The sequence below is a fragment of the Sturnus vulgaris genome, unplaced genomic scaffold, assembly GCF_052056855.1.
Source record: "Sturnus vulgaris isolate bStuVul1 unplaced genomic scaffold, bStuVul1.hap1 Scaffold_194, whole genome shotgun sequence".
Lineage (NCBI taxonomy): Eukaryota > Metazoa > Chordata > Aves > Passeriformes > Sturnidae > Sturnus > Sturnus vulgaris.
In genome coordinates, this window is record NW_028276164.1 from 5514961 (window position 1) to 6661874 (window position 1146914).

Below are 1146914 nucleotides of genomic sequence, written 5' to 3' on the forward strand. Positions count from 1 at the left end.
AGAACAGGCCCGGGAGTTCAGAGAAGGAACAGGAGAGATCCCGCCCCGAGCACCGGCACGGGAACAACAGAGCCAGCCTGGGCACAGCGAGGGAATTTATTACCAACCAAATCACAGCGGCACAAGGAGAAGGGAAAGAAATCTCTCCAAACCCTTCCCCCGACCCAACACGGATCACCAGGGCTCCGCCCAACGGGGGTCACTGGGGATCATCCAACACCGATCCTCCCATGGGGGATGGAGCTGGAGCAGAGCACGAAGCTCTTCCCACACTCGGGGCACTCACAGGGCTTCCCTTAGTGGTGCCTACGTTGATGTTGGGTCAAGTGAGAGCTCTGTGAGAAGCTCTTCCCACACTCAGGACACTCGTAGGGCCTCTCCCCAGTGTGGATGCGCCGGTGGACAGTGAGGGTGGAGTTGCGGTTGAATCTCTTCCCGCAGTCGGGGCAGCGGAAGGGCCTCTCCTCTGTGTGAATCCGCTCATGTAGGAGGAGATTGGAGCTTCTCTGAAACCTCTTCCCGCACTTGGGACACTCATAGGGCCTCTCTCCATTGTGGACGCGCAGGTGCATTCTCAAGCCAGAGCTATGCCCAAAGCTCTTCCCACATTCCAAGCAGGTGTAGGGCCGTTGCCCAGTGTGGATCACCTTGTGCCGCATCAGGCTGGAGCGCTGGCGGAAGCTCTTCCCGCATTCCCCACATTCATAGGGCTTTTCCCCAGTGTGGACCAGCACATGCTGCATCAGATTAAAGATCGTCATGAATCCCTTCTCACATTCCCCACATTTGTAGGGCCGTTCCCCAGTGTGGATCCTCTGGTGCCGGATCAGCTCGGAGCTCCAGCTGAAACCCTTCCCACATTCCAAGCACTTGTGGGGCTTCTCTCCTCCAGGAGACTTCTCCACCAGCTCTGAGCTCCGCCTGCATCTCCAGCCTCCTTCCTGGCTCGAGGAGGGTCTTTGCTCCTCACAGCTCACTAGGCTGGGTTTGCAGCCCCTCGTCCCACGGGATCTCCGGGGCTTTTCTTCCTCCTCCATCTGTTCACACCTTGGGAACGAAAAATTCTGGTTTGGGGAAAAAAACAAGAGGGGAGTGCCTTGAGTTGCAAGTCCCTCCTTGCCCAAGTGGAAACCAGGAAATTATTGGGCATATGATGCCTGCAAGAACCTACAAAATACCAAGATTCAGCCTAAAAATCCTCCAAAACATCATGACACAGATAAAAAACTCCGCATAACAGCAAGATTTACCCAAAACCTCCTCCAAAACATAAGCATTCAGCCACTGCAAAAAAACCAAAGCACCAACATTTAACCCAGTAATGCCCAGAAACACCAAGATGCACCCCTGTGGAAATCGTGCATCCCCCTCCCCGGTCACCTGCTGCATGTGGCGAGGGCAACGCTCCTGGGGCTGGGGGCGAGGCTGCAGATACAGGGAGGGATGGAACATTGTGCTGCTCCCTGTTTCTGCTCCTCCTCCTCTGTCCCTGCTCTTCCTGATGCTCCTCTTCCTCCTACTAATCCTTCCTGGGCTGGATTTGTAGCCCCGCTTCCTGTGGGATCCCTGGGACTTTTCCTCCTCCTCCATCCACCCACGCCTTGGGAATGACAAAACCAGGTTTGGAGGAAAACACAAGAGAGCACCTTGGGCTGACGGTTCCTCCTTCCAAAGTGCAACTCAGGAAGTCATTGGGCATATTGTGTCTATAAGAACCCCCAAAACACAATGATTCAGCACAAAAATTATCCAAACATCAAGACACAGATCAAAAGCTTCTCAAAAAGCAAGTATCAGCCCAAATCCCTTACAAAATATAAAGATTCAGCCCCTGCAAAAAATAAAAGCACCAACATTTAGTCCAATAAAGCTCACAAACGCCAAGATTCACCCCTGTGAAAATCATGGATGGTCCTCTTCAGTCACCTGCTGCATGCGGGGGGACCAACGCTCCTGGGGCTGGGGCAGAGGCTGCCGATACAGGGAGGAGTGGAACATTGTGCTGCTTCCCATTTCTGCTCCTCCTCTGGTGTCCCTACTCTTCCTCACACGCCTCTTCCTCCCATTATTCATCTTTCTCCTGCACAATCCCACCTGCTCCTCCCACAGGCATCGTTTGACCATTTTCTTCTTAAACTCTGCTTCTCCTTCCCTTCTCCTGCTGCCCCCAGGCCCAGCACCCACTGCCGGCTCCCTCTTCCCCCCAAACCCACAGCATCCCAGCGCAGGGGCAGCGATGGAGCTGGGGCAGCTCGGGCTGGGGCAGCGCTGGGCTCTCGGCCGCTCCCGCCCGCACTCGCTCCCCACTGCAGCCGCTGCCGCCACCACAGCGCGGGGGGGCCCGGCCTTGGCGCTCCCCCCCTCCCACCTCCCCAAATTCCCCTGCCGGGGGGCGCTGGGGCCAGGAGACAGACGAGTGACAGATCAGGGGGGCTGGGAAGAGTCGGCAGCCAGAGAGCACTGAAAATCTCAGCAGTGACTACAGTGGGATCTTCGGGGACTAAACATGGCAGGGCACCCGTGGAGGGTAGAAAGGGAAAGCCAGGAAGGGCTCCTGGCCAAAGGGACGATGATCCCAAAATATCTCTGAAGGGTCCCTTGGGAGCATCTGGAGGGAGTTTGCACATTCTCCCAGAGGTAATCACGGACATGGACACCTAGGGAGGCAATAAGGGAAGTCCAGAAGGGATTTAGACAACAAGGGATGGATGCTGTTGGTGTGATGAGAAGTGCAGGGAATATGGTTCAGGCAAGATGCAGCAGGAGCAATCTATGTGGGAAGAAAAAGAATGATGGAAAAGAGGAGGAAGAGAAAAATACTGAGGATGGGGATGTTTTTCAGCAGGCTCTCATCCTCAAAAGTTGCCAGCTGATGCAGATCCTTTGTATCCCCGGTTGCCAGGACAGGCACACAAGGAGGTCAGGATTGCAGGGGGTTTCTCTGTGCTGGGCAGCGGCAGGAGCGGGCGCAGAGGGGCGGCACCGGGAGCACGGGCTGGGGGCCTGTGGGGAGCTGCGGGGCCGGGCCGGGGCTGTGGGGCAGCCGGGGCTCAGCGCCGGGCGCTGCCTGAGCCCAGCACCCCCCGGCAATTGCAGGCCCGGCAGTGGCCCCCGGCCCCCAGGAGGCTGCGGGACGCCCCGGCCGCTGCCCGGCCCCGTGGAGCTGCCGGCCCTGCCCGCCGGGGGGGCCGCGTTTGGACACTGCGGCAGGACAGGCACCGGCTCTGGGATACGGGCTGGCCACGGCAGCCACAGCACAAGGAGCAGCAGCACAAAGGAACAGCTGGGAAATGGGCATTGGTCGTGGAAAGATCGAGATCAGCTTTTAAGCATTTTCCTTGGGTCACTGCAGAAAGGAATGATTTAGCAGAAAGCTCAGCAGCTGTCAGAGGATGAGCACCCCCAGGCACTGAGGGGGCTGCAGGAGGGGCAGAAGAAGCCCCTGGAGCACTTGGTCACAAAGGCAGAGCAGGGGAATGCAAGAAGGGATGAGGAAAAGGCCAAGGGGAAGGCAAAGGCCATGGCAGAGTTTCTACAGCCCCTGAGGGATGAACCCCAGGGCCCAAGGGGGCCCCAGCACCCAGGGGCTCTCACATCCTTACACCATCTTCAACCAGGTGCCCTCCTCACACTGACACCATTCAGTCCTTGATGGCAAAGATGCTTTCTGGGGATGCCCACTTACACAGGATGGTAAACTGGATTTTGCCTTTAAGTGGGAACAAGAGGTAGAAGGGAAAATGGAAAAGACATGGACGGTCCTTCTGCAGGGATGCACGGAAGCACCAGCCTTATTGGGGCAAGCCTTGCAGAAAATATCACACGAATTTACCCCACCCCCAGGGATTGGGTTAATGCAGGATGTGGATGACTTGCTGCAATCAGGAGGACAAGAAGTGGTAGAAGAAGCCTCTGTGAAATGGCTGAATGTTCAGGCTAAAAAACATCTTTGAGTATTTGAAAAGAAAGAGCAAATGCTGGAGAAAATAGTTAGACATATTTTGTCTGAAGGTTTGTGGTTTATTGACCCAGAGAGGGTCTGGAGAATCTCAGAAGTAATCCAGGACTGAAAAGGAGGTGCAAGAATTGTGAGCATTAACAGGAAACTGCAGGACCTGAATTGAGAGTTCTCTGTTCTACCCATAACATTGTATCACTTTCTGAACCCCAATAGCCTCAATGAGGTGGTATGGACAGAAGAAAAGCAACAAATAAAATGAAAATGAAATGTAACAAAATGATTGGTGCCACAGCGATGGCTCTTCCATACTCAGAAAAAAAATTGAATCCTAGGTGTGTTATAAGTATATATTATATTATTGAGTTTTTGCAAATATTACAATGGATGCTATATGTTGGAAAACTTTTCTGTATGAACACAGTTTATTTTAGCTCTGCGATTAACAGAACTTAGAAATAGTAGTGGAAAATATATTTTTTTGAAGTACAACATTTTGTTGTAAAAAGCTTTTGTTCATGTAAATAACTCAGAGAATGGTAAAAAAGATAATCAGGAAATTCTTCACATTCTTGGAATTATGGGACACCAGAACTCCAGGGAAGGCAAAAATAGTGATTTACAGGTTGGGGAGAATGATTGTGAATAATGCATGAAGGTCTATGAATATGCAACATGTTGCTGCATTTAGGAAGTGTTTTCTGAGTCAGTGTGTGCCCTTGGCTGAAGGCCAAGCATCCGGCCATTATAACCTTTGGCCAGAGCCAGGGCAGATATTCAATTATCTCCCTTGGAATTGATCTTTGCAATTCCTTACCCTGGGAATTCTCCACCTAGTGCGGGCTGGAGATAAGGGATGTGTATTTCAAGCAGTCTGTGGCCAGAATCCTGTCTCTTGTGAAATCTCTGCCACAGGAAGCTGGGCTGGCACAGAGCCTGCCTTGGCACTTTGCTGTTCACAGCATCCACCCAGGACTCTGCCTCTCAATTACACTCACACACTGGGCTGCCTGCGATTCCACTGTTGGAAAGTATACCAAATTTAAAATGTTTTACATTCCATTTTACTAGTCAGGCTCGGTTTGCCTTTCTCTCAGGAAAGAAATTTTAAAACGCTTTTTTTAAGGGATGTTGCACCACTCAACAGAGATGAGTTTAACATCTCAACAGACTGGGAATAGCCCAAAAGATACCAACAAAGATAACAACATTCAACAAAACATCAAGGAAACATCAGCAAACATCAAGGAACACCCACCCCAGACACTGCCCCGGCATAGATGGAGACACCTGGTCTGGAAAAGACTGAGAAAGAAATCCAGGAATGTGGATCTAATTAACATCAGAAGAGGAGAAATTCGTCTGCAATAGGAAACCAAACACTAAGAACTACACAACTTTGAAGCAATGAACACTAAACCAATGGATTTCTCCGGGTTCGGACAGTGAAAAGTTTAGGAAAAATCTAGTAAAATTCACATCTCATGGAATGTTTTCTCCGCACACTCGGGCTATGTGTGGATGAAATTATTTCTGTTGCACATCCTGACCACGATCAAGTAATGCCTTGACACTCTAGCATTAAGATATTGTTGGAGAGTTTTTGTTTTTCCTGCAGTTTCAGTGACAAGATTACACCATTAGAAAATTTTTTCATAGTAATCCTACTTTTATATTCTGAGTTGGGTTTCGACCAGGGGTGTGAGAATCAATTTTTACTCCTAGGAGAAGAAGTAGAAAAATCTAGATTGCATTGGAATTTCTTTGTGTGTATTTGTGGGTGGCTCTTAATGATGGCAGAATTTCAGAAAGGGTTTTTCGATGCTCACCTTTTGTTGCATTTTGCAAAACTAGAAGAGTATTAATGGTGAGGCTTTAACACATAAACAGTTAGTATAAAATTGTTTAAAAAAAGATAAAAAGAAAAAAAAACCGGTTGTGGGGGTGCACTTGTGGATAACCTAATGGCTGCTCTGGAATAGAAGCATTGGATCCAGGCACAGCCAAGAGAGGACCTTTAGAAATGCAAATTAACACTGATAGGGCAATGTGTGCACAATGAACCAGGATGATCTTCATGCCTGGGGGAGGAATTTCGGTGATTCCCTCTGTCCCTCACCCCCAGCTCTGCCTGCTTGCACAGATGGAATTTGCACAACTAAAGGCAGAGTCCATAGTGAGGATATCTGACTGCAACAGAAATTGGTTAAGCTGCAAAGGGAAACAACAAACGGAGAATGTTGGGAAAGCTTTACGAAAAAAAGCGGGGGGGAATCATCCCTCTCCCTGCTCCAACCTGTGCTGTCACTGTCCAGGTTATATAGGGTGTATTGGGGCACTGGGGTGTTTTTGGTGCCACGAGTTCAGGGAAATGAGATGGAAATCCAAGTATGTGGTGATTTAATTAGAGAAAAGTGGTCAATTGATGCAGCCCTGGATGGAGGGAGCACCCAAAAACGCAGAAAAGATGAACAGACACCAGAGCCAATCCTACAACACCATGGACCAGCCCCTGGGATCCCTAACGAATTCATATCAGGACACAGAAAATCCATCCATAATTTGATTGGCAGAATTAGGATAAAAAGCTTCCTCGAAATAATAACCAACCAGACAGCTCCACCTCCTGACCTTTCTGACGTCCAATTCACTGAAATAAGGAAGGAGACATTTCCCATGGGATAGGATCAGATTATCTATAAACAGAAAGAGGCGGAGTTTGTGGAAAATAACTCAAACTGCTGTTCGCAAATAGATGAAACTGAAAAGTGATGAAACAGATAAAAAAGGAAATAAGAAAATAGCTCGTATTCCAGAGAAAGGATGGGAATGGGACACGTTTTTCGGGGTTCCCTGCAGATCATGGCTTAAATGAATGCTGGTCTTCCTCTGACGTGCTCAACTTTTTACCATGCACGACACCTTGTTCCAAAGAGGATGCAGGAAAAGACATTGAGTCAATGGAAATTAAAAGTTAGTAAAGGCAATTCTTGAGAAAATAAGAAAAGGAGGGATTGAAAGCAGTAAGATTAATATCGTAGTAGGAGTGCATATTAACGATGACATGCAGTAGGTGGATCGGGAACTCTGAACCTTCCAAGTACCTCAGCCAGTAGGGACAGAGATGGGGGCGGGAAAATGAGGATAAAAAGGAGGCTGCGGTTTAGAGACCGCATGGCAAATGCCGCATGGCGTCTCTCTTTGTTCACCAATAAAGTCACTTCTGCAGGACTCCTCCGTCTCCTGCGGGCACACAAACTTCTGGACACGGGAATTTTCCCGCACAGCCCCGGGCACAGGGCAGACACCTCTGTCCCACCCACAGCAACCGGGACGAGCCAGCGCTGCTCCGGCACCGGCTCCTGCCGAGTCCCCAGCGGGAAGGAGACCGCGGGCAGCCGCTCCCGCAGCGCCCTCAGCCCAGCGCCAACACGGGCCGGCACCGGCACAACCAACCCGCCAGAGCCCCCTGCCGCCCCCTCGGCCCGCAGCGAGCCCCGAGCCCCCGCACAACCGAGCGCGGCTCCCACCTGCGCTGGGGCCGCCTCCGAGCTCCGCCGCCGCCTCCCCGGGCTCCGGCCGCTGCCGCCGCTGCCGGGCCCGCACAGACGCTGCCACAATGGCGCCTTTGCTGCTCTGCCCAATCAGCGCGCGACAACCAGGAGTGACATTGCCACAATCAGCCAATGGCAGCGAGGGCCGGGCTCTGCACACGGCCCAGCCTCGGCCCGCGCTCTCAGGGCCCCCCGGGCTGTGGGAAGGCAAAGGCGGAGATGAGGAACAGCCCTGGAACGGGCCCGGGCCCGAGCCGCCATTGGCCTGGAAACACAAACAAAGTTCCCGCAGCTCCCGGCACGCCTTTCCCAGCCCCGTGTTTTCGATGGCTCCGGCTCAGCGGGAAGCCCTGGAGCCTCACTTCTCCTACCTCCTTATTAGGAGCATCAGTGCATGGCTTTGATTTCCCCCAAAATGGGAAAACTGCCCCAAACCCCAGGGGATGAGTGGACGGGAGAGATTTCTGGCAGAAAACTCTAAAAACTCAGAGGACAATAATGAGAATTAAATGGAGACCCTTCAATCCAGCTTTCCACACGCCTCCCTCCTTCCAGCTGCACCTCCTACCCCAGCAGTGCAGGGTGGGACAAACGACTTCACTGTGTAAAACTTTATGAGGTTTATTAAGTCTTAGTATTAAAACTCAACAACTGACTGAGAAAGGTGAAAAATCAGCACTGGGAGCACTGGACTAAACCCCCACGTGCTCCCCTACAGAGTGGATGTTCTGCCTTTCATGCCCCTGGGCCCTTCCAACGTCTTGTCGCTGTGACAATTGATAAAAGATTCGTGTTAATCACAAAAGCATTGGGCTTTGCATAAACCAGAATGCTAAGCTCTGAAGTGAAGCATGGACACTAGATAAAAGAAATTATATGATTAAATAATTCTGTTTTAAATCACCTTGTTATATTATGTTGTACTATGTTACATTACATTATGTTATATTATGTTATGTTTTTCAAATAAGTTGTATCTGCTGCCAGCTTGCGAAATCGAACTTCCCAAAATGATCTTCCTGCCTTTGTCTAATCAATGCTGCCTATCTCAAGAACCAGACTTCCAGAACTTCTCTGGTGGTTATCTACAAGGACCAGATGGCTATCTGTGACTGATTATCACCCAAAGGCTTTGTAATTTGTGTAAGGATGTTTATTCGACCACCACTGCTTACCTACCAAAATTATGTCAGCAAAAAAAAAACCCAAAAATTATTGATTACAATGAGAACCCACAGTATAAGAAGAGGCTGCAAACCAAGGTTGGGTGGAGCGTGGAGTGGGCGGTGACCCCTCACGTTCCCCAGCGCGCTGCTTGCTCTTTCTATATCAACTAAAGCAATCTAAATTTTGCTGAATATCGAGACTTTTGTCTCTCATTTATAACAATTTGCTGCCGAAACCCGGGACGTCCTTGGAGCCCTGAGAGGCGCTGCGATTTCGGGGAGGCGCCCCACTGCTGTGGCCCCGGTTCGTCAGTGATTCTCGGGACCCATCGACGTCCCGCACCATAGAGACTGAGCAAGGAAAATCTCCCCGGGAGACCGCGGCAAAATCACCTGTAATTCTCGTGCACGAAGAGCCAGACAGGAGCATCGGACTGTGAGTATCTGTGTGGTTTGGTGGGGATGACTGTGTGCTTGCCTGAATGAGACGTGGCCTTTGCTGCAAAGCGAGAGTGGAGTCCTTCTATCCGCGTTTCCAGCATCCCGCGAGGGACCTGGCCGGTGACCGGACGAAGCGAGTGAGCACAAAGGGAGAGACTGCTTTTCTTGTCCTAGCCCAGGTAGAGGCTGGGTCATTCCCACCCTAGTCCAGGTAGAGGCAGGACCCGGAAAGGGGGTGGGGGGGGGGGAAGGGGAAGGGGGAGGAAAAGAAAAGCAGATTGCAACACACCAGTCACGGAGGGAGAAGGGAAAAGCTGCTTTTCCCATCCCAGCCCAGGTAGAGGCGGGTTCCAGTCCATCCTGACCCGAGGAGAGGCAGGGGTTCAAGCAGAACACATCGGGGAGTACAAACACCTCAAGACAGTCCCTTGAGGTAAAAATGGGACAAAGAGGGAGTAAAATTCTGAGTCCCAGGGACCCACGAAGAGGTTCGAGTTCATTTGGTCCACAAGGAGACTGGGAAAATAAAGACAAGACAAGTAGGTTGCCAGAAATAGCACCAGGCAGCCCTTTGGGAGAAATATTAAAATGTTGGGACACAGGGGCGATATACAGAGGAAAAAGTAAAGAAAAATTGATTCAGTCTTGCATGGTGGAATGGACCAAAGAAATGATCCATAAAGATAACCTATACTGGCCCATGTTCCGATCATTTGAGGGTTGGATTTGTCGAGCATTAAACACATATGTGGCTCATAAAGAACCATTTAACAGAGAGGAATGTGAGTATGCTGCCCTGTGGGCAAAACAGTCCGAGCCATCCTTGATATATACTCTAAAAGAAAAAGAGGATGAAAATAAAAAAAAGGTTACCTGGGAACCCCTCGATAATCTCCCACCTCCGTATAATACAGAAAATACAGGAGACCCCCCCCACGCACCCACTTCTCCTCCTGGTACTCCCATAGCTCTAAGAACTCGCTCCAGTCAAAGGAATACCAGGAGAGATGGTATCACCAGAGAGGAGGGAGATAACGACACAAAGGCTCGCCTTTACCCCCTGAGGGAAGTGCCATTAGCAGGACAACAGGCTGGATTAATTGGATTTGTAAATGTTCCCTTGAACACAGGGGAAGTGAGGAACTTTAAAAAAGAAATGGGAAAACTCCTAGAAGATCCTATAGGGGTATCGGAGGACCAGATCAATTCCTCGGACCAAGTATGTATACTTGGATGGAATTACAATCTATATTAAGTATCCTATTCACCACGGAAGAACGGGAAATGATCAGACAGGCTGGAATGAGGGTATGGGACCGGGAGGATCAGATTGGACCTAGGGGAGACCAGAAATGGCCATTAAATAATCCTAACTGGGATAATCAAAATGATGTCCATCGCCAGAATATGATGGACTTAAGATGGATACTCGTTAAAGGTATCCGAGAATCAGTTCCTAAAGGACAAAATATTAAAAACGCCTTTAGTGAACAACAAAAAAAGGACAAATCCCCGACTGACTGGTTGGAGCGGCTGAGGAAAAATCTCCAAATGTACTCCGGGATAGACCCTGACACACAAGTGGGTCAGGCACTCCTCAAAACCCAAATTATTGCTCGATTATGGGGAGATATTAGAAAGAAATTAGAAAAGTTAGACGATTGGCAAGATCGGGGGTTACAAGAATTGCTAAGAGAAGCAGAAAGCAGTAGCTAAAATCTTTATAGCTTAAGTTCGTGAAACACAGAAAGAAACCCAGCAGAAAGGGGGATGGAAACCACGGAAAACCCCCCCGACACAAGGAAATGAAGCAGGAAAGAATTCACCAAGGCGAACCTGATTTTATTGTAACAAGAAAGGTCATATAAAGAAAAATTTAAAAAAATTGATACACGATGAAAAAAAAAAAGAAAGTTCCAGGAAGACGAATAGGGGTGTCAGGGGCTGTATGTACTGGGGACCATACCAGCTAAAGAGCCCTTGATAAAATTAAATATCGGTCCCCAGGGAGAGGAGGTGGAATTTTAGTAGATGCAGGAGCCGAAAAATCCACAATTAAACACCTACCAAAACGCTGTAAAGCGAGTAGAGAAACAGCACTCGTGGTTGGAGCAAAAGGTGAACCATTTCGGGTCCCTATTATTAAAAGTGTGCAAATTGAGACCCAGAACAAAATTGAATTAAAAGATTTGCTGTTACTACTAGAGGCAGAAAATAATTTACCGGGGAGGGATTTAATAATAGCATTGGATTTGAAAATTGAAGTATCCCAAAGGCAGCATAAAATTTTTGCTTTAACCCAAAAGGATGACGAGCAAATATGTCCTGAGGTGTGGTACACCCCTGGAGAAATAGGGAAGTTAAAAATGAAACCCATCAAAGTGAAAATCACTGATCCCGATTTACCTATCCGAGTTCGTCAATATCCAATATCACTGGAAGGGAGACGGGGCCTTAAGCCTCTCATAGAAAACCTTTTGCAACAGGGGGCTTTGGAACCATGGATGTCCCCACATAATACTCCTATTCTGCCTGTCAGAAAGACAGACGGGAATTACAGATTGGTACAGGATTTGAGAGCTATAAATCAGCGAACTGTTACCAAATTTCCTGTAGTAGCAAACCCTTACACACTCTTAAAGGATTTGTCCCCTGACTACACTTGGTATAGTGTAATAGATCTAAAAGATGCCTTCTGGGCATGCCCGTTAGAGGAAAGTAGCAGAGATTGCTTTGCCTTTGAATGGGAATATCCTGATAAGGGCAGGAAACAACAACTGCGTTGGACAGAATTGCCTCAGGGCTTTACAGAATCCCCTAATCTCTTTGGACAAGCCCTAAAATAATTAATGCAGTCTTTTGAGTCATCAAAAAGGATGTAATTGTAGCCCGTTCATTAAAAAAAAAAAAAAGGGTGCCCATACTGTACTGAGTTGTGGTGGTGTCATTCCTATGGTGGGTATCCCCCATTCACATTATGTGTTCAATGTAGAAGAAATGAATGTAAGGAAACTATTAAGGTACTTAATACCCTATCAGCACAAGGAGAAATTAAAATTGATGATCATAACTGGTGGAAGTTATTTGAGAATGGAACGAGATAAAAAAAGCAAGCCAGAGCAGAGGTGTTGACAAAAGAGTGTCAGAAGGGTTGTGTATACCGAGCTGTTACTGCTGTACCTCGTACTGGAATGTTAAAGCTAAAAGCTGGGACAAAATTAAGAAACACTACCAAAAGAGAAAGACAAAGTGGGAGAGCCCAGGACATATTCCCTGCTGCCGAGAAGATGAAACAAACCTCGGCTACTGGCAGCAACCCCGTAGGCCTTGAGGGAGGCGGAGGGATGAAAATGGTCATGGGAGTCATCCTATTGCTAATGATGATAAAAGGAAATAATGCTGATGCTTGTTCCAAGTGTCACCAGACAATTGGGTACGGGGATGCACGGTATCCACCCTTGCCTTCCACACACACATCAATTCGGCCTGCTGTAATAAACACATTATGCACTATTATGGAAAGAAGTGGCCACCAATTTGGGAAAAGGAGGGTGGGCTCCATCGGCATACCAAAGTTGCCCAGTAGGAGAGACACAGCTCTGCTTCACAAAAGAAGGTATGTGGGGATATTCAGATCAGGGAGGAGTGCAAGATCACTACAAGCAGGAATTGATTAAAAAAAAAAAAAAAAACTAAAATGTTCAAGGGAAAAGGACAAACCGTGGGGGAAGTTTTAACTTGTATGAGAGAATAAAACAACAACTCAGTGAACGGGAATTACCGACCTCGGGAAAAAATTTATTTGTAGAATTAATGAAAGAAATTACTACTGAACTTAACTCATTGTTGGATCTGTAGAGGAATGCAGATGACTGAACAATGGCCATGCAGGGCGGGGGAGGATTAGGGCCAGAGCAGTTGTTACAGTGAAATCAAACAGAAATATCGAGGGGGAGTGTGTGGGAAGTTTAATAATTCTGAATGCTGCTTAGAAATTGATGATAATGGTCAAGTAATTACTAAAATTGCAGAAGAAATAAAACGATTAACCCATGTACCTGTACAAAACTGAAACTCTATGCTTAATGATAATTGGTGGAATAAACTGTTGGGGGGGAGCTTGGTGGAAGAAATTAGGGTTTATGTTAACATGTGCATTATTAGGGCTACTGTTCATCCCTTGTCTTGTTCCATGCTTCATTCGACTAATCCAGTCGGTGGTTCAAGGAATGCAAGTTGCTACAATACCAATAGACCCTGAGAAGGCAACAAAATTAATGGCAGTACATGAATTAAATCTAGTACAAGAGGTACTGACAAAATTTGAAACCAGAACACAAATCAATGGGATAAAAAAAGAGAAGTGGGGAAATTGTGACAATTGACAAAAGATTCGTGTTAATCACAAAAGCATTGGGGTTTGCATAAACCAGAATACAAAGCTCTGAAATGAAGCATGGACACTAGATAAAGGAAATTATATGATTAAATAATTCAGTTTAAAATCACATTGTTATGTTATATTATGTTGTATTACCCAACATTATAATATATTATGTTATGTTTTTCAAATAAGTTGTATCGACTACCAGCTTGCAAAATCAGACTTCCCAAAAAGCCCTTCCTGCCTTTGTCTAATCAATACTGCCTATCTCAAGGACCAGACTCCCAGAACTTCTCTGGTGCTTATCTAGAAGGACCGGATGGCTATCTGTGACTGATTATCACCCAAAGGCTTTGTGAATTTGTGTACAACGAGAACCCACAGTATAAGAAGAGGCTGCAAACCAAGGTTCAGTGGAGCGTGGAGTGGGCGGTGACGCCTCACGTTCCCCAGCGCTGCTTGCTCTTTCTATATCAAATAAAGCAATCTAAATTTTGCTGAATATCGAGACTTTTGTCTCTCATTTATAACAGGGTTCACCTTTTCCTCCTCCATGTGTAACGTCGTCTAGAGCACAGAGGTCCCAGGAGCTGCTTCCTCCTGAGCCAGTGGCACTCCTGGCACTGGGCAGCGCAGGGCCCTGTGCCCCGTATATACCCCTGCAGGGCGGGGCTGTGCCATGTCACCAGGACAACAGAATGGCCAACAGCACCCAGGAACCCGATAGAACGGCCCTGTGTCACAAAGGGCCCAGCCCAGCAGCCCTTCAGCAGCCCAAGCCCCTGGAAGTGGCATGGAGCAGGTGCCCAGCAGGTGCTGGCTTTGCAGGCTGGGCTGTGCGGGGCCAGAGGAATTGGCCGGATGGACGCAGGCAGGGAGTTGTGGTCAGCGGCTCCATGGGCGGCTGCAGGCCGGGGATGAGGGGTGTCCCTCAGGGAGGGCTCTGCCTCGGCCCCGGGGGGGCCCAATGCGAGGGCGAGGGGCTGGGGGGGCCATGGGGGCGTTCGATCAATGGGGAGGGCCCGGGGAGTGCTGAGAAGGGGGTGGGGAGTGGGGGGGAGGGAGGGGTCCCATGGATTTGGGGAGAGTCTTGATGAGCGTGGGGGGAGTCCCATGGATTTTGGGGTCCTGGTGACGGGGGGGAGCGGTGAGTGGGGGGGTCCCATGGATGGGGGAGGGGCGGCGAGTGAGGGGGGGGTCCTGGCGCGCTGGGGTGGTCCCAAGTATCCCGGGGGGTCCCAGCGCTTTGGGGCGTTCGGTGAAGGGGGGGCAGTGAATAGGGGGAGCCCCGGTAAATTGGGGGGGTCCCTGGTGATAACCGGAGGAGGAGAGGGGGGAACGGAGCGAGCCCCAAGGGACGCCCCCTGGTGCTGGGGACACCCCGGTGCCCCCCCAGCGCACGCCCCCCCCCATTCCCGCTCCTGTTCCCGGGGGAAGTCAAAGGGGAGGGGCGGAATCCCCGGGATGGGCAGGGGGGGGCACAAAGGGGGGTCCGGGCCCTGTGCACCGGAGGGTGGTCGGTACACGAGGGGGGGGTCCAGTTCCGGTGCCCGAGGGGGCGTCCCGGTGCCCGGTGATTCGTGAGGGGGTGTCCGGTGATTCCTGGCGAGGTCTCCGCTGGTCCTGGTGCATGACGGGGGGGTCCCGGTGACTCATGGAGGGGTCTCCGGTGATCTCGGTGCCCGAGGCTGGCGATGTTTGAGGGGGGTCCGGCGGTCCCGGTGCACGATGAGGGGGTGTCACTGCTCGATGGTGGGGGGAGTCCCGGTGCACGGTGACGGTGCTGATTGATGGGGGAGGTCCTCTGGTGGTGCCGGTGCCCGGTGATTGATGGAGGGGTCTCCGGCGATTCCTCGGGAAAGGGGGGGCGGTCCGGTGATGCCGGTGCACGAGGAGGGGAGAGAGGAAACTCGAGGGTCCTGAGGGGGTCCCGGTGCACGAGGACGGTTAAATTCGGGGGTCCTGGTGCTCGGAGGGGGGGTCGGTTCCTGGTGTGTGACAGAGAGAGAGACTCCGGTGACACAGGGGACCCTGGCACGGGGCTGGTGACACTCAGGGGCTCCGGGTGGCACAGAGACTCTCCCCAAATTCTCTGGCACGAGGTCCTGGTGGCACGAGGGGCTCTCGGTGATACGAGGAGCTGGTGGCACTCCAGGGGCTCCTGATGGCACAAGGAGCTGGGGGCACTTGAGGGGCCCTTGGTGACACAGGGCTCTCGGTGTCACTCGCAGGGCTCTCGGTGACACTAGGATCCCCCAGATTCCTCTGGGTGACACAAAGAGCTCCCCAAACTGGTCTGGGTGACACAAGGAGACGGTGGCACAAGAGGAGCCCTTTGCACGAGGATCCGTCGCACGAGGACCCCCAAAATTCCTCGAGCGAACCCCCCCGAAATCCTCGCGCGGGACCCCCCACTCAGCGCGAGCCCGACCCCCCCCCCCCCTCCTGCTCCTCACCCCGGGGGTCTCCGGGTGATCCCGGCCCAGGTCCTCCCCTTTCCCCCTTTCCCCCCAGGACTGGGAAGGTCGGAGGGACTGAAGGGGGGGTGCAGGTGTGGGGTTTTTTCGGGGGGGTCCCGGCGGCCCCCGGAGCCGGGTCAGTGCTCAGCAGCGGGGCCGCGCCGCTCGCACCCGTTGGCCGAGATCGAAGGCGGCCCGGGGACCCCGCTGGGCCCCCAAATCACACCCGGGTCTGCTGCTTTAGTCCTGTGCTCCCAGCGCTGATTTTTCTCCTAATTCAGTCTTTTGTTGTATTTTTTTTTGCTAAGGTTTAATAAACCTATATAATTTTATAAAGTGAGCGTCGTTTCTCCCACCCTGCACTGCCGAGGTAGGAGGTACAGCTGGAAGGAGGGAGGCGTGTGGAAAGCTGGATTGAAGGGTCTCCATTTACTTCTCATGCTCTGAGTTTTTGGAGTTTTCTGCCAGAAATCTCTCCCCTCTCCCACTCATCCATAGGGTTTTGGGGCAGTTTTCCCTTTTTGTGCGGGAAATCAAAGCCATGCACTGATGCTCCTAATTAGGAGGTAGGAGAAGTGAGACTCCTGGGCTTCCCGCTGAGCCGGAGGCAGCGAACACGCGGGGCTGGGAAAGGCGTGCCGGGAGCTGCGGAGAACTTTGTTTGTGTTTCCAGGCCAATGGCGGCTCGGGCTCGGGCCCGGGCCCGTTCCAGGGCTGTTCCTCATCTCCGCCTTTGCCCTCCCACAGCCCGGGGGGCCCTGAGAGCGCGGGCCGAGGCTGGGCCGTGTGCAGAGCCCGGCCCTCGCTGCCATTGGCTGATTGTGGCAATGTCACTCCTGGTTGTCGCGCGCTGATTGGGCAGAGCAGCAAAGGCGCCATTGTGGCAGCGTCTGTGCGGGCCCGGCAGCGGCGGCAGCGGCCGGAGCCCGGGGAGGCGGCGGCGGCGGCGGAGCTCGGAGGCGGCCCCAGCGCAGGTGGGAGCCGCGCTCGGTTGTGCGGGGGCTCGGGGCTCGCTGCGGGCCGAGGGGGCGGCAGGGGGCTCTGGCGGGTTGGTTGTGCCGGTGCCGGCCCGTGTTGGCGCTGGGCTGAGGGCGCTGCGGGAGCGGCTGCCCGCGGTCTCCTTCCCGCTGGGGCCTCGGCAGGAGCCGGTGCCGGAGCAGCGCTGGCTCGTCCCGGTTGCTGTGGGTGGCACAGAGGTGTCTGCCCTGTGCCCGGGACTGTACGGGAAAATTCCCGTGGACAGAGGTTTGTGTGCCCGCAGGAGACAGAGGAGTCCTGTAAAAGTGACTTTATTGGTGTTATGAATGATGTTCTATTTTTCTCAATTTATCAAGCAACAAGATTAAATTTAATAGTAAGTTTTTAATAGTAACAAAATGAATACAATCAAAGTATTGGAGATGACAATTAAAGTATTGGAGATGAAACAATCAAAGTGCATATATTTAAGAATATACAAAATTTGGCAGTAAGTAATTTAGTATAATTGAGGTTCGTATAAAGCATAAGCAAAACCGACCGGGGAGGGGCCCCCCTCCGACCGGGGATACGGGGAGTGGCTCCCATTCCTCACGTACCAAAGCATCCAGGCTAACAATCCCACTTATATACTGTAGGCTACAGAAGTTTCTGGAAAGCTCCTCCTAGTTTCTATTCCTAAGATCTATGTAACTATACTGCACGGTGCATGCTCTACTAATGGGTTGGGGGGTCTCTTATCCTTTTGAGGGTCTTATTTCCGGTGAAGGCCCATCATCATCATCAGTGACCGAGGTGTGACCTGCAGGTAGCGCAGGCGCCCTGTGTGACTGAGCAGATGTTTTCCATAACATGACTTTAATTAAGTCCCATGCTTGTGATCATTCCATTTTTGACAGCTTCAAGGTTGAAGCTGTATTTCTAGATGCCGCTTATCAGACCTTCGTCCTTCGACTATTCTTATCTGACTTTCTTCTAACCTCCTTCTTCGACTCCCAACCTCTGTAAGATTGTAAGATGTCTTTTATCCTGTCTCACCCATCTCCCCCTTCTCACTCTGTAACAATTGTCTTCTATTGATCTAAATACAATTTTGTTAATATAGTTACAACTTAATTAGCACGAATCACATTTATCACAATTCCCCCATTTCTCTTTTTGATTATATTGATTCGTGCTCTAAAAAGTTGCTACTTCGTATTGTCTGTGTTCCTTTATACTAGCTTTTAATTTTTTTAACATTTTTCATGTGGCATCTAGCTCTTCACACTTCTTCTCAAATTTGGTTAACATTTCTCATGCCAGGGTATTCTCTTTGCATTCAATCACTATTTTCTCGATTTTTTTTCTTCGAGTGCAAGTGGATTGCGCTTTCAGTACCATCAAGGAGTTTATTTTTCCTTTTGTTGTTAATTCTGGATCTATAGGTATGGCTGTAAGTTGCATTCCTTGAATTACTGAGTGTATTAGTCTGATTAGACATGGTATCATGCAAGGCAGAAACAATAGACCTAAAACAGAACACAATAGCATGAATCCTAATTTTTTCCACCACACACCCCCAAAAAGATTATCCCACCAGTCAGCTTTCAGGATAGAATTCCATTTTTGAACTGGTACATGTGCCACTCTTTTAATTTTGTCAGCAAGTCTGGTGATGGCTTCCCCGTGGTCATCTATTTCCACACAACACTCAGATTCATTAAACCTCCCACAAACTCCTCCTTCTTCTGCCAACAGGTAGTCTAGGGCAATTCTGTTTTGATATACAAATGCTCGCATTTGTGAATGCTGTTTGGCCAACAACTTTAAAGCGTCTGCTGTGTGGTTTGAGACGACTTCCACTACAGCCTGGAGCCTTATCAACCGGTTTAATAGGTAAATTGGAGTTCTATATCCCCAAGACCCATCCTGAGTCCAAGTAGCAGGTTCATAGTATGCTATAATTCTTTCTGCAGGCCATTCTTCATCTTTCCATTTTTGGTTTCCTCCTGCCATCGGAAAGTCGAGATTTAATTTTCTTTTTTTTTTCTTTCTAAGGTTTCATAAAGTGGTGTTCCTAGTATATTGCTCTTAGACCTTGGTATGACAAAGAAGGAGGGTCGTATAATTCATAAGGTACAAGTTGTCTCCCATTTTCAGGGTAGTTCACTGTATGCTCGTTGCCCAAAAACCCAATATATTCCATCAGGGGCTTTCCATCTTTCTTTTGTATTTTCTGGTTGTTCCCAATAAGATTTTAAGTCTTTTATGGATTGGTAGGGGTTAGCTCCAGAACTGTTATGCCAGCACAAATTAGTTTGATTATTCCACTTGCAATTCATTTCTTTTGCTATTCCCCAATATCCAGTAGGACTCTTGGGTCGCCAGGTCTTTGTGTTATTGTCTGAATTTACTACTAAAGTAGATAGGCAAGGAGTATATCCTACCACTTCAGTGTATTTTCTCCCTTCCCGAGTTATACAAACTGTTCCAATGACTTGATGACTCAGGACCCAGCCTTCAGGCCGTTTTAGGGTCTTAGAAATTTGTGTATGATTCCATTTTAAAAATTGTTCTGGAGCCAAACCTTCACCTCTCCATGGCCATCTTTTAGCCATTCTAAGTCCTCCACAAACAAAACATTTAGATAATCCCAATTCTGTGGCAATTTCTTGCATCAGATCTACAAACAAATTTTTGTTTGAAGTTGGCAAATCCCAGTCGCTATAGTGCTGTTTTAATTGTTTATACAGCTCATTCAATTTCCTTAACTCTTTCCTTTTGATCTTTTCCTATCTTTTTTTTTGTTTCTTTTTGTTTTTCAACTTCCATTATTATATTTTTCAAAACAAAAGAAAATTTTATATCTAGGACAAAGTTGATTATTGTTAGGATAAGGAGTTCACTCATTGAATCCTAAATTTCTTCTTACTCAATAGAATTTTGGACTTTTCACACAATTTTCTAAAAAGCTGGTACAGTCATAACAGGCAGCAGTAACATGTGAATGTGCCACAAAAACTGATTCCATCTTATCCTTGACCCACAGGGATCAGGAATAGTTTGTTTCTTTACTGCTGGCTCTTGCATTGCTTGTCTTCTTGTAATTTGTTCCTGCATGGTCTGTTCTTTTTTGCTCCATGCTGTCTTATGGTTTTAGCCAGTTGCCAGGGGTATTATAGTAAGCACAATGAAAATAATTCTCAGGAATTTTAACTTTCTACCTGTCTCAAGGCTCCTTGGGTTGCAGCCAAGGGCCGAGATGTCAATCTTCTCGGTAGCAAAGTTTTTATCCTGGAATTTGTTTCTTTTTGATACCCTTGGCCTCATAAGGTTCGTATGAACTATTTTAACTTTTTTGTTGTTGTTGTTGTTTCAAAGATGGCACAAAGTATTCGTAGTTCTGCAGCACTGCCTTATCTTTCTTCTTAGATTGATCAGCTATTTTTCCTAATCCACTAAAGCTCTGGAGATATGCCAACTACAAGATTTGTTTTCACATAACTTGTTCTAATAACATTCAAAAAAAATTACAAAAAATTTTTTTTTTTAAAGTTAGCTGTTTACATACACAACTTAAACAAACCAATTATTATTTTTTTTTCACTCTAGTTACTTTTTACTACAAATTAAAACAATAGGTACAAATAACACAAATTTATGGACAACACTTTAAGCCATGGTTAGTACTTTTCCAATGTGTTAATTATGTTTTTGACCCTCTTAATAACAGGTGTTACCAGTCTTTTTTTCTGGAGTTGTAGTTCTTCAAATAAATCAGTTAATGTTGACTGTTGGAGGCTCTTGGAGAAATTTTTCAATCCTCCTGGGCTGTTTTCATTGATCAACGAGGTGTCTGATTCTTTCCCATCAGCGCTGTTCTGCCTTCAGGTTCAATGAGGTTGCAGCTGGCAGCTAATTCAGGATGTCCAGACTTTGATAATGCACCTTTTAAAACAACTTTAAACTGGTATTTCAAACAGCAGTAAAATAATATAAAAATCACATTCTCCCTTGGTCCCAAAGTACAGTGGTTCTATGCTAACTCTATATGGACTGTAGCTTTTGGCACCCAGTACCCTCCTTAGCTTTATTCGATTTATTACAATTTGAGTAATTTGTTTTTTAATAAAATTTTACAAAATGGTCACAAAGTGCTCTCGTGCCCCAGTGAATCCCCCCATGTGAGCTGTCTGGGATCTGTTGGGCCAAAAGTCCTGGCACCGCTCTTTTACTATTGGGCAGAAAAATTCATCCTTTTTTCAGGGTTACCCCCAGCTTTTTCACAGCCTCCACTTCTGCCAAGGAAAAGCATGTTGCCCCACCCTGTGCTTTTGCTTCCCGAAAAGCCACACTCACACTGCCGTTTTCTCCTAGGGCTCCCCCCCTGCTTTATTATCAGCTAAATTGTTTCTTTTTATTTTATGATGCTTGTATCTTTAAATAGTCTGTTCAGTCGGTGTTGAATATTGAATTCTGCAGCTTTAAGACTGATTCCAGGAGTGAAAGAGGAGAGAAAAAGTGCAGAATTAGTTATCAGAAACTACACTGACTCCCCCGCATTCCTGCTCACAGACCTAGTTGTCTGCAGTGGACAGCGGGAGAGAACTCTCTTTTGCTTTTTGGTTAGGTTTTTTTTTTTCTTCTTAACCAATTAAAGTAAAAAATTCCCTGGAGTCTGTTTTTCTTCTTTTTTTCTTGAATTATTCAATTTTGCTCTGGACTGAAAACCCAAGAAAGCACTGGAAGCTCACACTGTAGCCCACCTAGCCTGGCCTGGGCCAAGGCATTTCCCAGCACTGAAGGAACTGATACCAGACTAAGTAAGTTAAGCTGCAACTTACAAAAAAACCTTCTTTTGAATCTGTCATCTTTTTGAAACAATAAGAAGTTTTGTTGTTTAATATTGTTCATTTTTATACTGAAAAGTGTTTTGCCTGTTAAATAAATAGTTATTTTTCCCACTTCTCTCTGAGGAAATATTTTTTTTTCTCTAACTAATTTAAAAAAAGATTGCTTAAATTTGTTTTCCAGAAAAATTCTATTTAAAAGTTTCTTTTTAAATTTACCTTAAACTAAAACAAAGTGCTTGTGTCTACTAAAAATATGATTTCTTCATTTTGAGAATCTACTTTCAGCTTTATCAAGGGGTCTTCTGGTATTTTGGTTCATATTAAATAAATGAGCTCCTGACCCCCCCTTAGTTTTCTTGAATTAATATTTTTTTCCTGATAAATTCTTTGTGTTTGTGGCTGTTTGTATTTCTTGGATTGCTGTTATTAAAATCCTGGCTTTAATTTTCTTTTCCTCATCTCTCCGAACATACGCTTCTTGTGCTTCCTTTAACAACTCCTGAAGCTCCTATCCTGCTAATCTTCCAATTTTTCTAACTTTTTCCTGATGTCCCCCCTCTAAGACTTAGCTACAAATTGTGTTTTCAAAAGGACCTGACCTGCTGGTGTATCGGGGTCTATGCTTGAGTATAACTGCAAATCCTTTTTTTTTTAGTCTCTTTAACCATTCTGCCAGGCATTCATCTTTCCCTTGGTGCTCACTCAGAGATTTCCCTATATTTTGTCCTCTGGGCATTGCTTCCTGAATACCTTGGATAATCATTTACCTGAAATCTCTCATATTTTGCCTATGTTCTACCTCCTGATTATTACAATTTGGATCTGCCATAGGCCATTTCTGATCTCTTTGGTTTGGCTTCTAATGATCTCTATTCTAAGCCTGTATTCCTGACTATCTAATCATTTCTCTCTTCCACTGTAAACAAGATTTCTAAAATAGACTGCAATTCCACTCAGGTGTAAATATTCAGTCCTAATAACTGATCTAGTTTCTTTGCTACCTCAATATGATCTTCTGGCATCCTGCCCATCTCTTTCTTAAATTTCTTAAAGTTCCTAGTATTCAGGGGAACACTCATGTAACCAATAGGTCCCTGTCCTGGGGCCAGATTTGCCATTGGAACCTCTCTAAGAGGGTATAATCTATCTTCCCTTCCTGCTTCCTCGCCCTCTTTGTCACTTTCTTACTCTTGTTCCCTTCTGCCTCTAGTTCTGTGTGCTACTGGCTCGTCCTGAATAGGGGGTGCATCGGGGACCAAGGGCTGGACAGGCTGGCCAGGCTGTCTGTATGGGGGTGGGAGGTGATCTAACGAGTCCCATGGCTTTAGCCAGCCCCTTCTTGCTGCCCGTCCTTTAGTTTGCAAAGGGTATAACGAATAACCTTCTTTTTCTTGCCTTTGAACTATAAATTTACCCCCCACACACTTTTTGGAAGCCACAAAGCAGCATATTCACTTTTTTTCCTAATTAAAACGTTGTTTTGAACTCATATATAGATTTAAAACCTGACAAATCTAATCTTCAAATGATTTAAACTCTGGCCAGTACAAATTATTTGCACAAATCTTTTCTTTTGTCCACTCAAACATACAGTACTGTATAATTTTCTGCTTACTTTTTCTCTTTGGGATTCCCTTATACTTTAGTATTGTAACACTATCCTCAGGGGGCTGTCCTGAGGAATCTCGCTCCCCTTCTGGGAACCCCCTCTTGGTTCCCAGGCACACTGGGTTCTTGTGAATTTTTCTCACACTTCACAACCCCTGGGTCAGAGATTTTACTTTTCCTCTGACCCATCTCTGGCGGCAACATTTCCCTTGCTCTCTCTCATTCGTTCTGCAGTTCAACTCCTTCGCTTAATATACCAATCTCACTTCTTTTGCCAAACACTTGTTTCCTACCTAATTCCTTCTTTTCCTTTTATTCTCTCCCCAACCTCTCTTTCTGGCCATTCTCCATAATCCTTTCTTAATCACATACTGAAACTTCCATCTATTATCCTCCCAACAGATAGTTGAACCTGGTTCATTTACTCCCTTCTTAAATCACTTCTTTCGAGCATCAGCTCCCTTCTCAAAGACTTTTCTCGTGAGTTCTCGGGCTGGGACTTTCCCTCCCAGTCCCTCCCGGGGTATTCACTCGCTCTCCCCTTTCAGACATTCCTCACTCACACACAAGCACACAGCCGCCCCCTTTACCCAACCCCATGGTACTCACACAGCCCATTTTCGCACAGGGTTCTTGTGCACAAGACGTTTTACGGGCACCTTTCCCTTTCTGCCGGCGTTCTCACGGGAGCCTTCTTCTTCTGGCGCGCCTCCTTGTAGCGAGCTTCTTTTGCTTATGCTTTATTCTAATTTGGAACTCCTTTTCCAAGAGAGCCTGGTCTAGCCTTGGGACCACCGTAACAATTGGTGGGGAGCTCCTTCCCAAAACTAGCCACTCTTCACTTGGACTGGAGCTCCCGGGTTTCGGCACCAAATTGTTATGAATGATGTTCTATTTTTCTCAATTTATCAAGCAACAAGATTAAATTTAATAGTAAGTTTTTAATAGTAACAAAATGAATACAATCAAAGTATTGGAGATGACAATTAAAGTATTGGAGATGAAACAATCAAAGTGCATATATTTAAGAATATACAAAATTTGGCAGTAAGTAATTTAGTATAATTGAGGTTCGTATAAAGCATAAGCAAAACCGACCGGGGAGGGGCCCCCCTCCGACCGGGGATACGGGGAGTGGCTCCCATTCCTCACGTATCAAAGCATCCAGGCCAACAATCCCACTTATATACTGTAGGCTACAGAAGTTTCTAGAAAGCTCCTCCTAGTTTCTATTCCTAAGATCTACGTAACTATACTGCACGGCGCATGCTCTACTAATGGGTTAGGGGGTCTCTCCTCCTTTTAAGGGTCTTATTTCCGGTGAAGGCCCATCATCATCATCAGTGATCGAGGTGTGACCTGCAGGTAGCGCAGGCGCCCTGTGTGACTGAGCAGATGTTTTCCATAACATGACTTTAATTAAGTCCCATGCTTGTGATCATTCCATTTTTGACAGCTTCAAGGTTGAAGCTGTATTTCTAGATGCTGCTTATCAGACCTTCGTCCTTCGGCTATTCTTATCTGACTTTCTTCCAACCTCCTTCTTCGACTCCCAACATCTGGGAGATGTCTTTTATCCTGTCTCACCCATCTCCCCCTTCTCACTCTGTAACAATTGTCTTCTATTGATCTAAATACAATTTTGTTAATATAGTTACAACTTAATTAGCACGAATCACATTTATCACACTTTCCACATTTGACCGGAATATGAGCTACTTTCTCACTTCCTTTGTTATCTGTTTCACCACTTTTCCTTTGTGATCTGTTTGCAAACAGCAGTTTGAGTCATTTAATTTTCCACAAACTCCTCCACTTTCTGTTAATAGATCATCTGATTCCATTCCATCGGGAAACGTTGCATTCCTCATCTGAGTGGATTGGTCAGGAAGAAGGTGAGGAGCTGGAGCTGTCTGGTTGGGTATTATTTCGAGGACATTGTGTAATCTAATTATGCCATCGAAATGATAAATGACTTCTCTGTCTCCTGATATGAATTCGTTAGGGTTCCCAGGAGCTGGTCCATGGTGTTGTAGGATTGGCTCTGGTGTCTGTTCATCTTTTTTGCGTTTTTGGGTGCTCCCTCCATCCAGGGCTGCATCAATTGACCACTTTTCTCTAATTAAATCACCACATACTTGGATTTCCAACTCATTTCCCTGAACTTGTGGCAGCAAAAACACCCCAGTGCCCCAATACACCCTATATAACCTGGACAGTGACAGCACAGGTTGGAGCAGGGAGAGGGATGATTCCTCCCCACTTTTTTTAGTAAAGTTTTCCCAACATTCTCCGTTTGCTGATTCCCTTTGCAGCTTAACCAATTTCTGTTGCAGTCAGATATCCTCACTATGGGCTCTGCCTTTAGTTGTGCAAATTCCATCTGTGCAAGCAGGCAGAGCTGGGGGTGAGGGGCAGAGGGAATCAGCCCAATTCCTCCCCCAGGCATGAAGATCATCCTGGTTCATTGTGCACACATTGCCCTATCAGTGTTAATTTGCATTTCTAAAGCTCCTCTGCTCGCTGCCTGGCAGGGATGCTTTTGTTCCAGAGCAGGCTTTAGGTGATTCACACCTGCTCTCACAATCTGCTTTATTTTTCTTTTTTTTTTTAACGATTTTGTATTAACTATTTATGTGTTAAAGCCTTACGATTAATACTCTTGTACGTTTGCAAAATGCAACTTAAAGGTGAGCATTGAAAAACCCATTACGAAATTCTGCCATCATTAAGAGTCAGCCACAAATATAGAGAAAAATATTCCAGTGCAAGCAAGTCTTTTCTACTTCTTCTCCAAGGAATAAAAATTCCTTGTCACACCCCTGGTCCAAACCTAACTGATAAAATAAAAGTAGGATTAATATGAAAAAATTTTCTAATGGTGTAATCTTATCACTGAAACTGCAGGAAAAACAAAAACTCTTCAATAATGTCTTTAGTGTTAGAGTCAAGGCATTACTTGATTCTGGTCAGGATGAGCAACAGAAATAATTTCATCCACACATAGCCCTGGTGTGCAGAGAAAATCATAAACACATTTTGTCCCTCAGGCCAGGGAATTTCTCCTAAATCTCTCCCAGCCTGGCTCTGGAGCTCTGTCACTTGAATGCAGTCATGGGTTTGTTCCCAGCCCCCTGTCCCGGATGTTCAAACAGGAGCCTGGGTTAAACCCTTGCCCTGTCCTCAATTCTAAATCCTCCTGTGCCACTGAACAAGTTTCATTCTGTAATCACCGAGCACTGCTCATCCATGTAGAGGCTCCTTTGGTTATCAAAGCTTTGACTTGTTGCCAGACTTGAAGAACAGGAGATCCTCCTGCCATCAGTTTTTGGGCCTCAGGTCCCATTAAAGCTGTGGCTGCACAATTCTGCAGACAATGAGGCCACTCTGGCCACTGGGTTAAACATTTTAGCACAAGAATTCCTTTGGAATGGCCCTGTTTAACATCCACATCCAATTCAAATTTCTTTTCTAATTCTGAAGGAGCCATGGCTGTGGCACCAATCATTTTGGTTTTATTTAATTTTCTGAAATTTTGCAGTTTCTCATGTCCACACCACAACATTGAGGCTATCTGGGGTTAAAAAGTCATACAATCTTCAATCCAGGATTGAGGATCCAATTGCAGGTCCTGCAATTATCCATTCATTCTCAGAATTCTCCCAGCCCCATTTAAGTGCTGGGTAACGTTACTTCTGGGATTCCCTAGTCTTTCTCTATGTCAATACACCACAAACCTTCAGTCAAAATATTTAACCTTTTTCTCCACCATTTCCTCTTTTATTTCAAATATTCAAAGATGCTTTTTAGCCTGAACATTCAGCCATTTCACAGAGGCTTCTTCTACCACTTCTTGTCCTCCTGATTGCAGCAAGTCATCCCCATCCTGCATTAACCCAATTCCCTGGGCGTGGGGTAAATTCTTGTGATATTTTCTGCAAGGCTTGCCCCAATAAGGCTGGTGCTTCCCTGCATCCCTGCAGAAGGACCGTCCATGTCTTTCCCATTTTCCCTTCTATCTCTTGTTCCCTCTCGAAGGCAAAATCCAGTTTACCATCCTGTGTGAGTGGGCATCCCCAGAAAGCATCTTTGCCATCAAGGACTGAATGGTGTCAGTGTGAGGAGGGCACCTGGTTGAAGATGGTGTAAGGATGTGAGAGCCCCTGGGTGCTGGGGCCCCCTTGGGCCCTGGGGTTCATCCCTCAGGGGCTGTAGAAACTCTGCCATGGCCTTTGCCTTCCCCTTGGCCTTTTCCTCCTCCCTTCTTGCATTCCCCTGCTGTGCCTTTGTGACCAAGTGCTCCAGGGGCTTCTTCTGCCCCTCCTGCAGCCCCCTCAGTGCCTGGGGGTGCTCATCCTCTGACAGCTGCTGAGCTTTCTGCTAAATCATTCCTTTCTGCAGTGACCCAAGGAAAATGCTGAAAAGCTGATCTCGATCCTTGCCCGTCCAATGCCCATTTCCCAGCTGTTCCTTCGTGCTGCTCCTTGTGCTGTGGCTGCCGTGGCCAGCCCGTATCCCAGAGCCGGTGCCTGTCCTGCCGCAGTGTCCAAACGCGGCCCCCCCGGCGGGCAGGGCCGGCAGCTCCACGGGGCCGGGCAGCGGCCGGGGCGTCCCGCAGCCTCCTGGGGGCCGGGGGCCACTGCCGGGCCTGCAATTGCCGGGGGGTGCTGGGCTCAGGCAGCGCCCGGCGCTGAGCCCCGGCTGCCCCACAGCCCCGGCCCGGCCCCGCAGCTCCCCACAGGCCCCCAGCCCGTGCTCCCGGTGCCGCCCCTCTGCGCCCGCTCCTGCCGCTGCCCAGCACAGAGAAACCCCCTGCAATCCTGACCTCCTTGTGTGCCTGTCCTGGCAACCGGGGATACAAAGGATCTGCATCAGCTGGCAACTTTTGAGGATGAGAGCCTGCTGAAAAACATCCCCATCCTCAGTATTGTTCTTTTTCTTCTCTTTTCCATTATCCATTTTCTTACCACGTAGATCCCTCCTTCTGCTTCTCTCCTGACCCATATTCCTGCACACTCCCCTTCACCCAATCCCTTCCCAGAAAACCAACACCATCCATCCCCTGTTGTCTAAATCCCTTCTGGACTTCCCTTATTGCCTCCCTAGGTGTCCGTGTCCTTGATTACCTCTGGGAGAATGTGCAAACTCGCTCAAGATGCTCCCAAGGGACCCTTCAGAGATATTTTGGGATCATCATCCCTTTTGCCGGGAGCCCTTCCTGACTTTCCCTTTCTACCCTCCATGGGTGCCCTGCCATGTTTAGTCCCCGAAGATGCCACTGTAGTCACTGCTGAGATTTTCAGTGCTCTCTGGCTGCCGACTCTTCCCAGCCCCCCTGCTCTGTCACTCGTCTGTCTCCTGGCCCCAGCGCCCCCCTGGAGGGGAATTTGGGGAGGTGGGAGGGGGGGAGCGCCAAGGCCGGGCCCCCCGCGCTGTGGTGGCGGCAGCGGCTGCAGTGGGGAGCGAGTGCGGGCGGGAGCGGCCGAGAGCCCAGCGCTGCCCCAGCCCGAGCTGCCCCAGCTCCATCGCTGCCCCTGCGCTGGGATGCTGTGGGTTTGGGGGGAAGAGGGAGCCGGCAGTGGGTGCTGGGCCTGGGGGCAGCAGGAGAAGGGAAGGAGAAGCAGGGTTGAAGAACAAAATGATCAAACGCTGCACGTGGGAGGAGCAGGTGGGATTGTGCAGGAGAAAGAGGAATAATGGGAGGAAGAGGAGTGTGAGGAAGAGTAGGGACACCAGAGGAGGAGCAGAAATGGGCAGCAGCACAATGTTCCACTCCTCCCTGTATCTGCAGCCTCCCCCCACATGCAGCAGGTGACTGAAGAGGATGATCCATGATTTTCACAGGGGTGAATCTTGGTGTTTGTGAGCTTTATACGGCTAAATGTTGGTGCTTTCGTTTTTTGCAGCGGCTCAATCTTTATATTTTGGAGGGGATTTGGGGTGAAACTTTGAAGCGTTTTTGATCTATGTCTTGATGTTTGGATAATTTTGGGGCTGAATGGTTGAGTTTTCAAGGTTCTTATAGACACAAGATGCCCAATGACTTCCTGAGATGAACTTTGGAAGGAGGAACCTCCTGCCAAGGTGCTCTCTTGTGTTTTCCCCCAAATCAGGATTTGTCATTCCTAAGGCGTGGGTGGATGGAGGAGGAGGAAGAGACCCAGAGATCCCACAGGAAGAGGGGCTGCAAACCCAGCCCAGGGAGCTGCGAGGAAAAAAGACCCTCCCTGAGACGGGAAGGCTGCTGGAGATCCAGATGGAGCTCAGAGCTGGTGGAGAAGCCTCCTGGAGGGGAGAAGCCCCACAAATGCTCAAAATGTGGGAAGGGTTTCAGCTACAGGTCCCAGCTGATCCTACACCAGAGGATCCACACTGGGGAAAAACCCTATGAGTGTGGGGAATGCAGGAAGAGCTTCAGCACTATTTCTTATCTGATGCAGCACCAGGTGGTCCACACTGGGGAACGGTCCTACACCTGCTTGGAATGTCAGGAGAGCTTTGGGTGGAGCTCTGACCTGAGAAGACACCAGCGAATCCACACCGGGGAGAGGCCCTACGAGTGTCCCAAGTGCGGGAAGAGGTTTCAGACCAGCTCCCATCTCCTCAGACATGAGCGGATTCACACAGAGGAGAGGCCCTTCCGCTGCCCCGACTGCGGGAAGGGATTCAAGCAAAACTCCACCCTCACTGTCCACCGGCGCATCCACACTGGGGAGAGGCCCTACGAGTGTCCTGAGTGTGGGAAGAGCTTCTCCAGGAGCTCTCACTTGACCCAACACCAACGGAGGCACCACTAAGGGAAGCCCTGTGAGTGCCCCGAGTGTGGGAAGAGCTTCGTGCTCTGCTCCAGCTCCATCCCCCATGGGAGGATCGGTGTTGGATGATCCACAGTGACCCCCGTTGGGCAGAGCCCTGGTGATCCGTGGTCCCGGTGATCCCCGTTGGGTGGTGGTAAGGGGTTGGAGAGATTTCTTTCCCTTCTCCTTGTCCCTCTGTGATTTGGTTGGTAATAAATTCCCTCGCTGTGCCCAGGCTGGCTCTGTTGTTCCCGTGCCGGTGCTCGGGGCGGGATCTCTCCTGTTCCTTCTCTCACTCCCGGGCCTCTCCTCAGCCAATCAGAGAATGCGATGGAGAAATTCAGCCAATGAGAGAGAGCAGCTATGATGACTCAGCGGTTGCCGGGCAGACCCGCAGCACCCAGTGTTCCCCACCTGGGCAGGGTCTGCGGCGGCTGCTGGGACAGGAGCTTTGTGGGCAGAGAAAAGGGGGTAACACTGAGCCGGGGGTCCTCAGGGGGAGCACACAGGCTCTGGAGGAGGGGGCACACGACTCGCTAGGACCCGTTCTCACCTTCTTGAACAGGTAGAAGCCGAACTCCAGTGCCAGGAAGATGAAGCCCAGCACGGAGCCCCCAGTCCCCATCAGCACCTTGGTGTCGATGGTGTCTGGCAACATCTCTGGGGGTTCACAAGGGTCAGAACCCCACAAAACCTGTCACAGATACCCCAAACTCCTCTAAGCACCCTCCCAATTGCCTCCAGCCCATGCAGGACCCCTTAAAATCTTCTCCCTGTCACTTTCCAGCACAACCAACCTCATTCCAACCCCTGCTTTTCCCTCCCTGATCTTCTTCCATCCCCTCCAGGCTCACTCAAATCCCTCCCAGTTACACCCAGCATCCCCAAACTCCCTCCCAGTGCCCACCAGGACACCCGGAACCCCATCCCACCCTCCCCAACATCCTTCAGACTCCTTCTTAGCCATTCTAGACCCCCGAGACTTACTCCCAGTTTAAGCCAGGCAATCTCAAACTCTCTCCCAGTTCTTCCCAGCACACCTCAATTCCCCCACCAGCCCCCCAGTACCTCCCACACTCTCCCCCGCTGTGGGGTCCGGGCCGTGCCCCAGTGCCGGCTCAGGGGGTGCTCCAGGCTGACGTGCTCCACCTGGAGCTGGAGCTGAGCCCGTGCCGGGGGGAGTTTCCAGCAGCACCAGGAGCTGGTAGAAGTCCAGTCCCCATTGGGGACCAGGTCGGTGGCTACCACATGCCCTGAGAGCTCCTGCTGGCCCTGGGACCAGCTCAGCTGGATGTGGGCAGGGTAGAAATCCATCAGGGAGTAGAGCAGGCAGCCGGGGCCGGGCTGGGAGCTCGAGGGCCACAGTGAGATGGATACACGGGGGGACACTGGGACAGAGTGAGGACACAATGGGATCAGCTGGGGGAACTGGGAGAGATGGGAGAGGGCTGGTGTGGCACTGAGAGGGACTGGGAGTGAAACTGGAGAGAATGGGGAAACATCGAGAGAGAGTGGAGTGGATTGGGGCAATGGGTGATAGGGTGGTGGTCTGGAATTGGACTGAAAAAGGGCTTGGAAAGGACAGGGAGTGGGCTTGGAATGGAATGACTGTGGACTGAGAGGAATTTGGAGGGACTCTGGTGACACTGTGAGGGACTAGGAGGATACTGGCAGGGCGTGGGGAGGCACTAGGAGAGACTGGGATACACTGGGAGAGACTGGGACGGACTGAAAGAGCCACCATCCCACCACTTCCTGCCCCTCACCCGAGAGCTCCGCGCCCCCAGCCCGGGGGGCTCCCAGTGGCACCAGTAGGGCCCCAGCTGCCCCACACGCCCCATGGCCAGCGCCGGGCAGGGTCTGACACCTCCCCATGTTGGAACCCTGGAAACTGAGGGGTTTGGGCTTTCTGTGCTGACAGGCATTGACCCCCAGGAAAACACTGCTTTTGACCTGAGGATGTGAAGCTTTCCAGAATTGAGTGATAGAACTGGGATCACTGGTGTGTAGTTTGAATAGAAGGGTGCAATGTAACATGGTGGAAAATTTAGAATTTGGGGGTTTAGAATACAGTAATATATATGATAAAAGATGGAGGTTTTAGGGTGCAGTTTTCTTTATTCATCACCTTCTTCATGGGTCTAGGTGATACTTTTGTAATTGGATATGGAATTCCACATTGCAGGTCACGGGTGATTGTCTAGTTATAGGAATGCACCCAGATAGCATCTACAAATCTCTGCCACCTTCTGTCTACTGCCCTGACCTACCAAAACAGGGCTTGAGATTTTTAATTTTTTTATTTTTTTTTAATAAATGCATGTCACAATCCGCTATTAATACAGAGCAGGGGTCGTGATGGTTCTTTTGATCTCAAAGGTGCAAACAGGCAAAATACAGGGGACAAAATCAGTTTATTCAACAGCAGAAAATCAGTTTATTCAACAACAGCAATGCATTTCATCAAATGCCAACAATTCAGTTACGGTAAAGGGAGAGGTATAGGAAACAAAGTATAGGGAAAGGGGAAGGAAAGGAAGGGATGGGAGAATAGCTACCAACAGACGAGACGGGCGTCCTCACGGGTCATCCGATAGACGAGTCTTCGTCCGTGGGGAGATCTCAGGGGTCTTCATCAGTGGAGAGATCTCAAAGGGTCTTTCCCAGAGGGTCGCTCTTTTATAGTCCTTCTCCAAAGCGAGTGGCCTCTGGCCAAGAGGTGGGAAGATTTATGGACCATTGTGTGGTGCTGCAGGAGACAGGTACGGACAAGCAGTCCCCAGTTGGTACAACACAGTCTCTGGTTGGTGCCACAACAGCACAGTCCAGTGAACACAATACACCAGCACACAGTCACGAGCATCCACCTTGGCCAGGCCAGGAAACCATTGTTGGGAGTCAGCCTGGGTGGGGTCCTCGAGGTCTCCTTGCGACGGTCGGGAGGCAAAATCGAGGGGAACTTCGGACCGACCCTTACAGGTGAGGCTGGAGACTGGGGAGTGTTAGGAAAGGGGGAGGAAAAGACAGAGAAGGGTGGAAAAGAGGAACTGGGACCGTGGGAAGAAGGGTCCCATGGTGGCCGTGGGGCACTGGGGGTGCAAGGTCGGGGTTGCCCCGGAGCTCTTGGCTACTGTGGGCTGCTGGGGGGCTGCTGGGGGCGCACCCCCAGACCTGTGTCCTGCACACACAGCGCTGTTCCAGGAGATGGTTTAGTCCGAGTGTCACTTCATTCACGGCACCGACCAGCTGAGGTTCGTGGAGAGGAACATCTCCAACCGGGAGCAGTTCCTGCACTTGGGCAGCGATGTGGGGCTGCACGTGGGGACACCTCCTTTGGGGACAAGGCTGCCAGGCACTGGAACAGCGACCCGCAATGGATGGAGTACAGACGGGCTGCGCTGGACAGGCACTGCCGGCACAACTACGAGTTGTCCAGCCCGTTCCTCGTGGAGCGCAGAGGTGAGCGTGGGGCAGAGCGTGTCCTGGGAATGACCCTGGAGCCCCTCAAAACCTCCCTGGGAATCACCCGAGACACGTCAGCCCTTCTTGTGCCCATCCCCGGGGCTTCCTGCCCCCTCATCCCAAGTGACTCCAGTGGCTCTCCCAATTCCTCTCAGTCCACAGCCATTCCATTCCCAGTCCACTCCCAGTCCTTCTAACTCCACTCCCAAACCTCCATCCTCTCTCCCAGTGCCCTCCCAGTGCCCTTCCAAATCTCTCCCTTCTCCCCCAATGACCCCCCAGTTCCTCCCAGTCCTTTCCAAGTCCTTTTCATTCCAATCCCAAACCTCCACTCTCTCTCCCATTGCCCCAATCCAATCCACTCTCTCCCAGTGTTCCCCCACTCTCTCCAATTTCATTCCCAGTCCCTCTCCACACCAGCCCTCTCGTGTTGGGGACCTGGTCCTGGTGGCCACCACATGCCCTGAGAGCTCCTGCTGGCCCTGGAACCACCTCACCTGGATCTCAGCAGGGTAGAAATCCATGGAGCAGAGCAGGCAGCTGGGGCCGAGCTGGGAGCTCGAGGGCCACAGTGAGATGGACACACTGGGGGGCACTGGGAGAGAGTGGGGACACACTGGGATCAGCTGGGGGGAACAGGGTGGGGTTTGAGTGAACCTGGAGGGGATAGAGAAAGATCTGGATCTGGAAAGCAAGGGTTGGAATAAGGTTGGCTGTGATGGGAAGAGACTGGGAGGAGTCCTGGTGAGTCCTGGTGAGACCGGGCAGGGACCGGGAGAGGGTTTGGGGGTCCTGGGGTGGTGGGGGGAAACTGGGAGGGAGTTATGGGATCGTGAGAGGGACAGGAGGAGCGTTGGTGGGTCCTGGGGAGGCCGGGAAGAGATTGGGAGGAGGATTCAAGGAGTGCTGGGTGGGCTAGAGGTGACTGGGAGAGTGATTGGAGTAGCTTGGGGTGTCTGTGAGAGATTTTGGGAGGTCTTGACTCCTGTGGACGCCCAGAGATGCCGCCAGACACCGCCCGCAGCAAGGTGCTGATGGGGATCGGGGGCTCCGTGTTGGGTTTCGTCTTCCTGGAGCTGGGGCTCGGCTTCTACCTGTGCAAGAAGGGTGAGGGGAGGGTCCCGGGGGTCGCGTTCCGACCCCGGAGCGTGTGCACTCCCCATGGTGCCCCCAGTCAGGTGCTGCCCCCTTTTCTCTGCCCACAGAGCTCCTGACCCAGCAGCTGCTGCAGCCCCTCCCCATGGCCTCGGGTGCGGCCGGGATCCTCCGTTCCGTCCCCGCGCTGATTTTGGGGGGGTCGTGTGTTCCCCCCAGCCCCACTCTCACTCTGCCCCAGCCTGGCTGCTCCCGGTGTTCCCAGTAAAGTGTCCCAGTTCGCCCCGTCCCGTTTAGTGTGGGGCGGGACAGGGGAGAAATTGGGGGGACCCCGCGGGGGGATCGTGACTGGGCGGGGAGGGCGGGTCCAGGTGGGGAACACTGGGTGCTGCGGGTCTGCCCGGCAAGCGGTGAGTCATCACAGCTGCCCTCTCTGATTGGCTGAATCTTCTCCATCGCATTCTCTGATTGGCTGAGAACAGGCCCGGGAGTGAGAGAAGGAACAGGAGAGATCCCGGCCCGAGCACCGGCACGGGAACAACAGAGCCAGCCTGGGCACAGCGAGGGAATTTATTCCCAATCAAATCATAGCAACAGAAGGAAAAGACAGAGAAATCTCTACAATCCCTTCCCCCCACCCAACAGGGATCACCAGGACCACGGATCACCAGGGCTCTGTCCAACGGGGGTCACTGGGGATCATCCAACACCGATCCTCCCATGGGGGATGGAGCTGGAGCAGAACACGAAGCTCTTCCCACACTCGGGGCACTCCCGAGGGCTTCCCTTAGTGGTCCCTATGCTGGTGTTGGGTCAAGGCTGATCTCTGTGTGAAGCTCTTCTCACACTCCCCACACACGTAGGGCCTCTCCCCAGCGTGGATCTTGTGGTCCTTGATGCTGTGGGGGTTCTTGCTGAAGCTCTTCCCCCCTTCCAAGCACCAGCAGGGTTATTTCTTAGTTTGGATCTCCTGGTGCTGTATCAAGTGGGAGCTCTGGGTGGAGCTCATTTCATGTTCTAAGCTCTTGTAGGGTGTCTCAGTTTGAGAGATGGTTTTTAAGAGGACACTCTGGAGTGAGTGTCATCTCCTCTACAGGGTTCCAATAATCCCTTTCCACAAATACGAAATTAATATTAATAGATGAAAGTGGAAAAAACTCCATCACTTTATTAACAAACAGTAAGCCCACAAGGCAAGGAAAAAAATGAAAATAATTGCTAGATATTAAATTGTCCGATCTTATCCCACACAAACACCTGGGACAAAAGACCCAAAATGCCAGAGAAATCCCCGCTCATGACACACGGTACAGCCGCCGGCTTCTTCCCCAGGGGAAAAGCCAACCAGGGGCTGTCCCGAAGGAGATGAAAGCCCGGGGCTCGCCTGCCCTTGAACTCCTCCCCAGCCGGGCTCCGCGGGCACGGTCCCGGCAGGCGAAGCAGCGGGGCTGAAGCCTCGGGCTGTTTTCTCTCCCGGCTCGGCCCGGCTCGCAGCGGCTTTGGGCTGCAGCGGCGCCGCTCCGCTCCTGCCGGCGCGGAGCCCCCGGGCTGCGACACAGCAGCTGCTCAGTTCGCCTCCAGGCACGGCAAGGCTGCCCCTGCAGCCTCTCCGAGCCAAGAAAAGAGAAAAAATCCTGTTTCCTGGGCCAAAACCGCTTCTCAGGCAAACAGAAACCCACGGTGCACAGAGAGAGCCGCGGAAAACCCGAGCAGCGAGGCTTCAAAACGCCCGCGGAATGAACAAGGAGCCTCTCCCCGCCCCGGCCCCGCACACATCCCCTCCCGGGCTGCCGGGGTTTAGATACAATAACCATTCTTTGGGCACCAAGCAGAGGATCATGGAATTACCATCACAGTAACTCACTGCAAGAGAATCGTGTATACAATAATCACATGTATCTATCTATAAAAGCATGTACTGAACTCTGGATCCAGCAAAGTGCTCTAGGACAGGAGCAGAGAGGATGAACGGACACCAGGGGAGATGGGGAATGTACGGACACAGCAAACCCTCCAAGGGCTTCAACCTCATTCCCAGCTTTTCCGTGCTTCCAGGGCTTTGACTGCTGGATTTGAATGAACTGAGATGTCACTGTGAAAAGCAGAGCAGTCTGGAACCAGAACTGGAGTTTGGAACTGCTGCTGGAGTTAAAGTCTGGACTTGTCACATCTCAGATTTGAAAATACATTGAATAAAAAACTCCAGTACCCACAACCTTTCCCAGCACATCCCTCCTCGCACATTACAAAATACAACGGAATTATTTCTATAGGGTAAAAAATAAAGTAAAATGAGCATTGAAAATATTCCCTGATAAAAAGTGACGTTGAGAAAATACAAAATAATGAAGTGTGTTTAGAAAAGCAAGCTGTGATTTCTCAGGTATTGGGCTCAGTGTCAGCTCCGAGCCGGGCTCTGTCTCCCAGGTGCCCAAGTGCCCGGGCCAGCTCTGAGCAGCCTCTCCTGGCTCTCCAGCCCGGCTTTGCCCCGGCTCTGCCCCGGGCAGGCACTCGGTGTTTCCGTGGTGCCCCTGCCCCGCTCAGCTCCCCGTGCCCTGCAAAGGCGCCGAGGCTGCGCTCGGTGCCCCTGGGTGTCACTGAGCGAGGCACTGACGAGCCCCGGTGCCCGGGCACAGCCCTGAGGGACACCCCTCGTCCCCGGCCTCCCGCGGGACACGGAGCCACTGCCCACAAGGCCCTGGCACGTCCGGCCCGGCCAATTCCTCCTGCCCCGGCCAGCCCGGGCTGCAGCCCCAGGGCTCTGCAGGCCGGGGCTGGGGCTGCCGGCTCCTACCGTGGCCAAAGCCTCCCAGGGCTCTGGCCACGCCAGGGGCTACAAGGCCACGAGGCCGGGGCTGCTCCGGGCCGCTTCCAGGCTGTCCCTCTGCTCTTGGGTGCCGGGGGTGGCCCTTTGTGACACGGGCGTGTGTCAGGGCCCTCGGTGATGCGGGACATTGTGGTCCAGGCAACCAAAACAGAAATTAACTGAGAACTCCCTAGGGGAGTGTGGGTGGGTGTGTGCTGTATTTAGGTGCATGGGACAAAAGAGAGTGCGGGCAAGAATTAAAAGGAACATGGACTAAAAACTTAACAACTCTGAGCAGCACTTTAACTTCTACCTTAATTTGTAACTTTAACTTATACTTTAGGCCCAACAATTCAACGGAGGAACAACAGTGAACTTATACCTAACTTAACTTATAACTTAACTTTAGCAATCCAACAGAGCAATAACACACAGCATTTAACCTAACTTATAGCTATATCTTCCAAGTTGTACTTAGCAACTTAACACAAAGACAACACTTAGCTTATAACTTACATTCAACAACTTAGCAAAAGAACAACATCTAGCAGCATATAAATAAGTTCATAACTATAACTAAACCTTGCTTACAGGCCTAACTTAGATATCCAAGGTACTTCCACATCTAGGAAAGCTGTATTTCTCCCAGATTTGCTATAGCATATGTGCAGGGGCACACACACAGACAGGAACAGTCAGTGCAGGCAATTCCCCCGAGAGCTCAGTGAAATCCTCCCTTCAGATGTTTTTGCATCTCCCACTGGCCGAAGGATGGGGCCTTGAGCAGTGAGGGTATGGGCCCAGGACACGTCGTGTTTCAGCGATCCTCCAGGCACAGCAAAGCCGAGGGTTTGCTGGCTCTGAGAGGCCCCTCAGAGGGAGACTGCTGGTCACAGCCCACGGTGGCCCAGGAGAGCTCAAAGGTCTCCTTTTGGATTTCTGCTGACAGGGTCACAAGAGAGTGGGCTCCAGTCATAACCATGTTTCATCCTGGCCTCAGTTTGGGTCAGCACTTTCTCTAGGAGTGGGGGAATGCATCACCACACTGGGGTCTCAGGGGTGCCCATGGCCTGGGTGACGCTGGCCCGATGCCAGGCACCCACCAAAGCCACTCTGACCCTGCCCCTCCACCTGCAACAGTGGGGAGAAAGTTTAACCCAGAGTTCCTGGGATGGTGTAAAAAGGGGAAACATCCCATACCAAACAGCAAAATGTGCATCACAGACCCAGCCTGGGCATGGAGAGGAAATTTATTACCAACCAAATCACAGCAGGACAAGAAGAAGGGAAAGAAATCTCTCCAACCCCTTCCCCCTCACCCAATGGGGGTCACTGGGGATCATCCAACACCGTACCTCCCATGGGGGATGGAGCTGGAGCAGAGCATGAAGCTCTTCCCACACTTGGGGCATTCACAGGGATTCCCTTAGTGGTGGCTCCGTTGGTGTTTGGTCAAGTTAGAGCTCTGTGAGAAGCTCTTCCCACACTCAGGACACTCGTAGGGCCTCTCCCCAGTGTGGATGCGCCGGTGGGCAGTGAGGTGGGAGTTGTGCTTGAATCCCTTCCCGCAGTCGAGGCAGCGGAAGGGCCTCTCCTCTGTGTGAATCCGCTCATGTCGGAGGCAATCGGAGCTGGTGTGAAACCTCTTCCCACACTTGGGACACTGGTAGGGCCTTTCCCCAGTGTGGATACGTCGGTGTTTTCTCAGGTTGGTGCTCCACTGAAAGTTCTTTCCACATTCCAAGCAGGTGTAGGGCCGTTCCCCAGTGTGGATCACCTGGTGCTTCATCAGATAAGAAATAGTGCTGAAGTTTTTCCTGCATTTCCCACACTCGTAGGGCTTCTCCCCAGTATGGACCCTCTGGTGTCGGATCAGCTGGGAGCTGTAGTTGAAACCCTTCCCACATTCCAAGCACTTGTGGGGCTTCTCCCCTCCAGGAGGCTTCTCCACCAGCTCTGAGCTCTGCCTGGATCTCTGGCCGCCTTCCCGGCTCAGGGAGGGTCTTTCCTCCTCGCAGCTCCCTGGGCTGGGTTTGCAGCCCCTCCTCGTGAGGGATCTCCGGGTCTTTTCTGCCTCCTCCATCCCTGCACACCTGGGGAATGAAAATTCCTGGTTTAGGGGGAAATAACAAGAAAAGAGCTCCATAAACTGGGTGTTCCTCCTTGCCCAAGTTCATCTCTGGAAGTCATTGAGCATCTTGTGTCTGTAATAACCTCCCAAACACCAAGATTCCCACCCAAAATCCTCCAGACTTTAAGACACAGATCAAAAAGTCCCCAAATATCAAGATTCAGCCAAAATCCCCCCCAAAATTGTGCTGATTCGAAAGCAAAGCCAGTGAAAGACTCCAAGTCAGAAATACAATTTCATAGGAAAAGAGATAAATTCATGCAATAGTACAAAAGAAAACAACTGACATGATCAGAATACAACCTGAGACCCCGCTAGTTAGGGTGGTGGTAGCAGTCCCGATGAAGTGGTCTTGTTGTAGTAGTGATGCTGTAGAAAGGTCTGGTAGCTCTTGTCCTCTGGAATCCAGTGGGTAAGGGCTGCCTTGGTGTTCCCAATCTCAGATTTTATCTAGGTAGGAAAGGCTTGGCTCCTCCCCCTGGCTGCAGCATCTCCCAATGGGATGATGGAATTTTATCAGTCATGCAGTGGCACTCAATGGCCCATTAACAGAAGATATCTTCCTGCAGGAAGGATGGGTTGTGGGAAAGATAAAGAACACTGCCCCACCTGGTTTTAACAGATGGCCCATTAGCAGAGGTTATCTCTCACAGAGATAAGGATCCCTGCTCCACCTGTTTTTTTCCATCACTCTTTGTTCTTTTGTTTCTGCCCAGGAGCTCTGACTGGTTACTTCATGTTTGCTGCTGATTTCCTCTCCCTTTTGAAGATGAAAATGGTAAAAGTGTCTTTGACCTGCCTTGCTGGATATTGTGAAGAGGAGCAGTCATCTACTGCAAGTGGAGCAGAGTTCTGTGAGTGCTGTATCAAACCAGACCTCATCAGACCTGACAGAACAACTGGTCCATGCTGCCCTTCACTGCTCTGCCTGTTCCCCACTGTTTCATGCCAGAGTAATTTAACTGCTGTTAATTGGGTGTGTGTTTCAGTCGAGCCAGTCCAGCAGGACCAGCAGAAAGCAGCCCCAGAATGAATGGGGCTCTGCAGAGGAGCCCCAGACTATTCATCAGCCTGCCCGCAGAACTGGCTCCAACTCTGAACCCTTATGACCACACTCTGAAGAAGACACACTTCTGATATTTATGAGGCACTTATGACTGAGGCACTGCACGTGCTTGTGCAGGGAAGAATCCCAAAGTTCTTTCTTACTTCAGGAAAAATCCTGCAGCAGTGCATACCCAGCATCTGCTATCAGCACATCCTGGCTACACGTGCAGGAGAAGCAGCAGCAGCATGGGACACGTGGGTTTGTTAAGCTGAACTCCCCTACACTTTGAACAGTGCTCATCACAAACATATTTAATGGCACACCGGTGCCATACATTTCTCCTAAAAGCCTCCCTTGTAACTAAACTTTGCTAGAAATTAATACCGAGGATGAACGAGCAACTTCGGTCTCATTCCGGAGGTGGAGGGGTTCTAAACACTGACTTTCCGAGAGCAGCATCTCTCCTGAAGCGCTCGGGGCCACCCGAGCCGCCGCCGGGATCGCGGTGCAGAAGCCGGCCCGGACTCAGCCGCAGCGCCGGGCACCGCGCATCGCTGCTCTGCAGGGCGGCCCGCACGTCCTCCAGCAGCTGCCGCAGGCTGCCCTTCTCCTGCTGCAGCTCGGCCATGCGCTCCTCGGCCCGCTCCAGCGCCACCATCTCCTCGCAGCGCTCTCGGGAGCAGGGCCCCGGCGGCCGCCGCTCGGGCTCGGCGGGGGCTGCGCGGGCGGATGTGGATCTCGATGTGCTCGCCCTCCCGGCCCAGCGGCAGCCGCGGTGCTGAAGTGGCCGCAGAGCCGCGCGTGGAGCTGGCGGAAGGTGAGCTCGGCCCAGAGCCCGTCCCACAGCCCCGCGCACTCCTCGGGCTCCGCCGCCTCCTCCGGCGCCAGCGCCCGGCACAGCGTGCGGGACTCCTCGCCGGGGATGCGGCTCGGCCCGGCGCAGTCCCGCTGCTGGAAGATCTCCTGCAGGGACTGCTCCGGGCCGCTGGCCAGCACGACCATCTCGTTCTCCACGCCGCGCTCCAGCCCGTAGCGGTGGGCGAGGGCGCTGAGCAGCCACTGCGTGCGCCGGGCCGGCCGCCCGGAGGGGTCCCAGCCCTCAGGCGGCTCCATCGCGCCCGCCCGGCCCGCGGCGCTGCCCGAGCAACCTGAGCGCCGCCCGCCCGAGCGCTCGGCCCCGGCCCCGGCACGGAGCGCCCGGCTCGCCCCGCACGGAGCCGCGTCCGCCTTTGTCCGGCAGGAGCAGGGACTCGGGCAAAGCGGGCAGGTGCCGCCCTGCTCCCTTTGTCTGCCAAGCCCGAGCCCCAAGTGTGGTTCTTATTTCTTAGCTAATTTCTCCCTGCTTTCTCTCTGACACAAGCAAGACAATAGCATCGCACAATCCAGTTTGACAAGTAAGGCTTGTGAACGAGTGAGCGCTTCCACTAAATTAAAAACCCAATGTGTGTAGCCGTGGAATCGGGTTTTAACCCTTTAAGTGCGGCGGAAATAAGATGCACAGCTACATGGTCATCTTTCATGACAGGAAAAAAGAGACAAGTTTATTCAGAAATACACTCGGTTTATAGCATGACTCGTAATTCCCAGAGTAGAGAAAAGGTGATTGGTTCAGAGAGAAGACACCCCATTCCCAGGGCCTGGTCACACATCACAACAGCTGTTCTATCTTTGTTACTAATTCCTTTTTATTTTGACCAAATTTTCAGCCTGGGAGAAATTCTCCCTAGCCTTGAGCTGGACCAGCTTATCAGCTGGGAACAGAGCTGAAAAGCTCCAGCCTGGAATATTATTCAGGCTGTAATTTTCTTACTTTCTCAATATGTGCCCCACAAATGTGCTTGAACGTCGACCTTCTGTTCTCTCAGGCTTCCTCACCTCTGTAGATGAGGTGACTTCCAGGTGTTGGTGTGTGGGTGTTAAGAGGTCTGTGTTAGAGATGAGTAAGTGTTCAACTCGTTCAAACGAGCTGCCCAAAGCAGTGATTTTGGTCTCTCTTTGCCTGGGGAGCAGGACCGGCGTTGTTGAACGCAGGCAGCAGCACGAGCAGGGCTCCTCCAGCAGCAGGGACACGCCAGGAGCCAGAGGGGACCGTGGCACCAGAGGGGACCGTGGCACCAGAGGGGACCGTGGCACCAGCCGTGCCCGAGGCCTGAACAGGCTGCCAAAGTCAGGTGGTGCTGACAGGCTGCGTTAACAGCCCAGGCAAGGCGTGGTGAGGAGCCAGGGCTGGGGACCGCCCAAGGGGTCCTGTCAAGATCAAATCGTTCTAATATTCTCTCTAGGACAAAAAAGGAACAAACCAGTCCAGTTTATATGTGAGGAAAAAGAATTCAAGTTCGTTTAAAACGCTGCTTAATACAGGGTTGGGTTTCTTTTGAGTGAACTGGTGTTAATAAATATTCGGTCCCATATGATGGGGTTTCTCTGCAAATAGGCCTTGATGGGAAATTACTGAATACCTTTTGTTTTGCTCTTTCTTAAGTTGAGCACCTGAGTAGCTTTGTTGAGGAATGGAGAACTATTTGTAGGTCAGTATTTTCTCAGGAGGAGCCTTAAATTTTAGCACAGGAGGAAGGACAGGCAAAGGTTTGAAAGCCTTCCCCTGCTGCAGTGACACACTTTGAGAGGAGTCTGTGAGGAGAAGTCCCCTCAGGCACTGCCAGGGCTGTTTGCCTCCTCTGCAGGCTCAGTATTCTGGGAGTTCCACAAGGCTCAGCTGCCACTGTATTTTCCCCTGAATATTTCTTGTCGTGCAGTACACAGGGAGAATATTTTGTGCTAGATTCTCCTCAGGGCTGAGAGGAATGTTGAATTTGTCTTTACAAATGAGCTCTGGATCTGCCTGTAGATAAGGTTAAGCACTGAGAGATAAAAGTAACAATGGGATGGATTCCACTGATTGATGAATGGAAAAAGATGTTTGCCTTTACAAACAAACTGTAGGGCTGCTGATAAATCAAATTGGATATCAAAAGATGAAAGAAGCAAGGGGGGAGGGGAAACTATGAATTATATAAAAAATAAAAAGGAAAAGGGAGGGTTATACATTAGAGGGGAATTTCAGGTATCAGGCGTTCCGAGAAGTCTGTGCCTCTCAAGTACCTCAGCCAATGGGGAAAGAGAGAGGGAAATGCGGCCGGGAAAATAGGATAAAAAGGAGGCTGCGTCCTCCAAAAATTTGAGAGATGCCAGGGGAATGTCCCATGGCCTCTCCCTTTATTCGAATAAAGCAAAAAGGACTCCTCTGTCTCCTTTTTGGACATAAACCTCTGGTGTTTGTGGATTAATTTTCCTGACAATTTGGGGGCTCTTCCGGGATCTTTCCACCGTCTGGGGCAGCGAGTGGAGCTGAAGGCGCCTCACCCAGTTTGGGTGATCAGCTCCCCTTGGTGCCGGCCGGTACCGGGCGATCCATTGGGTTCCCGAGACTGTCCAGGAGACAGACGAGTGGCGGACCAGGGGGGTCCGTGAAGAGTCCGCAGGGAAGGACCACTGAAAATCTCACCGGTGAGTAAAATGGGATCTTCGGGGAGCAACCCTGGGAGGGCACCCATGGAGGGTAGCACAGGTGAACCTGAGAGGGCACCCATGGAGGGTAGCACAGGTAAAACGGGGCACCCAGAGAGGGTTGGAAAGGTGAAGCCAGGAAGGGCCCCCGGCAAAAGGGATGATGATCCCATAATACCCCTGGAGAGTCCCTTGGGGTGAATGCTGAGGTCTTGGGAAAGATTGTATATTCACCAGAAGTAACTATGGAAATGATGGTAAAATATTGTTATTTTGTGTGGCCAGAGTATAAGTTGGCAAGGAGACTTATATGGCCACTTATGGAACAGATAAAATTCATTTGTGTCGAATTTTGTGGAGGTATTGAGAGAAATTTATATGTTAAGAAAAAAAAGGAGGAAGACGAAAGTGGTGAGGATTGGGATGTTTTTCAGCACCTTCCCCCGTCTTGTCCTCCAGTGTTGCTGGCTGACCCAGGGCCAGCTGCAGGTCGTCTGTATCCTCAACTTCCAGAGCAAGGGGATCAGGGAAATGTTATTCCTACAGCCTCACCTGAGAAGGATAATGGTGTAGGGGAAGGGGAGCAGCATGTTGTATCACCCCCCAGAACTAGAATTTGAACTCAGTTTAGGGCATCAGAAGCCCCCCAAGAGACAGGGGTACACCAGATGCCACTCTGTCAAGTTCCTTTGGGGGGTCAAGGGGGAGGATTTGGGTTTGTAATTGTACCACACACTACCCAGGATATAAGAGGGTTAAAAAAAAAATATTTATATGTTGCCATAGGGGTGGGGGAAAAGATAGAGAAATATTTGGGAAATGCGGATTATACATGGAAGGATTGGGATTTTCTTTTGGGAATTTTGTTTGGGTCATCAGAGAAACGAATGATTTTGCAGAAAGCTCAGCAGCTGTGGGAGGATGAACATCCACAAGCAGCAGGGGGGGCTGGACCCAATGCACCTACGGTGGGTGATGCCATCCCCCAGGCAGACCCCCAGTGGGACCCAAATAACCAGGCCAGTCTGGCTCACCGTGATTGCCGTGCTTATTTGATCAGGGCAATCAAGTCAGCGGCTCCCAGAACTAACAACATAGCTAAGGCTCTGTCGTTAGAACAGGAGAAACAGGAAAGCCCTCATTGGTTGGAGAGGATTAGGGATGCCTTGAGGAAGCACGGGGGGATGGATCCTGAAGGGCCAGCCTTCAACACATTGCTTAAGGTACAATTTGTTACTAAAGCCTGGCCTGATATAAGGAAAGGAGTACAGAAAGAAGAAAAGTGGCAAAATAAGCCTCTAGAGGAATTGGTTAGAAAAACACAGCAGATATATGTAAGAAGGGATGAGGAAAAGGCAGAAGCTAAAGCAAGGATGATGGCAGAGTTTGTGCAGCCCCGGAGGAATAAACCGCAGGGTCCAAGGGGTCCCCAGGGACAGAGGGGACGGGGTCGGCCACAAGGAAGGGGCAGAGGGATTCCCTCCTCGGCAGGGGACAGCCGACCCAAACAGCGGCTGGGGAAGAACCAGTGTGCTGTCTGCAGGGCAGAAGGGCATTGGAAAAACGAGTGTCCGCAGAAACAGCTGGACGCTGAGGAGGAGGAAGTCCAGAGGATAATGGAAATGGATTGTTAGGGGTGTCAGGGGCTCCTATTATACCAAGGACCCACCACTCAGGAGCCCTTGATAACTTTTAAGATGGGTCCAGATCGAGAGGAGGTGTGTTTTCTGGTAGACACAGGGGGCCTCTCCTTCCACCTTAAATTTTATACCTAATGGGGGGAAATTGTCAAGAGATCCTTGGTTATTCAAGGAGTAAGCGGGAAGGATGAGCGAGTGCATTTTATTCAACCGCTGTTAATAAATGTGGGGGACAGATTTGAACTGCATGAATTCTTGTTTGTTCCTAATTGTGATTGTAATTTACTGGGAAGAGATTTGATGGCTAGAATGGGAATGCAAATTAGCATTGTAAAAAAGTGACACGGAGTCCGATATCTTTGTGTAAAATGTCTGAGAAGGCTTATGCTGAAATAAATTAGGAAGTATGGGCAGCCCCAGGGACAAATTGGTTAATGCCCCAGTCTTGGCTCTTCCAGATGCAGAAAAAAAAAATTTCAACTATATGTGGATGTCAAACAGGGTCATGCTAAAGGAATTTTGGTGCAAGAGCATGGGGGAACACGGAGGCCTGTTGCCTGTTTTTCTAAGTTGTTAGACCTGGTGGCCAGAGGCGGCCCCATTGTCTGCAGAACTGTGCAGCCACAGCTCTGATGGTGGCTGAGGCCCGAAAGCTGACAAGGGGAGGGGATCTCATTGTTAAAGTCCCACATCAGATTAAAGCTTTGTTAACTGAGAGAGCCTCTAAGTGGATGACGAGTGCTCGATTATTACAGTATGAATCTTGTTTAATGGAACAGGAGGATTTAGAATTTAAAGGTGGGGAAATTTTTAATCCAGCCTCTTATTTAAATGGCCCTAGAGAAAAGGGGGGCCAGAAGAAATCCATGATTGTATCCAGGTTATAGACCTCCAGACACGGGCTAGGGAAGATCTACGGGATATTCCCTGGCCTGAGGGAGAGAATGTGTTCATTGATGGGTCCTCCAAGGTGGTAGAAGGGAAACGATTTACAGGATACTCTATCGTGAATGGAAAGCAATTAAAGGAAGGGGGGAGGTTACCACACACCTGGTCAGCTCAGACAGCAGAGCTGTACGCGCTTGTGAGAGCCTGTGAATTATAGCAGGACAAGACAGTAAATATATTTACTGATTCTAAATATGCATATGGGGTAATACATGCATTTGGAAAATTATGGGGGAAGAAAGAGGTTTATTAAGCTGCAGAGGAAAGACGTTAGCTCACGAGAACTTAATCTCTTGCCTATTGGAGGCAGTGAATTTACCAAAAAAAAGGTGGCAATAATCCACATTAAGAGACATCAGGCAGGATGGTCGGAGGAGGCAATAGGAAACCGACTGGCTGATGAAGAAGCTCGTAAAGCTGCATTGTTGCCAGAAGTCTCTAAGATCCTGCCTATGCTCCCAGTAACTGCACCGCTGCCAGAGAAACTCTCTTTTCCACCAGAGGAACTTGAGATAATTAAAAAGAGTGGGGCAGAGGAAAGAGAAAATAATTGGTTGACAAGGGATGGTAAGCAGTGGATACCAAAAGCTCTAGCCTTACAATTGTTAAAACAACTTCATGAAGGGAGTCATTGGGGCTCCCGAGGACTGGCAGAAGCCTTCCTCAAAATGAACGCTGCTGTTGGTCTCTTTAGCCTGGCAAAGCGAGCCACTGAAGGCTGTTTGACTTGTGCTAAAACCAACAACAAAGTTACAAAGAAACTGTCCAGGGGAGGGAGGCGTTGGGCAGTACGTCCCTTCCAGAGATGCCAGGTGGATTTTACTGAAATGCCTCGAGTGGCAAGATTTAAATATCTTCTGGTAATAGTATGTCAATTAACCGGGTGGCCAGAAGCATTTCCAACTGTTTCAGCAACTACAGGATCAGTTGTTAAAGTATTTTTGGAACAAATAATTCCAAGATATAGGATGGTGGAAGCAATAGATTCAAATAGGGAAACTCATTTTACAGGAAAAATTCTTCAAGGAGTTATGACTGCTTTAGGGATACAGTGGAACCTCCATACCCCCTTGCACCCACAGAGTTCGGGCCAGGTTGAGAGGACAAATGGAGAAATAAAGAAACATCTCCTGAAGCTGGTGATAGAAACTAAAATGCCGTGGGTACGGCTCCTGCCCCTGGCTTTAGCAAGGATAAGAGCCAGACCCAGGGGAGATATTCAATTATCTCCCTTTGAATTGATGTTTGGAATTCCTTCCCCTTGTAATTCTCAGCCGAGTGGGGGGATAGAGATAAGTGATGTGTATTTGAAACAATATGTGGCTCGGATACTGTCTCTGGTGAAATCTCTTCGACAGGAAGCTCAGCTGGCACAGACCCTGCCTTTGGACTTTGCTGTTCACAACATCCAACCGGGACACTGGGTCCTGGTTAAGGAGTGGGAAGAAGCACCACTGGTGGCCAAGTGGCGTGGACCTTTCCAGGTGTTGCTGAGCACAGACACAGCCGTCAAGACAGCTGAACACGGCTGGACCCATCACACTCGGGCCAAGGTCTCTGCAGCCCCAGAGATTTGGACATCTCAGCTGGAGGAGAAGGACGGGAAGCCGCGACTGACACTCGGCAGGAGGGGACTGGAGCAGCAGCCAGGGCGTCGACATCGGGGGAAGCCTCGTGTGCCCACCCACAGAGTGCCTGCTGAAATAGTCTGTGTGGGCATCCCTCCTCTCAGATCTCCAGGCACTGGGGGCCAACCCTTGCTGTCATTGTTTTCTTTATGTTGAGCTGTTTCTGTGCCTTCACTCGCCACAGGTGGTGTGAAAGACAACGTGAAAGTAAAAATTAAGTTAGGAAATTAGATTACACAATCAGAATGTTTCTCTTAATAATGTTACCTTTATATTATCAGTTAGGTTGGGGCCAAGAATGGGAAAATAATTTTTTGACCTTAGGAGAAGAAGTAGCAAAAACCTTTAACCTTAGCAATTGTTGGGTCTGTGGAGGGCCAGGAGAATCTGAAAACGGGCCATGGGTGGCCAGCCCAGTTGAACCTAAATGGTGGATTAGCACCCTGAGTAAAGTCCAGAATGGAACAGGATTTTGGGATGAAGAAGGAAGTCCATGGCAGCTTCATTCTTCTGAAAGAGGCACTTACTGTCTAAATAGGACAGGAAGCATATATATGGGAAAAAGCGTTTGTGACTGGACTTTATCTTTGGGTTTAGACTGTTGGACCCCCAACTGCCTTCCTTATGATTGTTCCAGATATCAAGGCACATGGAATCAAACACATGTTAAGTTCACAAATGGTAGCTGGGTAAAGTGCTCCTACCATAATTACCAGAAAGATTTAGAAGGCTGTAAAGCAGTGGGGAAGGATAAGTTTTTTGACCCCTTATTTTTAAGCTGCCCCCGAGATAATTCCACAAGTAGCACACATGTTATCCGTGACTACCAGTGGAAATGGCAACATCGAAATGGAACTCGAACCCTTTTTAATAGGTTCTGGTCCAAATCTAACAAAACAGATCTGGGATGAAACTACAGGTGGAAACCTCATGTGGGAGCTTGGAAATGCAACTACTGTGATTCTTATGGTGGGGCGACCATTGTTCGGGACCACTGGGCCCAGGGAGTAAGCTGTATTTTGACTCTTCAATTGACCATGAAAATTGGGAAGGTCCCTTTGCCAATGGGACCTGGGCTTTAAAGGGGCATTACTGGATTTGTCGCCAACATACATTTCCCAGGTTACCCCCAAACTGGTCAGGAATATGTTGTGTGGGGTATATCAGACACTGCTCTTTCTGCTACCACATATTCAGGGAAATCACTTAGGAATCAAGGTACATGATGATCTAATTAGAGAAAAGCGGTCAATTGATGTATCCCTGGCTGGAGGGAGCACCCAAAGATGGGGTGAAGATGAATGGCCACCTGAACGAATCATACAACACTACGGACCAGCCACTTGGAATCCTAATGAATTCATATCAGGTGCCAGAGAACCCATTTATAATCTAAACCGGATAATTAGGTTACAAGCTGTCTTTGAAATAGTAAGTAACCAGACAGCTACAGCTCTTGACCTTCTTGCTGACCAGGCTACTCAGATGAGAACTGCAATATTTCAACACTGGATGGTATTAGACTATTTATTAGCAGAAGAAGGGGGAGTGTGTGGCAAATTTAATGACTCAAACTGCTGTTTGCAAATAGATGACAATGGAAAGGTGGTGAAACAAATAGAAAAAGGAATAAGAAAATTAGCTCATGTGCCAGTCCAAACATGGAAAGGATGGGAATGGGACATGTTTTCTTGGCTACCTGGTGGACTATGGGTTAAACAACTGCTTTTTTTCCTCTTATGTGCTGTAGCAACTCTAATATTTTTACCATGCATGATCCCTTGCTTAGTACAACTTATTCAACATGTGATCAAAGGGATGCAGGTAAGAGCCACGCCCACTGATCCAGAGATGGTTACAAAAGGACAGAAACTGATGTCACTCCAAATAATTACAAAACCAAAAAGGACTCAGGAACAAGAAATTAAGTCAATGATAGCTAAAGTTTGTAAAGACAATTATTAAAAAATAAAACAGGAGGGATTGAGAGGAATGTTGAATTTGTCTTTACAAATGAGCTGTGGATCAGCCTGTAGATAAGGCTAGCACTGAGAGATAAAAGAAACAATGGGATGGATTCCACTGATTGATGAATGGAAAAAGATATTTGCCTTTACAAACAAACTGTAGGGCTGCTGATAAATCAAATTGGATATCAAAAGATGAAAGAAGCAACGGGGGGGGAAAACTACGAATGATATAAAAAATAAAAATGAAAAGGGAGGGTTATACATTAGAGGGGAATTTCAGGTATCAGGCGTTCCGGGAAGTCTGTGCCTCTCAAGTACCTCAGCCAATGGGGAAAGAGAGAGGGAAATGCGGCCGGGAAAATAGGATAAAAAGGAGGCTGCGTCCTCCAAAAATTTGAGAGATGCCAGGGGAATGTCCCATGGCCTCTCCCTTTATTCAAATAAAGCAATAAGGACTCCTCTGTCTCCTTTTTGGACATAAAACTCTGGTGTTTGTCGATTAATTTTCCTGACAGAAAGAACTTTGGGATTCTTACCTGCACAAGCACATGCAGTGCCTCAGTCATAAGTGCCTCAGAAATATCAGAAGTGTGTCTTCTTCAGAGTGTGGTCACAAGGGTTCAGAGTTGGAGCCAGTTCTGCAGGCAGGCTGATGAATAGTCTGGGGTTCCTCTGCAGAGCCCCATTCATTCTGGGGCTGCTTTCTGCTGGTTCTGCTGGACTGGCTCGAGTGAAATACACACCCAATTAACAGCAGGTAAATTACTCTGGCATGAAACAGTGGGGAACAGGCAGAGCAGTGAAGGGCAGCATGGACCAGTTGTTCTGTCAGGTCTGACGAGGTCTGGTTTGATACAGCACTCACAGAACTCTGCTCCACCTGTGACACTTCCACTTGCAGTAGATGACTGTTCCTCTTCACAATATCCAGCAAGGCAGGTCAAAGACACTTTTACCATTTTCATCTTCAAAAGGGAGAAGAAATCAGCAGCAAACATGAAGTAACCAGTCAGAGGTCCTGGGAAGAAACAAAAGAACAAAGAGTAGTGGAAAAAAACAGGTGGAGCAATGATCCTTATCTCTGTGGGAGATATCCTCTGCTAATGGGCCATCTGGTAAAACCAGGTGGGGCAGTGTTCTTTATCTTTTCCACAACCCATCCTTCCTCCAGGAAGATATCTTCTGTTAATGGGCCATTGAGTGCCACTGCATGACTGATAAAATTCCATCATCCCATTGGGAGATGTTCCAGCCAGGGGGACGAGCCAAGCCTTTCCTACCTAGATAAAATCTGAGCTTTGGAGCACCAAGGCAGCCCTTACCCACTGGTTTCCAGAGGGCAAGAGCTACCAGACCTTTCTACAGCATCACTACTACAACAAGACCACTTCATCGGGACTGCTACCACCACCCTAACTAGCGGGGTCTCAGGTTGTATTCTGATTATGTCAGTTGTTTTCTTTTGTACTATTGCATGAATTTATCTCTTTTCCTATGAAATTGTATTTCTGACTTGGAGTCTTTCACTGGCTTTGCTTTCGAATCAGCACAATTTTGGGGGGGATTTTGGCTGAATCTTGATATTTGGGGACTTTTTGATCTGTGTCTTAAAGTCTGGAGGATTTTGGGTGGGAATCTTGTTGTTTGGGAGGTTATTACAGACACAAAATGCTCAATGACTTCCAGAGATGAACTTGGGCAAGGAGGAACACCCAGTTTATGGAGCTCTTTTCTTGTTATTTCCCCCTAAACCGAGAATTTTCATTCCCCAGGTGTGCAGGGATGGAGGAGGCAGAAAAGCCCCGGAGATCTCTCACGAGGAGGGGCTGCAAACCCAGCCCAGGGAGCTGCGAGGAGGAAAGACCCTCCCTGAGCCGGGAAGGCAGCCAGAGATCCAGGCGGAGCTCAGAGCTGGTGGAGAAGCCTCCTGGAGGGGAGAAGCCCCACAAGTGCTTGGAATGTGGGAAGGGTTTCAACTACAGCTCCCAGCTGATCTGACACCAGAGGGTCCATACTGGGGAGAAGCCCTACGAGTGTGGGAAATGCAGGAAAAACTTCAGCACTATTTCTTATCTGATGAAGCACCAGGTGATCCACACTGGGGAACGGCCCTACACCTGCTTGGAATGTGGAAAGAGCTTTCAGTGGAGCTCCAACCTGAGAAAACACCGACGTATCCACACTGGGGAAAGGCCCTACCAGTGTCCCAAGTGTGGGAAGAGGTTTCACACCAGCTCCGATTGCCTCAAACATGAGCGGATTCACACAGAGGAGAGGCCCTTCCGCTGCCCCGACTGCAGGAAGGCATTCAAGCACAACTCCCACCTCACTGCCCACCGGCGCATCCACACTGGGGAGAGGCCCTACGAGTGTCCTGAGTGTGGGAAGAGCTTCTCACAGAGCTCTAACTTGACCAAACACCAACGGAGCCACCACTAAGGGAATCCCTGTGAATGCCCCAAGTGTGGGAAGAGCTTCATGCTCTGCTCCAGCTCCATCCCCCATGGGAGGTACGGTGTTGGATGATCCCCAGTGACCCCCATTGGGTGAGGGGGAAGGGGTTGGAGAGATTTCTTTCCCTTCTTCTTGTCCTGCTGTGATTTGGTTGGTAATAAATTTCCTCTCCATGCCCAGGCTGGGTCTGTGATGCACATTTTGCTGTTTGGTACGGGATGTTTCCCCTTTTTACACCATCCCAGGAACTCTGGGTTAAACTTTCTCCCCACTGTTGCAGGTGGAGGGGCAGGGTCAGAGTGGCTTTGGTGGGTGCCTGGCATTGGGCCAGTGTCACCCAGGCCATGGGCACCCCTGAGATCCCAGTGTGGGGATGCATTCCCCCACTCCTAGAGAAAGTGCTGACCCAAACTGAGGCCAGGATGAAACATGGTTATGACTGGAGCCCACTCTCTTGTGACCCTGTCAGCAGAAATCCAAAAGGAGACCTTTGAGCTCTCCTGGGCCACCGTGGGCTGTGACCAGCAGTCTCCCTCTGAGGGGCCTCTCAGAGCCAGCAAACCCTCGGCTTTGCTGTGCCTGGAGGATCGCTGAAACACGACGTGTCCTGGGCCCATACCCTCACTGCTCAAGGCCCCATCCTTCGGCCAGTGGGAGATGCAAAAACATCTGAAGGGAGGATTTCACTGAGCTCTCGGGGGAATTGCCTGCACTGACTGTTCCTGTCCGTGTGTGTGCCCCTGCACATATGCTATAGCAAATCTGGGAGAAATACAGCTTTCCTAGATGTGGAAGTACCTTGGATATCTAAGTTAGGCCTGTAAGCAAGGTTTAGTTATAGTTATGAACTTATTTATATGCTGCTAGATGTTGTTCTTTTGCTAAGTTGTTGAATGTAAGTTATAAGCTAAGTGTTGTCTTTGTGTTAAGTTGCTAAGTACAACTTGGAAGATATAGCTATAAGTTAGGTTAAATGCTGTGTGTTATTGCTCTGTTGGATTGCTAAAGTTAAGTTATAAGTTAAGTTAGGTATAAGTTCACTGTTGTTCCTCCGTTGAATTGTTGGGCCTAAAGTATAAGTTAAAGTTACAAATTAAGGTAGAAGTTAAAGTGCTGCTCAGAGTTGTTAAGTTTTTAGTCCATGTTCCTTTTAATTCTTGCCCGCACTCTCTTTTGTCCCATGCACCTAAACACAGCACACACCCACCCACACTCCCCTAGGGAGTTCTCAGTTAATTTCTGTTTTGGTTGCCTGGACCACAATGTCCCGCATCACCGAGGGCCCTGACACACGCCCGTGTCACAAAGGGCCACCCCCGGCACCCAAGAGCAGAGGGACAGCCTGGAAGCGGCCCGGAGCAGCCCCGGCCTCGTGGCCTTGTAGCCCCTGGCGTGGCCAGAGCCCTGGGAGGCTTTGGCCACGGTGGGAGCCGGCAGCCCCAGCCCCGGCCTGCAGAGCCCTGGGGCTGCAGCCCGGGCTGGCCGGGGCAGGAGGAATTGGCCGGGCCGGACGTGCCAGGGCCTTGTGGGCAGTGGCTCCGTGTCCCGCGGGAGGCCGGGGACGAGGGGTGTCCCTCAGGGCTGTGCCCGGGCACCGGGGCTCGTCAGTGCCTCGCTCAGTGACACCCAGGGGCACCGAGCGCAGCCTCGGCGCCTTTGCAGGGCACGGGGAGCTGAGCGGGGCAGGGGCACCACGGAAACACCGAGTGCCTGCCCGGGGCAGAGCCGGGGCAAAGCCGGGCTGGAGAGCCGGGAGAGGCTGCTCAGAGCTGGCCCGGGCACTTGGGCACCTGGGACACAGAGCCCGGCTCGGAGCTGACACTGAGCCCAATACCTGAGAAATCACAGCCGGCTTTTCTAGACACACTTCATTATTTTGTATTTTCTCAACGTTACTTTTCATCAGGGAACATTTTCAATGTTCATTTTACTTTATTTTTTACCCTATAGAAATGATTCGGTGTATTTTGTAATGTGCGAGGAGGGATGTGCTGGGAAATGTTGTGGTTAAGGGAGTTTTTTATTCAATATATTTTCAAATCTGAGATGTGACAAGTCCAGGCTTTGACTCCAGCAGCAGTGTCTGGTTCCAGACTGCTCTGCTTTTCACGGTGACATCTCAGTTCATTCAAATCCAGCAGCCAAAGCCCTGGAAACACAGAAAAGCTGGGAATGAGGTTAAAGCCCTTGGAGGGTTTGCTGTGTCCGTACATTCCCCATCTCCCCTGGTGTCCGTTCAGCCTTTCCACTCCTGTCCTAGAGCACATTGCTGGATCCAGAGTTCAGTACATGCTTTTATAGATAGATATTTACATGTGATTATTTTATACACGATTCTCTTGCAGTGAGTTACTGTGATGGTAATTCCATGATCCTCTGCTTGGTGCCCAAAGAATGGTTATTGTATCTAAACCCCGGCAGCCCGGGAGGGGATGTGTGCGGGGCCGGGGCGGGGAGAGGCTCCTTGTTCATTCCGCGGGCGTTTTGAAGCCTCGCTGCTCGGGTTTTCCGCGGCTCTCTCTGTGCACCGTGGGTTTCTGTTTGGCTGAAAAGCGGTTTTGCCCCAAGCAAACAAAGGATTTTTCCCCTTTTCTTGGCTCGGAGAGGATGCAGGGGCAGCCTTGCCGTGCCTGGAGGCGAACTGAGCAGCTGCTGTGTCGCAGCCCGGGGGCTCCGCGCCGGCAGGAGCGGAGTGGCGCCGCTGCAGCCCAAAGCCGCTGCGAGCCGGGCCGAGCCGGGAGAGAAAACAGCCCGAGGCTTCAGCCCCGCTGCTTCGCCTGCCGGGACCGTGCCCGCGGAGCCCGGCTGGGGAGGAGTTCAAGGGCAGGCGAGCCCCGCGCTTTCCTCTCCTTCTCCTTTGGTTCTCCAACCAAACCTGGTTGGTTTTTCCCCTGGGGGAGAAGCCGGTGCCAGCTGTACCGTGTGTTATGAGCAGGGATTTCTCGGGCATTTGGAGTCTTTTGTCCCAGGTGTCTGTGTGGGATAAGATCGGACAATTTAATATCTAGCAGTTATTTACATTTTTTCTTCCTTGCCTTTTGGGATAACTGTTTGTTAATAAACTGTTGGAGTTTTTTCCACTTTCATCTATTAATATTAATTTCGTGTTGGTGGAAAGGGATTATTGGAAGCCTGTAGAGGAGATGACACTCACTCCAGAGTGTCCTCTTAAAAACCATCTCTCAAACTGAGACACCCTACAAGAGCTTAGAACATGAAATGAGCTCCACCCAGAGCTCCCACTTGATACAGCACCAGGAGATCCAAACTAAGAAATATCCCTGCTGGTGCTTGGAAGGGGGGAAGAGCTTCAGCAAGAACCCCCACAGCATCAAGGACCACAAGATCCACGCTGGGGAGAGGCCCTACGTGTGTGGGGAGTGTGGGAAGAGCTTCTCACAGAGATCAGCCTTGACCCAACACCAGCATAGGGACCACTAAGGAAAGCCCTCGGGAGTGCCCCGAGTGTGGGAAGAGCTTCGTGTTCTGCTCCAGCTCCATCCCCCATGGGAGGATCGGTGTTGGATGATCCCCAGTGACCCCCGTTGGGCAGAGCCCTGGTGATCCGTGGTCCTGGTGATCCCTGTTGGGTGGGGGGAAGGTATTGTAGAGATTTCTCTGTCTTTTCCTTCTGTTGCTATGATTTGATTGGGAATAAATTCCCTCGCTGTGCCCAGGCTGGCTCTGTTGTTCCCGTGCCGGTGCTCGGGGCGGGATCTCTCCTGTTCCTTCTCTCACTCCCGGGCCTGTTCTCAGCCAATCAGAGAATGCGATGAAGAAGATTCAGCCAATCAGAGAGAGCAGCTGTGATGACTCACCGCTTGCCGGGCAGACCCGCAGCACCCAGTGTTCCCCACCTGGACCCCACCCTCCCCGCCCAGTCACGATCCCCCCCCGGGGTCCCCCCCAAGTCCTCTCCCAGTCCCGCCCCACAATAAACGGGACGGGGCGAACTGGGACACTTTACTGGGAACACCGGGAGCAGCCAGGCTGGGGCAGAGTGAGAGTGGGGCTGGGGGGAACACACGACCCCCCCAAAATCAGCGTGGGGACGGAGCGGGGGGTCCCGGCCGCACCCGAGGCCATGGGGAGGGGCTGCAGCAGCTGCTGGGTCAGGAGCTCTGTGGGCAGAGAAAAGGGGGCAGCACCTGACTGGGTCCCCATGGGGAGCACACACGCTCTGGGGTCGGAACACGACCCCCGGGACCCTCCCCTCACCCTTCTTGCACAGGTAGAAGCCGAGCCCCAGCTCCAGGAAGACGAAACCCAACACGGAGCCCCCGATCCCCATCAGTACCTTGCTGCGGGCGGTGTCTGGCGGCATCTCTGGGGGTCCACAGGCGTCAAGACCTCCCAAAATCTCTCACAGACACCCCAAGCTACTCCAATCACCCTCCCAGTCACCTCTAGCCCACCCAGGAATCCTTGAATCCTCCTCCCAATCTCTTCCCAGCCTCACCAGGACCCACCAACGCTCCTCCTGTCCCTCTCACGATCCCATAACCCCCTCCCAGTTGTCCCCCACCACCCCAGGACCCCCAAACCCTCTCCCAGTCCCTACCCAGTGTTACCAGGACTCACCAGGACTCCTCCCAGTCTCTTCCCATCACAGCCAACCTTATTCTAACCCTTGCTTTGAAGTTCCTGATCTTTCTCCATCCCTTCCAGGCTCACTCAAATCCCTCCCTGTTCCCCCCAGCTGATCCCAATGTCTCCCCACTCTCTCCCAGTGCCCCCCAGTGTGTCCATCTCACTGTGGCCCTCGAGCTCCCAGCCTGGCCCCCGCTGCCTGCTCTGCTCCATGGATTTCTACTCTGCTGAGATCCAGGTGAGGTGGTTCCAGGGCCAGCAGGAGCTCTCAGGGCATGTGGTGGCATCCAGGAAGAAGTCCCCAACAGGAGATGGCTGGTGTGGCCCTGCGAGGGACTGGGAATGAAATTGGAGAGAGTGGGGGAACAGTGGGAGAGAGTGGATTGGACTGGGGCAATGGGAGAGAGGGTGGAGGTTTGGGATTGGACTGCAAAGGACTTGGAAAGGACTGGGAGGAACTGGGGGGTCATTGGGGGAGAAGGGAGAGATTTGGAAGGGCACTGGGAGGGCACTGGGAGAGAGGATGGAGGTTTGGGAGTAGATTTAGAAGTACTGGGAGTGGGAATGGAATGGCTGGGGACTGAGAGGAATTGAGAGGGACTCTGGTGACACTGGGAGGGACTGTGAGGACACTGGGAGAGACTGGGATGGACTGGGAGAGCAGCCGGAGTCACTTGGGGTGAGGGGCAGGAGGCCCCGGGGATGGGCACAAGAAGGGCTGACGTGTCTCGGGTGATTCCCAGGGAGGTTTTGAGGGGCTCCAGGGTCATTCCCAGGGCAGGGCCCGAGGGGACACGCTCTGCCCCACGCTCACCTCTGCGCTCCACGAGGAACAGGCTGGACAACTCGTAGTTGTGCCGGCAGTGCCTGTCCACCGCAGCCCGTCTGTACTCCATCCATTGCGGGTCGCTGTTCCAGTGCCTGGCAGCCTTGTCCCCAAAGGAGGTGTCCCCACGTGCAGCCCCACATCGCTGCCCTGTAGAGAGCCTGGTGCAGGAATGGCTAGAAGAGAGAGGCCATAGTCAGATCAATTTAGTCAGGCTGACAAAGCAGGCCTCAGCCTCAAGGGCATAGCAAGAGGGAAAGCACGTAGACTTGTGATAAGATGAACAAAGACAGACTGTAAAAGAAGAACTAGAAGAACTCTGCTAGCCATGAAATTGCAAAAGTGTAGCTATAAACTTAGCCGATCAGCATAGTGACGCATATGGCAAGGCAACCAATGATGAGCTTAGCTTTTGCAATATGCATGGGCTAATTAAGCACTGTATTTAATTGCCACTCTAATTATCAATAAACGAGACCTTGCAGATGACCAAATTGGTGTCCGTGTCTCCCTTCGCCGACAAATGGTGACCCCGACGCTGTCCCTCCGTCGCTGAAAAAGAAAACGGGGGAGAACGCGCCACGGTCGGTGAAGTTGAGCTTGGGGCCTGCTGCAACCGGGTCGGTGTCAAACGACGTAGGGAAGACACCCTCAGGAGCTACAAAGGTGGTCCTGGGCCATACGTGCTGCCGAAGCCGGAGAGTTGCAACGGCGCCGACGGTAAAAAATGGACAGGCAAGCAGCATATGATTTATTTATAGCACATATAGATAAGTTAGGGCTAAAAGAGCTTAATCCCAGGAAGGACATACCGGGGTTGTTAGCCTGGGGTTCTGCTAAAGGCTTATTCACTAACCCTCATAGTGTGCATGAGTTAAATGAGTGGCGTAAGTTAGGAGATGTACTGTGGGAGACAGTATTAGGAGATGATAAGACAGCAAAAAAGTTAGGAAAAATTTGGCAAGTAGTTCATAACGCGCTCTTAAAGCAACAGGCAGAGAAAAGAGCTGCACAGCAGGCAGTAGAGGCATATAAAAGAAATGCTCAGTATGGTGATAATGAGCCCCTTGCACCAAGCACAAGAAGGGTTGAAATACTTATTCTTAGAGACGCGGCAGGAATGGCCGATGGGGCTAGTTGCACTTGGCCCTCTGCACCCCCCTCAGAAGAACTGGGGAACAACGCTGCCAAAGCAGCGGAGGCAATTGCAGAGGGCGAAATACCTCAACCTTGCGGCGTAGAATCCCCTTGCCGGCCTGAATCTAGCATCCCTAAACCTGCCAGTGAGCCAAATCCTGTCCCTAGGGCGGAAAGCGACCTGCGGGGGGAAGTGGCAAGGCAGCGGAGGGAGGCATGGAATATGCTAGCTAGACACGGCCTGGAGACTGGGGATGACGCCGCTGTAAGCGCAGTCAAAGTCTGGACCTTTCCTGTCACGTACACACAGGGAGTAAACCAACAAGGACAAGCTGTACAAGTAGGAGAATATGAACCACTTGATTGGAAGTTGCTAGCACAGTTACGACAGACAGTGAGTCAGTTCGGGTTTCGGAGCGAGCCAGCCAAGCAAATGCTAGACTATCTATTTGACACATATTTATTACTGCCAAATGATCTAAAAAGCATAGCAAAATTGATTTTCACACCACATCAGCAAATGCTATTTAATGCTCACTGGCAAGCTCTTGTTGCCGAGGCAGTTGCAGTACAAAGAGGTCAGGGTGATCCCTTAGCCGGAATTACAGCAGATGAGTTAATAGGAGTGGGCGCATTCCGCAGGTCAGAAACTCAGTTACTCCCGGGGGCCGACAGGGTTAGAGAAGCCATGCGTATCGTAAGAACTGCTATAGATCAGGTGAAAGATAGCTCAGGTATACCCATGTATATGGGAATAAAACAAGGAAGGGAGGAATCCTTTGGGGACTTTGTAGATAAGGCTACCGCTGCTATCGACAGGGCAGGAGTCCCAGAGTATATGAGAGGGGCGATGTTAAAGCAATGTGCGTTACAAAATAGCAATGAGGCAACAAAGAGGGTATTGTCAACTCTAGGAGCTAATTGGACGATAGAAGAGGCATTAGAAAGAATGGCGCTGCAGCCATCAGGGTCGCAAGTTTTCTTAATTAATGCACTAAAAGAAATAGGCTTAGGGCTGCAAAAACAAGCTGAATCCACACAGTCACAGGTACTAGCTGCTCTTGCCCCGCTCCGTGCTTCCACAGCAGCACCGGCCACAGCAAACAACCGCCGACCTCCTTCAACGCGATGCTTTAGATGCGAAAACGGAGGCCATTTTCGACGAGACTGCCGAGCCTCAGGAGTGTGGTGCCAGAATTGCCAGAACAACACCCACAACACGTCAGCTTGTCGCCGCCAATCGGGAAACTCCAGGCGGAGCGCGTCCGGCAGCCGCGCCCAGACACAAGTAGCCGCCGTAGCATCAGCGCCATCTCCTGTCTGCAACCAGCCACAACAGGGAGCCTGGGACTTGACTTGGCAGCCGCAATAAAAACATCATTATTAACAACACGCCCCGCTAAAGTCCCAACTGGAGTACAAAGCCCGGTAACTATTAAAGGACAAGCTTTTGGAGGACTAATAGTGGGACGCTCATCGAGCTCCATTTTAGGACTGTTTGTACTACCAGGTGTTATCGATGCAGACTACACTGGGGAAATACAAATAATAGTCTATACTCCTTTTCCTCCTCTAACAATTGAGGCAAATCAACGTATTGCTCAACTTATTCCACTTCCACAGTTGAGCCAGGGTATTCAACCACAAACACAAACCCCGCGCAAGGACCAAGGTTTTGGATCCTCTGGTGTTGCTCTGCTCACAATGGATCTCAATACTAGACCCAAAAAGGAGGAACAGTTTGGGTCCCTGCTAGGTGGGTGAAACCCATCCTAAATGAGCGAGTTGGTGGAAAGATTCCTGAGGACACCATTAGCTCCAGACGACCGAGAGCGGATACAACAGAAGTTGACGGTGACCTTACGGCCCTATTTACAAAAACTAGCACCATATAAACGCGCTGTCCGCAAGGCACTACAACGGCCGCCACCGAACTGGGTGGAGTGGATCGAGTATCACGCCTACCTGGAAGAACAACGCCTTAACGGTCGCCCTTGTTGCGCGTGTGGGAAGGCGTGGTGTGAAGCTTGGGTGGCTTTAAAGTGTGGGGGCTGTGGGGACTGCTCATGGGTAAGACAAAGAGCAGTATATAAATTGTGGTGCCAAGAGTGTCAAAGGGAAGACCAAAGACGCTCAAGCTGGGGTGCAGCATTAGAGGGGGAAGCAGGAGTACCGTTTGTACAAGTCCCGAGTGTATATGAAGCACCAGAACAGCTTATGTTAGCTTAGGCCCGGTGGGAAATAACTAATTGGCTCTGGAGACAGAAAATCACTGCAAAATCTTGCATTGTTGCTACCCGATGCATGACTAAAGTGCCATATCTACCTTTCCCTCGGGTAGGACCAGTTAAGCCAGGTACCAACCCTGAAGAGGTATTAGACCAGTGCATAGAAAAGGTAAAGCAGTGGCACATAGCAGCAGACAATCCAAAGTACAGGAGGAAGAAGTCACGTAAGCAGCAAAAATGATACTCATCATATTGCTTACGCTTACTAACTTTGCTTGCACAAATGCTTTTCCAATGGAGCACACACCTAGAGAAAATGTATGGGTAACATTTGCTAACATAACAAAGCAAGAATCAATCTGCTTGAGCTTGGGGGGAGCGCAGAATCCTTTCAAAACTTGTCTTGTAGGATTGCCAGTTTGGAAACCAAGAGAGTTTGCAGGGTATCTTAATGATAGCAACCTACCTACAAAAGGGGATGACGATTTGTTGCAGGGCTGTACTTTCCCTAGTAGTAATCCCTCACAACACGATGGATGCTGGCAATGTGAATTTGTCCTAGCTTTAGGCAAAACCTTAGTTTCCCCTCCAGAAGAGATTGACCTCTTCGGAAGCACTAACGCATCAATGGGAAGAAACGCAGGAGGATGGTTTAGTTTTGTACCCTTAGAAGACAAAAACTTTGCAACCCTTGATTCAGCCCTTACTAGTTTATCAACAATTCACACTCAACTCTACCCCAAATGTAACGGTAGGTACATCACAAAGGCAAGAGCACTACCCCCAGGAATATTTTTAATTTGTGGGGATCGTGCGTGGAATGGTATTCCAGTGAGACCACAAGGGGGACCCTGCTATCTAGGGAAACTAGCCATGTTTCACCCCAATGTAACTACTCTCATGCAACTTGCAAGCAAGGCAAATAGAACAAAACGCAGTTTACATGATCTTGACTGCACCGGCATAGGGCAACCACATTTTTGGAGTGACTTTAGACAGGTAGCAACTGCTGTACTCCTTCCTCACGCAGCAGCCAGGAAAGCTATGGCCCTAGCCGAACAGTTAGGGTGCTGGGCAAAAGATGAATTTAACACCACCTCTCAGGTGTTAGACATGATGGCCAGGGATGTCTCAAGTGTTAACCATGCAGTACTGCAAAACAGAGCAGCCATCGATTTCCTACTTCTAGCGCAGGGACACGGTTGTGAGGAATTTGAGGGAATGTGCTGCATGAATTTGTCTGACCACTCTAAATCCATTCACAAAAAAATACGAGACATACAAAACAGACTACATAACCTAAAGGAGCAAGATGGTTGGGACATTGATGAATGGCTAAAGAGCCTGGGCCTTGGAGGATGGATTCGGACCATCATTAAGTATGCTATCATGATCTTAGGCGTATTCTTATGCTTAGCTTTGTTGCTTCCTTGCTTGATAACTTGCTTACAGAATTTCATCCAAAAAACTGTTAGCAAGGCTTGGCACACTAATCTTCTCGCTCAAAAAGAAAACGGGGGAAGTGTAGAGAGCCTGGTGCAGGAATGGCTAGAAGAGAGAGGCCATAGTCAGATCAATTTAGTCAGGCTGACAAAGCAGGCCTCAGCCTCAAGGGCATAGCAAGAGGGAAAGCACGTAGACTTGTGATAAGATGAACAAAGACAGACTGTAAAAGAAGAACTAGAAGAACTCTGCTAGCCATGAAATTGCAAAAGTGTAGCTATAAACTTAGCCGATCAGCATAGTGACGCATATGGCAAGGCAACCAATGATGAGCTTAGCTTTTGCAATATGCATGGGCTAATTAAGCACTGTATTTAATTGCCACTCTAATTATCAATAAACGAGACTTTGCAGATGACCAAATTGGTGTCCGTGTCTCCCTTCGCCGACACTGCCCAAGTGCAGGAACTGCTCCCGCTTGGAGATGTTCCTCTCCACGAACCTCAGCCGGTCGGTGCCGTGAATGAAGTGACACTCGGACTAAACCATCTCCTGGAACAGCGCTGTGTGTGCAGGACACAGGTCCGGGGGTGTCCCCCCAGCAGCCCCCCAGCAGCCCACAGTACCCAAGAGCTCCGGGTCCCCGCCACACGCCCCATGGCCAGCGCCGGGCAGGGTCTGACACCTCCCCCTGTTGGAACCCTGGAAACTGAGGGGTTTGGGCTTTCTCTGCTGACAGGCATTGACCTCCAGGAAAACACTGCTTTTGACCTGAGGCTGTGAAGAAGGTTTCCAGAATTGTGATAGAACTGGGATCACTGGTGTGTAGTTTGAATAGAAGTGTGTAATGTCCCATGGTGGAAAATTTAGAATTTGTGGTTTTAGACTATATTAATACATATAAAACAAGATGGAGGTTTTAGGGTGGAGTTTTCTTTCTTTTTCACCTTCTTCACGGGTCTTGGTGGTACTTTTGTAATTGGATAGAAAAATCCACAGTGCAGGTCACAGGTGATTGGTTGTTGGGTTAAAAGTAAAAAGAATTTAGCTGTGTGTTCTTAATTGGACAGATTGGCCCTTAAAAGGCCTTGTAGAGAGAGAGAGAGATACGTGTCCATTTTTAGCCTGTTAGCTAGAAGTGCTGTAGAACTCACTGTAATATAGATAAGAATTAATAACTATCTGAGTCCGAACACGAAATTCCATCTCTCGAGCATTTAATCCTGACTCTGGAACAACAAAAAAGAAGATAAAACGCGATACCCCCCTCCCCAAATTCTCCTGGCGGGGGGCGCTGGGGGCGGGGCGCGGGTGGAGTCCAGGTGAGGAGCTCTGGGCGCTCTGGGACTGCCTGAGGAGTCATCAGCGCCGCGCGCTCTGATTGGCTCAATTATTTTGGTGCCTTCTCTGATTGGCTGAGGAGAGGCCCGGGAGTTGAGAGGAGGACCGGGAGAGATCCTGCCCCAGGCTAGCGGTGGAAGAACATCCAATTAACAAGGCATGCAGATCATTTCCCAGCGGACCCCACACTCCTGTAGGAACTAAATGCAGCGAGGATCTCACGAGGGTCACCAACTCTCTGGCGGCCAAATCCAGCCCTGCGCTCCCTGCGGGTGCGGGCACTCTGGGAAGGGCTCAGCTGCGGGTCAGATGGCCGGAGAGTGGCTTGGTGGTCACCTCGTGTGTGAGGCAGTGATGGGCTGGGGAAATGCGTGGACACCACATGATCAGAGAGCTGACTGGGTAAAGGGACACGGGAACAGTGACACCGCAGTGACAGGCAGCCAATGCGGGCTTGTTTCAGTAAAGTTTGGTTTAAGTTTCTCTTGGGGGTTGTTTTTATTTTCTTTTTTTTCCCTCGCCTAGCTGTCTGGAATTTTTTCCCATTGACATGCTAAGATGACTAGTGATAGGGGGAGACTCCCTGATCCTTTTTGGAGTTTCCCTCGTAGGGCAGGGGGGATGGGGGAGAAGAGGGAGAACATCGCAAGATCAGGGGCAGGTAAAGGAGAGGTGTGGGCAGCTGCTCGCTCTCTCGCTCGTTTGGCTCGGAGAAGGACGGCCACTGGAAAACCTCTCCCTGCCATCCCAACGCCGGGAGCTGCCTTTCCTCGGCTGTGGGACCCTGCACCCTCCTGGTCTGATGCTCTCCCACTTCAGCCTGCCACCTCCACACAACCTATTGGAGCACTGGGACTGACACTGCCTCCAAGGATCCATGAGCAGAGTCTTTCCTCCACCCTTCCCACCCAGGACACAGCCGCCATCACCCCCAGCACTCCTGCAGCCACACGGGATCACCGCATCTGCCCCTGCCCACCGGGAGCCGGCTGGCACTGACTGCCAACTTGGACAGAAACTGCAGCAGAGGGGAAAGGTGTCCACAACCAGAAAAACTGTTACTGGGTTCCCGTCTTCTATTTGTTGTTAATTACTTAGCTGTTGTTGTTTTGTTTGCCTTGTTATATATATGTATATATACTAGTAAAGAACTCTTATTCCTATTCCCATATGTTTGCCTGAAAGCCCCATAATTCCAAAAGTATACTAATTCAGAGGGAGGGATTTATTAGCTCAATTTCGAGGGAAGGCCCTGCTTTTCTCCAGCACACACCTGTCCTTTTTCAAACCAGGACAGATTTTTGGCACCCAACATGGCCCCTTTCCCTATGGGAGTGGCTTTTAATGAGTGTGAGAGAGAGGTTTGTCCACAGAGAGAGAATGCAGGAGCACCATCATAGAATGTGCTGGAAGACCCTTAAGGAAGGGATCCAAGAGCTGAGAGAAGTGGCAGTGCTGGAGGTGCTCTTTGGGAGGGATGGACAGCATGACAATGACCCTGGCAAGGTCAGGTGCACAGAGCAGATGTTGTGGAACCTGGCAAACCTGGGGCCATCTCAATACACCACCTTTATTGCAATGGTTAATGCTGAAAGCAGCCGAGAAACAGTGGGTTCTGTCACCAACAAACTTAGAAATTAGGAGAATATGATCAATGGCTGATGCAGGCTCGTGTCTCTGCTGTGATTAAGGAACACAAAGAGAAGTTTAAAGAGGAGATGAGGGAAGAGATGAGGAAGATCAGTGCAGCACCAGTGCGAGTCACAGGCCCCAAAGTCAGAGCCCAATGTCCCCCAGCTAGGGAGAGGGTACACTCCACCAGCTGACCTGTGTTTCTTTCTGCGTGGCCATGGGGAAGACATGAGAAGGTGGGATGGGAAACCCACTTCTGTCCTGGCAGCACGGGTGCATCAGCTCAGGGGGGGAAACACAAACTGAGGGAGCTCTGATAAAGTGAAGGTAGCCTCAGCCTCCCATGACCGAGGTGCAGGGTATTACAGAAGGGAGGATGATGTGTCAGATCCCCTTGATGGAACCTCCAGCATGTATCCCCAGGAAAGAAAAAATAACCAGGGCTAGAGGGGCCCTGCCTCTAGCCAGAGAGAGGGACGGGAAAACCGGGTCTTTTGGATGGTGTGGATCCAATGTCCTGGCACGTCAGAGCCACAGAAATACAGAGTGTTAGTTGATCCTGATGCACAGAGTACCCTAATGCCATTGGGACATGTGGGGACAGATCCTGAGTCCATTGCTGCGGTGATTGCAGGAATTGACTCTGCTGGAGGCTGAGGTGAGCCTGACTGGGAAGGAGTGGCAGAAACATCCAAATTTGACCGGCCACTTCCCTGGTGGACGTTGCCCATGGTGTCTCTGCTGCAGCTCTTGCTGCTTTGTCCAGTCCATGGCTCTGGGCCCCTTCTCTTTCTTCTCTGGAAAATCACATTCCTGTATCTCCATCTGCTTCGTCTTTTTGTAAGAATCTTCTATTTACAAGGGTCCCCAACAGGTTCTTCTATTTACAAGGTCTGGACCTCCACAGCTCTCGACTGCTGGCAGCTCTTCCCAGTCACCTTCCCCCACTGGGGTTCCAACTCCACCACTATCCCCACAGCCGGGCTATTGCCTATCACATCGGGGTCACCACTCATTGCAGTTGAGACAGAGCAGAGACAAAAAACTCCATGTTTGTGCAACAAAAACCAACTTTTATTGAGGGCTGTTCTCCCTATATAGCCTTTGAAGTCTGCACGGTTAGCTCAGCTTGGCTAAATTAGTTGTCACCTTGCTAAGTGGCCAGTGGCTGCCCATGTCCCAAATGGCCTAGACCTGCTCCCCAACAGCTCAGACTGCTCAAGTTATATCATTACAGTAGTTATATTATTATTTACATTATAAAATTACAATCGGGATTAGTTATAACTGGAAGGCCTCCAGGCCAGCTGTTAGCTACTACAGGTTTAGTGCTGGCCAAATCTTCCACTAGAATTATTTACTCATTTCCTGATGTGAGATAGGATTAGGAGGAAGGCAAAGCCGGCTCAAGCTTTAAAGGGTATAAAGAAAGAACTTTATTAACAGAACTAAAAGAATTACAAGAATCAGAATAAAACCTTCAGAACACTTCTCTGTAAGGCTTTTTCTCGGCCCAAAACAGGGTCTTTCACCCTTCCTCCGGTCTAGCTCAGGTGTTAGGGTGAAATTCCCCTGGGCCCTAGCCACAGAGACATAGATAAGATATCAAAAGAGGCTCTTTCCCCTAATAAAGTTACAGGTTTATTTCTCGTGGGTAGTGAGTGAAAAGGGAAGGGAAAAGAGCGGGGGAAGAGAGAGAAAAGAGGGGGAAGGACAGGGTAAAAGCGTGGGGGGGGAAAAGAGAACAGGGGAAGAGAAAAAGCACGGGGGAAGAGAGTGGGGGGAAAAAGAGAAAGAGCACGGGGGAAGAGAGAGATGCGGGATAAGAGAGCAAGGTCAGTGGGTCCTGACCTTTTCTAGGGTCTGGAAAGGGGGGGCGGGGAGAAATTGGATCCCAGCCAGCTCTGTGTGGCCAGGAGGGGAGAGGGACCAAGATACAGGGCACAGCAGGGGTCATGGAATGTACCATTTACAATGTATCTAGGAAACGCAACATCTCCCCGTTTTTTGTTTAACAAAGTTGAAAGAAGGATATTGGTATCATTCAAATTACGATTTTGCCCACCACTTGTAGCTGGCGGGAGGGTTAGATTGTTTCAAGTCCTTCATTTCTATGTGATTGACTACTGAGGTAGAGGGAATGAGACTATGAATAGCCTTGAAAACCAAGTGACGTAGGATCCCGAATGCCATTATTACAAGGAAAAGAATAACAAAAATTAACATAATTGTTTTGACTATAGATGTCCACCACCCTCTGAGTCCCCAGCCTTTGAACAGTCCATTGAACCAATCTTCAGATTCTTGCTTCACTTGTCCGATCAAGTTGTTCATGTTTCGGAGGGCAGCATGGATGTTAGGAGCTTTCGAGGTCAGGTCCATACAGTAAAGTCCTTCAAATTCCTGGCACTCATGTCTGTGCAGTAGCAAGAGAAAATCTATTTTCTTGTTGGAGCGTCTGTGCCAGGGTCACCCAGGTGTTCTGACGTGGCTGAGGGACAATCCATGCAGCTGCTAGACTGTTCAGTGTTAGCAGGAAGACAGCTTGGATGGGGTTCATCACGGGACTGAGAGAAGAGAAGGTTTTCTCTAGAAGGAAAAACAAACATTATAAAACCTATTAAAAGTCTCTATCTGCCGGAATGCCACCTTCTATGAGGATTTCTTTTCCTTTTTTCCGGCGGCGTCTTCTTTTTGAAGCCACTGCTACCTGCTCTTCGTTCTCCTCAGTCGGAGCAGGATGTCAGGGCCTGAGGGAGTGGATACACATGCATAGCCACGCCCCCAGGTAACAAGCTCATAGGGACCTTTGATTTCCCAGGTTTCTGGGTCCCTAATCAAAACTGGAGGATGTTGGGATAACTTGAATTGTTTACTACTGTTAAAGTGACGTACCACAGGTGGACTCATGTTTTCAAATGAACAATTTAGGAAATTGATAGTAAACATGGCTTTGCAGAGCTTCTGCTGTGGAGACATCCACACAGTTGAACTGCTCTGTTTAGCCAAAACCTGTTTGAGTGTCTGATTGGCTCGCTCCACTATACCTTGGCCTGTGGGGGAGTGGGAGGTGCCAGTTTTATGTTCCACTCCCCACTGCTGGACGAATTCCAGGAACTCCTTGGACTTATACGCTGCGCCCTGATCAGTTTTGATTTCCTTAGGGATCCCCAATACTGAAAAGGCTTGCACTAGGTGTTGTTTAGCATGCATAGCCCTTTCTCCTGCATGGGCAGAGGCATAGACTGCGCCTGAATATGTGTCAATGCTAACATGCACATATTTGAGGCGACCAAAACTAGGAATGTGTGTGATGTCTGTTTGCCATACCTCACAACTGCCAAGACCTCGGGGGTTTACCCCCATGCCTATTGAGGGCATGGTGTGCAGCTGACAGTTGGGACAGGTGGCCACAATGGCTCGAGCCTGACTCCGTGTTAGCTGGAACTGACGCATTAGACCTGGTGTATTCTGGTGATACTGCTAGTGGCTCAGCTTTGCCTGTTGGAAGATGTCAGGAAGGTGTGCTGGTTCTGCTGGGGTTGCTTGTTCTGCTGGGGTTGCAAGGGAGTCTGCCTGACGGTTCCCTTCTGCAATTTCGCCTGGCAAATCTGTGTGTGATCTCACATGCACAACATAGAACGGGTGTTTTCTATGAGAAATCAAATAAATTAGTTTGGAAAGCAACCTGAAAAGCTGCTCATTTTCGATGTCTCTGAGCACTGCCTGCTCTGCCCTGGACACTATCTCCGCTACATAGGCTGAGTCTGTCACCAAGTTTATTGGCTCTGAGAACTTTTCAAAGGCTCTCACGACTGCTGCCAGTTCAGCTACCTGGGGTGACCCTTCCACAAACTCAACATCAGCTTCCCAATGCTGAGTCTGAGGATCTCTCCAAGTCATCACCGACTTGTGGGATGCCCCAGATGCATCCGTGAACACTGTGAGAGCTTTGAGTGGTCTCCAACTCCTCTTCTCACGAGGAATGAGGTGGAATTCCTCATTAAACAGCTTGTGAGATGGGGCATGGACTGATATTTGTCCTCTGTAGCTGTCCAGGGCTAATTGGAGACTGGCATTGCTCTGGAGCAAATGCTCAAACATCTCTTTAGTCAATTTGTCAGGAGAGTTCTTTCCCTCCTCAGACAGTTTAACAGGGAGGTGAATACATGTGAAGTCACAACCAGCTAGTTCATACAGTCTGATCCTTGCTTTCCGAATCAGCTGAGCTATTAACTCTTGTGGCTTAGTGATAGTTTTGGATCTCTGGTGGGAGAGGAAGACCCACTCTATGATTAAGAGTGACTCTCTCTGCTCCTTGATCCATTGGAATATTAACCCGTGTAAGTGTGGCAGTTTTCCTAGGACAATGAATTTGAAGGGCAGCTCGGGCTGGTAACGGTGAGCTTGCCTCTCTCCTAAGGTCTTTTGTACCTTTTCGATTGCAGTCTTTGCCTCTGGGGTCAGTTCCCTGGGAGAAAGCAGCTCTCTCTCCCTTTTCAATAAATTGAAGAGAGGTTCTAGGTCCTCATTAGTGAGGCCTAGCCAGGGCCTAACCCAATTCAATTACCCACACAGGGAATGGAGATCTGCTAAGGTTTTTGGATTACAATTAATTTCCAATTTCTGCGGAACAATGGTCCGTGCAGTAATTTCCAGGCCCAGGTACTTCCAAGGTGGCATCCTTTGGACTTTGTCCTCCTGCAATTCAAATCCAGCAGAGGTTAAAACTTTAACCACTAGGTCAAGTGTGTCCTGGAGTAGAGAGTTATCGGGTGCACACACTAGCACATCATCCATGTAATGAAGGATGATGGCCTCCCCTCTCTGGGCACGCACCTGGGACAGCAATGAAGCCACATACCACTGGCAGATGGAGGGACTACATTTTAATCCCTGGGGCAAAACTCTCCAGTGGTAGCGCTTCATTGGGGCCTCTCGATTGATGGTAGGAACTGAGAAGGCAAACCGTGGGGCATCCTCTGGGTGTAGGGGAATATGGAAGAAGCAGTCCTTGATGTCTAGAACAGCCAATTGCCAATCTCTGGGAAGCATTGTTGGAGAAGGCATTCCAGGTTGGAGAGACCCCATGTCTTCAATTACTTTGTTTATTTCCCGGAGGTCGTGGAGCAGCCTCCACTTGTCTTTCCCTGGTTTCTTTATAACAAAAATCGGGAAATTCCACGCACTTGTGGTCTCTTCTATGTGGCCTTTAGCCAATTGTTCCTCCACAAGCTCCTCAAGCGCCCTGAGCTTCTCCTTACTCATCGGCCACTGTGCTACCCACTTTGGGGTATCATCTAGCCATTTCAACTTTTGGGTAGGGTGCCTCACAGTGGCCGCTTCTAAAAATCCCGAGGAGTTTTAGGAATAATCAATTTCACCCCCCACTGGGACATGGTGTCTCTCCCCCATAGAGGGCATTTATAATCTGTAACAAATGGACGGATGCTAGCCAATTTTCCATCCGGCCCCTCAATTTGTACGATGCTTTTTGATATTTTTGCCAATTTGATTCCTCCTACACCCTGGATTCTGCCTGCCACAGGCTGAAGTTCCCAATGTGATGGCCACATCCTTTCGGGTATGATAGTCACATCAGCACCCGTGTCCAGTACCCCCTCCACATGGAGGTGATCTGATCCACAGGTTAGGTTGCACGCCAGAGAGGGCTTGTCCTCACCCACCACTTCTGCCCAGTAGACTTCAGGTGATTTTCCATCTACTGGGACCTCCTGTGGAACAGGAATGGCCTGGGCAAGGATTTGTCCCTCAGCCAGGTAATATGGTGGTAGAGGACATCGTGCCAAGAGAATGAGGCCAGTTATGCTTCCCTTGATGGTCATGGGAACCACCTCAATCTCTAGGGGTGTGTGTGCTGTGTCACCGACAACAAAGTACTCACTGTCCAGTTTCATGTGGTTTAACGTCACGTCCTGTGTACTGTTAGGTAAGTCCACTGTTATGACTGTCCAATCAGGTGACCTGAAATGAAAACCTCTGGTAGTCACAAGCCTAAAACGGCCTAGTGGCTTCCAAACCTTGTTAACTGAACCTTTGATATTTTCATTGACATACATCCCCACACCCTCTATCCCATCCTCCCCCTTTTTGTTTATTAAGAGAGAGTCTTTTGCGAGTGTGGAGCCCGCAGTATTTATAGCCGAGCGCGCTATGGTGTTAATGGCGGGTACGCGCTGTAAAGTTAGTTTTTTTGTTTGTTGGTTTTCTTCTGTTTCTGGTTGTGTGGACAGTCCCTGGCGAAGTGTCCTGGCTGCTTGCACTGGAAGCAGATGATGTGCTGCAGTTGCTCTGGTGTCATTGGTTGCTTCTTGGCTTCTGGTGTTACAGCTGCCATGGTCCTTGGGTGTGCCAGTCCTGGATTTCTTTCGTGTCCACTGAACAGTTCTGCTTTTCTGGCGCAGGCTTCCATCATCTGTGCTAAGCTAGGTGCTGGCTCCAGGGGAAGGCCAAGGATAACCCTAAGGCAGGTTTCATTAGCATTCCTCTGAGCCATTTCTTTAATTAATTCAGCTTGTAATACTGGATCAGACACTTGTCTTTCTACTTGTGTACGAAGGCGGTCCACAAACTGTAAGAAACTCTCAGAAGTAAACTGTTTAATGTTAATATAACTGCCTTTAGTATCTACTCTTGGTAATTGATTAAAGGCTTTTTCTGCAGCATTGCATATTTTATCTAGGACAGACTTAGATAGTACTCTGGTTTGATTTTCAGGGCAATGCCAATCTTTCTCCCCACATAGGTGTTCATATGTCATATCATTATTATCAGCATCCTTTGCATTATCTGAGCTTTTTAAAAGCTCTTGTAAAAGCACTTTTAAAGATCTTTTCCACAGGCTTTCCCATAGATCATATTCGGAAGGAGTTAACAGACACCGGAAAAGCTCTTTGATATCATATGGAACCAGTTCGTTTGAATTAAAAGTGGCTCTCATCATGCCTTTAAAGATTTCACTATTCCTACCAAATTCTCTTTGTACTTTACAAATTTCTTTTTTATCTTGGTAGGACAAAGGTTGATAACTTCTTTTTCCGTTTCTCTTACCAAGATAAACTACAGGAGCAACTGATGGTACATACTCTTTCTCCTGGTGCTGACTTTCAGGTTTAGGCACCCCCCCCCCACCCGGCCCGGGAGGCCGCCCACCCCCCCCACCACGGGAGCATCATCCATCCCCCAGGGGCTGTGAGCTGATCCCTCCCCACCCCCACCGCCACCGGCACTGAACCCAGCAGGGGCTACATTGCCCTCCCCCACCCCGCAGCAGCTTGGAGGGAAGGAATGTGAAACCGGAGAGGGGGAGGGGTGGTGGAATCCAGGGTTGCAACACCTGTGGGCGGGGTCGCCAGGTACCAGGCAGGACAGGGTCTTGGAGGGGGGAGGGGGCGGTGGAGCCGAGGGCAGGGATGAGTTATGGGAGGGGACAGGCTTAGGGGCTGGGACCAGAGGGTAAAGGGGGTTGCGGGATGAAGGAGGAGACACGTGGCTGCCACCATATCGGCCCCCCCCCACTCCCTGGACCGCATGTCCAATGCTATCTGGGACCCCGATCCTGACCTGTCCAGATACGGCCACGTGTTCGTGGCCTGGAGGGGAAGGGGACAAGGAAGGAGAGCTGATAATTCTAGAAAAATCGTCAGAACCGGGATACTGGGGAGGATTTGGGGGTTCAGAACAGTTACAGCCGTGCTGAGCATGCTGCATTCCCAAGGGAGACCCTGGGGTGCTTTCCAGGTTATGGTTATAGGGATTTTTGGAAAGGGAAGGTGAGTTTGAATCATTTTGCTGCTGCTGTCTGTTGTTTTCTGTCTGAATTAAAACTTTCCGAATTTGTAAGAATATCGGAAGGAATACAGAGGCAGTTTTATCTCCATTTTCTACTTTTAAAGTTAATAAATCCCCTATTTCATCCCAAAATGAAATCGAATTTATATTTTGCAATTCAAGGTCCGATATTTCAACAGACAGCCAGCTGGCAAAACGGGCTAGTTTTTTATTAGATATTAAAACATTTCCTGAACTTAGTATTTCTTTGAGTTGTTTTGTTATACTCTTTTGTAAGGCAGATTGCTGTATTCCCATAGTGTTAGCAATTTGCACTATATCTACCCCACTACAGTTAAAACACAGGAAAGGAGTTAGTTGTTAAGACATGCTAGGTACACTACGGTTTTCAGACTTTACTAGATGCGGAACCGATGTTAATTTCGCCGTTTTTTGTCAGCAAAACCTATGTGTGGCGCCCGCGCCGCTGTAGGGACCGCCCCCGCGCCGCAAACACCCGTAAAAACCGTAAAAACGCAAAAAAACCTCCCTGTGCCGCAGCTTTGAAACCCATCAAAGCTGCCTGCCTGCCGCGCCGCGCCTGGGGTGGCCGCGTCCAGCCCCCCCCCAGCCCCCGCGCCGCACCACGTGGCCGAGGGCTTCCAAGCTGCGCGCACGCTGCAAACACGCCCGCGCCGCCTGTCCTTCCGAGGACGGCTCCGGGCCGGCAAAATGCCACCGGTGAGACCCCCCCGCGGAGCTCCGGGAACTACCCGCCGGAAAGGGACGCTTAACTCACCTTTTCTCTTGCAGGCAGAGACGTCTGTGTACACGGTAGTGGATCCACGTCCTGAACCGACCTGTCTGGGACCGACAGGCTGCTGGTTCGTGCTGAAAAGTCTTCGAACTGCACAAAATGCAGCTTAAAGAAATTTTAGCTAGTTGATCAGCTCCTATGCTGGTCGAATCCCGAAATTAGGGATCACAGCGAAACGTGGGTGCTTTAAAGAAACCACGCACGTGGAGCGCCAACTGTAACGGCTTTTTCCTCGGCCTAATACAGAGTCTTTCACCCTCCTCCGGTCTAGCTCAGGTGTTGGGATGATATTCCTCTGGGCCTTAGCCACAGAGACATAGATAAGATATTAAAAGAGGCTCTTTCCCCTGATAAAGTTATAGGTTTATTTCTCGTGGGTTGTGGGTGAAAAGGGAAGGGAAAAGAGCAGGGGAAGAGAGAGAAAAGAGGGGGAAGGACAGGGTAAAAGCGTGGGGGGGGGGAAAGAGAACAGGGGAAGAGAAAAAGCACGGGGGAAGAGAGTGGGGGGAAAAAGAGAAAGAGCACGGGGGAAGAGAGAGATGCGGGATAAGAGAGCAAGGTCAGTGGGTCCTGACCTTTTCTAGGGTCTGGAAAGGGGGGGCGGGGAGAAATTGGATCCCAGCCAGCTCTGTGTGGCCGGGAGGGGAGAGGGACCAAGATACAGGGCACAGCAGGGGTCACGGAATGTACCATTTACAATGTATCTAGGGAACGCAACAGGAACTGGGGGGAAGTTTGGTCTCCCCCAATCTTTACTAGGACTGGGGACACCCCAGTGACATCTCATGTTCTCTCCACAGCGAGGTGGTGCCATTGCTGTTGGCGATGTGAGTATCCTGAATTCTTCTGCTGAACCAGAGCCTCCCCTCTCATGGCCATGACCCTCCAGGCCATCCCAGTGCACCCCAGTGCGTGCCTGTACACCCCAGAGCTTCCCAAGGCTGCCCCTTCCCCTGGGTCCCCATTGTATTCCCACCCATCTCAGTGCACCCCAGGCACTCCAAAGATCCCCATGCCCAGTCCACTTCCTCTCCTCTTTCCCTCCACTCCCTTCCCTTTCTCATTCTCCATGACAGTATCCCCAAATCCCCCTCCTGGACTCCCAAAGCCCCTCCCAAACCCAACAATTTTGGTCCTCTGCCCCTGCTTTCCCCTGTCCCACCCACCTCCCACTTCAGCCCCCATGTCCCCCCACTGGAATTCCTGCCTCCCCACCTGCATTCCCCCATTCCCATCCCTTCCACTCCCCCAGCCCCATCCCCTGGGTCCCCAAAGTTCCCCCAGTTCAGTGTCTTTGGGGCCCTCACATCCCACTCCATCCCCTCCTCCTTGGAAGCCCCAAGTTCCCCTCGCTCTCCTCGTCTCCATCCCCACCGTGGTCCCTGCAGGAACAGGGATCGGGTGAAACTGCCTGGAGTGGGACTGGGGGGAGCAGAAGGGATTTTCCCCCTCAGACTGGGGACAGCCACAGGGCGTGGGGACACCTGTGACTCTTGAATTCCCACAAGGACCATTCCAGACTAAACCTTTGCTCTCCATCTGCAGGTAGTCATAGGAGGAGCTGCAGGTGGATGCATTGCGGTAAGTCCTGGAATTGGGGCACCAGTGTGGGAACTGGGGGCCAGTTGGGTCCCCCCGTGCCTTGCTGGGACTGGGGACACCCCGGTGACCAGTGACATCTCCCCATCTCTCTGCAGAAGAAGAACGGCGTCCAACGAGTGAAGAGGTCTGAGGTGGGTACCCGCAGTTCTGCTGGGCCCAGAGCTTCCCCTGTCCTCGTCATCACCCCCAGTGCACCCCAGCACACCCCACTGTGCCCCAGTACACCCCAGCCTGCCCCAGTATCTCCCAACCAGCCCCAGTATCCCCCAGTGTGGCTCTAACCCCCCCTTTCTCCCCAGCCCCTCGTGGCTGAGCAGGTGGAGCTTCTGCGGGAGTGATGCCCGGCTGCCCCTCTGGATGCCCTGGTGAGAAATCTTGGGGGATTCCAGCCCCACAAAAGATCCTCGGGGACCAGGGCAGATTCTTGAGCCCTGTGGGGTGGGCAGAGCTTGGGAAAGTCAGAGGGACATGGAGGGGGCTGTCCCTGATCCATGTGCTGGGGTTCGGTGGACAGAGCTGTCCCCAAGGCTTCCCTTGCACTGGGGGGCTCTAGGGATACCCAGTGTCCCTGTGGAGCAGCAAGGGCTCTGGGAGGTTTTGGGATATTCCAGGGTGAGGGGCTCTGGGAGCCACATGGATGTCAGGAGCCAAGTCCAGTCCCAGGTGTATTCGGGGCTCCAAATCCCTTCTCCTGCTGCAGGTCCCTGCAAAGAGAGGGGTGGGAACAAGGTCCCTCTCGTGTCCCAGTGGACACAGGTGTCAGAAAGGGGTTCTTGCCTTTCCTTAGAAAATACCTGTCTTTCAAACCAAGACAAGGTGACACTGGCCCGATGCCAGGCACCCACCAGAGCCACTCTGACCCTACCCCTCGAGCTGCAAGGGAAGAGAAAGTTTAACCAGTAGCTCCAGGAGCAGATTAAGACAGGACGAGCAAACACAGCAAACAGCAAAACGGATGTCACAGACATAGCCTGGGCTCAGCAAGGGAATTTATTACCAACCAAATCATAGCAATAGAAGGAAAAGAGACAGAAATCTCTCAAGCCCCTTCCCCCTCACCCAACGGGGATAACCAGGAACACAGATCACCAGGGCTCTGCCCAACGGGGGTCACTGGGGATCATCCAACACCGATCCTCCCATGGGGGATGGAGCTGGAACAGATCACAAAGCTCTTCCCACACTCGGGCACTCACAGGGCTTCCCTCAGTGGTGACTCCGTTGGTGTTGGGTCAAGTTGCACCTCTGTGAGAAGCTCTTCCCACACTCAGGACACTCGTAGGGCCTCTCCCCAGTGTGGATGCGCCGGTGCCTGATGAGGGTGAAGTTGCGGTTGAATCCCTTCCCGCAGTCGGGGCAGCGGAAGGGCCTCTCCTCTGTGTGAATCCGCTCATGTAGGAGGAGATTGGAGCTGGTCTGAAACCTCTTCCCACACTTGGGACACTCATAGGGCCTCTCCCCGGTGTGGATGCGCTGGTGTTTTCTCAGGTCAGAGCTCCATCCAAAGCTCTTCCCACATTCCGAGCAGCTGTAGGGCCGTTCTCCTGTGTGGATCACCTGGTGCTGGATCAGGTTGGAGCTGTTGCTGAAGCCCTTCCCACATTCCCCACACTCGTAGGGCTTCTCCCCAGTGTGGATCCTCTGGTGTAGGATCAGCTGGGACCTGTAGCTGAAACTCTTCCCACATTCCAAGCACTTGTGGGGCTTCTCCCCTCCAGGAGGCTTCTCCACCAGCTCTGAGCTCTGCCTGGATCTCCGGCCGCCTTCCCGGCTCAGGGAGGGTCTTTCCTCCTCGCAGCTCCCTGGGCTGGGTTTGCAGCCCCTCCTCGTGAGAGATCTCCGGGGCTTTTCTGCCTCCTCCATCCCTGCACACCTGAGGAATGAAAATTCCTGGTTTAGGGGGAAATAACAAGAAGAGAGCTCCATAAACTGGGTGTTCCTCCTTGCCCAAGTTCATCTCTGGAAGTCATTGAGCATCTTGTGTCTGTAATAACCTCCCAAACACCAAGATTCCCACCCAAAATCCTCCAAACTTTAAGACACAGATCAAAACCACCCCAAATATATAGATTCAGCCAAAATCCCCTCCAAAATTGTGCTGGTTTGAAAGCAAAACCAGTGAAAGTCTCCAAGTCAGAAATACAATTTTATAGGAAAAAAGATAAGAGAAAAATAATACATGAAATAGTAGAAAAGAAAACAACTGACAGAATCAGAATACAACCTGACACCCCGCTAGTTTTGATGGTGGTAGCAGTCCAGATGAAGTGGTCTTGTTGTAGTAGTGATGCTGTAGAAAGGTCTGGTAGCTCTTGTCCTCTGGAAACCAGTGGGTAAGGGCTGCCTTGGTGTTCCAAATGTCAGATTTTCTCTAGGTAGGAAAGGCTTGGCTCCTCCCCCTGGCTGGAGCATCTCCCAATGGGATGATGGAATTTTATCAGTCATGCAGTGGCACTCAATGGCCCATTAACAGAAGATATCTTCCTGGAGGAAGGATGGGTTGTGGAAAAGATAAAGAACATTGCCCTACCTGGTTTTACCAGATGGCCCATTAGCAGAGGATATCTCCCACAGAGATAAGGATCATTGCTCCACCTGTTTTTTTCCACCACTCTTTGTTCTTTTGTTTCTTCCTGGGACCTCTGACTGGTTACTTCATGTTTGCTGCTGATTTCTTCTTCCTTTTGAAGATGAAAATGGTAAAAGTGTCTTTGACCTGCCTTGCTGGATATTGTGAAGAGGAACAGTCATCTACTGCAAGTGGAAGTGTCACAGGTGGAGCAGAGTTCTGTGAGTGCTGTATCAAACCAGACCTCGTCAGACCTGCCAGAACAACTGGTCCATGCTGCCCTTCACTGCTCTGCCTGTTCCCCACTGTTTCATGCCACAGTAATTTAACTGCTGTTAATTGGGTGTGTGTTTCACTCGAGCCAGTCCAGCAGAACCAGCAGAAAGCAGCCCCAGAATGAATGGGGCTCTGCAGAGGAGCCCCAGACTATTCATCAGCCTGCCTGCAGAACTGGCTCCAACTCTGAACCCTTGTGACCACACTCTGAAGAAGACACACTTCTGATATTTCTGAGGCACTTATGACTGAGGCACTGCACGTGCTTGTGCAGGTAAGAATCCCAAAGTTCTTTATGTCAGGAAAATTAATCCACAAACACCAGAGGTTTATGTCCAAAAAGGAGACAGAGGAGTCCTTTTTGATTTATTCAAATAAAGGGAGAGGCCATGGGACTCCCTTGGGATCTCTCAAATTTTTGGAGGACGCAGCCTCCTTTTTATCCTATTTTCCCGGCCACATTTCCCTCTCTCTTTCCCCTTTGGCTGAGGTACTTGAGAGGCACAGACTTCCCAGAACGCCTGATACCTGAAGTTCCCCTCTAATGTATAACCCTTCCTTTTAATTTTTAATTCTTATAGAATTCATAGTTTCCCCCCGTTGCTTCTTTCATCTTTCAATATCCAATTTGATTTATCAGCAGCCCTACAGTTTGTTTGTAAAGGCAAATATCTCTTTCCATTCATCAATCAGTGGAATCCATCCCATTGTTTCTTTTATCTCTCAGTGCTAGCCTTATCTACAGGCAGATCCACAGCTCATTTGTAAAGGACAAATTCAACATTCCTCTCAACCCCTCCTCTTTTATTTTTTAATAATTGTCTTTACACACTTTAGCTCTCATTGACTTAATTTCTTGTTCCTGAGTCTTTTTTGGTTTTGTAATTATTTGGAGTGACATCAATTTCTGTCCTTTTGTAACCATCTCTGGATCAGTAGGCGTGGCTATTACCTGCATCCCTTTGATCACATGTTGAATAAGTTGTACTAAGCAAGGGATCATGCATGGTAGAAAGATTAGAGTTGCTACAGCACATAACAGGAAAAAAAGCAGTTGTTTAACTTATAGTCCACCAGGTAGCCAAGAAAACATGTCCCATTCCCATCCTTTTCATCTTTGGACTGGCACATGAGCTAATTTTTTTAATTCATTTTGCAATTTGTTTCACCACTTTTCCATTGTCATCTATTTGCCTTATTTTAGGCAATAAGTGTCTTTTTCAGAAGAATGAAGCAGCCATGGACTTCCTTCCTCATCCCAAAATCCTGTTCCATTACGGACCTCACTCAGGGTGCTAATCTACTATTTAGGTTTTACTGGGCTGGCCACCCATGGCCCGTTTTCAGATTCTCCTGGACCTCCACAGACCCAACAATTGCTAAGGTTAAAGGTTTTTGCTACTTCTTCTCCTAAGGTCAAAAAATTATTTTCCCATTCTTGGCCCTAACCTAACTGATAATATAAAGGGAACATTATTAAGAGAAACATTCTGATTGTGTAATCTAATTTCCTAACTTAATTTTTACTTTCACGTTGTCTTCCACACCACCTGTGGCGAGTGAAGGCACAGAAAGAGCTTAACATAAAGAAAACAATGACAGCAAGGGTTGGCCCCCAGTGCCTGGAGATCTGAGAGGAGGGATGCCCACACAGACTATTTCAGCAGGCACTCTGTGGGTGGGCACACGAGGCTTCCCCCGATGTCGACGCCCTGGCTGCTGCTCCAGTCCCCTCCTGCCGAGTGTCAGTCGCGGCTTCCTGTCCTTCTCCTCCAGCTGAGATGTCCAAATCTCTGGGGCTGCAGAGACCTTGGCCCGAGTGTGATGGGTCCAGCCGTGTTCAGCTGTCTTGACGGCTGTGTCTGTGCTCAGCAACGCCTGGAAAGGTCCACGCCACTTGGCCACCAGTGGTGCTTCTTCCCACTCCTTAACCAGGACCCAGTGTCCCGGTTGGATGTTGTGAACAGCAAAGTCCAAAGGCAAGGTCTGTGCCAGCTGAGCTTCCTTAAAAGTTATCAAGGGCTCCTGAGTGGTGGGTTCTTGGTATAATAGGAGCCCCTGACACCCCTAACAATCCATTTCCATTATCCTCTGGACTTCCTCCTCCTCAGGGTCCAGTTGTTTCTGTGGACACTCGTTTTTCCAATGCCCTTCTGCCCTGCAGACAGCACACTGGTTCTTCCCCAGCCGCTGTTTGGGTCGGCTGTCCCCTGCCGAGGAGGGAATCCCTCTGCCACTTCCTTGTGGCCGACCCTGTCCCCTCTGTCCCTGGGGACCCTTGGACCCTGCGGTTTATTCCTCCGGGGCTACAAAAACTCTGCCATCATCCTTGCTTTAGCTTTTGCCTTTTCCTCATCCCTTCTTACATATATCTGCTGTGTTTTTCTAACCAATTCCTCTAGAGGCTTTTTCTGCCACTCTTCATCCTTCTGTACTCCTTTCCTTATATCAGGCCAGGCCTTAGTAACAAATTGCACCTTAAGCAATGTGTTGAAGGCTGGCCCTTCAGGATCCATCCCCCCGTGCTTCCTCAAGGCATCCCTAATCCTCTCCAACCAATGAGGGCTTTCCTGTTTCTCCTGTTCCAACGACAGAGCCTTAGCTATGTTGTTAGTTCTGGGAGCCGCTGACTTGATTGCCCTGATCAAATAAGCACGGCAATCACGGTGAGCCAGACTGGCCTGGTTATTTGGGTCCCACTGGGGGTCTGCCTGGGGGATGGCATCACCCACCGTAGGTGCATTGGGTTCAGCCCCCTCCTGCTGCTTGTGGATGTTCATCCTCCCACAGCTGCCGAGCTTTCTGCAAAATCATTTGTTTCTCTGATGACCCAAACAAAATTCCCAAGAGAAAATCCCAATCCTTTCACGTATGATCTGCATTTCCCAAATATTTCTCTATCTTTTCCCCCACCTCTATGGGATCATCCAAATCTTTTTTTTTTTTCAACCTTCTTAAATCCTGGGTAGTGAGTGGTACAATTACAAACCCAAATCCTCCCCCTTGACTCCCCAAAGGAACTTGACAGAGTGGCATCTGGTGTACCCCTGTCGCTTGGGGGGCTTCTGATGCCCTAAACTGAGTTCCTCTTCTAGTTCTGGGGGGTGATACAACATGCTGCTCCCCTCCCCCTACACCATTATCCTTCTCAGGTGGGGCTGTAAGAATAACATTCTCCTGATCCCTTTGCTCTGGAAGTTGAGGATACAGACGACCGGGGTCAGCTGGCAACACTGGAGGACAAGACAGGGGAAGGTGCTGAAAAACATCCCAATCCTCACCACTTTCTTCTTCTCCTTTTTTTTTTTTTTTCCTTAACATATAAATTTCCTTAAATACCTCCACAAAATTCGACACAAATGAATTTTATCTGTTCCATAAGGTAGCCATATAAGTCCCCTTGCCAACTTATACTCTGGCCACACAAAATAACAATATTTTACCATCATTTCCATAGTTACTTCTGGGTGAATATACAATCTTTCCCAAGACCTCAGCACTCTCCCCAAGGGACTCTCCGGGGGTACTATGGGATCGTCATCCCTTTTGCCGGGGTCCCTTCGCGGCTTCACCTTTCCAACCCTCTCTGGGTGCCCCGTTTTACCTGTGCTACCCTCCATGGGTGCCCTCCCAGGTTTGCTCCCCGAAGATCCCATTTTACTCACCGGTGAGATTTTCAGTGGTCCTTCCCTGCGGACTCTTCACGGACCCCCCTGGTCCGCCACTCGTCTGTCTCCTGGACAGTCTCGGGAACCCAATGGATCGCCCGGTACCGGCCGGCACCAAGGGGAGCTGATCACCCAAACTGGGTGAGGCGCCTTCAGCTCCACTTGCTGCCCCGGATGGTGGAAAGATCCCGGACGAGCCCCCAAAATTGTCAGGAAAATTAATCCACAAACACCAGAGGTTTATGTCCAAAAAGGAGACAGAGGAGTCCTTTTTGCTTTATTCGAATAAAGGGAGAGGCCATGGGACATTCCCCTGGGATCTCTCAAATTTTTGGAGGACGCAGCCTCCTTTTTATCCTATTTTCCCGGCCGCATTTCCCTCTCTCTTTCCCCTTTGGCTGAGGTACTTGAGAGGCACAGACTTCCCGGAACGCCTGATACCTGAAATTCCTCTCTAATGTATAACCCTTCCTTTTAATTTTTAATTCTTATAGAATTCATAGTTTTCCCCCCCATTGCTTCTTTCATCTTTCGATATCCAATTTCATTTATCAGCAGCCTTACAGTTTGTTTGTAAAGGCAAACATCTTTTTCCATTCATCAATCAGTGGAATCCATCCCATTGTTTCTTTTATCTCTCAGTGCTTAACCTTATCTACAGGCAGATCCAGAGCTCATTTGTAAAGACAAATTCAACATTCCTCTCAGCCCAGAGGAGAATCTAGCACAAAATATTCTCCCTGTTACTGCACGACAAAAAATATTCAGGGGAAAATACAGTGGCAGCTGAGGCTTGTGGAGCTCCCAGAATACTGAGCCTGCAGAGGAGGCAAACAGCCCTGGCAGTGCCTGAGGGGACTTCTCCTCACAGACTCCTCTCAAAGTGTGTCACTTCAGCAGGGGAAGGCTTTCAAACCTTTGCCTTTCCTTCCTCCTGTGATAAAATTTAAGGCTCCTCCTGAGAAAATACTGACCTACAAATAGTTCTCCATTCCTCAACAAAGCTACTCAGGTGTTCAACTTAAGAAAGAGCAAAACAAAAGGTATTCAGAAATTTCCCGTCAAGGCCTATTTGCAGAGAAACTCCATCATATGGGACCGAATATTTATTAACACCAGTTCACTCAATAGAAACCCAACCTAAGCAGCGTTTTAAACGAACTTGAATTCTTTTTCCTCGCATATCAACTGGACTGGTTTGTTCCTTTTTTGCCCTAGAGAGAATATTAGAATGATTTGCTCTTGACAGGACTCCTTGGGTGGCCCCCAGCCCTGGCTCCTCACCACGCCTTACCTGGGCTGTTAACGCAGCCTGTCAGCACCACCTGACTTTGGCAGCCTGTTCAGACCTCGGGCATGGCTGGTGCCACGGTCCCCTCTGGTGCCACGGTCCCCTCTGGCTCCTGGCGTGTCCCTGCTGCTGGAGGAGCCCTGCTCGTGCTGCTGCCTGCGTTCAACAACCCCGGTCCTGCTCCCCAGGCAAAGAGAGACCAAAATCACTGCTTTGGGCAGCTCGTTTGAACGAGTTGAACACTTACTCATCTCTAACACAGACCTCTTAACATCCACACACCAACACCAGGAAGTCACCTCATCTACAGAGGTGAGGAAGCCTGAGCGAACAGAAGGTCGACGTTCAAGCACATTTGTGGGACACATATTGAGAAAGTAAGAAAATTACAGCCTGAAAAATATTCCAGGCTGGAGCTTTTCAGCTCTGTTCCCAGCTGATAAGCTGGTCCAGCTCAAGGCTAGGGAGAATTTCTCCCAGGCTGAAAATTTGGTCAAAATAAAAAGGAATTAGTAACAAAGATAGAACAGCTGTTGTGATGTGTGACCAGGCCCTGGGAATGGGGTGTCTTCTGTCTGAACCAATCACCTTTTCTCTACTCTGGGAATTACGAGTCATGCTATAAAACCAAGTGTATTTCTGAATAAACTTGTCTCTTTTTTCCTGTCATGAAAGATGACCATGTAGCTGTGCATCTTATTTCCGCCGCACTTAAAGGGTTAAAACCCCATTCCACGGCTACACACATTGGGTTTTTAATTTAGTGGAAGCGCTCACTCGTTCACAAGCCTTACTTGTCAAACTGGATTATGCGATGCAATTGTCTTGCTTGTGTTAGAGAGAAACCAGGGAGAAATTAGCTAAGAAATAAGAACCACACTTGGGGCTCGGGCTTGGCAGACAAAGGGAGCAGGGCGGCACCTGCCCGCTTTGCCCAAGTCCCTGCTCCTGCTGGACAAAGGCGGACGCGGCTCCGTGCGGGGCGAGCCGGGCGCTCCGTGCCGGGGCCGGGGCCGAGCGCTCGGGCGGGCGGCGCTCAGGATGCTCGGGCAGCGCCGCGGGCCGGGCGGGCGCGATGGAGCCGCCTGAGGGCTGGGACCCCTCCGGGCGTCCGGCCCGGCGCACGCAGTGGCTGCTCAGCGCCCTCGCCCACCGCTACGGGCTGGAGCGCGGCGTGGAGAACGAGATGGTCGTGCTGGCCAGCGGCCCGGAGCAGTCCCTGCAGGAGATCTTCCAGCAGCGGGACTGCGCCGGGCCGGGCCGGGCCGCATCCCCGGCGAGGAGTCCCGCACGCTGTGCCGGGCGCTGGCGCCGGAGGAGGCGGCGGAGCCCGAGGAGTGCGCGGGGCTGTGGGACGGGCTCTGGGCCGAGCTCACCTTCCGCCAGCTCCACGCGCGGCTCCGCGGCCGCTTCAGCACCCGCGCGGGGCCGCGGCTGCCGCTGGGCCGGGAGGGCGAGCACATCGAGAGCCACATCCGCCCGCGCAGCCCCCGCCGAGCCCGAGCGGCGGCCGCCGGGGCCCTGCTCCCGAGAGCGCTGCGAGGAGATGGTGGCGCTGGAGCGGGCCGAGGAGCGCATGGCCGAGCTGCAGCAGGAGAAGGGCAGCCTGCGGCAGCTGCTGGAGGACGTGCGGGCCGCCCTGCAGAGCAGCGATGCGCGGTGCCCGGCGCTGCGGCTGAGTCCGGGCCGGCTTCTGCACCGCGCTCCCGGCGGCGGCTCGGGTGGCCCTGAGCGCTTCAGGAGAGATGCTGCTCTCGCAAAGTCAGTGTTTAGAACCCCTCCACCTCCGGACTGAGACCGAAGTTGCTCCTTCATCCTCGGTATTAATTTCTAGCAAAGTTTAGTTACAAGGGAGGCTTTTAGGAGAAATGTATGGCACCGGTGTGCCATGAAATATGTTTGTGATGAGCACTGTTCAAAGTGTAGGGGAGTTCAGCTTAACAAACCCACGTGTACAATGCTGCTGCTGCTTCTCCTGCACGTGCAGCCAGGATGTGCTGATAGCAGATGCTGGGTATGCACTGCTGCAGGATTTTTCCTGAAGTATGAAAGAACTTAGGGACTCTTACCTGAACAAGCACATGCAGTGCCTCGGTCATAAGTGCCTCAGAAATATCAGAAGTGTGTCTTCTTCAGAGTGTGGTCACAAGGGTTCAGAGTTGGAGCCAGTTCTGCGGGCAGGCTGATGAATAGTCTGGGGCTCCTCTGCAGAGCCCCATTCATTCTGGGGCTGCTTTCTGCTGGTTCTGCTGGACTGGCTCGAGTGAAACACACACCCAATTAACAGCAGTTAAATTACTCTGGCATGAAACAGTGGGGAACAGGCAGAGCAGTGAAGGGCAGCATGGACCAGTTGTTCTGTCAGGTCTGACGAGGTCTGGTTTGATACAGCACTCACAGAACTCTGCTCCACCTGTGACACTTCCACTTGCAGTAGATGACTGTTCCTCTTCACAATATCCAGCAAGGCAGGTCAAAGACACTTTTACCATTTTCATCCTCAAAAGGAAGAAGAAATCAGCAGCAAACATGAAGTAACCAGTCAGAGATCCCAGGAAGAAACAAAAGAACAAAGAGTGGTGGATAAAACCAGGTGGAGCAGTGATCCTTATCTGTGTGGGAGATATCCTCTGCTAATGGGCCATCTGTTAAAACCAGGTGGGGCAGTGTTCTTTATCTTTTCCACAACCCACCCTTCCTCCAGGAAGATATCTTCTGTTAATGGGCCATTGAGTGCCACTGCATGACTGATAAAATTCCATCATCCCATTGGGAGATGCTCCAGCCAGGGGGAGGAGCCAAGCCTTTCCTACCTAGATAAAATCTGAGATTGGGAACACCAAGGCAGCCCTCACCCACTGGTTTCCAGAGGACAAGAGCTACCAGACCTTTCTACAGCATCACTACTACAACAAGACCACTTCATCGGGACTGCTACCACCACCCTAACTAGCGGGGTGTCAGGTTGTATTCTGATTCTGTCAGTTGTTTTCTTTTGTACTATTGCATGTATTTTTTTTCTCTTATCTTTTTTCCTATAGAATTGTATTTCTGACTGATTCTCTCATTGGTTTTGCATTCAAACCAGCACATGTCTGGAGGGGATTTTGGCTGAAGCTTGATATTTGGGGAGTTTTTGATCCGTGTGTTAAAGTTTGGAGGATTTTGGGCAGGAATCTTGGTGTTTGGGAGGTTATTACAGACACAAGATGATCAATGTCTACCAGAGATGAACTTGGGCAAGGAGGAACACCCAGTTTATGGAGCTCTCTTCTTGTTATTTCCCCCTAAACCAGGAATTTTCATTCCTCAGGTGTGCAGGGATGGAGGAGGCAGAAAAGCCCTGGAGATCTCTCACGAGGAGGGACTGCAAACCCAGCCCAGGGAGCTGTGAGGAGGAAAGACCCTCCCTGAGCTGGGAAGGCGGCCGGAGATCCAGGCAGAGCTCAGAGCTGGTGGAGAAGCCTCCTGGAGGGGAGAAGCCCCACGAGTGCTCGGAATGTGGGAAGGGTTTCAGCTACAAGTGCAGGCTGATCCAGCATCAGATGATCCACACTGGGGAAAAGCCCTACGAGTGTGGGGAATGCAGCAAGAGCTTCAGCAACAGCTCCACCCTGATCCAGCACCAGGTGATCCACACAGGGGAACGGCCCTACACCTGCTTGGAATGTGGGAAGAGTTTTGGGTGGATGTCCTCCCTGAGATACCACCAGCGCATCCACAGTGGGGAGAGGCCCTACGAGTGTCCCAAGTGTGGGAAGAGGTTTCAGAGAAGCTCCAATCTCCTCCTACACGAGCGGATTCACACAGAGGAGAGGCCCTTCCGCTGCCCCGACTGCGGGAAGGGATTCAAGCAGAATGGCAACCTCACTGTCCACCGGCGCATCCACACTGGGGAGAGGCCCTACGAGTGTCCTGAGTGTGGGAAGAGCTTCTCACAGAGCTCTAACTTGACCCGACACCAACGGAGTCACCACTAAGGGAAGCCCTGTGAGTGTCCCGAGTGTGGGAAGAGCTTCGTGCTCTGCTCCAGCTCCATCCCCCATGGGAGGATCGGTGTTGGATGATCCCCAGTGACCCCCGTTGGGCAGAGCCGTGGTGATCCGTGGTCCTGGTGAACCCCATTGGGTGGGGGGAAGTTGTTGGAGAGATTTCTCTCTCTTTTCCTTCTGTTGCTATGATTTGATTGGGAATAAATTCCCTCGCTGTGCCCAGGCTGGGTCTGTTACACCCGTTTTGCTGTTTTGTGTGTTTGCTCTCCCTGTCGTAATCTGATCCTGGAGTTCCTGGTTCAACTTTCTCTTGCCTTGCAGCTGGAGGGGCAGGGTCAGAGTGGCTTTGGTGGGTGCCTGGCATCGGGCCAGCGTCACCCAGGCCATGGGCACCCCTGAGATCCCAGTGTGGGGATGCATTCCCCCACTTCTAGATAAAGTCCCACCCAAACTGCGGCCAGGATGAAACATGGTTATGACTGGAGCCCACTCTCTTGTGACCCTGCCAGCAGAAATCCAAAAGGAGACCTTTGAGCTCTCCTGGGCCACCGTGTGCTGTGACCAGCAGTCTCCCTCTGAGTGGCCTCAGAGCCAGCAAACCCTCGGCTTTGCTGTGCCTGGAGGATCACTGAAACACGACGTGTCCTGGGCCCATACCCTCACTGCTCAAGGCCCCATCCTTCGGCCAGTGGGAGATGCAAAAACATCTGAAGGGAGGATTTCACTGAGCTCTGGGGGGAATTGTTTGCACTGACTGTTCCTGTCTGTGTGTGTGCCCCTGCACATATGCTATAGCAAATCTGGGAGAAATACAGCTTTCCTAGATGTGGAAGTACCTTGGATATCTAAGTTATGCCTGGAAGCAAGGTTCAGTTATAGTTATGAACATACTTAAATGCTGTTAAATGCTAAGTGTTTTGCTAAGTTCTTAAATGTAAGTAATCAGGGTTGTTTTTGTATTAAGTTGCTAAGTACAACTTGGAAGTTATAGCTGTAAGTTAGCTTAAATGCTGTTAAGTGTTATTGCTCTGTGGAATTGTTAATGTTATCAGTTAAGTTAGGTATAAGTTCGGTGTTGTTTGTCTGTTGAATTGCTAGGCCTAAGGTATAAGTTAAGTTACAAATTAAGGTAGAAGTTAAAGAGTTGTTTAAGTTCTTTTTTTAAGTTTTTTTATAAGTTGTTAAGTTTTTAGGCCGTGTTCCTTTTAATCCCTGCATGCACCTAAACACAGCACACACCCACCCACACTCCCCTAGGGAGTTCCCAGTTAATTTCTGTTCTGATTGCATGGATTTTATTTGGTGTTGTTCTTGCCTTGTTGTGCCTCACCTGTCCTGTAGGCAGTGGAGTGAATCTTGCCAACAAACTTATTGTACTTTGTTGCTTAATATTAAATCTGACTTTGTTCATGCATTTGTCACCAATTTTTAAGCGATCTCAAACGCTCTCATTCATGACAGCACCACAATGTCCCGCATCACCGAGGGCCCTGACACACGCCCGTGTCACAAAGGGCCACCCCCGGCACCCAAGAGCAGAGGGACAGCCTGGAAGCGGCCCGGAGCAGCCCCGGCCTCGTGGCCTTGTAGCCCCTGGCGTGGCCAGAGCCCTGGGAGGCTTTGGGGTCCCCACTTTGGTGTCCCAGGGGTTCCCCATCTCCAGGCTCATCCCTTCTCCAGGCTCCCCTCACTCCCGGCTCTCGGGGTCCCCCCTCTCCAGGCCCCCATTTCAGGCTCGGGCACTCCCTGGGCTCTCCCCTTTTCGCTTTCCCCCCCTCAAGGCTGCTCCTCTCGCCCTGCCAGTCCCGGGCGATCGCCACGGGGCTCCGGGGACCTCCATCCCCCACCCACCGCCGGGGCTCTGTCTGCAGCCGCCACACAGACATCCCCAAAAAACCACCCGGGGACCCCACAGGATCCCCCAAAAGGGGATTTCGGGACAGCTTTGGAGCCCTGCAAGATGCAAACACCGCTCTGCCCGCCGCGTCCCGAAAAGAAGAAACAGGGAGAACTAAAGATACTTCGGGTGAGCTCCAAATATCCCTCACCCTTTCAAAAAAACCCTGCCAGGACCGCCCAAGATATTGGGGGCGAGGTCCCCCTCCCGGGTCACCTATGTCAGGAAAATTAATCCACAAACACCAGAGGTTTATGTCCAAAAAGGAGACAGAGGAGTCCTTTTTGCTTTATTCGAATAAAGAGAGAGGCCATGGGACATTCCCCTGGGATCTCTCAAATTTTTGGAGGACGCAGCCTCCTTTTTATCCTATTTTCCCGGCCGCATTTCCCTCTCTCTTTCCCCATTGGCTGAGGTACTTGAGAGGCACAGACTTCCCGGAACGCCTGATACCTGAAATTCCTCTCTAATGTATAAACTTCCCTTTTAATTTTTAATTCTTATAGAATTCATAGTTTCCCCCCCCCGTTGCTTCTTTCATCTTTTGATATCCAATTTCATTTATCAGCAGCCTTACAGTTTATTTGTAAAGGCAAATATCTCTTTCCATTCATCAATCAGTGGAATCCATCCCATTGGTTCTTTTATCTCTCAGTGCTAGCCTTATCTACAGGCTGATCCACAACTCATTTGTAAAGACAAATTCAACATTCCTCTCAATCCTTCCTCTTTTATTTTTTAATAATTGTCTTTACAAACTTTAGGTATCATTGTCTTAATTTCTTGTTCCTGAGTTGTTTTTGGTTTTGTAATTATTTGGAGTGACATCAATTTCTGTCCTTTTGTAACCATCTCTGGATCAGTAGGCGTGGCTCTTACCTGCATCCCTTTGATCACATGTTGAATAAGTTGTACTAAGCAAGGGAACATGCCTGGCAAAAAGATTAGAGTTGCTACAGCACATAAGAGGAAAAAAAGCAGTTGTTTAACTTATAGTCCACCAGGTAGCCAAGAAAACATGTCCCATTCCAATCCTTTTCATCTTTGGACTGGCACATGAGCTAATTTTTTAAATTCATTTTGCAATTTGTTTCACCACTTTTCCATTGTCATCTACTTGTCTCTTTAGGAAATAAGTGTCTTTTTCAGAAGAATGAAGCCGCCATGGACTTCCTTCTTCATCCCAAAATCCTGTTCCATTACGGACCTTACTCAGGGTGCTAATCTACTATTGAGGTTTTACTGGGCTGGCCACCCATGGCCCGTTTTCAGATTCTCCTGGACCTCCACAGACCCAACAATTGCTAAGGTTAAAGGTTTTTGCTACTTTTTCTCCTAAGGTCAAAAAATTATTTTCCCATTCTTGGCCCTAACCTAACTGATAATATAAAGGGAACATTATTAAGAGAAACATTCTGATTGTGTAATCTAATCTCCTAACTTAATTTTTACTTTCACGTTGTCTTCCACACCACCTGTGGCGAGTGAAGGCACAGAAACAGCTTAACATAAAGAAAACAATGACAGCAAGGGTTGGCCCCCAGTGCCTGGAGATCTGAGAGGAGGGATGCCCACACAGACTATTTCAGCAGGCACTCTGTGGGTGGGCACACGAGGCTTCCCCCGATGTCGACGCCCTGGCTGCTGCTCCAGTCCCCTCCTGCCGAGTGTCAGTCGCGGCTTCCCGTCCTTCTCCTCCAGCTGAGATGTCCAAATCTCTGGGGCTGCAGAGACCTTGGCCCGAGTGTGATGGGTCCAGCCGTGTTCAGCTGTCTTGACGGCTGTGTCTGTGCTCAGCAACGCCTGGAAAGGTCCACGCCACTTGGCCACCAGTGGTGCTTCTTCCCACTCCTTAACCAGGACCCAGTGTCCCGGTTGGATGTTGTGAACAGCAAAGTCCAAAAGCAGGGTCTGTGCCAGCTGAGCTTCCTGTCGAAGAGATTTCACAAGAGACAGTTGTTTTAACAATTGTAAGGCTAGAGCTCTTGGTATCCACTGCTTACCATTCCTTGTAAACCAATTATTTTCTTCTTTCCTCTGCCTCACTCTTTTTAATTATCTCAAGTTTCTCTGGTGGAAAAGAGAGTTTCTCTGGCAGCGGTGCAGTTACTGGGAGCAAAGGCAGGATCTTAGAGACTTCTGGCAACAATGCAGCTTTGCGAGCTTCTTCATCAGCCAGTCGGTTTCCTATTGCCTCCTCCGACCATCCTGCCTGATGCCCCTTAATGTGGATTATCGCCACCCTTTTTGGTAAATTCACTGCCTCCAATAGGCGAGAGATTAAGTTCTCGTGAGCTAATGTCTTTCCTTTGCAGCTGAATAAACCTCTTTTTTTTTTTCCATCGTTTTCCAAATGCATGTATCACCCCCTATGCATATTTAGAATCAGTAAAGATATTTACTGTCTTGTCCTGGTGTAATTCACAGGCTCTCACAAGCCCGTACAGCTCTGCTGTCTGAGCTGACCAGGTGTGTGGTAACCTCCCCCCTTCCTTTAATTGCTTCCCATTCACGATAGAGTATCCTGTAAATCGTTTCCCTTCTACCACCTTGGAGGACCCATCAATGAACACATTCTCTCCCTCAGGCCAGGGAATATCTCGTAAATCTTCCCTAGCCCTTGTCTGGAGGTCTATAACCTGGATACAATCATGGATTTCTTCCTGGCCCCCCTTTTCTCTAGGGCCATGTTAATAAGAGGCTGGATTAAAATCTTCTCCACTTTTAAATTCTAAATCCTCCTGTTCCATTAAACAAGATTCATACTGTAATAATCGAGCACTCGTCATCTACTTAGAGGCTCTCTCAGTTAACAAAGCTTTAATCTGATGTGGGACTTTAACAATGAGATGCCCTCCCCTTGTCAGCTTTCGGGCCTCAGCCACCATCAGAGCTGTGGCTGCACAGTTCTGCAGACAATGGGGCCAGCCTCTGGCCACCGGGTCTAACAACTTAGAAAAACAGGCAACAGGCCTCCGTGTTCCCCCATGCTCTTGCACCAAAATTCCTTTAGCATGACCCTGTTTGACATCCACATATAGTTGAAATTCTTTTTCTGCATCTGGAAGAGCTAAGACTGGGGCATTAACCAATTTGCCCCTGGGGCTGCCCATACTTCCTGATTTATTTCAGCATAAGCCTTTTCAGACATTTTACACAAAGATATCACAGTTTCGGACTCCGTGTCACTTTTTTACAATGCTAATTTGCATTCCCATTCTAGCCATCAAATCTCTTCCCAGTAAATTACAATCACAATTAGGAACAAACAAGAATTCATGCAGTTCAAATCTGTCCCCCACATCTATTAACAGTGGTTGAATAAAATGCACTCGCTCATCCTTCCTGCTTAGTCCTTGAATAACCAAGGATCTTTTTGACAATTTCCCCCCCCTTAGGTATAAAACTTAAGGTGGACCGAGAGGCCCCTGTGTCTACCAGAAAACACACCTCCTCTCGATCCGGACCCACCTTAAAAGTTATCAAGGGCTCCTGAGTGGTGGGTCCTTGGTATATTAGGAGCCCCTGACACCCCTAACAATCCATTTCCATTATTCTCTGGACTTCCTCCTCCTCCTCCTCCTCCTCTGTTTCTGCAGACACTCGTTTTTCCAATGCCCTTCTGCCCTGCAGACAGCACACTGGTTCTTCCCCAGCCGCTGTTTGGGTCGGCTGTCCCCTGCCGAGGAGGGAATCCCTCTGCCCCTTCCTTGTGGCCGACCCCGTCCCCTCTGTCCCTGGGGACCCCTTGGACCCTGTGGTTTATTCCTCCGGGGCTGCAAAAACTCTGCCATCATCCTTGCTTTAGCTTCTGCCTTTTCCTCATCCCTTCTTACATATATCTGCTGTGTTTTTCTAACCAATTCCTCTAGAGGCTTATTCTGCCACTCTTCATCTTTCTGGACTCCTTTCCTTATATCAGGCCAGGCCTTAGTAATAAATTGTACCTTAAGCAATGTTTTGAAGGCTGGCCCTTCAGGATCCATCCCCCTGTGCTTCCTCAAGGCATCCCTAATCCTCTCCAACCAATGAGGGCTTTCCTGTTTCTCCCGTTCTAACGACAGAGCCTTAGCTATGTTGTTAGTTCTGGGAGCCGCTGACTTGATTGCCCTGATCAAATAAGCACGGCAATCACGGTGAGCCAGACTGGCCTGGTTATTTGGGTCCCACTGGGGGTCTGCCTGGGGGATGGCATCATCCACCGTAGGTGCATTGGGTCCAGCCCCCCCTGCTGCTTGTGGATGTTCATCCTCCCACAGCTGCCGAGCTTTCTGCAAAATCATTCGTTTCTCTGATGACCCAAACAAAATTCCCAAAAGAAAATCCCAATCCTTTCATGTATAATTCGCATTTCCCAAATATTCCTCTATCTTTTTCCCCCACCCCTATGGGATCATCCAAATATGGGGGTAATTATTTTTTCAACCCTCTTATATCCTGGGTATTGAGTGGTACAATTACAAACCCAAATCCTCCCCCTTGACCCCCCAAAGGAACTTGACAGAGTGGCATCTGGTGTACCCCTGTCTCTTGGGGGGCTTCTGATGCCCTAAACTGAGTTCAAATTCTAGTTCTGGGGGGTGATACAACATGCTGCTCCCCTCCCCCTACACCATCATCCTTCTCAGGTGGGGCTGTAGGAATAACATTTTCCTGATCCCCTTGCTCTGGAAGTTGAGGATACAGACGACCTGCAGCTGGCCCTGGGTCAGCTGGCAACACTGGAGGACAAGACGGGGGAAGGAGCTGAAAAACATCCCAATCCTCACCACTTTCCTCTTCCTCCTCTTTTTTCTTAACACGTAAATTTCTCTTGTTCCTTGTCTGACCCATATTAATCCACATTCCCTTTCAATCCATCCTTTCCAATTCTCCTCTAGATACCTCCACAAAATTCGACACAAATGAATTTTATCTGTTCCATAAAGTGGCCATATAAGTCCCCTTGCCAGCTTATACTCTGGCCACACAAAATAACAATATTTTACCATCATTTCCATAGTTACTTCTGGGTGAATATACAATCTGTCCCAAGACCTCAGCATTCTCCCCAAGGGACTCTCCGGGGGTATTATGGGATCATCATCCCTTTTTCCGGGGCCCCTTCGCGGCTTCACCTTTCCAACCCTCTCTGGGTGCCCCGTTTTACCTGTGCTACCCTCCATGGGTGCCCTCTCAGGTTTACCTGTGCTACCCTCCATGGGTGCCCTCCCAGGTTTGCTCCCCGAAGATCCCATTTTACTCACCGGTGAGATTTTCAGTGGTCCTTCCCTGCGGACTCTTCACGGACCCCCCTGGTCCGCCACTCGTCTGTCTCCTGGACAGTCTCGGGAACCCAATGGATCGCCCGGTACCGGCCGGCACCAAGGGGAGCTGATCACCCAAACTGGGTGAGGCGCCTTCAGCTCCACTCGCTGCACCGGAAGGTGGAAAGATCCCGGACGAGCCCCCAAAATTGTCAGGAAAATTAATCCACAAACACCAGAGGTTTATGTCCAAAAAGGAGACAGAGGAGTCCTTTTTGCTTTATTCGAATAAAGGGAGAGGCCATGAGACATTCCCCTGCGATCTCTCAAATTTTTGGAGGACGCAGCCTCCTTTTTATCCTATTTTCCCGGCCGCATTTCCCTCTCTCTTTCCCCATTGGCTGAGGTACTTGAGAGGCACAGACTTCCCGGAACGCCTGATACCTGAAATTCCCCTCTAATGTATAACCCTCCCGTTCAATTTTTAATTCTTATAGAATTCATATTTTTCCCCCCGTTGCTGCTTTCATCTTTCGATATACAACTTCATTTAGCAGCAGGCTTACAGTTTGTTTGTAAAGGCAAATATCTTTTTCCATTTATCAATCAATGGAATCCATCCCATTGTTTCTTTTATCTCTCAGTGCTAGCCTTATCTACAAGCAGATCCACAGCTCATTTGTAAAGACACATTCAACATTCCTCTCAATGGGGTTCTTTAATAAGGCCATAACTAAATGCTTGCATGGGGATTTTGGCTTCTGGAGCAGTGGGGTAGGGCTGTGGTTGGTTCCTACCCCTCCATCCCATGATGATGTAAGGGGTGAGGGATGCCATGTGTGCTGTGCACTGGCAGTGATCCTCAAGAAATCCTTCTAATCCTCTCCTTCGAGCTCGTCAAGCTCCTGGAAATGACAGGACAGAAAAAAATATTTTAAAAGTGCTCAGTTTTGTGCCCTCCTCCCCTTGTGGGGTGAGGGGCAGGAGGCAGAGGTCCAGCTTGGTCTCTCTTTGACCTTTCCTTTGAGACAACACTGTCTGCTCCCACCACAAAGGCACAGAGGGTGCTCTTTGCCCCCACCAGTGGGAAGTGGCTCTGCTGACCCCACTAAGAGTGCTGGAAGATGAGTCTGTGAACGAAACAGTTGAATATTGCCTAGAGGGGGGTAGCAGGCAGTAGATGTTGCCACCATTCTCTTTCCAGGACCCCACTGGGAGTACTTGAACTATCGACGATGAGAGAGAGAAACAGGGACACTGAATGGTGATCAAAATCCAATTTTTACTGAGCACTACATGTGCTTATATACCATTTACAGGAAGGCTGGTAATATTTTACTGCAATCACATAGACAAACCTTACATAGACAAACTCTCACATAGACAAACTTTACATGTGGACTTAGTAAAATCTTATTTCCCATAACCCAGACTTGATCCAGTCCTCTTGCAGTCAGGTCTCTGTTTGCTCTTGCCAGGCATCCTCGTTGTCAGGCTGCATTTGCTGATTAAATCTGCAGTACTATCAGTCTCATTTGCATTACCCATATCCACACCTCCCCCGTTTCTTTTAACTAAAAATACACTCTTCAGCGATTTGTCAATTAAATTCTTAACACACTGTAAAATACAAGGAATAACTACTACAATGCATAATATGATGCCTAATACATACCAACCTATTTGAACTAAATTCCTAACCCAGCCAGTGAGTCCCCAGTGCCCTAAGAGCCAGTTCAGCCAGTCGTACCCATTATCTACCCGAAGTTTATTCACACCTTCTTTCAGGGCTTGAGTGCTGGCATAGATGGGCTGGGAGTGGTCAGAAAGGTTAAGGCAACACATCCCATCGAATTCCTCAGGCACAGGCGGCGGCGGAGCTCGGAGGCGGCCCCAGCGCAGGTGGGAGCCGCGCTCGGTTGTGCGGGGGCTCGGGGCTCGCTGCGGGCCGAGGGGGCGGCAGGGGGCTCTGGCGGGTTGGTTGTGCCGGTGCCGGCCCGTGTTGGCGCTGGGCTGAGGGCGCTGCGGGAGCGGCTGCCCGCGGTCTCCTTCCCGCTGGGGCCTCGGCAGGAGCCGGTGCCGGAGCAGCGCTGGCTCGTCCCGGTTGCTGTGGGTGGCACAGAGGTGTCTGCCCTGTGCCCGGGGCTGTGCGGGAAAATTCCCGTGGCCAGAGGTTTGTGTGCCCGCAGGAGACAGAGGAGTCCTGTAAAAGTGACTTTATTGATGAACAAAGAGAGAGGCCATGCGGCATTTGCCATGCGGTCAATAAAACGCAGCCTCCTTTTTATCCTCATTTTCCCGTCTGCATCTCCCTCTCCCCTTCCTCTCTGGCTGACGTTTTTTGAAGGTTCAGACTTCCCGATCAGCCTACTGCATGTCCCTCTTAATATGCACCCCTACTACGATATTAATCTTACTTCTTGCAATCCCTCCTTCTTTCATTTTCTCAAGAATTGCCTTTACAAACTTTTAATATCCATAGACTCAATCTCTTTTCCTGCGTCCTCTTTGGAGCAAGGTGTCGTGCATGGTAAAAAGCTGAGAGTTGCTGCAGCACGTCAGAGGAGGAGCAGCATTCATTTAAGCCATGGTCTGCCAGACAACCACTAAAACGTGTCCCATTCCCATCGTTTCTCCGGAATACGAGCTACTTTCTTATTTCCTTTGTTATCTGTTTCACCACTTTTCAGTTATCATCTATTTGCGAACAGCAGTTTGAGTCATGTAATTTTGCGTAAACTCCTCCTCCTTCTGTTAATAGATAATCTGATCCTATCCCATGTGAAATGTCTCCTTCCTTATTTCAGTGGATTGGTCGTCAGGAAGGTCAGGAGCTGGAGCTGTCTGGTTGGTTATTATTTTGAGGACACTTTTTATCCTAATTCTGCCAGTCAAATTATGGATGGATTTTCTGTGTCCTGATATGAATTCTTTAGGGATCCCAGGGGTTGGTCCATGGTGTTGTAGGATTGGCTCTGGTGTCTGTTCATCTTTTTTCCGTTTTTGGGTGCTCCCTCCTGCCACGGCTGCATCAATTGACCACTTTTCTCTAATTAAATCACCACATACTTGGATTTCCAACTCATTTCCCTGAACTTGTGGCTGCAAAAACATCCCAGTGCCCCAATACACCCTATATAACCTGGACAGTGACAGCACAGGTTGGAGCAGGGAGAGGGATGATTCCCCCCCACTATTTTTAGTAAAGCTTTCTCAATATTCTCCGTTTGCTGTTTCCTTTTGCAGCTTAACCAATTTCTGTTGCAGTCAGATATCCTCACTATGGACTCTGCCTTTAGTTGTGCAAATTCCATCTGTGCAAGCAGGCAGAGCTTGGGGTGAGGGGCAGAGGCAGTCACCGAAATTCCTCCCCCAGGCATGAAGATCCTGGTTCATTGTGCACACATTGCCCTAGCAGTGTTAATTTGCATTTCTAAAGCTCCTCTCCTGGCTGTGCCTGGATCCAATGCTTCTATTCCGGAGCAGCCCTTAGGTGATCCACAAGTGCACCCCCACAATCTGTTTTTTTTTTCTTTTCTCTTTTTTTTAACAATTTTGTACTAACTGTTTATGTGTTGAAGCCTCACCATTAATACTCTTGTAGTTTTGCAAAATGCAACATAAAGGTGAGCATCAAAAAACCCATTCTGAAATTCTGCCATCATTAAGAGCCACCCACAAATACACACAAAGAAATTCCAATGCAATCTAGATTTTTCTACTTCTTCTCCTAGGAGTAAAAATTGATTCTCACACCCCTGGTCCAAACCCAACTCAGAATATGAAAGTAGGATTATTTTGAAAATTTTTCTAATGGTGTAATCTTGTCACTGAAACTGCAGGAAAAACAAAAACTCTCCAACAATATCTTAATGTTAGAGAGTCAAGGCATTACTTGATCCTGGTCAGGATGTGCAACAGAAATAATTTCATCCACACATAGCCCGGGTGTGCAGAGAAATTCATTCCATGAGATGTGAATTTTACTAGATTTTTCCTAAACTTTTTACTGTCCGAACCCGGAGAAATCCATTGGTTTAGTGTTCATTGCTTCCAGGTTGTGTAGTTCTTAGTGTTTGGTTTCCTATTGCAGGCGGATTTCTCCTCTTCTGATGTTAATTAGATCCACATTCCTGGATTTCCTTCTCAGCCTTTTCCAGACCAGGTGTCTCCATCTGGGCCAGAAGCAGTGTCTGGGGTGGGTGTTCCTTGATGTTTGCTGATGGACGTTGATGTTTTATTGATGTTTGTTACCTTTGTTGGTATCTTTTGGGCTATTCCCAGTCTGTTGAGATGTTAAACTCATCTCTGTTGAGTGGTCTAACAGTCCATTAAAAATAACCTTTTAAAATTTCTTTCCTGAGAGAAAGGCAAACCGAGCCTGACTAGTAAAATGGAATGTAAAAAAAATTTAAATTTGGTATACTTTCTAACAATGGAATCGCAGGCAGCCCAGTGTGTGAGTGTAATTGAGAGACAGAGTCCTGGGTGGATGCTGTGAACAGCAAAGTGCCAAGGCAGGCTCTGTGCCAGCCCAGCTTCCTGTGGCAGAGATTTCACAAGAGACAGGATTCTGGCCACAGACTGCTTGAAATATCCATCCCTTATCTCCAGCCCGCACTAGGTGGAGAATTCCCAGGGTAAGGAATTGCAAAGATCAATTCCAAGGGAGAGAATTGAATATCTGCCCTGGCTCTGGCCAAAGGTTATAATGGCCGGATGCTTGGCCTTCAGCCAAGGGCACACACTGACTCAGAAAACACTTCCTAAATGCAGCAACATGTTGCATATTCATAGACCTTCATGCATTATTCAGAATCATTCTCCCCAACCTGTAAATCATTATTTTTGCCTTCCTGGTGTTCTGGTGTCCCAGAGTCCAAGAATGTGAAGAATTTCCTGATCATCTTTTTTACCATTCTTCGAGTTAGTTACATGAAGAAAAGCTTTTTACATCAAAATGATGTAGTCCAGAAAAACATGTTTATCTCTACTATTTCTAAGTTCTGTTAATCGCAGAGCTAAAATAAACTATATTCATACAGCAAAGTTTTCCAACATATAGCATTCATTGTAATATTTGAAAATGCCAATAATATAATATGTACACTTACAACACACCTAGGATTCAAATTTATTTTCTGAGTCGGGAAGAGCCATAGCTGGGGCACCAATCATTTTGTTATTGTTCATTTTCTCAGGTTTTCTTCCTTTCGTCCTGCCATACCACAGCCTTGAGGCTATTGCGGTTTAGAAAGTGATACAATGTTATGGGTAGAAGAAAGAATCCTCAGTCCAGGTCCTGCAATTTCCTATTAATGCTCAGAATTCTTGCACTCCCTTTTCAGTCCTGTTTGACTTCTGAGCTTCTCCAGACCCTCTCTGGGTCAATACACCACAAATATTCAGTCAAAATATGTCCCAAATATTTTACCGTTTTCTCAAGCATTTGTGCTTTTTTTTCAAATACTCAAAGATGCTTTTTAGCCTGAACATTCATCCATTTCACAGAGGCTTCTTCTACCACTTCTTGTCCTCCTGATTGCAGCAAATCATCCACATCCTGCATTAACCCAATCCCTGGGTGTGGGGTAAATTCTTGTGATATTTTCTGCAAGGCTTGCCCCAATAAGGCCGGTGCTTCCATGCATCCCTGCAGAAGGACCGTCCATGTCTTTCTCATTTTCCCTTCTACCTCTTGTTCCCACTCAAGGGCAAAATCCAGTTTACCATTCTGTGTGAGTGGGCATCCCCAGAAAGCATCTTTGCCATCAATGACAGAATGGTGTCAGTGTGAGGAGGGCACCTGGTTCAAGATGGTGTAAGGATGTGAGAGCCCCTGGGTGCTGGGGCCCCCTTGGGCCCTGGGGTTCATCCCTCAGGGGCTGTAGAAACTCTGCCATGGCCTTTGCCTTCCCCTTGGCCTTTTCCTCATCCCTTCTTGCATTCCCCTGCTGTGCCTTTGTGACCAAGTGCTCCAGGGGCTTCTTCTGCCCCTCCTGCAGCCCCCTCAGTGCCTGGGGGTGCTCATCCTCTGACAGCTGCTGAGCTTTCTGCTAAATCATTCCTTTCTGCACTGACCCAAGGAAAATGCTTAAAAGCTAATCTGGATGCTTGCACGTCCAATCCCCATTTCCCAGCTCTTCCTTTGTCCTGCTGCTCCTTGTGCTGTGGCTGCCGTGGCCAGCCCGTATCCCAGAGCCGGTGCCTGTCCTGCCGCAGTGTCCAAACGCGGCCCCCCCGGCGGGCAGGGCCGGCAGCTCCACGGGGCCGGGCAGCGGCCGGGGCGTCCCGCAGCCTCCTGGGGGCCGGGGGCCACTGCCGGGCCTGCAATTGCCGGGGGGTGCTGGGCTCAGGCAGCGCCCGGCGCTGAGCCCCGGCTGCCCCACAGCCCCGGCCCGGCCCCGCAGCTCCCCACAGGCCCCCAGCCCGTGCTCCCGGTGCCGCCCCTCTGCGCCCGCTCCTGCCGCTGCCCAGCACAGAGAAACCCCCTGCAATCCTGACCTCCTTGTGTGCGGAGGATACAAAGGATCTGCATCAGCTGGCAACTTTGGAGGATAAGAGCCTGCTGAAAAACATCCCCATCCTCAGTATTTTTCTCTACCCCCCCTTTACCATCCTTCATTTTTTTTCCCAGATAGATTGCTCCTGCTGCATCTTGTCTGAACCATATTCCTGCATACTCCTCTTCACCCAATGCCTTCCCAGAAAACCAACAGCATCCATCCCTTTTTGTATCAATCTCTTCTGGACTTGCCTGATTGCCCCCATGAGTGTCCCTGTCCTTGATTACCTCTGGGAGAATGTGCAAACTCCCTCAACATGCTCCCAAGGGACCCTTCAGAGATATTTTGGGATCATCATCCCTTTGGCCAGGAGCCCTTCCTGGCTTTCCCTTTCTACCCTGCATGGGTGCCCTGCCGTGTTTAGTCCCCGAAGATGCCACTGTAGTCCCTGATGAGATTTTCAGTGCTCTCTGGCTGCCGACTGTTCCCAGCCCCCCTGATCTGTCACTCGTCTGTCTCCTGGCCCCAGCGCCCCCCGGCAGGGGAATTTGGGGAGGTGGGAGGGGGGGAGCGCCAAGGCCGGGCCCCCCCGCGCTGTGGTGGCGGCAGCGGCTGCAGTGGGGAGCGAGTGCGGGCGGGAGCGGCCGAGAGCCCAGCGCTGCCCCAGCCCGAGCTGCCCCAGCTCCATCGCTGCCCCTGCGCTGGGATGCTGTGGGTTTGGGGGGAAGAGGGAGCCGGCAGTGGGTGCTGGGCCTGGGGGCAGCAGGAGAAGGGAAGGAGAAGCAAGGTTGAAGAACAAAATGGTCAACTAATGCATATGGGAGGAGCAGGTGGGATTGTGCAGGAAGTAGAGGTATAGTATGTGGAAGAGGAATGTGAGGAAGAGAAGGGACACAGGAGGAGGAGTAGAAACGGGAAGCACCACAAGATTCCAGACCACCCTATATCTACAGCGTCCCTCCAGTCCCAGGGCTTTGGTTCCCCCCCCAACTTTCAGCAGGTGACCAGAGAGGAGGATCCACGATTTTCAGAGGGGTGAATCTTGGTGTTTCTGAGCTTTTTTTGGCTAAAAGTTGGTTCTTTGTTTTCTTGTTGGCCTGAATCCTTATATTTTGCAGGGGTTTTGGATGACTCTTGATGTTTGGAGAGTTTTTGATCTTTGTCTTGATGTTTGGAGGACTTTTGGGCTGAATCTTGATGTTTTGGAGGTTCTTACAGACACAAGATGCGCAGTGACTTCGTGAGTTGCAATTGGGCAAGGAGGAACTCCCAATCCAAGGTGCTCTCTTCTCTTGTTCTTTCCCCAGACTAGGATTTTTCATTCCCAAGGCATTGGCAGATGGAGGAGAAAAAGCCCCAGAGATCCCTCTCGAGGAGGGGCTGCAAACCCAGCCCAGGGAGCTGCGAGGAGGAAAGACCCTCCCTGAGCCAGGAAGGCGGCCGGAGATCCAGGCAGAGCTCAGAACTGATGGAGAAGCCTCCTGGAGGGGAGAAGCCTCACGAGTGCTTGGAATGTGGGAAGGGTTTCAGCTACAGGTCCCAGCTCATCCGGCACGAGTGGATCCACACTGGGGAAAAGCCCTACGAATGTGGGAAATGTGGGACGAGGTTCAGCAAGATCTCCGACCTGATGCGGCACCAGGTGGTCCACACTGGAGAACGGCCCTACAGCTGCTTGCAATGTGGGAAGAGCTTTGGATGGATGCCCTACCTGAAAGCCCACCAGCGCATCCACACTGGGGAGAGGCCCTATGAGTGTCCTGAGTGTGGGAAGAGGTTTCAGACCAGCTCCAATCTCCTTGTCCATGAGCGGATTCACAGAGAGGAGAGGCCCTTCCACTGCCCCGACTGCGGGAAGGGATTCAAGCAAAAGGGACACCTTACTGTCCACCAGCGCATCCACACCAGCTACAGGCCCTACAAGTGTCCCAGGTGTGGGAAGAGGTTTCAGACCAACTCCAATCTCCTCGTCCATGAGCGGATTCACACAGAAGAGACGCCCTTCCACTGCCCCGACTGCGGGAAGGGATTCAAGCACAACTCCAACCTCACTGTCCACCAGCGCATCCACACCAGCTACAGGCCCTACAAGTGTCCCAGGTGTGGGAAGAGGTTTCAGACCAACTCCAATCTCCTCGTCCATGAGCGGATTCACACAGAAGAGACGCCCTTCCACTGCCCCGACTGCGGGAAGGGATTCAAGCACAACTCCAACCTCACTGCCCACCGGCGCATCCACACTGGGGAGAGGCCCTACGAGTGTCCTGAGTGTGGGAAGAGCTTCGCCAGGAGCTCTCACTTGACCCGACACCAACAGAGGCTCCACTAAGGGAAGCCCTGTGAGTGTCCCGAGTGTGGGAAGAGCTTCGTGCTCTGCTCCAGCTCCATCTCCCATGGGAGGATCGGTGTTGGATGATCCCCAGTGACCCCCGTTGGGCAGAGCCCTGGTGATCCGTGGTCCTGGTGATCTCCGTGGGGTGGGGGAAAGGTGTTGGAGAGATTTCTCTCTCTTCTCCTTGTCCCGCTGTGATTTGGTTGGTAATAAATTCCCTCGCTGTGCCCAGGCTGGCTCTGTTGTTCCCGGGCCGGTGCTCGGGGCGGGATCTCTCCTGTTCCTTCTCTCAACTCCCGGGCCTCTCCTCATCCAATCAGAGTATGCGATGAAGAAGATTCAGCCAATCAGAGAGAGCAGCTGTGATGACTCACCGGTTGCCGGGCAGACCCGCAGCACCCAGTGTTCCCCACCTGGACCCCACCCTCCCCGCCCACTCACGATCCCCCCCGCGGGGTCCCCCCAAGTCCCTCCCCAGTCCCGCCCCACAATAAACGGGACGGGGCGAACTGGGAAACTTTACTGGGAACACTGGGAGCAGCCAGGCTGGGGCAGAGTGACAGCAGGGCTGGGGAGAACACACGATCCCCCCAAAATCAGCGTGGGGACGGAGCGGGGGGGTCCCGGCCGCACCCGAGGCCATGGGGAGGGGCTGCAGCAGCTGCTGGGTCAGGAGCTCTGTGGGCAGAGAAAAGGGGGTAGCACCTGACTGGGGGCCCCATGGGGAGCGCACACGCTCCGGGGTCGGAACACGACCCCCGGGACCCTCCCCTCACCCTTCTTGCACAGGTAGAAGCCGAGCCCCAGCTCCAGGAAGACGAAACCCAACACGGAGCCCCCGATCCCCATCAGCACCTTGCTGCGGGCGGTGTCTGGCGGCATCTCTGGGGGTCCACAGGCGTTAAGACCTCCCAAAATCTCTCACAGACACCCCAAGCTACTCCAATCACCCTCCCAGTCACCTCTAGCCCCCCCAGGACTTCTTGAATCCTCCTCCCAATCTCTTCCCGGTCTCCCCAGGACCCACCAACGCTCCTCCTGTCCCTCTCACGATCCCATAAACCCCTCCCAGTTGCCCCCCACCTCCCCAGGCCCCCCAACCCTTTCCCAGTCCCTGCCCGGTCTCACCAGGACTCACCAGCACTCCTCCCAGTCTCTTCCCATCACAGCCAATCTCATTCCAACCTTTGCTTTCCAGCTCCACATCTTTCTCCAACCCCTCCAGGCTGACTCAAATCCCTCCCTGTTCCCCCCAGCTGATCCCAGTCTGTCCCTACTCTCTCCCACTGCCCCTCAGTGTGTCCATCTCACGGTGGCCCTCGAGGTCCCAGCCCGGCCCCAGCTGCCTGCTCTGCTCCATGGATTTCTACCCTGCTGAGATCCAAGTGAGGTGGTTCCAGGGCCAGCAGGAGTTCTCAGGGCATGTGGTGCCCACCAGGACCAGGTCCCCAGCAGGAGAGGGCTGGTGTGGCACTGAGAGGGACTGGGAATGAAATTGGAGAGAGTGGGGGAACACTGGGAGAGAGTTGATTGGACTGAGGCAATGGGAGAGAGGGTGGACGTTTGGGAGTGGAGTTAGAAGGACTGGGAGTGGGAATGGAATGGCTGTGGACTGAGAGGAATTCGGAGGGACTCTGGTGACAATGAGAGGGACCATGAGGACGCCGAGACAGACTGGGATGGACTGGGAGAGCCACCCGAGTCACTTGGGGTGAGGGGCAGGAGGCCCCGGGAATGAGCACAAGAAGGGCTGACGTGTCTCGGGTGATTCCCAGGGAGGTTTTGAGGGGCTCCAGGGTCATTCCCAGGGCAGGGCCGGAGGGGACACGCTCTGCCCCACGCTCACCTCTGCGCTCCACGAGGAACGGGCTGGACAACTCGTAGTTGTGCCGGCAGTGCCTGTCCACCGCAGCCCGTCTGTACTCCATCCATTGCGGGTCGCTGTTCCAGTGCCTGGCAGCCTTGTCCCCAAAGGAGGTGTCCCCACGTGCAGCCCCACATCGCTGCCCAAGTGCAGGAACTGCTCCCGCTTGGAGATGTTCCTCTCCACGAACCTCAGCCGGTCGGTGCCGTGAATGAAGTGACACTCGGACTAAACCATCTCCTGGAACAGCGCTGTGTGTGCAGGACACAGGTCCGGGGGTGTCCCCCCAGCAGCCCCCAGCAGCCCACAGTAGCCAACAGCTCCGGGTCCCTGCCACACGCCCCATGGCCAGCGCAGGGCAGGGTCTGACACCTCCCCCTGTTGGAACTCTGGAAACTGAGGGGTTTGGGCTTTCTGTGCTGACAGGCATTGACCCCCAGGAAAACACTGCTTTTTACTAGAGGCCATGAAGAAGCTTTCCAGAATTGTGATAGAACGGGGATCACTGGTGTGTAGTTTGAATAGAAGTGTGTAATGTTCCATGGTGGAAAATTTAGAATTTGTGGTTTTAGACTATATTAATACATATAAAACAAGATGGAGGTTTTAGGGTGGAGTTTTCTTTCTTTTTTACCTTCTTCACGGGTCTTGGTGGTACTTTTGTAATTGGATAGAAAATTCCACATTGCAGGTCAGAGGTGATTGGTTGTTGGGTTAAAAGTAAAAAGAATTTAGCTGTCTGTTCTTAATTGGACAGATTGGTCCTTAAAAGGCCTTGTAGAGAGAGAGAGATACGTGTCCATTTTTAGCCTGTTAGCTAGAAGTGCTGTAGAACTCACTGTAATATAGATAAGAATTAATAAATATTTGAGTCAAAACACGAAATTCCGTCTCTCGAGCATTTAATCCTCACTCTGGAAGAAAAAAAAGAAGATAAAACGTGATACTCCTCTCCCCAAATTCTCCTGGCGGGGGGCGCTGGGGGCGGGGCGCGGGTGGAGTCCAGGTGAGGAGCTCTGGGCGCTCTGGGACTGCCTGAGGAGTCATCAGCGCCGCGCGCTCTGATTGGCTCAATTATTTTGGTGCCTTCTCTCATTGGCTGAGGAAAGTCCAGGGACTTTATGAGAGATCTTGTCCCAGGCTAGCGGTGGAAGAACATCCAATTAACAAGGCATGCAGATCATTTCCCAGCGGTGCCCACACTCCTGTAGGAACTAAATGCACCGAGGATCTCACGAGGGTCACCAACTCTCTGGCGGCCAAATCCAGCCCTGCGCTCCCTGCGGGTGCGGGCACTCTGGGAAGGGCTCAGCTGCGGGTCAGATGGCCGGAGAGTGGCTTGGTGGTCACCTCGTGTGTGAGGCAGTGATGGGCTGGGGAGATGCGTGGACACTGCATATAATCACTTCCAAGCAAAAATCATTCCAGGAAGGAGTAACAGCTTCTGACAGAGACCAAGTGTTGCCACCAGGTGCTCCTGCCAACAGCCGCCTGCAGAAAGGAGCACACACACCAATGCACGTGGGCTTTGGCTGTCCTCTGGCAGAGAAGTCCCCAGGGGACACAGGTCTCTGTGGCAGGAGCAGGCACCAGCATTGGCAGGCCTTGGGGGCGGCAGGTCTCCTTTGGCAGGGACTCTGCCACACCTGCTGATTTCACTGCTCCCAGGACTCAGAGCAGCATTCGTGCCCTGGGCCATACGTCCCGCGTCTGTGTCACACTCCTGTGTGTGTGACGGCCACCCAGCACCGGGTCTTGTCCCAGAGAGGCCCTGGCAGCTGCTGTGGAAGGCCCCGATGCCCTTCCTGCTGCAGCTGCATCGGCAACCGTGGGGGCTCCTTCTGCTGCCCTGAGCAGGCAGAGCAGAGGAGCATCTGCTTGTTGTTTGAGCCATTCCTAAAATTCCTGTTGGGCTGTCCTCGAACCTTGGGGGAACGTCTTCCTTGCAAGCTGGGCCACTTTGGGGGGGGTGGGGGTGTCCCCAGGGCACGTGGAGGTGTCCCCAGGGCACGTGGAGGTGTGTCCTAGGGCTCTTTGTGACACAGTGCACCATGGTCACCGTGCAATAGGAAAGGGACAGAGCGTACAAGGGTGACCCTTTGTGACACGTCGTGACATAGGTGCTGGCGATGACACGGCCACACCACAGTGCTCGGTGCACTCGTCGGGACAGGACGGAGAGAGCGGTGCTGTGAGGAGCCCCCACACAGCCAGCTTGTTCCCTACTGACCCGGAGCTTTTCCAAAGCGTTTCCTCTGCAGGTGACCTCGAGGACAGACTGCAGGACACGGTGTCCTGTAGCCTTCCCAAGGCTTCTCTGTTGCAGCTGCCTACTAGGCACAACTGCAGCACTTGCCCATCTGGAGCTTTTCCGAGACATCTCTCCTGCAAGCAGTCCCAACTCCAAACAGTGACATGGAGCAGACACCACCCAGAGTGCCCAAGCTGGCCTGGGTGAAGGAGGAGGAGGAGGCTGCAGCTCCCTCAGCACAGCAGACTGAAGAGCTGGAGCAGATCCAGCTGCTGCAGGAGGGTGAGTAGCAGAGCTGGGCCACAGAGCTGGTGCCTGCAGCCAGCTTAGCCCCATCCCATCCCATCCCATCCCATCCCATCCCATCCCATCCCATCCCATCCCATCCCATCCCATCCCATCCCATCCCATCCCATCCCATCCCATCCCATCCAACATGCCCATGGATAGGACAGAAGAGGAGCTGGGGCTGAACCCCCAGGCAGCCACACCCCATCCCTGGAGCATCCCAGGGCTGTCCCTGCCTGGGAATGCAGGGCTGGCCTGTGTTCTCCGGCCTCTCCCACAGCCCCTCAGCCCTGGCTGCGCTCGCTCTTTGCCAGGTGCCGCCATGGACCCAACACAAGAGCAGGACCCTGCCCGTGGCCGCTTCCGCAGAACAGCGCAGGTACTGCAGCCATCCCCACCTGGGCTGGGCCTGCTGTCACTGCTCAGCCCAGCACCGTGCTTGGAGCACTCCATGGATTCTCCCTCTCTTCCTGCCCTTCTCCTGCAGATGATCTATGAATTCATCATGTGCATTTGGCAGGAAGAGACCACCGGTGTGGGCACTGGGCTCTTGGCAAACTTTCCCCTCTTCACTGCTGAGACCGGGGCTGCCATGCTGGATTTGCTTGTGGAGAAGGGTGTCTCCAATCCAAAGCAAGTAAGCAGCCTGTGGCCAGGAATTGTGTGGCGCCTCAAGCCAGCTCTGCTGGGTTCCTTCAGTCTTTGAGGCCCAGCCCAATAGGCTGGGAAGGGCAGCACTTCTCAGGGGAAGCTGGGGAACCTGCTGCTCAGGCAGGTGTCCAAGTCTCCCTGGGCCTTCTGCAGGTGCCAGCCATGGTGAGGTACATCCACAAGTGGCTCACGGCCAACGAGTCTGCTGGGCACAGGCTGGACAAGGCCCTTCTGGAGCTGACCAGGGAATACCCCTGTGATGTGCTGATGACTCTCTTGCGCTGGGCCCCATCGGGTGACAGGTACGGCAGCCCCACCTGCCTTGAGGGTTTAGGGTTCCCTGGCCCGTTACCCTGTAGAGCCTGTCCCTGGTGACTGCCAGACAGGGGGACAGTTCCAGGAGCCTCTGGCTCCTCCGTTTGCCAGTGCTGCCATGTCAGCCCCTGAGCGTGCTGCCACGCTCCCTCCCTGCCCCTCAAGATGCCTGCACCCCCGTGGGCTGGCTGGGTGCTGCCAGCGAGGGCCGGTGGGCAGAGGCAGGGCTGACGGCCAGCGCGGGCCCCTGCAGCAGCCCAGGCCACAGTGCTGTGGCCCAGACCCCCCTGACACAGAGCTCTGACCCCACAGAGCTGCTACGGCCATGTGGGGAGTGATCATGTCCTCCACTGGGACTGCGGAGCCGGCGCTGCAGATACTCCTCAATGTGCTGAACGCCTGGCCAGTGGACAGTGTGTACACCTCCGATGGGGACAGCACAGGAGTCTTTGCCCTGGTTGTGAGTTCCTGCAACTGACCTTGGCTTGCCCCTAGGCCACCTCTCCAGCAGCTAGCTCTCTGTCCTCCCCCCAGCTGCATCTCTCTGCCTCAGGCACTGCGCTGAAACCTGCCTTAGGGGCAAGGTTCAGGGGCACCAGGCTGGGTGACCCCGAGGTGTCTCCCCCGGCCTCTCCCTGGCATGCTCGGGCCCTGCCACACGGATGTCTTGGCACTGAGTGTTGTCTCTGGGTGGTTCATTTTTTGCAGGCAACCGTGACACTGTGGAGGGTCTTCAACCTGACCTGGTGCCCACCTATAGTGTTGGAGTATTTTCCCCGTCTCTTTCTGTGTCTGCTCTTCCAAGTTTACATCAGCGCACTGGATACGCCAGAGGAGGTTGATACCTTCTGGAAGGGGTGCCAGGAGCAACTGGGCCTTGCCACCAACCCCCAAAGGTGCTCCATCCCAGTCCTCCCAGTCTCCCCATCCCTTCCAAGGCAGGAGCCAGGGCTGCCAGCATCACCTGGGCTTTGCTCTGCACACAGGTTTGCAGTGCAGACCCTGAAGGTCCTGCTCTGCCGAGTGCAGTGTGAGCGTGTTGTGGTAGCCATGGAAGGCAAGGCTGGCTGGGACACGCTGCTCTGTACTGACACCCACCACTATGCAGTGGGACTCCTGGCCAGGTGAGACCCCCTTCTCCCTGCTGCCCCCGGCACTTGTGCCCAGGGTGCCCCACACAGTTCCCATGGGCAGGGGTGAGAGGGCTTTGTCACAAAGAGACGGACGAGCAGACTGGAAAAGGCTGGCACAGGAGGGTGCCCGGGAACAGCCGCCTCCCAAAGCGCCCACGGGGGGCTTGGGAAAAGACCAGAGCTCCGTGGGTCACTCCTGGGAGAGCTTTGCCCTCCCGGCTCGGGGCAATGATGCCTTTTCCCCCCACCAGGGAGATGCACTGTGTCTCCATGATCTGGTGTTGCAGCTTCATCTCCTGCCTCTTGGAGCTCCTCAGCCAAGACATTTCAGACTGGCAGCTGCCTGCCATGGCGTTCCTTGTGGAGGTGAGCCCCATGGGCAGCACAGCTGAGCTGCCTCCCACCTCTCTGCCCTCTCACAGCCGCAGCTGCCTGGGACGGTGCCCGTGCCCTGTGCTGCTGCCTTGGCTCAGCCCTGTGCAGTTCTGAGCTCCTGCCAGCTGGGCACCCCGGTCACTGCTTTGTGCCTTTCAGGTCCTGGACCTCCTGGACATCAAAGAATGGGGTGACAGCCTCCTGGAGATCATGGCAAGGCGCCTGCAGAGCACGTCCAGGGAGATGCGTCGCCTGGTGCTCAGAGGCCTCGTGCAGCTCAGCAAGGACCCCTCGATGGTGAGAAGACAGCAGCGGCTGAAGCTGTGCTGGCAGCGTGGGGCTGGGGAAAGCAGCCCCTTGGGCTTGGCTGGGCTTTGGGAGCTGTGGCAGCTGCTCCCAGCTCTCCTGCGTTGCTGTTCAGCTGCCCGAGTGCTTCAGGACAGCCCTTCGGCCCCTGGGCTCCTCGGCAGCAGCAGCAGCAGCGTGGGCTTGCCCTGCCTTGTCTTCCGTGCAGAACATTAGAATGTACAGCCTGACAGAAAGCCTTGTGGACCTGTTGCGGGATGCAGATGAAGACATCGTTGAGATGACCGTCGCGGTGCTCAGCTTTCTGCTCTCGCACAGACACCTCGCAATACCCAGCCCCATCGCCCTGCGGCTGGCTGGCGCGCTCTGGCCACTGCTGGACAACGTAAGGCTCTGTGCCCCCAGCCACGGCCACTGGGTGCTGTCCCCAAGTGTGGTGCCCCGTGGATTTTTGGGCCTGTGCACAGAGGGGCCTGGAGCAGCTGATGAGGAGGGCTTTTGCTTCCTTTCCAACAGGACAACCGCCATGTGCAGCTGCTCTCCATTCGCCTCTTCCAAGAGGTGATGAGGTTGGTAGCGGCCAAGGGTAAAAAGCCCCTCAAGATGCTTGTGAGCAAGAGCCTGCTGCCACTCTTCTTCAACTGCCACGATGAGAACATGCGTGTGGCAGAGGTGAGGACTCCTGGGCGCTGCTGTCCTCCTGGCAGGGGGCTCAGCTGTCTCCCTGCACCCGGGCACCTCATGGGCTCCAGCCTCCTCCTGGCCTTGGCACAGGGAGGCAGCTCCTGTGCCCTGGGCTGCGGTGCCATCTCTGGGTCTCTGCTGCTCTGCAGGCCTCTTGTGAAACGCTGCTTTCTGCACTAAGCTTCCTGAAGAGGAGAGATCTTGAGCACCTGCTGATGGCGGATCAGATGTGGAGGTTTGGCGAGTGCTTGGTAAGAACGCTGCTCCCTTCCCTGGGCTGCCCACGCGGGCTCTTCTCCAGGCTCCTCTGGCCCCAGGGCCGGAGCTGATGGAGCCCCGAGCTCCATCAAGCCCGCGCCTTGCCGGGCCCTCTGCCCCGCTCAGGGCTGTGCGGGCAGGGCAGGCCGGGGCCAAGGGACAGAGCCCGCGCCAACCCTTCCCTCCGTGCCCTGCCGCTCTCTCCAGCTGGCACAGGACAGGAGCCGAGCGGCCGAGCTGCTGCGCCAGGCGCTGCCGTACCTGCGGAGCCCACAGGAGCCCCTGCGAGAGGCGGCCCTCAGGTTTCTTGGTGAGCCACAAGCCCGGCTCCCTCCCCGCCCCGCCGCAGCTCGGCCCCAGCCCCGCCTGCTGCCCCGGCAGCGCCATCCGGGCCGGGGCTCTGGAGCCCCGCCTGCCCTCGGCGCCGCTGCCGCCCTCTCGCAGCCGTGTCCTTGGGCGTCAGGATGCGGCGAGGGCCGGGCCTGAGCCCTGCAGGGGAAGGCGCTGCTGTGGCCGCAGGGCTGGCAGCGCCGCTGCGGGGCAGCTGTGCGGCTGGGGCCGTGACAGGCTCTGTGTTGGCAGGGATGGCCGGGCGGTTCCTGAGAGAGCAGCAGCGAGAGTTGCAGCTCATGTGCAGGGGTGAGTGAGGCCAGCGGGCTGTCAGCGGGGGCTGGCGCTGGCAGCTGCGTTCCCTGCCCCGGCTGGGAGGGCTCTGCTCCCTGCGCGCACGAGGGGCGGCGTGGGCAGAGCACAGAGACCTTCCAGGGGCCTGCGGGAGGGACATTCGTGGCCAGCGCCTTCCAGCTGATCCTCGCTGTCTCCTGCTTCCTCCAGGCCATGGCAAGAGCTGCCGTGTGGGAGGGATGGGGCAGGAGGGTCTCCCCAGGTCCCTGCAGATGCAGGCTCTGACTGTGGCTCTGTTCCTCTCTCTTCCAGCCCTTCAGGACATGACAGATGACACCAGCCCTGCCATCTCATGCCTGGCTCTTCAGACTCTGTACATCAACAGAGTTGTACAGAGCATTCCCTCCTCCCGACTCCAGCAGGTGCGAGATGGATTCCGCCGGCTCTGGAAGTCACGGCCTTCCCTGTGTCGCGGGGGCTGGTTGTCCTGTGTGAGCACCGTGGAGAACTGATCCGGGAGGCTGCGTCTGCTGGGGCCACCTGAGCCTGCAGGGAACACCTCTGCACTTCAAGGACTTTATTTCACCCCACTGTAGGATTAGTAAATTGCTGTTGTCATACACAGAGGTCCAGGAGCTTTCTTTTGGTGCCCAGAGTCTTCAGGCCAATGGGGAAGAGGGCAAAAAGGGTGCTTGTGCTTGGCAAGTGGGCCAAGCGTGCGGAGTGGAAGGGAAAGTGGCCAAAAGGCCCTTGGCCTTTGGTGGTTCTGTGGAAGCCTTAAGGCTTCTGACAGAGCGGGCGGGCAGAGGCCGGAGCTGTGGCGGGGATCCCTGAGAGACCGGTCCCTGGAGATGGCCAGCACCCCTCTGGCAGCCTGGAAGCGCCATCTGTGTCCTGCCCGTGTGTTGCTGACTGGATTGCTGAGGGCTCTGAGGTGCCTCTTGATGCGGCTCCTCTGGAGCTCCTTCAGCAGCCAGGCAGGCCTGGGGGAGGCGTGGAGGGCACGGGACAGTGGGAGGCCATGAAGGGCTGCGGTGCTGCCAAGGCCTGCCCGGAGAAGGCAGTGGGAAGGCGTGAGGGGGATGCGTGTGGCGCTGGGTGGCGGGAGGCTGTGATGGGCCAGGAGGACTTGTGTGGATGGGTTGGTGGGAAGCCCTGAGGAACTGGGTGGCAGAGGCCACAAGCAGCCCCCAGACAGCCACCTTCTTCCTGCCAGCCGGCTGCTCTGGCACTTCCCCGACGCGTCTCTGGTGCCTGTGGCAGAAGCCCTCGAGGCCTGGCCTCAGCAGGACGGTGGGGCCAGCCCCGAGGTGCCCAGGCTGCTTTGGCCAGGGACAAGGAGGGGCAGGGAGGGACAAGGAGGCCCTGCTGGAGCACGGCCACTGGCTGCTGCAGGCGAGGAGCAGTGGGAAGTGGCAGCGCTGGCGATCAGCCCAGGTCCCCAGAGCTGTCCAGGCCACTGTGCTGTGTGGCCAAGACTCGCCTGACACTGAGCTCGGGACCCACAGAGCTGCTGCCACCATGGCAAGAACGATGTCTCCTGGAGCTGGCCTGTGGAGCTCCTGCTGTCAGCGTGGCTCTGGACACCAGAGAAAAATGACCAGAGTGTGCACAGGAACAGCAGCACCCAGAAGGCTTGTACCTCCTCAGGAAGACATGCACACCAGACAGGATGCCAAAAGAGGGGATGCTGTGTGCACAATTTTTCGTGGCTTGGCAAAGGGTGTCAGGGAAAGTGGTCACCATGGTTTTCTCTTGCCTTGCCAGAATCACAGCAACGCTTGGCAGCTTCAGCTGCAGCCTGTCCCCCTGACTGACCTCAGCGGCTCTGCTCAAGGGCACACTCGCCTTCCAGAGTCGGCTGTTGCAAGGCAGCAGCGTTGGTGCCATCGTTAGAGACTCTGATGGGACACGAGCCCTTAGCTGCAGCTGCTGACACTCTCCTCCATTGTTATAGTTTTGCCAATTTAAATATACTAATTTTTCTGCTGTGAGACAGAACCAGGAGCAAAAGAGCAAGGCAGGCCTAAAACTTAAAAAGGGTATAAAAAACTTTATTAACTACACAAAGAAAGAGAAAGAAAAGCAAATTCAGAATAAGATCTCTAGAGCACTCCTTCCTTCCCTCTCCCAACCTTCATAACAACAAAACAAACATACAAAAAACTACTTCAGCCAGTTCCCAAGGTAAATAGTCCTTTTCAGTTCACTTTGGAGAGAGAAGTTTCCTCTTGTCAGGCCATAGTGACTTCACCACAAGAAGGGTAAAAACCAGTCCTCTCATGGCTTCACTTTCACGATTTACATCTGCCTGGGAAAAAACTTGCAAAGTCGTGAAGTTCCTCCCATCTTCACAGCTTTCCCAAAGCTGTGCTTATGGGCCATACTCACGGGGTATTTACTTTTAAGAATTAACTGTTCCAAACCAAACATTTTCTTCATCACTCTTTCTCTCTGTTCATGCTCCATCTCCAGAAAAAGAGATCCCCTTTTCTCCTCGGGGCGAAGGATTCTCAACACAGATGCCTTTGATTAACAATCTACCAAATGGAACATCTGCAACCTCCCCGTGTCTTTCTGCATGGTTTATAGGAATATTCAGTACATCAGTTCATCCCTACAATCTTACAAAAGGATTTTCAGCCATCTTCACAGCATCTCCTCATTCTCCTTTCATCTAAAGAAACTTAGCTCTTGCTTCACTGATTTTGGAGCATCTCCCGTTTCCCCTCTCATATTCAAAGGAAAGCCGGAGGTCTGCACAATCTTACCTGAGCACTAAAGAGTTAAAGTTTCACACAGAAGTCTCGGCGCTGGGTGTGGGGGCGGCTGAGATGTTAATCAGCTTTTCTGGAGCTTGCTGCAGCCCCGCACTGCCCATGGCCACCCCTGCTTGCAGACAGGGCCCGGCTGCCTCCCCCAGGCCGTGCGGGGGCTGGGCGGGCTCGGCCCCTCCAAAGCTGCTCCGAGCCAGCAGCAGGAGCCGGGCCCCCCCAGAGCCGCGGGCTCGTAGGGGAGGAAGCCGGGCTAAGGTCTCATCAATGAGCCTTTCCTCCCCCGGCCATCGGGTTCCCTGGTTTGCAAACGGGGCCCAGCGGCCTCCCGAGCTCCCCCCACATGGGAGGGAGCCCGGGCTGGGCCGTTGTTACCTGCTCAGCCACCGGAAATAAAAGAGAGTTTTTTCCCGGGTTACCGCCTTCAAAATGTGTGCTCACCGAGCGAACTAACTTTCTGCAATTGGTTGTTCAGGCTGTCAATAACCAAACCAGCCTCCAATTGGTCCCATCAACTCCCAGAGGGAGTTCTCACACAGAGAATTTCTCTCTTGAGTTTCTTCTCCCCAGGTGTAACTAGCACAGAAGTTGATATTAGGGAAGATCCTGGTGCTTTCTACCAGTTTTAGAGGGTCATAAACGCTTTGGGGGATTTCCCGGTTAGTTTAGTGGCAGATGTGACCCCTTTTTTGGGAGAATCCTGATGGTTTCCGCCAATTTTGGGGGTTCTAAACGCCTTGTGGTGGACTCAGTTCCGTGGGTTCTGGTGCCGCCCGCCCACGCTTCCAACTGGTCCGGACTGGTGCTCCCAGTGCCGCGTGGGGCGGGGCCGTGGGGACCCCCCCAGGGCACAGCGCGGCTGCTTTGGGGCTGGCGGCACCGCCCGGCGCTGGGCATGGGGCGTGTCGGGGGAGCTGGGGCCCTACTGGTGCTACTGGTGCTGCTGGGAGCTCACCTGTCTGGGGCCAGCGGGACTCGGGTGAACGTGTGTGCTCCCCCCGGGGACCCCCAGCCCGGTGTCACTCTACCCCCGAACAGCTGCTCCCAGTATTCCCAATAAAGCTTCCCAGTTTGCCTGGTCCTGTTTATTGCGGGCCAGTGGGGAAGGACTTGGAGGGACCCCGCAGGGGGAGCCATGATGGGGGGGGTCGCAGAACTGGCCCCAGCATGGATCAGGAATGGGGACCCCCAGGAATGGTGGTGTCCCCCCATTCTCACCCTACTCTGGGGGACCTTGGGGGGACCCTGAACCCCAACACGACACCGTGCCAAACCCAAAGGTGCCAGGACCCCAATAAACAAACAGGGGAATTTGGGGAGGGGGTGCATGGGGGGGTGCCCAGGCTGGCCCAAGAGCCCAGCGCTGCCCCAGCCCGACCTGCCCTGGCTCCATCCCAGCTCCTACCACAGGATATGATGGTGTTGGGAAAACAGGGGGGGTGAAGGGTGGGTGCTGGGCCCAGGGGGAGCAAGAAAAGGGATGGAGGGGGGCTGAGGAAGGACTGGGAGAAGGACTGGAGAGGAGGCAGGACTAGAAAGGAAGGTGGTGTGGGACATCTCTCAGTGCAATTTGGTGGTCCCAGGGCCCTGACCAATTCTTTAGGGGTACCAGCCACCTCTTTTCCCATGCTCTTCCAGCCCTTTTCCACTGTCCCCCACTCATCCACCCCGACCTCATGCTTCTTTTTGAGGTTTCCAGGCCCCTCCTGCTATCTCTGGGAGTCCCATTCCCCTTTCCTTCAATTCAGGCACGTCTTGAAATCTTCTTTCTGGTGGAATCCCAAAGTATTGCAATTTATAGTGTGCAGTTTTGGAGGAGGACAGCTCTGTCTGGCTTTCCTCTCCCTGTTGTGGCCTCTCACCTGCCCCTGACACCCTGGGGGTGCTGGGATTTCCCTGCTGGGGACAAGGACGTTCATTCCCTTCCAGGAGCCCAATGCCCGGCTGGGGCTCCAGGGCAGGGGGTCCTTGAGCAGCTGCCCCAGAACCTCCGCCAGGGTCTCCCAGCGCAGCCGGAGCCGCTCGGCCTGGGGTCCCCAAAGGCCTCAGCGAGCCCCAAGTCCCTGCCAGGAACCCTCAACTCCCTCCAAGCCAGCATCCCCCACAGCCCCTGCAAGTTCCCCCCATGGCACCGGCCGTGGCCGTGTCCCCACATGTCACTGGCCATGTCCCACCATGTCCTCACCCATGGCTGTGTCCCCACCATGTTTCCATCCCTGTCACTGTCCCCCACATCTCCATCCACGCCCGTGTCCCCCCATGTCCCCAGGAATGGCCACGTCCCTCTCCATGTCCATGTGTCCCCATGTCACTCTCCATGTCTGTGTACTACCATGTCTTTCTCCCTACCCAAGTCTCAGTTCAGTGTCTTTATTTTTATCCCAAGATTGGATGTTTTAAAGAGATGAAGAGAAATGAAAAGCAAATCCAGCCCAAAATAAAAGGATTTCTGTGTCCATGCTGGCTGAGAATCCAGCAGGGAAGGAGTGAGGGAAGAATACTTTTGGAGGTGTTTCCACCCCACTGTCTCCAAAATCTTGGTCTTTGCCCCAGTTCATCACCATTTTGCTGTGGAAAACACCCTTGGACAATCAAAAAAATCAAAAATCAAAATCCTGGAATCTCTGAGGATGGAAAAGACCACCAAGACCATTCAGTATTCCTTGAAGCCACCAGAAGATAGGACTGAAAACAGAAGATTTTCTGGGGTTGAACATCAACAAATTCACTCTCCCCAAGGAATTCCCAATGTTGGTTTCCATCCCAATGGACGTTCCTGTCCCTGCATTCATCCAGGGAGACAGGATGATGCAGAGCTCCCCCAGCCAGGTGTCTTCCCAACACGGATCACCAGGACCACGGATCACCAAGGCTCTGCCCAACGGGGGTCACTGGGGATCATCCAACACCGATCCTCCCATGGGGGATGGAGCTGGAGCAGAGCACGAAGCTCTTCCCACACTCGGGACACTCACAGGGCTTCCCTTAGTGGAGCCTCCGTTGGTGTCGGGTCAAGTCGGAGCTCCTGGAGAAGCTCTTCCCACACTCAGGACACTCGTAGGGCCTCTCCCCAGTGTGGATGCGCCGGTGCCTGATGAGGTTGGAGTTCTGCTGGAAGCCCTTCCCACAGTCGGGGCAGCGGAAGGGCCTCTCCTCTGTGTGAATCCGCTCATGTACAAGGAGATTGGAGCTTCTCTGAAACCTCTTCCCACACTTGGGACACTCGTAGGGCCTCTCCCCGGTGTGGATGCGCTGGTGGTATCTCAGGTTGGAGATCTGTCCAAAGCTCTTCCCACATTCCAAGCAGGTGTAGGGCCGTTCCCCTGTGTGAACCACCTGGTGCTGCATTAGACCAGAGATGTCTCTGAAGCTCTTCCCACATTTCCCACACTCGTAGGGCTTTTCCCCAGTGTGGATCATCTGGTGCCGGATCAGATGGGAGCTGTCTCTGAATCCCTTCCCACATTCCTCACACTCATAGGGCTTCTCCCCAGTGTGGATCACCCGGTGCCGGATCAGATGGGAGCTCCACCTGAAACCCTTCCCACATTCCAAGCACTTGTGGGGCTTCTGCCTTCCAGGAGACTTCTCCACCAGCTCTGAGCTCTGCCTGGATCTCCGGCCGCCTTCCCGGCTCAGGGAGGGTCTTTCCTCCTCACAGCTCACTGGGCTGGGTTTCCAGCCCCTCCTCCTGAGGGATCCCAGGAAATTTTCCTCCTCCGCCATCTGCCCACCCCATGGGAATGAAGAATCCTGGTTTGGGGAAAAAACAAGAGGGGACTGCCTTGAGCTAGAGGTTCTTCCAACCGATGTGCAGCTGAGGAAGACACTGGGCATCCTGTGTTTGTAAGGACCTCCCAAACACCCAGACTGATCACAAAAATCCTCCAAATATCAAGACGCAGATCAAAAACTCCCAAAAAACCAAGATTCAGCCAAAACCCCCTGCAAAATATAAAGATTCAGGCCCAGCAAAAAAACAAAGCACCACGTCTTAGCCCAATAAAGCTCAGAAACAACAAGGTTCACCCCTCTGAAAATGGTGGATCCCCCTCTCCAGTCACCTGCTGAATGTGGAGGGGGGGGCCAACACGCTGGGACTGGAGGGACGCTGTAGGTTTGGAATCTTGTGCTGCTTCCCATTTCTGCTCCTCCTGTGTCTCTGCTTTTCCTCACATTCCTCTTCCTCCTACTATTCCTCCTTCTCATGCACAATCCCACCTGCTCCTCCCATATGCATTAGTTGACCATTTTGTTCTTCAACCTTGCTTCCCCTTCCCTTCTCCTGCTGCCCCCAGGCCCAGCACCCACTGCCGGCTCCCTCTTCCCCCCAAACCCACAGCATCCCAGCGCAGGGGCAGCGATGGAGCTGGGGCAGCTCGGGCTGGGGCAGCGCTGGGCTCTCGGCCGCTCCCGCCCGCACTCGCTCCCCACTGCAGCCGCTGCCGCCACCACAGCGCGGGGGGGCCCGGCCTTGGCGCTCCCCCCTCCCACCTCCCCAAATTCCCATCCAGGGGGGCGCTGGGGCCAGGAGACAGACAAGTGACAGATCAGGGGGGCTGGGAAGAGTCGGCAGCCAGAGAGCACTGAAAATCTCAGCAGTGACTACAGTGGCATCTTCGGGGACTGAACATGGCAGGGCACCCGTGGAGGGTACAAAGGAAAAGCCAGGAAGGGCTCCTGGCCAGAGGGATGAGGATCCCAAAATATCTCTGAAGGGTCCCTTGGGAGCATGTTGAGGGAGTTTGCACATTCTACCAGAGGTAATCAAGGACATAGAAACCCAGCAGCACAATAAGGGAAGTCCAGAAGGGATTTAGACAACAGGGGATGGAGGTTGTTGGTGTGCTGGGAAGGGATTGGGTGAAGGGGAGTGTGCAGGAATATGGTTCAGGCAAGAAGAAGCAGGAAGAATCTTATGGTAAGAAAATGGAAGATGGAAAAGAGGAGGAAAGGAAAACACTGAGGATGGGGTTGTTTTTCAGCAGGGTTTGATTCTCAGAATTTCCCAGCTGCTGCAGATCCTTTGTATCCCCGGTTGCCAGGACAGGCACACAAGGAGGTCAGGATTGCAGGGGGTTTCTCTGTGCTGGGCAGCGGCAGGAGCGGGCGCAGAGGGGCGGCACCGGGAGCACGGGCTGGGGGCCTGTGGGGAGCTGCGGGGCCGGGCCGGGGCTGTGGGGCAGCCGGGGCTCAGCGCCGGGCGCTGCCTGAGCCCAGCACCCCCCGGCAATTGCAGGCCCGGCAGTGGCCCCCGGCCCCCAGGAGGCTGCGGGACGCCCCGGCCGCTGCCCGGCCCCGTGGAGCTGCCGGCCCTGCCCGCCGGGGGGGCCGCGTTTGGACACTGCGGCAGGACAGGCACCGGCTCTGGGATACGGGCTGGCCACGGCAGCCACAGCACAAGGAGCAGCACGAAGGAACAGCTGGGAAATGGGGATTGGACGGGCAAGCATCCAGATTCGCTTTTAAACATTTTCCTTGGGTCACTGCAGAAAGGAATGATTTAGCAGAAAGCTCAGCAGCTGTCAGAGGATGAGCACCCCCAGGCACTGAGGGGGCTGCAGGAGGGGCAGAAGAAGCCCCTGGAGCACTTGGTCACAAAGGCACAGCAGGGGAATGCAAGAAGGGAGGAGGAAAAGGCCAAGGGGAAGGCAAAGGCCATGGCAGAGTTTCTACAGTCCCTGAGGGATGAACCCCAGGGCCCAAGGGGGCCCCAGCACCCAGGGGCTCTCACATCCTTACACCATCTTCAACCAGGTGCCCTCCTCACACTGACACCATTCAGTCCTTGATGGCAAAGATGCTTTCTGGGGATGCCCACTTACACAGGATGGTAAACTGGATTTTGCCTTTGAGTGGGAACAAGAGGTAGAAGGGAAAATGGAAAAGACATGGACGGTCCTTCTGCAGGGATGCACGGAAGCACCAGCCTTATTGGGGCAAATCTTGCAGATAATATCACACGAATTTACCCCACCCCAGGGATTGGGTTAATGCAGGATGTGGATGACTTGCTGCAATCAGGAGGACAAGAAGCAGCAGAAGAAGCCTCTGTGAAATGGCTGAATGTTCAGGCTAAAAAATATTTTTGATTATTTGAAAAAACAGCGCAAATGGTGGAGAAAAAAGTAAAATATTTCGGACATATTTTGACTCAAGGTTTGTGGTGTATTAACCCAGAGAGGGACTAGGGAATCTCAGAAGCAATATTACCCAGCACTAAAAAACAGCTGGGACAATTCTGAGGATTAACAGGGATTTGCAGAACCTGCATTGAGGATTCTCTGTTCCAGCCAGAATATTGTACGACTTTTTAACCCCAGACAGCCCTAGTATTATGGTATGGACATAAGAAAAAGAACAAAACTTGAGAAAATGAAAAAACAAAGTGATTGACGCCACAGCCATGGCTCTACCAGAGTCAGAAAAGAAATTGGAATGGGATGTGGATATTAAATAGGGCCATGCCAAAGGAATTTGGACTTCCCGGCTGCAGGAGCAGCATGGGAGGGCACCACCGACCCTGCACTGAAGGCAACGCAGCAGCAGCCAGGGCTCCACATCGGGCCAAGCCCCTGGGCCTGCCCACAGATCCTCTGCTGAAATCCTCTGCCTGGGCACCCTCCTTTGGCATCTCCACACACTGGGGCCAATCCTTGCTGCCACTGCTGGAGCTTCGCTGCTTTCTGTGCCTGCACTGCCACAGCTGCTGGGGAAGACAACGGCACAATTCCACTCTGCCCCTCAGTTACACTCACACACTGGGCTGCCCGGGATTCCATGGTCGGAAAATATACCGAGTGTAATTTTAAAAATCTATTTCTCTACTCAGGCTTCATGTGCTTTGCATTGGGGAAACGAATTTTAAAGAGATTTCTAAGGAATGTTCCTCCACTCAACAGAGAGGAGTTTAACATCTCAATAGACTGGGAATAGCCCAAAAGATACTCACAAAGATAACGACCATTAAGGCCATCAGCAAACATCAAGGAACACCCACCCCAGACACTGCCCCTGGCATAGTTGGAGATGCCTGGTCTGGAAAAGGCTGAGAAGGAAATCCAGGAGTGCGGACCTAATTAATATAGAGGGGAAGAAATTCGGGTCCGATAGGAAATTAAATAGTAACAACTACACAACTTGGAAGCAATGAACATTAAACCAATGGATTTCTATGGGTTCAAACTGTAAAAAGTTAAGGGAAAATCTAGTAAAACTCACGTGTCATGGAATGATTTTCTCTGCACACCCGGGCTATTTGTGGATGAAATGATTTCTGCTACACATCCTGGCCAGAATCAAGCAATTCCTTGATTCTCTAACAGTAGAAATGCTGTTGAAGAGTTTTAGTTCTTCCCGCAGTTTTGGTGACAAGACTACACCATTAGAAGGTTTTTTCTTAATAATCCTACTTTTATAAGATTCATTCCAGGCAGAGTCAGGAGAGCAGCTTTAGAAATGCAAATTAACTCTGCTGAAGAAATGTATGGACAATTTACCAAACTATTCTTGCCTGGGGGAGGAATTTTGCAGATTTCCTCTGTCCCCCACTCCAAGCTCTGCCTGCTTGCACAGATGGAATTTGCACAACTAAAGGCAGAGCCCATAGTGAGGATATCTGACTGCAACAGAAACTGGTTAAGCTGCAAAGGGAAACAGCAAACGCAGAATTTTGTGCAACCTTCATGAAAAATAGGGGGGGGGGGGGAGTATCATCCCTCTCTCCAGAGCACTGGGGTGTTTTTGCTAATCCAGAGAAACAAGTTGGGGATCCAAGTATTTGATGATTTCATAAGATTAACGTGGTCAATGGATGCAGCCCTGGCTGCAGGGAGCACCCCAAAACTGGAAAAAAGATGAACAGACACCAGAACAAATCCTACAACACCATGGACCAGCCCCAGGTAGCCCTAACGAATTCATATCAGGAGACAGAGAAGTCATTTATCATTTCAATGGCATAATTAGATTACACAATGTCCTCAAAATAACACCCAACCAGACAGCTCCAGCTCCTCACCTTCTTCCCGACCAATCCACTCAGATGAGGAATGCAACGTTTCCCGATGGAATGGAATCAGATGATCTATTAACAGAAAGTGGAGAAGTTTGTGGAAAATTAAATGACTCAAACTGCTGTTTGCAAACAGATCACAAAGGAAAAGTGGTGAAACAGATAACAAAGGAAGTGAGAAAGTAGCTCATATTCCGGTCAAATGTGGAAAGGAAGGGAATGGGACACGTTTTCGTGGTTTCCTGGCAGACCATGGCTTAAACGAATGCTGCTCCTCCTTTGACGTGCTGCAGAAACTCTCAGCTTTTTACCATGCACGACACCTTGCGTCAAACAGGATGCAGGAAAAGAGATTGAGTCGATGGAAATTAAAAGTTCGTAAAGGCAATTCTTGAGAAAATGAGAGAAGGAGGGATTGAAAGCAGTAAGATTAATATCGTAGTAGGAGTGCATATTAGGAGGGACATGCAGTAGGTGGATCGGGAAGTCTGAACCCTCCAAGTACCTCAGCCAGTAGGGAAGTGGAGAGGGAGGTGCAGAAGGGAAAATGAGGATAAAAAGGAGGCGGCGCTTTAGAGACCGCATGGCAAATGCCGCATGGCGTCTCCCTTTGTTCATCAATAAAGTCACTTTTACAGGACTCCTCTGTCTCCTGCGGGCACACAAACCTCTGGCCACGGGAATTTTCCCGCACAGCCCCGGGCACAGGGCAGACACCTCTGTGCCACCCACAGCAACCGGGACGAGCCAGCGCTGCTCCGGCACCGGCTCCTGCCGAGGCCCCAGCGGGAAGGAGACCGCGGGCAGCCGCTCCCGCAGCGCCCTCAGCCCAGCGCCAACACGGGCCGGCACCGGCACAACCAACCCGCCAGAGCCCCCTGCCGCCCCCTCGGCCCGCAGCGAGCCCCGAGCCCCCGCACAACCGAGCGCGGCTCCCACCTGCGCTGGGGCCGCCTCCGAGCTCCGCCGCCGCCTCCCCGGGCTCCGGCCGCTGCCGCCGCTGCCGGGCCCGCACAGACGCTGCCACAATGGCGCCTTTGCTGCTCTGCCCAATCAGCGCGCGACAACCAGGAGTGACATTGGCACAATCAGCCAATGGCAGCGAGGGCCGGGCTCTGCACACGGCCCAGCCTCGGCCCGCGCTCTCAGGGCCCCCCGGGCTGTGGGAGGGCAAAGGCGGAGATGAGGAACAGCCCTGGAACGGGCCCGGGCCCGAGCCGCCATTGGCCTGAGAACACAAACAAAGTTCTCCGCAGCTCCCGGCACGCCTTTCCCAGCCCTGCGTGTTCGCTGGCTCCGGCTCAGCGCGCAGCCTTGGAGCCTCAGTGCCGCTACCCCTAATTAGGAGCGTCTGTGCATGGCTTTAATTTTCCCCAAAAAGGGAAAACTGCCCCACAAGCCCTGTGGATGAGTGGGAGAGGGGAGAGATTTCTGTCAGAAAACTCCAAAAACTCAGAGCAGGATAATAATGAGAGGTAAATGAAGACCCTTCAAACCAGCTTTCCACACGTCTTCCTCCTTCCAACTGCACCTCCTACCCCGGCAGTGCAGGGTTGGATAAACGACTCTGACTTTGTAAAATTTTAAAGGTTTATTAAATCTTACCAAAAAAAATACACCAAAAGACTAAATAAAGAGAAAAATCAGCGCTGGTAGCACAGGACTAAAGCAGCAGACCCGGGTGTGATTTGGGGGCCCGGGGGCTCCCCGAGCCGCCCCCGCTCCCCCCGATCTCGGCCAACGGGTGCGAGCGGCGCGGCCCCGCTGCTGAGCACTGACCCCGCCCCGGGGGCTGCCGAGACCCCCCCGGAAAAAAACCCACACCTGCACCCCCCCTTCAGTCCCTCCGACCTTCCCAGTCCTGGGGCAAAAGGGGGAAAGGGGAGGACCTGGGGCGGGATCACCCGGAGACCCCCGGGGTGAGGAGCAGGAGGGGGGGGGGGGATTGGGCTCGCTCTGAGTGGGGGGTCCCGCGCGAGGATTTGGGGGGGGTTCGCTCGAGGAATTTTGGGGGTCCTCGTGCGACGGATCCTCGTGCATAGGGCTCCTCTCGTGCCACCGTATCCTCGTGTCACCCAGACCAGTTTGGGGGGCTCTTTGTGTCATCCAGAGGAATCTGGGGGATCCTAGTGTCACTGAGAGCCCCACGAGTGTCACCAAGAGCTCCTCGAGTGTCACCAGGAGGAACGGGGGGTTCCTCGTGTCACCGAGAGCTCCGCGAGTGACACTGAGAGCCCTGTGTCACCAAGAGCCCCTCAAGTGCCCCCAACTCCTTGTGCCATCAGGAGTCCCTGGAGTGCCACCAGTTCCTCGTATCACCGAGAGCCCCTCCTGCCACCAGGACCTCGTGCCAGAGAATTTGGGGAGAGTCTCTGTGCTCCCGGAGCCCCTGAGTGTCACCAGCCCCGTGCCAGGGTCCCCAGTGTCACCGGGGTCTTTCTCTGTGTCACACACCAGGAACCGACCCCCCCTCCGAGCATCAGGACCCCCGAATTTAACCGTCCTCGTGCACCGGGACCCCCTCAGGACCCTCGAGTTTCCTCTCTCCCCTCCTCGTGCACCGGCATCACCGGACCGCCCCCCCTTTCCCGAGGAATCGCCGGAGACCCCCTCCATCAATCACCGGGCACCGGCACCACCAGAGGACCTCCCCCATCAATCAGCACCGTCACCGTGCACCGGGACTCCCCCCCACCATCAAGCAGTGACACCCCCTCATCGTGCACCGGGACCGCCGGACCCCCCCTCAAACATCGCCAGCCTCGGGCACCGAGATCACCGGAGACCCCTCCATGAGTCACCGGGACCCCCCCGTCATGCACCAGGACCAGCGGAGACCTCCCCAGGAATCACCGGACACCCCCTCACGAATCACCGGGCACCGGGACGCCCCCTCGGGCACCGGGACTGGACCCCCCCTCGTGTACCGACCACCCTCCGGTGCACAGGGCTCAGACCCCCCTTTGTGCCCCCCCAGCCCCTCGCCCTCGCATTGGGCCCCCCCGGGGCCGAGGCAGAGCCCTCCCTGAGGGACACCCCTCATCCCCGGCCTGCAGCCGCCCATGGAGCCGCTGACCACAACTCCCTGCCTGCGTCCATCCGGCCAATTCCTCTGGCCCCGCACAGCCCAGCCTGCAAAGCCAGGCCTGGCACTGTGGGGCTCGGGGGGGTCTGTCCTGGGCCACTGGGCCTCACAGGGCTCTGGGCACAGCAGCGGTGTCACACACTGAAATGTTATGGGGAATGGCTTAAACGCTGCCAGGAAGGAGATTTGCACATTATGGCTAAACTGAATAAAGAGGCTGAGACCACCCCAGCCCAGCCCTCCTTCACCTGACTGCAGCTTTGGCCTGGGACTTGAGCGGCCTAACAGCACCTGAGGTACCATCAAGGTGACACCATTGATCAATTGTCTCTGGTCTAGGGACAAGGACACGAGACTGAGGCAGGAGAATGTATCCAAAGCAAGGCAAAGCCAGCAGCTGTCCTGAAAATCAGCTTGGGCCAGGCTGGGGCTGGGGGAGGCCGTAGCCCACAGGCTCATCTGCTGAGGCCACGTTTGCACACACTGCCCACAGCCAGCCAGGGAGGAGGAGAGTTCTGGGGCTGTGGGGGAACCTCTGCCCACAGGCACTGAACACCCATCCTCCCTCACACAAACTGGCTCTGCTGGAAAATCCCCAGCCCGGGAAGGCCACATCCACGGCACATTGCCGTGAGGGGCAGCTGAGGAGGTGCCAGAATCCATCCAAGAGCCCCAAAGCGCTGCCCAGACTCACTGCTGAGGCCTTGCAGCAGAGCACTGCTCCTGATGCAAAGGGATGCAGCAGAGCCAGAGGCTGCTGCCAGAGCCTGTGTCAGACTTGTCCCTGCCAGGGGAGGAACCTGGGCCTTCCCACCTGCCCCCAGTGTGTATGGACCCCCTGAACTCAGTGTTTGTGGGGAACCCTGAGCACAAAGGAAATGGAGATGTAGAGCATCCACAGGAAGCCACTGGGATCCACAGAGCTGTGAGGTTGTCTACTTAGTCTGTCTCTGTCACTCTTTCTCTCCTCCTACCTCTATTCCATTTCTATTATTCTCTCTTTGTCATTCTCTCTGTCTCTCATTTGCTTTTCAATAAAATCCATACTATTGACTTTGGCACATGCTTTCGTTTGCACCCTGAGGCAGAGCCATTTCTGATCATTTCCATCAGTGGATCAGAACAAGGGGCTAGAAGCCCTCCAGTCTGGCTGCTGCTCCATGCCACTTCCAGGGGCTTGGGCTGCTGAAGGGGTGCTGGGCTGGGCCCTTTGTGACACAGGGCCGTTCTATCGGGTTCCTGGGTGCTGTTGGCCATTCTGTTGTCCTGGTGACATGGCACAGCCCCACCCTGCAGGGGTATATACGGGGCACAGGGCCCTGCGCTGCCCAGTGCCAGGAGTGCCACTGGCTCAGGAGGAAGCAGCTCCTGGGACCTCTGTGCTCTAGACGACGTTACACATGGAGGAGGAAAAGGTGAACCCTGTTATAAATGAGAGACAAAAGTCTCGATATTCAGCAAAATTTAGATTGCTTTATTTGATATAGAAAGAGCAAGCAGCACTGGGGAACGTGAGGGGTCACCGCCCACTCCACGCTCCACCGAACCTCGGTTTGCAGCCTCTTCTTATACTGTGGGTTCTCGTTGTACACAAATTCACAAAGCCTTTGGGTGATAATCAGTCACAGATAGCCATCCGGTCCTTCGAGATAACCAGCAGAGAAGTTCTGGGAGTCTGGTCCTTGAGATAGGCAGTATTGATTAGACAAAGGCAGGAAGGGCTTTTTGGGAAGTCTGAGTTTGCAAGCTGGTAGTCGATACAACTTATTTGAAAAACATAACATAACATAACATAACATAACATATTATAATGTAAGATAATACAACATAATATAACATAACAAGGTGATTTTAAACAGAATGATTTTATCATATAATTTCCTTTATCTAGTGCCCATGCTTCATTTCAGAGCTTAGTATTCTGGTTTATACAAACCCCAATGCTTTTGTGATTAACACGAATCTTTTATTAATTGTCACAATTTCCCCACTTCTCTTTTTTTATCCCATTGATTCGTGTTCTGGTTTCAAATTTTGTCAGTACTTCTTGTACTAGATTTAATACATCTACTGCCATTAATTTCGTTGCCTTCTCAGGGTCTATTGATATTGTTGCCACTTGCATTCCTTGAACCACCGACTGGATTAGTCGAATGAAGCATGGAACAAGACAAGGGATGAACAGTAGTTCCAATAATGCACATGTTAACACAAACCTTAATTTTTTTCCACTAAGCTCCCCCCAACAGGTTATTCCACTAATTATCATTAAGCATAGAGTTCCAGGTTTGTACAGGTACATGGGCTATTCGTTTTAGTTTTTTCTGCAATTTTAGTAATTACTTGACCATTATCATCAATTTCTAATCAGCATTCAGAATTATTAAACATTCCACACATTCCTCGATATTTCTGTTTGATTTCACTGTAACAACTGTTCTGGCCCTAATCCCTCCCCCCCTCCATGGCCATTGTTCAGTCATCTGCATTCCTCTACAGATCCAACAGTGAGTTAAGTTCACTAGTAATTTCTTTCATTAATTCTACAAATAATTTTTTTCCCAAGGTGGGTAAGTCCCGTTCTCTGAGTTGTTTTATTTTCTCCTACAAGTTAAAACTTCCTCCACGGTTTGTCCTTGTTCCTTTGAACATTTTAGTTATAATTTTTTTTATGAATTCCTGCTTGTAGTGATCTTGCACTCCTCCCTGATCTGAATATCACCATATACCTTCTTTTGGGAAGCAGAGGTGTGTCTCTCCTACTGGGCAACTTTGGTATGAGATGGAGCTCACCCTCCTTTTCCCCAATTGGTGGCTACCCAATTTTTTCCATAATAGTGCATAATGTGTTTATTACAGCAGGCCGAATTGATGTGTGTGTGGAAGGCAAGGGTGGATACCGTGCATCCCCGTACCCAATTGTCTGGTGACACTTGGAACAAGCATCAGCATTATTTCCTTTTATCATCATTAGCAATAGGATGACTCCCATGACCATTTTCATCCCTCTGCCTCCCTCAAGGCCTACGGGGTTGCTGCCAGTAGCCGAGGTTTGTTTCATCTTCTCGGCAGCAGGGAATATGTCCTGGGCTCTCCCACTTTGTCTTTCTCATTTGGTAGTGTTTCTTAATTTTGTCCCAAATTTAGCTTTAACATTCCAGTACGAGGTACAGCAGTAACAGCTCGGTATACACAACCCTTCTGACACTCTATTGCCAATACCTCTGCTCTGGCTTTCTTTTTTTACCTCGTTCCATTCTTGAATAACTCCCACCAGTTATGATTATCAATTTCGATTTCTCCTTGTGCTGATAGGGTATTAAGTACCTTAATAGTTTCCTTACATTCATTTCTTCTACACTGGATACATAATGGGAATGGGGGATACCCACCATAGGAATGACACCACCACAACTCAGTACAATATGGACTCCCTTTTTGTTTTTTTTTGTTTTTTTTTAAGGAACAGGCTACAATTGCACTCCTTTTGGTGACTCAAAAGATTGCATTAATTCTTCTAGGGCTTGTCCAAAGAGATTGGGAGATTCTGTAAAGCCCTGAGGCAATAGTGTCCAATGTAGTTGTTGTTTCCTGCCCTTATGAGGATTTTTTCATTCAAAGGCAATCTCTGCTACTTTCCTCTAACGGGCATGCCCAGAAGGCATCTTTTAGATCTATTACACTATACCAAGTGTAGTCAGGGGACAACTGTTTTAAGAGAGTGTAAGGGTTTGCTACTACAGGAAATTTGGTAACAGTTCGCTGATTTATAGCTCTCAAATCCTGTACCAATCTGTAATTCCCGTCTGTCTTTCTGACAGGCGGAATAGGAGTATTATGTGGGGACATACATGGTTCCAAAGCCCCCTGTTGAAAAAGGTTTTCTATGAGAGGCTTAAGGCCCCGTCTCCCTTCCAGAGATATTGGATATTGATGAACTCGGATAGGTAAATCGGGATCAGTGATTTTCACTTTGATAGGTTTCATTTTTAACTTCCCTATTTCTCCAGGGGTGTACCACACCTCAGGACATATTTGCTCCTCATCCTTTTGGGTTAAAGCAAAAATTTTAAACTGCCCTTGTGATACTTCAATTTTCAAATCCAATGCTATTATTAAATCCCTCCCCAATAAATTATTTTCTGCCTCTGGCAGTAACAGCAGATCTTTTAATTCAATTTTGTTCCGGGTCTCAATTTGCACACTTTTAATAATAGGGACCTGTAACGGTTCACCTTTTGCTCCAGCCACGAGTGCCGTTTCTCTACTCGGTTTACACCCTTTTGGTAGGTCTTTAATTGTGGATTTTTCAGCTCCTGTATCTACTAAAAATTCCACCTCCTCTCCCTGGGGACCAATCTTTAAATTTATCAAGGGCTCTTTGGATGGTATGGCCCTTAATACATACAGCCCTTGCCACCCCTATTTATCTTCCTGGAACATTTTTTTTTTTTTCATCCTGTATCGACTCTTTACAATTTTTCTCTATATGACCTTTTTTGTTACAATAAAATCAGGTTTGCCTTGGTGAATTATTTCCTGCTTCATTTCCTTGTTTTGGTGGGGGTTTTCGTGGTTTCCCTCCCCCTTTCTGCTGGGTTTCTTTCTGTGTTTCACGAACTGCAGCTATAAAGATTTTGCTTTTGCTTTCTGCTTCTCTTAGCAATTCTTGTAACCCCCGATCTTGCCAATCATCTAACTTTTCTAATTTCTTTCTAATATCTCCCCATGATCGAGCAACAAATTGGGTTTTGAGGAGTGCCTGACCCACTTGTGTGTCAGGGTCTATCCCGGAGTACATTTGGAGATTTTTCCTCAGCCGCTCCAACCAGTCAGTCGGGGATTCGTCCTTTTTTTGTTGTTGTTCACTAAAGGCTTTATTAATATTTTGTCCTTTAGGAACTGATTCTCAGATACCTTTAACGAGTGTCCATCTTAAGTCCATCATATTCTGGCGATGGACATCATTCTGATTATCCCAGTTAGGATTATTTAATGGCCATTTCTGGTCTCCCCTAGGTCCAATCTGATGCTCCCGGTCCCATACCCTCATTCCAGCCTGTCTGATCCTTTCCCGTTCTTCCGTGGTGAATAGGATACTTAATATAGATTGTAATTCCATCCAAGTATACATACTTGGTCCGAGGAATTGATCTGGTCCTCCGATACCCCTATAGGATCTTCTAGGAGTTTTCCCATTTCTTTTTTAAAGTTCCTCACTTCCCCTGTGTTCAAGGGAACATTTACAAATCCAATTAATCCAGCCTGTTGTCCTGCTAATGGCACTTCCCTCAGGGGGTAAAGGCGAGCCTTTGTGTCGTTATCTCCCTCCTCTCTGGTGATACCATCTCTGCTGGTATTCCTTTGACTGGAGCGAGTTCTTAGAGCTATGGGAGTACCAGGAGGAGAAGTGGGTGCGTGGGGGGGTCTCCTGTATTTTCTGTATTATACGGAGGTGGGAGATTATCGAGGGGTTCCCAGGTAACCTTTAATTTATCTTCATCCTCTTTTTCTTTTAAAGTATATATCAAGGATGGCTTGGACTGTTTTGCCCACAGGGCAGCATACTCACATTCCTCTCTGTTAAATGGTTCTTTATGAGCCACATATGTGTTTAATGCCTGACAAATCCACCCCTCAAATGATCCGAACATGGGCCAGTATAGGTTATCTTTATGGATCATTTCTCTGGTCTATTCCACCATGCAATATTGAATCAATTTTTCTTTACTTTTTCCTCTGTATACCGCCCCTGTGTCCCAACATCTTAATATTACTCCCAAAGGGCTGCCTGGTGGTATTTCTGGCAACCTACTTGTCTTGTCTTTATTTTCCCGGTCCCCTTGTGGACCAAATGAACTTGAACCTCTTCGTGGGTCCCTGGGACTCAGAATCTTACTCTCTCTTTGTCCCATTTTTACCTCAAGGGACTGTCTTGAGGTGTTTGCACTCCACGATGTGTTCTGCCCGAGCCCCTGCCTCTCCTTGGGTCAGGATGGACTGGAACCCGCCTCTACCTGGGCTGGGATGGGAAAAGCAGCTTTTCCCTTCTCCCTCCGTGACTGGTGTGTTGCCATCTGCTTTTCTTTTCCTCCCCCTTCCCACCACTTTTCCTGGGTCCTGCCTTTGCCTGGGCTAGGATGGGAAGGACCCAGCCTCTACCTGGGCTAGGACAAGAAAAGCAGTCTCTCCCTTTGTGCTCACTCGCTTCGTTTCGGCACCAAATTGTTATAAATGAGAGACAAAAGTCTCGATATTCAGTAAAATTTAGATTGCTTTATTTGATATAGAAAGAGCAAGCAGCGCTGGGGAACGTGAGGGGTCACCGCCCACTCCACGCTCCACCCAACCTTGGTTTGCAGCCTCTCCTTATACTGTGGGTTCTCATTGTAGTCAACAATTTTTTTGATTTTTGTTGTCATAAGCAGTGGTGGTTGAATAAACATCCTTACACAAAGCCTTCGGGTGATAATCAGTCACAGATAGCCATCTGGTCCTTGTAGATAACCACCAGGGAAGTTCTGGGAGTCTGGTTTTTGAGATAAGCAGTATTGATTAGACAAAGGCAGGAAGGGCTTTTTGGGAAGTCTGGTTTGGCAAGGTGGTAGCTGATACAACTCATTTGGAAAACATAACATATTATATAATGTAAGATAATACAACATAATATAACATAAGAAGGTGATTTTAAACAGAATTATTTTATCATATAATTTCCATTATCTAGTGTCAATGCCTCACTTCAGAGCTTAGTATACTGGTTTATACAAACCCCAATGCTTTTGTAATTAACACGAATCTTTTATCAATTATCACACCAGTCAAATCCAAAACAGTGGGAACATTCTGACAAGTCTCCGAGAAAATCCTAATGTATTTAACACTAATGCTCCGAAGAAGATCAGATCTTAATCTGTAAACACATTCCTGGTAGTCAGAGGCCATCTCAGTAGTAGAGGGGAGAAGCTTCCTGCAGATGCAAGAGCCTCCTTGGTTTCATGTGAATCTTTCCCGCTGCAAAGCGTGGGGGGTTCCCCACTGGAACAGGGACAGCGTTCTGGGAACTGACTGTAGGCTGAACACAAGTGGCTCCAGGACACTTCCTGCTGGGACACTTGCCTCTGGGAACAGCTTCTTGGAGATGGCTGGGCTCCCCTTTTTACTTCCAGGCATTTTCGGCCCATCTGCATCCTCAGGGATGAGGCTGTTTGTCTCATAGCCGTGGCTCTGAGGGAGCAGGGACGCCTGTCCAAAGGGCTGCCTCCCTCTGCACTCTGGCTGCTCTCACCCAGGCTCTGGCAGGGGTGAAGGCTCTTGCAGAAATATCCCAAGGCTGGAGATCTTCCTCACCCTGCTCCTCCACTGCTGATACCACAGAGTTCCCTGCACGTAGGAACATCACCTTTTCTTCTGCAGGAACCTGTTCCAGCACAACACCAAGGGTCTTCTCCCGTGGAACCACCACAGCATCCTTAAAGCTGTGGACTAGCAAGTGACAGCTCCTGGAAACTGCTGCTGTGTGTCTGGCTGCAGGAAACCCCTTCTGGAATGCCCTTGGTCTCCAGTTTTGCTTTCTGGATTTTCCTGGCCAATCTGCATTGATTGCCAGCGAAAATCGCGAGGGTGCGGCGTGAGCAGCGGCCGAAAGCGCTGAGCGGGGCCATCAAACCCAGCCCAGCAACTCCCGGCGTTCGCCAGCCCAGAGGTGGCGCGAACAGCGCGGCCGAGGGTGGAGAACCAGCCCGGCTGTGCGGGAGGGCTCTCACGTGGGAATGTGGTTCTCTAAGAAGGCCATAACTAAATGCTTGCATGGGGATTTTGGCTTCTGGAGCAGTGGGGTAGGGCTGTTGTTGGTCCCTACCCCTCCATCCCAGGATGATGCAAGGGGTGAGGGATGCCATGTGTGCTTTGCACTGGCAGTGATCCTCAAGAAATCCTATGAATCCTCTCTTTCAAACTAGTCAAGCTCAAGGGAAAGATGGGTCCAAAAAAAAGTGTTCAGTTTTGTGCCCTCCTGCCCTTATGGGGTGAGGGACAGGAGGCAGAGGTCCAGCTTGGTCTCTCTCTGACCTTTCCTTTGAGACAACACTGTCTGCTCCCACCACAAAGGCACAGAGGGTGCTCTTTGCCCCCACCAGTGGGAAGTGGCTCTGCTGACCCCACTAAGAGTGCTAGAAGATGAGTCTGTGAACTAAACAGTTGAATATTGCCTAGAGGGGGGTAGCAGGCAGTAGATGTGCCACCATTCTCTTTCCAGGAACCCACTGGGAGTACTTGAACTATCGACGATGAGAGAGAGACGGAGACACTGAATGGTGATCAAAATCCAATTTTTACTGAGCACTACATGTGCTTATATACCATTTACAGGAAGGCTGGTAATATTTTACTGCAATCACATAGACAAACCTTACATAGACAAACTCTCACATAGACAAACTTTACATTTGGACTTAGTAAAATCTTATTTCCCATAACCCAGACTTGATCAAGTCCTCTTGCAGTCAGATCTCTGTTTGCTCTTGCCAGGCATCCTCGTTGTCAGGCTGCATTTGCTGATTAAATCTGCAGTATTATCAGTCTCATTTGCATTACCTATATCCACATCTCTCCCGTTTCTTTTAACTAAAAATACACTCTTCAGCGATTTGTCTATTAAATTCTTAACACACTGTAAAATACAAGGAATAACTACTACAATGCATAATATGATGCCTAATACATACAAACCTATTTGAACTAAATTCCTAACCCAGCCAGTGAGTCCCCAGTGCCCTAAGAGCCAGTTCAGCCAGTCGTACCCATTATCTACCCGAAGTTTATTCACACCTTCTTTCAGGGCTTGAATGCTGGCATAGATGGGCTGGGAGTGGTCAGAAAGGTTAAGGCAACACATCCCATCGAATTCCTCAGCCACAGGCGGCGGCGGAGCTCGGAGGCGGCCCCAGCGCAGGTGGGAGCCGCGCTCGGTTGTGCGGGGGCTCGGGGCTCGCTGCGGGCCGAGGGGGCGGCAGGGGGCTCTGGCGGGTTGGTTGTGCCGGTGCCGGCCCGTGTTGGCGCTGGGCCGAGGGCGCTGCGGGAGCGGCTGCCCGCGGTCTCCTTCCCGCTGGGGCCTCGGCAGGAGCCGGTGCCGGAGCAGCGCTGGCTCGTCCCGGTTGCTGTGGGTGGCACAGAGGTGTCTGCCCTGTGCCCGGGGCTGTGCGGGAAAATTCCCGTGGCCAGAGGTTTGTGTGCCCGCAGGAGACAGAGGAGTCCTGTAAAAGTGACTTTATTGATGAACAAGGGGAGAGGCCATGCGGCATTTGCCATGCGGTCTCTAAAGCGCCGCCTCCTTTTTATCCTCATTTTCCCGTCTGCATCTCCCTCTCCCATTCCCCTCTGGCTGACGTTTTTGGAAGGTTCAGACTTCCCGATCCGCCTACTGCATGTCCTCGTTAATATTCACCCCTACTACGATATTAATCTTACTGCTTGCAATCCCTCCTTCTCTCATTTTCTCAAGAATTGCCTTTACAAACTTTTAATTTCTATTGACTCAATCTCTTTTCCTGCATCCTCCTTGGCGCAAGGTGTCGTGCATGGTAAAAAGTTGAGAGTTGCTGCAGCACATCAGAGGAGGAGCAGCATTCGTTTAAGCCACGGTCTGCCAGGGAACCACGGAAACGTGTCCCATTCCCATCCTTTCTCCGGAATACGAGATATTTTCATATTTCCTTTGCTATCTGTTTAACCACTTTTCGGTTATCATCTGTTTGCAAACAGCCGTTTGCGTCACTTAATTTTCCACAAACTCCTCCTTCTTCTGTAAGTAGATAATCTGATCCCATCCCATGGTGAAATGTCTCGTTCATCATTTCAGCGGCTTGGTCAGCAGGAAGGTCAGGAGCTGGAGCTGTGTGGTTGGTTATTATTTCGAGGAAGCTTTTTATCCTAATTCTGCCAGTCAAATTATGGATGGATTTTCTGTGTCCTGATATGAATTCGTTAGGGATCCCAGGGCCTGGTCCATGGTGTTGTAGGATTGGGTCTGGTGTCTGTTCCTCTTTTTTGCGTTTTTGGGTGCTCCCTCAAGCCAGGGCTGCATCAATTGACCACTTTTCTCTAATTAAATCACCACATACTTGGATTTCCAACTCATTTCCCTGAACTTGTGGCAGCAAAACCACCCCAGTGCCCCAATACACCCTATATAACCTGGACAGTGACAGCACAGGTTGGAGCAGGGAGAGGGATGATTCCCCCCCACTTTTTTTAGTAAAGCTTTCTCAACATTCTCCGTTTGCTGTTTCCTTTTGCAGCTTAACCAATTTCTGTTGCAGTCAGATATCCTCACTATGGGCTCTACCTTTAGTTGTGCAAATTCCATCTGTGCAAGCAGGCAGAGCTTGGGGTGAGGGGCAGAGGGAATCAGCCACATTCCTCCCCCAGGCATGAAGAGTTTGGTAAATTGTCTGCGCTTTGTCTTAGCAGAGTTAGTTTGCATTTCTAAAGTTCCTCTCCTGGCTCTGCCTGGAATGAATCTTCTTTTCATCACAGCCCATCAGGTGACTCACATATTCTCTCCTTCCTCTCTCCCCTCCCCCCTCCCGCTGCTTTTCTTCTTTGGTCTCTTTTTAAAACAATATTCTATTAAATATTACAGGTCTTCTGGTTTTGCCATATGCAGCCTAAAGGTGAACAGTGAACATTACAAATTCCATACCAAAATTTTGCCATCACTAACAGCCCTCATAAACATACACAAAAAATCCCCAAAGGAATAAAGATTTTTTTCTGCTTATTCCCCTAACACTAAAATGTGGTTCTCACACCCTTGGCCCAATCTTAACTGAAAATATAAAAGTAGGATTATTAAGAAAAAACATTCTAATGGTATAATCTTGTCACCAAAACTGCGGGAGGACCCAAAACTCTTCAACACCATTTCTACTGTTAGAGAATCAAGGCATTACTTGATTCCGGCCAGGATGTGCAGCAGAAATAATTTCAGCCATACATAGCCCGGGTGTGCAGAGAAAATCATTCCATGATACGTGAGTTTTACTAGATTTTCCCTTAACTTTTTACAGTCCAAAACCTATAGAAATCCATTGGTTTCATGTTTATTGCTTCCAAGTTGTACAATTTTAAGTATTCAATTTCCTATCGGCCCCGGATTTCTTCCCCTCTATATTAATTAGGTCCGCACTCCTGGATTTCCTTCTCAGCCTTTTGCAGACCAGGCATCTCCAACTATGCCAGGGGCAGTGTCTGGGGTGGGTGTTCCTTGATGTTTGCTGATGGGCCTTAATGGTCGTTATCTTTGTGAGTATCTTTTGGGCTATTCCCAGTCTATTGAGATGTTAAACTCATCTCTGTTGAGTGCAGGAATATTCCTTAGAAATCTCTTTAAAATTCGTTTCCCCAATGCAAAGGCACATGAAGCCTGAGTAGAGAAAAGAGATTTTTAAATAATTTTAACTTGCTATATTTTCTGACCATGGAATCCCCGTCAGCCCAGTGTGTGAGTGTAACTGAGGGGCAGAGTGGAATTGTGCCGTTGTCTTCCCCAGCAGCTGTGGCAGTGCAGGCACAGAAAGCAGCGAAGCTCCAGCAGTGGCAGCAAGGATTGGCCCCAGTGTGTGGAGATGCCAAAGGAGGGTGCCCAGGCAGAGGATTTCAGCAGAGGATCTGTGGGCAGGCCCAGGGGCTTGGCCCGATGTGGAGCCCTGGCTGCTGCTGCGTTGCCTTCAGTGCAGGGTCAGTGGTGCCCTCCCATGCTGCTCCTGCAGCCGGGAAGTCCAAATTCCTTTGGCATGGCCCTATGTAACATCCACATCCCATTCCAATTTCTTTTCTGAGTCTGGTAGAGCCATGGCAGGGATTCAATCACTTTGGATTTTTTCATTTTCTCAAGTTTTGTACTTTTTCTTATGTCCATACCATAATATTAAGGCTATCTGGGGTTAAAAAGTCATACAACATTCAGGCTGGAACAGAGAATCCTCAATGCAGGTCCTGCAATTCACTCTTAATCCCCTGAATTGTCCCAGCTCCATTTTAGTGCTGGGTAGTGTTAGTTCTGAGGTTGCCTGGTCCCTCCCTGGGTCAATGCACCACAAAGCTTCAGTTAAAATATGTCCCAAATATTTAACCTTTTTCTCCACCATTTGCACTTTTTTTTTCAAATAATCAAAGATGCTATTTAGCCTGAACATTCAGCCATTTGACACAGGCTTCTTCTACCACTTCTTGTCCTCCTGATTGCAGCAAGTCATCCACATCCTGCATTAACCCAATCCCTGGGGGTGGGTGGGGTAAATTCTTGTGATATTTTCTGCAAGGCTTGCCCCAATAAGGCTGGTGCTTCCATGCATCCCTGCTGAAGGACCGTCCATGTCTTTTCCATTTTCCCTGGAAAAACAGTGACCCCATGGGCACAGGAGCTGTAGGAATTCTGCCATGGCCTTTGCCTTCCCCTTGGCCTTTTCCTCATCCCTTCTTGCATTCCCCTGCTGTGCCTTTGTGACCAAGTGCTCCAGGGGCTTCTTCTGCCCCTCCTGCAGCCCCCTCAGTGCCTGGGGGTGTTCATCCTCTGACAGCTGCTGAGCTTTCTGCTAAATCATTCCTTTCTGCAGTGACCCAAGGAAAATGCTTAAAAGCGAATCTGGATGCTTGCACGTCCAATCCCCATTTCCCAGCTGTTCCTTTGTCCTGCTGCTCCTTGTGCTGTGGCTGCCGTGGCCAGCCCGTATCCCAGAGCCGGTGCCTGTCCTGCCGCAGTGTCCAAACGCGGCCCCCCCGGCGGGCAGGGCCGGCAGCTCCACGGGGCCGGGCAGCGGCCGGGGCGTCCCGCAGCCTCCTGGGGGCCGGGGGCCACTGCCGGGCCTGCAATTGCCGGGGGGTGCTGGGCTCAGGCAGCGCCTGGCGCTGTGTGGAACAGGCAGAGCAGTGAAGGGCAGCATGGACCAGTTGTTCTGGCAGGTCTGACGAGGTCTGGTTTGATACAGCACTCACAGAACTCTGCTCCACCTGTGACACTTCCACTTGCAGTAGATGACTGTTCCTCTTCACAATATCCAGCAAGGCAGGTCAAAGACACTTTTACCATTTTCATCTTCAAAAGGGAGAGGAAATCAGTAGCAAAATGAATTCAGCAGTCAGAGGTCCAGGGAAGAAACAAAAGAATAAAGAGTGGTGGAAAAAAACAGGTGGAGCAGTGATCCTTATCTCTGTGGGAGATATCCTCTGCTAATGGGCCATCTGGTAAAACCAGGTGGGGCAGTGTTCTTTATCTTTTCCACAACCCATCCTTCCTCCAGGAAGATATCTTCTGTTAATGGGCCATTGAGTGCCACTGCATGACTGATAAAATTCCATCATCCCATTGGGAGATGCTCCAGCCAGGGGGAGGAGCCAAGCCTTTCCTACCTAGATAAAATCTGAGATTTGGAACACCAAGACAGCCCTTACCCACTGGTTTCCAGAGGACAAGAGCTACCAGACCTTTCTACAGCATCACTACTACAACAAGACCACTTCATCTGGACTGCTACCACCATCCTAACTAGCGGGGTGTCAGGTTGCATTCTGATTCTGTCAGTTGTTTTCTTTTGTACTATTGCATGGATTTTTTTCTCTTATATTTTTCTTATGAAATTCTATTTCTGACTTGGAGTCTCTCACTGGTTTTGCTTTCAAACCAGCACAATTTTGGAGGGGATTTTGGCTGAATTTTGATATTTGGGGAGTTTTTGATCCGTGTCTTAAAGTTTGGAGGATTTTGGGTGGGAATTTTTGTGTTTGGGAGGTTATTACAGACACAAGATGCTCAATGACTTCCAGAGATGAACTTGGGCAAGGAGGAACACCCAGTTTATGGAGCTCTCTTCTTGTTATTTCCCCCTAAACCAGGAATTTTCATTCCCCAGGTGTGCGGGGATGGAGGAGGCAGAAAAGCCCCGGAGATCCCTCATGAGGAGGAGCTGCAAACCCAGCCCAGGGAGCTGCGAGGAGGAAAGACCCTCCCTGAGCCGGGAAGGCGGCCGGAGATCCAGGCAGAGCTCAGAGCTGGTGGAGAAGCCTCCTGGAGGGGAGAAGCCCCACAAGTGCTTGGAATGTGGGAAAGGTTTCAGCTACAGGTGCAGGCTGATCTGGCACCAGAGGATCCACACTGGGGAGAAGCCCTATGAGTGTGGGAAATGCAGGAAGGGTTTTAGCAACAGCTCCAGCCTGCTCAGGCACCAGGTGGTCCACACAGGGGAACGGCCCTACACCTGCTTGGAATGTGGGAAGAGCTTTGGATGGAGCTCTGACCTGAGAAAACACCAGCGCATCCACACTGGGGAGAGGCCCTACGAGTGTCCTAAGTGTGGGAAGAGGTTTCAGACCAGCTCCAATCTCCTCCTACATGAGCGGATTCACACAGAGGAGAGGCCCTTCCGCTGCCCCGACTGTGGGAAGGGATTCAGGCACAACTCCACCCTCACTGCCCACCGGCGCATCCACACTGGGGAGAGGCCCTACGAGTGTCCTGAGTGTGGGAAGAGCTTCTCCAGGAGCTCTCACTTGACCCAACACCAACGGAGGCACCACTAAGGGAAGCCCTGTGAGTGCCCCGAGTGTGGGAAGAGCTTCGTGCTCTGCTCCAGCTCCATCCCCCATGGGAGGATCGGTGTTGGATGATCCCCAGTGACCCCCGTTGGGCAGAGCCCTGGTGATCCGTGGTCCTGGTGATCCGTGTTGGGTGCGTGGGAATGGGTTGGAGAGATTTCTTTCCCTTCTGCTTGTACTGCTGTAATTTAGTTGGTAATAAATTCCCTCGCTCTGCCCAGGCTGGCTCTGTTGTTCCCGTGCCGGTGCTCGGGCCGGGATCTCTCCTGTTCCTTCTCTCAACTCCCGGGCCTCTCCTCAGCCAATCAGAGAATGCGATGAAGAAGATCCAGCCAATCAGAGAGAGCAGCTCTGATGACTCACCGGTTGCCGGGCAGACCCGCAGCACCCAGTGTTCCCCACCTGGGCCCCACCCTCCCCGCCCAATCACGATCCCCCCGCGGGGTTCCCTCGAGTCCCTCCCCAGTCCCACCCCACAATAAACGGGAACAGCCGCGTGTGGGCAGAGTGACAACGGGGCTGGAGAGGACACAAGATCTCCCCCAAAATCAGCACGGGGACGAAGCAGGGGGTCCTGGCTGGGCCTGAGGCCACGGGGAGGGGCTGCAGCCACTGCTGGTTCAGGAGCTCTGTGGGCCGAGAAAAGGGGGTAGCACCTGACTGGGGGCCCGAGGGGGTGCACACGCGCTCCAAGGGACCCCCTCTCACCTTCTTGCACAGGTAGAAGCCGAGTCCCAGTGCCAGGAAAACAAAGCCCAGCATGAAGCCCCTGATCCCCATCAGCATTTTGCGGCGGGCAGTGTCTGGCAGCATCTCTGGGGGTCCACAAGGGTTAGGATCTCACAAAACCTCTCACAGACACCCCAAGCCCCTCCAAGCACCCTCTCAATTGTCCCGAGCCCACCCAGGACCCCTTAAAACCTCCTCCCCATCTCTTCCCAACCTCCCCAGCACTCACCAAAGCCCCTCCTATCCCTCTCAGGATCCCATAACCTCCTCTCACTTTCTCCCCACTGCCCCCGGACCCTTTCCCAGTCCCACCAGGACTCACAAAGACCTGTCCCAGTCTCTTCCCAGCACAACCAACCTCATTCCAACCCCTGCTTTCCAATCCCTGATCTTTTTCCAACCCCTCCAGACTCACTCAAACCCCTCCTAGTTACACCCAGCACCCCCAAACTCCCTCCCAGTTACTCCCAGCACACCCCAATCCCCCTCCCATCTCCCCCAGTGCCTCCCATACTACCCCTGCACTGTGGGGTTCGGGCCGTGCCCCAGTGCCGGCTCAGGGGGTGCTGCACCTGGAGCTGGAGCTGGCCCCATATCGGGGGGGTCCAGCAGCACCAGGAGCTGGTAGAAATCCAGTCCCCATTGGGGACCAGGTTGGTGGCCACCACGTGGCCCGAGAGCTCCTGCTGGCCCTGGAACCAGCTCAGCTGGATGTCGGCAGGGTAGAAATCCATCATGGAGGAGAGCAGGCAGCTGGGTCTGGGTTGTGAGCTCAAGGGCAAGAGTGAGATGGGCACTGGGAGAGAGTGGGGACACACTGGGATCAGCTGGGAGGACCTGGGAGAGAGGGGAGAGGGCTGGTGTGGAACTGAGAGGGACTGAGAATGAAATTGGAGAGAGTGGAGGAACACTGGGACAGAGTGGAGTGGATTGGGGCAATGGGAGAAAGAGTGGAGTTTTCAGATTGTACTGAAAAGCTTTTGGAAAGGACTGGGAGGGCACTGGGAGAGAGCAGAGAGATTTGGGGGAGCACTGGGATGCACTGGGAGAGAGGGTGGAGGTCTGGGAGTGGACTGGGAATGCAATGGCTGTGGATTCAGAGGAATTGGGAGGGACTGTGAGGACACTGGAAGAGATGGGGTGGACTGGGAGAGCCATCAGATTCACTTGGGGTGTGGGGGCAGGAGACCACAGGGATGGGTATCTTAGTTTGAGAGACAGTTTTAAAGAGGACATTAGTTTTGTCTCCTCTATAGGGTTCCAATAATACCTTTCCACCAATAGGTAATAATTAGTAGATGAAAGTGGAAAAAAACCTCCAACAGTTACTAACAAACAGTAAGTCCACAAGGCAAAGGGGTAAAAAAGTAAATGATTTCTAAATATTAAATTGTCAGACCTTACCCCACGCACATACCTGGGACAAAAGACCCAAAATTCCCCGCTCACCACACTCGGTACAGGTGGCGCCGACTTCTTCCCCAGGGGAAAAACCAACCAGGGGCTGTCCCGAAGGAGAAGAAAGCCCGGGGCTCGCCTGCCCTTGAACTCCTCCCCAGCCGGGCTCCGCGGGCACGGTCCCGGCAGGCGAAGCAGCGGGGCTGAAGCCTCGGGCTGTTTTCTCTCCCGGCTCGGCCCGGCTCGCAGCGGCTTTGGGCTGCAGCGGCGCCGCTCCGCTCCTGCCGGCGCGGAGCCCCCGGGCTGCGACACAGCAGCTGCTCAGTTCGCCTCCAGGCACGGCAAGGCTGCCCCTGCAGCCTCTCCGAGCCAAGAAAAGGGGAAAAATCCTTTGTTTGCTTGGGGCAAAACCGCTTCTCAGGCAAACAGAAACCCACGGTGCACAGAGAGAGCCGCGGAAAACCCGAGCAGCGAGGCTTCAAAACGCCCGCGGAATGAACAAGGAGCCTCTCCCCGCCCCGGCCCCGCACACATCCCCTCCCGGGCTGCCGGGGTTTAGATACAATAACCATTCTTTGGGCACCAAGCAGAGCATCATGGAATTACCATCACCGTAACTCACTGCAAGAGAATCGTGTATAAAATAATCACATGTAAATATCTATCTGTAAAAGCACGTACTGCACTCTGGATCCAGCAATGTGCTCTAGGACAGGAGCAGAGAGGCTGAACGGACACCAGGGGAGATGGGGAATGTACGGACAGAGCAAACCCTCCAAGGGCTTCAACCTCATTCCCAGCTTTTTCGTGTTTCAAGGGCTTTGACTGCTGGAATTGAATGAACTGAGATGTCACCGTGAAAAGCAGAGCAGTCTGGAACCAGACACTGCTGCTGGAGTCAAAGTCTGGACTTGTCACATCTCAGATTTGAAAATATATTGAATAAAAAACTCCCTTAACCACAACATTTCCCAGCACATCCCTCCTCGCACATTACAAAATACACGGAATCATTTCTATAGGGTAAAAAATAAAGTAAAATATACATTGAAATGTTCCCTGATGAAAAGTAACGTTGAGAAAATACAGAATAATGAAGAGTGTCTAGAAAAGCCGGCTGTGATTTCTCAGGTATTGGGCTCAGTGTCAGCCCAGAGCCGGGCTCTGTCTCCCAGGTGCCCAAGTGCCCGGGCCAGCTCTGAGCAGCCTCTCCCGGCTCTCCAGCCCGGCTTTGCCCCGGCTCTGCCCCGGGCAGGCACTCGGTGTTTCCGTGGTGCCCCTGCCCCGCTCAGCTCCCCGTGCCCTGCAAAGGCGCCGAGGCTGCGCTCGGTGCCCCTGGGTGTCACTGAGCGAGGCACTGACGAGCCCCGGTGCCCGGGCACAGCCCTGAGGGACACCCCTCGTCCCCGGCCTCCCGCGGGACACGGAGCCACTGCCCACAAGGCCCTGGCACGTCCGGCCCGGCCAATTCCTCCTGCCCCGGCCAGCCCGGGCTGCAGCCCCAGGGCTCTGCAGGCCGGGGCTGGGGCTGCCGGCTCCCACCGTGGCCAAAGCCTCCCAGGGCTCTGGCCACGCCAGGGGCTACAAGGCCACGGGGCCGGGGCTGCTCCGGGCCGTTTCCAGGCTGTCCCTCTGCTCTTGGGTGCCGGGGGTGGCCCTTTGTGACACGGGCGTGTGTCAGGGCCCTCGGTGATGCGGGACATTGTGGTGCTGTCCTGAATGAGATTGAAATCCATTGAAATCCATTTATCCACTCATCATCAATGAGAGTATTTAAGATCGCTTAAAAATTGGTGACAAGGGCATGAACAAAAGTCAGATTTAATATTGAGCGACAAAATACAACAAGTTTGATGGCAAGATTGACTCTACTGCCTACAGAACAGCTAAGGCACAACAAGGGAAAACAAGCAACAACAAAACCAAGCAAAATCCAGGCAACCAAAACAGAAATGAACTGAGAACTCCCTAGGGGAGTGTGGGTGGGTGTGTGCTGTGTTTATGCGCATGGGACAAAAGACAGTGCAGGGAAGGATTAAAAGGAGCATGGCCTAAAAATTTTACAACTCTAAAGAACACTTTAACTTCTCCCTTAATTTGTCACTTAACTTATACCTTAGTCCCTGCAATGCAACAGAGGTACAACACTGAACTAATACCTAACTTAACTTATAACTTAACGTTAAGAATTCCACGGAGGAATAACACTTAACAGCATTTAACCTAACTTATAGCTATAACTTGCAAGTTGTACTTAGCAACTTAATACAAAAACACCACTTAGCTTATGACTTACATTTAACAATCTAGCAATAGAATAATAGAAGTATTTAAGAAAGTTCATAACTATAACTAAACCTTGCATACAGACCTTAGGTATCCAAGGTACTTTCACATCTAGGAAAGTAAGATTTCTCCCAGATTTGCTGTAGCATATGTGCAGGGGCACACACACAGACAGTACACTCAGTGCAAGCAAGGTACCTGGGAAAAATTCCCCTCAGAGCTCAGTGAAATCCTCCCTTCAGATGTTTTTGCATCTCCCACTGGCCGAAGGATGGGCCTTGAGCAGTGAGGGTATGGGCCCAGGACACGTCGTGTTTCAGTGATCCTCCAGGCACAGCAAAGCCGAGGGTTTGCTGGCTCTGAGAGGCCCCTCAGAGGGAGACTGCTGGTCACAGCCCACGGTGGCCCAGGAGAGCTCAAAGGTCTCCTTTTGGATTTCTGCTGACAGGGTCACAAGAGAGTGGGCTCCAGTCATAACCATGTTTCATCCTGGCCTCAGTTTGGGTTGGCACTTTCTCTAGGAGTGGGGGAATGCATCACCACACTGGGATCTCAGGGGTGCCCATGGCCTGGATGACGCTGGCCCAATGCCAGGCACCCATCAAAGCCAATATGACCCTGCCCCTCCAGCTGCACAGGGGACAGAAAATTTAATAGAGAATTTCTGGGTCAGATTAAGACAGGGAGAGATCGTCCAAAAACAGCAGAACAGGCATCACAGACCCAGCCTGGGAACAGGGAGGAAATTTATTACCAACCAAATAGCTCAAAGACAAGGAGAGTGAAAAGTTCTCTCCAACTCCTTCCCCCCACCCAACACGGATCACCAGGGCTCTGCCCAACGGGGGTCACTGGGGATCATCCAACACCGATCCTCCCATGGGGGATGGAGCTGGAGCAGAGCACGAAGCTCTTCCCACACTTGGGGCACTCACAGGGCTTCCCTTAGTGGAGCCTCCGTTGGTGTTCGGTCAAGTGAGAGCTCTGTGAGAAGCTCTTCCCACACTCAGGACACTCGTAGGGCCTCTCCCCAGTGTGGATGCGCCGGTGCCTGATGAGGGTGGAGTTGCGGTTGAATCCCTTCCCGCAGTCGGGGCAGCGGAAGGGCCTCTCCTCTGTGTGAATCCGCTCATGTCGTAGGACATGGGAGCTGGTGTGAAACCTCTTCCCACACTGGGGACACTCGTAGGGCCTCTCCCCAGCGTGGATGCGTCGGTGTTTCTTCAGGTAGGACATCCACCCAAAGCTCTTCCCACATTCCAAGCAGGTGTAGGGCCGTTCCCCTGTGTGGATCACCTGGTGCTTCATCAGATCAGAAATCGTCCTGAAGCTTTTCCCACATTTCCCACACTCGTAGGGCTGTTCCCCATTGTGGATCATCTGGTGCTGGATCAGGTGGGAGCTCCTGCTGAAACCCTTCCCACATTCCAAGCACTTGTGGGGCTTCTCCCCTCCAGGAGGCTTCTCCACCAGCTCTGAGCTCTGCCTGGATCTCCGGCCGCCTTCCCGGCTCAGGGAGGGTCCTTCCTTCCCGCAGCTCCCTGGGCTGGGTTTGCAGCTCCTCCTCCTGAGGGATCTATGGGGCTTTTCCTCCTCCTCCATCTGCCCACACCTTCGGAATGACAAGTCCTAGTTTGAGGAAAAGAACAAGATAAGAGGTACTTGGGCTGGGGGCTTCTCCTTTCCCAAGATCATCTCAGGAAGTCACTGAGCATCTTGTGTCTGTGTGTAAGAACCTTCAAAACACCAAGATTCAGCCCAAAAATCCTCCAAAGATCAAGATACACCTCAAACCCCACCCCCCCAAACAACAAGACTGGGCCAAAATCCTCTCCAAAATAGAAAGATTAAGGCCCTGCAAATAAACTAAAGCACCAACAGCCCAATAAAGCTCAGAAACACTAAGATTCATCCCTGTGAAAATCGTGGAACCCTCTCCGTTGTCACCCGCTGCAGGTGGGAGGAACAACACTCCTAGGGCTGGAGGGGAGGCTGCACATACAGGGAAGGGTGGAACCTTGTGCTGTTTCCCGTTTCTGCTCATCCTCCTCCTCTGTTTTCGCCAAATGTCCTCACACTTGTCTTCCTCCTACTATTCCTGCTCCTCCTGCACAATCCCACCTTCTTTTCCCACGTGCAGTATCTGACCATTTTGTGCTTCAACCCTGCTTTTCCTTCCCTTCTTTTGCTGCCCCCAGGCCCAGCACCCACTGCCGGCTCCCTCTTCCCCCCAAACCCACAGCATCCCAGCGCAGGGGCAGCGATGGAGCTGGGGCAGCTCGGGCTGGGGCAGCGCTGGGCTCTCGGACGCTCCCGCCCGCACTCGCTCCCCACTGCAGCCGCTGCCGCCACCACAGCGCGGGGGGGCCCGGCCTTGGCGCTCCCCCCCTCCCACCTCCCCAAATTCCCCTGCCGGGGGGCGCTGGGGCCAGGAGACAGACGAGTGACAGATCAGGGGGGCTGGGAAGAGTCGGCAGCCAGAGAGCACTGAAAATCTCAGCAGTGACTACAGTGGGATCTTCGGGGACTAAACACGGCAGGGCACCCATGCAGGGTGGAAAGGGAAAGCCAGGAAGGGCTCCTGGCCAAAGGGATGATGATCCCAAAATATCTCTGAAGGGTCCCTTCGGAACACGTTGAGGGAGTTTGCACATTCTCCCAGAGGTAATCAAGGACATGGACACACAGGGAGGCATTAAGGAAAGTCGAGAAGGGATGGAAGGTGTCGGTGTGCTGGGAAGGGATTGGGTGAAGGGGAGTGTGCAGGAATATGGTTCAGGAAAGAGGCAGCAGGAAAAATCTATGTGGGGAAGAAAAAGGATGAAGGGAAAGAGGAGGAAGAAAAAAATACTAAGAATGGGAATGTTTTCCAGCAGGCTCTTAGCCTTAAGAGCTGCCAGCTGCTGCAGATCCTTTGTATCCCCGGTTGCCAGGACAGGCACACAAGGAGGTCAGGATTGCAGGGGGTTTCTCTGTGCTGGGCAGCGGCAGGAGCGGGCGCAGAGGGGCGGCACCGGGAGCACGGGCTGGGGGCCTGTGGGGAGCTGCGGGGCCGGGCCGGGGCTGTGGGGCAGCCGGGGCTCAGCGCCGGGCGCTGCCTGAGCCCAGCACCCCCCGGCAATTGCAGGCCCGGCAGTGGCCCCCGGCCCCCAGGAGGCTGCGGGACGCCCCGGCCGCTGCCCGGCCCCGTGGAGCTGCCGGCCCTGCCCGCCGGGGGGGCCGCGTTTGGACACTGCGGCAGGACAGGCACCGGCTCTGGGATACGGGCTGGCCACGGCAGCCACAGCACAAGGAGCAGCGGGACAAAGGAACAGCTGGGAAATGGGCATTGGACGTGCAAGGATGTAGATCAGCTTTTAAGGACTTTCTCTGGGTCAGTGCAGAAAGGAATGATTTAGCAGAAAGCTCAGCAGCTGTCAGAGGATGAGCACCCCCAGGCACTGAGGGGGCTGCAGGAGGGGCTGAAGAAGCCCCTGGAGCACTTGGTCACAAAGGCACAGCAGGGGAATGCAAGAAGGGATGAGGAAAAGGCCAAGGGGAAGGCAAAGGCCATGGCAGAGTTTCTACAGCCCCTGAGGGATGAACCCCAGGGCCAAAGGGGCTGTGTTTTTCCAGGGAAAATGGAAAAGACATGGACGGTCCTTCGACAGGGATGCAGGGAAGCACCAGCCTTATTGGGGCAAGCCTTGCAGAAAATATCACAAGAATTTACCCCACCCACCCCCAGGGATTGGGTTAATGCAGGATGTGGATGACTTGCTGCAGTCAGGAGGACAAGAAGTGGTAGAAGAAGCCTCTGTGAAATGGCTGAATGCTCAGGCTAAAAAGCATCTTTGAGTATTTGAAATAAAAGAGGAAATGGTGGAGAAAAGGGTTAAATATTTGGGACATATTTTGACTGAGGGTTTGTGGTGTATTGACCCGAAGAGGGACCAGGGAATCTCAGAAGTGATCCAGGACTAAAAAGCAGGTGCAAGAATTCTGACGATTAATAGGAAACTGCAGGACCTGGATTGAAGATTCTCTGCATATGCAACATGTTGCTGCATTTAGGAAGTGTTTTCTGAGTCAGTGTGTGCCCTTGGCTGAAGGCCAAGCATCCGGCCATTATAACCTTTGGCCAGAGCCAGGGCAGATATTCAATTATCTCCCTGGGAATTGATCTTTGCAATTCCTTACCCTGGGAATTCTCCACCTAGTGCGGGCTGGAGATAAGGGATGTATATTTCAAGCAGTCTGTGGCCAGAATCCTGTCTCTTGTGAAATCTCTGCCACAGGAAGCTGGGCTGGCACAGAGCCTGCCTTGGCACTTTGCTGTTCACAGCATCCACCCAGGACTCTGCCTCTCAATTGCACTCACACACTGGGCTGCCTGCGATTCCATTGTTGGAAAGTATACCAAATTTTAAAAGGTTTTTTTTACCTTTCATTTTACTAGTCAGGCTCGGTTTGCCTTTCTCTCAGGAAAGAAATTTTAAAAGGTTTTTTTTAATGGATGTTGCACCACTCAACAGAGATGAGTTTAACATCTCAACAGACTGGGAATAGCCCAAAAGATTCCCACAAAGATAACAACATTCAACAAAACATCAATGAAACATCAGCAAACATCAGGGAACACCCACCCCAGACACTGCCCCTGGCCGAGACGGAGACACCTGGTCTGGAAAAGACTGAGAAGGAAATCCAGGAATGTGGATCTAATTAACATCAAAAGAGGAGAAATCCGTGTGCAATAGGAAACCAAATACTAAGAACTACACAACCTGGAAGCAATAAACACTATTTCATAGGGTTCGGACAGTAAAACGTTTAGGAAAAATCTAGTAAAATTCACATCTCATGGAATGATTTTCTCTGGGCTATGCGTGGATGAAATTATTTCTGTTGCTCATCCTGACCAGGATCAAGTAATGCCTTGACTCTCTGACATTAAGATATTGCTGAAGAGTTTTTGTTTTTCCTGCAGTTTCAGTGACAAGATTACACCATTAGAAAATTTTTTCATATTAATCCAACTTTTATTTTATCATTTAGATTCAGACCAGGGGTGTGACAAGCAATTTTTACTCCTAGGAGAAGATGTAGAAAAGACTTGCTTGCACTGGAATATTTTTCTCTATATTTGTGGCTGACTCTTAATGATGGGAGAATTTCGGAATGGGTTTTTCAATGCTCACCTTTAAGTTGCATTTTGCAAACTTAGAAGAGTATTAATCGTAAGGCTTTAACACATAAATAGTTAATACAAAATCGTTAAAATAAAAAAAAAAGAAAAATAAAGCAGATTGTGAGGGTGGACGTATGAATCACCTAAAGGCTGCTCTGGAAGAAAATCCTAGTTCCAGGCAGCCAGGAGAGGAGTTTTAGAAATGCAAATTAACATTGCTCTGGAGAAGTGTGGACAATGCCCAAGGGCCTTCTTGCCAGGGGGAGGAATTTCCCTGAGTCCATCTGCCCCTCACCCCCAGCTCTGCCTGCTTGCACAGATGGAATTTGCACAACTAAAGGCAGAGCCCATAGTGAGGATATCTGACTGCAACAGAAACTGGTTAAGCTGCAAAGGGAAACAGCAAACGGAGAATATTGAGCAAATTTCATGAAAAAAAAAGTGTGTGTGCGGGGATCATCCCTCTCCCCAAAGCAATGAGGTGTTTTTGCTAGTCCAGAGAAATCCGTTGGGAATCCAAACATTTTGTAATTTCATAAGATAAAAGTGGTCAATTGATGCAGCCGTGGCAGGAGGAGCACCCCAAAAAGGGAAAAAGATGAACGGCCACCAGAACAAATCCTACAACACCATGGACCAGCCCCTGGGATCCCTAACGAATTCATATCAGGACACAGAAAACCCATCCATAATTTGAGTGGCATAATTAGGTTAAAAAGTATCCTGGAAATAATAACCAACCAGACAACTCCAGCTCCTGACCTTCCTGCTGACCAAGCCGCTGAAATGAGGAACGAGACATTTCACCATGGGATGGGATCAGATTATCTACTTACAGAAGAAGGAGGAGTTGGTGGAAAATTAAATGATGCAAACGTCTGTTTGCAAACAAATGATAACCGAAAAGTGGTTCAACAGATAGCAAAGGAAATATGAAAATATCTCGTATTCCGGAGAAAGGATGGGAATGGGACACGTTTCCGTGGTTCCCTGGCAGACCGTGGCATAAATGAATGCTGCTGCTCCTCTGATGTGCTGCAGTAACTCTCAGCTTATTACCATGCAAGACACCTTGCGGCAAAAAGGATGCAGGAAAAGAGATTGAGTCAATGGAAATTAAAAGTTAGTAAAGGCAATTCTTGAGAAAATAAGAAAATGAGGGATTGAAAGCAGTAAGATTAATATCGTAGTAGGAGTGCATATTAACGAGGACATGCAGTAGGCGGATACGGAAGTCTGAACCTTCCAAGTACCTCAGCCAGTGGGCAAAGGGAGAGGGAGATGCAGACGGGAAAATGAGGATAAAAAGGAGGCGGCGTTTTAGAGACCGCATGGCAAATGCCGCATGGCCTCTCTCTTTGTTCATCAATAAAGTCACTTCTACAGGACTCCTCTGTCTCCTGCGGGCACACAAACCTCTGGCCACGGGAATTTTCCCGCACAGTCCCGGCCACAGGGCAGACACCTCTGTGCCACCCACAGCAACCGGGACGAGCCAGCGCTGCTCCGGCACCGGCTCCTGCCGAGGCCCCAGCGGGAAGGAGACCGCGGGCAGCCGCTCCCGCAGCGCCCTCAGCCCAGCGCCAACACGGGCCGGCACCGGCACAACCAACCCGCCAGAGCCCCCTGCCGCCCCCGAGGCCCGCAGCGAGCCCCGAGCCCCCGCACAACCCAGCGCGGCTCCCACCTGCGCTGGGGCCGCCTCCGAGCTCCGCCGCCGCCTCCCCGGGCTCCGGCCGCTGCCGCCGCTGCCGGGCCCGCACAGACGCTGCCACAATGGCGCCTTTGCTGCTCTGCCCAATCAGCGCGCGACAACCAGGAGTGACATTGGCACAATCAGCCAATGGCAGCGAGGGCCGGGCTCTGCACACGGCCCAGCCTCGGCCCGCGCTCTCAGGGCCCCCCGGGCTGTGGGAGGGCAAAGGCGGAGATGAGGAACAGCCCTGGAACGGGCCCGGGCCCGAGCCGCCATTGGCCTGGAAACACAAACAAAGTTCTCCGCAGCTCCCGGCACGCCTTTCCCAGCCCTGCGTGTTCCCTGGCTCCGGCTCAGCGGGAAGCCCTGGAACCTCATTTGTCCTACCCCCTAATTAGGAGCATCAGTGCATGGCTTTGATTTCCCGCACAAAAAGGGAAAACTGCTCCAAAGGCCTGTGGATGAGTGGGAGAGGGGAGAGATTTCTGGCAGAAAACTCCAAAAACTCAGAGCAGGATAATGAGAAGTAAATGAAGACCCTTCAAACCAGCTTTCCACACGCCTCCCTCCTTCCAGCTGCACCTCCTACCTCGGCAGTGCAGGGTGGGAGAAACGACGCTCACTTTGTAAAATTATAAAGGTTTATTAAACCTTAGCAAAAAAAAATACAACAAAAGACTGAATTAGGAGAAAAATCAGCGCTGGGAGCACAGGACTAAAGCAGCAGACCCGGGTGTGATTTGGGGGCCCAGGGGGGTCCCCGGGCCGCCCCCCCCCCGATCTCGGCCAACGGGTGCGAGCGGCGCGGCCCCGCTGCTGAGCACTGACCCCGCCCCGGGGGCCGCCGGGACCCCCCCGAAAAAACCCGCACCTGCACCCCCCCTTCAGTCCCTCCAACCTTCCCAGTCCTGGGCGAAAAGTGGGAAAGGGGAGGATCTGGGGCGGGATCACCCGGAGACCCCCGGGGTGAGGAGCAGGAGGGGAGGGGGGGGGGATTGGGCTCGCTCTGAGGGGGGCGGTTCCCGCGCGAGGATTTCGGGGGGGTTCGCTCGAGGAATTTTGGGGGTCCTCGTGCGACGGATCCTCCTGCAAAGGGCTCCTCTCGTGCCACCGTCTCCTCCTGTCACCCAGACCAGTTTGGGGAGCTCTTTGTGTCACCCAGAGGAATCTGGGGGATCCTAGTGTCACAGAGAGCCACGCGAGTGTCACCAAGAGCTCCTCGATTGCCACCAGGAGGAACGGGGGGATTCCTCGTGTCACCGAGAGCCCTGCGAGTGACACTGAGAGCCCTGTGTCACCAAGAGCCCCTCAAGTGCCCCCAGCTCTTTGTGCCACCAGGAGCCCCTGGAGTGCCACCAGCTCCTCGTATCACCGAGAGCCCCCCGTGCCACCAGGACCTCGTGCCAGAGAATTTGGGGAGAGTCTCTGTGCCACCCAGAGCCCCTGAGTGTCACCAGCCTCATGCCAGGGTCCCCAGTGTCATCGGGGTCTCTCTCTGTGTCACACACCAGAACCCCCCTCCGAGCACCAGGACCCCCGAATTTAACCGTCCTCGTGCACCGGGACCCCCTCAGGACCCTCGAGTTTCCTCTCTCCCCTCCTCGTGCACCGGCATCACCGGACCGCTCCCCCCTCTTTCCCGAGGAATCGCCGGAGATCCCCTCCATCAATCACCGGGCACCGGGACCACCAGAGGACCTCCCCCATCAATCAGCACCGTCACCGTGCACCGGGACTCCCCCCTCATCGAGCAGTGACACCCCCTCATCGTGCACCGGGACCGCCGGACCCCCCCTCAAACATCGCCAGCCTCGGGCACCGAGATCACCGGAGACCCCTCCATGAGTCACCGGGACCCCCCCGTCATGCACCAGGACCAGCGGAGACCTCCCCAGGAATCACCGGACACCCCCTCACGAATCACCGGGCACCGGGACGCCCCCTCGGGCACCGGGACTGGACCCCCCCTCGTGTACCGACCACCCTCCGGTGCACAGGGCCCGGACCCCCCTTTGTGCCCCCCCTGCCCATCCCGGGGATTCCGCCCCTCCCCTTTGACTTCTCCCGGGAACAGGAGCGGGAATGGGGGGGGGGCGTGCGCTGGGGGGGCACCGGGGTGTCCCCAGCACCGGGGGGAGTCCCTTGGGGCTCGCTCCTTTCCCCCCACTCTCCTCCTCCGGTTATCACCAGGGACCCCCCCAATTTACCGGGGCTCCCCCTATTCACTGCCCCCCTGTTCACCGACCCCCCCAAAGTGCTGGGCCCCCCCCTTACTCACCGCCCCTCCCCCATCCATGGGACCCCCCCACTCACCGCTCCCCCCCCATCACCAGGACCCCAAAATCCATGGGACTCCCCCCACACTCATCAAGACTCCCCCCAAATCCATGGGACCCCTCCCTCCCCCCCACTCACCACCCCCTTCTCAGCACTCCCCGGGCCCTCCCCATTGATCGAACGCCCCCATGGCCCCCCCAGCCCCTCGCCCTCGCATTGGGCCCCCCCGGGGCCGAGGCAGAGCCCTCCCTGAGGGACACCCCTCATCCCCGGCCTGCAGCCGCCCATGGAGCCGCTGACCACAACTCCCTGCCTGCGTCCATCCGGCCAATTCCTCTGGCCCCGCACAGCCCAGCCTGCAAAGCCAGCACCTGCTGGGCACCTGCTCCATGACACTTCCAGGGGCTTGGGCTGCTGAAGGGCTGCTGGGCTGGGCCCTTTGTGACACAGGGCCGTTCTATCGGGTTCCTGGGTGCTGTTGGACATTCTGTTGTCCTGGTGACATGGCACAGCCCCGCCCTGCAGGGGTATATACGGGGCACAGGGCCCTGCGCTGCCCAGGGCCAGGAGTGCCACTGGCTCAGGAGGAAGCAGCTCCCGGGATCTCTGTGCTCCAGGCAGTTGCACATGGAGGAGGAAAAGGTGAACCCTGTTATAAATGAGAGACAAAAGTCTCGATTTTCAGCAAAATTTAGATTGCTTTATTTGATATAGAAAGAGCAAGCAGCGCTGGGGAACGTGAGGGGTCACCGCCCACTCCACGCTCCACCCAACCTTGGTTTGCAGCCTCTTCTTATACTGTGGTTTCTCGTTGTAATCAATAATTTTTGGTTTTTTGTTGTCATAAGCAGTGGTGGTTGAATAAACATCCTTACACAAATTCACAAAGCCTTTGGGTGATAATCAGTCACAGATAGCCATCTGGTCCTCATAGATAAGCACCAGAGAAGTTCTGGAATTCTGGTCCTTGAGATAAGCAGCATTGATCAGACAAAGGCAGGAAGGGCTATTGGGAAGGCTGATTTTGCAAGCTGGTAGCCGATACAACTTATTTGGAAAACATAACATAATATAATGTAACATAATACAACATACCATAACAAGGTGATTTTAAACAGTGATTTTATCATATAATTTCCTTTATCTAGTGTCCATGCTTCACTTCAGAGTTTAGTATTCTGGTTTATACAAACCCCAATGCTTTTGTGATTAACACGAATCTTTTATCAGTTGTCACACTGGGAACTCCAAAACTCCTCCTGGACCCTCACCTGGGAAACCCCAAATCCTTGAGAATTTTCACTTGGAGCCACCCAAACCCCACCCAAACCCTCCCCAGAACTCCCCAACCCCTCCCCCACCCCCTAACCACCCTTTCCTGTCCCCAGCTGTCCCCCCCTGCCCTGCCCCCGAGCTGGGCCAGGCAGATACCATGTGGCACCGAGTCCTGGTGGCCCTGCTGGCCCTGGTGGCACTGGTGGCCCTGGTGGCCCTGGCCAAGGCCTTGAGGACACCAAGCACCGTCCCTGCAGCACTGGCTGAAGCCAAGGTCACGCTGTATCAGGCCCAAGTGGCCCTGGAAGAGCTAAAGGACTCCAGAAAGGCCGAGGTGGCCCCGGCAGTGGCCCAGGGGACCCTGGGGGACGAGGACGAGCAGGAGCTGCGGCACCAAGGGGTCCTGGCTGAGGCAGCAGTGATGATGATGCTGGAGCGGGAGGAGGAAGGGGCACAGCAGTGCCAGAGCTGGCTATGGGCTGGGCACAGGCTGGCCGTGGGGCTGATGGTGCTGTGCACTGCTGTGTGTGAGTAAAAACCAGTATGGACCAGTATAAACCAGTATAAACCAGTATGGACCAGTATAAACCAGTTTGGGTGAACTGGGCTCTGGGCTGGGCACAGGCTGGCCATAGGGCTGATGACACTGTGTGTCAGTAAAAACCACTATAAACCAGTATGGACCAGTATAAACCAGTATAGAGCAGTACAGACCAGTACAGACCAGTTTGGGTGAGCTGAGCTCCAGGCTGGGCATGGGCTGGCCGTGGGGCTGATGGTGCTGTGTGTGAGTAAAACCCTGTATAAACCAGTATAGAGCAGTATGGACCAGTATAGAGCAGTATGGGCCAGTACAGACCTGTACAGACCAGTATGGACCAGTAGAGACCTTCCCCTGTCCCAGGATGGGGACACTGGGCTGGCACTGGGAGCACTGGGAGGGAACTGGTTTGGTGACATTGAGATGGTGACATTGTTTTGGGGACAATGAGTTGGTGACACTGGGATGGGACTGGGATGGAACTGGTGACACTGGGACACAACTGGGAACACTGGGACAGGGACACTGGGACAGGATGGAGGATACTGGGATGGGACAGGGACACTGGAATGGAACTGGGAGCAGTGGCCTGGTTACACTGGGACAGGACTGAGGACACTGAGACTGAACTGGGGACACGGGGGTGGTGCCATGGGTGGCACTGGTGACGCTGAGATGGCACTGGGGACACTGGGATGGAACTGGGAACACTGAAAGGGGACGTTGGGATGGGGACATTAGGAAGGGACTGGTGACACTGAGGTGGTGACACTGGGACAGAACTGGTGGCACTGGGATGGAACTGGGAACACTGGGATGGTGACACTGAGCTGGCACTGGGAGCACTGGGCTGGCACTGGGAGCACTGGTCTAGTGACACTGGGACAGGACTGGTGGCACTGGGCTGGTGACACTGGTACGGGTCAATGACGGGGTGGCATTGGGCTGGCACAGGGACACAACTGGGACAACTGGGACAAGAACATTGGGACAGGATGGGGGACACTGGGATGGCACTGGGGACACTGGGCTGGTGATGACATTGGTATGGGGACACTGGGGATGTGGTACTGGGACAGGACTGGTGGCACTGGGATAGGACTGGGGACACTGGGCTGGAACTGGGTTAGTGACACCAGGCTGGTGGCACTTGGGTGGTGACAGAACTGGTGGCACTGGGTTGGTGACACTGGTATGGTGACAATGGGGGGGTAGCACTGGGATGGGACTGGGAGCACTGGGATGGTGACACTGAGAGGGAACTGGTGGCACTGGGACACAACTGGGAGCACTGGGACAAGAGCACTGGGACAGGATGGGGGACACTGGGATGGCACTGGGAGCACTGGGAGGGAACTGGTTTGGTGACATTGAGATGGTGACTTTGGTATGGGGACAATAGGGTGGTGGCACTGGGAGGGAACTGGAGACACAGATTGAACTGGGAGCACTGGGATGGTGACACTGGGACACAACTGGTGGCATTGGGATGGAACTGGTGACACTGGGACACAACTAGGAGCACTGGGACAGGGACACTGGGACAGGATGGGGGACACTGGGATGGACTGGAGACACTGGACACTGGGATGGACTGGAGACACTGGGAGGGAACTGGGAGCACTGGGATGGTGAAATTGGTATGGTGGCAATGGGGCAGTGACACTGGGCTGGGAAGGAACTGGGAACACTGAGCTGGTGACACTGGGACAGGACTGGGGACACTGGGGCAGCTCTGGTGGCGCTGGGGTTGAACTGGGGACACTGGGATTGAACTGGGGACACTGGGCTGGTGACACTGAGACTGAACGGGTGGCACTGGGATGGTGACACTGGGGCAGCCCTGGGCTGGTGGCTCTAGGGTGTTCTTGGTGCCACTGCTCAGGTGCCACTGTGCTGGTTGCCCTGCTGCCGTGTCTCCGGTGCCACCTGTGCAGTGTCCCCATGTCCCCGCAGTGTCCCTGGACTCGGCGCGCGCTGTGCTGGGGGTGACCGAGGACAGTCACCTGCTGCTGGCCCTGGGCACGGTGGCCGTGTCCTGCCAGGTGACCCTGCAGGCCTCGGTGACATCGCGGTGACACCTGGCCACCATTGCCCGTGAGCACCGGGCCATGCCCCAGCATCTGCGGGGCCATGCCCAGGGCGTGGCAACTGCCAGGGCCAGCGCTGAGGCCCCCGCGGCCACCAGCAAGGTCACCACAATGTCCAGGGGCAGCTGGACACGGTGACATGGCACCTGGGGACCTTAGTGGACGCTGTTAACCAGGACATGGTGGTGACACATGGGGGACATGGCGACAGGGGTTCCCCAGAGCTGCCCAGGCCCTCGGGGACATCATGGTGGCCTTGGGGACATCGGTGGAGGGACACAAGGAAGTGATGCAAAAGCTGGAGGCAGCCCGGGATGCAGGGACAGGGTGGGGACATGGGGGCGGCACTGTCACCCCAAGGGACACTGGGGACCTTGGTGCCTTGCCTTGGGGACATCAGGGCCACCCTGAGGTCGCCTGTCCTGTTTTGGGTCACTACGATGTCCCTGCAGTGTCCCCATGTGACCGCAGTTTGTCCCCCTGAATCGTTAAAAACCGGAATAATCACGGACAAAGGCGCTGTAACTAATTAAAGTGACAAAGTGGTGTGTTTATTCACCGGCACGGGAGTCACCTCCCAAAGGCGTGACCGCCCCGAACAAGGTTCTTTGCCCTCTATTTATTGCCCAAGGTCTTACATACAATACATGTGCATAACCCCAGCACCTCCCATCCCCATCCCATATTAAAATGAGCCCATTCGTCCTTCATGTGTGCGCAGTTCTTCTCTTGAATTGGGTCGGTCTCGAAATGGGTCAGTGGTCTCGATGGATGAAGTCAGGAGAGTCTTCATCAGGTCTCTGTGATCCTCTGGCACGATCCAAGGCCTCGTGCTTCATAAATAACGGTTTATTATTTTATGTTCTTCTATACCTAAGTTCATAATAGCAGATAATTATACCAATTAGCTCTTGCCTAAGCATCAAGTAATTACCTACTTAACTCACATCTTGGTCATGGAAGCTCCTTCTACCCTTAGCAAAAATCTTAACTCTTTAAAACCATGATTCAACTCTCCATGTCTGTGCCCCACCATGTCTTTGTCCCTCCGTATCCACACCCATGTCTCAGTTCAGTGTCTTTATTTTCAACTGTGTTACTTGTTTTAAAAGGATGAAGAGAAATGAAAAGCAAATCGAGGCTAAAAGAAAAGGATTGCCTTGTCTGTGTGACCTGAGGACCTATGTGCTTGAGTGGGAGGGAAAAATATTTTTTGGAGGACTTTCCACCCCACTGTCTCCAAAATCTTGATTTTTTTGCCTCAGTTCATCACCATTTGGCTGCGGAAGACAACCTTGGGCAATAGGAAATGAAAATCCTGGAATCAGTGAGGTTGGAAAAGATCTCCAAGATTGTTCAGCATTCCTGGATGCCACCAGAAGATAGGATTGAACAAAGAAGATTTTCTGGGGATCAAAGTCAACAAATCTGCTCTCCTCAAGGAATTCCCAATGTCAGTTTGAGCCCTGATGGACGTTCCTGATCCTACATTCATCCAGGTGCCCACAGGGAGACAGGATGAGGCAGAGTCCCCCCAGCCAGATGACTTCCCAACAGGGATCACCAGGACCACGGATCACCAGGGCTCTGCCCAACGGGGGTCACTGGGGATCATGCAACACCGATCCTCCCATGGGGGATGGAGCTGGAGCAGAGCACGAAGCTCTTCCCACACTCGGGGCACTCACAGGGCTTCCATTAGTGGAGCCTCCGTTGGTGTCGGGTCAAGTGAGAGCTCTTGGAGAAGCTCTTCCCACACTCAGGACACTCGTAGGGCCTCTCCCCAGTGTGGATGCGCCGGTGGACAGTGAGGATGTCGTTGCGGTTGAATCCCTTCCCGCAGTCGGGGCAGCGGAAGGGCCTCTCCTCTGTGTGAATCCGCTCATGTAGGAGGACATGGGAGCTGGTCTGAAACCTCTTCCCACACTTGGGACACTCGTAGGGCCTCTCCCCAGTGTGGATGCGGTGGTGCCTTCTCAGGTGAGAACTATGCCCAAAGCTCTTCCCACATTCCAAGCAGGTGTAGGGCCGTTCCCCTGTGTGGATCACCTGGTGCTGCATCAGATGAAAAATGGTCCTGAAACTCTTCCCACATTTCCCACACTCATAGGGCTTCTCCCCAGTGTGGATCCTCTGGTGCCGGATCAGCTGGGACCTGTAGCTGAAACTCTTCCCACATTCCAAGCACTTGTGGGGCTTCTCCCCTCCAGGAGGCTCCTCCACCAGCTCTGAGCTCTGCCTGGATCTCCGGCCGCCTCCCCGGCTCAGGGAGGGTCTTTCCTCCTCGCAGCTCCCTGGGATGGGTTTGCAGCCCCTCCTCGAGAGAGATCTCCGGGGCTTTTCTACCTCCTCCATCCCTGCACACCTGGGGAATGAAAAATCCTGGTTTAGGGGGAAATAACAAGAAGAGAGCTCCATAAACTGGGTGTTCCTCCTTGCCCAAGTTCATCTCTGGAAGTCATTGAGCATCTTGTGTCTCTAATAACCTCCCAAACACCAAGACTCCCACCCAAAATCCTCCAGACTTTAAGACACAGATCAAATCTCCCCAAATAAAAGGCTTCAGCCAAAATCCACTCCAAAATTGTGCTGGTTTGAAAGCAAAACCAGTGAGAGACTCCAAGTCAGAAATACAATTTGATATGAAAAATGGTAAGAGAAAAAAAATACATGCAATAGTACAAAAGAAAACAACTGACAGAATCAGAATACAACCTGACACCCCGCTAGTTAGGGTGGTGGTGGCAGTTCAGATGAAGTGGTCTTGTTGTAGTAGTGATGCTGTAGAAAGGTCTGGTAGCTCTTGTCCTCTGGAAACCAGTGGGTAAGGGCTGCCTTGGTGTTCCAAGTCTCAGATTTTCTCTAGGTAGGAAAGGCTTGGCTCCTCCCCCTGGCTGGAGCATCTCCCAATGGGATGATGGAATTTTATCAGTCATGCAGTGGCACTCAATGGCCCATTAACAGAAGATATCTTCCTGGAGGAAGGATGGGTTGTGGAAAAGATAAAGAACACTGCCCCACCTGGTTTTAACAGATGGCCCATTAGCAGAGGATATCTCCCACAGAGATAAGGACCACTGCCCCACAGATGGTGATAGAATTTGTACTTTTGGTCACGTCCTGTGACCTAAAACACATCCCCTGCTCGCCAGGGCCTTGAGGGGCAGCTGTCCAGCTGGGCCAAGGTGTGCCAGCACCTCCAGCCGTGCTGGGGAGCCTTGCCAGCTCTGGGCCCTGCTGTGCAGGAGGGTCCCTGTGTGAGCTGGGGCCTCAGCCACTCCTCTCTCCACACTCGCCCTGCTGCAGCTCCCTACTCTTCCTCCTATTATTCCTCCTTCTCCTGCACAATCCCACCTGCTCCTCCCACGTGCATCCATGGCTGCTTTAGGAATACAATGGGACCTCCACAAGCCCTTGCACCCCCACAGCTCAGGTCAGGTTGAAAGAACAAACGGGAAATAAATAAACACCTTTGGAAGCTGGTGATAGAAGCCAAGATGCCATGGCTACGGCTTTTGCCATTGGCTTTGGCCAGAAAAAGTGCCAGATCCAGGGCAGATATTCCATTATCTCCCTTGCAAATGGTGTGTGAAATTTTTTACCCCAGTAATTCTTCATCTAGTGGAGAATAATTCTACTTTTGTGTTATCAGTTAGGTTTGGGCCAAGGATGTGTCAAGCAATTTTTGCTCCTTGGAGAAGAAGTAGAAAAATCTTGATTGCATTGGAAATTTTTTGTGTATATTTTTGAGTGGCTCTTAATGATGGCAACATTTCCATATGGGTTTTACCATGTTCACGTTTAGGGTGGATTTTGCAACACCAGAAAAGCTTTAAAGGTGATGCTTTAATGCATAAACATTTAAGAAAATATTGTTAAAAAGAAAAAAAAATGGCAAAAAATAATGCAAATTGTGGGGGGTGCACTTGTGGATCACCCAATGACTGCTCTGGAATAGAAGCATTGGATCCAGGCACAGCCAGGAGAGGAGCTTTAGAAATGCAAATTAACACAGCTAGGGCAAAGTGTGCACCATGTACCAGGGTCTTGTTCCCTGGGGGAGGAATTTCGCTGCTTTCCTCTGTCCTTCACCCCAAGCTCTGCCTGCTTGCACAGATGGAATTTGCACAACTAAAGGCAGAGCCCATAGTGAGGATATCTGACTGCAACAGAAATTGGTTAAGCTGCAAAGAGAAACAGCAAAGGAAAACGTTGTGAAAACTTCATGAAAAATGTGGGAGGGGGGAATAATCCCTCTCCCCAGTCCAACATGTGCTGTCACTGTTCAGAGAAATCAGTTGGGAATCCAAGTATTTGATGATTATTTAGAGAAAAGTGGTCAATTGATGCAGCCCTGGCTGGAGGGAGCACCCAAAAATGGGAAAAAGATGAACGGCCACCAGAACAAATCCTACAACACCACGGACCAGCCCCTGGAAGCCCTAATGATTTCGTATCAGGAGACAAAAAAAATCCATCCATAATTTGAGTGGCATAATTAGGTTAAAAACTGTCCTCGAAATAATAACTAAACAGACAGCTCCAGCTCCTGACTTTACTGCCCACCAATCCAAGGAAATGAAGAATGAGACATGTCACCATGGGATAGAATCAGATTATCTATTAAAAGAAGGAGAGGAGTTTGTGGAAAATTAAATGATTGAAACTGCTATTTGCAAACAGATGATAACCAAAAAGTGGTGAAACAGATAACAAAGGAAAGAAGAAAACAGCTCATATTCCAATCCAAATGTAGAAAGGATGAGAATGGGACACGTTTCTGTGGTTCCCTGGCACACCATGGGTTAAACGAATGCTGTTCCTCCTCTGACGTGCTGCAGCAACTCTCATCTTTTTACCATGCACTGAGTGCAGCTCATTCAGCAGGTGAGCAAGGGGATGCAGGTGGCAGCCAGGCCTCCTGATCCAGAAACGGCTACAAAAGGACAGGGAATGAGGTCACTGAGAATAATCCCAAAATCAAAGAGGATCCAGGAAAAGATACTAAGTCAATAGTAATAAAGTTAGTAAAGATAATTATTGAGAAAATGAGAAGAGGGTTTGAACAGAGTAAGATGAATGTGCCCGGAGACAGGGCCAGGAATTTGTACAAAAGGAAGTAACAAGACAAACCATCAGTTTCAGAAAACTAATTGGCACGGACAACTGCTCAGCCAAGATCCTTCTCAATTCCTGAACTTCGAGAAGGAGAAACACTTAACAGAGCCGGGAATATCGGATGTTATACAAAAGGAGGGGTGCATATTAACGAGGGCATGAAGTAGGCGGATCGCGAAGTCTGAACCTTCCAAGTACCTCAGGCAGTGGGGAAAGGGAGAGGGAGATCCGGCCGGGAAAATGAGGATAAAAAGGCGGCTGCGTTTTAGAGACCGCATGGCAAATGCCGCATGGCCTCTCTCTTTGTTCATGAATAAAGTGACTTTTACAGGACTCCTCTGTCTCTTTTGTGCACACAAACCTCTCGCCACGTGAATTATCCCGTAGAGCCCCAGAGACAAGGGCAGCTACCTCTGTGCTACCCACAGCAACCGGGACGAGCCAGCGCTGCTCCGGCACCGGCTCCTGCCGAGGCTGCAGGTGGGTCTGGGCTCCATCCCGGACTCACCCCCAGCTCCCAGTGCCCTCAGCTCCCGCTCACCCCGAGCTCCCGGCGGTTCAGGGCAGCAGCGGTTCCTTGGCCTCCTGCCCGCTCCTCAGGCGAGGTTTCCGAGAAATGGCGGAGCTCGGGCAAAGGGAGCAGAGTCCGTGCCGCGTGCAGAGCCCGCCCCTCGCGGCGATTGGCTGATTCCGCTGTCACTCCTCGAATTCGCGCGCTGATTGGGCAGAGCCGGGGAGAGCCCGGCCCCGGGGCCACCGCCACCAGGAGACAAAGAGCGAGCGAGGGGGACGGGGCTTGTATGACTTAGAGCAAAGGATAAATCCATCTCAAACAAAAGATGTTCTTAACAAGCAAAAAGATTTTCACAGACAAACAAGAAAGCTGGTGTGGCAAGTAGAGAAAAGATCTCAGAATTTTCCAATGCAAGAAAACTGAAAAAGTACTTCGAGCTTAAAGTGTGTCATACTAACCTTTGGTGATTGGACAATAGTATCATGAATATGGTAATGTTAGTAGTAAGGATAGGCTATAGGTAACAGTAAAGGATGCTCTGTAATGGAAAGTATAGAATGCACTGTAACCAGAACTAGAGAAGCTTCAGACGAACCTACAGCTGTGGCTGAAAAGGCTCCACGACCTGTGAATTGCGGTATCATCTGGATACAAAAAACAGCATTTTAAAGAGCCGTCTGGAGCCCCACATAGCTCGTTTTGGCTCTTACAGACGGGCACACACAGACACACAGACACACAGACACACAGACACACACACACAGACACACACAGACACACACACACACACACACAGACACCCCCCAGCACATCCGTGCTACACACACACCCACCTAGGCACAGTCTCCACTAATGCTCACCTGCCCACAAGCACAAGACCTGTTGTCCTTAGAGAGCTCGTGCACACGAATACGTGCAGTGTCATTGACACACGGATGTCCCACACAGAGCCGTGCTCACCCTTGCGGAGCTGTGCACACCTACAAGCACAGAGCTGTGCACAGACTCCACACACGTGTACACAGCAGTGCACAGATGTGAACAGTGCTGTGCACACCCGCACACATGGACACTGTGCAAAGCGGGACGGGCACTCTTACATCTGGACACGCTAGAAAATATCCGTGTGTGCAGCTGTGCACACTGACACACGTGTGCACTTCGGTGTCTGTGTGTGCACACAGAGCTCTGCACACTGGCACAGGTGTGCACTGCACTTTTCTAGAGCCCTCCTGGCCCCGACCCCCCTGTGGGTCTCTCTGTGGGATCATGACACGGTGGGGATGGGGACAGGAGAGTGGAATATGGGTGGCACATTGTGGCACCGTTGATGCTTACAATTAGTTAAAATATGTCCCTAGAACTTCTGCTTACTTCCCCAACCCTCCCGCACACACATACTCGAAGACAGGTCCTGCATGCATTCCTGCAGGTAACACAAGGCTGCACAAAACCCTGTGTTTGGGGACAATTTCTTGGTTATTTCCCTCTGGCGAGGCTCAGCGGGGGACAAGGGGACTGTTCCTCTCCTCTCATGGTCTTAGGGGCAACCAACCCTGTTCCTTTCTTCATCTCACTCTCTGCAGAGCTCTGCCCACCATCATTCGCCTTTAATGAAGAAACAAAAGACAACCTAGAAATCTCCCTCCCATTGCAAACAACACACAGAGAATCTGTGCTGGAAAGAGAACACCCGTGGTGAACAGTGAGCTTGTTCTGCACAAACAGGAAAGGCCAGGCCAGTGCCCACATGAGTCGAGTCACATCCAGTGCTTGCCACCCTCCCAGGCAATATTCAACCTCTCAGCCTCACAGATCTCTGTTCTAGTACTCCCAGTGTGGTCCTGGAAAGAGAATGGTGGCAACATCTACTGCCTGCTACCCCCCTCTAGGCAATATTCAACTGTTTCGTTCACAGACTAATCTTCCAGCACTCTTAGTGGGGTCAGCAGAGCCACTTCCCACTGGTGGGGGCAAAGAGCACCCTCTGTGCCTTTGTGGTGGGAGCAGACAGTGTTGTCTCAAAGGAAAGGTCAAAGAGAAACCAAGCTGGACCTCTGCCTCCTGCCCCTCACCCCACAAGGGCAGGAGGGCACAAAACTGAACACTTTTTTTTTGGACCCATCTTTTCCAGGAGCTTGACTAGCTCGAAGGAGAGGATTAGAAGGATTTCTTGAGGATCAGTGCCAGTGCACAGCACACATGGCATCCCTCACCCCTTACATCATCATGGGATGGAGGGGTAGGAACCAACCACAGCACTACCCCACTGCTCCAGAAGCCAAAATCCCCATGCAAGCATTTAGTTATGGCCTTCTTAGAGAACCACGTTGAGAGGAATGTTGAATTAGTCTTTACAAATGAGCTGTGGATCTGCTTGTAGATAAGGCTAGCACTGAGAGATAAAAGAAACAATGGGATGGATTCCATTGATTGATGAATGGAAAAAGATATTTGCCTTTACAAACAAACTGTAGGGCTGCTGATAAATGAAATTGGATATTGAAAGATGAAAGAAGCAACGGGGGAAAACTATGAATTCTGTAAGAATTAAAAATTAAAAGGAAGGGTTATACATTAGAGGGGAATTTGAGGTATCAGGCGTTCCGGGAAGTCTGTGCCTCTCAAGTACCTCAGCCAATGGGGAAAGAGAGAGGGAAATGTGGCTGGGAAAACAGGATAAAAAGGAGGCTGCGTCCTCCAAAAATTTGAGAGATCCCAGGGGAATGTCCCATGGTCTCTCCCTTTATTCGAATAAAGCAAAAAGGACTCCTCTGTCTCCATTTTGGACATAAACCTGTGGTGTTGGTGGATTAATTTTCCTGACAGAAAGAACTTGGGGATTCTTACCTGCACAAGCACGTGCAGTGCCTCAGTCATAAGTGCCTCAGAAATATCAGAAGTCTGTCTTCTTCAGAGCGTGGTCACAAGGGTTCAGAGTTGGAGCCAGTTCTGCGGGCAGGCTGATGAATAGTCTGGGGCTCCTCTGCAGAGCCCCATTCATTCTGGGGCTGCTTTCTGCTGGTTCTGCTGGACTGGCTCGAGTGAAACACACACCCAGTTAACAGCAGTTAAATTACTCTGGCATGAAACAGTGGGGAACAGGCAGAGCAGTGAAGGGCAGCATGGACCAGTTGTTCTGGCACGTCTGACGAGGTCTGGTTTGATACAGCACTTACAGAACTCTGCTCCACCTGTGACACTTCCACTTGCAGCAGATGACTGTTCCTCCTCACAATATCCAGCAAGGCAGGTCAAAGACACTTTTACCATTTTCATCTTCAAAAGGGAGAAGAAATCAGCAGCAAACATGAAGTAACCAGTCAGAGGTCCCAGGAAGAAACAAAAGAACAAAGAGTGGTGGAAAAAAACAGGTAGAGCAGTGATCCTTATCTCTGAGAGATATCCTCTGCTAATGGGCCATCTGTTAAAACCAGGTAGGGCAGTGTTCTTTATCTTTTCCACATCCCATCCTTCCTCCAGGAAGATATCTTCTGTTAATGGGCCATTGAGTGCCACTGCATGACTGATAAAATTCCATCATCCCATTGGGAGATGCTCCAGCCAGGGGGAGGAGCCAAGCCTTTCCTACCTAGAGAAAATCTGAGACTTGGAACACCAAGGCAGCCCTTACCCACTGGATTCCAGAGGACAAGAGCTACCAGACCTTTCTACAGCATCACTACTACAACAAGACCACTTCATCGGGACTGCTACCACCACCCTAACTAGCGGGGAGTCAGGTTGTATTCTGATTCTGTCAGTTGTTTTCTTTTCTACTATTGCATGTATTTTATTTCTCTTCTCTTTTTTCCTATCAAATTGTATTTCTGACTTGGAGTCTTTCACTGGTTTTGCTTTCAACCCAGCACAATTTTGGGGGGGATTTTTGCTGAATCTATATATTTGGGGTGGTTTTGATCTGTGTCTTAAAGTCTGGAGGATTTTGAGTGGGAATCTTGGTGTTTGGGAGGTTATTACAGACACAAGATGACAAATGACTTCCAGAGATGAACTTGGGCAAGGAGGAACACCCAGTTTATGGAGCTCTCTTCTTGTTATTTCCCCCTAAACCCGTAATTTTCATTCCTCAGGTGTGCGGGGATGGAGGAGGCAGAAAAGCCCCGGAGATCTCTCAGGAGGAGGGGCTGCAAACCCAGCCCAGGGAGCTGCGAGGAGGAAAGACCCTCCCTGAGCCGGGAAGGCGGCCGGAGATCCAGGCAGAGCTCAGAGCTGGTGGAGAAGCCTCCTGGAGGGGAGAAGCCCCACAAGTGCTTGGAATGTGGGAAGGGTTTCAGGTGGAGCTCCCATCTGATCCGGCACCAGGTGGTCCACACTGGGGGGAAGCCCTATGAGTGTGGAAAATGTGGGAAGGGCTTCACAAGGATTTCTCACCTGATGTGGCACCAGGTGATCCACACAGGAGAACGGCCCTACACCTGCTTGGAATGTGGGAAGAGCTTTGGGTGGAGCTCTGCTCTGAGACAACACCAGCGCATCCACACTGGGGAGAGGCCCTACGAGTGTCCCAAGTGTGGGAAGAGGTTTCAAACCAGCTCTGATTGCCTCAAACATGAGCGGATTCACACAGAGGAGAGGCCCTTCCGCTGCCCCGACTGCAGGAAGGGATTCAACCGCAACTCCACTCTCATCAGGCACCGGCGCATCCACACTGGGGAGAGGCCCTACGAGTGTCCTGAGTGTGGGAAGAGCTTCTCACAGAGCTCTCACTTGACCCAACACCAACGGAGTCACCACTAAGGGAAGCCTGTGAGTGCCCCGAGTGTGGGAAGAGCTTCGTGCTTTGCTCCAGCTCCATCCCCCATGGGAGGATCGGTGTTGGATGATCCCCAGTGACCCCCGTTGGGCAGAGCCCTGGTGATCCGTGGTCCTGGTGATCCCCGTTGGGTGAGGGGGAAGGGGTTGGAGAGATTTCTCTCACTTTTCCTTCTGTTGCTATGATTTGATTGGTAATAAATTCCCTCGCTGTGCCCAGGCTGGGTCTGTGTCACCCGTTTTGCTGTTTCCTGTGTTTGCTCGTCCTGTCTTAATCTGCTCCTGGAGCTGCTGGTTAAACTTTCTCTTCCCTTGCAGCTGGAGAGGCAGGGTCAGAGTGGCTTTGGTGGGTGCCTGGCATCGGGCCAGCGTCACCCAGGCCATGGGCACCCCTGAGATCCCAGTGTGGGGATGCATTCAGAGAGAGATCAGAGTGCAGGGATTGAATTAAAGTCTTGAGATGGATTGAAATATGTTAAACCTCTCACACATAAAGCAGAGGTGAAGGTTTAGGTTGTAGCACGAGGGATCAATAAGTAAGTAAATGGAAAAAGTTTTAAGTGCTTTTAGTGAGTAAAAGGTCTTAGACGCCAGAGAAGTAGTACATGCTCTAGTGAAGGTTGAAAGACATGCTAGTGTTTCCCTCGAGGCTCCAAGAACCTCGCTTCAGACATAATAGAGTTAGAGTTAAGAATATTGCTTACATTTTCCAGTTACAAGAAGATAGGCCATGTACATAGTTTATATGTAGCCTGGCGTGCTAAGAAACTAGAATTCTAATAGGTTAAGAAGCAGTGGTCCGAGTTTGTGTCTTAGCAAGCTGGAAAGTCTCTATAAAAGAACATGCTTTAGGGAGAGCTGGTGCTCTATGCCATGGCTTTATGCCATTGCATTTTGCCACTTGCATTTTGCCATTGCCACTTGCTTTATGCCATTGCTTTTGCCATTGCTTTTAATGCCATGTGCTTTTTGCCATTGCTTTGCTTTGTTTTTGCCTTTGAGACTGATGTGCTTCTGCAATAAACAACTTGATAGTAACGATTAGCTGCTTGGCACATGAAAGAAAATAACCCGACAGTTGGGTGCCTGAGAGCACCTGGAGGTTCAAAACCTCACAGTCCTCGAGTTCTGTGAGGACAAAGAAGAGAGAGAGCGCAGATGGGCAGGTCTGTCAGCAGGCGTGTTCCCCTTGGCTGCCCCTCGCCAGGCCTGGGTTGAGCCGGGAGCAGCTGAGCCGAGCTCCCCAGGCCCGTGCTGTGCCTGCCCTGCCCGTGTGGAAGCGCCTGCAGCCATCAATAACCATCGATCCCGGCTGCGGCGGGCACTGCGGGCGCTGCGCCGCCTCTGCCGCTGCCCCTGCCTGGCTCCACTGCCCCAGCAGGAGGGCTGGAAAAGGAGTGACAACAAGAAAAAAATAAAATGAAAGAAAAAGAATAATAAGAAGAATTAGAATAAGAATAGGAAAAATAATAGGAATTAAGAATAAGGAAAAATACCCAAAAAGTAATAAAAATAAGACTATAAGAGCAAGAACAAGACTATAAGAATATAAGAATAAGAAATAGATGTAGAAATAGGAGAACAAGTAGAAGAAGCCCATAAGAAGAAATAGTTATAGTAAAAATTATAATAGGAAGAAGAATGATAAAAATCCTAAGTTGAAGAAGAAATAGTGGTAGCAATAAATGTAATAATCATTATAAGTATAGACAGTAGAAAAAGAAGAAAAAGAGGAGGAATGGGAAGAAGAAGAAAGAGAAGAGGAAGAGGAGGAGGAGGAGGAAGTAATAGATGTAGTATTAAATAATAGAAGTTGTAGTAAATAGTTATAATAAAGTTATGATGATAATAATGATTTGTATTAATGTTATCAAGTTAAAATACACATCCACACATCTTCTAGAGTCAAACCATAGTTTGGGTGGTGAAGGATCTCAGAAATCCTCTACTGAATAAAGAGGCTGAGACCACCCCAGCCCAGCCCTCCTTCACCTGACTGCAGCTTTGGCCTGGGACTTGAGCGGCCTAACAGCACCTGAGGTACCATCAAGGTGACACCATTGATCAATTGCCTCTGGTCTAGGGACAAGGACACGAGACTGGGGCAGGAGAATGTATCCAAAGCAAGGCAAAGCCAGCAGCTGTCCTGAAAATCAGCTTGGGCCAGGCTGGGGCTGGGGGAGGCCGTAGCCCACAGGCTCATCTGCTGAGGCCACGTTTGCACACACTGCCCACAGCCAGCCAGGGAGGAGGAGAGTTCTGGGGCTGTGGGGGAACCTCTGCCCACAGGCACTGAACACCCATCCTCCCTCACACAAACTGGCTCCGCTGGAAAATCCCCAGCCCGGGAAGGCCACATCCACGGCACATTGCCGTGAGGGGCAGCTGAGGAGGTGCCAGAATCCATCCAAGAGCCCCAAAGCGCTGCCCAGACTCACTGCTGAGGCCTTGCAGCAGAGCACTGCTCCTGATGCAAAGGGATGCAGCAGAGCCAGAGGCTGCTGCCAGAGCCTGTGTCAGACTTGTCCCTGCCAGGGGAGGAACCTGGGCCTTCCCACCTGCCCCAAGTGTGTATGGACCCCCTGAACTCAGTGTTTGTGGGGGACCCTGAGCACCAAGAAGACAGAGATGTAGAGCATCCACAGGACGCCATTGGGATCCACAGAGTGGTGAGGTTTTCTACTTAATCTGTCTCTGTCACTCTCTTTCTCATCCCCCACCTCTATTCCATTTCTATTTTTCTCTCTTTGTCATTGTCTCTGCCTCTCATTTACTCTTCTTTAAACCCAGACTATTGACTTTGGCACATGGTCTCATTTGCGATAGAAACAGATTCTGCCCCCACTTGCCTTGATGGAATTAATGTGCACTGTGAACCAGGGTTGACCAAGGCCTCATATTTTCGTGGTTCTGAGGTGCCAGGCCAATGAATCCACACAGTTCAAAAAACCTGGATTTCCCCAGCCTCTACCTGGCTAGAGGCAAGGCCCCTCTAAGCCTGGTTATTCTTCTTTCCTGAGTTATGTCTTGGAGGTTCCTTCAAGGGGATTGGACGTGTCATCAGCATCATCATCATACCTGGTAGTTTGACTACGGGCAACTGGAGCTGCTTCCTTTTTGGTGAAGTTTGGTGAAGTTCCACCTTTTTTTGTGGAAATCCCTCTCTGCATCTCACTGTCCTGCAATTCAAGCACCAGTTTAACCAGAGCAACAGTAGATTTTCCATCCCTCTTCTTCATGTTTTCTCCAGAATCACGCAGCAAAGACCACAGCTCAGCTCGTGAGAAGGGTCTTCTCTCCCCATCTGGGGAATGTTTACGTTTGGGGCCAGAACTTTTGATCTGTACAGCCAAGATTTGGAGAAATCCCTCTTTCATCTCCTCCCTGAGTTTCCTGTGGTTCTCCTCTATCTTCTCCTCTCATTTCTATAGAAGTGTTTCCACAGCTGAGATTCTGGCATGTGTTGGGCCATGCATGGCATCTGCATATGCTCGGAGCTTCTTCTCCATATCGAGCACGGTCTCCTCCCTTTCCTCCAGCTTCATTGTTGCTAAAGCAGAAGCGTATTCTTGTGGCCCAAGTCGTACAAATTTTCGCCACATCACAGATGTACCTGGTACCAAGTCTGGATTCCTAGTTGTTAGGTCATCTGAAAAAACAATCTCTGCCACTGCCATTTCTCTCAAGCGTTGAACCCCTTGTTCTATGGTCTCCCACTGGGTTTGCTGCATACAGAGATCATCTGCACACAGATATCTTTATGCCACACTTCCCAGGACCCGTGCCCAGAGACTCTGAGGATTAGCCCCCCTCACCATTCCTTGGTCAATAACGGGATCATGTGACAGGGATCCCAAATGCCTGGCTTCAGTGCCATCCAGAATTGTGGCCTCGCCTGCAGCATCCCAAAGACGGACCAGCCAGCTAATTATAGATTCATCAGGTCATCAGGTGTGATCCTTTCTCAGGCCACGAAGGTCTTTCAGGGATAAGGACTCAATATTGGCTTCTGATCCTGTGTCAGTTGTTCTGACTTCTGATTTTGTACCAGGAGCTCACTTTGAGGATCCTTCCCCTGGATCATCATCGTCCACTGGCTGATCAGTTTTGCTGCTGTGCTTCCTCCCCACAGCAACTGCCAGTGGCTTAGGCTCACTGTCTGGTTTAGCTACAGCCTGAGTGACTGGGGTATTGGCTGATTTATCTCCCTGCCCCCCTGCCTCTCTCTGCTGCCCTACAGTATCTAGCAGTGTGCAATAAGCATATGCTAGGGCCCAGCTTACTGCAATGATCTTTTCTCGTTAGAATCATCATGGCACATTGCTTCCTGATCTTTCTCCACCTCATTTGGATTCTGAATTTGTTCACGTGAAAATTCCCAGGCTGGGAGATCAGAAAATTTCTTCAGGGTTCTGCCCATTCTCTCCCATTCCACATCCCACTTGGAATTTTCCACACCTGGGCCTACTCCTGGGTCAGGGATCCCATCAGCTCCTCTGGACATCTCAGCCCTCATTCTAGAGAGGCTGCAGACTGTGTAGAGGAAGCTTACCAGATGAAATACCAGGACAGTGGTATCCTTGACATTCAGGGGAAAGTGAACATTCTCAAAAAATGACTTAACAGATTCAAAGGAGAAGGAGGAAAGGCCAAAAAGCCTCATCCCCTGCTCCTCCTCTAACAAACTGGATGCAATTACTAATGAACCCCCCAAAACATGCTGTTGGAACTGGGATGCAGGGTAGGATGAAGAAACCATAAACCAGAAATACTTGGAACAAACTCCAGTAGCTTTATAAACTTTCTATAAATCATTATCACCAAGCCCAGCACAACAGCTATTCTAATTCGTGCTCCTCTACTGAAAAAGTTGCATGTTAATGACACTACTGGAGCCATCTCCAGATAAGAAAATAAGCCTAGCAACCAGAAAAGTATTAAAACCTCAAAAAAGCCTGGGGACCTGAGACACATAAAGGCCTCCACCCCTCCAACCAAAATGCAATCAGAACAGGTTTTCTTTTCCACTTTCTCGCCATGTGTTGGGTGCCAAAAATGTATTTGTCCTGGTTTAGGGCAAACTTGGGAGGAAACCTCTGAATGGGGTCCCTCTAGCAAAGAGATTCAAGCCGTCCCTCCCCCAGCTGGCTTGGGAAAAAATATTCCCTCGGAGAGAAGTGGAAAAAGAAAAAACTGTTTATTCAACAGGCAATACACCTCTCAGCACAAAACTGAACAATACCAAACAGCAAAACCCCTCGCTGTTCCCAAGAGATGACAGATTTAGAAGATTTCTTTCCCTGGGCTGCCCGGCTCACTCAGTCTGTTCTCAGTCCCTCCTGTGCTGGGAAATGCCACGGCCCAGGCCAGGCCTGGTGGGACACAGGTGTGAGCTCCCGGTGCTCCCCTGGATTTTCAGTCCAGAGCAGGTTCAATCAATTCCAGGAAAAAGGAAAAAAAACCAAAAAACCATAAAAAAAACAGTCTAGGGAGCTTCTATGCCTCAGCTAGCCAGAAAAACTAACCAAAGGCAAAAACAGAGAGCTCTCTCTCACTGTCCACTGCAGACAACACAGTCTGTGAGCAGGAATGTGGGGGAGCTTGTGCAGTCTCTGATAACAAACTCTGCATTTCTTCTTTCCCCCCTTCACTCCTGGAACGAGGCTTAAAGTTTCAGAATTTAATATTCAACACCAACAGAACAGACGATTTGGGGATGCAGGCATCATACAGTCACCCCAAGACACCTGCCCATCTGCGCTCTCTCTCTGCCTGGTCTTCACACAGCTCGAGGAGGCTGACTCCATCTCCTTCATCCTCATCTGGTGGTGAGAGCTCCTGCCCAGTGCACGCTTCCTCATGGGCACTCTTCTTGGTACAGGCTGGTTTCAGTGGGAGACAGCTCCTGCCCAGTGCAGGCTTCCCCTTGGGATGCTTCCTGGTCATTGCTGGTTTCTTCAGGGGACAGCTCCTTCTCAATGAAGGCTTCCCCTTGTGATTCCTCATGGTTGCTGGTGGTTTCTTGTGGGGACAGCTCCTGCTCAATGCAGGCTTCCCCTTGGGATCCCTCATGGCAGCTGTTGCTAAGGTTGCTGCATGGTTGCAGGCCTGAGCTGTCGCCTGTCCCCAGCCACTGCCTGCTGAGGGTCTGCTCTTCCATCCTGCTGGGCATGGGGCTGGCTGCTTTGGAGTTGGGATTCACCTTTTCCTTCTCCATGTGCAACTGGAGCACAGAGATCCCGGGAGCTGCTTCCTCCTGAGCCAGTGGCACTCCTGGCACTGGGCAGCGCAGGGCCCTGTGCCCCGTATATACCCCTGCAGGGCGGGGCTGTGCCATGTCACCAGGACAACAGAATGGCCAACAGCACCCAGGAACCCGATAGAACGGCCCTGTGTCACAAAGGGCCCAGCCCAGCACCCCTTCAGCAGCCCAAGCCCCTGGAAGTGGCATGGAGCAGCAGCCAGACTGGAGGGCTTCGAGCCCCTTGTTCTGATCCACTGATGAAAATGATCAGAAATGGCTCTGCCTCAATTAGGGTGCAAATGAGGCCATGTGCCAAAGTCAATAGTATGGGTTTTATTGTAAACAAGTGGCAGAGAGAATGAAAAAAAGAGAAAAATATAAATGGAATAGTGGTGGGGGAGAGAAAGAGAGTGAAAGAGACTGATTAAATAGAAAACCTCACCACTCTGTGGATCCCAATGGAATTCTGCTCTCTGATGGAGAGCATCCACAGATGTCTTGGAGATGGATCCCAGTGGCATACTGTGGATATTGTACATCTCCATTTTCTTGGTGCTGAGAGTCCCCCAAAAACTCGGAGTTTAGGGGGTCGATACACACTAATACATGATAAATGTATATTATAGTTAAAACTTTCACAAAATATTTAAGTAGAGGCTTTGTATTGTGCATTATAATACTAATATTTGCAGAAATAAATGTAGTTGTGAAATAATAAATAATACTTTTATTTTTATAACTAACTGACGATATTTAGAATAACTCAAATATATTTGTGAAATGGCTATGTTGATTCCAAGTACTTATAATAAACTCACAGTAGTGGAATTAGCTGAAACCGTCTGCATGTTCAGACATCATTGAAAGAACCATGCAGATAACATTGAGAGAACAGATGTAAGGAGGACTCTGCTGCTGGCTGTCAATAACTGTCACTGAAATTACCAAACAGGGGACCCTTGTGAGCAAGTGACACAGGACCCTCTAAACTGCACAGAAGGGGGGACAGGGGTCTGTGATAAATGTGATTCGTGCTAATTAAATTGTAACTATATTAACAAAATTGTATTTAGATCAATAAAAGACTATTGTTACCGAGTGAAAGGGGGGGAGATGGGTGAGACAGGATAAAAGACATCTCCCAGATGTTGGGAGTCGAAGAAGGAGGTTAGAAGAAAGTCAGATAAGAATAGTAGAAGGACGGAGGTCTGATAAGCAGCATCTAGAAATACAGCTTCAACCTTGAAATGGGCAAAAATGGAATGATTCCAAGCATGGGACTTAATTAAAGTCTTGTTATGGAAAACATCTGCTCAGTCACACAGGGCGCCTGCGCTACCTGCAGGTCACACCTCGGTCACTGATGAAGATGATGAGCCTTCACCGGAAATAAGACCCTTAAAAGGATAAGAGACCCCCTAACCCATTAGTAGAGCATGCGCTGTGCAGTATAGTTACGTAGATTTTAGGAATAGAAACTAGGAGGAGCTTCCTAGAAACTTTTGTAGCCTATAGTATATAAGTGGGATTGTTAGCCCAAATGCTTTGGTACGAGAGGAAGGGCAGGCCCCTCCCCGTACCCCCGGTCGGTTTTGCTTATGCTTTATACGAACCTCAATTATACTAAAACACTTACTCTCAAATTTTATCCATCCCAAATTATACAATTGTAATACTTTACTTGGATGGTATTTAGTTTCAATAATTTTTGTAATCATCTTTAATATTTCTGATTGTATTCATTTATAATTGTTACTATTAAAAATTTGTTGTTACTTTTAATCTTTGTTGTTTGTTTAATTGGAAAAATAGAAAACCATTCCTAACAATTTGGTGCCGAAACCCGGGAACTCCAGTCCAAGTGAAGAGTGGCTAGTTTTGGGAAGGAGCTCCCCACCAGTTGTTACGGTGGTCCCAAGGCTAGACCAGGCTCTCCTGGAGAAGGAGTTCCAAATTAAAATAAAGCATAAGCAAAAGAAGCTCGCTACAAAGAGGCGCGCCAGAAGAAGAAGGCTCCCGTGGGAACGCCGGCAGAAAGGGAAAGGTGCCCGTAAAACGTCTTGTGCACAAGAACCCTGTGCGAAAACGGGGCTGTGTGAGTATCACAGGGTTGGGTAAAGGGGGCGGCTGTGTGCTTGTGTGTGAGTGAGGAATGTCTGAGACGGCTGCCTAGCTGAAGTGATCGGGACCTCCTCGTACCGCGGTTCCGTCTCTCCGCGAGGAGAACGGCCGGGAGCGGAGGGAAGCGACTGGGGAGAGCGAGTGAATACCCCGGGAGGGACCGGAAGGGAAAGTCCCAGTCTGAGAATTCCCAGGAGAGAAGGGAATGAATGAGTTAGGTTCAACTATTTGTTGGGAGGATAAAAGGTGGAAGTTTTAGTAAGTGACCAAGAAGGACTGTGAAGAGTAGCCAGAAAGAGAAGCTAAGGAGGAAAGGATAGAAAAAAGAAGGAATTAGGTGGGAAACAAGTGTTTGGCAAAAAAAGTGAGATAGTGCATATTAAAGGAAGGAGTTGAACCGCAGAACAAGTGAGGGAGAGCCAGGAAGCTGTTGCCGCCAGAGATGGGCCAGAAAAAAAGTAAAATCTCTGACCCAGGGGTTGTGAATTATGAGAATAGTTCACGAGAACCTGGTGTGTCTGGGAACCGAGAGGGGGTTTCCCAGAAGGGGAGCGAGATTCCTCAGGACAGCCCCCTGGGAATCATGTTACAATACTGGGATCCATGTGAATCCCGGAGAGGAAAAAGTAAGCAGAAAATGATACAGTACTGTATGTTTGAGTGGACAAAAGAAAAGATTTGTGCAAATAATTTGTACTGGCCAGAGTTTAAATCATTTGAGTATTAGATTTGTCAGGTTTTAAATCTATATATGAGTTCAAAACAACGTTTTAATTAGGAAGAAAGTGAATATGCTGCTTTGTGGCTTCCAAAAAGTGTGTGGGGGGTAAATTTATAGTTCAAAGGCAAGAAAAAGAAGGTTATTCGTTATACCCTTTGCAAACTAAAGGACGGGCAACAAGAAGGGACTGGCTAAAGCCATGGGACTCGTTAGATCACCTCCCACCCCCATACAGACAGCCTGTCCAGCCTGTCCAGCCCCTGGTCCCCGATACACCCCCTATTCAGGACGAGCCAGTAGCACACAGAACTAGAGGCAGAAGGGAACAAGAGGAAGGAAGTGACAAAGAGGGCGAGGAAGCAGGAAGGGAAGATAGATTATACCCTCTTAGAGAGGTTCCAATGGCAAATCTGGCCCCAGGACAGGGACCTATTGGTTACGTGAGTGTTCCCCTGAATACTAGGAACTTTAGGAAATTTAAGAAAGAAATGAGCAGGATGCCAGAAGATCATATTGAGGTAGCAAAGAAACTAGATCAGTTATTAGGACTGAATATTTACACCTGAGTGGAATTGCAGTCTATTTTAGAAATCTTGTTTACAGTGGAAGAGAGAAATGATTAGATAGTCAGGAATACAGGCTTAGAATAGAGATCATTAGAAGCCAAACCAAAGAGATCAGAAATGGCCTATGGCAGATCCAAATTGTAATAATCAGGAGGTAGAACATAGGCAAAATATGAGAGATTTCAGGTAAATGATTATCCAAGGTATTCAGGAAGCAATGCCCAGAGGACAAAATATAGGGAAATCTCTGAGTGAGCACCAAGAGAAAGATGAATGCCTGGCAGAATGGTTAAAGAGACTAAAAAAAAAAAAGGATTTGCAGTTATACTCAAGCATAGACCCCGATACACCAGCAGGGCAGGTCCTTTTGAAAACACAATTTGTAGCTAAGTCTTAGGGGGGGACATCAGGAAAAAGTTAGAAAAATTGGAAGATTAGCAGGATAGGAGCTTCAGGAGTTGTTAAAGGAAGCACATGAAGCGTATGTTCGGAGAGATGAGGAAAAGAAAATTAAAGCCAGGATTCTAATGACAGCAATCCAAGAAATACAAGCAGCCACAAACACAAAGAATTTATCAGGAAAAAAATATTAATTCAAGAAAACTAAGGGGGGGTCAGGAGCTCATTTATTTAATATGAACCAAAATACCAGAAGACCCCTTGATAAAGCTGAAAGTAGATTCTCAAAATGAAGAAATCATATTTTTAGTAGACACAAGGACTTTGTTTTAGTTTAAGGTAAATTTAGAAAGAAACTTTTGAATAGAATTTTTCTGAGAAACAAATTTAAGCAATCTTTTTTTAATTAGTTAGAGAAAAAAAAAATTTCCTCAGAGAGAAGTGGGAAAAATATTTATTTAACAGGCAAAACACTTTCCAGTATAAAAATGAACAATATTAAACAACAAAACTTCTTATTGTTTCAAAAAGATGACAGATTCAAAAGAAGGTTTTTTTGTAAGTTGCAGCTTAACTTACTTAGTCTGGTATCAGTTCCTTCAGTGCTGGGAAATGCCTTGGCCCAGGCCAGGCTAGGTGGGCTACGGTGTGAGCTTCCAGTGCTTTCTTGGGTTTTCAGTCCAGAGCAAAATTAAATAATTCAAGAAAAAAAAAGAAGAAAAAAAACACTCCAGGGAATTTTTTTACTTTAATTGGTTAAGAAGAAGAAAAAAAAAAACCTAACCAAAAAGCAAAAGAGAGTTCTCTCCCGCTGTCCACTGCAGACAACTAGGTCTGTGAGCAGGAATGCGGGGGAGTCAGTGTAGTTTCTGATAACTAATTCTGCACTTTTTCTCTCCTCTTTCACTCCTGGAATCAGTCTTAAAGCTGCAGAATTCAATATTCAACACCAACTGAACAGACTATTTAAAGATACAAGCATCATAAAATAAAAAGAAACAATTTGGCTGATAATAAAGCAGGGGGGGAGCCCTAGGAGAAAACGGCAGTGTGAGTGTGGCTTTTCAGGAAGCAAAAGCACAGGGTGGGGCACCATGCTTTTCCTTGGCAGGAGTGGAGGCTGTGAAAAAGCTGGGGGTAACCCTGAAAAAAGGATGAATTTTTCTGCCCAATAGTAAAAGAGCGGTGCCAGGACTTTTGGCCCAACAGATCCCAGACAGCTCACATGGGGGGATTCACTTGGGCACAAGAGCACTTTGTGACCATTTTTGTAAAATTTTATTAAAAAAAAACCAACCAAATTACTCAAAAAAAATTGTAATAAATCAAATGAAACTAAGGAGAGTACTGGGTGCCAAAAGCTACAGTCCATATAGAGTTAGCATAGAACCACTGTACTTTGGGACCAAGGGAGAATGTGATTTTTGTATGTGCAGTGAAAAAAAAAAATATTTTACTGCTGTTTGAAATACCAGTTTAAAGTTGTTTTAAAAGGTGCATTATCAAAGTCTGGACATCCTGAATTAGCTGCCAGCTGCAACCTCATTGAACCTGAAGGCAGAACAGCGCTGATGAGAAAGAATCAGACACCTCGTTGATCAATGAAAACAGCCCAGGAGGATTGAAAAATTTCTCCAAGAGCCTCCAACAGTCAACATTAACTGATTTATTTGAAGAACTACAACTCCAGAAAAAAAGACTGGTAACACCTGTTATTAAGAGGGTCAAAAACATAATTAACACACTGGGAAAGTACTAACCATGGCTTAAAGTGTTGTCCATAAATTTGTGTTATTTGTACCTATTGTTTTAATTTGTAGTAAAAAGTAACTAGAGTGAAAAAAAAATAATAATTGGTTTGTTTAAGTTGTGTATGTAAACAGCTAACTTAAAAAAAAAAAAAAAATTTTTAGTAATTTTTTTGGAATGCTATTGGGACAAGTTATGTGAAAACAAATCTTGTAGTTGGCATATCTCCGGAGCTTTAGTGGATTAGGAAAAATAGCTGATCAATCTAAGGAGAAAGATAAGGCAGTGCTGCAGAACTACGAATACTTTGTGCCATCTTTGGAACAAAAAAAAAAAAAGTTAAAATAGTTCATACGAACCTTATGAGGCCAAGGGTATCAAAAAGAAACAAATTCCAGGATAAAAACTTTGCTACCGAGAAGATGGACATCTCGGCCCTTGGCTGCAACCCAAGGGGCCTTGAGAAAGTTAAAATTCCTGAGAATTATTTTCATTGTGCTTACTATAATACCCCTGGCAACTGGCTAAAACCATAAGACAGCATGGAGCAAAAAAGAACAGACCATACAGGAACAAATTACAAGAAGACAAGCAATGCAAGAGCCAGCAGTAAAGAAACAAACTATTCCTGATCCCTGTGGGTCAAGGATAAGATGGAATCAGTTTTTGTGGCACATTCACATGTTACTGCTGCCTGTTATGACTGTACCAGCTTTTTAGAAAATTGTGTGAAAAGTCCAAAATTCTATTGAGTAAGAAGCAATTTAGGATTCAATGGGTGAACTCCTTATCCTAACAATAATCAACTTTGTCCTAGATATAAAATTTTCTTTTGTTTTTGTCTTGGTTTGAAAGACAGGTATGGTCTAAGGAAAGGCAAGAGCCCCTTTTCTGCGATGCAGAGTGCAACCCCCCTCCCTTTTAATTATTCTAGGTCCAATTCAGACACCTTCAGGCAGGAGATATGGGGATAAGAATAACAGTTCTTTACTGGTATCTAACAAAGCAGAAAAAACAACAACAGCTATAAAAATTGGCAACAGAAACAGTCTAGCTCCGCTCCAGTCCCTTCTGGCCGCAGGCCGTCTCCCTGTGCTGTTACCGGTGCTGTGGGGGCAGGGCAGGTCCCGCGCAGTTGAAGAGGGCTGGGTGATGGCGGCCGCGGCCCAGGGGTGAGAGGGGATGGGGAAAGTGACTCCCCCCTCACGGTGTCGGTCGTGGTGCTCAGCAGAGTGTCCGGAGGTAGCAGGGTGAGCTAGGAGAGCAGCAGAGCGATGTCCAAAGGCAGGGAGCGTGGATCTCAGTGCTGGGATGGCAGGGGAAGATGCCAGAGCAGAGCCCAGGTTGTCTTCCCACTCCAGGAGCCAAGCGAGAGAGAGCCCAGCTCCAGACCCCCCCCGTCCCACCTTTCCTTTTCCGGTTCCCCCCCCCTCCCCCTCCAGCCACCCCCCTACGAGAGAACATTATCTGTCGTTTTAAGGTGTAGCCACAATTACTTAGCATAACAATGGGAGAAATTCCACAGAAAGAAAAGCGAAACATTCAACCCCCAACATTATCCACCCCTGAATTTCTCCCATACTAATATGCTATATCAAATTAAACTGTTACTTTATATATACATACATGCAGTTAGAGACATAGGCACAGTACTATAGGTATTTCACCCTAAAACAAGGTCTCCTTGGGGTATGCATCTGGTCTCTCCATTCTTTTGCATCACCCACCAGGTGCAACCTGGTCCTTGAGCGAATACAACTCCATGGATGGGATTGTCTTTGCTGGAGGCAGGATTCACCCAAACAGTTTTTCCTAGCATACCTCTCATGTGTACCACTGGAACCTTATCTCCATTCGATATTCCCAAGGGCTCAGATTGGGCAGGGCCTGCTCGGTTAGTGGAACCTCGGGTGTTCACTAACCAGGTGGCCTTTGGTAGATTAATCTCCCAGTTCTTGAAAGTTCCCCCACCCAGTGCCTTCAAGGTGGTTTTAAGCAGGCCATTGCACCGTTCAACTTTCCCTGCAGCTGGTGCATGGTAGGGGATATGGTACACCCACTCAATGCCGTGTTCTCTAGCCCAGGTGTTTATAAGGCTGTTCTTGAAATGAGTCCCATTGTCTGACTCAATTCTCTCAGGGGTACCATGCCTCCAAAGAACTTGTTTTTCCAGGCCCAGGATGGTGTTCCGAGCAGTGGCATGAGGCACAGGGTAGGTCTCCAACCATCCAGTGGTGGCTTCCACCATGGTCAGTACATAGCGCTTGCCCTGGCGGGTTTGAGGCAGTGTGATGTAGTCAATCTGCCAGGCCTCTCCATACTTATATTTGGACCATCGCCCCCCATACCAGAGGGGCTTCACCCGCTTGGCTTGCTTGATGGCAGCGCATGTCTCACAGTCATGGATAACTTGAGAAATACTGTCCATGGTTAGATCCACCCCTCGGTCTCGTGCCCACTTATATGTGGCATCTCTGCCCTGATGACCTGAGGCATCATGGGCCCATCGAGCCAGGAACAACTCTCCCTTGTGCTGCCAGTCTAAATCTATCTGCGACACCTCTATCTGTGCAGCCTGATCTACCTGCTCATTGTGTCGGTGTTCCTCATTAGCCCGACTCTTGGGGACATGGGCATCTACGTGACGGACTTTCACAGGCAACTTCTCTACCCGGGTGGCAATGTCTTTCCATTCATTGGCAGCCCAGATTGGTTTTCCCCTACGTTGCCAGTTAGCCTTTTTCCACCTTTCCAGCCATCCCCACAGAGCATTGGCTACCATCCATGAATCAGTGTAAAGGTAGAGTTTTGGCCACTTCTCTCTTTCAGCAATGTCCAGGGCCAGCTGAACAGCTTTGAGTTCAGCAAGTTGACTCGATCCACCTTCTCCTTCGGTAGCTTGTGCGACCTGTCGTGTGGGGCTCCATACGGCTGCTTTCCACTTCCGGTTCATCCCCACGATGCGGCAGGAACCATCAGTGAAAAGAGCATAGCATGTTTCATCTGCTGGCAGTTGGTTATATGGTGGGGCTTCTTCGGCCCGGGTCACCTGTTCCTGTTCCTCTTCGTCGGCAAGGCCAAAGTCTTCCCCTTCCGGCCAGTTGGTAATTATCTCCAAAATCGCAGGGCGATTCGGGTTTCCAATACGGGCACGTTGTGTGATGAGGGCAATCCATTTACTCCATGTGGCGTCAGTGGCATGGTGGGTTGAGGGAACCTTTCCTTTAAACATCCACCCCAGCACTGGCAGTCGGGGTGCCAGGAGGAGTTGTGTTTCTGTGCCAACCACCTCTGAGGCTGCTTGGACCCCTTCATAGGCGGCCAAGATCTCCCTCTCCGTCGGAGTGTAGTTGGCCTCGGACCCTCTGTAGCTTCGGCTCCAGAACCCCAGTGGTCGGCCTCGCGTCTCACCAGGCACCTTCTGCCAAAGGCTCCAGGACAGACCATGGTTCCCGGCTGCAGAGTAGAGCACGTTCTTCACATCTGGTCCCGTCCTGACTGGGCCAAGGGCTACTGCATGAGCAATCTCCTGCTTGATCTGGGCAAAGGCTTGCTGCTGCTCAGGGCCCCAGTGGAAATCGTTCTTCTTGCGGGTGACCAGGTAAAGAGGGCTCACAATCTGGCTGTACTCAGGAATGTGCATTCTCCAAAAGCCTATGGCACCTAGGAAGGCTTGTGTTTCCTTCTTGCTGGTTGGTGGAGACATTGCAGTGATCTTATTGATGACCTCACTGGGGATCTGGCGCCGTCCATCTTGCCACTTTACTCCCAGGAACTGGATCTCTTGGGCAGGCCCTTTGACTTTGCTCTTTTTAATGGCGAAGCCGGCTCCCAGCAGAATCTCAATGATCTTTTCTCCTTTCTGAAATACTTCCATTGCCGTATCCCCCCACACAATGATGTCATCAATGTACTGCAGATGTTCTGGAGCTCCACCCTTCTCCAGTGTAGCCTGGATCAGCCCATGACAGATGGTGGGGCTGTGTTTCCACCCCTGGGGCAGTCGGTTCCACATGTATTGCACACCCCTCCAGGTGAAAGCGAACTGAGGCCTGCACTCTGCTGCCAGAGGAATGGAGAAGAATGCATTGGCGATGTCAATGGTGGCGTACCACTTTGCTGCCTTGGACTCCAGCTCGTACTGCAGTTTCAGCATGTCCGGCACGGCAGCGCTCAGTGGTGGAGTCACCTCATTCAGTGCACGATAGTCCACTGTCAATCTCCATTCTCCTTCCGATTTACTCACAGGCCAGATGGGGCTGTTGAAGGGTGAGTGGGTTTTGCTGACCACCCCTTGGCTCTCCAGCTCACGGATCATCTTGTGGATGGGGATCATGGCATCTCGATTCGTCCGGTACTGCCGGCGGTGCACTGTTGAGGTAGCAATTGGCACCTGTTGCTCTTTCACCCTGAGGAGTCCCACTGCAAATGGGTTTTCTGATAGCCCAGGCAGGGTGTTCAACTGCTTAATGCCCTCTGCTGCCACAGCAGCTATTCCAAAAGCCCACCTGAGTCCCTTTGGGTCTTTGTAATAGCCATTCCTGAGGAAGTCTATGCCTAGGATACATGGTGCCTCTGGGCCAGTCACAATTGGATGTTTCTGCCACTCTTTCCCAGTCAGGCTCACCTCAGCCTCCAGCAGAGTCAATTCCTGAGATCCCCCTGTAACCCCAGCAATTAAAACAGGTTCCTTTCCGACATGTCCTGATGGTATTAATGTACATTGTGAACCAGTGTCAACCAATGCTCTGTGTTCCTGTGGCTCTGATGTGCCAGGCCATCGGATCCACACCGTCCAAAAGATCCGGTTTTCCCGTGCCTCTCCCTGGCTAGAGGCAGGGCCCCTCTAGCCCTGGTTATTATTTCTCTCCTGGGCATACATACTGGAGGTTCCTTCAAGGGGATCTGACAGATCATCCTCCCTTCTGTAATACCCTGCACCTCCATGGGAGGCTGAGGCTACCCTCACTTTAGTGGAGTTCCCTCTGTTGGTGTTCCCCTCCCTGATTTGGCGCACCCGTGCTGCCAGGACAGAAGTGGGTTTCCCATCCCACCTTCTCATGTCTTCCCCGTGGTCACGTAGAAAAAACCACAGGTCAGCACGTGGGGTGTACCCTCTCTCCCTAGCTGGGGGGCGTTGGGCTCTACTTTTGGGGTCCATGACTCTCACTGGTGCTGCACTGATCTTCCTCACCTCTTCCCTTATCTCCTTCATCTCCTCCTTAAACTCCTCTCTGAGGTCCTTAGCCACAGCAGAGACATGAGCCTGCACTGGGCCAGCCATCATACTCTGATAATTCCTGAGCCTGTTGGCAACAGAACCCACTGTCACTTGGTTGGTATCAGCATCAATCATTGCAATAAAGGGGGTATATTGAGATGGGCCCAGGTTTGCCAGATTCCACAACATCTGCCCTGTGCACCTGACCTTGTCAGGGTCATTGTCATGCTGTCCATCCCTCCCAAAGAGCACCTCCAGTACTGCCACTTCTCTCAGCTTTTGGATCCCTTCCTCAAGGGTATTCCAACGTGTTCTCTGGTGGTACTCCTGCATTCTTTCCCTGTGGACAAATCTCTCTCTCACACTCATTAAAAGTCGCTCCCAGAGGGAAAGGAGACCTGTCTCCCTTACAAATACCTGGTCCACACCTGAGTCCTGGGTCAAGGCTCCCAAATTCCTTGCCTCAGTACCATCCAGTTGCACACCTGTACCCATAAGGTCCCAGACCCGCAGTAACCAGGTTGTAAAAGCCTCACGGCCCCGTCGTACAATGTCTTTTCGCAGGTTACGGAGACTCTCGTATGACAGGGACTCGGTGATGATCTCAACTTCTGGCTCCCCTGCTGGTTGTGAGGGGCCCCCTTCCTGACCCTTATTATCTAGGTGCCTTGTTTTCATCTTAGACTTCCTAGTTTCCACAGGGGCAACTGCTGCTGGCTGTGAGTGCCCTTGCAGTTCAGCTGGAACCTGGACAGACGTAACATCTGTGGGTCCCACTGCTGCACCATCAGAGTCTCCCTCTTTAAGGCAGGGGGAGGGTTTCTCACCAGCTGGGGAGAGGTACTCCTTCAGCATCTGGCCCATCTCACGTATCTCCTTTGCTAGCACCCCCACCCATTCTGGGTGGTTCCTTTCCGAGGTGGGCTGTGGAGCAGGGTCAAACTCTGGGGTAATATCCCTAGTCTCTGGGATAGGATCAGGCTCTGGGGTAACCTCCCTAGTCTCTGGGACAAGATCAGGCTCTGGGGTAACATCACTAATCCCTGGGGTAGGTATCAGGGTTGTTATCCAAGTCAATCTCCCCTTATCTCTGAATGTTACATAGAACAGGTTTAACAGGGATATAAGCAACACTAGCCACAATATAATGTCATTAGCATTTAAAGTGGATTGGAACCCCTTGAAGACTGGTGGGGTGAACTTCAAAAACCCTGTGATGGGTTGAGAAAAAATTTCACCTGCTGCCACTTCCTCACAGTAAGTACCATTATTGAAGTAGCCCCAGAAACACACACTTAGAGTGTGATAGCTCTGAATCCATGTGGCCATCTTCCAGAGAAAATTAAAAATCCATGAATTCCTCAACTGATCAACCCACATAATAAACTGGATAATAGCCACAGTAACCTTGGTTATGAAACTCATGTTTAAAAAAGGGCTTGCAAATGGGAGAGATATAGCAGTGACCACATGGAGGCCAATCCAGGGTAAGCTGGACAGCATGGTGTCACCTACCACAAGCTTGGGTAATTTAAGAACTGTTATCCCCTTTTCTACCCCTCTCTCAATGCCCTCAGGCAATGCCCCACGTTCCGGGCGCCAAAATCTGTCTTGGTTTGAAAGACAGGTATGGTCTAAGGAAAGGCAGGAGCCCCTTTTCTGCGATGCAGAGTGCAACCCCCCTCCCTTTTAATTATTTTAGGTCCAATTCAGACACCTTCAGGCAGGAGATATGGGGATAAGAATAACAGTTCTTTACTGGTATCTAACAAAGCAGAAAAAACAACAACAGCTATAAAAATTGGCAACAGAAACAGTCTAGCTCCGCTCCAGTCCCTTCTGGCCGCAGGCCGTCTCCCTGTGCTCAGTTACCGGTGCTGTGGGGGCAGGGCAGGTCCCGCGCAGTTGAAGAGGGCTGGGTGATGGCGGCCGCGGCCCAGGGGAGAGAGGGGATGGGGAAAGTGACTCCCCCCTCACGGTGTCGGTCGTGGTGCTCAGCAGAGTGTCCGGAGGTAGTAGGGTGAGCTGGGAGAGCCGCGGAGCGATGTCCAAAGGCAGGGAGCGTGGATCTCAGCGCTGGGATGGCAGGGGAAGATGCCAGAGCAGAGCCCAGGTTGTCTTCCCACTCCAGGAGCCAAGCGAGAGAGAGCCCAGCTCCAGACCCCCCCCGTCCCACCTTTCCTTTTCCGGTTCCCCCCCCCTCCCCCTCCAGCCACCCCCCTACGAGAGAACATTATCTGTCGTTTTAAGGTGTAGCCACAATTACTTAGCATAACAATGGGAGAAATTCCACAGAAAGAAAAGCGAAACATTCAACCCCCAACACAACAAAAACCCAAAAATTATTGATTACAACGAGAACCCACAGTATAAGAAGAGGTTGCAAACCAAGGTTGGGTGGAGCGTGGAGTGGGCGGTGACCCCTCACGTTCCCCAGCGCGCTGCTTGCTCTTTCTATATCAAATAAAGCAATCTAAATTTTGCTGAATATTGAGACTTTTGTCTCTCATTTATAACAATTTGGTGCCGAAACCCGGGACGTCCTTGGAGCCCTGAGAGGCGCTGCGATTTCGGGGAGGCGCCCACTGCTGTGGCCCCGGTTCGTCAGTGATTCTCGGGACCCATCGACGTCCCGCACCATAGAGACTGAGCAAGGAAAATCTCCCCGGAAGACCGCGGCAAAATCACCTGGAATTCTCGTGCACGAAGAGCCAGACAGGAGCATCGGACTGTGAGTATCTGTGTGGTTTGGTGGGGATGACTGTGTGCTTGCCTGAATGAGACGTGGCCTTTGCTGCGAAGCGAGAGTGGAGTCCTTCTATCCGCGTTTCCAGCATCCCGCGAGGGACCTGGCCGGTGACCGGACGAAGCGAGTGAGCACAAAGGGAGAGACTGCTTTTCTTGTCCTAGCGCAGGTAGAGGCTGGGTCCTTCCCATCCTAGCCCAGGAAAAGGCAGGACCCGGGGAGAGGGGGAAGGGGGAGGAAAAGAAAAGCAGATGGCAACACACCAGTCACGGAGGGAGAAGGGAAAAGCTGCTTTTCCCATCCCAGCCCAGGTAGAGGCGGGTTCCAGTCCATCCTGACCCAAGGAGGGGCAGGGGCTCGGGCGGAACACATCGGGGAGTGCAAACACCTCAAGACAGTCCCTTGAGGTAAAAATGGGACAAAGAGGGAGTAAGATTCTGAGTCCCAGGGACCCACGAAGAGGTTCAAGTTCATTTGGTCCACAAGGAGACTGGGAAAATAAAGACAAGACAAGTAGGTTGCCAGAAATACCTCCAGGCAGCCCTTTGGGAGTAATATTAAGATGTTGGGACACAGGGGCGGTATACAGAGGAAGAAGTAAAGAAAAATTGATACAATATTGCATGGTGGAATGGACCAAAGAAATTATCCATAAAGATAACCTATACTGGCCCATGTTCGGATGATTTGAGGGTTGGATTTGTCGGGCATTAAACACATATGTGGCTTGTAAAGAACCATTTAACAGAGAGGAATATGAGTATGCTGCCCTGTGGGCAAAACAGTCCAAGCCATCCTTGATATGTACTTTAAAAGAAAAAGAGGATGAGGATAAAAAAAAGGTTACCTGGGAACCCCTCGATAATCTCCCACCTCCGTATAATACAGAAAATACAGGAGACCCCCCCACGCACCCACTTCTCCTCCTGGTACTCCCATAGCTCTAAGAACTCGCTCCAGTCAAAGGAATACCAGGAGAGATGGTATCACCAGAGAGGAGGGAGATAACGACACAAAGGCTCGCCTTTACCCCCTGAGGGAAGTGCCATTAGCAGGACAACAGGCTGGATTAATTGAATTTGTAAATGTTCCCTTGAACACAGGGGAAGTGAGAAACTTTAAAAAAGAAATGGGAAAACTATTAGAAGATCCTATAGGGGTATCAGAGAGACTAGATCAATTCCTCGGACCAAGTATGTATACTTGGATGGAATTACAATCTATATTAAGTATCCTATTCACCACGGAAGAACGGGAAATGATCAGACAGGCTGGAATGAGGGTATGGGACCGGGAGCATCAGATTGGACCTAGGGGAGACCAGAAATGGCCATTAAATAATCCTAACTGGGATAATCAAAATGATGTCCATCGCCAGAATATGATGGACTTAAGATGGACACTCGCTAAAGGTATCCGAGAATCAGTTCCTAAAGGACAAAATATTAATAAAGCCTTTAGTGAACAACAAAAAAAGGACGAATCCCCGACTGACTGGTTGGAGCGGCTGAGGAAAGATCTCCAAATGTACTCCGGGATAGACCCTGACACACAAGTGGGTCAGGCACTCCTCAAAACCCAATTTGTTGCTCGAATATGGGGAGATATTAGAAAGAAATTAGAAAAGTTAGACGATTGGCAAGATCGAGGGTTACAAGAATTGCTAAGAGAAGCAGAAAGCAAAAGCAAAATCTTTATAGCTGCAGTTCGTGAAACACAGAAAGAAACCCAGCAGAAAGGGGGAGGGAAACCACGAAAACCCCCACCAAAACAAGGAAATGAAGCAGGAAATAATTCACCAAGGCAAACCTGATTTTATTGTAACAAAAAAGGTCATATAGAGAAAAATTGTAAAGAGTCGATACAGGATGAAAAAAAAAAATGTTCCAGGAAGATGAATAGGGGTGTCAGGGGCTGTATGTATTAAGGGCCATACCATCCAAAGCGCCCTTGATAAATTTAAAGATTGGTCCCCAGGGAGAGGAGGTGGAATTTTTAGTAGATACAGGAGCTGAAAAATCCACAATTAAAGACCTACCAAAAGGGTGTAAACCGAGTAGAGAAACGGCACTCGTGGCTGGAGCAAAAGTTGAACCATTACAGGTCCCTATTATTAAAAATGTGCAAATTGAGACCCGGAACAAAATTGAATTAAAAGATCTGCTGTTACTGCCAGAGGCAGAAAATAATTTATTGGGGAGGGATTTAATAATAGCATTGGATTTGAAAATTGAAGTATCACAAGGGCAGTTTAAAATTTTTGCTTTAACCCAAAAGGATGAGGAGCAAATATGTTCTGAGGTGTGGTACACCCCTGGGGAAATAGGGAAGTTAAAAATGAAACCTATCAAAGTGAAAATCACTGATCCCGATTTACCTATCCGAGTTCATCAATATCCAATATCTCTGGAAGGGAGACGGGGCCTTAAGCCTCTCATAGAAAACCTTTTGCAACAGGGGGCTTTGGAACCATGTATGTCCCCACATAATACTCCTATTCCGCCTGTCAGAAAGACAGACGGGAATTACAGATTGGTACAGGATTTGAGAGCTATAAATCAGCGAACTGTTACCAAATTTCCTGTAGTAGCAAACCCTTACACTCTCTTAAAACAGTTGTCCCCTGACTACACTTGGTATAGTGTAATAGATCTAAAAGATGCCTTCTGGGCATGCCCGTTAGAGGAAAGTAGCAGAGATTGCTTTGCCTTTGAATGGGAAGATCCTGATAAGGGCAGGAAACAACAACTGAGTTGGACAGTATTGCCTCAGGGCTTTACAGAATCCCCCAATCTCTTTGGGCAGCCCTAGAAGAATTAATGCAGTCTTTTGAGCTACCAGAAGGGCTGTGATTGTAGCCCGTTCATTATATAAAAAAAGGTATCCATATTGTACTGAGTTGTGGTGGTGTCATTCCTATGGTGGGTATCCCCCATTCTCATTATGTGTCCATTGTAGAAGAAATGAATGTAAGGAAGCTATTAAGGTACTTAATACCCTATCAGCACAAGGAGAAATCGAAATTGATGATCATAACTGGTGGGAGTTATTCGAGAATGGAACGAGGAAAATAAAGCAAGCCAGAGCAGAGGTGTTGGCAAAAGAGTGTCAGAAGGGTTGTGTATACCGAGCTGTTACTGCTGTACCTCGTACTGGAATGTTAAAGCTAAAAGCTGGGACAAAATTAAGAAACACTACCAAAAGAGAAAGACAAAGTGGGAGAGCCCAGGACATATTCCCTGCTGCTGAGAAGATCAAACAAACCTCGGCTACTGGCAGCAACCCCGTAGGCCTTGAGGGAGGCAGAGGGATGAAAATGGTCATGGGAGTCATCCTATTGCTAATGATGATAAAAGGAAATAATGCTGATGCTTGTTCCAAGTGTCACCAGACAATTGGGTACGGGGATGCACGGTATCCACCCTTGCCTTCCACACACACATCAATTCGGCCTGCTGTAATAAACACAACTTAGAAACTTGCACAATTATGGGAAGAAGTTGCTGGGTAGCCACCAATTTGGGAGAAGGAAGGTGGGCTCCATCAGCATACCAAAGTTGCCCAGTAGGAGAGACACACCTCTGCTTCACAAAAGAAGGTATGTGGGAATATTCAGATCAGGGAGGAGTGCAAGATCACTACAAGGAGGAATTGATCGAAAAAAAATTATAACTAAAATATTCAAAGGAAAAAGGACAAACCGTGGGGGACGTTTTAACTTGTATGAGAAAATAAAACAACAACTCAGCGAATGGGACTTACCCACCTTGGGAAAGAATTTATTTGTAGAATTAATGAAAGAAATTACTACTGAACTTAACTGTTTGTTGGATCTGTAGAGGAATGCAGATGACTGAACAATGGCCATGGAGGGGGGGAGGGATTAGGGCCAGAACAGTTGCTACAGTGAAATCAAACAGAAATATGGAGGGGTAGTGTGTGGGAAGTTTAATAAATCTAAATGCTGATTAGAAATTGATGATAATGGTGAAGTAATTACTAAAATTGCAGAAGAAATAAAACAAAGAGCCCATGTACCTCTACAAACCTGGAACTCTATACTTAATGATAGTTGGTGGAATAATCTGTTGGGGGGGAGCTTGGTGGAAAAATTTAAGGTTTATGTTAACATGTGCATTATTAGGACTACTGTTCATCCCTTGTCTTGTTCCACGCTTCATTCGACTAATCCAGTCGGTGGTTCAAGGAATGCAAGTTGCTGCAATACCAATAGACCCTGAGAAGGCAACAAAATTAATGGCAGTAGATGTATTAAATCTAGTACAAGAAGTACTGACAAAATTTGAAACCAGAACACGAATCAATGGGATAAAAAAAGAGAAGTGGGGAAATTGTGACAATTGATAAAAGATTCGTGTTAATCACAAAAGCATTAGGGGTTTGTATAAACCAGAATACTAAGCTCTGAAGTGAAGCATGGACACTAGATAAAGGAAATTATATGATAAAATCATGCTGTTTAAAATCACCTTGTTATGGTTTATTATTTTATGTAATGTTATATTATGTTCTGTTTTCCAAATAAGTTGTATTGGCTACCAGCTTGCAAAATCAGACTTCCCAATAGCCCTTCCTCCCTTTGTCTGATCAATACTGCCTATCTCAAGGACCAGACTTCCAGAACTTCTCTGCTGGTTATCTACAAGGACCGGATGGCTATCTGTGACTGATTATCACCCAAAGGCTTTGTGTAAGGATGTTTATTCAACCACCACTGCTTATGACAACAAAAATCCAAAAATTATTGATTACAACGAGAAACCACAGTATAAGAAGAGGCTGCAAACCAAGGTTCAGTGGAGCGTGGAGTGGGCGGTGACCCCTCACGTTCCCCAGCGCGCTGCTTGCTCTTTCTATATTAAATAAAGCAATCTAAATTTTGCTGAATATCGAGACTTTTGTCTCTCATTTATAACAGGGTTCACCTTTTCCTCCTCCATGTGTAACGTCGTCTAGAGCACAGAGGTCCCAGGAGCTGCTTCCTCCTGAGCCAGTGGCACTCCTGGCCCTGGGCAGCGCAGGGCCCTGTGCCCCGTATATACCCCTGCAGGGCGGGGCTGTGCCATGTCACCAGGACAACAGAATGGCCAACAGCACCCAGGAACCCGATAGAACGGCCCTGTGTCACAAAAGGCCCAGCCCAGCAGCCCTTCAGCAGCCCAAGCCGCTGGAAGTGTCATGGAGCAGGTGCCCAGCAGGTGCTGGCTTTGCAGGCTGGGCTGTGCGGGGCCAGAGGAATTGGCCGGATGGACGCAGGCAGGGAGTTGTGGTCAGCGGCTCCATGGGCGGCTGCAGGCCGGGGATGAGGGGTGTCCCTCAGGGAGGGCTCTGCCTCGGCCCCGGGGGGGCCCAATGCGAGGGCGAGGGGCTGGGGGGGCCATGGGGGCGTTCGATCAATGGGGAGGGCCCGGGGAGTGCTGAGAAGGGGGTGGTGAGTGGGGGGGAGGGAGGGGTCCCATGGATTTGGGGGGAGTCTTGATGAGCGTGGGGGGAGTCCCATGGATTTTGGGGTCCTGGTGATGGGGGGGGGAGCGGTGAGTGGGGGGGTCCCATGGATGGGGGAGGGGCGGTGAGTGAGGGGGGGTCCCAGAGCTTTGGGGCGGTCGGTGAACGGGGGGGGCAGTGAATAGGGGGAGCCCCGGTAAATTGGGTGGGTCCCTAGGAGCTAATTCCCCCTTCCTTGTTTTAAAAACAGCATGCATGACTCTTGCCATGAACATGAAGGGAAGTTCAAAACAAAACCATACATGTAGTAAAACCAAAACTTACAGTAATCGGGAATAATTCTGATACAACAATCCAAAACATTTCCGAGAACAGATATAATTAAAAACACTTCTGAAATTAGATTATTACCAAACATTAAAATATTGTACCATCATCCCAGTGTCTGCAACAGCTGATAAATCTCAAATCAGTGAAGAACTGGATAAGCGTCTGTTGGGGGTTGTTTTTTCCTTTCCTCTCTGCCTGTGGAATTTTTTCCCATTGACATGCTAAGAAGCACTGATGGTTGGGTCCCAGCACCAGGGAGGGTATCCCTGGTTTTTTGGGAATTTCTCTCGGAGGGTGGGGGGAGGGAAAGGGGGAACACGGTGAGATTGGAAGCAGGTAAAGGAGGGTGGGGGGCAGTTGCTGGCTCTCGCTCGCTTTTGGCTCTCGGAGCAGAAAGGTCATTGCTACCCCCCCACCATCCCAACGCCGGGAGCTGCCTCTCTGTTTTGGACCCCGCAGCCCTGCTTGGACGCCCTCCTGCTTCAGCTTGCTGTTTTCCCAGCATCCTGCCTCTCCTCCATCCCTTCCCATCTGGGACACAGCTGCCATCACCCCCAGCCCCTGCAGCCGCACGGGGATCGTCGCACCTGCCCATCAGGAGCCTGCCAGAGCTCACTGCCAGCTGTGACAGCAACTGCACCAAAGGGGAAAGTGCCCGTGGCCCAGAGACTGGAACTGGGCTCCTGTTCTGTTTGTTGTTAATTTCATAGTTGTTGTTATTCCTATTTCCATATCATTGCCTGAGAGTCCCTTAATTTCAAAATTATACAGAGTGTTTATGACCCTCTAAAACTGGTGGAAAGCAGCAGGATCTTCCCTAATATCGACTTCTGTGCTAGTTTCACCTGGGGAGAAGAAACTCAAGAGAGAAATTCTCTGTGTGAGAACTCCCTCTGGGAGTTGATGGGACCTATTGGAGGCTGGTTTGGTTACTGACAGCCTGAACAACCAATTGCAGAAAGTTAGTTCGCTCGGTGAGCACACATTTTGAAGGCGGTAACCCGGGAAAAAACTCCCTTTTATTTCCGATAGCTGAGCAGGTAACAACGGCCCAGCCCGGGCTCCCTCCCATGTGGGGGGAGCTCGGGAGGCCGCTGGGCCCCGTTTGCAAACCAGGGAACCCGATGGCCGGGGGGAGGAAAGGCTCATTGATGAGACCTTAGCCCGGCTTCCTCCCCTACGAGCCCGCGGCTCTGGGGGGGCCCGGCTCCTGCTGCTGGCTCGGAGCAGCTTTGGAGGGGCCGAGCCCGCCCAGCCCCCGCACGGCCTGGGGGAGGCAGCCGGGCCCTGTCTGGAAGCAGGGGTGGCCATGGGCAGTGCGGGGCTGCAGCAAGCTCCAGAAAAGCTGATTAACATCTCAGCCGCCCCCCACACCCAGCGCCGTGACTTCTGTGGGAAACTTTAACTCTTTAGTGCTCAGGTAAGATTTTGCAGACCTCCGGCTTTCCTTTGAATATGAGAGGGGAAAAAGGAGATGCTCCAAAGTCAGTGAAGCAAGAGCTAAGTTTCTTTCGATGGAAGGAGAATGAGGAGATGCTGTGAAGATGGCTGAAAATCCTTTTGTAAGATTGTAGGTATGAACTGATGTACTGAATATTCCTATAAACCGTGGGGAAAGACACGGGGAGGTTGGAGATGTTCCATTTGATAGATTGTTAATCAAAGGCATCTGTGTTGAGAATCCTTCACCCCGAGGAGAAAAGGGGATCTCTTTTTCTGGTGATGGAGCATGAACAGAGAGAAAGAGAGATGAAGAAAATGTTTGGTTTGGAACAGTTAATTCTTAAAAGTAAATACCCCATGAGTATGGCCCATAAGCACAGCTTTGGGAAAGCTGTGAAGATGGGAGGAACTTCACGACTTTGCAAGTTTTTTCCTGGGCAGATGCAAATCGTGAAAGTGAAGCCACGAGAGGACTGGTTTTTTCCCTTCTTGTGGTGAAGTCCCTATGGCCTGACAAGAGGAAACTTCTCTCTCCAAAGTGAGCTGAAAAGGGCTATTTAACTTGGGAACTGGCTGAAGTAGTTTTTTGTATGTTTGTTTTGTTGTTATGAAGGTTGGGAGAGGGAAGGAAGGAGTGGTCTGAAGATATTATTCTGAATTTGCTTTTCTTTCTCTTTCTTTGTGTAGTTAATAAAGTCTTTTATACCTTTTTTAAGTTTTAGTCCTGCCTTGCTCTTTTGCTCCTGGTTCTGTCTCACAACAGAAAAATTAGTATATTTAAATCGGCAAGTCAAAACTATAACAATGGAGGAGAGTGTCAGCAGCTGCAGCTAAGGGCTCGTGTCCCATCAGAGTCTCTAACGATGGCACCAACGCTGCTGCCTTGCAACAGCCGACTCTGGAAGGCGAGTGTGCCCTCGAGCAGAGCCGCTGAGGTCAGTCAGGGGGACAGGCTGCAGCTGAAGCTGCCAAGCGTTGCTGTGATTCTGGCAAGTCAAGAGAAAACCATGGTGACCACTTTCCCTTACACCCTTTGCCAAGCCACAAAAAATTGTGCCCATAGCATCCCCTCTTTTGGCATCCTGTCTGGTGTGCATGTCTTCCTGAGGAGGTACAAGCCTTCTGGGTGCTGCTGTTCCTGTGCACACTCTGGTCATTTTTCTCTGGTGTCCAGAGCCATGCTGACAGCAGGAGCTCCACAGGCCAGCTCCAGGAGACATCGTTCTTGCCATGGTGGCAGCAGCTCTGTGGGTCCCGAGCTCAGTGTCAGGGGAGTCTTGGCCATGCAGCACAGTGGCCTGGACAGCTCTGGGGACCCGGGCTGATCGCCAGCGCTGCCACTTCCCACTGCTCCTCGCCTGCAGCAGCCAGTGGCCGTGCTCCAGCAGGGCCTCCTTGTACCTCCTTGTCCCTCCTTGTCCCTCCTTGTCCCTCCTTGTCCCTGGCCAAGCAGCTTGGGCACCTCGGGGCTGTCCCCACCGTCCTGCTGAGGCCAGGCCTCGAGGGCTTCTGCCACAGGCACCAGAGACGCGTCGGGGAAGCGCCAGAGCAGCCGGCTGGCAGGAAGAAGGTGGCTGTCTGGGGGCTGCTTATGGCCTCTGCCACCCAGTTCCTCAGGGCTTCCCACCAACCCATCCACACAAGTCCTCCTGGCCCATCACAGCCTCCCGCCACCCAGCGCCACACGCATCCCCCTCACGCCTTCCCACTGCCTTCTCCGGGCAGGCCTTGGCAGCACCGCAGCCCTTCATGGCCTCCCACTGTCCCGTGCCCTCCACGCCTCCCCCAGGCCTGCCTGGCTGCTGAAGGAGCTCCAGAGGAGCCGCATCAAGAGGCACCTCAGAGCCCTCAGCAATCCAGTCAGCAACACACGGGCAGGACACAGATGGCGCTTCCAGGCTGGCAGAGGGGTGCTGGCCATCTCCAGGGACCGGTCTCTCAGGGATCCCCACCGCAGCTCCGGCCTCTGCCCGCCCGCTCTGTCGGAAGCCTTAAGGCTTCCACAGAACCACCAAAGGCCAAGGGCCTTTTGGCCACTTTCCCTTCCACTCCGCACGCTTGGCCAACTTGCTGAGCACAAGCACCCTTTTTGCCCTCTTCCCCATTGGCCTGAAGACTCTGGGCACCAAAAGAAAGCTCCTGGACCTCTGTGTATGACAACAGCAATTTACTAATCCTACAGTGGGAAGAAAGAAAGTGCTTGCAGAGCAGAGGTGTTCCCTGCAGGCTCACGTGGCCCCAGCAGACGCAGCCTCCCGGATCAGTTCTCCACACTGCTCACGCAGGACAACCAGCCCCTGCGACACAGGGAAGGCCGTGACTTCCAGAGCCGGCGGAATCCATCTCGCATCTGCTGGAGTCGGGAGGAGGGAATGCTCTGTACAGCTCTGTTGATGTACAGAGTCTGAAGAGCCAGGCATGAGATGGCAGGGCTGGTGTCATCTGTCATGTCCTGAAGGGCTGGAAGAGAGAGGAACAGAGCCACAGTCAGAGCCTGCATCTGCAGGGACCTGAGGGGACCCTCCTGCCCCATCCCTCCCACACGGCAGCTCTTGCCATGGCCTGGAGGAAGCAGGAGACAGCAAGGATCAGCTGGAAGGCGCTGGCCACGAATGTCCCTCCCGCAGGCCCCTGGAAGGTCTCTGTGCTCTGCCCACGCCGCCCCTCGTGCGCGCAGGGAGCAGAGCCCTCCCAGCCGGGGCAGGGAACGCAGCTGCCAGCGCCAGCCCCCGCTGACAGCCCGCTGGCCTCACTCACCCCTGCACATGAGCTGCAACTCTCGCTGCTGCTCTCTCAGGAACCGCCCGGCCATCCCTGCCAACACAGAGCCTGTCACGGCCCCAGCCGCACAGCTGCCCCGCAGCGGCGCTGCCAGCCCTGCGGCCACAGCAGCGCCTTCCCCTGCAGGGCTCAGGCCCGGCCCTCGCCGCATCCTGACGCCCAAGGACACGGCTGCGAGAGGGCGGCAGCGGCGCCGAGGGCAGGCGGGGCTCCAGAGCCCCGGCCCGGATGGCGCTGCCGGGGCAGCAGGCGGGGCTGGGGCCGAGCTGCGGCGGGGCGGGGAGGGAGCCGGGCTTGTGGCTCACCAAGAAACCTGACGGCCGCCTCTCGCAGGGGCTCCTGTGGGCTCCGCAGGTACGGCAGCGCCTGGCGCAGCAGCTCGGCCGCTCGGCTCCTGTCCTGTGCCAGCTGGAGAGAGCGGCAGGGCACGGAGGGAAGGGTTGGCGCGGGCTCTGTCCCTTGGCCCCGGCCTGCCCTGCCCGCACAGCCCTGAGCGGGGCAGAGGGCCCGACAAGGCGCGGGCTTGATGGAGCTCGGGGCTCCATCAGCTGCGGCCCTGGGGCCAGAGGAGCCTGGAGAAGAGCCCGCGTGGGCAGCCCAGGGAAGGGAGCAGCGTTCTTACCAAGCACTCGCCAAACCTCCACATCTGATCCGCCATCAGCAGGTGCTCAAGATCTCTCCTCTTCAGGAAGCTTAGTGCAGAAAGCAGCGTTTCACAAGAGGCCTGCAGAGCAGCAGAGACCCAGAGATGGCACTGCAGCCCAGGGCACAGGACCTGCCTCCCTGTGCCAAGGCCAGGAGTAGGCTGGAGCCCATGAGGTGCCCGGGTGCAGGGAGACAGCTGAGCCCCCTGCCAGGAGGACAGCAGCGCCCAGGAGTCCTCACCTCTGCCACACGCATGTTCTCATCGTGGCAGTTGAAGAAGAGTGGCAGCAGGCTCTTGCTCACAAGCATCTTGAGGGGCTTTTTACCCTTGGCCGCTACCAACCTCATCACCTCTTGGAAGAGGCGAGTGGAGAGCAGCTGCACATGGCGGTTGTCCTGTTGGAAAGGAAGCAAAAGCCCTCCACATCAGCTGCTCCAGGCCCCTCTGTGCACAGGCCCAAAAATCCACGGGGCCCCACACTTGGTTACAGCACCCAGTGGCCGTGGCTGGGGGCACAGAGCCTTACGTTGTCCAGCAGTGGCCAGAGCGCGCCAGCCAGCCGCAGGGCGATGGGGCTGGGTATTGCGAGGTGTCTGTGCGAGAGCAGAAAGCTGAGCACCGCGACGGTCATCTCAACGATGTCTTCATCTGCATCCCGCAACAGGTCCACAAGGCTTTCTGTCAGGCTGTACATTCTACTGTTCTGCACGGAAGACAAGGCAGGGCAAGCCCACGCTGCTGCTGCTGCTGCCGTGGAGCCCAGGGGCCGAAGGCCTGTCCTGAAGCACTCGGGCAGCTGAACAGCAACGCAGGAGAGCTGGGAGCAGCTGCCACAGCTCCCAAAGCCCAGCCAAGCCCAAGGGGCTGCTTTCCCCAGCCCCACGCTGCCAGCACAGCTTCAGCCGCTGCTGTCTTCTCACCATCGAGGGGTCCTTGCTGAGCTGCACGAGGCCTCTGAGCACCAGGCGACGCATCTCCCTGGACGTGCTCTGCAGGCGCCTTGCCATGATCTCCAGGACGCTGTCACCCCATTCTTTGATGTCCAGGAGGTCCAGGACCTGAAAGGCACAAAGCAGTGACCGGGGTGCCCAGCTGGCAGGAGCTCAGAACTGCACAGGGCTGAGCCAAGGCAGCAGCACAGGGCACGGGCACCGTCCCAGGCAGCTGCGGCTGTGAGAGGGCAGAGAGGTGGGAGGCAGCTCAGCTGTGCTGCCCATGGGGCTCACCTCCACAAGGAACGCCATGGCAGGCAGCTGCCAGTCTGAAATGTCTTGGCTGAGGAGCTCCAAGAGGCAGGAGATGAAGCTGCAACACCAGATCATGGAGACACAGCGCATCTCCCTGGTGGGGGGGAAAAGGCATCATTGCCCCTGAGCCGAGAGGACAAAGCTCTCCCAGGAGTGACCCACGGAGCTCTGGTCTTTTCCCAAGCCCCCCGTGGGCACTTTGGGAGGCGGCTGTTCCCGGGCACCCTCCTGTGCCAGCCTTTTCCAGTCTGCTCGTCCGTCTCTTTGTGACAAAGCCCTCTCACCCCTGCCCATGGGAACTGTGTGGGGCACCCTGGGCACAAGTGCCGGGGGCAGCAGGGAGAAGGGGGTCTCACCTGGCCAGGAGTCCCACTGCATAGTGGTGGGTGCCAGTACAGAGCAGCGTGTCCCAGCCAGCCTTGCCTTCCATGGCTACCACAACACGCTCACACTGCACTCGGCAGAGCAGGACCTTCAGGGTCTGCACCGCAAACCTGTGTGCAGAGCAAAGCCCAGGTGATGCTGGCAGCCCTGGCTCCTGCCTTGAAAGGGATGGGGACACTGGGAGGACTGGGATGGAGCACCTTTGGGGGTTGGTGGCAAGGCCCAGTTGCTCCTGGCACCCCTTCCAGAAGGTATCAACCTCCTCTGGCGTATCCAGTGCGCTGATGTAAACTTGGAAGAGCAGACACAGAAAGAGACGGGGAAAATACTCCAACACTATAGGTGGGCACCAGGTCAGGTTGAAGACCCTCCACAGTGTCACGGTTGCCTGGAAAGAATGAACCACCCAGAGACAACACTCAGTGCCAAGACATCCGTGTGGCAGGGTCCGAGCATGCCAGGGAGAGGCCGGGGGAGACACCTCGGGGTCACCCAGCCTGGTGCCCCTGAACCTTGCCCCTAAGGCAGGTTTCAGCGCAGTGCCTGAGGCAGAGAGATGCAGCTGGGGGGAGGACAGAGAGCTAGCTGCTGGAGAGGTGGCCTAGGGGCAAGCCAAGGTCAGTTGCAGGAACTCACAGCCAGGGCAAAGACTCCTGTGCTGTCCCCATCGGAGGTGTACACACTGTCCACTGGCCAGGCGTTCAGCACATTGAGGAGTATCTGCAGCGCCGGCTCCGCAGTCCCAGTGGAGGACATGATCACTCCCCACATGGCCGTAGCAGCTCTGTGGGGTCAGAGCTCTGTGTCAGGGGGGTCTGGGCCACAGCACTGTGGCCTGGGCTGCTGCAGGGGCCCGCGCTGGCCGTCAGCCCTGCCTCTGCCCACCGGCCCTCGCTGGCAGCACCCAGCCAGCCCACGGGGGTGCAGGCATCTTGAGGGGCAGGGAGGGAGCGTGGCAGCACGCTCAGGGGCTGACATGGCAGCACTGGCAAACGGAGGAGCCAGAGGCTCCTGGAACTGTCCCCCTGTCTGGCAGTCACCAGGGACAGGCTCTACAGGGTAACGGGCCGGGGAACCCTAAACCCTCAAGGCAGGTGGGGCTGCCGTACCTGTCACCCGATGGGGCCCAGCGCAAGAGAGTCATCAGCACATCGCAGGGGTATTCCCTGGTCAGCTCCAGAAGGGCCTTGTCCAGCCTGTGCCCAGCAGACTCATTGGCCGTGAGCCACTTGTGGATGTACCTCACCATGGCTGGCACCTGCAGAAGGCCCGGGGAGACTTGGACACCTGCCCGAGCAGCAGGTTCCCCAGCTTCCCCTGAGAAGTGCTACCCTTCCCACCCTATTGGGCTGGGCCTCAAAGACTGAAGGAACCCAGCAGAGCTGGCTTGAGGCGCCAGACAATTCCTGGCCACAGGCTGCTTACTTGCTTTGGATTGGAGACACCCTTCTCCACAAGCAAATCCAGCATGGCAGCCCCGGTCTCAGCAGTGAAGAGGGGAAAGTTTGCCAAGAGCCCAGTGCCCACACCGGTGGTCTCTTCCCGCCAAATGCACATGATGAATTCATAGATCATCTGCAGGAGAAGGGCAGGAAGAGAGGGAGAATCCATGGAGTGCTCCAAGCACGGTGCTGGGCTGAGCAGTGACAGCAGGCCCAGCCCAGGTGGGGATGGCTGCAGTACCTGCGCTGTTCTGCGGAAGCGGCCACGGGCAGGGTCCTGCTCTTGTGTCGGGTCCATGGCGGCACCTGGCAAAGAGCGAGCGCAGCCAGGGCTGAGGGGCTGTGGGAGAGGCCGGAGAACACAGGCCAGCCCTGCATTCCCAGGCAGGGACAGCCCTGGGATGCTCCAGGGATGGGGAGTGGCTGCCAGGGGGTTCAGCCCCAGCCCCTCTTCTGTCCTATCCATGGGCATGTTGGGATGGGATGGGATGGGATGGGATGGGATGGGATGGGATGGGATGGGATGGGATGGGATGGGGCTAAGCTGGCTGCAGGCACCAGCTCTGTGGCCCAGCTCTGCTACTCACCCTCTTGCAGCAGCTGGATCTGCTCCAGCTCTTCAGGCTGCTGTGCTGAGGGAGCTGCAGCCTCCTCCTCCTCCTTCACCCAGGCCAGCTTGGGCACTCTGGGTGGTGTCTGCTCCATGTCAGTGTATGGAGTTGGGACTGCTTGCAGGAGAGATGTCTTGGAAAAGCTCCAGATGAGCAAGTGCTGCAGTTGTGCCTTGTAGGCACCTGCAAGAGAGAAGCATTGGGAAGGCTACAGGACACCGTGTCCTGCAGTCTGTCCTCGAGGTCACCTGCAGAGGAAAAGCTTTGGAAAAGCTCCGGGTCAGTAGGGAACAAGCTGGCTGTGTGGGGGCTCCTCACAGCACCGCTCTCTCCGTCCTGTCCCGACGAGTTCACCGAGCACTGTGGTGTGGCCGTGTCACCGCCAGCACCTATGTCACGACGTGTCACAAAGGGTCACCCTTGTACGCTCTGTCCCTTTCCTATTGCACGGTGACCACGGTGCACTGTGTCACAAAGAGCCCTAGGACACACCTCCACGTGCCCTGAGGACACCCCCACCCCACCCCCCCCCCCCCCCCCAAAGTGGCCCAGCTTGCAAGGAAGACGTTCCCCCAAGGTTCGAGGAGAGCCCAACAGGAATTTTAGGAATGGCTCAAACAACAAGCAGATGCTCCTCTGCTCTGCCTGCTCAGGGCAGCAGAAGGAGCCCCCACGGTTGCCGATGCAGCTGCAGCAGGAAGGGCATCGGGGCCTTCCACAGCAGCTGCCAGGGCCTCTCTGGGACAAGACCCGGTGCTGGGTGGCCGTCACACACACAGGAGTGTGACACAGACACGGGACGTATGGCCCAGGGCACGAATGCTGCTCTGAGTCCTGGGAGCAGTGAAATCAGCAGGTGTGGCAGAGTCCCTGCCAAAGGAGACCTGCCGCCCCCAAGGCCTGCCAATGCTGGTGCCTGCTCCTGCCACAGAGACCTGTGTCCCCTGGGGACTTCTCTGCCAGAGGACAGCCAAAGCCCACGTGCATTGGTGTGTGTGCTCCTTTCTGCAGGCGGCTGTTGGCAGGAGCACCTGGTGGCAACACTTGGTCTCTGTCAGAAGCTGTTACTCCTTCCTGGAATGATTTTTGCTTGGAAGTGATGATCTGCAGTGTCCACGCATCTCCCCAGCCCATCACTGCCTCACACACGAGGTGACCACCAGGCCACTCTCCGGCCATCTGACCCGCAGCTGAGCCCTTCCCAGAGTGCCCGCACCCGCAGGGAGCGCAGGGCTGGATTTGGCCGCCAGAGAGTTGGTGACCCTCGTGAGATCCTCGGTGCATTTAGTTCCTACAGGAGTGTGGGGACCGCTGGGAAATGATCTGCATGCCTTGTTAATTGGATGTTCTTCCACCGCTAGCCTGGGGCAGGATCTCTCCCGGTGCTCCTCTCAACTCCCGGTTCTCTCCTCAGCCAATCAGAGAAGGCACTAAAATAATTGAGCCAATCAGAGCGCGCGGCGCTGATGACTCCTCAGGCAGTCCCAGAGCGCCCAGAGCTCCTCACCTGGACTCCACCCGCGCCCCGCCCCCAGCGCCCCCGGCCAGGAGAATTTGGGGAGGGGGGTATCGCGTTTAATCTTCTTTTGTGTTTTTCTAGAGTCAGGATTAAATGCTCTAGAGACGGAATTTCGTGTTTGGACTCAGATATTTTATTCTTATCTATATTACAGTGAGTTCTACAGCACTTCTAGCTAACAGGTCAAAAATGGACACGTATCTCTCTCTACAAGGCCTTTTAAGGGCCAATCTGTCCACTTAAGAACACACAGCTAAATTCTTTTTACTTTTAACCCAACAACCAATCACCTGTGACCTGCACGGTGGAATTTTCTATCCAATTACAAAAGTACCAGCAAGACCCGTGAAGAAGGTGAAAAAGAAAGAAAACTCCACCCTAAAACCTCCATCTTGTTTTATATATATATATATATATATATATATTAATATAGTCTAAAACCACAAATTCTAAATTTTCCACCATGGGACATTACACACGTCTATTCAAACTACACACCAGTGATTCCAGTTCTATCACAATTCTGGAAAGCTTCTTCACAGCCTCAGGTCAAAAGCAGTGTTTTCCTGGGGGTCAATGCCTGTCAGCAGAGAAAGCCCAAACCCCTCAGTTTCCAGGGTTCCAGCAGGGGGGAGGTGTCAGACCCTGCCCGGCGCTGGCCATGGGGCGTGTGGCGGGGGCCCGGAGCTCTTGGCTACTGTGGGCTGCTGGGGGGCTGCTGGGGGGACACCCCCGGACCTGTGTCCTGCACACACAGCGCTGTTCCAGGAGATGGTTTAGTCCGAGTGTCACTTCATTCACGGCACCGACCGGCTGAGGTTCGTGGAGAGGAACATCTCCAACCGGGAGCAGTTCCTGCACTTGGGCAGCGATGTGGGGCTGCACGTGGGGACACCTCCTTTGGGGACAAGGCTGCCAGGCACTGGAACAGCGACCCGCAATGGATGGAGTACAGATGGGCTGCGGTGGACAGGCACTGCCGGCACAACTACGAGTTGTCCAGCCCGTTCCTCGTGGAGCGCAGAGGTGAGCGTGGGGCAGAGCGTGTCCCCTCGGGCCCTGCCCTGGGAATGACCCTGGAGCCCCTCAAAACCTCCTTGGGAATCACCTGAGACACATCAGCCCTTCTTGTTCCCACCCTCGGGCCTCCTGCCCCTCACCCCAAGTGACTCCGGTTGCTCTCCCAGTTCATCCCAGTCTCTCCTGCTGTCCTTACAGTCCGTGTCACCAGAGTATCTCCCATTTCCTCTCAGTCCACAGCCATTCCATTCCCTGTCCACTCCCCGAGCAGAAAAATCTCTCCAACCCCTTCCTCCCACCCAATGGGGATCACCAGGACCACGGATCACCAGGACTCTGGCCAACGAGGGTCACTGGGGATCATCCAACACCGATCCTCCCATGGGGGATGGAGCTGGAGCAGAGCACGAAGCTCTTCCCACACTCGGGGCACTCACAGGGCTTCCCTTAGTGGAGCCTCCGTTGGTGATGGGTCAAGTTAGAGCTCTGTGAGAAGCTCTTCCCACACTCAGGACACTCGTAGGGCCTCTCCCCAGTGTGGATGCGCCGGTGGTCAGTGAGATGGGAGTTGCGGTTGAATCCCTTCCCGCAGTCGGGGCAGCGGAAGGGCCTCTCCTCTGTGTGAATCCGCTCATGTAGGAGGAGATTGGAGCTTCTCTGAAACCTTTTCCCACACTTGGGACACTCGTAGGGCCTCTCCCCAGTGTGGATGTGCTGGTGTTGTCTCAAGTCGCACCTCCACCCAAAACTCTTCCCACATTCCAAGCAGGTGTAGGGCCGTTCCCCAGTGTGGCTCACCTTGTGCCGCATCAGGCTGGAGCGCTGGCGGAAGCTCTTCCCGCATTCCCCACATTCATAGGGCTTTTCCCCAGCGTGGACCAGCACATGCTGCATCAGATTAGAGATCGTCATGAATCCCTTCTCACATTCCCCACATTTGTAGGGCCGTTCCCCAGTGTGGATCCTCTGGTGCCGGATCAGCGCGGAGCTCCAGCTGAAACCCTTCCCACATTCCAAGCACTTGTGGGGCTTCTCTCCTCCAGGAGACTTCTCCACCAGCTCTGAGCTCCGCCTGCATCTCCAGCCTCCTTCCTGGCTCGAGGAGGGTCTTTGCTCCTCACAGCTCACTAGGCTGGGTTTGCAGCCCCTCGTCCCACGGGATCTCCGGGGCTTTTCTTCCTCCTTCATCTGTTCACACCTTGGGAACGTAAAATTCTGGTTTGGGGAAAAAAACAAGAGGGGAGTGCCTTGAGTTGCGGGTCCCTCCTTGCCCAAATGTAAACCAGGAAATTATTGGGCATATGATGCCTGCAAGAACCTACAAAATACCAAGATTCAGCCTAAAAATCCTCCAAAACATCATGACACAGATAAGAAACTCCGCATAACAGCAAGATTTACCCAAAACCTCCTCCAAAATATAAGCATTCAGCCCCTGCAAAAAATCCAAAGCACCAACATTTAACCCAGTAATGCCCAGAAACACCAAGATGCACCCCTGTGGAAATCGTGGATCCCCCTCCCCGGTCGCTTGCTGAATGTGGCGAGGGCAATGCTCCTGGGGCTGGGGGTTCCTCCTTTCAAAGTGCAACTCAGGAAGTCATTGGGCATCTTGTGTCTGTAAGAACCTCCAAAACACAACGATTCAGCACAAAAATTATCCAAACATCAAGACACAGATCAAAAACTCCCCAAAAAGCAAGTTTCAGCCCAAATCCCTTCCAAAATATAAAGATTCAGCCCCTGCAAAAAATCAAAGCACCAGCATTTAGCCCAATAAAGCTCACAAACACCAAGATTCAGCCCTGTGAAAATCATGGATGGTCCTCTTCAGTCACCTGCTGCATGTGGGGGGAGCAACGCTCCTGGGGCTGGGGCAGAGGCTGCAGATTCAGGGAGGAGTGGAACATTGTGCTGCTTCCCGTTTCTGCTCCTCCTCTGGTATCCCTACTCTTCCTCACAGGCCTCTTCCTCCCATTATTCATCTTTCTCCTGCACAATCCCACCTGCTCCTTCCACAGGCATCCTTTGACCATTTTGTTCTTCAACCCTGCTTCTCCCTCCCTTCTCCTGCTGCCCCCAGGCCCAGCACCCACTGCCGGCTCCCTCTTCCCCCCAAACCCACAGCATCCCAGCGCAGGGGCAGCGATGGAGCTGGGGCAGCTCGGGCTGGGGCAGCGCTGGGCTCTCGGCCGCTCCCGCCCGCACTCGCTCCCCACTGCAGCCGCTGCCGCCACCACAGCGCGGGGGGGCCCGGCCTTGGCGCTCCCCCCCTCCCACCTCCCCAAATTCCCCTGCCGGGGGGCGCTGGGGCCAGGAGACAGACGAGTGACAGATCAGGGGGGGCTGGGAAGAGTCGGCAGCCAGAGAGCACTGAAAATCTCAGCAGTGACTACAGTGGGATCTTCGGGGACTAAACATGGCAGGGCACCCATGGAGGGTAGAAAGGGAAAGCCAGGAAAGGCTCCTGGCCAAAGGGATGATGATCCCAAAATATCTCTGAAGGGTCCCTTGGGAGCATGTTGAGGGAGTTTGCACATTCTCCCAGAGGTAATCAAGGACATGGACACCCAGGGGCGCAATAAGGGAAGTCCAGAAGGGATTTAGACAACAAGGGATGGAGGTGTTGGTGTGCTGGGAAGGGACTGGGTGAAGGGGAGTGTGCAGGAATATGGTTCAGGCAAGAAGAAGCAGCAGGAATCTATGTGGGAAGAAAAAGGATGATGACAAAGACAAAGAAGAGAAAAATACTGAGGATGGGGATGTTTTTCAGCAGGATTTTATCCTCTAAAGGTGGCAGCTGCTGCAGATCCTTTGTATCCCCGGTTGCCAGGACAGGCACACAAGGAGGTCAGGATTGCAGGGGGTTTCTCTGTGCTGGGCAGCGGCAGGAGCGGGCGCAGAGGGGCGGCACCGGGAGCACGGGCTGGGGGCCTGTGGGGAGCTGCGGGGCCGGGCCGGGGCTGTGGGGCAGCCGGGGCTCAGCGCCGGGCGCTGCCTGAGCCCAGCACCCCCCGGCAATTGCAGGCCCGGCAGTGGCCCCCGGCCCCCAGGAGGCTGCGGGACGCCCCGGCCGCTGCCCGGCCCCGTGGAGCTGCCGGCCCTGCCCGCCGGGGGGGCCGCGTTTGGACACTGCGGCAGGACAGGCACCGGCTCTGGGATACGGGCTGGCCACGGCAGCCACAGCACAAGGAGCAGCAGCACAAAGGAACAGCTGGGAAATGGGGATTGGACGTGCAAGCATCCAGATTAGCTTTTAAACATTTTTCTTGGGTCACTGCAGAAAGGAATGATTGAGCAGAAAGCTCAGCAGCTGTCAGAGGATGAGCACCCCCAGGCACTGAGGGGGCTGCAGGAGGGGCAGAAGAAGCCCCTGGAGCACTTGGTCACAAAAGCACAGCAGGGGAATGCAAGAAGGGATGAGGAAAAGGCCAAGGGGAAGGCAAAGGCCATGGCAGAGTTTCTACAGCCCCTGAGGGATGAACCCCAGGGCCCAAGGGGGCCCCAGCACCCAGGGGCTCTCACATCCTTACACCATCTTCAACCAGGTGCCCTCCTCACACTGACACCATTCAGTCCTTGATGGCAAAGATGCTTTCTGGGGATGCCCACTTACACAGGATGGTAAACTGGATTTTGCCTTTGAGTGGGAACAAGAGGTAGAAGGGAAAATGGAAACGACATGGACGGTCCTTCTGCAGGGATGCACGGAAGCACCAGCCTTATTGGGGCAAGCCTTGCAGAAAATATCACAAGAATTTACCCCATGCCCAGGGATTGGGTTAATGCAGGATGTGGATGACTTGCTGCAGTCAGGAGGACAAGAAGTGGTAGAAGAAGCCTCTGTGAAATCGCTGAATGTTCAGGCTAAAAAACGTCTTTGAGTATATGAAAAAAAGGAGCAAATGTTGGAGTAAAAGGTAAAATATTTGGGACATATTTTGACTAAAGATTTGTGGTGTATTGACCCGGAGAGGGTCCGGAGACGCTCAGAAGTCATCCAGGACTGAAAAGGAGGTGTAAGAATTCTGAGCATTATTAGGAAATTGCAGGACCTGGATTGAGGATTCTTTCTTCTACCCATAACATTGTATCACTTTCTAAACCCCAATAGCCTCAAGGCTGTGGTATGGCAGGACGAAAGGAAGAAAACCTGAAAAAATGAACGATAACAAAATGATTGGTGCCCCACCTATGGCTCTTCCCGACTCAGAAAATAAATTTGAATCCTAGGTGTCTTATGAGTACATATTAAATTATTGGCTTTTTGAAAATATTAAAATGAATGCTCTATGTTGAAAAACTTTCCTGTATGAACATAGTTTCTTTTAGCTTTGCTATTAACAGAACTTATAAACAATAGTGATAAATATATTTTTTTGGACTACAACATTTTGATGTAAAAAGCTTTTGTTCATTTAACTAACTCAGAGAATGGTAAAAAAGATAATCAGGAAATTCTTCACATTCTTGGACTCTGGGACACCAGAGCCCTAGGGAGGGAAAAATTAATGATTTACAGGTTGGGGAGAATGATTGTGAATAATGCATGAAGGTCTATGAATATGCAACATGTTGCTGCATTTAGGAAGTGTTTTCTGAGTCAGTGTGTGCCCTTGGCTGAAGGCCAAGCATCCGGCCATTATAACCTTTGGCCAGAGCCAGGGCAGATATTCAATTATCTCCCTTGGAATTGATCTTTGCAATTCCTTACCCTGGGAATTCTCCACCTAGTGCGGGCTGGAGATAAGGGATGGATATTTCAAGCAGTCTGTGGCCAGAATCCTGTCTCTTGTGAAATCTCTGCCACAGGAAGCTGGGCTGGCACCGAGCCTGCCTTGGCACTTTGCTGTTCACAGCATCCACCCAGGACTCTGCCTCTCAATTACACTCACACACTGGGCTGCCTGCGATTCCACTGTTGGAAAATATACCAAATTTAAATTTTTTTACATTCCATTTTACTAGTCAGGCTCGGTTTGCCTTTCTCTCAGGAAAGAAATTCTAAAAGGTATTTTTTATGGACTGTTAGACCACTCAACAGAGATGAGTTTAACATCTCATCAGACTGGGAATAGCCCAAAAGATATCCACAAACATAACAAACATCAACAAAACATCAATGAAACATCAGCAAATATCAAGGAACACCCACCCCAGACAGTGCCCCGGCATAGATGGAGACACCTGGTCTGGAAAAGACTGAGAAGGAAATCCAGGAGTGGGACCTCATTAACATCACAGGAGGAGAAATCCAGGTCCAATAGGAAACTAAACACTAAGAACTACACAACCTGGAAGCAATAAACACTAAACCAATGGATTTCAATGGGTTCAGACTGTAAAATTTCAGGAAAAATCTAGCAAAATTCACATCTCATGGAATGATTTTCTCTGCACGCCCGGTCTATGTGTGGATGAAATTATTTCTGTTGCACATCCTGACCAGAATAAAGTAATGCCTTAACTCTCTAACACTAAAGATATTGCTGGAGAGCTTTTTATTGTCCCTGCAGTTTCAGTGACAAGATTACACCATGAGAAAAATTTTCACATTAATCCTACTTTTAGATTGTCAGTTAGGTTTGGGCCAGGGGTGTGACAACCAATTTTTACTCCTAGGAGAAGAGGCAGAAAAGACTTGATTGCATTGGAATATTTTTCTATATATTTGTGGTGGCTCTTAATGACGGCAGAATTTCGGAATGGATCTTTAGAAGCTCACCTTTAAGTTGCATTTTGCAAACCTAGAAGATTATTAATGGTGAGGCTTTAACGCATAAACTGTTAATAAAAAATCGTTAAAAAAATAGAAAAGAAAAATAAAGCAGATTGTGAGCTTGCACGTGTGAATCCCCTAATAGCTGCTCTGAAAGAAAATCCTAGTTCCAGGCAGCCAGGAGAGGAGTTTTAGAAATGCAAATTAACATTGCTCTGGAGAAGTGTGGACAATGCCCAAGGGCCTTCTTACCTGGGGGAGGAATTTCCCTGAGTCCATCTGCCCCTCACCCCCAGCTCTGCCTGCTTGCACAGATGGAATTTGCACAACTAAAGGCAGAGCCCATAGTGAGGATATCTGACTGCAACAGAAACTGGTTAAGCTGCAAAGGGAAACAGCAAACGGAGAATATTGAGCAAATTTCATGAAAAAAAAAGTGTGTGTGCGGGGATCATCCCTCTCCCCAAAGCAATGAGGTGTTTTTGCTAGTCCAGAGAAATCACTTGGGAATCCAAACATTTTATCATTTCATAAGATAAAAGTGTTCAATTGATGCAGACCTGGCTGGAGGGAGCACCCCAAAAAGGGAAAAAGATGAACGGCCACCAGAACAAATGCTACAACACCATGGACCAGCCCCTGGGATCCCTAACGAATTCATATCAGGACACAGAAAATCCATCCATAATTTGAGTGGCAGAATTAGGTTTAAAAGTATCCTTGAAATAATAACCAAGGAGACAGCTCCAGCTCCTGACCTTCCTGCTGACCAAGCCGCTGAAATGAGGAACGAGACATTTCACCATGGGATGGAATCAGATTATCTACTTACAGAAGAAGGAGGAGTTTGTGGAAAATTAAGTGACACAAACGGCTGTTTGCAAACAGATGATAACCGAAAAGTGGTGAAACAGATAACAAAGGAAATAAGAAAGTAGCTCGTATTCCGGAGAAATGATGGGAATGGGACAAATTTTCGTGTTTCTCTGTCTGACCACGGCTTAAACGAATGCTGCTGCTCCTCTGACGTGCTGCAGCAACTCTCAGCTTTTTACCATGCACGACACCTTGCACCAAAGAGGATGCAGGAAAAGAAATTGAGTCAATGGAAATTAAAAGTTAGTAAAGGCAATTCTTGAGAATATGAGAAAAGGAAGGATTGAAAGCAGTAAGATTAATATCGTAGTAGGGGTGAATATTAAGAGGGACATGCAGTAGGTGGATCGCGAAGTCTGAACCTTCCAAGTATCTCAGCCAGAGGGGAATGGGAGAGGGAGATGCAGACGGGAAAATGAGGATAAAAAAGGAGGCTGCGTTTTAGAGACCGCATGGCAAATGCCGCATGGCCTCTCTCTTTGTTCATCAATAAAGTCACTTTTACAGGACTCCTCTGTCTCCTGCGGGCACACAAACCTCTGGCCACGGGAATTTTCCCGCACAGCCCCGGGCACAGGGCAGACACCTCTGTGCCACCCACAGCAACCGGGACGAGCCAGCGCTGCTCCGGCACCGGCTCCTGCCGAGGCCCCAGCGGGAAGGAGACCGCGGGCAGCCGCTCCCGCAGCGCCCTCGGCCCAGCGCCAACACGGGCCGGCACCGGCACAACCAACCCGCCAGAGCCCCCTGCCGCCCCCTCGGCCCGCAGCGAGCCCCGAGCCCCCGCACAACCGAGCGCGGCTCCCACCTGCGCTGGGGCCGCCTCCGAGCTCCGCCGCCGCCTGTGGCTGAGGAATTCGATGGGATGTGTTGCCTTAACCTTTCTGACCACTCCCAGCCCATCTATGCCAGCATTCAAGCCCTGAAAGAAGGTGTGAATAAACTTCGGGTAGATAATGGGTACGACTGGCTGAACTGGCTCTTAGGGCACTGGGGACTCACTGGCTGGGTCAGGAATTTAGTTAAAATAGGTTTGTATGTATTAGGCATCATATTATGCATTGAAGTAGTTATTCCTTGTATTTTACAGTGTGTTAAGAATTTAATCGACAAATCGCTTAAGAGTGTATTTTTAGTTAAAAGAAAGGGGGGAGGTGTGGATATGGGTAATGCAAATGAGACTGATAGTACTGCAGATTGAATCAGCAAATGCAGCCTGACAACGAGGATGCCTGGCAAGAGGAAACCGAGACCTGACTGCAAGAGGACTGGATCAAGTCTGGGTTATGGGAAATAAGATTTTACTAAGTCCAAATGTAAAGTTTGTCTATGTGAGAGTTTGTCTATGTAAGGTTTGTCTAAGTGATTGCAGTAAAATATTACCAGCCTTCCTGTAAATGGTATATAAGCACATGTAGTGCTCAGTAAAAACTGGATTTTGATCACCATTCAGTGTCCCCATCTCTCTCTCATCGTCGATAGTTCAAGTACTCCCAGTGGGGTCCTGGAAAGAGAATGGTGGCACATCTACTGCCTGCTACCCCCCTCTAGGCAATATTCAACTGTTTAGTTCACAGACTCATCTTCCAGCACTCTTAGTGGGGTCAGCAGAGCCACTTCCCACTGGTGGGGGCAAAGAGCACCCTCTGTGCCTTTGTGGTGGGAGCAGACAGTGTTGTCTCAAAGGAAAGGTCAAAGAGAGACCAAGCTGGACCTCTGCCTCCTGCCTCTCACCCCACAAGGGCAGGAGGGCACAAAACTGAACACATTTTTTTTTGGACACATCTTTCCCTTGAGCTTGACTAGTTTGAAAGAGAGGATTCATAAGATTTCTTGAGGATCACTGCCAGTGCACAGCACACATGGCATCCCTCACCCCTTGCATCATCATGGGATGGAGAGGTAGGAACCAACCACAGCCCTACCCCACTGCTCCAGAAGCCAAAACCCCCATGCAAGCATTTAGTTATGGCCTTCTTAGAGAACCACATTCCCACGTGAGAGCCCTCCCGCACAGCCGGGCTGGTTCTCCACCCTCGGCCGCGCTGTCCGCGCCACCTCTGGGCTGGCGAACGCCGGGAGTTGCTGGGCTGGGTTTGATGGCCCCGCTCAGCGCTTTCGGCCGCTGCTCACGCGGCACCCTCGCGATTTTCGCTGGCAATCAATGCAGATTGGCCAGGAAAATCCAGAAAGCAAAAAATAGACCAAGGGCATTCCAGAAGGGGTTTCCTGCAGCCAGACACACAGCAGCAGTTTCCAGGAGCTGTCACTTGCTAGTCCACGGCTTTAAGGATGCTGTGGTGGTGCTACAGGAGAAGACCCTTGGGTGTTGTGCTGAACAGGTTCCTGCAGAAGAAAAGGTGATGTTCCTATGTGCAGGGAACTCTGTGGTATCAGCAGTGGAGGAGCAGGGTGAGGAAGATCTCCAGCCTTGGGGTATTTCTGCAAGAGCCTTCACCCCTGCCAGAGCCTGGGTGAGAGCAGCCAGAGTGCAGAGGGAGGCAGCCCTTTGGACAGGCGTCCCTGCTCCCTCAGAGCCACGGCTATGAGACAAACAGCCTCATCCCTGAGGATGCAGATGGGCAGGAAATGCCTGGAAGTAAAAAGGGGAGCCCAGACTTCTCCAAGAAGCTGATCCCAGAGGCAAGTGTCCCGGCAGGAAGTGTCCTGGAGCCACTTGTGTTCAGCCTACAGTCAGTTCCCAGAACGCTGTCCCTGTTCCAGTGGGGAACCCCCCACACTTTGCAGCAGGAAAGATTCACATGAAACCAAGGAGGCTCTTGCATCTGCAGGAAGCTTCTCCCCTCTACTAGTGAGATGGCCTCTGACTACCAGGAATGTGTTACAGATTAAGATCTGATCTTCTTCGGAGCATTAGTGTTAAATACATTAGGATTTTCTCGGAGGAGACTTGTCAGAATGTTCCCACTGTTTTGGATTTGACTGGTGTGATAATTGATAAAAGATTCGTGTTAATTACAAAAGCATTGAGGTTTGTATAAACCAATACTAAGCTCTGAAGTGAGGCATGGACACTAGATAATGGAAATTATATGATAAAATAATTCTGTTTAAAATCACCTTGTTATGTTATATTATGTTGTATTATGTTACATTATATAATATGTTATGTTTTCCAAATGAGTTGTATCAGCTACCACCTTGCAAAATCAGACTTCCCAATAGCCCTTCCTGCCTTTGTCTAATCAATACTGCCTATCCCAAAAACCAGACTTCCAGAACTTCCCTGGTGATTATCTACAAGGACCAGATGGCTATCTGTGACTGATTATCACCCGAACGCTTTGTGTAAGGATGTTTATTCAACCACCACTGCTTATGACAACAAAAATCCAAAAAATTGTTGACTACAATGAGAAACCACAGTATAAGAAGAGGCTGCAAACCAAGGTTGGGTGGAGCGTGGAGTGGGCGGTGACCCCTCGCGTTCCCCAGCGCGCTGCTTGCTCTTTCTATATGAAATAAAGCAATCTAAATTTTGCTGAATATCGAGACTTTTGTCTCTCATTTATAACAATTTGGTGCCGATACCCGGGACGTCCTTGGAGCCCTGAGAGGCACTGCGATTTCGGGGAGGCGCCCCACTGCTGTGGCCCCGGTTCGTCAGTGATTCTCGGGACCCATCGACGTCCCGCACCATAGAGACTGAGCAAGGAAAATCTCCCCGGGAGACCGCGGCAAAATCACCTGTAATTCTCGTGCACGAAGAGCCAGACAGGAGCATCGGACTGTGAGTATCTGTGTGGTTTGGTGGGGATGACTGTGTGCTTGCCTGAATGGGACGTGGCCTTTGCTGCGAAGGGAGAGTGGAGTCCTTCTATCCGCGTTTCCAGCATCCCGCGAGGGACCTGGCCGGGGACCGGACAAGGCGAGTGAGCACAAAGGGAGAGACTGCTTTTCTTGTCCTAGCCCAGGTAGAGGCTGGGTCCTTCCCATCCTAGCCCAGGTAGAGGCGGGACCCGGGGAGGGGGGGAAGGGGGAGGAAAAGAAAAGCAGATGGCAACACACCAGTCACGGAGGGAGAAGGGAAAAGCTGCTTTTCCCATCCCAGCCCAGGTAGAGGCGGGTTCCAGTCCCTCCTGACCCAAGGAGAGGCAGGGGTTCGGGCGGAACACATGAGCCTGCATCAGGCCATTGATCGTACTCTCCTAATGTCTAAGTTTGTTGATGACAGAACCCACTGTTTCTGTGCTGCTGTCAGCACTAACCATTGCAGTACAGGTGGTGTATTGAGATGGCCCCAGGTTTGCCATCTGCCCTGTGCACCTGACCTTGTCAGGGTCATTGTCATGCTGTCCATCCCTCCCAAAGAGCACCTCCAGCACTGCCACTTCTCTCAGCTGTTGGATCCCTTCCTCAAGGGTCTTCCAGCACATTCTATGATGGTGCTCCTGCATTCTCTCTCTGTGGAGAAACTTCTCTATTACACTCATTAAAACCATTCCCAGAGGGAGAGGGGCCATGTTGGGCACCAAAAATCTGTCCTGGTTTTAAAAAGGACAGGTTGTGCTGGAGAAGAGCAGGGCCTTCCCTGGAAATGGAGCTAATAAATCCCTCCCTCTGAATTAGTATACTTTTGGAATTATGGGGATTTCAGGCAAAAATACGGGGATAGGAATAACAGTTCTTTACTAGTATGTGTATATATATATAACAAGGCAAACAAAACAACAACAGCTAAGTAATTAACAGCAAATAGAAGACGGGAACCCAGTAACAGTTTTTCTGGTTGTGGACACCTTTCCCCTCTGCTGCAGTTACCGTCCCAGTTTGGCAGTCAGTGCCAGCCGGCTCCCGGTGGGCAGGGGCAGATGCGGTGATCCCGTGTGGCTGCAGGAGTGCTGGGGGTGATGGCAGCTGTGTCCTGGGTGGGAAGGGCGGAGGAGAGACTCTGCTCATGGATCCTTGGAGGCAGTGTCAGTCCCAGTGCTCCAATAGGTTGTGTGTATGTGGCAGGCTGAAGTGGGAGAGCGTCCAAGCAGGAGGGTGCAGGGCCCCACAGCCGAGGAAAGGCAGGTCCCGGCGTTGGGATGGCAGGGCGAGGTTTTCCAGTGGCCGTCCTTCTCCGAGCCAAACGAGCGAGAGAGCGAGCAGCTGCACACACCTCTCCATTACCTGCCCCTGATCTCGCGGTGTTCTCCCACTTCACCCCCATCCCCCCTGCCCTGCGAGAGAAACTCGAAAAAGGGTCAGGGAGTCTCCCCTATCACTAGCCATCTTAGCATGTCAATGGGAAAAAATTCCAGACAGCAAGGCGAGGGAAAAAAGAAAAAAAACAACCCCAACAGAAACTGAACCCAAACTTTACTGAAACAAGCCCGCATTGGCTGCCTGTCACTGCGGTGTCGCTGTTGCCGTGTCCCCTGACCCAGTCAGCTCTCTGATCATGTGGTGTCCACGCATCTCCCCAGCCCATCACTGCCTCACACACGAGGTGACCACCAAGCCACTCTCCGGCCATCTGACCCGCAGCTGAGCCCTTCCCAGAGTGCCCGCACCCGCAGGGAGCGCAGGGCTGGATTTGGCCGCCAGAGAGTTGGTGACCCTCGTGAGATCCTCGGTGCATTTAGTTCCTACAGGAGTGTGGGCACCGCTGGGAAATGATCTGCATGCCTTGTTAATTGGATGTTCTTCCACCGCTAGCCTGGGGCAGGATCTCTCCCGGTCCTCCTCTCAACTCCCGGGCCTCTCCTCAGCCAATCAGAGAAGGCACCAAAATAATTGAGCCAATCAGAGCGCGCGGCGCTGATGACTCCTCAGGCAGTCCCAGAGCGCCCAGAGCTCCTCACCTGGACTCCACCCGCGCCCCGCCCCCAGCGCCCCCCGCCAGGAGAATTTGGGGTGGGGGAAATTGCGTTTTATCTTCTTTTTTGTTCTTCCAGAGTCAGGATTAAATGCTCGAGAGACGGAATTTCGTGTTCGGACTCAGATATTTATTAATTCTTCTCGATATTACAGTGAATTCTACAGCACTTCTACCTAACAGGCCAAAAATGGACACCTATCTCTCTCTCTCTACAAGGCCTTTTAAGGGTCAATCTCTCTAATTAAGAACAGACAGCTAAATTCTTTTTACTTTTAACCCAACAACCAATCACCTGTGACCTGCAATGTGGAATTTTCTATCCAATGACAAAAGTAACACCTAGACCCGTGAAGAAGGTGAAAAAGAAAGAAAACTCCACCTTAAAATCTCCATCTTGTTTTATATATATTAATATATTCAAAACCCACAAATTCTAAATTTTCCACCATGGGACATTGCACACTCCTATTCAAACTACACACCAGTGATCCCAGTTCTATCACTCAATTCTGGAAAGCTTCTTCACGGCCTCTGGAAAAAAGCAGTGTTTTCCTGGAGGTCAATGCCTGTCAGCACAGAAAGCCCAAACCCCTCAGTTTCCAGAGTTCCAACAGGGGGAGGTGTCAGACCCTGCCCGGCGCTGGCCATGGGGCGTGTGGCGGGGGCCCGGAGCTCTTGGCTACTGTGGGCTGCTGGGGGGCTGCTGGGGGGACACCCCCGGACCTGTGTCCTGCACACACAGCGCTGTTCCAGGAGATGGTTTAGTCCGAGTGTCACTTCATTCACGGCACCGACCGGCTGAGGTTCGTGGAGAGGAACATCTCCAACCGGGAGCAGTTCCTGCACTTGGGCAGCGATGTGGGGCTGCACGTGGGGACACCTCCTTTGGGGACAAGGCTGCCAGGCACTGGAACAGCGACCCGCAATGGATGGAGTAGAGACGGGCTGCGGTGGACAGGCACTGCCGGCACAACTACGAGTTGTCCAGCCCGTTCCTCGTGGAGCGCAGAGGTGAGCGTGGGGCAGAGCGTGTCCCCTCGGGCCCTGCCCTGGGAATGACCCTGGAGCCCCTCAGAACCTCCCTGGGAATCACCCGAGACACGTCAGCCCTTCTTGTGCCCATCCCCGGGGCCTCCTGCCCCTCACCCCAAGGGACTCCAGTGTCTCTCCCAGTCCATCCCAGTCTCTCCCAGTGTCCTCACAGTCCCTCCCAGTGTCACCAGAGTCCTTCCCAATTCCTCTCAGTCCACAGACATTCCACCCACAGTCCACTCCCAGTCCTTCTAACTCCACTCCCAAACCTCCATCCTCTCTCCCAGTGCCCTCCCAGGGCCCCTTCAAATCTCTCCCTTCTCCCCCAATGACCCCCCAGTTCCTCCCAGTCCTTTCCAAGTCCTTTTCAGTTCAATCCCAAACCTCCACCCTCTCTCCCATTGCCCCAATCCAATCCACTCTCTCCCAGTGTTCCCCCACTCTCTCCAATTTCATTCCCAGTCCCTCTCAGTGCCACACCAGCCCTCTCCTGTTGGAGTCCTGGTCCTGGTGGCCACCACATGCCCTGAGAGCTCCTGCTGGCCCTGGAACCACCTCACCCGGATCTCAGCAGGGTAGAAATCCTTGGAGCAGAGCAGGCATCTTGGGCCGGGCTGGGAGCTCAAGGGCCACAGTGAGATGGACACACTGGGGGGCACTGGGAGAGAGTGGGGACACACTGGAGTCAGCTGGGGGGAACAGGGAGGGATTCGAGTGAGCCTGGAGGGGATGGAAAAGGACCAGGAACTGGAAAGCAACGGTTGGAATAAGGTTGGCTGTGATGGGAAGAGACTTGGAGCAGTTGTGGTGAGTCCTGGTGAGACTGGGTAGGCACTGGGAGAGGGTTTGGGAGTCCTGAGGTGGTGGGGGGCAACTGGGAGGGGGTTATGGGATCGTGAGAGGGACAGGAGGAGCGTTGGTGGGTCCTGGGGAGGCCGGGAAGAGATTGGGAGGAGGATTCAAGGAGTCCTGGGTGGGCTAGAGGTGACTGGGAGGGTGATTGGAGTAGCTTGGGGTGTCTGTGAGAGATTTTGGGAGGTCTTGACGCCTGTGGACCCCCAGAGATGCCGCCAGACACCGCCCGCAGCAAGGTGCTGATGGGGATCGGGGGTTCCCTGTTGGGTTTCGTCTTCCTGGAGCTGGGGCTCGGCTTCTACCTGTGCGAGAAGGGTGAGGGGAGGGTCCCGGGGGTCGTGTTCCGACCTCGGAGCGTGTGCGCTCCCCATGGGGCCCCCAGTCAGGTGCTGCCCCCTTTTCTCTGCCCACAGAGCTCCTGACCCAGCAGCGGCTGCAGCCCCTCCCCATGGCCTCGGGTGCGGCCGGGACCCCCCGCTCCGTCCCCGCGCTGATTTTGGGGGGGTCGTGTGTTCCCCCCAGCCCTGCTGTCACTCTGCCCCAGTTTGGCTGCTCCCAGTGTTCCCAGTAAAGTTTCCCAGCTCGCTCCGGTGCCGTTTAGTGTGGGGAGGGACAGGAGAGAAATTGGGGGGACCCCGCGGGGGGATCGTGACTGGGCGGGGAGGGCGGGTCCAGGTGGGGAACACTGGGTGCTGCGGGTCTGCCCGGCAACCGGTGAGTCATCACAGCTGCTCTCTCTGATTGGCTGAATCTTCTTCATCGCATTCTCTGATTGGCTGAGGGGAGGCCCGGGAGTGAGAGAAGGAACAGGAGAGATCCCACCCCGAGCACCGGCACGGGAACAACAGAGCCAGCCTGGGCACAGCGAGGGAATTTATTACCAACCAAATCACAGCGGCACAAGGAGAAGGGAAAGAAATCTCTCCAGCCCCTTCCCCCCACCCAACGGGGATAACCAGGACCACGGATCACCAGGGCTCTGCCCAACGGGGGTCACTGGGGATCATCCAACACCGATCCTCCCATGGGGGATGGAGCTGGAGCAGAGCATGAAGGTCTTCCCACGCTCGGGGCATTCCTAGGGCCTCTCCCCAGCGTGAATCTTGAGGTTCTTCATGCTGTGGGGGCTCTTGCTGAATCTCTTCCCTCCTTCCATGCACCAGCAGGGATATTTCTTAGTTTGGATCTCCTGGTGCTGGATCAAGTGGGAGCTCAGGGTGGAGCTCATTCCATGTTCTAAGCTCTTGTAGGGTGTCAAAGTTTGAGTTGTGATTTTTAAGAGGACACTCTGGAGTGAGTATCATCTCCTCTACAGGGTTTCAATAACCCTTTCCACAAATACGAAATTAATATTAATAGATGAAAGTGGAAAAAACTCCAACACTTTATTAACAAGCAGTAAGCCCACAAGGCAAGGAAAAAAATGTAAATAATTGCTAGATATTAAATTGTCAGATCTTATCCCACACAAACACCTGGGACAAAAGACCCAAAATGCCAGAGAAATCCCCGCTCACAACACACGGTACAGCCGCCGACTTCTCCCCCAGGGGAAAAACCAACCAGGGGCTGTCCCGAAGGAGAGGAAAGCCCGGGGCTCGCCTGCCCTTGAACTCCTCCCCAGCCGGGCTCCGCGGGCACGGTCCCGGCAGGCGAAGCAGCGGGGCTGAAGCCTCGGGCTGTTTTCTCTCCCGGCTCGGCCCGGCTCGCAGCGGCTTTGGGCTGCAGCGGCGCCGCTCCGCTCCTGCCGGCGCGGAGCCCCCGGGCTGCGACACAGCAGCTGCTCAGTTCGCCTCCAGGCACGGCAAGGCTGCCCCTGCAGCCTCTCCGAGCCAAGAAAAGGGGAAAAAATCCTTTGTTTGCTTGGGGCAAAACCGCTTTTCAGCCAAACAGAAACCCACGGTGCACAGAGAGAGCCGCGGAAAACCCGAGCAGCGAACAAGGAGCCTCTCCCCGCCCCGGCCCCGCACACATCCCCTCCCGGGCTGCCGGGGTTTAGATACAATAACCATTCTTTGGGCACAAAGCAGAGCATCATGGAATTACCATCACAGTAACTCACTGCAAGAGAATCGTGTACACAATAATCACATGTATCTATCTGTAAAAGCATGTACTGCACTCTGGATACAGCAATGTGCTCTAGGACAGGAGTGGAGAGGATGAACGGACACCAGGGGAGATGGGGAATGTACGGACAGAGCAAACCCTCCAAGGTCTTTAACCTCATTCCCAGCTTTTCCGTGTTTCAAGGGCCTTGAATGCTGGATTTCAATGAACTGAGATGTCATTGTGAAAAGCAGAGCAGTCTGGAACCAGACACTGCTGCTGGAGTCAAAGTCTGGACTTGTCACATCTCAGAGTTCAAAATATATTGAATAAACAGCTCCCACAACATTTCCCAGCCCATCCGTCCTCACACATAACAAAATACAATGGAATTCTTTCTAAAGGGTAAAAAATAAAGTAAAATGAACATTGGAAAAGATAGAAAGTCACATTGAGAAAATACAGAATAATGAAGAGTGTCTAGAAAAGCCGGCTGTGATTTCTCAGGTATTGGGCTCGGTGTCAGCTCCGAGCCGGGCTCTGTCTCCCAGGTGCCCAAGTGCCCGGGCCAGCTCTGAGCAGCCTCTCCCGGCTCTCCAGCCCGGCTTTGCCCCGGCTCTGCCCCGGGCAGGCACTCGGTGTTTCCGTGGTGCCCCTGCCCCGCTCAGCTCCCCGTGCCCTGCAAAGGCGCCGAGGCTGCGCTCGGTGCCCCTGGGTGTCACTGAGCGAGGCACTGACGAGCCCCGGTGCCCGGGCACAGCCCTGAGGGACACCCCTCGTCCCCGGCCTCCCGCGGGACACGGAGCCACTGCCCGCAAGGCCCTGGCACGTCCGGCCCGGCCAATTCCTCCTGCCCCGGCCAGCCCGGGCTGCAGCCCCAGGGCTCTGCAGGCCGGGGCTGGGGCTGCCGGCTCCCACCGTGGCCAAAGCCTCCCAGGGCTCTGGCCACGCCAGGGGCTACAAGGCCACGAGGCCGGGGCTGCTCCGGGCCGCTTCCAGGCTGTCCCTCTGCTCTTGGGTGCCGGGGGTGGCCCTTTGTGACACGGGCGTGTGTCAGGGCCCTCGGTGATGCGGGACATTGTGGTGCTGTCATGAATGAGAGCGTTTGAGATCGCTTAAAAATCGGTGACAAGGGCATGAACAAAAGTCAGATTTAATATTGAGCGACAAAATACAACAAGTTTGTTGGCAAGATTTACTCTACTGCCTACAGGACAGGTGAGGCACAACAAGGGAAAACAAGCAACAACAAAACCAAACAAAATCCAGGCAACCAAAACTGAAATGAACTGAGAACTCTCTAGGGGAGTGTGGGTGGGTGTGTGCTGTGTTTAGGTGCATGGAACAAAAGAGAGTGCAGGCAAGGATTAAAAGGAGCAGCCTAAAAACTAATCTACACTAAGCAGCACTTTAACTTCTCTCTTAATTTGTCACTTAACTTATACCTTAGCCCCAGCAATCCAACAGAGGTACAACAATGAACTAATACCTGACTTAGCTTATAACTTAACATTAACAATTCAACAAAGCACTAACACTTAACAGCATTTAACCTAACTTATAGCTATAACTTCCATGTTGTACTTAGTAATTTAATGGAAGAACAACACTTAGCTTATGATTACATTTAAAAACTTAGCAAAACATTTAACACTTACAGCATTAAAGTAAGTTCATAACTATAACTAAACCTTGCTTACAGGCCTAACTTAGATATCCACAGTACTTCCACATCTAGGAAAGCTGTATTTCTCCCAGATTTGCTATAGCAAATGTGCAGGGGCACACACACAGACAGGAACAGTCAGTGCAGGCAATTCCCCCGAGAGCTCAGTGAAATCCTCCTTTCAGATGTTTTTGCATCTCTCACTGGCCGAAGGATGGGCCTTGAGCAGTGAGGGTATGGGCCCAGGACACGTCGTATTTCAGCGATCCTCCAGGCACAGCAAAGCCGAGGGTTTGCTGGCTCTGAGAGGCCCCTCAGAGGGAGACTGCTGGTCACAGCCCACGGTGGCCCAGGAGAGCTCAAAGGTCTCCTTTTGGATTTCTGTTGAGAGGGTCACAAGAGAGTGGGCTCCAGTCATAACCATGTTTCATCCTGGCCTCAGTTTGGGTTGGCACTTTCTCTAGGAGTGGGGGAATGCATCACCACACTGGGATCTCAGGGGTGCCCATGGCCTGGATGACGCTGGCCCAATGCCAGGCACCCATCAAAGCCAATATGACCCTGCCCCTCCAGCTGCACAGGGGACAGAAAATTTAATAGAGAATTTCTGGGTCAGATTAAGACAGGGAGAGATCGTCCAAAAACAGCAGAACAGGCATCACAGACCCAGCCTGGGAACAGGGAGGAAATTTATTACCAACCAAATAGCTCAAAGACAAGGAGAGTGAAAAGTTCTCTCCAACTCCTTCCCCCCACCCAACACGGATCACCAGGGCTCTGCCCAACGAGGGTCACTGGGGATCATCCAACACCGATCCTCCCATGGGGGATGGAGCTGGAGCAGAGCACGAAGCTCTTCCCACACTTGGGGCACTCACAGGGCTTCCCTTAGTGGAGCCTCCGTTGGTGTTCGGTCAAGTGAGAGCTCTGTGAGAAGCTCTTCCCACACTCAGGACACTCGTAGGGCCTCTCCCCAGTGTGGATGCGCCGGTGCCTGATGAGGGTGGAGTTGCGGTTGAATCCCTTCCCGCAGTCGGGGCAGCGGAAGGGCCTCTCCTCTGTGTGAATCCGCTCATGTCGTAGGACATGGGAGCTGGTGTGAAACCTCTTCCCACACTGGGGACACTCGTAGGGCCTCTCTCCAGTGTGGATGCGTCGGTGTTTCTTCAGGTAGGACATCCACCCAAAGCTCTTCCCACATTCCAAGCAGGTGTAGGGCCGTTCCCCTGTGTGGATCACCTGGTGCTTCATCAGATCAGAAATCGTCCTGAAGCTTTTCCCACATTTCCCACACTCGTAGGGCTGTTCCCCATTGTGGATCATCTGGTGCTGGATCAGCTGGGAGCTGCAGCTGAAACCCTTCCCACATTCCAAGCACTTGTGGGGCTTCTCCCCTCCAGGAGGCTTCTCCACCAGCTCTGAGCTCTGCCTGGATCTCCGGTCACCTTCCCGGCTCAGGGAGGGTCCTTCCTTCCCGCAGCTCCCTGGGCTGGGTTTGCAGCTCCTCCTCCTGAGGGATCTATGGGGCTTTTCCTCCTCCTCCATCTGCCCACACCTTCGGAATGACAAGTCCTAGTTTGAGGAAAAGAACAAGATAAGAGGTACTTGGGCTGGGGGCTTCTCCTTTCCCAAGATCATCTCAGGAAGTCACTGAGCATCTTGTGTCTGTGTGTAAGAACCTTCAAAACACCAAGATTCAGCCCAAAAATCCTCCAAAGATCAAGATACACCTCAAACCCCACCCCCCCAAACAACAAGACTGGGCCAAAATCCTCTCCAAAATAGAAAGATTAAGGCCCTGCAAATAAACTAAAGCACCAACAGCCCAATAAAGCTCAGAAACACTAAGATTCATCCCTGTGAAAATCGTGGAACCCTCTCCCTTGTCACCCGCTGCAGGTGGGAGGAACAACACTCCTAGGGCTGGAGGGGAGGCTGCACATACAGGGAAGGGTGGAACCTTGTGCTGTTTCCCGTTTCTGCTCATCCTCCTCCTCTGTTTTCGCCAAATGTCCTCACACTCGTCTTCCTCCTACTATTCCTGCTCCTCCTGCACAATCCCACCTTCTTTTCCCACGTGCAGTATTTGACCATTTTGTGCTTCAACCCTGCTTTTCCTTCCCTTCTTTTGCTGCCCCCAGGCCCAGCACCCACTGCCGGCTCCCTCTTCCCCCCAAACCCACAGCATCCCAGCGCAGGGGCAGCGATGGAGCTGGGGCAGCTCGGGCTGGGGCAGCGCTGGGCTCTCGGCCGCTCCCGCCCGCACTCGCTCCCCACTGCAGCCGCTGCCGCCACCACAGCGCGGGGGGGCCCGGCCTTGGCGCTCCCCGCCTCCCACCTTCCCAAATTCCCCTGCCGGGGGGCGCTGGGGCCAGGACACAGACGAGTGACAGATCAGGGGGGCTGGGAAGAGTCGGCAGCCAGAGAGCACTGAAAATCTCAGCAGGGACTACAGTGGGATCTGCGGGGACTGAACATGGCAGGGCACCCGTGGAGGGTAGAAAGGGAAAGCCAGGAAGGGATCCCGGAAAAAGGGATGATGATCCCAAAATATCTCTGAAGGGTCCCTTCGGAATATGTTGAGGGAGTTTGCACATTCTCCCAGAGGTAATCAAGGACATGGACACCCTGGGAGGCAATAAGGAAAGTCGAGAAGGGATGGAAGGTGTCGGTGTGCTGGGAAGGGATTGGGTGAAGGAGACCGTGCAGGAATATGGTTCAGGCAAGAAGCAGAAGGAGGAATATATGTGGGAAGAAAAAGGGTGATGGAAAAGAGGAGGAAGAGAAAAATACTGAGGATGGGGATGTTTCTCAGCAGGCTCTTATCCTCACAAGTTGCCAGCTGCTGCAGATCCTTTGTATCCCCGGTTGCCAGGACAGGCACACAAGGAGGTCAGGATTGCAGGGGGTTTCTCTGTGCTGGGCAGCGGCAGGAGCGGGCGCAGAGGGGCGGCACCGGGAGCACGGGCTGGGGGCCTGTGGGGAGCTGCGGGGCCGGGCCGGGGCTGTGGGGCAGCCGGGGCTCAGCGCCGGGCGCTGCCTGAGCCCAGCACCCCCCGGCAATTGCAGGCCCGGCAGTGGCCCCCGGCCCCCAGGAGGCTGCGGGACGCCCCGGCCGCTGCCCGGCCCCGTGGAGCTGCCGGCCCTGCCCGCCGGGGGGGCCGCGTTTGGACACTGCGGCAGGACAGGCACCGGCTCTGGGATACGGGCTGGCCACGGCAGCCACAGCACAAGGAGCAGCAGGACAAAGGAACAGCTGGGAAATGGGCATTGGACGTGCAAACATCCGGATTAGCTTTTAAGCATTTTCCTTGGGTCACTGCAGAAAGGAATGATTTAGCAGAAAGCTCAGCAGCTGTCAGAGGATGAGCACCCCCAGGCACTGAGGGGGCTGCAGGAGGGGCAGAAGAAGCCCCTGGAGCACTTGGTCACAAAGGCACAGCAGGGGAATGCAAGAAGGGATGAGGAAAAGGCCAAGGGGAAGGCAAAGGCCATGGCAGAATTCCTACAGCTCCTGTGCCCATGGGGTCACTGTTTTTCCAGGGAAAATGGAAAAGACATGGACGGTCCTTCTGCAGGGATGCACCACGGAAGCACCAGCCTTATTGGGGCAAGCCTTGCAGAAAATATCACAAGAATTTACCCCACCCCCAGGGACTGGGTTAATGCAGGATGTGGATGACTTTCTGCAATCAGGAGGACAAGAAGTGGTAGAAGAAGCCTGTGTCAAATGGCTGAATGTTCAGGCTAAAAACCATCTTTGATTATTTGAAAAGAAGTGCAAATGGTGGAGAAAAGGGTTAAATATTTGGGACATATTTTGACTGAAATTTTCTAGTGTATTGACCCACAGAAGTACCATACAATTTCAGAACTAACATTATCCACCACTAAAATGGAGCTGGGATAATTCTGAGGATTAGCAGGCAATTGCAACACCTGCACTGAGGATTCTCTGTTCCAGCCCGAATATTGTACGACTTTTTAAACCCAGACAGCCTTAATATTATGGTATGGACATAAGAAAAAGAACAGAACTAGAGAAAATGAAAAAAACCAAAGTGATTGAACCCCTGCCATGGCTCTACCAGACTCAGAAAAGAAATTGGAATGGGATGTGGATGTTGAATAGGGCCATGCCAAAGGAATTTGGAATTCCCGGCTGCAGGAGCAGCATGGGAGGGCACCACTGACCCTGCACTGAAGGCAACGCAGCAGCAGCCAGGGCTCCACATCGGGCCAAGCCCCTGGGCCTGCCCACAGATCCTCTGCTGAAATCCTCTGCCTGGGCACCCTCCTTTGGCATCTCCACACACTGGGGCCAATCCTTGCTGCCACTGCTGGAGCTTCGCTGCTTTCTGTGCCTGCACTGCCACAGCTGCTGGGGAAGACAACGGCACAATTCCACTCTGCCCCTCAGTTACACTCACACACTGGGCTGACGGGGATTCCATGGTCGGAAAATATAGCAAGTCTAATTTTAAAAATCTATTTCTATACTCAGGCTTCATGTGCCTTTGCATTGGGGAAACGAATTTTAAAGAGATTTCTAAGGAATGTTCCTCCACTCCACAGAGGGGAGTTTAACATCTCAATAGACTGGGAATAGCCCAAATGATACTCACAAAGATAACGACCATTAAGGCCATCAGCAAACATCAAGGAACACCCACCCCAGACACTGCCCCTGGCATAGTTGGAGATGCCTGGTCTGCAAAAGGCTGAGAAGGAAATCCAGGAGTGCGGACCTAATTAATATAGAGGGGAAGAAATACGGGGCGATAGGAAATTAAATACTTAGAATTATATAAATTGGAAGCAATGAACATAAAACCAATGGATTTCTATAAGTTTTGGACTGTAAAAAGTTAAGGGAAAATCTAGTAAAACTCACATCTCATGGAATGATTTTCTCTGCACACCCGGCCTATGTATGGCCGAAATTATTTCTGTTGCACATCCTGGCCGGAATCAAGTAATGCCTTGATTCTCTAACAGTAGAAATGGTGTTGAAGAGTTTTGGGTCCTCCCGCAGTTTTGGTGACAAGATTACATCATTAGAATGTTTTTTCTTAATAATCCTACTTTCATATTTTCCATTAAGATTGGGCCAAGGGTGTGAGAACCACATTTCAGTGTTAGGGGAATAAGCAGAAAAAATCTTTATTCCTTTTGGGATTTTTTGGGTATGTTTATGAGTGGCTGTTAGTGATGGCAAAATTTTGGTATGGAATTTGTAATGTTCACTGTTCACCTTTAGGCTGCATTTGGCAAAACCAAAAGCCCAGTATAATTTAATAGAATATTGTTTTAAAAAGAGAATAAAAAAGAAAAGCAGCGGGAGGGGGGAGGAGAGAGAGGAGGGAGAGAATATGTGAGTCACCTGATGGGCTTTCAAGAGGTGCTTGAATTGGGGAAAAGGGGGTTGGATCCCCAGAGGTAGCAGGAGGGACCTGGAGCTGTCCTCTTTGAAACTACACCCCAAAAATACTGAAAATCAGGGATTCCTCCCAGGAAAAAGCTGCCAGGAGCTGTCCAAAAGGAGTGAAAGCGGGGGTTGGGAACCCGAGATTGAGCAGGAGAGGCCTGGAACCCCCAAAAGCAAGCACGGGGCAGGGAGTTTGATGTTGGAATGATGATTGGGAATGGGCCAAAGAATGGGGGAAAAGAGGGAGCTGGGACGCCCAAAGATTGGGGGAGGGGGCTGGGAAACCCACATTGAGTCGTGAGGGGTCAGTAGATTTGGGGAATGATGAGAAAGGGGGGGAGAGGGGAGGGAAAGGTGGAGTTGGGATGGAAGAAAGGTGGTTCCCTGTCCCTTAGCACTCGATCCCTGGAGCGATTATCTGCGGCTTGGATGGGGGGGCAGATCCGCACTGGAGGGGCCCCCTGCCCATCCCAGTGTGTCCATCTCGCTGCTTCCCTCGAGCTCCCAGCCCGGCCCCGGCTGCCTGCTCTGCTCCCTGATGGATTTCTACCCTGCCCACATCCAGCTGAGCTGGTTCCAGGGCCAGCAGGAGCTCTCGGGACACGTGGTGGCCACCGACCTGGTCCCCAATGGGGACTGGATTTCTACCAGCTCCTGGTGCTGCTGGAAACCCCCCCGGCACGGGGTCAGCTCCAGCTCCAGGTGGAGCACGTCAGCCTGGAGCACCCCCTGAGCCGGCACTGGGGCACGGCCCGGACCCCACAGCGCCGGGAGGGGCTGGCAGGACACGGAGGGGATTGGGGGTCCTGGGCTTAACGTGGACACCCTCCCTGGGAACCCTCTTCCCCCTGTCCCATCTCCCTTTATACCCCCTCTCCCACCTCTTTCCCACCAGTCCCTTTCCCGCCCCGCTCACCCGAGAGAGCTCCTCGCCGGCAGCCGAGAGATGGAGGAGAAGGAGCAGGAGAGGGAGGAGGAGGAGCAGGAGGAAGAGGAGGGGTAGAGGAGGAGCAAGAAGAGGAGGAGGAGCAGCGAGAGGCGGCAGCCCGTGCGTCCATCGCTCTCTGGATGTGCAGCCCCTTCGCGCCCGCAGTATCGGCCCCCCCGTATTGTGTAGGTGACCGGGGAGAGGGACCTCGCCCCCAATATCTTGGGCGGTCCTGGCAGGGATTTTTTGAGAGGGGGAGGGATATTTGGAGCTCACCCGAAGTATCTTTGGGTCTCCCTGTTTCTTTTTTTCGGGAGGCGGCGGGCGGAGCGATGTTTGTATCTTGCAGGGCTCCAAAGCTGTCCCGAAATCCCCTTTTGGGTCCCCGGGTGGTTTTTTTGGGGATGTCTGGGTGGCGGCTGCAGACAGAGCCCCGGCGGTGGGTGGGGGATGGAGGTCCCCGGAGCCCCGTGGCGATCGCCCGGGACTGGCAGGGCGAGGGGAGCAGCCTTGAGGGGGGGAAAGCGAAAAGGGGAGAGCCCCGGGAGTGCCGGAGCCTGAAATGGGGGCCTGGAGAGGGGGGACCCCGAGAGCCGGGAGTGAGGGGAGCCTGGAGAAGGGGCAGCCCGGAGAAGGGATGAGCCTGGAGACGGGGAGCCCCTAGGACACCAAAGTGGGGACCCCAGAGAGGGGGACCCCTGTGAGCCCTGGCAGGCCGGAGCAGGGAGTCAGGTGAGGAGGCACCCCTGGGAGCCCAGAACGCTCGGCATCCCTTAGTGCCACCCAGAGAGGGGCACCCATGGGACCCTCAGCAGCCCAGAGAAGAGGGAACCCCAGAATCCCAAAGTGGGGAGACCAAAGAGGGGGGATCCCTGGGATTCCCGGGAAGCCTGGAGCATCGGGACACCCTGCAGAGGAGGGACCACAACATATATGCAGGATCCAGGGCATCCAGGACAAGGGGATCCCCAGAACGTCATAGTGGAGACCCCTGTCTTGGGGTGACTGTATGATGCCTGTATCCCCAAATCGTCTGTTCTGCTGGTGTTGGATATTGAATTCTGCAGTTTTAAGACTGGTTCCAGGAGTGAAGGGTGGGAAAGAAGAAGTGCAGAGTTTGTTATCAGAGACTGCACAGGCTCCCCCACATTCCTGCTCACAGACTGTGTTGTCTGCAGTGGACAGCCAGAGAGAGCGCTCTTTTTTTTGCTTTTGGTTAATTTTTCTGCCTAGCTGAGGCAGAGAATCTCCCTGGACTGTGTGTTTTGGGTTTTTTTCCTTTTTCCTGGAACTGTTTGAACCTGCTCTGGACTGAAAACCCAGAAGGGCACCGGGAGCTCACACCTGTGGCCCACCAGGCCTGGCCTGGGCCGTGGCATTTCCCAGCACAGGAGGGACTGAGAACAGACTGAGTGAGCCGGGCAGCCCAGGGAAAGAAATCTTCTAAATCTGTCATCTCTTGGGAACAGCGAGGGGTTTTGCTGTTTGGTTTTGTTCATTTTTGTGCTGGGAGGTGTATTGCCTGTTGAATAAACAGTTTTTTCCTTTTCTACTTCTCTCCGAGGGAGTATTTATTCCCGAGACAATTGGGGGAGGGACGGCTTGAATCTCTTTCCCAGAGGGACTCCATTTAGAGGTTTCCTCCCAAGTTTGCCCTAAACCAGGACAAATACTTCTTTGGCGCCCAACGCGTTGCAAGAAAGTGGAAAAGAAAACCTGATCTGATTGCATTTTGGTTGTACTTACTCTGTATTGGGGTAAAGCAGTCAGTAACCATGTTTTTTGAATTCATAATGTCTGTCAGGGTGAAGGCCTTTATGTGTCTCGGGTCCCTAGACTTTTTTGAGGTTTTAATACCTTTTTGGTCCCTAGGCTTATTTTCTTATCTGGAGATGTCTCCAGTAGTGTCCCTCATATGCAGTTTTTTCAGTAGAGGAGCACAAATTAGAATAGCTGTTGTGCTGGGCTCAGTGATAATGATTTATAGAAAGTTTATAAAGCTACTGAAGTTTGTTCCAGATATTTATGGTTCATGGTTTCTTCATCCAACCCTGCATCCCATTTCCAATAGCCTGTTTTGGGAGTTCATTAGTAATTGCATCTAGTTTGTTAGAGGAGGAGCAGGGGATGAGGCTTTTTGGCCTTTCCTTCTTCTCCTTTGAATCTGTTAAGTCATTTTTTGAGGATGTTCACTTTCCCCTGAATGTCAAGGATACCACTGTCCTGGTATTTCATCTGGTAAGCTTCCTCTGCACAGTCTGCAGCCTCTCTAGAATGAGGGCTGAGGTGTCCAGAGGAGCTGATGGGACCCCTGACCCAGGAGTAGGCCCGGGCATGGAAAATTCTGAGTGGGATGGGGAATGGGAGAGAATGGGCAGAACCCTGAAGAAATTTTCTGATCCCCCAGCCTGGGAATTTTCACGTGAACAAATTCAGAACCCAGATGAAGTGGGGAAATATCTGGAATAGAAGGTCCATGATGATTCTAATGAGAAAAAGATCATTGCAGTAAGCTGGGCCCTAGCATATGCTTATTGCACACTGCTAGATACTGTAGGGCAGCAGAGAGAGGCAGGGGGGCAGGGAGATAAATCAGCCAATACCCCAGTCACTCAGGCTGTAGCTAAACCAGACAGTGAGCCTAAGCCACTGGCAGTTGCTGTGGGGAGGAAGCACAGCAGCAAAACTGATCGGCCAGTGGGTGATGATGATCCAGGGGAAGGATCCTCAAAGTGAGCTCCTGGTACAAAATCAGAAGTCAGAGCAACTGAGACAGGATCAGAAGCCAATATTGAGTCCTTATCCCTGAAAGACCTTCCTGGCCTGAGAAAGGATCACACCTGATGACCTGATGAATCTATAATTAGCTGGCTGGTCCGTCTTTGGGATGCTGCAGGCGAGGCTACAATTCTGGATGGCACTGAAGCCAGGAATTTGGGATCCCTGTCACATGATCCCGTTATTGACCAAGGAATGATGAGGGGGGCTAATCCTCAGAGTCTCTGGGCACGGGTCCTGGGAAGTGTGGCATAAAGATATCTGTGTGCAGATGATCTCTGTATGCAGCAAACCCAGTGGGAGACCATAGAACAAGGGGTTCAACGCTTGAGAGAAATGGCAGTGGCAGAGATTGTTTTTTCAGATGACCTAACAACTAGGAATCCGGACTTGGTACCATGTACATCTGTGATGTGGCGAAAACTTGTACGACTTGGGCCACAAGAATACGCTTCTGCTTTAGCAACAATGAAGCTGGAGGAAAGGGAGGAGACCGTGCTCGATATGGAGAAGAAGCTCCGAGCATATGCAGATGCCGTGCATGGCCCAACACATGCCAGAATCTCAGCTGTGGAAACACTTCTACAGAAATGAGAAGATAAGATAGAGGAGAACCACAGGAAACTCAGGGAGGAGATGAAAGAGGGATTTCTCCAAATCTTGGCTGTACAGATCAAAAGTTCTGGCCCCAAACGTAAACGTTCCCCAGATGGGGAGAGAAGACCCTTCTCACGAGCTGAGCTGGATTCTGGAGAAAACATGAAGAAGAGGGATGGAAAATCTACTGTTGCTCTGGTAAAACTGGTGCTTGAATTGCAGGACAGTGAGATGCAGAGAGGGATTTCCACAAAAAAAGGTGGAACTTCACCAAACTTCACCAAAAAGGAAGCAGCTCCAGTTGCCGGTAGTCAAACTGCCAGGTATGATGATGATGACGACACGTCCAATCCCCTTGAAGGAACTTCCAAGACATAGCTCAGGAAAGAAGAATAACCAGGCTTAGAGGGGCCCTGCCTCTAGCCAGGTAGAGGCTGGGGAAATCCAGGTTTTTTGGACTGTGTGGATTCGTTGGCCTGGCACATCAGAACCACGAAAATATGAGGCCTTGGTCAACCCTGGCTCACAGTGCACATTGATTCCATCAAGGCAAGTGGGGGCAGAATCTGTTTCTATCACAAATGAGAGCATGTGCCAAAGTCAATAGTCTGGGTTTAAAGAAGAGTAAATGAGAGGCAGAGAGAATGACAAAGAGAGAAAAATAGAAATGGAATAGAGGTGGGGGATGAGAAAGAGAGTGACAGAGACAGATTAAGTAGAAAACCTCACCACTCTGTGGATCCCAATGGCGTCCTGTGGATGCTCTATATCTCTGTCTTCTTGGTGCTCAGGGTCCCCCACAAACACGGAGTTCAGGGGGTCCATACACACTTGGGGCAGGTGGGAAGGCCCAGGTTCCTCCCCTGGCAGGGACAAGTCTGACACAGGCTCTGGCAGCAGCCTCTGGCTCTGCTGCATCCCTTTGCATCAGGAGCAGTGCTCTGCTCAAGGCCTCAGCAGTGAGTCTGGGCAGCGCTTTGGGGCTCTTGGATGGATTCTGGCACCTCCTCAGCTGCCCCTCACGGCAATGTGCCGTGGATGTGGCCCCGGGGTGGGGATTTTCCAGCAGAGCCAGTTTGTGTGAGGGACGATGGGTGTTCAGTGCCTGTGGGCAGAGGTTCCCCCACAGCCCCAGAACTCTCCTCCTCCCTGGCTGGCTGTGGGCAGTGTGTGCAAACGTGGCCTCAGCAGATGAGCCTGTGGGCTACGGCCTCCCCCAGCCCCAGCCTGGCCCAAGCTGATTTTCAGGACAGCTGCTGGCTTTGGCTTTCTTTGGATACATTCTCCTGCCTCAGTTTTGTGTCCTTGTCCCTAGACCAGAGGCAATTGATCAATGGTGTCACCTTGATGGTACCTCAGGTGCTGTTAGGCCGCTCAAGTCCCAGGCCAAAGCTGCAGTCAGGTGAAGGAGGGCTGGGCTGGGGTGGTCTCAGCCTCTTTATTCAGTTCAGCCATAATGTGCAAATCTCCTTCCTGGCAGCGTTTAAGCCATTCCCCATAACATTTCAGTGTGTGACAGCGCTGTTGTGCCCAGAGCCCTGTGAGGCCCAGTGGCCCAGGACAGACCCCCCTGAGCCCCACAGTGCCAGGCCTGGCTTTGCAGGCTGGGCTGTGCGGGGCCAGAGGAATTGGCCGGATGGACGCAGGCAGGGAGTTGTGGTCAGCGGCTCCATGGGCGGCTGCAGGCCGGGGATGAGGGGTGTCCCTCAGGGAGGGCTCTGCCTCGGCCCCGGGGGGCCCAATGCGAGGGCGAGGGGCTGGGGGGGCCATGGGGGCGTTCGATCAATGGGGAGGGCCCGGGGAGTGCTGAGAAGGGGGTGGGGAGTGGGGGGGAGGGAGGGGTCCCATGGATTTGGGGGGAGTCTTGATGAGTGTGGGGGGAGTCCCATGGATTTTGGGGTCCTGGTGACGGGGAGGGAGCGGTGAGTGGGGGGGTCCCATGGATGGGGGAGGGGCGGTGAGTGAGGGGGGGGTCCTGGCGCCCTGGGGTGGTCCCAAGTATTCGGGGGGGTCCCAGCGCTTTGGGGCGGTCGGTGAACGGGGGGGGCAGTGAATAGGGGGAGCCCCGGTAAATTGGGGGGGTCCCTGATGATAACCAGAGGAGGAGAGGGGGGAAAGGAGCGAGCCCCAAGGGACGCCCCCCGGTGCTGGGGACACCCCGGTGCCCCCCCAGCGCACGCCCCCCCCCCCCCATTCCCGCTCCTGTTCCCGGGGGAAGTCAAAGGGGAGGGGCGGAATCCCCGGGATGGGCAGGGGGGGCACAAAGGGGGGTCCGGGCCCTGTGCACCGGAGGGTGGTCGGTACACGAGGGGGGGGTCCAGTCCCGGTGCCCGAGGGGGCGTCCCGGTGCCCGGTGATTCGTGAGGGGGTGTCCGGTGATTCCTGGGGAGGTCTCCGGTGGTCCTGGTGCATGACGGGGGGTCCCGGTGACTCATGGAGGGGTCTCCGGTGATCTCGGTGCCTGAGGCTGGCGATGTTTGAGGGGGGGTCCGGCGGTCCCGGTGCACGATGAGGGGGTGTCACTGCTCAATGGTGAGGGGAGTCCCGGTGCACGGTGACGGTGCTGATTGATGGGCGAGGTCCTCTGGTGGTCCCGGTGCCCGGTGATTGATGGAGGGGGTCTCCGGCGATTCCTCGGGAAAGGGGGGGCGGTCCGGTGATGCCGGTGAATGAGGAGGGGAGAGAGGAAACTCGAGGGTCCTGAGGGGGTCCCGGTGCACGAGGACGGTTAAATTCGGGAGTCCTGGTGCTCGGAGGGGGGGTCGGTTCCTGGTGTGTGACACAGAGAGAGACCGCGGTGACAATGGGGACCCTGGCACGGGGCTGGTGACACTCAGGGGCTCCGGGTGGCACAGAGACTCTCCCCAAATTCTCTGGCACGAGGTCCTGGTGGCACGAGGGGCTCTCGGTGACACGAGGAGCTGGTGGCACTCCAGGGGCTCCTGGTGGCACAAAGAGCTGGGGGCACTTGAGGGGCTCTTGGTGACACAGGGCTCTCAATGTCACTCGCAGGCCTCTCGGTGACACGAGGAATCCCCCCGTTCCTCCTGGTGGCACTCGAGGAGCTCTTGGTGACACTCGCGGGGCTCTCAGTGACACGAGGAGCCCCAAAATTCCTCTGGGTGACACAAAGAGCCCCCCAAACTGGTCTGGGTGACACAAGGAGACGGTGGCACGAGTGGAGCCCTTTGCAGGAGGATCTGTGGCACGAGGACCCCCAAAATTCCTCGAGCGAACCCCCCCGAAATCCTCGCGCGGGAACCGCCCCCCTCAGAGCGAGCCCAACCCCCTCCCCTCCTGCTCCTCACCCCGGGGGTCTCCGGGTGATCCCGCCCCAGGTCCTCCCCTTTCCCCCTTTTCCCCCAGGACTGGGAAGGTTGGAGGGACTGAAGGGGGGGTGCAGGTGCGGGTTTTTTCGGGGGGGTCCCGGCCGCCCCCGGGGCGGGGTCAGTGCTCAGCAGCGGGGCCGCGCCGCTCGCACCCGTTGGCCGAGATCGGGGGGGGCGGGGGCGGCCCGGGGACCCCTCTGGGCCCCTGTGTTGGTTTGAAAGTAAAACCAGTGCGAGACTCCAAGTCAGTAATACAATTTAATAGGAGAAAAGAGAAAAAAAAAAATAAAAAAATACATGCAATAATATAAAAGAAACAACCACCAACACAGTCAGAAATACAACCTGACACCCTGTCAGTCAGGGTGTTGGTAGCAGTCCGTATAAATGGTGGCTGCAGTCCTCCTGGATGACAGATGTGGTTCTGTTGAAGCAGTGCTCCTGTAGAAGGTGCAGTTTTCCTCCGAAGATCCAGCAATGATGTGGAAAAAGGTCCGACTTTCCTCTGGGATCCAGTAGAAAGGTCTGCCCTCGGGTCCCAAACCCCAGTTTTTTATCTAGGTAGGAAAGGCTTGGCTCCTGCCCCTGGTTGGGGCATCTCCCAATGGGGTGATGTAATCTTATCAGTCACACAATAGGACTTAATGGCCCATTAACAGAATATATCTTCTGGAGGAGGGATGGGTTGTGAATAGATAACGATGATCATCCCCCCATCTTATCAGATGGCACATCAGCAGAGGATATCTCCCACAGAGATAAGGATCACCACCCCTCCCACATTTTAACAGATGGTGATAGAATACACATTTTTGCATTGTACCCCAGGACATAATCCACCCCTTATTCTATTACCATCTACATCACACCCAAACCAATACCCTCTTACAGATATATAATACAAAATGAAACCTTACATACAGTTCTCACTAAAAATTAGGTCTCTTTGTGGTACACAACGGGTTTCCCCATCTTTCTGCATTACCCACCAGGTGCAACCAGGTCCTTGAGCAAAAACAATCCCACGGATTGGTTTGCCTTTGCCTGTGGTGGGATTAATCCAAACAGTCTTTCCTAAAATACCTTTCATGTGTACCACTGGGACCTTGTCCCCATCCACTGTGTGCAGGGGTTCAGAGTGGGCAGGACCGGCTCGATTGATGGACCCTCGGGTGTTAACCATCCAGGTGGCTTTGGCCAAGTTCATTTCCCAATTTCTGAAGGTTCCACCACCAAGTGCTTTCAAAGTAGTCTTAAGGAGTCCATTACACCGTTCAACTTTCCCGGCAGCTGGCGCATGGTAAGGAATATGATATATCCATTCAATGCCATGTTCTTTGGCCCACGTGTTGATAAGGCCGTTCTTGAAATGGGTTCCATTGTCTGATTCAATTCTCTCAGGGGTACCATGCCTCCAAAGAACTTGTTTTTCTAGGCCCAAGATGGTGTTCCGGGCAGTGGCATGAGGCACAGGGTAGGTCTCTAACCATCCTGTGGTTGCTTCCACCATGGTCAGTACGTAGTGTTTGCCCTGGCGGGTTTGGGGAAGGGTGATGTAGTCAATTTGCCAGGCTTCCCCATACCTGTACTTTGACCATCGTCCACCGTACCACAGAGGCTTCACCCGCTTGGCTTGTTTGATTGCGGCGCAGGTCTCGCAGTCGTGGATGACCTGTGAGATACTGTCCATGGTAAGGTCCACCCCTCGGTCACGGGCCCATCGGTACGTCGCATCTCTCCCCTGATGACCAGAGGCATCATGGGCCCAACGAGCTAGGAATGATTCTCCCTTGTGCTGCCAGTCTAGATCCACCTGTGATACTTTCACTTTGGCAGCTCGGTCCACCTGCTCGTTGTTGTGATGTTCTTCATTAGCCCGGCTTTTGGGTACATGTGCATCCACGTGTCGAACCTTTATGGTCAGTTTCTCTATTCGGGCAGCAATGTCCTGCCAAATCTCAGCTGCCCAGATGGGTTTCCCTCTGCGTTGCCAGTTGGCCTTTTTCCAGCGATCCAGCCAACCCCACAGAGCATTAGCTACCATCCATGAGTCAGTGTAGAGATAGAGCCTTGGCCACTTCTCTCGTTCAGCAATATCCAAAGCCAACTGGACGGCTTTTAGCTCTGCGACCTGACTTGATCCACCTTGTCCCTCGGTAGCTTGTGCAACTTGTCGTGTGGGGCTCCATACTGCAGCTTTCCATTTCCGGTTAGTGCCTACAATTCGGCAGGAACCATCAGTGAAGAGGGCATATCGTCTTTCAGTCTCTGGTAGCTCATTATATGGTGGGGCTTCCTCAGCACGTGCCACTTGCTCCTCTTCTTCTTCAGAAGACAATCCAAAAGTCTCACCTTCAGGCCAGTTTGTAATTATTTCCAGAATCCCAGGGCGATTTGGATTCCCAATACGGGCGCGCTGAGTGATGAGGGCAATCCACTTGCTCCATGTGGTGTCAGTGGCGTGATGTGTGGAAGGCACCTTTCCCTTGAACATCCAGCCCAGCACTGGTAGTCGGGGTGCCAGGAGGAGTTGTGTTTCTGTGCCAATCACCTCTGAGGCAGCTTGAACTCCTTCATAGGCGGCCAAGATCTCCTTCTCTGTGGGAGTGTAGTTGGCTTCAGATCCTTTGTAGCTTCTGCTCCAGAATCCCAGTGGTCGACCCCGAGTCTCACCAGGCACCTTCTGCCACAGGCTCCAAGACAAACCATGGTTCCCGGCTGCAGAGTAGAGCACGTTCTTCACATCTGGTCCCGTCCTGACTGGGCCAAGGGCTACTGCATGAGCAATCTCTTGCTTGATCTGGGCGAAGGCTTGCTGCTGCTCAGGGCCCCAGTGGAAATCGTTCTTCTTGCGGGTAACCAGGTAGAGAGGGCTCACAATCTGACTGTACTCAGGAATGTGCATTCTCCAAAAGCCTATGGCACCTAGGAAGGCTTGTGTTTCCTTCTTGTTGGTAGGTGGAGACATAGCAGTGATCTTATTAATTACCTCTGTTGGGATCTGACGACGTCCATCTTGCCACTTGACTCCTAGAAACTGAATTTCCTGAGCTGGTCCCTTAACTTTACTTCGCTTAATGGCAAAACCAGCTTTCAGCAGAATCTGGATAATCTTCTCTCCTTTCTCGAAGACTTCCCCTGCTGTGCTGCCCCATACAATGATGTCATCGATATACTGTAGATGTTCGGGGGCCTCACCCTTCTCCAGTGCAGCCTGGATCAGTCCATGACAGATGGTGGGACTGTGCTTCCACCCCTGGGGCAGACGATTCCAGGTGTACTGCACGCCCCTCCAGGTGAAAGCAAACTGAGGCCTGCATTCTGCTGCCAGAGGAATGGAGAAAAATGCATTGGCGATATCGATAGTGGCGTACCACTTTGCTGCCTTGGACTCCAGCTCGTACTGGAGTTCCAGCATGTCTGGCACAGCAGCGCTCAGCGGTGGAGTCACCTCATTCAATGCACGATAGTCTACGGTCAATCTCCATTCTCCTTCAGATTTACGCACAGGCCAGATGGGGCTGTTGAAGGGTGAGTGGGTTTTGCTGACCACCCCTTGGCCCTCCAGTTTACGGATCATTTCATGGATGGGAATCACTGAGTCTCTGTCAGTACGGTATTGCCGGCGGTGTACTGTTGTTCTGGCGATTGGTACCTGTTGCCCTTCAACTCTCAGTAGTCCCACAGCAGAGGGGTCATCTGCAAGACCAGGCAAGGTGCTCAGTTTTCTAATGCCATCTGTCTCTACAGCAGCTATCCCGAAAGCCCAGCGATATCCTTTTGGGTCTTTGAAGTATCCATTTCTAAGATAGTCTATGCCAAGGATGCATCGGGCCTCTGGGCCAGTCACGATGGGGTGTTTCTGCCACCTGTTCCCAGTTAAACTCACTTCGGCCTCCACTACAGTCAGCTGCTGGGATCCTCCTGTTACCCCAGAAATAGAGATGGATTCTTCTCCTACATACTTTGATGGCATCAGAGTACACTGGGCGCCGGTGTCAACCAAAGCCTTATGTTTTTGTGGGTCGGATGTGCCAGGCCATCGGATCCACACAGTCCAATAGATCCGATTATCCCTCTCCTCTACCTGGCTAGAGGCAGGGCTCCTCTATTCCTGATCCTGGTACACGTTGCTCTCTCCCTGTAAATAGGTTCTTGAGGTTCCTTCAAGAGGATCAGTCATATCATCATTCTGATACTGTCTGGAGTTCTGTACACGAGAGACTGGAGCAGCATTGACTCTAGATGAGCTTCTTGTGGTAGGTGTCCCTCTTTTCAGCTCACGTACCCGGGCTGCTAAGGAGGAGGTGGGTTTTCCATCCCACTTCCTCATGTCTTCTCCATGCTCCTGAAGGAAAAACCAGAGGTTACCTCGTGGAGTGTGTCCTCTCTCCCTGCCTGAGGAACGCCGGCTCCTAATGGCAGAAACTCTTGTTGGTTCAGGAGAGATCTGGTAGTTGTTTTCCTTAAGTTCTTTTTTTAGTTTCTGATGGCCCTCTTCAATCAGGCTTCGGACTTGCTCCACCAGCCGTGTTTCCATGGATGAGACATGGGTACGAAATGGGGCTGTGACAGTGTCCTCATAAATTCTTAGTTTATTGGCCAAGACGCCTACCATGTCCTCACCTTCCCTCCACTGCAGCGTTGCCAGGTAACGGGAATACATCTCTGGTCCAAGTCGTGCAAATCTCAACCACATCTGTGACGTGCACCGGACACAGTCTGGGCTCTTAGGAAATCTCTCATCTTCTGAGAAAATGATCTCCAGCACGGCCAATTCCCTCAGGCATCGGATACCTTGTTCTATTGTGCTCCATTTTCCTTGGTGCACCTGAAGATCTTCTTTACAAAGGTATCTGTCCTTCACACTTGTCAGCAGTCGCCGCCAGAGGCTGAGAGTTTCTTGGGTTCTCCCAATCCCCTGGTCAATGACTACATCCCGGGACAGAGATCCCAGTTGCCTGGCCTCACTTCCATCCAGAATGGTGTCATTGGCTGCAGCGTCCCAGATGCGGAGCAGCCAGGTCAAGATGGACTCATTTGTCTGGCGGGTGAATTCCCTCCGCAGGTCACGCAGCTCACCCAGGGATAGAGAGCGAGTGATGATCTCTGGCTCTGTCACTTCTGCTGGGTGCGAAGGTCCTGCCACGTCCTCGTCAGTCACTATGCGAACTGATTTGCTCTTTGATTTCTTCTTCTGAACGGGCGCAACTGCTACTGGTCTAGGCTGTTCTGGCTCAGTGATGGTTTGTGTGGAGATGCTGATGGTGCTTCTGTCTTTTTTCTCCTCTGTGGCAGACTGCATAGACACGGACACTGTTGCTTTGCTTTTGGCTTTTTCCTCCTCTGTGGCAGTCTGCGTAGACACGGACACTGTTGCTTTGCTTTTGGCTTTTTCCTCCTTTGTGGCAGTCTGCATAGACACGGGCACTGTTGCTTTTTGTTTGGTTCTTCTCCTCTTTGTGACATTCTGTGCAGTCGTGGACGAAGTTGATTTGTTTCTTTTTTCCTCTTCCTCAAGAATACGCATCAATACGCCATGTAGTGTTCTGTTTCTAAGCATGTTGTAGGCTGTAAAGGCTGTGCAGAGGAGACAAAGCAGAACTAACAACAATATTATGCTGTCCTTAGCATCCAGCGGGAACTCAACATTTCCAAAAACTACTGTATCAGGCCGGAAAGATTGGAAAAAATCATCCTTTACCCCTCCCCCCAAGGGCTGGGTGTGATTGTTAAAACCCCGGATGTAGCAACCTAGACTAGGACAAGCAAACAAAGTCGAGTATATATTCCGGATTATGTTCATTGCCTCAGAGGTTATCATGCAGTAGACATAATAGGCCAGTAAAGCAATTTTTATACCATATCCTGGTCTACACAGGAGCATTACAGCTGGCAGATAGTTCCCCATGTGTGGAAAAATATAGAGAGCAAGATATAAAACCCATGTAAGCATGTTGAGAATCATGGTGAAAACAAAATTGTAATACTGACTTTCCTCAGTACCCTTCGTGCCCCACGTTGGGCGCCAATTAATGTGTTGGTTTGAAAGTAAAACCAGTGCGAGACTCCAAGTCAGTAATACAATTTAATAGGAGAAAAGAGAAAAAAAAAATAAAAAAATACATGCAATAATATAAAAGAAACAACCACCAACACAGTCAGAAATACAACCTGACACCCTGTCAGTCAGGGTGTTGGTAGCAGTCCGTATAAATGGTGGCTGCAGTCCTCCTGGATGACAGATGTGGTTCTGTTGAAGCAGTGCTCCTGTAGAAGGTGCAGTTTTCCTCCGAAGATCCAGCAATGATGTGGAAAAAGGTCCGACTTTCCTCTGGGATCCAGTAGAAAGGTCTGCCCTCGGGTCCCAAACCCCAGTTTTTTATCTAGGTAGGAAAGGCTTGGCTCCTGCCCCTGGTTGGGGCATCTCCCAATGGGGTGATGTAATCTTATCAGTCACACAATAGGACTTAATGGCCCATTAACAGAATATATCTTCTGGAGGAGGGATGGGTTGTGAATAGATAACGATGATCATCCCCCCATCTTATCAGATGGCACATCAGCAGAGGATATCTCCCACAGAGATAAGGATCACCACCCCTCCCACATTTTAACAGATGGTGATAGAATACACATTTTTGCATTGTACCCCAGGACAGCCGCCAAATCACACCCGGGTCTGCTGGTTTAGTCCTGTGCTCCCAGCGCTGATTTTTCTCCTAATTCAGTCTTTTGGTGTATTTTTTTTTTGCTAAGGTTTAATAAACCTTTATAATTTTACAAAGTGAGCGTCGTTTCTCCCACCCTGCACTGCCGGGGTAGGAGGTGCAGCTGGAAGGAGGGAGGCGAGTGGAAAACTGGTTTGAAGGGTCTTCATTTACTTCTCATTATGCAGCTCTGAGTTTTTGGAGATTTCTGCCAGAAATCTCTCCCCTCTCCCACTCATCCACAGGGGTTTGGGGCAGTTTTCCCTTTTTGTGGGGGAAATCAAAGCTATGCACTGATGCTCCTAATTAGGGGGTAGCAGCAGTGAGGCTCCAGGGCTTCCCGCAGAGCCGGAGCCAGCGAACACGCAGGGCTGGGAAAGGCGTGCCGGGAGCTGCCGAGAACTTTGTTTGTGTTTCCAGGCCAATGGCGGCTCGGGCCCGGGCCCGTTCCAGGGCTGTTCCTCATCTCCGCCTTTGCCCTCCCACAGCCCGGGGGGCCCTGAGAGCGCGGGCCGAGGCTGGGCCGTGTGCAGAGCCCGGCCCTCGCTGCCATTGGCTGATTGTGCCAATGTCACTCCTGGTTGTCGCGCGCTGATTGGGCAGAGCAGCAAAGGCGCCATTGTGGCAGCGTCTGTGCGGGCCCGGCAGCGGCGGCAGCGGCCGGAGCCCGGGGAGGCGGCGGCGGAGCTCGGAGGCGGCCCCAGCGCCGGTGGGAGCCGCGCTCGGTTGTGCGGGGGCTCGGGGCTCGCTGCGGGCCTCGGGGGCGGCAGAGGGCTCTGGCGGGTTGGTTGTGCCGGTGCCGGCCCGTGTTGGCGCTGGGCTGAGGGCGCTGCGGGAGCGGCTGCCCGCGGTCTCCTTCCCGCTGGGGCCTCGGCAGGAGCCGGTGCCGGAGCAGCGCTGGCTCGTCCCGGTTGCTGTGGGTGGCACAGAGGTGTCTGCCCTGTGCCCGGGGCTGTGCGGGAAAATTCCCGTGGCCAGAGGTTTGTGTGCCCAAAGGAGACGGAGGAGTCCTGTAAAAGTGACTTTATTGATGAACAAAGAGAGAGGCCATGCGGCATTTGCCATGCGGTCTCCCCCATTGTTGTAGTACGCAGCCTCCTTTTTATTCTCATTTTCACGGCTGCATTCCCCCTCTCCCTTTCCCCTCTGGCTGACGTTTTTGGAAGGTTCAGACTTCCGGATCCGCCTACTGCATGTCCTCGTTAATATGCACGCCTCTTTTTGTATAACATGCGATATTCATGGCTTTGTTAAGTGTTTCTCCTTCTCGAAGGTCAGGCACTGAGCAGGATCTTGGCTGAGCAGCTGTCTCTGGAAATTAGTAACTTTTTCTGAAGATGATGGTTTCTCCCGTTACTTCCTTTTATACAAATCCCTGGCCCTATCTCCAGGCATATTCATCTTACTCCTCTCAAATCCCGTTCTCATTTTCTCAGTAATTATCTTTACGAAATTTAATTACCACTGGTTCACTCTCATTTCCTGGATCCTCTTTGATTTGGGATTATTCTCAGTGACCTCATTCCCTGTCCTTTTGTAGCCGTTTCAGGATCAGGAGGCCTGGCTGCCACCTGCATCCCCTTGCTCACCTGCTGAATGAGCTGCACTCAGCAAGGTGTCGTGCATGGTAAAAAGATGAGAGTTGCTGCAGCTCATCAGAGGAGGAATTGCATTCGTTTAACCCATGGAACCCCAAAAACTTGTCTAATTCTCATCCTTTCTGCTTTTCTACCAGAATATGAGCTACTTTCTACTTTCCTTTGTTATCTGTTTCACCAGTTTTCGATTATCATCTGTTTGCAAATAGCAGTTTGAATAATCTAATTTTCCACAAATGTCGCCTTCATCTTTGGCGTGGTTTGGCTGTCATGAAGGTCAGGAGCTGGATCTGTCTGCTTCATTATTATTTCGAGGACATCTTGTCATCTAGTCCTGTAGTTCGAATGATAAATGGGTATTTTCCCCAGCAGTGTTAATCTGCGTTTCTAAAGCTCTTCTGACTGCCTGGAACCAAAGGTTCTCTTCCAGAGCAGGCATTGCGTGACTCACATGTGGCCCCCCCACAATCTGCTTTTTACTTGATATCTTTAGTGTTAGAGAGTCAAGGCATTATTTGATTCTGGGCAGGATGTGCAACAGAAATCATTTCATCCACACATAAGTGCCCGCCTGTGCAGAGAAAATCATTCCATGACATGTGAGTTTTACTAGATTTTTCCTGAACTTTATACGGTCTTAAACCCTTTGGAATCCATTGGTTTAGTGTTCGTTGCTTCTAAGTTGGGTAGTTCTTAATATTTGGTCCTTGATTACCTCTGGGAGAATGTGCAAACTCCCTCAACATGCTCTCAAGGGACCCTTCAGAGATATTTTGGAATCATCATCCCTTTTGCTGGGAGCCCTTCGTGGCTTTCCCTTTCTACCCTCCATGGGTACCCTGCCATGTTTAGTCCCCGAAGATGCCACTGTAGTCACTGCTGAGATTTTCAGTGCTCTCTGGCTGCCGACTCTTCCCAGCCCCCCTGATCTGTCACTCGTCTGTCTCCTGGCCCCAGCGCCCCCCGGCAGGGGAATTTGGGGAGGTGGGAGGGGGGGAGCGCCAAGGCCGGGCCCCCCCGCGCTGTGGTGGCGGCAGCGGCTGCAGTGGGGAGCGAGTGCGGGCGGGAGCGGCCGAGAGCCCAGCGCTGCCCCAGCCCGAGCTGCCCCAGCTCCATCGCTGCCCCTGCGCTGGGATGCTGTGGGTTTGGGGGGAAGAGGGAGCCGGCAGTGGGTGCTGGGCCTGGGGGCAGCAGGAGGAGGGAAGGAGAAGCAGAATTGAAGAACAAAATGGTCAAAGCATGACCTTGGGAGGAGCAGGTGGGATTGTGCAGGAGAAAGAGGAATAATGGGAGGAAGAGGAGTGTGAGGAAGAGTAGGGACACCAGAGGAGGAGCAGAAATGGGAAGCAGCACAATGTTCAACTCCTCCCTGTATGTGCAGCCTCTGCCCCAGCCCCAGGAGCGTTGGTCCCCCCGCATGCAGCAGGTGACTGAAGAGGACCATCCATGATTTTCACAGGGGTGAATCTTGGTGTTTGTGCGGTTTATTGGATTAAATGTTGGTGCTTTGATTTTTTGCAGAGGCTCAATCTTTATATTTTGTAAGGGATTTGGGCTGAAACTTGCTTTTTGGGGAGTTTTTTATCTGTGTCATGATGTTTTGGAGGATTTTTAGGCTGATTCTTGGTATTTTGTAGGTTCTTCCAGGCATCATATGCTCAATAACTTCCTGGTTTCCATTTGGGCAAGGAGGGACCCGCAATTTAAGGCACTCCCCTCTTGTTTTTTTCCCCAAACCAGAATTTTACGTTCCCAAGGTGTGAACAGATGGAGGAGGAAGAAAAGCCCCGGAGATCCCGTGGGACGAGGGGCTGCAAACCCAGCCTAGTGAGCTGTGAGGAGCAAAGACCCTCCTCGAGCCAGGAAGGAGGCTGGAGATGCAGGCGGAGCTCAGAGTTGTTGGAGAAGTCTCCTGGAGGAGAGAAGCCCCACAAGTGCTTGGAATGTGGGAAGGGTTTCAGCCGGAGCTCTGGGCTGATCCAGCACCAGATGATCCACACTGGGGAACGGCCCTACAAATGTGGGGAATGTGAGAAGGGATTCATGACGATCTTTAATCTGATGCAGCATGTGCTGGTCCACACTGGGGAAAAGCCCTATGAACGTGGGGAATGCGGGAAGAGCTTCCGCCAGCGCTCCAACCTGATCCGGCACCAGGTGATCCACACAGGGGAACGGCCCTACACCTGCTTGGAATGTGGGAAGAGCTTTGGGCATAACTCTGCCCTGAGAAGACACCAGCGCGTCCACACTGGGGAGAGGCCCTACGAGTGTCCCAAGTGTGGGAAGAGGTTTCAGACCAGCTCCAATCTCCTCCTACATGAGCGGATTCACACAGAGGAGAGGCCCTTCCGCTGCCCCGACTGCGGGAAGGGATTCAAACAAAACTCCACCCTCACTGTCCACCGGCGCATCCACACTGGGGAGAGGTCCTACGAGTGTCCTGAGTGTGGGAAGAGCTTCTCACAGAGCTCAGCCTTGACCCGACACCAAAGGAGGCAGCACTAAGGGAAGCCCTGTGAGTGCCCCGAGTGTGGGAAGAGCTTCGTGCTCTGCTCCGGCTCCATCCCCCATGGGAGGATCGGTGTTGGATGATCCCCAGTGACCCCCGTTGGGCAGAGCCCTGGTGATCCGTGGTCCTGGTTATCCCCGTTGGGTGGGGGGAAGGGGTTGGAGAGATTTCTTTCCCTTCTCCTTGTCCCGCTGTGATTTGGTTATAATAAATTCCCTCGCTGTGCCCGGGCTGGCTCTGTTGTTCCCGTGCCGGTGCTCGGGGCGGGATCTCTCCTGTTCCTTCTCTCAACTCCCGGACCTCTCCTCAGCCAATCAGAGAATGCGATGGAGAAGATTCAGCCAATCAGAGAGAGCAGCTGTGATGACTCACCGGTTACCGGGCAGACCCGCAGCACCCAGTGTTCCCCACCTGGACCCCACCCTCCCCGCCCAGTCACGATCCCCCCGCGGGGTCCTCCCGAGTCCCTCCCCAGTCTCACCCCACAATAAAGGGGACTGCGGAAACTGGGAAACTTTACTGGGAGCACTGGGCGCAGCCGGGCTCCCAGCGGGGCTGAGGAGAACACACGACACCCCCAAAATCAGTGTGGGATCGGAGCAGGGGGTCCTGGCTGCGTCGGAGGCCACAGGGCGGGGCTGAAGCCTCTGCTGGCTCAGTAGAGCAGAGAAAAGGGGGTGACACCCGGTTGGGGGCCTCAGGGGGAGCACATACGCTCCGGGACACCTCCCCCCCATCTTCTTTCACAGGTCGAAGCCGAGCCCCATCACCAGGAAGACGAAGCCAAACACGGAGCCCCCGATCCCCATCAGCACCTTGCTGCGGGCGGTGTCTGGTGGCATCTCTGGGGGTCTACAGGGGTCAGGAACCCCCAAAACCTCTCATGGACACCCCGAGACCCTCCAAGCATCCTCCCAATCCCCCCTAGCCCACCCAGGGCCCCCTTTAACCTCCTCCTAATCTCTTTCCAGCCTCTCCAGGACCCACCAAAGCCCCTCCTGTCCCTCTCAGGGTCTCACAGCCCCCTCCTACTTTCCCCCCACTACTCCGGGACCCCCAAAACCTTTTCCAGTCCCTTCCCAGCCCCTCCGGGACTCACCAAGCACCCTTCCACTCTCTTTCCAGTACAACTAACGTCATTCCAACTCCTGCTTTTCCATCCCCAGTCTCCTTTCATCCCCTCCAGACTCACTCAAGCACTCTCCCAGTTACACTCAGCATCCCCACACTCCTTCCCAGTTACATCCAGCACCTCCAAACTCCCTCCCAGTGCCCACCAGCACCTCCGGAACCCCATAACTCCCTCCTCAGCATCCTTCAAATCCCTTCCCAGCCCTTCCAGACCCCGAGGCCCTCTCCCCATTTAGACCAGGCTCTCTCCAACTCCCTCCCAGTTACTCCCAGCACATCCCAGTGCCTCCCCCGTACCGAAGTGCTGTCTCAGCGGCTGCTCCAGGTTGACGTGCTCCACCTGGCGGGTGTAGTTGACCCCAAGCCAGGGGTGGTTTCCAGAAGCACCAGGAGCTGGTGGGTCCATTCGCCGTTGGCGACCACGTCGGTGGCAACCACGTGCTCCGGGAGCTCCTGCTGGCCCTGGAACCATCTCATGGATGTGGGCAGAGTAGAAGTACATCACGGAGCAGAACAGGCGGCCTGGGCCGGGCTGGGAGTTCGAGGGCACCAGCGAGATGGAGACACTGGGGGGCACTGGGAGAGAGTGGGGACGCACTGGGATCAGCTTGAGGGAACTGGCAGAGAGAGGGGAGGGGTGGTGTGGAACTGAGGAGGACTGGGAATGGGCTAGGAGAGACTGGAAATAGACTGGGAGGGACTAGGAATGGACTGGGAATACACTGGGGGTGGACTGGGAGAGACAGGAATGGATTGAGAGGGAACTGGGAGAGTGGGTAGAGGTCTGAGTTTGAAATGAGAATGAACTGAGATCAGACTCGGAATGGACTGGGAATGGGCTGAGAAGGAGCGGGAGGGACTGGGGCCTCACTGGGGGGTACTGGGGCAGCACTGGGAGGATCTGGGGGAAAAGCGCCCGGCCCTGGGAGGCCGAGTCCAGCGCGGGGCACTCGGCGCTGCGGATCTGCCTGGCAACTGATGAGTCATCAGAGAGCCGCGCTCTGATTGGCTGAGAGGCGTCAGATCCAACCATGCATGAGACAGACGCACGGGGGGGCACCGGGATGGACTGGGAGAGCCACGGGGGCCACTGGGAGGGATGGGAGGCCCCAGGAATCGGCACATGTACGCCAGGGGCTCTGGGGTGATTCCCAGAGAGGTTTTGAGGGGCTCCAGGGTCATTGCCAGGGCAGGGCCTGTGGGGACACGCTCTGCCCCACGCTCACGTCTGCGCTCCACGAGGAACGGGGCGTACAAGTCGTAGTTGTACCTGCAGGACGTGTCCACCCGAGCCCGATAATACTCCAGTAATTCCGGGTCGCTGTTTCGGTACTGGGCCAGTTGTTGCCCATGCGGGGTGTCCCCTACGTAAAGCCCCATATCGCTGTCGAAGTGTGCGAGCTGCTCCCGGTTGTAAATGTGCCTCAGCACGAACCTCACCTTCTCCGTGCCGTTAATGAAGTGACACTCGCACTTTCCCATCCTCTGGAACACCGCTGTGTGTGCAGGACACAGCTCAGGGGGTGCCTCCTCGCCACCCCCCCAGAGGTCCGGGGGCCACCCCGGATCCCCACCCCGCACCCCCTGTGCCCCACGGCCGCCATGGGACCCTCCTGCCCGCGCTCCCACTTCTTCTTTTCCACACTTCCCCCAATTTCCTCTCCCCTCCCACCTCCAGCCGCTTCCCAAATCACTTTTGGGGTCCCATTCCTTCCCCTTTCCCACCCATTTCTTCCAATCCCCAACCCTCTCTCCCTCGATTTTGAGGTCCCACCCTCCCCTTTTCCCCACTTTCCGACCCTCTCCCACCCCTTCCTCACCTTCCCCAATCCTCAGCCCCTCTCGCTCTTCCTTTGGGGGTCCCCTCCTCCTCCTCCTCCCCCTTCCATTTCGGGCTCCCACTGCCCCCTTTTCCCCTTCTCCCCTCCCGGTCACCCGAGAGCTCCGCGCCCGCACCAGGGGGGGCTCCCAGCACCACCAGTAGGGCCCAGCTGACGTCACTCGCCCCGTGGCCAGCGCCCAGCAGGTGCCGCCAGCCCCACAGCAGCCGCCGGGGCGCACTGGGAGCACTAGGCCGGAGCAGGGCCGGGCTCAGCAGCGCCGCGCGCTCTGATTGGCTGAGAGCACTTTTGGGGACCCGTTTTTCTGAGGCTCCCCCTGGCAACTGAGGAGTCATCAACTCTTCGCACTTTGATTTGCCGCAGCGCGCTCCGGCTGCTTTTGGATCGCAGCCCCGGGTGGGGTTTCTTTGCGGAGGGGGAACCTTGGGGCGCTGGGCAGGTGGGAGCTCAGGTGTGCCCAGAAATGTGTGCCCAGGTGGGTGCGGGATCTCAGGGTGCCCATGGCGAGGGCTGGCCCGATGCCAGGCACCCCCCAAAGCCGCTCTGTCCCTGCCCGCGGCAGCCGCACAGGGGACAAAAAATGGAACCGAGGGTTCCTGGGTGGGGATAAGGACCGGGAGAGATCCCTCAGCAAACACCGGCTCGGGAAAAACAGACCCAGCCTGGGCACAGCGAGAGAATTTATTACCGACCAAATCACAGCAACATAAAGAGGAGGGAAAGAAATCTCTCCAATAGCTTCCTCCCACCCAACGGGGATCACCAGGACCACGGATCACCAGGGCTCTGCTCAACGGGGTCACTGGGGATCATCCAACACCGATCCTCCCATGGGGGATGGAGCTGGAGCAGAGCACGAAGCTCTTCCCACACTCGGGGCACTCACAGGGCTTCCCTTAGTGGTGACTCCGTTGGTGTTGGGTCAAGTGAGAGCTCTGGGTCCCTTCGTGTCTCCATCACTCGATCGGGCCTCTCCTTGGAGTGGACGTGCTGATGGGTGATGAGTTCAGAATTCCACATTCCAGGCCGTTCCCTGGTGTGGATCTTGTGGTGCTTGGTGAGGTTGGAGCTCCAGCTGAAACTCTTCCCACATTTCCCACACCCATAGGGCCATTCCCCAGTGTGGATGTTCTGGTGTTCCCTCAGCTGGGAGCTGTAGTGGAAGCTCTTCTCAGATTCCAAGCACTTGTGGAGCTTTTCTTCCTCCTCCTCTCACATTCCAAGCACTTGTGAGGCTTTTCTTCCTCGTCCATCCAGCCGTAGCTTGGGAATGACAAATCCTGGTTTGGGGAGAAAAACAAGGTGGGGGCTCCTCGGGCTGGGGGCTCCTCCTGCCCAAATCCATCTCTAGAATGTAGGAGGTGTCTTGCGTCCATGAAATTCTCCAAAATATCAAGATTCAGCCAAAAAAAGCTCCCAAGGTGTTCCCCATCTCTGATCTCTCCACTTTGGGGTTCCAGAGGTTTCTCTTCCCTGGGATGATGGAGTCCAATGGCTCCAGGGGTTCCCTCTTCTCCAGGGTCCTGCTTGGGGATGATCCAGGGGCTTTTGGGTGTCCATGGGGTCCCTTCTTCACTGATGCCTCACTTTGAGATCCCTGGGATCCCAGGGGTCCCTCCTCTCCAGACTCCCCCCCTTTCCAGGCTGCCGGAGATCACCCCTCTCTGCTGTCCCTACTCTGGAGGTCCCAGGGGTTCCTCTCCTCTGCTCTCCCGGGGTCCCCAGGACCAATGTCCTCCCCCCTGCCGACACTGGGCAATGGCCACATGGACCCCCAAAAGATTCCCCTAAGGGGCTCAGCTTTGGGGTCCTGCAAGATCCAAACATACACACAGAAAAAAACCTCCCAGGGATGCCAGGCGATATTTGGGGTTCAATTCCTCAATCTGCGAGCTCCAAACACACCCCAATAAAAAAAAACCCTCTCAGGGACCCCCCGATAGATTTGGGACCAGCTTTCCCTCCCCGCTCACCTGCAGGATACCGTGGGGGCGACGGGGGGCACAGGAACCTCCTGTTTCTCCTTCTCTGCCTGCTCCTGCTCCTCCTCTTACTGCTCCTCCTTTTCCTATCTTCCTCTTCCTACTCCTCCTCCTTCCTAATCCCACCTCCTCCCCAGTTTCTCCGTTCTGTAAATTGAGAGTGGAGAACTTTGCTTGTTTTTAGAACTAGAATAAAGATCCCAGATGGAACAAGCCTTGCTGGTTTTAGTCAGAAGCATCAGTGACTAAAGGTCACGTTTCCTTTGGTTTTGTCCCTTCCTTGTTCCCACTCAGTGTTCAGGCTGGACTATGGGGTGTCCTTGTTTGCTGCATTTTCAGAGTTCCTCTTGGATCCTTCGGGCAGTAGGCTGTGCCCTGGAGGATTCTTTGTGCTCCTTTGGGACACAGAGAACCTTCCAAGCGTTCTTTCCGTGAGCTGCTGCTGTGATGTCACAGGAGCGTTGCCACATCCCAGTGCTGCTCCCGTTGCTGTGGGACACAGAGGCCTCAGTGCCCAGAGGCTCTGGGTGCTTGCTGACTGCCGGAGGATCCTCCTGCCCGAGGCATTCTCGGCAGCCAGCCCAGCCCTGACCCGTGTCCGTGTGTGCCTGCAGGGGTGCAGCCTGCAGACGTGTGCAGCGCGGCCACAATGATCCAGCAAGTGGTTGCTGCAGTTTGCACTCTGTACTCTGTGGCTTATTCGGGGTATTTTTTAACCCACTTGGCAAGTAAGTCGAGGTTTTATCTCGGTGCAGCATCTGTGGCTTTGGGCTTGCTGTGTGCTTTCTGTTCTTCCTCTGGACCTTTGAGTTGACTTTGTAACCAAATTGCCATGAAGACACCGTTGGTTTGGGAGAGTTCCTGCCAGCAGCTGCAGCTGGAAAAGGGGGTGTCTGCAGCCAGCGAGGCGTTTGCAATGAGGCCTGGGGGGTTCTGTTCCCTCGAGCAGGGCGTCTGTGGCAGTGGAGCCTGGAACTCCCTTTGTTTGCTGACACAGCCCAGGATTTTGTGCTGTTCTCTTGCTTGCTCTGTGAAGGGACTGTGGCTCCTGGAGGGATGCTGTGAAAGCAAAATGTTCTCTTGGGGTTACCTTGCTCCATGGCATTTCCCACCACAGGCAATTTTTTTCCTACCAGCATCTGGTTCATGTTCCCTCTCCCATTGCAGGGCACCTCATGCGTGGATCCCAAGCAGCTCCTCCTTCGGTGAGTGGGAAGAAACCTCTGGTGCTCAGAATTGTGCAGCAAGTTGTGAGCTCTGTGTGTGGCAGCCGAGTGCCATCCTGGGAGGCTGAAGGAAAGTTCCTGTCAGGGTCTTTGCAGCAGCAGCAGCAAAGGGATCCCTGTCAGTTTTCTCCTTTTCTGCTGAAGAGTTTTAGAAGAACTGCAGGTCTGGTTTTGCAGGCAGAGGATTGGCCTTAGCCATGGTGAAATATCGAATTCCCAACAATAAGTGGCAATGTCACTTTTAGCCCATTGTTAGTTTGTACAACTCTGTTTGTGCTCCGTGCAGCTGGATGTGTAGCTGAGGATAAATAAGGTGACAACTGAGACAGAACTTCCTGTCCCTCACGCTGCTGTCTGTCCTCAGGGCACCAAAGCTGCATCAGCACCTCCTCTGGCTCCCTCTGCTTCCAAAGAGGAAGAAGACAGCAGTGAGCTTCCCGCTGTTCTGGGGGACGAGGGCGAACACGCCATGGTTTGGGAATACAACAGCAAGCCTCCCGCAGTGTGGGACAAGGACAGTGGACATCTCCCGGCATGGGAGGAGGATGGTGGATGTCCCCTGGCATGGGACAAGGATAGAAAAGCTCCCATGGCGTTGGATGAGGGCGATGGACATCTCCCGGTGTGGGATGAGGACAGAGGACATCCTGTGGCTCGGGAAGAGGAGGGTGAACATATCCCAGCACGGGATGTGGATGGTGAACGTCTCGTGGCTTGGAAAGATGATGGAGAACCTGCAGCATCTCGGGAAGAGGATGGAGAACCTGCAGCATTTTGGGAAGCGGACGAGGAACCTCCCTCTGCTTGGGAAGAGGACACTGAACCTCCCTCCGCTGCGGGATCCTGGGCTGAACATTCTGACAGCAGCACAGCCCTGCAGCCAGAGGGGACAGGGGAGCGGTGCCTGATGCAGCTGAGTACGTCTGTTCTGTTCCTGTGTGCCAGAGCAGGGTGCTGTGTGTGTGTCTCAGCATGAGCTGCACCCAGTGCTGCTCTGCAGCTGAATGTCACCGAGTCATTCATTGTCCTTCCCCAGCTGACACCAAGGGGCTCATGGCCCCAGGGAGTGGGGCTGCATTCTGGCTCTGCTGCAAGGCGGGGTCTCCATCTGGGAGGGAGCATCTTCCACGTGGTTTCTTTCAGGGAACATCGTGAGCGTGGGGGAGCCTGCTGAGAAATACCTGGGACTGGAGCAGATTGGCCAAGGGTAAGTGCATGGCAGGTCCTTCTGCACAAGCAGGGCCCAGGTATTTTGCTGGAATCAGGAGAGCTCCAAACACCTTCAGACACTGGGGTATGATCCTGCTGTCTCTCAGTCCTGGTCAGAATTGATAACTGTGGTCAGAAGGCACAGTCAAAGGCCCCTGAGGCTGGCAGTGTCCTGCCTGCAGCAAGGAGCAGGACCTGCAAGATCTTCTGTGTCTGGAATTTGATTGCCCTAAAGAGCAACTCACCATCTGGTGACTCTCAGAAAACAGTTCTCAAGAAGAACTAATAAGTGCTTTTTTCAGCACAGGTAATAAACTCCATGCATTCAGTAACAGACACAGAGCTGCTGCACTCGAGGGGAAAATGCATCACCTGCCTGATGGCAGGGCCCTTGTGGATCCTGCAAGTCTTAGGCAGGAAATGCAAAAGGATGAAATACATTCTTTTCCAGTTCTTTAGACACCAACTCCCACCTCAGGTTTTGAACTAAAGGGATTCAGTGTGGACATTCACTCCAGCCCTTTTCCTTCGTGTTGGGCTCAGTTTTCTCTTGCACACCTTGCCTGGCAGACGGCTGGTGGCTGCTGCACTGCTGTTTGAAGGGTCGATGCACGCAGGTGTTTTGTGAATGCTGCAGGCAGCAGAGATCTCCTGTCTGGGCTGCCTTTCACTCCCAGGGCCTAAAGCTCTGATTCTTTCTTCTCTGCTGTTTTGTCTCCAGGGCTTTTGGAACTGTTTATAAAGGACTCGACAGGGCCACTGGAGGAGAGGTCAGTGCCACCACGTCCAGCACGTCTGGCAGCTCTCGAGGGCTTTCCCCTCTGCTGGGAGCTGTGGCTGCAGCTTTGGGGGCCCAGCAGAGCTTTCCTGCACAGGCTGCTCCTCTGAAGGCAGAGCAGTGTCAGCCTTCAGAACACAGCTGGGACAGACTTGGTGCTTCTGAAGTGCCCAGAGGAATGCAAGGAGGGCAGTGGTGTCTGTCAGAGCCGGACACCATGGCTTGGTCTTCATATCTAAAACCATGAATGCATCAGCAGGTGGAATTGAGGCTCAATTTATCTTAATCCCAGCCTTGGACAGGAACGCTATTTAGCAGTTTTTCTATCCTGCTTTTCATCTTCAAAGGATACCTCACGGCCTATCTAGGGGGAGATCCTGTTTGGGCTCAGTTTGGGGTTTTAGTCCTACTGCAGCTGTTCACAGAGAGAGAGGGAGAGAAATGAGAAGATGGATGTCCAGAGCAAAGCTCTCTCCTCAACGCTGCAGTTGAAACACAACTGGGTCTGGTGTTAGTGACACCCTGTGACAGTGGATGTCTGTGTTTGCTTTGTTGTGCAATCCCAAACAGAGCAGTGGCATTTGAAATCATGACCAAATCCCACAGAATTGCTAAAGGGTTCTGGGCTGTTTTGCTCTGTTTCACAGCACCAGAATTACCTCCTGCTTGCAAAATGTGTTTAAATCATAATAATGATGATTATGATGATCATCATCATCAGAGTGGTGATAAACTAAGGCCATTTGAGAAGATGCAGATTCTGTAGGTGCAGAAAATGTTGTTAAGAGCTTTGAGGCTGACAGCTGAGGGACCATTTCTGCAGAGCTTACAAGGCCAAATGTCTCTGGCCACGTGTCCTGTAAGCAGCCCCCAGCCAGCAGAGGAATGCGCTGTGGGAATGGCACTTGCTGAGCTCTGGTGTCCCATGCCAAGGCAGTTTGGCACAGCCTGGCTCTGTCGCTCCAAAAAGATTTGTTCTGTGTTTGCTGTGGTCTCCTGCCACAGACCCCTCCAGCTAAAGGTCTGCAATGTCACTTCAGGTGGCCATAAAGAAAATGAGTCTCAGAGAACAGAACAGGGAACGAGCTGTGAATGAGATCCTGGTCCTGAAAGGCAAGAACCACCCCAACATTGTCAACTCTTTGGACAGGTGAGTGCTTCAGGTCTTATCCTGTGCAAGGGCCCTGTGTTAATCTTTCATCCCTAGTCAGTAACCTGTTTTGAAAAAGCCTGACCTGGACATATCTTCAACAACAGCCTGGCAGTTCACTCCCATGCTTCATGCTTTTGTTTGTTTTTTTCTTCATTCTGGAACCCTGTGCTGTGCCTTATGATAAGTGCTGATAAACCATGGCAGAAATTATTTCCCTTGGCTTCTTCTTCCCAACTCTTTTCCATTGCTGCAGATGCCAGGAAGTCCAGGTTTCCAGAAATGCCTCATTTGCCCATTTTTCAATGGCCTTGCCTGTTTCTGAAGGGACTTTGTGCAAGGTTTTCCAAACAGTTGATAACTTTTGTCCCAACTTTTGACCTCCTTGCCTGGATAACTCTGGAAGTTGCATTGCCTTGTTCTGGAGGGAATGGTGGAACTGATGAGTTCAGATGCTGAACCAGCTGGGGGCAAGTGTTGTGGTTCCACACTGATCTGGGCTGTTGCTAAACTGCGTTTTTCACTTGCTTGCCATCTAAGGCATCTCCTTTCTCACAGGTGTCTCCTTCTCCTTCAGACTGTGCAGATTCCAAGGCCTGTGCAGGAATGTCTCTCCATCTGATCGTGTTCTCATGGACAAGTGACCTGGAAACAAAACTCCACTCGAGGCTTTTCCATGGGGGAATTGAGCAGTGCACATTCATCTCCATGATGTTGTTTTCCTCTTCCAGCTTCCTTGTTGACGAAGATCTCTGGCTGGTGATGGAATACATGGATGGAGGAACTTTGCAGGACGTTGTCAGACAGACACACATGGCTGAAGGAGAGATGGCAGCTGTCAGTCGGGAGGTGAGGGATCCTGCTTGTGCTTCCCATGGCTTGGACACGATGGTCCTTCCAAACAGGCTGTGAGAGCAGGAGGGGCTCCATGCTCAGGGCTTTGTTTCTGTGTGGTTTTTAGGAATTGGAGAAGGAAGAGCCTCTGAAGTCAGTGGCCTGCCAGTATCACTACACTTCTACTCTGTTCTTGTCCTCTTTCCTGCTGCTGTGGTACTCTCTCTGTCTTTCTTTGATTTGATTTGATTTGATTTGCTGTTCTCAGCTTTGCCTTGAACCATTTTCCTGGAGCTTGTCTGCACTGTCTCCTGGCCTGTCACAGCAAAGTTGCTGCTGGGAGAATTCCAAACTGTCCTTTCTTGTGTGATGCGTTCTGGCCACTGATTTTTACCCTTGTGTTTCTTGTTGTCTCTCAGTGTCTGCAGGGCCTGGATTTCCTCCATTCCAACCGGGTGATCCACAGAGATCTGAAGAGCTCCAACATCCTTCTGGGAATGGCTGGCTCTGTCAAGCTGGGTGGGTTCGTGGCCAGGCACGGTGCCCCCGGGGTGTGAGTGTGAGGCTGTTTCCAGTGATGGTCAGAGCCCCACAAGTGCTGCTGCTGGCACTGCCCGGCCCCTGCTGCCAGCTGAGAGCGGCTGCCCCGTGCAGAGAGCTCAGGAGAGGAGCAGAGTGTCAGGAGTGGCTTTGCTCTGGGTATGGCCCTTCCAGAGGGACGGGAGTTGGAATCTAAACTTCAAGGGAATCAGTAAAAGCCACTGCATGAACGCTGAGGGTTTATTGAAGGGTCCAGTTCCATCATTCCTTGGCCACACCCCTGAGGACTTTTCCAGCTGACTTCACTACTGCATTCTCACACTGAGAGAGGGGAATCTTTGTGCTTGGTTTCCTCATTGCAGCTGTCTTTGACAGTGTTTGTTTCTGTCCTCAGCTGATTTTGGCCTCTGTGCTCAGCTCAGCCCTGAGCAGGACCAGTGCAGCTCCATGGTGGGCACTGCTCACTGGATGGCCCCAGAAGTTGTGACCAGGTCTCCTTATGGCCCCAAGGTGGACATTTGGTCCTTCGGCATTGTGGCCATCGAGATGGTGGAAGGAGAACCTCCTTACTTCAAGGAAACAGGGGCTGTGGTAAGAGGCAAATTCTCCAGGGTTTGCAGAGGCCTGTGAGCACAGGCTGACCCTGCACTGGGAGGAGCTGCTGGAGGTTTCTGCATATTGGGAAGGGAATTCCCAGAAGACTCGAGGCTGAACACAGATGAATATTCTGCAGTCTCCAGCAACAATTTGCTTTGGGTTTCAAATTGTTGCAGCTCTTCTGTCTATGAGGATGACCTGAAAATGTGAAGCCAGTGTATCAGCTCTAATGTTATCTTGCAAAAAAACCACAAACCAACCCCAAAACCCAACAAGCTTTCTGAAGGAGTTTCTAAAAGAGGTTTTTAAGAGAGGTTTAAGTTGAACTCCCCCCTGATTTTTCTCACTGGGAAGCTTGTCTAAAACATGAAGATGATTGCTTAACATCCCTGTAGTCCAACATATTTCCTTCCTAGTCCAAGCTACTTTCTCTGTCATCAAGCCTGAGCTTTCAGCAACCCCAACCTCCTGTTCCTTGCCTGGAAATTTCTGGGATGGGGCATCAGGAATTCATTTACTTCAGTGTCAGTGGCACTGCAGACATGTGTTTGATGCAATTTAAAATAACACACGCAGACCACACTGACTCTTGAAAATGGCCTGTAAAGCTGGTGTCCGTATTTGGAGGAGCAAAATGTGCTGTTTCTGATGGAGGTTCCTACTAACAAAGTCAGACAACGAAATTGCCTCTCAAGGCAAGATCATTTGGATATTGCAATGGCTGTGGCTGCATCAGGGTTTGGGGTTATTGGTTGGCATAGAAAAATGAGCTGTGAGCAGCATCTCTGCCAGGGAGGAAACTGCCCCCGGAGCTGGGGCTGAGTTACCGGGGTCGATGTGAGCAGCTGTGGGTGTGAAGGAAGCTGGCACAGCGCTGCCTTTGCTTTTCCTGCAGGCTCGGGCTCTGATCCGGCAGAACGGGACCCCGCAGCTGCAGGAGCCGCGGCGCCTGTCGGCTCTGCTGCGGGACTTCCTCGAGTGCAGCCTGGACTCGGACGACGAGCGGCGCTTCTCTGCCCAGGAGCTGCTGCAGGTGAGCGCGAAGCGGCTGCAGGGGAAACAGCAGCGCCAGGGAGGGCTTTTCTTGGGGGGGGACCTCCGATAATCTCCAGCCTCGCTGCTTTTCACACGCAAAGCAAGCAGAATCCTCGCCTGGTTGGGGTTGGCTGGGTCCATTCGAGGTCATCTGGACCTGGTGACCCACAACGAGCAGGGACATCTTCAAGTGGGTCAGAGCCCTGCCTGACCTGAGCTTGGATGCTTCCAGGGAGGAGGCACCTCCCACATCTCCGGGCTCCCTCTGTCAGTGTTTCCTCTGGTAAAAAAAAATTCTTCCTTAGACCTAATCTGAGCTCGCTTCCGTCTCTTGAGTTTCAAACCATTCCCCTTCGTCCAGGAACTTGACTCTGGAAAGTAATGGTTCATTTCTTTCTTTTTTATCCTTTGGGCAGCACCCATTTTTATCATCAGCCAAGCCTCTCTCCAGCCTGACCCCTCTGATCGCTGCAGCAAAGCAACCACGGGTGCAGCAGAGGAGACGAAGCACTTGAGAACAGCTTTTTGTTACAGTAGTTAGGACAGTTAGTTATGGTAGTTAGCACTGCTAGTTAGTTAGGGTCGTTAGGACTGTTTGTTATGGCAGTTTTTTGAATAAAAACTCTCTTAAAACCTCAACACCCTTGTGTCCCTGCCTTCTCCCCCTGTGACTCAGCTGCCCCGAGCAATGCGAGGGGAGAGCGGGCCCAGCCTCGCCCAGAGCTGAGCCCCGGCAGAGCCCAGAGCAGCCTCGGCATCTGCAGAGTCAGCCTGGAAGGAGGCGCTTGGAGCCTCCTCGGCTGCAGCCGCCCCTTGGTTACAAACTGTGCGTGGTGGGAAATGCCACTGGTTCTGCAAGAGGGCAGAAGGGGCCCGGGGAAGGCCCAAGTGCTCCATGCAAGGGAAAAACCCACCCAGTGTTGGAGAGAAAGCACGCTTTTATCCCCTCCAAAAATGTAATCCTAAACCAAGTGGAACAGGGGAAAGGGAGGAACCCCGGACCTTCGGGCCCTGCGAACCAAAGCGTCCCGCGGGTGTTGGTTTCTGCCGGGCTCGCTGCCCCCAGCCCAGTCCAGCCCGGCCCAGCTCAGCCCAGCCCAGCCCAGCCCGGCTCAGCCCAGCTCAGCTCAGCCCAGCCCGCGGGCAGGGACACGCGTTTGGAGGAACCTGCGAGGGCGAGCAGGTGAAGGGGCTCCGGCAGTGACGGGTGAAAGGAACAGGGTGAATGTGACTTAAACAAACCCTGGGAATCTGCTTGGAAACAGGGCCAGGGACTTGTAGGTAAGAAGGAACAAAAGAGATTGTCACTTCTAGAAAATGGTGCTAATTGGCATGGACTGTTGTTCAGCCAAGGCTGTGTTAAATTCTTGAACTAGAGAAGAACAGACAAAAGAATTATGAATATTGTTTTACTAAAAAAAAAAAAAAAAAAAAAAAAAAAAAAAAAAAAAAGCAGGTGTGTGTGGTGCACATTGGAGGGGGAGATGGAGTGGACAGATCGAGAAGTCTGAACCTTCCAAGGTACAGTCCCGGGGACAGGGCAGCCACCTCTGTACTGCAGACAGGAACCCGGAACAGTGACACGATCTGACTGTGACCCCCATCCCCTGTGTGGGGACAGGGGAGGGAATGGAGAATAACAGGAAACCCGGGAAGGAGGGAAGGGTGAGGGGAAGAGGTTTTCCTAGGAATTATTTTCTCATTCTCTTGCTCTGAGTTGTTTGATAATGTTATGAATGACGTTCTATTTTTCCAGTTTATCAAGCAACAAGACTAAATGTAGCAGCAAATTTTTAATAGTAACAATTATAAATGGATACAATTAAAGTATTGGAGAAGAATACAATCAAAATGCATATATTTGAGAATATAATTTAGTATAATTGAGGTTCGTATAAAGCATAAGCAAAACTGACCGGGGATACGGGGAGTGGCTCCCATTCCTCACGTACCAAAGCATCAAGGCCAAAAATCCTATTTATATACTATATGCTACAGAAGTTTCTAGAGAACTCCTCCTAGTTTCTATTCCTAAAATCTACATCACTATGTTGTACGGCGCATGCTCTACTAATGGGTTAGGGGGTCTCTCATCCTTTTGAGGGTCTTATTTCCGATGAAGGCTCATCATCTTCATCAGTGTCCGCTGTGTGACCTGCAGGTAGTGCATGCCCACTGTGTGACTGAGCAGATGTTTTCCATAACAAGACTTGAATTAAATCCCATGCTTGGAATCGTCCCATTTTGGCCCATTTCCAGGTCAAAATTCTATTTCTAGATGCTACTTATCAGACCTATGTCCTTCTACTATTCGCTTCCAACATCCTCCTTCGACTCCCAACATTTGGAAGATGTCCTTTGTCCTGTCTCACCCATCTCCCCCCTCACTCTGTAACAATTATCTTCTATTGATCTAAATACAATTTTGCTAATATAACGACAATTAGCACGAATCACATTTATCACAATAATAAATTCAATTAATTTCCCCAAGTCAGGTGTATTGACCAGTGATTAAACTCTCCCCGCCCTTATCCAGACCCTCGAGCCTTTCCTAATGTGTTCTGTTCCCTGCGCAGTGTGAGGAGGGAAGAGACAGAGAGGTTTTGGCCTCTCAGTCATCCCGTGCTCCGGCCCGGGCTCCTACAGAGGCTGCAGGTGGGTCCCGTCTCCATCCTGGACTCACCCCGACCTCCCGGCGGTTCAGGGCAGCAGCGCTTCCTTGGCCTCCTGCCCGGGCCAGGCCCAGCGCCAGGGCCCCGCCTCAGGCGAGGTTTCCAAGAAATGGCGGAGTTCGGGGAAAGGGAGGAGGAGTCCGTGCCGTGTGCAGAGCCCGCCCCTCGCTGCGATTAGCTGAATATGCCGTCACTCCTCGTTCTCGCGCTCTGATTGGGCAGAGGGGGACAAGCCCCGCCCCAGTGCTGCAGGCGAGGCGCCCCTGGCGCAGCAAAGGCGCCATTACCGCAGCGTCTGTGGTGGCCCAGGAGGGGCCGCGGCGGAACTCGGAGGCGGCCCCAGCGCTGCGTCCCGAGGACGGGGCAGCCACCGCTGTGCTACCCCCAGGACCCGGGACGAACCAGCGCTGTTCCGGCACCGGCTCCTGCCGAGGCCCCAGCGGGAAGGAGACCGCGGGCAGCCGCTCCCGCAGCGCCCTCAGCCCAGCGCCAACACGGGCCGGCACCGGCACAACCAACCCGCCAGAGCCCCCTGCCGCCCCCTCGGCCCGCAGCGAGCCCCGAGCCCCCGCACAACCGAGCGCGGCTCCCACCTGCGCTGGGGCCGCCTCCCCGGTGGTTCCCAGTCTCCCCCTGTATGATCCTGGGCATTCCCAGTATGATCCCAGTCGCCCCCAGTCATTCCCAGTATGGTTCCTTTCACTCTCAGTCCCTCTCAATAAGAGTTCAGTGTCGCCCCAGTTCCAGTATGAACCCAGTCACACCTTCTATGAAGCCATTTCCCCCCCCCGATGGTCTCAGTTGCTCCCAGTATAAGTCTAGTCGCCCCAGTATGATCCCAGTATCTCCCAGACACTTCCACTATGAGTCCGGTTTGATCCCTGCCACCTCCAGTATGATCCCAGTTACTCCCAGATACTTCCAGTGTTATTCCAGCCACTCCAAGTTGGACGCCGTCAGTCCCAGTATGACCCCAGCCTGGGCCAGCTGCTCCCAGTATGATCCCAGTTACAACTGCATTATTCCAGTTTCTCTTAATCACCCCTGCTACAGATCTGATCACTCCCAGTATGATTCCAGTCAATCCTAGGATGATCCATGCCATTGCCAGTCTCTGCCAGTATATATCAGTTGTCCCCTGCGTGCTCCCAGTAGCCCTCAGTGTGGTCCCAGCATGATCCTGGTGCCCCAGTTCTGCTCCCAGTGGGTTCTCGTCCCAGTCCTGGTGTACCTCGGCGTCCCAGTCTGTCCCAGTACCTTCCCAGCAGCCGTCGTCGTTTCCCAGATCCTGCCCTGCCCTATTCCCGGGCACTGAGACCCCCCCCTGCACCCCCTTTCCCGGGAATCCTCCTCTGCCAGTCCCTGGCTCCCCTGTTTCCGTGACCCCGGGGACCCCCAGACCCCCATTCCCGGCCAGCCCGGGGCACCTCACCCCCAGGCCTCCTTTTCCTGGGAAACCCGAACAGGCACGGGGCTCTCCAGCCGCTCTGGGATGTATGATCACCCAAAAGAAAAGGAGAGAACAGGAGAGGGATAGAGAGAAGGAGACTGGGAATCAGGGATCGGGGTCACAGCGCCCAGTCCTGCTCCGCCAGGGGTGGGACCAGCACCCGCAGGAAAAATTGGATCGCGGTGCTCCCCCCGCTCCGGGCCGAACCCGGCGGGTTCCGGGCAGAGTTCGAGCGCAGGGTCCGGGAGCCCAGCACAGCCCGGCCCGGGGGTCCCGCAGTGCGGGGCTGTGCAGGGTCTCAGGTGGATCCCTGAGGGATCCAGAGGTGTCCCAGGTGTGGATCCGGGTGAATTTCCTGGAATTCCCCCTTTCTCCCTCCCCCCCGCGCTCCCTCGGGCACTTTCACTTTCGCATCTCTCGAGCTGCGCCACAGCTGCGACCGCCGACGGCAGCGATGGCTCCAGCGCTGGGTCTGGGGCTGCTCTTGGGGCTTCTGGGGCTCCTGGGGGGCCCGGGGGGCGCGACAAAAGGTGAGTGAGACCCTCCGAAACCGGGACCTCCCTGAACCGCAATTCCTGGGCACCAGGATCCCCCTAAATTTCCATTTCCGAACACCGGGAACCCCCCTAAAACTCCGTTCCCGGGCACGACATCCCCCGGAATCCCCATTTTAGGTCGTGTGACCCCCCCAAATCCCCTTCCCCAGCACTGGGACCCACCTGTACCTCCTTCCCCAGGACAGGGACCCTCCTGTACCCTCTCTTCTGGAGAAGATCTGGAGATCCCCTTGAACCCCAATTTCTGGTCACCGGCACCCCTTGAACCTCCATTTTGGGTAACCAGAACCTCCTTGAGCCCTGAATTCCGAGAAGGAAACTCCCCCTTAACACGCATTCCCCAGCACTGGAACCCCTGAACCCTCGGTTTTGGGTACGGGGACTCCCCCGTACTCCCTTCCCCAGCACCGGGACCCCCCTGCACCCCTATACCCGGGACTGGGATCCCCCCGCACCCCCTGCAGTGCCCTGGGAGCCCCCTGCACTCCCATTCCCAGATCCGCCCTTTTCCTCGGCTTTTGGACCCCCAGATCTCCCAAATTTCTGCGTCACCCCATTTCTCCATTCCCGGCGTTTCCTGGAACGGGGTTCCAGGGGGTCCCCCGGGGTCCTGGTCTCAGCGGAGATCCAGATGAATTCCCTGGAATTCCCCTTTACTCCCGTCTCGTTTTCGCGTCTCCCAAACTGCGTCCCCGGAATCCGCCCGCCTCTCCCTGCCGCAGCTCCCCCTTTCCCGTGACCCAGGAAACCCCTGGACCCCCATTCCTGCCTTTCCCAGATCCCAAAACCCACTTGTCTCAACTCCAGGGACCCCTGGACCCTCTTTCTTGTGCACTGGGACCCCCTGGGTACCCCATCCCGCCTCTTCCAGGTCGTGGAGGGTCCCAGGGGGGATTCTGGGCTCTGGGACCCCCTGAATTTCCAGTTCCCGGGCACTGGGACCTCCTTGCACTCCCTTATCCAGTACCAATCCCCCCCTGCACCCCCTTTCCCATCCATCCCACCTTTCCCATTTCCAGACCTCCCTTTTCCTGACCCCATGGACCCCCATTCCTGCTTTTCTCAGCCCCCCTTTTCCTCTGCATCAAGGGCCCCCGAGCCCCTCATTCCAGTTATCCCGGGTCTCCCCACCTTGTGACCTCTCTTTCCTGGGCACCTTTCCTGGAACCCCCATCCCACCTCTCCCAGTCCTTGTATCCCCCTTTCCTTGGCACTGGGAGTCCCCTGAGCCCCCATTGCTGGACACTGGGACCCCATGCACCCCCTTTCCATCTCTCCCAGTTCCCCTTTCATTGATCCATAACTCTCTCAACGCCCCCAAATCTCCGTGTCCCCCCAGTTCTCTACTCCCTGCATTTCCTGCACGTGGCCGTGTCGGAGCCCAGCCCAGGGATCCCCCAGTACATGGTCACGGGGTTTGTGGATGGGATCCCCTTCGAGCGCTACGACAGCGAGCGGGGCCGGGCGGTGCCACTGACACAGTGGATGGAGGATGGAGCCGAGCCGGGATATTGGGATAGGAAGACCCAGAACTATGTGAAGGACCAGGATGTGGATGCCTGGAACCTGGATACACTACGGGACCGGTACAACCAGAGCAGGGGTGAGTGGGGGGGATCCATGGGGCTGGAATAGGATCGCTGGGGCTTGATTGTGGATTCACAGGGCGCCAAGGGGATGAGATGGGGATCCATTAGGCTGGTATGGATATCTTGTGATCCATGGGTTGGGATGTGGATCCATGGGGCTGGGATGAGGCTCTGTGGGTCTCCATCAGATTCTGGGGCTCCATCGAGCTGGAATGGGGCTCTGGGACTGGGACATAATTCCATGGGTCTCTGTGGGTACAATCCTCTCAGGTCTCCACACCGTACAGTGGCTTTATGGCTGTGAACTTGTATCTGATGGGAGTGTCCGTGGATCCTACCGGCTTGGCTATGACGGGGGGGAATTTGTCTCCTTTGACCTGGGATCCAGGAGATTCGTGGCGGCCGACAGCGCTGCTGAGATCACCAGGAGGCGCTGGGAACGTGAAGAGAACGAGGCTGAGGAGTGGACAAATTACCTGGGGCAAGAATGCCCAGAATGGCTCCAGAAATACGTCAGATACGGGCAGAAGGAGCTGGACCACAAAGGTGGGAGCAGAATTCCTGTGGGAATGTGGGATTTGGGAACGGAGGACTTGGGAATGCAGTAATTCCAGTGGGAATTCCATGGGCAGATCTCACCCCTGTCCCATTCAAGTGGGAATTCCATGGGCAGATCTCACCCCCATTCCATTCCCATGGAATTCCATGGACAGATCTCACACTGATCCCATTCCCATGGAATTCCATGGATGTCTCTCACCATTATCCCATTCCAGAGCCCCCTGATGTCCATGTGTCTGGAAAAGAGGAACAGGGGATGCTGATCTTGTCCTGCCACGCGTACGGATTCTACCCCAGCTCCATCGCAGTCAACTGGATGAAGGGGGATGAAATCTGGGATCAGGAGACGGAGTGGGGTGGGATCGTTCCCAACAGCGACGGCACCTTCCACACCTGGGCCAGGATCGAGGCGCGGCCGGAGGAGCGGGAGCAGTACCGGTGCCGGGTGGAGCATCCCGGAATGTCGGGGCCCGGGATCTACGCTTGGGGTGAGGCTGGGAATGTGGAATGTGGGAATTGGGAATTTGGAATGCCCAAATGGGGATTCCCCTCCCCCTCCTCACCATCCCTCGTTTCCCAGAGCCGACAGCTGGCGGGAATCTCACTGTGGTGGTCGCTGTGTCCATCATCGCTGCCATCATCATCCTCATTGTCCTCATTGGATTCATTGTCTGGAAGCGCCAATCCGGTAACACACGGGATGGGGGCTGGGAAGGGGCATGGATCCACCTGGCACTGTTCTGGGAATCCTGTGCCACCAACGCTGATCCCACTGTTTTTCCACAGGGAGGAGGGACAGGAATGAATACAGCATGGCAGCCAGTGAGTACCAGTGGTGGATCCAGCTCTGGATCCCCTCTGTGCAGATCCCAGGATGGATCCTGGGGTTAATCCTGGTGTGTGATCCGTGCTAGAATCTCATGGATCTCCTCTTTCTGCAGGAAATGATGTGGGAACAACGGCTTGACCACAGGTACGGAGTGGGATCAGGGTGGGATTCTAGAGAGGGATCGGGGCAGGATTGGACTGATTGGGATCAGGGAGGGATTCTGGATCAGAGCAGGGGTCCAGAGCAGGATCAGATGGAATTGTGGAGTGGGATTGGGGCTGGATTCTGGAGCGGGATCAGGTGGGATGGATGGGGCAGGATTGGTGCAGGGTGGATGGGGCAGGATTTGTGTGAGATGGATGGGGCAGGATTGGTTGGAATTCCAGAGAGGGATTGGGACAGGATGGGTGGGGCGGGATTACGTGGAATGGATGGAACAGGATTGGTGTGGGATGGATGAAGTGGGATCAGGGAGGTGTTCCTGAGCAGGATCAGTTGGATGGATGGAGCAAGTTTGGGACAGGATCAGGTGGAATTCTGGAGCAGCTCTCACTCTCCATGGGCTCCAGCCAGGTCCATCCTGCAGGATGGGGACAGGGACAGGGTGACACCATGACCCTCTCTCATCCTGGCAGGAATCACTGCCTGAGCAATCCCCAGAGCTGGATCCAGTCCCTTCCTGTGGTAGTCGATTTGGCTGAGATGGACTGGGATTTAGCCCAAATTCCCTATAAAGAAAGCACAAATTTAAGACCTTGGGAGGCAGGCTGTTAAAAAGCAAGGCCTTAGACATTAGGTTTGGCCCCTGCCCTGCAGATGCAGAGGCTTTAGCCTAAAACCATGGGATTTGTAAGGACATGTCAGGCATGCCTAGACACGTCCCTAATTCTCATTTGTCTTTGGACCTTTGCCCTCGGGTATCCCTGTGTATCTCCCCCCCCCTGGTCTTTGGATGCAGCCTCTCAGATCACATGTTCAAAGATGGATGAAAAGGATATCACAGGCACACCATCATTCCCATCCCGCTTATTATTATTATCATTATTATTATTACTATTATTATTATTAGCCACGCTGTAACCCGGTCAGGCTGGTGAAGTTGCCACAAAGGGAAGAACCCCCATTGCATTACAACAGGCAGCCATATCAGATTCCACCTGTTCCAGGTTAAATTCACGTGAAGGGGAAACTGGATTTACAGAGATATCTAATGGCTTTAGGTTCCACGTTGCAGAAGCTCCAGAATTACATCCTGCTATCCAGACCCATAGGACTGGACACACCTGCACATCCCTTCCAGCCTGGACACTGGGTCTATGTGAAGTGGTGGGACAGTGATCCTCTACAAGCCAAGTGGAGAGGACCATTCCAAGTCCTGCCAACCACCCTCACCTCAGTCAAAGTTGCTGGCAAAGGACCCTGGATTCACTGCTCCAGAGTTAAGGGTTCTGCTCCTGAAACAACTGAAAATACAGAGACTGATGCAGATAAAAATATGTTTTAAATTATTCCTTTTTTGTGCCTAAAGAACTGTTTGTAATAATCAGGATTCGTCTTTGCATGATAGCCAACTGTGCAAGACATTACTACTGTTAGATATTTACTGTTAGATATTTATATATTATTAGATATTTATCTGTTGTTAGATGTTTACTGTTGTTTGATATTTATCTATTAGATATTTATTTACTGTTAGATATTTACTGTTGTTACATATTTATCTATTTATTGGGGGTTAGGTTTCTTTTCTTTTGTTCCTTCTTACCTATAGAATTTTTCCCATGAATTGCTAGAAAATTCTAACTGCAGCTACTGGTTAGTGCTTTAGAAAACAAAAGGTTGGCCTGGCCCAGGTAAAAAGGAGGGCGGGGGTGGGCAGCTACTCAAGGCTTTGGGTTTTGGAAGACACGTTTGGAGCTGCTCTTGCTCAAGGAGAGGAAGTCCCCATGACCCAGCACAGAGCTGCTGCTCCTTCTCCTCTGGGGTGAGCCTCTGCTCGTAAGAGCAGCCACTGACCTAAGGCCTTATTAACCCCTTCCTCACTAAAAGAGGCACCGATCACCCTCTGCTCACACCCAGCTGCCGCTGCCCGCTGCTCCTTCAGCGCTGCTCTGAGTTTCTCTGCGCTGAAGCCCCGCCCTGCCCTGCCCTGCTGGGACGTCCTGAGGTTCCAACTCCTGCCGAAAAATTGCCTGATACATCTCGTCCACCAGCCCAAGATCTTTTGTTCATTCCTGCTGTTCTAGCTTAGTGCTTTTCAGTCCTGCAGGGGCACTGGGATTGACTGCCCCAGAGCTTTGAGAAGCAAATCCTCTCCTCCATCCTTTCCCATCTCGGCCACAAATGCTGTCACAGGCTCCCTGGTTCTGTTTGTTATTAATTCCATAGTTGTTGTTTTCTTGCCTTGTTATACATACCAGTAAGAAACTGTTATTCCTATCTCATATCTTCGATTAAAACCCCCTTAATTTCAAAATTATAATAATTCAGAGGGAGGGGGTTTACATTCTCTAGTCCGAGGGAGAGTCCTGCCTTCCCTAGCAAACACATGTCTTTCAAACTGAAAGAAATTTTGGTGCCCAACATTCTCTGCGGAGAACTTTGTTTGTGTTTCCAGGCCAATGGCGGCTCGGGCCCGGGCCCGTTCCAGGGCTGTTCCTCATCTCCGCCTTTGCCCTCCCACAGCCCGGGGGGCCCTGAGAGCGCGGGCCGAGGCTGGGCCGTGTGCAGAGCCCGGCCCTCGCTGCCATTGGCTGATTGTGCCAATGTCACTCCTGGTTGTCGCGCGCTGATTGGGCAGAGCGGGGACAAGCCCCGCCCATGAGGCGGGGTGCAGCAAAGGCGCCATTGTCGGACAGTTTGTGTGGGCCCGGCAGCGGCGGCAGCTGCCCGAGTCCGGTGAAGCCGCGGTGGAGCTCGGAGGCGGCCCCAGCGCAGGTGGGAGCCGCGCTCGGTTGTGCGGGGGCTCGGGGCTCGCTGCGGGCCGAGGGGGCGGCAGGGGGCTCTGGCGGGTTGGTTGTGCCGGTGCCGGCCCGTGTTGGCGCTGGGCTGAGGGCGCTGCGGGAGCGGCTGCCCGCGGTCTCCTTCCCGCTGGGGCCTCGGCAGGAGCCGGTGCCGGAGCAGCGCTGGCTCGTCCCGGTTGCTGTGGGTGGCACAGAGGTGTCTGCCCTGTGCCCGGGGCTGTGCGGGAAAATTCCCGTGGCCAGAGGTTTGTGTGCATAAAGGAGACAGAGGAGTCCTGTAAAAGTGACTTCGTTCATGAACAAAGGGAGACGCCATGCGGCATTTGCCATGCGGTCTCTCCAGTTGTTGTAGTACGCAGCCTCCATTTTATTCTCATTTTCCCGGCTGCATTCCCCCTCTTCCTTTCGCCACCGACTGAGGTACTTTGAAGGCTCAGACTTCCCGATCCGACTACTGCATGTCCTCGTTAATATGTACCTCTCCTTTTGTATAACATCCGATATTCATGGCTTTGTTAAGTGTTTCTCCTTCTCGAAGGTCAGGCACTGAGCAGGATCTTGGCTGAGCAGCTGTCTCTGGAAATTAGTAACAGTTTCTGAAAACGATGGTTTCTCCCATTACTTCCTTTTATACAAATCCCTGGCCCTATCTCCAGGCATATTCATCTTACTCCTCTCAAATCCTCTTCTTATTTTCTCAGTAATTATCTTTACTGACTTTAATGTCCATTGGCTTAGTCTCTTTTCCTGGATCCTCATTGGTTTGGGATTATTCTCAGTGACCTCATTCCCTGTCCTTTTGTAGCCGTTTCTGGATCAGGAGGCCTGGCTGCCACCTGCATCCCCTTGCTCACCTGCTGAATGAGCTGCACTCAGCAAGGTGTCGTGCATGGTAAAAAGATGAGAGTTGCTGCAGCACATCAGAGGAGGAACTGCATTCGTTTAACCCATGGCGCCCCAAAAACTTGTCTAATTCTCATCCTTTCTACATTTCTACCAGAATATGAGCTACTTTCTACTTTCATTTGTTATCTATTTCACCAGTTTTCCGTTATTATCTGTTTGCAAATAGCAGTTTGAATAATCTAATTTTCCACAAATGTCGCCTTCATCTTTGGCGTGGTTTGGTTGTCATGAAGGTCAGGAGCTGGGTCTGTCTGCTTCATTATTATTTCGAGGACATCTTGTCATCTAGTCCTGTAGTTCGAATGATAAATGGGTATTTTCCCCAGCAGTGTTAATCTGCGTTTCTAAAGCTCTTCTGACTGCCTGGAACCAAAGGTTCTCTTCCAGAGCAGGAGTTGCGTGACTCACATGTGACCCCCCCACAATCTGCTTTTTACTTGATATCTTTAGTGTTAGAGAGTCAAGGCATTACTTGATTCTGGGCAGGATGTGCAACAGAAATAATTTCATCCACACATAAGTGCCCGGGTGTGCAGAGAAAATCATTCCATGACACGTGAGTTTTACTGGATTTTTCCTGAACTTTATACAGTCTTAAACCCTTTGGAATCCGTTGGTTTAGTGTTCATTGCTTCTACGTTGGATAGTTCTTAATATCTGGTATCCTATTGGCCCCGTATTACTTTTCCTCTGATGTTAATTAGGTCCACATTTCTGGATTTCCTTCTCAGCCTTTTCCAGACCAGGTGCCTCCATGTATGCCGGGGGCAGTGTCTGGGGTGGGTGTTCCTTGATGTTTGCTGGTGTTTCCTTGATGTTTGTTAGCCTTGTGGGTATCTTTTGGGCTATTCCCAGCCTGTTGAGATGTTAAACTCACGTTCATTTAGTGTAACATCCCTTTAAAAACACACTTAATAATTCCTTTCTCCAAGACAAATGCAAATCAAGCCTGCCTAGAGAAATAATTCTGAAAACATTTTTCAACTTGGTGTATTTTCTGACCATGGGATCCCGGGCAGCCCAGTGTGTGAGTGTAACTGAGGGGCAGAGTGGAATTGTGCCGTTGTCTTCCCCAGCAGCTGTGGCAGTGCAGGCACAGAAAGCAGCGAAGCTCCAGCAGTGGCAGCAAGGATTGGCCCCAGTGTGTGGAGATGCCAAAGGAGGGTGCCCAGGCAGAGGATTTCAGCAGAGGATCTGTGGGCAGGCCCAGGGGCTTGGCCCGATGTGGAGCCCTGGCTGCTGCTGCGTTGCCTTCAGTGCAGGGTCAGTGGTGCCCTCCCATGCTGCTCCTGCAGCCGGGAATTCCAAATCTCCGGGGCTTGAGAGCCCCTGAGCCCAGGGTGAGGGGTCCCCCCGTGTTGAGCTGTGCTGGCGGCTGTTTCTGTGCTCAGGGACTCTTGGAATGGGCACTTGGCCACCAGTGGTGCTTCTTTGCACTCCTTAGGCAGGACCCGATGTCCTGGGTGGATGTTGTGAACAGCAAAGTGCCAAGGCAGGCTCTGTGCCAGCCCAGCTTCCTGTGGCAGAGATTTCACAAGAGACAGGATTCTGGCCACAGACTGCTTGAAATATACATCCCTTATCTCCAGCCCGCACTAGGTGGAGAATTACCAGGGCAATGAATTGCAAAGATCACTTCCAAGGGAGATAATTGAATATCTGCCCTGGGTCTGGCTCTTATTCTTGCCCAAGCCAATGGCAAAAGCTGTATCCATTGCATCTTGGTTTCTATCACCAGCTTCCAAAGGAGTTTGTTTATTTCCCCATTCCTTTTTTCTACCTGCCCAGAGCTCTGGAGGTGCAAGGGCTTGTGGAGGTCCCATTGTATTCCTAAAGCAGCCATAACCCCCTGAAGGATCTTTGCTGTAAAAAGAGTTCCCCATCTGAGAGTCTGTTTTTTCCACAATCCTTTATCTTGGAGTTGTTTTAGAAATACCTTAATAAACTATCCAGTGATTGCTGAAGAGTGTCACAGTGTTAGCTGGCTTACACTGGGCAGTGAATTTGGCCTCTGCTAAGAGAAGTGGCCTGGCATAATAGACAGGCCTCCAGAGAGCAGAGATAGGCTGGAACTCATTGGGTTACATCCTTGTCTGTCTTCAATTCTGTCCTAAGCTGAGGGGCTATTGCTCAGAGGGCTGAGCAGCCTAAACTTGGAACCAATCACAGGCGCTTACCTGGGAACATTAAGAAAGGTGTTTAAGAAGAAGTCAGAAAAATAAAGAGGACTTTTTCACATGGATCAGAGAGTGCTGTGTTTTCTGTCTCAAGTACAGCAGCAGTCGACTCAACAGAAGAAGTCAGAATAGCTTTTTTCACCCTGTTAGCTGCCATGCTGTCACCAGAAGATATTTGAGCCTTCCTGCTCAGGGCATTTCAGTGCCAGGCTCTTCCAAGCACACCCAGCTCTGCCGGTTGAGCTGACCATGCAGGTGGAAAACTTAGCTTGGTTTAATTCCCTTTCCTTCATCAGAGCGTGTCTTGGAGCTCTTTTCCCTTCTCCTGCCCTTGCAGACCCATCCATAAACACATTTTGTCCCTCAGGCCAGGGAATTTCTCCTAAATCCCTCCCAGCCTGACTCTGGAGCTCTGTCACTTGAATGCAGTCATGGGTTTCTTCTCAGCCCCCTGTGCATGCTGTTCAAACAGGAGCCTGGGTTAAACCCTTCCCCTGTCCTCAATTCTAAATCCTCCTGTGCCACTGAACAAGTTTCATTCTGTAATCACCGAGCACTGCTCATCCATGTAGAGGCTCCTTTGGTTATCAAAGCTTTCACTTGGTGCCAGACTTGAACAACAGGAGATCTCCTGCCATCAGTTTTTGGGCCTCAGGTCCCATTAAAGCTGTGGCTGCACAATTCTGCAGACAATGAGGCCACTCTGGCCACTGGGCTAAACATTTTAGCACAAGAATTCCTTTGGCATGGCCCTGTTTAACATCCATATACAATTCAAATTTTTTTTTCTGAGTCTGATAGAGCCATGGCTGCAGCATCAATCATTTGTTTATTTCGTTTTCTTAAGTTTTGTTCCATTTCTTGTATCCATACCACAGCATTGAGGCTATCTGGTGTTAAAAAGTCACAAAGTGTTCTGGCTAGAACAGAGAATCCTCAATCCAGACCCTGTAATTTCCGATTAATCGTCATACTTCTTGCAACTCCTTTTTAATCCTGGGTTATTTCTGAGCTTCCCTGGTCTCTCTCTGAGTCAATACACCAGAAGCCTGCAGTCAAAATATGTCCCAAATATTTAACCTTTTTTTCCACCATTTGCGCTTTTTTTTTTTTTTTCAAATACTCAAAGATGCTGTTTAGCCTGAACATTCAGCCATTTCACAGAGGCTTCTTCTACCACTCCTTGTCTTCCTGATTCGATCAAGTCATCCACATCCTGCATTAACCCAATCCCTGGGGTGGGGTAAATTCTTGTGATATTTTCTGCAAGTCTTGCCTGAATAAGGCCGGTGCTTCCGTGCATCCCTGCAGAAGGACCGTCCGTGTCTTTTCCATTTTCCCTTCTACCTCTTGTTCCCACCCAAAAGGAAAATCCAGTTTACCATCCTGTGTAAGTGGGCATCCCCAGAAAGCATCTTTGCCATCAAATACTGAATGATGGCGATGTGAGGAGGGCACCTGGTTGAAGATGGTGTAAGGATGTGAGAGCCCCTGGGTGCTTGGGCCTTAATATGCACCCCACTTTTGTATAGCTAGTGATATTCATGGCTCTGTTAAGTGTTTGTTCTTCTTCTGGGAGTTCCTGAATTGAGCAGGACCTTGGCTGAGCAGCAGTCTGTGTGGTCAATTAATAACATTTTCTGACCCTGATGGCTTCTGCTGTCACTTCCTTATGTCCACGTCCCCGGCCCTGTGTCCAAGCGGATTCGCAGCATGTGTTTGTAGAGACCCTTTGCTGTTGTTCCTTGCATGGGGGTCCCCCGTTTTGGGGCATCCCCCCTGGAGCAGGGTGTCCCGGCTTGGTGCAGCCCCGCCCCTCGGGGCGCGCGGCGGTGATGACGCAGCAGTGTCCAGGCAGAGCCGCAGCTCCCAGCGTTGCCCACCTGGAGCCACCTGCGCCCGGCCCGGGCCCCAGCGCCCCCCTGGATGGGAATTTGGGGAGGTGGGAGGGGGGGGGCGCCAAGGCCGGGCCCCCCCGCGCTGTGGTGGCGGCAGCGGCTGCAGTGGGGAGCGAGTGCGGGCGGGAGCGGCCGAGAGCCCAGCGCTGCCCCAGCCCGAGCTGCCCCAGCTCCATCGCTGCCCCTGCGCTGGGATGCTGTGGGTTTGGGGGGAAGAGGGAGCCAGCAGTGGGTGCTGGGCCTGGGGGAAGCAGGAGAAGGGAAGGAGACGCAGGGTTGAAGAACAACATGATCAAATGATGCATGTGGGAGGAGGAGGTGGGATTGTGCAGGAGAAGGAGGAATAGTAGGAGGAAGAGGAGTGTGAGGGGCAGTAGGGACACAGGATGAGGACGAGGAGTAGCAGAAACAGGAAACATCACAAGGTTCCACCCCTCCCTGTATCTGCAGGCCCTCCCAGCCCCAGGAGTGTTGCACCTCCTGACGTGCCACAGGTGATGAGGGAGAAGGATCCATGATTTGCACAGGGGTAAATCTTGGTGTTTCTGAGCTTTATTGGGTTAAATGTTGGGGCTGAGGTTTTTCTGTGGGTGCTGAATCTTTATATTTTTTTCCTCGATTACAATGTAAAATGTGCCCAAAAGTATGTATTCTATCACCATCTGTTGAAGCCAGCTGGGGTAGGGATCCTTATCTCCGAGGGAGATATCCTCTGTCAAAGGGCCATATGCTAGAAAACAGGTGGGGGAGTGTTCTTTATCTTTCCTTCCATCCATCCATCCTTCCTGCAGGAAGATATCAGATATCTTCTGTTAATGGGCCACTGAGTTCAATACATAACTGATAAAATGTCATCATCCCATTTTGAGATTGTGCACCCAGGGGGAGGAGCCAAACATTTCGTACCTAGATTCAAACTGAGATTTGGAACACCAAATCATCCCTTACCCACTGGTTTCCAGAGGACAAGAGCTACCAGACCTTTCTACAGCATCACTACTACAACAAGACCACGTCATCTGGACTGCTACCACCACCTTAACTAGAGGGGCGTAAGGTTGTATTCTGACTCTGTCAGTTGTTTTCTTTTGTATTGCATGTATTATATTTTTTTCTCTTGTTTTTTTCTATAAAATTCTATTTCTGACTTGGAGTCTCTCACAGGTTTTGCTTTCAAACCAGCCCAATTTTCGAGGGGATTTTGGCTGAATCTTGGTGTTTGGGAGGTTATTACAGACACAAGATGCTCAATGACTTCCACAGATGAACTTGGGCAAGGAGGAACTCCCAGTTTATGGAGCTCTCTTGTTTTTTCCCCAAACCAGGATTTTTCATTCCCACGGCGTGAGGAGATGGAGGAGGCAGAAAAGCCCCGGAGATCCCATAGGAGGAGGGGCTGCAAACCCAGCCCAGGGAGCTGTGAGGAGGAAAGACCCTCCCTGAGCCGGGAAGGCGGCCGGAGATCCAGGCAGAGCTCAGAGCTGGTGGAGAAGCCTCCTGGAGGGGAGAAGCCCCACAAGTGTTTGGAATGTGGGAAGGGTTTCAGCTACCGCTCCAGCATGATCCGGCACCAGCAGATCCACACTGGAGAGAAGCCCTATGAGTGTAGGGAATGTGGGAAGGGATTCAGAGTCAGCTTCCATCTCATCCGGCACCAGCTGATCCACACTGGGGAAAAGCCCTATGAGTGCGGAGAATGTGGGAAGAGCTTCAGCAACAGCTCCAACCTGATCCGGCACAAGATGATCCATACTGGGGAAAAGCCCTACGAGTGTGGGGAATGTGGGAAGAACTTCAGCTACAGCTCCAATTTGATCCGGCACCAGGTGATCCACACTGGACAAAAGCCCTACGAGTGTGGGAAATGTGGTAAGGGTTTCAGCAACAGTTCATACCTGTTGCAGCATCAGTTGAGCCATACAGGGGACAGGCCCTACACATGCTTGGAATGTAGAAAGAGCTTTGCGTGGATGTCCAGCTTAAAAAAACACGAGCACATCCACACCGGGGAGAGGTCCTACGAGTGTCCCAAGTGTGGGAAGAGGTTTCAGACCAGCTCCAATCTCCTCATGCATGAGCGGATTCATACAGAGGAGAGGCCCTTCCGCTGCCCTGACTGCGGGAAAGGCTTCAATCTCAACTCCACCCTCACTGTCCACCGGCGCATCCACACTGGGGAGAGGCCCTACGAGTGTCCTGAGTGTGGGAAGAGCTTCTCAAAGAGCTCAACCTTGAACCGACACCAACGGAGGCACCACTAAGGGAAGCCCTGTGAGTGTCCCGAGTGTGGGAAGAGCTTCATGCTCTGCTCCAGCTCCATCCCCCATGGGAGGATCAGTGTTGGATGATCCCCAGTGACCCCCATTGGGCAGAGCCCTGGTGATCCGTGGTCCTGGTTATCCTCGTTGGGTCGGGGGAAGGGGTTGGAGAGATTTCTTTCCCTTCTTATTCTCCTGTGATTTGGTTGGTAATAAATTCCCTCGCTGTGCCCAGGCTCAGTCTGTTGTTCCCCTTCAGGTGCTCAGGGTGGGATCTCTCCTGTTCATTCTCTCAACTCCTGGGCCTTTCCTCAGCCAATCAAATAATGTAATTTAGATTCAGCCAATCAGAGAGAGCAGCTCTGTTGACTCAGCAGTGTCCAGGCAGATCCACAGCACCCAGTGTTCCCCACCTGGACCCCACCCAGTCACTAACCCCCTGTGGCACTTACACAGGTCCTTCCCCAGTCCCTCCACACAATAAACGTGACTGGGTCGAACTGCTAAGCTTTATTGGGAACACTGGGAGCAGCTGGGGAGGGGCAGAGTGGCAGCAGGGCTGGGGGTAACACATGATCCCCCTAAAATTAGTGTGGGGACAAAGCAGGGGTCCTGCCCAAGCCTGATACCACGGGGCAGGGCTGCAGCTGCTGCCAGCTCAGCAGCTCTGTGGGAACAGAAAAGGAAGTGACACCCGAGTGGGGGCCCCATGGGGAGCACACACACTCCAGGAGAGGTGGCACATGACCCGCCAGGACCCCTGGTCTTAGGCTGCAATACAGGATGGGACAAAAAGTATGTATTCTATCACCATCTGTTGAAATCAGCTGGGGCAGTGATCCTTATCTCTGTGGGAGATATCCTCTGCTAATGGGCCATCTGTTAAAATCAGGTGCAGCAGTCATCTTTATCTTTTCCACAGCCCATCCTGCCTCCAGGAAGATATCATCTGTTAATGGGCTATTGAGTTATACTGTATGACTGATAAAATTACATCATTGCTTCTGTTCCCAATGAATGAATGATAAAATTCCATCATCGCATTGGGAGATGCTCCAGCCAGGTAGAGGAGCCAAGCCTTTCCTAGCTAGATAAAAACTGAGATTTGAAACACCAAGGCAGTCTTTCTCCACTGGATTGCAGTGGAAAATTGGATCTTTCAACATCAATACTGGACCTTCAGAGGAGAACTGCACGTTTCTACAGGAGCACTGCTTCAACTGAACCATATCTGTCATCCAGGAGGACTGCAGCCACCATTCAATCAGACTGCTACCAGCACCCTGACTGACACGGTGTCAGGTGTATTCTGACTGTCAGTGGGTTATTTTTGGGTTTTTACTCTCTGATACTGTATTTCTATTTTAATTTTCCTAGTAAAGAACTGTTATGCCTATTCCCATATCTTTGCCAGAGAGCCTCTTAATTTCAAAATTATAATAATTTGGAGGGTGGGAGTTTACATTCTCCATTTTAAAAAGAGGCTTCTGCCTTTCTTGGCAGACACCTTCTTTCAAACCAAGATAGATTTTGGTGCCCAACATGGGGTCTGAGGGCACTGGGAGAAAGAAGGAATAACAGCTCCTGGGTAACCTGTTTTTTTGTGTGCTGGATATAGAAACCTCATTGGGTGGCACCATGTGGTCTAGCTTACTGTGGTTCAGGTGGCACGTGGTCGTGGCTGTATTCCTCCCATTTGCAGGCCCTATAACTAAAGCTACTGTGGCTGTTATCCAGTTTGCTTTATGGGTTAATAAGGTGAGAAATTAATGGATTTTTAACTTCTTTGGAAGGCGGGTACATGGATTCAGGACTATCACACTCTAAATGTGTTATTTGGATTACTTTAACAATGGTATCTACTATGAGGGAATGACACCAGGGAAGACTTTTCTCCCAACCCTTTACCCAGTTTTTTGGGTCTACCCCACCATTTTCTGAAGGGATAAAATGTCCTCTAAATGCTAATGATATCATACAGTGGCTGGTGTTGCTGATATGCCTGTTCTATTTAGCAGTCAGAGATAAGGGAATATTGGCTTGGATAACCACTCTGGTACCTACCCCAGGAAATAGAGATGCTGCTGCAGAGACTGACCCTGCCCTACAGCCTGCCTCAGAAAGGAACCACCCAGACTGGGTGGGCGTTACAGTGAAGGAGATGTGTGAGATGCTGAAGGAGTACCTTTCCCCAGCTGGTGAGAAACCCTCCCCCTGCCTTAGAGGGAGAGTCTGATGGTGCAGCAGTGGAACCCACAGACATTACATCTGTCCAGGTTCCAGCTGAACTGCAAGGGCACTCACAGCCAGCAATAGTCAGCCCTGTGGAAACAAAGAAGTCTAAGATGAAAACAAAGCACCTTGATAATAAGAAAGGAGGGCCTTCACAACCAGCAGGGGAGCCAGAGGCTGAGATCATCACCGAGTCCCTGTCATATGAAAGTCTCTCTAGTCTGTGAAAAGACATTGTATGATGGGGCAGCGAGGCTTTTACAACCTGGTTACTTTGGGTCTGGGACCTTACGGGTACAGGCGTCCAACTGGATGGTCCTGAGGCAAGGAATTTGGGACCTGTGACCCAGGACTCAGGTGTGGACCAGGTATTTGTAAGGGAGCCAGGGCCCTTTTCCCTCTGGAAGTGGCTTTTAATGAGTGTGAGAAAGAGGTCTGTCCACAGAGAGAGAATGCAGGAGCACCACCATAGAATGTGCTGGAAGACCCTTGAGGAAGGGATCCAAGAGCTGAGAGAAGTGGCAGTGCTGGAGGTGCTCTTTGGGAGGGATGGACAGCATGACAATGACCCTGACAAGGTCAGGTGCACAGGGCAGATGTTGTGCAATCTGGCAAACCTGGGGCCATCTCAATACACCTTTATTGCAACAATTAATGCTGATAACAACCAAGAAACAGTGGGTTCTGTTGCCAACAAGCAACAAACAAGCTTAGAAATTTTGAGAGTATGATCAATGGCCCGATGCAGGCTCATGTCTCTGCTGTAACTGTGAGCCTCCAAGAGGAGAAGAGGGAGATGAGGGAGGAGGGGAGGAGGAACAGTTCCCAAGCAGCACCAGTGCGAGTCACAGACCTGTCATGATCCGCTATTAATGCAGAGCGGGGGTCGTGATGGTTCTTTTGATCTCAAAGGTGCAAACAGGCAAAATGCAGGGGACAAAATCAGTTTATTCAACAACAGAAAATCAGTTTAATCAACAACAGCAATGCATTTCATCAAATGCCAACAATTCAGTTACGGTAAAGGGGAGAGGTATAGGAAACAAAGTATAGGGAAAGGGGAAGGAAAGGAAGGGATGGGAGAATAGCTACCAACAGACGAGACGGGCGTCCTCACGGGTCATCCGATAGACGAGTCTTCGTCCGTGGGGAGATCTCAGGGGTCTTCTCCAGGGGGTAGACGGGTCTTCATCAGTGGAGAGATCTCAAAGGGTTCTTTCCAGAGGGTCGCTCTTTTATAGTCCTTCTCCAAAGCGAGTGGCCTCTGGCCAAGAGGTGGGAAGTTTTATGGACCATTGTGTGGTGCTGCAGGAGACAGGTACGGACAAGCAGTCCTCAGTTGGTACAACACAGTCTCTGGTTGGTGCCACAACAGCACGGTCCAGTGAACACAATACACCAGCACACAGTCACGAGCATCCACCTGGCCCGGCCAGTAAACCATTGTCCAGAGTCAGCCTGGGTGGGGTCCTCAAGGTCTCCTTGCGACGGTCGGGAGGCAAAATCGAGGGGAACTTGGGACCGACCCTTACACCACCCCGTGACTCACAATCGTCGTCAAGAGCGCCCTTTTGTAGAGTCGTAGTGAAGTCTTCAGTTGTGGTGTCTTCAGGACTCGTCCAAGTTGGTAGCATATCCCGGAAAACAGAGACAGGAAAGTAGGAAAAAGATAAGGGACAGGATAAGGAAAAGGAGAAAATTCGGAAAACAAAACAGATTAATTATGTTCAATTTTGTTGATTGCTAACGACTTCAAACAATTTGTTCAATTCTTTAATTTTTTTTCAATTTTGATTAGAAATAAATCAATTTTTAAAGAAAGTTTTTGATTAAACAATTCTAATTGAAATTAGAAGATAAAAAAGAAAAAAAAGAAAATATTCATTTTTTATTTTATCTGAAACCTTGTGTCAATAACCCTGGGGATGTCAACAGTAGCCGATCTGGGTATATCTGTCACAGATGCCAATTGTGTTAATCGTTTCGTTATTCTCCAAGTCATGATGTATAGAATTGCTGACAAAACAAAACCAATTAAAACTAAAATCAAGAGAACAATGGTGGGATGACACAATTTGTTCAGGACACCTGTAACAGTAGGTGACCACCCAAATAGAGTATCCCACCACCTGTGTTCAGCATCTGCCTTTACTCTTTCTAAAACACGATGTATTTTTTCCACATTGTGATGAACAGCTATTAGAGTTTTCTGTCCGTTTTTCTTGATCTTCTTCAAAATTTCGATCAGATCTTGGTGGAGCAACAATTGCTTAACCAGAGAGAGGTTCATTCCAATTGGAGTGGGCAATAGATGGTGGATCAGTGTGTAATTTGACTGCAAAAGATGGTGAGAAGTAACTGGGGCTACATAGGAAAAATCACATCCTGAAATCCTAGTAAAGTTGCAGACACAAAAGTTTGAATGATTTTTAGTATTCAGTACCAAATTTTCTATAAAAACACTATCACAAGCAGTTCTAAAGCATGCACATCCATTGCCTATATATACTAATACAGTTTCAGGAATCTCATTTGGATGGATTTCAAAGTTACAAACATTCTGTTCTGTGTCCAAGCAGATATCTTGAGCTCTGATTGCATTACTTTCACAGATAAACCCTTGTTGTTCCCGGACAATGCAAGTTTCCAAATTGACAGTTTGCCACCTCCCACCGATTTGACGGGCCCATTCCCTATGCTCAAAAGGATAGAGAATGGCTCCATCATGGTTCAACCCTAATGCAATGATGGGGAATATTGAATGCACTGAAGCATTACGAATCGTCAGTACAAAGGCTGTGGCAATGCTTGTGCTGGGATCATAGGTAAAATTTACTAAGTTCCACCAGGACTGGAATTCTTTTTCAAAATCAGTGGCACTGTCCCAGACTATTTTTCGGATTTCAGTGGGAAAAGTGCCTTCCTCACCTTCTCTTATAATTAAAGCAGCAACTGACTGCATCCACAACTGGGCCTGGATACAACTGAGAGCCAAAGAGATGTTATTTTGAGTAGCACCAAGTGCATCGATTATCAATTTGTGGTCATTTATGTTTACCTTTTCCCAACTTGGTAATATGTTTGATAACAACCATTGTTGGGCTCCCAAAGCTGTTAAGGCTGTTTGTAGGGGCCGTTGTAATTTGGTTACATCTCCAGCTGTGGTAGCCAATTTATTCATTAGTACTTCCGAATCGATGCTATTCAAAATTCCCAATCCTGTTCCCACAACACCGGTTATGTCTCTTGCCATTCGTTTTTTAGCAGGATTTCGTTTCCACAGCCAGGTTGTCCATCCCTCAAAAGAAGTCTGTAGAAAGGGTGAACAAACTGGTTGGACTTCTGAGACATTATTTTGCATCAATAATTTGATTTGTTTGAGAGACCATGCCGGATTAAACAATATTTGTTGTTGGCCAGTTTTTCTAATTACATAAGGTCCAAATTGAAAAATTGTAGGGCTTAGCACAACCGGTGGTTGGGTAGTAGGTGTTACAACATTAACATCAAGTTCTCCCCAGTATTTTGTATCATTTTTTCCACACATGATTTTATAGGAAAATTGTACAGCAGTTAGGTTTAGCCAACAGTCTTGATTTTGGGGCTTGCAATATAAAGTCCGGCCATGAGATCCTATGCCATAACTGTATGCAGGTTCAGTGAGGGATCCAGTTGCTAATTTACAAGTTATTGCGACATTATCACCTTGTGTCACCATGAAAGGAGGGAAAACCTTGGTTTGTCATCCAACACTAAGGGGGGTGCTTCTTCATGTCCCTCGGTGTTCTTCTGTGAAAAGTAAACACAAACAGAGTCTGCCTCCAGGAGGCAGGAGATTAAAATGATGGAACTATCCAGTGTGTAGCGTGGACTGGAATTCTGTTAACTTCCCAATCATTTTGCTGCTGAAAAGGAAGCCACTCTGTACCTCCTTTAAACACAGCATAGGAGTCAGTGTAGATGTAAACAAGAGAGATATTCTGTACCTCAAGTCGGAAAACACTCCAAACAACTGTCAGCTCACCGGTCTGAGAGCTGCCTTCTCCCTCAGTAAAAATTTGTTCACCAGCAGAAGTGGGGAGGGCTACTGCCCTGTATTTCCCCACCTTTCCCTCTCGTTTGGCAGAAGCATCAGTGAACCAAGAATTTGCTGATTGTTCAGGGGAGAAAGGAGTGGCTACTTTACTTACCAAGGCAGGTTTGTCATGGCTATTTGCCAAGCTCTCAGTTTCTTGTATTGCCAGATTTTTTACAGCTCTTTCTATCACTAAGAAGATGTTACAGTAATGTTTGATCTGGGCATACCACTTCCCAACTGAGGATCTCTGGGCCACCCCGTCAGGGGGAGAGGTCTCAATAGTGACTGTGATGTGTTTTCTCCAGAACACTAATAATTCTAGATCCTGTTGGATATCTTTCCTGGATTCAGGCAATTTAATTTGATCCAGGGAGGTTAGAATATCAGGTGGAATACATGTCATACCTCCTTTCCACCAAATTCCCAAAAACTTCACCTCCTGAGAAGGTTTTTGAATTTTCTCTGAGGAAATTTGCAAATCAGGGTTTTCCAAATGAGAGATTATTTTTTGTTGGGTATCCCCCACTACTTTTATTTCATCCCCTCCCACCAGAATATCATCAATGTATTGATAGACAGCTGTATTGTCAGGTTTGGGTATCTTTTCTAATTCCTGGGCTAAAGTGTGGTGGGCCGAAGTGGGGGAATGTTCAGACCCTTGGGAAAGCCCAGTCCAGGTGAACTGCTTTGGCTCAACTCCCAGAGCCTGTGCAGGAGATTGATTTGGTGCATTGTTCAGAACTTGTGGAGAAGTTTGCTCTGGTACACTGCCCAGAACCTGTGGAGAAGGTTGCTCGGGGGGTGCATCACTGATATAATCATATTCTATTTTAATCACAGGTTTCAAGTTGGAGCAGCAGTGTTCCCCACAATTTTTCATCAAAATTGGGTCTTTTGGAGAGTACATTGGATTAATGTGAATAGCTTCCTTCTCCTGTGTTCCTTTTGGTGAATCAGCACGCTTTGAATTTTCGTCCCATTCTTCTCTTAAGGCAGCTTTTAACAAATTATTTTCATCTCGCAACAAATGGTTCTCATTCCTTTCTTGATCTAATTGTTTTTGCAAAATTGGAACAAGATTTTGTAGAGAGTCTATAATTGTTCTTTCCTCATTTCTGCACTCAGAGCGAGTTTCTATGGCTGCCGTAAGACAAGCTCCTAAAACCGAGCAGAGTATGGTTTTATCTTTGCCCAGTTTGAACTTTGACTCATGTTGCAGAGAATATATTCTATCAATCACATTCTCCAGATTAAACCAATTATTGTTCGCCCATTCCTCCCCACCTTGGGACGGTCTGGCGCTATACTTAGCTAATAGAGCATAAAATGCAGCTTTATCTGTTACAGTGGAATTCTCAGTCATTTTGTGAAGGGATAAGTAAAAACCACAACAGGGAGGTCTATTGCTTAAGTTACCACACACAACGAAACAGCTTCGCTGTGTGCCCCCCTTCGCTTCCCTGTGTGGGTGAAGAGACCAAACTACTTGGGAGGTACTCCTTAGTTACAAAACACCAGGTTGTCTCTTCACTGCACCAAGTAGTCAAACATCATAAAAAACAACAACAACAACAACAACAACAACAACAGTGTCCCGCCTTTTGCACCAGTAAATCTTTTGTGAAATTCTGACGACAGAACCCTCAAGCGAGTCTGGGGATGCTCCACACCAAGGTGTCTGCAGTCTGCGGGAAATCAGAAAAACCCCCCTTACTTTCTAGACAGGCTCACCCATCCAAGGTGGCCAGCTAGGTGCCGCTGGAGTAAGACTTCCTTCCCCTGATACAGACTACAGACAACCTTGCATCCCTTCTGTCAGCCAGAAAATCCTGTCCGTGACGCCAATTTAATGTCACGATCCGCTATTAATGCAGAACAGGGGTCGTGATGGTTCTTTTGATCTCAAAGGTGCAAACAGGCAAAATGCAGGGGACAAAATCAGTTTATTCAACAACAGAAAATCAGTTTAATCAACAACAGCAATGCATTTCATCAAATGCCAACAATTCAGTTACGGTAAAGGGGAGAGGTATAGGAAACAAAGTATAGGGAAAGGGGAAGGAAAGGAAGGGATGGGAGAATAGCTACCAACAGACGAGACGGGCGTCCTCACGGGTCATCCGATAGACGAGTCCTCGTCCGTGGGGAGATCTCAGGGGTCTTCTCCAGGGGGTCTTCATCAGTGGAGAGATCTCAAAGGGTCTTTTCCAGAGGGTCGCTCTTTTATAGTCCTTCTCCAAAGCGAGTGGCCTCTAGCCAAAAGGTGGGAAGATTTATGGACCATTGTGTGGTGCTGCAGGAGACAGGTACGGACAATCAGTCCTCAGTTGATGCAACACAGTCTCTGGTTGGTGCCACGACAGCACGGTCCAGTGAACACAATACACCAGCACACAGTCATGAGCATCCACCTTGGCCCGGCCAGTAAACCATTGTTCGGAGTCAGTCTGGGTGGGGTCCTCGAGGTCTCCTTGCGACGGTCGGGAGGCAAAATCGAGGGGAACTTGGGACCGACCCTTACACCACCCCGTGACTCACGATCGTCGTCAAGAGCGCCCTTTTGTAGAGTTGTAGTGAAGTCTTCAGTTGTGGTGTCTTCAGGACTCGTCCCCGTTGGTAGCATACCCCAGAAAAAACAGAGACAGGAGAGTAGGAAAAAGATAAGGGACAGGATAAGGAAAAGGAGAAAAGGGAAAACAAAACAGATCAATTATGTTCAATTTTGTTGATTGCTAACGTCTTCAAACAATTTGTTCAATTTTTGATTAGAAATAAATCAATTTTTAAAGCAAGTTTTTGATCTCAATTCTTTAAATTTTTTCAGTATTGATTAGAAATAAAGCAAGTTTTTGATTAAACAATTCTTTGTTCAATTTTTGATTAGAAATAAATCAATTTTTAAAGCAAGTTTTTGATTAAACAATTCTTATTAAAGAAAAAAAGGAAAATATTCATTTTTCATTTTATCTGAAACCTTGTGTCAATAACCCTGGGGATGTCAACAGTAGCCGATCTGGGTATATCTGTCACAGATGCCAATTGTGTTAATCGTTTCGTTATCCTCCAAGTCATGATGTATAGAATTGCTGACAAAACAAAACCAATTAAAACTAAAATCAAGAGAACAATGGTGGGATGACACAATTTGTTCAGGATACCTGTAGCAGTAGGTGACCACCCAAATAGAGTATCCCACCACCTGTGTTCAGCATCTGCCTTTACTCTTTCTAAAACACGATGTATTTTTTCCACATTGTGATGAACAGCTATTAGAGTTTTCTGTCCGTTTTTCTTGATCCTCTCCAAAATTTCGATCAGATCTTGGTGGAGCAACAATTGCTTAACCAGAGAGAGGTTCATTCCAATTGGAGTGGGCAATAGATGGTGGATCAGTGTGTAATTTGACTGCAAAAGATGGTGAGAAGTAACTGGGGCTACATAGGAAAAATCACATCCTGAAATCCTAGTAAAGTTGCAGACACAAAAGTTTGAATGATTTTTAGTATTCAGTACCAAATTTTCTATAAAAACACTATCACAAGCGGTTCTAAAGCATGCACATCCATTGCCTATATATACTAATACAGTTTCAGGAATCTCATTTGGATGGATTTCAAAGTTACAAACATTCTGTTCTGTGTCCAAGCAGATATCTTGAGCTCTGATTGCATTACTTTCACAGATAAACCCTTGTTGTTCCCGGACAATGCAAGTTTCCAAATTGACAGTTTGCCACCTCCCACCGATTTGACGGGCCCATTCCCTATGCTCAAAAGGATAGAGAATGGCTCCATCATGGTTCAACCCTAATGCAATGATGGGGAATATTGAATGCACTGAAGCATTACGAATCGTCAGTACAAAGGCTGTGGCAATGCTTGTGCTGGGATCATAGGTAAAATTTACTAAGTTCCACCAGGACTGGAATTCTTTTTCAAAATCAGTGGCACTGTCCCAGACTATTTTTCGGATTTCAGTGGGAAAAGTGCCTTCCTCACCTTCTCATAATTAAAGCAGCAACTGACTGCATCCACAACTGGGCCTGGATACAACTGAGAGCCAAAGAGATGTTATTTTGAGTAGCACCAAGTGCATCGATTATCAATTTGTGGTCATTTACGTTTACCTTTTCCCAACTTGGTAATATGTTTGATAACAACCATTGTTGGGCTCCCAAAGCTGTTAAGGCTGTTTGTAGGGGCCGTTGTAATTTGGTTACATCTCCAGCTGTGGTAGCCAATTTATTCATTAGTACTTCCGAATCGATGCTATTCAAAATTCCCAATCCTGTTCCCACAACACCGGTTATGTCTCTTGCCATTCGTTTTTTAGCAGGATTTCGTTTCCACAGCCAGGTTGTCCATCCCTCAAAAGAAGTCTGTAGAAAGGGTGAACAAACTGGTTGGACTTCTGAGACATTATTTTGCATCAATAATTTGATTTGTTTGAGAGACCATGCCGGATTAAACAATATTTGTTGTTGGCCAGTTTTTCTAATTACATAAGGTCCAAATTGAAAAATTGTAGGGCTTAGCACAACCGGTGGTTGGGTAGTAGGTGTTACAACATTAACATCAAGTTCTCCCCAGTATTTTGTATCATTTTTTCCACACATGATTTTATAGGAAAATTGTACAGCAGTTAGGTTTAGCCAACAGTCTTGATTTTGGGGCTTGCAATATAAAGTCCGGCCATGAGATCCTATGCCATAACTGTATGCAGGTTCAGTGAGGGATCCAGTTGCTAATTTACAAGTTATTGCGACATTATCACCTTGTGTCACCATGAAAGGAGGGAAAACCTTGGTTTGTCATCCAACACTAAGGGGGGTGCTTCTTCATGTCCCTCGGTGTTCTTCTGTGAAAAGTAAACACAAACAGAGTCTGCCTCCAGGAGGCAGGAGATTAAAATGATGGAACTATCCAGTGTGTAGCGTGGACTGGAATTCTGTTAACTTCCCAATCATTTTGCTGCTGAAAAGGAAGCCACTCTGTACCTCCTTTAAACACAGCATAGGAGTCAGTGTAGATGTAAACAAGAGAGATATTCTGTACCTCAAGTCGGAAAACACTCCAAACAACTGTCAGCTCACCGGTCTGAGAGCTGCCTTCTCCCTCAGTAAAAATTTGTTCACCAGCAGAAGTGGGGAGGGCTACTGCCCTGTATTTCCCCACCTTTCCCTCTCGTTTGGCAGAAGCATCAGTGAACCAAGAATTTGCTGATTGTTCAGGGGAGAAAGGAGTGGCTACTTTACTTACCAAGGCAGGTTTGTCATGGCTATTTGCCAAGCTCTCAGTTTCTTGTATTGCCAGATTTTTTACAGCTCTTTCTATCACTAAGAAGATGTTACAGTAATGTTTGATCTGGGCATACCACTTCCCAACTGAGGATCTCTGGGCCACCCCGTCAGGGGGAGGGGTCTCAATAGTGACTGTGATGTGTTTTCTCCAGAACACTAATAATTCTAGATCCTGTTGGATATCTTTCCTGGATTCAGGCAATTTAATTTGATCCAGGGAGGTTAGAATATCAGGTGGAATACATGTCATACTTCCTTTCCACCAAATTCCCAAAAACTTCACCTCCTGAGAAGGTTTTTGAATTTTCTCTGAGGAAATTTGCAAATCAGGGTTTTCCAAATGAGAGATTATTTTTTGTTGGGTATCCCCCACTACTTTTATTTCATCCCCTCCCACCAGAATATCATCAATGTATTGATAGACAGCTGTATTGTCAGGTTTGGGTATCTTTTCTAATTCCTGGGCTAAAGTGTGGTGGGCCGAAGTGGGGGAATGTTCAGACCCTTGGGAAAGCCCAGTCCAGGTGAACTGCTTTGGCTCAACTCCCAGAGCCTGTGCAGCAGATTGATTTGGTGCATTGTTCAGAACTTGTGGAGAAGTTTGCTCTGGTACACTGCCCAGAACCTGTGGAGAAGGTTGCTCGGGGGGTGCATCACTGATATAATCATATTCTATTTTAATCACAGGTTTCAAGTTGGAGCAGCAGTGTTCCCCACAATTTTTCATCAAAATTGGGTCTTTTGGAGAGTACATTGGATTAATGTGAATAGCTTCCTTCTCCTGTGTTCCTTTTGGTGAATCAGCATGCTTTGAATTTTCGTCCCATTCTTCTCTTAAGGCAGCTTTTAACAAATTATTTTCATCTCGCAACAAATGGTTCTCATTCCTTTCTTGATCTAATTGTTTTTGCAAAATTTGAACAAGATTTTGTAGAGAGTCTATAATTGTTCTTTCCTCATTTCTGCGCTCAGAGCGAGTTTCTATAGCTGCCGTAAGACAAGCTCCTAAAACCGAGCAGAGTATGGTTTTATCTTTGCCCAGTTTGAACTTTGACTCATGTTGCAGAGAATATATTCTATCAATCACATTCTCCAGATTAAACCAATTATTGTTCGCCCATTCCTCCCCACCTTGGGACGGTCTGGCGCTATACTTAGCTAATAGAGCATAGAATGCAGCTTTATCTGTTACAGTGGAATTCTCAGTCATTTTGTGAAGGGATAAGTAAAAACCACAACAGGGAGGTCTATTGCTTAAGTTACCACACACAACGAAACAGCTTCGCTGTGTGCCCCCCTTCGCTTCCCTGTGTGGGTGAAGAGACCAAACTACTTGGGAGGCACTCCTTAGTTACAAAACACCAGGTTGTCTCTTCACTGCACCAAGTAGTCAAACATCATAAAACAACAACAACAACAACAGTGTCCCGCCTTTTGCACCAGTAAATCTTTTGTGAAATTCTGACGACAGAACCCTCAAGCGAGTCTGGGGATGCTCCACACCAAGGTGTCTGCAGTCTGTGGGAAATCAGAAAAACCCCCCTTGCTTTCTAGACAGGCTCACCCATCCAAGGTGGCCAGCTAGGTGCGGCTGGAGTAAGTCTTCCTTCCCCTGATACAGACTACAGACAACCTTGCATCCCTTCTGTCAGCCAGAAAATCCTGTCCGTGACGCCAATTTAATGTCACGATCCGCTATTAATGCAGAGCGGGGGTCGTGATGGTTCTTTTGATCTCAAAGGTGCAAACAGGCAAAATGCAGTTTATTCAACTGCAGAAAATCAGTTTAATCAACAACAGCAATGCATTTCATCAAATGCCAACAATTCAGTTACGGTAAAGGGGAGAGGTACAGGATAGGGAAAGGGGAAGGAAAGGAAGGGATGGGAGAATAGCTACCAACAGATGAGACGGGCGTCCTCACGGGTCATCCGATAGACGAGTCCTCGTCCGTGGGGAGATCTCACGGGTCTTCATCAGTGGAGAGATCTCAAAGGGTCTTCTCCAGAGGGTCGCTCTTTTATAGTCCTTCTCCAAAGCGAGTGGCTTCTGGCCAAAAGGTGGGAAGATTTATGGACCATTGTGTGGTGCTGCAGGAGACAGGTACGGACAAGCAGTCCTCAGTTGATACAACACAGTCTCTGGTTGGTGCCACAGCAGCACAGTCCAGTGAACACAATACACCAGCACACAGTCACGAGCATCCACCTGGCCCGGCCAGTAAACCATTGTCCAGAGTCAGCCTGGGTGGGGTCCTCGAGGTCTCCTTGCGACGGTCGGGAGGCAAAATCGAGGGGAACTTCGGACCAACCCTTACACACAGACACAGGACGTATGGCCCAGGGCACGAATGCTGCTCTGAGTCCTGGGAGCAGTGAAATCGGCAGGTGTGGCAGAGTCCCTGCCAAAGGAGACCTGCCGCCCCCAAGGCCTGCCAATGCTGGTGCCTGCTCCTGCCACAGAGACCTGTGTCCCCTGGGGACTTCTCTGCCAGAGGACAGCCAAAGCCCACGTGCATTGGTGTGTGTGCTCCTTTCTGCAGGCGGCTGTTGGCAGGAGCACCTGGGCGCAACACTTGGTCTCTGTCAGAAGCTGTTACTCCTTCCTGGAATGATTTTTGCTTGGAAGTGATTATGTGCAGTGTCCACGCATCTCCCCAGCCCATCAGTGCCTCACACACGAGGTGACCACCAAGCCACTCTCCGGCCATCTGACCCGCAGCTGAGCCCTTCCCAGAGTGCCCGCACCCGCAGGGAGCGCAGGGCTGGATTTGGCCGCCAGAGAGTTGGTGACCCTCGTGAGATCCTCAGTGCATTTAGTTCCTACAGGAGTGTGGGCACCGCTGGGAAATGATCTGCATGCCTTGTTAATTGGATGTTCTTCCACCGCTAGCCTGGGGCAGGATCTCTCCCGGTCCTCCTCTCAACTCCCGGGCCTCTCCTCAGCCAATCAGAGAAGGCACCAAAATAATTGAGCCAATCAGAGCGCGCGGCGCTGATGACTCCTCAGGCAGTCCCAGAGCGCCCAGAGCTCCTCACCTGGACTCCACCCGCGCCCCGCCCCCAGCGCCCCCAGCCAGGAGAATTTGGGGAGGGGAGTATCACGTTTTATCTTCTTTTTTATTCTTCCAGAGTCGAGATTAAATGCTCTAGAGACGGAATTTTGTGTTTGGACTCAGATATTTATTAATTCTTATCTATATTACAGTGAGTTCTACAGCACTTCTAGCTAACAGGCTAAAAATGGACACGTATCTCTCTCTCTACCAGGCGTTTTAAGGGCCAATTTGTCCAATTAAGAACAGCCAGCTAAATTCTTTTTACTTTTAATCCAACAACCAATCACCTGTGACCTGCAATGTGGAATTTTCTATCCAATTGCAAAAGTACCACCTAGACCCATGAAGAAGGTGAAAAAGAAAGAAAACTCTACCCTAAAACCTCCATCTTGCTTTATATATATTAATATATTCTAAAACCCCAAATTCTAAGTTTTCCACCATGGGACATTACACACTTCTATTCAAACTACACACCAGTGATCCCAGTTCTATCACACAATTCTGGAAAGCTTTTTCATAGCGTCAGGTCAAAAGCAGTGTTTTCCTGGAGGTCAATGCCTGTCAGCAGAGAAAGCCCAAACCCCTCAGTTTCCAGGGTTTCAACAGGGGGAGGTGTCAGACCCTGCCCGGCGCTGGCCATGGGGCGAGTGGCGGGGGCCCAGAGCCCTTGGCTACTGTGGGCTGCTGGGGGGCTGCTGGGGGGACACCCCCGGACCTGTGTCCTGCACACACAGCGCTGTTCCAGGAGATGGTTTAGTCCGAGTGTCACTTCATTCACGGCACCGACCGGCTGAGGTTCGTGGAGAGAAACATCTCCAACCGGGAGCAGTTCCTGCACTTGGGCAGCGATGTGGGGCTGCACGTGGGGACACCTCCTTTGGGGACAAGGCTGCCAGGCACTGGAACAGCGACCCGCAATGGATGGAGTACAGACGGGCTGCGGTGGACAGGCACTGCCGGCACAACTACGAGTTGTCCAGCCCGTTCCTCGTGGAGCGCAGAGGTGAGCGTGGGGCAGAGCGTGTCCCCTCGGGCCCTGCCCTGGGAATGACCCTGGAGCCCCTCAAAACCTCCCTGGGAATCACCCGAGACACGTCAGCCCTTCTTGTGCCCATCCCCGAGGCCTCCTGCCCCTCACCCCAAGTGACTCCGGTTGCTCTCCCAGTCCATCCCAGTCCCTCCCAGTGTCCTCACGGTCCCTCCCAGTGTCACCAGAGTCCCTCCCAATTCCTCTCAGTCCACAGGTATTCCATTCCCTGTCCACTCCCAGTATTTCTAATTCCAATCACAGACCTCCACCCTCTCTCCCAGTGCCTTCCCAGTCCCTTCCAGTCTGTTCCAAGTCCTTTTCAGTCTAATTCCACACTGCTACCCTCTCTCCCATTATCCCAATCAACTCCACTCTCTCTCCGTGTTCCGCCACTCTCTCCAATTTCATTCCCAGTCCTTCAAAGTGCCACACCAGCCCTCCTTCACCTCTCCCAGTTCCCAGCAGCTTATCCCATTGTGTCCTCACTCTCTCCCAGCGCCACCCAGTGTGTCCATCTCGCTGCTTCCCTCGAGCTCCCAGCCCGGCCCCGGCTGCCTGCTCTGCTCCCTGATGGATTTCTACCCTGCCGACATCCAGCTGAGCTGGTTCCAGGTTCAGCAGGAGCTCTCGGGCCACGTGGTGGCCACCGACCTGGTCCCCAATGGGGACTGGATTTCTACCAGCTCCTGGTGCTGCTGGAAACCCCCACGGCACGGGGTCAGCTCCAGCTCCAGGTGGAGCACGTCAGCCTGGAGCACCCCCTGAGCCGGCACTGGGGCACGGCCCGGACCCCACAGTGTGGGGGGAGTGGGGGAGGAACCGGGAGAGCTGGAAGAAGGATTAGGGTGTGCTAGGAGTAACTGGGAGAGAGTTTCAGACTGTCTACTTGAAACTGGGAGTACGGATCAGGGGTTTAGAAGGTCTGAGAAGGAGTTTGAAGAATGCTGGGGAGGGTGGAATGGGGTTGTAGGGGTCCTGGTGGGCACTGGGAGGGAGTTTGGGGATGCTGGGTGTAACTGGGAGGAATTTGAGTGAGTCTGGAGGGGCTGGAAAATGATCAGGGATTGGAAAGCAGTTGGAATGAGGTTGGTTGTGATGGGAAGAGACTGGGAGAGTGTAGGTGAATCCTGGTGGGACTTGGAAGGGACTGGGAGAGGGTTTGGGGGTTCTTGGGCAGTGGGGGGCAATGGGGAGGGGGCTGTGGGATCCTGAGAGGGACAGGAGGTGCTTTGGTGGGTCCTGGGGAGGCTGGGAAGAGATTAGGAGGAGGTTTCAGGGGGTCCTGGGTGGGCAGGGGGATATTGAGAAGGTGCTTGTAGGGGCTTGGGGTGTCTGAGAGGTTTTGGGGGGTCCTGACCCCTCTGGACACTCAGAGATGTCGCCAGACGCCACCCGCAGCAAGGTGCCAATGGGGATCGAGGGCTCCGTGTTTGGCTTCGGCTTCCTGGCCCTGGGGCTCGGCTTCTGCCTGAGAAAGAAGGTGAGGGAGGGTCCTAGGGAGTCATATGCCCCCTATCCTGGAGCGTGTGCTCCCCCTGGGGCCCCCACCCAGTGTCACCCACTTTGCCCACAGAGCAAGAGCCCGCAGCCCCTCCCTGTGGCCTTCACCCAGCTGGGACCCCCAGATACATCCACCCGCTGATTTTGGGGGGGCCATGTGACCCCCAACACAGCTGCTCCCAGTGTGCCCAATAAAGTTTCCCAGTTCGCCCCGTCCCGTTTATTGTGAGGCGGGACAGGGGAGAAACTGGGGGGACCCCGGGGGGGGATCGTGACTGGGCGGGGAGGGTGGGGTCCAGGTGGGGAACACTGGGTGCTGCGGGTCTGCCCGGCAACCGGTGAGTCATCACAGCTGCTCTCTCTGATTGGCTGAATCTTCTTCATCGCATTCTGATTGGCTGAGGACAGGCCCGGGAGTTGAGAGAGGGAACAGGAGAGATCCCGCCCCGAGCACCGGCACGGGAACAACAGAGCCAGCCTGGGCACAACGAGGGAATTTATTACCAACCAAATCACAGCAGCACATGGAGAAGGGAAAGAAATCTCTCCAAACCCTTCCCATGAACCAACAGGGATCACCAGGACCATGGATCACCAGGGCTCTGCCCAACGGGGGTCACTGGGGATCATCCAACACCGATCCTCCCATAGGGGATGGAGCCGGAGCAGAGCACGAAGCTCTTCCCACACTTGGGGCACTCACAGGGCTTCCCTTAGTGGAGCCTCCGTTGGTGTTTGGACAAGTGAGAGCTCTGTGAGAAGCTCTTCCCACACTCAGGACACTCGTAGGGGCTCTCCCCAGTGTGGATGCGCCGGTGGACAGTGAGGGTGGAGTTGCGGTTGAATCCCTTCCCGCAGTCGGGGCAGCGGAAGGGCCTCTCTTCTGTGTGAATCCGCTCATGTCTGAGGCGATCGGAGCTGGTCTGAAACCTCTTCCCACACTTGGGACACTCGTAGGGCCTCTCCCCAGTGTGGATGCGCTGGTGGTATTTCGGGGCAGAGATCCACCCAAAGATCTTCCCACATTCCAAGCAGCTGTAGGGCCGTTCCCCAGTGTGGATCACCTGGTGATGCATCAGATAAGAAATAGTCGTGAAGCTCTTCCTGCACTTCCCACACTCGTAGGGCTTTTCCCCAGTGTGGATCATCTGGTGTTGGATTAGCTCGGAGCTCCACTTGAAACCCTTCCCACATTCCAAGCACTTGTGGGGCTTCTCCCCTCCAGGAGGCTTCTCCACCAGCTCTGAGCTCTGCCTGGATCTCCGGCCGCCTTCCCGGCTCAGGGAGGGTCTTTCCTCCTCGCAGCTCCCTGGGCTCAGTTTGCAGCCCCTCCTTGTGAGAGATCTCCGGGGCTTTTCCTCCTCCTCCATCTGCCAACGCCTTGGGAATGAAAAATCCTGGTTTGGGGAAAAAACAAGAGGGGAGTGCGTTGAGCTGGCGGTTCCCCCTTGCCCAAGTTCATCCCAGAAAATTATTGGCCATATTGTGTCTGTAAAAACCTCTGAAACAGCAAGATTCAGCCCCAAAATCCTCCAAACCTCAAGATACACATTAAAAACGCCCCACAAAGCAAGGTTCAGCCAAAATCCCCTTGAAAAACAAAGATTCAGTCCCCGCAAAAGAAATAAAGCACCAACTTTTACCCCAATAAAGCTTTCAAACACCAAGATTGACCCTTCAGAAAATCATAGATCCCCCTCTCTGGTCACCTGCTGCATTTGGAGGGCGGCAATGAACTTGGGGCTGCAGGGGTGAGGCTGTAGATAGAGGGAGGGATGGAAACTTGTCTTGCTTCTCTTTTCTGCTCCTCCTTCTCCTGTGTCCCTGCTTTTCCTCACATTTCTCTTCCTCCTACTACTCCTCCTTATCATGCACAATCCCACCTGCTCCTCCCATATGCATTATTTGACCGTTTTGTTCTTCAACCCTGCTCTTCCTTCCCTCCTCCTGCTGCCCCCAGGCCCAGCACCCACTGCCGGCTCCCTCTTCCCCCCAAACCCACAGCATCCCAGCGCAGGGGCAGCGATGGAGCTGGGGCAGCTCGGGCTGGGGCAGCGCTGGGCTCTCGGCCGCTCCCGCCCGCACTCGCTCCCCACTGCAGCCGCTGCCGCCACCACAGCGCGGGGGGGCCCGGCCTTGGCGCTCCCCCCCTCCCACCTCCCCAAATTCCCCTGCCGGGGGGCGCTGGGGCCAGGAGACAGACGAGTGACAGATCAGGGGGGCTGGGAAGAGTCGGCAGCCAGAGAGCACTGAAAATCTCAGCAGGGACTACAGTGGGATCTTCGGGGACTAAACATGGCAGGGCACCCATGCAGGGTAGAAAGGGAAAGCCAGGAAGGGCTCCTGGCCAAAGAGATGATGATCCCAGAATATCTCTGAAGCGGCCCTTGGGAGCATGTTGAGGAAGTTTGCCCATTCTCCCAGAGGTAATCAAGGACAGGGAGACACTGGGGAGCAATAAGGGAAGTCCAGAAGGGATTTAGACAACAGGGGATGGATGGTGTTGGTGTGATGAGAAGTGCAGGGAATATGGTTCAGGCAAGAAGCAGCAGAAAGAATCTATGTGGGAAGACAAAGAATGATGGAAAAGAGGAGGAAGAGAAAAATACTGAGGATGGGGATGTTTTTCAGCAGGCTCTTCTCGTCAAAAGTTGCCAGCTGCTGCAGATCCTTTGTATCCCCGGTTGCCAGGACAGGCACACAAGGAGGTCAGGATTGCAGGGGGTTTCTCTGTGCTGGGCAGCGGCAGGAGCGGGCGCAGAGGGGCGGCACCGGGAGCACGGGCTGGGGGCCTGTGGGGAGCTGCGGGGCCGGGCCGGGGCTGTGGGGCAGCCGGGGCTCAGCGCCGGGCGCTGCCTGAGCCCAGCACCCCCCGGCAATTGCAGGCCCGGCAGTGGCCCCCGGCCCCCAGGAGGCTGCGGGACGCCCCGGCCGCTGCCCGGCCCCGTGGAGCTGCCGGCCCTGCCCGCCGGGGGGGCCGCGTTTGGACACTGCGGCAGGACAGGCACCGGCTCTGGGATACGGGCTGGCCACGGCAGCCACAGCACAAGGAGCAGCAGCACAAAGGAACAGCTGGGAAATGGGGATTGGACGTGCAAGCATCCAGATTAACTTTTAAGCGTTTTCCTTGGGTCAGTGCAGAAAGGAATGATTTTGCAGAAAGCTCAGCAGCTGTCAGAAGATGAGCACCCCCAGGCACTGAGGGGGCTGCAGGAGGGGCAGAAGAAGCCCCTGGAGCACTTGGTCACAAAGGCACAGCAGGGGAATGCAAGAAGGGAGGAGGAAAAGACCAAGGGGAAGGCAAAGGCCATGGCAGAGTTTCTACAGCCCCTGAGGGATGAACCCCAGGGCCCAAGGGGGCCCCAGCACCCAGGGGCTCTCACATCCTTACACCATCTTCAACCAGGTGCCCTCCTCACACTGACACCATTCAGTCCTTGATGGCAAAGATGCTTTCTGGGGATGCCCACTTACACAGGATGGTAAACTGGATTTTGCCTTGGAGTGGGAGCAAGAGGTAGAAGGGAAAATGGAAAAGACATGGACGGTCCTTCTGCAGGGATGCAGGGAAGCACCAGCCTTATTGGGAAAAGCCTTGCAGAAAATATCACAAGAATTTACCCCACCCCAGGGATTGGGTTAATGCAGGATGTGGATGACTTGCTGCAATCAGGAGGACAAGAAGTGGTAGAAGAAGCCTCTGTGAATTGGCTGAATGTTCAGGCTAAAAAACATCTTTGATTATTTGAAAAAACAGCGCAAATGGTGGAGAAAAAAGTAAAATATTTCGGACATATTTTGACTCAAGGTTTGTGGTGTATTAACCCAGGGAGGGACCAGGGAATCTCAGAAGCAATATTACCCAGCACTAAAAAGCAGCTGGGACAATTCTGAGGATTAACAGGGATTTGCAGAACCTGCATTGAGGATTCTCTGTTCCAGCCCGAATATTGTACGACTTTTTAACCCCAGTCAGCCCTAGTATTATGGTATGGACATAAGAAAAAGAACAAAACTTGACAAAATGAAAAAACAAAGTGATTGACGCCCCTGCCATGGCTCTACCAGAGTCAGAAAAGAAATTGGAATTGGATGTGGATGTTGAATAGGGCCATGCCAAAGGAATTTGGAATTCCCGGCTGCAGGAGCAGCATGGGAGGGCACCACTGACCCTGCACTGAAGGCAACGCAGCAGCAGCCAGGGCTCCACATCGGGCCAAGCCCCTGGGCCTGCCCACAGATCCTCTGCTGAAATCCTCTGCCTGGGCACCCTCCTTTGGCATCTCCACACACTGGGGCCAATCCTTGCTGCCACTGCTGGAGCTTCGCTGCTTTCTGTGCCTGCACTGCCACAGCTGCTGGGGAAGACAACGGCACAATTCCACTCTGCCCCTCAGTTACACTCACACACTGGGCTGCCGGGGATTCCATGGTCGGAAAATATACCAAGCTAAAATTATTAAAAATCTATTTCTCTACTCAGGCTTCATGTGCCTTTGCATTGGGGAAACGAATTTGAAAGAGATTTCTAAGGAATGTTCCTCCACTCAACAGAGAGGAGTTTAACATCTCAATAGACTGGGAATAGCCCAAAAGATACTCACAAAGATAACGACCATTAAGGCCATCAGCAAACATCAAGGAACACCCACCCCAGACACTGCCCCTGGCATAGTTGGAGATGCCTGGTCTGCAAAAGGCTGAGAAGGAAATCCAGGAGTGCGGACTTAATTAATATAGAGGGGAAGTAACCCGGGTCCGATAGGAAGTTAAATACTTAGAATTGTACAACTTGGAAGCAATGAACATAAAACCAATGGATTTCTATAGGTTTTGAATGTAAAAAGTTAAGGGAAAATCTAGTAAAACTCACATCTCATGGAATGATTTTCTCTGCACACCCGGGCTATGTATGGCTGAAATTATTTCTTTTGCATATCCTGGCCAGAATCAAGTAATGCCTTGATTCTCTAACAGTAGAAATGGTGTTGAAGAGTTTTGGGTCCTCCCGCAGTTTTGGTGACAAGATTACACCATTAGAATGTTTTTTCTTAATACTCCTACTTTTGTATTTTCAGTTAAGATTGGGCCAAGGGTGTGAGAACCACTTTTTAGTGTTAGGGTAATAAGCAGAAAAAATATTTATTCCTTTGGGGATTTTTGGTGTATGTTTATGAGTGGCTGTTAGTGATGGCAAAATTTTGGTATGGAATTTGTAATGTTCACTGTTCTCCTTTAGGCTGCATTTGGCAAAACCAGAAGCCCTGTAATATTTAATAGAATATTGTTTTAAAAAGAGACCAAAAAAGAAAAGCAGCGGGAGGGGGGACGGGAGAGAGGAAGGAGAGAATATGTGAGTCACCTGATGGGCTTTCGAGAGGTGCTTGAATTGGGGAAAAGGGGGTTGGATCCCCAGAGGTAGCAGGAGGGACCTGGAGCTGTCCGCTTTGAAACTACACCCCAAAAATACTGAAAATCAGGGATTCCTCCCAGAAAAAAGCTGTCAGGAGTTGTCCAAAAAGAGTGAAAGAGGGGATTGGGAACCCGAGATTGAGCAGGAGAGGCCTGGAACCCCCAAAAGCAAGAACGGGGCAGGGGGTTTGATGTTGGAATGATGATTGGGAATGGGCCAAAGAATGGGGGAAAAGAGGGAGCTGGGACGCCCAAAGATTGGGGGAGGGGGCTGGGAAACCCACATTGAGTCGTGAGGGGTCAGTAGATTTGGGGAATGATGAGAAAGGGGGGGAGAGGGGAGGGAAAGGTGGATTTGGGATGGAAGAAAGGTGGTTCCCTGTCCCTTAGCACTCGATCCCTGGAGCGATTATCTGCGGCTTGGATGGGGGGGCAGATCCGCACTGGAGGGGCCCCCTGCCCATCCCAGTGTGTCCATCTCGCTGCTTCCCTCGAGCTCCCAGCCCGGCCCCGGCTGCCTGCTCTGCTCCCTCATGGATTTCTACCCTGCCGACATCCAGCTGAGCTGGTTCCAGGGCCACCAGGAGCTCTCGGGACACGTGGTGGCCACCGACCTGGTCCCCAATGGGGACTGGATTTCTACCAGCTCCTGGTGCTGCTGGAAACCCCCCCGGCACGGGGTCAGCTCCAGCTCCAGGTGGAGCACGTCAGCCTGGAGCACCCCCTGAGCCGGCACTGGGGCACGGCCCGGACCCCACAGCGCCGGGAGGGGCTGGCAGGACACGGAGGGGATTGGGGGTCCTGGGCTTAACGTGGACACCCTCCCTGGGAACCCTCTTCCCCCTGTCCCATCTCCCTTTATACCCCCTCTCCCACCCCTTTCCCACCAGTCCCTTTCCCGCCCCGCTCACCCGAGAGAGCTCCTCGCCGGCAGCCGAGAGATGGAGGAGAAGGAGCAGGAGAGGGAGGATCAGGAGGAAGAGGAGGGGTAGAGGAGGAGCAAGAAGAGGAGGAGGAGCAGCGAGAGGCGGCAGCCCGTGCGTCCATCGCTCTCTGGATGTGCAGCCCCTTCGCGCCCGCAGTATCGGCCCCCCCGTATTGTGTAGGTGACCGGGGAGAGGGACCTCGCCCCCAATATCTTGGGCGGTCCTGGCAGGGTTTTTTTTGAACAGGAGAGGGATATTTGGAGCTCACCCGAAGTATCTTTGGGTCTCCCTGTTTGTGTATTTCGGGAGGCGACAGGCGGAGCGATGTTTGTATCTTGCAGGGCTCCAAAGCTGTCCCGAAATCCCCTTTTGGGTCCCCGGGTGGTTTTTTGGGGATGTCTGGGTGGCGGCTGCAGACAGAGCCCCGGCGGTGGGTGGGGGATGGAGGTCCCCGGAGCCCCGTGGCGATCGCCCGGGACTGGCAGGGCGAGGGGAGCAGCCTTGAGGGGGGGAAAGCGAAAAGGGGAGAGCCCCGGGAGTGCCGGAGCCTGAAATGGGGGCCTGGAGAGGGGGGACCCCGAGAGCCGGGAGTGAGGGGAGTCTGGAGAAGGGGCAGCCCGGAGAAGGGATGAGCCTGGAGACGGGGAGCCCCTAGGACACCAAAGTGGGGACCCCAGAGAGGGGGACCCCTGTGAGCCCTGGCAGGCCGGAGCAGGGAGTCAGGGGAGGAGGCGCCCCTGGGAGCCCAGAACTCTCAGCATCCCTTAGTGCCACCCAGAGAGGGGCACCCATGGGACCCTCAGCAGCCCAGAGAAGGGGGAACCCCAGAATCCCAAAGTGGGGAGATCAAAGAGGGGGGATCCCTGGGATTCCCAGGAAGCCTGGAGCAGGGGGACACCCTGCAGAGGGGGGAACTCCAAATATATGCAGGATCCAGGGCATTCAGGACAAGGGGGACCCCCAGAACGTCATAGTGGGGACCCCTGTCTTGGGGTGACTGTATGATGCCTGTACCCACAAATCGTCTGTTCTGCTGGTGTTGGATATTGAATTGTGCAGTTTTAAGACTGGTTCCAGGAGTGAAGGGTGGGAAAGAAGAAATGCAGAGTTTGTTATCAGAGACTGCACAGGCTCCCCCACATTCCTGCTCACAGACTGTGTTGTCTGCAGTGGACAGCCAGAGAGAGCTCTCTTTTTTTGCTTTTGGTTAATTTTTCTGCCTAGCTGAGGCAGAGAATCTCCCTGGACTGTGTGTTTTGGGTTTTTTTCCTTTTTCCTGGAACTGTTTGAACCTGCTCTGGACTGAAAACCCAGAAGGGCACCGGGAGCTCACACCTGTGGCCCACCAGGCCTGGCCTGGGCCATGGCATTTCCCAGCACAGGAGGGACTGAGAACAGACTGAGTGAGCCGGGCAGCCCAGGGAAAGAAATCTTCTAAATCTGTCATCTCTTGGGAACAGCGAGGGGTTTTGCTGTTTGGTTTTGTTCATTTTTGTGCTGGGAGGTGTATTGCCTGTTGAATAAACAGTATTTTCTCTTTCCACTTCTCTCCGAGGGAATATTTTTTTCCTGAGCCGGCTGGGGGAGGGACGGCTTGAATCTGTTTCATAGAGGGACCCCATTCAGAGGTTTCCTACCAAATTTGCCCTAAATGAGCACAAATACTTTTTTGGCACCCAATGCGTTGCAAGAAAGTGGAAAAGAAAACCTGTTCTGATTGCATTTTGGTTGGAGGGGTGGAGGCCTTTATGTGTCTCGGGTCCCCAGGCTTTTTTGAGGTTTTAATACCTTTCTGGTCCCTAGGCTTATTTTCTTATCTGGAGATGGCTCCAGTAGTGTCATTAACATGCAACTTTTTCAGTAGAGGAGCACGAATTAGAATAGCTGTTGTGCTGGGCTTAGTGATTATGATTTATAGAAAGTTTATAAAGCTACTGGAGTTTGTTCCAAGTATTTATGGTTTATGGTTTCTTCGTCCTACCCTGCATCCTATTTCCAATAGCATGTTTTGGGAGTTCATTAGTAATTGCATCCAGTTTGTTAGAGGAGGAGCACGGGATGAGGCTTTTTAGCCTTTCCTTCTCCCTTGAATATGTTTAGACATTTGTTGAGAATGTTCAGTTTCCCCTGAATGTCAAGGATACTACTGTCCTGGTATTTCATCTGGTAAGCTTCCTCTGCACAGTCTGCAGCCTCTCTAGAATGAGGGCTGAGGTGTCCAGAGGAGCTGATGGGACCCCTGATCCAGGAGTAGGCCCAGGCGTGGAAAATTCTGAGTGGGATGGGGAATGGGAGAGAATGGGCAGAACCCTGAATAAATTTTCTGATCGCCCAGCCTGGGAATTTTCACGTGAACAAATTCAGAACCCAGATGAGGGGGGGAAATATCTGGAAGAGAAGTGCCATGATGATTCTAATGAGAAAAAGATCATTGCAATAAGCTGGGCCCTAGCATATGCTTATTGCACACTGCTAGATACTGTAGGGCAGCAGAGAGAGGCAGGGGGGCAGGGAGATAAATCAGCCAATACCCCAGTCACTCAGGCTGTAGCTAAACCAGACAGTGAGCCTAAGCCACGGGCAGTTGCTGTGGGGAGGAAGCACAGCAGCAAAACTGATCGGCCAGTGGGTGATGATGATCCAGGGGAAGGATCCTCAAAGTGAGCTCCTGGTACAAAATCAGAAGTCAGAGCAACTGAGACAGGATCAGAAGCCAATATTGAGTCCTTATCCCTTAAAGACCTTCATGGCCTGAGAAAGGATCACACCCGATGACCTGATGAATCTATAATTAGCTGGCTGGTCCGTCTTTGGGATGCTGCAGGCGAGGCCACAATTCTGGATGGCACTGAAGCCAGGCATTTGGGATCCCTGTCACATGTTCCCGTTATTGACCAAGGAATGGTGAGGGGGGCTAATCCTCAGAGTCTCTGGGCACGGGTCCTGGGAAGTGTGGCATAAAGATATCTGTGTGCAGATGATCTCTGTATGCAGCAAACCCAGTGGGAGACCATAGAACAAGGGGTTCAACGCTTGAGAGAAATGGCAGTGGCAGAGATTGTTTTTTCAGATGACCTAACAACTAAGAATTCAGACTTGGTACCATGTACATCTGTATGTATGCTCGATATGGAGAAGAAGCTCTGAGCATATGCAGATGCTGTGCATGGCCCAACACATGCCAGAATCTCAGCTGTGGAAACACTTCTACAGAAATGAGAAGATAAGATAGAGGAGAACCACAGGAAACTCAGGGAGGAGATGAAAGAGGGATTTTTCCAAATCTTGGCTGTACAGATCAAAAGTTCTGGCCCCAAACGTAAACATTCCCCAGATGGGGAGAGAAGACCCTTCTCACGAGCTGAGCTGTGGTCTTTGCTGCGTGATTCTGGAGAAAACATGAAGAAGTGGGATGGAAAATCCACTGTTGCTCTGGTAAAACTGGTGCTTGAATTGCAGGACAGTGAGATGCAGAGAGGGATTTCCACAAAAAAAGGTGTAACTTCACCAAACTTCACCAAAAAGGAAGCAGCTCCAGTTGCCCGTAGTCAAACTGCCAGGTATGATGATGATGCTGATGACACGTCCAATCCCCTTGAAGGAACCTCCAAGACATAACTCAGGAAAGAAGAATAACCAGGCTTAGAGGGGCCCTGCCTCTAGCCAGGTAGAGGCTGGGGAAATCCAGGTTTTTTGGACTGTGCGAATTCATTGGTCTGGCACATCAGAAACACGAAAATATGAGGCCTTGGTCAACCCTGGCTCACAGTGCACATTAATTCCATCAAGGCATGTGGGGGCAGAATCTGTTTCTATCGCAAATGAGAGCATGTGCCAAAGTCAATAGTGTGGGTTTAAAGAAGAGTAAATGAGAGGCAGAGAGAATGACAAAGAGAGAAAAATAGAAATGGAATAGAGGTGGGGGATGAGAAAGAGAGTGACAGAGACAGATTAAGTAGAAAACCTCACCACTCTGTGGATCCCAATGGCGTCCTGTGGATGCTCTACATCTCTTCTTGGTGCTCAGGGTCCCCCACAAACACGGAGTTCAGGGTGTCCATACACACTTGGGGCAGGTGGGAAGGCCCAGGTTCCTCCCCTGGCAGGGACAAGTCTGACACAGGCTCTGGCAGCAGCCTCTGGCTCTGCTGCATCCCTTTGCATCAGGAGCAGTGCTCTGCTGCAAGGCCTCAGCAGTGAGTCTGGGCAGCGCTTTGGGGCTCTTGGATGGATTCTGGCACCTCCTCAGCTGCCCCTCACGGCAATGTGCCGTGGATGTGGCCTTCCCGGGGTGGGGATTTTCCAGCGGAGCCAGTTTGTGTGAGGGAGGATGGGTGTTCAGTGCCTGTGAGCAGAGGTTCCCCCACAGCCCCAGAACTCTCCTCCTCCCTGGCTGGCTGTGGGCAGTGTGTGCAAACGTGGCCTCAGCAGATGAGCCTGTGGGCTACGGCCTCCCCCAGCCCCAGCCTGGCCCAAGCTGATTTTCAGGACAGCTGCTGGCTTTGCCTTGCTTTGGATACATTCTCCTGCCCCAGTCTCGTGTCCTTGTCCCTAGACCAGAGGCAATTGATCAATGGTGTCACCTTGATGGTACCTCAGGTGCTGTTAGGCCGCTCAAGTCCCAGGCCAAAGCTGCAGTCAGGTGAAGGAGGGCTGGGCTGGGGTGGTCTCAGCCTCTTTATTCAGTAGAGGATTTCTGAGATCCTTCACCACCCAAACTATGGTTTGACTCTAGAAGATGTGTGGATGTGTATTTTAACTTGATAACATTAATACAAATCATTATTATCATCATAACTTTATTATAACTATTTACTACAACTTCTATTATTTAATACTACATCTATTACTTCCTCCTCCTCCTCCTCTTCCTCTTCTCTTTCTTCTTCTTCCCATTCCTCCTCTTTTTCTTCTTTTTCTACTGTCTATACTTATAATGATTATTACATTTATTGCTACCACTATTTCTTCTTCAACTTAGGATTTTTATCATTCTTCTTCCTATTATAATTTTTACTATAACTATTTCTTCTTATGGGCTTCTTCTACTTGTTCTCCTATTTCTACATCTATTTCTTATTCTTATATTCTTATAGTCTTGTTCTTGCTCTTATAGTCTTATTTTTATTACTTTTTGGGTATTTTTCCTTATTCTTAATTCCTATTATTTTTCCTATTCTTATTCTAATTCTTCTTATTATTCTTTTTCTTTCATTTTCTTTTTTTCTTGTTCTCACTCCTTTTCCAGCCCTCCTGCTGGGGCAGTGGAGCCAGGCAGGGGCAGCGGCAGAGGCGGCGCAGCGCCCGCAGTGCCCGCCGCAGCCGGGATCGATGGTTATTGATGGCTGCAGGCGCTTCCACACGGGCAGGGCAGGCACAGCACGGGCCTGGGGAGCTCGGCTCAGCTGCTCCCGGCTCAACCCAGGCCTGGCGAGGGGCAGCCAAGGGGAACCCGCCTGCTGACAGACCTGCCCATCTGCGCTCTCTCTCTTCTTTGTCCTCACAGAACTCGAGGACTGTGAGGTTTTGAACCTCCAGGTGCTCTCAGGCACCCAACTGTCGGGTTATTTTCTTTCATGTGCCAAGCAGCTAATCGTTACTATCAAGTTGTTTATTGCAGAAGCACATCAGTCTCAAAGGCAAAAACAAAGCAAAGCAATGGCAAAAAGCACATGGCATTAAAAGCAATGGCAAAAGCAATGGCATAAAGCAAGTGGCAATGGCAAAATGCAAGTGGCAAAATGCAATGGCATAAAGCCATGGCACAGAGCACCAGCTCTCCCTAAAGCATGTTCTTTTATAGAGACTTTCCAGCTTGCTAAGACACAAACTCGGACCACTGCTTCTTAACCTATTAGAATTCTAGTTTCTTAGCACGCCAGGCTACATATAAACTATGTACATGGCCTATCTTCTTGTAACTGGAAAATGTAAGCAATATTCTTAACTCTAACTCTATTATGTCTGAAGCGAGGTTCTTGGAGCCTCGAGGGAAACACTAGCATGTCTTTCAACCTTCACTAGAACATGTACTACTTCTCTGGCGTCTAAGACCTTTTACTCACTAAAAGCACTTAAAACTTTTTCCATTTACTTACTTATTGATCCCTCGTGCTACAACCTAAACCTTCACCTCTGCTTTATGTGTGAGAGGTTTAACATATTTCAATCCATCTCAAGACTTTAATTCAATCCCTGCACTCTGATCTCTCTCTGAATGCATCCCCACACTGGGATCTCAGGGGTGCCCATGGCCTGGGTGACGCTGGCCCGATGCCAGGCACCCACCAAAGCCACTCTGACCCTGCCTCTCCAGCTGCAAGGGAAGAGAAAGTTTAACCAGCAGCTCCAGGAGCAGATTAAGACAGGACGAGCAAACACAGGAAACAGCAAAACGGGTGACACAGACCCAGCCTGGGCACAGCGAGGGAATTTATTACCAATCAAATCATAGCAACAGAAGGAAAAGTGAGAGAAATCTCTCCAACCCCTTCCCCCTCACCCAACGGGGATCACCAGGACCACGGATCACCAGGGCTCTGCCCAACGGGGGTCACTGGGGATCATCCAACACCGATTCTCCCATGGGGGATGGAGCTGGAGCAAAGCACGAAGCTCTTCCCACACTCGGGGCACTCACAGGCTTCCCTTAGTGGTGACTCCGTTGGTGTCGGGTCAAGTGAGAGCTCTGTGAGAAGCTCTTCCCACACTCAGGACACTCGTAGGGCCTCTCCCCAGTGTGGATGCGCCGGTGCCTGATGAGAGTGGAGTTGCGGTTGAATCCCTTCCTGCAGTCGGGGCAGCGGAAGGGCCTCTCCTCTGTGTGAATCCGCTCATGTTTGAGGCAATCAGAGCTGGTTTGAAACCTCTTCCCACACTTGGGACACTCGTAGGGCCTCTCCCCAGTGTGGATGCGCTGGTGTTGTCTCAGAGCAGAGCTCCACCCAAAGCTCTTCCCACATTCCAAGCAGGTGTAGGGCCGTTCTCCTGTGTGGATCACCTGGTGCCACATCAGGTGAGAAATCCTTGTGAAGCCCTTCCCACATTTTCCACACTCATAGGGCTTCCCCCCAGTGTGGACCACCTGGTGCCGGATCAGATGGGAGCTCCACCTGAAACCCTTCCCACATTCCAAGCACTTGTGGGGCTTCTCCCCTCCAGGAGGCTTCTCCACCAGCTCTGAGCTCTGCCTGGATCTCCGGCCGCCTTCCCGGCTCAGGGAGGGTCTTTCCTCCTCGCAGCTCCCTGGGCTGGGTTTGCAGCCCCTCCTCCTGAGAGATCTCCGGGGCTTTTCTGCCTCCTCCATCCCCGCACACCTGAGGAATGAAAATTCCTGGTTTAGGGGGAAATAACAAGAAGAGAGCTCCATAAACTGGGTGTTCCTCCTTGCCCAAGTTCATCTCTGGAAGTCATTTGTCATCTTGTGTCTGTAATAACCTCCCAAACACCAAGATTCCCACTCAAAATCCTCCAGACTTTAAGACACAGATCAAAACCACCCCAAATATATAGATTCAGCAAAAATCCCCCCCAAAATTGTGCTGGGTTGAAAGCAAAACCAGTGAAAGACTCCAAGTCAGAAATACAATTTGATAGGAAAAAAGAGAAGAGAAATAAAATACATGCAATAGTAGAAAAGAAAACAACTGACAGAATCAGAATACAACCTGACTCCCCGCTAGTTAGGGTGGTGGTAGCAGTCCCGATGAAGTGGTCTTGTTGTAGTAGTGATGCTGTAGAAAGGTCTGGTAGCTCTTGTCCTCTGGAATCCAGTGGGTAAGGGCTGCCTTGGTGTTCCAAGTCTCAGATTTTATCTAGGTAGGAAAGGCTTGGCTCCTCCCCCTGGCTGGAGCATCTCCCAATGGGATGATGGAATTTTATCAGTCATGCAGTGGCACTCAATGGCCCATTAACAGAAGATATCTTCCTGGAGGAAGGATGGGATGTGGAAAAGATAAAGAACACTGCCCCACCTGGTTTTAACAGATGGCCCATTAGCAGAGGATATCTCTCAGAGATAAGGATCACTGCTCTACCTGTTTTTTTCCACCAGTCTTTGTTCTTTTGTTTCTTCCCAGGACCTCTGACTGGTTACTTCATGTTTGCTGCTGATTTCCTCTCCCTTTTGAAGATGAAAATGGTAAAAGTGTCTTTGACCTGCCTTGCTGGATATTGTGAAGAGGAACAGTCATCTGCTGCAAGTGGAAGTGTCACAGGTGGAGCAGAGTTCTGTAAGTGCTGTATCAAACCAGACCTCGTCAGACGTGCCAGAACAACTGGTCCATGCTGCCCTTCACTGCTCTGCCTGTTCCCCACTGTTTCATGCCAGAGTAATTTAACTGCTGTTAACTGGGTGTGTGTTTCACTCGAGGCAGTCCAGCAGAACCAGCAGAAAGCAGCCCCAGAATGAATGGGGCTCTGCAGAGGAGCCCCAGACTATTCATCAGCCTGCCCGCAGAACTGGCTCCAACTCTGAACCCTTGTGACCACGCTCTGAAGAAGACACACTTCTGATATTTCTGAGGCACTTATGACTGAGGCACTGCATGTGCTTGTGCAGGTAAGAATCCCCAAGTTCTTTCTGTCAGGAAAATTAATCCACCAACACCACAGGTTTATGTCCAAAAAGGAGACAGAGGAGTCCTTTTTGCTTTATTCGAATAAAGGGAGAGACCATGGGACATTCCCCTGGGATCTCTCAAATTTTTTGAGGACGCAGCCTCCTTTTTATCCTGTTTTCCCAGCCACATTTCCCTCTCTCTTTCCCCATTGGCTGAGGTACTTGAGAGGCACAGACTTCCCGGAACGCCTGATACCTCAAATTCCCCTCTAATGTATAACCCTTCCTTTTAATTTTTAATTCTTACAGAATTCATAGTTTTCCCCCGTTGCTTCTTTCATCTTTCAATATCCAATTTCATTTATCAGCAGCCCTACAGTTTGTTTGTAAAGGCAAATATCTTTTTCCATTCATCAATCAATGGAATCCATCCCATTGTTTCTTTTATCTCTCAGTGCTAGCCTTATCTACAAGCAGATCCACAGCTCATTTGTAAAGACTAATTCAACATTCCTCTCAACGTGGTTCTCTAAGAAGGCCATAACTAAATGCTTGCATGGGGATTTTGGCTTCTGGAGCAGTGGGGTAGGGCTGTGGTTGGTTCCTACCCCTCCATCCCATGATGATGTAAGGGGTGAGGGATGCCATGTGTGCTGTGCACTGGCACTGATCCTCAAGAAATCCTTCTAATCCTCTCCTTCGAGCTAGTCAAGCTCCTGGAAAAGATGGGTCCAAAAAAAAAGTGTTCAGTTTTGTGCCCTCCTGCCCTTGTGTGGTGAGGGACAGGAGGCAGAGGTCCAGCTTGGTTTCTCTTTGACCTTTCCTTTGAGACAACACTGTCTGCTCCCACCACAAAGGCACAGAGGGTGCTCTTTGCCCCCACCAGTGGGAAGTGGCTCTGCTGACCCCACTAAGAGTGCTGGAAGATTAGTCTGTGAACGAAACAGTTGAATATTGCCTAGAGGGGGGTAGCAGGCAGTAGATGTTGCCACCATTCTCTTTCCAGGACCACACTGGGAGTACTAGAACAGAGATCTGTGAGGCTGAGAGGTTGAATATTGCCTGGGAGGGTGGCAAGCACTGGATGTGACTCGACTCATGTGGGCACTGGCCTGGCCTTTCCTGTTTGTGCAGAACAAGCTCACTGTTCACCACGGGTGTTCTCTTTCCAGCACAGATTCTCTGTGTGTTGTTTGCAATGGGAGGGAGATTTCTAGGTTGTCTTTTGTTTCTTCATTAAAGGCGAATGATGGTGGGCAGAGCTCTGCAGAGAGTGAGATGAAGAAAGGAACAGGGTTGGTTGCCCCTAAGACCATGAGAGGAGAGGAACAGTCCCCTTGTCCCCCGCTGAGCCTCGCCAGAGGGAAATAACCAAGAAATTGTCCCCAAACACAGGGTTTTGTGCAGCCTTGTGTTACCTGCAGGAATGCATGCAGGACCTGTCTTCGAGTATGTGTGTGCGGGAGGGTTGGGGAAGTAAGCAGAAGTTCTAGGGACATATTTTAACTAATTGTAAGCATCAACGGTGCCACAATGTGCCACCCATATTCCACTCTCCTGTCCCCATCCCCACCGTGTCATGATCCCACAGAGAGACCCACAGGGGGCTCGGGGCCAGGAGGGCTCTAGAAAAGTGCAGTGCACACGTGTGCCAGTGTGCAGAGCTCTGTGTGCACACACAGACACCGAAGTGCACACGTGTGTCAGTGTGCACAGCTGCACACACGGATATTTTCTAGCGTGTCCAGATGTAAGAGTGCCCGTCCTGCTTTGCACAGTGTCCATGTGTGCGGGTGTGCACAGCACTGTTCACATCTGTGCACTGCTGTGTACACGTGTGTGGAGTCTGTGCACAGCTCTGTGCTTGTAGGTGTGCACAGCTCCGCAAGGGTGAGCACGGCTCTGTGTGGGACATCCGTGTGTCAATGACACTGCACGTATTCGTGTGCACGAGCTCTCTAAGGACAACAGGTCTTGTGCTTGTGGGCAGGTGAGCATTAGTGGAGACTGTGCCTAGGTGGGTGTGTGTGTAGCACGGATGTGCTGGGGTGTGTGTGTGTGTGTGTGTGTCTGTGTGTCTGTGTCTGTCTGTCTGTGTCTGTGTGTCTGTGTGTGTCTATGTGTGTCTGTGTGTCTGTGTGTCACTGCTGGGCTCTGCTGGCTGCAGTGTCCCCTGGCTCTCTGTGTACACTCTGTTCTTGTAGGGAGAGGAATTCACCTCTACATATAAATTTGCCAATAATGTTTATAAGGTTGTGTACAGTGATTTCCATCAAATTTAGTAGTGTTTAAGGTTCCATTGAATCCCTGTAAGATGTGCCTGCTTTGCACGGGTGTCTTTGGGAGGGGTGCGTGTTCTCTAAATAGATTTCATAGTCATATCCAGAGCTTTGATTTATACTGACCTTTTAAATTTAACATGTCAAACAAGAGTTTTTCAAATACACCAAGGAACAAGTGGCATCATTATGTGCATCCACTGCTGCTCTCGCCCAGGTCCCCTAGAAACTGCTGCCATCAAGATGAGAGGCCATGCCAGGCACATAACCTCTCTACAATTTAATGCTCCTCAAGCCAGTTCCCTTGTGTCAGCAGTGGTGAGCAACTGCCTTAGGGTGAAGCATGTGGGGCAGTACTGGGGTGGAAATAGCCATGAAGAATAGAACTGCCTGCTAATATGTATTTGTTCAACAATGATTCCTGAGTCTGTGCTCTCCAGCCCTGGCTGAGTCTCAGACACATTAAGCATTTCAGTTCCTTGTCCAACACTCAACAGAAGCTGCTCTGTAGAAAAATGCTACCTTATGTACATTGTCTTTAGTGTCTGTCTTTTAGAGAAAGACCAGCTTTTAACCCCTCAGTGGGAAGGTCCCTTTCAGGTTCTGTTCACCACTGAATCGGCTGTGCCAACTGCAGAGTGGGAGTGGACTCATGGCAATGGAATTAAAGGCCCAGTAAAAGAACCCAAAGAATAAACTATAACATCCAGACAAGGAGAGATAGAATTGACTCTCAAGCTGAGACTGAGAGATAACCAAAGAAGTATGAAGACGTCCAAAATGTGGGGTCAAGCTTCCACTGGCCAGTTCGAAGATTATTTTATCAAACACTTTGGGGGGAGTTGAACCATATCAGCTATTAATGTAATTGTCCTGTTTTAATGGATGGAAATTACAAGCATCTGTAAAAAAAGTACACAGGGAACCATAGGGGGTGCTGGGGTGGTTTCCTTGGGAACCAACAAGTGGAGTCACACAAGAAATTCAGGGCAAGACCGGGTTGGCCCCTGTGTTCCCCACCGAGAAGATTGTATAGCCCTGCTGTGTGCAGCAACCCTGTAGGCATGGTAAGGTGGGGGCAAAAAGGCCATACCAGACCTCCATCATTCCTCAATTGGTGTTTAACAGGTGAGATACACCTGCTATGGGCAGTAATGCCATCAGCATGGTAGGGGGCCATGCCAGACCCCTGTGATTCCCAATTGTTCATTGCGAATAAGTGGGCCTAAGGAAAACCTGAGATTTTCCTGTTTCCACTGTCCTCACACACCTCAACAGATGCTAGTATGAAAAAACTCAGTTTTGAAAAGTAAGAGCGAATCATCAGAATCAAAAATAAGAGTCCATTGTTTAAGTCAAATAACTTATGAAAAAGAAAAAGGAGATTTGTTATAGATGAGAAACGTGATGGTTGGCTGTCACAATTGAAGGATAAATATTGTGCCTAAGTAAAGATAAGTTTTATGGATGTATAATGACGTTATTGTAATATATCCTCCCATAGTGCTCTTTCCCCTCCCCCTTGTATTGTTGTCATGACACGGCTTAGGTAGTCGGGGCATTTGGGGAGGGCCATTGTCCTGGATTGGAAAGACAGGTGTGCTAGGGAAAGCAGGGCCTTCCCTTGAAATGAAGAAAATAAATCCTTCCCTCTGAATTAGTATAATTTTGAAATTAAGGGGCTCTCAGGCAAAGATATGGGGATAGGAAATAACAGTTCTTTACTAGTGTATATAACAAGGCAAACAAAACAACAACTATGGAATTAACAACAAACAGAACAGGCACCCAGTAACAGTTCTTTTGGATGTGGACACCTTTTCCCTGTGGTGCAGATGCCGTCCCAGTTGGCAGTCAGTGCCAGCCGGCTCCCGGTGGGCAGGGGCAGACGCGGTGATCCCACGTGGCTGCAGGAGTGCTGGGGGCGATGGCAGCTGTGTCCCAGATGGGAAGGGATGGAGGAGAGACTCTGCTGACGAATCCTTGGAGCAGTGTCAGTCCCGGTGCTCCAACAGGATGCTGGAGATCCAGACTGAAGCAGGGGAGCGTCTGAGCAGGGGTGAGGGATCCAACACCAGAAGAGGCATTGGGATGGTGGGGCGAGGTTTTCCAGGGGCCTTCCTGCTCCCAGAGCCATAAGCGAGTGAATTCCAGGAATGGCTCCCCCCATCTTTACCTGCCTCCAATCTCGTGGTTTTCCCCCCCCTTTCCCCTACCTCACTCCCGCTCCACCGACGCCCTCCTCCAAAAGAAAGGGCCAAAAATCCAGGGAAGCTGTCCCTCCCCCATCTCAAGGTCTCAAGGATCTAGCCATCAGTGCTCCTTAGCATGTCAATGGGAAAAAATTCCACAGGCAGAGAGGAAAGGAAAAAACCAACCCCCAACACCCGGCTTGTTCCTACACCTGACCTCCAGTGCAGATGTAAGAAAGGAGTCTCCAGCAATGGACGGCAGAGAAGGAGTTCAGCGACAAGACTTTGGGAGGGCCCAGGGCCATAAAAGGCAGAACATCCATTCTGTAGGTGAGCACGTGGGGGTTTAGTCCAGTGGTCCCAGCGCTGATTTTTCACTTTTCTCAGTCTGTTGTTGTATTTTTATGCTAAGACTTAATAAACCTCAAAAAGTTTAAAAAAGTGAGTGTCATTTGTCCCACCCTGCACTGCCGGGGTAGCAGGTGTAGCTGGAAGGAAGGAGCAGTGAGGGAAAGCTGGTCTGAAGGGTCTTCATTTACTTCTCATTGTCCTGCTTTGAGTTTCTGGAGTTTCTGCCAGAAATCTCTCCCCTCCCCCACTCATCCCCTGGGGTTTGGGGCAGTTTTCCCTTTTTGGGGGAAATCAAAGCCATGCACTGATGCTCCTAATTAGGGGATAGGAGAAGTGAGGCTCCAGGGCTTCCCGCTGAGCCAGAAAACACGCAGGGCTGGGAAAGGCGTGCCGGGAGCTGCGGAGAACCTTGTTTGTGTTTCCAGGCCAATGGCGGCTCGGGCCCGGGCCCGTTCCAGGGCTGTTCCTCATCTCCGCCTTTGCCCTCCCACAGCCCGGGGGACCCTGAGAGCGCGGGCCGAGGCTGGGCCGTGTGCAGAGCCCGGCCCTCGCTGCCATTGGCTGATTGTGCCAATGTCACTCCTGGTTGTCGCGCGCTGATTGGGCAGAGCAGCAAAGGCGCCATTGTGGCAGCGTCTGTGCGGGCCCGGCAGCGGCGGCAGCGGCCGGAGCCCGGGGAGGCGGCGGCGGAGCTCGGAGGCGGCCCCAGAGCAGGTGGGAGCCGCGCTCGGTTGTGCGGGGGCTCGGGGCTCGCTGCGGGCCTCGGGGGCGGCAGGGGGCTCTGGCGGGTTGGTTGTGCCGGTGCCGGCCCGTGTTGGCGCTGGGCTGAGGGCGCTGCGGGAGCGGCTGCCCGCGGTCTCCTTCCCGCTGGGGCCTCGGCAGGAGCCGGTGCCGGAGCAGCGCTGGCTCGTCCCGGTTGCTGTGGGTGGCACAGAGGTGTCTGCCCTGTGCCCGGGGCTGTGCGGGAAAATTCCCGTGGCCAGAGGTTTGTGTGCCCGCAGGAGACAGAGGAGTCCTGTAAAAGTGACTTTATTGATGAACAAAGAGAGAGGCCATGCGGCATTTGCCATGCGGTCTCTAAAGCGCCGCCTCCTTTTTATCCTCATTTTCCCGTCTGCATCTCCCTCTCCCATTCCCCTCTGGCTGACGTTTTTGGAAGGTTCAGAATTCCCGATCCACCTACTGCATGTCCCTCTTAATATGCACTCCTACTACGATATTAATCTTACTGCTTTCAATCCCTCCTTTTCTCATTTTGTCAAGAATAGCGCTTACAAACTTTTAATTTCCATTGACTCAATCTCTTTTCCTGCTTCCTGTTTGGCACAAAGTGTCTTGCATGGTAAAAAGCTGAGAATTGGTGCAGCACGTCTGAGGAGGAGCAGCATTCGTTTAAGCCATGGTCTGCCAGGGAACCACGAAAACGTGTCCCATACCCATCCTTTCCCTGTTTGGGCTGGTACATGAGCTACTTTCTTATTTCCTTTGTTATCTGTTACACCACTTTTCAGTTATCATCTGTTTGCAAACAGCAATTTGAATGATTTAATTTTCCACAAACTGCTCCTCTTTCTGTTAATAGATAATCTGATCCCCTCCCATGGTGAAATGTCTCGTTCCTCATTTCAGTGGATTGTTTGTCAGGAAGTTCAGGAGCTGGAGCTGTCTGCTTGGTTATTATTTCAAGGACACTTTTTAACCTAATAATGACACTCAAATCATGGATGGATTTTCTGTGTCCTGATATGAATTCGTTAGGGATCCCAGGAGGTGGTCCATGGTGTTGTAGCATTTCTTCTGGTGTCTGTTCATCTTTTTTGCGTTTTTGGGTGCTCCCTCCATCCAGGGCTGCATCAATTGACTACTTTTTCTTATTAAATCATCAAATACTTGGATTCCAATGTGATTTCTCTGGACTAGCAAAAACACCCCAGTGCTTTGGGGAGAGGGATGATTCCCCCCCTACACTGTTTTCTATTAACCTTCCACAACATTCTGTGTTTGCTGTTTCCCTTTGCAGCTTAACCAATTTCTGTTGCAGTCAGATATCCTCACTATGGGCTCTGCCTTTAGTTGTGCAAATTCCATCTGTGCAAGCAGGCAGAGCTTGGAGTGAGGGGCAGAGGGAATCAGCCCAATTCCTCCCCAAGGTAAAAAGGCACTTGGGCATTGTCTGCTCTTTTCCTGAGCAATGTTAATTTGCATTTCTAAAGCTCCTCTGCTGGCTTCCTAGAAGGAATGCTTTTTTTGCAGAGCAGCCTTTAGGTGATTCACACCTGAACCCCAAAATCTGCTTTATTTTTCTTTTTTTTTAACGATTTCGTATTAACTATTTATGTGTTAAAGCCTTACTAGTAATACTCTTCTACGTTTGCAAAATGCAACTTAAAGATGAGCATCGAAAAACCCATTCCGAAATTCTGCCATCATTAAGAGTCAGCCACAAATATAGAGAAAAATATTCCAGTGCAAGCAAGTCTTTTCTACATCTTCTCCTAGGAGTAAAAATTGCTTGTCACACCCCTGGTCCAAATCTAAATGATAAAATAAAAGTTGGATTAATATGAAAAAAATTTCTAATGGTGTAATCTTGTCACTGAAACTGCAGGAAAAACAAAAACTCTTCAATAATGTCTTTAGTGTTAGAGTCAAGGCATTACTTGATTCTGGTCAGGATGAGCAACAGAAATAATTTCATCCACGCATAGCCCGGGTGTGCAGAGAAAATCATTCCATGAGATGTGAATTTTACGGGATTTTTCCTTAACGTTTTACAGTCTGAACCCATTGAAATCCATTGGTTTAGTGTTCATTGCTTCCAGGTTGTGTAGTTCTTAGTGTTTGGTTTCCTATTGCACTCAGATTTCTCCTCTTCTGATGTTAATTAGATCCACATTCCTGGATTTCCTTCTCAGTCTTCTCCAGACCAGGTGTCTCCATCTCGGCCAGGGGCAGTGTCTGGGTGTTCCTTGATGGTTGCTGATGTTTCATTGATGTTCCTTGATGTTTATTATCTTTGTGGATATCTTTTGGGCTATTCCCAGTCTGTTGAGATGTTAAACTCATCTCTGTTGAGTGGTCTGACAGTCCATAAAAAATACCTTTTAAAATTTCTTTCCTAAGACAAAGGCAAACCGAACCTGACTAGTAAAATGAAATATAAAAAAAAATTAAATTTGGTATACTTTCCAGCAATGGAATCGCAGGCAGCCCAGTGTGTGAGTGTAATTGAGAGGCAGAGTCCTGGGTGGATGCTGTGAACAGCAAAGTGCCAAGGCAGGCTCTGTGCCAGCCCAGCTTCCTGTGGCAGAGATTTCACAAGAGACAGGATTCTGGCCACAGACTGCTTGAAATATCCATCCCTTATCTCCAGCCCGCACTAGGTGGAGAATTCCCAGGGTAAGGAATTGCAAAGATCAATTCCAAGGGAGATAATTGAATATCTGCCCTGGCTCTGGCCAAAGGTTATAATGGCCGGATGCTTGGCCTTCAGCCAAGGGCACACACTGACTCAGAAAACACTTCCTAAATGCAGCAACATGTTGCATATTCATAGACCTTCATGCATTATTCAGAATCATTCTCCCCAACCTGTAAATCATTATTTTTTCCCTCCCTGGGGTTCTGCTGTCCCAGAGTCCAAGAATGTGAAGAATTTCCTGATTATCTTTTTTACCATTCTCTGAGTTAGTAACATGAAGAAAACCTTTTTACATCAAAATTTTGTAGTCCAAAAAAATATATTTATCACTATTATTTATAAGTTCTGTTAATAGCAAAGGTAAAAGAAACTGTGTTCATGCAGCAAAGTTTTCCAACATAGAGCATTCATTTTAATATTTTCAAACAGACAATAATATAATATGTACTTATAATGCACTTTGGATTCAGATTTCTGAGTATGGAAGAGCCATAGCTGGTGCACCAATCATTTTATTCTTTTTAATTTTCTCAGGCTTTTTTTCCTTTTCTTCTGTCCATACCACAGCCTTGAGGTTTTTGGGGTTTAGTAAGTAATAAAATGTTATGGGTAGAACAGAGAATCCTCAATCCAGGTCCTCAAATTTCCTATTAATGCTCAGAATTCTTGCACTCCCTTTTCAGTCCTGTTTGACTTCTGAGCTTCTCCAGACCCTCTCTGGGTCAATACACCACAAATCTTCAGTCAAAATATGTCTCAAATATTTTACCTTTTTCTCCAGCATTTGTGCTTTTTTTTTTTTCCAAATACTCAAAAATGCTTTTTAGCCTGAACATTCAGCCATTTCACAGAGGCTTCTTCTGCCACTTCTTGTCCTCCTGATTGCAGCAAGTCATCCACATCCTGCATTAACCCAATCCCTGGGGGTGGGGTAAATTCTTGTGACATTTTCTGCAAGGCTTGCCCCAATAAGGCTGGTGCTTCCCTGCATCCCTGCAGAAGGACCGTCCAGGTCTTTTCCATTTTCCCTTCTACCTCTTGTTCCCACTCAAGGGCAAAATCCAGTTTACCATCCTGTGTAAGTGGGCATCCCCAGAAAGCATCTTTGCCATCAAGGACTGAATGGTGTCAGTGTGAGGAGGGCACCTGGTTGAAGATGGTGTAAGGATGTGAGAGCCCCTGGGTGCTGGGGCCCCCTTGGGCCCTGGGGTTCATCCCTCAGGGGCTGTAGAAACTCTGCCATGGCCTTTGCCTTCCCCTTGGCCTTTTCCTCCTCCCTTCTTGCATTCCCCTGCTGTGCCTTTGTGACCAAGTGCTCCAGGGGCTTCTTCTGCCCCTCCTGCAGCCCCCTCAGTGCCTGGGGGTGCTCATCCTCTGACAGCTGCTGAGCTTTCTGCTAAATCATTCCTTTCTGCAGTGACCCAAAGAAAATGCTTAAAAGCTAATCTGGATGCTTGCACGTCCAATGCCCATTTCCCAGCTGTTCCTTTGTCCTGCTGCTGCTCCTTGTGCTGTGGCTGCCGTGGCCAGCCCGTATCCCAGAGCCGGTGCCTGTCCTGCCGCAGTGTCCAAACGCGGCCCCCCCGGCGGGCAGGGCCGGCAGCTCCACGGGGCCGGGCAGCGGCCGGGGCGTCCCGCAGCCTCCTGGGGGCCGGGGGCCACTGCCGGGCCTGCAATTGCCGGGGGGTGCTGGGCTCAGGCAGCGCCCGGCGCTGAGCCCCGGCTGCCCCACAGCCCCGGCCCGGCCCCGCAGCTCCCCACAGGCCCCCAGCCCGTGCTCCCGGTGCCGCCCCTCTGCGCCCGCTCCTGCCGCTGCCCAGCACAGAGAAACCCCCTGCAATCCTGACCTCCTTGTGTGCCTGTCCTGGCAACCGGGGATACAAAGGATCTGCAGCAGCTGGAAACTTTTGAGGATGAGAGCCTGCTGAAAAACATCCCCATCCTCAGCATTTTTCTCTTCCTCCTCTTTTCCATCACCCTTTTTCTTCCCACATAGATTGCTCCTGCTTCTTCTTGCCTGAACCATATTCCTGCACACTCCCCTTCACCCAGTCCCTTCCCAGCACACCAACACCATCCATCCCCCTGTTGTCTAAATCCCTTCTGGACTTCCCTGATTGCCCCCCTGAGTGTCCCTGTCCTTGATTACCTTTGGGAGAATGTGAAAACTCCCTCAAGATGCTCCCAAGGGACCCTTCAGAGATATTTTGGGATCATCAGCCCTTTTCCCGGGTGCCCTTCCTGGCTTTCCCTTTCTACCCTCCATGGGTGCCCTGCCATGTTTAGTCCCCGAAGATCCCACTGTAGTCACTGCTGAGATTTTCAGTGCTCTCTGGCTGCCGACTCTTCCCAGCCCCCCTGATCTGTCACTCGTCTGTCTCCTGGCCCCAGCGCCCCCCGGCAGGGGAATTTGGGGAGGTGGGAGGGGGGGAGCGCCAAGGCCGGGCCCCCCCGCGCTGTGGTGGCGGCAGCGGCTGCAGTGGGGAGCGAGTGCGGGCGGGAGCGGCCGAGAGCCCAGCGCTGCCCCAGCCCGAGCTGCCCCAGCTCCATCGCTGCCCCTGCGCTGGGATGCTGTGGGTTTGGGGGGAAGAGGGAGCCTGCAGTGGGTGCTGGGCCTGGGGGCAGCAGGAGAAGGGAAGGAGGAACAGGGTTGAAGAACAAAAGGATCAAACGATGTATGTGGGAGGAGCAGGTGGGATTGTGCAGGCGAAAGAGGAATAATGGGAGGAAGAGGAGTGTGAGGAAGAGCAGGGACCCCAGAGGAGGGTCAGAAATGGGAAGCAGCACAATGTTCCACTCCTCCCTGTATCTGTAGCCTCTACCCCAGCCCCAGGAGCCTTGCTCCCACCACGTGCAGCAGGTGACTGAAGAGGGGGATCCATGATTTTCACAGGGGTGAATCTTGGTGTTTGTGAGCGTTATTGGGATAAATGTTGGTGCTTTGATTTTTGCTGGGCCTGAATCTTTATATTTTGGAAGGGATTTGGGCTGAAACTTGCTTTTTGGGGAGATTTTGATCTGTGTCTTGATGTTTGGATAATTTTTGTGCTGAATTATTGTGTTTTGGAGGTTCTTATAGACACAAGATGCCCAATGACTTCCTGAGTTGCACTTTGGCAGGAGAAACCCTCAGCCCATGGTGCTCTCTTGTGTTTTCCTCCAAACCAGGATTTGTCATTCCCAAGTCCTGGATGGATGGAGGAGGAGGACAAGTCCCAGGGATCCCACAGGAAGAGGGGCTGCAAATCCAGCCCAGGGAGCTGCGAGGAGGAAAGACCCTCCCTGAGCCGGGAAGGCGGCCGGAGGTCCAGGGAGAGCTCAGAGCTGATGGAGAAGCCTCATGGAGGGGAGAAGCCCCACAAGTGCTTGGAATGTGGGAAGGGTTTCAGCTACAGGTGCAGGCTGATCGAACACCAGAGGATCCACACAGGGGAGAAGCCCTACGAGTGTGGGAAATGCAGGAAGAGCTTCAGGACTATTTCAAGTCTGATGCAGCACCAGGTTATCCACACAGGGGAACGGCCCTACACCTGCTTGCAATGTGGGAAGAGCTTTGGCTGGAGCTCTGACCTGAAGAAACACCAGCGCATCCACACTGGGGAGAGGCCCTATGAGTGTCCCAAGTGTGGGAAGAGGTTTCAGAGCAGCTCCGATTGCCTCAAACATGAGCGGATTCACACAGAGGAGAGGCCCTTCCGCTGCCCCGACTGCGGGAAGGGATTCAAGCACAACTCCAACCTCATTGTCCACCGGCGCATCCACACTGGGGAGAGGCCCTACGAGTGTCCTGAGTGTGGGAAGAGCTTCTCACAGAGCTCTCACTTGACCCAACACCAACGTAGGCACCACTAAGGGAAGCCCTGTGAGTGCCCCGAGTGTGGGAAGAGCTTCTTGCTCTGCTCCAGCTCCGTCCTCCATGGGAGGATTGGTGTTGGATGATCCCCAGTGACCCCCGTTGGGCAGAGCCCTGGTGATCCGTGGTCCTGGTGATCCGTGTTGGGAAGACACCTGGCTGGGGGGGCTCCACATCTTCCTGTCTCCCTGTGTGCACCTGGATGAATGCAGGGACAGGAACGTCCATCAGGATGCAAACCAACCTTGGCAATTCCTTGGGGAGAGTGGATTTGTTGCCATTCAGAAAATCTTCTGTGTTCAATCCTATCTTCTGGTGGTGCCCTGCTGGGCAGGGTGGAGGAAGAACCCCCGGCCCGTGGCTGGAATTGAGTGCAGCGGGCGCCGGAGAACAGCCATGAAACCAGAAACTCATCACGGCTCCTCTGACTAAACCCTACAGTCCTCACCCAGCCCCCAGCCTGGCCTTGAAAGACTCTTTATCCTAAATAACTCTGACTGCCCCACCTGGGAAAAACCACAAAAACCTCTGCTGCCCCCTGGGCAAAGTATTAACTCTTTCAATGCCCAGAATGAAGCTTCACAGATGCTTTATTCTGTCTCTCCTTAAAAAAAAAACAAACAAAAACCACACAGAAACAATATAAAAACATCAAAATCAAACAAAAAGAAATGTCAAATCCCAAAGAACTATAATTTCTCTTTTTTTATGATATGGCGAAAAACCTCTTGTTTCCTCTATAACACATAAAAATATTACGAACTGAATATGACTATTCTAACTGTAAATATAATCAAAGGCTGTAATATTAAACTAAACACGTTAAAATTGCTGTAATCTCCTAAGTTTAAATAATGAAAATCTCCCTGGTGTTCCACAGAAAAAAAAAAAAAAAAGAAAAAAAACCCTCTGTTCTCAAAAATAAAGTAAGTTTTTGTTTAATCTGTTATAATCCTTAAAGACTGCGTCATAAATTAATATAGTCCGTAATAAAAGTTGTGAGAAAAACTGTTAGTCTGAAAAAAGGGTTTTTAGATAGTAATCAGATTTCCATTACCTTAATCACTGTAACATCCAAACAACAAGAAAACTGTTTGTTATGAAGAAACCTCCATAGACTGAAAAAAAGTTTCCTCTTTGAATTAAATTAGTAAAAAACTATTTTAAAGATGGTAAACTACCTGAATAGCTTTTGTATGTTTTCAGTATTAAAAAAAAAAACTGTGTGGAAGAAAAAAAAGTTGTCTCAAGTTTTATTCTAAGTTTATATTTCTTATAGTTTCTAGTAATAAATTTTCTCTTTATACCATTTAATGTTAAACCTGTTTTTCGTCTACTTCTTAATCCTCTCTCACCACAAAAAAAGTTTCAAATGAATAAACCAAAACCACTACATCAAACCTCAGTGATTCCAGGATTTTGATTTCCTATTACCCAAGGGTGTCTTCTGCAGCCAAATGGTGATGGACTGGGACAAAGACCAAGATTTTGGAGACAGTGGGGTGGAAACACCTCCAGAAAAGGTTCTTCCCTCCCACCCAAGCACATGGATCCTCAGCCAGCATGGACACAGAAATAATTTTCTTTTGGCCTTGATTTGCTTTTCATTTCTCTTCATCCCTTTAAAACATCCAACACTGGCTAAAAATAAAGACACTGAACTGAGACATGGGTGGGGACAGGGGGACAATGACATGGTGGGGACACAGACATGGAGAGTGACATGGGGACACATGGACATGGAGGGGGACGTGGCCATACGTGGTGACATGGGGGGACACAGGCGTGGATGGAGATGTGGGGGACAGTGACAGGGATGGAAACATGGTGGGGACACAGCCATGGGTGAGGACATGGTGGGACATGGCCAGTGACATGTGGGGACACGGCCACGGCCGGTGCCATGGGGGGAACTTGCAGGGGCTGTGGGGGATGCTGGCTTGGAGGGAGTTGAGGGTTCCTGGCAGGGACTTGGGGCTCGCTGAGGCCTTTGGGGACCCCAGGCCGAGCGGCTCCGGCTGCGCTGGGAGACCCTGGCGGAGGTTCTGGGGCAGCTGCTCAAGGACCCCCTGCCCTGGAGCCCCAGCCGGGCATTGGGCTCCTGGAAGGGAATGAACGTCCTTGGCCCCAGCAGGGAAATCCCAGCACCCCCAGGTTGTCAGGGGCAGGTGAGAGGCCACAACCGGGAGGGGAAAGCCAGACAGAACTGTCCCCTTCCAGAACTGCGCACCAAAAATCCCAAAACTGGGATTCCACTAGAAAGAATCTTTGAGGAGCTGCCCGTATTGAGGAAAAGAGGGATAGGACCCCGAGAGTGAGCAGCAGGGACCTGGAAACCTCTTTCAAAAAGAAGCATGAGGTCAGGGGTGGTTGACTGGGGGACAGTGGAAAAGGGCTGGAAGAGCATGGGAAAAGAGGCGGCTGGTACCCCTAAAGAATTGGCCCTGGGACTGCCAAATTGCGTTGAGAGAGGTCCCACTCCTCCTCCTTTCTAGTCCTGCCTCCTCTCCAGTCCTTCTCCCAGTCCTTCCTCAGCCCTCCTCTGCCTCCATCCCTTTTCCTGCTCTCCCTGGGCCCAGCACCCACCCTTCATCCCCCGGTTTTCCCAACACCATCACATCCTGTGGTAGGAGCTGGGATGGAGCCAGGGCAGGTCGGGCTGGGGCAGCGCTGGGCTCTTGGGACAGCCTGGGCACCCCCCCATGCACCCCCTCCCCTAATTCCCCTGTTTGTTTATTGGGGTCCTGGCACCTTTGGGGTTGGGGCGGTGCCGTGTTGGGGTTCAGGATCTTCCCAAGGCCCCCTAGAGCAGGGTGAGAAGAGGGGGACACGACCATTCCTGGGGGCCCCCATTCCTGATGCATGCTGGGGCCAGTTCTGCGACCCCCCCCAATCATGGCTCCCCCTGAGGGGTCCCTCCAAGTCCTTCCCCACTGTTCCCCAATAAACAGGACCAGGCAAACTGGGAAGCTTTATTGGGAATACTGGGAGCAGCTGTTCGGGGGCAGAGTGACACCGGGCTGGGGGTCCCCGGGGGGAGCACACACGTTCACCCGAGTCCCGCTGGCCCCAGACAGGTGAGCTCCCAGCAGCACCAGTAGCACCAGTAGGGCCCCAGCTCCCCCGACACGCCCCATGCCCAGCGCCGGGCGGTGCCGCCAGCCCCAAAGCAGCCGCGCTGTGCCCTGGGGGGGTCCCCGCGGCCCCGCCCCACGCGGCACTGGGAGCACCAGTCCGGACCAGTTGGAAGCGTGGGCGGGCGGCACCAGAACCCACGGAAGTGAGTCCACCACAAGGCGTTTAGAACCCCCAAAATTGGCGGAAAGCATCAGGATTCTCCCAAAAAAGGGGTCACATCTGCCCCTAAACTAACCGGGAAATCCCCCAAAGCGTTTATGACCCTCTAAAACTGGTGGAAAGCACCAGGATCTTCCCTAATATCAACTTCTGTGCTAGTTACACCTGGGGAGAAGAAACTCAAGAGAGAAATTCTCTGTGTGAGAACTCCCTCTGGGAGTTGATGGGACCAATTGGAGGCTGGTTTGGTTATTGACCGCCTGAACAACCAACTGGAGAAAGTTAGTTCGCTCCGTGAGCACACATTTTGAAGACGGTAACCCGGGAAAAAACTCTCATTTATTTCCGGTGGCTGAGCAGGTAACAACGGCCCAGCCCGGGCTCCCTCCCATGTGGGGGGAGCTCGGGAAGCCGCTGGGCCCCGTTTGCAAACCAGGGAACCCGATGGCCGGGGGGAGGAAAGGCTCATTGATGAGACCTTAGCCCGGCTTCCTCCCCTACGAGCCCGCGGCTCTGGGGGGGCCCGGCTCCTGCTGCTGGCTCGGAGCAGCTTTGGAGGGGCCGAGCCCGCCCAGCCCCCGCACGGCCTGGGGGAGGCAGCCGGGCCCTGTCTGGAAGCAGGGGTGGCCATGGGCAGTGCGGGGCTGCAGCAAGCTCCAGAAAAGCTGATTAACATCTCAGCCGCCCCCACACCCAGCGCCGTGACTTCTGTGGGAAACTTTAACTCTTTAGTGCTCAGGTAAGATTTTGCAGACCTCCGGCTTTCCTTTGAATATGAGAGGGGGAAAAGGAGATGCTCCAAAGTCAGTGAAGCAAGAGCTAAGTTTCTTTAGACGGAAGGAGAATGAGGAGATGCTGTGAAGATGGCTGAAAATTACTTTTGTAAGATTTTAGGGATGAACTGATGAATATTCCTATAAACCATGGAGAAAGACACGGGGAGGTTGGAGATGTTCTATTTGATAGATTGTTAATCAAAAGCATCTGTGGTGAGAATCCTTCGTCCCGAGGAGAAAAGGGGATCTCTTTTTCAGGAGATGAAACACGAACAGAGAGAAAGAGTGATAAAGAGAATTTTAGTTTGGAACAGTTAATTCTTAAAACTAAATACCTCATGGGTTTAACATGGCCCATAAGCACAGCTTTGGGAAAGCTGTGAAGATGGGAGGAACTTCACTACTTTGCAAGTTGTTTCCCGGGCAGATGTAAATCGTGAAAGTGAAGCCATGAGAGGACTGGTTTTTTCCCTTCCTGTGGTGAAGTCACTATGGCCTGACAAGAGGAAAGTTCTCTCTCCAAAGTGAACTGAAAAGGACTATTTAAGTTGGGAACTGACTGAAGTAGTTTTTTGTATGTTTGTTTTGTTGTTATGAAGGTTGGGAGAGGGAAGGAAGGAGTGCTCTAGAGATCTTATTCTGAATTTGCTTTTCTTTCTCTTTCTTTGTGTAGTTAATAAAGTTTTTTATACCCTTTCTAAGTTTTAGGCCTGCCTTGCTCTTTTGCTCCTGGTTCTGTCTCACAACGGAAAAATTAGTATATTTAAATTGGCAAAACTATAACAATGGAGGAGAGTGTCAGCAGCTGCAGCTAAGGGCTCGTGTCCCATCAGAGTCTCTAACGATGGCACCAACGCTGCTGCCTTGCAACAGCCGACTCTGGAAGGCGAGTGTGCCCTCGAGCAGAGCCGCTGAGGTCAGTCAGGGGGACAGGCTGCAGCTGAAGCTGCCAAGCATTGTTGTGATTCTGGCAAGTCAAGAGAAAACCATGGTGACCACTTTCCCTGACACCCTTTGCCAAGCCACAAAAAATTGTGCCCATAGCATCCCCTCTTTTGGCATCCTGTCTGGTGTGCATGTCTTCCTGAGGAGGTACAAGCCTTCTGGGTGCTGCTGTTCCTGTGCACACTCTGGTCATTTTTCTCTGGTGTCCAGAGCCACGTTGACAGCAGGAGCTCTGCAGGCCAGCTCCAGGAGACATCGTTCTTGCCATGGTGGCAGCAGCTCTGTGGGTCCCGAGCTCAGTGTCAGGGGAGTCTTGGCCACACAGCACAGTGGCCTGGACAGCTCTGGGGACCCGGGCTGATCGCCAGCGCTGCCACTTCCCACTGCTCCTCGCCTGCAGCAGCCAGTGGCCGTGCTCCAGCAGGACCTCCTTGTCCCTCCCTGCCCCTCCTTGTCCCTGGCCAAAGCAGCCTGGGCACCTCGGGGCTGTCCCCACCGTCCTGCTGAGGCCAGGCCTCGAGGGCTTCTGCCACGGGCACCAGAGACGCGTCGGGGAAGCGCCAGAGCAGCCGGCTGGCAGGAAGAAGGTGGCTGTCTGGGGGCTGCTTATGGCCTCTGCCACCCAGTTCCTCAGGGCTTCCCACCAACCCATCCACACAAGTCCTCCTGGCCCATCACAGCCTCCCGCCACCCAGCGCCACACGCATCCCCCTCACGCCTTCCCACTGCCTTCTCCGGGCAGGCCTTGGCAGCACCACAGCCCTTCATGGCCTCCCACTGTCCCGTGCCCTCCACGCCTCCCCCAGGCCTGCCTGGCTGCTGAAGGAGCTCCAGAGGAGCCGCATCAAGAGGCACCTCAGAGCCCTCAGCAATCCAGCCAGCAACACACGGGCAGGACACAGATGGCGCTTCCAGGCTGGCAGAGGGGTGCTGGCCATCTCCAGGGACCGGTCTCTCAGGGATCCCCGCCGCAGCTCCGGCCTCTGCCCGCCCGCTCTGTCAGAAGCCTTAAGGCTTCCACAGAACCACCAAAGGCCAAGGGCCTTTTGGCCACTTTCCCTTCCACTCCGCACGCTTGGCCAACTTGCCGAGCACAAGCACCCTTTTTGCCCTCTTCCCCATTAGCCTGAAGACTCTGGGCACCAAAAGAAAGCTCCTGGACCTCTGTGTATGACAACAGCAATTTACTAACCCTACAGTGGGGTGAAAGAACGTCCTTGAAGTGCAGATGTGTTCCCTGCAGGCTCAGGTGGTCCCAGCAGACGCAGCCTCCCAGATCAGTTCTCCATGGTGCTCACACAGGACAACCAGCCCCCGCGACACAGGGAAGGTCGTGACTTCCAGAGCCGGCGGAATCCATCTCGCATCTGCTGGAGTCGGGAGGAGGGAATGCTCTGTACAGCTCTGTTGATGTACAGAGTCTGAAGAGCCAGGCATGAGATGGCAGGGCTGGTGTCATCTGTCATGTCCTGAAGGGCTGGAAGAGAGAGGAACAGAGCCACAGTCAGAGCCTGCATCTGCAGGGACCTGGGGAGACCCTCCTGCCCCATCCCTCCCACACGGCAGCTCTTGCCATGGCCTGGAGGAAGCAGGAGACAGCAAGGATCAGCTGGAAGGCGCTGGCCACGAATGTCCCTCCCGCAGGCCCCTGGAAGGTCTCTGTGCTCTGCCCACGCCGCCCCTCGTGCGCGCAGGGAGCAGAGCCCTCCCAGCCGGGGCAGGGAACGCAGCTGCCAGCGCCAGCCCCCGCTGACAGCCCGCTGGCCTCACTCACCCCTGCACATGAGCTGCAACTCTCGCTGCTGCTCTCTCAGGAACCGCCCGGCCATCCCTGCCAACACAGAGCCTGTCACGGCCCCAGCCGCACAGCTGCCCCGCAGCGGCGCTGCCAGCCCTGCGGCCACAGCAGCGCCTTCCCCTGCAGGGCTCAGGCCCGGCCCTCGCCGCATCCTGACGCCCAAGGACACGGCTGCGAGAGGGCGGCAGCGGCGCCGAGGGCAGGCGGGGCTCCAGAGCCCCGGCCCGGATGGCGCTGCCGGGGCAGCAGGCGGGGCTGGGGCCGAGCTGCGGCGGGGCGGGGAGGGAGCCGGGCTTGTGGCTCACCAAGAAACCTGACGGCCGCCTCTCGCAGGGGCTCCTGTGGGCTCCGCAGGTACGGCAGCGCCTGGCGCAGCAGCTCGGCCGCTCGGCTCCTGTCCTGTGCCAGCTGGAGAGAGCGGCAGGGGACGGAGGGAAGGGTTGGCGCGGGCTCTGTCCCTTGGCCCCGGCCTGCCCTGCCCGCACAGCCCTGAGCGGGGCAGAGGGCCCGGCAAGGCGCGGGCTTGATGGAGCTCGGGGCTCCATCAGCTCCGGCCCTGGGGCCAGAGGAGCCTGGAGAAGAGCCCGCGTGGGCAGCCCAGGGAAGGGAGCAGCGTTCTTACCAAGCACTCGCCAAACCTCCACATCTGATCCGCCATCAGCAGGTGCTCAAGATCTCTCCTCTTCAGGAAGCTTAGTGCAGAAAGCAGCGTTTCACAAGAGGCCTGCAGAGCAGCAGAGACCCAGAGATGGCACCGCAGCCCAGGGCACAGGAGCTGCCTCCCTGTGCCAAGGCCAGGAGGAGGCTGGAGCCCATGAGGTGCCCGGGTGCAGGGAGACAGCTGAGCCCCCTGCCAGGAGGACAGCAGCGCCCAGGAGTCCTCACCTGTGCCACACACATGTTCTCATCGTGGCAGTTGAAGAAGAGTGGCAGCAGGCTCTTGCTCACAAGCATCTTGAGGGGCTTTTTACCCTTGGCCGCTACCAACCTCATCACCTCTTGGAAGAGGCGAATGGAGAGCAGCTGCACATGGCGGTTGTCCTGTTGGAAAGGAAGCAAAAGCCCTCCACATCAGCTGCTCCAGGCCCCTCTGTGCACAGGCCCAAAAATCCATGGGGCCCCACACTTGGGGGCAGCACCCAGTGGCCGTGGCTGGGGGCACAGAGCCTTACGTTGTCCAGCAGTGGCCAGAGCGCGCCAGCCAGCCGCAGGGCGATGGGGCTGGGTATTGCGAGGTGTCTGTGCGAGAGCAGAAAGCTGAGCACCGCGACGGTCATCTCAACGATGTCTTCATCTGCGTCCCGCAACAGGTCCACAAGGCTTTCTGTCAGGCTGCACATTCTAATGTTCTGCATGGAAGACAAGGCAGGGCAAGCCCACGCTGCTGCTGCTGCTGCTGTGGAGCCCAGGGGCCGAAGGCCTGTCCTGAAGCACTCGGGCAGCTGAACAGCAAGGCAGGAGAGCTGGGAGCAGCTGCCACAGCTCCCAAAGCCCAGCCAAGCCCAAGGGGCTGCTTTCCCCAGCCCCACGCTGCCAGCACAGCTTCAGCCGCTGCTGTCTTCTCACCATCGAGGGGTCCTTGCTGAGCTGCACGAGGCCTCTGAGCACCAGGCGACGCATCTCCCTGGACGTGCTCTGCAGGCGCCTTGCCATGATCTCCAGGAGGCTGTCACCCCATTCTTTGATGTCCAGGAGGTCCAGGACCTGAAAGGCACAAAGCAGTGACCGGGGTGCCCAGCTGGCAGGAGCTCAGAACTGCACAGGGCTGAGCCAAGGCAGCAGCACAGGGCACGGGCACCGTCCCAGGCAGCTGCGGCTGTGAGAGGGCAGAGAGGTGGGAGGCAGCTCAGCTGTGCTGCCCATGGGGCTCACCTCCACAAGGAACGCCATGGCGGGCAGCTGCCAGTCTGAAATGTCTTGGCTGAGGAGCTCCAAGAGGCAGGAGATGAAGCTGCAACACCAGATCATGGAGACACAGCGCATCTCCCTGGTGGGGGGGAAAAGGCATCATTGCCCCTGAGCCGGGAGGGCAAAGCTCTCCCAGGAGTGACCCACGGAGCTCTGGTCTTTTCCCAAGCACCCCGTGGGAGCTTTGGGAGGCGGCTGTTCCCGGGCACCCTCCTGTGCCAGCCTTTTCCAGTCTGCTCGTCCGTCTCTTTGTGACAAAGCCCTCTCACCCGTGCCCATGGGAACTGTGTGGGGCACCCTGGGCACAAGTGCCGGGGGCAGCAGGGAGAAGGGGGTCTCACCTGGCCAGGAGTCCCACTGCATAGTGGTGGGTGTCAGTACAGAGCAGCGTGTCCCAGCCAGCCTTGCCTTCCATGGCTACCACAACACGCTCACACTGCACTCGGCAGAGCAGGACCTTCAGGGTCTGCACTGCAAACCTGTGTGCAGAGCAAAGCCCAGGTCATGCTGGCAGCCCTGGCTCCTGCCTTGGAAGGGATGGGGAGACTGGGAGGACTGGGATGGAGCACCTTTGGGGGTTGGTGGCAAGGCCCAGTTGCTCCTGGCACCCCTTCCAGAAGGTATCAACCTCCTCTGGCGTATCCAGTGCGCTGATGTAAACTTGGAAGAGCAGACACAGAAAGAGACGGGGAAAATACTCCAACACTATAGGTGGGCACCAGGTCAGGTTGAAGACCCTCCACAGTGTCACGGTTGCCTGCAAAAAATGAACCACCCAGAGACAACACTCAGTGCCAAGACATCCGTGTGGCAGGGCCCGAGCATGCCAGGGAGAGGCTGGGGGAGACACCGCAGGGTCACCCAGCCTGGTGCCCCTGAACCTTGCCTCTAAGGCAGGTTTCAGCGCAGTGCCTGAGGCAGAGAGATGCAGCTGGGGGGAGGACAGAGAGCTAGCTGCTGGAGAGGTGGCCTAGGGGCAAGCCAAGGTCAGTTGCAGGAACTCACAGCCAGGGCAAAGACTCCTGTGCTGTCCCCATCGGAGGTGTACACACTGTCCACTGGCCAGGCGTTCAGCACATTGAGGAGTATCTGCAGCGCTGGCTCCGCAGTCCCAGTGGAGGACATGATCACTCCCCACATGGCCGTAGCAGCTCTGTGGGGTCAGAGCTCTGTGTCAGGGGGGTCTGGGCCACAGCACTGTGGCCTGGGCTGCTGCAGGGGCCCGCGCTGGCCGTCAGCCCTGCCTCTGCCCACCGGCCCTCGCTGGCAGCACCCAGCCAGCCCACGGGGGTGCAGGCATCTTGAGGGGCAGGGAGGGAGCGTGGCAGCACGCTCAGGGGCTGACATGGCAGCACTGGCAAACGGAGGAGCCAGAGGCTCCTGGAACTGTCCCCCTGTCTGGCAGTCACCAGGGACAGGCTCTAGAGGGTAACGGGCCGGGGAACCCTAAACCCTCAAGGCAGGTGGGGCTGCCGTACCTGTCACCCGATGGGGCCCAGCGCAAGAGAGTCATCAGCACATCGCAGGGGTATTCCCTGGTCAGCTCCAGAAGGGCCTTGTCCAGCCTGTGCCCAGCAGACTCATTGGCCGTGAGCCACTTGTGGATGTACCTCACCATGGCTGGCACCTGCAGAAGGCCCGGGGAGACTTGGACACCTGCCCGAGCAGCAGGTTCCCCAGCTTCCCCTGAGAAGTGCTGCCCTTCCTACCCTATTGGGCTGGGCCTCAAAGACTGAAGGAACCCAGCAGAGCTGGCTTGAGGCGCCACACAATTCCTGGGGTGATCAAGCCCTGGCTACAGGCTGCTTACTTGCTTTGGATTGGAGACACCCTTCTCCACAAGCAAATCCAGCATGGCAGCCCCGGTCTCAGCAGTGAAGAGGGGAAAGTTTGCCAAGAGCCCAGTGCCCACACCGGTGGTCTCTTCCCGCCAAATGCACATGATGAATTCATAGATCATCTGCAGGAGAAGGGCAGGAAGAGAGGGAGAATCCATGGAGTGCTCCAAGCACGGTGCTGGGCTGAGCAGTGACAGCAGGCCCAGCCCAGGTGGGGATGGCTGCAGTACCTGCGCTGTTCTGCGGAAGCGGCCACGGGCAGGGTCCTGCTCTTGTGTCGGGTCCATGGCGGCACCTGGCAAAGAGCGAGCGCAGCCAGGGCTGAGGGGCTGTGGGAGAGGCCGGAGAACACAGGCCAGCCCTGCATTCCCAGGCAGGGACAGCCCTGGGATGCTCCAGGGATGGGGTGTGGCTGCCTGGGCGTTCAGCCCCAGCCCCTCTTCTGTCCTATCCATGGGGATGGGATGGGATGGGATGGCATGGGATGGGATGGGATGGGATGGGATGGGATGGGATGGGATGGGATGGGATGGGATGGGATGGGATGGGATGGGGCTAAGCTGGCTGCAAGCACCAGCCCTGTGGCCCAGCTCTGCTACTCACCCTCCTGCAGCAGCTGGATCTGCTCCAGCTCTTCAGGCTGCTGTGCTGAGGGAGCTGCAGCCTCCTCCTCCTCCTTCACCCAGGCCAGCTTGGGCACTCTGGGTGGTGTCTGCTCCATGTCACTGTTTGGAGTTGGGACTGCTTGCAGGAGAGATGTCTTGGAAAAGCTCCAGATGGGCAAGTGCTGCAGTTGTGCCTTGTAGGCAGCTGCAACAGAGAAGCCTTGGGAAGGCTACAGGACACCGTGTCCTGCAGTCTGTCCTCGAGGCCACCTGCAGAGGAAACGCTTTGGAAAAGCTCCGGGTCAGTAGGGAACAAGCTGGCTGTGTGGGGGCTCCTCACAGCACCGCTCTCTCCGTCCTGTCCCGACGAGTGCACCGAGCACTGTGGTGTGGCCGTGTCACCGCCAGCACCTATGTCACGACGTGTCACAAAGGGTCACCCTTGTACGCTCTGTCCCTTTCCTATTGCACGGTGACCACGGTGCACTGTGTCACAAAGAGCCCTAGGACACACCTCCACGTGCCCTGGGGAAACCCACACCCCCCCCCAAGTGGCCCAGCTTGCAAGGAAGACGTTCCCCCAAGGTTCGAGGAGAGCCCAACAGGAATTTTAGGAATGGCTCAAACAACAAGCAGATGCTCCTCTGCTCTGCCTGCTCAGGGCAGCAGAAGGAGCCCCCACGGTTGCCGATGCAGCTGCAGCAGGAAGGGCATCGGGGCCTTCCAGAGCAGCTGCCAGGGCCTCTCTGGGACAAGACCCGGTGCTGGGTGGCCGTCACACACACAGGAGTGTGACACAGACACGGGACGTATGGCCCAGGGCACGAATGCTGCTCTGAGTCCTGGGAGCAGTGAAATCAGCAGGTGTGGCAGAGTCCCTGCCAAAGGAGACCTGCCGCCCCCAAGGCCTGCCAATGCTGGTGCCTGCTCCTGCCACAGAGACCTGTGTCCCCTGGGGACTTCTCTGCCAGAGGACAGCCAAAGCCCACGTGCATTGGTGTGTGTGCTCCTTTCTGCAGGCGGCTGTTGGCAGGAGCACCTGGGCGCAACACTTGGTCTCTGTCAGAAGCTGTTACTCCTTCCTGGAATGATTTTTGCTTGGAAGTGATTGTGTGCAGTGTCCACGCATCTCCCCAGCCCATCACTGCCTCACACACGAGGTGACCACCAAGCCACTCTCCGGCCATCTGACCCGCAGCTGAGCCCTTCCCAGAGTGCCCGCACCCGCAGGGAGCGCAGGGCTGGATTTGGCCGCCAGAGAGTTGGTGACCCTCGTGAGATCCTCGGTGCATTTAGTTCCTACAGGAGTGTGGGCACCGCTGGGAAATGATCTGCATGCCTTGTTAATTGGATGTTCTTCCACCGCTAGCCTGGGGCAGGATCTCTCCCGGTCCTCCTCTCAACTCCCGGGCCTCTCCTCAGCCAATCAGAGAAGGCACCAAAATAATTGAGCCAATCAGAGCGCGCGGCGCTGATGACTCCTCAGGCAGTCCCAGAGCGCCCAGAGCTCCTCACCTGGACTCCACCCGCGCCCCGCCCCCAGCGCCCCCCGCCAGGAGAATTTGGGGAGGGGGGTATCGCGTTTTATCTTATTTTTTGTTGTTCCAGAGTCAGGATTAAATGTGCGAGAGACGGAATTTCGTGTTCGGACTCAGATATTTATTAATTCTTATCTATATTACAGTGAGTTCTACAGCACTTCTAGCTAACAGGCTAAAAATGGACACGTATCTCTCTCTCACTACAAGGCCTTTTAAGGGCCAATCTGTCCAATTAAGAACAGACAGCTAAATTCTTTTTACTTTTAACCCAACAACCAATCACCTGTGACCTGCAATGTGGAATTTTCTATCCAATTACAAAAGTACCACCAAGACCCGTGAAGAAGTTAAAAAAGAAAGAAAACTCCACCCTAAAACCTCCATCTTGTTTTATATGTATTAATATAGTCTAAAACCACAAATTCTAAATTTTCCACCATGGAACATTACACACTTCTATTCAAACTACACACCAGTGATCCCCGTTCTATCACAATTCTGGAAGCCTTCTTCATGGCCTCTGGTAAACAGCACTGTTTTCCTGGGGGTCAGTGCCTGTCAGCAGAGAAAGCCCAAACCCCTCAGTTTCCAGGGTTCCAACAGGGGGAGGTGTCAGACCCTGCCCGGCGCTGGCCATGGGGCGTGTGGCGGGGACCCGGAGCTCTTGGCTACTGTGGGCTGCTGGGGGCTCCTGGCGGGACACCCCCGGACCTGTGTCCTGCACACACAGCGCTGTTCCAGGAGATGGTTTAGTCCGAGTGTCACTTCATTCACGGCACCGACCGGCTGAGGTTCGTGGAGAGGAACATCTCCAACCGGGAGCAGCTCCTGCACTTGGGCAGCGATGTGGGGCTGCACGTGGGGACACCTCCTTTGGGGACAAGGCTGCCAGGCACTGGAACAGCGACCCGCAATGGATGGAGTACAGACGGGCTGCGGTGGACAGGCACTGCCGGCACAACTACGAGTTGTCCAGCCCGTTCCTCGTGGAGCGCAGAGGTGAGCGTGGGGCAGAGCGTGTCCCCTCGGGCCCTGCCCTGGGAATGACCCTGGAGCCCCTCAAAACCTCCCTGAGAATCACCCGAGACACGTCAGCCCTTCTTGTGCCCATCCCCGGGGCCTCCTGCCCCTCACCCCAAGTGACTCGGGTGGCTCTCCCAGTCCATCCCAGTCTGTCTCGGCGTCCTCATGGTCCCTCTCATTGTCACCAGAGTCCCTCCCAATTCCTCTCAGTCCACAGCCATTCCATTCCCACTCCCAGTCCTTCTAACTCCACTCCCAAACCTCCACCCTCTCTCCCATTGCCTCAGTCCAATCAACTCTCTCCCAGTGTTCCCCCACTCTCTCCAGTTTCATTCCCAGTCCCTCTCAGTGCCACACCAGCCCTCTCCTGCTGGGGACCTGGTCCTGGTGGGCACCACATGCCCTGAGAACTCCTGCTGGCCCTGGAACCACCTCACCTGGATCTCAGCAGGGTAGAAATCCATGGAGCAAAGCAGGGAGGTGGGGCCGGGCTGGGAGCTCGAGGGCCACAGTGAGATGGACACACTGGGGGACACTGGGAGAGAGTGGGGACACACTGGGATCAGCTGGGGGGAACAGGGAGGGATTTGAGTGAGCCTGGAGGGGTTGGAGAAAGATGTGGAGCTGGAAAGCAAAGGTTGGAATGAGATTGGCTGTGATGGGAAGAGACTGGGAGGAGTCCTGGTGAGTCCTGGTGAAACCGGGCAGGGACTGGGAAAGGGTTGGGGGGCCTGGGGAGGTGGGGGGCAACTGGGAGGGGTTTATGGGATCGTGAGAGGGACAGGAGGAGCGTTGGTGGGTCCTGGGGAGACCGGGAAGAGATTGGGAGGACGATTCAAGAAGTCCTGGGGGGGCTAGAGGTGACTGGGAGGGTGATTGGAGTAGCTTGGGGTGTCAGTGAGAGATTTTGGGAGGTCTTAACGCCTGTGGACCCCCAGAGATGCCGCCAGACACCGCCCGCAGCAAGGTGCTGATGGGGATCAGGGGCTCCGTGTTGGGTTTCGTCTTCCTGGACCTGGGGCTCGGCTTCTACCTGTGCGAGAAGGGTGGGGGGAGGGTCCCGGGGGTCGTGTTCCGACCCCGGAGCGTGTGCGCTCCCCATGGGGCCCCCAGTCAGGTGCTACCCCCTTTTCTCTGCCCACAGAGCTCCTGACCCAGCAGCTGCTGCAGCCCCTCCCCATGGCCTCGAGTGCGGCCGGGACCCCCCGCTCCGTCCCCACGCTGATTTTGGGGGGGTCGTGTGTTCCCCCCAGACCTACTGTCACTCTGCCCCAGCCTGGCTGCTCCCAGTGTTCCCAGTAAAGTTTCCCAGTTCGCCCCGTCCCGTTTATTGTGGGGCGGGACTGGGAAAGGACTTGGGGGACCCCGCGGGGGGATCGTGACTGGGCGGGGAGGGTGGGGTCCAGGTGGGGAACACTGGGTGCTGCGGGTCTGCCCGGCAAGCGGTGAGTCATCACAGCTCCTCTCTCTGATTGGCTGAATCTTCTTCACCGCATTCTCTGATTGGCTGAGAACAGGCCCGGGAGTGAGAGAAGGAACAGGAGAGATCCCGCCCCGAGCACCGGCAGGGGAACAACAGAGCCAGCCTGGGCACAGCGAGGGAATTTATTACCAACCAAATCACAGCGGGACAAGGAGAAGAGAGAGAAATCTCTCCAACACCTTTCCCCCACCCCACGGAGATCACCAGGACCACGGATCACCAGGGCTCTGCCCAACGGGGGTCACTGGGGATCATCCAACACCGATCCTCCCATGGGAGATGGAGCTGGAGCAGAGCACGAAGCTCTTCCCACACTCGGGGCACTCACAGGGCTTCCCTTAGTGGAGCCTCCGTTGGTGTCGGGTCAAGTGAGAGCTCCTGGCGAAGCTCTTCCCACACTCAGGACACTCGTAGGGCCTCTCCCCAGTGTGGATGCGCCGGTGGACAGTGAGGTTGGAGTTGTGCTTGAATCCCTTCCCGCAGTCGGGACAGTGGAAGGGCGTCTCTTCTGTGTGAATCCGCTCATGGACGAGGAGATTGGAGTTGGTCTGAAACCTCTTCCCACACCTGGGACACTTGTAGGGCCTGTAGCTGGTGTGGATGCGCTGGTGGACAGTAAGGTGTCCCTTTTGCTTGAATCCCTTCCCACAGTCGGGGCAGTGGAAGGGCCTCTCCTCTCTGTGAATCCGCTCATGGACGAGGAGATTTGAGCTGGTCTGAAACCTCTTCCCACACTCAGGACACTCATAGGGCCTCTCCCCAGTGTGGATGCGCTGGTGGGCTTTCAGGTAGGGCATCCATCCAAAGCTCTTCCCACATTGCAAGCAGGTGTAGGGCCGTTCTCCAGTGTGGACCACCTGGTGCCGCATCAGGTCGGAGATCTTGCTGAACCTCGTCCCACATTTCCCACATTCGTAGGGCTTTTCCCCAGTGTGGATCCACTCGTGCCGGATGAGCTGGGACCTGTAGTTGAAAACCTTCCCACATTCCAAGCACTCGTGAGGCTTCTCCCCTCCAGGAGGCTTCTCCATCAGTTCTGAGCTCTGCCTGGATCTCCGGCCGCCTTCCTGGCTCAGGGAGGGTCTTTCCTCCTCGCAGCTCCCTGGGCTGGGTTTGCAGCCCCTCCTCGAGAGGGACCTCTGGTGCTTTTCCTCTGCCTCCATCCACTGACGCCTTAGGAATGAAAAATCCTGTTTTGGGGAAAAAACAAGAGGATAGAGTCTTGGACTGGGAGTTCCTCCTTCCCCAAGTGCCAGTCAGGAAGACATTGAGCATCTTGTGTCTGTAAGAATCTCCAAAATACCAAGATACAGCCTAAAAATGCTACAAACATCATGACACAGATGAAAACCCCCCCAAACAGCAAGATTTAAACAAGACCCTCTCCAAAATACTAAGGTTCAGCCCCTGAAAAAAACAAATCCCCAACATTTAGCCAGTTAAAGCTCAGAAACACCAATATGCACCCTCTAATAATTGTGGAAGCCCACAGCTCGCCACCCCTCATTTGGTGCATGTGGGGGGGGCAACGCACCTGGGACTGGGGGAGAGGCTGCAGATACAGGGAGGAGTGGAACATTGTGGTGTTTCCAGTTTCTGCCCTCCTCCTCCTCCTGTATCCCTGCTCTTCTTCACAGTTCTCTTCTACATACTACTCCTCCTTCTCCTGCACAATCCCACCTGCTCCTCCCACGTGCATCCTTTGACCATTTTGTTCTTCAACCCTGCTTCTCCTTCCCTTCTCCTGCTGCCCCCAGGCCCAGCACCCACTGCCGGCTCCCTCTTCCCCCCAAACCCACAGCATCCCAGCGCAGGGGCAGCGATGGAGCTGGGGCAGCTCGGGCTGGGGCAGCGCTGGGCTCTCGGCCGCTCCCGCCCGCACTCGCTCCCCACTGCAGCCGCTGCCGCCACCACAGCGCGGGGGGGCCCGGCCTTGGCGCTCCCCCCCTCCCACCTCCCCAAATTCCCCTGCCGGGGGGCGCTGGGGCCAGGAGACAGACGAGTGACAGATCAGGGAGTGCTGGGAAGAGTCGGCAGCCAGAGAGCACTGAAAATCTCAGCAGTGACTACAGGGCACCCATGGAGGGAAGAAAGGGAAGGCCAGGAAGGGATCCCGGCAAAAGGGATGATGATCCCAAAATATCTCTGAAGGGTCCCTGGGGAGCATTTTGAGGGAGTTTGCACATTCTCCCAGAGGTAATCAAGGACATGGACACACAGAGGGGCAATAAGGGAAGTCCAGAAGGGATTTAGACAACAGGGGATGGATGGTGTTGGTGTGCTGGGAAGGGACTGGGTGAAGGGGAGTGTGCAGGAATATGGTTCAGGCAAGATGCAGCAGGAGCAATCTATGTGGGAAGAAAAAGGGTGATGGAAAAGAGGAGGAAGAGAAAAATACTGAGGATGGGGATGTTTTTCAGCAGGCTCTTATCCTCAGAAGTCACCAGCTGATGCAGATCCTTTCCATCCCCGGTTGCCAGGACAGGCACACAAGGAGGTCAGGATTGCAGGGGGTTTCTCTGTGCTGGGCAGCGGCAGGAGCGGGCGCAGAGGGGCGGCACCGGGAGCACGGGCTGGGGGCCTGTGGGGAGCTGCGGGGCCGGGCCGGGGCTGTGGGGCAGCCGGGGCTCAGCGCCGGGCGCTGCCTGAGCCCAGCACCCCCCGGCAATTGCAGGCCCGGCAGTGGCCCCCGGCCCCCAGGAGGCTGCGGGACGCCCCGGCCGCTGCCCGGCCCCGTGGAGCTGCCGGCCCTGCCCGCCGGGGGGGCCGCGTTTGGACACTGCGGCAGGACAGGCACCGGCTCTGGGATACGGGCTGGCCACGGCAGCCACAGCACAAGCAGCAGCAGCACAAAGGAACAGCTGGGAAATGGGAATTGGACGGGCAAGCATCCAGATTAGCTTTTAAGCATTTTCCTTGGGTCACTGCAGAAAGGAATGATTTAGCAGAAAGCTCAGCAGCTGTCAGAGGATGAGCACCCCCAGGCACTGAGGGGGCTGCAGGAGGGGCAGAAGAAGCCCCTGGAGCACTTGGTCACAAAGGCACAGCAGGGGAATGCAAGAAGGGAGGAGGAAAAGGCCAAGGGGAAGGCAAAGGCCATGGCAGAGTTTCTACAGCCCCTGAGGGATGAACCCCAGGGCCCAAGGGGGCCCCAGCACCCAGGGGCTCTCACATCCTTACACCATCTTCAACCAGGTGCCCTCCTCACACTGACACCATTCAGTCCTTGATGGCAAAGATGCTTTCTGGGGATGCCCACTGACACAGGATGGTAAACTGGATTTTGCCCTTGAGTGGGAACAAGAGGTAGAAGGGAAAATGGGAAAGACATGGACGGTCCTTCTGCAGGGATGCAGGGAAGCACCAGCCTTATTGGGGCAAGCCTTGCAGAAAATATCACAAGAATTTACCCCACACGCAGGGATTGGGTTAATGTAGGATGTGGATGACTTGCTGCAATCAGGAGGACAGGAAGTGGTAGAAGAAGCCTCTGTGAAATGGCTGAATGTTCAGGCTAAAAAGCATCTTTGAGTATTTGAAATATAAGAGCAAATGCTGGAGAAAATAGTTAGACATATTTTGTCTGAAGGTTTGTGGTGTATTGACCCAGAGAGGGTCTGGATAATCTCAGAAGTAATCCAGGACTGAAAAGGAGGTGTAAGAATTGTGAGCATTAAAAGGAAATTGCAGGACCTGAATTGAGAATTCTCTGTTCTACCCATAACATTGTATCACTTTCTGAACCCCAATAGCCTCAATGTGGTGGTATGGACAGAAGAAAAGCAACAAATAAAATGAAAATGAAATGTAACAAAATGATTGGTGCCACAGCTATGGCTCTTCCATACTCAGAAAAAAAATTGAATCCTAGGTGTGTTATAAGTATATATTATATTATTGAGTTTTTGCAAATATTACAATGGATGCTATATGTTGGAAAACTTTTCTGTATGAACACAGTTTATTTTAGCTCTGCGATTAACAGAACTTAGAAATAGTAGTGGAAAATATATTTTTTTGAAGTACAACATTTTGTTGTAAAAAGCTTTTGTTCATATAAATAACTCAGAGAATGGTAAAAAAGATAATCAGGAAATTCTTCACATTCTTGGATTATGGGACACCAGAAGCCCAGGGAAGGCAAAAATAGTGATTTACAGGTTGGGGAGAATGATTCAGAATAATGCATGAAGGTCTATGAATATGCAACATGTTGCTGCATTTAGGAAGTGTTTTCTGAGTCAGTGTGTGCCCTTGGCTGAAGGCCAAGCATCCGGCCATTATAACCTTTGGCCAGAGCCAGGGCAGATATTCAATTATCTCCCTTGGAATTGATCTTTGCAATTCCTTACCCTGGGAATTCTCCACCTAGTGCGGGCTGGAGATAAGGGATGGATATTTCAAGCAGTCTGTGGCCAGAATCCTGTCTCTTGTGAAATCTCTGCCACAGGAAGCTGGGCTGGCACAGAGCCTGCCTTGGCACTTTGCTGTTCACAGCATCCACCCAGGACTCTGCCTCTCAATTACACTCACACACTGGGCTGCCTGCGATTCCACTGTTGGAAAGTATACCAAATTTAAATTTTTTTCACATTTCATTTTACTAGTCAGGCTCTGTTTGCCTTTCTCTCAGGAAAGAAATTTTAAAAGGTTTTTTTTAAGGGATGTTGCACCACTTAACAGAGACGAGTTTAACATCTCAACAGACTGGGAATAGCCCAAAAGATTCCCACAAAGAGAACAACATTCAACAAAACATCAAGGAAACATCAGCAAACATCAAGGAACACCCACCCCAGACACTGCCCCGGCATAGATGGAGACACCTGGTCTGGAAAAGGCTGAGAAGGAAATCCAGGAATGTGGATCTAATTAACATCAGAAGAGGAGAAATCTGAGTGCAATAGGAAACCAAACACTAAAAACGACACAACCGGGAAGCAATAAACACTAAACCAATGGATTTCAATGGGTTCAGACTGTAAAATTACAGGAAAAATCTAATAAAATTTACATCTCATGGAATGATTTTCTCTGCACACCCGGGCTATGTGTGGATGAAATTATTTCTGTTGCACATCCTGACCAGAATCAAGAAATGCCTTAACTCTCTAACTCTGAAGATATTGCTGGAGAGTTTTTTATTGTCCCTGCAGTTTCAGTGACAAGATTACACCATGAGAAAAACTTTTCACATTAATCCTACTTTTAGATTGTCAGTTAGGTTTGGGCCAGGGGTGTGACAAGCAATTTTTACTCCTAGGAGAAGAGGCAGAAAAGACTTGCTTGCACTGGAATATTTTTCTATATATTTGTGGTGGCTCTTAATGACGGCAGAATTTCAGAATGGATCTTTAGAAGCTCACCTTTAAGTTGCATTTTGCAAACCTAGAAGAATATTAATGGTGAGGCTTTAATGCATAAACTGTTAATAAAAATTCGTTAAAAAAAATAAAAAAGAAAAATAAAGCAGATTGTGAGGGTGGACGTGTGAATCACCTAAAGGCTGCTCTGCAAGAAAATCCTAGTTCCAGGCAGCCAGGAGAGGAGTTTTAGAAATGCAAATTACCATGGCTCACGAAAAGTGCAGACAATGCCCAAGGGCCTTCTTGCCAGGGGGAGGAATTTCCCTGAGTCCATCTGCCCCTCACCCCCAGCTCTGCCTGCTTGCACAGATGGAATTGGCACAACTAAAGGCAGAGCCCATAGTGAGGATATCTGACTGCAACAGAAATTGGTTAAGCTGCAAAGGGAAACAGCAAACGGAGAATATTGAGCAAATTTCATGAAAAAAAGTGTGGGGGGGATCATCCCTCTCCCCAAAGCAATGAGGTGTTTTTGCTAGTCCAGAGAAATCACTTGAGAATCCAAACATTTTATCATTTCATAAGATAAAAGTGGTCAATTGATGCAGCCCTGGATGGAGGGAGCACCCAAAAAAGGGAAAAAGATGAACGGCCACCAGAACAAATGCTACAACACCATGGACCAGCCCCTGGGATCCCTAACGAATTCATATCAGGACACAGAAAATCCATCCATAATTTGAGTGGCATAATTAGGTTAAAAAGTATCCTTGAAATAATAACCAAGCAGACAGCTCCAGCTCCTGACCTTCCTGCTGACCAAGCCGCTGAAATGAGGAACGAGACATTTCACCATGGGATGGAATCAGATTATCTACTTACAGAAGAAGGAGGAGTTTGTGGAAAATTAAATGACGCAAACGGCTGTTTGCAAACAAATGATAACCGAAAAGTGGTGAAACAGATAGCAAAGGAAATATGAAAATATCTCGTATTCCGGAGAAATAATGGGAATGGGACACGTTTCCCTGGTTCCCTGGCAGACCGTGGCATAAATGAATGCTGCTCCTCTTCTGATGTGCTGCAGTAACTCTCAGCTTTTTACCATGCAAGACACCTTGCGTCAAAAAGGATGCACGAAAAGAGATTGAGTCAATGGAAATTAAAAGTTTGTAAAGGCAATTCTTGAGAAAATAAGAAAATGAGGGATTGAAAGCAGTAAGATTAATATCGTAGTGTGGGTGCATATTAACGAGGACATGCAGTAGGCGGATCGGGAAGTCTGAACCTTCCAAGTACCTCAGCCAGTGGGCAAAGGGAGAGGGAGATGCAGACGGGAAAATGAGGATAAAAAGGAGGCTGCGTTTTAGAGACCGCATGGCAAATGCCGCATGGCCTGTCCCTTTGTTCAGGAATAAAGTCACTTTTACAGGACTCCTCTGTCTCCTGCGGGCACACAAACCTCTGTCCACGGGAATTTTCCCGCACAGCCCCGGGCACAGGGCAGACACCTCTGTGCCACCCACAGCAACCGGGACGAGCCAGCGCTGCTCCGGCACCGGCTCCTGCCGAGGCCCCAGCGGGAAGGAGACCGCGGGCAGCCGCTCCCGCAGCGCCCTCAGCCCAGCGCCAACACGGGCCGGCACCGGCACAACCAACCCGCCAGAGCCCCCTGCCGCCCCCTCGGCCCGCAGCGAGCCCCGAGCCCCCGCACAACCGAGCGCGGCTCCCACCTGCGCTGGGGCCGCCTCCGAGCTCCGCCGCCGCCCGTGGCTGAGGAATTCGATGGGATGTGTTGCCTTAACCTTTCTGACCACTCCCAGCCCATCTATGCCAGCATTCAAGCCCTGAAAGAAGGTGGGAATAAACTTCGGGTAGATCATGGGTACGACTGGCTGAACTGGCTCTTAGGGCACTGGGGACTCACTGGCTGGGTCAGGAATTTAGTTCAAATAGGTTTGTATGTATTAGGCATCATATTATGCATTGTAGTAGTTATTCCTTGTATTTTACAGTGTGTTAAGAATTTAATCGACAAATCGCTTAAGAGTGTATTTTTAGTTAAAAGAAACGGGGGAGGTGTGGATATGGGTAATGCAAATGAGACTGAGAGTACTGCAGATTTAATCAGCAAATGCAGCCTGACAACGAGGATGCCTGACAAGAGCAAACAGAGACCTGAGTGCAAGAGGACTGGATCAAGTCTGGGTTATGGGAAATAAGATTTTACTAAGTCCAAATGTAAAGTTTGTCTATGTGAGAGTTTGTCTGTGTAAGGTTTGTCTATGTGATTGCAGGAAAATATTACCAGCCTTCCTGTAAATGGTATATAAGCACATATAGTGCTCATTAAAAATTGGATTTTGATCACCATTCAGTGTCCCCGTCTCTCTCTCATCGTCGATAGTTCAAGTACTCCCAGTGGGGTCCTGGAAAGAGAATGGTGGCACATCTACTGCCTGCTACCCCCTCTAGGCAATATTCAAGTGTTTCGTTCACAGACTCATCTTCCAGCACTCTTAGTGGGGTCAGCAGAGCCACTTCCCACTGGTGGGGGCAAAGAGCACCCTCTGTGCCTTTGTGGTGGGAGCAGACAGTGTTGTCTCAAAGGAAAGGTCAAAGAGAGACCAAGCTGGACCTCTGCCTCCTGCCCCTCACCCCACAAGGGCAGGAGGACACAAAACTGAGCACTTTTTTTTTGGACCCATCTTTTCCAGAAGCTTGACTAGTTTGAAAGAGAGGATTCATAAGATTTCTTGAGGATCACTGCCAGTGCACAGCACACATGGCATCCCTCACCCCTTACATCATCATGGGATGGAGGGGTAGGGACCAAAAACAGCCCTATCCCACTGCTCCAGAAGCCAAAATCCCCATGCAAGCATTTAGTTATGGCCTTCTTAGAGAACCACATTCCCACGTGAGAGCCCTCCCGCACAGCCGGGCTGGTTCTCCACCCTCGGCCGCGCTGTCCGCGCCACCTCTGGGCTGGCGAACGCCGGGAGTTGCTGGGCTGGGTTTGATGGCCCCGCTCAGCGCTTTCGGCCGCTGCTCACGCCGCACCCTCGCGATTTTCGCTGGCAATCAATGCAGATTGGCCAGGAAAGTCCAGAAAGCAAAACTGGAGACCAAGGGCATTCCAGAAGGGGTTTCCTGCAGCCAGACACACAGCAGCAGTTTCCAGGAGCTGTCACTTGCTAGTCCACAGCTTTAAGGATGCTGTGGCAGTGCCACAGGAGAAGACCCTTGGTGTTGTGCTGGAACAGGTTCCTCCAGAAGAAAAGGTGATGTTCCGATGTGCAGGGAACTCTGTGGTATCAGCAGTGGAGGAGCAGGGTGAGGAAGATCTCCAGCCTTGGGATATTTCTGAAAGAGCCTTCACCCCTGCCAGAGCCTGGGTGAGAGCTGCCAGAGTGCAGAGGGAGGCAGCCCTTTGGACAGGCGTCCCTGCTCCCTCAGAGCCACGGCTATGAGACAAACAGCCTCATCCCTGAGGATGCAGATGGGCAGGAAAGCCTGGAAATAAAAAGTGGAGCCCAGCCATCTCCAAGAAGCTGTTCCCAGAGGCAAGTGTCCCAGCAGGAAGTGTCCTGGAGCCACTTGTGTTCAGCCTACAGTCAGTTCCCAGAACGCTGTCCCTGTTCCAGTGGGGAACCCCCCACGCTTTGCAGCGGGAAAGATTCACATGAAACCAAGGAGGTTTTTCCACCTGCAGGAAGCTCCCCCACTCTACTGGTCAGATGGCCTCCGAGTACCAGGAATGTGTTTACAGATCAAGATCTGATCTTCTTCGGAGCATTAGTGTTAAATACATTAGGATTTTCTCGGAGACTTGTCAGAATGTTCCCACTGTTTTGGATTTGACTGGACTTCATTTCTTCACAGAAAGTGGCACAGGGATGGGATTGGATGCAGGATGGGAATGCTGTGTATGACAGGGAGAGAATTTGGTTGTGGCTAAGCAAGGCTTGCCCTCCTCAAGGACTCTGCAGGGTCCTAGAAGCCACTCAATATCCCATGCTCTGCCATCGAGGAGGTGACAAAGAGCCTGGAGGGAGCCTGTCCAGGACAGCCAAAGGGACTGGACAGAGGGATATTCTCGGAGCTGGGAGCACCTGGATGTTGGACCAGCCAGCTCCTGCTGCCTTTTGGTGGTGCCTGAGCAGGGCTGTGACGATGCCAGGGACATCCTGCAGTGACATCTCCCCTGTCCGTCTGGGCGTGCGCTCGGTCCCAAAGCTCACCCTGATCCTGATCTCAATCTCACTCCATGTTGAGACACACTCACTCTCCTGGATTTAATCTCATCCCAGTGCCAGACTCGTGCAGCCCCAGAGCCAATCTCAAGGCCAGGCCTGAGGCAAATGGCACATTTAGCCTTAACCCCAATTCCAGCTCTAATCTAAAACCCAGTTCTAACTGCAAAGCCCAGCCACAATTCCAGCCCCTTTCCAAATGCTCAGCCCTAAACCAAATGCCACGTTTAGCCCTATGCCCAAAGCCAGCCCCAATTGCAACTCTAAGCCCAATCCCAATGGCAGTCTCAAGCCCTAAGTGCAGCTTTGAGTGCCAGCCCACACTCCAATGCCAGCTTTAGCTTGAATTCCCAAGCTCAGCCCCAGTTCCTGCCCTAAGGCCAACACCGTTCTTAGTCCTAAGCCAAATGGCAGCCCCAGTCACACTCCCTTAGCCCAAGCCCGGCTCTGAACTCAAGATCACTGTGATAAATATATTACACTGTCGGCTTTAGCAATTGTTAGAGTGAATACTACGTGTTTCATAAGGTTGACTTCTGTAAAAGAAGTTTTCCTAAAGTTTAGAGATCTTTTAATGCGAATGTTGTGTTGTGAATGTTGGTGAAGAGTTGTTGTAATGTTAACATTTAACCAGTGAAGGAATTCACACCTGTTGAATGTATTGAAAAGTAACAAATGATGAGGACTGGAAAAACTGCACATGCTTGAAAAAGGTAGGACAGGGGACAAACTCTGTTTAAGTGCTTGAATATGTATAGCCTTTTGTAAATATGTATTGGGCTGATGCAATACCCAGGTGGGCAGGGGGTAGTCTCTGCCCTCACCGATTCGGGTGGACTGGCACTGGCTCCATCCCCCTCTGATCTAGGGGGGCCAGTGCAGTCGCTGTTGTTACAGATGAGCAATGTGGTGGTTGGCTCTCACACTTAAAGGATGAACAGTGTGTGTATGTTAAGATAAGTTTTGTGGATGTATAATGGTGTTATTGTAATATATCCTCCCATAGTCCTCTTTCCCCTCCCCCTTGCATTGCTGTCACAACATGGCTCAGGCAGTCGGGGCATTTGGGGAGGGCCGGCTTGTTCCTACACCTGACCTCCAGTGCAGATGTAAGAAAGGAGTCTCCAGCAATGGACGGCAGGGAAGGAGTTCAGCGACAAGACTTTGGGAGGGCCCAGGGGCATAAAAGGCAGAACATCCATTCTGTAGGGGAGCACGTGGGGGTTTAGTCCTGTGCTCCCAGTGCTGATTTTTCTCCTAATTCAGTCTTTTGCTGTATTTTTCTAAGGTTTAAGAAATTGCTGAAAGTTTTAAAAGAGCAAGCGCCGTTTCTCCCACCCTGCACTGCCGAGGCAGGAGGTGCAGCTGGAAGGAGGGAGGCGTGTGGAAAGCTGGTTTGAAGGGTCTCCATTTACTTCTCATTATGCTGCTCTGAGTTTTTGGAGTTTTCTGCCAGAAATCTCTCCCGTCCAGTCATCCCCTGGGGTTTGGGGCAGTTTTCCCATTTTGGGGGAAATCAAGGCTGAGAGGAATGTTGAATTTGTCTTTACAAATGAGCTGTGGATCTGCTTGTAGATAAGGCTAGCACTGAGAGATAAAAGAAACAATGGGATGGATTCCACTGATTGATGAATGGAAAAAGATATTTGCCTTTACAAACAAACTGTAGGGCTGCTGATAAATGAAATTGGATATCGAAAGATGAAAGAAGCAACGGGGGGGAAAACTATGAATTCTGTAAGAATTAAAAATTAAAAGGGAGGGTTATACATTAGAGGAGAATTTCATGTATCAGGCGTTCTGGGAAGTCTGTGCCTCTCAAGTACCTCAGCCAATGGGGAAAGAGAGAGGGAAATGCGGCCGGGAAAATAGGATAAAAAGGAGGCTGCGTCCTCCAAAAATTTGAGAGATCCCAGGGGAATGTCCCATGGCCTCTCCCTTTATTCGAATAAAGCAAAAAGGACTCCTCTGTCTCCTTTTTGGACATAAACCTCTGGTGTTTGTGGATTAATTTTCCTGACAATTTTGGGGGCTCGTCCGGGATCTTTCCACCGTCCGGGGCGGCGAACAGCGAGTAGAGCTGAAGGCGCCTCACCCAGTTTGGGTGATCAGCTCCCCTCGGTGCCGGCCGGTACCGGGCGATCCATTGGGTTCCCGAGACTGTCCAGGAGACAGACGAGTGGCGGACCAGGGGGGTCCGTGCAGAGTCCGCAGGGAAGGACCACTGAAAATCTCACCGGTGAGTAAAATGGGATCTTCGGGGAGCAACCCTGGGAGGGCACCCATGGAGGGTAGCACAGGTAAAACGGGGCACCCAGAGAGGGTTGGAAAGGTGAAGCCGGGAAGGGGCCCCGGAAAAAGGGATGACGATCCCATAATACCCCCGGAGAGTCCCTTGGGGAGAATGCTGAGGTCTTGGGACAGATTGTATATTCACCCAGAAGTAACTATGGAAATGATGGTAAAATATTGTTATTTTGTGTGGCCAGAGTATAAGTTGGCAAGGGAACTTATATGGCCACCTTATGGAACAGATAAAATTCATTTGTGTTGAATTTTGTGAAGGTATCTAGAGGAGAATTGGAAAGGATGGATTGAAAGGGAATGTGGATTAATATGGGTCAGACAAGAAACAAGAGAAATGTATATGTTAAGAAAAAAGAGGAGGAAGAGGAAAGTGGTGAGGATTGGGATGTTTTTCAGCTCCTTCCCCCGTCTTGTCCTCCAGTGTTGCCAGCTGACCCAGGGCCAGCTGCAGGTCGTCTGTATCCTCAACTTTCAGAGCAAGGGGATCAGGGAAATGTTATTCCCACAGCCCCACCTGAGAAGGGTGATGGTGTAGGGGGAGGGGAGCAGCATGTTGTATCCCCCCCCAGAACTAGAATTTGAACTCAGTTTAGGGCATCAGAAGCCCCCCAAGAGACAGGGGTACACCAGATGCCACTCTGTCAAGTTCCTTTGGGGGGTCAAGGGGGAGGATTTGGGTTTGTAATTGTACCACTCACTACCCAGAATATAAGAGGGTTAAAAAAAAAATATTTATATGTTGCCATAGGGGTGGGGGAAAAGATAGAGAAATATTTGGGAAATGCGGATTATACATGGAAGGATTGGGATTTTCTTTTGGGAATTTTGTTTGGGTCATCAGAGAAACGAATGATTTTGCAGAAAGCTCGGCAGCTGTGGGAGGATGAACACCCACAAGCAGCAGGAGGGGGCTGAACCCAATGCACCTACGGTGGGTGATGCCATCCCCCAGGCAGACCCCCAGTGGGACCCAAATAACCAGGCCAGTCTGGCTCACCGTGATTGCCGTGCTTATTTGATCAGGGCAATCAAGTCAGCGGCTCCCAGGACTAACAACATAGCTAAGGCTCTGTCGTTGGAACAGGAGAAACAGGAAAGCCCTCATTGGTTGGAGAGGATTAGGGATGCCTTGAGGAAGCACGGGGGGATGGATCCTGAAGGGCCAGCCTTCAACACATTGCTTAAAGTACAATTTGTTACTAAGGCCTGGCCTGATATAAGGAAAGGGGTACAAAAAGATGAAGAGTGACAAAATAAGCCTCTAGAGGAATTGGTTAGAAAACCACAGCAGATATATGTAAGAAGGGATGAGGAAAAGGCAGAAGCTAAAGCAAGGATGATGGCAGAGTTTGTGCAGCCCTGGAGGAATAAACCGCAGGGTCCAAGGGGTCCCCAGGGACAGAGGGGACGGGGTTGGCCACAAGGAAGTGGCAGAGGGATTCCCTCCTCGGCAGGGGACAGCCGACCCAAACAGCGGCTGGGGAAGAACCAGTGTGCTGTCTGCAGGGCAGAAGGGCATTGGAAAAACGAGTGTCCGCAGAAACAACTGGACGCTGAGGAGGAGGAAGTCCAGAGGATAATGGAAATGGATTGTTAGGGGTGTCAGGGACTCCTGTTATACCAAAGACCCACCACTCAGGAGCCCTTGATAACTTTTAAGGTGGGTCCGGATCGAGAGGAGGTGTGTTTTCTGGTAGACACGGGGGGGGCCTCTCGGTCCACCTTAAATTTTATACCTAAGGGGGGGAAATTGTCAAAAAGATCCTTGGTTATTCAAGGAGTAAGCGGGAAGGATGAGCGAGTGCATTTTATTCAACCGCTGTTAATAGATGTGGGGGACAGATTTGAAGTGCATGAATTCTTGTTTGTTCCTAATTGTGATTGTAATTTACTGGGAAGAGATTTGATGGCTAGAATGGGAATGTAAATTAGCATTGTAAAAAAGTGACACGGAGTCCGAAACTGTGATATCTTTGTGTAAAATGTCTGAGAAGGCTTATGCTGAAATAAATTAGGAAGTATGGGCAGCCCCAGGGACAAATTGGTTAATGCCCTAGTCTTAGCTCTTCCAGATGCAAGAAAAAAAGAAAAAATTTTCAACTATATGTGGATGTCAAACAGGGTCATGCTAAAGGAATTTTGGTACAAGAGCATGGGGGAACACGGAGGCCTGTTGCCTGTTTTTCTAAGTTGTTAGACCCGGTGGCCAGAGGCGGCCCCATTGTCTGCAGAACTGTGCAGCCACAGCTCTGATGGTGGCTGAGGCCCGAAAGCTGACAAGGGGAGGGCATCTCATTGTTAAAGTCCCACATGAGATTAAAGCTTTGTTAACTGAGAGAGCCTCTAAGTGGATGACGAGTGCTCGATTATTACAGTAGGAATCTTGTTTAATGGAACAGGAGGATTTAGAATTTAAAGGTGGGGAAATTTTTAATCCAGCCTCTTATTTAAATGGCCCTAGAGAAAAGGGGGGCCAGGAAGAAATCCATGATTTTGTCCAGGTTATAGAACTCCAGACACGGGCTAGGGAAGATTTACGGGATATTCCCTGGGCTGAGGGAGAGAATGTGTTCATTGATGGGTCCTCCAAGGTGGTAGAAGATAAACGATTTACAGGATACTCTATCGTGAATGGAAAGCAATTAAGGGAAGGGGGGAGGTTACCACACACCTGGTCAGCTCAGACAGCAGAGCTGTACGGGCTTGTGAGAGCCTGTGAATTATACCAGGACAAGACAGTAAATATATTTACTGATTCTAAATATGCATATAGGGTATTACATGCATTTGGAAAACTATGGGGAAAAAAAGAGGTTTATTAAGCTGCAGAGGAAAGAAGAAAATAATTGGTTTACAAGGGATGGTAAGCAGTGCATACCAAAAGCTCTAGCCTTACAATTGTTAAAACAACTTCATGAAGGGAGTCATTGGGGCTCCCGAGGACTGGCAGAAGCCTTCCTCGAAATGAACACTGCTGTTGGTCTCTTTAGCCTGGCAAAGCGAGCTATTGAAGGCTGTTTGACTTGTGCTAAAACCAACAACAAAGTTGTTCTGGCCAGGGGAGGGAGGCGTTGGGCAGTACGTCCCTTCCAGAGATGCCAGGTGGATTTTACTGAAATGCCTCGAGTGGCAAGATGTAAATATATTCTGGTAATAGTATGTCAATTAACCGGGTGGCCAGAAGCATTTCCAACTGTTTCAGCAACTACAGGATCAGTTGTTAAAGTATTTTTGGAACAAATAATTCCAAGATATGGGATAGTGGAAGCAATAGATTCAGATAGGGGAACTCATTTTACAGGAAAAATTCTTCAAGGAGTTATGACTGCTTTAGGGATACAGTGGAACCTCCATACCCCCTGGCATCCACAGAGTTCGGGTCAGGTTGAGAGGATGAATGGAGAAATAAAGAAACATCTCCTGAAGCTGGTGATAGAAACTAAAATGCCGTGGGTACGGCTCCTACCCCTGGCTTTAGCAAGGATAAGAGCCAGACCCAGGGGAGATATTCAATTATCTCCCTTTGAATTGATGTTTGGAATTCCTTACCCTTGTAATTCTCAGCCTAGTGGGGGGATAGAGATAAGTGATGTGTATTTAAAACAATATATGGCTCGGATACTGTCTCTTGTGAAATCTCTTCGACAGGAAGCTCAGCTGGCACAGACCCTGCCTTTAGACTTTGCTGTTCACAACATCCAACCGGGACACTGGGTCCTGGTTAAGGAGTGGGAAGAAGCACCACTGGTGGCCAAGTGGCGTGGACCTTTCCAGGCGTTGCTGAGCACAGACACAGCCGTCAAGACAGCTGAACACGGCTGGACCCATCACACTCGGGTCAAGGTCTCTGCAGCCCCAGAGATTTGGACATCTCAGCTGGAGGAGAAGGACGGGAAGCCGCGACTGACACTCGGCAGGAGGGGACTGGAGCAGCAGCCAGGGCGTCGACATCGGGGGAAGCCTCGTGTGCCCACCCACAGAGTGCCTGCTGAAATAGTCTGTGTGGGCATCCCTCCTCTCAGATCTCCAGGCACTGGGGGCCAACCCTTGCTGTCATTGTTTTCTTTATGTTAAGCTCTTTCTGTGCCTTCACTCGCCACAGGTGGTGTGAAAGACAACGTGAAAGTAAAAATTAAGTTAGGAGATTAGATTACACAATCAGAATGTTTCTCTTAATAATGTTCCCTTTATATTATCAGTTAGGTTGGAGCCAAGAATGGGAAAATAATTGTTTTGACCTTAGGAGAAAAAGTAGCAAAAACCTTTATGGGAATGGGACATGTTTTCTTGGCTACCTGGTGGACTATGGGTTAAACAACTACTTTTTTTCCTCTTATGTGCTGTAGCAACTCTAATATTTTTACCATGCATGATCCCTTGCTTAGTACAACTTATTCAACATGTGATCAAAGGGATGCAGGTAATAGCCACGCCTACTGATCCAGAGATGGTTACAAAAGGAAAGAAATTGATGTCACTCCAAATAATTACAAAACCAAAAAGAACTCAGGAACAAGAAATTAAGTCAATGATAGATAAAGTTTGTAAAGACAATTATTAAAAAATAAAAGAGGAGGGATTGAGAGGAATGTTAAATTTGTCTTTACAAATGAGTTGTGGATCAGCCTGTAGATAAGGCTAGCACTGAGAGATAAAAGAAACAATGAGATGGATTCCACTGATTGATGAATGGAAAGAGATATTTGCCTTTACAAACAAACTGTAGGGCTGCTGATAAATGAAATTGGATATCAAAAGATGAAAGAAGCAACGGGGGGGGAAACTATGAATTCTATAAGAATTAAAAATGAAAAGGGAGGGTTATACATTAGAGGGGAATTTCAGGTATCAGGCGTTCCGGGAATTCTGTGCCTCTCAAGTACCTCAGCCAATGGGGAAAGAGAGAGGGAAATGCGGCCGGGAAAACAGGATAAAAAGGAGGCTGCGTCCTCCAAAAATTGTAGAGATCCCAGGGGAATGTCCCATGGCCTCTCCCTTTATTCGAATAAAGCAAAAAGGACTCATCTGTCTCCTTTTTGGACATAAACCTCTGGTGTTTGTGGATTAATTGTCGTGACAACAGTATAAGAAGAGGCTGCAAACCAAGGTTCGGTGGAGCGTGGAGTGGGCGGTGACCCCTCACATTCCCCAGTGAGCTGCTTGCTCTGTCGATATCAAATAAAGCAATCTAAATTTTGCTGAATATCGAGACTTTTGTCTCTCATTCATAACATTTCCAACACCTGTCGCTTCTAACAAGTCCAAATTTTTTTAAGATTTCATAAACCTTTAAAATTTTAAAAGTGAGCGTCGTTTCTTACACCCTGCACTGCCGGGGTAGGAGGTGCAGCTGGAAGGAGGGAGGGGTGAGGGAAAGCTGGTTTGAAGGGTCTCCATTTACTTCTAATTATCCTGCTCGGAGTTTTTGGAGTTTTCTGCAGAAATCTCTCCCCTCCCCCATTCATTCCCATGTTTTCTGGTTTGGGGGAAATCAAAGCCATGCACTGACACTCCTGATTAGGGGGTAGCAGCAGTGAGGCTCCAGGGCTTCCCGCTGAGCCGGAGGCAGCGAACACGCAGGGCTGGGAAAGGCCTGCCGGGAGCTGCGGAGAACTTTGTTTGTGTTTCCAGGCCAATGGCTGCTCGGGCCCGGGCCCGTTCCAGGGCTGTTCCTCATCTCCGCCTTTGCCCTCGCACAGCCCGGGGGGCCCTGAGAGCGCGGGCCGAGGCTGGGCCGTGTGCAGAGCCCGGCCCTCGCTGCCATTGGCTGATTGTGCCAATGTCACTCCTGGTTGTCGCGCGCTGATTGGGCAGAGCAGCAAAGGCGTCATTGTGGCAGCGTCTGTGCGGGCCCGGCAGCGGCGGCAGCGGCCGGAGCCCGGGGAGGCGGCGGCGGAGCTCGGAGGCGGCCCCAGCGCAGGTGGGAGCCGCGCTCGGTTGTGCGGGGGCTCGGGGCTCGCTGCGGGCCTCGGGGGCGGCAGGGGGCTCTGGCGGGTTGGTTGTGCCGGTGCCGGCCCGTGTTGGCGCTGGGCTGAGGGCGCTGCGGGAGCGGCTGCCCGCGGTCTCCTTCCCGCTGGGGCCTCGGCAGGAGCCGGTGCCGGAGCGGCGCTGGCTCGTCCCGGTTGCTGTGGGTGGCACAGAGGTGTCTGCCCTGTGCCCGGGGCTGTGCGGGAAAATTCCCGTGGCCAGAGGTTTGTGTGCCCGCAGGAGACAGAGGAGTCCTGTAAAAGTGACTTTATTGATGAACAAAGGGAGAGGCCATGCGGCATTTGCCATGCGGTCTCTAAAACGCCGCCTCCTTTTTATCCTCATTTTCCCGGCTGCATCTCCCTCTCCCTTTCCCCACTGGCTGAGGTACTTGAAAGGTTCAGACTTCCCGATCCGCCTACTGCATGTCCCTCTTAATATTAACTCCTACTACGATATTAATCTTAATGCTTTCAATCCCTCCTTTTCTCATTTTCTCAAGAATTGCCTTTAGAAACTTTTAATTTGCATTGACTCAATCTCTTTTCCTGCATCCTCTTTGGCGCAAGGTGTCGTGCATGGTAAAAAGCTGAGAATTGCTGCAGCACATCACAGGAAGAGCAGCATTCGTTTAAGCCGTGGTCTGCCAGGGAACCACGAAAACGTGTCCCATTCCCATCGTTTCTCCAGAATATGAGCTATTTTCTTATTTCCTTTGTTATCTGTTTCATCGCTTTTCGGTTATCATCTATTCGCGAACAGCAGTTTGAGTCTTGTAATTTTCCGTAAACACCTCCTCTTTCTGTTAATAGATAATCTGATCCTATCCCATGTGAAATGTCTCCTTCCTTATTTCAGTGGATTGGTCGTCAGGAAGGTCAGGAGCTGGAGCTGTCTGGTTGGTTATTATTTCGAGGATGCTTTTTATCCTAATTATGCCACTCAAAGTATGGATGGATTTTGTGTGTCCTGATCTGAATTCGTTAGGGTTCCCAGGGGCTGGTCCATGGTGTTGTAGGATTGGCTCTGGTGTCTGTTCATCTTTTTTGCGTTTTTGGGTGCTCCCTCCATCCAGGGGTGCATCAATTGACCACTTTTCTCTAATTAAATCACCACATACTTGGATTTCCAACTCATTTCCCTGAACTTGTGGCACCAAAAACACCCCAGTGCCCCAATACACCCTATATAACCTGGACAGTGACAGCACAGGCATGAAGATCCTGGTTCATTGTGCACACATTGCCCTATCAGTGTTAATTTGCATTTCTAAAGCCCCAACCTGGCTGTGCCTGGATCCAATGCTTTTATTCCTGAGCAGACATTAGGTGATCCACAAGTGCACCCCCACAATCTGTTTTCTTTTTCTTTTCTCTTTTTTTTTTTAACAATTTTCTACTAACTGTTTATGTGTTAAAGCCTCACCATTAATACTCTTCTAGTTTTGCAAAATGCAACATAAAGGTGAGCATCAAGAAACCCTTTCTGAAATTCTGCCATCATTAAGAGCCACCCACAAATACACACAAAGAAATTCTAATGCAATCAAGATTTTTCTACTTCTTCTCCTAGGAGTAAAAAGTGATTCTCACACCCCTGGTCCAAACCCAACTGAGAATATAAAAGTAGGATTGCTATGCAGAATTTTTCTAATGGTGTAATCTTGTCACTGAAACTGCAGGAAAAACAAAAACTCTCCAACAATATCTTAATGTTAGAGAGTCAAGGCATTACTTGATCCTGGTCAGGATGTGCAACAGAAATAATTTCATCCACACATAGCCCGGGTATGCAGAGAAAATCATTCCATGAGATGTGAATTTTACTAGATTTTTCCTAAATGTTTTAAAGTCTGAACCCAGTGAAATCCATTGGTTTAGTGTTCATTGCTTCCAGGTTGTGTAGTTCTTAGTATTTGGTTTCCTATTGCACTCAGATTTCTCCTCTTCTGATGTTAATTAGATCCACATTCCTGGATTTCCTTCTCAGTCTTTTCCAGACCAGGTGTCTCCATCTGGGCCAGGGGCAGTGTCTGGGGTGGGTGTTCCTTGATGTTTGCTGATGTTTCCTTGATGTTTTGTTAAATGTCGTTTTGTTTGTTGGTATCTTTTGGGCTATTCCCAGTCTGTTGAGGTGTTAAACTCATCTCTGTTGAGTGGTCTAACAGTCCATAAAAATACCTTTTAAAATTTCTTTCCTGGGACAAGGCAGACCGAGCCTGACTAGTAAAATAGAATGTAATAGAAGTTTAGAGTTGGTATATTTTCCAGCAATGGAATCGCAGGCAGCCCAGTGTGTGAGTGTAATTGAGAGGCAGAGTCCTGGGTGGATGCTGTGAACAGCAAAGTGCCAAGGCAGGCTCTGTGCCAGCCCAGCTTCCTGTGGCAGAGATTTCACAAGAGACAGGATTCTGGCCACAGACTGCTTGAAATATACATCCCTTATCTCCAGCCCGCACTAGGTGGAGAATTCCCAGGGTAAGGAATTGCAAAGATCAATTCCAAGGGAGAGAATTGAATATCTGCCCTGGCTCTGGCCAAAGGTTATAATGGCCGGATGCTTGGCCTTCAGCCAAGGGCACATACTGACTCAGAAAACACTTCCTAAATGCAGCAACATGTTGCATATTCATAGACCTTCCTGCATTATTCAGAATCATTCTCCCTCAACCTGTAAATCATTATTTTTTCCTTCCCTGGGGTTCTGGTGTCCCCTAATCCAAGAATGTGAAGAATTTCCTGATTATTTTTTCTACCATTCTCTGAGTTAGTTACATGAAGAAAAGCTTTTTACGTCAAAATGTTGTACTTCAAAAAAATATATTTATCGCAACTAAGTTCTGTTAATCGCGGAGCTAAAATAAACTATGTTCATACAGCAAAGTTTTCCACCATATAGCACTCATTGTAATATTTGAAAAAAGTAAATAATATAACATGTACTTATAACACACCTAGGATTCAATTTTTTTTTCTGAGTATGGAAGAGCCATAGCTGTGGCACCAATCATTTTGTTATATTTCATTTTATTTGTTGCTTTTCTTCTGTCCATACCCCAACCTTGAGGCTATTGGGGTTTAGAAAGTGATGCAATGTTATGGGTAGAACAGAGAACTCTCAGTCCAGGTCCTGCAATTTCCTATTAATGCTCAGAATTCTTGCACCTCCTTTTCAGTCCTGGATTACTTCTGAGATTCTCCAGACCCTCTCTGGGTCAATACGCCACAAACCTTCAGACAAAATATGTCTAACTATTTTCTCCACCATTTCCTCTTTTATTTCAAATACTCAAAGATGCTTTTTAGCCTGAACATTGAGTCATTTCACAGAGGCTTCTTCTGCCACTTCTTGTCCTCCTGATTGCAGCAAGTCATCCACATCCTGCATTAACCCAATCCCTGGGTGTGGGGTAAATTCTTGTGATATTTTCTGCAAGGCTTGCCCCAATAAGGCTGGTGCTTCCGTGCATCCCTGCAGAAGGACCGTCCATGTCTTTTCCATTTTCCCTTCTACCTCTTACTCCCACTAAAAGGCAAATTCTAGTTTGCCATCCTGTATAAGTGGGCATCCCCAGAAAGCATCTTTGCCATCAAGGACTGAATGGTGTCAGTGTGAGGAGGGCACCTGGTTGAAGATGGTGTAAGGATGTGAGAGCCCTTGGGTGCTGGGGCCCCCTTGGGCCCTGGGGTTCATCCCTCAGGGGCTGTAGAAACTCTGCCATGGCCTTTGCCTTCCCCTTGGCCTTTTCCTCCTCCCTTCTTGCATTCCCCTGCTGTGCCTTTGTGACCAAGTGCTCCAGGGGCTTCTTCTGCCCCTCCTGCAGCCCCCTCAGTGCCTGGGGGTGCTCATCCTCTGACAGCTGCTGAGCTTTCTGCTAAATCATTCCTTTCTGCACTGACCCAAGGAAAATGCTTAAAAGCTGATCTCGATGTTTGCACGTCCAATGCCCATTTCCCAGCTGTTCCTTTGTGCTGCTGCTCCTTGTGCTGTGGCTGCCGTGGCCAGCCCGTATCCCAGAGCCGGTGCCTGTCCTGCCGCAGTGTCCAAACGCGGCCCCCCCGGCGGGCAGGGCCGGCAGCTCCACGGGGCCGGGCAGCGGCCGGGGCGTCCCGCAGCCTCCTGGGGGCCGGGGGCCACTGCCGGGCCTGCAATTGCCGGGGGGTGCTGGGCTCAGGCAGCGCCCGGCGCTGAGCCCCGGCTGCCCCACAGCCCCGGCCCGGCCCCGCAGCTCCCCACAGGCCCCCAGCCCGTGCTCCCGGTGCCGCCCCTCTGCGCCCGCTCCTGCCGCTGCCCAGCACAGAGAAACCCCCTGCAATCCTGACCTCCTTGTGTGCCTGTCCTGGCAACCGGGGATACAAAGGATCTGCATCAGCTGGCAACTCTTGAGGATGAGAGCCTGCTGAAAAACATCCCCATCCTCAGTATTTTTCTCTTCCTCCTCTTTTCCATCATCCATTTTCTTCCCACATAGATTTTTCCTGCTGCCTCTTTCCTGAACCATATTCCTGCACACTCCCCTTCACCCAATCCCTTCCCAGCACACCAACACCATCCATTCCCTGTTGTCTAAATCCCTTCTGGACTTCCGTTATTGACTCCCTAGGTGTCCATGTCCGTGATTACCTCTGGGAGAATGTGCAAACTCCCTCACCATGCTCGCAAGGGACCCTTCAGAGATATTTTGGAATCATCATCCCTTTTGCCGGGATCCCTTCGTGGCTTTCCCTTTCTACCCTCCATGGGTGCCCTTCCATGTTTAGTCCCCGAAGATCCCACTGTAGTCACTGCTGAGATTTTCAGTGCTGTCTGGCTGCCGACTCTTCCCAGCCCCCCTGATCTGTCACTCGTCTGTCTCCTGGTCACTCTCGGGTACCCAATCCATGCCCGGCGCCGCAGCCACACAAGGGAGCCGATCACCCAAACTGAGTGAGGCACCTTCAGCTCCATTCACTGCTCCCGCCCCGGACGGGGGAAGGAATTCCGGTCGAGTCCCAAGGTGTGTGGGAAAATTCACATCACCAGAGGATTCTGTGCACAAAGAAGACAGAGGAGTCCTGTAAAAGTAATTTCATTCAAAAAAAAAGGGAGAGTCCATGGGCCATTTCCCAAGGGGTCTCTGCAATTGTTAGTAGACAGAGCATCCTTTTCATCCTAATTTTCCCAGCTGCATCTCCCTCTCTCTTTTCCCATTGGCTGAACTTCTTGAGAGGTACAGACTTTCCAATGCACCTGCTGTATTCCCCCCCCCCCGTTAATATGCACCCCACTTTTGAATAGCTAACGATATTCATGGCTCTGTTAAGTGTTTGTTCTTCCTCTGGGAGTTCATGAATTGAGCAGGACCTTGGCTGAGCAGCAGTCTGTGTGGTCAATTAATAACATTTTCTGACCCTGATGGCTTCTGCTGTCACTTCCTTATGTCCACGTCCCCGGCCCTGTGTCCAAGCGGATTCGCAGCCTGTGTTTGTAGAGACCCTTTGCTGTTGTTCCTTGCATGGGGGTCCCCCGTTTTGGGGCCATCCCCCCTGGAGCAGGGTGTCCCGGCTTGGTGCAGCCCCGCCCCTCGGGCAGCGCTGAGCCAATGAGAGCGCGCGGCGGTGATGACGCAACAGTGTCCAGGCAGAGCCGCAGCTCCCAGCGTTGCCCACCTGGAGCCACCTGCGCCCGGCCCGGGCCCCAGCGCCCCCCGGCAGGGGAATTTGGGGAGGTGGGAGGGGGGGAGCGCCAAGGCCGGGCCCCCCCGCGCTGTGGTGGCGGCAGCGGCTGCAGTGGGGAGCGAGTGCGGGCGGGAGCGGCCGAGAGCCCAGCGCTGCCCCAGCCCGAGCTGCCCCAGCTCCATCGCTGCCCCTGCGCTGGGATGCTGTGGGTTTGGGGGGAAGAGGGAGCCGGCAGTGGGTGCTGGGCCTGGGGGCAGCAGGAGGAGGGAGGGACAAGCAGAGTTGAAGAACAAAATGATCAAACGATGCATATAGGAGGAGAAGGTGGGATTGTGCAAGAGAAGGAGGAATAGTAGGAGGAAGAGGAATGTGAGGAAAAGCAGAGACACAGGAGTAGCAGAAATGGGAAGCAGCACAAGATTCCAAACCTACAGTGTCCCTCCAGTCCCAGCGCATTGCCCCCCCCCCACACACATTCAGCAGGTGACTGGAGAGGGGGATCCACCATTTTCAGAGGGGTGAACCTTGTTGTTTCTGAGCTTTATTGGGCTAAGACGTGGTGCTTTGTTTTTTTGCTGGGCCTGAATCTTTGTATTTTGCAGGGGGTTTGGCTGAGTCTTGCTTTTTTGGGAGTTTTTGATCTGTGTCTTGATATTTGGAGGATTTTTGGGATCAGTCTGGGTGTTTGGGAGGTCCTTACAAACACAGGATGCCCAGTGTCTTCCTCAGCTGCACATCGGTTGGAAGAACAAGGCAGCTTGCTCTTGTTTTTTTCTTGTCTCAAGGCAGTCCCCTCTTGTTTTTTCCCCAAACCAGGATTCTTCATTCCCATGGGGTGGGCAGATGGCGGAGGAGGAAAATTTCCTGGGATCCCTCAGGAGGAGGGGCTGGAAACCCAGCCCAGGGAGCTGTGAGGAGGAAAGACCCTCCCTGAGCCGGGAATGCAGCCGGAGATCCAGGCAGAGCTCAGAGCTGGTGGAGAAGCCTCCTGGAGGGGAGAAGCCCCACAAGTGCTTGGAATGTGGGAAGGGTTTCAGCTACAGCTCCCATCTGATCCAGCACCAGATGATCCACACTGGGGAAAAGCCCTATGAGTGTGAGGAATGTGGGAAGGGATTCAGAGACAGCTCCCATCTGATCCGGCACCAGATGATCCACACTGGGGAAAAGCCCTATGAGTGTGGGGAATGTGGGAAGAGCTTCAGAGACATCTCTGGTCTAATGCAGCACAGGAGAACGGCCCTACACCTGCTTGGAATGTAGGAAGAGCTTTGGACACATCTCCAACCTGAGAAAACACCAGCGCATCCACACCGGGGAGAGGCCCTACGAGTGTCCCGAGTGTGGGAAGAGGTTTCAGAGAAGCTCCAATCTCCTCCTACATGAGCGGATTCACACAGAGGAGAGGCCCTTCCGCTGCCCCGACTGCCGGAAGGGCTTCAGGCAGAACACCCATCTCATGAGGCACCGGCGCATCCACACTGGGGAGAGGCCCTACGAGTGTCCTGAGTGTGGGAAGAGCTTCTCCAGGAGCTCCGACTTGACCCGACACCAACGGAGGCTCCACTAAGGGAAGCCTTGTGAGTGCCCCGAGTGTGGGAAGAGCTTCGTGCTCTGCTCCAGCTCCATCCCCCATGGGAGGATCGGTGTTGGATGATCCCCAGTGACCCCCGTTGGGCAGAGCCCTGGTGATCCGTGGTCCTGGTGATCTGTGTTGGGAAGACACGTGGCTGGGGGGGCTCTGCATCATCCTGTCTCCCTGGATGAATGCAGGGACAGGAACGTCCATCGGGATGGAAACCAACATTGGGAATTCCTTGGGGAGAGTGAATTTGTTGATGTTCAACCCCAGAAAATCTTCTGTTTTCAGTCCTATCTTGGTGGTCTTTTCCATCCTCAGAGATTCCAGGATTTTGATTTTGATTTTTGATTTTTTGATTGTCCAAGGGTGTTTTCCACAGAAAAATGGTGATGAACTGGGGCAAAGACCAACATTTTGGAGACAGTGGGGTGGAAACACCTCCAAAAGTATTCTTCCCTCACTCCTTCCCTCCTGGATTCTCAGCCAGCATGGACACAGAAATCCTTTTTTTTTGGGCTGGATTTGCTTTTCATTTCTCTTCATCTCTTTAAAACATCCAATCTTGGGATAAAAATAAAGACACAGAACTGAGACTTGGGTAGGGAGAAAGACATGGTAGTACACAGACATGGAGAGTGACATGGGGACACATGGACATGGACGGTGATGTGGCCGTTCCTGGGGACATGGGGGGACACAGGCATGGATGGAGATGTGGGGGACAGTGACAGGGATGGAAACATGGTGGGGACACAGCCATGGGTGAGGACATGGTGGGACATGGCCAGTGACATGTGGGGACATGGCCACGGCCGGTGCCATGGGGGGAACTTGCAGGGGCTGTGGGGGATGCTGGCTTGGAGGGAGTTGAGGGTTCCTGGCAGGGACTTGGGGCTCGCTGAGGCCTTTGGGGACCCCAGGCCGAGCGGCTCTGGCTGCGCTGGGAGACCCTGGCGGAGGTTCTGGGGCAGCTGCTCAAGGACCCCCTGCCCTGGAGCCCCAGCCGGGCATTGGGCTCCTGGAAGGGAATGAACGTCCTTGTCCCCAGCAGGGAAATCCCAGCCCCCCCAGGGTGTCAGGGGCAGGTGAGAGGCCACAACAGGGAGGGGAAAGCTAGACAGAGCTGTCCCAAAACTGAGCACCGAAAATCCCAAAACTGGGATTTCACTAGAAAGAATCTTTGAGGAGCTGCCCGTATTGAGGAAAGGAGGGATAGGACCCCGAGAGTGAGCAGGAGGGACCTGGAAACCTCTTTCAAAAAGAAGCATGAGGTCAGGGGTGGTTGACTGGGGGACAGTGGAAAAGGGCTGGAAGAGCATGGGAAAAGAGGTGGCTGGTACCCCTAAAGAATTGGTCAGGGCCCTGGGACCGCCAAATTGCATTGAGAGATGTCCCACTCCTCCTCCTTTCTAGTCCTGCCTCCTCTCCAGTCCTTCTCCCAGTCCTTTCTCAGCCCTCCTCTGCCTCCATCCCTTTTCCTGCTCTCCCTGGGCCCAGCACCCACCCTTCATCCCCCGGTTTTCCCAACACCGTCACATCCTGTGGTAGGAGCTGGGATGGAGCCAGGGCAGGTCGGGCTGGGGCAGCGCTGGGCTCTTGGGCCAGCCTGGACACCTCCCCATGCACCCCCTCCCCAAATTCCCCTGTTTGTTTATTGGGGTCCTGGCACCTTTGGGGTTGGGGCGGTGCCGTGTTGGGGTTCAGGGTCTTCCCAAGGCCCCCTAGAGCAGGGTGAGAAGGGGGGGACACGACCATTCCTGGGGGTCCCCATTCCTGATGCATGCTGGGGCCAGTTCTGCGACCCCCCCCCCCCTCAATCATGGCTCCCCCTGCGGGGTCCCTCCAAGTCCTTCCCACTGGCTCCCAATAAACAGGACCAGGCAAACTGGGAAGCTTTATTTGGAATACTTGAACCAGCCATTTAGGGGCAGAGTGACACCGGGCTGGGGGTCCCCGGGGGGAGCACACACGTTCACCCGAGTCCCGCTGGCCCCAGACAGGTGAGCTCCCAGCAGCACCAGTAGCACCAGTAGGGCCCCAGCTCCCCCGACACGCCCCATGCCCAGCGCCGGGCGGTGCCGCCAGCCCCAAAGCAGCCGCGCTGTGCCCTGGGGGGGTCCCCGCGGCCCCGCCCCACGCGGCACTGGGAGCACCAGTCCGGACCAGTTGGAAGCGTGGGCGGGCGGCACCAGAACCCACGGAAGTGAGTCCACCACAAGGCGTTTAGAACCCCCAAAATTGGTGGAAATCATCAGGATTCTCCCAAAAAGGAGGTCACATCTGCCCATAAACTAACCGGGAAATCCCCCAAAGCTGTTCATAACCCTCTAAAACTGGTGGAAAGCAGCAGGATCTTCCCTAATATCGACTTCTGTGCTAGTTACACCAGGGGAGAAGAAACTCAAGTGAGAAATTCTCTGTGTGAGAACTCCCTCTGGGAGTTGATGGGACCAATTGGAGGCTGGTTTGGTTATTGACAGCCTGAACAACCAATTGGAGAAAGTTAGTTCGCTCGGTGAGCACACATTTTGAAGGCGGTAACCCGGGAAAAAACTCTCATTTATTTCCGGTGGCTGAGCAGGTAACAACGGCCCAGCCCGGGCTCCCTCCCATGTGGGGGGAGCTCGGGAGGCCGCTGGGCCCAGTTTGCAAACCAGGGAACCCGATGGCCGGGGGGAGGAAAGGCTCATTGATGAGACCTTAGCCCGGCTTCCTCCCCTACGAGCCCGCGGCTCTGGGGGGGCCCGGCTCCTGCTGCTGGCTCGGAGCAGCTTTGGAGGGGCCGAGCCCGCCCAGCCCCCGCACGGCCTGGGGGAGGCAGCCGGGCCCTGTCTGGAAGCAGGGGTGGCCATGGGCAGTGCGGGGCTGCAGCAAGCTCCAGAAAAGCTGATTAACATCTCAGCCGCCCCCGCACCCAGCGCCGTGACTTCTGTGTGAAACTTTAACTCTTTAGTGCTCAGGTAAGATTTTGCAGACCTCCGGCTTTCCTTTGAATATGAGAGGGGAAAAAGGAGATGCTCCAAAGTCAGTGAAGCAAGAGCTAAGTTTCTTTAGATGGAAGGAGAATGAGGAGATGCTGTGAAGATGGCTGAAAAATCCTTTTGTAAGATTGTAGGGATGAACTGATGTACTGAATATTCCTATAAACCATGGAGAAAGACATGGGGAGGTTGGAGATGTTCCATTTGATCGATTGTTAATCAAAATGCATCTGTGTTGACAATCCTTCACCCCGAGGAGAAAAGGGGATCTCTTTTTCTGGAGATAGAGCATGAACAGAGAGAAAGAGAGATAAAGAAAATGTTTGGTTTGGAACAGTTAATTCTTAAAACTAAATACCCCATGAGTTTAATGGCCCATAAGCACAGCTTTGGGAAACGACTTTGCAAGTTTTTTCCAGGGCAGATGCAAATCATGAAAGTGAAGCGATGAGAGGACTTTTTTTTTTCCTTCTTTTGGTGAAGTCCCTATGGCCTGACAAGAGGAAACTTCTCTCTCCAAAGTGAACTGAAAAGGACTATTTAAGTTGGGAACTGACTGAAGTAGTTTTTTGTATGTTTGTTTTGTTGTTATGAAGGTTGGGAGAGGGAAGGAAGGAGTGCTCTAGAGATCTTATTCTGAATTTGCTTTTCTTTCTCTTTCTTTGTGTAGTTAATAAAGTTTTTTATACCCTTTCTAAGTTTTAGGCCTGCCTTGCTCTTTTGCTCCTGGTTCTGTCTCACAACGGAAAAATTAGTATATTTAAATTGGCAAAACTATAACAATGGAGGAGAGTGTCAGCAGCTGCAGCTAAGGGCTCGTGTCCCATCAGAGTCTCTAACGATGGCACCAACGCTGCTGCCTTGGGACAGTCGACTCTGGAAGGCGAGTGTGCCCTCGAGCAGAGCCGCTGAGGTCAGTCAGGGGGACAGGCTGCAGCTGAAACTGCCAAGCGTTGCTGTGATTCTGGCAAGGCAAGAGAAAATCATGGTGACCACTTTGCCTTACACCCTTTGCCAAGCCACGAAAAATTGTGCACACAGCATCCCCTCTTTTGGCATCTTGTCTGGTGTGCATGTCTTCCTGAGGAGGTACAAGCCTTCTGGGTGCTGCTGTTCCTGTGCACACTCTGGTCATTTTTCTCTGGTGTCCAGAACCACGTTGACCCGGGCTGATCGCCATCGCTGCCACTTCCCACTGCTCCTCGCCTGCAGCAGCCAGTGGCCGTGCTCCAGCAGAGCCTCCTTGTCCCTCCTTGTCCCTCCTTCTCCCTGGCAAAAGCAGACTGGGCACCTCGGGGCTGTCCCCACCGTCCTGCTGAGGCCAGGCCTCGAGGGCTTCTGCCACAGGCACCAGAGACGCGTCGGGGAAGCGCCAGAGCAGCCGGCTGGCAGGAAGAAGGTGGCTGTCTGGGGGCTGCTTATGGCCTCTGCCACCCAGTTCCTCAGGGCTTCCCACCAACCCATCCACACAAGTCCTCCTGGCCCATCACAGCCTCCCGCCACCCAGCGCCACACGCATCCCCCTCACGCCTTCCCACTGCCTTCTCCGGGCAGGCCTTGGCAGCACCGCAGCCCTTCATGGCCTCCCACTGTCCCGTGCCCTCCACGCCTCCCCCAGGCCTGCCTGGCTGCTGAAGGAGCTCCAGAGGAGCCGCATCAAGAGGCCTCAGCAATCCAGCCAGCAACACACGGGCAGGACACAGATGGCGCTTCCAGGCTGGCAGAGGGTTGCTGGCCATCTCCAGGGACCGGTCTCTCAGGGATCCCCGCCGCAGCTCCGGCCTCTGCCCGCCCGCTCTGTCAGAAGCCTTAAGGCTTCCACAGAACCACCAAAGGCCAAGGGCCTTTTGGCCACTTTCCCTTCCACTCCGCACGCTTGGCCCACTTGCCGAGCACAAGCACCCTTTTTGCCCTCTTCCCCATTGCCCTGAAGACTCTGGGCACCAAAAGAAAGCTCCTGGACCTCTGTGTATGAAAACAGCAATTTACTAATCCTACAATGGGGTGAAAGAACGTCCTTGAAGTGCAGAGGTGTTCCCTGCAGGCTCAGGTGGCCCCAGCAGACGCAGCCTCCCGGATCAGTTCTCCATGGTGCTCATGCAGGACAACCAGCCCCTGCGACACAGGGAAGGCCGTGACTTCCAGAGCCGGCGGAATCCATCTCGCATCTGCTGGAGTCGGGAGGAGGGAATGCTCTGTACAGCTCTGTTGATGTACAGAGTCTGAAGAGCCAGGCATGAGATGGCAGGGCTGGTGTCATCTGTCATGTCCTGAAGGGCTGGAAGAGAGAGGAACAGAGCCACAGTCAGAGCCTGCATCTGCAGGGACCTGGGGAGACCCTCCTGCCCCATCCATCCCACACGGCAGCTCTTGCAATAGCCAGAAGGAAGCAGGAGACAGCAAGGATCAGCTGGAAGGCGCTGGCCACGAATGTCCCTCCCGCAGGCCCCTGGAAGGTCTCTGTGCTCTGCCCACGCCGCCCCTCGTGCGCGCAGGGAGCAGAGCCCTCCCAGCCGGGGCAGGGAACGCAGCTGCCAGCGCCAGCCCCCGCTGACAGCCCGCTGGCCTCACTCACCCCTGCACATGAGCTGCAACTCTCGCTGCTGCTCTCTCAGGAACCGCCCGGCCATCCCTGCCAACACAGAGCCTGTCACGGCCCCAGCCGCACAGCTGCCCCGCAGCGGCGCTGCCAGCCCTGCGGCCACAGCAGCGCCTTCCCCTGCAGGGCTCAGGCCCGGCCCTCGCCGCATCCTGACGCCCAAGGACACGGCTGCGAGAGGGCGGCAGCGGCGCCGAGGGCAGGCGGGGCTCCAGAGCCCCGGCCCGGATGGCGCTGCCGGGGCAGCAGGCGGGGCTGGGGCCGAGCTGCGGCGGGGCGGGGAGGGAGCCGGGCTTGTGGCTCACCAAGAAACCTGAGGGCCGCCTCTCGCAGGGGCTCCTGTGGGCTCCGCAGGTACGGCAGCGCCTGGCGCAGCAGCTCGGCCGCTCGGCTCCTGTCCTGTGCCAGCTGGAGAGAGCGGCAGGGCACGGAGGGAAGGGTTGGCGCGGGCTCTGTCCCTTGGCCCCGGCCTGCCCTGCCCGCACAGCCCTGAGCGGGGCAGAGGGCCCGGCAAGGCGCGGGCTTGATGGAGCTCGGGGCTCCATCAGCTCCGGCCCTGGGGCCAGAGGAGCCTGGAGAAGAGCCCGCGTGGGCAGTCCAGGGAAGGGAGCAGCGTTCTTACCAAGCACTCGCCAAACCTCCACATCTGATCCGCCATCAGCAGCCGCCTAAGATCTCTCCTCTTCAGGAAGCTTAGTGCAGAAAGCAGCGTTTCACAAGAGGCCTGCAGAGCAGCAGAGACCCAGAGATGGCACCGCAGCCCAGGGCACAGGAGCTGCCTCCCTGTGCCAAGGCCAGGAGGAGGCTGGAGCCCATGAGGTGCCCGGGTGCAGGGAGACAGCTGAGCCCCCTGCCAGGAGGACAGCAGCGCCCAGGAGTCCTCACCTCTGCCACACGCATGTTCTCATCATGGCAGTTGAAGAAGAGTGGCAGCAGGCTCTTGCTCACAAGCATCTTGAGGGGCTTTTTACCCTTGGCCGCTACCAACCTCATCACCTCTTGGAAGAGGCGAATGGAGAGCAGCTGCACATGGCGGTTGTCCTGTTGGAAAGGAAGCAAAAGCCCTCCACATCAGCTGCTCCAGGCCACTCTGTGCACAGGCCCAAAAATCCACGGGGCACCACACTTGTGGGCAGCACCCAGTGGCCGTGGCTGGGGGCACAGAGCCTTACGTTGTCCAGCAGTGGCCAGAGCGCGCCAGCCAGCCGCAGGGCGATGGGGCTGGGTATTGCGAGGTGTCTGTGCGAGAGCAGAAAGCTGAGCACCGCGACGGTCATCTCAACGATGTCTTCATCTGCATCCCGCAACAGGTCCACAAGGCTTTCTGTCAGGCTGTACATTCTAATGCGCTGCATGGAAGACAAGGCAGGGCAAGCCCATGCTGCTGCTGCTGCTGCCGTGGAGCCCAGGGGCCGAAGGGCTGTCCTGAAGCACTCGGGCAGCTGAACAGCAACGCAGGAGAGCTGGGAGCAGCTGCCACAGCTCCCAAAGCCCAGCCAAGCCCAAGGGGCTGCTTTCCCCAGCCCCACGCTGCCAGCACAGCTTCAGCCGCTGCTGTCTTCTCACCATCGAGGGGTCCTTGCTGAGCTGCACGAGGCCTCTGAGCACCAGGCGACGCATCTCCCTGGACGTGCTCTGCAGGCGCCTTGCCATGATCTCCAGGACGCTGTCACCCCATTCTTTGATGTCCAGGAGGTCCAGGACCTGAAAGGCACAAAGCAGTGACCGGGGTGCCCAGCTGGCAGGAGCTCAGAACTGCACAGGGCTGAGCCAAGGCAGCAGCACAGGGCACGGGCACCGTCCCAGGCAGCTGCGGCTGTGAGAGGGCAGAGAGGTGGGAGGCAGCTCAGCTGTGCTGCCCATGGGGCTCACCTCCACAAGGAACGCCATGGCAGGCAGCTGCCAGTCTGAAATGTCTTGGCTGAGGAGCTCCAAGAGGCAGGAGATGAAGCTGCAACACCAGATCATGGAGACACAGCGCATCTCCCTGGTGGGGGGAAAAGGCATCATTGCCCCTGAGCCGGGAGGGCAAAGCTCTCCCAGGAGTGACCCACGGAGCTCTGGTCTTTTCCCAAGCCCCCCGTGGGCGCTTTGGGAGGCGGCTGTTCCCGGGCACCCTCCTGTGCCAGCCTTTTCCAGTCTGCTCGTCCGTCTCTTTGTGACAAAGCCCTCTCACCCATGCCCATGGGAACTGTGTGGGGCACCCTGGGCACATGTGCCGGGGGCAGCAGGGAGAAGGGGGTCTCACCTGGCCAGGAGTCCCACTGCATAGTGGTGGGTGTCAGTACAGAGCAGCGTGTCCCAGCCAGCCTTGCCTTCCATGGCTACCACAACACGCTCACACTGCACTCGGCAGAGCAGGACCTTCAGGGTCTGCACCGCAAACCTGTGTGCAGAGCAAAGCCCAGGTCATGCTGTCAGCCCTGGCTCCTGCCTTGGAAGGGATGGGAAGACTGGGAGGACTGGGTTGGAGCACCTTTGGGGGTTGGTGGCAAGGCCCAGTTGCTCCTGGCACCCCTTCCAGAAGGTATCAACCTCCTCTGGCGTATCCAGTGCGCTGATGTAAACTTGGAAGAGCAGACACAGAAAGAGACGGGGAAAATACTCCAACACTATAGGTGGGCACCAGGTCAGGTTGAAGACTCTCCACAGTGTCACGGTTGCCTGCAAAAAATGAACCACCCAGAGACAACACTCAGTGCCAAGACATCCGTGTGGCAGGGCCCGAGCATGCCAGGGAGAGGCCGGGGGAGACACCTCGGGGTCACCCAGCCTGGTGCCCCTGAACCTTGCCCCTAAGGCAGGTTTCAGCGCAGTGCCTGAGGCAGAGAGATGCAGCTGGGGGGAGGACAGAGAGCTAGCTGCTGGAGAGGTGGCCTAGGGGCAAGCCAAGGTCAGTTGCAGGAACTCACAGCCAGGGCAAAGACTCCTGTGCTGTCCCCATCGGAGGTGTACACACTGTCCACTGGCCAGGCGTTCAGCACATTGAGGAGTATCTGCAGCGCCGGCTCCGCAGTCCCAGTGGAGGACATGATCACTCCCCACATGGCCGTAGCAGCTCTGTGGGGTCAGAGCTCTGTGTCAGGGGGGTCTGGGCCACAGCACTGTGGCCTGGGCTGCTGCAGGGGCCCGCGCTGGCCGTCAGCCCTGCCTCTGCCCACCGGCCCTCGCTGGCAGCACCCAGCCAGCCCACGGGGGTGCAGGCATCTTGAGGGGCAGGGAGGGAGCGTGGCAGCACGCTCAGGGGCTGACATGGCAGCACTGGCAAACGGAGGAGCCAGAGGCTCCTGGAACTGTCCCCCTGTCTGGCAGTCACCAGGGACAGGCTCTACAGGGTAACGGGCCGGGGAACCCTAAACCCTCAAGGCAGGTGGGGCTGCCGTACCTGTCACCCGATGGGGCCCAGCGCAAGAGAGTCATCAGCACATCGCAGGGGTATTCCCTGGTCAGCTCCAGAAGGGCCTTGTCCAGCCTGTGCCCAGCAGACTCGTTGGCCGTGAGCCACTTGTGGATGTACCTCACCATGGCTGGCACCTGCAGAAGGCCCGGGGAGACTTGGACACCTGCCCGAGCAGCAGGTTCCCCAGCTTCCCTTGAGAAGTGCTGCCCTTCCCACCCTATTGGGCTGGGCCTCAAAGACTGAAGGAACCCAGCAGAGCTGGCTTGAGGCGCCACACAATTCCTGGGGTGATCAAGCCCTGGCTACAGGCTGCTTACTTGCTTTGGATTGGAGACACCCTTCTCCACAAGCAAATCCAGCATGGCAGCCCCGGTCTCAGCAGTGAAGAGGGGAAAGTTTGCCAAGAGCCCAGTGCCCACACCGGTGGTCTCTTCCCGCCAAATGCACATGATGAATTCATAGATCATCTGCAGGAGAAGGGCAGGAAGAGAGGGAGAATCCATGGAGTGCTCCAAGCACGGTGCTGGGCTGAGCAGTGACAGCAGGCCCAGCCCAGGTGGGGATGGCTGCAGTACCTGCGCTGTTCTGCGGAAGCGGCCACGGGCAGGGTCCTGCTCTTGTGTCGGGTCCATGGCGGCACCTGGCAAAGAGCGAGCGCAGCCAGGGCTGAGGGGCTGTGGGAGAGGCTGGAGAACACAGGCCAGCCCTGCATTCCCAGGCAGGGACAGCCCTGGGATGCTCCAGGGATGGGGTGTGGCTGCCAGGGCGTTCAGCCCCAGCCCCTCTTCTGTCCTATCCATGGGCATGTTGGGATGGGATGGGATGGGATGGGACGGGACGGGACGGGACGGGACGGGACGGGACGGGACGGGACGGGATGGGATGGGATGGGATGGGATGGGATGGGGCTAAGCTGGCTGCAGGCACCAGCTCTGTGGCCCAGCTCTGCTACTCACCCTCCTGCAGCAGCTGGATCTGCTCCAGCTCTTCAGGCTGCTGTGCTGAGGGAGCTGCAGCCTCCTCCTCCTCCTTCACCCAGGCCAGCTTGGGCACTCTGGGTGGTGTCTGCTCCATGTCAGTGTATGGAGTTGGGACTGCTTGCAGGAGAGATGTCTTGGAAAAGCTCCAGATGAGCAAGTGCTGCAGTTGTGCCTTGTAGGCACCTGCAAGAGAGAAGCTTTGGGAAGGCTACAGGACACCGTGTCCTGCAGTCTGTCCTCGAGGTCACCTGCAGAGGAAAAGCTTTGGAAAAGCTCCGGGTCAGTAGGGAACAAGCTGGCTGTGTGGGGGCTCCTCACAGCACCGCTCTCTCCGTCCTGTCCCGACGAGTGCACCGAGCACTGTGGTGTGGCCGTGTCACCGCCAGCACCTATGTCACGACGTGTCACAAAGGGTCACCCTTGTACGCTCTGTCCCTTTCCTATTGCACGGTGACCACGGTGCACTGTGTCACAAAGAGCCCTAGGACACACCTCCACGTGCCCTGAGGACACCCCCACCCCACCCCCCCCCCCGAAAAGTGGCCCAGCTTGCAAGGAAGACGTTCCCCCAAGGTTCGAGGAGAGCCCAACAGGAATTTTAGGAATGGCTCAAACAACAAGCAGATGCTCCTCTGCTCTGCCTGCTCAGGGCAGCAGAAGGAGCCCCCACGGTTGCCGATGCAGCTGCAGCAGGAAGGGCATCGGGGCCTTCCACAGCAGCTGCCAGGGCCTCTTTGGGACAAGACCCGGTGCTGGGTGGCCGTCACACACACAGGAGTGTGACACAGACACGGGACATATGGCCCAGGGCACGAATGCTGCTCTGAGCCCTGGGAGCAGTGAAATCAGCAGGTGTGGCAGAGTCCCTGCCAAAGGAGACCTGCCGCCCCCAAGGCCTGCCAATGCTGGTGCCTGCTCCTGCCACAGAGACCTGTGTCCCCTGGGGACTTCTCTGCCAGAGGACAGCCAAAGCCCACGTGCATTGGTGTGTGTGCTCCTTTCTGCAGGCGGCTGTTGGCAGGAGCACCTGGGCGCAACACTTGGTCTCTGTCAGAAGCTGTTACTCCTTCCTGGAATGATTTTTGCTTGGAAGTGATTATGTGCAGTGTCCACGCATCTCCCCAGCCCATCACTGCCTCACACACGAGGTGACCACCAAGCCACTCTCCGGCCATCTGACCCGCAGCTGAGCCCTTCCCAGAGTGCCCGCACCCGCAGGGAGCGCAGGGCTGGATTTGGCCGCCAGAGAGTTGGTGACCCTCGTGAGATCCTCGGTGCATTTAGTTCCTACAGGAGTGTGGGCACCACTGGGAAATGATCTGCATGCCTTGTTAATTGGATGTTCTTCCACCGCTAGCCTGGGACAGGATCTCTCCTGCTCCTCCTCTCAACTCCCGGGCCTCTCCTCAGCCAATCAGAGAAGGCACCAAAATAATTGAGCCAATCAGAGCGCGCGGCGCTGATGACTCCTCAGGCAGTCCCAGAGCGCCCAGAGCTCCTCACCTGGACTCCACCCGCGCCCCGCCCCCAGCGCCCCCCGCCAGGAGAATTTGGGGAGGGGGGTATCGCGTTTTATCTTCTTTTTTGTTGTTCCAGAGTCAGGATTAAATGCTCGAGAGACGGAATTTCGTGTTTGGACTCAGATATTTTATTCTTATCTATATTACAGTGAGTTCTACAGCACTTCTAGCTAACAGGTCAAAAATGGACACGTATCTCTCTCTACAAGGCCTTTTAAGGGCCAATCTGTCCACTTAAGAACACACAGCTAAATTCTTTTTACTTTTAACCCAACAACCAATCACCTGTGACCTGCACGGTGGAATTTTCTATCCAATTACAAAAGTACCAGCAAGACCCGTGAAGAAGGTAAAAAAGAAAGAAAACTCCACCCTAAAACCTCCATCTTGTTTTATATATATATATATATATATATATATATATATATATATTAATATAGTCTAAAACCACAAATTCTAAATTTTCCACCATGGGACATTACACACTTCTATTCAAACTACACACCAGTGATCCCAGTTCTATCACAATTCTGGAAAGCTTCTTCACGGCCTCAGGTCAAAAGCAGAGTTTTCCTGGGGGTCAGTGCCTGTCAGCAGAGAAAGCCCAAACCCCTCAGTTTCCAGGGTTCCAACAGGGGGGAGGTGTCAGACCCTATCCAGTGCTGGCCATGGGGCGTGTGGCGGGGACCCGGAGCTCTTGGCTACTGTGGGCTGCTGGGGGGCTGCTGGGGGGACACCCCCGGACCTGTGTCCTGCACACACAGCGCTGTTCCAGGAGATGGTTTAGTCCGAGTGTCACTTCATTCACGGCACCGACCGGCTGAGGTTCGTGGAGAGGAACATCTCCAAGCGGGAGCAGTTCCTGCACTTGGGCAGCGATGTGGGGCTGCACGTGGGGACACCTCCTTTGGGGACAAGGCTGCCAGGCACTGGAACAGCGACCCGCAATGGATGGAGTACAGACGGGCTGCGGTGGACAGGCACTGCCGGCACAACTACGAGTTGTCCAGCCCGTTCCTCGTGGAGCGCAGAGGTGAGCGTGGGGCAGAGCGTGTCCCCTCGGGCCCTGCCCTGGGAATGACCCTGGAGCCCCTCAAAACCTCCCTGGGAATCACCCGAGACACGTCAGCCCTTCTTGTGCCCATCCCCGGGGCCTCCTGCCCCTCAACCCAAGTGACTCGGGATGGACCCAGTCCATCCCAGTCCCTCCCAGTGTCCTCACAGTCCCTCCCAGTTTCACCAGAGTCCCTCTCAATTCCTCTCGGTCCCCAACCATTCCATTCCCAGTGCACTCCCAGACCTCCACCCTCTCTCCCAGTGCACTCCCAATCCCTCTAAATCTGTTCAAAGTCCTTTTCAGTCCAATCCCAAACCTCCACTCTTTCTCCCGTTCCCTAATCCACTCCACTCTCTCCCAGTGTTCCCCCACTTTCTCCAGTTTCATCCCCAGTCCCTCTCACTTCCTCAACAGCCCTCTTCCATTTCTCCTAGTCTCCCCCCAGCTGATCCCAGTGTGTCCCCGCTCTTTCCCAGCGCTCCCCAGTGCCCATCTCACTGTGGCCCTCGAGCTCCTAGCCCGGACCCGGCTGACTGCTCTGCTCTGTGATGGATTTCTGCCTTGCCGAGATCCAGCTGAGATGGTTCCAGGGCCAGCAGAAGCTCCGGGGCATGTGGTCGCCACCAATCTGGTCCCCAATGGGGACTGGATTTCTACCAGCTCCTGGTGCTGCTGGAAACCCCCCTGGCACAGGGTCAGCTCCAGCTACCAGGTGGAGCACATCAGCCTGGAGCACGGCCCGGACCTCACAATGGGAGGGGCGTGGGGGAGGCACTGGGGGAGCTGGGAGAGGGATTGGCGTGTGCTGGGAGTAACTGGGAGGGAGTTTGAGATAGCCTGGATTAAAATAGGAGAATGGATCGGCGGTCTAGAATGGCTGAGAATGAGTTTGAAGGATGTTGGGGAGGGTGGGATGGGGTTCTAGGGGTCCTGGAGAGCACTGGGAGGGAGTCTGGGGGTGCTGGGTATAACTGGGAAGGTTTTGAGTGAACGTGGAGGAGCTGGAAAAAGATCAGGGATTGGAAAGCAGGGTTTGGAATGAGGTTGGTTGTGCTGCAAAGAGACTGGGAGGATCTTCGTGAGTTCTACTGTAGCTGGGAAGGGATTGGGAGATGGTGTGGGGGTCCTGGGGCAGTGGGGGGCAAATGAGAGGGAGTTATGGCATTTTGAAAGGGACAGGAGGGGCTTTGGTGGGTCCCAAGGAAGCCAGGAAGAGATTAGAAGAATTAGAAGTTTTAGGGAGCCCTAGGTGGGCTGGGGGAGATTGGGAGGATTCTTGGAGAGGCTTGAAATGTCCGTGAGAGGTTTTGGGTGGCCCTGACACCTGTGGTCCCCCAGAGATGCCGCCAGACGCCGCTCACAGCAATGTGCTGACGGAGATTGGTGGCTCCGTGTTGGGCTTCGTCTTCCTGGCGCTGGGGCTCGGCTTCTACCTGTGCAAGAAGGTGAGGGGAGGACCCCGGGTTCATACTCCCCCACCTCCAGAGTAGGTGTGCTCCTCCTGGGGACCTCCAGCCGGGTGTCACCCCCTTTTCTCTGCCCACAGAGTTCCTGAGCCGGCAGCGGCCGCAGCCCCTCCCCATGAACTCACGGAAGGCCAGGACCCCCTGCTCCATCCCCACACTGATTTTGGGAGGGTAGTGGGTCTCCCCCAGCCCTGCTGGAACTCTGCCTAAGCCCAGCTGCTCCCAGTGTTCCCAGTAAAGCTTCCCAGTTACACCCAGTTCATTTAGTGGGGGGTACTAGGAAAGGACTTGAGGGGACCCCGGGGTGGGGATCGTGACTGGGCGGGGAGGGCGGGTCCAGGTGGGGAACACTGGGTGCTGCGGGTCTGCCCGGCAACCGGTGAGTCATCACAGCTGCTCTCTCTCATTGGCTGAATCTTCTCCATCGCATTCTCTGATTGGCTGAGGAGAGGCCCGGGAGTTGAGAGAAGGAACAGGAGAGATCCCGCCCCGAGCACCGGCACGGGAACAACAGAGCCAGCCTGGGCACAGCGAGGGAATTCATTACCAACCAAATCACAGCGGGACAAGGAAAAGGGAGAGAAATCTCTCCAACCCCTTCCTTCCACCCAACAGGGATCACCAGGACCACGGATCACCAGGGCTCTGCCCAACGGGGGTCACTGGGGATCATCCAACACCGATCCTCCCATGGGGGATGGAGCTGGAGCAGAGCACGAAGATCTTCCCACTCTTGGGGTACTCACAGGGATTCCCTTAGTGGAGCCTCCGTTGGTGTCGGGTCCAAGTTGAGCTCTGTGAGAAGCTCTTCCCACACTCAGGACGCTCGTGGGGCCTCTCCCCAGTGTGGATGCGCCGGTGGACAGTGAGATGGGAGTTGCGGTTGAATCCCTTCCCGCAGTCGGGGCAGCGGAAGGGCCTCTCCTCTGTGTGAATCCGCTCATGGATGAGGCAATCTGAGCTGGTCTGAAACCTCTTCCCACACTTGGGACACTCGTAGGGCCTCTCCCCAGTGTGGATGCGCTGGTGCCTTCTCAGGTCAGAGCTCCACCCAAAGCTCTTCCCACATTCCAAGCAGGTGTAGGGCCGTTCCCCTGTGTGGATCACTTGGTGCTCCATCAGATGAGAAATAGTCCTGAAGCTCTTCCCACATTTCCCACAATCATAGGGCCGTTCTCCAGTGTGGATCACCTGGTGCCGGATCATGTCGGAGGTCCATCTGAAACCCTTCCCACATTCCAAGCACTTGTGGGGCTTCTCCCCTCCAGGAGGCTTCTCCACCAGCTCTGAGCTCTGCCTGGATCTCCGGCCGCCTTCCCGGCTCAGGGAGGGTCTTTCCTCCTCGCAGCTCCCTGGGCTGGGTTTGCAGCCCCTCCTCAAGAGAGATCTCCGGGGCTTTTCCTCCTCCTCCATCTGCCAATGCCTTGGGAATGAAAAATCCTGGTTTGGGGAAAAAACAAGAGGGGAGTGCCTTGAGCTGGCGGTTCCCCTTTGCCCAAGTTCATCCCAGAAAATTATTGGCCATATTGTGTCTGTAAGAACCTCTGAAACACCAAGATTCAGCCCCAAAATCCTCCAAACCTCAAGATACACATCAAAAGCGCCCCACAAAGCAAGATTCAGCCAAAATCCCCTTGAAATACAAAGATTCAGTACCCGTAAAAGAAATAAAACACCAACTTTTACCCCAATAAAGCTTTCAAACACCAAGATTCATCCTTCAGAAAATCACAGATCCCCCTTTCTGGTCACCCGCTGCATTTGGAGGGGGGCAATGAACTTGGGGCTGCAGGGGTGAGGCTGTAGATAGAGGGAGGGATGGAAACTTGTGTTGCTTCTCTTTTCTGCTCCTCCTTCTCCTGTGTCCCTGCTTTTCCTCACATTTCTCTTCCTCCTACTATTCCTCCTTCTCATGCACAATCCCACCTGCTCCTCCCATATGCATTATTTGACCATTTTGTTCTTCAACCTTGCTTCTCCTTCCCTTCTGCTGCTGCCCCCAGGCCCAGCACCCACTGCCGGCTCCCTCTTCCCCCCAAACCCACAGCATCCCAGCGCAGGGGCAGCGATGGAGCTGGGGCAGCTCGGGCTGGGGCAGCGCTGGGCTCTCGGCCGCTCCCGCCCGCACTCGCTCCCCACTGCAGCCGCTGCCGCCACCACAGCGCGGGGGGGCCCGGCCTTGGCGCTCCCCCCCTCCCACCTCCCCAAATTCCCATCCAGGGGGGCGCTGGGGCCAGGAGACAGACGAGTGACAGATCAGGGGGGCTGGGAAGAGTCGGCAGCCAGAGAGCACTGAAAATCTCACCAGGGACTACAGTGGGATCTTCGGGGACTAAACATGGCAGGGCACCCATGCAGGGTAGAAAGGGAAAGCCAGGAAGGGCTCCTGGCCAAAGAGATGATGATCCCAGAATATCTCTGAAGCGGCCCTTGGGAGCATGTTGAGGAAGTTTGCCCATTCTCCCAGAGGTAATCAAGGACAGGGAGACACAGGGGAGCAATAAGGGAAGTCCAGAAGGGATTTAGACAACAGGGGATGGATGGTGTTGATGTGATGAGAAGTGCTGGGAATATGGTTCAGGCAAGAAGCAGCAGAAAGAATCTATGTGGGAAGACAAAGAATGATGGAAAAGAGGAGGAAGAGAAAAATACTGAGGATGGGGATGTTTTTCAGCAGGCTCTCATCCTCAAAAGTTGCCAGCTGCTGCAGATCCTTTGTATCCCCGGTTGCCAGGACAGGCACACAAGGAGGTCAGGATTGCAGGGGGTTTCTCTGTGCTGGGCAGCGGCAGGAGCGGGCGCAGAGGGGCGGCACCGGGAGCACGGGCTGGGGGCCTGTGGGGAGCTGCGGGGCCGGGCCGGGGCTGTGGGGCAGCCGGGGCTCAGCGCCGGGCGCTGCCTGAGCCCAGCACCCCCCGGCAATTGCAGGCCCGGCAGTGGCCCCCGGCCCCCAGGAGGCTGCGGGACGCCCCGGCCGCTGCCCGGCCCCGTGGAGCTGCCGGCCCTGCCCGCCGGGGGGGCCGCGTTTGGACACTGCGGCAGGACAGGCACCGGCTCTGGGATACGGGCTGGCCACGGCAGCCACAGCACAAGGAGCAGCACGAAGGAACAGCTGGGAAATGGGAATTGGACGGGCAAGCATCCAGATTAGCTTTTAAGCATTTTCCTTGGGTCAGTGCAGAAAGGAATGATTTAGCAGAAAGCTCAGCAGCTGTCAGAGGATGAGCACCCCCAGGCACTGAGGGGGCTGCAGGAGGGGCAGAAGAAGCCCCTGGAGCACTTGGTCACAAAGGCACAGCACGGGAACGCAAGAAGGGAGGAGGAAAAGGCCAAGGGGAGGGCAAAGGCCATGGCAGAGTTTCTACAGCCCCTGAGGGATGGACCCCAGGGCCCAAGGGGGCCCCAGCACCCAGGGGCTCTCACATCCTTACACCATCTTCAACCAGGTGCCCTCCTCACACTGACACCATTCAGGACTTGATGGCAAAGATGCTTTCTGGGGATGCCCACTCACACAGGATGGTAAACTGGATTTTGCCTTTGAGTGGGAACAAGAGGTAGAAGGGAAAATGGAAAAGACATGGACGGTCCTTCTGCAGGGATGCAGGGAAGCACCAGCCTTATTGGGGCAAGCCTTGCAGAAAATATCACAAGAATTTACCCCACCCGCAGGGATTGGGTTAATGCAGGATGTGGACTACTTGCTCCAATCAGGAAGAAAAGAAGCCTCTAGAAATAATATTTGAGTATTTGAAAAAAAAGAGCAAATGCCAGAGAAAATTTAGGACATATTTTGACTGAAGTTTGGTGGTGTCTTGACCTAGAGAGGGTCTGGGGAATGTCAGAAGTCAAACAGGACTGAAAAGGAGGTACAAGAATTCTGAGCATTAATAGGAATTTGCAGGACCTGGATTGAGGATTCTCTGTTCTACCCATAACATTGTATCACTTTTTAAACCCCAATCACCTCAATGTTCTGGTATGGACATAAGAAAAGGAATAAAATCTGAGAAAATGAAAAATAACAAAATGATTGGTGCCCCACCTATGGCTCTTCAAGACTCAGGAAAGAAATCTGAATCCTACGTGTGTTATAAGTACATATTATATTATTGGCGTTTAGCAAGTATTAAAATGAGTGTTATATGTTGGAAAACATTGCTGCATGAACATAGTTTCTTTTATTACTGCGATTAAAAGAACTTAGTAGTGATAAATATATTTTTTTGGACTACAACATTTTGATGTAAAAAGCTTTTTTTCATGTAACTAACTCAGAGAATGGTAAAAATGATAATCAGGAAATTCTTCACATTCGTGGATTATGGGACACTAAAACCCCAGGGAAGGCAAAAATAATGATTTACAGGTTGGAGGGGAATGATTCAGAATAATGCATGAAGGTCTATGAATATGCAACATGTTGCTGCATTTAGGAAGTGTTTTCTGAGTCAGTATGTGCCCTTGGCTGAAGGCCAAGCATCCGGCCATTATAACCTTTGGCCAGAGCCAGGGCAGATATTCAATTCTCTCCCTTGGAATTGATCTTTGCAATTCCTTACCCTGGGAATTCTCCACCTAGTGCGGGCTGGAGATAAGGGATGTATATTTCAAGCAGTCTGTGGCCAGAATCCTGTCTCTTGTGAAATCTCTGCCACAGGAAGCTGGGCTGGCACAGAGCCTGCCTTGGCACTTTGCTGTTCACAGCATCCACCCAGGACTCTGCCTCTCAATTACACTCACACACTGGGCTGCCTGCGATTCCACTGTTGGAAAATATACCAAATTTTAAAAGGTTTCTTTTACCTTCCATTTGTCTAGTCAGGCTCGGTTTGCCCTTGTCCCGGGAAAGAAATTTTAAAAGTTTTTTTCTAAGGAATGTTAGACCACTCAACAGAGATGAGTTTAACATCTCAACAGACTGGGAATAGCCCGAAAGATTCCCACAAAGATAACAACATTCAACAAAACATCAAGGAAACATCAGCAAACATCAAGGAACACCCACCCCAGACACTGCCCCTGGCCAAGATGGAGACACCTGGTCTGGAAAAGACTGAGAAGGAAATCCAGGAATGTGGATCTAATTAACATCAAAAGAGGAGAAATCCGTGTGCAATAGGAAACCAAATACTAAGAACTACACAACCTGGAAGCAATGAACACTATTTCATAGGGTTCGGACAGTAAAACGTTTAGGAAAAATCTAGTAAAATTCACATCTCATGGAATGATTTTCTCTGGGCTATGCGTGGATGAAATTATTTCTGTTGCTCATCCTGACCAGGATCAAGTAATGCCTTGACTCTCTGACATTAAGATATTGCTGAAGAGTTTTTGTTTTTCCTGCAGTTTCAGTGACAAGATTACACCATTAGAAAATTTTTTCATATTAATCCAACTTTTATTTTATCATTTAGATTCAGACCAGGGGTGTGACAAGCAATTTTTACTCCTAGGAGAAGATGTAGAAAAGACTTCCTTGCACTGGAATATTTTTCTCTATATTTGTGGCTGACTCTTAATGATGGCAGAATTTCGGAATGGGTTTTTCAATGCTCACCTTTAAGCTGCATTTTGCAAACTTAGAAGAGTATTAATCGTAAGGCTTTAACACATAAATAGTTAATAAAAAATAGTTAAAATAAAAAAAAAAAGAAAAATAAAGCAGATTGTGAGGGTGGACGTATGAATCACCTAAAGGCTGCTCTGGAAGAAAATCCTAGTTCCAGGCAGCCAGGAGAGGAGTTTTAGAAATGCAAATTAACATTGCTCTGGAGAAGTGTGGACAATGCCCAAGGGCCTTCTTGCCAGGGGGAGGAATTTCCCTGAGTCCATCTGCCCCTCACCCCCAGCTCTGCCTGCTTGCACAGATGGAATTTGCACAACTAAAGGCAGAGCCCAGAGTGAGGATATCTGACTGCAACAGAAATTGGTTAAGCTGCAAAGGGAAACAGCAAACGGAGAATATTGAGCAAATTTCATGAAAAAAAGTGTGGGGGGGATCATCCCTCTCCCCAAAGCAATGAGGTGTTTTTGCTAGTCCAGAGAAATCAGTTGGGAATCCAAACATTTTGTAATTTCATAAGATAAAAGTGGTCAATTGATGCAGCCGTGGCAGGAGGAGCACCCCAAAAAGGGAAAAAGATGAACGGCCACCAGAACAAATGCTACAACACCATGGACCAGCCCCTGGGATCCCTAACGAATTCATATCAGGACACAGAAAACCCATCCATAATTTGAGTGGCATAATTAGGTTAAAAAGTATCCTTGAAATAATAACCAAGGAGACAGCTCCAGCTCCTGACCTTCCTGCTGACCAAGCCGCTGAAATGAGGAACGAGACATTTCACCATGGGATGGGATCAGATTATCTACTTACAGAAGAAGGAGGAGTTTGTGGAAAATTAAATGACGCAAACGGCTGTTTGCAAACAGATGATAACCGAAAAGTGGTGAAACAGATAGCAAAGGAAATATGAAAATATCTCGTATTCCGGAGAAATAATGGGAATGGGACAAATTTTCGTGGTTCCCTGGCAGACCACGGCTTAAACGAATGCTGCTCCTCCTCTGATGTGCTGCAGCAACTCTCATCTTTTTACCATGCACGACACCTTGCGCCAAAGAGGATGCGGGAAAAGAAATTGAGTCAATGGAAATTAAAAGTTTGTAAAGGCAATTCTTGAGAATATGAGAGAAGGAAGGATTGAAAGCAGTAAGATTAATATCGTAGTAGGGGTGCATATTAACGAGGACATGCAGTAGGCGGATCGGGAAGTCTGGACCTTCCAAGTACCTCAGCCAGTGGGGAATGGGAGAGGGAGATGCAGACGGGAAAATGAGGATAAAAAGGAGGCTGCATTTTAGACACCGCATGGCAAATGCCGCATGGCCTCTCTCTTTGTTCAGGAATAAAGTCACTTTTACAGGACTCCTCTGTCTCCTGCGGGCACACAAACCTCTGGCCACGGGAATTTTCCCGCACAGCCCCGGGCACAGGGCAGACACCTCTGTGCCACCCACAGCAACCGGGACGAGCCAGCGCTGCTCCGGCACCGGCTCCTGCCGAGGCCCCAGCGGGAAGGAGACCGCGGGCAGCCGCTCCCGCAGCGCCCTCAGCCCAGCGCCAACACGGGCCGGCACCGGCACAACCAACCCGCCAGAGCCCCCTGCCGCCCCCTCGGCCCGCAGCGAGCCCCGAGCCCCCGCACAACCGAGCGCGGCTCCCACCTGCGCTGGGGCCGCCTCCGAGCTCCGCCGCCGCCTGTGGCTGAGGAATTCGATGGGATGTGTTGCCTTAACCTTTCTGACCACTCCCAGCCCATCTATGCCAGCATTCAAGCCCTGAAAGAAGGTGTGAATAAACTTCGGGTAGATAATGGGTACGACTGGCTGAACTGGCTCTTAGGGCACTGGGGACTCACTGGCTGGGTCAGGAATTTAGTTCAAATAGGTTTGTATGTATTAGGCATCATATTATGCATTGTAGTAGTTATTCCTTGTATTTTACAGTGTGTTAAGAATTTAATAGACAAATCGCTTAAGAGTGTATTTTTAGTTAAAAGAAACGGGGGAGGTGTGGATATGGGTAATGCAAATGAGACTGAGAGTACTGCAGATTTAATCAGCAAATGCAGCCTGACAACGAGGATGCCTGGCAAGAGCAAACAGAGACCTGACTGCAAGAGGACTGGATCAAGTCTGGCTTATGGGAAATAAGATTTTACTGAGTCCAAATGTAAAGTTTGTCTGTGTGAGAGTTTGTATATGTAAGGTTTGTCTATGTGATTGCAGTAAAATATTACCAGCCTTCCTGTAAATGGTATATAAGCACATGTAGTGCTCAGTAAAAATTGGATTTTGATCACCATTCAGTGTCCCCGTCTCTCTCTCATCGTCGATAGTTCAAGTACTCCCAGTGGGGTCCTGGAAAGAGAATGGTGGCACATCTACTGCCTGCTACCCCCCTCTAGGCAATATTCAAGTGTTTCGTTCACAGACTCATCTTCCAGCACTCTTAGTGGGGTCAGCAGAGCCACTTCCCACTGGTGGGGACAAAGAGCACCCTCTGTGCCTTTGTGGTGGGAGCAGACAGTGTTGTCTCAAAGGAAAGGTTAAAGAGAGACCAAGCTGGACCTCTGCCTCCTGCCCCTCACCCCACAAGGGCAGGAGGGCACAAAACTGAGCACTTTTAAATTTTTTTTTTCTGTCCTGTCATTTCCAGGAACTTGACTAGCTCGAAGGAGAGGATTAGAAGGATTTCTTGAGGATCACTGCCAGTGCACAGCACACATGGCATCCCTCACCCCTTACATCATCATGGGATGGAGGGGTAGGAACCAACCACAGCCCTACCCCACTGCTCCAGAAGCCAAAACCCCCATGCAAGCATTTAGTTATGGCCTTCTTAGAGAACCACATTCCCACCCAAATCTTCCCCTCTGCAGCAGCTCATTCCCACAGGAACTGGCAGAGCAGATGGGCTTTGGACATTGGCTGGCTTCCATTGCACTCCTTGCCCTGGAGCTGGCACGGCAGGAGAAGGGCTCTGGTGAACCTTCTCCTCCTCCCATGTAGGCTCTAACCCAGCTGCCAGAACTTCAAGTTCTCAGAGCACTTCTGGGCTCTGAGCAGTGGCCACGGGAGGAGGAGATGCAATTCCAAAGGCAGCAGTTCCCAGGCCCAGCTCCTGCCATCTCAATCTCAATGCCAGGCCTAAGGCAAATGGCACATTTAGCCTTAACCCCAATTCCAGCTCTAATATAAACCCAAGACCTAACCACAAAGCCCAGCCCCAATTCCAGCCCCTACCAAATGCTCAGCCCTAAACCAAATGCCACGTTTAGCCCTAAGCCCAAAGCCAGCCCCAATTGCAACTCTAAGCCCAACCCCAATGGCAGTCTCAAGCCCTAAGTGCAGCTTTGAGTGCCAGCCCACACTCCAATGCCAGCTTTAGCTTGAACTCCCGAACTCAACTCCAATTCCTGCCCTAAGGCCAACACCGTTCTTAGTCCTAAACCCAATGGCAGCCCCAGTCACACTCCCTAGCCCAAGCCTGGCTCTAAACTCAAGACCACTGTGATAAATATATTACACTGCTGGCTTTAGCAATTGTTAGAGTGAATACTATGTGTTTTCTAAGGTTGACTTTTGTAAAAGAAGTTTTCCTAAAGTTTAGAGATCTTTTAATGCGAATGTTGTGTTGTGAATGTTGCTGAAGAGTTGTTGCAATGTTAACATTTAACCAGTGAAGGAATTCACACCTGTTGAATGTATTGAAAAGTAACAAACGATGAGGACTGGGAAAACTGCACATGCTTGAAAAAGGTAGGACAGGGGAGAAACTCTGTTTAAGTGTTTGAATATGTATAGCCTTTTGTAAATATGTATTAGGCTGATGCAATACCCAGGTGGGCAGGGGGTAGTCTCTGCCCTCACCGATTCGGGTGGACTGGCACTGGCTCCATCCCCCTCTGATCTAGGGGGGCCAGTGCAGTCGCTGTTGTTACAGATGAGCAATGTGGTGGTTGGCTCTCACAATTAAAGGATGAACAGTGTGTGTATGTTAAGATAAGTTTTGTGGATGTATAATGATGTTATTGTAATATATCCTCCCATAGTCCTCTTTCCCCTCCCCCTTGCATTGTTGTCACAACATGGCTCAGGCAGTCGGGGCATTTGGGGAGGGCCGGCTTGTTCCTACACCTGACCTCCAGTGCAGATGTAAGAAAGGAGACTCCAGCAATGGACGGCAGAGAAGGAGTTCAGCGACAAGACTTTGGGAGGGCCCAGGGCCATAAAAGGCAGAACATCCATTCTGTAGGGGAGCACGTGGGGGTTTAGTCCAGTGCTCCCAGCGCTGATATTTCTCCTAATTCAGTCTTTTGCTGTATTTTTCTAAGGTTTAAGAAGTTGCTGAAAGTTTTAAAAGAGCAAGCGCCGTTTCTCACACCCTGCACTGCCGGGGAAGGAGGTGCAGCTGGTAGGAGGGAGGCGTGTGGAAAGCTGGTTTGAAGGGTCTCCATTTACTTCTCATTATCCTGCTCTGAGTTTTTGGAGTTTTCTGCAGAATCTCACCCGTCCACTCATCCCCTGGGGTTTGGGGCAGTTTTCCCATTTTGGGGGAAATCAAAAGCCATGCACTGACGCTCCTAATTAGGGGGTAGGAGAAGTGAGGCTCCAGCGCTTCCCGCTGAGCCAGAGCCACGGAAAACACGGGGCTGGGAAAGGCGTGCCGGGAGCTGCGGAGAACTTTGTTTGTGCTTCCAGGCCAATGGCGGCTCGGGCCCGGGCCCGTTCCAGGGCTGTTCCTCATCTCCGCCTTTGCCTTCCCACAGCCCGGGGGGCCCTGAGAGCGCGGGCCGAGGCTGGGCCGTGTGCAGAGCCCGGCCCTCGCTGCCATTGGCTGATTGTGCCAATGTCACTCCTGGTTGTCGCGCGCTGATTGGGCAGAGCAGCAAAGGCGCCATTGTGGCAGCGTCTGTGCGGGCCCGGCAGCGGCGGCAGCGGCCGGAGCCCGGGGAGGCGGCGGCGGAGCTCGGAGGCGGCCCCAGCGCAGGTGGGAGCCGCGCTCGGTTGTGCGGGGGCTCGGGGCTCGCTGCGGGCCGAGGGGGCGGCAGGGGGCTCTGGCGGGTTGGTTGTGCTGGTGCCGGCCCGTGTTGGCGCTGGGCTGAGGGCGCTGCGGGAGCGGCTGCCCGCGGTCTCCTTCCCGCTGGGGCCTCGGCAGGAGCCGGTGCCGGAGCGGCGCTGGCTCGTCCCGGTTGCTGTGGGTGGCACAGAGGTGTCTGCCCTGTGCCCGGGGCTGTGCGGGAAAATTCCCGTGGCCAGAGGTTTGTGTGCCCGCAGGAGACAGAGGAGTCCTGTAAAAGTGACTTTATTGATGAACAAAGAGAGAGGCCATGCGGCATTTGCCATGCGGTCTCTAAAGCGCCGCCTCCTCTTTTATCCTCATTTTCCCGCCCCCATCTCCGTCCCCACTGGCTGAGGTACTTGGAAGGTTCAGACTTCCCGATCCGCCTACTGCATGTCCTCGTTAATATGCACCCCCAGTACGATATTAATCTTACTGCTTTCAATCCCTCCTTTTCTTATTTTCTCAAGAATTGCCTTTACAAACTTTTAATTTCCATTGACTCAATCTCTTTTCCTGTGTCATCTTTGGCGCAAGGTGTCGTGCATGGTAAAAAGCTGAGAGTTGCTGCAGCACGTCAGAAGAGGAGCAGCATTCGTTTAAGCCATGGTCTGCCAGGGAACCACGAAAACGTGTCCCATCCTTTCTCTGGAATACGAGCTATTTTCTTATTTCCTTTGTTATCTGTTTCACCACTTTTCAGTTATCATCTATTTGCAAACAGCAGTTTGAGTCATGTAATTTTCCCTAAACTCCTCCTCCTTCTGTTAAGAGATAATCTGACCGTATCCCATGGTGAAATGTCTCCTTCTTTATTTCAGTGGATTGGTCGTCAGGATGTTCAGGAGCAGGAGCTGTTTGCTTGGTTATTATTTAGAGGATGCTTTTTATCCTAATTCTGCCAATCAAATTATGGATGGATTTTCTGTGTCCTGATATGAATTCGTTAGGGTTCCCAGGGGCTGGTCCATGGTGTTGTAGGATTGGCTCTGGTGTCTGTTCATCTTTTTTGCGTTTTTGGGTGCTCCCTCCATCCAGGGCTGCATCAATTGACCACTTTTCTCGAATTAAATCACCACATACTTGGATTTCCAACTCATTTCCCTGAACTTGTGGCTGCAAAAACACCCCAGTGCCCCAATACACCCTATATAACCTGGACAGTGACAGCACAGGTTGGAGCAGGGAGAGGGATGATTCCCCCCCACTGTTTTTAGTAAAGCTTTCCCAACATTCTGCGTTTGCTGTTTCCCTTTGCAGCTTAACCAATTTCTGTTGCAGTCAGATATCCTCACTGTGGGCTCTGCCTTTAGTTGTGCAAATTCCATCTGTGCAAGCAGGCAGAGCTTGGGGTGAGGGACAGAAGCAATCACCGAAATTCCTCCCCCAGGCATGAAGATCCTGGTTCATTGTGCACACATTGCCCTATCAGTGTTAATTTGCATTTCTAAAGCTCCTCTCCAGGCTGTGCCTGGATCCAGTGCTTCTATTCCAGAGCAGCCATTAGGTGATCCACAAGTGCACCGCCAGAATCTGGTTTTTTTGTTCTTTTCTTTCTTTTTAACAAATTTGTACTAACTGTTTATGTGTTAAAGCCTCACCATTAATACTCTTCTAGTTTTGCAAAATACAACATAAAGGTGAGCATCGAAAAACCCATTCTGAATTTTTGCCATCATTAAGAGCCACCCACAAATACACACAATGAAATTCCAATGCAATCTAGATTTTTCTACTTCTTCTCCTAGGAGTAAAAATTGATTCTCACACCCCTTGTCCAAACCCAACTCAGAATACCTTTTAAAATTTCTTTCCTGAGAGAAAGGCAAACCGAACCTGACTAATAAAATGGAATGTAAAACAAATTTAAATTTGGTGACTTTCCAACAATGGAATCGCAGTCAGCCCAGTGTGTGAGTGTAATTGAGAGGCAGAGTCCTGGGTGGATGCTGTGAACAGCAAAGTGCCAAGGCAGGCTCTGTGCCAGCCCAGCTTCCTGTGGCAGAGATTTCACAAGAGACAGGATTCTGGCCACAGACTGCTTGAAATATACATCCCTTATCTCCAGCCCGCACTAGGTGGAGAATTCCCAGGGTAAGGAATTGCAAAGATCAATTCCAAGGGAGATAATTGAATATCTGCCCTGGCTCTGGCCAAAGGTTATAATGGCCGGATGCTTGGCCTTCAGCCAAGGGCACACACTGACTCAGAAAACACTTCCTAAATGCAGCAACATGTTGCATATTCATACACCTTCATGCATTATTCAGAATTATACTCGTCTGACCTGTAAATCATTCTTTTCCCTTCCCTGGGGTTTTAGTGTCCCATAATCCAAGAATGTGAAGAATTTCCTGATTATCTTTTTTAGGATTCTCTGAGTTATTTACATGAACAAAAGCTTTTTACATCAAAATGTTATAGTCCAAAAAATTATATTTATCACTACTGCTTATAAGTTCTGTTAATCGCAGAACTAAAACTATATTCATGCAGCAAAGTTTTTCAACATAGAACATTCATTTTAATATTTACAAAAAGCCAGTGATGTAATATAATACGTACTTAAAACACACATACAATTCAAATTTCTTTTCTGAGCCTTGAAGAGCCATAGCTAGGTTGCCAGTGGTTTTGTTATTTTTCATTTTCTCAGCTTTTGTTTCTTTTTTCTTGTCCATACCACAACATTGAAGCTATTGGGGTTTAAAAAGTCATACAATATTCTGGCTAGAACAGGGAATCCTCAATCCAGGTCCTGCAATTCCCTATTAATCCTCAAAATTCTTGCACCTCCTTTTCAGTCCTGGATTACTTCTGAGATTCCCCAGATCCTATCTAGGTCAATACACCACAAACCTTCAGTCAAAATACCTCCCGAATATTTAACACTTTTCTCCACCATTTCCTCTTATATTTCAAATACTGAAAGATTATTTTCAACCTGAACTTTTAGCCAATTCACAGAGGCTTCTTCTACCGCTTCTTGTCCTCCTGATTGCAGCAAGTCATCCACATCCTGCATTAACCCAATCCCTGGGCGTGGGGTAAATTCTTGTGATATTTTCTGCAAGGCTTGCCCTAATAAGGCTGGTGCTTCCCTGCATCCCTGCAGAAGGACCGTCCATGTCTTTTCCATTTTCCCTTCTACCTCTTGTTCCCACTCAAAGGCAAAATCCAGTTTACCATCCTGTGTGAGTGGGCATCCCCAGAAAGCATCTTTGCCATCAAGGACTGAATGGTGTCAGTGTGAGGAGGGCACCTGGTTGAAGATGGTGTAAGGATGTGAGAGCCCCTGGGTGCTGGGGCCCCCTTGGGCCCTGGGGTTCATCCCTCAGGGGCTGTAGAAACTCTGCCATGGCCTTTGCCTTCCCCTTGGCCTTCTCCTCATCCCTTCTTGCATTCCCCTGCTGTGCCTTTGTGACCAAGTGCTCCAGGGGCTTCTTCTGCCCCTCCTGCAGCCCCCTCAGTGCCTGGGGGTGCTCATCCTCTGACAGCTGCTGAGCTTTCTGCTAAATCATTCCTTTCTGCAGTGACCCAAGGAAAATGCTTAAAAGCTGATCTGGATGCTTGCACGTCCAATCCCCATTTCCCAGCTGTTCCTTCGTGCTGCTCCTTGTGCTGTGGCTGCCGTGGCCAGCCCGTATCCCAGAGCCGGTGCCTGTCCTGCCGCAGTGTCCAAACGCGGCCCCCCCGGCGGGCAGGGCCGGCAGCTCCACGGGGCCGGGCAGCGGCCGGGGCGTCCCGCAGCCTCCTGGGGGCCGGGGGCCACTGCCGGGCCTGCAATTGCCGGGGGGTGCTGGGTTCAGGCAGCGCCCGGCGCTGAGCCCCGGCTGCCCCACAGCCCCGGCCCGGCCCCGCAGCTCCCCACAGGCCCCCAGCCCGTGCTCCCGGTGCCGCCCCTCTGCGCCCGCTCCTGCCGCTGCCCAGCACAGAGAAACCCCCTGCAATCCTGACCTCCTTGTGTGCCTGTCCTGGCAACCGGGGATACAAAGGATTTGCAGCAGCTGGCAACTTCTGAGGATAAGAGCCTGCTGGAAAACATCCCCATCCTCAGTATTTTTCTCTTTCTCCTCTGTTCCATTATCCTTTTTCTTCCCACATAGATTCCTCCTTTTGCTTCTTGCCTGAACCATATTCCTTCCTGCACACTCTCCCCTTCACCCAGTCCCTTCCCAGCACACCAACACCATTTATCCACTGTTGTCTAAATCCCTTCTGGACTTCCCTTATTGCCCCCCTGGGTGTCCATGTCCTTGATTACCTCTGGGGAATGTGCAAACTCCCTCCACATGCTCCCAAGGGACTCTTCAGAGATATTTTGGGATCATCATCCCTTTTGCCGGGATCCCTTCCTGGCTTTCCCTTTCTACCCTCCATGGGTGCCCTGCCATGTTTAGTCCCCGAAGATCCCACTGTAGTCCCTGCTGAGATTTTCAGTGCTCTCTGGCTGCCAACTCTTCCCAGCCCCCCTGATCTGTCACTCGTCTGTCTCCTGGCCCCAGCGCCCCCCGGCAGGGGAATTTGGGGAGGTGGGAGGGGGGGAGCGCCAAGGCCGGGCCCCCCCGCGCTGTGGTGGCGGCAGCGGCTGCAGTGGGGAGCGAGTGCGGGCGGGAGCGGCCGAGAGCCCAGCGCTGCCCCAGCCCGAGCTGCCCCAGCTCCATCGCTGCCCCTGCGCTGGGATGCTGTGGGTTTGGGGGGAAGAGGGAGCCGGCAGTGGGTGCTGGGCCTGGGGGCTGCAGGAGAAGGGAAGGAGAAGCAGAGTTGGAGAATCAAATGGTCAAATAATGCACGTGGGAGGAGAAGGTGGGATTGTGCAGCAAGTAGAGGAATAGTAGGAGGAAGAGGAGTGTGAGGAAGAGCAGGGACACAGGAGGAGGAGGAGGAGGAGGAGTAGAAACGGGAAGCAGCACAAGATTCCAAACCTCCCTATTTCTACAGCGTCCCTCCAGTCCCAGGGCGTTGGTCCCCCCCCCCCAACATTCAGCAGGTGACCAGAGAGGAGGATCCACGATTTTCAGAGGGGTGAATCTTGGTGTTTCTGAGCTTTTTTGGGCTAAAAGTTGGTTCTTTGTTTTTTTGCTGGGCCTGAATCCATATATTTTGCAGGGAGTTTGTTGTGTTCCCTAGATACATTGTAAATGGTACATCCCGTGACCCCTGCTGTGCCCTGTATCTTGGTCCCTCTCCCCTCCTGGCCACACAGAGCTGGCTGGGATCCAATTTCTCCCCGCCCCCCCTTTCCAGACCCTAGAAAAGGTCAGGACCCGCTGACCTCGCTCTCTTTCCCGCATTTTTTCCCCCCCACTCTTTTCCCGCATCTCCTTTTTCCCCAGATCTCTTATCCCGCTCTTTCTTTTTTCCCCTTTTTTCTCTTCCCCCGTTCTCTTTTCCCCCCCCACGCTTTTACCCTGTTCTTCCCCCTCTTTTCTCTCTCTTCCCCCGCTCTTTTCTCTTCCCTTTTCACTCACTACCCACAAGAAATAAACCTGTAACTTTATCAGGGGAAAGAGCCTCTTTTGATATCTTATCTACGTCTTTGTGGCTAAGGCCCAGAGGAATATCACCCCAACACCTGAGCTAGACCGGTGGAAGGTGAAAGACTCTGTATAGGCCGGGAAGAAGCCGTAACAGTTGGCGCCCCACGTGCGTGTTTCTTTAAAGCACCCACGTTTCGCTGTGATCCCTAATTTCGGGATTCGACCAGCATAGGAGCTGATCAACTAGCTAAAATTTCTTTAAGCTGCATTTTGTGCAGTTCGAAGACTTTTCAGCACGAACCGGCAGCCTGTCAATCCCAGACAGGTCGGTTCACGACGTGGATCCACTACCGTGTACACAGACGTGTCTGCCTGCAAGAGAAAAGGTGAGTTAAGCGTCCCTTTCCGGCTGGGGGTTCCCGGAGCTCCGCGGGGGACGTTTCACCGGTGGCATTTTGCTGGCCCGGAGCCGTCCTCGGAAGGACAGGCGGCACGGGTGTGTTTGCAGCGTGCGTGGCTTGGAAGCCCTCGGCCACGTGGTGCGGCGCGGGGGCTGGGGGGGGGCTGGACGCGGCCACCCCAGGCGCGGCGCGGCAGGCAGACAGCTTTGATCGGTTTCAAAGCTGCGGCACAGGGGTTTTTTTTTCCGTTTTTGCGGTTTTTACGGGTGTTTGCGGCGCGGGGGCGGTCCCTACAGCGGCGCGGGCGCCACACATAGGTTTTGCTGACAAAAAACGGCGAAATTAACATCGGTTCCGCATCTAGTAAAGCCTGAAAACTGTAGTGTACCTAGCACGTCTTAACAACTAACTCCTTTCCTGTGTTTTAACTGTAGTGGGGTAGATATAGTGCAAATTGCTAACACTATGGGGATACAGCAATCTGCCTTACAAAAGAGTATAACAAAACAACTCAAAGAAATACTAAGTTCAGGAAATGTTTTAATATCTAATAAAAAACTAGCCCGTTTTGCCAGCTGGCTGTCTGTTGAAATATCGGACCTTGAATTGCAAAATATAAATTCGATTTCATTTTGGGATGAAATAGGGGATTTATTAACTTTAAAAGTAGAAAATGGAGATAAAACTGCCTCTGTATTCCTTCCGATATTCTTACAAATTCGGAAAGTTTTAATTCAGACAGAAAACAACAGACAGCAGCAGCAAAATGATTCAAACTCACCTTCCCTTTCCAAAAATCCCTATAACCATAACCTGGAAAGCACCCCAGGGTCTCCCTTGGGAATGCAGCATGCTCAGCACGGCTGTAACTGTGCTGAAACCCCAAATCCTCCCCAGTATCCCGGTTCCGACGATTTTTCTAAAATTATCAGCTCTCCTTCCTTGTCCCCTTCCCCTCCAGGCCACGAACACGTGGCCGTATCTGGACAGGTCAGGATCGGGGTCCCAGATAGCATTGGACATGCGGTCCAGGGAGTGGGGGGGGGCCGATATGGTGTCAGCCACGTGTCTCCTCCTTCATCCCGCAACCCCCTTTACCCTCTGGTCCCAGCCCCTAAGCCTGTCCCCTCCCATAACTCCTCCCTGCCCTCGGCTCCACCGCCCCCTCCCCCCTCCAAGACCCTGTCCTGCCTGGTACCTGGTGACCCCGCCCACAGGTGTTGCAACCCTGGATTCCACCACCCCTCCCCCTCTCCGGTTTCACATTCCTTCCCTCCAAGCTGCTGCGGGGTGGGGGAGGGCAATGTAGCCCCTGCTGGGTTCAGTGCCGGTGGGGGTGGGGGTGGGGAGGGATCAGCTCACAGCCCCTGGGGGATGGATGATGCTCCCGTGGTGGGGGGGGTGGGCGGCCTCCCGGACCGGGTGGGGGGGGGGTGCCTAAACCTGAAAGTCAGCACCAGGAGAAAGAGTATGTACCATCAGTTGCTCCTGTAGTTTATCTTGGTAAGAGAAACGGAAAAAGAAGTTATCAACCTTTGTCCTACCAAGATAAAAAAGAAATTTGTAAAGTACAAAGAGAATTTGGTAGGAATAGTGAAATCTTTAAAGGCATGATGAGAGCCACTTTTAATTCAAACGAACTGGTTCCATATGATATCAAAGAGCTTTTCCGGTGTCTGTTAACTCCTTCCGAATATGATCTATGGGAAAGCCTGTGGAAAAGATCTTTAAAAGTGCTTTTACAAGAGCTTTTAAAAAGCTCAGATAATGCAAAGGATGCTGATAATAATGATATCACATATGAACACCTATGTGGGGAGAAAGATTGGCATTGCCCTGAAAATCAAACCAGAGTACTATCTAAGTCTGTCCTAGATAAAATATGCAATGCTGCAGAAAAAGTCTTTAATCAATTACCAAGAGTAGATACTAAAGGCAGTTATATTAACATTAAACAGTTTACTTCTGAGAGTTTCTTACAGTTTGTGGACCGCCTTCGTATGCAAGTAGAAAGACAAGTGTCTGATCCAGTATTACAAGCTGAATTAATTAAAGAAATGGCTCAGAGGAATGCTAATGAAACCTGCCGTAGGGTTATCCTTGGCCTTCCCCTGGAGCCAGCACCTAGCTTAGCACAGATGATTGAAGCCTGCGCCAGAAAAGCAGAACTGTTCAGTGGACACGAAAGAAATCCAGGACTGGCACACCCAAGGACCATGGCAGCTGTAACACCAGAAGCCAAGAAGCAACCAATGACACCAGAGCAACTGCAGCACATCATCTGCTTCCAGTGCAAGCAGCCAGGACACTTCGCCAGGGACTGTCCACACAACCAGAAACAGAAGAAAACCAACAAACAAAAAAACTAACTTTACAGCGCGTACCCGCCATTAACACCATAGCGCGCTCGGCTATAAATACTGCGGGCTCCACACTTGCAAAAGACTCTCTCTTAATAAACAAAAAGGGGGAGGATGGGATAGAGGGTGTGGGGATGTATGTCAATGAAAATATCAAAGGTTCAGTTAACAAGGTTTGGAAGCCACTAGGCCGTTTTAGGCTTGTGACTACCAGAGGTTTTCATTTCAGGTCACCTGATTGGACAGTCATAACAGTGGACTTACCTAACAGTACACAGGACGTGATGTTAAACCACATGAAACTGGACAGTGAGTACTTTGTGGTCGGTGACACAGCACACACACCCCTAGAGATTGAGGTGGTTCCCATGACCATCAAGGGAAGCATAACTAGCCTCATTCTCTTGGCACGATGTCCTCTACCACCATATTACCTGGCTGAGGGACAAATCCTTGCCCAGGCCATTCCTGTTCCACAGGAGGTCCCAGTAGATGGAAAATCACCTGAAGTCTACTGGGCAGAAGTGGTGGGTGAGGACAAGCCCTCTCTGGCGTGCAACCTAACCTGTGGATCAGATCACCTCCATGTGGAGGGGGTACTGGACACGGGTGCTGATGTGACTATCATACCCGAAAGGATGTGGCCGTCACATTGGGAACTTCAGCCCGTGGCAGGCAGAATCCAGGGTGTAGGAGGAGTCAAATTGGCAAAAACATCAAAAAGCATCGTACAAATTGAGGGGCCGGATGGAAAATTGGCTAACATCCGTCCATTTGTTACAGATTATAAATGCCCTCTATGGGGGAGAGACTCCATGTCCCAGTGGGGGGTGAAATTGATTATTCCTAAAACTCCTCGGGATTTTTAGAAGCGGCCACTGTGAGGCACCCTACCCAAAAGTTGAAATGGCTAGATGATACCCCAAAGTGGGTAGCACAGTGGCCGATGAGTAAGGAGAAGCTCAGGGCGCTTGAGGAGCTTGTGGAGGAACAATTGGCTAAAGGCCACATAGAAGAGACCACAAGTGCGTGGAATTTCCCGATTTTTGTGATAAAGAAACCAGGGAAAGACAAGTGGAGGCTGCTCCACGACCTCCGGGAAATAAACAAAGTAATTGAAGACATGGGGTCTCTCCAACCTGGAATGCCTTCTCCAACAATGCTTCCCAGAGATTGGCAATTGGCTGTTCTAGACATCAAGGACTGCTTCTTCCATATTCCCCTACACCCAGAGGATGCCCCACGGTTTGCCTTCTCGGTTCCTACCATCAATCGAGAGGCCCCAATGAAGCGCTACCACTGGAGAGTTTTGCCCCAGGGATTAAAATGTAGTCCCTCCATCTGCCAGTGGTATGTGGCCTCATTGCTGTCCCAGGTGCGTGCCCAGAGAGGGGAGGCCATCATCCTTCATTACATGGATGATGTGCTAGTGTGTGCACCCGATAACTCTCTACTCCAGGACACACTTGACTTAGTGGTTAAAGTTTTAACCTCTGCTGGATTTGAATTGCAGGAGGACAAAGTCCAAAGGATGCCACCTTGGAAGTACCTGGGCCTGGAAATTACTGCACGGATCATTGTTCCGCAGAAATTGGAAATTAATTGTAATCCAAAAACCTTAGCAGATCTCCATTCCCTGTGTGGGTCATTGAATTGGGTTAGGCCCTGGCTAGGCCTCACTAATGAGGACCTAGAACCTCTCTTCAATTTATTGAAAGGGGAGAGAGAGCTGCTTTCTCCCAGGGAACTGACCCCAGAGGCAAAGACTGCAATCGAAAAGGTACAAAAGACCTTAGGAGAGAGGCAAGCTCACCGTTACCAGCCCGAGCTGCCCTTCAAATTCATTGTCCTAGGAAAACTGCCACACTTACATGGGTTAATATTCCAATGGATCAAGGAGCAGAGAGAGTCACTCTTAATCATAGAGTGGGTCTTCCTCTCCCACCAGAGATCCAAAACTATCACTAAGCCACAAGAGTTAATAGCACAGCTGATTCGGAAAGCAAGGATCAGACTGTATGAACTGGCTGGTTGTGACTTCACATGTATTCACCTCCCTGTTAAACTGTCTGAGGAGGGAAAGAACTCTCCTGACAAATTGACTAAAGAGATGTTTGAGCATTTGCTCCAGAGCAATGCCAGTCTCCAATTAGCCCTGGACAGCTACAGAGGACAAATATCAGTCCATGCCCCATCTCACAAGCTGTTTAATGAGGAATTCCACCTCATTCCTCGTGAGAAGAGGAGTCGGAGACCACTCAAAGCTCTCACAGTGTTCACGGATGCATCTGGGGCATCCCACAAGTCGGTGATGACTTGGAGAGATCCTCAGACTCAGCATTGGGAAGCTGATGTTGAGTTTGTGGAAGGGTCACCCCAGGTAGCTGAACTGGCAGCAGTCGTGAGAGCCTTTGAAAAGTTCTCAGAGCCAATAAACTTGGTGACAGACTCAGCCTATGTAGCGGGGATAGTGTCCAGGGCAGAGCAGGCAGTGCTCAGAGACATCGAAAATGAGCAGCTTTTCAGGTTGCTTTCCAAACTAATTTATTTGATTTCTCATAGAGAACATCCGTTCTATGTTGTGCATGTGAGATCACACACAGATTTGCCAGGCGAAATTGCAGAAGGGAACCGTCAGGCAGACTCCCTTGCAACCCCAGCAGAACAAGCAACCCCAGCAGAACCAGCACGCCTTCCTGACATCTTCCAACGGGCAAAGCTGAGCCACCAGCAGTATCACCAGAATACACCAGGTGTAATGCGTCAGTTCCAGCTAACACGGAGTCAGGCTCGAGCCATTGTGGCCACCTGTCCCAACTGTCAGCTGCACACCATGCCCTCAATGGGCATGGGGGTAAACCCCCGAGGTCTTGGCAGTTGTGAGGTATGGCAAACAGACATCACACACATTCCTAGTTTTGGTCGCCTCAAATATGTGCATGTAAGCATTGACACATATTCAGGCGCAGTCTATGCCTCTGCCCATGCAGGAGAAAGGGCTATGCATGCTAAACAACAACTAGTGCAAGCCTTTTCAGTGTTGGGGATCCCTAAGGAAATCAAAACTGATCAGGGCGCAGCGTATAAGTCCAAGGAGTTCCTGGAATTCGTCCAGCAGTGGGGAGTGGAACATAAAACTGGCACCTCCCACTCCCCCACAGGCCAAGGTATAGTGGAGCGAGCCAATCAGACACTCAAACAGGTTTTGGCTAAACAGAGCAGTTCAACTGTGTGGATGTCTCCACAGCAGAAGCTCTGCAAAGCCATGTTTACTATCAATTTCCTAAATTGTTCATTTGAAAACATGAGTCCACCTGTGGTACGTCACTTTAACAGTAGTAAACAATTCAAGTTATCCCAACATCCTCCAGTTTTGATTAGGGACCCAGAAACCTGGGAAATCAAAGGTCCCTATGAGCTTGTTACCTGGGGGCGTGGCTATGCATGTGTATCCACTCCCTCAGGCCCTGACATCCTGCTCCAACTGAGGAGAACGAGGAGCAGGTAGCAGTGGCTTCAAAAAGAAGACGCCGCCGGAAAAAAGGAAAAGAAATCCTCATAGAAGGTGGCATTCCGGCAGATAGAGACTTTTAATAGGTTTTATAATGTTTGTTTTTCCTTCTAGAGAAAACCTTCTCTTCTCTCAGTCCCGTGATGAACCCCATCCAAGCTGTCTTCCTGCTAACACTGAACAGTCTAGCAGCTGCATGGATCGTCCCTCAGCCACGTCAGAACATCTGGCTGACCCTGGCACAGACGCTCCAACAAGAAAATAGATTTTCTCTTGCTACTGCACGGACATGAGTGCCAGGAATTTGAAGGACTTTACTGTATGGGCCTGACCTCGAGAGCTCCTAACATCCATGCCGCCCTCCGAAACATGAACAACTTAATCGGACAAGTAAAGCAAGAATCTGAAGATTGGTTCAATGGACTGTTCAAAGGCTGGGGACTCACAGGGTGGTGGACATCTATAGTCAAAACAATTATGTTAATTTTTGTTATTCTTTTCCTTGTAATAATGGCATTCGGGATCCTACGTCACTTGGTTTTCAAGGCTATTCATAGTCTCATTCCCTCTACCTCAGTAGTCAATCACATAGAAATGAAGGACTTGAAACAATCTAACCCTCCCACCAGCTACAAGTGGTGGGCAAAATCGTAATTTGAATGATACCAATATCCTTCTTTCAACTTTGTTAAACAAAAAACGGGGAGATGTTGCGTTTCCTAGATACATTGTAAATGGTACATCCCGTGACCCCTGCTGTGCCCTGTATCTTGGTCCCTCTCCCCTCCTGGCCACACAGAGCTGGCTGGGATCCAATTTCTCCCCGCCCCCCCTTTCCAGACCCTAGAAAAGGTCAGGACCCACTGACCTTGCTCTCTTATCCCGCAACTCTCTCTTCCCCCGTGCTCTTTCTCTTTTTCCCCCCACTCTCTTCCCCCGTGCTTTTTCTCTTCCCCTGTTCTCTTTTCCCCCCCCACGCTTTTACCCTGTCCTTCCCCCTCTTTTCTCTCTCTTCCCCCGCTCTTTTCCCTTCCCTTTTCACTCACTACCCACGAGAAATAAACCTGTAACTTTATTAGGGGAAAGAGCCTCTTTTGATATCTTAACTACGTCTCTGTGGCTAGGGCCCAGGGGAATTTCACCCTAACACCTGAGCTAGACCGGAGGAAGGGTGAAAGACCCTGTTTTGGGCCGAGAAAAAGCCTTACAGAGAAGTGTTCTGAAGGTTTTATTCTGATTCTTGTAATTCTTTTAGTTCTGTTAATAAAGTTCTTTCTTTATACCCTTTAAAGCTTGAGCCGGCTTTGCCTTCCTCCTAATCCTATCTCACATCAGGAAATGAGTAAATAATTCTAGTGGAAGATTTGGCCAGCACTAAACCTGTAGTAGCTAACAGCTGGCCTGGAGGCCTTCCAGTTATAACTAATCCCAATTGTAATTTTATAATGGAAATAATAATATAACTACTGTAATGATATAACTTGAGCAGTCTGAGCTGTTGGGGAGCAGGTCTAGGCCATTTGGGACATGGGCAGCCACTGGCCACTTAGCAAGGTGACAACTAATTTAGCCAAGCTGAGCTAACCGTGCAGACTTCAAAGGCTATATAGGGAGAACAGCCCTCAATAAAAGTTGGTTTTTGTTGCACAAACATGGAGTTTTTTGTCTTTGCTCTGTCTCAACTGCAATGAGTGGTGACCCCGATGTGATAGGCAATAGCCCGGCTGTGGGGGTAGTGGTGGAGTTGGAACACCAGTGGGGGAAGGTGACTGGGAAGAGCTGCCAGCAGTCGAGAGCTGTGGAGGTCCAGACCTTGTAAATAGAAGAACCTGCTGGGGACCTTTGTAAATAGAAGATTCTTACAAAAAGAAGAAGCAGATGGAGATACAGGAATGTGATTTTCCAGAGAAGAAAGAGAAGGGGCCCAGAGCCATGGACTGGACAAAGCAGCAAGAGCTGCAGCAGAGACACCATGGGCAACGTCCACCAGGGAAGTGGCTGGTCAAATTTGGATGTTTCTGCCACTCCTTCCCAGTCAGGCTCACCTCAGCCTCCAGCAGAGTCAATTCCTGCAATCACCGCAGCAATGGAAACAGGATCTGTCCCCACATGTCCCAATGGCATTAGGGTACTCTGTGCATCAGGATCAACTAACACTCTGTATTTCTGTGGCTCTGACGTGCCAGGACATTGGATCCACACCATCCAAAAGACCCGGTTTTCCCGTCCCTCTCTCTGGCTAGAGGCAGGGCCCCTCTAGCCCTGGTTATTTTTTCTTTCCTGGGGATACATGCTGGAGGTTCCTTCAAGGGGATCTGACACATCATCCTCCCTTCTGTAATACCCTGCACCTCGGTCATGGGAGGCTGAGGCTACCTTCACTTTATCAGAGCTCCCTCAGTTTGTGTTTCCCCCCCTGAGCTGACGCACCCGTGCTGCCAGGACAGAAGTGGGTTTCCCATCCCACCTTCTCATGTCTTCCCCATGGCCACGCAGAAAGAAACACAGGTCAGCTCGTGGAGTGTACCCTCTCCCTAGCTGGGGGACATTGGGCTCTGACTTTGGGGCCTGTGACTCGCACTGGTGCTGCACTGATCTTCCTCATCTCTTCCCTCATCTCCTCTTTAAACTTCTCTTTGTGTTCCTTAATCACAGCAGAGACACGAGCCTGCATCGGGCCATTGATCATATTCTCCTAATTTCTAAGTTTGTTGGTGACAGAACCCACTGTTTCTCGGCTGCTTTCAGCACTAACCATTGCAATAAAGGTGTATTGAGATGGGCCCAGGTTTGCCAGGTTCCACAACATCTGCTCTGTGCACCTGACCTTGTCAGGGTCATTGTCATGCTGTCCATCCCTCCCAAAGAGCACCTCCAGCACTGCCACTTCTCTCAGCTCTTGGATCCCTTCCTTAAGGGTCTTCCAGCACATTCTATGATGGTGCTCCTGCATTCTCTCTCTGTGGACAAACCTCTCTCTCACACTCATTAAAAACCACTCCCATAGGGAAAGGGGCCATGTTGGGTGCCAAAAATCTGTCCTGGTTTGAAAAAGGACAGGTGTGTGCTGGAGAAAAGCAGGGCCTTCCCTCGAAATGGAGCTAATAAATCCCTCCCTCTGAATTAGTATACTTTTGGAATTATGGGGCTTTCAGGCAAACATATGGGGATAGGAATAAGAGTTCTTTACTAGTATATATACATATATATAACAAGGCAAACAAAACAACAACAACTAAGTAATTAACAACAAATAGAAGACGGGAACCCAGTAACAGTTTTTCTGGTTGTGGACACCTTTCCCCTCTGCTGCAGTTTCTGTCCGAGTTGGCACTCAGTGCCAGCCGGCTCCCGGTGGGCAGGGGCAGATGCGGTGATCCCGGTTGGCTGCAGGAGTGCTGGGGGTGATGGCGGCTGTGTCCTGGGTGGGAAGGGTGGAGGAAAGACTCTGCTCATGGATCCTTGGAGGCAGTGTCAGTCCCAGTGCTCCAATAGGTTGTGTGGAGGTGGCAGGCTGAAGTGGGAGAGTGTCCGACCAGGAGAGTGCGGGGTCCCACAGCCAAGCTCCCGGCGTTGGGATGGCAGGGCGAGGTTTTCCAGTGGCCATCCATCTCCGAGCCAAACGAGCGAGAGAGCGAGCAGCTGCACACACCTCTCCTTTACCTGCCCCTGATTTTGCAGTGTTCTCCCTCTTCCCTCCCCATCCCCCCTGCCCTACGAGAGAAACTCCAAAAAGGGTCAGGGAGTCTCCCCCTATCACTAGTCATCTTAGCATGTCAATGGGAAAAAATTCCAGAGAACTAGGCGGGGGAAAAAAAAGAAAATAAAAACAACCCCCAACAGAAACTTAACCCAAACTTTACTGAAATAAGCCCGCATTGGCTGCCTGTCACTGCGGTGTCGCTGTTGATGTGTCCCTTTACCCAGTCAGCTCTCTGATCATGTGGTGTCCACACATCTCCCCAGCCCATCACTGCCTCACACATGAGGTGACCACCAAGCCACTCTCTGGCCATCTGACCCGCAGCTGAGCCCTTCCCAGAGTGCCCGCACCCGCAGGGAGCGCAGGGCTGGATTTGGCCGCCAGAGAGTTGGTGACCCTCGTGAGATCCTCGGTGCATTTAGTTCCTACAGGAGTGTGGGCACCGCTGGGAAATGATCTGCATGCCTTGTTAATTGGATGTTCTTCCACCGCTAGCCTGGGGCAGGATCTCTCCCGGTCCTCCTCTCAACTCCCGGGCCTCTCCTCAGCCAATCAGAGAAGGCACCAAAATAATTGAGCCAATCAGAGCGCGCGGCGCTGATGACTCCTCAGGCAGTCCCAGAGCGCCCAGAGCTCCTCACCTGGACTCCACCCGCGCCCCGCCCCCAGCGCCCCCCACCAGGAGAATTTGAGGTGGGGGCTATCACGTTTTATCTTCTTTTTTGTTTTTCTAGAGTCGAGATTAAATGCTCTAGACATGGAATTTCGTGTTCGGACTCAGATGTTTATTAATTCTTACCTATATTACAGTGAGTTCAATAGCACTTCTAGCCAACAGGCTAAAAATGGCGACGTACCTCTCTCTACAAGGCCTTTTAAGGGCCAATGAGACCAATTAAAAAAAGAGACCATAATAGCCCAAGAACCAATCACCCATGACCTGCAATGGGGAATTTTCTATCTAATTACAAAAGTACCACCTATACCCGTGAAGAAAGTGAAGAAGAAAGAAACCTCCACCCTAAAATCTCCATCTTGTTTAATATATATTACTACATTCTAAAATCACAAATTTTAATTTTCCACTATGTGACACTGCACATTTCTATTCCAACAACACACCAGTGATCCCAGTTCTATCACTCAGTTCAGGAAACCTTCTTCACAGCCTCAGGTCAAAAGCAGCATTTTCCTGGGGGTCAGTGCCTGTCAGCACAGAAAGCCCAAACCCCTCAGTTTCCAGGGTTCCAGCAGGGGGGAGGTGTCAGACCCTGCCCGGCGCTGGCCATGGGGCGTGTGGGGCAGCTGGGGCCCTACTGGTGCCACTGGGAGCCCGCCGGGCTGGGGGCACGGAGCTCTCGGGTGAGCGGGAGGGGCGGGAAGTGGTGGGATGGTGGGAACAGTGGGGAGAGAAAAAGAAATGGGGAGGTGGGATCCCCAAACAGATGTTGGGGGGGGCTGGTGACTGGGGAGTGCTGGGAAAGGGGGAGGAAAATACAGAAAAGGGTGGAAAAGAGGAACTGGAACTGCAGGATGAAGGGTCCCATGGCAGCCGTGGGGCACTGGGGGTGCGGAGTCCGGGTTGCCCCGAAGCTCTTGGCTACTGTGGGCTGCTGGGGGCTGCTGGGGGGACACCCCCGGACCTGTGTCCTGCACACACAGCGCTGTTCCAGGAGATGGTTTAGTCCGAGTGTCACTTCATTCACGGCACCGACCGGCTGAGGTTTGTGGAGAGGAACATCTCCAAGCGGGAGCAGTTCCTGCACTTGGGCAGCGATGTGGGGCTGCACGTGGGGACACCTCCTTTGGGGACAAGGCTGCCAGGCACTGGAACAGCGACCCGCAATGGATGGAGTACAGACGGGCTGCGGTGGACAGGCACTGCCGGCACAACTACGAGTTGTCCAGCCCGTTCCTCGTGGAGCGCAGAGGTGAGCGTGGGGCAGAGCGTGTCCCCTCGGGCCCTGCCCTGGGAATGACCCTGGAGCCCCTCAAAACCTCCCTGGGAATCACCCGAGACACGTCAGCCCTTCTTGTGCCCATCCCCGGGGCCTCCTGCCCCCTCACCCCAAGTGACTCCAGTGGCTCTCCCACTCCATCCCAGTCTCTTCCAGTGTCCTCACGGTCCCTCCCAGTGTCACCAGCGTCCCTCCCAATTCCTCTCAGTCCCCAGCCATTCCATTCCCAGTCCACTCCCAGACCTCCACCCTCTCTCCCATTGCCCCAATCCAATCCACTCTCTCCCAGTGTTCCTCCACTCTCTCCAATTTCATTCCCAGTCCCTCTCAGTGCCACACCAGCCATCTCCTGTTGGGGACCTGGTCCTGGTGGCCACCACATGCCCTGAGAGCTCCTGCTGGCCCTGGAACCACCTCACCTGGATCTCAGCAGGGTAGAAATCCATGGAGCAGAGCAGGCAGCTGGGGCCGGGCTGGGAGCTCGAGGGCCACAGTGAGATGGACACACTGGACGGCACTGGGAGAGAGTGGGGACACACTGGGATCAGCTGGGGGGAACAGGGAGGGATTTGAGTGAGCCTGGAGGGGATGGAGAAAGATCTGGAGCTGGAAATCAAGGGTTGGAATTAGGTTGGCTGTGATGGGAAGAGACTGGGAGGAGTTCTGGTGAGTCCTGGTGAGACCGGGTAGGGACTGGGAGAGGGTTTGGCGGTCCTGAGGTGGTGGGGGGCAACTGAGAGGGGGTTATGGGATGCTGAGATGGAAAGCAGGAGCGTTGGTGGGTCCTGGAGAGGCTGGGAAGATATTGGGAGGAGGATTTAAGGAGTCCTGGGTGGGTTAGAGGTGACTGGGAGGGTGATTGGAGTAGCTTGGGGTGTCTGTGAGAGATTTTGGGAGGTCTTGACGCCTGTGGACCCCCAGAGATGCCGCCGGACACCGCCAGCAGCAAGGTGCTGATGGGGATCGGGGGCTCCGTGTTGGGTTTTGTCTTCCTGGAGCTGGGGCTCGGCTTCTACCTGTGCAAGAAGGGTGGGGGGAGGGTCCCGGGGGTCGTGTTCCGACCCCGGAGCGTGTGCGCTCCCCATGGGGCCCCCAGTCAGGTGCTGCCCCCTTTTCTCTGCCCACAGAACTCCTGACCCAGCAGTGGCGGCAGACCCTGCCCATGGCCTCGGGTGAGGCAGGGACCCCCCGCTCGGTCCCCACGCTGATTTAGGGGGGATCGTGTGTTCCCCCCAGCCCTGCTGTCACTCTGTCCCAGCCTGGCTGCTCCCAGTGTTCCCAGTAAAGTTTCCCAGTTCGCCCCGTCCCGTTTATTGTGGGGCGGGACTGGGAAAGGACTTGGGGGACGCCGCGGGGGGATGGTGACTGGGGGGGAGGGTGGGTCCAGATGGGGAACACTGGGTGCTGCGGGTCTGCCCGGCAACCGGTGAGTCATCACAGCTCCTCTCTCTGATTGGCTGAATCTTCTCCATTGCATTCTCTGATTGGCTGAGAACAGGCCCGGGAGTTGAGAGAAGGAACAGGAGAGATCCCGCCCCGAGCACCGGCACAGGAACAACAGAGCCAGCCTGGGCACAGCGAGGGAATTTTTTACCAACCAAATCACAGCGGCACAAAGAAAAAAAATCTCTCCAACCCCTTCCCCTTATCCAACGGGGATAACCAGAACCACGGATCACCAGGGCTCTGCCCAACGGGGGTCATTGGGGATCATCCAACACCGATCCTCCCATGGGGGATGGAGCTGGAGCAGAGCACGAAGCTCTTCCCACACTCGGGACACTCACAGGGCTTCCCTTAGTGGAGACTCCGTTGGTGTTGGGTCAAGTTACACCTCTGTGAGAAGCTCTTCCCACACTCAGGACACTCGTAGGGCCTCTCCCCAGTGTGGATGCGCCGGTGGACAGTGAGGTTGCCATTTTGCTTGAAGCCCTTCCCGCAGTCGGGGCAGCGGAAGGGCCTCTCCTCTGTGTGAATCCGCTCATGTAGGAGGAGATTGGAACTGGTCTGAAACCTCTTCCCACACTTGGGACACTCGTAGGGCCTCTCCCCACTGTGGATGCGCTGGTGTTGTCTCAGGTTGGAGCTGTTGCCAAAGCTCTTTCCACATTCCGAGCAGGTGTAGGGCCGTTCCCCTGTGTGGATCATCTGGTGCCAGAGCAGGCTGGAGCTGTCTCTGAAGCTCTTCCCACATTTCCCACACTCATAGGGCTTTTCCCCAGTGTGGATCATCTGGTGCCGGATCAGGTTGGAGTTCCAGCTGAAACCCTTCCCACATTCCAAGCACTTGTGGGGCTTCTCCCCTCCAGGAGGCTTCTCCACCAGCTCTGAGCTCTGCCTGGATCTCCGGCCGCCTTCCCGGCTCAGGGAGGGTCTTTGCTCCTCACAGCTCACTGGGCTGGGTTTGCAGCCCCGCCTCGTGAGAGATCTCCGGGGCTTTTCTGCCTCCTCCATCCCCGCACACCTGAGGAATGACAAATCCTGGTTTAGGGGGAAATAACAAGAAGAGAGCTCGATAAACTGGGTGTTTCTCCTTGCCCAAGTTCATCTCTGGAAGTCATTGAGCATCTTGTGTCTGTAATAACCTCCCAAACACCAAGATTCCTACCCAGAATCCTCCAGACTTTAAGACACGGATCAAAAACACCCCAAATATCAAGCTTCAGCCAAAATCCCCTCCAAAATTGTGCTGATTCGAAAGCAAAACCAGTGAAAGACTCCAAGTCAGAAATACAATTTTATAGGAAAAGAGATAAATTCATGCAATAGTCGAAAAGAAAACAACTGACAGAATCAGAATACAACCTGACACCCCGCTAGTTAGGGTGGTGGTAGCAGTCCCAATGAAGTGGTCTTGTTGTAGTAGTGATGCTGTAGAAAGGTCTGGTAGCTCTTGTCCTCTGGAATCCAGTGGGTAAGGGCTGCCTTGGTGTTCCAAAGCTCAGATTTTATCTCGGTAGGAAAGGCTTGGCTCCTCCCCCTGGCTGGAGCATCTCCCAATGGGATGATGGAATTTTATCAGTCATGCAGTGGCACTCAATGGCCCATTAACAGAAGATATCTTCCTGGAGGAAGGATGGGTTGTGGAAAAGATAAAGAACACTGCCCCACCTGGTTTTAACAGATGGCCCATTAGCAGAGGATATCTCCCACACAGATAAGGATCACTGCTCCACCTGGTTTTTTGCACCACTCTTTGTTCTTTTGTTTCTTCCTGGGACCTCTGACTGGTTACTTCATGTTTGCTGCTGATTTCCTCTCCCTTTTGAAGATGAAAATGGTAAAAGTGTCTTTGACCTGCCTTGCTGGATATTGTGAAGAGGAACAGTCATCTACTGCAAGTGGAAGTGTCACAGGTGGAGCAGAGTTCTGTGAGTGCTGTATCAAACCAGACCTCGTCAGAGCTGCCAGAACAACTGGTCCATGCTGCCCTTCACTGCTCTGCCTGTTCCACACAGCGCCGGGCGCTGCCTGAGCCCAACACCCCCCGGCAATTGCAGGCCCGGCAGTGGCCCCCGGCCCCCAGGAGGCTGCGGGACGCCCCGGCCGCTGCCCGGCCCCGTGGAGCTGCCGGCCCTGCCCGCCGGGGGGGCCGCGTTTGGACACTGCGGCAGGACAGGCACCGGCTCTGGGATACGGGCTGGCCACGGCAGCCACAGCACAAGGAGCAGCAGCACAAAAGAACAGCTGGGAAATGGGCATTGGACGTGCAAGGATCGAGACCAGCTTATAAGGAATTTGTTCGGGTCTCTGCAGAAAGGAATGATTTAGCAGAAAGCTCAGCAGCTGTCAGAGGATGAGCACCCCCAGGCACTGAGGGGGCTGCAGGAGGGGCAGAAGAAGCCCCTGGAGCACTTGGTCACAAAGGCACAGCAGGGGAATGCAAGAAGGGATGAGGAAAAGGCCAAGGGGAAGGCAAAGGCCATGGCAGAGTTTCTACAGCCCCTCAGGGATGAACCCCAGGGCCCAAGGGAGCCCCAGCACCCAGGGGCTCTCACATCCTTACACCATCTTCAACCAGGTGCCCTCCTCACACTGACACCATTCTGTCATTGATGGCAAAGATGCTTTCTGGGGATGCCCACTCACACAGGATGGTAAACTGGATTTTGCCTTTGAGTGAGAACCATAAGTAGAAGGGAAAATGGAAAAGACATGGACGGTCCTTCTGCAGGGATGCACGGAAGCACCAGCCTTATTGGGGCAAGCCTTGCAGAAAATATCACAAGAATTTACCCCACCCCAGGGATTGGGTTAATGCAGGATGGGGATGACTTGCTGCAGTCAGAAGGACAAGAAGTTGTAGAAGAAGCCTCTGTGAAATGGCTGAATGTTCAGGCTGAAAAGCATCTTTGAGTATTTGAAAAAAAATGCAAATGCTGGAGAAAAAGGTTAAATATTTGGGACATACTTTGACTGAAGGTTTGTGGTGTATTGCCCCAGAGAGGGACCAGGCAATCTCAGAACTAACACTACCCAGCACTAAAATGGAGCTGGGACAAATCTGAAAATTAACAGGGAATTGCAGGACCTGCACTGAGGATTCTCTGTTCCAGACAGAACATTGTAATACGTTTTAATCCCAGAGAGCCTTAATATTATGGTATGGACATAAGAAAAAGCACAAAACTTGAGAAAATGAAAAAACAAAGTTATTGACGCCCCTGCCATGGCTCTACCCGAGTCAGAAAAGAAATTGGAATGGGATGTGGATGTTACATAGGGCCATGCCAAAGGAATTTGGAATTCCCGGCTGCAGGAGCAGCATGGGAGGGCACCACTGACCCTGCACTGAAGGCAACGCAGCAGCAGCCAGGGCTCCACATCGGGCCAAGCCCCTGGGCCTGCCCACAGATCCTCTGCTGGAATCCTCTGCCTGGGCACCCTCCTTTGGCATCTCCACACACTGGGGCCAATCCTTGCTGCCACTGCTGGAGCTTCGCTGCTTTCTGTGCCTGCACTGCCACAGCTGCTGGGGAAGACAACGGCACAATTCCACTCTGCCCCTCAGTTACACTCACACACTGGGCTGACTGGGATTCCATGGTCGGAAAATATAACGAGTGTAATTTAAAAAATCTATTTCTATACTCAGGCTCCATGTGCCTTTGCATTGGGGAAACGAATTTGAAAGAGATTTCTAAGGAATGTTCCTCCACTCAACAGAGGGGAGTTTAACATCTCAATAGACTGGGAATAGCCCAAAAGATACTCACAAAGATAACGACCATTAAGGCCCATCAGCAAACATCAAGGAACACCCACCCCAGACACTGCCCCTGGCATAGTTGGAGATGCCTGGTCTGCAAAAGGCTGAGAAGGAAATCCAGGAGTGCAGACCTAATTAATATAGAAGGGAAGAAATCCGGGTCCGATAGGAAATTATATAGTAACAACTACACAACTTGGAAGCAATGAACATTAAACCAATGGAATTCTATGGGTTCCGACTGTAAAAAGGGAAAATCTAGTAAAACTCACGTGTCATGGAATGATTTTCTCTGCACACCCGGGCTATTTGTGGATGAAATGATTTCTGCTACACATCCTGGCCGGAATCAAGCAATTCCTTGATTCTCTAACAGTAGAAATGGTGTTGAAGATTTTTAGTTCTTCCCGCAGTTTTGGTGACAAGACTACACCATTAGAAGGTTTTTTCTTAATAATCCTACTTTTATAAGATTCATTCCAGGCAGAGTCAGGAGAGCAGCTTTAAAAATGCAAAATAATTCTGCTGAAGAAATGTATGGACAATTTACCAAACTATTCTTGCCTGGGGGAGGAATTTTGCAGATTTCCTCTGTCCCCCACTCCAAGCTCTGCCTCCCTGCACAGATGGAATTTGCACAACTAAAGGCAGAGCCCATAGTGAGGATATCTGACTGCAACAGAAATTGGTTAAGCTGCAAAGGGAAACAGCAAACGCAGAATGTTGGGAAAACTTCATGAAAAACAGCGGGGGGGAAATCATCCCTCTCTTCACTCCAACCTGTGCTGTCACTGTCCAGGTTATATAGGGTGTATTGGGGCACTGGGGTGTTTTTGCAGCCACAAGTTCAGGGAAATGAGTTGGAAATTCGAGTATGGGGCGATTTAATTAGAAATGCAAACTAACACTGCTAGGGCAATGTGTGCAAGATGTACCAAACTCTTCTAGCCTGGGGGAGGAATTGGGCTGATTCCATCTGCCCCTCACCCCAAGCTCTGCCTGCTTGCACAGATGGAATTTGCACAGCTAAAGGCAGAGCCCATAGTGAGGATATCTGACTGCAACAGAAATTGGTTAAGCTGCAAAGGGAAACAGCAAACGCAGAATTTTGTGCAACCTTCATGAAAAATAGTGTGTGTGGGGGGAATCATCCCTCTCTCCAGAGCACTGGGGTGTTTTTGCTAATCCAGAGAAACCAGTTGGGGATCCAAGTATTTGATGATTTCATAAGATTAACGTGGTCAATGGATGCAGCCCTGGCTGCAGGGAGCACCCCAAAACTGGAAAAAAGATGAACAGACACCAGAACAAATCCTACACCACCATGGACCAGCCCCTGGGATCCCTAACGAATTCATATCAGGAGACAGAGAAGTCATTTATCATTTCAATGGCATAATTAGATTGCACAATGGCCTCAAAATAACACCCAACCAGACAGCTCCAGCTCCTCACCTTCTTCCCGACCAATCCACTCAGATGAGGAATGCAACGTTTCCCGATGGAATGGAATCAGATGATCTATTAACAGAAAGTGGAGGAGTTTGTGAAAAATTAAATGACTCAAACTGCTGTTTGCAAACAGATCACAAAGGAAAAGTGGTGAAACAGATAACAAAGGAAGTGAGAAAGTAGCTCATATTCCGGTCAAAAGTGGAAAGGAAGGGAATGGGACACGTTTTCGTGGTTCCCTGGCAGACCATGGCTTAAACGAATGCTGCTCCTCCTCTGACGTGCTGCAGCAACTCTCAGCTTTTTACCATGCACGACACCTTGCGTCAAACAGGATGCAGGAAAAGAGATTGAGTCGATGGAAATTAAAAGTTTGTAAGCGCTATTCTTGAGAAAATGAAAGAAGGAGGGATTGAAAGCAGTAAGATTAATATCGTAGTAGGAGTGGATATTAAGGGGGACATGCAGTAGGTGGATCGGGAAGTCTGAACCCTCCAAGTACCTCAGCCAGTAGGGAAGGGGAGAGGGAGATGCAGACGGGAAAATGAGGATTAAAAGGAGGCGGCGCTTTAGAGACCGCATGGCAAATGCCTCATGGCCTCTCTCTTTGTTCACCAATAAAGTCACTTTTACAGGACTCCTCTGTCTCCTGCGGGCACACAAACCTCTGGCCATGGGAATTTTCCCGCACAGCCCCGGGCACAGGGCAGACACCGCTGTCCCACCCACAGCAACCGGGACGAGCCAGCGCTGCTCCGGCACCGGCTCCTGCCGAGGCCCCAGCGGGAAGGAGACCGCGGGCAGCCGCTCCCGCAGCGCCCTCAGCCCAGCGCCAACACGGGCCGGCACCGGCACAACCAACCCGCCAGAGCCCCCTGCCGCCCCCTCGGCCCGCAGCGAGCCCCGAGCCCCCGCACAACCGAGCGCGGCTCCCACCTGCGCTGGGGCCGCCTCCGAGCTCCGCCGCCGCCTCCCCGGGCTCCGGCCGCTGCCGCCGCTGCCGGGCCCGCACAGACGCTGCCACAATGGCGCCTTTGCTGCTCTGCCCAATCAGCGCGCGACAACCAGGAGTGACATTGGCACAATCAGCCAATGGCAACGAGGGCCGGGCTCTGCACACGGCCCAGCCTCGGCCCGCGCTCTCAGGGCCCCCCGGGCTGTGGGAGGGCAAAGGCGGAGATGAGGAACAGCCCTGGAACGGGCCCGGGCCCGAGCCGCCATTGGCCTGGAAACACAAACAAAGTTCTCCGCAGCTCCCGGCACGCCTTTCCCAGCCCTGCGTGTTCGCTGGCTCCGGCTCAGCGCGCAGCCCTGGAGCCTCACTGCCGCTACCCCTAATTAGGAGCGTCTGTGCATGGCTTTAATTTTCCCCCAAAAGGGAAAACTGCCCCACAACCCCTGTGGATGAGTGGGAGAGGGGAGAGATTTCTGGCAGAAAACTCCAAAACCTCAGAGCAGGATAATGAGAAGTAAATGGAGACCCTTCAAACCAGCTTTCCACACGCCTCCCTCTTCCAGCTGCACCTCCTACCCCGGCAGTGCAGGGTGGGAGAAACGACGCTCACTTTGTAAAATTTTAAAGGTTTATTAAATCTTAGCAAAAAAAATACACCAAAGACTGAATAAAGTGAAAAATCAGCGCTGGGAGCACAGGACTAAAGCAGCAGACCCGGGTCTGATTTGGGGGCCCAGCGGGGTCCCCGGGCCGCCCCCCGCCCCCCCCCCCCCGATCTCGGCCAACGGGTGCGAGCGGCGCGGCCCCGCTGCTGAGCACTGACCCCGCCCCGGGAGCCGCCGAGACCCCCCCGAAAAAACCCGCACCTGCACCTCCCCTTCAGTCCCTTCGACCTTCCCAGTCCTGAGGGAAAAGGGGGAAAGGGGAGGACCTGGGGCGGGATCACCCGGAGACCCCCGGGGTGAGGAGCAGGAGGAGGGGGGGTGTGGGCTCCCGCTGAGTGGGGGGTCCCGCGCGAGGATTTTGGGGGCGTTCGCTCGAGGAATTTTGGGGGTCCTCGTGCGACAGATCCTCGTGCAAAGGGCTCCTCTCGTGCCACCGTATCCTCGTGTCACCCAGACCAGTTTGGGGAGCTTTTTATGTCACCCAGAGGAATTTGGGGGCTCCTCGTATCACCGAGAGCCCTGCGAGTGACATTGAGAGCCCTGTGTCACCAAGGGCCCCTCAAGTACCCCCAGCTCCTTGTGCCACCAGGAGCCCCTGGAGTGCCACCAGCTCCTCGTGTCACCCAGACCCCTCGTGCCACCAGGACCTCGTGGCAGAGAATTTGGGGAGAGTCTCTGTGCCACCCGGAGCCCCTGAGTGTCACCAGCCCCGTGCCAGGGTCCCCTGTGTCACCGGGGTCTCTCTCTGTGTCACACACCAGGAACCGACCCCCCCTACGAGCACCAGGACCCCCGAATTTAACCGTCCTCATGCACCGGGACCCCCTCAGGACCCTCGAGTTTCCTCTCTCCCCTCCTCGTGCACCGGCATCACCGGACCGCCCCCCCCCTTTCCCGAGGAATCGCCGGAGACCCCCTCCATCAATCACCGGGCACCGGCACCACCAGAGGACCTCCCCCATCAATCAGCACCGTCACCGTGCACCGGGACTCCCCCCCCATCGAGCAGTGACACCCCCTCATCGTGCACCGGCACCGCCGGACCCCCCCTCAAACATCGCCAGCCTCGGGCACCGAGATCACCGGAGACCCCTCCATGAGTCACCGGGACCCCCCCGTCATGCACCAGGACCACCGGAGACCTCCCCAGGAATCACCGGACACCCCCTCACGAATCACCGGGCACCGGGACGCCCCCTCGGGCACCGGGACTGGACCCCCGCCGTGTACCGACCACCCTCCGGTGCACAGGGCCCGGACCCCCCTTTGTGCCCCCCCTGCCCATCCCGGGGATTCCGCCCCTCCCCTTTGACTTCTCCCGGGAACAGGAGCGGGAATGGGGGGGGGAGGGGGGGAGGCGTGCGCTGGGGGGGCACCGGGGTGTCCCCAGCACCGGGGGGCGTCCCTTGGGGCTCGCTCCTTTCCCCCCCGTCCTCCGGTTGTCACCAGGGACCCCCCCCAATTTACCGGGGCTCCCCCTATTCACTGCCCCCCCGTTCACCGACCCCCCCAAAGCGCTAGGACCCCTCCCTCACTCAACGCCCCTCCCCCATCCATGGGACCCCCCCCCACTCACCGCTCCCCCCCCGTCACCAGGACCCCAAAATCCATGGGACTCCCCCCACACTCATCAAGACTCCCCCCAAATCCATGGGACCCCTCCCTCCCCCCCACTCACCACCCCCTTCTCAGCACTCCCCGGGCCCTCCCCATTGATCGAACGCCCCCATGGCCCCCCCAGCCCCTCGCCCTCGCATTGGGCCCCCCCGGGGCCGAGGCAGAGCCCTCCCTGAGGGACACCCCTCATCCCCGGCCTGCAGCCGCCCATGGAGCCGCTGACCACAACTCCCTGCCTGCGTCCATCCGGCCAATTCCTCTGGCCCCGCACAGCCCAGCCTGCAAAGCCAGCACCTGCTGGGCACCTGCTCCATGACACTTCCAGGGGCTTGGGCTGCTGAAGGGCTGCTGGGCTGGGCCCTTTGTGACACAGGGCCGTTCTATCGGGTTCCTGGGTGCTGTTGGCCATTCTGTTGTCCTGGTGACATGGCACAGCCCCGCCCTGCAGGGGTATATACGGGGCACAGGGCCCTGCGCTGCCCAGTGCCAGGAGTGCCACTGGCTCAGGAGGAAGCAGCTCCCGGGATCTCTGTGCTCTAGACGACGTTACACATGGAGGAGGAAAAGGTGAACCCTGTTATAAATGAGAGACAAAAGTCTCGATTTTCAGCAAAATTTAGATTGCTTTATTTGATATAGAAAGAGCAAGCAGCGCTGGGGAACGTGAGGGGTCACCGCCCACTCCACGCTCCACCCAACCTTGGTTTGCAGCCTCTTCTTATACTGTGGGTCCTCGTTGTACGCAAATTCACAAAGCCTTTGGGTGATAATCAGTCACAGACAGCCATCCGGTCCTTCTAGATAACCACCAGAGAAGTTCTGGGAGTCTGGTCCTTGAGATAGGCAGTATTGATCAGACAAAGGCAGGAAGGGCTATTGGGAAGTCCGATTTTGCAAGCTGGTAGTCGATACAACTTATTTGAAAAACATAACATAACATATTATAATGTAAGATAATACAACATAATATAACAGGGTGATTTTAAACAGAATTATTTTATCATATAATTTCCTTTATCTAGTGTCCATGCTTCATTTCAGAGCTTAGTATTCTGGTTTATACAAACCCCAATGCTTTTGTGATTAACACGAATCTTTTATCAATTGTCACAATATCCCCACTTCTCTTTTTTTATCCCATTGATTCGCGTTCTGGTTTCAAATTTTGTCAGTACTTCTTGTACTAGATTTAATACATCTACTGCCATTAATTTTGTTGCCTTCTCAGGGTCTCTTGGTATTGTAGCAACTTGCATTCCTTGAACCACCGGCTGGATTAGTCGAATGAAGCATGGAACAAGACAAGGGATGAACAGTAGTCCTAATAATGCACATGTTAACATAAACCTTAATTTTTTCCACCAAGCTCCCCCCAACAGGTTATTTCACCAATTATCATTAATCATATTGTTTCAGGTTTGTACAGTACATGGGCTAATCGTTTTATTTCTTCTGCAATTTTAGTAATTACTTCACTATTATCATAAATTTCTAATCAGTATTCAGAATTATTAAATTTCCCACACACTCCCCCTCGATATTTCTGTTTGATTTCACTGTAGCAACTGCTCTGGCCCTAATCCCTCCCCCCCTCCATGGCCATTGTTCAGTCATCTGCATTCCTCTACAGATCCAACAGTGAGTTAAGATCAGTAGTAATTTCTTTCATTAATTCTACAAATAAATTTTTTCCCAAGGTAGGTAATTCCCGTTCGCTGAGTTGTTGTTTTATTCTCTCATAGAAGTTAAAACTTCCCCCACGGTTTGTCCTTTTTCCCTTGAACATTTTAGTTTGTTTTTTTTTTAATCAATTCCTCCTTGTAGTGATCTTGCACTCCTCCCTGATCTGAATATCCCCACATACCTTCTTTTGTGCAGCAGAGGTGTGTCTCTCCTACTGGGCAACTTTGGTATGCTGATGGAGCCCACCCTCCTTTTCCCAAATTGGTGGCCACTTCTTTCCATAATAGTGCATAATGTGTCTATTACAGCAGGCCGAATTGATGTGTGTGGAAGGCAAGGGTGGATACCGTGCATCCCCGTACCCAATTGTCTGGTGACACTTGGAACAAGCATCAGCATTATTTCCTTTTATCATCATTAGCAATAGGATGACTCCCATGACCATTTTCATCCCTCTGCCTCCCTCAAGGCCTACGGGGTTGCTGCCAGTAGCCGAGGTTTGTTTGATCTTCTCGGCAGCAGGGAATATGTCCTGGGGTCTCCCACTTTGTCTTTCTCTTTTGGTAGTGTTTCTTAATTTTGTCCCAGCTTTTAGCTTTAACATTCCAGTACGAGGTACAGCAGTAACAGCTCGGTATACACAACCCTTCTGACACTTTCTTGCCAATACCTCTGTTCTGGTTTTCCTTCTTTTTTTTTGTTTTTCCTTATTATAGGGTATTAATACTGTAATAGTTTCCTTATATTCTTTTTTTATACACTGGACACATAATGGGAATGGGGGATACCCACCATAGGAATAACACCACAACAACTCAGTACAATATGGACACCTTTTCTTGATGAACAGGCTACACCTGGGTTTGGGGCAGGTGACTTTCAGTCCTGATTAGGAGACCTTTGAGACGAATTGATCCGATATTGACATCAAGTCTTCCCAATTCGCCCTTTGAGGTCTCCAGGCTCAGATGTCACTGCCCAACCTGCAGTAGGAGGGGTTACAGGACCCTGGACTCTACTCACATGTGTCCATCCCTTTTCAGCTGTCCTCAGAGCTGTTTCAGTCGTTAACAGAACTAAATACGGTCCTTCCCATTTTGGAACTAGATTTTCTTCTTTCCATACTTTAATTAACACATGTTGTCCTGGCTTAATTTTATGTATGGCAAATCCTAGAGCGACAGTTTGAGCTAAAATCCCCTTCTCTCTTAATTCTTCCAAGTTTTTGCTGATTGTTATTATGTAATTCTGAAGAGAAGGGTCCTGAACTAAGGTCGGATCAAGGTGTACTCCTTTAGGGTCAGGCATACCATACAGCATTTCATATGGTGAAATCCCTGTTTTCCAATTTGGCATTGTTCGTATATTAGACAGGGCTAGTGGGAGGCACTTTGTCCATGGCATTTTAGTCTCAATCATTAATTTTGACAGCTGTTGTTTTAATGTTTGATTCATCCTTTCAACCCTGCCAGAACTCTGAGGGTGCCAAGGTGTGTGATACTCCCAGCTGATGCCCAGTGCCGGGGTCAGTGACTGCAGCACCTTTGATGTAAAGTGCGTCCCCTGCTCTGAGTCTATTGCTCGAACCAGGCCATACCTTGGGATTATGTGTTCCATCAATATTTTGGCTACCACTTGTGATGTGGCTCTAGCTGCAGGGTATGCCTCTACCCAGTGGGTTAATTGGTCTACTATCACTAGTAAGTATTTCCACCTTCCTATTTTTGGTAATTCTGTAAAATCTACTTGTATTCTTTCAAAGGGTGTGTAAGCAGTTTTCCGTCCTCCTGACAGACCTTGTCACATACCTTTTTTATTAATTTTCTGACAAGTTAAACAACCCTGTACGCTCTTCTTTGCAATATCAAAAATGCCGATGCATCCAAAAAATTTTAAAAATTGGTCTGCTAGTGCTCTGGTTCCCCAATGTGTTTGTTGGTGTAATTGTTCAATAATTTGTCTGGCCTGGGTCTTAGGTAAAATTTCCCTGCCATCTGGTAAAACCCATTTGTTCTCATGCTGTTCTGCCTTTAATTTTTTTATCGCTTCTTTTTCCTGAGGAGTAAATAGCTTCTGTAATTCCTGGTTGGGGCTGAGATCTTTAACTGTAGTACTTAATACAGAAACCGGTTTTTGCTTCAATGCTGCTTTTTTTGCTTCTTTGTCAGCCAGATTATTCCCCCTTGTATCGTAGCTTGTTCCTTTTTGGTGCCCTCTTATATGGACCACAGCAATTTCAGTGGGGCCCCTAAGAGCCTCTAGTATTCTAACAATTAATTCTTGATGTATCAACCCCGTCCTTGAGTGTTAATTAACCCCCTTTCTTCCCAAATTTTACCAAATGTGTGGACTATGCCATAGGCATACTTAGAATCCGTATATATCGTTCCTTTTTTACCTTCTAAATAAGACAATGCCCTATAAAGAGCAAATAGTTCACAAGCCTGAGCGGACCATGCTGCGTTTAAGGGTCCGGATTCTACTAATTTCAATTCTTCTCCTCCTGCTATGGCATATCCTGATTTTCGTTTTCCTTCCACCACTCGAGAAGATCCATCTATAAACAATTTTACTCCATCCTTAAATTCAACTTCTCCCAAGTCAGGTCTCATTTTTGTTTGTAATTCTATAACATCCAAACAATCATGTTCTAAATTTTCTCCTGGTTCCCCATATAGGAATTGTGCAGGACTTTGAGCAGTTGTTGATTTTAGCTCTAAGTCTGGGAAAGTGATTAGAATAGCTTCATATTTTAATATTCGGGTATCAGTTAACCATTTCTCAGCTTTTTGATTCAGAATTCCCCTCACATTATGGGGGTGTGGACCACTAGGGCTGCCCCAAAGGTAATTTTTCGGGCTTCTTCAATTAAAAGTGCTGTGGCCACTGGGGCCTGGAGGCATGTGGGCCAACCCCGACTGACAGGGTCGAGCAGTTTAGAATAAAATCCCACTGGCTTTCGACTGCCTGCCCATTCCTGGGTGAGTACCCCATATGCTGTTTGATCAGAGGTGTTTACAAATAACTGAAATGGTCTCTCCAAGTCTGGGAGACTGAGTACAGGGGCTTGAATTAAAGCATGTTTGACCTTTTCAAAACTTTTATCATCCTCTTCTGTCCATTTTAGGCGATTAGTGGTAAGTTTTTCATATAGAAATTTTACTTTCTCACTAAATCCCTCTATCCATTGGCAACAATATTCCAGCAATCCCAAAATTTTCCTCACTTGTTTTTTGGTTTTTGGAGGTCCCAGACTTAATATTCCAGAGATTCTATTAGGATACAATTTCTTTTTCCCTTTACTTAGCCAATGTCGCAAATATTTTACTTCTGGTTCTGTGAACTGTAATTTGGCTTTGGATACCTTCAATCCCTGTTGTCCCAAAAAGTTTAAAAGTTTTATAGTCCAATTTCTTGTAGATTTCTCGTCCTTTCCTGCTATCAATAGATCATCTACATATTGTAACAATTTCACCCCGTCTGGTGGCTCAAAAGATTGAATTAATTCTTTTAGGGCTTGTCCTAAGAGATTGGGGGATTCTGTAAAGCCCTGAGGCAATACTGTCCAATGCAGTTGTTGTTTCCTGCCCTTCTCAGGATCTTCCCATTCAAAGGCAAAGCAATCTCTGCTACTTTCCTCTAACGGGCATGCCCAGAAGGCATCTTTTAGATCTATTACACTATACCAAGTGTAGTCAGGGGACAACTCTTTTAAGAGAGTGTAAGGGTTTGCTACTACGGGAAATTTGGTAACAGTTCGCTGATTTATAGCCCTCAAATCCTGTACCAATCTGTAATTCCCGTCTGTCTTTCTGACAGGCAGAATAGGAGTATTATGTGGGGACATACATGGTTCCAAAGCCCCCTGTTGCAAAAGGTTTTCTATGAGAGGCTTAAGGCCCCGTCTCCCTTCCAGAGATATTGGATATTGATGAACTCGGATTGGTAAATCGGGATCAGTGATTTGCACTTTGATAGGTTTCATTTTTAACTTCCCTATTTCCCCAGGGGTGTACCACACCTCAGGACATATTTGCTCCTCATCCTTTTGAGTTAAAGCAAAAATTTTAAGCTGACCTTGGGATACTTCCATTTTCAAATCCAATGCTGTTATTAAATCCCTCCCCAATAAATTATTTTCTGCCTCTGGCAGTAACAGCAGATCTTTTAATTCAATTTTGTTCCGGGTCTCAATTTGCACATTTTTAATAATAGGGACCCGAAATGGTTCACCTTTTGCTCCAACCACGAGTGCCGTTTCTCTACTCGGTTTACAGCCTTTTGGTAGGTGTTTAATTGTGGATTTTTCGGCTCCTGTATCTACTAAAAATTCCACCTCCTCCCCCTGGGGACCAATCTTTAAATTTATCAAGGGCTCTTTGGATGGTATGGTCCCTAATACATACAGCCCCTGACACCCCTATTCATCTTCCTGGAACATTTTTTCATCCCGTATCCGTTCTTTACCGTTTTTCTTTATATGACCTTTCTTGTTACAGTAAAAGCAGGTTCGCCTTGGTGAATTACTTCCTGCTTCATTTCCTTGTTTCGGTGGGGGTTTCCGTGGTTTCCCTCCCCCTTTCTGCTGGGTTTCTTTCTGTGTTTCACGAACTGCAGCTATAAAGATTTTAGCTTTTGCTTTTTGCTTCTCTTAGTAATTCTTGTAACCCCCGATCTTGCCAATCGTCTAACTTTTCTAATTTCTTTCTAATATCTCCCCATGATCGAGCAACAAATTGGGTTTTGAGGAGTGCCTGACCCACTTGTGTGTCAGGGTCTATCCCGGAGTACATTTGGAGATCTTTCCTCAGCTGCTCCAACCAGTCAGTCGGGGATTCGTCCTTTTTTTTTTTGTTTTTGTTCACTAAAGGCTTTATTAATATTTTGTCCTTTAGGAACTGATTCTCGGACACCTTTAACGAGTATCCATCTTAAGTCCATCATATTCTGGCGATGGACATCATTTTGGTTATCCCAGTTAGGATTATTTAATGGCCATTTCTGGTCTCCCCCAGGTCCAATCTGATGCTCCCGGTCCCATACCCTCATTCCAGCCTGTCTGATCATTTCCCGTTCCTCCGTGGTGAATAGGATACTTAATATAGATTGTAATTCCATCCAAGTATACATACTTGGTCCGAGGAATTGATCTAGTCTCTCTGATACCCCTATAGGATCCTCCAATAGTTTTCCCATTTCTTTTTTAAAGTTTCTCACTTCCCCTGTGTTCAAGGGAACATTTACAAATCCAATTAATCCAGCCTGTTGTCCTGCTAATGGCACTTCCCTCAGGGGGTAAAGGCGAGCCTTTGTGTCGTTATCTCCCTCCTCTCTGGTGATACCATCTCTCCTGGTATTCCTTTGACTGGAGCGAGTTCTTAGAGCTATGGGAGTACCAGGAGGAGAAGTGGGTGCGTGGGGGGGTCTCCTGTATTTTCTGTATTATACGGAGGTGGGAGATTATCGAGGGGTTCCCAGGTAACCTTTTTTTTATCCTCATCCTCTTTTTCTTTTAAAGTATATATCAAGGATGGCTTGGACTGTTTTGCCCACAGGGCAGCATACTCACATTCCTCTCTGTTAAATGGTTCTTTATGAGCCACATATGTGTTTAATGCTCGACAAATCGAACCCTCAAATGATCCGAACATGGGCCAGTATAGGTTATCTTTATGGATAATTTCTTTGGTCCATTCCACCATGCAATATTGAATTAATTTTTCTTTACTTCTTCCTCTGTATACCTCCCCTGTGTCCCAACATTTTAATATTACTCCCAAAGGGCTGCCTGGTGCTATTTCTGGCAACCTACTTGTCTTGTCTTTATTTTCCCGGTCTCCTTGTGGACTAAATGAACTTGAACCTCTTCGTGGGTCCTTGGGACTCAGAATCTTACTCCCTCTTTGTCTCATTTTTACCTCAAGGGACTGTCTTGAGGTGTTTGTACTCCCCGATGTGTTCTGCTTGAACCCCTGTCTCTCCTTGGGTCAGGATGGACTGGAACCCACCTCTACCTGGGCTGGGATGGGAAAAGCAGCTTTTCCCTTCTCCCTCCGTGACTGGTGTGTTGCCATCTGCTTTTCTTTTCCTCCCCCTTCCCCCATCCCCGGGTCCTGCCTTTGCCTGGACTAGGATGGGAAGGACCCAGCCTCTACCTGGGCTAGGACAAGAAAAGCAGTCTCTCCCTTTGTGCTCACTCGCTTCGTCCGGTCACCGGCCAGGTCCCTCGCGGGATGCTGGAAACGCGGATAGAAGGACTCCACTCTCGCTTCGCAGCAAAGGCCACGTCTCATTCAGGCAAGCACACAGTCATCCCCACCAAACCACACAGATACTCACAGTCCGATGCTCCTGTCTGGCTCTTCGTGCACGAGAATTCCAGGTGATTTTGCCGCGGTCTTCCGGGGAGATTTTCCTTGCTCAGTCTCTATGGTGCGGGACGTCGATGGGTCCCGAGAATCACTGACGAACCGGGGCCACAGCAGTGGGGCGCCTCCCCGAAATCGCAGTGCCTCTCAGGGCTCCAAGGACGTCCCGGGTATCGGCACCAAATTGTTATAAATGAGAGACAAAAGTCTCGATATTCAGCAAAATTTAGATTGCTTTATTTGATATAGAAAGAGCAAGCAGCGCGCTGGGGAACGTGAGGGGTCACTGCCCACTCCACGCTCCACCCAACCTTGGTTTGCAGCCTCTTCTTATACTGTGGTTTCTCATTGTAGTCAATTTTTTGGATTTTTTGTTGTCATAAGCAGTGGTGGTTGAATAAACATCCTTACACAAAGCCTTTGGGTGATAATCAGTCACAGATAGCCATCTGGTCCTTGCAGATAACCACAAGAGATGTTCTGGGAGTCTGGTTCTTGAGATAAGCAGTATTGATAAGACAAAGGCAGGAAGGGCTTTTTGGGAAGTCTGATTTTGTAAGGTGGTAGCTGATACAACTCACTTGGAAAACATAACATAACATAGTATATAATGTAACATAATACAACATAATATGACATAACAAGGTGATTTTAAACAGAATGATTTTATCATATAATTTCCATTATCTAGTGTCCATGCTTCACTTCAGAGCTTAGTATACTGGTTTATACAAACCCCAATCCTTTTGTGATTAACACGAATCTTTTATCAATTACCACACTGAGAACCCCAAAACTCCCCCTGGACCCTCACCTGGGTAACCCTAAATCCTTGGAAATTGTCACCTGGGAAATCCCAAATCCTTGGGAATTCTCACCTGGGATCCCCCCCAAAAATCTCATTTGGGTACCTGAGAACTCCAAAACCCCCTGGAGCCTCATCTGGGAAACACCAAATCCTTGAGAATTCTCACTTGGAACCACCCACACCCCACCCAAACCCTCCCCAGAACTCCCCAACCCCTCCCCCACCCCCTAACCCCCCTTTCCTGTCCCCAGCTGTCCCCCCTGCCCTCCCCCCCCAGCTGGCCCAGTTTTTCACACCACGTGGCGTCGAGCCCTGGTGGCCCTGGTGGCCCTGGCCGAGGCCTTGAGGACACCAAGCACCGTCCCCGCGGCACTGGCTGAAGCCAAGGTCACGCTGTATCAGGCCCAAGTGGCCCTGGAAGAGATGAAGGACCCAGAAAGGCCGAGGTGGCCCCAGCGGTGGCCGGGGGGACCCTGGGGGACGAGGACGAGCAGGAGCTGCGGCACCAAGGGGTCCTGGCTGAGGCAGCAGTGATGATGATGCTGGAGCGGGAGGAGGAAGGGGCACAGCAGTGCCAGAGCTGGCTATGGGCTGGGCACAGGCTGGCCGTGGGGCTGATGGTGCTGTGCAGGATTGTGTGTGAGTAAAAATCAATATGGACCAGTATAAACCAGTATGGACCAGTATAAACCAGTATAGAGCAGTATAAATCAGTATGGAACAGTATAGACCAGTTTTGGTGAACTGGGCTCTGGGCCAGGCACAGGCTGGCCATAGGGCTGATGATACTGTGTGTCAGTAAAAACCAATATAAACCAGTACAGACCAGTAAAATCCAGTATAGACCACTATAAACCAGTATGGACCAGTATAGAGCATACAGACCAGTACAGACCAGTTTGGGTGAGCTGAGCTCCAGGCTGGGCATGGGCTGGCCGTGGGGCTGGTGGTGCTGTGTGTGAGTATAAACCAGTATAGACCAGTATAAACCAGTATAGACCAGTATGGACCAGTACAGACCAGTATGGACCAGTAGAGACCTGTACAGACCAATATGGACCAGTAGAGACCTTCCCCTGTCCCAAGATGGGGACACTGGGCTGGCACTGGGAGCACTGGGAGGGAACTGGTTTGGTGACATTGAGATGGTGACATTGGTATGGGGACAATGAGTTGGTGACACTGGGATGGGACTGGGATGGAACTGGTGGCACTGGGACACAACTGGGAGCACTGGGACAGGGACACTGGGACAGGATGGGGGATACTGGGATGGGACAGGGACACTGGAATGGAACTGGGAGCACTGGGCTGGTGACACTGGGACAGGACTGAGGACACTGAGACTGAACTGGGGACACTGGGGTGGTGCCATGGGTGGCACTGGTGACACTGAGATGACACTGGGGACATTGGGACAGGACCAGTGACACTGGATTGGTGACACTGGGACAGAACTGGTGGCACTGGGATGGAACTGGGAACACTGGGATGGTGACACTGAGCTGGCACTGGGAGCACTGGGCTGGCACTGGGAGCACTGGGCTAGTGGCACTGGGACAGGACTGGTGGCACTGGGCTGGTGACACTGGTACGGGTCAATGAGGGGGTGGCACTGGGCTGGCATGGGGACACAACTGGGAGAACTGGGACAAGAACACTGGGACAGGCTGGGGGACACTGGGATGGCACTGGGGACACTGGGCTGGTGATGACATTGGTATGGGGACACTGGGGATGTGGTACTGGGACAGGACTGGTGGCACTGGGATAGGACTGGGGACACTGGGCTGGAACTGGGTTAGTGACACCAGGCTGGTGGCACTGGGTTGGTGACACTGGTATGGTGACAATGCGGGGGTGGCACTGGGACACAACTGGGAGCACTGGGAGGGAATTGGATTGGTGACATTGGTCTGGTGGCACTGGGCTGGCACGGGGGACACTGGGATGGTGACATTGGTATGGTGGCAATGGGATGGTGACACTGGGCTAGCACTGGGAGCACTGGGAGGGAACTGGTTTGGTGACATTGAGATGGTGACATTGGTATGGGGACAATGGGGTGGTGGCACTGGGAGAGAACTGGAGACAGATTGAACTGGGAGCACTGAATGGTGACACTGGGACACAACTGGTGGCATTGGGATGGAACTGGTGAAACTGGGACACAACTAGGAGCACTGGGACAGGACGGGGGACACTGGGATGGGACTGGAGACACTGGGAGGGACTGGAAGCACTGGGATGGTGACATTGGTATGGTGGCAATGGGGCAGTGACACTGGGCTGGCACTGGAAGCACTGTGAAGGAACTGGGAACACTGAGCTGGTGACACTGGGACAGGACTGGGGACACTGGGATGGGAATGGCTTGGTGGCACTGGGTTGGTGACACTGGGCTGGTGACACTGGGACAGGATGGGGGACACTGGGGCAGCTCTGGTGGCGCTGGGGTTGAACTGGGGACAATGGGATTGAACTGGGGACACTGGGCTGGTGACACTGAGACTGAACGGATGGCACTGGGATAGTGACACTGGGGCAGCCCTGGGGACACTGGCTGGTGGCTCTGGGGTGTCCTCAGTGCCACTGCTCAGGTGCCACTGTGCTGGTTGCCCTGCTGCCGTGTCCCCGGTGCCACCTGTGCGGTGTCCCCATGTCCCCGCAGTGTCCCTGGACTCGGCCCGCGCTGCACTGGGGGTGGCCAAGGACGGTCACCTGCTGCTGGCCCTGGGCACGGTGTCCGTGTCCTGCCAGGTGACCCTGCAGGCCTCAGTGACATCGTGGTGACACCTGGCCAGCAGTCCCCGTGAGCACTGGGCCATGGCCCAGCACCTGCGTGACTGTGCCCAGGGGGTGGCGACCGCCAGGGCCAGTGCCGAGGCCACCGCGGCCACCAGCAAAGTCACTGCGGATGTCCAGGGGCGGCTGGAGACAGTGACATGGCACCTGGGGACCTTGGTGGATGCTGTTAACTGGGACATGGTGGTGAAACATGGGGGACATGGCGACAGGAGATTCCCAGAGCTGCCCAGGCCCTCGGGGACATCATGGTGGCCTTGGGGACATTGGTGGAGGGACACAAGAAGGTGACACGAAAGCTGGAGGTGGCCCAGGATGTGGTGGTGGGGCAGGGGTAGGGACAGGGTGGGGACATGGAAGTGGCACTGTCACGCCGAGGGATACTGGGGACCTTGGTGTCCTTGCCTTGGGGACATCAGGGCCACCCTGCTGTTGCCTGTCCTGTTTTGGGTCACTACGATGTCCCTGCAGTGTCCCCACGTGACCGCAGTTTGTCCCCCTGAATCGTTAAAAACCGGAATAATCACGGACAAAGGCGCTGTAACTAATTAAAGTTACAAAGTGGTGTGTTTATTCACCGGCACGGGAGTCACCTCCCAAAGGCGTGACCGCCCCGAACAAGGTTCTTTGCCCTCTATTTATTGCCCAAGACCTTACATACAATACATGTGCATAACCCCAGCACCTCCATCCCCATCCCATATTAAAATGAGCCCATTCGTCCTTCACGCGTGCGCAGTTCTTCTCTTGAATTGGGTCGGTGGTCTCGAAATGGGTCAGTGGTCTCGATGGATGAAGTCAGGAGAGTCTTCATCAGGTCTCTGTGATCCTCTGGCACGATCCAAGGCCTTGTGCTTCATAAATAACGGTTTATTATTTTATGTTCTTCTATACCTAAGTTCATAATAGCAGATAATTATACCAATTAGCTCTTGCCTAAGCATCAAGTAATTACCTACCTAACTCACATCTTGGCCATGGAAACTCCTTCTACCCTTAGCAAAAATCTTAACTCTTTAAAACCATGATTCAACTCTCCATGCCTGTGCCCCACCATGTTTTTGTCCCTCCGTATCCACACCCATGTCTCAGTTCAGTGTCTTTATTTTCACCCGTGTTGGTTGTTTTAAAAGGATGAAGAGAAATGAAAAGCAAATCGAGGCCAAAAGAAAAGGATTTCCGTGTCTGTGTGAGCTGAGGACCAATGTGCTTGAGTGGGAGGGAATAATATTTTTTGGAGGACTTTCCACCCCACTGTCTCCAAAAGCTTGGTCTTTATCTCAGTTCATCACCATTTGGCAGCGGAAGACAACCTTGGGCAATAGGAAATGAAAATCCTGGAATCAGTGAGGTTGGAAAAGATCTCCAAGACTGTTCAGTATTCCTGGATGCCAGCAGGAGATAGGATTGAACACAGAAGATTTTCTGGGGATCAAATCTGCTCTCCGCAAGGAATTCCCAATGTCAGTTTGAGCCCTGATGGACGTTCCTGCCCCTGTATTCATCCAGGTGCCCACAGGGAGACAGGATGATGCAGAGACCCCCCCCCAGCCAGGTGTCTTCCCAACACGGATCACCAGGACCACGGATCACCAGGGCTCTGCTCAACGGGGGTCACTGGGGATCATCCAACACCGATCCTGCCATGGGGGATGGAGCTGGAGCAGAGCACGAAGCTCTTCCCACACTCGGGACACTCACAGGGCTTCCCTTAGTGGTGACTCCGTTGGTGTCGGGTCAAGACTGAGTTGTCTGAGAAGCTCTTCCCACACTCAGGACACTCGTAGGGCCTCTCCCCAGTGTGGATGCGCCGGTGGACAGTGAGGGTGGAGTTGTGCTTGAATCCCTTCCCGCAGTCGGGGCAGCGGAAGGGCCTCTCCTCTGTGTGAATCCGCTCATGTCTGATGAGAGTGGAGCTTCTCTGAAACCTCTTCCCACACTTGGGACACTCATAGGGCCTCTCCCCAGTGTGGATGCGCTGGTGGTATTTCAGGGCAGAGATCCACCCAAAGCTCATCCTACATTCCAAGCAGGTGTAGGGCCGTTCCCCAGTGTGGATCACCTGGTGCTGCATCAGATATGAAATAGTGCTGAAGCTCTTCCTGCATTTCCCACACTGATAGGGCTTTTCCCCAGTGTGGATCATCTGGTGTTGCATCAGCTCAGAGCTCCACCTGAAACCCTTCCCACATTCCAAGCACTTGTGGGGCTTCTCCCCTCCAGGAGGCTTCTCCACCAGCTCTGAGCTCTGCCTGGATCTCCGGCCGCCTTCCCGGCTCAGGGAGGGTCTTTCCTCCTCGCAGCTCCCTGGGCTGGGTTTGCAGCCCCTCCTTGTGAGAGATCTCTGGGGCTTTTCCCCCTCCTCCATCCACCCACAGCATGGGAAGGACAAATCCTGGTTTGAGGGGAAAAAAAAGAGAGCACATTGGGCTGGGGGTTCCTCCTTCCAAAGTTCATCTCACGAAGTCATTTGGCATCTTGTGTCTTTAAGAACCTTGAAAACACAACGATTCAGCCCCAAAATTATCCAAACATCAAGACATAGATCAAAAACTCCCCAAAAAGCAAGTTTCAGCCCAAATCCCCTCCAAAATATAAAGATTCAGCCCCTGCAAAAAACCAAAGCACCAACATTTAGCCCAATAAAGCTCACAAACACCAAGATTCACCCCTGTGAAAATCATGGATCATCCTCTTCGGACACTTGCTGCATGTGGGGGGAGCAACGCTCCTGGGGCTGTGGGAGAGGCTACAGATACAGGGAGGAGTGGAACATTGTGCTGCTTCTCATTTCTGACCCTCCTGCGGTGTCCCTACTCTTCCTCACACTCCCGCCCATTATTCTTCTTTCTCCTGCACAATCCCACCTGCTCCTCCCACGTGCAGCGTTTGACCATTTTCTTCTTCAACCCTGCTTGTCCTTCCCTTCTCCTGCTGCCCCCAGGCCCAGCACCCACTGCCGGCTCCCTCTTCCCCCCAAACCCACAGCATCCCAGCGCAGGGGCAGCGATGGAGCTGGGGCAGCTCGGGCTGGGGCAGCGCTGGGCTCTCGGCCGCTCCCGCCCGCACTCGCTCCCCACTGCAGCCGCTGCCGCCACCACAGCGCGGGGGGGCCCGGCCTTGGCGCTCCCCCCCTCCCACCTCCCCAAATTCCCCTGCCGGGGGGCGCTGGGGCCAGGAGACAGACGAGTGACAGATCAGGGGGGCTGGGAAGAGTCGGCAGCCAGAGAGCACTGAAAATCTCAGCAGTGACTACAGTGGGATCTTCGGGGACTAAACATGGCAGGGCACCCGTGGAGGGTAGAAAGGGAAAGCCAGGAAGGGCTCCGGGCCAAAGGGATGATGATCCCAAAATATCTCTGTAGGGTCCCTTGGGAGCATGTTGAGGGAGTTTGCACATTCTCCCAGAGGTAATCAAGGATAGGGACACTCAGGGGGGCAATCAGGGAAGTCCAGAACAGATTCATACAACAGGGGGATGGATACTTGTTGGTGTGCTGGGAAGGGATTAGGTGAAGGGGAGTATGCAGGAATATGGTTCAGGAAAGAAGCAGCAGGAGCGATCTATGTGGCAAAAAAACATGAAGGATTGTAAAGAGGAGGAAGGGAAAACATTGAGAATGGGGTTGTTTTTCAGCAGGATTTGACCTCCAAAGTTGCCAGCTGCTGCAGATCCTTTGTATCCCCGGTTGCCAGGACAGGCACACAAGGAGGTCAGGATTGCAGGGGGTTTCTCTGTGCTGGGCAGCGGCAGGAGCGGGCGCAGAGGGGCGGCACCGGGAGCACGGGCTGGGGGCCTGTGGGGAGCTGCGGGGCCGGGCCGGGGCTGTGGGGCAGCCGGGGCTCAGCGCCGGGCGCTGCCTGAGCCCAGCACCCCCCGGCAATTGCAGGCCCGGCAGTGGCCCCCGGCCCCCAGGAGGCTGCGGGACGCCCCGGCCGCTGCCCGGCCCCGTGGAGCTGCCGGCCCTGCCCGCCGGGGGGGCCGCGTTTGGACACTGCGGCAGGACAGGCACCGGCTCTGGGATACGGGCTGGCCACGGCAGCCACAGCACAAGGAGCAGCAGCACAAAGGAACAGCTGGGAAATGGGCATTGGACGGGCAAGCATCCAGATTACCTTTTAAGCATTTTCCTTGGGTCAGTGCAGAAAGGAATGATTTAGCAGAAAGCTCAGCAGCTGTCAGAGGATGAGCACCCCCAGGCACTGAGGGGGCTGCAGGAGGGGCAGAAGAAGCCCCTGGAGCACTTGGTCACAAAGGCACAGCAAGGGAATGCAAGAAGGGAGGAGGAAAAGGCCAAGGGGAAGGCAAAGGCCATGGCAGAGTTTCTACAGCCCCTGAGGGATGAACCCCAGGGCCCAAGGGGGCCCCAGCACCCAGGGGCTCTCACATCCTTACACCATCTTCAACCAGGTGCCCTCCTCACACTGACACCATTCAGTTCTTGATGGCAAAGATGCTTTATGGGGATGCCCACTCACACAGGATGGTAAACTGGATTTTGCCTTTGAGGGGGAACAAGAGGTAGAAGGGAAAATGGAAAAGACATGGACGGTCCTTCTGCAGGGATGCACGGAAGCACCAGCCTTATTGGGGCAAGCCTTGCAGAAAATATCACAAGAATTTACCCCACCCCCAGGGATTGGGTTAATGCAGGATGTGGATGACTTGCTGCAGTCAGGAGGACAAGAAGTGGCAGAAGAAGCCTCTGTGAAATGGCTGAATGTTCAGGCTAAAAAGTATCTTTCAGTATTTGAAATATAAGAGCAAATGCTAGAGAAAAGAGTTAGACATATTTTGTCTGAAGGTTGGTGTTGTATTGACCCAGAGAGGGTCTGGAGAATCTCAGAAGCAATCCAGGACTGAAAAGGAGGTGTAAGAATTGTGAGCATTAATAGGAAATTGCAGGACCTGAATTGAGAGTTCTCTGTTCTTCCCATAACATTGTATCACTTTCTAAACCCCAATCACCTCAATGTTGTGGTATGGACAGAAGAAAAGCAACAAATAAAATGAAAATGAAATGTAACAAAATGATTGGTGCCACAGCTATGGCTCTTCCATACTCAGAAAAAAAATTGAATCCTAGGTGTGTTATAAGTACATATTATATTATTGACTTTTTGCAAATATTACAATGGATGCTCTCTGTTGGAAAACTTTTCTGTATGAACACAGTTTATTTTAGCTCTGCGATTAACAGAACTTAGAAATAGTAGTGGAAAATATTTTTTTTTGAAGTACAGCATTTTGTTGTAAAAAGCTTTTGTTCATATAAATAACTCAGAGAATGGTAAAAAAGATAATCAGGAAATTCTTCACATTCTTGGATTATGGGACACCAGAAGCCCAGGGAAGGCAAAAATAGTGATTTACAGGTTGGGGAGAATGATTCAGAATAATGCATGAAGGTCTATGAATATGCAACATGTTGCTGCATTTAGGAAGTGTTTTCTGAGTCAGTGTGTGCCCTTGGCTGAAGGCCAAGCATCCGGCCATTATAACCTTTGGCCAGAGCCAGGGCAGATATTCAATTCTCTCCCTTGGAATTGATCTTTGCAATTCCTTACCCTGGGAATTCTCCACCTAGTGCGGGCTGGAGATAAGGGATGGATATTTCAAGCAGTCTGTGGCCAGAATCCTGTCTCTTGTGAAATCTCTGCCACAGGAAGCTGGGCTGGCACAGAGCCTGCCTTGGCACTTTGCTGTTCACAGCATCCACCCAGGACTCTGCCTCTCAATTACACTCACACACTGGGCTGCCTGCGATTCCATTGTTGGAAAGTATACCAAATTCAATTTTTTTTACATTCCATTTTACTAGTCAGGCTGGGTTTGCCTTTCTCTCAGGAAAGAAATTTTAAAAGGTTTTTTTAAGGGATGTTGCACCACTCAACAGAGATGAGTTTAACATCTCAACAGACTGGGAATAGCCCAAAACATATCCACAAAGAGAACAACATTCAACAAAACATCAAGGAAACATCAGCAAACATCAAGGAACACCCACCCCAGACACTGCCCCTGGCCCAGATGGAGACACCTGGTCTGGAAAAGACTGAGAAGGAAATCCAGGAATGTGGATCTAATTAACATCAGAAGAGGAGAAATCCGTGTGCAATAGGAAACCAAACACTAAGAAATACACAACTTTAAAGCAATGAACACTAAACCAATGGAATTCTATGGGTTAGGCCAGTAAAAAGTTAAGGGAAAATCTAGTAAAACTCACATGTCATGGAATTATTTTCTCTGCACACCCGGGCTATGTGTGGATGAAATTATTTCTGCTGCACATCCTGACCAGAATCAACTACTGCCTTAACTCTCTAACACTAAAGATATTGTTGGAGAGATTTTTATTGTCCCTGCAGTTTCAGTGACAAGATTACACCATGAGAAAAATTTTTCATAATAATCCTACTTTTATATTGTTAGTTAGGTTTGGGCCAGGGGTGTGACAAGCAATTTTTACTCTAGGAGAAGAGGCAGAAAAGACTTGATTGCATTGGAATATTTTTCTATATATTTGTGGTGGCTCTTAATGACGGCAGAATTTTGGAATGGATCTTTAGAAGCTCACCTTTAAGTTGCATTTTGCAAACCTAGAAGAGTATTAATGGTGAGGCTTTAACGCATAAACTGTTAATAAAAAATCGTTAAAAAATATAATAAAGAAAAATAAAGCAGGTTGTGAGGGTGGACATGTGAATCACCTAAAGGCTGCTCTGGAAGAAAATCCTAGTTCCAGGCAGCCAGGAGAGGAGTTTCAGAAATGCAAATTAACATTGCTCTGGAGAAGTGTGGACAATGCCCAAGGGCCTTCTTGCCAGGGGGAGGAATTTCCCTGAGTCCATCTGCCCCTCACCCCCAGCTCTGCCTGCTTGCACAGATGGAATTTGCACAACTAAAGGCAGAGCCCAGAGTGAGGATATCTGACTGCAACAGAAATTGGTTAAGCTGCAAAGGGAAACAGCAAACGGAGAATATTGAGCAAATTTCATGAAAAAAAAGTATGTGGAGGGGGATCATCCCTCTCCCCAAAGCAATGAGGTGTTTTTGCTAGTCCAGAGAAATGAGTTGGGAATCCAAACATTTTATCATTTCATAAGATAAAAGTGGTCAATTGATGCAGCCGTGGCAGGAGGGAGCACCCAAAAAAGGGAAAAAGATGAACGGCCACCAGAACAAATGCTACAACACCATGGACCAGCCCCTGGGATCCCTAACGAATTCGTATCAGGACACAGAAAACCCATTCATAATTTGAGTGGCATAATTAGGTTAAAAAGTATCCTTGAAATAATAACCAAGGAGACAGCTCCAGCTCCTGACCTTCCTGCTGACCAATCCACTGAAATGAGGAACGAGACATTTCACCATGGGATGGAATCAGATTATCTACTTACAGAAGAAGGAGGAGTTTGTGGAAAATTAAGTGACACAAACGGCTGTTTGCAAACAGATGATAACCGAAAAGTGGTGAAACAGATAGCAAAGGAAATATGAAAATATCTCGTATTCCGGAGAAAGGATGGGAATGGGAGACGTTTTCGTGGTTCTCTGGCAGACCACGGCTTAAACGAATGCTGCTCCTCCTCTGACGTGCTGCAGCAACTCTCAGCTTTTTACCATGCACGACACCTTGCGCCAAAGAGGACACAGGAAAAGAAATTGAGTCAATGGAAATTAAAAGTTAGTAAAGGCAATTCTTGAGAATATGAGAAAAGGAAGGACTGAAAGCAGTAAGATTAATATCGTAGTGGGGGTGCATATTAACGAAGACATGCAGTAGGCGGATCGGGAAGTCTGAACCTTCCAAGTATCTCAGGCAGTGGGGAAAGGGAGAGGGAGACGCAGCCGGGAAAATGAGGATAAAAAGGAGGCTGCGTCTTAGAGACCGCATGGCAAATGCCGCATGGCCTCTCTCTTTGTTCATCAATAAAGTCACTTTTACAGGACTCCTCTGTCTCCTTCGGGCACACAAACCTCCGGCCACGGGAATTTTCCCGCACAGCCCCGGGCACAGGGCAGACACCTCTGTGCCACCCACAGCAACCGGGACGAGCCAGCGCTGCTCCGGCACCGGCTCCTGCCGAGGCCCCAGCGGGAAGGAGACCGCGGGCAGCCGCTCCCGCAGCGCCCTCAGCCCAGCGCCAACACGGGCCGGCACCGGCACAACCAACCCGCCAGAGCCCCCTGCCGCCCCCTCGGCCCGCAGCGAGCCCCGAGCCCCCGCACAACCGAGCGCGGCTCCCACCTGCGCTGGGGCCGCCTCCGAGCCGGAGGAAAAAGAATTCAAGTTCGTTTAAAACGCTGCTTAATACAGGGTTGGGTTTCTTTTGAGTGAACTGGTGTTAATAAATATTCGGTCCCATATGATGGGGTTTCCCTGCAAATAGGCCTTGATGGGAAATTACTGAATACCTTTTTTTTTGCTCTTTCTTAAGTTGAGCACCTGAGTAGCTTTGTTGAGGAATGGAGAACTATTTGTAGGTCAGTATTTTCTCAGGAGGAGCCTTAAATTTTATCACAGGAGGAAGGAAAGGCAAAGGTTTGAAAGCCTTCCCGTGCTGAAGTGACACACTTTGAGAGGAGTCTGTGAGGAGAAGTCACCTCAGGCACTGCCAGGGCTGTTTGCCTCCTCTGCAGGATCAGTATTCTGGGAGTTCCACAAGTCTCAGCTGCCACTGTATTTTCCCCTGAATATTTTTTGTCGTGCAGTACACAGGGAGAATATTTTGTGCTATATTCTCCTCTGGGCTGAGAGGAATGTTGAATTTGTCTTTACAAATGAGCTCTGGATCTGCCTGTAGATAAGGCTAGCACTGAGAGATAAAAGAAACAATGGGATGGATTCCACTGATTGATGAATGGAAAGAGATATTTGCCTTTACAAACAAACTGTAGGGCTGCTGATAAATGAAATTGGATATTGAAAGATGAAAGAAGCAACGGGGGGGGGGAAACTATGAATGATATAAAAAATAAAAATTAAAAGGGAGGGTTATACATTAGAGGGGAATTTCAGGTATCAGGCGTTCCGGGAAGTCTGTGCCTCTCAAGTATCTCAGCCAATGGGGAAAGAGAGAGGGAAATGCGGCCGGGAAAATAGGATAAAAAGGAGGCTGCGTCCTCCAAATATTTGAGAGATCCCAGGGGAATGTCCCATGGCCTCTCCCTTTATTCGAATAAAGCAAAAAGGACTCCTCTGTCTCCTTTTTGGACATAAACCTCTGGTGTTTGTGGATTAATTTTCCTGACAATTTTGGGGACTCGTCCGGGATCTTTCCACCGTCCGGGGCAGCGAGTGGAGCTGAAGGCGCCTCACCCAGTTTGGGTGATCAGCTCCCCTTGGTGCCGGCCGGTACCGGGCGATCCATTGGGTTCCCGAGACTGTCCAGGAGACAGACGAGTGGCGGACCAGGGGGGTCCGTGAAGAGTCCGCAGGGAAGGACCACTGAAAATCTCACCGGTGAGTAAAATGGGATCTTCGGGGAGCAACCCTGGGAGGGCACCCATGGAGGGTAGCACAGGTAAAACGGGGCACCCAGAGAGGGTTGGAAAAGTGAAGCCGCGAAGGGGCCCCGGCAAAAGGGATGACGATCCCATAATACCCCCGGAGAGTCCCTTGGGGAGAATGCTGAGGTCTTGGGAGAGATTGTATATTCACCCAGAAGTAACTATGGAAATGATGGTAAAATATTGTTATTTTGTGTGGCCAGAGTATAAGCTGGCAAGGGGACTTATATGGCCACCTTATGGAACAGATAAAATTCATTTGTGTCGAATTTTGTGGAGGTATCTAGAGGAGAATTGGAAAGGATGGATTGAAAGGGAATGTGGATTAATATGGGTCAGACAAGAAACAAGAGAAATTTATGTGTTAAGAAAAAAAAGGAGAAGAGGAAAAAGAGGAGGAAGAGGAAAGTGGTGAGGATTGGGATGTTTTTCAGCACCTTCCCCCGTCTTGTCCTCCAGTGTTGCCAGCTGACCCAGGTCTTCTGTATCCTCAACTTTCAGAGCAAGGGGATCAGGAAAATGTTATTCCTACAGCCCCACCTGAGAAGGATAATGGTGTAGGGGGAGGGGAGCAGCATGTTGTATCACCCCCCAGAACTGGAAGAGGAACTCAGTTTAGGGCATCAGAAGCCCCCCAAGAGACAGGGGTACACCAGATGCCACTCTGTCAAGTTCCTTTGGGGGGTCAAGGGGGAGGATTTGGGTTTGTAATTGTACCACTCACTACCCAGGATATAAGAGGGTTGAAAAAAGAATTACCCCCATATTTGGATGATCCCATAGGGGTGGGGGAAAAGATAGAGGAATATTTGGGAAATACGGATTATACATGGAAGGATTGGGATTTTCTTTTGGGAATTTTGTTTGGGTCATCAGAGAAACAAATGATTTTGCAGAAAGCTCGGCAGCTGTGGGAGGATGAACACCCACAAGCAGCAGGGGGGGCTGGACCCAATGCACCTACGGTGGGTGATGCCATCCCCCAGGCAGACCCCCAGTGGGACCCAAATAACCAGGCCAGTCTGGCTCACCGTGATTGCCGTGCTTATTTGATCAGGGCAATCAAGTCAGCGGCTCCCAGAACGAACAACATAGCTAAGGCTCTGTCGTTAGAACAGGAGAAACAGGAAAGCCCTCATTGGTTGGAGAGGATTAGGGATGCCTTGAGGAAGCACGGGGGGATGGATCCTGAAGGGCCAGCCTTCAACACATTGCTTAAGGTACAATTTGTTACTAAGGCCTGGCCTGATATACAGGAAAGAGTACAGAAAGATGAAGAGTGGCAAAATAAGTCTCTAGAGGAATTGGTTAGAAAAACACAGCAGATATGTGTAAGAAGGGATGAGTAAAAGGCAGAAGCTAAAGCAAGGATGATGGCAGAGTTTTTGCAGCCCCGAAGGAATAAACCACAGGGTCCAAGGGGTCCCCAGGGACAGAGGGGACGGGGTCGGCCACAAGGAAGGGGCAGAGGGATTCCCTCCTCGGCAGGGGACAGCCGACCCAAACAGCGGCTGGGGAAGAACCAGTGTGCTGTCTGCAGGGCAGAAGGGCATTGGAAAAACGAGTGTCCGCAAAAACAACTGGACCCTCAGGAGGAGGAAGTCCAGAGAATAATAGAAATGGATTGTTAGGGGTGTCAGGGGCTCCTATTATACCAAAGACCCACCACTCAGGAGCCCTTGATAACTTTTAAGATGGGTCCGGATCGAGAGGAGGTGTGTTTTTTTGGTAGACACGGGGGCGTCTCGGTCCACCTTAAATTTTATACCTAAGGGGGGGAAATTGTCAAAAAGATCCTTGGTTATTCAAGGAGTAAGCGGGAAGGATGAGCGAGTGCATTTTATTCAACCGCTGTTAATAGATGTGGGGGACAGATTTGAACTGCATGAATTCTTGTTTGTTCCTAATTGTGATTGTAATTTACTGGGAAGAGATTTGATGGCTAGAATGGGAATGCAAATTAGTATTGTACGAAGTGACAGGGAGTCCGAAACTGTGATATCTTTGTGTAAAATGTCTGAAAAGGCTTATGCTAAAATAAATCCGGAAGTATGGGCAGCTCCAGGGAAATATGGGAAGCTGGACATAGAGCCTCTCCAAATTACTTTGAAGCAACCAGGACAAGTGGTGTCTAAAAAGCAATACCCTCTTTCAAGGGAGGGAAAGAAGGGGTTACAGCCTGTTATTGAGTCCCTGCTAAAAGCAGGTCTTTTAGAGCCGTGTATGTCTCCCTATAACACTCCTATCCTGCCGGTTAAGAAACCAGATGGAACCTACAGAATGGTGCAGGATTTAAGAATAATAAATGAGATTGTCAAACCAAGGCATCCCACGGTTCCAGATCCATACACAATCCTAAATCAAATCCCTTCTTCACATCAGTATTATTCTGTACTGGATTTGAAGGATGCTTTCTGGGGGTGTCCAATCACAGAAGATAGTAAACAGTATTTTGCTTTTGAGTGGGAACAGGAGGAAGGAGGGAAAATGATAAAACAACAATTGACATGGACAGTACTCCCTCAAGGATATACAGAGTCACCAGTTCTGTTTGGGCAAGCTTTGCAGAAAATATTAAGAGAGTTTACTCCACCCTTAGGAGTCAAGTTGTTGCAGTATGTAGATGATTTGCTCTTATCAGGGGAACAGGAAAAGGTGGTTGAAGAGGCTACTGTAAAGCTGCTTAATTTTCTTGCAAAAAAGGGACTTAGAGTATCCAAAAAGAAAGCACAGTTAGTAGAAAAGAAGGTCAAATATTTGGGACACATTCTGTCTGAAGGGTTACGGTGTATTGATCCAGAAAGGATACAAGGGATTTTACAGGTACCATTACCCCAGACTGAAAAGGAGTTACAGCGGTTTTTAGGGTTGGTGGGGTACTGCAGAGCATGGATCGAGGATTTTTCTGTGGTGGCCAGACCTTTATATAACTTTTTAACTCAAAACAGTCCTAATGTTGTAGTATGGACACCAGAAGGAGAAAAAAAGCTTTAAGAAATTAAAAGACAAATTGGTTAAGGCCCCAGTCTTGGCTCTTCCAGACGCAGAAAAAGAATTTCAGCTATATGTGGATGTCAAACAGGGACATGCTAAAGGAATTTTGGTCCAAGAGCATGGGGGAACACGGAGGCCTGGTGCCTGTTTTTCTAAGCTGTTAGACCCGGTGCCAGAGGCGGCCCCATTGTCTGCAGAACTGTGCAGCCACAGCTCTGATGGTGGCTGAGGCCCGAAAGCTGACAAGGGGAGGGCATCTCATTGTTAAAGTCCCACATCAGATTAAAGCTTTGTTAACTGAGAGAGCCTCTAAGTGGATGACGAGTGCTCGATTATTACAGTATGGATCTTGTTTAATGGAACAGGAGGATTTAGAATTTAAAGGTGGGGAAATTTTTAATCCAGCCTCTTATTTAAATGGCCCTGGAGAAAAGGGGGGCCAGAAAGAAATCCATGATTGTATCCAGGTTATAGACCTCCAGACACGGGCTAGGGAAGATCTACGGGATATTCCCTGGCCTGAGGGAGAGAATGTGTTCATTGATGGGTCCTCCAAGGTGGTAGAAGGGAAACGATTTACAGGATACTCTATCGTGAATGGGAAGCAATTAAGGGAAGGGGGGAGGTTACCACACACCTGGTCAGCTCAGACAGCAGAGCTGTACACGCTTGTGAGAGCCTGTGAATTATACCAGGACAAGACAGTAAATATATTTACTGATTCTAAATATGCATATGGGGTAATACATGCATTTAGAAAACTATGGGAAGAAAGAGGTTTATTAAGCTGCAGAGGAAAGACATTAGCTCACGAGAACTTAATCTCTCGCCTATTGGAGGCAGTGAATTTACCCAAAAAAGGTGGCGATAATCCACATTAAGGGGCATCAGGCAGGATGGTCAGAGAAGGCAATAGGAAACCGACTGGCTGATGAAGAAGCTCTCAAAGCTGCATTGTTGCCAGAAGTCTCTAAGATCCTGCCTTTGCTCCCAGTAACTGCACCGCTGCCAGAGAAACTCTCTTTTCCACCAGAGGAACTTGAGATAATTAAAAAAAGTGGGGCAGAGAAAAGAGAAAATAATTGGTTTACAAGGGATGGTAAGCAGTGGATACCAAAAGCTCTAGCCTTACAATTGTTAAAACAACTTCATGAAGGGAGTCATTTGGGCTCCCGAGGACTGGCAGAAGCCTTCCTCAAAATGAACGCTGCTGTTGGTCTCTTTAGCCTGGCAAAGCGAGCCACTGAAGGCTGTTTGACTTGTGCTAAAACCAACAACAAAGTTACAAAGAAACTGGCCAGGGGAGGGAGGCGTTGGGCAGTACGTCCCTTCCAGAGATGCCGGGTGGATTTTACTGAAATGCCTCGAGTGGCAAGATTTAAATATCTTCTGGTAATAGTATGTCAATTAACCGGGTGGCCAGAAGCATTTCCAACTGTGTCAGCAACTACAGGATCAGTTGTTAAAATATTTTTGGGACAAAAAAAATTCCAAGATAAGGGATGGTGGAAGCGATAGATTCAGATAGGGAAACTCATTTTACAGGAAAAATTCTTCAAGGAGTTATGACTGCTTTAGGAATACGGTGGAACCTCCATACCCCCTGGCACCCACAAAGTTCGGGCCAGGTTAAGAGGATGAATGGAGAAATAAAGAAACATCTCCTGAAGCTGGTAATAGAAACTAAGATGCCGTAGGTACGGCTCCTGCCCCCGGCTTTAGCAAGGATAAGAGCCAGACCCAGGGAAGATATTCAATTATCTCCCTTTGAATTGATCTTTGGAATTCCTTACCCTTGTAATTCTCAGCCGAGTGGGGGGATAAAGATAAGTGATGTGTATTTAAAACAATATATGGCTCGGATACTGTCTCTTGTGAAATCTCTTTGACAGGAAGCTCAGCTGGCACAGACCCTACCTTTGGACTTTGCTGTTCACAACATCCAACCGGGAGACTGGGTCCTAGTTAAGGAGTGGGAAGAAGCACCACTGGTGGCGAAGTGGCGTGGACCTTTCCAGGTGTTACTGACCACAGGAATAGCCGTCAAGACAGCTAAACACGGCTGGACCCATCACACTCGGGTCAAAGTCTCTGCAGCCCCAGAGATTTGGACATCTCAGCTGGAGGAGAAGGACGGGAAGCCGCGACTGACACTCGGCAGGAGGGGACTGGAGCAGCAGCCAGTGCGTCGACATCGGGGGAAGCCTCGTGTGCCCACCCACAGAGTGCCTGCTGAAATAGTCTGTGTGGGCATCCCTCCTCTCAGATCTCCAGGCACTGGGGGCCAACCCTTGCTGTCATTGTTTTCTTTATGTTAAGCTGTTTCTGTGCCTTCACTCGCCACAAGTGGTGTGAAAGACAACGTGAAACTAAAAATTAAGTTAGGAAATTAGATTACACAATCAGAATGTTTCTCTTAATAATGTTACCTTTATATTATCAGTTAGGTTGGAGCCAAAAATGGGAAAATAATTGTTTTGACCTTAGGAAAAAAAGTAGCAAAAACCTTTATGGGAATGGGACATGTTTTCTTGGCTACCTGGTGGACTATAGGTTAAACAATTACTTTTTTCCTCTTATGTGCTGTAGCAACTCTAATCTTTTTACCATGCACGATCCCTTGCTTAGTACAACTTATTCAACATGTGATCAAAGGGATGCAGGTAATAGCCACGCCTACTAATCCAGAAATGGTTACAAAAGGATAGAAATTGATGTCACTCCAAATAATTACAAAACCAAAAAGAACTCAGGAACAAGAAATTAAGTCAATGATAGCTAAAGTTTGTAAAGACAATTATTAAACAAATAAAAGAGGAGGGATTGAGAGGAATGTTAAATTTGTCTTTACAAATGAGTTGTGGATCAGCCTATAGATAAGGCTAGCACCGAGAGATAAAAGAAACAATGGGATGGATTCCACTGATTGATGAATGGAAAGAGATATTTGCCTTTACAAACAAACTGTAGGGCTGCTGATAAATGAAATTGGATATCGAAAGATGAAAGAAGCAACGGGGGGAAAACTATGAATTCTATAAGAATTAAAAATTAAAAGGGAGGGTTATACATTAGAGGGGAATTTCAGGTATCAGGCGTTCCGGGAAGTCTGTGCCTCTCAAGTACCTAAGCCAATGGGGAAAGAGAGAGGGAAATGCGGCCGGGAAAATAGGATAAAAAGGAGGCTGCGTCCTCCGAAAATTTGAGAGATCCCAGGGGAATGTCCCATGGCCTCTCCCTTTATTCGAATAAAGCAAAAAGGACTCCTCTGTCTCCTTTTTGGACATAAACCTCTGGTGTTTGTGGATTAATTTTCCTGACAATGCACTTCAAATCTGTCCCCCACATCTATTAACAGCGGTTGAATAAAATGCACTCGCTCATCCTTCCCGCTTACTCCTTGAATAACCAAGGATCTTTCTGACAATTTCCCCCCCTTAGGTATAAAATTTAAGGTGGATGGAGAGGCCCCCGTGTCTACCAGAAAACACACCTCCTCTCGATCCGGACCCATCTTAAAAGTTATCAAGGGCTCCTGAGTGGTGGGTCTTTGGTATAATAGGAGCCCCTGACACCCCTAACAATCCATTTCCATTATCCTCTGGACTTCCTCCTCCTGAGGGTCCAGTTGTTTTTGCGGACACTCATTTTTCCAATGCCCTTCTGCCCTGCAGACAGCACACTGGTTCTTCCCCAGCCGCTGTTTGGGTCGGCTGTCCCCTGCCGAGGAGGGAATCCCTCTGCCCCTTCCTTGTGGCCGACCCCGTCCCCTCTGTCCCTGGGGACCCCTTGGACCCTGCGGTTTATTCCTCTGGGGCTGCACAAACTCTGCCATCATCCTTGCTTTAGCTTCTGCCTTTTCCTCATCCCTTCTTACATATATCTGCTGTGTTTTTCTAACCAATTCCTCTAGAGGCTTATTTTGCACTTTTCATCTTTTTGTACTCCTTTCCTTATATCAGGCCAGGCTTTAGTAACAAATTGCACCTTAAGCAATGTGTTGAAGGCTGGCCCTTCAGGATCCATCCCCCCGTGCTTCCTCAAGGCATCCCTAATCCTCTCCAACCAATGAGGGCTTTCCTGTTTCTCCTGTTCCAACGACAGAGCCTTAGCTATGTTGTTAGTTCTGGGAGCCGCTGACTTGATTGCCCTGATCAAATAAGCACGGCAATCACGGTGAGCCAGACTGGCCTGGTTATTTGGGTCCCACTGGGGGTCTGCCTGGGGGATGGCATCACCCACCGTAGGTGCATTGGGTCCAGCCCCCCCCTGCTGCTTGTGGGTGTTCATCTTCCCACAGCTGCCGAGCTTTCTGCAAAATCATTCGTTTCTCTGATGACCCAAACAAAATTCCCAAAAGAAAATCCCAATCCTTTCACGATAATCCGCATTTCCCAAATATTTCTCTATCTTTTCCCCCACCCCTATGGGATCATCCAAATATGGGGGTAATTCTTTTTTCAACCCTCTTATATCCTGGGTAGTGAGTGGTACAATTACAAACCCAAATCCTCCCCCTTGACCCCCCAAAGGAACTTGACAGAGTGGCATCTGGTGTACCCCTGTCTCTTGGGGGGCTTCTGATGCCCTAAACTGAGTTCCTCTTCTAGTTCTGGGGGGTGATACGACATGCTGCTCCCCTCCCCCTTATCCTTCTCAGGTGGGGCTGTAGGAATAACATTCTCCTGATCCCTTTGCTCTGGAAGTTGAGGATACAGACGACCTGCAGCTGGCCCTGGATAAGCTGGCAACACTGGAGGACAAGACGGGGGAAGGTGCTGAAAAACATCCCAATCCTCACCACTTTCCTCTTCTCCTTTTTCTTTTTTTTTTCCTTAACATATAAATTTCCTTAAATGCCTGCACAAAATTAGACACAAATTAATTTTATCTGTTCCATAAGGTGGCCATATAAGTCCCCTTGCCAACTTATACTCTGGCCACACAAAATAAAAATATTTTACCATCATTTCCATAGTTATGTCTGGGTGAATATACAATCTCTCCCAAGACCTCAGCATTCTCCCCAAGGGACTCTCCGGGGGTATTATGGGATCGTCATCCCTTTTGCCGGGGCCCCTTCGCGGCTTCACCTTTCCAACCCTCTCTGGGTGCCCCGTTTTACCTGTGCTACCCTCCATGGGTGCCCTCCCAGGGTTGCTCCCCAAAGATCCCATTTTACTCACCGGTGAGATTTTCAGTGGTCCTTCCCTGCGGACTCTTCACGGACCCCCCTGGTCCGCCACTCGTCTGTCTCCTGGACAGTCTCGGGAACCCAATCAGTCGCCCGGTACCGGCCGGCACCGAGGGGAGCTGATCACCCGAACTGGGTGAGGTGCCTTCAGCTCCACTCGCTGCCCCGGACGGTGGAAAGATCCCGGACGAGCCCCCAAAATTGTCAGGAAAATTAATCCACAAACACCAGAGGTTTATGTCCAAAAAGGAGACAGAGGAGTCCTTTTTGCTTTATTCGAATAAAGGGAGAGGCCATGGGACATTCCCCTGGGATCTCTCCAATTTTTGGAGGACGCAGCCTCCTTTTTATCCTATATTCCCGGCCGCATTTCCCTCTCTCTTTCCCCATTGGCTGAGGTACTTGAGAGGCACAGACTTCCCGGAACGCCTGATACCTGAAATTCCCCTTTAATGTATAACCCTCCCTTTTAATTTTTAATTCTTATAGAATTCATAGTTTGCCCCCCCCCCCCGTTGCTTCTTTCATCTTTCAATATCCAATTTGATTTATCAGCAGCCCTACAGTTTGTTTGTAAAGGCAAATATCTCTTTCCATTCATCAATCAGTGGAATCCATCCCATAATTTCTTTTATCTCTCAGTGCTAGCCTTATCTACAGGCAGATCCAGAGCTCATTTGTAAAGACAAATTCAACATTCCTCTCCAAGGGGTCCTGGCTGAGGCAGCAGTGATGACGCTGGAGTGGGAGGAGGAACAGGCACGGCAGTGCCAGAGATGGCTACAGGCTGGGCACAGGCTGGCCATGGGTCTGATGGTGCTGTGCAGTGCCGTGTGTGAGTAAAAACCAGTATGGACCAGTATAAACCAGTATAAACCAGTAAAATCCTGTATAGACCACTATAAACCAGTATGGACCAGAATAAACCAGTATAGAGCAGTACAAACCAGTGCAGACCAGTTTAGGTGAGCTGGGCTCCAGGCTGGGCATGGGCTGGCCGTGGGGCTGATGGTGCTCTGTGTGAGTATAAACCAGTAGAGACCAGTATGGACCAGTACAGACCTGTACAGACCAGTATGGACCAGTAGAGACCTTCCTCTGTCCCAGGATGGGGACACTGGGCTGGCACTGGGAGCACTGGGAAGGAACTGGTTTGGTGACATTGAGATGGTGACATTGTTTTGGGGACAATGAGTTGGTGACACTGGGATGGAACTGGGATGGAACTGGGGGCACTGGGATACAACTGGGAGCACTGGGCTGGTGACACTGGGACAGGACTGAGGACACTGAGACTGAACTGGGGACACTGGGGTGGTGCCATGGGTGGCACTGGTGATGCTGAGATGGCACTGGGGACACTGGGACAGGACCAGTGACACTGGATTAGTGACACTGGGACAGAACTGGTGGCACTGGGATGGAACTGGCCACACTGGGTTGGTGACCCTGAGCTGGCACTGGGAGCACTGGGCTGGCACTGGGACCACTGGGCTAGTGGCACTGGGACAGGACCGGTGGCACTGGGCTGGGGACACTGGTATGGGTCAATGACGGGGTGGCACTGGGCTGGGGACACTGGTACGGGTCAGTGATGGGGTGGCACTGGGCTGGCACGGGGACACAACTGGGACAACTGGGACAAGAACACTGGGACAGGCTGGGGGACACTGGGATGGCACTGGGGACACTGGGCTGGTGATGACATTGGTATGGGGACACTGGGGATGTGGTACTGGGACAGGACTAGTGGCACTGCGATAGGACTGGGGACACTGGGCTGGAACTGGGTTAGTGATACCAGGCTGGTGGCACTTGGGTGGTGACAGACAGAACTGGTAGCACTGGGTTGGTGACACTGGTATGGTGACAATGGGGGGGTAGCACTGGGATGGGACTGGGAGCACTGGGATGGTGATACTGAGAGGGAGCTGGTGGCACTGGGACACAACTGGGAGCACTGGGACAAGAACACTGGAACAGGATGGGGGACACTGGAACAGGACTGGGAGCACTGGGAGGGAACTGGATTGGTGACATTGGTCTGGTGGCACTGGGCTGGCATGGAGGACACTAGGATGGTGAAATTGGTATGGTGGCAATGGGGCAGTGACACTGGGCTGGCACTGGAAGCACTGGGAAGGAACTGGGAACACTGAGCTGGTGACACTGGGACAGGCCTGGGGACACTGGGATGGGAGTGGCTTGGTGGCACTGGCTTGGTGACACTGGGCTGGTGACACTGGAACAGGACTGGGGACACTGGGGCAGCTCTGGTGGTGCTGGGGTTGAACTGGGGACAATGGGATTGAACTGGGGACACTGGGCTGGTGACACTGAGACTGAATGGGTGGCACTGGGATGGTGACACTGGGGCAGCCCTGGGGACATTGGGCTGGTGGCTCTAGGGTGTCCTCGGTGCCACTGCTCAAGTGCCACTGTGCTGGTTGCCCTGCTGCTGTGTCCCCGGTGCCACCTGTGCGGTGTCCCCATGTCCCCGCAGTGTCCGGGGACTCGGTGCGCGCTGCGCTGGGGTTGGCCGAGGACGGTCACCTGCTGCTGGCCCTGGGCACGGTGTCCGTGTCCTGCCAGGTGACCCTGCAGGCCTCAGTGACATCGTGGTGACACCTGGCCAGCAGTGCCCGTGAGCACCGGGCCATGGCCCAGTGCCTGCGGGACTGTGCCCAGGGGGTGGCGACCGCCAGGGCCAGTGCCGAGGCCACCGCGGCCACCAGCAAAGTCACTGCGGATGTCCAGGGGCGGCTGGACACGGTGACATGGCACCTGGGGACCTTGGTGGATGCTGTTAACTGAGACATGGTGGTGAAACATGGGGGACATGGCGACAGGAGATTCCCAGAGCTGCCCAGGCCCTCGGGGACATCATGGTGGCCTTGGGGACAATGCTGGAGGGACACAAGAAGGTGACATGAAAGCTGGAGGCGGCCCAGGACGTGGCAGTGGGGCAGGGGTAGGGACAGGGTGGGGACATAGAAGTGCCACTGTCACCCCGAGGGACACTGGGAACCTTGGTGTCCTTGCCTTGGGGACATCAGGGCCACCCTGAGGTTGCCTGTCCTGTTTTGGGTCACTACGATGTCCCTGCAGTGTCCCCACGTGACCGCAGTTTGTCCCCCTGAATCGTTAAAAACCGGAATAATCACGGACAAAGGCGCTGTAACTAATTAAAGTTACAAAGTGGTGTGTTTATTCACCGGCACGGGAGTCACCTCCCAAAGGCGTGACCGCCCCGAACAAGGTTCTTTGCCCTCTATTTATTGCCCAAGATCTTACATACAATACATGTGCATAACCCCAGCACCTCCCATCCCCATCCCATATTAAAATGAGCCCATTCGTCCTTCACGCGTGCGCAGTTCTTCTCTTGAATTGGGTCGGTGCTCTCGAAATGGGTCAGTGGTCTTGATGGATGAACTCAGGAAAGTCTTCATCAGGTCTCTGTGACCTCCTGGAACAATCCAAGGCCTTGTCCTTTGTGACTAACGGTTTATTATTTTACCTTTTTCAATACATAAATTCATAATAGCAGATAATTATACCAATTAGCTCTAGCCTAAGCATCTAGTAATTATTAACTTAGCATTTACCTACCTAACTTACATCTTGGTCATGGAAACCACTTTTACCCTTAGCAAAAATCTTAACTTTTTAAAACCATGATTCACCCCTTTCTGTCTCTCTCTCTTTAACTCTCATTCTATCACAAAACTGAGTAGTTCGCCCTCAATAAAGTGCAATTTTTTTAGAGCAACCTGATTTGTCCTTCTGTTCTTGTCTTTTGTACCTCTGAGATCAAAATGAAGCATCACGACTCCCCCCTCTACTAACAGTGGATCGGGACACCTTCCCGCCCCTCCCGCTCACCCGAGAGCTCCGTGCCCCCAGCCCGGGGGGCTCCCAGTGGCACCAGTAGGGCCCCAGCTGCCCCACACGCCCCATGGCCAGCGCCGGGCAGGGTCTGACACCTCCCCCTCCCCAAATTCTCCTGGCGGGGGGCGCTGGGGGCGGGGCGCGGGTGGAGTCCAGGTGAGGAGCTCTGGGCGCTCTGGGACTGCCTGAGGAGTCATCAGCGCCGCGCGCTCTGATTGGCTCAATTATTTTGGCGCTTTCTCTGATTGGCTGATGAGAAGCCTGGGAGTTGAGAGAAGCAATGGGAGAGATCCCACCCCGAGCACCTGCATGGGAACAACAGACCCAGCCTGGGCACAGCAACGGAATTTATTACAATCAAATCACAGCAGCACAAGGAGAAGGGAAAGGAATATCTCCAACCTCTTCCCCCACCCAATGGGGATCACCAGGACCACGGATCACCAGGGTTCTGCCCAACGGGGGTCACTGGGGATCATCCAACACCGATCCTCCCATGGGGGATGGAGCTGGAGCAGAGCACGAAGCTCTTCCCACATTCGGGGCACTCACAGGGCTTCCATTAGTGGTGACTCCGTTGGTGTCGGGTCAAGTTAGAGCTCTGTGAGAAGCTCTTCCCACACTCAGGACACTCGTAGGGCCTCTCCCCAGTGTGGATGCGCCGGTGCTTGATGAGGGTGGAGTTGAGATTGAATCCCTTCCCGCAGTCGGGGCAGTGGAAGGGCCTCTCCTCTGTGTGAATCCGCTCGTGTAGGAGGAGATTGGAGCTGGTCTGAAACCTCTTCCCACACTTGGGACACTCGTAGGGCCTCTCCCCGGTGTGGATGCGCTGGTGTTTTCTCAGGGCAGAGCTCCAGCCAAAGCTCATCCCACATTCCAAGCAGGTGTAGGGCCGTTCCCCTGTGTGGATCACCTGGTGCCACATCAGGTGAGAGATCCTTGTGAAGCCCTTCCCACATTTCCCACACTCGTAGGGCTTTTCCCCAGTGTGGATCCTCTGGTGCCGGATAAGACGGGACCTGTCTCTGAAGCTCTTCCCACATTCCCCACACTCGTACGGCTTCGCCACAGTGTGCATCCTCTGGTGCTGGATCAGATCAGAGCTCCACCTGAAACTCTTCTCACATTGCAAGCACTTGTGGGGCTTCTCCCCTCCAGGAGGCTTCTCCACCAGCTCTGAGCTCTGCCTGGATCTCCGGCCGCCTTCCCGGCTCAGGGAGGGTCTTTCCTCCTCGCAGCTCCCTGGGCTGGGTTTGCAGCCCCTCCTCAAGAGAGATCTCTGGGGCTTTTCTGCCTCCTCCATCCCCGCACACCTGAGGAATGAAAAATCCTGGTTTCGGGGGAAATAACAAGAAGAGAGCTCCATAAACTGGGTGTTCCTCCTTGCCCAAGTTCATCTCTGGAAGTCACTGAGCATCTTGTGTCTGTAATAACCTCCCAAACACCAAGACTCCCACCCAAAATCCTCCAAACTTTAACACACGGATCAAAAACTCCCCAAATATCAAGCTTCAGCCAAAATCCCCTCCAAAACTGTTCTGGTTTGAAAGCAAAACCAGTGAGAGACTCCAAATCTGAAATACAATTTTAGAGGGAAAAAGAGAAGAGAAATAAAATACATGCAATAGTACAAAAGAAAACAACTGACAGAATCAGAATACAACCTGACACCCCGCTAGTTAGGGTGGTGGTAGCAGTCCCGATGAAGTGGTCTTGTTGTAGTAGTGATGCTGTAGAAAGGTCTGGTAGCTCTTGTCCTCTGGAATCCAGTGGGTAAGGGATGCCTTGGTGCTCCAAATCTCAGATTTTATCTAGGTAGGAAAGGCTTGGCTCCTCCCCCTGGCTGGAGCATCTCCCAATGGGATGATGGAATTTTATCAGTCATGCAGTGGCACTCAATGGCCCATTAACAGAAGATATCTTCCTGGAGGAAGGATGGGTTGTGGAAAAGATAAAGAACACTGCCCCACCTGGTTTTAACAGATGGCCCATTAGCAGAGGATATCTCCCACAGAGATAAGGATCACTGTTCCACCTGTTTTTTTCCACTACTCTTTGTTCTTTTGTTTATTCCCTGGACCTCTGACCGGTTACTTCATGTTTGCTGCTGATTTCCTCTCCCTTTTGAAGATGAAAATGGTAAAAGTGTCTTTGACCTGCCTTGCTGGATATTGTGAAGAGGAACAGTCATCTACTGCAAGTGGAAGTGTCACAGGTGGAGCAGAGTTCTGTGAGTGCTGTATCAAACCAGACCTCGTCAGACCTGCCAGAACAACTGGTCCATGCTGCCCTTCACTGCTCTGCCTGTTCCCCACTGTTTCATGCCAGAGTAATTTAACTGCTGTTAATTGGGTGTGTGTTTCACTCGAGCCAGTCCAGCAGAACCAGCAGAAAGCAGCCCCAGAATGAATGGGGCTCTGCAGAGGAGCCCCAGACTATTCATCAGCCTGCCCACAGAACTGGCTCCAACTCTGAGCCCTTGTGACCACACTCTGAAGAAGACACACTTCTGATATTTCTGAGGCACTTATGACTGAGGCACTGCATGTGCTTGTGCAGGGAAGAATCCCAAAGGTCTTTCTTACTTCAGGAAAAAACCTGCAGCAGTGCATACCCAGCATCTGCTATCAGCACATCCTGGCTGCACGTGCAGGAGAAGCAGCAGCAGCATTGTACACGTGGGTTTGTTAAGCTGAATTCCCCGACACTTTGAACAGTGCTCATCACAAACATATTTAATGGCACACCGATGCCATACATTTCTCCTAAAAGCCTCCCTTGTAACTAAACTTTGCGGGAAAGTTAATGCCGAGGATGAACGAGCAACTTCGGTCTCAGTCCGGAGGTGGAGGGGTTCTAAACACTGATTTTCCGAGAGCAGCATCTCTCCTGAAGCGCTCGGGGCCACCCGAGCCGCCGCCGGGAGCGCGGTGCAGAAGGCGGCCCGGACTCAGCCGCAGCGCCGGGCACCGCGCATCGCTGCTCTGCAGGGCGGCCCGCACGTCCTCCAGCAGCTGCCGCAGGCTGCCCTTCTCCTGCTGCAGCTCGGCCATGCGCTCCTCGGCCCGCTCCAGCGCCACCATCTCCTCGCAGCGCTCTCGGGAGCAGGGCCCCGGCGGCCGCCGCTCGGGCTCGGCGGGGGCTGCGCGGGCGGATGTGGCTCTCGATGTGCTCGCCCTCCCGGCCCAGCGGCAGCCGCGGCCCCGCGCGGGTGCTGAAGCGGCCGCAGAGCCGCGCGTGGAGCTGGCGGAAGGTGAGCTCGGCCCAGAGCCCGTCCCACAGCCCCGCGCACTCCTCGGGCTCCGCCGCCTCCTCCGGCGCCAGCGCCCGGCACAGCGTGCGGGACTCCTCGCCGGGGATGCGGCCCGGCCCGGCGCAGTCCCGCTGCTGGAAGATCTCCTGCAGGGACTGCTCCGGGCCGCTGGCCAGCACGACCATCTCGTTCTCCACGCCGCGCTCCAGCCCGTAGCGGTGGGCGAGGGCGCTGAGCAGCCACTGCGTGCGCCGGGCCGGCCGCCCGGAGGGGTCCCAGCCCTCAGGCGGCTCCATCGCGCCCGCCCGGCCCGCGGCGCTGCCCGAGCATCCTGAGCGCCGCCCGCCCGAGCGCTCGGCCCCGGCCCCGGCACGGAGCGCCCGGCTCGCCCCGCAAGGAGCCGCGTCCGCCTTTGTCCGGCAGGAGCAGGGACTCGGGCAAAGCGGGCAGGTGCCGCCCTGCTCCCTTTGTCTGCCAAGCCCGAGCCCCAAGTGTGGTTCTTATTTCTTAGCTAATTTCTCCCTGGTTTCTCTCTAACACAAGCAAGACAATTGCATCGCATAATCCAGTTTGACAAGTAAGGCTTGTGAACGAGTGAGCGCTTCCACTAAATTAAAAACCCAATGTGTGTAGCCGTGGAATCGGGTTTTAACCCTTTAAGTGCGGCGGAAATAAGATGCACAGCTACATGGTCATCTTTCATGACAGGAAAAAAGAGACAAGTTTATTCAGAAATACACTTGGTTTATAGCATGACTCGTAATTCCCAGAGTAGAGAAAAGGTGATTGGTTCAGAGAGAAGACACCCCATTGCCAGGGCCTGGTCACACATCACAACAGCTGTTCTATCTTTGTTACTAATTCCTTTTTATTTTGACCAAATTATCAGCCTGGGAGAAATTCTCCCTAGCCTTGAGCTGGACCAGCTTATCGGCTGGGAACAGAGCTGAAAAGCTCCAGCCTGGAATATTATTCACGCTGTAATTTTCTTACATTCTCAATATGTGTCCCACAAATGTGCTTGAACGTCGACCTTCTGTTCGCTCAGGCTTCCTCACCTCTGTAGATGAGGTGACTTCCAGGTGTTGGTGTGTGGGTGTTAAGAGGTCTGTGTTAGAGATGAGTAAGTGTTCAACTCGTTCAAACGAGCTGCCCAAAGCACTGATTTTGGTCTCTCTTTGCCTGGGGAGCAGGACCGGGGTTATTGAACGCAGGCACGGCACGAGCAGGGCTCCTCCAGCAGCAGGGACACGCCAGGAGCCAGAGGGGACCGTGGCACCAGAGGGGACCGTGGCACCAGCCGTGCCCGAGGCCTGAACAGGCTGCCAAAGTCAGGTGGTGCTGACAGGCTGCGTTAACAGCCCAGGTAAGACGTGGTGAGGAGCCAGGCCTGGGGGCCACCCAAGGAGTCCTGTCAAGAGCAAATCGTTCTAATATTCTCTCTAGGACAAAAAAGGAACAAACCAGTCCAGTTGATATGTGAGGAAAAAGAATTCAAGTTCGTTTAAAACGCTGCTTAATACAGAGTTGGGTTTCTTTTGAGTGAACTGGTGTTAATAAATATTCGGTCCCATATGATGGGGTTTCTCTGCAAATAGGCCTTGATGGGAAATTACTGAATACCTTTTGTTTTGCTCTTTCTTAAGTTGAGCACCTGAGTAGCTTTGTTGAGGAATGGAGAACTATTTGTAGGTCAGTATTTTCTCAGGAGGAGCCTTAAATTTTATCACAGGAGGAAGGAAAGGCAAAGGTTTGAAAGCCTTCCCGTGCTGAAGTGACACACTTTGAGAGGAGTCTGTGAGGAGAAGTCCCCTCAGGCACTGCCAGGGCTGTTTGCCTCCTGTGCAGGCTCAGTATTCTGGGAGTTCCACAAGTCTCAGCTGCCACAGTATTTTCCCCTGAATATTTTTTGTCGTGCAGTACACAGGGAGAATATTTTGTGCTAGATTCTCCTCTGGGCTGAGAGGAATGTTGAATTTGTCTTTACAAATGAGCTCTGGATCTGCCTGTAGATAAGGCTAGCACTGAGAGATAAAAGAAACAATGGGATGGATTCCACTGATTGATGAATGGAAAAAGATATTTGCCTTTACAAACACACTGTAGGGCTGCTGATAAATGAAATTGGATATCAAAAGATGAAAGAAGCAACGGGGGGGGGAAACTATGAATGATATAAAAAATAAAAATGAAAAGGGAGGGTTATACATTAGAGGGGAATTTCAGGTATCAGGCGTTCCGGGAAGTCTGTGCCTCTCAAGTACCTCAGCCAATGGGGAAAGAGAGAGGGAAATGCGGCCGGGAAAATAGGATAAAAAGGAGGCTGCGTCCTCCAAAAATTTTAGAGATCCCAGGGGAATGTCCCATGGCCTCTCCCTTTATTCGAATAAAGCAAAAAGGACTCCTCTGTCTCCTTTTTGGACATAAACCTCTGGTGTTTGTGGATTAATTTTCCTGACAATTTTGGGGGCTCGTCCAGGATCTTTCCACCGTCCGGGGCGGCGAGTGGAGCTGAAGGCGCCTCACCCAGTTTGGGTGATCAGCTCCCCTTGGTGCCGGCCGGTACCGGGCGATCCATTGGGTTCCCGAGACTGTCCAGGAGACAGACGAGTGGCGGACCAGGGGGGTCCGTGAAGAGTCCGCAGGAAAGGACCACTGAAAATCTCACCGGTGAGTAAAATGGGATCTTCGGGGAGCAAACCTGGGAGGGCACCCATGGAGGGTAGCACAGGTAAAACGGGGCACCCAGAGAGGGTTGGAAAAGTGAAGCCGTGAAGGGGCCCCGGCAAAAGGGATGACGATCCCATAATACCCCCGGAGAGTCCCTTGGGGTGAATGCTGAGGTCTTGGGAGAGATTGTATATTCACCCAGACATAACTATGGAAATGATGGTAAAATATTGTTATTTTGTGTGGCCAGAGTATAAGTTGGCAAGGGGACTTATATGGCTACATTATGGAACAGAGAAAATTCATTTGTGTAGAATTTTGTGGAGGTATCTAGAGGAGAATTGGTAAGGATGGATTGAAAGGGAATGTGGATTAATATGGGTCAGACAAGGAACAAGAGAAATTTATGTGTTAAGAAAAAAAAGGAGAAGAGGAAAAAGAGGAGGAAGAGGAAAGTGGTGAGGATTGGGATGTTTTTCAGCTCCTTCCCCCGTCTTGTCCTCCAGTGTTGCTAGCTGACCCAGGGCCAGCTGCAGGTCTTCTGTATCCTCAACTTCCAGAGCAAAGGGATCAGGGAAATGTTATTCCTGCAGCCCCACCTGAGAAGGATAATGGTGTAGGGGGAGGGGAGCAGCATGTTGTATCACCCCCCAGAACTGGAAGAGGAACTCAGTTTAGGGCATCAGAAGCCCCCCAAGAGACAGGGGTACACCAGATGCCACTCTGTCAAGTTCCTTTGGGGGGTCAAGGGGGAGGATTTGGGTTTGTAATTGTACCACTCACTACCCAGGATATAAGAGGGTTGGAAAAAGAATTACCCCCATATTTGGATGATCCCATAGGGGTGGGGAAAAAGATAGAGGAATATTTGGGAAATGGGGATTATACATGGAAGGATTGGGATTTTCTTTTAGGAATTTTGTTTGGGTCATCAGAGAAATGAATGATTTTGCAGAAAGCTCGGCAGCTGTGGGAAGATGAACACCCACAAGCAGCAGGGGGGGCTGGACCCAATGCACCTACGGTGGGTGATGCCATCCCCCAGGCAGACCCCCAGTGGGACCCAAATAACCAGGCCAGTCTGGCTCACCGTGATTGCCGTGCTTATTTGATCAGGGCAATCAAGTCTGCGGCTCCCAGAACGAACAACATAGCTAAGGCTCTGTCGTTGGAACAGGAGAAACAGGAAAGCCCTCATTGGTTGGAGAGGATTAGGGATGCCTTGAGGAAGCACGGGGGGATGGATCCTGAAGGGCCAGCCTTCAACACATTGCTTAAGGTAAAATTTATTACTAAGGCCTGACCTGATATAAGGAAAGGAGTTGTCCTGGTTTTGGGAAAATTTGGGGGAAAACCTCCAGAAGGAGCCCCCAGACAGCAAACCCCACGACTCCTCCCCCCCCCACCCCACCGGGTTCGGGAAGAATTTCCTCGGAGAAGAGTGGGAGAAAAAACCTGTTTATTTAACAAGCAAGACACTCCCCAGCACAGGGAAGAAAGACAACACCAGCTGACAAAAAAACTCTTTCACCGTTCTGAAGGGATGACAAACTCAGTCTCTCTGGCGAGTGGTCGCTCAGGTATCAGTCTCTGGCGCTGGGGATGACTGCTGCAGGTGACAAAGTGTAGCCTCCCGGTGTTTCTTGGGGTTCCCAGGTCCCCGTCCGTTCAGATGGTATCCAGGAGAGGGAGGGGACGGGGTGGAAGAGAAAACAGTCCAGGGAAAAAGTTGGACTGCCTAGCTGAACTAACTAATAAGCAGAAAGCAAGGGCAAAGCGAAGGAAAGAAAAAGGCAGAAGCGAGCAAGCAGGCAAGCAAGCAAGCAAGCAAGCAAGCAAGCAAGCCGAGCTAAAACCTCTCCTAAACATAGACCATGGGGGAGGTGAGCCGGCTGATAACAAGACAAAACAAAGCTTCACTCTCAGACTCAGTCCTGGAAGCACAGGACATAATACCAAACATAATCAGGACACACGATTGGAGATACAAACACCATAACATCACCCTAGGACATTCCACCCCTTATCTCCATATCGTGAACATACTAAACAGCATGTAAAAACTTCAGCAAGTAGAAATTTCCATATTTCACTTATTCGGACACATTTCCTTCTGTCTCATGCTGCCTCACCCCACAATCAGATCTCCCTGAGGCACACATCGTGTTGTTCCATCTCTCTGCATTACCCACCATGTACAACCTGGTCCTTGAGCAAAGACAATCCCACGAATGGGTTTGTCTGTACTCGGGGCAGAATTGATCCAAACTGCCTTCCCCAACAAACCTCTGATATGTGCCACTGGGACTTTGTCTCCATCTACTATATTCAGGGACTCAGACTGGGCAGGGCCCGCTCGGTTGGTGGAACCCCGGGTGTTAACTAACCAAGTGGCCTTTGCTAAATGCTGCTCCCAGTTTTTGAATGATCCCCCACCCAATGCTCTCAAGGTGGTTTTTAACAGTCCATTGTACCTTTCCACCTTCCCTGCAGCTGGTGCATGGTAGGGGATATGGTACACCCACTCAATGCCATGTTCCCTAGCCCAAGTGTTGATAAGGCTATTCTTGAAATGAGTCCCATTGTCTGACTCAATCCTCTCAGGGGTACCATGCCTCCAAAGGACCTGCTTTTCCAGGCCCAGGATGGTGTTACGGGCTGTAGCGTGAGACACAGGGTAGGTCTCCAACCATCCAGTGGTGGCTTCCACCATGGTCAGTACATAGCGCTTGCCCTGGCGGGTTTGAGGCAGTGTGATGTAATCAATCTGCCAGGCCTCTCCATACTTGTACTTGGACCACCGCCCCCCATACCAGAGGGGCTTCACCCGCTTGGCCTGCTTGATGGCAGCGCATGTCTCACAGTCATGGATAACTTGCGAAATACTGTCCATGGTTAGATCCACCCCTCGGTCTCGTGCCCACTTATATGTGGCATCTCTGCCCTGATGACCTGAGGCATCATGGGCCCATCGAGCCAGGAACAACTCTCCCTTGTGTTCCCAATCAAGGTCTATCTTCGACACCCCTATCTTTGCAGCCTGATCTACCTGCTGATTGTTTTTCTGCTCTTCATTAGCCCTACTTCTGGGAACATGGGCATCTACATGGCGAACCTTCACAGGTAATTTCTCTAACCGGGTAGCGATATCTTTCCACTCTTCGGCAGCCCAAATTGGTTTTCCTCTACGCTGCCAGTTAGCCTCTTTCCATCTCTCCAACCATCCCCAGAGAGCATTGGCTACCATCCATGAATCGGTATAAAGGTAAAGCTTTGGCCACTTCTCTCTTTCAGCAATGTCTAAGGCCAGTTGAACCGCTTTGAGTTCAGCAAGTTGACTGGATCCACCCTCTCCTTCAGTGGCCTCTGCTACCCGTCGCGTGGGGCTCCATACGGCTGCTTTCCACCTCCGATTCATCCCCACAATGCGACAGGAACCGTCGGTGAATAGAGCATAGCGTGTTTCCTCTGCTGGCAGTTGGTTATATGGTGGAGCTTCTTCAGCCCGTGTCACTGGTTCCTGTTCCTCATCTGTGACACCAAAACTTTCACCTTCAGGCCAATTTGTAATTACTTCCAAAATCCCAGGGCGATTCAGTTTTCCAATCCGGGTGCGCTGTGTAATGAGGGCAATCCACTTGCTCCATGTAGCACTGGTGGCATGGTGGGTTGAGGGAACCTTTCCTCTGAACATCCACCCCAGCACTGGCAGTCGGGGTGCCAGGAGGAGTTGTGCTTCTGTGCCAACCACCTCTGAGGCTGCTTGGACCCCTTCGTAGGCAGCCAGGATCTCCTTCTCGGTTGGGGTGTAGTTGGCCTCGGACCCTCTGTAGCTCCGACTCCAAAATCCTAATGGTCGGCCTCGAGTCTCACCAGGCACCTTCTGCCACAGGCTCCAGGACAGACCATGGTTCCCGGCTGCAGAGTAGAGCACGTTCTTCACATCTGGTCCCGTCCTGACTGGGCCAAGGGCTACTGCATGAGCAATTTCCTGCTTTATCTGGGCAAAAGCTTGTTGCTGCTCAGGGCCCCAATGGAAATCGTTCTTCTTGCGGGTGACCAGGTAAAGAGGGCTCACAATCTGACTGTACTCAGGAATGTGCATCCTCCAAAAACCTATGGCGCCTAAGAAAGCTTGTGTCTCCTTCTTGTTAGTTGGTGGGGACATAGCTGTGATTTTGTTGATGACATCAGTAGGAATCTGACGCCGTCCATCTTGCCACTTCACTCCCAGGAACTGGATCTCTCGAGCAGGTCCCTTAACTTTACTCTTCTTGATGGCGAAGCCGGCTTCCAGGAGGATTTGGATGATTCTCTCTCCTTTCTTGAACACTTCTGCTGCTGTGTTCCCCCACACAATGATATCATCAATATATTGTAAATGTTCTGGAGCCTCACCTTTTTCTAGTGTAGTCTGGATCAGTCCATGGCAGATAGTAGGACTGTGCTTCCACCCCTGGGGCAGTCGATTCCAGGTGTACTGCACTCCCCTCCATGTGAAAGCGAACTGAGGCCTGCACTCTGCTGCCAGAGGAATGGAGAAAAATGCATTGGCGATATCGATAGTGGCGTACCACTTTGCTGCCTTGGACTCCAGCTCGTACTGCAGTTCCAGCATGTCCGGCACGGCAGCGCTCAGTGGTGGAGTCACCTCATTCAGTGCACGATAGTCTACGGTCAGTCTCCATTCTCCTTCAGATTTACGTACAGGCCAGATGGGGCTGTTGAAGGGTGAGTGGGTTTTGCTGACCACCCCTTGGCTCTCCAGCTCACGGATCATTTTATGGATGGGAACCACGGCATCTCGAGTTGTTCTGTATTGTCGGCGATGCACTATGGAAGTGGCAATTGGTACCTTTTGCTCTTCTCCTTTCAGAAGTCCTACAGTACTTGGATTCTCAGACAGTCCAGACAAGGTGTTCAATTGCTGGATGCCCTCTGTCACCACAGCTGCTATCCCAAATGCCCACCTGAATCCTTTTGGATCTTTAAAATACCCCCTTCGGAGGTAATCTATGCCCAAAATGCATGGGGCCTCTGGGCCAGTCACAATAGGATGTTTTTTCCATTCATGTCCAGTCAAGCTCACATCAGCTTCCACCAAGGTAAAGTCCTGTGATCCACCTGTCACACCAGCAATAGAAACAGATTCTGCCCCCACATATCTTGATGGGACTAATGTGCATTGGGCACCAGTATCAACCAAAGCTTTATACTTTTGTGGTTCCGATGTGCCAGGCCAACGAATCCACACAGTCCAGAAGACACGATTTTCCCTCGCCTCTCCCTGGCTAGAGGCAGGGCCCCTCTAAGCCTGTTTATCCTTCTTTCCTTGGGCATATGTCTTAGAGGTTCCTTCAAGGGGATCAGATATATCATCATCATCATACTTGGCAGCTTGGCTACGGGCAACTGGAGCTGCTCTCCTTTTGGTGGAACTTCCTCTTTGGGTCTTGCCTTCCTTCAATTCACGCACCCGTTGTGCCAGAGCAGCAGTAGATTTTCCATCCCATCTCCTCATGTTTTCTCCGCAATCACGTAGGAAGAACCACAGCTCAGCTCGTGGGGTGTACCTCCTCTCCCCATCAGGGGAACGTCTGCGTTGGATACCAGGGCCTCTAATTTGTACTGCTGAGATTTGGAGAAGGTCCTCTTTAATCTCCTCCCTGAGTCTTTTATGATTCTCCTCTATCTTGTCTTCTAATTTCTGCAGACGTGTTTCCACAGCTGCAATTCTGGCATGTGTTGGGCCATGCACAGCATCTGCATATGCTCGGAGCTTCTTTGCCATATCAAGCACGGTCTCATCCCTCTCGTCCCGCTTCATTATTGCTAAAGCAGAAGCGTATTCATGGGGCCCAAGTCGTACAAGTTTTCGCCACATCACAGATGTACATGGTACCAAGTCCGGATTCCTAGTTGTTAGGTCATCTGAGAAGATAATCTCTGCCACTGCCATTTCTCTCAGGCGTTGGATCCCTTGTTCTATCGTCTTCCAGTGGGTCTGCTGCATATAAAGATCATCTGCACACAGGTATCTTTGTGCTACACTGTCCAGGACCCGTGCCCAGAGGCTGTGAGGGTTAGGCCCTCTCATCATTCCTTGGTCGATGACAGGGTCATGTGACAGGGATCCCAAATGCCTGGCTTCAGTGCCATCCAGAATTGTAGCCTCGCCTGCAGCATCCCAAAGACGGACCAACCAACTAATTATAGACTCATCAGGTCGCCGGGTGTAATCCTTTCTTAGGCCACGGAGGTCCTTTAGGGAAAAAGACTCAATATTGGCCTCTGATCTTGTACCAGTTGCTTTGACTCCTGGTTTTATGTCAGGAGGCGTCGAGGGTCCTTCTCCTGCATCATCATCATCATCATCCACTGGTCTATCAGTCTTGTCTGTGCACTTTCCACTTCTCGTGCTGGTAGCAACAGCCATTGGTTGAGGCTTACTGACAGGTTTAGCTGCTGGCTTAGGCTCACTGTCTGGTGTAGTTGTTGGCCTCGAGCCTGGGGTGTTGGCTGCAGCCTGAGTGACTGGGATAGTGGCTGATTTATCTGCCTGTCCCCCTTCCTCTGTCTGCTGCCCTACAGTATCTAGCAGGGTACGGTAAGCATATGCCAGGGCCCAGCTCACTGCAATGATCTTCTTCTCCTTAGAATTACCATGGCACTTCTCTTTCAAGCACTTTGCCACCCCAGCTGGGCTCTGAATTTGTTCACATGGAAAATCCCAGGATGTAGGGTCAGAAAATTCCCCCAAGATTTGGCCCATATCCTCCCATTTCCCACACCATTCAGGATTCCTCACGCCTGGCTCTACTCTGGGGTCAGGGGTCTCAGCCCCTCTAGAAATCTCAGCTCTCATTCTAGAGAAACTGCAGACTGTATAGAGAAAGCTTACTATATTAAACACCAGAAAGATGGTCTCTTTAACACTCAGGGGGAACTGAACATTCTCTAATAAGGATGTAACAAATTCAGAGGAGAAGAAGGAGAACAAAGGCTGAAAAGCCTCATCCCCTGCTTCTCCTCTAACAAACTGAGTGCACAACCACAACCAAGAACCATACATTCCTGGAACAGATTCCAGCACCTTTATAAATCTCCTGCAGGCCATTAAAACCAAGCCCAGCCCGATGGATATTTTGGTCAATGCCCCTCTGCTACAGAAACTACGCATTAGGGACAATACCGGAGCTATTTCTGGATAAGCAAATAAACCCAGGGACCACAAAGGTATTAGGACTTCAAAAAACCCTAGGGACCAAAATCCCATGCAGGCCTCCACCCCAAAAGACATGAATTCCAACAACATAGCCAATAATTGCTCTATACCAACACAAAAGAATTTGAACCAAATTATTATTATTAGAACAGGGTTTTTTCCCACTTTCTCGAGCCTCGAGTTGGGCGCCAATTTATTTGTCCTGGTTTTGGGCAAATTTGGGGGAAAACCTCCAGAAGGAGCCCCCAGACAGCAAACCCCACGACTCCTCCCCCCCCCCACCCCACCGGGTTCGGGAAGAATTTCCTCGGAGAAGAGTGGGAGAAAAAACCTGTTTATTTAACAAGCAAGACACTCCCCAGCACAGGGAAAAAAGACAACACCAGCTGACAAAAAAACTCTTTCACCGTTCTGAAGGGATGACAAACTCAGTCTCTCTGGCGAGTGGTCGCTCAGTTATCAGTCTCTGGCGCTGGGGATGACTGCTGCAGGTGACAAAGTGTAGCCTCCCGGTGTTTCTTGGGGTTCCCAGGTCCCCGTCCGTTCAGATGGTATCCAGGAGAGGGAGGGGACGGGGTGGAAGAGAAAACAGTCCAGGGAAAAAGTTGGACTGCCTAGCTGAACTAACTAATAAGCAGAAAGCAAGGGCAAAGCGAAGGAAAGAAAAAGGCAGAAGCGAGCAAGCAGGCAAGCAAGCAGGCAAGCAAGCAAGCCAGCAAGCAAGCAAGCCGAGCTAAAACCTCTCCTAAACATAGACCATGGGGGAGGTGAGCCGGCTGATAACAAGACAAAACAAAGCTTCACTCTCAGACTCAGTCCTGGAAGCACAGGACATAATACCAAACATAATCAGGACACACGATTGGAGATAGAAACACCATAACATCACCCTAGGACAGCCTGATACCTGAAATTCCCCTCTAATGTATAACCCTCCCTTTTAATTTTTAATTCTTACAGAATTCATAGTTTTCTCCCCCGTTGCTTCTTTCATCTTTCAATATCCAATTTCATTTATCAGCAGCCCTACAGTTTGTTTGTAAAGGCAAATATCTTTTTCCATTCATCAATCAGTGGAATCCATCCCATTGTTTCTTTTATCTCTCAGTGCTAGCCTTATCTACAAGCAGATCCACAGCTCATTTGTAAAGAAAAAATTCAACATTCCTCTCAATCTGGTTCTGTAAGAAGGCCATAACTAAATGCTTGCATGGGGATTTTGGCTTCTGGAGCAGTGGGGTAGGGCTATTGTTGGTTCCTACCCCTCCATCCCATGATGATGTAAGGGGTGAGGGAGGCCATGTGTGGTGTGCACTGGCAGTGATCCTCATGAAATCCTTCTAATCCTCTCCTTCGACCTAGTCAAGCTCCTGGAAATGACAGGACAGAAAAAAAATTTTAAAAGTGCTCAGTTTTGTGCCCTCCTGCCCTTGTGGGGTGAGGGGCAGGAGGCAGAGGTCCAGCTTGGTCTCTCTCTGACCTTTCCTTTGAGACAACACTGTCTGCTCCCACCACAAAGGCACAGAGGGTGCTCTTTGCCCCCACCAGTGGGAAGTGGCTCTGCTGACCCCACTAAGAGTGCTGGAAGATGAGTCTGTGAACTAAACAGTTGAATATTGCCTAGAGGGGGGTAGCAGGCAGTAGATGTGCCACCATTCTCTTTCCAGGATCCCACTGGGAGTACTTGAACTATCGACGATGAGAGAGAGACGGGGACACTGAATGGTGATCAAAATCCAATTTTTACTGAGCACTACATGTGCTTATATACCATTTACAGGAAGGCTGGTAATATTTTACTGCAATCACATAGACAAACCTTACATAGACAAACTCTCACATAGACAAACTTTACATTTGGACTTAGTAAAATCTTATTTCCCATAAGCCAGACTTGATCCAGTCCTCTTGCAGTCAGGTCTCGGTTTGCTCTTGCCAGGCTTCCTCGTTGTCAGGCTGCATTTGCTGATTAAATCTGCAGTACTCTCAGTCTCATTTGCATTACCCATATCCACATCTCCCCCGTTTCTTTTAACTAAAAATACACTCTTCAGCGATTTGTCTATTAAATTCTTAACACACTGTAAAATACAAGGAATAACTACTACAAGGCATAATATGATGCCTAATACATACAAACCTATTTTAACTAAATTCCTGACCCAGCCAGTGAGTCCCCAGTGCCCTAAGAGCCAGTTCAGCCAGTCGTACCCATGATCTACACGAAGTTTATTCCCACCTTCTTTCAGGGCTTGAATGCTGGCATAGATGGGCTGGGAGTGGTCAGAAAGGTTAAGGCAACACATCCCATCGAATTCCTCAGCCACAGGCGGCGGCGGAGCTCGGAGGCGGCCCCAGCGCAGGTGGGAGCCGCGCTCGGTTGTGCGGGGGCTCGGGGCTCGCTGCGGGCCTCGGGGGCGGCAGGGGGCTCTGGCGGGTTGGTTGTGCCGGTGCCGGCCCGTGTTGGCGCTGGGCTGAGGGCGCTGCGGGAGCGGCTGCCCGCGGTCTCCTTGCCGCTGGGGCCTCGGCAGGAGCCGGTGCCGGAGCAGCGCTGGCTCGTCCCGGTTGCTGTGGGTGGCACAGAGGTGTCTGCCCTGTGCCCGGGGCTGTGCGGGAAAATTCCTGTGGCCAGAGGTTTGTGTGCCCGCAGGAGACAGAGGAGTCCTGTAAAAGTGACTTTATTGATGAACAAAGAGAGAGGCCATGCGGCATTTGCCATGCGGTCTCTAAAGCGCCGCCTCCTTTTTATCCTCATTTTCCCGTCTGCATCTCCCTGTCCCTTTCCCCTCTGGCTGACGTTTTTGGAAGGTTCAGACTTCCCGATCCGCCTACTGCATGTCCCTCTTAATATGCACCCCTACTACGGTATTAATCTTACTGCTTTCAATCCTTCCTTTTCTCATATTCTCAAGAATTGCCTTTACTAACTTTTAATTTCCATTGACTCAATTTCTTTTCCTGTGTCCTCTTTGGCGCAAGGTGTCGTGCATGGTAAAAAGCTGAGAGTTGCTGCAGCACATCAGAGGAGCAGCAGCATTCGTTTAAGCCATGGTCTGCCAGGGAACCACGAAAACGTGTCCCATTCCCATCGTTTCTCCGGAATACGAGCTACTTTCTTATTTCCTTTGTTATCTGTTTCACCACTTTTCAGTTATCATCTATTTGTGAACAGCAGTTTGAGTCATGTAATTTTCCGTAAACTCCTCCTCCTTCTGTTAATAGATAATCTGATCCTATCCCATGTGAAATGTCTCCTTCCTTATTTCAGTGGATTGGTCGTCAGGAAGGTCAGGATTTGGAGCTGTCTGGTTGGTTATTATTTTGAGGACACCTTTTATCCTAATTCTGCCACTTAAATTATGGATGGATTTTCTGTGTCCTGATATGAATTCGTTAGGGTTCCCAGGGGCTGGTCCATGGTGTTGTAGGATTGGCTCTGGTGTCTGTTCATCTTTTTTCCGTTTTTGGGTGCTCCCTCCATCCAGGGCTGCATCAATTGACCACTTTTCTCTAATTAAATCACCACATACTTGGATTTCCAACTCATTTCCCTGAACTCGTGGCACCAAAAACACCCCAGTGCCCCAATACACCCTATATAACCTGGACAGTGACAGCACAGGTTGGAGCAGGGAGAGGGATGATTCCCCCCCACTTTTTTTAGTAAAGCTTTCCCAACATTCTCCGTTTGCTGATTCCCTTTGCAGCTTAACCAATTTCTGTTGCAGTCAGATATCCTCACTGTGGGCTCTGCCTTTAGTTGTGCAAATTCCATCTGTGCAAGCAGGCAGCGCTTGGCATGTGAGACAGAGGCAATCACCGAAATTCCTCCCCCAGGCATGAAGATCCTGGTTCATTGTGCACACATTGCCCTAGCAGTGTTAATTTGCATTTCTAAAGATCCTCTCCTGGCTGTGCCTGGATCCAATGCTTTTATTCCAGAGCAGCCATTAGGTTATCCACAAGTGCACCCCCACAATCTGTTTTTTTTTTTCTTTTCTCTTTTTTTTTAACAATTTTGTACTAACTGTTTATGTGTTGAAGCCTCACCATTAATACTCTTCTAGTTTTGCAAAATGCAACATAAAGGTGAGCATCGAAAAACCCATTCTGAAATTTTGCCATCATTAAGAGCCACCCACAAATACACACAAAGAAATTCCAATGCAATCTAGATTTTTCTACTTCTTCTCCTAGGAGTAAAAATTGATTCTCACACGACTGGTCCAAACCCAACTCAGAATATAAAAGTAGGATTACTATGAAAAATTTTTCTAATGGTGTAATCTTGTCACTGAAACTGCAGAAAAACAAAAACTCTCCAACAATATCTTAATATTAGAGAGTCAAGGCATTACTTGATCCTGGTCAGGATGTGCAACAGAAAAAATTTCATCCACACATAGCCCGGGTATGCAGAGAAAATAATTCCATGAGATGTGCATTTTACTAGATTTTTCCTAAACTTTTTATTGTCCGAACCCATTGAAATCCATTGGTTTAGTGTTCATTGCTTCTAAGTTGTGTAGTTCTTAGTATTTGGTTTCCTATTGCAAATGGATTTCTCCTCTTCTGATGTTAATTAGATCCACATTCCTGGATTTCCTTTTCAGTCTTTTCCAGACCAGGTGTCTCCATCTATGCCGGGGCAGTGTCTGGGGTGGGTGTTCCTTGATGTTTGCTGTGTTTCGTTGATGTTTTGTTGAATGTCGTTCTCTTTGTTGGTATCATTTGGGCTATTCCCAGTCTGTTGAGATGTTAAACTCATCTCTGTTGAGTGGTGCAACATCCCTTAAAAAAAAACCTTTTAAAATTTCTTTCCTGAGAGAAAGGCAAACCGAGCCTGACTAGTGAAATGAAATGTGAAAAAAATTTAAATTTGGTATACTTTCCAGCAATGGAATCGCAGGCAGCCCAGTGTGTGAGTGTAATTGAGAGGCAGAGTCCTGGGTGGATGCTGTGAACAGCAAAGTGCCAAGGCAGGCTCTGTGCCAGCCCAGCTTCCTGTGGCAGAGATTTCACAAGAGACAGGATTCTGGCCACAGACTGCTTGAAATATCCATCCCTTATCTCCAGCCCGCACTAGGTGGAGAATTCCCAGGGTAAGGAATTGCAAAGATCAATTCCAAGGGAGATAATTGAATATCTGCCCTGGCTCTGGCCAAAGGTTATAATGGCCGGATGCTTGGCCTTCAGCCAAGGGCACACACTGACTCAGAAAACACTTCCTAAATGCAGCAACATGTTGCATATTCATAGACCTTCATGCATTATTCTGAATCATTGTCCTCTGACCTGTAAATCATTTTTTCCTTCCCTGGGGTTTTGCTGTCCCATAATCCAAGAATCTGAATAATTTTCTGATTATCTTTTTTACAATTCTCTGAGTTATTTACATGAACAAAAGATTTTTACATTATACTCCAAGAAAAATATATTTATAACACAAGTATTTCTAAGTTTTTTTAATTGCAGAAGTAAAAGAAACTATATTCATACAGCAATGTTTTCCAGCATATAGCATTCATTTTAATATTTGCAAAAACTCAATAATATAATGTACACTTATAACACACATAGAATTCAAATTTCTTTTTTGCAGTCTGGAGGAGACATAGCTGGTGGTCCAATCATTTTGTTATTTTTCATTTTCTCAGGTTTTTTTCCTTTTCTCCTGTCCATACCTCAACACTGAGGATATTTGGGTTTAAAAAGTCATACAATGTTGTGGCTAGAGCAGAGAATCTTCAATCCAGGTCCTGCAATTTCCTATTAATCCTGAGAATTCTTACAGCTGCTTTTTCGTCCTGGATTACTTCTGAGATTCCCTGGTCCCTCTCTGGGTCAATACACCACAAACCCTAAATCAAAATATGTCCCAAATATTTAACCCTTTTCTCCACCATTTCCTCTTTTATTTCAAATACTCAAAGATGCTTTTTAGCCTGAACATTCAGCCATTTCACAGAGGCTTCTTCTGCCACTTCTTGTCCTCCTGATTGCAGCAAGTCATCCACATCCTGCATTAACCCAATCCCTGGGGGTGGGGTAAATTCTTGTGATATTTTCTGCAAGGCTTGCCCCAATAAGGCTGGTGCTTCCGTGCATCCCTGCAGAAGGACCGTCCATGTCTTTTCCGTTTTCTTTTCTACCTCTTGTTCCCACTCAAAGGCAAAATCCAGTTTACCATCCTGTGTAAGTGGGCATCCCCAGAAAGCATCTTTGCCATCAAGGACTGAATGGTGGCCGTGTGAGGAGGGCACCTGGTTGAAGATGGTGTAAGGATGTGAGAGCCCCTGGGTGCTGGGGCCCCCTTGGGCCCTGGGGTTCATCCCTCAGGGGCTGTAGAAACTCTGCCATGGCCTTTGCCTTCCCCTTGGCCTTTTCCTCCTCCCTTCTTGCATTCCCCTGCTGTGCCTTTGTGACCAAGTGCTCCAGGGGCTTCTTCTGCCCCTCCTGCAGCCCCCTCAGTGCCTGGGGGTGCTCATCCTCTGACAGCTGCTGAGCTTTCTGCTAAATCATTCCTTTCTGCACTGACCCAAGGAAAATTCTTAAAAGCTAATCTGGATGCTTGCCCGTCCAATGCCCATTTCCCAGCTGTTCCTTCGTGCTGCTCCTTGTGCTGTGGCTGCCGTGGCCAGCCCGTATCCCAGAGCCGGTGCCTGTCCTGCCGCAGTGTCCAAACGCGGCCCCCCCGGCGGGCAGGGCCGGCAGCTCCACGGGGCCGGGCAGCGGCCGGGGCGTCCCGCAGCCTCCTGGGGGCCGGGGGCCACTGCCGGGCCTGCAATTGCCGGGGGGTGCTGGGCTCAGGCAGCGCCCGGCGCTGAGCCCCGGCTGCCCCACAGCCCCGGCCCGGCCCCGCAGCTCCCCACAGGCCCCCAGCCCGTGCTCCCGGTGCCGCCTCTCTGCGCCCGCTCCTGCCGCTGCCCAGCACAGAGAAACCCCCTGCAATCCTGACCTCCTTGTGTGCCTGTCCTGGCAACCGGGTATACAAAGGATCTGCATCAGCTGGCAACATTTGAGGACAAGAGCCTGCTGAAAAACATCCCCATCCTCAGAATTTTTCTCTTCCTCCTCTTTAGCATCCTTCATTTTTCTTCCCGCATAGATTGCTCCTGCTTCTTCTTTCCTGAACCATATTCCTGCACACTCCCCTTCACACAGTCCCTTCCCAGCACACCGGCAGCATCCATGCCCTGTTGTCTAAATCTCTTCTGGACTTCCCTTATTGCCCCTCTGTGTGTCCATGTCCTTGATTACCTCTGGGAGAATGTGCAAACTCCCTCAACATGTTCCCAAGGGACCCTTCAGACATATTTTGGGATCATCCTCCCTTTTGCCAGGAGCTCTTCCTGGCTTTCCCTTTCTACCCTCCCTTTTCACCCTGCCATGTTTAGTCCCCGAAGATCCCACTGTAGTCACTGCTGAGATTTTCAGTGCTCTCTGGCTGCCGACTCTTCCCAGCCCCCCTGATCTGTCACTCGTCTGTCTCCTGGTCACTCTCGGGTACCCAATCCATGCCCGGTGCCGCCGCCACCCAAGGGAGCCGATCACCCAAACTCGGTGAGGCACCTTCAGCTCCACTCACTGCAGCCGCCCCGGACGGGGGAAGGAATTCTGACCGAGCCCAAGGTGTTTGAAAAAATTCACATCACCAGAGGTTTCTGTCTCTTCGGAAGACAGAGGAGTCTTGTAAACGTAATTTAATTCATAAAAAAAGGAAGAGAGCACTGGCCATTTCCCATGGGGCTTCTGCAATTCTTGGAGTACACAGCCTCCTTTTCATCCTAATTTTCCCAGCCTCATCTCCCTCTCCCTTTCCATATTGCCTGAAGTACTTGAGTGGTACAGACATCCCAATGCACCTGCTGAATTCCCCCCCCCGTTAATATGCATTCCACTTTTGAAAAGCTAACGATATTCATGGCTCTGTTAAGTGTTTGTTCTTCTTCTGGGAGTTCATGAATTGAGCAGGACCTTGGCTGAGCAGCAGTCTGTGTGGTCAATTAATAACATTTTCTGACCCTGATGGCTTCTGCTGCCACATCCTTATGTCCACGTCCCCGGCCCTGTGTCCAAGCGGATTCGCAGCCTGTGTTTGTAGAGACCCTTTGCTGTTGTTCCTTGCATGGGGGTCCCCCGTTTTGGGGCCATCCCCCCTGGAGCAGGGTGTCCCGGCTTGGTGCAGCCCCGCCCCTCGGGCAGCGCTGAGCCAATGAGAGCGCGCGGCGGTGATGACGCAGCAGTGTCCAGGCAGAGCCGCAGCTCCCAGCGTTGCCCACCTGGAGCCACCTGCGCCCGGCCCGGGCCCCAGCGCCCCCCGGCAGGGGAATTTGGGGAGGTGGGAGAGGGGGAGCGCCAAGGCCGGCCCCCCCCGCGCTGTGGTGGCGTTTTGGAGGTTTTTCCAGGCACGAGATGCCCAGTGACTTCCTGAGATGAACCTGGGCAAGGAGAAACCCCCAGCCTAAGGCCCTCTTCTCTTTTGTTTTCCTCCAAACTAGGATTTTTCATTCCAAAGACCTGGGCAGATGGAGCAGGAGGAAAAACCCCAGAGATCCCTCTCGAGGAGCGGCTGCAAACCCAGCCCAGGGAGCTGCGAGGAGGAAAGACCCTCCCTGAGCTGGGAAGGCGGCCGGAGATCCAGGCAGAGCTCAGAGCTGGTGGAGAAGCCTCCTGGAGGGGAGAAGCCCCACGAGTGCTTGGAATGTGGGAAGGGTTTCAGGTGGAGCTCCCATCTGATCCTGCACCAGGTGATCCACACTGGGGAAAAGCCCTATGAGTGTGGGAAATGTGGGAAAAGCTTCAGGGATAGCAACTACCTTATGCAGCACCAAGTGATCCACACAGGGGAACGGCCCTACACCTGCTTGGAATGTGGGAAGAGCTTTGGGTGGAGCAGTGGCCTGAGAAAACACCAGCGCATCCACAGTGGGGAGAGGCCCTACGAGTGTCCCAAGTGTGGGAAGACGTTTCAGAGAAGCTCCAGTCTCCTGGAACATGAGCGGATTCACACCGAGGAGAGGCCCTTCCGCTGCCCCGACTGCGGGAAGGGATTCAGGCACAATTCCACCCTCACTGCCCACCGGCGCATCCACACTGGGGAGAGGCCCTACGAGTGTCCTGAGTGTGGGAAGAGCTTCTCACACAGCTCAACCATGACCGAACACCAACGGAGGCTCCACTAAGGGAAGCCCTGCGAGTGTCCCGAGTGTGGAAAGAGCTTCGTGCTCTGCTCCAGCTCCATTTCCCATGGGAGGATCGGTGTTGGATGATCCCCAGCGACCCCCGTTGGGCAGAGCCCTGGTGATCCGTGGTCCTGGTTATCCCTGTTGGGTGGAAGGAAGGGGTTGGAGAGATTTCTCTCTCTTTTCCTTGTCCCGCTGTGATTTGGTTGGTAATAAATTCCCTCGCTGTGCCCAGGCTGGCTCTGTTGTTCCCGTGCCGGTGCTCGGGGCGGGATCTCTCCTGTTCCTTCTCTCAACTCCCGGGCCTGTCCTCAGCCAATCAGAGAATGCGATGAAGAAGATTCAGCCAATCAGAGAGAGCAGCTGTGATGACTCACCGGTTGCCGGGCAGACCCGCAGCACCCAGTGTTCCCCACCTGGGCCCCACCCTCCCCCCAATCACGATCCCCCCGCGGGGTCCCCCCAAATCCTTTCCCAGTCCCGCCCCACAATAAACGGGAACAGCCGCGTGTGGGCAGAGTGACAACGGGGCTGGTGAGGACACAAGATCTCCCCCAAAATCAGCACGGGGACGAAGCAGGGGGTCCTGGCTGGGCCTGAGGCCACGGGGTGGGGCTGCAGCCACTGCTGGTTCAGGAGCTCTGTGGGCCGAGAAAAGGGCGTAGCACCTGACTGGGGGCCCGAGGGGGAGCACACACGCTCCAAGGGAGGGGGCACACGACCCGTGGGACCCCCTCTCACCTTCTTGCACAGGTAGAAGCCGAGTCCCAGCGCCAGGAAGACAAAGCCCAACATGAAGCCCCTGATCCCCATCAGCTTTTTGCGGCGGGCAGTGTCTGGCAGCATCTCTGGGGGTCCACAAGGGTTAGGATCTCACAAAACCTCTCACAGACACCCCAAGCCCCTCCAAGCACCCTGTCAATTGTCCCGAGCCCACCCAGGACCCCTTAAAACCTCCTCCCCATCTCTTCCCAACCTCCCCAGCACTCACCAAAGCCCCTCCTATCCCTCTCAGGATCCCATAACCCCCCTCTCACTTTCTCCCCACTGCCCCCGGACCCCCAGACCCTTTCCCAGTCCCACCAGGACTCACAAAGACCTGTCCCAGTCTCTTCCCAGCACAACCAACCTCATTCCAACCCCTGCTTTCCAATCCCTGATCTTTTTCCAACCCCTCCAGACTCACTCAAATCCCTCCTAGTTACACCCAGCACCCCCAAACTCCCTCCCAGTTACTCCCAGCACACCCCAATCCCCCTCGCATCTCCCCCAGTGCCTCCCCTACTACCCCTGCACTGTGGGGTCCGGGCCGTGCCCCAGTGCCGGCTCAGGGGGTGCTGCACCTGGAGCTGGAGCTGACCCCGTGCCGGGGGGGTTTCCAGCAGCACCAGGAGCTGGTAGAAATCCAGTCCCCACTGGGGACCAGGTCGGTGGCCAGCACGTGGCCCGAGAGCTCCTGGTGGCCCTGGAACCAGCTCAGCTGGATGTCGGCAGGGTAGAAATCCATCATGGAGGAGAGCAGGCAGCTGGGTCTGGGCTGTGAGCTCAAGGGCAAGAGTGAGATGGGCACTGGGAGAGAGTGGGGACACACTGGGATCAGCTGGGGGGACCTGGGAGAGAGGGGAGAGGGCTGGTGTGGAACTGAGAGGGATTGAGAATGAAATTGGAGAGAGTGGAGGAAAACTGGGACAGAGTGGAGTGGATTTGGGCAATGGGAGAAAGAGTGGAGGTTTGGGATTTGACTGAAAAGCTTTTGGAAAGGACAGGGAGGGCACTGGGAGAGAGCAGAGAGATTTGGGGGAGCACTGGGATACACTGGGAGAGAGGGTGGAGGTCTGGGAGTGGACTGGGAATGCAATGGCTGTGGACTCAGAGGAATTGGGAGGGACTGTGAGGACACTGGAAGAGATGGGGTGGACCGGGAGAGCCATCAGATTCACTTGGGGTGTGGGGGCAGGAGACCACAGGGATGGGTATCTTAGTTTGAGAGACAGTTTTAAAGAGGACATTAGTTTTGTCTCCTCTATAGGGTTCCAATAATACCTTTCCACCAATAGGTAATAATTAGTAGATGAAAGTGAAAAAAAAACTCCAACAGTTATTAACAAACAGTAAGTCCACAAGGCAAAGGGGGAAAAAAAGTAGATGATTTCTAAATATTAAATTGTCAGACCTTACTCCATGCACATACCTGGTACAAAAGACCCAAAATTCCCCGCTCACCACACTCGGTACAGGTGGCGCCGACTTCTTCCCCAGGGGAAAAACCAACCAGGGGCTGTCCCGAAGGAGAGGAAAGCCCGGGGCTCGCCTGCCCTTGAACTCCTCCCCAGCCGGGCTCCGCGGGCACGGTCCCGGCAGGCGAAGCAGCGGGGCTGAAGCCTCGGGCTGTTTTCTCTCCCGGCTCGGCCCGGCTCGCAGCGGCTTTGGGCTGCAGCGGCGCCGCTCCGCTCCTGCCGGCGCGGAGCCCCCGGGCTGCGACACAGCAGCTGCTCAGTTCGCCTCCAGGCACGGCAAGGCTGCCCCTGCAGCCTCTCCGAGCCAAGAAAAGGGGAAAAATCCTTTGTTTGCTTGGGGCAAAACCGCTTCTCAGGCAAACAGAAACCCACGGTGCACAGAGAGAGCCGCGGAAAACCCGAGCAGCGAGGCTTCAAAACGCCCGCGGAATGAACAAGGAGCCTCTCCCCGCCCCGGCCCCGCACACATCCCCTCCCGGGCTGCCGGGGTTTAGATACAATAACCATTCTTTGGGCACAAAGCAGAGGATCATGGAATTACCATCACCGTAACTCACTGCAAGAGAATCGTGTATAAAATAATCACATGTAAATATCTATCTGTAAAAGCACGTACTGCACTCTGGATCCAGCAATGTGCTCTAGGACAGGAGCAGAGAGGCTGAACGGACACCAGGGGAGATGGGGAATGTACGGACACAGCAAAGCCTCCAAGGGCTTCAACCTCATTCCCAGCTTTTTCGTGTTTCAAGGGCTTTGACTGCTGGAATTGAATGAACTGAGATGTCACCGTGAAAAGCAGAGCAGTCTGGAACCAGACACTGCTGCTGGAGTCAAAGTCTGGACTTGTCACATCTCAGATTTGAAAATATATTGAATAAAAAACTCCCTTAACCACAACATTTCCCAGCACATCCCTCCTCGCACATTACAAAATACACGGAATCATTTCTATAGGGTAAAAAATAAAGTAAAATATACATTGAAATGTTCCCTGATGAAAAGTAACGTTGAGAAAATACAGAATAATGAAGTGTGTTTAGAAAAGCCGGCTGTAATTTCTCAGGTATTTGGCTCAGTGTCAGCTCCGAGCCGGGCTCTGTCTCCCAGGTGCCCAAGTGCCCGGGCCAGCTCTGAGCAGCCTCTCCCGGCTCTCCAGCCCGGCTTTGCCCCGGCTCTGCCCCGGGCAGGCACTCGGTGTTTCCGTGGTGCCCCTGCCCCGCTCAGCTCCCCGTGCCCTGCAAAGGCGCCGAGGCTGCGCTCGGTGCCCCTGGGTGTCACTGAGCGAGGCACTGACGAGCCCCGGTGCCCGGGCACAGCCCCGAGGGACACCCCTCGTCCCCGGCCTCCCGCGGGACACGGAGCCACTGCCCACAAGGCCCTGGCACGTCCGGCCCGGCCAATTCCTCCTGCCCCGGCCAGCCCGGGCTGCAGCCCCAGGGCTCTGCAGGCCGGGGCTGGGGCTGCCGGCTCCCACCGTGGCCAAAGCCTCCCAGGGCTCTGGCCACGCCAGGGGCTACAAGGCCACGAGGCCGGGGCTGCTCCGGGCCGCTTCCAGGCTGTCCCTCTGCTCTTGGGTGCCGGGGGTGGCCCTTTGTGACACGGGCGTGTGTCAGGGCCCTCGGTGATGCGGGACATTGTGGTGCTGTCCTGAATGAGATTGAAATCCATTGAAATCCATTTATCCACTCATCATCAATGAGAGTATTTAAGATCGCTTAAAAATTGGTGACAAGGGCATGAACAAAAGTCAGATTTAATATTGAGCGACAAAATACAACAAGTTTGATGGCAAGATTGACTCTACTGCCTACAGAACAGCTAAGGCACAACAAGGGAAAACAAGCAACAACAAAACCAAACAAAATCCAGGCAACCAAAACAGAAATGAACTGAGAACTCCCTAGGGGAGTGTGGGTGGGTGTGTGCTGTGTTTATGCGCATGGGACAAAAGACAGTGCAGGGAAGGATTAAAAGGAGCATGGCCTAAAAATTTTACAACTCTAAAGAACACTTTAACTTCTCCCTTAATTTGTCACTTAACTTATACCTTAGTCCCTGCAATGCAACAGAGGTACAACACTGAACTAATACCTAACTTAACTTATAACTTAACGTTAACAATTCCACGGAGGAATAACACTTAACAGCATTTAACCTAACTTATAGCTATAACTTCCAAGTTGTACTTAGCAACTTAATAGAAAAACACCACTTAGCTTATGACTTACATTTAACAATCTAGCAATAGAATAATAGAAGTATTTAAGAAAGTTCATAACTATAACTAAACCTTGCATACAGACCTTAGGTATCCAAGGTACTTTCACATCTAGGAAAGTAAGATTTCTCCCAGATTTGCTGTAGCATATGTGCAGGGGCACACACACAGACAGTACACTCAGTGCAAGCAAGGTACCTGGGAAAAATTCCCCTCAGAGCTCAGTGAAATCCTCCCTTCAGATGTTTTTGCATCTCCCACTGGCCGAAGGATGGGGCCTTGAGCAGTGAGGGTATGGGCCCAGGACACGTCGTGTTTCAGCGATCCTCCAGGCACAGCAAAGCCGAGGGTTTGCTGGCTCTGAGAGGCCCCTCAGAGGGAGACTGCTGGTCACAGCCCACGGTGGCCCAGGAGAGCTCAAAGGTCTCCTTTTGGATTTCTGTTGAGAGGGTCACAAGAGAGTGGGCTCCAGTCATAACCATGTTTCATCCTGGCCTCAGTTTGGGTTGGCACTTTCTCTAGAAGTGGGGGAATGCATCCCCACACTGGGATCTCAGGGGTGCCCATGGCCTGGATGACGCTGGCCCAATACCATGCACCCACCAAAGCCACTGACCCTGCCTCTCCAGCTGCACAGGGGACAGAAAATTTAATAGAGAATTTCTGGGTCAGATTAAGACAGGGAGAGATCGTCCAAAAACAGCAGAACAGGCATCACAGACCCAGCCTGGGAACAGGGAGGAAATTTATTACCAACCAAATAGCTCAAAGACAAGGAGAGTGAAAAGTTCTCTCCAACTCCTTCCCCCCACCCAACACGGATCACCAGGGCTCTGCCCAACGGGGGTCACTGGGGATCATCCAACACCGATCCTCCCATGGGGGATGGAGCTGGAGCAGAGCACGAAGCTCTTCCCACACTTGGGGCACTCACAGGGCTTCCCTTAGTGGAGCCTCCGTTGGTGTTCGGTCAAGTGAGAGCTCTGTGAGAAGCTCTTCCCACACTCAGGACACTCGTAGGGCCTCTCCCCAGTGTGGATGCGCCGGTGCCTGATGAGGGTGGAGTTGCGGTTGAATCCCTTCCCACAGTCGGGGCAGCGGAAGGGCCTCTCCTCTGTGTGAATCCGCTCATGTCGTAGGACATGGGAGCTGGTGTGAAACCTCTTCCCACACTGGGGACACTCGTAGGGCCTCTCCCCAGTGTGGATGCGCTGGTGTTTCTTCAGGTAGGACATCCACCCAAAGCTCTTCCCACATTCCAAGCAGGTGTAGGGCCGTTCCCCTGTGTGGATCACCTGGTGCTTCATCAGATCAGAAATCGTCCTGAAGCTTTTCCCACATTTCCCACACTCGTAGGGCTGTTCCCCATTGTGGATCATCTGGTGCTGGATCAGGTGGGAGCTGCAGCTGAAACCCTTCCCACATTCCAAGCACTTGTGGGGCTTCTCCCCTCCAGGAGGCTTCTCCACCAGCTCTGAGCTCTGCCTGGATCTCCGGCCGCCTTCCCGGCTCAGGGAGGGTCCTTCCTTCCCGCAGCTCCCTGGGCTGGGTTTGCAGCTCCTCCTCCTGAGGGATCTATGGGGCTTTTCCTCCTCCTCCATCTGCCCACACCTTCGGAATGACAAGTCCTAGTTTGAGGAAAAGAACAAGATAAGAGGTACTTGGGCTGGGGGCTTCTCCTTTCCCAAGATCATCTCAGGAAGTCACTGAGCATCTTGTGTCTGTGTGTAAGAACCTTCAAAACACCAAGATTCAGCCCAAAAATCCTCCAAAGATCAAGATACACCTCAAACCCCACCCCCCCAAACAACAAGACTGGGCCAAAATCCTCTCCAAAATAGAAAGATTAAGGCCCTGCAAATAAACTAAAGCACCAACAGCCCAATAAAGCTCAGAAACACTAAGATTGATCCCTGTGAAAATCGTGGAACCCTCTCCCTTGTCACCCGCTGCAGGTGGGAGGAACAACACTCCTAGGGCTGGAGGGGAGGCTGCACATACAGGGAAGGGTGGAACCTTGTGCTGTTTCCCGTTTCTGCTCATCCTCCTCCTCTGTTTTCGCCAAATGTCCTCACACTTGTCTTCCTCCTACTATTCCTGCTCCTCCTGCACAATCCCACCTTCTTTTCCCACGTGCAGTATTTGACCATTTTGTGCTTCAACCCTGCTTTTCCTTCCCTTCTTTTGCTGCCCCCAGGCCCAGCACCCACTGCCGGCTCCCTCTTCCCCCCAAACCCACAGCATCCCAGCGCAGGGGCAGCGATGGAGCTGGGGCAGCTCGGGCTGGGGCAGCGCTGGGCTCTCGGCCGCTCCCGCCCGCACTCGCTCCCCACTGCAGCCGCTGCCGCCACCACAGCGCGGGGGGGCCCGGCCTTGGCGCTCCCCCCCTCCCACCTCCCCAAATTCCCCTGCCGGGGGGCGCTGGGGCCAGGACACAGACGAGTGACAGATCAGGGGGGCTGGGAAGAGTCGGCAGCCAGAGAGCACTGAAAATCTCAGCAGGGACTACAGTGGGATCTTCGGGGACTGAATATGGCAGGGCACCCGTGGAGGGTAGAAAGGGAAAGCCAGGAAGGGATCCCAGCAAAAGGGATGATGATCCCAAAATATCTCTGAAGGGTCCCTTCGGAATATGTTGAGGGAGTTTGCACATTCTCCCAGAGGTAATCAAGGACATGGACACCCTGGGAGGCAATAAGGAAAGTCGAGAAGGGATGGAAGGTGTCGGTGTGCTGGGAAGGGATTGGGTGAAGGAGACCGTGCAGGAATATGGTTCAGGCAAGAAGCAGAAGGAGGAATATATGTGGGAAGAAAAAGGGTGATGGAAAAGAGGAGGAAGAGAAAAATACTGAGGATGGGGATGTTTCTCAGCAGGCTCTTATCCTCACAAGTTGCCAGCTGCTGCAGATCCTTTGTATCCCCGGTTGCCAGGACAGGCACACAAGGAGGTCAGGATTGCAGGGGGTTTCTCTGTGCTGGGCAGCGGCAGGAGCGGGCGCAGAGGGGCGGCACCGGGAGCACGGGCTGGGGGCCTGTGGGGAGCTGCGGGGCCGGGCCGGGGCTGTGGGGCAGCCGGGGCTCAGCGCCGGGCGCTGCCTGAGCCCAGCACCCCCCGGCAATTGCAGGCCCGGCAGTGGCCCCCGGCCCCCAGGAGGCTGCGGGACGCCCCGGCCGCTGCCCGGCCCCGTGGAGCTGCCGGCCCTGCCCGCCGGGGGGGCCGCGTTTGGACACTGCGGCAGGACAGGCACCGGCTCTGGGATACGGGCTGGCCACGGCAGCCACAGCACAAGGAGCAGCAGCACAAAGGAACAGCTGGGAAATGGGCATTGGACGTGCAAACATCCGGATTAGCTTTTAAGCATTTTCCTTGAGTCAGTGCAGAAAGGAATGATTTAGCAGAAAGCTCAGCAGCTGTCAGAGGATGAGCACCCCCAGGCACTGAGGGGGCTGCAGGAGGGGCAGAAGAAGCCCCTGGAGCACTTGGTCACAAAGGCACAGCAGGGGAATGCAAGAAGGGATGAGGAAAAGGCCAAGGGGAAGGCAAAGGCCATGGCAGAATTCCTACAGCTCCTGTGCCCATGGGGTCACTGTTTTTCCAGGGAAAATGGAAAAGACATGGACGGTCCTTCTGCAGGGATGCACCACGGAAGCACCGGCCTTATTGGGGCAAGCCTTGCAGAAAATATCACAAGAATTTACCCCACCCCCAGGGACTGGGTTAATGCAGGATGTGGATGACTTTCTGCAATCAGGAGGACAAGAAGTGGTAGAAGAAGCCTGTGTCAAATGGCTGAATGTTCAGGCTAAAAACCATCTTTGATTATTTGAAAAGAAGTGCAAATGCTGGAGAAAAGGGTTAAATATTTGGGACATATTTTGACTGAAATTTTCTATTGTATTGACCCACAGAAGTACCATACAATTTCAGAACTAACATTATCCAGCACTAAAATGGAGCTGGGATAATTCTGAGGATTAGCAGGCAATTGCAACACCTGCACTGAGGATTCTCTGTTCCAGCCCGAATATTGTACGACTTTTTAAACCCAGACAGCCTTAATATTATGGTATGGACATAAGAAAAAGAACAGAACTAGAGAAAATGAAAAAAACCAAAGTGATTGAACCCCTGCCATGGCTCTACCAGACTGAGAAAAGAAATTGGAATGGGATGTGGATGTTAAACAGGGCCATGCCAAAGGAATTTGGAATTCCCGGCTGCAGGAGCAGCATGGGAGGGCACCACTGACCCTGCACTGAAGGCAACGCAGCAGCAGCCAGGGCTCCACATCGGGCCAAGCCCCTGGGCCTGCCCACAGATCCTCTGCTGAAATCCTCTGCCTGGGCACCCTCCTTTGGCATCTCCACACACTGGGGCCAATCCTTGCTGCCACTGCTGGAGCTTCGCTGCTTTCTGTGCCTGCACTGCCACAGCTGCTGGGGAAGACAACGGCACAATTCCACTCTGCCCCTCAGTTACACTCACACACTGGGCTGCCGGGGATTCCATGGTCGGAAAATATAGCAAGTCTAATTTTAAAAATCTATTTCTATACTCAGGCTTCATGTGCCTTTGCATTGGGGAAACGAATTTTAAAGAGATTTCTAAGGAATGTTCCTCCACTCCACAGAGGGGAGTTTAACATCTCAATAGACTGGGAATAGCCCAAAAGATACTCACAAAGATAACGACCATTAAGGCCATCAGCAAACATCAAGGAACACCCACCCCAGACACTGCCCCTGGCATAGTTGGAGATGCCTGGTCTGCAAAAGGCTGAGAAGGAAATCCAGGAGTGCGGACCTAATTAATATAGAGGGGAAGAAATACGGGGCGATAGGAAATTAAATACTTAGAATTATATAAATTGGAAGCAATGAACATAAAACCAATGGATTTCTAAAGGTTTTGGACTGTAAAAAGTTAAGGGAAAATCTAGTAAAACTCACATCTCATGGAATGATTTTCTCTGCACACCCGGCCTATGTATGGCCGAAATTATTTCTGTTGCACATCCTGGCCAGAATCAAGTAATGCCTTGATTCTCTAACAGTAGAAATGGTGTTGAAGAGTTTTGGGTCCTCCCGCAGTTTTGGTGACAAGATTACATCATTAGAACGTTTTTTCTTAATAATCCTACTTTTATATTTTCCATTAAGATTGGGCCAAGGGTGTGAGAACCACATTTCAGTGTTAGGGGAATAAGCAGAAAAAATCTTTATTCCTTTTGGGATTTTTTGGGTATGTTTATGAGTGGCTGTTAGTGATGGCAAAATTTTGGTATGGAATTTGTAATGTTCACTGTTCACCTTTAGGCTGCATTTGGCAAAACCAAAAGCCCTGTATAATTTAATAGAATATTGTTTTAAAAAGAGAATAAAAAAGAAAAGCAGCGGGAGGGGGGAGGAGAGAGAGGAGGGAGAGAATATGTGAGTCACCTGATGGGCTTTCAAGAGGTGCTTGAATTGGGGAAAAGGGGGTTGGATCCCCAGAGGTAGCAGGAGGGACCTGGAGCTGTCCTCTTTGAAACTACACCCCAAAAATACTGAAAATCAGGGATTCCTCCCAGGAAAAAGCTGCCAGGAGCTGTCCAAAAGGAGTGAAAGCGGGGGTTGGGAACCCGAGATTGAGCAGGAGAGGCCTGGAACCCCCAAAAGCAAGCACGGGGCAGGGAGTTTGATGTTGGAATGATGATTGGGAATGGGCCAAAGGATGGGGGAAAAGAGGGAGCTGGGATGCCCAAAGATTGGGGGAGGGGGCTGGGAAACCCACATTGAGTCGCGAGGGGTCAGTAGATTTGGGGAATGATGAGAAAGAGGGGGAGAGGGGAGGGAAAGGTGGAGTTGGGATGGAAGAAAGGTGGTTCCCTGTCCCTTAGCACTCGATCCCTGGAGCGATTATCTGCGGCTTGGATGGGGGGGCAGATCCGCACTGCCCATCCCAGTGTGTCCATCTCGCTGCTTCCCTCGAGCTCCCAGCCCGGCCCCGCCTGCCTGCTCTGCTCCCTGATGGATTTCTACCCTGCCCACATCCAGCTGAGCTGGTTCCAGGGCCAGCAGGAGCTCTCGGGACACGTGGTGGCCACCGACCTGGTCCCCAATGGGGACTGGATTTCTACCAGCTCCTGGTGCTGCTGGAAACCCCCCCGGCACGGGGTCAGCTCCAGCTCCAGGTGGAGCACGTCAGCCTGGAGCACCCCCTGAGCCGGCACTGGGGCACGGCCCGGACCCCACAGCGCCGGGAGGGGCTGGCAGGACACGGAGGGGATTGGGGGTCCTGGGCTTAACGTGGACACCCTCCCTGGGAACCCTCTTCCCCCTGTCCCATCTCCCTTTATACCCCCTCTCCCACCCCTTTCCCACCAGTCCCTTTCCCGCCCCGCTCACCCGAGAGAGCTCCTCGCCGGCAGCCGAGAGATGGAGGAGAAGGAGCAGGAGAAGGAGGAGGAGGAGCAGGAGGAAGAGGAGGGGTAGAGGAGGAGCAAGAAGAGGAGGAGGAGCAGCGAGAGGCGGCAGCCCGTGCGTCCATCGCTCTCTGGATGTGCAGCCCCTTCGCGCCCGCAGTATCGGCCCCCCCGTATTGTGTAGGTGACCGGGGAGGGGGACCTCGCCCCGAATATCTTGGGCGGTCCTGGCAGGGGTTTTTTGAGAGGGGGAGGGATATTTGGAGCTCACCCGAAGTATCTTTGGGTCTCCCTGTTTCTTTTTTTCGGGAGGCGGCGGGCGGAGCGATGTTTGTATCTTGCAGGACTCCAAAGCTGTCCCGAAATCCCCTTTTGGGTCCCCGGGTGGTTTTTTGCGGATGTCTGGGTGGCGGCTGCAGACAGAGCCCCGGCGGTGGGTGGGGGATGGAGGTCCCCGGAGCCCCGTGGCGATCGCCCGGGACTGGCAGGGCGAGGGGAGCAGCCTTGAGGGGGGGAAAGCGAAAAGGGGAGAGCCCCGGGAGTGCCGGAGCCTGAAATGGGGGCCTGGAGAGGGGGGACCCCGAGAGCCGGGAGTGAGGGGAGTCTGGAGAAGGGGCAGCCCGGAGAAGGGATGAGCCTGGAGACGGGGAGCCCCTAGGACACCAAAGTGGGGACCCCAGAGAGGGGGGACCCCTGTGAGCCCTGGCAGGCCGGAGCAGGGAGTCAGGGGAGGAGGCGCCCCTGGGAGCCCAGAACGCTCGGCATCCCTTAGTGCCACCCAGAGAGGGGCACCCATGGGACCCTCAGCAGCCCAGAGAAGAGGGAACCCCAGAATCCCAAAGTGGGGAGATCAAAGAGGGGGGATCCCTGGGATTCCCGGGAAGCCTGGAGCAGGTGGACACCCTGCAGAGGGGGGAACTCCAAATATATGCAGGATCCACGGCATTCAGGACAAGGGGGACCCCCAGAACCTCATAGTGGGGACCCCTGTCTTGGGGTGACTGTATGATGCCTGTACCCACAAATCGTCTGTTCTTTTGGTGTTGGATATTGAATTCAGTTTTAAGACTGGTTCCAGGAGTTTAGGGTGGGAAAGAAGAAGTGCAGAGTTTGTTATCAGAGACTGCACAGGCTCCCCCACATTCCTGCTCACAGACTGTGTTGTCTGCAGTGGACAGCCAGAGAGAGCTCTCTTTCTTTGCTTTTGGTTAATTTTTCTGCCTAGCTGAGGCAGAGAATCTCCCTGGACTGTGTGTTTTGGGTTTTTTTCCTTTTTCCTGGAACTGTTTGAACCTGCTCTGGACTGAAAACCCAGAAGGGCACCGGGAGCTCACACCTGTGGCCCACCAGGCCTGGCCTGGGCCGTGGCATTTCCCAGCACAGGAGGGACTGAGAACAGACTGAGTGAGCCGGGCAGCCCAGGGAAAGAAATCTTCTAAATCTGTCATCTCTTGGGAACAGCGAGGGGTTTTGCTGTTTGGTTTTGTTCATTTTTGTGCTGGGAGGTGTACTGCCTGTTGAATAAACAGTTTTTTCCTTTTCTACTTCTCTCCGAGGGAGTATTTATTCCCGAGACAATTGGGGGAGGGACGGCTTGAATCTCTTTCCCAGAGGGACTCCATTTAGAGGTTTCCTCCCAAGTTTGCCCTAAACCAGGACAAATACTTCTTTGGCGCCCAACGCGTTGCAAGAAAGTGGAAAAGAAAACCTGATCTGATTGCATTTTGGTTGTACTTACTCTGTATTGGGGTAAAGCAGTCAGTAACCATGTTTTTTGAATTCATAATGTCTGTCAGGGTGAAGGCCTTTATGTGTCTCGGGTCCCTAGACTTTTTTGAGGTTTTAATACCTTTTTGGTCCCTAGGCTTATTTTCTTATCTGGAGATGTCTCCAGTAGTGTCCCTCATATGCAGTTTTTTCAGTAGAGGAGCACAAATTAGAATAGCTGTTGTGCTGGGCTCAGTGATAATGATTTATAGAAAGTTTATAAAGCTACTGAAGTTTGTTCCAGATATTTATGGTTCATGGTTTCTTCATCCAACCCTGCATCCCATTTCCAATAGCCTGTTTTGGGAGTTCATTAGTAATTGCATCTAGTTTGTTAGAGGAGGAGCAGGGGATGAGGCTTTTTGGCCTTTCCTTCTTCTCCTTTGAATCTGTTAAGTCATTTTTTGAGGATGTTCACTTTCCCCTGAATGTCAAGGATACCACTGTCCTGGTATTTCATCTGGTAAGCTTCCTCTGCACAGTCTGCAGCCTCTCTAGAATGGGGGCTGAGGTGTCCAGAGGAGCTGATGGGACCCCTGACCCAGGAGTAGGCCCGGGCATGGAAAATTCTGAGTGGGATGGGGAATGGGAGAGAATGGGCAGAACCCTGAAGAAATTTTCTGATCCCCCAGCCTGGGAATTTTCACGTGAACAAATTCAGAACCCAGATGAAGTGGGGAAATATCTGGAATAGAAGGTCCATGATGATTCTAACGAGAAAAAGATCATTGCAGTAAGCTGGGCCCTAGCATATGCTTATTGCACACTGCTAGATACTGTAGGGCAGCAGAGAGAGGCAGGGGGGCAGGGAGATAAATCAGCCAATACCCCAGTCACTCAGGCTGTAGCTAAACCAGACAGTGAGCCTAAGCCACTGGCAGTTGCTGTGGGGAGGAAGCACAGCAGCAAAACTGATCGGCCAGTGGACGATGATGATCCAGGGGAAGGATCCTCAAAGTGAGCTCCTGGTACAAAATCAGAAGTCAGAGCAACTGAGACAGGATCAGAAGCCAATATTGAGTCCTTATCCCTGAAAGACCTTCGTGGCCTGAGAAAGGATCACACCTGATGACCTGATGAATCTATAATTAGCTGGCTGGTCTGTCTTTGGGATGCTGCAGGCGAGGCCACAATTCTGGATGGCACTGAAGCCAGGAATTTGGGGTCCCTGTCACATGATCCCGTTATTGACCAAGGAATGGTGAGGGGGGCTAATCCTCAGAGTCTCTGGGCACGGGTCCTGGGAAGTGTGGCATAAAGATATCTGTGTGCAGATGATCTCTGTATGCAGCAAACCCAGTGGGAGACCATAGAACAAGGGGTTCAACGCTTGAGAGAAATGGCAGTGGCAGAGATTGTTTTTTCAGATGACCTAACAACTAGGAATCCGGACTTGGTACCATGTACATCTGTGATGTGGCGAAAACTTGTACGACTTGGGCCACAAGAATACGCTTCTGCTTTAGCAATAATGAAGCTGGAGGAAAGGGAGGAGACCGTGCTCGATATGGAGAAGAAGCTCCGAGCATATGCAGATGCCGTGCATGGCCCAACACATGCCAGAATCTCAGCTGTGGAAACACTTCTACAGAAATGAGAAGATAAGATAGAGGAGAACCACAGGAAACTCAGGGAGGAGATGAAAGAGGGATTTCTCCAAATCTTGGCTGTACAGATCAAAAGTTCTGGCCCCAAACGTAAACGTTCCCCAGATGGGGAGAGAAGACCCTTCTCACGAGCTGAGCTGGATTCTGGAGAAAACATGAAGAAGAGGGATGGAAAATCTACTGTTGCTCTGGTAAAACTGGTGCTTGAATTGCAGGACAGTGAGATGCAGAGAGGGATTTCCACAAAAAAAGGTGGAACTTCACCAAACTTCACCAAAAAGGAAGCAGCTCCAGTTGCCGGTAGTCAAACTGCCAGGTATGATGATGATGATGACGACACGTCCAATCCCCTTGAAGGAACTTCCAAGACATAGCTCAGGAAAGAAGAATAACCAGGCTTAGAGGGGCCCTGCCTCTAGCCAGGTAGAGGCTGGGGAAATCCAGGTTTTTTGGACTGTGTGGATTCGTTGGCCTGGCACATCAGAACCACGAAAATATGAGGCCTTGGTCAACCCTGGCTCACAGTGCACATTAATTCCATCAAGGCAAGTGGGGGCAGAATCTGTTTCTATCACAAATGAGAGCATGTGCCAAAGTCAATAGTCTGGGTTTAAAGAAGAGTAAATGAGAGGCAGAGAGAATGACAAAGAGAGAAAAATAGAAATGGAATAGAGGTGGGGGATGAGAAAGAGAGTGACAGAGACAGATTAAGTAGAAAACCTCACCACTCTGTGGATCCCAATGGCGTCCTGTGGATGCTCTATATCTCTGTCTTCTTGGTGCTCAGGGTCCCCCACAAACACGGAGTTCAGGGGGTCCATACACACTGGGGGCAGGTGGGAAGGCCCAGGTTCCTCCCCTGGCAGGGACAAGTCTGACACAGGCTCTGGCAGCAGCCTCTGGCTCTGCTGCATCCCTTTGCATCAGGAGCAGTGCTGTGCTGCAAGGCCTCAGCAGTGAGTCTGGGCAGCGCTTTGGGGCTCTTGGATGGATTCTGGCACCTCCTCAGCTGCCCCTCACGGCAATGTGCCGTGGATGTGGCCTTCCCGGGCTGGGGATTTTCCAGCGAAGCCAGTTTGTGTGAGGGAGGATGGGTGTTCAGTGCCTGTGGGCAGAGGTTCCCCCACAGCCCCAGAACTCTCCTCCTCCCTGGCTGGCTGTGGGCAGTGTGTGCAAACGTGGCCTCAGCAGATGAGCCTGTGGGCTACGGCCTCCCCCAGCCCCAGCCTGGCCCAAGCTGATTTTCAGGACAGCTGCTGGCTTTGCCTTGCTTTGGATACATTCTCCTGCCTCAGTCTCGTGTCCTTGTCCCTAGACCAGAGGCAATTGATCAATGGTGTCACCTTGATGGTACCTCAGGTGCTGTTAGGCCGCTCAAGTCCCAGGCCAAAGCTGCAGTCAGGTGAAGGAGGGCTGGGCTGGGGTGGTCTCAGCCTCTTTATTCAGTTTAGCCATAATGTGCAAATCTCCTTCCTGGCAGCGTTTAAGCCATTCCCCATAACATTTCAGTGTGTGACAGCGCTGCTGTGCCCAGAGCCCTGTGAGGCCCAGTGGCCCAGGAGAGACCCCCCCGAGCCCCACAGTGCCAGGCCTGGCTTTGCAGGCTGGGCTGTGCGGGGCCAGAGGAATTGGCCGGATGGACGCAGGCAGGGAGTTGTGGTCAGCGGCTCCATGGGCGGCTGCAGGCCGGGGATGAGGGGTGTCCCTCAGGGAGGGCTCTGCCTCGGCCCCGGGGGGGCCCAATGCGAGGGCGAGGGGCTGGGGGGGCATGGGGGCGTTCGATCAATGGGGAGGGCCCGGGGAGTGCTGAGAAGGGGGTGGGGAGTGGGAGGGAGGGAGGGGTCCCATGGATTTGGGGGGAGTCTTGATGAGTGTGGGGGGAGTCCCATGGATTTTGGGGTCCTGGTGACGGGGAGGGAGCGGTGAGTGGGGGGGTCCCATGGATGGGGGAGGGGCGGTGAGTGAGGGGGGGGTCCTGGCGCCCTGGGGTGGTCCCAAGTATTCGGGGGGGTCCCAGCGCTTTGGGGCGGTCGGTGAACGGGGGGGCAGTGAATAGGGGGAGCCCCGGTAAATTGGGGGGGTCCCTGATGATAACCAGAGGAGGAGAGGGGGGAAAGGAGCGAGCCCCAAGGGACGCCCCCCGATGCTGGGGACACCCCAGTGCCCCCCCAGCGCACGGCCCCCCCATTCCCGCTCCTGTTCCCGGGGGAAGTCAAAGGGGAGGGGCGGAATCCCCGGGATGGGCAGGGGGGGCACAAAGGGGGGTCCGGGCCCTGTGCACCGGAGGGTGGTCGGTACACGAGGGGGGTTCCAGTCCCGGTGCCCGAGGGGGCGTCCCGGTGCCCGGTGATTCGTGAGGGGGTGTCCGGTGATTCCTGGGGAGGTCTCCGGTGGTCCTGGTGCATGACGGGGAGGTCCCGGTGACTCATGGAGGGGTCTCCGGTGATCTCGGTGCCCGAGGCTGGCGATGTTTGAGGGGGGGTCCGGCGGTCCCGGTGCACGATGAGGGGGTGTCACTGCTCGATGGTGGGGGGGAGTCCCGGTGCACGGTGACGGTGCTGATTGATGGGGGAGGTCCTCTGGTGGTCCCGGTGCCCGGTGATTGATGGAGGGGGTCTCCGGCGATTCCTCGGGAAAGGGGGGGCGGTCCGGTGATGCCGGTGCACGAGGAGGGGAGAGAGGAAACTCGAGGGTCCTAAGGGGGTCCCGGTGCACGAGGACGGTTAAATTCGGGGGTCCTGGTGCTCGGAGGGGGGGTCTGGTGTGTGACACAGAGAAAGACCCCGGTGACACTGGGGACCCTGGCACGGGGCTGGTGACACTCAGGGGCTCCGGGTGGCACAGAGACTCTGCCCAAATTCTCTGGCACGAGGTCCTGGTGGCACGAGGGGCTCTCGGTGATACGAGGAGCTGGTGGCACTCCAGGGGCTCCTGGTGGCACAAAGAGCTGAGGGCACTTGAGGAGCTCTTGGTGACACAGGGCTCTCGGTGTCACTCGCAGGGCTCTCGGTGATACGAAGATCCCCCAGATTCCTCTGGGTGACACAAAGAGCTCCCCAAACTGGTCTGGGTGACAGGAGGAGACGGTGGCACGAGAAGAGCCCTATGCACGAGGATCCGTCGCACGAGGACCCCCAAAATTCCTCGAGCGAATCTCCCCGAAATCCTCGCGCGGGACCCCCCACTCAGCGCGAGCCCAACCACCCCCCCCCCCTCCTGCTCCTCACCCCGGGGGTCTCCGGGTGATCCCGCCCCAGGTCCTCCCCTTTCCCCCTTTTGCCCCAGGACTGGGAAGGTCGGAGGGACTGAAGGGGGGGTGCAGGTGCGGGTTTTTTCGGGGGGCTCCCGGCGGCCCCCGGGGCGGGATCAGTGCTCAGCAGCGGGGCCGCGCCGCTCGCACCCGTTGGCCGAGATCGGGGGGGGCGGGGGCGGCCCGGGGACCCCCCTGAACCCCCAAATCACACCCGGTCTGCTGCTTTAGTCCTGTGCTCCCAGTGCTGATTTTTCTCCTTATTCAGTCTTTTGGTGTATTTTTATACTAAAGTTTAATAACCTATGAGACCTTAAAAAACCCCAAAAACAAAAGCGTCGTTTGTCATAAAACCTTTATTATATCTTGTTAAGGTTTCAGAAACCACTAACATTTTAAAAAGTGAGAGTCGTTTCTGCACTGCCGGGGTAGGAGGTGCAGCTGGAAGGAGGGAGGGGTGGCGGAAAGCTGGTTTAAAGGGTCTTCATTTATTCTTATTATACTGCTCTGAGTTTATCGAGTTTTCTGCCAGAAATCTCTCCCCTCTCCCACTCCTCCATAGGGGTTTGGGGCACTTTTCTATTTTTGTGGGGGAAAGCAAAGCCATGCACCGACGCTCCTAATTAGGGGTAAGGAGAAATGAGGTTCCAGGGCTTCCCGCTGAGGCGGAGCCAGTGAACACGCAGGGCTGGGAAAGGCGTGCCGGGAGCTGCGGAGAACTTTGTTTGTGTTTCCAGGCCAATGGCGGCTCGGGCCAGGGCCCGTTCCAGGGCTGTTCCTCATCTCCGCCTTTGCCCTCCCACAGCCCGGGGGGCCCTGAGAGCGCGGGCCGAGGCTGGGCCGTGTGCAGAGCCCGGCCCTCGCTGCCATTGGCTGATTGTGCCAATGTCACTCCTGGTTGTCGCGCGCTGATTGGGCAGAGCAGCAAAGGCGCCATTGTGGCAGCGTCAGTGCGGGCCCGGCAGCGGCGGCAGCGGCCGGAGCCCGGGGAGGCGGCGGCGGAGCTCGGAGGCGGCCCCAGCGCAGGTGGGAGCCGCGCTCGGTTGTGCGGGGGCTCGGGGCTCGCTGCGGGCCTCGGGGGCGGCAGGGGGCTCTGGCGGGTTGGTTGTGCCGGTGCCGGCCCGTGTTGGCGCTGGGCTGAGGGCGCTGCGGGAGCGGCTGCCCGCGGTCTCCTTCCCGCTGGGGCCTCGGCAGGAGCCGGTGCCGGAGCAGCGCTGGCTCGTCCCGGTTGCTGTGGGTGGCACAGAGGTGTCTGCCCTGTGCCCGGGGCTGTGCGGGAAAATTCCCGTGGCCAGAGGTTTGTGTGCCCGCAGGAGACAGAGGAGTCGTGTAAAAGTAACTTTATTGATGAACAAAGAGAGAGGCCATGCGGCATTTGCCATGCGGTCTCTAAAACGCCGCCTCCTTTTTATCCTCATTTTCCCGCCCCCATCTCCGTCCCCACTGGCTGAGGTACTTGGAAGGTTCAGACTTCCCAATCCACCTACTGCATGTCCTCGTTAATATGCACCCCTACTACGATATTAATCTTACTGCTTTCAATCCCTCCTTTTCTCATTTTCTCAAGAATTGCCTTTACAAACTTTTAATTTCCAGTGACTCAGTCTCTTTTCCTGCATCCTGTTTCGTACAAGGTGTCGTGCATGGTAAAAAGCTGAGAGTTGCTGCAGCACGTCAGAGGAGGAGCAGCATTCGTTTAAGCCATGGTCTGCCAGGGAACCACGAAAACGTGTCCCATTCCCATCCTTTCCCTGTTTGCACTGGTACATGAGCTACTTTCTTATTTCCTTTGTTATCTGTTTTACCACTTTTCGGTTATTATCTATTTGCAAACAGCAATTTGAATGATTTAATTTTCCACAAACTCCGCCTCTTTCTGTTAATAGACAATCTGATCCCATCCCATGGTGAAATGTCTCTTTCCTCATCTGAGTGGATTGTTTGGCAGGAAGGTCAGGAGCTGGAGCTGTGTGGTTGGTTATTATTTAGAGGAAGCTTTTTATTCTAATTCTGCCAATCAAATTATGGATGGATTTTCTGTGTCCTGATATGAATTCTTTAGGGATCCCAGGGGTTGGTCCATGGTGTTGTAGGATTGGCTCTGGTGGCCATTCATCTTTTTTGGGTGCTCCCTCCATCCAGGGGTGCATCAATTGACCGTTTTTATCTTATTAAATCATCAAATGTTTGGATTCCCAACTGATTTCTCTGGACTAGCAAAAACACCCCAGTGCACTAATACACCCTATATAACCTAGACAGTGACAGCACGTGTTGGAAAAGTTTAGTAAAGTTTTCCCAACATTCTCCGTTTGCTGTTTCCCTTTGCAGCTTAACCAATTTCTGTTGCAGTCAGATATCCTCACTATGGGCTCTGCCTTTAGTTGTGCAAATTCCATCTGTGCAAGCAGGCAGAGCTTGGGGTGAGGGGCAGAGACAATCAGCCCAATTCCTTCCCCAGGCAAGAAGATCATCCTGGTTCATTGTGCACACATTGCCCTATCAGTGTTAATTTGCATTTCTAAAGCTCCTCTCCTGGCTGCCTGGATCCAATGCTTCTTTTCCAGAGCAGCCCTTAGGTGATTCACACGTGCACCCCTATAGTCTGCTTTTTTTTCTTTTCTTGTTTCTGTTAACAATTTTGTATTAACTGTTTATGTGTTTAAGCCCTCACCATTACTACTGTTCTAGTTTTGCAAAATGCATCCGAAACTTGAGCATAGAAAAACCCATTCTGAAATTCTGCCATCATTAATAGCCACTCACAAATATGTACAAAAATATTCCAGTGAAATGAAGCTTTTTCAGCTTCTTCTCCTAAGAGTAAAAATTGTTTGTCACACCCCTGGCCCAAACCTAACTGACAATATTAAAGTAGGATTATTATGAAAAATTTTTCTCATGGTGTAATCTTGTCACTGAAACTGCAGGGACAATAAAAATCTCTCCAACAATATCTTTAGTTTTAAAGAGAGTTAAGGCATTACTTGATTCTGGTCAGGATGTGCAACAGAAATCATTTCACCCACACATAGCCCGAGTGTGCGGAGAAAATCATTCCATGAGATGTGAATTTTACGGGATTTTTCCTGAAATTTTACAGTCTGAACACATGGAAATCCATTGTTTTAGTGTTTATTGCTTCCAGGTTGTGTAGTTCTTAGTTTTTGGTTTCCTATTGGACCTGGATTTCTCCTCCTGTGATGTTAATGACGTCCCACTCCTGGATTTCCTTCTCAGTCTTTTCCAGACCAGGTGTCTCCATCTGGGCCAGGGGCAGTGTCTGGGGTGGGTGTTCCTTGATGTTTGCTGATGTTTCCTTGATGTTTTGTTGAATGTTGTTATCTTTGTGGGAATTTTTTGGGCTATTCCCAGTGTTGAGATGTTAAACTCATCTCTCTTGAGTGGTCTAACATTCCTTAGAAAAAACCTTTTAAAATTTCTTTCCTGAGAGAAAGCCTCACTAGTAAAATGGAATGTAAAAAAAATTTAAATTTGGTATACTTTTCAACAATGGAATCGCAGGCAGCCCAGTGTGTGAGTGTAATTGAGAGGCAGAGTCCTGGGTGGATGCTGTGAACAGCAAAGTGCCAAGGCAGGCTCTGTGCCAGCCCAGCTTCCTGTGGCAGAGATTTCACCAGAGACAGGATTCTGGCCACAGACTGCTTGAAATATACATCCCTTATCTCCAGCCCGCACTAGGTGGAGAATTCCCAGGGAAAGGAATTGCAAAGATCAATTCCAAGGGAGATAATTGAATATCTGCCCTGGCTCTGGCCAAAGGTTATAATGGCCGGATGCTTGGCCTTCAGCCAAGGGCACACACTGACTCAGAAAACACTTCCTAAATGCAGCAACATGTTGCATATTCATAGACCTTCATGCATTAGTCAGAATCACTCTCCTCTGACCTGTACATCATTCTTTTTCCTTCCCTGGGCTTCTGGTGTCCCATAATCCAAGAATGTGAAGAATTTCCTGATTATCTTTTTTACCATTCTCTGAGTTACTTACATGAACAAAAGCTTTTTACATCAAAATGTTATAGTCCAAAAAAATATATTTATTACTACTACTTATAAGTTCTGTGAATCGCAGAACTAAAACTATATTCATACAGCAAAGTTTTCCAACATAGAACATTCATTTTAATATTTACAAAAAGCCAATAACATAATATAATACGTACTTAAAACACAATAAAATTCAGATTTCTTTTCTGAGGCTTGAAGAGCCATAGCTAGGTCACCAGTTGTTTTGTTATTTTTCATTTTCTCGGCTTTTGTTTCTTTTCTCTTGTCCATACCACAACATTGAAGCTATTGGGATTTAAAAAGTCATACAATATTCTGGCTAGAACAGGGAATCTTCAATCCAGGTCCTGCAGTTTCCTATTAATGCTCAGGATTCTTGCACCTCCTTTTCAGTCGTGGATTACTTCTGAGATTCCCCAGATCCTCTCTGGGTCGATACACCACAAACCTTCATTCAAAATACATCCCGAATATTTAACACTTTTCTCCACCATTTCCTCTTTTATTTCAAATACTCCAAGATGCTTTTTAGCCTGAACATTCAGCCATTTCACAGAGGCTTCTTCTACGACTTCTTGTCCTCCTGATTGCAGCAAGTCATCCACATCCTGCATTAACCCAATCCCTGGGGGTTGGGTAAATTCTTGTGATATTTTCTACAAGGCTTGCCCCAATAAGGCTGGTGCTTCCGTGCATCCCTGCAGAAGGACCGTCCATGTCTTTTCCATTTTCTTCTACCTCTTGTTCCCACTCAAAGGCAAAATCCAGTTTACCATCCTGTGTGAGTGGGCATCCCCAGAAAGCATCTTTGCCATCAAGGACTGAATGGTGTCAGTGTGAGGAGGGCACCTGGTTGAAGATGGTGTAAGGATGTGAGAGCCCCTGGGTGCTGGGGCCCCCTTGGGCCCTGGGGTTCATCCCTCAGGGGCTGTAGAAACTCTGCCATGGCCTTTGCCTTCCCCTTGGCCTTTTCCTCATCCCTTCTTGCATTCCCCTGCTGTGCCTTTGTGACCAAGTGCTCCAGGGGCTTCTTCTGCCCCTCCTGCAGCCCCCTCAGTGCCTGGGGGTGCTCATCCTCTGACAGCTGCTGAGCTTTCTGCTAAATCATTCCTTTCTGCAGTGACCCAAGGAAAATGCTTAAAAGCGAATCTCGATCCTTGCACGTCCAATGCCCATTTCCCAGCTGTTCCTTTGTGCTGCTGCTGCTCCTTGTGCTGTGGCTGCCGTGGCCAGCCCGTATCCCAGAGCCGGTGCCTGTCCTGCCGCAGTGTCCAAACGCGGCCCCCCCGGCGGGCAGGGCCGGCAGCTCCACGGGGCCGGGCAGCGGCCGGGGCGTCCCGCAGCCTCCTGGGGGCCGGGGGCCACTGCCGGGCCTGCAATTGCCGGGGGGTGCTGGGCTCAGGCAGCGCCCGGCGCTGAGCCCCGGCTGCCCCACAGCCCCGGCCCGGCCCCGCAGCTCCCCACAGGCCCCCAGCCCGTGCTCCCGGTGCCGCCCCTCTGCGCCCGCTCCTGCCGCTGCCCAGCACAGAGAAACCCTCTGCAATCCTGACCTCCTTGTGTGCCTGTCCTGGCAACCGGGGATACAAAGGATCTGCATCAGCTGGCAACTTCTGAGGATAAGAGCCTGCTGGAAAACATCCCCATCCTCAGTATTTTTCTCCTCTGTTCCATTATCCTTTTTCTTCCCACATAGATTCCTCCTTTTGCTTCTTGCCTGAACCATATTCCTTCCTGCACACTCTCCCCTTCACCCAGTCCCTTCCCAGCACACCAACACCATTTATCCCCTGTTGTCTAAATCCCTTATGGACTTCCCTTATTGCCCCTCTGGGTGTCCATGTCCTTGATTACCTCTGGGGAATGTGCAAACTCCCTCCACATGCTCCCAAGGGACCCTTCAGAGATATTTTGGGATCATCATCCCTTTTTCCGGGAACCCTTCCTGGCTTTCCCTTCCTACCTTCCATGGGTGCTCTGCCATGTTTAGTCCCCGAAGATCCCACTGTAGTCCCTGCTGAGATTTTCAGTGCTCTCTGGCTGCCGACTCTTCCCAGCCCCCCTGATCTGTCACTCGTCTGTCTCCTGGCCCCAGCGCCCCCCGGCAGGGGAATTTGGGGAGGTGGGAGGGGGGGAGCGCCAAGGCCGGGCCCCCCCGCGCTGTGGTGGCGGCAGCGGCTGCAGTGGGGAGCGAGTGCGGGCGGGAGCGGCCGAGAGCCCAGCGCTGCCCCAGCCCGAGCTGCCCCAGCTCCATCGCTGCCCCTGCGCTGGGATGCTGTGGGTTTGGGGGGAAGAGGGAGCCGGCAGTGGGTGCTGGGCCTGGGGGCAGCAGGAGAAGGGAAGGAGAAGCAGGGTTGAAGAACCAAATGGTCAAACGATGCCCGAGGGAGGAGCAGGTGGGATTGTGCAGGAGGTCGAAGAAGAATAGGAGGGAGAGGAATGTGAGGAAGAGCAGGTTTACAGGAGGAGAAGGAGAAGTTGAAACGGGAAGTAGCACAAGATTCCAAACCTCCCTGTATCTACAGCGTCCCTCCAGTCACAGGGCATTGCCCCCCACCCCACACACGCATTCAGCAGGTGACTGGAGTGGAGGATCCACGATTTTCAGAGGGGTGAACCTTGGTGTTTCTGAGCTTTTTTAGCCTAAAAGTTGATTCTTTGTTTTTTTTGCTGGGCCTGAATCCTTATATTTTGCAGGGAGTTTTGGCTGAGTCTTGATGTTTGGAGAGTTTTTGATCTTTGTCATGATGTTTGGAGATTTTGTGCTGAATCTTGATGTTTTGGAGGTTCTTACAGACACAAGATGCACAGTGACTTCGTGATTTGCACTTTGGCAAGGAGGAACTCCCAGTCCTAAGAGCTGTCTTCTCTTGTTCTTTCCTCAAACCAGGATTTTTCATTCCCAAGGCATTGGCAGATGGAGGACGAGGAAAAGCCCCGGAGATCCCTCTCGAGGAGGGACTGCAAACCCAGCCCCGGGAGCTGCAAGGAGCAAAGACCCTCCCTGAGCCGGGAAGGCGGCTGGAGATCCAGGCAGAGCTCAGAGCTGGTGGAGAAGCCTCATGGAGTGGAGAAGCCCCACGAGTGCTCGGAATGTGGGAAGGGTTTCAGGTGGAGCTCCCACCTGATCCGGCACCAGAGGATCCACACTGGAGAACGGCCCTATGAGTGTGGGAAATGCAGGAAGAGCTTCAGGACTATTTCTCATCTGATGCAGCACCAGGTGATCCACACAGGAGAACGGCCCTACACCTGCTTGGAATGTGGGAAGAGCTTTGGGTGGATGTCCTACCTGAAGGAACACCGGCGCATCCACGCTGGGGAGAGGCCCTACGAGTGTCCCCAGTGTGGGAAGAGGTTTCAGACCAGCTCCAATCTCCTCCGACATGAGCGGATTCACACAGAGGAGAGGCCCTTCCGCTGCCCCGACTGCGGGAAGGGCTTCAAGCAAAATGGCAACCTCACTGTCCACCAGCGCATCCACACTGGGGAGAGGCCCTACGAGTGTCCTGAGTGTGGGAAGAGCTTCTCACAGAGCTCTAACTTGACCCAACACCAACGGAGTCTCCACTAAGGGAAGCCCTGTGAGTGCCCCGAGTGTGGGAAGAGCTTCGTGCTCTGCTCCAGCTCCATCCCCCATGGGAGGATCGGTGTTGGATGATCCCCAGTGACCCCCGTTGGGCAGAGCCCTGGTGATCCGTGGTCCTGGTGATTCGTGTTGGGAAGACACGTGGCTGGGGGGGCTCTGCATCATCCTGTCTCCCTGTGGGCACCTGGAGGAACACAGGGGCAGGAACGTCCATCAGGATCCAAACTGAGATTGGGAATTTCTTGGGGAGAGTGAACTTGTTGACTTTCAACCCTAGGAAATCTTCTTTGTTCAATCCTATCTTCTTGTGGCATTCAGGAATACTGAATGGTCTTGGTGGTCCTTTCCAACCTAAATGATCTTGCAATTTTGATTTTTTATTACTAAAGCGTGTCTTCTGCAGCCAAATCATGATGAACTGGGGCAAAGACCAAGATTTTGGAGACAGTGCAGTGGAAACACCTCCAGAAAATGTTGTTCCCTCCCACCCAAGCACATGGATCCTCAGCCAGCATGGACACAGAAATAATTTTCTTTTGGCCTTGATTTGCTTTTCATTTCTCTTCATCCCTTTAAAACATCCAACACTGGCTTGAAAATAAAGACACTGAACTGAGACATGGGTGGGGACAGGGGGACAATGACATGGTGGGGACACAGACATGGAGAGTGACATGGGGACACATGGACATGGAGGGGGATGTGGCCATTCGTGGGGACATGGGGGGACACGGGCATGGATGGAGATGTGGGGGACAGTGACAGGGATGGAAACATGGTGGGGACACAGCCATGGGTGAGGACATGGTGGGACATGGCCAGTGACATGTGGGGACACGGCCACGGCCGGTGCCATGGGGGGAACTTGCAGGGGCTGTGGGGGATGCTGGCTTGGAGGGAGTTGAGGGTTCCTGGTGTTACCGTATGGACTAGAAATCCTGAATATTAGAATATAAAGTGTATAAACCATAATAGTAGTAGTAATGCTAAGGCTTGAAGACTGCAGTCCCCAGAGTAGGCCCTGGGAAACTAACTTAAGAATGTGCTGTGCTGAGAGCATGCAGAACCGTTAGTGATAAGGTTAAAGTCTAAACATAAATAAAGTACTGGTGGTGGGCAGTGGCGCCAGAGAGAGATTGAGGGGGAGAACACTATAGTCCTAAGATAAGCAACCATGTAGGATTTATGACGCCAAAATGCTATCTTCAAGGTGAATGTATCTACAGAAGAATGTGTACTTCTGCACATAAACCATTTGTAAAAAGGGTATAAAAAACCCTCTAAAAAGGGAACCAGTGGGATCCTGACTTAGGACGCGAGTCCGCAGGTCCCCGGGCCCTGAATAAAGCACCGCATAAACTGACACTCTGTTAGTTTGTGTTTTACTTGGGGTTTCGGGCAGCACTGGCAGGGACTTGGGGCTCGCTGAGGCCTTTGGGGACCCCAGGCCGAGCGGCTCCGGCTGCGCTGGGAGACCCTGGCGGAGGTTCTGGGGCAGCTGCTCAAGGACCCCCTGCCCTGGAGCCCCAGCCGGGCATTGGGCTCCTGGAAGGGAATGAACGTCCTTGTCCCCAGCAGGACAGATTTCTTATTTCTTGCAAGTGCAAATGGTTCTCTTACCAGAATAGCTTGTTGTGTTAATTGTTTTCATGCTTAAGATTGTTTTCACCTGGGAACAAGCAAGTAACTTAGCTGCACATAGAAGTGAGAGGCTAGCTATTAATTTAGCAGAGAGTAAGACCTGATTTTATGAAGCCTTTCTTTTATAATTTATCTACCTGACTGCACCATCTCATCCTTTTTTTTAATTCAAAAAAGGCTCATATGTTCTGATGATAAAATAGCTCTCTCTTGTGAGGGTGTTATCTCATTAAGGTTATCACTGGTTATCTCCTAGATATGGGATAAGATACATAAAAGACAGATTACAATCAACAAAACTTAGCAAATTCTATCATGTCATTGACACAGGGTTTCACAGCATGATAAATAAAAGAATAATGTCCAGTGTGTCCTAGGCAAATGGGAATAAATGACCATTGTTTTAAAGTCCAAATAGTCCATTAGCTGGAAATGTTGATCTTTGACATCACTGAATGTGCTCTTGGATCCTGGAACAGGGAATAACTGAAGAAGGTTAGTAGGAACACTATTCCATGATGATGACACAGGGCTTTTGTTGGCAATTTGCCTGTAAATTTCCAGACACAGCCATGTCTTGGCACTCCTACTTCTGATTTTGCTCTGGCCACGAAGGCTGCATGGTGATTAGGTTCTTTTTCTTCTCACTGGGCTTAATTTTCTTGGAGGCAATTGATGTTTGGCTGAATGAACAGGTGACTACTTTGAAGTTGTTGATGATAAAAACACATGCATACCTTCTCCTTAAGTTAATGAATTAATTAGACTTTGTCATTGTACCTTCAATTGAAGAGCCTTACATAAAAATATTTTACCTTTTTTTGGTGTAAATATTGCAAAAAAAATTTATAAATATATAAATATTTAGGAGCGAATTCCCCCTTCCTTGTTTTAAAAACAGCATGCATGACTCTTGCCGTGAACATGAAGGGAAGTTCAAAACAAAACAATACATGTAGTAAAAGCAAAACTTACAGTAATCGGGAATAATTCTGATACAACAAACCAAAACATTTCCGATAACAGATATAATTAATTACACTTGTGAAATTAGGTGATTACCAAACATTAAAACATTGCACCATCACCCCAGTGTCTGCAACAGCTCATAAACCTCAAATCAGTGAAGAATTGGATAAGCGTCTGTTGGGGGTTCTTTTTTCCTTTCCTCTCTGCCTGTGGAATTTTTTCCCATTGACATGCTAAGAAGCACTGATGGTTAGGTCCCAGCACCAGGGAGAGGTTCCCTGGTTTTTTTGGGAGTTTCTGTCGGAGGGTGGGGGAGGGAAAGGGGGAACACGGTGAGATTGGAAGCAGGTAAAGGAGGGTGGGGGGCAGTTGCTGGCTCTCGCTCGCTTTTGGCTCTCGGAGCAGAAAGGTCATTGCTACCCCCCCACCATCCCAACGCCGGGAGCTGCCTCTCTGTTTTGGACCCCGCAGCCCTGCTTGGACGCCCTCCTGCTTCAGCTTGCTGTTTTCCCAGCATCCTGCCTCTCCTCCATCCCTTCCCATCTGGGACACAGCTGCCATCACCCCCAGCCCCTGCAGGTGCCGGGATCGTCACATCTGCCCCGTCCACCGGGAATCTGCCAGCGCTCACTGCCAGCGGTGACGGTGACTGCAGCACAGGGGAAAAGTGCCTGAGGCCCAGAAGGACTGGAACTGGGTTCCTGTTCTGCTTCTTGTTAATTCCTGAGTTGTTGTTCTGTTTGCCTTCTTAGATATACTAGTAAAGAACTGTCATTCCTATCCCCATATCTTGGCCTGAGAGCCCCTTAATTTCAAAATTATGCTGATTCAGAGGGAGGGATTTACTTCCTCCATTTCAAGGGAAGGCCCTGCTTTCCCTAGCACACACCTGTCTTTTATTCAAACCAGGAATGATTTTGGCACCCAACGCTGGAACCTGTGGGCATTGAGTGGAAAGGCTGGTAAAGCAATAACAGTTCTTGAGTGACCTGATTTTGTGTTTTAGGTGGCACCATGTTGTCCAGCTTACCCTGGTTTGGGCTGCACGTGGTCACAGCTACATCTCTGCCATTTGCAGGCCCTTATTTGAGCATGGGTCCTATCACTAAGGCTACTGTGACTATTATCCAGTTCATTTTGTGGGTTGATAAGGTGAGGAATTCATGGGTTTTTAACTTCCTCTGGAAGATGGCAACGTGGATTCAGAGCTATTGCACTCTAACTGTGTGTTTTTGGAATTTACTTCAATAATGGTACTTACTGTGAGGAAGTGACAGAAGGGGAAATTTTCTCCCAACCCTTCATTCAGTCCACAGTTTAGCCGTTTTCAAAGGCTTCAAATCTTCTCTAAATGCTAATGCTATACTACAGTGGCTGGTGTTGCTGATATGCCTGTTAAACCTGTTCTATTTAACATTCAGAGATAAGGGGAGATTTATTTGGATAACAACCCTGATACCTACCCCAGGAAATTGGGATGCTGCTGCAGAGACTGACCCTGCCCCACGGCCCACTTCAGAAATGAAACACCCGGAATGGGTGGGTGTTTTAGTGAAGGAGATGTTTGAGATGAGCCAGATGCTGAAGGAGTACCTTTCCCCAGCTGGTGAGAAACCCTCCCCCTGCCTTAAAGAGGGAGAGTCTGATGGTGCAGCAGTGGAACCCACAGACATTACATCTGTCCAGGTTCCAGCTGAACTGCAAGGGCAATCACAGACAGCAGCAGTCACCCCTGTGGAAACAAAGAAGTCTAAGATGGAAACAAGGCACCTAGATAATAAGGATAAGAAAGGAGGGCCCTCACAACCAGCAGGGGAGCCAGAGGCTGAGATCATCAATGAGGCCCTGTGGTATGAGAGTCTCCGTAATCTGTGAAAAGACCTTGTGTGACAGTGCCGTGAGACTTTTACAACCTGGTTACTGCGGATCTGGGACATTATGGGAACAGGTGTGTGACTGGATGGTCCTGAGGCAAGGAATTTGGGATCCTTGACCCAGGACTCAGGTCTGAATCTGGTATTTGTAAGGGAGCCAGGGCCCCTTTCCCTCTGGGAGTGGCTTTTAATGAGTGTAAGAGAGAGGTTTGTCCACAGAGAGAGAATGCAGGAGCACCACCATAGAATGTGCTGGAAGACCCTTGAGGAAGGGATCCAACAGCTGAGGGAAGTGGCAGTGCTGGAGGTGCTCTTTGGGAGGGATGGACAGCATGACAATGACCCTGACAAGGTCAGGTGCACAGGGCAGATGTTGTGGAATCTGGCAAACCTGGGGCCATCTCAATACACCACCTTCATTGCAACAATTAATGCTGATAATAACAGAGACAGTGGGTTCTGTTGCCAACAAGCAACAAGCTTAGAAATTTTGAGAGTATAATCAAGGCCCAATGCAGGCTCATGTCTCTGCTGTAATTGTGAGCCTCCAAGAGGAGATGAGGGAGATGAGGGAGGAGGTGAGGAAGAACAGTTCCCAAGCAGCACCAGTGCTGTCATATCACGAGTTCCTGGAACACATTTTCAAGCCCTTCCAGCTGTTTCTGTCTTGCATCACAAAATTTGACATGTGTTTTGACCTTTTAAAGGACTTGTTGCATGCATTAACATCCAAGGGGTTGCTTTCATCGTTCCCCATCCATCCCACACGGCAGCTCTTGCCATGGCCTGGAGGAAGTAGGAGACAGCAAGGATCAGCTGGAAGGCGCTGGCCACGAATGTCCCTCCCGCAGGCCCCTGGAAGGTCTCTGTGCTCTGCCCACGCCGCCCCTCGTGCGCGCAGGGAGCAGAGCCCTCCCAGCCGGGGCAGGATTCCTAATGGTTGCTGGTGCTTTTTTCTAGGGAGACTTCCTGCCCAATGCAGGCTTCCCCTCAGGATGCCTGATGGTCTCTGGTGGTTTCAGTGGGGACAGCTCCTGCTCAATGCAGGCTTCCCCTTGGGATCCCTCATGGCAGCTGTTGCTGAGGTTGCTGCATGGTTGCAGGCCTGAGCTGTCGCCTGTCCCCAGCCCCTGCCCGCTGAGGGCCTGCTCTTCCAGCCTGCTGGGCATGGGGCTGGCTGCTTTGGCGTTGGGCTTCACCTTTTTCTCCTCCATGTGCAACTGGAGCACAGAGATCCCAGGAGCTGCTTCCTCCTGAGCCAGTGGCACTCCTGGCACTGGGCAGCGCAGGGCCCTGTGCCCCGTATATACCCCTGCAGGGCGGGGCTGTGCCATGTCACCAGGACAACAGAATGTCCCCATCCCCACCGTGTCATGATCCCACAGAGAGACCCACAGGGGGGTCGGGGCCAGGAGGGCTCTAGAAAAGTGCAGTGCACACGTGTGCCAGTGTGCAGAGCTCTGTGTGCACACACAGACACCGAAGTGCACACGTGTGTCAGTGTGCACAGCTGCACACACGGATATTTTCTAGCGTGTCCAGATGTAAGAGTGCCCGTCCTGCTTTGCACAGTGTCCATGTGTGCGGGTGTGCACAGCACTGTTCACATCTGTGCACTGCTGTGTACACGTGTGTGGAGTCTGTGCACAGCTCTGTGCTTGGAGTTTAGGGGGTCAATACACACTAATACATGATAAATGTATATTATAGTTAAAACTTTCACAAAATATTTAAGTAGAGGCTTTGTATTGTGCACTATAATATTAATATTTGCAGAAATAAATGTAGTTGTGAAATAATAAATAATACTTTTATTTTTATAACTAACTGACAATATTTAGAATAACTCAAATATATTTGTGAAATGGCTATGTTGATTCCAAGTACTTATAATAAACTTACAGTAGTGGAAATAGCTGAAACCGTCTGCATGTTCAGACATCACTGAAAGAACCACGCAGATAACATTGAGAGAACAGATGTAAGGAGGACTCTGCTGCTGACTGTCAATAACTGTCACTGAAATTACCAAACAGGGGACCCTTGTGAGCAAGTGACACAGGACCCTCTAAACTGCACAGAAAGGGGGACAGGGGTCGAACCAAGCTAAAGAATTGCCAGATGTAAACTAATTCAAAGCAATGTTTGAATATGTATAGTTCTTATAAATATGTATTTGACCAATGCAATGAAAAAGTTATTATGGTTAACCAGTGTGCCTCTGGTTGTGGCTATGCACCCAGCACTGTTATTGTCCCTTTTATCTCATATTAAACTTTTAAAAATTTTAAAGAGTGAGGCTGGTTCCTCACAAAACCCAAGGTGCTCACCACTTTCTTTCCCCCCCAAGCCAGGATCTGTCAATCCCAAACTTTGTTCAGATGTTGGAGGAGGAGGCTGCGAGGAAAAGGAAGATGCCCTGGGTAGGAGGCAGGTGAAGGGGCAGGTGCCCCTTTCCTCCTCTCCTCTGCTCCATCTCCCAGCCCAGCATCACCCCCGGCTGCAGGACAACCCCGCTGCCGACACCTCCTGCCAGGGACGGATTGGGGGGGATCTCCTTCCCCTTCCATCTGCAATGGCGGCAAATCCCATCCTCTCCTTGTCCACCTTCCTCCCTCTCCTCTTTCTGTCCTTCATCCATCCACGTTCCTTTCCCTTCTCCTTCTTCCCTTGCTCCTTCTTGTTCTTTCCTCTCCTGCCTTTTCCTTTTCCCTTCTTGCTGTCCCTTCCTCTCCTTGTCCTTCCTCCCCCAGACATTGAGCTGCAGACAGAGACCAGGGACAACAAATCCCTGGCACAGAACCTTGTGGAAGAGGCCGTTTTGAGTGGCTCCGTGGCACTGAAATGCAACGGGAAGGAAAAGTCCCAGAGATCCCACACAAGGAGGGGCTGCAAACTGAGCCCAGGGAGCTGTGAGGAGGAAAGACCCTCCCTGTGCCAGGAAGGCAATGGGAGATCCGGCCAGATCTTGGAACTGGTGGAGAAGCCTCAGGCCATGGAGAAGCCCCACGGGTGCTTGGAATGTGGGAAGGCTTCAGGTGGAGCTACAAGCTGAGGAAACATCAGAACATCCACACTGGGGATTGGCCCTACGAGTGTGGGGACTGTGAGAAGAGCTTCAGGCGGAGCTCAGCCTATTCCTGCTGCCTCCAAACACAGCAGTTCCAGATGCAGAGATCCCCCTGCAGCCTCTGGAGATCCATGGGAATGCAGAGATCCCCCCACAGCCCCTGGAGGAGCCACGCAGGAGCGCGGGGATCCCTGAGAGGAGGCTGTGACCCCGCAGACAGAGGGGCCCCCGCTGGAGCAGCCTGTCCTTGAAGGACTGAGCCCGTGGCAGAGTGACCCACGCTGCAGCAGAGTGAAGGGGGCTGGTACCCATGGGATGGACTCAGGTTGGAGAAGTCCAGGAGAAGTCTCCTGTGGGAGAGACCCCAAGGTGCAGCAGGGGAACGACTCCTGTCCCTGAGCAGAGGGAGAAGCCACTGGGGATGAACTGACCATGGCCCCATTGAAGCGTGGAAAAACACTCAATAACCCACAAAATGAGTTATAAGAGTAGGTGTGTATTTATTCAGCGCTGAGGTGCATGGTGGATAGCTCTTCCAAAAACATGCACACCTTTGGCGACCTGGCCTCTCTTTTATTCTCTACAAACTAGGACTACACAATAGACCTAATACATATTCATTGCCTATCCCAGCTTCACATTGAAATTAGTTTCACACCTCTTTGCGACTGAGCATTTGTAGCCGTGGAAAGGGGTTTTAACCCTTTAAGTGTGGTGTGTGATAACTGAGAAAAGATTCATGTTAATCACAAAAGCATTGGGGTTTGTATAAACCAGAATACTAAGCTCTGAAGTGAAGCATGGACACTAGATAAAGGAAATTATATGATAAAATCATTCTGTTTAAAATCACATTGTTATGTTATATTATACAGTATTATGTTACATTATAATATGTTATGTTATATTTTGTAAATAAGTTGTATCAGCTACCAGCTTGCAAAATCAGACTCCCCAATAGCCCTTCCCTACCTTTGTCTGATCAATACTGCCTATCTCAAGAACCAGACTCCCAGAACTTCTCTGGTGGTTATCTACAAGGACCAGATGGCTATCTGTGACTGATTATCACCCAAAGGCTTTGTGTAAGGATGTTTATTCAACCACCACAGCTTATGACAACAAAAAACCAAAAATTATTGATTTCAATGAGAAACCACAGTATAAGAAGAGGCTGCAAACCAAGGTTGGGTGGAGCGTGGAGTGGGCGGTGACCCCTCACGTTCCCCAGCGCTGCTTGCTCTTTCTATATCAAATAAAGCAATCTAAATTTTGCTGAAAATCGAGACTTTTGTCTCTCATTTATAACAATTTGGTGCCGATACCCGGGATGTCCTTGGAGCCCTGAGAGGCACTGCGATTTCGGGGAGGCGCCCCACTGCTGTGGCCCCGGTTCGTCAGTGATTCTCGGGACCCATCGACGTCCCGCACCATAGAGACTGAGCAAGGAAAATCTCCCCGGAAGACCGCGGCAAAATCACCTGGAATTCTCGTGCACGAAGAGCCAGACAGGAGCATCGGACTGTGAGTATCTGTCTGGTTTGGTGGGGATGACTGTGTGCTTGCCTGAATGAGACGTGGCCTTTGCTGCGAAGCGAGAGTGGAGTCCTTCTATCCGCGTTTCCAGCATCCCGCGAGGGACTTGGCCGGTGACCGGACGAAGCGAGTGAGCACAAAGGGAGAGACTGCTTTTCTTGTCCTAGCCCAGGTAGAGGCTGGGTCCTTCCCATCCTAGTCCTGGAAGAGGCGGGACCCGGGAAGGGGGCGGGGGGAAGGGGGAGGAAAAGAAAAGCCGATGGCAACACACCAGTCACGGAGGGAGAAGGGAAAAGCTGCTTTTCCCATCCCAGCCCAGGTAGAGGCGGGTTCCAGTCCATCCTGACCCAAGGAGAGGCAGGGGTTCGGGCAGAACACATCGGGGAGCACAAACACCTCAAGACAGTCCCTTGAGGTAAAAACGGGACAAAGAGAGAGTAAGATTCTGAGTCCCAGGGACCCACGAAGAGGTTCAAGTTCATTTGGTCCACAAGGAGACTGGGAAAATAAAGACAAGACAAGTAGGTTGCCAGAAATACCACCGGGCAGCCCTTTGGGAGTAATATTAAAATGTTGGGACACAGGGGCGGTATACAGAGGAAAAAGTAAAGAAAAATTGATTCAATATTGCATGGTGGAATGGACCAGAGAAATGATCCGTAAAGATAACCTATACTGGCCCATGTTCCGATCATTTGAGGGTTGGATTTGTCAGGCATTAAACACATATGTGGCTCATAAAGAACCATTTAACAGAGAGGAATGTGAGTATGCTGCCCTGTGGGCAAAACAGTCCAAGCCATCCTTGATATATACTCTAAAAGAAAAAGAGGATGAGGATAAAAATAAGGTTACCTGGGAACCCCTTGATAATCTCCCACCTCCATATAATACAGAAAATACAGGAGACCCCCCCACGCACCCACTTCTCCTCCTGGTACTCCCATAGCTCTGAGAACTCGCTCCAGTCAAAGGAATACCAGGAGAGATGGTATCACCAGAGAGGAGGGAGATAACGACACAAAGGCTCGCCTTTACCCCCTGAGGGAAGTGCCATTAGCAGGACAACAGGCTGGATTAATTGGATTTGTACATGTTCCCTTGAACACAGGGGAAGTGAGGAACTTTAAAAAAGAAATGGGAAAACTCCTAGAAGATCCTATAGGGGTATCAGAGAGACTAGATCAATTCCTCGGACCAAGTATGTATACTTGGATGGAATTACAATCTATATTAAGTATCCTATTCACCACGGAAGAACGGGAAATGATCAGACAGGCGGGAATGAGGGTATGGGACCGGGAGCATCAGATTGGACCTAGGGGAGACCAGAAATGGCCATTAAATAATCCTAACTGTGATAATCAAAATGATGTCCATCGCCAGAATATGATGGACTTAAGATGGATACTCGTTAAAGGTATCCGAGCATCAGTTCCTAAAGGACAAAATATTAATAAAGCCTTTAGTGAACAACAAAAAAAGGACGAATCCCCGACTGACTGGTTGGAGTGGCTGAGGAAAAATCTCCAAATGTACTCCGGGATAGACCCTGACACACAAGTGGGTCAGGCAGTCCTCAAAACCCAATTTGTTGCTCGATCATGGAGAGATATTAGAAAGAAATTAGAAAAGTTAGATGATTGGCAAGATCGGGGGTTACAAGAATTGCTAAGAGAAGCAAAAAGCAAAAGCTAAAATCTTTATAGCTGCAGTTCGTGAAACACAGAAAGAAACCCAGCAGAAAGGGGGAGGGAAACCACGAAAACCCCCACCAAAACAAGGAAATGAAGCAGGAAATAATTCACCAAGGCAAACCTGATTTTATTGTAACAAAAAAGGTCATATAGAGAAAAATTGTAAAGAGTCGATACAGGATGAAAAAAAAAATGTTCCAGGAAGACAAATAGGGGTGGCAAGGGCTGTATGTATTAAGGGCCATACCATCCAAAGAGCCCTTGATAAATTTAAAGATTGGTCCCCAGGGAGAGGAGGTGGAATTTTTAGTAGATACAGGAGCTGAAAAATCCACAATTAAAGACCTACCAAAAGGGTGTAAACCGAGTAGAGAAACGGCACTCGTGGCTGGAGCAAAAGTTGAACCATTTCGGGTCCCTATTATTAAAAATGTGCAAATTGAGACCCGGAACAAAATTGAATTAAAAGATCTGCTGTTACTGCCAGAGGCAGAAAATAATTTATTGGGGAGGGATTTCATAATAGCATAGGATTTGAAAATTGAAGTATCCCAAGGTCAGCTTAAAATTTTTGCTTTAACCCAAAAGGATGAGGAGCAAATATGTTCTGAGGTGTGGTACACCCCTGGGGAAATAGGGAAGTTAAAAATGAAACCTATCAAAGTGAAAATCACTGATCCCGATTTACCTATCCGAGTTCATCAATATCCAATATCTCTGGAAGGGAGACGGGGCCTTAAGCCTCTCATAGAAAACCTTTTTCAACAGGGGGCTTTGGAACCATGTATGTCCCCACATAATACTCCTATTCCGCCTGTCAGAAAGACAGACGGGAATTACAGATTGGTACAGGATTTGAGAGCTATAAATCAGCGAACTGTTACCAAATTTCCTGTAGTAGCAAACCCTTACACTCTCTTAAAACAGTTGTCCCCTGACTACACTTGGTATAGTGTAATAGATCCAAAAGATGCCTTCTGGGCATGCCCATTAGAGGAAAGTAGCAGAGATTGCTTTGCCTTTGAATGAAAAAATCCTCATAAGGGCAGGAAACAACAACTACATTGGACACTATTGCCTCAGGGCTTTACAGAATCTCCCAATCTCTTTGGACAAGCCCTAGAAGAATTAATGCAATCTTTTGAGTCACCAAAAGGAGTGCAATTGTAGCCTGTTCCTTAAAAAAAAACAAAAAATACCAAAAAGGGAGTCCATATTGTACTGAGTTGTGGTGGTGTCATTCCTATGGTGGGTATCCCCCATTCCCATTATGTATCCAGTGTAGAAGAAATGAATGTAAGGAAACTATTAAGGTACTTAATACCCTATCAGCACAAGGAGAAATCGAAATTGATAATCATAACTGGTGGGAGTTATTCAAGAATGGAACGAGGTAAAAAAAGAAAGCCAGAGCAGAGGTATTGGCAATAGAGTGTCAGAAGGGTTGTGTATACCGAGCTGTTACTGCTGTACCTCATACTGGAATGTTAAAGCTAAATTTGGGACAAAATTAAGAAACACTACCAAAAGAGAAAGACAAAGTGGGAGAGCCCAGGACATATTCCCTGCTGCCGAGAAGATGAAACAAACCTCGGCTACTGGCAGCAACCCCGTAGGCCTTGAGGGAGGCAGAGGGATGAAAATGGTCATGGGAGTCATCCTATTGCTAATGATGATAAAAGGAAATAATGCTGATGCTTGTTCCAAGTGTCACCAGACAATTGGGTACGGGGATGCACGGTATCCACCCTTGCCTTCCACACACACATCAATTCGGCCTGCTGTAATAAACACATTATGCACTATTATGGAAAGAAGTGGCCACCAATTTGGGAAAAGGAGGGTGGGCTCCATCTCATACCAAAGTTGCCCAGTAGGAGAGACACACCTCTGCTTCCCAAAAGAAGGTATATGGTGATATTCAGATCAGGGAGGAGTGCAAGATCACTACAAGCAGGAATTCATTAAAAAAATTATAACTAAAATGTTCAAAGGAACAAGGACAAACCGTGGAGGAAGTTTTAACTTGTAGGAGAAAATAAAACAACTCAGAGAACGGGACTTACCCACCTTGGGAAAAAAATTATTTGTAGAATTAATGAAAGAAATTACTAGTGAACTTAACTCACTGTTGGATCTGTAGAGGAATGCAGATGACTGAACAACGGCCATGCAGGGCGGGGGAGGGATTAGGGCCAGAACAGTTGCTACAGTGAAATCAAACAGAAATATCGAGGGGGAGTGTGTGGGAAGTTTAGTAATTCTGAATGCTGCTTAGAAATTGATGATAATGGTCAAGTAATTACTAAAATTGCAGAAGAAATAAAACGAATAGCCCATGTACCTGTACAAACCTGGAACTCTATGCTTAATGATAATTGGTGGAATAACCTGTTGGGGGGGAGCTTGGTGGAAGAAATTAGGGTTTATGTTAACATGTGCATTATTAGAACTACTGTTCATCCCTTGTCTTGTTCCACGCTTCATTCGACTAATCCAGTCGGTGGTTCAAGGAATGCAAGTTGCTACAATACCAATAGACCCTGAGAAGGCAACAAAATTAATGGCAGTAGATGTATTAAATCTAGTACAAGAGGTACTGACAAAATTTGAAACCAGAACACGAATCAATGGGATAAAAAAAGAGAAGTGGGGAAATTGTGACAATTGATAAAAGATTCGTGTTAATCACAAAAGCATTGGGGTTTGTATAAACCAGAATACTAAGCTCTGAAATGAAGCATGGACACTAGATAAAGGAAATTATATGATAAAATAATTCTGTTTAAAATCACCTTGTTATGTTATATTATGTTGTATTATCTTACATTATAATATATTATGTTATGTTTTTCAAATAAGTTGTATCGACTACCAGCTTGCAAAATCGGACTTCCCAAAAAGCCCTTCCTGCCTTTGTCTAATCAATACTGCCTATCTCAAGGACCAGACTCCCAGAATTTCTCTGGTGGTTATCTACAAGGACCGGATGGCTATCTGTGACTGATTATCACCCAAAGGCTTTGTGAATTTGTGAACAACGAGAACCCACAGTATAAGAAGAGGCTGCAAACCAAGGTTGGGTGGAGCGTGGAGTGGGCGGTGACCCCTCACGTTCCCCAGCGCTGCTTGCTCTTTCTATATCAAATAAAGCAATCTAAATTTTGCTGAATATCGAGACTTTTGTCTCTCATTTATAACAGGGTTCACCTTTTCCTCCTCCATGTGTAACGTCGTCTGGAGCACAGAGGTCCCAGGAGCTGCTTCCTCCTGAGCCAGTGGCACTCCTGGCCCTGGGCAGCGCAGGGCCCTGTGCCCCGTATATACCCCTGCAGGGCGGGGCTGTGCCATGTCACCAGGACAACAGAATGGCCAACAGCACCCAGGAACCCGATAGAACGGCCCTGTGTCACAAAGGGCCCAGCCCAGCACCCCTTCAGCAGCCCAAGCCCCTGGAAGTGTCATGGAGCAGGTGCCCAGCAGGTGCTGGCTTTGCAGGCTGGGCTGTGCGGGGCCAGAGGAATTGGCCGGATGGACGCAGGCAGGGAGTTGTGGTCAGCGGCTCCATGGGCGGCTGCAGGCCGGGGATGAGGGGTGTCCCTCAGGGAGGGCTCTGCCTCGGCCCCGGGGGGGCCCAATGCGAGGGCGAGGGGCTGGGGGGGCCATGGGGGCGTTCGATCAATGGGGAGGGCCCGGGGAGTGCTGAGAAGGGGGTGGTGAGTGGGGGGGAGGGAGGGGTCCCATGGATTTGGGGGGAGTCTTGATGAGTGTGGGGGGAGTCCCATGGATTTTGGGGTCCTGGTGACGGGGGGGAGCGGTGAGTGGGGGGTCCCATGGATGGGGGAGGGTCGGTGAGTGAGGGGGGGTCCCAGCGCTTTGGGGCGGTCGGTGAACGGGGGGGGGTAGTGAATAGGGGGAGCCCCGGTAAATTGGGTGGGTCCCTAGGAGCTAATTCCCCCTTCCTTGTTTTAAAAACAGCATGCATGACTCTTGCCATGAACATGAAGGGAAGTTCAAAACAAAACCATACATGTAGTAAAACCAAAACTTACAGTAATCGGGAATAATTCTGATACAACAATCCAAAACATTTCCGAGAACAGATATAATTAAAAACACTTGTGAAATTAGATTATTACCAAACATTAAAATATTGTACCATCATCCCAGTGTCTGCAACAGCTGATAAACCTCAAATCAGTGAAGAACTGGATAAGCGTCTGTTGGGGGTTGTTTTTTCCTTTCCTCTCTGCCTGTGGAGTTTTTTTCCCATTGACATGCTAAGAAGCACTGATGGTTGGGTCCCAGCACCAGGGAGAGCCTCCCTGTTTTTTTGGGAGTTTCTCTCGGAGGGTGGGGGGAGGGAAAGGGGGAACACGGTGAGATTGGAAGCAGGTAAAGGAGGGTGGGGGGCAGTTGCTGGCTCTCGCTCGCTTTTGGCTCTCGGAGCAGAAAGGTCATTGCTACCCCCCCACCATCCCAACGCCGGGAGCTGCCTCTCTGTTTTGGACCCCGCAGCCCTGCTTGGACGCCCTCCTGCTTCAGCTTGCTGTTTTCCCAGCATCCTGCCTCTCCTCCATCCCTTCCCATCTGGGACACAGCTGCCATCACCCCCAGCCCCTGCAGGTGCCGGGATCGTCACATCTGCCCCGTCCACCGGGAATCTGCCAGCGCTCACTGCCAGCGGTGACGGTGACTGCAGCACAGGGGAGAAGAGCCTGAGGGCGAGAAGGACTGGAACTGGGTTCCTGTTCTGCTTCTTGTTAATTCCAGAGTTGTTGTTCTGTTTGCCTTCTTAGATATACTAGTAAAGAACTGTCATTCCTATCCCCATATCTTGGCCTGAGAGCCCCTTAATTTCAAAATTATACTCATTCAGAGGGAGGGATTTGCTTTCTCCATTTCAAGGGAAGGCCCTGCTTTCCCTAGCACACACCTGTCTTTTATTCAAACCAGGACAGATTTTGGCACCCATGGTGCCACCTGTGGGCATTGAATGGAAAGGCTGGAAAAGCAATAACAGTTCTTGAGTGACCTGATTTTGTGTTTTAGGTGGCACCATGTTGTCCAGCTTACCCTGGTTTGGGCTGCACGTGGTCACAGCTACATCTCTCCCATTTGCAGGCCCTTATCTAAACACGGGTGCTATCACCAAGGGTACTGTGACTATTATAGAATTCATTTTGTGGGTTGATAAGGTGAGGAATTCATGGATTTTTATCTCTCTCTGGAAGGCAGGTACATGGATTCAGAGCTCTTGCACTCTGTGTGTTTTTGGGGTTACTTGAATAATGGTACTTAATGTGAGGAAGTGACAGCAGGGGAAATTTTCTCCCAACCCATCACCCAGTTGTTTAGGTCCACCCCACCAGTTTCCAAGGTCTTCAAATCCACTCTAAATGCTAATGATATCATACATTGGCTGGTGTTGCTAATCTGCCTGTTCTGTTTAACATTCAGAGACAAGGGGACATTGATTTGGATAACAACCCCAGGAAATTGGGATGCTGCTGCAGAGCCTGACCCTGTTCCAGAGACTAGGGATGTTACCCAAAGCCTAACCCTGCCCCAGAGCCTGACCTTGCCACATAGCCCACTTCAGAAAGAAACCACCCAGAGTGGGTAGGAGTTACAGTGAATGAGATGTGTGAGATGAGCCAGATGCTGAAGGAGTACCTTTCCCCAGCTGGTGAGAAACCCTCCCCCTGCCTTAAAGAGGGAGAGTCTGATGGTGCAGCAGTGGAACCCACAGACATTACATCTGTCCAGGTTCCAGCTGAACTGCAAGGGCACTCACAGCCAGCAGCATTCACCCCTGTGGAAACAAAGAAATCTAAGATGAAAACAAGGCACCTAGTTAATAAGGATAAGAAAGGAGGGCCCTCACAACCAGCAGGGGAGACAGAGGTTGAGATCATCACCGAGTCCCTGTCATATGAAAGTCTCTGTAATCAGTGAAAAGACATGGTATGATGGGGCTGTGAGGCTTCTAAAACTTGGTTACTTTGGGTCTGGGACCTTATGGGTACAGGCGTCCAACTGCATGGTACTGAGGCAAGGAATTTGGGACACTTGACCCAGGACTCAGGTGTGGACCAGGTATTTGTAAGGGAGCCAGGGCCCCTTTCCCTCTGGAAGTGGCTTTTAATGAGTGTAAGAGAGAGGTTTGTCCACAGAGAGAGAATGCAGGAGCACCACCATAGAATGTGCTGGAAGACCCTTGAGGAAGGGATCCAACAGCTGAGAGAAGTGGCAGTGCTGGAGGTGCTCTTCGGGAGGGATGGACAGCATGACAATGACCCTGACAAGGTCAGGTGCACAGGGCAGATGTTGTGGAATCTGGCAAACCCGGGGCCATCTCAATACACCACCTTTATTGCAATGGTTAGTGCTGACAGCTGCCCAGAGACAGTGGGTTCTGTCACCAACAAACTTAGAAATTAGGAGTGTATGATCAATGGCCCAATGCAGGCTTTTGTCTCTGCTGTGATTAAGGAACACAAAGAGGAGTTTAAAGAGGAGATGAGGGAGGAGATGAGGAAGATCAGTGCAGCACCAGTGCGAGTCACAGGCACCAAAGTCAGAGCCCAATGTCCCCCAGCTAGGGAGAGAGGGCACACCCCATGAGCTGACCTCTGGTTCTTTCTGCGTGGCCATGGGGAAGACATGAGAAGGTGGGATGGGAAACCCACTTCTGTCCTGGCAGCTCGGATGCATCAAGTGGGGGGGGGGGGAAACACAAACCAAGGGAGCTCCACTAAAGTGAAGGTAGCCTCAGCCTCCCATGACTGAGGTGTTGGGTATTACAGAAGGGAGGATGATCTGTCAGATCCCCTTGAAGGAACCTCCAGCATGTATCCCCAGGAAAGAAATAATAACCAGGGCTAGAGGGGCCCTGCTTCTAGCCAGGTAGAGGCACAGGAAAATTGGGGTTTTTGGATGGTGTGGATCCGATGTCATGGCACATCAGAGCCACAGAAATATAGAGTGTTAGTTGATCCTGGTTCAAAATGTACCCTAATGCCACTGGGACATGTGGGGGCAGATCCTGTTTCCATTGCTGGGGTGATGGGAGGATTGCAGGAATTGACTCTGCTGGAGGCTGAGGTGAGCCTGACTGGGAAGGAGTGGCAGAAACATCCAATTTTGACCGGCCACTTCCCTGGTGGACGTTGCCCATGGTGTCTCTGCTGCAGCTCTTGCAGCTGTGTCCAGTCCATGGCTCTGAGCCCCTTCTCTTTCTTCTCTGGAAAATCACATTCCTGTATCTCCATCTGCTTCTTCTTTTTGGAAGAATCTTCTATTTACAAGGGTCTCAAGCAGGTTCTTCTATTTACAAGGTCTGGACCTCCACAGCTCTCGACTGCTGGCAGCTCTTCCCAGTCACCTTCCCCCACTGGGGTTCCAACTCCACCACTATCCCCACAGCCGGGCTATTGCCTATCACATCGGGGTCACCACTCATTGCAGTTGAGACAGAAGCGATGACAAAAAACTCCGTGTTCATGCAACAAAAACCAACTTTTATTGAGGGCTGTTCTCCCTATATAGCCTTTGAAGTCTGCACAGTTAGCTCTGCTTGGCTAAATTAGTTGTCACCTGGCTAACTGGCCAATGGCTGCCCGTGTCCCAGATGGCCTAGACCTGCTCCCCAACAGCCCAGACTGCTCAAGTTATATCATTACGGTAGTTAGAGAATTATTTACATTATAAAATTACAATTGGGATTAGTTATAACTGGAAGGCCTCCAGGCCAGCTGTTAGCTACTGCAGGTTTAGTGCTGGCCAAATCTTCCACTAGAAATATTTACTCATTTCCTGCTGTGAGATAGGATTAGGAGGAAGGCAAAGCCGGCTCAAACCTTAAAGGGTATAAAGAAAGGACTTGTACTAACAGAACTAAAAGAATTATAAGAATCAGAATAAAACCTTCAGAACACTTCTCCCTCCACACCTTCTTTTCTTTCCCACTGGCAATGTGCAGGAACAATTCAGCCAGTTTACCATCTCTAAAATAGTCTTTTTCCAGTTCACTTAGGGAGAGGAGTCTCTCTTGTCATGCTATGGAGACTTCTCCACGAGAGACAATTCTCTCGTGGCTTCAAAGTCACAGTGCATCAGCTGCCCAGGAGAATGGAAATCTCATCACTTTGTAAAAGTCCCTCCCCTCGACCTACAGCTTTCCCCACAATTGTTTTTGAGGGCTCAATCTTTGGCTAATGGGACACACTTTTAAGGATGAACTGTTCAGAAGCAAAGGTTCTCTTCATCTGTCTCTGAGATCATCTTCATCCCTGGGAACAGAGGTTCTCTTCTTCTTCCCTGGGGTAAAGGGTCTTCATCACTCTCATCTCTCTCTGTTCAAGCTACTTCAATATCTGCTTGTTCAGCATGGATGCTTTTGCTCATGCCTACAATTTGAACACTTCATCCTCCACGTGCTTTTCAAAAAGTTACAGGGAAATGGAGTCTGACGTATCTTCCCATAGACTTACAAGAGGATTTCAGCCCAAGAGTCAGGCATCTCCTCAATCCCTCCCATCTGGGACCTGAATTCTACTTCTCTAACCTTGGGATCCACATGTTGTTCCTCCAGGTGTCTTCACTCTGTCCTGTTCTCTCACTCAAGAGAGAATTGAAGGTCTGCAAGTCTCATCTGTACAGTGAAAGAGATAATATCTTGTTCCAAGGCCTGCAGATAATCATATGATCCCTGCTAGGTGGTGGCCAGAGCTGTTTACAGTGGAGAATTCTGAGGGGCTGTGCCAGGATTTTTAAGGGGCCCAGCCAGGACAGTGTGGTCGCTCTGGCTGCACAGCTTTTTCAGTTGTTTTAGAGGCTGTCAGTTGTCAAAACTAATCACTGATTAGATTTTGTCAGACATGGAGGAAGCTCTTAGCAGCTCCTGTCAAAAAAAATAATTTCTGGGGGTGACTTCTTCCCTCCTCACAAAATGTCAAATGTGCAAAACCAGTACAGAGGGTCCCTCCTTTCTGTTGTGAGGTCTTGTGTTGTCACCTTTGGCTCCATGCGACCCTGAAAAGTCAAAATGGATCCCTCATTCCAGGAGCCCCCACAATGTCATAATGATCTCTGGACACCATAAGGCCCTGAGGCATCACAATGACCCCTTGGTTCCAAAAATCCCCGCAGAATCATAGGGGCCTCTGGATTCCACAAGACTCCAAAGTGTCACAGAGTCACTTTATTTCCCCAAACCTCGAAAGCGTCACAATGACTTCTTGGATTCAAGAGACCCCACAGTGTCACAGTGTCCCCTCAGTTCCATGAAGTTGTGGAGAACTACAAGGCCTTGTGGGATCACAATGGATCCTTGGTTCCATGAGGCCCCGCAGAATCACAGGGGCCTCTGGATTCCACAAGACACTGCAGTGTCACCGTGACCCCACAGTTCCATGGGACCCCTGAGTGTCACAATGGCCCCACAGTCCCACGTGTCCCCTCAATGTCACAATGTCCACACGGTTCCAGGAGGCCCTGCAGTGTCACAATTGCTCCATTGTTCCATGTGTCCCCTCAGTGGCACAATAGTGCCAGTGTGCCATGTGACCTCTCAGTGTCACCATGGTCCCACAGCTCCAAGAGGCCCTGAGGTGCCACAACGTCTCACCGTTCCATGTGTACCCTGAATGTCACAATGGCCCCATGGTTCCATGTGTCTCCTCAGCATCACAATGTCCGCAGTTCCATGTGTCCACTCAGTGTCACAATGGCCCCACGATTCCATTCCCCTCAAAGTTACAATATCCCCAAAGTTCCACGTGTCCCATTGGTGTTACGATGGCCCAGGGTTCCATGTGTCCCTTCCTGTCACAATGGCCTCGTTGTTCCATTTGTTTCCTCAGCATGACAGTGGCCTCAGGATTCCATGTTTCTCCTCAGTGACACAATGGCCCCAGGCTTTCATGTGCCCACCAGTGTCACAATGGCCCCACAGATCTGGGAGATCCTGCAGTTTCTCAATGGCCCCACGGTTCCATGTGTCCCCTCAGTGTCAGAATGGCATCAGGGTTCCATATGTCCCCTCAATGTAACCATGGACTGAAAGTGTCATGTGTATCTCAGTGTCACAAGGGACTCAGAGTTCCATGTGTCCCCTTAGTGTAACAATGGCCCTACAATTCCAGGAGGCCCTGCAGTGTCACAATGTCCTCACAGTTCCACCTGTCCCCTCATTGTCACAGACGAGCAGCACTGGAGTGGGAGCAGCACCACTGGAGGGGTTGCAGATGCACTGGAACAGGAGCAGTGGCTGTGGAACAACAGGGGAGAAGCTGTGGAACACAAGTCCTGTGAGGAGCAGCTGAGGGAGCTGGGAATGTTTATCCTGGGGAAGAGGAGGCTCAGGGGAGACCTCATCACTCTCTACAACTCCCTGATAGGAGGGTGCAGCCTGGTGGGGGTCGAGCTCTTCTCTTAGGGAACAGAGACAGGACAAGAGGACACAGCCTTAACTACACCAAAGGAAGGTCCTCCCATGTCTCAGTTCAGTGTCTTTATTTTTACCCCAGTGTTGGATGTTTTAAAGGGATGAAGAGAAATGAAAAGCAAATCAAGGCCAAATGAAAAGGATTTCCAAGTCTGTGTGAGCTGAGGATCCACGTGCTTGGGTGGAAGAAACTTTTTTGGAGGGGTTTCCACCCCACTGTCTCCAAATCTTGGTCTTTGCCCCAGTCCATCAGCATTTGGCTGCAGAAGACACCCTTGGGCAATAGGAAATTAAAATCCTGGAATCACCGAGGTTGGATGTAGTGGTTTTGGTTTATTAATTTGAAACTTTTTTGTTGTGAGAGAGGATTAGGAAGTAGACAAAAACAGGTTTAACTTTAAATGGTATAAAGAGGATTATTACTAGAAACTATAAGAAATAGAATAAAACTTTAGAATATTTTTTTCTACCACACACTTTCTTTTTTTTAATACTGAAAATGTACAAAACCAAACCAACTCAGTTAGTTTAACATCTTGAAAATAGTTTTTTACTAATTTACTTGAAAGAGGAGACTTTTTTCAGTCTATGGAGACTTCTTCACAAAAACCTGTTTTCTTGTGGTTTTGATGTTACAGTGATTAGCCTCCCAGGAGAATGGAAATCTGATTACTTTCTAAAAACCCTTTATTCAGACTAACCGTTTTTCCCATAACTTTTATTGAGGACTATATTAACTTATGAGGCACACTTTAAGGATTGTAACAGTTTAAACAAAACCTTACATTATTTTTTATAAAAGAGGGGTTTGTTCTTTCTCTTTTTTTTTCTGGGGAACACCAGGGTTTTTTTTTATTATTTAAACATAGGAGATTACAGCAATTTTAACATTTGTTTACTTCAATAACAATGCTTTTATTTATATTTACAGTTAGAACAATCATATTCAGTTCAGGGAAACAAGAGTTTTTCACCATAGTTTAAAAAAAGAGAAATTTTAGTTCACGAATTTTCTCCTTTATTTAGGACTTCACATTTCTTTTTGTTTGATTTTGGTCTTTTTATATTGTTTCTCTGTGTAATTTTTTTTTTTTTAATTCAGGACCGAGAATAAAGTATCTGTAAAGTTTTATTCTGGGCATTGAAAGACTCAATACCTTGCCCAGAGGGCAGCAGAGGGTTTTGTGATTTTTTCCAGGTGGGGCAGTCCGAGTTATTTACAATAAAGAGTCTTTCAAGGCCACGCTGGGGGCTGGGTGAGGACTGTAGGGTTCAGTCAGAGGAGCCGTGATGAGTTTCTGGTTTCATGGCTGTTCTCCGGCACCTGCTGCACTCAATTCCAGCCAAGGGCCGGGGGTTCTTCCTCCACCCTGCCCAGCAGAGCACCACCAGAAGATAGGATTGAACACAGAAGATTTTCCAGGGATGAAAGTAAATAAATTCACTCTCCCCGAGGAATTCCCAATGTCAGTTTGGGTCCCGATGGACGTTCCTGCCCCAGCATTCATCCAGGTGCCCAGAGGGAGACAGGATGATGCAGAGCCCCCCAGCCAGGTGTCTTCCCAACACGGATCACCAGGACCACGGATCACCAGGGCTCTGCCCAACGGGGGTCACTGGGGATCATCCAACACCGATCCTCCCATGGGGGATGGAGCTGGAGCAGAGCACGAAGCTCTTCCCACACTCGGGGCACTCACAGGGCTTCCCTTAGTGGTGACTCCGTTGGTGTTTGGTCAAGTGAGAGCTCTGTGAGAAGCTCTTCCCACACTCAGGACACTCATAGGGCCTCTCCCCAGTGTGGATGTGCCGGTGCCTGATGAGGTGGGAGTTGCGTCTAAATCCCTTCCCGCAGTCGGGGCAGCGGAAGGGCCTCTCCTCTGTGTGAATCCGCTCATGTACGAGGACATGGGAGCTTATCTGAAACCTCTTCCCACACTTGGGACACTCGTAGGGCCTCTCCCCAGTGTGGATGCGCTGGTGCCTTCTCAGGTGAGAACTCCATCCAAAGCTCTTCCCACATTCCAAGCAGGTGTAGGGCCGTTCCCCTGTGTGGATCACCTGGTGCTCCATCAGATGAGAAATAGTCCTGAAGCTCTTCCCACATTTCCCACACTCATAGGGCCGTTCTCCAGTGTGGATCACCTGGTGCCGGATCATGTCGGAGGTCCATGTGAAACCCTTCCCACATTCCAAGCACTCGTGGGGCTTCTCCCCTCCATGAAGCTTCTCCACCAGCTCTGAGCTCTGCCTGGATCTCCGGCCGCCTTCCCGGCTCAGGGAGGGGCTTTCCTCCTCGCAGCTCCCTGGGCTGGGTTTACAGCCCCTCCTCGAGAGGGATCTACAGGGCTTTTTCTCCTCCATCTGCCAATGCCTTGGGAACAAAAAATCCTAGTCTGGGGAAAGAACAAGAGAAGAGAGCACCTTGGATTGGGAGTTCCTCCTTGCCCAATTGCAACTCACGAAGTCACTGCGCATCTTGTGTCTGTAAGAACCTCCAAAACATCAAGATTCAGCCCAAAAGTCCTCCAAACATCAAGACAAAGATCAAAAACTCTCCAAACATCAAGACTCAGCCAAAACCCCTGCAAAATATAAGGATTCAGGCCTACAAGAAAACAAAGAACCAACTTTTAGCCAAAAAAAGCTCAGAAACACCAAGATTCACCCCTCTGAAAATCGTGGATCCTCCTCTCTGGTCACCTGCTGAATGTTGGGGGGGGAACCAAAGCCCTGGGACTGGAGGGACGCTGTAGATATAGGGTGGTCTGGAATCTTGTGGTGCTTCCCGTTTCTACTCCTCCTCCTGTGTCCCTGCTCTTCCTCACATTCCTCTTCCACATACTATACCTCTACTTCCTGCACAATCCCACCTGCTCCTCCCACGTGCATCATTTGACCATTTGGTTCTTCAACCCTGCTTCTCCTTCCCTTCTCCTGCTGCCCCCAGGCCCAGCACCCACTGCCGGCTCCCTCTTCCCCCCAAACCCACAGCATCCCAGCGCAGGGGCAGCGATGGAGCTGGGGCAGCTCGGGCTGGGGCAGCGCTGGGCTCTCGGCCGCTCCCGCCCGCACTCGCTCCCCACTGCAGCCGCTGCCGCCACCACAGCGCGGGGGGGCCCGGCCTTGGCGCTCCCCCCCTCCCACCTCCCCAAATTCCCATCCAGGGGGGCGCTGGGGCCAGGAGACAGACGAGTGACAGATCGGGGGGGCTGGGAAGAGTCGGCAGCCAGAGACCACTGAAAATCTCAGCAGTGACTACAGTGGGATCTTCGGGGACTAAACATGGCAGGGCACCCATGGTGGGTAGAAAGGGAAAGCCAAGAAGGGCTCCTGGCCAAGGGGATGATGATCCCAAAATATCTCTGAAGGGTCCCTTGGGAGCATCTTGAGGGAGTTTGCACATTCTCACAGAGCTAATCACGGACATGGACACTCATGGGGGCAATCGTCCAGAAGAGATTGATACAAAAAGGGATGGATGCTGTTGGTGTGCTGGGAAGGGATTGGGTGAAGGGGAGTGTGCAGGAATATGGTTCAGACAAGATGCAGCAGGAGCAATCTATCTGGGAAAAAAAATGAAGGATGGTAAAGAGGGGGTAGAGAAAAATACTGAGGATGGGGATGTTTTTCAGCAGGCTCTTATACTCCAAAGCTGCCAGCTGATGCAGATCCTTTGTATCCCCGGTTGCCAGGACAGGCACACAAGGAGGTCAGGATTGCAGGGGGTTTCTCTGTGCTGGGCAGCGGCAGGAGCGGGCGCAGAGGGGCGGCACCGGGAGCACGGGCTGGGGGCCTGTGGGGAGCTGCGGGGCCGGGCCGGGGCTGTGGGGCAGCCGGGGCTCAGCGCCGGGCGCTGCCTGAGCCCAGCACCCCCCGGCAATTGCAGGCCCGGCAGTGGCCCCCGGCCCCCAGGAGGCTGCGGGACGCCCCGGCCGCTGCCCGGCCCCGTGGAGCTGCCGGCCCTGCCCGCCGGGGGGGCCGCGTTTGGACACTGCGGCAGGACAGGCACCGGCTCTGGGATACGGGCTGGCCACGGCAGCCACAGCACAAGGAGCAGCACGAAGGAACAGCTGGGAAATGGGCATTGGACGTGCAAGCATCGAGATCAGCTTTTAAGCGTTTTCCTTGGGTCACTGCAGAAAGGAATGATTTAGCAGAAAGCTCAGCAGCTGTCAGAGGATGAGCACCCCCAGGCACTGAGGGGGCTGCAGGAGGGGCAGAAGAAGCCCCTGGAGCACTTGGTCACAAAGACACAGCAGGGGAATGCAAGAAGGGAGGAGGAAAAGGCCAAGGGGAAGGCAAAGGCCATGGCAGAGTTTCTACAGCCCCTGAGGGATGAACCCCAGGGCCCAAGGGGGCCCCAGCACCCAGGGGCTCTCACATCCTTACACCATCTTCAACCAGGTGCCCTCCTCACACTGACACCATTCAGGAATTGATGGCAAAGATGCTTTCTGGGGATGCCCACTTACACAGGATGGTAAACTGGATTTTGCCTTTGAGGGGGAACAAGAGATAGAAGGGAAAATGGAAAAGACATGGACGGTCCTTCTGCAGGGATGCACGGAAGCACCAGCCTTATTGGGGCAAGCCTTGCAGAAAATATCACAAGAATTTACCCCACCCCAGGGATTGGGTTAATGCAGGATGGGGATGACTTGCTGCAGTCAGGAGGACAAGAAGTGACAGAAGAAGCCTCTGTGAAATGGCTGAATGTTCAGGCTAAAAAGCATCTTTGAGTATTTGAAATAAAAGAGGAAATGGTGGAGAAAAGGGTTAAAGATTTGGGACATATTTTTGACTGAAGGTTTGTGGTGTATTGACCCAGAGAGGGACCAGGGAATCTCAGAAGTAATCCAGGACGAAAAAGCAGCTGTAAGAATTCTCAGGATTAATAGGAAATTGCAGGACCTGGATTGAAGATTCTCTGCTCTAGCCACAACATTGTATGACTTTTTAAACTCAAATATCCTCAATGTTGAGGTATGGACAGGAGAAAAGGAAAAAAAAAAACCTGAGAAAATGAAAAATAACAAAATTATTGGACCACCAGCTATGTCTCCTCCAGACTCAGAAAAAGAAATTTGAATTCTGTGTGTGTTATAAGTGTACATTATATTATTGAGTTTTTGCAAATATTAAAATGAATGCTATATGCTGGAAAACATTGCCGTGTGAATATAGTTTCTTTTAGTTCTGCAATTAACAAAACTCATAAATACTTGTGTGATAAATATATTTTTCTTGGAGTATAATGTAAAAATCTTTTGTTCATGTAACAAACTTGGAGAATGGTAAAAAAGATAATCAGGAAATTCTTCACATTCCTGGATTATGGGAAACCAGAACCCCAGGGAAGGAAAAAATGATTTACAGGTTGGAGGGGAATGATTCTGAATAATGCATGAAGGTCTATGAAGATGCAACATGTTGCTGCATTTAGGAAGTGTTTTCTGAGTCAGTGTGTGCCCTTGGCTGAAGGCCAAGCATCCGGCCATTATAACCTTTGGCCAGAGCCAGGGCAGATATTCAATTATCTCCCTTGGAATTGATCTTTGCAATTCCTTACCCTGGGAATTCTCCACCTAGTGCGGGCTGGAGATAAGGGATGGATATTTCAAGCAGTCTGTGGCCAGAATCCTGTCTCTTGTGAAATCTCTGCCACAGGAAGCTGGGCTGGCACAGAGCCTGCCTTGGCACTTTGCTGTTCACAGCATCCACCCAGGACTCTGCCTCTCAATTACACTCACACACTGGGCTGCCTGCGATTCCACTGTTGGAAAGTATACCAAATTTAAATTTTTTTCACATTTCATTTCACTAGTCAGGCTCGGTTTGCCTTTCTCTCAGGAAAGAAATTTTAAAAGGTTTTTTTTTAAGGGATGTTGCACCACTCAACAGACATGAGTTTAACATCTCAACAGACTGGGAATAGCCCAAAAGATACCAACAAAGAGAACGACATTCAACAAAACATCAACGAAACACAGCAAACATCAAGGAACACCCACCCCAGACACTGCCCCTGGCCCAGATGGAGACACCTGGTCTGGAAAAGACTGAAAAGGAAATCCAGGAATGTGGATCTAATTAAGATCAGAAGAGGAGAAATCCATTTGCAATAGGAAACCAAATACTAAGAACTACACAACTTAGAAGCAATGAACACTAAACCAATGGATTTCAATGGGTTCGGACAATAAAAAGTTTAGGAAAAATCTAGTAAAATGCACATCTCATGGAATTATTTTCTCTGCATACCCGGGCTATGTGTGGATGAAATTTTTTCTGTTGCACATCCTGACCAGGATCAAGTAATGCCTTGACTCTCTAACATTAAGATATTGTTGGAGAGTTTTTGTTTTTCTGCAGTTTCAGTGACAAGATTACACCATTAGAAAAATTTTTCATAGTAATCCTACTTTTATATTCTGAGTTGGGTTTGGACCAGTCGTGTGAGAATCAATTTTTACTCCTAGGAGAAGAAGTAGAAAAATCTAGATTGCATTGGAATTTCTTTGTGTGTATTTGTGGGTGGCTCTTAATGATGGCAAAATTTCAGAATGGGTTTTTCTATGCTCACCTTTAGGATGCATTTTGGAAAACTACAAGAGTATTAAGGGTGAGGCTTTAACACATAAACAGTTAGTACAAAATTGTTAAAAAAAAAGAGAAAAGAAAAAAAAAAACAGATTGTGGGGGTGCACTTGTGGATAACCTAATGGCTGCTCTGGAATAAAAGCATTGGATCCAGGCACAGCCAGGAGAGGATCTTTAGAAATGCAAATTAACACTGCTAGGGCAATGTGTGCACAATGAACCAGGATCTTCATGCCTGGGGGAGGAATTTCGGTGATTGCCTCTGTCTCACATGCCAAGCTCTGCCTGCTTGCACAGATGGAATTTGCACAACTAAAGGCAGAGCCCACAGTGAGGATATCTGACTGCAACAGAAATTGGTTAAGCTGCAAAGGGAATCAGCAAACGGAGAATGTTGGGAAAGCTTTACTAAAAAAAGTGGGGGGGAATCATCCCTCTCCCTGCTCCAACCTGCGCTGTCACTGTCCAGGTTATATAGGGTGTATTGGGGCACTGGGGTGTTTTTGGTGCCACGAGTTCAGGGAACTGAGTTGGAAATCCAAGTATGAGCTGATTTAATTAGATGAAAGTGGTCAATTGATGCAGCCCTGGATGGAGGGGGCACCCAAAAACGCAAAAAAGATGAACAGACACCAGAGCCAATCCTACAACACCATGGACCAGCCCCTGGGATCCCTAACGAATTCATATCAGGACACAGAAAATCCATCCATAATTTGATTGGCAGAATTAGGATAAAAAGCATCCTCTAAATAATAACCAACCACAGAGCTCCAGCTCCTGACCTTCCTGACGACCAATCCATTGAAATAAGGAAGGAGACATTTCACATGGGATAGGATCAGATTATCTATTAACAGAAGGAGGAGGAGTTTACGCAAAATTACATGACTCAAACTGCTGTTCGCAAATAGATGATAACTGAAAAGTGGTGAAACAGATAACAAAGGAAATAAGAAAATAACTCGTATTCCAGAGAATGGATGGGAATGGGACACGTTTTCGGGGTTCCCTGGCAGACCACAGCTTAAACGAATGCTGCTGCTCCTCTGACGTGCTGCAGCAACTCTCAGCTTTTTACCATGCACGACACCTTGCGCCAAAGAGGATGCAGGAAAAGAGATTGAGTCAATGGAAATCAAAAGTTAGTAAAGGCAATTCTTGAGAAAATGAGAAAAGGAAGGATTGAAAGCAGTAAGATTAATATCGTAGGAGGAGTGAATATTAAGAGGGACATGCAGTAGGCGGATCGGGAAGTCTGAACCTTCCAAAAACATCAGCCAGAGGGGAAAGGGACAGGGAGACGCAGACGGGAAAATGAGGATAAAAAGGAGGCTGCGTTTTAGAGACCGCATGGCAAATGCCGCATGGCCTCTCTCTTTGTTCATCAATAAAGTCACTTTTACAGGACTCCTCTGTCTCCTGAGGGCACACAAACCTCTGGCCACGGGAATTTTCCCGCACAGTCCCGGGCACAGGGCAGACACCTCTGTGCCACCCACAGCAACCGGGACGAGCCAGCGCTGCTCCGGCACCGGCTCCTGCCGAGGCCCCAGCGGGAAGGAGACCGCGGGCAGCCGCTCCCGCAGCGCCCTCAGCCCAGCGCCAACACGGGCCGGCACCGGCACAACCAACCCGCCAGAGCCCCCTGCCGCCCCCGAGGCCCGCAGCGAGCCCCGAGCCCCCGCACAACCGAGCGCGGCTCCCACCTGCGCTGGGGCCGCCTCCGAGCTCCGCCGCCGCCTGTGGCTGAGGAATTCGATGGGATGTGTTGCCTTAACCTTTCTGACCACTCCCAGCCCATCTATGCCAGCATTCAAGCCCTCAAAGAAAGTGTCAATAAACTTCGGGTAGATAATGGGTACGACTGGCTGAACTGGCTCTTAGGGCACTGGGGACTCACTGGCTGGGTTAGGAATTTAGTTCAAATAGGTTTGTATGTATTAGGCATCATATTATGCATTGTAGTAGTTATTCCTTGTATTTTACAGTGTGTTAAGAATTTAATCGACAAATCGCTTAAGAGTGTATTTTTAGTTAAAAGAAATGGGGGAGGTGTGGATATGGGTAATGCAAATGAGACTGATAGTACTGCAGATTGAATCAGCAAATGCAGCCTGACAACGAGGATGCCTGGCAAGAGCAAACAGAGATCTGAGTGCAAGAGGACTGGATCAAGTCTGCGTTATGGGAAATAAGATTTTACTAAGTCCAAATGTAAAGTTTGTCTATGTGAGAGTTTGTCTATGTAAGGTTTGTCTATGTGATTGCAGTAAAATATTACCAGCCTTCCTGTAAATGGTATATAAGCACATGTAGTGCTCTGTAAAAATTGGATTTTGATCACCATTCAGTGTCCCTGTTTCTCTCTTACCGTCGAGTACTCCCCGTGTGCTCCTGGAAAGAGAATGGTGGCACATCTACTGCCTGCTACCCCCCTCTAGGCAATATTCAACTGTTTAGTTCACAGACTCATCTTCCAGCACTCTTAGTGGGGTCAGCAGAGCCACTTCCCACTGGTGGGGGCAAAGAGCACCCTCTGTGCCTTTGTGGTGGGAGCAGACAGTGTTGTCTCAAAGGAAAGGTCAAAGAGAGACCAAGCTGGACCTCTGCCTCCTGTCCCTCACCCCACAAGGGAAGAAGGGCACAAAACAGAGCACTTTTTTTTTTCAGTCCTATCTTTCCCATGGTCTTGACTAGGAGAGGGAAGGATCTTGAAGGAGAGGATTCATAGGATTTCTTGAGGATCACTGCCAGTGCACAGCACACATGGCATCCCTCACCCCTTACATCATCATGGGATGGAGGGGTAGGAACCAACAACAGCCCTACCCCACTGCTCCAGAAGCCAAAATCCCCATGCAAGCATTTAGTTATGGCCTTCTTAGAGAACCACATTCCCACCCAAATCTTCCCCTCTGCAGCAGCTCATTCCCACAGGAACTGGCAGAGCAGATGGGGTTTGGACATTGGCTGGCTTCCATTGCACTCCTTGCCCTGGAGCTGGCACGGCAGGAGAAGGGCTCTGGTGAACCTTCTCCTCCTCCCATGTAGGCTCTAACCCAGCTGCCACAACTTCAAGTTCTCAGAGCACTTCTGGGCTCTGAGCAGCGGCCACGGGAGGAGGAGATGCAACTCCAAAGGCAGCAGTTCCCAGGCCCAGCTCCTGCCATCCCAGTGGGGCTGCTTGGTGGTTCAGGAGAGGAAGGGAAGGGCAAGTGCAGGTGGCAGTAGCTCATTTCCGACTGAAAGAGAGAAAGGTAATTTATTCACTTTGAAGTCACTGCATTCAAGCTCTGATCTTAACCTGAAAGAGAAGTAGCACCTGCTCGTGTTAAATTTGGGTGAAGAACAACTGTTACACTTGATATGGTAAGCAGTTCAATTATCTGAGGGAAAATGTACAGCAAAAATTAGCATTCACAGAGAGACAGGAAACAGCAAGAGTTGGCAAAAGGGAGGAGGAAAAGAAAGCACACCCTAAGCCAGTGTTTCACCCAAATCCAGGATTTTCTGTTTGTAAGGAGTGGGGTCCCCCCAGATCCTTCCCCAGTCCCGCCCCCCAATAAATGGGACCAGGGTGAACTGGGAAGCTTTATTGGGAACACTGGAGCAGCTGTGCTTGGGCAGAATGACAGCGGGGCTGGGTGTGGGACACACGACTCCTCTAAAATCAGTGCGGGGATGTGTTGGAGTCAGTAAGTCAAGAGTTTCTCTGAATCCTTCAGAGAGAGATCAGAGTGCAGGGATTGAATTAAAGTCTTGAGATGGATTGAAATATGTTAAGCCTCTCACACATAAAGCAGAGGTGAAGGTTTAGGTTGTAGCACGAGGGAGCAATAAGTAAGTAAATGGAATAAGTTTTAAGTGCTTTTAGTGAGTAAAAGGTCTTAGACGCCAGAGAAGTAGTACATGTTCTAGTGAAGGTTGAAAGACATGCTAGTGTTTCCTTCGAGGCTCCAAGAACCTCGCTTCAGACATAATAGAGTTAGAGTTAAGAATATTGCTTACATTTTTCAGTTAGAACAAGATAGGCCATGAGAGGAATGTTGAATTTGTCTTTACAAATGAGCTCTGGATCTGCCTGTAGATAAGGCTAGCACTGAGAGATAAAAGAAACAATGGGATGGATTCCACTGATTGATGAATGGAAAGAGATATTTGCCTTTACAAACAAACTGTAGGGCTGCTGATAAATGAAATTGGATATCGAAAGATGAAAGAAGCAACGGGGGGGAAAACTATGAATTCTATAAGAATTAAAAATGAAAAGGGAGGGTTCTACATTAGAGGGGAATTTCAGGTATCAGGCGTTCCGGGAAGTCTGTGCCTCTCAAGTATCTCAGCCAATGGGGAAAGAGAGAGGGAAATGCGGCCGGGAAAATAGGATAAAAAGGAGGCTGCGTCCTCCAAAAATTTGAGAGATCGCAGGGGAATGTCCCATGGCCTCTCCCTTTATTCGAATAAAGCAAAAAGGACTCCTCTGTCTCCTTTTTGGACATAAACCTCTGGTGTTTGTGGATTAATTTTCCTGACATAGGTGACCCGGGAGAGGGACCTCGCCCCCAATATCTTGGGCCGTCCTGGCAGGGTTTTTTTGAAAGGGGGAGGAATATTTGGAGCTCACCCGAAGTATCTTTGGGTCTCCCTGTTTCTTTTTTTCGGGAGGAGGCGGGCGGAGCGATGTTTGCATCTTGCAGGGCTCCAGAGCTGTCCCGAAATCCCCTTTTGGGGGATCCTGCGGGGTCCCCGGGTGGTTTTTTGGGGATGTCTGGGTGGCGGCTGCAGACAGAGCCCCGGCGGTGGGTGGGGGATGGAGGTCCCCGGAGCCCCGTGGCGATCGCCCGGGACTGGCAGGGCGAGGGGAGCAGCCTTGAGGGGGGGAAAGCGAAAAGGGGAGAGCCCCGGGAGTGCCGGAGCCTGAAATGGGGGCCTGGAGAGGGGGGACCCCGAGAGCCGGGAGTGAGGGGAGCCTGGAGAAGGGATGAGCCTGGAGACGGGGAACCCCTGGGACACCAACGTGGGGACCCCAAAGCCTCCCAGGGCTCTGGCCACGCCAGGGGCTACAGGGACACGAGGCCGGGGCTGCTCCGGGCCGCTTCCAGGCTGTCCCTCTGCTCTTGGGTGCCGGGGGTGGCCCTTTGTGACACGGGCGTGTGTCAGGGCCCTCGGTGATGCGGGACATTGTGGTGCTGTCATGAATGAGAGCGTTTGAGATCGCTTAAAAATCGGTGACAAGGGCATGAGCAAAAGTGAGATTTAATATTAAGCAACAAAGTACAATAAGTTTGTTGGCAAGACTCACTCTACTGCCTACAGGACAGGTGAGGCACAACAAGGCAAGAACAACACCAAATAAAATCCATGCAATCAGAACAGAAATTAAATGGGAACTCTCTAAGGAGTGTGGGTGGGTGTGTGCTGTGTTTAGGTGCATGCAGGGATTAAAAGGAACACGGCCTAAAAACATTTGAACTTCTACCTTAATTTGTAACTTAAGTTATACCTTAGGCCTAGCAAATCAACAGACGAACAACACCAAACTTATACCTAACTTAACTTAGAACTTAACATTAACAATTCCACAGAGCAATAACACTTAACAGCATTTAACCTAACTTACAGCTGTAACTTCCAAGTTGTATTTAGCAACTTAATACAATAACAACACTTATGACTTACATTTAAGAACTTAGCAAAACACTTAGCATTTAACAGCATTTAAGTATGTTCATAACTATAACTGAACCTTGCTTACAGGCATAACTTAGATATTCAAGGTACTTGAATCAAAGGTCTCCTTTTGGATTTCTGTTGAGAGGGTCACAAGAGAGTGGGCTCCAGTCATAACAATGTTTCTTCTTGACCTCAGTCTGGGTGGGCACTTTCTCTAGGAGTGGGGGAATGCATCCCCACACTGGGATCTCAGGGGTGCCCATGGCCTGGGTGACGCTGGCCCGATGCCAGGCACCCATCAAAGCCAATATGACCCTGCCCCTCCAGCTGCACAGGGGACAGAAAATTTAATAGAGAATTTCTGGGTCAGATTAAGACAGGGAGAGATCGTCCAAAAACAGCAGAACAGGCATCACAGACCCAGCCTGGGAACAGGGAGGAAATTTATTACCAACCAAATAGCTCAAAGACAAGAAGAGTGAAAAGTTCTCTCCAACTCCTTCCCCCCACCCAACACGGATCACCAGGGCTCTGCCCAACGGGGGTGTCGTGGTTTGAAAGACAAGTATGGTCTAAGGAAAGGCAAGAGCCCCTTTTCTGCGATGCAGAGTGCAACCCCCTTCCCTTTTAATTATTTTAGGTCCAATTCAGACACCTTCAGGCAGGAGATATGGGGATAAGAATAACAGTTCTTTATTGGTATCTAACAAAGCAGAAAAAACAACAACAGCTATAAAAATTGGCAACAGAAACAGTCTAGCTCCGCTCCAGTCCCTTCTGGCCGCAGGCCGTCTCCCTGTGCTGTTACCGGTGCTGTGGGGGCAGGGCAGGTCCCGCGCAGTTGAAGAGGGCTGGGTGATGGCGGCCGCGGCCCAGGGGAGAGAGAGGATGGGGAAAGTTACTCCCCCCTCACGGTGTCGGTCGTGGTGCTCAGCAGAGTGTCCGGAGGTAGTAGGGTGAGCTGGGAGAGCAGCAGAGCGATGTCCAAAGGCAGGGAGCGTGGATCTCAGCGCTGGGATGGCAGGGGAAGATGCCAGAGCAGAGCCCAGGTTGTCTTCCCACTCCAGGAGCCAAGCGAGAGAGAGAGCCCAGCTCCAGACCCCCCTATCCCACCTTTCCTTTTCCGGTTCCCCCCCCCTCCCCCTCCAGCCACCCCCCTACGAGAGAACATTATCTGTCGTTTTAAGGTGTAGCCACAATTACTTAGCATAACAATGGGAGAAATTCCACAGAAAGAAAAGCAAAGCATTCAACCCCCAACATTATCCACCCCTGAATTTCTCCCATACTAATATGCTATATCAAATTAAACTGTTACATTATATATACATACATGCAGTTAGAGACATAGGCACAGTACTATAGGTATTTCACCCTAAAACAAGGTCTCCTTGGGGTATGCATCTGGTCTCTCCATTCTTTTGCATCACCCACCAGGTGCAACCTGGTCCTTGAGCGAATACAACTCCATGGATGGGATTGTCTTTGCTGGAGGCAGGATTCACCCAAACAGTTTTTCCTAGCATACCTCTCATGTGTACCACTGGAACCTTATCTCCATTCGATATTCCCAAGGGCTCAGATTGGGCAGGGCCTGCTCGGTTAGTGGAACCTCGGGTGTTCACTAACCAGGTGGCCTTTGGTAGATTAATCTCCCAGTTCTTGAAAGTTCCCCCATCCAGTGCCTTCAAGGTGGTTTTAAGCAGGCCATTGCACCGTTCAACTTTCTCTGCAGCTGGTGCATGGTAGGGGATATGGTACACCCACTCAATGCTGTGTTCTCTAGCCCAGGTGTTTATAAGGCTGTTCTTGAAATGAGTCCCATTGTCTGACTCAATTCTTTCAGGGGTACCATGCCTCCAAAGAACTTGTTTTTCCAGGCCCAGGATGGTGTTCCGAGCAGTGGCATGAGGCACAGGGTAGGTCTCCAACCATCCAGTGGTGGCTTCCACCATGGTCAGTACATAGTGCTTGCCCTGGCGGGTTTGAGGTAGTGTGATGTAGTCAATCTGCCAGGCCTCTCCATACTTATATTTGGACCATCGCCCCCCATACCAGAGGGGCTTCACCCGCTTGGCTTGCTTGATGGCAGCGCATGTCTCACAGTCATGGATAACTTGAGAAATACTGTCCATGGTTAGATCCACCCCTCGGTCTCGTGCCCACTTATATGTGGCATCTCTGCCCTGATGACCTGAGGCATCATGGGCCCATCGAGCCAGGAACAACTCTCCCTTGTGCTGCCAGTCTAAATCTATCTGCAACACCTCTATTTGTGCAGCCTGATCTACCTGCTCATTGTGTCGGTGTTCCTCATTAGCCCGACTCTTGGGGACATGGGCATCTACGTGATGGACTTTCACAGGCAACTTCTCTACCTGGGTGGCAATGTCTTTCCATTCATTGGCAGCCCAGATTGGTTTTCCCCCACGTTGCCAGTTAGCCTTTTTCCACCTTTCCAGCCATCCCCACAGAGCATTGGCTACCATCCATGAATCAGTGTAAAGGTAGAGTTTTGGCCACTTCTCTCTTTCAGCAATGTCCAGGGCCAGCTGAACAGCTTTGAGTTCAGCAAGTTGACTCGATCCACCTTCTCCTTCGGTAGCTTGTGCAACCTGTCGTGTGGGGCTCCATACGGCTGCTTTCCACTTCCGGTTCATCCCCACGATGCGGCAGGAACCATCAGTGAAAAGAGCATAGCATGTTTCATCTGCTGGCAGTTGGTTATATGGTGGGGCTTCTTCGGCCCGGGTCACCTGTTCCTGTTCCTCTTCGTCGGCAAGGCCAAAGTCTTCCCCTTCCGGCCAGTTGGTAATTATCTCCAAAATCCCAGGGCGATTCGGGTTTCCAATACGGGCACGTTGTGTGATGAGGGCAATCCATTTACTCCATGTGGCGTCAGTGGCATGGTGGGTTGAGGGAACCTTTCCTTTAAACATCCACCCCAGCACTGGCAGTCGGGGTGCCAGGAGGAGTTGTGTTTCTGTGCCAACCACCTCTGAGGCTGCTTGGACCCCTTCATAGGCGGCCAAGATCTCCCTCTCCGTCGGAGTGTAGTTGGCCTCGGACCCTCTGTAGCTTCGGCTCCAGAACCCCAGTGGTCGGCCTCGCGTCTCACCAGGCACCTTCTGCCAAAGGCTCCAGGACAGACCATGGTTCCCGGCTGCAGAGTAGAGCACGTTCTTCACATCTGGTCCCGTCCTGACTGGGCCAAGGGCTACTGCATGAGCAATCTCCTGCTTGATCTGGGCAAAGGCTTGCTGCTGCTCAGGGCCCCAGTGGAAATCGTTCTTCTTGCGGGTGACCAGGTAAAGAGGGCTCACAATCTGGCTGTACTCAGGAATGTGCATTCTCCAAAAGCCTATGGCACCTAGGAAGGCTTGTGTTTCCTTCTTGCTGGTTGGTGGAGACATTGCAGTGATCTTATTGATGACCTCACTGGGGATCTGGCGCCGTCCATCTTGCCACTTTACTCCCAGGAACTGGATCTCTTGGGCAGGCCCTTTGACTTTGCTCTTTTTAATGGCGAAGCCGGCTCCCAGCAGAATCTCAATGATCTTTTCTCCTTTCTGAAATACTTCCATTGCTGTATCCCCCCACACAATGATGTCATCAATGTACTGCAGATGTTCTGGAGCTCCACCCTTCTCCAGTGTAGCCTGGATCAGCCCATGACAGATGGTGGGGCTGTGTTTCCACCCCTGGGGCAGTCGGTTCCACATGTATTGCACACCCCTCCAGGTGAAAGCGAACTGAGGCCTGCACTCTGCTGCCAGAGGAATGGAGTAGAATGCATTGGCGATGTCAATGGTGGCGTACCACTTTGCTGCCTTGGACTCCAGCTCGTACTGCAGTTCCAGCATGTCCAGCACGGCAGCGCTCAGCGGTGGAGTCACCTCATTCAGTGCACGATAGTCCACTGTCAATCTCCATTCTCCTTCCGATTTACGCACAGGCCAGATGGGGCTGTTGAAGGGTGAGTGGGTTTTGCTGACCACCCCTTGGCTCTCCAGCTCACGGATCATCTTGTGGATGGGGATCACGGCATCTCGATTCGTCCGGTACTGCCGGCGATGCACTGTTGAGGTAGCAATTGGCACCTGTTGCTCTTTCACTCTGAGGAGTCCCACTGCAAATGGGTTTTCTGATAGCCCAGGCAGGGTGTTCAACTGCTTAATGCCCTCTGCCGCCACAGCAGCTATTCCAAAAGCCCACCTGAGTCCCTTTGGGTCTTTGTAATAGCCATTCCTGAGGAAGTCTATGCCTAGGATACATGGTGCCTCTGGGCCAGTCACAATTGGATGTTTCTGCCACTCTTTCCCAGTCAGGCTCACCTCAGCCTCCAGCAGAGTCAATTCCTGAGATCCCCCTGTAACCCCAGCAATTGAAACAGGTTCCTTTCCGACATGTCCTGATGGTATTAATGTACATTGTGAACCAGTGTCAACCAATGCTCTGTGTTCCTGTGGCTCTGATGTGCCAGGCCATCGGATCCACACCGTCCAAAAGATCCGGTTTTCCCGTGCCTCTCCCTGGCTAGAGGCAGGGCCCCTCTAGCCCTGGTTATTATTTCTCTCCTGGGCATACATACTGGAGGTTCCTTCAAGGGGATCTGACAGATCATCCTCCCTTCTGTAATACCCTGCACCTCCATGGGAGGCTGAGGCTACCCTCACTTTAGTGGAGTTCCCTCTGTTGGTGTTCCCCTCCCTGATTTGGCGCACCCGTGCTGCCAGGACAGAAGTGGGTTTCCCATCCCACCTTCTCATGTCTTCCCCGTGGTCACGTAGAAAAAACCACAGGTCAGCACGTGGGGTGTACCCTCTCTCCCTAGCTGGGGGGCGTTGGGCTCTACTTTTGGGGTCGATGACTCTCACTGGTGCTGCACTGATCTTCCTCACCTCTTCCCTTATCTCCTTCATCTCCTCCTTAAACTCCTCTCTGAGGTCCTTAGCCACAGCAGAGACATGAGCCTGCACTGGGCCAGCCATCATACTCTGATAATTCCTGAGCCTGTTGGCAACAGAACCCACTGTCACTTGGTTGGTGTCAGCATCAATCATTGCAATAAAGGGGGTATATTGAGATGGGCCCAGGTTTGCCAGATTCCACAACATCTGCCCTGTGCACCTGACCTTGTCAGGGTCATTGTCATGCTGTCCATCCCTCCCAAAGAGCACCTCCAGTACTGGCTCTTCTCTCAGCTTTTGGATCCCTTCCTCAAGGGTATTCCAACGTGTTCTCTGGTGGTACTCCTGCATTCTTTCCCTGTGGACAAATCTCTCTCTCACACTCATTAAAAGTCGCTCCCAGAGGGAAAGGAGACCTGTCTCCCTTACAAATACCTGGTCCACACCTGAGTCCTGGGTCAAGGCTCCCAAATTCCTTGCCTCAGTACCATCCAGTTGCACACCTGTACCCATAAGGTCCCAGACCCGCAGTAACCAGGTTGTAAAAGGCTCACGGCCCCGTCGTACAATGTCTTTTCGCAGGTTACGGAGACTCTCGTATGACAGGGACTCGGTGATGATCTCAACTTCTGGCTCCCCTGCTGGTTGTGAGGGGCCCCCTTCCTGACCCTTATTATCTAGGTGCCTTGTTTTCATCTTAGACTTCCTAGTTTCCACAGGGGCAACTGCTGCTGGCTGTGAGTGCCCTTGCAGTTCAGCTGGAACCTGGACAGATGTAACATCTGTGGGTCCCACTGCTGCACCATCAGAGTCTCCCTCTTTAAGGCAGGGGAGGGTTTCTCACCAGCTGGGGAGAGGTACTCCTTCAGCATCTGGCCCATCTCACGTATCTCCTTTGCTAGCACCCCCACCCATTCTGGGTGGTTCCTTTCCGAGGTGGGCTGTGGAGCAGGGTCAAACTCTGGGGTAATATCCCTAGTCTCTGGGATAGGATCAGGCTCTGGGGTAACCTCCCTAGTCTCTGGGACAGGATCAGGCTCTGGGGTAACATCACTAATCCCTGGGGTAGGTATCAGGGTTGTTATCCAAGTCAATCTCCCCTTATCTCTGAATGTTAGATAGAACAGGTTTAACAGGGATATAAGCAACACTAGCCACAATATAATGTCATTAGCATTTAAAGTGGATTGGAACCCCTTGAAGACTGGTGGGGTGAACTTCAAAAACCCTGTGATGGGTTGAGAAAAAATTTCACCTGCTGCCACTTCCTCACAGTAAGTACCATTATTGAAGTAGCCCCAGAAACACACATTAGAGTGTGATAGCTCTGAATCCATGTGGCCATCTTCCAGAGAAAATTAAAAATCCATGAATTCCTCAACTGATCAACCCACATAATAAACTGGATAATAGCCACAGTAACCTTGGTTATGAAACTCATGTTTAAAAAAGGGCTTGCAAATGGGAGAGATATAGCAGTGACCACATGGAGGCCAATCCAGGGTAAGCTGGACAGCATGGTGTCACCTACCACAAGCTTGGGTAATTTAAGAACTGTTATCCCCTTTTCTACCCCTCTCTCAATGCCCTCAGGCAATGCCCCACGTTGGGCGCCAAAATCTGTCTTGGTTTGAAAGACAAGTATGGTCTAAGGAAAGGCAAGAGCCCCTTTTCTGCGATGCAGAGTGCAACCCCCTTCCCTTTTAATTATTTTAGGTCCAATTCAGACACCTTCAGGCAGGAGATATGGGGATAAGAATAACAGTTCTTTATTGGTATTTAACAAAGCAGAAAAACAACAACAGCTATAAAAATTGGCAACAGAAACAGTCTAGCTCCACTCCAGTCCCTTCTGGCCGCAGGCCGTCTCCCTGTGCTGTTACCGGTGCTGTGGGGGCAGGGCAGGTCCCGCGCAGTTGAAGAGGGCTGGGTGATGGCGGCCGCGGCCCAGGGGTGAGCGGGGATGGGGAAAGTTACTCCCCCCTCACGGTGTCGGTCGTGGTGCTCAGCAGAGTGTCCGGAGGTAGTAGGGTGAGCTAGGAGAGCCGCGGAGCGATGTCCAAAGGCAGGGAGCGTGGATCTCAGCGCTGGGATGGCAGGGGAAGATGCCAGAGCAGAGCCCAGGTTGTCTTCCCACTCCAGGAGCCAAGCGAGAGAGCGTCCCCCACTCCAGACCCCCCTATCCCACCTTTCCTTTTCCGGTTCCCCCCCCCCCCCTCCCCCTCCAGCCACCCCCCTACGAGAGAACATTATCTGTCGTTTTAAGGTGTAGCCACAATTAATTAGCATAACAATGGGAGAAATTCCACAGAAAGAAAAGCGAAGCATTCAACCCCCAACAACAGTTCTCACCCTTCTGAATACAAAATGAACAGAAAATAAATGATGATGATTGTGAAATGGGACTCTGAATGTTTAGCTTTAATATATCAATTGTGTGTAAGTTCTGTTTGCCTTGTTAAGTCACATCCTCTGGCAAGGAAGTTTTTCTGTTCAAAGAACACTGCAGTGGAAGAGGAGGCCAGCTTGGAAAATATTATAATCAAGAGCTAAAAATAAAGTACTTGTTTTTAATATGTTGTTTGGTTGGTTGCTGTTTGTTCATGGGGTTTTTGTCGGCCTTTGAAAGCGACCCCTTGGATAATAATGTATGCAACAAGTCCTTTTTAAAGGGCAAAACACCTGCCAATTTTGTGATGCAAGACAGAAACAGCTGGAAGGGCTTGAAAATGTGTTCCAGGAACTCGTGATATGACAGCACTGGTGTTGCTTGGGAACTGTTCTTCCTCACCTCCTCCCTCATCTCCCTCATCTCCTCTTGGAGGCTCACAATTACAGCAGAGACATGAGCCTGCATTGGGCCATTGATTATACTCTCAAAATTTCTAAGCTTGTTGGTTGTTGGCAACAGAACCCACTGTCTCTGTTATTATCAGCATTAATTGTTGCAATGAAGGTGGTCTATTGAGATGGCCCCAGGTCTGCCAGATTGCACAACATCTGCCCTGTGCACCTGACCTTGTCAGGGTCATTGTCATGCTGTCCATCCCTCCCAAAGAGCACCTCCAGCACTGCCACTTCTCTCAGCTCTTGGATCCCTTCCTCAAGGGTCTTCCAGCACCTTCTATGGTGGTGCTCCTGCATTCTCTCTCTGTGGACAGACCTCTCTCTCACACTCATTAAAAGCCACTACCAGAGGGAAAGGATGCCTGTCTCCCTTACAAATACCTGGTCCACACCTGAGTCCTGGGTCAAGGATCCCAAATTCCTTGCCTCAGGACCATCCAGTCACACACCTGTACCCATAAGGCCTCACACCTGCAGTAACCAGGTGGTAAAAGCCTCACGGCCTTGTCACTCACTGTCTTTTTGCAGAGTATGGAGACTTTTGTATGACAGGGACTTGGTGATGATCTCAACCTCTGGCTCCCCTGCTGGTTGTGCAGGCCCTCCTTTCTTATCCTTATTTTCTAGGTGTCTTGTTTTCATCTTAGACTTCTTTGTTTCCACAGGGGTGACTATTGCTCTCTGTGAGTGTCCTTGCAGTTCAGCTGGAACCTGGACAGATGTAATGTCTCTGGGTTCCACTGCTGCACCATCAGACTCTCCCTCTTGAAGGCAGGGGGAGTTTCTCACCAGCTGGGGAAAGGTACTCCTTCAGCATCTGGCTCATCTCACACATCTCCTTCACTAAAACACCCACCCAATCCGGGTGTTTCATTTCTGAAGTGGGCTGTGGGGCAGGGTCAGGCTCTGCAGCAGCATCCCAATTTCCTGGGGTAGGTATCAGGGTTGTTATCCAAATCAATCTCCCCTTATCTCTGAATGTTAAATAGAACAGGTTTAACAGGCATATCAGCAACACCAGCCACTGTAAAGGCATTAGTATTTAGAGAAGATTTGAAGCCTTTGAAACCTTTGAAAACTGGTGGGGTGGACCTAAATGGTGAACTGGATGAAGGGAAGGGAGAAAATTTCCCCTGCTGTCACTTCCTCACAGTAAGTACCATTATTGAAGTAAGCCCAAAAACACACAGTTAGAGTTCAATAGCTCTGAATCCATGTACTTACCTTCCAGAGAGACTTAAAACTCCATGAATTCCTCATCATATCAACCCACAAAATGAACTGGATAATGGCCACAGTAGCCTTTGTTATAGGACCCATTTTTAGATAAAGGGCTGCAAATGGGAGAGATGTAGCAGTGACCACGTGCAGCACAAACCATATGGTGCCACCTAAAACACAAAATCAGGTCACTCAAGAACTGTTATTGCTTTTCCAGCCTTTCCACTCAATGCCCACAGGTTCCACTGTTGGGTGCCAAAATCTGTCCTGGTTTGAATAAAAGACAGGTGTGTGCTAGGGAAAGCAGGGCCTTCCCTTGAAATGGAGAAAGCAAATCCCTCCCTCTGAATTAGTGCCATTTTGAAATTAAGGGACTCTCAGGCCAAGATATGGAATGACAGTTCTTTACTAGTATATCTAAGAAGGCAAACAGAACAACAACTCTGGAATTAACAAGAAGCAGAACAGGAACCCAGTTCCAGTCCTTCTGGGCCTCAGGCACTTTTCCCCTGTGCTGCAGTCACCGTCACCGCTGGCAGTGAGCGCTGGCAGATTCCCGGTGGACGGGGCAGATGTGACGATCCCGGCACCTGCAGGGGCTGGGGGTGATGGCAGCTGTGTCCCAGATGGGAAGGGATGGAGGAGAGGCAGGATGCTGGGAAAACAGCAAGCTGAAGCAGGAGGGCGTCCAAGCAGGGCTGCGGGGTCCAAAACAGAGAGGCAGCTCCCGGCGTTGGGATGGTGGGGGGGTAGCAATGACCTTTCTGCTCCGAGAGCCAAAAGCGAGCGAGAGCCAGCAACTGCCCCCCACCCTCCTTTACCTGCTTCCAATCTCACCGTGTTCCCCCTTTCCCTCCCCCCACCCTCCGAGAGAAACTCCCAAAAAAACAGGGATGCCCTCCCTGGTGCTGGGACCCAACCATCAGTGCTTCTTAGCATGTCAATGGGAAAAAAATTCCACAGGCAGAGAGGAAAGGAAAAAAGAACCCCCAACAGACGCTTATCCAGTTCTTCACTGATTTGAGGTTTATCAGCTGTTGCAGACACTGGGATGATGGTACAATGTTTTAATGTTTCGTAATCACCTAATTTCACAAGTGTAATTAATTATATCTGTTATCGGAAATGTTTTGGTTTGTTGTAGCAGAATTATTCCCAATTACTGTAAGTTTTGCTTTTACTACATGTGTGGTTTTGTTTTGAACTTCCCTTCATGTTCACGGCAAGAGTCATGCATGCTGTTTTTAAAACAAGGAAGGGGGAATTAGCTCCTAAATTTATATATTTATAAAATTTTTTTTTGCAATATTTGCACCAAAAAAAAGTAAAATATTTTTATGTAAGGCTCTTCAATTGAATGTACAATGACAAAGTCTAATTAATTAATTAACTTAAGGAGAAGGTATGCATGTGTTTTTATCATCAACAAGTTCAAATAGTCACCTGTTCATTCAGCCAAACATCAATTGCCTCCAAGAAAATGAAGCCCAGTGAGAAGAAAAAGAACCTAATCACCATGCAGCCTTCGTGGCCAGAACAAAACCAGAAGCAGGACTGCCAAGACACGGCTGTGTCTGGAAATTTACAGGCAAATTGCCAACAAAAGCCCTGTGTCATCATCATGGTATAGTGTTCCTACTAACCTTCTTCAGTTATTCCCTGTTCCAGGATCCAAGAGCACATTCAGTGATGTCAAAGATCAACATTTCCAGCTAATGGACTATTTGGACTTTAAAACAATGGTCATTTATTCCCATTTGCCTAGGAGACATTGGACATTATTCTTTTGTTTTCTCATGCTGTGAAACCCTGTGTCAATGACATGATAGAATTTGCTAAGTTTTGTTGATTGTAATCTGTCTTTTTATGTATCTTATCCCATTTCTAACAGATAACCAGTGATAATCTTAATGAGATAACACCCTCACAAGAGAGAGCTATTTTAACATCAGAACATATGAACCTTCTTTGAATTAATGAAAAAGGGTGAGATGTTGCAGTCAGGTAGACAAATTATAAAAGGCTTCATAAAATCAGGTCTTGCTCTCTGCTAAATTAATAGCTAGCCTGTCACTTCTTCTATGTGCAGCTAAGTTACTTGCTTGTTCCCAGGTGAAAACAATCTTAAGCATGAAAACAATTAACACAACAAGCTATTCTGGTAAGAGAACCATTTGCACCTGCAAGAAATAAGAAATCTGTCGTGCTGGGGACAAGGACGTTCATTCCCTTCCAGGAGCCCAATGCCCGGCTGGGGCTCCAGGGCAGGGGGTCCTTGAGCAGCTGCCCCAGAACCTCCGCCAGGGTCTCCCAGCGCAGCCGGAGCCGCTCGGCCTGGGGTCCCCAAAGGCCTCAGCGAGCCCCAAGTCCCTGCCAGGAACCCTCAACTCCCTCCAAGCCAGCATCCCCCACAGCCCCTGCAAGTTCCCCCCATGGCACCGGCCGTGGCCGTGTCCCCACATGTCACTGGCCATGTCCCACCATGTCCTCACCCATGGCTGTGTCCCCACCATGTTTCCATCCCTGTCACTGTCCCCCACATCTCCATCCATGCCTGTGTCCCCCCATGTCCCCACGAATGGCCACGTCCCCCTCCATGTCCCTGTGTCCCCATGTCACTCTCCATGTCTGTGTCCCACCCTGTCAATGTCCCCCCGTGTCCCCACCCATGTCTCAGTTCAGTGTCTTTATTTTTACCCCGTGTTGGATGTTTTAAAGGGATGAAGAGAAATGAAAAGCAAATCAAGGCCAAAATAAAAGAATTTCTGTGTCTGTGCGAGCTGAGGATCCACGTGCTTGGGAGGGAGGGAGGGAAGAACATTTTTGGAGGAGTTTCCACCCCACTGTCTCCAAAATCTTGGTCTTTGCCCCAGTCCATCACCATTTGGCTGCAGAAGACACCCTAGAGTAATAGGAAATCAAAATCCTGGAATCACTGAGGTTAAATGTAGTAGTTTTGGTTTCTTAATTTGAATTTTTTTGTTGTGAGAGAGGATTAAGAAGTAGACAAAAACCAGCTTTTACTTTAAATGGTATAAAGATAAATTTTATTACTAGAAACTATATGAAAAAAAAACTTAGAAGAAAACTTTAGTCTACTGCTTTTTCTTCCATACATTTTTTTTAATACTAAAAACGTACAAAAACAACTCAGTCTACCATCTCTAAAATAGTTTTTTACTCATTTACTTGAAAGAGGAGACTTTTTTTCAGTCTATGGAGATTCCTCCACAAGAAAACGGATTCTTTTTGTTTTGATGTTACAGTGATTAGCTTCCCAGGAGAATGAAAATCTGATTACTATCTAAAAATCCTTTATACAGACTAACAGTTTTTCTCATAACTTTTATTGAGGACTATATTAACTTCTGATGCACAGTTTAAGGATTATAACAGTTGAAAAAAAACTTACTTTATTTTTTAAAATAGAGTTTTTCCTTTTTCTTTTTTTTGGGGGGAGAGCAGGGGTTTTCTATTACTAAAACCTAGGAGATTACTGCAATTTTTACATTTGTTTACTTTAATATTAATGCTTTTCTTTATATGTACAGTTAGAACAGTCATATTCACTTCAAAATATTTTTACATGTTTTAGAGGAAACAAGAGTTTTTTCTCCATAGTTTAAAAAAAAGAGAAATGTTAGTTCACGACTTTTCTCCTTTCTTTATTTCGAATTTAACGTTTCTTTTTGTTTGATTTCGGTGTTTTTATATTGTTTCTGTGTGTATCACTATTAGGGTGGTTTTTTTTGTTTGTTTGTTTCGTTGGTTTTTTTGTTTGTTTGTTTTCTTTTGATTTGTTGGGTTTATTTTTGTTTGTTTTTTGGGTTTTTCTGTTTGTTTCGGTTTTGTGTTTTTGGGTTTTTTTCGATCATCCAACACCGATCCTCCCATGGGGGATGGAGCTGGAGCAGAGCACGAAGCTCTTCCCACACTCGGGGCACTCACAGGGCTTCCCTTAGTGGAGCCTCCGCTGGTGTCGGGTCAAGTGAGAGGTCCTGGAGAAGCTCTTCCCACACTCAGGACACTCGTAGGGCCTCTCCCCAGTGTGGATGCGCCGGTGGACAGTGAGTTTGTCGTTGCGTTTGAATCCCTTCCCGCAGTCGGGGCAGCGGAAGGGCCTCTCCACTGTGTGAATCCGCTCATGTCTGAGGACATGGGAGCTGGTCTGAAACCTCTTCCCACACTCAGGACACTCGTAGAGCCTCTCCCCGGTGTGGATGCGCTGGTGGCTTCTCAGGGCAGAGCTCCACCCAAAGCTCTTCCCACATTCCAAGCAGGTGTAGGGCCGTTCCCCTGTGTGGATCACCTGGTGCTTCATCAGAGTTGAAATAGTCCTGAAGCTCTTCCTGCATTTCCCACACTCATAGGGCTTTTCCCCTGTGTGGATCTTCTGGTGCTGCATCAGACCAGAGATGATGCTGAAGCTCTTCCCACATTCCCCACACTCGTAGGGCTTCTCCCCAGTGTGGATCATCTGGTGTCGGATCAGCCTGCACCTGTAGTTGAAACCCTTCCCACATTCCAAGCACTTGTGGGGCTTCTCCCCTCCAGGAGGCTTCTCCACCAGCTCTGAGCTCTGCCTGGATCTCCGTCCGCCTTCCCGGCTCAGGGAGGGTCTTTCCTCCTCGCAGCTCCCTGGGCTGGGTTTGCAGCCCCTCTTCCTGTGGGATCCCTGGGACTTTTCCTCCTCCTCCATCCACCCACGCCTTGGGAATGACAAATCCTGGTTTGGAGGAAAACACAAGAGAGCACCTTGGGCTATCAAAGTGCAACACAGGAAGACATTGGGCATCTTGTGTCTATAAGAACCTCTAAAACACAACGATTCAGCACAAAAACTATCCAAACATCAAGACACAGATAAAAAACTCCCCAGAAAATAAGTTTCAGGCAAAATTCCTTCCAAAAGATAAGGATTGAGCCCCTGCAAAAAAATAAAGCACCAACATTTAGGCCAATAAAGCTGACAAACACCAAGATTCACTGGTGAAAATCATGGATGGTCCTCTTCTGTCACCTGCTACATGCTGGGGGAGGAACGCTGCTGGGGTTGGGGCAGAGGCTGCAGATACAGGGAGGAGTGGAACATTGTGCTGCTTCCCATTTCTGCTCCGCCTCTGGTGTCCCTATTCTTCCGCACACTCCTCTTCCTCCCATTATTCCTCTTTCTCATGCACAATCCCACCTGCTCCTCCCACAGGCATCGTTTGACCATTTTGTTCTTCAACCCTGCTTCTCCTTCCCTTCTCCTGCTGCCCCCAGGCCCAGCACCCACTGCCGGCTCCCTCTTCCCCCCAAACCCACAGCATCCCAGCGCAGGGGCAGCGATGGAGCTGGGGCAGCTCGGGCTGGGGCAGCGCTGGGCTCTCGGCCGCTCCCGCCCGCACTCGCTCCCCACTGCAGCCGCTGCCGCCACCACAGCGCGGGGGGGCCCGGCCTTGGCGCTCCCCCCTCCCACCTCCCCAAATTCCCCTGCCGGGGGGCGCTGGAGCCAGGAGACAGACGAGTGACAGATCAGGGGGACTGGGAAGAGTCGGCAGCCAGAGAGCACTGAAAATCTCAGCAGTGACTACAGTGGCATCTTCGGGGACTAAACATGGCAGGGTACCCATGGAGGGTAGAAAGGGAAAGCCAAGAAGGGATCCTGGCCAAAGGGATGATGATCCCAAAATATCTCTGAAGGGTCCCTTGGGAGCATCTTGAGGAATTTTGCACATTCTCCCAGAGGTAATCAAGGACAGGGACACTCACGGGGGCAAGCAGGGAAGTCCAGAAGAGATTTAGACAACAAGGGATGGATGCTGTTTGTTTTCTGGGAAGGGATTGGGTGAAAGGGGAGTGTGCAGGAATATGGTTCAGTCAAGATGCAGCAGGAGCAATCTATGGGGGAAGAAAAAGAATGATGGAAAAGAGGAGGAAGAGAAAAATACTGAGGATGGGGATGTTTTTCAGCAGGCTCTTATCCTCAGAAGTTGCCAGCTGATGCAGATCCTTTGTATCCCCGGTTGCCAGGACAGGCACACAAGGAGGTCAGGATTGCAGGGGGTTTCTCTGTGCTGGGCAGCGGCAGGAGCGGGCGCAGAGGGGCGGCACCGGGAGCACGGGCTGGGGGCCTGTGGGGAGCTGCGGGGCCGGGCCGGGGCTGTGGGGCAGCCGGGGCTCAGCGCCGGGCGCTGCCTGAGCCCAGCACCCCCCGGCAATTGCAGGCCCGGCAGTGGCCCCCGGCCCCCAGGAGGCTGCGGGACGCCCCGGCCGCTGCCCGGCCCCGTGGAGCTGCCGGCCCTGCCCGCCGGGGGGGCCGCGTTTGGACACTGCGGCAGGACAGGCACCGGCTCTGGGATACGGGCTGGCCACGGCAGCCACAGCACAAGGAGCAGCAGGACAAAGGAACAGCTGGGAAATGGGCATTGGACGTGCAAGCATCGAGATCAGCTTTTAAGCGTTTTCCTTGGGTCACTGCAGAAAGGAATGATTTAGCAGAAAGCTCAGCAGCTGTCAGAGGATGAGCACCCCCAGGCACTGAGGGGGCTGCAGGAGGGGCAGAAGAAGCCCCTGGAGCACTTGGTCACAAAGACACAGCAGGGGAATGCAAGAAGGGAGGAGGAAAAGGCCAAGGGGAAGGCAAAGGCCATGGCAGAGTTTCTACAGCCCCTGAGGGATGAACCCCAGGGCCCAAGGGGGCCCCAGCACCCAGGGGCTCTCACATCCTTACACCATCTTCAACCAGGTGCCCTCCTCACACTGACACCATTCAGGAATTGATGGCAAAGATGCTTTCTGGGGATGCCCACTCACACAGGATGGTAAACTGAATTTTGACTTTGAGTGGGAAGAAGAGGTAGAAGGGAAAATGGGAAAGACATGGACGGTCCTTCTGCAGGGATGCACGGAAGCACCAGCCTTATTGGGGCAAGCCTTGCAGAAAATATCACAAGAATTTACCCCACCCCCAGGGATTGGGTTAATGCAGGATGTGGATGACTTGCTGCAATCAGGAGGACAAGAAGTGGCAGAAGAAGCCTCTGTGAAATGGCTGAATGTTCAGGCTAAAAAGCATTTTTGTCTATTTGAAATAAAAGAGGAAATGATGGAGAAAAGGGTTAAATATTTGGGACATATTTTGACTGAGTGTTTGTGGTGTATTGACCCAGAGAGGGACCAGGGAATCTCAGAAGTAATCCAGGACTAAAAAGGAGCTGTAAGAATTCTGAGGATTAATAGGAAATTGCAGGACCTGGATTGAAGATTCTCTGCTCTAGCCACAACATTGTATGACTTTTTAAACTCAAATATCCTCAGTGTTGTGGTATGGACAGGAGAAAAGGAAAAAAACCTGAGAAAATGAAAAATAACAAAATGATTGGACCACCAGCTACGTCTCCTCCAGACTGAGAAAAAGAAATTTGAATTCTATGTGTGTTATAAGTGTACATTATATTATTGAGTTTTTGCAAATATTAAAATGAATGCCATATGCTGGAAAATACTGTTGTATGAACATAGTTTCTCTTAGTTCTGCAATTAACAAAACTTATAAATACAAATAAATATACATAAATAAACAAAAGTTAAAATTAGTTGTGTGATAAATATATTTTTGTTGCAGTATAATGTCATAATCTTATGTTCATGTAACAAACTTGGAGAATGGCAATAAAGATAATCAGGAAATTCTTCACATTCTTGGAATTATGGGACACCAAAACCCCAGGAAAGGAAAAAATAATGATTTACAGGTTGGAGGGGAATGATTCTGAATAATGCATGAAGGTCTATGAATATGCAACATGTTGCTGCATTTAGGAAGTGTTTTCTGAGTCAGTGTGTGCCCTTGGCTGAAGGCCAAGCATCTGGCCATTATAACCTTTGGCCAGAGCCAGGGCAGATATTCAATTCTCTCCCTTGGAATTGATCTTTGCAATTCCTTACCCTGGGAATTCTCCACCTAGTGCGGGCTGGAGATAAGGGATGGATATTTCAAGCAGTCTGTGGCCAGAATCCTGTCTCTTGTGAAATCTCTGCCACAGGAAGCTGGGCTGGCACAGAGCCTGCCTTGGCACTTTGCTGTTCACAGCATCCACCCAGGACTCTGCCTCTCAATTACACTCACACACTGGGCTGCCTGCGATTCCACTGTTGGAAAGTATACCACATTTAAATTTTTTTTTATATTCCATTTTACTAGCCAGGCTCGGTTTGCCTTTCTCTCAGGAAAGAAATTTTAAAAGGTTTTTTTTAAGAGATGTTGCACCACTCAACAGAGATGAGTTTAACATCTCAACAGACTGGGAATAGCCCAAAAGATTCCCACAAAGATAACAACATTCAACAAAACATCAAGGAAACATCAGCAAACATCAAGGAACACCCAACCCAGACACTGCCCCGGCATAGATGGAGACACCTGGTCTGGAAAAGACTGAGAAGGAAATCCAGGAATGTGGATCTAATTAACATCAGAAGAGGAGAAATCTGAGTGCAATAGGAAACCAAATACTAAGAACTACACAACCTGGAAGCAATAAACACTAAACCAATGGACTACAATGGGTTCAGACTGTAAAAAGTTAAGGAAAAATCTAGTAAAACTCACATCTCATGCAATGATTTTTTCCGCACACTCGGGCTATGTGTGGATGAAATTATTTCTGCTGCACATCCTGACCACAATCAAGTAATGCCTTGACTCTCTAACACTAAAGGTATTTTTGGAGAGTTTTTGATTTTCCCTGCATTTTCAGTAACAAGATTGCACCATTAGAAAAATTCTGCATAACAATCCTTCTCTTATATTGTCAGTTAGGTTTGGACTAGAGTTGTGACAATTTTTACTCTTAGGAGTAGAACTAGAAAAAACTTGATTGCATTGGAATATTTTGTACATATCTCTGGGTGGCTCTTAATGATGGCAGAATTTCAGAATGGGTTTTTCGATGCTCACATTTAGGTTGCATTTTGAAAAACTAGAAGAGTATTAATGGTGGGGCTTTAAGGCATAAACAGCTCATACAAAATCGTTAAAAAAAAAGAGAAAGAAAAAAAGCAGATTGTGGGGGTGCACCTGTGCATCACCTAAGGGCTGCTCTGTAACAGAAGCATCGGTTCCAGGCAGAGCCAGGACAGGAACTTTAGAAATGCAAATTAACACTGATAGGGCAATGTGTGCACAATGAACCAGGATGATCTTCATGCCTGGGGGAGGAATTGGGCTGATTCCCTCTGCCCCTCACCCTTGCACAGATGGAATTTGCACAACTAAAGGCAGAGCCCATAGTGAGGATATCTGACTGCAACAGAAATTGGTTAAGCTGCAAAGGGAAACAGCAAACGGAGAATGTTGGGAAAAATTCATGAAAAAAAGCGGGGGGGAAATGATCCCTCTCCTCACTCCAACACGTGCTGCCACTGTCCAGGTTATATAGGGTACATCAGAACAGTGTTTACTTGCCCAGAGAAATCAGTTTGGAATTCAAGTATTTGATGATTTAATTAGAAAAAAGTGGTCAATTGATTCTTCTCCGGCTAGAGGGAGCACCCAAAAATAGGAAAAAGATGAAGAGACACCAGAACAAATCCTACAACACCATGGAGTAGCCCTTGGAAACCCTAACGAATTCATATCAAGATATAGAGAATCCATCCATAATTTGAGTGGCATAATTAGGTTAAAAACTGTCCTTGAAATAATAACCAAGCAGACAGCTCCAGCTCCTGACCTTCCTGCCGACCAAACCACTGACATGAGGAATGAGACATTTCACCATGGGATGGGATCAGATTATCTATTAAAAGAGGGAGCCGGACTTTGTGGGAAATTAATTACTCAAATTGCTGTTAGCGACTAGATGATAACCGAAAAGTGGTTAAACAGATAACAAAGGAAATAAGAAATTAGCTCATGTACCAGTCCAAACAGGGAAAGGATGGGAATGGGACACGTTTTCGTGGTTCCCTGGCAGACCGTGGCTTAAAGAAATGCTGCTCCTCCTCTGACGTGCTGCAGCAACTCTCAGCTTTTTACCATGCACGACACCTTGCGTCAAACAGGACGCAGGAAAAGAGATTGAGACAATGGAAATTAAAAGTTCGTAAGCGCTATGCTTGAGAAAATGAGAGAAGGAGGGATTGAAAGCAGTAAGATTAATATCGTAGTAGGGGTGCATATTAACGAGGACATGGAGTAGGTGGATCGGGAACTCTGAACCTTCCAAGTTCCTCACCCAGAGGGGAATGGGAGAGGGAGATGCAGACGGGAAAATGAGGATAAAAAGGAGGCTGCGCTTTAGAGACCGCATGGCAAATGCCGCATGGCCTCTCTCTTTGTTCATCAATAAAGTCACTTTTACAGGACTCCTCTGTCTCCTGCGGGCACACAAACCTCTGGCCACGGGAATTTTCCCGCACAGCCCCGGGCACAGGGCAGACACCTCTGTCCCACCCACAGCAACCGGGACGAGCCAGCGCTGCTCCGGCACCGGCTCCTGCCGAGGCCCCAGCGGGAAGGAGACCGCGGGCAGCCGCTCCCGCAGCGCCCTCAGCCCAGCGCCAACACGGGCCGGCACCGGCACAACCAACCCGCCAGAGCCCCCTGCCGCCCCCTCGGCCCGCAGCGAGCCCCGAGCCCCCGCACAACCGAGCGCGGCTCCCACCTGCGCTGGGGCCGCCTCCGAGCTCCGCCGCCGCCTGTGGCTGAGGAATTCGATGGGATGTGTTGCCTTAACCTTTCTGACCACTCCCAGCCCATCTATGCCAGCATTCAAGCCCTCAAAGAAAGTGTCAATAAACTTCGGGTAGATAATGGGTACGACTGGCTGAACTGGCTCTTAGGGCACTGGGGACTCACTGGCTGGGTTAGGAATTTAGTTCAAATAGGTTTGTATGTATTAGGCATCATATTATGCATTGTAGTAGTTATTCCTTGTATTTTACAGTGTGTTAAGAATTTAATCGACAAATCGCTTAAGAGTGTATTTTTAGTTAAAAGAAATGGGGGAGGTGTGGATATGGGTAATGCAAATGAGACTGATAGTACTGCAGATTGAATCAGCAAATGCAGCCTGACAACGAGGATGCCTGGCAAGAGCAAACAGAGATCTGAGTGCAAGAGGACTGGATCAAGTCTGCGTTATGGGAAATAAGATTTTACTAAGTCCAAATGTAAAGTTTGTCTATGTGAGAGTTTGTCTATGTAAGGTTTGTCTATGTGATTGCAGTAAAATATTACCAGCCTTCCTGTAAATGGTATATAAGCACATGTAGTGCTCTGTAAAAATTGGATTTTGATCACCATTCAGTGTCCCTGTTTCTCTCTTACCGTCGAGTACTCCCCGTGTGCTCCTGGAAAGAGAATGGTGGCACATCTACTGCCTGCTACCCCCCTCTAGGCAATATTCAACTGTTTAGTTCACAGACTCATCTTCCAGCACTCTTAGTGGGGTCAGCAGAGCCACTTCCCACTGGTGGGGGCAAAGAGCACCCTCTGTGCCTTTGTGGTGGGAGCAGACAGTGTTGTCTCAAAGGAAAGGTCAAAGAGAGACCAAGCTGGACCTCTGCCTCCTGTCCCTCACCCCACAAGGGAAGAAGGGCACAAAACAGAGCACTTTTTTTTTTCAGTCCTATCTTTCCCATGGTCTTGACTAGGAGAGGGAAGGATCTTGAAGGAGAGGATTCATAGGATTTCTTGAGGATCACTGCCAGTGCACAGCACACATGGCATCCCTCACCCCTTACATCATCATGGGATGGAGGGGTAGGAACCAACAACAGCCCTACCCCACTGCTCCAGAAGCCAAAATCCCCATGCAAGCATTTAGTTATGGCCTTCTTAGAGAACCACATTCCCACCCAAATCTTCCCCTCTGCAGCAGCTCATTCCCACAGGAACTGGCAGAGCAGATGGGGTTTGGACATTGGCTGGCTTCCATTGCACTCCTTGCCCTGGAGCTGGCACGGCAGGAGAAGGGCTCTGGTGAACCTTCTCCTCCTCCCATGTAGGCTCTAACCCAGCTGCCACAACTTCAAGTTCTCAGAGCACTTCTGGGCTCTGAGCAGCGGCCACGGGAGGAGGAGATGCAACTCCAAAGGCAGCAGTTCCCAGGCCCAGCTCCTGCCATCCCAGTGGGGCTGCTTGGTGGTTCAGGAGAGGAAGGGAAGGGCAAGTGCAGGTGGCAGTAGCTCATTTCCGACTGAAAGAGAGAAAGGTAATTTATTCACTTTGAAGTCACTGCATTCAAGCTCTGATCTTAACCTGAAAGAGAAGTAGCACCTGCTCGTGTTAAATTTGGGTGAAGAACAACTGTTACACTTGATATGGTAAGCAGTTCAATTATCTGAGGGAAAATGTACAGCAAAAATTAGCATTCACAGAGAGACAGGAAACAGCAAGAGTTGGCAAAAGGGAGGAGGAAAAGAAAGCACACCCTAAGCCAGTGTTTCACCCAAATCCAGGATTTTCTGTTTGTAAGGAGTGGGGTCCCCCCAGATCCTTCCCCAGTCCCGCCCCCCAATAAATGGGACCAGGGTGAACTGGGAAGCTTTATTGGGAACACTGGAGCAGCTGTGCTTGGGCAGAATGACAGCGGGGCTGGGTGTGGGACACACGACTCCTCTAAAATCAGTGCGGGGATGTGTTGGAGTCAGTAAGTCAAGAGTTTCTCTGAATCCTTCAGAGAGAGATCAGAGTGCAGGGATTGAATTAAAGTCTTGAGATGGATTGAAATATGTTAAGCCTCTCACACATAAAGCAGAGGTGAAGGTTTAGGTTGTAGCACGAGGGAGCAATAAGTAAGTAAATGGAATAAGTTTTAAGTGCTTTTAGTGAGTAAAAGGTCTTAGACGCCAGAGAAGTAGTACATGTTCTAGTGAAGGTTGAAAGACATGCTAGTGTTTCCTTCGAGGCTCCAAGAACCTCGCTTCAGACATAATAGAGTTAGAGTTAAGAATATTGCTTACATTTTTCAGTTAGAACAAGATAGGCCATGAGAGGAATGTTGAATTTGTCTTTACAAATGAGCTCTGGATCTGCCTGTAGATAAGGCTAGCACTGAGAGATAAAAGAAACAATGGGATGGATTCCACTGATTGATGAATGGAAAGAGATATTTGCCTTTACAAACAAACTGTAGGGCTGCTGATAAATGAAATTGGATATCGAAAGATGAAAGAAGCAACGGGGGGGAAAACTATGAATTCTATAAGAATTAAAAATGAAAAGGGAGGGTTCTACATTAGAGGGGAATTTCAGGTATCAGGCGTTCCGGGAAGTCTGTGCCTCTCAAGTATCTCAGCCAATGGGGAAAGAGAGAGGGAAATGCGGCCGGGAAAATAGGATAAAAAGGAGGCTGCGTCCTCCAAAAATTTGAGAGATCGCAGGGGAATGTCCCATGGCCTCTCCCTTTATTCGAATAAAGCAAAAAGGACTCCTCTGTCTCCTTTTTGGACATAAACCTCTGGTGTTTGTGGATTAATTTTCCTGACATAGGTGACCCGGGAGAGGGACCTCGCCCCCAATATCTTGGGCCGTCCTGGCAGGGTTTTTTTGAAAGGGGGAGGAATATTTGGAGCTCACCCGAAGTATCTTTGGGTCTCCCTGTTTCTTTTTTTCGGGAGGAGGCGGGCGGAGCGATGTTTGCATCTTGCAGGGCTCCAGAGCTGTCCCGAAATCCCCTTTTGGGGGATCCTGCGGGGTCCCCGGGTGGTTTTTTGGGGATGTCTGGGTGGCGGCTGCAGACAGAGCCCCGGCGGTGGGTGGGGGATGGAGGTCCCCGGAGCCCCGTGGCGATCGCCCGGGACTGGCAGGGCGAGGGGAGCAGCCTTGAGGGGGGGAAAGCGAAAAGGGGAGAGCCCCGGGAGTGCCGGAGCCTGAAATGGGGGCCTGGAGAGGGGGGACCCCGAGAGCCGGGAGTGAGGGGAGCCTGGAGAAGGGATGAGCCTGGAGACGGGGAACCCCTGGGACACCAACGTGGGGACCCCAAAGCCTCCCAGGGCTCTGGCCACGCCAGGGGCTACAGGGACACGAGGCCGGGGCTGCTCCGGGCCGCTTCCAGGCTGTCCCTCTGCTCTTGGGTGCCGGGGGTGGCCCTTTGTGACACGGGCGTGTGTCAGGGCCCTCGGTGATGCGGGACATTGTGGTGCTGTCATGAATGAGAGCGTTTGAGATCGCTTAAAAATCGGTGACAAGGGCATGAGCAAAAGTGAGATTTAATATTAAGCAACAAAGTACAATAAGTTTGTTGGCAAGACTCACTCTACTGCCTACAGGACAGGTGAGGCACAACAAGGCAAGAACAACACCAAATAAAATCCATGCAATCAGAACAGAAATTAAATGGGAACTCTCTAAGGAGTGTGGGTGGGTGTGTGCTGTGTTTAGGTGCATGCAGGGATTAAAAGGAACACGGCCTAAAAACATTTGAACTTCTACCTTAATTTGTAACTTAAGTTATACCTTAGGCCTAGCAAATCAACAGACGAACAACACCAAACTTATACCTAACTTAACTTAGAACTTAACATTAACAATTCCACAGAGCAATAACACTTAACAGCATTTAACCTAACTTACAGCTGTAACTTCCAAGTTGTATTTAGCAACTTAATACAATAACAACACTTATGACTTACATTTAAGAACTTAGCAAAACACTTAGCATTTAACAGCATTTAAGTATGTTCATAACTATAACTGAACCTTGCTTACAGGCATAACTTAGATATTCAAGGTACTTGAATCAAAGGTCTCCTTTTGGATTTCTGTTGAGAGGGTCACAAGAGAGTGGGCTCCAGTCATAACAATGTTTCTTCTTGACCTCAGTCTGGGTGGGCACTTTCTCTAGGAGTGGGGGAATGCATCCCCACACTGGGATCTCAGGGGTGCCCATGGCCTGGGTGACGCTGGCCCGATGCCAGGCACCCATCAAAGCCAATATGACCCTGCCCCTCCAGCTGCACAGGGGACAGAAAATTTAATAGAGAATTTCTGGGTCAGATTAAGACAGGGAGAGATCGTCCAAAAACAGCAGAACAGGCATCACAGACCCAGCCTGGGAACAGGGAGGAAATTTATTACCAACCAAATAGCTCAAAGACAAGAAGAGTGAAAAGTTCTCTCCAACTCCTTCCCCCCACCCAACACGGATCACCAGGGCTCTGCCCAACGGGGGTGTCGTGGTTTGAAAGACAAGTATGGTCTAAGGAAAGGCAAGAGCCCCTTTTCTGCGATGCAGAGTGCAACCCCCTTCCCTTTTAATTATTTTAGGTCCAATTCAGACACCTTCAGGCAGGAGATATGGGGATAAGAATAACAGTTCTTTATTGGTATCTAACAAAGCAGAAAAAACAACAACAGCTATAAAAATTGGCAACAGAAACAGTCTAGCTCCGCTCCAGTCCCTTCTGGCCGCAGGCCGTCTCCCTGTGCTGTTACCGGTGCTGTGGGGGCAGGGCAGGTCCCGCGCAGTTGAAGAGGGCTGGGTGATGGCGGCCGCGGCCCAGGGGAGAGAGAGGATGGGGAAAGTTACTCCCCCCTCACGGTGTCGGTCGTGGTGCTCAGCAGAGTGTCCGGAGGTAGTAGGGTGAGCTGGGAGAGCAGCAGAGCGATGTCCAAAGGCAGGGAGCGTGGATCTCAGCGCTGGGATGGCAGGGGAAGATGCCAGAGCAGAGCCCAGGTTGTCTTCCCACTCCAGGAGCCAAGCGAGAGAGAGAGCCCAGCTCCAGACCCCCCTATCCCACCTTTCCTTTTCCGGTTCCCCCCCCCTCCCCCTCCAGCCACCCCCCTACGAGAGAACATTATCTGTCGTTTTAAGGTGTAGCCACAATTACTTAGCATAACAATGGGAGAAATTCCACAGAAAGAAAAGCAAAGCATTCAACCCCCAACATTATCCACCCCTGAATTTCTCCCATACTAATATGCTATATCAAATTAAACTGTTACATTATATATACATACATGCAGTTAGAGACATAGGCACAGTACTATAGGTATTTCACCCTAAAACAAGGTCTCCTTGGGGTATGCATCTGGTCTCTCCATTCTTTTGCATCACCCACCAGGTGCAACCTGGTCCTTGAGCGAATACAACTCCATGGATGGGATTGTCTTTGCTGGAGGCAGGATTCACCCAAACAGTTTTTCCTAGCATACCTCTCATGTGTACCACTGGAACCTTATCTCCATTCGATATTCCCAAGGGCTCAGATTGGGCAGGGCCTGCTCGGTTAGTGGAACCTCGGGTGTTCACTAACCAGGTGGCCTTTGGTAGATTAATCTCCCAGTTCTTGAAAGTTCCCCCATCCAGTGCCTTCAAGGTGGTTTTAAGCAGGCCATTGCACCGTTCAACTTTCTCTGCAGCTGGTGCATGGTAGGGGATATGGTACACCCACTCAATGCTGTGTTCTCTAGCCCAGGTGTTTATAAGGCTGTTCTTGAAATGAGTCCCATTGTCTGACTCAATTCTTTCAGGGGTACCATGCCTCCAAAGAACTTGTTTTTCCAGGCCCAGGATGGTGTTCCGAGCAGTGGCATGAGGCACAGGGTAGGTCTCCAACCATCCAGTGGTGGCTTCCACCATGGTCAGTACATAGTGCTTGCCCTGGCGGGTTTGAGGTAGTGTGATGTAGTCAATCTGCCAGGCCTCTCCATACTTATATTTGGACCATCGCCCCCCATACCAGAGGGGCTTCACCCGCTTGGCTTGCTTGATGGCAGCGCATGTCTCACAGTCATGGATAACTTGAGAAATACTGTCCATGGTTAGATCCACCCCTCGGTCTCGTGCCCACTTATATGTGGCATCTCTGCCCTGATGACCTGAGGCATCATGGGCCCATCGAGCCAGGAACAACTCTCCCTTGTGCTGCCAGTCTAAATCTATCTGCAACACCTCTATTTGTGCAGCCTGATCTACCTGCTCATTGTGTCGGTGTTCCTCATTAGCCCGACTCTTGGGGACATGGGCATCTACGTGATGGACTTTCACAGGCAACTTCTCTACCTGGGTGGCAATGTCTTTCCATTCATTGGCAGCCCAGATTGGTTTTCCCCCACGTTGCCAGTTAGCCTTTTTCCACCTTTCCAGCCATCCCCACAGAGCATTGGCTACCATCCATGAATCAGTGTAAAGGTAGAGTTTTGGCCACTTCTCTCTTTCAGCAATGTCCAGGGCCAGCTGAACAGCTTTGAGTTCAGCAAGTTGACTCGATCCACCTTCTCCTTCGGTAGCTTGTGCAACCTGTCGTGTGGGGCTCCATACGGCTGCTTTCCACTTCCGGTTCATCCCCACGATGCGGCAGGAACCATCAGTGAAAAGAGCATAGCATGTTTCATCTGCTGGCAGTTGGTTATATGGTGGGGCTTCTTCGGCCCGGGTCACCTGTTCCTGTTCCTCTTCGTCGGCAAGGCCAAAGTCTTCCCCTTCCGGCCAGTTGGTAATTATCTCCAAAATCCCAGGGCGATTCGGGTTTCCAATACGGGCACGTTGTGTGATGAGGGCAATCCATTTACTCCATGTGGCGTCAGTGGCATGGTGGGTTGAGGGAACCTTTCCTTTAAACATCCACCCCAGCACTGGCAGTCGGGGTGCCAGGAGGAGTTGTGTTTCTGTGCCAACCACCTCTGAGGCTGCTTGGACCCCTTCATAGGCGGCCAAGATCTCCCTCTCCGTCGGAGTGTAGTTGGCCTCGGACCCTCTGTAGCTTCGGCTCCAGAACCCCAGTGGTCGGCCTCGCGTCTCACCAGGCACCTTCTGCCAAAGGCTCCAGGACAGACCATGGTTCCCGGCTGCAGAGTAGAGCACGTTCTTCACATCTGGTCCCGTCCTGACTGGGCCAAGGGCTACTGCATGAGCAATCTCCTGCTTGATCTGGGCAAAGGCTTGCTGCTGCTCAGGGCCCCAGTGGAAATCGTTCTTCTTGCGGGTGACCAGGTAAAGAGGGCTCACAATCTGGCTGTACTCAGGAATGTGCATTCTCCAAAAGCCTATGGCACCTAGGAAGGCTTGTGTTTCCTTCTTGCTGGTTGGTGGAGACATTGCAGTGATCTTATTGATGACCTCACTGGGGATCTGGCGCCGTCCATCTTGCCACTTTACTCCCAGGAACTGGATCTCTTGGGCAGGCCCTTTGACTTTGCTCTTTTTAATGGCGAAGCCGGCTCCCAGCAGAATCTCAATGATCTTTTCTCCTTTCTGAAATACTTCCATTGCTGTATCCCCCCACACAATGATGTCATCAATGTACTGCAGATGTTCTGGAGCTCCACCCTTCTCCAGTGTAGCCTGGATCAGCCCATGACAGATGGTGGGGCTGTGTTTCCACCCCTGGGGCAGTCGGTTCCACATGTATTGCACACCCCTCCAGGTGAAAGCGAACTGAGGCCTGCACTCTGCTGCCAGAGGAATGGAGTAGAATGCATTGGCGATGTCAATGGTGGCGTACCACTTTGCTGCCTTGGACTCCAGCTCGTACTGCAGTTCCAGCATGTCCAGCACGGCAGCGCTCAGCGGTGGAGTCACCTCATTCAGTGCACGATAGTCCACTGTCAATCTCCATTCTCCTTCCGATTTACGCACAGGCCAGATGGGGCTGTTGAAGGGTGAGTGGGTTTTGCTGACCACCCCTTGGCTCTCCAGCTCACGGATCATCTTGTGGATGGGGATCACGGCATCTCGATTCGTCCGGTACTGCCGGCGATGCACTGTTGAGGTAGCAATTGGCACCTGTTGCTCTTTCACTCTGAGGAGTCCCACTGCAAATGGGTTTTCTGATAGCCCAGGCAGGGTGTTCAACTGCTTAATGCCCTCTGCCGCCACAGCAGCTATTCCAAAAGCCCACCTGAGTCCCTTTGGGTCTTTGTAATAGCCATTCCTGAGGAAGTCTATGCCTAGGATACATGGTGCCTCTGGGCCAGTCACAATTGGATGTTTCTGCCACTCTTTCCCAGTCAGGCTCACCTCAGCCTCCAGCAGAGTCAATTCCTGAGATCCCCCTGTAACCCCAGCAATTGAAACAGGTTCCTTTCCGACATGTCCTGATGGTATTAATGTACATTGTGAACCAGTGTCAACCAATGCTCTGTGTTCCTGTGGCTCTGATGTGCCAGGCCATCGGATCCACACCGTCCAAAAGATCCGGTTTTCCCGTGCCTCTCCCTGGCTAGAGGCAGGGCCCCTCTAGCCCTGGTTATTATTTCTCTCCTGGGCATACATACTGGAGGTTCCTTCAAGGGGATCTGACAGATCATCCTCCCTTCTGTAATACCCTGCACCTCCATGGGAGGCTGAGGCTACCCTCACTTTAGTGGAGTTCCCTCTGTTGGTGTTCCCCTCCCTGATTTGGCGCACCCGTGCTGCCAGGACAGAAGTGGGTTTCCCATCCCACCTTCTCATGTCTTCCCCGTGGTCACGTAGAAAAAACCACAGGTCAGCACGTGGGGTGTACCCTCTCTCCCTAGCTGGGGGGCGTTGGGCTCTACTTTTGGGGTCGATGACTCTCACTGGTGCTGCACTGATCTTCCTCACCTCTTCCCTTATCTCCTTCATCTCCTCCTTAAACTCCTCTCTGAGGTCCTTAGCCACAGCAGAGACATGAGCCTGCACTGGGCCAGCCATCATACTCTGATAATTCCTGAGCCTGTTGGCAACAGAACCCACTGTCACTTGGTTGGTGTCAGCATCAATCATTGCAATAAAGGGGGTATATTGAGATGGGCCCAGGTTTGCCAGATTCCACAACATCTGCCCTGTGCACCTGACCTTGTCAGGGTCATTGTCATGCTGTCCATCCCTCCCAAAGAGCACCTCCAGTACTGGCTCTTCTCTCAGCTTTTGGATCCCTTCCTCAAGGGTATTCCAACGTGTTCTCTGGTGGTACTCCTGCATTCTTTCCCTGTGGACAAATCTCTCTCTCACACTCATTAAAAGTCGCTCCCAGAGGGAAAGGAGACCTGTCTCCCTTACAAATACCTGGTCCACACCTGAGTCCTGGGTCAAGGCTCCCAAATTCCTTGCCTCAGTACCATCCAGTTGCACACCTGTACCCATAAGGTCCCAGACCCGCAGTAACCAGGTTGTAAAAGGCTCACGGCCCCGTCGTACAATGTCTTTTCGCAGGTTACGGAGACTCTCGTATGACAGGGACTCGGTGATGATCTCAACTTCTGGCTCCCCTGCTGGTTGTGAGGGGCCCCCTTCCTGACCCTTATTATCTAGGTGCCTTGTTTTCATCTTAGACTTCCTAGTTTCCACAGGGGCAACTGCTGCTGGCTGTGAGTGCCCTTGCAGTTCAGCTGGAACCTGGACAGATGTAACATCTGTGGGTCCCACTGCTGCACCATCAGAGTCTCCCTCTTTAAGGCAGGGGAGGGTTTCTCACCAGCTGGGGAGAGGTACTCCTTCAGCATCTGGCCCATCTCACGTATCTCCTTTGCTAGCACCCCCACCCATTCTGGGTGGTTCCTTTCCGAGGTGGGCTGTGGAGCAGGGTCAAACTCTGGGGTAATATCCCTAGTCTCTGGGATAGGATCAGGCTCTGGGGTAACCTCCCTAGTCTCTGGGACAGGATCAGGCTCTGGGGTAACATCACTAATCCCTGGGGTAGGTATCAGGGTTGTTATCCAAGTCAATCTCCCCTTATCTCTGAATGTTAGATAGAACAGGTTTAACAGGGATATAAGCAACACTAGCCACAATATAATGTCATTAGCATTTAAAGTGGATTGGAACCCCTTGAAGACTGGTGGGGTGAACTTCAAAAACCCTGTGATGGGTTGAGAAAAAATTTCACCTGCTGCCACTTCCTCACAGTAAGTACCATTATTGAAGTAGCCCCAGAAACACACATTAGAGTGTGATAGCTCTGAATCCATGTGGCCATCTTCCAGAGAAAATTAAAAATCCATGAATTCCTCAACTGATCAACCCACATAATAAACTGGATAATAGCCACAGTAACCTTGGTTATGAAACTCATGTTTAAAAAAGGGCTTGCAAATGGGAGAGATATAGCAGTGACCACATGGAGGCCAATCCAGGGTAAGCTGGACAGCATGGTGTCACCTACCACAAGCTTGGGTAATTTAAGAACTGTTATCCCCTTTTCTACCCCTCTCTCAATGCCCTCAGGCAATGCCCCACGTTGGGCGCCAAAATCTGTCTTGGTTTGAAAGACAAGTATGGTCTAAGGAAAGGCAAGAGCCCCTTTTCTGCGATGCAGAGTGCAACCCCCTTCCCTTTTAATTATTTTAGGTCCAATTCAGACACCTTCAGGCAGGAGATATGGGGATAAGAATAACAGTTCTTTATTGGTATTTAACAAAGCAGAAAAACAACAACAGCTATAAAAATTGGCAACAGAAACAGTCTAGCTCCACTCCAGTCCCTTCTGGCCGCAGGCCGTCTCCCTGTGCTGTTACCGGTGCTGTGGGGGCAGGGCAGGTCCCGCGCAGTTGAAGAGGGCTGGGTGATGGCGGCCGCGGCCCAGGGGTGAGCGGGGATGGGGAAAGTTACTCCCCCCTCACGGTGTCGGTCGTGGTGCTCAGCAGAGTGTCCGGAGGTAGTAGGGTGAGCTAGGAGAGCCGCGGAGCGATGTCCAAAGGCAGGGAGCGTGGATCTCAGCGCTGGGATGGCAGGGGAAGATGCCAGAGCAGAGCCCAGGTTGTCTTCCCACTCCAGGAGCCAAGCGAGAGAGCGTCCCCCACTCCAGACCCCCCTATCCCACCTTTCCTTTTCCGGTTCCCCCCCCCCCCCTCCCCCTCCAGCCACCCCCCTACGAGAGAACATTATCTGTCGTTTTAAGGTGTAGCCACAATTAATTAGCATAACAATGGGAGAAATTCCACAGAAAGAAAAGCGAAGCATTCAACCCCCAACAACAGTTCTCACCCTTCTGAATACAAAATGAACAGAAAATAAATGATGATGATTGTGAAATGGGACTCTGAATGTTTAGCTTTAATATATCAATTGTGTGTAAGTTCTGTTTGCCTTGTTAAGTCACATCCTCTGGCAAGGAAGTTTTTCTGTTCAAAGAACACTGCAGTGGAAGAGGAGGCCAGCTTGGAAAATATTATAATCAAGAGCTAAAAATAAAGTACTTGTTTTTAATATGTTGTTTGGTTGGTTGCTGTTTGTTCATGGGGTTTTTGTCGGCCTTTGAAAGCGACCCCTTGGATAATAATGTATGCAACAAGTCCTTTTTAAAGGGCAAAACACCTGCCAATTTTGTGATGCAAGACAGAAACAGCTGGAAGGGCTTGAAAATGTGTTCCAGGAACTCGTGATATGACAGCACTGGTGTTGCTTGGGAACTGTTCTTCCTCACCTCCTCCCTCATCTCCCTCATCTCCTCTTGGAGGCTCACAATTACAGCAGAGACATGAGCCTGCATTGGGCCATTGATTATACTCTCAAAATTTCTAAGCTTGTTGGTTGTTGGCAACAGAACCCACTGTCTCTGTTATTATCAGCATTAATTGTTGCAATGAAGGTGGTCTATTGAGATGGCCCCAGGTCTGCCAGATTGCACAACATCTGCCCTGTGCACCTGACCTTGTCAGGGTCATTGTCATGCTGTCCATCCCTCCCAAAGAGCACCTCCAGCACTGCCACTTCTCTCAGCTCTTGGATCCCTTCCTCAAGGGTCTTCCAGCACCTTCTATGGTGGTGCTCCTGCATTCTCTCTCTGTGGACAGACCTCTCTCTCACACTCATTAAAAGCCACTACCAGAGGGAAAGGATGCCTGTCTCCCTTACAAATACCTGGTCCACACCTGAGTCCTGGGTCAAGGATCCCAAATTCCTTGCCTCAGGACCATCCAGTCACACACCTGTACCCATAAGGCCTCACACCTGCAGTAACCAGGTGGTAAAAGCCTCACGGCCTTGTCACTCACTGTCTTTTTGCAGAGTATGGAGACTTTTGTATGACAGGGACTTGGTGATGATCTCAACCTCTGGCTCCCCTGCTGGTTGTGCAGGCCCTCCTTTCTTATCCTTATTTTCTAGGTGTCTTGTTTTCATCTTAGACTTCTTTGTTTCCACAGGGGTGACTATTGCTCTCTGTGAGTGTCCTTGCAGTTCAGCTGGAACCTGGACAGATGTAATGTCTCTGGGTTCCACTGCTGCACCATCAGACTCTCCCTCTTGAAGGCAGGGGGAGTTTCTCACCAGCTGGGGAAAGGTACTCCTTCAGCATCTGGCTCATCTCACACATCTCCTTCACTAAAACACCCACCCAATCCGGGTGTTTCATTTCTGAAGTGGGCTGTGGGGCAGGGTCAGGCTCTGCAGCAGCATCCCAATTTCCTGGGGTAGGTATCAGGGTTGTTATCCAAATCAATCTCCCCTTATCTCTGAATGTTAAATAGAACAGGTTTAACAGGCATATCAGCAACACCAGCCACTGTAAAGGCATTAGTATTTAGAGAAGATTTGAAGCCTTTGAAACCTTTGAAAACTGGTGGGGTGGACCTAAATGGTGAACTGGATGAAGGGAAGGGAGAAAATTTCCCCTGCTGTCACTTCCTCACAGTAAGTACCATTATTGAAGTAAGCCCAAAAACACACAGTTAGAGTTCAATAGCTCTGAATCCATGTACTTACCTTCCAGAGAGACTTAAAACTCCATGAATTCCTCATCATATCAACCCACAAAATGAACTGGATAATGGCCACAGTAGCCTTTGTTATAGGACCCATTTTTAGATAAAGGGCTGCAAATGGGAGAGATGTAGCAGTGACCACGTGCAGCACAAACCATATGGTGCCACCTAAAACACAAAATCAGGTCACTCAAGAACTGTTATTGCTTTTCCAGCCTTTCCACTCAATGCCCACAGGTTCCACTGTTGGGTGCCAAAATCTGTCCTGGTTTGAATAAAAGACAGGTGTGTGCTAGGGAAAGCAGGGCCTTCCCTTGAAATGGAGAAAGCAAATCCCTCCCTCTGAATTAGTGCCATTTTGAAATTAAGGGACTCTCAGGCCAAGATATGGAATGACAGTTCTTTACTAGTATATCTAAGAAGGCAAACAGAACAACAACTCTGGAATTAACAAGAAGCAGAACAGGAACCCAGTTCCAGTCCTTCTGGGCCTCAGGCACTTTTCCCCTGTGCTGCAGTCACCGTCACCGCTGGCAGTGAGCGCTGGCAGATTCCCGGTGGACGGGGCAGATGTGACGATCCCGGCACCTGCAGGGGCTGGGGGTGATGGCAGCTGTGTCCCAGATGGGAAGGGATGGAGGAGAGGCAGGATGCTGGGAAAACAGCAAGCTGAAGCAGGAGGGCGTCCAAGCAGGGCTGCGGGGTCCAAAACAGAGAGGCAGCTCCCGGCGTTGGGATGGTGGGGGGGTAGCAATGACCTTTCTGCTCCGAGAGCCAAAAGCGAGCGAGAGCCAGCAACTGCCCCCCACCCTCCTTTACCTGCTTCCAATCTCACCGTGTTCCCCCTTTCCCTCCCCCCACCCTCCGAGAGAAACTCCCAAAAAAACAGGGATGCCCTCCCTGGTGCTGGGACCCAACCATCAGTGCTTCTTAGCATGTCAATGGGAAAAAAATTCCACAGGCAGAGAGGAAAGGAAAAAAGAACCCCCAACAGACGCTTATCCAGTTCTTCACTGATTTGAGGTTTATCAGCTGTTGCAGACACTGGGATGATGGTACAATGTTTTAATGTTTCGTAATCACCTAATTTCACAAGTGTAATTAATTATATCTGTTATCGGAAATGTTTTGGTTTGTTGTAGCAGAATTATTCCCAATTACTGTAAGTTTTGCTTTTACTACATGTGTGGTTTTGTTTTGAACTTCCCTTCATGTTCACGGCAAGAGTCATGCATGCTGTTTTTAAAACAAGGAAGGGGGAATTAGCTCCTAAATTTATATATTTATAAAATTTTTTTTTGCAATATTTGCACCAAAAAAAAGTAAAATATTTTTATGTAAGGCTCTTCAATTGAATGTACAATGACAAAGTCTAATTAATTAATTAACTTAAGGAGAAGGTATGCATGTGTTTTTATCATCAACAAGTTCAAATAGTCACCTGTTCATTCAGCCAAACATCAATTGCCTCCAAGAAAATGAAGCCCAGTGAGAAGAAAAAGAACCTAATCACCATGCAGCCTTCGTGGCCAGAACAAAACCAGAAGCAGGACTGCCAAGACACGGCTGTGTCTGGAAATTTACAGGCAAATTGCCAACAAAAGCCCTGTGTCATCATCATGGTATAGTGTTCCTACTAACCTTCTTCAGTTATTCCCTGTTCCAGGATCCAAGAGCACATTCAGTGATGTCAAAGATCAACATTTCCAGCTAATGGACTATTTGGACTTTAAAACAATGGTCATTTATTCCCATTTGCCTAGGAGACATTGGACATTATTCTTTTGTTTTCTCATGCTGTGAAACCCTGTGTCAATGACATGATAGAATTTGCTAAGTTTTGTTGATTGTAATCTGTCTTTTTATGTATCTTATCCCATTTCTAACAGATAACCAGTGATAACCTTAATGAGATAACACCCTCACAAGAGAGAGCTATTTTAACATCAGAACATATGAACCTTCTTTGAATTAATGAAAAAGGGTGAGATGTTGCAGTCAGGTAGACAAATTATAAAAGGCTTCATAAAATCAGGTCTTGCTCTCTGCTAAATTAATAGCTAGCCTGTCACTTCTTCTATGTGCAGCTAAGTTACTTGCTTGTTCCCAGGTGAAAACAATCTTAAGCATGAAAACAATTAACACAACAAGCTATTCTGGTAAGAGAACCATTTGCACCTGCAAGAAATAAGAAATCTGTCGTGCTGGGGACAAGGACGTTCATTCCCTTCCAGGAGCCCAATGCCCGGCTGGGGCTCCAGGGCAGGGGGTCCTTGAGCAGCTGCCCCAGAACCTCCGCCAGGGTCTCCCAGCGCAGCCGGAGCCGCTCGGCCTGGGGTCCCCAAAGGCCTCAGCGAGCCCCAAGTCCCTGCCAGGAACCCTCAACTCCCTCCAAGCCAGCATCCCCCACAGCCCCTGCAAGTTCCCCCCATGGCACCGGCCGTGGCCGTGTCCCCACATGTCACTGGCCATGTCCCACCATGTCCTCACCCATGGCTGTGTCCCCACCATGTTTCCATCCCTGTCACTGTCCCCCACATCTCCATCCATGCCTGTGTCCCCCCATGTCCCCACGAATGGCCACGTCCCCCTCCATGTCCCTGTGTCCCCATGTCACTCTCCATGTCTGTGTCCCACCCTGTCAATGTCCCCCCGTGTCCCCACCCATGTCTCAGTTCAGTGTCTTTATTTTTACCCCGTGTTGGATGTTTTAAAGGGATGAAGAGAAATGAAAAGCAAATCAAGGCCAAAATAAAAGAATTTCTGTGTCTGTGCGAGCTGAGGATCCACGTGCTTGGGAGGGAGGGAGGGAAGAACATTTTTGGAGGAGTTTCCACCCCACTGTCTCCAAAATCTTGGTCTTTGCCCCAGTCCATCACCATTTGGCTGCAGAAGACACCCTAGAGTAATAGGAAATCAAAATCCTGGAATCACTGAGGTTAAATGTAGTAGTTTTGGTTTCTTAATTTGAATTTTTTTGTTGTGAGAGAGGATTAAGAAGTAGACAAAAACCAGCTTTTACTTTAAATGGTATAAAGATAAATTTTATTACTAGAAACTATATGAAAAAAAAACTTAGAAGAAAACTTTAGTCTACTGCTTTTTCTTCCATACATTTTTTTTAATACTAAAAACGTACAAAAACAACTCAGTCTACCATCTCTAAAATAGTTTTTTACTCATTTACTTGAAAGAGGAGACTTTTTTTCAGTCTATGGAGATTCCTCCACAAGAAAACGGATTCTTTTTGTTTTGATGTTACAGTGATTAGCTTCCCAGGAGAATGAAAATCTGATTACTATCTAAAAATCCTTTATACAGACTAACAGTTTTTCTCATAACTTTTATTGAGGACTATATTAACTTCTGATGCACAGTTTAAGGATTATAACAGTTGAAAAAAAACTTACTTTATTTTTTAAAATAGAGTTTTTCCTTTTTCTTTTTTTTGGGGGGAGAGCAGGGGTTTTCTATTACTAAAACCTAGGAGATTACTGCAATTTTTACATTTGTTTACTTTAATATTAATGCTTTTCTTTATATGTACAGTTAGAACAGTCATATTCACTTCAAAATATTTTTACATGTTTTAGAGGAAACAAGAGTTTTTTCTCCATAGTTTAAAAAAAAGAGAAATGTTAGTTCACGACTTTTCTCCTTTCTTTATTTCGAATTTAACGTTTCTTTTTGTTTGATTTCGGTGTTTTTATATTGTTTCTGTGTGTATCACTATTAGGGTGGTTTTTTTTGTTTGTTTGTTTCGTTGGTTTTTTTGTTTGTTTGTTTTCTTTTGATTTGTTGGGTTTATTTTTGTTTGTTTTTTGGGTTTTTCTGTTTGTTTCGGTTTTGTGTTTTTGGGTTTTTTTCGATCATCCAACACCGATCCTCCCATGGGGGATGGAGCTGGAGCAGAGCACGAAGCTCTTCCCACACTCGGGGCACTCACAGGGCTTCCCTTAGTGGAGCCTCCGCTGGTGTCGGGTCAAGTGAGAGGTCCTGGAGAAGCTCTTCCCACACTCAGGACACTCGTAGGGCCTCTCCCCAGTGTGGATGCGCCGGTGGACAGTGAGTTTGTCGTTGCGTTTGAATCCCTTCCCGCAGTCGGGGCAGCGGAAGGGCCTCTCCACTGTGTGAATCCGCTCATGTCTGAGGACATGGGAGCTGGTCTGAAACCTCTTCCCACACTCAGGACACTCGTAGAGCCTCTCCCCGGTGTGGATGCGCTGGTGGCTTCTCAGGGCAGAGCTCCACCCAAAGCTCTTCCCACATTCCAAGCAGGTGTAGGGCCGTTCCCCTGTGTGGATCACCTGGTGCTTCATCAGAGTTGAAATAGTCCTGAAGCTCTTCCTGCATTTCCCACACTCATAGGGCTTTTCCCCTGTGTGGATCTTCTGGTGCTGCATCAGACCAGAGATGATGCTGAAGCTCTTCCCACATTCCCCACACTCGTAGGGCTTCTCCCCAGTGTGGATCATCTGGTGTCGGATCAGCCTGCACCTGTAGTTGAAACCCTTCCCACATTCCAAGCACTTGTGGGGCTTCTCCCCTCCAGGAGGCTTCTCCACCAGCTCTGAGCTCTGCCTGGATCTCCGTCCGCCTTCCCGGCTCAGGGAGGGTCTTTCCTCCTCGCAGCTCCCTGGGCTGGGTTTGCAGCCCCTCTTCCTGTGGGATCCCTGGGACTTTTCCTCCTCCTCCATCCACCCACGCCTTGGGAATGACAAATCCTGGTTTGGAGGAAAACACAAGAGAGCACCTTGGGCTATCAAAGTGCAACACAGGAAGACATTGGGCATCTTGTGTCTATAAGAACCTCTAAAACACAACGATTCAGCACAAAAACTATCCAAACATCAAGACACAGATAAAAAACTCCCCAGAAAATAAGTTTCAGGCAAAATTCCTTCCAAAAGATAAGGATTGAGCCCCTGCAAAAAAATAAAGCACCAACATTTAGGCCAATAAAGCTGACAAACACCAAGATTCACTGGTGAAAATCATGGATGGTCCTCTTCTGTCACCTGCTACATGCTGGGGGAGGAACGCTGCTGGGGTTGGGGCAGAGGCTGCAGATACAGGGAGGAGTGGAACATTGTGCTGCTTCCCATTTCTGCTCCGCCTCTGGTGTCCCTATTCTTCCGCACACTCCTCTTCCTCCCATTATTCCTCTTTCTCATGCACAATCCCACCTGCTCCTCCCACAGGCATCGTTTGACCATTTTGTTCTTCAACCCTGCTTCTCCTTCCCTTCTCCTGCTGCCCCCAGGCCCAGCACCCACTGCCGGCTCCCTCTTCCCCCCAAACCCACAGCATCCCAGCGCAGGGGCAGCGATGGAGCTGGGGCAGCTCGGGCTGGGGCAGCGCTGGGCTCTCGGCCGCTCCCGCCCGCACTCGCTCCCCACTGCAGCCGCTGCCGCCACCACAGCGCGGGGGGGCCCGGCCTTGGCGCTCCCCCCTCCCACCTCCCCAAATTCCCCTGCCGGGGGGCGCTGGAGCCAGGAGACAGACGAGTGACAGATCAGGGGGACTGGGAAGAGTCGGCAGCCAGAGAGCACTGAAAATCTCAGCAGTGACTACAGTGGCATCTTCGGGGACTAAACATGGCAGGGTACCCATGGAGGGTAGAAAGGGAAAGCCAAGAAGGGATCCTGGCCAAAGGGATGATGATCCCAAAATATCTCTGAAGGGTCCCTTGGGAGCATCTTGAGGAATTTTGCACATTCTCCCAGAGGTAATCAAGGACAGGGACACTCACGGGGGCAAGCAGGGAAGTCCAGAAGAGATTTAGACAACAAGGGATGGATGCTGTTTGTTTTCTGGGAAGGGATTGGGTGAAAGGGGAGTGTGCAGGAATATGGTTCAGTCAAGATGCAGCAGGAGCAATCTATGGGGGAAGAAAAAGAATGATGGAAAAGAGGAGGAAGAGAAAAATACTGAGGATGGGGATGTTTTTCAGCAGGCTCTTATCCTCAGAAGTTGCCAGCTGATGCAGATCCTTTGTATCCCCGGTTGCCAGGACAGGCACACAAGGAGGTCAGGATTGCAGGGGGTTTCTCTGTGCTGGGCAGCGGCAGGAGCGGGCGCAGAGGGGCGGCACCGGGAGCACGGGCTGGGGGCCTGTGGGGAGCTGCGGGGCCGGGCCGGGGCTGTGGGGCAGCCGGGGCTCAGCGCCGGGCGCTGCCTGAGCCCAGCACCCCCCGGCAATTGCAGGCCCGGCAGTGGCCCCCGGCCCCCAGGAGGCTGCGGGACGCCCCGGCCGCTGCCCGGCCCCGTGGAGCTGCCGGCCCTGCCCGCCGGGGGGGCCGCGTTTGGACACTGCGGCAGGACAGGCACCGGCTCTGGGATACGGGCTGGCCACGGCAGCCACAGCACAAGGAGCAGCAGCACAAAGGAACAGCTGGGAAATGGGCATTGGACGTGCAAGCATCGAGATCAGCTTTTAAGCGTTTTCCTTGGGTCACTGCAGAAAGGAATGATTTAGCAGAAAGCTCAGCAGCTGTCAGAGGATGAGCACCCCCAGGCACTGAGGGGGCTGCAGGAGGGGCAGAAGAAGCCCCTGGAGCACTTGGTCACAAAGACACAGCAGGGGAATGCAAGAAGGGAGGAGGAAAAGGCCAAGGGGAAGGCAAAGGCCATGGCAGAGTTTCTACAGCCCCTGAGGGATGAACCCCAGGGCCCAAGGGGGCCCCAGCACCCAGGGGCTCTCACATCCTTACACCATCTTCAACCAGGTGCCCTCCTCACACTGACACCATTCAGGAATTGATGGCAAAGATGCTTTCTGGGGATGCCCACTCACACAGGATGGTAAACTGAATTTTGACTTTGAGTGGGAAGAAGAGGTAGAAGGGAAAATGGGAAAGACATGGACGGTCCTTCTGCAGGGATGCACGGAAGCACCAGCCTTATTGGGGCAAGCCTTGCAGAAAATATCACAAGAATTTACCCCACCCCCAGGGATTGGGTTAATGCAGGATGTGGATGACTTGCTGCAATCAGGAGGACAAGAAGTGGCAGAAGAAGCCTCTGTGAAATGGCTGAATGTTCAGGCTAAAAAGCATTTTTGTCTATTTGAAATAAAAGAGGAAATGATGGAGAAAAGGGTTAAATATTTGGGACATATTTTGACTGAGTGTTTGTGGTGTATTGACCCAGAGAGGGACCAGGGAATCTCAGAAGTAATCCAGGACTAAAAAGGAGCTGTAAGAATTCTGAGGATTAATAGGAAATTGCAGGACCTGGATTGAAGATTCTCTGCTCTAGCCACAACATTGTATGACTTTTTAAACTCAAATATCCTCAGTGTTGTGGTATGGACAGGAGAAAAGGAAAAAAACCTGAGAAAATGAAAAATAACAAAATGATTGGACCACCAGCTACGTCTCCTCCAGACTGAGAAAAAGAAATTTGAATTCTATGTGTGTTATAAGTGTACATTATATTATTGAGTTTTTGCAAATATTAAAATGAATGCCATATGCTGGAAAATACTGTTGTATGAACATAGTTTCTCTTAGTTCTGCAATTAACAAAACTTATAAATACAAATAAATATACATAAATAAACAAAAGTTAAAATTAGTTGTGTGATAAATATATTTTTGTTGCAGTATAATGTCATAATCTTATGTTCATGTAACAAACTTGGAGAATGGCAATAAAGATAATCAGGAAATTCTTCACATTCTTGGAATTATGGGACACCAAAACCCCAGGAAAGGAAAAAATAATGATTTACAGGTTGGAGGGGAATGATTCTGAATAATGCATGAAGGTCTATGAATATGCAACATGTTGCTGCATTTAGGAAGTGTTTTCTGAGTCAGTGTGTGCCCTTGGCTGAAGGCCAAGCATCTGGCCATTATAACCTTTGGCCAGAGCCAGGGCAGATATTCAATTCTCTCCCTTGGAATTGATCTTTGCAATTCCTTACCCTGGGAATTCTCCACCTAGTGCGGGCTGGAGATAAGGGATGGATATTTCAAGCAGTCTGTGGCCAGAATCCTGTCTCTTGTGAAATCTCTGCCACAGGAAGCTGGGCTGGCACAGAGCCTGCCTTGGCACTTTGCTGTTCACAGCATCCACCCAGGACTCTGCCTCTCAATTACACTCACACACTGGGCTGCCTGCGATTCCACTGTTGGAAAGTATACCACATTTAAATTTTTTTTTATATTCCATTTTACTAGCCAGGCTCGGTTTGCCTTTCTCTCAGGAAAGAAATTTTAAAAGGTTTTTTTTAAGAGATGTTGCACCACTCAACAGAGATGAGTTTAACATCTCAACAGACTGGGAATAGCCCAAAAGATTCCCACAAAGATAACAACATTCAACAAAACATCAAGGAAACATCAGCAAACATCAAGGAACACCCAACCCAGACACTGCCCCGGCATAGATGGAGACACCTGGTCTGGAAAAGACTGAGAAGGAAATCCAGGAATGTGGATCTAATTAACATCAGAAGAGGAGAAATCTGAGTGCAATAGGAAACCAAATACTAAGAACTACACAACCTGGAAGCAATAAACACTAAACCAATGGACTACAATGGGTTCAGACTGTAAAAAGTTAAGGAAAAATCTAGTAAAACTCACATCTCATGCAATGATTTTTTCCGCACACTCGGGCTATGTGTGGATGAAATTATTTCTGCTGCACATCCTGACCACAATCAAGTAATGCCTTGACTCTCTAACACTAAAGGTATTTTTGGAGAGTTTTTGATTTTCCCTGCATTTTCAGTAACAAGATTGCACCATTAGAAAAATTCTGCATAACAATCCTTCTCTTATATTGTCAGTTAGGTTTGGACTAGAGTTGTGACAATTTTTACTCTTAGGAGTAGAACTAGAAAAAACTTGATTGCATTGGAATATTTTGTACATATCTCTGGGTGGCTCTTAATGATGGCAGAATTTCAGAATGGGTTTTTCGATGCTCACATTTAGGTTGCATTTTGAAAAACTAGAAGAGTATTAATGGTGGGGCTTTAAGGCATAAACAGCTCATACAAAATCGTTAAAAAAAAAGAGAAAGAAAAAAAGCAGATTGTGGGGGTGCACCTGTGCATCACCTAAGGGCTGCTCTGTAACAGAAGCATCGGTTCCAGGCAGAGCCAGGACAGGAACTTTAGAAATGCAAATTAACACTGATAGGGCAATGTGTGCACAATGAACCAGGATGATCTTCATGCCTGGGGGAGGAATTGGGCTGATTCCCTCTGCCCCTCACCCTTGCACAGATGGAATTTGCACAACTAAAGGCAGAGCCCATAGTGAGGATATCTGACTGCAACAGAAATTGGTTAAGCTGCAAAGGGAAACAGCAAACGGAGAATGTTGGGAAAAATTCATGAAAAAAAGCGGGGGGGAAATGATCCCTCTCCTCACTCCAACACGTGCTGCCACTGTCCAGGTTATATAGGGTACATCAGAACAGTGTTTACTTGCCCAGAGAAATCAGTTTGGAATTCAAGTATTTGATGATTTAATTAGAAAAAAGTGGTCAATTGATTCTTCTCCGGCTAGAGGGAGCACCCAAAAATAGGAAAAAGATGAAGAGACACCAGAACAAATCCTACAACACCATGGAGTAGCCCTTGGAAACCCTAACGAATTCATATCAAGATATAGAGAATCCATCCATAATTTGAGTGGCATAATTAGGTTAAAAACTGTCCTTGAAATAATAACCAAGCAGACAGCTCCAGCTCCTGACCTTCCTGCCGACCAAACCACTGACATGAGGAATGAGACATTTCACCATGGGATGGGATCAGATTATCTATTAAAAGAGGGAGCCGGACTTTGTGGGAAATTAATTACTCAAATTGCTGTTAGCGACTAGATGATAACCGAAAAGTGGTTAAACAGATAACAAAGGAAATAAGAAATTAGCTCATGTACCAGTCCAAACAGGGAAAGGATGGGAATGGGACACGTTTTCGTGGTTCCCTGGCAGACCGTGGCTTAAAGAAATGCTGCTCCTCCTCTGACGTGCTGCAGCAACTCTCAGCTTTTTACCATGCACGACACCTTGCGTCAAACAGGACGCAGGAAAAGAGATTGAGACAATGGAAATTAAAAGTTCGTAAGCGCTATGCTTGAGAAAATGAGAGAAGGAGGGATTGAAAGCAGTAAGATTAATATCGTAGTAGGGGTGCATATTAACGAGGACATGGAGTAGGTGGATCGGGAACTCTGAACCTTCCAAGTTCCTCACCCAGAGGGGAATGGGAGAGGGAGATGCAGACGGGAAAATGAGGATAAAAAGGAGGCTGCGCTTTAGAGACCGCATGGCAAATGCCGCATGGCCTCTCTCTTTGTTCATCAATAAAGTCACTTTTACAGGACTCCTCTGTCTCCTGCGGGCACACAAACCTCTGGCCACGGGAATTTTCCCGCACAGCCCCGGGCACAGGGCAGACACCTCTGTCCCACCCACAGCAACCGGGACGAGCCAGCGCTGCTCCGGCACCGGCTCCTGCCGAGGCCCCAGCGGGAAGGAGACCGCGGGCAGCCGCTCCCGCAGCGCCCTCAGCCCAGCGCCAACACGGGCCGGCACCGGCACAACCAACCCGCCAGAGCCCCCTGCCGCCCCCTCGGCCCGCAGCGAGCCCCGAGCCCCCGCACAACCGAGCGCGGCTCCCACCTGCGCTGGGGCCGCCTCCGAGCTCCGCCGCCGCCTCCCCGGGCTCCGGCCGCTGCCGCCGCTGCCGGGCCCGCACAGACGCTGCCACAATGGCGCCTTTGCTGCTCTGCCCAATCAGCGCGCGACAACCAGGAGTGACATTGGCACAATCAGCCAATGGCAGCGAGGGCCGGGCTCTGCACACGGCCCAGCCTCGGCCCGCGCTCTCAGGGCCCCCCGGGCTGTGGGAGGGCAAAGGCGGAGATGAGGAACAGCCCTGGAACGGGCCCGGGCCCGAGCCGCCATTGGCCTGGAAACACAAACAAAGTTCTCCGCAGCTCCCGGCACGCCTTTCCCAGCCCTGCGTGTTCGCTGGCTCCGGCTCAGCGGGCAGCCCTGGAGTCTCACTTCTCCTACCCCTAATTAGGAGCGTCAGTGCATGGCTTTGATTTCCCCACAATGGGAAAACTGCTCCAAACCCCTGTGGATGAGTGGAGGGGAGAGATTGCTGGCAAAAACTCCAGAAACTCAAAGCAGGACAATGAGAAGTAAATGAAGACCCTTCAAACCAGCTTTCCCTCACCCCTCCCTCCTTCCAGCTGCACCTCTTACCTCGGCAGTGCAGGGTGGGACAAACAACGCTCACTTTTTAACATTTTATGAGGTTTATTAAATCTTAGCATGAAAATACAACAAGAGACTGAGAAAGGAGAAAAATCAGCACTGGAAGTACAGGACTAAACCCCCACGTGCTCACCTACAGAATGGATGTTCTGCCTTTTATGGCCCTGGGCCCTCCCAAAGTCTTGTCGCCGAATTCCTTCTCTGCCATCCATTGCTGGAGACTCCTTTCTTACATCTGCACTGGAGGTCAGGTGTAGGAACAAGCCGGCCCTCCCCAAATGCCCCCAGTACCTGAGCCATGTTGTGACAACAATGCAAGGGGGAGGGGAAAGAGGACTATGGGAGGATATATTACAATAACATCACTATACATCCACAAAACTTATCTTAACATACACACACTGTTCATCCTTTAATTGTGAGAGCCAACCACCACATTGCTCATCTGTAACAACAGCGACTGCACTGGCCCCCCTAGATCAGAGGGGGATGGAGCCAGAGCCAGTCCACCCGAATCGGTGAGGGCAGAGACTACCCCCTGCCCACCTGGGTATTGCATCAGCCCAATACATATTTACAAAAGGCTATACATATTCCAACACTTAAACTGAGTTTCTCCCCTATCCTACCTTTTTCAAGCATGTGCAGTTTTCCCAGTCCTCATCATTTGTTACTTTTCAATACATTCAACAGGTGTGAATTCCTTCATTGGTTAAATGTTAACATTACAACAACTCCTCAGCAACATTCACAACACAACATTTGCATTAAAAGATCTCTAAACTTTAGGAAAACTTCTTTTACGGAAGTCAACCTTATGAAACACATAGTATTCCCTCTAACAATTGCTAAAGCCGACAGTATAATATATTTATCACAGTGATCTTGAGTTCAGAGCCAGGATTGGGCTAGGGAGTGTGACTGGGGCTGCCATTGGGCTTAGGACTAAGAACAGTGTTGGCCTTAGGGCAGGAATTGGGGCTGAGCTTGGGAATTCAAGCTAAAGCTGGCATTGGAGTGTGGGCTGGCACTCAAAGCTGCACTTAGGGCTTGAGACTGCCATTGGGATTGGGCTTAGAGTTGCAATTGGGGCTGGCTTTGGGCATAGGGCTAAACGTGGCATTTGGTTTAGGGCTGAGCATGTGGTAGGGTCTGGAATTGGGGCTGGGCTTTGCAGTTAGAGATGGGTTTTAGATTAGAGCTGGAATTGGGGTTAAGGCTAAATGTGCCATTTGCCTTAGGCCTGGCCTTGAGATTGGCTCTGGGGCTGCACGAGTCTGGCACTGGGATGAGATTAAATCCAGGAGAGTGAGTGTGTCTCAACATGGAGTGAGACTGAGATCAGGATCAGGATGAGCTTTGGGACCGAGTGCACGCCCAGACGGACAGGGGAGATGTCACTGCAGGATGTCCCTGGCATCGTCACAGCCCTGCTCAGGCACCACCAAAAGGCAGCAGGAGCTGGCTGGTCCAACATCCAGGTGCTCCCAGCACCGAGAATATCCCTCTGTCCAGTCCCTTGGGCTGTCCTGGACAGGCTCCCTCCGGGCTCTTTGTCACCTCCTCGATGGCAGAGCATGGGATATTGAGTGGCTTCTAGGACCCTGCAGAGTCCTTGAGGAGGGCAAGCCTTGCTTAGCAACAACCAAATTCTCTCCCTGTCATACACAGCATTCCCATCCTGCATCCAATCCCATCCCTGTGCCACTTTCTGGGAAGAAATGAAGCCCAGTCAAATCCAGAACAGTGGGAACTTTCAGACAGTTCTTGAGAAAATCCTCATTTATTTAACACTAATGTTCCTAAGAAATCAGATCTTGATCTGTAAAAACATTCCTGGTAGTCCAGCTTTGCTTTCAAGGACCTGTAATTGTCTGTCGGGAAGGCAGCTTTTGTTGTGAGAACCGGTGATTGGCGGGAAGAATGGGACTAAGAGCAAGGAAGGAATTCACTAGGGGAAAAAGAAATGGAAATATGTCAACAGATAGACCCTTAAATAGCCCCCCGGGAAGAAAACTAGCCGGGTGGAAATATGACTCCAACACCAAAGAACTTAAGATGATATAGAGTTGTGTAATAGAATAGACTAAGAGAGTAATTAAGTCCAAATATGTTTACTGGTCGAGGGATGAGTCGCATGAGCAAAGGATATGTCAGGTTTTAAACATCCATGTAAAAGCTAAAGAACAGCTCTTGTACAGATGTGGGAGAGGGGATTTCTCACTGAAAAACCTTTCTAGCTCTGGCCTCTCAGTCCTGAATCTCAAGGGAAAGCTACTCTGCACCCCATTCCCTACAAACAGAAAATCCTGGATTTGGGAAAAACACTGGCTTGGGGTGTGCTTTCTTTTCCTCTTCTCTTTTGCTACCTCCTGACTTTTCTCTCTCTCTGTGAACATTAATTTTGCTGTACACTTTCCCTCTGATAATTGAACTGCTTACCACATCAAATGTAACAGTTGTTCTTCACCCAAATTAAACACAAGAAGGTGCTACTTCTCTTTCATGTTGAAATCAGAGCTTGAATGCAGTGATTTCAAAGTGAATAAATTACCTTTCCCTCTTTCAGTCTGAAATGAGCTACTGCCACCTGCACTTGCCCTTCCCTTCCTCTCCTGAACCACCGAGCAGCCCCACTGGGATGGCAGGAGCTGGGCCTGGGAACTGCTGCCTTTGGAGTTGCATCTCCTCCTCCCGTGGCCGCTGCTCAGAGCCCAGAAGTGCTCTGAGAACTTGAAGTTGTGGCAGCTGGGTTAGAGCCTACATGGGAGGAGGAGAAGGTTCACCAGAGCCCTTCTCCTGCCGTGCCAGGTCCAGGGCAAGGAGTGCAATGGAAGCCAGCCAATGTCCAAAGCCCATCTGCTCTGCCAGTTCCTGTGGGAATGAGCTGCTGCAGAGGGGAAGATTTGGGTGGGAATGTGGTTCTCTAAGAAGGCCATAACTAAATGCTTGCATGGGGGTTTTGGCTTCTGGAGCAGTGGGGCAGGGCTGTGGTTGGTTCCTACCCCTCCATCCCATGATGATGTAAGGGGTGAGGGATGCCATGTGTGCTGTGCACTGGCAGTGATCCTCAAGAAATCCTTCTAATCCTCTCCTTCAAACTAGTCAAGCTCCTGGAAATGACAGGACAGAAAAAAAAAATAAATAAAAAGGTGCTCAGTTTTGTGCCCTCCTGCCCTTGTGGGGTGAGGGGCAGGAGGCAGAGGTCCAGCTTGGTCTCTGTTTGACCTTTCCTTTGAGACAACACTGTCTGCTCCCACCACAAAGGCTCAGAGGGTGCTCTTTGCCCCCACCAGTGGGAAGTGGCTCTGCTGACCCCACTAAGAGTGCTGGAAGATGAGTCTGTGAACTAAACAGTTGAATATTGCCTAGAGGGGGGTAGCAGGCAGTAGATGTGCCACCATTCTCTTTCCAGGAACCCACTGGGAGTACTTGAACTATCGACGATGAGAGAGAGACGGGGACACTGAATGGTGATCAAAATCCAATTTTTACTGAGCACTACATGTGCTTATATACCATTTACAGGAAGGCTGGTAATATTTTACTGCAATCATATAGACAAACCTTACATAGACAAACTCTCACATAGACAAACTTTACATTTGGACTTAGTAAAATCTTATTTCCCATAACCCAGACTTGATCCAGTCCTCTTGCATTCAGGTCTCTGTTTGCTCTTGCCAGGCATCCTCGTTGTCAGGCTGCATTTGCTGATTGAATCTGCAGTACTATCAGTCTCATTTGCATTACCCATATCCACACCTCCCCCGTTTCTTTTAACTAAAAATACACTCTTAAGCGATTTGTCTATTAAATTCTTAACACACTGTAAAATACAAGGAATAACTACTACAATGCATAATATGATGCCTAATACATACAAACCTATTTGAACTAAATTCCTGACCCAGCCAGTGAGTCCCCAGTGCCCTAAGAGCCAGTTCAGCCAGTCGTACCCATGATCTACCCGAAGTTTATTGACACCTTCTTTCAGGGCTTGAATGCTGGCATAGATGGGCTGGGAGTGGTCAGAAAGGTTAAGGCAACACATCCCATCGAATTCCTCAGCCACAGGCGGCGGCGGAGCTCGGAGGCGGCCCCAGCGCAGGTGGGAGCCGCGCTCGGTTGTGCGGGGGCTCGGGGCTCGCTGCGGGCCGAGGGGGCGGCAGGGGGCTCTGGCGGGTTGGTTGTGCCGGTGCCGGCCCGTGTTGGCGCTGGGCTGAGGGCGCTGCGGGAGCGGCTGCCCGCGGTCTCCTTCCCGCTGGGGCCTCGGCAGGAGCCGGTGCCGGAGCAGCGCTGGCTCGTCCCGGTTGCTGTGGGTGGCACAGAGGTGTCTGCCCTGTGCCCGGGGCTGTGCGGGAAAATTCCCGTGGCCAGAGGTTTGTGTGCCCAAAGGAGACAGAGGAGTCCTGTAAAAGTGACTTTATTGATGGACAAAGAGAGAGGCCATGCGGCATTTGCCATGCGGTCTCTAAAGCGCCGCCTCCTTTTTATCCTCATTTTCCCTTGGCATCTCCCTCTCCCTTTCCCCACTGAGGCTGAGGTACTTGGCAGGTTCAGAGTTCCCGATCGCCTACTGCATGTCCCTCTTAATATGCACCCACACTACGATATTAATCTTACTGCTTTCAATCCCTCCTTTTCTCATATTCTCAAGAATTGCCTTTACAAACTTTTAATTTCCATTGACTCAATCTCTTTTCCTGCATCCTCTTTGGCGCAAGGTGTCTTCCATGGTAAAAAGCTGAGAGTTGCTGCAGCACGTCAGAGGAGGAGCAGCATTCGTTTAAGCCATGGTCTGCCAGGGAACCACGAAAATTTGTCCCATTCCCATCCTTTCTCCGGAATACGAGATATTTTCATATTTCCTTTGCTATCTGTTTCACCACTTTTCGGTTATCATCTGTTTGCAAACAGCCGTTTGCGTCATTTAATTTTCCACAAACTCCTCCTTCTTCTGTAAGTAGATAATCTGATCCCATCCCATGGTGAAATGTCTCGTTCCTCATTTCAGCGGCTTGGTCAGCAGGAAGGTCAGGAGCTGGAGCTGTCTGGTTGGTTATTATTTCAAGGATACTTTTAAACCTAATTATGCCACTCAAATTACGGATTGATTTTCTGTGTCCTGATATGAATTCGTTAGGGATCCCAGGGGCTGGTCCATGGTGTTGTAGCATTTGTTCTGGTGGCCGTTCATCTTTTTCCCTTTTTTGGGTGCTCCCTCCTGCCACGGCTGCATCAATTGACCACTTCTATCTTATGAAATTACAAAATGTTTGGATTCCCAACTGATTTCTCTGGACTAGCAAAAACACCTCATTGCTTTGGGGAGAGGGATGATCCCCCCACACACACTTTTTTTTCATGAAATTTGCTCAATATTCTCCGTTTGCTGTTTCCCTTTGCAGCTTAACCAATTTCTGTTGCAGTCAGATATCCTCACTCTGGGCTCTGCCTTTAGTTGTGCAAATTCCATCTGTGCAAGCAGGCAGAGCTGGGGGTGAGGGGCAGATGGACTCAGGGAAATTCCTCCCCCTGGCAAGAAGGCCCTTGGGCATTGTCCACACTTTTCCAGAGCAATGTTAATTTGCATTTCTAAAACTCCTCTCCTGGCTGCCTGGAACTAGGATTTTCTTCCAGAGCAGCCTTTAGGTGATTCACACGTCCACCCTCACAACCTGCTTTATTTTTCGTTATTTTTTTTAACGATTTTTTATTAAGAGTTTATGCGTTAAAGCCTCACCATTAATACTCTTCTAGGTTTGCAAAATGCAACTTAAAGGTGAGCTTCTAAAGATCCATTCCAAAATTCTGCCGTCATTAAGAGCCACCACAAATATATAGAAAAATATTCCAATGCAATCAAGTCTTTTCTGCCTCTTCTCCTAGGAGTAAAATTGCTTGTCACACCCCTGGCCCAAACCTAACTGACAATCTAAAAGTAGGATTAATGTGAAAAATTTTTCTCACGGTGTAATCTTGTCACTGAAACTGCAGGGACAATAAAAAACTCTTCAGTAATATCTTTAGTGTTAGAGAGTTAAGGCATTGCTTGATTCTGGTCAGGATGTGCAACAGAAATAATTTCATCCACACATAGCCCGGGTGTGCAGAGAAAATCATTCCATGAGATGTAAATTTTATTAGATTTTTCCTGAAATTTTACAGTCTGAACCCATTGAAATCCATTGGTTTAGTGTTTATTGCTTCCAGGTTGTGTAGTTTTTAGTGTTTGGTTTCCTATTGCACTCAGATTTCTCCTCTTCTGATGTTAATTAGATCCACATTCCTGGATTTCCTTCTCAGCCTTTTCCAGACCAGGTGTCTCCATCTATGTTGGGGCAGTGTCTGGGGTGGGTGTTCCTTGATGTTTGCTGATGTTTCCTTGATGTTTTGTTGAATGTCGTTCTCTTTGTTGGTATCTTTTGGGCTATTCCCAGTCAGTTGAGATGTTAAACTCATCTCTGTTGAGTGGTGCAACATCCCTTAAAAAAAACCTTTTAAAATTTCTTTCCTGAGAGAAAGCCTCACTAGTAAAATGGAATGTTAAAAAAATTTAAATTTGGTATACTTTTCAACAATGGAATCGCAGGCAGCCCAGTGTGTGAGTGTAATTGAGAGGCAGAGTCCTGGGTGGATGCTGTGAACAGCAAAGTGCCAAGGCAGGCTCTGTGCCAGCCCAGCTTCCTGTGGCAGAGATTTCACAAGAGACAGGATTCTGGCCACAGACTGCTTGAAATATCCATCCCTTATCTCCAGCCCGCACTAGGTGGGGAATTCCCAGGGTAAGGAATTGCAAAGATCAATTCCAAGGGAGATAATTGAATATCTGCCCTGGCTCTGGCCAAAGGTTACAATGGCCGGATGCTTGGCCTTCAGCCAAGGGCACACACTGACTCATAAAACACTTCCTAAATGCAGCAACATGTTGCATATTCATAGACCTTCATGCATTATTCAGAATCATTCTCCCCAACCTGTAAATCACTATTTTTGCCTTCCCTGGAGTTCTGGTGTCCCATAATCCAGGAATGTTCCCACTCAAAGGCAAAATCCAGTTTACCATCCTGTGTAAGTGGGCATCCCCAGAAAGCATCTTTGCCATCAAGGACTGAATGGTGTCAGTGTGAGGAGGGCACCTGGTTGAAGATGGTGTAAGGATGTGAGAGCCCCTGGGTGCTGGGGCCCCCTTGGGCCCTGGGGTTCATCCCTCAGGGGCTGTAGAAACTCTGCCATGGCCTTTGCCTTCCCCTTGGCCTTTTCCTCCTCCCTTCTTGTATTCCCCTGCTGTGCCTTTGTGACCAAGTGCTCCAGGGGCTTCTTCTGCCCCTCCTGCAGCCCCCTCAGTGCCTGGGGGTGCTCATCCTCTGACAGCTGCTGAGCTTTCTGCTAAATCATTCCTTTCTGCAGTGACCCAGAGAAAGTCCTTATAAGCTGGTCTCGATCCTTGCACGTCCAATCGCCATTTCCCAGCTGTTCCTTTGTCCTGCTGCTCCTTGTGCTGTGGCTGCCGTGGCCAGCCCGTATCCCAGAGCCGGTGCCTGTCCTGCCGCAGTGTCCAAACGCGGCCCCCCCGGCGGGCAGGGCCGGCAGCTCCACGGGGCCGGGCAGCGGCCGGGGCGTCCCGCAGCCTCCTGGGGGCCGGGGGCCACTGCCGGGCCTGCAATTGCCGGGGGGTGCTGGGCTCAGGCAGCGCCCGGCGCTGAGCCCCGGCTGCCCCACAGCCCCGGCCCGGCCCCGCAGCTCCCCACAGGCCCCCAGCCCGTGCTCCCGGTGCCGCCCCTCTGCGCCCGCTCCTGCCGCTGCCCAGCACAGAGAAACCCCCTGCAATCCTGACCTCCTTGTGTGCCTGTCCTGGCAACCGGGGATACAAAGGATCTGCAGTAGCTGGCAACTTCTGAGGATCAAATCCTGCTGAAAAACATCCCCATTCTCAGTATTTTTCTCTTTCTCCTCTTTTCCATCATTCTTTGTCTTCCCACATAGATTCTTTCTGCTGCTTCTTGCCTGAACCATATTCCCTGCACTTCTCATCACACCAACAGCATCCATCCCCTGTTGTCTAAATCCCTTCTCGAATTCCCTTATTGCTCCCCTGTGTCTCCCTCTCCTTGATTACCTCTGGAAGAATGGGCAAACTTCCTCAACATGCTTCCAAGGGATCATTCAGAGATATTTTGGGATCATCATCCCTTTGGCCCGGAGCCCTTCCTGGCTTTCCCTTTCTACCCTCCATGGGTGCCCTGCCATGTTTAGTCCCCGAAGATCCCACTGCAGTCCCTGCTGAGATTTTCAGTGCTCTCTGGCTGCCGACTCTTCCCAGCCCCCCTGATCTGTCACTCGTCTGTCTCCTGGCCCCAGCGCCCCCCTGGATGGGAATTTGGGGAGGTGGGAGGGGGGGAGCGCCAAGGCCGGGCCCCCCCGCGCTGTGGTGGCGGCAGCGGCTGCAGTGGGGAGCGAGTGCGGGCGGGAGCGGCCGAGAGCCCAGCGCTGCCCCAGCCCGAGCTGCCCCAGCTCCATCGCTGCCCCTGCGCTGGGATGCTGTGGGTTTGGGGGGAAGAGGGAGCCGGCAGTGGGTGCTGGGCCTGGAGGCAGCAGGAGAAGGGAAGGAGAAGCAATGTTGAAGAACAAAATGGTCAAAGGATGCATGTGGGAGTAGCAGGTGGGATTGTGCATGAGAAGGAGGAATACTAGGAGGAAGAGAAATGTGAGGAAAAGCAGGGACACAGGAGAAGGAGGAGCAGAAAAGAGAAGCAACAGAAGTTTCCATCCCTCCCTCTATCTACAGCCTCACCCCTGCAGCCCCAAGTTCATTGCCCCCCTCCAAATGCAGCAGGTGACCAGAGAGGGGGATCTGTGTTTTTCTGAAGGATGAATCTTGGTGTTTGAAAGCTTTATTGGGGTAAAAGTTGGTGCTTTATTTCTTTTGCGGGGACTGAATCTTTGTATTTCAAGGGGATTTTGGCTGAATCTTGCTTTGTGGGGCGTTTTTGATGTGTATCTTGAGGTTTGGAGGATTTTGGAGCTGAATCTTGGTGTTTGGGAGGTTATTACAGACACAATATGGCCAATAATTTTCTGGGATGAACTTGGGCAAGGGGGAACCGCCAGCTCAAGGCACTCCCCTCTTGTTTTTTCCCCAAACCAGGATTTTTCATTCCCAAGGCGTTGGCAGATGGAGGAGGAGGAAAAGCCCCAGAGATCTCTCTTGAGGAGGGGCTGCAAACCCAGCCCAGAGAGCTGCGAGGAGGAAAGACCCTCCCTGAGCCGGGAAGGCGGCCGGAGATCCAGGCAGAGCTCAGAGCTGGTGGAGAAGCCTCCTGGAGGGGAGAAGCCCCAGAAGTGCTTGGAATGTGGGAAGGGTTTCAAGTGGAGCTCCGAGCTAATCCGACACCAGATGATCCACACTGGGGAAAAGCCCTACGAGTGTGGGAAATGCAGGAAGAGCTTCAGGAGTATTTCTTATCTGATGCATCACCAGGTGATCCACACAGGGGAACGGCCCTACACCTGCTTGGAATGTGGGAAGAGCTTTGGGTGGATCTCTGCCCTGAAATACCACCAGCGCATCCACACTGGTGAGAGGCCCTACGAGTGTCCCCAGTGTGGGAAGAAGTTTCACACCAGCTCCGATCGCCTCAGACATGAGCGGATTCACACAGAGGAGAGGCCCTTCCGCTGCCCCGACTGCGGGAAGGGATTCAACCGCAACTCCACCCTCACTGTCCACCGGCGCATCCACACTGGGGAGAGGCCCTACGAGTGTCCTGAGTGTGAGATGGGCTTTTCTGACAGATCAACCTTTACCAGACACCAATGGAGTCACCACTAAGGGAAGCCTTGCGAGTGCCCCGAGGGTGGGAAGAGCTTCGTGCTCTGCTCCAGCTCCATCCCCCATGGGAGGATCGGTGTTGGATGATCCCCAGTGACCCCCGTTGGGCAGAGCCCTGGTGATCCGTGGTCCTGATGATTCCTGTTGGGTGGAAGGAAGGGGTTGGACAGATTTCTCTCCCTTTTCCTTCTCCCGCTGTGATTTGATTGTTAATAAATTCCCTCGCTGTGCCCAGGCTGGCTCTGTTGTTCCCGTGCCTGTGCTCGGGGCGGGATCTCTCCTGTTCCTTCTCTCACTCCCGGCCCTGTTCTCAGCCAATGAGAGAATGCGATGAAGAAGATTCAGCCAATCAGAGAGAGCAGCTGTGATGACTCACCGGTTGCCGGGCAGACCCGCAGCACCCAGTGTTCCCCACCTGGACCCCACCCTCCCCCCCAGTCACGATCCCCACCCCGGGGTCCCCTCAAGTCCTTTCCTAGTACCCCCCACTAAATGAACTGGGTGTAACTGGGAAGCTTTACTGGGAACACTGGGAGCAGCTGGGCTTAGGCAGAGTTCCAGCAGGGCTGGGGGAGACACACTACCCTCCCAAAATCAGTGTGGGGATGGAGCAGGGGGTCCTGGCCTTCCGTAAGTTCATGGGGAGGGGCTGCGGCCGCTGCCGGCTCAGGAACTCTGTGGGCAGAGAAAAGGGGGTGACACCCGGCTGGAGGTCCCCAGGAGGAGCACACACACTCTGGGGGCGGGGGAATATGAACCCCGGGTCCCTCCCTCACCTTCTTGCACAGGTAGAAGCCGAGCCCCAGTGCCAGGAAGACGAAGCCCAACACGGAGCCACCAATCTCCGTCAGCACATTGCTGTGAGCGGCGTCTGGCGGCATCTCTGGGCGACCACAGGGGTCAGGGCCACCCAAAACCTCTCACGGATATTTCAAGCCTCTCCAAGAATCCTCCCAATCTCCCCCAGACCACCTAGGGCTCCCTGAAACATTCTTCTAATCTCTTCCTGACTTCCTTGGGACCCACCAAAGCCCCTCCTGTCCCTTTCAAAATGCCATAACTCCCTCCCATTTGCCCCCCACTGCCCCAGGACCCCCAAACCAACTCCCAATCCCTTCCCAGCCACACTAGAACTCACGAAGATCCTCCCAGTCTCTTTGCAGCACAACCAACCTCATTCCAACCCCTGCTTTCCAATCCCTGATCTTTTTCCAACTCCTCCAGGCTCACTCAAATCCTTCCCAGTTATACCCAGCACCCCCAGACTCCCTCCCAGTGCTCTCCAGGACCCCTAGAACCCCATCTCACCCTCCCCAGCATCCTTCAAACTCCTTCTCAGCCATTCTAGACCGCCGATCCATTCTCCGATTTTAATCCAGGCTATCTCAAACTCCCTCCCAGTTACTCCCAGCACACGTCAATCCCTCTCCCAGCTCCCCTAGTGCCTCCCCCACGCCGCTCACACTGTGAGATCCGGGCCGTGCTCCAGGCTGATGTGCTCCACCTGGTAGCTGGAGCTGACCCTGTGCCAGGGGGGTTTCCAGAAGCACTAAGAGCTGGTAGAAATCCAGTCCCCATTAGGGACCAGATTGGTGGCCACCACATGCCCCGAGAGCTCCTACTGGCCCTGGAACCATCTCAGCTGGATCTCTGCAAGGCAGAAATCCATCACGGAGCAGAGCAGGCAGCCGGGGCCGGGCTGGGAGCTCGAGGGCCACAGTGAGATGGACACTGGGGAGCGCTGGGAGAGAGCGGGGACACACTGGGATCAGCTGGGGTGGGGACTAGGAGAAATGGAAGAGGGCTGTTGTGGAAGTGAGAGGGACTGGGGATGAAAGTGGAGAAAGTGGGGGAACACTGGGAGAGAGTGGAGTGGATTGGGGAACGGGAGAAAGAGTGGAGGTTTGGGATTGGACTGAAAAGGACTTTGAACAGATTTAGAGGGATTGGGAGTGCACTGGGAGAGAGGGTGGAGGTCTGGGAGTGCACTGGGAATGGAATGGCTGGGGAGCGAGAGGAATTGGGAGGGACTCCAGTGGCACTGGGAATGACCGTGAGGACACTGGGAGAGACTGGGATGGACTGGGAGAGCAACTGGAGTCACTTGGGTTGAGGGGACAGGAGACCCCGGGGATGGGCACAAGAAGGGCTGACGTGTCTCGGGTGATTCCCAGGGAGGTTTTGAGGGACTCCAGGGTCATTCCCAGGGCAGGGCCCGAGGGGACACGCTCTGCCCCACGCTCACCTCTGCGCTCCACGAGGAACGGGCTGGACAACTCGTAGTTGTGCCGGCAGTGCCTGTCCACCGCAGCCCGTCTGTACTCCATCCATTGCGGGTCGCTGTTCCAGTGCCTGGCAGCCTTGTCCCCAAAGGAGGTGTCCCCACGTGCAGCCCCACATCGCTGCCCAAGTGCAGGAACTGCTCCCGCTTGGAGATGTTCCCCTCCACGAACCTCAGCCGGTCGGTGCCGTGAATGAAGTGACACTCGGACTAAACCATCTCCTGGAACAGCGCTGTGTGTGCAGGACACAGGTCCGGGGGTGTCCCCCCAGCAGCCCCCCAGCAGCCCACAGTAGCCAAGAGCTCCGGGGCAACCGCGACTCCGCACCCCCAGTGCCCCACGGCTGCCATGGGACCCTTCATCCTGCAGTCCCAGTTCCTCTTTTCCACCCTTCTCTGTATTTTCCTCCCCCTTTCCCAACACTCCCCAGTCTCCAGCCCCCCCCCCCCCCCAACATCTGTTTGGGGGTCCCACCTCCCCATTTCCCTTTCTCTCCCCACCGTTCCCACCACTTCCCTTCCCGCCCCTCCCGCTCACCCGAGAGCTCCGCGCCCCCAGCCCGGGGGGCTCCCAGTGGCACCAGTAGGGCCCCAGCTGCCCCACACGCCCCATGGCCAGCGCCGGGCAGGCTCTGACACCTCCCCCCTGTTGGAACCCTGGAAACTGAGGGGTTTGGGCTTTCTGTGCTGACAGGCATTGATCCCCCGGCAAACACTGCTTTTGACCTGACGCTGGGAAGAAGGTTTCCAGAATTCAGTGATAGATCTGGGATCACTGGTGTGCGGTTTGAATAGAAATGTGCAGTGTCACATAGTGGAAAATTTAGAATTTGTGATTTTAGAATATAGTAATATATATTAAACCAGATGGAGATTTTAGGGCGGAGGTTTCTTTCTACTTCAATTTCTTCGCGGGTCTAGGTGGTACTTTTGTAATTAGATAGATAATTCCACATTGCAGGTCATGGGTGATTGGTTCTTGGGCTATTATGGTGTCTGTTTTTAATTGGACTCATTGGCCCTTAAAAACCTTTGTAGAGAGAGATCCGTCGCCATTTTTAGCCTGTTAGCTGTAAGTGCTGTTGAACTCACTGTAATATAGATAAGAATTAATAAACATCTGAGTCCGAACACGAAATTCCGTCTCTCGAGCATTTAATCTCGACTCTAGAAAAACAAAAAAGAAGATAAAACGCGATACCCCCCTCCCCAAATTCTCCTGGCGGGGGGCGCTGGGGGCAGGGCGCGGGTGGAGTCCAGGTGAGGAGCTCTGGGCGCTCTGGGACTGCCTGAGGAGTCATCAGCGCCGCGCGCTCTGATTGGCTCAATTATTTTGGTGCCTTCTCTGATTGGCTGAGGAGAGGCCCGGGAGTTGAGAGGAGGACCGGGAGAGATCCTGCCCCAGGCTAGCGGTGGAAGAACATCCAATTAACAAGGCATGCAGATCATTTCCCAGCGGTGCCCACACTCCTGTAGGAATTAAATGCACCGAGGATCTCACGAGGGTCACCAACTCTCTGGCGGCCAAATCCAGCCCTGCGCTCCCTGCGGGTGCGGGCACTCTGGGAAGGGCTCAGCTGCGGGTCAGATGGCCGGAGAGTGGCTTGGTGGTCACCTCGTGTGTGAGGCAGTGATGGGCTGGGGAGATGCGTGGACACTGCACACAATCACTTCCAAGCAAAAATCATTCCAGGAAGGAGCAACAGCTTCTGACAGAGACCAAGTGTTGCCACCAGGTGCTCCTGCCAACAGCCGCCTGCAGAAAGGAGCACACACACCAATGCACGGGGGCTTTGGCTGTCCTCTGGCAGAGAAGTCCCCAGGGGACACAGGTCTCTGTGGCAGGAGCAGGCACCAGCATTGGCAGGCCTTGGGGGCGGCAGGTCTCCTTTGGCAGGGACTCTGCCACACCTGCTGATTTCACTGCTCCCAGGGCTCAGAGCAGCATTCGTGCCCTGGGCCATACGTCCCGTGTCTGTGTCACACTCCTGTGTGTGTGACGGCCACCCAGCACCGGGTCTTGTCCCAGAGAGGCCCTGGCAGCTGCTGTGGAAGGCCCCGATGCCCTTCCTGCTGCAGCTGCATCGGCAACCGTGGGGGCTCCTTCTGCTGCCCTGAGCAGGCAGAGCAGAGGAGCATCTGCTTGTTGTTTGAGCCATTCCTAAAATCCCTGTTGGGCTGTCCTCGAACCTTGGGGGAACGTCTTCCTTGCAAGCTGGGCCACTTTGGGGGGGTGTGGGTGTCCCCAGGGCACGTGGAGGTGTGTCCTAGGGCTCTTTGTGACACAGTGCACCGTGGTCACCGTGCAATAGGAAAGGGACAGAGCGTACAAGGGTGACCCTTTGTGACACATCGTGACATAGGTGCTGGCGGTGACACGGCCACACCACAGTGCTCGGTGCACTCGTTGGGACAGGACGGAGAGAGCGGTGCTGTGAGGAGCCCCCACACAGCCAGCTTGTTCCCTACTGACCCGGAGCTTTTCCAAAGCGTTTCCTCTGCAGGTGGCCTCGAGGACAGACTGCAGGACACGGTGTCCTGTAGCCTTCCCAAGGCTTCTCTGTTGCAGCTGCCTACAAGGCACAAGTGCAGCACTTGCTCATCTGGAGCTTTTCCAAGACATCTCTCCTGCAAGCAGTCCCAACTCCAAACAGTGACATGGAGCAGACACCACCCAGAGTGCCCAAGCTGGCCTGGGTGAAGGAGGAGGAGGAGGCTGCAGCTCCCTCAGCACAGCAGCCTGAAGAGCTGGAGCAGATCCAGCTGCTGCAGGAGGGTGAGTAGCAGAGCTGGGTCACAGGGCTGGTGCCTGCAGCCAGCTTAGCCCCATCCCATCCCATCCCATCCCATCCCATCCCATCCCATCCCATCCCATCCCATCCCATCCCATCCCATCCCATCCAACATGCCCATGGATAGGACAGAAGAGGAGCTGGGGCTGAACCCCCTGGCAGCCACACCCCATCCCTGGAGCATCCCAGGGCTGTCCCTGCCTGGGAATGCAGGGCTGGCCTGTGTTCTCCGGCCTCTCCCACAGCCCCTCAGGCCTGGCTGCGCTCGCTCTTTGCCAGGTGCCGCCATGGACCCGACACAAGAGCAGGACCCTGCCCGTGGCCGCTTCCGCAGAACAGCGCAGGTACTGCAGCCATCCCCACCTGGGCTGGGCCTGCTGTCACTGCTCAGCCCAGCACCGTGCTTGGAGCACTCCATGGATTCTCCCTCTCTTCCTGCCCTTCTCCTGCAGATGATCTATGAATTCATCATGTGCATTTGGCGGGAAGAGACCACTGGTGTGGGCACTGGGCTCTTGGCAAACTTTCCCCTCTTCACTGCTGAGACCGGGGCTGCCATGCTGGATTTGCTTGTGGAGAAGGGTGTCTCCAATCCAAAGCAAGTAAGCAGCCTGTAGCCAGGAATAGTGTGGCACCTCAAGCCAGCTCTGCTGGGTTCCTTCAGTCTTTGAGGCCCAGACCAATAGGGTGGGAAGGGCAGCACTTCTCAGGGGGAGCTGGGGAACCTGCTGCTCGGGCAGGTATTCAAGTCTCCCCGGGCCTTCTGCAGGTGCCAGCCATGGTGAGGTACATCCACAAGTGGCTCACGGCCAATGAGTCTGCTGGGCACAGGCTGGACAAGGCCCTTCTGGAGCTGACCAGGGAATACCCCTGCGATGTGCTGATGACTCTCTTGCGCTGGGCCCCATCGGGTGACAGGTACGGCAGCCCCACCTGCCTTGAGGGTTTAGGGTTCCCCGGCCCGTTACCCTGTAGAGCCTGTCCCTGGTGACTGCCACACAGGGGGACAGTTCCAGGAGCCTCTGGCTTCTCCATTTGCCAGTGCTGCCATGTCAGCCCCTGAGCGTGCTGCCACGCTCCCTCCCTGCCCCTCAAGATGCCTGCACCCCCGTGGGCTGGCTGGGTGCTGCCAGCGAGGGACAGTGGGCAGAGGCAGGGCTGACGGCCAGCGCGGGCCCCTGCAGCAGCCCAGGCCACAGTGCTGTGGCCCAGACCCCCCTGACACAGAGCTCTGACCCCACAGAGCTGCTACGGCCATGTGGGGAGTGATCATGTCCTCCACTGGGACTGCGGAGCCAGCGCTGCAGATACTCCTCAATGTGCTGAACGCCTGGCCAGTGGACAGTGTGTACACCTCCGATGGGGACAGCACAGGAGTCTTTGCCCTGGCTGTGAGTTCCTGCAACTGACCTTTGCTTGCCCCTAGGCCACCTCTCCAGCAGCTAGCTCTCTGTCCTCCCCCCAGCTGCATCTCTCTGCCTCAGGCACTGCGCTGAAACCTGCCTTAGGGGCAAGGTTCAGGGGCACCAGGCTGGGCGCCCCCGAGGTGTCTCCCCCGGCCTCTCCCTGGCATGCTCGGGCCCTGCCACACGGATGTCTTGGCACTGAGTGTTGTCTCTGGGTGGTTCATATTTTGCAGGCAACCGTGACACTGTGGAGGGTCTTCAACCTGACCTGGTGCCCTCCTATAGTGTTGGAGTATTTTCCCCGTCTCTTTCTGTGTCTGCTCTTCCAAGTTTACATCAGCGCACTGGATACGCCAGAGGAGGTTGATACCTTCTGGAAGGGGTGCCAGGAGCAACTGGGCCTTGCCACCAACCCCCAAAGGTGCTCCATCCCAGTCCTCCCAGTCTCCCCATCCCTTCCAAGGCAGGAGCCAGGGCTGCCAGCATGACCTGGGCTTTGCTCTGCACACAGGTTTGCAGTGCAGACCCTGAAGGTCCTGCTCTGCCGAGTGCAGTGTGAGCGTGTTGTGGTAGCCATGGAAGGCAAGGCTGGCTGGGACACGCTGCTCTGTACTGACACCCACCACTATGCAGTGGGACTCCTGGCCAGGTGAGACCCCCTTCTCCCTGCTGCCCCCGGCACTTGTGCCCAGGGTGCCCCACACAGTTCCCATGGGCAGGGGTGAGAGGGCTTTGTCACAAAGAGACGGACGAGCAGACTGGAAAAGGCTGGCACAGGAGGGTGCCCGGGAACAGCCGCCTCCCAAAGTGCCCACGGGGTGCTTGGGAAAAGACCAGAGCTCCGTGGGTCACTCCTGGGAGAGCTTTGCCCTCTCGGCTCAGGGGCAATGATGCCTTTTCCCCTCCACCAGGGAGATGCGCTGTGTCTCCATGATCTGGTGTTGCAGCTTCATCTCCTGCCTCTTGGAGCTCCTCAGCCAAGACATTTCAGACTGGCAGCTGCCTGCCATGGCGTTCCTTGTGGAGGTGAGCCCCATGGGCAGCACAGCTGAGCTGCCTCCCACCTCTCTGCCCTCTCACAGCCGCAGCTGCCTGGGACGGTGCCCGTGCCCTGTGCTGCTGCCTTGGCTCAGCCCTGTGCAGTTCTGAGCTCCTGCCAGCTGGGCACCCCGGTCACTGCTTTGTGCCTTTCAGGTCCTGGACTTCCTGGACATCAATGAATGGGGTGACAGCCTCCTGGAGATCATGGCAAGGCGCCTGCAGAGCACGTCCAGGGAGATGCGTCGCCTGGTGCTCAGAGGCCTCGTGCAGCTCAGCAAGGACCCCTCGATGGTGAGAAGACAGCAGCGGCTGAAGCTGTGCTGGCAGCGTGGGGCTGGGGAAAGCAGCCCCTTGGGCTTGGCTGGGCTTTGGGAGCTGTGGCAGCTGCTCCCAGCTCTCCTGCGTTGCTGTTCAGCTGCCCGAGTGCTTCAGGACAGCCCTTCGGCCCCTGGGCTCCACGGCAGCAGCAGCAGCAGCAGCGTGGGCTTGCCCTGCCTTGTCTTCCGTGCAGAACATTAGAATGTACAGCCTGACAGAAAGCCTTGTGGACCTGTTGCGGGATGCAGATGAAGACATCGTTGAGATGACCGTCGCGGTGCTCAGCTTTCTGCTCTCGCACAGACACCTCGCAATACCCAGCCCCATCGCCCTGCGGCTGGCTGGCGTGCTCTGGCCACTGCTGGACAACGTAAGGCTCTGTGCCCCCAGCCACGGCCACTGGGTGCTGTCCCCAAGTGTGGTGCCCCGTGGATTTTTGGGCCTGTGCACAGAGGGGCCTGGAGCAGCTGATGAGGAGGGCTTTTGCTTCCTTTCCAACAGGACAACCGCCATGTACAGCTGCTCTCCATTCGCCTCTTCCAAGAGGTGATGAGGTTGGTAGCGGCCAAGGGTAAAAAGCCCCTCAAGATGCTTGTGAGCAAGAGCCTGCTGCCACTCTTCTTCAACTGCCACAATGAGAACATGCGTGTGGCAGAGGTGAGGACTCCTGGGCGCTGCTGTCCTCCTGGCAGGGGGCTCAGCTGTCTCCCTGCACCCGGGCACCTCAAGGGCTCCAGCCTCCTCCTGGCCTTGGCACAGGGAGGCAGGTCCTGTGCCCTGGGCTGCGGTGCCATCTCTGGGTCTCTGCTGCTCTGCAGGCCTCTTGTGAAACGCTGCTTTCAGCACTAAGCTTCCTGAAGAGGAGGGATCTTGAGCACCTGCTGATGGCGGATCACATGTGGAGGTTTGGCGAGTGCTTGGTAAGAACGCTGCTCCCCCTTCCCTGGGCTGCCCACGCGGGCTCTTCTCCAGGCTCCTCTGGCCCCAGGGCCGGAGCTGATGGAGCCCCGAGCTCCATCAAGCCCGCGGCTTGCCGGGCCCTCTGCCCCGCTCAGGGCTGTGCGGGCAGGGCAGGCCGGGGCCAAGGGACAGAGCCCGCGCCAACCCTTCCCTCCGTGCCCTGCCGCTCTCTCCAGCTGGCACAGGACAGGAGCCGAGCGGCCGAGCTGCTGCGCCAGGCGCTGCCGTACCTGCGGAGCCCACAGGAGCCCCTGCGAGAGGCGGCCCTCAGGTTTCTTGGTGAGCCACAAGCCCGGCTCCCTCCCCGCCCCGCCGCAGCTCGGCCCCAGCCCCGCCTGCTGCCCCGGCAGCGCCATCCGGGCCGGGGCTCTGGAGCCCCGCCTGCCCTCGGCGCCGCTGCCGCCCTCTCGCAGCCGTGTCCTTGGGCGTCAGGATGCGGCGAGGGCCCGGCCTGAGCCCTGCAGGGGAAGGCGCTGCTGTGGCCGCAGGGCTGGCAGCGCCGCTGCGGGGCAGCTGTGCGGCTGGGGCCGTGACAGGCTCTGTGTTGGCAGGGATGGCCGGGCGGTTCCTGAGAGAGCAGCAGCGAGAGTTGCAGCTCATGTGCAGGGGTGAGTGAGGCCAGCGGGCTGTCAGCGGGGGCTGGCGCTGGCAGCTGCGTTCCCTGCCCCGGCTGGGAGGGCTCTGCTCCCTGCGCGCACGAGGGGCGGCGTGGGCAGAGCACAGAGACCTTCCAGGGGCCTGCGGGAGGGACATTCGTGGCCAGCGCCTTCCAGCTGATCCTTGCTGTCTCCTGCTTCCTCCAGGCCATGGCAAGAGCTGCCGTGTGGGATGGATGGGGCAGGAGGGTCTCCCCAGGTCCCTGCAGATGCAGGCTCTGACTGTGGCTCTGTTCCTCTCTCTTCCAGCCCTTCAGGACATGACAGATGACACCAGCCCTGCCATCTCATGCCTGGCTCTTCAGACTCTGTACATCACCAGAGTTGTACAGAGCATTCCCTCCTCCCGACTCCAGCAGATGCGAGATGGATTCCGCCGCCTCTGGAAGTCACGGCCTTTCCTGTGTCGCCGGGGCTGGTTGTCCTGCGTGAGCACTGTGGAGAACTGATCTGGGAGGCTGCGTCTGCTGGGACCACCTGAGCCTGCAGGGAACACCTCTGCTCTGCAAGCACTTTGTTTCACGCCACTGTAGGATTAGTAAATTGCTGTTGTCATACACAGAGGTCCAGGAGCTTTCTTTTGGTGCCCAGAGTCTTCAGGCCAATGGGGAAGAGGGCAAAAAGGGTGCTTGTGCTCGCCAAGTTGGCCAAGCGTGCGGTGTGGAAGGGAAAGTGGCCAAAAGGCCCTTGGCCTTTGGTGGTTCTGTGGAAGCCTTAAGGCTTCTGACAGAGCGGGCGGGCAGAGGCCGGAGCTGCGGCGGGGATCCCTGAGAGACCGGTCCCTGGAGATGGCCAGCACCCCTCTGCCAGCCTGGAAGCGCCATCTGTGTCCTGCCCGTGTGTTGCTGGCTGGATTGCTGAGGGCTCTGAGGTGCCTCTTGATGCGGCTCCTCTGGAGCTCCTTCAGCAGCCAGGCAGGCCTGGGGGAGGCGTGGAGGGCACGGGACAGTGGGAGGCCATGAAGGGCTGCGGTGCTGCCAAGGCCTGCCCGGAGAAGGCAGTGGGAAGGCGTGACGGGGATGCGTGTGGCGCTGGGTGGCGGGAGGCTGTGATGGGCCAGGAGGACTTGTGTGGATGGGTTGGTGGGAAGCCCTGAGGAACTGGGTGGCAGAGGCCATAAGCAGCCCCCAGACAGCCACCTTCTTCCTGCCAGCCGGCTGCTCTGGCGCTTCCCCGACGCGTCTCTGGTGCCTGTGGCAGAAGCCCTCGAGGCCTGGCCTCAGCAGGACGGTGGGGACAGCCCCGAGGTGCCCAGGCTGCTTTGGCCAGGGACAAGGAGGGGCAGGGAGGGACAAGGAGGTCCTGCTGGAGCACGGCCACTGGCTGCTGCAGGCGAGGAGCAGTGGGAAGTGGCAGCGCTGGCGATCAGCCCGGGTCCCCAGAGCTGTCCAGGCCACTGTGCTGTGTGGCCAAGACTCCCCTGACACTGAGGTCGGGACCCACAGAGCTGCTGCCACCATGGCAAGAACGATGTCTCCTGGAGCTGGCCTGCAGAGCTCCTGCTGTCAACGTGGCTCTGGACACCAGAGAAAAATGACCAGAGTGTGCACAGGAACAGCAGCATCCAGAAGGCTTGTACCTCCTCAGGAAGACATGCACACCAGACAGGATGCCAAAAGAGGGGATGCTATGGGCACAATTTTTTGTGGCTTGGCAAAGGGTGTCAGGGAAAGTGGTCACCATGGTTTTCTCTTGACTTGCCAGAATCACAACAATGCTTGGCAGCTTCAGCTGCAGCCTGTCCCCCTGACTGACCTCAGCGGCTCTGCTCGAGGGCACACTCGCCTTCCAGAGTCGGCTGTTGCAAGGCAGCAGCGTTGGTGCCATCGTTAGAGACTCTGATGGGACACGAGCCCTTAGCTGCAGCTGCTGACACTCTCCTCCATTGTTATAGTTTTGCCAATTTAAATATACTAATTTTTCTGTTGTGAGACAGAACCAGGAGCAAAAGAGCAAGGCAGGCCTAAAACTTAGAAAGGGTATAAAAAACTTTATTAACTACACAAAGAAAGAGAAAGAAAAGCAAATTCAGAATAAGATCTCTAGAGCACTCCTTCCTTCCCTCTCCCAACCTTCATAACAACAAAACAAACATACAAAAAACTACTTCAGTCAGTTCCCAACTTAAATAGTCCTTTTCAGTTCACTTTGGAGAGAGAAGTTTCCTCTTGTCAGGCCATAGGGACTTCACCACAAGAAGGGAAAAAAACAGTCCTCTCATGGCTTCACTTTCACCATTTGCATCTGCCCGGGAAAAAACTTGCAAAGTAGTGAAGTTCCTCCCATCTTCACAGCTTTCCCAAAGCTGTGCTTATGGGCCATACTCATGGGGTATTTACTTTTAAGAATTAACTGTTCCAAACCAAACATTTTCTTCATCTCTCTTTCTCTCTGTTCATGCTCCATCTCCAGAAAAAGAGATCCCCTTTTCTCCTCGGGGCGAAGGATTCTCAACACAGATGCCTTTGATTAACAATCTATCAAATGGAACATCTCCAACCTCCCCGTGTCTTTCTCCATGGTTTATAGGAATATTCATCAGTTCATCCCTAAAATCTTACAAAAGTAATTTTCAGCCATCTTCACAGCATCTCCTCATTCTCCTTCCGTCTAAAGAAACTTAGCTCTTGCTTCACTGACTTTGGAGCATCTCCTTTTCCCCCTCTCATATTCAAAGGAAAGCCGGAGGTCTGCAAAATCTTACCTGAGCACTAAAGAGTTAAAGTTTCCCACAGAAGTCACGGCGCTGGGTGTGGGGGCGGCTGAGATGTTAATCAGCTTTTCTGGAGCTTGCTGCAGCCCCGCACTGCCCATGGCCACCCCTGCTTCCAGACAGGGCCCGGCTGCCTCCCCCAGGCCGTGCGGGGGCTGGGCGGGCTCGGCCCCTCCAAAGCTGCTCCGAGCCAGCAGCAGGAGCCGGGCCCCCCCAGAGCCGCGGGCTCGTAGGGGAGGAAGCCGGGCTAAGGTCTCATCAATGAGCCTTTCCTCCCCCCGGCCATCGGGTTCCCTGGTTTGCAAACGGGGCCCAGCGGCCTCCCGAGCTCCCCCCACATGGGAGGGAGCCCGGGCTGGGCCGTTGTTACCTGCTCAGCCACCGGAAATGAATGAGAGTTTTTTCCCGGGTTACCGCCTTCAAAATGTGTGCTCACCGAGCGAACTAACTTTCTGCAATTGGTTGTTCAGGCTGTCAATAACCAAACCAGCCTCCAATTGGTCCCATCAACTCCCAGAGGGAGTTCTCACACAGAGAATTTCTCTCTTGAGCTTCTTCTCCCCAGGTGTAACTAGCACAGAAGCCGATATTAGGGAAGATCCTGGTGCTTTCCACCAGTTTTAGAGGGTCATAAACGCTTTGGGGGATTTCCCGGTTAGTTTAGGGGCAGATGTGACCCCTTTTTTGGGAGAATCCTGATGCTTTCCGCCAATTTTGGGGGTTCTAAACGCCTTGTGGTGGACTCACTTCCGTGGGTTCTGGTGCCGCCCGCCCACGCTTCCAACTGGTCCGGACTGGTGCTCCCAGTGCCGCGTGGGGCGGGGCCGCGGGGACCCCCCCAGGGCACAGCGCGGCTGCTTTGGGGCTGGCGGCACCGCCCGGCGCTGGGCATGGGGCGTGTCGGGGGAGCTGGGGCCCTACTGGTGCTACTGGTGGTGCTGGGAGCTCACCTGTCTGGGGCCAGCGGGACTCGGGTGAACGTGTGTGCTCCCCCCGGGGACCCCCAGCCCGGTGTCACTCTGCCCCCGAACGGCTGCTCCCAGTATTCCCAATAAAGCTTCCCAGTTTGCCTGGTCCTGTTTATTGGGGAAGGACTTGGAGGGACCTCACAGGGGGAGTCATGGTTGGGGAGGGGGCAGAACAGGCCCTGGCATGGATTGGGAATGGGGACTTCCAGGAATGGTCGTGTCCCCCCCTTGTCACCCCGCTCTGGGGGACCTTGGGAGGACCCTGAAACACAACACAGCACCGACCCAACCCTAAAGGTGCCAGGACCCCAATAAACAAACAGGGGAATTTGGGGAGGGGGCACATGGGGGGCGCCCAGGCTGAGCCAAGAGCCCAGCGCTGCCCCAGCCCGACCTGCCCTGGCTCCATCCCAGCTCCTACCATGGGATAGGATGATGTTGGGAAAACGGGGGGGCAAGGATGAGCACTAGGCTCCGGGCGAGCATGAAACAGATGGAGGCGGAGGAGGAGGGCTCAGGAAGGACTGGGAGAAGGGATGGAGAGGAAGCAGGACTAGAAAGGACAAGGACTGGGACCCCTCCCAATGCAATTTGTGGGTCCCATCCCCCTGCCCAACTATATAAGGGTTCCCCTTCTTTTCCCCTGCTCACCCACCCCTTCCCCACTGCCCCCCAGTCAAACACTCCCATCGTCCATGCTTGTTTTTAATGCCTTCAGGCCCCTCCTGCTACATTTGGGGTCCCATTCCCCTTTCCCTCAATTCAGGCACCTCTTGAAAGCTTCTTTCTGGAAGGAATCCCTGAATTTTGGGATTTTTGGGGTGTAGTTTTGGAGAACAGCTCTGTCTGGCTTTCCTCTCCCTGTTGTGGCCTCTCAGCTGCCCCCGACACCCTGGGGGTGCTGGGATTTCCCTGCTGCGGACAAGGACGTTCATTCCCTTCCAGGAGCCCAATGCCCGGCTGGGGCTCCAGGGCAGGGGGTCCTTGAGCAGCTGCCCCAGAACCTCCGCCAGGGTCTCCCAGCGCAGCCGGAGCCGCTCGGCCTGGGGTCCCCAAAGGCCTCAGCGAGCCCCAAGTCCCTGCCAGGAACCCTCAACTCCCTCCAAGCCAGCATCCCCCACAGCCCCTGCAAGTTCCCCCCATGGCACCGGCCGTGGCCGTGTCCCCACATGTCACTGGCCATGTCCCACCATGTCCTCACCCATGGCTGTGTCCCCACCATGTTTCCATCCCTGTCACTGTCCCCCACATCTCCATCCATGCCTGTGTCCCCCCATGTCCCCAGGAATGGCCACATCACCGTCCATGTCCATGTGTCCCCATGTCACTCTCCATGTCTGTGTACTACCGTGTCTTTCTCCCTACCCAAGTCTCAGTTCTGTGTCTTTATTTTTATCCCAAGATTGGATGTTTTAAAGAGATGAAGAGAAATGAAAAGCAAATCCAGCCCAAAATAAAAGGATTTCTGTGTCCATGCTGGCTGAGAATCCAGCAGGGAAGGAGTGAGGGAAGAATGCTTTTGGAGGTGTTTCCACCCCACTGTCTCCAAAATCTTGGTCTTTGCCCCAGTTCATCACCATTTTTCTGTGGAAAACATCCTTGGACAATCAAAAAATCAAAAATCAAAATCAAAATCCTGGAATCTCTGGGGATGGAAAAGACCACCAAGACAGGACTGAAAACAGAAGATTTTCTGGGGTTGAACATCAACAAATTCACTCTCCCCAAGGAATTCCCAATGTTGGTTTCCATCCCGATGGACGTTCCTGTCCCTGCATTCATCCAGGTGCCCAGAGGGAGACAGGATGATGCACAGCCCCCCCAGCCAGGTGTCTTCCCAACACGGATCACCAGGACCATGGATCACCAGGGCCCTGCCCAACGGGGGTCACTGGGGATCATCCAACACCGATCCTCCCATGGGGGATGGAGCTGGAGCAGAGCACGAAGCTCTTCCCACACTCAGGGCACTCACAGGGCTTCCCTTAGTGGTGACTCCGTTGGTGTTTGGTCAAGTGAGAGCTCTGTGAGAAGCTCTTCCCACACTCAGGACACTCGTAGGGCCTCTCCCCAGTGTGGATGCGCCGGTGCCTCATGAGATGGGAGTTGTGCCTGAAGCCCTTCCCGCAGTCGGGGCAGCGGAAGGGCCTCTCCTTTGTGTGAATCCGCTCATGTACAAGGAGATTGGAGCTTCTCTGAAACCTCTTCCCACACTTGGGACACTTGTAGAGCCTCTCCCCGGTGTGGATGCGCTGGTGTTTTCTCAGGTTGGAGATGTGTCCAAAGCTCTTCCCACATTCCAAGCAGGTGTAGGGCCGTTCTCCTGTGTGGATCACCTGGTGCTGCATTAGACCAGAGATGTCTCTGAAGCTCTTCCCACATTTCCCACACTCGTAGGGCTTTTCCCCAGTGTGGATCATCTGGTGCCGGATCAGATGGAAGCTGTCTCTGAATCCCTTCCCACATTCCTCACACTCATAGGGCTTTTCCCCAGTGTGGATCATCTGGTGCTGGATCAGATGGGAGCTGTAGCTGAAACCCTTCCCACATTCCAAGCACTTGTGGGGCTTCTGCCTTCCATGAGGCTTCTCCACCAGCTCTGAGCTCTGCCTGGATCTCCGGCCGCCTTCCCGGCTCAGGGAAGGTCTTTCCTCCTCACAGCTCGCTAGGCTAGGTTTGCAGCCCCTCCTCCTGAGGGATCCCAGGAAATTTTCCTCCTCCGCCATCTGCCCACCCCATGCGAATGAAGAATCCTGGTTTGGGGAAAAAACAAGAGGGGACTGCCTTGAGCTAGCGGTTCTTCCAACTGATGTGCAGCTGAGGAAGACACTGGGCATCCTGTGTTTGTAAGGACCTCCCAAACACCCAGACTGATCACAAAAATCCTCCAAATATCAAGACATAGATCAAAAACTCCCAAAAAAGCAAGACTCAGCCAAACCCCCTGCAAAATACAAAGATTCAGGCCCAGCAAAAAAACAAAGCACCACGTCTTAGCCCAATAAAGCTCAGAAACAACAAGGTTCACCCCTCTGAAAATGGTGGATCCCCCTCTCCAGTCACCTGCTGAATGTGGAGGGGGGGGCCAACACGCTGGGACTGGAGGGACGCTGTAGGTTTGGAATCTTGTGCTGCTTCCCATTTCTGCTCTTCCTGTGTCTCTGCTTTTCCTCACATTCCTGTTCCTCCTACTATTCCTCCTTCTCCTGCACAATCCCACCTTCTCCTCCCATATGCATCGTTTGATCATTTTGTTCTTCAACTCTGCTTGTCCCTCCCTCCTCCTGCTGCCCCCAGGCCCAGCACCCACTGCCGGCTCCCTCTTCCCCCCAAACCCACAGCATCCCAGCGCAGGGGCAGCGATGGAGCTGGGGCAGCTCGGGCTGGGGCAGCGCTGGGCTCTCGGCCGCTCCCGCCCGCACTCGCTCCCCACTGCAGCCGCTGCCGCCACCACAGCGCGGGGGGGCCCGGCCTTGGCGCTCCCCCCCTCCCACCTCCCCAAATTGCCCTGCCGGGGGGCGCTGGGGCCAGGAGACAGACGAGTGACAGATCAGGGGGGCTGGGAAGAGTCGGCAGCCAGAGAGCACTGAAAATCTCAGCAGTGACTACAGGGCACCCATGGAGGGAAGAAAGGGAAGGCCAGGAAGGGATGCCGGCAAAAGGGATGATGATCCCAAAATATCTCTGAAGGGTCCCTGGGGAGCATTTTAAGGGAGTTTGCACATTCTCCCAGAGGTAATCAAGGACATGGACACACAGAGGGGCAATAAGGGAAGTCCAGAAGGGATTTAGACAACAGGGGATGGATGGTGTTGGTGTGCTGGGAAGGGACTGGGTGAAGGGGAGTGTGCAGGAATATGGTTCAGGCAAGATGCAGCAGGAGCAATCTATGTGGGAAGAAAAAGGGTGATGGAAAAGAGGAGGAAGAGAAAAATACTGAGGATGGGGATGTTTTTCAGCAGGCTCTTATCCTCCAAAGTTGCCAGCTGATGCAGATCCTTTGTATCCCCGGTTGCCAGGACAGGCACACAAGGAGGTCAGGATTGCAGGGGGTTTCTCTGTGCTGGGCAGCGGCAGGAGCGGGCGCAGAGGGGCGGCACCGGGAGCACGGGCTGGGGGCCTGTGGGGAGCTGCGGGGCCGGGCCGGGGCTGTGGGGCAGCCGGGGCTCAGCGCCGGGCGCTGCCTGAGCCCAGCACCCCCCGGCAATTGCAGGCCCGGCAGTGGCCCCCGGCCCCCAGGAGGCTGCGGGACGCCCCGGCCGCTGCCCGGCCCCGTGGAGCTGCCGGCCCTGCCCGCCGGGGGGGCCGCGTTTGGACACTGCGGCAGGACAGGCACCGGCTCTGGGATACGGGCTGGCCACGGCAGCCACAGCACAAGGAGCAGCACGAAGGAACAGCTGGGAAATGGGCATTGGACGGGCAAGCATCCAGATTAGCTTTTAAGCATTTTCCTTGGGTCAGTGCAGAAAGGAATGATTTAGCAGAAAGCTCAGCAGCTGTCAGAGGATGAGCACCCCCAGGCACTGAGGGGGCTGCAGGAGGGGCAGAAGAAGCCCCTGGAGCACTTGGTCACAAAGGCACAGCAGGGGAATGCAAGAAGGGATGAGGAAAAGGCCAAGGGGAAGGCAAAGGCCATGGCAGAGTTTCTACAGCCCCTGAGGGATGAACCCCAGGGCCCAAGGGGGCCCCAGCACCCAGGGGACGGGGTCGGCCACAAGGTCCTGGCAGAGGCATTGCCCTCCTCGGCAGGGGAGAGCCAACCCAAACAGTCCCTGGGAAGGAATCAGGGTTCCATCTGCAGGGCAGAAGGACACTGGAAGCAGATACAGGAGCACCCTCAGGAGGAGCAAGTGCAGCCCTTGATGGACATACATTGTCAGGGGTGTCACAGCTCCCATTACACCAGGGACACAGAGCATTGGGGCCCTTGAGAACATTCAGGGTGGATCTGGATCGAGAGGAGGCCTTTCCTGATGGACACAGAGACCTCTCCATCCACTCCCAATCTTAGATTTAAGGCGACAAAACGCCAAAAATTATTCAGGGGATAAATGGGAAAGGTGAGCTGGTGTGTTTTATTCAACCGCTGTTAGCAGATGTGGGGGATGGGTTTGTAATTTAGGATTTTTTATTTCCTCCTAATTGTGACTGTAATTTGCTGGGAAGGGATTGATGGCTAAATTGGGAATGCAAATTGATATTGTAAAAGGTGATACAGAGGCCAGTTCTGTTTTGCCTTTGTGTCAAATGTCTGGCAAGGCCTATGCTGAAGTGAAACCAGAAGTGTGGGCAGCTCCAGGAAAATAGGGAAATTAGATATGGAGCCTCTCCAAAGTACTTTGAAGTAACCAGGACAAGTGGCGTCTGAAAGCAATACCCTATTCCAAGGGAGGGAAGGAAGGGCTTAGAGCCTCCTATTGAGTCCCTGCTAAAGGCAGGGCTTTTGGAGCCAGGGATTTCTTCCTAAGACATTCCTATCTTGCCAGTCAAGAAACTGGAGGGATGGACACCAGGAGGAAAGCAGAATTTTCAAGTGTTAAAAAGCAGATTAACTGAGCCTCCTGCCCTGGCCCTACCACAAAGGGAAAAATAATTTGAATTGTATGAGAATGCTAAACAGGGCCATGCCCAAGGAATTCTCATGCTAAAATGTTTAACCCAGTGGCCAGAGTGGCCTCATTGTCTACAGAATTGTGCAGCCACAGCTTTAATGGGACCTGAGGCCCAAAAACTGCTGGAAGGAGGATCTCCTGTTGGTCAAGTCTTGCATCAAATTAAAGTTTTGATAACCAAAGGAGTGCCTGCACTCCCACAGCTGCTGGGGAAGACAATGGCAGAATTCCACTCTGCCTCTCAGTTACACTCACACTGGCCTGCCCGGGATTCCACTGTTGGAAAATATACCTTGTTTAAATTTTTAAAAGTTATTTCTCAACTCAGGCTTGATTTGCCTTTGCACTGGGGAAAGAAATTTTAAAGAACTTTTTAAGGGGTGTTACACCAGTCAATAGGGATGAGTTTAACATGTCAACAGACTGGGAAGAGCCCAAAAGACACCCACAAAGAGAATGCCCATCAACAAAACCTCAACGAAACATCAGCAAATATCAAAGAACACCCACCCAGACACTGCCCCCGGCATCGAGCATAGATGGAGACACCTGGTCTGGAAAAGGCTGAGAAGGAAATCCAGGAGTTCGGACCTAATTAACATCACAAGAGGAGAAATCCGGGTCTGCTAAGAAACAAAATACTAAGAACCACACAACTTTGATGTAATGAGGAATAGACGAGTGGATTTCTATGGGTTCAGGCTGTAAAACCTTTATGAAAATCTAGTAAAACTCACGTGTCATGGTATCATTTTCTTGGCACATCCGGGCTATGTGTGGATGAAATGATTTCTGTTGCACACCCCGACCAGAATCAAGTAAAACCTTGACTCTCTAACACTAAAGATATTATTGGAGAGTTTTGTTTTTCCTGCAGTTTAACTGACAAGATTACTCCATTAGAAAAAAATTCCATAATAATCCCACATTTATATTATCAGTTACGATTGGTCCAGGGTTGTGACAATTTTTACTCCCAGGAAAAGCAGAAAAAACTTGATTGCATTGGAATATTTTCGTACATATTTGCAGGAGGCTCTTAATGATGGCAGAATGTCAGAATGGATTTTTGGATGCACATCTTTAGGTTGCATTTGGCAAAACTAGAACAGTATTAATGGTGAGACTTTAATGCATAACCAGTTAATACAAAATCGTTTAGAAAAAAAGCAAAGCAAAACAAAACAAGCAGGTTGTGGGGGTGCACATGTGAATCACCAAACGGCAGCTCTGGAAGAGAAGAATCGGTTCCAGGCAGCCGTGAGGGGGAGCTTTAGAAATGCAAATTACCTGAAGCAAAGTGTGGACAATGCCCCAGGATCTTCTTGCCTGGGGGAGGAATTGGGCTGATTCCCTCTGCCCCTCACCCCAAGCTCTGCCTGCTTGCACAGATGGAATTTGCACAACTAAAGGCAGAGCCCATAGTGAGGATATCTGACTGCAACAGAAATTGGTTAAGCTGCAAAGGGAAACAGCAAACGCAGAATGTTGGGAAAACTTCATGAAAAAAAGTGGGGGGAAAATCATCCCTCTCCTCACTCCAACCTGTGCTGTCACTGTCCAGGCTATATAGGGCATATCAGAACTGTATTTTCTTGCCCAGAGAAATCAGTTTGGTATCCAAGTATTTGATGATTTAATTAGAAAAAAGTGGTCAATTGATTCTTCCCCGGCTGGAGGGAGCACCCAAAAATAGGAAAAAGATGAAGAGACACCAGAACAAATCCTACAATATCATGGAGCAGCCCTTGGAAACCCTAACGAATTCATATCACGATATAGAGAATCCATCCATAATTTGAGTGGCATAATTAGGTTAAAAACTGTCCTTGAAATAATAACCAACCAGACAACTCCAGCTCCTGACCTTCCTGCCAAACAATCCACTGAAATGAGGAACGAGACATTTCACCACGTGATGGGATCAGATGATCTATTAAAAGAAGGAGGGGGAGTTTGTGGAAAATTTATTACTCAAATTGCTGTTAGCGACTAGATGATAACCGAAAAGTGGTGAAACAGATAACAAAGGAAGTAAGAAATTAGTTCATGTACCAGTCCAAACAGGGAAAGGATGGGAATGGGACACGTTTTCGTGGTTTCCTGGCAGACCATGTCTTAAACGAATGCTGCTCCTCCTCTGACGTGCTGCAGCAACTCTCAGCTTTTTACCATGCACGACACCTTGCGCCAAAGAGGACGCAGGAAAAGAGATTGAGTCAATGGAAATTAAAAGTTTGTAAAGGCAATTCTTAAGAAAATAAGAAAAGGAGGGATTGAAAGCAGTAATATTAATATCGTAGTAGGAGTGAATATTAAGAGGGACATGTAGTAGGGGGATCGGGAAGTCTGAACCTTCCAAAAACGTCAGCAAGAGGGGAAAGGGAGAGGGAGACGCAGCCGGGAAAATGAGGATAAAAAGGAGGCTGCGTTTTAGAGACCGCATGGCAAATGCCGCATGGCCTCTCCCTTTGTTCATCAATAAAGTCACTTTTACAGGACTCCTCTGTCTCCTTCGGGCACACAAACCTCTGGCCACGGGAATTTTCCCGCACAGCCCCGGCCACAGGGCAGACACCTCTGTGCCACCCACAGCAACCGGGACGAGCCAGCGCTGCTCCGGCACCGGCTCCTGCCGAGGCCCCAGCGGGAAGGAGACCGCGGGCAGCCGCTCCCGCAGCGCCCTCAGCCCAGCGCCAACACGGGCCGGCACCGGCACAACCAACCCGCCAGAGCCCCCTGCCGCCCCCGAGGCCCGCAGCGAGCCCCGAGCCCCCGCACAACCGAGCGCGGCTCCCACCTGCGCTGGGGCCGCCTCCGAGCTCCGCCGCCGCCTGTGGCTGAGGAATTCGATGGGATGTGTTGCCTTAACCTTTCTGACCACTCCCAGCCCATCTATGCCAGCATTCAAGCCCTGAAAGAAGGTGTCAATAAATTTCGGGCAGATCATGGGTACGACTGGCTGAACTGGCTCTTAGGGCACTGGGGACTCACTGGCTGGGTTAGGAATTTAGTTCAAATAGGTTTGTATGTATTAGGCATCATATTATGCATTGTAGTAGTTATTCCTTGTATTTTACAGTGTGTTAAGAATTTAATCGACAAATCGCTTAAGAGTGTATTTTTAGTTAAAAGAAATGGGGGAGGTGTGGATATGGGTAATGCAAATGAGACTGATAGTACTGCAGATTGAATCAGCAAATGCAGCCTGACAACGAGGATGCCTGGCAAGAGCAAAGAGAGACCTGACTGCAAGAGGACTGGATCAAGTGTGGGTTATGGGAAATAAGATTTTACTAAGTCCACATGTAAAGTTTGTCTATGTGAGAGTTTGTCTGTGTAAGGTTTCTCTATGTGATTGCAGTAAAATATTACCAGCCTTCCTGTAATTGGTATATAAGCACATGTAGTGCTCAGTAAAAATTGGATTTTGATTGAGAGGAATGTTGAATTTGTCTTTACAAATGAGCTGTGGATCAGCCTGTAGATAAGGCTAGCACTGAGAGATAAAAGAAACAATGGGATGGATTCCACTGATTGATGAATGGGAAGAGATATTTGCCTTTACAAACAAACTGTAAGGCTGCTGATAAATGAAATTGGATACTGAAAGATGAAAGAAGCAAGGGGGGAAAACTATGAATTCTGTAAGAATTAAAAATTAAAAGGGAGGGTTATACATTAGAGGGGAATTTCAGGTATCAGGCGTTCCGGGAAGTCTGTGCCTCTCAAGTACCTCAGCCAACGGGGAAAGAGAAGAGGGAAATGCGGCCGGGAAAACAGGATAAAAAGGAGGCTGTGTCCTCCAAAAATTGGAGAGATCCCAGGGGAATATCCCATGGCCTCTCCCTTTATTTAAATGAAGCAAAAAGGATTCCTCTGTCTCCTGTTTGGACATAAACCTCTGGTGTTTGTGGATTAATTTTCCTGGCAGAAAGAACTTTGGGATGCTTACCTGCACAAGCACGTGCAGTGCCTCAGTCATAAGTGCCTCAGAAATATCAGAAGTGTGTCTTCTTCAGAGTGTGGTCACAAGGGTTCAGAGTTGGAGCCAGTTCTGCGGGCAGGCTGATGAATAGTCTGGGGCTCCTCTGCAGAGCCCCATTCATTCTGGGGCTGCTTTCTGCTGGTTCTGCTGGACTGGCTCGAGTGAAACACACACCCAATTAACAGCAGTTAAATTACTCTGGCATGAAACAGTGGGGAACAGGCAGAGCAGTGAAGGGCAGCATGGACCAGTTGTTCTGGCAGGTCTGACGAGGTCTGGTTTGATACAGCACTCACAGAACTCTGCTCCACCTGTGACACTTCCACTTGCAGTAGATGACTGTTCCTCTTCACAATATCCAGCAAGGCAGGTCAAAGACACTTTTACAATTTTCATCTTCAAAAGGGAGAAGAAATCAGCAGCAAACATGAAGTAACCAGTCAGAGCTCCTGGGCAGAAACAAAAGAACAAAGAGTGGTGGAAAAAAACAGGTGGAGCAGTGATCCTTATCTGTGTGGGAGATATCCTCTGCTAATGGGCCATCTGTTAAAACCAGGTGGGGCAGTGTTCTTTATCTTTTCCACAACCCATTCTTCCTCCAGGAAGATATCTTCTGTTAATGGGCCATTGAGTGCCACTGCATGACTGATAAAATTCCATCATCCCATTGGGAGATGCTCCAGCCAGGGGGAGGAGCCAAGCCTTTCCTACCTAGATAAAATCTGAGATTTGGAACACCAAGGCAGCCCTTACCCACTGGTTTCCAGAGGACAGAGCTACCAGACCTTTCTACAGCATCACTACTACAACAAGACCCCTTCATCGGGACTGCTACCACCACCCTAACTAGCGGGGTGTCAGGTTGTATTCTGATTCTGTCAGTTGTTTTCATTTGTACTATTGCATGGATTTTATTTCTCTTATGTTTTTCTTATGAAATTCTATTTCTGACTTGGAGTCTCTCACTGGTTTTGCTTTCAAGCGAGCACAATTTTGGAGTGGATTTTGGCTGAATCTTGATATTTGGGGAGGTTTTGATCCGTGTCTTAAATTTGGGGGATTTTGGGTGGGAATCTTGGTGTTTGGGAGGTTATTACAGACACAAGATGCTCAATGACTTCCAGAGATGAACTTGGGCGAGGAGGAACACCCAGTTTATGAAGCTCTCTTCTTGTTATTTCCCCCTAAACCAGGAATTTTCATTCCCCTGGTGTGTGGGGATGGAGGAGGCAGAAAAGCCCCGGAGATCTCTCACGAGGAGGGGCTGCAAACCCAGCCTAGTGAGCTGTGAGGAGGAAAGACTCTCCCTGAGCTGGGAAGGCGGCCGGAGATCCAGGCAGAGCTCAGAGCTGGTGGAGAAGCCTCCTGGAGGGGAGAAGCCCCACAAGTGCTTGGAATGTGGGAAGGGTTACAGCTACAGGTGCAGGCTGATTGAACACCAGAGGATCCACACTGGGGAACGGCCCTACAAATGTGGGGAATGTGGGAAGGGTTTCAGTCGGAGCTCCAAGCTGATCCAACACCAGAGGATCCACACTGGGGAGAAGCCCTATGACTGTGGGATATGCGGGAAGGGCTTCAGTGAGATCTCTGACCTGCTCCGGCACCAGGTGGTCCACAGTGGGGAACGGCCCTACTCCTGCTTGGAATGTGGGAAGAGCTTTGGATGGAGCTCTGACCTGAAAAAACACCAGCGCATCCACACTGGGGAGAGGCCCTACGAGTGTCCCAAGTGTGGGAAGAGGTTTCAGACCAGCTCCAATCTTCTCCTACATGAGCAGATTCACACAGAGGAGAGGCCCTTCCGCTGCCCTGACTGCGGGAAGGGATTCAAGCAAAATGGCAACCTCACTGCCCACCGGCACATCCACACTGGGGAGAGGCCCTACGAGTGTCCTGAGTGTGGGAAGAGCTTCTCACAGAGCTCTCATTTGACCCGACACCAACGGAGGCTCCACTAAGGGAAGCCCTGTGAGTGTCCCGAGTGTGGGAAGAGCTTCGTGCTCTGCTCCAGCTCCATCCCCCATGGGAGGATCGGTGTTGGATGATCCCCAATGACCCCCGTTGGGCAGAGCCCTGGTGATCTGTGTTCCTGGTGATCCCCATTGGGTGGGGTAAAGTGGTTGGAGAGATATCTCTCTGTTTTCCTTCTGTTACTATGATTTGGTTGGTAATAAATTCCCTCACTGTGCCCAGGCTATGTCTGTGACATCCATTTTGCTGTTTGGTGTGTTTGCTCGTCCTGTCTTAATCTGCTCCTGGAGCTACTGGTTAAACTTTCTCTTCTCTTGCAGCTGGAGGGGCAGGGACAGAGTGGCTCTGGTGGGTGCCTGGCATCAGGCCAGTGTCACCTTGTCTTGGTTTGAAAGACAGGTATTTTTCTAAGGAAAGGCGAGAACCCCTTTCCTGAGATGCAGAGTGCAACCCCCTCCCTTCTAATTATTTTAGTTTCAAATCAGAGCCTGCCAGGCAGAAGATATGGGGATAGAAATAACAGTTCTTTACTGATATCTAACAAGGCAAAATAGCTGAAACAACAACAGCTATAAAAATTGACAGCAGAACAGAACAGTATAACTCAGTTCCAGTCCCTTTGGCCAAAGCCCTCTCTCCCTGTGCTGTTACCGGTGCTGGGGGCAGCGCAGGTCCCGCGCAGTTGAAGAGGGGCTGGAGTGATGGCGGCAGCAGCGGCCCAGGGTGAGAGGGATGGGGGAGTGACTCCCCCCTCACGGTGTCGGTCGTGGTGCTCAGCAGAGTGTCCGGAGGTAGCAGGGTGAGGTGGGAGAGCAGCAGAGCGATGTCCAACGGCAGGGAGCGTGGATCTCAGTGCTGGGATGGCAGGGGAGATGCCAGATCCGAGCACGGGGCATCCTCCTCTCACTCCACAGGCGAAGTGAGAGAGCAGAGTCCCCCCCCAGACCCCTCTCCCACCTTTTCCTTTTCCGGTCTCCCCCCATCCCCCCACCCCCGCAAGAGAAAACTATTGCTACGAAGGTGTAGCCACAAATACTCAGCATAACATTGGGAAAAATTCCACAGAAAGAAAAGGGAACAATTCAACCCCCAACAGGAGGAAAGAGTGGTCTGAAGATCTTATTCTGAATTTGCTTTTCTTTCTTTGTGTAGTTAATAAAGTTTTTTATACCCTTTTAAGTTTTAGGCCTGACTTGCTCTTTTGCTCCTGGTTCTGTCTCACAGCAGAAAATGAGTATATTTAAATTGGCAAGTCAAAACTATAACATTATTTGGTGCGTTGGCCAGAAAATTCAAAAATTCAAATTAAACCAAGACATTAGATTATCCTATCTGGATGAAGATAACCAGAACTCCAGGAAATGAATTTATTTATTTATTTATTTTATTTATTTATAAGACAGGATGGCTACAAAAAAAGTTGATTTGCAGGTTGGGGGGGGGTGATTTTGAATAATGCATGAAGGTCTGTAAATATGCACCATGTCGATGCATTTAAGGAAGTGTTTTCTGAGTGTGTGCCCTTGGCTGAATGCCCAGCACCCAGCCACATTAACCCTTTGCTTCATTGTCTTAGTCTCTTATTTGTTTTATTAAACCTTGTAAAATTTACCAGGAAAGTGAACCTCGTTTTTCACATCACTATGGGCAGGGAGCTGCTGCTCCTGAAGCTCACCTTTCCTCGTTCCTTCCAGGAGGAAAGCTGGGTGTGGGAGCGCTGCATGCGCTCCTTCAGAGGCTGCTGAGGGCAGGGCTGGGGAAGGGGAAGAAGTGGATGAAGAACTGCGTGCAGTGTCCTGGCCCTGCTCATCCTCCCCATGAATGACGAGGCCCCCAGGGTGGGCCAGGCACTGCTGCCAAGGCTGAGCACTGACACGGAGAGGGGTGGCTGACCCCCCCTGGGGCTCCAGGCCTTGGGCAGCATTCCCCAAGCACAGCCCAGGGAAGGGTCCCTGCAGAGCCAAGTTGGCATTGCCAGCACCTGCCCTGCCCACTCCAGCAGGGCTCAGCACCAGGCCAGGACACCGAGGTGTGGACAGGTGTGTCCCCAAAGGTGTTGGAGAGCAGGGATTTGGGCCTCAATCCCTGTACCTGGGGGCCATTCCCGGATGTTTTGGCAGCTCCCTAAAGGCAGAGTCACCCCAGGTCAACTTTCCCAGGCCCTGGAGCCATCTCCCAGTTCCTGCTGTTCCACAGGCCTCCAGGAATGCCGTCCTTGCTATCACAGAGCTCCTCAAGTGGAAGGAGCTGAAGCACGTGGTGAAGACAGGGCAGAGCTGGAGGATGGCTGACTGCTTGGTGAGGATGTGCCCCAGGGACTGTGCTGGGCCGTGGGCTCTGCAGCTGGGCCTGGAGAAGAGACCCCACAGCCTGGAGCTGCATCCTTGTTCCTGGCTCAAGAACAGAGCCCCAGGGGCTCTCCTCCAGTCCCATCTCCCCTTCCTGCACCCAGTGGGAGGGAGGAGGGCTCTTGGTAATGGGGCTGCTGCCAGGAGGGGCTGCTCCACCCACCTGGAAGATGTGTGACAATGCCACATCTTTGTGGTCCCTCCAGATGGAAAAGGACAGCAGCAGGGCTGAGCAGCACCTTCATCAGAGCCTGCAGTGCCTGAGGGACCCTCAGCAATGTGTGCAAGACTGGACCATCAGGTTCATGAGCCCCAGCCCGGGGTCCCTCTTTGGGCAGCCCCTGTCCCCCCCAGCCCCTGCCCAGTGCCACATCCAGGCTGCTGGTGGTCCCTGGTTGTTTGGGATCGTGCTGGGGAACAGCAGGGGCTGACAGAGCTCTGTGCCCAGGGACCATCGTGTGACATCCCCAGGACCAGAGCGAGGAGCTGCCTGCTCTGGATTTCAGTGGGGAGTGGGGAGTGAGGGCTGGGAGAGTGGGGGGTCTCTACAAACACGGGAACTCATCTCGGCTCTGTTTTGGTCACAGAACTTCAGGCCTTGCAGAAAGATGGGTGTGAACTCACGCGTTGTCTGGCAGCTCAGAGCAGCTCGATCCTGAGGAGCCAAAGGAGCAGCGGACACCGGGACAGTCCCTGCGAGCTCTGTGGTGCTGGCACTGCTGAGCTGGGGGCCTGTTGTGCCCAGAGTGGGACATTCAGGCTCGACTGATCAGGGACACCCTCCTGCTGATTCACAAGGTGCAGAAAGGACTCCTTGACTTCCCAGGGTTCTTCTCAGAGAAGGCTCTGGGTGTGGCTGGATCCAACCCCAGCCCCAGACTGGGGCAGCACTTTAAGTCTGAAGGGTCACACAGGCGTCCTTGAGCCTGGAGATCACTTTGTCCTAAGGATTATGGCTGGCAAGCCAACTATAGCTTTGTAAATAAAGATAGCTTTTTAAGTTTTAAATAATTGCTTTTCAAATTTCTTTTAAGACATCCCAAAGGTACCTGTGGGCAGGTGGGCACACAGGTGTGATGGGGTGGGTTGGGATCAAGCCAGGAATTAGACCCTGATTTTGTGATTTACAGCAGGACTTCTTCTCTGATCCTAATTCCCAGTGTTATGGTGCTGCCAGGTGTGCTGCTGGTGGGTCTGGGACCCTCACATTGAGATCTGATACCCCTAAACTGGGGTTTGGGTCCCTCAGATTGGGGGTTTAGGTCCTGGACTCCTAAACTGGGGTCAGGGACCCTCAAACTGTAATCTGGGTTCTTTAAACTGGGTCTGGGAGTCTTAAACTGAGATCTGGTACCCCCAAACTGGGGTCTGCAGCCCTCCAGCGTGATCTGGGATCCTCACACTGAGGTCTCAGCTCTCCACCCTGGGACCTGGGCCTCTCAAACTGGGGTCTGGAATCTTCAAACTGGGTCTGGACCCTCCCCCCACCTGGAATTTGGACCCCTGAAAAAACTGGGGGGGACAAGTGGGGGAGGTGAGGTAGGGGTTTATTTGGGGGTACAAAGATTAAAGGGGGATGGGGAGACCTCAGGGTGGAATTTTGGGTCCACCTTAGAGGGGGGAGGTGAGTGGGAGTAGTCCAGGATGGAGATTTGGGATCCTCAGGGTGGGCTTTGTGGGGTCTCAGGGGGGATTTGGGGGTCCCAGGGTGGGTTCTGGAGGGTCTCAGGGTGGAATTTTGGAGTCCCAGAGTTGATTTAGGCAGTTCCAAGATAGATTTTGTGGTGCAAGATGGATTTTGTGGGTCCCAGCGCCAGATTTCACAGATCCCTTAGTGGGGGGCCTTTGGGGTTTGAGGATTCCCAGGGTGGATTTTGGAGTTTCACAGTGAGTTTCACCCTCCCCAGGATGGATTTGGGCATCTCAGGTTGGGTTTTGGGGTTCCAGAGTAGGTTTTTAGGGTCCTAGGATGGATTTTTGGAGTCCTAGGCTGGGTTTTCAGGGTCAGGGGGATGGATTTTAGGGTTCCAGCACCCGCAGGGCAAAGTCCAGGGCGGGGGCACTGTGGGTCAGACACCCCATGGACACCACGTCGATGTGGGGCCCCAAAAACTGGGGGAGGGTCTCCAAAACGATGCCCCCGCTGGCCTCCACCGTCACTCCGGGATGTGCAGCCTTGACCTGCGCCGCAGCCGAGTGCAGCTCCTGGGGGGACACCCTGTTAGCAGGGAGCACCCCCTCCCCAAAATTTGGGGGTACACTGGACATATGGATGTATACTGGATGCTACATAGTGCAGAATCCCCCCCAAATTGGCCCAAATCTGCCCAATTTGGGCCTCCCCCACAGGAAACCCCCAATTCAGGGATTATTCCACCCACTGAGCTCCAAAATTGGGGTGTCCACCCCAACCCCTCCAAATCAAGGGTTATCCTGATTAAACCAAATAAAAACTCAATAAAAATAGATTCCCACCCAACATCTGCCCAACTGGGGGCACCACCCACCACTGACCTCCAGAACAACCCCAAATTTGGGTTCTCCAATCCAAATGGCTGTCCCCCAAACCAGAACCCCCCAAAATTGTGGACTCCTATCTAACGCCTCCAATACAGGCATTTGCCCACCCACTGACCCCCAAATTACAGTCCCCCCACCTGAACCCCCCAAGTCAAGAGTCCCTTCACCCAAAACCCCCCAAATTGGGATTACCCAACCCTCTGACTCCCCCGAAATTGTGATTCCACCTCGTATCTTTGGGGCTGCCCTACATTTACAGCAGATCCCCATTTTACTGGTGTAGCCTCACCCTGGGATGTCCCCCATTTTTGCCATTCCCCTCGATTTTGGGGGCTCAGCTGGGGATAGCAGAGCCTGGATCTATGTGGTTAATCCCCACTTTTTTGGGTTCAACCCATTTCACTGCTCTGCCTCTCATTTTAAAGGGTCTTGACCCACCTTTTTTTTGGGAGATCTGTGCCCATTTGTGGGGTTTATCCCCATTTTTGGAATCCAAACCCCCATTTTTGGGGTCCAGCCCACACTTGGGGTCCCACTACTATTGGCCCCCTCCGATTTTGGGGCTCACCTGGGGGCTCAGGTTGTCCAGCAGGACGATGTCAGCCCCAGCCCCAGCAGCCGCCAGCGCCTCGTCCGCACTCGAGCACTCGACCCCCAACCGGCGGGTGAAGCCCCCGGCCCGGCGCACCCCCAAAATCATCTGGGGAAGAGGGGGGTCAGGGAGAACCCCAGACTGACGCCCCAGTATGGGGCAGGGTAAAATGGGGGCTCCCCCACAGTCATTCACTTAAAATTGGGCCCCCCCCACTGCCTTCCCCACATTGATCCCCAAAACTTGGGGTTCTCTCCCCAGAGTTCCCCAATTCAAGGTTGTCTGCTACCCCCAAAGTTGGGCTTCTCCCAACTACAAACACCAAAATTTAGAGTTACTCAACGCATGATCTTCCCCCAATTCAGGGGTGACCCCCCAATTTCCCTCCCAAATTGGGACCCCTGCACCCATCCCCCTCAATTCAGGGGTCCTCCCACATCACTCCACACCCACAATACCCCAATCCAAGATTGGTACCCCCTTTAAATATTGGTGCTTCCCCACCACCCTCGAAATTCGGGGTACCCCAAGCCATCACTCCCCCAAAATCGAGCCCCCTCCACCAAAACCCCCCATTACCTCCAGACCTCATATTCCCCACACCCCCAAAATTGGGGATGTCACACCGACCACCCAGAACCCACCAATTCAAGGATCTCCCCTCCAATTTCCCCCCCAAACTGGGGTGCTGCTCCTCCAGTCTCCGGGTTTCCCCAAAATCCAGGGATCCTTCCGCCATTACCGCCCAAATTCTGGAGTCCCCCCACACCCAGAAACCCTCAATTCAAGCCCCCCCAGTTGTCCCCACAAAGTTTGGCGTCCCCACCTGCTCGAGCCCCCCCGCTGCCGCCGCCAGCGCTCGGTGATTGTCCTTGAGGAGGAGGAGTCCCCCCAAACCTGCCCGGTGGGGGTCAGCGCCCCCCACCCCCAGCGCGTATTTCTCCGCCAAGCGGAACCCGGGCGTGGTTTTTCGGGTGCCCCCCACGACCCCCGCCCAGCCCTGGGCCCGGGCCACCCCCACAGCCCTCGCGGCCATCGAGGCCACCCCGCTGCAGCGCCCCAAAATATTGAGGGCGACCCTCTCCGCTGCCAGCACCCCCGCGGCCGGACCCTCCACCTCGGCCACCAACACCCGCCCGGGGGGCAGCGCCGCCCCCTCGGGCACCCTCCAGGTGACCCGGCACCCCGACACCCCGAAAACGGCCTCGGCGAAGGGGGCCCCGGCCAGGACACCCCCCGAGTGCCCCCCGGCCTTGCTGAGCAGCTGCGCTCGGGTCGCGCTGTCCCCCACGGTCGCCACCGCCGCGTCCGGCCAGGGCGCGTCCTCGTCCAGCCGGGAGCGCGCCAGGGAGCGCAGGCGGTGCGGGGGGGCGGGGGGCGGCGAGCGGGCCGGGGGCGAGCGGGACATGGTCCGGGGGAGCCTGGGCAGAGAGACAGAGGCGCTGCTTGGGGGCTGCGGGAGTGGGATTTGGGGTCGTGGGGAGGGATTTAGGATCTTGGGGAGGGATTTGGGGTCATGGAGAGGGATTTGGGGTCGTGGGGAAGGATTTGGGGTCTTGGGGATGGGTTGTTGGCGTCCTAGGAAGGTCCGTGAGAGGGTATTGGGATCCAGGAAGGATTTTCAGGGAGATATTTGGGCGTTGAGGGTGTTTGGAGGGGTTTTGAGGCGTTGAGGGGGAAATTTGGGTTCGTCTTTGCAGGATTTGGGGAATTTTGAGGGGTTGCTGCAGGGGTTGAGGGTCCCAGGAGGGTCCTTGAAGAGATATTGGGGTCCTGGGAAGGGCTTGTCGGGAGGTTATTGCGTCCTGGGAAGGGGATTTTGGGCGGCTCCTGGGGGGAGGTTGAGGGTCCTAGGAGGGTCTTGGAGGGGATATTGGGGTCCTAAGGGGATTTTGGAAAATATTTTTGGGTGCAGGGGGTATGTTGGGAGTTATTGGGGTCCTGGGATGGATCTGGGAGTTGAGGAAGGAGATCAAATGTGGGTCCCGCCCCTCCATGGGCACCCAAAATGTGGGTCCCTCTCCCCGCTCCTGCCCCTTCCCCCCAGCTCAGGGGGGTCCAAAGTCCGGTCCGGAGTGGCCACATCACCCACCCCTCCCCCCTCCCCTTCCCGAGACTCCCAGGTGGGGGAGGGGCGCCCCACTGACCTGTCCAGGGTTGGAGGCGACTGAAGCCCGAATTGGGGCTTGGGGGTTCTTACCTGGGGGGGCGTGGCCCGCCTCGCCCCAATGCCCGACCCTGGGCTGTGATTGGCTGCCCTGGGGGTTCCCACCCCCCCAAAAAACCCGCAGGCGGTTTGGGATGGGGGAGGGGAAATTCCCTTTATTGACAGCAAATGAGCGTGGCGAGGGCATTGGGGACACTTGGGTGGCGCCCCATGGACGGGGGGGACACTTGGGGTGACACCAGATGACATCAGGTGATTCCTCCAACCTGCCCCCCCTAATTCAGACCCTGCCGCAACCCGTCAGTGTCACGTGGGGGGGTTACAGAGGCATCGGGGGTGACGGACACATGGGGGTGACAGGAGGTGACAGTGACAGGGGTGTTCCCGCAGTAGCTGTGATAGGAACACTGGGATATGAAAGGGAAAACAAGGCGGGGGCGGGGGAGTGGCGTGGTGACAGTGCCAGGGGCGTGGTGACAGTGCCCGCGGTGTGATGGTGGCAGTACCATGGGTGTGGTGCTGGCAGTGCCAGGTGTGTGGTGGTGTCAATGCCAAGGGTGCGGTGACAGTGCCAGAGGTGTGGTGGCACTGCCAGGGATGTGGTGGTGACTGTGTCACGGGTACGGTGACACTGCCAGTGGTGTGGTGACAGTGCCAGGGGTGTGGTGGTGACAGTACCAGGGGTGTGGTGACAGTGCCAGGGGTGTGGTGACAGTGCCAGGGGTGTTCCTCTGGGCGGGGCTGTGGCCGAGGGGTTGGACAAGGTTGGGCTGAGGGCAGAAGATGGAGATGGGGGAAGAGGGGAACAGAGGGACATGGCAGGTGGGAGACAGGGAGGAGATCGAGGTGGCCGAGCTATGGTGGAGGGGACAGCAGAGGGGACATGGAGATGACAGTGGGGGTAGAGACAAGAGAGGACCCAGACATGGAGTTGGGGACATGGAGAGGACATGGACATGGTGGTGGGGTCATGGGGATGGGGATAGTCAGCAGGAGGAGGTGGAGGTCAAGGAGACCTGGAGATCATGGAGGTGACCTGGACATGGTGGTGGCACATGTGGAGAGGACAGGGAGGAGCTGGAGGAGACAGGAAGATGGAACTGGGGATGGAGATGAGCAGTGAAATGTGAAGAGGTGGTGGGGACATGGGGAGGACATGAGGGGGGATATGGAGATGTTCAAGGTGAACAGGATGTGGTGGTGGGACATGAGGAGGGGACAGGGAGATGGTAGTGGGGGCATGGAGATGGTCAAGAGCACCTGGAGATGGTCGAAGGGACACAGGAAGTGAGAGGGTGGGGACAGGGAAGAGCTGGAGGTGACCTTGGACCGTGAAGGTGACCATGGAGGTGACCCATGAGCAGAGGGCAGGGTTCAGGTGGGACATGGGCCCATGGGAACAGGGGGATTGGGAATGCTGGGACAGGGGGCTGTGGGGACATGGTGTGAGCAGTGTCAGGGTGATGGTATCAAGGGTGTGGGTGGTGAAGATGAAGGTGATGATGAAGATGGAGCTGTTGGTGTTGTGGTGATGATGATGGAGGTTGATGGTATTGGAAGATGATGATGGCGGTGTGGGTGATGAAGATGAAGATGATGATGTTGCAGAGGATAAGGCTGATGATGTGGGTGGTTGTGGTGATGAAGATGATGGTGATGATGAAGGCCACCCCTGCTCCTTATTGAGGGCATTTCACATCTCGATGGGGACCAGCACTGGCAGCGCCATCGGCTCTGGAGCCTCAAAGATGTCACAGTCCAGAGCCTCAAAGACCTCGCTGTGCTCTGGGAGCTGCATGAAGTGGGGCTGGAGGGGGTCACCAGGGGGTCACTGGGCTGGAACACTTAGGGGACACCTTGGGGACACCCAGGCAGGATTCCTGGGGGCTGGGGAGGCTCCACTGGTGTTGGGACTAAGGAGCAGCAGTTGCCCATCCCAAACACTGTCCCCACTGGGGGATTTTGCCAAGAGACAAGCACAGAATGGAGCACCCTAAGGTAAGATCAAGGTGGGACAATTGTCCTCAGGCCATCTTGGACCTTGGGGGAGGTAAACAAAGCTGGGGGATCAGAATGGACCCTGGTGGTGGACAAGGAAATCCAACCCAGCACTGGTGCTGGAATCAGCTGTGACTGGGTCAAAGGGAATTCCAGAGGGGCAGATGGTGACCACTGATCCATGGCCACCACCAAGCCCAGAAACCTCCAGCTGAACAGAAGAGTCAGCCTGAGCCTGGAATAATCAGCACCCAAGGCCAGGGAATCGTTAAACCAATGGCATTAGAGAGGGGTGTAGCCCATGAGCACTGATTCCTGAGTTTGCTAAAATGGATAAACAGGGAGAAGCTCAGAATGACCTCAGGACCCCCCACCACCCAGAAGCTCCAGGGGAAGAAGGACCAACAGGACACTGCTGGATCCATGGGTGGTGCTGACCTTCTGATTGATCTCTCACCCTCCCTTCTCCCTCTCTTCCTGCCCTTCCTCCTTTCTCTCCCTGGCATTTTATTGTTCAGTAAATTCCATACTATTGACTTTGGTCCCATTTGCCCCTGGATTTGGGCAGAGGCACCTCAAGGATGGGATCTGAACAGCCCAAGATTCTTCAGGTGACCTTAACCCCCTCATTGCCAAGAGCCATGAAGCCACGAGTGCTGATCCTTGGCCAGGGAAGCTCTGTCACTCCCAGACGGAGCAGAGGAGCCAGGGCTCCAGGCTCCTGGCCATGATCCTCTCCTGCCCCGAGCCCAGCCTGTGCTCCCTGGGGATGGGGCTCCCAGAGCCCTGGGCAGAACCTGTTTCCCTCTGTGCCCCAAACCCTGGGGGCTCCAGAGGCTGCTCTGGGTGCCCCTCGTCCCTCCCAGCTCCAGGGGGACATTCCAGGGTGTCCCAGCCTGCCCTGCCCAGGGCACACAGTGGTGGGGGAGAGACAGAGACCCCTGGGAGCCCCTGGAGTCACTCTGGTCATGGGTGGGGGAGGGACTGGAGACTCGCAGGGTTGAACAAGGGCCACAGAACACACAGGGACACGGAACACGGACATGGGAACACACATGGAGATAAGAACACACAAAGACACAGGAACACACAGGGATGTGGAAACACACAGGGACACGGAGCACACATGGATACACATAGACATGGAACACACAGGGATGTGGGAACACACACATGGACAGGGGAACACACACACAGACATGAGAACAGGCACACGTGCATACACAGAGTTGTTTTGCTGAAGGGGTTTATTGATTATTCCAGGGAAATTCCCAGGGCTCCCAGGGGATCAGGGGGATTATCCAGAGATGATCATCTCCTCATGCTGCTGGAGGGGGCCAGGCCCTGGGTGTCATCACCAGTTCCAGACCTGAAAGGCAAAGCCCAAATTGTGACACCCGTGTCCACTGGGACACGAGAGGGACCTTGTTCCCACCCCTCTCTTTGCAGGGACCTGCAGCAGGAGAAGGGATTTGGAGCCCCGGATACACCTGGGACTGGACTTGGCTCCTGACATCCATGGGGCTCCCAGAGCCTCTCACCCTGGAATATCCCAAAACCTCCCAGAGCCCTTGCTGCTCCACAGGGACACTGGGTGTCCCTAGAACCTCCCAGTGCAAGGAAAGCCTTGGGGACAGCTCTGTCCACCGAACCCCAGCACATGGATCAGGGACGGCCCCCTCCATGTCCCTCTGACTTTCCCAAGCTCTGCCCACCCCAGAGAGCTCAGGGATCTGCCCTGGTCCCCGAGGATCTTTTGTGGGGCTGGAGAACCCCCAAGATTTCTCACCAGGGCATCCAGAGGGGCAGCCGGGCATCACTCCCGCAGAAGCTCCACCTGCTCAGCCACGAGGGGCTGGGGAGAAAGGGGGGGTTAGAGCCACACTGGGGGATACTGGGGCTGGTTGGGAGATACTGGGGCAGGCTGGGGTGTACTGGGGCACAGTGGGGTGTGCCGGGGTGCACTGGGGGGTGATGACCAGGAGATGGGAAGCTCTGGGCCCAGCAGGACTGCGGGTACCCACCTCAGACCTCTTCACTCGTTGGACGCCGTTCTTCTTCTGCAGAGAGATGGGGAGATGTCACTGGTCACTGGGGTGTCCCCAGTCCCAGCAAGGCACGGGGGGACCCAACTGGCCCCCAGTTCCCACACTGGTGCCCCAATTCCAGGACTTACCACAATGCATCCACCTGCAGCTCCTCCTATGACTACCTGCAGATGGAGAGCAAAGGTTTAGTCTGGAATGGCCCCTGTGGGACTCAGGGGTCACAGGTGTCCCCACGCCCTGTGGCTGTCCCCAGTCTGAGGGAGAAAATCCCTTCTGCTCCTCCAGTCCCACTCCAGGCAGTTTCACCCGATCCCTGTTCCTGCAGGGACCACGGTGGGGATGGAGACGAGGAGAGCAAAGGGAACTTGGGGCCTCCAAGGAGGAGGGGATGGAGTGGGATGTGAGGGCCCCAAAGACACTGAACTGGGGGGAGTTTGGGGCCCCTCGGGATGGGGCTGGGGGAATGCAGGTGGGGAGGCAGGAATTCCAATGGGGGGATATGGGGGCTGAAGTGGGAGGTGGGTGGGGACAGGGGAAAGCTGGGGCAGAGGACCAAAATTGTTGGGTTTGGGAGGGGCTTTGGGAGTCCAGGAGGGGGATTTGGGGATACTGTCATGGAGAATGAGAAAGGGAAGGGAGTGGAGGGAAAGAGGAGAGGAAGTGGACTGGGCATGGGGCTCTTTGGGGTGACTGGGGTGCACTGAGATGGGTGGGAATACAATGGGGACCCAGGGGAAGGGGCAGCCTTGGGAAGCTCTGGGATGTACAGGCACGCACTGGGGTGTACTGGGATGGCCTGGAGGGTCATGGCCATGAGAGGGGAGGGCCTGGTTCAGCAGAAAAATTCAGGATACTCACATCGCCAACAGCAATGGCACCACCTCGCTGTGGAGAGAGCATGAGATGTCACTGGGGTGTCCCCAGTCCTAGTAAAGACTGGGGGAGACCAAACTTCCCCCCAATTCCCACCCTGGTGCCCCCAGCTCCAGGACTTACCCCAGCACATAGAGCTCCACCACTGCCATCAAAGGTGGCCTGGGCAAGGAGAGCAAAAGGTTGGTCAGGATTGGCTCTTGAGGGGCTGGGGGGACACAGGAGTCCCCAGCCCCCCACCTCCCACCCATGGCTGTCCTCTGCTCTGAGCAGGGGGTGCCAGGGGATTTGGGAACATCACTGCAGGGTGGAAGGCAATGAACTGAGGGCAAAGATTCCCCCTGGGAATCATCTGGGGGCTTGAGGGGAGCAGGGGGGGAAGGGGAGGGGAGGCATTTCCCAGTTTGTGCCAGCTCAGCCTGGCTTGGGACTGGAACAGTTCATCCCAGTTTGGCCGAGTTCAGCCTAGTCTGTACTTAAATGAGTTTGGACCTCTTGGTCCCACTTCAGCCTAGTTTGGGACTGGCCTTTGTTCTTGTGTGGGCAACAGAGGAGATGCTGGGGAGATGCCCGAGGGGATCAAGAGGATGGGATGGGATGGGATGGGATGGGATGGGATGGGATGGGATGGGATGGGATGGGATGGGATGGGATGGGATGGAGAGGCCCAAAAGGACAGAATTTGGGGATAGCAGCACAGGAAAGCTCTGGGGCCCTCGCAGGGAGGAGCCGGGTCCGAGCATCCGTGGGGAAGCCGGGCTCTGGCAGCGGGAGTTGAATTGCGGCAAGGGGAAGGACAGAGGCAATGGTGGCGAGGAGAAAGCGGCACGGCCCGGGGCCGGGGAGCCCGGCGGAGCCCCTGCATTGGGAAGAGCCCTCAGACCTGAGCCCAGCCCGTGGCTTTGGAGCCTCACCTCGCTCTGTGCCGGGAGGCACAGCAGGATGGAGAAGAGCAGGGCCACGCTGAGCACAGCCACCTTCATCTTCCTCTCGCCCTGGGCAGCGCTGGCTGAGGCTGCAGCAGGGCAGGAGCACCTTTATCCCTGCCGGGACTCCTCCCTGCGCCCTCCCTGACAGCCCCCAGGCCAAAGCCCGGCTTGGCACAGCCCCCAGCCCTGGCCACAAGCCCAGCCCTGGCACAGAGTCCATCCCGGCTGTGGCACGGATCCAGCCCCGCTCCCCGCATCCCTGCAGCTTCCTGCACGGGGCAGCTGCCCCTGGAGGGGACCGGGCACCCGGGGGGCCGAGGGGGGCAGGCAGGGATCCAAAGGCAGCTGGGGACCCTGTGGGGACACCCCCACTCCAACACAATCCATCCTCCAACAGCCCCCAGCCCCACACCCCCATCTCCCGGTACCCCTCCCCTCCCAGAGCGTTCCTTGCAGGACACCCCGGAGCTGAGCCCGGCCCCAAACCTGGAGTGTCAGAGCAGGATTGTCCCTGTTCCCACTGCAGCCCCTGGGCTCATTGGGGTGCACTGACCCCTCTTCCTGGGGCAGCAGCACCCCGGGATCAGGGAGAAGGGGCAGGGGGAGCACAGCGGGGTCAGGGGCCATGGCAGCAGCTGGGGGACCGGGATCTCCAGTCCCTGCAGGTGCCCTGGGGAGCACCGGGCAATGGTGGCACTGGGACACCGGGGCTGGCCTTGTGGCAGTGCTGGGGTGGTGGCAGTGCCCGGCTCCAGCCCATTCCTGTCCCTGCAGCCCCAGACTGCTCCAGGCCCCCAGGGGAAGATCCCCGGGCAGAGCCCCTGGCACAGCCACGGCCACCGTGTCCTGCTGGATCAGCCCAAGCCCGCTGTGCTGAGCTGGCCCAGCCATCGGCTCCCAGGGGCTCTGTGCCCAGCAGGGCTGTGGCTCCAGACCGGGCTGGCACTGGGACACAGCTCCCGCAGCTCCCCTGGCCCCAGGGATGGCCCTGCCCTGTCCTGCCCTGCTCCCAGCGCTGGCCCTGAGCTGGGGCTGACCTTCCCAGCCCAGGGTCCTGCGCTGCTGTCCCAGCTCAGAGGCCCCTGTCAGGGTCACCCCCGAGGACACAGATCAGTGACAGTCCCTGCCAGGGCTGCCACGAGCTGCCAGTGCCTCCATTCTCCACTGATATTCCGTGACATTTCCAGGACATGTTCCCTCCTCACGGGACACTGACCTCACAGAAGGGACCTGTTGTGGCACAGGTCAGAAAATCCTTCAGGCACCTGACTTGACTGTTTGCATTGGATTTTCCTGCAGAGCCAGCAGTGACCTGGAAGATTTTCCTTTTGCCTCTTGGTGCTTTGTGCCTTCTTTGTTGGAGAATTGAGGAGTGTTGATCCTGGAGGGGCACAATGGAGGTGAAGCTGCTCAGGAGATGAATTTCCAGCCCCTGGACACCTAAGGGGCCATTCCAGATGACCCCACCACGGGGTTGATGGGCTCCTTTTTCCAGATCAGCACTTCAGGGCTCAGGGCTGACTGTGTCTCCCAGTACCAAATTCATGGAAAACACCAAGCTGTGTGGCACTGTGGATCTGCTGCTGGGCAGGAAGACTCTGCAGAAGGATCTGGGCAGGCTGGATCGATGGGCTGAGGCCAAAAGTGTGAGGGTCAGTAAGGCCAAGTGTGGGGTCCCACACTGGGGTCACAACAACCCCATGGAATTCTCCAGGCTGGGGTAGACAGGCTGGAAAACTGGAAAAGGTCCTGGGAGTGCTGGTGGCAGTGTGTGAGCATGAGCACAGGTGTGCCCAGGTGGGCAGAGGCAAAGGGCACCTGCGCTGTCCCAGCCATGGGGCAGCAGCAGGACCAGGGCAGTGACAATCCCTGTGCTGGCACTGCTGGGGCCCCTTGAGGGCTGGGTCCAGGGCTGGCTCCTCATGGCCACAGAGACATTGAGGGGCTGGAGCGTGTCCAGGGGAGGGAATGGAGCTGTGGAAGGTGCTGGAGCACCAGAAGTGTCTGATGGAGCCGGGGGGGCTCAGCCTGGAGAAAAGGAGGCTCAGAGGGAACCTTCTCACTCTGCACAACTCCCTGACAGGAGGGGACTGCCAGGTGAGGGTCGGGCTCTGCTCCCAGGGAACAGGGACAGGGTGGGAGGAAACAGCCTGCAGCTGTGCCAGCTGGACATCAGGAGGAATTCCTTCATGGAAAGGGTGGTCAGGCCTTGAAAGGGGCTGCCAGGGGAGGTGATGGAGTCCCCATCCCAGAGGTGTCCAAGGAAAGCCTGCAAGTGGCACTCAGGGCTCTGGTGGGGATTGGTCACAGGGTGGCTTTGGTGGTCTTGGAGGGCTCTTCCAGCCACAGTGATCCTAGGATTCTGGGATTGTCCTGGAGAAATGCTTTTTGGCTTTTTTTCCCATTCCAAGTTCTGTACTCGAGCTTCCAGTCTCCAGGGAGGTTCCCCATCTCACTTCCTCGTGTCCAACCCCCTGATCCACAGACAGAACCATGGGGTGACCCACGGGCTGTGGCACCAGCACCACTCCCTTGAGCAGAAATTCTTCATAGCTGAGACAGTAGGAGCAGGAAAAACATCCTTCCTTAAAAGCTGGAATAAATGTTGGGACATTTTCTCCACAGCTGAGACACATCCCAAGGGAGGCAGGGCCATGCCCAGTTCCTGGAGCTGGGTGGCCTGTCCAGCTCATTGTCCCCACGCTCTTGGTGAACAACATCAGTCAGTTCACTTTGCACAAACTCTCTCTGCATGGACAGCACGTACAGGATTCCATCCAGGTGTTGGGATGGCTGCTTGTTCTCCAGGTTCCTGTAAATTGCCTCCCCCACAGGTGATTCCCTCAGATCCTGGGTACCTCCCTCATCAGGGGCTCACAAGATCTTGCTCAAAGAGATTCCTGTCCTTCCCAGTGAGCAGGAGCTGCTTCTGGAGGCTGAGGACTGCTGCCCCATTCCCAACCCCACTGTCAATGCCCATATCCCCAGCAAGGAATCCCCTCGAATTCCTAACTCTTGGCCCTGGTATCTGGCATTGGAGTAACCAGCTCATGGTTTGCTCTCCCAGAGAGTGGCTGAAATAATTTTGCATCTCTCCCAAGTCAGCCTCTGTTTCCATGGATCCTTCCTGGCTCCAAGGGCAGCCAGGGCAGCCAAGGGCCATGGTCTGGTGTTTGTGTGTCTGGAGATCCAGAGCTGCCCTGTTCCCCCCCTGGATGTGGAGCAGGGGCAGGATGGGCCCAGCTGTGTCACACAGAGCTGGTGCTGGGGTTCCTTCCCTTGGCTTGAACCTCAGGACACTCCCTCCCTCCTGAACTCGCTCAGGCTGAAGTCTCAGACTGTTGGAGGTGACAACCTTCAGAGGGACCTGCCTGTGTTTGCCCACCTTGTCAGCCACGACTGCACTGCTTTGGGATGGGGCAAATCCCTGGGATCTCCCTAAAGAGTCGGTGAACCTTAGGAAAACCTGGGAAGCTCTTCTTGGGAAGCACCACCAGGAGGATTGTAGCTTCACAAGGATGTTCAGGACACTGAGGAATTGTTGGAATCAGGGAGAGCACACCTATGACAGAGGCACAGGTGGGGCAGGTGCTATTCTTGTGTGTCCTCTGCTGAAAACATCTTGGAGGACAAAAGGCAAAAAAAGTGAAATTGGGAATTGTCTCCATCCCCAAAGCAGAGGGATGACCCAGCACAGAGCTCCAATGGCTGACAAAGATCAAGGCCAGGATTTTACAGCACTACCCAGAAAGCCCCCACAGAGCACAGTGACTGCAGCCCAAACCCACCTGTCAGGATTCCAGCAGGGACAGGAGCATGGCACAGCTGGGAAACTGATGGGGAGACCTGGAAAGGCATTGCTATGGCCAGCAACTGCTCACCAGCCAGTTATCCCAGCCAAACCAGAACAACAGCACTGAGACCCCCTGTTCCTGTCCTGTGTCCCCGCCTCTCCCCCACACCACAGCTACTGAGGGAGTCTGGCAAGTGGAGGGCTCTGGGAAATTTGGAAGGGAGATGTAAATATGGGGAGAACAGGCTCCTCTTTTATCCCCTGTGACCACCACAACACCTCCCTGTGGTCCCAGCCTGGGGAGAATGGCCAGGCCAGAAACTGATTTGAAACCTGAGTATGGAAAAAATCCCAAGGAAAGGATGACAGGAAAATCACAAATTTCCAAGGTTGCTCACAGTCCTGCCCAGGGAGAGGAAGGAACCACTCGAGGACAGATCAACTAAACCTCAGACCCCCCTGATCACTTCTCTAACCCATCTCTCCATCATACACCAAACTGGGAATTTGGGAATTTTCCATGTTCTAGTGAGCTGCTGATCTGGAAACAGGAACACGTAGGTGCAGAGTTCATGAACCCACAGCTGGGAACATCTGGAATGGCCCCTTAGGTGTGCAGGGGCTGGAAATGTCCCTGGGCCCCTCCAGGATCAATGCTCCTCAATTCTCCAACAAAGGAGGCACAAAGCATCAACAGGCAAAAGGAAAATCTTCCAGGTCACTGCTGGCTCTGCAGGAAAATCCAATGCAAACAGTCAAGTCAGGTGCCTGAAGGATTTTCTGACCTGTGCCACAACAGGTCCCTTCTGTGAGGTCAGTGTTCCGTGAGGAGGGAACATGTCCTGGAAATGTCACGGAATGTCAGTGGAGAATGGAGGCACTGGCAGCTCGTGGCAGCCCTGGCAGGGACTGTCACTGATCTGTGTCCTCGGGGTGACCCTGACAGGGGCCTCTGAGCTGGGACAGCAGCGCAGGACCCTGGGCTGGGAAGGTCAGCCCCAGCTCAGGGCCAGCGCTGGGAGCAGGGCAGGACAGGGCAGGGCCATCCCTGGGGCCAGGGGAGCTGCGGGAGCTGTGTCCCAGTGCCAGCCCGGTCTGGAGCCACAGCCCTGCTGGGCACAGAGCCCCTGGGAGCCGATGGCTGGGCCAGCTCAGCACAGCGGGCTTGGGCTGATCCAGCAGGACACGGTGGCCGTGGCTGTGCCAGGGGCTCTGCCCGGGGATCTTCCCCTGGGGGCCTGGAGCAGTCTGGGGCTGCAGGGACAGGAATGGGCTGGAGCCGGGCACTGCCACCACCCCAGCACTGCCACAAGGCCAGCCCCGGTGTCCCAGTGCCACCATTGCCCGGTGCTCCCCAGGGCACCTGCAGGGACTGGAGATCCCGGTCCCCCAGCTGCTGCCATGGCCCCTGACCCCGCTGTGCTCCCCCTGCCCCTTCTCCCTGATCCCGGGGTGCTGCTGCCCCAGGAAGAGGGGTCAGTGCAGCCCCAATGAGCCCAGGGGCTACAGTGGGAACAGGGACAATCCTGCTCTGACACTCCAGGTTTGGGGCCGGGCTCAGCTCCGGGGTGTCCTGCAAGGAACGCTCTGGGAGGGGAGGGGTACCGGGAGATGGGGGGTGTGGGGCTGGGGGCTGTTGGAGGATGGATTGTGTTGGAGTGGGGGTGTCCCCACAGGGTCCCCAGCTGCCTTTGGATCCCTGCCTGCCCCCCTCGGCCCCCCGGGTGCCCGGTCCCCTCCAGGGGCAGCTGCCCCGTGCAGGAAGCTGCAGGGATGCGGGGAGCGGGGCTGGATCCGTGCCACAGCCGGGATGGACTCTGTGCCAGGGCTGGGCTTGTGGCCAGGGCTGGGGGCTGTGCCAAGCCGGGCTTTGGCCTGGGGGCTGTCAGGGAGGGCGCAGGGAGGAGTCCCGGCAGGGATAAAGGTGCTCCTGCCCTGCTGCAGCCTCAACCAGCGCTGCCCAGTGCGAGAGGAAGATGAAGGTGGCTGTGCTCAGCGTGGCCCTGCTCTTCTCCATCCTGCTGTGCCCCCGGGCAGACGCTTGGCCTGGCAGACGATGCTCTCTGTATGTCGGACGGAGTTTGATTTGTCAGCACGACCCCGGCTCCGGGGCAGGATTCCCTCCTCTTGGTGAGCAGGAGATCCTTTGGGTTTGGATCTCTGGGATTTTCCTCCTTGGCTCGGGGGCAGCGGTGGGCTGGGGGATTTGGGGACCCCCTCGTCTCCCTCCTGCCCCATAAGGCCCAGTCCTGAGCTCCCCTTGCACGGCCCCCCGGGACGTGGACACAGGGGGTGGTTCCATCATCGTGGTGAGTTCTGGAAATGGAAGGGCACTCACTGGGGAAACTGGGAACCAGTTTGTGCACCCTAATCCTTAGTGGGTTGGGGACACCTCACTGGGATTGGGGACATCTCACTGGGTTCTGGGGACACCTCAGTGTGGGAACTGGGAACCAGTTTGTGCACACCATCCCTTACTGGGGCTGGGCACACCCCGCTGATGTGTCCCTGTCTCTCCGCAGGGGGAAGCCACAGCCAGGAGGAGCAAGGTGAGTACTGGGAATTCTGGGCCCAGACCTCCTCCCTCAGGGCTCCCTCCATTGCCCCCCAGTGCTCCCCAGTAAATCCCAGTGCTTCCCTGAGAGGCACCCCATGGTATTCCCACCCACCCCAGTGCACCCCAGTTGTTCCCAGAGAGGTCCCCATTGCAATCCCAGTTATCCCAGTTACCCCAGTAACCCCACAGTGCCTCATTCCCCGTCCATTTCCCACCCTCTTTTCCCCTTGCCCTTTCCAATTCCCATGTATGGGATATCCCCAAATCCCCTTCTCATCCCCTCACTCCCAATGCCCCGCCCAAATCCCTCAGGTTTTGTTCCTGTCCCATTTTCTCCTGCCACGTCCCACCCCATGCTTGAGGCTCCATGTCCCTCTCATTGGAATTCCTTCTTCTTTCTTCCTCCTCCTCCTTCCCCCCCACCCCCCACCTCCAGCCTTTCCCCACTCTTGTTCTAATCCCGTGGGGTCCCCAATTCCCCCTTTTCACCATCACTGAGAGCCCCATTTCACCCCAACCCTCCCATCCCTGACTGGGACAGGGGACACCTCACTGGCACTAGGGACACCTCACTGGGATTGAGGACATTTCACTGTGGGAACGGGGAACCAGTTTGTGCACACCATCCCTTACTGGGGCTGGGCACACCCCGCTGATGTGTCCCTGTCTCTCCGCAGGGGGAAGCCACAGCCAGGAGGAGCAAGGTGAGTACTGGGAATTCTGGGCCCAGACCTCCTCCCTCAGGGCTCCCTCCATTGCCCCCCAGTGCTCCCCAGTAAATCCCAGTGCTTCCCAGAGAGGCACCCAATTTTATTCCCACCCACCCCAGTGCACCCCAGTGCATTCCAGTTGTTCCCAGAGAGGTCCCCATTGCAATCCCACTGCACCCCAGTAGAACCCAAAGAGGGCCCCATTGCAATCCCCGTTATCCCAGTTACCCCACAGTGTCTCATTCCCTGTCCATTTCCCACCCTCTTTCCCCCTTGCCCTTTCCCATTCCCACGTATGGGATGTCCCCAAATCCCCTTCTTGTCCTCTCGCTCCCAAAGCCCCGCCCAAATCCCTCAGGTTTTGTCCCTGTCCCACTTTCTCCTGCCACCCCCCCCCACCCCATGCTTGAGGCTCCGTGTCCCTCTCATTGGAATTCCTTCTTCTTTCTTCTTCCTCTTCCTCCTCCTTCCCCCCACACCCCCCAACAGCTCCGGCCTTTCCCCACCCCTGTCCCAATCCCGTGGGGTCCCCAGTTCCCCCATTTCACCATCACTGAGGGCCCCATTTCACCCCAACCATCCCATCCCTGACTGGGACTGGGGACACCTCACTGGCACTGGGGACATCTCACTGGGTTCTGGGAACAGGTCACTGGAATTGCAGACACCGCACTGGGATTGGGGACACCTGACTGAGACACCTCACGGGCACTGAGGACACCTCACTGAGTTCTGGGGACACCTCACTGTGATTGAGGACACTTCAATGGGTTCTGGGGACACAGCACTGGGACTGGGGACACCTCACTGTGGGAACGGGGAACCAGTTTGTGCACACCATCCCTTACTGGGGCTGGGCACACCCCACTGATGTGTCCCTGTCTCTCCACAGGGGGAAGCCACAGCCAGGAAGAGCAAGGTGAGTACTGGGAATTCTGGGCCCAGACCTCCTCCCTCAGGGCTCCCTCCATTGCCCCCCAGTGCTCCCCAGTAAATCCCAGTGCTTCCCAGAGAGGCACCCAATTGTATTCCCACCCACCCCAGTGCACCCCAGTGCACCCCAGTTGTTCCCAGAGAGGGAACCATTGCAATCCCACTGCACCCCAGTAGAACCCAAAGAGGGCCCCATTGCAATCCCCGTTATCCCAGTTACCCCAGTAACCCCACAGTGTCTCATTCCCCGTCCATTTCCCACCCTCTTTCCCCCTTGCCCTTTCCAATTCCCACGTATGGGGTGTCCCCAAATCACTTTCTCATCCCTTCTCTCCCAATGCCCCGCCCAAATCCCTCAGGTTTTGTCCCCTGTCCCATTTTCCCCTGCCACTCCCCCACCCCATGTTTCAGGCTGTGTCCCTCCCATTTAAATTCCTTCTTCTTTCTTCTTCCTCCTCCTCCTCCTTCTCCCCCACCCCCCAACACCTCCAGCCCCAGCCCAGCCTCTGTCCCAATCCCATGGGGTTCCCAATTCCCCCATTTCACCATCACTGTGGGCCCCCCTTCACCCCGACTCTCCCATCCCTGACTGGAATTGAGGACACCTCACTGGGACTGGGAACACCTCACTGGGATTGGGAACACCTCACTGGGATTGGGGACACCTCACTGGGGTGGGGACACCTCACTGGCACTGGGAACACCTCAATGGGACTGGGAACACCTCACTGGGACTGGGGCCACCTCACTGGGATTGGGGACACCTCGCTGGGTTTGGGGACAGCTCACTGTCATTGGGGACACCTCACTGGCTCAGGTGACACCCCAATGACGTCCCTTGGGCTCTCTGCAGGGAACAGTGAGAGCCTTTCCAGTGAAGAGGTCTGAGGTGAGGACCCGGAGCTCTGTGGGGCCCAGACCCTCCCCTGGCACGGCCACGGCCCTTGGGGTCACCCCAGGGTGCCCCAGTGCCTCCCAGTGTCCCCCAGCACCGCCCTAACCCCACCTTTGTCCCCAGCCCGTGGTGGCTGCCCCTCGGGATGCTGTGGTGAGCAATCTCAGGGGGTCTGCAGCCCCCCAAAGGCTCCTGGGGGGCTTTGGGGGGACCCTGCAGCCCCCTGGGGTGGGCAGAGCCCGGGGCCAGCAGAGGGACACCGAGGGGGCTGTCCCTGCTCCGTGTGCGGGGGACAATGGCCAGAGATGTCCCCAGGGCTGTCTTTGTGCCTGGGGGGCTCTGGGGGGCCGGGAGGGACTCGGGGAGGGTTTGGGGCATCCCGGGGGGAGGAGATCTGGGGCTCACCTGGATCTGAGGAGCCGAGTCCTGTCCCAGGTGAGCCAGGCCCCAATTCCCTGCTCCTGCCGGGGAGGGGAGGGGACAAGGCCCCTATGCTGTCCCCGGGGGCACGGGGGGGTCACGCTTTGGCCTCTGGCTTTTAGGATGGAGCCGATGGTGACCCCGAGTGCTGCCCCCTCCAGCGGCATGAGGAGATCCCATCCCTGGAGGAACCCCGAGCCCTGGGAGCCCCGGGAATGTCCCTGCAATGATCAATAAACCCTGAGCAGAGTGAGGGGTCCAGGCTTGGGTTCATTTGTGCCACTGCTTCCCGGGGAGAGATTCCCTTGGCATGGGGTCAGGAACTGCAGGAATGGCTCTGGGAGATTCCGTGGGGTCAGGAATGTTCCAGGAGCTTCCATGGGGTCAGGAAGCATTCCAGGAAATCCCATGGGGTCAGGAATGTTCCAGTTGCTTCCATGGGGTCAGGAACTGCTCCAGGAGCTCCCATGGGGTCAGCAATGTTCCAGATCCTTCCATGGAGTCAGGAACTGCTCCGGGAGCTTCCATGGGGTCAGGAGCTGCTCTGGGAGCTTCCATGGGGTAAGGAAGGTTCTTGGAGCTCCCATGGGGTCAGCAAATGCTCCAAGACCTTCCATGGGGTCAAGAACTGTTTCAGGAGCTTCCATGGGATCAGGAATGTTCCAGATCCTTCCATGGGGTACGGACCTGCTCCAGGTCCTTCCATGGGGTCAGGAGCTGCTCCGGGAGCTTCCATGGGGTCAGGAATGTTCCAGATCTGTTGGTCACAGAAACCTGGGAGTTTTGGACTTTCTGTGCTTTCTGGCACTGACCCCAGGAGAACCCTGCTTTTGACTGGAGGCCTTGGAGAAGGCTTCCAAATTTGAGTGATGGAGTTAAGGTCACAGGTGTGCAATTGGAATAGAAGTGTGTGATTTCACATGGTGAAGGGTTTGGAATGTGAAGGTTTTATAATATAGTAATAGATATGAGACAAGATGGAGGATTTGGGGTGTTGTCTCCTTTCTGTCTTCCTTCTTCTTCATGGTTTCAGGTAGTTGTTTCTGGTTAGACGGTTAGTGCTGCACTCTGAGTCAGAGGAGGTTGGTTATTGAGTCAAAAGTATAAATAATATAGGTTTTAGTTCTTAATTGAACTGTTTAGCTTTGGAAGACCTTGTACCTAGCTCAACTCGCCTCCATTTTGCTCACTTTTAGCTGTTAGCGAGAAGTGTTGCCAAACTCTCTGTACTTTAGATAAGATTTTTTTAAACGACCAAACCCAAACTCGAGGAAATTCAACTCCTTCGTGGTTTTAATCCTGACTTTGACTAAAAACAAAAGAAAATGAAGACAAACCACCAATTAGGTGGTGCAGTTACCCAATTACAAGTGACTCCATCACTTCCCTGGGCAGCCCATTCCAATGCCCAATCACCTTTTCTGTGAATAAATTTTTTCAAATGTTCAGGATAAACCTTCCTTTGGTGCAGTTAAGGCTGTTTCCTCTTGTCCTGTCCCTGTTCCCTAAGAGAAGAGCCTGACCCCCACCAGGCTGCACCCTCCTGTCAGGGAGTTGTAGAGAGTGATGAGGTCTCCCCTGAGCCTCCTCTTCCCCAGGATAAACATTCCCAGCTCCCTCAGCTGCTCCTCACAAGACTTGTGTTCCACAGCTTCTCCCCTGTTGTTCCACAGCCACTGCTCCTGTTCCAGTGCAGCTGCAACCCCTCCAGTGGTGCTGCTCCCACTCCAGTGCTGCTCGTCTGTGACAATGAGGGGACAGGTGGAACTGTGGGGCCATTGTGACACTGAGGTCACACATGACACTTTGGGGCTATTGTGACATTGAGGCGACATATGGAACCCTGAGGCCATTGTCTCACTGAGGGGACACATGGAACACTGGGGCCATTGTGCCACTGCAGAGCCTCCTGGAAGTGTGGGGCCATTGCAACACTGAGGGGACACGTGGAACTGTGCGGATATTGTGTCACTGTGGGTACACATGAAAGCCTGGGGCCATTGTGACACTGAGGGGAAACATGGAACCATGATGCCATTTTGACACATGAAAACCTGAGGCCATTGTGACATGAGGGGAAACATGGAACCATTGGGCCATTGTGACATGGCAGGGTCTCTTGGAGCCATGGGACCATGGTGACACTGAGAGGACACATGGAACTGTGGGGACACTGTAATTCTGAGGGGATTCATGGAACCCTGGGGCCATTGTGACATTGAGGAGATACATGGAACTGTAGGGACATTGTGACATTGGGGGGACACAGGGAACTCTGGGGCCATTGTGACACAGAGGGGACATATGGAACCGTGGGGTCACTGCGACACCTCAGGGCCTCCTGGAACCATGGGGCCATTGTGACACTGCAGAGACTCTTGGAACTGTGGGGCCATTGGGACACTCAGGAGACACATGGAACCGTGGGGCTATTGTGACATTGAGGGCACACATGGAACCCTGGGGCCAATTTGACACTCAGGGGACACATGAAACCGTGCGGATATTGTGACACTGAGGGGACACATGAAAGCCTGGGGCCATTGTGTCACTGAGGGGAAACATGGAACCCTGAGGCCATTGTGACATGAGGGGACACATACAGCCATTTGACCATTGTGATACAGGAGGGGCTCTTGGAACTGTTGGACCATGATGACACTGAGGGGACACATGGAACCGTGGGACCATTGAGAAACTGCAGGACCTCCCAGATCTGTGGGGCCATTGTGACACTGGTGGACACATGAAAGCCTGGGACCATTGTGTCACTGAGGGGGAACATGGAATCCTGAGGCCACTGTCATACTGAGAAAACAAATGGAACCCTGAGGCCATTGTGACAGGAAGGGACACATGGAACCATTGGGCCATTGTGACATGGCAGGGTCTCTTTGAACCGTGGGACCATGGTGATACTGAGCGGATACATGGAACCCTGGGCCATTGTGACACTAATGGGACACGTGGAACTGTGGGGCCCTTGTGACGCTGAGGGGAGACATGGAACCATGGGGCCATTATGATATACAGGGTACACATGGAACTGTGAGATATTGTGATACCTCAGGGCCTTTTGGAAGTGTGGGACCATTGTGCCACTGAGGAGACACATGGGACAATGAGGCAATTGTGACATTGAGGGGACTTATGGATCCCTGAGGCCACTGTGACACTTAAGGGACACATGGAACCGTGTGGACATTGTGACATTGAGGGGACACATGGAACCCTCGAGCCATTGTGACACTCAGGAGACACATGGAACTGTGTGGACACTGTGACACTCAAGTGTCTTGTGGAATCCAGAGGCCCCTGTGATTCTGCGGGTCCTCATGGAACCAAGGATCCATTGTGATCCCACAAGGCCTTGTCATTCTCTGTGACTTCATGGAACTGAGGGGACACTGTGACACTGTGGAGTCTCTTGAATCCAAGAATCCATTGTGACACTTTCAGGATTTGGAGAAATAAAGTGACTGTGACACTTTGGAGTCTTGTGGAATCCAGAGGCCCTTATAGTTCTGTGGGGCCTCATGGGACCAAGAATCCTTTGTGATATTTTGGGGCTTCAGGGAATGAAAGGGATTCTGTGACACTGTGGGGTTTCATGGAATCCAGAGGTCCCTATGGTTCTGTGGGGATTTTTGGAACCAAGGAGCCATTGTGATGCCTCAGGGCCTTATGGTGTCCACAGATCATCGTGACATTTTGGGGTCTCCTGGAATGAAGGATCCATTTTGACTTTACAGGGCCTCATGGAGCCAAGGGTGACAACATGAGACCCCACAACAGAAAGGGGGGACCCTCTGTGCTGGTTTTGCACATTTGACATTTTGTGAGGAGTGAAGAAGCCACCCCCGGAAATGATTTTTTTTCACAGGAGCTGCTAAGAGCTTCCTCCATATCTGACAAGATCTAATCAGTGATTAGTTTTGAGAACTGACAACCTGTTAAACCACTGAAAAAGCTGTGCAGCCAGAGCAGCCACACTGTCCTGGCTGGGCCCCTTGAAAATCCTGGCACAGCCCCCCAGAATTCTCCACTATAAACAGCTCTGGCCACCACCAGCAGGGATCATATGATTATCTGCAGGCCTTGGAACAAGATATTATCTCTTTCACTGTACAGATGAGACTTGCAGACCTTCAATTCTCTCTCGAGTGAGACAACAGGACAGAGTGAAGACACGTAGAGGAACAACATGTGGACCCCAAGGTTAGAGAAGCAGAATTCAAGTCCCAGATGGGAGGGATTGAGGAGATGCCTGACTCTTGGGCTGAAATCCTCTTGTAAGTCTATGGGAAAGAAAAAGTTGATATGTCAGACTCTATTTCCCTGTAACTTGTTGAAAAGCACGTGGAGGATGAAGTATTCAAATTGTAGACGTGAGCAAAAGCATCCATGCTGAACAAGCAGATATTGAAGTAGCTTGAACAGAGAGAGATGAGAGTGATGAAGACCCTTTACCCCAGGGAAGAAGAAGAGAACCTCTGTTCCCAGAGACGAAGATGATCTCAGAGACAGATGAAGAGAACCTTTGCTTCTGAACAGCTCATCCTTAAAAGTGTACCCCATTAACCAAAGATTGAACCCTCAAAAACAATTGTGGGGAAAGCTGTGGGTCCAGGGGAGTGACTTTTACACAGTGATGAGATTTCCATTCTCCTGGGCAGCTGATGCACTGTGACTTTGAAGCCACGAGAGAATTGTCTCTTGTGGAGAAGTCTCCATAGCATGACAAGAGAGACTCCTCTCCCTAAGTGAACTGGAAAAAGACTATTTTAGAGGTGGTAAACTGGCTGAATTGTTCCTGCATGTTGTCAGTGTAAAGAAAAGAGGGTGTGGGGGGAGGAGAAGTGTTCTGAAGGTTTTATTCTGATTCTTATAATTCTTTTAGTTCTGTTAATAAAGTTCTTTTATTATACCCTTTAAGGTTTGAGCCTGCTTTGCCTTCTTCCTAAACTTATCTCACAGCAGGAAATGAGTAAATAATTCTAGTGGAAGATTTGGCCAGCACTAAACCTGTAGTAGCCAACAGCTGGCCTGGAGGCCTTACAGTTATAACTAATCCAAATTGTAATTTTATAATGTAAATAATTCTATAACTACCGTAAGGATATAACTTGAGCAGTCTGGGCTGTTGGGGAGCAGGTCTAGGCCATCTGGGACACGGGCAGACATTGGCCAGTTAGCCAGGTGGCAACTAATTTAGCCAAGCAGAGCTAACCATGCAGACTTCAAAGGCTATATAGGGAGAACAGCCCTCAATAAAAGTTGGTTTTTGTTGCACAAGCACAGAGGTTTTTGTCATTGCTTCTGTCTCAACTGCAATGAGTGGTGACCCCGATGTGATAGGCAATAGCCCGGCTGTGGGGATAGTGGTGGAGTTGGAACCCCAGTGGGGGAAGGTGACTGGGAAGAGCTGCCAGCAGTCGAGAGCTGTGGAGGTCCAGACCTTGTAAATAGAAGAACCTGCTGGGGACCCTTGTAAATAGAAGATTCTTACAAAAACAAGAAGCAGATGGAGATACAGGAATGTGATTTTCCAGAGAAGAAAGAGAAGGGGCTCAGAGCCATGGACTGGACACAGCTGCAAGAGCTGCAACAGAGACACCATGGGCAACATCCACCAGGGAAGTGGCCGGTCAAAATTGGATGTTTCTGCCATTCCTTCCCAGTCAGGCTCACCTCAGCCTCCAGCAGAGTCAATTCCTGCAATCCTCCCATCACCCCAGCAATGGAAACAGGATCTGCCCCCACATGTCCCAATGGCATTAGGGTACATTTTGAACCAGGATCAAGTAACACTCTATATTTCTGTGGCTCTGATGTGCCAGGACATTGGATCCACACCATCCAAATGATCCAGTTTTCCTGTGCCTCTCCCTGGCTAGAGGCAAGGCCCCTCTAGCCCTGGTTATTATTTCCTTCCTGGGCATACATACCAGAGGTTCCTTCAAGGGGATCTGACAGATCATCCTCCCTTCTGTAATACCCAACAGCTCGGTCATGGGAGGTTGAAGCATCCTTCACTTTAGTGGAGCTCCCTCAGTTAGTGTTTTCCTCCTTGAGTTGACACACCCGTGCTGCCAGGACAGAAGTGGGTTTCCCATCCCACCTTCTCATGTCTTCCCCATGGCCACGCAGAAAGAACCACAGGCAGCTTGTGGGGTGTACCCTCTCTCTAGCTGGGGGATGTTGGGTTCTGACTTTGGGGTCTGTGACTTACACAAGTGCCATATGGGAAACTGTTCCTCCTCACCTCTTCCCTCATCTCCTCTTGGAGGCTCTTAATCACAGCAGAGACATGAGCCTGCATCAGGCCATTGATCATACTCTTGTAGTTCCTAAGCTTGTTGGTGACAGAACCCACTGTTTCTCGGCTGTTACCAGCATTAATTGTTGCAATGAAGGTGCTATATTGAAATGGCTCTAGGTTTGCCAGATTCCACAGCATCTGCCCTGTGCACCTGGCCTTGTCAGGGTCATTGTCATGCTGTCCATCCCTCCCAAAGAGCATCTCCAGCACTGCCACTTCTCTCAGCTGTTGGATCCCTTCCTCAAGGGTGCTCCTGCATTCTCTCTCTGTGGAAAAACATCTCTCTTACGCTCATTAAAAGTCACTCCCAGAGGGAAAGAGATCTGAGTCCTGGGTCAAAGGTCCCAAATTCCTTGCCTCAGTACCATCCAGTTGCACACCTGCACCCATAGGGCCTCAGACCCAAAGTAACCAGGTTGTATAAGCCTCCCAACCTTCCCCTGTTCAGTTGTGTAGACTGTTAGTAGCAAGTTCTCAGATCTCGTTGTTCCTATTGCTTACTTTTCGCTGCAGGAATTATAGTATTGTTAATTGCTCTTTCCCATTGGATCTCTCCCTCAGACCCTGCCTTAATCCCTCCCTGCACCCCAGTGTATAAATATCCCTACCCTACCCTGGACCCTGCTTTTTTCCAGTTCATTCCCAGTACAGTGCACGCCTTCCTGTTTGTTGTTTTCACCTCATTAAAATTCTTTTTCCAAACAATTGGATCAAAACTGTCTCTCTCCATAAAAGTCGTTAGATCCATTTCCCGGGGAAACCACCGGTCAGACTGTACGGGCTTGGACCGGGGGGTTTCGAGCCGAGCAAAAACCCACGGTGCACAGAGAGAGCCGCGGAAAACCCGAGCAGCGAGGCTTCAAAACGCCCGCGGAATGAACAAGGAGCCTCTCCCCGCCCCGGCCCCGCACACATCCCCTCCCGGGCTGCCGGGGTTTAGATACAATAACCATTCTTTGGGCACAAAGCAGAGCATCATGGAATTACCATCACAATAACTCACTGCAAGAGAATCGTGTACGCACTAATCACATGTAAATATCTGTGGACACACTGCTAGAGATCTATGAAAAATACATATTGGAAAATCATTCTCGGGATAGATTAGATTTTCTCCTGTTCTCTTACAGATGTGTTCCCAAGCTGATAATGTATTCAGCTCCGGTAGGGAGAATTTCTCCCAGGATGATAATCTGGTCAAAACAGAATGGAATTCATAATAGAGATTAGCACCTACTGTGGACTGTGGGACTCAGTCTGAAGTACTGTCCCACGGGCGTTTTCTCAATTATCCAATGAGCTACTGTCTTGTCTTAGCTCTTCGGAACATGCTTTAAATACAGATCTGCTCAGTAAAGATGATCCTCATTTCCCTAAGGAGGCCCGTGTGTGTTGCTGTCCTTGCTTTCTCTTTCTTTCTCTCTCTAGCGCAGTAACCACATCTGTCAATCTATAAAAGCAAATACTGAACTCTGGATGTGCTCTAGGACAGGAGTGGAGAGGCTGAACGAACACCAGGGGAGATGTGAAATATATGGACAGAGCAAAATCTCCAAGGGCTTTAACCTGATTCCCAGCTTTTTCCTGTTTCCAGAGCTTTGACTGCCGGATTTGAATGAACTGAGATGTCACCGTGAAAAGCAGAGCAGTCTGGAACCAGACACTGCTGCTGGAGTCAAAGTCTGGACTTGTCACATCTCAGATTTGAAAATATATTGAATAAAAAACTCCATTACCACAACCTTTCCCAGCACATCCCTCCTCACACATAACAAAATACAATGGAATTCTTTCTAAAGGGTAAAAAATAAAGTAAAATGAACATTGAAAAAGATAGAAAGTCACGTTGAGAAAATACAAAATAATGAAGTGTGTCTAGAAAAGCTGGCTGTAATTTCTCAGATATTGGGCTCAGTGTCAGCTCCGAGCCGGGCTCTGTCTCCCAGGTGCCCAAGTGCCCGGGCCAGCTCTGAGCAGCCTCTCCCGGCTCTCCAGCCCGGCTTTGCCCCGGCTCTGCCCCGGGCAGGCACTCGGTGTTTCCGTGGTGCCCCTGCCCCGCTCAGCTCCCCGTGCCCTGCAAAGGCGCCGAGGCTGCGCTCGGTGCCCCTGGGTGTCACTGAGCGAGGCACTGACGAGCCCCGGTGCCCGGGCACAGCCCTGAGGGACACGCCTCGTCCCCGGCCTCCCGCGGGACACGGAGCCACTGCCCACAAGGCCCTGGCACGTCCGGCCCGGCCAATTCCTCCTGCCCCGGCCAGCCCGGGCTGCAGCCCCAGGGCTCTGCAGGCCGGGGCTGGGGCTGCCGGCTCCCACCGTGGCCAAAGCCTCCCAGGGCTCTGGCCACGCCAGGGGCTACAAGGCCACGAGGCCGGGGCTGCTCCGGGCCGCTTCCAGGCTGTCCCTCTGCTCTTGGGTGCCGGGGGTGGCCCTTTGTGACACGGGCGTGTGTCAGGGCCCTCGGTGATGCGGGACATTGTGGTGCTGTCATGAATGAGATTGAAATCCATTGAAATCCATTTATCCACTCATCATCAATGAGAGTATTTAAGATCGCTTAAAAATTGGTGACAAGGGCATGAACAAAAGTCAGATTTAATATTGAGCGACAAAGCACAAGTTTGGTGGCAAAATTCACTCTACTGCCTACAGGACAGCTAAGGCACAACAAGGGAAAGCAAGCAACAACAAAACCAAACAAAATCCAGGCAACCAAACCAGAAATGAACTGAGAACTCCCTAGGGGAGTGTGGGTGGGTGTAAGTTCATAACTATAACTAAACCTTGCTTACCGGCCTAACTTAGATATCCAAGGTACTTCCACATCTAGGAAAGCTGTATTTCTCCCAGATTTGCTGTAGCATATGTTCAGGGGCACACACACAGACAGAACAGTCAGTACAGGCAATTCCCCCCAGAGCTCAGTGAAATCCTCCCTTCAGATGTTTTTGCATCTCCCACTGGCCGAAGGATGGGGCCTTGAGCAGTGAGGGTATGGGCCCAGGACACATCGTGTTTCAGCGATCCTCCAGGCACAGCAAAGCCGAGGGTTTGCTGGCTCTGAGAGGCCCCTCAGAGGGAGACTGCTGGTCACAGCCCACGGTGGCCCAGGAGAGCTCAAAGGTCTCCTTTTGGATTTCTGTTGAGAGGGTCACAAGAGAGTGGGCTCCAGTCATAACCATGTTTCATCTTGACCTCAGTCTGGGTGGGCACTTTCTCTAGGAGTGGGGGAATGCATCACCACACTGGGATCTCAGGGGTGCCCATGGCCTGGATGACGCTGGCCCGATGCCAGGCACCCACCAAAGCCACTCTGACCCTGCCCCTCCAGGTGCACAGAGGAGAGAAAATTTAAAAGAGAATTTCTGGGTCAGATTAAGACAGGGAGAGATCGTCCATAAACAGCAGAACAGGCATCACAGACCCAGCCTGGGAACAGGGAGGAAATTTATTACCAACCAAATAGCTCAAAAACAAGGAGAGTGAAAAGATCTCTCCAATTCCTTCCCCCCACCCAACACGGATCACCAGGAACACAGATCACCAGGGCTCTGCCCAACGGGGGTCACTGGGGATCATCCAACACCGATCCTCCCATGGGGGATGGAGCTGGAGCAGAGCACGAAGCTCTTCCCACACTTGGGCACTCACAGGGCTTCCCTTAGTGGTGCCTCCGTTGGTGTTGGGTCAAGTGAGAGTTCTGTGAGAAGCTCTTCCCACACTCAGGACACTCGTAAGGCCTCTCCCCAGTGTGGATGCGCCGGTGCCTGATGAGGTTGGAGTTGTGCTTGAAGCCCTTCCTGCAGTCGGGGCAGCGGAAGGGCCTCTCCACTGTGTGAATCTGCTCATGTACAAGGAGATTGGAGCTGGTCTGAAACCTCTTCCCACACTTAGTACACTCATAGGGCCTCTCCCCAGTGTGGATGCGCTGGTGGCTTCTCAGGTTGGAGCTCCGCCCAAAGCTCTTCCCACATTCCAAGCAGGTGTAGGGCCGTTCCCCTGTGTGGATCACCTGGTGTTGTATCAGGCTGGAGCTGTCGCTGAAGCCCTTCCCACATTTCCCACACTCATAGGGCTTCTCCCCGGTGTGGATCCTCTGGTGCCGGATCAGCTCAGAGATGTAGCTGAAACCCTTCCCACATTCCAAGCACTTGTGGGGCTTCTCCCCTCCAGGAGGCTTCTCCACCAGCTCTGAGCTCTGCCTGGATCTCCGGCCGCCTTCCTGGCTCAGGGAGGGTCTTTCCTCCTCGCAGCTCCCTGGGCTGGGTTTGCAGCCCCTCCTCGTGAGGGATCTCTGGGGCTTTTCCTCCTCCTCCATTTGCCCACACCTTCGGAATGACAAGTCCTGGTTTGAGGAAAAGAACAAGATAAGAGGTACTTGAGCTGGGGGCTTCTCCTTTCCCAAGATCATCTCAGGAAGTCACTGAGCATCTTGTGTCTGTGTGTAAAACCTCCAAAACACCAAGATTCATCCCTGTGAAAATCGTGGAACCCTCTCCCCTGTCACCTGCTGCATGTGGGGGGAACAACACTCCTGGGGCTGGAGGGGAGGCTGCACATACAGGGAATGGTGGAACCTTGTGCTGCTTCCCGTTTCTGCTCATCCTCCTCCTCTGTTTTCGCCAAATTTCCTCACAGTCCTCTTCCTCCTACTATTCCTCCTTCGGAACAATCCCACCTTCTCCTCCCACGTGCAGTATTTGACCATTTTGTTGTTCAACTCTGCTTTTCCTTCCCTTCTCCTGCTGCCCCCAGGCCTAGCACCCACTGCCGGCTCCCTCTTCCCCCCAAACCCACAGCATCCCAGCGCAGGGGCAGCGATGGAGCTGGGGCAGCTCGGGCTGGGGCAGCGCTGGGCTCTCGGCCGCTCCCGCCCGCACTCGCTCCCCACTGCAGCCGCTGCCGCCACCACAGCGCGGGGGGGCCCGGCCTTGGCGCTCCCCCCCTCCCACCTCCCCAAATTCCCCTGCCGGGGGGCGCTGGGGCCCGGGCCGGGCGCAGGTGGCTCCAGGTGGGCAACGCTGGGAGCTGCGGCTCTGCCTGGACACTGCTGCGTCATCACCGCCGCGCGCTCTCATTGGCTCAGCGCTGCCCGAGGGGCGGGGCTGCACCAAGCCGGGACACCCTGCTCCAGGGGGGATGGCCCCAAAACGGGGGACCCCCATGCAAGGAACAGCAGCAAAGGGTCTCTACAAACACATGATGAGAATCCGCTTGGACACAGGACCGGGGACGCGGACATAAGGAAGTGACAGCAGAAGCCATCAGGGTCAGAAAATGTTATTAATTGACCACACAGACTGCTGCTCAGCCAAGCTCCTGCTCAATTCGTGAACTCCCAGAAGAAGAACAAACACCTAACAGAGCCGTGAATATCGTTAGATATACAATAGTGGGGTGCATATTAACGGGGGGGGGGGAATTCAGCAGGTGCATTGGAAAGTCTGTACCTCTCAAGTACTTCAGCCAGTGGGAAAAGGGAGAGGGAGATGCAGCCGGGAAAATTAGGATGAAAAGGAGGCTGTGTCTACTAACAACTGCAGAGACCCCATGGGAAATGGCCCACGGCCTCTTCCTTTTTTTATGAATTAAATCACTTTTACAGGACTCCTCTGTCATCCTAGCAGACAGAAACATCTGGTGATGTGAATTTTTCCACACACCTTGGGACTCGGCCAGAATTCGTTCCCCCGTCCGGGGCGGGGGCAGTCAGTGGAGCTGAAGGTGCCTCACCGAGTTTGGGTGATCGGTTCCCTTGGGTGGCTGCGGCACCGGGCATGGATTGGGTACCCGAGAGTGACCAGGAGACAGACGAGTGACAGATCGGGGGGACTGGGAAGAGTCGGCAGCCAGAGAGCACTGAAAATCTCAGCAGTGACTACAGTGGGATCTTCGGAGACTAAACATGGCAGGGCACGCATGGAGGGTAGAAAGGAAAAGCCAGGGAGGGATCCTGGCAAAAGGAACGATGATCCCAAAATATATCTGAAGGGTCCCTGGGAAGCATGGTGAGGGAGTCTGCACATTCTCGCAGAGGTAATCAAGGACATGGACGCCAAGGGGAGCTATCAGGGAAGTCGAGAAGGGATTTAGACAACAGGGGATGGATGCTGTTGCTGTGCTGGGAAGGGATTGGGTGAAGGGCAGTGTGCAGGAATATGGTTCAGGAAAGAAGCAGCAGGAAAAATCTATGTGGGAAGAAAAAGGATGATGGAAAAGAGGAGAAAGAGAAAAATACTGAGGATGGGGATGTTTTTCAGCAGGCTCTTATCCTCAAAAGTTGCCAGCTGATGCAGATCCTTTGTATCCCCGGTTGCCAGGACAGGCACACAAGGAGGTCAGGATTGCAGGGGGTTTCTCTGTGCTGGGCAGCGGCAGGAGCGGGCGCAGAGGGGCGGCACCGGGAGCACGGGCTGGGGGCCTGTGGGGAGCTGCGGGGCCGGGCCGGGGCTGTGGGGCAGCCGGGGCTCAGCGCCGGGCGCTGCCTGAGCCCAGCACCCCCCGGCAATTGCAGGCCCGGCAGTGGCCCCCGGCCCCCAGGAGGCTGCGGGACGCCCCGGCCGCTGCCCGGCCCCGTGGAGCTGCCGGCCCTGCCCGCCGGGGGGGCCGCGTTTGGACACTGCGGCAGGACAGGCACCGGCTCTGGGATACGGGCTGGCCACGGCAGCCACAGCACAAGGAGCAGCAGCACGAAGGAACAGCTGGAAAATGGGAATTGGACGGGCAAGCATCCAGATCAGCTTTTAAGCATTTTCCTTGGGTCACTGCAGAAAGGAATGATTTAGCAGAAAGCTCAGCAGCTGTCAGAGGATGAGCACCCCCAGGCACTGAGGGGGCTGCAGGAGGGGCAGAAGAAGCCCCTGGAGCACTTGGTCACAAAGGCACAGCAGGGGAATGCAAGAAGGGAGGAGCAAAAGGCCAAGGGGAAGGCAAAGGCCATGGCAGAGTTTCTGCAGCCCCTCAGGAATGAACCCCAGGGCCCAAGGGGTCACTGTTTTCCCAGGGAAAATGGAAAAGACATGGACGGTCCTTCTGCAGGGATGCACGGAAGCACCAGCCTTATTGGGACAAGCCTTGCAGAAAATATCACAAGAATTTACCCCACCCCCAGGGATTGGGTTAATGCAGGATGTGGATGACTTGCTGCAATCAGGAGGACAAGAAGTGGCAGAAGAAGCCTCTGTGAAATGGCTGAATGTTCAGGCTAAAAAGCATTTTTGAGTATTTGAAATAAAAGAGGAAATGGTGGAGAAAAGGGTTAAAGATTTTGGGACATATTTTGACTGAGTGTTTGTGGTGTATTGGCCCAGAGAGGGACCAGGGAATCTCAGAAGTAATCCAGGACTAAAAAGCAGCTGTAAGAATTCTGAGGATTAATAGGAAATTGCAGGACCTGGATTGAAGATTCTCTGCTCTAGCCACAACATTGTATGACTTTTTAAACTCAAATATCCTCAGTGTTGTGGTATGGACAGGAGAAAAGGAAAAAAACCTGAGAAAATGAAAAATAACAAAATGATTGGACCACTAGCTATGTCTCCTCCAGACTGAGAAAAAGAAATTTGAATTCTATGTGTGTTATAAGTGTACATTATATTATTGAGTTTTTGCAAATATTAAAATGAATGCCATATGCTGGAAAATACTGTTGTATGAACATAGTTTCTCTTAGTTCTGCAATTAACAAAACTTATAAATACAAATAAATATACATAAATAAACAAAAGTTAAAATTAGTTGTGTGATAAATATATTTTTGTTGCAGTATAATGTCATAATCTTATGTTCATGTAACAAACTTGGAGAATGGCAATAAAGATAATCAGGAAATTCTTCACATTCTTGGAATTATGGGACACCAAAACCCCAGGAAAGGAAAAAATAATGATTTACAGGTTGGAGGGGAATGATTCAGAATAATGCAGGAAGGTCTATGAATATGCAACATGTTGCTGCATTTAGGAAGTGTTTTCTGAGTCAGTGTGTGCCCTTGGCTGAAGGCCAAGCATCCGGCCATTATAACCTTTGGCCAGAGCCAGGGCAGATATTCAATTCTCTCCCTTGGAATTGATCTTTGCAATTCCTTACCCTGGGAATTCTCCACCTAGTGCGGGCTGGAGATAAGGGATGTATATTTCAAGCAGTCTGTGGCCAGAATCCTGTCTCTTGTGAAATCTCTGCCACAGGAAGCTGGGCTGGCACAGAGCCTGCCTTGGCACTTTGCTGTTCACAGCATCCACCCAGGACTCTGCCTCTCAATTACACTCACACACTGGGCTGCCTGCGATTCCATTGTTGAAAAGTATACCAACTCTAAAATTTTTTTTACATTCCATTGTACTAGTCAGGCTGGGTTTGCCTTTCTCTCAGGAAAGAAATTTTAAAACGCTTTTTTTAAGGGATGTTGCACCACTCAACAGAGATGAGTTTAACATCTCAACAGACTGGGAATAGCCCAAAAGATACCAACAAAGATAACAACATTCAACAAAACATCAACGAAACATCAGCAAACATCAAGGAACACCCACCCCAGACACTGCCCCGGGAATAGCAGGAGGCAACTGGTCTGGAAAAGACTGAGAAGGAAATCCAGGAATGTGGATCTAATTAACATCAGAAGAGGAGAAATCTGAGTGCATTAGGAAACCAAACACTAAGAACTACACAACCTGGAAGCAATAAACACTAAACCAATGGATTACAATGGGTTCAGACTGTAAAAAGTTAAGGAAAAATCTAGTAAAACTCACATCTCATGCAATGATTTTCTCCGCACACCCGGGCTATGTGTGGATGAAATTATTTCTGTTGCACACCCTGATCACAGTCAAGTAATGCCTTGACTCTCTAACACTAAAGGTATTTTTGGAGAGTTTTTGATTTTCCCTGCATTTTCAGTAACAAGATTGCACCATTAGAAAAATTCTGCATAACAATCCTTCTCTTATATTGTCAGTTAGGTTTGGACTAGAGGTGTGACAATCAATTTTTACTCTTAGGAGAACTAGAAAAAACTTGATTGCATTGGAATATTTTGTACATATCTCTGGGTGGCTCTTAATGATGGCAGAATTTCGGAATGGGTTTTTCTATGCTCACCTTTAGGTTGCATTTTGAAAAACTAGAAGAGTATTAATGGTGAGGCTTTAACGCATAAACAGCTAATACAAAATCGTTAAAAAAAAAGAGAAAAATAAAAGCAGATTGTGGGGGTGCACCTGTGCATCACCTAAGGGCTGCTCTGTAACAGAAGCATCGGTTCCAGGCAGAGCCGGGACAGGAGCTTTAGAAATGCAAATTAACACTGCTAGGGCAAGGTGTGCACAATGAACCAGGATGATCTTCATGCCTGGGGGAGGAATTGGGCTGATTCCCTCTGTCCCTCACCCCAAGCTCTGCCTGCTTGCATAGATGGAATTTGCACAACTAAAGGCAGAGCCCATAGTGAGGATATCTGACTGCAACAGAAATTGGTTAAGCTGCAAAGGGAAACAGCAAACGCAGAATGTTGGGAAAAATTCATGAAAAAAAGCGGGGGGAAATCATCCCTCTCCTCACTCCAACATGTGCTGTCACTGTCTAGGTTATATAGGGTACATCAGAACTGTGTTTGCTTGCCCAGAGAAATCAGTTTGGAATCCAAGTATTTCATGATTTAATTAGAAAAAAGTGGTCAATGGATTGTTCCCCGGCTGGAGGGAGCAACCAAAAAATAGGAAAGAGATGAAGAGACACCAGAACACATCCTACAACATCATAGAGTAGCCCTTGGAAACCCTAACGAATTCATATCAAGATATAGAGAATCCATCCATAATTTGAGTGCCATAATTAGCTTAAAAACTGTCCTTGAAATAATAACCAACCAGACAGCTCCAGCTCCTGAACTTCCTGACGACCAATCCACTGACATTAGGAACGAGACATTTCACCACGGGATGGGATCAGATTATCTATTAAAAGAAGGAGCCGGACTTTGTGGAAAATTAAATTACTCAAACTGCTGTTTGCAAATAGATGACAACCGAAAAGTGGTGAAACAGATAACAAAAGAAATATGAAAGTAGCTCATGTACCAGTCCAAAGAGGGAAAGGATGGGAATGGGACACGTTTTCGGGGTTCCCTGGCAGACCATGGCTTAAACGAATGCTGCTGCTCCTCTGACGTGCTGCAGCAACTCTCAGCTTTTTACCATGCACGACACCTTGCGTCAAACAGGATGCAGGAAAAGAGATTGAGTCGATGGAAATTAAAAGTTAGTAAAGGCAATTCTTGAGAAAATGAGAGAAGGAGGGATTGAAAACAGTAAGGTTAATATCGTAGTAGGGGTGCATATTAAGGGGGACATGCAGCAGGCGGATCGGGAAGTCTGAACCCTCCAAGTACCTCAGCCAGTAGGGAAGGGGAGAGGGAGGTGCAGACGGGAAAATGAGGATAAAAAGGAGGCGGCGCTTTAGAGACCGCATGGCAAATGCCGCATGGCTTTTCCTTTTGTTCATCAATAAAGTCACTTTTACAGGACTCCTCTGTCTCCTGCGGGCACACAAACCTCTGGCCACGGGAATTTTCCCGCACAGCCCCGGGCACAGGGCAGACACCTCTGTGCCACCCACAGCAACCGGGACGAGCCAGCGCTGCTCCGGCACCGGCTCCTGCCGAGGCCCCAGCGGGAAGGAGACCGCGGGCAGCCGCTCCCGCAGCGCCCTCAGCCCAGCGCCAACACGGGCCGGCACCGGCACAACCAACCCGCCAGAGCCCCCTGCCGCCCCCGAGGCCCGCAGCGAGCCCCGAGCCCCCGCACAACCGAGCGCGGCTCCCACCTGCGCTGGGGCCGCCTCCGAGCTCCGCCGCCGCCTCCCCGGGCTCCGGCCGCTGCCGCCACTGCCGGGCCAGCACTGACGCTGCCACAATGGCGCCTTTGCTGCTCTGCCCAATCAGCGCGCGACAACCAGGAGTGACATTGGCACAATCAGCCAATGGCAGCGAGGGCCGGGCTCTGCACACGGCCCAGCCTCGGCCCGCGCTCTCAGGGCCCCCCGGGCTGTGGGAGGGCAAAGGCGGAGATGAGGAACAGCCCTGGAACGGGCCCGGGCCCGAGCCGCCATTGGCCTGGAAACACAAACAAAGTTCTCCGCAGCTCCCGGCACGCCTTTCCCAGCCCTGTGTTTTCGGTGGCTCTGGCTCAGCGGGAATCCCTGGAGCCTCACTTCTCCTACCCCCTAATTAAGATCATCATTGCATGGCTTTGATTTTCCCCAGAATGGGAAAACTGCCCCAAACCCCATGGGATGAGTGGACAAGAGAGATTTCTGGCAGAAAACTCCAAAAACTCAGAGCAGGATAATGAGAAGTAAATGAAGACCCTTCAAACCAGCTTTCCCCCACTCCTCTCTCCTTCCAGCTGCACCTCCTACCCCGGTATTGCAGGGTGTGAGAAACGACGCTCACTTTTAACATTTTAAAGGTTTATGAAATCTTTAAAAAATGTAATAGTTGACTTGTGAGAAGCGACAGGTGTTGGAAAGGATAAGGATTTGACAGGAAGGTCTCACAGTTATGTATGTATAACAGAAAGGTCTTTGAATGTAGAATCTGAAGAAGGAATACAAATCATAGCAAATTTTGATGTAGAAGGGAAGAATTGCTGAACCAGTCTGACTGGGTAACTAGAAGGCAAAGAGCAAGTGAGTTGGAAGGGGCTTTTATGATTTAGAGCAAAGGATAAACCACCTCAAACAAAAGATTTTGGAAAAAAGTTTTTACCAAGCAAAAAGATTTTCACAGACAAACAAGAAAGCCAATGTTTCAAGTAGAGAAAATATCTCAGAATTTTCCACTGCAAGAAAACTGAAAAAGAACTTCTAGCTTAAACTGTAACATAGTAACCTTTTGTGATTGGACAATAGTAACATGAATATGGTTATGTCAGTACTAAGGACAGGCTATAGGTAAGAGTAAAGGTATCGATTGGGTGTCATGTATTGAGATGCTCTGTAATGAAAGGTATAGAAGGCATTGTAACCAGAACTAGAGATGCTTCAGACAAACCTACAGCTGTGGCTGAAAAGGCTCCATGACCCGTGAATTGCTGCATCATCTGGATACAATAAACAGCATTTGAAAGAGCCACCTGGAGCCCCACATCCCTCATTTCTGGCTCTTACACAAATGCAGAGCTGAGTCCTTTGTTTGAACTGCTAAAAGGAGACTCAGACCTTTTATCACCTAGAAGACTCAATTCACAAACTCATCAAGCCCTGCAGGGCAGAGCTTAGCAAAACGGCAAGCTGCACTATGTGCACTTCTTTTCATAATTCTGGCACAGCTAAACAGCCTCATGCTTTGATACTTCAATGGGACTCAGATGAACCAGACCCTTTGTTTATCATTGAATGGATTTTTTGGCCACACCAAGCAACCAAAGCCATCAGTACCCAACATGGAATGATGGCACAGCTGATTGTTAAAGGCCTACAGAGACTAACTTTCCTGGCAGGAGTGGATTTTTCCACTATTTACACGCCTATTACCACCTTTAATTTGGATTGGATATTTCAGGAATCTGAGGCTATCCAGATGGCCTTTGCTGAATTCAGCGGGCAAATTTCAGTACACCCACCAAAACATAAGCTTTTAACCCCTTTATTCCAACTGATAGAAAAACCAAAGAGAAGTGAAGTCCCACTTAAAGCTTTAACAGTATTTACAGATGGTTCTGGTGCTCTCATAAATCAGTGGTGGTATGGAAGAGATCCCTCACCTGGTGCTCGGAAATCAGATGTGTCCACAGTTGAGGGGTCTCCCCAAATTGTTGAACTAGCTGCTCTTGTTAGAGTTTTAAAAAAATTTTCTGATCCCTTTAATTTGGTAGCAGATTCAGCTTATGTTGCAGGAATTGTGATGACAGCTGAAGCATCAGTTTTGAAAGAGGTTGAATTTTCACAACTCTTTTATTGGTTACAGCTTCTTGGTTTTTCTTTAGAAAATAGAACATCTTATTTTGTTATGAATATTCAATCATACACAGACCTTCCTGGATTTTTGGCTGAAGGGAACAGGCAGGCTGATCTTTTAGCAATGCATGTACTAAATTCTGTACAGAAGATGGACCAAGCTAAACTGAGTCATTCATTTTTTCTCCAGAATGCTGCTGCTTTGCTTCAGAACTTTGGCATTACTAAAGCCCAAGCTTCAGTAATTATCACTGTTTGTCCTGACTGTCAAAGGTGTTATTTTCCTTCTATTGCAGGAGGTGTTAATCCCCGAGGGCTTTAAAGCCTTCAAATCTGGCAAAGAGATGTTACCCATTTTGCTGAGTTTGGCCGTTTAAAATACATTCATTCCTCCATTGACGCCTTTTCTGGCGCTCTTTTTCCATCAGTCCATTCAGGGGAAACAGCTAAAGATGTCTGCAGACACTTTACTGCTGCTTTTGCAACTCTGGGTGCACCTTCTGAGGTGAAGACCGACAACGGCCCAGCTGATACTTCCCATCGAGCTGCTGCCTTTTTTGCTCTATGGGGAATTAGTCACAAAGCAGGTATCCCTCATTCCCCAACAGGCCAATCTAGCATTGAATGAGCTCATGGCTCTCTCTTATACTACAGAAAGTGGGAACTGGAGATGGCACCCCTGCCGAGAGACTGCAGAAAGCTCTTTATGTTTTTAACTTTTTGAATTGCTCTTTTATGGACCCCAATCCACCAACTGTTTGACATTTTAATTGTAATTCACAATTGCAACATAAGGAAAGGCCCCCTGTTTTAATAAAAGATCCAGAATCCGGTAAAATATTGGGGCCTTATCCTTTGATCACCTGGGGTCGAGGTTTTTCATGTATCCTTACAGAGAATGGTTCCAAGTGGATCCCTGCAAATAATGTGAAGCCATTTCGAGAACCCCTGAATGCAGCACTGGAGGATTCGCCTTTAACTGCAGCACCTGAAGACCCACCTGTAATACCACCATGGAAGGAGGACACCCAGGAACAGGACTTTGAACTGAGGTTGACTGTGTTAGACATGCTACTCTGCAAAATAGAGCAGCAATAGACTTTTTGCTTTTAGCACAGGGACCTGTGGCTGAGGAATTCGATGGGATGTGTTGCCTTAACCTTTCTGACCACTCCCAGCCCATCTATGCCAGCATTCAAGCCCTGAAAGAAGGTGTGAATAAACTTCGGGTAGATAATGGGTACGACTGGCTGAACTGGCTCTTAGGGCACTGGGGACTCACTGGCTGGGTTAGCAATTTAGTTCAAATAGGTTTGTATGTATTAGGCATCATATTATGCATTGTAGTAGTTATTCCTTGTATTTTACAGTGTGATAAGAATTTAATAGAAAAATCGCTTAAGAGTGTATTTTTAGTTAAAAGAAACGGGGGAGGTGTGGATATGGGTAATGCAAATGAGACTGAGAGTACTGCAGATTGAATCAGCAAATGCAGCCTGACAACGAGGATGCCTGGCAAGAGCAAACAGAGACCTGACTGCAGGAGGACTGGATCAAGTCTGGGTTATGGGAAATAAGATTTTACTAAGTCCAAATGTAAAGTTTGTCTATGTGAGAGTTTGTCTATGTAAGGTTTCTCTATGTGATTGCAGGAAAATATTACAGCCTTCCTGTAATTGGTATATAAGCACATGTAGTGCTCAGTAAAAATTGGATTTTGATTGAGAGGAATGTTGAATTTGTCTTTACAAATGAGCTCTGGATCTGCCTGTAGATAAGGCTAGCACTGAGAGATAAAAGAAACAATGGGATGGATTCCACTGACTGATGAATGGAAAGAGATATTTGCCTTTACAAACAAACTGTAGGGCTGCTGATAAATGAAATTGGATATTGAAAGATGAAAGAAGCAACGGAGGGAAAACTATGAATTCTGTAAGAATTAAAAATTAAAAGGGAGGGTTATACATTAGAGGGGAATTTCAGGTATCAGGCGTTCTGGGAAGTCTGTGCCTCTCAAGTACCTTCGCCAATGGGGAAAAGAGAGACGGAAATGCAGCTGGGAAAATAGGATAAAAAGGAGGCTGCGTCCTCCAAAAGTTTGAGAGATCCCAAGGGAGACCCATGGCCTCTCCCTTTATTCGAATAAAGCAAAAAGGACTCCTCTGTCTCCTTTTTGGACATAAAACTCTGGTGTTTGTCGATTAATTTTCCTGACAGAAAGAACTTTGGGATTATTACCTGAACAAGCACGTGCAGTGCCTCGGTCATAAGTGCCTCAGAAATATCAGAAGTGTGTCTTCTTCAGAGTGTGCTCACAAGGGTTCAGGGTTGGAGCCAGTTCTGCGGGCAGGCTGATGAATAGTCTGGGGCTCCTCTGCAGAGCCCCATTCATTCTGGGGCTGCTTTCTGCTGGTTCTGCTGGACTGGCTGGAGTGAAACACACACCCAATTAACAGCAGTTAAATTACTCTGGCATGAAACAGTGGGAAACAGGCAGAGCAGTGAAGGGCAGCATGGACCAGTTGTTCTGGCAGGTCTGATGAGGTCTGGTTTGATACAGCACTCACAGAACTCTGCTCCACCTGTGACACTTCCACTTGCAGTAGATGACTGTTCCTCTTCACAATATCCAGCAAGGCAGGTCCAAGACACTTTTACCATTTTCATCTTCAAAAGGGAGAGGAAATCAGCAGCAAACATGAAGTCACCAATCAGAGGAAGAAACAAAAGAACAAAGAGTGGTGGAAAAAAACAGGTGGAGCAGTGATCCTTATCTCTGTGGGAGATATCCTCTGCTAATGGGCCATCTGATAAAACCAGGTGGGGCAGTGTTCTTTATCTTTTCCACAACCCATCCTTCCTCCAGGAAGATATCTTCTGTTAATGGGCCATTGAGTGCCACTGCATGACTGATAAAATTCCATCATCCCATTGGGAGATGCTCCAGCCAGGGGGAGGAGCCAAGCCTTTCCTACCTAGATAAAATCTGAGATTTGGAACACCAAGGCAGCCCTTACCCACTGGTTTCCAGAGGACAAGAGCTACCAGACCTTTCTACAGCATCACTACTACAAGACCCCTTCATCTGGACTGCTACCACCATCAAAACTAGCGGGGTGTCAGGTTGTATTCTGATTCTGTCAGTTGTTTTCTTTTCTACTATTGCATGTATTTTATTTCTCTTCTCTTTTTTCCTATCAAATTGTATTTCTGCCTTGGAGTCTTTCACTGGTTTTGCTTTCAAACCAGCACAAGTCTGGAGGGATTTTGGCTGAATCTTGATATTTGGGGAGTTTTTGATCCGTGTCTTAAAGTTTGGAGGATTTTGGGCAGGAATCTTGGTGTTTGGGAGGTTCTTACAGACACAAGATGCTCAATGACTTCCAGAGATGAACTTGGGCGAGGAGGAACATCTAATTTATGGAGCTCTTTTCTTGTTATTTCCCCCTAAACCAGGAATTTTCATTCCCCAGGTGTGTGGGAATGGAAGAGGCAGAAAAGCCCCAGAGATCTCTCACGAGGAGGGGCTGCAAACCCAGCCCAGGGAGCTGCGAGGAGGAAAGACCCTCCCTGAGCCGGGAAGGCGGCCGGAGATCCAGGCAGAGCTCAGAGCTGGTGGAGAAGCCTCGTGGAGGGGAGAAGCCCCACAAGTGCTTGGAATGTGGGAAGGGTTTCAGCTACAGGTCCCAGCTGATCCTACACCAGAGGATCCACACTGGGGAGAAGCCCTACAAGTGTGGGGAATGTGGGAAGTGTTTCAACTACAGCTCCAGCCTGATCCAGCACCAGGTGGTCCACACAGGGGAACGGCCCTACGCCTGCTTGGAATGTGGGAAGAGCTTTGGGTGGAGCTCTGCCCTGAGAAGGCACCAGCGCATCCACACTGGGGAGAGGCCCTATGAGTGTCCCAAGTGTGGGAAGAGGTTTCACACCAGCTCCAATCTCCTTGTACATGAGCAGATTCACACCGAGGAGAGGCCCTTCCGCTGCCCCGACTGCAGGAAGGGCTTCAAGCACAACTCCAACCTCATCAGGCACCGGCGCATCCACACTGGGGAGAGGCCCTACGAGTGTCCTGAGTGTGGGAAGAGCTTCTCACAGAACTCTCACTTGACCCAACACCAACGGAGGCGCCACTAAGGGAAGCCCTGTGACTGCCCCGAGTGTGGGAAGAGCTTCGTGCTCTGCTCCAGCTCCATCCCCCATGGGAGGATTGGTGTTGGATGATCCAAAAAAACCCCAAAAACACAAAAACCAAAGAAAAACAAACGAACAAAAACAACCACAACAAAAAACCCCAAAAAAACAAAAAAAAACAAAAAACCCACACACACACACACACAAAAAAACAAAACCAAAAAACCCAAACCCACCAAAATAGTGATACACATAGAAACAATATAAAAGCACCGAAATCAAACAAAAAGAAAAGTCAAATCCGAAATAAAGAAACGAGAAAAGTCATGCGCTAACATTTCTCTCTTTTTAAACTATGGGGGAAAAGCTCTTGTTTCCTTTAAAAGATGTAAAAATATTTTAATATTTTGAAGTGAGTATGACTCTTCTACCTGTACATATAAACAAAAGCAATAACATTAAAGCAAACAAATGTTAAAATTGCAGTAGTCTCCTAGGTTTAAATAATAAGAAAACCCCTGGTGTTCCCGCCAACAAAAAGAAAAAGGAAAAAACTTCTTTTCGCAAAAGTAAATAAGCTTTTGTTTAAAGTGTTATAATCCTTAAACTGTGCCGCATAAGTTAATATGGTCCTCAATAAAAGTTATGAGAAAAACTGTTAGTCTGAATAAAGTCTTTTTAGATAGTAATCAGATTTCCATTCTCCTGGGAAGCTAATCACTGTAACATCAAAACAAGAAGAATCCGTTTTCTTGTGAAAAATCTCCATAGACTGAATAAAAGTCTCCTCTTTCATGTAAATGAGTAAAAAACTATTTTAAAGATGTTAAACTAACTGAGTTGTTTTTGTACGTGTTTAGTGTTAAAAAAATGTATGGAAGAAAAAAGTAGTCTCAAGTTTTATTCTAAGGGATTTTTCTTATGGTTTCTAGTAATAAAATTTATCGTTATACCATTTAAAGTAAAGCCTGCTTTTTGTCTTCCTCCTAATCCTACCTCACAAAAAAAAATTCAAATTAATAAACCAAAACTACTACATTTAACCTCAGTGATTCCAGGATTTTGATTTCCTATTGTCCAAGGGTGTCCTCCGCAGCCAAATGGTGATGGACTGGGGCAAAGACCAAGATTTTGGAGACAGTTGGGGGGAAACTCCTCCAAAAAATGTTCTTCCCTCCCTCCCAAGCACGTTAATCCTCAGCTCGCAGAGACATGGAAATAGTTTTCTTTTGGCCTGGATTTGCTTTTCATTTCTCTTCATCTCTTTAAAACATCCAACACTGGGGTGAAAATAAAGACACTGAAATGAGACATGGGTGGGGACATGGGGGGACAAAGACATGGTGGGACACAGACCTGGAGAGTGACATGGGGACACATGGACATGGAGGGGGACGTGGCCATTCGTGGGGACATGGGGGGACACAGGCATGGATGGAGATGTGGGGGACAGTGACAGGGATGGAAACATGGTGGGGACACAGCCATGGGTGAGGACATGGTGGGACATGGCCAGTGACATGTGGGGACACAGCCACGGCCGGTGCCATGGGGGGAACTTGCAGGGGCTGTGGGGGATGCTGGCTTGGAGGGAGTTGAGGGTTCCTGGCAGGGACTTGGGGCTCGCTGAGGCCTTTGGGGACCCCAGGCCGAGCGGCTCCGGCTGCGCTGGGAGACCCTGGCGGAGGTTCTGGGGCAGCTGCTCAAGGACCCCCTGCCCTGGAGCCCCAGCCGGGCATTGGGCTCCTGGAAGGGAATGAACGTCCTTGTCCCCAGCAGGACAGATTTCTTATTTCTTGCAGGTGCAAATGGTTCTCTTACCAGAATAGCTCTTTGTGTTAATTGTTTTCAGGTTTAAGATTGTTTTCACATGGGAACAAGCAAGTTACTTAGCTGCACATAGAAGAAGTGACAGGCTAGCTATTAATTAGCAGAGAGCAAGACCTGATTTTATGAAGCCTTCCTTTTATAATTTGTCTACCAGACTGCAACCTCTCACCCTTTTTCATTGTTCAAAGAAGGCTCATATGTTCTGATGATAAAATAGCTCTCTCTTGTGAGGGTGTTATCTCATTAAGGTTATCACTGGTTATCTGTTAGATATGGGATAAGATACATAAAAGACAGATTACAATCAACAAAACTTAGCAAATTCTATCATGTCATTGACACAGGGTTTCACAGCATGAGAAAACAAAAGAATTATGTCCAATGTCTCCTAGGCAAATGGGAATAAATGACCATTGTTTTAAAGTCCAAATAGTCCATTAGCTGGAAATGTTGATCTTTGACATCACTGAATGTGCTCTTGGATCCTGGAACAGGGAATAACTGAAGAAGGTTAGTAGGAACACTATACCATGATGATGACACAAGGCTTTTGTTGGCAATTTGCCTGTAAATTTCCAGACACAGCCATGTCTTGGCAGTCCTGCTTCTGGTTTTGTTCTGGCCACGAAGGCTGCATGGTGATTAGGTTCTTTTTCTTCTCACTGGGCCTCATTTTCTTGGAGGCAACTGATGTTTGGCTGAATAAACAGGTGATAAAAACACATGCATACCTTCTCCTTAAGTTAATGAATTGATTTGACTTTGTCATTGTACATTCAATTGAAGAGCCTTACAAAAAAAATTTTACTTTTTTTTGGCATAAATATTGCAAAAAAAATTTTATAATTATATAAATTTAGGAGCTAATTCCCCCTTCCGTGTTTTAAAAACAGCATTCATGACTCTTGCCATGAACATGAGGGGAAGTTCAAAACAAAACAATACATGTACTAAATCAAAAATTTACAGTAACTGGGAATAATTCTGATACAACAAACCAAAACATTTCCGATAACAGATATAATTAAAAACACTTGTGAAATTAGATTATTACCAAACATTAAAACATTGTACCATCATCCCAGTGTCTGCAACAGCTGATAAAACTCAAATCAGTGAAGAACTGGATAAGCGTCTGTTGGGGGTTGTTTTTTCCTTTCCTCTCTGCCTGTGGAATTTTTTTCCCATTGACATGCTAAGAAGCACTGATGGTTGGGTCCTGGCACCAGGGAGGGCATCCCTGGTTTTTGGGGAGTTTCTCTCGGAGGGCGGGGGGAGGGAAAGGGGGAACACGGTGAGATTGGAAGCAGGTAAAGGAGGGTGGGGGCAGTTGCTGGCTCTCGCTCGCTTTTGGCTCTCGGAGCAGAAAGGTCATTGCTACCCCCCCCCACCATCCCAACGCCGGGAGCTGCCTCTCTGTTTTGGACCCCGCAGCCCTGCTTGGACGCCCTCCTGCTTCAGCTTGCTGTTTTCCCAGCATCCTGCCTCTCCTCCATCCCTTCCCATCTGGGACACAGCTGCCATCACCCCCAGCCCCTGCAGGTGCCGGGATCGTCACATCTGCCCCGTCCACCGGGAATCTGCCAGCGCTCACTGCCAGCGGTGACGGTGACTGCAGCACAGGGGAAAAGAGCCTGAGGCCCAGAAGGACTGGAACTGGGTTCCTGTTCTGCTTCTTGTTAATTCCAGAGTTGTTGTTCTGTTTGCCTTTCTAGATACACTAGTAAAGAACTGTCATTCCTATCCCCATATCTTGGCCTGAGAGCCCCTTAATTTCAAAATTGTACTAATTCAGAGGGAGGGATTTGCTTTCTCCATTTCAAGGGAAGGCCCTGCTTTCCCTAGCACACACCTGTCTTTTATTCAAACCAGGACAGATTTTGGCACCCAACAGTGGAAACTGTGGGCATTGAGTGGAAAGGCTGGAAAAGCAATAACAGTTCTTGAGTGACCTGATTTTGTGTTTTAGGTGGCACCATGTTGTCCAGCTTACCCTGGTTTGGGCTGCACGTGGTCACAGCTACATCTCTCCCATTTGCAGGCCCTTATTTGAACATGGGTCCTATCAGTAAGGCTGTGACTATTATCCAGTTCATTTTGTGGGTTGATAAGGTGAGGAATTCATGGGTTTTTAACTTCCTCTGGAAGATGGCAACGTGGATTCAGAGCTATTGCACTCTAACTGTGAGTTTTTGGGGTTACTTCAATAATGGTACTTACTGTGAGGAAAATAGCATGGGAAATTTTCTCCCTTCCCTTCATCCAGTTCACTGTTTAGGTCCACCCCAGCAGTTTTCAAAGGCTTCAAAGGGTTCAAATCTTCTTTAAATGCTAATGCATTTACAGTGGCTGGCGTTGCTGATATGCCTGTTAAACCTGTTCTATTTAACATTCAGAGATAAGGGGAGATTGATTTGGATAACAACCCTGATACCTACCCCAGGAAATTGGGATGCTGCTGCAGAGACTGACCCTGCCCCACAGCCCACTTCAGAAATGAAACACCCGGATTGGGTGGGTGTTTTAGTGAAGGAGATGTGTGAGATGGGCCAGATGCTGAAGGAGTACCTTTCCCCAGCTGGTGAGAAACTCCCCCTGCCTTAAAGAGGGAGACTCTGATGGTGCAGCAGTGGAACCCACAGACATTACATCTGTCCAGGCTCCAGCTGAACTGCAAGGGCACTCACAGAGAGCAATAGTCGCCCCTGTGGAAACAAAGAAGTCTAAGATGAAAACAAAGCACCTAGAAAATAAGGATAAGAAAGGAGGGCCCTCACAACCAGCAGGGGAGCCAGAGGTTGAGATCATCACCACGTCCCTGTCGTACAAAAGTCTCCGTACTCTGCAAAAAGACATTGAGTGACGAGGCCGTGAGGCTTTTACCACCTGGTTACTGCAGGTGTGAGACCTTATGGGTACAGGTGTGCAACTGGATGGTCCTGAGGCAAGGAATTTGGGACTCTTGACCCAGGACTCAGGTGTGGACCAGGTATTTGTAAGGGAGCCAGGTGTCATTTCCTTCTGGGAGTGCCTTTAATGAGTGTGAGAGAGAGGTTTGTCCACAGAGAGAGAATGCAGGAGCACCACCATAGAATGTGCTGGAAGACCCTTGAGGAAGGGATCCCACCGCTGAGGGAAGTGGCAGTGCTGGAGGTGCTCTTTGGGAGGGATGGACAGCATGACAATGACCCTGACAAGGTCAGGTGCACAGGGCAGATGTTGTGGAATCTGGCAAACCTGGGGCCATCTCAATACACCACCTTCATTGCAACAATTAATGCTGATAATAACAGAGACAGTGGGTTCTGTTGCTAACAAGCAACAATCTTCGAAATTTTGAGAGTATAATCAATGGCCCAGTGCAGGCTCATGTCTCTGCTGTAATTGTGAGCCTCCAAGAGGAGATGAGGGAGATGAGGGAGGAGGGGAGGAGGAACAGTTCCCAAGCAGCACCAGTGCGAGTCACAGACCCCAAAGTTAGAGTACACTCTGAGTATTTTATTGATAACTTACATCTCGCACTTCATGACAGTAAATTGTGTTAATCAGACTCTGTCATATCACGAGTTCCTGGAACACATTTTCAAGCCCTTCCAGCTGTTTCTGTCTTGCATCTCAAAATTTGCAAGTGTTTTGCAAAGACAGCCCGTTAAAAAGGACTTGTTACGTGCATTATCATCCAAGGGTCTGCTTTCAAAGACAGACAAAAAACCCATGATCAAACAGCAACCAACATATTAAAAACAAGTACTTTATTGTTAGCTCTTGCTTTTAATATTTTCCAGGCTTGCCTCCTCTTCCACTGCAGTGTTTTTCTTTGGACAGAAAAACACCTTTGCCAGAGGATGTGACTTAACAAGGCAAACAGAACTTACACACAATGGATATATTAAAGCTAAACATGCAGAGTCCCATTTCACAATCATCATCATTTATTTTCTGTTTATTTTGTATTCAGAAGGGTGGGAACTGTATCTCAGATCCCCCTGGCTAGTTTGGTGCCATAGCCACTGATTACCTGTCATTTGTAATTATCTGTCCTTTCTGTAGTTCCTCTGGCCATTTGTTGCTCTTTGATCGTTGCCTCCTTCACCTGATTTTTATATTTTTCTGGATTTATGGGGGTTTTTATATGGGTTTTGATTTTTTTCTTGCTGGTTGTTTTGTTTGCCTGTTTTGTTGGGTCACACTTTCCATTTTGTTATTTGGTTGGGGTTTTTTCCAGTTACCAGTAGGAATCAGCTTGTGATTTGGTTGTAAAGTTTTGAAGACAGGTGTTGCACATAAAGGTTGTTTTTGTTTTTAAAGTCATCTCACACACAGCTCTGCAAGGCCCTGTGACTTTGAGGACTGTGGGCTCTCAGACAGCAAATTGTGCATGAATAGGAAACTTCTAGTTCCGATCTGCATTACACACAGCAAAATGTAAACTGTTTGGAATGGAATCAATTCTAACCTTTTTTTTTTTGCTGCCATGCCATAAATTGTGTCAGATTCATCAATGAACTCGGTTCTTCCAGGATGGAGTGTGCAAGGATAATCCCTTAGCTCCTGTGTGGAGCTGGTGTGCACCAGGCCAGACACAGCACTGTCACCCATAGCCAGCCTCTGTCTGCACAGAGAGCAGGGAGCTGCAGCTCTGAGGAACTCAGGGCTTGGTGAGCAAACACACCAAACCCCTCATGTAGATCAGTTACTTTACTGGACTATTTGTTGCTATGTATTTAGTATATATTTATTTATAGTATATGCTGCTGGTATATTTTTATATCCCCACCCAAAGCTGAAAAAAAAGAACCCTGGCAGTTTGCTTTAGCTGTGAAGTCAAGAGACTCATTTCAACAGGTTCCAGCTTTGCTCGTTGTTTGAATTCAAAGCAAGCAAAAACCTCTTCTGTTGGTCACATCAAACCAGCATAAGTCTGTGAAAGACAGAAGAGTGTAAAAATTAGTTCATTTTCTAGTACTTACAGTCTTCTAATTCAACCTTGGGATAATTATGCCATAATTCACTAGATCAAATAACTGGTAAAAGCAATAGAAAAGAAATTTTTTTAAAGCTAGGTTTAAAAAAAGTGGATTAATTTCATAAACAAAACCATGTAGTAAAAATACAGTAATTTAAACTTCTCAAAGCCCTTTGATAATGGAGCCCTGCACCCCAGTCATGTGCAGTGCAGCCTCAGCTGTCCCTTTGAGCCCAGAGCTGCCAAGGATCAGGGCTGGGATGAGCCTTCACCCAAAAGTGAATCCAAAATCAGTCGAGAACAGGGCTCACACACAGAGCAAAGTCTCAAGACCAAAGCCAAACCTCCATCGGGTTGGATTTGTTTAAACACTGAATTGTAGAAAATTTGCTCATCCTGTAATATCATTATTACCATGAAACTTTACATGAGCTGCTAAATAACCACATTCCCATCCTGAAATGCATTCCCAAATATTGTTGTGAACTTGCTCTGCCTCTGCCGCTGCTCCTGGGGCTGCTCTTGGCCACGCAGCCTCAGTGGGAGCCAGCACTGGCTGCAGCCCCAGCGGGCTCCCCAGGACAAGGCCCAGCAATTAAGAGGCCAATTAAAGCACTGGGCAGCAGCAGAACCCTTATCAGAGTTATTTGGACAACAGGGACTTGCCACAGCTCCACAGCAGCATGACCATGAGCCAGGCTACCAATGCAATGAGCAGAGTTTTAATAAAACTGCAGAGAAAAATCAGCAACTTACCGTCCTATCTGATAGAGCTTCCGAATGCCAAAATAGCAGCAGAGCAGGACAAGTGGCACAGTGAACATTGTCACTACTGTGCCGATCATGCAGGACCAGCGCACATCCTGGGAGCAGACAATTCTTGGAAGGCGCGCTGGATCCTGAGCATCTATTCCTGTTTCAGGGATAACATCTGTGGGAGCAATGGGGAGCGTGAGCCCGTGCTGTGCTCCACTGCTGAGCTGGCAGCTCGCTGCATACGGCCAGGACGTTCTCTGTTTGCCCCAGAGCTGGGGCCTGCAGGCACCTTGGCACCCCTTGGCACAGGCTGTGCCACCCAACAAAGCCCAGGAGGCCGGGAGGAGAGCCCGGGGCCAGCGCAGCTGCTTGGGCAGTCGCTGCTTCCAGGGAGCCGCGCCCAACCCATCCCTGAGCAGCCACTGCCAGCCCCGACCCTCCCTGCCCCGTGACAGCTCCCCCAGCCCAAGGGGACAGAGCCAGGCCCTGTCAGGACACACTGGAGCCCTGCTCTCCCCCTCTGCCCTTTCCCCACCATGGTCACCCCTTGCAGCCCCTCCCAGGTTTTGGGCGGTGTCTCCCACGGAGGGATCCCAGCAGGATTGCTCAGCCTGGCTGAGCCTGGCACAGCAATCACCTTCTGTGGCTCTGCCTGGCATCTCCTCCCTTTGTGTACCAGGGGCTGGCACGGAGCCATTGCTTCCTCCAGGAAGCGCTGCCTTCACCAAGGCCTTTTGGTCCACCTCTGGAGAAAGGAAGAGGCGCAGCTGGATCAGATGGAACCATTCCCCATTGGGGAGGGGGCATCTTCAGTAAGTAATATTTGTCCTAGACATAGATAAGGATCAGGAAAAGGCCCAGGCTCTTGGGGTTGCCACGTGGCCCTCCCTCCTCCAAACAGCCACCCCTCCTGATCTACCCTGAGACCAGGAAATTTCAGGGATCTCAGGATGTGCATGGCCTGTGGGGCACTTTGGGCTCCCTGTCAGATGATGCCAAAAGCCTTCCTGCAGAGGCTGGGGAGAAGCTGCAGCCAGGCCAGGCTGGGAAACAGCCCTGCAGGCTGTGACAGCAGCACTGGGACAGCGAGGCTGCCATGGATCCCTTCCTGCTGTGCCGGGCACGGCGTGTCCAGATGTGCAGAGAAAGCCCCCGGCTGCTGAGTGTCAGGAGAAGGCTGAGGGAAATGCACCCACCACGGCGTCTCTGCAGATCACTCAGCATCTGGTCCAGCAGTTTGCCTGCCTCGAGGGATTTCTTGTTTCCTGTTTCTTGGGCCTTGCCTGTTGGTAGATCTTAGAGCAAAGTAATTCAACATCATGTGGATGGATTCCACAAAAGCAGTGCTCAGCTTGTGGGGTCAGCAGGTACACACTACTCACTCCTGCTATGGGAATTGGATTTGGACACAGCATCCAGCCCTGGAGCTGCCAAAGTGCTCCCTGCAGACACACCTGTAACTCAACAGCCACACAAGCTTCTGTCACCTGGTTCCTGCCAGGTTGCTAACGATTTTGCTGTGAGGGGAAGTTAAGAACTTACCTGCAGAAGCTCCCAAGAGTTCCAAATCATCTTCCACCCAACTTCCTTGAGAAGCCTTCCCAGGAACCTCACCTAGAAGGGAGCACAGATCAGAAGCATTTCCATGGTGTGCTGGGATCCCCTTCTGCCTTAGGGAACTGGGCAGTGCAAGGAAAGGAAATGCACCCACCACGGTGTCTCTCCAGATCACTTAGCATCTGGTCCAGATGTTTGGCTGCCTCCAGAGATTTCTGGTCTCCTGTGTCTTGGCTCTTGGCTTTTGGACGACCTTAGAGCAAAACAGTTGCACTTCATGTGTATGCATAGGGTGAGGCTGTGGGAACCAGATGTGAATGGACATGGCCAAAGCTGCAGAGGGGCCTGGGGAGCTCTGGGCTGGCTCTGGTCACTCTGCACACTCTCTCCATGCCCTGTTCAACATCTCTGGAGGGAAAACCGGGCCAGCCCAGGGCCCGTGTGGGCTCTCTGCCTCCCACTGAGGAAAGCCTCCCTAAAGCCCTATGGAAAACCATCCCCAACGCTTCCTGGGGAGAAGGGAGCGCTGTCCCAGAAAAGGGGAGCCAAGCCCCCAGCTCACCTGCTCCCTGTGCTCTCCACGGAGCTGCCTGGGCAGCCCTGGCAGGCAGGGCCAGTGCCAGGAGGAGCAGGAGGAAGAGGCGCAGAGCCAGGGCCATGGTGCCTTGCCCTGTGCCAGTCCCGCAGCTCTTGCTGCCCCCGCTGTCCTGACACCGCTGTCCCAATGTCAGCACCACTGCCGCCGCCGCCGCTGCTGCCGCAGCAGTTGTGCTCAAGGCCTGACTGCTCGGTGCCTGTGGTGCTGTGCAACCACGGGGCTCTGGCACCTCTGCGACCTCAGAGCCTGCTGTGACCTCAGCCTGCTGTGACCCCAGAGCCTGCTGTGACCTCATGTCCAGCGTGGAATTTTGTGGGGAGTGGGATCTATGTTCTTTGGGAGGGAGCTCATCCTGCCCAGCAGCTCTGTCCAAGGGCTGTGACACAGTCCCAGCCCAGCTGATCTCACAGCCTGGGGGATGAAGGGATGGAGAGCAGCTCTGCCGGGAAGGGCTTGTGGGTGCTGCTAGATGAGAGGGTGGACATGAGCCAGCAATGACACATCCAAAGGAGTGAATGTTGAAGGAGGTGATTCCACCCCTCTGGTCTGATGAGACCCCACCTGGAGTACTGCATCCAGCTCTGGGTCCCAACACAGGAAGGACATGGTCCTGTTGGAGCTAGTCCAGAGGAGGGACAAAATGAACTGAGGGCTGGAGCCTCTCTGCTTTGGAAACAGGCTGGGAAGCTGGGGATGTTCATCATGAAAGAGAGAAGGCTCCAGGGAGACCTGATTGCTGCCTTTCAGCACCTTAAGGGGACTTGTAAAAAAGATGGGACAGAATTTTTAGTGGGGTCTGCCTTCTCCGGGCAGGCCTTGGCAGCACCGCAGCCCTTCATGGCCTCCCACTCTCCCGTGCCCTCCACGCCTCCCCCAGGCCTGCCTGGCTGCTGAAGGAGCTCCAGAGGAGCCGCATCAAGAGGCACCTCAGAGCCCTCAGCAATCCAGCCAGCAACACACGGGCAGGACACAGATGGCGCTTCCAGGCTGGCAGAGGGGTGCTGGCCATCTCCAGGGACCGGTCTCTCAGGGATCCCCGCCGCAGCTCCGGCCTCTGCCCGCCCGCTCTGTCAGAAGCCTTAAGGCTTCCACAGAACCACCAAAGGCCAAGGGCCTTTTGGCCACTTTCCCTTCCACACCGCACGCTTGGCCAACTTGGCGAGCACAAGCACCCTTTTTGCCCTCTTCCCCATTGGCCTGAAGACTCTGGGCACCAAAAGAAAGCTCCTGGACCTCTGTGTATGACAACAGCAATTTACTAATCCTACAGTGGCGTGAAACAAAGTGCTTGCAGAGCAGAGGTGTTCCCTGCAGGCTCAGGTGGCCCCAGCAGACGCAGCCTCCCGGATCAGTTCTCCATGGTGCTCATGCAGGACAACCAGCCCCCACGACACAGGGAAGGCCGTGACTTCCAGAGGCGGCGGAATCCATCTCGCATCTGCTGGAGTCGGGAGGAGGGAATGCTCTGTACAGCTCTGTTGATGTACAGAGTCTGAAGAGCCAGGCATGAGATGGCAGGGCTGGTGTCATCTGTCATGTCCTGAAGGGCTGGAAGAGAGAGGAACAGAGCCACAGTCAGAGCCTGCATCTGCAGGGACCTGGGGAGACCCTCCTGCCCCATCCCTCCCACACGGCAGCTCTTGCCATGGCCTGGAGGAAGCAGGAGACAGCAAGGATCAGCTGGAAGGCGCTGGCCACGAATGTCCCTCCCGCAGGCCCCTGGAAGGTCTCTGTGCTCTGCCCACGCCGCCCCTCGTGCGCGCAGGGAGCAGAGCCCTCCCAGCCGGGGCAGGGAACGCAGCTGCCAGCGCCAGCCCCCGCTGACAGCCCGCTGGCCTCACTCACCCCTGCACATGAGCTGCAACTCTCGCTGCTGCTCTCTCAGGAACCGCCCGGCCATCCCTGCCAACACAGAGCCTGTCACGGCCCCAGCCGCACAGCTGCCCCGCAGCGGCGCTGCCAGCCCTGCGGCCACAGCAGCGCCTTCCCCTGCAGGGCTCAGGCCCGGCCCTCGCCGCATCCTGACGCCCAAGGACACGGCTGCGAGAGGGCGGCAGCGGCGCCGAGGGCAGGCGGGGCTCCAGAGCCCCGGCCCGGATGGCGCTGCCGGGGCAGCAGGCGGGGCTGGGGCCGAGCTGCGGCGGGGCGGGGAGGGAGCCGGGCTTGTGGCTCACCAAGAAACCTGACGGCCGCCTCTCGCAGGGGCTCCTGTGGGCTCCGCAGGTACGGCAGCGCCTGGCGCAGCAGCTCGGCCGCTCGGCTCCTGTCCTGTGCCAGCTGGAGAGAGCGGCAGGGCACGGAGGGAAGGGTTGGCGCGGGCTCTGTCCCTTGGCCCCGGCCTGCCCTGCCCGCACAGCCCTGAGCGGGGCAGAGGGCCCGGCAAGGCGCGGGCTTGATGGAGCTCGGGGCTCCATCAGCTCCGGCCCTGGGGCCAGAGGAGCCTGGAGAAGAGCCCGCGTGGGCAGCCCAGGGAAGGGAGCAGCGTTCTTACCAAGCACTCGCCAAACCTCCACATCTGATCCGCCATCAGCAGGTGCTCAAGATCTCTCCTCTTCAGGAAGCTTAGTGCAGAAAGCAGCGTTTCACAAGAGGCCTGCAGAGCAGCAGAGACCCAGAGATGGCACCGCAGCCCAGGGCACAGGAGCTGCCTCCCTGTGCCAAGGCCAGGAGGAGGCTGGAGCCCATGAGGTGCCCGGGTGCAGGGAGACAGCTGAGCCCCCTGCCAGGAGGACAGCAGCGCCCAGGAGTCCTCACCTCTGCCACACGCATGTTCTCATGGTGGCAGTTGAAGAAGAGTGGCAGCAGGCTCTTGCTCACAAGCATCTTGAGGGGCTTTTTACCCTTGGCCGCTACCAACCTCATCACCTCTTGGAAGAGGCGAATGGAGAGCAGCTGCACATGGCGGTTGTCCTGTTGGAAAGGAAGCAAAAGCCCTCCTCATCAGCTGCTCCAGACCCCTCTGTGCACAGGCCCAAAAATCCACGGGGCCCCACACTTGGGGACAGCACCCAGTGGCCGTGGCTGGGGGCACAGAGCCTTACGTTGTCCAGCAGTGGCCAGAGCGCGCCAGCCAGCCGCAGGGCGATGGGGCTGGGTATTGCGAGGTGTCTGTGCGAGAGCAGAAAGCTGAGCACCGCGACGGTCATCTCAACGATGTCTTCATCTGCATCCCGCAACAGGTCCACAAGGCTTTCTGTCCGGCTGTACATTCTAATGTTCTGCACAGAAGACAAGGCAGGGCAAGCCCACGCTGCTGCTGCTGCTGCCGTGGAGCCCAGGGGCCGAAGGCCTGTCCTGAAGCACTCGGGCAGCTGAACAGCAACGCAGGAGAGCTGGGAGCAGCTGCCACAGCTCCCAAAGCCCAGCCAAGCCCAAGGGGCTGCTTTCCCCAGCCCCACGCTGCCAGCACAGCTTCAGCCGCTGCTGTCTTCTCACCATCGAGGGGTCCTTGCTGAGCTGCACGAGGCCTCTGAGCACCAGGCGACGCATCTCCCTGGACGTGCTCTGCAGGCGCCTTGCCATGATCTCCAGGAGGCTGTCACCCCATTCTTTGATGTCCAGGAGGTCCAGGACCTGAAAGGCACAAAGCAGTGACCGGGGTGCCCAGCTGGCAGGAGCTCAGAACTGCACAGGCCTGAGCCAAGGCAGCAGCACAGGGCACGGGCACCGTCCCAGGCAGCTGCGGCTGTGAGAGGGCAGAGAGGTGGGAGGCAGCTCAGCTGTGCTGCCCATGGGTCTCACCTCCACAAGGAACGCCATGGCGGGCAGCTGCCAGTCTGAAATGTCTTGGCTGAGGAGCTCCAAGAGTCAGGAGATGATGCTGCAACACCAGATCATGGAGACACAGCGCATCTCCCTGGTGGGGGGAAAAGGCATCATTGCCCCTGAGCCGGGTGGGCAAAGCTCTCCCAGGAGTGACCCACGGAGCTCTGGTCTTTTCCCAAGCACCCCGTGGGCGCTTTGGGAGGCGGCTGTTCCCGGGCACCCTCCTCTGCCAGCCTTTTCCAGTCTGCTCGTCCGTCTCTTTGTGACAAAGCCCTCTCACCCCTGCCCATGGGAACTGTGTGGGGCACCCTGGGCACAAGTGCCGGGGGCAGCAGGGAGAAGGGGGTCTCACCTGGCCAGGAGTCCCACTGCATAGTGGTGGGTGTCAGTACAGAGCAGCGTGTCCCAGCCAGCCTTGCCTTCCATGGCTACCACAACACGCTCACACTGCACTCGGCAGAGCAGGACCTTCAGGGTCTGCACTGCAAACCTGTAAACCTGTGTGCAGAGCAAAGCCCAGGTCATGCTGGCAGCCCTGGCTCCTGCCTTGGAAGGGATGGGGACACTGGGAGGACTGGGATGGAGCACCTTTGGGGGTTGGTGGCAAGGCCCAGTTGCTCCTGGCACCCCTTCCAGAAGGTATCAACCTCCTCTGGCGTATCCAGTGCGCTGATGTAAACTTGGAAGAGCAGACACAGAAAGAGACGGGGAAAATACTCCAACACTATAGGTGGGCACCAGGTCAGGTTGAAGACCCTCCACAGTGTCACGGTTGCCTGCAAAAAATGAAACAGCCAGAGACAACACTTAGTGCCAAGACATCCGTGTGGCAGGGCCCGAGCATGCCAGGGAGAGGCCGGGGGAGACACCGCAGGGTCACCCAGCCTGGTGCCCCTGAACCTTGCCCCTAAGGCAGGTTTCATTGCAGTGCCTGAGGCAGAGAGATGCAGCTGGGGGGAGGACAGAGAGCTAGCTGCTGGAGAGGTGGCCTAGGGGCAAGCAAAGGTCAGTTGCAGGAACTCACAGCCAGGGCAAAGACTCCTGTGCTGTCCCCATCGGAGGTGTACACACTGTCCACTGGCCAGGCGTTCAGCACATTGAGGAGTATCTGCAGCGCCGGCTCCGCAGTCCCAGTGGAGGACATGATCACTCCCCACATGGCCGTAGCAGCTCTGTGGGGTCAGAGCTCTGTGTCAGGGGGGTCTGGGCCCCCAGGCTGTGGCCTGGGCTGCTGCAGGGGCCCGCGCTGGCCGTCAGCCCTGCCTCTGCCCACCGGCCCTCGCTGGCAGCACCCAGCCAGCCCACGGGGGTGCAGGCATCTTGAGGGGCAGGGAGGGAGCGTGGCAGCACGCTCAGGGGCTGACATGGCAGCACTGGCAAACGGAGGAGCCAGAGGCTCCTGGAACTGTCCCCCTGTCAGGCAGTCACCAGGGACAGGCTCTACAGGGTAACGGGCCGGGGAACCCTAAACCCTCAAGGCAGGTGGGGCTGCCGTACCTGTCACCCGATGGGGCCCAGCACAAGAGAGTCATCAGCACATCGCAGGGGTATTCCCTGGTCAGCTCCAGAAGGGCCTTGTCCAGCCTGTGCCCAGCAGACTCATTGGCCGTGAGCCACTTGTGGATGTACCTCACCATGGCTGGCACCTGCAGAAGGCCCGGGGAGACTTGGACACCTGCCCGAGCAGCAGGTTCCCCAGCTTCCCCTGAGAAGTGCTGCCCTTCCCAGCCTATTGGGCTGGGCCTCAAAGACTGAAGGAACCCAGCAGAGCTGGCTTGAGGCACCACACAATTCCTGGGGTGATCAAGCCCTGGCCACAGGCTGCTTACTTGCTTTGGATTGGAGACACCCTTCTCCACAAGCAAATCCAGCATGGCAGCCCCGGTCTCAGCAGTGAAGAGGTGAAAGTTTGCCAAGAGCCCAGTGCCCACACCAGTGGTCTCTTCCCGCCAAATGCACATGATGAATTCATAGATCATCTGCAGGAGAAGGGAAGGAAGAGAGGGAGAATCCATGGAGTGCTCCAAGCACGGTGCTGGGCTGAGCAGTGACAGCAGGCCCAGCCCAGGTGGGGATGGCTGCAGTACCTGCGCTGTTCTGCGGAAGCGGCCACGGGCAGGGTCCTGCTCTTGTGTCGGGTCCATGGCGGCACCTGGCAAAGAGCGAGCGCAGCCAGGGCTGAGGAGCTGTGGGAGAGACCGGAGAACACAGGCCAGCCCTGCATTCCCAGGCAGGGACAGCCCTGGGATGCTCCAGGGATGGGGTGTGGCTGCCAGGGCGTTCAGCCCCAGCGCCTCTTCTGTCCTATCCATGGGCATGTGGGATGGGATGGGATGGGATGGGATGGGATGGGATGGGATGGGATGGGATGGGATGGGATGGGATGGGATGGGATGGGATGGGATGGGATGGGATGGGATGGGGCTAAGCTGGCTCCAGGCACCAGCCCTGTGACCCAGCTCTGCTACTCACCCTCCTGCAGCAGCTGGATCTGCTCCAGCTCTTCAGGCTGCTGTGCTGAGGGAGCTGCAGCCTCCTCCTCCTCCTCCTTCACCCAGGCCAGCTTGGGCACTCTGGGTGGTGTCTGCTCCATGTCACTGTATGGAGTTGGGACTGCTTGCAGGAGAGATGTCTCAGAAAAGCTCCAGATGAGCAAGTGCTGCAGTTGAGCCTTGTAGGCACCTTCAGCAGAGAAGCCTTGGGAAGGCTACAGGACACCGTGTCCTGCAGTCTGTCCTCGAGGTCACCTGCAGAGGAAACGCTTTGGAAAAGCTCCGGGTCAGTAAGGAACAAGCTGGCTGTGTGGGGGTTCCTCACAGCACCGCTCTCTCCGTCCTGTCCCGACGAGTGCACCGAGCACTGTGGTGTGGCCGTGTCACCGCCAGCACCTATGTCACGACGTGTCACAAAGGGTCACCCTTGTACGCTCTGTCCCTTTCCTATTGCACGGTGACCACGGTGCACTGTGTCACAAAGAGCCCTAGGACACACCTCCACGTGCCCTGGGGACATCCCCACCCCCCCTCAAAGTGGCCCAGCTTGCAAGGAAGACGTTCCCCCAAGGTTCGAGGACAGCCCAACAGGAATTTTAGGAATGGCTCAAACAACAAGCAGATGCTCCTCTGCTCTGCCTGCTCAGGGCAGCAGAAGGAGCCCCCACGGTTGCCGATGCAGCTGCAGCAGGAAGGGCATCGGGGCCTTCCACAGCAGCTGCCAGGGCCTCTTTGGGACAAGACCCGGTGCTGGGTGGCCGTCACACACACAGGAGTGTGACACAGACACGGGACATAAGGCCCAGGGCACGAATGCTGCTCTGAGTCCTGGGAGCAGTGAAATCAGCAGGTGTGGCAGAGTCCCTGCCAAAGGAGACCTGCCGCCCCCAAGGCCTGCCAATGCTGGTGCCTGCTCCTGCCACAGAGACCTGTGTCCCCTGGGGACTTCTCTGCCAGAGGACAGCCAAAGCCCACGTGCATTGGTGTGTGTGCTCCTTTCTGCAGGCGGCTGTTGGCAGGAGCACCTGGTGGCAACACTTGGTCTCTGTCAGAAGCTGTTACTCCTTCCTGGAATGATTTTTGCATGGAAGTGATTATGTGCAGTGTGCACGCATCTCCCCAGCCCATCACTGCCTCACACACGAGGTGACCACCAAGCCACTCTCCGGCCATCTGACCCGCAGCTGAGCCCTTCCCAGAGTGCCCGCACCCGCAGGGAGCGCAGGGCTGGATTTGGCCGCCAGAGAGTTGGTGACCCTCGTGAGATCCTCGGTGCATTTAGTTCCTACAGGAGTGTGGGGACCGCTGGGAAATGATCTGCATGCCTTGTTAATTGGATGTTCTTCCACCGCTAGCCTGGGGCAGGATCTCTCCCGGTCCTCCCCTCAACTCCCGGGCCTCTCCTCAGCCAATCAGAGAAGGCACCAAAATAATTGAGCCAATCAGAGCGCGCGGCGCTGATGACTCCTCAGGCAGTCCCAGAGCGCCCAGAGCTCCTCACCTGGACTCCACCCGCGCCCCGCCCCCAGCGCCCCCCGCCAGGAGAATTTGGGGAGGGGGGTATCGCGTTTTATCTTCTTTTGTGTTTTTCTAGAGTCGAGATTAAATGCTCTAGACATGGAATTTCGTGTTCGGACTCAGATGTTTATTAATTCTTATCTATATTACAGTGAGTTCAACAGCACTTACAGCTAACAGGCTAAAAATGGCGACGTACCTGTCTCTACAAGCCCTTTTAAGGGCCAATGAGTCCAATTAAAAAAAGACACCATAATAGCCCAAGAACCAATCACTCGTGACCTGCAATGTGGAATTTTCTATCTAATTACAAAAGTACCACCTATACCCGTGAAGAAGGTGAAAAAGAAAGGAAACTCCAACCTAAAACCTCCATCTTGTTTTATATGTATTAATATAGTTTAAACCAAGAAATTCTAAATTTTCCACCATGGGACATAACACACTTCTATTCAAACTACACACCAGTGATCCCAGTTCTATCACTCAGTTCTGGAAAGCTTCTTCACGGCCTCAGATCAAAAGCAGTGTTTTCCTGGGGGTCAATGCCTGTCAGCACAGAAAGCCCAAACCCCTCAGTTTCTAGGGTTCCAACAGGGGGAGGTGTCAGACCCTGCCCGGCGCTGGCCATGGGGCGTGTGGCGGGGACCCGGAGCTCTTGGCTACTGTGGGCTGCTGGGGGGCTGCTGGGGGGACACCCCTGGACCTGTGTCCCGCACACACAGCGCTGTTCCAGGAGATGGTTTAGGCCGAGTGTCACTTCATTCACGGCACCGACCGGCTGAGGTTCGTGGAGAGGAACATCTCCAAGCGGGAGCAGTTCCTGCACTTGGGCAGCGATGTGGGGCTGCACGTGGGGACACCTCCTTTGGGGACAAGGCTGCCAGGCACTGGAACAGCGACCCGCAATGGATGGAGTACAGACGGGCTGCGCTGGACAGGCACTGCCGGCACAACTACGAGTTGTCCAGCCCGTTCCTCGTGGAGCGCAGAGGTGAGCGTGGGGCAGAGCGTGTCCCCTCGGGCCCTGCCCTGGGAATGACCCTGGAGCCCCTCAAAACCTCCCTGGGAATCACCCGAGACACGTCAGCCCTTCTGTGCCCATCCCCGGGGCCTCCTGCCCCCTCATCCCAAGTGACTCCAGTGGCTCTCCCAATTCCTCTCAGTCCACAGCCATTCCATTCCCAGTCCACTCCCAGTCCTTCTAACTCCACTCCCAAACCTCCATCCTCTCTCCCAGTGCCCTCCCAGTGCCCTTCGAAATCTCTCCCTTCTTCCCCAATGACCCCCCAGTTCCTCCCAGTCCTTTCCAAGTCCTTTTCATTCCAATCCCAAACCTCCACTCTCTCTCCCATTGCCCCAGTCCAATCCACTCTCTCCCACTGTTCCCCCACTCTCTCCAATTTCATTCCCAGTCCCTCTCCACACCAGCCCTCTCCTGTTGGGGACCTGTTCCTGGTGGCCACCACATGCCCTGAGAGCTCCTGCTGGCCCTAGAACCACCTCACCTGGATCTCAGCAGGGTAGAAATCCATGGAGCAGAGCAGGCAGCTGGGGCCGGGCTGGGAGCTCGAGGGCCACAGTGAGATGGACACACTGGGGGGCACTGGGACAGAGTAGGGACACACTGGGATCAGCTGGGGGGAACAGGGTGGGGTTTGAGTGAACCTGGAGGGGATAGAGAAAGATCTGGATCTGGAAAGCAAGGGTTGGAATAAGGTTGGCTGTGATGGGAAGAGACTGGGAGGAGTCCTGGTGAGTCCTGGTGAGACTGGGTAGGGACTGGGAGAGGGTTTGGGGGTCCTGGGCTGGTGGGGGGCAACTGAGAGGGGGTTATGGGATCCTGAGAGGGACAGGAGGAGCGTTGGTGGGTCCTGGGGAGGTCGGGAAGAGATTGGGAGGAGGATTCAAGGAGTCCTGGGTGGGCTAGAGGTGACTGGGAGAGTGATTGGAGTAGCTTGGGGTGTCTGTGAGAGATTTTGGGAGGTCTTGACTCCTGTGGACGCCCAGAGATGCCGCCAGACACCGCCCGCAGCAAGGTGCTGATGGGGATCGGGGGCCCCGTGTTGGGTTTCATCTTCCTGGCGTTGGGGCTCGGCTTCTACCTGTGCAAGAAGGTGGTGGGGGGGGGGGGTCCCGGGGTGCATATCCCCCCTCCCCAATAAAGCTTCCCAGTTAGACCCAGTTTCGTTTATTGTGGGGCGGGACTGGGGAGGGACATGGGGGGACCCCGGGGGGGGATCGTGACTGGGGGCGAGGGTGGGGTCCAGGTGGGGAACACTGGGTGCTGCGGGTCTGCCCGGCAACCGGTGAGTCATCACAGCTGCTCTCTCTGATTGGCTGAATCTTCTTCATCGCATTCTCTGATTGGCTGAGAACAGGCCCGGCAGTTGAGAGAAGGAACAGGAGAGATCCCGCCCCGAGCACCGGCACGGGAACAACAGAGGCAGCCTGGGCACAGCGAGGGAATTTATTACCAACCAAATCACAGCGGCACAAGGAGAAGGGAAAGAAATCTCTCCAACCCCTTCCCCCCACCCAACAGGGATCACCGGGACCACGGATCACCAGGGCTCTGCCCAACGGGGGTCACTGGGGATCATCCAACACTGATCCTCCCATTGGGGATGGAGCTGGAGCAGAGCACGAAGCTCTTCCCACACTCGGGGCACTCAAAGGGCTTCCCTTAGTGGTGACTCCGTTGGTGTCGGGTCAAGGTACAGCTCTGTGAGAAGCTCTTCCCACACTCAGGACACTCGTAGGGCCTCTCCCCAGTGTGGATGCGCCGGTGGACAGTGAGGTTGCCATTCTGCTTGAAGCCCTTCCCGCAGTCGGGGCAGCGGAATGGCCTTTCTTCTGCGTGTATCTTCTCATGCAGGAGGAGACTGGATCTGGTCTGAAACCTCTTCCCACACTCAGGACACTCGTACGGCCTCTCCCCAGTGTGGATGCGCTGGTGGTCCTTCAGGGAGGAGCTCCACCGAAAGCTCTTCCCACATTCCCCACACTCATAGGGCCGTTCCCCAGTGTGGATCACCCGATGCCGGATCAGGCCAGAGCTGTCGCTGAAACTCTTCCCACATATCCCACACTCATAGGGCTTTTCCCCAGTGTGGATTCTCTGGTGTTGGATCAGTTTGGAGCTATCTCTGAATCCCTTCCCGCACTCCCCACACTCGTAGGGCTTTTCCCCAGTGTGGATCACCTGGTGCCGGATCAGTTTGGAGCTGTAGCTGAAACCCTTCCCACATTCCAAGCACTTGTGGGGCTTCTCCGCTCCATGAGGCTTCTCCACCAGCTCTGAGCTCTGCCTGGATCTCCGGCCGCCTTCCCGGCTCAGGGAGGGTCTTTCCTCCTCGCGGCTCCCTGGGCTGGGTTTGCAGCCCCTCCTCATGAGGGATCTCTGGGACTTGTTCTCCTCCTCCATGCGCCCACGCCTTTGGAATGAAAAATCGTGGTTTGAGAGGAAAAAAAAGAGGAGAGTGCTTTAGGTTGGGGGTTCCTCCTTACCCAAGTTCATCTCTGAAAGGTATTGGGCATCTTGTATGTGTAAGAACCTCCAGAACATCCAGCTTCAACCCAAAACTCCTTTAAACACCAAAACCCAGTTAAATAATCCCCCAAACATCAAGGTTCTGCAAACACCCCCTCCAAAGATAAAGATTCAGTCCCTGTAAAAAACCAAAACAGTAATTTTTAGCCAAATACAGATCAGCAACACCAAGATTCACCCCTGTGAAAATCGTGGATCCCCTCCCCAGTCACCGGCTGCATGTGGGGAGACAACGCGCCGGGGGCTGGGGGAGGCTGCAGATAAAGGAAGGGCTGGAACCTTGTGGTGTTTACTGATTCTGCTCCTCCTCCTCCTGTGTCCCTACTCTTTCTCACATCCCTGTTCCTCCTACTATTCCTCTTCTTCCCGCAGAATCCCACCTTCTCCTCCCACGTATATCTTTTGACCATTTGGTTCTTCAACCCTGCTTCTCCTTCCCTTCTCCTGCTGCCACCAGGCCCAGCACCCACTGCCGGCTCCCTCTTCCCCCCAAACCCACAGCATCCCAGCGCAGGGGCAGCGATGGAGCTGGGGCAGCTCGGGCTGGGGCAGCGCTGGGCTCTCGGCCGCTCCCGCCCGCACTCGCTCCCCACTGCAGCCGCTGCCGCCACCACAGCGCGGGGGGGCCCGGCCTTGGCGCTCCCCCCCTCCCACCTCCCCAAATTCCCATCCAGGGGGGCGCTGGGGCCAGGAGACAGACGAGTGACAGATCAGGGGGGCTGGGAAGAGTCGGCAGCCAGAGAGCACTGAAAATCTCAGCAGTGACTACAGTGGGATCTTCGGGGACTAAACATGGCAGGGCACCCATGGAAGGTAGGAAGGGAAAGCCAGGAAGGGATCCCAGCAAAAGGGATGATGATCCCAAAATATCTCTGAAGCGTCCCTTCGGAATATGTTGAGGGAGTTTGCACATTCTCCCAGAGGTAATCAAAGACATGGACACCCTGGGAGGCATTAAGGAAAGTCGAGAAGGGATGGAAGGTGTCGCTGTGCTGGGAAGGGATTGGGTGAAGGAGACCGTGCAGGAATATGGTTCAGTCAAGATGCAGCAGGAGCAATCTACGTGGGAAAAAAAAAGGGTGATGGAAAAGAGGAGGAAGAGAAAAATTCTGAGGATGGGGATGTTTTTCAGCAGGCTCTTATCCTCAGAAGTTGCCAGCTGCTGCAGATCCTTTGTATCCCCGGTTGCCAGGACAGGCACACAAGGAGGTCAGGATTGCAGGGGGTTTCTCTGTGCTGGGCAGCGGCAGGAGCGGGCGCAGAGGGGCGGCACCGGGAGCACGGGCTGGGGGCCTGTGGGGAGCTGCGGGGCCGGGCCGGGGCTGTGGGGCAGCCGGGGCTCAGCGCCGGGCGCTGCCTGAGCCCAGCACCCCCCGGCAATTGCAGGCCCGGCAGTGGCCCCCGGCCCCCAGGAGGCTGCGGGACGCCCCGGCCGCTGCCCGGCCCCGTGGAGCTGCCGGCCCTGCCCGCCGGGGGGGCCGCGTTTGGACACTGCGGCAGGACAGGCACCGGCTCTGGGATACGGGCTGGCCACGGCAGCCACAGCACAAGGAGCAGCACGAAGGAACAGCTGGGAAATGGGCATTGGACGTGCAAGGATCGAGATTCGCTTTTAAGCATTTTCCTTGGGTCACTGCAGAAAGGAATGATTTAGCAGAAAGCTCAGCAGCTGTCAGAGGATGAGCACCCCCAGGCACTGAGGGGGCTGCAGGAGGGGCAGAAGAAGCCCCTGGAGCACTTGGTCACAAAGGCACAGCAGGGGAATGCAAGAAGTGATGAGGAAAAGGCCAAGGGGAAGGCAAAGGCCGTGGCAGAATTCCTACAGCTCCTGTGCCCATGGGGTCACTGTTTTTCCAGGGAAAATGGAAAAGACATGGACGGTCCTTCTGCAGGGATGCACAGAAGGAACAGCCTTATTGGGGCAAGCCTTGCAGAAAATATCACAAGAATTTACCCCACCCCCAGGGAATTGGGTTAATGCAGGATGTGGATGACTTGCTGCAATCAGGAAGACAAGAAGTGGTAGAAGAAGCCTCTGTGAAATGGCTGAATATTCAGGCTAAAAAGCATCTTTGAGTATTTGAAAAGAAGTGCAAATGGTGGAGATAAGGGTTAAATATTTGGGACATATTTTGACTGAAATTTTGTAGTGTATTGACCCACAGAAGTACCATACAATTTCAGAACTAACATTATCCAGCACTAAAATGGAGCTGGGATAATTCTGAGGATTAGCAGGCAATTGCAACACCTGCACGGAGGATTCTCTGTTCCAGCCAGAATATTGTACGACTTTTTAACCCCAGAGAGCCTTAATATTATGGTATGGACATAAGAAAAAGAACAAAACTTGAGAAAATGAAAAAACCAAAGTGATTGAACCCCTGCCATGGCTCTACCAGAGTCAGGAAAGAAATTGGAATGGGATGTGGATGTTAAACAGGGCCATGCCAAAGGAATTTGGAATTCCCGGCTGCAGGAGCAGCATGGGAGGGCACCACTGACCCTGCACTGAAGGCAACGCAGCAGCAGCCAGGGCTCCACATCGGGCCAAGCCCCTGGGCCTGCCCACAGATCCTCTGCTGAAATCCTCTGCCTGGGCACCCTCCTTTGGCATCTCCACACACTGGGGCCAATCCTTGCTGCCACTGCTGGAGCTTCGCTGCTTTCTGTGCCTGCACTGCCACAGCTGCTGGGGAAGACAACGGCACAATTCCACTCTGCCCCTCAGTTACACTCACACACTGGGCTGACGGGGATTCCATGGTCAGAAAATATACCGAGTGTAATTTTAAAAATCTATTTTTCTACTGAGGCTTCATGTGCCTTTGCTTTGGGGAAACGAATTTTAAGGATATTTCTAAGGAATTTTCCTCCAGTCAACAGAGATGAGTTTAACATCTCAATAGACTGGGAATAGCCCAAAAGATACTCACAAAGATAACGACCATTAAGGCCATCAGCAAACATCAAGGAACACCCACCCCAGACACTGCCCCTGGCATAGTTGGAGATGCCTGGTCTGCAGAAGGATGAGAAGGAAATCCAGGAGTGCGGACCTAATTAATATAGAGGGGAAGAAATCCGGGTCCGATAGGAAATTAAATACTTAGAACTACACAACTTGGAAGCAATGAACATAAAACCAATGGATTTCTATAGGTTTTGGACTGTAAAAAGTTAAGGGAAAATCTAGTAAAACTCACATATCATGGAATGATTTTCTCTGCACACCCGGGCTATGTATGGCTGAAATTATTTCTGTTGCACATCCTGGCTGGAATCAAGTAATGCCTTGATTCTCTAACAGTAGAAATGGTGTTGAAGAGTTTTGGGTCCTCCCACAGTTTTGGTGACAAGATTACACCGTTAGAATGTTTTTTTTTAATAATCCTACTTTTATATTTTGAGTTAAGATTGGGCCAAGGGTGTGAGAACCACATTTTAGTGTTAGGGTAATAAGCAGAAAAAATCTTTATTCCTTTGGGGATTTTTTTTGTGTATGTTTATGAGTGGCTGTTAGTGATGACAAAATTTTGGTATGGAATTTGTAATGTTCACTGTTCACCTTTAGGCTGCATTTGGCAAAACCAAAAGCCCTGTATAATTTAATAGAATATTGTTTTAAAAAGAAAAAAAGAAAAGCAGTGGGAGGGGGGAGGGGAGAGAGGAAGGAGAGAATATGTGAGTCCCCTGATGGGCTGTGATGAAAAGAAGATTCATTCCAGGCAGAGCCAGGAGAGGAACTTTAGAAATGCAAACTAACTCTGCTGAGACAAAGCGCAGACAATTTACCAAACTCTTCATGCCTGGGGGAGGAATTTGGCTGATTCCCTCTGCCCCTCACCCCAAGCTCTGCCTGCTTGCACAGATGGAATTTGCACAACTAAAGGCAGAGCCCATAGTGAGGATATCTGACTGCAACAGAAATTGGTTAAGCTGAAAAGGGAAATAGCAAACGCAGAATGTTGGGAAAACTTAATGAAAAACACCGGGGGGAAATCATCCCTCTCCTCACTCCAACCTGTGCTGTCACTGTCCAGGTTATATAGGGTGTATTGGGGCACTGGGGTGGTTTTGCTGCCACAAGTTCAAGCAAATGAGTTGGAAATCCAGGTATGCGGTGATTTAATTAATGTGCTCAATTGGTGCAGCCCTGGCTTCAGGGAGCACACCAAATATGGGGAAAAGATGAACAGACACCAGAACAAATCCTACACCACCATGGACCAGCCCCTGGGAGCCGTAACGAATTCATATCAGGAGACAGAGAAGTCATTTATCATTTCAATGGCATAATTAGATTACACAATGGCCTCAAATAACACCCAACCAGACAGCTCCAGCTCCTGATCTTCTTACAGACCAATCTATTCAGATGAGGAATGCAACGTTTCCCCATGGGATGGAATCAGATTATCCACTAACAGAAAGAGGAGGAATTTGTGGAAAATTAAATTACTCAAACTGCTGTTCCCAAACAGATCACAAATGAAAAGTGGTGAAACACAAAACAAAGAAAGTGAGAAAGTAGCTCATATTCCGGTCCAAATGGGCAAAGGATGGGAAGGGGATACGTTTCTGTGGTTCCCTGGCAGATCATGGCTTAAACGAATGTTGTTTGTCCTTGTATGAGCTACAGCGACTCTCATCTTTTTACCATGGGCCGTGGGGGGACACAGGCATGGACGGAGATGTGGGGGACAGTGACAGGAATGGAAACAGGAAGGGGTGCCCAGCACCCAGGGGACTGGGTTTGAAATGCAGGAATTCCTATGTGTTCCTAAATGTGATTGTAATTTACTGGGAAGGTTTTTGATGTCTTAATTTGGAATGCCAATTAATATTGGAAAAGGTGATACAGAGGCTAGTTCTGTTACACCTTTGTGTCAAATGTCTGGCAAGGCCTATGCTGAAGTGAGCCCAGAAGTGTGGGCAGCTCCAGAAAAATAGAGAAAATTAGATATGGAGCCTCTCCAAAGAACTTTGAAGCAAATGGGACAAGTGGTGTCTAAAAGCAATACCCTGTTCCAAGGGAGGGAAGGAAGGGCTTTCAGCCTCTTATTGAGTCCCTGCTAAAGGCAGGGCTTTTGAAGCCAAGGATCTCTCCCTATAATGTTCCTATCCTGCCAGTCAAAAAATCAGATGGAATCGATAGAATGGTGCAGGACATAAGAATAATAAATGGGATTATTAAACCCAGGCACCCCACAGTCTCAGATCCTTACACCATCTTGAACCAGGTGCCCTCCTCACACTGCCACCATTCAGGACTTGATGGCAAAGATGCTTTCTGGGGATGCCCACTCACACAGGATGGTAAACTGGATTTTGCCTTTGAGTGGGAACAAGAGGTAGAAAAGAAAATGGGAAAGACATGGACGGTCCTTCTGCAGGGATGCACAGAAGCACCAGCCTTATTGGGGCAAGCCTTGCAGAAAATATCACAAGAATTTACCCCACCCCCAGGGATTGGGTTAATGCAGGATGTGGATGACTTGCTGCAATCAGGAGGACAAGAAGTGGTAGAAGAAGCCTCTGTGAAATGGCTGAATGTTCAGGCTAAAAAGCATCTTTGAGTATTTGAAATAAAAGAGGAAATCGTGGAGAAAAGGGTTAAATATTTGGGACATATTTTGACTGAGTGTTTGTGTTGTATTGACCCAGAGAGGGACCAGGGAATCTCAGAAGTAATCCAGGACTAAAACGCAGGTGAAAGAATTCTGAGAATTAATTGGAAATTGCAGGACCTGGATTGAAGATTCTCTGCTCTAGTCACAACATTGTATGACTTTTTAAACCCAAATATCCTCAGTATTGTGGTATGGACAGGAGAAAAGGAAAAAAACCTGAGAAAATGAAAAATAACAAAGTGATTGGACCACCAGCTATGTGTCCTCCAGTCTGAGAAAAAGAAATTTGAATTCTATGTGTGTTATAAGTGTACATTGTATTATTGAGTTTTTGCAAATATTAAAATGAATGCTATATGTTGGAAAATTTTGCTGTACGAATATAGTTTCTTTTATTTCTGCAATTGACAAAACTTATAAATAGTTGTGTGATAAATATATTTTTCTTAGAGTAAAAAGTAAAAACCTTTTGTTCATGTCACAAACTTGGGAGAATGGTAAAAAAGATAATCAGGAAATTCTTCACATTCCCGGATTATGGGACACCAGAACCCCAGGGAAGGCAAAAATAATGATTTACAGGTTGGGGAGAATGATTCAGAATAATGCATGAAGGTCTATGAATATGCAACATGTTGCTGCATTTAGGAAGTGTTTTCTGAGTCAGTGTGTGCCCTTGGCTGAAGGCCAAGCATCCGGCCATTATAACCTTTGGCCAGAGCCAGGGCAGATATTCAATTCTCTCCCTTGGAATTGATCTTTGCAATTCCTTACCCTGGGAATTCTCCACCTAGTGCGGGCTGGAGATAAGGGATGTATATTTCAAGCAGTCTGTGGCCAGAATCCTGTCTCTTGAGAAATCTCTGCCACAGGAAGCTGGGCTGGCACAGAGCCTGCCTTGGCACTTTGCTGTTCACAGCATCCACCCAGGACTCTGCCTCTCAATTACACTCACACACTGGGCTGCCTGCGATTCCACTGCTGGAAAATATACGAGCTTTAAATTTTTTTACATTTCATTTTACTAGTCAGGCTCGGTTTGCCTTTCTCTCAGGAAAGAAATTTTAAAAGGTTTTTTTTAAGAGATGTTGCACCACTCAACAGAGATGAGTTTAACATCTCAACAGACTGGGAATAGCCCAAAAGATTCCCACAAAGATAACAACATTCAACAAAACTTCAAGGAAACATCAGCAAACATCAAGGAACATCCACCCCAGACACTGCCCCTGGCATAGATGGAGACACCTGGTCTGGAAAAGACTGAGAAGGAAATCCAGGATTGGGACCTCATTAACATCACAGGAGGAGCAATCCAGGTCCAATAGGAAACCAAACACTAAGAACTACACAACTTTAAAGCAATGAACATTAAACCAATGGATTTCAATGTGTTCAGACTGTAAAATTTCAGGAAAAATCTAGTAAAATTCACATCTCATGGAATGAATTTCTCTGCACACCCGGGCTATGTGTGGATGAAATTATTTCTGTTGCACATCCTGACCAGGATCAAGTAATGCCTTAACTCTCTAACACTAAAGATATTGTTGGAGAGTTTTTTATTGTCCCTGCAGTTTCAGTGACAAGATTACACCATGAGAAAAAATTTTCACATTAATCCTACTTTTAGATTGTCAGTTAGGTTTGGGCCAGGGGTGTGACAAGCAATTTTTACTCCTAGGAGAAGAGGCAGAAAAGACTTGATTGCATTGGAATATTTTTCTATATATTTGTGGTGGCTCTTAATGACGGCAGAATTTCGGAATGGATCTTTAGAAGCTCACCTTTAAGTTGCATTTTGCAAACCTAGAAGAGTATTAATGGTGAGGCTTTAACGCATAAACTCTTAATAAAAAATCGTTAAAAAAATAAAAAAGAAAAATAAAGCAGGTTGTGAGGGTGGACGTGTGAATCACCTAAAGGCTGCTCTGGAAGAAAATCCTAGTTCCAGGCAGCCAGGAGAGGAGTTTTAGAAATGCAAATTAACATTGCTCTGGAGAAGTGTGGACAATGCCCAAGGGCCTTCTTGCCAGGGGGAGGAATTTCCCTGAGTCCATCTGCCCCTCACCCCCAGCTCTGCCTGCTTGCACAGATGGAATTTGCACAACTAAAGGCAGAGCCCATAGTGAGGATATCTGACTGCAACAGAAACTGGTTAAGCTGCAAAGGGAAACAGCAAACGGAGAATATTGAGCAAATTTCATGAAAAAAAGTGTGTGTGGGGGGGGATCATCCCTGTCCCCAAAGCAATGAGGTGTTTTTGCTAGTCCAGAGAAATCACTTGAGAATCCAAACATTTTATCATTTCATAAGATAAAAGTGTTCAATTGATGCAGTCCTGGCAGGAGGGAGCACCCAAAAAAGGGAAAAAGATGAACGGCCACCAGAACAAATCCTACAAAACCATGGACCAGCCCCTGGGATCCCTAACGAATTCATATCAGGACACAGAAAACCCATCCATAATTTGAGTGGCATAATTAGGTTTAAAAGTATCCTTGAAATAATAACCAAACAGACAGCTCCAGCTCCTGACCTTCCTGCTGACCAAGCCGCTGAAATGAGGAACGAGACATTTCACCATGGGATGGAATCAGATTATCTATTTACAGAAGAAGGAGGAGTTTGTGGAAAATTAAGTGACGCAAACGGCTGTTTGCAAACAGATGATAACCGAAAAGTGGTTAAACAGATAGCAAAGGAAATATGAAAATATCTCGTATTCCGGAGAAAGGATGGGAATGGGACACGTTTCCGTGGTTCTCTGGCAGACCATGGCTTAAACGAATGCTCCTCCTCCTCTGACGTGCTGCAGCAACTCTCAGCTTTTTACCATGCACGACACCTTGCGCCAAAGAGGACACAGGAAAAGAAATTGAGTCAATGGAAATTAAAAGTTTGTAAAGGCAATTCTTGAGAAAATGAGAGAAGGAGGGATTGCAAGCAGTAAGATTAATATCGTAGTAGGGGTGCATATTAAGAGGGACATGCAGTAGGCGATCGGGAAGTCTGAACCTTCCAAGTATCTCAGCCAGAGGGGAATGGGAGAGGGAGATGCAGCCGGGAAAATGAGGATAAAAAGGAGGCTGCGTTTTAGAGACCGCATGGCAAATGCCGCATGGCCTCTCTCTTTGTTCATCAATAAAGTCACTTTTACAGGACTCCTCTGTCTCCTTTGGTCACACAAACCTCTGGCCACGGGAATTTTCCCGCACAGCCCCGGGCACAGGGCAGACACCTCTGTGCCACCCACAGCAACCGGGACGAGCCAGCGCTGCTCCGGCACCGGCTCCTGCCGAGGCCCCAGCGGGAAGGAGACCGCGGGCAGCCGCTCCCGCAGCGCCCTCAGCCCAGCGCCAACACGGGCCGGCACCGGCACAACCAACCCGCCAGAGCCCCCTGCCGCCCCCTCGGCCCGCAGCGAGCCCCGAGCCCCCGCACAACCGAGCGCGGCTCCCACCTGCGCTGGGGCCGCCTCCGAGCTCCGCCGCCGCCTCCCCGGGCTCCGGCCGCTGCCGCCGCTGCCGGGCCCGCACTGACGCTGCCACAATGGCGCCTTTGCTGCTCTGCCCAATCAGCGCGCGACAACCAGGAGTGACATTGGCACAATCAGCCAATGGCAGCGAGGGCCGGGCTCTGCACACGGCCCAGCCTCGGCCCGCGCTCTCAGGGCCCCCCGGGCTGTGGGAGGGCAAAGGCGGAGATGAGGAACAGCCCTGGAACGGGCCCGGGCCCGAGCCGCCATTGGCCTGGAAACACAAACAAAGTTCTCCGCAGCTCCCGGCACGCCTTTCCCAGCCTCGCGTGTTCGCTGGCTCCGGCTCAGCGGGAAGCCCTGGAGCCTCACTACCACTACCCCTAATTAGGACCGTCTGTGCATGGCTTTAATTTCCCCCAAAATGGGAAAACTGCCCCAAACCCCAGGGGATGACTGGAGGGAGAGATTTCTGGCAGAAAACTCCAAAACCTCAGAGCAGGATAATGAGAGGTAAATGGAGACCCTTCAAACCAGCTTTCCACACGCCTCCCTCCTTCCAGTGCACCTCCTACCTCGGCAGTGCAGGGTGGGAGAAACATCGCAGGAGAAACATCGCTTGCTCTTTTAAAACTTTCGGCAATTTCTTAAACCTTAGAAAAATACAGAAAAAGACTGAATTAGGAGAAAAATCAGCGCTGGGAGCACAGGACTAAACCCCCACGTGCTCCCCTACAGAATGGATGTTCTGCCTTTTATGGCCCTGGGCCCTCCCAAAGTCTTGTCGCCGAACTCCTTCTCTGCCGTCCATTGCTGGAGACTCCTTTCTTACATCTGCACTGGAGGTCAGGTGTAGGAACAAGCCGGCCCTCCCCAAATGCCCCGACTGCCTGAGCCATGTCGTGACAACAATGCAAGGGGGAGGGGAAAGAGGACTATGGGAGGATATATTACAATAACATCATTATACATCCACAAAACTTATCTTAACATACACACACTGTTCATCCTTTAATTGTGAGAGCCAACCACCACATTGCTCATCTGTAACAACAGCGACTGCACTGGCCCCCCTAGATCAGAGGGGGATGGAGCCAGTGCCAGTCCACCCGAATCGGTGAGGGCAGAGACTACCCCCTGCCCACCTGGGTATTGCATCAGCCCAATACATATTTACAAAAGGCTATACATATTCAAACACTTAAACAGAGTTGCTCCCCTGTCCTACCTTTTTCAAGCATGTGCAGTTTTCCCAGTCCTCATCATTTGTTACTTTTCAATACATTCAACAGGTGTGAATTCCTTCACTGGTTAAATCTTAACATTACAACAACTCTTCACCAACATTCACAACACAACATTTGCATTAAAAGATCTCTAAACTTTAGGAAAACTTCTTTTACAAAAGTCAACCTTAGAAAACACATAGTATTCCCTCTAACAATTCCTAAAGCCCACAGTGTAATATATTTATCACAGTGGCCTTGAGATTAGAGCCAGGCTTGAGCTAGGGAGTGTGACTGGGGCTGCCATTGGGTTTAGGACTAAGAACGGTCTTGGCCTTAGGGCAGGAATTGGGGCTGAGTTTGGGAATTCAAGATGAAGCTGGCATTGGAGTGTGGGCTGGCACTCAAAGCTGCACTTAGGGTTTGAGACTGCCATTGGGGTTGGGCTTAGAGTTGCAATTGGGGCTGGCTTTCGGCTTAGGGCTAAACGTGGCATTTGGTTTAGGGCCGAGCATTTGATAGGGGCTGGAATTGGGGCTGGGCTTTGTGGTTAGGTCTTGGGTTTATATTAGAGCTGGAATTGGGGTTAAGGCTAAATGTACCATTTGCCTTAGGCCTGGCCTTGAGATTGAGATGGCAGGAGCTGGGCCTGGGAACTGCTGCCTTTGGAGTTGCATCTCCTCCTCCCGTGGCCGCTGCTCAGAGCCCAGAAGTGCTCTGAGAACTTGAAGTTCTGGCAGCTGGGTTAGAGCCTACATGGGAGGAGGAGAAGGTTCACCAGAGCCCTTCTCCTGCCGTGCCAGCTCCAGGGCAAGGAGTGCAATGGAAGCCAGCCAATGTCCAAACCCCATCTGCTCTGCCAGTTCCTGTGGGAATGAGCTGCTGCAGAGGGGAAGATTTGGGTGGGAATGTGGTTCTCTAAGAAGGCCATAACTAAATGCTTGCATGGGGGTTTTGGCTTCTGGAGCAGTGGGGTAGGGCTGTGGTTGGTTCCTACTCCTCCATCCCATGATGATGTAAGGGGTGAGGGATGCCATGTGTGCTGTGCACTGGCAGTGATCCTCAAGAAATCCTTCTAATCCTCTCCTTCGAGCTCGTCAAGTTCCTGGAAATGACAGGACAGAAAAAAAAAATTTAAAGGTGCTCAGTTTTGTGCCCTCCTGCCCTTGTGGGGTGAGGGGCAGGAGGCAGAGGTCCAGCTTGGTCTCTCTTTGACCATTCCTTTGAGACAACACTGTCTGCTCCCACCACAAAGGCACAGAGGGTGCTCTTTGCCCCCACCAGTGGGAAGTGGCTCTGCTGACCCCACTAAGAGTCCTGGAAGATGAGTCTGTGAACGAAACAGTTGAATATTGCCTAGAGGGGGGTAGCAGGCAGTAGATGTGCCACCATTCTCTTTCCAGGATCCCACTGGGAGTACTTGAACTATCGACCATGAGAGAGAGACGGGGACACTGAATGGTGATCAAAATCCAATTTTTACTGAGCACTACATGTGCTTATATACCATTTACAGGAAGGCTGGTAATATTTTACTGCAATCACATAGACAAACCTTACATAGACAAACTCTCACACAGACAAACTTTACATTTGGACTCAGTAAAATCTTATTTCCCATAACCCAGACTTGATCCAGTCCTCTTGCAGTCAGATCTCTGTTTGCTCTTGCCAGGCATCCTCGTTGTCAGGCTGCATTTGCTGATTGAATCTGCAGTACTATCAGTCTCATTTGCATTACCCATATCCACATCTCCCCCGTTTCTTTTAACTAAAAATACACTCTTAAGCGATTTGTCAATTAAATTCTTAACACACTGTAAAATACAAGGAATAACTACTACAATGCATAATATGATGCCTAATACATACAAACCTATTTGAACTAAATTCCTGACCCAGCCAGTGAGTCCCCAGTGCCCTAAGAGCCACTTCAGCCAGTCGTACCCATTATCTACCCGAAGTTTATTCCCACCTTCTTTCAGGGCTTGAATGCTGGCATAGATGGGCTGGGAGTGGTCAGAAAGGTTAAGGCAACACATCCCATCGAATTCCTCAGCCACAGGCGGCGGCGGAGCTCGGAGGCGGCCCCAGCGCAGGTGGGAGCCGCGCTCGGTTGTGCGGGGGCTCGGGGCTCGCTGCGGGCCGAGGGGGCGGCAGGGGGCTCTGGCGGGTTGGTTGTGCCGGTGCCGGCCCGTGTTGGCGCTGGGCTGAGGGCGCTGCGGGAGCGGCTGCCCGCGGTCTCCTTCCCGCTGGGGCCTCGGCAGGAGCCGGTGCCGGAGCAGCGCTGGCTCGTCCCGGTTGCTGTGGGTGGCACAGAGGTGTCTGCCCTGTGCCCGGGGCTGTGCGGGAAAATTCCCGTGGCCAGAGGTTTGTGTACCCAAAGGAGACGGAGGAGTCCTGTAAAAGTGACTTTATTCCTGAACAAAGAGAGAGGCCATGCGGCATTTGCCATGCGGTCTCTAAAACGCAGCCTCCTTTTTATCCTCATTTTCCCGTCTGCATCTCCCTCTCCCTTTCCCCACTGGCTGAGGTACTTGGAAGGTTCAGACTTCCCGATCCACCTACTGCATGTCCCTCTTAATATGCACCCCTACTACGATATTAATCTTACTGCTTTCAATCCCTCCTTTTCTCATTTTGTCAAGAATAGCGCTTACAAACTTTTAATTTCCATTGACTCAATCTCTTTTCCTGCGTCCTCTTTGGCGCAAGGTGTCGTGCATGGTAAAAAGCTGAGAGTTACTGCAGCACGTCAGAGGAGGAGCAGCATTCGTTTAAGCCATGGTCTGCCAGGGAACCACGAAAATTTGTCCCATTCCCATCCTCTCCCTCTTTGCACTGGTACATGAGCTACTTTCTTATTTCCTTTGTTCTCTGTTTCACCACTTTTCGGTTATCATCTGTTTGCAAACAGCAATTTGAATGATTTAATTTTCCACAAACTCCTCCTTCTTCTCTAAGTAGATAATCTGATTCCATCCCATGGTGAAATGTCTCGTTGCTCATTTCACGGCTTGGTCAGCAGGAAGGTCAGGAGCTGGAGCTGTCTGCTTGGTTATTATTTCAAGGATACTTTTTAACCTAATTATGCCACTCAAATTATGGATGGGTTTTCTGTGTCCTGATATGAATTCGTTAGGGATCCCAGGGGCTGGTCCATGGTGTTGTAGCATTTGTTCTGGTGGCCGTTCATCTTTTTCCCTTTTTTGGGTGCTCCCTCCATCCAGGGCTGCATCAATTGACCACTTTTATCTTATGAAATGATAAAATGTTTGGATTCCTAACTGATTTCTCTGGACTAGCAAAAACACCTCATTGCTTTGGGGAGAGGGATGATCCCCCCCCCCCCCCCATCTTTTTTTCATGAAATTTGCTCAATATTCTCCGTTTGCTGTTTCCCTTTGCAGCTTAACCAGTTTCTGTTGCAGTCAGATATCCTCACTATGGGCTCTGCCTTTAGTTGTGCAAATTCCATCTGTGCAAGCAGGCAGAGCTGGGGGTGAGGGGCAGATGGACTCAGGGAAATTCCTCCCCCAGGTAAGAAGGCCCTTGGGCATTGTCTGCACTTTTCCAGAGCAATGTTAATTTGCATTTCTAAAACTCCTCTCCTGGCTGCCTGGAACTAGGATTTTCTTCCAGAGCAGACTTTAGGTGATTCACACGTCCACCCTCACAATCTGCTTTATTTTTCTTTTTTTTTTTAAACGATTTTGTATTAACTATTTATGTGTTAAAGCCTTACGATTAATACTCTTCTAGGTTTGCAAAATGCAACTTAAAGGTGAGCATTGAAAAACCCATTCCGAAATTCTGCCATCATTAAGAGTCAGCCACAAATATAGAGAAAAATATTCCAGTGCAAGCAAGTATTTTCTACATCTTCTCCTAGGAGTAAAAATTGCTTGTCACACCCCTGGTCCAAATCCAAATGATAAAATAAAAGTTGGATTAATATGAAAAAATTTTCTAATTGTGTAATCTTGTCACTGAAACTGCAGGAAAAACAAAAACTCTTCAATAATGTCTTTAGTGTTAGAGTCAAGGCATTACTTGATCCTGGTCAGGATGTGCAACAGAAATAATTTCATCCACACATAGCCCGGGTGTGCAGAGAAAATCATTCCATGAGATGTGAATTTTACTAGATTTTTCCTAAACGTTTTAGAGTCTGAACCCATTGAAATCCATTGGTTTAGTGTTCATTGCTTCCAGGTTGTGTAGTTCTTAGTGTTTGGTTTCCTATTGCACTCAGATTTCTCCTCTCCTGATGTTAATTAGATCCACATTCCTGGATTTCCTTTTCTGTCTTTTCCAGACCAGGTGTCTCCATCTATGCCGGGGGCAGTGTCTGGGGTGGGTGTTCCTTGATGTTTGCTGATATTTCCTTGATGTTTTGTTGAATGTCGTTCTCTTTGTGGGTATCTTTTGGGCTATTCAAAGTCTGTTTAGATGTTAAACTCATCTCTGTTGAGTGGTGCAACATCCCTTAAAAAAAACCTTTTAAAATTTCTTTCCTGAGAGAAAGGCAAACCGAGCCTGACTAGTAAAATGGAATGTAAAAAAAATTAAATTTGGTAGGCTTTCCAACAGTGGAATCGCAGGCAGCCCAGTGTGTGAGTGTAATTGAGAGGCAGAGTCCTGGGTGGATGCTGTGAACAGCAAAGTGCCAAGGCAGGCTCTGTGCCAGCCCAGCTTCCTGTGGCAGAGATTTCACAAGAGACAGGATTCTGGCCACAGACTGCTTGAAATATCCATCCCTTATCTCCAGCCCGCACTAGGTGGAGAATTCCCAGGGTAAGGAATTGCAAAGATCAATTCCAAGGGAGAGAATTGAATATCTGCCCTGGCTCTGGCCAAAGGTTATAATGGCCGGATGCTTGGCCTTCAGCCAAGGGCACACACTGACACAGAAAACACTTCCTAAATGCAGCAACATGTTGCATATTCATAGACCTTCATCCATTATTCACAATCATTCCCCTCCAACCTGTAAATCACTATTTTTGCCTTCCCTGGGGTTTTTGTGTCCCATAATCCGGGAATGTGAAGAATTTCCTGATTATCTTTTTTACCATTCTCCCAAGTTAGTTACATGAACAAAAGCTTTTTACGTCAAAATGCTGTACTTCAAAAAATATATTTACTGCAACTATTTCTAAGTTCTGTTAATCACAGAGCTAAAATAAACTATATTCATACAGCGAAGTTTTCCAACATATAGCATTCATTGTAATATTTGCAAAATTCAATAATATAATATATACTTATAACACATCTAGGATTCAATTTTTTTTCTGAGTATGGAAGAGCCATAGCTGGGGCACCAATCATTTTGTTGTATTTCATTTTCATTTTATTTGTTGCTTTTCTTCTGTCCATACCACAACATTGAGGCTATTGGGGTTTAGAAAATGATACAATGTTATGGGTAGAACAGAGAATTCTCAATTCAGGTCCTGCAGTTTCCTATTAATGCTCAGAATTCTTGCACCTCCTTTTCAGTCCTGGAATACTTCTGAGATTCTCCAGACCCTCTCTGGGTCAATAAACCACAAACCTTCAGACAAAATATGTCTAACTATTTTCTCCAGCATTTGCTCTTTCTTTTCAAATACTCAAAGATGCTTTTTAGCCTGAATATTCAGCCATTTCACAGAGGCTTCTTCTGCCACTTCTTGTCCTCCTGATTACAGCAAGTCATCCACATCCTGCATTAACCCAATCCCTGGGGGTGGGGTAAATTCTTGTGATATTTTCTGCAAGGCTTGCCCCAATAAGGCTGGTGCTTCCCTGCATCCCTGCAGAGGGACCGTCCATGTCTTTTCCATTTTCCCTGGAAAAACAGTGACCCCATGGGCACAGGAGCTGTAGGAATTCTGCCACGGCCTTTGCCTTCCCCTTGGCCTTTTCCTCCTCCCTTCTTGCATTCCCCTGCTGTGCCTTTGTGACCAACTGCTCCAGGGGCTTCTTCTGCCCCTCCTGCAGCCCCCTCAGTGCCTGGGGGTGCTCATCCTCTGACAGCTGCTGAGCTTTCTGCTAAATCATTCCTTTCTGCAGTGACCCAAGGAAAATGCTTAAAAGCTGATCTCGATGCTTGCACGTCCAATGCCCATTTCCCAGCTGTTCCTTTGTGCTGCTGCTCCTTGTGCTGTGGCTGCCGTGGCCAGCCCGTATCCCAGAGCCGGTGCCTGTCCTGCCGCAGTGTCCAAACGCGGCCCCCCCGGCGGGCAGGGCCGGCAGCTCCACGGGGCCGGGCAGCGGCCGGGGCGTCCCGCAGCCTCCTGGGGGCCGGGGGCCACTGCCGGGCCTGCAATTGCCGGGGGGTGCTGGGCTCAGGCAGCGCCCGGCGCTGAGCCCCGGCTGCCCCACAGCCCCGGCCCGGCCCCGCAGCTCCCCACAGGCCCCCAGCCCGTGCTCCCGGTGCCGCCCCTCTGCGCCCGCTCCTGCCGCTGCCCAGCACAGAGAAACCCCCTGCAATCCTGACCTCCTTGTGTGCCTGTCCTGGCAACCGGGGATACAAAGGATCTGCATCAGCTGGCAACTCTTAAGGCTAAGAGCCTGCTGGAAAACATCCCCATCCTTAGTATTTTTTTCTTCCTCCTCTTTCCCTTCATCCTTTTTCTCCCCCACATAGATTCCTCCTGCTGCTTCTTGCCTGAACCATATTCCCGCACACTCCCCTTCACACAATCCTTTCCCAGCACACCAACAGCATCCATCCCCCTGTTGTATGAATCTCTTCTGGACTTCCCTGATTGCCCCCCTGAGTGTCCATGTTCGTGATTACCTTTGGGAGAATGTGAAAACTCCCTCAACATGCTCCCAAGGGACCCTTCAGAGATATTTTGGGATCATCATCCCTTTTTCCGGGATCCCTTCCTCTCTTTCCCTTTCTACCCTCCATGGGTGCCCTGCCATGTTTAGTCCCCGAAGATCCCAGTGTAGTCACTGCTGAGATTTTCAGTGCTCTCTGGCTGCCGACTCTTCCCAGCCCCCCTGATCTGTCACTCGTCTGTCTCCTGGCCCCAGCGCCCCCCGGCAGGGGAATTTTGGGAGGTGGGAGGGGGGGAGCGCCAAGGCCGGGCCCCCCCGCGCTGTGGTGGCGGCAGCGGCTGCAGTGGGGAGCGAGTGCGGGCGGGAGCGGCCGAGAGCCCAGCGCTGCCCCAGCCCGAGCTGCCCCAGCTCCATGGCTGCCCCTGCGCTGGGATGCTGTGGGTTTGGGGGGAAGAGGGAGCCGGCAGTGGGTGCTGGGCCTGGGGGCAGCAGGAGAAGGGAAGGAGAAGCAGAGTTGAAGAACAAAATGATCAAAGGATGCACGTGGGAGGAGCAGGTGGGATTGTGCAGGAGAAAGAGGAATAATGGGAGGAAGAGGAGTGTGAGGAAGAGTAGGGATACCAGAGGAGGAGCAGAAACGGGAAGCAGCACAATGTTCCACTCCTCCCTGTATCTGCAGCCTCTGCCCCAGCCCCAGGAGCGTTGCTCCCGCCACATGCAGCAGGTGACTGAAGAGGACCATCCATGATTTTCACATGAGTGAATCTTGGTGTTTGTGAGCTTTATTGGGATAAATGTTGGTGCTTTGATTTTTTTGCTGGGGCTGAATCTTTATATTTTGGAAGGGATTTGGGCTGAAACTTGCTTTTTGGGGAGATTTTCATCTGTGTCTTGATGTTTGGATAATTTTTGTGCTGAATCGTTGTGTTTTGGAGGTTCTTATAGACACAAGATACCCAATGACTTCCTGAGTTGCACTTTGGAAGGAGGAACCCTCAGCCCAAGGTGCTCTCTTGTGTTTTCCTCCAAACCAGGATTTTTCATTCCCAAGGCATTGGCAGATGGAGGACGAGGAAACTCCTGAGAGGTCCCTCTCGAGAAGGAGCTGCAAACCCAGCCCAGGGAGCTGCGAGGAGGAAAGACCCTCCCTGAGCCGGGAAGGCGGCCGGAGATCCAGGCAGAGCTCAGAGCTGGTGGAGAAGCCTCCTGGAGGGGAGAAGCCCCACAAGTGCTTGGAATGTGGGAAGGGTTTCAGCTACAGCTCCCACCTGATCCAACACCAGAGGATCCACACAGGGGAGAAGCCCTATGAGTGTGGGAAATGCAGGAAGAGCTTCAGGAGTATTTCTTATCTGATGCAGCACCAGGTGATCCACACAGGGGAACGGCCCTACACCTGCTTGGAATGTCGGGAGAGCTTTGGATGGAGCTCTGCCCTGAGACAACACCAGCGCATCCACACTGGGGAGAGGCCCTACGAGTGTCCCAAGTGTGGGAAGAGGTTTCTGACCAGCTCCAGTCTCCTCAAACATGAGCGGATTCACACAGAGGAGAGGCCCTTCCGCTGCCCCGACTGCGGGAAGGGATTCAAGGATAACTCCCACCTCATCAGGCACCGGCACATCCACACTGGGGAGAGGCCCTACGAGTGTCCTGAGTGTGGGAAGAGCTTCTCCAGGAGCTCTCACTTGACCAAACACCAACGGAGGCTCCACTAAGGGAAGCCCTGTGAGTGCCCCGAGTGTGGGAAGAGCTTCGTGCTCTGCTCCAGCTCCATTTCCCATGGGAGGATCGGTGTTGGATGATCTCAGTGACCCCCGTTGGGCAGAGCCCTGGTGATCCGTGGTCCTGGTGATCTCCGTGGGGTGGGGGAAAGGTGTTGGAGAGATTTCTCTCCTTTCTCCTTGTGCTGCTGTGATTTGGTTGGTAATAAATTCCCTCGCTGTGCCCAGGCTGGCTCTGTTGTTCCCGTGCAGGTGCTCCTGTTCCTTCTCTCAACGCCCGGGCCTGTTCTCAGCCAATCAGAGAATGCGATGAAGAAGATTCAGCCAATGAGAGAGAGCAGCTGTGATGACTCACCGGTTGCCGGGCAGACCCGCAGCACCCAGTGTTCCCCACCTGGACCCCACCCTCCCCGCCCAGTCACGATCCCCCCGCGGGGTCCCCCCAAGTCCCTCCCCAGTCCCGCCCCCAAGTCAATGGAACTGGGTAAAACTTGGAAGCTTTATTGGGAGCGCTGGGAGCAGCTTGGCTTGGACAGAGTAACACAGGGTTGGAGGGGACGCACTGCACTCCCAAAATCAGCGAGGGGACAGAGCGTGGTATCCTGGCTGGGTCCGAGGCCACGGGGAGGGGCTGTAGACACTGCTGGCTCAGGAGTTCTGTGGGCAGAGAAAAGGTGGTGACCCCCGGCTGGCGGTCCCTAGGAGGAGCACACACACTGGGGGAGGGGGAACACGACCCCCGGGACCCCCCCTCTCCTTGCACAGTTAGTAGCTGAGCCCCAGTGCCAGGAAGACGAAGCCCAACACAGAGCCCCCATCCCCATCAGCACTTTACTGTGGGCAGCGTCGGGCGACATCTCTAGGGGACCACAGGGGTCAGGACCAACCAAAACCTCTCATGGACATTCCAAGCCACTCGAAGAATCCTCCCAGTCTCCCCCAGCCCACCTAGAGCTCCCTAAAACATTCTCCTGTCTTCCCAGCTTCCTTGGGATGCACCAAAGCCCTTCCTGTCCCTCTCAAAATGGCATAACTCCCTCCCATTTGCTCCCCTCTGCCCCAGGACCCCCAAACCTTCTACCAGTCCCTTCACAGCCCCACCAGGATTCACCAAGACCCCTCCCAGTCTCTTCCCAGCACAACCAACCTCATTCCATCCCCTGCTTTCCAATTCCTGATCTTTTTCCAGCTCCTCCAGGTTCACTCAAATCCCTCCCAGTTACACCCAGCACCCCCAGACTCCCTTCCAGTGCCCTCCAGGATCCCCGGAACCCCATCCCACCCTCCTAACATCCTTCAAACTCCTCAGCCATTCTAGACACCCAATCCATTCTCCCAGTTTAAACCAGGCTATCTCAAATTCTCTCCCAGTTACCCCAGCACAGCCCAATCCCTCTCCCAGCTCCCCCAGCGCCTCCCCCACTCCCCCCACACTGTGGGGTCCGGGCCGTGCCCCAGTGCCGGCTCAGGGGGTGCTCCAGGCTGACGTGCTCCACCTGGAGCTGGAGCTGACCCCGTGCCGGGGGGAGTTTCCAGCAGCACCAGGAGCTGGTAGAAATCCAGTCCCCATTGGGGACCAGGTCGGTGGCCACCACGTGGCCCGAGAGCTCCTGCTGGCCCTGGAACCAGCTCAGCTGGATGTCGGCAGGGTAGAAATCCATCAGGGAGCAGAGCAGGCAGCCGGAGCTGGGAGCTCGAGGGAACCAGCGAGATGGACACACTGGGAGAGAGTGGGGACACACTGGGATCAGCTGGGGGGGGACTGGGAGAGATGGGAGAGGGCTGGTGTGGCACTGAGAGTGACTGGGAATGAAATTGGAGAGAGTAGGGAAACACTGGGAGAGAGTGGAGTGGATTGGGGCAATGGGAGAAAGACTGGAGGTTTGGGATTTGACTGAAAAGGATTTGAGAGGGCACTTGGATAGAGGGGAGAGATTTGGGGAGGCACTGGGATGGCAGTGGGAGAGAGGCTGGAGGTCTGGGAGTGGACTGGGAATGGAATGTCTGTGGTCTAAAAGGAATTGGGAAGGACTCTGGTGACACTGGGAGGGACTGTGAGGACACTGGGAGAGACTGGGATGGACTGGGAGAGCCACCGGCGTCCCTTGGGGTGAGTGGACAGGAGGCCACAGGGCTGGGTATCTTAGTTTGAGAGACGATTTTAAAAAGCACACTGGAGTGAGTGCTGTCTTCTCTGCAGGGTTCCAATAATCCCTTTCCACCAATGGGAAATAAATATTAATAGATGAAAGAGGAAAAAACTCCAACAGTTTATTAACAAACAATAAGCCCACAAAGCAAAAAAAAAACCACCCAGACTTCTGGATATTAAATTATCAGACCTTTCCCCACACTCACCAGGGAAAATGACCCAAAATGCCAGAGAAATCCCTGCTCACAACACATTGTACAGGTGGCGCCGCTTCTTCCCCAGGGGAAAAACCAACGAGGGGCTGTCCCGAAGGAGATGAAAGCCCGGGGCTCGCCTGCCCTTGAACTCCTCCCCAGCCGGGCTCCGCGGGCACGGTCCCGGCAGGCGAAGCAGCGGGGCTGAAGCCTCGGGCTGTTTTCTCTCCCGGCTCGGCCCGGCTCGCAGCGGCTTTGGGCTGCAGCGGCGCCGCTCCGCTCCTGCCGGCGCGGAGCCCCCGGGCTGCGACACAGCAGCTGCTCAGTTCGCCTCCAGGCACGGCAAGGCTGCCCCTGCATCCTCTCCGAGCCAAGAAAAGGGGAAAAATCCTTTGTTTGCTTGGGGCAAAACCGCTTCTCAGGCAAACAGAAACCCACGGTGCACAGCGAGAGCCGCGGAAAACCCGAGCAGCGAGGCTTCAAAACGCCCGCGGAATGAACAAGGAGCCTCTCCCCGCCCCGGCCCCGCACACATCCCCTCCCGGGCTGCCGGGGTTTAGATACAATAACCATTCTTTGGGCACAAAGCAGAGGATCATGGAATTACCATCACAGTAACTCACTGCAAGAGAATCGTGTATAAAATAATCACATGTAAATATCTATCTGTAAAAGCACGTACTGAACTCTGGATACAGCAATGTGCTCTAGGACAGGAGTGGAGAGGCTGAACGGACACCAGGGGAGATGGGGAATGTACGGACACAGCAAACCCTCCAAGGTCTTCAACCTCATTCCCAGCTTTTCCGTGTTTCAAGGGCTTTGACTGCTGGAATTGAATGAACGGAGATGTCACCGTGAAAAGCAGAGCAGTCTGGAACCAGATACTGCTGCTGGAGTCAAAGTCTGGACTTGTCACATCTCAGATTTGAAAATATATTGAATAAAAAACGCCATTACCTGCAACCTTTCCCAGACCATCCATCCTCACACATAATGAAATACAATAGAATTCTTTCTAAAGAGTAAAAAAAAAAGGTAAAATGAACATTGAAAATGTTTCCGGATAAAAAGTCAAATTGAGAAAATACAAAATAATGAAGGGTGTCTAGAAAAGCCGGCTGTAATTTCTCAGGTATTGGGCTCAGTGTCAGCCCAGAGCCGGGCTCTGTCTCCCAGGTGCCCAAGTGCCCGGGCCAGCTCTGAGCAGCCTCTCCCGGCTCTCCAGCCCGGCTTTGCCCCGGCTCTGCCCCGGGCAGGCACTCGGTGTTTCCGTGGTGCCCCTGCCCCGCTCAGCTCCCCGTGCCCTGCAAAGGCGCCGAGGCTGCGCTCGGTGCCCCTGGGTGTCACTGAGCGAGGCACTGACGAGCCCCGGTGCCCGGGCACAGCCCTGAGGGACACCCCTCGTCCCCGGCCTCCCGCGGGACACGGAGCCACTGCCCACAAGGCCCTGGCACGTCCGGCCCGGCCAATTCCTCCTGCCCCGGCCAGCCCGGGCTGCAGCCCCAGGGCTCTGCAGGCCGGGGCTGGGGCTGCCGGCTCCCACCGTGGCCAAAGCCTCCCAGGGCTCTGGCCACGCCAGGGGCTACAAGGCCACGAGGCCGGGGCTGCTCCGGGCCGCTTCCAGGCTGTCCCTCTGCTCTTGGGTGCCGGGGGTGGCCCTTTGTGACACGGGCGTGTGTCAGGGCCCTCGGTGATGCGGGACATTGTGGTGCTGTCATGAATGAGATTGAAATCCATTGAAATCCATTTATCCATTCATCATTAATGAGAGTATTTAAGATCGCTTAAAAATTGGTGACAAGGGCATGAACAAAAGTCAGATTTAATATTAAATGACAAAGCACATGTTTGTTGGCAAGATTCACTCTACTGCCTACAGGACAGCTGAGGCACAACAAGGGAAAACAAGCAACAACAAAACCAAAAAATTCCAGGCAACCAAAACAGAAATGAACTGAGAACTCTCTAGGGGAGTGTGGGTGGGTGTGTGCTGTGTTTAGGTGCATGGGACAAAAGAGAGTGCAGGCAAGGATTAAAACGAACACGGCCTAATAACTAATCAATGCTAAGCAATACTTTAACTTCTCCCTTAACTTATACCTTAGCCCCAGCAATTCAACAGAGGTACAACAACGAAATAATACCTAACTTAACTTATAACTTAACGTTAACAATTCAACAGAGCAGTAACACTTAACAGCATTTAACCTAACTTATAGCTATAACTTCCATGTTGTACTTAGTAATTTAATGGAAAAACAACAATTAGCTTATGACTTACATTTTAAAACTTATCAAAACATTTAACACTTACAGCATTTAAGTAAGTTCATAACTATAACTGAACCTTGCTAAGAGGCCTAACTTAGATATCCAAGGTATTTCCACATCTAGGAAAGCTGTATTTCTCCCAGATTTGCTATAGTATATGTGCAGGGGCACACACACAGACAGAACAGTCAGTGGAAACAAGGTACCTGTGAAAAATTCCCCTCAGAGCTCAGTGAAATCCTCCCTTCAGATGTTTTTGCATCTCCCACTGACCAAAGGATGGGGCCTTGAGCAGTGAGGGTATGGGCCCAGGACACGTCGTGTTTCAGCGATCCTCCAGGCACAGCAAAGCCGAGGGTTTGCTGGCTCTGAGAGGCCCCTCAGAGGGAGACTGCTGGTCACAGCCCACGGTGGCCCAGGAGAGCTCAAAGGTCTCCTTTTGGATTTCTGCTGACAGGGTCACAAGAGAGTGGGCTCCAGTCATAACCATGTTTCATCCTGGCCTCAGTTTGGGTGGGCACTTTCTCTAGGAGTGGGGGAATGCATCACCACACTGGGATCTCAGGGGTGCCCATGGCCTGGGTGACGCTGGCCCGATGCCAGGCACCCACCAAAGCCACTCTGATCCTGCTCCTCCAGCTGCAAGGGAAGAGAAAGTTTAACCAGGAACTCCAGGATCAGATTAAGATGGGACGAGCAAACACAACAAACAGCAAAACGGGTGTCACAGACCCAGCCTGGGCACAGCGAGGAAATTTATTCCCAATCAAATCATAGCAACAGAAGGAAAAGAGAGAGAAATCTCTCCAAGCACTTCCCCCACCCAGTGGGGTCACCAGGAACACAGATCACCAGGGCTCTGCCCAACGGGGGTCACTGGGGATCATCCAACACCGATCCTCCCATGGGGGATGGAGCTGGAGCAGAGCACAAAGCTCTTCCCACACTCGGGGCACTCACAGGGCTTCCCTTAGTGGTGACTCCGTTGGTGTCGGGTCAAGTTAGAGCTCTGTGAGAAGCTCTTCCCACACTCAGGACACTCGTAGGGCCTCTCCCCAGTGTGGATGAGACGGTGCCTGATGAGGGTGGAGTTGTGCTTGAATCCCTTCCCGCAGTCGGGGCAGCGGAAGGGCCTCTCATCTGTGTGAATCCGCTCATGTTGGAGGAGAGTGGAGCTTCTCTGAAACCTCTTCCCACACTTGGGACACTCGTAGGGCCTCTCTCCAGTGTGGATGCGCTGGTGGCTTCTCAGGTGAGAACTCAAGCCAAAGCTCTTCCCACATTCCAAGCAGGTGTAGGGCCGTTCCCCTGTGTGAACCACCTGGTGTCGGATCAGTGTGGAGCTGTCGCTGAATCTCTTCCCACATTCCCCACACTCGTAGGGCTTCTCCCCAGTGTGGGTCCTCTGGTGCCAGATCAGCTTGCAGCTCCACCTGAAACCCTTCCCACATTCCAAGCACTTGTGGGGCTTCTCCCCTTCAGGAGGCTTCTCCACCAGCTCTGAGCTCTGCCTGGATCTCCGGCCGCCTTCCCGGCTCAGGGAGGGTCTTTCCTCCTCGCAGCTCCCTGGGCTGGGTTTGCAGCCACTCCTAGTGAGGGATCTCCCAGGCTTTTCCTCCTCCTCCATTAGCCCACACCTTCGGAATGACAGTTCCTGGTTTAAGGAAAAGAACAAGATAAGAGGTACTTGGGCTGGGGGCTTCTCCTTTCCCAAGATCATCTCAGGAAGTCACTGAGCATCTTGTGTCTGTGTGTAAGAACCTCCAAAACACCAAGATTCATCCCTGTGAAAATCGTGGAACCCTCTCCCCTGTCACCTGCTGCATGTGGGGGGAACAACTCTCCTGGGGCTGGAGGGGAGGCTGCACATACAGGGAATGGTGGAACCTTGTGCTGCTTCCCGTTTCTTCTCATCCTCCTCCTCTGTTTTGACCAAATTTCCTCACAATCCTCTTCCTCCTACTATTCCTCCTCCTGAACAATCCCACCTTCTTCTCCCACGTGCAGTATTTGACCATTTTGTTGTTCAACCCTGCTTCTCCTTTCCTTCTCCTGCTGCCCCCAGGCCCAGCACCCACTGCCGGCTCCCTCTTCCCCCCAAACCCACAGCATCCCAGCGCAGGGGCAGCCATGGAGCTGGGGCAGCTCGGGCTGGGGCAGCGCTGGGCTCTCGGCCGCTCCCGCCCGCACTCGCTCCCCACTGCAGCCGCTGCCGCCACCACAGCGCGGGGGGGCCCGGCCTTGGCGCTCCCCCCCTCCCACCTCCCAAAATTCCCCTGCCGGGGGGCGCTGGGGCCAGGAGACAGACGAGTGACAGATCAGGGGGGGCTGGGAAGAGTCGGCAGCCAGAGAGCACTGAAAATCTCAGCAGTGACTGCAGTGGGATCTTCGGGGACTAAACACGGCAGGGCACCCATGGAGGGTAGAAAGGGAAAGCCAGGAAGGGATCCCGGGAAAAGGGCTGATGATTCCAAAATATCTCTGAAGCGTCCCTTGGGAACATGTTGAGGGAATTTGCCCATTCTCCCAGAGGTAAACAAGGACATGGACACACAGGGAGGCATTAAGGAAAGTCGAGAAGGGATATAGGCAATAGGGGATGGAAGGTGTCGGTGTGCTAGGAAGGGATTGGGTGAAGGGGAGTGTGCGGGAATATGGTTCAGGCAAGAAGCAGCAGGAGCAATCTATGTGGGAAGAAAAAGGGTGATGGAAAAGAGAAGGAAGAGAAAAATACTGAGGATGGGGATGTTTTTCAGCAGGCTCTTATCCTCAGAAGTCACCAGCTGATGCAGATCCTTTCCATCCCCGGTTGCCAGGACAGGCACACAAGGAGGTCAGGATTGCAGGGGGTTTCTCTGTGCTGGGCAGCGGCAGGAGCGGGCGCAGAGGGGCGGCACCGGGAGCACGGGCTGGGGGCCTGTGGGGAGCTGCGGGGCCGGGCCGGGGCTGTGGGGCAGCCGGGGCTCAGCGCCGGGCGCTGCCTGAGCCCAGCACCCCCCGGCAATTGCAGGCCCGGCAGTGGCCCCCGGCCCCCAGGAGGCTGCGGGACGCCCCGGCCGCTGCCCGGCCCCGTGGAGCTGCCGGCCCTGCCCGCCGGGGGGGCCGCGTTTGGGCACTGCGGCAGGACAGGCACCGGCTCTGGGATACGGGCTGGCCACGGCAGCCACAGCACAAGGAGCAGCAGCACAAAGGAACAGCTGGGAAATGGGCATTGGACCTGCAAGCATCCAGATTAGCTTTTAAGCATTTTCCTTGGGTCACTGCAGAAAGGAATGATTTAGCAGAAAGCTCAGCAGCTGTCAGAGGATGAGCACCCCCAGGCACTGAGGGGGCTGCAGGAGGGGCAGAAGAAGCCCCTGGAGCACTTGGTCACAAAGGCACAGCAGGGGAATGCAAGAAGGGAGGAGGAAAAGGCCAAGGGGAAGGCAAAGGCCATGGCAGAGTTTCTACAGCCCCTGAGGGATGAACCCCAGGGCCCAAGGGGGCCCCAGCACCCAGGGGCTCTCACATCCTTACACCATCTTCAACCAGGTGCCCTCCTCACACTGCCACCATTCAGTCCTTGATGGCAAAGATGCTTTCTGGGGATGCCCACTTACACAGGATGGTAAACTGGATTTTGCCCTTGAGTGGGAACAAGAGGTAGAAGGGAAAATGGGAAAGACATGGACAGTCCATCTGCAGGGATGCAGGGAAGGAACAGCCTTATTCGAGCAAGCTTTGCAGAAAATATCACAAGAATTTACCCCACCCCCAGGGATTGGGTTAATGCAGGATGTGGATGACTTGCTGCAGAGGACAAGAAGTGGTAGAAGAAGCCTCTGTGAAATGGCTGAATGTTCAGGCTAAAAAGCATTTTTGTCTATTTGAAATAAAAGAGGAGATGATGGAGAAAAGGGTTAAATATTTGGGACATATTTTGACTGAGGGTTTGTGGTGTATTGGCCCAGAGAGGGACCAGGGAATCTCAGAAGTAATCCAGGACTAAAAAGCAAGTGCAAGAATTCTGAGGATTAATAGGGAATTGGAGAACCTGGATTGAAGATTCTCTGCTCTAGCCACAACATTGTATGACTTTTTAAACCCAAATATCCTCAGTGTTGTGCTATGGACAGGAGAAAAGGAAAAAAACCTGAGAAAATGAAAAATAACAAAATGATTGGATCACCAGCTATGTCTCCTCCAGACTGAGAAAAAGAAATTTGAATTCTATGTGTGTTATAAGTGTACATTATATTATTGAGTTTTTGCAAATATTAAAATGAATGCCATATGCTGGAAAATACTGTTGTATGAACATAGTTTCTCTTAATTCTGCAATTAACAAAACTTATAAATACAAATAAATATACATAAATAAAGAAAAGTTAAAATTAGTTGTGTGATAAATATATTTTTGTTGCAGTATAATGTCATAATCTTATGTTCATGTAACAAACTTGGAGAATGGCAATAAAGATAATCAGGAAATTCTTCACATTCTTGGAATTATGGGACACCAGAACCCCAGGGAGGGAAAAAATAATGATTTACAGGTTGGAGGGGAATGATTCTGAATAATGCATGAAGGTCTATGAATATGCAACATGTTGCTGCATTTAGGAAGTGTTTTCTGAGTCAGTGTGTGACCTTGGCTGAAGGCCAAGCATCCGGCCATTATAACCTTTGGCCAGAGCCAGGGCAGATATTCAATTATCTCCCTTGGAATTGATCTTTGCAATTCCTTACCCTGGGAATTCTCCACCTAGTGCGGGCTGGAGATAAGGGATGGATATTTCAAGCAGTCTGTGGCCAGAATCCTGTCTCTTGTGAAATCTCTGCCACAGGAAGCTGGGCTGGCACAGAGCCTGCCTTGGCACTTTGCTGTTCACAGCATCCACCCAGGACTCTGCCTCTCAATTACACTCACACACTGGGCTGCCTGAGATTCCATTGCTGGAAAGTATACCAAATTTAAAATTTTTTTACCTTCCATTTGTCTAGTCAGGTTCGGTTTGCCCTTGTCCCGGGAAAGAAATTTTAAAAGTTTTTTTCTAAGCAATGTTAGACCACTCAACAGAGATGAGTTTAACATCTCAACAGACTGGGAATAGCCCAAAGATACCAACAAAGATAACAACATTCAACAAAACATCAAGGAAACATCAGCAAACATCAAGGAACACCCACCCCAGACACTGCCCCTGGCCGAGATGGAGGCACCTGGTCTGGAAAAGACTGAGAAGGAAATCCAGGAATGCGGATCTAATTAACATCAGAAGAGGAGAAATCCGTGTGCAATCAGAAATCAAACACTAAGAACTACACAACCTGGAACGAATAAACACTAAACCAATTTCAATGGGTTCAGACTCTAAAACGTTTAGGAAAAATCTAGTAAAACTCACGTGTAATCGAATGATTTTCTCTGCACACCCGGGCTATGTGCGGATGAAATTGTTTCTGTTGCTCATCCTGACCAGAATCAAGTAATGCCTTGACTCTAACTCTAAAGACATTATTGAAGATTTTGTTTTTCCTGCAGTTTCAGTGACAAGATTACACCATTATAAAATTTTTTCATATTAATCCTACTTTTATTTTGTCAGTTAGGTTTGGACCAGGAGTGTGACAAGCAATTTTTACTCCTAGGAGAAGAAGCAGAAAAGACTTGATTGCACTAGAATAATCTTCTATATATTTGTGGCTGGCTCTTAATGATGGCAGAATTTCGGAATGGATTTTTCAAAGCTCACCTTTAAGTTGCATTTTGCAAACCTAGAAGAGTATTAATGGTGAGGCTTTAACACATAAACAGTTAGTACAAAACCGTGTAAAAAAAAAAAAAAAAAGGAAAAGAAAAAATAAGCAGATTGTGAGGGCGCACATATGAATCATCTAATGGCTGCTCTGGGAGAAAATCATAGGTTCCAGGCAGCCAGGAGAGGAGCTTTAGAAATGCAAATTAACACTGCTAGGGCAATGTGTGCACAATGTACAAAACTCTTCTAGCTTGGGGGAGGAATTGGGCTGATTCCCTCTGTCTCTCACCCCAAGCTCTGTCTCCCTGCACAGATGGAATCTGCACAACTAAAGGCAGAGCCCATAGTGAGGATATCTGACTGCAACAGAAATTGGTTAAGCTGCAAAGGGAAACAGCAAACAGAGGATTTTGAGCAACCTTCATGAAAAATAGTGTGTGTGTGGGGGAATCATCCAGAGAAACCAGTTGGGGATCCAAGTATTTGATGATTTAATAAGATAAAAGTGGTCAATTGATGCAGCCCTGCCTGGAGGGAGCACCCAAATATGGGAAAAAGGCAAATGGCCACCAGAACAAATCCTACAACACCATGGACCAGCCCCTGGGAACCATAATGAATTCATATCACGAGACAGAAAATCCATCCATAATTTGATTGGCATAATAACGTTAAAAAGTGTCCTTGAAATAATAACCAACCAGACAGCTCCAACTCCTGACCTTCCTGCTGACCAAGCCGCTGAAATGAGGAACGAGACATTTCACCATGGGATGGAATCAGATTATCTACTTACAGAAGAAGGAGGAGTTTGTGGAAAATTAAATGACGCAAACGGCTGTTTGCAAACAGATGATAACCGAAAAGTGGTTAAACAGATAGCAAAGGAAATATGAAAATATCTCGTATTCTGGAGAAAGGATGGGAATGGGAGACGTTTTCGTGGTTCCCTGGAATACCATGGCTAAACGAATGATCTTCTTCCTCTGTCGTCCTGCAGTAACTCTCATCTTTTTACCATGCACGACACCTTCCGGCAAAGAGGATGCAGGAAAAGAAATTGAGTCAATGGAAATTAAAAGTTAGTAAAGGCAATTCTTGAGAAAATGAGAAAAGGAGGGATTGAAAGCAGTAAGATTAATAATGTAGGAGGGGTGCATATTAAGGGGGACATGCCGTAGGCGGATTGGGAATTCTGAACCTTCCAAGTACCTCAGCCAGTGGGGAAAGGGAGAGGGAGATGCAGACGGGAAAATGAGGATAAGAAGGAGGCTGCGCTTTAGAAACCGCATGGCAAATGACGCAAGGCCTCTCTGTTCATGAATAAAGTCACTTTTAGAGGACTCTTCGGTCCCCTTTGGGCACACAAACCTCTGACCACAAGAATTTCCCCGCACAGCCCCGGGCGGGCACAGGGCAGACACCTCTGTGCCACCCACAGCAACCGGGACGAGCCAGCGCTGCTCCGGCACCGGCTCCTGCCGAGGCCCCAGCGGGAAGGAGACCGCGGGCAGCCGCTCCCGCAGCGCCCTCAGCCCAGCGCCAACACGGGCCGGCACCGGCACAACCAACCCGCCAGAGCCCCCTGCCGCCCCCTCGGCCCGCAGCGAGCCCCGAGCCCCCGCACAACCGAGCGCGGCTCCCACCTGCGCTGGGGCCGCCTCCGAGCTCCGCCGCCGCCTCCCCGGGCTCCGGCCGCTGCCGCCGCTGCCGGGCCCGCACAGACGCTGCCACAATGGCGCCTTTGCTGCTCTGCCCAATCAGCGCGCGACAACCAGGAGTGACATTGGCACAATCAGCCAATGGCAGCGAGGGCCGGGCTCTGCACACGGCCCAGCCTCGGCCCGCGCTCTCAGGGCCCCCCGGGCTGTGGGAGGGCAAAGGCGGAGATGAGGAACAGCCCTGGAACGGGCCCGGGCCCGAGCCGCCATTGGCCTGGAAACACAAACAAAGTTCTCCGCAGTTCCCGGCACGCCTTTCCCAGCCCTGCGTGTTCGCTGGCTCCGGCTCAGCGCGCAGCCCTGGAACCTCACTTCTCCTACCCCTAATTAGGAGCATCAGTGCATGGCTTTGATTTCCCCCAGAATGAGAAAACTGCCCCAAACCCCTGTGGATGAGTGGGAGAGGGGAGAGATTTCTGCCAGAAACTGCAGAAACTCAAAGCAGGACAATGAGAAGTAAATGAAGACCCTTCAAACCAGCTTTCCCTCACCCCTCCTTCCTTCCAGCTGCACCTTCTACCCCGGCAGTGCAGGGTGGGACAAACGACGCTCATTTTTTTAAACTTTATGAGGTTTACTAATCTTAGCATAAAAATACAACAACAGACTGATAAAGGTGAAAAATCACCACTGGGAGCACTGGACTAAACCCCCACGTGCTCACCTACAGAATGGATGTTCTGCCTTTCATGCCCCTGGGCCCTCCCAAAGTCTTGTCGCTGAACTCCTTCTCTGCCGTCCATTGCTGGAGACTCCTTTCTTACATCTGCACTGGAGGTCAGGTGTAGGAACAAGCCGGGTGTTGGGGGTTGGTTTTTTCCTTTCCTCTCTGCCTGTGGAATTTTTTCCCATTGACATGCTAAGGAGCACTGATGGCTAGATCCCTGAGACCTTGAGATGGGGGAGGGACAGCTTCCCTGGATTTTGGGGAGTTTCTCTTGCAGGAGGGAGTCAGTGGAGCAGGAGTGAGGTAGGGGGAAGGGGGGGAAGACCGCGAGATTGGAGGCAGGTAAAGATGGGGGGGAGCAGTTCCTGGCATTCGCTCGCTTATGGCTCTGGGAGCAGGAAGGCCCCTGGAAAACCTCGCCCCACCATCCCAACGCCTCTTCTGGTGTTGGATCCCTCACCCCTGCTTGGACACTCTCCTGCTTCAGTCTGGATCTCCAGCATCCTGTTGGAGCAGCGGGACCGACACTGCTCCAAGGATTCGCCAGCAGAGTCTCTCCTCCATCCCTTCCCATCTGGGACACAGCTGCCATCGCCCCCAGCACTCCTGCAGCCACGTGGGATCACCGCGTCTGCCCCTGCCCACCGGGAGCCGGCTGGCACTGACTGCCAACTGGGACGGCATCTGCACCACAGGGAAAAGGTGTCCACAACCAAAAGAACTGTTACTGGGTGCCTGTTCTGTTTGTTGTTAATTCCATAGATGTTGTTTTGTTTGCCTTGTTATATACACTAGTAAAGAACTGTTATTTCCTATCCCCATATCTTTGCCTGAGACACCCTTAATTTCAAAATTACACTAATTCAGAGGGAAGGATTTATTTTCTTCATTTCAAGGGAAGGCTCTGCTTTCCCTAGCACACCTGTCTTTCCAATCCAGGACAACGGCCCTGCCCAAATGCCCCGACTACCTAAGCCGTGTCACGACAACAATACAAGGGGGAGGGGAAAGAGCACTATGGGAGGATATATTACAATAACATCATTATACAGCCATAAAACTTAACTTAGGCACAATATTCATCTTTTAATTCTGAGAGCCAACCATCACGTTTCTCATCTATAACAAACCTCCTTTTTCCTTTTCATAAGTCATTTGGCTCAAACAATTGACTCTTATTTTCGATTCCAATGATTCTCTCTCACTTCTCAAAATTGAGTTTTATCATACAAGCATGTGTTGAGGTGGGTGAGGACAGAGGGAACAGAAAAATCTCAGGTTTTCCTTAGGCCCACTTATTTGCAATGAACAATAGGGAATCACAGGGGCCTGGCATGGCCCCCTACCATGCTGATGGCATTACTGCCCATAGCAGGTGTATCTCACCTGTTACACACCAATTGAGGAATTATGGAGGTCTGGTATGGCCTTTTTGCCCCCACCTTACCATGCCTACAGGGTTGCTGCCCACAGCAGGGCTATACAATCTTCTCGGTGGTGAACACAGGGGCCAACCCGGTCTTGCCCTGAATTTCTTGTGTGACTCCACTTGTTGGTTCCTAAGGAAACCACCCCAGCACCTCTTACGGTTCCCTGTGTACTTCCCATCAACAGATGCTTGTAATTTCCATCCATTAAAACAGGACAATTACATTAATAGCTGACATGGTTCAAATTCCCCCTTAAAGTGTTAGTTAAAGCAGTCTTGGAGCTGTCTGGTGGAAGCTTGACCTCACTTTTCTGATGTCTTCCTGCTTCTTTGGTTATCTCTCGGTCTCAGCTTGAGAATCAGTTCAATCTCACCTGTTCTGGATGTTATAGTTTATTCTTTGGGTTCTTTTACTGGGCCTTTAATTCTGTTGCCATGAGTCCACTCCCACTCTGCAGTTGGCACAGCCAATTCAGTGGTGAGCAGGACCTGAAAGGGAACTCCCCACTGAGGGGTTAAAAGCTGGTCTTTCTCTAAAAGACAGACGCTGAAGAAAATGTACATAAGGTAGCATTTTTCTACATAGCAGCTTCTGTTGAGTGTTGGACAAGGAACTGAAATGCTTAATGTGTCTGACACTCAGCCAGGGCCGGAGAGCACAGACTCAGGAAGCATTGTTGAACAAATACATATTAGCAGGCAGTTCTATTCTTCATGGCTATTTCCACCCCAGTACTGCCCCACATGCTTCACCCTAAGGCAGTTGCTCACCACTGCTGACACAAGGGAACTGGCTTGGGGAGCATTAAATTATAGAGAGGTTATGTGCCTGGCATGGCCTCTCGTCTTGATGGCAGCAGTTTCTAGGGGACCTGGGCGAGAGCAGCAGTGGATGCACATAATGATGCCACTTGTTCCTTGGTGTATTAGAAAAACTCTTGTTTGACATGTTATATATAAAAGGTCAGTATAAATCAAAGCTCTGGATATGACTATGAAATCTATTTAGAGAACACGCACCCCTCCCAAAGACACCCGTGCAAAGCATGCACATCTTACAGGGATTCAATGGAACCTTAAACACTACTAAATTTGATGGAAATCACTGTACACAACCTTATAAACATTATTGGCAAATTTATATGTAGAGGTGAATTCCTCTCCCTACAAGAACAGAGTGTACACAGAGAGCCAGGGGACACTGCAGCCAGCAGAGCCCAGCAGTGACACACAGACACACAGACACACATAGACACACACAGACACACAGACACAGACAGACAGACACAGACACACAGACACACACACACACACACACACACCCCAGCACATCCGTGCTACACACACACCCACCTAGGCACAGTCTCCACTAATGCTCACCTGCCCACAAGCACAAGACCTGTTGTCCTTAGAGAGCTCGTGCACACGAATACGTGCAGTGTCATTGACACACGGATGTCCCACACAGAGCCGTGCTCACCCTTGCGGAGCTGTGCACACCTACAAGCACAGAGCTGTGCACAGACTCCACACACGTGTACACAGCAGTGCACAGATGTGAACAGTGCTGTGCACACCCGCACACATGGACACTGTGCAAAGCAGGACGGGCACTCTTACATCTGGACACGCTAGAAAATATCCGTGTGTGCAGCTGTGCACACTGACACACGTGTGCACTTCGGTGTCTGTGTGTGCACACAGAGCTCTGCACACTGGCACACGTGTGCACTGCACTTTTCTAGAGCCCTCCTGGCCCCGAGCCCCCTGTGGGTCTCTCTGTGGGATCATGACACGGTGGGGATGGGGACAGGAGAGTGGAATATGGGTGGCACATTGTGGCACCGTTGATGCTTACAATTAGTTAAAATATGTCCCTAGAACTTCTGCTTACTTCCCCAACCCTCCCGCACACACATACTCGAAGACAGGTCCTGCATGCATTCCTGCAGGTAACACAAGGCTGCACAAAACCCTGTGTTTGGGGACAATTTCTTGGTTATTTCCCTCTGGCGAGGCTCAGCGGGGGACAAGGGGACTGTTCCTCTCCTCTCATGGTCTTAGGGGCAACCAACCCTGTTCCTTTCTTCATCTCACTCTCTGCAGAGCTCTGCCCACCATCATTCGCCTTTAATGAAGAAACAAAAGACAACCTAGAAATCTCCCTCCCATTGCAAACAACACACAGAGAATCTGTGCTGGAAAGAGAACACCCGCGGTGAACAGTGAGCTTGTTCTGCACAAACAGGAAAGGCCAGGCCAGTGCCCACATGAGTCGAGTCACATCCAGTGCTTGCCACCCTCCCAGGCAATATTCAACCTCTCAGCCTCACAGATCTCTGTTCTAGTACTCCCAGTGTGGTCCTGGAAAGAGAATGGTGGCAACATCTACTGCCTGCTACCCCCCTCTAGGCAATATTCAACTGTTTCGTTCACAGACTAATCTTCCAGCACTCTTAGTGGGGTCAGCAGAGCCACTTCCCACTGGTGGGGGCAAAGAGCACCCTCTGTGCCTTTGTGGTGGGAGCAGACAGTGTTGTCTCAAAGGAAAGGTCAAAGAGAAACCAAGCTGGACCTCTGCCTCCTGCCCCTCACCCCACAAGGGCAGGAGGGCACAAAACTGAACACTTTTTTTTTGGACCCATCTTTTCCAGGAGCTTGACTAGCTCGAAGGAGAGGATTAGAAGGATTTCTTGAGGATCAGTGCCAGTGCACAGCACACATGGCATCCCTCACCCCTTACATCATCATGGGATGGAGGAGTAGGAACCAACCACAGCCCTACCCCACTGCTCCAGAAGCCAAAATCCCCATGCAAGCATTTAGTTATGGCCTTCTTAGAGAACCACGTTGAGAGGAATGTTGAATTAGTCTTTACAAATGAGCTGTGGATCTGCTTGTAGATAAGGCTAGCACTGAGAGATAAAAGAAACAATGGGATGGATTCCATTGATTGATGAATGGAAAAAGATATTTGCCTTTACAAACAAACTGTAGGGCTGCTGATAAATGAAATTGGATATTGAAAGATGAAAGAAGCAACGGGGGAAAACTATGAATTCTCTAAGAATTAAAAATTAAAAGGAAGGGTTATACATTAGAGGGGAATTTGAGGTATCAGGCGTTCCGGGAAGTCTGTGCCTCTCAAGTACCTCAGCCAATGGGGAAAGAGAGAGGGAAATGTGGCTGGGAAAACAGGATAAAAAGGAGGCTGCGTCCTCAAAAAATTTGAGAGATCCCAGGGGAATGTCCCATGGTCTCTCCCTTTATTCGAATAAAGCAAAAAGGACTCCTCTGTCTCCTTTTTGGACATAAACCTGTGGTGTTGGTGGATTAATTTTCCTGACAGAAAGAACTTGGGGATTCTTACCTGCACAAGCACATGCAGTGCCTCAGTCATAAGTGCCTCAGAAATATCAGAAGTGTGTCTTCTTCAGAGCGTGGTCACAAGGGTTCAGAGTTGGAGCCAGTTCTGCGGGCAGGCTGATGAATAGTCTGGGGCTCCTCTGCAGAGCCCCATTCATTCTGGGGCTGCTTTCTGCTGGTTCTGCTGGACTGGCTCGAGTGAAACACACACCCAGTTAACAGCAGTTAAATTACTCTGGCATGAAACAGTGGGGAACAGGCAGAGCAGTGAAGGGCAGCATGGACCAGTTGTTCTGGCACGTCTGACGAGGTCTGGTTTGATACAGCACTCACAGAACTCTGCTCCACCTGTGACACTTCCACTTGCAGCAGATGACTGTTCCTCTTCACAATATCCAGCAAGGCAGGTCAAAGACACTTTTACCATTTTCATCTTCAAAAGGGAGAGGAAATCAGCAGCAAACATGAAGTAACCAGTCAGAGGTCCTGGGAAGAAACAAAAGAACAAAGACTGGTGGAAAAAAACAGGTAGAGCAGTGATCCTTATCTCTGAGAGATATCCTCTGCTAATGGGCCATCTGTTAAAACCAGGTGGGGCAGTGTTCTTTATCTTTTCCACATCCCATCCTTCCTCCAGGAAGATATCTTCTGTTAATGGGCCATTGAGTGCCACTGCATGACTGATAAAATTCCATCATCCCATTGGGAGATGCTCCAGCCAGGGGGAGGAGCCAAGCCTTTCCTACCTAGAGAAAATCTGAGACTTGGAACACCAAGGCAGCCCTTACCCACTGGTTTCCAGAGGACAAGAGCTACCAGACCTTTCTACAGCATCACTACTACAACAAGACCCCTTCATCGGGACTGCTACCACCACCCTAACTAGCGGGGAGTCAGGTTGTATTCTGATTCTGTCAGTTGTTTTCTTTTCTACTATTGCATGTATTTTATTTCTCTTCTCTTTTTTCCTATCAAATTGTATTTCTGACTTGGAGTCTTTCACTGGTTTTGCTTTCAACCCAGCACAATTTTGGGGGGGATTTTTGCTGAATCTATATATTTGGGGTGGTTTTGATCTGTGTCTTAAAGTCTGGAGGATTTTGAGTGGGAATCTTGGTGTTTGGGAGGTTATTACAGACACAAGATGACAAATGACTTCCAGAGATGAACTTGGGCAAGGAGGAACACCCAGTTTATGGAGCTCTCTTCTTGTTATTTCCCCCTAAACCCGTAATTTTCATTCCTCAGGTGTGCGGGGATGGAGGAGGCAGAAAAGCCCCGGAGATCTCTCAGGAGGAGGGGCTGCAAACCCAGCCCAGGGAGCTGCGAGGAGGAAAGACCCTCCCTGAGCCGGGAAGGCGGCCGGAGATCCAGGCAGAGCTCAGAGCTGGTGGAGAAGCCTCCTGGAGGGGAGAAGCCCCACAAGTGCTTGGAATGTGGGAAGGGTTTCAGGTGGAGCTCCCATCTGATCCGGCACCAGGTGGTCCACACTGGGGGGAAGCCCTATGAGTGTGGAAAATGTGGGAAGGGCTTCACAAGGATTTCTCACCTGATGTGGCACCAGGTGATCCACACAGGAGAACGGCCCTACACCTGCTTGGAATGTGGGAAGAGCTTTGGGTGGAGCTCTGCTCTGAGACAACACCAGCGCATCCACACTGGGGAGAGGCCCTACGAGTGTCCCAAGTGTGGGAAGAGGTTTCAAACCAGCTCTGATTGCCTCAAACATGAGCGGATTCACACAGAGGAGAGGCCCTTCCGCTGCCCCGACTGCAGGAAGGGATTCAACCGCAACTCCACTCTCATCAGGCACCGGCGCATCCACACTGGGGAGAGGCCCTACGAGTGTCCTGAGTGTGGGAAGAGCTTCTCACAGAGCTCTCACTTGACCCGACACCAACGGAGTCACCACTAAGGGAAGCCCTGTGAGTGCCCCGAGTGTGGGAAGAGCTTCGTGCTTTGCTCCAGCTCCATCCCCCATGGGAGAATCGGTGTTGGATGATCCCCAGTGACCCCCGTTGGGCAGAGCCCTGGTGATCCGTGGTCCTGGTGATCCCCGTTGGGTGAGGGGGAAGGGGTTGGAGAGATTTCTCTCACTTTTCCTTCTGTTGCTATGATTTGATTGGTAATAAATTCCCTCGCTGTGCCCAGGCTGGGTCTGTGTCACCCGTTTTGCTGTTTCCTGTGTTTGCTCGTCCTGTCTTAATCTGCTCCTGGAGCTGCTGGTTAAACTTTCTCTTCCCTTGCAGCTGGAGAGGCAGGGTCAGAGTGGCTTTGGTGGGTGCCTGGCATCGGGCCAGCGTCACCCAGGCCATGGGCACCCCTGAGATCCCAGTGTGGGGATGCATTCAGAGAGAGATCAGAGTGCAGGGATTGAATTAAAGTCTTGAGATGGATTGAAATATGTTAAACCTCTCACACATAAAGCAGAGGTGAAGGTTTAGGTTGTAGCACGAGGGATCAATAAGTAAGTAAATGGAAAAAGTTTTAAGTGCTTTTAGTGAGTAAAAGGTCTTAGACGCCAGAGAAGTAGTACATGTTCTAGTGAAGGTTGAAAGACATGCTAGTGTTTCCCTCGAGGCTCCAAGAACCTGGCTTCAGACATAATAGAGTTAGAGTTAAGAATATTGCTTACATTTTCCAGTTACAAGAAGATAGGCCATGTACATAGTTTATATGTAGCCTGGCGTGCTAAGAAACTAGAATTCTAATAGGTTAAGAAGCAGTGGTCCGAGTTTGTGTCTTAGCAAGCTGGAAAGTCTCTATAAAAGAACATGCTTTAGGGAGAGCTGGTGCTCTGTGCCATGGCTTTATGCCATTGCATTTTGCCACTTGCATTTTGCCATTGCCACTTGCTTTATGCCATTGCTTTTGCCATTGCTTTTAATGCCATGTGCTTTTTGCCATTGCTTTGCTTTGTTTTTGCCTTTGAGACTGATGTGCTTCTGCAATAAACAACTTGATAGTAACGATTAGCTGCTTGGCACATGAAATAAAATAACCCGACAGTTGGGTGCCTGAGAGCACCTGGAGGTTCAAAACCTCACAGTCCTCGAGTTCTGTGAGGACAGAGAAGAGAGAGAGCGCAGATGGGCAGGTCTGTCAGCAGGCGGGTTCCCCTTGGCTGCCCCTCGCCAGGCCTGGGTTGAGCCGGGACCAGCTGAGCCGAGCTCCCCAGGCCCGTGCTGTGCCTGCCCTGCCCGTGTGGAAGCGCCTGCAGCCATCAATAACCATCGATCCCGGCTGCGGCGGGCACTGCGGGCGCTGCGCCGCCTCTGCCGCTGCCCCTGCCTGGCTCCACTGCCCCAGCAGGAGGACTGGAAAAGGAGTGACAACAAGAAAAAAAGAAAATGAAAGAAAAAGAATAATAAGAAGAATTAGAATAAGAATAGGAAAAATACTAGGAATTAAGAATAAGGAAAAATACCCAAAAAGTAATAAAAATAAGACTATAAGAGCAAGAACAAGACTGTAAGAATATAAGAATAAGAAATAGATGTAGAAATAGGAGAACAAGTAGAAGAAGCCCATAAGAAGAAATAGTTATAGTAAAAATTATAATAGGAAGAAGAATGATAAAAATCCTAAGTTGAAGAAGAAATAGTGGTAGCAATAAATGTAATAATCATTATAAGTATAGACAGTAGAAAAAGAAGAAAAAGAGGAGGAATGGGAAGAAGAAGAAAGAGAAGAGGAAGAGGAGGAGGAGGAGGAAGTAATAGATGTAGTATTAAATAATAGAAGTTGTAGTAAATAGTTATAATAAAGTTATGATGATAATAATGATTTGTATTAATGTTATCAAGTTAAAATACACATCCACACATCTTCTAGAGTCAAACCATAGTTTGGGTGGTGAAGGATCTCAGAAATCCTCTACTGAATAAAGAGGCTGAGACCACCCCAGCCCAGCCCTCCTTCACCTGACTGCAGCTTTGGCCTGGGACTTGAGCGGCCTAACAGCACCTGAGGTACCATCAAGGTGACACCATTGATCAATTGCCTCTGGTCTAGGGACAAGGACACGAGACTGAGGCATGAGAATGTATCCAAAGCAAGGCAAAGCCAGCAGCTGTCCTGAAAATCAGCTTGGGCCAGGCTGGGGCTGGGGGAGGCCGTAGCCCACAGGCTCATCTGCTGAGGCCACGTTTGCACACACTGCCCACAGCCAGCCAGGGAGGAGGAGAGTTCTGGGGCTGTGGGGGAACCTCTGCTCACAGGCACTGAACACCCATCCTCCCTCACACAAACTGGCTCTGCTGGAAAATCCCCAGCCCGGGAAGGCCACATCCACGGCACATTGCCGTGAGGGGCAGCTGAGGAGGTGCCAGAATCCATCCAAGAGCCCCAAAGCGCTGCCCAGACTCACTGCTGAGGCCTTGCAGCAGAGCACTGCTCCTGATGCAAAGGGATGCAGCAGAGCCAGAGGCTGCTGCCAGAGCCTGTGTCAGACTTGTCCCTGCCAGGGGAGGAACCTGGGCCTTCCCACCTGCCCCCAGTGTGTATGGACCCCCTGAACTCCGTGTTTGTGGGGGACCCTGAGCACCAAGAAGAGATGTAGAGCATCCACAGGAAGCCACTGGGATCCACAGAGTGGTGAGGTTTTCTACTTAATCTGTCTCTGTCACTCTCTTTCTCATCCCCCACCTCTATTCCATTTCTATTTTTCTCTCTTTGTCATTCTCTCTGCCTCTCATTTACTCTTCTTTAAACCCAGACTATTGACTTTGGCACATGGCCTCATTTGCGATAGAAACAGATTCTGCCCCCACATGCCTTGATGGAATTAATGTGCACTGTGAGCCAGGGTTGACCAAGGCCTCATATTTTCGTGGTTCTGATGTGCCAGACCAATGAATTCGCACAGTCCAAAAAACCTGGATTTCCCCAGCCTCTACCTGGCTAGAGGCAGGGCCCCTCTAAGCCTGGTTATTCTTCTTTCCTGAGTTATGTCTTGGAGGTTCCTTCAAGGGGATTGGACGTGTCATCATCATCATCATCATCATCATACCTGGCAGTTTGACTACGGGCAACTGGAGCTGCTTCCTTTTTGGTGAAGTTTGGTGAAGTTACACCTTTTTTTGTGGAAATCCCTCTCTGCATCTCACTGTCCTGCAATTCAAGCACCAGTTTTACCAGAGCAACAGTAGATTTTCCATCCCACTTCTTCATGTTTTCTCCAGAATCACGCAGCAAAGACCACAGCTCAGCTCGTGAGAAGGGTCTTCTCTCCCCATCTGGGGAATGTTTACGTTTGGGGCCAGAACTTTTGATCTGTACAGCCAAGATTTGGAAAAATCCCTCTTTCATCTCCTCCCTGAGTTTCCTGTGGTTCTCCTCTATCTTATCTTCTCATTTCTGTAGAAGTGTTTCCACAGCTGAGATTCTGGCATGTGTTGGGCCATGCACAGCATCTGCATATGCTCAGAGCTTCTTCTCCATATCGAGCATACATACAGATGTACATGGTACCAAGTCTGAATTCTTAGTTGTTAGGTCATCTGAAAAAACAATCTCTGCCACTGCCATTTCTCTCAAGCGTTGAACCCCTTGTTCTATGGTCTCCCACTGGGTTTGCTGCATACAGAGATCATCTGCACACAGATATCTTTATGCCACACTTCCCAGGACCCGTGCCCAGAGACTCTGAGGATTAGCCCCCCTCACCATTCCTTGGTCAATAACGGGAACATGTGACAGGGATCCCAAATGCCTGGCTTCAGTGCCATCCAGAATTGTGGCCTCGCCTGCAGCATCCCAAAGACGGACCAGCCAGCTAATTATAGATTCATCAGGTCATCGGGTGTGATCCTTTCTCAGGCCATGAAGGTCTTTCAGGGATAAGGACTCAATATTGGCTTCTGATCCTGTCTCAGTTGCTCTGACTTCTGATTTTGTACCAGGAGCTCACTTTGAGGATCCTTCCCCTGGATCATCATCGTCCACTGGCCGATCAGTTTTGCTGGTGTGCTTCCTTCCCACAGCAACTGCCAGTGGCTTAGGCTCACTGTCTGGTTTAGCTACAGCCTGAGTGACTGGGGTATTGGCTGATTTATCTCCCTGCCCCCCTGCCTCTCTCTGCTGCCCTACAGTATCTAGCAGTGTGCAATAAGCATATGCTAGGGCCCAGCTTATTGCAATGATCTTTTTCTCATTAGAATCATCATGGCACTTCTCTTCCAGATATTTCCCCACCTCATCTGGGTTCTGAATTTGTTCACGTGAAAATTCCCAGGCTGGGCGATCAGAAAATTTATTCAGGGTTCTGCCCATTCTCTCCCATTCCCCATCCCACTCAGAATTTTCCACGCCTGGGCCTACTCCTGGATCAGGGGTCCCATCAGCTCCTCTGGACATCTCAGCCCTCATTCTAGAGAGGCTGCAGACTGTGCAGAGGAAGCTTACCAGATGAAATACCAGGACAGTAGTATCCTTGACATTCAGGGGAAACTGAACATTGTCAACAAATGTCTAAACATATTCAAGGGAGAAGGAAAGGCTAAAAAGCCTCATCCCGTGCTCCTCCTCTAACAAACTGGATGCAATTACTAATGAACTCCCAAAACATGCTATTGGAAATAGGATGCAGGGTAGGACGAAGAAACCATAAACCATAAATACTTGGAACAAACTCCAGTAGCTTTATAAACTTTCTATAAATCATAATCACTAAGCCCAGCACAACAGCTATTCTAATTCGTGCTCCTCTACTGAAAAAGTTGCATGTTAATGACACTACTGGAGCCATCTCCAGATAAGAAAATAAGCCTAGGGACCAGAAAGGTATTAAAACCTCAAAAAAGCCTGGGGACCCGAGACACATAAAGGCCTCCACCCCTCCAACCAAAATGCAATCAGAACAGGTTTTCTTTTCCACTTTCTTGCAACGCATTGGGTGCCAAAAAAGTATTTGTGCTCATTTAGGGCAAATTTGGTAGGAAACCTCTGAATGGGGTCCCTCTATGAAACAGATTCAAGCCGTCCCTCCCCCAGCCGGCTCAGGAAAAAAATATTCCCTCGGAGAGAAGTGGAAAGAGAAAATACTGTTTATTCAACAGGCAGTACACCTCCCAGCACAAAAATGAACAAAACCAAACAGCAAAACCCCTCGCTGTTCCCAAGAGATGACAGATTTAGAAGATTTCTTTCCCTGGGCTGCCCGGCTCACTCAGTCTGTTCTCAGTCCCTCCTGTGCTGGGAAATGCCACGGCCCAGGCCAGGCCTGGTGGGCCACAGGTGTGAGCTCCCGGTGCCCTTCTGGGTTTTCAGTCCAGAGCAGGTTCAAACAGTTCCAGGAAAAAGGAAAAAAACCCAAAACACACAGTCCAGGGAGATTCTCTGCCTCAGCTAGGCAGAAAAATTAACCAAAAGCAAAAAAAGAGAGCTCTCTCTGGCTGTCCACTGCAGACAACACAGTCTGTGAGCAGGAATGTGGGGGAGCCTGTGCAGTCTCTGATAACAAACTCTGCACTTCTTCTTTCCCACCCTTCACTCCTGGAACCAGTCTTAAAACTGCACAATTCAATATCCAACACCAAAAGAACAGACGATTTGTGGGTACAGGCATCATACAGTCACCCCAAGACAGGGGTCCCCACTATGAGGTTCTGGGGGTCCCCTTGTCCTGAATGCCCTGGATCCTGCATATATTTGGAGTTCCCCCCTCTGCAGGGTGTCCCCCTGCTCCAGGCTTCCCGGGAATCCCAGGGATCCCCCCTCTTTGGTCTCCCCACTTTGGGATTCTGGGGTTCCCTCTTCTCTGGGCTGCTGAGGGTCCCATGGGTGCCCCTCTCTGGGTGGCACTAAGGGATGCCGAGCTTTCTGGGCTCCCAGGGGCGCCTCCTCCCCTGACTCCCTGCTCCGGCCTGCCAGGGCTCACAGGGGTCCCCCTCTCTGGGGTCCCCACTTTGGTGTCCTAGGGGCTCCCCGTCTCCAGGCTCATCCCTTCTCCGGGCTGCCCCTTCTCCAGGCTCCCCTCACTCCCGGCTCTCGGGGTCCCCCCTCTCCAGGCCCCCATTTCAGGCTCCGGCACTCCCGGGGCTCTCCCCTTTTCGCTTTCCCCCCCTCAAGGCTGCTCCCCTCGCCCTGCCAGTCCCGGGCGATCGCCACGGGGCTCCGGGGACCTCCATCCCCCACCCACCGCCGGGGCTATGTCTGCAGCCGCCACCCAGACATCCCCAAAAAAACCACCCGGGGACCCAAAAGGGGATTTCGGGACAGCTTTGGAGCCCTGCAAGATACAAACATCGCTCCGCCCGCCGCCTCCCGAAAAAAAGAAACAGGGAGACCCAAAGATACTTCGGGTGAGCTCCAAATATCCCTCTCCTGTTCAAAAAAAATCCTGCCAGGACCGCCCAAGATATTGGGGTCGAGGTCCTCCTCCCCGGTCACCTACACAATACGGGGGGGCCGATACTGCGGGCGCGAAGGGGCTGCACATCCAGAGAGCGATGGACGCACGGGCTGCCGCCTCTCGCTGCTCCTCCTCCTCTTCTTGCTCCTCCTCTACCCCTCCTCTTCCTCCTGCTCCTCCTCCTCCCTCTCCTGCTCCTTCTCCTCCATCCCTCGGCTGCCGGCGAGGAGCTCTCTCGGGTGAGCGGGGCTGGAACGGGAGCGGTGGGAAAGGGGTGGGAGAGGGGGTATAAAGGGAGATGGGACAGCGGGAAGAGGGTTCCCAGGGAGGGTGTCCACGTTAAGCCCAGGACCCCCAATCCCCTCCGTGTCCTGCCAGCCCCTCCCGGCGCTCTGGGGTCCGGGCCGTGCCCCAGTGCCGGCTCAGGGGGTGCTCCAGGCTGACGTGCTCCACCTGGAGCTGGAGCTGACCCCGTGCCGGGGGAGTTTCCAGCAGCACCAGGAGCTGGTAGAAATCCAGTCCCCATTGGGGACCAGGTTGGTGGCCACCACCCGAGAGCTCCTGCTGGCCCTGGAACCAGCTCAGCTGGATGTCGGCAGGGTAGAAATCCATCAGGGAGCAGAGCAGGCAGCAGGGGCCGGGCTGGGAGCTCGAGGGAAGCAGCGAGATGGACACACTGGGATGGGCAGGGGGCCCCTCCAGTGCAGATCTGCCCCCCCATCCAAGCCGCAGATAATCGCTCCAGGGATCGAGTGCTAAGGGACAGGGAACCACCTTTCTTCCATCCCAACTCCACCTTTCCCTCCCCTCTCCCCCCCTTTCTCATCATTCCCCAAATCTACTGACCCCTCACGACTCAATGTGGGTTTCCCAGCCCCCTCCCCCAATCTTTGGGCATCCCAGCTCCCTCTTTTCCCCCATTCTTTGGCCCATTCCCAATCATCACTCCAACATCAAAGCCCCTAACCCGTGCATGCTTTTGGGGGTTCCAGGCCTCTCCTGCTCAATCTCGGGTTCCCAACCCCCACTTTCACTCCTTTTTGGACAGCTCCTGGCAGCTTTTTTCTGGGAGGAATCCCTGATTTTCAGTATTTTTGGGGTGTAGTTTCAAAGCGGACAGCTCCAGGTCGCTCCTGCTACCTCTGGGGATCCAACCCCCTTTTCCCCAATTCAAGCACCTCTCGAAAGCCCATCAGGGGACTCACATATTCTCTCCCTCCTCTCTCTCCTCCCCCCTCCCGCTGCTTTTCTTTTTTATTCTCTTTTTAAAACAATATTCTATTAAATTATACAGGGCTTTTGGTTTTGCCAAATGCAGCCTAAAGGTGAACAGTGAACATTACAAATTCCATACCAAAATTTTGCCATCACTAACAGCCACTCATAAACATACACAAAAAATCCCCAAAGGAATAAAGATTTTTTCTGCTTATTCCCCTAACACTAAAATGTGGTTCTCACACCTTTGGCTCAATCTTAACGGAAAATATAAAAGTAGGATTATTAAGAAAAAGCATTCTAATGGTGTAATCTTGTCACCAAAACTGCGGGAGGACCCAAAACTCTTCAACACCATTTCTACTGTTAGAGAATCAAGGCATTACTTGATTCTGGCCAGGATGTGCAACAGAAATAATTTCAGCCATACATAGCCCGGGTGTGCAGAGAAAATCATTCCATGATATGTGAGTTTTACTCGATTTTTCCTTAACTTTTTACAGTCCAAAACCTATAGAAATCCATTGGTTTCATGTTCATTGCTTCCAAGTTGTACAATTCCAAGTATTTAATTTGCTATCGGCCCCGGATTTCTTCCCCTCTATATTAATTAAAGTCCGCACTCCTGGATTTCCTTCTCAGCCTTTTGCAGACCAGGCATCTCCAACTATGCCAGGGGCAGTGTCTGGGGTGGGTGTTCCTTGATGTTTGCTGATGGGCCTTAATGGTCGTTATCTTTGTGAGTATCTTTTGGGCTATTTCGAGTCTATTGAGATGTTAAACTCCTCTCTGTTGAGTGCAGGAATATTCCTTAGAAATCTCTTTCAAATTCCTTTCCCCAATGCAAAGGCACATGAAGCCTGTGTAGAGAAATGAGATATTTAAAAAATTTAAACATGGTATATTTTGCAACAATGCAATCCCCGGCAGCCCAGTGTGTGAGTGTAACTGAGGGGCAGAGTGGAATTGTGCCGTTGTCTTCCCCAGCAGCTGTGGCAGTGCAGGCACAGAAAGCAGCGAAGCTCCAGCAGTGGCAGCAAGGATTGGCCCCAGTGTGTGGAGATGCCAAAGGAGGGTGCCCAGGCAGAGGATTTCAGCAGAGGATCTGTGGGCAGGCCCAGGGGCTTGGCCCGATGTGGAGCCCTGGCTGCTGCTGCGTTGCCTTCAGTGCAGGGTCAGTGGTGCCCTCCCATGCTGCTCCTGCAGCCGGGAATTCCAAATTCCTTTGGCATGGCCCTGTTTAACATCCACATCCCATTCCAATTTCTCTTCTGACTCTGGTAGAGCCATGGCTGTGGCGTCCATCACTTTCTTTTTTCATTTTCTCAAATTTTGTTGTTTTTCTTATGTCCATACAATAATATTAAGGCTGTCTGGGGTTAAAAAGTCATACAATATTCTTGCTGGAACAGAGAATCCTCAGTGCAGGTGCTGCAATTGCCTATTAATCTTCAGAGTTGTCCCAGTTCCATTTTAGTGCTGGTTAATGTTAGTTCTGAGATTGCCTGGTCCCTCTCTGGGTCAATACACCACAAACCCTCAGTCAAAATATGTCCCAAATATTTAACCGTTTTCTCCAGCATTTCCTCTTTTATTTCAAATACTCAAAGATGCTTTTTCGCCTGAACATTCAGCCATTTCCCAGAGGCTTCTTCTGCCACTTCTTGTCGTCCTGATTGCAGCAAGTCATCCACATCCTGCATTAACCCAATCCCTGGGGGTGGGGTAAATTCTTGTGATATTTTCTGCAAGGCTTGCCCCAATAAGGCTGGTGCTTCCGTGCATCCCTTTAGAAGGACCGGCCATGTCTTTCCCATTTTCCCTTCTACCTCTTGTTCCCACTCAAAGGCAAAATCCAGTTTACCATCCTGTGTGAGTGGGCATCCCCAGAAAGCATCTTTGCCATCAATGACAGAATGGTGTCAGCGTGAGGAGGGCACCTGGTTGAAGATGGTGTAAGGATGTGAGAGCCCCTGGGTGCTGGGGCTCCCTTGGGCCCTGGGGTTCATCCCTCAGGGGCTGTAGAAACTCTGCCATGGCCTTTGCCTTCCCCTTGGCCTTTTCCTCCTCCCTTCTTGCATTCCCCTGCTGTGCCTTTGTGACCAAGTGCTCCAGGGGCTTCTTCTGCCCCTCCTGCAGCCCCCTCAGTGCCTGTGGGTGCTCATCCTCTGACAGCTGCTGAGCTTTCTGCTAAATCATTCCTTTCTGCACTGACCCAAAGAAAGTCCAGGACACTCCCCTTCACCCATTCCCTTCCCAGCACACCATCACCATCCATCCCCTGTTGTCTAAATTCCTTCTGGACTTCCCTTATTGCTCCCCTGTGTCTCCCTGTCCTTGATTACCTCTGGAAGAATGTGCAAACTTCCTCAACATGCTCCCAAGGGCCCCTTCAGAGATATTTTGGGATCATCATCCCTTTGGCCAGGAGCCCTTCCTGGCTTTCCCTTTCTACCCTGCATGGTTGCCCTGCCATGTTTAGTCCCCGAAGATGCCACTGTAGTCCCTGCTGAGATTTTCAGTGCTCTCTGGCTGCCGACTCTTCCCAGCACTCCCTGATCTGTCACTCGTCTGTCTCCTGGCCCCAGCGCCCCCCGGCAGGGGAATTTGGGGTGGTGGGAGGGGGGGAGCGCCAAGGCCGGGCCCCCCCGCGCTGTGGTGGCGGCAGCGGCTGCAGTGGGGAGCGAGTGCGGGCGGGAGCGGCCGAGAGCCCAGCGCTGCCCCAGCCCGAGCTGCCCCAGCTCCATCGCTGCCCCTGCGCTGGGATGCTGTGGGTTTGGGGGGAAGAGGGAGCCGGCAGTGGGTGCTGGGCCTGGGGGCAGCAGGAGAAGGGAAGGAGAAGCAGGGTTGAAGAACAAAATGGTCAAAGGATGCACGTGGGAGGAGCAGGTGGGATTGTGCAGGAGAAGGAGGAGTAGTATGTAGAAGAGAACTGTGAAGAAGAGCAGGGATACAGGAGGAGGAGGAGGGCAGAAACTGGAAACACCACAATGTTCCACTCCTCCCTGTATCTGCAGCCTCTCCCCCAGTCCCAGGTGCGTTGCCCCCCCCACATGCACCAAATGAGGGGTGGCGAGCTGTGGGCTTCCACAATTATTAGAGGGTGCATATTGGTGTTTCTGAGCTTTAACTGGCTAAATGTTGGGGATTTGTTTTTTTCAGGGGCTGAACCTTAGTATTTTGGAGAGGGTCTTGTTTAAATCTTGCTGTTTGGGGGGGTTTTCATCTGTGTCATGATGTTTGTAGCATTTTTAGGCTGTATCTTGGTATTTTGGAGATTCTTACAGACACAAGATGCTCAATGTCTTCCTGACTGGCACTTGGGGAAGGAGGAACTCCCAGCCCAAGATTCTATCCTCTTGTTTTTTCCCCAAAACAGGATTTTTCATTCCTAAGGCGTCAGTGGATGGAGGCAGAGGAAAAGCACCAGAGGTCCCTCTCGAGGAGGGGCTGCAAACCCAGCCCAGGGAGCTGCGAGGAGGAAAGACCCTCCCTGAGCCAGGAAGGCGGCCGGAGATCCAGGCAGAGCTCAGAACTGATGGAGAAGCCTCCTGGAGGGGAGAAGCCTCACGAGTGCTTGGAATGTGGGAAGGTTTTCAACTACAGGTCCCAGCTCATCCGGCACGAGTGGATCCACACTGGGGAAAAGCCCTACGAATGTGGGAAATGTGGGACGAGGTTCAGCAAGATCTCCGACCTGATGCGGCACCAGGTGGTCCACACTGGAGAACGGCCCTACACCTGCTTGGAATGTGGGAAGAGCTTTGGATGGATGCCCTACCTGAAAGCCCACCAGCGCATCCACACTGGGGAGAGGCCCTATGAGTGTCCTGAGTGTGGGAAGAGGTTTCAGACCAGCTCAAATCTCCTCGTCCATGAGCGGATTCACAGAGAGGAGAGGCCCTTCCACTGCCCCGACTGTGGGAAGGGATTCAAGCAAAAGGGTCACCTTACTGTCCACCAGCGCATCCACACCAGCTACAGGCCCTACAAGTGTCCCAGGTGTGGGAAGAGGTTTCAGACCAACTCCAATCTCCTCGTCCATGAGCGGATTCACACAGAAGAGACGCCCTTCCACTGTCCCGACTGCGGGAAGGGATTCAAGCACAACTCCAACCTCACTGCCCACCGGCGCATCCACACTGGGGAGAGGCCCCACGAGTGTCCTGAGTGTGGGAAGAGCTTCGCCAGGAGCTCTCACTTGACCCGACACCAACGGAGGCTCCACTAAGGGAAGCCCTGTGAGTGTCCCGAGTGTGGGAAGAGCTTCGTGCTCTGCTCCAGCTCCATCTCCCATGGGAGGATCGGTGTTGGATGATCCCCAGTGACCCCCGTTGGGCAGAGCCCTGGTGATCCGTGGTCCTGGTGATCTCCGTGGGGTGGGGGAAAGGTGTTGGAGAGATTTCTCTCTCTTCTCCTTGTCCCTCTGTGATTTGGTTGGTAATAAATTCCCTCGCTGTGCCCAGGCTGGCTCTGTTGTTCCCGTGCCGGTGCTCGGGGCGGGATCTCTCCTGTTCCTTCTCTCAACTCCCGGGCCTGTTCTCAGCCAATCAGAGAATGCGGTGAAGAAGATTCAGCCAATCAGAGAGAGGAGCTGTGATGACTCACCGGTTGCCGGGCAGACCCGCAGCACCCAGTGTTCCCCACCTGGACCCCACCCTCCCCGCGCAGTCACGATCCCCCCGCGGGGTCCCCCAAGTCCTTTCCCAGTCCCGCCCCACAATAAACGGGACGGGGCGAACTGGGAAACTTTACTGGGAACACTGGGAGCAGCCAGTCTGGGGCAGAGTGACAGTAGGTCTGGGGGGAACACACGACCCCCCCAAAATCAGCGTGGGGACGGAGCGGGGGGGTCCCGGCCGCACTCGAGGCCATGGGGAGGGGCTGCAGCAGCTGCTGGGTCAGGAGCTCTGTGGGCCGAGAAAAGGGGGTAGCACCTGACTGGGGGCCCCATGGGGAGTGCACACGCTCCGGGGTCGGAACACGACCCCCGGGACCCTCCCCCCACCCTTCTCGCACAGGTAGAAGCCGAGCCCCAGCTCCAGGAAGACGAAACCCAACACGGAGCCCCTGATCCCCATCAGCACCTTGCTGCGGGCGGTGTCTGGCGGCATCTCTGGGGGTCCACAGGCGTTAAGACCTCCCAAAATCTCTCACTGACACCCCAAGCTACTCCAATCACCCTCCCAGTCACCTCTAGCCCCCCCAGGACTTCTTGAATCGTCCTCCCAATCTCTTCCCGGTCTCCCCAGGACCCACCAACGCTCCTCCTGTCCCTCTCACGATCCCATAAACCCCTCCCAGTTGCCCCCCACCTCCCCAGGCCCCCCAACCCTTTCCCAGTCCCTGCCCGGTTTCACCAGGACTCACCAGGACTCCTCCCAGTCTCTTCCCATCACAGCCAATCTCATTCCAAACTTTGCTTTCCAGCTCCACATCTTTCTCCAACCCCTCCAGGCTGACTCAAATCCCTCCCTGTTCCCCCCAGCTGATCCCAGTGTGTCCCCACTCTCTCCCAGTGTCCCCCAGTGTGTCCATCTCACTGTGGCCCTCGAGCTCCCAGCCCGGCCCCACCTCCCTGCTCTGCTCCATGGATTTCTACCCTGCTGAGATCCAAGTGAGATGGTTCCAGGGCCAGCAGGAGTTCTCAGGGCATGTGGTGCCCACCAGGACCAGGTCCCCAGCAGGAGAGGGCTGGTGTGGCACTGAGAGGGACTGGGAATGAAATTGGAGAGAGTGGGGGAACACTGGGAGAGAGTTGATTGGACTGAGGCAATGGGAGAGAGGGTGGAGGTTTGGGAGTGGAGTTAGAAGGACTGGGAGTGGGAATGGAATGGCTGTGGACTGAGAGGAATTCGGAGGGACTCTGGTGACAATGAGAGGGACCATGAGGACGCCGAGACAGACTGGGATGGACTGGGAGAGCCACCCGAGTCACTTGGGGTGAGGGGCAGGAGGCCCCGGGGATGGGCACAAGAAGGGCTGATGTGTCTCGGGTGATTCCCAGGGAGGTTTTGAGGGGCTCCAGGGTCATTCCCAGGGCAGGGCCCGAGGGGACACGCTCTGCCCCACGCTCACCTCTGCGCTCCACGAGGAACGGGCTGGACAACTCGTAGTTGTGCCGGCAGTGCCTGTCCACCGCAGCCCGTCTGTACTCCATCCATTGCGGGTCGCTGTTCCAGTGCCTGGCAGCCTTGTCCCCAAAGGAGGTGTCCCCACGTGCAGCCCCATATCGCTGCCCAAGTGCAGGAGCTGCTCCCGGTTGGAGATGTTCCTCTCCACGAACCTCAGCCGGTCGGTGCCGTGAATGAAGTGACACTCGGACTAAACCATCTCCTGGAACAGCGCTGTGTGTGCAGGACACAGGTCCGGGGGTGTCCCCCCAGCAGCCCCCCAGCAGCCCACAGTAGCCAAGAGCTCCGGGCCCCCGCCACACGCCCCATGGCCAGCGCCGGGCAGGGTCTGACACCTCCCCCTGTTGGAACCCTGGAAACTGAGGGGTTTGGGCTTTCTCTGCTGACAGGCACTGACCCCCAGGAAAACAGTGCTGTTTACCAGAGGCCATGAAGAAGGCTTCCAGAATTGTGATAGAACGGGGATCACTGGTGTGTAGTTTGAATAGAAGTGTGTAATGTTCCATGGTGGAAAATTTAGAATTTGTGGTTTTAGACTATATTAATACATATAAAACAAGATGGAGGTTTTAGGGTGGAGTTTTCTTTCTTTTTTACCTTCTTCACGGGTCTTGGTGGTACTTTTGTAATTGGATAGAAAATTCCACATTGCAGGTCACAGGTGATTGGTTGTTGGGTTAAAAGTAAAAAGAATTTAGCTGTCTGTTCTTAATTGGACAGATTGGCCCTTAAAAGGCCTTGTAGTGAGAGAGAGATACGTGTCCATTTTTAGCCTGTTAGCTAGAAGTGCTGTAGAACTCACTGTAATATTGATAAGAATTAATAAATATCTGAGTCCAAACACGAAATTCCGTCTCTAGAGCATTTAATCTCGACTCTGGAACAACAAAAAAGAAGATAAAACGCGATACCCCCTCCCCAAATTCTCCTGGCGGGGGGCGCTGGGGGCGGGGCGCGGGTGGAGTCCAGGTGAGGTGCTCTGGGCGCTCTGGGACTGCCTGAGGAGTCATCAGCGCCGCGCGCTCTGATTGGCTCAATTATTTTGGTGCCTTCTCTGATTGGCTGAGGAGAGGCCCGGGAGTTGAGAGGAGGACCGGGAGAGATCCTGCCCCAGGCTAGCGGTGGAAGAACATCCAATTAACAAGGCATGCAGATCATTTCCCAGCGGTCCCCACACTCCTGTAGGAACTAAATGCACCGAGGATCTCACGAGGGTCACCAACTCTCTGGCGGCCAAATCCAGCCCTGCGCTCCCTGCGGGTGCGGGCACTCTGGGAAGGGCTCAGCTGCGGGTCAGATGGCCGGAGAGTGGCTTGGTGGTCACCTCGTGTGTGAGGCACTGATGGGCTGGGGAGATGCGTGGACACTGCACATAATCACTTCCAAGCAAAAATCATTCCAGGAAGGAGTAACAGCTTCTGACAGAGACCAAGTGTTGCCACCAGGTGCTCCTGCCAACAGCCGCCTGCAGAAAGGAGCACACACACCAATGCACGTGGGCTTTGGCTGTCCTCTGGCAGAGAAGTCCCCAGGGGACACAGGTCTCTGTGGCAGGAGCAGGCACCAGCATTGGCAGGCCTTGGGGGCGGCAGGTCTCCTTTGGCAGGGACTCTGCCACACCTGCTGATTTCACTGCTCCCAGGACTCAGAGCAGCATTCGTGCCCTGGGCCATACGTCCCGTGTCTGTGTCACACTCCTGTGTGTGTGACGGCCACCCAGCACCGGGTCTTGTCCCAGAGAGGCCCTGGCAGCTGCTGTGGAAGGCCCCGATGCCCTTCCTGCTGCAGCTGCATCGGCAACCGTGCGGGCTCCTTCTGCTGCCCTGAGCAGGCAGAGCAGAGGAGCATCTGCTTGTTGTTGGAGCCATTCCTAAAATTCCTGTTGGGCTGTCCTCGAACCTTGGGGGAACGTCTTCCTTGCAAGCTGGGCCACTTGGGGGGGGGGGTGTGGGTTTCCCCAGGGCACGTGGAGGTGTGTCCTAGGGCTCTTTGTGACACAGTGCACCGTGGTCACCGTGCAATAGGAAAGGGACAGAGCGTACAAGGGTGACCCTTTGTGACACGTCGTGACATAGGTGCTGGCGGTGACACGGTCACACCACAGTGCTCGGTGCACTCGTCGGGACAGGACGGAGAGAGCGGTGCTGTGAGGAGCCCCCACACAGCCAGCTTGTTCCCTACTGACCCGGAGCTTTTCCAAAGCGTTTCCTCTGCAGGTGGCCTCGAGGACAGACTGCAGGACACGGTGTCCTGTAGCCTTCCCAAAGCTTCTCTCTTGCAGGTGCCTACAAGGCACAACTGCAGCACTTGCTCATCTGGAGCTTTTCTGAGACATCTCTCCTGCAAGCAGTCCCAACTCCAAACAGTGACATGGAGCAGACACCACCCAGAGTGCCCAAGCTGGCCTGGGTGAAGGAGGACGAGGAGGCTGCAGCTCCCTCAGCACAGCAGCCTGAAGAGCTGGAGCAGATCCAGCTGCTGCAGGAGGGTGAGTAGCAGATCTGGGCCACAGAGATGGTGCCTGCAGCCAGCTTAGCCCCATCCCATCCCATCCCATCCCATCCCATCCCATCCCATCCCATCCCATCCCATCCAACATGCCCATGGATAGGACAGAAGAGGAGCTGGGGCTGAACCCCCAGGCAGCCACACCCCATCCCTGGAGCATCCCAGGGCTGTCCCTGCCTGGGAATGCAGGGCTGGCCTGTGTTCTCTGGCCTCTCCCACAGCCCCTCAGCCCTGGCTGCGCTCGCTCTTTGCCAGGTGCCGCCATGGACCCGACACAAGAGCAGGACCCTGCCCGTGGCCGCTTCCGCAGAACAGCGCAGGTACTGCAGCCATCCCCACCTGGGCTGGGCCTGCTGTCACTGCTCAGCCCAGCACCGTGCTTGGAACACTCCATGGATTCTCCCTCTCTTCCTGCCCTTCTCCTGCAGATGATCTATGAATTCATCATGTGCATTTGGCGGGAAGAGACCACCGGTGTGGGCACTGGGCTCTTGGCAAACTTTCCCCTCTTCACTGCTGAGACCGGGGCAGCCATGCTGGATTTGCTTGTGGAGAAGGGTGTCTCCAATCCAAAGCAAGTAAGCAGCCTCTGGCCAGGGCTTGATCACCCCAGGAATTGTGTGGCAACTCAAGCCAGCTCTGCTGGGTTCCTTCAGTCTTTGAGGCCCAGCCCAATAGGGTGGGAAGGGCAGCACTTCTCAAGGGAAGCTGGGGAACCTGCTGCTCAGGCAGGTGTCCAAGTCTCCCCGGGCCTTCTGCAGGTGCCAGCCATGGTGAGGTACATCCACAAGTGGCTCACGGCCAATGAGTCTGCTGGGCACAGGCTGGACAAGGCCCTTCTGGAGCTGACCAGGGAATACCCCTGCGATGTGCTGATGACTCTCTTGCGCTGGGCCCCATCGGGTGACAGGTACGGCAGCCCCACCTGCCTTGAGGGTTTAGGATTCCCCGGCCCGTTACCCTGTAGAGCCTGTCCCTGGTGACTGCCAGACAGGGGGACAGTTCCAGGAGCCTCTGGCTCCTCCGTTTGCCAGTGCTGCCATGTCAGCCCCTGAGCGTGCTGCCACGCTCCCTCCCTGCCCCTCAAGATGCCTGCACCCCCGTGGGCTGGCTGGGTGCTGCCAGCAGAGGCAGAGGCAGGGCTGACGGCCAGCGCGGGCCCCTGCAGCAGCCCAGGCCACAGTGCTGTGGCCCAGACCCCCCTGACACAGAGCTCTGACCCCACAGAGCTGCTACGGCCATGTGGGGAGTGATCATGTCCTCCACTGGGACTGCGGAGCCGGCGCTGCAGATACTCCTCAATGTGCTGAACGCCTGGCCAGTGGACAGTGTGTACACCTCCGATGGGGACAGCACAGGAGTCTTTGCCCTGGCTGTGAGTTCCTGCAACTGACCTTTGCTTGCCCCTAGGCCACCTCTCCAGCAGCTAGCTCTCTGTCCTCCCCCCAGCTGCATCTCTCTGCCTCAGGCACTGCGCTGAAACCTGCCTTAGGGGCAAGGTTCAGGGGCACCAGGCTGGGTGACCCCGAGGTGTCTCCCCCGGCCTCTCCCTGGCATGCTCGGGCCCTGCCACACGGATGTCTTGGCACTGAGTGTTGTCTCTGGGTGGTTCATTTTTTGCAGGCAACCGTGACACTGTGGAGGATCTTCAACCTGACCTGGTGCCCACCTATAGTGTTGGAGTATTTTCCCCGTCTCTTTCTGTGTCTGCTCTTCCAAGTTTACATCAGCGCACTGGATACGCCAGAGGAGGTTGATACCTTCTGGAAGGGGTGCCAGGAGCAACTGGGCCTTGCCACCAACCCCCAAAGGTGCTCCAACCCAGTCCTCCCAGTCTTCCCATCCCTTCCAAGGCAGGAGCCAGGGCTGCCAGCATGACCTGGGCTTTGCTCTGCACACAGGTTTGCGGTGCAGACCCTGAAGGTCCTGCTCTGCCGAGTGCAGTGTGAGCGTGTTGTGGTAGCCATGGAAGGCAAGGCTGGCTGGGACACGCTGCTCTGTACTGACACCCACCACTATGCAGTGGGACTCCTGGCCAGGTGAGACCCCCTTCTCCCTGCTGCCCCCGGCACATGTGCCCAGGGTGCCCCACACAGTTCCCATGGGCAGGGGTGAGAGGGCTTTGTCACAAAGAGACGGACGAGCAGACTGGAAAAGGCTGGCACAGGAGGGTGCCCGGGAACAGCTGCCTCCCAAAGCGCCCACGGGGGGCTTGGGAAAAGACCAGAGCTCCGTGGGTCACTCCTGGGAGAGCTTTGCCCTCCCGGCTCAGGGGCAATGATGCCTTTTCCCCCCACCAGGGAGATGCGCTGTGTCTCCATGATCTGGTGTTGCAGCTTCATCTCCTGCCTCTTGGAGCTCCTCAGCCAAGACATTTCAGACTGGCAGCTGCCCGCCATGGCGTTCCTTGTGGAGGTGAGCCCCATGGGCAGCACAGCTGAGCTGCCTCCCACCTCTCTGCCTTCTCACAGCCGCAGCTGCCTGGGACGGTGCCCGTGCCCTGTGCTGCTGCCTTGGCTCAGCCCTGTGCAGTTCTGAGCTCCTGCCAGCTGGGCACCCCGGTCACTGCTTTGTGCCTTTCAGGTCCTGGACCTCCTGGACATCAAAGAATGGGGTGACAGCGTCCTGGAGATCATGGCAAGGCGCCTGCAGAGCACGTCCAGGGAGATGCGTCGCCTGGTGCTCAGAGGCCTCGTGCAGCTCAGCAAGGACCCCTCGATGGTGAGAAGACAGCAGCGGCTGAAGCTGTGCTGGCAGCGTGGGGCTGGGGAAAGCAGCCCCTTGGGCTTGGCTGGGCTTTGGGAGCTGTGGCAGCTGCTCCCAGCTCTCCTGCGTTGCTGTTCAGCTGCCCGAGTGCTTCAGGACAGCCCTTCGGCCCCTGGGCTCCACGGCAGCAGCAGCAGCAGCGTGGGCTTGCCCTGCCTTGTCTTCCATGCAGCGCATTAGAATGTACAGCCTGACAGAAAGCCTTGTGGACCTGTTGCGGGATGCAGATGAAGACATCGTTGAGATGACCGTCGCGGTGCTCAGCTTTCTGCTCTCGCACAGACACCTCGCAATACCCAGCCCCATCGCCCTGCGGCTGGCTGGCGCGCTCTGGCCACTGCTGGACAACGTAAGGCTCTGTGCCCCCAGCCACGGCCACTGGGTGCTGCCCACAAGTGTGGTGCCCCGTGGATTTTTGGGCCTGTGCACAGAGGGGTCTGGAGCAGCTGATGTGGAGGGCTTTTGCTTCCTTTCCAACAGGACAACCGCCATGTGCAGCTGCTCTCCATTCGCCTCTTCCAAGAGGTGATGAGGTTGGGAGCGGCCAAGGGTAAAAAGCCCCTCAAGATGCTTGTGAGCAAGAGCCTGCTGCCACTCTTCTTCAACTGCCACGATGAGAACATGCGTGTGGCAGAGGTGAGGACTCCTGGGCGCTGCTGTCCTCCTGGCAGGGGGCTCAGCTGTCTCCCTGCACCCGGGCACCTCATGGGCTCCAGCCTCCTCCTGGCCTTGGCACAGGGAGCCAGGTCCTGTGCCCTGGGCTGCGGTGCCATCTCTGGGTCTCTGCTGCTCTGCAGGCCTCTTGTGAAACGCTGCTTTCAGCACTAAGCTTCCTGAAGAGGAGAGATCTTGAGCACCTGCTGATGGCGGATCAGATGTGGAGGTTTGGCGAGTGCTTGGTAAGAACGCTGCTCCCTTCCCTGGGCTGCCCACGCGGGCTCTTCTCCAGGCTCCTCTGGCCCCAGGGCCGGAGCTGATGGAGCCCCGAGCTCCATCAAGCCCGCGCCTTGCCGGGCCCTCTGCCCCGCTCAGGGCTGTGCGGGCAGGGCAGGCCGGGGCCAAGGGACAGAGCCCGCGCCAACCCTTCCCTCCGTGCCCTGCCGCTCTCTCCAGCTGGCACAGGACAGGAGCCGAGCGGCCGAGCTGCTGCGCCAGGCGCTGCCGTACCTGCGGAGCCCACAGGAGCCCCTGCGAGAGGCGGCCGTCAGGTTTCTTGGTGAGCCACAAGCCCGGCTCCCTCCCCGCCCCGCCGCAGCTCGGCCCCAGCCCCGCCTGCTGCCCCGGCAGCGCCATCCGGGCCGGGGCTCTGGAGCCCCGCCTGCCCTCGGCGCCGCTGCCGCCCTCTCGCAGCCGTGTCCTTGGGCGTCAGGATGCGGCGAGGGCCGGGCCTGAGCCCTGCAGGGGAAGGCGCTGCTGTGGCCGCAGGGCTGGCAGCGCCGCTGCGGGGCAGCTGTGCGGCTGGGGCCGTGACAGGCTCTGTGTTGGCAGGGATGGCCGGGCGGTTCCTGAGAGAGCAGCAGCGAGAGTTGCAGCTCATGTGCAGGGGTGAGTGAGGCCAGCGGGCTGTCAGCGGGGGCTGGCGCTGGCAGCTGCGTTCCCTGCCCCGGCTGGGAGGGCTCTGCTCCCTGCGCGCACGAGGGGCGGCGTGGGCAGAGCACAGAGACCTTCCAGGGGCCTGCGGGAGGGACATTCGTGGCCAGCGCCTTCCAGCTGATCCTCGCTGTCTCCTGCTTCCTTCTGGCTATTGCAAGAGCTGCCGTGTGGGATGGATGGGGCAGGAGGGTCTCCCCAGGTCCCTGCAGATGCAGGCTCTGACTGTGGCTCTGTTCCTCTCTCTTCCAGCCCTTCAGGACATGACAGATGACACCAGCCCTGCCATCTCATGCCTGGCTCTTCAGACTCTGTACATCAACAGAGTTGTACAGAGCATTCCCTCCTCCCGACTCCAGCAGATGCGAGATGGATTCCGCCGCCTCTGGAAGTCACGGCCTTCCCTGTGTCGCAGGGGCTGGTTGTCCTGCATGAGCACCATGGAGAACTGATCCGGGAGGCTGCGTCTGCTGGGGCCACCTGAGCCTGCAGGGAACACCTCTGCACTTCAAGGACGTTCTTTCACCCCATTGTAGGATTAGTAAATTGCTGTTGTCATACACAGAGGTCCAGGAGCTTTCTTTTGGTGCCCAGAGTCTTCAGGGCAATGGGGAAGAGGGCAAAAAGGGTGCTTGTGCTCGCCAAGTTGGCCAAGCGTGCGGAGTGGAAGGGAAAGTGGCCAAAAGGCCCTTGGCCTTTGGTGGTTCTGTGGAAGCCTTAAGGCTTCTGACAGAGCGGGCGGGCAGAGGCCGGAGCTGCAGCGGGGATCCCTGAGAGACCGGTCCCTGGAGATGGCCAGCACCCCTCTGCCAGCCTGGAAGCGCCATCTGTGTCCTGCCCGTGTGTTGCTGGCTGGATTGCTGAGGCCTCTTGATGCGGCTCCTCTGGAGCTCCTTCAGCAGCCAGGCAGGCCTGGGGGAGGCGTGGAGGGCACGGGACAGTGGGAGGCCATGAAGGGCTGCGGTGCTGCCAAGGCCTGCCCGGAGAAGGCAGTGGGAAGGCGTGAGGGGGATGCGTGTGGCGCTGGGTGGCGGGAGGCTGTGATGGGCCAGGAGGACTTGTGTGGATGGGTTGGTGGGAAGCCCTGAGGAACTGGGTGGCAGAGGCCATAAGCAGCCCCCAGACAGCCACCTTCTTCCTGCCAGCCGGCTGCTCTGGCGCTTTCCCGACGCGTCTCTGGTGCCTGTGGCAGAAGCCCTCGAGGCCTGGCCTCAGCAGGACGGTGGGGACAGCCCCGAGGTGCCCAAGCTGCTTTTGCCAGGGAGAAGGAGGGACAAGGAGGGACAAGGAGGCTCTGCTGGAGCACGGCCACTGGCTGCTGCAGGCGAGGAGCAGTGGGAAGTGGCAGCGATGGCGATCAGCCCGGGTCAACGTGGTTCTGGACACCAGAGAAAAATGACCAGAGTGTGCACAGGAACAGCAGCACCCAGAAGGCTTGTACCTCCTCAGGAAGACATGCACACCAGACAAGATGCCAAAAGAGGGGATGCTGTGTGCACAATTTTTCGTGGCTTGGCAAAGGGTGTAAGGGAAAGTGGTCACCATGATTTTCTCTTGACGTGCCAGAATCACAGCAACGCTTGGCAGCTTCAGCTGCAGCCTGTCCCCCTGACTGACCTCAGCGGCTCTGCTCGAGGGCACACTCGCCTTCCAGAGTCGGCTGTCCCAAGGCAGCAGCGTTGGTGCCATCGTTAGAGACTCTGATGGGACACGAGCCCTTAGCTGCAGCTGCTGACACTCTCCTCCATTGTTATAGTTTTGACTTGCCAATTTAAATATACTCATTTTTCGGTTGTGAGACACAACCAGGAGCAAAAGAGCAAGGCAGGACTGAAACTTAAAAAGGGTATAAAAACCTTTATTAACTACACAAAGAAAGAGAATGAAAAGCAAATTCATAATAAGATCTCTAGAGCACTCCTTCCTTCCCTCTCCCAACCTTCATAACAACAAAACAAACATACAAAAAACTACTTCAGTCAGTTCCCAGCTTAAATAGTCCTTTTCAGTTCACTTTGGAGAGAGAAGTTTCCTCTTGTCAGGCCATAGGGACTTCACCAAAAGAAGGGAAAAAAAAATTCCTGTCATTGCTTCACTTTCATGATTTGCATCTGCCCTGGAAAAAACTTGCAAAGTCGTTTCCCAAAGCTGTGCTTATGGGCCATTAAACTCATGGGGTATTTAGTTTTAAGAATTAACTGTTCCAAACCAAACATTTTCTTTATCTCTCTTTCTCTCTGTTCATGCTCTATCTCCAGAAAAAGAGATCCCCTTTTCTCCTCGGGGTGAAGGATTGTCAACACAGATGCATTTTGATTAACAATCGATCAAATGGAACATCTCCAACCTCCCCATGTCTTTCTCCATGGTTTATAGGAATATTCAGTACATCAGTTCATCCCTACAATCTTACAAAAGGATTTTTCAGCCATCTTCACAGCATCTCCTCATTCTCCTTCCATCTAAAGAAACTTAGCTCTTGCTTCACTGACTTTGGAGCATCTCCTTTTTCCCCTCTCATATTCAAAGGAAAGCCGGAGGTCTGCAAAATCTTACCTGAGCACTGAAGAGTTAAAGTTTCACACAGAAGTCACGGCGCTGGGTGCGGGGGCGGCTGAGATGTTAATCAGCTTTTCTGGAGCTTGCTGCAGCCCCACACTGCCCATGGCCACCCCTGCTTCCAGACAGGGCCCGGCTGCCTCCCCCAGGCCGTGCGGGGGCTGGGCGGGCTCGGCCCCTCCAAAGCTGCTCCGAGCCAGCAGCAGGAGCCGGGCCCCCCCAGAGCCGCGGGCTCGTAGGGGAGGAAGCCGGGCTAAGGTCTCATCAATGAGCCTTTCCTCCCCCCGGCCATCGGGTTCCCTGGTTTGCAAACGGGGCCCAGCGGCCTCCCGAGCTCCCCCCACATGGGAGGGAGCCCGGGCTGGGCCGTTGTTACCTGCTCAGCCACCGGAAATAAATGAGAGTTTTTTCCCGGGTTACCGCCTTCAAAATGTGTGCTCACCGAGCGAACTAACTTTCTGCAATTGGTTGTTCAGGCTGTCAATAACCAAACCAGCCTCCAATTGGTCCCATCAACTCCCAGAGGGAGTTCTCACAGAGAATTTCTCTCTTGAGTTTCTTCTCCCCTGGTGTAACTAGCACAGAAGTCGATATTAGGGAAGATCCTGCTGCTTTCCACCAGTTTTAGAGGGTTATGAACAGCTTTGGGGGATTTCCCGGTTAGTTTATGGGCAGATGTGACCTCCTTTTTGGGAGAATCCTGATGATTTCCACCAATTTCGGGGGTTCTAAACGCCTTGTGGTGGACTCACTTCCGTGGGTTCTGGTGCCGCCCGCCCACGCTTCCAACTGGTCCGGACTGGTGCTCCCAGTGCCGCGTGGGGCGGGGCCGCGGGGACCCCCCCAGGGCACAGCGCGGCTGCTTTGGGGCTGGCGGCACCGCCCGGCGCTGGGCATGGGGCGTGTCGGGGGAGCTGGGGCCCTACTGGTGCTACTGGTGCTGCTGGGAGCTCACCTGTCTGGGGCCAGCGGGACTCGGGTGAACGTGTGTGCTCCCCCCGGGGACCCCCAGCCCGGTGTCACTCTGCCCCCGAACGGCTGCTCCCAGTATTCCCAATAAAGCTTCCCAGTTTGCCTGGTCCTGTTTATTGGGGAAGGACTTGGAGGGACCTCACAGGGGGAGTCATGGTTGGGGAGGGGGCAGAACAGGCCCTGGCATGGATTGGGAATGGTCGTGTCCCCCCCTTGTCACCCCGCTCTGGGGGGCCTTGGGTGGACCCTGAACCCCAACACGGCACCGCCCCAACCCTAAAGGTGCCAGGACCCCAATAAACAAACAGGGGAATTTGGGGAGGGGGCACATGGGGGGCGCCCAGGCTGAGCCAAGAGCCCAGCGCTGCCCCAGCCCGACCTGCCCTGGCTCCATCCCAGCTCCTACCATGGGATAGGATGATGTTGGGAAAACGGGGGGGCAAGGATGAGCACTAGGCTCCGGGCGAGCATGAAACAGATGGAGGCGGAGGAGGAGGGCTCAGGAAGGACTGGGAGAAGGGATGGAGAGGAAGCAGGACTAGAAAGGACAAGGACTGGGACCCCTCCCAATGCAATTTGTGGGTCCCATCCCCCTGCCCAACTATATAAGGGTTCCGCTTCTTTTCCCCTGCTCACCCACCCCTTCCCCACTGCCCCCCCAGTCAAACACTCCCATCCTCCATGCTTGTTTTTAATGCCTTCAGGCCCCTCCTGCTACATTTGGGGTCCCATTCCCCTTTCCCTCAATTCAGGCACCTCTTGAAAGCTTCTTTCTGGAAGGAATCCCTGAATTTTGGGATTTTTGGGGTGTAGTTTTGGAGAACAGCTCTGTCTGGCTTTCCTCTCCCTGTTGTGGCCTCTCAGCTGCCCCCGACACCCTGGGGGTGCTGGGATTTCCCTGCTGGGGACAAGGACGTTCATTCCCTTCCAGGAGCCCAATGCCCGGCTGGGGCTCCAGGGCAGGGGGTCCTTGAGCAGCTGCCCCAGAACCTCCGCCAGGGTCTCCCAGCGCAGCCGGAGCCGCTCGGCCTGGGGTCCCCAAAGGCCTCAGCGAGCCCCAAGTCCCTGCCAGGAACCCTCAACTCCCTCCAAGCCAGCATCCCCCACAGCCCCTGCAAGTTCCCCCCATGGCACCGGCCGTGGCCGTGTCCCCACATGTCACTGGCCATGTCCCACCATGTCCTCACCCATGGCTGTGTCCCCACCATGTTTCCATCCCTGTCACTGTCCCCCACATCTCCATCCATGCCTGTGTCCCCCCATGTCCCCAGGAATGGCCACATCACCGTCCATGTCCATGTGTCCCCATGTCACTCTCCATGTCTGTGTACTACCGTGTCTTTCTCCCTACCCAAGTCTCAGTTCTGTGTCTTTATTTTTATCCCAAGATTGGATGTTTTAAAGAGATGAAGAGAAATGAAAAGCAAATCCAGCCCAAAATAAAAGGATTTCTGTGTCCATGCTGGCTGAGAATCCAGCAGGGAAGGAGTGAGGGAAGAATGCTTTTGGAGGTGTTTCCACCCCACTGTCTCCAAAATCTTGGTCTTTGCCCCAGTTCATCACCATTTTTCTGTGGAAAACACCCTTGGACAATCAAAAAATCAAAAATCAAAATCAAAATCCTGGAATCTCTGGGGATGGAAAAGACCACCAAGACAGGACTGAAAACAGAAGATTTTCTGGGGTTGAACATCAACAAATTCACTCTCCCCATGGAATTCCCAATGTTGGTTTCCATCCCGATGGACGTTCCTGTCCCTGCATTCATCCAGGTGCCCAGAGGGAGACAGGATGATGCACAGCCCCCCCAGCCAGGTGTCTTCCCAACACGGATCACCAGGACCATGGATCACCAGGGCCCTGCCCAACGGGGGTCACTGGGGATCATCCAACACCGATCCTCCCATGGGGGATGGAGCTGGAGCAGAGCACGAAGCTCTTCCCACACTCAGGGCACTCACAGGGCTTCCCTTAGTGGTGACTCCGTTGGTGTTTGGTCAAGTGAGAGCTCCTGGAGAAGCTCTTCCCACACTCAGGACACTCATAGGGCCTCTCCCCAGTGTGGATGCGCCGGTGCCTCATGAGATGGGAGTTGTGCCTGAAGCCCTTCCCGCAGTCGGGGCAGCGGAAGGGCCTCTCCTCTGTGTGAATCCGCTCATGTACAAGGAGATTGGAGCTTCTCTGAAACCTCTTCCCACACGTGGGACACTCGTAGAGCCTCTCCCCAGTGTGGATGCGCTGGTGTTTTCTCAGGTTGGAGATGTGTCCAAAGCTCTTCCCACATTCCAAGCAGGTGTAGGGCCGTTCTCCTGTGTGGATCACCTGGTGCTGCATTAGACCAGAGATGTCTCTGAAGCCCTTCCCACATTTCCCACACTCGTAGGGCTTTTCCCCAGTGTGGATCATCTGGTGCCGGATCAGATGGAAGCTGTCTCTGAATCCCTTCCCACATTTCCCACACTCGTAGGGCTTTTCCCCAGTGTGGATCATCTGGTGCTGGATCAGATGGGAGCTGTAGCTGAAACCCTTCCCACATTGCAAGCACTTGTGGGGCTTCTGCCTTCCATGAGGCTTCTCCACCAGCTCTGAGCTCTGCCTGGATCTCCGGCCGCCTTCCCGGCTCAGGGAGGGTCTTTCCTCCTCACAGCTCGCTAGGCTGGGTTTGCAGCCCCTCCTCCTGAGGGATCCCAGGAAATTTTCCTCCTCCGCCATCTGCCCACCCCATGGGAATGAAGAATCCTGGTTTGGGGAAAAAACAAGAGGGGACTGCCTTGAGCTAGCAGTTCTTCCAACTGATGTGCAGCTGAGGAAGACACTGGGCATCCTGTGTTTGTAAGGACTTCCCAAACACCCAGACTGATCACAAAAATCCTCCAAATATCAAGACATAGATCAAAAACTCCCAAAAAAGCAAGACTCAGCCAAACCCCCTGCAAAATACAAAGATTCAGGCCCAGCAAAAAAACAAAGCACCACGTCTTAGCCCAATAAAGCTCAGAAACAACAAGGTTCACCCCTCTGAAAATGGTGGATCCCCCTCTCCAGTCACCTGCTGAATGTGGAGGGGGGGGCCAACACGCTGGGACTGGAGGGACGCTGTAGGTTTGGAATCTTGTGCTGCTTCCCATTTCTGCTCTTCCTGTGTCTCTGCTTTTCCTCACATTCCTCTTCCTCCTACTATTCCTCCTTCTCCTGCACAATCCCACCTTCTCCTCCCATATGCATCGTTTGATCATTTTGTTCTTCAACTCTGCTTGTCCCTCCCTCCTCCTGCTGCCCCCAGGCCCAGCACCCACTGCCGGCTCCCTCTTCCCCCCAAACCCACAGCATCCCAGCGCAGGGGCAGCGATGGAGCTGGGGCAGCTCGGGCTGGGGCAGCGCTGGGCTCTCGGCCGCTCCCGCCCGCACTCGCTCCCCACTGCAGCCGCTGCCGCCACCACAGCGCGGGGGGACCCGGCCTTGGCACTCCCCCCCTCCCACCTCCCCAAATTCCCCTGCCGGGGGGCGCTGGGGCCAGGAGACAGACGAGTGACAGATCAGGGAGTGCTGGGAAGAGTCGGCAGCCAGAGAGCACTGAAAATCTCAGCAGTGACTACAGGACACCCATGGAGGGAAGAAAGGGAAGGCCAGGAAGGGATCCCGGCAAAAGGGATGATGATCCCAAAATATCTGTGAAGGGTCCCTGGGGAGCATTTTGAGGGAGTTTGCACATTCTCCCAGAGGTAATCAAGGACATGGACACACAGAGGGGCAATAAGGGAAGTCCAGAAGGGATTTAGACAACAGGGGATGGATGGTGTTGGTGTGCTGGGAAGGGACTGGGTGAAGGGGAGTGTGCAGGAATATGGTTCAGGCAAGATGCAGCAGGAGCAATCTATGTGGGAAGAAAAAGGGTGATGGAAAAGAGAAGGAAGAGAAAAATACTGAGGATGGGGATGTTTTTCAGCAGGCTCTTATCCTCAGAAGTCACCAGCTGATGCAGATCCTTTCCATCCCCGGTTGCCAGGACAGGCACACAAGGAGGTCAGGATTGCAGGGGGTTTCTCTGTGCTGGGCAGCGGCAGGAGCGGGCGCAGAGGGGCGGCACCGGGAGCACGGGCTGGGGGCCTGTGGGGAGCTGCGGGGCCGGGCCGGGGCTGTGGGGCAGCCGGGGCTCAGCGCCGGGCGCTGCCTGAGCCCAGCACCCCCCGGCAATTGCAGGCCCGGCAGTGGCCCCCGGCCCCCAGGAGGCTGCGGGACGCCCCGGCCGCTGCCCGGCCCCGTGGAGCTGCCGGCCCTGCCCGCCGGGGGGGCCGCGTTTGGACACTGCGGCAGGACAGGCACCGGCTATGGGATACGGGCTGGCCACGGCAGCCACAGCACAAGGAGCAGCAGCACAAAGGAACAGCTGGGAAATGGGCATTGGACGTGCAAGGATCCAGATTAGCTTTTAAGCATTTTCCTTGGGTCACTGCAGAAAGGAATGATTTAGCAGAAAGCTCAGCAGCTGTCAGAGGATGAGCACCCCCAGGCACTGAGGGGGCTGCAGGAGGGGCAGAAGAAGCCCCTGGAGCACTTGGTCACAAAGGCACAGCAGGGGAATGCAAGAAGGGATGAGGAGAAGGCCAAGGGGAAGGCAAAGGCCATGGCAGAGTTTCTACAGCCCCTGAGGGATGAACCCCAGGGCCCAAGGGGGCCCCAGCACCCAGGGGCTCTCACATCCTTACACCATCTTCAACCAGGTGCCCTCCTCACACTGACACCATTCAGTCATTGATGGCAAAGATGCTTTCTGGGGATGCCCACTCACACAGGATGGTAAACTGGATTTTGCCTTTGAGTGGGAACAAGAGGTAGAAGGGAAAATGGAAAAGACATGGACGGTCCTTCTGCAGGGATGCAGGGAAGCACCAGCCTTATTGGGGCAAGCCTTGCAGAAAATATCACAAGAATTTACCCCATGCCCAGGGATTGGGTTAATGCAGGATGTGGATGACTTGCTGCAGTCAGGAAGACAAGAAGTGGTAGAAGAAGCCTCTGTGAAATGGCTGAATGTTCAGGCTAAAAAGCATCTTTGAGTATTTGAAAAAAAAAGAGGAAATGGTGGAGAAAAAGGTTAAATATTTGGTACATATTTTTGACTGAATATTTGTGGTGTATTGACCCAGAGAGGGTCTGGAGAAGCTCAGAAGTCATCCAGGATTGAAAAGGAAGTGCAAGAATTCTGAGCATTAATAGGAAATTTCAAGACCTGGATTGAGGATTCTTTCTTCTACCCATAACATTGTATCACTTTCTAAACCCCAACAGCCTCAAGGCTGTGGTATGGCAGGACGAAAGGAAGAAAACCTGAGAAAATGAAAAATAACAAAATGATTGGTGCCCCACCTATGGCTCTTCCCGACTCAGAAAATAAATTTGAATCCTAGGTGTGTTGTAAGTACATATTATATTATTGGCTTTTTCAAATATTAAAATGAATGCTATATGTTGGAAAACTTTGCTGCATGAACACAGTTTCTTTTAGCTTTGCTATTAACAGAACTTATAAATAATAGTGATAAATACAGTTTTTGGACTACAAAATTTTGATGTAAAAAGCTTTTCTTCATGTAACTAACTCAGAGAATGGTAAAAAAGATAATCAGGAAATTCTTCACATTCTTGGACTCTGGGACACCAGAACCCTAGGGAGGGAAAAATTAATGATTTACAGGTTGGGGAGAATGATTCTGAATAATGCATGAAGGTCTATGAATATGCAACATGTTGCTGCATTTAGGAAGTGTTTTCTGAGTCAGTGTGTGCCCTTGGCTGAAGGCCAAGCATCCGGCCATTATAACCTTTGGCCAGAGCCAGGGCAGATATTCAATTCTCTCCCTTGGAATTGATCTTTGCAATTCCTTACCCTGGGAATTCTCCACCTAGTGCGGGCTGGAGATAAGGGATGTATATTTCAAGCAGTCTGTGGCCAGAATCCTGTCTCTTGTGAAATCTCTGCCACAGGAAGCTGGGCTGGCACAGAGCCTGCCTTGGCACTTTGCTGTTCACAGCATCCACCCAGGACTCTGCCTCTCAATTACACTCACACACTGGGCTGCCTGCGATTCCATTGCTGGAAAATATACCAAATTTAAATTTTTTTTACATTTCATTTTACTAGTCAGGCTCGGTTTGCCTTTCTCTCAGGAAAGAAATTTTTAAAGGTTTTTTTTAAGAGATGTTGCACCACTCAACAGAGATGAGTTGAACATCTCAACAGACTGGGAATAGCCAAAAAGATTCCCACAAAGAGAACGACATTCAACAAAACATCAACGAAACATCAGCAAACATCAAGGAACACCCACCCCAGACACTGCCCCTGGCCCAGATGGAGACACCTGGTCTGGAAAAGACTGAGAAGGAAATCCAGGAATGCGGACCTCATTAACATCAGAAGAGGAGAAATCCATTTGCAATAGGAAACCAAATACTAAGAACTACACAACCTGGAAGCAATAAACACTAAGCCAATGGATTTCAATGGGTTCAGACTCTAAAACGTTTAGGAAAAATCTACTAAAATTCACGTGTAATCGAATGATTTCTCTGCACACCCGGGCTATGTGTGGATGAAATTATTTCTGTTGCTCATCCTGACCAGAATCAAGTAATGCCTTGACTCTAACACTAAAGACATTATTGAAGTTTTTGTTTTTCCTGCAGTTTCAGTGACAAGATTACATCATTAGAAAATTTTTTCACATTAATCCTACTTTTATTTTATCAGTTAGGTTTGGAGCAGGAGTGTGACAACCAATTTTTACTCCTAGGAGAAGAAGCAGAAAAGACTTGATTGCACTAGAATAATCTTCTATATATTTGTGGCTGGCTCTTAATGATGGCAGAATTTCGGAATGGATTTTTCAAAGCTCACCTTTAAGTTGCATTTTGCAAACCTAGAAGAGTATTAATGGTGAGGCTTTAACACATAAACAGTTAGTACAAAACCGTTAAAAAAAAAAAAAAAAGGAAAAGAAAAAATAAGCAGATTGTGAGGGCGCACATATGAATCATCTAATGGCTGCTCTGGGAGAAAATCATAGGTTCCAGGCAGCCAGGAGAGGAGCTTTAGAAATGCAAATTAACACTGCTAGGGCAATGTGTGCACAACGTACCAAACTCTTCTAGCCTGGGGGAGGAATTGGGCGGATTCCCTCTGCCCCTCACCCCAAGCTCTGCCTGCTTGCACAGATGGAATTTGCACAACTAAAGGCAGAGCCCAGAGTGAGGATATCTGACTGCAACAGAAATTGGTTAAGCTGCAAAGGGAATCAGCAAACGGAGAATGTTGGGAAAACTTCATGAAAAATAGTGTGTGTGGGGGGGAATCATCCAGAGAAACCAGTTGGGGATCCAAGTATTTGATGATTTAATAAGATAAAAGTGGTCAATTGATGCAGCCCTGCCTGGAGGGAGCACCCAAATATGGGAAAAAGGCAAACGGCCACCAGAACAAATACTAAACACCATGGACCAGCCCCTGGGAACCATAATGAGTTCATATCACGAGACAGAAAATCCATCCATAATTTGAGTGGCATAATTAGGTTAAAAACTGTCCTCAAAATAATAACCAACCAGACAGCTCCAGCTCCTGACCTTCCTGCAAACAATCCACTGAGATGAGGAACGAGACATTTCACCATGGGATGGGATCAGATTATCTATTAACAGAAAGAGGCGGAGTTTGTGGAAAATTAAATCATTCAAATTGCTGTTCGCAAACAGATGATAACCGAAAAGTGGTGAAATAGATAACAAAGGAAATAAGAAAGTAGCTCATGTACCAGTCCAAACAGGGAAAGGATGGGAATGGGACACGTTTTCGTGGTTCCCTGGCAGACCATGGCTTAAACGAATGCTGCTCCTCCTCTGACGTGCTGCAGCAACTCTCAGCTTTTTACCATGCAAGACACCTTGCGCCAAAGACGACACAGGAAAAGAGACTGAGTCAATGGAAATTAAAAGTTTGTAAGCGCTATTCTTGAGAAAATGAGAGAAGGAGGGATTGAAAGCAGTAAGATTAATATCGTAGTAGGGGTGCATATTAAGAGGGACATGCAGTAGGTGGATCGGGAAATCTCAACCTTCCAAAAACGTCAGCCAGAGGGGAAGGGGAGAGGGAGATGCAGACGGGAAAATGAGGATAAAAAGGAGGCGGCGCTTTAGAGACCGCATGGCAAATGCCGCATGGCCTCTCTCTTTGTTCATCAATAAAGTCACTTTTACAGGACTCCTCTGTCTCCTGCGGGCACACAAACCTCTGGCCACGGGAATTTTCCCGCACAGCCCCGGGCACAGGGCAGACACCTCTGTGCCACCCACAGCAACCGGGACGAGCCAGCGCTGCTCCGGCACCGGCTCCTGCCGAGGCCCCAGCGGGAAGGAGACCGCGGGCAGCCGCTCCCGCAGCGCCCTCAGCCCAGCGCCAACACGGGCCGGCACCGGCACAACCAACCCGCCAGAGCCCCCTGCCGCCCCCGAGGCCCGCAGCGAGCCCCGAGCCCCCGCACAACCGAGCGCGGCTCCCACCTGCGCTGGGGCCGCCTCCGAGCTCCGCCGCCGCCTCCCCGGGCTCCGGCCGCTGCCGCCGCTGCCGGGCCCGCACTGACGCTGCCACAATGGCGCCTTTGCTGCTCTGCCCAATCAGCGCGCGACAACCAGGAGTGACATTGGCACAATCAGCCAATGGCAGCGAGGGCCGGGCTCTGCACACGGCCCAGCCTCGGCCCGCGCTCTCAGGGCCCCCCGGGCTGTGGGAGGGCAAAGGCGGAGATGAGGAACAGCCCTGGAACGGGCCCGGGCCCGAGCCGCCATTGGCCTGGAAACACAAACAAAGTTCTCCGCAGTTCCCGGCACGCCTTTCCCAGCCCCGCGTGTTCGCTGCCTCCGGCTCAGCGGGAAGCCCAGGAGTCTCACTTCTCCTACCTCCTAATTAGGAGCATCAGTGCATGGCTTTGATTTCCCGCACAAAAAGGGAAAACTGCCCCAAACCCCTATGGATGAGTGGGAGAGGGGAGAGATTTCTGGCAGAAAACTCCAAAAACTCAGAGCATGAGAATTAAATGGAGACCCTTCAAACCAGCTTTCCACACGCCTCCCTCCTTCCAGCTGTACCTCCTACCTCGGCAGTGCAGGGTGGGAGAAACGACGCTCACTTTATAAAATTATATAGGTTTATTAAACCTTAGCAAAAAAAATACAACAAAAGACTGAATTAGGAGAAAAATCAGCGCTGGGAGCACAGGACTAAAGCAGCAGACCCGGGTGTGATTTGGGGGCCCAGCGGGGTCCCCGGGCCGCCCCGCCCCCCCCCCCGCCTTCGATCTCGGCCAAGGGGTGCGAGCGGCGCGGCCCCGCTGCTGAGCACTGACCCGGCTCCGGGGGCCGCCGGGACCCCCCCGAAAAAACCCCACACCTGCACCCCCCCTTCAGTCCCTCCGACCTTCCCAGTCCTGGGGGGAAAGGGGGAAAGGGGAGGACCTGGGCCGGGATCACCCGGAGACCCCCGGGGTGAGGAGCAGGGGGGGGGGGGGGGGGTCGGGCTCGCGCTGAGTGGGGGGTCCCGCGCGAGGATTTGGGGGGGGTTCGCTCGAGGAATTTTGGGGATCCTCGTGCGACGGATCCTCGTGCAAAGGGCTCCTCTTGTGCCACCGTCTCCTTGTGTCACCCAGACCAGTTTGGGGAGCTCTTTGTGTCACCCAGAGGAATCTGGGGGATCCTAGTGTCACCGAGAGCTCCGCGAGTGACACTGAGAGCCCTGTGTCACCAAGGGCCCCTCAAGTGCCCCCAGCTCCTTGTGCCATCAGGAGTCCCTGGAGTGCCACCAGCTCCTCGTATCACCGAGAGCCCCTCGTGCCACCAGGACCTCGTGCCAGAGAATTTGGGGAGAGTCTCTGTGCCACCGGGAGCCCCTGAGTGTCACCAGCCCCGTCCCAGGGTCCCCAGTGTCACCGGGGTCTCTCTCTGTGTCACACACCAGACCCCCCCTCCGAGCACCAGGACCCCCGAATTTAACCGTCCTCGTGCACCGGGACCCCCTCAGGACCCTCGAGTTTCCTCTCTCCCCTCCTCGTGCACCGGCATCACCGGACCGCCCCCCCTTTCCCGAGGAATCGCCGGAGACCCCCTCCATCAATCACCGGGCACCGGGACCACCAGAGGACCTCCCCCATCAATCAGCACCGTCACCGTGCACCGGGACCGCTGGATCCCCCCTCAAACATCGCAAGCCTCAGGCATCGAGATCACCGGAGACCCCTCCATGAGTCACCGGGACCCCCCCGTCATGCACCAGGACCACCGGAGACCTCCCCAGGAATCACCGGACACCCCCTCACGAATCACCGGGCACCGGGACGCCCCCTCGGGCACCGGGACTGGACCCCCCCCCCCCCCCCCGTGTACCGACCACCCTCCGGTGCACAGGGCCCGGACCCCCCTTTGTGCCCCCCTGCCCATCCCGGGGATTCCGCCCCTCCCCTTTGACTTCCCCCGGGAACAGGAGCGGGAATGGGGGGGGGCCGTGCGCTGGGGGGGCACCGGGGTGTCCCCAGCACCGGGGGGAGTCCCTTGGGGCTCGCTCCTTTCCCCCCACTTCCTCCTCCGGTTATCACCAGGGACCCCCCCAATTTACCGGGGCTCCCCCTATTCACTGCCCCCCCCGTTCAGCGACCCCCCCAAAGCGCTGGGACCCCCCCGGATACTTGGGACCACCCCAGGGCGCCAGGACCCCCCCTCACTCACCGCCCCTCCCCCATCCATGGGACCCCCCCCCCACTCACCGCTCCCCCCCCGTCACCAGGACCCCAAAATCCATGGGACTCCCCCCACACTCATCAAGACTCCCCCCAAATTCATGGGACCCCTCCCTCCCCCCCACTCACCACCCCCTTCTCAGCACTCCCCGGGCCCTCCCCATTGATCGAACGCCCCCATGGCCCCCCCAGCCCCTCGCCCTCGCATTGGGCCCCCCCGGGGCCGAGGCAGAGCCCTCCCTGAGGGACACCCCTCATCCCCGGCCTGCAGCCGCCCATGGAGCCGCTGACCACAACTCCCTGCCTGCGTCCATCCGGCCAATTCCTCTGGCCCCGCACAGCCCAGCCTGCAAAGCCAGCACCTGCTGGGCACCTGCTCCATGCCACTTCCAGGGGCTTGGGCTGCTGAAGGGCTGCTGGGCTGGGCCCTTTGTGACACAGGGCCGTTCTATCGGGTTCCTGGGTGCTGTTGGCCATTCTGTTGTCCTGGTGACATGGCACAGCCCCGCCCTGCAGGGGTATATACGGGGCACAGGGCCCTGCGCTGCCCAGTGCCAGGAGTGCCACTGGCTCAGGAGGAAGCAGCTCCCGGGATCTCTGTGCTCTAGACGACGTTACACATGGAGGAGGAAAAGGTGAACCCTGTTATAAATGAGAGACAAAAGTCTCGATATTCAGCAAAATTTAGATTGCTTTATTTGATATAGAAAGAGCAAGCAGCGCTGGGGAACGTGAGGGGTCACCGCCCACTCCACGCTCCACCCAACCTTGGTTTGCAGCCTCTTCTTATACTGTGGGTTCTCGTTGTACACAAATTCACAAAGCCTTTGGGTGATAATCAGTCACAGATAGCCATCCGGTCCTTCTAGATAAGCACCAGAGAAGTTCTGGAAGTCTGGTCCTTGAGATAAGCAGCATTGATCAGACAAAGGCAGGAAGGGCTATTGGGAAGTCTGATTTTGCAAGCTGGTAGCCAATACAACTTATTTGGAAAACATAACATAATGTATCATAATATAACATAACAGGGTGATTTTAAACAGAATCATTTTATCATATAATTTCCTTTATCTAGTGTCCATGCTTCACTTCAGAGCTTAGTATTCTGGTTTATACAAACCCCAATGCTTTTGTGATTAACATTAATCTTATAGCAATTATCACACTCCCAAAGTCTTGTCACTGAACTTCTTCTCTGCCGTCCATTGCTGGAGACTCCTTTCTTACATCTGCACTGGAGGTCAGGTGTAGGAACAAGCCGGCCCTCCCCAAATGCCCCGACTGCCTGAGCCATGTCGTGACAACAAGGCAAGGGAGAGGGGAAAGAGGACTATGGGAGGATATATTACAATAACATCATTATACATCCACAAAACTTATCTTAACATACACACACTGTTCATCCTTTAATTGTGAGAGCCAACCACCACATTGCTCATCTGTAACAACAGCGACTGCACTGGCCCCCCTAGATCAGAGGGGGATGGAGCCAGAGCCAGTCCACCCGAATCGGTGAGGGCAGAGACTACCCCCTGCCCACCTGGGTATTGCATCAGCCCAATACATATTTACAAAAGGCTATACATATTCAAACACTTCAACAGAGTTTCTCCTCTGTCCTACCTTTTTCAAGCATGTGCAGTTTTCCCAGTCCTCATCATTTGTTACTTTTCAATACATTCAACAGGTGTGAATTCCTTCACTGGTTAAATGTTAACATTATAACAACTCTTCACCAACATTCACAACACAACATTCGCATTAAAAGATCTCTAAACTTTAGGAAAACTTCTTTTACAAAAGTCAACCCTAGAAAGCACATAGTATTCACTCTAACAGTTGCTAAAGCCGACAGTGTAATATATTTAACACAGTAGCCTTGAGTTCAGAGCCAGGCTTGGGCTAGGGAGTGTGACTGGGGCTGCCATTGGGCTTAGGACTAAGAATGGTGTTGGCCTTAGGGCAGGAACTGGGGCTGAGTTTGGGAGTTCAAGCTAAAGCTGGCATTGGAGTGTGGGCTGGCACTCAAAGCTGCACTTAGGGCTTGAGACTATCATTGGAGTTGGGTTTAGAGTTGCAATTGGGGCTGGCTTTGGGCTTAGGGCTAAACGTGGCATTTGGTTTAGGGCTGAGCATTTGGTAGAGGCTGGAATTGGGGCTCGGCTTTTCAGTTAGAGCTGGGTTTTAGATTAGAGCTGGAATTGGGGTTAAGGCTAAATGTGCCATTTGCATTAGGCCTGGCCTTGAGATTGGCTCTAGGGCTGCACGAGTCTGGCACTGGGATGAGATTGAATCCAGGAGAGTGAGTGTGTCTCAACATGGAGTGAGATTGAGATCAGGATCAGGGTGAGCTTTGGGACCGAGCGCACGCCCAGACGGACAGGGGAGATGTCACTGCAGGATGTCCCTGGCATCGTCACAGCCCTGCTCAGGCACCACCAAAAGGCAGCAGGAGCTGGCTGGTCCAACATCCAGGTGCTCCCAGCACCGAGAATATCCCTCTGTCCAGTCCCTTGGGCTGTCCTGGACAGGCTCCCTCCGGGCTCTTTGTCACCTCCTCGATGGCAGAGCATGGGATATTGAGTGGCTTCTAGGACCCTGCAGAGTCCTTGAGGAGGGCAAGCCTTGCTTAGCCACAACCAAATTCTCTCCCTGTCATACACAGCATTCCCATCCTGCATCCAATCCCATCCCTGTGCCACTTTCTGGGAAGAAATGAAGCCCAGTCAAATCCAAAACAGTGGGAACATTCTGACAGGTCTCCGAGAAAATCCTAATGTATTTAACACTAATGCTCCTAAGATCTTGATCTGAAAACACATTCCTGGTACTCGGAGGCCATCTGACCAGTAGAGTGGGGGAGCTTCCTGCAGGTGGAAAAACCTCCTTGGTTTCATGTGAATCTTTCCCGTTGCAAAGCGTGGGGGGTTCCCCACTGGAACAGGGACAGCGTTCTGGGAACTGACTGTAGGCTGAACACAAGTGGCTCCAGGACACTTCCTGCTGGGACACTTGCCTCTGGGAACAGCTTCTTGGAGATGGCTGGGCTCCCCTTTTTACTTCCAGGCATTTCCTGCCCATCTGCATCCTCAGGGATGAGGCTGTTTGTCTCATAGCCGTGGCTCTGAGGGAGCAGGGACGCCTGTCCAAAGGGCTGCCTCCCTCTGCACTCTGGCAGCTCTCACCCAGGCTCTGGCAGGGGTGAAGGCTCTTGCAGAAATATCCCAAGGCTGGAGATCTTCCTCACCCTGCTCCTCCACTGCTGATGCCACAGAGTTCCCTGCACATAGGAACATCACCTTTTCTTCTGCAGGAACCTGTTCCAGCACAACACCAAGGGTCTTCTCCTGTGGCACTGCCACAGCATCCTTAAAGCCGTGGACTAGCAAGTGACAGCTCCTGGAAACTGCTGCTGTGTGTCTGGCTGCAGGAAACCCCTTCTGGAATGCCCTTGGTCTCTATTTTTTGCTTTCTGGACTTTGATGGCCAATCTGCATTGATTGCCAGAGAAAATCGCGAGGGTGCGGCGTGAGCAGCGGCCGAAAGCGCTGAGCGGGGCCATCAAACCCAGCCCAGCAACTCCCGGCGTTCGCCAGCCCAGAGGTGGCGCGGACAGCGCGGCCGAGGGTGGAGAACCAGCCCGGCTGTGCGGGAGGGCTCTCACGTGGGAATGTGCTTCTCTAAGAAGGCCATAACTAAATGCTTGCATGGGGGTTTTGGCTTCTGGAGCAGTGGGGTAGGGCTGTTGTTGGTCCCTACCCCTCCATCCCAGGATGATGTAAGGGGTGTGGGATGCCATGTGTGCTGTGCACTGGCAGTGATCCTCAAGAAATCCTATGAAACCTCTCCTTCGAGCTAGTCAAGCTCCTGGAAATGACAGGACAGAAAAAAAAAATAAAAACGTGCTCAGTTTTGTGCCCTCCTGCCCTTGTGGGGTGAGGGGCAGGAGGCAGAGGTCCATCTTGGTCTCTCTTTGACCTTTTCTTTGAGACAACACTGTCTGCTCCCACCACAAAGGCACAGAGGGTGCTCTTTGCCCCCACCAGTGGGAAGTGGCTCTGCTGACCCCACTAAGAGTGCTGGAAGATGAGTCTGTGAACTAAACAGTTGAATATTGCCTAGAGGGGGGTAGCAGGCAGTAGATGTGCCACCATTCTCTTTCCAGGACCCCACGGGGAGTACTAGAACAGAGGTCTGTGAGGCTGAGAGGTTGAATATTGCCTGGGAGAGTTGCAGGCACTGGATGTGACTCGACTCATGTGGGCACTGGCCTGGCCTTTCCTGTTTGTGCAGAACAAGCTCACTGTTCACCGCGGGTGTTCTCTTTCCAGCACAGATTCTCTGTGTGTTGTTTGCACTGGGAGGGAGATTTCTAGGTTGTCTTTTGTTTCTTCATTAAAGGCGAATGATGGTGGGCAGAGCTCTGCATAGAGTGAGATGAAGAAAGGAACAGGGTTGGTTGCCCCTAAAACATGAGAGGAGAGGAACAGTCCCATTGTCCCGCCCCGAGCCTCGCCAGAGGGAAATAACCAAGAAATTGTCCCCAAACACAGGGTTTTGTGCAGCCTTGTGTTACCTGCAGGAATGCGGGACCTGTCTTCGAGTATGTGCGTAGGGGAGTGTTGGGGAAGTAAGCAGAAGTTCTAGGGACATATTTTAACTAATTATAAGAGTGAACATTGCCACAATGTCCCACCCCTATTCCACTCTCCTGTCCCCATCCCCACCGTGTCATGATCCCACAGAGAGACCCACAGGGGGGTCGGGGCCAGGAGGGCTCTAGAAAAGTGCAGTGCACACGTGTGCCAGTGTGCAGAGCTCTGTGTGCACACACAGACACCGAAGTGCACACGTGTGTCAGTGTGCACAGCTGCACACACGGATATTTTCTAGCGTGTCCAGATGTAAGAGTGCCCGTCCTGCTTTGCACAGTGTCCATGTGTGCGGGTGTGCACAGCACTGTTCACATCTGTGCACTGCTGTGTACACGTGTGTGGAGTCTGTGCACAGCTCTGTGCTTGTAGGTGTGCACAGCTCCGCAAGGGTGAGCACGGCTCTGTGTGGGACATCCGTGTGTCAGTGACACTGCACGTATTCGTGTGCACGAGCTCTCTAAGGACAACAGGTCTTGTGCTTGTGGGCAGGTGAGCATTAGTGGAGACTGTGCCTAGGTGGGTGTGTGTGTAGCACGGATGTGCTGGGGTGGGTGTGTGTGTCTGTCTGTCTGTGTGTCACTGCTGGGCTCTGCTGGCTGCAGTGTCCCCTGGCTCTCTGTGTAAGCTCTGTTCTTGTAGGGAGAGGAACTCAGTCTTACGTATAAGATTGCCAAAAACGTATATAAGGTTGTGTAAAGTGATTTCCACCAAATTTAGTAGTGTTTAAGGTTCCATTGAATCCCTGTAAGATGTGCCTGCTTTGCACGGGTGTCTTTGGGAGGGGTGTGTGTTCTCTAAATAGATTTCATAGTCATATCCAGAGCTTTGATTTATACTGACCTTTTAAATCTAACATGTCAAACAACAGTTTTTTCAAATACACCAAGGAACAAGTGGCATCATTATGTGCATCCACTGCTGCTCTCGCCCAGGTCCCCTAGAAACTGCTGCCATCAAGACGAGAGGCCATGCCAGGTGCATAACCTCTCTATAATTTAATGCTCCCCAAGCCAGTTCCCTTGTGTCAGCAGTGGTGAGCAACTGCCTTAGGGTGAAGCATGTGGGGCAGTACTGGGGTGGAAATAGCCATGAAGAATAGAACTGCCTGCTAATATGTATTTGTTCAACAATGCTTCCTGAGTCTGTGCTCTCCAGCCTCTGACTGAGTCTCAGACACATTAAGCATTTCAGTTCCTTGTCCAACACTCAACAGGAAGCTGCTCTGTAGAAAAATGCTACCTTATGTACATTTTCTTCAGTGTCTGTCTTTTAGAGAAAGACCAGCTTTTAACCCCTCAGTGGGGAGTTCCCTTTCAGGTTCTGCTCACCACTGAATTGGCTGTGCCAACTGCAGAGTGGGAGTGGACTCGTGGCAACAGAATTAAAGATCCAGTAAAAGAACCCAAAGTATAATTCATAACATGCAGACAGGATGAGATAGAACTGATTCTCAAGCTGAGACCAAGGGAAAACCAAAGAAGCAGGAAGACATCAGAAAAGTGAGGTCAAGCTTCCACCAGACAGCTCCAAGACTGCTTTAACAAACACTTCAAGGGGGAGTTTGAACCATATCAGCTATTAATGTAATTGTCCTGTTTTAATGGATGGAAATTACAAGCATCTGTTGACGGGAAGTACACAGGGAACTGTAAGAGGTGCTGGGGTGGTTTCCTTAGGAACCAACAAGTGGAGTAAGACAAGAAATTCAGGGCAAGACCGGGTTGGCCCCTGTGTTCCCCACCGAGAAGATTGTACAGCCCTGCTGTGGGCAGCAACCCTGTAGGCATGGTAAGGTGGGGGCAAAAAGGCCATACCAGACCTCTATCATTCCTCAATTGGCGTTTAACAGGTGAGATACACCTGCTATGGGCAGTAATGCCATCAGCATGGTAGGGGGCCATGCCAGGCCCCTGTGATTCCCAATTGTTCATTGCGAATAAGTGGGCCTAAGGAAAACCTGAGATTTTTCTGTTCCCACTGTCCTCACCCGCCTCAACACATGTTTGTATGATAAAACTCAATTTTGAGAAGTAAGAGAGAATCATTGGAATCGAAAATAAGAGTCAATTGTTTGAGCCAAATGACTTATGAAAAGGAAAAAGGTTTGTTATAGATGAGAAACGTGATGGTTGCCTCTCAGAATTAAAAGATGAATATTGTGCTTAAGTTAAGATAAGTTTTATGGATGTATAATGATGTTATTGTAATATATCCTCCCATAGTGCTCTTTCCCCTACCCCTTGTATTGTTGTGACATGGCTTAGGTAGTCGGGGCATTTGGGGAGGGCCTTTGTCCTGGTTTGGAAAGACAGGTGTGCTGGGGAAAGCAGGGCCTTCCCCTGAAATGAAGAAAATAAATCCTTCCCTCTGAATTAGTGTAATTTTGAAATTAAGGGGCTCTCAGGCAAAGATATGGGGATAGGAAATAACAGGTCTTTACTAGTGTATATAACAAGGCAAACAAAACAACAATGATGGAATTAACAACAAACAGAACAGGCACCCAGTAACAGTTCTTTTGGATGTGGACACCTTTTCCCTGTGGTGCAGATGCCGTCCCAGTTGGCAGTCAGTGCCAGCCGGCTCCCGGTGGGCAGGGGCAGACGCGGTGATCCCACGTGGCTGCAGGAGTGCTGGGGGCGATGGCAGCTGTGTCCCAGATGGGAAGGGATGGAGGAGAGACTCTGATGACGAATCCTTGGAGCAGTGTCGGTCCCGGTGTCCCAACAGGATGCTGGAGATCCAGACTGAAGCAGGAGAGTGTCCAAGCAGGGGTGAGGGATCCAACACCAGAAGAGGCGTTGGGATGGTGGGGCGAGGTTTTCCAGGGGCCTTCCTGCTCCCAGAGCCATAAGCGAGCAAATGCCAGGAACTGCTCCCCCCATCTTTACCTGCCTCCAATCTCGCGGTCTTCCCCCCCTTCCCCCTATCTCACCCCCGCTCCACTGACTCCCTCCTGCAAGAGAAACTCCCAAAAATCCAGGGAAGCTGTCCCTCCCCCATCTCAAGGTCTCAAGGATCTAGCCATCAGTGCTCCTTAGAATGTCAATGGGAAAAAATTCCACAGGCAGAGAGGAAAGGAAAAAACCAACCCCCAACACCCGGCTTGTTCCTACACCTGACCTCCAGTGCAGATGTAAGAAAGGAGTCTCCAGCAATGGACGGCAGTGAAGGAGTTCAGCGACAAGACTTTGGGAGGGCCCAGGGGCATAAAAGGCAGAACATCCATTCTGTAGGGGAGCACGTGGGGGTTTAGTCCAGTGGTCCCAGTGCTGATTTTTCACTTTTCTCAGTCTGTTGTATTTTTATGCTAAGATTTAATAAACCTCATAAAGTTTAAAAAAGTGAGTGTCGTTTGTCCCACCCTGCACTGCCGGGGTAGGAGGTGCAGCTAGAAGGAAGGAGGGGTGAGGGAAAGCTGGTTTGAAGGGTCTTCATTTACTTCTCATTATCCTGCTCTGAGTTTTTGGAGTTTCTGCCAGAAATCTCTCCCCTCCCCCACTTCTCCCCTGGGGTTTGGGGCAGTTTTCCCATTTTGGGGGAAATCAAAGCCATGCACTGACGCTCCTAATTAGGGGGTAGGAGAAGTGAGGCTCCAGGGCTTCCCGCTGAGCAGGAGCCAGCGAACACGCAGGGCTGGGAAAGGCGTGCCGGGAGCTGCGGAGAACTTTGTTTGTGTTTCCAGGCCAATGGCGGCTCGGGCCCGGCCCCTTCCAGGGCTGTTCCTCATCTCCGCCTTTGCCCTCCCACAGCCCGGGGGGCCCTGAGAGCGCGGGCCGAGGCTGGGCCGTGTGCAGAGCCCGGCCCTCGCTGCCATTGGCTGATTGTGCCAATGTCACTCCTGGTTGTCGCGCGCTGATTGGGCAGAGCAGCAAAGGCGCCATTGTGGCAGCGTCTGTGCGGGCCCGGCAGCGGCGGCAGCGGCCGGAGCCCGGGGAGGCGGCGGCGGAGCTCGGAGGCGGCCCCAGCGCAGGTGGGAGCCGCGCTCGGTTGTGCGGGGGCTCGGGGCTCGCTGCGGGCCGAGGGGGCGGCAGGGGGCTCTGGCGGTTGGTTGTGCCGGTGCCGGCCCGTGTTGGTGCTGGGCTGAGGGCGCTGCGGGAGCGGCTGCCCGCGGTCTCCTTCCCGCTGGGGCCTCGGCAGGAGCCGGTGCCGGAGCAGCGCTGGCTCGTCCCGGTTACTGTGGGTGGCACAGAGGTGTCTGCCCTGTGCCCGGGGCTGTGCGGGAAAATTCCCGTGGACAGAGGTTTGTGTGCCCAGAGGAGACAGAGGAGTCCTGTAAAAGTGACTTTATTGATGAACAAAGAGAGAGGCCATGCGGCATTTGCCATGCGGTCTCTAAAACGCCGCCTCCTTTTTATCCTCATTTTCCCGTCTGCATCTCCCTCTCCCTTTCCCCACTGGCTGAAGAACTTGGAAGGTTCAGACTTCCCAATCCTCCTACTGCATGTCCCTCTTAATATGCACCCAAACTACGATATTAATCTTGCTGCTTTCAATCCCTCCTTTTCTCATTTTCTCAAGAATTGCCTTTACGAACTTTTAATTTCTATTGACTCAATCTCTTTTCCTGCATCCTCTTTGGCGCAAGGTGTCTTGCATGGTAAAAAGCTGAGAGTTTCTGCAGCACGTCAGAGGAGGAGCAGCATTCGTTTAAGCCATGGTCTGCCAGGGAACCACGAAAACGTGTCCCATTCCCATCCTTTCCCTGTTTGCACTGGTACATGAGCTACTTTCTTATTTCCTTTGTTATCTGTTTCACCACTTTTCGGTTATCATCTATTTGCAAACAGCAATTTGAATTATTTAATTTTCCACAAACTCCGCCTCTTTCTGTGAATAGATAATCTGATCCCATCCCATGGTGAAATGTCTCGTTCCTCATTTCAGTGGATTGTTTGGCAGGAAGTTCAGGAGCTGGAGATGTCTGGTTGATTATTATTTCAAGGACACTTTTTAACGTAATAATGACACTGAAATTACGGATGGATTTTCTGTCTCCTGATATAAACTCGTTAGGGATATCGGGGTTGGTTCATGGTGTTGTAGCATTTGTTCTGGTGGCCGTTCATCTTTTTTGCATTTTTGGGGGGTCCCTCCATCCAGGGCTGCATCAATTGACCACTTTTATCTTATGAAATGATAAAATGATTCCCATCTCATTTCTCTGGACTAGCAAAAACACCTCATTGCTCTGGGGAGAGGGATGATTCCCCCCCACACACTGTTTTTCATTAACCTTCCACAGCATTCTGTGTTTGCTGTTTCCCTTTGCAGCTTAACCAATTTCTGTTGCAGTCAGATATCCTCACTATGGGCTCTGCCTTTAGTTGTGCAAATTCCATCTGTGCAAGCAGGCAGAGTTGGGGGTGAGGGGCAGATGGAATCAGCCCAATTCTTCCCCCAGGTAAGAAGGCCCTTGGGCATTGTCTGCACTTTTCCTGAGCAATGTTAATTTGCATTTCTAAAGGTCCTCTGCTGGCTGCCTGGAACTAGGATTTTCTTCCAGAACAGCCTTTAGGTGATTCACACGTCCACCCTCACAATCTGCTTTATTTTTCTTTTTTTTTTTTTTAACGATTTTGTATTAACTATTTATGTGTTAAAGCCTTACGATTAATACTCTTCTACGTTTGCAAAATGCAACTTAAAGGTGAGCATTGAAAAACCCATTTGGAAATTCTGCCATCATTAAGAGTCAGCCACAAATATATAGAAAAATATTCCAGTGCAATCAAGTCTTTTCTACATCTTCTAGGAATAAAAATTCCTTGTCTCACCCCTGGTCCAAACCTAAATGATAAAATAAAAGTAGGATTAATATAAAAAAATTTTCTAATTGTGTAATCTTGTCACTGAAACTGCAGGAAAAACAAAAACTCTTCAATAATGTCTTTAGTGTTAGAGTCAAGGCATTACTTGATTCTGGTCAGGATGAGCAACAGAAATAATTTCATCCACACATAGCCCTGGTGTGCAGAGAAAATCATTCGATTACACGTGAGTTTTACTAGATTTTTCCTAAACGTTTTAGAGTCTGAACCCATTGAAATCCATTGGTTTAGTGTTCATTGCTTCCAGATTGTGTAGTTCTTAGTATTTGGTTTCCTCTTGCAGGCGGATTTCTCCTCTTCTGATGTTAATGAGATCCACATTCCTGGATTTCCTTCTCAGCCTTTTCCAGACCAGGTGTCTCCATCTGGGCCAGGGGCAGTGTCTGGGGTGGGTGTTCCTTGGTGTTTGCTGATGTTTCGTTGATGTTTTGTTGAATGTTGTTATCTTTGTGGGAATCTTTTGGGCTATTCCCAGTCTGTTGAGATGTTAAACTCATCTCTGTTGAGTGGTCTAACATTGCTTAGAAAAAAACTTTTAAAATTTCTTTCCCGGGACAAGGGCAAACCGAGCCTGACTAGACAAATGGAAGGTAAAAAAATTTTAAATTTGGTATACTTTCCAGCAATGGAATCGCAGGCAGCCCAGTGTGTGAGTGTAATTGAGAGGCAGAGTCCTGGGTGGATGTTGTGAACAGCAAAGTGCCAAGGCAGGCTCTGTGCCAGCCCAGCTTCCTGTGGCAGAGATTTCACAAGAGACAGGATTCTGGCCACAGACTGCTTGAAATATACATCCCTTATCTCCAGCCCGCACTAGGTGGAGAATTCCCAGGGTAAGGAATTCTGAAGATCAATTCCAAGGGAGATAATTCAATATCTGCCCTGGGACTGGCTTTTATTCTTGCCAAAGTCAATGGCAAAAGCTGCTACCATGGCATCTTGGTTTCTATCACCAGTTTTCAAAGGAGTTTCTTTATTTCCCTTTTGTTCTTTCTACCTGACCTGAGCTCAGGGAGTGCCAGGACTTGTGGAGTTCCCATTGTATTCCTAAAGCAGCCATAACCCCCTGAAGGATCTTTGCTGTAAAATGAATTCTCAATCTCAGTCTGTTGCTTCCACAATCTGTTCTCTTGGAATTATTTCTTTAAGAAATACCTTCATAAGCGATTTGGTTATTGCTGAAGAAGTCAGATTTGCTTTTGCCACCCTGTTAGCTGCCATGCTGTCACCAGAAGATATTTGAGCCTTCCTGCTCAGGGCATTTCAGTGCCAGGCTCTTCCAAGCACACCCAGCTCTGCCGGTTGAGCTGACCATGCAGGCGGTAACCTGAGCTTGGTCTAATTCCCTTTCCTTCATCAGAGCGTGTCTTGGAGCTCTTTTCCCTTCTCCCGCCTTTGAAGAGCCATCCATAAACACATTTTGTCCCTCAGGCCAGGGAATGTCTCCTAAATCTCTCCCAGCCTGGCTCTGGAGCTCTGTCACTTGAATGCAGTCATGGGTTTGTTCCCAGCCCCCTGTGCAGGCTGTTCAATCAGGAGCCTGGGTTAAACCCTTCCCCTGTCCTCAATTCTAAATCCTCCTGTGCCACTGAACAAGTTTCATTCTGTAATCACCGAGCACTGCTCATCCATGTAGAGGCTCCTTTGGTTATCAAAGCTTTCACTTGGTGCCAGACTTGAACAACAGGAGATCTGCTGCCATCAGTTTTTGGGCCTCAGGTCCCATTAAAGCTGTGGCTGCACAATTCTGCAGACAATGAGGCCACTCTGGCCACTGGGTTAAACATTTTAGCACAAGAATTCCTTTGGAATGGCCCTGTTTAACATCCACATCCAATTCAAATTTCTTTTCTAATTCTGAAGGAGCCATGGCTGTGGCACCAATCATTTTGGTTTTATTTCATTTTCTGAAATTTTGTGGTTTCTCATGTCCATACCACAACATTGAGGCTATTTGGGGTTAAAAAGTCATACAATCTTCTAGCTAGAACAGACAACCTTCAAACCAGGAATGAGGATCCAATTGCAGGTCCTGCAATTATCCATTCATTCTCAGAATTCTCCCAGCCCCATTTTAGTGCTGGGTAACGTTACTTCTGAGATTCCGTAGTCTTTCTCTGGGTCAGTACACCACAAACCTTCAGTCAAAATATTTAACCTTTTTCTCCACCATTTCCTCTTTTATTTCAAATATGCAAAGATGCTTTTTAGGCTGAACATTCAGCCATTTCACAGAGGCTTCTTCTACCACTTCTTGTCCTCCTGATTACAGCAAGTCATCCACATCCTGCATTAACCCAATTCCCTGGGCGTGGGGTAAATTCTTGTGATATTTCTGCAAGATTTGCCCCAATAAGGCTGGTGCTTCCGTGCATCCCTGCAGAAGGACCGTCCAGGTCTTTCCCATTTTCTCTTCTACCTCTTGTTCCCTCTCGAAGGCAAAATCCAGTTTACCATCCTGTGTGAGTGGGCATCCCCAGAAAGCATCTTTGCCATCAAGGACTGAATGGTGTCAGTGTGAGGAGGGCACCTGGTTGAAGATGGTGTAAGGATGTGAGAGCCCCTGGGTGCTGGGGCCCCCTTGGGCCCTGGGGTTCATCCCTCAGGGGCTGTAGAAACTCTGCCATGGCCTTTGCCTTCCCCTTGGCCTTTTCCTCCTCCCTTCTTGCATTCCCCTGCTGTGCCTTTGTGACCAAGTGCTCCAGGGGCTTCTTCTGCCCCTCCTGCAGCCCCCTCAGTGCCTGGGGGTGCTCATCCTCTGACAGCTGCTGAGCTTTCTGCTAAATCATTCCTTTCTGCACTGACCCAAGGAAAATGCTTAAAAGCTGATCTCGATCCTTGCACGTCCAATGCCCATTTCCCAGCTGTTCCTTTGTGCTGCTGCTCCTTGTGCTGTGGCTGCCGTGGCCAGCCCGTATCCCAGAGCCGGTGCCTGTCCTGCCGCAGTGTCCAAACGCGGCCCCCCCGGCGGGCAGGGCCGGCAGCTCCACGGGGCCGGGCAGCGGCCGGGGCGTCCCGCAGCCTCCTGGGGGCCGGGGGTCACTCTGCACAAAGAAGACAGAGGAGTCCTGTAAAAGTAATTTCGTGCAAAAAAACCGGGAGAGGCAGTGGCAGTTTCCCATGGGGTCTCTGGAATTGTGGGAGGACACAGCCTTCCTTTCATCCTAATTTTCCCGGCCGACTCTCCCTCTCCTTTTCCGCTTTGGCTGAAGTACTTGAGAGGTACAGACTTCCCAATGCACCCACTGCATTCCCCTCTTAATATGCATCCCATTTTTGTATAGCTAACGATGTTAATGTTAAGTCTTTGATCTTCTTCTGGGAGTTCATGAACTGAGCAGGACCTTGGCTGAGCAGCAGTCTGTGTGGTCAATTAATAACATTTTCTGACCCTGATGGCTTCTGGTGTCACTTCCTTATGTCCACGTCCCCGGCCCTGTGTCCAAGCGGATTCGCAGCATGTGTTTGTAGAGACCCTTTGCTGTTGTTCCTTGCATGGGGGTCCCCCGTTTTGGGGCCATCCCCCCTGGAGCAGGGTGTCCCGGCTTGGTGCAGCCCCGCCCCTCGGGCAGCGCTGAGCCAATGAGAGCGCGCGGCGGTGATGACGCAGCAGTGTCCAGGCAGAGCCGCAGCTCCCAGCGTTGCCCACCTGGAGCCACCTGCGCCCGGCCCGGGCCCCAGCGCCCCCCGGCAGGGGAATTTGGGGAGGTGGGAGGGGGGGAGCGCCAAGGCCGGGCCCCCCGGGCTGTGGTGGCGTTTTGGAGATTTTTCCAGGCACAAGATGCCCAGTGACTTCCTGAGATGAACCTGGACAAGGAGAAACCCCCAGCCTAAGGCCCTCTTCTCTTTTGTGTTTCTCCAAACCAGGATTTTTCATTCCAAAGACCTGGGCAGATGGAGGAGGAGGAAAAGCCCCAGAGATCCCTCTCGAGGACTGGCTGCAAACCCATCCCAGAGACCTGCGAGGGGAAAAGACCCTCCCTGAGCCGGGAAGGCATCTGGAGATCCAGGCAGAGCTCAGAGCTGGTGGAGAAGCCTCCTGGAGGGCAGAAGCCCCACAAGTGCTTGGAATGTGGGAAGGGTTTCAGCCGGAGCTCTGATGTGATCCGGCATCAGAGGATCCACACTGGGGAGAAGCCCTACGAGTGTGGGAAATGTGGGAAGGGTTTCAGCAACAGCTCGGACCTGCTCCGGCACCAGGTGATCCACACAGGGGAACGGCCCTACACCTGCTTGGAATGTGGGAAGAGCTTTCAGTGGAGCACCAACCTGAGAAGCCACCAGCGCACCCACACTGGGGAGAGGCCCTACGAGTGTCCCAAGTGTGGGAAGAGGTTTCAGACAAGCTCCCATGTCCTCAGACATGAGCGGATTCACACAGAGGAGAGGCCCTTCCGCTGCCCCGACTGCAGGAAGGGATTCAAACGCAACGACAAACTCACTCTCCACCGGCGCATCCACACTGGGGAGAGGCCCTACGAGTGTCCTGAGTGTGGGAAGAGCTTCTCCAGGAGCTCTCACTTGACCCGACACCAACGGAGGCCCCACTAAGGGAAGCCCTGTGAGTGCCCCGAGTGTGGGAAGAGCTTTGTGCTCTGCTCCAGCTCCATCCCCAGTGACCCCCGTTGGGCAGAGCCCTGGTGATCCGTGGTCCTGGTGATCCCCGTTGGGTGGAGGGAAGGGGTTGGAGAGATTTCTCTCTCTTCTCCTTGTGCTGCTGTGATTTGGTTGGTAATAAATTCCCTCGCTGTGCCCAGGCTGGCTCTGTTGTTCCCGTGCCGGTGCTCGGGGCGGGATCTCTCCTGTTCCTTCTCTCAACTCCCTGGCCTGTTCTCAGCCAATCAGAGAATGCAATGGAGAAGATTCAGCCAATCAGAGAGAGCAGCTGTGATGACTCACCAGTTGCCGGGCAGACCCGCAGCACCCAGTGTTCCCCACCTGGACCCGCCCTCCCCGCCCAGTCACGATCCCCCCGCGGGGTCCCCCAAGTCCTCTCCCAGTCCCGCCCCACAATAAACGGGACGGGGCGAACTGGGAAACTTTACTGGGAACACTGGGAGCAGCCGAGCTGGGGCAGAGTGACAGCAGGGCGGGGGGAACACACGACCCCCCCAAAATCAGCGCGGGGACGGAGCGGGGGGTCCCGGCCGCACCCGAGGCCATGGGGAGGGGCTGCAGCCGCTGCTGGGTCAGGAGCTCTGTGGGCCGAGAAAAGGGGGCAGCACCTGACTGGGGGCCCCATGGGGAGCGCACACGCTGCGGGGTCGGAACGCGACCCCCGGGACCCTCCCCCCACCCTTCTCGCACAGGTAGAAGCCGAGCCCCCGCTCCAGGAAGACGAAACTCAACACGGAGCCCCCGATCCCCATCAGCACCTTGCTGCGGGCGGTGTCCGGCGGCATCTCTGGGGATCCACAGGCGTCAAGACCTCCCAAAATCTCTCACAGACACCCCAAGCTACTCCAATCACCCTCCCAGTCACCTCTAGCCCACCCAGGACTCCTTGAATCCTCCTCCCAATCTCTTCCCAGCCTCACCAGGACCCACCAACGCTCCTCCTGTCCCTCTCAGGATCCCATAACCCCCTCCCAGTTGCCCCCCACCACCCCAGGACCCCCAAACCCTCTCCCACTCCCTACCCGGACTCACCAGGACTCACTAGAACTCCTCCCAGTCTCTTCTCATCACAACCAACCTTATTCCCACCCTTGCTTTCCAGCTCCACATCTTTCTCCATCCCTTCCAGGCTCACTCACTGTTCCCCCCAGCTGACTCCAATGTCTCCCCACTCTCTCCCAGTGCCCCCCAGTGTGTCCATCTCACTATGACCCTCGAGCTCCCAGCCAGGGACTGGGAAAGAAACTGGAGAGAGTGGGGAAACACTGGGAGAGAGTGGATTGGACTGGGGCAATGGGAGAGAGGGTGGAGGTTTGGGATTGGACTGCAAAGGACTTGGAAAGGACTGGGAGGAACTGGGGGGTCACTGGGGGAGAAGGGAGAGATTTGGAAGGGCACTGGGAGAGAGGATGGAGGTCTGGGAGTGGAATGAGAATGGAATGGCTGGGGACTGAGAAGAATTCGGAGGGACTCTGGTGACACTGGGAGGGACTGTAAGGACACTGGGAGAGACTCGGATGGACTGGGAGAACCACTGGAGTCACTTGGGGTGAGGGGGCAGGAGGCACCGGGGATGGGCACAAGAAGGGCTGACGTGTCTCGGGTGATTCCCAGGGAGGTTTGAGGGGCTCCAGGGTCATTCCCAGGGCAGGGCCCGAGGGGACACGCTCTGCCCCACGCTCACCTCTGCACTCCACGAGGAACGGGCTGGACAACTCGTAGTCGTGCCGGCAGTGCCTGTCCACCGCAGCCCGTCTGTACTCCACCCATTGCGGGTCGCTGTTCCAGTGCCTGGCAGCCTTGTCCCCAAAGGAGGTGTCCCCACGTGCAGCCCCACATCGCTGCCCAAGTGCAGGAACTGCTCCCGCTTGGAGATGTTCCTCTCCACGAACCTCAGCCGGTCGGTGCCGTGAATGAAGTGACACTCGGACTAAACCATCTCCTGGAACAGCGCTGTGTGTGCAGGACACAGGTCCGGGGGTGTCCCCCCAGCAGCCCCCCAGCAGCCCACAGTAGCCAAGAGCTCCGCGCCCCCGCCACACGCCCCATGGCCAGCGCCGGGCAGGGTCTGACACCTCCCCCCTGCTGGAACCCTGGAAACTGAGGGGTTTGGGCTTTCTCTGCTGACAGGCATTGACCTCCAGGAAAACACTGCTTTTGACCTGAGGCCATGAAGAAGCTTTCCAGAATTGTGTGATAGAACTGAAATCACTGGTGTGCGGTTTGAATAGAAATGTGCAGTGTCACATAGTGGAAAATTTAGAATTTGTGATTTTAGAATATAGGAATATATATTAAACAAGATGGAGATTTTAGGGTGGAGGTTTCTTTCTTCTTCACTTTCTTCATGGGTCTAGGTGGTACTTTTGTAATTGGATACAAAATTCCACAGTGCAAGTCACGGGTGATTGGTTCTTGGGCTATTATGGTGTCTTTTTTTAATTGGTCTCATTGGCCCTTAAAAGGCCTTGTAGAGACAGGTACGTCGCCATTTTTAGCCTGTTAGCTGTAAGTGCTGTAGAACTCACTGTAATATAGATAAGAATTAATAAATATCTGAGTCCGAACACGAAATTCCGTGTCTAGAGCATTTAATCCTCACTCTAGAAAAAGAAAAAAGAAGATAAAACTCGATAACCTCCACCCCAAATTCTCCTGTCGGGGGGCGCTGGGGGCGGGGCGCGGGTGGAGTCCAGGTGAGGAGCTCTGGGCGCTCTGGGACTGCCTGAGGAGTCATCAGCGCCGCGCGCTCTGATTGGCTCAATTATTTTGGTGCCTTCTCTCATTGGCTGAGGAGGGGCCCGGGAGTTGAGAGGAGGACCGGGAGAGATCCTGCCCCAGGCTAGCGGTGGAAGAACATCCAATTAACAAGGCATGCAGATCATTTCCCAGCGGTGCCCACACTCCTGTAGGAACTAAATGCACCGAGGATCTCACGAGGGTCACCAACTCTCTGGCGGCCAAATCCAGCCCTGCGCTCCCTGCGGGTGCGGGCACTCTGGGAAGGGCTCAGCTGCGGGTCAGATGGCCGGAGAGTGGCTTGGTGGTCACCTCGTGTGTGAGGCTCTGATGGGCTGGGGAGATGCGTGGACACTGCAGATAATCACTTCCAAGCAAAAATAATTTCAGGAAGGAGTAACAGCTTCTGACAGAGACCAAGTGTTGCCACCAGGTGCTCCTGCCAACAGCCGCCTGCAGAAAGGAGCACACACACCAATGCACGGGGGCTTTGGGCTGTCCTCTGGCAGAGAAGTCCCCAGGGGACACAGGTCTCTGTGGCAGGAGCAGGCACCAGCATTGGCAGGCCTTGGGGGCGGCAGGTCTCCTTTGGCAGGGACTCTGCCACACCTGCTGATTTCACTGCTCCCAGGGCTCAGAGCAGCATTCGTGCCCTGGGCCATACGCCCCGTGTCTGTGTCACACTCCTGTGTGTGTGACGGCCACCCAGCACCGGGTCTTGTCCCAGAGAGGCCCTGGCAGCTGCTGTGGAAGGCCCCGATGCCCTTCCTGCTGCAGCTGCTTCGGCAACCGTGGGGGCTCCTTCTGCTGCCCTGAGCAGGCAGAGCAGAGGAGCATCTGCTTGTTGTTTGAGCCATTCCTAAAATTCCTGTTGGGCTGTCCTCGAACCTTGGGGGAACGTCTTCCTTGCAAGCTGGGCCACTTTGGGAGGGGGGGTGGGGTGGGGGTGTCCCCAGGGCACGTGGAGGTGTGTCCTAGGGCTCTTTGTGACACAGTGCACCGTGGTCACTGTGCAATAGGAAAGGGACAGAGCGTACAAGGGTGACCTTTTGTGACACATCGTGACATAGGTGCTGGCGGTGACACGGCCACACCACAGTGCTCGGTGCACTCGTCGGGAGAGGACGGAGAGATCGGTGCTGTGAGGAGACCCCACACAGCCAGCTTGTTCCTTACTGACCCGGAGCTTTTTCAAAGCGTTTCCTCTGCAGGTGGCCTCGAGGACAGACTGCAGGACACGGTGTCCTGTAGCCTTCCCAAGGCTTCTCTGTTGCAGGTGCCCACAAGGCACAACTGCAGCACTTGCTCATCTGGAGCTTTTCCGAGACATCTCTCCTGCAAGCAGTCCCAACTCCAAACAGTGACATGGAGCAGACACCACCCAGAGTGCCCAAGCTGGCCTGGGTGAAGGAGGAGGAGGAGGCTGCAGCTCCCTCAGCACAGCAGCCTGAAGAGCTGGAGCAGATCCAGCTGCTGCAGGAGGGTGAGTAGCAGAGCTGGGCCACAGGGGCTGGTGCCTGCAGCCAGCTTAGCCCCATCCCATCCCATCCCATCCCATCCCATCCCATCCCATCCCATCCCATCCCATCCCATCCCATCCCATCCCATCCCATCCCATCCCATCCCATCCCATCCCATCCCACATGCCCATGGATAGGACAGAAGAGGAGCTGGGGCTGAACCCCAGGCAGCCACACCCCATCCCTGGAGCATCCCAGGGCTGTCCCTGCCTGGGAATGCAGGGCTGGCCTGTGTTCTCCAGCCTCTCCCACAGCCCCTCAGCCCTGGCTGCGCTCGCTCTTTGCCAGGTGCCGCCATGGACCCGACACAAGAGCAGGACCCTGCCCGTGGCCGCTTCCGCAGAACAGCGCAGGTACTGCAGCCATCCCCACCTGGGCTGGGCCTGCTGTCACTGCTCAGCCCAGCACCCTGCTTGGAGCACTCCATGGATTCTCCCTCTCTTCCTGCCCTTCTCCTGCAGATGATCTATGAATTCATCATGTGCATTTGGCAGGAAGAGACCACCGGTGTGGGCACTGGGCTCTTGGCAAACTTTCCCCTCTTCACTGCTGAGACCGGGGCTGCCATGCTGGATTTGCTTGTGGAGAAGGGTGTCTCCAATCCAAAGCAAGTAAGCAGCCTGTGGCCAGGGCTTGATCACCCCAGGAATTGTGTGGCAACTCAAGCCAGCTCTGCTGGGTTCCTTCAGTCTTTGAGGCCCAGCCCAATAGGGTAGGAAGGGCAGCACTTCTCAGGGGAAGCTGGGGAACCTGCTGCTCGGGCAGGTGTCCAAGTCTCCCCGGGCCTTCTGCAGGTGCCAGCCATGGTGAGGTACATCCACAAGTGGCTCACGGCCAATGAGTCTGCTGGGCACAGGCTGGACAAGGCCCTTCTGGAGCTGACCAGGGAATACCCCTGCGATGTGCTGATGACTCTCTTGCGCTGGGCCCCATCGGGTGACAGGTACGGCAGCCCCACCTGCCTTGAGGGTTTAGGGTTCCCCGGCCCGTTACCCTGTAGAGCCTGTCCCTGGTGACTGCCAGACAGGGGGACAGTTCCAGGAGCCTCAGGCTCCTCCGTTTGCCAGTGCTGCCATGTCAGCCCCTGAGCGTGCTGCCACGCTCCCTCCCTGCCCCTCAAGATGCCTGCACCCCCGTGGGCTGGCTGGGTGCTGCCAGCGAGGGCCGGTGGGCAGAGGCAGGGCTGACGGCCAGCGCGGGCCCCTGCAGCAGCCCAGGCCACAGCCTGGGGGCCCAGACCCCCCTGACACAGAGCTCTGACCCCACAGAGCTGCTACGGCCATGTGGGGAGTGATCATGTCCTCCACTGGGACTGCGGAGCCGGCGCTGCAGATACTCCTCAATGTGCTGAACGCCTGGCCAGTGGACAGTGTGTACACCTCCGATGGGGACAGCACAGGAGTCTTTGCCCTGGCTGTGAGTTCCTGCAACTGACCTTGGCTTGCCCCTAGGCCACCTCTCCAGCAGCTAGCTCTCTGTCCTCCCCCCAGCTGCATCTCTCTGCCTCAGGCACTGCGCTGAAACCTGCCTTAGGGGCAAAGTTCAGGGGCACCAGGCTGGGTGACCCCACGGTGTCTCCCCCGGCCTCTCCCTGGCATGCTCGGGCCCTGCCACACGGATGTCTTGGCACTGAGTGTTGTCTCTGGGTGGTTCATTTTTTGCAGGCAACCGTGACACTGTGGAGGGTCTTCAACCTGACCTGGTGCCCACCTATAGTGTTGGAGTATTTTCCCCGTCTCTTTCTGTGTCTGCTCTTCCAAGTTTACATCAGCGCACTGGATACGCCAGAGGAGGTTGATACCTTCTGGAAGGGGTGCCAGGAGCAACTGGGCCTTGCCACCAACCCCCAAAGGTGCTCCATCCCAGTCCTCCCAGTGTCCCCATCCCTTCCAAGGCAGGAGCCAGGGCTGCCAGCATGACCTGGGCTTTGCTCTGCACACAGGTTTGCAGTGCAGACCCTGAAGGTCCTGCTCTGCCGAGTGCACTGTGAGTGTGTTGTGGTAGCCATGGAAGGCAAGGCTGGCTGGGACACGCTGCTCTGTACTGACACCCACCACTATGCAGTGGGACTCCTGGCCAGGTGAGACCCCCTTCTCCCTGCTGCCCCCGGCACTTGTGCCCAGGGTGCCCCACACAGTTCCCATGGGCATGGGTGAGAGGGCTTTGTCACAAAGAGACGGACGAGCAGACTGGAAAAGGCTGGCACAGGAGGGTGCCCGGGAACAGCCGCCTCCCAAAGCGCCCACGGGGTGCTTGGGAAAAGATCAGAGCTCCGTGGGTCAGTCCTGGGAGAGCTTTGCCCTCTCGGCTCAGGGGCAATGACGCCTTTTCCCCCCACCAGGGAGATGCGCTGTGTCTCCATGATCTGGTGTTGCAGCTTCATCTCCTGCCTCTTGGAGCTCCTCAGCCAAGACATTTCAGACTGGCAGCTGCCTGCCATGGCGTTCCTTGTGGAGGTGAGCCCCATGGGCAGCACAGCTGAGCTGCCTCCCACCTCTCTGCCCTCTCACAGCCGCAGCTGCCTGGGACAGTGCCCGTGACCTGTGCTGCTGCCTTGGCTCAGCCCTGTGCAGTTCTGAGCTCCTGCCAGCTGGGCACCCCGGTCACTGCTTTGTGCCTTTCAGGTCCTGGACCTCCTGGACATCAAAGAATGGGGTGACAGCCTCCTGGAGATCATGGCAAGGCGCCTGCAGAGCACGTCCAGGGAGATGCGTCGCCTGGTGCTCAGAGGCCTCGTGCAGCTCAGCAAGGACCCCTCGATGGTGAGAAGACAGCAGCGGCTGAAGCTGTGCGGGCAGCGTGGGGCTGGGGAAAGCAGCCCCTTGGGCTTGGCTGGGCTTTGGGAGCTGTGGCAGCTGCTCCCAGCTCTCCTGCGTTGCTGTTCAGCTGCCCGAGTGCTTCAGGACAGCCCTTCGGCCCCTGGGCTCCACGGCAGCAGCAGCAGCAGCGTGGGCTTGCCCTGCCTTGTCTTCCGTGCAGAACATTAGAATGTACAGCCTGACAGAAAGCCTTGTGGACCTGTTGCGGGATGCAGATGAAGACATCGTTGAGATGACCGTCGCGGTGCTCAGCTTTCTGCTCTCGCACAGACACCTCGCAATACCCAGCCCCATCGCCCTGCGGCTGGCTGGCGCGCTCTGGCCACTGCTGGACAACGTAAGGCTCTGTGCCCCCAGCCACGGCCACTGGGTGCTGCCCCCAAGTGTGGGGCCCCATGGATTTTTGGGCCTGTGCACAGAGGGGCCTGGAGCAGCTGATGTGGAGGGCTTTTGCTTCCTTTCCAACAGGACAACCGCCATGTGCAGCTGCTCTCCATTCGCCTCTTCCAAGAGGTGATGAGGTTGGTAGCGGCCAAGGGTAAAAAGCCCCTCAAGATGCTTGTGAGCAAGAGCCTGCTGCCACTCTTCTTCAACTGCCACGATGAGAACATGCGTGTGGCAGAGGTGAGGACTCCTGGGCGCTGCTGTCTTCCTGGCAGGTGGCTCAGCTGTCTCCCTGCACCCGGGCACCTCATGGGCTCCAGCCTCCTCCTGGCCTTGGCACAGGGAGGCAGCTCCTGTGCCCTGGGCTGCGGCGCCATCTCTGGGTCTCTGCTGCTCTGCAGGCCTCTTGTGAAACGCTGCTTTCAGCACTAAGCTTCCTGAAGAGGAGAGATCTTGAGCACCTGCTGATGGCGGATCAGATGTGGAGGTTTGGCGAGTGCTTGGTAAGAACGCTGCTCCCTTCCCTGGGCTGCCCACGCGGGCTCTTCTCCAGGCTCCTCTGGCCCCAGGGCCGGAGCTGATGGAGCCCCGAGCTCCATCAAGCCCGCGCCTTGCCGGGCCCTCTGCCCCGCTCAGGGCTGTGCGGGCAGGGCAGGCCGGGGCCAAGGGACAGAGCCCGCGCCAACCCTTCCCTCCGTGCCCTGCCGCTCTCTCCAGCTGGCACAGGAGCCGAGCGGCCGAGCTGCTGCGCCAGGCGCTGCCGTACCTGCGGAGCCCACAGGAGCCCCTGCGAGAGGCGGCCGTCAGGTTTCTTGGTGAGCCACAAGCCCGGCTCCCTCCCCGCCCCGCCGCAGCTCGGCCCCAGCCCCGCCTGCTGCCCCGGCAGCGCCATCCGGGCCGGGGCTCTGGAGCCCCGCCTGCCCTCGGCGCCGCTGCCGCCCTCTCGCAGCCGTGTCCTTGGGCGTCAGGATGCGGCGAGGGCCGGGCCTGAGCCCTGCAGGGGAAGGCGCTGCTGTGGCCGCAGGGCTGGCAGCGCCGCTGCGGGGCAGCTGTGCGGCCGGGGCCGTGACAGGCTCTGTGTTGGCAGGGATGGCCGGGCGGTTCCTGAGAGAGCAGCAGCGAGAGTTGCAGCTCATGTGCAGGGGTGAGTGAGGCCAGCGGGCTGTCAGCGGGGGCTGGCGCTGGCAGCTGCGTTCCCTGCCCCGGCTGGGAGGGCTCTGCTCCCTGCGCGCACGAGGGGCGGCGTGGGCAGAGCACAGAGACCTTCCAGGGGCCTGCGGGAGGGACATTCGTGGCCAGCGCCTTCCAGCTGATCCTTGCTGTCTCCTGCTTCCTTCAGGCCATGGCAAGAGCTGCCGTGTGGGAGGGATGGGGCAGGAGGGTCTCCCCAGGTCCCTGCAGATGCAGGCTCTGACTGTGGCTCTGTTCGTCTCTCTTCCAGCCCTTCAGGACATGACAGATGACACCAGCCCTGCCATCTCATGCCTGGCTCTTCAGACTCTGTACATCAACAGAGTTGTACAGAGCATTCCCTCCTCCCAACTCCAGCAGATGCGAGATGGATTCCGCCGCCTCTGGAAGTCACGGCCTTCCCTGTGTCGCAGGGGCTGGTTGTCCTGTGTAAGCACCATGGAGAACTGATCCGGGAGGCTGCGTCTGCTGGGGCCACCTGAGCCTGCAGGAAACACCTCTGCTCTGCAAGGACTTTCTTTCACCCCACCGTAGGATTAGTAAATTGCTGTTGTCATACACAGAGGTCCAGGAGCTTTCTTCTGGTGCCCAGAGTCTTCAGGCCAATGGGGAAGAGGGCAAAAAGGGTGCTTGTGCTCGCCAAGTTGGCCAAGCGTGCGGAGTGGAAGGGAAAGTGGCCAAAAGGCCCTTGGCCTTTGGTGGTTCTGTGGAAGCCTTAAGGCTTCTGACAGAGCGGGCGCGCAGAGGCCGGAGCTGCGGCGGGGATCCCTGAGAGACCGGTCCCTGGAGATGGCCAGCACCCCTCTCCCAGCCTGGAAGCGCCATCTGTGTCCTGCCCGTGTGTTGCTGGCTGGATTGCTGAGGGCTCTGAGGTGCCTCTTGATGCGGCTCCTCTGGAGCTCCTTCAGCAGCCAGGCAGGCCTGGGGGAGGCGTGGAGGGCACGGGACAGTGGGAGGCCATGAAGGGCTGCGGTGCTGCCAAGGCCTGCCCGGAGAAGGCAGACCCCACTAAAAATTCTGTCCCATCTTTTTTACAAGTCCCCTTAAGGTACTGAAAGGCAGCCATCAGAACTCCCTGGAGCCTTCTCTCTTCCAGGATGAACACCTCCATCTTCCCAGCCTGTTTCCAAAGCAGAGAGGCTCCAGCCCTCAGATCATTTTGTCCCTCCTCTGGACTAGCTCCAACAGGACCATGTCCTTCCTGTGTTGGGACCCAGAGCTGGATGCAGTACTCCAGGTGGGGTCTCATCAGACCAGAGGGGTGAAATCACCTCCTTCAACATTCACTCCTTTGGATGTGTCATTGCTGGCTCATGTCCAGCCTCTCATCTAGCAGTACCCGCAAGCCCTTCCCGGCAGAGCTGCTCTCCATCCCTTCATCCCCCAGGCTGTGAGATCAGCTGGGCTGGGACTGTGTCACAGGCCTTGGACAGAGCTGCTGGGCAGGATGAGCTCCCTCCCAAAGAACATAGATCCCACTCCCCACAAAATTCCACCCTGGCCATGAGGTCACAGCAGGCTCTGGGGTCCCAGAGGTGCCAGAGCCCCGTGGTTGCACAGCACCACAGGCACCGAGCAGTCAGGCCTTGAGCACAACTGCTGCGGCAGCAGCGGCGGCGGCGGCAGTGGTGCTGACATTGGGACAGCGGTGTCAGGACAGCGGGGGCAGCAAGAGCTGCGGGACTGGCACAGGGCAAGGCACCATGGCCCTTGCTCTGCGCCTCTTCCTCCTGCTCCTCCTGGCACTGGCCCTGCCTGCCAGGGCTGCCCAGGCAGCTCCGTGGAGAGCACAGGGAGCAGGTGAGCTGGGGGCCTGGCTCCCCTTTCCTGGGACAGCGCTCCCTTCTCCCCAGGGAGCGTTGGGGATGGTTTTCCATAGGGCTTTAGGGAGGTTTTCCTCTGTGGGAGGGAGAGAGCCTGCAGGGGCCCTGGGCTGGCCTGGTTTCCCCTCCAGGGATGTTGAACAGGGCATGGAAAGAGTGTGCAGAGTGACCAGAGCCAGCCCAGAGCTCCCCAGGCCCCTCTGCAGCTTTGGCCATGTCCATTCACATCTGGCTCCCACAGCCTTACCCGATCCCCTTGCAGTGCCCAGTTCCCTAAGGCAGAAGGGGATCCCAGAACACCATGGAAATGGTTCTCATCTGTGCTTCCTTCTAGGCTGGGATCCTGAGATGGATTATTTTGAAAAACTGGCGAATGACAGGATGAAGGTTCTAGAGCATGGTGGAGGCAAGTTCTCAGTGTGCCTTTCCTGACAAAATAATCTCTGTCACTGTGGCAAGAGCTCATTCCTGTCATGTTTCCCTTTCCATAATCTCAGGGTGGAGGCATTGTGGAAACCTTGCCCTGCTCCCTTCCGGAGCCCTGACTGATCCCACAGGATCGCTGCCAGTGGGAGGAAGGAGCTGTCAATCCTCTTCCCATGTGCAATGCCAGTGTCTCCTTCCGTGTGCTCTGTGCAGCCACGGAGAAGAGCAGAGAGGGAAGGGAAGGCCCCAGGGCTGTGCCCCGGGGCTGTGCCTTGTGTGGCTCCTTTGCCGGCCCCAGGCAGTCTGAGCTGCTCCCGCTGCCCTGGCCAAGTCCTGGCCCTGGCCGGGGCTGGGTTCAGAGCTGCTGGCAGCTCCAGGGAGTCCTTTCTCCCCTGACTGCCCCACAAGGGGCTCCTTCCATCCCAGTGTGGGGCCACTGCAGGCATGTGATCCCTCTGCCCCTGCTCCTGAGTGGAAGGCACAGCTGGGGGAGTGCCTTGGAGCACTCTCTGCACTCACTGCCACTGCAGCCTGAAGAGAAATGGAACTACTTTCCCTTCAGGTCCTCCTAGATGGAAGAACCAAGGCGTAGGAGAAAAGAAATCCGTAGAAGCATCCAAACTGCTGGACCAGATGCTGAGTGATCTGCAGAGACGCCGTGGTGGGTGCATTTCCCTCAGCCTTCTCCTGACACTCAGCAGCCGGGGGCTTTCTCTGCACATCTGGACACGCCGTGCCCGGCACAGCGGGAAGGGATTCATGGCAGCCTCGCTGTCCCACTGCTGCTGTCACAGCCTGCAGGGCTGTTTCCCAGCCTGGCCTGGCTGCAGCTTCTCCCCAGCCTCTGCAGGAAGGCAAGGGAGCACAAAGTGTCCCACAGGCCATGCACACCCTGAGATCCCTGAAATTTCCTGGCCTCAGGCTAGATCAGGAGGGGTGGCTGTTTGGAGGAGGGAGGGCCCAGTGGCAACCCCAAGAGCCTGGGCCTTTTCCAGATCCTTATCCATGTCTTGGACAAATATTACTTACTGAAGATGCCCCCTCCCCAATGGGGAATGGTTCCATCTGATCCAGCTGTGCCTCTTCCTTTCTCCAGAGGTGGACCAAAAGGCCTTGGTGAAGGCAGCGCTTCCTGGAGGAAGCAATGGCTCCGTGCCAGCCCCTGCTACACAAAGGGAGGAGATGCCAGGCAGAGCCACAGAAGGTGATTGCTGTGCCAGGCTCAGCCAGGCTGAGCAATCCTGCTGGGATCCCTCCGTGGGAGACACCGCCCGAAACCTGGGAGGGGCTGCAAGGGGTGACCATGGTGGGGAAAGGGCAGAGGGGGAGAGCAGGGCTCCAGTGTGTCCTGACAGGGCCTGGCTCTGTCCCCTTGGGCTGGGGGAGCTGTCACGGGGCAGGGAGGGTCGGGGCTGGCAGTGGCTGCTCAGGGATGGGTTGGGCGCGGCTCCCTGGAAGCAGCGACTGCCCAAGCAGCTGCGCTGGCCCCGGGCTCTCCTCCCGGCCTCCTGGGCTTTGTTGGGTGGCACAGCCTGTGCCAAGGGGTGCCAAGGTGCCTGCAGGCCCCAGCTCTGGGGCAAACAGAGAACGTCCTGGCCGTATGCAGCGAGCTGCCAGCTCAGCAGTGGAGCACAGCACGGGCTCACGCTCCCCATTGCTCCCACAGATGTTATCCCTGAAACAGGAATAGATGCTCAGGATCCAGCGCGCCTTCCAAGAATTGTCTGCTCCCAGGATGTGCGCTGGTCCTGCATGATCGGCACAGTAGTGACAATGTTCACTGTGCCACTTGTCCTGCTCTGCTGCTATTTTGGCATTCGGAAGCTCTATCAGATAGGACGGTAAGTTGCTGATTTTTCTCTGCAGTTTTATTAAAACTCTGCTCATTGCATTGGTAGCCTGGCTCATGGTCATGCTGCTGTGGAGCTGTGGCAAGTCCCTGTTGTCCAAATAACTCTGATAAGGGTTCTGCTGCTGCCCAGTGCTTTAATTGGCCTCTTAATTGCTGGGCCTTGTCCTGGGGAGCCCGCTGGGGCTGCAGCCAGTGCTGGCTCCCACTGAGGCTGCGTGGCCAAGAGCAGCCCCAGGAGCAGCGGCAGAGGCAGAGCAAGTTCACAACAATATTTGGGAATGCATTTCAGGATGGGAATGTGGTTATTTAGCAGCTCATGTAAAGTTTCATGGTAATAATGATGTTACAGGATGAGCAAATTTTCTACAATTCAGTGTTTAAACAAATCCAACCCGATGGAGGTTTGGCTTTGGTCTTGAGACTTTGCTCTGTGTGTGAGCCCTGTTCTGGACTGATCTTGGATTCACTTTTGGGTGAAGGCTCATCCCAGCCCTGATCCTTGGCAGCTCTGGGCTCATAGGGACAGCTGAGGCTGCACTGCACATGACTGGGGTGCAGGGCTCCATTATCAAAGGGCTTTGAGAAATTTAAATTACTGTATTTTTACTACATGGTTTTGTTTATGAAATTAATCCACTTTTTTTAAACCTAGCTTTAAAAAAAATTCTTTTCTATTGCTTTTACCAGTTATTTGATATAGTGAATTATGGCATAATTATCCCATGGCTGAATTAGAAGACTGTAAGTACTAGAAAATGAACTAATTTTTACCCTCTTCTGTCTTTCACAGACTTATGCTGGTTTGATGTGACCAACAGAAGAGGTTTTTGCTTGCTTTGAATTCAAACAAGGAGCAAAGCTGGAACCTGTTGAAATGAGTCTCTTCACAGCTAAAGCAAACTGCCAGGGTTCTTTTTTTCAGCTTTGGGTGGGGATATAAAAATATACCAGCAGCATATACTATAAATAAATATATACTAAATACATAGCAACAAATAGTCCAGTAAAGGAACTGATCTAAATGAGGGATTTGGTGTGTTTGCTCACCAAGCCCTGAGTTCCTCAGAGCTGCAGCTCCCTGCTCTCTGTGCAGACAGAGGCTGGCTATGGGTGACAGTGCTGTGTCTGGCCTGGTGCACACCAGCTCCCCACAGGAGCTAAGGGATTATCCTTGCACACTCCATCCTGGAAGAACCGTGATAATTGATGAATCTGATACAATTTCATGGCATGGCAGCAAAAAAAAAAAAAAAAAAAAAAAAAAAAAAAAGATTAGAATTGATTCCATTCCAAACACTTTACATTTTGCTGTGTGTAATGCAGATCGGAACTACAAGTTTCCTATTCATGCACAATTTGTTAGAGCTCACAGTCCTCAAAGTCACAGGGCCTTGCAGAGCTGTGTGTGAGATGACTTTAAAAACAAAAACAACCTTTATGTGCAACACCTGTCTTCAAAACTTTACAATCCAAATCACAAGCTGATTCCTACTGGTAACTGGAAAAAACCCCAACCAAATAACAAAACCAAAACTGTGACCCAACAAAACAGGCAAACAAAACAACCACCAAGAAAAAATCAAAACCCATACAAAACAGGGCCTTCCCTTGAAATGGAGAAAACAAATCCCTCCCTCTGAATCAGTATAATTTTGAAATTAAGGGGCTCTCCGGCAAAGTTTTGGGGACAGGAATGACAGTTCTTTACTAGTATATCTAAGAAGGCAAACAGAACAACTCTGGAATTAACAAGAAGCAGAACAGGAACCCAGTTCCAGTCCTTCTGGGCCTCAGGCACTTTTCCCCTGTGCTGCAGTCACCGTCACCGCTGGCAGTGAGCGCTGGCAGATTCCCGGTGGACGGGGCAGATGTGACGATCCCGGCACCTGCAGGGGCTGGGGGTGATGGCAGCTGTGTCCCAGATGGGAAGGGATGGAGGAGAGGCAGGATGCTGGGAAAACAGCAAGCTGAAGCAGGAGGGCGTCCAAGCAGGGCTGCGGGGTCCAAAACAGAGAGGCAGCTCCCGGCGTTGGGATGGTGGGGGGGTAGCAATGACCTTTCTGCTCCGAGAGCCAAAAGCGAGCGAGAGCCAGCAACTGCCCCCCACCCTCCTTTACCTGCTTCCAATCTCACCGTGTTCCCCCTTTCCCTCCCCCCGCCCTCCGAGAGAAACTCCCAAAAAAACAGGGAGGCTCTCCCTGGTGCTGGGACCCAACCATCAGTGCTTCTTAGCATGTCAATGGGAAAAAAATTCCACAGGCAGAGAGGAAAGGAAAAAACAACCCCCAATAGACGCTTATCCAGTTCTTCACTGATTTGAGGTTTATCAGCTGTTGCAGACACTGGGATGATGGTACAATGTTTTAATGTTTGGTAATAATCTAATTTCACAAGTGTTTTTAATTATATCTCTTATCGGAAATGTTTTGGATTGTTGTATCAGAATTATTCCCAATTACTGTAAGTTTTTGGTTTTACTACATGTATGGTTTTGAACTTCCCTTCATGTTCATGGCAAGAGTAATGCATGCTGTTTTTAAAACAAGGAAGGGGGAATTAGCTCCTAAATATTTACATATTTATAAAAATTTTTTTCAATATTTATTCCAAAAAAAGTAAAATATTTTTATGTAAGGCTCTTCAATTGAATGTACAATGAAAAAGCCTAATTAATTCATTAACTTAAGGAAAAGGTATGCATATGTTTTTATCATCAACAAGTTCAAAGTAGTCACCTGTTCATTCAGCGAAACATCAGTTGCCTCCAAGAAAATGAAGCCCAGTGAGAAGAAAAAGAACCTAATCACCATGCAGCCTCCGTGGCCAGAACAAAACCAGAAGCAGGACTGCCAAGACATGGCTGTGTCTGGAAATTTACAGGCAAATCGCAAAAAAAAGCCTTGTGTCATCATCATGGTATAGTGTTCCTACTAACCTTCTTCAGTTATTCCCTGTTCCAGGATCCAAGAGCACATTCAGTGATGTCAAAGATCAACATTTCCAGCTAATGGACTATTTGGACTTTAAAACAATGGTCATTTATTTCCATTTCCCTAGGACACACTGGACATTATGCTTTTTTTTCTTCATGCTGTGAAACCTTGTGTCAATGACATGATAGAATTTGCTAAGTTTTGTTGATTGCAATCTGTCTTTTGTGTATCTTATCCCATATCTAACAGATAACCAGTGATAACCTTAATGAGATAACACCCTCACAAGAGAGAGCTATTTTATCATCAGAACATATGAGCCTTCTTTGAACTAATGAAAAAGGGTGAGATGTTGCAGTCAGGTAGACAAATTATAAAAGGTCTCATAAAATCAGGCCTTGCTCTCTGCTAAATTAATAGCTAGCCTGTCACTTCTTCTATGTGCAGCTAAGTAACTTGCTTGTTCCCAGGTGAAAACAATCTTAAGCATGAAAACAATTAACACAACAAGCTATTCTGGTAAGAGAACCATTTGCACCTGCAAGAAATAAGAAATCTGTCCTGCTGGGGACAAGGACGTTCATTCCCTTCCAGGAGCCCAATGCCCGGCTGGGGCTCCAGGGCAGGGGGTCCTTGAGCAGCTGCCCCAGAACCTCCGCCAGGGTCTCCCAGCGCAGCCGGAGCCGCTCGGCCTGGGGTCCCCAAAGGCCTCAGCGAGCCCCAAGTCCCTGCCAGGAACCCTCAACTCCCTCCAAGCCAGCATCCCCCACAGCCCCTGCAAGTTCCCCCCATGGCACCGGCCGTGGCCGTGTCCCCCCATGGCACTGGCCATGTCCCACCATGTCCTCACCCATGGCTGTGTCCCCACCATGTTTCCATCCCTGTCACTGTCCCCCACATCTCCATCCATGCCTGTGTCCCCCCATGTCCCCACGAATGGCCACATCCCCCTCCATGTCCATGTGTCCCCATGTCACTCTCTATGTCTGTGTACTACCATGTCTTTGTCCCCCCATGTCTCAGTTCAGTGTCTTTATTTTTATCCCAAGGTTTGATGTTTTAAAGGGATGAAGAGAAATGAAAAGCAAATCCAGCCCAAAATTAAAGGACTTCTGTGTCCATGGTGGCTGAGAATCCAGCAGGGAAGGAGTGAGGGAAGAATATTTTTGGAGGGGTTTCCACCCCACTGTCTCCAAAATCTTGGTCTTTGCCCCAGTTCATCACCATTTTGCTGTGGAAGACACCCTCGGACAATCAAAAAATCAAAAATCAAAATCAAAATCCTGGAATCTCTGAGGATGGAAAAGACCACCAAGACCATTCAGTATTCCTTGAAGCCACCAGAAGATAGGACTGAAAACAGAAGATTTTCTGGGGTTGAACGTCAACAAATTCACTCTCCCCAAGGAATTCCCAATGTTGGTTTCCATCCTGATGGACATTCCTGTCCCTGCATTCATCCAGGGAGACAGGATGATGCAGAGGTCCCCCAGCCAGGTGTCTTCCCAACACGGATCACCAGGACCAAAGATCACCAGGGCTCTGCCCAACGGGGGTCACTGGGGATCATCCAACACCGATCCTCCCATGGGGGATGGAGCTGGAGCAGAGCACGAAGCTCTTCCCACACTCAGGGCACTCACAGGGCTTCCCTTAGTGGTGACTCCGTTGGTGTTTGGTCAAGTGAGAGCTCCTGGAGAAGCTCTTCCCACACTCAGGACACTCGTAGGGCCTCTCCCCAGTGTGGATGCGCCGGAGCCTGATGAGGGTGGAGTTGTGCCTGAATCTCTTCCCGCAGCTGGGGCAGCGGAAGGGCCTCTCATCTGTGTGAATCCGCTCATGCAGGAGGAGACTGGAGCTTCTCTGAAACCTCTTCCCACACTTGGGACACTTGTAGAGCCTCTCCCCGGTGTGGATGCGCTGGTGTTTTCTCAGGTTGGAGATGTGTCCAAAGCTCTTCCCACATTCCAAGCAGGTGTAGGGCCGTTCCCCTGTGTGGATCACCTGGTGCTGCATTAGACCAGAGATGCCTCTGAAGCTCTTCCCACATTTCCCACACTCATAGGGCTTTTCCCCAGTGTGGATCATCTGGTGCTGGATCAGATGGGAGCTCCACCTGAAATCCTTCCCACATTCCAAGCACTTGTGGGGCTTCTCCCCTCCAGGAGGCTTCTCCACCAGCTCTGAGCTCTGCCTGGATCTCCGGCCGCCTTCCCGGCTCAGGGAGGGTCTTTCCTCCTCGCAGCTCCCTGGGCTGGGTTTGCAGCCCCTCCTCCTGAGGGATCCCAGGAAATTTTCCTCCTCCGCCATCTGCCCACCCCATGGGAATGAAGAATCCTGGTTTGGGGAAAAAACAAGAGGGGACTGCCTTGAGACAAGAGAAAAACAAGAGCAAGCTGCCTTGTTCTTCCAACCGATGTGCAGCTGAGGAAGACACTGGGCATCCTGTGTTTGTAAGGACCTCCCAAACACCAAGATGCATCCCAAAAATCCCCCAAATATCAAGACACAGATCAAAAACTCCCAAAAATGCAAGATTCAGCCAAAACCCCCTGCAAAATATAAAGATTCAGGCCCTGCAAAAAAACAAACACCACGTCTTAGCCCAATAAAGCTCAGAAACAACAAGGTTCACCCCTCTGAAAATGGTGGATCCCCCTCTCCAGTCACCTGCTGAATGTGGAGGGGGGGGCCAATGCGCTGGGACTGGAGGGACGCTGTAGGTTTGGAATCTTGTGCTGCTTCCCATTTCTGCTCCTCCTGTGTCTCTGCTTTTCCTCACATTCCTCTTCCGCTTACTTTTCCACCTTCTCCCGCACAATACCAACTTATCCTCCCATGTGCAGTGTTTGACCATTTTCTTCTTCAACCCTGCTTCTCCTTCCCTTCTGCTGCTGCCCCCAGGCCCAGCACCCACTGCCGGCTCCCTCTTCCCCCCAAACCCACAGCATCCCAGCGCAGGGGCAGCGATGGAGCTGGGGCAGCTCGGGCTGGGGCAGCGCTGGGCTCTCGGCCGCTCCCGCCCGCACTCGCTCCCCACTGCAGCCGCTGCCGCCACCACAGCGCGGGGGGGCCCGGCCTTGGCGCTCCCCCCCTCCCACCTCCCCAAATTCCCCTGCCGGGGGGCGCTGGGGCCAGGAGACAGACGAGTCACAGATCAGGGGGGCTGGGAAGAGTCGGCAGCCAGAGAGCACTGAAAATCTCAGCAGGGACTACAGTGGGATCTTCGGGGACTAAACATGGCAGGGCACCCATGCAGGGTAGAAAGGGAAAGCCAGGAAGGGATCCGGGCCAAAGGGATGATGATCCCAAAATATCTCTGAAGGGTCCCTTGGCAGCATGTGGAGGGAGTTTGCACATTCTCCCAGAGGTAATCACGGACATGGACACCCAGGGGGGCAATAAGGGAAGTCCAGAAGGGATTTAGACAACAGGGGATGGATGCTGTTGGTTTTCTGAGAAGTGCAGGGAATATGGTTCAGGCAAGAAGCAGCAGAAATAATCTATGTGGGAAGACAAAGAATGATGGAAAAGAGGAGGAAGAGAAAAATACTGAGGATGGGGATGTTTTCCAGCAGGCTCTTATCCTCAGAAGTTGCCAGCTGCTGCAGATCCTTTGTATCCCCGGTTGCCAGGACAGGCACACAAGGAGGTCAGGATTGCAGGGGGTTTCTCTGTGCTGGGCAGCGGCAGGAGCGGGCGCAGAGGGGCGGCACCGGGAGCACGGGCTGGGGGCCTGTGGGGAGCTGCGGGGCCGGGCCGGGGCTGTGGGGCAGCCGGGGCTCAGCGCCGGGCGCTGCCTGAGCCCAGCACCCCCCGGCAATTGCAGGCCCGGCAGTGGCCCCCGGCCCCCAGGAGGCTGCGGGACGCCCCGGCCGCTGCCCGGCCCCGTGGAGCTGCCGGCCCTGCCCGCCGGGGGGGCCGCGTTTGGACACTGCGGCAGGACAGGCACCGGCTCTGGGATACGGGCTGGCCACGGCAGCCACAGCACAAGGAGCAGCAGGACAAAGGAACAGCTGGGAAATGGGCATTGGACGGGCAAACATCGAGATCAGCTTTTAAGCATTTTCCTTGGGTCACTGCAGAAAGGAATGATTTAGCAGAAAGCTCAGCAGCTGTCAGAGGATGAGCACCCCCAGGCACTGAGGGGGCTGCAGGAGGGGCAGAAGAAGCCCCTGGAGCACTTGGTCACAAAGGCACAGCAGGGGAATGCAAGAAGGGAGGAGGAAAAGGCCAAGGGGAAGGCAAAGGCCATGGCAGAGTTTCTACAGCCCCTGAGGGATGAACCCCAGGGCCAAAGGGGCTGTGTTTTTCCAGGGAAAATGGAAAAGACATGGACGGTCCTTCTGCAGGGATGCACGGAAGCACCAGCCTTATTGGGGCAAGCCTTGCAGAAAATATCACAAGAATTTACCCCACCCCCAGGGATTGGGTTAATGCAGGATGTGGATTACTTGCTCCAATCAGGAAGAAAAGAAGCCTCTAGAAATAATATTTGAGTATTTGAAAAAAAAAGAGCAAATGCCAGAGAAAATTTGGGACATATTTTGACTGAAGTTTGGTGGTGTCTTGACCTAGAGAGGGTCTGGGGAATGTCAGAAGTAATCCTGGACTGAAAAGGAGGTACAAGAATTCTGAGCATTAATAGGAATTTGCAGGACCTGGACTGAGGATTCTCTGTTCTACCCATAACATTGTATCACTTTTTAAACCCCAATCACTTCAATGTTGTGGTATGGACATAAGAAAAGGAATAAAATCTGAGAAAATGAAAAATAACAAAATGATTGGTGCCCCACCTATGGCTCTTCAAGACTCAGGAAAGAAATCTGAATCCTACGTGTGTTATAAGTACATATTATATTATTTGCGTTTAGCAAGTATTAAAATGAGTGTTATATGTTGGAAAACATTGCTGCATGAACACAGTTTCTTTTAGTACTGCGATTAAAAGAACTTAGAAATAGTAGTGATAAATATATTTTTTTGGACTATAACATTTTGATGTAAAAAGCTTTTGTTCATGTAACTAACTCAGAGAATGGTAAAAATGATAATCAGGAAATTCTTCACATTCCTGGATTATGGGACACTAAAACCCCAGGGAAGGCAAAAATAATGATTTACAGGTTGGAGGGGAATGATTCTGAATAATGCATGAAGGTCTATGAATATGCAACATGTTGCTGCATTTAGGAAGTGTTTTCTGAGTCAGTGTGTGCCCTTGGCTGAAGGCCAAGCATCCGGCCATTATAACCTTTGGCCAGAGCCAGGGCAGATATTCAATTATCTCCCTTGGAATTGATCTTTGCAATTCCTTACCCTGGGAATTCTCCACCTAGTGCGGGCTGGAGATAAGGGATGTATATTTCAAGCAGTCCGTGGCCAGAATCCTGTCTCTTGTGAAATCTCTGCCACAGGAAGCTGGGCTGGCACAGAGCCTGCCTTGGCACTTTGCTGTTCACAGCATCCACCCAGGACTCTGCCTCTCAATTACACTCACACACTGGGCTGCCTGCGATTCCATTGCTGGAAAGTATACCAAATTTAAATTTATTTAATATTCCATTTTAATAGTCAGGCTCGGTTTGCCCTTGTTCCGGGAAAGAAATTTTAAAAGGTTTTTTTTAAGAGATGTTGCACCACTCAACAGAGATGAGTTGAACATCTCAACAGACTGGGAATAGCCCAAAAGATTCCCACAAAGAGAACAACATTCAACAAAACATCAAGGAAACATCAGCAAACATCAAGGAACACCCACCCCAGACACTGCCCCAGCATAGATGGAGACACCTGGTCTGGAAAAGACTGAGAAGGAAATCCAGGACTGGGACCTCATTAACATCACAGAAGGAGAAATCCAGGTCCAATAGGAAACCAAACACTAAGAACTACACAACTTTAAAGCAATGAACATTAAACCAATGGATTTCAATGGGTTCAGACTGTAAAATTTCAGGAAAAATCTAGGAAAATTCACATCTCATGGAATGAATTTCTCTGCACACCCGGGCTATGTGTGGATGAAATTTTTTCTGTTGCACATCCTGACCAGGATCAAGTAATGCCTTAACTCTCTAACACTAAAGATATTGCTGGAGAGTTTTTTATTGTCCCTGCAGTTTCAGTGACAAGATTACACCATTAGAAAATTTTTTCACATTAATCCTACTTTTAGATTGTCAGTTAGGTTTGGGCCAGGGGTGTGACAAGCAATTTTTACTCCTAGGAGAAGAGGCAGAAAAGACTTGATTGCATTGGAATATTTTTCTATATATTTGTGGTGGCTCTTAATGATGGCAGAATTTCAGAATGAATCTTTAGAAGATCACTTTTAAGTTGCATTTTGCAAACCTAGAAGAGTACAAATGGTGAGGCTTTAACGCATCAACTGTTAATAAAAAATCGTTAAAAAAATTAAAAAGAAAAATAAAGCAGATTGTGAGGGTGGACGTGTGAATCACCTAAAGTCTGCTCTGGAAGAAAATCCTAGTTCCAGGCAGCCAGGAGAGGAGTTTTAGAAATGCAAATTAACATTGCTCTGGAGAAGTGTGGACAATGCCCAAGGGCCTTCTTGCCAGGGGGAGGAATTTCCCTGAGTCCATCTGCCCCTCACCCCCAGCTCTGCCTGCTTGCACAGATGGAATTTGCACAACTAAAGGCAGAGCCCATAGTGAGGATATCTGACTGCAACAGAAATTGGTTAAGCTGCAAAGGGAAACAGCAAACGGAGAATATTGAGCAAATTTCATGAAAAAAAAAGTGGGGGGGGGGGGATCATCCCTCTCCCCAAAGCAATGAGGTGTTTTTGCTAGTCCAGAGAAATCAGTTGAGAATCCAAACATTTTATCATTTCATAAGATAAAAGTGTTCAATTGATGCAGCCGTGGCAGGAGGGAGCACCCAAAAAAGGGAAAAAGATGAACGGCCACCAGAACAAATCCTACAACACCATGGACCAGCCCCTGGGATCCCTAACGAATTCATATCAGGACACAGAAAATCCATCCGTAATTTGAGTGGCATAATTAGGTTTAAAAGTATCCTTGAAATAATAACCAAGGAGACAGCTCCAGCTCCTGACCTTCCTGCTGACCAAGCCGCTGAAATGAGGAACGAGACATTTCACCATGGGATGGAATCAGATTATCTACTTACAGAAGAAGGAGGAGTTTGTGGAAAATTAAGTGACGGAAACGCCTGTTTGCAAACAGATGATAACCGAAAAGTGGTTAAACAGATAGCAAAGGAAATATGAAAATATCTCGTATTCCGGAGAAAGGATGGGAATGGGACAAATTTTCGTGGTTCCCTGGCAGACCATGGCTTAAACGAATGCTGCTCCTCCTCTGACGTGCTGCAGCAACTCTCAGCTTTTACCATGCACGACACCTTGCGCCAAAGAGGATGCGGGAAAAGAGATTGAGTCAATGGAAATTAAAAGTTTGTAAAGGCAATTCTTGAGAATATGAGAAAAGGAAGGATTGAAAGCAGTAAGATTAATACCGTAGTAGGGGTGAATATTAAGAGGGACATGCAGTAGGCGGATCGGGAATTCTGAACCTTCCAAGTATCTCAGCCAGTGGGTAAAGGGAGAGGGAGATGCAGCAGGGAAAATGAGGATAAAAAGGAGGCGGCGTTTTAGAGACCGCATGGCAAATGCCGCATGGCCTCTCTCTTTGTTCACCAATAAAGTCACTTTTACAGGACTCCTCTGTCTCCTGCGGGCACACAAACCTCTGGCCACGGGAATTTTCCCGCACAGTCCCGGGCACAGGGCAGACACCTCTGTGCCACCCACAGCAACCGGGACGAGCCAGCGCTGCTCCGGCACCGGCTCCTGCCGAGGCCCCAGCGGGAAGGAGACCGCGGGCAGCCGCTCCCGCAGCGCCCTCAGCCCAGCGCCAACACGGGCCGGCACCGGCACAACCAACCCGCCAGAGCCCCCTGCCGCCCCCGAGGCCCGCAGCGAGCCCCGAGCCCCCGCACAACCGAGCGCGGCTCCCACCTGCGCTGGGGCCGCCTCCGAGCTCCGCCGCCGCCTCCCCGGGCTCCGGCCGCTGCCGCCGCTGCCGGGCCCGCACAGACGCTGCCACAATGGCGCCTTTGCTGCTCTGCCCAATCAGCGCGCGAGAACCAGGAGTGACATTGCCACAATCAGCCAATGGCAGCGAGGGCCGGGCTCTGCACACGGCCCAGCCTCGGCCCGCGCTCTCAGGGCCCCCCGGGCTGTGGGAGGGCAAAGGCGGAGATGAGGAACAGCCCTGGAACGGGCCCGGGCCCGAGCCGCCATTGGCCTGGAAACACAAACAAAGTTCTCCGCAGCTCCCGGCACGCCTTTCCCAGCCCTGCGTGTTCGCTGGCTCCGGCTCAGCGGGAAGCCCTGGAGCCTCAGTGCCGCTACCCCTAATTAGAAGCATCAGTGTATGGCTTTGTTTTCCCCCAAAAAGGGAAAACTGCCCCAAACCCCAGTGGATGAGTGGGAGAGGGGAGAGATTTCTGGCAGAAAACTCCAAAAACTCAGAGCAGTGTAATGAGAATAAATGAAGACCCTTTAAACCAGCTTTCCTCTACCCATCCCTCCTTCCAGCTTCATCTCCTACCCCGGCAGTGCAGAAACGACGCTCACTTTTTAAAATATTAATGGTTTCTGAAACCTTAACAAAATATAATAAAGGTCTTATGACAAACGACGCTGTTGTTTTTGGGGTTTTTAAAAGTCTCATAGGTTTATTAAACTTTAGCATAATAATACACTAAAAGACTGAATTAGGAGAAAAATCAGCGCTGGGAGCACAGAACTAAAGCAGCAGACCCGGGTGTGATTTGGGGACCCAGGGGTGTTCCCTGTCGCCCCCCGCCCCCCCCCCCCCCCCCCCCCGATCTCGGCCAACGGGTGCGAGCGGCGCGGCCCCGCTGCTGAGCACTGACCCCGCCCCGGGGGCCGCCGGGACCCCCCCTTCAGTCCCTTCGACCTTCCCAGTCCTGGGGGAAAAGTGGGAAAGGGGAGGACCTGGGACGGGATCACCCGAAGACCCCCGGGGTGACGAGCGGGGGAGGGAGGGTTGGGCTCGCGCTGAGTGGGGGGTCCCGCGTGAGGATTTCGGGGGGGTTCGCTCAAGGAATTTTGGGGGTCCCCTTGCGCCGGATCCTCGTGCATAGGGCTCCTCTCGTGCCACCGTCTCCTCGTGTCACCCAGACCAGTTTGGGGAGCTCTTTGTGTCACCCAGAGGAATCTGGGGGCTCCTCGTGTCACTGAGAGCCCCGCGAGTGTCACCAAGAGCTCCTCGAGTGCCACCAGGAGGAACGGGGGGATTCCTCGTGTCACCGAGAGGCCTGCGAGTGACACTGAGAGCCCTGTGTCACCAAGAGCCCTTCAAGTGCCCCCAGCTCCTTGTGCCACCAGGAGCTCCTGGAGTGCCACCAGCTCCTCGTGTCACCGAGAGCCCCTCGTGCCACCAGGACCTCGTGCCAGAGAATTTGGGGAGAGTCTCTGTGCCACCCGGAGCCCCTGAGTGTCACCAGCCCCATGCCAGGGTCCCCAGTGTCACCGGGGTCTTTCTCTGTGTCACACACCAGGAACCGACCCCCCCTCCGAGCACCAGGACCCCCGAATTTAACCGTCCTCGTGCACCGGGACCCCCTCAGGACCCTCGAGTTTCCTCTCTCCCCTCCTCGTGCACCGGCATCACCGGACCGCCCCCCCTTTCCCGAGGAATCGCCGGAGACCCCCTCCATCAATCACCGGGCACCGGGACCACCAGAGGACCTCCCCCATCAATCAGCACCGTCACCGTGCACCGGGACTCCCCCCCACCATCGAGCAGTGACACCCCCTCATCGTGCACCGGGACCGCCGGACCCCCCTCAAACATCGCCAGCCTCGGGCACCGAGATCACCGGAGACCCCTCCATGAGTCACCGGGACCCCCCCGTCATGCACCAGGACCACCGGAGACCTCCCCAGGAATCACCGGACACCCCCTCACGAATCACCGGGCACCGGGAAGCCCCTTCGGGCACCGGGACTGGACCCCCCCCTCGTGTACCGACCACCCTCCGGTGCACAGGGCCCGGACCCCCCTTTGTGCCCCCCCTGCCCATCTCGGGGATTCCGCCCCTCCCCTTTGACTTCCCCCGGGAACAGGAGCGGGAATGGGGGGGGGACGCCGTCCGCTGGGGGGGCACCGGGGTGTCCCCAGCACCGGGGTGAGTCCCTTGGGGCTCGCTCCGTTCCCCCCCCCCCCCCCCTCCTCTGGTTATCACCAGGGACCCCCCCCAATTTACCGGGGCTCCTCCTATTCACTGCCCCCCCGTTCACCGACCGCCCCAAAGCGCTGGGACCCCCCCGGATACTTGGGACCACCCCAGGGCGCCAGGACCCTCCCCCCCCTCCACTCATCAAGACTCCTCCCCCCAAATGCATGGGACCCCTCCCTCCCCCCCACTCACCACCCCCTTCTCAGCACTCCCCGGGCCCTCCCCATTGATCGAACGCTCCCATGGCTCCCCCGGGGCCTGACTGGCTCCGCCCCCCGGGGCCGCCACTGCGCGGAGCCTTTCAGTAAACGCCCACCGGTCTTTTAGCCACGCCCAGTGAGGGGCAGGGCCGAGCGTGGCGGCCAATGGGAAGCGGCGGGAGCGTAGCGGGGATGGAGAGGGCGCAGGAAATAATGGTGTGTGGAGCAGTGGGCCGGGCCCTGGGAGAGACGGCCAATGGGGAGGGGGGGGCGGGGCCTGGGTGTGGCGGGAAGGGGAGCGCGGGAAGGAGCGGGCAAGAAATGGGGCGGGGGAGAGGGGGTGGGGCCATCAATGGGGCGTGGTAAGGGGCGGAGCGATCAATGGGGGCTAAAATGGGACCCCTTGGGGACATGGCGGGGGGGATTAGGGACACCTGGGGTCCCAAATGATCCCAAATCCTGCTGGATCCCAAGGAATAATCCCAAATGATCTCAAATCTGGGATCCGATCCAGTTCTAAAATTACCCCAAATTATTCCAAATCTTGCTGGATCCAGGAAATGATCCCAAATGATCTCAAATCCCGAATCCTGGATCCCAAAAAATCCTGCATCCCAAAAAATCCCAGATCTCAAATGCTATTGGATCCCCAAAATCCAATTCTAAATGATCTCAAATCCCAGATCCCCCCAAAATCCCAAATCCCAGACCCCAAATCCTGCTGGATCCCCAAAAGCAATCCTAAATTCGATTCCAAATCAGGGTCCTGGCAGGGTAAAGAGATCCCTGGTTGGGGAAAATGGGCTCCAAGGGGGTGCTGTCAGGGTAAATCAGAGCCCTCAGGGGAGGATCTGGGCCCCGGGGGGTTAAACTCCACTCCGAAAGTGTCACCCAGGTCCTGGCAGGGTAAACAAAGCCCTCGGGGGAGGATCAGGGCCCTCCCTCCTCCGAGCCTCAACACCCTCGTCCCACACAGCTCCAGGCAGAGCCTCCGTATGGAGACCGGGATGGAGCCACAGGTGGGAACCCCAAAATCCCGCGGGGTTACTATCCTGGGAGACGGAGTCGGGGGGGATTTCTGGGGGGATTTTGGGGCGTTTGGGGCAAGTCTGGGACCCCCCAGCGCCGAGGGAGGGAAAAGGGGAAGTGGAAAGTTCCAGAGTCTGTGGAGTTCAGAGGGGCCAGGGAAAGGGAAAAGGGGGGGGACCCCCTAGATTCCTGGGGAGATTCAGGTGGGACCCCCAAAATCTCACCTGGGCACCTAGGAACCCCAAACTCCCCCTGGACCCTCACCTGGGAAACTCCAAACCCTTGGGGGGACCCTGGGGGACGAGGACGAGCAGGAGCTGTGGCTCCAAGGGGTCCTGGCTGAGGCAGCAGTGATGATGATGCTGGAGCGGGAGGAGGAAGGGGCCCAGCAGTGCCAGAGCTGGCTATGGGCTGGGCACAGGCTGGCCATGGGGCTGATGGTGCTGTGCACTGCTGTGTGTGAGTAAAAACCAGTATGGACCAGTATAAACCAGTATGGACCAGTATAGAGCAGTTTGGGTGAACTGGGCTCTGGGCCAGGCACAGGCTGGCCATAGGGCTGATGACTGTGTGTCAGTAAAAACCAGTATAAACCAGTACAGACCACTATAGACCAGTAAAATCCAGTATAGACCACTATAAACCAGTATGGACCAGTATAGAGCAGTACAGACCAGTAGAGACCAGTTTGCGTGAGCTGAGCTCCAGGCTGGGCATGGGCTGGCCATAGGGCTGATGGTGCTGTGTGTGAGTAAAACCCTGTATAAACCAGTATAGACCAGTATAAACCAGTATAGAGCAGTATGGACCAGTATAGAGCAGTATGGGCCAGTACAGACCTGTACAGACCAGTATGGACCAGTACAGACCTTCCCCTGTCCCAGGATGGGGACACTGGGCTGGCACTGGGAGCACTGGGAGGGAACTGGTTTGGTGACATTGAGATGGTGACATTGGTATGGGGACAATGAGTTGGTGACACTGGGATGGGACTGGGATGGAACTGGTGGGACACAACTGGGTGCACTGGGACAGGATGGGGGATATTGGGATGGGACAGGGACACTGGAATGGAACTGGGAGCACTGGGATGGTGATACTGAGAGGGAACTGGTGGCACTGGGACACAACTGGGAGCACTGGGACAAGAACACTGGAACAGGATGGGGGACACTGGGATGGCACTGGGAGCACTGGGAGGGAACTGGATTGGTGACATTGGTCTGGTGGCACTGGGCTGGCACGGGGACACTGGGATGGTGACATTGGGATGGTGACACTGGGCTGGCACTGGGAGCACTGGGAGGGAACTGGTTTGGTGACATTGAGATGGTGACATTGGTACGGGGACAACGGGGTGGTGGCACTGGGAGGGAACTGGAGACAGATTGAACTGGGAGCACTGAATGGTGACACTGGGACACAACTGGTGGCATTGGGATGGAACTGGTGACACTGGGACACAACTAGGAGCACTGGGACAGGGACACTGGGACAGGATGGGGGACACTGGGATGGGACTGGAGACACTGGGAGGGACTGGAAGCACTGGGATGGTGAAATTGGTATGGTGGCAATGGGGCAGTGACACTGGGCTGGCACTGGGACCACTGGGAAAGAACTGGGAACACTGAGCTGGTGACACTGGGACAGGCCTGGGGACACTGGAATGGGAGTGGCTTGGTGGCACTAGGTTGGTGACACTGGGCTGGTGACAGTGGGATAGAACTGGTGGCACTGGGATGGAACTAGGGACACTGGGTTGGTGATACATGGGTAGCCCTGGTGCCACTGGGCGGATGACACTGGGACAGGGCTGAGGACACTGGGATGGCCCTGGGTTGGTGACATTGGGCTGCTGACACTGAGACTGAACGGGTGACACTGGGGCAGCCCTGGGGACACTGGGCTGGTGGCTCTGGGGTGTCTCTGGTGCCACTGCTCAGGTGCCACTGTGCTGGTTGCCCTGCTGCCGTGTCCCCAGTGCCACCTGTGCGGTGTCCCCATGTCCCCACAGTGTCCCTGGACTTGGCGTGCGCTGCCCTGGGGGTGGCCGAGGACAGTCACCTGCTGCTGGCCCTGGGCACGGTGACTGTGTCCTGCCAGGTGACCCTGCAGGCCTCGGTGACATCGCGGTGACACCTGGCCACCACCGCCTGTGAGCACCGGGCCATGGCCCAGCATCTGCGAGACCGCACCCAGCAGGTGGTGACCACCAGGGCCAGTGCCGAGGCCACCGTGGCCACCAGCAAGGTCACCACAATGTCCAGGGGCAGCTGGACACGATGACATGGCACCTGGGGTACTTGGTAGACGCTGTTAACAGGGACATGATGGTGACACATGTGGGACATGGCAACAGGGGTTCCCCAGAGCTGCCCAGGCCCTCAGGGACATCATGGTGGCCTTGGGGACATCGGTGGAGGGACACAAGGAGGTGATGCGAAAGCTGGAGGCGGCCCGGGATGCAGGGACAGGGTGGGGACATGGGGGCGGCACTGTCACCCCAAGGGACACTGGGGACCTTGGTGCCTTGCCTTGGGGACATCAGGGCCACCCTGAGGTCGCCTGTCCTGTTTTGGGTCACTACGATGTCCCTGCAGTGTCCCCACGTGACCACAGTTTGTCTCCCTGAATCGTTAAAAACCGGAATAATCACGGACAAAGGCGCTGTAACTAATTAAAGTTACAAAGTGGTGTGTTTATTCACCGGCACGGGAGTCACCTCCCAAAGGCGTGACCGCCCCGAACAAGGTTCTTTGCCCTCTATTTATTGCCCAAGATCTTACATACAATACATGTGCATAACCCCAGCACCTCCCATCCCCACCCCATATTAAAATGAGCCCATTCGTCCTGCACGTGTGCACAGTTCTTCTCTTGAACTGGGTCGGTCTCGAAATGGGTCAGTGGTCTCAAAGGATGAAGTCAGGAGAGTCTTCATCAGGTCTCTGTGATCCTCTGGCACGATCCAAGGCCTCGTGCTTCATGATTAACGCATTATTATTTTATTTATTATTTAGGTTCTTCTATACCTAAGTTCATAATAGCAGATAATTATACCAATTAGCTCTTGCCTAAGCATCAAGTAATTACCTACCTAACTCACATCTTGGCCATGGAAACTCCTTCTACCCTTAGCAAAAATCTTAACTCTTTCAAACCATGATTCAACTCTCCATGTCTGTGCCCCACCATGTCTTTGTCCCTCCATATCCCCACCCATGTCTCAGTTCAGTGTCTTTATTTTCACCCGTGTTGGTTGTTTTAAAAGGATGAAGAGAAATAAAAAGCAAATCGAGGCTAAAAGAAAAGTATTTCCTTGTCTGTGTGAGCTGAGGATCTATGTGCTTGAGTGGGAGGGAAAAATATTTTTTGGAGGACTTTCTACCCCACTGTCTCCAAAAGCTTGGTCTTTGCCTCAGTTCATCAACATTTGGCTGCCGAAGACAACCTTAGGCAATAGGAAATGAAAATCCTGGAATCAGTGAGGTTGGAAAAGATCTCCAAGACTGTTCCTGGATATTCCTGGATACCACCAGGAGATAGGATTGAACACAGAAGATTTTGTGGGGATCAAAGTCAACAAATCTGCTGTCCTCAAAGAATTCCCAATGTCAGTTTGGGCCGTGATGGACGTTCCTGCCCCAGCATTCATCCAGGTGCCCACAGGGAGACAGGATGAGGCAGAACCCCCTCAGCCAGGTGTCTTCCCAACACGGATCACCAGGACCAAAGATCACCAGGGCTCTGCCCAACGGGGGTCACTGGGGATCATCCAACACCGATCCTCCCATGGGGGATGGAGCTGGAGCAGAGCACGAAGCTCTTCCCACACTCGGGGCACTCACAGGGCTTCCCTTAGTGGTGACTCCGTTGGTGTCGGGTCAAGTGAGAGCTCTGTGAGAAGCTCTTCCCACACTCAGGACACTCGTAGGGCCTCTCCCCAGTGTGGATGCGCCGGTGGGCAGTGAGGGTGGAGTTGCGGTTGAATCCCTTCCCGCAGTCAGGGCAGCGGAAGGGCCTCTCCTCTGTGTGAATCCGCTCATGTAGGAGGAGATTGGAGCTGGTCTGAAACCTCTTCCCACACTTGGGACACTCGTAGGGCCGCTCCCCAGTGTGGATGCGCTGGTGTTTTCTCAGGTCAGAGCTCCATGCAAAGCTCTTCCCACATTGCGAGCAGGTGTAGGGCCGTTCCCCTGTGTGGATCACCTGGTGCTGGATCAGGTTGGAGCTGTTGCTGAAGCCCTTCCCACATTCCCCACACTGGTAGGGCTTCTCCCCAGTGTGGATCCTCTGGTGTAGGATCAGCTGGGACCTGTAGCTGAAACTCTTCCCACATTCCAAGCACTTGTGAGGCTTCTCCCCTCCAGGAGGCTTCTCCACCAGCTCTGAGCTCTGCCTGGATCTCCGGCCGCCTTCCCGGCTCAGGGAGGGTCTTTCCTCCCCGCAGCTCCCTGGGCTGCGTTTGCAGCCCCTCCTCGTGAGAGATCTCCGGGGATTTTCTGCCTCCTCCATCCCTGCACACCTGAGGAATGAAAATTCCTGGATTAGGGGGAAATAACAAGAAGAGAGCTCCATAAACTGGGTGCTCCTCCTTCCCCAATTCATCTCTGGTAGTCATTGAGCATCTTGTGTCTGTAATAACCTCCCAAACAACAAGATTCCTGCCCAAAATCCTCCAAACTTTAACACACGGATCAAAAACTCCCCAAATATCAAGCTTCAGCCAAAATCCCCTCCAGACATGTGCTGGTTTGAAAGCAAAACCAATGAGAGAATCAGTCAGAAATACAATTGGATAGGAAAAAGATAAGAGAAAAAAAATACATGCAATAGTACAAAAGAAAACACCTGACAGAATCAGAATACAACCTGACACCCCGCTAGTTAGGGTGGTGGTAGCAGTCCTGATGAAGTGGTCTTGTTGTAGTAGTGATGCTGTAGAAAGGTCTGGTAGCTCTTGTCCTCTGGAAACCAGTGGGTAAGGGCTGCCTTGGTGCTCCAAATCTCAGATTTTATCTAGGTAGGAAAGGCTTGGCTCCTCCCCCTGGCTGGAGCATCTCCCAATGGGATGATGGAATTTTATCAGTCATGCAGTGGGACTCAATGGCCCATTAACAGAAGATATCTTCCTGGAGGAAGGATGGAAGTTGTGGAAAAGATAAAGAACACTGCCCCACCTGCTTTGAACAGATGGCCCATTAGCAGAGGATATCTCCCACAGAGATAAGGATCACTGCTCCACCTGTTTTTTTCCACCACTCTTTGTTCTTTTGTTTCTTCCTGGGACCTCTGACTGGTTACTTCATGTTTGCTGCTGATTTCTTCTCCCTTTTGAAGATGAAAATGGTAAAAGTGTCTTTGACCTGCCTTGCTGGATATTGTGAAGAGGAACAGTCATCTACTGCATGTGGAAGTGTCACAGGTGGAGCAGAGTTCTGTGAGTGCTGTATCAAACCAGACCTCGTCAGACCTGCCAGAACAACTGGTCCATGCTGCCCTTCACTGCTCTGCCTGTTCCCCACTGTTTCATGCCAGAGTAATTTAACTGCTGTTAATTGGGTGTGTGTTTCACTCGAGCCAGTCCAGCAGAACCAGCAGAAAGCAGCCCCAGAATGAATGGGGCTCTGCAGAGGAGCCCCAGACTATTCATCAGCCTGCCCGCAGAACTGGCTCCAACTCTGAACCCTTGTGACCACACTCTGAAGAAGACACACTTCTGATATTTCTGAGGCACTTATGACTGAGGCACTGCACGTGCTTGTGCAGGTAAGAATCCCAAAGTACTTTCTGTCAGGAAAATTAATCCACAAATACCAGAGGTTTATGTCCAAAAAGGAGACAGAGGAGTCCTTTTTGCTTTATTTGAATAAAGGGAGAGGCCATGGGACATTCCCCTGGGATCTCTCAAATTTTTGGAGGACGCAGCCTCCTTTTTATCCTGTTTTCCCGGCCGCATTTCCCTCTCTCTTTCCCCATTGGCTGAGGTACTTGAGAGGCACAGACTTCCCGGAACGCCTGATACCTGAAATTCCCCTCTAATGTATAACCCTCCCTTTTAATTTTTAATTCTTATAGATTTCATAGTTTTTCCCCCGTTGCTTCTTTCATCTTTCGATATCCAATTTCATTTATCAGCAGCCTTACAGTTTGTTTGTAAAGGCAAATATCTTTTTCCATTCATCAATCAGTGGAATCCATCCCATTGTTTTTTTTATCTCTCAGTGCTAGCCTTATCTACAGTCTGATCCACAGCTCATTTGTAAAGACAAATTCAACATTCCTCTCAGCTTTAATTTCCCCCAAAATGGGAAAACTGCCCCACACCCCAGGGGATGAGTGGAGGGAGAGATTTCTGGCAGAAAACTCCAAAAACTCAGAGCAGGATGATGAGAAGTAAATGGAGACCCTTCAAACCAGCTTTCCACACGCCTCCCTCCTTCCAGCTGCACCCGGCAGTGCAGGGTGGGAGAAACGGCGCTTGCTCTTTTAAAACTTTCAGCAATTTCTTAAACCTTAGAAAAATACAGAAAAAGACTGAATTAGGAGAAAAATCAGCACTGGGAGCACAGGACTAAATCCCCACGTGCTCCCCTACAGAATGGATGTTCTGCCTTTTATGCCCCTGGGCCCTCCCAAAGTCTTGTCGCTGAACTCCTTCCCTGCCGTCCATTGCTGGAGACTCCTTTCTTACATCTGCACTGGAGGTCAGGTGTAGGAACAAGCCGGCCCTCCCCAAATGCCCCGACTACCTGAGCCATGTCGTGACAACAATGCAAGGGGGAGGGGAAAGAGGACTACGGGAGGATATATTACAATAACATCGTTATACATCCACAAAACTTATCTTAACATACACACACTGTTCATCCTTTAATTGTGAGAGCCAACCACCACATTGCTCATCTGTAACAACAGCGACTGCACTGGCCCCCCTAGATCAGAGGGGGATGGAGCCAGTGCCAGTCCATCCGAATCGGTGAGGGCAGAGACTACCCCCTGCCCACCTGGGTATTGCATCAGCCCAATACATATTTACAAAAGGCTATACATATTCAAACACTTAAACAGAGTTTCTCCCCTGTCCTACCTTTTTCAAGCATGTGCAGTTTTCCCAGTCCTCATCATTTGTTACTTTTCAATACATTCAACAGGTGTGAATTCCTTCACTGGTTAAATGTTAACATTACAACAACTCTTCACCAACATTCACAAAACACCATTCGCATTAAAAGATCTCTAAACTTTAGGAAAACTTCTTTTACAGAAGTCAACCTTATGAAACACGTAGTATTCACTCTAACAATTGCTAAAGCCGACAGTGTAATATATTTATCACAGTGATCTTGAGTTCAGAGCCGGGCTTGGGCTAGGGAGTGTGACTGGGGCTGCCATTTGGCTTAGGACTAAGAATGGTGTTGGCCTTAGGGCAGGAATTGGGGCTGAGCTTGGGAATTCAAGCTAAAGCTGGCATTGGAGTGTGGGCTGGCACTCAAAGCTGCACTTAGGGCTTGAGACTGCCATTGGGATTGGGCTTAGAGTTGCAATTGGGGCTGGCTTTGGGCATAGGGCTAAACGTGGCATTTGGTTTAGGGCTGAGCATTTGGTAGGGTCTGGAATTGTGGCTGGGCTTTGCAGTTAGAACTGGGTTTTAGATTAGAGCTGGAATTGGGGTTAAGGCTAAATGTGCCATTTGCCTTAGGCCTGGCCTTGAGATTGGCTCTGGGGCTGCACGAGTCTGGCACTGGGATGAGATTAAATCCAGGAGAGTGAGTGTGTCTCAACATGGAGTGAGATTGAGATCAGGATCAGGGTGAGCTTTGGGACCGAGCACACGCCCAGACGGACAGGGGAGATGTCACTGCAGGATGTCCCTGGCATTGTCACAGCCCTGCTCAGGCACCACCAAAAGGCAGCAGGAGCTGGCTGGTCCCACATCCAGGTGCTCCCAGCTCCGAGAATATCCCTCTGTCCAGTACCTTCGGCTGTCCTGGACAGGCTCCCTCCGGGCTCTTTGTCACCTCCTCGATGGCAGAGCATGGGATATTGAGTGGCTTCTAGGACCCTGCAGAGTCCTTGAGGAGGGCGAGCCTTGCTGAGCAACAACCAAATTCTCTCCCTGTCATACACAGCATTCCCATCCTGCATCCAATCCCATCCCTGTGCCACTTTCTGGGAAGAAAGGAAGCCCAGTCAAATCCAGAACAGTGGGAACATTCAGACAGTTCTTGAGAAAATCCTCATTTATTTAACACTAATGCTCCTAAGAAATCAGATCTTGATCTGTAAAAACATTCCTGGTAGTCCAGCTTTGCTTTCAAGGACCTGTAATTGTCTGTCGGGAAGGCAGCTTTTGTTGTGAGAACCAGTGATTGGCGGGAAGAATGGGACTAAGAGCAAGGAAGGAATTCACCAGGGGAAAAAGAAATGGAAATATGACAACAGATAGACCCTTAAATACTCCCCTGGGAAGAAAACTAGCCCGGTGGAAATATGACTCCATCACCAAAGAACTTAAGATGATACAGAGTTGTGTAATAGAATAGACTGAGAGAGTAATTAAGTCCAACTATGTTTACTGGTCATGGGACGAGTCACATGAGCAAAGGATATGTCAGGTTTTAAACATCCATGTAAAAGCTAAAGAACAGCTCTTGTACAGATGTGGGAGAGGGGATTTCTCACTGAACAACCTTTCTAGCTCTGGCCTCTCAGTCCTGAATCTCAAGGGAAAGCTACTCTGCACCCCATTCCCTACAAACAGAAAATCCTGGGTTTGGGAAAAACACTGGCTTGGGGTGTGCTTTCTTTTCCTCCTCTCTTTTGCTACCTCCTGACTTTTCTCTCTCTCTGTGAACACTAATTTTGCTGTACACTTTCCCGCAGATAATTGAACTGCTTACCACATCAAATGTAACAGTTGTTCTTCACCCAAATTAAACACGAACAGGTGCTACTTCTCTTTCAGGTTAAGATCAGAGCTTGAATGCAGTGATTTCCAAGTAAATAAATTACCTTTCCCTCTTTCAGTCGGAAATGAGCTACTGCCACCTGCACTCGCCCTTCCCTTCCTCTCCTGAACCACCGAACAGCCCCACTGGGATGGCAGGAGCTGGGCCTGGGAACTGCTGCCTTTGGAGTTGCATCTCCTCCTCCCGTGGCCGCTGCTCAGAGCCCAGAAGTGCTCTGAGAACTTGAAGTTGTGGCAGCTGGGTTAGAGCCTACATGGGAGGAGGAGAAGGTTCACCAGAGCCCTTCTCCTGCCGTGCCAGCTCCAGGGCAAGGAGTGCAATGGAAGCCAGCCAATGTCCAAACCCCATCTGCTCTGCCAGTTCCTGTGGGAATGAGCTGCTGCAGAGGGGAAGATTTGGGTGGGAATGTGGTTCTCTAAGAAGGCCATAACTAAATGCTTGCATGGGATTTTGGCTTCTGGAGCAGTGGGGTAGGGCTGTTGTTGGTTCCTACCCCTCCATGCCATGATGATGTAAGGGGTGAGGGATGCCATGTGTGCTGTGCACTGGCAGCGATCCTCAAGAAATCCTTCTAATCCTCTCCTTCGAGCTAGTCAAGCTCCTGGAAATGACAGGACAGAAAAAAAAATAAAAAGGGGCTCAGTTTTGTGCCCTTCTTCCCTTGTGGGGTGAGGGGCAGGAGGCAGAGGTCCAGCTTGGTCTCTCTCTGACCTTTCCTTTGAGACAACACTGTCTGCTCCCACCACAAAGGCACAGAGGGTGCTCTTTGCCCCCAGCAGTGGGGAGTGGCTCTGCTGACCCCACTAAGAGTGCTAGAAGATGAGTCTGTGAACTAAACAGTTGAATATTGCCTAGAGGGGGTAGCAGGCAGTAGATGTGCCACCATTCTCTTTCCCGGTGAAAGAGAGAAGGGGACACTGAATGGTGATCAAAATCCAATTTTTACTGAGCACTACATGTGCTTATATACCATTTACAGGAAGGCTGGTAATATTTTCCTGCAATCACATAGACAAACCTTACACAGACAAACTCTCACATAGACAAACTTTACATTTGGACTCAGTAAAATCTTATTTCCCATAACCCAGACTTGATCCAGTCCTCTTGCAGTCAGGTCTCTGTTTGCTCTTGCCAGGCATCCTCGTTGTCAGGCTGCATTTGCTGATTAAATCTGCAGTACTATCAGTCTCATTTGCATTACCCATATCCACACCTCCCCCGTTTCTTTTAACTAAAAATACACTCTTAAGCGATTTGTCGATTAAATTCTTAACACACTGTAAAATACAAGGAATACCTACTGCAATGCATAATATGATGCCTAACACATACAAACCTATTTTCACTAAATTCCCGACCCAGCCAGTGAGTCCCCAGTGCCCTAAGAGCCAGTTCAGCCAGTCGTACCCATTATCTACCCGAAGTTTATTGACACCTTCTTTCAGGGCTTGAATGCTGGCATAGATGGGCTGGGAGTGGTCAGAAAGGTTAAGGCAACACATCCCATCGAATTCCTCAGCCACAGGCGGCGGCGGAGCTCGGAGGCGGCCCCAGCGCAGGTGGGAGCCGCGCTCGGTTGTGCGGGGGCTCGGGGCTCGCTGCGGGCCTCGGGGGCGGCAGGGGGCTCTGGCGGGTTGGTTGTGCCGGTGCCGGCCCGTGTTGGCGCTGGGCTGAGGGCGCTGCGGGAGCGGCTGCCCGCGGTCTCCTTCCCGCTGGGGCCTCGGCAGGAGCCGGTGCCGGAGCAGCGCTGGCTCGTCCCGGTTGCTGTGGGTGGCACAGAGGTGTCTGCCCTGTGCCCGGGGCTGTGCGGGAAAATTCCCGTGGCCAGAGGTTTGTGTGCCCGCAGGAGACAGAGGAGTCCTGTAAAAGTGACGTTATTGATGAACAAAGAGAGAGGCCATGCGGCATTTGCCATGCGGTCTCTAAAGCGCCGCCTCCTTTTTATCCTCATTTTACCGGCTGCAATGTTTGGATTCCCAACTCATTTCTCTGGACTAGCAAAAACACCTCATTGCTTTGGGGAGAGGGATGATCCCCCCCCACTTTTTTTCATGAAATTTGCTCAATATTCTCCGTTTGCTGTTTCCCTTTGCAGCTTAACCAGTTTCTGTTGCAGTCAGATATCCTCACTATGGGCTCTGCCTTTATCTGTGCAAATTCCATCTGTGCAAGCAGGCAGAGCTGGGGGTGAGGGGCAGAGGGAATCAGGGAAATTCCTCCCCCTGGCAAGAAGGCCCTTGGGCATTGTCCACACTTCTCCAGAGCAATGTTAATTTGCATTTCTAAAACTCCTCTCCTGGCTGCCTGGAACTAGGATTTTCTTCCAGAGCAGCCTTTAGGTGATTCACACCTGCACCCTCACAATCTGCTTTATTTTTCTTTTTATTTTTTTTTAACGATTTTTTATTAACAGTTTATGTGTTAAAGCCTCACCATTAATACTCTTCTAGGTTTGCAAAATGCAACTTAAAGGTGAGCTTCTAAAGATCCATTCCGAAATTCTGCCGTCATTAAGAGCCACCACAAATATATAGAAAAATATTCCAATGCAATCAAGTCTTTTCTGCCTCTTCTCCTAGGAGTAAAAATTGCTTGTCACACCCCTGGCCCAAACCTAACTGACAATCTAAAAGTAGGATTATTATGAAAAATTTTTCTCATGGTGTAATCTTGTCACTGAAACTGCAGGGACAATAAAAATCTCTCCAACAATATCTTTAGTGTTAGAGAGTTAAGGCAGTAGTTAATTCTGGTCAGGATGTGCAACAGAAGTAACCTCATCCACACATAGCCCGGGTGTGCAGAGAAAATCATTCCATGAGATGTGAGTTTTACTAGATTTTCCCTTAACTTTTTACTGTCCGAACCCAATGAAATCCATTGGTTTAGTGTTCATTGCTTTAAAGTTGTGTAGTTCTTAGTGTTTGGTTTCCTATTGCACACGGATTTCTCATCTTCTGATGTTAATTAGATCCACATTCCTGGATTTCCTTCTCAGTCTTTTCCAGACCAGGTGTCTCCATCTATGCCGGGGCAGTGTCTGGGGTGGGTGTTCCTTGATGTTTGCTGATGTTTCCTTGATGTTTTGTTGAATGTCGTTCTCTTTGTTGGTATCTTTTGGGCTATTCCCAGTCTGTTGAGATGTTAAACTCATCTCTCTTGAGTGGTGACACATCCCTTAAAAAAAACCTTTTAAAATTTCTTTCCTGAGAGAAAGTCAAACCGAGCCTGACTAGTAAAATGAAATGTAAAAAAAAATTAAATTTGGTATCTTTTCCAGCAATGGAATCGCAGGCAGCCCAGTGTGTGAGTGTAATTGAGAGGCAGAGTCCTGGGTGGATGCTGTGAACAGCAAAGTGCCAAGGCAGGCTCTGTGCCAGCCCAGCTTCCTGTGGCAGAGATTTCACAAGAGACAGGATTCTGGCCACAGACTGCTTGAAATATCCATCCCTTATCTCCAGCCCGCACTAGGTGGAGAATTCCCAGGGTAAGGAATTGCAAAGATCAATTCCAAGGGAGAGAATTGAATATCTGCCCTGGCTCTGGCCAAAGGTTATAATGGCCGGATGCTTGGCCTTCAGCCAAGGGCACACACTGACTCAGAAAACACTTCCTAACTGCAGCAACATGTTGCATATTCATAGACCTTCATGCATTATTCAGAATCATTCTCCTCCGACCTGTAAATCATTATTTTTTCCTTCCTGGGATTCTGGTGTCCCATAATCCAGGAATGTGAAGAATTTCCTGATTATCTTTTTTACCATTCTCTGATTTAGTTACATGAACAAAAGCTTTTTACATCAAAATGTTGTAATTACAAAAAATATATTTACCACAACTATTTCTAAGTTCTGTTAATCGCAGAGCTAAAATAAACTATGTTCATACAGCAAAGTTTTCCAAGAGATAGCATTCATTTTAATATTTGCAAAAAGACAATAATATAATATGTACTTATAACACACGTAGAATCCCAATTTCTTTCCTGAGTCTGGAATAGTCATAGCTGTGGCACCAATCATTTTGTTAGTTTTCATTTTCTCAGCTTTTGTTCCCTTTTTTTTGTCCATACCCCAACCTTGAGGCTATTGGGGTTTAGAAAGCGATACAATGTTATGGGTAGAACAGAGAACTCTCAATTCAGGTCCTGCAGTTTCCTGTTAATGCTCACAATTCTTGCACCTCCTTTTCAGTCCTGGATTACTTCTGAGACTCCCCTGACCCCCTCTAGGTCAAGATACCACAAACTTTCAGACAAAATATCTCACAAATATTTAACTCTTTTCTCTAGCATTTGCTCTTTTTTTTTTTTTTTAAATACTGAAAGATTATTTTTAGCCTGAACATTCAGCCATTTCACAGAGGCTTCTTCTACCACTTCTTGTCCTCCTGATTACAGCAAGTCATCCACATCCTGCATTAACCCAATCCCTGGGGTGGGGTAAATTCTTGTGATATTTTCTGCAAGGCTTGCCCCAATAAGGCTGGTGCTTCCCTGCATCCCTGCAGAAGGACCGTCCATGTATTTTCCATTTTCCCTTCTACCTCTTGTTCCCACTCAAAGGCAAAATCCAGTTTACCATCCTGTGTCAGTGGGCATCCCCAGAAAGCATCTTTGCCATCAAGGACTGAGTGGTGTCAGTGTGAGGAGGGCACCTGGTTGAAGATGGTGTAAGGATGTGAGAGCCCCTGGGTGCTGGGGCCCCCTTGGGCCCTGGGGTTCATCCCTCAGGGGCTGTAGAAACTCTGCCATGGCCTTTGCCTTCCCCTTGGCCTTTTCCTCCTCCCTTCTTGCATTCCCCTGCTGTGCCTTTGTGACCAAGTGCTCCAGGGGCTTCTTCTGCCCCTCCTGCAGCCCCCTCAGTGCCTGGGGGTGCTCATCCTCTGACAGCTGCTGAGCTTTCTGCTAAATCATTCCTTTCTGCAGTGACCCAAGGAAAATGTTTAAAAGCAAATCTGGATCCTTGCATGTCCAATCCCCATTTCCCAGCTGTTCCTTCGTGCTGCTCCTTGTGCTGTGGCTGCCGTGGCCAGCCCGTATCCCAGAGCCGGTGCCTGTCCTGCCGCAGTGTCCAAACGCGGCCCCCCCGGCGGGCAGGGCCGGCAGCTCCACGGGGCCGGGCAGCGGCCGGGGCGTCCCGCAGCCTCCTGGGGGCCGGGGGCCACTGCCGGGCCTGCAATTGCCGGGGGGTGCTGGGCTCAGGCAGCGCCCGGCGCTGAGCCCCGGCTGCCCCACAGCCCCGGCCCGGCCCCGCAGCTCCCCACAGGCCCCCAGCCCGTGCTCCCGGTGCCGCCCCTCTGCGCCCGCTCCTGCCGCTGCCCAGCACAGAGAAACCCCCTGCAATCCTGACCTCCTTGTGTGCCTGTCCTGGCAACCGGGGATACAATGGATCTGCATCAGCTGGCAACTTTTGACGAGAAGAGCCTGCTGAAAAACATCCCCATCCTCAGTATTCTTCTCTTCTTCGTCTTTGTCATCATCCTTTTTCTTCCCACATAGATTGCTCCTGCTTCTTCTTGCCTGAACCATATTCCTGCACACTCCCCTTCACCCAATCCCTTCCCAGCACACCAACACCATCCATCCCCTGTTGTCTAAATCCCTTCTGGACTTCTCTTATTGACTCCCTAGGTGTCCATGTCCTTGATTACCTCTGGTAGAATGTGCAAACTCCCTCCACATGCTCCCAAGGAGGCCTTCAGAGATATTTTGGCATCATTATCCCTTCTTCCGGGATTCCTTCGTGGCTTTCCCTTTCTACCCTCCATGGGTGCTCTGCCATGTTTAGTCCCCGAAGATCTCACTGTAGTCCCTGATGAGATTTTCAGTGCTCTCTGGCTGCCGACTCTTCCCAGTCCCCCCGATCTGTCACTCGTCTGTCTCCTGGTCACTCTCGGGTACCCAATCCATACCCGGTGCCACAGCCACTCAAGGGGGCCGATCACCCAAACTGAGTGAGGCACCTTCAGCTCCACTCACTGCTCCCGCCCCCGACGGGGGAAGGAATTCGTGCCGAGCCCCAAGGTGTGTGGAAAAATTCACATCACCAGAGGTTTCTGTCTGCTAGGAAGACAGAGGAGTCTTGTAAAAGTAATTTAATTCATAAAAAATGGAAGAGAGCACTGGCCATTTCCCATGGGGCTTCTGAAATTGTTGGAGGACACAGCCTCCTTTTCATCCTTATTTTACCAGCCTCATCTCCCTCTCCCTTTCCATATTGGCTGAAGTACTTAAGGGGTAGAGACTTCCCAAGGCACTCACTGCATCTACCTCTTTATATGCACCACACATAGCTAACGATGGCCAGGACTCTATTAAGTGTTTGTTCTTCCTCTGGGAGTTCATGAATTGAGCAGGACCTTGGCTGAGCAGCAGTCTGTGTGGTCAATTAATAACATTTTCTGACCCCGATGGCTTCTGCTGTCATTTCCTTATGTCCACGTCCCCGGCCCTGTGTCCAAGCGGATTCGCAGCATGTGTTTGTAGAGACCCTTTGCTGTTGTTCCTTGCATGGGGGTCCCCCGTTTTGGGGCCATCCCCCCTGGAGCAGGGTGTCCCGGCTTGGTGCAGCCCCGCCCCTCGGGCAGCGCTGAGCCAATGAGAGCGCGCGGCGGTGATGACGCAGCAGTGTCCAGGCAGAGCCGCAGCTCCCAGCGTTGCCCACCTGGAGCCACCTGCGCCCGGCCCGGGCCCCAGCGCCCCCCTGGATGGGAATTTGGGGAGGTGGGAGGGGGGGAGCGCCAAGGCCGGGCCCCCCCGCGCTGTGGTGGCGGCAGCGGCTGCAGTGGGGAGCGAGTGCGGGCGGGAGCGGCCGAGAGCCCAGCGCTGCCCCAGCTCCATCGCTGCCCCTGCGCTGGGATGCTGTGGGTTTGGGGGGAAGAGGGAGCCGGCAGTGGGTGCTGGGCCTGGGGGCAGCAGGAGAAGGGAATGACAAGCAGGTTGAACAACAAAATGGTCAAACGATGCACGTGGGAGGAGAAGGTGGGATTGTTCCGAAGGAGGAATAGTAGGAGGAAGAGGACTGTGAGGAAATTTGGCGAAAACAGAGGAGGAGGATGAGCAGAAACGGGAAGCAGCACAAGGTTCCACCATTCCCTATATGTGCAGCCTCCCCTCCAGCCCCAGGAGTGTTGTTCCCCCCACATGCAGCAGGTGACAGGGGAGAGGGTTCCACGATTTTCACAGGGATGAATCTTGGTGTTTTGGAGGTTCTTACACACAGACACAAGATGCTCAGTGACTTCCTGAGATGATCTTGGGAAAGGAGAAGCCCCCAGCTCAAGTACCTCTTATCTTGTTCTTTTCCTCAAACCAGGATTTGTCATTCCGAAGGTGTGGGCAAATGGAGGAGGAGGAAAAGCCCCAGAGATCCCTCACGAGGAGGGGCTGCAAACCCAGCCCAGGGAGCTGCGATGAGGAAAGACCCTCCCTGAGCCAGGAAGGCGGCCGGAGATCCAGGCAGAGCTCAGAGCTGGTGGAGAAGCCTCCTGGAGGGGAGAAGCCCCACAAGTGCTTGGAATGTGGGAAGGGTTTCAGCTACATCTCTGAGCTGATCCGGCACCAGAGGATCCACACCGGGGAGAAGCCCTACGAGTGTGGGAAATGTGGGAAGGGCTTCAGCGACAGCTCCAACCTGATACAACACCAGGTGATCCACACAGGGGAACGGCCCTACACCTGCTTGGAATGTGGGAAGAGCTTTGGGCGGAGCTCCAACCTGAGAAGCCACCAGCGCATCCACACTGGGGAGAGGCCCTATGAGTATACTAAGTGTGGGAAGAGGTTTCAGACCAGCTCCAATCTCCTTGTACATGAGCAGATTCACACCGAGGAGAGGCCCTTCCGCTGCCCCGACTGCAGGAAGGGCTTCAAGCACAACTCCAACCTCATCAGGCACCGGCGCATCCACACTGGGGAGAGGCCCTACGAGTGTCCTGAGTGTGGGAAGAGCTTCTCACAGAACTCTCACTTGACCCAACACCAACGGAGGCACCACTAAGGGAAGCCCTGTGAGTGCCCCGAGTGTGGGAAGAGCTTCGTGCTCTGCTCCAGCTCCATCCCCCATGGGAGGATCGGTGTTGGATGATCCCCAGTGACCCCGGTTGGGCTGGGCCCTGGTGATCCGTGTTGGGTGGGGGGAAGGAATTGGAGAGATCTTTTCACTCTCCTTGTTTTTGAGCTATTTGGTTGGTAATAAATTTCCTCCCTGTTCCCAGGCTGGGTCTGTGATGCCTGTTCTGCTGTTTATGGACGATCTCTCCCTGTCTTAATCTGACCCAGAAATTCTCTTTTAAATTTTCTCTCCTCTGTGCACCTGGAGGGGCAGGGTCAGAGTGGCTTTGGTGGGTGCCTGGCATCAAGCCAGCGTCACTCAGGCCATGGGCACCCCTGGGATCCCAGTGTGGTGATGCATTCCCCCACTCCTAGAGAAAGTGCCCACCCAGACTGAGGTCAAGATGAAACATGGTTATGACTGGAGCCCACTCTCTTGTGACCCTGCCAGCAGAAATCCAAAAGGAGACCTTTGAGCTCTCCTGGGCCACCGTGGGCTGTGACCAGCAGTCTCCCTCTGAGGGGCCTCTCAGAGCCAGCAAACCCTCGGCTTTGCTGTGCCTGGAGGATCGCTGAAACACGACGTGTCCTGGGCCCATACCCTCACTGCTCAAGGCCCCATCCTTCGGCCAGTGGGAGATGCAAAAACATCTGAAGGGAGGATTTCACTGAGCTCTGGGGGGAATTGCCTGCACTGACTGTTCTGTCTGTGTGTGTGCCCCTGAACATATGCTACAGCAAATCTGGGAGAAATACAGCTTTCCTAGATGTGGAAGTACCTTGGATATCTAAGTTAGGCCGGTAAACAAGGTTTAGTTATAGTTATGAACTTACACCCACTCATGCTCCCCTAGGGAGTTCTCAGTTCATTTCTGTTTTGGTTGCCTGGATTTTGTTTGGTTTTGTTGTTGCTTGTTTTCCCTTGTTGTGCCTTAGCTGTCCTGTAGGCAGTAGAGTGAATTTTGCCACCAAACTTGTGCTTTGTCGCTTAATATTAAATCTGACTTTTGCTCATGCCCTTGTCACCGATTTTTAAGCGATCTCAAACGCTCTCATTCATGACAGCACCACAATGTCCCGCATCACCGAGGGCCCTGACACACGCCCGTGTCACAAAGGGCCACCCCCGGCACCCAAGAGCAGAGGGACAGCCTGGAAGCGGCCCGGAGCAGCCCCGGCCTCGTGGCCTTGTAGCCCCTGGTGTGGCCAGAGCCCTGGGAGGCTTTGGCCACGGTGGGAGCCGGCAGCCCCAGCCCCGGCCTGCAGAGCCCTGGGGCTGCAGCCCGGGCTGGCCGGGGCAGGAGGAATTGGCCGGGCCGGACGTGCCAGGGCCTTGTGGGCAGTGGCTCCGTGTCCCGCGGGAGGCCGGGGACGAGGGGTGTCCCTCAGGGCTGTGCCCGGGCACCGGGGCTCGTCAGTGCCTCGCTCAGTGACACCCAGGGGCACCGAGCGCAGCCTCGGCGCCTTTGCAGGGCACGGGGAGCTGAGCGGGGCAGGGGCACCACGGAAACACCGAGTGCCTGCCCGGGGCAGAGCCGGGGCAAAGCCGGGCTGGAGAGCCGGGAGAGGCTGCTCAGAGCTGGCCCGGGCACTTGGGCACCTGGGAGACAGAGCCCGGCTCTGGGCTGACACTGAGCCCAATACCTGAGAAATCACAGCCGGCTTTTCTAGACACACTTCATATTGTATTTCTCAACGTGACTTTCTATCTTTTTCAATGTTCATTTTACTTTATTTTTTACCCTTTAGAAAGAATTCCATTGTATTTTGTTATGTGTGAGGGGGGATGTGCTGGAAAGGTTGTGGTAATGGAGTTTTTTATTCAATATATTTTCAAATCTGAGATGTGACAAGTCCAGACTTTGACTCCAGCAGCAGTGTCTGGTTCCAGACTGCTCTGCTTTTCACAGTGACATCTCAGTTCATTCAATTCCAGCAGTCAAAGCCCTGGAAACACGAAAAAGCTGGGAATGAGGTTAAAGACCTTGGAGGCTTTTCTGTGTCCGTACATTCCCCATCTCTCCTGGGGTCCGTTCAGCCTCTCCACTCCTGTCCTAGAGCACATTGCTGTATCCAGAGTTCAGTACGTGCTTTTACAGATAGATATTTACATGTGATTATTTTATACACGATTCTCTTGCAGTGAGTTACTGTGATGGTAATTCCATGATCCTCTGCTTTGTGCCCAAAGAATGGTTATTGTATCTAAACCCCGGCAGCCCGGGAGGGGATGTGTGCGGGGCCGGGGCGGGGAGAGGCTCCTTGTTCATTCCGCGGGCGTTTTGAAGCCTCGCTGCTCGGGTTTTCCGCGGCTCTCTCTGTGCACCGTGGGTTTCTGTTTGCCTGAGAAGCGGTTTTGCCCCAAGCAAACAAAGGATTTTTCCCCTTTTCTTGGCTGGGAGAGGCTGCAGGGGCAGCCTTGCCGTGCCTGGAGGCGAACTGAGCAGCTGCTGTGTCGCAGCCCGGGGGCTCCGCGCCGGCAGGAGCGGAGCGGCGCCGCTGCAGCCCAAAGCCGCTGCGAGCCGGGCCGAGCCGGGAGAGAAAACAGCCCGAGGCTTCAGCCCCGCTGCTTCGCCTGCCGGGACCGTGCCCGCGGAGCCCGGCTGGGGAGGAGTTCAAGGGCAGGCGAGCCCCGGGCTTTCATCTCCTTCGGGACAGCCCCTGGTTGGTTTTTCCCCTGGGGAAGAAGTCGGCGCAACCTGTACCGAGTGTGGTGAGCGGGGAATTTTGGGTCTTTTGTCCCAGGTATGTGCGTGGGGTAAGGTCTGACAATTTAATATTTAGAAATCATTTACTTTTTTACCCCTTTGCCTTGTGGACTTACTGTTTGTTAGTAACTGTTGGAGGTTTTTTTCCACTTTCATCTACTAATTATTACCTATTGGTGGAAAGGTATTATTGGAACCCTATAGAGGAGACAAAACTAATGTCCTCTTTAAAACTGTCTCTGAAACTAAGATACCCATCCCTGTGGTCTCCTGCCCCCACACCCCAAGTGAATCTGATGGCTCTCCCGGTCCACCCCATCTCTTCCAGTGTCCTCACAGTCCCTCCCAATTCCTCTGAGTCCACAGCCATTGCATTCCCAGTCCACTCCCAGACCTCCACCCTCTCTCCCAGTGTATCCCAGTGCTCCCCCAAATCTCTCTGCTCTCTCCCAGTGCCCTCCCAGTCCTTTCCAAAAGCTTTTCAGTCAAATCCCAAACCTCTACTCTTTCTCCCATTGCCCAAATCCACTCCACTCTGTCCCAGTTTTCCTCCACTCTCTCCAATTTCATTCTCAATCCCTCTCAGTTCCACACCAGCCCTCTCCCATCTCTCCCAGGTCCCCCCAGCTGATCCCAGTGTGTCCCCACTCTCTCCCAGTGCCCATCTCACTCTTGCCCTTGAGCTCACAGCCCAGACCAAGCTGCCTGCTCTCCTCCATGATGGATTTCTACCCTGCCGACATCCAGCTGAGCTGGTTCCAGGGCCACCAGGAGCTCTCGGGCCACGTGCTGGCCACCGACCTGGTCCCCAATAGGGACTGGATTTCTACCAGCTCCTGGTGCTGCTGGAAACCCCCCCGGCACGGGGTCAGCTCCAGCTCCAGGTGCAGCACGTCAGCCTGGAGCACCCCCTGAGCCGGCACTGGGGCACGGCCCGGACCCCACAGTGCAGGGGTAGTAGGGGAGGCACTGGGGGAGATGCGAGGGGGATTGGGGTGTGCTGGGAGTAACTGGGAGGGAGTTTGGGGGTGCTGGGTGTAACTAGGAGGGATTTGAGTGAGTCTGGAGGGGTTGGAAAAAGATCAGGGATTGGAAAGCAGGGGTTGGAATGAGGTTGGTTGTGCTGGGAAGAGACTGGGACAGGTCTTTGTGAGTCCTGGTGGGACTGGGAAAGGGTCTGGGGGTCCGGGGGCAGTGGGGAGAAAGTGAGAGGAGGTTATGGGATCCTGAGAGGGATAGGAGGGGCTTTGGTGAGTGCTGGGGAGGTTGGGAAGAGATGGGGAGGAGGTTTTAAGGGGTCCTGGGTGGGCTCGGGACAATTGACAGGGTGCTTGGAGGGGCTTGGGGTGTCTGTGAGAGGTTTTGTGAGATCCTAACCCTTGTGGACCCCCAGAGATGCTGCCAGACACTGCCCGCCGCAAAAAGCTGATGGGGATCAGGGGCTTCATGTTGGGCTTTGTCTTCCTGGCGCTGGGACTCGGCTTCTACCTGTGCAAGAAGGTGAGAGGGGGTCCCACGGGTCGTGTGCCCCCTCCCTTGGAGCGTGTGTGCTCCCCCTCGGGCCCCCAGTCAGGTGCTACGCCCTTTTCTCGGCCCACAGAGCTCCTGAACCAGCAGTGGCTGCAGCCCCACCCCGTGGCCTCAGGCCCAGCCAGGACCCCCTGCTTCGTCCCCGTGCTGATTTTGGGGGAGATCTTGTGTCTTCACCAGCCCCGTTGTCACTCTGCCCACACGCGGCTGTTCCCGTTTATTGTGGGGCGGGACTGGGAAAGGATTTGGGGGGACCCCGCGGGGGGATCGTGATTGGGGGGAGGGCGGGTCCAGGTGGGGAACACTGGGTGCTGCGGGTCTGCCCGGCAACCGGTGAGTCATCACAGCTGCTCTCTCTCATTGGCTGAATCTTCTTCATCGCATTCTCTGATTGGCTGAGGAGAGGCCCGGGAGTTGAGAGAAGGAACAGGAGAGATCCCGCCCCGAGCACCGGCACGGGAACAACAGAGCCAGCCTGGGCACAGCGAGGGAATTTATTACCAACCAAATCACAGCGGGACAAGGAAAAGAGAGAGAAATCTCTCCAACCCCTTCCTTCCACCCAACAGGGATAACCAGGACCACGGATCACCAGGGCTCTGCCCAACGGGGGTCGCTGGGGATCATCCAACACGGATCCTCCCATGGGGGATGGAGCTGGAGCAGAGCACGAAGCTCTTTCCACACTCGGGACACTCACAGGGCTTCCCTTAGTGGAGCCTCCGTTGGTGTTCGGTCATGGTTGAGCTGTGTGAGAAGCTCTTCCCACACTCAGGACACTCGTAGGGCCTCTCCCCAGTGTGGATGCGCCGGTGGGCAGTGAGGGTGGAGTTGTGCCTGAATCCCTTCCCGCAGTCGGGGCAGCGGAAGGGCCTCTCCTCGGTGTGAATCCGCTCATGTTCCAGGAGACTGGAGCTTCTCTGAAACGTCTTCCCACACTTGGGACACTCGTAGGGCCTCTCTCCAGTGTGGATGCGCTGGTGTTTTCTCAGGCCAGTGCTCCACCCAAAGCTCTTCCCACATTCCAAGCAGGTGTAGGGCCGTTCCCCTGTGTGGATCACTTGGTGCTGCATAAGGTAGTTGCTATCCCTGAAGCTTTTCCCACATTTCCCACACTCATAGGGCTTTTCCCCAGTGTGGATCACCTGGTGCAGGATCAGATGGGAGCTCCACCTGAAACCCTTCCCACATTCCAAGCACTTGTGGGGCTTCTCCCCTCCAGGAGGCTTCTCCACCAGCTCTGAGCTCTGCCTGGATCTCCGGCCGCCTTCCCGGCTCAGGGAGGGTCTTTCCTCCTCGCAGCTCCCTGGGCTGGGTTTGCAGACCCTCCTCGAGAGGGATCTCCGGGGCTTTTCTACCTCCTCCATCCACCCACGCCTTGGGAATGACAAATCCTGATTTGGAGGAAAACACAAGAGAGCACATTGGGCTGAGGGTTCCTCCTTCCAAAGTGCAATTCAGGAAGTCATTGAGCATCTTCTGTCTCTAAGAACCTCCAAAATACAACAATGCAGTCCAAAAATTATCCAAACATAAAGACACAAATCAAAAACTCTCCCAAAATCAAGATTTAGCCAAAAATACCTCCAAAATAAAAAGATTCAGGCCCCGCAAAGAAACCAAGGCATCAACATCTAGCCCACTAAAGCTGAGAAACACCAAAATTCGCCCCTCTGAAAATCATGGATCCCCCTCTTCGGTCACCTGCTGAATGTGGGGGGAGCAATGCTCCTGGGACTGGGGGAGAGGCTCCAGACACAGGGAGGGGTGGAAACTTGTGGTGCTTCCTGTTTCTGTTCCTCCTCTTCCTGTATCCTTGCTCTTCCTCACACTCCTCTTCCTCCCATTATTCCTCTCTCCCCTCCACAATCCCAACTTCTCCTCCCACGTGCAGCGTTTGATCATCTTGTTCTTCAACTCTGCTTCTCCTTCCCTTCTCCTGCTGCCCCCAGGCCCAGCACCCACTGCCGGCTCCCTCTTCCCCCCAAACCCACAGCATCCCAGCGCAGGGGCAGCGATGGAGCTGGGGCAGCTCGGGCTGGGGCAGCGCTGGGCTCTCGGCCGCTCCCGCCCGCACTCGCTCCCCACTGCAGCCGCTGCCGCCACCACAGCGCGGGGGGGCCCGGCCTTGGCGCTCCCCCCCTCCCACCTCCCCAAATTCCCCTGCCGGGGGGCGCTGGGGCCAGGAGACAGACGAGTGACAGATCAGGGGGGCTGGGAAGAGTCGGCAGCCAGAGAGCACTGAAAATCTCAGCAGTGACTACAGTGGCATCTTCGGGGACTAAACATGGCAGGGCACCCATGCAGGGTAGAAAGGGAAAGCCAGGAAGGGCTCCTGGCCAAAGGGACGATGATCCCAAAATATCTCTGAAGGGTCCCTTGGGAGCATCTGGAGGGAGTTTACACATTCTCCCAGAGGTAATCAAGGACAGGGACACTCAGGGGGGCAATCAAGGAAGTCCAGAAGAGATTCAAACAACAGGGGGATGGATGGTGTTGGTTTCCTAGGAAGGGACTGTGTGAAGGGGAGTGTGCAGGAATATGGTTCAGGAAAGAAGCAGCAGGAGCAATCTATGTGGGAAGAAAAAAGGTGATGGAAAAGAGGAGGAAAAGAAAAATTCTGAGGATGGGGATGTTTTTCAGCAGGCTCTTATCCTCAGAAGTTGCCAGCTGCTGCAGATCCTTTGTATCCCCGGTTGCCAGGACAGGCACACAAGGAGGTCAGGATTGCAGGGGGTTTCTCTGTGCTGGGCAGCGGCAGGAGCGGGCGCAGAGGGGCGGCACCGGGAGCACGGGCTGGGGGCCTGTGGGGAGCTGCGGGGCCGGGCCGGGGCTGTGGGGCAGCCGGGGCTCAGCGCCGGGCGCTGCCTGAGCCCAGCACCCCCCAGCAATTGCAGGCCCGGCAGTGGCCCCCGGCCCCCAGGAGGCTGCGGGACGCCCCGGCCGCTGCCCGGCCCCGTGGAGCTGCCGGCCCTGCCCGCCGGGGGGGCCGCGTTTGGACACTGCGGCAGGACAGGCACCGGCTCTGGGATACGGGCTGGCCACGGCAGCCACAGCACAAGGAGCAGCAGCACAAAGGAACAGCTGGGAAATGGGGATTGGACGTGCAAGGATCCAGATTAGCTTTTAAGCATTTTCCTTGGGTCACTGCAGAAAGGAATGATTGAGCAGAAAGCTCAGCAGCTGTCAGAGGATGAGCACCCCCAGGCACTGAGGGGGCTGCAGGAGGGGCAGAAGAAGCCCCTGGAGCAGTTGGTCACAAAGGCACAGCAGGGGAATGCAAGAAGGGATGAGGAAAAGGCCAAGGGGAAGGCAAAGGCCATGGCAGAGTTTCTACAGCCCCTGAGGGATGAACCCCAGGGCCCAAGGGGGCCCCAGCACCCAGGGGCTCTCACATCCTTACACCATCTTCAACCAGGTGCCCTCCTCACACTGACACCATTCAGTCCTTGATGGCAAAGATGCTTTCTGGGGATGCCCACTCACACAGGATGGTAAACTGGATTTTGCCTTTGAGTGGGAACAAGAGGTAGAAGGGAAAATCAGGAAGACACGGACGGTCCTTCTGCAGGGATGCACGGAAGCACCAGCCTTATTGGGGCAAGCCTTGCAGAAAATATCACAAGAATTTGCCCCACGCCCAGGGATTGGGTTAATGCAGGATGTGGATGACTTGCTGCAATCAGGAGGACAAGAAGTGGCAGAAGAAGCCTCTGTGAAATGGCTGAATGTTCAGGCTAAAAAGCATCTTTGAGTATTTGAAATAAAAGACCAAATGATGGAGAAAATAGTTAGACATATTTTGTCTGAAGGTTTGTGGTTTATTGACCCAGAAAGGGTCTGGAGAAGCTCAGAAGTAATCCAGGACTGAAAAGGAGCTGCAAGTATTCTGAGCATTAATAGGAAAAATGCAGGACCTGAATTGAGAGTTCTCTGTTCTTCCCATAACATTGTATAACTTTCTAAACCCCAATAGCCTCAATGTTGTGGTATGGACAGAAGAAAAGCAACAAATAAAATGAAAATGAAATATAACAAAATGATTGGTGCCACAGCTATGGCTCTTCCATACTCAGAAAAAAAACTGAATCCTAGTTGTGTTATAAGTACATATTATATTATTGACTTTTTGCAAATATTACAATGAGTGCTATATGTTGGAAAACTTTGCTGTATGAATATAGTTTATTTTAGCTCTGTGATTAACAGAACTTAGAAATAGTTGCGGTAAATATATTTTTTTGAACTACAACATTTTGATGTAAAAAGCTTTTGTTCATGTAACTAACTCAGAGAATGGTAAAAAAGATAATCAGGAAATTCTTCACATTCTTGGAATTATGGGACACCAAAACCCCAGGGAAGGCAAAAATAGTGATTTACAGTTTGGGGAGAATGATTCTGAATAATGCATGAAGGTCTATGAATATGCAAAATGTTGCTGCATTTAGGAAGTGTTTTCTGAGTCAGTGCGTGCCCTTGGCTGAAGGCCAAGCATCCGGCCATTATAACCTTAGGCCAGAGCCAGGGCAGATATTCAATTATCTCCCTTGGAATTGATCTTTGCAATTCCTTACCCTGGGAATTCTCCACCTAGTGCGGGCTGGAGATAAGGGATGTATATTTCAAGCAGTCTGTGGCCAGAATCCTGTCTCTTGTGAAATCTCTGCCACAGGAAGCTGGGCTGGCACAGAGCCTGCCTTGGCACTTTGCTGTTCACAGCATCCACCCAGGACTCTGCCTCTCAATTACACTCACACACTGGGCTGCCTGCGATTCCATTGCTGGAAAATATACAAGCTTTAAATTTTTTTTACCTTTCATTTTACTAGTCAGGCTCGGTTTGCCTTTCTCTCAGGAAAGAAATTTTAAAAGGTTTTTTTTTTAAGGGATGTTGCACCACTCAACAGAGATGAGTTTAACATCTCAACAGACTGCGAATAGCCCAAAAGATTCCCACAAAGATAACAACATTCAACAAAACATCAAGGAAACATCAGCAAACATCAAGGAACACCCACCCCAGACACTGCCCCCGGCATAGATGGAGACACCTGGTCTGGAAAAGACTGAGAAGGAAATCCAGGAGTGGGACCTCATTAACATCACAGGAGGAGAAATCCAGGTCCAATAGGAAACCAAACACTAAGAACTACATAACTTTAAAGCAATGAACATTAAACCAATGGATTTCAATGGGTTCAGACTGTAAAATTTCAGGAAAAATCTAGTAAAATTCACATCTCATGGAATGATTTTCTCTGCACACCCGGGCTATGTGTGGATGAAATTTTTTCTGTTGCACATCCTGACCAGGATCAAGTAATGCCTTAACTCTCTAACACTAAAGATATTGCTGGAGAGTTTTTTATTGTCCCTGCAGTTTCAGTGACAAGATTACACCATGAGAAAAATTGTTCACATTAATCCTACTTTTAGATTGTCAGTTAGGTTTGGGCCAGGGGTGTGACAAGCAATTTTTACTCCTAGGAGAAGAGGCAGAAAAGACTTGATTGCATTGGAATATTTTTCTATATATTTGTGGTGGCTCTTAATGATGGGAGAATTTCGGAATGGATCTTTAGAAGCTCACCTTTAAGTTGCATTTTGAAAACCTAGAAGAGTATTAATGGTGAGGCTTTAATGCATAAAATGTTAAGAAAAAATCGATAGAAAAAAAATAAAAAAGAAAAATAAAGCAGAATGTGAGGGTGGACGTGTGAATCACCTAAAGGCTGCTCTGGAAGAAAATCCTAGTTCCAGGCAGCCAGGAGAGGAGTTTTAGAAATGCAAATTAACATTGCTCTGGAAAAGTGTGGACAATGCCCAAGGGCCTTCTTGCCAGGGGGAGGAATTTCCCTGAGTCCATCTGCCCCTCACCCCCAGCTCTGCCTGCTTGCACAGATGGAATTTGCACAACTAAAGGCAGAGCCCATAGTGAGGATATCTGACTGCAACAGAAATTGGTTAAGCTGCAAAGGGAAACAGCAAACGGAGAATATTGAGCAAATTTTATGAAAAAAAGTGTGGGGGGGGGGATCATCCCTCTCCCCAAAGCAATGAGGTGTTTTTGCTAGTCCAGAGAAATGAGTTGGGAATCCAAACATTTTATCATTTCATAAGATAAAAGTGTTCAATTGATGCAGCCGTGGCAGGAGGGAGCACCCAAAAAAGGGAAAAAGATGAACGGCCACCAGAACAAATGCTACAACACCATGGACCAGTCCCTGGGATCCCCAACGAATTCCTATCAGGACACAGAAAACCCATCCATAATTTGAGTGGCATAATTAGGTTTAAAAGTATCCTTGAAATAATAACCAAGCAGACAGCTCCAGCTCCTGACCTTCCTGCTGACCAAGCCGCTGAAATGAGGAACGAGACATTTCACCATGGGATGGAAAGACATTATCTACTTACAGAAGGAGGAGTTTGTGGAAAATTAAATGACGCAAACGGCTGTTTGCAAACAGATGATAACCGAAAAGTGGTGAAACAGATAACAAAGGAAATAAGAAAATATCTCGTATTCTGGAGAAAGGATGGGAATGGGACAAATTTTCGTGGTTCCCTGGCAGACCATGGCTTAAACGAATGCTGCTCCTCCTCTGACGTGCTGCAGCAACTCTCAGCTTTTTACCATGCACGACACCTTGGGCCAAAGAGGATGCAGGAAAAGAGATTGAATCAATGGAAATTAAAAGTTTGAAAAGGGAATTCTTGAGAAAATAAGAAAATGAGGAATTGAAAGCAGTAAGATTAATACCGTGGTAGGAGTGCATATTAAGAGGGACATGCAGTAGGTGGATCGGGAAGTCTGAACCCTCCAAGTACCTCAGCAAGAGGGGAATGGGAGAGGGAGACGCAGCCGGGAAAATGAGGATAAAAAGGAGGCTGCATTTTAGACACCGCATGGCAAATGCCGCATGGCCTCTCTCTTTGTTCATCAATAAAGTCACTTTTACAGGACTCCTCTGTCTCCTTTGGGCACACAAACCTCTGGCCACGGGAATTTTCCCGCACAGCCCCGGGCACAGGGCAGACACCTCTGTGCCACCCACAGCAACCGGGACGAGCCAGCGCTGCTCCGGCACCGGCTCCTGCCGAGGCCCCAGCGGGAAGGAGACCGCGGGCAGCCGCTCCCGCAGCGCCCTCAGCCCAGCGCCAACACGGGCCGGCACCGGCACAACCAACCCGCCAGAGCCCCCTGCCGCCCCCGAGGCCCGCAGCGAGCCCCGAGCCCCCGCACAACCGAGCGCGGCTCCCACCTGCGCTGGGGCCGCCTCCGAGCTCCGCCGCCGCCTGTGGCTGAGGAATTCGATGGGATGTGTTGCCTTAACCTTTCTGACCACTCCCAGCCCATCTATGCCAGCATTCAAGCCCTCAAAGAAGGTGTGAATAATCTTCGGGTAGATCATGGGTACGACTGGCTGAACTGGCTCTTAGGGCACTGGGGACTCACTGGCTGGGCTAGGAATTTAGTTCAAATAGGTTTGTATGTATTAGGCATCATATTCTGCATTGTAGTAGTTATTCCTTGTACTTTATAGTGTGTTAAGAATTTAATCGACAAATCGCTTAAGAGTGTATTTTTACCTAAAGGAAGCGGGGGAGATGTGGATATGGGTAATGCAAATGAGACTGATAGTACTGCAGATTTAATCAGCAAATGCAGCCTGACAACGAGGATGCCTGGCAAGAGCAAACAGAGACCTGACTGCAAGAGGACTGGATCAAGTCTGGGTTATGGGAAATAAGATTTTACTAAGTCCAAATGTAAAGTTTGTCTATGTGAGAGTTTGTCTATGTAAGGTTTGTCTATGTGATTGCAGGAAAATATTACCAGCCTTCCTGTAAATGGTATATAAGCACATGTAGTGCTCAGTAAAAATTGGATTTTGATCACCATTCAGTGTCCCCGTCTCTCTCTCATCGCCGATAGTTCAAGTACTCCCAGTGGGTTCCTGGAAAGAGAATGGTGGCACATCTACTGCCTGCTACCCCCCTCTAGGCAATATTCAACTGTTTCGTTCACAGACTCATCTTCCAGCACTCTTAGTGGGGTCAGCAGAGCCACTTCCCACTGGTGGGGGCAAAGAGCACCCTCTGTGCCTTTGTGGTGGGAGCAGACAGTGTTGTCTCAAAGGAAAGGTCAAAGAGAGACCAAGCTGGACCTCTGCCTCCTGCCCCTCACCCCACAAGGGCAGGAGGGCACAAAACTGAACACTTTTTTTTTGGACACATCTTTCCCTTGAGCTTGACTAGTTTGAAAGAGAGGATTCATAGGATTTCTTGAGGATCACTGCCAGTGCACAGCACACATGGCATCCCTCACCCCTTGCATCATCCTAGGATGGAGAGGTAGGAACCAACAACAGCCCTACCCCACTGCTCCAGAAGCCAAAATCCCCATGCAAGCATTTAGTTATGGCCTTCTTAGAGAACCACATTCCCACGTGAGAGCCCTCCCGCACAGCCGGGCTGGTTCTCCACCCTCGGCCGCGCTGTCCGCGCCACCTCTGGGCTGGCGAACGCCGGGAGTTGCTGGGCTGGGTTTGATGGCCCCGCTCAGCGCTTTCGGCCGCTGCTCACGCCGCACCCTCGCGATTTTCGCTGGCAATCAATGCAGATTGGCCATGAAAGTCCAGAAAGCAAAAAATAGAGACCAAGGGCATTCCAGAAGGGGTTTCCTGCAGCCAGACACACAGCAGCAGTTTCCAGGAGCTGTCACTTGCTAGTCCACAGCTTTAAGGATGCTGTGGCGGTGCTACAGGAGAAGACCCTTGGTGTTGTGCTGGAACAGGTTCCTGCAGAAGAAAAGGTGATGTTCCTATGTGCAGGGAACTCTGTGGTATCAGCAGTGGAGGAGCAGGGTGAGGAAGATCTCCAGCCTTGGGATATTTCTGCAAGAGCCTTCACCCCTGCCAGAGCCTGGGTGAGAGCTGCCAGAGTGCAGAGGGAGGCAGCCCTTTGGACAGGCGTCCCTGCTCCCTCAGAGCCACGGCTATGAGACAAACAGCCTCATCCCTGAGGATGCAGATGGGCAGGAAAGGCCTGGAAGTAAAAAAGGGAGCCCAGACTTCTCCAAGAAGCTGATCCCAGAGGCAAGTGTCCCAGCAGGAAGTGTCCTGGAGCCACTTGTGTTCAGCCTACAGTCAGTTCCCAGAACGCTGTCCCTGTTCCAGTGGGGAACCCCCCACGCTTTGCAGCAGGAAAGATTCACTTGAAACCAAGGAGGTTTTTCCACCTGCAGGAAGCTCCCCCACTCTACTGGTCAGATGGCCTCCGAGTACCAGGAATGTGTTTACAGATTAAGATCTGATCTTCTTCGGAGCATTAGTGTTAAATACGTTAGGATTTCTCGGAGACTTGTCAGAATGTTCCCACTGTTTTGGATTTCACTGGTGTGATAATTGATAAAAGATTCGTGTTAATCACAAAAGCATTGGGGTTTGTATAAACCAGTATACTAAGCTCTGAAGTGCAGCATGGACACTAGATAATGGAAATTATATGATAAAATAATTCTGTTTAAAATCACCTTGTTATGTTATATTATGTTGTATTATCTTACATTATATAATATGTTATGTTATGTTATGTTATGTTTTTCAAATAAGTTGTATCAGCTACCGGCTTGTAAAATCGGACTTCCCAAAAAGCCCTTCCTGCCTTTGTCTAATCAATACTGCCTATCTCAAGGACCAGACTCCCAGAACTTCTCTGGTGGTTATCTACAAGGACCAGATGGCTATCTGTGACTGATTATCACCCAGAGGCTTTGTGTAAGAATGTTTATTCAACCACCACTGCTTATGACATTAAAAAATCCAAAAAATTGACTACAACGAGAAACCACAGTATAAGAAGAGGCTGCAAACCAAGGTTCGGTGGAGCGTGGAGTGGGCGGTGACCCCTCACGTTCCCCAGCGCTGCTTGCTCTTTCTATATCAAATAAAGCAATCTAAATTTTGCTGAATATCGAGACTTTTGTCTCTCATTTATCACAGGGTTCACCTTTTCCTCCTCCATGTGTAACGTCGTCTAGAGCACAGAGGTCCCAGGAGCTGCTTCCTCCTGAGCCAGTGGCACTCCTGGCCCTGGGCAGCGCAGGGCCCTGTGCCCCGTATATACCCCTGCAGGGCGGGGCTGTGCCATGTCACCAGGACAACAGAATGGCCAACAGCACCCAGGAACCCGATAGAACGGCCCTGTGTCACAAAGGGCCCAGCCCAGCAGCCCTTCAGCAGCCCAAGCCCCTGGAAGTGGCATGGAGCAGGTGCCCAGCAGGTGCTGGCTTTGCAGGCTGGGCTGTGCGGGGCCAGAGGAATTGGCCGGATGGACGCAGGCAGGGAGTTGTGGTCAGCGGCTCCATGGGCGGCTGCAGGCCGGGGATGAGGGGTGTCCCTCAGGGAGGGCTCTGCCTCGGCCCCGGGGGGGCCCAATGCGAGGGCGAGGGGCTGGGGGGGCCATGGGGGCGTTCGATCAATGGGGAGGGCCCGGGGAGTGCTGAGAAGGGGGTGGTGAGTGGGGGGGAGGGAGGGGTCCCATGGATTTGGGGGGAGTCTTGATGAGTGTAGGGGGAGTCCCATGGATTTTGGGGTCCTGGTGACGGGGGGGGGAGCGGTGAGTGGGGGGGGTCCCATGGATGGGGGAGGGGCAGTGAGTGAGGGGGGGGTCCTGGCGCGCTGGGGGGGTCCCAAGTATCCGGGGGGTCCCAGCGCTTTGGGGCGGTCGGTGAACGGGGGGGCAGTGAATAGGGGGAGCCCCGGTAAATTGGGGGGGTCCCTGGTGATAACCGGAGGAGGGGGGGGAAAGGAGCGAGCCCCAAGGGCCTCCCCCCGGTGCTGGGGACACCCCGGTGCCCCCCCAGCGCACGGCCCCCCCCATTCCCGCTCCTGTTCCCGGGGGAAGTCAAAGGGGAGGGGCGGAATCCCCGGGATGGGCAGGGGGGGCACAAAGGCGGGTCCGGGCCCTGTGCACCGGAGGGTGGTCGGTACACGAGGGGGGGGTCCAGTCCCGGTGCCCGAGGGGGCGTCCCGGTGCCCGGTGATTCGTGAGGGGGTGTCCGGTGATTCCTGGGGAGGTCTCCGGTGGTCCTGGTGCATGACGGGGGGGTCCCGGTGACTCATGGAGGGGTCTCCGGTGATCTCGGTGCCCGAGGCTGGCGATGTTTGAGGGGGGGTCCGGCGGTCCCGGTGCACGATGAGGGGGTGTCACTGCTCGATGGGGGGGGAGTCCCGGTGCACGGTGACGGTGCTGATTGATGGGGGAGGTCCTCTGGTGGTCCCGGTGCCCGGTGATTGATGGAGGGGGTCTCCGGCGATTCCTCGGGAAAGGGGGGGGCGGTCCGGTGATGCCGGTGCACGAGGAGGGGAGAGAGGAAACTCGAGGGTCCTGAGGGGTCCCGGTGCACGAGGACGGTTAAATTCGGGGGTCCTGGTGCTCGGAGGGGGGGTCTGGTGTGTGACACAGAGAGAGACCGCGGTGACACTGGGGACCCTGGCACGGGGCCGGTGACACTCAGGGGTTCCGGGTGGCACAGACACTCTGCCCAAATTCTCTGGCACGAGGTCCTGGTGGCACGAGGGGCTCTTGGTGACACTCGCGGGGCTCTCAGTGACACTAGGATCCCCCAGATTCCTCTGGGTGACAGAAAAAGCTCCCCAAACTGGTCTGGGTGACATGAGGAGACGGTGGCACGAGAGGAGTCCTTTGCACGAGGATCCCTCGCAGGAGGACCCCCAAAATTCCTCGAGCGAACCCCCCCGAAATCCTCGCGCGGTAACCGCCCCCCTCAGCGCGAGCCCAACCGCCCCCCGCCCTCCCCCGCTCCTCACCCCGGGGGTCTCCGGGTGATCCCGCCCCAGGTCCTCCCCTTTCCCCCTTTTCCCCCAGGACTGGGAAGGTCGGAGGGACTGAAGGGGGGGTGCAGGTGCGGGTTTTTTCCGGGGAGCTCCCGGCGGCCCCCGGGGCGGGGTCAGTGCTCAGCAGCGGGGCCGCGCCGCTCGCACCCGTTGGCCGAGATCGGGGGGGGCGGGGGCGGCTCGGGGACCACCCCGGGCCCCCAAATCACACCCGGGTCTGCTGCTTTAGTCCTGTGCTACCAGCGCTGATTTTTCTCCTAATTCAGTCTTTTGGTGTATTTTTTTTTGCTAAGGTTTAATAAACCTTTATAATTTTACAAAGTGAGCGTCGTTTCTCCCACCCTGCACTGCCGAGGTAGGAGGTGCAGTTGGAAAGAGGGAGGCGTGTGGAAAACTGGTTTGAAGGGTCTTCATTTACTTCTCATTATCCTGCTCTGAGTTTCTGGAGTTTTCTGCCAGAAATCTCTCCCCTCTCCCACTCATCCACAGGGGTTTGGAGCAGTTTTCCCTTTTTGTGCGGGAAATCAAAGCCATGCACTGATGATCTTAATTAGGGGGTAGAACAAATGAGGTTCCAGGGCTTCCCGCAGAGCCGGAGGCAGCGAGCACGCAGGGCTGGGAAAGGCGTGCCGGGAGCTGCGGAGAACTTTGTTTGTGTTTCCAGGCCAATGGCGGCTCGGGCCCGGGCCCGTTCCAGGGCTGTTCCTCATCTCCGCCTTTGCCCTCCCACAGCCCGGGGGGCCCTGAGAGCGCGGACCGAGGCTGGGCCGTGTGCAGAGCCCGGCCCTCGCTGCCATTGGCTGATTGTGGCAATGTCACTCCTGGTTCTCGCGCGCTGATTGGGCAGAGCAGCAAAGGCGCCATTGTGGCAGCGTCTGTGCGGGCCCGGCAGCGGCGGCAGCGGCCGGAGCCCGGGGAGGCGGCGGCGGAGCTCGGAGGCGGCCCCAGCGCAGGTGGGAGCCGCGCTCGGTTGTGCGGGGGCTCGGGGCTCGCTGCGGGCCTCGGGGGCGGCAGGGGGCTCTGGCGGGTTGGTTGTGCCGGTGCCGGCCCGTGTTGGCGCTGGGCTGAGGGCGCTGCGGGAGCGGCTGCCCGCGGTCTCCTTCCCGCTGGGGCCTCGGCAGGAGCCGGTGCCGGAGCAGCGCTGGCTCGTCCCGGTTGCTGTGGGTGGGACAGAGGTGTCTGCCCTGTGCCCGGGGCTGTGCGGGAAAATTCCCGTGGCCAGAGGTTTGTGTGCCCGCAGGAGACAGAGGAGTCCTGTAAAAGTGACTTTATTGGTGAACAAAGAGAGAGGCCATGCGGCATTTGCCATGCGGTCTCTAAAACGCAGCCTCCTTTTTATCCTCATTTTACCGGCTGCATCTCCCTCTCCCTTTCCCCACTGGCTGAGGTACTTGAAAGGTTCAGACTCCCGATCCACCTACTGCATGTCCTCGTTAATATGCTCCCCTACTACGATATTAATCTTAATGCTTTCAATCCCTCCTTTTCTCATTTTCTCAAGAATTGCCTTTACAAACTTTTAATTTCCATTGACTCAATCTCTTTTCCTGCATCCTCTTTGGCGCAAGGTGTCGTGCATGGTAAAAAGCTGAGAATTGCTGCAGCACATCACAGGAAGAGCAGCATTCGTTTAAGCCGTGGTCTGCCAGGGAACCACGAAAACGTGTCCCATTCCCATCGTTTCTCCAGAATATGAGCTATTTTCTTATTTCCTTTGTTATCTGTTTCATCGCTTTTCGGTTATCATCTATTTGCGAACAGCAGTTTGAGTCTTGTAATTTTCCGTAAACACCTCCTCCTTCTGTTAATAGATAATCTGATCCTATCCCATGGTGAAATGTCTCCTTCCTTATTTCAGTGGATTGGTCGTCAGGAAGGTCAGGAGCTGGAGCTGTCTGGTTGGTTATTATTTCGAGGATGCTTTTTATCCTAATTATGCCACTCAAATTATGGATGGATTTTGTGTGTCCTGATCTGAATTCGTTAGGGTTCCCAGGGGCTGGTCCATGGGTGTTGTAGGATTGGCTCTGGTGTCTGTTCATCTTTTTTGCGTTTTTGGGTGCTCCCTCCATCCAGGGGTGCATCAATTGACCACTTTTCTCTAATTAAATCACCGCATACTTGGATTTCCAACTCATTTCCCTGAACTTGTGGCACCAAAAACACCCCAGTGCCCCAATACACCCTATATAACCTGGACAGTGACAGCACAGGCATGAAGATCCTGGTTCATTGTGCACACATTGCCCTATCAGTGTTAATTTGCATTTCTAAAGCCCCAACCTGGCTGTGCCTGGATCCAGTGCTTTTATTCCTGAGCAGACATTAGGTGATCCACAAGTGCACCCCCACAATCTGTTTTCTTTTTCTTTTCTCTTTTTTTTTTTAACAATTTTCTACTAACTGTTTATGTGTTAAAGCTTCACCATTAATACTCTTCTAGTTTTGCAAAATGCAACATAAAGGTGAGCATCAAGAAACCCTTTCTGAAATTCTGCCATCATTAAGAGCCACCCACAAATACACACAAAGAAATTCTAATGCAATCAAGATTTTTCTACTTCTTCTCCTAGGAGTAAAAAGTGTTTCTCACACCCCTGGTCCAAACCCAACTGAGAATATAAAAGTAGGATTGCTATGCAGAATTTTTCTAATGGTGTAATCTTGTCACTGAAACTGCAGGAAAAACAAAAACTCTCCAACAATATCTTAATGTTAGAGAGTCAAGGCATTACTTGATCCTGGTCAGGATGTGCAACAGAAATAATTTCATCCACACATAGCCCGGGTATGCAGAGAAAATCATTCCATGAGATGTGAATTTTACTAGATTTTTCCTAAACGTTTTAGAGTCTGAACCCATTGAAATCCATTGGTTTAGTGTTCATTGCTTCCAGGTTGTGTATTTCTTAGTATTTGGTTTCCTATTGCACTCAGATTTCTCCTCTTCTGATGTTAATTAGATCCACATTCCTGGATTTCCTTCTCAGTCTTTTCCAGACCAGGTGTCTCCATCTGGGCCAGGGGCAGTGTCTGGGGTGGGTGTTCCTTGATGTTTGCTGATGTTTCCTTGATGTTTTGTTAAATGTCGTTCTGTTTGTTGGTATCTTTTGGGCTATTCCCAGTCTGTTGAGGTGTTAAACTCATCTCTGTTGAGTGGTCTAACAGTCCATAAAAATACCTTTTAAAATTTCTTTCCTGGGACAAGGCAGACCGAGCCTGACTAGTAAAATAGAATGTAATAGAAGTTTAGAGTTGGTCTATTTTCCAGCAATGGAATCGCAGGCAGCCCAGTGTGTGAGTGAAATTGAGAGGCAGAGTCCTGGGTGGATGCTGTGAACAGCAAAGTGCCAAGGCAGGCTCTGTGCCAGCCCAGCTTCCTGTGGCAGAGATTTCACAAGAGACAGGATTCTGGCCACAGACTGCTTGAAATATACATCCCTTATCTCCAGCCCGCACTAGGTGGAGAATTCCCAGGGTAAGGAATTGCAAAGATCAATTCCAAGGGAGAGAATTGAATATCTGCCCTGGCTCTGGCCAAAGGTTATAATGGCCGGATGCTTGGCCTTCAGCCAAGGGCACACACTGACTCAGAAAACACTTCCTAAATGCAGCAACATGTTGCATATTCATAGACCTTCATGCATTATTCAGAATCATTCTCCCTCAACCTGTAAATCATTATTTTTGCCTTCCCTGGGGTTCTGGTGTCCCATAATTCCAAGAATGTGAAGAATTTCCTGATTATTTTTTCTACCATTCTCTGAGTTAGTTACATGAAGAAAAGCTTTTTACGTCAAAATGTTGTACTTCAAAAAAATATATTTATCGCAACTAAGTTCTGTTAATCGCGGAGCTAAAATAAACTGTGTTCATACAGCAAAGTTTTCCACCATATAGCACTCATTGTAATATTTGCAAAAAGTCAATAATATAACATGTACTTATAACACACCTAGGATTCAATTTTTTTTTCTGAGTATGGAAGAGCCATAGCTGTGGCACCAATCATTTTGTTATATTTCATTTTATTTGTTGCTTTTCTTCTGTCCATACCATGGCATTGAAGCTATTGGGTTTTAGAAAGTGATACAATGTTATGGGTAGAACAGAGAACTCTCAATTCAGGTCCTGCAGTTTCCTGTTAATGCTCAGAATTCTTGCACCTCCTTTTCAGTCCTGTTTGACTTCTGAGCTTCTCCAGACCCTCTCTGGGTCAATACGCCACAAACCTTCAGTCAAAATATGTCTAACTATTTTCTCCACCATTTCCTCTTTTATTTCAAATACTCAAAGATGCTTTTTAGCCTGAACATTCAGCCATTTCACAGAGGCTTCTTCTGCCACTTCTTGTCCTCCTGATTGCAGCAAGTCATCCACATCCTGCATTAACCCAATCCCTGGGCGTGGGGTAAATTCTTGTGATATTTTCTGCAAGGCTTGCCCCAATAAGGCTGGTGCTTCCGTGCATCCCTGCAGAAGGACCGTCCATGTCTTTTCCATTTTCCCTTCTACCTCTTGTTCCCACTCAAAGGCAAAATCCAGTTTACCATCCTGTGTGAGTGGGCATCCCCAGAAAGCATCTTTGCCATCAAGGACTGAATGGTGTCAGTGTGAGGAGGGCACCTGGTTGAAGATGGTGTAAGGATGTGAGAGCCCCTGGGTGCTGGGGCCCCCTTGGGCCCTGGGGTTCATCCCTCAGGGGCTGTAGAAACTCTGCCATGGCCTTTGCCTTCCCCTTGGCCTTTTCCTCCTCCCTTCTTGCATTCCCCTGCTGTGCCTTTGTGACCAAGTGCTCCAGGGGCTTCTTCTGCCCCTCCTGCAGCCCCCTCAGTGCCTGGGGGTGCTCATCCTCTGACAGCTGCTGAGCTTTCTGCTAAATCATTCCTTTCTGCAGTGACCCAAGGAAAATGCTTAAAAGCTGATCTCGATCCTTGCAGGTCCAATGCCCATTTCCCAGCTGTTCCTTCGTGCTGCTCCTTGTGCTGTGGCTGCCGTGGCCAGCCCGTATCCCAGAGCCGGTGCCTGTCCTGCCGCAGTGTCCAAACGCGGCCCCCCCGGCGGGCAGGGCCGGCAGCTCCACGGGGCCGGGCAGCGGCCGGGGCGTCCCGCAGCCTCCTGGGGGCCGGGGGCCACTGCCGGGCCTGCAATTGCCGGGGGGTGCTGGGCTCAGGCAGCGCCCGGCGCTGAGCCCCGGCTGCCCCACAGCCCCGGCCCGGCCCCGCAGCTCCCCACAGGCCCCCAGCCCGTGCTCCCGGTGCCGCCCCTCTGCGCCCGCTCCTGCCGCTGCCCAGCACAGAGAAACCCCCTGCAATCCTGACCTCCTTGTGTGCCTGTCCTGGCAACCGGGGATACAAAGGATCTGCATCAGCTGGCAACTTGTGAGGATAAGAGCCTGCTGAAAAACATCCCCATCCTCACTATATTTCTCTTCCTCCTCTTTTCCATCATTCTTTTTCTTCCCACATAGATTCCTCCTGTTTCTTCTTTCCTGAACCATATTCCTCCCCTTCACCCAATCCCTTCCCAGCACACCAACAGCATCCATCCCCTGTTGTCTAAATCCCTTCTAGACTTCCCTTATTGCCCCCCGTGGGTGTCCATGTCCTTGATTACCTCTGGGAGAATGTGCAAACTTCCTCAACATGCTCCCAAGGGACCCTTCAGAGATATTTTGGAATCATCATCCCTTTTCCCGGGTGCCCTTCGTGGCTTTTCCTTTCTACCTTCCACGGGTGCCCTGCCATGTTTAGTCCCCGAAGATCCAACTGTAGTCCCTGCTGAGATTTTCAGTGCTCTCTGGCTGCCGACTCTTCCCAGCCCCCTGATCTGTCACTCGTCTGTCTCCTGGCCCCAGCGCCCCCCGGCAGGGGAATTTGGGGAGGTGGGAGGGGGGGAGCGCCAAGGCCGGGCCCCCCGCGCTGTGGTGGCGGCAGCGGCTGCAGTGGGGAGCGAGTGCGGGCGGGAGCGGCCGAGAGCCCAGCGCTGCCCCAGCCCGAGCTGCCCCAGCTCCATCGCTGCCCCTGCGCTGGGATGCTGTGGGTTTGGGGGGAAGAGGGAGCCGGCAGTGGGTGCTGGGCCTGGGGGCAGCAGGAGAAGGGAAGGAGAAGCAGAGTTGAAGAACCAAGTGGTCAAATACTGCACGTGGGAGGAGAAGGTGGCATTGTGCGGGAGGAGGACGAATAGTAGGACGAACAGGAGCGTGAGAAGGAGTAGGGACACAGGAGGAGGAGAAGCAGAATCAGTAAACACCACAAGGTTCCACCTCTTCCTTTATCTGCTGCCTCTGCCCCAGCCCCAGGAGCGTTGTCTCCCCACCTGCAGCAGGTGACTGAAGAGGACCATCCATGATTTTCACAGGGGTGAATCTTGGTGTTTGTGAGCTTTATTGGATTAAATGTTGGTGCTTTGATTTTTTGCAGGGGCTGAATCTTTATATTTTGCAGGGGAATTGGGCTGAAACTTGCTTTTTGGGGAGTTTTTTATCTGTGTCTTCATGTTTCAATAATTTTTGTGCTGAATCATTGTGTTTTGGGGGTTCTTATAGACACAATATGCCCAATGACTTCCTGAGTTGCACTTTGGAAGGAGGAACCCTCAGCCCAACGTGCTCTCTTGTGTTTCCCTCCAAACCAGGATTTGTCATTCCCAAGGCGTGGATGGATGGAGGAGGAGGAAAAGTCCCAGGGATCCCACAGGAAGCTAGGCGGCAAATCCAGCCCAGGGAGCTGCGAGGGAAAAAGACCCTCCCTGAGACGGGAAGGCTGCTGGAGATCCAGATGGAGCTCAGAGCTGGTGGAGAAGCCTCCTGGAGGGGAGAAGCCCCACAAATGCTTGGAATGTGGGAAGGGTTTCAGCTACAGGTCCCAGCTGATCCTACACCAGAGGATCCACACTGGGGAGAAGCCCTATGAGTGTGGGGAATGCAGGAAGAGCTTCAGCACTTTTTCTTATCTGATGCAGCACCAGGTTATCCACACAGGGGAACGGCCCTACACCTGCTTGGAATGTCGGGAGAGCTTTGGATGGAGCTCTGACCTGAGAAGACACCAGCGCATCCACACCGGGGAGAGGCCCTACGAGTGTCCCAAGTGTGGGAAGAGGTTTCAGACCAGCTCCCATCTCCTCAGACATGAGCGGATTCACACAGAGGAGAGGCCCTTCTGCTGCCCCGACTGCGGGAAGGGATTCAAGCAAATCTCCCATCTCACTGCCCACCGGCGCATCCACACTGGGGAGAGGCCCTACGAGTGTCCTGAGTGTGGGAAGAGCTTCTCCAGGAGTTCAGCCTTGACCCAACACCAACGGAGGCACCACTAAGGGAAGCCCTGTGAGTGCCCCGAGTGTGGGTCTGGGCTCTGCTCCAGCTCCATCCCCCATGGGAGGATCCGTGTTGGATGATCCCCAGTGACTCCCACTGGGCAGAGCCCTGGTGATCCGTGGTCCCGGTGATCCCTGTTGGGTGGGGTGAAGGAGTTGAAGAGATTTCTCTCTCTTTTCCTTGTGCTGCTGTGATTTGGTTGGTAATAAATTCCCTCGCTGTGCCCAGGCTGGCTCTGTTGTTCCCGTGCCGGTGCTCGGGGCGGGATCTCTCCTGTTCTTCTCTCAACTCCCGGGCCTCTCCTCAGCCAATCAGAGAATGCGATGAAGAAGATTCACCCAATCAGAGGGAGCAGCTGTGATGACTCACCGCTTTCCGGGCAGACCCGCAGCACCCAGTGTTCCCCACCTGGGCAGGGTCTGCAGCGGCTGCTGGGACAGGAGCTTTGTGGGCAGAGAAAAGGGGGTAACACTGAGCCGGGGGTCCCCAGGGGGAGCACACAGGCTCTGGAGGAGGGGGCACACGACTCGTTAGGACCCCCTCTCACCTTCTTGCACAGGTAGAAGCCGAACTCCAATGCCAGGAAGATGAAGCCCAGCACGGAGTCCCCAATCCCCATCAGCACCTTGGTGTCGATGGTGTCTGGCAACATCTCTGGGGGTTCACAAGTGTCAGAACCCCCCCAGACCTGTCACAGATACCCGAAACCCCTCTAAGCACCCTCCCAATTGCCTCCAGCCCACGTAGGACCCCTTAAAATCTCCTCCCAGTCTCTTTCCAGCTCGACCAACCTCATTCCAACCCCTGCTTTTCCATCCCTGATCTTCCATCCCCTCCAGACAAACTCAAATCCCTCCCAGTTACACCCAGCATCCCCAGACTCCCTCCCAGTGCCCACCAGGATCCCCGGAACCCCATCCCACCCTCCTCAACATCCTTCAGACTCCTCGGCCATTCTAGAACCCCCAGCCTTACTCCCAGTTTAAACCAGGCTATCTCAAACTCTCTCCCTGTTACTCCCAGCACACCTCAATCCCCTCCCAGACCCCCCAATGCCTCCCCACTCCCCCCACACTGTGGAGTCCGGGCCGTGCCCCAGTGCCGGCTCAGGGGGTGCTCCAGGCTGACGTGCTCCACCTGGAGCTGGAGCTGACCCCGTGCCGGGCAGGGTTTCCAGCAGCACCAGGAGCTGGTAGAAATCCAGTCCTCATTGGGGACCAGGTTGGTGGCCAGCACGTGTCCCGAGAGCTCCTGGTGGCCCTGGAACCAGCTCAGCTGGATGTGGGCAGGGTAGAAATCCATCAGGGAGCAGAGCAGGCAGCCGGGGCCGGGCTGGGAGCTCGAGCGCCGCAGTGAGATGGACACACTGGGTGGCGCTGGGAGAGAGTGGGAACACTGGGATAAGCTGGTGGGAACTGGGAGAGGTGAAGGAGGGCTGGTGTGGCACTATGAAGGACTGGGAATGAAATTGGAGAGAGTGGGGGAACACTGGGAGAGAGTGGAGTGGATTGGGATAATGGGAGAGAGGGTAGCGGTCTGGAATTGGACTGAAAAGGACTTGGAACAGACTGGAAGGGACTGGGAAGGCACTGGGAGAGAGGGTGGAGGTCCCGGATTGGAATTAGAAATACTGGGAGTGGACAGGGAATGGAATACCTGTGGACTGAGAGGAATTGGGAGGGACTCTGGTGACACTGGGAGGGACTGTGAGGACACTGGGAGAGACTGGGATGGACTGGAAGAGCCACTGGAGTCACTTGGGCTGAGGGGGCAGGAGGCCCCGGGGATGGGCACAAGAAGGGCTGACCTGTCTCGGGTGATTCCCAGGGAGGTTCTGAGGGGCTCCAGGGTCATTCCCAGGGCAGGGCCCGAGGGGACACGCTCTGCCCCGCGCTCACCTCTGCGCTCCACGAGGAACGGGCTGGACAACTCGTAGTTGTGCCGGCAGTGCCTGTCCAGCGCAGCCCGTCTGTACTCCATCCATTGCGGGTCGCTGTTCCAGTGCCTGGCAGCCTTGTCCCCAAAGGAGGTGTCCCCACGTGCAGCCCCACATCGCTGCCCAAGTGCAGGAGCTGCTCCCGGTTGGAGATGTTCCTCTCCACGAACCTCAGCCGGTCGGTGCCGTGAATGAAGTGACACTCGGACTAAACCATCTCCTGGAACAGCGCTGTGTGTGCAGGACACAGGTCCGGGGGTGTCCCCCCAGGAGCCCCCCAGCAGCCCACAGTAGCCAAGAGCACCGGGGCAACCCCGACTCTGCACCCCCAGTGCCCCACGGCTGCCATGGGACCCTTCTTCCCGCTGTCCCATTTCAACTTTTCCACGCTTCTCCGTATTTTCCTCCCCCTTTCCCAACACTCCCCAGTCTCCAGCCCCCCCCCATCATCTGTTTGGGGGTCCCACCTCCCCATTTCCCTTTCTCTCCCCACCATCCCACCACTTCCCTTCCCGCCCCTCCCGCTCACCCGAGAGCTCCGCGCCCCCAGCCCGGGGGGCTCCCAGTGGCACCAGTAGGGCCCCAGCTGCCCCACACGCCCCATGGCCAGCGCCGGGCAGGGTCTGACACCTCCCCCGTGTTGGAACCCTGGAAACTGAGGGGTTTGGGCTTTCTGTGCTGACAGGCATGGAACCCCAGGAAAACACTGCTTTTGACCTGACGCTGGGAAGAAGGTTTCCAGAATTCAGTGATAGATCTGGGATCACTGGTGTGTTGTTGGAATAGAAATGTGCAGTGTCACATAGTGGAAAATTTAGAATTTGTGATTTTAGAATATAGTAATATATATTAAACAAGATGGAGATTTTAGGGCGGAGGTTTCTTTCTACTTCAATTTCTTCGCGGGTCTAGGTGGTACTTTTGTAATTAGATAGAAAATTCCACATTGCAGGTCATGGCTGATTGGTTCTTGGGCTATTATGGTGTCTTTTTTAAATTGGACTCATTGGCCCTTAAAAACCCTTGTAGAGAGAGGTACGTCGCCATTTTTCGCCTGTTAGCTAGAAGTGCTGTAGAACTCACTGTAATATTGATAAGAATTAATAAACATCTGAGTCCGAACACGAAATTCCGTCTCTAGAGCATTTAATCTCGAGTCTAGAAAAACAAAAAAGAAGATAAAACGCGATACCCCCCTCCCCAAATTCTCCTGGCGGGGGGCGCTGGGGGCGGGGCGCGGGTGGAGTCCAGGTGAGGAGCTCTGGGCGCTCTGGGACTGCCTGAGGAGTCATCAGCGCCGCGCGCTCTGATTGGCTCAATTATTTTGGTGCCTTCTCTGATTGGCTGAGGAGAGGCCCGGGAGTTGAGAGGAGGACCGGGAGAGATCCTGCCCCAGGCTAGCGGTGGAAGAACATCCAATTAACAAGGCATGCAGATCATTTCCCAGCGGTGCCCACACTCCTGTAGGAACTAAATGCACCGAGGATCTCACGAGGGTCACCAACTCTCTGGCGGCCAAATCCAGCCCTGCGCTCCCTGCGGGTGCGGGCACTCTGGGAAGGGCTCAGCTGCGGGTCAGATGGCCGGAGAGTGGCTTGGTGGTCACCTCGTGTGTGAGGCACTGATGGGCTGGGGAGATGCGTGGACACCACATGATCAGAGAGCTGACTGGGTAAAGGGACACGGGAACAGTGACACCGCAGTGACAGGCAGCCAATGCGGGCTTGTTTCAGTAAAGTTTGGGTTAAGTTTCGAGTATAAAAAGGCTCGGTTGGTTACAATAAACGATCTTCTTCAGAACAAGCAATCAAATCCATGTGTCTTTGTTCCTCATTGCTACACATGACCATGAAATGGCCGTGACGATGACTCAGCTGTGATCCTGACATGACCATCATATGATTGTGGCCATGAGTTGACCACAAGACGAGCATGAGATGAGAACGACCATGAGATCACCATGACTTTTGGGGGTTGGTTTTTTCCTTTCCTCTCTGCCTATGGAATTTTTTTCCCATATACATGCCAACAAGCACTGATGACTAGGTCTTAGCACTGACACCTAGGGACAGGGGCAGGCGAAGCCTCCTTGGTATTTTGGGAGTTTCTCTTGGAGGGCTGGGGGAGGCAGGTGGGAGGGAAAGGGGGAACACTGTGGAATTAGAAGCAGGTAAAGGAGGGTGGGGGGCAGTTGCTGGCTCTCGCTCGCTTTTGGCTCTCGGAGCAGAAAGGTCATTGCTACCCCCCCACCATCCCATCGCCGGGAGCTGCCTCTCTGTTTTGGACCCCACAGCCCTGCTTGGACGCCCTCCTGCTTCAGCTTGCTGTTTTCCCAGCATCCTGCCTCTCCTCCATCCCTTCCCATCTGGGACACAGCTGCCATCACCCCAGTGCCCCTGCAGCCGCACGGGGATCGTCGCACCTGCCCATCAGGAGCCTGCCAGAGCTCACTGCCAGCTGTGACAGCAACTGCACCAAAGGGGAAAGTGCCCGTGGCCCAGAGACTGGAACTGGGCTCCTGTTCTCTTTGTTGTTAATTTCATAGTTGTTGTTATTCCTATCTCCATATCATTGCCTGAGAGCCCCTTAATTTCAAAATTATACTAATTCAAAGGGAATGGATTTATTTTCTCCATTTCAAGAGAGGGCCCTGCTTTCCCTAGCAGACTTTCAAACCAAGACACACTTCCTGACCAGCAAGGGAGAGTTCTCCCTGCAGCTGATCACCCCAATACGGTATATTTTTGTCAGCTCTGAATTTCCCTTCTCCACCTTCAGGAGAAGAAAAAAGTCTGACTTTGTCTCTCGGGTTTCCTGATCATTCATAACTGAAAGCTGTTGAGGTCCTGAACTTGCTCCCATGGTGTTGGGCCCATTGTGCTGCCCCAAATATCTTCCTTTACCCTATAAACAACTGACATAGATGGAAAGCACAGTAACAGGTCGAGTTGCAGGAATGCACCAGCTACAAATCTGTGCCACCTTCTGTCTACTGCCCTGACCTACCAAAATAGGGCTTGGAGAAAGTATTTTTTATAAATGCACATGCTCTTTATTTTTTCTTTTCTTTTATGAGAGCTGCCAACCCTTTTGTACCCTGAATGTCTCTCCAAGTCTCTACCCAAAGGCCTGACCCAAGCTGTGATCCTTCCAGCCAGGACCCCACCGTGAGGGGGTGGCAAGAGCTCTGTGTGTCAGCCCGGCTCTGGAGGCTGAGCTGGGAGTGATAATTATCCCTTTTCTAATGTCCTGTGAGCGGTGACTGCCAATTCTCCAAGGGCTGTGACACATTTTCACCAGGAGTGTGATGTCCATTGTTAAAAGTTTCCATTTTTACAAAGAAAACATTTTCAGTTTCGTTTTCTCCCTGTAGTGGAAGAAGAAAAATCACGGCTACTATTGTAAATAAACCAAAAGCGTTTCAGGCAGCGTTTCAGAAGTTGAAACATCGACTCCTCAGGGCACAGCCTCACCCTTTTTACAAGGCTTCCTTTGAATGCAATGTGGAATTTCCTTAAATAGGAACTGCTGGTTGATGCTTCCTGAGATGGATTTTTTCTCTTGGATGCAACTGTCTCCAAACTGGAGGATATTTAACAAACTAATAAGTAAATCAGTTTTGTCTCATTTAGGGTGTGGAATGCCAGAGCGATGCAAAGAACTGGTAGAAGCAGGATATGATGTTCGACTGCCAGACAAAGAAAATGTGACTCTTCTTCACTGGGGAGCGATAACAGAGAGGAGCTGGTGAAGTGAGCTGGGAGTCCCTGTGACAGTAACAGCGACAGCATATTCTGCCACTGTTACCTACAACGACTTTGTTGCTTTTGTACTTAAAGACAGAGGAATGCCCTGCTTGAGAAGAAAAGGGTAGAATTCAAATCTTAATGAACTTAGCTTTGTGAAAATGTCACCGAAATGGAAAGGTAGCCCATTCTCTGCATTCCCGAGCAGCAGGGAGGCAGGGAAAGCAGGCACATTGGATCCCATTGCCGAATTGCAGCGTAGCAAAGTCCCGAAGCCGAATGCACAAAAGCTCCCACAGCGACCATGCAACCGACTGCCCTGATCCACTGATGGAAGGGAAGCAGCCAGGGTTACACCCCTGTCACTGAACTCCAGGATTAAACCAAGATTCTTTTGCTCTAGGTAGATTTTCTAGGAGAAAATCCCAACCAGATATTCTCAAGAGGTAAAATGCACACAGTTTACTAGCAAACTGGCAAAAAAGTTTTACAGGCAAACCAGAGAAAATTAAGGAACATTGTCAAAAGAGTAAACACAACACCACTTATCACAGCATAGACTTAGCCCACAGAACACAGAAAACCTTTACACTCATTTGATGTTACCGTCCGTGAGAGAGAAGAAAGAGGAAACCATAAAGACAGGAAAGATACAGAAAAACAGACATCTGTCTATGGAGTCCTGGGTTCCAGTGATGTAAAACTCCAAGATGAAGGTAGGGCTAAAGGATCATGTGCTTGCCTTATGGTGATCCTTCTTCCTTATGGTGTCCCCAAACCTTTTCAGCCCATCCTGGGCCTTCCTCCCCAGAGGGATTTCTGGTCTTTTGGCCACTTGGGTGCCTCCAGTGTGCCATGACTGACAGACATCGTGGAGCAGAGCACTACCTTCCCAGAGATCTGATCTACTCCTAGCACACATTCCCAGCCCCTCAGGATGTCTCAAAAAAGATTACCTTTTCCAGACTCTGACAGGCAGGACCCACCCCCCACAAAATCTTGGGCAGAGCGTACACCTTTAGCACAATGTGAAACTGCCTAGGCAGCCTTTAAAAACTCGTGTCTGAGAGCAAACCCCTCTGTCCTCCTCAAGGTTTCCTGGCAGTCAAATCCTAAAGACACAGTGACCATCTTTTTGGCACAAAGGGTCATGGGACAGATACTTTATCACTAGGAATCCCTCCTAAGCCAGCATCCTTCCAGAGAGTTGGAGAGAAAGAGAGAAGGTCCTCCCTGAGCCTCCTTTCCTGCAGGCTGAGCCCCCATCTCCCTCAGCCGCTTCTCATCTGACTTGTGCTCCAGAGCCCGCCCCAGCTCAATTCTCTGCACACACTCGAGCACCTCAAAGTCTTTCTTGTAATGAGGAACCCAAAACTGACCCCAGGATTAAGGTGAGACCTCAGCGGTGCCCAGAACAGGGGGACAGTCACTGTCCTGGTCATGCTGGCCACACTATTGCTGACACTGGCCAGGATGCCATTGTCCTTCTTGGCCACCTGGGCACACCTGGGCTCGTGTTGGCCAGGTCTCGGTCAGCACCTCGAGGTCTTTTTCTGTGGGATGATTGGAAACTGCAGGGAACGATCAGTGGAATGCGGACAGTTTAGTAACAACTCCAGGGGGCCCAGTCTGATTTCGGGACTCTTTGGCCGCTTTGGTAACAAGTCAAGTCAGCCCAGTTCCCCTTACGGGCTCTGTGGCCGCCTGAAGTCACCAGCCCGTAGCCCTGCAGGGGGATGTTGTAACCCAAGTGCAGGTGTAAGCTATTTCTTTGGACACCCGTTCCCACTCTTGCAGAACGTTGGGGTTTATTTATGGATCCCTCGTGCCCGCTGGCCGAAGCGCCTCCTGCCCCCGCTGTTGTTGCTGTCGGAGCTCGCAGCGCAGCCCTGCAGGAACGGCCGCTGCGCGCGGGCCCCGCTCCGCCGCTGCCCCGGTGACGGCCGAACCCTGGGCGCGAGCACCGCCACGGGGGCGGGGCCTGCGCCCCTCGCGCTGCTCGGCCACCAATGGGGAGCCGTGGGACGGGCGGGGCGGGCGGGGATTGGCTGGGGCCGGTGGGCGGGGGCGGGGCCCGGAGGGGCCGGGCCCGGCTGAGGGGCCGTTGGTGCGGCAGAGTGGGAGCGGCGGCGGCCGGGGCGGCGTGGGGGAGCGGAGTGCGGTGGGGAAGGGACCGACCCCCGGTGGGAGAGAAACCGACCCCCGGCGAGGGAGGAACCGGCCCCGGGCGAGAGAGGGACTGGCACCTGTCGAGAGAGGGATCGGCCCCAGCGAAGGAGTGAGCCCCGGTGAGTGGCCCCTAACGACTGCCTCTCGCGTCGTGGTCTCGGGCCCGTGGATGCTGCGTTCCTTCCTGTGTGCGACCGGGCCTGGGAGGGAGCCAGCCGTGTCGGCAAAGAGGAACGACGAGCCACCTTCTCCTCTCATCACTTCTGAAAAGAAGCTTACATGGCTACGAGAGGAAGTGGCCGTAAGATGAGATAGTGGACATTCGGATTACATATTAAAGTTTGATTTTTGCTGTTAGGGTGCTCAGGCGTTGGAACAGGTTGCCAGTGGAGGTGGTGGATGCAGAAGGTATGGCCAGGCTCAGTCATTGTCCTGGTGATGGATCAGGTTTGTGGTAATGAGGCACATCAAACAGGGAAATCAGTCCATAGTTTCCAATTATAGGATGATGATCTTTACCATAAGAAGTGTTTGATCAGATTGAAAGAAAGGTACAGAGCATGTTCCACATGGGGAATTAGGTGTTGCTGAGAAAGTAATTCTCCATTCCCATTGGTTTTTCACTTAGGTAGGATTATAAAATATTTTCTATGGTGTAGATTACATATATGGAGCAAGGATTCTGCTGCAAAAGCATCCAATTGACAAGGTCCAGTACAGGTTATGTTACTGCAGTAGCAATTTCTTGAATTCAGCGAGGCAGTTAAGTTATAGAAATTTATTTTCAAAGGTTTATGAGAACGTGGCGGAGCTTTTTTTCCCGTTTGCCTTTAAGTGTAAATAATAAGCCATATATTGACTATACATCCTCAAAGAAACTTCCAGTTAGCAAGAAGTTTAATGGATTACTATAATATCAGTGTTTTGTTTATGTTTTACTGAATGTAAGTTCATAGAAAATTGATAAACCATTTTTGCTTCCTCTCCTCCACCCCCAAATTTCACGTGGTCTGAAGGCTATACAATTGATTTTAGTAACTTTTATTCATGATTCTCTTGTAGAGGCATAAGAATTACCAAGAACCAGCTGGAGTAATAGGATTCATGTTTTCTTTCCTAAAGGACATCATGGCAGCCCATCAGGAGAAAAACTTGCTGAAGAAAAAAACACTGAAACACCGAAGCCTCGGTGAGAGCTGCTGGACTGGAGAAGGAAGAAGCCCTTTGGACAGGACTGCCTGCACCCTCAGATCCATGGGCATCTGTAAGGTAAGAAGGATTCACAGTGCCCAGCCTTAATAGAACTGGAAGCCTTTCTTCCAAATATACATAGATTTTTTTAATATTTTGGCTATCAGGTTAGAATAGCTTGAGCCTGGACAGCCAATAGTAGAAACGTTAAACTGTCTGCTAGGCAATAATATACATGATGGATTCCCTAGTAGCAACATTAGCTTTCATTTCCTATCACAATTGCTTGTAGAATAATTTCTTCTCCATATCATCTTATTTGTGCTATTTATTCCATTTTGGAAACTTGTTTGCATCTCTCCTGCCTTGACTGAGTAGTGTTCTTTGTTCTCTTACTCCAAATCTTCTTGGTTTTCTTTCCCCCAGGTATTGGTAGAACCTGCTCCTCCTTGAGCAAGCAGATCGGCCAGGAAAATGCAGAAAGCAGGAGTGGAGGCCAAGGCCATTGCCGAAGGGGTTTCTGGCAGGCAGCCACAGAGCAGCAATTTGCAGGAGCTGTGGCTTGCTAAATCACAGCTTTAAGGATGCTGTGGTGGTGCCAGAGGAGAAGACCCTTGGTGTTGTGCAGGAACAAGTTCCTCCAGAAGAAAAGGTGGCGTTCCTTTGTGCGGGGAACTCTGTGGTATCATCAGTGGAGGAACAGGGTGAGGAAGATCTCCAGCCTTGGGATATTTCTGCAAGAGCCTTCACCCCTGCCAGAGCCTGGGTGAGAGCTGCCAGAGTGCAGAGGGAGGCAGCCCTTTGGACAGGCGTCCCTGCTCCCTCAGGGCCACGGCTATGAGACAAACAGCCTCATCCCTGAGGATGCAGATGGGCAGGAGAAGCCTGAAAGCAAAGCTGTGAAAACCTTTGAATCACTCGTCCATCTTGTGTCCATCTTGGGTAGAGCCATGGCCGGGCTCTTGTACTGCCCAAGGTGTATCCTTTGAAGGGCTTCTAGTAAACACCTCCTTGGTTCCTTTAAAACTCTTCAGCTCCCTCTGTTCCAGGCAGCCTCTCCTAGGCATCACACCGAGCAACACTGCAAAGTCCTTGAAGAGGGCAAGCCCTGCTCAGCAGAAAGCAAAGCACCCGCCGTGTTTGATCCACAGCATTCCCATGCAAACACAACACGTGCCAGCCACTGGCAAGAAAGAAACCATATGGCAATCAAAACCAGAGCAGTGGGAGCACCATGAGCGCTCCTTGGCAAATCCTGATTTATTTAGAGCACAGGCACTGCAGAAGTCAGTGAACTGCTAACAAAATCCTCTTTCTGCCTTCGACAGCCAGTTCAGGAGAGCTCCCCAGAGGCAGAGGAACTTCAAGTCTCCTTTGTCTCTGGAGGATCTGCTCAGGTACAGAATGATCGGTGTTTCCAGTTGGGAATACTGCAGTGTCCTGGGAACTGTGGGCTTGACACTGCTGGCACTAGCACTCCTCCTCACATGCCATTGGCTCCAGGGAACGATTCATTGCAACGGACTCAGCTCCCGTTCTTACTTCCTGCCTTCTTACTTCCAGGCTTTCTCTGGCCACGTGCATCTTCAGCCATGATCTGCTCTGCTGATCCCTGAGGTGTGCTGGGCTGTGATGGCACAAAGGGGCTGAGTGCTGGGTGAGGCTGGGCTGTGATGTGCTGGCCACAGCGCTGTGACATCACTGTGCTGGCGCTATATAAGAGGGGCCAGCAGCCGCCACTGCCACTGCAGTCGCGACGGGATGCACTAGAGCCATGAGTGACAGTGACATGCCAGTGATTGTGCTTGTCCTGCTGCTGGCCACTGTGGCTGTCTGCTGGGCCATTGGCCACTGTTCCTTGGTGTGATCCTAGGAGAGGCTGCCTGGGAGAGCCTCAACCCTTGCAAGGATGGCACACCAGCGTACACCTGCCATCCTTGCAGGGACCTCAGGCTGTCAGAGAGCCTCCATCCTGGCAGGAGCCTCTGCAATCTCTGACAGCCTCCATCCCTTGCAGAGGCGCAGTGAGACCTGTCTGCCTGCGGACGGTGCAGAGCCCGTGGACAGGTCTCCCAGCTCCCTGGGCGTCAAGAACCTGGGCACAACCCTGACCGTTGACGTGGCCAGGAAAGCCCAGAAGTCCAAGTGGGAGCCCAGCCCGAGCCAGGGGAGCCTTCACAGGAGCAGCTGGCGGAGCAGCGAGCGTCCTGGAGCCAGCAGTTGCAGGCCCACAGCTGCCAGGATGCTGTGCCGGTTGTGCCAGCCGGCAACAGCCCCAGCCTCGTGGTGGAGACAACCCTCGAGACACCAAGGGGGTTCCTCCATCTCCAGGAAGCTGCCCCAAGAGAGACTTCAACCACCACGAAGGCCTCTCTAATAGCAGGTGAGATGTGCCTAGGAGCTGTCTGAGGTTTCCCCGGGGCTCTTGAGGGGCATCCCCAGGCCGGGCCAGGGCCCCTGAAGACACCACGGCTACTTCCAGTGGCTGTGACGTCAAGGGCTTTAGAGGTTTCAAAAAGCCCTGTCTGCTTTGCAGCTGCTCCTGGGACCCCCCTGTGTGACGCCTCGGGCTGTAGCCCCGGCTGTTCTCAACATCACAGTGCAGCCCGTGACGCCGGGGACAACGACGGTGCCGCCCTGCCCCGCTGGCACCGCGGCTCCTGCAGCCGCCTCCGTGCCCTGCCCTGCCCCAGCTGTGCCGCTCGCCAGCCCAACGGCTACCCCGCAGTGGCCGCAGCCCGGCGCGCAGCAGGAAGCAGGTGAGAGCAGCGTGGCCCGCGCTGGCCCGGCGCGCCTGACTGGTGGACATTTGAACAGGGGGCCCTGGGCTCGAGGCTGATGGCTCGCTCTTGGCCATAGGGCAAAAGAAGCAGCTGCAGGAGCTGTACCAGCTGGACCCGTAGCTGGGGACCGGTGGCTTTGGCACCATTTTCTCGGGTATCCGCCTCTCGGACGGGAGCCCGGTGAGTGGCCGCAACGGCCGGCGTGGGAGGAGGGGCAGGGCTTGAGCTCAGCCCCCCTCTCTCGATGGCTTGCAGGTGGCCATCAGACGCGTGGCCCGGGAGAGCGTACTGCAGTGGGACGAGCTGGTGCGTGAGCGCGGCCAGCGGGACAGAGCAAGGCAGAGCGGGGCGGGGTGGGCAGGGATAAGCCCGGGTCCCCGGCAGTGACAGGCAGGGGATGGCGGGGGGGAGCGGGGCGGGCGTGGGCTCAGCGTGCGAACCGGAGCATCGCGGGCCTGGGGATGCCAGAGACCGGTGCTGGGGCTGGGGCCACCTCGCAAGCATCCTCTGGGGCTTGGCAGGAAGCCCAAGCACCAGGGAGACTGCGGGGCATCCCAGGCAGGGGACAGCGCAGCTACAGGGCGGCATCAGGCCTGCTGCAGGCATTGTCTCCTCCTCACAGCCCGACAGCACCCGTGCTCCCATGGAGATCGTGCTGATGGAGAAGGTGGGCTCTGGCTGCCACTCCATCATCCAGCTGCTCGACTGGTTTGAGCTGCCTGACAGCTTCCTCCTGGTGATGGAGTGTCCGAAGCCATCGTAGGATCTCCTGCAGTTCCTGTGAGAGCAGGGCTTCCTGAGCGAGGAGGTGGCGCGCTGGCTTTTCCGCCAGGTGCTGGAGGCCGTGTGCACCGCCTGCAGCGTCCTGCGCCGCAACATCAAGCCGGAGAACCTCCTCGTGGTCCTGGAGAGCAGCGACCTGAAGCTCATTGACTTCGGTTGCGGCACCTTCCTCCAGGAGCGGGCCTACACACGGTTTGCCGGTGACCCCCCAGCCCGGGCCCCGCTGCCAGGGCCAGGCACTGCACGGCGCCATTCCCTGCTGGGCCGCGGCCTTCAGCCGGCTGCTGGCTGCCCTTTGGCACGGGGCAGATGCCGTGTCCCAGGAGCCGGCTGCCGGCCTTGCCCACAGAGAGGGGGCTGCAGAAGCCGGGGCCCGGCCCCTCGGCCTGCCTGGCCCGCAAGGGCATGGGCTGCTCCGCTGGCCTTCTTCGCCTTGCAGAATCGTTTCTTGGCTTTGGCCAGGTGGTTGGGGGACGTGCGGTGGCCTCCGGGGGAAGTCGGGGCCGCCGGCGCAGCCCCTGCCTCAGCCGGGAGGCCGGCGCCAGGCTCTGGAAGGCAGCGGCCTGCGCCTGCACAGCGCCGCCTGTCTCCCCTAGGAACACGCGCGTACAGCCCGCCCGAGGGGATCGGCCTTGGCTGCTACCAGGGCCCGTTCAGCCACCGTCTGGTCCCTGGGCGTGCTGCTGTACGAAATGGTGTGCGGGAGCCTCCCCTTCTGGGACGACCGCGACATCGTGTCAGGGCAACTCTTCTTCGGGCTCCAGCTCTCTCCAGGTTGGTATCCGGCCTCAAGAAGGCAGGCTTTGGCAGATGGCGGCACTCAGCCCGGCGGGGCCCTCGCACAGCTGGGCAGGATGTCGCTGTGCCCTCAAGGGCCGGCCGCGGGAGGCGGCCCGTGCCCACGGGCTCCGTGTGGCACGCGTGGCTGAAGGCGGTGGCCGTGTCCCGCCGTGCCGCTCTCCCGCACGGGGCAGAGTCGGTCGGGTCCTGCGGGCGCCGGGGGCAGCTGGGCAGGAGCCTTCTGCAAATGACCAGCGCTTTCTGCCTTCTCTGCCCAGAGTGCGAACATCTGATCCGCTGGTGTTTGTCCAAGCACCCCGCGGACAGGCCAGAGCTGGAGCAGATCTTCTGGCACCCTTGGGTGTGGGCCGGGCATTTCTGATGCTTTTCAGGAGCTTCTGCAGCACCCAGTTCCCACGTCTCACACAGGACTCAAAAAATAAAACAACGACAAACAAACCCATTGAGGGGTGTCAAGTCTGCTCCTTGTCAGCAGCCGAAGCTTAAGAAACCTCCTGGCAAAAGGTGTAGTCCCGTAGGTGCTCCCTTCAGCCTTCTTCAAGCTTTCCATGCCTTTCCTTCTGCATGGGAACTTTGTGCCTTCCAGCACAGGCTGGAGCACAGGTAGGAGGGCCTTTAACAAGCCACGAAATGCAACACTGAAACAACAGCTGTCCTTTCAAGCTGAGGCCACCACTTGGGTGTCTCCTGAAGTGAAAGAGGGGAGGGCTCTGTGTGCATTCCAAGGGCCTGCGGGTGGCAGGGGCAGAGACATTGCTCTGCTACCAAAGCTGGGAGAAGAGCCAGAAGCACCAAAACCTCATTTCACCCTGAGCCCTGATGAACTCTTTCTCTTTCTTTCCCTCCAACCACTGGCAGGCAAATGCAGGCCAGGCCTTGTGGCTCGTGGCAGAGCCTTCTTCCTCCCAGGGAGATTCCTCACAGCCGCACACCATGGCCTTGGCCAGGTGTGGACCCTGAGAGAGGACAGAGGCTCTGTTTGTTCCTGCAAGGTGAGATCCAGCTGGAAACACGTACCACTCTGTGCCTGAGCAGACCCTCCAGAGACAAAGGGAGTTGAAGTTCCTCTGCCTCTGGGGAGCTCTCCTGAACTGGCTGTCGAAGGCAGAAAGAGGATTTTGTTAGCAGTTCATTGGCTTCTGCAGTGCCTCTGCTCTAAATAAATCAGGATTTGCCAAGGAGCGCTCATGGTGCTCCCACTGCTCTGGTTTTGATTGCCATATGGTTTCTTTCTTGCCAGTGGCTGGCACGTGTTGTGTTTGCATGGGAATGCTGTGGATCAAACACAGTGGGTGCTTTGCTTTCTGCTGAGCAGGGTGTGATAAATGTGATTCGTGCTAATTAAGTTGTAACTATATTAACAAAGTTGTATTTAGATAAATAGAAGACAATTGTTACAGAGTGAGAAGGGGGAGATGGGTGAGACAGGATAAAAGACATCTTACAGATGTTGGGAGTCGAAGAAGGAGGTTAGAAGAAAGTCAGATAAGAATAGTAGAAGGACGTAGGTCTGATAAGCAGCATCTAGAAATACAGCTTCAACCTTGAAGCTGTCAAAAATGGAATGATTCCAAGCATGGGACTTAATTAAAGTCATGTTATGGAAAACATCTGCTCAGTCACACAGGGCGCCTGCGCTACCTGCAGGTCACACCTCGGTCACTGATGATGATGATGGGCCTTCACCGGAAATAAGACCCTCAAAAGGATGAGAGACCCCCTAACCCATTAGTAGAGCATGCGCCGTGCAGTATAGTTACGTAAATTTTAGGAATAGAAACTAGGAGGAGCTTTCTAGAAACTTCTGTAGCCTACAGTATATAAGTGGGATTGTTAGCCTGGATGCTTTGATACGTGAGGAATGGGAGCCACTCCCCGTATCCCCGGTCGGAGGGGGGCCCCTCCCCGGTCGGTTTTGCTTATGCTTTATACGAACCTCAATTATACTAAATTACTTACTGCCAAATTTTGTATATTCTTAAATATATGCACTTTGATTGTTTCATCTCCAATACTTTAATTGTCATCTCCAATACTTTGATTGCATTCATTTTGTTACTATTAAAATCTTACTATTAAATTTAATCTTGTTGCTTGATAAATTGAGAAAAATAGAACATCATTCATAACAAGGGCTTGCCCTCTTCAAGGACTTTGCAGTGTTCCCTGGTGTGATGCCTAGGAGAGGCTGCCTGGAACAGAGGCAGCTGGACAGTGTAAAAGGAATCCAGGAGAGGTTTATAAAAAGGCTTTCAAAGGATACACCTTGGGTAGTACAAGAGCACAGCGATGGATCTACCCAAGATGGATGCAAGATGGATGACCACTCAAAGGTTTTCACAGCTTTGCTTTCAGGCTTTTCCTACACATCTGCATCCTCAGGGATCAGGCTGTTTGTCTCATAGCCGTGGCTCTGAGGGAGCAGGGACGCCTGTCCAAAGGGCTGCCTCCCTCTGCACTCTGGCAGCTCTCACCCAGGCTCTGGCAGGGGTGAAGGCTGTCACAGTACAATCCGAAGGCTGCAGGCCTTCCTCACCCTGTTCCTCCACTGATGATACCAACGAGTTCCCTGCACAAAGGAACGCCACCTTTTCTTCTGGAGGAACTTGTTCCTGCACAACACCAAGGGTCTTCTCCTCTGGCACCACCACAGCATCCTTAAAGCTGTGATTTAGCAAGCCACAGCTCCTGCAAATTGCTGCTCTGTGGCTGCCTGCCAGAAACCCCTTCGGCAATGGCCTTGGCCTCCACTCCTGCTTTCTGCATTTTCCTGGCCAATCTGCTTGCTCAAGGAGCAGCAGGTTCTGCCGATGCCTGGAGGGAAAGAAAACCAAGAGGATTTGGAATAAGAGAACAAAGAACACTACTCAGTCAAGGCAGGAGAGATGTAACAAAGTTTCCAAAATGGAGTAAGTAGCAGAAATAAGGTGGTATGGAGAAGAAATTATTCTGCAAGCAATTGTGATAGGAAATGAAAGCTGATGTTGCTACTAGGGAATCCATCATGTATATTATTGCTTAGCAGACAGTGGAACTTTTCTACTATTGGCTGTCCAGGCTCAAGCTATTCTAACCTGATAGCCAAAATATTAAAAAATCTATGTGCACTGTGAGGAAAGCTTTCCACTTCTACTAAGGCTGAGGACCATGAATCCTTCCTACCTTACAGATGCCCATGGATGTGAGGGTGCAGGCAGTCCTGTCCAAAGGGCTGCCTCCCTCTCCAGTCTGGCAGCTCTCACCAAGGCTCTTAAAGCTATGGAGTCTCTTGCAACAAGTATCCCAGTTTTGGAGGTCTTACTTATCCTGCTCTTGTACTGCTGATGGCAGGGACTTCACTGGAGATGCAATCACCTGCCTTTGCTCCTGGACCATCTTCTCCAGCACCATTCTGAGCATCTTTTCCTATGGCATTCTCACAGCATTGAGGCAGCCATGGACTGGTGACTGACAGTGCAGGACAGGTGGTTTTGGGACACACCTCTGGGAACAGCTTCTGTGAAAGGACCAGGCTCCTCTTTTTTCTTCTGGGCCTTTTGTGGCCATCTGCATCCTCAGGGTTGTGTCCTTGTTGGTCCTCTGGCCTCTTGTCCTGCATTTTTGGAGGCCTACTTTTTACATTCTCCTTCAAGATTAAAGGTTTCATACCTTGATTCTCTTCTTCTAGCTTTGAATACATCATCTCTTCTCTAACTCTTTACAGTGTACAAAAAGTTTAAGATCTTTCTCAAAACCTTTATAGTGACTATGCTTCATAACTGTTGCAAGTCTTATTATTTCATATCCTAGATTATACACCATCTTTGTCCAGATTAGTATTTCACAATTATACAATTATTAATTTCCTCTATGTACATGATATAATTACACATATTTGTCAGATTTTTTTTTTGCAAAAAACAAGGGCTATTTTTTCTCTGTGTTATATTCTTGTGAACTCATCTGTTTCCTGTTTTCACTTCCTCTATTTAGAAGACATTTCCTATTACTTATTCTTGCAATGATTCTCCAATCCTTCCATACTACTTTATAGCTGTTGCAACATGTACTTATTAGATATTTTTTGTTGTTTTGATTTTTACTTTGGTATGATGATAAAACATGTATTTCACACTTCCGTGGACTGCACGAATTTTTTACATTTTTAAGGGAAAGTATATTTTTAAAAGTTTGCATGTCATAATTTTAAAAATTAGTTTTGTTACCTGTTAGGCAGCCATAAAGTAGATCTGTATCTATCATCTAAAAACAAAGCAAGCTTTTGATTTGACACACACATTTACACTTTTTCATCCTGCATGAAATAAAATAGAAAAAATATGCTATTATAATTTTATCTTCAACTGCACATCACTTTTAACGTTGAGTGAAGACTCTGCATTACTGAAGAGATCCAATTTAGGCAGTGCAGCCCTAGACACACAATCAGAACCTTAGACTGGTAATTAAAAGCAGAAAAGAGTTTGGCTGTCATCGTGAGGCAACAGCACATTCTCCTGTTGTCATTCCCACTGTCAGAGTAAAACTGGAACTGAGCAATCCCATTCCATCACAAATTACACTGCAAAGGTGGAGCCCTGGTCTCAGAAATGCCAGAGGTGGCAGAGGTTTTCCACGTGTGAAGGCAGTCTCCCCTCCCAGAGGTATTGCAGGTTCCCCTCTCCCCACTCCATTTCACCCATAAATCGAACACTGACAATCCATAAAGGTGGTACACTACAACACTGGGGTGTATTTTGTTCCTTTGGTAGATCTAAAACAATCTGGAAGATTCTCATCCTCTTACGCCCCCTTCAAGTGAGAATTTGTAACTTTTCTTCCTACAATAACCCAACCAAACTACTTTGTTAACTGCTCCAAGTAATTACCAGATTACCAGATCATTTGGCTGTGTTTTCCCACTATGTTTTATTTAACCCAAGTTTTAAAATGTCCCATTTTGCAAATATCGACACTTTTATATTTGAAATTCCCAGCATACTACAGAGATTGAATGGGTGATTTTCAAACTTCATAGGTGATATTGACCACAGAGTATCAATTAATAGGAAATATCATGACAGAAGTTAATTCAATATACACCCCCAAATATACTCCACTTTTTTATTTTTCTTTTGGTATTCTGGAATAAACGAATTTAACAGCACTGCCATGCACACAACAAAGTGATCCAGGCATGAAGATGAGCAAGCTGATGGTGCTTCAGATTCCAGTTTTCAAGGGTGACATTAGTGGGACGCTGCTTGGAGCACTGCTTACACAGTGCTTATGTTAGGATGAAGCTCACAGAACAGACTAAAATGGGATTTTTATTACTCTTGAAGGGACAATTTCTTCCATAAAACATCCAACAGTTCTCAGGGAACAGAAGGGACCACACTGTGCTGTGCAAGGCTACCCTGATTTAGGAGTCCAGATTATCTTGCAATATTTAAATCACCTTGGCTTTAACAGCAAAGGGGCAGTGCAATTTCCAAGGCTACATAAGAAAATGATGTGTGTAGATCCAGCTGCCAAACAAAGCTCAGCTCCAATATACACTTGTTTTCTAGGTTTGCAGAGAGCCTTTTTCTCCTGCCCAGACCATCCTCTCCAGGATGACTGCAACAAAACCAAAACACACACTCACCACCACAACTCATCCAATCCTGCCACGAAGAGCAGTGCATTCAGCTGCTTCTACAAAAACACTTTTCAACTTACACACTTTTCTACTTCCTCTAAAAACTAACAATATATTTATGTGCCATAATAAAAAAAAAAGTCTTTTTGCTTGAACATAACTACCAAACTTGTTATAAGCTGCATACTTCATACTATGATCCCTCTTTCTTTTTATTTGTTTCACCTTGGAAAACAGAATTCTAAGGAGCTCTTGAAATTAACCTTTCTCAAGAGGTCCTTTTATATCCCTTAGTCACTCTGAAAGATAACCATGTAACAGGAAAAGAAATAGCTGAAGGGAAATTAGCAGTATTTTATTTGTCCTGAAACTAAGAATTTATAACCGTAAATTTTTGCAAACATGATTTTACACAAGTGATAGAGAATGAAGTTTTCCATTCTCCACGCTAAAGAAGTGGATGTGGCCTTCCCCACAGCTGCAGCACCTCCAAGGCTGTAACTGCTCTGCCAGGGGTTTATCCATGGCCATGGCTCTGAGGGGCTCCAGCACGACCCCATGCACAGGCACTGATGTTCCATGGGGCACCTGCTGAGCATGGCCCTATCCACAGCCACAGGGGCTTCAGGTTTATCCTTGGGCCACAATTCCTTCTTGGGCACGGACACGACCACAGCCACTGATGCTCTGAGAGGTTCCTGCTCTGCCATGGGCTTACTCCCAGCCACTGATCCCTGAGGGTGTCCTGGTCCCACGTGGGCTCACCCACAGGTCACAGTTCCCTCAACTGGAGCTCACACTGGAGTTCCAGCAGCACAGAAACAGCAGCGATGCCCTGGCCACCTGCCAGCCCGAGTGTGTCACCATGGCTGTCATCCAAGTGTCCCCAGGCACAGCACAGGAAGAGGAGAAGCACTAGAGCCAGCAGTGAAATCAAAATGGAACCCCTAAAGAGCCCCATGGCAAGCACAGGAGTCAGACAACTCAACAGCACCAACAGCTATAAATCCAATCCAGCACATTCCAGCCAAAGCTGCTGTTAACTCAAACCCTTTGAGCTCCATGTCAGGCACCAAAAAGGACTGTCATGGTTTAACCCCAGCTGGCAACTCAGCCCCACACAGCTGCTTGCTCACTCCCCCAGTGGGATGGGGGAGGGAATCAGGAAAAGGATAAAACTCACAGGTTGAGACAAACACAGTTTAACAAGTACAAGCACACAAACAAAGCAAAATAAGGAATCTATTCCCCACCTGTCACCTGCAGGCAGATGTTCAGCCATCTCCAGGAAAGCAGGGCTCCATCACAGGTAATGGTGACTTGGAATGACAAATACCATCACTCCTGACATCCTCCACTTCCTTTTTCCTCAAGCCTGATGTGCTGAGCATGATGCCATAGGGCCTGGAATATTCCTTGGCTCACCTGGGGTAAGCAGTGTCCCCTCCCAACTCCTTGTGCTCACCCAGCCACTCCCTGGAGGGTGGGGTGAGATGCAGAGAAGCCCTTGATGCTGTGTAAACACTGCTCAGCAACAGTGAAAACATCCCTGTGTTATCAACACTGTCTCAGCTCCAATCCAAAACAATGCCCATACCAGCTACTACCCCAGGCCAACCTGCTCAGCTCAGTAGCTCCATAAAGTCTGGTTTCAGTATCAAAATAAAACTCAGTTGGTCATGTTCCATATTGTCAAGTGCTGAAAACGACACGAATTTATAACAGTTTTCACAAACTTTTGTTTAAGATCAGGTTCTGCAGTTCAGCATTTCCACCGTTCATCCCTTGACAAGCAACCAACAATCAAACCTCCTTTGTGGGAGGACCTGTGACACTGAGGCTGCAGCATGAGACACAGGGGATGGTGCTATTGAAGCAAAGAACCACTGCCATGCACTGGCCTAGCTCCCTGTGCCTCTGTCATTCCATTTATATACTCGAATTTTAGTTAGCAGTTTTAATCTCTGATACCAGTATTCTCTCATTACTAAAACTTACATACCAGTCTTTGGCACTGGCAGGGAAAAAGTAGCCTTTCATCATTGCAAACACGGCCACTGCAAATCCCAAGATATTGGCACACCACAGGAGAGGAATCCAGTTGGCAAAAATGATGGTAGGTGAGAACAAGTGGCAGCAAGAAGCATTTCCAAACCAAAGCACACGGGCAGTGATCCAGGCCTGAAGTCAACTGATTTCAGATTTACTCATGACACCTGAAATATGAAGAAAAAACGGAGTGTTAGTGACCCTGCATTAATACAGCTTTTAATTAATATGGGGATGCACAGAACACACAGAAGCTCCATCAAGTGCTCATGAAATGACTTCTCTCTCCGTATCCTCACAATTATATACCCTGAGGCACTTTTCTGAATCTTCCTTTAGACTCTGCCAAACCCATCAGGCTTTGTTAGGCTGAGCTTTTCTCATCACAAAACTGAAATTAGACTCTCTCCCAAACCCTAGGAATTATAGGAACAAGTTAGTAACAACTGTAGTACTCTTTCTAACAGTTCACATCACACATTTTGTTCAAGTCCCTTGGGTTCATGGAGCTTGAGCAGGTAAAACTATCTTGTCAAATACCAGCAATAGTCCACTGACAATTTTAAGTTCCAAAATTATCAACCAGTACTTTTCCATTGATGATGTGGTGCCTACCAGATCAACAGTGTTACTAATTATAAGAAATACAAATGCTATAACTTATTCTAAAAGATGACATAGATTGCTTTCTGGTTTTGTTTGAACTGAACACGTGAGGAAGGTGAGAGCCTTTATGTCCACGTTTGCTCTGGCTACACAATGGTTATTAAATACTCTAAGAACAGACATAGTATAACTTCAGAGGATTCCATGGTGTGCATGTATTCCAAGGAAGACCTTCCCAGCAGGGCTGACAGCACCTTCTTGTACACCTCCCACACAGCCAGGGAGAAATTTATGGCAGAAGTCAGGCATGGACACATACAAAACCACCGAGAAAAGAGAGAATGTACTCACAGTAAATGCATATAAGACAAAACCCCTCAAAACACTATCCCTTACATACATATACCAAATATTACTATTAAGTTTCTGTTAAGTATTGGGTAAGCCAATTCGGCAGTATACAGATGTAGTGATTCTAGACTACTAATACATCTAACCTGTTACACAGCTCTAAAAATGGATTGCATGTAAGGTTGTCACCCTTTTTTGGTGGGGAGGCAGGACAGTTGGCAATTAGATTCGGCTCCTTGTCCTTTTATTTTGATCTTGTGTATTAATTTAAAACAAATGGGTACAGTTCTATATAGTTGCTTTTTCTAAAAGAACTCATTAAGGAATACGTCACACAAGCAATATTTGACTACATTCCCTACATATTTAATTTCTAAGTACATAAGCTTCATTTGGATTCCAAAATGCCTTGGAAAGTGTGAAACACCAAAGAGTAAATGCCAGTGCATCATCCAGCACCTTTTGTGCAAAAGGATTCATTCAACAGCTGTGTGAGAAACCAGACACTGCATCCGGATCAAAACTCAATAATGTACCTGGAAAGTGACACAAAGGGAATAAATATATGCCAGCAGCCATGGAGGTCAGCATGGGAGTCCTGTTCCAGATGTCAAACAGATGCAAGTACAGATGTGGATCAGTCAGAGAGCGCTGGTACTGGGCACAGGACGCGAGACCACGCCGCGAGGGGCACTCGTTATGGGCCACTCACCGGGGCTCACTCCTTCGCCAGAGGCCACTCAGTTCCTCGCCGGGAGCCGATCCCTCTCTCGCCGGGGGTCGGTTTCTCTCCCACCGGGGGTCGGTCCCTTCCCCACCGCACTCCGCTCCCCCACGCCGCCCCGGCCGCCGCCGCTCCCACTCTGCCGCACCAACGGCCCCTCAGCCGGGCCCGGCCCCTCCGGGCCCCGCCCCCGCCCACCGGCCCCAGCCAATCCCCGCCCGCCCCGCCCGTCCCACGGCTCCCCATTGGTGGCCGAGCAGCGCGAGGGGCGCAGGCCCCGCCCCCGTGGCGGTGCTCGCGCCCAGGGTTCGGCCGTCACCGGGGCAGCGGCGGAGCGGGGCCCGCGCGCAGCGGCCGTTCCTGCAGGGCTGCGCTGCGAGCTCCGACAGCAACAACAGCGGGGGCAGGAGGCGCTTCGGCCAGCGGGCACGAGGGACCGATAAATAAACCCCAACGTTCTGCAAGAGTGGGAACGGGTGTCCAAAGAAATAGCTTACACCTGCACTTGGGTTACAACATCCCCCTGCAGGGCTACGGGCTGGTTACTTCAGGCGGCCACAGAGCCCTTAAGGGGAACTGGGCTGACTTGACTTGTTACCAAAGCGGCCAAAGAGTCCCGAAATCAGACTGGGCCCCTTGGAGTTGTTACTGAACTGTCCACATTCCAGTGATAGTTCCCTGCAGTTTCCAATCATCCCACAGAAAAAGACCTCGAGGTGCTGGCCCAGAGCTGCCGAACACGAGCCCAGGTGTGCCCAGGTGGCAAAAAAGGACAATGGCATCCTGGCCAGTGTCAGCAATAGTGTGGCCAGCATGAGCAGGACAGTGACTGCCCCCCTGTTCTGGGCACTGCTGAGGTCTCACCTTAATCCTGGGGTCAGTTTTGGGTTCCTCATTACAAGAAAGACTTTGAGGTGCTCGAGTGTGTGCAGAGAATTGAGCTGGGGCGGGCTCTGGAGCACAAGTCAGATGAGAAGCGGCTGAGGGAGATGGGGGCTCAGCCTGCAGGAAAGGAGGCTCAGGGAGGACCTTCTCTCTTTCTCTCCAACTCTCTGGAAGGATGCTGGCTTAGGAGGGATTCCTAGTGATAAAGTATCTGTCCCATGACCCTTTGTGCCAAAAAGATGGTCGCTGTGTCTTTAGGATTTGACAGCCAGGAAACCTTGAGGAGGACAGAGGGGTTTGCTTTAGGGCACGAGTTTTTAAAGGCTGCCTAGGCAGTTTCACATTGTGCTAAAGGTGTACGCTCTGCACGAGACTTTGTCGGGGTTGGGTCCTGCCTGTCAGAGTCTGGAAAAGGTAATCTTTTGTGAGACATCCTGAGGGGCTGGGAATGTGTGCTAGGAGTAGATCAGATCTCTGGGAAGGTAGTGCTCTGCTCCACGATGTCTGTCAGTCATGGCACGCTGGAGGCACCCAAGTGGCCAAGAGACCAGAAATCCCTCCTGGGAGGAAGGCCCAGGATGGGCTGAAAAGGTTTGGGGCCACCATAGGAAAGAAGGATCCCCATAAGGCAAGCACATGATCCTTTAGCCCTACCTTCATCTTGGAGTTTTACATCACTGGAACCCAGGACTCCATAGACAGATGTCTGGTTTTCTATATCTTTCCTGTCTTTCTGGTTCCTTCTTTCTTCTCTCTCACGGAAGGTAACATCAAATGAGTGTAAAGATTTTCTATGTTTGGTGAGCTAAGTCTATGCTGTGATAAGTGGTGTTGTGTTTACTCTTTTGACAATGTTCCTTAATTTTCTCTGGTTTGCCTGTAAACGTTTTTGCCAGTTTGCTAGTAAACTGTGTGCTTTTTACCTCCTGAGAATATCTGGTTGGGATTTTCTCCTTTGCGCCTACCTAGAGCAAAAGAATCTTGGTTTAATGTTGGAATTCAGTGACTGGGGTGCAACCCTGGCTGCTTCCCTTCCATCAGTGGATCAGGGCAGTCGGTTGCATGGTTGCTGCGGGAGCTTTTGTGCATTCGGCTTCGGGACTTTGCTACGCTGCAATTCGGCAATGGGATCCAATGTGCCTGCTTTCCCTGCCTCCCTGCTGCTCGGGAATGCAGAGCCGGAGCGCGGTGCGCCGCCTGGAGCCGGGGCAGTGTCCGCCGTCACCCGAGTGCCCGGGGGAATCGCTGCCTTCGCTGCCTTTTGTCCGAGCGGCCGCTGCCCCTCCGTGAGGGCCCGAGCGAGCACCGGAGCGCCCCCTGCTGGCCCTGACTGACTGACCCTGGCCCCGCCCCCTGCTGGCCGTGACTGACCCTGGCCCCGCCCCCTGCTGGCCGTGACTGATCCTGGCCCCGCCCCCTGCTGGCCCTGACTGACTGACCCTGGCCCCGCCCCCTGCTGGCCGTGACTGACCCTGGCCACGCCCCCTGCTGGCCGTGACTGACCCTGGCCCCGCCCCCTGCTGGCCGTGACTGACCCTGGCCCCGCCCCTGCCCCGCAGCCTCTCCCAGCGCCCCCTGCCGGGTTTGGTCATAACTGCACCAAAGGGCAAACAGCGCTCAGCAGGGGCAAACTCCTGTGTTTGTGCTGTTTGTTCTGTTCTGATCTGTACATGTTTAATACTAAAGAATTGTTGCTCCTTTTCCTGCATTTTTGCTTGGAAGCTCCATAATTTCGAAAGTTATAAGGATTTGGAGGGATGGGTCTTCTTTCCATTCCGGGAAGGACCCCACCTTCCGTAGCAGACATCTTTCCTTGTAAAACAAGAGAATTTGCTAAAACCAGGGAAAATTTCATGATTTCATGTACTACATGATTTCACATATGAGGAAACCGGGCTATCTTTCCATTTCAGGGACATTTTCACAAAGGTAAGTGCATTAAGATTTGAATTCTACCCTTTTCTTCTCAAGCAGTGCATTCCTTTGCCTTCAACTTCAAAAGCAACAAAGTCATTATAGGTAACAGTGGCAGAATATGCTATTGCTGTTACTGTCACAGGGACTCCCAGCTCACTTCACCAGCTCCTCTCTGTTACCGCTGCCCAGTGAAGAAGAGTCACATTTTCTTTGTCTGGCAGTCGAACATCATATCCTGCTTCTACCAGTTCTTTGCATCGCTCTGGCATTCCACACCTTAAATGAGACAAAACTGATTTATTTATCATTTTGTTCTATATCCTCCAGTTTGGAGACAGTTGCATCCAACAGAAAAAATCCATCTCAGTATGCACCACCCAGCATTTCCTACTTAAGGAAATTCCACGTTGCATTCAAAGGAAGCCTTGTAAAAAGGGTGAGGCTGTGCCCTGAGGAGTAGATGTTTCAACTTAACAAATCTGCCTGAAACGCTTTTGGTTTATTTACAGTAGTGGCCGTGATTTTTCTTCTTCCACTACAGGGAAAAAAAACGAAACTGAAAATGTTTTCTTTGTAAAAATGGAAGCTTTGTAACAATGGACATCACACTCCTGGTGAAAATGTGTCACTGCCCTTGGAGAATTGGCAGTCACAGCTCACAGGACATTAGAAAAGGGATAATTATCACTCCCAGCTCCGCCTCCAGACCCGGGCTGACACACAGAGCTCTTGCCACCCCCTCACGGTGGGGTCCTGGCTGTAAGGATCACAGCTCGGGTCAGGCCTTTGGGTAGAGACCTGGAGAGCCATTCAGGATACAAAAGGGTTGGCAGCTCTCAGGAAAGAAAAGAAAAATTAAAGAGCATGTGCATTTATTTTAAAAAATAAAAAATCCCAAGCCCTGTTTTGGCAGGTCAGGGAAGTAGACAGAAGGTGGCACAGATTTGTAGCTGGTGCATTCCTGCAACTCGACCTGTTACTGTGCTTTCCATCTCTGTCAGTTGTTTATAGGGTAAAGGAAGATATTTGGGGCAGCACAATGGGCCCAACACCATGGGAGCAAGTTCAGGATCTCAACAATGTTCAGTTATGAATGATCAGGAAACCCGAGAGACAAAGTCAGGGTTTTTTCTTATCCTGAACGTGGAGAAGGGGAAATTCAGAGCTGACAAAAATAGACCAAATTGGGGTGATCAAGTGCAGGGAGAACTCTCCCTTGCTGGTCAGGAGGTGTGTCTTGGTTTGAAAGTCTGCTAGGGAAAGCAGGGCCCTCTCTTGAAATGGAGAAAATAAATCCATTCCCTTTGAATTAGTATAATTTTGAAATTAAGGGGCTCTCAGGCAAAGATATGGAGATAGGAATAACAACAACTATGAAATTAACAACAAAGAGAACACGAGCCCAGTTCCAGTCTCTGGGCCACGGGCACTTTCCCCTTTGGTGCAGTTGCTGTCACAGCTGGCAGTGAGCTCTGGCAGGCTCCTGATGGGCAGGTGCGACGATCCCCGTGCGGCTGCAGGGGCACTGGGGTGATGGCAGCTGTGTCCCAGATGGGAAGGGATGGAGGAGAGGCAGGATGCTGGGAAAACAGCAAGCTGAAGCAGGAGGGCGTCCAAGCAGGGCTGCGGGGTCCAAAACAGAAAGGCAGCTCCCGGCGTTGGGATGGTGGGGGGGTAGCAATGACCTTTCTGCTCCGAGAGCCAAAAGCGAGCGAGAGCCAGCAACTGCCCCCCACCCTCCTTTACCTGCTTCCAATCTCACCGTGTTCCCCCTTTCCCTCCCCCCGCCCTCCGAGAGAAACTCCCAAAAAACCAGGGACGCTCTCCCTGGTGCTGGGACCCAACCATCAGTGCTTCTTAGCATGTCAATGGGAAAAATATTCCACAGGCAGAGAGGAAAGGAAAAAACAACCCCCAATAGACGCTCATCCAGTTCTTCACTGATTTGAGGTTTATCAGGTGTTGCAGACACTGGGATGATGGTACAATGTTTTAATGCTTGTTAATCATCTATTTTCACAAGTGTTATTAATTATATCTGTTATAGGAAATGTTTTGTATTGTTGTATCAGAATTATTCCCAATTACTGTAAGTTTTTGGTTTTATTACATGTATTGCTTTGTTTTGAACTTCCTTTCATGGCAAGAATCATGCATGCTGTTTTTAAAAGAAAGAAGGGGGAATTAGTTCTAAATATTTATATATTTATAATTTTTTTTTTGCAGTATTTATACCAGAAAAAAGTAAAATATTTCTATGTAAGGCTCCTAGGTTGAATGTACAATGACAAATCATCAACAAGTTCAAAGCAGTCACCTGTTTATTCAGCCAAACATCAATTGCCTCCAAGAAAATGAAGCCCAGGGAGAAGAAAAAGAACCTAATCACCATGCAGCCTTCGTGGCCAGAACAAAACCAGAAGCAGGACTGCCAAGACATGGCTGTGTCTGGAAATTTACAGGCAAACTGCCAACAAAAGCCTTGTGTCATCATCATGGTATGGAGTTCCTACTAACCTTCTTCAGTTATTCCCTGTTCCAGGATCCAAGAGCACATTCAGTGATGTCAAAGATCAACATTTCCAGCTAATGGACTATTTGGACTTTAAAACAATGGTCATTTATTCCCATTTCCCTAGGACACACTGGACATTATTCTTTTGTTTTCTCATGCTGTGAAACCCTGTGTCAATGACATGATAGAATTTGCTAAGTTTTGTTGATTGTAATCGGTCTTTTATGTATCTTATCCCATATCTAACAGATAACCAGTGATAACCTTAATGAGATAACACCCTCACAAGAGAGAGCTATTTTATCATCAGAACATATGAGCCTTCTTTGAATTAATGAAAAAGGGTGAGATGTTGCAGTCAGGTAGACAAGTTATAAAAGAAAGGTCTCATAAAATCAGGTCTTGCTCTCTGCTAAATTAATAGCTAGCCTGTCACTTCTTCTATGTGCAGCTAAGTTACTTGCTTGTTCCCAGGTGAAAACAATCTTAAGCATGAAAAGAATTAACACAACAAGCTATTCTGGTAAGAGAACCATTTGCACCTGCAAGAAATAAGAAATCTGTCCTGCTGGGGACAAGGACGTTCATTCCCTTCCAGGAGCCCAATGCCCGGCTGGGGCTCCAGGGCAGGGGGTCCTTGAGCAGCTGCCCCAGAACCTCCGCCAGGGTCTCCCAGCGCAGCCGGAGCCGCTCGGCCTGGGGTCCCCAAAGGCCTCAGCGAGCCCCAAGTCCCTGCCAGGAACCCTCAACTCCCTCCAAGCCAGCATCCCCCACAGCCCCTGCAAGTTCCCCCCATGGCACCGGCCGTGGCCGTGTCCCCACATGTCACTGGCCATGTCCCACCATGTCCTCACCCATGGCTGTGTCCCCACCATGTTTCCATCCCTGTCACTGTCCCCCACATCTCCATCCACGCCCGTGTCCCCCCATGTCCCCACAAATGGCCACGTCCCCCTCCATGTCCATGTGTCCCCATGTCACTCTCCAGGTCTGTGTCCCCCATGTCATTGTCCCCCCATGTCCCCACCCATGTCTCAGTTCAGTGTCTTTATTTTTACCCCAGTGTTGGATGTTTTAAAGGGATGAAGAGAAATGAAAATCAAATCCAGTCCAAAAGAAAACTATTTCCATGTCTCTGCGAGCTGAGGATTAACGTGCTTGGGAGGGAGGGAAGAACATTTTTTGGAGGAGTTTCCCCCCAACTGTCTGCAAAATCTTGGTCTTTGCCCCAGTCCATCACCATTTGGCTGCGGAGGACACCCTTGGACAAGAGGAAATCAAAATCCTGGAATCACTGAGGTTAAATGTAGTAGTTTTGGTTTATTAATTTGAATTTTTTTTTGTGAGATAGGATTAGGAGGAAGACAAAAAGCAGGCTTTACTTTAAATGGTATAACGATAAATTTTATTACTAGAAATGATAAGAAAAATCCCTTAGAATAAAACTTGAGACTACTTTTTTTTCTTCCATACATTTTTTTTAACACTAAAAACGTACAAAAACAACTCAGTTAGTTTACCATCTTTAAAATAGTTTTTTACTAATTTACGTGAAAGTGGAGACTTTTATTCAGTCTATGGAGATTTTTCACAAGAAAACGGATTCTTCTTGTTTTGATGTTACAGTGATTAGCTTCCCAGGAGAATGGAAATCTGATTACTATCTAAAAAGCCTTTATTCAGGCTAATAGTTTTTCTCATAACTTTTATTAAGGACTATATTAATTTATGAGGCACACTTTAAGGATTATAGCATTTTAAACAAAAGCTTAATTTATTTTTGAGAATAGAGTTTTTTCCTTTTTGTTTTATTGGGGGGGACAGCAGGGGTTTTCTTATTATTTAAACCTAGGAGATTACTGCAATTTTAACATTTGTTTGCTTTAATATTAATGCTTTTGTTTATAAGTACAGTTAGAACAGTCATATTCACTTCAAAATATCTTTACATGTTTTAGAGGAAACAAGAGTTTTATCTCCATAGTTTAAAAAGAGAGAAATGTTAGTTCATGACTTTTCTCCTTTCTTTATTTCGCATTTGACTTTTCTTTTTGTTTGATTTCGGTGCTTTTATATTGTTTCTATGTGTAACACTATTTTGGTGGGTTTGGTTTTTTTTGGTTTTGTTTTTTTTTTGTGTGTGTGTGTGGATTATTTGCTTTTTGTTTGTTTTTTTTTTTGTTTTTTTGGGTTTTTTGGTTTTGTTTTGTTTTGTTTGGTTGGTTTTTTTTGGTTTTTGTGTTTTTGGGTTTCTTTGGATCATCCAACACCGATCCTCCCATGGGGGATGGAGCTGGAGCAGAGCACAAAGCTCTTCCCACACTCGGGACACTCACAGGGCTTCCCTTAGTGGAGACTCCGTTGGTGTTGGGTCAAGTGAGAGCTCTGTGAGAAGCTCTTCCCACACTCAGGACACTCGTAGGGCCTCTCCCCAGTGTGGATGCGCCGGTGCCTGATGAGGGTGGAGTTGTGCTTGAATCCCTTCCTGCAGTCGGGGCAGCGGAAGGGCCTCTCCTCTGTGTGAATCCGCTCATGTAGGAGGAGATTGGAGCTGGTCTGAAACCTCTTCCCACACTTGGGACACTCGTAGGGCCTCTCTCCAGTGTGGATGCGCTGGTGCCTTCTAAGGGCAGAGCTCCATCCAAAGCTCTTCCCACATTCCAAGCAGGTGTAGGGCCGTTCCCCTGTGTGGATCACCTGGTGCCAGATCAGGCTGGTGCTGTAGTTGAAACTCTTCCCACATTCCCCACACTCGTAGGGCTTCTCCCCAGTGTGGATCCTCCGGTGCTGGATCAGCTGGGACCTGTAGCTGAAACCCTTCCCACATTCCAAGCACCTGTGGGGCTTCTCCCCTCCAGGAGGCTTCTCCACCAGCTCTGAGCTCGGCCTGGATCTCCGGCCGCCTTCCTGGCTCAGGGAGGGTCTTTCCTCCTCGCAGCTCCCTGGGCTGGGTTTGCAGCCCCTCCTCCTGAGAGATCTCTGGGGCTTTTCTGCCTCCTCCATCTGCGCACACCTGAGGAATGAAAAATCCGGGTTTAGGGGGAAATAACAAGAAGAGAGCTCCATAAACTGGGTGTTCCTCCTCGCCCAAGTTCATCTCTGGAAGTTATTGAGCATCTTGTGTCTGTAATAACCTCCCAAACGCCAAGATTCCCACCCAAAATCCTCCAGACTTTAAGACACGGATCAAAAACACCCCAAATATCAAGCTTCAGCCAAAATCCCCTCCAAAATTCTGCTGGGTTGAAAGCAAAACCAGTGAGAGCCTCCAAGTCGGAAATACAATTTCATAGGAAAAAAGAGAAGAGAAATAAAATCCATGCAATAGTACAAAAGAAAACAACTGACAGAATCAGAATACAACCTGACACCCCGCTAGTTAGGGCGGTGGTAGCAGTCCCGATGAAGTGGTCTTGTTGTAGTAGTGATGCTGTAGAAAGGTCTGGTAGCTCTTGTCCTCTGGAAACCAGTGGGTAAGGGCTGCCTTGGTGTTCCAAAGCTCAGATTTTATCTAGGTAGGAAAGGCTTGGCTCCTCCCCCTGGCTGGAGCATCTCCCAATGGGATGATGGAATTTTATCAGTCATGCAGTGGCACTCAATGGCCCATTAACAGAAGATATCTTCCTGGAGGAAGGATGGGTTGTGGAAATGATAAAGAACACTGCCCCACCTGGTTTTACCAGATGGCCCATTAGCAGAGGATATCTCCCACACAGATAAGGATCACTGCTCCACCTGGTTTTTTCCATCACTCTTTGTTCTTTTGTTTCTGCCCAGGAGCTCTGACTGGTTACTTCATGTTTGCTGCTGATTTCCTCTCCCTTTTGAAGATGAAAATGGTAAAAGTGTCTTTGACCTGCCTTGCTGGATATTGTGAAGAGGAACAGTCATCTACTGCAAGTGGAGCAGAGTTCTGTGAGTGCTGTATCAAACCAGACCTCGTCAGAGCTGCCAGAACAACTGGTCCATGCTGCCCTTCACTGCTCTGCCTGTTCCCCACTGTTTCATGCCAGAGTAATTTAACTGCTGTTAATTGGGTGTGTGTTTCACTCGAGCCAGTCCAGCAGAACCAGCAGAAAGCAGCCCCAGAATGAATGGGGCTCTGCAGAGGAGCCCCAGACTATTCATCAGCCTGCCCGCAGAACTGGCTCCAACTCTGAACCCTTATGACCACACTCTGAAGAAGACACACTTCTGCTATTTCTAAGGCTCTTATGACTGAGGCACGTGCTTGTGCAGGGAAGAATCCCAAAGTTCTTTCTTACTTCAGGAAAAACCCTGCAGCAGTGCATACCCAGCATCTGCTATCAGCACATCCTGGCTACACGTGCAGGAGAAGCAGCAGTAGCATTGTACACGTGGGTTTGTTAAGCTGAACTCCCCTACACTTTGAACAGTGCTCATCACAAACATATTTAATGGCACACCGATGCCATACATTTCTCCTCAAAGCCTCCCTTGTAACTAAACTTTACTGGAAAGTTAATGCCGAGGATGAACGAGCAACTTCGGTCTCATTCCGGAGGTGGAGGGGTTCTAAACACTGACTTTCCGAGAGCAGCATCTCTCCTGAAGCGCTCGGGGCCACCCGAGGCGCCGCCGGGAGCGCGGTGCAGAAGCCGGCCCGGACTCAGCCGCAGCGGCGGGCACCGCGCATCGCTGCTCTGCAGGGCGGCCCGCACGTCCTCCAGCAGCTGCCGCAGGCTGCCCTTCTCCTGCTGCAGCTCGGCCATGCGCTCCTCGGCCCGCTCCAGCGCCACCATCTCCTCGCAGCGCTCTCGGGAGCAGGGCCCCGGCGGCCGCCGCTCGGGCTCGGCGGGGGCTGCGCGGGCGGATGTGGCTCTCGATGTGCTCGCCCTCCCGGCCCAGCGGCAGCCGCGGTGCTGAAGTGGCCGCAGAGCCGCGCGTGGAGCTGGCGGAAGGTGAGCTCGGCCCAGAGCCCGTCCCTCAGCCCCGCGCACTCCTCGGGCTCCGCCGCCTCCTCCGGCCCCAGCGCCCGGCACAGCGTGCGGGACTCCTCGCCGGGGATGCGGCCCGGCCCGGCGCAGTCCCGCTGCTGGAAGATCTCCTGCAGGGACTGCTCCGGGCCGCTGGCCAGCACGACCATCTCGTTCTCCACGCCGCGCTCCAGCCCGTAGCGGTGGGCGAGGGCGCTGAGCAGCCACTGCGTGCGCCGGGCCGGCCGCCCGGAGGGGTCCCAGCCCTCAGGCGGCTCCATCGCGCCCGCCCGGCCCGCGGCGCTGCCCGAGCATCCTGAGCGCCGCCCGCCCGAGCGCTCGGCCCCGGCCCCGGCACGGAGCGCCCGGCTCGCCCCGCACGGAGCCGCGTCCGCCTTTGTCCGGCAGGAGCAGGGACTCGGGCAAAGCGGGCAGGTGCCGCCCTGCTCCCTTTGTCTGCCAAGCCCGAGCCCCAAGTGTGGTTCTTATTTCTTAGCTAATTTCTCTCTGGTTTCTCTCTAACACAAGCAAGACAATTGCATTGCCCAATTCAGTTTGACAAGTAAGGCTTGTGAACGAGTGAGCGCTTCCACTAAATTAAAAACCCAATGTGCTTGAATGTCGACCTTCTGTTCTCTCAGGCTCCTCAGCTCTGTAGATGAGGTGACTTCCCGGTATTGGTATGTGGGTGTTAAGGGGTCTGTGTTAGAGATGAGTAAGTGTTCAACTCGTTCAAACGAGCTGCCCAAAGCAGTGATTTTGGTCTCTCTTTGGCTGGGCAGTAGGACCGGCGTTGTTGAACGCAGGCAGCAGCACGAGCAGGGCTCCTCCAGCAGCAGGGACACGCCAGGAGCCAGAGGGGACCGTGGCACCAGAGGGGACCGTGGCACCAGCCGTGCCCGAGGTCTGAACAGGCTGCCAAAGTCAGGTGGTGCTGACAGGCTGCGTTAACAGCCCAGGCAAGGCGTGGTGAGGAGCCAGGGCTGGGGGCCACCCAAGGAGTCCTGTCAAGAGCAAATCGTTCTAATATTCTCTCTAGGACAAAAAAGGAACAAACCAGTCCAGTTGATATGTGAGGAAAAAAAAATCAAGTTCGTTTAAAACGCTGCTTAATACAGGGTTGGGTTTCTTTTGAGTGAACTGGTGTTAATAAATATTCGGTCCCATATGATGGGGTTTCTCTGCAAATAGGCCTTGATGGGAAATTACTGAATACCTTTTGTTTTGCTCTTTCTTAAGTTGAGCACCTGAGTAGCTTTGTTGAGGAATAGAGAACTATTTGTAGGTCGGTATTTTCTCAGGAGGAGCCTTAAATTTTAGCACAGGAGGAAGGACAGGCAAAGGTTTGAAAGCCTTCCCCTGCTGAAGTGACACACTTTGAGAGGAGTCTGTGAGGAGAAGTCCCCTCAGGCACTGCCAGGGCTGTTTGCCTCCTCTGCAGGCTCAGTATTCTGGGAGTTCCACAAGCCTCAGATGCCACTGTATTTTCCCCTGAATATTTTTTGTCGTGCAGTACACAGGGAGAATATTTTGTGCTAGATTCTCCTCTGGGCTGAGAGGAATGTTGAATTTGTCTTTACAAATGAGCTCTGGATCTGCCTGTAGATAAGGTTAAGCACTGAGAGATAAAAGAAACAATGGGATGGATTCCACTGATTGATGAATGGAAAAAGATATTTGCCTTTACAAACAAACTGTAAGGCTGCTGATAAATCAAATTGGATATCAAAAGATGAAAGAAGCAAGGGGGGAGGGGAAACTATGAATTATATAAAAAATAAAAAGGAAAAGGGAGGGTTATACATTAGAGGGGAATTTCAGGTATCAGGCGTTCCGAGAAGTCTGTGCCTCTCAAGTACCTCAGCCAATGGGGAAAGAGAGAGGGAAATGCGGCCGGGAAAATAGGATAAAAAGGAGGCTGCGTCCTCCAAAAATTTGAGAGATCCCAGGGGAATGTGCCATGGCCTCTCCCTTTATTCGAATAAAGCAAAAAGGACTCCTCTGTCTCCTTTTTGGACATAAACCTCTGGTGTTTGTGGATTAATTTTCCTGACAATTTTGGGGGCTCGTCCGGGATCTTTCCACCGTCCGGGGCAGCGAGTGGAGCTGAAGGCGCCTCACCCAGTTTGGGTGATCAGCTCCCCTTGGTGCCGGCCGGTACCGGGCGATCCATTGGGTTCCCGAGACTGTCCAGGAGACAGACGAGTGGAGGACCAGGGGGGTCCGTGCAGAGTCCGCAGGGAAGGACCACTGAAAATCTCACCGGTGAGTAAAATGGGATCTTCGGGGAGCAACCGTGGGAGGGCACCCATGGAGGGTAGCACAGGTAAACCTGAGAGGGCATCCATGGAGGGTAGCACAGGTAAAACGGGGCACCCAGAGAGGATTGGAAAGGTGAAGCCGGGAAGGGGCCCCGGAAAAAGGGATGACGATCCCATAATATCCCCGGAGAGTCCCTTGGGGAGAATGCTGAGGTCTTGGGACAGATTGTATATTCACCCAGACATAACTATGGAAATGATGGTAAAATATTGTTATTTTGTGTGGCCAGAGTATAAGTTGGCAAGGGGACTTATATGGCCACCTTATGGAACAGATAAAATTCATTTGTGTTGAATTTTGTGAAGGTATCTAGAGGAGAATTGGAAAGGATGGATTGAAAGGGAATGTGGATTAATATGGGTCAGACAAGAAACAAGAGAAATGTATATGTTAAGAAAAAAGAGGAGGAAGAGGAAAGTGGTGAGGATTGGGATGTTTTTCAGCTCCTTCCCCCGTCTTGTCCTCCAGTGTTGCCAGCTGACCCAGGGCCAGCTGCAGGTCGTCTGTATCCTCAACTTTCAGAGCAAGGGGATCAGGGAAATGTTATTCCCACAGCCCCACCTGAGAAGGGTGATGGTGTAGGGGGAGGGGAGCAGCATGTTGTATCACCCCCCAGAACTAGAATTTGAACTCAGTTTAGGGCATCAGAAGCCCCCCAAGAGACAGGGGTACACCAGATGCCACTCTGTCAAGTTCCTTTGGGGGGTCAAGGGGGAGGATTTGGGTTTGTAATTGTACCACTCACTACCCAGGATATAAGAGGGTTAAAAAAAAAAATATTTATATGTTGCCATAGGGGTGGGGGAAAAGATAGAGAAATATTTGGGAAATGCGGATTATACATGGAAGGATTGGGATTTTCTTTTGGGAATTTTGTTTGAGTCATCAGAGAAACGAATGATTTTTCAGAAAGCTCGGCAGCTGTGGGAGGATGAACACCCACAAGCAGCAGGGGGGGCTGGACCCAATGCACCTACGGTGGGTGATGCCATCCCCCAGGCAGACCCCCAGTGGGACCCAAATAACCAGGCCAGTCTGGTTCACCGTGATTGCCGTGCTTATTTGATCAGGGCAATCAAGTCAGCGGCTCCCAGAACTAACAACATAGCTAAGGCTATGTCGTTAGAACAGGAGAAACAGGAAAGCCCTCATTGGTTGGAGAGGATTAGGGATGCCTTGAGGAAGCACGGGGGGATGGATCCTGAAGGGCCAGCCTTCAACACATTGCTTAAGGTGCAATTTGTTACTAAGGCCTGGCCTGATATAAGGAAAGGGGTACAAAAAGATAAAAAGTGGCAAAATAAGCCTCTAGAGGAATTGGTTAGAAAACCACAGCAGATATATGTAAGAAGGGATGAGGAAAAGGCAGAAGCTAAAGCAAGGATGATGGCAGAGTTTGTGCAGCCCTGGAGGAATAAACCACAGGGTCCAAGGGGTCCCCAGGGACAGAGGGGACGGGGTCGGCCACAAGGAAGGGGCAGAGGGATTCCCTCCTCGGCAGGGGACAGCCGACCCAAACAGCGGCTGGGGAAGAACCAGGGTGCTGTCTGCAGGGCAGAAGGGCATTGGAAAAACGAGTGTCTGCAGAAACAACTGGACCCTCAGGAGGAGGAAGTCCAGAGAATAATAGAAATGGATTGTTAGGGGTGTCAGGGGCTCCTATTATACCAAGGACCCACCACTCAGGAGCCCTTGGTAACTTTTAAGGTGGGTCCGGATCGAGAGGAGGTGTGTTTTCTGGTAGACACGGGGGCCTCTCCGTCCAACTTAAATTTTATACCTAAGGGGGGGAAATTGTCAAAAACATCCTTGGTTATTCAAGGAGTAAGCGGGAAGGATGAGCGAGTGCATTTTATTCAACCGCTGTTAATAGATGTGGGGGACAGATTTGAACTGCATGAATTCTTGTTTGTTCCTAATTGTGATTGTAATTTACTGGGAAGAGATTTTATGGCTAGAATGGGAATGCAAATTAGTATTGTACGAAGTGACACAGAGTCCGAAACTGTGATATCTTTGTGTAAAATGTCTGAGAAGGCTTATGCTGAAATAAATCCGGAAGTATGGGCAGCTCCAGGGAAATATGGGAAACTGGACATGGAGCCTCTCCAAATTACTTTGAAGCAACCAGGACAAGTGGTGTCTAAAAAGCAATTCCCTCTTTCAAGGGAGGGAAAGAAGGGGTTACAGCCTGTTATTGAGTCCCTGCTAAAAGCAGGTCTTTTAGAGCCGTGTATGTCTCCCTATAACACTCCTATCCTGCCGGTTAAGAAACCAGATGGAACCTACAGAATGGTGCAGGATTTAAGAATAATAAATGAGATTGTCAAACCAAGGCATCCCACAGTTCCAGATCCATACACAATCCTGAATCAAATCCCTTCTTCACATCAGTATTATTCTGTACTGGATTTGAAGGATGCTTTCTGGGGGTGTCCAATCACAGAAGATAGTAAACAGTATTTTGCTTTTGAGTGGGAACAGGAGGAAGGAGGGGAAATGATAAAACAACAATTGCCATGGACAGTACTCCCTCAAGGATATACAGAGTCACCAGTTCTGTTTGGGCAAGCTTTGCAGAAAATATTAAGAGAGTTTACTCCACCCTCAGGAGTCAAGTTGTTGCAGTATGTAGATGATTTGCTCTTATCAGGGGAACAGGAAAAGGTGGTTGAAGAGGCTACTGTAAAGCTGCTGAATTTTCTTGCAAAAAAGGGACTTAGAGTATCCAAAAAGAAAGCACAATTAGTAGAAAAGAAGGTCAAATATTTGGGACACATTCTGTCCAAAGGGTTACGGTGTATTGATCCAGAAAGGATACAAGGGATTTTACAGGTACCATTACCCCAGACTAAAAAGGAGTTACAGCGGTTTTTAGGGTTGGTGGGGTACTGTAGAGCATGGATCGAGGATTTTTCTGTGGTGGCCAGACCTTTATATAACTTTTTAACTCAAAACAGTCCTAATGTCGTGGTGTGGACACCAGGAGGAGAGAAAAGCTTTAAGAAATTAAAAGACAAATTGGTTAAGGCCCCAGTCTTGGCTCTTCCAGATGCAGAAAAAGAATTTCAACTATATGTGGATGTCAAACAGGGTCATGCTAAAGGAATTTTGGTGCAAAGAGCATGGGGGAACACGGAGGCCTGTTGCCTGTTTTTCTAAGTTGTTAGACCCGGTGGCCAGAGGCGGCCCCATTGTCTGCAGAACTGTGCAGCCACAGCTCTGATGGTGGCTGAGGCCCGAAAGCTGACAAGGGGAGGGCATCTCATTGTTAAAGTCCCACATCAGATTAAAGCTTTGTTAACTGAGAGAGCCTCTAAGTGGATGACGAGTGCTCGATTATTACAGTATGAATCTTGTTTAATGGAACAGGAGGATTTAGAATTTAAAAGTGGAGAAGATTTTAATCCAGCCTCTTATTTAAATGGCCCTGGAGAAAAGGGGGGCCAGAAAGAAATCCATGATTGTATCCAGGTTATAGACCTCCAGACAAGGGCTAGGGAAGATCTACGGGATATTCCCTGGCCTGAGGGAGAGAATGTGTTCATTGATGGGTCCTCCAAGGTGGTAGAAGGGAAACGATTTACAGGATACTCTATCGTGAATGGGAAGCAATTAAAGGAAGTGGGGAGGTTACCACACACCTGGTCAGCTCAGACAGCAGAGCTGTACGGGCTTGTGAGAGCCTGTGAATTATACCAGGACAAGACAGTAAATATATTTACTGATTCTAAATATGCATATGGGGTAATACATGCATTTGGAAAACTATGGAAAGAAAGAGGTTTATTAAGCTGCAGAGGAAAGACGTTAGCTCACGAGAACTTAATCTCTCGCCTATTGGAGGCAGTGAATTTACCAAAAAAGGTGGCAATACTCCACATTAAGGGGCATCAGGCAGGATGGTCGGAGGAGGGAATAGGAAACCGACTGGCTGATGAAGAAGCTCGCAAAGCTGCATTGTTGCCAGAAGTCTCTAAGATCCTGCCTTTGCTCCCAGTAACTGCACTGCTGCCAGAGAAACTCTCTTTTCCACCAGAGGAACTTGAGATAATTAAAAAGAGTGAGGCAGAGGAAAGAAAAAAAAAAAAATTGGTTTACAAGGGATGGTAAACAGTGGATACCAAAAGCTCGAGCCTTACAATTGTTAAAACAACTTCATGAAGGGAGTCATTGGGGCTCCCGAGGACTGGCAGAAGCCTTCCTCAAAATGAACGCTGCTGTTGGTCTCTTTAGCCTGGCAAAGCGAGCTATTGAATGTTGTTTGACTTGTGCTAAAACCAACAACAAAGTTACAAAGAAACTGGCCAGGGGAGGGAGGCGTTGGGCACTACGTCCCTTCCAGAGATGCCAGATGGATTTTACTGAAATGCCTCGAGTGGCAAGATTTAAATATCTTTTGGTAATAGTATGTAAATTAACCGGGTGGCCAGAAGCATTTCCAACTGTGTCAGCAACTACAGAATCAGTTGTTAAAATATTTTTGGAACAAATAATTCCAAGATATGGGATAGTGGAAGCAATAGATTCGGATAGGGGAACTCATTTTACAGGAAAAATTCTTCAAGGAGTTATGACTGCTTTAGGGATACAGTGGAACCTCCATACCCCCTGGCACCCACAGAGTTCGGGTCAGGTTGAGAGGATGAATGGAGAAATAAAGAAACATCTCCTGAAGCTGGTGATAGAAACTAAAATGCCGTAGGTACGGCTCTTACCCCTGGCTTTAGCAAGAATAAGAGCCAGACCCAGGGGAGATATTCAATTATCTCCCTTAGAATTGATGTTTGGAATTCCTTACCCTTGTAATTCTCAGCCGAGTGGGGGGATAGAGATAAGTGATGTGTATTTGAAACAATATGTGGCTCGGATACTGTCTCTTGTGAAATCTCTTCGACAGGAAGCTCAGCTGGCACAGACCCTGCCTTTGGACTTTGCTGTTCACAACATCCAACCGGGACACTGGGTCCTGGTTAAGGAGTGGGAAGAAGCACCACTGGTGGCCAAGTGGCGTGGACCTTTCCAGGTGTTGCTGAGCACAGACACAGCCGTCAAGACAGCTGAACACGGCTGGACCCATCACACTCGGGCCAAGGTCTCTGCAGCCCCAGAGATTTGGACATCTCAGCTGCAGGAGAAGGACGGGAAGCCGCGACTGACACTCGGCAGGAGGGGACTGGAGCAGCAGCCAGGGCGTCGACATCGGGGGAAGCCTCGTGTGCCCACCCACAGAGTGCCTGCTGAAATAGTCTGTGTGGGCATCCCTCCTCTCAGATCTCCAGGCACTGGGGGCCAACCCTTGCTGTCATTGTTTTCTTTATGTTAAGCTGTTTCTGTGCCTTCACTCGCCACAGGTGGTGTGGAAGACAACGTGAAAGTAAAAATGAAGTTAGGAAATTAGATTACACAATCAGAATGTTTCTCTTAATAATGTTCCCTTTATATTATCAGTTAGGTTGGGGCCAAGAATGGGAAAATAATTTCTTGACCTTAGGAGAAGAAGTAGCAAAAACCTTTAACCTTAGCAATTGTTGGGTCTGTGGAGGGCCAGGAGAATCTGAAAACGGGCCATGGGTGGCCAGCCCAGTAAAACCTCAATAGTAGATTAGCACCCTGGGTAAGGTCTGTAATGGAACATGATTTTGGGATGAGGAAGGAAGTCCATGGCGGCTTCATTCTTCTGAAAAAGACACTTATTGCCTAAAATAAGGCAAATAGATGACAATGGAAAAGTGGTGAAACAAATTGCAAAATGAATTTAAAAAATTAGCTCATGTACCAGTCCAAAGATGAAAAAGATGGGAATGGGACATGTTTTCTTGGCTACCTGGTGGACTATAAGTTAAACAACTGCTTTTTTTCCTCTTATGTGCTGTAGCAACTCTAATCTTGTTGCCAGGCATGTTCCCTTGCTTAGTACAACTTATTCAACATGTGATCAAAGGGATGCAGGTAAGAGCCACGCCCACTGATCCAGAGATGATTCCAAAAGGACAGAAACTGATGTCCCTCCAAATAATTACAAAACCAAAAAAGACTCAGGAACAAGAAATTAAGTCAATGAGAGCTAAAGTTTGTAAAGACAATTACTAAAAAATAAAAGAGGAGGGATTGAGAGGAATGTTGAATTTGTCTTTAAAAATGAGCTCTGGATCTGCCTGTAGATAAGGCTAGCACTGAGAGATAAAAGAAACAATGGGATGGATTCCACTGATTGATGAATGGAAAGAGATATTTGCCTTTACAAACAAACTGTAGGACTGCTGATAAATGAAATTGGATATCAAAAGATGAAAGAAGCAACGGGGGGAAAACTATGAATTATATAAGAATTAAAAATTAAAAGGGAGGGTTATACATTAGAGGGGAATTTCAGGTATCAGGCGTTCCGGGAAGTCTGTGCCTCTCAAGTACCTCAGCCAATGGGGAAAGAGAGAGGGAAATGCGGCCGGGAAAATAGGATAAAAACGAGGCTGCGTCCTCCGAAAATTTGAGAGATGCCAGGGGAATGTCCCATGGCCTCTCCCTTTATTCGAATAAAGCAAAAAGGACTCCTCTGTCTCCTTTTTGGACATAAATCTCTGGTGTTTGTGGATTAATTTTCCTGACATAGGTGACCCGGGAGGGGGACCTCGCCCCCAATATCTTGGGACGTCCTGGCAGGGTTTTTTTGAAAGGGGGAGGAATATTTGGAGCTCACCCGAAGTATCTTTGGGTCTCCCTGTTTGTGTATTTCGGGAGGCGGCGGGTGGAGCGATGTTTGCATCTTGCAGGGCTCCAAAGCTGTCCCGAAATCCCCTTTTGGGGGATCCTGTGGGGTCCCCGGGTGGTTTTTTTGGGGATGTCTGGGTGGCGGCTGCAGACAGAGCCCCGGCGGTGGGTGGGGGATGGAGGTCCCCGGAGCCCCGTGGCGATCGCCCGGGACTGGCAGGGCGAGGGGAGCAGCCTTGAGGGGGGGAAAGCGAAAAGGGGAGAGGCCCGGGAGTGCCGGAGCCTGAAATGGGGGCCTGGAGAGGGGGGACCCCGAGAGCCGGGAGTGAGGGGAGCCTGGAGAAGGGATGAGCCTGGAGACGGGCACAGCCCTGGGATACCAACGTGGGGACCCCAAAGCCTCCCAGGGCTCTGGCCACGCCAGGGGCTACAAGGCCACGAGGCCGGGGCTGCTCCGGGCCGCTTCCAGGCTGTCCCTCTGCTCTTGGGTGCCGGGGGTGGCCCTTTGTGACACGGGCGTGTGTCAGGGCCCTCGGTGATGCGGGACATTGTGGTGCTGTCATGAATGAGAGCGTTTGAGATCGCTTAAAAAACGGTGACAAGGGCATGAGCAAAAGTCAGATTTAATATTAAGCAACAAAGTACAATAAGTTTGTTGGCAAGATTCACTCCACTGCCTACAGGACAGGTGAGGCACAACAAGGCAAGAATAACACGAAATAAAATCCATGCAATCAGAACAGAAATTAAGTGTGAACACTCTAGGGGAGTGTGGGTGGGTGTGTGCTGTGTTTAGGTGCATGCAGGGATTAAAAGGAACACGGCCTGAAAACTTAACAACTCTAAACAACTCTTTAACTTCTACCTTAATTTGTAACTTAACCTATACCTTAGGCCTAGCAAAGCAACAGACGAACAACACCAAACTTATACCTAACTTAACTTATAACTTAACATTAACAATTCCACAGAGCAATAACACTTAACAGCATTTAACCTAACTTACAGCTATAACTTCCGACTTAGCAACTTAATACAAAAACAACACTTATGACTTACATTTAAGAACTTAGCAAAACACTTAGCATTTAACAGCATTTAAGTATGTTCATAACTATAACTGAACCTTGCTTACAGGCATAACTTAGATATCCAAGGTACTTCCACATCTAGGAAAGCTGTATTTCTCCCAGATTTGCTATAGCATATGTGCAGGGGCACACACACAGACAGGAACAGTCAGTGCAAACAATTCCCCCCAGAGCTCAGTGAAATCCTCCCTTCAGATGTTTTTGCATCTCCCACTGGCCAAAGGATGGGGCCTTGAGCAGTGAGGGTATGGGCCCAGGACACGTCGTGTTTCAGCGATCCTCCAGGCACAGCAAAGCCGAGGGTTTGCTGGCTCTGAGAGGCCCCTCAGAGGGAGACTGCTGGTCACAGCCCACGGTGGCCAAGGAGAGCTCAAAGGTCTCCTTTTGGATTTCTGCTGACAGGGTCACAAGAGAGTGGGCTCCAGTCATAACCATGTTTCATCCTGGCCTCAGTTTGGGTCAGCACTTTCTCTAGAAGTGGGGGAATGCATCACCACACTGGGATCTCAGGGGTGCCCATGGCCTGGGTGATGCTGGCCCGATGGCAGGCACCCACCAAAGCCACTGACCCTGCCTCTCCAGCTGCAACAGGGGAGAAAAAGTTTAACCCAGAGTTCCTAGGATGGTGTAAAAAGGGGAAACATGCCATACCAAACAGCAAAATGTGCATCACAGACCCAGCCTGGGCACAGAGAGGAAATTTATTACCAACCAAATCACAGCAGGACAAGAAGAAGGGAAAGAAATCTCTCAAACCCCTTCCCCCTCACCCAATAGGGGTCACTGGGGATCATCCAACACCGATCCTCCCATGGGGGATGGAGCTGGAGCAGAGCACGAAGCTCTTCCCACACTTGGGGCATTCACAGGGCTTCCCTTAGTGGTGACTCCATTGGTGTTTGGTCAAGGTTGAGCTGTGTGAGAAGCTCTTCCCACACTTGGGACACTGGTAGGGCCTCTCCCCAGTGTGGATACGTCGGTGGATTCTCAGGTTGGAGCTCCACTGAAAGCTCTTCCCACATTCCAAGCAGGTGTAGGGCCGTTCCCCTGTGTGGATCACCTGGTGCTTCATCAGATGAGAAATAGTACTGAAGTTTTTCCTGCATTTTCCACACTCATAGGGCTTCTCCCCAGTATGGACCCTCTGGTGTCGGATCAGCTGGGAGCTGTAGTTGAAACCCTTCCCACATTCCAAGCACTTGTGGGGCTTCTCCCCTCCAGGAGGCTTCTCCACCAGCTCTGAGCTCTGCCTGGATCTCCGGCCGCCTTCCCGGCTCAGGGAGGGTCTTTCCTCCTCGCAGCTCCCTGGGTTGGGTTTGCAGCCCCTCCTCGAGAGAGATCTCCGGGGCTTTTCTGCCTCCTCCATCCCCGCACACCTGGGGAATGAAAATTCCTGGTTTAGGGGGAAATAACAAGAAAAGAGCTCCATAAACTGGGTGTTCCTCCTTGCCCAAGTTCATCTCTGGAAGTCATTGAGGATCTTATGTCTGTAATAACCTCCCAAACACAAAGATTCCCACCCAAAATCCTCCAGACTTTGAGACACAGATCAAAACCTCCCCAAATATCAAGATTCAGCCAAAATCCACTCCAAAATTGTGCTGGTTTGAAAGCGAAACCAGTGAGAGACTCCAAGTCAGAAATACAATTTTATAGGAAAAAAGAAAAGAGAAATAAAAGACATGCAATAGTACAAAAGAAAACAACTGACAGAATCAGAATACAACCTGACACCCCGCTAGTTAGGGTGGCGGTAGCAGTCCCAATGAAGTGGTCTTGTTGTAGTAGTGATGCTGTAGAAAGGTCTGGTAGCTCTTGTCCTCTGGAAACCAGTGGGTAAGGGCTGCCTTGGTGTTCCAAAGCTCAGATTTTATCTAGGTAGGAAAGGCTTGGCTCCTCCCCCTCGCTGGAGCATCTCCCAAAGGGATGATGGAATTTTATCAGTCATGCAGTGGCACTCAATGGCCCATTAACAGAAGATATCTTCCTGGAGGAAGGATGGGTTGTGGAAAAGATAAAGAACACTGCCCCACCTGGTTTTAACAGATGGCCCATTAGCAGAGGATATCTCCCACAGAGATAAGGATCACTGCTCCACCTGTTTTTTCCACCACTCTTTGTTCTTTTGTTTCTTCCTCTGACTGGTTACTTCATGTTTGCTGCTGATTTCCTCTCCCTTTTGAAGATGAAAATGGTAAAAGTGTCTTTGACCTGCCTTGCTGGATATTGTGAAGAGGAACAGTCATCTACTGCAAGTGGAAGTGTCACGGGTGGAGCAGAGTTCTGTGAGTGCTGTATCAAACCAGACCTCGTCAGACCTGACAGAACAACTGGTCCATGCTGCCCTTCACTACTCTGCCTGTTCCCCACTGTTTCATGCCAGAGTAATTTAACTGTTCTTAATTGGGTGTGTGTTTCACTTGAGCCAGTGCAGCAGAACCAGCAGAAAGCAGCCCCAGAATGAATGGGGCTCTGCAGAGGAGCCCCAGACTATTCATCAGCCTGCCCGCAGAACTGGCTCCAACTCTGAACCCTTGTGACCACACTCTGAAGAAGACACACTTCTGATATTTCTGATGCACTTATGACTGAGGCACTGCACGTGCTTGTGCAGGTAAGAATCCCAAAGTTCTTTCTGTCAGGAAAATTAATCCACAAACACCAGAGGTTTATGTCCAAAAAGGAGACAGAGGAGTCCTTTTTGCTTTATTCGAATAAAGGGAGAGGCCACGGGACATTCCCCTGGCATCTCTCAAATTTTTGGAGGATGCAGCCTCCTTTTTATCCTATTTTCCCGGCCGCATTTCCCTCTCTCTTTCCCCATTGGCTTAGGTACTTGAGAGGCACAGACTTCCCGGAACGCCTGATACCTGAAATTCCCCTCTAATGTATAACCCTCCCTTTTAATTTTTAATTCTTACACAATTCATAGTTTTCCCCCCCGTTGCTTCTTTCATCTTTCAATATCCAATTTCATTTATCAGCAGCCTTACAGTTTGTTTGTAAAGGCAAATATCTCTTTCCATTCATCAATCAGTGGAATCCATCCCATTGTTTCTTTTATCTCTCAGTGCTAGCCTTATCTACAGGGTGATCCACAGCTCATTTGTAAAGACTAATTCAACAGTCCTCTCAACCCCTCCTCTTTTATTTTTTAATAATTGTCTTTACAAACTTTAGCTCTCATTGATTTAATTTCTTGTTCCTGAGTCTTTTTTGGTTTTGTAATTATTTGGAGTGACATCAATTTCTGTCCTTTTGTAACCATCTCTGGATCAGTAGGCGTGGCTCTTACCTGCATCCCTTTGATCACATGTTGAATAAGTTGTACTAAGCAAGGGAACATGCCTGGCAAAAAGATTAGAGTTGCTACAGCACGTAAGAGGAAAAAAAGCAGCTGTTTAACTTATAGTCCACCAGGTAGCCAAGAAAACATGTCCCATTCCCATCCTTTTCATCTTTGGACTGGCACATGAGCTAATTTTTTAAATTCATTTGCAATTTGTTTCACCACTTTTCCATTGTCCTCTATTTGCCTATTTAGGCAATAAGTGTCTTTTTCAGAAGAATGAAGCCGCCATTGACATCCTTCTTCATCCCAAAATCCTGTTCCATTACAGACCTTACCCAGGGTGCTAATCTGCTATTGATGTTCAACTGGGCTGGCCACCCATGGCCCGTTTTCAGATTCTCCTGGCCCTCCACAGACCCAACAATTGCTAAGGTTAAAGGTTTTTGCTACTTCTTCTCCTAAGGTCAAAAAATTATTTTCCCATTCTTGGCCCCAACCTAACTGATAATATAAAGGGAACATTATTAAGAGAAACATTCTGATTGTGTAATCTAATTTCCTAACTTAATTTTTACTTTCACTTTGTCTTCCACACCACCTGTGGCGAGTGAAGGCACAGAAACAGCTCAACATAAAGAAAACAATGACAGCAAGGGTTGGCCCCCAGTGCCTGGAGATCTGAGAGGAGGGATGCCCACACAGACTATTTCAGCAGGCACTCTGTGGGTGGGCACACGAGGCTTCCCCCGATGTCGACGCCCTGGCTGCTGCTCCAGTCCCCTCCTGCCGAGTGTCAGTCGCGGCTTCCCGTCCTTCTCCTGCAGCTGAGATGTCCAAATCTCTGGGGCTGCAGAGACCTTGGCCCGAGTGTGATGGGTCCAGCCGTGTTCAGCTGTCTTGACGGCTGTGTCTGTGCTCAGCAACACCTGGAAAGGTCCACGCCACTTGGCCACCAGTGGTGCTTCTTCCCACTCCTTAACCAGGACCCAGTGTCCCGGTTGGATGTTGTGAACAGCAAAGTCCAAAGGCAGGGTCTGTGCCAGCTGAGCTTCCTGTCGAAGAGATTTCACAAGAGACAGTTGTTTTAACACTTGTAATGCTAGAGCTCTTGGTATCCACTGCTTACCATTCCTTGTAAACCAATTATTTTCTTCTTTCCTCTGCCCCACTCTTTTTAATTATCTCAAGTTCCTCTGGTGGAAAAGAGAGTTTCTCTGGCAGCGGTGCAGTTACTGGGAGCAAAGGCAGGATCTTAGAGACTTCTGGCAACAATGCAGCTTTGCGAGCTTCTTCATCAGCCAGTCGGTTTCCTATTGCCTCCTCCGACCATCCTGCCTGATGCCCCTTTATGTGGATTATTGCCACCATTTTTTGGTAAATTCATTGCCTCCAATAGGCGAGAGATTAGCTAATGTCTTTCATTTGCAGCTGAATAAACCTCTTTTTTTTTTTTTTTCATCGTTTTCCAAATGCATGTATCACCCCATATGCATATTTAGAATCAGTAAATATATTTACTGTCTTGTCCTGGTATAATTCACAGGCTCTTACAAGCCCGTACAGCTCTGCTGTCTGAGCTGACCAGGTGTGTGGTAACCTCCCCACTTCCTTTAGTTGCTTTCCATTCACGATAGAGTATCCTGTAAATCGTTTCCCTTCTACCACCTTGGAGGACCCATCAATGAACACATTCTCTCCCTCAGGCCAGGGAATATCTCGTAAATCTTCCCTAGCCCTTGTCTGGAGGTCTATAACTGGATATAATCATGGATTTCTTCCTGGCCCCCCTTTTCTCCAGGGCCATTTAAATAAGAGACTGGATTAAAAATTTCCCCACCTTTAAATTCTAAATCCTCCTGTTCCATTAAACAAGATTCATACTGTAATAATCGAGCACTCGTCATCCACTTAGAGGCTCTCTCAGTTAACAAAGCTTTAATCTGATGTGGGACTTTAACAATGAGATGCCCTCCCCTTGTCAGCTTTCGGGCCTCAGCCACCATCAGAGCTGTGGCTGCACAGTTCTGCAGACAATGGGGCCGCCTCTGGCCACCGGCTCTAACAACTTAGAAAAACAGGCAACAGGCCTCCGTGTTCCCCCATGCTCTTGCACCAAAATTCCTTTAGCATGACCCTGTTTGACATCCACATATAGTTGAATTTTTTTTTCTGCATCTGGAAGAGCTAAGACTGGGGCATTAACCAATTTGTCCCTGGGGCTGCCCATACTTCCTAATTTATTTCAGCATAAGCCTTCTCAGACATTTTACACAAAGATATCACAGTTTCGGACTCCGTGTCACTTTTTTACAATGCTAATTTGCATTCCCATTCTAGCCATCAAATCTCTTCCCAGTAAATTACAATCACAATTAGGAACAAACAAGAATTCATGCAGTTCAAATCTGTCCCCCACATCTATTAACAGCGGTTGAATAAAATGCACTCACTCATCCTTCCCACTTACTCCTTGAATAACCAAGGATCTTTTTGACAATTTCCCCCCCCTTAGGTATAAAATTGAAGGTGGACAGAGAGGCCCCCGTGTCTACCAGAAAACACACCTCCTCTCGATCCGGACCCACCTTAAAAGTTACCAAGGGCTCCTGAGTGGTGGGTCTTTGGTATAATAGGAGCCCCTGACACCCCTAACAATCCATTTCCATTATCCTCTGGACTTCCTCCTCCTGAGGGTCCAGTTGTTTCTGCGGACACTCGTTTTTCCAATGCCCTTCTGCCCTGCAGACAGTACACTGGTTCTTCCCCAGCCGCTGTTTGGGTCGGCTGTCCCCTGCCGAGGAGGGAATCCCTCTGCCCCTTCCTTGTGGCCGACCCCGTCCCCTCTGTCCCTGGGGACCCCTTGGACCCTGCGGTTTATTCCTCCGGGGCTGCAAAAACTCTGCCATCATCTTTGCTTTAGCTTCTGCCTTTTCCTCATCCCTTCTTACATATATCTGCTGTGTTTTTCTAACCAATTCCTCTAGAGACTTATTTTGTCACTCTTCATCTTTTTGTACTCCTTACCTTATATCAGGCCAGGCCTTAGTAACAAATTGTACTTTAAGCAATGTGTTGAAGGCTGGCTCTTCAGGATCCATCCCCCCGTGCTTCCTCAAGGCATCCCTAATCCTCTCCAACCAATGAGGGCTTTCCTGTTTCTCCTGTTCTAACGACAGAGCCTTAGCTATGTTGTTCGTTCTGGGAGCCACTGACTTGATTGCCCTGATCAAATAAGCACGGCAATCACGGTGAGCCAGACTGGCCTGGTTATTTGGGTCCCACTGGGGGTCTGCCTGGGGGATGGCATCACCCACCGTAGGTGCATTGGGTCCAGCCCCCCCTGCTGCTTGTGGGTGTTCATCCTCCCACAGCTGCCGAGCTTTCTGAAAAATCATTCGTTTCTCTGATGACCCAAACAAAATTCCCAAAAGAAAATCCCAATCCTTCCATGTATAATCCGCATTTCCCAAATATTCCTCTATCTTTTCCCCCCCTATGGGATCATCCAAATATGGGGGTAATTCTTTTTTTTCAACCCTCTTATATCCCGGGTAGTGAGTGGTACAATTACAAACCCAAATCCTCCCCCTTGACTCCCCAAAGGAACTTGACAGAGTGGCATCTGGTGTACCCCTGTCTCTTGGGGGGCTTCTGATGCCCTAAACTGAGTTCCTCTTCTAGTTCTGGGGGGTGATACAACATGCTGCTCCCTTCCCCCTACACCATTATCCTTCTCAGGTGAGGCTGTAGGAATAACATTTCCATGATCCCCTTGCTCTGAAAGTTGAGGATACAGACGACCTGCAGCTGGCTCTGGGTCAGCTAGCAACACTGGAGGACAAGACGGGGGAAGGTGCTGAAAAACATTCCAATCCTCACCACTTTCCTCTAAATACCTTCACAAAATTCGACACAAATGAATTTTATCTGTTCCATAAGTAGCCATATAAGTCCCCTTGCCAACTTATACTCTGGCCACACAAAATAACAATATTTTACCATTATTTCCATAGTTACTTCTGGGTGAATATACAATCTTTCCCAAGACCTCAGCATTCACCCCAAGGGACTCTCCGGGGGTATTATGGGATCGTCATCCCATTTGCCGGGGCCCCTTCGCGGCTTTACCTTTCCAACCCTCTCTGGGTGCCCCGTTTTACCTGTGCTACCCTCCATGGGTGCCCTCCCAGGTTTACCTGTGCTACCCTCCATGGGTGCCCTCCCAGGTTTGCTCCCCGAAGATCCCATTTTACTCACCGGTGAGATTTTCAGTAGTCCTTCCCTGCGGACTCTTCACGGACCCCCCTGGTCCGCCACTCGTCTGTCTCCTGGACAGTCTCGGGAACCCAATCAATCGCCCGGTGCCGGCCGGCACCAAGGGGAGCTGATCACCCAAACTGGGTGAGGCGCGCCTTCAGCTCCGCTCGCCGCCCGCCGCCCCGGACGGTGGAAAGATCCCGGACGAGCCCCCAAATTGTCAGGAAAATTAATCCACAAACACCAGAGGTTTATGTCCAAAAAGGAGACAGAGGAGTCCTTTTTGCTTTATTCGAATAAAGGGAGAGGCCATGGCACATTCCCCTGGGATCTCTCAAATTTTCGGAGGACGCAGCCTCCTTTTTATCCTATTTTCCCGGCCGCATTTCCCTCTCTCTTTCCCCATTGGCTGAGGTACTTGAGAGGCACAGACTTCCCGGAACGCCTGATACCTGAAATTCCCCTCTAATGTAGAACCCTCCCTTTTAATTTTTAATTCTTATAGAATTCATAGTTTTCCCCCCGTTGCTTCTTTCATCTTTCGATATCCAATTTCATTTATCAGCAGCCCTACACTTTGTTTGTAAAGGCAAATATCTCTTTCCATTCATCAATCAGTGGAATCCATCCCATTGTTTCTTTTATCTCTCAGTGCTAGCCTTATCTATAGGCTGATCCACAACTCATTTGTAAAGACAAATTTAACATTCCTCTCACCCGGGAACAGGAGCGGGAATGGGGGGGGGCCGTGCGCTGGGGGGGCACCGGGGTGTCCCCAGCACCAGGGGGCGTCCCTTGGGGCTCGCTCCGTTCCCCCCTCTCCTCCTCCGGTTATCACCAGGGACCCCCCCAATTTACCGGGGCTCCCCCTATTCACTGCCCCCCCTTCACCGAACGCCCCAAAGCGCTGGGACCCCCCGGATACTTGGGACCACCCCAGGGCGCCAGGACCCCCCCCCCACTCACCGCCCCTCCCCCATCCATGGGACCCCCCCACTCACCGCTCCCCCCCCGTCACCAGGACCCCAAAATCCATGGGACTCCCCCCACACTCATCAAGACTCCCCCCAAATCCATGGGACCCCTCCCTCCCCCCCACTCACCACCCCCTTCTCAGCACTCCCCGGGCCCTCCCCATTGATCGAACGCCCCCATGGCCCCCCCAGCCCCTCGCCCTCGCATTGGGCCCCCCCGGGGCCGAGGCAGAGCCCTCCCTGAGGGACACCCCTCATCCCCGGCCTGCAGCCGCCCATGGAGCCGCTGACCACAACTCCCTGCCTGCGTCCATCCGGCCAATTCCTCTGGCCCCGCACAGCCCAGCCTGCAAAGCCAGCACCTGCTGGGCACCTGCTCCATGCCACTTCCAGGGGCTTGGGCTGCTGAAGGGCTGCTGGGCTGGGCCCTTTGTGACACAGGGCCGTTCTATCGGGTTCCTGGGTGCTGTTGGCCATTCTGTTGTCCTGGTGACATGGCACAGCCCCGCCCTGCAGGGGTATATACGGGGCACAGGGCCCTGCGCTGCCCAGGGCCAGGAGTGCCACTGGCTCAGGAGGAAGCAGCTCCTGGGACCTCTGTGCTCTAGACGACGTTACACATGGAGGAGGAAAAGGTGAACCCTGTTATAAATGAGAGACAAAAGTCTCGATATTCAGCAAAATTTAGATTGCTTTATTTGATATAGAAAGAGCAAGCAGCGCTGGGGAACGTGAGGGGTCACCGCCCACTCCACGCTCCACCCAACCTCGGTTTGCAGCCTCTTCTTATACTGTGGGTTCTCGTTGTACACAAATTCACAAAGCCTTTGGGTGATAATCAGTCACAGACAGCCATCCGGTCCTTATAGATAAGCACCAGAGAAGTTCTGGGAGTCTGGTCCTTGAGATAGGCAGTATTGATTAGACAAAGGCAGGAAGGGCTTTTTGGGAAGTCTGATTTTGCAAGCTGGTAGTCGATACAACTTATTTGAAAAACATAACATAATATATTATAATGTTGGGTAATACAACATAATATAACATAACAATGTGATTTTAAACTGAATTATTTGATCATATAATTTCCTTTATCTAGTGTCCATGCTTCATTTCAGAGCTTTGTATTCTGGTTTATGCAAACCCCAATGCTTTTGTGATTAACACGAATCTTTTGTCAATTGTCACAATTTCCCCACTTCTCTTTTTTTATCCCATTGATTCGTGTTCTGGTTTCAAATTTTGTCAGTACCTCTTGTACTAGATTTAATTCATGTACTGCCATTAATTTTGTTGCCTTCTCAGGGTCTATTGGTATTGTAGCAACTTGCATTCCTTGAACCACCGACTGGATTAGTCGAATGAAGCATGGAACAAGACAAGGGATGAACAGTAGCCCTAATAATGCACATGTTAACATAAACCCTAATTTCTTCCACCAAGCTCCCCCCCAACAGTTTATTCCACCAATTATCATTAAGCATAGAGTTTCAGTTTTGTACAGGTACATGGGCTAATCGTTTTATTTCTTCTGCAATTTTAGTAATTACTTGACCATTATCATCAATTTCTAAGCAGCATTCAGAATTATTAAACTTCCCACACACTCCCCCTCGATATTTCTGTTTGATTTCACTGTAACAACTGCTCTGGCCCTAATCCTCCCCCGCCCTGCATGGCCATTGTTCAGTCATCTGCATTCCTCTACAGATCCAACAATGAGTTAAGTTCAGTAGTAATTTCTTTCATTAATTCTACAAATAAATTTTTTCCCGAGGTCGGTAATTCCCGTTCGCTGAGTTTTTGTTTTATTCTCTCATAGAAGTTAAAACTTCCCCCACGGTTTGTCCTTTTCCCTTGAACATTTTAGTTTTGTTTTTTTTTTTAATCAATTCCTGCTTGTAGTGATCTTGCACTCCTCCCTGATCTGAATATCCCCACATAACTTCTTTTGTGAAGCAGAGCTGTGTCTCTCCTACTGGGCAACTTTGGTATGCCGATGGAGCCCACCCTCCTTTTCCCAAATTGGTGGCCACTTCTTCCCATAATAGTGCATAATGTGTTTATTACAGCAGGCCGAATTGATGTGTGTGTGGAAGGCAAGGGTGGATACCGTGCATCCCCGTACCCAATTGTCTGGTGACACTTGGAACAAGCATCAGCATTATTTCCTTTTATCATCATTAGCAATGGGATGACTCCCATGACCATTTTCATCCCTCTGCCTCCCTCAAGGCCTACGGGGTTGCTGCCAGTAGCCGAGGTTTGTTTGATCTTCTCGGCAGCAGGGAATATGTCCTGGGCTCTCCCACTTTGTCTTTCTCTTTTGGTAGTGTTTCTTAATTTTGTCCCAGCTTTTAGCTTTAACATTCCAGTGCGAGGTACAGCAGTGACAGCTCGGTATACACAACCCTTCTGACACTCTATTGCCAATACCTCTGCTCTGGCTTTCGTTTCTTTCCTCATTCCATTCTCAAATTACTCCCACCAGTTATGATCATCAGTTTCGATTTCTCCTTGTGCTGATAGGGTATTAATACTTTAATAGTTTCCTTACATTCATTTCTTCTACACTGGACACATAATGGGAATGGGGGATACCCACCATAGGAATGACACCACCACAACTCAGTACAGTATGGGCACCCTTTTTTTTTATAATGAACGGGCTACAATCACAGCCCTTCACTGCATTAATTCTTCTAGGGCTTGTCCAAAGAGATTGGGAGATTCTCTAAAGCCCTGAGGCAATACTATCCAAGGCAGTTGTTGTTTCCTGCCCTTATCAGGATCTTCCCATTCAAAGGCAAAGCAATCTCTGCTACTTTCCTCTAATGGGCATGCCCAGAAGGCATCTTTTAGATCTATTACACTATACCAAGTGTAGTCAGGGGACAACTCTTTTAAGAGAGTGTAAGGGTTTGCTACTACGGGAAATTTGGTAACAGTTCGCTGATTTATAGCCCTCAAATCCTGTACCAATCTGTAATTCCCGTCTGTCTTTTTGACAGGCAGAATAGGAGGATTATGTGGGGACATTCATGGTTCCAAAGCCCCCTGTTGCAAAAGGTTTTCTATGAGAGGCTTAAGGCCCCGTCTCCCTTCCAGAGATATTGGATATTGATGAACTCGGATAGGTAAATCGGGATCAGTGATTTTCACTTTGGTAGGTTTCATTTTTAACTTCCCTATTTCCCCAGGGGTGTACCACACCTCAGGACATATTTGCTCCTCGTCCTTTTGGGTTAAAGCAAAAATTTTAAGCTGCCCTTGGGATACTTCAATTTTCAAATCCAATGCTATTATTAAATCCTTCCCCAGTAAATTATTTTCTGCCTCTGGCAGTAATAGCAGATCTTTTAATTCAATTTTGGTTTGGGTCTCAATTTGCACATTTTTAATAATAGGGACCCGAAATGGTTCACCTTTTGCTCCAACCACGAGTGCTGTTTCTCTACTAGGTTTACACCCTTTTGGTAGGTGTTTAATTGTGGATTTTTCGGCTCCTGTATCTACTAAAAATTCCACCTCCTCTCCCTGGGGACCGATCCTTAATTTTATCAAGGGCTCTTTGGATGGTATGGTCCCTAATACATACAGCTCCTGACACCCCTATTCATCTTTCTGGAACATTTTTTCATCCTGTATCCGTTCTTTACAGTTTTTCTTTATATGACATTCTTGTTGCAGTAAAAGCAGGTTCGCCTTGGTGAATAATTTCCTGCTTCATTTCCTTGTTTTGGTGGGGGTTTTCGTGGTTTCCCTCCCCCTTTCTGCTGGGTTTCTTTCTGTGTTTCACGAACTGCAGCTATAAAGATTTTTGCTTTTGCTTTCTGCTTTTCTTCATCCCTCCTTACATAAACTTTTTGTGCTTCTCTTAGCAATTCTTGTAACCCCCGATCTTGCCAATTGTCTAACTTTTCTAATTTCTTTCTAATATCTCCCCATGATCGAGCAACAAATTGGGTTTTGAGGAGTGCCTGACCCACTTGTGTGTCAGGGTCTATCCAGGAGTACATTTGGAGATTTTTCCTCAGCCGCTCCAACCAGTCTGTCGGGGATTCATCTTTTTTTTTTTTTTTTTTTTTTCACTAAAAGCTTTATTAATATTTTGTCCTTTAGGAACTGATTCTCGGATACCTTTAACGAGTATCCATCTTAAGTCCATCATATTCTGGCGATGGACATCATTTTGATTATCCCAGTTAGGATTATTTAATGGCCATTTCTGGTCTCCCCTAGGTCCTATCTGATGCTTCCGGTCCCATACCCTCATTCCAGCCTGTCTGATCATTTCCCGTTCCTCCGTGGTGAATAGGATACTTAATATAGATTGTAATTCCATCCAAGTATACATACTTGGTCCGAGGAATTGATCTAGTCTCTCTGACACTCCTATAGGATCTTCTAATAGTTTTCCCATTTATTTTTTAAAGTTTCTCACTTCCCCAGTGTTCAAGGGAACATTTACAAATCCAATTAATCCAGCCTGTTGTCCTGCTAATGGCACTTCCCTCAGGGGGTAAAGGCGAGCCTTTGTGTCGTTATCTCCCTCCTCTCTGGTGATGCCATCTCTCCTGGTATTCCTTTGACTGGAGCGAGTTCTTAGAGCTATGGGAGTACCAGGAGGAGAAGTGGGTGCGTGGGGGGGGTCTCCTGTATTTTCTGTATTATACGGAGGTGGGAGATTATCGAGGGGTTCCCAGGTAACCTTTCATTTATCTTCATCCTCTTTTTCTTATCAAGTATATATCAAGGATGGCTTGGACTGTTTTGCCCACAGGGCAGCATACTCACATTCCTCTCTGTTAAATGGTTCTTTACAAGCCACATATGTGTTTAATGCCTGACAAATCCAACCCTCAAATGATCCGAACATGGGCCAGTATAGGTTATCTTTATGGATAATTTCTTTGGTCCATTCCACCATGCAATATTGAATTAATTTTTCTTTACTTTTTCCTCTGTATATCGCCCCTGTGTCCCAACATTTTAATATTACTCCCAAAGGGCTGCCTGGTGGTATTTCTGGCAACCTACTTGTCTTGTCTTTATTTTCCCGGTCTCCTTGTGGACCAAATGAACTGGAACCTCTTCGTGGGTCCCTGGGACTCAGAATCTTACTCTCTCTTTGTCCCATTTTTACCTCAAGGGACTGTCTTGAGGTGTTTGTACTCCCCGATGTGTTCTGCTTGAACCCCTGCCCCTCCTTGGGTCAGGATGGACTGGAACCCGCCTCTACCTGGGCTGGGATGGGAAAAGCAGCTTTTCCCTTCTCCCTCCGTGACTGGTGTGTTGCCATCTGCTTTTATTTTCCTCCCCCTTCCCCCTCTCCCCGGGTCCTGCCTTTGCCTGGACTAGGATGGGAAGGACCCAGCCTCTACCTGGGCTAGGACAAGAAAAGCAGTCTCTCCCTTTGTGCTCACTCGCTTCGTCCGGTCACCGGCCAGGTCCCTCGCGGGATGCTGGAAACGCGGATAGAAGGACTCCACTCTCGCTTCGCAGCAAAGGCCACGTCTCATTCAGGCAAGCACACAGTCATCCCCACCAAACCACACAGATACTCACAGTCCGATGCTCCTGTCTGGCTCTTCGTGCACGAGAATTCCAGGTGATTTTGCCGCGGTCTTCCGGGGAGATTTTCCTTGCTCAGTCTCTATGGTGCGGGACGTCGATGGGTCCCGAGAATCACTGACGAACCGGGGCCACAGCAGTGGGGCGCCTCCCCGAAGTCGCAGTGCCTCTCAGGGCTCCAAGGACGTCCCGGGTTTCGGCACCAAATTGTTATAAATGAGAGACAAAAGTCTCGATATTCAGCAAAATTTAGATTGCTTTATTTGATATAGAAAGAGCAAGCAGCGCTGGGGAACGTGAGGGGTCACCGCCCACTCCACGCTCCACCCAACCTTGGTTTGCAGCTTCTTCTTATACTGTGGGTTCTCATTGTAGTCAACAATGTTTTTGATTTTTGTTGTCATAAGCAGTGGTGGTTGAATAAACATCCTTGTAGATAACCACCAGAAATGTTCTGGGAGTCTGGTTCTTCAGATAAGCAGCATTGATTAGACAAAGGCAGGAAGGGCTTTTTGGGAAGTCTGATTTTGCAAGGTGGTAGCTGATACAACTCATTTGGAAAACATAACATAACGTATTATATAATGTAACATAATACAACATAATATAACAAGGTGATTTTAAACAGAATTATTTTATCATATAATTTCCATTATCTAGTGTCCATGCTTCACTTCAGAGCTTAGTATACTGGTTTATACAAACCCCAATGCTTTTGTGATTAACACGAATCTTTTATCAATTATCACATCAGTCAAATCCAAAACAGTGGGAACATTCTGACAAGTCTCCGAGAAAATCCTAATGTATTTAACACTAATGCTCCGAAGAAGATCAGATCTTAATCTGTAAACACATTCCTGGTAGTCAGAGGCCATCTCACTAGCAGAGGGGAGAAGCTTCCTGCAGATGCAAGAGCCTCCTTGGTTTCATGTGAATCTTTCCCGCTGCAAAGCGTGGGGGGTTCCCCACTGGAACAGGGACAGCGTTCTGGGAACTGACTGTAGGCTGAACACAAGTGGCTCCAGGACACTTCCTGCTGGGACACTTGCCTCTGGGAACAGCTTCTTGGAGAAGTCTGGGCTCCCCTTTTTACTTCCAGGCCTTTCCTGCCCATCTGCATCCTCAGGGATGAGGCTGTTTGTCTCATAGCCGTGGCTCAGAGGGAGCAGGGACGCGTGTCCAAAGGGCTGCCTTCCTCTGCACTCTGGCTGCTCTCACCCAGGCTCTGGCAGGGGTGAAGGCTCTTTCAGAAATATCCCAAGGCTGGAGATCTTCCTCACCCTGCTCCTCCACTGCCGATGCCACAGAGTTCCCTGCACATAGGAACATCACCTTTTCTTCTGCAGGAACCTGTTTCAGCACAACACCCAAGGGTCTTCTCCTGCGGCAACACCACAGCATCCTTAAAGCCGTGGACTAGCAAGTGACAGCTCCTGGAAATTGCTGCTGTGTTTCTGGCTGCAGGAAACCCCTTCTAGAACGCCCTTGGTGTCTATTTTTGCTTTCTGGACTTTCATGGCCAATCTGCATTGATTGCCAGCGAAAATCGCGAGGGTGCGGCGTGAGCAGCGGCCGAAAGCGCTGAGCGGGGCCATCAAACCCAGCCCAGCAACTCCCGGCGTTCGCCAGCCCAGAGGTGGCGCGGACAGCGCGGCCGAGGGTGGAGAACCAGCCCGGCTGTGCGGGAGGGCTCTCACGTGGGAATGTGGTTCTCTAAGAAGGCCATAACTAAATGCTTGCATGGGGATTTTGGCTTCTGGAGCAGTGGGGTAGGGCTGTGGTTGGTTCCTACCTCTCCATCCCAGGATGATGCAAGGGGTGAGGGATGCCATGTGTGCTGTGCACTGGCAGTGATCCTCAAGAAATCCTATGAGTCCTCTCTTTCAAACTGGTCAAGCTCCTGGAAAAGATGTGTCCAAAAAAAAAGTGTTCAGTTTTGTGCCCTCCTGCCCTTGTGGGGTGAGGGGCAGGAGGCAGAGGTCCAGCTTGGTCTCTCTCTGACCTTTCCTTTGAGACAACACTGTCTGCTCCCACCACAAAGGCACAGAGGGTGCTCTTTGCCCCCACCAGTGGGAAGTGGCTCTGCTGACCCCACTAAGAGTGCTAGAGGATTAGTCTGTGAACTAAACAGTTGAATATTGCCTAGAGGGGGGTAGCAGGCAGTAGATGTTGCCACCATTCTCTTTCCAGGAACCCACTGGGAGTACTAGAACAGAGGTCTGTGAGGCTGAGGTTGAATATTGCCTGGGAGGATGGCAAGCACTGGATGTGACTCGTCTCATGTGGGCACTGGCCTGGCCTTTCCTGTTTGTGCAGAACAAGCTCACTGTTCACCACGGGTGTTCTCTTTCCAGCACAGATTCTCTGTGTGTTGTTTGCACTGGGAGGAAGATTTCTAGGTTGCCTTTCGTTTCTTCATTAAAGGTGAATGATGGTGGGCAGAGCTCTGCAGAGAGTGAGATGAAGAAAGGAACAGGGTTGGTTGTCCCTAAGAACATGAGAGGAGAGGAACAGTCCCATTGTCCCCCCCCGAGCCTCGCCAGAGGGAAATAACCAAGAAATTGTCCCCAAAGACCGGGTTTTGTGAAGCCTTGTGCTGCCTGCAGGAATGCGGGACCTGTCTTCGAGTATGTGTGTGGGGGAGGGTTGTGAAGTAAGAAGAACTTCTAGTGACATATTTTAACTAATTGTAGGCATGAACTGTGCCACAGTGTCCCACCCATACTCCCCTCTCCTGTCCCCATCCCCACCGTGTCATGATCCCACAGAGAGACCCACAGGGGGGTCGGGGCCAGGAGGGCTCTAGAAAAGTGCAGTGCACACGTGTGCCAGTGTGCAGAGCTCTGTGTGCACACACAGACACCGAAGTGCACACGTGTGTCAGTGTGCACAGCTGCACACACGGATATTTTCTAGCGTGTCCAGATGTAAGAGTGCCCGTCCCGCTTTGCACAGTGTCCATGTGTGCGGGTGTGCACAGCACTGTTCACATCTGTGCACTGCTGTGTACACGTGTGTGGAGTCTGTGCACAGCTCTGTGCTTGTAGGTGTGCACAGCTCCGCAAGGGTGAGCACGGCTCTGTGTGGGACATCCGTGTGTCAATGACACTGCACGTATTCGTGTGCACGAGCTCTCTAAGGACAACAGGTCTTGTGCCTGTGGGCAGGTGAGCATTAGTGGAGACTGTGCCTAGGTGGGTGTGTGTCTGTGTGTCTGTGTGTGTCTGTGTGTCTGTGTGTGCCCGTCTGTAAGAGCCAAAACGAGCTATGTGGGGCTCCAGACGGCTCTTTAAAATGCTGTTTGTTTTATCTAGATGATACAGCAATTCACAGGTCGTGGAGCCTTTTCAGCCACAGCTGTAGGTTCGTCTGAAGCTTCTCTAGTTCTGGTTACAGTGCATTACATACTTTCCATTACAGAGCATCCTTTACTGTTACCTATAGCCTGTCCTTACTACTAACATGACCATATTCATGTTACTATTGTCCAATCACCAAAGGTTACTATGTTACAGTTTAAGCTAGAAGTACTTTTTTAGTTTTCTTGCATTGGAAAATTCTGAGATCTTTTCTCTACTTGCCACGCCAGCTTTCTTGTTTGTCTGTGAAAATCTTTTTGCTTGTTAAGAACATCTTTTGTTTGAGATGGATTTATCCTTTGCTCTAAGTCACACAAGCCCCGTCCCCCTCGCTCGCTCTTTGTCTCCTGGTGGCGGCGGCCCCGGGGCCGGGCTCTCCCCGGCTCTGCCCAATCAGCGCGCGAATTCGAGGAGTGACAGCGGAATCAGCCAATCGCCGCGAGGGGCGGGCTCTGCACGCGGCACGGACCCTGCTCCCTTTGCCCGAGCTCCGCCATTTCTCGGAAACCTCGCCTGAGGAGCGGGCAGGAGGCCAAGGAACCGCTGCTGCCCTGAACCGCCGGGAGCTCGGGGTGAGCGGGAGCTGAGGGCGCTGGGAGCTGGGGGTGAGTCCGGGATGGAGCCCAGACCCACCTGCAGCCTCGGCAGGAGCCGATGCCGGAGCAGCGCTGGCTCGTCCCGGTTCCTGTGGGTAGCACAGAGGTAGCTGCCCAGGGGAAGGGGGGTGGAAGGGGAAATCCCTCTACGGGATAATTCACGTGGCGAGAGGTTTGTGTGCACAAAAGAGACAGAGGAGTCCTGTAAAAGTCACTTTATTCATGAACAAGGGGAGAGGCCATGCGGCATTTGCCATGCGGTCTCTAAAACGCAGCCGCCTTTTTATCCTCATTTTCCCGGCCGGATCTCCCTCTCCCTTTCCCCACTGCCTGAGGTACTTGGAGGGTTCAGACTTCGCGATCCGCCTACTTCATGCCCTCGTTAATATGCACCCCTCCTTTTGTATAACATCCGATATTCCCGGCTCTGTTAAGTGTTTCTCCTTCTCGAAGTTCAGGAATTGAGAAGGATCTTGGCTGAGCAGTTGTCCGTACCAATTAATTTTCTGAAAATGATGGTTTGTCTTGTTACTTCCTTTTGTACAAATTCCTGGCCCTGTCTCCAGGCACATTCATCTTACTCTGTTCAAACCCTCTTCTCATTTTCTCAATAATTATCTTCACTAACTTTATTACTATTGACTTAGTATCTTTTCCTGGATCCTCTTTGATTTTGGGATTATTCTCAGTGACCTCATTCCCTGTCCTTTTGTAGCCGTTTCTGGATCAGGAGGCCTGGCTGCCACCTGCGTCCCCTTGCTCACCTGCTGAATGAGCTGCACTCAGTGCATGGTAAAAAGATGAGAGTTGCTGCAGCACATCAGAGGAGGAACAGCATTCGTTTAACCCATGGTCTGCCAGGGAACCACAGAAACGTGTCCCATTCTCATCCTTTCTACATTTGGATTGGAATATGAGCTATTTTCTTCTTTCCTTTGTTATCTGTTTCACCACTTTTTGGTTATCATCTGTTTGCAAATAGCAGTTTCAATCATTTAATTTTCCACAAACTCCTCTCCTTCTTTTAACAGATAATCTGATTCTATCCCATGGTGAAATGTCTCATTGTTCATTTCCTTGGATTGGTGGGCAGTAAAGTCAGGAGCTGGAGCTGTCTGTTTAGTTATTATTTCGAGGACAGTTTTTAACCTAATTATGCCACTCAAATTATGATTATGATTTTTTGTCTCCTGATACGAAATCATTAGGGCTTCCAGGGGCTGGTCCATGGTGTTGTAGGATTTGTTCTGGTGGCCGTTCATCTTTTTCCCATTTTCGGGTGCTCCCTCCAGCCAGGGCTGCATCAATTGACCACTTTTCTCTAAATAATCATCAAATACTTGGATTCCCAACTGATTTCTCTGAACAGTGACAGCACATGTTGGACTGGGGAGAGGGATTATTCCCCCCTCCCACATTTTTCATGAAGTTTTCACAACGTTTTCCTTTGCTGTTTCTCTTTGCAGCTTAACCAATTTCTGTTGCAGTTAGATATCCTCACTATGGGCTCTGCCTTTAGTTGTGCAAATTCCATCTGTGCAAGCAGGCAGAGCTTGGGGTGAAGGACAGAGGAAATCAGCGAAATTCCTCCCCCAGGCAACAGGACCCTGGTACATGGTGCACAATTTGCCCTATCAGTGTTAATTTGCATTTCTAAAGCTCCTCTCCTGGCTGTGCCTGGATCCAATGCTTCTATTCCAGAGCAGTCATTGGGTGATCCACAAGTGCACCCCCACAATTTGCATTATGTTTTGCCATTTTTTTTTTATTTTTAACAATATTTTCTTAAATGTTTATGCATTGAAGCATCACCTTTAAAGCTTTTCTGGTATTGCAAAATCCACCCTAAACGTGAACATGGAAAAACCCATATGGAAATGTTGCCATCATTAAGAGCCATTCAAAAATATACACAAAAATTTCCAATGCAATCAAGATTTTTCTACTTCTTCTCCAAGGAGTAAAAATTGCTTGTCACATCCTTGGCCCAAACCTAACTGACAACACAAAAGTAGAATTATTCTCCAGTAGATGAAGAATTACTGGGGTAAAAAATTTCACACACCATTTCCAAGGGAGATAATGGAATATCTGCCCTGGATCTGGCACTTTTTACTGGCCAAAGCCAATGGCAAAAGCCATAGCCATGGCATCTTGGCTTCTATCACCAGCTTCCAAAGGTGTTTCTTTATTACCCGTTTGTTCTTTCTACCTGACCTGAGCTCTGGGGGTGCAAGGGCTTGTGGAGGTCCCATTGTATTCCTAAAGCAGCCATGGATGCACGTGGGAGGAGCAGGTGGGATTGTGCAGGAGAAGGAAGAATAATAGGAGGAAGAGTAGGGAGCTGCAGCAGGGCGAGTGTGGAGAGAGGAGTGGCTGAGGCCCCAGCTCACACAGGGACCCTCCTGCACAGCAGGGCCCAGAGCTGGCAAGGCTCCCCAGCACGGCTGGAGGTGCAGGCACAGCTTGGCCCAGCTGGACAGCTGCCCCTCAAGGCCCTGGCGAGCAGGGGATGTGTTTTAGGTCACAGGACGTGACCAAAAGTACAAATTCTATCACCATCTGTGGGGCAGTGATCCTTATCTCTGTGGGAGATATCCTCTGCTAATGGGCCATCTGTTAAAACCAGGTGGGGCAGTGTTCTTTATCTTTTCCACAACCCATCCTTCCTCCAGGAAGATATCTTCTGTTAATGGGCCATTGAGTGCCACTGCATGACTGATAAAATTCCATCATCCCATTGGGAGATGCTCCAGCCAGGGGGAGGAGCCAAGCCTTTCCTACCTAGATAAAATCTGAGATTTGGAACACCAAGGCAGCCCTTACCCACTGGTTTCCAGAGGACAAGAGCTACCAGACCTTTCTACAGCATCACTACTACAACAAGACCACTTCATCTGAACTGCCACCACCAGCCTAACTAGCGGGGTGTCAGGTTGTATTCTGATTCTGTCAGTTGTTTTCTTTTGTACTATTGCATGTATTTTTTTTCTCTTATCATTTTTCCTATCAAAATGTATTTCTGACTTGGAGTCTCTCACTGGTTTTACTTTTAAACCTGCAAAATTTTGGAGGGGATTTTGGCTGAAGCTTGATATTTGGGGAGATTTGATCCGTGTCTTAAAGTTGGGAGGATTTTGGGTGGGAATCTTGGTGTTTGTGAGGTTATTACAGACACAAGATGCTCAATGACTACCAGAGATGAACTTGGGCAAGGAGGAACACCCAGTTTATGGAGCTCTCTTCTTGCTTTCCCCCTAAACCAGGATTTTTCATTCCCCAGGTGTGCGCAGATGGAGGAGGCAGAAAAGCCCCAGAGATCCCTCTCGAGGAGGGGCTGCAAACCCAGCCCAGGGAGCTGTGAGGAGGAAAGACCCTCCCTGAGCCGGGAAGGCGGCCGGAGATCCAGGCAGAGCTCAGAGCTGGTGGAGAAGCCTCATGGAGGGGAGAAGCCCCACAAGTGCTTGGAATGTGGGAAGAGTTTCAACTACAGCTCCCAGCTAATCCAACACCAGATGATCCACACTGGGGAAAAGCCCTACGAGTGTGGGAAATGCAGGAAGAGCTTCAGGACTATTTCTTATCTGATGCATCACCAGGTGATCCACACTGGGGAACGGCCCTACACCTGCTTGGAATGTGGGAAGAGCTTTGGGTGGATCTCTGCCCTGAAATACCACCAGCGCATCCACACCGGGGAGAGGCCCTACGAGTGTCCCAAGTGTGGGAAGAGGTTTCAGACCAGCTCCCATGTCCTTTTACATGAGCGGATTCACACAGAGGAGAGGCCCTTCCACTGCCCCGACTGCGGGAAGGGATTCAATCGCAACGACATCCTCACTGTCCACCGGCGCATCCACACTGGGGAGAGGCCCTACGAGTGTCCTGAGTGTGGGAAGAGCTTCTCCAAGAGCTCTCACTTGACCCGACACCAACGGAGGCTCCACTAATGGAAGCCCTGTGAGTGCCCCGAGTGTGGGAAGAGCTTTGTGCTCTGCTCCAGCTCCATCCCCCATGGGAGGATCGGTGTTGGATGATCCCCAGTGACCCCCGTTGGGCACAGCCCTGGTGATCCGTGGTCCTGGTGATCCCTGTTGGGAAGTCATCTGGCTGGGGGGACTCTGCATCATCCTGTCTCCCTGTGGGCACCTGGATGAATGTAGGAGCAGGAACGTCTATCAGGGCTCAAACTGACATTGGGAATTCCTTGAGGAGAGCAGATTTGTTGACTTTGATCCCCAGAAAATCTTCTGCGTTCAATCCTATCTCCTGGTGGCATCCAGGAATGCTGAACAATCTTGGAGATCTTTTCCAACCTCACTGATTCCAGGATTTTCATTTCCTATTGCCCAAGGTTGTCTTCCGCAGCCAAATGGTGATGAACTGAGGCAAAAATCAAGATTTTGGAGACAGTGGGGTGGAAATTCCTCCAAAAAATATTTTTCCCTCCCACTCAAGCACAGAGGACCTCAGGTCACACAGACAAGGCAATCCTTTTCTTTTGGCCTCGATTTGCTTTTCATTTCTCTTCATCCTTTTAAAACAACCAACACGGGTGAAAATAAAGACACTGAACTGAGACATGGGTGTGGATACGGAGGGACAAAAACATGGTGGGGCACAGACATGGAGAGTTGAATCATGGCTTTAAAGAGTAAAGATTTTTGCTAAGGGTAGAAGGAGTTTCCATGGCCAAGATGTGAGTTAGGTAGGTAATTACTTGATGCTTAGGCAAGAGCTAATTGGTATCATTATCTGCTATTATGAACTTAAGTATAGAAGAACATAAAATAATAAACCATTAATCATGAAGCACGAGGCCTTGGATCGTGCCAGAGGGTCACTGAGACCTGATGAAGACTCTCCTGACTTCATCCTTTGAGACCACTGACCCATTTCGAGACCACTGACCCAATTCAAGAGAAGAACTGCGCACACGTGAAGGACGAATGGGCTCATTTTAATATGGGGTGGGGATGGGAGGTGCTGGGGTTATGCACATGTATTGTATGTAAGATCTGGGGCAATAAATAGAGGGCAAAGAACCTTGTTCAGGGCGGTCACGCCTTTGGGAGGTGACTCCCGTGCCGGTGAATAAACACACCACTTTGTAACTTTAATTAGTTACAGCGCCTTTGTCCGTGATTATTCCGGTTTTTAACGATTCAGGGGGACAAACTGCGGTCCTGTGGGGACACTGCAGGGACATCGTAGTGACCCAAAACAGGACAGGCGACCTCAGGGTGGCCCTGATGTCCCCAAGGCAAGGCACCAAGGTTCCCAGTGTCCCTTGTGGTGACAGTGCCGCCCCCATTGTCCCCACCCTGTCCCTGCATCCCGGGCCGCCTCCAGCTTTCGCATCACCTCCTTGTGTCCCTCCACCGAGGTCCCCAAGGCCACCACGATGTCCCCGAGGGCCTGGGCAGCTCTGGGGAACCCCTGTCGCCATGTCCCACATCTGTCACCATCATGTCCCTGTTAACAGCGTCTACCAAGTACCCCAGGTGCCATGTCACCGTGTCCAGCTGCCCCTGGACATTGTGGTGACCTTGCTGGTGGCCGCGGTGGCCTCGGCGCTGACCCTGGTGGTCACCACCTGCTGGGTGCGGTCTCGCAGATGCTGGGCCATGGCTCGGTGCTCACGGGCACTGCTGGCCAGGTGTCACCACAATGTCACCGAGGCCTGCAGGGTCACCTGGCAGGACACGGCCACCTTGCCCAGGGCCAGCAGCAGGTGACTGTCCTCGGCCACCCCCAGCACAGCGTGCGCCGAGTCCAGGGACACTGCAGGGACATGGGGACACTGCACAGGTGGCACCGGGGATACGGCAGCAGGGCAACCAGCACAGTGGCACCTGAGCAGTGGCACCAAGAACACCCCAGAGCCACCAGCCCAGGGCTGCCCCAGTGTCAGCATCCCAGTGCCACCCGTTCAGTCTCAGTGTCACCAGCCCAGTGTCCCCAGTTCAATCCCAGTGTCCCCAGTTCAACCCCAGCGCCACCAGAGCTGCCCCAGTGTCCCCAGTCCTATCCCAGTGTCACCAGCTCACTGTTCCCTGTTCCTTCCCAGCCCAGTGTCACTGCCCCATTGCCACCATACCAATTTCACCATCCCAGTGCTCCCAGTTCCCTCCCAGTGTCTCCAGTCCATCCCAGTGTCCAGTGTCTCCAGTCCATCCCAGTGTCCCCCATCCTGTCCCAGTGTCCCTGTCCCAGTGCTCCTAGTTGTGTCCCAGTGTCACCAGTTCCATCCCAATGCCACCAGTTGTGTCCCAGTGTCACCATCCCAGTGCTCCCAGTTCAATCTGTCTCCAGTTCCCTCCCAGTGCCACCACCCTATTGTCCCCATACCAAAGTCACCATCTCAATGTCACCAAACCAGTTCCCTCCCAGTGCTCCCAGTGCCATCCCAGTGTGCCCCATCCTGTCCCAGTGCTCTTGTCCCAGTGCTCCCAGTTGTGTCCCAGTGCCACCAGTTCCCTCTCAGTGTCACCATCCCAGTGCTCCCAGTCCCATCCCAGTGCTACCCCCCCATTGTCACCATACCAGTGTCACCAACCCAGTGCCACCAGTTCTGTCTGTCACCACCCAAGTGCCACCAGCCTGGTGTCACTAACCCAGTTCCAGCCCAGTGTCCCCAGTCCTATCGCAGTGCCACCAGTCCTGTCCCAGTACCACATCCCCAGTGTCCCCATACCAATGTCATCACCAGCCCAGTGTCCCCAGTGCCATCCCAGTGTCCCCCATCCTGTCCCAGTTGTCCCAGTTGTGTCCCTGTGCCAGCCCAATGCCACCCCGTCATTGACCCGTACCAGTGTCACCAGCCCAGTGCCACCAGTCCTGTCCCAGTGTCACTAGCCCAGTGCTCCCAGTGCCAGCTCAGTGTCACCATCCCAGTGTTCCCAGTTCCATCCCAGTGCCACCAGTTCTGTCCCAGTGTCACCACCTCAGTGTCACCAGTCCCTTCCTAATGTCCCCATCCCAACGTCCCCTTTCAGTGTTCCCAGTTCCATCCCAGTGTCCCCAGTGCCATCTCAGCGTCACCAGTGCCACCCATGGCACCACCCCAGTGTCCCCAGTTCAGTCTCAGTGTCCTCAGTCCTGTCCCAGTGTCACCAGCCCAGTGCTCCCAGTTCCATTCCAGTGTCCCTGTCCCATCCCAGTATCCTCCATCCTGTCCCAGTGTCCCTGTGTCCTGGTTTTGGGCAAATTTGGGGGAAAACCTCCAGAAGGAGCCCCCAGACAGCAAACCCCACGACTCCTCCCCCCCCACCCCACCGGGTTCGGGAAGAATTTCCTTGGAGAAGAGTGGGAGAAAAAACCTGTTTATTTAACAAGCAAGACACTCCCCAGCACAGGGAAAAAAGACAACACCAGCTGACAAAAAAACTCTTTCACCGTTCTGAAGGGATGACAAACTCAGTCTCTCTGGCGAGTGGTCGCTCAGTTATCAGTCTCTGGCGCTGGGGATGACTGCTGCAGGTGACAAAGTGTAGCCTCCCGGTGTTTCTTGGGGTTCCCAGGTCCCCGTCCGTTCAGATGGTATCCAGGAGAGGGAGGGGACGGGGTGGAAGAGAAAACAGTCCAGGGAAAAAGTTGGACTGCCTAGCTGAACTAACTAATAAGCAGAAAGCAAGGGCAAAGCGAAGGAAAGAAAAAGGCAGAAGCGAGCAAGCAGGCAAGCAAGCAGGCAAGCAAGCCAGCCGAGCTAAAACCTCTCCTAAACATAGACCATGGGGGAGGTGAGCCGGCTGATAACAAGACAAAACAAAGCTTCACTCTCAGACTCAGTCCTGGAAGCACAGGACATAATACCAAACATAATCAGGACACACGATTGGAGATAGAAACACCATAACATCACCCTAGGACATTCCACCCCTTATCTCCATATCGTGAACATACTAAACAGCATGTAAAAACTTCAGCAAGTAGAAATTTCCATCTTTCACTTATTCGGACACATTTCCTTCTGTCTCATGCTGCCTCACCCCACAATCAGATCTCCCTGAGGCACACATCGTGTTGTTCCATCTCTCTGCATTACCCACCATGTACAACCTGGTCCTTGAGCAAAGACAATCCCACGAATGGGTTTGTCTGTACTCGGGGCAGAATTGATCCAAACTGCCTTCCCCAACAAACCTCTGATATGTGCCACTGGGACTTTGTCTCCATCTACTATATTCAGGGACTTAGACTGGGCAGGGCCCGCTCGGTTGGTGGAACCCCGGGTGTTAACTAACCAAGTGGCCTTTGCTAAATGCTGCTCCCAGTTTTTGAATGATCCCCCACCCAATGCTCTCAAGGTGGTTTTTAACAGTCCATTGTACCTTTCCACCTTCCCTGCAGCTGGTGCATGGTAGGGGATATGGTACACCCACTCAATGCCATGTTCCCTAGCCCAAGTGTTGATAAGGCTATTCTTGAAATGAGTCCCATTGTCTGACTCAATCCTCTCAGGGGTGCCATGCCTCCAAAGGACCTGCTTTTCCAGGCCCAGGATGGTGTTACGGGCTGTAGCGTGAGACACAGGGTAGGTCTCCAACCATCCAGTGGTGGCTTCCACCATGGTCAGTACATAGCGCTTGCCCTGGCGGGTTTGAGGCAGTGTGATGTAGTCAATCTGCCAGGCCTCTCCATACTTGTACTTGGACCACCGCCCCCCATACCAGAGGGGCTTCACCCGCTTGGCTTGCTTGATGGCAGCGCACGTCTCACAGTCATGGATAACTTGAGAAATACTGTCCATGGTTAGATCCACCCCTCGGTCTCGTGCCCACTTATATGTGGCATCTCTGCCCTGATGACCTGAGGCATCATGGGCCCATCGAGCCAGGAACAACTCTCCCTTGTGTTCCCAATCAAGGTCTATCTTCGACACCCCTATCTTTGCAGCCTGATCTACCTGCTGATTGTTTTTCTGCTCTTCGTTAGCCCTACTTCTGGGAACATGGGCATCTACATGGCGAACCTTCACAGGTAATTTCTCTAACCGGGTAGCGATATCTTTCCACTCTTCGGCAGCCCAAATTGGTTTTCCTCTACGCTGCCAGTTAGCCTCTTTCCATCTCTCCAACCATCCCCACAGAGCATTGGCTACCATCCATGAATCGGTATAAAGGTAAAGCTTTGGCCACTTCTCTCTTTCAGCAATGTCTAAGGCCAGTTGAACCGCTTTGAGTTCAGCAAGTTGACTGGATCCACCCTCTCCTTCAGTGGCCTCTGCTACCCGTCGCGTGGGGCTCCATACGGCTGCTTTCCACCTCCGATTCATCCCCACAATGCGACAGGAACCGTCGGTGAATAGAGCATAGCGTGTTTCCTCTGCTGGCAGTTGGTTATATGGTGGAGCTTCTTCAGCCCGTGTCACTGGTTCTTGTTCCTCATCTGTGACACCAAAACTTTCACCTTCAGGCCAATTTGTAATTACTTCCAAAATCCCAGGGCGATTCAGTTTTCCAATCCGGGTGCGCTGTGTAATGAGGGCAATCCACTTGCTCCATGTAGCACTGGTGGCATGGTGGGTTGAGGGAACCTTTCCTCTGAACATCCACCCCAGCACTGGCAGTCGGGGTGCCAGGAGGAGTTGTGCTTCTGTGCCAACCACCTCTGAGGCTGCTTGGACCCCTTCGTAGGCAGCCAAGATCTCCTTCTCTGTTGGGGTGTAGTTAGCTTCAGACCCTCTGTAGCTCCGACTCCAAAATCCTAATGGTCGGCCTCGAGTCTCACCAGGCACCTTCTGCCACAGGCTCCAGGACAGACCATGGTTCCCGGCTGCAGAGTAGAGCACGTTCTTCACATCTGGTCCCGTCCTGACTGGGCCAAGGGCTACTGCATGAGCAATTTCCTGCTTTATCTGGGCAAAAGCTTGTTGCTGCTCAGGGCCCCAATGGAAATCGTTCTTCTTGCGGGTGACCAGGTAAAGAGGGCTCACAATCTGACTGTACTCAGGAATGTGCATCCTCCAAAAACCTATGGCGCCTAAGAAAGCTTGTGTCTCCTTCTTGTTGGTTGGTGGGGACATAGCTGTGATTTTGTTGATGACATCAGTAGGAATCTGACGCCGTCCATCTTGCCACTTCACTCCCAGGAACTGGATCTCTCGAGCAGGTCCCTTAACTTTACTCTTCTTGATGGCGAAGCCGGCTTCCAGGAGGATTTGGATGATTCTCTCTCCTTTCTTGAACACTTCTGCTGCTGTGTTCCCCCACACAATGATATCATCAATATATTGTAAATGTTCTGGAGCCTCACCTTTTTCTAGTGTAGTCTGGATCAGTCCATGGCAGATAGTAGGACTGTGCTTCCACCCCTGGGGCAGTCGATTCCAGGTGTACTGCACTCCCCTCCATGTGAAAGCGAACTGAGGCCTGCACTCTGCTGCCAGAGGAATGGAGAAAAATGCATTGGCGATATCGATAGTGGCGTACCACTTTGCTGCCTTGGACTCCAGCTCGTACTGCAGTTCCAGCATGTCCGGCACGGCAGCGCTCAGTGGTGGAGTCACCTCATTCAATGCACGATAGTCTACGGTCAGTCTCCATTCTCCTTCAGATTTACGTACAGGCCAGATGGGGCTGTTGAAGGGTGAGTGGGTTTTGCTGACCACCCCTTGGCTCTCCAGCTCACGGATCATTTTATGGATGGGAACCACGGCATCTCGAGTTGTTCTGTATTGTCGGCGATGCACTATGGAAGTGGCAATTGGTACCTTTTGCTCTTCTCCTTTCAGAAGTCCTACAGTACTTGGATTCTCAGACAGTCCAGACAAGGTGTTCAATTGCTGGATGCCCTCTGTCACCACAGTTGCTATCCCAAATGCCCACCTGAATCCTTTTGGATCTTTAAAATACCCCCTTCGGAGGTAATCTATGCCCAAAATGCATGGGGCCTCTGGGCCAGTCACAATAGGATGTTTTTTCCATTCATGTCCAGTCAAGCTCACATCAGCTTCCACCAAGGTAAAGTCCTGTGATCCACCTGTCACACCAGCAATAGAAACAGATTCTGCCCCCACATATCTTGATGGGACTAATGTGCATTGGGCACCAGTATCAACCAAAGCTTTATACTTTTGTGGTTCCGATGTGCCAGGCCAACGAATCCACACAGTCCAGAAGACACGATTTTCCCTCGCCTCTCCCTGGCTAGAGGCAGGGCCCCTCTAAGCCTGTTTATCCTTCTTTCCTTGGGCATATGTCTTAGAGGTTCCTTCAAGGGGATCAGATATATCATCATCATCATACTTGGCAGCTTGGCTACGGGCAACTGGAGCTGCTCTCCTTTTGGTGGAACTTCCTCTTTGGGTCTTGCCTTCCTTCAATTCACGCACCCGTTGTGCCAGAGCAGCAGTAGATTTTCCATCCCATCTCCTCATGTTTTCTCCGCAATCACGTAGGAAGAACCACAGCTCAGCTCGTGGGGTGTACCTCCTCTTCCCATCAGGGGAACGTCTGCGTTGGATACCAGGGCCTCTAATTTGTACTGCTGAGATTTGGAGAAGGTCCTCTTTAATCTCCTCCCTGAGTCTTTTATGATTCTCCTCTATCTTGTCTTCTAATTTCTGCAGACGTGTTTCCACAGCTGCAATTCTGGCATGTGTTGGGCCATGCACAGCATCTGCATATGCTCGGAGCTTCTTTGCCATATCAAGCACGGTCTCATCCCTCTCGTCCCGCTTCATTATTGCTAAAGCAGAAGCATATTCATGGGGCCCAAGTCGTACAAGTTTTCGCCACATCACAGATGTACATGGTACCAAGTCCGGATTCCTAGTTGTTATGTCATCTGAGAAGATAATCTCTGCCACTGCCATTTCTCTCAGGCGTTGGATCCCTTGTTCTATCGTCTTCCAGTGGGTCTGCTGCATATAAAGATCATCTGCACACAGGTATCTTTGTGCTACACTGTCCAGGACCCGTGCCCAGAGGCTGTGAGGGTTAGGCCCTCTCATCATTCCTTGGTCGATGACAGGATCATGTGACAGGGATCCCAAATGCCTGGCTTCAGTGCCATCCAGAATTGTAGCCTCGCCTGCAGCATCCCAAAGACGGACCAACCAACTAATTATAGACTCATCAGGTCGTCGGGTGTAATCCTTTCTTAGGCCACGGAGGTCCTTTAGGGAAAAAGACTCAATATTGGCCTCTGATCTTGTACCAGTTGCTTTGACTCCTGGTTTTATGTCAGGAGGCGTCGAGGGTCCTTCTCCTGCATCATCATCATCATCATCCACTGGTCGATCAGTCTTGTCTGTGCACTTTCCACTTCTCGTGCTGGTAGCAACAGCCATTGGTTGAGGCTTACTGACAGGTTTAGCTGCTGGCTTAGGCTCACTGTCTGGTGTAGTTGTTGGCCTCGAGCCTGGGGTGTTGGCTGCAGCCTGAGTGACTGGGATAGTGGCTGATTTATCTGCCTGTCCCCCTTCCTCTGTCTGCTGCCCTACAGTATCTAGCAGGGTACGGTAAGCATATGCCAGGGCCCAGCTCACTGCAATGATCTTCTTCTCCTTAGAATTACCATGGCACTTCTCTTTCAGGTACTTTGCTACCTCAGCTGGGTTCTGAATTTGTTCACATGGAAAATCCCAGGATGTAGGGTCAGAAAATTCCTTTAAGATTTGGCCCATATCCTCCCATTTCCCACACCATTCAGGATTCCTCACGCCTGGCTCTACTCTGGGGTCAAGGGTCTCAGCCCCTCTAGAAATCTCAGCTCTCATTCTAGAGAAACTGCAGACTGTATAGAGAAAGCTTACTATATTAAACACCAGAAAGATGGTCTCTTTAACACTCAGGGGGAACTGAACATTCTCTAATAAGGATGTAACAAATTCAGAGGAGAAGAAGGAGAACAAAGGCTGAAAAGCCTCATCCCCTGCTTCTCCTCTAACAAACTGAGTGCACAACCACAACCAAGAACCATACATTCCTGGAACAGATTCCAGCACCTTTATAAATCTCCTGCAGGCCATTAAAACCAAGCCCAGCCCGATGGATATTTTGGTCAATGCCCCTCTGCTACAGAAACTACGCATTAGGGACAATACCGGAGCTATTTCTGGATAAGCAAATAAACCCAGGGACCACAAAGGTATTAAGACTTCAAAAAACCCTAGGGACCAAAATCCCATGCAGGCCTCCACCCCAAAAGACATGAATTCCAACAACATAGCCAATAACTGCTCTATACCAACGCAAAAGAATTTGAACCAAATTATTATTATTAGAACAGGGTTTTTTTCCCACTTTCTCGAGCCTCGAGTTGGGCGCCAATTTATTTGTCCTGGTTTTGGGCAAATTTGGGGGAAAACCTCCAGAAGGAGCCCCCAGACAGCAAACCCCACGACTCCTCCCCCCCCACCCCACCGGGTTCGGGAAGAATTTCCTTGGAGAAGAGTGGGAGAAAAAACCTGTTTATTTAACAAGCAAGACACTCCCCAGCACAGGGAAAAAAGACAACACCAGCTGACAAAAAAACTCTTTCACCGTTCTGAAGGGATGACAAACTCAGTCTCTCTGGCGAGTGGTCGCTCAGTTATCAGTCTCTGGCGCTGGGGATGACTGCTGCAGGTGACAAAGTGTAGCCTCCCGGTGTTTCTTGGGGTTCCCAGGTCCCCGTCCGTTCAGATGGTATCCAGGAGAGGGAGGGGACGGGGTGGAAGAGAAAACAGTCCAGGGAAAAAGTTGGACTGCCTAGCTGAACTAACTAATAAGCAGAAAGCAAGGGCAAAGCGAAGGAAAGAAAAAGGCAGAAGCGAGCAAGCAGGCAAGCAAGCAGGCAAGCAAGCCAGCCGAGCTAAAACCTCTCCTAAACATAGACCATGGGGGAGGTGAGCCGGCTGATAACAAGACAAAACAAAGCTTCACTCTCAGACTCAGTCCTGGAAGCACAGGACATAATACCAAACATAATCAGGACACACGATTGGAGATAGAAACACCATAACATCACCCTAGGACACCCTGTCCCAGTGCTCCCAGTTGTGTCCCAGTGTCACCAGTTCCATCCCAGTCCCATCCCAGTGTCACCAACTCATTGTCCCCAAAACAATGTCACCATCTCAATGTCACCAAACCAGTTCCCTCCCAGTGCTCCCAGTGCCAGCCCAGCGTCCCCATCCTGGGACAGGGGAAGGTCTCTACTGGTCCATACTGGTCTGTACAGGTCTGTACTGGCCCATACTGCTCTATACTAGTCCATACTGCTCTATACTGGTTTATACTGGTCTATACTGGTTTATACAGGGTTTTACTCACACACAGCACCATCAGCCCCATGGCCAGCCCATGCCCAGCCTGGAGCTCAGCTCACCCAAACTGGTCTGTACTGGTCTGTACTGCTCTATACTGGTTTATACTGGTCCATACTGGTTTATACTGGTTTTTACTGACACACAGTGTCATCAGCCCTATGGCCGGCCTGTGCCCGGCCCAGAGCCCAGTTCACCCAAACTGCTCTATACTGGTCCATACTGGTTTATACTGGTCCACACTGGTTTTTACTCACACACAGCAGCACACAGCACCATCAGCCCCATGGCCAGCCTGTGCCCAGCCCATAGCCAGCTCTGGCACTGCTGGGCCCCTTCCTCCTCCCGCTCCAACATCATCATCACTGCTGCCTCAGCCAGGACCCCTTGGAGCCCCGCAGCTCCTGCTCGTCCTCGTCCCCCAGGGTCCCCTGGGCCACCGCCGGGGCCACCTCGGCCTTTCTGGCCTCCTTTAGCTCTTCCAGGGCCACTTGGGCCTGATACAGCGTGACCTTGGCTTCAGCCAGTGCTGCAGGGACGGTGCTTGGTGTCCTCAAGGCCTCGGCCAGGGCCACCAGGGCCACCAGGGCCACCAGGACTCGGTGCCACATGGTAGCTGCCTGGCCCAGCTCGGGGGGGAGGGCAGGGGGGGACAGCTGGGGACAGTAAATGGGGGTTAGGGGGTGGGGGAGGGGTTGGGGAGTTCTGGGGAGGGTTTGGGTGGGGTTTGGGTGGTTCCAAGTGAAAATTCTCAAGGATTTGGGGTTTCCCAGGTGAGGGTCCAGGAGGAGTTTTGGAGTTCTCAGTATGATAATTGATAAAAGATTCGTGTTAATCACAAAAGCATTGGGGTTTGTAGAAACCAGAATACTAAACTCTGAAGTGAAGCATGGACAAATAGATAAAGGAAATTATATGATAAAATCACTGTTTAAAATCAGCTTGTTATGGTATGTTATATTATGTTACATTATATTATGTTATGTTTTCCAAATAAGTTGTATTGGATACCAGCTTGCAAAATCAGCCTTCCCAATAGCCCTTCCTACCTTTGTCTAATCAATACTGCTTATCTCAAGGACCAGAATTCCAGAACTTCTCTGGTGGTTATCTACAAGGACCAGATGGCTATCTGTGACTGATTATCACCCAGAGGCTTTGTGAATTTGTGTAAGGATGTTTATTCAACCACCACTGCTTATGACAACAAAAACCCAAAAATTATTGATTACAACGAGAACCCACAGCATAAGAAGAAGCTGCAAACCAAGGTTGGGTGGAGCGTGGAGTGGGCGGTGACCCCTCACGTTCCCCAGCGCTGCTTGCTCTTTCTATATCAAATAAAGCAATCTAAATTTTGCTGAAAATCGAGACTTCTGTCTCTCATTTATAACAATTTGGTGCCGAAACCCGGGACGTCCTTGGAGCCCTGAGAGGCGCTGCGATTTCGGGGAGGCGCCCCACTGCTGTGGCCCCGGTTCGTCAGTGATTCTCGGGACCCATCGACGTCCCGCACCATAGAGACTGAGCAAGGAAAATCTCCCCGGAAGACCGCGGCAAAATCACCTGGAATTCTCGTGCACGAAGAGCCAGACAGGAGCATCGGACTGTGAGTATCTGTGTGGTTTGGTGGGGATGACTGTGTGCTTGCCTGAATGAGACGTGGCCTTTGCTGCGAAGCGAGAGTGGAGTCCTTCTATCCGCGTTTCCAGCATCCCGCGAGGGACCTGGCCGGGGACCGGACGAAGCGAGTGAGCACAAAGGGAGAGACTGCTTTTCTTGTCCTAGACCAGGTAGAGGCTGGGTCCTTCCCATCCTAGTCCAGGTACAGGCTAGCTCCTTCCCATCCTAGCCCAGGAAAAGGCAGGACCCAGGAAAAGCGGGGGGAAGGGAGAGGAAAATAAAAGCAGATTACAACACACCAGTCATGGAGGGAGAAGGGAAAAGCTGCTTTTCCCATCCCAGTCCAGGTAGAGGCGGGTTCCAGTCCATCCTGACCCAAGGAGAGGCAGGGGTTCGGGTGGAATGAGCCTGCATTGGGCCATTGATCGTACTCTCCTAATGTCTAAGTTTGTTGGTGACAGAACCCACTGTTTCTCGGCTGCTGTCAGCACTAACCATTGCAGTACAGGTGGTGTATTGAGATGGCCCCAGGTTTGCCATCTGCCCTGTGCACCTGACCTTGTCAGGGTCATTGTCATGCTGTCCATCCCTCCCAAAGAGCACCTCCAGCACTGCCACTTCTCTCAGCTGTTGGATCCCTTCCTCAAGGGTCTTCCAACACATTCTATGATGGTGCTCCTGCATTCTCTCTCTGTGGAGAAACTTCTCTATTACACTCATTAAAAGCCATTCCCAGAGGGAGAGGGGCCATGCTGGGCGCCAAAAATCTGTCCTGGTTTTAAAAAGGACAGGTGTGTGTTGGAGAAGAGCAGGGCCTTCCCTGGAAATTGAGCTAATAAATCCCTCCCTCTGAATTAGTATAATTTTGGAATTATGGGGATTTCAGGCAAAAATACGGGGATAGGAATAACAGTTCTTTACTAGTATGTGTATATATATATATAACAAGGCAAACAAAACAACAACAGCTAAGTAATTAACAACAAATAGAAGACGGGAACCCAGTAACAGTTTTTCTGGTTGTGGACACCTTTCCCCTCTGCTGCAGTTACCGTCCCAGTTTGGCAGTCAGTGCCAGCCGGCTCCCGGTGGGCAGGGGCAGATGCGGTGATCCCGTGTGGCTGCAGGAGTGCTGGGGGTGATGGCAGCTGTGTCCTGGGTGGGAAGGGCGGAGGAAAGACTCTGCTCATGGATCCTTGGAGGCAGTGTCAGTCCCAGTGCTGCAATAGGTTGTGTGGAGGTGGCAGGCTGAAGTGGGAGAGCATCAGACCAGGAGAGTGCGGGGTCCCACAGCCAAGCTCCCATCATTGGGATGGCAGGGCGAGGTTTTCCAGTGGCCATCCATCTCCGAGCCAAATGAGCGAGAGAGCGAGCAGCTACACACACCTCTCCTTTACCTGCCCCCGATCTTGTGATGTTCTCCCTCTTCTCCCCCATCCCCCCTGCCCTACGAGAGAAACTCCAAAAAGGGTCAGGGAGTCTCCCCCTATCACTAGCCATCTTAGCATGTCAATGGGAAAAAATTCCAGACAGCGAGGCGAGGGAAAAAAAAAAAAATAAAAACAACCCCCAAGAGAAACTTAACCCAAACTTTACTGAAACAAGCCCGCATTGGCTGCCTGTCACTGCGGTTTCACTGTTCCCGTGTCCCTTTACCCAGTCAGCTCTCTGATCATGTGGTGTCCACGCATCTCCCCAGCCCATCACTGCCTCACACACGAGGTGACCACCAAGCCACTCTCCAGCCATCTGACCCGCAGCTGAGCCCTTCCCAGAGTGCCCGCACCCGCAGGGAGCGCAGGGCTGGATTTGGCCGCCAGAGAGTTGGTGACCCTCGTGAGATCCTCGGTGCATTTAGTTCCTACAGGAGTGTGGGGACCGCTGGGAAATGATCTGCATGCCTTGTTAATTGGATGTTCTTCCACCGCTAGCCTGGGGCAGGATCTCTCCCGGTCCTCCTCTCAATTCCCGGGCCTCTCCTCAGCCAATGAGAGAAGGCACCAAAATAATTGAGCCAATCAGAGCGCGCGGCGCTGATGACTCCTCAGGCAGTCCCAGAGCGCCCAGAGCTCCTCACCTGGACTCCACCCGCGCCCCGCCCCCAGTGCCTCTTGCTAGGAGAATTTGGGGAGGGGGAGTATCGTGTATTATCTTCTTTTTTATTCTTCCAGAGTCAGGATTAAATGCTCGAGAGACGGAATTTCGTGTTCGGACTCAGATATTTATTAATTCTTATCAATATTACAGTGAGTTCTACAGCACTTCTAGCTAACAGGCTAAAAATGGACACGTATCTCTCTCTACAAGGCCTTTTAAGGGCCAATCTGTCCAATTAAGAACAGACAGCTAAATTCTTTTTACTTTTAACCCAACAACCAATCACCTCTGACCTGCAATGTGGAATTTTCTATCCAATTACAAAAGTACCACCAAGACCCGTGAAGAAGGTAAAAAAGAAAGAAAACTCCACCCTAAAACCTCCATCTTGTTTTATATGTATTAATATAGTCTAAAACCACAAATTCTAAATTTTCCACCATGGAACATTACACACTTCTATTCAAACTACACACCAGTGATCCCCGTTCTATCACAATTCTGGAAGCCTTCTTCATGGCCTCAGGTCAAAAGCAGTGTTTTCCTGGGGGTCAATGCCTGTCAGCAGAGAAAGCCCAAACCCCTCAGTTTCCAGAGTTCCAGCAGGGGGGAGGTGTCAGACCCTGCCCGGCGCTGGCCATGGGGCGTGTGGCAGGGACCCGGAGCTGTTGGCTACTGTGGGCTGCTGGGGGCTGCTGGGGGGACACCCCCGGACCTGTGTCCTGCACACACAGCGCTGTTCCAGGAGATGGTTTAGTCCGAGTGTCACTTCATTCACGGCACCGACCGGCTGAGGTTCGTGGAGAGGAACATCTCCAAGCGGGAGCAGTTCCTGCACTTGGGCAGCGATGTGGGGCTGCACGTGGGGACACCTCCTTTGGGGACAAGGCTGCCAGGCACTGGAACAGCGACCCGCAATGGATGGAGTACAGACGGGCTGCGGTGGACAGGCACTGCCGGCACAACTACGAGTTGTCCAGCCCGTTCCTCGTGGAGCGCAGAGGTGAGCGTGGGGCAGAGCGTGTCCCCTCGGGCCCTGCCCTGGGAATGACCCTGGAGCCCCTCAAAACCTCCCTGGGAATCACCCGAGACACGTCAGCCCTTCTTGTGCCCATCCCCGGGGCCTCCTGCCCCTCACCCCAAGTGACTCCGGTGGCTCTCCCAGTCCATCCCAGTCTGTCTCGGCGTCCTCATGGTCCCTCTCATTGTCACCAGAGTCCCTCCGAATTCCTCTCAGTCCACAGCCATTCCATTCCCACTCCCAGTCCTTCTAACTCCACTCCCAAACCTCCACCCTCTCTCCCATTGCCTCAGTCCAATCAACTCTCTCCCAGTGTTCCCCCACTCTCTCCAATTTCATTCCCAGTCCCTCTCAGTGCCACACCAGCCCTCTCCTGCTGGGGACCTGGTCCTGGTGGGCACCACATGCCCTGAGAACTCCTGCTGGCCCTGGAACCACCTCACTTGGATCTCAGCAGGGTAGAAATCCATGGAGCAGAGCAGGCAGCTGGGGCCCGGCTGGGACCTCGAGGGCCACAGTGAGATGGACACACTGAGGGGCAGTGGGAGAGAGTAGGGACAGACTGGGATCAGCTGGGGGGAACAGGGAGGGATTTGAGTCAGCCTGGAGGGGTTGGAGAAAGATGTGGAGCTGGAAAGCAAAGGTTGGAATGAGATTGGCTGTGATGGGAAGAGACTGGGAGGAGTCCTGGTGAGTCCTGGTGAGACTGGGTAGGGACTGGGAGAGGGTTTGGGGGTCCTGGGGTGGTGGGGGGCAACTGGGAGGGGTTATGGGATCGTGAGAGGGACAGGAGGAGCGTTGGTGGGTCCTGGGGAGACCGGGAAGAGATTGGGAGGAGGATTCAAGAAGTCCTGGGGGGGCTAGAGGTGACTGGGAGGGTGATTGGAGTAGCTTGGGGTGTCTGTGAGAGATTTTGGGAGGTCTTAACGCCTGTGGACCCCCAGAGATGCCGCCAGACACCGCCCGCAGCAAGGTGCGGATGGGGATCGGGGGCTCCGTGTTGGGTTTCGTCTTCCTGGAGCTGGGGCTCGGCTTCTACCTGTGCAAGAAGGGTGAGGGGAGGGTCCTGGGGGTCGTGTTCCGACCCCGGAGCGTGTGCGCTCCCCATGGGGCCCCCAGTCAGGTCCTGCCCCCTTTTCTCGGCCCACAGAGCTCCTGACCCAGCAGCTGCTGCAGCCCCTCCCCATGGCCTCGGGTGCGGCCGGGACCCCCCCGCTCCGTCCCCACGCTGATTTTGGGGGGATCGTGTGTTCTCCCCAGCCCTGCTGTCACTCTGCCCCAGCCTGGCTGCTCCCAGTGTTCCCAGTAAAGTTTCCCAGTTCGCCCCGTCCCGTTTATTGTGGGGCGGGACTGGGGAGGGACTTGGGGGGACCCCGCGGGGGGGATCGTGACTGGGCGGGGAGGGTGGGGTCCAGGTGGGGAACACTGGGTGCTGCGGGTCTGCCCGGCAACCGGTGAGTCATCACAGCTGCTCTCTCTGATTGGCTGAATCTTCTTCATCGCATACTCTGATTGGATGAGGAGAGGCAGTGGAGTGAGAGAAGGAACAGGAGAGATCCCGCCCCGAGCACCGGCCCGGGAACAACAGAGCCAGCCTGGGCACAGCGAGGGAATTTATTACCAACCAAATCACAGCGGGACAAGGAGAAGAGAGAGAAATCTCTCCAACACCTTTCCCCCACCCCACGGAGATCACCAGGACCACGGATCACCAGGGCTCTGCCCAACGGGGGTCACTGGGGATCATCCAACACCGATCCTCCCATGGGAGATGGAGCTGGAGCAGAGCACGAAGCTCTTCCCACACTCGGGACACTCACAGGGCTTCCCTTAGTGGAGCCTCTGTTGGTGTCGGGTCAAGTGAGAGCTCCTGGCGAAGCTCTTCCCACACTCAGGACACTCGTAGGGCCTCTCCCCAGTGTGGATGCCCCGGTGGGCAGTGAGGTTGGAGTTGTGCTTGAATCCCTTCCCGCAGTCGGGACAGTGGAAGGGCGTCTCTTCCGTGTGAATCCGCTCATGGACGAGGAGATTGGAGTTGGTCTGAAACCTCTTCCCACACCTGGGACACTTGTAGGGCCTGTAGCTGGTGTGGATGCGCTGGTGGACAGTAAGGTGTCCCTTTTGCTTGAATCCCTTCCCGCAGTCGGGGCAGTGGAAGGGCCTCTCCTCTCTGTGAATCCGCTCATGGACGAGGAGATTGGAGCTGGTCTGAAACCTCTTCCCACACTCAGGACACTCATAGGGCCTCTCCCCAGTGTGGATGCGCTGGTGGGCTTTCAGGTAGGGCATCCATCCAAAGCTCTTCCCACATTGCAAGCAGGTGTAGGGCCGTTCTCCAGTGTGGACCACCTGGTGCCGCATCAGGTCGGAGATCTTGCTGAACCTCGTCCCACATTTCCCACATTCGTAGGGCTTTTCCCCAGTGTGGATCCACTCGTGCCGGATGAGCTGGGACCTGTAGCTGAAACCCTTCCCACATTCCAAGCACTCGTGAGGCTTCTCCCCTCCAGGAGGCTTCTCCATCAGTTCTGAGCTCTGCCTGGATCTCCGGCCGCCTTCCTGGCTCAGGGAGGGTCTTTCCTCCTCGCAGCTCCCTGGGCTGGGTTTGCAGCCCCTCCTCGAGAGGGATCTCTGGGGCTTTTTCTCCTCCATCTGCCAATGCCTTGGGAATGAAAAATCCTAGTCTGGGGAAAGAACAAGAGAAGAGAGCACCTTGGATTGGGAGTTCCTCCTTGCCCAATTGCAACTCACGAAGTCACTGCGCATCTTGTGTCTGTAAGAACCTCCAAAACATCAAGATTCAGCCCAAAAGTCCTCCAAACATCAAGACAAAGATCAAAAACTCTCCAAACATCAAGACTCATCCAAAACCCCTGCAAAATATAAGGATTCAGGCCAACAAGAAAACAAAGAACCAACTTTTAGCCAAAAAAAGCTCAGAAACACCAAGATTCACCCCTCTGAAAATCGTGGATCCTCCTCTCTGGTCACCTGCTGAAAGTTGGGGGGGGAACCAAAGCCCTGGGACTGGAGGGACGCTGTAGATATAGGGTGGTCTGGAATCTTGTGGTGCTTCCCGTTTCTACTCCTCCTCCTGTGTCCCTGCTCTTCCTCACATTCGTCTTCCACATACTATACCTCTACTTCCTGCACAATCCCACCTGCTCCTCCCACGTGCATCATTTGACCATTTGGTTCTTCAAGCCTGCTTCTCCTTCCCTTCTCATGCTGCCCCCAGGCCCAGCACCCACTGCCGGCTCCCTCTTCCCCCCAAACCCACAGCATCCCAGCGCAGGGGCAGCGATGGAGCTGGGGCAGCTCGGGCTGGGGCAGCGCTGGGCTCTCGGCCGCTCCCACCCGCACTCGCTCCCCACTGCAGCCGCTGCCGCCACCACAGCGCGGGGGGGCCCGGCCTTGGCGCTCCCCCCCTCCCACCTCCCCAAATTCCCATCCAGGGGGGCGCTGGGGCCAGGAGACAGACGAGTGACAGATCAGGGGGGCTGGGAAGAGTCGGCAGCCAGAGAGCACTGAAAATCTCAGCAGGGACTACAGTGGCATCTTCGGGGACTAAACACGGCAGGGCACCCATGCAGGGTAGAAAGGGAAAGCCACGAAGGGCTCCTGGCCAAAGGGATGATGATCCCAAAATATCTCTGAAGGGTCCCTTGGGAGCATGTTGAGGGAGTTTGCACATTCTCCCAGAGGTAATCAAGGACAGGGACACTCATGGGGGCAATCAGGCAAGTCCAGAAGAGATTGATACAAAAAGGGATGGATGCTGTTGGTTTTCTGGGAAGGCATTGGGTGAAGAGGAGTATGCAGGAATATGGTTCAGACAAGATGCAGCAGGAGCAATCTATCTGGGAAAAAAAATGAAGGATGGTAAAGGGGGGGTAGAGAAAAATACTGAGGATGGGGATGTTTTTCAGCAGGCTCTTATCCTCAGAAGTTGCCAGCTGATGCAGATCCTTTGTATCCCCGGTTGCCAGGACAGGCACACAAGGAGGTCAGGATTGCAGGGGGTTTCTCTGTGCTGGGCAGCGGCAGGAGCGGGCGCAGAGGGGCGGCACCGGGAGCACGGGCTGGGGGCCTGTGGGGAGCTGCGGGGCCGGGCCGGGGCTGTGGGGCAGCCGGGGCTCAGCGCCGGGCGCTGCCTGAGCCCAGCACCCCCCGGCAATTGCAGGCCCGGCAGTGGCCCCCGGCCCCCAGGAGGCTGCGGGACGCCCCGGCCGCTGCCCGGCCCCGTGGAGCTGCCGGCCCTGCCCGCCGGGGGGGCCGCGTTTGGACACTGCGGCAGGACAGGCACCGGCTCTGGGATACGGGCTGGCCACGGCAGCCACAGCACAAGGAGCAGCAGGACAAAGGAACAGCTGGGAAATGGGCATTGGACGTGCAAGGATCAAGATTAGCTTTTAAGCATTTTCCTTGGGTCAGTGCAGAAAGGAATGATTTAGCAGAAAGCTCAGCAGCTGTCAGAGGATGAGCACCCCCAGGCACTGAGGGGGCTGCAGGAGGGGCAGAAGAAGCCCCTGGAGCACTTGGTCACAAAGGCACAGCAGGGGAATGCAAGAAGGGATGAGGAAAAGGCCAAGGGGAAGGCAAAGGCCATGGCAGAGTTTCTACAGCCCCTGAGGGATGAACCCCAGGGCCCAAGGGGGCCCCAGCACCCAGGGGCTCTCACATCCTTACACCATCTTGAACCAGGTGCCCTCCTCACACTGCCACCATTCTGTCATTGATGGCAAAGATGCTTTCTGGGGATGCCCACTTACACAGGATGGTAAACTGGATTTTGCCCTTGAGTGGGAACAAGAGGTAGAAGGGAAAATGAGAAAGACATGGACGGTCCTTCTGCAGGGATGCATGGAAGCACCGGCCTTATTGGGGCAAGCCTTGCAGAAAATATCACAAGAATTTACCCCACACCCAGGGATTGGGTTAATGCAGGATGTGGATGATTTGCTGCAATCAGGAGGACAAGAAGTGGTAGAAGAAGCCTCTGTGAAATGGATGAATGTTCAGGCTAAAAAGCATCTTTGAGTATTTGAAAAAAAAGCACAAATGCTTGAGAAAACGGTAAAATATTTGGGACATATTTTGACTGAATATTTGTGGTGTATTGACCCAGAGAGGGTCTGGAGAAGCTCAGAAGTCAAACAGGACTGAAAAGGGAGTGCAAGAATTCTGAGCATTAATAGGAAATTGCAGGACCTGGACTGAGGATTCTTTCTTCTACCCATAACATTGTATCACTTTCTAAACCGCAATAGCCTCAAGGCTGTGGTATGGCAGGACGAAAGGAAGAAAACCTGAGAAAATGAACAATAACAAAATGATTGGTGCCCCAGCTATGGCTCTTCCCGACTCAGAAAATAAATTTGAATCCTAGGTGTGTTGTAAGTGTACATATTATATTATTGGCATTTTCAAATATTACAATGAATGCTATATGTTGGAAAACTTTGCTGTATGAATATAGTTTATTTTAGCTCTGCGATTAACAGAACTTAGAAATAGTAGAGATAAACATGTTTTTCTGGACTACATCATTTTGATGTAAAAAGCTTTTCTTCATGTAACTAACTCAGAGAATGGTAAAAAAGATGATCAGGAAATTCTTCACATTCTTGGACTCTGGGACACCAGAACACCAGGAAGGGAAAAAATAATGATTTACAGGTTGGAGGAGAAGGATTCTGAATAATGCATGAAGGTCTATGAATATGCAGCATGTTGCTGCATTTAGGAAGTGTTTTCTGAGTCAGTGTGTGCCCTTGGCTGAAGGCCAAGCATCCAGCCATTATAACCTTTGGCCAGAGCCAGGGCAGATATTCAATTATCTCCCTTGGAATTGATCTTTGCAATTCCTTACCCTGGGAATTCTCCACCTAGTGCGGGCTGGAGATAAGGGATGTATATTTCAAGCAGTCTGTGGCCAGAATCCTGTCTCTTGTGAAATCTCTGCCACAGGAAGCTGGGCTGGCACAGAGCCTGCCTTGGCACTTTGCTGTTCACAGCATCCACCCAGGACTCTGCCTCTCAATTACACTCACACACTGGGCTGCCTGCGATTCCATTGTTAGAAAGTATACCAAATTTAAATTTTTTTTACATTCCATTTTACTAGTCAGGCTCGGTTTGCCTTTCTCTCAGGAAAGAAATTTTAAAAGGTTATTTTTAATGGACTGTTAGACCACTCAACAGAGATGAGTTTAACATCTCAACAGACTGGGAATAGCCCAAAAGATACCAACAAAGGTAACAAACATCAATAAAACATCAACGTCCATCAGCAAACATCAAGGAACACCCACCCCAGACACTGCCCCTGGCCCAGATGGAGACACCTGGTCTGGAAAAGGCTGAGAAGGAAATCCAGGAATGTGGATCTAATTAACATCAGAAGAGGAGAAATCCGCCTGCAATAGGAAACCAAACACTAAGAACTACACAACCTGGAAGCAATGAACACTAAACCAATGGATTTCTCCGGGTTCGGACAGTAAAAAGTTTAGGAAAAATCTAGTAAAATTCACATCTCATGGAATGAATTTCTCTGCACACCCGGGCTATGTGTGGATGAAATTATTTCTGTTGCACATCCTGACCAGGATCAAGTAATGCCTTGACTCTCTAACATTAAGATATTGTTGGAGAGTTTTTGTTTTTCCTGCAGTTTCAGTGACAAGATTACACCATTAGAAAAATTTTCAAAATAATCCTACTTTCATATTCTGAGTTGGGTTTGGACCAGGGGTGTGAGAATCAATTTTTACTCCTAGGAGAAGAAGTAGAAAAATCTAGATTGCATTGGATTTTCTTTGTGTATATTTGTGGGTGGCTCTTAATGATGGCAGAATTTCAGAATGGGTTTTTTGATGCTCACCTTTATGTTGCATTTTGCAAAACTACAAGAGTATTAATGGTGAGGCTTCAACACATAAACAGTTAGTACAAAATTGTTAAAAAAAAGAGAAAAGAAAAAAAACAGATTGTGGGGGTGCACTTGTGGATCACCTAAGGGCTGCTCCGGAATAGAAGCATTGGATCCAGGCACAGCCAGGAGAGGAGCTTTAGAAATGCAAATTAACACTGCTAGGGCAATGTGTGCACAATGAACCAGGATCTTCATGCCTGGGGGAGGAATTTCGGTGACTGCCTCTGCCCCTCACCCCAAGCTCTGCCTGCTTGCACAGATGGAATTTGCACAACTAAAGGCAGAGTCCATAGTGAGGATATCTGACTGCAACAGAAATTGGTTAAGCTGCAAAAGGAAACAGCAAACGGAGAATATTGAGAAAGCTTTACTAAAAATAGTGGGGGGGAATCATCCCTCTCCCTGCTCCAACCTGTGCTGTCACTGTCCAGGTTATATAGGGTGTATCGGGGCACTGGGATGTTTTTGCAGCCACAAGTTCAGGGAAATGAGTTGGAAATCCAAGTATGTGGTGATTTAATTAGAGAAAAGTGGTCAATTGATGCAGCCCTGGATGGAGGGAGCACCCAAAAACGGAAAAAAGATGAACAGACACCAGAGCCAATCCTACAACACCATGGACCAACCCCTGGGATCCCTAAAGAATTCATATCAGGACACAGAAAATCCATCCATAATTTGAGTGGCAGAATTAGGATAAAAAGTGTCCTCAAAATAATAACCAACCAGACAGCTCCAGCTCCTGACCTTCCTGACGACCAATCCACTGAAATAAGGAAGGAGACATTTCACATGGGATAGGATCAGATTATCTATTAACAGAAGGAGGAGGAGTTTACGCAAAATTACATGACTCAAACTGCTGTTCGCAAATAGATGATAACTGAAAAGTGGTGAAACAGATAACAAAGGAAATAAGAAAGTAGCTCGTATTCCGGAGAAACGATGGGAATGGGACACGTTTTAGTGGTTGTCTGGCAGACCATGGCTTAAATGAATGCTGCTCCTCCTCTGACGTGCTGCAGCAACTCTCAGCTTTTTACCATGCACGACACCTTGCTCCAAAGAGGACGCAGGAAAAGAGATTGAGTCTATGGAAATTAAAAGTTTGTAAAGGCAATTCTTGAGAAAATGAAAGAAGGAGGGATTGCAAGAAGTAAGATTAATATCGTAGTAGGGGTGCATATTAAGAGGGACATGCAGTAGGCGGATCGGGAAGTCTGAACCTTCAAAAAACGTCAGCCAGAGAGGAAGGGGAGAGGGAGATGCAGACGGGAAAATCAGGATAAAAAGGAGGCTGCGTTTTATTGACCGCATGGCAAATGCCGCATGGCCTCTCTCTTTGTTCATCAATAAAGTCACTTTTACAGGACTCCTCTGTCTCCTGCGGGCACACAAACCTCTGGCCACGGGAATTTTCCCGCACAGCCCCGGGCACAGGGCAGACACCTCTGTGCCACCCACAGCAACCGGGACGAGCCAGCGCTGCTCCGGCACCGGCTCCTGCCGAGGCCCCAGCGGGAAGGAGACCGCGGGCAGCCGCTCCCGCAGCGCCCTCAGCCCAGCGCCAACACGGGCCGGCACCGGCACAACCAACCCGCCAGAGCCCCCTGCCGCCCCCTCGGCCCGCAGCGAGCCCCGAGCCCCCGCACAACCGAGCGCGGCTCCCACCTGCGCTGGGGCCGCCTCCGAGCTCCGCCGCCGCCTGTGGCTGAGGAATTCGATGGGATGTGTTGCCTTAACCTTTCTGACCACTCCCAGCCCATCTATGCCAGCATCCAAGCCCTCAAAGAAGGTGTCAATAAACTTCGGGTAGATAATGGGTACGACTGGCTGAACTGGCTCTTAGGGCATTGGGGACTCACTGGCTGGATCAGGAATTTAGTTCAAATAGGTTTGTATGTATTAGGCATCATATTATGCATTGTAGTAGTTATTCCTTGTATTTTACAGTGTGTTAAGAATTTAATAGACAAATCGCTTAAGAGTGTATTTTTAGTTAAAAGAAACGGGGGAGGTGTGGATATGGGTAATGCAGATGAGACTGAGAGTACTGCAGATTTAATCAGCAAATGCAGCCTGACAACGAGGATGCCTGGCAAGAGCAAACAGAGACCTGACTGCAAGAGGACTGGATCAAGTCTGGGTTTTGGGAAATAAGATTTTACTAAGTCCAAATGTAAAGTTTGTCTATGTGAGAGTTTTCTATGTAAGGTTTGTCTATGTGATTGCAGTAAAATATTACCAGCCTTCCTGTAAATGGTATATAAGCACATGTAGTGCTCAGTAAAACTTGGATTTTGATCACCATTCAGTGTCCCCTTCTCTCTCTCATCGTCGATAGTTCAAGTACTCCCAGTGGGCTCCTGGAAAGAGAATGGTGGCACATCTACTGCCTGCTACCCCCTCTAGGCAATATTCAACTGTTTAGTTCACAGACTCATCTTCCAGCACTCTTAGTGGGCTCAGCAGAGCCACTTCCCACTGGTGGGGGCAAAGAGCACCCTCTGTGCCTTTGTGGTGGGAGCAGACAGTGTTGTCTCAAAGGAAAGGTCAGAGAGAGACCAAGCTGGACCTCTGCCTCCTGTCCCTCACCCCACAAGGGCAGGAGGGCACAAAACTGAGAATCCTTTTTTTCTTTTCGGTCCTGTCTTTCCCAGGAGCTTGACTAGTTTGAAGGAGAGGATTCGAAGGATTTCTTGAGGATCACTGCCAGTGCACAGCACACATGGCATCCCTCACCCCTTACATCATCATGGCATGGAGGGGTAGGAACCAACAACAGCCCTACCCCACTGCTCCAGAAGCCAAAATCCCCATGCAAGCATTTGGTTATGGCCTTCTTAGAGAACCACATTCCCACCCAAATCTTCCCCTCTGAAGCAGCTCATTCCCACAGGAACTGGCAGAGCAGATGGGGTTTGGACATTGGCTGGCTTCCATTGCACTCCTTGCCCTGGAGCTGGCACGGCAGGAGAAGGGCTCTGGTGAACCTTCTCCTCCTCCCATGTAGGCTCTAACCCAGCTGCCAGAACTTCGAGTTCTCAGAGCACTTCTGGGCTCTGAGCAGTGGCCACGGGAGGAGGAGATGCAACTCCAAAGGCAGCAGTTCCCAGGCCCAGCTCCTGCCATCCCAGTGGGGCTGTTCGGTGGTTCAGGAGATGAAGGGAAGGGCGAGTGCAGGTGGCAGTAGCTCATTTCCGACTGAAAGAGGGAAAGGTAATTTATTCACTTGGAAATCACTGCATTCAAGCTCTGATCTTAACCTGAAAGAGAAGTAGCACCTGTTCGTGTTTAATTTGGGTGAAGAACAACTGTTACATTTGATGTGGTAAGCAGTTCAATTATCTGAGGGAAAGTGTACAGCAAAATTAGTGTTCACAGAGAGAGAGAAAAGTCAGGAGGTAGCAAAAGAGAGGAGGAAAAGAAAGTACACTCCGAGCCAGTGTTTTTCCCAAATCCAGGATTTTCTGTTTGTAGGGAATGGGGTGCAGAGTAGCTTTCCCTTGAGATTCAGGACTGAGAGGCCACAGATAGAAAGGTTGTTCAGTGAGAAATCCCCTCTCCCTGATCTGTACAAGAGCTGTTCTTTAGCTTTTACATGGATGTTTAAAACCTGACATATCCATTCCTCATGTGACTCATCCCACGAACAGTAAACATAGCTGGACTTAATTACTCTCTTAGTCTATTCTGTTACACAACTCTATATCATCTTAAGTTCTTTGGTGATGGAGTCATATTTCCACCGGGTTAGTTTTCTCCCCGGGGAACTATTTAAGGGTCTATCTGTTGACATATTTCCATTTCTTTTTCCCCTAGTGAATTCCTTCCTTGCTCTTAGTCCCATTCTTCCCGCCAATCACCGGTTCTCACAACAAAAGCCGCCTTCCCGACAGACAATTACAGGTCCTTGAAAGCAAAGCTGGACTACCAGGAATGTTTTTACAGATCAAGATCTGATTTCTTAGGAGCATTAGTGAGGATTTTCTCAAGGACTGTCTGAATGTTCCCACTGTTCTGGATTTGACTGGGCTTCATTTCTTCCCAGAAAGTGGCACAGGGATGGGATTGGATGCAGGATGGGAATGCTGTGTATGACAGGGAGAGAATTTGGTTGTGGCTAAGCAAGGCTTGCCCTCCTCAAGGACTCTGCAGGGTCCTAGAAGCCACTCAATATCCCATGCTCTGCCATCGAGGAGGTGACAAAGAGCCTGGAGGGAGCCTGTCCAGGACAGCCAAAGGGACTGGACAGAGGGATATTCTCGGTGCTGGGAGCACCTGGATGTTGGACCAGCCAGCTCCTGCTGCCTTTTGGTGGTGCCTGAGCAGGGCTGTGACGATGCCAGGGACATCCTGCAGTGACATCTCCCCTGTCCGTCTGGGCGTGCGCTCGGTCCCAAAGCTCACCCTGATCCTGATCTCAATCTCACTCCATGTTGAGACACACTCACACTCCTGGATTTAATCTCATCCCAGTGCCAGACTCGTGCAGCCCCAGAGCCAATCTCAAGGCCAGGCCTAAGGCAAATGGCACATTTAGCCTTAACCCCAATTCCAGCTCTAATCTAAAACCCAGCTCTAACTGAAAAACCCAGCCCCAATTCCAGCCCCTACCAAATGCTCAGCCCTAAACCAAATGCCACGTTTAGCCCTATGCCCAAAGCCAGCCCCAATTGCAACTCTAAACCCAACTCCAATGATAGTCTCAAGCCCTAAGTGCAGCTTTGAGTGCCAGCCCACACTCCAATGCCAGCTTTAGCTTGAACTCCCAAACTCAGCTCCAATTCCTGCCCTAAGGCCAACACCGTTCTTAGTCCTAAGCCCAATGGCAGCCCCAGTCACACTCCCTAGCCCATGCCTGGCTCTGAACTCAAGGCCACTGTGTTAAATATATTCCACTGCTGGCATTAGCAATTGTTAGAGTGAATACTACGTGTTTTCTAGGGTTGACTTTTGTAAAATAAGTTTTCCTAAAGTTTAGAGATCTTTTAATGCGAATGTTGTGTTGTGAATGTTGGTGAAGAGTTGTTGTAATGTTAACATTTAACCAGTGAAGGAATTCACACCTGTTGAATGTATTGAAAAGTAACAAATGATCAGGACTGGGAAAACTGCACATGCTTCAAAAAGGTGGGACAAGAGAGGAACTATGTTAAAATGTTTGAATATGTATAACCTTTTGTAAATATGTATTAGGGTGATGCAATACCCAGGTGGACAGGGGGTAGTCTCTGCCCTCACCGATTCGGGAGGACTGGCACTGGCTCCATCCCCCTCTGATCTAGGGGGGCCAGTGCAGTCGCTGTTGTTACAGATGAGCAATGTGGTGGTTGGCTCTCACAATTAAAGGATGAACAGTGTGTGTATGTTAAGATAAGTTTTGTGGATGTATAATGATGTTATTGTAATATATCCTCCCATAGTCCTCTTTCCCCTCCCCCTTGCATTGTTGTCACGACATGGCTCAGGCAGTCGGGGCATTTGGGGAGGGCCGGCTTGTTCCTACACCTGACCTCCAGTGCAGATGTAAGAAAGGAGTCTCCAGCAATGGACGGCAGGGAAGGAGTTCAGCGACAAGACTTTGGGAGGGCCCAGGGCCATAAAAGGCAGAACATCCATTCTGTAGGGGAGCACGTGGGGGTTTAGTCCTGTGCTCCCAGTGCTGATTTTTCTCCTAATTCAGTCTTTTGCTGTATTTTTCTAAGATTTAAGAAATTGCTGAAAGTTTTAAAAGAGCAAGCGCCGTTTCTCCCACCCTGCGCTGCCAGGGTAGGAGGTGCAGCTGGAAGGAGGGAGGCGTGTGGAAAGCTGGTTTGAAGGGTCTCCATTTACTTCTCATAATGCTGCTCTGAGTTTTTGGAGTTTTCTGCCAGAAATCTCTCCCGTCCAGTCATCCCCTGGGGTTTGGGGCAGTTTTCCCATTTTGGGGGAAATCAAAGCTGAGAGGAATGTTGAATTTGTCTTTACAAATGAGCTGTGGATCTGCCTGTAGATAAGGCTAGCACTGAGAGATAAAAGAAACAATGGGATGGATTCCACTGATTGATGAATGGACAAAGATATTTGCCTTTACAAACAAACTGTAGGGCTGCTGATAAATGAAATTGGATATCGAAAGATGAAAGAAGCAACGGGGGGAAAACTATGAGTTCTGTAAGAATTAAAAATGAAAAGGGAGGGTTCTACATTAGAAGGGAATTTCAGGTATCAGGCGTTCCAGGAAGTCTGTGCCTCTCAAGTACCTCAGCCAATGGGGAAAGAGAGAGGGAAATGCGGCCGGGAAAATAGGATAAAAAGGAGGCTACGTCCTCCAAAAATTGGAGAGATCCCAGGGGAATGTCCCATGGCCTCTCCCTTTATTCGAATAAAGCAAAAAGGACTCCTCTGTCTCCTTTTTGGACACAAACCTCTGGTGTTTGTAGATTAATTTTCCTGACATAGGTGACCCGGGAGGGGGACCTCGCCCCCAATATCTTGGGCGGTCCTGGCAGGGTCTTTTTGAAAGGGGAAGGGATATTTGGAGCTCACCCGAAGTATCTTTGGTTCTCCCTGTTTGTTTTTTTCGGGAGGCGACGGGCGGAGCGATGTTTGCATCTCGCAGGGCTCCAAAGCTGTCCCGAAATCCCCTTTTGGGGGATCCTGTGGGATCCCCGGGTGTTTTTTTGGGGATGTCTGGGTGGCGGCTGCAGACAGAGCCCCGGCGGTGGGTGGGGGATGGAGGTCCCCGGAGCCCCGTGGCGATCGCCCGGGACTGGCAGGGCGAGGGGAGCAGCCTTGAGGGGGGGAAAGCGAAAAGGGGAGAGCCCCGGGAGTGCCGGAGCCTGAAATGGGGGCCTGGAGAGGGGGGACACCGAGAGCCGGGAGTGAGGGGAGCCTGGAGAAGGGATGAGCCTGGAGACGGGGAACCCCTGGGACACCAACGTGGGGACCCCAAAGCCTCCCAGGGCTCTGGCCACGCCAGGGGCTACAGGGACACGAGGCCGGGGCTGCTCCGGGCCGCTTCCAGGCTGTCCCTCTGCTCTTGGGTGCCGGGGGTGGCCCTTTGTGACACGGGCGTGTGTCAGGGCCCTCGGTGATGCGGGACATTGTGGTGCTGTCATGAATGAGAGCGTTTGAGATCGCTTAAAAATCGGTGACAAGGGCATGAACAAAAGTCAGATTTAATATTAAGCACCAAAGTACAATAAGTTTGTTGGCAAGATTCACTCCACTGCCTACAGGACAGGTGAGGCACAACAAGACAAGAACAACACCAAATAAAATCCATGCAATCAGAACAGAAATTAACTGGGAACTCCCTAGGGGAGTGTGGGTGGGTGTGTGCTGTGTTTAGGTGCATGCAGGGATTAAAAGGAACACGGCCTAAAAACTTAACAACTTATAAAAAAACTTAAAAAAAGAACTTAAACAACTCTTTAACTTCTACCTTAATTTGTAACTTAACTTATACCTTAGGCCTAGCAATTCAACAGACAAACAACACCGAACTTATACCTAACTTAACTGATAACATTAACAATTCCACAGAGCAATAACACTTAACAGCATTTAACCTAACTTACAGCTATAACTTCAAAGTTGTACTTAGCAATTTAACACAAAAACAACCCTGATTACTTACATTTAAGAACTTAGCAAAACACTTAGCATCTAACAGCATTTAAGTATGTTCATAACTATAACTGAACCTTGCTTACAGGCCTAACTTAGATATCCAAGGTACTTCCACATCTAGGAAAGCTGTATTTCTCCCAGATTTGCTATAGCATATGTGCACGGGCACACACACAGACAGGAACAGTCAGTGCAAACAATTCCTCCCAGAGCTCAGTGAAATCCTCCCTTCAGATGTTTTTGCATCTCCCACTGGCCGAAGGATGGGGCCTTGAGCAGTGAGGGTATGGGCCCAGGACACGTCGTGTTTCAGCGATCCTCCAGGCACAGCAAAGCCGAGGGTTTGCTGGCTCTGAGAGGCCCCTCAGAGGGAGACTGCTGGTCACAGACCACGGTGGCCCAGGAGAGCTCAAAGGTCTCCTTTTGGATTTCTGTTGAGAGGGTCACAAGAGAGTGGGGTCCAGTCATAACCATGTTTCATCCTGGCCGCAGTTTGGGTGGGACTTTATCTAGAAGTGGGGGAATGCATCCCCACACTGGAATCTCAGGGGTGCCCATGGCCTGGGTGACGCTGGCCCGATGCCAGGCACCCACCAAAGCCACTCTGACCCTGCCCCACACAGCTGCAAGGGAAGAGAAAGTTGAACCAGGAGCACCAGGATCAGATTAAGACAGGGAGAGCAAACACACAAAACAGCAAAACGGGTGTAACAGACCCAGCCTGGGCACAGCGAGGGAATTTATTACCAATCAAATCATAGCAACAGAAGGAAAAGAGAGAGAAATCTCTCCAACAACTTCCCCCCACCCAATGGGGTTCACCAGGACCACGGATCACCAGGGCTCTGCCCAACGGGGGTCACTGGGGATCATCCAACACAAATCCTCCCATGGGGGATGGAGCTGGAGCAGAGCACGAAGCTCTTCCCACACTCGGGGCACTCACAGGGCTTCCCTTAGTGGTGACTCCGTTGGTGTCGGGTCAAGGTTGAGCTCTGTGAGAAGCTCTTCCCACACTCAGGACACTCGTAGGGCCTCTCCCCAGTGTGGATGCGCCGGTGCCTGATGAGGTTGGAGTTGTGCTTGAATCCCTTCCCGCAGTCGGGGCAGCGGAAGGGCCTCTCCTCTGTGTGAATCCGCTCATGTCGGAGGAGATCAGAGCTGGTCTGAAACCTCTTCCCACACTTGGGACACTCGTAGGGCCTCTCCCCGGTGTGGATGCGCTGGTGTTTTCTCAGGTCAGAGCTCCACCCAAAGCTCTTCCCACATTCCAAGCAGGTGTAGGGCCGTTCCCTTGTGTGGATCACCTGGTGCTCCATCAGGTGAGAAATCGTTGTGAAGCTCTTCCCACATTTCCCACACTCGTAGGGCTTTTCCCCAGTGTGGATCCTTTGGTGCCGGATCAGATGGGACCTGTCTCTGAAGCTCTTCCCACATTGTCCACACTCATAGGGCTTCTCCCCAGTGTGGACCACCTGGTGTCGGATCAGATGCGAGCTCCACCTGAAACCCTTCCCACATTCCAAGCACTTGTGGGGCTTCTCCCCTCCAGGAGGCTTCTCCACCAGCTCTGAGCTCTGCCTGGATCTCCGTCCGCCTTCCCAGCTCAGGGAGGGTCTTTCCTCCTCGCAGCTCCCTGGGCTGGATTTGCAGGCCCTCCTCCTGAGAGATCTCTGGGGCTTTTCTGCCTCCTCCATCTGCGCACACCTGGGGAATGATAATTCCTGGTTTAGGGGGAAATAACAAGAAGACAGCTCCATAAACTGTGTGCTCCTCCTTGACCAAGTTCATCACTGGAAGTCATTCAGCATCTTGTGTCTGTAATAACCTCCCAAACACCAAGATTCCCATCCAAAATCCTCCAAACTTTAACACACAGATTAAAAACCCCCCAAATATCAAGATTCAGCCAAAATACCCTCCAAAATTGTGCTGGTTTGAAAGCAAAACCAGTGAGAGACTCCAAGTCAGAAATACAATTTCATAGGAAAAAAGATAAGAGAAATAAAATACATGCAATAGTACAGAAGAAAACAACTGACAGAATCAGAATACAACCTGACTCCCCGCTAGTTAGGGTGGTGGTAGCAGTCCCGATGAAGTGGTCTTGTTGTAGTAGTGAGCCTGTAGAAAGGTCTGGTAGCTCTTGTCCTCTGGAAACCAGTGGCTAAGGGCTGCCTTGGTGTTCCAAATCTCAGATTTTATCTAGGTAGGAAAGGCTTGGCTCCTCCCCCTGGCTGGAGCATCTTCCCAATGGGATGATGGAATTTTATCAGTCATGCAGTGGCACTCAATGGCCCATTAACAGAAGATATCTTCCTGGAGGAAGGATGGGTTGTGGAAAAGATAAAGAACACTGCCCCACCTGGTTTTAACAGATGGCCCATTAGCAGGAGATATCTCCCACAGAGATAAGGATCACTGCTCCATCTGTTTTTTCCACCACTCTTTGTTCTTTTGTTTCTTCCTCTGACTGGTTACTTCATGTTAGCTTCTGATCTCCTCTCCCTTTTGAAGATGAAAATGGTAAAAGTGTCTTTGACCTGCCTTGCTGGATATTGTGAAGAGGAACAGTCATCTACTGCAAGTGGAAGTGTCACAGGTGGAGCAGAGTTCTGTGAGTGCTGTATCAAACCAGACCTCGTCAGACCTGCCAGAACAACTGCTCCATGCTGCCCTTCACTGCTCTGCCTGTTCCCCACTGTTTCATGCCAGAGTAATTTAACTGCTGTTAATTGGGTGTGTGTTTCACTCGAGCCAGTCCAGCAGAACCAGCAGAAAGCAGCCCCAGAATGAATGGGGCTCTGCAGAGGAGCCCCAGACTATTCATCAGCCTGCCCGCAGAACTGGCTCCAACTCTGAGCCCTTGTGACCACACTCTGAAGAAGACACACTTCTGATATTTCTGAGGCACTTATGACTGAGGCACTGCACGTACTTGTGCAGGTAAGAATCCCAAAGTTCTTTCTGTCAGGAAAATTAATCCACAAACACCACAGGTTTATGTCCAAAAAGGAGACAGAGGAGTCCTTTTTGCTTTATTCGAATAAAGGGAGAGGCCATGGGACATTCCCCTGGGATCTCTCAAATTTTTGGAGGACGCAGCCTCCTTTTTATCCTATTTTCCCGGCCGCATTTCCCTCTCTCTTTCCCCATTGGCTGAGGTACTTGAGAGGCACAGACTTCCCGGAACGCCTGATACCTGAAATTCCCCTCTAATGTAGAACCCTCCCTTTTAATTTTTAATTCTTATAGAATTCATAGTTTTCCCCCCGTTGCTTCTTTCATCTTTCGATATCCAATTTCATTTATCAGCAGCCCTACAGTTTGTTTGTAAAGGCAAATATCTCTTTCCATTCATCAATCAGTGGAATCCATCCCATTGTTTCTTTTATCTCTCAGTGCTAGCCTTATCTACAGGCTGATCCACAACTCATTTGTAAAGACCAATTCAACATTCCTCTCAATCATAAAAGCCCCTTCCAACTCACTTGCTCTTTGCCTTCTAGTTACCCAGTAAGACTGGCTCAGCAATTCTTCTACATCAAAATTTGCTGATTTGTATTCCTACTTCAGATTCTACATTCAAAGACCTTTCTGTTATACATACATATCTGTGAGATCTTCCTGTCAAATCCTTATCCTTTCCAACACCTGTCGCTTCTCACTAGTCCACTATTATGTATTTTTAAGATTTCATAAACCTTTCAAATTTTAAAAGTGAGCGTCGTTTCTCACACCCTGCACTGCCGGGGTAGGAGATGCAGCTGGAAGGAGGGAGGGGAGAGGGAAAGCTGGTTAGAAGGGTCTTCATTTACTTCTCATTATCCTGCTCTGAGTTTTTGGAGTTTTCTGACAGAAATCTCTTCCCTTCTCCACTCCTCCACAGGGGTTTGCAGCAGTTTTCCCATTCTGGGAGGAAATCGAAGCCATGCACTGATATTCCTAATTACGGTTAGGAGAAGTGAGGCTCCAGGGCTTCCCGCTGAGCTGGAGCCAGAGAACACGCAGGGCTGGGACAGGCGTGCCGGGAGCTGCGGAGAACTTTGTTTGTGTTTCCAGGCCAATGGCGGCTCGGGCCCGGGCCCGTTCCAGGGCTGTTCCTCATCTCCGCCTTTGCCCTCCCACAGCCCGGGGGGCCCTGAGAGCGCGGGCCGGGGCTGGGCCGTGTGCAGAGCCCGGCCCTCGCTGCCATTGGCTGATTGTGCCAATGGCACTCCTGGTTGTCGCGCGCTGATTGGGCAGAGCAGCAAAGGCGCCATTGTGGCAGCGTCAGTGCGGGCCCGGCAGCGGCGGCAGCGGCCGGAGCCCGGGGAGGCGGCGGCGGAGCTCGGAGGCGGCCCCAGCGCAGGTGGGAGCCGCGCTCGGTTGTGCGGGGGCTCGGGGCTCGCTGCGGGCCGAGGGGGCGGCAGGGGGCTCTGGCGGGTTGGTTGTGCCGGTGCCGGCCCGTGTTGGCGCTGGGCTGAGGGCGCTGCGGGAGCGGCTGCCCGCGGTCTCCTTCCCGCTGGGGCCTCGGCAGGAGCCGGTGCCGGAGCGGCGCTGGCTCGTCCCGGTTGCTGTGGGTGGCACAGAGATGTCTGCCCTGTGCCCGGGGCTGCGCGGGAAAATTCCCGTGGCCAGAGGTTTGTGTGCCCAAAGGAGACAGAGGAGTCCTGTAAAAGTGACTTTCTTCGTGAACAAAGAGAGAGGCCATGCGGCATTTGCCATGCGGTGTCTAAAATGCAGCCTCCTTTTTATCCTCATTTTCCCAGCTGCGTCTCCCTCTCCCTTTCCCCACTGGCTGAGATACTTGGAAGGTTCAGACTTCCCGATCCGCCTACTGCATGTCCCTCTTAATATTCACCCCTACTACGATATTAATCTTACTGCTTTCCATCCTGCCTTTTCTCATATTCTCAAGAATTGCCTTTACTAACTTTTAATTTCCATTGACTCAATTCCTTTTCCTGTCTCCTCTTTGGAGAAAGGTATCGTGCATGGTAAAAAGCTGAGAGTTGCTGCAGCACGTCAGAGGAGGAGCAGCATTCGTTTAACCCGTAGTCTGCCAGGGAACCACGAAAACGTGTCCCATTCCCATCCTTTCTCCGGAATACGAGATATTTTCATATTTCCTTTGCTATCTGTTTAACCACTTTTCAGTTATCATCTGTTTGCAAACAGCAATTTGAATGATTTAATTTTCCACAAACTCCTCCTTCTTCTGTAAGTAGATAATCTGATTCCATCCCATGGTGAAATGTCTCGTTCCTCATTTCACGGCTTGGTCAGCAGGAAGGTCAGGAGCTGGAGCTGTCTCCTTGGTTATTATTTCAGGGATACTTTTTAACCTAATTATGCCACTCAAATTATGGATGGATTTTCTGTGTCCTGATACGAATTCGTTAGGGATCCCAGGGGCTGGTCCATGGTGTTGTAGGATTTGTTCTGGTGGCCGTTCATCTTTTTCCCTTTTTTGGGTGCTCCCTCCTGCCACAGCTGCATCAATTGAACACTTTTATCTTATGAAATTACAAAATGTTTGGATTCCCAACTCATTTCTCTGGACTAGCAAAAACACCTCAGTACTTTGGGGAGAGGGATGATCCCTCCCCAAACACTTTTTTTCATGAAATTTGCTCAATATTCTCCGTTTGCTGTTTCCCTTTGCAGCTTAACCAGTTTCTGTTGCAGTCAGATATCCTCACTCTGGGCTCTGCCTTTAGTTGTGCAAATTCCATCTGTGCAAGCAGGCAGAGCTGGGGGTGAGGGGCAGATGGACTCAGAGAAATTCCTCCCCCTGGCAAGAAGGCCCTTGGGCATTGTCCACACTTTTCCAGAGCAATGTTAATTTGCATTTCTAAAACTCCTCTCCTGGCTGCCTGGAACTAGGATTTTCTTCCAGAGCAGCCTTTAGGTGATTCACAGTCCACCCTCACAATCTGCTTTATTTCTCTTTTTTATTTTTTTAACGATTTTTTATTAACAGTTTATGCGTTAAAGCCTCACCATTAATACTCTTCTAGGTTTGCAAAATGCAACTTAAAGGTGAGCTTCTAAAGATCCATTCCAAAATTCTGCCGTCATTAAGAGCCACCACAAATATATAGAAAAATATTCCAATGCAATCAAGTCTTTTCTGCCTCTTCTCCTAGGAGTAAAATTGCTTGTCACACGCCTGGCCCAAACCTAACTGACAATCTAAAAGTAGATTTAATGTGAAAATTTTTTCTCATGGTGTAATCTTGTCACTGAAACTGCAGGGACAATAAAAAACTCTTCAGCAATATCTTTAGTGTTAGAGAGTTAAGGCATTTCTTGATTGTGGTCAGGATGTGCAACAGAAATAATTTCATCCACACATAGCCCGGGTGTGCAGAGAAAATCATTCCATGAGATGTAAATTTTATTAGATTTTTCCTGAAATTTTACAGTCTGAACCCATTGAAATCCATTGGTTTAGTGTTTATTGCTTCCAGGTTGTGTAGTTTTTAGTGTTTGGTTTCCTATTGCACTCAGATTTCTCCTCTTCTGATGTTAATTAGATCCACATTCCTGGATTTCCTTCTCAGCCTTTTCCAGACCAGGTGTCTCCATCTATGCCGGGGGCAGTGTCTGGGGTGGGTGTTCCTTGATGTTTGCTGATATTTCCTTGATGTTTTGTTGAATGTTGTTATCTTTGTGGGAATCTTTTGGGCTATTCCCAGTCTGTTGAGATGTTAAACTCATCTCTGTTGAGTGGTGCAACATCCCTTAAAAAAAATCTTTTAAAATTTCTTTCCTGAGAGAAAGGCAAACCGAGCCTGACTAGTAAAATGAAATGTGAAAAAAATTTAAATTTGGTATACTTTCCAACAGTGGAATCGCAGGCAGCCCAGTGTGTGAGTGTAATTGAGAGGCAGAGTCCTGGGTGGATGCTGTGAACAGCAAAGTGCCAAGGCAGGCTCTGTGCCAGCCCAGCTTCCTGTGGCAGAGATTTCACAAGAGACAGGATTCTGGCCACAGACTGCTTGAAATATACATCCCTTATCTCCAGCCCGCACTAGGTGGAGAATTCCCAGGGTAAGGAATTGCAAAGATCAATTCCAAGGGAGAGAATTGAATATCTGCCCTGGCTCTGGCCAAAGGTTATAATGGCCGGATGCTTGGCCTTCAGCCAAGGGCACACACTGACTCAGAAAACACTTCCTAAATGCAGCAACATGTTGCATATTCATAGACCTTCATGCATTATTCAGTATCATTCTCCCCAACCTGTAAATCACTATTTTTGCCTTCCCTGGAGTTCTGGTGTCCCATAATCCAAGAATGTGAAGAATTTCCTGATTATCTTTTTTACCATTCTCTGAGTTATTTATATGAACAAAAGCTTTTTACAACAAAATGTTGTACTTCAAAAAAATATATTTTCCACTACTATTTCTAAGTTCTGTTAATCGCAGAGCTAAAATAAACTGTGTTCATACAGAAAAGTTTTCCAACAGAGAGCATCCATTGTAATATTTGCAAAAAGTCAATAATATAGTATGTACTTATAACACACCTAGGATTCAATTTTTTTTCTGAGTATGGAAGAGCCATAGCTGTGGCACCAATCATTTTGTTACATTTCATTTTCATTTTATTTGCTGCTTTTCTTCTGTCCATACCACAGCATTGAGGCTATTTGGGTTCAGAAAGTGATACAATGTTATGGGTAGAACAGAGAATTCTCAATTCAGGTCCTGCAATTTCCTATTAATGCTCACAATTCTTACACCTCCTTTTCAGTCCTGGATTACTTCTGAGATTATCCAGACCCTCTCTGGGTCAATACACCACAAACCTTCAGACAAAATATGTCTAACTACTTTCTCCAGCATTTGCTCTCATATTTCAAATACTCAAAGATGCTTTTTAACCTGAACATTCAGCCATTTCACAGAGGCTTCTTCTACCACTTCTTGTCCTCCTGATTGCAGCAAGTCATCCACATCCTGCATTAACCCAATCCCTGCGGGTGGGGTAAATTCTTGTGATATTTTCTGCAAGGCTTGCCCCAATAAGGCTGGTGCTTCCGTGCATCCCTGCAGAAGGACCGTCCATGTCTTTCTCATTTTTCTTTCTACCTCTTTTTCCCACTCAAAGGCAAAATCCAGTTTACCATCCTGTGTGAGTGGGCATCCCCAGAAAGCATCTTTGCCATCAATGACTGAATGGTGTCAGTGTGAGGAGGGCACCTGGTTGAAGATGGTGTAAGGATGTGAGAGCCCCTGGGTGCTGGGGCTGCCTTGGGCCCTGGGGTTCATCCCTGAGGGGCTGTAGAAACTCTGCCATGGCCTTTGCCTTCCCCTTGGCCTTTTCCTCCTCCCTTCTTGCATTCCCCTGCTGTGCCTTTGTGACCAAGTGCTCCAGGGGCTTCTTCTGCTCCTCCTGCAGCCCCCTCAGTGCCTGGGGGTGCTCATCCTCTGACAGCTGCTGAGCTTTCTGCTAAATCATTCCTTTCTGCACTGACCCAAGGAAAATGCTGAAAAGCTGATCTGGATCCTTGCCCGTCCAATGCCCATTTCCCAGCTGTTCCTTTGTCCTGCTGCTCCTTGTGCTGTGGCTGCCGTGGCCAGCCCGTATCCCAGAGCCGGTGCCTGTCCTGCCGCAGTGTCCAAACGCGGCCCCCCCGGCGGGCAGGGCCGGCAGCTCCACGGGGCCGGGCAGCGGCCGGGGCGTCCCGCAGCCTCCTGGGGGCCGGGGGCCACTGCCGGGCCTGCAATTGCCGGGGGGTGCTGGGCTCAGGCAGCGCCCGGCGCTGAGCCCCGGCTGCCCCACAGCCCCGGCCCGGCCCCGCAGCTCCCCACAGGCCCCCAGCCCGTGCTCCCGGTGCCGCCCCTCTGCGCCCGCTCCTGCCGCTGCCCAGCACAGAGAAACCCCCTGCAATCCTGACCTCCTTGTGTGCCTGTCCTGGCAACCGGGGATACAAAGGATCTGCAGCAGCTGGCAACTTCTGAGGATAAGAACCTGCTGAAAAACATCCCCATCCTCAGTATTTTTCTCTTCCTCCTCTTTTCCATCATCCTTTTTCTTCCCACATAGATTTTTCCTGCTGCTTCTTTCCTGAACCCTATTCCTGCACACTCCCCTTCACCCAATCCCTTCCCAGAAAACCAACACCATCCATCCCCTGTTGTCTAAATCCCTTCTGGACTTCCCTTATTGCCTCCCTAGGTGTCCGTGTCCTTGATTACCTCTGGGAGAATGTGCAAACTCGCTCAAGATGCTCCCAAGGGACCCTTCAGAGATATTTTGGGATCATCATCCCTTTTGCCGGGAGCCCTTCCTGACTTTCCCTTTCTACCCTCCATGGGTGCCCTGCCATGTTTAGTCCCCGAAGATGCCACTGTAGTCACTGCTGAGATTTTCAGTGCTCTCTGGCTGCCGACTGTTCCCAGCCCCCCTGATCTGTCACTCGTCTGTCTCCTGGCCCCAGCGCCCCCCTGGATGGGAATTTGGGGAGGTGGGAGGGGGGGAGCGCCAAGGCCGGGCCCCCCCGCGCTGTGGTGGCGGCAGCGGCTGCAGTGGGGAGCGAGTGCGGGCGGGAGCGGCCGAGAGCCCAGCGCTGCCCCAGCCCGAGCTGCCCCAGCTCCATCGCTGCCCCTGCGCTGGGATGCTGTGGGTTTGGGGGGAAGAGGGAGCCGGCAGTGGGTGCTGGGCCTGGGGGAAGCAGGAGAAGGGAAGGAGATGCAGGGTTGAAAAACAAAAGGATCAAATGCTGCACGTGGGAGGAGCAGGTGGGATTGTGCAGGAGAAAGAGGAATAATGGGAGGGAGTGTGAGGAAGAGTAGGGACACTAGAGGAGGAGCAGAAACGGGAAGCAGCTCAATGTTCCACTCGTCCCTGTATCTGCAGCCTCTGCCCAACCCCAGCATCGTTCCTCCCCCAACATGCAGCAGGTGACAGAAGAGGACCATCCATGATTTTCACGAGTGAATCTTGGTGTTTGTCAGCTTTATTGGCCTAAATGTTGGTGCTTTGATTTTTTGCAGGGGCTCAATCCTTATCTTTTGGAAGGAATTTTGCCTGAAACTTACTTTCTGGGGAGTTTTTTATCTGTGTCTTGATGTTTGGATAATTTTTGTGCTGAATCGTTGTGTTTTGGAGGTTCTTACAGACACAAGATGCCCAATGTCTTCCTGTGTTGCATTTTGAAAGCCCAAGGTGCTCTCTTGTGTTTTCCTCCAAACCAGGATTTGTCATTCCCAAGGCGTGGGTGGATGGAGGAGGAGGAAAAGTCCCAGGGATCCCACAGGAAGATGGGCTACAAATCCAGCCCAGGGAGCTGCGAGGAGGAAAGACCCTCCCTGACCCGGGAAGGTGGCCGGAGATCCAGGCAGAGCTCAGAGCTGGTGGAGAAGTCTCCTGGAGGGGAGAAGCCCCACAAGTGCTTGGAATGTGGGAAGGGTTTCAGCTACAGGTGCAGGCTGATCGAACACCAGAGGATCCACACTGGGGAGAAGCCCTACGAGTGTGGGGAATGTGGGAAGAGCTTCAGAGACATCTCTGGTCTGATGCAGCACCAGAAGATCCACACAGGGGAAAAGCCCTATGAGTGTGGGAAATGCAGGAAGAGCTTCAGGACTATTTCAACTCTGATGAAGCACCAGGTGATCCACACAGGGGAACGGCCCTACACCTGCTTGGAATGTGGGAAGAGCTTTGGGTGGATCTCTGCCCTGAGATACCACCAGCACATCCACACTGGGGAGAGGCCCTACGAGTGTCCCCAGTGTGGGAAGAGGTTTCAGACTAGCTCCAATCTCCTCAAACATGAGCGGATTCACACAGAGGAGAGGCCCTTCCGCTGCCCCGACTGCGGGAAGGGATTCAAGCACAACTCCAACCTCATTGTCCACCGGCGCATCCACACTGGGGAGAGGCCCTACGAGTGTCCTGAATGTGGGAAGAGCTTTTCTGACAGATCAACCTTTACCAGACACCAACGGAGTCACCACTAACGGAAGCCTTTTGAGTGCCCCGAGTGTGGGAAGAGCTTCGTGCTCTGCTCCAGCTCCATCTCCCATGGGAGGATCGGTGTTGGATGATCCCCAGTGACCCCCGTTGGGCAGAGCCCTGGTGATCTGTGGTCCTGGTGATCCGTGTTGGGAAGACACCTGGCTGGGGGGCTCTGCATCATCCTGTCTCCCTGTGGGTACCTGGATGAACACAGGGGCAGGAACGTCTATTGGGACCCAAACTGACATTGGAACTCCTTAGGGAGAGTGGATTTGTTGCCATTCAACCCCAGAAAATCTCCTGTGTTCAATCCTATCTTCTGGTGGTGCCCTGCTGGGCAGGGTGGAGGAAGAACCCCCGGCCCGTGGCTGGAATTGAGTGCAGCGGGCGCCGGAGAACAGCCACGAAACCAGAAACTCATCACGGCTCCTCTGACTAAACCCTACAGTCCTCACCCAGCCCCCAGCGTGGCCTTGAAAGACTCTTTATTGTAAATAACTCTGACTGCCCCACCTGGAAAAAATCACAAAACCCTCTGCTGCCCGGGCAAGGTATTGACTCTTTCAATGCCCAGAATAAAACTTTACAGATACTTTATTCTCGCGCCTAAATAAAAAATAAAATAAATTAAAAAACCCAAAATAGTAATACACGCAGAAACAATATAAAAACATAAAAATCAAACAAAAAGAAAAGTCAAACACCAAATAAAGAAAGGAGAAAACTTGTGAACTAAAATTTCTCTTTTTTTAAAATATGGAGAATAAAACTCTTGTTTCCTCTATAACACATAAAAATATTACGAAGTGAATATGACTGTTCTAACTGTAAATATAAACAAAGGCAGTAATATTAAAGTAAGCTCATGTTAAAATTGCTGTAATCTCCTATGTTTAAATAATCAAAATCTCCCTGGTGTTCCACAGAAAAAAAAGAAAAAACCTCTGTTCTCAAAAATAAACTAAGCTTTTGTTTAAACACTTATCATCCTTAAAGTGTGCCAATAAGTTAATATAGGCCTTAATAAAAGTTATGAGAAAAACTGTTAATCTGAAAAAAGGGTTTTTAGATAGTAATCAGATTTCCATTCTCTTAATCACTGTAACATCCAAACCACAAGAAAACTGTTTGTTGTGAAGAAATCTCCATAGACTGAAAAAAAGTCTCCTCTTTGAAGTAAATCAGTAAAAAAACTGTTTTAAAGATGGTAAAGTATACCTGAGTTGGTTTTGTATGTTTTCAGTAGTAAAAAAAAGTGTGTGGAAGAAAAAAAAGTTGTCTCAAGTTTTATTCTAAGTTTATATTTCTTATAGTTTCTAGCAATAAAATTTCTCTTCCTACCATTTAAAGTTAAACCTGTTTTTTGTCTACTTCTTAATCCTCTCTCACAACAAAAAAGTTTCAAATTAATAAACCAAAACCACTACATCAAACATCAGTGATTCCAGGATTTTAATTTCCTATTGCCCAGGGGCGTCTTCTGCAGCCAAATGGTGATGAACTGGGGCAAAGACCAAGATTTTGGAGACAGTGGGGTGGAACCTCCCCCAAAAAATGTTCTTCCCTCCCTCCCAAGCACGTTAATCCTCAGCCTGCAGAGACATGGAAATAGTTTTCTTTGGGCCTGGATTTGATTTTCATTTCTCTTCATCCCTTTAAAACATCCAACACTGGGGTAAAAATAAAGACACTGAACTGAGACATGGGTGGGGACACGGGGGGACAATGACATGGTGGGACACAGACATGGAGAGTGACATGGGGACACATGGACACGGAGGGGGATGTGGCCATTCGTGGGGACATGGGGGGACACAGGCATGGATGGAGATGTGGGGGACAGTGACAGGGATGGAAACATGGTGGGGACACAGCCATGGGTGAGGACATGGTGGGACATGGGCAGTGACATGTGGGGACACGGCCACGGCCGGTGCCATGGGGGGAACTTGCAGGGGCTGTGGGGGATGCTGGCTTGGAGGGAGTTGAGGGTTCCTGGCAGGGACTTGGGGCTCGCTGAGGCCTTTGGGGACCCCAGGCCGAGCGGCTCCGGCTGCGCTGGGAGACCCTGGCGGAGGTTCTGGGGCAGCTGCTCAAGGACCCCCTGCCCTGGAGCCCCAGCCGGGCATTGGGCTCCTGGAAGGGAATGAACGTCCTTGTCCCCAGCAGGGAAATCCCAGCACCCCCACGTGTTTGTGGCAGCTGAGAGGCCACAACAGGGAGAGGAAAGCCAGACAGAGCTATCCTTCTCCAAAACTGCACACTATAAATTGCAATACTTTGGGATTCCACCAGAAAGAAGATTTCAAGAGGTGCCTGAATTGAAGGAAAGGGGAATGGGACTCCCAGAGATAGCAGGAGGGGCCTGGAAGCCTCAAAAAGAAGCATGAGATCAGGGGTGTTTGACTGGGGGGCAGTGTAAAAGGGCTGGAAGAGCATGGGAAAAGAGGGGGCTGGTACCCCTAAAGAATTGGTCAGGGCCCTGGGACCACCAAATTGCACTGAGAGATGTCCCACTCCTCCTCCTTTCTAGTCCTGCCTCCTCTCCAGTCCTTCTCCTGCTCCTTCCTCAGCCCTCCTCCATCCCTTTTCTTGCTCCCCCTGGGCCCAGCACCCACCCTTCACCCCCCTGTTTTCCCAACACCATCACATCCTGTGGTAGGAGCTGGGATGGAGCCAGGGCAGGTCGGGCTGGGGCAGCACTGGGCTCTTGGGCCAGCCTGGGCACCCCCCCCCCCATGCACCCCCACCCCAAATTACCCTGTTTGTTTATTCAGGTCCTGGCACCTTTGGGGTTGGCACGGTGTCGTGTTGGGGTTCAGGGTCCACCCAAGGTCCCCCAGAGTAGGGTGAGAATGGGGGGACACCACCATTCCTGGGGGTCCCCATTCCTGATGCATGCTGGGGCCAGTTCTGCGACCCCCCCCAATCATGGCTCCCCCTCCGGGGTCCCTCCAAGTCCTTCCCCACTGTTCCCCAATAAACAGGACCAGGCAAACTGGGAAGCTTTATTGGGAATACTGGGAGCAGCCGTTCGGGGGCAGAGTGACACCGGGCTGGGGGTCCCCGGGGGGAGCACACACGTTCACCCGAGTCCCGCTGGCCCCAGACAGGTGAGCTCCCAGCAGCACCAGTAGCACCAGTAGGGCCCCAGCTCCCCCGACACGCCCCATGCCCAGCGCCGGGCGGTGCCGCCAGCCCCAAAGCAGCCGCGCTGTGCCCTGGGGGGGTCCCCGCGGCCCCGCCCCACGCGGCACTGGGAGCACCAGTCCGGACCAGTTGGAAGCGTGGGCGGGCGGCACCAGAACCCACGGAAGTGAGTCCACCACAAGGCGTTTAGAACCCCCAAAATTGGCGGAAAGCATCAGGATTCTCCCAAAAAAGGGGTCACATCTGCCCCTAAACTAACCGGGAAATCCCCCAAAGCGTTTATGACCCTCTAAAACTGGTGGAAAGCACCAGGATCTTCCCTAATATCAACTTCTGTGCTAGTTACACCTGGGGAGAAGAAGCTCAAGAGAGAAATTCTCTGTGTGAGAACTCCCTCTGGGAGTTGATGGGACCAATTGGAGGCTGGTTTGGTTATTGACAGCCTGAACAACCAACTGGAGAAAGTTAGTTCGCTCGGTGAGCACACATTTTGAAGGCTGTAACCCGGGAAAAAACTCTCATTTATTTCCGGTGGCTGAGCAGGTAACAACGGCCCAGCCCGGGCTCCCTCCCATGTGGGGGGAGCTCGGGAGGCCGCTGGGCCCCGTTTGCAAACCAGGGAACCCGATGGCCGGGGGGAGGAAAGGCTCATTGATGAGACCTTAGCCCGGCTTCCTCCCCTACGAGCCCGCGGCTCTGGGGGGGCCCGGCTCCTGCTGCTGGCTCGGAGCAGCTTTGGAGGGGCCGAGCCCGCCCAGCCCCCGCACGGCCTGGGGGAGGCAGCCGGGCCCTGTCTGGAAGCAGGGGTGGCCATGGGCAGTGCGGGGCTGCAGCAAGCTCCAGAAAAGCTGATTAACATCTCAGCCGCCCCCACACCCAGCGCCGTGACTTCTGTGTGAAACTTTAACTCTTTAGTGCTCAGGTAAGATTTTTCAGACCTCCGGCTTTCCTTTGAATATGAGAGGGGAAAAGGAGATGCTCCAAAGTCGGTGAAGCAAGAGCTAAGTTTCTTTAGATGGAAGGAGAATGAGGAGATGCTGTGAAGATGGCTGAAAATTCCTTTTGTAAGATTGTAGGGATGAACTGATGTACTGAATATTCCGATAAACCATGGAGAAAGACATGGGGGGCTTGGAGATGTTCCATTTGATAGATTGTTAATCAAAGGCATCTGTGTTGAGAATCCTTCGCCCCGAGGAGAAAAGGGGATCACTTTTTCTGGAGATGGAGCATGAACAGAGAGAAAGAGAGATGAAGAAAATGTTTGGTTTCGAACAGTTAATTCTTAAAAGTAAATACCCCGTGAGTATGGCCCATAAGCACAGCTTTGGGAAAGCTGTGAAGATGGGAGGAACTTCACTACTTTGTAAGTTTTTTCCCGGGCAGATGCAAATTGTGAAAGTGAAGCCACGAGAGGACTTTTTTTTACCCTTCTTGTGGTGAAGTCCCTATGGCCTGACAAGAGGAAACTTCTCTCTCCAAAGTGAACTGAAAAGGACTATTTCAGTTGGGAACTGACTGAAGTAGCTTTTGTATGTTTGTTTTGTTGTTATGAAGGTTGGGAGAGGGAAGGAAGGAGTGCTCTAGAGATCTTATTCTGAATTGGCTTTATATTCTCTTTCTTTGTGTAGTTAATAAAGTTTTTTACACCCTTTTTAAGTTTTAGTCCTGCCTTGCTCTTTTGCTCCTGGTTCTGTCTCACAACAGAAAAATGAGTATATTTAAATTGGCAAGTCAAAACTGTAACAATGGAGGAGAGTGTCAGCAGCTGCAGCCCAAGTCTCGTGTCCCATCAGAGTCTCTAACGATGGCACCAACGCTGCTGCCTTGGGACAGCCGACTCTGGAAGGCGAGTGTGCCCTCGAGCAGAGCCGCTGAGGTCAGTCAGGGGGACAGGCTGCAGCTGAAGCTGCCAAGCGTTGCTGTGATTCTGGCAAGTCAAGAGAAAACCATGGTGACCACTTTCCCTTACACCCTTTGCCAAGCCACGAAAAATTGTGCACACAGCATCCCCTCTTTTGGCATCCTGTCTGGTGTGCATGTCTTCCTGAGGAGGTACAAGCCTTCTGGGTGCTGCTGTTCCTGTGCACACTCTGGTCATTTTTCTCTGGTGTCCAGAGCCACGTTGACAGCAGCAGCTCCGCAGGCCAGCTCCAGGAGACATCGTTCTTGCCATGGTGGCAGCAGCTCTGTGGGTCCCGAGCTCAGTGTCAGGGGAGTCTTGGCCACACAGCACAGTGGCCTGGACAGCTCTGGGGACCCGGGCTGATCGCCAGCGCTGCCACTTCCCACTGCTCCTCGCCTGCAGCAGCCAGTGCCCGTGCTCCAGCAGGGCCTCCTTGTCCCTGGCCAAGCAGCCTGGGCACCTCGGGGCTGTCCCCACCGTCCTGCTGAGGCCAGGCCTCGAGGGCTTCTGCCACAGGCACCAGAGACGCGTCGGGGAAGCGCCAGAGCAGCCGGCTGGCAGGAAGAAGGTGGCTGTCTGGGGGCTGCTTATGGCCTCTGCCACCCAGTTCCTCAGGGCTTCCCACCAACCCATCCACACAAGTCCTCCTGGCCCATCACAGCCTCCCGCCACCCAGCGCCACACGCATCCCCCTCACGCCTTCCCACTGCCTTCTCCGGGCAGGCCTTGGCAGCACCGCAGCCCTTCATGGCCTCCCACTGTCCCGTGCCCTCCACGCCTCCCCCAGGCCTGCCTGGCTGCTGAAGGAGCTCCAGAGGAGCCCCATCAAGAGGCACCTCAGAGCCCTCAGCAATCCAGCCAGCAACACACGGGCAGGACACAGATGGTGCTTCCAGGCTGGCAGAGGGGTGCTGGCCATCTCCAGGGACCGGTCTCTCAGGGATCCCCGCCGCAGCTCCGGCCTCTGCCCGCCCGCTCTGTCAGAAGCCTTAAGGCTTCCACAGAACCACCAAAGGCCAAGGGCCTTTTGGCCACTTTCCCTTCCACTCCGCACGCTTGGCCAACTTGGCAAGCACAAGCACCCTTTTTGCCCTCTTCCCCATAGGCCTGAAGACTCTGGGCACCAAAAGAAAGCTCCTAGACCTCTGCGTATGACAACAGCAATTTACTAATCCTACAATGGGGTGAAAGAATGTCCTTGAAGTGCAGAGGTGTTCCCTGCAGGCTCAGGTGGCCCCAGCAGACGCAGCCTCCCGCATCAGTTCTCCACAGTGCTCACGCAGGACAACCAGCCCCTGTGACACAGGGAAGGCCGTGACTTCCAGAGGCGGCGGAATCCATCTCGCATCTGCTGGAGTCGGGAGGAGGGAAGACTCTGTACAACGCTGTTGATGTACAGAGTCTGAAGAGCCAGGCATGAGATGGCAGGGCTGGTGTCATCTGTCATGTCCTGAAGGGCTGGAAGAGAGAGGAACAGAGCCACAGTCAGAGCCTGCATCTGCAGGGACCTGGGGAGACCCTCCTGCCCCATCCATCCCACACGGCAGCTCTTGCCATGGCCTGGAGGAAGCAGGAGACAGCAAGGATCAGCTGGAAGGCGCTGGCCACGAATGTCCCTCCCGCAGGCCCCTGGAAGGTCTCTGTGCTCTGCCCACGCCGCCCCTCGTGCGCGCAGGGAGCAGAGCCCTCCCAGCCGGGGCAGGGAACGCAGCTGCCAGCGCCAGCCCCCGCTGACAGCCCGCTGGCCTCACTCACCCCTGCACATGAGCTGCAACTCTCGCTGCTGCTCTCTCAGGAACCGCCCGGCCATCCCTGCCAACACAGAGCCTGTCACGGCCCCAGCCGCACAGCTGCCCCGCAGCGGCGCTGCCAGCCCTGCGGCCACAGCAGCGCCTTCCCCTGCAGGGCTCAGGCCCGGCCCTCGCCGCATCCTGACGCCCAAGGACACGGCTGCGAGAGGGCGGCAGCGGCGCCGAGGGCAGGCGGGGCTCCAGAGCCCCGGCCCGGATGGCGCTGCCGGGGCAGCAGGCGGGGCTGGGGCCGAGCTGCGGCGGGGCGGGGAGGGAGCCGGGCTTGTGGCTCACCAAGAAACCTGACGGTCGCCTCTCGCAGGGGCTCCTGTGGGCTCCGCAGGTACGGCAGCGCCTGGCGCAGCAGCTCGGCCGCTCGGCTCCTGTCCTGTGCCAGCTGGAGAGAGCGGCAGGGCACGGAGGGAAGGGTTGGCGCGGGCTCTGTCCCTTGGCCCCGGCCTGCCCTGCCCGCACAGCCCTGAGCGGGGCAGAGGGCCCGGCAAGCCGCGGGCTTGATGGAGCTCGGGGCTCCATCAGCTCCTGCCCCGGGGCCAGAGGAACCTTGTGAAGAGCCCGCGTGGGTAGCCCAGGGAAGGGAGCAGCGTTCTTACCAAGCACTCGCCGAACCTCCACATCTGATCCGCCATCAGCAGGTGCTCAAGATCTCTCCTCTTCAGGAAGCTTAGTGCAGAAAGCAGCGTTTCACAAGAGGCCTGCAGAGCAGCAGAGACCCAGAGATGGCACCGCAGCCCAGGGCACAGGAGCTGCCTCCCTGTGCCAAGGCCAGGAGGAGGCTGGAGCCCATGAGGTGCCCGGGTGCAGGGAGACAGCTGAGCCCCCTGCCAGGAGGACAGCAGCGCCCAGGAGTCCTCACCTCTGCCACACGCATGTTCTCATCGTGGCAGTTGAAGAAGAGTGGCAGCAGGCTCTTGCTCACAAGCATCTTGAGGGGCTTTTTACCCTTGGCCGCTACCAACTTCATCACCTCTTGGAAGAGGCGAATGGAGAGCAGCTGCACATGGCGGTTGTCCTGTTGGAAAGGAAGCAAAAGCCCTCCACATCAGCTGCTCCAGTACCCTCTGTGCACAGGCCCAAAAATCCACGGGGCGCCACACTTGGGGGCAGCACCCAGTGGCCGTGGCTGGGGGCACAGAGCCTTACGTTGTCCAGCAGTGGCCAGAGCGCGCCAGCCAGCCGCAGGGCGATGGGGCTGGGTATTGCGAGGTGTCTGTGCGAGAGCAGAAAGCTGAGCACTGCGACGGTCATCTCAACGATGTCTTCATCTGCATCCCGCAACAGGTCCACAAGGCTTTCTGTCAGGCTAATGCTCTGCATGGAAGACAAGGCAGGGCAAGCCCACGCTGCTGCTGCTGCTGCCGTGGAGCCCAGGGGCCGAAGGCCTGTCCTGAAGCACTCGGGCAGCTGAACAGCAACGCAGGAGAGCTGGGAGCAGCTGCCACAGCTCCCAAAGCCCAGCCAAGCCCAAGGGGCTGCTTTCCCCAGCCCCACGCTGCCCGCACAGCTTCAGCCGCTGCTGTCTTCTCACCATCGAGGGGTCCTTGCTGAGCTGCACGAGGCCTCTGAGCACCAGGCGACGCATCTCCCTGGACGTGCTCTGCAGGCGCCTTGCCATGATCTCCAGGAGGCTGTCACCCCATTCATTGATGTCCAGGAGGTCCAGGACCTGAAAGGCACAAAGCAGTGACCGGGCTGCCCAGCTGGCAGGAGCTCAGAACTGCACAGGCCTGAGCCAAGGCAGCAGCACAGGGCACGGGCACCGTCCCAGGCAGCTGCGGCTGTGAGAGGGCAGAGAGGTGGGAGGCAGCTCAGCTGTGCTGCCCATGGGGCTCACCTCCACAAGGAACGCCATGGCAGGCAGCTGCCAGTCTGAAATGTCTTGGCTGAGGAGCTCCAAGAGGCAGGAGATGAAGCTGCAACACCAGATCATGGAGACACAGCGCATCTCCCTGGTGGGGGGAAAAGGCATCATTGCCCCTGAGCCGAGAGGGCAAAGCTCTCCCAGGAGTGACCCACGGAGCTCTGGTCTTTTCCCAAGCACCCCGTGGGCGCTTTGGGAGGCGGCTGTTCCCGGGCACCCTCCTGTGCCAGCCTTTTCCAGTCTGCTCGTCCGTCTCTTTGTGACAAAGCCCTCTCACCCCTGCCCATGGGAACTGTGTGGGGCACCCTGGGCACAAGTGCCGGGGGCAGCAGGGAGAAGGGGGTCTCACCTGGCCAGGAGTCCCACTGCATAGTGGTGGGTGTCAGTACAGAGCAGCGTGTCCCAGCCAGCCTTGCCTTCCATGGCTACCACAACACGCTCACAGTGCACTCGGCAGAGCAGGACCTTCAGGGTCTGCACTGCAAACCTGTGTGCAGAGCAAAGCCCAGGTGATGCTGGCAGCCCTGGCTCCTGCCTTGGAAGGGATGGGGACACTGGGAGGACTGGGATGGAGCACCTTTGGGGGTTGGTGGCAAGGCCCAGTTGCTCCTGGCACCCCTTCCAGAAGGTATCAACCTCCTCTGGCGTATCCAGTGTGCTGATGTAAACTTGGAAGAGCAAACACAGAAAGAGACGGGGAAAATACTCCAACACTATAGGTGGGCACCAGGTCAGGTTGAAGACCCTCCACAGTGTCACGGTTGCCTGCAAAAAATGAACCACCCAGAGACAACACTCAGTGCCCAGACATCCGTGTGGCAGGGTCCGAGCATGCCAGGGAGAGGCCGGGGGAGACACCTCGGGGTCACCCAGCCTGGTGCCCCTGAACCTTGCCCCTAAGGCAGGTTTCAGCCCAGTGCCTGAGGCAGAGAGATGCAGCTGGGGGGAGGACAGAGAGCTAGCTGCTGGAGAGGTGGCCTAGGGGCAAGCCAAGGTCAGTTGCAGGAACTCACAGCCAGGGCAAAGACTCCTGTGCTGTCCCCATCGGAGGTGTACACACTGTCCACTGGCCAGGCGTTCAGCACATTGAGGAGTATCTGCAGCGCCGGCTCCGCAGTCCCAGTGGAGGACATGATCACTCCCCACATGGCCGTAGCAGCTCTGTGGGGTCAGAGCTCTGTGTCAGGGGGGTCTGGGCCACAGCACTGTGGCCTGGGCTGCTGCAGGGGCCCGCGCTGGCCGTCAGCCCTGCCTCTGCCCACCGGCCCTCGCTGGCAGCACCCAGCCAGCCCACGGGGGTGCAGGCATCTTGAGGGGCAGGGAGGGAGCGTGGCAGCACGCTCAGGGGCTGACATGGCAGCACTGGCAAACGGAGGAGCCAGAGGCTCCTGGAACTGTCCCCCTGTCTGGCAGTCACCAGGGACAGGCTCTACAGGGTAACGGGCCGGGGAACCCTAAACCCTCAAGGCAGGTGGGGCTGCCGTACCTGTCACCCGATGGGGCCCAGCGCAAGAGAGTCATCAGCACATCGCAGGGGTATTCCCTGGTCAGCTCCAGAAGGGCCTTGTCCAGCCTGTGCCCAGCAGACTCATTGGCCGTGAGCCACTTGTGGATGTACCTCACCATGGCTGGCACCTGCAGAAGGCCCGGGGAGACTTGGACACCTGCCCGAGCAGCAGGTTCCCCAGCTTCCCTTGAGAAGTGCTGCCCTTCCTACCCTATTGTTCTGGGCCTCAAAGACTGAAGGAACCCAGCAGAGCTGGCTTGAGGTGCCACACAATTCCTGGGGTGATCAAGCCCTGGCCAGAGGCTGCTTACTTGCTTTGGATTGGAGACCCCCTTCTCCACAAGCAAATCCAGCATGGCAGCCCCGGTCTCACCATTGAAGAGGGGAAAGTTTGCCAAGAGCCCAGTGCCCACACCGGTGGTCTCTTCCCGCCAAATGCACATGATGAATTCATAGATCATCTGCAGGAGAAGGGCAGGAAGAGAGGCAGAATCCATGGAGTGCTCCAAGCACGGTGCTGGGCTGAGCAGTGACAGCAGGCCCAGCCCAGGTGGGGATGGCTGCAGTACCTGCGCTGTTCTGCGGAAGCGGCCACGGGCAGGGTCCTGCTCTTGTGTCGGGTCCATGGCGGCACCTGGCAAAGAGCGAGCGCAGCCAGGGCTGAGGGGCTGTGGGAGAGGCCGGAGAACACAGGCCAGCCCTGCATTCCCAGGCAGGGACAGCCCTGGGATGCCCCAGGGATGGGGTGTGGCTGCCAGGGGGTTCAGCCCCAGCCCCTCTTCCGTCCTATCCATGGGCATGTTGGATGGGATGGGATGGGATGGCATGGCATGGCATGGCATGGCATGGCATGGCATGGCATGGCATGGGATGGCATGGGATGGGATGGGATGGCATGGGATGGGATGGGATGGCATGGGATGGGGCTAAGCTGGCTGCAGGCACCAGCCCTGTGGCCCAGCTCTGCTACTCACCCTCCTGCAGCAGCTGGATCTGCTCCAGCTCTTCAGGCTGCTGTGCTGAGGGAGCTGCAGCCTCCTCCTCCTCCTTCACCCAGGCCAGCTTGGGCACTCTGGGTGGTGTCTGCTCCATGTCACTGTATGGAGTTGGGACTGCTTGCAGGAGAGATGTCTCGGAAAAGCTCCAGATGAGCAAGTGCTGCAGTTGTGCCTTGTAGGCACCTGCAACCGAGAAGCCGTGGGAAGGCTACAGGACACCGTGTCCTGCAGTCTGTCCTCGAGGTCACCTGCAGAGGAAACGCTTTGGAAAAGCTCCGGGTCAGTAGGGAACAAGCTGGCTGTGTGGGGGCTCCTCACAGCACCGCTCTCTCCGTCCTGTCCCGACGAGTGCACCGAGCACTGTGGTGTGGCCGTGTCACCGCCAGCACCTATGTCACGACGTGTCACAAAGGGTCACCCTTGTACGCTCTGTCCCTTTCCTATTGCACGGTGACCACGGTGCACTGTGTCACAAAGAGCCCTAGGACACACCTCCACGTGCCCTGGGGACACCCACACCCCCCCAAAGTGGCCCAGCTTGCAAGGAAGACGTTCCCCCAAGGTTCGAGGACAGCCCAACAGGAATTTTAGGAATGGCTCCAACAACAAGCAGATGCTCCTCTGCTCTGCCTGCTCAGGGCAGCAGAAGGAGCCCCCACGGTTGCCGATGCAGCTGCAGCAGGAAGGGCATCGGGGCCTTCCACAGCAGCTGCCGGGGCCTATTTGGGACAAGACCCGGTGCTGGGTGGCCGTCACACACACAGGAGTGTGACACACACACGGTACGTAAGGCCCAGGGCACGAATGCTGCTCTGAGTCCTGGGAGCAGTGAAATCAGCAGGTGTGGCAGAGTCCCTGCCAAAGGAGACCTGCCGCCCCCAAGGCCTGCCAATGCTGGTGCCTGCTCCTGCCACAGAGACCTGTGGCCCCTGGGGACTTCTCTGACAGAGGACAGCCAAAGCCCACGTGCATTGGTGTGTGTGCTCCTTTCTGCAGGCGGCTGTTGGCAGGAGCACCTGGTGGCAACACTTGGTCTCTGTCAGAAGCTGTTACTCCTTCCTGGAATGATTTTTGCTTGGAAGTGATTATCTGCAGGGTCCACGCATCTCCCCAGCCCATCACTGCCTCACACACGAGGTGACCACCAAGCCACTCTCCGGCCATCTGACCCGCAGCTGAGCCCTTCCCAGAGTGCCCGCACCCGCAGGGAGCGCAGGGCTGGATTTGGCCGCCAGAGAGTTGGTGACCCTCGTGAGATCCTCGGTGCATTTAGTTCCTACAGGAGTGTGGGCACCGCTGGGAAATGATCTGCATGCCTTGTTAATTGGATGTTCTTCCACCGCTAGCCTGGGGCAGGATCTCTCCCGGTCCTCCTCTCAACTCCCGGGCCTCTCCTCAGCCAATCAGAGAAGGCACCAAAATAATTGAGCCAATCAGAGCGCGCGGCGCTGATGACTCCTCAGGCAGTCCCAGAGCGCCCAGAGCTCCTCACCTGGACTCCACCCGCGCCCCGCCCCCAGCGCCCCCCGCCAGGAGAATTTGGGATGGGGGGTATCACGTTTTATCTTCTTTTTTGTTCTTCCAGAGTCGAGATTAAATGCTCGAGAGACGGAATTTCGTGTTACGACTCAGATATTTATTAATTCTTATCTATATTGCAGTGAGTTCTACAGCACTTCTAGCTAACAGGCTAAAAATGGACACGTATCTCTCTCTCCACAAGGCCTTTTAAGGGCCAATTTGTCCAATTAAGAACAGACAGCTAAATTCTTTTTACTTTTAACCCAACAACCAATCACCTGTGACCTGCAATGTGGAATTTTCTATCCAATTGGAAAAGTACCACCTAGACCCGTGAAGAAGGTGAAAAAGAAAGAAAACTCCACCCTAAACCCTCCATCTTGTTTTATATATATTAATGTATTCTAAAACCCCAAATTCTAAATTTTCCACCGTGGGACATTACACACTTCTATTCAAACTACATACCAGTGATCCCAATTCTATCACACAATTCTGGAAAGCTTCTTCATGGCCTCTGCTAAACAGCAGTGATTTCCTGGTGGTCAATGCCTGTCAGCAGAGAAAGCCCAAACCCCTCAGTTTCCAGAGTTCCAACAGGGGGGAGGTGTCAGACCCTGCCCGGCGCTGGCCATGGGGTGTGTGGCGGGGGCCCGGAGCTCTTGGCTACTGTGGGCTTCTATGGGGCTGCTGGGGGGGCACCCCCGGACCTGTGTCCTGCACACACAGCGCTGTTCCAGGAGATGGTTTAGTCCGAGTGTCACTTCATTCACGGCACCGACCGGCTGAGGTTCGTGGAGAGGAACATCTCCAAGCGGGAGCAGTTCCTGCACTTGGGCAGCGATGTGGGGCTGCACGTGGGGACACCTCCTTTGGGGACAAGGCTGCCAGGCACTGGAACAGCGACCCGCAATGGATGGAGTACAGACGGGCTGCGGTGGACAGGCACTGCCGGCACAACTACGAGTTGTCCAGCCCGTTCCTCGTGGAGCGCAGAGGTGAGCGTGGGGCAGAGCGTGTCCCCTCGGGCCCTGCCCTGGGAATGACCCTGGAGCCCCTCAGAACCTCCCTGGGAATCACCCGAGACACGTCAGCCCTTCTTGTGCCCATCCCCGGGGCCTCCTGCCCTCACCCCAAGTGACTCCGGTGGCTCTCCCAGTCCATCCCAGTCTCTCCCACTGTCCTCACAGTCCCTCCCAATTCCTCTCAGTCCACAGCCATTCCATTCCCAGTCCACTCCCAGTCCTTCTAACTCCACTCCCAAACGTCCATCCGCTCTTCCAGTGCCCTTCCAAATCTCTCCCTTCTCCCCCAATGACTCCCACCAGTTCCTTCCAGTCCTTTCCAAGTCCTTTTCAGTCCAATCGCAAACCTCAAACCTCTCTCCCATTGCTCCAATCCAATCCAATCCAATCCAATCCAATCCAATCCAATCCAATCCAATCCACTCTCTCCCAGTGTTCCCCCACTCTCTCCAATTTCATTCCCAGTCCCTCTCAGTGCCACACCAGCCCTCTCCTGCTGTGGACCTGGTCCTGGTGGTCACCACATGCCCTGAGAGCTCCTGCTGGCCCTGGAACCACCTCACCTGGATCTCAGCAGGGTAGAAATCCATCACGGAGCAGAGTAGGCAGCCGGCGCCGGGCTGGGAGCTCGAGGGCCACAGTGAGATGGACACACTGGGAGGCACTGGGAGAGATTGAAGACACACTGGGATCAGCTGGGGGAACAGGGAGGGATTTGAGTGAGCCTGGAGGGGATAGAGAAAGATCTGGTGCTGGAAAGCAAAGGTTGGAATGAGGTTGGCTGTGATGGGAATAGACTGGGAAGAGTCCTGGTGAGTCCTGGTGAGATGGGGTAGGACTGGGAGAGGATCTGGGGGGTCCTGGGGAGGTGGGGGGCAACTGGGAGGGGGTTATGGTATCGTGAGAGGGACAGAAGGAGCGTTGGTGGGTCCTGGGGAGTCCGGGAAGAGATTGGGAGGAGGATTCAAGAAGTCCTGGGGAGGCTAGAGGTGACTGGGAGGGTGACTGGAGTAGCTTGGGGTGTCTGTGAGAGATTTTGGGAGGTCTTGACGCCTGTGGACCCCCAGAGATGCCGCCGGACACCGCCCGCAGCAAGGTGCTGATGGGGATCGGGGGCTCCGTGTTGGGTTTCGTCTTCCTGGAGCTGGGGCTCGGCTTCTACCTGTGCAAGAAGGGTGGGGGGAGGGTCCCGGGGGTCGTGTTCCGACCCCGCAGCGTGTGCGCTCCCCATGGGACCCCCAGTCAGGTGCTACCCCCTTTTCTCTGCCCACAGAGCTCCTGACCCAGCAGCGGCCGCAGCCCCTCCCCACGGCCTCGGGTGCGGCCGGGACCCCCCCGCTCCGTCCCCACGCTGATTTTGGGGGGGTCGTGTGTTCCCCCCAGCCCTGCTGTCACTCTGCCCCAGCTTGGCTGCTCTCAGTGTTCCCAGTAAAGTTTCCCAGTTCGCCCCGTCCCGTTTATTGTGGGGCGGGACTGGGAAAGGACTTGAGGGAACCCCGCGTGGGGATCGTGACTGGGCGGGGAGGGTGGGGTCCAGGTGGGGAACACTGGGTGCTGCGGGTCTGCCCGGCAACCGGTGAGTCATCACAGCTGCTCTCTCTGATTGGCTGAATCTTCTTCATCGCATTCTCTGATTGGCTGAGAACAGGCAGTGGAGTGAGAGAAGGAACAGGAGAGATCCCGCCCCGAGCACCGGCACGGGAACAACAGAGGCAGCCTGGGCACAGCGAGGGAATTTATTACCAATCAAATCATAGCAACAGAAGAAGAAGACAGAGAAATCTCTACAATACCTTCCCCCCACCCAACGGGGATCACCAGGACCACGGATCACCAGGGCTCTGCCCAACGGGGGTCACTGGGGATCATCCAACACCAATCCTCCCATGGGGGATGGAGCTGGAGCAGAGCACGAAGCTCTTCCCACACTCGGGGCACTCACAGGGCTTCCCTTAGTGGGGCCTCCGTTGGTGTCGGGTCAAGTGAGAGCTCTTGGAGAAGCTCTTCCCACACTCAGGACACTCGTAGGGCCTCTCCCCAGTGTGGATGCGACGATGGTCAGTGAGATGGGAATTGCGGTTGAATCCCTTCCCGCAGTCAGGGCAGCGGAAGGGCCTCTCCTCTGTGTGAATTCGCTCATGTTGGAGAACATGGGAGCTTGTCTGAAACCTCTTCCCACACTTGGGACACTCGTAGGGCCTCTCCCCAGTGTGGGTGTGCTGGTGGCTTCTCAGGTTGGTGCTCCACTGAAAGCTCTTCCCACATTCCAAGCAGGTGTACGGCTTTTCCCCAGTGTGGATCATCTGGTGCCGGATCATATCAGAGCTCCGGCTGAAACCCTTCCCACATTCCAAGCACTTGTGGGGCTTCTCCCCTCCAGGAGGCTTCTCCACCAGCTCTGAGCTCTGCCTGGATCTCCGGCCGCCTTCCCGGCTCAGGGAGGGTCTTTCCCCCTCGCAGGTCTCTGGGATGGGTTTGCAGCCCCTCCTCGAGAGGGATCTCTGGGGCTTTTCTGCCTCCTCCTCCATCTGCTCAGGTCTTTGGAATGAAAAATCCTGGTTTGGAGAAACACAAAAGAGGAGAGGGCCTTAGGCTGGGGGTTTCTCCTTGTCCAGGTTCATCTCAGGAAGTCACTGGGCATCTTGTGCCTGGAAAAATCTCCAAAACGCCACCACAGCCCGGGGGGCCCGGCCTTGGCGCTCCCCCCCTCCCACCTCCCCAAATTCCCCTGCCGGGGGGCGCTGGGGCCCGGGCCGGGCGCAGGTGGCTCCAGGTGGGCAACGCTGGGAGCTGCGGCTCTGCCTGGACACTGCTGCGTCATCACCGCCGCGCGCTCTCATTGGCTCAGCGCTGCCCGAGGGGCGGGGCTGCACCAAGCCGGGACACCCTGCTCCAGGGGGGATGGCCCCAAAACGGGGGACCCCCATGCAAGGAACAACAGCAAAGGGTCTCTACAAACACATGCTGCGAATCCGCTTGGACACAGGGCCGGCGACGTGGACATAAGGAAGGGACAGCAGAAGCCATCAGGGTCAGAAAATGTTATTAATTGACCACACAGACTGCTGCTCAGCCAAGGTCCTGCTCAATTCATGAACTCCCAGAAGAAGAACAAAGACTTAACATTAACATCGTTAGCTATACAAAAATGGGATGCATATTAAGAGGGGGATGAAGTGGGTGCATTGGGAAGTCTGTACCTCTCAAGTACTTCAGCCAATGCGGAAAAGGAGAGGGAGAGTCGGCCGGGAAAATTAGGATGAAAAGAAGGCTGTGTCCTCCCACAATTCCAGAGACCGCATGGGAAACTGCCACTGCCTCTCCCGGATTTTTTGCACGAAATTACTTTTACAGGACTCCTCTGTCTTTGTGCAGAGTGGCCCCCGGCCCCCAGGAGGCTGCGGGACGCCCCGGCCGCTGCCCGGCCCCGTGGAGCTGCCGGCCCTGCCCGCCGGGGGGGCCGCGTTTGGACACTGCGGCAGGACAGGCACCGGCTCTGGGATACGGGCTGGCCACGGCAGCCACAGCACAAGGAGCAGCAGGACAAAGGAACAGCTGGGAAATGGGCATTGGACGTGCAAGGATCCAGATTAGCTTTTAAGCATTTTCCTTGGGTCAGTGCAGAAAGGAATGATTTAGCAGAAAGCTCAGCAGCTGTCAGAGGATGAGCACCCCCAGGCACTGAGGGGGCTACAGGAGGGGCAGAAGAAGCCCCTGGAGCACTTGGTCACAAAGGCACAGCAGGGGAATGCAAGAAGGGAGGAGGAAAAGGCCAAGGGGAAGGCAAAGGCCATGGCAGAGTTTCTACAGCCCCTGAGGGATGAACCCCAGGGCCCAAGGGGGCCCCAACACCCAGGGGCTCTCACATCCTTCAACCAGGTGTCCTCCTCACACTGACACCATTCAGTCCTTGATGGCAAAGATGCTTTCTGGGGATGCCCACTCACACAGGATGGTAAACTGGATTTTGCCCTTGAGTGGGAACAAGAGGTAGAAGAGAAAATGGGAAAGACCTGGACGGTCCTTCTGCAGGGATGCACGGAAGCACCAGCCTTATTGGGGCAAATCTTGCAGAAATATCACAAGAATTTACCCCACCCCCAGGGATTGGGTTAATGCAGGATGTGGATGACTTGCTGTAATCAGGAGGACAAGAAGTGGTAGAAGAAGCCTCTGTAAAATGGCTGAATGTTCAGCCTAAAAAGCATCTTTGAATATTTGAAATAAAAGAGAAAATGCTGGAGAAAAAGGTTAAATATTTTGACTGAAGGTTTGTGGTGTATTGACCCAGAGAAAGACTAGGGAATCCCAGAAGTAACGTTACCCAGTACTAAAATGGGGCTGGGAGAATTCTGAGAATGAATGGATAATTGCAGGACCTGCAATTGGATCCTCAGTCCTGGATTGAAGATTGTCTGTTCTAGCTAGAAGATTGTCTGACTTTTTAACCCCAAATAGCCTCAATGTTGTGGTATGGACATGAGAAACCACAAAATTTCAGAAAATGAAATAAAACCAAAATGATTGGTGCCACAGCCATGGCTCCTTCAGAATTAGAAAAGAAATTTGAATTGGATGTGGATGTTAAACAGGGCCATTCCAAAGCAATTCTTGTGCTAAAATGTTTAACCCAGTGGCCAGAGTGGCCTCATTGTCTGCAGAATTGTGCAGCCACAGCTTTAATGGGACCTGAGGCCCAAAAACTGATGGCAGGAGATCTCCTGTTGTTCAAGCCTGGCACCAAGTCAAAGCTTTGATAACCAAAGGAGCCTCTACATGGATGAGCAGTGCTCGGTGATTACAGAATGAAACTTCTTCAGTGGCACAGGAGGATTTAGAATTGAGGACAGGGGAAGGGTTTAACCCAGGCTCCTGTTTGAACAGCCTGCACAGGGGGCTGGGAACAAACCCATGACTGCATTCGAGTGACAAAGCTCCAGAGCCAGGCTGGGAGAGATTTAGGAGACATTCCCTGGCCTGAGAGACAAAATGTGTTTATGGATGGCTCTTCAAGGGCAGGAGAAGGGAAAAGAGCTCCAAGACACGCTCTGATGAGGGAAAGGGAATTAGACCAAGCTCAGGTTACCCCTGCATGGTCAGCTCAACCGGCAGAGCTGGGTGTGCTTGGAAGAGCCTGGCACTGAAATGCCCTGAGCAGGAAGGCTCAAATATCTTCTGGTGACAGCATGGCAGCTAACAGGGTGAAAAAAGCTATTCTGACTTCTTCAGCAATAACCAAATCGCTTATGAAGGTATTTCTTAAAGAAATAATTCCAAGAGAACAGATTGTGGAAGCAACAGACTGAGATTGAGAACTCATTTTACAGCAAAGATCCTTCAGGGGGTTATGGCTGCTTTAGGAATACAATGGGAACTCCACAAGCCCTGGCACTCCCTGAGCTCAGGTCAGGTAGAAAGAACAAACGGGAAATAAAGAAACACCTTTGAAAACTGGTGATAGAAACCAAGATGCCATGGTAGCAGCTTTTGCCATTGACTTGGGCAAGAATAAAAGCCAGTCCCAGGGCAGATATTGAATTATCTCCCTTGGAATTGATCTTCAGAATTCCTTACCCTGGGAATTCTCCACCTAGTGCGGGCTGGAGATAAGGGATGTATATTTCAAGCAGTCTGTGGCCAGAATCCTGTCTCTTGTGAAATCTCTGCCACAGGAAGCTGGGCTGGCACAGAGCCTGCCTTGGCACTTTGCTGTTCACAGCATCCACCCAGGACTCTGCCTCTCAATTACACTCACACACTGGGCTGCCTGCGATTCCATTGCTGGAAAGTATACCAAATTTAAAATTTTTTTACCTTCCATTTTACTAGTCAGGCTCGTTTGCCCTTGTCCCGGGAAAGAAATTTTAAAAGTTTTTTTCTAAGCAATGTTAGACCACTCAACAGAGATGAGTTTAACATCTCAACAGACTGGGAATAGCCCAAAAGATTCCCACAAAGATAACAACATTCAACAAAACATCAACGAAACATCAGCAAACATCAAGGAACACCCACCCCAGACACTGCCCCTGGCCCAGATGGAGACAACTGGTCTGGAAAAGGCTGAGAAGGAAATCCAGGAATGCGGATCTAATTAACATCAGAAGAGGAGAAATCCGCCTGCAATACGAAACCAAATACTAAGAACTACACAACCTGGAAGCAATAAACACTAAACCAATGGATTTCAATGGGTTCAGACTCTAAAACGTTTAGGAAAAATCTAGTAAAACTCACGTGTAATCGAATGATTTTATCTGCACACCAGGGCTATGTGTGGATGAAATTATTTCTGTTGCTCATCCTGACCAGAATCAAGTAATGCCTTCACTCTAACACTAAAGACATTATTGAAGAGTTTTTGTTTTTCCTGCAGTTTCAGTGACAAGATTACACAATTAGAAAATTTTTTCATATTAATCCTACTTTTATTTCATCATTTAGGTTTGGACCAGGGGTGAGACAAGGAATTTTTATTCCTAGGAGAAGATGTAGAAAAGACTTGATTGCACTGGAATATTTTTCTATATATTTGTGGCTGATTCTTAATGATGGCAGAATTTTCGAATGGGTTTTTCGATGCTCACCTTTAAGTTGCATTTTGCAAACGTAGAAGAGTATTAATCGTAAGGCTTTAACACATAAATAGTTAATACAAAATCGTTAAAAAAAAAAAGAAAAATAAAGCAGATTGTGAGGGTGGACTTGTGAATCACCTAAGGGCTTCTCTGGAAGAAAATCCTAGTTCCAGGCAGCCAGGAGAGGAGTTTTAGAAATGCAAATTAACATTGCTCTGGAAAAGTGCAGACAATGCCCAAGGGCCTTCTTGCCAGGGGGAGGAATTTCCCTGAGTCCATCTGCCCCTCACCCCAAGCTCTGCCTGCTTGCACAGATGGAATTTGCACAACTAAAGGCAGAGCCCATAGTGAGGATATCTGACTGCAACAGAAATTGGTTAAGCTGCAAAGGGAATCAGCAAACACAGAATGTTGTGGAAGGTTAATGAAAAAAAGTGTGTGGGGGGGGAATCATCCCTCTCCCCAGAGCAATGAGGTGTTTTTGATAGTCCAGAGAAATGAGTTGGGAATCATTTTATCATTTCATAAGATAAAAGTGGTCAATTGATGCAGCCGTGGATGGAGGGAGCACCCAAAAAAGGGAAAAAGATGAACGGCCACCAGAACAAATGCTACAACACCATGGACCAGCCCCTGGGATCCCTAACGAATTCATATCAGGACACAGAAAATCCATCCATAATTTGAGTGGCATAATTAGGTTAAAAAGTATCCTTGAAATAATAACCAAGCAGACAGCTCCAGCTCCTGACCTTCCTGCTCACCAAGCCGCTGAAATGAGGAACGAGACATTTCACCATGGGATGGAATCAGATTATCTACTTACAGAAGAAGGAGGAGTTTGTGGAAAATTAAATGACGCAAACGCCTGTTTGCAAACAGATGATAACCGAAAAGTGGTTAAACAGATAGCAAATGAAATAAGAAAGTAGCTCATGTACCAGTCCAATCAGGGAAAGGATGGGAATGGGACACGTTTTCGTGGTTCCCTGGCAGACCACGGCTTAAACGAATGCTGCTCCTCCTCTGACGTGCTGCAGCAACTCTCAGCTTTTTACCACGCAAGACACCTTGCGCCAAAGAGGATGCAGGAAAAGAGATTGAGTCAATAGAAATTAAAAGTTCGTAAAGGCAATTCTTGAGAAAATGAGAAAAGGAGGGATTGAAAGCAGTAAGATTAATATCGTAGTGTGGGTGCATATTAATGAGGACATGCAGTAGGTGGATCGGGAACTCTGAACCTTCCAAGTAACTCAGCCAGTGGGGAAAGGGAGAGGGAGATGCAGACGGGAAAATGAGGATAAAAAGGAGGCGGCGTTTTAGAAACCGCATGGCAAATGCCGCATGGCCTCTCTCTTTGTTCATCAATAAAGTCACTTTTACAGGACTCCTCTGTCTCCTTTGGGCACACAAACCTCTGGCCACGGGAATTTTCCCGCACAGCCCCGGGCACAGGGCAGACACCTCTGTGCCACCCACAGCAACCGGGACGAGCCAGCGCTGCTCCGGCACCGGCTCCTGCCGAGGCCCCAGCGGGAAGGAGACCGCGGGCAGCCGCTCCCGCAGCGCCCTCAGCCCAGCGCCAACACGGGCCGGCACCGGCACAACCAACCCGCCAGAGCCCCCTGCCGCCCCCGAGGCCCGCAGCGAGCCCCGAGCCCCCGCACAACCGAGCGCGGCTCCCACCTGCGCTGGGGCCGCCTCCGAGCTCCGCCGCCGCCTCCCCGGGCTCCGGCCGCTGCCGCCGCTGCCGGGCCCGCACAGACGCTGCCACAATGGCGCCTTTGCTGCTCTGCCCAATCAGCGCGCGACAACCAGGAGTGCCATTGGCACAATCAGCCAATGGCAGCGAGGGCCGGGCTCTGCACACGGCCCAGCCTCGGCCCGCGCTCTCAGGGCCCCCCGGGCTGTGGGAGGGCAAAGGCGGAGATGAGGAACAGCCCTGGAACGGGCCCGGGCCGGACCGCCATTAGCCTGGAAACACAAACAAAGTTCTCCGCAGCTCCCGGCACGCCTTTCCCAGCCCTGCGTGTTCCCTGGCTCTGTCTCAGCGGGAAGCCCTGGAGCCTCATTTGTCCTACCCCCTAATTAGGAGCATCAGTGCATGGCTTTGATTTCCCCCCCAAAAAGGGAAAACTGCTCCAAAGCCCTGTGTATGAGTGGGAGAGGGGAGAGATTTCTGGCAGAAAACTCCAAAATCTCAGAGCAGGATAGTGAGAAGTAAATGAAGACCCTTCAATCCAGCTTTCCACACGCCTCCCTTCTTCCAGCTGCACCTCCTACCTCGGCAGGGCAGGGTGGGAGAAACGACGCTCACTTTGTAAAATTTTAAAGGTTTATTAAACCTTAGCAAAAAAAAAATACAACAAAAGACTGAATTAGGAGAAAAATCAGCGCTGGTAGCACAGCACTAAAGCAGCAGACCCGGGTTTGATTTGGGGGTCCAGGGGGGTCCCCGGGCCGCCCCCGCCCCCCCCGATCTCGGCCAACGGGTGCGAGCGGCGCGGCCCCGCTGCTGAGCACTGACCCCGCCCCGGGGGCCGCCGGGACCCCCCCGGAAAAAACCCGCACCTGCACCCCCCCTTCAGTCCCTCCGACCTTCCCAGTCCTGGGGTAAAAGGGGAGGACCTGGGCCGGGATCACCCGGAGACCCCCGGGGTGAGGAGCAGGAGGAGGGGGGGGTCGGGCTCGTGCTGCGTGGGGGATCCCGCGCGAGGATTTTGGGGGGGTTCGCTCGAGGAATTTTGGGGGTCCTCGTGCGACGGATCCTCGTGCATAGGGCTCTTCTCGTGCCACCGTCTCCTTGTGTCACCCAGACCAGTTTGGGGAGCTCTTTGTGTCACCCAGAGGAATCTGGGGGATCCTAGTGTCACTGAGAGCCCTGCGAGTGTCACCAAGAGCTCCTCGATTGCCACCAGGAGGAACGGGGAGATCCCTCGTGTCACTGAGAACCCTGCGAGCGACACTGAGAGCCCTGTGTCACCAACAGCCCCTCAAGTGCCCCCAGCTCCTTGTGCTATCAGGAGCCCCTGGAGTGCCACCAGCTCCTCGTATCACCGAGAGCCCCTCGTGCCACCAGGACCTCGTGCCAGAGAATTTGGGGAGAGTCTCTGTGCCACCCGGAGCCCCTGAGTGTCACCAGCCCCGTGCCAGGGTCCCCAGTGTCACCGGGGTCTCTCTCTGTGTCACACACCAGGAACCGACCCCCCCTCCGAGCACCAGGACCCCCGAATTTAACCGTCCTCGTGCACCGGGACCCCCTCAGGACCCTCGAGTTTCCTCTCTCCCCTCCTCATGCACCGGCATCACCGGACCGCCCCCCCTTTCCCGAGGAATCGCCGGAGACCCCCTCCATCAATCACCGGGCACCGGCACCACCAGAGGACCTCCCCCATCAATCAGCACCGTCACCGTGCACCGGGACTCCCCCCCCATCGAGCAGTGACACCCCCTCATCGTGCACCGGGACCGCCGGACCCCCCTCAAACATCGCCAGCCTCGGGCACCGAGATCACCGGAGACCCCTCCATGAGTCACCGGGACCCCCCCGTCATGCACCAGGACCACCGGAGACCTCCCCAGGAATCACCGGACACCCCCTCACGAATCACCGGGCACCGGGACGCCCCCTCGGGCACCGGGACTGGACCCCCCCCCCCCTCGTGTACCGACCACCCTCCGGTGCAGAGGGCCCGGACCCCCCTTTGTGCCCCCCCTGCCCATCCCGGGGATTCCGCCCCTCCCCTTTGACTTCTCCCGGGAACAGGAGCGGGAATGGGGGGGGCCGTGCGCTGGGGGGGCACCGGGGTGTCCCCAGCACCGGGGGGAGTCCCTTGGGGCTCGCTCCTTTCCCCCCTCTCCTCCTCCGGTTATCACCAGGGACCCCCCCAATTTACCGGGGCTCCCCCTATTCACTGCCCCCCCGTTCACCGACCGCCCCAAAGCGCTGGGACCCCCCCGGATACTTGGGACCACCCCAGGGCGCCAGGACCCCCCCTCACTCACCGCCCCTCCCCCATCCATGGGACCCCCCCACTCACCGCTCTCCCCCCGTCACCAGGACCCCAAAATCCATGGGACTCCCCCCACACTCATCAAGACTCCCCCCAAATCCATGGGATCCCTCCCTCCCCCCACTCACCACCCCCTTCTCAGCACTCCCCGGGCCCTCCCCATTGATCGAACGCCCCCATGGCCCCCCCAGCCCCTCGCCCTCGCATTGGGCCCCCCCGGGGCCGAGGCAGAGCCCTCCCTGAGGGACACCCCTCATCCCCGGCCTGCAGCCGCCCATGGAGCCGCTGACCACAACTCCCTGCCTGCGTCCATCCGGCCAATTCCTCTGGCCCCGCACAGCCCAGCCTGCAAAGCCAGCACCTGCTGGGCACCTGCTCCATGCCACTTCCAGGGGCTTGGGCTGCTGAAGGGCTGCTGGGCTGGGCCCTTTGTGACACAGGGCCGTTCTATCGGGTTCCTGGGTGCTGTTGGCCATTCTGTTGTCCTGGTGACATGGCACAGCCCGCCCTGCAGGGGTATATACGGGGCACAGGGCCCTGCGCTGCCCAGGGCCAGGAGTGCCACTGGCTCAGGAGGAAGCAGCTCCCGGGACCTCTGTGCTCCAGACGACGTTACACATGGAGGAGGAAAAGGTGAACCCTGTTATAAATGAGAGACAAAATTCTCAATATTCAGCAAAATTTAGATTGCTTTATTTGATAAAGAAAGAGCAAGCAGCGCTGGGGAACGTGAGGGGTCACCGCCCACTCCACGCTCCACCCAACCTTGGTTTGCAGCCTCTTCTTATACTGTGGGTTCTCGTTGTACACAAATTCACAAAGCCTTTGGGTGATAATCAGTCACAGATAGCCATCCGGTCCTTCTAGATAAGCACCAGAGAAGTTCTGGGAGTCTGGTCCTTGAGATAGGCAGTATTGATTAGACAAAGGTAGGAAGGGCTTTTTGGGAAGTCCGATTTTGCAAGCTGGTAGTCGATACAACTTATTTGAAAAACATAACATAATATATTATAATGTAACATAATACAACATAATATAACATAACAATGTGATTTTAAACAGAATTATTTTATCATATAATTTCCTTTATCTAGTGTCCATGCTTCATTTCAGAGCTTAGTATTCTGGTTTATACAAACCCCAATGCTTTTGTGATTAACACGAATCTTTTATCAATTGTCACAATTTCCCCACTTCTCTTTTTTTATCCCATTGATTCGTGTTCTGGTTTCAAATTTTGTCAGTACCTCTTGTACTAGATTTAATACATCTACTGCCATTAATTTTGTTGCCTTCTCAGGGTCTATTGGTATTGTAGCAACTTGCATTCCTTGAACCAGCGACTGGATTAGTCGAATGAAGCGTGGAACAAGACAAGGGATGAACAGTAGTCCTAATAATGCACATGTTAACATAAACCTTAATTTTTTCCACCAGGCTCCCCCCAACAGGTTATTCCACCAATTATCATTAAGCATATTGATTCAGGTTTGTACAGTACATGGGCTATTCGTTTTATTTCTTCTGCAATTTTAGTAATTACTTCACTATTATCATAAATTTCTAATCAGTATTCAGAATTATTAAATTTCCCACACACTCCCCCTCGATATTTCTGTTTGATTCCACTGTAACAACTGTTCTGGCCCTAATCCTCCCCCGCCCTGCATGGCCATTGTTCAGTCATCTGCATTCCTCTACAGATCCAACAGTGAGTTAAGATCAGTAGTAATTTCTTTCATTAATTCTACAAATAAATTCTTTCCCAAGGTGGGTAAGTCCCATTCGCTGAGTTGTTGTTTTATTTTCTCATACAAGTTAAAACTTCCCCCACGGTTTGTCCTTTTTCCCTTGAACATTTTAGTTAGTTTTTTTTTTTAATCAATTCCTCCTTGTAGTGATCTTGCACTCCTCCCTGATCTGAATATCCCCACATACCTTCTTTTGTGAAGCAGAGCTGTGTCTCTCCTACTGGGCAACTTTGGTATGCTGATGGAGCCCACCCTCCTTTTCCCAAATTGGTGGCCACTTCTTTCCATAATAGTGCATAATGTGTTTATTACAGCAGGCCGAATTGATGTGTGTGTGGAAGGCAAGGGTGGATACCGTGCATCCCCGTACCCAATTGTCTGGTGACACTTGGAACAAGCATCAGCATTATTTCCTTTTATCATCATTAGCAATAGGATGACTCCCATGACCATTTTCATCCCTCTGCCTCCCTCAAGGCCTACGGGGTTGCTGCCAGTAGCCGAGGTTTGTTTGATCTTCTCGGCAGCAGGGAATATGTCCTGGGCTCTCCCACTTTGTCTTTCTCTTTTGGTAGTGTTTCTTAATTTTGTCCCAAATTTAGCTTTAACATTCCAGTACAAGGTACAGCAGTAACAGCTCGGTATACACAACCCTTCTGACACTCTATTGCCAATACCTCTGCTCTGGCTTTCTTTTTTCCTCTTGTTCCATTCTCAAATAACTCCCACCAGTTATGATCATCAATTTCGATTTCTCCACGTGCTGATAGGGTATTAAGCACCTTAACAGTTTTCTTCTGTTCCTTTCTTCTACATATGACACATAATGTTAATAGGGGATACCCACCATAGGGATGAGACCACCACAGCTCAGTACAATATGGACAACTCTTTTTGGTGAACAGATTACAATCACACCTGGCTTCAGGACAGGTGACTTTCTGTCCTGTTTGGGAAACCTTCGAGACAAATTGATCTGGTGCCGACATCAAGAGCTCTGAATTCGCCCTTTGAGGTCTCCAGGCTCGGATGTCACTGCCCAACCTGCAGTAGGAGGGGTTACAGGACCCTTGACTCTACTCACATGTGTCCATCCTTTTTCAGCTGTCCTCACAGCTGTTTCAGTCGTTAACAGAACTAAATGAAGTCCTTCCCATTTTGGATCCAGATTTTCTTCTTTCCATACTTTAATTAACACATGTTGTCCTGGCTTAATTTTATGTATGGCAAATCCTAGAGGGACAGTTTGAGCTAAAATCCCCTTCTCTCTTAATTCCTCCAAGTTTTTGCTGATTGTTATTATGTAATTCTGAAGAGAAGGGTCCTGAACTAAGGTCGGATCAAGGTGTACTCCTTTAGGGTCAGGCATACCATACAGCATTTCCTATGGTGAAATCCCTGTTTTGGAATTTGGCATTGTTCGTATATTAGACAGGGCTAGTGGGAGGCACTTTGTCCATGGCATTTTAGTCTCAGTCATTAATTTTGACAGCTGTTGTTTCAATGTTTGATTCATCCTTTCAACCCTGCCAGATCTCTGAGGGTGCCAAGGTGTGTGATACTCCCAGCTGATGCCCAGTGCCGGGGTCAGTGACTGCAGCACCTTTGATGTAAAGTGCGTCCCCTGCTCTGAGTCTATTGCTCGAACCAGGCCATACCTTGGGATTATGTGTTCCAACAATATTTTGGCTACCACTTGTGATGTGGCTCTAGCTGCAGGGTATGCCTCTACCCAGTGGGTTAATTGGTCTACTATCACTAGTAAGTATTTCCACCTTCCTATTTTTGGTAATTCTGTAAAATCTACTTGTATTCTTTCAAAGGGTCTGTAAGCAGTTTTCCGTCCTCCTGACGGACCTTGTCACATACCTTTTTTATTAATTTTCTGACAAGTTAAACAACCCTGTACGCTCTGCTTTGCAGTATCAAAAATGCCGATGCATCCAAAAAATTTTAAAAATTGGTCTGCTAGTGCTCTGGTTCCCCAATGTGTTTGTTGGTGTAATTGTTCAATAATTTGTCTGGCCTGGGTCTTAGGTAAAATTTCCCTGCCATCTGGTAAAACCCATTTGTTCTCATGCTGTTCTGCCTTTAATTTTTTTATTGCTTCTTTTTCCTGAGGAGTAAATAGCTTCTGTAATTCCTGGTTTGGGCTGAGATCTTTAACTGTAGTACTTAATACAGAAACAGGTTTTTGCTCCAATGCTGCTTTTTTTGCTTCTTTGTCAGCCAGATTATTCCCCCTTGTATGGTAGCTTGTTCCTTTTTGGTGCCCTCTTATATGGACCACAGCAATTTCAGTGGGGCCCCTAAGAGCCTCTAGTATTCTAACAATTAATTCTTGATGTATCAACCCCTGTCCTTGAGTGTTAATTAACCCCCTTTCTTCCCAAATTTTACCAAATGGGTGGACTATGCCATAGGCATACTTAGAATCCGTATATATCGTCCCTTTTTTACCTTCTAAATAAGACAATGCCCTATAAAGAGCAAATAGTTCACAAGCCTGAGCGGACCCTGCTGCGTTTAAGGGTCCGGATTCTACTAATTTCAATTCTTCTCCTCCTCCTATGGCATATCCCGATTTTCGTTTTCCTTCCACCACTCGAGAAGATCCATCTATAAACAATTTTACTCCATCCTCAAATTCAACTTCTCCCAGGTCAGGTCTCATTTTTGTTTGTAATTCTGTAACATCCAAACAATCATGTTCTAAATTTTCTCCTGGTTCCCCATATAGGAATTGTGCAGGACTTTGAGCAGTTGTTGCTTTTATCTCCAAATCTGGGGAAGTGATTAGAATAGCTTCATATTTTAATATTCGGGCATCAGTTAACCATTTCTCAGCTTTTTGATTCAGAATTCCCCTTACGTTATGAGGGGTGTGGACCACTAGGGCTGCCCCAAAGGTAATTTTTCGGGCTTCTTCAATTAAAAGTGCTGTGGCCACTGGGGCCTGGAGGCATGTGGGCCAACCCCGACTGACAGGGTCGAGCAGTTTAGAATAAAATCCCACTGGCTTTCGACTGCCTGCCCATTCCTGGGTGAGTACCCCATATGCTGTTTGATCAGAGGTGTTTACAAATAACTGAAATGGTCTCTCCAAGTCTGGGAGACTGAGTACAGGGGCTTGAATTAAAGCATGTTTGACCTTTTCAAAACTCTTATCATCCTCTTCTGTCCATTTTAGGCGATTAGTGGTAAGTTTTTCATATAGAAATTTTACTTTCTCACTAAATCCCTCTATCCATTGGCGACAATATCCCAGCAATCCCAAAATTTTCCTCACTTCTTTTTTAGTTTTTGGAGGTCCCAGACTTAATATTCCAGTGATTTTGTTAGGATCCAATTTCTTTTTCCCTTTACTTAGCCAATGTCCCAAATATTTTACTTCTGGTTCTGTGAACTGTAATTTGGCTTTGGATACTTTCAATCCCTGTTGTCCCAAAAAGTTTAGAAGTTTTATAGTTCCATTTCTAGTAGATTTCTCGTCTTTTCCTGCTATTAATAGATCATCTACATATTGTAACAATTTCACCCCGTCGGGTGACTCAAAAGATTGCATTAATTCTTCTAGGGCTTGTCCAAAGAGATTGGGGGATTCTGTAAAGCCCTGAGGCAATAGTGTCCAACGCAGTTGTTGTTTCCTGCCCTTATCAGGATCTTCCCATTCAAAGGCAAAGCAATCTCTGCTACTTTCCTCTAACGGGCATGCCCAGAAGGCATCTTTTAGATCTATTACACTATACCAAGTGTAGTCAGGGGACAACTGGTTTAAGAGTGTGTAAGGGTTTGCTACTACAGGAAATTTGGTAACAGTTCGCTGATTTATAGCTCTCAAATCCTGTACCAATCTGTAATTCCCGTCTGTCTTTCTGACAGGCAGAATAGGAGTATTATGTGGGGACATACATGGTTCCAAAGCCCCCTGTTGCAAAAGGTTTTCTATGAGAGGCTTAAGGCCCTGTCTCCCTTCCAGTGATATTGGATATTGATGAACTCGGATAGGCAAATCGGGATCAGTGATTTTCACTTTGATAGGTTTCATTTTTAACTTCCCTATTTCTCCAGGGGTGTACCACACCTCAGGACATATTTGCTCCTCGCCCTTTTGGGTTAAAGCAAGAATTTTAAGCTGACCTTGGGATACTTCAATTTTCAAATCCAATGCTATTATTAAATCCCTCCCCAATAAATTATTTTCTGCCTCTGGCAGTAACAGCAGATCTTTTAATTTAATTTTGGTTTGGGTCTCAATTTGTACATTTTTAATAATAGGGACCCGAAATGGTTCACCTTTTGCTCCAACCACGAGTGCTGTTTCTCTACTAGGCTCACACCCTTTTGGTAGGTGTTTAATTGTGGATTTTTCGGCTCCTGTATCTACTAAAAATTCTACCTCCTCTCCCTGGGGACCAATCTTTAAATTTATCAAGGGCTCTTTGGATGGTATGGTCCCTAATACATACAGCCCCTGACACCCCTATTCGTCTTCTTGGAACAATTTTTCATCCCGTATCCGTTCTTTACAGTTTTTCTTTATATGACCTTTCTTGTTACAGTAAAAGCAGGTTCGCCTTGGTGAATAATTTCCTGCTTCATTTCCTTGTTTCGGTGGGGGTTTTAGTGATTTCCCTCCCCCTTTCTGCTGGGTTTCTTTCTGTGTTTCACGAACTGCAGCTATAAAGATTTTTGCTTTTGCTTTCTGCTTTTCTTCATCCCTCCTTACATAAACTTTTTGTGCTTCTCTTAGCAATTCTTGTAACCCCCGATCTTGCCAATTGTCTAACTTTTCTAATTTCTTTCTAATATCTCCCCATGATCGAGCAACAAATTGGGTTTTGAGGAGTGCCTGACCCACTTGTGTGTCAGGGTCTATCCCGGAGTACATTTGGAGATCTTTCCTCAGCCGCTCCAACCACTCAGTTGGGGATTCGTCCTTTTTTTGTTGTTCACTAAAGGCTTTATTAATATTTTGTCCTTTAGGAACTGATTCTCGGATACCTTTAACGAGTATCCATCTTAAGTCCATCATATTCTGGCGATGGACATCATTTTGGTTATCCCAGTTAGGATTATTTAATGGCCATTTCTGGTCTCCCCTAGGTCCAATCTGATGCTCCCGGTCCCATACCCTCATTCCAGCATGTCTGATCATTTCCCGTTCCTCCGTGGTGAATAGGATACTTAATATAGATTGTAATTCCATCCAAGTATACATACTTGGTCCGAGGAATTGATCTAGTCTCTCTCTGACACTCCTATAGGATCTTCTAATAGTTTCCCATTTCTTTTTTAAAGTTTCTCACTTCCCCTGTGTTCAAGGGAACATTTACAAATCCAATTAATCCAGCCTGTTGTCCTGCTAATGGCACTTCCCTCAGGGGGTAAAGGCGAGCCTTTGTGTCGTTATCTCCCTCCTCTCTGGTGATACCATCTCTGCTGGTATTCCTTTGACTGGAGCGAGTTCTCAGAGCTATGGGAGTACCAGGAGGAGAAGTGGGTGCGTGGGGGGGGTCTCCTGTATTTTCTGTATTATACGGAGGTGGGAGATTATCAAGGGGTTCCCAGGTAACCTTATTTTTATCTTCATCCTCTTTTTCTTTTAAAGTATATATCAAGGATGGCTTGGACTGTTTTGCCCACAGGGCAGCATACTCACATTTCTCTCTGTTAAATGGTTCTTTATGAGCCACATATGTGTTTAATGCCCGACAAATCCAACCCTCAAATGATCCGAACATGGGCCAGTATAGGTTATCTTTACGGATCATTTCTCTGGTCCATTCCACCATGCAATATTGAATCAATTTTTCTTTACTTTTTCCTCTGTATACCGCCCCTGTGTCCCAACATCTTAATATTACTCCCAAAGGGCTGCCTGGTGCTATTTCTGACAACCTACTTGTCTTGTTTTTATTTTCCCAGTCTCCTTGTGGACCAAATGAACTTGAACCTCTTCGTGGGTCCCTGGGACTCAGAATCTTACTCCCTCTTTGTCCCATTTTTACCTCAAGGGACTGTCTTGAGGTGTTTGTACTCCCCGATGTGTTCCGCCCGAGCCCCTGCCTCTCCTTGGGTCAGGATGGACTGGAACCCGCCTCTACCTGGGCTGGGATGGGAAAAGCAGCTTTTCCCTTCTCCCTCCGTGACTGGTGTGTTGCAATCTGCTTTTCTTTTCCTCCCCCTTCCCCCTGCTTTTCCTGGGTCCTGCCTTTTCCTGGGCTAGGATGGGAAGGACCCAGCCTCTACCTGGGCTAGGACAAGAAAAGCAGTCTCTCCCTTTGTGCTCACTCGCTTCGTCCGGTCACCGGCCAGGTCCCTCGCGGGATGCTGGAAACGCGGATAGAAGGACTCCACTCTCGCTTCGCAGCAAAGGCCACGTCTCATTCAGGCAAGCACACAGTCATCCCCACCAAACCACACAGATACTCACAGTCCGATGCTCCTGTCTGGCTCTTCGTGCACGAGAATTCCAGGTGATTTTGCCGCGGTCTTCCGGGGAGATTTTCCTTGCTCAGTCTCTATGGTGCGGGACGTCGATGGGTCCCGAGAATCACTGACGAACCGGGGCCACAGCAGTGGGGCGCCTCCCCGAAATCGCAGTGCCTCTCAGGGCTCCAAGGACGTCCCGGGTATCGGCACCAAATTGTTATAAATGAGAGACAAAAGTCTCGATATTCAGCAAAATTTAGATTGCTTTATTTGATAAGGAAAGAGCAAGCAGCGCTGGGGAACGTGAGGGGTCACCGCCCACTCCACGCTCCACCCAACCTTGGTTTGCAGCCTCTTCTTATACTGCGGGTTCTCGTTGTAGTCAACAATTTTTTAGATTTTTGTTGTCATAAGCAGTGGTGGTTGAATAAACATCCTTGTAGATAACCACCAGAAATGTTCTGGGAGTCTGGTTTTTGGGATAGGCAGTATTGATCAGACAAAGGCAGGAAGGGCTTTTTGGGAAGTCCGATTTTGCAAGGTGGTAGCTGATACAACTCATTTGGAAAACATAACATATTATATAATGTAATATAATACAACATAATATAACATAACAAGGTGATTTTAAACAGAATTATTTTATCATATAATTTCCATTATCTAGTGTCCATGCTTCACTTCAGAGCTTAGTATACTGGTTTATACAAACCCCAATGCTTTTGTGATTAACATAAATCTTTTATCAATTATCACACCAGGCAAATCCAAAACAGTGGGAACATTCTGACAAGTCTCCGAGAAAATCCTAATGTATTTAACACTAATGCTCCGAAGAAGATCAGATCTTAATCTGTAAACACATTCCTGGTAGTCAGAGGCCATCTCACTAGTAGAGGGGAGAAGCTTCCTGCAGATGCAAGAGCCTCCTTGGTTTCATGTGAATCTTTCCTGCTGCAAAGCGTGGGAGGTTCCCCACTGGAACAGGGACAGCGTTCTGGGAACTGACTGTAGGCTGAACACAAGTGGCTGCGGGACACTTCCTGCCGGGACACTTGCCTCTGGGAACAGCTTCTTGGAGAAGTCTGGGCTCCACTTTTTATTTCCAGGCCTTTCCTGCCCATCTGCATCCTCAGGGATGAGGCTGTTTGTCTCATAGCCGTGGCTCTGAGGGAGCAGGGACGCCTGTCCAAAGGGCTGCCTCCCTCTGCACTCTGGCAGCTCTCACCCAGGCTCTGGCAGGGGTGAAGGCTCTTGCAGAAATATCCCAAGGCTGGAGATCTTCCTCACCCTGCTCCTCCACTGCTGATACCACAGAGTTCCCTGCACATAGGAACATCACCTTTTCTTCTACAGGAACCTGTTCCAGCACAAACCAAGGGTCTTCTCCTGTGGCACCACCACAGCATCCTTAAAGCCGTGGACTAGCAAGTGACAGCTCCTGGAAATTGCTGCTGTGTGTCTGGCTGCAGGAAACCCCTTCTGGAATGCCCTTGGTCTCTATTTTTTGCTTTCTGGATTTTCCTGGCCAATCTGCATTGATTGCCAGCGAAAATCGCGAGGGTGCGGCGTGAGCAGCGGCCGAAAGCGCTGAGCGGGGCCATCAAACCCAGCCCAGCAACTCCCGGCGTTCGTCAGCCCAGAGGTGGCGCGGACAGTGCGGCCGAGGGTGGAGAACCAGCCCGGCTGTGCGGGAGGGCTCTCACGTGGGAATGTGGTTCTCTAAGAAGGCCATAACTAAATGCTTGCATGGGGATTTTGGCTTCTGGAGCAGTGGGGTAGGGCTGTTGTTGGTCCCTACCCCTCCATCCCAGGATGATGCAAGGGGTGAGGGATGCCATGTGTGCTGTGCACTGGCAGTGATCCTCAAGAAATCCTATGAATCCTCTCTTTCAAACTAGTCAAGCTCAAGGGAAAGATGGGTCCAAAAAAAAGTGTTCAGTTTTGTGCCCTCCTGCCCTTGTGGGATGAGGGGCAGGAGGCAGAGGTCCAGCTTGGTCTCTCTCTGACCTTTCCTTTGAGACAACACTGTCTGCTCCCACCACAAAGGCACAGAGGGTGCTCTTTGCCCCCACCAGTGGGAAGTGGCTCTGCTGACCCCACTAAGAGTGCTGGAAGATGAGTCTGTGAACGAAACAGTTGAATATTGCCTAGAGGGGGGTAGCAGGCAGTAGATGTGCCACCATTCTCTTTCCAGGAACCCACTGGGAGTACTTGAACTATTGATGATGAGAGAGAGACGGGGACACTGAATGGTGATCAAAATCCAATTTTTACTGAGCACTACATGTGCTTATATACCATTTACAGGAAGGCTGGTAATATTTTACTGCAATCACATAGACAAACCTTACATAGACAAACTCTCACATAGACAAACTTTACATTTGGACTTAGTAAAATCTTATTTCCCATAACCCAGATTTGATCCAGTCCTCTTGCAGTCAGATCCCTGTTTGCTCTTGCCAGGCATCCTCGTTGTCAGGCTGCATTTGCTGATTCAATCTGCAGTACTATCAGTCTCATTTGCATTACCCATATCCACATCTCCCCCGCTTCCTTTAGGTAAAAATACACTCTTATGCGATTTGTCGATTAAATTCTTAACACACTGTAAAGTACAAGGAATAACTACTACAACGCATAATATGATGCCTAATACATACAAACCTATTTTAACTAAATTCCTGACCCAGCCAGTGAGACCCCAGTGCCCTAAGAACCAGTTCAGCCAGTCGTACCCATGATCTACCCGAAGTTTATTGACACCTTCTTTGAGGGCTTGGATGCTGGCATAGATGGGCTGGGAGTGGTCAGAAAGGTTAAGGCAACACATCCCATCGAATTCCTCAGCCACAGGCGGCGGCGGAGCTCGGAGGCGGCCCCAGCGCAGGTGGGAGCCGCGCTCGGTTGTGCGGGGGCTCGGGGCTCGCTGCGGGCCGAGGGGGCGGCAGGGGGCTTTGGCGGGTTGGTTGTGCCGGTGCCGGCCCGTGTTGGCGCTGGGCTGAGGGCGCTGCGGGAGCGGCTGCCCGCGGTCTCCTTCCCGCTGGGGCCTCGGCAGGAGCCGGTGCCGGAGCAGCGCTGGCTCGTCCCGGTTGCTGTGGGTGGCACAGAGGTGTCTGCCCTGTGCCCGGGGCTGTGCGGGAAAATTCCCGTGGCCAGAGGTTTGTGTGCCCGCAGGAGACAGAGGAGTCCTGTAAAAGTGACTTTATTGATGAACAAAGAGAGAGGCCATGCGGCATTTGCCATGCGGTCTCTAAAGCGCCGCCTCCTTTTTATCCTCATTTTTCCTTCTGCATCTCCCTCTCCCATTCCCCTCTGGTTGAGCTGCTTGGAAGCTTCAGAGTTCCCGATCCGCCTACTGCATGTCCTCGTTAATATGCACTCTTACTACGATATTAATCTTACTGCTTTCAATCCCTCCTTCTCTCATTTTCTCAAGAATTGCCTTTACTAACTTTTAATTTCCATTGACTCAATCTCTTTTCCTGCATCCTCTTTGGAGCAAGGTGTCGTGCATGGTAAAAAATGAGAGTTACTGCAGGACGTCAGAGGAAGAAGAGCATTCGTTTAAGCCATGGTATTCCAGGGAACCACGGAAACGTCTCCCATTCCCATCCTTTCTCCGGAATACGAGATATTTTCATATTTCCTTTGCTATCTGTTTAACCACTTTTCGGTTATCATTTGTTTGCAAACAGCCGTTTGCATCATTTAATTTTCCACAAACTCCTCCTTCTTCTGTAAGTAGATAATCTGATTCCATCCCATGGTGAAATGTCTCATTCCTCATTTCAGCGGCTTGGTCAGCAGGAAGGTCAGGAGCTGGAGCTGTCTGCTTGGTTATTATTTCAGGGATACTTTTAAACCTAATTATGCCACTCAAATTATGGATGGGTTTTCTGTGTCCTGATATGAATTCGTTAGGGATCCCAGGGGTTGGTCCATGGTGTTGTAGGATTTGTTCTGGTGGCCGTTCATCTTTTTTCCTTTTTTGGGTGCTCCCTCCTGCCACGGCTGCATCAATTGACCACTTTTATCTTATGAAATGATAAAATGTTTGGATTCCCAAGTGATTTCTCTGGACTAGCAAAAACACCTCAGTGCTCTGGGGAGAGGGATGATCCCCCCCCCCCCCCCCCCACTTTTTTTCATGAAATTTGCTCAATATTCTCCGTTTGCTGTTTCCCTTTGCAGCTTAACCAATTTCTGTTGCAGTCAGATATCCTCACTATGGGCTCTGCCTTTAGTTGTGCAAATTCCATCTGTGCAAGCAGGCAGAGCTGGGGGTGAGGGGCAGATGGACTCAGGGAAATTCCTCCCCCTGGCAAGAAGGCCCTTGGGCATTGTCCACACTTTTCCAGAGCAATGTTAATTTGCATTTCTAAAACTCCTCTCCTGGCTGCCTGGAACTAGGATTTTCTTCCAGAGCAGCCTTTAGGTGATTCACACGTGCAAGCTCACAATCTGCTTTATTTTTATTTTCTATTTTTTTAAACGATTTTTTATTAACAGTTTATGCGTTAAAGCCTCACCATTAATACTCTTCTAGGTTTGCAAAATGCAACTTAAAGGTGAGCTTCTAAAGATCCATTCCGAAATTCTGCTGTCATTAAGAGCCACCACAAATATATAGAAAAATATTCCAATGCAATCAAGTCTTTTCTGCCTCTTCTCCTAGGAGTAAAATTGCTTGTCACACCCCTGGCCCAAACCTAACTGACAATCTAAAAGTAGGATTAATGTGAAAAATTTTTCTCATGGTGTAATCTTGTCACTGAAACTGCAGGGACAATAAAAAACTCTCCAGCAATATCTTTAGTGTTAGAGAGTTAAGGCATTACTTGATCCTGGTCAGGATGTGCAACAGAAAAAATTTCATCCACACATAGCCCGGGTGTGCAGAGAAATTCATTCCATGAGATGTGAATTTTACTAGATTTTTCCTGAAATTTTACAGTCTGAACACATTGAAATCCATTGGTTTAATGTTCATTGCTTTAAAGTTGTGTAGTTCTTAGTGTTAGGTTTCCTATTGGACCTGGATTTCTCCTCCTATGATGTTAATGAGGTCCCACTCCTGGATTTCCTTCTCAGTCTTTCCCAGACCAGGTGTCTCCATCTGGGCCAGGGGCAGTGTCTGGGGTGGGTGTTCCTTGATGTTTGCTGATGTTTCCTTGATGTTTTGTTGAATGTTGTTATCTTTGTGGGAATATTTTGGGCTATTCCCAGTCTGTTGAGATGTTAAACTCATCTCTGTTGAGTGGTGCAACATCCCTTAAAAAAAAAACTTTTAAAATTTCTTTCCTGAGAGAAAGGCAAACTGAGCCTGACTATTAAAATGGCATATTAAATAAATTTAAATTTGGTATACTTTCCAACAATGGAATCCCGGACAGCCCAGTGTGTGAGTGTAATTGAGAGGCAGAGTCCTGGGTGGATGCTGTGAACAGCAAAGTGCCAAGGCAGGCTCTGTGCCAGCCCAGCTTCCTGTGGGAGAGATTTCACAAGAGACAGGATTCTGGCCACAGACTGCTTGAAATATACATCCCTTATCTCCAGCCCGCACTAGGTGGAGAATTCCCAGGGTAAGGAATTGCAAAGATCAATTCCAAGGGAGATAATTGAATATCTGCCCTGGCTCTGGCCAAAGGTTATAATGGCCGGATGCTTGGCCTTCAGCCAAGGGCACACACTGACTCAGAAAACACTTCCTAAATGCAGCAACATGTTGCATATTCATAGACCTTCATGCATTATTCAGAATCATTGTCCTCAACCTGTAAATCATTATTTTTTCCTTCCCTGGGGTTTTGGTGTCCCATAATCCAGGAATGTGAAGAATTTACTGATTATCTTTATTACCATTCTCCAAGGTTGTTACATGAACATAAGATTATTACATAATCCTGCAGGAAAAATATATTTATCACACAAGTATTTATAACTTTTGTTTAATTATATATATTTATTTGCATTTCTAATTTTTGTTAATTGCAGAACTAAGAGAAACTTTGTTGTTATAGCAGTATTTTCCAGCATATGGCATCCATTTTAATATTTGGAAAAACTCAATAATATAATGTACACTTATAACACACATAGAATTTAAATTTCTTTTTCTCAGTCTGGAGGAGACATAGCTGGTAATCCAATCATTGTGTTATTTTTCATTTTCTAAGGTTTTTTTCCTTTTCTCCTGTCCATACCACAACATTGAGGATATTTGGGTTTAAAAAGTCATACAATGTTGTGGCTAGAGCAGAGAATCTTCAATCCAGGTCCTGCAATTGCCTATTAATCCTCAGAATTCTTGAACCTGCTTTTTCGTCCTGGATTACTTCTGAGATTCCCTGATGCCTCTCTGGTCAATACACCACAAACCCTCAGTCAAAATATGTCCCAAATATTTAACACTTTTCTCCACGATTTCCTCTTCTATTTCAAATACTCAAAAATGCTTTTTAGCCTGAATATTCAGCCATTTCACAGAGGCTTCTTCTACCACTTCTTGTCCTCCTGATTGCAGCAAGTCATCCACATCCTGCATTAACCCAATCCCTGGGGGTGGGGTAAATTCTTGTGATATTTTCTGCAAGGCTTGCCCCAATAAGGCTGGTGCTTCCGTGCATCCCTGCCAAAGGACCGTCCATGTCTTTTCCATTTTCCCTTCTACCTCTTGTTCCCACTCAAAGGCAAAATACAGTTTACCATCCTGTGTGAGTGGGCATCCCCAGAAAGCATCTTTGCCATCAAGGACTGAATGGTGTCAGTGTGAGGAGGGCACCTGTTTCAAGATGGTGTAAGGATCTGAAACTGTGGAGTGCCTAGGTTTAATAATCTCATTTATTATTCTTATGTCCTGCACCATTCTTTCGATTGCATCTGATTTTTTGACTGGCAGGATAGGAGCATTATGGGGAGAGATCCCTGGCTTCAAAAGCCCTGCCTTTAGCAGGGACTCAATAAGAGGCTGTAAGCCTTTCCTTCCCTCTCTTGGAACAGGGTATTGCTTAAAGACACCGCTTGTCCTGGTTGCTTCAAAGAGCTTTGGAGAGGCTCCATATCTAATTTTCCCTATTTTTCTGGAGCTGCCCAAACATCTGAGTTAACTTCAGCTTAGGCCTTGCCAGACATTTGACACAAAGGCAAAATAGAATTTGACTCTAAACCACCTTTTACAATGTTAATTTGCATTCGGATTTTAGCCATCAAATCCCTTCTCAGTACATTACAATCACAATTAGGTGCATATGAAAATTCTTGCATTTCCAACCCATCCCCTGGGTGCTGGAGCCCCCTTGGGCCCTGGGGTCCATCCCTGAGGGGCTGTAGAAACTCTGCCATGGCCTTTGCCTTCCCCTTGGCCTTCTCCTCCTCCCTTCTTGCATTCCCCTGCTGTGCCTTTGTGACCAAGTGGTCCAGGGGCTTCTTCTGCCCCTCCTGCAGCCCCCTCAGTGCGTGGGGGTGCTCATCCTCTGACAGCTGCTGAGCTTTCTGCTAAATCATTCCTTTCTGCACTGACCCAAGGAAAATGCTTAAAAGCTAATCTAGATCCTTGCACGTCCAATGCCCATTTCCCAGCTGTTCCTTTGTCCTGCTGCTCCTTGTGCTGTGGCTGCCGTGGCCAGCCCGTATCCCAGAGCCGGTGCCTGTCCTGCCGCAGTGTCCAAACGCGGCCCCCCCGGCGGGCAGGGCCGGCAGCTCCACGGGGCCGGGCAGCGGCCGGGGCGTCCCGCAGCCTCCTGGGGGCCGGGGGCCACTGCCGGGCCTGCAATTGCCGGGGGGTGCTGGGCTCAGGCAGCGCCCGGCGCTGAGCCCCGGCTGCCCCACAGCCCCGGCCCGGCCCCGCAGCTCCCCACAGGCCCCCAGCCCGTGCTCCCGGTGCCGCCCCTCTGCGCCCGCTCCTGCCGCTGCCCAGCACAGAGAAACCCCCTGCAATCCTGACCTCCTTGTGTGCCTGTCCTGGCAACCGGGGATACAAAGGATCTGCAGCAGCTGGCAACTTCTGAGGATCAAATCCTGCTGAAAAACATCCCCATCCTCAGTATTTTTCTCTTCCTCCTCTTTACCGTCCTTCATTTTTTTTTTCCCAGATAGAGTGCTCCTGCTGCATCTTGACTGAACCATATTCCTGCACACTCCCCTTCACCCAATCCCTTCCCAGCACACCAACAGCATCCATCCCCTGTTGTCTAAATCCCTTCTCGACTTCCCTTATTGCCCCCCTGGGTGTCCATGTCCGTGATTACCTCTGGGACAATGTGCAAACTCCCTCCACATGCTGCCAAGGGACCCTTCAGAGATATTTTGGGATCATCATCCCTTTGGCCCGGAGCCCTTCCTGGCTTTCCCTTTCTACCCTCCACGGGTGCCCTGCCATGTTTAGTCCCCGAAGATCCCACTGTAGTCACTGCTGAGATTTTCAGTGCTCTCTGACTGCCGACTCTTCCCAGCCCCCCTGATCTGTCACTCGTCTGTCTCCTGGCCCCAGCGCCCCCCTGGATGGGAATTTGGGGAGGTGGGAGGGGGGGAGCGCCAAGGCCGGGCCCCCCCGCGCTGTGGTGGCGGCAGCGGCTGCAGTGGGGAGCGAGTGCAGGCGGGAGCGGCCGAGAGCCCAGCGCTGCCCCAGCCCGAGCTGCCCCAGCTCCATGGCTGCCCCTGCGCTGGGATGCTGTGGGTTTGGGGGGAAGAGGGAGCCGGCAGTGGGTGCTGGGCCTGGGGGCAGCAGGAGAAGGGAAGGAGAAGCAGCGTTGAAGAAGAAAATGGTCAAACGATGCACGTGGGAGGAGCAGGTGGGATTCTGCATGTGAAGCTGGAATAGTAGGAGGAAGACACATATGAGGAAAAGCAGGGTTACAGGACAAGGAGGACCAGAAACGAGAAGCAACGCAATTTTCCATCCCTCCCTCTATCTGCAGCCTCCCCCACACATCTCCAGGTTCATTGCCCCCCTCCAAATGCAGCAGGTGACCAGATAGGAGGATATATGATTTTCTGAAGGGCGAATCTAGGTGTTTGAAAGCTTTATTGGGGTAAAACTTGGTGCTTTATTTTTTTGCGGGGCCTGAATCTTTATATTTTGAGGGGGTTTTGGCTGAATCTTGCTTTTTTGGCCGTTTTTGATATCTATCTTGAGGTCTGGCCGACTTTTGGGCTGAATCTTGGTGTCTGAGAGGTTCTTACAGACACAATATGCCCAGTGATTTTCTGAGATGAACTTGGGCAAGGGGGAACCGCCAGCTCAAGGCACTTCGCTCTTATTTTTTCCCCAAACCAGGATTTTTTATTCCCAAAGCGTTGGCAGATGGAGGAGGAGGAAAAGCCCCGGAGATCTCTCAGGAGGAGGGGCTGCAAACCCAGCCCAGGGAGCTGCGAGGAGGAAAGACCCTCCCTGAGCCGGGAAGGCGGCCGGAGATCCAGGCAGAGCTCAGAGCTGGTGGAGAAGCCTCCTGGAGGGGAGAAGCCCCACAAGTGCTTGGAATGTGGGAAGGGTTTCAGCCGGAGGTCCGACCTGATCCGGCACCAGGTGACCCACACTGGAGAACGGCCCTATGAGTGTGGGAAATGTGGGAAAAGCTTCAGGGACAGCAACTACCTGATGAAGCACCAAGTGATCCACACAGAGGAACGGCCCTACACCTGCTTGGAATGTGGGAAGAGCTTTGCCTGGAGTTGTCACCTGAGAAGGCACCACCGCATCCACACTGGGGAGAGGCCCTACGAGTGTCCCAAGTGTGGGAAGAGGTTTCAGACCAGCTCCCATGTCCTCCAACATGAGCGGATTCACACAGAGGAGAGGCCCTTCCGCTGCCCTGACTGCGGGAAGGGATTCAAGCACAACTCCCATCTCACTGACCACCGGCGCATCCACACTGGGGAGAGGCCCTACGAGTGTCCTGAGTGTGGGAAGAGCTTCTCCAGGAGCTCTCACTTGACCCAGCACCAACGGAGGCTCCAGTAAGGGAAGCCCTGTGAGTGCCCAAGTGTGGGAAGAGCTTCGTGCTCTGCTCCGGCTCCATCCCCGATGGGAGGATCGGTATTGGATGATCCCCAGTGACCCCCATTGAGCAGAGCCCTGGTGATCCGTGGTCCTGGTGATCCCTGTTGGTTCGTGGGAAGGGTTTGGAGAGATTTCTTTCCCTTGACTTTGTGCTGCTGTGATTTGGTTGGGAATAAATTCCCTCGCTGTGCCCAGGCTGGCTCTGTTGTTCCCGTGCCGGTGCTCGGGGCGGGATCTCTCCTGTTCCTTCTCTCAACTCCCGGGCCTCTCCTCAGCCAATCAGAATGCGATGAAGAAGATCCAGCCAATCAGAGAGAGCAGCTGTGATGACTCACCGGTTGCCGGGCAGACCCGCAGCACCCAGTGTTCCCCACCTGGACCCCACCCTCCCCGCCCAGTCACGATCCCCCCGCGGGGTCCCCCCAGTTTCTCCCCTGTCCCGCCCCACAATAAATGGGACCGGAGCGAACTGGGAAGCTTTATTGGGACCACTGGGAGCAGCTGTGTTGGGGGTCACATGGCCCCCCCAAAATCAGCGGGTGGATGGATCTGGGGGTCCCAGCTGGGTGAAGGCCACAGGGAGGGGCTGCGGGCTCTTGCTCTGTGGGCAAAGAAAAGTGGGTGACACTGGGTGGGGGCCCCAGGGGGAGCACACACGGTCCAGGATAGGGGTCACACGACTCCCTAGGACCCTCCCGCACCTTCTTTCTCAGGTAGAAGCTGAGCCCCAGGGCCAGGAAGCCGAAGCCAAACACGGAGCCCTCGATCCCCATTGGCACCTTGCTGTGGGCGGCGTCTGGCGACATCTCTGAGTGTCCAGAGGGGTCAGGACCCCCCAAAACCTCTCAGACACCCCAAGCCCCTACAAGCACCTTCTCAATATCCCCCTGCCCACCCAGGACCCCCTGAAACCTCCTCCTAATCTCTTCCCAGCCTCCCCAGGACCCACCAAAGCACCTCCTGTCCCTCTCAGGATCCCACAGCTCTATCCCAATTGCCCCCCACTGCCCAAGAACCCCCAAACCCTCTCCCAGTCCCTTCCAAGTCCCACCAGGATTCACCTACACTCTCCCAGTCTCTTCCCATCACAACCAACCTCATTCCAGCTGCTTTCCAATCCCTGATCATTTTCCAGCCCCTCCAGACTCACTCAAATTCCTCCCAGTTACACCCAGCACCCCCAAACTCCCTCCCAGTGCCCACCAGGACCCCTACAACCCCATCCCACCCTCCCCAGCATTCTTCAAACTCCTTCTCAGACCTTCTAAACCCCTGATCCGTACTCCCAGTTTCAAGTAGACAGTCTGAAACTCTCTCCCAGTTACTCCTAGCACACCCTAATCCTTCTTCCAGCTCTCCCGGTTCCTCCCCAACTCCCCGCACACTGTGGGGTCCGGGCCGTGCCCCAGTGCCGGCTCAGGGGGTGCTCCAGGCTGACGTGCTCCACCTGGAGCTGGAGCTGACCCCGTGCCGGGGGGGTTTCCAGCAGCACCAGGAGCTGGTAGAAATCCAGTCCCCATTGGAGACCAGGTCGGTGGCCACCACGTGGCCCGAGAGCTCCTGCTGAACCTGGAACCAGCTCAGCTGGATGTCGACAGGGTAGAAATCCATCAGGGAGCAGAGCAGGCAGCCGGGGCCGGGCTGGGAGCTCGAGGGAAGCAGCGAGATGGACACACTGGGTGGCGCTGGGAGAGAGTGAGGACACAATGGGATAAGCTGCTGGGAACTGGGAGAGGTGAAGGAGGGCTGGTGTGGCACTTTGAAGGACTGGGAATGAAATTGGAGAGAGTGGTGGAACACGGAGAGAGAGTGGAGTTGATTGGGATAATGGGAGAGAGGGTAGCAGTCTGGAATTAGACTGAAAAGGACTTGGAACAGACTGGAAGGGACTGGGAAGGCACTGGGAGAGAGGGTGGAGGTCTGTGATTGGAATTAGAAATACTGGGAGTGGACAGGGAATGGAATACCTGTGGACTGAGAGGAATTGGGAGGGACTCTGGTGACACTGGGAGGGACTGGGATGGACTGGGAGAGCAACCGGAGTCACTTGGGGGAGGAGGCCCCGGGGATGGGCACAAGAAGGGCTGACGTGTCTCGGGTGATTCCCAGGGAGGTTTTGAGGGGCTCCAGGGTCATTCCCAGGGCAGGGCCCGAGGGGACACGCTCTGCCCCACGCTCACCTCTGCGCTCCACGAGGAACGGGCTGGACAACTCGTAGTTGTGCCGGCAGTGCCTGTCCACCGCAGCCCGTCTGTACTCCATCCATTGCGGGTCGCTGTTCCAGTGCCTGGCAGCCTTGTCCCCAAAGGAGGTGTCCCCACGTGCAGCCCCACATCGCTGCCCAAGTGCAGGAACTGCTCCCGCTTGGAGATGTTCCTCTCCACGAACCTCAGCCGGTCGGTGCCGTGAATGAAGTGACACTCGGCCTAAACCATCTCCTGGAACAGCGCTGTGTGTGCAGGACACAGGTCCGGGGATGTCCCCCCAGCAGCCCCCCAGCAGCCCACAGTAGCCAAGGGCTCCGGGCCCCCGCCACTCGCCCCATGGCCAGCGCCGGGCAGGGTCTGACACCTCCCCCTGTTGGAACTCTGGAAACTGAGGGGTTTGGGCTTTCTCTGCTGACAGGCATTGACCTCCAGGAAAACACTGCTTTTGACCTGACGCTATGAAAAAGCTTTCCAGAATTGTGTGATAGAACTGGGATCACTGGTGTGTAGTTTGAATAGAAGTGTGTAATGTCCCATGGTGGAAAACTTAGAATTTGGGGTTTTAGAATATATTAATATATATAAAGCAAGACGGAGGTTTTAGGGTAGAGTTTTCTTTCTTTTTCACCTTCTTCATGGGTCTAGGTGGTACTTTTCCAATTGGATAGAAAATTCCACATTGCAGGTCACAGGTGATTGGTTGTTGGGTTAAAAGTAAAAAGAATTTAGCTGTCTGTTCTTAATTGGACAAATTGGCCCTTAAAAGGCCTTGTGGAGAGAGAGATACGTGTCCATTTTTAGCCTGTTAGCTAGAAGTGCTGTAGAACTCACTGCAATATAGATAAGAATTAATAAATATCTGAGTCGTAACACGAAATTCCGTCTCTCGAGCATTTAATCTCGACTCTGGAAGAATAAAAAAGAAGATAAAACGTGATACTCCCCTCCCCAAATTCTCCTGGCGGGGGGCGCTGGGGGCGGGGCGCGGGTGGAGTCCAGGTGAGGAGCTCTGGGCGCTCTGGGACTGCCTGAGGAGTCATCAGCGCCGCGCGCTCTGATTGGCTCAATTATTTTGGTGCCTTCTCTGATTGGCTGAGGAGAGGCCCGGGAGTTGAGAGGAGGACCGGGAGAGATCCTGCCCCAGGCTAGCGGTGGAAGAACATCCAATTAACAAGGCATGCAGATCATTTCCCAGCGGTGCCCACACTCCTGTAGGAACTAAATGCACCGAGGATCTCACGAGGGTCACCAACTCTCTGGCGGCCAAATCCAGCCCTGCGCTCCCTGCGGGTGTGGGCACTCTGGGAAGGGCTCAGCTGCGGGTCAGATGGCCGGAGAGTGGCTTGGTGGTCACCTCGTGTGTGAGGCAGTGATGGGCTGGGGAGATGCGTGGACACTGCACATAATCACTTCCAAGCAAAAATCATTCCAGGAAGGAGTAACAGCTTCTGACAGAGACCAAGTGTTGCCACCAGGTGCTCCTGCCAACAGCCGCCTGCAGAAAGGAGCACACACACCAATGCACGTGGGCTTTGGCTGTCCTCTGACAGAGAAGTCCCCAGGGGACACAGGTCTCTGTGGCAGGAGCAGGCACCAGCATTGGCAGGCCTTGGGGGCGGCAGGTCTCCTTTGGCAGGGACTCTGCCACACCTGCTGATTTCACTGCTCCCAGGACTCAGAGCAGCATTCGTGCCCTGGGCCATACGTCCCGTGTCTGTGTCACACTCCTGTGTGTGTGACGGCCACCCAGCACCGGGTCTTGTCCCAGAGCGGCCCTGGCAGCTGCTGTGGAAGGCCCCGATGCCCTTCCTGCTGCAGCTGCATCGGCAACCGTGGGGGCTCCTTCTGCTGCCCTGAGCAGGCAGACCAGAGGAGCATCTGCTTGTTGTTTGAGCCATTCCTAAAATTCCGGTTGGGCTGTCCTCGAACCTTGGGGGAACGTCTTCCTTGCAAGCTGGGCCACTTTGGGGGGGGTGTGGGTGTCCCCAGGGCACGTGGAGGTGTGTCCTAGGGCTCTTTGTGACACAGTGCACCGTGGTCACCGTGCAATAGGAAAGGGACAGAGCGTACAAGGGTGACCCTTTGTGACACGTCGTGACATAGGTGCTGGCGGTGACACGGCCACACCACAGTGCTCGGTGCACTCGTCGGGACAGGACGGAGAGAGCGGTGCTGTGAGGAGCCCCCACACAGCCAGCTTGTTCCCTACTGACCCGAAGCTTTTCCAAAGCGTTTCCTCTGCAGGTGGCCTCGAGGACAGACTGCAGGACACGGTGTCCTGTAGCCTTCCCAAGGCTTCTCTGTTGCAGCTGCCTACAAGGCACAACTGCAGCACTTGCTCATCTGGAGCTTTTCCGAGACATCTCTCCTGCAAGCAGTCCCAACTCCATACAGTGACATGGAGCAGACACCACCCAGAGTGCCCAAGCTGGCCTGGGTGAAGGAGGAGGCTGCAGCTCCCTCAGCACAGCAGCCTGAAGAGCTGGAGCAGATCCAGCTGCTGCAGGAGGGTGAGTAGCAGAGCTGGGCCACAGGGCTGGTGCCTGCAGCCAGCTTAGCCCCATCCCATCCCATCCCATCCCATCCCATCCCATCCCATCCCATCCCATCCCATCCCATCCCATCCCATCCCATCCCATCCCATCCAACATGCCCATGGATAGGACAGAAGAGGGGCTGGGGCTGAACCCCCTGGCAGCCACACCCCATCCCTGGAGCATCCCAGGGCTGTCCCTGCCTGGGAATGCAGGGCTGGCCTGTGTTCTCCGGCCTCTCCCACAGCCCCTCAGCCCTGGCTGCGCTCGCTCTTTGCCAGGTGCCGCCATGGACCCAACACAAGAGCAGGACCCTGCCCGTGGCCGCTTCCGCAGAACAGCGCAGGTACGGCAGCCATCCCCACCTGGGCTGGGCCCTCTGTCACTGCTCAGCCCAGCACCGTGCTTGGAGCACTCCATGGATTCTCCCTCTCTTCCTGCCCTTCTCCTGCAGATGATCTATGAATTCATCATGTGCATTTGGTGGGAAGAGACCACCGGTGTGGGCACTGGGCTCTTGGCAAACTTTCCCCTCTTCACTGCTGAGACCGGGGCTGCCATGCTGGATTTGCTTGTGAAGAAAGGTGTCTCCAATCCAAAGCAAGTAAGCAGCCTCTGGCCAGGGCTTGATCACCCCAGGAATTGTGTGGCACCTCAAGCCAGCTCTGCTGGGTTCCTTCAGTCTTTGAGGCCCAGCCCAATAGGGTGGGAAGGGCAGCACTTCTCAGGGGAAGCTGGGGAACCTGCTGCTCGGGCAGGTGTCCAAGTCTCCCCGGGCCTTCTGCAGGTGCCAGCCATGGTGAGGTACATCCACAAGTGGCTCACGGCCAATGAGTCTGCTGGGCACAGGCTGGACAAGGCCCTTCTGGAGCTGACCAGGGAATACCCCTGTGATGTGCTGATGACTCTCTTGCGCTGGGCCCCATCGGGTGACAGGTACGGCAGCCTCACCTGCCTTGAGGGTTGAGGGTTCCCTGGCCCGTTACCCTGTAGAGCCTGTCCCTGGTGACTGCCAGACAGGGGGACAGTTCCAGGAGCCTCTGGCTCCTCCGTTTGCCAGTGCTGCCATGTCAGCCCCTGAGCGTGCTGCCACGCTCCCTCCCTGCCCCTCAAGATGCCTGCACCCCCGTGGGCTGGCTGGGTGCTGCCAGCGAGGGCCGGTGGGCAGAGGCAGGGCTGACGGCCAGCGCGGGCCCCTGCAGCAGCCCAGGCCACAGTGCTGTGGCCCAGACCCCCCTGACACAGAGCTCTGACCCCACAGAGCTGCTACGGCCATGTGGGGAGTGATCATGTCCTCCACTGGGACTGCGGAGCCGGCGCTGCAGATACTCCTCAATGTGCTGAACGCCTGGCCAGTGGACAGTGTGTACACCTCCGATGGCGACAGCACAGGAGTCTTTGCCCTGGCTGTGAGTTCCTGCAACTGACCTTGGCTTGCCCCTAGGCCACCTCTCCAGCAGCTAGCTCTCTGTCCTCCCCCCAGCTGCATCTCTCTGCCTCAGGCACTGGGCTGAAACCTGCCTTAGGGGCAAGGTTCAGGGGCACCAGGCTGGGTGACCCCGAGGTGTCTCCCCTGGCCTCTCCCTGGCATGCTCGGGCTCTGCCACACGGATGTCCTGGCACTGAGTGTTGTCTCTGGGTGATTCATTTTTTGCAGGCAACCGTGACACTGTGGAGGGTCTTCAACCTGACCTGGTGCCCACCTATAGTGCTGGAGTATTTTCCCCGTCTCTTTCTGTGTTTGCTCTTCCAAGTTTACATCAGCGCACTGGATACGCCAGAGGAGGTTGATTACCTTCTGGAAGGGGTGCCAGGAACAACTGGGCCTTGCCACCAACCCCCAAAGGTGCTCCATCCCAGTCCTCCCAGTCTCCCCATCCCTTCCAAGGCAGGAGCCAGGGCTGCCAGCATCACCTGGGCTTTGCTCTGCACACAGGTTTGCAGTGCAGACCCTGAAGGTTCTGCTCTGCCGAGTGCACTGTGAGCGTGTTGTGGTAGCCATGGAAGGCAAGGCTGGCTGGGACACGCTGCTCTGTACTGACACCCACCACTATGCAGTGGGACTCCTGGCCAGGTGAGACCCCCTTCTCCCTGCTGCCCCCGGCACTTGTGCCCAGGGTGCCCCACACAGTTCCCATGGGCAGGGGTGAGAGGGCTTTGTCACAAAGAGACGGACGAGCAGACTGGAAAAGGCTGGCACAGGAGGGTGCCCGGGAACAGCCGCCTCCCAAAGCGCCCACGGGGTGCTTGGGAAAAGACCAGAGCTCCGTGGGTCACTCCTGGGAGAGCTTTGCCCTCTCGGCTCAGGGGCAATGATGCCTTTTCCCCCCCACCAGGGAGATGCGCTGTGTCTCCATGATCTGGTGTTGCAGCTTCATCTCCTGCCTCTTGGAGCTCCTCAGCCAAGACATTTCAGACTGGCAGCTGCCTGCCATGGCGTTCCTTGTGGAGGTGAGCCCCATGGGCAGCACAACCTCGCTGAGCTGCCTCCCACCTCTCTGCCCTCTCACAGCCGCAGCTGCCTGGGACGGTGCCCGTGCCCTGTGCTGCTGCCTTGGCTCAGGCCTGTGCAGTTCTGAGCTCCTGCCAGCTGGGCAGCCCGGTCACTGCTTTGTGCCTTTCAGGTCCTGGACCTCCTGGACATCAAAGAATGGGTTGACAGCCTCCTGGAGATCATGGCAAGGCGCCTGCAGAGCACGTCCAGGGAGATGCGTCGCCTGGTGCTCAGAGGCCTCGTGCAGCTCAGCAAGGACCCCTCGATGGTGAGAAGACAGCAGCGGCTGAAGCTGTGCTGGCAGCGTGGGGCTGGGGAAAGCAGCCCCTTGGGCTTGGCTGGGCATTGGGAGCTGTGGCAGCTGCTCCCAGCTCTCCTGCGTTGCTGTTCAGCTGCCCGAGTGCTTCAGGACAGGCCTTCGGCCCCTGGGCTCCACGGCAGCAGCAGCAGCAGCGTGGGCTTGCCCTGCCTTGTCTTCCATGCAGAGCATTAGAATGTACAGCCTGACAGAAAGCCTTGTGGACCTGTTGCGGGATGCAGATGAAGACATCGTTGAGATGACCGTCGCGGTGCTCAGCTTTCTGCTCTCGCACAGACACCTCGCAATACCCAGCCCCATCGCCCTGCGGCTGGCTGGCGCACTCTGGCCACTGCTGGACAACGTAAGGCTCTGTGCCCCCAGCCACGGCCACTGGGTGCTGCCCCCAAGTGTGGGGCCCCGTGGATTTTTGGGCCTGTGCACAGAGGGGTCTGGAGCAGCTGATGAGGAGGGCTTTTGCTTCCTTTCCAACAGGACAACCGCCATGTGCAGCTGCTCTCCATTCGCCTCTTCCAAGAGGTGATGAGGTTGGTAGCGGCCAAGGGTAAAAAGCCCCTCAAGATGCTTGTGAGCAAGAGCCTGCTGCCACTCTTCTTCAACTGCCACGATGAGAACATGCGTGTGGCAGAGTTGAGGACTCCTGGGCGCTGCTGTCCTCCTGGCAGGGGGCTCAGCTGTCTCCCTGCACCCGGGCACCTCATGGGCTCCAGCGTCCTCCTGGCCTTGGCACAGGGAGGCAGCTCCTGTGCCCTGGGCTGCGGTGCCATCTCTGGGTCTCTGCTGCTCTGCAGGCCTCTTGTGATACGCTGCTTTCTGCGCTAAGCTTCCTGAAGAGGAGAGATCTTGAGCACCTGCTGATGGCGGATCAGATGTGGAGGTTTGGCGAGTGCTTGGTAAGAACGCTGCTCCCTTCCCTGGGCTGCCCACGCGGGCTCTTCTCCAGGCTCCTCTGGCCCCAGGCCAGGAGCTGATGGAGCCCCGAGCTCCATCAAGCCCGCGCCTTGCCGGGCCCTCTGCCCCGCTCAGGGCTGTGCGGGCAGGGCAGGCCGAGGCCAAGGGACAGAGCCCGCGCCAACCCTTCCCTCCGTGCCCTGCCGCTCTCTCCAGCTGGCACAGGACAGGAGCCGAGCGGCCGAGCTGCTGCGCCAGGCGCTGCCGTACCTGCGGAGCCCACAGGAGCCCCTGCGAGAGGCGGCCCTCAGGTTTCTTGGTGAGCCACAAGCCCGGCTCCCTCCCCGCCCCGCCGCAGCTCGGCCCCAGCCCCGCCTGCTGCCCCGGCAGCGCCATCCGGGCCGGGGCTCTGGAGCCCCGCCTGCCCTCGGCGCCGCTGCCGCCCTCTCGCAGCCGTGTCCTTGGGCGTCAGGATGCGGCGAGGGCCCGGCCTGAGCCCTGCAGGGGAAGGCGCTGCTGTGGCCGCAGGGCTGGCAGCGCCGCTGCGGGGCAGCTGTGCGGCTGGGGCCGTGACAGGCTCTGTGTTGGCAGGGATGGCCGGGCGGTTCCTGAGAGAGCAGCAGCGAGAGTTGCAGCTCATGTGCAGGGGTGAGTGAGGCCAGCGGGCTGTCAGCGGGGGCTGGCGCTGGCAGCTGCGTTCCCTGCCCCGGCTGGGAGGGCTCTGCTCCCTGCGCGCACGAGGGGCGGCGTGGGCAGAGCACAGAGACCTTCCAGGGGCCTGCGGGAGGGACATTCGTGGCCAGCGCCTTCCAGCTGATCCTTGCTGTCTCCTGCTTCCTTCAGGCTATGGCAAGAGCTGCCGTGTGGGAGGGATGGGGCAGGAGGGTCTCCCCAGGTCCCTGCAGATGCAGGCTCTGACTGTGGCTCTGTTCTTCTCTCTTCCAGCCCTTCAGGACATGACAGATGACACCAGCCCTGCCATCTCATGCCTGGCTCTTCAGACTCTGTTCATCAACAGAGCTGTACAGAGCATTCCCTCCTCCCGACTCCAGCAGATGCGAGATGGATTCCGCCGCCTCTGGAAGTCACGGCCTTCTCTGTGTCTCAGGGGCTGGTTGTCCTGCGTGAGCACTGTGGAGAACTGATCCGGGAGGCTGCGTCTGCTGGGGCCACCTGAGTCTGCAGGGAACACCTCTGCTCTGCAAGCACTTTGTTTCACGCCATTGTAGGATTAGTAAATTGCTGTTGTCATACACAGAGGTCCAGGAGCTTTCTTTTGGTGCCCAGAGTCTTCAGGCCAATGGGGAAGAGGGCAAAAAGGGGGCTTGTGCTCGCCAAGTTGGCCAAGCGTGCGGTGTGGAAGGGAAAGTGGCCAAAAGGCCCTTGGCCTTTGGTGGTTCTGTGGAAGCCTTAAGGCTTCTGACAGAGCGGGCGGGCAGAGGCCGGAGCTGCGGCGGGGATCCCTGAGAGACCGGTCCCTGGAGATGGCCAGCACCCCTCTGCCAGCCTGGAAGCGCCATCTGTGTCCTGCCCGTGTGTTGCTGGCTGGATTGCTGAGGGCTCTGAGGTGCCTCTTGATGCGGCTCCTCTGGAGCTCCTTCAGCAGCCAGGCAGGCCTGGGGGAGGCGTGGAGGGCACGGGACAGTGGGAGGCCATGAAGGGCTGCGGTGCTGCCAAGGCCTGCCCGGAGAAGGCAGTGGGAAGGCGTGAGGGGGATGCGTGTGGCGCTGGGTGGCGGGAGGCTGTGATGGGCCAGGAGGACTTGTGTGGATGGGTTGGTGGGAAGCCCTGAGGAACTGGGTGGCAGAGGCCATAAGCAGCCCCCAGACAGCCACCTTCTTCCTGCCAGCCGGCTGCTCTGGCGCTTCCCCGACGCGTCTCTGGTGCCCGTGGCAGAAGCCCTCGAGGCCTGGCCTCAGCAGGACGGTGGGGACAGCCCCGAGGTGCCCAGTCTGGTTTGGCTAGGGACAAGGAGGGACAGGGATTCCAAGCATGCAGGACTTCTTCTAGTTCTTCTTCCTCTTTTTCTTCTTCTAGTTCTTCTTCCACTTTTTCTTCCACTATTTCTTCTTCTTCTTCTTCTTCTTCTTCTGTCTATACTTATAATGATTATGGCATTTATTGCTACCACTATTTCTTCTTCATCTTAGTAGTTTTATTATTCTTCTTCCTATTATTTTTCTCTACTACAATTATTTCTTCTTATGGGTTTCTTTTACCTGTTCTCTTCCTTCCACATCTTATTCTTATATTCTTTTATTCTTATAGTCTTCTTCTTCTTCTTCTTCTTATTATTATTATTATTATTGGGTTTTTTTCCTTATTCTTAATTCCTATTCTTTTTCCTATTCATTTTTAAATTATTATTCCTATCCTTTCTGTGTCTTGTTTTCTTGTTCTCACTCCTTTTCCAGTCCTCCTGCTGGGGCAGTGGAGCCAGGCAGGGGCAGCGGCAGAGGCGGCGCAGCGCCCGCAGTGCCCGCCACAGCCGGGATCGATGGTTATTGATGGGTGCAGGCGCTTCCACACGGGCAGGGCAGGCACAGCACGGGCCTGGGGAGCTCGGCTCAGCTGGTCCTGGCTCAACCCAGGCCTGGCGAGGGGCAGCCAAGGGGAACCCGCCTGCTGACAGACCTGCCCATCTGCACTCTCTCTCTTCTTTGTCCTCACAGAGCTCGAGGACGCTCACTCCATCCCCCTCAGCCTCTTCTTATGGGGATAGCTTCTGCCCAATGCACACTTCCTCATGGGACGCTTGATGGTACATGCTGGTTTCTGCTGGGGACAGCTCCTGCTCAATGCAGGCTTCCCCTTGGGATCCCTCATGGCAGCTGTTGCTAAGGTTGCTGCATGGTTGCAGGCCTGAGCTGTCGCCTGTCCCCAGCCCCTGCCCGCTGAGGGCCTGCTCTTCCAGCCTGCTGGGCATGGGGCTGGCTGCTTTGGAGTTGGGATTCACCTTTTCCTTCTCCATGTGCAACTGGAGCACAGAGATCCCGGGAGCTGCTTCCTCCTGAGCCAGTGGCACTCCTGGCACTGGGCAGCGCAGGGCCCTGTGCCCCGTATATACCCCTGCAGGGCGGGGCTGTGCCATGTCACCAGGACAACAGAATGGCCAACAGCACCCAGGAACCCGATAGAACGGCCCTGTGTCACAAAGGGCCCAGCCCAGCACCCCTTCAGCAGCCCAAGCCCCTGGAAGTGGCATGGAGCAGCAGCCAGACTGGAGGGCTTCGAGCCCCTTGTTCTGATCCACTGATGAAAATGATCAGAAATGGCTCTGCCTCAATTAGGGTGCAAATGAGAGCATGTGGCAAAGTTAATAGTGTGGGTTTTACTGAAGAGTAAATGAGAGGCAGAGAAAATGACAGAGAGAGAAAAACAGAAATGGAATAGAGGTGGGGGGAGAGAAAAAGAGTGAAAGAGCCAAATTAAGTAGAAAACCTCACCACTCTGTGGATCCCAATGGAATTCTGCTCTCTGATGGAGAGCATCCACAGATGTCTTGGAGATGGATCCCAGTGGCATACTGTGGATGCTCTACATCTCCATTTTCTTGGTGCTGAGAGTCCCCCAAAAACTCGGAGTTTAGGGGGTCCATACACACTAATACATGATAGATGTATATTATAGTTAAAACTTTCACAAAATATTTAAGTAGAGGCTTTGTATTGTGCATTATAATATTAATATTTGCATAAATAAATGTAGTTGTGAAATAATAAATAATACTTTTATTTTTATAACTAACTGACGATATTTAGAATAACTCAAATATATTTGTGAAATGGCTATGTTGATTCCAAGTACTTATAATAAACTTACAGTAGTGGAAATAGCTGAAACCGTCTGCATGTTCAGACATCATTGAAAGAACCATGCAGATAACATTGAGAGAACAGATGTAAGGAGGACTCTGCTGCTGGCTGTCAATAACTGTCACTGAAATTACCAAACAGGGGACCCCTGTGAGCAAGTGACACAGGACCCTCTAAACTGCACAGAAGGGGGGACAGGGGTCGAACCAAGCTAAAGAATTTTCAGATGTAAACGAATTCAAAGCAATGTTTGAATATGTATAATCCTTATAAATATGTATTTGACCAATGCAATGAAAAAGTTGTTATGGTTAACCAGTGTGCCTCTGGCTGTGGCTACACACCCAGCACTGTTATTGTCCCTTTTATCTCATATTAAACTTTTAAAAATTTTAAAGAGTGAGGCTGGTTCCTCACAAAACCCAAGGTGCTCACCACTTTCTTTCCCCCCCAAGCCAGGATCTGTCAATCCCAAACTTTGTTCAGATGTTGGAGGAGGAGGCTGCGAGGAAAAGGAAGATGCCCTGGGTAGGAGGCAGGTGAAGGGGCAGGTGCCCCTTTCCTCCTCTCCTCTGCTCCATCTCCCAGCCCAGCATCACCCCCGGCTGCAGGACAACCCCGCTGCCGACACCTCCTGCCAGGGACGGATTGGGGGGGATCTCCTTCCCCTTCCATCTGCAATGGAGGCAAATCCCATCCTCTCCTTGTCCACCTTCATTCCTCTTCTCTTTCTGTCCTTCATCCATCCACGTTCCTTTCCCTTCTCCTTCCTCCCTTGCTCCTTCTTGTTCTTTCCTTTTCTGCCTTTTCCTTTTCCCTTCTTGCTGTCCCTCCCTCTCCTTGTCCTTCCTCGCCCAGACATTGAGCTGCAGACAGAGACCAGGGACAACAAATCCCTGGCACAGAACCTTGTGGAAGAGGCCGTTTTGAGTGGCTCCGTGGCACTGAAACGCAACGGGAAGGAAAAGTCCCAGAGATCCCACACAAGGAGGGGCTGCAAACTGAGCCCAGGGAGCTGTGAGGAGGAAAGACCCTCCCTGTGCCAGGAAGGCAATGGGAGATCCGGCCAGATCTTGCAACTGGTGGAGAAGCCTCAGGCCATGGAGAAGCCCCACGGGTGCTTGGAATGTGGGAAGGCTTCAGGTGGAGCTACAAGCTGAGGAAACATCAGAACATCCACACTGGGGATTGGCCCTACGAGTGTGGGGGCTGTGAGAAGAGCTTCAGGCAGAGCTCAGCCTATTCCTGCTGCCTCCAAACACAGCAGTTCCAGATGCAGAGATCCCCCTGCAGCCTCTGGAGATCCATGGGGAGGCAGAGTTCCCCCCACAGCCCCTGGAGGAGCCACGCAGGAGCGCGGGGATCCCTGAGAGGAGGCTGTGACCCCGCAGGCAGAGGGGCCCCCGCTGGAGCAGCCTGTCCTTGAAGGACTGAGCCCGTGGCAGAGTGACCCACGCTGCAGCAGAGTGAAGGGGGCTGGTACCCATGGGATGGACTCAGGTTGGAGAAGTCCAGGAGAAGTCTCCTGTGGGAGACACCCCAAGGTGCAGCAGGGGAACGACTCCTGTCCCTGAGCAGAGGGAGAAGCCACTGGGGATGAACTGACCATGGCCCCATTGAAGCGTGGAAAAACACTCAATAACCCACAAAATGAGTTATAAGAGTAGATGTGTATTTATTCAGCACTGAGGTGCATGGTGGATAGCTCTTCCAAAAACATGCACACCTTTGGCGACCTGGCCTCTCTTTTATTCTCTACAAACTAGGACTACACAACACACCTAATACATATGCATTGCCTATCCCAGCTTCACATTGAAATTGGTTTCACACCTCTTTTCGACTGAGCATTTGTAGCCGTGGAATGGTGTTTTAACCCTTTAAGTGTGGTGTGTGATAATTGATAAAAGATTCGTGTTAATCACAAAAGCTTTAGGGTTTGTACGAAGCAGAATACTAAGCTCTGAAGTGAAGCATGGAAACTAGATAAAGGAAATTATATGATAAAATCATTCTGTTTAAAATCACCTTGTTATGTTATATTATGTAGTATTATGTTACATTATATTATGTTATATTATGTTATGTTTTCCAAATAAGTTGTATCGGCTACCAGCTTGCAAAATCGGACTTCCCAAAAAGCCCTTCCTGCCTTTGTCTAATCAATACTGCCTATCTCAAGGACCAGACTTCCAGAACTTCTCTGGTGCTTATCTACAAGGACCAGATGGCTATCTGTGACTGATTATCACCCAAAGGCTTTGTGAATTTGTGTAAGGATGTTTATTCAACCACCACTGCTTATGACAACAAAAAACCAAAAATTATTGATTACAATGAGAAACCACAGTATAAGAAGAGGCTGCAAACCAAGGTTGGGTGGAGCGTGGAGTGGGCGGTGACCCCTCACGTTCCCCAGCGCTGCTTGCTCTTTCTATATTAAATAAAGCAATCTAAATTTTGCTGAAAATCGAGACTTCTGTCTCTCATTTATAACAATTTGGTGCCGAAACCCGGGACGTCCTTGGAGCCCTGAGAGGCACTGCGATTTCGGGGAGGCGCCCCACTGCTGTGGCCCCGGTTCGTCAGTGATTCTCGGGACCCATCGACGTCCCGCACCATAGAGACTGAGCAAGGAAAATCTCCCCGGAAGACCGCGGCAAAATCACCTGTAATTCTCGTGCACGAAGAGCCAGACAGGAGCATCGGGCTGTGAGTATCTGTGTGGTTTGGTGGGGATGACTGTGTGCTTGCCTGAATGAGACGTGGCCTTGGCTGCGAAGCGAGAGTGGAGTCCTTCTATCCGCGTTTCCAGCATCCCGCGAGGGACCTGGCCGGTGACCGGACGAAGCGAGTGAGCACAAAGGGAGAGACTGCTTTTCTTGTCCTAGCCCAGGTAGAGGCTGGGTCCTTCCCATCCTAGTCCAGGTAGAGGCAGGACTCGGGGATGGGGGAAGGAGGAGGAAAAGAAAAGCAGATGGCAACACACCAGTCACGGAGGGAGAAGGGAAAAGCTGCTTTTCCCATCCCAGCCCAGGTAGAGGCGGGTTCCAGTCCATCCTGACCCAAGGAGAGGCAGGGGCTTGGGCGAAACACATCGGGGAGTACAAACACCTCAAGACAGAGGTAAAAATGGGACAAAGAGGGAGTAAGATTCTGAGTCCCAGGGACCCACAAAGAGGTTCAAGTTCATTTGGTCCACAAGGAGACCGGGAAAATAAAGACAAGACAAGTAGGTTGCCAGAAGTACCACCAGGCAGCCCTTTGGGAGAAATATTAAACTGTTGGGACACAGGGGCGATATACAGAGGAAAAAGTAAAGAAAAATTGATTCAATATTGCATGGTGGAACGGACCAAAGAAATTATCCATAAAGATAACCTATACTGGCCCATGTTCGGATCATTTGAGGGTTGGATTTGTCAGGCATTAAACACATATGTGGCTCATAAAGAACCATTTAACAGAGAGGAATGTGAGTATGCTGCCCTGTGGGCAAAACAGTCCAAGCCATCCTTGATATATACTTTAAAAGAAAAAGAGGATGAGGATAAAAAAAAAGGTTACCTGGGAACCCCTTGATAATCTCCCACCTCCGTATAATACAGAAAATACAGGAGACCCCCCCCACGCACCCACTTCTCCTCCTGGTACTCCCATAGCTCTAAGAACTCGCTCCAGTCAAAGGAATACCAGGAGAGATGGTATCACCAGAGAGGAGGGAGATAACGACACAAAGGCTCGCCTTTACCCCCTGAGGGAAGTGCCATTAGCAGGACAACAGGCTGGATTAATTGGATTTGTAAATGTTCCCTTGAACACAGGGGAAGTGAGAAACTTTAAAAAAGAAATGGGAAAACTATTAGAAGATCCCATAGGGGTATCAGAGAGACTAGATCAATTCCTCGGACCAAGTATGTATACTTGGATGGAATTACAATCTATATTAAGTATCCTATTCACCACGGAGGAACGGGAAATGATCAGACAGGCTGGAATGAGGGTATGGGACCGGGAGCATCAGATTGGACCTGGGGGAGACCAGAAATGGCCATTAAATAATCCTAACTGGGATAATCAGAATGATGTCCATCGCCAGAATATGATGGACTTAAGATGGATACTCGTTAAAGGTATCTGAGAATCAGTTCCTAAAGGACAAAATATTAATAAAGCCTTTAGTGAACAACAAAAAAAGGACGAATCCCCGACTGAGTGGTTGGAGAGGCTGAGGAAAGATCTCCAAATGTACTCCGGGATAGACCCTGACACACAAGTGGGTCAGGCACTCCTCAAAACCCAATTTGTTGCTCAATCATGGGGAGATATTAGAAAGAAATTAGAAAAGTTAGACGATTGGCAAGATCGGGGGTTACAAGAATTGCTAAGAGAAGCACAAAAAGTTTATGTAAGGAGGGATGAAGAGAAGCAGAAAGCAAAAGCAAAAATCTTTATAGCTGCAGCTCGTGAAACACAGAAAGAAACCCAGCAAAAAGGGGGAGGGAAACCACGAAAACCCCCACCAAAACAAGGAAATGAAGCAGGAAATAATTCACCAAGGCGAACCTGCTTTTACTGTAACAAGAAAGGTCCTATAAAGAAAAACTGCAAAGAACGGATACGGGATGAAAAAATGTTCCAGGAAGACGAATAGGGGTGTCAGGGGCTGTAGGTACTGGGGACCATACCATCCAAAGAGCCCTTGATAAATTTAAAGATTGGTCCCCAGGGGGAGGAGGTGGAATTTTTAGTAGATACAGGAGCCGAAAAATCCACAATTAAACACCTACCAAAAGGCTGTAAACCTAGTAGAGAAACGGCACTCGTGGTTGGAGCAAAAGGTGAACCATTTCGGGTCCCTATTATTAAAAATGTGCAAATTGAGACCCGAAACAAAATTGAATTAAAAGATCTGCTGTTACTGCCAGAGGCAGAAAAGAATTTATTGGGGAGGGATTTAACAATAGCATTGGATTTGAAAATTGAAGTATCCCAAGGTCAGCTTAAAATTTTTGCTTTAACTCAAAAGGACGAGGAGCAAATATGTCCTGAGGTGTGGTACACCCCTGGAGAAATAAGGAAGTTAAAAATGAAACCTATCAAAGTGAAAATCACTGATCCCGATTTACCTATCCGAGTTCATCAATATCCAATATCTCTGGAAGGGAGACGGGGCCTTAAGCCTCTCATAGAAAACCTTTTGCAACAGGGGGCTTTGGAACCATGTATGTCCCCACATAATACTCCTATTCTGCCTGTCAGAAAGACAGACGGGAATTACAGATTGGTACAGGATTTGAGGGCTATAAATCAGCGAACTGTTACCAAATTTCCCGTAGTAGCAAATCCTTACACTCTCTTAAACCAGTTGTCCCCTGACTACACTTGGTATAGTGTAATAGATCTAAAAGATGCCTTCTGGGCATGCCCGTTAGAGGAAAGTAGCAGAGATTGCTTTGCCTTTGAATGGGAAGATCCTGATAAGGGCAGGAAACAACAACTGCGTTGGACACTATTGCCTCAGGGCTTTACAGAATCCCCCAATCTCTTTGGACAAGCCCTAGAAGAATTAATGCAATCTTTTGAGTCACCAGACGGGGTGAAATTGTTACAATATGTAGATGATCTATTAATAGCAGGAAAGGACGAGAAATCTACAAGAAATGGACTATAAAACTTTTAAACTTTTTGGGACAACAGGGATTGAAGGTATCCAAAGCCAAATTACAGTTCACAGAACCAGAAGTAAAATATTTGGGACATTGGCTAAGTAAGGGAAAAAAGAAATTGGATCCTAATAGAATCTCTGGAATATTACGTCTGGGACCTCCAAAAACCAAAAAACAAGTGAGGAAAATTTTGGGATTGCTGGGATATTGTTGCAAATGGATAGAGGGATTTAGTGAGAAAGTAAAATTTCTATATGAAAAACTTACCACTAATCGCCTAAAATGGACAGAAGAGGATGATAAAAGTTTTGAAAAGGTCAAACCTGCTTTAATTCAAGCCCCTGTACTCAGTCTCCCAGATTTGGAGAGACCATTTCAGTTATTTGTAAACACCTCTGATCAAACAGCATATGGGGTACTCACCCAGGAATGGGCAGGCAGTCGAAAGCCAGTGGGATTTTATTCTAAACTGCTCGACCCTGTCAGTCGGGGTTGGCCCACATGCCTCCAGGCCCCAGTGGCCACAGCACTTTTAATTGAAGAAGCCCGAAAAATTACCTTTGGGGCAGCCCTAGTGGTCCACACCCCTCATAACGTAAGGGGAATTCTGAATCAAAAAGCTGAGAAATGGTTAACTGATGCCCGAATATTAAAATATGAAGCTATTCTAATCACTTCCCCAGATTTGGAGCTAAAAACAACAACTCCTCAATTCCTGTACTGGGAACCAGGAGAAAATTTAGAATGTGATTGTGAAGACATTAGTCCTCAGGAAAAACAAACAATAAAGAAATTAAGGGCAGAACAGCATGAGAATTAATAGGTTTTACCAAATGGCAGGGAAATTTTACTCAAAACCCAGGCCAGTCAAATTATTGAGCAATTACATCAACGAATTCATTGGGGAGCCATGGTGCTAGCAGACACATTTTTAAAATCTTTTGGATGCATTAACATTTTTGATATTGCAAAGCAGAGCAGCCAGAGTTGTTTGACTTGTCAGAAAAGTAATAAAAAAGGTATGTGACAAGGTCCGTCAGGAGGACAGAAATCTGCTTACAGACCCCTTGAAAGAACAGAAATAGATTTTACAGAATTCCCAAAAATAGGAAGGTGGAAATATTTACTAGTGATAGTAGACCAATTAACCCACTGGGTAGAGGCATACCCTGCAGCTAGAGCCACATCACAAGTGGTAGCCAAAATATTGTTGGAACACATAATCCCAAGGTATGGCCTGGTTCGAGCCATAGACTCAGAGCAGGGGACGCACTTTACATCAAAGGTGCTGCAGTCACTGACCCCGGCACTGGGCATCAGCTGGGAGTATCACACACCTTGGCACCCTCAGAGTTCTGGCAGGGTTGAAAGGATGAATCAAACATTGAAACAACAGCTGTCAAAATTAATGATTGAGACTAAAATGCCATGGACAAAGTGCCTCCCACTAGCCCTAATATACAAACAATGCCAAATTGGAAAACAGGGATTTCACCATATGAAATGCTGTATGGTATGCCTGACCCTAAAGGAGTACACCTTGATCCGACCTTAGTTCAGGACCCTTCTCTTCAGAATTACATAATAACAATCAGCAAAAACTTGGAAGAATTAAGAGAGAAGGGGATTTTGGCTCAAACTGTCCCTCTAGGATTTGCCATACATAAAATTAAGCCAGGACAACATGTGTTAATTAAAGTATGGAAAGAAGAAAATCTAGATCCAAAATGGGAAGGACCGTATTTAGTTCTGTTAACGACTGAAACAGCTGTGAGGACAGCTGGAAAGGGATGGACACATGTGAGTAGAGTCTGCAGGTTGGGCAGTGACATCTGAGCCTGGAGACCTCAAAGGGCGAATTCAGAGCTCTCGATGTCGGCACCGGATCAATTTGTCTCGAAGGTCTCCCAGTCAGGACTGAAAGTCACCTGTCCTGAAGCCAGGTGTGATTGTAACCTGTTCATCAAAAAGAGGTGTCCATATTGTACTGAGCTGTGGTGGTCTCATCCCTATGGTGGGTATCCCCTATTAACATTATGTGTCATATGTAGAAGAAAGGAACAGAAGAAAACTGTTAAGGTGCTAAATACCCTATCAGCACGTGGAGAAATCGAAATTGATGATCATAACTGGTGGGAGTTATTTGAGAATGGAACAAGAGGAAAAAAGAAAGCCAGAGCAGAGGTATTGGCAAAAGAGTGTGAGAAGGGTTGTGTATACCGAGCTGTCACTGCTGTACCTCGTACTGGAATGTTAAAGCTAAAAGCTGGGACAAAATTAAGAAACACTACCAAAAGAGAAAGACAAAGTGGGAGAGCCCAGGACATATTCCCTGCTGCCGAGAAGATCAAACAAACCTCGGCTACTGGCAGCAACCCCGTAGGCCTTGAGGGAGGCAGAGGGATGAAAATGGTCATGGGAGTCATCCTATTGCTAATGATGATAAAAGGAAATAATGCTGATGCTTGTTCCAAGTGTCACCAGACAATTGGGTACGGGGATGCACGGTATCCACCCTTGCCTTCCACACACACATCAATTCGGCCTGCTGTAATAAACACATTATGCACTATTATGGAAAGAAGTGGCCACCAATTTGGGAAAAGGAGGGTGGGCTCCATCAGCATACCAAAGTTGCCCAGTAGGAGAGACACAGCTCTGCTTCACAAAAGAAGGTATGTGGGGATATTCAGATCAGGGAGGAGTGCAAGATCACTACAAGGAGGAATTGATTAAAAAAAAAAATAACTAAAATGTTCAAGGGAAAAAGGACAAACCATGGGGGAAGTTTTAACTTGTATAAGAAAATAAAACAACAACTCAGCAAACGGGACTTACCCACCTTGGGAAAAAATTTATTTGTAGAATTAATGAAAGAAATTACTACTGAACTTAACTCACTGTTGGATCTGTAGAGGAATGCAGATGACTGACAAATGGCCATGGAGGGGGGGAAGGATTAAGGCCAGAGCAGTTGTTACAGTGGAATGAAACAGAAATATCGAGGGGGGGAGTGTGGGAAGTTTAATAATTCTGAATGCTGCTTAGAAATTGATGATAATGGTGAAGCAATTACTAAAATTACAGAAAAAAATAAAACGAATAGCCCATGTACCTGTACAAACCTGGAACTCTATGCTTAATAATAATTGGTGAAATAAGCTGTTGGGGGGAGCTTGGTGGAAAAAATTAAGGTTTATATTAATATGTGCATTATTAGGAGTACTGTTCATCCCTTGTCTTGTTCCATGCTTCATTCAACTAATCCAGTCAGTGGTTCAAGGAATGCAAGTTGCTACAATACCAATAGACCCTGAGAAGGCAACAAAATTAATGGCAGTAGATGTATTAAATCTAGTACAAGAAGTACTGACAAAATTTGAAACCAGAACGCGAATCAATGGGATAAAAAAAGAGAAGTGGGGAAATTGTGACAATTGATAAAAGATTCGTGTTAATCACAAAAGCATTGGGGTTTGTATAAACCAGAATACTAAGCTCTGAAATGAAGCATGGACACTAGATAAAGGAAATTATATGATAAAATAATTCTGTTTAAAATCACCTTGTTGTTATATTATGTTGTATTATCTTACATCACAATATGTCATGTTATGTTTTTCAAATAAGTTGTATCGACTACCAGCTTGCAAAATCGGACTTCCCAAAAAGCCCTTCCTGCCTTTGTCTAATCAATACTGCCTATCCCAAAAACCGGACTCCCAGAACTTCTCTGGTGCTTATCTACAAGGACCGGATGGCTATCTGTGACTGATTATCACCCAAAGGCTTTGTGAATTTGTGTACAACGAGAACCCACAGTATAAGAAGAGGCTGCAAACCAAGGTTGGGTGGAGCGTGGAGTGGGCGGTGACCCCTCACGTTCCCCAGCGCTGCTTGCTCTTTCTATATCAAATAAAGCAATCTAAATTTTGCTGGATATCGAGACTTTTGTCTCTCATTTATAACAGGGTTCACCTTTTCCTCCTCCATGTGTAACGTCGTCTAGAGCACAGAGATCCCAGGAGCTGCTTCCTCCTGAGCCAGTGGCACTCCTGGCACTGGGCAGCGCAGGGCCCTGTGCCCCGTATATACCCCTGCAGGGCGGGGCTGTGCCATGTCACCAGGACAACAGAATGGCCAACAGCACCCAGGAACCCGATAGAACGGCCCTGTGTCACAAAGGGCCCAGCCCAGCAGCCCTTCAGCAGCCCAAGCCCCTGGAAGTGTCATGGAGCAGGTGCCCAGCAGGTGCTGGCTTTGCAGGCTGGGCTGTGCGGGGCCAGAGGAATTGGCCGGATGGACGCAGGCAGGGAGTTGTGGTCAGCGGCTCCATGGGCGGCTGCAGGCCGGGGATGAGGGGTGTCCCTCAGGGAGGGCTCTGCCTCGGCCCCGGGGGGGCCCAATGCGAGGGCGAGGGGCTGGGGGGGCCATGGGGGCGTTCGATCAATGGGGAGGGCCCGGGGAGTGCTGAGAAGGGGGTGGTGAGTGGGGGGGAGGGAGGGGTCCCATGGATTTGGGGGGAGTCTTGATGAGTGTGGGGGGAGTCCCATGGATTTTGGGGTCCTGGTGACGGGGGGGGAGCGGTGAGTGGGGGGGTCCCATGGATGGGGGAGGGGCGGTGAGTGAGGGTGGGTCCCAGCGCTTTGGGGCGGTCGGTGAACGGGGGGCAGTGAATAGGGGGAGCCCCGGTAAATTGGGGGGGTCCCTGGTGATAACCGGAGGAGGGGGGGGAAAGGAGCGAGCCCCAAGGGACTCCCCCCGGTGCTGGGGACACCCCGGTGCCCCCCCAGCGCACGGCCCCCCCCCCCATTCCCGCTCCTGTTCCCGGGGGAAGTCAAAGGGGAGGGGCGGAATCCCCGGGATGGGCGGGGGGGCACAAAGGGGGGTCCGGGCCCTGTGCACCGGAGGGTGGTCGGTACACGGCGGGGGTCCAGTCCCGGTGCCCGAGGGGGCGTCCCGGTGCCCGGTGATTCGTGAGGGGGTGTCCGGTGATTCCTGGGGAGGTCTCCGCTGGTCCTGGTGCATGACGGGGGGGTCCCGGTGACTCATGGAGGGGTCTCCGGTGATCTCGGTGCCCGAGGCTGGCGATGTTTGAGGGGGGTCCGGCGGTGCCGGTGCACGATGAGGGGGTGTCACTGCTCGATGGTGGGGGGAGTCCCGGTGCACGGTGACGGTGCTGATTGATGGGGGAGGTCCTCTGGTGGTCCCGGTGCCCGGTGATTGATGGAGGGGGTCTCCGGCGATTCCTCGGGAAAGGGGGGGCTGTCCGGTGATGCCGGTGCACGAGGAGGGGAGAGAGGAAACTCGAGGGTCCTGAGGGGGTCCCGGTGCACGAGGACGGTTAAATTCGGGGGTCCTGGTGCTCGGGGGGGTCGGTTCCTGGTGTGTGACACACAGAGAGACCCCGGTGACACAGGGGACCCTGGCACGGGGCTGGTGACACTCAGGGGCTCCGGGTGGCACAGAGACTCTCCCCAAATTCTCTGGCACGAGGTCCTGGTGGCACGAGGGGTCTGGGTGACACGAGGAGCTGGTGGCACTCCAGGGGCTCCTGGTGGCACAAGGAGCTGGGGGCACTTGAGGGGCCCTTGGTGACACAGGGCTCTCAGTGTCACTCGCAGGGCTCTCAGTGACACGAGGAACCCCAAATTCCTCTGGGTGACATAAAAAGCTCCCCAAACTGGTCTGGGTGACACGAGGATACGGTGGCACGAGAGGAGCCCTTTGCACGAGGATCTGTCGCACGAGGACCCCCAAAATTCCTCGAGCGAACGCCCCCAAAATCCTCGCGCGGGACCCCCCACTCAGCGGGAGCCCACCCCCCCCCTCCTCCTACTCCTCACCCCGGGGGTCTCCGGGTGATCCCGCCCCAGGTCCTCCCCTTTCCCCCTTTTCCCTCAGGACTGGGAAGGTCGAAGGGACTGAAGGGGGGGTGCAGGTGCGGGTTTTTTCGGGGGGGTCTCGGCGGCTCCCGGGGCGGGGTCAGTGCTCAGCAGCGGGGCAGCGCCGCTCGCACCCGTTGGCCGAGATCGGGGGCGGGGGAGGAGCGGGGGCGGCCCGGGGAGCCCCTGGGCCCCCAAATCACACCCGGGTCTGCTGCTTTAGTCCTGTGCTCCCAGCGCTGATTTTTCACTTTATTCAGTCTTTTGGTGTATTTTTTTTGCTAAGATTTAATAAACCTTTAAAATTTTACAAAGTGAGCGTCGTTTCTCCCACCCTGCACTGCCGGGGTAGGAGGTGCAGCTGGAAGAGGGAGGCGTGTGGAAAGCTGGTTTGAAGAGTCTCCATTTACTTCTCATTATCCTGCTCTGAGGTTTTGGAGTTTTCTGCCAGAAATCTCTCCCCTCTCCCACTCATCCACAGGGGTTGTGGGGCAGTTTTCCCTTTTGGGGGAAAATTAAAGCCATGCACAGACGCTCCTAATTAGGGGTAGCGGCAGTGAGGCTCCAGGGCTGCGCGCTGAGCCGGAGGCAGCGAACACGCAGGGCTGGGAAAGGCGTGCCGGGAGCTGCGGAGAACTTTGTTTGTGTTTCCAGGCCAATGGCGGCTCGGGCCCGGGCCCGTTCCAGGGCTGTTCCTCATCTCCGCCTTTGCCCTCCCACAGCCCGGGGGGCCCTGAGAGCGCGGGCCGAGGCTGGGCCGTGTGCAGAGCCCGGCCCTCGCTGCCATTGGCTGATTGTGCCAATGTCACTCCTGGTTGTCGCGCGCTGATTGGGCAGAGCAGCAAAGGCGCCATTGTGGCAGCGTCTGTGCGGGCCCGGCAGCGGCGGCAGCGGCCGGAGCCCGGGGAGGCGGCGGCGGAGCTCGGAGGCGGCCCCAGCGCAGGTGGGAGCCGCGCTCGGTTGTGCGGGGGCTCGGGGCTCGCTGCGGGCCTCGGGGGCGGCAGGGGGCTCTGGCGGGTTGGTTGTGCCGGTGCCGGCCCGTGTTGGCGCTGGGCTGAGGGCGCTGCGGGAGCGGCTGCCCGCGGTCTCCTTCCCGCTGGGGCCTCGGCAGGAGCCGGTGCCGGAGCAGCGCTGGCTCGTCCCGGTTGCTGTGGGTGGGACAGAGGTGTCTGCCCTGTGCCCGGGGCTGTACGGGAAAATTCCCGTGGCCAGAGGTTTGTGTGCCCGCAGGAGACAGAGGAGTCCTGTAAAAGTGACTTTATTGGTGAACAAAGAGAGAGGCCATGCGGCATTTGCCATGCGGTCTCTAAAGCGCCGCCTCCTTTTTATCCTCATTTTCCCATCTGCATCTCCCTCTCCCCTTCCCTACTGGCTGAGGTACTTGGAGGGTTCAGACTTCCCGATCCACCTACTGCATGTCCCCCTTAATATGCAGTCCTACTACGATATTAATCTTACTGCTTTCAATCCCTCCTTCTTTCATTTTCTCAAGAATAGCGCTTACAAACTTTTAATTTCCATCGACTCAATCTCTTTTCCTGCATCCTGTTTGACGCAAGGTGTCGTGCATGGTAAAAAGCTGAGAGTTGCTGCAGCACGTCAGAGGAGGAGCAGCATTCGTTTAAGCCATGGTCTGCCAGGAAAACACGAAAACGTGTCCCATTCCCTTCCTTTCCACTTTTGACCGGAATATGAGCTACTTTCTCACTTCCTTTGTTATCTGTTTCACCACTTTTCCTTTGTGATCTGTTTGCAAACAGCAGTTTGAGTCATTTAATTTTTCACAAACTCCTTCACTTTCTGTTAATAGATCATCTGATTCCATTCCATCGGGAAACGTTGCATTCCTCATCTGAGTGGATTGGTCGGGAAGAAGGTGAGGAGCTGGAGCTGTCTGGTTGGGTGTTATTTTGAGGTCATTGTGCAATCTAATTATGCCATTGAAATGATAAATGACTTCTCTGTCTCCTGATATGAATTCGTTAGGGATCCCAGGGGCTGGTCCATGGTGGTGTAGGATTTGTTCTGGTGTCTGTTCATCTTTTTTCCAGTTTTGGGGTGCTCCCTGCAGCCAGGGCTGCATCCATTGACCACGTTAATCTTATGAAATCATCAAATACTTGGATCCCCAACTGGTTTCTCTGGATTAGCAAAAACACCCCAGTGCTCTGGAGAGAGGGATGATTCCCCCCACACACACTATTTTTCATGAAGGTTGCACAAAATTCTGCGTTTGCTGTTTCCCTTTGCAGCTTAACCAATTTCTGTTGCAGTCAGATATCCTCACTATGGGCTCTGCCTTTAGCTGTGCAAATTCCATCTGTGCAAGCAGGCAGAGCTTGGGGTGAGGGGCAGATGGAATCAGCCCAATTCCTCCCCCAGGCTAGAAGAGTTTGGTACATCTTGCACACATTGCCCTAGCAGTGTTAGTTTGCATTTCTAATTAAATCGCCCCATACTCGAATTTCCAACTCATTTCCCTGAACTTGTGGCTGCAAAAACACCCCAGTGCCCCAATACACCCTATATAACCTGGACAGTGACAGCACAGGTTGGAGTGAAGAGAGGGATGATTTCCCCCCCGCTGTTTTTCATGAAGTTTTCCCAACATTCTGCGTTTGCTGTTTCCCTTTGCAGCTTAACCAATTTCTGTTGCAGTCAGATATCCTCACTATGGGCTCTGCCTTTAGTTGTGCAAATTCCATCTGTGCAGGGAGGCAGAGCTTGGAGTGGGGGACAGAGGAAATCTGCAAAATTCCTCCCCCAGGCAAGAATAGTTTGGTAAATTGTCCATACATTTCTTCAGCAGAATTATTTTGCATTTTTAAAGCTGCTCTCCTGACTCTGCCTGGAATGAATCTTATAAAAGTAGGATTATTAAGAAAAAACCTTCTAATGGTGTAGTCTTGTCACCAAAACTGCGGGAAGAACTAAAAATCTTCAACACCATTTCTACTGTTAGAGAATCAAGGAATTGCTTGATTCCGGCCAGGATGTGTAGCAGAAATCATTTCATCCACAAATAGCCCGGGTGTGCAGAGAAAATCATTCCATGACACGTGAGTTTTACTAGATTTTCCCTTAACTTTTTACAGTCTGAACCCATAGAATTCCATTGGTTTAATGTTCATTGCTTCCAAGTTGTGTAGTTGTTACTATATAATTTCCTATCGGACCCGGATTTCTTCCCCTCTATATTAATTAGGTCCGCACTCCTGGATTTCCTTCTCAGCCTTTTGCAGACCAGGCATCTCCAACTATGCCAGGGGCAGTGTCTGGGGTGGGTGTTCCTTGATGTTTGCTGATGGGCCTTAATGGTCGTTATCTTTGTGAGTATCTTTTGGGCTATTCCCAGTCTATTGAGATGTTAAACTCCTCTCTGTTGAGTGGAGGAACATTCCTTAGAAATCTCTTTCAAATTCGTTTCACCAATGCAAAGGCACATGAAGCCTCAGTAGAGAAATAGATTTTTAAAATTACACTCGTTGTATTTTCCGACCATGGAATCCCCGGCAGCCCAGTGTGTGAGTGTAACTGAGGGGCAGAGTGGAATTGTGCCGTTGTCTTCCCCAGCAGCTGTGGCAGTGCAGGCACAGAAAGCAGCGAAGCTCCAGCAGTGGCAGCAAGGATTGGCCCCAGTGTGTGGAGATGCCAAAGGAGGGTGCCCAGGCAGAGGATTTCAGCAGAGGATCTGTGGGCAGGCCCAGGGGCTTGGCCCGATGTGGAGCCCTGGCTGCTGCTGCGTTGCCTTCAGTGCAGGGTCAGTGGTGCCCTCCCATGCTGCTCCTGCAGCCGGGAATTCCAAATTCCTTTGGCATGGCCCTGTTTAACATCCACATCCCATTCCAATTTCTTTTCTGACTCTGGTAGAGCCATGGCAGGGGCGTCAATAACTTTGTTTTTTCATTTTCTCAAGTTTTGTGCTTTTTCTTATGTCCATACCATAATATTAAGGCTCTCTGGGATTAAAACGTATTACAATGTTCTGTCTGGAACAGAGAATCCTCAGTGCAGGTCCTGCAATTCCCTGTTAATTCTCAGATTTGTCCCAGCTCCATTTTAGTGCTGGGTAGTGTTAGTTCTGAGATTGCCTGGTCCCTCTCTGGGTCAATACACCACAAACCTTCAGTCAAAGTATGTCCCAAATATTTAACCTTTTTCTCCAGCATTTGCATTTTTTTTCAAATACTCAAAGATGCTTTTCAGCCTGAACATTCAGCCATTTCACAGAGGCTTCTTCTACAACTTCTTGTCCTTCTGACTGCAGCAAGTCATCCCCATCCTGCATTAACCCAATCCCTGGGGTGGGGTAAAATCTTGTGATATTTTCTGCAAGGCTTGCCCCAATAAGGCTGGTGCTTCCGTGCATCCCTGCAGAAGGACCGTCCATGTCTTTTCCATTTTCCCTTCTACTTATTGTTCTCACTCAAAGGCAAAATCCAGTTTACCATCCTGTGTGAGTGGGCATCCCCAGAAAGCATCTTTGCCATCAATGACAGAATGGTGTCAGTGTGAGGAGGGCACCTGGTTGAAGATGGTGTAAGGATGTGAGAGCCCCTGGGTGCTGGGGCTCCCTTGGGCCCTGGGGTTCATCCCTGAGGGGCTGTAGAAACTCTGCCATGGCCTTTGCCTTCCCCTTGGCCTTTTCCTCGTCCCTTCTTGCATTCCCCTGCTGTGCCTTTGTGACCAAGTGCTCCAGGGGCTTCTTCTGCCCCTCCTGCAGCCCCCTCAGTGCCTGGGGGTGCTCATCCTCTGACAGCTGCTGAGCTTTCTGCTCAATCATTCCTTTCTGCACTGACCCAAGGAAAATGCTTGAAAGCGAATCTGGATGCTTGCCCGTCCAATCCCTATTTCCCAACTGTTCCTTTGTCCTGCTGCTCCTTGTGCTGTGGCTGCCGTGGCCAGCCCGTATCCCAGAGCCGGTGCCTGTCCTGCCGCAGTGTCCAAACGCGGCCCCCCCGGCGGGCAGGGCCGGCAGCTCCACGGGGCCGGGCAGCGGCCGGGGCGTCCCGCAGCCTCCTGGGGGCCGGGGGCCACTGCCGGGCCTGCAATTGCCGGGGGGTGCTGGGCTCAGGCAGCGCCCGGCGCTGTGTGGAACAGGCAGAGCAGTGAAGGGCAGCATGGACCAGTTGTTCTGGCAGGTCTGACGAGGTCTGGTTTGATACAGCACTCACCGAACTCTGCTCCACCTGTGACACTTCCACTTGCAGCAGATGACTGTTCCTCTTCACAATATCCAGCAAGGCAGGTCAAAGACACTTTTACCATTTTCATCTTCAAAAGGGAAAGGAAATCAGCAGCAAACATGAAGTAACCAGTCACAGATCCCAGGAAGAAACAAAAGAACAAAGAGTGGTGCAAAAAACCAGGTGGAGCAGTGATCCTTATCTGTGTGGGAGATATCCTCTGCTAATGGGCCATCTGATAAAACCAGGTGGGGCAGTGTTCTTTATCTTTTCCACAACCCATCCTTCCTCCAGGAAGATATCTTCTGTTAATGGGCCATTGAGTGCCACTGCATGACTGATAAAATTCCATCATCCCATTGGGAGATGCTCCAGCCAGGGGGAGGAGCCAAGCCTTTCCTACCTAGATAAAATCTGAGATTTGGAGCACCAAGGCAGCCCTTACCCACTGGTTTCCAGAGGACAAGAGCTACCAGACCTTTCTACAGCATCACTACTACAACAAGACCACTTCATCGGGACTGCTACCACCATCAAAACTAGCGGGGTGTCAGGTTGTATTCTGATTCTGTCAGTTGTTTTCTTTTGTACTATTGCATGAATTTATCTCTTTTCCTATAAAACTGTATTTCTGACTTGGAGTCTTTCACTGGTTTTGCTCTTGAATCAGCACAATTTTGGGGGGGATTTTGGCTGAATCTTGATATTTGGGGAGGTTTTGATCTGTGTCTTAAAGTTTGGAGGATTTTGGGTGGGAATCTTGGTGTTTGGGAGGTTATTACAGACATAAGATCCTCAATGACTTCCAGAGATGAACTTGGGCAAGGAGGAACACCCAGTTTATCGAGCTCTCTTCTTGTTATTTCCCCCTAAAGCAGGAATTTTCATTCCTCAGGTGCGGGGGGATGGAGGAGGCAGAAAAGCCCCAGAGATCTCTCACGAGGAGGGGCTGCAAACCCAGCCCAGGGAGCTGCGAGGAGGAAAGACCCTCCCTGAGCCGGGAAGGCGGCCGGAGATCCAGGCAGAGCTCAGAGCTGGTGGAGAAGCCTCCTGGAGGGGAGAAGCCCAACCAGTGCTTGGAATGTGGGAAGGGTTTCAGCTACAGCTCCCAGCTGATCCGACACCAGAGGGTCCATACTGGGGAGAAGCCCTACCAGTGTGGAAAATGCAGGAAAAACTTCAGCACTATTTCTGATCTGATGAAGCACCAGGTGATCCACACAGGTGAACGGCCCTACACCTGCTCGGAATGTGGGAAGAGCTTTGGGTGGAGCTCCAACCTGAGAAAACACCAGCGCATCCACACTGGGGAGAGGCCCTACGAGTGTCCCAAGTGTGGGAAGAGGTTTCAGACCAGCTCCAATCTCCTCGTCCATGAGCGGATTCACACAGAGGAGAGGCCCTTCCGCTGCCCCGACTGCGGGAAGGGATTTAACCGCAACTCCACCCTCACTGCCCACCGGCGCATCCACACTGGGGAGAGGCCCTACGAGTGTCCTGAGTGTGGGAAGAGCTTCTCACAGAGCTCTCACTTGACCAAACACCAACGGAGTCTCCACTAAGGGAATCCCTGTGAGTGCCCCAAGTGTGGGAAGAGCTTCGTGCTCTGCTCCAGCTCCATCCTCCATGGGAGGATTTGTGTTGGATGATTCCCAGTGACCCCCATTTGGTGAGGGTGAAGGGGTTTGAGAGATTTCTTTCCCTTCTTCTTGTCCTGCCGTGATTTGGTTGGTAATAAATTTCCTCTCTGTGCCCAGGCTGGGTCTGTGATGCACATTTTGCTGTTTGGTATGGGATGTTTCCCCTTTTTACACCATCCCAGGAACTCTGGGTTAAACTTTCTCTTCACTGTTGCAGCTGGAGAGGCAGGGTCAGTGGCTTTGGTGGGTGCCTGGCATCGGGCCAGCATCACTCAGGCCATGGGCACCCCTGAGATCCCAGTGTGGGGATGCATTCCCCCACTCCTAGAGAAAGTGCCAACCCAAACTGAGGCTAGGATGAAACATGGTTATGACTGGAGCCCACTCTCTTGTGACCCTGCCAGCAGAAATCCAAAAGGAGACCTTTGAGCTCTCCTGGGCCACCGTAGGCTGTGACCAGCAGTCTCCCTCTGAGGGACCTCTCAGAACCAGCAAACCCTCGGCTTTGCTGTGCCTGGAGGATCACTGAAACACGACGTGTCCTGGGCCCATACCCTCACTGCTCAAGGCCCCATCCTTCGGCCAGTGGGAGATGCAAAAACATCTGAAGGGAGGATTTCACTGAGCTCTGGGGGGAATTGCTTGCACTGACTGTTCCTGTCTGTGTGTGTGCCCCTGCACATATGCTATAGCACATCTGGGAGAAATACAGCTTTCCTAGATGTGGAAGTACCTTGGATATCTAAGTTAGGCCTGTAAGCAAGGTTCAGTTATAGTTATGAACATACTTAAATGCTGTTAAATGCTAAGTGTTTTGCTAAGTTCTTAAATGTAAGTCATAAGTGTTGTTATTGTATTAAGTTGCTAAGTACAACTTGGAAGTTACAGCTGTAAGTTAGGTTAAATGCTGTTAAGTGTTACTGCTCTGTTGAATTGTTAAGTTCTAAGTTAAGTTAGGTATAAGTTTGGTGTTATTCGTCTGTTGATTTGCTAGGCCTAAGGTATAACTTAAGTTACAAATTAAGATAGAAGTTCAAATGGTTTTAGGCCGTGTTCCTTTTAATCCCTGCATGCGCCTAAACACAGCACACACCCACCCACACTCCCCTAGAGAGTTCCCAGTTAATTTCTGTTCTGATTGCATGGATTTTATTTGGTGTTGTTCTTGCCTTGTTGTGCCTCACCTGTCCTGTAGGCAGTGGAGTGAATCTTGCCAACAAACTTATTGTACTTTGTTGCTTAATATTAAATCTGACTTTTGCTCATGCCCTTGTCACCGATTTTTAAGCGATCTCAAACGCTCTCATTCATGACAGCACCACAATGTCCCGCATCACCGAGGGCCCTGACACACGCCCGTGTCACAAAGGGCCACCCCCGGCACCCAAGAGCAGAGGGACAGCCTGGAAGCGGCCCGGAGCAGCCCCGGCCTCGTGGCCTTGTAGCCCCTGGCGTGGCCAGAGCCCTGGGAGGCTTTGTGGTCCCCACGTTGGTGTCCCAGGGGTTCCCCGTCTCCAGGCTCATCCCTTCTCTGGGCTGCCCCTTCTCCGGGCTCCCCTCAGTCCCGGCTCTCGGGGTCCCCCCTCTCCAGGCCCCCATTTCAGGCTCCGGCACTCCCGGGGCTCTCCCCTTTTCGCTTTCCCCCCCTCAAGGCTGCTCCCCTCGCCCTGCCAGTCCCGGGCGATCGCCACGGGGCTCCGGGGACCTCCATCCCCCACCCACCGCCGGGGCTCTGTCTGCAGCCGCCACCCAGACATCCCCAAAAAACCACCCGGGGACCCCGCAGGATCCCCCAAAAGGGGATTTCGGGACAGCTTTGGAGCCGTGCAAGATGCAAACATCGCTCCGCCCGCCGTCTCCGGAAATACACAAACAGGGAGAACCAAAGATACTTCGGGTGAGCTCCAAATATCCCTCGCCCTCTGAAAAAAACCCTGCCAGGACGGCCCAAGATATTGGGGGCGAGGTCCCTCTCCCGGGTCACCTATGTCAGGAAAATTAATCCACAAACACCAGAGATTTATGTCCAAAAAGGAGACAGAGGAGTCCTTTTTGCTTTATTCGAATAAAGGGAGAGGCCATGGGACATTCCCCTGCGATCTCTCAAATTTTTGGAGGACGCAGCCTCCTTTTTATCCTATTTTCCCGGCCGCATTTCCCTCTCTCTTTCCCCATTGGCTGAGGTACTTGAGAGGCACAGACTTCCCGGAACGCCTGATACCTGAAATTCCTCTCTAATGTATAACCCTCCCTTTTAATTTTTAATTCTTACAGAATTCATAGTTTTGCCCCCCGTTGCTTCTTTCATCTTTCAATATCCAATTTCATTTATCAGCAGCCCTACAGTTCGTTTGTAAAGGCAAATATCTCTTTCCATTCATCAATCAGTGGAATCCATCCCATTGTTTCTTTTATCTCTCAGTGCTAGCCTTATCTACAAGCAGATCCACAGCTCATTTGTAAAGGACAAATTCAACATTCCTCTCAACCCCTCCTCTTTTATTTTTTAATAATTTTCTTTACACACTTTAGCTCTCATTGACTTAATTTCTTGTTCCTGAGTCTTTTTTGGTTTTGTAATTATTTGGAGTGACATCAATTTCTGTCCTTTTGTAACCATCTCTGGATCAGTAGGCGTGGCTATTACCTGCATCCCTTTGATCACATGTTGAATAAGTTGTACTAAGCAAGGGATCATGCATGGTAAAAATATTAGAGTTGCTACAGCACATAAGAGGAAAAAAAGCAATTGTTTAACTTATAGTCCACCAGGTAGCCAAGAAAACATGTCCCATTCCAATCCTTTTCATCTTTGGACTGGCACATGAGCTAATTTTTTAAATTCATTTTGCAATTTGTTTCACCACTTTTCCATTGTCATCTATTTGCCTATTTTGGCAATAAGTGTCTTTTTCAGAAGAATGAAGCTGCCATGGACTTCCTTCTTCATCCCAAAATCCTGTTCCATTACAGACCTTACCCAGGGTGCTAATCTGCTATTGATGTTCAACTGGGCTGGCCACCCATGGCCAGTTTTCAGATTCTCCTGGACCTCCACAGACCCAACAATTGCTAAGGTTAAAGGTTTTTGCTACTTTTTCTCCTAAGGTCAAAAAATTATTTTCCCATTCTTGGCCCCAACCTAACTGATAATATAAAGGGAACATTATTAAGAGAAACATTCTGATTGTGTAATCTAATTTCCTAACTTAATTTTTACTTTCACGTTGTCTTTCACACCACCTGTGGCGAGTAAAGGCACAGAAACAGCTTAACATAAAGAAAACAATGACAGCAAGGGTTGGCCCCCAGTGCCTGGAGATCTGAGAGGAGGGATGCCCACACAGACTATTTCAGCAGGCACTCTGTGGGTGGGCACACGAGGCTTCCCCCGATGTCGACGCCCTGGCTGCTGCTCCAGTCCCCTCCTGCCGAGTGTCAGTCGCGGCTTCCCGTCCTTCTCCTCCAGCTGAGATGTCCAAATCTCTGGGGCTGCAGAGACCTTGGCCCGAGTGTGATGGGTCCAGCCGTGTTCAGCTGTCTTGACGGCTGTGTCTGTGCTCAGCAACACCTGGAAAGGTCCACGCCACTTGGCCACCAGTGGTGCTTCTTCCCACTCCTTAACCAGGACCCAGTGTCCCGGTTGGATGTTGTGAACAGCAAAGTCCAAAGGCAGGGTCTGTGCCAGCTGAGCTTCCTGTCGAAGAGATTTCACAAGAGACAGTATCCAGCCACATATTGTTTCAAATACACATCACTTATCTCTATCCCCCCACTAGGCTGAGAATTACACGGGTAAGGAATTCCAAACATCAATTCAAAGGGAGATAATTGAATATCTCCCCTGGGTCTGGCTCTTATTCTTGTTAAAGCCAGGGGCAGGAGCCGTACCCATGGCATTTTAGTTTCTATCACCAGCTTCAGGAGATGTTTCTTTATTTCTCCATTCATTCTCTCAACCTGACCCGAACTCTGTGGGTGCCAGGGGCTATGGAGGTTCCACTGTATCCCTAAAGCAGTCATAACTCCTTGAAGAATTTTTCCTGTAAAATGAGTTCCCCTATCTGAATCTATTGCTTCCACCATCCCATATCTTGGAATTTTTTGTTCCAAAAATGTTTTAACAACTGATCCTGTAGTTGCTGACACAGTTGGAAATGCTTCTGGCCACCCAGTTAATTGACATACTATTACCAGAAGATATTTAAATCTTGCCACTCAAGGCATTTCAGTAAAATCCACCTGGCATCTCTGGAAGGGACGTACTGCCCAACGCCTCCCTCCCCTGGCCAGTTTCTTTGTAACTTTGTTGTTGGTTTTAGCACAAGTCAAACAGCCTTCAGTGGCTCGCTTTGCCAGGCTAAAGAGACCAACAGCAGCGTTCATTTTGAGGAAGGCTTCTGCCAGTCCTCGGGAGCCCCAATGACTCCCTTCATGAAGTTGTTTTAACAATTGTAAGGCTCGAGCTTTTGGTATCCACTGCTTACCATCCCTTGTAAACCAATTATTTTCTCTTTCCTCTGCCCCACTCTTTTTAATTATTTCAAGTTCTTCTGGTGGAAAAGAGAGTTTCTCTGGCAGCGGTGCAGTTACTGGGAGCAAAGGCAGGATCTTAGAGACTTCTGGCAACAATGCAGCTTTCCGAGCTTCTTCATCAGCCAGTCGGTTTCCTATTGCCTCCTCCGACCATCCTGCCTGATGCCCCTTAATGTGGATTATCGCCACTCTTTTTGGTAAATTCACTGCCTCCAATAGGCAAGAGATTAAGTTATCGTGAGCTAACGTCTTTCCTCTGCAGCTTAATAAACCTCTTTCTTCCCATAGTTTTCTAAATGCATGTATTACCCCATATGCATATTTAGAATCAGTAAAGATATTTACTGTCTTGTCCTGGTATAATTCACAGGCTCTCACAAGCCCGTACAGCTCTGCTGTCTGAGCTGACCAGGTGTGTGGTAACCTCCCCCCTTCCTTTAATTGCTTCCCATTCACGATAGAGTATCCTGTAAATCGTTTCCCTTCTACCACCTTGGAGGACCCAGCAATGAACACATTCTCTCCCTCAGGCCAGGGAATATCCCCGTAGATCTTCCCTAACCCGTGTCTGGAGGTCTATAACCTGGATACAATCATGGATTTCTTCCTGGCCCCCCTTTTCTCCAGGGCCATTTAAATAAGAGGCTGGATTAAAATCTTCTCCACTGTTGAATTTTAAATCCTCCTGTTCCATTAAACAAGATTCATACTGTAATAATCGAGCACTCGTCATCCACTTAGAGGCTCTCTCAGTTAACAAAGCTTTAATCTGATGTGGGACTTTAACAATGAGATCCCCTCCCCTTGCTGCCCGATGCCCCAAACAGAACACAAACTAACAGAGTGTCAGTGTATGCGGTGCTTTATTCAGGGCCCGGGGAACCTGCGGACTAGCGTCCAAAGTCAGGGTCCCACAGTTCCCTTTTTCGTCAAGTTTTTTATACCTTTTTACAAAGTAGTCCACGTGCAGAGGTACACATTCTTCAAGACAATACAGATACATAAATCTTGTAGATATCATTCCTAAAAGTTATAAATTTTGCATGCTTGTCTATTCAAAACTATAGGCTACCCCCCTTTAATTCCCCCTTGCATGTTTTCCCATCACCAGAACCCTTTATTTATTATTATACTTTAGCCTTATCCTGAAAGTTTCTAGATGTTCTTATATGCTCCACTAAATTCTTTAATTATCTTTAATTATTGTTTCCACAGTCCCCAGCTCATTCCCAGGGCTGGTTCCCAGGGCCTGTCCGAGAACTGCAGTTTTCTAAGCCTTAGCATGACTACTACTATATCTACATTAGTCCTTTTTCTCATTATTTCGGTATCAACTCCCCCCTTTTGAGCATTCTTCAGATTTTCTGCAAGGATGCTCAATTCTTCAAGTTATGGTTTCTAAGTAGGATGGTGAGTCTTCTTTTCGAGTTGGCAGGATTACTTCTTTCCGGGTCAGTGCTCTCATAACACGTCGAGTATGAGTTCCTTCTCTGGCAATCATTCCTAAAAGACATCTGTACATAATCATGCATACTACAATAATCAATACAATCATTATTACATATTGTACAATTGATGATATCCAACCAGAGACTTGGATTCCTAGGGAGCTAAACAGTGCTCCTACCCAGTTATGTTCAGCTTCCTCCTGGACTTCATGCACTTTTGTTTCAATTTGTTCTAATTGACTTATGTCTTTTTCTACTTCTTCTGTGACATTTGGGATATATACGCAGCAATGGTCAACCTTTCCTTGGAGGTACCCACAGACTCCATGTTCTTTTAATAAAAGCAAATCTAATGCCATTCTATTTTGAATTGTCATTCTTGTCGTTGCCTGCAACTGTAAGTTTAGATCCCTAAATCCTTTCTTTGTAACTGCGGCTAGCCTCTCAGTTTGTCCTACTAATTTGTACAGCATCTCCCGGTTTCTATATGTAGAAATTGGTGCAAACAAGGACTCCAATACCCATCCAAATTTAACTCCTGATGAGGGTTCATGCCATTCATCTTCATTTCCCAATCCTAGTTCTTCTGCCACTTCATTTGTTTCTCTCTTTGTTCGTGACTGCATCTCTTTCTGCGTTAATTTAGACTGTTTCCAAAAAGGGCAAAGTGTAGGGACTCCTAAAGTAATCTGTGTGACCGGGCCATTAATAGGCATATGAGTAGTCCACTGTCCGTGCCCCATTACCCACACTGAATGCCCTGGACTCCTGATGGTAGTCGTCTGACAGTCTTTCCATGCCCCTTTTATTTCACCTGTTATTGTATGATTATACCTTTGACATTCACAGCCCCATTTTAATAGTATCCGTACTGGCACTAAACCAATTTGGGATTCAGGGGTATCACAGGTGATGATTTTGCTACAATTCCAGTTAGGTGTGAGGGTCACTCGATCCCGTCTTACTGTTTCAGTTCCTAACACTCCTAGATGTCCTTGCTCTCTCTGGCCTGACCATTCGACACACCAATGTACTGGTCCTATGTAACTGTAAGGTTCTAACAAACTAGGACCCCAAATCGTTTTCCAATGTTCCCATTCTTCCTTCCCTTCTTGACATACTATCTCATAAGAAAATTCTGTGACTGGTTTTTGTCTTTTTTGTCTTATGTCATAAGTACACCGTCCTACATTCTTGAACCGTCCAATTCTTGTAAAAACTGGATTTAGTAATTTTAGGCACTCACTCTTTTGTCCCGGTGTTGACCATTTCCCTCGAACTGTATAGGTTTCCTCTATCATCTTAGTATGATTCCGTACTTCTTTATTACATCTTTTTGTCCCATTTATAGTTACTGGAGGCATTTCCCCAACGGGAATGATGCCCCATGGTATTGGATCTCCCGCAGCTTTAGGTAAAGGTAAACATGCAGTGATGGACGTAGTATTTTGTACTTGTCCAAAATCCCTAACTAATCCCACTATTAAATTTTCTTGTCCCAATTCTTGTTGTGTTTTTCCAGCTTCTGTCACCTGCCATGTTCTCCCATTCTCTTTTAGAATACCTACATTTATGTTCCCATAATCAAAACTTTCTCTAATCCACACAATGCATGAGAATTGTCCTACCTGATCAGCTTGCATATGAGATATTGTCAATGTGGTGTTACCTCTTTGCTGTTCCATATCCCAAAGTGTCACAATTCCTTCTGTAAATACCTCGTCTGTGGTGATTTGTCTCCAGGCTGCATGTACTTCTTTTAATCCAGTTCTCTGGTTGTCAGAAAACAAACAGGTTAAATTTACTCCCGCACCCTCAGGCACCATTACATCTGGCTCCGGAACTGTAATTTTAACAAACGCTTCTCCCACCTGCATTATACAGACTAATGTTAAAAGAACTAAGGCCTTGCCCTGAACACCAGCTTTGTTGCTGACAGAGGCTGTACTTCCTATCTTGACGGGACCTTCTTGATTCGAGTGTAGTGAATCCAGTTTTCGATCCCTTGGACTTTCACTGCCGTGTAGGTAGTCATGATCACCTGGTGAGGACCGTCCCATACTTCTTTCAAGGGTTCCGTATTCCAGTTTTTCACATATACTTGATCTCCTGGCTGTATGTCATGGACAGGATTCTCCAAGGGCAGAGGCCGGTTCCACTGCAATGCTCCTCGCAGCGCTGTAAGGACTTTATTTAAAGACAAAATGTAACTCAACAATACTTGATCTCCTACTAAGTGAGGGTCCCCTTTGTAGGCTGTAGCATGATATGGTTTGCCATACAAAATTTCGTATGGACTTACTCCTATCCTTTCTCTGGGTTTAATCCTGATTCTTAGCAAGGTGTAAGGGTCGGTCCGAAGTTCCCCTCGACTTTGCCTCCCGACCGTCGCAAGGAGACCTCGAGGACCCCCACCCAGACTGACTCCGAACAATGGTTTACTGGCCGGGCCAGGTGGATGCTCATGACTGTGTGCTGGTGTATTGTGTTCACTGGACCGTGCTGTTGTGGCACCAACCAGAGACTGTGTTGCATCAACTGAGGACTGCTTGTCCGTACCTGTCTCCTGCAGCACCACACAATAGTCCATAAATCTTCCCACCTTTTGGCCAGAGGCCACTCGCTTTGGAGAAGGACTATAAAAGAGCGACCCTCTGGAAAGAACCCTTTGAGATCTCTCCACTGATGAAGACCCCTGAGATCTCCCCACGGACGAGGACTCGTCTATCGGATGACCCGCGAGGACGCCCGTCTCGTCTGTTGGTAGCTATTCTCCCATCCCTTCCTTTCCTTCCCCTTTCCTTATCCTGTACCTCTCCCCTTTACCGTAACTGAATTGTTGGCATTTGATGAAATGCATTGCTGTTGTTGACTAAACTGATTTTCTGTTGTTGAATAAACTGATTTTGTCCCCTGCATTTTGCCTGTTTGCACCTTTGAGATCAAAAGAACCATCACGACCCCCGCTCTGCATTAATAGCGGATCGTGACATTAAATTGGCGTCACGGACAGGATTTTCTGGCAGACAGAAGGGATGCAAGGTTGTCTGTAGTCTGTAGCAGGGGAAGGAAGTCTTACTCCAGCCGCACCTAGCTGGCCACCTTGGATGGGTGAGCCTGTCTAGAAAGCAAGGGGGGTTTTTCTGATTTCCCGCAGACTGCAGACACCTTGGTGTGGAGCATCCCCAGACTCGCTTGAGGGCTCTGTCGTCAGAATTTCACAAAAGATCTACTGGTGCAAAAGGCGGGACACTGTTGTTGTTGCTGTTGTTGTTGCTGTTGTTGTTGTTTTGTTGTTTTTTATGATGTTTGACTACTTGGTGCAGTGAAGAGACAACCTGGTGTTTTGGTAACTAAGGAGTACCTCCCAAGTAGTTTGGTCTCTTCACCCACACAGGGAAGCGAAGGGGGGCACACAGCGAAGCTGTTTCGTTGTGTGTGGTAACTTAAGCAATAGACCTCCCTGTTGTGGTTTTTACTTATCCCTTCACAAAATGACTGAGAATTCCACTGTAACAGATAAAACTGCATTTTATGCTCTATTAGCTAAGTATAGCGCCAGACCGTCCCAAGGTGGGGAGGAATGGGCGAACAATAATTGGTTTAATCTGGAGAATGTGATTGATAGAATATATTCTCTGCAACATGAGTCAAAGTTCAAACTGGGCAAAGATAAAACCATACTCTGCTCGGTTTTAGGAGCTTGTCTTACGGCAGCTATAGAAACTCGCTCTGAGCGCAGAAATGAGGAAAGAACAATTATAGACTCTCTGCAAAATCTTGTTCAAATTTTGCAAAAACAATTAGATCAAGAAAGGAATGAGAACCATTTGTTGCGAGATGAAAATAATTTGTTAAAAGCTGCCTTAAGAGAAGAATGGGACGAAAATTCAAAGCATGCTGATTCACCAAAAGGAACACAGGAGAAGGAAGCTATTCACATTAATCCAATGTACTCTCCAAAAGACCCAATTTTGATGAAAAATTGTGGGGAACACTGCTGCTCCAACTTGAAACCTGTGATTAAAATAGAATATGATTATATCAGTGATGCACCCCCCGAGCAACCTTCTCCACAGGTTCTGGGCAGTGTACCAGAGCAAACTTCTCCACAAGTTCTGAACAATGCACCAAATCAATCTCCTGCACAGGCTCTGGGAGTTGAGCCAAAGCAGTTCACCTGGACTGGGCTTTCCCAAGGGTCTGAACATTCTCCCACTTCGGCCCACCACGCTTTAGCCCAGGAATTAGAAAAGATACCCAAACCTGACAATACAGCTGTCTATCAATACATTGATGATATTCTGGTGGGAGGGGATGAAATAAAAGTAGTGGGGGATACCCAACAAAAAATAATCTCTCATTTGGAAAACCCTGATTTGCAAATTTCCTCAGAGAAAATTCAAAAACCTTCTCAGGAGGTTAAGTTTTTGGGAAGTATGACATGTATTCCACCTGATATTCTAACCTCCCTGGATCAAATTAAATTGCCTGAATCCAGGAAAGATATCCAACAGGATCTAGAATTATTAGTGTTCTGGAGAAAACACATCACAGTCACTATTGAGACCCCTCCCCCTGACGGGGTGGCCCAGAGATCCTCAGTTGGGAAGTGGTATGCCCAGATAAAACATTACTGTAACATCTTCTTAGTGATAGAAAGAGCTGTAAAAAATCTGGCAATACAAGAAACTGAGAGCTTGGCAAATAGCCATGACAAACCTGCCTTGGTAAGTAAAGTAGCCACTCCTTTCTCCCCTGAACAATCAGCAAATTCTTGGTTCACTTATGCTTCTGCCAAACGAGAGGGAAAGGTGGGGAAATACAGGGCAGTAGCCCTCCCCACTTCTGCTGGTGAACAAATTTTTACTGAGGGAGAAGGCAGCTCTCAGACCGGTGAGCTGACAGTTGTTTGGAGTGTTTTCCAACTTGAGGTACAGAATATCTCTCTTGTTTACATCTACACTGACTCCTATGCTGTGTTTAAAGGAGGTACAGAGTGGCTTCCTTTTCAGCAGCAAAATGATTGGGAAGTTAACAGAATTCCAGTCCACGCTACACACTGGATAGTTCCATCATTTTAATCTCCTGCCTCCTGGAGGCAGACTCTGTTTGTGTTTACTTTTCACAGAAGAACACCGAGGGACATGAAGAAGCACCCCCCTTAGTGTTGGATGACAAACCAAGGTTTTTCCTCCTTTCGTGGTGACACAAGGTGATGATGTCGCAATAACTTGTAAATTAGCAACTGGATCCCTCACCGAACCTGCAGACAGTTATGGCATAGGATCTCATGGCCGGACTTTATATTGCAAACCCCAAAATCAAGACTGTTGGCTAAACCTAACTGCTGTACAATTTTCCTATAAAATCATGTGTGGGAAAAATGATACAAAATACTGGGGAGAACTTGATGTTAATGTTGTAACATCTACTACCCAACCACCGGTTGTGCTAAGCCCTGCAATTTTTCAATTTGGACCTTATGTAATTAGAAAAACTGGCCAACAATCCGGCATGGTCTCTCAAACAAATCAAATTATTGATGCAAAATAATGTCTCAGAAGTCCAACCAGCTTGTTCACCCTTTCTACAAACTTCTTTTGAGGGATGGACAATCTGGCTGCGGAAACGAAATCCTGCTAAAAAACGAATGGCAAGAGACATAACCGGTGTTGTGGGAACAGGATTGGGAATTTTGAATAGCATCGATTCGGAAGTACTAATGAATAAATTGGCTACCACAGCTGGAGATGTAACCAAATTCCAACGGCCCCTACAAACAGCCTTAACAGCTTTGGGAGCCCAACAATGGTTGTTCTCAGTTGTATCCAGGCCCAGTTGTGGATGCAGTCAGTTGCTGCTTTAATTATAAGAGAAGGTGAGGAAGGCACTTTTCCCACTGAAATCCGAAAAATAGTCTGGGACAGTGCCACTGATTTTGAAAAAGAATTCCAGTCCTGGTGGACCTATGATCCCAGCACAAGCATTGCCACAGCCTTTGTACTGACGATTCGTAATGCTTCAGTGCATTCAATATTCCCCATCATTGCATTAGGGTTGAACCATGATGGAGCTATTCTCTATCCTTTCGAGCATAGGGAATGGGCCTGTCAAATCGGTGGGAGGTGGCAAACTGTCAATTTGGAAACTTGCATTGTCCGGGAACAACAAGGGTTTATCTGTGAAAGTAATGCAATCAGAGCTCAAGATATCTGCTTGGACACAGAACAGAATGTTTGTAACTTTGAAATCCATCCAAATGAGATTCCTGAAACTGTATTAGTATATATAGGCAATGGATGTGCATGCTTTAGAACTGCTTGTGATAGTGTTTTTATAGAAAATTTGGTACTGAATACTAAAAATCATTCAAACTTTTGTGTCTGCAACTTTACTAGGATTTCAGGATGTGATTTTTCCTATGTAGCCCCAGTTACTTCTCACCATCTTTTGCAGTCAAATTACACACTGATCCACCATCTATTGCCCACTCCAATTGGAATGAACCTCTCTCTGGTGAAGCAATTGTTGTTCCACCAAGATCTGATCGAAATTTTGAAGAAGATCAAGAAAAACGGACAGAAAACTCTAATAGCTGTTCATCACAATGTGGAAAAAATACATCGTGTTTTAGAAAGAGTAAAGACAGATGCTGAACACGGGTGGTGGGATACTCTATTTGGGTGGTCACCTACTGCTACAGGTATCCTGAACAAATTGTGTCATCCCACCATTGTTCTCTTGATTTTAGTTTTAATTGGTTTTGTTTTGTCAGCAATTCTATACATCATGACTTGGAGAATAACGAAACGATTAACACAATTGGCATCTGTGACAGATATACCCAGATCGGCTACTGTTGACATCCCCAGGGTTATTGACACAAGGTTTCAAATAAAATAAAAAATGAATATTTTCTTTTTTTTTTTTTTAATTAGAATTGTTTAATCAAAAACTTGCTTTAAAAATTGATTTATTTCTAATCAAAAATTGAACAAATTGTTTGAAGTCGTTAGCAATCAACAAAATTGAACATAATTAATCTGTTTTGTTTTCCCTTTTCTCCTTTTCCTTATCCTGTCCCTTATCTTTTTCCTACTCTCCTGTCTCTGTTTTTCTGGGATATGCTACCAACGGAGACGAGTCCTGAAGACACCACAACTGAAGACTTCACTACAACTCTACAAAAGGGCGCTCTTGACGACGATCGTGAGTCACGGGGTGGTGTAAGGGTCGGTCCGAAGTTCCCCTCGACTTTGCCTCCCGACCGTCGCAAGGAGACCTCGAGGACCCCCACCCAGACTGACTCCGAACAATGGTTTACTGGCCGGGCCAGGTGGATGCTCATGACTGTGTGCTGGTGTATTGTGTTCACTGGACCGTGCTGTTGTGGCACCAACCAGAGACTGTGTTGCATCAACTGAGGACTGCTTGTTCGTACCTGTCTCCTGCAGCACCACACAATAGTCCATAAATCTTCCCACCTTTTGGCCAGAGGCCACTCGCTTTGGAGAAGGACTATAAAAGAGCGACCCTCTGGAAAGAACCCTTTGAGATCTCTCCACTGATGAAGACCCCTGAGATCTCCCCACGGACGAGGACTCGTCTATCGGATGACCCGCGAGGACGCCCGTCTCGTCTGTTGGTAGCTATTCTCCCATCCCTTCCTTTCCTTCCCCTTTCCTTATCCTGTACCTCTCCCCTTTACCGTAACTGAATTGTTGGCATTTGATGAAATGCATTGCTGTTGTTGACTAAACTGATTTTCTGTTGTTGAATAAACTGATTTTGTCCCCTGCATTTTGCCTGTTTGCACCTTTGAGATCAAAAGAACCATCACGACCCCCGCTCTGCATTAATAGCAGATCGTGACACAAGGCTAGAGGTAGTGCCTGAGGCCACTGTATCTTCGCTTCCTGACAAATTTTCTTAATCTGCCCTTTTAATGTCTGATTCATCCGTTCCACTTGGCCACTAGATTGTGGTCTCCAGGGCGTATGGAGATTCCAAACTATCCCTAACACTCTGGCTACCTCTTGGACTACTCTAGCTACAAAGTGAGGTCCTCTATCTGAGGACATTCCTAATGGGATTCCAAATCTAGGGATGATTTCCCGTAGTAAAGTTTTAATTACTTCCTTTGCTTGGTTAGTCCTGCATGGGAAGGCTTCTGGCCACCCTGAAAAGGTACACACATACACCAGTAAATAACGGTACCCTTGTGCTTTTGGTAGCTCTGAGAAATCTATTTGCCAATAGTCTCCTGGTTGCGGCCCCACTTGTAACTTTCCTAGTTGTATCTGCCTTCGTGTCACTGGGTTATTTTTAATACAGACTGGACACATGGCGTTAATCCGCTTTGCCATTGTTAACATCCGATTGGAAATTATCTCACGTTTTAAAAACTGTACCAATGCGTCTGCTCCCCAATGGCACTTGTTATGTTCGATTTCTAAAATTGTTTTCATTACTTTTGTTGGCAATACAACCTGACCTTCAGCTGTGACATACCATCCTTTTTCGTTCTTCTGGGCCTGAACAAATTGAGCAAGCTTCTCATCTTCATGTGTATACCATGGTTTCTGCTCAAGAAAAGAAGTGGCAGGGTTAATTCGCACTGGCAATAAAGCTAATTGTGTCCATACCTCTCGAGCAACCTGTTTGGCAACTCTGTCAGCCAGCTGGTTTCCTTGGAACGCTTTTCCCTCTTCCTTTTGATGTCCTTTTACATGCATCACTGCTACTGCCTGAGGTTTATGCACTGCTTCCAATAGTGCTAATATTTGTTCTTTGTGCTTAATTTCTGATCCTTGAGAATTCAACAGTCCTCTTTCTTTCCACAGTGCTCCATGTACATGTATTACTCCAAAGGCATATTTTGAATCAGTCCAAATGTTTACTCTTTTCCCCTGACTCAATTCTAAGGCTCTTACCAGAGCTTGTATCTCGGCTTTCTGGGCTGAAGTTCCCGGGGTTAAAGCTCGAGCTTCTATTATTTGTGTCAAAGTCACTACTGCGTATCCCGCATACCTGATTCCGTTTTCCACAAAGCTGGATCCATCTGTAAACAGTTCCCATTCCGGATTTTCCAAAGGCTCATCTTTCAGGTCCTTCCGGCTGGCATATACCTGTTCAATGATTTCTACGCAATCATGTGTCAATTCGCCTCCTTCTTCCTGGCTGCTGCTCCTAAGAAATTCTGCTGGATTAAGATGATTGGTTATTTTTAATTCAATGTCATCCTGTTCTCGGAGGAGTGCCTGATATTGTAACATGCGACTCGACGAGAGCCAATGCCCCCCTTTTTGTTCCAAAACTGCAATGACCATATGGGGAACAAATACTTCCATCCTTTTTCCCAAAGTCAATTTTCTGGCTTCTCGAATTAGGAGCACTGTTGCTGCCACAGCCCTAAGACAACTGGGCCATCCGGCACTTACAGAGTCTAGCTGCTTTGAGAAGTACCCCACCGGGCGTTTCCATGAGCCCAATTTTTGGGTGAGAACCCCTATTGCCAGTCTCTGTCTTTCATTTATGTATAGTTGAAAAGGTTTTGTGAGATCTGGCAATCCTAGTGCTGGGGCTTCCTTTAAAGCTTGTTTCAGACTCTGAAATGCCTTTTCTTGCGTTTGTCCCCACTGAAACACAGGGCTTTTGGCTGCTTCATACAAGGGTTTTGCTTTCAGTCCAAATTCCGGAATCCACAAGCGGCACCACCCTATCATGCCCAAAAAGGATCTTAACTCTTGTGGATTTCGTGGTGTGGGTATGGTGCAAATTGCTTGTACTCGATTGATTCCTAACTTTCACACCCCTTGTGAGATTTCGCAGCCTAAGTAAATCACTTGGGTTCTTACCAGCTGAGCTTTTTCTCTCGATACTCGGTATCCAGCTTGTCCCAGCATATTAAGTAATTCAATGGTGAGTCTAAGGCAAACATCCTTTTCTGCGGAGGCTATAAAGATATCATCAACATATTGTAGGAGAACATATAAAAAAGGTGATTCTTTTACCTGAGTCATCTTCCATTCTTCTAACTCTCGAGCCAATTGATTTCCAAAAATAGTTGGTGAGTTTTTGAATCCTTGTGGTAGACGCATCCAGGTGAGCTGCTTCTTGCGTCCCGTGTCTGGGTTCTCCCACTCAAAAGCAAAGTATTTCCTACTTTCAAGTGCCAAGGGGATACAGAAAAATGCATCTTTCAAATCAATCACTGTGAACCACTTAAACTTTTCCGACACAGCTGTCAACAATGTATACGGATTAGCTACTACTGGGTGTATATCTTTAGTGATATTATTAATTGCTCTTAAATCTTGAACTAATCTATACTTACCATTTGGCTTTCTAACTGGGAATATCGGAGTATTGAATTCTGACTCACATTCCTGTAAAATTCCTAAGCTAAGAAATTGTTCAATCATAGGTGCTATTCCTATTCGTGCTTCCAATTTCAAAGGATATTGTTTTACCCTTACTGGGGAGGCTCCTTCTTTTAGTTCTATTACAACCGGTTGTGCCGCTTTTGATTTTCTAGGTACTCCTGTTTCCCATACCCATGGTACTACAGCTTGCTCTATTTCTTGTGGTATTTCTACTGCTTCTACTTCTTTCACTACAAACAGCTTAGCAATATTCTCCTCGGGAAATTCCAATCTTACTCTACCTTTTTCAAATATTATCTTTGCTTCTAACATTGACAATAAATCCCTCCCAAATAGTGATTCTGGGCTATTTGGCATATATAAAAATCGATGGTCAAATTCCTTCCCCCCAAATTTTATATCTAATGGCCGCAAAAATGTTCATTCCTCAACTTGTCCCGTAACTCCCACTACTTGAATAGTAGAATCACTCAAAGGTCCTATCTTAGTGTTGACAGCTGAAAATGATGCCCCAGTATCTACTCTAAATTCTAACGGTTCCCCATCTACTTCCATTATTACCTTTAAATCCTGGTCTAGTCAGCTCTGATTCTGGTAATTCCCCATCATAAAGGCCTGGGCGGCACCTTGTGGATTTCCCGGGAAAGCACCTGTATTATTCATCAGTCCCTGATTTCCATCCTCACTGGTTATAATTCCTCCCCCAAAACCCATTCCTTGGTTGAGAGGACACTCATTTTTCCAATGTCCTCTATTTTTACATAGAGCACATTGATCTATCCCCAGCTGCATTCTTCCTCTTCCCATATTCAATTGTCCCATGAGTCCTCCCGCCCCCATTGGCATTTCCCCCTTTGCTATTCCTCTACCCCTTCCTCGTCCATGTCCACGACTCCCTCCTCTCATATTATTTCCAGCCACTTGCTGTAACACCGCTAACATAGTAGCCTGTTGTTTCCTGGCTGTTCCTTTTCCCTGTTATTATATACCTTCCACGCAACTTCCAATAGTTTATCTAAATTCCGAGTATCTTCTCCCTCCAATTTTTGTAATTTCTTTCTAATATCTTCCTGGGACTGCCCCATAAAAATTAATGCTAGCTGTAATTTTCCCGATTCTCCCTCAACTTCTAAATTAGTGTATCTACAAGCTGTCTCCTTAAGCCGCTCTAAAAAGGTAGATGGAGACTCATTCTTTTCCTGTCTGACCGAATATAACTTAGACCAATTCAAAGTTTTTGGTATTCCATTCCATATTCCTTCTGTTAACAAATCCTGATAAGCTTTAAGTCTCCGAGACCCGCCCGTCGAGTTGGGATCCCACTCCGGATCTTCCCTAGGCACTAAGTCATTTACTGTACCATCCGCAAGCCGCAACCTAATCATTTCCCGTGCTTTCTCTGTCATGGCTTTAAACACCATTTCCTTTTCAGTAGAATCCATTATTGTGTCTAACAGAACTTGTAAATCATTCCAATCTGGGTTCTGAGTCTTAATTACCATTTTTACCACCCGCGCAGTTCGTTCAGGATCCTCCCGATACGCCCCCGCTGATTGTTTCCAAATTAGCAAATCATTCGGGGAAAAGGGAACTTTCACTATGACCCGTTCCCTCTGCGGCCCGACTGCTTCACGAAGCAGAACCATTAAATGAGCATTCCTTCTCTTTCTGCCACCCCTTACATCCTTCACAAAGGTTTAATGTTTTCAAAACCATGATCCCACACTCCTTTTGCCACTCTGGTTTATCTTTCAAATAATAAAAGAGGTCTAGGTACGGTATTTCATCCCATTTTTCATTACTTTGCAGGAAATGCATCAAAGGTGTAATAATGTCAGGATTCAGTGTACCGTTCCTAGGCCATTGCATACCATCGGGTTCATATAAAGGCCATACATGATTACAGAAATCAATCAATTTCCTTTTACTTAATTCTTGACCAAAGTTCCCCGCATTCCAGTGTTGTAATAAACAGCCCAATGGTGAATCGTCCGGGATTTCCATCCCGGAACTTGCTAGAGTCTTAAACGTTTTTAAAGGCATCATTACACTTTTTTCTTTTTTTTTTTTCTTTTTTTTTCTTTTTTTTTTTTTTTTTTTTTTTTTTTTTTTAACACAATACACACCACACACAACACTCACACCCTTTCCAATACACACCACACACAACACTCACACCCTTTACACTCACACCCTTTCCACAAATCTTGCCTTTCTCGTCTCTGCGAGTGGCAAGTGCTGAACCTGCGCAGTCACTGCTGCGTCTGACGGTCAGCGCCTAGGCTTTTTCCACAACCTTAAAGACGTCTGTGACCCCCGTGCGGAAACGCCGTTCCGACTTAATCGGCAGGCCCCCCTTTCCCTCGATAAAAGGAATAAAGCACCTTCGGGCTTACCTCCTGGTCGTCCGTCAGGCGCGGGGTCGGGCACGGGTTGATGTCCTCCCCAGAAATCACCTGGTGCCGGCGTGGAGTGGATCAGCTCGCGAACCGCCCCTGCCGCCTCCGGAGTCCCATCTGGGTCGCCAGAAAACTGCTGCCCGATGCCCCAAACAGAACACAAACTAACAGAGTGTCAGTTTATGCGGTGCTTTATTCAGGGCCCGGGGAACCTGCGGACTAGCGTCCAAAGTCAGGGTCCCACAGTTCCCTTTTTCGTCAAGTTTTTTTATACCTTTTTACAAAGTAGTCCACGTGCAGAGGTACACATTCTTCAAGACAATACAGATACATAAATCTTGTAGATATCATTCCTAAAAGTTATAAATTTTGCATGCTTGTCTATTCAAAACTATAGGCTACCCCCCTTTAATTCCCCCTTGCACGTTTTCCCATCACCAGAACCCTTTATTTATTATTATACTTCAGCCTTATCCTGAAAGTTTCTAGATGTTCTTATATGCTCCACTAAATTCTTTAATTATCTTTAATTATTGTTTCCACAGTCCCCAGCTCATTCCCAGGGCTGGTTCCCAGGGCCTGTCTGAGAACTGCAGTTTTCTAAGCCTTAGCATGACTACTACTATATCTACATTAGTCCTTTTTCTCATTATTTCGGTACCAGAGTCAAAGTCTGGACTTGTCACATCTCAGATTTGAAATTATATTGAATAAAAAACGCCATTACCTGCAACCTTTCCCAGCACATCCCTCCTCACACATAACAAAATACAATGGAATTATTTCTAAAGGGTAAAAAGAAAAGTAAAATGAACATTGAAATAGATAGAAAGTTACGTTGAGAAAATACAAAATAATGAAGTGTGTCTAGAAAAGCCGGCTGTGGTTTCTCAGGTATTGGGCTCAGAGTCAGCTCCGAGCCGGGCTCTGTCTCCCAGGTGCCCAAGTGCCCGGGCCAGCTCTGAGCAGCCTCTCCCGGCTCTCCAGCCCGGCTTTGCTCCGGCTCTGCCCCGGGCAGGCACTCGGTGTTTCCGTGGTGCCCCTGCCCCGCTCAGCTCCCCGTGCCCTGCAAAGGCGCCGAGGCTGCGCTCGGTGCCCCTGGGTGTCACTGAGCGAGGCACTGACGAGCCCCGGTGCCCGGGCACAGCCCTGAGGGACACCCCTCGTCCCCGGCCTCCCGTGGGACACGGAGCCACTGCCCACAAGGCCCTGGCACGTCCGGCCCGGCCAATTCCTCCTGCCCCGGCCGGCCCGGGCTGCAGCCCCAGGGCTCTGCAGGCCGGGGCTGGGGCTGCCGGCTCCCACCGTGGCCAAAGCCTCCCAGGGCTCTGGCCACGCCAGGGGCTACAAGGCCACGAGGCCGGGGCTGCTCCGGGCCGCTTCCAGGCTGTCCCTCTGCTCTTGGGTGCCGGGGGTGGCCCTTTGTGACACGGGCGTGTGTCAGGGCCCTCGGTGATGCGGGACATTGTGGTGCTGTCATGAATGAGATTGAAATCCATTGAAATCCATTTATCCATTCATCATTAATGAGAGTATTTAAGATCGCTTAAAAATTGGTGACAAGGGCATGAACAAAAGTCAGATTTAATATTAAATGACAAAGCACATGTTTGTTGGCAAGATTCACTCTACTGCCTACAGGACAGCTGAGGCACAACAAGGGAAAACAAGCAACAACAAAACCAAAAAAATCCAGGCAACCAAAACAGAAATGAACTGAGAACTCTCTAGGAGAGTGTGGGTGGGTGTGTGCTGTGTTCAGGTGCATGGGACAAAAGAGAGTGCGGGCAAGGATTAAAAGGAACACGGCCTAAAACCTAATCAACACTAAGCAGCACTTTAACTTCTCCCTTAATTTGTCACTTATACCTTAGCCCCAGCAATCCAACAGAGGTACAACAATGAACTAATACCTAACTAAACTTACAACTTAACCTTAACAATTCAACAGAGCAGTAACACTTAACAGCATTTAACCTAACTTATAGCTATAGCTTCCGTGTTGTACTTAGTAACTTAATAGAAAAACAACACTTAGCTTATGACTTACATTTAACAACCTAGCAATAGAATAACAAAAGTGTCGGCGAAGGGAGACACGGACACCAATTCGGTCATCTGCAAAGTCTCGTTTATTGATAATTAGAGTGGCGATTAAATACAGTGCTTAATTAGCTTATGCATATTGCAAAAGCTAAGCTCATCATTGGTTGCCTTGCCATTTGCGTCACTATGCTGATTGGCTAAGTTTGTAGCTACACTTTTGCAATTTCATGGCTAGCAGAGTTCTTCTAGTTCTTCTTTTACAGTCTGTCTTTGTTCATCTTATCACAATCCTACGTGCCTTCCCTTTTACTGTGCCCTTGAGGCTGAGGCCTGCTTTGTTAGCCTGACTAAATTGATCTGACTATGGCCTCTCTCTTCTAGCCATTCCTGCACCAGGCTCTCTACACTTCCCCCGTTTTCTTTTTGAGCGAGAAGATTAGTATGCCAAGCCTTGCTAACAGTTTTTTGGATGAAATTCTGTAAGCAAGTTATCAAGCAAGGAAGCAACAGAGCTAAGCATAAGAATACGCCTAAGATCATGATAGCATACTTAATGATGGTCTGAATCCATCCTTCAAGGCCCAGGCTCTTTAGCCATTCATCAATGTCCCAACCATCTTGCTCCTTTAGGTCATGTAGTCTGTTTTGTATGTCTCGTATCTTTTTGTGAATGGATTCAGAGTGGTCAGACAAATTCATGCAGCACATTTGTCGGCGATCCTGTGTTGACTGCTGCTCCAGCTTCCAGCAAAGCCGTTTGTAAGTCCTCAGAGTTGAGGAGGTACCAATCTAAGTCCTCCTTTTTCATGGGTAGGTGGATTGCGGTCGGGCCTGTTCCGGTGATTTCCAGAATCCTTACCCGACCCTTACGAATCAAGGTAGCTACTTGTTCGATTTTTGTACTGATTGTCCTTTTTGCTTGTAAAGGTGGGGTTATCCACTCTAGTACCTGTATCTCCCCCGTTTTCTTTTGTGTCTGTGTAAGTGCTCCGAGTAGATGATCAGGAGTATTCCAAATGGTGAGGTCTGTAGGTAATGATACATCCCGGCGGGAGACAAATCCTTTATTGACGCAGCGAATAATGCCATTGAGAGCGTCTTTTTGTTGTGGTGTCATAGTTACAGGTGTGGTTGGATCGGTCCCCTTGAGCAATGGCCTGAGGGATTCTAGCAGAGAGTTGGGTATTCCAACAATTGGTTTGAGCCACTGTAGATCTCCTAGTAAGCGTTGTGCTTCATTTAGATTGGTGATTTTTGTTGCAATTTGAAGTTTTTGCGGCCGTACGATTTGATTTGTAATAGTCCATCCTAGGTACTTCCATGGTGTAGATTGTTGTATCTTTTCTGGAGCTATCACGAGAGATGCTTTTGCTAAGGTGTTTTGAATTTCTTGCATTTGAATATCTGTAAATGCTATTTCTTGGGCGAATAGGATGTCATCCATGTAGTGGTAAATAATTGTGTCGGGCCATTTTAGTCTTAAGGGTTGCAAGGCCGCATCAACATATAATTGGCACAAGGTAGGCGAGTTTTTCATACCTTGTGGGAGAACAGTCCATTCATATCTTTTGTCAGGTTCCCCCCTATTAATTGCCGGTAGGGTAAATGCAAATCTTTTTGTATCCTGAGGGTGTAAGGCTATAGTAAAAAAGCAGTCCTTTAAATCAATAATTAAAAGAGGCCAATGTTGTGGGAGCATGGCTGGATTGGGAAGTCCCGGTTGTAATGCTCCCATTGCTTCCATTTGATCATTTACTGCTCTTAAATCATGCAGAAGACGATATTTCCCTGATTTCTTTTTAATCACAAAAATTGGCGTGTTCCATGGGCTTGTGGAAAGTTTTAAATGTCCTTGTTGAAATTGTTCTTTCACGAGTTGATGTGCTTGTATTAGACTTTCCCTTTTTAGAGGCCATTGCTTAACCATTACCGGTTCATTGGTAGTCCAGGTGATTGGGATTGGGAAAGTCCAAGCAATGGCAATTACCCCAAAGGGTGCTCGTTGGATAGAACGACCCCAAGCTGAGCTAAAATGTCTCTTCCAATTAGACAATGTACCATGGGCGGTAATGCAACTACTGATAACACAGTTACCAAGTCCTGCCCATCTATAGTAACCCTTATTGGGGGCGTTTTCTTTGCGAGGGTGAACCCTCCGACGCCCGTCACGGTATCCGTGGTTTGTAATGATGGCCAATCACAAGGCCATTTTTCTGGAGAAACAATGCTGGTATCTGCTCCAGTGTCTAAAAGTCCCATTATTTTTATTGTACGTCCTGCATAGGTGAACCTCACCTCCTTTTTGGGTCTAGTATTGAGATCCATTGTGAGCAGAGCAACACCAGAGGACCCAAAACCTTGGTCCTTGCGCGGAATTTGTGTTTGTGGTTGAACACCCCGGCTCAACTGTGGAAGTGGAATAAATTGAGCAATACGCTGATTTGCCTCAATTATTAGAGGAGGAAAAGGAGTATAAACTATTATTTGTATTTCCCCAGTGTAGTCTGCATCGATGACACCTGGTAGTACAAACAGTCCTAAAATGGAGCTCGATGAACGTCCCACTATTAGTCCTCCAAAAGCTTGTCCTTTAATAGTTACCGGGCTTTGTACTCCAGTTGGGACTTTAGCGGGGCGTGTTGTTAATAATGATGTTTTTATTGCGGCTGCCAAGTCGAGTCCCAGGCTCCCTGTTGTGGCTGGTTGTAGACAGGAGATGGCGCTGATGTTACGGCGGCTACTTGTGTCTGGGCGCGGCTGCCGGGCGCGCTCCGCCTGGAGTTTCCCGATTGGCGGCGACAAGCTGACGTGTTGTGGGTGTTGTTCTGGCAGTTCTGGCACCACACTCCTGAGGCTCGGCAGTCTCGTCGAAAATGGCCTCCGCCTCCGCATCTAAAGCATCGCGCCGAAGGAGGTCGGCGGTTGTTCGCTGTGGCCGGTGCTGCTGTGGAAGCACGGAGCGGGGCAAGAGCAGCTAGTACCTGTGACTGTGTGGATTCAGCTTGTTTCTGCAGCCCTAAGCCTATTTCTTTTAGTGCATTAATTAAGAAAACCTGCGACCCTGATGGCTGCAGCGCCGTTCTTTCTAATGCCTCTTCTATCGTCCAATTAGCTCCTAGAGTTGACAATACCCTCTTTGTTGCCTCATTGCTATTTTGTAATGAACATTGTTTTAACATTGCCCCTCTCATATACTCTGGAACTCCTGCCCTATCGATAGCAGCGGTAGCCTTATCTACAAAGTCCCCAAAGGATTCCTCCCTTCCTTGTTTTATTCCCATATACATGGGTATACCTGAGCTATCTTTTACTTGATCTATAGCAGTTCTTACGATACGCATGGCTTCTCTAACCCTGTCGGCCCCCGGGAGTAACTGAGTTTCTGACCTGCGGAATGCGCCCACTCCCATTAACTCATCTGCTGTGATTCCGGCTAAGGGATCACCCTGACCTCTTTGTACCGCAACTGCCTCGGCAACAAGAGCTTGCCAGTGAGCATTAAATAGCATTTGCTGATGTGGTGTGAAAATTAATTTTGCTATGCTTTTTAGATCATTTGGCAGTAATAAATATGTGTCAAATAGATAGTCTAGCATTTGCTTAGCTGGCTCGCTGCGAAAACCAAACTGACTCACTGTCTGTCGTAACTGTGCTAGCAACTTCCAATCAAGTGGTTCATACTCTCCCACTTGTACAGCTTGTCCTTGTTGGTTTACTCCCTGTGTGTATGTTACAGGAAAGGTCCAGACTTTGACTGCGCTCACAGCGGCGTCATCCCCAGTCTCCAGGCCATGTCTAGCTAGCATATTCCACGCCTCCCTCCGCTGCCTTGCCACTTCCCCCCGCAGGTCGCTTTCCGCCCTAGGGACAGGATCTGGCTCACTGGCAGGTTTAGGGATGCTAGATTCAGGCCGGCAAGGGGATTCTACGCCGCAAGGTTGAGATATTTCGCCCTCTGCAATTGCCTCCGCTGCTTTGGCAGCGTTATTCCCCAGTTCTTCTGAGGGGGGTGCAGAGGGCCAAGTGCAACTAGCCCCATCGGCCATTCCTGCCGTGTCTCTAAGAATAGGTATTTCAACCCTTCTTGTGCTTGGTGCAAGGGGCTCATTATCACCATACTGAGCATTTCTTTTATATGCCTCTACTGCCTGCTGTGCCGCCCTTTTCTCTGCCTGTTGCTTTAAGAGCGCGTTATGAACTACTTGCCAGATTTTTCCTAACTTTTTTGCTGTTTTATCATCTCCTAATACCGCCTCCCACAGTACATCCCCTAATTTACGCCACTCATTTAACTCATGCACACTATGAGGGTTAGTGAATAAACCTTTAGCATAACCCCAGGTTAACAACCCCGGTATGTCCTTCCTGGGATTAAGCTCTTTTAGCCGTATCTTATCTATATGTGCTATAAATAAATCATATGCTGCTTGCCTGTCCATTTTTTACCGTCGGCGCCGTTGCAACTCTCCGGCTTCGGCAGCACGTATGGCCCAGGACCACCTCTGTAGCTCCTGAGGGTGTCTTCCCTACGTCGTTTGACACCGACCCGGTTGCAGCAGGCCCCAAACTCAACTTCACCGACCGTGGCGCGTTCTCCCCCGTTTTCTTTTTCAGCGACGGAGGGACAGCGTCGGGGTCACCATTTGTCGGCGAAGGGAGACACGGACACCAATTCGGTCATCTGCAAAGTCTCGTTTATTGATAATTAGAGTGGCGATTAAATACAGTGCTTAATTAGCTTATGCATATTGCAAAAGCTAAGCTCATCATTGGTTGCCTTGCCATTTGCGTCACTATGCTGATTGGCTAAGTTTGTAGCTACACTTTTGCAATTTCATGGCTAGCAGAGTTCTTCTAGTTCTTCTTTTACAGTCTGTCTTTGTTCATCTTATCACAATCCTACGTGCCTTCCCTTTTATTGTGCCCTTGAGGCTGAGGCCTGCTTTGTTAGCCTGACTAAATTGATCTGACTATGGCCTCTCTCTTCTAGCCATTCCTGCACCAGGCTCTCTACACAAAAGTATTTAAGTAAGTTCATAACTATAACTAAACCTGGCATACAGGCCTTAGATATCCAAGGTACTTCCACATCTAGGAAAGCTGTATTTCTCCCAGATTTGCTATAGCATATGTGCAGGGGCACACACACAGACAGGAACAGTCAGTGCAGGCAATTCCCCCGAGAGCTCAGTGAAATCCTCCCTTCAGATGTTTTTGCATCTCCCACTGGCCGAAGGATGGGGCCTTGAGCAGTGAGGGTATGGGCCCAGGACACGTCGTGTTTCAGCGATCCTCCAGGCACAGCAAAGCCGAGGGTTTGCTGGCTCTGAGAGGCCCCTCAGAGGGAGACTGCTGGTCACAGCCCACGGTGGCCCAGGAGAGCTCAAAGGTCTCCTTTTGGATTTCTGCTGGCAGGGTCACAAGACAGTGGGCTCCAGTCATAACCATGTTTCATCCCAGCCTCAGTCTGGGTGGGCACTTTCTCTGGGAGTGGGGGAATGCATCCCCACACTGGGATCTCAGGGGTGCCCATGGCCTGGGTGATGCTGGCTTGATGCCAGGCACCCACCAAAGCCACTCTGACCCTGCCCCTCCAGCTGCAAAGGAAGATAGAGTTTAACCAGGAGCTCCAGGATCAGATTAAGACGGGACAAGCAAAGACACCAAACAGCAAAATGGGCAACACAGACACAGCGTGGGCACAGCGAGGGAATTTATTCCCAATCAAATCATAGCAACAGAAGGAAAAGAGAGAGAAATCTCTCCAACAACTTCCCCCCACACAATGGGGATCATCAGGACCACGGACCACCAGGGCTCTGCCCAACGGGGCATGGAGCTGGAGCAGACCACGAAGCTCTTCCCACACTCGGGGCACTCACAGGGCTTCCCTTAGTGGTGATTCCGTTGGTGTTGGGTCAAGTTAGAGCTCTGTGAGAAGCTCTTCCCACACTCAGGACACTCGTAGGGCCTCTCCCCAGTGTGGATGCGCCGGTGCCTGATGAGAGTGGAGTTGCGGTTGAATCCCTTCCCGCAGTCGGGGCAGTGGAAGGGCCTCTCCTCTGTGTGAATCCGCTCATGTTTGAGGAGATTGGAGCTGGTGTGAAACCTCTTCCCACACTTGGGACACTCGTAGGGCCTCTCCCCGGTGTGGATGCGCTGGTGTTTTCTCAGGTCAGAGCTCCACCCAAAGCTCTTCCCACATTCCAAGCAGGTGTAGGGCCGTTCCCTTGTGTGGATCACCTGGTGCTCCATCAGGTGAGAAATCGTTGTGAAGCTCTTCCCACATTTCCCACACTCGTAGGGCTTTTCCCCAGTGTGGATCCTTTGGTGCCGGATCAGATGGGACCTGTCTCTGAAGCTCTTCCCACATTGTCCACACTCATAGGGCTTCTCCCCAGTGTGGACCACCTGGTGCTGGATCAGATGGGAGCTCCACCTGAAACCCTTCCCACATTCCAAGCACTTGTGGGGCTTCTCCCCTCCAGGAGACTTCTCCACCAGCTCTGAGCTCTGCCTGGATCTCCGGCCGCCTTCCCGGCTCAGGGAGGGTCTTTCCTCCTCGCAGCTCCCTGGGCTGGGTTTGCAGCCCCTCCTCCTGAGAGATCTCTGGGGCTTTTCTGCCTCCTCCATCTGCGCACACCTGAGGAATGAAAATTCCTGGTTTAGGGGGAAATAACAAGAAGAGAGCTCCATAAACTGTGTGCTGCTCCTTGACCAAGTTCATCACTGGAAGTCATTGAGCATTTTATGTCTGTAATAACCTCCCAAACACCAAGATTCCCATCCAAAATCCTCCAAACTTTAAGACACGGATCAAAAACTCCCCAAATATCAAGATTCAGCCAAAATCCCCTCCAGACATGTGCTGGTTTGAAAGCAAAACCAGTGAGAGACTCCAAGTCAGAAATACAATTTTATAGGAAAAAAGAGAAGAGAATTAAAATACATGCAACATAGAAAAGAAAACACCTGACAGAATCAGAATACAACCTGACACCCTGCTAGTTAGGGTGGTGGTAGCAGTCCCGATGAAGTGGTCTTCTTGAAGCAGTGATGCTGTAGAAAGGTCTGGTAGCTCTTGTCCTCTGGAAACCAGTGGGTAAGGGCTGCCTTGGTGTTCCCAATCTCAGATTTTCTCTAGGTAGGAAAGGCTTGGCTCCTCCCCCTGGCTGGAGCATCTCCCAATGGGATGATGGAATTTTATCAGTCATGCAGTGGCACTCAATGGCCCATTAACAGAAGATATCTTCCTGGAGGAAGGATGGGTTGTGGAAATGATAAAGAACACTGCCCCACCTGTTTTTAACAGATGGCCCATTAGCAGAGGATATCTCCCACAGAGATAAGGATCACTGCTCCACCTGTTTTTTTCCATCACTCTTTGTTCTTTTGTTTCTGCCCAGGAGCTCTAACTGGTTACTTCATGTTTGCTGCTGATTTCCTCTCCCTTTTGAAGATGAAAATTGTAAAAGTGTCTTTGACCTGCCTTGCTGGATATTGTGAAGAGGAACAGTCATCTACTGCAAGTGGAGCAGAGTTCTGTGAGTGCTGTATCAAACCAGACCTCGTCAGACCTGCCAGAACAACTGGTCCATGCTGCCCTTCACTGCTCTGCCTGTTCCCCACTGTTTCATGCCAGAGTAATTTAACTGCTGTTAATTGGGTGTGTGTTTCACTCGAGCCAGTGCAGCAGAACCAGCAGAAAGCAGCCCCAGAATGAATGGGGCTCTGCAGAGGAGCCCCAGACTATTCATCAGCCTGCCCGCAGAACTGGCTCCAACTCTGAAGCCTTGTGACCACACTCTGAAGAAGACACACTTCTGATATTTCTGAGGCACTTATGACTGAGGCACTGCACGTGCTTGTGCAGGTAAGAATCCCAAAGTTCTTTCTTACTTCAGGAAAAACCCTGCAGCAGTGCATACCCAGCATCTGCTATCAGCACATCCTGGCTGCACGTGCAGGAGAAGCAGCAGCAGCATTGTACACGTGGGTTTGTTAAGCTGAACTCCCCTACACTTTGAACAGTGCTCATCACAAACATATTTAATGGCACACCGATGCCATACATTTCTCCTAAAAGCCTCCCTTGTAACTAAACTTTACTGGAAAGTTAATGCCGAGGATGAACGAGCAACTTCGGTCTCAGTGCGGAGGTGGAGGGGTTCTAAACACTGACTTTCCGAGAGCAGCATCTCTCCTGAAGCGCTCGGGGCCACCCGAGCCGCCGCCGGGAGCGCGGTGCAGAAGCCGGCCCGGACTCAGCCGCAGCGCCGGGCACCGCGCATCGCTGCTCTGCAGGGCGGCCCGCACGTCCTCCAGCAGCTGCCGCAGGCTGCCCTTCTCCTGCTGCAGCTCGGCCATGCGCTCCTCGGCCCGCTCCAGCGCCACCATCTCCTCGCAGCGCTCTCGGGAGCAGGGCCCTGGCGGCCGCCGCTCGGGCTCGGCGGGGGCTGCGCGGGCGGATTTGGCTCTTCCGTGTTCAATCCTCTCTTCTGGTGGTGCCCTGCTGGGCAGGGTGGAGGAAGAACCCCCGGCCCGTGGCTGGAATTGAGTGCAGCGGGCGCTGGAGAACAGCCACGAAACCAGAAACTCATCACGGCTCCTCTGACTAAACCCTACAGTCCTCACCCAGCCCCCAGCGTGGCCTTGAAAGACTCTTTATTGTAAATAACTCTGACTGCCCCACATGGAAAAAATCAAAAAACCCTCTTCTGCCCGGGCAAGATATTAACTCTTTCAATGCCCAGAATAAATCTTTACAGATACTTTATTCTCTCTCTCCTAAATATAAATAAAAAAGTAATACAAGTAATACACACAGAAACAATATAAAAACATCAAAATCAAACAAAAAGAAATGTCAAATCCAAAAGAACTGCCTTTTTAAAAATATGGCGAAAAACCTCTTGTTTCCTCTATAACATATAAAAATATTACGAAGTGAATATTACTGTTCTAACTGTAAATATAAACCAATGCAGTAATATTAAACACACGTTAAAATTGCTGTAATCTCGTAAGTTTAAATAATCAAGATCCCTCTGATGTTCCCCAGAAAAAAAAGAAAAACAAAAAACCACTGTACTCAAAAATAAAGTAAGCTTTTCTTAAAACTATTATAATCCTTAAAGTGTGCCTCATAAATTAATAGTCCTTAATAAAAGTTGTGAGAAAAACTGTTAGTCTGAATAAAGGGTTTTTAGATAGTAATCAGATTTCCATTCTCTTAATCACTGTAACATCCAAACCACAAGAAAGCTGTTTGTTGTGAAGAAATCTCCATAGACTGAAAAAAAGTCTCCTCTTTGAAGTAAATCAGTGAAAAACTATTTTAAAGATGGAATACCTGAGTTGTTTTTCTATGTTTCCAGTATCAAAAAAAAAATGTGTGGAAGAAAAAAAAGTAGTCTAAAGTTTTATTCTAAGTTTATATTTCTTATGGTTTCTAGCAATGAAATTTCTCTTTCTACCATTTAAAGTTAAACCTGTTTTTTGTCTACTTCTTAATCGTCTCTCACCACAAAAAAAGTTTCACATGAATAAACCAAAACCACTACATCAAACCTCAGTGATTCCAGGATTTTGATTTCCTATTGCCCAGGGGTGTCTTCTGCAGCCAAATGGTGATGGACTGGGGCAAAGACCAAGATTTTGGAGACAGTGGGGTGGAAACTCCTCCAAAAATGTTCTTCCCTCTCTCCCAAGCACGTGAATCCTCAGCTCACACAGACATGGAAATCATTTTCTTTTGGCCTTGATTTGCTTTTCATTTCTCTTCATCCCTTTAAAACATCCAACACTGGGGTAAAAATAAAGACACTGAACTGAGACATGGGTGGGGACATGGGGGGACAATGACATGGTGGGGACACAGACATGGAGAGTGACATGGGGACACATGGACATGGAGGGGGACGTGGCCATTCGTGGGGACATGGGGGGACACAGGCATGGATGGAGATGTGGGGGACAGTGACAGGGATGGAAACATGGTGGGGACACAGCCATGGGTGAGGACATGGTGGGACATGGCCAGTGACATGTGGGGACACGGCCACGGCCGGTGCCATGGGGGGAACTTGCAGGGGCTGTGGGAGATGCTGGCTTGGAGGGAGTTGAGGGTTCCTGGCAGGGACTTGGGGCTCGCTGAGGCCTTTGGGGACCCCAGGCCGAGCGGCTCCGGCTGCGCTGGGAGACCCTGGCGGAGGTTCTGGGGCAGCTGCTCAAGGACCCCCTGCCCTGGAGCCCCAGCCGGGCATTGGGCTCCTGGAAGGGAATGAACGTCCTTGTCCCCAGCACGACAGATTTCTTATTTCTTGCAGGTGCAAATGGTTCTCTTACCAGAATAGCTTGTTGTGTTAATTGTTTTCATGCTTAAGATTGTTTTCACCTGGGAACAAGCAAGTTACTTAGCTGCACATAGAAGAAGTGACAGGCTAGCTATTAATTTAGCAGAGAGCAAGACCTGATTTTATGAGACCTTTCTTTTATAACTTGTCTACCTGACTGCAACATCTCACCCTTTTTCATTAATTCAAAGAAGGCTCATATGTTCTGATGATAAAATAGCTCTCTCTTGTGAGGGTGTTATCTCATTAAGGTTATCACTGGTTATCTGTTAGATATGGGATAAGATACATAAAAGACAGATTACAATCAACAAAACAAATTCTATCATGTCATTGACACAGGGTTTCACAGCATGAGAAAACAAAAGAATAATGTCCAGTGTGTCCTAGGGAAATGGGAATAAATGACCATTGTTTTAAAGTCCAAATAGTCCATTAGCTGGAAATGTTGATCTTTGACATCACTGAATGTGCTCTTGGATCCTGGAACAGGGAATAACTGAAGAAGGTTAGTAGGAACTCTATACCATGATGATGACCTAAGGCTTTTGTTGGCAATTTGCCTGTAAATTTCCAGACACAGCCATGTCTTGGCAGTCCTACTTCTGGTTTTGTTCTGGCCACGAAGGCTGCATGGTGATTAGGTTCTTTTTCTTCTCCCTGGGCTTCATTTTCTTGGAGGCAACTGATGTTTGGCTGAATAAACAGGTGACTGCTTTGAACTTGTTGATGACAAAAACACATGCATACCTTGTCCTTAAGTTAATGAATTAATTAGACTTTGTCATTGTACATTCAACTGAGGAGCCTTACATAGAAATATTTTACTTTTTTTTGGAATAAATACTGCAAAAAAAAGTATAAATATATAAATATTTAGAACTAATTCCCCCTTCTTTCTTTTAAAAACAGCATGCATGATTCTTGCCATGAAAGGAAGTTCAAAACAAAACAATACATGTAGTAAAACCAAAAACTTACAGTAATTGGGAATAATTCTGATACAACAATACAAAACATTTCCTATAACAGATATAATTAATAACACTTGTGAAATTAGATGATTAACAAGCATTAAAACATTGTACCATCATCCCAGTGTCTGCAACACCTGATAAACCTCAAATCAGTGAAGAACTGGATAAGCCTCTGTTGGGGGTTGTTTTTTCTGTTCCTCTCTGCCTGTGGAATATTTTTCCCATTGACATGCTAAGAAGCACTGATGGTTGGGTCCCAGCACCAGGGAGACCCTCCCTGGTTTTTTGGGAGTTTCTCTCGGAGGGCGGGGGGAGGGAAAGGGGGAACACGGTGAGATTGGAAGCAGGTAAAGGAGGGTGGGGGGCAGTTGCTGGCTCTCGCTCGCTTTTGGCTCTCGGAGCAGAAAGGTCATTGCTACCCCCCCACCATCCCAACACCGGGAGCTGCCTCTCTGTTTTGGACCCCGCAGCCCTGCTTGGACGCCCTCCTGCTTCAGCTTGCTGTTTTCCCAGCATCCTGCCTCTCCTCCATCCCTTCCCATCTGGGACACAGCTGCCATCACCCCCAGCCCCCTGCAGGTGCCGGGATCGTCACATCTGCCCCGTCCACCGGGAATCTGCCAGCGCTCACTGCCAGCGGTGACGGTGACTGCAGCACAGGGGAAAAGAGCCTGAGGCCCAGAAGGACTGGAACTGGGTTCCTGTTCTGCTTCTTGTTAATTCCAGAGTTGTTGTTCTGTTTGCCTTCTTAGATATACCAGTAAAGAACTGTCATTCCTATCCCCATATCTTGGCCTGAGAGCCCCTTAATTTCAAAATTATACTGATTCAGAGGGAGGGATTTACTTTCTCCATTTCAAGGGAAGGCCCTGCTTTCCCTAGCACACACCTGTCTTTTATTCAAACCAGGAGTGATTTTGGCACCCAACGGTGGAAACTGTGGGCATTGAGTGGAAAGGCTGGAAAAGCAATAACAGTTCTTGAGTGACCTGATTTTGTGTTTTAGGTGGCACCATGTTGTCCAGCTTACCCTGGTTTGGGCTGCACGTGGTTACAGCTACATCTCTCCCACTTGCAGCCCCTTATCTCAACATGGGTGCTATCACTAAGGGTACTGTGACTATGATACAGTTCATTTTGTGGGTTGATAAGGTGAGGAATTAATGGATTTTCAACTCTCTCTGGAAGGCAGGTACATGGATTCAGAGCTATCACACTCTAACTGTGTGTTTTTGGGGTTACTTCAATAATGGTACTTACTGTGAGGAAGTGACAGCAGGGGAAATTTTCTCCCAACCCATCACCCAGTTGTTTTGGTCCACCCCACCAGTTTTCAAGGTCTTCAAATCCACTCTAAATGCTAATGATATCATACATTGGCTGGTGTTGCTACTCTGCCTGTTCTGTTTAACATTCAGAGACAAGGGGACATTGACTTGGATAACAACCCCAGGAAACTGGCATGCTGCTGCGGAGCCTGACCCTTTTCCAGAGTCTAGGGATGTTACCCAAAGCCTAACCCTGCCCCAGAGCCTGACCTTGCCCCACAGCCCACTTCAGAAAGAAACCACCCAGAGTAGGTAGGGGTTACAGTGAATGAGATGTGTGAGATGAGCCCGATGCTGAAGGAGTACCTTTCCCCAGCTGGTGAGAAACCCTCCCCCTGCCTTAGAGGGAGAGTCTGATGGTGCAGCAGTGGAACCCACAGACATTCCATCTGTCCAGGTTCCAGCTGTACTGCAAGGGCACTTGTAGCCAGCAGCAGTCACCCTTGTGGAAATAAAGAAGTCTAAGATGAAAACAAGGCACCTAGATAATAAGGATAAGAAAGGAGGGCCCTCACAATCAGCAGGGGAGCCAGAGGTTGAGATTATCACCGAGTCCCTGTCATATGAAAGTCTCTGTAATCTGTGAAAAGACATTGTATGATGGGGTCGTGAGGCTTCTAAAACTTGGTTAGTTTGGGTCTGGGACCTTATGGGTACAGGCATCCAACTGGATGGTCCTGAGGCAAGGAATTTGGGACCCTTGACCCAGGACTCAGGTGTGAATCAGGTATTTGTAAGGGAGACAGGTCTCCTTTCCCTCTGGGAGCGACTTTCAATGAGTGTGAGAGAGAGGTTTGTCCACAGAGAGAGAATGCAGGAGCACCATCATAGAATGCCTTGGAAAACCCTTGAGGAAGGGATCCAAGAGCTGAGAGAAGTGGCAGTGCTGGAGGTGCTCTTTGGGAGGGATGGACAGCATGACAATGACCCTGACAAGGTCAGGTGCACAGGGCAGATGTTGTGGAATCTGGCAAACCTGGGGCCATCTCAATACACCACCTTTATTGAAACAATTAATGGTGACAATAACAGAGACAGTGGGTTCTGTCACCAGCAAATTTAGAAATTTTGGAAGTATGATCAATGGCTCAATGCAGGCTCCTGTCTCTGCCATGGTCAAGGGCCTCCAAGAGAAGATGAGGGAGATGAGGGAGGAGATGAGGAAGATCAGTGCAGCACCAGTGCGAGTCACAGGGACCAAAGTCAGAGCCCAGTATCCCCCAGCTAGACAGAGGGTACAGCCCATGAGCTGACCTGTGGTTCTGCGTGACCATAGGGAAGACATGAGCAGGTGGGATGGGAAACCCACTTCTGTCCTGGCAGCTCGGATGCGTCAGGTGAGGGGAGGAAACACAAACCGAGGGAGCTCTGATAAAGTGAAGGTAGCCTCAGCCTCCCATGACCGAGGTGCAGGGTATTACAGAAGGGAGGATGATCTGTCTGATCCCCTTGATGGAACCTCCAGCATGTATCCCCAGGAAAGAAATAATAAACAGGACTAGAGGGGCCCTGCCTCTAGCCAGAGAGAGGCACAGGAAAACCAGATCATTTGGAAGGTGTGCATCTGATGTCCTGGCACATCAGAGCCACAGAAATATAGAGTGTTAGTTGATCCTGGTGCACAGTGTACCCTAATGCTATTGGGACATGTGGGGACAGATGCTGAGTCCATTGCCAGGGTGATGGGAGGATTGCAGGAATTGACTCTGCTGGAGGCTGAGGTGAGCCTGACTGGGAAGGAGTGGCAGAAACATCCAATTTTGACCGGCCACTTCCCTGGTGGACGTTGCCCATGGTGTCTCTGCTGCAGCTCTTGCTGCTTTGTCCAGTCCATGGCTCTGAGCCCCTTCTCTTTCTTCTCTGGAAAATCACATTCCTATATCTCCATCTGCTTCTTCTTTTTGGAAGAATCTTCTATTTACAATGGGCCCCAGCAGGTTCTTCTATTTACAAGGTCTGGACCTCCACAGCTCTCGACTGCTGGCAGCTCTACCCAGTCACCTTCCCCCACTGGGGTTCCAACTCCACCACTATCCCCACAGCTTGGCTATTGCCTATCACGTCGGGGTCACCACTCATTGCAGTTGAGACAGAAGCAATGACAAAAAACTCCGTGTTCGTGCAACAAAAACCAACTTTTATTGAGGGCTGTTCTCCCTATATAGCCTTTGAAGTCTGCACGGTTAGCTCTGCTTGGCTAAATTAGTTGTCACCTGGCTAACTGGCCAATGACTGCCCGTGTCCCAGATGGCCTAGACCTGCTCCCCAACAGCCCAGACTGCTCAAGTTATATCATTACGGTAGTTACAGAATTATTTACATTATAAAATTACAATTGGGATTAGTTATAACTGTAAGGCCTCCAGGCCAGCTGTTAGCTACTACAGGTTTAGTGCTGGCCAAATCTTCCACTAGAATTATTTACTCATTTCCTGCTGTGAGATAGGATTAGGAGGAAGGCAAAGCCGGCTCAAACCTTAAAGAGTATAAAGAAAGGACTGTACTAACAGAACTAAAAGAATTATAAGAATTAGAATAAAACCTTGAGAACACTTCTCCTCCCTCCACACCCTCTTTTCTTTACATTGACAACATACAGGAACAATTCAGCCAGTTTACCATCTCTAAAATAGTCTTTTTCCAGTTCACTTAGGGAGAGGAGTCTCTTTTCACGTGTTATGGAGACTTCTCCACAAGAGACAATTCTCTCGTGGCTTCAAAGTCACAGTGCATCAGCTGCCCAGGAGAATGGAAATCTCATCACTGTGTAAAAGTCCCTCCCCTCGACCTACAGCTTTCCCCACAATTGTTTTTGAGGGTTCAATCTTTGGCTAATGGGGTACACTTTTAAGGATGAGCTGCTCAGAAGCAAAGTTTCTCTTCATCTGTCTCTGAGATCATCTTCATCTCTGGGAACAGAGGTTCTCTTCTTCTTCCCTGGGGTAAAGGGTCTTCATCACTCTCATCTCTCTCTGTTCAAGCTACTTCAACATCTGCTTGTTCAGCATGGATGCTTTTGCTCATGCCTACAATTTGAACACTTCATCCTCCACGTGCTTTTTAAAAAGTTACAGGGAAATAGAGTCTGACATATCAACTTTATCTTTCCCATAGACTTACAAGAGGATTTCAGCCCAAGAGTCAGGCATCTCCTCAATCCCTCCCATCTGGGACCTGAGTTCTACTTCTCTAACCTTGGGGTCCACATGTTGTTCCTCTACGTGTCTTCACTCTGTCCTGTTCTCTCAAGCAAGAGAGAATTGAAGGTCTGCAAGTCTCATCTGTACAGTGAAAGAGATAATCATATGATCCCTGCTGTGGTGGCCAGAGCTGTTTACAGTGGAGAATTCTGGGGGGCTGTGCCAGGATTTTCAAGGGGCCCAGCCAGGACAGTGTGGCCACTCTGGCTGCACAGCTTTTTCAGTGGTTTGACAGGTTGTCAATTCTCAAAACTAATCACTGATTAGCTTCTGTCAGACATGGAGGAAGCTCTTAGCAGCTCCTGTAAAAAAAAATCATTTCCGGGGGTGGCTTCTTCACTCCTCACACAATGTCAAATGTGCAAAACCAGCACAGAGGGTCCCCCCTTTCTGTTGTGAGATCTCATGTTGTCACCCTTGGCTCCATGAGGCCCTGTAAAGTCAAAATGGATCCTTCATTCCAGGAGACCCCACAATGTCACAATGATCTCTGGACACCATAAGGCCCTGAGGCATCACAATGGCTCCTTGGTTCCAAAAATCCCCGCAGAACCATAGGGGCCTCTGGATTGCATGAGACCCCACAGTGTCACAGAATCCCTTTCTTTCCCTGAAGCCCCAAAATATCACAAAGGATTCTTGGTCCCATGAGACCCCACAGAACTAGAAGGGCCTCTGGATTCCACAAGACTTCAAAGTGTCAGAGTCACTTTATTTCTCCAAATCCTGAAAGTGTCACAATGGCTTCTTGGATTCAAGAGACCCCCACAGTATCACAGTGTCCCCTCAGTTCCATGAAGTTGCAGAGAACGGCAAGGCCTTGTGGGATCACAATGGATCCTTGGTTCCATGAGGCCCCACAGAATCACAGGGGCCTCTGGATTCCACAAGACACTGGAGTGTCACAGTGTCCACACAGTTCCATGTGTCTCCTGAGTGTCACAATGGCCCCAGGGTTCCATTTGTCCCCTCAGTGGCACAATGGTCCCACAGTTCCAAGAGGCCCTGAGGTGTCACAATGTCTCACAGTTCCGTGTGTACACTGAATGTCACAATGTCCCCAGAGTTCCATGTGTCCCCTCAGTATCACAAGGGCCCCAGAGTTCCATGTGTCCCCTCAAAGTTACAATATCCCCAAAGTTCCACGTGTCCCATTAGTGTCACAATGGCCCAATGGTTCCATGTGACCCCTCATGTCACAATGGCCTCAGGGTTCCATTCGTCTCCTCAGTCTGACACTGGCCTCAGGATTCCATGTTTCCCCTCAGTGACACAATGGCCGCAGGCGTTCATGTGTCCACCAGTGTCACAATGGCTCCACAGTTCCATGTGTCCCCTCAGTGTCACCATGGTCCCACAGTTCCAAGAGCCCCTCCTGTATCACAATGGCCAAATGGTTCCGTGTGTCTCCTCATGTCACAATGACCGCAGGGTTCCACGCTTCTCCTCAGTGACACAATGTCCCCAGGCTTTCATGTGTCCCCTCAGTGTCACTTTGGCCCAGGGTTCCATGTGTGCCCTCAATATCACAATGGTCCCACGGTTCCATGTGTCTCCTGAGTGTCACAATGACCCCACGGTTCCAGGAGGCGCTGCAGTGTCACAGTCACCCCACGGTTCCATTTGTCCCCTCTGTGTCACAATGGCCCCAGAGTTCTCTGTGTCCTCCCAATGTCACAATGTCCCTAGAGTTCCATGTGTCTCCTCAACATCACAATGGCCCAAGGGTTCCATGAGTCCCCTCAGAATCACAGTGTCCCCATGGTTCCAGGTGTCCCCTCAGTGTCACCATGGTCCCAAGGCACCAAGAGACCCTGCTGTGTCACAATGGCCCAACGGTTCCCTGTTTCCCCTCATGTCACAATGGTCCCAGGCTTTCATGTGTCCCCACAGTGACACAATATCCACACAGTTCCACGTGTCCCCTCAGTGTCACAATGGCCCCATGCTTCCAGGAGGCTCTGCAGTGGCACAGTGGCCTCAGTGTTCCATGTCCCCTCATGTCACAATGGCATCAGGGCTCCATATGTCCCCTCAATGTCACAATGGCCCCAAAGTGTCATGTGTGCCCTCAGAATCACAATGGCCCTAGGATTCCATTTGTCTCATCAGTGACACATTGGTCCCACAGTTCCACCTGTCCCCTCATTGTCACAGACGAGCAGACTGGAGTGGGAGCAGCACCACTGGAGGGGTTGCAGCTGCACTGGAACAGGAGCAGTGGCTGTGGAACAACAGGGGAGAAGCTGTGGAACACAAGTCCTGTGAGGAGCAGCTGAGGGAGCTGGGAATGTTTATCCTGGGGAAGAGGAGGCTCAGGGGAGACCTCATCACTCTCTACAACTCCCTGACAGGAGGGTGCAGCCTGGTGGGGGTCGGGCTCTTCTCTTAGGGAACAGGGACAGGACAAGAGGACACAGCCTTAATTCCACCAAAGGAAGGTTTATCCTGAACATTAGAAAGAATTTATTCACAGAAAAGGTGATTGGGCATTGGAATGGGCTGCCCAGGGAAGTGATGGAGTCACTTGTAAATGGGGTAACTGCACCACTTCATTAGTGCCTTGTCTTCATTTTCTTTTGTTTTTACTCAGTCAGGATTAAAAACACAAAGGAGGTGAATTTTCTCGAGTTTGGGCTTGGTTGTTTAATAAATTTATTTAAAGTACAGAGAATTCTGCAACATGTCTAGCCACCAGCTAAAAGCCAGCAAAATGGAGGCGTATCGAGCTAGTTACAAGGTTTTTCAAATTTAAAAAGTTCAATAAAGAACTAACACCTATATTATTTATACTTTTCACTGAATAATCAAACTCCTGTGACCCACTGTGCAGCATTAACTGTCCAAACAGAAAGTACTACCTGAAACCATGAAGAAGGAAGCAGAAGACAGAAAGAGACAACACTTAAAACCTTCCATCTTGTTCCATACTTCTTACTATATTCTAAAAATCCCAAATTCCAAACCCTTCACCATGTGAAATCACACACTTTAATTCCAATAATACATCCGTGACTCCAACTCTATTATTCAAATTTGGAAGCCTTCTCCAAGGCCCCAAGTAAAAAGCACTGGGGGGGTCAGAGCCACAAAGTACAAAAAGTTCCAAACTCCCAGGTCTCTGGGATCCAACAGTCACCGTCCCTGGAAGTGTTTAAGGAAAGACTGGATGTGGCACTCAGTGCCATGGGCTGGGGACAAGGTGGTGTTGGGTCATTGGTTGGACTGGATGATCTCAAAGGTCTTTTCCAACCTCAATTCTGTGATTCCGTGATTCAATGGAGCATCAATGGCAAATGGGTGGATAAAGAGTGGAACAGGCCTGGCAGCTGTTCTGGGAGCAGTGCTGGAGATGCCGAAGGGAACGGCGGCGGAGCGGGAATGGAGCGGCGCCGGAGATGCCGAAGCTGCGGGACACAGAGCGGCTCCGAGCGCTGTGTCCTGCAGGAGCCAGCCCTGCACACCAGAGCCGAGCCCGTCAGGCTGACCCAGGGCAGGGGGCAGGGGCAGGAATTGCTGCTGGGCCATGGGAGCTGTGGATCGAGTGCATTTAATGGTGACTTGGGGCTTTGATTCTTGTCACTGCAGCCACATTCTGTGGTGCCAGGACCCTTCCAGTTCATCTGAAGTCATGAACTCAGGACAAAAGCAGAACAAAAGGCATCAAACGGCCTTCTCAGCTGCAGGGGAACACATCTTGGTTTAATGATTTCTGATATAGGAGTCAAACTGGGTCAGTTATTGGTCTGTGGTTTGTTCTAATCCAGGAACAATTTCCAAAGTAATGGCATTTGGCATTAAAAACGAGAAACATGCCTCATCATCTGGATAATGCACACACAGGAGAGAGTTATTTCTGGTTGTTTATATTGCATTTTATCTTCTTTTTTCTCCTCTGCCAGAGTCAGGATTGAAAGCTCAAGAGACAGTATGTTGTGTTCAGACTCAGATGTTTATTAATTTTTATCTAAATTACAGTGAATTCTACAGCACATCTAGCTAACAAGCTAAAAATGGTGATGTATCTCTGTCTTTACAAGGCCTTTTAAGGCCTAACTGTCCAATTAAGAACAAACATCTAAATTATTTTTACTTTTAACCCAATAACCAATCACCTGTGACTTGCAATGCGGAATTTCCAGTCCAATTAAACAAGATCCCACCTAGACCCATGAAAAAGAAGGTGAAGAAGAAAGAAACCTCCTCCCTAAAACCTCCCTCTTGCCTTCTACATATTACTATATTCTAAAACCCTAAATACCAAAATTATCACCATGTGATATTACAAACTTCTATTCAAACTTCACACCAGTGATCCCAGTTTTATCATTCAGTTTTGGAAGCCTTCTCCACAGCCTCAGGTCAAAAACTGTATTTTCTTGTGGGTCAGTATCTGTCAGCACAGAAAGTCTAAAACTCTCAGTGTCCAGGGTTCCAACAGTTATGATCAAGAAAACAACTGGAATTATTTTCTTTTCTGGTTTCACTCATTCTTCCTCTCTCTGGATTTAAGCCTCCACCACTCCCTGCAGGTCTGCTTTCCGTAATCTGCTCCTCTGGAGTGGGGATGTGACAAATGAGCAGTGGAAAGAGGGAGGATAATGGATAATGGACCATTCCTACTGCAAAATCTGCATTAGCAGCCTCTGGATTTCCAGTGTTTAGAAATTGTCATGTTTTAAACTACCTGACCAAATCCCACTTTTCTCGCTTTTGCCCTGGCTGAAATCCTTCCTTTGGCCTTGTTTATGAACCAACCTTCAGAAACACCTCATTGCAGACGCTTTTCTGTTGGTTTTGATAAGAGATAACAAGAAAATCAGCACGAGGGGGAGGGTTGAGGGAGAGGGAAGAAACAATTCCTTCCTTCTGTCTTCCTTGTGGAAAGTCTCCTCTAGAGGTTGTGCTGCAGCTGGAGACTTGGCCAGAGGGAAGTGATTGAGCTGAGGCAGCAGAGGCATCTCCTCCCTGGTTTGTAGCCCTGGGGCTGGGAGGGGACACAGGTGCCCCCCTTGCACCCCACAACCCCCTGGAATGGGGGATTCTCCCTGCCTCTGCCAGGTGCTCCTTATCCATGCCTGGCCTGGGTGCTCCTGGTCTGAGCTCCCTCCCATGGTCATTCCTGATGGTGGGGAGTGGGAGGGAGGAGTTCAGTGCCAATCTGGGAGGTGCCAGCAGGGTCAGAGATGTGGGGAGGTGACAGTGACAGAGTGACAGGATGTGCAGATGGACACAGGGACAAGACAACACCTCTGGGGGAAACCTCTTGGAGATTTGGGCGGTTTTTGTTTGTAAAATACACACGGACACAGAGCAAAGCTTTGCTCAAAGGGTTTATTGATTATTCAGGGGAAATGGGCCAGGGCTCAAAGGGTTCAGGGGGTTCTTTCAGGGATCATCATCTCCTCATGCCACCAGAGGGGATCAGGACAATGGTGTCCCCACAGCTTGCAATCCTAAAAATCAAAATCCAGGTGACCTCTGGTGCCCACTGGGAAATGAGAGGGGCCCTGTCCCCACCCCTCTCCCTGCAGGCACGGCTCACCTAGACACCCAGAGAGGCAGCCAGGCGCTTCTGCCGCAGAACAGCCTCCAGCTTCTCAACAAGAGGGGGCTGGGGACAAACACAGCATTAGAGACACACTGGGGGCACTGGGCTGCACTGGGAGGTGAGGAAAAGAACAGGGGTAATTGGGGAAGGGGCCTGTGGGGGGAAATGGGGGGCAGGAGCTGCTGTGCTCCTGGCCAGAAGCCCTGGGGTCCTGCCAAGAGGCACAGCTGGGGCAGGAGCTGCGTCCTGGGTCACCCAGGGGGGTGCTGGGGGAACAGGGATGGGAATGCAATGGGGGCCTGGGAAAGGGGTGCTCTGGGGAGGATCTGTGGAGCAGGGGAGTTGTCTGGGCTGTCAGTAGGGGTTCACTGGGCTGTGCTGGGACAAACTGGGATGGTCTGGGGTGTGGTGGCCATGCAAGGGGAGGGTCTGACACTGCCAGAACTCGTGGTACCCACCAGAGGCGTCTCCAGGATCACGACATCGTCTACATCAATCTGCAGAGAGACCAGGAGACCTCGCTGGGCACTGGGATGGCCCCGGTGCCAGCAAAGGATGGGGGGACACAACTGTCCCCAAATTCCCAGAGGGAATGCCCTCCAATCCCAGCACCACACTCACCTCCCGCAGATCATCTTGGGTTCCTTCCAGGAGCGCCTGGGAAACAAGAACAAAACTTTAACCTGGATTAGATCCAGTGGGGCTGTGGGGGGACAGGGAGCAGGGTGGAGGTGATGGTGTGGGAATTCAGGGCCTCCAAGGAGATCTGTTTGAGGTGGAGGGAGAGCCAAAGACACTGAACTGGGGTCAATGGAGGGCCCAAGGGACTGGGCTGGGTCTGGGGAAGGGGCTCGGTGTGAGGTACAGGGGAGGAGAAAGGAATTGCAGGGTAGGGACATGGGAATGCAAGGGAGGGGCTGGGTGGGGACAGAGGAACGAGGATGGGTCAGGACAAAAGCGACAGGACCGAGTGAGGATTTGGGAAGGGAGGAGGGAGTCAGGGCATTGTTGAAGGGGACCCTGCTGCAGTAGCCAGGGAGAAAAGGAAATTATTGCGGGGGGGGGACATGGAAGAAAAGGCTTCGGGAATGGTCAATGGGAGGCGTTTGAGGTGCCTGGAGAAGACACAGAGGAGGGAGCAGGGACGGAATTCCTCAAGGAACCCAAAGGGTGGGACGGGAGGGGACAAAGGGCAGGGTGTGGGGACAGCGTTTGGCTGGTGCCTCACCTTGGCCTGTGCCGGGGGGCACAGCAGGATGGAGAAGAGCAGGGCCACGCTGAGCACAGCCACCTTCATCTTCCTCTCGCCCTGGGCAGCGCTGGCTGAGGCTGCAGCAGGGCAGGAGCACCTTTATCCCTGCCGGGACTCCTCCCTGCGCCCTCCCTGACAGCCCCCAGGCCAAAGCCCGGCTTGGCACAGCCCCCAGCCCTGGCCACAAGCCCAGCCCTGGCACAGAGTCCATCCCGGCTGGGGCACGGATCCAGCCCCGCTCCCCGCATCCCTGCAGCTTCCTGCACGGGGCAGCTGCCCCTGGAGGGGACCGGGCACCCGGGGGGCCGAGGGGGGCAGGCAGGGATCCAAAGGCAGCTGGGGACCCTGTGGGGACACCCCCACTCCAACACAATCCATCCTCCAACAGCCCCCAGCCCCACACCCCCCATCTCCCGGTACCCCTCCTCTCCAAGGGTTTTTCCTTCCAGACACCCCAGAGCTGAGCCCAGCCACTCACCCAGTGGGTCTGAGCAGAATTGCCACTGTTCATCCTCCTGCCCCACGGGGAAACAGGAGATGGACTGACCCCCTCTTCTTGGGACAACGAGACACCAGAATATTGGAAAATTGGGATATGATAGGACAGAGGTGTCATGAACCTGGGAAATAGCCAGGTGATTTGGATCTCCAGGCACTGGAGACACTGGAGAGAACTGGGAAATGATCACCTCAAGACAAGGCTGAAGCTTGAGGAATTGCTCAGGTGTGGCACTTCCCACATCCACACCACCCCATTATTTCCCTTTCCCTGCATGACCCAAACTGGTCCCATCTTCAGCCCCAGGGTGGAGCCCAGGTGGGAATATCCCCTGCTCTGGGGCTGACCCTCATCCTGTCACACCTGCAGCCAATAAACCCTCCCAGAGCTCCTTGGTCCTGCTCTGCACAGCTGCCACTCATGGGGGGGTGCCAGCGACCCCATCCCCAACAAAGCTCCCACTCCAGCTCTGTCCCTGCCTGGGACTTGCCCACAGCTCCCCAAGGCCCTTGTCCCCACACAGGGTCTCTGCAATGCCCTGGCCTTGTGCCCAGGCCAGCACTGGCCCTGAGCAAGATGTGCCCATCCCAAGGAATATGGGGAAGTTGGCACTTCTCCTAGAGCAGCCATTGGGAAATCTAATTGGACAAACAGAGGGGCCCAGTCAGGGGAGGGATGTTGGTCCTGTCAGAATCTCTGATAAGCCCTGTTTACCCAGGGCCTGAGGCACCAGGAAGACATTCAGACATCTGGGGCATCCAAGGAGTGAAAATCCCCTGAGAAGTGGTTCCTGAGAGCTGTCCCTGGCTGTGATTCCTGTTTGACATTCCAGGACATTAGTGAAGGTTTGTTGGTTCCTAGGAGGTGCCTTGGAGTCCTGAAAGGTCACAATGGGGTCTCCCCACAGCCTTTTCTTCTCCAGGCTGAACAGCCCCAGCTCTCTCTGCCTCTCTCTGTCACAGAGGTGCTCCAGACCTCAGAGTGTCTTGGTGTCCTCTGGAACAACTCCATGAGTTCTGAGTCTTTCCTGTGCTGAGAATCCTCTTGCAAATTGTTTATACAGAAGACACCATTGATAGGAGAGGGGAAACTCCTTTGTCCTGAAAGGCTGCCACAAGTGTAGGGACAAACTGTAGGGACAGTTTCTGGAGGGCTGAGACACAGCCCCCAGAGAGGAAGGGACATTCCCACGGGGTTCCCTGGAAATGGGGGATCACTCCACCCGCACTGGGAACCTCCGTGTGTGTCCAGCTCATTGTCCCCAGGCTGTTGGCACATGGTCAGTGGCCGTCCAATGCCATCCCTCTGACTGGCACTGATCTCCAATGCAGCATGGAACTCTCCTTGCCAAAGTTCCCAAATTAGGACCCTGCAGACACTTCCTGAATTCCTCTCCAAGGTGATTAGTAACTTTGGTGATTAGGAATAGTGGTCAGCACACCAATGACGTCACAGCACTTGTCCATCTGGTCAAGAATCCCCCACAGGGACACACTGCTCCCTCATCCATGGGGCATAAAGCAACAAAACTCCAGAGGAAAATCTTCCCCTGTGGGCATTGTGGCTCCTTGGGCAAGTTCCAGAGCAAACAGTCAAGGCAGTGGCCTGAAATGTTTCCCAGCTGGCCCACAACACATCTCTGATGGATCCACAGGACAGAGAAAGCAGAAGCCTTCACTAATGCTCTGGAATGTCAAACTGGAATCACATCCATGGATAGCCCTCAAGAACAACTTCTCAGGGGATTTTTCACTTCTTGGATACCCAAGATGTCTGAATGTCTTCCTGGTGCCTCAGGCCCTGGGTAAACAGGGCTTATCAGAGATTCTGACAGGACCAACATCCCTCCCCTGACTGGGCACCTCTGTTTGTCCAATTAGATCCCAATGGCTGCTCTAGGAGAAGTGCCAACTTCCCCATATTCCTTGGGATGGGCACATCCTGCTCAGGGCCAGTGCTGGCCTGGGCAAAGGCCAGGGCATTGCAGAGACCCTGTGTGGGGACAAGGGCCTTGGGGAGCTGTGGGCAAGTCCCAGGCAGGGACAGAGCTGGAGTGGGAGCTTTGTTGGGGATGGGGTCGCTGGCACCCCCCATGAGTGGCAGCTGTGCAGAGCAGGACCAAGGAGCTCTGGGAGGGTTTATTGGCTGCAGGTGTGACAGGATGAGGATCAGCCCCAGGGCAGGGGATATTCCCACCTGGACTCCACCCTGGGGCTGAAGATGGGATCGGTTTGGGTCATGCAGGGAAAGGGAAATAATGGGGTGGTGTGGATGTGGGAAGTGCCACACCTGAGCAATTCCTCAAGCTTCAGCTTTGTCTTGAGGTGATCATTTCCCAGTTCTCTCCAGTGTCTCCAGTGCCTGGAGATCCAAATCATCTGGCTATTTCCCAGGTTCATGACACCTCTGTCCTATCATATCCCAATATTCCAATATTCTGGAGTCTCGTTGTCCCCAGAAGAGGGGTCAGTCCATCTCCTGTTTCCCTGTGGGGCAGGAGGAGGAACAGTGGTAATTCTGCTCAGACCCACTGGGTGAGTGGCTGGGCTCAGCTCTGGGGTGTCTGGAAGGAAAAACCCTTGGAGAGGAGGGGTCCCGGGAGATGGGGGGTGTGGGGCTGGGGGCTGTTGGAGGATGGATTGTGTTGGAGTGGGGGTGTCCCCACAGGGTCCCCAGCTGCCTTTGGATCCCTGCCTGCCCCCCTCGGCCCCCCGGGTGCCCGGTCCCCTCCAGGGGCAGCTGCCCCGTGCAGGAAGCTGCAGGGATGCGGGGAGCGGGGCTGGATCCGTGCCCCAGCCGGGATGGACTCTGTGCCAGGGCTGGGCTTGTGGCCAGGGCTGGGGGCTGTGCCAAGCCGGGCTTTGGCCTGGGGGCTGTCAGGGAGGGCGCAGGGAGGAGTCCCGGCAGGGATAAAGGTGCTCCTGCCCTGCTGCAGCCTCAGCCAGCGCTGCCCAGTGCGAGAGGAAGATGAAGGTGGCTGTGCTCAGCGTGGCCCTGCTCTTCTCCATCCTGCTGTGCCCCCTGGCACAGGCCAAGGTGAGGCACCAGCCAAACGCTGTCCCCACACCCTGCCCTTTGTCCCCTCCCATCCCACCCTTTGGGTTCCTTGAGGAATTCCGTCCCTGCTCCCTCCTCTGTGTCCTCTCCAGGGTCCTCAAACGCCTCCCATTGACCATTCCCGAAGCCTTTTCTTCCATGTCCCCCCCCCGCAATAATTTCCTTTTCTCCCTGGCTACTGCAGCGGGGTCCCCTTCAACAATGCCCTGACTCATGCCCCCTTCCCAAATCCTCACTCGGTCCTGTCGCTTTTGTCCCCACCCATCCTCGTTCTTCTGTCCCCACCCAGCCCCTCCCTTGCATTCCCATGTCCCTACCCTGCAATTCCTTTCTCCTCCCCTGTACCTCACACCGAGCCCCTTCCCCAGACCCAGCCCAGTCCCTTGATCCCTCCATTGACCCCAGTTCAGTGTCTTTGGGTCTCCCCCCACCTCAAACAGATCTCCTTGGAGGCCCTGAATTCCCACCCCATCACCTCCACCCTGCTCCCTGTCCCCCCACAGCCCCACTGGATCTAATCCAGGTTAAACTTTTGTTCTTGTTTCCCAGGCGCTCCTGGAAGGAACCCAAGATGATCTGCGGGGGGTGAGTGGGGTGCTGGGATTGGAGGGCATTCCCTCTAGGAATTTGGGGACAGTTGTTTCCCCACATCCTTTGCTGGCACCGGGGCCATCCCAGTTCCCAGCGAGGTCTCCTGGTCTCTCTGCAGATTGATGTAGACGATGTCGCGATCCTGGAGACGCCCCTGGTGGGTACCACGAGTTCTGGCAGTGTCAGACCCTCCCCTTGCATGGCCACCACACCCCAGACCATCCCAGTTTGTCCCAGCACAGCCCAGTGAACCCCTACTGACAGCCCAGACAACTCCCCTGCCCCACAGATCCCCCCCAGAGCGCCCCTTTCCCAGGCCCCCATTGCATTCCCATCCCTGTTCCCCCAGCACCCCCCTGGGTGACCCAGGACGCAGCCCCTGCCCCAGCTGTGCCTCTTGGCAGGACCCCAGGGCTTCTGGGCAGGAGCACAGCAGCTCCTACCCCCCATTTCCCCCCACAGGCCCCTTCCCCAATGACCCCTGTTCTTTTCCCCACCTCCCAGTGCAGCCCAGTGCCCCCAGTGTGTCTCTAATGCTGTGTTTGTCCCCAGCCCCCTCTTGTTGAGAAGCTGGAGGCTGTTCTGCGGCAGAAGCGCCTGGCTGCCTCTCTGGGTGTCTAGGTGAGCCGTGCCTGCAGGGAGAGGGGTGGGGACAGGGCCCCTCTCATTTCCCAGTGGGCACCAGAGGTCACCTTCTGGGTTTTGATTTTTAGGATTGCAAGCTGTGGGGACACCGGTGTCCTGATCCCCTCTGGTGGCATGAGGAGATGATCATCCCTGGAGGAACCCCCTGAACCCTTTGAGCCCTGGCCCATTTCCCCTGAATAATCAATAAACCCTTTGAGCAAAGCTTTGCTCTGTGTCCGTGTGTATTTTACAAACAAAAACCGCCCAAATCTCCAAGAGGTTTCCCCCAGAGGTGTTGTCTTGTCCCTGTGTCCATCTGCACATCCTGTCACTCTGTCACTGTCACCTCCCCACATCTCTGACCCTGCTGGCACCTCCCAGATTGGCACTGAACTCCTTCCTCCCACTCCCCACCATCAGGAATGACCATGGGAGGGAGCTCAGACCAGGAGCACCCAGGCCAGGCATGGATAAGGAGCACCTGGCAGAGGCAGGGAGAATCCCCCATTCCAGGGGGTTGTGGGGTGCAAGGGGGGCACCTGTGTCCCCTCCCAGCCCCAGGGCTACAAACCAGGGAGGAGATGCCTCTGCTGCCTCAGCTCAATCACTTCCCTCTGGCCAAGTCTCCAGCTGCAGCACAACCTCTAGAGGAGACTTTCCACAAGGAAGACACAAGGAAGGAATTGTTTCTTCCCTCTCCCTCATCCCTCCCCCTCGTGCTGATTTTCTTGTCATCTCTTATCAAAACCAACAGAAAAGCGTCTGCAATGAGGTGTTTCTGAGGGTGAGTTCCTAAACAAGGCCAAAGGAAGGATTTCAGCCAGGGCAAAAACGAGAAATGTGGGATTTGGTCAGGTAGTTTAAAACATGAGAATTTCTAAACACTGGAAATCCGGAGGCTACTAAAGCTGAGTTTGCAGTTGGAAAGGTCCATTATCCATTATCCTCCCTCTTTCCACTGCTCATTTGTCACATCCCAACTCCAGAGGAGCAGATTATGGAAAGCAGACCTGCAGGGAGTGGTGGAGGCTTAAATCCAGAGAGAGGAAGAAAAAGTGAAAGCAGGAAAGAAAATAATTCCAGTTGTTTTCTTGATCATAACTGTTGGAACCCTGGACACTGAGAGTTTTAGACTTTCTGTGCTGACAGACACTGACCCACAAGAAAATACAGTTTTTGACCTGAGGCTGTGGAGAAGGCTTCCAAAATTGAATGATAAAACTGGGATCACTGGTGTGAAGTTTAAATAAAAGTGTGTAATATCACATGGTGGAAATTTTGGAATTTAGGGTTTTAGAATATAGTAATATGTAGAAGGCAAGAGGGAGGTTTCTTTCTTTTTCACCTTCTTCTTCATGGGTCTAGGTGGGATCTTGTTTAATTAGATAGGCAATTCCTCGTTGCAGGTCACAGGTGATTGGTTATTGGTTTAAAAGTAAAAATAATTTTGGTGTTCATTCTTAATTGGACAGTTAGGCCTTAAAAGGCCTTGTAAAGACAGAGATACATCACCATTTTTAGCTTGTTAGCTAGAAGTACTGTAGAACTCACTGTAATATAGATAAGAATTAATAAACATCTGAGTCAAATCATGAAATATCGTCTCTCGAGCTTTCAATCCTGACTCTGGCAGATGAGAAAAAAGAAGACAAAACACGATAATAACAAAAAGAAATAGCTCTGTACTCCGTGTGCATTATCCAGATGATGAGGCATGTTTCTCGTTTTTAATGCCAAATGCCATTACTTTGGAAACTGTTCCTGAATTAGAACAAACCACATACAATAGCTAACCCAGTTTGGCTCCTATATCAGAAATCATTAAACCAAGATGTGTTCCCCTGCAGCTGAGAAGGCAGTTTGATTCCTTTTGTTCTGCTTTTGTCCTGAGTTCGTGACTTCAGATGAACTGGAAGGGTCCTGGCACCACAGAATGTGGCTGCAGTGACAAGAATCAAAGCCCCAAGTCACCATTAAATGCACTCGATCCACAGCTCCCATGGCCCAGCAGCAATTCCTGCCTCTGCCCCCTGCTCTGGGTCAGCCTGACGGGCTCGGCTCTGGTGTGCAGGGCTGGCTCCTGCAGGACACAGCGCTCGGAGCCGCTCTGTGTCCCGCAGCTTCGGCATCTCCGGCGCCGCTCCATTCCCGCTCCGCCACCGTTCCCTTCGGCATCTCCAGCACTGCTCCCAGAACAGCTGCCAGGCCTGTTCCACTCTTTATCCACCCATTTGCCATTGATGCTCCACTGAATCACGGAATCACAGAACTGAGGTTGGAAAAGACCTTTGTGATCATCCAGTCCAACCAATGACCCAACACCACCTTGTCACCAGCCCATGGCACTGAGTGCCACATCCAGTCTTTCCTTAAACACCTCCAGGGATGGTGACTGTTGGATCCCAGAAACCTGGGACTTTTGAACTTTTTGTACTTTCTGATACTGACCCTCAGGAAAACACTGCTTTTGACTTGAGGCCTTGGAGAAGGCTTCCAAATTTGAATAATAGAGTTGGAGTCACGAGTTTGCTATTGGAATGAAAGTGTGTGATTCCACTTGGTGAAGGGTTTGGAATTTGGGGTTTTTAGAATATAGTAAGAAGTATGGAACAAGATGGAAGGTTTTAAGTGTTGTCTCTTTCTGTCTTCTGCTTCCTTCTTCTTCATGGTTTCAGGTAGTAGTTTCTGTTTGGACAGTTAATGCTGCACAGTGGGTCACAGGAGTTTGGTTATTTAGTGAAAAGTATAAATAGCATAGGTGTTAGTTCTTTATTGAACTTTTTAACTTTAAAAAACCTTGTAGCTAGCTCAATACGCCTCCATTTTGCTGGCTTTTAGCTCGTGGCTAGACATGTTGCAGAATTCTCTGTACTTTAAATAAATTTATTAAACAACCAAGCCCAAACTCGAGAAAATTCACCTCCTTTGTGTTTTTAATGCTGTCTTTGACTAAAAACAAAAGAAAATGAAGACAAGGCACTAATTAGGTGGTGCAGTTACCCCATTTACAAGTGACTCCATCACTTCCCTGGGCAGCCCATTCCAATGCCCAATCTACCTTTTCTGTGAATAAATTTTTTCTAATGTTCAGGATAAACCTTCCTTTGGTGCAGTTAAGGCTGTGTCCTCTTGTCCTGTCCCTGTTCCCTAAGAGAAGAGCCCGACCCCCACCAGGCTGCACCCTCCTGTCAGGGAGTTGTAGAGAGTGATGAGGTCTCCCCTGAGCCTCCTCTTCCCCAGGATAAACATTCCCAGCTCCCTCAGCTGCTCCTCACAGGACTTGTGTTCCACAGCTTCTCCCCTGTTGTTCCACAGCCACTGCTCCTGTTCCAGTGCAGCTGCAACCCCTCCAGTGGTGCTGCTCCCACTCCAGTGCTGCTCGTCTGTGACAATGTGAGGACATTGTGACACTGAGCGGAGACATAGTACTGTGGGGCAACTGTGACATTGAGGGGACAGATGGAACCCTGGGGCCATTGTGACACTGCAGGGCCTCCTGGACTTACAGGGCCATTGTTACACTGAGGGGACACATGGAGCTCTGGGTCCCTTGTGACACTGAGGACACACATGATACTTTGGGGCCATTGTGACACTGAAGGGACACATGGAATCCAGGGACGTTGTGTCACTGAAGGGACACATGAAAGCCTGGGGCCATTGTGTCACTGAGGGGAAACATGAAACCATGATGCCATTGTGACACATGAAAACCTGAGGCCATTGTGACGTGAGGGGAAACATGGAACCGTCGGGCCATTGTAAAATGGCAGGGTCTCTTGGAGCTATGGGACCATGGTGACACTGAGGGGACACATGAAACTGTGGCGTCATTGTGACACGGAGGGGACAAATGGAACAATGGGCCATTCTGACATTGAGAGGATACATGAAACTGTGGGGCCATAGTGATACGCAGGAGACACATGGAATTGTGGGGCTATTGTGACATTAAGAGCACACATGGAACCCTGAGCCCAAAGTGACACTCAGGGGACACATGAAACCGTGTGGATATTGTGACACTGAGGGGACACATGAAAGCCTGGGGCCATTGTGTCACTGAGGGGAAACATGGAACCCTGAGACCACTGTGACATGAGGGGACACATGGAACCATTGGACAATTATGACACGGCAGGGGCTTTTGGAACAATGGGTCCATGGTGACACTGAAGGGACACTTGGAACTGTGGGGCCATTGTGACACTGAGGGGACACATGGAACCGTGGGGCCATAGAGAAACTGCAGGACCTCCCAGATCCGTGGGGCCATTGTGACACTGGTGGGCACATGAAAGCCTGGGGCCATTGTGTCACTGAGGGGAAACATGGAATCCTGAGGCCACTGTCATACTCAGGAAACAAATGGAACCCTGAGGCCATTGTGACAGGAAGGGACACATGGAACCATTGGGCCATTGTGACATGGCAGGGTCTCTTGGAACCGTGGGACCATGGTGATAGTGAAGGGACACATGGAACCCTGGGTCATTGTAACACTAATGGGACACATGGAACTTTGGGGATATTGTAACTTTGAGGGGACAAATGGAATCGTGGGTCCATTGTGACACTGAGTGGACACATGGAACTGCGGACATTGTGATGCTGAGGGGACACATGGAACCATGGGGCCATTGTGACATTCAGGGTACACATGGAACGGTGAGACGTTGTGACACCTCAGGGCCTCTTGGAACTGTGGGACCATTATGACACTGAGAGGTCACATGGCACGCTGGCACTATTGTGCCACTGAGGGGACACATGGAACAACGGAGCAATTGTGACACTGCAGGGCCTCCTGGAACAGAATGGACATTGTGACATTGAGGGGACACGTGGGACTGTGGGGCCATTGTGACACTCAGGGGTCCCATGGAGCCGTGGGGCCATGGTGATACTCCAGTGTCCTGTGGAATCCAGAGGTCCCTGTGATTCTGTGGGGCCTCATGGAACTAAGGATCCATTGTGATCCCACATGGCCTTGTCGTTCTCTGCGACTTCATGGAACTGAGGGGACACTGTGACACTGTGGGGTCTCTTGAATCCAAGAATCCATTGTGACACTTTCGAGATTTGGGGAAAGAAAGTGACTCTGTGACACTTTGGGGTCTCATGGAATCCAGAGGCCCTTATAGTTCTGCAAGACCTCATGGGACCAAGAATCCATTGTGACATTTTGGGACTTCAGGGAATGAAAGGGATTCTGTGACACTGTGGGGTCTCATGCAATCCAGAGGCCCCTATGGTTCTGTGGGGATTTTTGGAACCAAGGAGCCATTGTGATGCCTCAGGGCCTTATGGTGTCCAGAGATCATTGTGACATTGTGGGGTCTCCTGGAACGAAGGATCCATTTTGACTTTACAGGGCCTCATGGAGCCAAGGGTGACAACATGAGACCTCACAACAGAAAGGGGGGACCCTCTGTGCTGGTTTTGCACGTTTGACATTTTGTGAGGAGTGAAGAAGCCACCCCCGGAAATAATTTTTTTTTTTTGACAGGAGCTGCTAAGAGCTTCCTCTAAGTCTAACAAAATCTAATCAGTGATTAGTTTTGAGAGCTGACAACCTGTTAAACCACTGAAAAAGCTGTGCAGCCAGAGTGGCCACACTGTCCTGGCTGGGGCCCTTGAAAATCCTGGCACTTGAATTCTCCACTGTAAACAGCTCTGGCCACCACCAGCAGGGATCATATGATTATCTGCAGGCCTTGGAACAAGATATTATCTCTTTCACTGTACAGATGAGACTTGCAGACCTTCAATTCTCTCTCGAGTGAGAGAACAGGACAGAGTGAAGACACGTAGAGGAAGAACATGTGGACCCCAAGGTTAGAGAAGTAGAATTTAGGTCCCAGATGGGAGGGATTGAGGAGATGCCTCACTCTTGGGCTGAAATCCTCTTGTAAGTCTATGGGAAAGATAAAGTTGATATGTCAGACTCTATTTCCCTGTAACTTGTACAAAAGCACGTGGAGGATGAAGTGTTCAAATTGTAGATATGAGCAAAAGCATCCATGCTGAACAAGCAGATATTGAAGTAGCTTGAACAGAGAGAGATGAGAGTGATGAAGAACCTTTACCCGAGGGAAGAAGAAGAGAACCTCTGTTCCCAGAGATGAAGATGATCTCAGAGACAGATGAAGAGAACCTTTGCTTCTGAACAGCTCATCCTTAAAAGTGTACCCCATTACCCAAAGATTGAGCCCTCAAAAACAATTGTGGGGAAAGCTGTAGGTCAAGGGGAGGGACTTTTACAAAGTGATGAGATTTCCATTCTCCTGGGCAGCTGATGCACTGTGACTTTGAAGCCACGAGAGAATTGTCTCTTGTGGAGAAGTCTCCATAGCATGACAAGAGAGACTCCTCTCCCTAAGTGAACTGGAAAAAGACTATTTTAGAGGTGGTAAACTGGCTGAATTGTTCCTGCATGTTGTCAGTGTAAAGAAAAGAGGGTGTGGGGGAGGAGAAATGTTCTGAAGGTTTTATTCTGATTCTTATAATTCTTTTAGTTCTGTTAATAAAGTTCTTTCTTTATACCCTTTAAGATTGGAGCCTGCTTTGCCTTCCTCCTAATCCTATCTCACAGCAGGAAATGAGTAAATAATTCTAGAGGAAGATTTGGCCAGCACTAAACCTGCAGTAGCCAACAGCTGGCCTGGAGGCCTTACAGTTATAACTAATCCCAATTGTAATTTTATAATGTAAATCATTCTATAACTATTGTCATGATATAACTTGAGCAGTCTGGGCTGTTGGGGAGCAGGTCTAGGCCATCTGAGGTCGGTGGCCACCACGTGGCCCGAGAGCTCCTGCTGGCCCTGGAAAAAACCTCACCTGGATCTTGGCAGCGTAGAAATCCATCACGGAGCAGAGCAGGCAGCTGGGGCTGGGCTGGGAGCTCGAAGGCCACAGTGAGATGGACAAACTAGGGGACATTAGGAGACAGTGGGGACACACTGGGATCAGCTGGGGGGAAGTGGGAGGGATCTGAGTGAGCCTGGAGGGGCTGGAACAAGATCAGGGATTGGAAAGCAAGGCTTGGAATGAGGTTGGTTGTGATGGGAAGAGACTGGGAAGGCCTTGGTGAGTTCTGACAGGTCCTGGAAAGGAATGGGAGAGGGTTTGGGGATCCTGGAGCAGTGGAGAGGTAACTAGGAGGGAGTTATGGGATCCTGAGTGGAAATAGAGGGGCTTTGGTGGGTCCTGGGGAGGCTGGGAAGAGATTGGGAGGAGGTTACAGGGTGTCCTGGGTGGGCAGGAGTTGACTAGGAAGGTGCTTAGAGGGGCTGCGGAAGGTCTGGAGGGTCCTGACCCCTGTGGATCCCCAGAGATGCTGCCAGACGCCGCCCGCAGCAAGGTGCTGATGGGGATCGGAGGCTCCGTGTTGGGTTTCGTCTTCCTGGTGCTCGGCTTCTACCTGTACAAGAACATGGGGTGGGGGGGTCCCGGGGGTCATGTCCCCCCTCCCCAATAAAGCTTCCCAATTAGACCCAGTTCCGTTTACTGGGGAGAGGGACTGGGAAAGGACTTGGGGGAACCCCGCGGGGGGATCGTGGCTGGGGGGGAGGGTGGGGTCCAGGTGGGGAACACTGGGTGCTGCGGGTCTGCCCGGCAACCGGTGAGTCATCACAGCTGCTCTGTCTCATTGGCTGAATCTTCTTCATCGCATTCTCTGATTGGCTGAGGACAGGCCCGGCAGTTGAGAGAAGGAACAGGAGAGATCCCGCCCCGAGCACCGGCACGGGAACAACAGAGCCAGCCTGGGCACAGCGAGGGAATTTATTACCAACCAAATCACAGCAACACGAGGAGAAGGGAAAGAAATCTCTCCAACCCCTTCCCTCCACCCAACAGGGATCACCGGGACCACGGATCACCAGGGTTCTGCCCAACGGGGGTCACAGGGGATCATCCAACACCGATCCTCCCATGGGGGATGGAGCTGGAGCAGAGCACGAAGCTCTTCCCACACTCGGGGCACTCACAGGGCTTCCCTTAGTGGAGCCTCTGTTGGTGTCGGGTCAAGTGAGAGCTCCTGGAGAAGCTCTTCCCACACTCAGGACACTCGTAGGGCCTCTCCCCAGTGTGGATGCGACGATGGTCAGTGAGAGGGGAGTTGCGTTTGAATCCCTTCCCGCAGTCGGGGCAGCGGAAGGGCCTCTCCTCTGTGTGAATCCGCTCATGTTTGAGGCAATCGGAGCTGGTGTGAAACCTCTTTCCACACTTGGGACACTCGTAGGGCCTCTCCCCGGTGTGGATGCGCTGGTGATATCTCAGGTTGGTGCTCCACTGAAAGCTCTTCCCACATTCCAAGCAGGTGTAGGGCCGTTCCTCCCTGGTGCTGGATCAGGCTGGAGCTGTAGTTGAAACCCTTCCCACATTCCCCACACTTGTAGGGCTTTTCCCCAGTGTGGATCCTCTGGTGCTGAGTCAGATGGGACCTGTAGCTGAAACCCTTCCCACATTCCAAGCACTCGTGGGGCTTCTCCCCTCCAGGAGGCTTCTCCACCAGCTCTGAGCTCTGCCTGGATCTCCGGCCGCCTTCCCGGCTCAGGGAGGGTCTTTCCTCCTCGCAGCTCCCTGGGCTGGGTTTGCAGCCCCTCCTCCTGAGGGATCTCTGGGGCTTTTCCTCCTCCTCCATCTACCCACGGCATGGGAATGACAAATCCTAGTTTGAGGGGAAAAAAAAAAAAGAGCACCTTGGGCTGGGGGTTCCTCCTTCCAAAGTTCATCTCAGGAAGTCATTTGGCATCTTGTGTCTATAAGAACCTTGAAAACACCACGATTCAGCCCCAAAATTATCCAAACATCAAGACATAGATTAAACACTCCCCAAAAAGTTATTTCAGCCCAAATCCCCTCCAAAATATAAAGATTCAGCCCCTGCAAAAAACCAGAGCACCAACATTTAGCCCTATAAAGCTCACAAACACCAAGATTCACCCCTGTGAAAATCATGGATCATCCTCTTCAGTCACCTGCTGCATGCGGGGGGAGCAACGCTCCTGGGGCTGGGGCAGAGGTAGCAGATACAGGGAGGAGTGGAACATTGTCCTGCTTCTCATTTCTGACCCTCCTGCGGTGTACCTACTCTTCCTCACACTCCCGCCCATTATTCTTCTTTCTCCTGCACAATCCCACCTGCTCCTCCCATGTGCAGTATTTGACGATTTTGTTCTTCAACCCTGCTTCTCCTTCTCTTCTCCTGCTGCCCCCAGGCCCAGCACCCACTGCCGGCTCCCTCTTCCCCCCAAACCCACAGCATCCCAGCGCAGGGGCAGCGATGGAGCTGGGGCAGCTCGGGCTGGGGCAGCGCTGGGCTCTCGGCCGCTCCCGCCCGCACTCGCTCCCCACTGCAGCCGCTGCCGCCACCACAGCGCGGGGGGGCCCGGCCTTGGCGCTCCCCCCCTCCCACCTCCCCAAATTCCCATCCAGGGGGGCGCTGGGGCCCGGGCCGGGCGCAGGTGGCTCCAGGTGGGCAACGCTGGGAGCTGCGGCTCTGCCTGGACACTGCTGCGTCATCACCGCCGCGCGCTCTCATTGGCTCAGCGCTGCCCGAGGGGCGGGGCTGCACCAAGCCGGGACACCCTGCTCCAGGGGGGATGGCCCCAAAACGGGGGACCCCCATGCAAGGAACAACAGCAAAGGGTCTCTACAAACACATGCTGCGAATCCGCTTGGACACAGGGCCAGCGACGTGGACATAAGGAAGTGACAGCAGAAGCCATCAGGGTCAGAAAATGTTATTAATTGACCACACAGACTGCTGCTCAGCCAAGGTCCTGCTCAATTCAGGAACTCCCAGAAGAGAGACTTAACAGAGGTATGAATATCGTTAGCTATACAAAACTGGGGTGCATATTATGGGAGGAATGCAGTGGGAGCAATGGGAAGTCTGCACCTCTCAAGTACTTCACTTAGTTGGAAAACGGAGAGGGACATCCGGCCAGGAAAATTAGGATGAAAAGGAGGCTGTGTCCTCCAACAATTGCAGAGACCCCAAGGGAAATGGCCAGTGGCCTCTTCCTTTTTTTTATGAATGAAACTACTTTTACAGGAGTCCTCTGTCTTCTTTGTGCACAGAATCCTCTGGTGATGTGAATTTTTCCACACACCTTGGGGCTCAGCCAGAATTCCTTCCCCCGTCCAGGGCGGGGGCACTGAGTGGAGCTGAAGGTGCCTCACCCAGTTTGGGTGATCGGCTCCCTTGGGTGGCGGCGGCACCGGGCATGGATTGGGTACCCGAGAGTGACCAGGAGACAGACGAGTGACAGATCAGGGGGGCTGGGAAGAGTCGGCAGCCAGAGAGCACTGAAAATCTCAGCAGTGACTACAGTGGGATCTTCGGGGACTAAACATGGCAGGGCACCCATGGAGGGTAGAAAGGGAAAGCCAGGAAGGAATCCCGGAAAAAGGGATGATGATCTCAAAATATCTCTGAAGGGTCCCTTGGGGGGCATGTTGAGGGAGTTTGCACATTCTCCCAGAGGTAATCAAGGACAGGGACACTCACGGGGGAAATCAGGGAAGTCCAAAAGAGATTCATACAACACGGGGATGGATGCTGTTGGTTTTCTGGGAAGGGGAGTGTGCAGGAATATGGTTCAGGCAAGAAGAAGCAGGAGCAATCTATGTGTGAAGAAAAAGGGTGATGGAAAAGAGGAGGAAGAGAAAAATACCGAGAATGGGGATGTTTTCCAGCGGGCTCTTATCCTCAGAAGTTGCCAGCTGCTGCAGATCCTTTGTATCCCCGGTTGCCAGGACAGGCACACAAGGAGGTCAGGATTGCAGGGGGTTTCTCTGTGCTGGGCAGCGGCAGGAGCGGGCGCAGAGGGGCGGCACCGGGAGCACGGGCTGGGGGCCTGTGGGGAGCTGCGGGGCCGGGCCGGGGCTGTGGGGCAGCCGGGGCTCAGCGCCGGGCGCTGCCTGAGCCCAGCACCCCCCGGCAATTGCAGGCCCGGCAGTGGCCCCCGGCCCCCAGGAGGCTGCGGGAAGCCCCGGCCGCTGCTCTGGCATTCCTAGAGGTCAAATCAGGTAGAAAGAATGAATAGGGAAATAAAGAAACTCCTTTGGAAGCTGCTAATAGAATCCAAGATGCCATGGGTATCGCTTTTGCCATTGGCTTTGGCAAGAATAAGAGCCAGATCCAGGGCAGATATTCAATTATCTCCCTTGGAATTGATCTTTGCAATTCCTTACCCTGGGAATTCTCCACCTAGTGCGGGCTGGAGATAAGGGATGGATATTTCAAGCAGTCTGTGGCCAGAATCCTGTCTCTTGTGAAATCTCTGCCACAGGAAGCTGGGCTGGCACAGAGCCTGCCTTGGCACTTTGCTGTTCACAGCATCCACCCAGGACATCGGGTCCTGCCTAAGGAGTGCAAAGAAGCACCACTGGTGGCCAAGTGCCGTGGCCCATTCCAAGAGTCCCTGAGCACAGAAACAGCCGCCAGCACAGCTCAACACGGGGGGACCCCTCACCCTGGGCTCAGGGGCTCTCAAACCCCGGAGATTTGGAATTCCCGGCTGCAGGAGCAGCATGGGAGGGCACCACTGACCCTGCACTGAAGGCAACGCAGCAGCAGCCAGGGCTCCACATCGGGCCAAGCCCCTGGGCCTGCCCACAGATCCTCTGCTGAAATCCTCTGCCTGGGCACCCTCCTTTGGCATCTCCACACACTGGGGCCAATCCTTGCTGCCACTGCTGGAGCTTCGCTGCTTTCTGTGCCTGCACTGCCACAGCTGCTGGGGAAGACAACGGCACAATTCCACTCTGCCCCTCAGTTACACTCACACACTGGGCTGACGGGGATTCCATGGTCGGAAAATATACCATGTTTAAAATTTTTAAAAATCTTATTTCTCTACTACTGCTTGATTTACCTTTGCCTTGGGGAAACGAATTTTAAAGGGATTGTTTGAGGGATACTCCACCACTCAACAGAGATGAGTTTAACATCTCAACAGACTGGGAATAGCCCAAATGATACCAACAAAGAGAACGACATTCAACAAAACATCAACGAAACACCAGCAAACATCAAGGAACACCCACCCCAGACACTGCCCCTGGCCCAGATGGAGACACCTGGTCTGCAAAAGGCTGAGAAAGAAATCCAGGAATGTGGACCTAATTAACATCAGAAGAGGAGAAATCTGAGTGCAACAGGAAACCAAACACTAAGAACTACACAACTTGGAAGTAATGAACATGAAACCAATGGAATTCTATGGGTTCAGACTGTAAAAAGTTAAGGGAAAATCTAGTAAAACTCACATGTCATGAAATGATTTTCTCTGCACACCCGGGCTATCTATGGCTGAAATTACTTCTGTTGCATATCCTGACCAGAATCAACTACTGCCTTAACTCTCTAACACTGAAGATATTGTTGGAGACATTTTTATTGTCCCTGCAGTTTCAGTGACAAGATTACACCGTGAGAAAAATTTTTCATAATAATCCTACTTTTATATTGTCAGTTAGGTTTGGGCCAGGGGTGTGACAAGCAATTTTTACTCTTAGCAGAAGAAGTAGAAAAAGCTTGATTGCACTGGAATATTTTTGTATATATTTGTGAGTGGCTCTTAATGATGGCAGAATTTCAGAATGGGTTTTTCTATGCTCACCTTTTGGATGCATTTTGCCAAACTACAAGAGGATTGATTGTGAGGGCTTAAACACATAAACAGTTAATACAAAATTGTTAACAAAAACAAGAAAAGAAAAAAAAGCAGACTATAGGGGTGCACGTGTGAATCACCTAAGGGCTGCTCTGGAAAAGAAGCATTGGATCCAGGCAGCCAGGAGAGGAGCTTTAGAAATGCAAATTAACACTGATAGGGCAATGTGTTCACAATGAACCAGGATCTTCATGCCCGGAGGAGGAATTTCGCAGATTCCCTCTGCCCCTCACTCCAAGCTCTGCCTGCTCGCACAGATGGAATTAGCATAGATAAAGGCAGAGCCCATAGTGAGGATATCTGACTGCAACAGAAATTGGTTAAGCTGCAAAGGGAAACAGCAAACGCAGAATGTTGGGAAAACTTTACTAAAAAAGCGGGGGGAAATCATCCCTCTCCCCACTCCAACATGTGCTGCCACTGTCTAGGTTTTATAGGGTGTATTAGAGCACTGGGGTGTTTGTGCTAGTCCAGAGAAATCAGTTTGGAATCCAAACATTTGAGGATTTAATAAGATAAAAGTGGTCAATTGATGCAGCCCTGGATGGAGGGAGCACCCAAAAAAGATGAACGGCCACCAGAGCCAATCCTACAACACCATGGACCAGCCCCTGTGATCCCTAACGAATTCATATCAGGACACAGAAAATCCATCCATAATTTGAGTGGCATAATTAGATTTAAAAGTGTCCTTGAAATAATAACCAACCAGACAGCTCCAGCTCCTGACCTTCCTGCCGACCAATCCACTGAAATAAGAAGGAGACATTTCACCATGGGATGGGATCAGATTATCTATTAAAAGAAGGAGGCGGAGTTTGTGGAAAATTAATTACTCAAATTGCTGTTAGCGACTAGATGATAACCGAAAAGTGGTGAAACAGATAACAAAGGAAATAAGAAAGTAGCTCATGTACCAGTCCAAACAGGGAAAGGATGGGAATGGGACACGTTTCCGTGGTTCCCTGGCAGACCATGGCTTAAATGAATGCTGCTCCTCCTCTGATGTGCTGCAGCAACTCTCAGCTTTTACCATGCACGACACCTTGCGCCAAAGAGGATGCAGGAAAAGAGATTGAATCAATGGAAATTAAAAGTTAGTAAAGGCAATTCTTGAGAAAATGAGAAAAGGAGGGATTGAAAGCAGTAAGATTAATATCGTAGTGGGGGTGCATATTAACGAGGACACGCAGTAGGCGGATCGGGAACTCTGAACCTTCCAAGTACCTCAGCCAGTGGGGAAAGGGAGAGGGAGATGCAGACGGGAAAATGAGGATAAAAGGGAGGCTGCGTTTTAGAGACCGCATGGCAAATGCCGCATGGCCTCTCTCTTTGTTCAGGAATAAAGTCACTTTTACAGGACTCCTCTGTCTCCTTTATGCACACAAACCTCTGGCCACGGGAATTTTCCCGCACAGCCCCGGGTACAGGGCAGACACCTCTGTGCCACCCACAGCAACCGGGACGAGCCAGCGCTGCTCCGGCACCGGCTCCTGCCGAGGCCCCAGCGGGAAGGAGACCGCGGGCAGCCGCTCCCGCAGCGCCCTCAGCCCAGCGCCAACACGGGCCGGCACCGGCACAACCAACCCGCCAGAGCCCCCTGCCGCCCCCTCGGCCCGCAGCGAGCCCCGAGCCCCCGCACAACCGAGCGCGGCTCCCACCTGCGCTGGGGCCGCCTCCGAGCTCCGCCGCCGCCTCCCCGGGCTCCGGCCGCTGCCGCCGCTGCCGGGCCCGCACAGACGCTGCCACAATGGCGCCTTTGCTGCTCTGCCCAATCAGCGCGCGACAACCAGGAGTGACATTGGCACAATCAACCAATGGCAGCGAGGGCCGGGCTCTGCACACGGCCCAGCCTCGGCCCGCGCTCTCAGGGCCCCCCGGGCTGTGCGAGGGCAAAGGCGGAGATGAGGAACAGCCCTGGAACGGGCCCGGGCCCGAGCCGCCATTGGCCTGAAAACACAAACAAAGTTCTCCGCAGCTCCCGGCACGCCTTTCCCAGCCCCGCGTGTTCGCTGGCTCCGGCTCAGCGGGAATCCCTGGAACCTCAGTTCTCCTACCCCCTAATTAGGAGCATCAGTGCATGGCTTTGATTTCCCGCACAAAAAGGAAAATCTGCTCCAAAGCCCTGTGGATGAGTGGGAGAGGGGAGAGATTTCTGGCAGAAAACTCCAAAAACTCGGAGCATGAGAAGTAAATGAAGACCCTTCAAACCAGCTTTCCACACGCCTCCCTCCTTCCAGCTGCACCTCCTACCTCGGCAGTGCAGGGTGGGAGAAACGACGCTCACTTTGTAAAATTATAAAGGTTTATTAAACCTTAGCAAAAAAAAATACACCAAAAGACTTAATTAGGAGAAAAATCAGCGCTGGTAGCACAGGACTAAAGCAGCAGACCCGTGTGTGATTTAGGGGCCCGGGGTGGTCCCCGAGCCGCCCCCGGCCCCCCCCGATCTCGGCCAACGGGTGCGAGCGGCGCGGCCCCGCTGCTGAGCACTGACCCCGCCCCGGGGGCCGCCGGGACCCCCCCCGGAAAAACCCGCACCTGCACCCCCCTTCAGTCCCTCCGACCTTCCCAGTCCTGGGGGAAAAGGGGGAAAGGGGAGGACCTGGGGCGGGATCACCCGGAGACCCCCGGGGTGAGGAGGGGGGGGGGGGTTGGGCTCGCTCTGAGGGGGGCGGTTCCCGCGCGAGGATTTCGGGGGGGTTCGCTCGAGGAATTTTGGGGGTCCTCCTGCGAGGGATCCTCGTGCAAAGGGCTCCACTCGTGCCACCGTCTCCTCATGTCACCCAGACCAGTTTGGGGAGCTTTTTCTGTCACCCAGAGGAATCTGGGGGCTCCTCGTGTCACTGAGAGCCCCGCGAGTGTCACCAAGAGCTCCTCGAGTGCCACCAGGAGGAACGGGGGGATTCCTCGTGTCACCGAGAGGCCTGCGAGTGACACCGAGAGCCCTGTGTCACCAAGAGCCCCTCAAGTGCCCCCAGCTCCTTGTGCCACCAGGAGCCCCTGGAGTGCCACCAGCTCCTCGTATCACCGAGAGCACCAAGAGCCCCTCGTGCCACCAGGACCTCGTGCCAGAGAATTTGGGCAGAGTGTCTGTGCCACCCGGAACCCCTGAGTGTCACCAGCCCCGTGCCAGGGTCCCCATTGTCACCGCGGTCTCTCTCTGTGTCACACACCAGACCCCCCCTCCGAGCACCAGGACCCCCGAATTTAACCGTCCTCGTGCACCGGGACCCCCTCAGGACCCTCGAGTTTCCTCTCTCCCCTCCTCGTGCACCGGCATCACCGGACCGCCCCCCCCCTTTCCCGAGGAATCGCCGGAGACCCCCTCCATCAATCACCGGGCACCGGCACCACCAGAGGACCTCCCCCATCAATCAGCACCGTCACCGTGCACCGGGACTCCCCCCACCCATCGAGCAGTGACACCCCCTCATCGTGCACCGGGACCGCCGGACACCCCCCCAAACATCGCCAGCCTCAGGCACCGAGATCACCGGAGACCCCTCCATGAGTCACCGGGACCCCCCCGTCATGCACCAGGACCACCGGAGACCTCCCCAGGAATCACCGGACACCCCCTCACGAATCACCGGGCACCGGGACGCCCCCTCGGGCACCGGGACTGGAACCCCCCTCGTGTACCGACCACCCTCCGGTGCACAGGGCCCGGACCCCCCTTTGTGCCCCCCCTGCCCATCCCGGGGATTCCGCCCCTCCCCTTTGACTTCCCCCGGGAACAGGAGCGGGAATGGGGGGGGGGGGGGGGGGGGGGCCATGCGCTGGGGGGGCACCGGGGTGTCCCCAGCACCGGGGGGCGTCCCTTGGGGCTCGCTCCTTTCCCCCCTCTACTCCTCCGGTTATCACCAGGGACCCCCCCAATTTACCGGGGTTCCCCCTATTCACTTCCCCCCCCGTTCACCGACCGCCCCAAAGCGCTGGGACCCCCCCGGATACTTGTGTGATAAATGTGATTCGTGCTAATTAAGTTGTAACTATATTAACAAAATTGTATTTAGATCAATAGAAGACAATTGTTACAGAGTGAGAAGGGGGAGATGGGTGAGACAGGATAAAAGACATCTCCCAGTTGTTGGGAGTCGAAGAAGGAGGTTGGAAGAAAGTCAGATAAGAATAGTCGAAGGACGAAGGTCTGATAAGCAGCATCTAGAAATACAGCTTCAACCATGAAGCTGTCAAAAATGGAATGATCACAAGCATGGGACTTAATTAAAGTCATGTTATAGAAAACATCTGCTCAGTCACACAGGGCGCCTGCGCTACCTGCAGGTCACACCTCGGTCACTGATGATGATGATGAGCCTTCACGGGAAATAAGACCCTCAAAAGGATAAGAGACCCCCAACCCATTAGTAGAGCATGCGCCGTGCAGTATAGTTACGTAGATCTTAGGAATAGAAACTAGGAGGAGCTTTCTAGAAACTTCTGTAGCCTACAGTATATAAGTGGGATTGTTAGCCTGGATGCTTTGGTACGTGAGGAATGGGAGCCACTCCCCGTATCCCCGGTCGGAGGGGGGCCCCTCCCCGGTCGGTTTTGCTTATGCTTTATACGAACCTCGATTATACCAAATTACTTACTGCCAAATTTTGTATATTCTTAAATATATGCACTTTGATTGTTTCATCTCCAATACTTTAATTGTCATCTCCAATACTTTGATTGTATTCATTTTGTTACTTTTAAAAAACATACTATTAAATTTAATCTTGTTGCTTGATAAATTGGGAAAAATAGAACATCATTCATAACATCAGCACTCCCCGGGCCCTCCCCATTGATCGAACGCCCCCATGGCCCCCCCAGCCCCTCGCCCTCGCATTGGGCCCCCCCGGGGCCGAGGCAGAGCCCTCCCTGAGGGACACCCCTCATCCCCGGCCTGCAGCCGCCCATGGAGCCGCTGACCACAACTCCCTGCCTGCGTCCATCCGGCCAATTCCTCTGGCCCCGCACAGCCCAGCCTGCAAAGCCAGCACCTGCTGGGCACCTGCTCCATGACACTTCCAGGGGCTTGGGCTGCTGAAGGGCTGCTGGGCTGGGCCCTTTGTGACACAGGGCCGTTCTATCGGGTTCCTGGGTGCTGTTGGACATTCTGTTGTCCTGGTGACATGGCACAGCCCCGCCCTGCAGGGGTATATACGGGGCACAGGGCCCTGCGCTGCCCAGGGCTAGGAGTGCCACTGGCTCAGGAGGAAGCAGCTCCTGGGACCTCTGTGCTCTAGACGACGTTACACATGGAGGAGGAAAAGGTGAACCCTGTTATAAATGAGAGACAAAAGTCTCGATATTCAGCAAAATTTAGATTGCTTTATTTGATATAGAAAGAGCAAGCAGCGCTGGGGAACGTGAGGGGTCACCGCCCACTCCACGCTCCACCCAACCTTGGTTTGCAGCCTCTTCTTATACTGTGGGTTCTTGTTGTACACAAATTCACAAAGCCTTCGGGTGATAATCAGTCACAGATAGCCATCCGGTCCTTCTAGATAAGCACCAGAGAAGTTCTGGGAGCCTGGTCCTTGAGATAGGCAGTATTGATTAGACAAAGGCAGGAAGGGCTTTTTGGGTAGTCCGATTTTGCAAGCTGGTAGTCGATACAACTTATTTGAAAAACATAACATAACATATTATAATGTAAGATAATAAAACATAATATAACATAACAAGGTGATTTTAAACAGAATTATTTTATCATATAATTTCCTTTATCTAGTGTCCATGCTTCATTTCAGAGCTTAGTATTCTGGTTTATACAAACCCCAATGCTTTTGTGATTAACACGAATCTTTTATCAACTATCACACCAGTCAGATCCAAAACAGTGGGAACATTCTGACAAGTCTCCGAGAAAATCCTAATGTATTTAACACTAATGCTCCGAAGAAGATCAGATCTTAATCTGTAAACACATTCCTGGTAGTCAGAGGCCATCTCACTAGCAGAGGGGAGAAGCTTCCTGCAGATGCAAGAGCCTCCTTGGTTTCATGTGAATCTTTCCTGCTGCAAAGCGTGGGGGGTTCCCCACTGGAACAGGGACAGCGTTCTGGGAACTGACTGTAGGCTGAACACAAGTGGCTCCAGGACACTTCCTGCTGGGACACTTGCCTCTGGGAACAGCTTCTTGGAGAAGTCTGGGCTCCCCTTTTTACTTCCAGGCATTTTCTGCCCATCTGCATCCTCAGGGATGAGGCTGTTTGTCTCACAGCCGTGGCTCTGAGGGAGCAGGGACGCCTGTCCAAAGGGCTGCCTCCCTCTGCACTCTGGCTGCTCTCACCCAGGCTCTGGCAGGGGTGAAGGCTCTTGCAGAAATATCCCAAGGCTGGAGATCTTCCTCACCCTGCTCCTCCACTGCTGATACCACAGAGTTCCCTGCACATAGGAACATCACCTTTTCTTCTGCAGGAACCTGTTCCAGCACAACACCCAAGGGTCTTCTCCTGCGGCACCACCACAGCATCCTTAAAGCTGTGGACAAGAAAGTGACAGCTCCTGGAAATTGCTGCTGTGTGTCTGGCTGCAGGAAACCCCTTCTGGAATGCCATTGGTCTCTATTTTTTGCTTTCTGGATTTTCCTGGCCAATCTGCATTGATTGCCAGCGAAAATCGCGAGGGTGCGGCGTGAGCAGCGGCCGAAAGCGCTGAGCGGGGCCATCAAACCCAGCCCAGCAACTCCCGGCGTTCGCCAGCCCAGAGGTGACGCGGACAGCGCGGCCGAGGGTGGAGAACCAGCCCGGCTGTGCGGGAGGGCTCTCACGTGGGAATGTGGTTCTCTAAGAAGGCCATAACTAAATGCTTGCATGGGGATTTTGGCTTCTGGAGCAGTGGGGTAGGGCTGTTGTTGGTTCCTACCCCTCCATCCCAGGATGATGCAAGGGGTGAGGGATGCCATGTGTGCTGTGCCCTGGCAGTGATCCTCAAGAAATCTTATGAATCCTCTCTTTCAAACTAGTCAAGCTCAAGGGAAAGATGTGTCCAAAAAAAAATGTGTTCAGTTTTGTGCCCTCCTGCCCTTGTGTGGTGAGGGGCAGGAGGCAGAGGTCCAGCTTGGTCTCTCTTTGACCTTTCCTTTGAGACAACACTGTCTGCTCCCACCACAAAGGCACAGAGGGTGCTCTTTGCCCCCACCAGTGGGAAGTGGCTCTGCTGACCCCACTAAGAGTGCTGGAAGATGAGTCTGTGAACGAAACAGTTGAATATTGCCTAGAGGGGGGTAGCAGGCAGTAGATGTGCCACCATTCTCTTTCCAGGACCCCACTGGGAGTACTTGAACTATCGACGATGAGAGAGAGACGGGGACACTGAATGGTGATCAAAATCCAATTTTTACTGAGCACTACATGTGCTTATATACCATTTACAGGAAGGCTGGTAATATTTTCCTGCAATCACATAGACAAACCTTACACAAACAAACTCTCACATAGACAAACTTTACATTTGGACTTAGTAAAATCTTATTTCCCATAACCCAGACTTGATCCAGTCCTCTTGCAGTCAGGTCTCGGTTTCCTCTTGCCAGGCATCCTCGTTGTCAGGCTGCATTTGCTGATTAAATCTGCAGTACTATCAGTCTCATTTGCATTACCCATATCCACATCTCCCCCGTTTCTTTTAACTAAAAATACACTCTTAAGCGATTTGTCGATTAAATTCTTAACACACTGTAAAATACAAGGAATAACTACTACAATGCATAATATGATGCCTAATACATACAAACAAACCTATTTGAACTAAATTCCTGACCCATCCAGTGAGTCCCCAGTGCCCTAAGAGCCAGTTCAGCCAGTCGTACCCATGATCTACCCGAAGTTTATTCACACCTTCTTTGAGGGCTTGAATGCTGGCATAGATGGGCTGGGAGTGGTCAGAAAGGTTAAGGCAAGACATCCCATCGAATTCCTCAGCCACAGGCGGCGGCGGAGCTCGGAGGCGGCCCCAGCGCAGGTGGGAGCCGCGCTCGGTTGTGCGGGGGCTCGGGGCTCGCTGCGGGCCGAGGGGGCGGCAGGGGGCTCTGGCGGGTTGGTTGTGCCGGTGCCGGCCCGTGTTGGCGCTGGGCTGAGGGCGCTGCGGGAGCGGCTGCCCGCGGTCTCCTTCCCGCTGGGGCCTCGGCAGGAGCCGGTGCCGGAGCAGCGCTGGCTCGTCCCGGTTGCTGTGGGTGGCACAGAGGTGTCTGCCCTGTGCCCGGGGCTGTGCGGGAAAATTCCCGTGGCCAGAGGTTTGTGTATCCAAAGGAGACAGAGGAGTCCTGTAAAAGTGACTTTCTTCGTGAACAAAGGGACAGGCCATGCGGCATTTGCCATGCGGTCTCTAAAACGCATCCTCCTTTTTTATCCTCATTTTCCCGTCTGCGTCTCCCTCTCTCTTTCCCCACTGGCTGAGATACTTGGAAGGTTCAGACTTCCCGATCCGCCTACTGCATGTCCCTCTTAATATTCACTCCTACTACGATATTAATCTTACTGCTTTCAATCCTTCCTTTTCTCATATTCTCAAGAATTGCCTTTACTAACTTTCAATTTCCATTGACTCAATCTCTTTTCCTGTGTCCTCTTTGGCGCAAGGTGTCGTGCATGGTAAAAAGCTGAGAGTTGCTGCAGCACGTCAGAGGAGCAGCAGCATTCATTTAAGCCATGGTCTGCCAGAGAACCACGAAAACGTGTCCCATTCCCATCCTTTCTCCGGAATACGAGATATTTTCATATTTCCTTTGCTATCTGTTTCACCACTTTTCGGTTATCATCTGTTTGCAAACAGCCGTTTGCGTCATTTAATTTTCCACAAACTCCTCCTTCTTCTGTAAATAGGTAGTATGATCCCATCCCATGGTGAAATGTCTCGTTCCTCATTTCAGCGGCTTGGTCAGCAGGAAGGTCAGGAGCTGGAGCTGTCTCCTTGGTTATTATTTCAAGGATACTTTTAAACCTAATTATGCCACTCAAATTATGGATGGATTTTCTGTGTCCTGATATGAATTCGTTAGGGATCCCAGGGGCTGGTCCATGGTGTTGTAGCATTTGTTCTGGTGGCCGTTCATCTTTTTCCCTTTTTTGGGTGCTCCCTCCTGCCACGGCTGCATCAATTGACCACTTTTATCTTATGAAATGATAAAATGTTTGGATTCCCAACTCATTTCTCTGGACTAGCAAAAACACCTCATTGCTCTGGGGAGAGGGATGATCCCCCCCCCCCCCACTTTTTTTCATGAAATTTGCTCAATATTCTCCGTTTGCTGTTTCCCTTTGCAGCTTAACCAATTTCTGTTGCAGTCAGATATCCTCACTATGGGCTCTGCCTTTAGTTGTGCAAATTCCATCTGTGCAAGCAGGCAGAGCTGGGGGTGAGGGGCAGATGGACTCAGGGAAATTCCTCCCCCTGGCAAGAAGGCCCTTGGGCATTGTCCACACTTTTCCAGAGCAATGGTAATTTGCATTTCTAAAACTCCTCTCCTGGCTGCCTGGAACTAGGATTTTCTTCCAGAGCAGCCTTTAGGTGATTCACACGTCCACCCTCACAATCTGCTTTATTTTTCTTTTTTATTTTTTTTAACGATTTTTTCTTAACAGTTTATGCGTTAAAGCCTCACCATTAATACTCTTCTAGGTTTGCAAAATGCAGCTTAAAGGTGAGCTTCTAAAGATCCATTCCGAAATTCTGCCGTCATTAAGAGCCACCACAAATATATAGAAAAATATTCCAATGCAATCAAGTCTTTTCTGCCTCTTCTCCTAGGAGTAAAAATTGCTTGTCACACCCCTGGCCCAAACCTAACTGACAATCTAAAAGTAGGATTAATGTGAAAAATTTTTCTCATGGTGTAATCTTGTCACTGAAACTGCAGGGACAATAAAAAACTCTCCAGCAATATCTTTAGTGTTAGAGAGTTAAGGCATTACTTGATCCTGGTCAGGATGTGCAACAGAAACAATTTCATCCACACATAGCCCGGGTGTGCAGAGAAAATCATTCCATGAGATGTGAATTTTACTAGATTTTCCCTTAACTTTTTACTGTCCGAACCCAATGAAATCCATTGGTTTTGTGTTCATTGCTTCAAAGTTGTGTAGTTCTTAGTGTTTGGTTTCCTATTACACGCTGATTTCTCCTCGTCTGATGTTAATTAGATCCGCATTCCTGGATTTCCTTCTCAGTCTTTTCCAGACCAGGTGTCTCCATCTATGCCAGGGGCAGTGTCTGGGGTGAGTGTTCCTTGATGTTTGCTGATGTTTCCTTGATGTTTTGTTGAATGTTGTTCTCTTTGTGGGAATCTTTTGGGCTCTTCCCAGTCTGTTGAGATGTTAAACTCATCTCTGTTGAGTGGTGCCACATCCCTTAAAAAAACCTTTTAAAATTTCTTTCCTGAGAGAAAGGCAAACCGAGCCTGACTAGTAAAATGAAATGTAAAAAATTTTAAATTTGGTATACTTTCCAACAATGGAATTGCAGGCAGCCCAGTGTGTGAGTGTAATTGAGAGGCAGAGTCCTGGGTGGATGCTGTGAACAGCAAAGTGCCAAGGCAGGCTCTGTGCCAGCCCAGCTTCCTGTGGCAGAGATTTCACAAGAGACAGGATTCTGGCCACAGACTGCTTGAAATATCCATCCCTTATCTCCAGCCCGCACTAGGTGGAGAATTCCCAGGGTAAGGAATTGCAAAGATCAATTCCAAGGGAGATAATTGAATATCTGGCCTGGCTCTGGCCAAAGGTTATAATGGCCGGATGCTTGGCCTTCAGCCAAGGGCACACACTGACTCAGAAAACACTTCCTAAATGCAGCAACATGTTGCATATTCATAGACCTTCATGCATTATTCACAATCACTGTCCCCAACCTGTAAATCATTATTTTTTCCTTTCCTGGGGTTTTGGTGTCCCATAATTCCAAGAATGTGAAGAATTTCCTGATTATCTTTATTGCCATTCTCCAAGTTTGTTACATGAACATAAGATTATGACATTATACTGGAACAAAAATATATTTATCACACAACTAATTATAACTTGTTTATTTATGTATATTTATTTGTATTTATAAGTTTTGTTAATTGCAGAACTAAGAGAAACTATGTTCATACTACAGTATTTTCCAGCATATGGCATTCATTTTAATATTTGCAAAAACTCAAGAATTAATATACATATTATATATATATAATAATAATATTATATATAATGTACACTTATATAATGTACACTTATAACACACATAGAATTCAAATTTCTTTTTCTCGGTCTGGAGGAGACGTAGCTGGTGATCCAATCATTTTGTTATTTTTCATTTTCTCAGGTTTTTTTCCTTTTCTCCTGTCCATACCACAACACTGAGGATAATTGGGTTTAAAAAGTCATAAAATGTTGTGGCTAGAGCAGAGAATCTTCAATCCAGGTCCTGCAATTTCCTATTAATCCTCAGAATTCTTGCACCTGCTTTTTAGTCCTGGATTACTTCTAAGATTCCCTGGTCCCTCTCTGGGTCAATACACCACAAACCCTCAGTCAAAATAATTCCCAAATATTTAACCCTTTTCTCCACCATTTCCTGTTTTTTTTCAAATACTCAAAGATGCTTTTTAGCCTGAACATTCAGCCATTTCACAGAGGCTTCTTCTGCCACTTCTTGTCCTCCTGATTGCAGCAAGTCATCCACATCCTGCATTAACCCAATCCCTGGGTGTGGGATAAATTCTTATGATATTTTCTGCAAGATTTGCCCCAATAAGGCTGGTGCTTCCGTGCATCCCTGCAGAAGGACCGTCCATGTCTTTTCCATTTTCCCTTCTACCTCTTGTTCCCACTCAAAGGCAAAATACAATTTACCATCCTGTGTAATTGGGCATCCCCAGAAAGCATCTTTGCCATCAAGGACTGAATGGTGTCAGTGTGAGGAGGGCACCTGGTTGAAGATGGTGTAAGGATGTGAGAGCCCCTGGGTGCTGGGGCCCCCTTGGGCCCTGGGGTTCATCCCTGAGGGGCTGTAGAAACTCTGCCATGGCCTTTGCCTTCCCCTTGGCCTTTTCCTCCTCCCTTCTTGCATTCCCCTGCTGTGCCTTTGTGACCAAGTGCTCCAGGGGCTTCTTCTGCCCCTCCTGCAGCCCCCTCAGTGCCTGGGGGTGCTCATCCTCTGACAGCTGCTGAGCTTTCTGCTAAATCATTCCTTTCTGCACTGACCCAAGGAAAATGCTTAAAAGCTAATCTGGATGCTTGCAGGTCCAATGCCCATTTCCCAGCTGTTCCTTTGTCCTGCTGCTCCTTGTGCTGTGGCTGCCGTGGCCAGCCCGTATCCCAGAGCCGGTGCCTGTCCTGCCGCAGTGTCCAAACGCGGCCCCCCCGGCGGGCAGGGCCGGCAGCTCCACGGGGCCGGGCAGCGGCCGGGGCGTCCCGCAGCCTCCTGGGGGCCGGGGGCCACTGCCGGGCCTGCAATTGCCGGGGGGTGCTGGGCTCAGGCAGCGCCCGGCGCTGAGCCCCGGCTGCCCCACAGCCCCGGCCCGGCCCCGCAGCTCCCCACAGGCCCCCAGCCCGTGCTCCCGGTGCCGCCCCTCTGCGCCCGCTCCTGCCGCTGCCCAGCACAGAGAAACCCCCTGCAATCCTGACCTCCTTGTGTGCCTGTCCTGGCAACCGGGGATACAAAGGATCTGCAGCAGCTGGCAACTTCTGAGGATGAGAGCTTGCTGAAAAACATCCCCATCCTCAGTATTTTTCTCTTCCTTCTCTTTACCATCCCTCATTTTTTTTTCCCCACATAGATTGCTCCTGCTTCTTCTTTCCTGAACCATATTCCTGCACACTGTCTTTCACCCAGTCCTTTCCCAGCACACCAACAGCATCCACACTCATGTTGTACCAATCTCTTCTGGACTTCCCTGATTGCCCCCGTGAATGTCCCTGTCCGTGATTACCTCTGGGAGAATTTGCAAACTCCCTCAACATGCTCTCCAGGGCCCCTACAGAGATATTTTGGAATCATCATCCCTTTGGCCAGGAGCCCTTCCTGGCTTTCCCTTTCTACCCTGCATGGGTGCCCTGCCATGTTTAGTCCCCGAAGATCCCACTGTAGTCCCTGCTGAGATTTTCAGTGCTCTCTGGCTGCCGACTCTTCCCAGCCCCCCTGATCTGTCACTCGTCTGTCTCCTGGCCCCAGCGCCCCCCTGGATGGGAATTTGGGGAGGTGGGAGGGGGGGAGCGCCAAGGCCGGGCCCCCCCGCGCTGTGGTGGCGGCAGCGGCTGCAGTGGGGAGCGAGTGCGGGCGGGAGCGGCCGAGAGCCCAGCGCTGCCCCAGCCCGAGCTGCCCCAGCTCCATGGCTGCCCCTGCGCTGGGATGCTGTGGGTTTGGGGGGAAGAGGGAGCCGGCAGTGGGTGCTGGGCCTGGGGGCAGCAGGAGAAGGGAAGGAGAAGCAGGGTTGAAGAACAAAATGGTCAAATGATGCCTGTGGGAGGAGCAGGTGGGATTGTGCAGGAGAAAGAGGAATAATGGGAGGAAGAGGAGTGTGCGGAAGAATAGGGACACCAGAGGAGGAGCAGAAATGGGAAGCAGCACAATGTTCCACTCCTCCCTGTATCTGCAGCCTCTGCCCCAACCCCAGCAGCGTTCCTCCCCCTGCATGCAGCAGGTGACAGAAGAGGACCATCCATGATTTTCACGAGTGAATCTTGGTGTTTGTCAGCTTTATTGGCCTAAATGTTGGTGCTTTATTTTTTTGCAGGAGCTCAATCCTTATCTTTTGGAAGGAATTTTGCCTGAAACTTATTTTCTGGGGAGTTTTTTATCTGTGTCTTGATGTTTGGATAATTTTTGTGCTGAATCGTTGTGTTTTGGAGGTTCTTATAGACACAAGATGCCCAATGTCTTCCTGTGTTGCACTTTGACAGCCCAAGGTGCTCTCTTGTGTTTTCCTCCAAACCAGGATTTGTCATTCCCAAGGCGTGGGTGGATGGAGGAGGAGGAAAAGTTCCAGGGATCCCACAGGAAGAGGGGCTGCAAACCCAGCCCAGGGAGCTGCGAGGAGGAAAGACCCTCCCTGAGCCGGGAAGGCGGCCGGAGATCCAGGCAGAGCTCAGAGCTGGTGGAGAAGCCTCATGGAGGGGAGAAGCCCCACAAGTGCTTGGAATGTGGGAAGGGTTTCAACTACAGGTGCAGGCTGATCCGACACCAGATGATCCACACTGGGGAGAAGCCCTACGAGTGTGGGGAATGTGGGAAGAGCTTCAGCATGATCTCTGGTCTGATGCAGCACCAGAAGATCCACACAGGGGAAAAGCCCTATGAGTGTGGGAAATGCAGGAAGAGCTTCAGGACTATTTCAACTCTGATGAAGCACCAGGTGATCCACACAGGGGAACGGCCCTACACCTGCTTGGAATGTGGGAAGAGCTTTGGGTGGAGCTCTGCCCTGAGAAGCCACCAGCGCATGCACACCGGGGAGAGGCCCTACGAGTGTCCCAAGTGTGGGAAGAGGTTTCAGACCAGCTCCCATGTCCTCAGACATGAGCGGATTCACACAGAGGAGAGGCCCTTCCGCTGCCCCGACTGCGGGAAGGGATTCAAACGCAACGACAAACTCACTGTCCACCGGCGCATCCACACTGGGGAGAGGCCCTACGAGTGTCCTGAGTGTGGGAAGAGCTTCTCCAGGAGCTCTCACTTGACCCGACACCAGCGGAGGCTCCACTAAGGGAAGCCCTGTGAGTGCCCCGAGTGTGGGAAGAGCTTCGTGCTCTGCTCCAGCTCCATCCCCCATGGGAGGATCGGTGTTGGATGATCGAAAAAAACCCAAAACCACAAAACCGAAACAAACAGAAAAACCCAAAAAACAAACAAAAATAAACCCAACAAATCAAAAGAAAACAAAGAAACAAAAAAAACCAACGAAACAAACAAACAAAAAAAACCACCCTAATAGTGATACACACAGAAACAATATAAAAACTCCGAAATCAAACAAAAAGAAACGTTAAATTCGAAATAAAGAAAGGAGAAAAGTCGTGAACTAACATTTCTCTTTTTTTTAAACTATGGAGAAAAAACTCTTGTTTCCTCTAAAACATGTAAAAATATTTTGAAGTGAATATGACTGTTCTAACTGTACATATAAAGAAAAGCATTAATATTAAAGTAAACAAATGTAAAAATTGCAGTAATCTTCTAGGTTTTAGTAATAGAAAACCCCTGCTCTCCCCCCAAAAAAAAGAAAAAGGAAAAAACTCTATTGTAAAAAATAAAGTAAGTTTTTTTTCAACTGTTATAATCCTTAAACTGTGCATCAGAAGTTAATATAGTCCTCAATAAAAGTTATGAGAAAAACTGTTAGTCTGTATAAAGGATTTTTAGATAGTAATCAGATTTCCATTCTCCTGGGAAGCTAATCACTGTAACATCAAAACAAAAAGAATCCGTTTTCTTGTGGAGGAATCTCCATAGACTGAAAAAAAGTCTCCTCTTTCAAGTAAATGAGTAAAAAAATATTTTAGAGATGGTAGACTGAGTTGTTTTTGTACGTTTTTAGTATTAAAAAAAATGTATGGAAGAAAAAGCAGTAGCCTAAAGTTTTCTTCTAAGGTTTTTTTTTCATATAGTTTCTAGTAATAAAATTTATCTTTATACCATTTAAAGTAAAAGCTGTTTTTTATCTACTTCTTAATCCTCTCTCACAACAAAAAAATTCAAATTAATAAACCAAAACTACTACATTTAACCTCAGTGATTCCAGGATTTTGATTTCCTATTACTCTAGGGTGTCTTCTGCAGCCAAATGGTGATGGACTGGGGCAAAGACCAAGATTTTGGAGACAGTGGGGTGGAAACTCCTCCAAAAATGTTCTTCCCTCCCTCCCTCCCAAGCATATGGATCCTCAGCTCGCACAGACACAGAAATTCTTTTATTTTGGCCTTGATTTGCTTTTCATTTCTCTTCATCCCTTTAAAACATCCAACACTGGGGTAAAAATAAAGACACTGAACTGAAACATGGGTGGGGACATGGTGGGGACAATGACATGGTGGGACACAGACATGGAGAGTGACATGGGGACACATGGACATGGAGGGGGACGTGGCCATTCCTGGGGACATGGGGGGACACGGGCATGGATGGAGATGTGGGGGACAGTGACAGGGATGGAAACATGGTGGGGACACAGCCATGGGTGAGGACATGGTGGGACATGGCCAGTGACATGTGGGGACACGGCCACGGCCGGTGCCATGGGGGGAACTTGCAGGGGCTGTGGGGGATGCTGGCTTGGAGGGAGTTGAGGGTTCCTGGCAGGGACTTGGGGCTCGCTGAGGCCTTTGGGGACCCCAGGCCGAGCGGCTCCGGCTGCGCTGGGAGACCCTGGCGGAGGTTCTGGGGCAGCTGCTCAAGGACCCCCTGCCCTGGAGCCCCAGCCGGGCATTGGGCTCCTGGAAGGGAATGAACGTCCTTGGCCCCAGCAGGACAGATTTCTTATTTCTTGCAGGTGCAAATGGTTCTCTTACCAGAATAGCTTGTTGTGTTAATTGTTTTCAGGTTTAAGATTGTTTTCACCTGGGAACAAGCAAGTAACTTAGCTGCACACAGAAGAAGTGACAGGCTAGCTATTAATTTAACAGAGAGCAAGACCTGATTTTATGAAGCCTTTCTTTTATAATTTGTCTACCTGACTGCAACATCTCACCCTTTTTCATTAATTCAAAGAAGGTTCATATGTTCTGATGTTAAAATAGCTCTCTCTTGTGAGGGTGTTATCTCATTAAGTTTATTACTGTTAGATATGGTTAGATAAGGTTATTTGTTAGATAAGGGATAAGATACATAAAAGACCGATTACAATCAACAAAACTTAGCAAATTCTATCATGTCATTGACACAGGGTTTCACAGCATGAGAAAACAAAAGAATAATGTCCAATGTCTCCTAGGCAAATGGGAATAAATGACCATTGTTTTAAAGTCCAAATAGTCCATTACCTGGAAATGTGGATCTTTGACATCACTGAATGTGCTCTTGGATCCTGGAACAGGGAATAACTGAAGAAGGTTAGTAGGAACACTATATATACCATGATGATGACACAGGGCTTTTGTTGGCAATTTGCCTGTAGATTTCCAGACACAGCCATGTCTTGGAACTCCTACTTCTGGTTTTGTTCTGGCCACGAAGGCTGCATGGTGATTAGGTTCTTTTGCTTCTCACTGGGCTTCATTTTCTTGGAGGCAACTGATGTTTGGCTGAATGAACAGGTGACTACTTTGAAGTTGTTGATGATAAAAACACGTGCATACCTTCTCCATAAGTTAATGAATTAATTAGACTTTGTCATTGTACCTTCAATTGAAGAGCCTTACATTAAAATATTTTACCATTTTTTGGTATAAATACCGCAAAAAAATCTTTATAAATACGTAAATATTTAGGAGTTAATTCCCCCTTCCTTGTTTTAAAAACAGCATTCATGATTCTTGCCATGAACATGAAGGGAAGTTCAAAACAAAACAATACATGTAGTAAAAGCAAAACTTACAGTAATTGGGAATAATTCTGCTACAACAAACCAAAACATTTCCGATAACAGATATAATTAAAAACACTTGTGAAATTAGATTATTACCAAACATTAAAACATTGTACCATCATCCCAGTGTTTGCAACACCTGATAAACCTCAAATCAGTGAAGAACTGGATAAGCCTCTGTTGGGGGTTGGTTTTTCCGTTCCTCTCTGCCTGTGGAATTTTTTTCCCATTGACATGCTAAGAAGCACTGATGGTTGGGTCCCAGCACCAGGGAGAGCCTCCCTGGTTTTTTGGGAGTTTTTCTCGGAGGGTGGGTGGAGGGAAAGGGGGAACACGGTGAGATTGGAAGCAGGTAAAGGAGGGTGGGGGGCAGTTGCTGGCTCTCGCTCGCTTTTGGCTCTCGGAGCAGAAAGGTCATTGCTACCCCCCCACCATCCCAACGCCGGGAGCTGCCTCTCTGTTTTGGACCCCGCAGCCCTGCTTGGACGCCCTCCTGCTTCAGCTTGCTGTTTTCCCAGCATCCTGCCTCTCCTCCATCCCTTCCCATCTGGGACACAGCTGCCATCACCCCAGTGCCCCTGCAGCCGCACGGGGATCGTCGCACCTGCCCATCAGGAGCCTGCCAGAGCTCACTGCCAGCTGTGACAGCAACTGCACCAAAGGGGAAAGTGCCCGTGGCCCAGAGACTGGAACTGGGCTCCTGTTCTGTTTGTTGTTAATTTCATAGTTGTTGTTATTCCTATTTCCATATCATTGCCTGAGAGCTCCTTAATTTCAAAATTATACAGAGTGTTTATGACCCTCTAAAACTGGTGGAAAGCAGCAGGATCTTCCCTAATATCGGCTTCTGTGCTAGTTTCACCCGGGGAGAAGAAACTCAAGAGAGAAATTTTCAGTGTGAGAACTCCCTCTGGGAGTTGATGGGACCAATTGGAGGCTGGTTTGGTTATTGACAGCCTGAACAACCAATTGCAGAAAGTTAGTTCGCTCGGTGAGCACACATTTTGAAGGCGGTAACCCGGGAAAAAACTCCCTTTTATTTCCGATAGCTGAGCAGGTAACAACGGCCCAGCCCGGGCTCCCTCCCATGTGGGGGGAGCTCGGGAGGCCGCTGGGCCCCGTTTGCAAACCAGGGAACCCGATGGCCGGGGGGAGGAAAGGCTCATTGATGAGACCTTAGCCCGGCTTCCTCCCCTACGAGCCCGCGGCTCTGGGGGGGCCCGGCTCCTGCTGCTGGCTCGGAGCAGCTTTGGAGGGGCCGAGCCCGCCCAGCCCCCGCACGGCCTGGGGGAGGCAGCCGGGCCCTGTCTGGAAGCAGGGGTGGCCATGGGCAGTGTGGGGCTGCAGCAAGCTCCAGAAAAGCTGATTAACATCTCAGCCGCCCCCACACCCAGCGCCGTGACTTCTGTGTGAAACTTTAACTCTTCAGTGCTCAGGTAAGATTTTGCAGACCTCCGGCTTTCCTTTGAATATGAGAGGGGAAAAAGGAGATGCTCCAAAGTCAGTGAAGCAAGAGCTAAGTTTCTTTAGATGGAAGGAGAATGAGGAGATGCTGTGAAGATGGCTGAAAAATCCTTTTGTAAGATTGTAGGGATGAACTGATGTACTGAATATTCCTATAAACCATGGAGAAAGACACGGGGAGGTTGGAGATGTTCCATTTGATAGATTGTTAATCAAAATGCATCTGTGTTGAGAATCCTTCACCCCGAGGAGAAAAGGGGATCTCTTTTTCTGGTGATGGAGCATGAACAGAGAGAAAGAGAGATGAAGAAAATGTTTGGTTTGGAACAGTTAATTCTTAAAAGTAAATACCCCATGAGTATGGTCCATAAGCACAGCTTTGGGAAAGCTGTGAAGATGGGAGGAACTTCACGACTTTGCAAGTTTTTTCCCGGGCAGATGCAAATCGTGAAAGTGAAGCCACGAGAGGACTGTTTTTTTCCCTTCTTGTGGTGAAGTCCCTATGGCCTGACAAGAGGAAACTTCTCTCTCCAAAGTGAACTGAAAAGGACTATTTAACTTGGGAACTGGCTGAAGTAGTTTTTTGTATGTTTGTTTTGTTGTTATGAAGGTTGGGAGAGGGAAGGAAGGAGTGCTCTAGAGATCTTATTTTGAATTTGCTTTTCTTTCTCTTTCTTTGTGTAGTTAATAAAGTCTTTTATACCTTTTTTAAGTTTTAGTCCTGCCTTGCTCTTTTGCTCCTAGTTCTGTCTCACAACAGAAAAATGAGTATATTTAAATTGGCAAGTCAAAACTATAACAATGGAGGAGAGTGTCAGCAGCTGCAGCTAAGGGCTCGTGTCCCATCAGAGTCTCTAACGATGGCACCAACGCTGCTGCCTTGCAACAGCCGACTCTGGAAGGCGAGTGTGCCCTCGAGCAGAGCCGCTGAGGTCAGTCAGGGGGACAGGCTGCAGCTGAAGCTGCCAAGCGTTGCTGTGATTCTGGCAAGTCAAGAGAAAACCATGGTGACCACTTTCCCTTACACCCTTTGCCAATCCACGAAAAATTGTGCACACAGCATCCCCTCTTTTGGCATCCTGTCTGGTGTGCATGTCTTCCTGAGGAGGTACAAGCCTTCTGGGTGCTGCTGTTCCTGTGCACACTCTGGTCATTTTTCTCTGGTGTCCAGAGCCACGTTGACAGCAGCAGCTCCACAGGCCAGCTCCAGGAGACATCGTTCTTGCCATGGTGGCAGCAGCTCTGTGGGTCCCGAGCTCAGTGTCAGAGGAGTCTTGGCCACACAGCACAGTGGCCTGGACAGCTCTGGGGACCCGGGCTGATCGCCAGTGCTGCCACTTTCCACTGCTCCTCGCCTGCAGCAGCCAGTGGCCGTGCTCCAGCAGGGCCTCCTTGTCCCTCCCTGCCCCTCCTTGTCCCTGGCCAAAGCCGCCTGGCCACCTCGGGGCTGTCCCCACCGTCCTGCTGAGGCCAGGCCTCGAGGGCTTCTGCCACGGGCACCAGAGACGCGTCGGGGAAGCGCCAGAGCAGCCGGCTGGCAGGAAGAAGGTGGCTGTCTGGGGGCTGCTTATGGCCTCTGCCACCCAGTTCCTCAGGGCTTCCCACCAACCCATCCACACAAGTCCTCCTGGCCCATCACAGCCTCCCGCCACCCAGCGCCACACGCATCCCCCTCACGCCTTCCCACTGCCTTCTCCGGGCAGGCCTTGGCAGCACCGCAGCCCTTCATGGCCTCCCACTGTCCCGTGCCCTCCACGCCTCCCCCAGGCCTGCCTGGCTGCTGAAGGAGCTCCAGAGGAGCCGCATCAAGAGGCACCTCAGAGCCCTCAGCAATCCAGCCAGCAACACACGGGCAGGACACAGATGGCGCTTCCAGGCTGGCAGAGGGGTGCTGGCCATCTCCAGGGACCGGTCTCTCAGGGATCCCCACCGCAGCTCCGGCCTCTGCCCGCCCGCTCTGTCAGAAGCCTTAAGGCTTCCACAGAACCACCAAAGGCCAAGGGCCTTTTGGCCACTTTCCCTTCCACTCCGCACGCTTGGCCAACTTGGCGAGCACAAGCACCCTTTTTGCCCTCTTCCCCATTGGCCTGAAGACTCTGGGCACCAAAAGAAAGCTCCTGGACCTCTGTGTATGACAACAGCAATTTACTAATCCTACAGTGGGGTGAAACAAAGTGCTTGCAGAGCAGAGGTGTTCCCTGCAGGCTCAGGTGGCCCCAGCAGACGCAGCCTCCCGGATCAGTTCTCCACAGTGCTCACACAGGACAACCAGCCCCCGCGACACAGGGAAGGCCGTGACTTCCAGAGCCGGCGGAATCCATCTCGCATCTGCTGGAGTCGGGAGGAGGGAATGCTCTGTACAACTCCGTTGATGTACAGAGTCTGAAGAGCCAGGCATGAGATGGCAGGGCTGGTGTCATCTGTCATGTCCTGAAGGGCTGGAAGAGAGAGGAACAGAGCCACAGTCAGAGCCTGCATCTGCAGGGACCTGGGGAGACCCTCCTGCCCCATCCCTCCCACACGGCAGCTCTTGCCATGGCCTGGAGGAAGCAGGAGACAGCAAGGATCAGCTGGAAGGCGCTGGCCACGAATGTCCCTCCCGCAGGCCCCTGGAAGGTCTCTGTGCTCTGCCCACGCCGCCCCTCGTGCGCGCAGGGAGCAGAGCCCTCCCAGCCGGGGCAGGGAACGCAGCTGCCAGCGCCAGCCGCCGCTGACAGCCCGCTGGCCTCACTCACCCCTGCACATGAGCTGCAACTCTCGCTGCTGCTCTCTCAGGAACCGCCCGGCCATCCCTGCCAACACAGAGCCTGTCACGGCCCCAGCCGCACAGCTGCCCCGCAGCGGCGCTGCCAGCCCTGCGGCCACAGCAGCGCCTTCCCCTGCAGGGCTCAGGCCCGGCCCTCGCCGCATCCTGACGCCCAAGGACACGGCTGCGAGAGGGCGGCAGCGGCGCCGAGGGCAGGCGGGGCTCCAGAGCCCCGGCCCGGATGGCGCTGCCGGGGCAGCAGGCGGGGCTGGGGCCGAGCTGCGGCGGGGCGGGGAGGGAGCCGGGCTTGTGGCTCACCAAGAAACCTGAGGGCCGCCTCTCGCAGGGGCTCCTGTGGGCTCCGCAGGTACGGCAGCGCCTGGCGCAGCAGCTCGGCCGCTCGGCTCCTGTCCTGTGCCAGCTGGAGAGAGCGGCAGGGCACGGAGGGAAGGGTTGGCGCGGGCTCTGTCCCTTGGCCCCGGCCTGCCCTGCCCGCACAGCCCTGAGCGGGGCAGAGGGCCCGGCAAGGCGCGGGCTTGATGGAGCTCGGGGCTCCATCAGCTCCGGCTCTGGGGCCAGAGGAGCCTGGAGAAGAGCCCGCGTGGGCAGCCCAGGGAAGGGAGCAGCGTTCTTACCAAGCACTCGCCAAACCTCCACATCTGATCCGCCATCAGCAGCTGCTCAAGATCTCTCCTCTTCAGGAAGCTTAGTGCAGAAAGCAGCGTTTCACAAGAGGCCTGCAGAGCAGCAGAGACCCAGAGATGGCACCGCAGCCCAGGGCACAGGACCTGCCTCCCTGTGCCAAGGCCAGGAGGAGGCTGGAGCCCATGAGGTGCCCGGGTGCAGGGAGACAGCTGAGCCCCCTGCCAGGAGGATAGCAGCGCCCAGGAGTCCTCACCTCTGCCACACGCATGTTCTCATCGTGGCAGTTGAAGAAGAGTGGCAGCAGGCTCTTGTTCACAAGCATCTTGAGGGGCTTTTCACCCTTGGCCGCTACCAACCTCATCACCTCTTGGAAGAGGCGAATGGAGAGCAGCTGCACATGGCGGTTGTCCTGTTGGAAAGGAAGCAAAAGCCCTCCTCATCAGCTGCTCCAGACCCCTCTGTGCACAGGCCCAAAAATCCACGGGGCCCTACACTTGGGGACAGCACCCAGTGGCCGTGGCTGGGGGCACAGAGCCTTACGTTGTCCAGCAGTGGCCAGAGCGCGCCAGCCAGCCGCAGGGCGATGGGGCTGGGTATTGCGAGGTGTCTGTGCGAGAGCAGAAAGCTGAGCACCGCGACGGTCATCTCAACGATGTCTTCATCTGCATCCCGCAACAGGTCCACAAGGCTTTCTGTCAGGCTGTACATTCTAATGTTCTGCACGGAAGACAAGGCAGGGCAAGCCCACGCTGCTGCTGCTGCTGCTGCCGTGGAGCCCAGGGGCCGAAGGGCTGTCCTGAAGCACTCGGGCAGCTGAACAGCAACGCAGGAGAGCTGGGAGCAGCTGCCACAGCTCCCAAAGCCCAGCCAAGCCCAAGGGGCTGCTTTCCCCAGCCCCACGCTGCCCGCACAGCTTCAGCCGCTGCTGTCTTCTCACCATCGAGGGGTCCTTGCTGAGCTGCACGAGGCCTCTGAGCACCAGGCGACGCATCTCCCTGGACGTGCTCTGCAGGCGCCTTGCCATGATCTCCAGGAGGCTGTCACCCCATTCTTTGATGTCCAGGAGGTCCAGGACCTGAAAGGCACAAAGCAGTGACCGGGGTGCCCAGCTGGCAGGAGCTCAGAACTGCACAGGCCTGAGCCAAGGCAGCAGCACAGGGCACGGGCACCGTCCCAGGCAGCTGTGGCTGTGAGAGGGCAGAGAGGTGGGAGGCAGCTCAGCTGTGCTGCCCATGGGGCTCACCTCCACAAGGAATGCCATGGCAGGCAGCTGCCAGTCTGAAATGTCTTGGCTGAGGAGCTCCAAGAGGCAGGAGATGAAGCTGCAACACCAGATCATGGAGACACAGCGCATCTCCCTGGTGGGGGGAAAAGGCATCATTGCCCCTGAGCCGAGAGGGCAAAGCTCTCCCAGGAGTGACCCACGGAGCTCTGGTCTTTTCCCAAGCACCCCGTGGGCGCTTTGGGAGGCGGCTGTTCCCGGGCACCCTCCTCTGCCAGCCTTTTCCAGTCTGCTCGTGCGTCTCTTTGTGACAAAGCCCTCTCACCCCTGCCCATGGGAACTGTGTGGGGCACCCTGGGCACAAGTGCCGGGGGCAGCAGGGAGAAGGGGGTCTCACCTGGCCAGGAGTCCCACTGCATAGTGGTGGGTGTCAGTACAGAGCAGCGTGTCCCAGCCAGCCTTGCCTTCCATGACTACCACAACACGCTCACACTGCACTCGGCAGAGCAGGACCTTCAGGGTCTGCACTGCAAACCTGTGTGCAGAGAGCAAAGGCCAGGTCATGCTGGCAGCCCTGGCTCCTGCCTTGGAAGGGATGGGGACACTGGGAGGACTGGGATGGAGCACCTTTGGGGGTTGGTGGCAAGGCCCAGTTGCTCCTGGCACCCCTTCCAGAAGGTATCAACCTCCTCTGGCGTATCCAGTGTGCTGATGTAAACTTGGAAGAGCAGACACAGAAAGAGACGGGGAAAATACTCCAACACTATAGGTGGGCACCAGGTCAGGTTGAAGACCCTCCACAGGGTCACGGTTGCCTGCAAAAAATGAACCACCCAGAGACAACACTCAGTGCCAAGACATCCGTGTGGCAGGGCCCGAGCATGCCAGGGAGAGGCTGGGGAGACACCTCGGGGTCACCCAGCCTGGTGCCCCTGAACCTTGCCCCTAAGGCAGGTTTCAGCCCAGTGCCTGAGGCAGAGAGATGCAGCTGGGGGGAGGACAGAGAGCTAGCTGCTGGAGAGGTGGCCTAGGGGCAAGCAAAGGTCAGTTGCAGGAACTTACAGCCAGGGCAAAGACTCCTGTGCTGTCCCCATCGGAGGTGTACACACTGTCCACTGGCCAGGCGTTCAGCACATTGAGGAGTATCTGCAGCGCCGGCTCCGCAGTCCCAGTGGAGGACATGATCACTCCCCACATGGCCGTAGCAACTCTGTGGGGTCAGAGCTCTGTGTCAGGGGGGTCTGGGCCACAGCACTGTGGCCTGGGCTGCTGCAGGGGCCTGCGCTGGCCGTCAGCCCTGCCTCTGCCCACCGGCCCTCGCTGGCAGCACCCAGCCAGCCCACGGGGGTGCAGGCATCTTGAGGGGCAGGGAGGGAGCGTGGCAGCACGCTCAGGGGCTGACATGGCAGCACTGGCAAACGGAGGAGCCAGAGGCTCCTGGAACTGTCCCCCTGTCTGGCAGTCACCAGGGACAGGCTCTACAGGGTAACGGGCCGGGGAACCCTAAACCCTCAAGGCAGGTAGGGCTGCCGTACCTGTCACCCGATGGGGCCCAGCGCAAGAGAGTCATCAGCACATCGCAGGGGTATTCCCTGGTCAGCTCCAGAAGGGCCTTGTCCAGCCTGTGCCCAGCAGACTCGTTGGCCGTGAGCCACTTGTGGATGTACCTCACCATGGCTGGCACCTGCAGAAGGCCCGGGGAGACTTGGACACCTGCCCGAGCAGCAGGTTCCCCAGCTTCCCCTGAGAAGTGCTGCCCTTCCTACCCTATTGGTCTGGGCCTCAAAGACTGAAGGAACCCAGCAGAACTGGCTTGAGGCACCACACAATTCGAGGCCACAGGCTGCTTACTTGCTTTGGATTGGAGACACCCTTCTCCACAAGCAAATCCAGCATGGCAGCCCCGGTCTCAGCAGTGAAGAGGTGAAAGTTTGCCAAGAGCCCAGTGCCCACACCGGTGGTCTCTTCCCGCCAAATGCACATGATGAATTCATAGATCATCTGCAGGAGAAGGGCAGGAAGAGAGGGAGAATCCATGGAGTGCTCCAAGCACGGTGCTGGGCTGAGCAGTGACAGCAGGCCCAGCCCAGGTGGGGATGGCTGCAGTACCTGCGCTGTTCTGCGGAAGCGGCCACGGGCAGGGTCCTGCTCTTGTGTCGGGTCCATGGCGGCACCTGGCAAAGAGCGAGCGCAGCCAGGGCTGAGGGGCTGTGGGAGAGGCCGGAGAACACAGGCCAGCCCTGCATTCCCAGGCAGGGACAGCCCTGGGATGCTCCAGGGATGGGGTGTGGCTGCGTGGGCGTTCAGCCCCAGCCCCTCTTCTGTCCTATCAATGGGCATGTTGGATGGGATGGGATGGGATGGGATGGGATGGGATGGGATGGGATGGGATGGGATGGGATGGGATGGGATGGGATGGGATGGGATGGGATGGGATGGGATGGGATGGGGCTAAGCTGGCTGCAGGCACCAGCCCTGTGACCTAGCTCTGCTACTCACCCTCCTGCAGCAGCTGGATCTTCTCCAGCTCTTCAGGCTGCTGTGCTGAGGGAGCTGCAGCCTCCTCCTCCTCCTTCACCCAGGCCAGCTTGGGCACTCTGGGTGGTGTCTGCTCCATGTCACTGTTTGGAGTTGGGACTGCTTGCAGGAGAGATGTCTCGGAAAAGCTCCAGATGGGCAAGTGCTGCAGTTGTGCCTTGTAGGCAGCTGCAGCAGAGAAGCCTTGGGAAGGCTACAGGACACCGTGTCCTGCAGTCTGTCCTCGAGGCCACCTGCAGAGGAAACGCTTTGGAAAAGCTCCGGGTCAGTAAGGAACAAGCTGGCTGTGTGGGGGCTCCTCACAGCACCGCTCTCTCCGTCCTGTCCCGACGAGTGCACCGAGCACTGTGGTGTGGCCGTGTCACCGCCAGCACCTATGTCACGACGTGTCACAAAGGGTCACCCTTGTACGTTCTGTCCCTTTCCTATTGCACGGTGACCACGGTGCACTGTGTCACAAAGAGCCCTAGGACACACCTCCACGTGCCCTGGGGACACCCCCCCCCTCCCCCAAAGTGGCCCAGCTTGCAAGGACGACATTCCCCCAAGGTTCGAGGAGAGCCCAACAGGAATTTTTGGAATGGCTCAAACAACAAGCAGATGCTCCTCTGCTCTGCCTGCTCAGGGCAGCAGAAGGAGCCCCCACGGTTGCCGATGCAGCTGCAGCAGGAAGGGCATCGGGGCCTTCCTCAGCAGCTGCCAGGGCCTCTCTGGGACAAGACCCGGTGCTGGGTGGCCGTCACACACACAGGAGTGTGACACAGACACGGGACGTATGGCCCAGGGCACGAATGCTGCTCTGAGTCCTGGGAGCAGTGAAATCAGCAGGTGTGGCAGAGTCCCTGCCAAAGGAGACCTGCCGCCCCCAAGGCCTGCCAATGCTGGTGCCTGCTCCTGCCACAGAGACCTGTGTCCCCTGGGGACTTCTCTGCCAGAGGACAGCCAAAGCCCGCGTGCATTGGTGTGTGTGCTCCTTTCTGCAGGCGGCTGTTGGCAGCAGCACCTGGTGGCAACACTTGGTCTCTGTCAGAAGCTGTTACTCCTTCCTGGAATGATTTTTGCTTGGAAGTGATTATCTGCAGTGTCCACGCATCTCCCCAGCCCATCACGGCCTCACACACGAGGTGACCACCAAGCCACTCTCCGGCCATCTGAGCCGCAGCTGAGCCCTTCCCAGAGTGCCCGCACCCGCAGGGAGCGCAGGGCTGGATTTGGCCGCCAGAGAGTTGGTGACCCTCGTGAGATCCTCGGTGCATTTAGTTCCTACAGGAGTGTGGGCACCGCTGGGAAATGATCTGCATGCCTTGTTAATGGGATGTTCTTCCACCGCTAGCCTGGGGCAGGATCTCTCCCGGTCCTCCTCTCAACTCCCGGGCCTCTCCTCAGCCAATCAGAGAAGGCACCAAAATAATTGAGCCAATCAGAGCGCGCGGCGCTGATGACTCCTCAGGCAGTCCCAGAGCGCCCAGAGCTCCTCACCTGGACTCCACCCGCGCCCCGCCCCCAGCGCCCCCCGACAGGAGAATTTGGGGAGGGGGGTATCGAGTTTTATCTTCTATTTGTTTTTCTAGAGTCGAGATTAAATGCTCGAGAGACGGAATTTCGTGTTCGGACTCAGATGTTTATTAATTCTTCTCGATATTACAGTGAGTTCTACAGCACTTACAGCTAACAGGCTAAAAATGGAGACGTATCTCTCTCTACAAGGCCTTTTAAGGGCCAATCTTTCCAATTAAAAAAAGACACCATAATAGCCCAAGAACCAATGACCCGTGACCTGCAATGTGGAATTTTCTAATTACAAAAGTACCACCTATACCCGTGAAGAAGGTGAAAAAGAAAGAAAACTCCACCCTGAAACCTCCATCTTGCTTTATATGTATTAATATATTCTAAAACCACAAATTCTAAATTTTACACGATGGGACATTACACACTTCTATTCAAACTACACACCAGTGATCCCAGTTCTATCACACAATTCTGGAAAGCTTCTTCATGGCCTCTGGTAAAAAGCAGCATTTTCCTGGGGGTCAATGCCTGTCAGCAGAGAAAGCCCAAACCCCTCAGTTTCCAGGGTTCCAACAGGGGGAGGTGTCAGACCCTGCCCGGCGCTGGCCATGGGGCGTGTGGCGGGGGCCCAGAGCTCTTGGCTACTGTGGGCTGCTGGGGAGCTGCTGGGGGGACACCCCCGGACCTGTGTCCTGCACACACAGCGCTGTTCCAGGAGATGGTTTAGGCCGAGTGTCACTTCATTCACGGCACCGACCGGCTGAGGTTCGTGGAGAGGAACATCTCCAAGCGGGAGCAGTTCCTGCACTTGGGCAGCGATGTGGGGCTGCACGTGGGGACACCTCCTTTGGGGACAAGGCTGCCAGGCACTGGAACAGCGACCCGCAATGGATGGAGTACAGACGGGCTGCGGTGGACAGGCACTGCCGGCACAACTACGAGTTGTCCAGCCCGTTCCTCGTGGAGCGCAGAGGTGAGCGTGGGGCAGAGCGTGTCCCCTCGGGCCCTGCCCTGGGAATGACCCTGGAGCCCCTCAAAACTTCCTTGGGAATCACCCGAGACACGTCAGCCCTTCTTGTGCCCACCCCGGGGCCTCCTGCCCCTCACCCCAAGTGACTCCAGTGGCTCTCCCAGTCCATCCCAGTCTCTCCCAGTGTCCTCACGGTCCCTCCCAGTGTCACCAGAGTCCCTCCCAATTCCTCTCAGTCCCCAGCCATTCCATTCCCAGTCCACTCCCAGACCTCCACCCTCTCTCCCATTGCCCCAATCCAATCCACTCTCTCCCAGTGTTCCCCCACTCTCTCCAATTTCATTCCCAGTCCCTCTCAGTGCCACACCAGCCCTCTCCTGTTGGGGACCTGGTCCTGGTGGCCACCACATGCCCTGAGAGCTCCTGCTGGCCCTGGAACCACCTCACTTGGATCTCAGCAGGGTAGAAATCCATGGAGCAGAGCAGGGAGGTGGGGCCGGGCTGGGAGCTCGAGGGCCACAGTGAGATGGACACACTGGAGGGCACTGGGAGAGAGTGGGGACACATTGGGATCAGCTGGGGGGAACAGGGAGGGATTTGAGTCAGCCTGGAGGGGTTGGAGAAAGATGTGGAGCTGGAAAGCAAAGGTTGGAATGAGATTGGCTGTGATGGGAAGAGACTGGGAGGAGTCCTGGTGAGTCCTGGTGAGACCGGTCAGGGACTGGGAAAGGGTTTGGGGGCCCTGGGCTGGTGGGGGACAACTGGGAGGGGGTTATGGGATCGTGAGAGGGACAGGAGGAGCGTTGGTGGGTCCTGGGGAGACCGGGAAGAGATTGGGAGGAGGATTCAAGAAGTCCTGGGGGGGCTAGAGGTGACTGGGAGGGTGATTGGAGTAGCTTGGGGTGTCAGTGAGAGATTTTGGGAGGTCTTAACGCCTGTGGACCCCCAGAGATGCCACCGGACACCGCCCGCAGCAAGGTGCTGATGGGGATCGGGGACTCCGTGTTGGGTTTCGTCTTCCTGGAGCTGGGGCTCGGCTTCTACCTGTGCAAGAAGGGTGAGGGGAGGGTCCTGGGGGTCGTGTTCCGACCCCGGAGCGTGTGCGCTCCCCATGGGGCCCCCAGTCAGGTGCTACCCCCTTTTCTCTGCCCACAGAGCTCCTGACCCAGCAGCTGCTGCAGCCCCTCCCCATGGCCTCGGGTGCGGCCGGGACCCCCCCGCTCCGTCCCCACGCTGATTTTGGGGGGGTCGTGTGTTCCCCCCAGACCTACTGTCACTCTGCCCCAGCCTGGCTGCTCCCAGTGTTCCCAGTAAAGTTTCCCAGTTCGCCCCGTCCCGTTTATTGTGGGGCGGGACTGGGAAAGGACTTGGGGGGACCCCGCGGGGGGATCGTGACTGGGCGGGGAGGGTGGGGCCCAGGTGGGGAACACTGGGTGCTGCGGGTCTGCCCGGCAACCGGTGAGTCATCACAGCTGCTCTCTCTGATTGGCTGAATCTTCTTCATCGCATTCTCTCATTGGCTGAGGAGAGGCCCGGGAGTTGAGAGAAGGAACAGGAGAGATCCCGCCCCGAGCACCGGCACGGGAACAACAGAGCCAGCCTGGGCACAGCGAGGGAATTTATTACCAACCAAATCACAGCGGGACAAGGAGAAGAGAGAGAAATCTCTCCAACACCTTTCCCCCACCCCACGGAGATCACCAGGACCACGGATCACCAGGGCTCTGCCCAACGGGGGTCACTGGGGATCATCCAACACCGATCCTCCCATGGGAGATGGAGCTGGAGCAGAGCACGAAGCTCTTCCCACACTCGGGACACTCACAGAGCTTCCCTTAGTGGAGCCTCCGTTGGTGTTGGGTCAAGTGAGAGCTCCTGGCGAAGCTCTTCCCACACTCAGGACACTCGTAGGGCCTCTCCCCAGTGTGGATGCGCCGGTGGGCAGTGAGGTTGGAGTTGTGCTTGAATCCCTTCCCGCAGTCGGGGCAGTGGAAGGGCGTCTCTTCTGTGTGAATCCGCTCATGGACGAGGAGATTGGAGTTGGTCTGAAACCTCTTCCCACACCTGGGACACTCGTAGGGCCTGTAGCTGGTGTGGATGCGCTGGTGGACAGTAAGGTGTCCCTTTTGCTTGAATCCCTTCCCGCAGTCGGGGCAGTGGAAGGGCCTCTCCTCTCTGTGAATCCGCTCATGGACGAGGAGATTGGAGCTGGTCTGAAACCTCTTCCCACACTCAGAACACTCATAGGGCCTCTCCCCAGTGTGGATGCGCTGGTGGGCTTTCAGGTAGGGCATCCATCCAAAGCTCTTCCCACATTGCAAGCAGGTGTAGGGCCGTTCTCCAGTGTGGACCACCTGGTGCCGCATCAGGTCGGAGATCTTGCTGAACCTCGTCCCACATTTCCCACACTCATAGGGCTTTTCCCCAGTGTGGATCCACTCGTGCCGGATGAGCTGGGACCTGTAGCTGAAACCCTTCCCACATTCCAAGCACTCGTGAGGCTTCTCCCCTCCAGGAGGCTTCTCCATCAGTTCTGAGCTCTGCCTGGATCTCCGGCCGCCTTCCTGGCTCAGGGAGGGTCTTTCCTCCTCGCAGCTCCCTGGGCTGGGTTTGCAGCCCCTCCTCGAGAGGGACCTCTGGTGCTTTTCCTCTGCCTCCATCCACTGACGCCTTAGGAATGAAAAATCCTGGTTTGGGGAAAAAACAAGAGGATAGAGTCTTGGGCTGGGAGTTCCTCCTTCCCCAAGTGCCAGTCAGGAAGACATTGAGCATCTTGTGTCTGTAAGAATCTCCAAAATACCAAGATACAGCCTAAAAATGCTACAAACATCATGACACAGATCAAAACCCCCACCAAACAGCAAGATTTAAACAAGACCCTCTCCAAAATACTAAGGTTCAGCCCCTGAAAAAAACAAATCCCCAACATTTAGCCAGTTAAAGCTCAGAAACACCAATATGCACCCTCTAATAATTGTGGAAGCCCACAGCTCGCCACCCCTCATTTGGTGCATGTGGGGGGGGCAACGCTGCTGGGACTGGGGGAGAGGCTGCAGATACAGGGAGGAGTGGAACATTGCGGTGTTTCCAGTTTCTACCCTCCTCCTCCTCCTGTATCCCTGCTCTTCTTCACAGTTCTCTTCTACATACTACTCCTCCTTCTCCTGCACAATCCCACCTGCTCCTCCCACGTGCATTCTTTGACCATTTTGTTCTTCAACTCTGCTTCTCCTTCCCTTCTCCTGCTGCCCCCAGGCCCAGCACCCACTGCCGGCTCCCTCTTTCCCCCAAACCCACAGCATCCCAGCGCAGGGGCAGCCATGGAGCTGGGGCAGCTCGGGCTGGGGCAGCGCTGGGCTCTCGGCCGCTCCCGCCCGCACTCGCTCCCCACTGCAGCCGCTGCCGCCACCACAGCGCGGGGGGGCCCGGCCTTGGCGCTCCCCCCCTCCCACCTCCCCAAATTCCCATCCAGGGGGGCGCTGGGGCCAGGAGACAGACGAGTGACAGATCAGGGCGGGCTGGGAAGAGTCGGCAGCCAGAGAGCACTGAAAATCTCAGCAGTGACTACAGTGGCATCTTCGGGGACTAAACATGGCAGGGCACCCGTGGAGGGTAGAAAGGGAAAGCCAGGAAGGGCTCCTGGCCAAAGGGATGATGATCCCAAAATATCTCTGAAGGGTCCCTTGGGAGCATGTTGAGGGAGTTTGCCCATTCTCCCAGAGGTAATCAAGGACAGGGACACTCACGGGGGCAATCAGGGAAGTCCAGAAGAGATTCAAACAACAGGGGATGGATGGTGTTGGTTTCCTAGGAAGGGACTGTGTGAAGGGGAGTGTGCAGGAATATGGTTCAGGAAAGAAGCAGCAGGAGCAATCTATGTGGGAAGAAAAAGGATGATGGAAAAGAGGAGGAAGAGAAAAATACTGAGGATGGGGATGTTTTTCAGCAAGCTCTCATCCTCAAAAGTTGCCAGCTGCTGCAGATCCTTTGTATCCCCGGTTGCCAGGACAGGCACACAAGGAGGTCAGGATTGCAGGGGGTTTCTCTGTGCTGGGCAGCGGCAGGAGCGGGCGCAGAGGGGCGGCACCGGGAGCACGGGCTGGGGGCCTGTGGGGAGCTGCGGGGCCGGGCCGGGGCTGTGGGGCAGCCGGGGCTCAGCGCCGGGCGCTGCCTGAGCCCAGCACCCCCCGGCAATTGCAGGCCCGGCAGTGGCCCCCGGCCCCCAGGAGGCTGCGGGACGCCCCGGCCGCTGCCCGGCCCCGTGGAGCTGCCGGCCCTGCCCGCCGGGGGGGCCGCGTTTGGACACTGCGGCAGGACAGGCACCGGCTCTGGGATACGGGCTGGCCACGGCAGCCACAGCACAAGGAGCAGCAGCACAAAGGAACAGCTGGGAAATGGGCATTGGACGGGCAAGCATCCAGATTAGCTTTTAAGCATTTTCCTTGGGTCACTGCAGAAAGGAATGATTTAGCAGAAAGCTCAGCAGCTGTCAGAGGATGAGCACCCCCAGGCACTGAGGGGGCTGCAGGAGGGGCAGAAGAAGCCCCTGGAGCACTTGGTCACAAAGACACAGCAGGGGAATGCAAGAAGGGAGGAGGAAAAGGCCAAGGGGAAGGCAAAGGCCATGGCAGAGTTTCTACAGCCCCTGAGGGATGAACCCCAGGGCCCAAGGGGGCCCCAGCACCCAGGGGCTCTCACATCCTTACACCATCTTCAACCAGGTGCCCTCCTCACACTGACACCATTCAGTCCTTGATGGCAAAGATGCTTTCTGGGGATGCCCACTCACACAGGATGGTAAACTGGATTTTGCCTTTGAGTGGGAACAAGAGGTAGAAGGGAAAATGGAAAAGACATGGACGGTCCTTCTGCAGGGATGCAGGGAAGCACCAGCCTTATTGGGGCAAGGCTTGCAGAAAATATCACAAGAATTTACCCCACCCGCAGGGATTGGGTTAATGCAGGATGTGGATGACTTGCTGCAATCAGGAGGGCAAGAAGTGGCAGAAGAAGCCTCTGTGAAATGGCTGAACGTTCAGGCTAAAAAATATCTTTGAGTATTTGAAAAAAGGGAGGAAATGGAGAAATGCTAAATATTTGGGACATATTTTGACTGAAGGTTTGCTGTGTAATGACCGAGAGACGGTCTGGAGAATCTCAGAAGTAATCCAGGACTGAAAAGTAAGTGCAAGAATTCTGAGCTTCAATAAGAAATTTCAGGACCTGGATTGAGGATTCTTTCTTCTACCCATAGCATTGTATCACTTTCTAAACCCCAATAGCCTCAATGTTGTGGTATAGACAGAAGAAAACCTGAGAAAATGAACAATAACAAAATGATTAGTGCCCCACCTATGGCTCTTCCCGACTGAGAAAATAAATTTAAATCCTAGTTGTGTTCTAAGGACATATTATATTATTGGCTTTTTGAAAATATTAAAATGAATGCTCTATGTTGGAAAACTTTGCTGCATGAGCAGTTTAGTTTAGCTTTGCTATTAACAGAATTTATAAATAATAGTGATAAATATATTTTTTTGGACTACAACATTTTGATGCAAAAAGCTTTTGTTCATGTAACTAACTCAGAGAATGGTAAAAAAGATAATCAGGAAATTCTTCACATTCCTGGATTATGGGACACCAAAACCCCAGGAAAGGAAAAAATAATGATTTACAGGTTGGGGAGAATGATTCAGAATAATGCATGAAGGTCTATGAATATGCAACATGTTGCTGCATTTAGGAAGTGTTTTCTGAGTCAGTGTGTGCCCTTGGCTGAAGGCCAAGCATCCGGCCATTATAACCTTTGGCCAGAGCCAGGCCAGATATTCAATTCTCTCCCTTGGAATTGATCTTTGCAATTCCTTACCCTGGGAATTCTCCACCTAGTGCGGGCTGGAGATAAGGGATGGATATTTCAAGCAGTCTGTGGCCAGAATCCTGTCTCTTGTGAAATCTCTGCCACAGGAAGCTGGGCTGGCACAGAGCCTGCCTTGGCACTTTGCTGTTCACAGCATCCACCCAGGACTCTGCCTCTCAATTACACTCACACACTGGGCTGCCTGCGAGTCCACTCTTGAAAAGTATACCAACTCTAAAATTTTTTTTATATTCCATTTCACTAGTCAGGGTCGGTTTGCCTTTCTCTCAGGAAAGAAATTTTAAAAGGTTTTTTTAAGGGATGTGGCACTACTCAAGAGAGATGAGTTTAACATCTCAACAGACTGGGAATAGCCCAAAAGATTCCCACAAAGAGAACGACATTTAACAAAACATCAAGGAAACATCAGCAAACATCAAGGAACACCCACCCCAGACACTGCCCCTGGCTCAGATGGAGACACCTGGTCTGGAAAAGACTGAGAAGGAAATCCAGGAATGCGGATCTAATTAACATCAGAAGATGAGAAATCCGTGTGCAATAGGAAACCAAACACTAAGAACTACACAACTTTAAAGCAATGAACACTAAACCAATGGATTTCATTGGGTGCGGACAGTAAAAAGTTAAGGGAAAATCTAGTAAAACTCACATGTCATGGAATGATTTTCTCTGCACACCCGGGCTATGTGTAGATGAAATTATTTCTGTTGCACATCCTGACCAGAATCAACTACTGCCTTAACTCTCTAACACTAAAGATATTGTTGGAGAGATTTTTATTGTCCCTGCAGTTTCAGTGACAAGATTACACCATGAGAAAAATTTTTCATAATAATCCTACTTTTAGATTGTCAGTTAGGTTTGGGCCAGGCGTGTGACCAGCAATTTTTACTCCTAGGAGAAGAGGCAGAAAAGACTTGATTGCATTGGAATATTTTTCTATATATTTGTGGTGGCTCTTAATGACGGCAGAAGCTCACCTTTAAGTTGCATTTTGCACACCTAGAAGAGTATTAATGGTGAGGCTTTAACGCATAAACTGTTAATAAAAAATCGTTAAAAAAAATAAAAAAGAAAAATAAAGCAGATTGTGAGGGTGGACGTGTGAATCCCCTAATAGCTGCTCTGGAAGAAAATCCTAGTTCCAGGCAGCCAGGAGAGGAGTTTTAGAAATGCAAATTAACATTGCTCTGGAAAAGTGTGGACAATGCCCAAGGGCCTTCTTGCCAGGGGGAGGAATTTCCCTGAGTCCATCTGCCCCTCACCCCCAGCTCTGCCTGCTTGCACAGATGGAATTTGCACAACTAAAGGCAGAGCCCAGAGTGAGGATATCTGACTGCAACAGAAACTGGTTAAGCTGCAAAGGGAAACAGCAAACGGAGAATATTGAGCAAATTTCATGAAAAAAAAGTGTGTGGAGGGGGATCATCCCTCTCCCCAAAGCAATGAGGTGTTTTTGCTAGTCCAGAGAAATCACTTGAGAATCCAAACATTTTATCATTTCATAAGATAAAAGTGTTCAATTGATGCAGCCCTGGCTGGAGGGAGCACCCAAAAAAGGGAAAAAGATGAACGGCCACCAGAACAAATGCTACAACACCATGGACCAGCCCCTGGGATCCCTAACGAATTCATATCAGGACACAGAAAACCCATCCATAATTTGAGTAGCAGAATTAGGTTTAAAAGTATCCTTGAAATAATAACCAAGGAGACAGCTCCAGCTCCTGATCTTCCTGCTGACCAAGCCGCTGAAATGAGGAACGAGACATTTCACCATGGGATGGAATCAGATTATCTACTTACAGAAGAAGGAGGAGTTTATGGAAAATTAAGTGCCGCAAACGGCTCTTTGCAAACAGATGATAACCGAAAAGTGGTTAAACAGATAGCAAAGGAAATAAGAAAATATCTCGTATTCCGGAGAAATAATGGGAATGGGACAAATTTTCGTGGTTCCCTGGCAGACCATGGCTTAAACGAATGCTGCTGCTCCTCTGACGTGCTGCAGCAACTCTCAGCTTTTACCATGCACGACACCTTGCGCCAAAGAGAGGATGCGGGAAAAGAAATTGAGTCAATGGAAATTAAAAGTTTGTAAAGGCAATTCTTGAGAATATGAGAAAAGGAAGGATTGAAAGCAGTAAGATTAATATCGTAGTAGGGGTGAATATTAAGAGGGACATGCAGTAGGCGGATCGGGAATTCTGAACCTTCCAAGTATCTCAGCCAGTGGGTAAAGGGAGAGGGAGATGCAGCAGGGAAAATGAGGATAAAAAGGAGGCGGCGCTTTAGAGACCGCATGGCAAATGCCGCATGGCCTCTCTCTTTGTTCATCAATAAAGTCACTTTTACAGGACTCCTCTGTCTCCTGCGGGCACACAAACCTCTGGCCACGGGAATTTTCCCGCACAGCCCCGGGCACAGGGCAGACACCTTTGTGCCACCCACAGCAACCGGGACGAGCCAGCGCTGCTCCGGCACCGGCTCCTGCCGAGGCCCCAGCGGGAAGGAGACCGCGGGCAGCCGCTCCCGCAGCGCCCTCAGCCCAGCGCCAACACGGGCCGGCACCGGCACAACCAACCCGCCAGAGCCCCCTGCCGCCCCCGAGGCCCGCAGCGAGCCCCGAGCCCCCGCACAACCGAGCGCGGCTCCCACCTGCGCTGGGGCCGCCTCCGAGCTCCGCCGCCGCCGCCGCCTCCCCGGGCTCCGGCCGCTGCCGCCGCTGCCGGGCCCGCACAGACGCTGCCACAATGGCGCCTTTGCTGCTCTGCCCAATCAGCGCGCGACAACCAGGAGTGCCATTGGCACAATCAGCCAATGGCAGCGAGGGCCGGGCTCTGCACACGGCCCAGCCTCGGCCCGCGCTCTCAGGGCCCCCCGGGCTGTGGGAGGGCAAAGGCGGAGATGAGGAACAGCCCTGGAACGGGCCCGGGCCCGAGCCGCCATTGGCCTGGAAACACAAACAAAGTTCTCCGCAGCTCCCGGCACGCCTTTCCCAGCCCTGCGTGTTCGCTGCCTCCGGCTCAGCGGGCAGCCCTGGAGCCTCACTTCTCCTACCCCCTAATTAGGAGCATCAGTGCATGGCTTTGTTTTCCCCCAAAAAGGGAAAACTGCCCCAAACCCCAGTGGATGAGTGGGAGAGGGGAGAGATTTCTGGCAGAAAACTCCAAAAACTCAGAGCAGTGTAATGAGAATAAATGAAGACCCTTTAAACCAGCTTTCCTCTACCCATCCCTCCTTCCAGCTTCATCTCCTACCCCGGCAGTGCAGAAACGACGCTCACTTTTTAAAATATTAATGGTTTCTGAAACCTTAACAAAATATAATAAAGGTCTTATGACAAACGACGCTGTTGTTTTTGGGGTTTTTAAAAGTCTCATAGGTTTATTAAACTTTAGCATAATAATACACTAAAATACTGAATTAGGAGAAAAATCAGCGCTGGTAGCACAGGACTAAAGCAGCAGACCCGGGTGTGATTTGGGGACCCAGGGGTGTCCCCGGTCGCCCCCCGATCTCGGCCAACGGGTGCGAGCGGCGCGGCCCCGCTGCTGAGCACTGACCCCGCCCCGGGGCCGCCGGGACCCCCCCTTCAGTCCCTTCGACCTTCCCAGTCCTGGGGGAAAAGTGGGAAAGGGGAGGACCTGGGACGGGATCACCCGGAGACCCCCGGGGTGACGAGCGGGGGAGGGAGGGTTGGGCTCGCGCTGAGTGGGGGGTCCCGCGTGAGGATTTCGGGGGGGTTCGCTCGAGGAATTTTGGGGGTCCCCTTGCGCCGGATCCTCCTGCAAAGGGCTCCTCTCGTGCCACCGTCTCCTCGTGTCACCCAGACCAGTTTGGGGAGCTCTTTGTGTCACCCAGAGGAATCTGGGGGCTCCTCGTGTCACTGAGAGCCCCGCGAGTGTCACCAAGAGCTCCTCGAGTGCCACCAGGAGGAACGGGGGGATTCCTCGTGTCACCGAGAGGCCTGCGAGTGACACTGAGAGCCCTGTGTCACCAAGAGCCCCTCAAGTGCCCCCAGCTCCTTGTGCCACCAGGAGCTCCTGGAGTGCCACCAGCTCCTCGTGTCACCGAGAGCCCCTCGTGCCACCAGGACCTCGTGCCAGAGAATTTGGGCAGAGTCTCTGTGCCACCCGGAGCCCCTGAGTGTCACCAGCCCCGTGCCAGGGTCCCCAGTGTCACCGGGGTCTTTCTCTGTGTCACACACCAGGAACCGACCCCCCCTCCGAGCACCAGGACCCCCGAATTTAACCGTCCTCGTGCACCGGGACCCCCTCAGGACCCTCGAGTTTCCTCTCTCCCCTCCTCGTGCACCGGCATCACCGGACCGCCCCCCCCTTTCCCGAGGAATCGCCGGAGACCCCCTCCATCAATCACCGGGCACCGGGACCACCAGAGGACCTCCCCCATCAATCAGCACCGTCACCGTGCACCGGGACTCCCCCCCCCATCGAGCAGTGACACCCCCTCATCGTGCACCGGGACCGCCGGACCCCCCTCAAACATCGCCAGCCTCGGGCACCGAGATCACCGGAGACCCCTCCATGAGTCACCGGGACCCCCCCGTCATGCACCAGGACCACCGGAGACCTCCCCAGGAATCACCGGACACCCCCTCACGAATCACCGGGCACCGGGACGCCCCTTCGGGCACCGGGACTGGACCCCCCCCCTCGTGTACCGACCACCCTCCGGTGCACAGGGCCCGGACCCCCCTTTGTGCCCCCCCTGCCCATCCCGGGGATTCCGCCCCTCCCCTTTGACTTCCCCCGGGAACAGGAGCGGGAATGGGGGGGGGGACGCCGTCCGCTGGGGGGGCACCGGGGTGTCCCCAGCACCGGGGTGAGTCCCTTGGGGCTCGCTCCTTTCCCCCCATTTCCTCCTCCGGTTATCACCAGGGACCCCCCCAATTTACCGGGGCTCCCCCTATTCACTGCCCCCCCGTTCACCGACCGCCCCAAAGCGCTGGGACCCCCCCGGATACTTGGGACCACCCCAGGGCGCCAGGACCCTCCCCCCCCTCCACTCATCAAGACTCCTCCCCCCAAATCCATGGGACCCCTCCCTCCCCCCCACTCACCACCCCCTTCTCAGCACTCCCCGGGCCCTCCCCATTGATCGAACGCTCCCATGGCTCCCCCGGGGCCTGACTGGCTCCGCCCCCCGGGGCCGCCACTGCGCGGAGCCTTTCAGTAAACGCCCACCGGTCTTTTAGCCACGCCCAGTGAGGGGCAGGGCCGAGCGTGGCGGCCAATGGGAAGCGGCGGGAGCGTAGCGGGGATGGAGAGGGCGCAGGAAATAATGGTGTGTGGAGCAGTGGGCCGGGCCCTGGGAGAGACGGCCAATGGGGAGAGGAGGGGGCGGGGCCTGGGTGTGGCGGGAAGGGGAGCGCGGGAAGGAGCGGGCAAGAAATGGGGCGGGGGAGAGGGGGTGGGGCCATCAATGGGGCGTGGTAAGGGGCGGAGCGATCAATGGGGGCTAAAATGGGACCCCTTGGGGACATGGCGGGGGGGATTAGGGACACCTGGGGTCCCAAATGATCCCAAATCCTGCTGGATCCCAAGGAATAATCCCAAATGATCTCAAATCTGGGATCCGATCCAGTTCTAAAATTACCCCAAATTATTCCAAATCTTGCTGGATCCAGGAAATGATCCCAAATGATCTCAAATCCCGAATCCTGGATCCCAAAAAATCCTGCATCCCAAAAAATCCCAGATCTCAAATGCTATTGGATCCCCAAAATCCAATTCTAAATGATCTCAAATCCCAGATCCCCCCAAAATCCCAAATCCCAGACCCCAAATCCTGCTGGATCCCCAAAAGCAATCCTAAATTCGATTCCAAATCAGGGTCCTGGCAGGGTAAAGAGATCCCTGGTTGGGGAAAATGGGCTCCAAGGGGGTGCTGTCAGGGTAAATCAGAGCCCTCAGGGGAGGATCTGGGCCCCGGGGGGTTAAACTCCACTCCGAAAGTGTCACCCAGGTCCTGGCAGGGTAAACAAAGCCCTCGGGGGAGGATCAGGGCCCTCCCTCCTCCGAGCCTCAACACCCTCGTCCCACACAGCTCCAGGCAGAGCCTCCGTATGGAGACCGGGATGGAGCCACAGGTGGGAACCCCAAAATCCCGCGGGGTTACTATCCTGGGAGAGGGAGTCGGGGGGGATTTCTGGGGGGGATTTTGGGGCGTTTGGGGCAAGTCTGGGACCCCCCAGCGCCGAGGGAGGGAAAAGGGGAAGTGGAAAGTTCCAGAGTCTGTGGAGTTCAGAGGGGCCAGGGAAAGGGAAAAGGGGGGGAACCCCCTAGATTCCTGGGGAGATTCAGGTGGGACCCCCAAAATCTCACCTGGGTACCTAGGAACCCCAAACTCCCCCTGGACCCTCACCTGGGAAACTCCAAACCCTTGGGGACGAGGACGAGCAGGAGCTGTGGCTCCAAGGGGTCCTGGCTGAGGCAGCAGTGGTGATGATGCTGGAGCGGGAGGAGGAAGGGGCCCAGCAGTGCCAGAGCTGGCTATGGGCTGGGCACAGGCTGGCCATGGGGCTGATGGTGCTGTGCACTGCTGTGTGTGAGTAAAAACCAGTATGGACCAGTATAAACCAGTATAAACCAGTATGGACCAGTATAAACCAGTATGGACCAGTATAGAGCAGTTTGGGTGAACTGGGCTCTGGGCCAGGCACAGGCTGGCCATAGGGCTGATGACTGTGTGTCAGTAAAAACCAGTATAAACCAGTACAGACCACTATAGACCAGTAAAATCCAGTATAGACCACTATAAACCAGTATGGACCAGTATAGAGCAGTACAGACCAGTAGAGACCAGTTTGCGTGAGCTGAGCTCCAGGCTGGGCATGGGCTGGCCATAGGGCTGATGGTGCTGTGTGTGAGTAAAACCCTGTATAAACCAGTATAGACCAGTATAAACCAGTATAGAGCAGTATGGACCAGTATAGAGCAGTATGGGCCAGTACAGACCTGTACAGACCAGTACGGACCAGTACAGACCTTCCCCTGTCCCGGGATGGGGACATTGGGCTGGCACTGGGAGCACTGGGAGGGAACTGGTTTGGTGACATTGAGATGGTGACATTGGTATGGGGACAATGAGTTGGTGACACTGGGATGGGACTGGGATGGAACTGGTGGCAGTGGGACACAACTGGGAGCACTGGGACAGGATGGGGGATATTGGGATGGGACAGGGACACTGGAATGGAACTGGGAGCACTGGGCTGGTGGCACTGGGACAGGACTGAGGACACTGAGATTGAACTGGGGACACTGGGGTGGTGCCATGGGTGGCACTGGTGATGCTGACATGGCACTGGGGACATTGGGACAGGACCAGTGACACTGGAACAGAACTGGTGGCACTGTGATGGAACTGGGGACACTGGGATGGTGACACTGAGCTGGCACTGGGAGCACTGGGCTAGTGACACTGGGACAGGACTGGTGGCACTGGGCTGGTGACACTGGTATGGGTCAAGGAGGGAGTGGCACTGGGCTGGCACGGGGACACAACTGGGAGCACTGGGACAAGAACACTGGGACAGGACTGGTGGCACTGGGATAGGACTGGGGACACTGGGCTGGAACTGGGTTAGTGACACCAGGCTGGTGGCACTTGGGTGGTGACAGACAGAACTGGTGGCACTGGGTTGGTGACACTGGTATGGTGACAATGGGGGGTGGCACTGGGATGGGACTGGGAGCACTGGGATGGTGATACTGAGAGGGAACTGGTGGCACTGGGACACAACTGGGAGCACTGGGACAAGAACACTGGAACAGGATGGGGGACACTGGGATGGCACTGGGAGCACTGGGAGGGAACTGGTTTGGTGACATTGAGATGGTGACATTGGTACGGGGACAACGGGGTGGTGGCACTGGGAGGGAACTGGAGACAGATTGAACTGGGAGCACTGAATGGTGACACTGGGACACAACTGGTGGCATTGGGATGGAACTGGTGACACTGGGACACAACTAGGAGCACTGGGACAGGGACACTGGGACAGGATGGGCGACACTGGGATGGGACTGGAGACACTGGGAGGGACTGGAAGCACTGGGATGGTGAAATTGGTATGGTGGCAGTGGGGCAGTGACACTGGGCTGGCACTGGGACCACTGGGAAAGAACTGGGAACACTGAGCTGGTGACACTGGGACAGGCCTGGGGACACTGGAATGGGAGTGGCTTGGTGGCACTAGGTTGGTGACACTGGGCTGGTGACAGTGGGATAGAACTGGTGGCACTGGGATGGAATTAGGGACACTGGGTTGGTGATACATGGGTAGCCCTGGTGCCACTGGGCGGATGACACTGGGACAGGGCTGAGGACACTGGGATGGCCCTGGGTTGGTGACATTGGGCTGCTGACACTGAGACTGAACGGGTGACACTGGGGCAGCCCTGGGGACACTGGGCTGGTGGCTCTGGGGTGTCTCTGGTGCCACTGCTCAGGTGCCACTGTGCTGGTTGCCCTGCTGCTGTGTCCCCAGTGCCACCTGTGCGGTGTCCCCATGTCCCCACAGTGTCCCTGGACTCGGCGCGCGCTGCGCTGGGGGTGACCGAGGACAGTCACCTGCTGCTGGCCCTGGGCACGGTGACTGTGTCCTGCCAGGTGATCCTGCAGGCCTCGGTGACATCGCAGTGACACCTGGCCACCACCGCCTGTGAGCACCGGGCCATGGCCCAGCATCTGCGAGACCGCACCCAGCAGGTGGTGACCACCAGGGCCAGTGCCGAGGCCACCGTGGCCACCAGCAAGGTCACCACAATGTCCAGGGGCAGCTGGACACGATGACATGGCACCTGAGGTACTTGGTAGACGCTGTTAACAGGGACATGATGGTGACACATGTGGGACATGGCAACAGGGGTTCCCCAGAGCTGCCCAGGCCCTCGGGGACATCGTGGTGGCCTTGGGGACCTCGGTGGAGGGACACAAGGAAGTGATGCGAAAGCTGGAGGCAACCCGGGATGCAGGGACAGGGTGGGGACATGGAAGTGACACTGTCACCCCGAGGGACACTGAGGACCTTGGTGCCTTGCCTTGGGGACATCAGGGCCACCCTGAGGTCGCCTGTCCTGTTTTGGGTCACTACGATGTCCCTGCAGTGTCCCCACGTGACCGCAGTTTGTCCCCCTGAATCATTAAAAACCGGAATAATCACGGACAAAGGCGCTGTAACTAATTAAAGTGACAAAGTGGTGTGTTTATTCACCGGCACGGGAGTCACCTCCCAAAGGCGTGACCGCCCCGAACAAGGTTCTTTGCCCTCTATTTATTGCCCCAGATCTTACATACAATACATGTGCATAACCCCAGCACCTCCCATCCCCATCCCATATTAAAATGAGCCCATTCGTCCTTCACGTGTGCGCAGTTCTTCTCTTGAATTGGGTCGGTCTCGAAATGGGTCAGTGGTCTCAAAGGATGAAGTCAGGAGAGTCTTCATCAGGTCTCTGTGATCCTCTGGCACGATCCAAGGCCTCGTGCTTCATGATTAACGCATTATTATTTTATTTATTATTTAGGTTCTTCTATACCTAAGTTCATAATAGCACATAATTATACCAATTAGCTCTTGCCTAAGGATCAAGTAATTACCTACCTAACTCACATCTTGGTCATGGAAACTCCTTCTACCCTTAGCAAAAATCTTAACTCTTTAAAACCATGATTCAACTCTCCATGTCTGTGCCCCACCATGTCTTTGTCCCTCCGTGTCCCCACCCATGTCTCAGTTCAGTGTCTTTATTTTCACCCGTGTTGGTTGTTTTAAAAGGATGAAGAGAAATGAAAAGCAAATCGAGGCCAAAAGAAAAGGATTTCCGTGTCTGTGTGAGCTGAGGTCCTATGTGCTTGAGTGAGAGGGAAAAACATTTTTTGGAGGACTTTCTACCCCACTGTCTCCAAAAGCTTGGTCTTTGCCTCAGTTCATCACCATTTGGCTGCCGAAGACAATCTTAGGCAATAGGAAATGAAAATCCTGGAATCAGTGAGGTTGGAAAAGATCTCCAAGACTGTTCAGTATTCCTGGATGCGAAAAGGAGATAGGATTGAACGCAGAAGATTTTCTGGGGATCAAAGTCAACAAATCTGCTCTCCACAAGGAATTCCCAATGCCAGTTTGAGCCCTGATGGGCGTTCCTGCCCCTGTGTTCATCCAGGTGCCCACAGGGAGACAGGATGATGCAGAGACCCCCCCAGCCAGGTGTCTTCCCAACACGGATCACCAGGATCACGGATCACCAGGGCTGTGCCCAATGGGGTCACTGGGGATCATCCAACACCGATCCTCCCATGGGGGATGGAGCTGGAGCAGAGCACGAAGCTCTTCCCACACTCGGGGCACTCACAGGGCTTCCCTCAGTGGTGACTCCGTTGGTGTCGGGTCAAGACTGAGTTGTCTGAGAAGCTCTTCCCACACTCAGGACACTCGTAGGGCCTCTCCCCAGTGTGGATGCGCCGGTGGACAGTGAGGATGGAGTTGTGCTTGAATCCCTTCCCGCAGTCAGGGCAGCGGAAGGGCCTCTCCTCTGTGTGAATCCGCTCATGTCTGATCAGAGTGGAGCTTCTCTGAAACCTCTTCCCACACTTGGGACACTCGTAGGGCCTCTCCCCAGTGTGGATGCGCTGGTGGTATTTCAGGGCAGAGCTCCATCCAAAGCTCTTCCCACATTCCAAGCAGGTGTAGGGCCGTTCCCCTGTGTGGATCACCTGGTGCTGCATCAGATAAGAAATAGTGCTGAAGCTCTTCCTGCATTTCCCACACTCATAGGGCTTTTCCCCAGCGTGGATCATCTGGTGTTGGATTAGCTCGGAGCTCCACTTGAAACCCTTCCCACATTCCAAGCACTTGTGGGGCTTCTCCCCTCCAGGAGGTTTCTCCACCAGCTCTGAGCTCTGCCTGGATCTCCGGCCGCCTTCCCGGCTCAGGGAGGGTCTTTCCTCCTCGCAGCTCCCTGCGCTGGATTTGTAGCCCCGCTTCCTGTGGGATCCCTGGGACTTTTCCTCCTCCTCCATCCATCTACGCCTTGGGAATGACAAATCCTGGTTTGGAGGAAAACACAAGAGAGCACCTTGGGCTGAGGGTTCCTCCTTCCCAAGTGCAACTCAGGAAGTCATTGGGCATCTTGTGTCTATAAGAACCTCCAAAACACAATGATTCAGCACAAAAATTATCCAAACATCAAGACACAGATCAAAAACTCCCCAAAAAGCAAGTTTCAGCCCAAATCCCCTCCAAAATATAAAGATTCAGCCCCTGCAAAAAACCAAAGCACCAACATTTAGCCCTATAAAGCTCACAAACACGAAGATTCACCCCTGTGAAAATCATGGATCATCCTCTTCGGACACTTGCTGCATGTGGGGGGAGCAAGGCTCCTGGGGCTGGGGGAGAGGCTACAGATACAGGGAGGGGTGGAACATTTTGCTGCTTCTCATTTCTGACCCTCCTGCGGTGTCCCTACTCTTCCTCACACTCCTCTTCCGCCCATTATTCTTCTTTCTCCTGCACAATCCCACCTGCTCCTCCCACGTGCAGCGTTTGACCATTTTGTTCTTCAACCCTGCTTCTCCTTCTCTTCTCCTGCTGCCCCCAGGCCCAGCACCCACTGCCGGCTCCCTCTTCCCCCCAAACCCACAGCATCCCAGCGCAGGGGCAGCGATGGAGCTGGGGCAGCTCGGGCTGGGGCAGCGCTGGGCTCTCGGCCGCTCCCGCCCGCACTCGCTCCCCACTGCAGCCGCTGCCGCCACCACAGCGCGGGGGGGCCCGGCCTTGGCGCTCCCCCCCTCCCACCTCCCCAAATTCCCCTGCCGGGGGGCGCTGGGGCCCGGGCCGGGCGCAGGTGGCTCCAGGTGGGCAACGCTGGGAGCTGCGGCTCTGCCTGGACACTGTTGCGTCATCACCGCCGCGCGCTCTCATTGGCTCAGCGCTGCCCGAGGGGCGGGGCTGCACCAAGCCGGGACACCCTGCTCCAGGGGGGATGGCCCCAAAACGGGGGACCCCCATGCAAGGAACAACAGCAAAGGGTCTCTACAAACACAGGCTGCGAATCCGCTTGGACACAGGGCCGGGGACGTGGACATAAGGAAGTGACAGCAGAAGCCATCAGGGTCAGAAAATGTTATTAATTGACCACACAGACTGCTGCTCAGCCAAGCTCCTGCTCAATTCATGAACTCCCAGAGGAAGAACAAACACTTAACAGAGTCCTGGCCATCGTTAGCTACACAAAAGTGGCGTGCATATTAAGGGAGGGATGTAGTAGGTGCATTGGGAAGTCTGTACCTCTCAAGTACGTCAGCCAAAGGGGAAATGGAGAGGAATATGAGGAAGGGAAAGTTAGGATGAAGAGGAGGCTGTGTTCTCTAAGAATCGCAGACGCCATGGGAAATGGCCCATGGCTCTCCCTTTCTTTCTAAATGAAATTACTTTTATAGGACTCCTCTGTCTTCCTAGTAGACAGAAACCTCTGGTGATGTGAATTTTTCCACACATCTTGGGACTCGGCCGGAATTCCTTCCCCCATCCAGGGCGGGGGCAATGAGTGGAACTGAAGGTGCCTCACCCAGGGTGATCGGCTCCCCTGGGTGGCGGCAGCAACGGGCATGGATTGGGCACCCGAGAGTGACCAGGAGACAGACGAGTGACAGATCAGGGGAGCTGGGAAGAGTCGGCAGCCAGAGAGCACTGAAAATCTCAGCAGGGACTACAGTGGGATCTTCGGGGACTGAACATGGCAGGGCACCCATGGAGGGTAGAAAGGGAAAGCCAGGAAGGGCTCCTGGCCAAAGGAATGATGATCCCAAAATATCTCTGAAGGGTCCCTTGGGAGCATCTTGATGAAGTTTGCACATTCTCCCAGAGGTAATCACGGACATGGACACCCAGGGGGGCAATAAGGGAAGTCCAGAAGGGATTGGTACAACACGGGGGTGGATGGTGTTGGTGTGCTGGGAAGGGATTGGGTGAAGGGGAGTGTGCAGGAATATGGTTCAGACAAGATGCAGCAGGAGCAATCTATGTGTGAAGAAAAAGGATGATGGAAAAGAGGAGGAAGAGAAAAATACTGAGGATGGGGATGTTTTTCAGCAGGCTCTCATCCTCAGAAGTTGCCAGCTGATGCAGATCCTTTCCATCCCTGGTTCCCAGGACAGGCACACAAGGAGGTCAGGATTGCAGGGGGTTTCTCTGTGCTGGGCAGCGGCAGGAGCGGGCGCAGAGGGGCGGCACCGGGAGCACGGGCTGGGGGCCTGTGGGGAGCTGCGGGGCCGGGCCGGGGCTGTGGGGCAGCCGGGGCTCAGCGCCGGGCGCTGCCTGAGCCCAGCACCCCCCGGCAATTGCAGGCCCGGCAGTGGCCCCCGGCCCCCAGGAGGCTGCGGGACGCCCCGGCCGCTGCCCGGCCCCGTGGAGCTGCCGGCCCTGCCCGCCGGGGGGGCCGCGTTTGGACACTGCGGCAGGACAGGCACCGGCTCTGGGATACGGGCTGGCCACGGCAGCCACAGCACAAGGAGCAGCAGGACAAAGGAACAGCTGGGAAATGGGCATTGGACGTGCAAGGATCCAGATTCGCTTTTAAGCATTTTCCTTGGGTCAGTGCAGAAAGGAATGATTTAGCAGAAAGCTCAGCAGCTGTCAGAGGATGAGCACCCCCAGGCACTGAGGGGGCTGCAGGAGGGGCAGAAGAAGCCCCTGGAGCACTTGGTCACAAAGGCACAGCAGGGGAATGCAAGAAGGGAGGAGGAAAAGGCCAAGGGGAAGGCAAAGGCCATGGCCGAGTTTCTACAGCCCCTGAGGGATGAACCCCGGGGCCGAAGGGGGCCCCAGCACCCAGGGGCTCTCACATCCTTACACCATCTTCAACCAGGTGCCCTCCTCACACTGACACCATTCAGTCCTTGATGGCAAAGATGCTTTCTGGGGATGCCCACTCACACAGGATGGTAAACTGGATTTTGTCTTTGAGTGGGAACAAGAGGTAGAAGGGAAAATCAGGAAGACACGGACGGTCCTTCTGCAGGGATGCACGGAAGCACCAGCCTTATTGGGGCAAGCCTTGCAGAAAATATCACAAGAATTTACCCCACCCCCAGGGATTGGGTTAATGCAGGATGTGGATGACTTGCTGCAATCAGGAGGACAAGAAGTGGTAGAAGAAGCCTCTGTGAAATGGTTGAATGTTCAGGCGAAAAAGCATCTTTGAGTATTTGAAATAAAAGACCAAATGATGGAGAAAATAGTTAGACATATTTTGTCTGAAGGTTTGTGGTGTATTGACCCAGAAAGGGTCTGGAGAAGCTCAGAAGTAATCCAGGAATGAAAATGAGCTGCAAGTATTCTGAGCATTAATAGGAAAAATGCAGGACCTGAATTGAGAGTTGTCTGTTCTTCCCATAACATTGTATCACTTTCTAAACCCCAATAGCCTCAATGTTGTGGTATGGACAGAAGAAAAGCAACAAATAAAATGAAAATGAAATATAAGAAAATGATTGGTGCCACAGCTATGGCTCTTCCATACTCAGAAAAAAAATTGAATCCTAGTTGTGTTATAAGTACATATTATATTATTGACTTTTTGCAAATATTACAATGAGTGCTATATGTTGGAAAACTTTGCTGTATGAACATAGTTTATTTTAGCTCTGCGATTAACAGAACTTAGAAATAGTTGTGGTAAATATATTTTTTGTAATTACAACATTTTGATGTAAAAAACTTTTCTTCATGTAACTAACTCAGAGAATGGTAAAAAAGATAATCAGGAAATTCTTCACATTCCTGGATTATGGGACACCAGAATCCCAGGAAAGAAAAAATAATGATTTACAGGTTGGAGGAGAAGGATTCTGAATAATGCATGAAGGTCTATGAATATGCAACATGTTGCTGCATTTAGGAAGTGTTTTCTGAGTCAGTGTGTGCCCTTGGCTGAAGGCCAAGCATCCGGCCATTATAACCTTTGGCCAGAGCCAGGGCAGATATTCAATTATCTCCCTTGGAATTGATCTTTGCAATTCCTTACCCTGGGAATTCTCCACCTAGTGCGGGCTGGAGATAAGGGATGGATATTTCAAGCAGTCTGTGGCCAGAATCCTGTCTCTTGTGAAATCTCTGCCACAGGAAGCTGGGCTGGCACAGAGCCTGCCTTGGCACTTTGCTGTTCACAGCATCCACCCAGGACTCTGCCTCTCAATTACACTCACACACTGGGCTGCCTGCGATTCCATTGTTGGAAAGTATACCAAATTTAAATTTTTTTCACATTTCATTTTACTAGTGAGGCTCGGTTTGCCTTTCTCTCAGGAAAGAAATTTTAAAAGGTTTTTTAAGGGATATGGCACCACTCAAGAGAGATGAGTTTAACATCTCAACAGACTGGGAATAGCCCAAAAGATTCCCACAAAGATAACAACATTCAACAAAACATCAAGGAAACATCAGCAAACATCAAGGAACACCCACCCCAGACACTGCCCTGGCATAGATGGAGACACCTGGTCTGGAAAAGACTGAGAAGGAAATCCAGGAATGTGGATCTAATTAACATCAGAAGAGGAGAAATCCGTGTGCAATAGGAAACCAAACACTAAGAACTACACAACTTTAAAGCAATGAACACTAAACCAATGGATTTCAATGGGTTCGGACAGTAAAAAGTTAAGGGAAAATCTAGTAAAATTCACATCTCATGGAATGATTTTCTCTGCACACCCGGGCTATGTGTGGATGAAATTACTTCTGTTGCACATCCTGACCAGAATTAACTACTGCCTTAACTCTCTAACACTAAAGATATTGTTGGAGAGATTTTTATTGTCCCTGCAGTTTCAGTGACAAGATTACACCATGAGAAAAATTTTTCACATTAATCCTACTTTTAGATTGTCAGTTAGGTTTGGGCCAGGGGTGTGACCAGCAATTTTTACTCCTAGGAGAAGAGGCAGAAAAGACTTGATTGCATTGGAATATTTTTCTATATATTTGTGGAGGCTCTTAATGACGGCAGAATTTCAGAATGGATCTTTAGAAGCTCACCTTTAAGTTGCATTTTGCAAACCTAGAAGAGTATTAATGCTGAGGCTTTAACGCATAAACTGTTAATAAAAATCGTTAAAAAAAAATAAAAAGAAAAATAAAGCAGGTTGTGAGGGTGGACGTGTGGATCACCTAAAGGCTGCTCTGGAAGAAAATCCTAGTTCCAGGCAGCCAGGAGAGGAGTTTTAGAAATGCAAATTAACATTGCTCTGGAAAAGTGTGGACAATGCCCAAGGGCCTTCTTGCCAGGGGGAGGAATTTCCCTGAGTCCATCTGCCCCTCACCCCAAGCTCTGCCTGCTTGCACAGATGGAATTTGCACAACTAAAGGCAGAGCCCATAGTGAGGATATCTGACTGCAACAGAAATTGGTTAAGCTGCAAAGGGAATCAGCAAACACAGAATGTTGTGGAAGGTTAATGAAAAAAAGTGTGTGGGGGGGGAATCATCCCTCTCCCCAGAGCAATGAGGTGTTTTTGATAGTCCAGAGAAATGAGTTGGGAATCATTTTATCATTTCATAAGATAAAAGTGGTCAATTGATGCAGCCGTGGATGGAGGGAGCACCCAAAAAAGGGAAAAAGATGAACGGCCACCAGAACAAATGCTACAACACCATGGACCAGCCCCTGGGATCCCTAACGAATTCATATCAGGACACAGAAAATCCATCCATAATTTGAGTGGCATAATTAGGTTAAAAAGTATCCTTGAAATAATAACCAAGCAGACAGCTCCAGCTCCTGACCTTCCTGCTCACCAAGCCGCTGAAATGAGGAACGAGACATTTCACCATGGGATGGAATCAGATTATCTACTTACAGAAGAAGGAGGAGTTTGTGGAAAATTAAATGACGCAAACGCCTGTTTGCAAACAGATGATAACCGAAAAGTGGTTAAACAGATAGCAAATGAAATAAGAAAGTAGCTCATGTACCAGTCCAATCAGGGAAAGGATGGGAATGGGACACGTTTTCGTGGTTCCCTGGCAGACCACGGCTTAAACGAATGCTGCTCCTCCTCTGACGTGCTGCAGCAACTCTCAGCTTTTTACCACGCAAGACACCTTGCGCCAAAGAGGATGCAGGAAAAGAGATTGAGTCAATAGAAATTAAAAGTTCGTAAAGGCAATTCTTGAGAAAATGAGAAAAGGAGGGATTGAAAGCAGTAAGATTAATATCGTAGTGTGGGTGCATATTAATGAGGACATGCAGTAGGTGGATCGGGAACTCTGAACCTTCCAAGTAACTCAGCCAGTGGGGAAAGGGAGAGGGAGATGCAGACGGGAAAATGAGGATAAAAAGGAGGCGGCGTTTTAGAAACCGCATGGCAAATGCCGCATGGCCTCTCTCTTTGTTCATCAATAAAGTCACTTTTACAGGACTCCTCTGTCTCCTTTGGGCACACAAACCTCTGGCCACGGGAATTTTCCCGCACAGCCCCGGGCACAGGGCAGACACCTCTGTGCCACCCACAGCAACCGGGACGAGCCAGCGCTGCTCCGGCACCGGCTCCTGCCGAGGCCCCAGCGGGAAGGAGACCGCGGGCAGCCGCTCCCGCAGCGCCCTCAGCCCAGCGCCAACACGGGCCGGCACCGGCACAACCAACCCGCCAGAGCCCCCTGCCGCCCCCGAGGCCCGCAGCGAGCCCCGAGCCCCCGCACAACCGAGCGCGGCTCCCACCTGCGCTGGGGCCGCCTCCGAGCTCCGCCGCCGCCTCCCCGGGCTCCGGCCGCTGCCGCCGCTGCCGGGCCCGCACAGACGCTGCCACAATGGCGCCTTTGCTGCTCTGCCCAATCAGCGCGCGACAACCAGGAGTGCCATTGGCACAATCAGCCAATGGCAGCGAGGGCCGGGCTCTGCACACGGCCCAGCCTCGGCCCGCGCTCTCAGGGCCCCCCGGGCTGTGGGAGGGCAAAGGCGGAGATGAGGAACAGCCCTGGAACGGGCCCGGGCCGGACCGCCATTAGCCTGGAAACACAAACAAAGTTCTCCGCAGCTCCCGGCACGCCTTTCCCAGCCCTGCGTGTTCCCTGGCTCTGTCTCAGCGGGAAGCCCTGGAGCCTCATTTGTCCTACCCCCTAATTAGGAGCATCAGTGCATGGCTTTGATTTCCCCCCCAAAAAGGGAAAACTGCTCCAAAGCCCTGTGTATGAGTGGGAGAGGGGAGAGATTTCTGGCAGAAAACTCCAAAATCTCAGAGCAGGATAGTGAGAAGTAAATGAAGACCCTTCAATCCAGCTTTCCACACGCCTCCCTTCTTCCAGCTGCACCTCCTACCTCGGCAGGGCAGGGTGGGAGAAACGACGCTCACTTTGTAAAATTTTAAAGGTTTATTAAACCTTAGCAAAAAAAAAATACAACAAAAGACTGAATTAGGAGAAAAATCAGCGCTGGTAGCACAGCACTAAAGCAGCAGACCCGGGTTTGATTTGGGGGTCCAGGGGGGTCCCCGGGCCGCCCCCGCCCCCCCCGATCTCGGCCAACGGGTGCGAGCGGCGCGGCCCCGCTGCTGAGCACTGACCCCGCCCCGGGGGCCGCCGGGACCCCCCCGGAAAAAACCCGCACCTGCACCCCCCCTTCAGTCCCTCCGACCTTCCCAGTCCTGGGGTAAAAGGGGAGGACCTGGGCCGGGATCACCCGGAGACCCCCGGGGTGAGGAGCAGGAGGAGGGGGGGGTCGGGCTCGTGCTGCGTGGGGGATCCCGCGCGAGGATTTTGGGGGGGTTCGCTCGAGGAATTTTGGGGGTCCTCGTGCGACGGATCCTCGTGCATAGGGCTCTTCTCGTGCCACCGTCTCCTTGTGTCACCCAGACCAGTTTGGGGAGCTCTTTGTGTCACCCAGAGGAATCTGGGGGATCCTAGTGTCACTGAGAGCCCTGCGAGTGTCACCAAGAGCTCCTCGATTGCCACCAGGAGGAACGGGGAGATCCCTCGTGTCACTGAGAACCCTGCGAGCGACACTGAGAGCCCTGTGTCACCAACAGCCCCTCAAGTGCCCCCAGCTCCTTGTGCTATCAGGAGCCCCTGGAGTGCCACCAGCTCCTCGTATCACCGAGAGCCCCTCGTGCCACCAGGACCTCGTGCCAGAGAATTTGGGGAGAGTCTCTGTGCCACCCGGAGCCCCTGAGTGTCACCAGCCCCGTGCCAGGGTCCCCTGTGTCACCGGGGTCTCTCTCTGTGTCACACACCAGGAACCGACCCCCCCTCCGAGCACCAGGACCCCCGAATTTAACCGTCCTCGTGCACCGGGACCCCCTCAGGACCCTCGAGTTTCCTCTCTCCCCTCCTCATGCACCGGCATCACCGGACCGCCCCCCCTTTCCCGAGGAATCGCCGGAGACCCCCTCCATCAATCACCGGGCACCGGCACCACCAGAGGACCTCCCCCATCAATCAGCACCGTCACCGTGCACCGGGACTCCCCCCCCATCGAGCAGTGACACCCCCTCATCGTGCACCGGGACCGCCGGACCCCCCTCAAACATCGCCAGCCTCGGGCACCGAGATCACCGGAGACCCCTCCATGAGTCACCGGGACCCCCCCGTCATGCACCAGGACCACCGGAGACCTCCCCAGGAATCACCGGACACCCCCTCACGAATCACCGGGCACCGGGACGCCCCCTCGGGCACCGGGACTGGACCCCCCCCCCCCTCGTGTACCGACCACCCTCCGGTGCAGAGGGCCCGGACCCCCCTTTGTGCCCCCCCTGCCCATCCCGGGGATTCCGCCCCTCCCCTTTGACTTCTCCCGGGAACAGGAGCGGGAATGGGGGGGGCCGTGCGCTGGGGGGGCACCGGGGTGTCCCCAGCACCGGGGGGAGTCCCTTGGGGCTCGCTCCTTTCCCCCCTCTCCTCCTCCGGTTATCACCAGGGACCCCCCCAATTTACCGGGGCTCCCCCTATTCACTGCCCCCCCGTTCACCGACCGCCCCAAAGCGCTGGGACCCCCCCGGATACTTGGGACCACCCCAGGGCGCCAGGACCCCCCCTCACTCACCGCCCCTCCCCCATCCATGGGACCCCCCCACTCACCGCTCTCCCCCCGTCACCAGGACCCCAAAATCCATGGGACTCCCCCCACACTCATCAAGACTCCCCCCAAATCCATGGGATCCCTCCCTCCCCCCACTCACCACCCCCTTCTCAGCACTCCCCGGGCCCTCCCCATTGATCGAACGCCCCCATGGCCCCCCCAGCCCCTCGCCCTCGCATTGGGCCCCCCCGGGGCCGAGGCAGAGCCCTCCCTGAGGGACACCCCTCATCCCCGGCCTGCAGCCGCCCATGGAGCCGCTGACCACAACTCCCTGCCTGCGTCCATCCGGCCAATTCCTCTGGCCCCGCACAGCCCAGCCTGCAAAGCCAGCACCTGCTGGGCACCTGCTCCATGCCACTTCCAGGGGCTTGGGCTGCTGAAGGGCTGCTGGGCTGGGCCCTTTGTGACACAGGGCCGTTCTATCGGGTTCCTGGGTGCTGTTGGCCATTCTGTTGTCCTGGTGACATGGCACAGCCCGCCCTGCAGGGGTATATACGGGGCACAGGGCCCTGCGCTGCCCAGGGCCAGGAGTGCCACTGGCTCAGGAGGAAGCAGCTCCCGGGACCTCTGTGCTCCAGACGACGTTACACATGGAGGAGGAAAAGGTGAACCCTGTTATAAATGAGAGACAAAATTCTCAATATTCAGCAAAATTTAGATTGCTTTATTTGATAAAGAAAGAGCAAGCAGCGCTGGGGAACGTGAGGGGTCACCGCCCACTCCACGCTCCACCCAACCTTGGTTTGCAGCCTCTTCTTATACTGTGGGTTCTCGTTGTACACAAATTCACAAAGCCTTTGGGTGATAATCAGTCACAGATAGCCATCCGGTCCTTCTAGATAAGCACCAGAGAAGTTCTGGGAGTCTGGTCCTTGAGATAGGCAGTATTGATTAGACAAAGGTAGGAAGGGCTTTTTGGGAAGTCCGATTTTGCAAGCTGGTAGTCGATACAACTTATTTGAAAAACATAACATAATATATTATAATGTAACATAATACAACATAATATAACATAACAATGTGATTTTAAACAGAATTATTTTATCATATAATTTCCTTTATCTAGTGTCCATGCTTCATTTCAGAGCTTAGTATTCTGGTTTATACAAACCCCAATGCTTTTGTGATTAACACGAATCTTTTATCAATTGTCACAATTTCCCCACTTCTCTTTTTTTATCCCATTGATTCGTGTTCTGGTTTCAAATTTTGTCAGTACCTCTTGTACTAGATTTAATACATCTACTGCCATTAATTTTGTTGCCTTCTCAGGGTCTATTGGTATTGTAGCAACTTGCATTCCTTGAACCAGCGACTGGATTAGTCGAATGAAGCGTGGAACAAGACAAGGGATGAACAGTAGTCCTAATAATGCACATGTTAACATAAACCTTAATTTTTTCCACCAGGCTCCCCCCAACAGGTTATTCCACCAATTATCATTAAGCATATTGATTCAGGTTTGTACAGTACATGGGCTATTCGTTTTATTTCTTCTGCAATTTTAGTAATTACTTCACTATTATCATAAATTTCTAATCAGTATTCAGAATTATTAAATTTCCCACACACTCCCCCTCGATATTTCTGTTTGATTTCACTGTAACAACTGTTCTGGCCCTAATCCTCCCCCGCCCTGCATGGCCATTGTTCAGTCATCTGCATTCCTCTACAGATCCAACAGTGAGTTAAGATCAGTAGTAATTTCTTTCATTAATTCTACAAATAAATTCTTTCCCAAGGTGGGTAAGTCCCATTCGCTGAGTTGTTGTTTTATTTTCTCATACAAGTTAAAACTTCCCCCACGGTTTGTCCTTTTTCCCTTGAACATTTTAGTTAGTTTTTTTTTTTAATCAATTCCTCCTTGTAGTGATCTTGCACTCCTCCCTGATCTGAATATCCCCACATACCTTCTTTTGTGAAGCAGAGCTGTGTCTCTCCTACTGGGCAACTTTGGTATGCTGATGGAGCCCACCCTCCTTTTCCCAAATTGGTGGCCACTTCTTTCCATAATAGTGCATAATGTGTTTATTACAGCAGGCCGAATTGATGTGTGTGTGGAAGGCAAGGGTGGATACCGTGCATCCCCGTACCCAATTGTCTGGTGACACTTGGAACAAGCATCAGCATTATTTCCTTTTATCATCATTAGCAATAGGATGACTCCCATGACCATTTTCATCCCTCTGCCTCCCTCAAGGCCTACGGGGTTGCTGCCAGTAGCCGAGGTTTGTTTGATCTTCTCGGCAGCAGGGAATATGTCCTGGGCTCTCCCACTTTGTCTTTCTCTTTTGGTAGTGTTTCTTAATTTTGTCCCAAATTTAGCTTTAACATTCCAGTACAAGGTACAGCAGTAACAGCTCGGTATACACAACCCTTCTGACACTCTATTGCCAATACCTCTGCTCTGGCTTTCTTTTTTCCTCTTGTTCCATTCTCAAATAACTCCCACCAGTTATGATCATCAATTTCGATTTCTCCACGTGCTGATAGGGTATTAAGCACCTTAACAGTTTTCTTCTGTTCCTTTCTTCTACATATGACACATAATGTTAATAGGGGATACCCACCATAGGGATGAGACCACCACAGCTCAGTACAATATGGACAACTCTTTTTGGTGAACAGATTACAATCACACCTGGCTTCAGGACAGGTGACTTTCTGTCCTGTTTGGGAAACCTTCGAGACAAATTGATCTGGTGCCGACATCAAGAGCTCTGAATTCGCCCTTTGAGGTCTCCAGGCTCGGATGTCACTGCCCAACCTGCAGTAGGAGGGGTTACAGGACCCTTGACTCTACTCACATGTGTCCATCCTTTTTCAGCTGTCCTCACAGCTGTTTCAGTCGTTAACAGAACTAAATGAAGTCCTTCCCATTTTGGATCCAGATTTTCTTCTTTCCATACTTTAATTAACACATGTTGTCCTGGCTTAATTTTATGTATGGCAAATCCTAGAGGGACAGTTTGAGCTAAAATCCCCTTCTCTCTTAATTCCTCCAAGTTTTTGCTGATTGTTATTATGTAATTCTGAAGAGAAGGGTCCTGAACTAAGGTCGGATCAAGGTGTACTCCTTTAGGGTCAGGCATACCATACAGCATTTCCTATGGTGAAATCCCTGTTTTGGAATTTGGCATTGTTCGTATATTAGACAGGGCTAGTGGGAGGCACTTTGTCCATGGCATTTTAGTCTCAGTCATTAATTTTGACAGCTGTTGTTTTAATGTTTGATTCATCCTTTCAACCCTGCCAGAACTCTGAGGGTGCCAAGGTGTGTGATACTCCCAGCTGATGCCCAGTGCCGGGGTCAGTGACTGCAGCACCTTTGATGTAAAGTGCGTCCCCTGCTCTGAGTCTATTGCTCGAACCAGGCCATACCTTGGGATTATGTGTTCCAACAATATTTTGGCTACCACTTGTGATGTGGCTCTAGCTGCAGGGTATGCCTCTACCCAGTGGGTTAATTGGTCTACTATCACTAGTAAGTATTTCCACCTTCCTATTTTTGGTAATTCTGTAAAATCTACTTGTATTCTTTCAAAGGGTCTGTAAGCAGTTTTCCGTCCTCCTGACGGACCTTGTCACATACCTTTTTTATTAATTTTCTGACAAGTTAAACAACCCTGTACGCTCTGCTTTGCAGTATCAAAAATGCCGATGCATCCAAAAAATTTTAAAAATTGGTCTGCTAGTGCTCTGGTTCCCCAATGTGTTTGTTGGTGTAATTGTTCAATAATTTGTCTGGCCTGGGTCTTAGGTAAAATTTCCCTGCCATCTGGTAAAACCCATTTGTTCTCATGCTGTTCTGCCTTTAATTTTTTTATTGCTTCTTTTTCCTGAGGAGTAAATAGCTTCTGTAATTCCTGGTTTGGGCTGAGATCTTTAACTGTAGTACTTAATACAGAAACAGGTTTTTGCTCCAATGCTGCTTTTTTTGCTTCTTTGTCAGCCAGATTATTCCCCCTTGTATGGTAGCTTGTTCCTTTTTGGTGCCCTCTTATATGGACCACAGCAATTTCAGTGGGGCCCCTAAGAGCCTCTAGTATTCTAACAATTAATTCTTGATGTATCAACCCCTGTCCTTGAGTGTTAATTAACCCCCTTTCTTCCCAAATTTTACCAAATGGGTGGACTATGCCATAGGCATACTTAGAATCCGTATATATCGTCCCTTTTTTACCTTCTAAATAAGACAATGCCCTATAAAGAGCAAATAGTTCACAAGCCTGAGCGGACCCTGCTGCGTTTAAGGGTCCGGATTCTACTAATTTCAATTCTTCTCCTCCTCCTATGGCATATCCCGATTTTCGTTTTCCTTCCACCACTCGAGAAGATCCATCTATAAACAATTTTACTCCATCCTCAAATTCAACTTCTCCCAGGTCAGGTCTCATTTTTGTTTGTAATTCTGTAACATCCAAACAATCATGTTCTAAATTTTCTCCTGGTTCCCCATATAGGAATTGTGCAGGACTTTGAGCAGTTGTTGCTTTTATCTCCAAATCTGGGGAAGTGATTAGAATAGCTTCATATTTTAATATTCGGGCATCAGTTAACCATTTCTCAGCTTTTTGATTCAGAATTCCCCTTACGTTATGAGGGGTGTGGACCACTAGGGCTGCCCCAAAGGTAATTTTTCGGGCTTCTTCAATTAAAAGTGCTGTGGCCACTGGGGCCTGGAGGCATGTGGGCCAACCCCGACTGACAGGGTCGAGCAGTTTAGAATAAAATCCCACTGGCTTTCGACTGCCTGCCCATTCCTGGGTGAGTACCCCATATGCTGTTTGATCAGAGGTGTTTACAAATAACTGAAATGGTCTCTCCAAGTCTGGGAGACTGAGTACAGGGGCTTGAATTAAAGCATGTTTGACCTTTTCAAAACTCTTATCATCCTCTTCTGTCCATTTTAGGCGATTAGTGGTAAGTTTTTCATATAGAAATTTTACTTTCTCACTAAATCCCTCTATCCATTGGCGACAATATCCCAGCAATCCCAAAATTTTCCTCACTTCTTTTTTAGTTTTTGGAGGTCCCAGACTTAATATTCCAGTGATTTTGTTAGGATCCAATTTCTTTTTCCCTTTACTTAGCCAATGTCCCAAATATTTTACTTCTGGTTCTGTGAACTGTAATTTGGCTTTGGATACTTTCAATCCCTGTTGTCCCAAAAAGTTTAGAAGTTTTATAGTTCCATTTCTAGTAGATTTCTCGTCTTTTCCTGCTATTAATAGATCATCTACATATTGTAACAATTTCACCCCGTCGGGTGACTCAAAAGATTGCATTAATTCTTCTAGGGCTTGTCCAAAGAGATTGGGGGATTCTGTAAAGCCCTGAGGCAATAGTGTCCAACGCAGTTGTTGTTTCCTGCCCTTATCAGGATCTTCCCATTCAAAGGCAAAGCAATCTCTGCTACTTTCCTCTAACGGGCATGCCCAGAAGGCATCTTTTAGATCTATTACACTATACCAAGTGTAGTCAGGGGACAACTGGTTTAAGAGTGTGTAAGGGTTTGCTACTACAGGAAATTTGGTAACAGTTCGCTGATTTATAGCTCTCAAATCCTGTACCAATCTGTAATTCCCGTCTGTCTTTCTGACAGGCAGAATAGGAGTATTATGTGGGGACATACATGGTTCCAAAGCCCCCTGTTGCAAAAGGTTTTCTATGAGAGGCTTAAGGCCCTGTCTCCCTTCCAGTGATATTGGATATTGATGAACTCGGATAGGCAAATCGGGATCAGTGATTTTCACTTTGATAGGTTTCATTTTTAACTTCCCTATTTCTCCAGGGGTGTACCACACCTCAGGACATATTTGCTCCTCGTCCTTTTGGGTTAAAGCAAGAATTTTAAGCTGACCTTGGGATACTTCAATTTTCAAATCCAATGCTATTATTAAATCCCTCCCCAATAAATTATTTTCTGCCTCTGGCAGTAACAGCAGATCTTTTAATTTAATTTTGGTTTGGGTCTCAATTTGTACATTTTTAATAATAGGGACCCGAAATGGTTCACCTTTTGCTCCAACCACGAGTGCTCTTTCTCTACTAGGCTCACACCCTTTTGGTAGGTGTTTAATTGTGGATTTTTCGGCTCCTGTATCTACTAAAAATTCTACCTCCTCTCCCTGGGGACCAATCTTTAAATTTATCAAGGGCTCTTTGGATGGTATGGTCCCTAATACATACAGCCCCTGACACCCCTATTCGTCTTCTTGGAACAATTTTTCATCCCGTATCCGTTCTTTACAGTTTTTCTTTATATGACCTTTCTTGTTACAGTAAAAGCAGGTTCGCCTTGGTGAATAATTTCCTGCTTCATTTCCTTGTTTCGGTGGGGGTTTTAGTGATTTCCCTCCCCCTTTCTGCTGGGTTTCTTTCTGTGTTTCACGAACTGCAGCTATAAAGATTTTTGCTTTTGCTTTCTGCTTTTCTTCATCCCTCCTTACATAAACTTTTTGTGCTTCTCTTAGCAATTCTTGTAACCCCCGATCTTGCCAATTGTCTAACTTTTCTAATTTCTTTCTAATATCTCCCCATGATCGAGCAACAAATTGGGTTTTGAGGAGTGCCTGACCCACTTGTGTGTCAGGGTCTATCCCGGAGTACATTTGGAGATCTTTCCTCAGCCGCTCCAACCACTCAGTTGGGGATTCGTCCTTTTTTTGTTGTTCACTAAAGGCTTTATTAATATTTTGTCCTTTAGGAACTGATTCTCGGATACCTTTAACGAGTATCCATCTTAAGTCCATCATATTCTGGCGATGGACATCATTTTGGTTATCCCAGTTAGGATTATTTAATGGCCATTTCTGGTCTCCCCTAGGTCCAATCTGATGCTCCCGGTCCCATACCCTCATTCCAGCATGTCTGATCATTTCCCGTTCCTCCGTGGTGAATAGGATACTTAATATAGATTGTAATTCCATCCAAGTATACATACTTGGTCCGAGGAATTGATCTAGTCTCTCTCTGACACTCCTATAGGATCTTCTAATAGTTTCCCATTTCTTTTTTAAAGTTTCTCACTTCCCCTGTGTTCAAGGGAACATTTACAAATCCAATTAATCCAGCCTGTTGTCCTGCTAATGGCACTTCCCTCAGGGGGTAAAGGCGAGCCTTTGTGTCGTTATCTCCCTCCTCTCTGGTGATACCATCTCTCCTGGTATTCCTTTGACTGGAGCGAGTTCTCAGAGCTATGGGAGTACCAGGAGGAGAAGTGGGTGCGTGGGGGGGGTCTCCTGTATTTTCTGTATTATATGGAGGTGGGAGATTATCAAGGGGTTCCCAGGTAACCTTATTTTTATCTTCATCCTCTTTTTCTTTTAAAGTATATATCAAGGATGGCTTGGACTGTTTTGCCCACAGGGCAGCATACTCACATTTCTCTCTGTTAAATGGTTCTTTATGAGCCACATATGTGTTTAATGCCCGACAAATCCAACCCTCAAATGATCCGAACATGGGCCAGTATAGGTTATCTTTACGGATCATTTCTCTGGTCCATTCCACCATGCAATATTGAATCAATTTTTCTTTACTTTTTCCTCTGTATACCGCCCCTGTGTCCCAACATCTTAATATTACTCCCAAAGGGCTGCCTGGTGCTATTTCTGACAACCTACTTGTCTTGTTTTTATTTTCCCAGTCTCCTTGTGGACCAAATGAACTTGAACCTCTTCGTGGGTCCCTGGGACTCAGAATCTTACTCCCTCTTTGTCCCATTTTTACCTCAAGGGACTGTCTTGAGGTGTTTGTACTCCCCGATGTGTTCCGCCCGAGCCCCTGCCTCTCCTTGGGTCAGGATGGACTGGAACCCGCCTCTACCTGGGCTGGGATGGGAAAAGCAGCTTTTCCCTTCTCCCTCCGTGACTGGTGTGTTGCAATCTGCTTTTCTTTTCCTCCCCCTTCCCCCTGCTTTTCCTGGGTCCTGCCTTTTCCTGGGCTAGGATGGGAAGGACCCAGCCTCTACCTGGGCTAGGACAAGAAAAGCAGTCTCTCCCTTTGTGCTCACTCGCTTCGTCCGGTCACCGGCCAGGTCCCTCGCGGGATGCTGGAAACGCGGATAGAAGGACTCCACTCTCGCTTCGCAGCAAAGGCCACGTCTCATTCAGGCAAGCACACAGTCATCCCCACCAAACCACACAGATACTCACAGTCCGATGCTCCTGTCTGGCTCTTCGTGCACGAGAATTCCAGGTGATTTTGCCGCGGTCTTCCGGGGAGATTTTCCTTGCTCAGTCTCTATGGTGCGGGACGTCGATGGGTCCCGAGAATCACTGACGAACCGGGGCCACAGCAGTGGGGCGCCTCCCCGAAATCGCAGTGCCTCTCAGGGCTCCAAGGACGTCCCGGGTATCGGCACCAAATTGTTATAAATGAGAGACAAAAGTCTCGATATCCAGCAAAATTTAGATTGCTTTATTTGATAAGGAAAGAGCAAGCAGCGCTGGGGAACGTGAGGGGTCACCGCCCACTCCACGCTCCACCCAACCTTGGTTTGCAGCCTCTTCTTATACTGCGGGTTCTCGTTGTAGTCAACAATTTTTTAGATTTTTGTTGTCATAAGCAGTGGTGGTTGAATAAACATCCTTGTAGATAACCACCAGAAATGTTCTGGGAGTCTGGTTTTTGGGATAGGCAGTATTGATCAGACAAAGGCAGGAAGGGCTTTTTGGGAAGTCCGATTTTGCAAGGTGGTAGCTGATACAACTCATTTGGAAAACATAACATATTATATAATGTAATATAATACAACATAATATAACATAACAAGGTGATTTTAAACAGAATTATTTTATCATATAATTTCCATTATCTAGTGTCCATGCTTCACTTCAGAGCTTAGTATACTGGTTTATACAAACCCCAATGCTTTTGTGATTAACATAAATCTTTTATCAATTATCACACCAGGCAAATCCAAAACAGTGGGAACATTCTGACAAGTCTCCGAGAAAATCCTAATGTATTTAACACTAATGCTCCGAAGAAGATCAGATCTTAATCTGTAAACACATTCCTGGTAGTCAGAGGCCATCTCACTAGTAGAGGGGAGAAGCTTCCTGCAGATGCAAGAGCCTCCTTGGTTTCATGTGAATCTTTCCTGCTGCAAAGCGTGGGAGGTTCCCCACTGGAACAGGGACAGCGTTCTGGGAACTGACTGTAGGCTGAACACAAGTGGCTGCGGGACACTTCCTGCCGGGACACTTGCCTCTGGGAACAGCTTCTTGGAGAAGTCTGGGCTCCACTTTTTATTTCCAGGCCTTTCCTGCCCATCTGCATCCTCAGGGATGAGGCTGTTTGTCTCATAGCCGTGGCTCTGAGGGAGCAGGGACGCCTGTCCAAAGGGCTGCCTCCCTCTGCACTCTGGCAGCTCTCACCCAGGCTCTGGCAGGGGTGAAGGCTCTTGCAGAAATATCCCAAGGCTGGAGATCTTCCTCACCCTGCTCCTCCACTGCTGATACCACAGAGTTCCCTGCACATAGGAACATCACCTTTTCTTCTACAGGAACCTGTTCCAGCACAAACCAAGGGTCTTCTCCTGTGGCACCACCACAGCATCCTTAAAGCCGTGGACTAGCAAGTGACAGCTCCTGGAAATTGCTGCTGTGTGTCTGGCTGCAGGAAACCCCTTCTGGAATGCCCTTGGTCTCTATTTTTTGCTTTCTGGATTTTCCTGGCCAATCTGCATTGATTGCCAGCGAAAATCGCGAGGGTGCGGCGTGAGCAGCGGCCGAAAGCGCTGAGCGGGGCCATCAAACCCAGCCCAGCAACTCCCGGCGTTCGTCAGCCCAGAGGTGGCGCGGACAGTGCGGCCGAGGGTGGAGAACCAGCCCGGCTGTGCGGGAGGGCTCTCACGTGGGAATGTGGTTCTCTAAGAAGGCCATAACTAAATGCTTGCATGGGGATTTTGGCTTCTGGAGCAGTGGGGTAGGGCTGTTGTTGGTCCCTACCCCTCCATCCCAGGATGATGCAAGGGGTGAGGGATGCCATGTGTGCTGTGCACTGGCAGTGATCCTCAAGAAATCCTATGAATCCTCTCTTTCAAACTAGTCAAGCTCAAGGGAAAGATGGGTCCAAAAAAAAGTGTTCAGTTTTGTGCCCTCCTGCCCTTGTGGGATGAGGGGCAGGAGGCAGAGGTCCAGCTTGGTCTCTCTCTGACCTTTCCTTTGAGACAACACTGTCTGCTCCCACCACAAAGGCACAGAGGGTGCTCTTTGCCCCCACCAGTGGGAAGTGGCTCTGCTGACCCCACTAAGAGTGCTGGAAGATGAGTCTGTGAACGAAACAGTTGAATATTGCCTAGAGGGGGGTAGCAGGCAGTAGATGTGCCACCATTCTCTTTCCAGGAACCCACTGGGAGTACTTGAACTATTGATGATGAGAGAGAGACGGGGACACTGAATGGTGATCAAAATCCAATTTTTACTGAGCACTACATGTGCTTATATACCATTTACAGGAAGGCTGGTAATATTTTACTGCAATCACATAGACAAACCTTACATAGACAAGCTCTCACATAGACAAACTTTACATTTGGACTTAGTAAAATCTTATTTCCCATAACCCAGATTTGATCCAGTCCTCTTGCAGTCAGATCCCTGTTTGCTCTTGTCAGGCATCCTCGTTGTCAGGCTGCATTTGCTGATTCAATCTGCAGTACTATCAGTCTCATTTGCATTACCCATATCCACATCTCCCCCGCTTCCTTTAGGTAAAAATACACTCTTATGCGATTTGTCGATTAAATTCTTAACACACTGTAAAGTACAAGGAATAACTACTACAACGCATAATATGATGCCTAATACATACAAACCTATTTTAACTAAATTCCTGACCCAGCCAGTGAGACCCCAGTGCCCTAAGAACCAGTTCAGCCAGTCGTACCCATGATCTACCCGAAGTTTATTCACACCTTCTTTGAGGGCTTGAATGCTGGCATAGATGGGCTGGGAGTGGTCAGAAAGGTTAAGGCAACACATCCCATCGAATTCCTCAGCCACAGGCGGCGGCGGAGCTCGGAGGCGGCCCCAGCGCAGGTGGGAGCCGCGCTCGGTTGTGCGGGGGCTCGGGGCTCGCTGCGGGCCTCGGGGGCGGCAGGGGGCTCTGGCGGGTTGGTTGTGCCGGTGCCGGCCCGTGTTGGCGCTGGGCTGAGGGCGCTGCGGGAGCGGCTGCCCGCGGTCTCCTTCCCGCTGGGGCCTCGGCAGGAGCCGGTGCCGGAGCAGCGCTGGCTCGTCCCGGTTGCTGTGGGTGGCACAGAGGTGTCTGCCCTGTGCCCGGGGCTGTGCGGGAAAATTCCCGTGGCCAGAGGTTTGTGTGCCCAAAGGAGACAGAGGAGTCCTGTAAAAGTGACTTTATTGATGAACAAAGAGAGAGGCCATGCGGCATTTGCCATGCGGTCTCTAAAGCGCCGCCTCCTTTTTATCCTCATTTTTCCTTCTGCATCTCCCTCTCCCATTCCCCTCTGGTTGAGCTGCTTGGAAGCTTCAGAGTTCCCGATCCGCCTACTGCATGTCCTCGTTAATATGCACTCTTACTACGATATTAATCTTACTGCTTTCAATCCCTCCTTCTCTCATTTTCTCAAGAATTGCCTTTACTAACTTTTAATTTCCATTGACTCAATCTCTTTTCCTGCATCCTCTTTGGAGCAAGGTGTCGTGCATGGTAAAAAATGAGAGTTACTGCAGGACGTCAGAGGAAGAAGAGCATTCGTTTAAGCCATGGTATTCCAGGGAACCACGGAAACGTCTCCCATTCCCATCCTTTCTCCGGAATACGAGATATTTTCATATTTCCTTTGCTATCTGTTTAACCACTTTTCGGTTATCATTTGTTTGCAAACAGCCGTTTGCATCATTTAATTTTCCACAAACTCCTCCTTCTTCTGTAAGTAGATAATCTGATTCCATCCCATGGTGAAATGTCTCATTCCTCATTTCAGCGGCTTGGTCAGCAGGAAGGTCAGGAGCTGGAGCTGTCTGCTTGGTTATTATTTCAGGGATACTTTTAAACCTAATTATGCCACTCAAATTATGGATGGGTTTTCTGTGTCCTGATATGAATTCGTTAGGGATCCCAGGGGTTGGTCCATGGTGTTGTAGGATTTGTTCTGGTGGCCGTTCATCTTTTTTCCTTTTTTGGGTGCTCCCTCCTGCCACGGCTGCATCAATTGACCACTTTTATCTTATGAAATGATAAAATGTTTGGATTCCCAAGTGATTTCTCTGGACTAGCAAAAACACCTCAGTGCTCTGGGGAGAGGGATGATCCCCCCCCCCCCCCCACTTTTTTTCATGAAATTTGCTCAATATTCTCCGTTTGCTGTTTCCCTTTGCAGCTTAACCAATTTCTGTTGCAGTCAGATATCCTCACTATGGGCTCTGCCTTTAGTTGTGCAAATTCCATCTGTGCAAGCAGGCAGAGCTGGGGGTGAGGGGCAGATGGACTCAGGGAAATTCCTCCCCCTGGCAAGAAGGCCCTTGGGCATTGTCCACACTTTTCCAGAGCAATGTTAATTTGCATTTCTAAAACTCCTCTGCTGGCTGCCTGGAACTAGGATTTTCTTCCAGAGCAGCCTTTAGGTGATTCACACGTGCAAGCTCACAATCTGCTTTATTTTTATTTTCTATTTTTTTAAACGATTTTTTATTAACAGTTTATGCGTTAAAGCCTCACCATTAATACTCTTCTAGGTTTGCAAAATGCAACTTAAAGGTGAGCTTCTAAAGATCCATTCCGAAATTCTGCTGTCATTAAGAGCCACCACAAATATATAGAAAAATATTCCAATGCAATCAAGTCTTTTCTGCCTCTTCTCCTAGGAGTAAAATTGCTTGTCACACCCCTGGCCCAAACCTAACTGACAATCTAAAAGTAGGATTAATGTGAAAAATTTTTCTCATGGTGTAATCTTGTCACTGAAACTGCAGGGACAATAAAAAACTCTCCAGCAATATCTTTAGTGTTAGAGAGTTAAGGCATTACTTGATCCTGGTCAGGATGTGCAACAGAAAAAATTTCATCCACACATAGCCCGGGTGTGCAGAGAAATTCATTCCATGAGATGTGAATTTTACTAGATTTTTCCTGAAATTTTACAGTCTGAACACATTGAAATCCATTGGTTTAATGTTCATTGCTTTAAAGTTGTGTAGTTCTTAGTGTTAGGTTTCCTATTGGACCTGGATTTCTCCTCCTATGATGTTAATGAGGTCCCACTCCTGGATTTCCTTCTCAGTCTTTCCCAGACCAGGTGTCTCCATCTGGGCCAGGGGCAGTGTCTGGGGTGGGTGTTCCTTGATGTTTGCTGATGTTTCCTTGATGTTTTGTTGAATGTTGTTATCTTTGTGGGAATATTTTGGGCTATTCCCAGTCTGTTGAGATGTTAAACTCATCTCTGTTGAGTGGTGCAACATCCCTTAAAAAAAAAACTTTTAAAATTTCTTTCCTGAGAGAAAGGCAAACTGAGCCTGACTATTAAAATGGCATATTAAATAAATTTAAATTTGGTATACTTTCCAACAATGGAATCCCGGACAGCCCAGTGTGTGAGTGTAATTGAGAGGCAGAGTCCTGGGTGGATGCTGTGAACAGCAAAGTGCCAAGGCAGGCTCTGTGCCAGCCCAGCTTCCTGTGGGAGAGATTTCACAAGAGACAGGATTCTGGCCACAGACTGCTTGAAATATCCATCCCTTATCTCCAGCCCGCACTAGGTGGAGAATTCCCAGGGTAAGGAATTGCAAAGATCAATTCCAAGGGAGATAATTGAATATCTGGCCTGGCTCTGGCCAAAGGTTATAATGGCCGGATGCTTGGCCTTCAGCCAAGGGCACACACTGACTCAGAAAACACTTCCTAAATGCAGCAACATGTTGCATATTCATAGACCTTCATGCATTATTCAGAATCATTGTCCTCAACCTGTAAATCATTATTTTTTCCTTCCCTGGGGTTTTGGTGTCCCATAATCCAGGAATGTGAAGAATTTACTGATTATCTTTATTACCATTCTCCAAGGTTGTTACATGAACATAAGATTATTACATAATCCTGCAGGAAAAATATATTTATCACACAAGTATTTATAACTTTTGTTTAATTATATATATTTATTTGCATTTCTAATTTTTGTTAATTGCAGAACTAAGAGAAACTTTGTTGTTATAGCAGTATTTTCCAGCATATGGCATCCATTTTAATATTTGGAAAAACTCAATAATATAATGTACACTTATAACACACATAGAATTTAAATTTCTTTTTCTCAGTCTGGAGGAGACATAGCTGGTAATCCAATCATTGTGTTATTTTTCATTTTCTAAGGTTTTTTTCCTTTTCTCCTGTCCATACCACAACATTGAGGATATTTGGGTTTAAAAAGTCATACAATGTTGTGGCTAGAGCAGAGAATCTTCAATCCAGGTCCTGCAATTGCCTATTAATCCTCAGAATTCTTGAACCTGCTTTTTCGTCCTGGATTACTTCTGAGATTCCCTGATGCCTCTCTGGTCAATACACCACAAACCCTCAGTCAAAATATGTCCCAAATATTTAACACTTTTCTCCACGATTTCCTCTTCTATTTCAAATACTCAAAAATGCTTTTTAGCCTGAATATTCAGCCATTTCACAGAGGCTTCTTCTACCACTTCTTGTCCTCCTGATTGCAGCAAGTCATCCACATCCTGCATTAACCCAATCCCTGGGGGTGGGGTAAATTCTTGTGATATTTTCTGCAAGGCTTGCCCCAATAAGGCTGGTGCTTCCGTGCATCCCTGCCAAAGGACCGTCCATGTCTTTTCCATTTTCCCTTCTACCTCTTGTTCCCACTCAAAGGCAAAATACAGTTTACCATCCTGTGTGAGTGGGCATCCCCAGAAAGCATCTTTGCCATCAAGGACTGAATGGTGTCAGTGTGAGGAGGGCACCTGTTTCAAGATGGTGTAAGGATCTGAAACTGTGGAGTGCCTAGGTTTAATAATCTCATTTATTATTCTTATGTCCTGCACCATTCTTTCGATTGCATCTGATTTTTTGACTGGCAGGATAGGAGCATTATGGGGAGAGATCCCTGGCTTCAAAAGCCCTGCCTTTAGCAGGGACTCAATAAGAGGCTGTAAGCCTTTCCTTCCCTCTCTTGGAACAGGGTATTGCTTAAAGACACCGCTTGTCCTGGTTGCTTCAAAGAGCTTTGGAGAGGCTCCATATCTAATTTTCCCTATTTTTCTGGAGCTGCCCAAACATCTGAGTTAACTTCAGCTTAGGCCTTGCCAGACATTTGACACAAAGGCAAAATAGAATTTGACTCTAAACCACCTTTTACAATGTTAATTTGCATTCGGATTTTAGCCATCAAATCCCTTCTCAGTACATTACAATCACAATTAGGTGCATATGAAAATTCTTGCATTTCCAACCCATCCCCTGGGTGCTGGAGCCCCCTTGGGCCCTGGGGTCCATCCCTGAGGGGCTGTAGAAACTCTGCCATGGCCTTTGCCTTCCCCTTGGCCTTCTCCTCCTCCCTTCTTGCATTCCCCTGCTGTGCCTTTGTGACCAAGTGGTCCAGGGGCTTCTTCTGCCCCTCCTGCAGCCCCCTCAGTGCGTGGGGGTGCTCATCCTCTGACAGCTGCTGAGCTTTCTGCTAAATCATTCCTTTCTGCACTGACCCAAGGAAAATGCTTAAAAGCTAATCTAGATCCTTGCACGTCCAATGCCCATTTCCCAGCTGTTCCTTTGTCCTGCTGCTCCTTGTGCTGTGGCTGCCGTGGCCAGCCCGTATCCCAGAGCCGGTGCCTGTCCTGCCGCAGTGTCCAAACGCGGCCCCCCCGGCGGGCAGGGCCGGCAGCTCCACGGGGCCGGGCAGCGGCCGGGGCGTCCCGCAGCCTCCTGGGGGCCGGGGGCCACTGCCGGGCCTGCAATTGCCGGGGGGTGCTGGGCTCAGGCAGCGCCCGGCGCTGAGCCCCGGCTGCCCCACAGCCCCGGCCCGGCCCCGCAGCTCCCCACAGGCCCCCAGCCCGTGCTCCCGGTGCCGCCCCTCTGCGCCCGCTCCTGCCGCTGCCCAGCACAGAGAAACCCCCTGCAATCCTGACCTCCTTGTGTGCCTGTCCTGGCAACCGGGGATACAAAGGATCTGCAGCAGCTGGCAACTTCTGAGGATCAAATCCTGCTGAAAAACATCCCCATCCTCAGTATTTTTCTCTTCCTCCTCTTTACCGTCCTTCATTTTTTTTTTCCCAGATAGAGTGCTCCTGCTGCATCTTGACTGAACCATATTCCTGCACACTCCCCTTCACCCAATCCCTTCCCAGCACACCAACAGCATCCATCCCCTGTTGTCTAAATCCCTTCTCGACTTCCCTTATTGCCCCCCTGGGTGTCCATGTCCGTGATTACCTCTGGGACAATGTGCAAACTCCCTCCACATGCTGCCAAGGGACCCTTCAGAGATATTTTGGGATCATCATCCCTTTGGCCCGGAGCCCTTCCTGGCTTTCCCTTTCTACCCTCCACGGGTGCCCTGCCATGTTTAGTCCCCGAAGATGCCACTGTAGTCACTGCTGAGATTTTCAGTGCTCTCTGACTGCCGACTCTTCCCAGCCCCCCTGATCTGTCACTCGTCTGTCTCCTGGCCCCAGCGCCCCCCTGGATGGGAATTTGGGGAGGTGGGAGGGGGGGAGCGCCAAGGCCGGGCCCCCCCGCGCTGTGGTGGCGGCAGCGGCTGCAGTGGGGAGCGAGTGCGGGCGGGAGCGGCCGAGAGCCCAGCGCTGCCCCAGCCCGAGCTGCCCCAGCTCCATGGCTGCCCCTGCGCTGGGATGCTGTGGGTTTGGGGGGAAGAGGGAGCCGGCAGTGGGTGCTGGGCCTGGGGGCAGCAGGAGAAGGGAAGGAGAAGCAGCGTTGAAGAAGAAAATGGTCAAACGATGCACGTGGGAGGAGCAGGTGGGATTCTGCATGTGAAGCTGGAATAGTAGGAGGAAGACACATATGAGGAAAAGCAGGGTTACAGGACAAGGAGGACCAGAAACGAGAAGCAACGCAATTTTCCATCCCTCCCTCTATCTGCAGCCTCCCCCACACATCTCCAGGTTCATTGCCCCCCTCCAAATGCAGCAGGTGACCAGATAGGAGGATATATGATTTTCTGAAGGGCGAATCTAGGTGTTTGAAAGCTTTATTGGGGTAAAACTTGGTGCTTTATTTTTTTGCGGGGCCTGAATCTTTATATTTTGAGGGGGTTTTGGCTGAATCTTGCTTTTTTGGCCGTTTTTGATATCTATCTTGAGGTCTGGCCGACTTTTGGGCTGAATCTTGGTGTCTGAGAGGTTCTTACAGACACAATATGCCCAGTGATTTTCTGAGATGAACTTGGGCAAGGGGGAACCGCCAGCTCAAGGCACTTCGCTCTTATTTTTTCCCCAAACCAGGATTTTTTATTCCCAAAGCGTTGGCAGATGGAGGAGGAGGAAAAGCCCCGGAGATCTCTCAGGAGGAGGGGCTGCAAACCCAGCCCAGGGAGCTGCGAGGAGGAAAGACCCTCCCTGAGCCGGGAAGGCGGCCGGAGATCCAGGCAGAGCTCAGAGCTGGTGGAGAAGCCTCCTGGAGGGGAGAAGCCCCACAAGTGCTTGGAATGTGGGAAGGGTTTCAGCCGGAGGTCCGACCTGATCCGGCACCAGGTGACCCACACTGGAGAACGGCCCTATGAGTGTGGGAAATGTGGGAAAAGCTTCAGGGACAGCAACTACCTGATGAAGCACCAAGTGATCCACACAGAGGAACGGCCCTACACCTGCTTGGAATGTGGGAAGAGCTTTGCCTGGAGTTGTCACCTGAGAAGGCACCACCGCATCCACACTGGGGAGAGGCCCTACGAGTGTCCCAAGTGTGGGAAGAGGTTTCAGACCAGCTCCCATGTCCTCCAACATGAGCGGATTCACACAGAGGAGAGGCCCTTCCGCTGCCCTGACTGCGGGAAGGGATTCAAGCACAACTCCCATCTCACTGACCACCGGCGCATCCACACTGGGGAGAGGCCCTACGAGTGTCCTGAGTGTGGGAAGAGCTTCTCCAGGAGCTCTCACTTGACCCAGCACCAACGGAGGCTCCAGTAAGGGAAGCCCTGTGAGTGCCCAAGTGTGGGAAGAGCTTCGTGCTCTGCTCCGGCTCCATCCCCGATGGGAGGATCGGTATTGGATGATCCCCAGTGACCCCCATTGAGCAGAGCCCTGGTGATCCGTGGTCCTGGTGATCCCTGTTGGTTCGTGGGAAGGGTTTGGAGAGATTTCTTTCCCTTGACTTTGTGCTGCTGTGATTTGGTTGGGAATAAATTCCCTCGCTGTGCCCAGGCTGGCTCTGTTGTTCCCGTGCCGGTGCTCGGGGCGGGATCTCTCCTGTTCCTTCTCTCAACTCCCGGGCCTCTCCTCAGCCAATCAGAATGCGATGAAGAAGATCCAGCCAATCAGAGAGAGCAGCTGTGATGACTCACCGGTTGCCGGGCAGACCCGCAGCACCCAGTGTTCCCCACCTGGACCCCACCCTCCCCGCCCAGTCACGATCCCCCCGCGGGGTCCCCCCAGTTTCTCCCCTGTCCCGCCCCACAATAAATGGGACCGGAGCGAACTGGGAAGCTTTATTGGGACCACTGGGAGCAGCTGTGTTGGGGGTCACATGGCCCCCCCAAAATCAGCGGGTGGATGGATCTGGGGGTCCCAGCTGGGTGAAGGCCACAGGGAGGGGCTGCGGGCTCTTGCTCTGTGGGCAAAGAAAAGTGGGTGACACTGGGTGGGGGCCCCAGGGGGAGCACACACGGTCCAGGATAGGGGTCACACGACTCCCTAGGACCCTCCCGCACCTTCTTTCTCAGGTAGAAGCTGAGCCCCAGGGCCAGGAAGCCGAAGCCAAACACGGAGCCCTCGATCCCCATTGGCACCTTGCTGTGGGCGGCGTCTGGCGACATCTCTGAGTGTCCAGAGGGGTCAGGACCCCCCAAAACCTCTCAGACACCCCAAGCCCCTACAAGCACCTTCTCAATATCCCCCTGCCCACCCAGGACCCCCTGAAACCTCCTCCTAATCTCTTCCCAGCCTCCCCAGGACCCACCAAAGCACCTCCTGTCCCTCTCAGGATCCCACAGCTCTATCCCAATTGCCCCCCACTGCCCAAGAACCCCCAAACCCTCTCCCAGTCCCTTCCAAGTCCCACCAGGATTCACCTACACTCTCCCAGTCTCTTCCCATCACAACCAACCTCATTCCAGCTGCTTTCCAATCCCTGATCATTTTCCAGCCCCTCCAGACTCACTCAAATTCCTCCCAGTTACACCCAGCACCCCCAAACTCCCTCCCAGTGCCCACCAGGACCCCTACAACCCCATCCCACCCTCCCCAGCATTCTTCAAACTCCTTCTCAGACCTTCTAAACCCCTGATCCGTACTCCCAGTTTCAAGTAGACAGTCTGAAACTCTCTCCCAGTTACTCCTAGCACACCCTAATCCTTCTTCCAGCTCTCCCGGTTCCTCCCCAACTCCCCGCACACTGTGGGGTCCGGGCCGTGCCCCAGTGCCGGCTCAGGGGGTGCTCCAGGCTGACGTGCTCCACCTGGAGCTGGAGCTGACCCCGTGCCGGGGGGGTTTCCAGCAGCACCAGGAGCTGGTAGAAATCCAGTCCCCATTGGAGACCAGGTCGGTGGCCACCACGTGGCCCGAGAGCTCCTGCTGAACCTGGAACCAGCTCAGCTGGATGTCGACAGGGTAGAAATCCATCAGGGAGCAGAGCAGGCAGCCGGGGCCGGGCTGGGAGCTCGAGGGAAGCAGCGAGATGGACACACTGGGTGGCGCTGGGAGAGAGTGAGGACACAATGGGATAAGCTGCTGGGAACTGGGAGAGGTGAAGGAGGGCTGGTGTGGCACTTTGAAGGACTGGGAATGAAATTGGAGAGAGTGGTGGAACACGGAGAGAGAGTGGAGTTGATTGGGATAATGGGAGAGAGGGTAGCAGTCTGGAATTAGACTGAAAAGGACTTGGAACAGACTGGAAGGGACTGGGAAGGCACTGGGAGAGAGGGTGGAGGTCTGTGATTGGAATTAGAAATACTGGGAGTGGACAGGGAATGGAATACCTGTGGACTGAGAGGAATTGGGAGGGACTCTGGTGACACTGGGAGGGACTGGGATGGACTGGGAGAGCAACCGGAGTCACTTGGGGGAGGAGGCCCCGGGGATGGGCACAAGAAGGGCTGACGTGTCTCGGGTGATTCCCAGGGAGGTTTTGAGGGGCTCCAGGGTCATTCCCAGGGCAGGGCCCGAGGGGACACGCTCTGCCCCACGCTCACCTCTGCGCTCCACGAGGAACGGGCTGGACAACTCGTAGTTGTGCCGGCAGTGCCTGTCCACCGCAGCCCGTCTGTACTCCATCCATTGCGGGTCGCTGTTCCAGTGCCTGGCAGCCTTGTCCCCAAAGGAGGTGTCCCCACGTGCAGCCCCACATCGCTGCCCAAGTGCAGGAACTGCTCCCGCTTGGAGATGTTCCTCTCCACGAACCTCAGCCGGTCGGTGCCGTGAATGAAGTGACACTCGGCCTAAACCATCTCCTGGAACAGCGCTGTGTGTGCAGGACACAGGTCCGGGGATGTCCCCCCAGCAGCCCCCCAGCAGCCCACAGTAGCCAAGGGCTCCGGGCCCCCGCCACTCGCCCCATGGCCAGCGCCGGGCAGGGTCTGACACCTCCCCCTGTTGGAACTCTGGAAACTGAGGGGTTTGGGCTTTCTCTGCTGACAGGCATTGACCTCCAGGAAAACACTGCTTTTGACCTGACGCTATGAAAAAGCTTTCCAGAATTGTGTGATAGAACTGGGATCACTGGTGTGTAGTTTGAATAGAAGTGTGTAATGTCCCATGGTGGAAAACTTAGAATTTGGGGTTTTAGAATATATTAATATATATAAAGCAAGACGGAGGTTTTAGGGTAGAGTTTTCTTTCTTTTTCACCTTCTTCATGGGTCTAGGTGGTACTTTTGCAATTGGATAGAAAATTCCACATTGCAGGTCACAGGTGATTGGTTGTTGGATTAAAAGTAAAAAGAATTTAGCTGGCTGTTCTTAATTGGACAAATTGGCCCTTAAAACGCCTGGTAGAGAGAGAGATACGTGTCCATTTTTAGCCTGTTAGCTAGAAGTGCTGTAGAACTCACTGTAATGTAGATAAGAATTAATAAATATCTGAGTCCAAACAGGAAATTCCGTCTCTAGAGCATTTAATCTCGACTCTGGAAGAATAAAAAAGAAGATAAAACGTGATACTCCCCTCCCCAAATTCTCCTGGCGGGGGGCGCTGGGGGCGGGGCGCGGGTGGAGTCCAGGTGAGGAGCTCTGGGCGCTCTGGGACTGCCTGAGGAGTCATCAGCGCCGCGCGCTCTGATTGGCTCAATTATTTTGGTGCCTTCTCTGATTGGCTGAGGAGAGGCCCGGGAGTTGAGAGGAGGACCGGGAGAGATCCTGCCCCAGGCTAGCGGTGGAAGAACATCCAATTAACAAGGCATGCAGATCATTTCCCAGCGGTGCCCACACTCCTGTAGGAACTAAATGCACCGAGGATCTCACGAGGGTCACCAACTCTCTGGCGGCCAAATCCAGCCCTGCGCTCCCTGCGGGTGTGGGCACTCTGGGAAGGGCTCAGCTGCGGGTCAGATGGCCGGAGAGTGGCTTGGTGGTCACCTCGTGTGTGAGGCAGTGATGGGCTGGGGAGATGCGTGGACACTGCACATAATCACTTCCAAGCAAAAATCATTCCAGGAAGGAGTAACAGCTTCTGACAGAGACCAAGTGTTGCCACCAGGTGCTCCTGCCAACAGCCGCCTGCAGAAAGGAGCACACACACCAATGCACGTGGGCTTTGGCTGTCCTCTGGCAGAGAAGTCCCCAGGGGACACAGGTCTCTGTGGCAGGAGCAGGCACCAGCATTGGCAGGCCTTGGGGGCGGCAGGTCTCCTTTGGCAGGGACTCTGCCACACCTGCTGATTTCACTGCTCCCAGGACTCAGAGCAGCATTCGTGCCCTGGGCCATACGTCCCGTGTCTGTGTCACACTCCTGTGTGTGTGACGGCCACCCAGCACCGGGTCTTGTCCCAGAGCGGCCCTGGCAGCTGCTGTGGAAGGCCCCGATGCCCTTCCTGCTGCAGCTGCATCGGCAACCGTGGGGGCTCCTTCTGCTGCCCTGAGCAGGCAGAGCAGAGGAGCATCTGCTTGTTGTTTGAGCCATTCCTAAAATTCCGGTTGGGCTGTCCTCGAACCTTGGGGGAACGTCTTCCTTGCAAGCTGGGCCACTTTGGGGGGGG

The 1146914-nt window shown here is 51.8% G+C and overlaps 7 protein-coding genes, 2 long non-coding RNA genes and 2 pseudogenes across 14 annotated transcripts; 6 read left to right on the top strand and 5 right to left on the bottom strand.

The window, feature by feature from the left end:
• Nucleotides 1-296: 296 nt before the first annotated feature.
• LOC148218210 (uncharacterized) lies at nucleotides 297-225140 on the bottom strand. Its single transcript, XM_088157923.1, has 11 exons — nucleotides 224716-225140; nucleotides 206602-206757; nucleotides 206279-206517; nucleotides 162183-162199; nucleotides 146639-147066; nucleotides 118734-119078; nucleotides 77520-77990; nucleotides 38981-39258; nucleotides 29413-29440; nucleotides 18071-18092; nucleotides 297-710 (listed from the first exon to the last, which is right to left on the bottom strand). Exons 1-11 carry the CDS (start codon nucleotides 225138-225140, stop codon nucleotides 297-299), a joined length of 2823 nt encoding a protein of 940 aa, XP_088014049.1.
• Nucleotides 159259-164468, bottom strand: LOC148218211 (uncharacterized). 2 transcript variants are annotated; one of them, XM_088157956.1, is made up of 2 exons: nucleotides 164389-164468; nucleotides 159259-161704 (listed from the first exon to the last, which is right to left on the bottom strand). In XM_088157956.1, the coding sequence occupies exon 2, from the start codon at nucleotides 161145-161147 to the stop codon at nucleotides 160428-160430; it is 720 nt and encodes a 239-aa protein (XP_088014082.1). In that variant the 5' UTR covers nucleotides 161148-161704; nucleotides 164389-164468; the 3' UTR covers nucleotides 159259-160427. The 2 variants fall into 2 exon arrangements, with proteins under 2 accessions (XP_088014082.1, XP_088014083.1); XM_088157957.1 differs by having other exon boundaries at nucleotides 159259-161094; nucleotides 164389-164465.
• A 23300-nt stretch (nucleotides 225141-248440) lies between the features above and the next one.
• Nucleotides 248441-251004, bottom strand: LOC148218212 (class II histocompatibility antigen, B-L beta chain-like; annotated as a pseudogene).
• Nucleotides 251005-254965: 3961 nt separating this feature from the next.
• On the top strand, nucleotides 254966-257863 carry LOC148218213 (uncharacterized). Its single transcript, XR_015800553.1, has 4 exons — nucleotides 254966-255084; nucleotides 255808-255856; nucleotides 256905-257014; nucleotides 257746-257863. It is a non-coding gene; the product is annotated as an uncharacterized LOC148218213 (long non-coding RNA).
• Nucleotides 257864-261806: 3943 nt separating this feature from the next.
• LOC148218214 (class I histocompatibility antigen, F10 alpha chain-like) lies at nucleotides 261807-269378 on the top strand. Of its 5 annotated transcripts, none has more exons than XM_088157946.1 (8): nucleotides 261807-264675; nucleotides 266042-266305; nucleotides 266562-266837; nucleotides 267068-267340; nucleotides 267433-267540; nucleotides 267639-267674; nucleotides 267794-267825; nucleotides 268902-269378. In XM_088157946.1, the coding sequence occupies exons 1-7, from the start codon at nucleotides 264192-264194 to the stop codon at nucleotides 267817-267819; spliced, it is 1467 nt and encodes a 488-aa protein (XP_088014072.1). In that variant the 5' UTR covers nucleotides 261807-264191; the 3' UTR covers nucleotides 267820-267825; nucleotides 268902-269378. The 5 variants fall into 5 exon arrangements, with proteins under 5 accessions (XP_088014072.1, XP_088014073.1, XP_088014075.1 ...); XM_088157947.1 differs by having other exon boundaries at nucleotides 268916-269378; XM_088157951.1 differs by lacking the exon at nucleotides 261807-264675 and adding an exon at nucleotides 264763-264980.
• Nucleotides 269379-276224: 6846 nt separating this feature from the next.
• LOC148218215 (uncharacterized) lies at nucleotides 276225-322163 on the top strand. The gene is given in 3 exon segments (XM_088157924.1): nucleotides 276225-276682; nucleotides 276951-277875; nucleotides 321562-322163. Coding segments are annotated over 2 exon segments (1500 nt in total). The 5' UTR covers nucleotides 276225-276682; nucleotides 276951-276977.
• An 84052-nt stretch (nucleotides 322164-406215) lies between these two features.
• On the bottom strand, nucleotides 406216-518415 carry LOC148218216 (uncharacterized). The gene is made up of 5 exons (XM_088157925.1): nucleotides 518005-518415; nucleotides 475325-475773; nucleotides 448165-448574; nucleotides 427725-427966; nucleotides 406216-406686 (listed from the first exon to the last, which is right to left on the bottom strand). The coding sequence occupies exons 1-5, from the start codon at nucleotides 518413-518415 to the stop codon at nucleotides 406216-406218; spliced, it is 1983 nt and encodes a 660-aa protein (XP_088014051.1).
• Nucleotides 518416-522843: 4428 nt separating this feature from the next.
• Nucleotides 522844-927371, bottom strand: LOC148218217 (uncharacterized). Its single transcript, XM_088157926.1, is given in 16 exon segments — nucleotides 522844-522863; nucleotides 565295-565612; nucleotides 597361-597676; nucleotides 656876-656889; nucleotides 673311-673822; nucleotides 698698-699003; nucleotides 738582-739142; nucleotides 779973-780278; nucleotides 793559-794014; nucleotides 794858-794867; nucleotides 811726-812172; nucleotides 844369-844377; nucleotides 860581-861059; nucleotides 874232-874339; nucleotides 925852-926466; nucleotides 927367-927371. Coding segments are annotated over 16 exon segments (4482 nt in total).
• Nucleotides 818571-844593, top strand: LOC148218218 (serine/threonine-protein kinase pim-1-like; annotated as a pseudogene).
• On the top strand, nucleotides 837952-841939 carry LOC148218219 (uncharacterized). The gene is made up of 4 exons (XR_015800552.1): nucleotides 837952-838114; nucleotides 839118-839264; nucleotides 839613-841569; nucleotides 841723-841939. It is a non-coding gene; the product is annotated as an uncharacterized LOC148218219 (long non-coding RNA).
• On the top strand, nucleotides 894176-896456 carry LOC148218220 (uncharacterized). The gene is made up of 2 exons (XM_088157958.1): nucleotides 894176-894271; nucleotides 894620-896456. Exon 2 carries the CDS (start codon nucleotides 894630-894632, stop codon nucleotides 895284-895286), a length of 657 nt encoding a protein of 218 aa, XP_088014084.1. The 5' UTR covers nucleotides 894176-894271; nucleotides 894620-894629; the 3' UTR covers nucleotides 895287-896456.
• Nucleotides 927372-1146914: the final 219543 nt, after the last annotated feature.

Bases quoted from the DNA above. Each gene is read 5' to 3' on its own strand.
- LOC148218210 (XM_088157923.1), bottom strand. From the start codon at position 225,140: ATGATCCACAATGGGGAACAGCCCTACGAGTGTGGGAAATGTGGGAAA. The intron at 206,758-224,715 runs GCTCCACTAAGG...CCGGCACCAGAG, and splicing joins TTGACCGAACACCAACGGAG to GATCCACACTGGGGAACGGC. The intron at 77,991-118,733 runs AGAGGAGAGGCC...GAAGCCTCCTGG, and splicing joins GTACATGAGCGGATTCACAC to AGGGGAGAAGCCCCACAAGT.
- LOC148218216 (XM_088157925.1), bottom strand. From the start codon at position 518,415: ATGATCCGGCACCAGGTGATCCACACTGGAGAACGGCCCTATGAGTGT. The intron at 427,967-448,164 runs GACACCAACGGA...CTGCCCTGAAAT, and splicing joins ACAGAGCTCTAACTTGACCC to ACCACCAGCGCATCCACACT. The intron at 406,687-427,724 runs GTCTTGACCCGA...GAATGTGGGAAG, and splicing joins AGAGCTTCTCAGACAACTCA to GGTTTCAGCTGGAACTCCAA.
- LOC148218214 (XM_088157946.1), top strand. From the start codon at position 264,192: ATGATCACCCAAAAGAAAAGGAGAGAACAGGAGAGGGATAGAGAGAAG. The intron at 266,838-267,067 runs GTGGGAGCAGAA...ATCCCATTCCAG, and splicing joins GAAGGAGCTGGACCACAAAG to AGCCCCCTGATGTCCATGTG. The intron at 267,675-267,793 runs GTGAGTACCAGT...CTCTTTCTGCAG, and splicing joins TGAATACAGCATGGCAGCCA to GAAATGATGTGGGAACAACG.
- LOC148218211 (XM_088157956.1), bottom strand. From the start codon at position 161,147: ATGGAGCTCTCTTCTTGTTATTTCCCCCTAAACCAGGATTTTTCATTC.
- LOC148218220 (XM_088157958.1), top strand. From the start codon at position 894,630: ATGGAGGAGGCAGAAAAGCCCCAGAGATCCCTCTCGAGGAGGGGCTGC.